At 39.6% G+C, this 1,086,230-nt stretch overlaps 6 protein-coding genes, 3 long non-coding RNA genes and 1 pseudogene across 22 annotated transcripts; 6 read left to right on the forward strand and 4 right to left on the reverse strand.

Moving 5' to 3' along the window:
* The first annotated feature begins 55,162 nt into the window (after positions 1-55,162).
* On the forward strand, positions 55,163-327,674 carry ESR1 (estrogen receptor 1). 4 transcript variants are annotated; one of them, XM_043888321.1, is made up of 9 exons: positions 55,163-55,318; positions 57,410-57,934; positions 95,619-95,809; positions 131,037-131,153; positions 181,162-181,497; positions 256,521-256,659; positions 292,006-292,139; positions 318,294-318,477; positions 323,109-327,674. In XM_043888321.1, the coding sequence occupies exons 2-9, from the start codon at positions 57,480-57,482 to the stop codon at positions 323,341-323,343; spliced, it is 1,791 nt and encodes a 596-aa protein (XP_043744256.1). In that variant the 5' UTR covers positions 55,163-55,318; positions 57,410-57,479; the 3' UTR covers positions 323,344-327,674. The 4 variants fall into 4 exon arrangements, with proteins under 4 accessions (XP_043744256.1, XP_043744258.1, XP_043744257.1 ...); XM_043888322.1 differs by lacking the exon at positions 55,163-55,318 and adding an exon at positions 56,252-56,934; XM_043888323.1 differs by lacking the exon at positions 131,037-131,153.
* Positions 327,675-331,395: 3,721 nt separating this feature from the next.
* Positions 331,396-340,604, reverse strand: LOC122684428. The gene is made up of 3 exons (XR_006338031.1): positions 340,063-340,604; positions 336,401-338,739; positions 331,396-334,111 (listed from the first exon to the last, which is right to left on the reverse strand). It is a non-coding gene; the product is annotated as an uncharacterized LOC122684428 (long non-coding RNA).
* On the forward strand, positions 338,620-340,064 carry LOC122684429. Its single transcript, XR_006338032.1, has 3 exons — positions 338,620-338,728; positions 338,850-339,019; positions 339,363-340,064. It is a non-coding gene; the product is annotated as an uncharacterized LOC122684429 (long non-coding RNA).
* A 1,794-nt stretch (positions 340,605-342,398) lies between the features above and the next one.
* SYNE1 (spectrin repeat containing nuclear envelope protein 1) lies at positions 342,399-824,737 on the reverse strand. 4 transcript variants are annotated; one of them, XM_043888325.1, is made up of 147 exons: positions 824,556-824,736; positions 814,477-814,767; positions 737,759-737,820; positions 713,707-713,802; positions 708,372-708,455; positions 700,139-700,159; positions 699,568-699,660; positions 697,776-697,954; positions 693,415-693,611; positions 691,296-691,405; positions 687,596-687,646; positions 684,529-684,636; positions 681,080-681,217; positions 679,933-680,097; positions 668,594-668,706; positions 667,881-668,049; positions 661,726-661,822; positions 660,795-660,997; positions 658,752-658,916; positions 658,139-658,291; positions 656,958-657,101; positions 654,455-654,628; positions 651,383-651,541; positions 650,701-650,865; positions 648,793-648,927; positions 645,546-645,704; positions 645,158-645,366; positions 644,058-644,166; positions 641,798-641,962; positions 640,061-640,228; positions 638,435-638,605; positions 637,464-637,604; positions 633,509-633,669; positions 631,416-631,566; positions 628,068-628,295; positions 627,587-627,685; positions 625,547-625,734; positions 625,026-625,149; positions 622,642-622,808; positions 619,970-620,123; positions 617,313-617,941; positions 614,567-614,746; positions 612,383-612,533; positions 611,909-612,067; positions 610,390-610,572; positions 606,328-606,429; positions 603,780-603,983; positions 602,722-602,929; positions 601,794-601,906; positions 600,145-600,350; positions 598,994-599,149; positions 594,702-594,993; positions 593,498-593,670; positions 590,941-591,250; positions 589,404-589,568; positions 586,549-586,905; positions 581,310-581,446; positions 580,915-581,092; positions 579,896-580,078; positions 577,157-577,300; positions 576,686-576,841; positions 575,016-575,180; positions 573,244-573,416; positions 572,072-572,225; positions 569,655-569,798; positions 568,475-568,639; positions 564,335-564,652; positions 563,288-563,443; positions 562,963-563,133; positions 561,950-562,276; positions 560,365-560,517; positions 559,704-559,871; positions 557,504-557,680; positions 552,294-552,440; positions 548,135-548,260; positions 546,584-546,760; positions 545,248-545,513; positions 540,992-543,152; positions 539,145-539,482; positions 538,579-538,723; positions 537,704-537,922; positions 536,712-536,971; positions 535,103-535,268; positions 534,606-534,761; positions 529,988-530,140; positions 528,884-529,066; positions 527,980-528,117; positions 523,960-524,145; positions 522,357-522,479; positions 521,567-521,749; positions 518,896-519,039; positions 514,166-514,360; positions 512,918-513,058; positions 505,779-505,946; positions 505,338-505,499; positions 496,887-497,081; positions 495,205-495,378; positions 491,121-491,312; positions 484,283-484,417; positions 483,238-483,347; positions 476,977-477,133; positions 472,987-473,118; positions 472,653-472,808; positions 471,713-471,922; positions 466,014-466,115; positions 461,522-461,641; positions 459,783-459,983; positions 457,347-457,520; positions 456,344-456,475; positions 455,577-455,773; positions 454,750-454,882; positions 454,188-454,370; positions 452,458-452,607; positions 451,095-451,271; positions 450,493-450,648; positions 445,636-445,791; positions 442,196-442,366; positions 440,079-440,212; positions 439,266-439,470; positions 437,422-437,604; positions 436,725-436,871; positions 434,463-434,617; positions 433,919-434,066; positions 432,578-432,672; positions 428,905-429,139; positions 426,884-427,078; positions 423,110-423,235; positions 419,518-419,673; positions 409,435-409,593; positions 406,270-406,436; positions 388,505-388,667; positions 378,652-378,839; positions 377,605-377,755; positions 374,024-374,206; positions 373,629-373,766; positions 370,703-370,894; positions 369,503-369,836; positions 367,001-367,069; positions 365,119-365,261; positions 362,862-362,988; positions 361,919-362,130; positions 358,487-358,687; positions 356,812-356,940; positions 354,763-354,975; positions 353,335-353,427; positions 351,863-351,921; positions 342,399-343,378 (listed from the first exon to the last, which is right to left on the reverse strand). In XM_043888325.1, the coding sequence occupies exons 2-147, from the start codon at positions 814,541-814,543 to the stop codon at positions 343,138-343,140; spliced, it is 26,490 nt and encodes an 8,829-aa protein (XP_043744260.1). In that variant the 5' UTR covers positions 814,544-814,767; positions 824,556-824,736; the 3' UTR covers positions 342,399-343,137. The 4 variants fall into 4 exon arrangements, with proteins under 4 accessions (XP_043744260.1, XP_043744261.1, XP_043744262.1 ...); XM_043888326.1 differs by lacking the exon at positions 687,596-687,646 and having other exon boundaries at positions 496,887-497,093; positions 824,556-824,737; XM_043888327.1 differs by lacking the exons at positions 367,001-367,069; positions 700,139-700,159 and having other exon boundaries at positions 484,283-484,414.
* Positions 396,282-405,348, forward strand: LOC122684303. Its single transcript, XR_006337970.1, has 3 exons — positions 396,282-396,409; positions 404,527-404,684; positions 405,244-405,348. It is a non-coding gene; the product is annotated as an uncharacterized LOC122684303 (long non-coding RNA).
* A 37,948-nt stretch (positions 824,738-862,685) lies between the features above and the next one.
* On the forward strand, positions 862,686-878,523 carry MYCT1 (MYC target 1). The gene is made up of 2 exons (XM_043888438.1): positions 862,686-862,864; positions 875,914-878,523. Exons 1-2 carry the CDS (start codon positions 862,702-862,704, stop codon positions 876,423-876,425), a joined length of 675 nt encoding a protein of 224 aa, XP_043744373.1. The 5' UTR covers positions 862,686-862,701; the 3' UTR covers positions 876,426-878,523.
* An 8,747-nt stretch (positions 878,524-887,270) lies between these two features.
* Positions 887,271-888,172, forward strand: LOC122684257 (annotated as a pseudogene).
* Positions 888,173-899,586: 11,414 nt separating this feature from the next.
* On the forward strand, positions 899,587-908,204 carry LOC122684287 (vasoactive intestinal peptide). 3 transcript variants are annotated; one of them, XM_043888293.1, is made up of 8 exons: positions 899,593-899,757; positions 899,859-899,905; positions 900,968-901,082; positions 902,926-903,048; positions 903,977-904,081; positions 904,832-904,963; positions 905,784-905,872; positions 907,364-908,204. In XM_043888293.1, the coding sequence occupies exons 3-7, from the start codon at positions 900,976-900,978 to the stop codon at positions 905,827-905,829; spliced, it is 513 nt and encodes a 170-aa protein (XP_043744228.1). In that variant the 5' UTR covers positions 899,593-899,757; positions 899,859-899,905; positions 900,968-900,975; the 3' UTR covers positions 905,830-905,872; positions 907,364-908,204. The 3 variants fall into 3 exon arrangements, with proteins under 3 accessions (XP_043744227.1, XP_043744228.1, XP_043744229.1); XM_043888292.1 differs by lacking the exon at positions 899,859-899,905 and having other exon boundaries at positions 899,587-899,757; XM_043888294.1 differs by lacking the exon at positions 899,859-899,905 and having other exon boundaries at positions 905,787-905,872.
* A 136,191-nt stretch (positions 908,205-1,044,395) lies between these two features.
* FBXO5 (F-box protein 5) lies at positions 1,044,396-1,055,742 on the reverse strand. 2 transcript variants are annotated; one of them, XM_043888535.1, is made up of 5 exons: positions 1,055,032-1,055,737; positions 1,048,534-1,049,251; positions 1,046,836-1,046,926; positions 1,045,609-1,045,791; positions 1,044,396-1,044,708 (listed from the first exon to the last, which is right to left on the reverse strand). In XM_043888535.1, the coding sequence occupies exons 1-5, from the start codon at positions 1,055,510-1,055,512 to the stop codon at positions 1,044,457-1,044,459; spliced, it is 1,725 nt and encodes a 574-aa protein (XP_043744470.1). In that variant the 5' UTR covers positions 1,055,513-1,055,737; the 3' UTR covers positions 1,044,396-1,044,456. The 2 variants fall into 2 exon arrangements, with proteins under 2 accessions (XP_043744470.1, XP_043744471.1); XM_043888536.1 differs by lacking the exon at positions 1,045,609-1,045,791 and having other exon boundaries at positions 1,055,032-1,055,742.
* Positions 1,055,743-1,067,382: 11,640 nt separating this feature from the next.
* On the reverse strand, positions 1,067,383-1,080,197 carry MTRF1L (mitochondrial translation release factor 1 like). Of its 5 annotated transcripts, none has more exons than XM_043888540.1 (8): positions 1,079,666-1,079,804; positions 1,076,794-1,076,873; positions 1,076,067-1,076,143; positions 1,074,324-1,074,507; positions 1,073,573-1,073,736; positions 1,069,804-1,069,921; positions 1,068,521-1,068,657; positions 1,067,383-1,067,724 (listed from the first exon to the last, which is right to left on the reverse strand). In XM_043888540.1, exons 4-8 carry the CDS (start codon positions 1,074,418-1,074,420, stop codon positions 1,067,524-1,067,526), a joined length of 717 nt encoding a protein of 238 aa, XP_043744475.1. In that variant the 5' UTR covers positions 1,074,421-1,074,507; positions 1,076,067-1,076,143; positions 1,076,794-1,076,873; positions 1,079,666-1,079,804; the 3' UTR covers positions 1,067,383-1,067,523. The 5 variants fall into 5 exon arrangements, with proteins under 5 accessions (XP_043744475.1, XP_043744477.1, XP_043744476.1 ...); XM_043888542.1 differs by having other exon boundaries at positions 1,076,067-1,076,258; XM_043888541.1 differs by lacking the exon at positions 1,079,666-1,079,804 and adding an exon at positions 1,079,557-1,079,571.
* Positions 1,080,198-1,086,230: the final 6,033 nt, after the last annotated feature.

Here is a 1,086,230-nt window from a genome sequence, read left to right on the forward strand (position 1 = left end):
ACATATTAAAAAGTTTCCATCCCTCTTGTCTCTTGCTTCCCTTCTCATCTTTCTTCAATGCACCCAGATGGTTGAAAGTAAGACCCCAAGAGTCTGGAGGAAATCTGCTATGGTCAGAGCAGATGGGGGTGAAGCTGGCCTAGAACCTTGGATCCTGCCCTCAGGTCAACTACTCAAGTTGTTACTCTCGAACAGAGTGAGCTCATGTTATTACCAAGAACTCATTAAGCTGCTTTTTCCCCAGAAGAAGAAGTTCTCATCTGGAAGCTTCACTTGTTTATGTCTTTTCCCACGTGTTTCTCTACGTCTGACTAGATCAAAGATGAAAGTTTTGGTTCTGAAATCAGGTGCCACACTAAGGAAGCAAAAAAGAGAGATATGCTGGCGTGTGGTGTATTAAACTGAGAAAGTAGGTAGTTTTCTAGACAAACTGAAAGCCAGAAATGACATCATCTTGTAATAACTTTCCTATAATAAGGCAATGGTCTGACCTTGAGGAACCTATTAAAGTCTGCTTCAAAACACAGAGGCCACTTCTAGGGCTAGATGTAGGGTGGTTTTTACCCTCAATTCTATTTGGAAACAAGGCAGTTTATAAACGTTAAGGAAGCTTATAAAACCTTAGGAATAGAAAGTTGTATGCCATCTCTGAAATCATGGAGAGTTTTGAAGTTCAATGTTCACGCCCTGTGAATTCTTTTTCAAAAATTTCTTTTACCAAAGTATTGTTGGTTTATAATATTGTATTAATTTCTGCCATATAGCAAAGTGAATCCGTTATATGTATATATATATTTTTCATATGCTTTTTATTCTGGTTTATCAGAGATATTGAATATAGTTCTTTGTGCTATGCAGTAGGACTTTACTGTTTATCTGTTCTATTATATTTAATAACTTGCACCTGCTAATCCCAAACTCTCAATCCATCTCTCCCCACCCATCTTCTCCCTTGCCAATCACAAGTCTGTTCTCTATGTCTGTGAGTCTGTTTCATAGATAGCTAATTTGTGTCATATTTTAGATTCCACATGTAAATGACGTCATATGGCATGTCTCTCTCTTTATGACTTAACTTCACTTAATGTGAGAATCTCCATGTTCCTCATATTGCTTTAAAGGGCATCATTTCATTCTTATTTATGGCTTAGTAGTATTCCTTTGTATATATGTACCACATCTTTTTCTCCCCCCATTTATCTCTTTTTTAAAATTTATTATTATCTTTTTTGAATTACTATTTTTTTTCCATTTATTTTTATTAGTTGGAGGCTAATTACTTTACAATATTGTAGTGGTTTTTGTCATACATTGACATGAATCAGCCATGGATTTACATGTGTTCCCTATCCCGATCCCCCCTCCCACCTCCCTCCCCACCCGATCCCTCTGGGTCTTCCCAGTGCACCAGGTAAATTTATTTTTTAATTAGAGGGAAATTGCTTTACAATGTGTTGTTGGTTTCTGCCATATAACAAAGTGAATCAGCCGTAATTACACATATATCCCCTCCCTCCTCTCCCCTCATCCCACCCCTCTAGGTCATTACAGATCAACAGGCTGAGCTCCCTATGTTATATAGCAACTTCTCACCGGCTATCAGTTTTACATATGGTCGTGTATACATGTTGATGCTATTTTCTCCACTTGTCTCACTCTCTCCTTCCCCCACTACCCACAAGTCTGCTCTCTATGTCTGCATCTCTATTCCTTCCCTGAAAATGGGTTCATTGATACTATTTTTCTAGATTTCATATATATGCACGAATATGCAACATTAGTTTTTCCCTTTCTGACTTAATTCACTCTGTATCGTAGGCTCCAGGCTCATCTACCTCACTAGAACTGACTCAAATTCATTCTTTTTTATGGCTGAGTAATATTCCATTGTATATACATATTACATCTTTATCCATTCCTCTGTCGATGGACATTTAGATTGTTTCCATTTCTCGGCTATTGGAAACAGTGCTGTTATGAAAGTAGGGGTCATGCCATGTGAATCATTTGTAGTTTCATGTCTTGGCTATTTAGCATTCTGTAGAGACACCTGCATGATAAAAATAGGGCAGGAATTTTTGGACAGTTTTGTTAGTTATGGGCTGGTTTGTTTGTTTTTCCTGATAGAGGTGGCAAAATAGATGCTAAGAAGCAAACTACTTTCATTACTATATATGCCTCACAGGGCCTTCTTTCATCAGTGGAACTTAAAGACAGTCTTATCTCTTCAATTCTTTTTAAAGCATTTCTTTAATAGTCTTCAACCTGTTTTTTCTTCATAAATTATTCCATAATAATTGAACAGAAACAATAATAATTGTTCATTCAGAATCATAAAATGACAGTATGTTTAAGCTCCAGGGGGCTTAAGAGAAAGCCTAGCCCAATCCTTTATATTATAGAGGAAGAAAAGGGAAGATGGGGGGAGAGGTTGACTCACCCAAGGTCTTACACTGAACTACTGGCAGAATTGGGCATTATAAAAGCTGTCTATGCTAATTTCTCAGCTGCTGTCAGTATTAAATCACAAAGAGGTAATTTTTCAAAATGAAAAAAAAATAACATAAGGTTACTTCTCAAAGTAGCCTTTCTGTATTTTTTGGTCATATGGAAAAATAAAAATTATTATGTACTTTGGAGTAACAACAGCAACAATGAAAACTCAAAATAAAACCAGAATATTCCTGTGATTTCCATTGCATGAGACAGTATGATTTTGTTAATACAATATATTAAAAATCTATTTATAAGTTAGATTCTTTTTATTGTATTTAAATATTCAAATATTTCCTTGGCATGTCCAGCCCTGAGCGTCAAGCTATGGAGTTTTGCTCTGCAGAATACCACCTGGTGGCTGATATCTAAACAACTGATATCTTGGGACCCATTTTTTATAAAAATGGCACATGTGGTTCCACTTGGTAAATGTTTTTGATGATGTGAACCAGGCGACATACCTCAGTAGGAATGGTCCTTACTCAGGGATCCTTCTCAGTGATGTGCAACCTCATTCCTCCCATCATTAGGATGCTGGGTCCTTCTGGGACCTTTCTTTATCAGAACTGGAAAAGGTTGGTGGAAACCTAAAAGTTGTAAAATCAATCAAAGCTTAATCAAATGTGTCTGAATCTATGCTACAAGTCAAGCCACGTAGAGTTTACAAAACGCTGTAACTGAAGCATACATGCCTATGTGTAAACCAAGCTGTGATCAGGGTTCATTCACCATGTACAATCTAGGTCAGATTGGCTCAACTCTCAGTTTGTAAAGACCAATTTTTCTATGTCTTCAGCAGACACGTATTCTCAGAAAACATGTTCAATCACTTCATTCCATGCAGATCATTGTACTTCCTGCACCTCTTGTCCACTGAGTGGAGTCAGAGGGAGAATTTATTCTCTTCCTTTGATTTCCACAAAAGGCCACCCAGGCAAGACCTGGTAGTTAATGCCAGATTTTACCAAAGAAAAAGTTTATAGCGCAATAAACAAGCATCTTGAAACAGAATAGAATATTAAGTATTCCTCTTCTTAAGAAGTTCTTGAGCAATTCAGACTTCAACATTCCTGGTGCTCTCAGCTTTCCTGTCTTCTTTTCTCCTTATTTCCATCTTGAGAACAATTCCAGCCTCTGTAATATTGTGTCTTGGATTGCTATTTTATGAAAATATTCCAGCTCATCTTTTGATTTGTTTTCTGCTTCCTGGTCTTGCTTGAGTCTATGCATTTAAAAAAGCAAAAAAACAACCCAATATGCCATTGAGTTGTTTTTTTTAAGTGAAGAAAATTTTCCTTCTGCAAGGTGCCACTTGTTAAGATTTTATAAATAAATATGTAAATAAGTTATTTTACATAAATATACATGACTACAATTAATATACAGCCCCCCAAACTTCATAGTCCCGGTGTTAATTCTAGTCCTGCTTTATTTAGAATTGATGAATGTTTTGGCTCCAAGTGGCAAAGGGAAAATGAACCACTGTATTTTAAATCTGGGTCCTATTCTTTTAATTGCCTAACTTCTACATCTTGAATCAACCTCCTTTGGGTTTCAAATATTTTCTCTCATTTAGTACATTTCTTTTCACTTTGATGATGGTGTCCTTTGCTATGCAGAAGCTTTTGACTTTGATGTAAAGCCTACTTTTTTTTCTTCTGCTTTTGTTTCCTTTGCCTCTGGAGCCAGATCCATAAAACATCACCAGGACTTATGCCAGTGAGGTTATTTCCTGTGTTTTCATTTAGGAAGTTTATGGTTCAAAGTCTTACATCAAGTCATTAATTCATTTTGAGTTAATTTTGTGTATGGTGTAACATAATGGTCTAGTTTCACTCTTTGCTTGTGGCAGTCCAATTTTCCTAACATCAGCAATTGAAGAGAGTGTTCTTTCTCTATTGTACATTCTTTATTCATTTGTTGTAAATTAATTGTCCATATTAAAAGATGCTTGTTCCTTGGAAGAAAATCTATGACCAACCTAGACAGCATATTAGAAAGCAGAGACATTACTTTGCCAACAAAGGCCCAGATAGTCAAAGCTATGGTTTTTCCAGTAGTCATGTATGGATGTGAGAGTTGGACCATGAAGAAGGCTGAATGCTGAAGGATTGATGCATTTGAATTGTGGTATCGGAGAAGACTCTTGAGGGTCCCTTGGACAGCAAGGACATCAAAGCAGTCAATCCTGAAGGAAATAAGTACTGAATATTCATTGGAAGGACTGATGCTGAAGTTGAAGCTCCAATACTTTGGCCACCTGATGTGAAGAGCTGACTCATTGGAAAAGACCCTGATACGGAAAGATTGAAGGCCAGGAGAAGGGGACGACAGAGGATGAGATGATTAGATGGCATGACCGACTCAATGGACATGAGTTTGAGCAAGCTCCAGGAGATGGTGAAGGACAGGGAAGCCTAGCATTCTGCAGTCCATGGGATTGCAAAGATTCGGACATGACTGAGCAACTTAACAACAGTTGCCCATATATGTGGGTTTATTTCTGGGCTCTCTATTCTGTTCCATAAGTCTATGTGTCTGTTTTGTGCTAACACCATACTGTTTTGATTACTATAGATGTATAGTATAGTTAAAAATCAGGGTATATGATACCTCCACCTTTATTCTTTCTAGATATTGTTTTGTCTATTCAAAATCATTTGAAGTTCCACATAAATTTTAGTTATAGTTCTGTGAAACATACCTTTGAAATTTTGATAGGAATTGCATTGAATTTCTAGATTTCTTTGTGTAGTATAGACATTTTAACAATATAAATTCTTCCAATCCATGAAAATGAAATTTTTCAATTTATTTGTATCTTCTTTAATTTCTTTCATCAGTGTCTTCTTATTTTCAATGTACAAGTCTTTTCCCTCCTTGGTTAAATTTATTTTTAGGTACTTTATTCTTTCTGAAGCAATTGTAAATGAGATTTAAAAATTTTTTCTGTTTTAGTTATTTCATTATTAGTGTACAGAAACACCATGAGTTTCTTTATATTGATTTTGTATCCTGTGACATTACTGAATTCATTTATTAGTTCTAACAGTTTTTTTATTTTTTTGTGGATTTTTTATGGTTTTTTTTGTGGATAGCATAATATCATCTTCAAATAGTGGACCCCAGACTAATTAAATTATAATCTCTGCAGCTGATAATCAGATATTATTAGTTTTTAAAGTTCCCAAGTTTCTTATAGTGAACAGTCAAGGCTGAAAACCACTTCTAAGGTGACTTCCAAGTCAAAAATGATGATTCTAACTTAAAGGAATAAGAAACAAATCTGTCATGAAGACTCTATTGTTTACTCTTCCATGGATGGGTTTATTCCTCCAGAAATAACCATTTTTTAACTTATCTTTGGAGAATCCATTGGGACACATATTGTGCATCTTGTGCCAAAACAGCGTGGTATAAGCTGAAATATTGCTTTGGACTTCATAGATTTTCATAAATTATTTTATAAGTTAGTTTTTCTGATATGTTAGTTTTACTTGATTTTTTGGGGGTAGTAGTGTGGGCATCTTTCTTTGCAATCCAGGGGGTTGCTATCACATTTTTTAAAAAAACTGGTGAATTCGACCAATTTATTAAAAATAATTTTTATAAACATTTAAAAATTGAAGTATAATTGATTAATAATGTTGTGTGTTTCAGGTGTATAGCAAAGTGATTCAGTTATACACATGCATGTATATATTTTATATATTTGTATTCTTCTTTTAGATTCTTTTCCATTGTAGGTTATTACAAGATATTTAATATACTTCCCTGTACTATATAGTAAGTCCTTGTTGTTTATCTATTTTACATATAGTAGTGTGTACATGTTAATCCCAAACTCCTAATTTATTTTCCCCGCCACTTTCTCCCTTTGGTAAGTTTGTTTTCTATGTCTGTGAGTCTATATCTGTTTTATAAATAAATTTATTTATATCACTTCATTTAATATGATCATCTCTAAGTCCATCCATGTGGTTGCAAATGGGCTATAACTTTTAAGGTGTGATAAATCTCAAGTGCCAGCTCTTCCATTTACAAATCCTATAACCTTCGACCAATGTCCACACCTTGTCTGGTTTTCTCTGTAATAGGGATAACTATAAAACTAACTTCATAGGGTTTTGAGATTTATACAGCTAAAGTTATTTTAAATAATTAGCACTCAACAACATTTACTTCCCAAATAACATGGGGTTTTAAAAATATGTTTGATATTGGTTTCTCATTTTGGTATTAATTTCTCATTTAAATGCTTTCTTCTCTGCAATCACTCTCTGTGTTTTCTTCAGTCTCTTAACTCTATTGACGCTTACAATGACTAAGTCCAAGATCTCTCTTGGTAAATGTCATATTTGCACTTGAAAATACGTCGGTTATTTTTAAAATAGTTTTTGATATTGATTTCCAACATAATTCCACAGTGATAAGAGAACAGATGCTTTATGATTTCAACACCTTCAGACCATGAAATTTTTGCATCATGTTTTATGTCCCTGGATATGTTCCAGTGTCTCCTGGTGTATAGTGTATTGGACCTTGAATAGAATTTGTATCCTGCTGTTGTGTGAAAATTATATAAATATTATTATGTTGAATTGGTCATAGTGCTTTTCAGGTCTAGTATCCCTCTACTTTTCTGTCCATTCATTCTACTAATTTTTGAGGGTTTAATATTAAAACTCCAGCTAAAAATCTTAATTTATCTACTTAAAAAGTATTGTAATATATTGTGGAACTGTATATAACTTAGTTCTGTATTTTTGAAGTCTCCTGTAAATGTGTTAGCATACTTTCATAATTTAAAAAATAAAAAAAGAGAATAAAAAAGATTACCACTCAAAAATGAGCACTAATAATCTAGTGTTTTAAAACCTATTTAAAATGTATTTAAATATATTTTGAAATGCTGCTATATATTGCAGGCAGACGCTTTATCCTCTGAGCCACCAGGGAAGCCAAGGTAGTGAACGTCACTCAGTCATGTCCAGTTCTTTGTGACTGTGGACTGTATAGTCCATGGAATTCTCCAGGCCAGAATACTGGAGTGGGTAGCCTTTCCCTTCTCCAGGAGATCTTCCCAACTCAGGAATCGAACCAGGGTCTCCTGCATTGCAGGCAGATTCTTTACCAACTGGGCTATCAGGGAAGCCCTGCTATATATGCTTGCTTGCTTGCTTGCTAAGTCGCTTCAGTGGTGTCTGACTCTGTGCGACCCCATAGACGGCAACCCACCAGGCTCCCCCACCCCTGGGATTCTCCAGGCAAGAACACTGGAGTGGGTTGCCATTTCCTTCTCCAATGCACAAAAGTGAAAAGTGAAAGTGAAGTCGCTCAGCCGTGTCTGACTCTTTGTGACCCCATGGACTGCAGCCTACCAGGCTCCTCCGCCCATGGGATTTTCCAGGCAAGAGTACTGGAGTGGGGTGCCATTGCCTTCTCCCCCTGCTATATATAAAGGTATGCAAATTTGATTTTACTATATTAAATGGATATGTTACAAAAAATAACAAAATAAGTTAATACATTAACATATATTTAGTATATAAGTTATTCATGTATTTAATTTTTTTGTGTATTTCTAAAAGCAATTTATTTCCTTAAGTGTTATTTAGTACTTTGGTTCAGTTCAGTTCAGTTCAGTGGCTCGGTCATATCCGACTCTTTGCAACCACATGGACTGCAGCATGCCAGGTCTCCCTATCCATCACCAACTTCCAGAGTTTACTCAAACTCATGTCCATTGAGTTGGTGATGCCATCCAACCATCTCATCCTCTGTTGTCCCCTTCTCCTCCCACCTTCAATTTTTCCCGGCATCAGGCTCTTTTCAAATGAGTCGGCTCTTTGCATCAGGTGGCCAAAGTATCGGGGTTTTAGCTTCAACACCAGTCCTTCCAATGAATAGTCAGGACTGATTTCCTTTAGGATTGACTGGTTTGATCTCCTTGCTGTGCAACGGACTCTCAAGAGTCTTCTCCATCACCACAGTTCAAAAGCATCAATTCTTCGGTGCTCGGCTTCCTTTACAGTCCAACTCTCACATCCATACATTAGTACTGGAAAAACCATAACTTTGACTAGATGAACCTTTGTTGGCAAAGTAATGTCTCTGCTTTCTAATATGCTGTCTAGGTTGGTCATAGTTTTTCTTCCAAGGAGCAAGTGTCTTTTAATTTCATGGCTGCAGTCAGCATCTGCAGTCATTTTGGAGCCCAAGAAAATAAAGTCTGTCACTGTTTCCATTGTTTCCCCATCTATTTGCCATGAAGTGATGGGACTAGATGCTATGACCTTCATTTTTTGAATGTTGAGTTTTCAGCCACCCTTTTCACTCTCCTCTTTCACTTTCATCAAGAGGCTCTTCAGCTCCTCTTCTCTTTCTGCTATAAGGGTGGTGGCATCTGTGTATCTGAGGTTATTGATATTTCTTGCAGCAATCTTGATTCTAGCTTGTGCCTCAACCAGCCCAGAATTTTGTATGATGCACTCTGTGTAGAAAGTAAATAAGCAGGGTGACAATATACACCCTTGACGTACTCCTTTCCCAATTTGGAACCAGTCCTTTGTTCCATGTCTGGAAATAAAGTTACGGATATAGAAGACAAATGTATGGTTACCAAGGGGGGAGGGGGGGGAGGGATAGATTGGATGATTGACATTGACATATACATAGTATATAAAATAGATCACTATTAAAAACATACTGTATAGCACGGGGAACTCTCCTTAATACTCTGTAATGGCCTATGTGGCAAAAGAATCTAAAAAAAGAGTGGTTAACTTGTATGTTTAACTGATTCACTTTGATGTACACCTGAAACTAATAAAACATTGTAAATCAACTATACTCCAATAAACATTAAAGAAAAAGAAATTACCCAAAGCTCAAGTGCCTTACTAAAACACACCAACCTTCATCCACTCACAAATTCGGCTCCAGGGTGAAGAGAAGACACAAATGGATGTCATATCTGGTTGGTTGTGACTTCAAGCAGTTCACAGCTTATCAGGGCCCCAGGGGATGGGATAGAGGATTAAAATACAATGTTAACAGTTCACCTCAGCCTGGAGGAGTAGGTAAAGGATTTGGAAGAGAAATGATTGCCTGAAGGATTAACAGAAATCTGGCCAGTTAAGGGACTGGTAAGGAGAAAGGTGAATGTATGGTTAAGGAGAGGCTGGAAATTGCAGGAAACACACGCAGGGAAGTGTTCCTGGAGCACAGAGCTGACGCTTCCCTCTCTCTTGCTTTTGCTGTAACAGGTCAGACTGGCAAGTAGGGTGACCAACCATCTTGGTTTCCAGCAAGGTGAGACTTTCAATACTAAAATGGGACAAGCTTTGCATATCAGGAAGATTGAGCTCCATATCTCTGTGTGGGTATCTGCCAGCCGAATCACTACCTGTTGTTTTGTTTTTGTCTTCCAAGTAACAGAAGAACATGTTAAAGATAGGGTATGGAAAAGAATGGAAGGGGAGGTATGATTTTTGTGGCTGAGAAGAAGATATCCTCCATGAAGGATAGGGTTAGGCTACGGAGGACTACTTCCCAGCTAAAGACAAAGCAGAGACCATGGAGAACAGTCTGTGTCCTTGTGAGAAGGAAGACCAGTAGAAGATTGCTGTGGGACGATGCTTGGGATGTATAGACTGGAGATAGTTAATGGAAGAAATGGAACAGAAGACAAACTTAATTGAAATTTCTTTAAAAATGTGTGGTTTTGGTCATCAGTTCTTTCACCATGGTAGAGACAGTTCTTTAATTATACTCATCAAGGTCTACAGTGTCTACCATGTTAAGATATTTATCGATCACAGCGAGGGTCACTGAAAGTGATGTTAGGTAAATTCCCCCAAAGTTGTGTTCTATTCATACATACAAGCATCAGTGTCTACTGCATGCTTTTTATTAATCTTGGGGCCAGACAGGAATTAAACACTTAGGACCTAAAAATATTTTAAAATATAGCATTTCATGTAACTCCAAACACGTTTACTTTTAAAAAACAATCTCCATCTGTAAATCAGAACAATGCTGAGCAGTAGCAGTATAACATATGAGTCATAAGTGTCACTTAAAATTTTCTAGTTATCAAACTAAAAAGTAAAAAGAAACCAATGAAATTAACTGTGACACTTTTAATCTAACATTTCCAAAATGTCATAATTTCAAAATGTTATTGATCTAAAAATGATTAATGAGATAGATTACATCCTTTCACTTTGTACCAAGTCTTCAAAATTTGGTGCGCATTTTTCACTTACAGCACATCTCAATTTAAATGCTAAATTTTTATAGAAATAGTTTATCTGTATGTAAATATCTTAAAATTTACACAGTTGAAAAGGTAGATTAACATACCTAAGTAGTCACAAGCATACTTAAAAGTTTCCCAATGGTTGACTTGAATGTCAGTTTTAGAACTGAAGTCACTTGAGTTAATTAAAATGAAACGAAATTAAAAAAAAAAAAAAACCCTGTGTTCCTCAGTCACAGCTGCTACATTCCAAGTGCTTCCTAGCCACAAATGGCTAGAAGCTGCTCTACTGGACAGCAAAGAAGTAGAATATATTTAGTAAAAGAATTGGAAAGTGGGGACGTTTTATTACTCTCCATTGTTATGCTTTCCCCCCTCCCCCTTTTTAGCTGTTTACAACCATAAAAGCCAGACGACTCTCTCCATCTTTTTTTGTAGGCGTTAATTCCATGTACTTCCTGTAGATGGCAGCACTTTCTTCCCGAAACTCTAAGGGGGAGGAGTTGCTAGGACCTGTCACTCAGATTCTGGCATTTTTCATAGAAAGAGTCAGTTCTTTGGAAAATTCCTTGGTGGCACAGGTTAGAATCTTTTCAGCTCTATTGTCATTCTGCATAGATGGCTGCTGATTATGAAAACAGTCTCTTAGCCTCTAATCTAGAAAATTGCACATTCCTCAAGCTGAGGAAAGAGAAAAGCAACTTGAAGGTGAAAGGAGAAAGCGATGCAATTATGGGACTTTTATCAAAATGCTTTCATTTGCTCAAATCCACGTTTCAGAAATGGTGGTTCCAGGTGCCGCTTAATAAGACTTTTCTAAGCAGATGAGGGGTAGCTTTTGTTTTACAGACTGTCGGTAATGTTAATCTATTTTTTGTTTTTTTATTTTCTGTCAACTTTGTAACTGAAATTTTTGGAATGCATACATTTCATATTTCTTTTCTATGGAAGACATTTACATCTACTATTAAAAGAACTTAACAAATAAAGTTATATATATCTGTTTAAAGTTCATGGTTTAACATTTTAGCCTCCCTCTCCTCCCTTTCGCAATGTGTTTGTGATAATGGACCACAAGATAAGAGGGGTTGGAGAGATTCTGGTGTGCATTTTTGTGTAGCTCATGAGAATTCCCTGGTACAAAAGCCCAGCAAGTTGTGGTGTGTTTTTTGATTCTCTTTCAGTGGCATTTAAAAATCACAGCCTCTATTTTCTGTAATTATTACCCGGTCTATTTCCCAAAGAGAATATCAAAGTATGGTTTGAATTCTCATCATGATTTTGCTTATTTTAGTTTTATAGGTAGAATATTTGTAGTGTAACTAATATAATACATCTAATAGCTATACTTTTGATTCAAAAATTTTGTCATTTTCTTAATATGCTCTTTAATTTTCAAATTCTAACATAACCTGTGAAATGGTAGAATAGAGAAGAAAGCTTGAGGACAGTAAGAGGCAACTTTATTTAGTGATAGGTATGTGCTGGACGATGTGATAGATTATTTTGCATGTGTTTGCTTATATTACCTTCTCTAATCTGAATAGTATTTTTTTATGGGTAAGGAGACTAGACTTGGAGAAGTACCACATCTGTCATTTAGCAAATCTCTAGGTATAGTTCAGAAAACCTGCTGAAATAGTTACCTTTCTTATCTTTTTAGCTGAGACCACATATACAGACTTACTCTATATGAAGACATCTGAGGAATTAAAACACGGTATCATTTACATAATTTATGGTATCATATATTTCTGGTTATCTTTCTACTATTGCATTTCTCCTATTCTGTCTGCTTCCTTAACAGTTTTTTCATCTTTTTCAAAATGTAATAATTACCCAAAGTTCAGCACTTAGTTTCTTTCTGATTTTTCTTCTTCAGTTATCATGTCCAGCCCCAAGGCTTCAACTCTCTTTCTATGCATATTAATTTCCAAATTTGTGACTTCTTTCTTTCTGTTAGTCAGAATAAGGTAATTGCTGAACAAATAGCATCATAAATCTCGGTGGCTTATTTCTCTCACACACAAGTTTTAATGCAAATATTCCCCACCTGCTTTCCTGTGCCTCCCCACCAAGTGGTGACTCGGAGATCAGTCCTGTCCAATTTACCCCATTTTATGTCTTGAAGTCCTTTAACAGATTGGTGATGCCCACGGGCCTCCTCTTACTGATTTTGATCAGAGTATTGTGGTTAAGTAAAATAAAATAAACACTTTTGGGGGGATGTACATCCTGATGTTGGCAACTTGCTCCCAAATGTCTCAGGAAAAAAAGAATAAATAAGTAGATAGGTAGACCAATGGTAGAATGATAGCAGATAGGAGATAGGATGAAAAAGTAAGTGATAAATTGTTAACATTTGAGGAATCTAGGTAAAACATACATGGGAATATTTTATAATATTTTTGCAAAATTTTACTTAAAATCTGAAATAATTTCAAAATGAAAATATTGTTAAGACCTTATTCTTATAAAACCAAGAAGAAAGGTCCAAACTTTTGTTTGCCTTGTGCTTTTCTGTTTATTAAAGGACTTAATGTAGTGACAAGCCGGTATTTTAGTTAGCATCAGAGTATAAGTCTAGGAGTCTCTGAGCCAAGTGGAAAGAATATAGTTCTGCATATTCTGATCCCTTTTCCTAAGAAGAGAACACTGTTGTGTTTAATGTATGGATGTGTGTGCATGCATGCTTTGTTGCTTCCGTCGCGGCTGACTCTTTGAGACCCTGTGGACCGTATAACCTGTCAGAGTCTTCTGTCCGTGCGGATTCTCCAGGCAAGAAAACTGGAGTGGGTTGTCATGCCCTCCTCCAGGGGATCTTTCTGACTCAGGGACTGAACCCGTGTTGGCAGGCAGGTTCTTTACCGCGAGTGTCAGCTGGGTATGGCCTAATGTATGGATACTGTCTATTAATTTGCATCCCAATCCTGCAGATTCTGAAACATTTTATTATCTTGCTATCCTCTTACACATTTGGGTAGGTTTGGATGTCCAAATTGTCAGTGGTTTTCCAAAACTTCATTGGAAAATCTGGTCTTGCAAGTTTACTTCCACAAGGCATCTCTCCAAGCATGTTTTCTTGAACCACAGAAGAAAAGATCTGATCAAATTAGTTTATTAACAAGAGCTTATAGTACTGAGTGGAGCCTCTGGGAGGAAATATCTACTTTCATTTCTTGAAAGTAAATGATTACCATTTTAATCATTTAACATGCTCTGAAAGTGATGATTACTATTAAAGTAATTCTGGTCCTTAGTATTACTGGTCTTGACTCTGATTGTGTGCATGTACCCACTGTGTTTACACACACATGCTCACGCACACACATACACACACAGTGAGGTTACAGTAATGAAGAGATTAAAGTGGAGTAAAGATTCCTATAATTTTATTTTATTTATTTATTTTTTTCATTTATTTTTATTAGTTGGAGGCTAATTACTTTACAATATTGTAGTGGTTTTTGCCATACATTGACATGAATCAGCCATGGATTTACATGTGTTCCCCATCCCGATCCCCCTCCCACCTCCCTCCCCACCCCATCCCTCTGGGTCTTCCCAGTGCACCAGCCCTGAGCACTTGTCTCATGCATCCAACCTGGGCTGGTGGTCTGTTTCACCCTTGATAGTATACTTGTTTCAATGCTATTCTCTCAGAACATCCCACCGAGATTCCTATAATTTTAAAAGATTGTTTTGATGTCTCCAGATGTTAGATTTGTTGGAACCAGTCCGACTGTCATTTGCCGTAAAAATCAGGTGCTGTGTGGTAGGAAGAGACATGCCTAACTAAAAAACCCTCATATATTTATCAAGGCTCAAAAGCAAAATAAAATCAAGTTGAAGGTATGTGAACCTTATTAAGGTTAGATCCTCATATAAATAATTTGTCTGTTCAAAACATGTATCAAAATAAATGCCCTTGAAAGGTTTCAGGTTTATCTCTTAGATGCAGTGCTCAAGACTATTTTAGTATACTTGTTCTCAGGTGTTATTTCAAGAGGAATTATAAAGATATAAATTTCTATTGATGAAGATTGATTGAACTCTGTAGCCCACTGGGGGTTCCTTTGATGAAAGCCAATTATATTTCCAAGCTAAGATATGATCAGCTAGTTACTAGCAACTTAAAAAAAGTTTCCAGGAAATGGTTTGACCCTCAAATTGTTTTTAAAATGTTTGCAAAAAAATAAAAAATCTATTTGCCACAGTAGATCTCATATAAATGAGATAAGTTTGACTATAAACAATACCAAAGAAAAAAGAATTTAAACCCTTGCAAAATCACACCATCTTTATTTTCTTTCGAACTTTTTATTTTGTACTGGAGTGAAAATAGTTTCAGGTGGACAGTGAAGGGACTTAGCCATACATATATATGTATCCATTCTCCTCCAAATCCCTCTGCCCTCCAGGCTACCACAAAACATTGAGCAGAGTACCTTGCTCTGTACAATAGGTCTTTGTTGGTTATCCATTTAAAGTATAGCAAAGTGTCCAATATGTACATTCCCAAACTCCCTAAAACTATCCATTTCTGCTGGCAGTCATAAAGTTCATTTTATAAGTCTGTGAGTCTCTTTCTGTTTTGTAAAATAAGTTCATTTTCATCATTTCTTTTTAGATTCCACATATAAGGGATATCATACCATATTTTTCCTTCTCTGTCTGACTTACTTCACTCAGTATAACACTGTCTAGATCCATCCATGTTGCTTCAAATAGCATTATTTCACTCTTCTTAATGGCTGAGCAATATTCTATTGTATCTATGTACCACATCTTCTTTATCCATTCCTTTGTCAATGGATGCTTAGGTTGCTTCCATGTCTGGGCTGTTGTAAACTGTACTGCAATGAACATTGGGGTGCATGTATCCTTTTGGATCATGTTTTTCTCCAGTTATATGCCCAGGGGTGGGATTGCAGGGTCATATGGTAACTCTATATTTAGTTTTTAAAGGAAACTCCATACTGTTCTCCATAGTGGCCAAACAATTGATGTCACCAGCCTATGGAATAATGTTTTCAAATTCACATCAATAATGGGACAGAGAAAACTCTTTATAAAAGCATGGAATGTTAGTTGTTCCCTTCAATTTAAGCAGTATACTCACCCCTGAAGCAATGAATTGGCTTGGATTAATTGGAGTCTCCCTCTGAAGCTGGGATTGTTGGTGCTAAGGGTGGGGGAATACATAATTTAAGTTGTGATTCCTTTAAACTGAAGGAAAAGGATTTTGAGTTGGCATCAGCAGTTTTCACTGCAAGGAAAACATACATTTTGGACACATTAATCACTGTTTGCCATGGGATGTGGAATTTATCGACTTGAAAATTTTGCTCAGAAAACTTAAAGCTATTCTCAACGCCCATTGATTTTTTTTCCCAATGGCTTTTGATTTCATTGCTAGAAATAATTATGATTCAAACTATTACCTTGATTTAGAATTATTATTGATCCTTTGGAGTTTGCATCACAATATAACCATAACGTGAAGAGACAATGGAGCTGCGCATGCATGCATTCAGAAAATATTTACTAAGCTGTAATTACATGCTATGCTTGGTGTTAACTGCTAATGATGCAATGGGCAACAAGTCAGGGTCTTTGGTATTTCAAAGTTTATAATTTAGTAGACCAATAAGTTCCTATTTTCAGTGGTATCAGACAGCATTCTACTGACTTCTTCGTAAGCTTATACTTGAACACTTTGAAGTGAAGTGAAGTGAAGTTACTCAGTCGTGTCTGACTCTTTGCGACCCCATGGACTGTAGCCTACCAGGCTCCTCTGTCCTTGGGATGTTCCAGGCAAGAGTATTGGAGTGGGTTGCCATTTCCTTCTCCAGAAGATCTTCCTAACCCAGGGATGGAACCCAGGTCTCCTACATTGAAGGCAGACGCTTTTCCATCTGAGCCACCAGGGAAGCCCTGAACACTTTAGTATAGTAATAAAAAAGTTTAAGTGTTAGTTACTCAGTTGTGTCCGACTCTGTGACCCCATGGACTGTTGCCCGCCAGGCTCCTCTGTCCATGGGATTCTCCAGGCAAGAATCCTGGAGTGGGTTGCCATGCCCTCCTCCAGGGGACCTTCCTGACCCACATCTCTTATGTCTCCTGCTTTGACAGGCGAATTCTTTACCACTAGCGCTACCTGGGAAGCCCCTTGGGCTGTAATGTGCTCCCTTGCTCAGCCGTGTCCGACTCTTGTGGCCCCATGGACTGTAGGCTGCCAGGCAGCTCTGTCCATGGGAGTCTTCAGGCAAGAGTCCTGGAGTGGGTTGCCATTTCCCCTTACTGCCATGCAAATGGCACATTCCATCTTATTATAGGAAATAGAAGACAAGCTCGTTTTTTTTCGTACTAGTGGTATAAATTTGTTTGTCTTGGCTGGATATTTTGCCAAGAAGTGATTGAACTCTAGCTAATTGTTATCAGAAGGAACACTTTAGCATAAATTACCCAGACTTAAACTCTTAGTTTGGGGTAGACGTTCCCCAACATTTATTTATTTATTTTGGAAAAAAATAAATTGTTTTAATAAAATATAGTCATTGGGAAAAAACAGGAAGTCTTTAAAACTGTGCACAACTAGTATCAGAATCAGCAAACTACATGAGAGAAGTGAAGAAATGCTTCAAATGAATCAAGAGAGTTAGAAGAATAGAAAATATAAACTAGGTGCAAAATTTAAGAGAAAAAGAGCTTACCAAGAAAACTTTAATTAGCATTCTCAAAATTGTTAATAGAGAATAGAGATTTTTTTTGTTTCCCCTAACATTTATTATTTTTTTTTTATTTTTTTTATTCTTTTTATTAGTTGGAGGCTAATTACTTCACAACATTTCAGTGGGTTTTGTCATACATTGATATGAATCAGCCATAGATTTACACGTATTCCCCATCCTGATCCCCCCTCCCACCTCCCTCTCCACCCGATTCCTCTGGGTCTTCCCAGTGCACCAGGCCGGAGCACTTGTCTCATGCATCCCACCTGGGCTGGTGGTCTGTTTCACCATAGATAGTATACATGCTGTTCTTTTGAAACATCCCACCCTCACCTTCTCCCACAGAGTTCAAAAGTCTGTTTTGTATTTCTTTGTCTCTTTTTCTGTTTTGCATATAGGGTTATCGTTACCATCTTTCTAAATTCCATATATATGTGTTAGTATGCTGTAATGTTCTTTATCTTTCTGGCTTACTTCACTCTGTATAAGGGGCTCCAGTTTCATCCATCTCATTAGGACTGGTTCAAATGAATTCTTTTTAACGGCTGAGTAATATTCCATGGTGTATATGTACCACAGCTTCCTTATCCATTCATCTGCTGATGGGCATCTAGGTTGCTTCCATGTCCTGGCTATTATAAACAGTGCTGCGATGAACATTGGGGTGCACGTGTCTCTTTCAGATCTGGTTTCCTCAGTGTGTATGCCCAGAAGTGGGATTGCTGGGTCATATGGCAGTTCTATTTCCAGTTTTTTAAGAAATCTCCACACTGTTTTCCATAGCGGCTGTACTAGTTTGCATTCCCACCAACAGTGTAAGAGGGTTCCCTTTTCTCCAGCATTTATTGCTTGTAGACTTTTGGATAGCAGCCATCCTGACTGGCGTGTAATGGTACCTCATTGTGGTTTTGATTTGCATTTCTCTGATAATGAGTGATGTTGAGCATCTTTTCATGTGTTTGTTAGCCATCTGTATGTCTTCGTTGGAGAAATGTCTGTTTAGTTCTTTGGCCCATTTTTTGATTGGGTCTTTTATTTTTCTGGAGTTGAGCTGCAGGAGTTGCTTGTATATTTTTGAGATTAATCCTTTGTCTGTTGCTTCATTTGCTATTATTTTCTCCCAATCTGAGGGCTGTCTTTTCACCTTACTTATAGTTTCCTTTGTAGTGCAAAAGCTTTTAAGTTTCATTAGGTCCCATTTGTTTAGTTTTGCTTTTATTTCCAATATTCTGGGAGGTGGGTCATAGAGGATCTTGCTGTGATTTATGTCGGAGAGTGTTTTGCCTATGTTCTCCTCTAGGAGTTTTATAGTTTCTGGTCTTACATTTAGATCTTTAATCCATTTTGAGTTTATTTTTGTGTATGGTGTTAGAAAGTGTTCTAGTTTCATTCTTTTACAAGTGGTTGACCAGTTTTCCCAGCACCACTTGTTAAAGAGGTTGTCTTTTTTCCATTGTATATCCTTGCCTCCTTTGTCAAAGATAAGGTGTCCATAGGTTCGTGGATTCATCTCTGGGCTTTCTATTCTGTTCCATTGATCTATATTTCTGTCTTTGTGCCAGTACCATACTGTCTTGATGACTGTGGCTTTGTAGTAGAGTCTGAAGTCAGGCAGGTTGATTCCTCCAGTTCCATTCTTCTTTCTCAAGATTACTTTGGCTATTCGAGGTTTTTTGTATTTCCATACAAATTGTGAAATTCTTTGGTCTAGTTCTGTGAAAAATACCGTTGGTAGCTTGATAGGGATTGCATTGAATCTATAGATTGCTTTGGGTAGAATAGCCATTTTGACAATATTGATTCTTCCAATCCATGAACACGGTATGTTTCTCCATCTGTTTGTGTCCTCTTTGATTTCTTTCATCAGTGTTTTATAGTTTTCTATGTATAGGTCTTTTGTTTCTTTAGGTAGATATACTCCTAAGTATTTTATTCTTTTTGTTGCAATGGTGAATGGTATTGTTTCCTTAATTTCTCTTTCTGTTTTTTCATTGTTAGTATATAGGAATGCAAGGGATTTCTGTGTGTTAATTTTATGTCCTGCAACTTTACTATATTCATTGATTAGCTCTAGTAATTTTCTGGTAGAGTCTTTAGGGTTTTCTATATAGAGGATCATGTCATCTGCAAACAGTGAGAGTTTCACTTCTTCTTTTCCTATGTGGATTCCTTTTACTTCTTTTTCTGCTCTGATTGCTGTGGCCAAAACTTCCAACACTATGTTGAATAGTAGTGGTGAGAGTGGGCACCCTTGTCTTGTTCCTGATTTCAGGGGAAATGCTTTCAATTTTTCACCATTGAGGGTGATGCTTGCTGTGGGTTTGTCATATATAGCTTTTATTATGTTGAGGTATGTTCCTTCTATTCCTGCTTTTTGGAGAGTTTTAATCATAAATGAGTGTTGAATTTTGTCAAAGGCTTTCTCTGCATCTATTGAGATAATCATATGGTTTTTATCTTTCAATTTGTTAATATGGTGTATTACATTGATTGATTTGCGGATATTAAAGAATCCTTGCATTCCTGGGATAAAGCCCACTTGGTCATGGTGTATGATTTTTTTAATATGTTGTTGGATTCTGTTTGCTAGAATTTTGTTAAGGATTTTTGCATCTATGTTCATCAGTAATATTGGCCTGTAGTTTTCTTTTTTTGTGGCATCTTTGTCTGGTTTTGGAATTAGGGTGATGGTGGCCTCATAGAATGAGTTTGGAAGCTTACCTTCATCTGCAATTTTCTGGAAGAGTTTGAGTAAGATAGGTGTTAGCTCTTCTCTAAATTTTTGGTAGAATTCAGCTGTGAAGCCATCTGGTCCTGGGCTTTTGTTTGCTGGAAGATTTTTGATTACAGTTTCAATTTCCTTGCTTGTGATGGGTCTGTTAAGATCTTCTATTTCTTCCTGGTTCAGTTTTGGAAAGTTATACTTTTCTAAGAATTTGTCCATTTCATCCAAGTTGTCCATTTTATTGGCATAGAGCTGCTGGTAGTAGTCTCTTATGATCCTTTGTATTTCACTGTTGTCTGTTGTGATCTCTCCATTTTCATTTCTAATTTTGTTAATTTGGTTCTTCTCTCTTTGTTTCTTAATGAGTCTTGCTAATGGTTTGTCAATTTTGTTTATTTTTTCAAAAAACCAGCTTTTAGCTTTGTTGATTTTTGCTATGGTCTCTTTAGTTTCTTTTGCATTTATTTCTGCCCTGATTTTTAAGATTTCTTTCCTTCTGCTAACCCTGGGGTTCTTCATTTCTTCCTTCTCTAATTGCTTTAGGTGTAGAATTAGGTTATTTATTTGGCTTTTTTCTTGTTTCTTGATGTAAGCCTGTAATGCTATGAACCTTCCCCTTAGCACTGCTTTTACAGTGTCCCATAGGTTTTGGGTTGTTGTGTTTTCATTTTCATTCATTTCTATACATATTTTGATTTCTTTTTTGATTTCTTCTATGATTTGTTGGTTATTCAGAAGCGTGTTATTTAGCCTCCATATGTTTGAATTTTTAACAATTTTTTTCCTGTAATTGAGATCTAATCTTACTGCACTGTGGTCAGAAAAGATGACTAGAATGATTTCAATTTTTTTGAATTTTCCAAGACCAGATTTATGGCCCAGGATGTGATCTATTCTGGAGAAGGTTCCATGTGCACTTGAGAAAAAGGTGAAGTTGATTGTTTTGGGGTGAAATGTCCTATAGATATCAATTAGGTCTAGCTGGTCCATTGTGTCATTTAAGGTTTGTGTTTCCTTGTTAATTTTCTGTTTAGTTGATCTATCCATAGTTGTGAGTGGGGTATTAAAGTCTCCCACTATTATTGTGTTACTATTAATTTCCTCTTTCATACTCGTTAGTGTTTCCCTTACATATTGCGGTGCTCCTATGTTGGGTGCATATATATTTATAATTGTTATATCTTCTTCTTGGATTGATCCTTTGATCATTATGTAGTGTCCTTCTTTGTCTCTTTTCACATCCTTTATTTGAAAGTCTATTTTATCTGATATGAGTATTGCGACTCCTGCTTTCTTTTGTCTCCGTTTGCATGAAATATTTTTTTCCAGCCCTTCACTTTTAGTCTGCATGTGTCTCTTGTTTTGAGGTGGGTCTCTTGTAGACAGCATATATAGGGGTCTTGTTTTTGTATCCATTCAGCCAATCTTTGTCTTTTGGTTGGGGCATTCAACCCATTTACATTTAGGGTAATTATTGATAGGTGTGGTCCCATTGCCATTTACTTTGTTGTTTTGGGTTCACGTTTATACAACCTTTCTACATTTCCTGTCTAGAGAAGATCCTTTAGCATTTGTTGAAGAGCTGGTTTGGTGGTGCTGAATTCTCTCAGCTTTTGCTTATCTGTAAAGCTTTTGAATTCTCCTTCATATCTGAATGAGATCCTTGCTGGGTACAGTAATCTAGGTTGTAGGTTATTCTCTTTCATTACTTTCAGTATGTCCTGCCATTCCCTTCTGGCCTGGAGGGTTTCTATTGATAGATCAGCTGTTATCCTTATGGGAATCCCTTTGTGTGTTATTTGTTGTTTTTCCCTTGCTGCTTTTAATATTTGTTCTTTGTGTTTGATCTTTGTTAATTTGATTAATATGTGTCTTGGGGTGTTTCGCCTTGGGTTTATCCTGTTTGGGACTCTCTGGGTTTCTTGGACTTGGGTGGCTATTTCCTTCCCAATTTTAGAGAAGTTTTCAGCTATTATCTCCTCGAGTATTTTCTCATGGCCTTTCCTTTTGTCTTCTTCTTCTGGAACTCCTATGATTCGAATGTTGGGGCGTTTCACATTGTCCCAGAGGTCCCTGAGGTTGTCCTCATTTCTTTTGATCCTTTTTTCTTTTTTCCTCTCTGCTTCATTTATTTCCACCATTTTATCTTCTACCTCACTTATCCTATCTTCTGCCTCCGTTATTCTACTCTTGGTTCCCTCCAAAGTGTTTTTGATCTCATTCATTGCATTATTCATTTTTAATTGACTCTTTTTTATTTCTTCTAGGTCTTTATTAAACATTTCTTGTATCTTTTCAATCTTTGTTTCCAGGCTATTTATCTGTAACTCCATTTTGTTTTCAAGATTTTGGATCATTTTTATTATCATTATTCTAAATTCTTTTTCAGGTAGATTCCCTATCTCCTCCTCTTTTGTTTGACTTGGTGGGCATTTTTCATGTTCCTTTACCTGTTGGGTATTTCTTTGCCTTTTCATCTTGTTTAGATTGCTGTGTCTGGAGTGGGCTTTCTGTGTTCTGGAGGTCTGTGGTTCCTTTTTATTGTGGAGGATTTACCCAGTGGGTGGGGTTAGACGATTGGCTTGTCAAGGTTTCCTGGTTAGGGAAGCTTGCATCAGTGTTCTGGTGCGTGGAACTTGATTTCTTCTCTTTGGAGAGCAATGGAGTGCCCAGTAATGAGTTTTGAGATGGGTCTATGTGTTAGGTGTGACCTTGGGCAGCCTGTATGTTGATGTTCAGGATTATGTTCCTGCGTTGCTGGAGAATTTGCGTGGTATGTCTTGCTCTAAAACTTATTGGCTCTTGGGTGGTGGTTGGTTTCAGTGTGGGTATGGAGGCTTTTGGACAGTCACTTATTACTTAAAGTTCCATGTAGACAGGAGTTTTCTGGTGTTCTCAGGTTTTGGGCTTAAGTCTCCTGCCTCTGGATTTCAGTTTTATTCTTCCTGTAGTCTCAGGACTTCTCCAACTATACAGCACTGATAAGAAAACTTCTAGGTTAATGGCGAAAAGATTCTCCCCCATTAGGGACACCCAGAGAGGTTCACAGAGTTACATGAAGAAGAGGAGAGGGAGGAGGAAGATAGAGATGAGCAGAAGGAGAAAAAAGGGGGACTCAAGAGGAGAGAGACAGATCTACGCAGCTGTCTGTTCCCAGAGTGTTCTCTGCAGCCCAGTCACCTACAAAGATTCACAGAATTGGATTGGGTTCCCCAACATTTAAATGAACAATGCCAAACAGTCTAAGCCTGCAAGTTAATTCATTTAGCTGCACTTGTAAGTATTTCAGCTGGTAAAGAATCCACCTGCAATGCAGAAGACCCTGGTTCAATTCCTGGGTCATAAAGATCCACTGGAGACAGGCTAGGCTACCCACTCCAGTATTCTTGGTCTTCCCTGGGGGCTCAGCTAGTAAAGAATCCTCCTGCAATGCAGGAGACCTGTGCTCGAACCCTTGGTTGGGAAGATCCCCTGGGGAAGGGAAAGGTTACCCACTCCAGTATTCTGGCCTGGAGAATTCCATGGATTGTATAGCCCATGGGGTTTCAGAGTCGGACAGGACTGAATGACTTTCACTTGGTAAACCTGATACTAATAATAGCCTCATCAATGGACAGTTTGTAACATAGACTGTTGCACAAAACCATCTTTATTTCTCCATGGGTTGTCATAATGGCAGTTGAAATTGTGAGTAATGGAATAGTGGGGAGCATTTAGAATCTGTAATTGACAGGCTTGGTGACTGATTGAATGGACAGTGAATTTCTAGTTTGAAAATAATTGAAAGTGGGGGAGGGCATGTAAAAACATAGAGAATCCTGAAGGGAAAACAGATTGAGATAGGCTGAAGGTAGATTATGAATTCAATCTGGGATGTACCAAGTTTGAGGTTTGTCTTTGTCACCTCAGTAGCGCCTATAGCAAAATACCATAGGCTGGGTGGCTTAAACAACAGACATTTGTTAGATGGTTCTGGAGACCAGGAAGTCCAGGATCAAGGTTCTGGCAGATTTGGTTCTTGGTGAAGCCCTCTTCCTGGGTTGCTGATGGCCACCATCTTTCTTTGTCTTCACATGACCTCTTTGTGTTCTTCCTCTTCCTATAAGGGCACTGAGGCCTTCATGAGTGCACCACACTTGTGACCTTAACTTCTCAAAGGCCCCACTTCCAAATGTCATCACACTGCCAGGTAGGACTTCAAAAGATGAACTTTCAGGAACATTTAGTTTGTAACAAGCTTTCTATAAAATGTCCATGTGAAGATGTCAAATCAGGAGTTGGTTGTTTTTGTCTACATTCCCATCAATCAATAAGCTTCAGAGGAAATGAGCTTTTAAGCCTTCTTCGGACAACAGAAAAATAAGATCTTAATAAGATATGGTGGCATAATTGGCTATGAAAAGTTTTAAGGAAAAACATTGAAGATAGGTGGTGTAAGTCAGGTTGTATTAGCCAGGATAAAATAGAAGGGTGTAGGGACAGGGGCATGATAGCTGAGTTAAGATGGAAATTCTTTACCTCAAAAACCAACTCTGATTGTTTGTGAACCTAAATTATGTGGTGATAGGAAAAGTGACTTCAACATGATGTGGTCTTAATTTTTCATTTATAAGTAATAAAAATGAAATGGCATTACCAACTCAATGGACATGAGTTTGAGCAAGCTCTGGGAGATGGTGAAGTACAGGGAAACCTGGTGTGCTGCAGTCCATGGAGTTGCAAAGAGTAGGACACGACTGAGCAACTAAATGACAAAGTAATAAAATATTACACACTTGCTATCCTTTTCTAAGAGCTGAAATGAGAGTGTTGATGCAATTGAAATGGAAAAAAATCTATTTTGCTTGGAAGAAATTTCATTATAATTGTTTATTAAATTAGAGTATAATGCTCTGGAAATATTTATTATGCAGCATTGAAAATTTAATCATCATTAACAAAGGCAGAATTTTGACTGTTTTATAACAGTGCAGTTGTTAAATATAATTGATAACTGTAACTAATATTTCATTTAACTCTAACATTTAATTTAATATAAATGTGATGAAATATGATTGATAAGTATAAGTGAAAAATGTTAAAAGTAAACTATCTGAAGAGTTTTAAAACTGACCAGTTCTTTCCAAGAAGTGATGATGACATGAAATTAATATGTACAAAACAAAAGAAGAATTAACCCAATATAGATAATCTCAGGCAGTGTTTCTTATATTATTGATTAGTTAGTATATAATTTTGCTATTATAAATTAGATTGAGTATTTTTTTCACAAAGATTCTGCCACAAAAAGTGGAAGTGTTAGTTGCTCAGTCGTGTCTGACTTTGGGTGACCCCATGGGTTGTAGTCCACCAGGTTCCTCTCTCCATGGATTTCTCCAGACAATAATGCTGGAGTGGGTAGCCATGCCCTTCTCCAAGGGATCTTCCTGACCTGGGGATCAAACCTAGGTCTCCTGCATTGTAGGTGGACTCTTTACCATCTGAGCCACCAGGGAAATCCAAGATTTTGCCGTAGTGGGAGGCAAAAAACGGTTAGAGAGATGAAGCTCTAAAAGTCTCTCTGCACCTCAAATTAGATCTGAAGATGATTAGCTTGCCTAATTTAGTTGTTGCTCTGAGCTTAAAGAAAGGATAAAGGAAAAGTGTTCAGATCAGAGGGGGAAATGTTTGAAGGGGGAAAAAAAAAAAGAAGAAATACAAAGGAAGCATCTGGATCAGTTAAAGATGCCAGAAATGCACCAGCAGCATGGATTATACTAGAATTTTCTATGAGAGTCTTGTAAATCACTGAGAAATAGTGTACAACTTATTTGCTTAAAATTTTCAGTTAATGTACCTTCAGAGTATTTTGCAGGTAACGATCCTCACTCTCTACCTTATTACAGAGGCAGAGCTGTTTCTCTTTGTCTCATTCTCCATTTGTGATATACTTTTTATTGCTCAAGAGCTATAGAATCATGTCCATGCTATTGTTGTCTGCCTGATGGGAATTCACGTAATTGAAAGCGTTTATCCTCTCTTAGTAGAAAAATTGGGCATTTGGAAGTAATGAAATCCCCCACCTTTGACAACAGCCCAGGAAATACTATTCACTCAGGTTTGTTCTAAAGTTTCCATTTTTTCCCAGTATAACCTGTTGAAAATTTAGTCCTGTACAAGAAATAAAGCTGGAATTTCTTGTGGCAGGCTAGCTGTCCACCTTCATGTAGTTACACCTTTGGTTGCTATTTCACCACTGATCAAAAAATAAAATTACATTCTTTGAAAAGAAACATGGAATGACATGAAGAAAGTCTATACTATATTGTAAAGTGAGAAAAAGCAACTTATAGTGCAAAAGTTGAATAAACTCTGATTTTTTGAGTAAGCAACTCTATACATAACATTTAAGTATATATGTTCAGAGGTTTGCTTAGAGAGTGATTACCTCTGGGGAGTGAGATGAGGAAACATAAGGAAAGATTTTCACTTTTTACATTATACTTTTTATTTTATTCGCTTTTGTATTGTTTGAATTTTTAAAATGAGCAAGTGTTATGTTGTCATTAAAACAAAAACAACTGACAAAAAAACTCCAGGGAGTAAGAAATTACTTGGAATGGAATATGTTTAAATAATTAATTTGTCGATAATGCTTGACTATTATTTTCTCTTGCTAAATCAAAACTCCCCTGCTTTTCTCAGGAGGTTGCTTTAAAAAGGAAGGTAAATGTTTCTAATTAAATGAACAGCTCAACCTTCCCACCTCCAGCCTAAATTTCTCATTTTGGTTTTGTTAGTGACAAATGCTACATGCAGATTTTTTTGAAGGTAAATCAAGGAATGTGGGTGTTCAACAGGGCGGTGCACACCACCAGAGTCAATGGGAAACCATTTTGTAACAGCTGCTTTACCAGACTGGAGTGAGAAGGGAGACGTGGGGCAACAGGGAGCGAAGTCTCAATAGGGGTCCCAACTGCTTAACTGTACCGGGTACTATCACATGCACCCACAAATCATGGAAGAGTGGCTCTTTGAGCTTATGTGCCAATCTGAATCTTAGCTCTACCACAAATTAATGAGGACAAATTAGTTGTTATTAACTTTTGCAGTAACTTTTACATTATATAGAAAGGATGGGTTGTATCTTATGTGGCCATGTGCAAAACAAGCAACCAAACAGAAAGTTAGAGGCTGATCCCTTTTCGGTTTTAACTTTTAAGGCCAGGTTTAGCAAAATATGTGCTTTCCTCGTGGCTCAGATGGCTAAGAATCTGCCTGCGGTGATGGAGATCCGGGTTGGGAAGATCCCCTGGAGAAGAGAATGGCTACCCACTCCGGTATTCTTGACTAGAGAATTCCATGGACAGAAGAGCCTAGAGGGCTACAGTTCATGGACATGACTGAGCAACTAACACTTTCATTTCACTTAGCAAAATATGTGGCAGATTCTCCGACTATTTGCCAAACAGACAGTACCTGCTTTTCAGGGGATTTACAGGAGAGGCCCGCTTTGAGGGAATTGTGAGAGCAATGAAGCCAGAGAGACAGAAGGGTGAAGAGTGATGATTGCCCCATGATAACCTCCATACAGGTGAGATTCAAAACAGTTCTGCCAACTTGCAAATTCAGATTTGTAAATCAATGACTGCCAACTTTGTATTCTTATCAGATGGACAGTCTTAATGCCCAGTGATTGTAAAGTCACTCAGTTTGTGGTGCTTCATTATGGTGGGCCTGGTAAATGAATATACTTTCTCCCCTGTGATGACACTCATTCTCTGGAACAGTCCTTTCTCATTCTTCTGTAGTAGCAGAAAGTCTATTGATGAAGGTGAATTACCTTTGCTCAAGACTATGTTTGAAAGCCGCTACTGGGCAGCCACCCGGTGACTCCGGAAAGCGAGGGTTGTTTCCTTGTTTCATGGATCTTGCACAAACAGGAAATGAGGCATTTTCTCCTTTTCACTGGTTTAGGGGGAGATCCTGCTTGTAAAGTCAAGAACAGAGTTTTCAGATAGAGTCCAATCGTCTTTTAAAAAAGGTACAGGGATGCCTGGTGTGCTGCAGTCCATGGGGTTGCAAAGAGTTGGACACGACCGGGCAACTGAACAGCAACAGCGTCTTATTTCCTCTGTTGGCAAATTATTGGGCTGTGGAGGTTCCGGTTGGAAAACTGATCCCTGGGTCAAGTCCAAAGGGTGAGTTGATTTTGGGGGTTGTTATCAGTAGTGTTACGGTGCCGTGTGTGCACGTGTGCTAAGTTGCTTCAGTTGTGTCTGAGTCTTTGCGGCCCTATGGAGTGTAGCCTGCCAGTCTCCTCTGTCCATGGGATTCTCCAGGCAAGAATACTGGAGTATGTTGCCATGCCATTCTCCCAATAGTGTTATGGCTTTCAAATAAACATACATAACATCTCTGGTAAAGAGAAAGCTTTCTACAATAAGAATGAGGAACAGATTTAAACACAATGCTTTGCACAAAGTAGGTATCTCATTGGATGGCTCAGGGGGTAAAGAATCTGCCTTCATTGCAGGAAATACAGGAGACTCGGGTTCAATCCCTGGGTTGGGAAGAGCCCCTGGAGTGGAAATGGCAACTCCCTCCAATATTCTTGCCTGGAAAATTCCATGTATCTAATAGCTATTTGTGGAGCTGGAATAAGTGAATTAAGCAGGGCTATTATAAGGAACATTGTCATTAGGGAGTTAGAGAAAGTTTCTGGAAAGGTTTGGTCAGTTTTGGTTCATGTTGCAATGGCGTTGTATTGAAACCATTTCACTAGCTGGTAAAATTTATTAGCAACAGGAGATAGAGACTTCCACTCACTTGCTCTTGGTTTACTTCCGTGAGGTTGCTTTGGGAAGGTTCCATTTTGGGAAGCACAGCATCTCAGAGGAAACAATGAAGTCGGGATTGGTGGGGATGTTGAGGACAAAGGGCTGTTCTGCAATAATGAATGACTTTGACATTTTGTTTGAAGTTAAGTTGTGCTGTTTGAACTTCTCTGCCTCTGAACAAAGCATCTTATGCCAAGAATGGGTAATGGTTTCTGGATCACTGGGGGCCAGTTAGTCATGGCTGAGATGTGGTGCCACTGCATGGTGATCCTCCTTCAGTTTCTGAAACCACAGGCTGCTTGTGAGGGCCCTTCTGCTTAGTGTTTGCACAGTATTAGGAAGGCTGGATTGTCTTTGCCTTTTACCACCAAGGAGCATCTTCAGGAGTCTGTGATGATTATAGAGGTTAGAGATGATCAGTTGACTCTGTCTGTATTTAGGAAAAATGTCTTCCTATCCATGGTGTTTAATATTTTCAGGTGTAACCAAAAGAAACCAATGCTTCTCTAGACATTTCAGTTCAGTTCAGTTCAGTCGCTCAGTCGTGTCCGACTCTTTGCGACCCCATGAACCACAGCACGCCAGGCCTCCCTGTCCATCACCAACTCCCGGAGACCACCCAGACCCATGTCCGTCGAGTCGGTGATGCCATCCAACCATCTCATCCTCTGTCATCCCCTTCTCCTCCTGCCCTCAATCTTTCCCACCATCAGGGTCTTTTCAAATGAGTCAGCTTTTCGCATCAGGTGGCCAAAGGACTGGAGTTTCAGCTTCAGCATCAGTCCTTCCAATGAACAGTCAGGACTTATCTCCTTTAGGATGGACTGGTTGGATCTTCTTGCAGTCCAAGGGACTCTCAAGAGTCTTCTCCAACACCACAGTTCAAAAGCATCAATTCTTCAGCGCTCAGCTTTCTTTATAGTCCAACTCTCACATCCATACATGACCACTGGAAAAACCATAGCCTTGACTAGACAGACCTTTTACTGGTAGGTTAACATAGTTAGCTGATTAGATGGGTAGAAAAAAACCTGGGCCTCAGTGAAGTCACTGGTAACCATTAAAGAACTATAGATTGACCCAAACTGCTTTTTTCTTGGTTTGTCGCTGGCTTCATTTTAATGTCATTTTAATTGACTTTTCCTTCATCTTAACACAGGGAAATAAGTGAAATAATAGGACTATGGTAGATCTTGAGCCAACATCTCATCCAGTATATCCCACTGGCTTCAGGGAATGTGAAACTTCAAAATGTTACCTGCTTGACTACTCTCTAGGCATCCATTTCTGTCACTGGACAAGGCCTGACATGTTAGGAGAGGTAAAAGGAAAAGTCAATGTCTACAAAACGTAGACATTAAAAAGAACACAATCTCTTATACAGAGCAGACATACCCAAAAACAGCAGAGCTGCTCATCGGTGGAGAAAAATACTAGCAAGTTAAAATAGCCCTGGAGGTTACAGCGTAGAGCACTTGGCAAGGGAGGAACAAAATCTCCTGCAAGAGATGGATGTTCAAAGCCTGTTGATTTAAAGCCTCAAACAACACCAGCAATGGGTAAGCCAAGGAAAATCAGTCCCAGGCATCTGGTCTACCCCGAAGATGTGCTAAATTTTTATGGTTTGGAGAGCAAGGATGGGATCAGGTAGTCAGTCACTTAAGAAAGGATATGTAAGGCCCTTAAATTCCAAAAAGGAGGCCAAATGAAGAGGATAAGGGATGGATGGGCACTTTTAGTTGTAAGTAGAGGAGTTCTGGCCTTCCCTTGTGGCTCAGCTGGTAAAGAATCCGCCTGCAATGTGGGAGACCTGGATTCGATCCCTGGGTTGGGAAGATCCCTTGGAGAAGGGAAAGGCTACCCACTCTAGTATTCTGGCCTGGAGCATTAGATAGACTGTATAGTCCATGGGGTTGCAAAGAGTCAGAACGATGGAGCGACTTTCACAGAGGGGTTCCAGACTTTGGAGGCAGGGACGAACAGGTAATGCAAATTAAGGAAGGAAGCTGGGTCAGAGTGGATTTGGCAGCAGGAATCAGATCCATTAATAGTAGAATGCCTGGAGAACATAGGGGAGGATTGGAGACTAGTTTGAGGAAATAGGCAGTGCCCTGGCTGACAGAGGCCAGCACAAGTAGTTGAAACCCCTACTGAAATATTAGGAAAAGGAGCCCTGGGAATTCAGCTCATGGTGGAAAGGATTAGTAGGGGCAATACCAATGGTTACTGCAGCAATTTTACTATGAGAAATACCAAAGCAGAGTCTTGTCTGTTCTCTGTCCTTCCTAGGAACAGACTGGCAGGATTATTTGGCAGCTAAGGCAAACCATAGAGCTGTGGGTGCTGGTGGCTATTAATTGCAGGAGCAACAGCAATGAGTTCTCACTTACACAGATGGAGGAGAAAACGTGTTCTGACCACCGAGTGGGCTTGGTTGGAGAAGGAACTGAACAGGGAGAAATAGGGAGTCGGGTTGATGGATGGGCTAGCAGGTAAGTATTTGGGTTTTATGTGAGAGGCAAAAACAGTTTTAAAAAATTATTATTATTATTATTTTTGAGGGTGAGAGCGGCATCTCAGAAAGGTTAATCTAGGCTTGTGGGGAAACTAGTTTGGGGCATGAAAACCCAGAGAAAATCATGTACAGCTCTGAGCTTTGAGTTTGTTTTTTCCTTTTATCTCAGCTAAGGGTTTTGGTGAGGATGGGGGCTGTGGAAACTGTGCAGAAGAGGTGAAACTAGCTGAGGTGAAGAGCAAGAGGTTGTGGTCAGAATGGTGTTAATATGAGAATGGGCACATGAAGATCAGGAATCCCTCTGGTAAACAGAGGCCAGAGTGATGGGTGGCTGTGTCTGCTTAAAAGGCATAGTAGATTATGTAAAAGGCTTCCCTGGTGCCTCCGATGGTAAAGAGTCTGCCTGTAATGCAGGAGACCCATGTTTGATCTCTGGGTTGAGAAGATCCCTGGAGGAGGACATGGAAACCCACTCCAGTATTCTTGCCTGGAGAATCCCCATGGACAGAGGAGCCTGGTGGACAATAGTCCATGGGACAAAGAGTCAGAGATGACTGAGTGACTAAGCATAGATTATGTAAAACCAGGAAACCCACGTGTTGGCATTCAGCTCCCCAAGATAAGAGGATTAGAATGAATTAGACAGGTTCATTCCTGGTCTAATTTTTAAAAGTAGTTTCCACTTTCCTCTAAAATTCATGGACAAGCATCATTCTTGAATTCTACTTTTTTTGTCATGCAGGTTCCCATTTTTTTTCTTGCTTTGTGCACAGTTTATATAAAAAATCAAACACAACCAGGGCAACCCAGTACATTGCTGAGAAAAGCTTATTCTTTTTCTTTTTTTTTTTTTTGAGTTTTGGCAGTTCTCATTCCTTCCTTTTCCTCATATGATTCATTGTTTAACCCAGTGATTCTCGACTGGCAGTACATTGGAATCACTCTGATTCTAAAGACAGTGCCTACAGGTGACTCCCCAAGATTCTGACTTCATTTCTATGAGGTGGGTTCTGGCCAGGAAAATGATTAAGCAGCTTCTCTCATAATTCTAAGGTGTAGCCAGGATTGAAAGCCAATGGACTTTCAGGTTTTCTCTGTTCTTCTAAAGAGGGGAAGCCCAGACTTGGGCAGAAGTCAGATGAACATTAGGCTGGCATTTGATGCCATTGACTGTTCATGCTCAGGCCACTCAGCACCTTCCAGGAGGGCATTTGCCATCAAAATCTTCAGACAAAACTACCGACCCCCCCGGTCAGCATCCAACACTTAACAGTCCTGAAAGTGTTTTTGCTACTTTGTGTATATAATCATAGTGCAGTGGACATTTCCAGCTAGATACTGTCTCATTTTTTAATGTGATTTTTAATCAAAATCTAATAAGAGAGTTCTTAAATATAAGTGGGTCATTAATATTCAGATTTTGGTTATCATTGCTTTAGGAAGCAAATACTAGCAAAACTAAGTCTTTGTATTCTTAAATTTATTCTTGCTTTTAAAGCTAGACATTTTCTTTCAAACTTCCTTTGAAGTAGAATTATATAGGTGAAAGAATTCTTGAAGATGATTTTAATATAACCTCTTAAATTTATAGATGAAGAGACTGAGAGCCCAAGAGATGAAATGATTTCTCTAGGGCACACAGTCACTATACCAGAACCCTGATGTGCTGGTTCCCAATCAAGAATTTTCTTTCTCCTATACCTTGTCTTTCCCTTTTTGCAGTCCTTTGTTTTCATCTATTTCAACATATATTTACTAATTGATACACACACAAATTGTGTAGACAGGTCAGAACAACTTTAAGATTTTTTTTTTTTTAAGTGGAGAAAATAAAATGTTTTTCTAATGAACAGGGGCAAATATTTGTTTAAAAAGTACTGTGCAAGAGATACATATTCAGGATAGAATTTAATTTTCCAAATAAAATTTTAGTGGAAACAGCAGAACTCTTAAAAGGAACTGATATAACTGATTTTATTGTTACTCTGCTTTTCTGTGAGAGTCTGAAGCAGAGGTGAGTAGTAATGAAGTAATAATAAAAACTAAAATCCTAAAAGATTAAATACACATGGGCAGATTGTAATATGCTATATAAATGATATTATATGCTATATCATTAACTGTAATATGCTATAGAAATGTATATTATAGTCATGTAAATCATAAAAAAAATTGGATTTTCTTTGGATAATCCAAAAAATTGGATTATTGTGTTCAAACCCTTTGTTTTAAAAACAAGGACTTCAAAAATTTCTTTGACTAAAGGTCAGTCAACAACCTGTTGGAACTGGAGTTTAAATCAATTCTCCATCTTTCTTGTTTAGGATATGAAAAAATGGGATGAAGGAATTTATCAGTCACAGTTTTCCTTTTATTATAAAAGTAATATATGTAGAAATATGAAATTAGAAAATATTAAAGATTATAAAGAGGCAAGTATCATGTGCATTTTTATAGTCCAATTTCTTCACTTTATATTAAGATTGCAAATCTATTTTTGAACAAATTATTTTTAAGAAAAGTATTATAATTCGATTTATAATTTTGTACTTGTGGATAATGATTTATTTAGCCAGCTCCTCATTAACAGATTTCTTTTTTTAGTCGACTTCCAAGTTTTTAATATCTGTTTGTTATTTTAGTGTGTATCTTAGATTAGTTCCTTATGACAAATAATTTTAAAAGTATAAATATATATACAACTCTTGATAAATACTTCCAGATTTCCTTCCAGAAATGTGCACACGAATTTAAAAGTGTGTGGAGCTGCCCATTTCACCACTCTCTGTTATTCTGTTTGCCTTCTAGAAATCAAGCTACCCTGCTGCTATGACTCTCTGCCTGCAATCTAATCATTTAAGCACAAGAAGTATGTGTGTGAATGAACAGTTAAGTCCTGACCAAAGGTGGAAAAGTGTTAAATATAAATCCAAGTCGACTGGACATTCAATACGCCTCTAGTTTCACCACCCTGTCCACGTTCTTCCCAATATCCACTCACTGAAATTTGAAATAAAATTTAATCTTATTTTGTATGACACTTGAGATTTCTGAGCTGGTGATTGTAACAAACCACGTAACAAACCGTGCAAACTGGCTTCCGCTCCAGCACCATGGCCTTCGTCAGTCCCCCAAGAGCAGGCTATGTGTCACCCTGAGTCCCCCACGGCCACCACGACGATGCGGGCTGGGGGAAAGGGCAGAGGCTGGCTGACATCCAGCCGTCATCTGCAACCCGAACCAAAACACCTTTGCACTGGGCTGTGTGTGCCTGGAAGAAGAGGCACATTCTGCCAGTTTCTGCAAAGGAACTGGCAGCTCCTTGCCCATTGCCCCCTTTCCTGGGGAGATGCTGGCTGTTTTGCTGGCTGGAACAGGAAGCGCGTTTTGTTGCCAGGAGTCAGGTTCTTTAACGCCACTGGTCTTTGCAGGGCAATCAGGCAGAGGAAACCCTCTCGGGGCTTCAGGAACCTCGTAAGCCCTGGGTGTAGGCAACAACCAAAATGGAATGATTCCAGAATTGTCAAACAGAAAGTGGTCTTAGCAATTCTGTACATGTCTGTTTAGAAAGTAATTTCATATCTCCATGTTTTACTTTTTATAGAAGGTATCTGTGACTGTGTGTGTATTTAAACAGTTTTGGATTCACAGAATAAGCTAGTAGAGCTTTCCTGTATACCCTACACTCAGTTTCCTTTATTAGTAAGATCTTACATTAATATGGTCAATTTACTATGATTAAAGAGGCAATACTGATATATTATTATTAACTAAACTCCATAATTTATAACAATTTTCATAATTTTTGCCTAATATCCTCTCTCTATTCCAATATCCAGGTTGCCATATTACATTTGTTGTTATGTCTTGACTGTGAGAGTTTCTCAGATTTTCCTTGTTTCAGTATTCTTGATAGTTTGGGGGTATTTTGTAAGAATGTTCCTCATTTGGAATTTTTCTGGTGTTTTTCTCATGCTTAGAGGGGGCTTATAGGTTTTGGAGAAAAGAAGATCACAGAGGTGAGATGTTATTCACCTTACATCTCATCAAGAGTATATACCATCAACATTTATGTTACTTATGACTTGACATTGACCTTGACCATCAGGCTGAGGTGGTTTTTGTGAGGTTTCTTCACTATAAAGTTATCATTTTTCAATGCTGTATTCTTGGGAAGAAAGTCACTATGCACAACTCACTCTTAGGGAGTTGGGGTTTAGCCTCTGCTTCTGGAGGGTAGGATATGTATGTAAATTATTGGGAATTCTTCAGCATGGGAGATTTGTCTATTCTCCCCCATTTCTTTTATTTATTCAATCATGTATATCAGTATGGATTCATGGATATTTATTTTATGCTTTGGGTTATAATTCACTACTACATTATTTATTTTGTTGCTCAAATTGTTCCAATTTCAGAGGAAGATATATTTTTAAATATTAAAACACTCTATCAAAGAACTAAGTCAACTTCAGTAATAAGAGAAAAACTTTTTTCCCTTAACTGATCTCAATTATACCATTCTCTAGCAAATGGTAGATTTGCTAGAATCTAAGCAAAATATAAGCAAAATTCTGATTGCTTATAATGTAAAGATCAGTGTTTATTTTCTAATGTGCTAAGATCAGAGAACAAATGACAAATGGTAGATTTGCTAGAATCTAAGCAAAATATAAGCAAAATTCTGATTGCTTGTAATGTAAAGATCAGTGTTTATTTTCTAATGTGCTAAGATCAGAGAACAAATGACAAGTTTTCAAGGATGAGGTAGGCAATATGTGACTCATTGTGACAAGAAGTACCTTCCCCGGGCCTCTCTCTAAATCTCCTTGGTGACCCCGTGGCTCCTGGGATAAAGGTAACACTCTCAACACGGCTATTCTTGGGCTACGTGGTGTGGCCACTGTTACCTCCCTCACTGGGTTCCAGTTACTAGGACTTTTTAAAGTTCCTTTAACATATTATCATCCCCCTGAAAAAACTTTGGCATATACTCGTTTCTCTTTCTTTTTATTTTTTTAAAAAAGTGTCTCCTATCCCAAAGCCACGCCTTTTGCACAGATCTTCAGTCATATTTATCAGTTGGTCACACAGTTGTGGTGGCTAGAAAGTCTGAAATTTATGGAGCAGGCCAGCAGTCTGGAAACTCAGACAGGAGTCAATGCTGTTATCTTCAGGCAGAATTTCTTCTCCAGGAAATGCCAGCTTTTGCTCTTTTGACCTTCAACTGATTGGGTGAGACCTACCCACATTATGAGATCTACCCAATATTATGAAAGGCAATTTTAAGTCACCTGACTATAGATGTTAATCATACCTACAGAATACCTTCACAGAAACACCGAGGCTAGTGTCAGATTCAATCACTGGGCACTATAACAGACACGTGGACATGTAAGATCAACCATTACAGGGACCGAGACAGAAAAGTACAATGAGTGGGAAAACACCCTAATGATGGTTCAGTGAGAGCCTGGAATGGGGAAGGGGGAATGGAGGATGCATTTTTCATTGCAGTGTTCATGGGGGCGGGAAGGGGTGACGTTTGAGCCAAGAGATGGAAAAGTAAGGAAGAAAGAGGAATTTGTATTTGTAAAAATTCCTAGATGATATTGATGTGGTTTGCCTTGGCAACTACACTTTAAGAACCATGGATTTAAGAGTTCACTTCTTACCTTACGCAGTTAATCCTGGGAAGGTCCTATATCATCGCAGAATGTTTTTCCTCAAAATGCCTTCCCTACATGCCCTAAGAGACTGAGAGTTTTGTTGAGGAGGTAAAATCTTGAGAAGGAAGTTTTGAAAGATCCTAGGACAAAGTGCAGATAAAGGGCTGCTGCAGGTAAGGACCAGGCTTCCCTGGTGGCTCAATGGTAAAGAATTCATCAGCCAAGCAGGAGACAGTGGTTCGATCCCTGGGTCAGGAAGATCCCCTGGAGAAGGAAGTGGCTACCCACTCCAGCATTCTTTTCTGGGAAATCCCATGGACAGAGGAGCCTGGCGGGCTATAGTCCACGGGGTCTCAGAAGAGATGGACATGACTGAGTGACTAAACAACAATAGGTAAGGACTGGCTTTCTTGGAAGTGAAAGGAAACACAAGTTCCATCCATTTTTAATGAGTTATGAGACTGTGATTCTAGGTTATCACTCTGGGCAAGCCCCTTAACCCCATAGGAACTTAGTTCCCAGTTGATACAAAGAAGAGGTTATAATGCGCAAGCAAGTCTGAAATGCACCCTGGTAAAATTCTGTGTAGTGAGATTGATTGGGAGGTGTGATTCAGGTGCTTTGTTATCAAATGGCATATATGTGTTTTGTGCAAAGAAGAGGTTATTCCCACATTAATGTCCTTTTAATTCTCAAGTGGTTTTTTTTTTTTTTAGAGTGGTGTGTTGCATAGCACTTTATTTTTTAACTGGAGGAAAATGGCTTTACAGTGTTGTCTGGTTTCTGCTGTACAAAAATGTAAATCAGCCATCAAGTCTTCTTATATTGGAGAAAAATTTTGATGCAACAAGGGTTGCCGAGAACCTGGGATTGGACAGACGTTCAAGCTTTTAAGTGTCTTCCTTCATGTGAGTGGGCAGCAGGGAAGACATTGTGGTGCATTAACCTAGGTGACCTCTAAGATCTTGTCCAGCCCTTACATCCTGGCTTGTCCCCGTAGCCTGCTTACGATGTTCTTAACTTTGACCTAACTTTATCACTAAAGTCACAAGACTGGTCCAAGAGCACAGCTGCTACAGAGAAGTGGCTGGGAGTGGTCCATTTCCTGAGAGAATGTTCCTGATTCTCTGGAGCCAGGATCAATCTCCAAAGTCAGATGTTCTCTGCAAACTCGTGTGCCTGACTCTCCCATCCACCGTGCAGCCAGAAGCTGCCTTTCATGGCCCTGACACAGTTCCACGTGATCTGCAGGTCAGGAAGCTGGGCTGGAGGGCGGCGGTCCCAGGAGCTCGAGACCTGGAGGAGTCTGGGGCTCTTTTAACTGAATACAACCTTTCTTCATCTCATCCTCGCTGGACTTGATTTAGAGAGCAGTTAATGAAAGAACATGCCCATTTTCTCCCAATGCTGCTTTTAAACATCAACAACAAACAACCATTTATACACACAAATGTTGCTGAAGGAGACATTTGACTTTTTACAAGGGCTAAACCTCTTTATTCAAGGATATAAACTGAACCTCTCAGAGAGCCTTTTGTTGACTTGTTTTAAAAATCTGTAATTTGACATATGAACAGTTATTAAGACATTTTATCCTGGTAGGCACCAAGTGTGTCCTTGAAAAGAAACAGTAGATATGTTGACTAACCTGGATCAGCAAATTTCACTCTCGTTAGTCTCAACTCTGTTACGGGAGCCATTTTTTTGTATTTATTAAAGTAGTGCAGGGCAGATTGCATGAGAAGCTTCAGTTCCTTAAAGGAAAATAAATGCTACCATTATACTGAAAAGCAGGTCTCATGGAATAAGAAGAGAGTATTCACTGTGACTTCAAATTTGTAGGGTCAGTTGTTTCCTTGGATGAAATGTGAAGCAAATCTCAAGACTTTCTGGTTACTTCAAGTAATAGAGGACCCCTACTCACTAGTTAATATACCCAATCCCATGTGAGGGGCTTCCCTGGTGGCTCAGATGGTAAAGAATCTGCCTGCAATGCAGAAGACCTGGGTTCAATCCCTGGGTCAGGAAGATCCCCTGGAGAAGGAAATGGCAACCCACTCTAGAATTCTTGCCTGAAAAATTTCATGGGCAGAGGATCCTGGCAGGCTAGAGTCCATGGGGTTGCAAAGAGTTGGACGTGACTGAGTGACTAAACGCACACTACACATATTGCCAAGAATAGGATTTTACGGGGGTAATTTTCAACTGATGGTTAAGACTGCCCATGCTCTCATTTATTCACCTTGTTAATGTGAATATTTGTATTTGAAAAATCTCATCACTTACTTAACTGTAATTGGCGAGGAAGAACACACAAATCATGATAAATCTGTTGAGGTACTTGATAGGCTTTGGTTCTAGTTAACTGTTGAGAAAGACTCCCATGTGAATGTCAAATCATGTGAGTTTCACTTAATATTCCATCTCCTCTCTTTCCCCAATTCGTGCTCGAACAAGTTTGCTATGTGCAGTTGGCCTCTTTTTCCTTCCTTACATTATATGTCTTTGTGCATCTTGCCCGTTGAATTTCTGATCTCTCTAGGGTTGAAGGGCTTCCCTAGTGGCTCAGATAGTAAATAATCTGCTCGCAGTGCAGGAGACCTGGGTTGGAACCCTGGGTTGTGGATACCCCCTGGAGAAGGGACTGGCAACCCATTCCAGTATTCTTGCTTGGAGAATTCCATGGACAGAAGAGCTTGGTGGGATACAAGTCCATGGGGTTGCAAAGAGTCAGACAGGACAGAGCAGCTAACACTCCCACTTTCAGGGTTGAGAGGGGTGGGTTAGAAGCAGAGGTAAGGGCCAGAAAAGACTGTGGTGAGCTGGTGTTGTGATTCCTGCATCTGGCTGGTGTTTGAAGCTCATGTATGGGGCTTCTGATTCACACCCGGTACCCCAGTTCTGGGGACCTCTCACCTGTGGATCCCTCCATGCAGGTAAGGTCACATCCTCTGCCTGGTTCCCCCTTGGCCTTGGGAATCAGCAGTGCTCTTGTTTCTGAGGTCACCTCTCGGCTTCAGGCATTTCTCGTGGGCTGGATACAAACTGAAGCTGCAAGTGATTCTCTCTTGCCTGTTGCCCATTTTAGCTCCATCCTTTGCCTCCACAGACTTTGGGAGTACAGCCCAGTCCCAACACAGCCTGCTTTCCTTGCTTGCTGTCAGAGTAGTGAGCCAAGGTTTTTTGCCCCTAAGATTTCCAGTGGATCAGATGCATGAGGCCATTGTTCCGCCTGTTCTCAAGAGATACTTATCTGATCTTTTTTTTAAAGATTTTTCTGATGTGGGCCATTTTTTAAAGTCTTTGTTGAATTTGTTACAATATTGCTTCTGTTTTATGTTTTAGTTTTGGGGCCAGGAGGCATGTAGGATCTTAGCTTCCCGACCAGACGCTAATGGAAAGTAAAGCCTTAACCACTGGACCACCAGGGAAGTGGTTTGTTGAATCTTCTAAAGGTGCATTAAGGCTGCTTTCCTTGGGCTTGAGATGAGGGTGGACACATTCTGTCTGTTCCACTTGAGGGGGAGGCCCAGCAAACCACTTTCTCCCCAAATTCTCCCTTTTCTTGACTCCTTTCAATCTCTTGATGTGTGATAGGAAAGAGTAAAGTCCTCTCTGCTAACTGCTTTGTTTTTCCAAACACTGCTTGGTGACTTAAACTTGCTGTTGGATTGAGCCATCTATTATTTACAGAGCCTGGCTCACCTCTGGGACTAAATAGCTCCATTTTAACATCTTGCTTGTAGATATACGCATAAAAGTGAAAACTGAAAGTGAAAGTCGCTCAGTCGTGTCCGACTCTTTGCCACCCCAGGGACTATATAGTCCATGGAATTCTCCAGGCCAGAATACTGGAGTGGTTAGCCTTTTCCTTCTCCAGGGGATCTTCCCAACCCAGGGATCCAACCAGGTCTCCCACACTGCGGACAGATTCTTTACCAGCTGAACTACAAGGAAACCAGATACATTTGACCAAATAAACATGGGGCGGTTTTTTCTAACCTACTGAGTCGCCAATCACTTAATTCAGTTAATAAAGAGACTGAATTAATGAGGTCAAACTTTGCACCACCAGGAGTCTCCATCATGTCATCCTGACTTGATTCCTGAACTTAGTCTCCACCTTCAAGGAATGTCTAAAATTGTCTAGCAAAATTGGCCTTATAGTTGGAATTTCTGGACTTGAATAAAAGACAGGATAGAGTTGGATATCATGAGATTTCCCAAAAGGACCGTTAATAATAACTGCTATTTATGATCATGGGAATTTACGGTGATTGAGTAGAACAGTTGCTTCTGGTCATGCACAGAGAAAGCCAGCTGGTCTGCTGCTGCATATACGGTACCGGGGGGCCTCAGAGGCATTCCGTTCACTCCTCTTGACTTTGTCAGCAGTGTGGGGGACCTGGGGTCACTGGGCCACATTGTTACAGAGATCCTGACGGTCTAAGAGAAGCCCATAGTGGACAGAGCTGGGATGCAAAGATCTCAGAGGTGACTCAGTGCAGCTACCACAAGGAGCCTTTGCTGAGCTGTAAGGCAAGGTGGGGACACTTGAAGACATGTGGTTTCCAGGGCATCTGTCGATCAGAACATCTCATCTCACCCTATACTTCTTGAGGCAGAGATATTGTTCCATATTTCAGAGAGTAATAACATCTGGTCAGTGCAGTATAGTCAAAGCTATGGTTTTTCCTGCAGTCATGTACAGAAGTGAGAGTTGGGCCACAGAGAAGGCTGAGCGCCGAAGAATTGATGCTTTTGAACTGTGGTGTTGGAGAAGACTCTTGAGAGTCCCTTGGACTGCAAGGAGATCCAACCAGTCCACCCTAAGGAAAATCAAGCCTGAATATTCGTTGGAAGGACTGATGCTGAAGCTGAAGCTCCAATACTTGGGCCACCTGATGTCAAGAGCTGACTCATTGGAAAAGACCCTGATTGGAAACGATTGAGGGCAGGAGGAGAAGGGGATGACAGAGGACAAGATGGTTGGATGGCATCATCAACTCAATGGACACGAGTTTGAGCAAACTCTGGGAGATGGTGAAGGACAGGGAAGCCTGGAGTGCTGCAGTCCATAGAGTCCCAAAGAGTCAGACACAACTTAGCAGCTGAACGATAACAACAATGCTGCGTAACTCAAAACAACAGGCTTGTTGTTGTCAGGCAGTCGCTCAGTCGTGTCCGACTCTTCACAACCCCATGGACTGCAGCACAGCAGGCTTCCCTGTCCTCCACCATCTCCTGGAGTTTGCTCAAACTCATGTCCATCGAGTCAGTGATGCCATCCAACCATCTCATCCTCTGTCGTTCCCTCCTCCTCCTGCCTTCAATCTTTCCCAGCATTAGGGTCTTTTCCACTGAGTTAGCTCTTTACATGAGGTGGCCAAAGTACTGGAGCTTCAGCTTCAGCATCAGTTCTTTAAATGAGTATTCAGGCTTGATTTAAGGATTGACCGGTTTGATCTCCTTGCAATCCAAGGGACTCTCAAGAGTCTTCTCCAATACCACAGTTTAAAAACATCAATTCTTCGGCCCTCAGCCTTCTTTATGGTCCAACTCTCAACATCCATAAATGTGCTCCACTGCTCAGTTGTGTCTGACTCCTACGATCCAAAGACTGAAGCCTGCTAGACTCCTCTGTCCATGGGATTCTCCAGGCAAGGAAACTGGAGTGGGTTGCTATTTCCTTCTCCATCATACATGACTACTGGAAAAACCATAGCTTTGACTATGTGAGCCTTTGTCGGCAAAGTAATGTCTCTGTTTTTTTATAAGAAAAGTTTTTGCTTTATACTGGACTATAGTTGATCTACAATGTTGTGTTAGTTTCAAATGTGCTGCAAAGTGATTCAGTTATACACATATCTATTCTTTTTCAATTTCTTTTTCTATTTAGGTTATTACAGACTATTAAGCAGTTCCCTGTGCTATATGCTATATAATAGGTCCTTGTTGATTATCTATTAATGTGTATGTGTCAATCCCAAACTCCCAGTCTATTCCTCCCACCCCAACCCTTCATTCCTGGTAACCAAAAATTCATTTTCTATGTCTGTCAGTTTCTGTTTTGTAAATAAGTTCATTTGCATCATTTTTTTTTTGGATCCACACATTAGCGATATTATATGATATTTGTCTTCCTCTGACTCTTCACTTAGTATAACCATCTCCAGACACATCCATATTGCTGCAAATGGTATTATTTCATGTTTTTTAATGGCTGAGTCTGCATTGTATATACGTACCACATCTTCTTTATCCATTTCTCTGTAGATGTAATGTCTTTGCTGTCTAGGTTTGCCATAGTTTTTCTCCCAAGGAGCAAGCATCTTTCAATTTCATGGCTGCAGTCACTGACCACAGTGATTTTGGAGCCTAAGAAAATAAAGTCTGTCACTGTTCCCATTGCTTCCCCACCTATTTGCCATGATCAGATCCCATGAACTTAGTTTTTTGAAGGTTGAGTTAATTAATTCATTTATTCATGTATTCTCTTCTAATACATTTAATGAGCAGCAAATATGTGCCAGGTGGTTAGCAGAGGACTCACAAGCTTCTCAACATCTAGTAAGAAACACAACACAGAAACAATATGTGTAATTCTAAGTGACAAATCCTGTATTAACAGGTCACCTACCTACTCCCCATGAAGAATTAGATCTGGCTCAGATGTTAATTTTAGATCATGTACTTGTGAGGTAAAAACACATTTAAACATATTAGGATAATACAATGTTATCTTTAATGCTAGGCTGTTTAATTGTCTTTTAAATTATTTCTAAAAATTGGGAATAGAATATATTTGACTATGGAAAGAAGTCATATCAAACTTCCTTTGACATTTATGCAATGGATCAGAAAGCTTATGAATACAGAGCAATAGAGTTTCCTTCTAATGTAAAAATAATTATTTGGCTTCTTTTGCAAAAATGAAAAATTAGTCATAAATATAAAACCTCTTTTTTTTTTTTAATTAAAAATACATTGAAGTTCACAATGTATTCCTGTTTTCCTGTCTTTTATTGGGACCCACATTCTCCAGATTCATTGGTTGTATTTATTGATAGAACATAAATGGCAAGACCAAAACATGGTTTAAAAATGGGTGGTTTGTGGTTTCAACTTAACTGATAAATCTGTACATAAAGGGATTCTAAATTAGACTGTGGACACATTTGCCATTTGAGTCGCAAACATTTTAGCTGTATATCAAAGCGTCTTCATACCTGATATTTACAGTACTTCAAAATATTTCTTTTTATTTTTGTGAAAGCCACAATCCTTTTCCTGTCATGGCAGCCAAGATTTTGTCAACAATCTACCACTTATTTACAGAGGTTTAAAATTTGATGATGAGTATTTACTTGTCTGTACAATGCCTCCGTGGGAGCAGTAGAAGGTGGTTTCAGCAATGAGTCTGAAAACATTGTAAAATAGTTAAAACTGGCATTTCAACAATTCATTCCTCAAACACATTGGATTCATAAGTGAGTCTCTGTTTTTCAAGTTTACATAGCTTGCTTCTGGTGTTAATGTTCTATTCCACACCTAAGGTGCCACTATGCAGAGTTATTTTTCATCCTCAGGGAAGCAGTCCTGATTTGCACCCAATTTCAATGAGGTTGTGCTAAGCAAACTGTCATTTTGGAATGGCAGTAAGCAAGGAAGGCTTCAACAACAGCTCTTTATTTCATCTAAAACCTTCTGGTACCACAACCCTGGCTTTTATCATGCTTTCTATTACTTTTAATACATCATTAGCTTTTATTTCTGGGGCCCCTGTAATTGTCAACTACTGGAAAAATAATGGTGGAAACTGGCAAGAAGAAGGTGCATTTCTGACATCATTGCATTTAATCTTGCAAGAATCCTTTGATCTCAAAAACTTTAATTTGTCCAAATTCACTCAACCTCTGAGTGGTCAACCTAATACTCAGACTAAAACATATGAAAATATGCTCATCCTCACTCACAGTAAAAAAGTGCAAATTAAAACTGAACAGAGATATTTTGAGAAATATCAAAAGTTCAAAGATCCATCATATATGTGAGGGTGTAGGAGTTCAAATTGTATAACCACTTATATAGAGGGCATTTAGGCAACACTTACTAAAATGAATGGGCTTCCCAGGTGGCTCAGTGGTAAAGAATCTGCCTGCCAGTGCTGGAGATGTGGGTTTTATTCCTGGGTTGGGAAGATCCCCTGGAGAGGGGAATAGCAGCCTGCTCCAGTATTCTTGCCTGGGAAATCCCATGGACAGAAGAGCTTGTGGGGTACAGTCCATGGAGTTGCAAGGGGTTGTACATGACTTAGCAACTAAGCAGACACAGGCTAAGATGAATATTGTGCATGTTAATCCTATAAGAATTGACTTATGTATAAGATTATTAATTGCAGCATTGTTGACAATTGCAAAAGATTGGGGACAAACTTAATTGCCCTGAATGGGGAACTGGCAAAATAAATTATGATTCTTTTACACAATGGAATACTATGCAGTCATAAAAATGAGGGATATATTTACATAGCAAAACAGAGAGATATATTGTTAATGAAAACAAACATGGTACAAAATGGAATGCGTGTTACTATTTTTAATAAAGGAAGTGGAAATGTATATGTTCTATATGCATGGAATATCTCTGGAAGGAGTCTTTTATTTTTTATTTTATTTTTTTTTAATTTGAATGTCTTTTAATTTATTTGTTTCTTTTCTTTTTTTTTTTTATTTTATTTTATTTTTTTTTTCCAGTGGGTTTTGTCATACATTGACATGAATCAGCCATGGATTTACATGTATTCCCAATCCCCATCCCCCCTCCCACCTCCCTCTCCACCCGATTCCTCTGGGTCTTCCCAGTGCACCAGGCCGGAGCACTTGTCTCATGCATTGGAAGGAGTCTTTTAAAAACAGGTAACATCTGTTGCCTCTAGAAAGGGGAAGTTGGCAGGTGGCACACAGAGGTGGGAGGAGATTCTGTCAAAATGTTTATGAAAAGATCTATTGAAGATTAAAACACCGTCTCCATTACATACTCAAAAATAAAGGAAAAACAAATTTTAAATAAAATAATACCTGTAAAGCACATGCTAGATGCTCAATGAACAGGCATCAGGCTTTACCTTAGTAAGATGTCAATAAAGAAATCAACTCTAGAGAAAGGCTGTTTTGGGATATCTTCATTGTAGTCAAACCAATCTGAAAGAAAAGTCTCCAAAACTGAGTATCAGCTCATACTGCACTAGCCCACTGTGACAGAAATAATCCGCACCCCCGCCCCGCCCGCCCCCCCCCCCCCCCCCCCCCGCCACCAGCCGAGCTTACAGAAAGGCTAAGGCAATCTGATTTCTTTTGCCAACCTCTTTCCTCCCCACATACAAAGCGGGGGAGGGGCATGGGGCGGCAGATGATGAAACTTCCAAGAATATACACAAAGCTATTATAGCCATTGTGAGGCAACTACAGGCTCAGAGTCATGAGATTCTGGTTGAGTTTCTACAAAAATTTCTGTAAACAATGTGAAGAGTTTGAAACGGGAGTTGCAACTGACCAGTCAGCAAATGCTAGATTACCCAAAATGGTAATCGGGCTGGTGGGCAGAGATGGAAAAGTATGTTAAGTATAGAGTGAAGGGTGAATTTGGGCTGATTGGGAAACATTCGTCTGAATGAATGCAGCATTTATTTTCAAGAATAAGCATGTCCAGATTCATGAGCAAGAGCTATATTTAGTTTGATTTTTCTTAGCCCATTCTGAAAAAGCTAAATTACCACGTCAGAAAGAGTCAAAGATCACATTTTACATGAAAGAGAAACCAATGGGAAGGGGACTGTTGGACCTAAATTTTTCCATGTTTTACACAAGCACTCAGAAAATGACTTTATTGCTTTTTATGGTCTTCTGCCTCTAGCATCTCAATGTACTGAGGGAGTAAATTTTATGTATTTGGAATAGTTTCACATTCAGTTTTTCTTTGGGAAGTAACTGCAATGGAACATATCCTATGAAAGCCACAACTTTGCTCCCAGGCGCTGTGTGGGCTTGTTTATTACAGATTGCTAATTGCTTACACAAAAACAAAGACCATCCAGGTGAGAATAAAGACAAATTCTTGCTGAAATGTGAAGAACAGTTCATTCAGGCACCCTGGGGGTTAACCAGGAGATAGTTTGGAATTTTTGAAAGTCTTGAGAAAGAAAAGGGCAGGATAAGCTTTACCTACAGATACCTCCTCCCAGGCCCTTTTGCAATTCTACAAGTAGAGATTTCTCTAGTTTAATAAGATTTCCCATTAAAAAAAAATTCAAATACCTGCATGTGAAATGAGAATAGAAATTAATTCAATCAGATACGTTCCTGTAAACTGCAGGTTGAAGTTAAGACTTTGAACAAGCTAGAATTTGGATGAGATGGGGTTGGGAGAGTGGACAGTTGTACAGCTTAAACTCTGGCACCCTGCCCCAACTCAAGGCCTGAGAGGCTTGTGTTGAAGGAGTGTTGTGACTGGGACTGTTGAAAGGGGAGGCAAGGGAGTTGAGGACACACATCACATGTGGGAGAGAACAGAACGACTGGGCAGGGTTTTTTTCTTCTGCTGTGAATTCTGATTAGAATTCTGGGTCTCACTGGGGTGATCCATGTTGATTAGGGCTGGTCTCAGAGAAGAGGCAGGCTTGATAGCTGATAGGGAAGAGGTAGATGTTTTAAGGACAGAAAATTGAGAAGAAGGGCAGGATGGAGAACACGGGAAGAAAAAGATAATTTGTATATTTTAGCCGTTCATTAGCATTTGGCATAAAAGTTTGTGGAATTATTTTTTTCTTCGCATTTATGTACAAAAGTTGTTGGAAAGTGTCACAAAAAGTAATGTCTTTATTTGAGAATCAACCAAAAGTTTGCCACTACATTTTTCTGAATCTAGTGTTTACAATGTTATTCCCAACAATTTTTCCAGTTCTTTTAAGAAGCTTTGGTTTTTAGGAAGGTGAGTACTTTTGGATTATAATGTAATTTCCCTGATGAGTATGACAGCAAAATGAAAAGGTACTTGAATGTCTTTCAAATTAGATTCTCATGGAAATTGGAATGTGTCAAATACAGTAAAGCATTTTTTAGGTTAAAGATGCTCTATTTGCAAGTTTGTACAATTTAGAAGATACAGAAAGGATATAAAGTTTTTCTCCAGCTAGAGAGTTTGATTCAAATGATAGACATATTAATAGGTATCAGGGTCAGACCTTAATAAACTCTCTTCTAAGAGTAATGCATGAGAATTCATTTCTTTATGTTTCATAAGGCAAGTTATTTCTCTGAACACAAATTGCTTCAATATTTTAAGCTTATATTCCCAAACCATTCTCCCCATTTCTTTATCAGTGATTTGAGAATGTGAAGCAATCTTGCTTTGTTTTCCAGAGTTGGAAAATTTTAAGACTCTAAGAATAGCCCACTGAGCCACTAAGATTACATCTTAATTTAATTATGCAGATCATGGCCCACATGAAAGAAGGCATTATCAACATGAAGAGAATAGGGGTGGGGTAGGATGGGTGATACACCCTAAATTTGGAGATCCAGATTCTAGTTCAGTTGTTCTAGACTAGACATTCAGCGAAAATGATCTTTCTTTATAGAGACAATTCAGGCTTGGACTTGACAACCCATAAAGGGGCCAGTAATTCTAATAGCCTATTTATATAAGATAAGAAATCTGAGTTGTTCTAGAAAATATGAATCTGCTTCCAGATTCTTCTCTAAGCTTTGGTTCTGAGTTCTAGCCCTTATAATCAGTCCTTTGGAATTAAGTTATTGAGGAATTGAGCTGGCAAAGCAAATGTGATATCAAGGAGAGGTTTAAATGTTCATTATTCAAATAGTATTTATTGGGGCCAACTATTCATCAGAAATTTACTAAGCAATGGGCTCATGATTTGGAAAAAGACAGTCCCTGTGTGCCTTTTAAAAATTTATAGGTCACTGGGAGGATACAGAGAAATACACAGGAAATTCCAACAGCATGATAAGAGCAATGACCAGGAATTTTTAGGGAGCAATGGGCATTTACAATCAGGCACACAGTAGAAAATCAAGGAAGGCTTCCTGGTGGCTGTGATATCTGGAGGGAGACTTAAAGTATGCATAGGAGTAAATCAGATGAAAAGGAATAGGAGGAAGATTCCACGTAGAGCGAATCAAAAATATGAATATTTAGATTCAGACAGAGTTGAGAGAGTCTAAGAAACTGGAAAATAATTCAGTATGGCAGGAGCACAATATCTGTGGGAGAGAACTCTAGAGAAAGGAGAATTCAAGTTCCATTGCTCTTGAGATAGATTACTTTTCCCATTAGTATGGTGAATGGACAGTGGAAGAAAAAGTCGAGGCATATCTTGGGAGAGAAGATAGTGGCCTGAAAATAATAATGGCAAGAAAATGCAATTGACTCAAAAGAGATCAAGGAGACAGAAATAAAAAAGATTTGTGAGAGATTAAACACAGGCAGGTCAAGGCTGAAGGCTGGATGTTTGTGGCTTGCACAATTACATGAACAGCAATGCTGTCTGCTGAGACGGGAAACAGAGGGAAGAGTAGGTCTGGGGAAACGAAACAGTAATTTTGAACAAAGTGAGCTGCAGAGGGCGAGTGCATAGTAGGTGCTCAAGAAGTCTTTATTGAATGAAACATGCAGGTAAAAATGTCTAAGAGGTATCTGGAAATGGCTCCTGGCCAGCAGAGATCTTTTGGTTGGAGATTTCTATTTTAAAGGCTTCAATGTACAGGTGAAACTTAGAACCCTGGGAGTGGTGGAGACCCTCGAGAGGGAGAAGTATAGAGGGGCCAAGACGGCCTCGAGCTGAACCCAGAGGACTACCAACAACTGTGGGTGGACAGAGGCAGGGATTCTCCTAAGGGAGGCTGAGTAGGAGGGGCCGTCACAGCAGGACTAAATACAAAGGCCCTAGAAGTAAGCTCTTTGAGGGTATAGACATTTGTTGTTTATGTTTGGGTGGCAACTGTGGACTTAATGGTGTCTTCCCTACATTCATATGGTGAAGCCCTAACCTCCCCGCTGTGATGGTATCTAGAGACAGAATCCTCTGGAAGTAATTAAGGTTAAATGAGGTCACAGGTGGAAGCCTCATCCAACAGGATTGTGGCCTTCTGAGAGGAGAGAGCTCTGCCCACCAGGGGTGAACACAGGGAGAAGGCCGTTGTCTGAAAGCCAGAAAGTGGGTCTTCAATAGACTTGATGAAGGTGGCATTCTGATATTGGACTTCTGGTGATCATCCCCATGCGAAAATTAACTCCTGTTGTTTCAGCCATCCAGTCTATGATCTTTTGTTACGGCAGCCTGAGCTGTCTAAGACAGGACCCAACACCTAGCAATGGTCCTGATAAATAGTAGGTAATCAGTATTCTTTGAGTGAACCGAATAAATGAGTTATTCTCTGGCATGTTCAATAAATATATCACTTCTTTGAGACAGTAAGATTGTAATTGAGGGTCTTGGGAGGTGGGGGAGAGAGTCCACTGGTTAGCATGGGTAGCCTGGGATCCTGGGTCCTGAAGGAGCTAGTTATCCAGATGAGTGTGGTAACAAAATAGGAAGAAAGACCTTAAAAGATTCAAAATGCAAAAATCAGCCCCCTCCCTTTAAAAACCACTTGACTAAGGCTGGTTCTGAAATTTTGCCAGGTTTCTGGTTGATTACTTGATGTATGTGTGTGTGTATGTGTGTGTGTGTGTGTCTATAAAGGGCCTCCTTAACAGTGCATGTTACTATTTGAATCAACTTGAGTTTAGGCGCAATCTGAATATTGCTCTCCACAGAGAAGTAATACCCTACTCTGGCAGTGAGATTCCTCAAGTAAACAACAGATAAAGGGAGGGAGGGGGGCACAGTGTAATAATAATGGGAATAATTGGAATTCTTTCATCACTCATGGCACTTATAGAGAAAGTGCTTTCTCAGCTGTCTTATGCTACATGTCTTATAGTTAAATTACATTAAAAGTTTTCTAAAAAAAATGTAACATGAAAAGTTACTAAATTCTTTTAAGCTGGTGAATCAAATCTGAACCACTCATTGATTCACAATAAAGAGTAGCCATTCTGCCTGACAACCCAAAATCCAAACTACCCCGTTGAGTTCTGGGTAGAAAGACAGGGAATTGCATCTGCGGTCCTGACTTTCATGAGAATTAGGATTTGGGGTTTGATTCTAGGCTTAAAAATCATTAAATTAAAAAAAAATTTTTAGATGGGCTGTTTAAGAACATGCTAAAGAATCTTGATGTCATTTGGCTCCTCATTAGCTGGTATCTTGGCAGGCTTATGTAACACCTGATCAAGGAAAGCCTGTTATAGTTTAAAAGGTCCCTGAGTAGAGTGTAAGTAAAATTCCGGGGTCTTGAGGGAGCTGATCCCAGGGAGAGGGGTCTGACTGAGAGGATAGCTATGTACCTTGATGCCCTTACATTGCTGGGTGCCCAGCATTGTGCTGTTGTGCCAGTGGATGCAAACGGGGTATATTATGTGCTCCAATATGAAAGAGGTCATGGGTCATTTTGGGCCAGAAGGCAAAATAAATCCATGATGAGAGCAATCATGGCAGTGGTTGTCTGGAGGGGTTGCATGTTGGCTAGAACAAGGCGTGAAGTGAAATTTCTTGAGCGATGGAAATACTGTATGATTTCATTGAGACAGTTGTCATGTGGGCATGTCCAAACTCATCAAGATTGTACACATAAGATATGTACATTTCCCTGCATATCAAATTTACCTAATAAGACAAAAATCAAATGTCAGTTGAAAAAAAAACTAGGAGCTAATCCAAAGTCCTTAAATAGTATGAACCATTTTTAAAGGCAGAAACCTAAAAGGAAATTCTTTTTCTTCTACTTTAGAGAAAAATAAATGGTGTCAAATAAATGTGCAGAAAAACCCCCCAAACAGAGCATTTTTATCATCAAAACAATGATCAGTTTGAACAGAGCTGGAGCTCCACATCTCAGACTGAAGGAACCATTTCTAGGAGTGGAGGCTATTTTGGAAATATTTCCACATTTATTTTCTTTCATGTTTCTGTTGGAGGAATAATGTTTTTGTATATGTAAAAAGCCTTTAATGGAGCTAGAGAAGAAACTTTGTTTGGTCACAGTATTATCTGGTTACGAACAAAAAATTCAGAGCTTTCTCGTGAAGTATGCTGCCAAGAATCGCAGGCTTAATCCTCAAGATTGTATGAATTTAAATTTTGACTTTATGGCCTCAGTCAGTATGAGTATATCTAGATAATTGTTTAGGAAAAACAGTTTGAAGATGGTAGAACGTTACATGGAAAGCTAGCTTTTAGAGAGGGTTTATCCAGATAAACATAATATTACTTTATCCTTTTAAGTATCTGGATGAATAAATTAGCCAATATTTGGTGACCTAATATGACTAGGCACAGTGCTAGGGACTCAGAAAATTCCCAAATAACTCTTTGCAGACCTTGTCCTCAAGGAACTTCTGAGCAGGAGGGGATATATAATCTATATAGTAATACAAGGAAGAATGTAACACACACATGAGAAATATCACTGGTGTTCAGAGGAGAGGAAATTACCCTTGAAGAAAGAATAAAAGAAGGCACTTTGGTTGTGATAGCATTTGGGCTGAACTTTAAAAAAGACCTTCCCCTGCCAAGCCAGCAAAGTGGGGTTCTAGGCAGAGGGGATGCCATCAGGAAAGCTTTGAGTGCTTGGAGGCTCAAGTTTTTTTGTTTTTTTGTTTTTTCCTTCAACAGAAGCACAGGTTACACATCAAGGGGAGATACATTAGACAAGATATTATGGGAAGAAAGGAGGCCTGAACTCTGGAGGAAGCTATGATCTGGGTGAAGAATGGAGCCAGTCATGAGAAAATGGATCTCAAAGCTGTAAAAACCAGCAAAATATAAGGCAGCAGGATCTAGGAAGAAGTGTGCAGGGGCAGATGTCCCCAGGAGATCCTTTTGCCAGGTGAGGTAATGCAGGAGGGGCATAGGAGTGTCAGGGGAAGGGATAAACGACAAAGCTAGAATGCTCAGGAGTGCCAAGGCTACAGAAAGCCTACAGGAGTGCTCTGGGTGACTGCAGGGATAATGATGCTAGTCACAGACTGGGAGGGTTGGAGAGAAGCCCCATGTCTGGGGCAAGGGAGAATGATGACTCACATTTTCAATGAGCAGGCAATGCCCAGGAGACTGTTGGCAAAGTGGTCTGGTGATGCTCTCGATGGTGGAGCTACAGAAATAGACTTGACCCGAATTCCCCAGCACATGCCAGGAAGTCAAGCAGGGGAGTGTGAGCCTGTGCAGCTGGGGAGGGTAGAGGAGGGAACCAGGCTGTAAGTTTGTTTGCCAGAAGCACTAGAAGAAAACTGGCAAGGTTTGCTGTCCTTTCCCACCCACCATCATCAAGCCTGGGTGATGATTCTTACCAGGAATAGGAAAGAGAATATGGGCAAGAGAGTGTTCCAGAAAACTGACTTTATCGGACATCTGGGACTAACTTTGAAGGTTAGTTGTAGAATTATCAAAGTCTGTGAAGAGATAATGAGACTTCTTATCCTTCCTATGTTCAAGCAGAACAGTTGCAAAGTTCCTTTCCTCCCTCTTTCCCTCCTTTCTTTCCTCCTTCTTTTTCTCCTCTCCTTCCTCCCCCTTCTTTCCCTTCCTTCTCCATTCTTTGCACATTCTTGTTTTATTTTGGACTGGCCTAGCGCATGCATGGCCATGGTTGACCTAAGGGAGGAGCTAATATTCACAGCCATCAACAACAAAGGGTTCTGTGCTGTAATACTGCAATATTTTGGGACTTTCGAAGCACAAAATCCTATTTGCATCATGACATTATTAACATTTTGGTAACTTTTTTAAAAAATAACTTTCTACTTCTTCCTTTGTACTGGTCTTAAGAGCCACTCATAAATCTCTCGGTAACTGCATGAGGTACCAGGGCCAGAGACTGGCCACTCCTGGCATTGTTATTAGAACCATTTAATACCCAAGGCAATGACTAATGTCTGGCAACAAAGGCTCCAGTAGGCGTCACATGTCCTTAGACACTGGGTGAGGGCCACGAGGAGCGCTTTCTTTGTGTGTTAGTACCTTGGTCAAGAGAAACGTTGAGAACCTGGTGGCTCTATGTGGACATCATTGGGAAATGAGAGACCCTCTACCCATTGTCAACGCCTCTACAAACAGAAAGCCTAAAATCAGTGCCAAACAAAGGTACCTACCTTTGTCTTATCTTCCTACTCTGGGATTTTAATGATATATTTTTTCATGTTTACTGAAAGCAGTCAACTGAGCTATTCGTGGAAAGGTTTGTGGGTTTGGTTAACGAGGTGGAGGAATATTACATTTCAGTTGGAAACACATCCCTAGAATGCCAAAACATTTATTCCAAAGTCTGGTTTCCTGGTGCAACGGGAGGCACGGCAACAGTGTGTCTGTTCAGAGACAGGGGGATGGTGGGGGGGGGGGGGCGGGGGGGGCTGGGCCCAGCAAGGCATCTGATCCAAGTGGATCCCAGAAGGCTTTTATTGTTAAATTATATTCTTCAGGAAAAACCACCCGTGTCACATTTTGTAAACTTGATATCCACGCACTTTTGACTGGCATTCTATTTTAGCCATAAGCCTATGATTTTACAGCAAGCCTGCTTTCCCTCTTGCCTCGAATGGCAGCAGAAAACACAGCACACTTTCTAGGCTCCAAGTAGAAGGAGCAGAAAGGCTTGGGAGTGTCGGTTCCATCCAGTAAAGCTGACTTGAGTATGCCACCCCGCTCCCTGTGAGCAGACAGCAAGCCTCTCCTCACTCTCCAATGCCATTCATCCAGCTGCTCTGCCTGCCGGGAGGGGCTGCCAAATGCCCTGCCTACTGGCTGCTTCCCGATTCCCTGCCATCCCACATGCAAACACATCCCCACACGCTCTGCCTTGCTCACACACGGAGCCACAGGCGCATGGGAGCACATTCTTCCCTTCCTTCTCACTGTCTCAGCCCTTGACTTCTACAAGCCCATGGAACATTTCTGGAAAGACGCTCTTGATCCAGCAGGGTAGGACTGTTTTGATTTCTCTTTGCAGCTTTAGCATTTTGAGAGAGCAACTCACCTTTCTGACCAGTGTCTGTATCCAAGCAGGGAGATAAGGCTTTGCTGTTTTCCCTGGGTTTGTGTGTGCACCTCCTTCTGCTTTCAGGACCCGTAGGGTTCTTTGTGTAATTTAAATAGAATTCGGCAGGTTCAGATTTTTCAGAGTCCTCTGAAGTGCTTGTGCATGGTTTTGTTTTTTTTTTTTCTCTTAAGATGTTTGAAAATTGAAAGTGTGATTTACAGAAACGAAGTCATCTGTAAAAAGATTGCTTTGGAAAGTAATGGTTGCTGGCCATAAAGAGAAATATCTGTGATTCACCTAATGTGTTTTTAACCCTTTTTTTGCTTATAATTCTTGTTATACTTATGGATGCCGAACTCAGTTTTGGCTTCATAGTAAATCAGCTATATTTGCATATTATCCCCAAATACTCTGTCTGTTCTTATAAGAATTAGGTAACCATGTATTTATTAGTATAAAGATATCCCCAGATATTACTATCAGTAATAGCATCTTTGGCATTTATATATGACCCGGAAATTTTGTAAGGTATTCTGTCAGGTGTTTGGGATAGCAATTAAAGCCAAGTATCAGTTGTACCAGAGTTCATTAGACTGGGGACAAGGAAGTTTATTAAAAAGTATAAACTCTCCATGATTACAGGTGCACAATGTATTTACCATAGCTTTTTAATATATATTTATACATACACATTATATATATATACACATATACACATTATATATAATAATATATTCTAATATATTATATATACATATATGTATATATATATATAATGTACTTGAGCAGGTTTAACTTTTAATTCAGTACCAAACTTTTTCCTGTTTTTCAATCTGGATATTTGAATCTGCATATCCTAGTCCAAGTGAACCAAGAAGGTCCAATCGGAGGATAAAGGAACAGAAAGGCATCACTGACTTTCAAAATTTGTTGCTGATTTAAAATTTGTTGCTGAGACCATCAGTACAACATAATTGCTAAAGATGTGGTTAATGACCTGAGGTTCTGGTTTGTTGTTTTTTTTTTAATGGAAGGGTCACATTTCATATTCAGTTTTCTGAAGTTTTGGTTGCATAGTCTGTGGAAAGCATGAAGACCCATGTCCTCCTAACGGAAAGGTTTTGGTAAATCGTCATTCACATTAGAATTCCTAATGGAAGCAAGTACAGCACTGTGGTCTAACACAGACAAGGTGGGCTGGGAGACTCTCGGAAGATCGCGGCTGGAGGCGACCACCTCGGGAGAATTTTTTAGACGAGGGAAACTGAGGTCAGGTAGCACTCTCCTGAAGGCAAAACTCGGCTCTTCCTATACGTACACCTTGAATCTCCGCCCCCTTTCCCCGGATGCCTGCGATCAGTCTCTGCAGCTGCTAAATATAGCTGTCTGCACCGGCAACCGCACACCCTACTCCATCTCCCGTATCTCGGTTACAGACTGGTCCTCCCCAGGGTCATTCTATGTACACACTACGTTATTTCCAGCCAACGAGGAGCGTGAATCAAACAGCACGGGAGACAAACAGAGATAGATTGGAGCCTGGCACGGGGCACATAAGGTAGCACGTTAGAGAAAGCTGGCCCCGGGATGAGCCTTCCGAGTTGGTTTGAAACCCCGTCTTCTCCGGGCCACCTTTAGGAGATCCCTCGGCGCCCCCGCCCTCCTGCCGTGAAATCCAGCCTCTATCCAGCAGCGGCAAGTAAAGTAAAGTTCAGGGAAGCTGCTCTTTGGGATCGCTCCAAAACGAGTTGCGCGCCTGGAGTGATGTTGAAGGCAACGTCAGGGCCGCAGCAGCCCCTGGCCGGGGGCCAGCACCTTTGTCATGCCTATGAGCTCGGGAGAGCGGTACTTAAAGTTGGAGACCCGAGCCCGCGAGTTGGCAGAGCGCGTTCGCGCCGGGCTGCACTTGCTCGCGTCCGGCGGCCGCCGCGCTCCTCGGGACGGGGCCGGCTCCCCGGGGCCCGGCAGGCGCTCGCGTCGCGGCGGGACATGCGCTGCGCCGCCTCTAACCGCGGGCTGTGCTCTTCTTCCAGGTGGCCGGCCGGCTGCTGAGCCCTCTGCCGCGGGGGGAGACGGTCTGCGCCCGGCCCGCGGCCGCTCACCATGACCATGACCCTGCACACCAAAGCGTCCGGCATGGCCCTGCTGCACCAGATCCAAGCCAACGAGCTGGAGCCCCTGAACCGCCCGCAGCTCAAGATCCCCCTGGAGCGGCCCCTGGGCGAGGTGTACGTGGACAGCAGCAAGCCCGCCGTGTACAACTACCCCGAGGGTGCCGCGTACGACTTCAACGCCGCGGCCGCCGCCTCCGCGCCCGTCTACGGCCAGTCGGGCCTCCCCTACGGCCCCGGGTCCGAGGCGGCGGCGTTCGGCGCCAACGGCCTGGGGGCCTTCCCACCGCTCAACAGCGTGTCTCCGAGCCCGCTGGTGCTGCTGCACCCGCCGCCGCAGCCCCTCTCGCCCTTTCTGCACCCGCACGGCCAACAGGTGCCCTATTACCTGGAGAACGAGCCGAGCGGCTATGCGGTGCGCGAAGCCGGCCCTCCCGCCTACTACAGGTAACCCGCGCCGCCCGCCGCGCCCCGTCGGGGTGGCCGCCGCGCGCCCGGCGGCGGGAGGGAGCGGGGGGCGAGGGACCGCGCGGCGCGGATGGAGCGGGGCGCGCAGGCCGCAGCCCGAGACTCGAGGGCTAGCGTGACGCGGGGCCAGGGGTCACGGGTGCATCTCGTGTTCGGAGAGTCAAGTTCTCTGGCCCAGCAGCTTAAAAAAAAAAAAAAAAATTTTTTTTAAATTTTTTATTTTTTTTCTTCTCCACTCCCCCCCCCCTCCCGCCCCCGCAATGTCTGCTTGAGACGCAGATCCGAAACCCCGTGTGCTTCCTAACTAAACAAATATTGGAAAACCGTGCAAAGCAGAGGTTTTTTAGTTGGGGAGGGGGGCACCCCAGAGCCAATACACATAAAGTGCTTTGAGTCCCTAGAAAAGGTCCCCCTTTGGTACTTAAGGCAGGAGGTGTTTGGGACTCGCTGAACTCAGTTATTTATTTATATTAGTAGTAGTATTTAACAATTTTGTTTTACTGTGAGTGCCAAAGTTCCCCGCTGCTCGACTTTCGGGTTGGAAATATGCACGCTCTGATAATGGTGAGGATGGTGGTGGCAAAGGTGATTTCCTCGGGGAGCGATTCCTGGCACGTCTCCACCTAGGAGGGCTGCGGGGGTGAAAAGCGCCCCTCAGAAGACCCTGGAGTTGGATGGGTCTTAAGGAGTTTTCTGATTTCTGAGTTACCCGGGCTGAGTCCGTGTCAGAGCCCAGAGCTGGCAGAAGACTTCTGACATCCCGAGATTTAATAGTGTCCTCTGAGTTTGAAACATGCCACATCGAAGCGCGAGTGTGTTGAAATACTTTGCTGCCAGCTAAGTTTCATTTCTGGCCTACGGGGCGCAGAATGCCCCCGGGAGTGCTGTGCCCGAGTTCAGCCCGGTTCTGTGATTTTCCTTCAGGGGAAGAAGCAGATGGTAGTTCGGGGCGCACAGGGACACTTTAGTGACTTAGAGGCAAATGTTTTGTGTCTTCGTTTTTTTTTTTGTTTTTCCTTTTTCGTAGAGATGACACTTTCCTTCTCCCTTCTTGCTCTCATGTTCCCTTTGACAGTTTCTCCCTTCTCTTTTGGTGGACTCCGAAAGGGCTTAGGCAGGTGGTCCTGGGAAATACCAGTGCTCTAGGTGCTGCTAGACAGGGATGCCCTGGAGTGGGTTGAGAGACCCCAGGGCACCCACGTGGGTGGGCGCGGAGTTAGGCACTGCCTGACTCTACACCGGTGTCTGGACCTGCCTGTCATTCTTAACCCAGACCCTTCTGTATTGCAAGCAGGGATGATTTTCCATTCAGCGTTCTATTTCCAGAGATATTTATAGCAGAAGCAGGAGGAGGAAGGTGCCAGGTGGCCCCAGAGAATTTGAAGGGGGGATCATGGGCTATCTGAGCACACCCTACATCCTTTAGCCCCTCAAAAGGCTTTAGAACACCCCACAGCCAGGCAGGTCCAGTCTGAGTTATTCCTTAGAAGACTCACTAGGATGAACAAAACTTTTACAAGTTGGCATCTGTCAAATTCATTTAACTTGTTTTAATTCAGGGTTAAAATGGAAAATGGAAAAGAATTTATTCTGCCTGCTTTTTTTTTTTTAAGTTTTAGAACAAAATCGAATGATTAAATCTGATTCACACCTTTTAAACTCCTTGATGTGAAGGAAGGCATTGGTATGATGTGAGTTCCATAACCTCGGGGTAGACTCCAGAAACTATTTTCTTTTCCATTTAATTTTCAGTTCTTTTATTGCAAATTAATGCCACTGAATTTCAATGGGCACTAATGAGACTGCTTCTCAGTGGATTATTTACTGCCTTGCCAGTAATTACAAAGTGAGTATGGTCAAATGAAGAGGGGATTACATTTTATTCAAAATTGTTCATCATCCCAGTGGCAAATAATATCCCTATAATAAGCCCCATCTTAAACTTTTTGCATTAGATAATATTCTGGTACTTTTAAAAAAAGAAAAAGGGAACTTTCAAAAATAATAAAGGTAAAAAACTCACTATGTATGGGATTCTGGATGGAAATTCATTCTTAGCATAATTTTTTCCTTTGGCGTTTGTTTTCCGTAACATCCTTTTTTTGATGTTTGAATTTTGCCTTTTATTACCCAGGGAAGAAAAGAAGACACTATGAAATAGAATTATTTCAATAGACAAACGTTACTTAATATTTTCCCCCCTCTCAATTTTACTGTTTGAATGACTGGGTAAAAAGAAAAGAGCTGATTAGATTCTTTTAGAAACTCTTAGTTTTCTTCAGTAGTTATCAAAAGTTTTGGGGCCAAAAGCAAGTGTTTTTAGATGGCTTTTCATGATCCAGAGACTCATGAAATTAGTGAGTCTAGAACATTTTTTTTAAAGGAATAAAATATTAAAAAAAATAGAAAATACTCAAGTGGGTAATATCTAATAAGAGCAGATTTTGTTTCCTGACAATTTATTTTAATTATCCATGCTTATGTGTGCTGGCTGTGATTAAAATGTATGTCTTACTCTGGTTTGAGGTAAAGAAGTTTGAAAGCTACTGACCTAAAATGTTATGGTCAGTAGAAAACAAAAAGTTCAGGTAAGTGGCTGGTTCTTTTAGAGACACAAACCAAAATACAGTTTTGATTGTTTTTATTTTATTTTTTGCTTACAAATTAGCTGGTGACTTTAGGTCAGTTAGGTTGCCCTTTATTACATAACTTTATTCTTAACTTTTCCATTTGTAAAATGCTATTCTGTGGATTGTCCAGCTAAATGTCCCGCTGGGATGTTCAAAGAATTTATGTGGCGTTCACATCATTTATCATTAAGATGCTACGGGCGGTTTCTTCTGTTGGCCGTAATATGCAGCCATATCTACGTATAAAGAAATGTAACAGATAAGACTGCCCTGGGCATATAGTAATGGGAGACAGATGGTTATACATCCCAACAAATTGTTATTGAAAGGGAATAAATTTGTAAGTAGGCAAGCTGTGACCTGCAAAGTATGTCTTAGCTAAAATTTCATGATGAAGGCAAGTGGGAGTTACCTTATCCTGGGTTCCTTAGCATGTTTAAACATCTTAGAAAGTTTGAATAAAACTGAAGATGAAAATTAATTATGCCCACTATGTTTTAAAAATTCAAATGAGGTGTATAATACTCCATGCTGGTTTCAGTTTTATCACTCAGTATCCTTAAAGGTGAAATATTGCCCTCTTTTCCAAAAAATTGACCAATATCCAAACTTTTACATCAAAGCCGAAGTCCTAGAAATTTGTCTTCTGGCTGTATGCATATTTTTAGTGTCTAGTTTGTGCATCAGTGAACATTTAAACTATTTTTCAACTTTAAGCAAGGCTCACTTCTAGAGAGAGGTTTGAATGGTTGTTTCAAGTTTTCAGTAGCTCTTTCTTTGTAGTTAGGTGATATCTTAGCACCCTTTTTTCCTGGTTTTACTTTTTTTCAGTTATTTAAATTGTTGCTGTGTACCTGATTGTGTGGGTCTAAGAATAGTTTAAGGAGCCACATATTGCTTCAAGAATGAATGTATTTTGGATTGAAACAGGATCACATCTTCAAATCCCATTTCATTTTCACCTACTCTATGTGGCTTGTACATGTTTGGTAGAAAGCCCCTGAAAGATAATTGTCACTTATTCTAGTCGTCTTTCTCACACTCAGCTAATTTGGATCTCTGAATTGCTTTTGTGAATATATTTAAGATGTAACATTCATAGCTTAAGAAAATTCAGGTTCAGCATTTTGGTTTCTTATTAATTTTAAGGATATGAAAGACGGGGGTAAGAAACTGACCATGGCAAGAACCATAGATACAGGAAAAACTATAAAAGATATCAAACTTTTCAATAAGGCTAAGATACTAGTACTTTTGTCAAGTGAGCTAGTATTTGTAAAAGCAATGCATAAGCTATACAAGTGATTTTATTCACATGTTAATATTTGTTCTGGTGCTTTTATAAGCTAAAAAATACTGTAGGGAAGAACTGACTTAAATGGTCAGGAGTTTCACTACAAATATAGATTGATGAGAATATAAACTCATTTTCTGTGGAAGCTAAATTTAAATAAAATATTACCATCTGCAATGTTTGTTTGCAGTCTGGGTTTTCATAAAGAACATTTATCTTATACATACATTTAAAAAAAAATCAAAACCCTGATTATGTGAAAATATTTTTATATAAGGAAGTATATGGTTTATATTTTTTCTAAAATGTGTACTCAGCCCAAAAATAATAAATCTAAATCCTTCCAGTGACTTCAGTATTATTTTTAATGTAACTTTAGAAGGACCCAGTAGAGAAGGCAGCAGGCTAAGTATATTCCTTTCTTCTCTAGATTACACTGAATGGATAAAAGCAAATTACTCATTTTGTTTAATTCCAAGTCCCAGTTTGCTTATCGAAGAAAGGAAAACAGAGTGCCATAACTGTTTAGAACCAAAATTCATACTCCAAATAAAGTACTATGTAAGTCCCCAGAATTCAGCCACTTGAACACAAACCAGCCAAAGTGAAAGTGTAAAGAATTTTATGGAAAGGAGGCAGTCCACCAAAATCATCGAGTAGTTTTATTTTATATTTTAAACTCTACCGATGAGTTAACCCGTAAAGTCCTTTTTAAGACGTGTGTCTAAACTTTCCATACTCTATCTCTAAAACATTCTCACAGCGTCGTCTGAAATCCGAGGACTGAACTGGGCTGGAGGTGACTGCAAACACCTCTATGGTATTCTTGATCTCATGAGAGAAGAAACCACGGATGCCAAGTTCTCATCTTCGAGAATATTAGTAGGAATTTTGAGGGGGGGAGTGTTTTACATAAATCAACAACAGTTTTAAGTATGTGTATATGTTTAGACTCTGTTAAAAATACAAAGGCTAGAAAGGCAACTATTTTGGTCCCAATTGACAAAATTTTACCTATTTTAACACAGTGATAATTTAATCAGAAAGACTAGGACTGACTCCACAGGCATCAAGAATGATTGCGTGAAAGGAGAGTTATTTAGTAAGGTGTAGTAGCTAAGAGCAATGGCTCTGGACTCAAACTGCTAGGCACCCAGTCCCACCTCGACAGTGGGCCACCTGTGAGAGCTCAACCAAATTGCCCAGTCCTCAGTTTCTCCCTTTTTAAAAGAAACGAGACAATCATATTCTCTTCATTTAGGATGATTGTAAAGCTTAAACAAAATACTGCAGACTTTAAAAAAAAAATAGTGCCTAATCCATTGTAAACTCTCAGTGACTTAGATCTCATTGCTAGAAGAAAATTATTTCACAACTCTGTAGTCAGTCATTATTTTGCACCTGAGTTAGTGAGGAAGACTAAGGATTTAATCAAAATCAGTGTTTAATATTACGCAAAATAAATCTTATACAAACTGTAGTTTGATCGTTTCAATTTGCTGAGCTTCTGAGATTCTTAAATAGTGATACGGTGGTGTGACGGTGGAAACCACGATGATGCTGGTATTGGCAGGGGAACAAGGGGATGGTAATGGTGATGGTGGTGGGTTAGCAGCAGTGAGGTGCTGATGTCAATTTGGGTAGGCAGTATTTCTGAATGTCTATTATGTAGCCTGGAGATATCTATCCAGACAGAAATCAAACATTTTAAATGTAATTTGCTTATTTCCGTGGCAATATAATTTAGATACATAGTCAAAATTTTCCATAATAATACTGTCAATGACATGGATATCCTAAATCTGTTAAGTGCCTCTCATTGCCATACAGAAATTCAAAAAGAACAATCCAAACAAGCCTGGATTGCTTTCTTTCTTTGTTTCTCTCCTGAACCTTTTAGGGGAACGTGGTGCATCCTTAGTTTGTTCCCATAACATCTTCATCCAATGTGTCATCTTTCAGGAGGTAGTAGGCAACTCCGTCTTGTCATTTTTTGCTTTCTGAAACTCTGGTGGTTTAGGCTTGAGAAAATTAGAGTAGTTCAATGAAAGTTAATTAAGAAATTTTCAGGACTAGACATTTCCCAGTGAGCCCTCAAAAAATTCAGATGGGGGTCCTTCTTTTTGAGGGTCCCCCCAAAGTTGTCACCTCCAAGAGGAGCCAGAGACCCCTGAGAGTTTCATGTTCAGAGTTGCAACTTCAGCTTGGCAGCTACAGAGCTGCCTGGCCCAGAGGCTCCCTCTCTGTAGTTGAGGTTCTGTCTAGATTGCACCCCTCACCCTCACTCCCCCTGCCCCCAACAGAGGTGGGTGCAGGGATGCAACAGTTGTCTTGTGTGTGCCTGTGAGCACTACTTCCTGGGCAGTTTTCTTGGCAAATCAATTCACGACTCACTTCTCTCACATAAAGACTTGGAGTTTCTTTTAAGACCCTGAAAGTAAAAGATAATTCTCTTTTGATTCCCTGCAACCAAATAATGTTAGAAATAGTCATTTGTGCATTGGCATCCTTTCTCTTTCCTCCACCGATCTTTGTTTTAATAGTCCCTTCTCCTATTTTGTTTCTTTGCTCTATTTTCTAACGTTCTTCTCTTTAAACTCTTCTTGGCTTCTTTTCTGCTATCCAGCTTTCTTTCTTTCTTTTCTGTTTTAGTCACTCCATCTGTGTAGTCCCAGATTTTTCCTTCCATCTCTTCTGGTTTATTTCTTTATTGACCTGTGTCATCTGTTATTTTAATAAAATTTGGAACAGGGCTCAGCAGAGTTCCTCCCTAGCCTAGGAAGGCCAGTGGTGTAAGAATATGCCTTCATAACCCAGTCATGACATTAAAAGTGGCATTAGCGACAGTAAAAGTTTCAAGAACGATTTTTTTTCTTGTCTCTAAGGAGAGATGCTTAACAAAAATTCAGGACAAAAATTTCACTTAGTGGAATTGCTCCGGCAGCTTATTCATTCATTCATTTATTCATTTGGCTAACTACACACTTGTTCCAAAGTGTGTAAGTTCACCAGGGGCATAGGGGAAATAAAACGTGTGTTTATATTCCTAGCAGTTCACACATCAGTGTTAACACAGAGCAGCCAGGAGCCTTACTGCATGGATGGCTGCAATCCCAGGGCCAAAGTCTTCTGCATGTGGATTTGACAAGGAGGTGACAGAAAGTGCAGTTTTGGCTATTGTCTTCTGGTGGTCTACATTTCAGAAGCCTGTATCTAAATGAATTTACACTACCCATATAAAGCCGACTATAATTTCCCACTTTGTCAACAAAAACACTTTTTTTTTTAACAGTCATAGATCCATCCATGATTCATTTTACTTAACGTTTTTTTAAGTGTTAGTTTTTTTTTTTTTTTTTGCGTAACTTTCACTGTACAACATTGTCAGAAATGTACTTGATTTTAAAGACTGTTTTGGTTGTTTGAGTTGCCGAGTCGTTCTTTGCGACCCCATAGACTTTTAGCTGTCAGGCTTCTCTGTCCATGGGATTTCCTAGGCAAGAATACTGGAGTGGGTTGCCATTTCCTTCTCCAAGGGATCTTTCTGACCCAGGAATTGAACCTACGTCTTTTACACCTTACGCATTGCAGGTGGGTTCTTTACCCACTGACCGCCTGGGAAGCTGCTAGTTTGACTTCTTTTTCTTTTTTTTTGAAGACCTTCTGTTTCTGCTGGACTATTTCAGGCACTTCAGGGAGAGAAGTGCATTCTAATTTGAATGCAAGATTCAATTTAGTTATAATGAGAAGGTATTTTCTTCAGTTATCTGACAAAACCTGAGAGGTCTCCAGAAGCTTCTTGGATTTCTAATGGGAGGAATCCCTGAGCTCTGGTCTGAACAGAAAGCCGATCTTATTCATCACAGTATTTCTCTGAGCTCTTAGCATAGTGGGCAGGAAGTGCCAGTTACTCTGGCCTCTTGCAGGGAGAAAGGCCGGTCAGGAAGAGATCTTTAGATGGGATTGGAAGAATGTGAGGAGTTTGAGAATCCCCTTTCCTCCACCGGGCATTTCAAGTTCATTGATTCCCCTTATTCACGGACCACACATTGACAAATTCACCTGCTCGCTGGCACTTTTTGTCACCTTCCAATCAGTCAGTACTCGTGGCACTTTCTCGGTCATTCACAGCAGCGCGGGCCGTGCACAAAGCAGCGAAAAATTTGAGTCATCCGACACGCGCGTTCCCAGCTAAGGTCAAACCAGGCGAGCTCTGCCTGCTTCTTGCAGATCTCAGACTGTAAACAAGTGTCCTGGTGGAGGTCTAATTGCTGCCACTTTGTGTGTGTGTGTGTGTGTGTGTGTGTGTGTGCATTTTTGTGCTTTTTATTTAGTGATTTTGCTGTTTAGAAAGCCTGGTGCTGAGGTGCCGTCTAGTGTTCCTAAGTGCAAGAAGGCTATGACGTGCCTTATGGAGAAAGTACAGGTTAGATCAGCTGCGCTCAGCATGGGTTATAGTGCTGTTGGCCATGATTTTATTGTCGACAAACCAGCGATGTATATTAAATAAGATGTCTTTAAACAGAAACACACATGCACGCGTGCACATGCACGCGTGCACACGCACACACACACACACACACAGAGACCAAGCAAGCCTGTATATTGTTTGGTTGATGAAAATGTTACAACTAGAGTCTCTCAAGAACCTAACCCTCTATTTCCCCTAGGAGTGATGATTCAGTATCCACTAATTCAGTGATTGTGGTGACTTGATAGAATGTAACTGCAAGTACTGAAATAAGATTGTATAGAATAGAGTGATGAAGGGTTTGGGATGCAAGCAGCTTGTTTCTTGATTCCTGTCTCATTGTAATCTCTGACTCCATGTGCCTGAGTTTACTTATCTGTAAAATGCCAATCAAAATAGGCCCTATATCTTTTGGTAGTTGGGAGGATTAAACGAGTTCAGAGATGTCAAGGGCATACAACATGCCCAGCACATAGCCAGCCACAATTTTTTATTCCTTCTTTGATGGAGAATTGACCGCTCTACACAGAAGAAGGTGACTAGGAGAGCTCTTTAAGAGTCTGGAGTGTTTGTAACTTCCCTGTGTGTGTTTGTTTTGCCTTCAAGGGGCCAGCTTTAACACCCTGTTGCGATATGAAGTTAAACTTTTCCAACCTAAAGGAAACAGGAAGCTAGTGTTTTTCGAAATGCTTAGTATATGCCAGCTACTGTGCGAGCAAAGGGAAATAAAGCGGCTGTAGTAAACCCCAAATAAATTTTTAAAAAAGTAAATCAGATAAAAAAAAGAGCGAAAGACATAAAATACTCTGGACTGAAGCAATTCCAGAGAGGGAAGTAGTTGAAACTGAGGTAAACAGTCTATGGAAAAGCTATGATGTATAGGGTAAGGAGGGGATTTCTCTGTGATCTGGAAAGAAGGACACAGAGAGGAAAAGAGGGATGGAAGCCAGAATGTACAGAGCATCTAGAAAAGTTGATTTTCAACCTGGCTGCACATTTGGATCAAGGATGATTTCAGAATCACCCAGATGATTAAAAAAACTACAGAGACCTGAGCCGTATCCCAGCAGTGTTGATGTCTGCTCTGGGAGTGAAGCAGAAATAAGCAATTAAGAGAACAAAACAAAATGACAAAACTCCATGGGCTTTCCTCCTGGGTAGTCCGCTGATTCATGGTCTCCCAGCATTTCTGAAAGCTTTATCACATTTAATCTTCCTAGGCCTATCCATCACAGCAGCCCCAGATTATGTTCTGACCCTGAGGAGAACTATTCAGACCCAGGGCTGCCTGCTTTCCGAGTCTCCACTTCACTGAGCCACTTGGATTTCAGAAGCAGAGAGAGAAAGGAATGCCAAGAAGAAAAATGACAGTAACATTCATTTCTACTCCTCAGCTTTCCAAAATAATGTATAAAGCATGCAGTTGCATTGAGTATGAGGCTGCAGGCTTTTGCCACTGGATATGAAGATGAAGTTAGGAAACGACCTAAAATAGGGATGTAAATACAGTTGACCCCCAAGCAACACAAGTTTGAACTGCTCACATTCACACGTAGGTGGATGGTTTCAGTACTGAGTCCTGTAGTGCTACATAATCTTCTGTTGGCTGAATCCATAGATGCTGAAGTAGGCTTACAGAAGGAACCACAGATATGGAGGCAGACTATAAGTTATACCAGGAATATTTTTAATTAAACTGCAGTTGATTGGCACCCACAATCCCCGTGTTGGTTCAAGAGTCAAGTGTACGTACCTATGCTGATTAGCGGGCATGATTTGGGTTTTTGTCAAAGGTTTAGATAATTGAAGGTCACTGAAGTCTTTGAACCTTCCCCTCAATAGGGTTCACTTCTCTTCAGTTCTGCTGATCGTTGCCACACACCCAGACTCTAGCATTGTTGATATAACCTCTAAATGTCAATATCAGGATAATTGATTGATTGTGCCAGATTTCCAGTTGTGTTTCTGGAAAGTTCCTCGAACATGTTCCTTGGACATGTGGAGGGCTTAATTAAAACTCTCCCTGTGTACTCCTTTCTGTTGGGAAGTGTTTGCAGAATTCTTTCTGTATACAGAATTAGAAGACTCATTAACTGATGAGGGAAATGGGCACCCAGGCACCTGACCTTGGCACATCAGCAATTTGGGATCAGCTTAGTAAAGTTCCCTCATTGTTCAATCTTCCTCGTGTGACTTTGCCCAGAATCCACTGAAAGCAAGACTTTGAAATCTCAGAAACATGTTTACTTGTAGCTCCTCAGGTTAGAAGCGAGTGTGGGGCTCCTCGGATGTCCCCACGATGCCACACCATGAGGCGCCATCCGCCCACAGGGCCAGGTCTCTCTGGTTCTTTGTGTCTGATGCTCACTACTTGAGATCGATGAGACCAAAGTTGCTTTTCCATAACGAGCCCAACTCTCATCACAGGCATCTGTGTTTGACATTAGAAAATGCTAGCCAAGATGTCAGGTGGCTGGTGGAAGCATTCACAGGCTCTAGTGTTTTCAATGTGGAACAACGGTATAGTTCACAGAAAGGCGGTACGAGGCATCCATCTGCAGGTCTCGAAAACACACGAAGATGCTCCTTCTCCAGTGCCTCTCACATCCTTGTCTCCTTTCTCTGCACTCAACCAGCTCTCTGTATGGTTGTAAGAATTCCGTCCAGGTCTTGCAGATTTTGAGCTTACAAACTCAAATTTTCCTGTTTACCCGAGCTTCCTACCCAAAGTGTGCGTTTGATTGGGTCCTTCCTCTGCTTCAAAGCCTTCAGTAGCGTCTCCTCATCACAGAACAGAGGCATGTTCTGTAGTGCAGCGTTCAAAGACCTTGTCATTTGATTCCAAGTCATCTCCTCCACTCCACTCAGCTCCGCTCCGCTCCATGAAGCTCTTGTTCAAAACCAGATCTGAACAGGCACATTCCCACTTCTGTTCTTCTGTCGTCTCCCCCGTGTACCTTCCTTTCTTCTTGTCCCACCCATGTTAGACTGAGGCTATACAAAAGTCAGAGCTCAGTTCCAACACCTCCTTCGCCAGATGAGTTTTCCACTTGGCGTTCTTTCAGTGTTATTGTGCATGTGGAGCACCTTCTTGGGTACCTCTATTACGGAAGTCACCATGGAATGCCTTTCATTACAGTTGTGCATAGATTTCTCTCCCCCATCTATTTGCTGCTGCTGCTGCTACTAAGTCTCTTCAGTCGTGTCTGACTCTGTGCGACCCCATAGACGGCAGCCCACCAGGCTCCGCCGTCCCTGGGAGTCTCCAGGCAAGAACACTGGAGTGGGTTGCCATTTCCTTCTCCAGTGCCTGAAAGTGAAAAGTGAAAGTGAAGTCTCTCAGTCGTGTCCGACTCTTTGCAACCCCATGGACTGCAGCCTACCAGGCTCCTCCGTCCATGGGATATTCCAGGCAAGAGTACTAGAGTGGGGTGCCATTGACTTCTCTGCCCCCATCTATTTAATTGTTACCAATTAATTATAGGGGCTTCCCTAGTGGCTTAGGCAGCAAAGAATATGCCTGAAATGTAGGAGAGCTGGGTTCAATCCCTGGGTCAGGAAGATTCCCTGGAGAAGGAAATTGGAACCCACTCCAGCATTCTTCCCTGGAGAAGGAAATTGGAACCCACTCCAGCATTCTTGCCTGGAGAATCTCATGTACAGAGGAGCCTGGTGGGCTACAGTTCATGGGGTTGCAAAGAGCCAGACATGACTGAGTGACTAACACTTCAGACTTCAGAATTAATTATTAATAACAATAATACTATATGGCAGAAACCAACACAACATGGTAAAGCGATTATCCTTCGATTTTTAAAAAAACTGTTCAGTTCAGTTCAGTCACTCAATTGTGTCCGACTCTTTGCGACCCCGTGGACTGCAGCACGCCAGCCCTCTCTGTCCATCACCAACTCCCGGAGCTTGCTCAAACTCATGTCCATTGAGTCGGTGATGCCATCCAACCATCTCATCCTCTTTCATCCCCTTCTCCTCCTGCCTTCAATCTTTCCCAGCATCAGGGTCTTTTCCAGTGAGTCAGTTCTTTGCATCAGGTGGCCAAAGGATTGGAGTTTCAGCTTCAGCATCAGTCCTTCCAATGAATATTCAGGACTGATTTCCCTTAGGATGGACTGGTTGGACCTCCTTGCAGTTCAAGGGACTCTCAAGAGTCTTCTCTAACACCACAGTTCAAAAGCATCAATTCTTCAGTGCTCAGCTTTCTTTATAGTCCAACTATCACATCCATACATGACTACTGGAAAAACCATTGCCTTGACTAGATGGACCTTTGTTGGCAAAGTAATGTCTCTGCTTTTTAATATGCTGTTGGTCATAACTTTCCTTCCAAGGAGTAAGCGTCTTTTAATTTCATGGCTGTAGTCACCATCTGCAGTGATTTTGGAGCCCCAAAATATAAAGTCAGCCACTGTTTCCCCATCTATTTGCCATGAAGTGATGGGGCCAGATGCCATGATGATAGTTTTCTGAATGTTGAGTTTTATGCCAACTTTTTCACTCTCCTGTTTCACTTTCATCAAGAAGCTCTTTAGTTCTTCACTTTCTGCCACAAGGGTGGTGTCATCTGCATATCTGAGGTTATTGATGTTTCTCCTGGCAATCTTGATTCTAGCTTGTGCTTCTTCCAGCCCAGCGTTTCTCATGATGTACTCTGCACATAAGTTAAATAAGCAGGGTGACAATATATAGCCTTGATGTACTCCTTTTCCTATTTGGAACCAGTCTGTTGTTCCATGCCAGTTCTAACTGTTGCTTCCTGACCTGCATACAGATTTCTCAAAAGGCAGGTCAGGTGGTCTGGTATTCCCATGTCTTTCAGAATTTTCCACAGTTTGTGGTGACCCACACAAAGGCTTTGGCATAGTCAATAAAGCAGAAAGAGATGTTTTTCTGGAACTCTCTTGCTTTTTCGATGATCAAAAAAACTGTTAACTATCCCCCCCAAATGACAATCATATTCAGTCATGTAGTATTAAGTCATTATTAAAATGAAATGATTGTTTTGTTAATTTTATGGATTAATTTAGAGTAATTGCATAAAATTAATTACTGTGTATATTCATTCACTGAGCAAGCTTTATCTAGTGTCAACTATATACTAATCCCTATGGTAGTTATAGAGATTGGATACACTGTGTGTTATTAAGTTGCTCACAGTCAAGTGAGGGAGATGACAAAAGTACAGATAATCAACCAGTGGAATAAGAATGATGGTAGAGGAGGGACCACCAGAGGTCTGGAGGAGCGGCACTTAGCCAGATGGAGGGCTCCTGTCTCCTGAGGAAGAGATCCAAAAAGGTGTGAGGGAGAGAGGATTTAGGCAGTGAAAGAGGACGGGTGAGGCTGTGAAGAGATGCTAAGTCTGGTTTCCTGGTCCTCCCTAGAGTTCCAGCCCTGTTCCTTGCTGGAACGAATCCTTAATGGAATGAATATTGGAATATGGAATGAATCCTTAATATTTTACAGAGCCAAATTGTTGAAGGAACCAAAAAGAGTAAATTGTTAAGAATAGGAGAAATAACTTTAATTATACCAGTGGCTAGTATTTTTCTGACTGTAGTGCACTGGGCACCCTGCCGAAAGCTTTAATGGATGATCTTGTTGAGTCCTTATACCAACTATAAGAAGCTGATACTGCTATTATTCCTACTCTATGGATGAAGAAACTTAAGAGAAAGAAAGTGACTTACCCAGGGTCACACAGCCAATAATGGAGAAGTTTGTGTGTGTATATGTTTAGTTGCTCAGTCCTATCTGACATTTTGTGACCTTCTGGACTGTAGCCTGTCAGACTCCTTTGTCCTTGGGATTCTCCAGGCGAGAATGCTGGGGTGGGTTGCCATTTCCTCCCCTAGAGTGTCTTCCCAACCTAGGGATCAAACTTGTGTCTCTGGTGTCTCCTGCATTGGTAGGCAGGTTCTTTACCTCTGAAATACCTGGGCTGGGCCAATGGAGAGTTAAGGATTCCAAATCTGGAAGGTGAATTCTGGAGCTCAAGTTTTAACCTGCTCTATTTTGCACAAAAATGGACAGAATGTCTTCTGTCACTGATTGATTTACTTGGCAGTTGATTTGTTGTTTTTATACTTAGTTGTGACAGTGCTTTAATCTTAGACTATGTCCCAGAGCTGCTGCTTTTAGTTTTATGGGAAATGACTATTTTTATGCTGCTTGCTAAAAGTGTGTTTAAACATTTTTCCATGTAGTAGGGGAGTGTTTTCCCTTCTGATATCAGAAGGAACCATTAAATAAAATCCTACAAACACTTCCTGATAGCAACCTTGTGCATTTCTCCACGTGAAACATACCCAAGGATTTAAAATCCAGACAGAATTATAGTATTCATTTGGTCCAGTCCTTTCTTTATGTAATTAAAATAATAGAATTGCAGTATTTGAAATCTAGGAAGAATCTTAGGTGTGATTCCCACCTCTTTATTTTCCAGTTGAGGAAATTCAAGTCTAGAGATGTGAAGTGACTTCCCGTAAGTTCCCCAGTTAGTGTGGGCAGAGCCAAGGCTAGAACCTATGTCTGCCTTCTGCCTCCAACCTACCACTTCATACGGCTGGAGGTGTGACCAGCTTCTGTTCACTGAGGATTTCAGGGCCATGCCCTACTCCTTGTAATAATGTCGTGGAGAGTAGAAACTGAAGCAAAGTAGAATGAAGGAATGCCTGATGCTGATCATGACAAAACCGTAACAATGGCTTAAGTGAATGCACCAGCCATTCCTGTCTAGACAGGCCATCAATTCAACTGGTGTTTGTGGTCCTTGTGAGAATTTTTTATCTTGGTTTGACACTACAGTTTTAAGAATCTGGGAGACTTTTATATTTAGGTCATCCTGTCAGTTCTAATAATTATACAATCAGCCCTCTGTATCCATGGGTTCTGAATCCAATTAACCACCCATGGAACATATTGGGGGAAAAAAAGTCCAGAAAGTTCTTAAAAGCATAACTTGAATTCGCTGTTCACAGGCAACTATTTACTTGCATTTTATCGTATTCACAACTGTTTATTATATTAGGTGTTATATAGAGTCTAGAGATGATTGAAGGGTCTTTGGTAGCTCAGACCATAAAGAATCTGCCTACGATTCAAGAGACCCAGGTTCAATCCCTGGGTCAGGAAGATCCGCTGGAGAAGGGAATGGCAACCCACTCCAGTATGTGCATAGGTTACATGCAAATACTATGCTATTTTATATGAGGGACTTGAGCATTCATGGATTTTAGGTGGGAATCAGGGTGGAGGTGCCCCAAAATCAATCTCCTGCAGTCGAATGTTAAGGGACAACTGTATCTTGTTACTTTGTGATGGAAGGTTTCCTTTTTTGTTTTCTGTTTTTCTTTTTCCTGAGCACAAAGGTTCAGGATTACCTTACTGGACTTCTCTGGAGACTTCTGCTGACTCCTTTCAGATTTCTAAAGCAGTTGGATACTATTTTTGTTCCATAATTACCAAAGTGAAAATGGAACTTGAATTATTTCATAATAGATATTTCACCTCAGTATTGGCAAAATTAAAAAATAATTCAATCTGTGCTTGATCCAGCAGCCTTGTTACAATAGACAATTTTTATAACAGGGTCCCATGTTGAAAATCTTGTGTCTTCTTTGGGACTAATTGCTAAACCTAATGTTGGTTATACACTGTTTACTATTAAATTTTCCCCCTTGTAGTTAATATTGTTCCAGGAAATGAAATGTAAGATTAATAAGAATGGCTATTGATGGAACTGTATGTCCCGAGTATAATTAATGTTCCTGATAAATGTGTTAAAGAAGGGCATGGCTGATGGGTTATAACTGTACTAAACCAAGATAATTTGAAACCACTTATTCTGTAGAAGTTTGTATTTCTCAGGTTGGGATTTATAGCTGAACAAAACTATACTATTTTTTCAATTTCTTTTTTAAATGAATTAAAGAACTGTTAAAATGGTCAATTAATTAATTGTCAATTAACTATGCTTACATTAACATTCAGTGACTTTTTGTTCTTCATGGAAAGGATGACCTTTACACGTGTGAAAGAAGAGCTTGAGGTTGCAGAAGTTCCTATAGACTTCTTGAGGTTACCTTTCCCATTTCTTTTCTCTTTTGTAAAAAATTGTAGACCACAATGTATTTTGTTCCGGTTGTGAAAATGCTATCAGCAGCCTCTCGGCAAAAAGACTTTCACTGAGAAGCTGACGACAAAGCTTCCATAGTGATTTGTGGAGAGCTTTGGCCCTGCATTCTGAATTCTGGTGGCTCCTCGCAGCCTGGGGATGCTACAGACAAAGGATGATCAGGTCAATGGTGGCTGTTTCTAAGTCAGTATTTCTCCTGAGAATATGATCATTTTAATCTTCTCAAGGTCTAGGCTAAAACTCTCTAATTGGATCTACATGAAGGAGAACAGCAGCAGGTGGACGGAAAGTGAGAATGATCAATTAATGTGAGGCCACAGGCCTCATGGTGCGATGCGAGATCATGCTCAGCATGGAGTGAGCTTCCCTTCGTTGACCTAATCCACGTGAATCGGATGGTGCATTAGTCTTTTGAACTCCTAAATAATTGTAGTAAATGAGTGAGCATTAATTTAATGTGAAATCCCATTGGCTCAAGAGTTAATGCATGTTCAAAATTGCCTAATTTTGTCTAAAGCCGTCTTTTGTCTCTTGACGAGAAAAGCGTGGTTAAGCCTGTGATGTAACCTTTCCCACTGTCCTGAACTCAACTCTGTCCTTGCTGCCAAACTCATGTATCTCTGCTGCCTGCTCTTAAAAGCTTCATATTTTGGATTGTCCGGTGTATAGAGGGGGCTCAAGTGAATTTGAATTTCAGATAACAAACAGAAAAACTTTTTTAGTATAGCTATGTCCCACATGATGTTATACTAAAAGATTCTTTGCTGTTATTCTGAAATTCAGCTTAACTGGGTGTCTTGCATTTTTATTGGGTAAATCTGGCAGCCCTGGCCATGTTGCCTCACTGTTTACTGAGTTTCATTTTTGAAGCCTGAAGGTTATGTTTTATGGCTCTCTCTTCCAACTAGTACACAGATGTCTGCCTGTCTTTTCCTACCAGGAAAGGAAGCACACTGATGAGGAATCTGCACATTTAAATAGTTGTCATCATTCTTGATTATAATTAAAGACATTGGTTTAGAGTAAACCCAGAATGACATAGCTGTTAATTCTGTTACTCAGAATGATAGAGTACAAGGGAAAATATTACAATACAATATTACAGTATTATAATTCTGCATGAGGAGAAAACCAAGGAGTAAGGAGCTAGTTTTAAAAAAAAGAGATCTGTCATCAGAATTATTAATTAGTTTTTGTGAGTAAGTAATATAGTGAGTGAACTTTTCTTGGTTGTTTGGAGGGAATTCTCTTATTTTTGCAGCATTGTGATTGATTTCAGAAAATAGTAGGTTAGAAAAATTATTCTTGGAAATGCTTTCCAGAGTGTGAAAGATTTAGAAGAAAAAAATACGGCTTCTATCTAGATAGAACATTAAACAGATCTGCACTCCTTTCTTCTCCATTTCTTCATTTTTTAGCACATTGAGGTGGCTGACTCCCTAGCAGGGGGACTTGAGCTTGGTGGTGGTGGCTTGCTGCATGAGGTACCTTGATGCATGGCTGCAAACCAGCTTGTCGGGATGGCATGTGGCTTGAGGACCTCCAAATGCGTGGATACTAGGGGGCTTGTAAAGAAATCAAGGCTAAGGGGCGGTGGGGGGTGGGGGAAGAGATGCTTGGGAGGCAGTGAATTGAGGAAGTGATCTAGCCATCTTCTGTGTATGGGTGGATAATTGTACATGGGTAATTTTCTGGAAGGGGGGAGTCCTCAGAAGTCTTTTGGGTGAGACCATGGGGAAAGAGTGTGAGTGAGAAGCCATGAGTCTTTGGAAACATTTCCTTTTACTCCGCCCTAACTCAAGGACATTGAACAGCTCCCAGAGGCACACGCCAAGGCATAGCTGGGGTTGGTGGGGTGGAGCGGGGAGAGTTGGAGCAAGGTTCTCAGCTGCTTGGGAAACTTGTTGCTTGAGCTGGTGGCAGCTGAGGCCACTGGCTAAGAGCTGAGGGATTTTGCCCCAACTGGATGTGAGCCAGATTTGAGCAGAGCACTGGGGATGGGAGGGGAATAAATGGAAGGTTGGCTTGATTGTTTCCTGCTTCATAACATGCTTCTACCTTGCAGAACTATGGCAGAAGAGTCAAGAGTATTTCAGAGCTAAATAGAATGAGTCATAAATACCACTTACAAGGGTAGTAAAGATGTGTAATATTGACTTCCCTCTGTCCAGTGCCAAGTCCTGCAGGAAGATTGAGCAAGTGGAGTAGAGACTGGGAATTTGAGCCCTTCCACCAGAGATGTCATATTGCTTCTGACTGCATCTTCTAGAAAAACCCATGAGAGGGTACTGTCTAGAAACTGGAGGAAGCTCAAGAGGCTGCTCTCTAGAAACGAGAGGAAACTGCGAATGCAAAGGCTAGAATACACCAGCCTGTGCCGGGAGGCCTGAGACACTGATGTTTCCAAGGAGTTTCAGAGCAGCTGTTTTCTTTTTTCTTCATCTCATCGTATTTCTTAATTCAATTTTCAGGATCAGGTCATCTAAAAATCATCCAAAAATTCTTCTCTGATAAACAATATTCCTCTAATTTATGACTATTATTTGATTATACAAATGAACCAAGTCTTTAAAAAACAAATTCTGCCTAATCCTGAGCAGATGTGTAGAGCAGATCCCTTCTGGAGAGTCATTGTCACCTCAGAACCCCAGCCCTGACCTTCTTCTCAGCCGGAGGTGTTGGGGATCTGTAGTCTGAACTCTGCACAGAAACCACTGTGGTGGTGAGGATACAGGACAGGCCCTTTGTGACCAGTCTGTGATCCTCAGGTTTGGCCTTCAGGAGTGTAGGGATGTTCTGGAAGGTGTGGGGTGGTTGCAGGCCCAGGGTGTCCATCACGTGATCAGGTAGTCGATGTCAGTGGCCAGCTGCTTGGTGGAGTTGCAAAGCCCAGCTCCATCTCCTGGCTACTTGAGACCCAGGCTGTAGACAACTGTGCTCTATTAACTTTGATGACTTCCTGAGCACCACACTGGACCACTGGTCCAAGGAGCATTTGAAGTCACGGTTTGCCATTCTGATCGAGAGTCACCAGTGTCGCCTGTCTGACATACTCCTACTTCACCCTGGTGATGTTGTAGCACCTCCACCTAGGTGCACTGGACGGCTGACTCAGTTTGCCCATTCATTCATTCAGTCAGTATTTATTGGCCGTCTGCCCTATGCCAGGCACTATTCTAGGCACCGGGAATAGACCAGTGAACAAATCAGACCGATCAGGAAAGGGTCCAATATGAAGACAACACATAAGCAAAGATTTGAAATAGGGGAGGGAATGGTAGCAGGAGAATCTCTCAGGGAAGAGTATCTCAGGCTGAGAGGATCCCGAGGCAGGCGTGTGCCTGCTGTGTATGGGACAGGGAGGCTGGGATGACGGGGTGGAGTACCAAGTCAGAGGTGAGGATGGAGAGGAATGTAGGCCTCAGAGTGAATAGGGCCTTTGTGGACCATTGATGGGATGCTGGCTTTTCCTCCAAATGAGTGGGAGATTCATCAGAGGATTTCAAAGAGTGGAATGACCTGCTCTGAGCTTTTATTGTGACTGGTTTAAAACCTTTACAAAAATGGAAAAGCACAGTGACCCTTCATGTTCCCATCACCCAGCTTTGACCATTGTAATATAGCTTGTCAATATTTCTGTATGCATTTCTAAAGGATGGGGACTATTTTGTAAAAATACAACTATACTATGATTACCATATTTAAAAGTTAACAATATTTCTTTAAATATCGAGAATTTGAATTGATTTATACTTTGAAGGTCAAACTGATAGGATTTCCTGACAGCTTTGACGCAGCTTGTGAGAGAGGAGTCAAGAATTAGATAGTAATTAAAATCCTTTTTGGTGTCATACATTTATCGGAATGCTACTATATATATATACTTCAAACTAGGTCTTTTAAAAATTAATTTACTTTAATTAGAGGCTAATTACTTTATAATATTGTGGTGATTTTTGCCATACATCGACACAAATCAGTCATGGGTGTACATGTGTCCCCCATCCTGAACGCCCCCCCTCCCTCCCCATCCCATCCTTCTGGGTTGTCCCAGTGCACCAGCTTTGAATGTCCTATTTCATGCATCGAACTTGGACTGGTCATCTATTTCACAATGGTAATATACATGTTTCAATGCTATTTTCTCAAATCATCCCACCCTCGCCTTCACCCACAGAGTTCAAAAGTCTGTTCTTTATATCTGTGTCTCTTTTGCTGTCTCTCATTTAGGGTCATCGTTACCATCTTTCTAAATTCCATATATATGCTTTAATATACTGTATTGGTGTTTTTCTTTCTGACTTCACTCTGTATAATAGGCTCCAGTTTTATCCACATTATTAGAACTGACTCAAATGTGTTCTTTTTAATAGCTGAGTAATATTCCACTGTGCCTGTGTACCACAATTTTCTTATCCATTCATCTGCCAATGGACATCTAGGTTGCTTCCATGTCCTAGTTATTGTAAACAGTGCTGCGATGAACACTGGGGTACGTGTATCTTTCCATTCTGGTTTCCTTTAAAGATTAACATCAGCATCTGGCTTTGGGATTTTTAGTTTCTTTTTGTAAATATTACTAATACCATAAATTCTTCAGCTAGAGAAAATATTGGTATCGCTATTTTCAAATGTGGAAAAGTAGCACAGAATTGCTCATTTGTTAAGTGACTTATTCTAAAGTCCCTTAAATGGTGGTTTAGAAAATCCTGGTAAACTGGGAATGACTTACCCAAACTTGAAGTTTCTTTTGCTCTATTATCTCTTCTTCTCTAGAAGAAATTTGGGCAGACAATCAGACATATATTTGGACAGATTTCCTAATCTCTCAAGGTATTTTAAATTATTTTAAGAGCTGTCATGGAAATAGTTCTGTGTATTATAACTCAGCTGAATTATTAAATTGAATTTAAAGAAAATCAAAGATTAATTGGCTGCCTCCTATATATTGGATGTCATTTACAAGGATTTCAAGGTCTAACAGGCATGAAACCTTGAAACTGTAATTGCGATCAGTGTAAATGGAGGCAGAGAGAATACCAGGTATAGAGGTAGTAGAGGGAAGAAATGAGTCTGGATGTGATCAGGAGTTCTTCTGGCTTGCAGGGGCTGGGCAAGGATATTCTTGGCAGAAACCAGCATGAGCAAAGGCATGAGAAGAGTGAAGGCATGGCAAGTTGGGAAGAGCATGCAGTTGGCTGCTGAAGTATGTGGTACCTGGCTTGTAGATAAAGGAGCAGCAGGAGATGAGTCTGGAGACAGAGGTCAAGCTTTTGCAGAGAGCACTTTGCATCTTTCCCTCAGTCAAAGAGGTAATAACAGCATCTGAAAACTCCCAAACTCTCTGCCAGTTGCAGAATCACTGCCCCCAGTAGGGTGTTTCACACACACCTACCCAATCTTGTCCGATGTTTGTCCATGAGCCCTACGTCATCTGCGGCTCTGTCAACGTCCCATGCGTTCCTGGTGTCTCTGGATGACACTGTCTTCAAATGTTGTTTCTGCTACAACTCAGAGTGATCTGTGTCTTCTCAGAAGTAAGCAAAATATCAACAGCAAAAGAATAGATTGCTCGTTGAGCTTGCATCCAGTAGTGTGGGCATGCTAAGTTGATTCCGTTGTGTCCCACTCTTTCTGACCCTATGGAGCATAGCCCACTAGGTTCTTCTGTCCATGGGATTCTCCAGGCAAGAAGACTGGAGTGGGTTGCCATGCCCTCCTCCAGGGAATCTTCCCAATTCAGGGATCGAACCTGGGTTTCTCACCTGAGTTGGCAGTGGGTTCGTTACCACTAATGCCACCTGGGAAACTTCCTGTAGAGTGGATTGGAAAAAATCAAAGTAACCCTGCAGATTTGTTTCTAGCTTCCCTTTCTAAGAGAGCTCTTAGTCCCTACCCACAGATGTCAACATTTCTGGTCACTGATTATGTTGGAGAATTTGGCCATTGAGGAAGTTTTTGTGCTAAAGAACCTCTGTTCTTTTTAAACCATATCCAAATTGTCTTCTGTTCCAGGATAGTTCATTTGCTTGGCAACTCTCTCTCCAGCCATGCATGCTAATCTAAACAGAGCCCCAGGAGATGAATTATGTCTCCTTTGTCATTGATAGCTCAGCTATATTTTCTTCTACCCAGGTTCCCACCTCAATCACTGATAGAGCCTAGTGAACTAAGAATATGTCAAATACACAGATGTATTGAATATGTCCCTCCGTTTCTTTGTTTCTCTATTTCTTGTCTTTTTTCCCTCTAGTTTTTTTCCGTCCTGTTTTTTCATGCCTCATATTAGTGAGAAGTGACATTTCTGTGGGCAAGCCACAGTTAGGAACACAATGGCCATCACTGTCAGCTCTCTGATGAAATGGGTGTTTGTCATCTTTGATCGGTCATGGGACTGAACACTGAGCAGGCTTAAATACAGTGCTAGGGCCTCTTACCAACTTATCTTTTACACATTTTATTACTCTTGGGAATGAGTTTTGAAAAATGGGCTGTGCACTGGTGAGACCCACTGAAGAAACCCTAGCTGCTTACAGATGTTATTGTTGGTCGGAAACATGGTCACCCAGCGTAGAGGCTGGAAAGCAATTCAGAAAACATAGTTGAGACTTCTCATTTTACAGAGAAGCAACTGAGACCCAAAGAGGTTGGGGACTTGCTTAAGCCATGCAGCTGTTACTGGCAGCTTTTTATCTAGAACCCGAGAGTTCTGACTCAGGGTAGAATTTTTCCACCACAATACCCTGCCTCCCTAATTGAAGTTTATTACATTTGCAGCTCTGTGATCCCTAATGACATACAGATGACATACAGATTCCCAAATAATTTTTGTAAGGAAAACTTTCCATGTGCAACTCTAGACGTGTTTGTGTGGTCTTTTTATGTGATGATATATTATCGTTCTATCTCTTGGATGGACTCATCAGTTTACAATTTATGGAATGATTTATGGATCACATTCAAAAGCAAACCAGAGGCCAGTGGTGGAGCTCCAGGACTGTTTTTGGTGTTTTGTGCCTGGAGGGCCTTTTCCCAAAGGCCCAAGTCTTCCTCCTTGAGCTTGAACTGTTTGCTTTCCTAGGAAAAAACCTATCCTTCTTCTCTTCTTCTGTCCCTCTCTCCTTCCTGTTCCTCCTCCTCCTTTTTAATCTGTCCTATGTCCTAGGATGCTCTGTGGCTGGTAATAAGTAGACACTTTCCCAGTGCTATTGAATGAATGAATGAATGGATTTCTTAATGTTTCTGCCTGCGAGTAGATTAGTCCTCTGCTGACATAGTGTCCTGTCTTCTATGGAAATTAGACTGGGAGTCAAGTTTGTTTTAAGGAGTGAAAGTTGCTCAGATCCCATGGACAATACAGTCCATGGAATTCTCCAGGCCAGTATACTGGAGTGGGTGGCCTTTCCCTTCTCCAGGGGATCTTCCCAACCCAGGAATTGAAACCAGGTCCCCCGCATTGCAGGTGGATTCTTTACCAGCTGAACCACAGGGGAAGCCCTTGTTTTAAGAAGGTGTGGTGTCAAGCCTCTCTCCTTAGTTACCTCCCTCGTGTTACCCATGTTTCTTGTTCCTTGCTTCTTCTTTGGACTCCTCGTCCTCACTGTTCATTAGCACTTGCAACTGGTTGGTACAAGCAGAGAATGGAGAGGTGATGAAACGCTGATCACATCGATGGGTGGCACATTAGTAACTGATAAAAGATAAAAACATATTGGCTAAATGGTTGGTTTTTTTTTTAGGGAATTTTATGCCAGGTTTTCTTGTTTCCCATTAGTGTGGAAAATCAACGCTTGCTTGTATTGTGGGGGTGAAGATTTTTTTTAAGTGAGTGGGAAAACCTCTTGACATTTTACAGAGAGACTTAAGTTTTGAATAGCAAATGCTAATATTCTTTGTGCATTAAGAATTTCAGGACTCTTGTATATGAACACTAATGACACCTCGCTTTTTCTTTGTTTGTGAGTTAAAACAGGCATTTTCTGAAATCGTATTTTTAGGAGATATTAAAACTTTCGTCAAGATGTTCTTCTGTATGACTGTCAGCTCCATTAGCTCTGTTTTCATGGAACTCAACAGAGTTCTCAACCTTCGCACTACAAATTGAATTAGCATTTTCCCTTAAAAAAGTGTTACTGGCCTTGTAATAAATAACTGTGGACAATTTCTAATGGGATTGCTATTTTTGAGTTTGGCGATGAGGTATGAGGTAATGACTTTGTTCCTAGTTGTGACACTTGGCTTGGGTGAGTTGGGGTGGAGTTCTCAAGGATTCTCTCTTTTCTTCGGGGAGTAGGGCTCTGGGATCAGACTGCCTGGGTCCTTGACACCATCCTTTTCTGATTGGATGACTTGGTGAGTTAGCTAATCTCTCTGTACCTTGGTTACCTCATTTTAAAAACAACTGCAGTTACAATTGCATTGCTTGGGATAATTTTGAGGGCCAAATGATTTAATTCCATAAAAGCACTTAATATAGTGCCTGCCATAGCTATCAATTTTTGTGTGAAATTTTGCTTGCCTACTCCTCCAGCTCCTCTTATCTTGCTAGACCAAGGGTCACGCTGGGTTTTCCAGAAGTCCAGGGTGTGGTCTGAACTTTGGGCTGAAGCTGAAATAGCAGCTATAACTCTCTCCCTGGATAATTTCATAGTGTTGAAGTGAACTGCATTTATCTCTAGTCATTTTTTAGGAGGAGTTTTCTTTTGTACTGTTTAGGGAAGGACATTATCTGCCTCTGTTTATTAACCAGAAGATAACAACAAATACAAATAAAAATTATACTCATTAAATGGATAGTATGAGGCAAGAGGTAGAGTAACTTTTCAGATAAGCAGTGTAAATGAGCTAGAGTCTTTCTGACAGAGCTGAAAAGACCTACATTTGTCATCCAGAAAATAATTTTTAACTGGTGTGTGTATGTGCCCAGTTGCTCAGTTGTGTGGACACTTTGCAACCCCATGGACTGTAGCCCACCAGGCCCCTCTATCCATGGGAGTTCCCAGGCAAGAATACTGGAGTGGGCTGCCCTTTCCTTCTCTAGGGATCAGCCCACGTCTCTTGTAGCTCCTGATTGACAGGCAGGTTCTTTACACTGAGCCACTTGAGAAGCCCCTTTACTAGTCTATCAGAACATAACTACCCCCTGTTTTACTGGGCTGCCCAGATGTGACCCAGGACTTATTTAACTCTAGCTTTTCTAAAAATGGGATTCAGGGTTTTTGTTCTCTAGACTCTATGATTTTATATCAACTTGTCTATTCTTTTCAAGAACATATATGTACTGCCATGGAAAAGAAATGGAAATCATATTAAAATCTAAATAAAAAGTTGCCTAGAGAGTAAAAATACCCATAAGTAAGTTCTGGCCAAAGGCATGAACCACCTCTAGTTGATACCCATTTATGCCGATATTTAAAGCAGAGAGAGGTACGTAAGGAACCATGTTCTGATTGATTTGTATGTTGGACACACACAGGCATCAATCATTGGTTTCTTGTTCTCTTGATACAGCATTCTGGTACTGCAGTAGCTGTGTCTCTTGCATAGTTTTTCTTAATTCTGTACTGATTAATTTGTCCAGTAAATTTTGTTGGATACTTTCTTGCAAAGTACCATACCAAGTGCTTTGGGAGGTGGAGATGAAAATACTTGGGCTTCCCTGGTAGCTACCACTGGTAAAGAATCTGCCTGCAATGCAGGAGACCCCAGTATGGTTCCTAGGATGGGAAGATCCCCTGGAGAAGGGATAGGCTACCCACTCCAGTATTCTTGGGCTTCCCTGGTGTCTCGGATGGTAAAGAATCCACCTGCAGTGTGGGAGACCTGGGTTCAATCCCTGGATTGGGAAGATGCCCTGGAGGAGGGCATGGCAACCCACTCCAGTATTCTTGCCTGGAGAATCCGCAGTGGACAGAAAGAGCCTGGCGGTCTACAGTCCATGGGGTTGCAAAGAGTTGGACACGACTGAGTGACTAAGCAAAGCACAGCACAGAAAATAGAGGATAGTTTCCATATTGTTGAAAAGCTTACAGCCTAGTTGAGAAGGCAAGACATACAGTATGGATCATGTAATCCTACTCATTCACATTCAGCTATCAAGTGCTTACTACTAGTTGTCATTACTGTGCTGGAAACTCAGAAGCAAAGATGATACAATTAGGATCTCTTTCCTGGAGACTCACAGTGAATACATATAATGAGGAGGAGGATTTCAGAATAGTTATGGATGTGATACTCTAGGAGTGTATGTTGACTCTATTGAGAAATTCAGTGGTTGCTACCTGAAAAGGGGCCATTTTCACTAATAAGATTTTTGCTATTTGGCCAAAATAGGAAGCAGTGTGGACAAAAACTCAGACATGTGCTAGTCTGTTTGGGGAAGTCAGACACTTAAAGTTAGCCCAGGGAAGAATAGGGAGACTGGACAAGTCAGAATGTCTGATGTTAAGGAACCTGCATTTCTCCCATGGACCTGGGTGGGCACTCTTAGTCTAAAGTCTTTTAAGATCTATCATGGACTTACTGGTGAGTCTGTTGGTGGCTCAGATGGTAAAGAATCCATCTGCAATGTAGGAGACCCGGGTTTGATCCCTGGGTCGGGAAGATTCTCCTGGAGAAGGGAATGGCAACCCACTTCAGTATTCTTGCCTGGAGAATTCCATGGACAGAGGAGCCTGGCGGGCTTCAGTCCATGGGTGGCAAAGACAAGACTGAGAGGGTAACACTTTCATTTTTCATGGACTTCAGCGCACCCATGAACACCCCAAAGATTATAAGCAAAATCTGTGTTTCTGTAAATAAGGGCATTTTCCTGGAGTCCACCCAGAGGAAGAAGGTTAAGAAGCCTTATGATAGATGCTGAAGAGATGTGATGGATTTCAAATCGAGTTCCATTTTGCTCTTGCTGTGATATGGAGGACAGGGTTGTGTTGTGGGGGTTACAGGCAGCAAGTTGGGAAAACTTTCCAGAAAAGTCACCGCGTCTGTACCTTAACTCAGATGACAGATGTTTATCAGTCACTTACCTGTGTGTCAGGCTGTGCTAAACATGAGTTGGGAGAAACCACATGGAGTAAGGTCGCTGCAGTTCTGCCAAGGGGGACGTTACAGTGTATGGGGTAAGACAGGTAATTAAACAGAGCACAACAAAAGTGTTGGTCCTTTGCTTCAATTATTTATTTATGTACTTGTTCATTCAGCAATTCTTTCTTTGCCAGGCTGTCTTCAAGGCTTTGGGGAAAGGAAGCTCATGTTCGGGAAAGACACATATTATGTTAATGTTAGCATTCGGTTTGGTATCAGGTGGCTGTAAAGAAAAACCAAACCATCATTAGGGTGAGCAGTAATAGGAGGCTTATGTTAGGCCAGGAGAGGCTTTCTGAGGTGAGAAACCCTGCTGGAGGGAGGAAGCATGTCAGGAAAAGAGTGCTGAGACGTGTGTCTACTTGGTCTTTGTGGAGCAGCAGTGATTTCAGGACCTGGAACTTGGTGAGTGAGAAAAGGAGCGTGAGGAGTCAGGTAAGAGTGCAGCCGGGGGACGGACAGTGCTGGGCCTTTGAATTTTATTCTTGGTGTGGTGGGAAGCCATGAGGGTTTTGAATCAGTTCAGTTCAGTTGCTCAGTCTTGTCTGACTCTGCGACCCCGTGGACTGCAGCACGCAAGGCCTCCCTGTCCATCACCAACTCCCGGAGCTTACTCAAACTCATGTCCGTTGAGTCGGTGATGCCATCCAACCATCTCATCCTCTGTCGTCCCCTTCTCCTCCCACCTTCAATCTTTCCCAGCATCAGGGTGTTTTCAAATGAGTCAGTTCTTCACAGCAGGTGGCCAAAGTATTGGGGCTTCAGCTTCAGCATCAGTCCTTCCAATGAATATTCAGGACTGATTGCCTTCAGGATGGACTGGTTGGATCTCCTTGCAGTCCAAGGGACTCTCAAGAGTCTTCTCCAACACCACAGTTCAAAAGTGTGATTCTGACTCCACTCTGGATGTATGCGTGTTTTAGCACACCACCAGTGCCACGAACTCAGTTTTGACACTCGCTCCCTGGAGGTGACATCAGATCCCATAGGTTAAGGGTTCCGTCTCATGAGACCCCCTCACTTTAAATGCCGGTCACAGGCAAGCACCGGTCATCACCTGTGTTCCTGACCAACTGGCTTTAAATCCAGGGTTCTGCTTGGGTTTGATTAATTTGCTAGAAAGGTTCAAGAAGTGAGAGAAACCTCTTGCTTGCTGAATTACTGGTTTATTATAAACATTTGACTCACTAGCTCAATAGCCAGAAGGAAGAGATGCATAGGGCCAGACATGGGGGAGGGGCACAGAGCTCCCATGCCTCTCCAGTCACCCCACTCTCCCCAAATCTCCATGTGTTCGCCTACCCAGAAGCTCTGAACCCCATTCTTTTGGGTTTTTATGGAGGCTCCATTACATAGACACAACTGATTAAATCATTGGCCATTGGTGATATATACAACCTCCAGACCCTCCCTTTCCTCCTGAATCAGGTGGGTAGAACTGAAAGTTCCAACCCGCTAGGTTTGGCTGGTTCCCCTGGCAAACAACTCCCCTCCTTAGGTGGGGTCCAAAAGTCACTTCACTAACATAGCAAGAGACACCTTTTTTGATTTCATCACTTGGGGTTTTAGGAGCCCTGTGGCCTTGCACAGACTAACTATATATTTCTTATTAAAAAATCACAATATCATAGGGAGTGAAGACCTCTACTACAATCGAGGGAGTTTGGGGTCCATCTAACCTAGCTCATGAGGGTCAGCAAAGCCCCCTGGAGGAAGTTAAGTTTAAACTTTTAACTGGAGGATGAATATGAGTTCTTCAGCGGGTGAGGAAGAGACTGTTCTAGGCAGAGGGAACAGTGTGCTTGAATGCCTCAGGTGGATCACTAGGCCAGGGGCCAAGACTGGGAATGCAAGGGTAAGAGCAACCTTTGGAGGAAAGATCCTGACTTCAGTTTTGTATACATTAAGGTTGAGGTTTCTTTGGGTAGATCAATAGGAGCTGCAGTGGTCATTAGCATCTAGGTCTGCTATCCAGGAGAAGAGTACGAGATGGCAGTTTTGTGTGGCCACACACAGGGCTGAGATACCCACAAAGAGCTGTCAGCTGAGAAGGTGAGGGCTGGAGGCAGAGATTCAAGGAATATTGACATTTAGGAGCCTGGTGAGGGAAGGAAATGCATAGGAAGTATTAATAGTGGTGGAGTAGTCGCCAGCAAGATCTAAGTTGGTGTCCAGATAAGTGGTGAAGACTTTACCTGCTGTAAGAATTTAAAGCTAAGCCAATATGAGCTAGGATACATAAAATAAGCCTTATGCAATGTGGGAAGGAAGCTTGGTTTTATCTGATAGCTGAGATGTCTAGATGATAGGCAGTGATTATGTGGGGAGCATAGTGTGAGCAGTCTCTCAGAGGTGGATTTGATATAATTTTGCTCAGGAAGCTACAAAGAGATCGGTACTGATTGGAGCAGGTAATTCAGGCACTTGGGCTTAATTTTATTTGCTGATGATTTTTTAACTAGAATTTCGCTGGTTTATGACTCCCCTAAAATTATATGTAGAAGTTTGAGAATTTGTTTATGCGTGTTTTCTAGATAGTTTCAAAATTTTCATTAGATCATCAAACAGGTCCACGAACCCCCAGAAGGTAAATCATCTCTGGGTATAGGCAATGAGAAGTCATTGAGAGATGAATGTTGTCTTTTATGACAGTTCTTTGGGCATTGGTTGGCAGGGTGAGTTTGAGGAATGATGGGAAATTGAAACTGAGACTATTAGTTGCCCAGGCATGTCTGACTCTTTGTGACCCCATGAACTGTAGCCTGCCAGGCTCCTCTATCCATGGAATTTCCCAGGCAAGAATATTGGAGTGAGTTGCCATTTCCCTCTCCAGGGTATCTTCCCGACCCAGGGATCGAGCTCCAGTCTCTTTCATTGCAGGCAAATTTTTTATCTTCTGAGCCACTGACAGGAGACAGACATAAATGCTAGTAATTGAGACAAGGAGTATTGTTTCTCAGGCAAGAATGATAAAAACCAGGAATGTAAAGAAGGATAGGCCTTGTGTTTTGCAGAAACGATGGACTAAATTTGATTATGGATTAGATGCAGGAGGTACATTTAGCAAATGTTTATTAAGGACCTACTGTGTGTCAGTTAAAATTGGGAGTTTTTAATTGCAAGTGAGACATGGTCCCCACCTTCATGGACCTTCATGGCCTTCACAGGGAGCATATATTTGTCAATAATCACTCAAACATAGGGCTGGAAATTGTGGTAAATGCCATGAAAAGAAAGTTCAGGGAACTTGGCTCACAATGTTGGGAACTTGGTGAGGGAAGCTCATGAAATTATTCCACTAGCACTCAATTACTCCCACATTTCTAGAGAGTGGGTATTTGTTGGTTCCTTTAGTTTAACTTTGCAAAAATATTTCCTTTAGAAACCAAGTCTTTAAATTTTTTTTTTCTTTCAGTGCTTGGCTAATCAGGGGAATAGAACTTTTGGATGGCTGGTACCACGATTTATGGTTGGAAAAACAACAGTATTTGATTACACTGAGCTTCAAACTTCTCCTTTGATTAATGAAAATCTTCCCGGCAAATTCTTTTTATTAGGCTCTGTTTTTCACTTGGTCCAGGAAAGTCCACTCTCTGACCCCAATATGAATGCCTTCCAACATCTCTCTTAAATCATATCAAATATGTAATATCAGTGGGGCATCCATTTGGAAATATCAGGTTGGCCAAAACGTTCCTTTGGTTTTTTTAAGTAAAAACAAAAGACACACATGCCGAAAATGTTGCTTTTTTTCTTTCGTCTAAAATGGCTGACCCCAAATTCACCAGTTCTAATAAAATTTTTTAAAAATGCTCACTGATATGACAGCTGTTGCATTACTGTCTAACAAAATTGTTTCAAATGATATTAAAGAAAACAGCTAGAGCTGGTTAAAGGGAAAAAAAATGGAACTTTTTAGCCAACCAGATATTTAGTTGTCAAACTGATGTAATGAAAACGAAACTAAATCTAAATCAGTTGGGTTTCCAGTTTCCATAGGCACAGTGGTGGTGTCTTTTGTTATCTGATGCTCTCCAGCTTCTGCTTTCCCCTGCCTTTGCTTTATTCCACTCTTTAGTCATTTATGTGCATCAGAGTTGCAACTTTATGTTAAGTCACTGATGCGAAACATTCCTCCATGTCTCACTGCAGTGTCTACCCTATTTCTTTTCAGAGAATTCTTATAGGTATTCTGTAGGGCTAAAGAACAGCCACAAGACTGGAAAAGGTCAGTTTTCTTTTCAATCCCAAAGAAAGGCAATGCCAAAGAATGCTCAGACTACTGTACAATTGCACTCATCTCACACCCTAGCAAAGTAATGCTCAAAATTCTCCAAGCCAGGCTTCAACAGTATGTGAACTGTGAACTTCCAGATGTTTAAGCTGGATTTAGACAAGGCAGAGGAACCAGAGATCAAATTGACTACATCTACTGGATCATCGAAAAAGCAAGAGAGTTCCAGAAAAATATCTACTTCTGCTTTATTGACTATGCCAAAGCATTTGACTGTGTGGATCACCACAAACTGTGGAAAATTCTGAAAGAGATGGGAATACCAGACCACCTGACCTGCCTCTTGAGAAATCTGTATGTAGGTCAGGAAGCAATAGTTAGAACTGGACATGGAACAACAGACTGGTTCCAAATAGGAAAAGGAGTACGCCAAGGCTGTATATTGTCATCCTACTTATTTAACTTATATGCAGAGTACATCATGAGAAATGCTGGACTGGATGAAGCACAAGCTGGGATCAAGATTTCTGGGAGAAATATCAATAACCTCAGGTATGCAGATGACATCACACTTATGGCAGAAAATGAAGAAGAACTAAAGAGCCTCTTGATGAAAGTGAAAGAGGAGAGTGAAAAAGTTGGCTTAAAGTTTAACATTCAGAAAACTAAGATCATGGCATCCGGTCCCATTACTTCATGGCAAATAGATGGGGAAACCATGGAAACAGTGAGAGACTTTATTTTTTTGGGCTCCAAAATCACTGCAGATGGTGACTGCAGCCATGAAATTAAAAGATGCTTACTCCTTGGGAGAAAAACTATGACAAATGTAGACAGCATATTAAAAAGCAGAGACATTACTTTGCCAACAAAGGTCCGTCTAGTCAAAGCTGTTTTTTTTTCCAGTAGTAATGTATGGATGTGAGAGCTGCACTATAAAGAAAGCTGAGCACCGAAGAATTGATATTTTTGAACTGTGATGTTGGAGAAGACTCTTGAGAGTCCCTTGGACTGCAAGGAGGTCAAACTAGTCCATTCTAAAGGAGATCAGTCCTGAATGTTCGTTGGAAGGACTGGTGTTGAAGCTGAAACTCCAATACTTTGGCCACCTGACGTGAAGAATTGACTCATTTGAAAAGATCCTGATGCTGGGAAAGATTGAAGGTGGGAGGAGAAGGGGACAACAGAAGATGAGATGGTTGGATGGCACCACCGACTCAATGGACATGAGTTTGAGTAAGCTCCAGGAGTTGGCGATGGACAGGGAAGCCTGGCATGCTGCGGTCCATGGGGTGGCAGAGTCGGACATGACTGAGCAACTGAACTGAACTGAACTGAAAGCACAGCTGATCTCTTAATACTTAGCTTGATAAACTCATCAACTTCTCATCTAAGTCTTATGAGGAAGTGTCCAGGATAAGAAATGATAAGGTTTGGTGACAACTGCGGGAGAAATATGAGTTTTACAAAAAAGGAGATGCTTTGGCAATTCAGCAAAAGTAAATTAAATCGTCACTTAAGATAAAGGGAAAGAGCGTGGTTAAGGCTTCTGAAGTCTCTTTTTAGGAAGGCAGAAGCTGAAGACACTTAGAACAAGTTAAAGAGAGTAGGTGACGTTGGTCCTATGGAAATAAAAAAGCCCAAGGCAGATAGAGGAAGAGGAAGAAAGATTGCCCTAAGTGTAATAGAAGCACTTGCTACTGGCGAGGCGTGAGATTAAGAGTTCCGGGTCTGTGACAGTTGCAGTCAGGCAAGACCAGGCAGAGGACAGCCGGGAGAGATGAGTCCGGGATCTGGGAGTAAGCTCATCCCTGGGGACTGGTCTCACCTCGGGTTGGTGCCTGGCCCACTCTTGTGAGTCCACTCTTGTGACTCTTGGTCTGAGTCCAGACACGGGCACCTCCCACTCTGGGCCTTTCCACTGCAGTTTACCCGGCCAAGTTCGTCTGCATTCTGAGGACACAGATCTCTATCTGGATGCAGTTGGGCCAGATGAGCTTGGCTTAACTCAGCAGCTTTGACTGTTGCATTTTAAGGTGCGACAGGACTTCATGGCCTGTGAGGGGATCTCATTTACGTTTTTACTTGATCCGGACTATATTATTATTATTTTTTCATGAAACCCTGGCTTGAGAGTCTCTGTAGAGCAGGGCTGAGCTCAAATGATGACCGATAGTGTTATACTCGTGAATTTCCCAGTTGGATAAAAACGTTGCCTAATGGAGAAGAGATGTGGCCTGTGTAATTTCCCCCTCATCTTCTCCGAAGCCTTCTGGTCTTACGCCCTATGTCTACAGTGAATTTTCAGTACTCCAGGGCTATCTCAAAGATAAAGTGTAGACAAAAGACAGTTTGCTGACAGCACACCACTGTGCTGGGTCTGGGAAGAATGGGCTTTTGCTCTTACACCTTTTACCAGTATTCTTAAAAACAGTATATGCATAGCCTATTGTATTATTTTGAGAATTGTCACATTATTGACTCAGCCATTGATTAATTCATTTGATATCAATATTTATTGAGTTCCTATTCTGGAAGAGGCTTTGTGCTCTGAACACTCAGAGTTCCAATGATGAATAAGACACAGGGAACTTAGTGGACAGCAATGAAGATGAGAATGAACAATTGAAGGAGTGATAATGTTGTAAGTAGCAGAAGAGAAATAAAGGCCGGCTATTGAATTCAAAACAAGGATATGTTACCTCCAGTGTGTGGGCATTAGGGGTAGCTGATAAGAGAGGAATTCATGCATAGATGATGTTAAGTGAAATAAGCCAGTCACAAAAAGACAAATACTGTGTGATTCTTCTTATGTGAAATATGTAGAGTATCCAATGCGTAGAGACAGAAAGTAGAATGGTGTTTGCCAGGGGCTGGAGAAGAAGAAATGAGGAGTTGTTTAATGGGTAAAGAGTTTCAGTTTTGTCAGATGGAAAATTTCTGGAGATTGGTTGTACACCAATGTGAATATACTTATCACTGAATGGCACATTTAAAAATGGTTAAGATGATAGATTTTATGTTATGTGTATCTTACCACTATTTAAAAAAAATACGGTATCTTATTAGGCAGGGATGCGTGGAGGATACTTAATACCTTGGAACTTTTGCCCATGCACATACTACTTACTCATTCGTTCTTTCATCAAATGTATATTGAATGCTTCCTATGTGTTAGGTGCTAAGCTGGTTATTACTATAGGGCTCAGTACTTAAAGTGCTTCCCTCATAGCTCGGTTGGTAAAGAATCTGCCCGCAATGCAGGAGATCCCGGTTTGATTCCTGGGTTGGGAAGATATGCTGGAGAAAGGATAGGCTACCGATTCCAGTATTGTTGGGCTTCCTTTGTGGCTCAGCTGATAAAAAATCCGCCTGTAGTGCAGGAGACCTGGGTTCAATCCCTGGTCTGAGAAGATCCCCTGGAGAAGGGAAAGGCTACCCACTCTAGTATTCTGGCCTGGAGAATTCCATGGACTATATAGTCCATGGGATAGCAAAGAGTTGGACACGACTGAGCGACTTCCACTTTCAGTACTTAAAAAGCTTTATAAGACACCAAGTTTGTGAATGTCACGCTTGCTAACCACCCCTTCCCTCTCTAGATGCTAAGCTTCTATATGAAATATTCACAGCTGCTATCTGCTGACTTGACTTGTGCAAGAGACATGAGTAAACAAACAGTAAAAAGATTTGAGGTTATGTAGGGGGGTGTGGATGGCATGGTGATGAAATGGAAAGAGATGGGTAAGAAAATAGCTACAGGCAGTGCTTTCTAAGGATATTAAAAAATAAAGAACTCCTATTTGTGGCTGCCAACCCAAGAGCTAAGTCATTTAGAATGGAAAAAAATTGACAAAGTCAAACGTACTCAACCCAAGGAGCTAGTTGTTTTGTGAATATGGCAAATTTAGTTTGAGAACCACTGCCACGAAATTGTGGACAGTGTTAATAAGTGAGGAGAGCAGGGAAGGACTGCAAAATTTGAACTAAAAGGAAAGATGTGCATGCTAAGTTTAGTCGTGTCTGACTCTTTGCGACCCCAAAAACTGTAGCCCTCCAGGCTCCTCTGCCCATGGGATTTTCCAGGCAAGAATACTGGAGTGGGTTGCCATTCCCTTCTCCAGGGGATCTTCCCAACCTGTGATTTGAACCCAGGTGTTCCACATTGCGGCCAGATTCTTTACCATCTGAGTCACCAGGGAAGCCCTAAAAGGAAGGTCAAGGCTTGTTAACGGAAGGAATGGTGATTGTCAGGGTGGTCTGGTTATTTGGGCAGGCAGTGGAAAGCAGGAAGTGTGAGTTTCCTTAACCAAGAGACCCTGGAAGTTCTATCTTCAGTTCACTTTATCTCATCTTATTTTCTTTTTCTTTTAAAATGTCATAGGCTTCATTTAATTTCTCCTTCAACACTGGAACACTGTTCATTCATTTCAAGATAGTATAGAGTGCCAACCACATACCAAGCACTGTGCTGGGCTCTGGCCACATGCTTCCCAGCCCTCTACCTTTATTCTGTCGCTCATGCCGAGCAAATCCTGGGGCCAGGGTAATTTCTGCTCCTATACTTGGTTCCCTGAGAGATACAAACCTAGTCTCATCTACTCCTTTCCTGATCTTGTTTCTCCCTGTCTTCTTCAAGGTATCTTCAGTGAGGCTGTTCCTTCTACCTGTGTCTTTAATCCCAATTGCTTTACTTTCCTTCCTGACTTTATTCTCTTTCCCCTTCCCTGTACCTTCCACCATTCCCTGCCTGCTGGCCTGTTCTTTTCAATCTCCATGACTTCTGAAGTTCCCTCCAGGGAGAATATCCCTTCTTGTCTTTATATTCTTTAGTGACAACCCTATCTCTTTCTCTTCCTGTTTGCATCAAGTTCTCAAAGAAATGGTCCTCATTTATTTTTATTTCCTTACATTCCATCCACTCTCCACCTACTGGGTTGTCTTGTACTGTCTACTGAAACTCCTTGCCAAGTGTTCTTCATGTCAAATCCAACTTCACTTATCAGTCTCTCCTTCTTAAAGCTTTCTACTTCTTTAAACTTTTTGCTTCCCCATTTCCTTGGGTCTCCCAGAACTTTTTGTTTGTACTTTCTCAGTTTCTTTTCTGGGATGTGCTTCCTCCCTAAAAATTTTCAAGGCTAGTGTAATCACTTGTATTCTTTTGTTCTTCTCATTCTGCATGTTCTTGAAGAGGAATATTGAATATTGACTAGTATGCTCAAGTTATAGCCAAGTCCAAACAACTGATACCTAGGGTTATCTGATAACAGTGACATAAAAATTTGAATTATGTTTCTGCACTTGTTCTACCTGGCTCATTGGTTCATCTGAGTTTCAAATGTTCCCCTTTTTTATGCTTTGTCTCCATTTTCTAAAAACCCTTAGCATGGTCTGGAATTGGAATGAGCATTGGTCTCAAATGGTTCTGAGTTCACTGTGAACCCCTAAAAAAATGAATAAATCTAATAGAAACCAGCTAATTTCATTTTGTCATTTTCTGAATAATATATTCCGGTGTAGGCAGTCCATTTTTTAAGCAGGTTTGCAATAAACAATTTGCCCTCAAGGTTAATATAATAGGCAAACACCTTTAGCTGCAACAGACAGTTGCAGAGGTAATGAAAGATTAGCTTACATTATGATTCATTATTTCAAAATGTCAGAATAAAGTGGATCTGCTACATCTTCCAAGCCTCTTATTCTTTAGAGGATAGTGCATGTTTTACTTTTCTAATGTTAATGGATTCACTGTGTTTTTTTTGTTTTGTTTTGTTTTTTCTCCTATTCTTTTCCCCAGGCCAAATTCAGATAATCGACGCCAGGGTGGCAGAGAGAGATTGGCCAGTACCAGCGACAAGGGAAGCATGGCCATGGAATCTGCAAAGGAGACTCGCTACTGTGCAGTGTGCAATGACTATGCCTCAGGCTACCATTATGGAGTTTGGTCTTGTGAGGGCTGTAAGGCCTTCTTCAAGAGAAGTATTCAAGGTAATAGTGTGTTGCAAACAACTTATCCCATATTTTAATCCTAAGAGGGGAAGCAACAGAGGAAGACATACGATCAGCCATTTGTATAAAACACTAATACCTAGTGAGTCCACTAGTCTCTATGATAGAAACATGGAGAAGAGGTAAGGTCCCAGGAGAAGGAGTTGGCAAATGTCAGGGTAGTTGTGGCTGAGTAATTATGCTTCCTCCATCTGGCAAGATCCCAACAGTCTTGAGCAATCTAGAGGAAGAGGATTTCAATAGCTGGTTCTCTGAGACATTGTCCGTGCCATGATTGGGGGATGGCAAGTGGATATTTGTGTGTTGTAGGCAGCTCGACTTATGTGATGTTGTGTGATATTAATTATCCATACATAGTTATTTCTCCAACTTGGCTTTGCCTAGATATGCATTGTGTTCTGATCTCTGCTCCAGACCAGTTCTAATTTAACTCAATCTTCTCTTGCTCTTCTTCCATTTCTTTGTTGTCTCAATGGATAACATGACCTTTTGCTAAAATGAGAAGACTCAGTAATAAGGGATGTATTATTTGTACCAAACAGTTATTAAGTATGCACCCGTAACATTTCATTCATTTCATTCACTGTGTCTGCTTTGACCCTTTTCTTGTATATAGTTTTCCAAGTGCAGTTTCTCTGATAGACTGCCAGCTACATTTCATTTCTACTCCAGGAGTGTCTATACTTTTGCTTTATTGTCTATAGGGGATGCACTGGGGGTGGGACACCAATCATTTTTATTACCTAAAATATCTATACTAAAGATCCTTTGACAAGAACAGAGGTCTGACAGCAGTTTAGCTGGATTAATCATTTGTCTTAATACTGGACCATTTTTCTCTGTTCTTGTTCCTTTACCTTTTCAACTTAAGCAGAGTTTAGTATATAAGCACTAAGAATACTTCTGGTGGAGTTTTTATGTGATTCCCTGTATGGAAACTGAGACGAAGTAACTTGTTGAAAACCAGACTCTACTAAATTAAGAGGTACTGATTGCAGACACTTTTGAATAGAGAATGAATCACTATTCTCACAGACTTTTTGCTGTAGCTCTTCACTGCCCTAATGTGGGGTGAAAGCTGGGGAATGATACACACTATTTATTTTTCCTTCCATTGCCAGTGGATGGATTTTTTTAAAGGCTATTCAGATCTTAATAGAGCAGTGTGTGAGGTCAACTTGGTCCATTTTAAAAGCACTTGTTTTGGACAGCTCTTACTTTCAACATCTTTTAGAAATCTACTGTAAGGCTTGGACCTTTTTTGTCAGCATTTTACTAAAATTTATAATATATGCAAGTAAATTTTTATATGAATATACATATCAACATAGACTATTTAATTTTTACTAGCAGACAGTATTTCATTTAGGAAAATGCTATCTGTATTTTGGTTTAAGTTAGTATAAATCCTTAAAGGTCTTTTGACAGCCATCTTCATTTTTGGTCCTCTTTTTTATTTACTTTTATATAATCTAAGATATCATTCTTTTTATCAGGCATTTAATCTGATATGGAAAAATCATCTGACAGAGGTAGATTTAGTGGATAGGTTCAACTGCAGACTTGGGCAAGTCATTTATCTGAGACTGAGTTCCCTCATCTATAAAAATGATTTAGAAGAGTGGTCAGCAAAGGTTTTCTGCAAAGAACCAGAGAGGAACTATTTTGGCTTTGCAGGGCATGCAGTCTATAGCCGCTGTGTACCTTTGGCATTGCAGCAAGAAGTCATAGGCACTATGTAAATAAATGGATGTGTGCCAACAAAACTTTATATACACAGACAGGTAACTAACTAGAACTGGCCTGTGGGCCATAATTTGCTGACTCCTGATTTAATGTATGGAAAGAGAAATTGATGATTTCCAAATCTAATGTTTTATCTGTTCATGTTTATTGAGAACTTACTCTCTACCTGTGCTAGATGTTCTGAGGGAAATAAAAATATGTGTAAGAAATAATCCATAATCCCACAAAATTTAGAATTTGTTTGGGGGGGAGGCAAAGGTATTTGTTCTCATGAGAGAATTAGAAAGTCAGTATAAAGAGCTATGCTATGATATAGATAGGGAAAACAGTACATAAATATAGGGAAAGAAAATATTGGCAGTTATAGATGTAAAAAGACTGAGATTGGAAGTAGAAATGACCTTCCTCCGAGGAACAATGGCAGTATTTTCATATAGTTCTTTTTATCACATGTGTTCAGCATTTAGGATTGTGCTATGTAACACCTTGTTGAACTTAGTATTGTCTGTAGACATCAAGGCATCAGAACAGAAGACACAGAAAAAAGATTTTTAAAGATGGGGGGAACCTTTATAAGGTTCCACTAACCTTTATAAAGTCCACTAATTTATTAGTTTGTTTATTGAATGCCCCTACTAGGCAAAACACTATGTGAGGCCCTGGAGATACAGTTATAGGCAAGACATAGTCCTTATCTGCATGGAGCTTAAAGGTAGTAGAAGAGAGGGACAAATAAACCAGCAGTTAAATTACAGTATAATAAGTACCAAGACAGTTGAATGCAGGTCTTATAGGGTCCAAGCTTCACTCATTCCTGGTGGGGGTTTAGTCAGGCTCTCAGAGAATGTTTCCTGTTTTAAAATTGTCTGGAGGATTTTGCAAGTAAGCGAAAAGAAGGGCAGGATGAGTATTCAGGCATATGAAAATAGAACTGAGTATGTGAGCAAAGACGAGGAGATAAGATAGAGTTTGGGGAGTTCCATGAATAAAAATTAACAAAAGTAATATACCATTTGATTAAACAAAGGCATTCCTGGGCCATGTATTTATTCTTAGGCTCTGTAAAAACAAAGTAATGTATTTCCTTTTTACTTTTGTGGCATTCCCATCTATTTGATTTGTTTGTGAACATAAGAGGAAAACACCAGAGCAGTAGAGTCTTTCTCAACCTAGTCTTGTTAACTTGGAGCTAAAAAGTTTTACTGAACTTCTATGACTCTTTATAAATCACACTGGCCCTCAAACCTATTTAAGGACAGTGGAGGGTCTGACATGTTGCAGGTAGAAAGTTCTGAAGATGCTGTAGCTCTTCCTGTTTTTCTTCTTACTTAAGGAAAGAGCTAGAAATGAGTATCCATCAGATTACTCTAGTGCTGTAAGTGTTTAGTTGAAGAGGTAAAGTGTTTGACTTGAAAACATACAGAGTTTCATCCCCTACTTAGTGTGTGAGCTTGATTACTCAGGATATTTAGTAATGGCTTCCACTCAAACATACTTTTTTTTTTTTTAAAGCAAAGTCAAAGGCGAGGGTGGGATGATCTGAGAGAACAGCATCAAAACATGTATATTATCAAGTGTGAAACAGATCACCAGCCCAGGTTGGATGCATGAGACAAGTGCTCAGGGCTGGAACACTGGGATGACCCAGAGGGATGGGATGGGGAGGGAGGTGGGAGGGGGGTTCAGGATGGGGAACATGTGTAAATCCATGGCTGATTCATGTCAATGTATGGCAAAAACCACTACAATATTGTAAAGTAATTAGCCTCCAATTAATAAAAATAAATGGAAAAAATAGTAATAAAATGACAGATTTGCTGAAAATTTTTTAAAAAAAGGACATGACTTAAAGGAGATGGGTGAAATTGGATATTCTGTGAATTTATTAATCATTGCAGGTAGAGAGGCAGTGTTCCTTAAGATGTGTTGTAGGCAGAGACTCTTAGATGAGTTATATAAACTCATATATAGATATATACACTAAATATATAACAAATAATAAAATAAACTAAATAATAAATATAAATATATAAATAATAAATATATTATATATGTAAATATATATATATATAAATACTATATAAATTGATTCAGCAGCCAGATACTAGGGCTTCCCTGGTGGCTTAGATGGTAAAGAAACTGCCTGCAGTGCGGGAGACCCCGGTTCGATCCTAAGTCAGAAAGATCCCCTGGAGAAGGGCATGGCAACCCATTCCAGTATTTTTGCCTGGACAATCCCATGGACAGAGGAGCCTGGTGGGCTGCAGTCCATGGGGTTGCAGAGTTGGCCACGACTGAGTGACTAACACTTTCACTGTCTCTTTCAGCAACCAGGTACTTCCTTTGAATATTATTTGGAGGAAAAAGGACTCCACAGAACGTGCTGCTTGGTCATAGTATTATAAATAATTGTTATAAAGGCCCGTATTATAAATGGTCATGAGGCACAGTGGAGGCTCAAACCTATTATATACCCCTAGCTATGCTGCCACTTGCTCTTTTCTTTCTAAGGCATCTATGGAAGATGCTTAACATCACACCAAATGGACATGGCCCAGGCACGCACTGGGGCTTAAATGTTAGCTAAGGCCAGAAGGACATGGTACCAATGTTCAACACAGCGGGGGCCTTAGGTCCCACGAGGACAACGGATACCCTGACCCACCAGGCCTTAGAAAGCTTCAGGGTGTGAGTCCAGCACCCTGGATAGCTCCCTCAACAGCAGGGTTGAGCAGAGACTGACTTTCCACGGAACCTCGGGCCTGTTCAGCTGGTCTGTGAAAAGATAACTTAGTTCATTTGTGCTTAGGAACTCACTGTTGTTTGCCCAAGATGGTTTAGTTTTTATATTTTGTTTCCGATTTCCAGTTGCCTTCTGTCTTGACATGTGCTCCACTGTCTAGAAAAGGCCAGAGGATGGGGTAGAAGTGGAGGCTGCTCTCTCGTTACAGAGCTGTCTTATCTCTGGAGTCCTTTCAGAGATGTGGCTCAGAGTTGGTTCTCGCGGTACATTCACACAAAATTCCTACACCTTTGGTCTCCATATTTCCCCACTTGCCCCTCCACAGTCTAGTTTCCATGCAACAGCAGCAGAGGTCTTTCAGATGCATTAATCAGGTCACATGCTCTTGTACTTCAGACGCTCACTGCTGCTAAAGTCCAGGTCCCTTTCCGTGACTTAAAGTACTCTGCATGGTCGTATCCCTGCTCACTTCTCTCCCTGTCACCAGGTTGGCCATACTTTTCTTCCCCCAACATACCGCATGCACTCCTTCTTCAGTACATGTGGTTCCCTTTTATTTTTTTCTTTGCTTTCAGCTCTCTACTTGGTTGGCTTCTTATCATTCAATTCCTGTCCAAGATCGTGTTCTCAGAGAAGTGTCCCCTGATTATGCCATCAAAAATAACTCTACAAATCTTTGCCTTCAGTTTTTTTTTAAAGTACTTTTCTTACTTTTATTTAAGGCCCTTAAACCCTTAATGAACTTTAAAATTTATTCACTCAGTTGATTATTATCTGTCTACAACAAGTGCCAGGCTTCCCTGATGGCTCAGTGGTAAAGAACCAACCTGCCAATGGGGATGATGAGGGTTCGATCCCTAAGTCAAGAAGATCCCCTGGAGAAGGGAATGGCTGCCCACTCCAGTATTCTTATCTGGGAAATCACATGTTCAGAGGAGCCTGGAGGGCTGCAGTACATGGGGTCACAAGAGTCGGACATGACTTGGCAACCAAGCACGCATGTGTGCAACAGGTGCCATGGTCAAATAAATATTCCTGCCCACACTTGGATGGAAACTCAGTGAGAGCTAATTTCTGGCCCTGTTTGTTGCAATATCTCCCATGACTATAGTCATGTTGAGCACACATCTGTTAAATAAGAGAATATGGCAAGAAGTCAAAAGAATGACAGATAAAACCTATAGGAAGGTCTCAGAAAAGGGAGTTATTTCATTGAGTAAGACTAGCAATAGAAGTGTTAATGCAAGTGGTATGTTTGATATGGGCCTGAAAAGAATGGGAGGATTTTCATCGGCATTAAGAAGCTTGGAGAAGAATTCCAGAAATGTGAAATAGCATAAACCAAGAAATGCATGGTGGAAGTTGAGTAAATTGACTGTGAAAGACCCAAGGGCTTCTTGTCTTCTCCCTGACTCTTTGTTTTTCCCTCTTCGTCTCTCTATGTGCAGGCATTCCCCAGAGTTTTCAGCCTCTGTTCCTTTCACCTTCTCATCCGTTTCTCTGCCCAGCTTCCTAAGCACTGTCATATATATCTGTTATGGTAGGGGTCTGCAACTCCTGGGCTCTGGACCAGTACTGCACTCAGCAGGAGGTGAGTGGAGGGTGAGCGGCCAAGCCTCATCTGTATTAACAGCCGCTTCCCATCACTGACATTACTGCCTGAGCTCAGGAAAAAAAGTTCAGGGAGCCCACTGATTCTGCATTATGGTGAGCTGTCTAATTATTTTGTTATACATCCCAATGTAATAATAATAGAAATAAATTGCCCAATAAATGTAATGGGTTTGAATCATCCTGAAAATATCCCCCTCCCCTGGTCCATGGTAAAATTGTCTTTCACCAGAATGATCCCTGATGCCAAAAGGTTGAGGGCTGCTGTGTTATGAGTTGTATTGTGTCGCCCCAAGAGATATGTTGAAGTCCTAATCCCCCAGGACCTCAGCATGTCACCTTATTTGGAAATAGGGTCATTGCAGGTACAATTAGTTAAGGTGAATACTCCACCACACTAGAGCAGGGTGGAGCCTTAATTCTGGAGGACTAATGTTCTTACTGGAAGAGGAAATTTGGACAGAGAGGCAGAGATGATGGAGAGAGATATTGAAGTGATGCATCTACAAGCCATGGGATCATCAAGGATTGCTGGCAAACACCAGAAGGCAAGTAATTCTTCCCTGCAGGTTTCAGAGGGAGCATGACTCTGCTGACACCTTGATTTCAGACTTTTAGCCTCCAGAAGTGTGAAGTAATACTTAATGTTGTTTTAACAATTTTGTGTTAGCAACCTTGCTTCTTCATGACTCCTGGGTGTCCCCAACACTAGCTCCTCCTCCTGCCCACCTTTATATCTGTTCCCTCAACATTCCTCCACGTGTCCACACTTAGAAGCATGGAGCTTGTTATCCTCACTTTTCAGTTTGCACTCCTTCGCTGTGATGGTTCCCATCAGAGGTGTTGTGTAATCCTGTTGAGTCTCTCTTTAATGTCTATCCATTCAGCTCCCACTACTCAGAGTTTGCCCCTTTAACTTTCACCATGAACATTGCAGTGATTTAATTTTTTTCTTCTGCCTTCTGCATTTAAGTCATTTACTTCATTTGGTTTCCTTCTTCTAAACCCATCTGCACACTGACAGCCTGTTAATAGTAGCAAATCACTAATCATGTCAACACTTTGCACAGAATTCTCTAATGACATTCATGGCCCACAGAATAATCCTTTGACATCCAAGCATTCAAGGATTTCCACAGTCTTGCCCTAGCCTGTATTTCTAGTTGTTTTAAAGTCACCATTTCTACTTCTGAAGTAGACTGTCTAGAATGGACTACTTGCTGTTACTCAAACATGATCATCCCATTTCTTTGCTGGGACTTTCTTTCCAGATCTACCTGTAAAATTTCTTCTTGTCAAAAGTGTTTATATCAAACCCCTGATGTTAATGCAGAAGTTCTCTCTCTCCTATGACCCTCCATATTACAGTCAACACTTTGTGGATTCAACTAACTCCAGATTGAAAATAGTAAAGAAAATTTCCAGGAAGTTCCAAAAAGCAAAACTTGAATTTTTCTTGTGCCAGCGAACTATTTACATAGTATTGACATGGTATTTACAACTATTTGCATTTACATTGTGTTGGGTATGATAAGTAATCAGGAGATCATTCAAAGAATACTGGAGGATTTGTGTGGCATATATGCAAATGCTGTGGCTATTTTATATAAGGCACTTGAACATGAACAGATTTTGGTATCCGAAGGGGATCCTGTAACCAATTCCCCAAGGATGCTCTGGGATGACTGTATTTTGTTCCCATTGCCTAGGATGGCAGGTACAGACATACCTTGTTTTATTGCACTTTGATTTATTGCTCTTTGCAAATACTGTGTTTTTACAAATTGAAGGTTTGTGGCAACCCTACATCAAGTGTCTTATCTGTGCCATTTTTTGAATAGCATTTGCTCACTTTGTTTCTCTTTATTACATTTTGGCAATTCTCACAATATTTCAAACTTTTTAATTCTTACTATGTTTGTATGGTGATCTGTGATCAGTGGCCTTTGATGTTACTATTGTAATTTTGGGGCATCATGAATTGGATCCATATATGATAATTAACTTAATTGATTAATGTTGTGTGTTCTGACTGCTCCAATGATGACCTGTTCCCTACTCTCTGCCCTTCTCCTTGGGTCTCTCTATTAACTGAGACACAACACTATTAAAATTAGGCTAATTAATAACCCTGAAGAGGCCTCTGATTGTTCAAGACGAAGGAAAATTCAATCAATGTAGCAAACTTTGTTGTCTTATATTAAGAAATTGTCACTTTCAGCAGCCACTACCCTGATCAGTAATCAGTCATCAACATTGAGGCAAGACCCTCCACCAGCAAAACAACTGTGACTTGCTGAAGGCTCAGATGACGGTTAGCATTTTCTAGCCATACAGTATTTTTTAATTGAGATATGTTCATTTTTTAGACATAATGCTATTGTACACAATAGATGACAGTATAGTATAAACATAACTTTAATATGTATTGGGAAACAAAAACATTCGTGTGACTCCTTTTATTGTGATGTTCACTTTATTGCAGTGGTCTGGAACCTAGCCCTTAATATCTCCAAGGCCTGCTTATGTTTGCGTGTGTGTCTTTTCTCTGTGAGCCTCCCAAAAGCAAGATCCAAATCAAGACTTAATATTACAGGAGTCACTCAATGAATATAAGAATGAAAAGAAGGTTAGGATTAGGCAGTATAAAACCATTACATTTTTTTCAATCATGGGAGAGAGATGACAAAACACTCTTTAATTAAGATTTATCTGCCAAAGGCAAATAGGAGAGACCAGAGAAGGGAGCATGAGGATGAATTTGGCTCTTATTCACATACCTTAGACATACTACACACGAAATCTTGACTTTGGTATTTGTGAAATGGGAAAAGGAATAGCATGAAGGATATTATAAATGAAAGAATTAACCTTGTTTTAAGATGATTCAATATGAAATATCTGGAAAAGAAGGAAGTTGAACAAGTTAAAAAACAGAGGGAAAATGATGGTGTCATTACCTGAACTGGGACGATCAAGAGGAAGGCTGATTAGAAAGGAGTAGTCCTCGTGGCGCGGTGGTAAAGAACCTACCCGCCAATGCTGGAGATGTGGGTTCAATCCCTGAGTGGAGAAGATCCCCTGAAGAAGGAAATAACAACCCACTCCAGTATTCTTGCCTGGGAAATCTCGTGGACAGAAGAGCCTGGTGAGCTACAGTCCATGGGGTCCCAAGAACAGTTGGACGTGACTTAGCGATTAAACAAGAGAAAGTTACATTCCAGACATACTGAATTTGACACGATAATTGGATATCCGGATAGAATTATCCAGCAGCTACAGAGACAGAAGCAGTAATCTGTTCTGGTGGGAATTGGAATCGATTTCCTCAATAAATTTTTAAGAAACTTGATGACATGAATGTTTTAACTACTTCCTCACGGTCGTCCATTAATAATGAAGAAGCAACTCCAGAAACGCCCTCTTGATTCTCAGGATAATATGAGTTCCTGGATCTTACTAAAACCTTATAAGAAGCACTCTCATCATTAAAAGTTTATGTTCAAGTCCCTTCTAAGTAGGAAAATCACAAATTAGCCCAAACGGACCGAGTGCTGCTCTCCAGGATCTTACAGTTTGAGGACATGCTGGTACCAACACATTAGCTATAAAAATAGTAAACAGCAGGAACAAATATAAGCATTTTTATGACGTTCAAATAAAAAGCATGCTTTCCCCCCACATTATGAATACTGTGGGAGTCCATAGACATCTTTTTTAACCCAGAAACATGCAAATTTTGCAAGAGAATTATAACTATTGGGGCCAAAAGGCCAAAGAGTTTTAGTGTGTATACATATGAGCTATCATGTAGTTTTCAAATGAAAGCACTTATAATGAAACTTTCTAAAAGTTTTACCTCCAGCTATTGATAAATTTGCCAGATGCTTGGCTCCTGGTTCTCAACAGAGAAAAAGGAAGGCACAGCCCTAAAATTTAAACCTAAAAACCTCCTTCAATAAGAATGCCATCCCTATTACCAGTTTTAAGTGCTAGTTACTCTTAAATGCTACAGTATGAAAATTAGAGGTGCGTGCACAAGTGCATGCATGCGTTTGAAGAATGGTTCAGAAAAGCAAAATCATAGTCTTTCTACCTGTGAAATAACACTGGATTTTTTTTTTAATATATCCTCCGGCCAAGAAATCTTTATCTTGGAGATAATTAAGACAAAATGCATTTGACAAATAAAATCAGTATAGAACCCCTATTTCTTGGCAGCTCTTGTGGACACAGCTGAAGCTTTCAGAGGTCTTTAAAAACCATGGCAACAAATGCCTTTGAAAGGTAAGCGAAGGTTCCAAATGTTTTTAATCGCTGGTGTTTTTTATGCTACCACTTCAAGCATTCTTTTTCGTCTTTTTGTTCATCTGATTGAAATTAAATTTCCAATTTCCCTACTAAATGGTTCTGTTCTGGTCATGGCATTGACTGTTTCCATTAAAGGAGTAGACTTTATGCCCATATATAGTGATTAAGCTTATCATCAATTCCATTAGAAAGCCTTGTTTATGAGCGGCAATGATTTCACACTAAAATTATAGATAGCCTTTAATAGGTATGTTTTCAAAGGGCATTAACTAGCCCTCAAAATTCTGTGCTACCTCTGCAGTTACAGTTCCTACTGATGGTGGCCCATGGCCTAATGCTGCCTGAATTGCCCTCTCCTTCATAGAAAGTTGCTGTTGATATCTTTAAAATGCTATTTCCTTTTTTTTTGTTTGTTTGTTTTTTGTTTTTATTTTTATTTATTTATTTATTTAAATTAGTTGGAGGCTAATTACTTCACAACATTTCAGTGGGTTTTGTCATACATTGATATGAATCAGCCATAGATTTACACGTATTCCCCATCCCGATCCCCCCTCCCACCTCCCTCTCCACCCGATTCCTCTGGGTCTTCCCAGTGCACCAGGCCGGAGCACTTGTCTCATGCATCCCACCTGGGCTGGTGATCTGTTTCACCATAGATAGTATACATGCTGTTCTTTTGAAACATCACACCCTCACCTTATTCTTCCTGTCCTTTCAGAGAGAATGGCCTGATTCTCTCATGCTCATTCAGAGAAAAGTATACTTTGAGAAATATAGTCTGCTCATTTCTGATCTCTATATTATACTTTGCCATTTCAGAACTGTGTATACAAGTTATACAATAACCTTGACTGAAAAATAACAACATTCAAGAAAAATCTATTTCATAGATCTGCCATCCACTTTGTAAAGCTTTTTCTTGCAATTATGTTAATTCTCTGCTCATGTGTAAGTTTTAGAACAGATTTAATGTTTTCAAAGAAAGGAAATGCTTTGCTTGAGAAAGATTATAGTGGGAGAAGGATTTCTGTTATTTTCTTCACATTTTCATCTTCCTTTAGCTGCAATAGCAAGAGATTTCATTTTTTTCAGTTGTTAATAAATAAAGGGACAAAGAAGTAAACAATTTAGTTATTTAATTATAATTTCTCTCTGCCATAGGTACTGTTCTCTCTCTTTTCTTTGAGAAAGAGTATGTAGGCTTTAAATTTTATCCAAACAAGCATATTTATCTGATTCATTTGGCAGTTTGAAAATCATGTATTAGAAAGTGTGGAGTGAATGAGTAAAGAAATTCTTTAATCGCCTCCCAGGAGGGAGTGGCTAGGTTACATTTATAAATATACATCTTTTTGTGATTCATATTTAATCAGAGTGATTTAAAAGAATACACTTTACTGTATTTCATTAAGCAAACTGTAATTCACTTAATGAATTACACAATATTTTCCTTATACACCAGAGAAGAGAAATTACAATTCTTTGGCATCACCGACTCAATGCATGTGAGTTTGAGCAAGCTCTGGGAGTTGGTGATGGATAGGGAAGCCTGGTGTGCTGCAGTCCATGGGGTTGCAAAGAGTCAGACACAACTGAGTGACTGAACTGAACTGAAGATAATCAGAGTTTACCATTGTTTTGTCCCTTTGACACAGCAGAGTTCCTAATGAGAGATTTCATTAGAAAATTATGTAAAAGTGCACTTACCACCACTGCTAACCAGCGACACGGTGGTTGATTGTAGTCACCTTGGAGATGGTTTTCCTCTCTGTTTTGTTTTTCTGATTGCTAGCATGTTGATCACTCTTCCCGCCACACAAGTGCCTGCAGACCAGCCCCGTCTCTGCTCTCTGGACAGACCTCATCATGTGCAATTCCTCATTCTGGCCTCTTTCTTATCAAGTTAATTTGGTGGATGCCTTCACCAGCCCCTTGTGGGAGTTGTTTTCCCTCTGCTTGTGTTATCTGGTACAAGCCATTCTCTCCTCTCTTGCCACCCAACCTGACTTGTAAGAAGCATGGTCTCTCAAAGCAGACTCAGTTCTTGCTTTGCCTTAATGCAGTCTTAGCTCATGTTTTCTTATTCTGCAGACCTCCCTGTTCAAGTTTCTCACAGCTTCTCCACCTAAGAGGGCTAGCTCTTTGAGCTCAGACACTTAGAACAAGATTTTTTATGCAACAGATACTTCTTGAATGGCCATTTTATTTTAACCCTGGGAGAAATGCAAAACTATAAATGTCATAGACTCTAGATCCAATTAAAAATTCAGTTTGTACAGAAATGGAAAGATTATAACAATACACACTAAACCACAGAAGCATTAAACTCGGTGCCACAGGAGATGCCTCAGAGCAGTAAAAAGAAACAAAAGGGTGGGTATCTGAGAACGTAAGGTTCTGAGTTGAGAGGAAGGCATGGGCACTGTGCACTGGAGTAAACTTGAAAACATTTTGGTGTTTAAAGTGGTCCTCTGCATCAGAGGGTCAGGCTGAGTTCTACTTCACTGTAAGGGCTTCATGATTTACATTGTGATTGCATGGCTCACTTCTGCATGTTTAATACTACACAGCATTATATAATATTTTAGGGGAGTGTGACTTTTTTTATTTTTTAAACTTTTTTAAAATTTATCTGTAGTTTACTTTTTAGATTTTTATTGAAATTTAGTTGATTTACAGTGTTACATTAGATTCAGGTGTACCGCAGATTGATTCAGTTATATATATATATGTACATATATATATACATTCATACACATGGGTTTTTTAATTATTTGTAACATATTTTAAAAACATATCCCATGTGTATATCTGTACTGCTGGCGTTACTGGTAAGTCTGGCATATATTCAGAAGTTGATAATACTTTACTCATTTCCAGGATAATGTGCTAGTACAGTTTGCTTTTAAAGTTGGACATGGGAGTAATAATAAAAATCTGAAGATGTTCCTCTGTAGTAATATATAACGTAGCTATTATACAGGCAAATACATTTGATATTTGATGTAGAAGAAAACAATTGGTCCCAAGCTAAGATGTATTTAAGTAGGCTTAACTTAGATTCTGTCATTTTTATGCTTGCAAGTTTCTTTATGTTTTTTCCTGGTTTTAATTTAATGAGATGTTTATGAAAGGGTGTTTTTTTTTACATTTTATTTTATTTATTTTTTTCATTTATTTATATTAGTTGGAGGCTAATTCTTCTAAGCCATGGCATAAACTTCCCTATGATGTGAACCACTTCTAAGATGCATCCTTTAATTTTTAAAATTGTGGCAGTAAACCAGATCTTAGAGAAGAAAGAAAAAATGATTTGATCACCTTTTATCAGTTTTGCACAGGGCATTTAAAGGATTTCGATTCCTCAGTCCTCCATTCTTTCTATACAATACTTTACCCTAAGATTAGTACTGTTGGTGCAATTGATGTAAAGACATGAGATGACATTAATATGTAAATTTAGATCCCAGAAATGGGCTTAAAAAAAAAAAAAAACAAACTCTGCCCCCTGTTCTTGCTGTGTTCCTGACTTTTTGTAATCCACGTGAAGACAGGAGGAGCAGACTGGCTGTTAGGTCAGCCCTGGGACTGAGGTACCCTGCTTCTTTTTCTTGCTTTTGTATTTCCTTCCTGAACCAAGTGAATGGATCAGAGTCACAATCCCTGACTTTGGATCCATTTTCCTAGAAATACAAGTACTGCTAAGGGCCCTGTAGACCATTCATGACTCTAATTAAATGCTTCTTAGAGAGTCACTTTTTCAGGATAAAGTCTTGGCATCAGAGCTTTCTTGTAAATACTTCCTTTTGTCTGTGTGCATGCCTTGTGCATGTTCACATACATGTGTCCATACACGTGGCTGGCTGGCTTAGTCGCTAAGTCATGTCTGACTCTTGCAACCCCGTGGACTGTAGCCCGCCAGGCTTCTCTGTCCATAGGATTTCCCAGGCAAGAATACTGGTGTGGGTTGCCATTTCCTTCCAGGGATCTTCCTGACCCAGGGATCAAACCCAGATCTCCTGCACCGCAGGCAGATTCTTTCCCGACTGAGCCACCAGGGAAGCTCTCATGTACATACACATAGGTATGTGTACACATAAAGACACATATTTACATGCACACATATACAGAGAGGGACAGAAGTACTTAAGAGACTTTAGAAGTACTTACTACAAAATATTTTCAGTGGCTATCTCTGAGTCATTAAAAGCATGACTACATTTTAATCTTTTTGCTAATCTGTATTTTAATTTTTCCAATAAGTATCTTTACATGTGTAATAAAAAATGTTTTAAAGATTGATGTCGTAGTTGATTCTTTTCCCACTAGTAGAAACGTGTTCCTTCAAAATTGGCTTTGTTTTGGTGACCAATTAAGTAGGGTGAACTATTATAAAAAAGGCCTATGAGCAGGTTACAATAGCATTCTTTTAAGAAAATCTTTACGGGAGCAGCCATCATGGGGCTATCTGCCTCATACCTGCCAATGTAGCAGTGGATCCAGAAGGGTCAGAAAAACAAAGCTCTAGTATGGAATTAGAGGCAAACGCTTTTCAAATTATACTTGTTGGATGTGTAAATTATTGGAATCAACTTTCTTTTATGATTTGCTAAGCTGGAATGGTCCATTTTAAATATTGCTATGTCCTGAGAGTAATACCAAGAATATAATCTCTGTGAGCACATTCCCAAAGAGTTCTGCCTCCAAACTAAACAGGCATTTTGCATTAAAGTCAAAGTGTTCAGTTATGTCCGACTATTTGTGACATCTTGGACTTTAGCCTGCCAGGCTACTCTGTCCATGGGATTTCCCAGGCAAGAACACTGGAGTGGGTTGTCATTTCCTTCTCCAGGGGATCTTTCCAACTCAGGGATTGAACCTGGGTCTCCCACATTCCAGGCAGATTCTTTACCTCTTGAGCCACCACGGAAGCCCCATTTTACACTAAAGTAGGAAAAAAAATCCACAATAACCCTTGTATTAATAATTGCTGCTTCAAAATGGGAGTTTGGAATGGCACCAAATTATTAATCAGTTAGAAAGAATAGATTTCAAAAAAAGTAATTATACTAAATCTAGCACTTCTTGAAATATATTCTGTTAAATAAAATGTAGTCCTTCTTCCATGTTCTCATTTGTAAGCCATGAGGCTAATTCAGGTATCAGAGAATCCGGAATCAGAGTATAGATTAGCTTAGTAGTTTGGGGCTTATTAACCAGATGACTTTTGTACTTTACCTTTTGGACAGAAGAGGTAGCCATGTTCACTTTCAAGTCCAGAGGTAAATTATTTTTGAGTTTAGTTCTTTTCAGAGACATGTTATGACTTTTTTGCATTCTTGGACAGTTAGACTGTAATTCTTGGTTGTTTAAAAAGGTATTTGAATGTGTTTTGTTAAGAGGCTCGAATAAATAGCTATTTCTCTTACATTTTCGGTTGCTTTTTCAAGCCTTAGAATAGTTTCCAGCTCTGACAGTTGGCCTTTTGCTGGCTGAAGTGAACTTTTGGACAGGATGAAGCGGATGAAGTATTCTGGATGATTTACACTTGACTGCATAAATGTAGCCTAGCATGCTACATAATGTGAAGAGAATTACTTAAGGGTAAAAAAGATTTTTTTAACTATTAGGAAATGATAGGTTATTACAAATTGGTTTGAAGATATTGTCATTTATATGCTGTCCTTACAAAGTTAAGCTCTGCTGGTCTGGAGACTGAGTTTTTAATAAGAATGATGGTTCATATTTAATGAGTACCTGCCCTGCACCAGGCTTTATGTTAGGGTTTCATATGAAAGTATTAGTTGCTCAATAGTGCCCGACTCTTTTCAACCCCACAGACTGTGGCCCACCAGGCTCCTCTGCCCATGGAGTTCTCCAGGCAAGGTTTCCATTTCCTACTCCAAGGGATCTAGACCCAGAAGTCGAATTCGGATCTTCTGTGTTGCAGGCAAATTCTATAGGGTTTCACATGCATCATCTCTCCCTGGAGTAGGAAATGGCAACCCACTCCAGTATTCTTGCCTGGAGAATCCATGGACAGAGGAGCCTGCTGGTGTATAGGCCAAGGAGTCCCAAAGAGTCAGACAGGACTGAGTGACTTAGCACACACAACACACATATCATCTCATTTAATCCTCCACAAAAGTCTAGGAAATCAACACTAAAATTACTCTTGTTTACAGATGAGGAAACTGAGGTGTATAAGAAACAAAACCAGTATTGAACCCAGCTATGGGACTGAAGAACTCATTGTGTTATATTAGCCACTGTATTGTTTTGCATCTCCCAAGGGAAGAAATGATTCCAAGGGGATGCTGAAGGTGAGGATTGTCACTGACCGTCACTGGCTTCTTTTCCCACTAGGTTAACAGGCAAGAAAAGTGAGGTACAGAGTTGACTGGTGTTAGTCCTGTTTGCCAGGTGAAAATGGGGCTGTATTACTATCCTGTATCTGCATGCCTGTGTATGTGATTAGTTATGACTCTTTGCGACCCCATGGACTGTAGCTCCCCCGGCCCTTCTGTCCATGGGGTTTCCTAGGCAACAATACTGGAGTGGGTTGTCATTCCCTTTTCCGGGGGATATTCCCGACCCAGGGATCAAACTCAGGTCTCCTGCATTGCAGGCAGATTCTTTACTGCTGAGCCCCAGGGAGGACCACCCTCTGTGCCTACTTATACCCTATTGGCATAACATAAAAGAGAATGATGACTCTACACTCAATATGGGGAGTGAACCGAAACCCTTTCAGGGTAAAGGTTTGTGTCAGCAGAAAGCAAGGGGTGCTAGACCCAGGGAGGAGCAGAAGAGATAGATACTCAGGATGGCTTCGAAACAGGAGCGTCTGCCTGTGGTTTGGGCGTCTGCTACTCATTCTCTGCTGGAGCATCTAAAGACCAAAACGTAGCTCACAATTAGCCTTTTCCCCATTCTTTATAAAAGAGATGTGATGTTTTCTCTTGCCTAGTGAGGTTCTGGTGGTTAAGTTTATTGCTTGGTGCATGAGTTGCTGAGTAGAGAGAAGTAACCACTGGATGGAAATCGTAGCAGAACCAGAAAAGAAATGAAGATTGTTGACGCCGGGCTGATGTTGGTTAGATATTTTAAAAATATTTTCTTTTTTGATTATCCCCCCAAAAACCCGATGAATACACAAATACACATAGTTATATGCTGCACAGTACAAAATGGTATATGATGAAAAGTTAAGGTCTTCCTCTGGTCCCATTTCAGAATCCATACTTCCTTTCTTGGTAGGTAAACACTGTGTTAACAGCTTCTTCCAAAAATACATAAATGTGTGTACACATACACTTACTCACATACATATTTTTTGGTAACATATGTCTGTGCTGTTGTGTCCGACTCTTTGCGACCCCATGGACTGTAGCCCATCAGGCTCCTCTGTCCGTGGAATTTCACAGGCAAGAATACTGGAGTGGGTCACCATTTCTTTCTCCAGGGGATCTTCCTGACCCAGGGATGGAACCCATATCTCTTGCACCTCTTGCATTGACAGGCAGATTCTTAACCCCTGCACCACCTGGGAAGGCCCTTGCTAACATAAATGGTATTCTACTCTTCACATTATTTGGTGCCTAGTTTTTCTCAGTGTATAAAGTATAGTGGAGATTTGTCCACATTAGTATGTACTAGTTTCATTTTATTTGAATGGCTGTATATTAGTCCATAGTAGTGCCTCCATTGGCACAGAGTTTTATGATTGATCAAGTGTTTGCATATATTATCTTTCTGGGCCTCACAGAAGCCATGAGGGAAGGTATCAGATGGTCCAGAGGGGTTGCCAGCTTCACCCAGGATGGCATGGTACCTGGGACTGAAGGAGGAGTTCTGTGCTCCTAACACTTTGACATTCCCTGCTGCTACTGCTGCTAAGTCACGTCAGTAGTGTCGGACTCTGTGCAACCCCATGGATGGCAGCCCGACAGGCTTCTCTGTCCCTGGGATTCTGCAGGCAAGAATACTGGAGTGGGTTGCCATTTCCTTCTCCAATGCATGAAAGTGAAAAGTGAAAGTGAAGTCTCTCTCTCAGTCATGTCCAACTCTTAGTGACCCCATGGACTGTAGCCTACCAGGCTCCTCCGTTCATGGGATTCTCCAGGCAAGAGTACTGGAGTGGGTTGCCATTGCCTTCTCCTTGACATTCCCTAAATATGCTCATATTCCTTCCATTTAGTTCCATGACCACCAGTGAAGGTCAACTCTCGGAAGCTGTAAAAAAAAATCTTCAATCTAGAACCTCAAGAAGCCAGGTGACAAGGAAATGTAGAAGAAGAAGTGTTAGTTGCTCAGTAGTGTCCAGTTCTTTGGACTATAGTCTCCCAGGCTCCTTTAGCCATGGGATTTCCCAGGCAGGAATACTGCAGTGGGTAGCCATTTCCTTCTCCAGGGGATCTTCCCAACCCAGGGATCAAACCCAGGCCTCCCGCATTGCAGGCAGATTCCTTACCATCCGAGTCATCAGGGAAGCCTAGACAAGGAAATGTATACTTCATTAAAGTGACAAAAGAGAATAAAAAGTTTAGTACTAGAATGGGCCCCCATTATCAACACGTTCGGCCCTTTCCTTATACAGATGAGGATCTGAGGCCAGGACATCAGAAAGCTTGTTCATACCCTACAGCTATGCCATTTCCTTTCCTAAGGCTAGTTCTGGAGAGTGGAGGGAAAGGAGATTCTTTGTTTTTCCAGGCCCTCTCGTTCTCATCAGCCACAATGGGGCATGGACAGCATATAGACATCTGAGAAATGAGAAAACTTGACAAGCACAATGAGGTGATTTGTCTAAGAGAATGCTCCCTCCGGGGCAGTATAACAAAATAAACTTTAATTATCTGGATGCCCAGGCAATGTGCATTTTAATACCACTTCTGCTTCCCACTCATTCATTTATGGAGCGTCTAATGTACGCATAGCTCTTTGCCAGGCTGCAGGGCTCTTGAAGCATATGGTGAAGAAACTATCCCCCACCACAAGGACCATAAAATGCTTGAGATTGATTATCTGTGCTATTTTGGGTTAAATTTACCATGGAAATAAGTACAGTTCAGTACAAAACAATTCTCCTTGTGCGTAGGTTGTGTTTTGTTTTATCCAATAACCATCCTGCAAAGGTTCACTGGTAACATAATGAATGAAAAGCAACATCCATTTATTTCTTTATTTGTTAGGAGAAATTGTTATTCAAGCTGAGACAGAAGACTAAGTCTGACAGATTGTCTTTTGGTTTATTTCCATGTTTTTGAACTGAACTTCAGTTTTTAAAAAATGACTGAATTCATCTGTGAAAGCATGCTAGAAGCAACCTCTGACCATGAATTCAGAAGCTTCTGCTGCTTCTTTGATACATTTGCCAGGATGCACGAGAGGAACTTCCCCCTGGGTATTCATTTTGGAGGCCTCCTGAAGATGGATGAAACTCCCCATTTAGCAGTTTGATGGTCAGATGTCTCCAAGGGAACATTCAGATGTGGCAGCTTGAGGGATGTTCCTATTCCGCATCCCACCAGATCTTAGTAAATAGTGTTTCCTTTCTCTCCTTAAAGCACCACAATGACCCAGGGATAGGAGGGTAGGACAATGCACTTTTTTGCAGTTCTAAACATCCCTGATGTTGGGAAAGATTGAGGGTAAGTGGAGAAGGGAGCGGCAGAGGATGAGATGATTGGATGGCATCACTTGACTCAATGGACATGAGTTTCAGCAAGCTCCTGGAGTTAGATAATGACAGGGAAGCCTGGTGTGCTGCAGTTCATGGGATTGCAGAATTGGACATGACTTAGCAACTCAACAAGCCACCCAGGACAACAACAGTGACAGGACATCCAGGACCAGAAGCACAGCTCTGCTCAGGGTCTCTTGAGTTTGACCCTCTTGCTCTGATTGCTCGTCTATTTCACTTGCTCTCCAGCTTGAGACCAGAACAGTTTGAAATTGTTTCCACTGCTTTTGGCAACCACTGTGTGGACTTTAAGTGAATGCAAATAGGAAGAAAGCTTAAAGAACTGTCTGGAAACAGAGCCTAGTGAGTTTCTTTCTGGTGGTTAAGTCTGCTTGCTTGGTCTGTGGATTGCGGAGGAGAGAAAGGTAGAGGAGAGGTGAGCTGAAGGCAGCCTGGCATGGAACTCTTTGCTTCAGTTGGCACTCTGGTCTCCTCTTCATTTGAAACTTGTCAGTTTTTCCAGGAGAAGCAATTTCAGAAAGTCCTTCTCTGGGCTGTGAAACAGCACTTGCTTTTGTGTTGAGCCCTAAGAGGCATTCCGGAAAGTGATTCATTGTCTCTGGGCTATGACAGTGAGCTGGTGGTTATTGATTTCATTGTGTTTTTCTTTCTTACAGCTGTGGGTTTGATCCTGTGCCAAGGGCTTAAAACAATTGTGGTTTTGCACATCGTACACGAAGCTGGACAAGGAGATGGGTCCTGTTGCTACCTTGGCAGAAATGTTTGGGGTCTGACGAAGGCAAATAGATTGAAGAGTTTCCCTTACTTTATTTAGAAAAAGAAACTTTGCGGGACAATTATCTTTCTTAGAATTCCTTTAAAATTTGTCTTCTTTAAAGCTAGACTGAGATATAAATAATGCTTTTATTTAAAAATACTTTCATTAAAAATTAAAAGTAAAATGCCATTTGCAGGTGGTTGTTATCATTGATAAGATATATTAGAATTGATTAGCTATGAAAATATATTGGGGATGAGTATGAAGGCATACTGTTTTTATTTGCATGACATTACATACAGATGTGTTTGTGAAATTGTTCAAATCATGGCACATTGAATATCCTCACTGGATTTTTAGGAATGTGTTCACTGAGACAGCCAAGTTCTATTCCATTTTGTTTGGCTCATTGCATTGGCTGTAAATCACTAAATATTCTCTTTAATATCTGAGTCAAGCTTTAGTTCCAAACTCAATATTTTAGTTGTTTTTTCACAGAATGTAAATTTTTTATTTACTTCCTCAACACTTGACTTTCTACTTTCTCTTTCTGTCTTTATTTTATGCTGGAGTGTGCTGAAAGGTTTTCCAAAAATATATTTTTTTTGTAATGTGTTATAACCTACCAATGAATGCATTTCATGTGATTAAGTTCACATAGCTTTATCTGTGGAAGTATTAGGAATGACAGATTTTTTTAAATTTCATTGCTGCTTCTGAGATGCCCTCCCAAAGGCATAATAGTAATAGATTGATTACGTTAGGTAATGATATTTTTATTACAGTGTCAATTGTAACAATATTTAGGCATTCTGATTCAGTAGTTCTTGCGTTTTTTTCCCATTTCACCAACCCTATTATGGTGTTACTTGGGGAACCAGGATTTGTGAATGACACAGACCTGAATTTCAGCCAGGGTTCCTCCTGTTATCAGCTGAGTGACTTTCAGTAAGTAATCGAGTGTTTTGGAGTCTCAACTTCTGCTTCTATTACATGGGAATTGCCTTACCTACATCCCCAGTTATGATGCTTCGATAAGATAAGACCTGAAGTCACTTGGCACAGTGTCTGGTTCATGGGGAGTACAGCTAGTTCTGCTGGCAGTCCTGCCCCTAGTCATGCACAAGGAAATCTGAAAAGGCCGACTAAAAATACACAACTCTGATTCCTTTTCTACCCTGCGTGCCTCATGTAGATGCTCTTTATACCTCCAGCTTCTCATTTATTTATTTATTTATCTTGTCGGTCTACAACATGATATAAGTTGCATGTGTACAATACGACATTTCGGCTTCCATATGCACTGCATGTTCTCATCACCAGAAGTTTAGTTTCCATTTGCCACCATACTATTGACTTCTTGTACCCATTTTGCTTTCTCCCTTCTCCACTTCCCTGCTGGTAACAACTACTCTATTCTTTATATTTGTGTGCTTGTTTTTGTTAGTTTGGCTTAATTGATTAATGGATGGATAGATTTATACTCCACATACGGGTGAGATCATATGATATTTGTACTTCTGTCTGAATTATTTCACTTAGCATAATACCCTCAAGGTCCATACATGTTGTCGCAGATGGCAAGATTTCATCTTTTTATGGCTGAGTAATATTCCATTGTATATATACATCACCTCTTCTTTATACATTCATCCATTAATGGGCACCTTAGCTTGTATCCATATCTTGGCTATTAGAAATAATACTGCAGTCAGAGAAGAAAAATAAAAGGGATCCAAATTGGAAAAGAAGTAAAATTGTCACTGTTTGCAGATGACATGATACTATACATTGAAAATCCTAAAGATGCTAGCAGCAAAGTACTAGAGCTTATTAATGCAGGATACAAAATTATTACACAGAAATCTGTTGAATTTCTGTACACTAACAAAGAAAGATCAGAAAGAGAAATTAGAGAAACAATTCCATTTACCATTGTATAAAAAAAAATAAAATAAAATACCTAGGAATAAATCTACATAAGGAGACAAAAGACCTGTACTCTGAAAACTATAAGAGCCTGATGAAAGAAATTGAAGATAACACAACAGATGGAAAGATATGCCATGTTCTTGCTTTGGAAGAATCAATATTGTCAAAATGACTATACTACTCAAGGCAATGTACAGATTCAATATAATCACTGTCAAGTTACCAATAGCATTTTTTTTCAGATGTATAATAAAAAATATTAAAATTTGTATGGAAACACAAAAGAGCCAGAATAGCCAAAGTAATCTTGAGAAAGAAAAGCAGAGTTGGAGGAATCAGGCTCCCTGACTATACTATAAAACTACAGTAAGAAAAACATTATGGTACTGGCATAATGACAGACTTATAGATCAATAGAATAGGTTAGAAAGCCCAGAAACAAACCCACACACCTATGGTTAACTAGCCTACAACAAAGGAGGCAGGAATATACAATGAAGAAAAGACAATCTCTTCAATAAGTGGTGCTGGAAAAACTGGACAGGCACATGTAAAAGAATTAAAACATTCTCTAACACTGTACACAAAAATAAACTCAAAATGAATTAAAGATCTAAATATAAAGCCAGATACTATATAAAACTCTTAGAGGAAAATATAGGCAGAAGTCTTTGATGTAAATTGCAGCAATACCTTTTTAGATCTACCTCCTACAGTAATGAAAATAAAAATATAAAAACAAAAAATTGGACCTAGTTAAACTTAGAAGCTTTTGTACAACAAAGGAAAACAAACAAAATGGAAAGACAACACATAGAATGGGAGAAAATATATGCAAATGATGGAACTGACAAGGGGTTAATTTCCAGAATACATAAATAGCTCATGCAGCTCAATATCAAAAAGAACAAAAAACCCAAGCAAAAAAAAAACAAAAAAACAAACAAACAAAAAAAAACGGGCAGAAGATCTAAATAGACTTTTCTCAATAGAAAACATACAGATGGCCAAAAAGTACATGGAAAGATGCTCAACATTGTTAATTATAGAAATGCAAATCAAAACTATAATGAGGTATCACCTGACACCTGTCAGAATGGCCATCATCAAAAATCTGCAAACAATAAATGGAGAAAAAGAAACCCTCTTACATTGTTGGTGGAAATGCAAATTTGTGCAGCCACTATGGAAAACAATATGGAGGTTTTTTAAAAAACTAAAAATAGAGTTGCAATATGATCTAGCAATCCCAAGCCTGGGCATATAGCCAGAGAAAATCATAAAAGAGACATATGCTCCCATGTTCACTGCAGCACTGTTTACAATAGCCAGGACATGGGAGCAACCTAAATGTCCAACAGATGACTGGGTAAAAAAGATGTAGTACATATAAACAATGAACTACTACTTGGCCATAAAATAAAAAGAAATAATGCCATTTGCAGCAACATGGATGGACCTAGGGATTATCATACTAAGTGAAGTAAGTCAGACAGAGGAAGAAAAATATATGATACTGCTTATATGCAGAATCTTTAAAAAAAATAATACAGATGAATGTATTTACAAAGTGGAAACAGACTTATAGACTTAGAAAACAAATTTATGGTTAGTAAAGGGGAAAGGTGGGAGGCAGGGATAGATTATGAGGTTGGGATTAACATATATACACTATATAAAATTGATAATCAGCAGGGACCTGCTGCATAGCACAGGGAATTCTACTTAATTCTCTATAATATGGAAAAAGAATCTGAAAAGGAATAGAATTTTATATATGTATACCTAAATAACTTTGCTATACACCACAAACTAACACAACACTAAATCAACTATATTCCAATATAAAATAAAAATTTAAAAAAATCTTCCTTTTTAAGCTTGAATATAACTCCATTCTATGTATAGCAGTCCCTCCTTATCTGCAATTTTACTTTCCTTGGTTTCAGATATCTCTGTGGTTAACCTTGGTCTGGAAATATTAAACAGAAAGTTCCAGAAATAAACAATTCACAAGTTTTAAGTTGTATGTAGTTGTGAGTAATGAGATGAACTGTTTTGCTGTCCAACTTTGTCCTGCCCAGTGATGTGAATCTTCCCTTTATCTAGTGTATCCCACTGTTAGTCACTCAGCAGTCATCTGGCATATCAGGTTGACTGTCGAGGTACTGTGGTACTTGTGTTTGAGTAACTCTTATTGTACCTAATAATGGTTCTAAAGAGCAAGAATATCGGTGCTAGTAATTTGGGTATTCTCTTACTGGGCCTAATTTATAAATTAAGTTTTATCATAGATTTGAATGTATGTTAAAAAAAAAAAAAAAAGCATGGTGTATATACTATCTGTGGTTCAGGCACCCGCTGGGGTTCTTGGAACTTATCCTCTGTGAACGGTGGGAGGATTGCTACATATACCACATTTTGTTTATCCATTTGTCTATTAATGGACTTCTGGATTGTTTCCACTCATCGGCTGTAGTGAATCATGCTTCTGTGAACATGGGTGTACAAATATCTCTTTGAGTCTGCTTTTAGTTCTTTTGGGCACATACCTGAAAGTAGAATTTCTGGATTATATAACTTCCAGCTTCCTTTTGACTTGCCTCCCAAGCTTCAGTACTGCATTTGTAATAGCTTGCTTGGTAGTTGTTTATTGGTATGCTACTGAAATCTTAAATACAGTGTGTTTAAACTTGTTCTATACCTCTTTTTCCCACCTGCCTCCAAAATCAGATCCTCTTACTAATTAATAGAATAGATTTCAAGACACACTGGTACAAACCGCGAGTATCTTTGACTTCTTCCTCCTCTTCTTTAGCCCTAAGAATTTGCAAAGCTATTTCAAACCTCTTCACATTTCTCTCTGCTTCATCTACTTTACTACTCAGAGATGATTAGTGCATATTTTGGTATGATTTTTTTCCCTTGGTATGACTTTGAATAGTTTTAAATTCTTCATTTTTTAGTGAAAATCATACACCCCCATTTTCATTAAAAACTCTTTTGAACTTTCATTTTGACAACAGATTCCCTGCCAGTCTTCTTTTCCCCTTTGCTGGTAGATCCCAACAACATCGATGTTTGGACTGATTCTTCAGTGCTACCCAGCAACTCTTGTAACACTTCTTTCCTTTGGTCACAGTATATGAGTGTGCGGGAGACTGCTAAGCAGAGATCAAGCTTCAGTCCTGACTCAGGGTTGGAGTAGATGGCGATAATACAGGAAGTCAGTGTTTTCCTTGGAGTGTAAGGGAGGGTTAGATTTCTCTTCCTCTGTACACTCATGTCCAAAAGAGTTGGACCATTCATTTCATCCCAATCATCTAAGTCAAATGTTATTGCCAAAAGAATTCAATATTGGTTTGGCCTTGCACAGTCTTTTTCTTGCAGATGTATTAAATAGAAGACAATAACATTGGTTCTGTTAATTCCTCACTTTTCACTTCCTCATGCATGAGCTACCTAAGAAGGAGAACATACAGTGCTCCACCAGCTGCAGAGAATCCGATCATTATTGCCTCTGGAAAGTAGATATACAGTTCCCCAGTGAAGGTCTTGCCCTTTTGGGATGTTGAGCTCTCCACGTATGCATGAGTTCAATCTCTGGAATAGGGAGACTTTGCTTTAAAACCTGTCTGTGCCGCTTGCTTGCTGTGTGGTTTTGAACAGAGTTTATAACATTTATCATAGTTTTGCATCTGTAAAATGGAGATTGATATAATCCCTTCCTCATAGAGTTGCTGGGGAATTGAATGAACTAATCCATGTATAACACAGTGCCTGGTGCATCATAGTCAGTACCAGTGTCCTGCATTGCAGGCGCATTCTTTACTGTCTGAGCAACCAGGGGAGCCCAGTCAGTACTGAAATGGATCAGTTTTCTTAGTCTCTAGGCTGTTTTGTCAGACAGTCTCATGAATGAGTGTGAAATGAAGAAACTGAGGAGGGGCAGTGCCTGAAGGCCTCCTCTCAGGTCGAAGTGGTTGCTTGTTTATTTTCAGTGCTTTGAAAATTCATGGTCAAACCCTTATTTTCCCAGTGCTAAATCTCAAAACTGTATTTTGACATGTTTTCTGTATCTGAACACCTCAAGAAAAATACCATCTTTCACTGATAAAATGAAAAGTTAGAGGCTTCCTTTGGGCCATGCATGTATCACATTGATGTGATTCCTATAAAATTTGAAACTGTATAAGTGCATGTGGATTCTTAGAAGGAGAAAGAAATACTGATTTTGCCATCTTATTTGGCACCTTAGTTTGTGTATGGCTCTTGGATACTTCAGATTTTAATAAATGCTAGTTAATTTTATGCAAATAGTCAGTGAAAGCCTTTAATGAAAAGACTCTAAAGCTAACTAAGCTTTATAGATGTTAGCTAAATTTATGGATTAACCAGGTATAAAAGAACAGGACTTTGAAAATGAAATACTATTTTGTTGGAACCTTCCAATGAGGCTTTTAAATAGGATTGGCTATATTTGGGCCTTTTTTGGATTTGTGGTTGCTTAAACACTGGAGATTATCTTTGAGAATTCATTTTCATATCTTAAAAATATGAATAATTAGTTAAATGCTCATACGTGAGATAAAAAATGTTAAGTGCTTATTCCTTACCTTTCACTACCTTCCATATTTGACTTTTTGCCTGACCTCATCAGAGTCTTCTTGATTTTAATGCATTTCCCCCCCCACCCCCGCAGAGTACTGTGTATATCTTATTGAGCTCATTTATTAAAAAAAAATCATAAAATAAGAGTTGATGTGTAGTTTAAAGTTTTCTGGTTATGACTTAAATCTGTATGTGTGCTTTCTTCAGACTTTGAAATGTGTCTGTAAGAGAAACAGTTGGAAAGGACAATTCAAGTACAACTTCTGATTCCACAAATTAGAAAGTAGAAGAAGAAAAAGTAATTATACTACATACATATCTTGGAACTGCTATTGAGGCAAATTGATGTTCTGATTTATGTAATATGATTGAAGCAAATATTTGAAGTGTCTTTATTTTCAACTGGTAAGCCATGAGTAGTATCCTTTGTATATTAGCTTCAATTACTGAAGAGTCCATGTATTTTATATGCAGGAAACCCTTCAATTAAGGTGTGCCTCCTTCCACACTAATAATTAACAATTCATTTCTAAGGATTTTAATTTTCTTTAGGAAATAATAAAAGAGGCCCATTATTTTCTCAGCTAAATCTGTTTTTTTTTTTTTCTCTCTCTCTCTTTTTTTCTTGGTCATGGCAGTGGAGGGGGGAAATGAGTGGAAAAAAATTGTTAATCACCTTGTAGGACTGAATTTCAGAAAAGTCATAAAGTAGAAGTTCAAAACAAGTTAAAACACTGAAAAGAAATCACTATTTGTAAAATGAACTGTATTAAGCTGCACCCAATATATTAGAGGAAAAAATAACATTTAAATTCACAAAGGCGTGTCTATAAAGAACAAGCTTTGAAATGATTAGAATATGTGGATTTTTAATTTGTGGGCAGTCATAAAATATGCTCATCTTAGAAAACCAGCAAGGCATCAGAACAGAAATAGTGGTGGAAATAATTCATGGGTAATCCAAGATCTTACTTCTCACTTCCTGACCTGTGGCATCTGTGAAGAACTGCTCCTCTATGTTAATGTCTGGCCGAATCCAGTGTTGAAGAGCAGACTTGCTCCTTAGGACCAAGTCTTGTTTTTATGGACCTAAGTTTTGCCTCCCCAGGAGGCAAATGCTCCATGAAGGGGGTTGGGAGGGTGAGGGAGACACAACGCAGAGCTTAGTGATTCCATTTTGTTCAGGTAGCAGATACTGGTTGAGCCCCACTGTGTGCCTGAAAATGTGCTGGGCACAGAGTAACTGGTGACAGATGAGACAGATGTCATCCATTCCTTGTCAGAGCAAAGTGACCTGAGGTTTGAAATGGCAATTAAAGTGCAATAGTAGGTATTATTAGAGAAAGGCAGACATCGCTGGAGGGCCAGAAAGAATTTCCGAGAGGACCGCTATCTGACTGACACCTGAAATATGAGTGGGAGTCAGTTGGGTGAAGAGTAGGAAAAGTGTGTTCCCACCAGAGAAACAGGCACGTGCAAAGTCCTGGGGTTTAGAAGGCAAACGGAGTGTTTGAACAGAGAGACTCAGCTAGAACGGGGATGTGACTTGGAGGGTGGCGAGGGATAAAACTAGGAGAGGAGGTAAGGGCTGGTCAGGAACGGCTTGGTGAGCTGTCTTGAGACTTTTAGATTTTATCATTCGAGCCGTGGGAGCATCAGATTGTTACAGCAGGATAGGGTCATGGTGGTGTGTGATTTTAGAAAGATGCTTTTGGCAAAATGGTGGGTCATGACTGGCAATGAAGACTAGAGGTTGGGGGGGTGGGGCAGGCAGGAAGTGATAGCGGTTACGGCAGTGATGACAGGTCTGGGACAAAATGGATTTTGCTCTGAAAAATAACTTTAACGGATTTAATAGGTGTGTGTGTGTTGGGGGAGGGGGCGTTGAGTGAGGAAGAGGGTAGAGTTGAGAACAACACCCATGTTTCAGGCTTCATGGTGTGGTGGCGAAGAGGAACAGGTGGGTGAGGAAAGAGGATGGTCAGTTATGTTTGGGACACATCCCTCTTGAAAAGTCTGTGAGATAGTTGAGTCTAAATGGACAGGGGTTGGCACAACATTGTAAATCAACTATACTTCAATTTGTTTAAAAATTTTTTTAAAAGTAAGTAAATGAACTGGGGGTAGGTGGATATAAATGTGAAGCTTAGTAAAGAGATTTGGTCCAGAATGTACTGAGGGCCAAGGGTGACCAAGGGAAATATATACACTATTAAATTCTTCTCAGGCTACTGCTTGTTTTAATTTTTCAGCTTTATTGAAGTATAATTGACAAAGAAAATTGTGAGATATTTAAAATGTGCATTGTGATTGTATGATACGTATGCTTTGTGAAAGGATTTCTCTCCTTTGAATTAGTTAACACATCCTTCACCTCATATATTTACTTTTTATTTTTGTGTTATTTTTTTTCCTTTTTGTGAGGATATTTCAGTTGTACTCTCTGAGAAAATTTCAGTTCAACAAGAAACAGCACTATCAACTATAGTCACCATATTGTACATTAAATCTGGAGACCTTATTCATCTTATAACTGAAAGTTTGTTCTCTTTTACCAGCTTCTCCCCATTTCTCTCTCCTCTGGTCTCTGGCAATCACTTTTCCATTCTGTTTCTATGAGTTTGACTTTTTTCTAGGTTCCACATATAAGTGATACCATGCAGTATTTATCTTTCTCTGTCTGGCTTGTTTCATTTAATTTAACACCCTCCACCCCCACCTCCCATCCAGGCTCATCCATATTGTTGAAAATGAGAGTATTTTTATTTATTTATTTATTTTCATTTATTTTTATTAGTTGGAGGCTAATTACTTTACAATATTGTAGTGGTTTTTGCCATACATTGACATGAATCAGTCATGGATTTACATGTGTTCCCCATCCTGATCCCCCCTCCCGCCTCCCTCCCCATCCCATCCTTCTGGGTCTTCCCAGTGCACCTATAAGGGCAGAGAGTATTCCACATTTTCTATTTTTTCATCTTTTTATCCTTTGGCCATGTCCTGTGGCATGTGAAATTTTAGTTCCCCCACCAGGGATTGAACCTGCACTCTCTGCATTGATAGCATGGAGTTTTCACCACTGGACTACAGGGGAAGTCTCTGTTGCACATTCTCCTCATCCGTTCATCTGTCAGCAGACATAGGTTGTTTCCATACTTTGGCTAGTGTGAATAATGCTGCCGTAAACATGTACAGATATTTCAAGATAATGATTTCATTTTCTTTGCATACATGTCCAGAGGTGGTATTGCTGAACTGTAAGGTAGCTCTATTTTAATATCTTGAGGAACCCCCACACTGTGTTTTCCATGGTGGCTGCACCAGTTTGCATTCCCACCAACAGAGCTTGAGGGTTCCCTTTTCTCCACATTGCCCTTGTTTTAATTTGGTCTGGTTTTATATTTCTCTTCATTCTCTGAATATGGACCATTGCTTTGTTTTGTAATTAATAGGCTTTTCTTTATGCTGATAATAGTGCAAAAATAGCTGAAAGAGGGAAAATAAAAAGAAAAGGGAAAAGAAAAAGTCACGGGAAAGAATCCCAGAGAGTCTTGGGGGGAAGCTCTGTGTTAACCCTTCTGTTGCCCCTAGAGCTGAGGGTGACTCTGGTGATTCCTGCTCACAGGTTATTCCTGGTGATTCCTCTCCCCACTCTGCCTGCTCATGGTTCGTTAGCCTCATCTCCTCCCCATTTCCTATTTTTTTTTTCATTTTTTAAAATTAATTAACTTTTTTCAATTGGAGGCTAATTACTTTACAATATCGTGGTGGTTTTTGCCATACATTGACATGAATCAGTCACGGGTGTACATGTGTCCCCCATCCCAAACCCCCCTCCCAGCCCCCTCCCCATTCCATTCCTCTGAGTTGTCCCCAGTGCCCTGTTTCAGGCATCGGACTTAGACTTCCTATTATTCAAACCCTGCATTAGCCCAAAGGCTTTGTTTTTCTTTTTTTGTAGCCAAGACAATAATGAGATTATTTCTCCAAACCTTCACCTGCAGCTCATATCATGGATCTGTCCTCTTGCACTTCATATTCTGTACAAGAGGAACTTTTGGGCTGATTTGGTCATAGGTACACAGAGTTCTTCAGTCTCTTCGGCAGACACTGTATGTTTCATCAATACAGTTGTTGTGAGTATTAAATGAACTTGATTTCCGTAAGATTTTTCTCTTGCATATTTTCACAGGATCAAATAATAACCCTTAAACAGAAGTTTCTTCTTAAAGAAACTTAAATCAGTTGCTTTAAGAACACATCTTGACCAAATTATACTCATTAGGGAACAAAAATTTTTGTTTTTCTTTTTTCTGATGTAAGTTGAAGACTGACAAATAGTGGTTAATGGCGTTTGGTTAAGAAAAATTTGTTTTAAATGTATAGATCAAAGACATACTTATTAATTATTTCTTGTTGCCAATTTGTCAATTCTAAATTTTAATGTAGTTTAGGCAGGAGAAAACCCAGCTTTGTCACAAAAGGTTGGCATTACAACTGTGATTCTATTGTGCCTCTATTTTAATTCTTGTTAAGGGATGAATTTGATTGTACAAACCCAGAATGTTTTGTCTATTAAACATGTTAGTTCAAGAACTTCATTTGGTTTTGTAAAGATACTCACCTATGATGGCTGGCCAATCCAAACATAAGATTTAACCAAGTGACTTCTAACCCAATTCAGTTCTCCCATCTTCTGGCTTGCAAAACATCTGGCTTTTGGGAGAGAAACTGAATCAAAGTAATTTTTTTATTCAAATGAGTGTTGACTGTTTTCTTCTGAGGCTAAATATAAACTTATTTTTAAGAGTTAAAATAAGTCAACATGTCCTGCACAAACATCATAGGAGATGAAACACTAAGAGTTTCTTTGACGTGTCAGAAGAATATACCTTTTATTTAGAGTTTACATCTGCCCGGGTAAATTTTATTTCTAGATCTATTATTTCTTCAATTTGTCTCTGTTAATAGGGAAGATTCTAAAGATAATAACTATGCTTGGGTGTTTGAGACAGTGTGTGGTCTTTTACTGAAGTTACAAAATTTCAACTCTGTTGACTAGTTTGTTGTTTCATATTATGCAATAGAGGAAGATGCACATGTTAATTTAATCTGAAGCTTGTTTATACAATGGCTTTTATAATGTATATCTGAAGATAGAGAATCAAGTTTTATGAGACCAGTATTTCTTGTCAATTCCCCACCGCACCCTACTTTAATTGGACTGACCCTTAAATTAAATAAAGAACAAAGAGGTCTGCAGTTTCACTACATGTTCTGGCTTGCCCTTGGCAAATGAGAAAATAGAAACAGAGAATCTGAATTAGAAGGTCACATATACACTTACCTTTTTTGTGAATGGAACACATTTAAAAACTGTACATATCATCTATTTAGTCTCAATTCCAGTTGTTTTCCAAAGAGGTATAAGAATTTAGACTTATATAAAAGGGCTTCTTTATAAAACTATGCTAATGATACTTTTTGATTTGTGAAATTTAATATTCTGCACATTATCAACCAGACTTCTTCTGATGGGTAGAGGAATGGAGATGACTTCCAAATCTTAGAGCAGAAACTTCATGTGGCAGTTTAAGTCTGTGAGTCATCCGCATTTAGTGGCGATGAAAGCCGTAGATGTGGGGCAGAATTTTCTGGTGGGAGAATTCAGGGTTACAGGAAGAGGAAAGGGCTGGATGTTGAGCCCCAGGCATCTCTGGATTATTGTTGGATGGAGGGAGGCAAATCTCCAAACTCTGGGAAGCCCCAGCCTGGGAGGTAAAGAGAGCGCTGGGAGCATTTTGTGTTACAAAAGCCGAGGGAAAAGCATATTTCAAGAGGAAGGAGGAATTGTCAGACGCTTCTGATGGGTCAAGCATGAAGTGGGTTGAAAGTGGCTGTTGAACTCAGCCACTGAAGTCATGGATGGTTTCTAGGAAGCTATGTTTGTGGAGCAACAAAAGTGGAAAGCAGATGGATGTGATTGAGGCAGGCAGGAGAGAAAGGAGGAAGAAGACCTCTGGTGTAGACATCTGTGAGGAGCTGAGCTGAGAAGGAGGGGCAGGATAGAAGTTGGTGAGTGTTGTGGGTTCAGGGGGAACATTTTTGTGGGACAGACCTGCCTGATGTGATAAAAGCCAGTGAGAAAGAAGCCTTTGAGTGAGAGAGATTCAGTAAACAAGAGAAAAAAAAGAGGATTTAGAGTGAAATAGCAGCAGCAACAACTAAATATTCATTCAGTGTTTGCCAGACCCAGGGCACCGGGCTAAAAATTAACTGGGACATGTGTTCTCATAGTATGTGTCTTCCATTATAATGTATATGATGTTATATAGTGGGTGCCATTGTGTTCTCTAGGTTAGAGCAGGGAAGTGTGATTTAGGGATATTAACTAACCTGTTCAGTGTCCTTCAGTTAGTGAGTGATGGACAAATTTATTAATTTAAAGGATGAACTTGGCCACTGCCCCAGTCTACCATCCCTGACTTAAATTTAGGTGTTCTGTGCTGCATTTGGAGAGCTGCTTAGTTCAGTTCAGTTCAGTTCAGTTCAGTCGCTCAGTTGTGTCTGACTCTTTGTAACCCCATGAACTGCAGCACACCAGGCCTCCCTGTCCATCACCAACTCGCGGAGTTCACCCAAACCCGTGTCCATTGAGTTGGTGATGCCATCCAACCATCTCATCCTCTGTTGTCCCCTTCTCCTCCTGCCCTCAATCTTTCCCAGCATCAGGGTCTTTTCAAATGAGTCAGCTCTTTGCATCAGGTGGCCAAAGTATTGGAGTTTCAGCTTCAAAATCAGTCCTTCCAATGAACACCCAGGACTGATCTCCTTTAAGATGGACTGGATGGATCTCCTTGCAGTCCAAGGGACTCTCAAGAGTCTTCTCCAACACCACAGTTCCAAAGCATCAATTCTTCTGCACTCAGCTTTCTTTACAGTCCAACTCTCACATCCATACATGGCTACTGGAAAAACCATAGCCTTGATGAGACGGACCTTTGTTGGCAAAGTAATGTCTGTGCTTTTTAATATGCTGTCTAGGTTGGTCATAACTTTCCTTCCAAGGAGTAAGCGTCTTTTAATTTCATGGCTTCAATTGCCATCTGAAGTGATTTTGGAGCCCAGAAAAATAAAGTCAGCCACTGTTTCCACTGTTTCCCCATCTATTTCTCATGCAGTGATGGGACCAGATGCCATGATCTTAGTTTTCTGAATGTTGAGTTTTAAGCCAACTTTTCCACTCTCCTCTTTCCCTTTCATCAAGAGGCTCTTTAGTTCTTCACTTTCTGCCATAAGGGTGGTGTTATCTGCATATCTGAGGTCGAGCTGCTTAAAGAATCTTTATTTTAAGAAAGAGCGTTTTGAAACTCTCTGTCTGAAAGTTCTAACGACTTTATTGGGACAACAATTTTGATGGGTGGCCTGAGTCAAAAAAACCAACCAACCAAACAAAACGTTATCTACTAAGAAAGCTTAACTTTGTGAATATATATAAAACATTATGCCCCCAAATATAGGCTATGTGAACCAAAGTGAATTTTCACAAAGAACTCTCAAAGCAAGTGGGAAAGGCAGAAATTCAGTCTCGGAGAGGTGGTTTTTTTTTTGTTTTTTTTTTTTAACCCTTCAAAAAGCAATGGGTTGAGGGTAGCAACAAGGGAAAGTCAAGTAAGTGATGATGGAAAACCTCCTCTAGACAGCTTCCCTGTAGATTCCCTATAGATTCAGACCAGCTAAATTTCCTGAAATAATACTAATTCTGTCCTCTTGCTTTTCATAGGACATAATGACTACATGTGTCCGGCCACCAACCAGTGCACAATTGATAAAAATAGGAGGAAGAGCTGTCAGGCCTGCCGGCTACGAAAGTGCTATGAAGTGGGCATGATGAAAGGGGGTAGGTACCTTGGACCCAGGGCACCCACCTTCCCACCTGCCACGATGTCCTTGTCCATCACCCACTGCTGGCTGTTTCCATTCTGGTAACTGTGGGAGTGGAGTGATTTCTCTTCTAATTAATTTTTTTCCTATTCTTATTTTTCTTTGCAATGAAAGTATTTTATAACACATGTTCTTAAAAAAATAAGAAATTTGAGCATGCCATTTTGTGTTTCATATTTTTAATGTAAATAATGATGTTTAAAATCAAAGATGTGTGGGAGGTGGTGGTGGAAGGAAAGGAAAACTGCTTAATGAGTTGTACTAGAAATATTTTTCAGTTACTGTTTTATGTTGCTAATGTAGATCATGATATCTGGGAAGCAACTTTCACTTCGTTGAGACTTGTCTATGTAAAAGCCAAAGAGCTAATTTATAATCTTTCAATCCCTTCATATTCCTTAGGAAATTTGAATTTCAATTGACAGGCAGCTTTCTTCTGTAGAAGTTGAGTTAGCCAGCTGCTCCCATGATCTCAGTGTCTAGCGTGGTGCTGGGGACAATGCAGTGATTTCCAAGCACAAACCATCACGAGGTAGCTGGGACTTGTGCTTGTGTCTCTGTGTGTATGTATGGCTTTCTGTCTCCTCATGTATCCAGTCTTCCAGGTTTCCTATACAGGAATCCAGTGTCTTGTTCTGGGGGTATTAGGTGCCCCATAAATATGGTTGCCTCATTGATCTCCTTGTATTCTTTGGAATCTGCTTTTGAAGAGCACTTTTAGTCTTGAATAGCCTTCAAAATACTGGGAGAGAACAAAGAGGAAATGTGTAAATAAAGGAATGGGCGCATCCAGTGTTTTAGGATAATATAAGGCTTCCCAGGTGGCGCTAGTGGTAAAGAACCCACCTGCCAATACAGGAGATGTAAGAGACACAGGTTTGATCCCTGGTTCGGGAAGATCCCCTGAAGGAGGAAATGGCAACCCACTCCAGTATTCTTGCCTAGAGAATCCCATGGACAGAGGAGCCTGGCGGGCTACAGTCCAAGGGGTGGCAAAGAGTCGGACATGACTGAGCGACTTTGCACAGCATGCACAAAGAGAGACAGACCTCTGATGGTGCTGCCCGCTGAGCATAATGGGAAAAGCTTTCTGGAGAGGAGGCTTGAGATCAGTTAAGGAGAGCAAAGTTGCCATGACAAAGATTAGTGATTGTGCAGACAGAGGACAGCTAACCTTTAACTCATTAATACTTGAACAAAGTGGGAGGCAGCGGAGAAACCAGCAATCATGCTTGATGATTATATAATTGAGCTTATAGGCAAAGATCCCTTAGTTAGAGGTCATTAATAAACCTACTAGGTTGAGATTTTTGAATACAACCTTTGGAATAAATTCTCTTGATGAACAGATGAAATGTTGAATTTACACATTGTGTGAGCTGTGACTATATGTCTTGAGAGTCTGAAAAAGCAACTTTAATTCAAAGGGTAATTAATTCCAGGAATTTAGCAGTCACATTCAGAAAATGACACTTTGAGTCATAAAGGGATTAAATATTTAAGGAATTCCTCTTTCTTTGTACTGTTGGAGAATTAGTCAGGCTTAATTAAACTCACAAAAAGCTTCTTAAGGTGACTTAATAAGTGACAGGAATATAACAGCTACATGTAAAAAGTTTAATTTGAAAGAGTGAGTCCAAGTTTAATATTCTTCTTTGGCAATTATAGGTAGATTAAGCCCAGCCTCTTAAATTCTCTCTAAAAGCCGGAATAGTCAACTTGTAAATAGGTCCAAGACATTTTTTTTTCCTTTGAGGGTACCCATACATTGACCCCACTTCATAGAAACAATTCTGTTTTTCCTAATTAACATCCAGATACAGTCTGGCTGCATAAATATAAATTATGCATACCCATTTTTAATCTAACAAAAAATCTGACATGCGAAGACATAATAAAAATCTCCCCACTGTTTTCAAATGGGACTTTGGATAATTACTGCACATAGCCAATCTAAGTGCATATGCATATTCTTGTACATGTATATTTATGGCTGCAAAATATATATGTGTTAGTCTGCTACTGTATCAGTTTTCTGATCCTGCTATAACAAAATCTATAGACTGGGTGGCTTAAACGTAGAAATTGATATCTCATGGCTCTGAAGACTGGAAGTCCAAGATCAAGCTGTTAGCAGGTTTGGTTTCACCCTAGACCTTTCCCCTTAGTTGAAGATGGTCCCCTTCTCTCTCTGCCCTCACATGGCCTTTTTCTCTCTGTGTGTGTATCCCTGGTGTGTGTGTATGTGTGTGTGTTTTCTCTTCTTTTAGGGACACCAGTCATGTTGGATTAGGACCCCATCCTTAGGGCCTCATTTAATCTTCATTACATTTTTAAAGAGCCTATATCCAAATTTAGTACTGTTTTGAAGTACTAGGGTTAAGGCTTCAATTTGATTTTTTTGAGGAGACACAATTCAGTCCATAACAATTTCCCATAAGATTCCTTAGCATTTGTTAGTAGCCGTCTACATAAAATGAAAACATGTGTCTTTCTGGCAGTTTATAGATGTGTATAAGTTTTATGGCAAGCTTTAAAATTATAAAACCATAGACTGTGAGAACATCTCATTTTAATTATGTGTATAGTGTTTGCCATAAAGCAATGTAATTTATATTACTTTTAAATTATGGGCTAGCACACATAACCTTATAACATCTTGTGTAACCCCCAAATCCCACCCAATAAAGACTTAATTTACAGCTGGAAGTACAGTTACAACCAACTATAAAATCAGAAACTACTTGTAAAGAACAGCTGTGACTAAGTAAATCTTTACAATGTTTTCCTACTGGTTTCACAAGAATCCAGTTTCTGAACCACGCTAGAGACCAATTATAATATTGAATCTCTACATATGAAATAAAATGTTTCATTTCAGATAAAAGAGAGAGAACCACAAACTTATCCCTTACTTTTAGAGCAAGGCTTAATATGTTTATTATTTTTTAGAGATCCAAAAGAGTGCATGGTTTATCTACACAAAGAAATTATTTGAATCTCTTATGATACCTGCCGTACCCTGAAAATCCCAACTTCATTGTTAGATTTGGTCCTGAGGCAAAATGGTTTGGTAGGATGCAGGATTTAAGAGGTGCTTTAAGGGATGCTCTTGCGCATCATAGTACCAGTGCTGGTTTACTCTGCCTAGCTTGCATTTTCCTTTTCATCTGTCTCCCTCCTCTTCAACCTTAAGTGGCAGATTAAACATCTGTTCTTTAGGGAGAGGCTCTCTGTTGCATTGGGCTTCCCTTGTGGCTCAGCTGGTAAAGAGTCCACCTGCAATGTGGGAGACCTGGATTCGATCCCTGGGTTGAGAAGATCCCCACTCCAGTGTTCTGGCCTGGAGAATTCCATGAACTCTATAGTCCATGGGGTCGCAAAGAGTTGGACACGACTGAGCGACTTTCACTTTCTTTTTTTCCCCTGTTGCCTCACTCTACATTAGCCCCTTGTATTATCCCTTTCACAGCAGACAACTCTTGCCTGAATTCTTGTTACTGTTATTGTTCGTTGTTCAACATCTGTTCATGAACTCCACAGTGGTGAGGGCTGCTCTCTCTGTCCTGTTTACTGATCTAGCACTAAACAAGTCACAAAGTGAGTGTTCAAGAATTTTCTTCCCCATAAATTAATGGCATAGTTCATTTAAATAGTTATTAGTTTAGGACTGTTTAGGGGTGAGCTACTACAGAGACTGCAAACATGAATAAACACCCAGTCCCTTGCATCAGTACCCTCACTATACAAAGAGGACGTTTGCTCATCAAGTGGCAAATAAAAGTCCCTAAGGCAAGTTCAGACCAGGATGGAAGATAGAGACGAGAATGGAAGACCATCGTTCAGTGGAAGCTCAGAGCTTTGGCCAGTCACTACTGGGTTTAGTTCAACCCAGAGTGTTACTCAGACCATCTGACTTTCAAAGTATATGTTATTATACAAGAACTTGGCATTTCTATCTTGGTTTGATGAAAGGGGAAAACTTCAGAGATGGAATTCTTGGTCCAAATACTGGCTTTTCCTCAGACTTGCTGAGCAATCCTGTTAACATTTTTATTGAGTTTCATTATCCTCAGATGTAAAATAAAAATAAACAATTTGTACTTAACAAGTTTCTTGTAAAGATCACAATTCCTGTGAAGTACTTATTAAAGTACCACACAAGTGTTAGTTAGTGGTTACAGGCAGCCCTTGGAGATATTTCAGGGTTGGTTCCAGACCGCTACGATGAGGTAAATATCACAATAAAGCGAGTCACAGAAAAAAAATTTTTTTGGTTTCCAGTGCATGTAAAAGATATGTCTACACTACACTCTACTCTATTAAGTGTATAATAGTATTTTGTCTAAAATAATGTACATACCTAGTTAAGAAATGTTTGTTGTTATTTAGTTACTAAGTTGCTTCTGACTCTTCGACAACCCCGTGGACTGTAGCCCACCAGACTTCTTCCTCCTTGGGATTTCCCAGGCAGGATTACTAGAGTGGTTGCCATTTCCTTGTCCAGGGGATCTTCCTGACCAAGATGTTTACTCCATGTCTCCTGCATTGCAAGTGGATTCTTTACCACTGAAGCCCAATTAAGAAATACATTAGTGCTAAAAAAAAAAAAAAAAGCTAGCCATCCTCTCAGCCTTTCAGTTCAGTTCAGTTCAGTTGCTCAGTCTTGACTGACGCTTTGAGACCCCATGGACTGCAGCACGCCAGGCTTCGCTGTCCATCACAACTCCTGGATCTTACTCAAACTCATGTCCATCAAGTCCATCATCCTCTGTTGCTCTGTCATTCCCTTCTCCTGCCTTCAGTCTTTCCCAGCTCAGGGTCTTTTCCAATGAGTCATTTCTTCGCATCAGGTGGCCAAAGTATTGGAGGTTCGGTTTCAGCATCAGTCCTTCCAATGAATATTCAGGACTGATTTCCTTTACGATTGACTGGTTTGATCTGGCAGTCCAAGGGACTCTCAGGAGTCTTCTCCAACACCACAGTTCAGAAGCATCAATTCTTCAGTGCTCAACTTTCTTTATGGTCCAACTCTCACATCCATATATGACTACTGGAAAAATTGTAGCTTTGACTAGATGGACCTTTGTTGGCAAAGTAATGTCTCTGTTTTTTAATGTTTTCTATGTTGGTCATAGCTTTTCTTCCAAGGAGCAACCATCTTTTAATTTCATGGCTGCATTAACCATCTGCAGTGATTTTGGAGCACCCCCCCCCCCGCCACTGTTTCCATTGTCTCCCCATCTATTTGCCATGAAGTGATGGGACCAGATACCATGATCTTAGTTTTCCAAATGTTGAGCTTTAAGCCAACTTTTTCACTCTCCTCTTTCACTTTCTTCCCCCGCCCACCACTGGTATTTTGCTTTGATTTGATTTTTTTAAATTTTTTAATTTGTTTTTTCATTTATTTTTATTAGTTGGAGGCTAATTACTTTACAATATTGTAGTGGTTTTTGTCATACATTGACATGAATCAGCCATGGATTTATATGTATTCCCCATCCCGATCCCCCCTCCCACCTCCCTCTCCACCCGATCCCTCTGGGTCTTCCCAGTGCACCAGGCCCGAGCACTTGTCTCATGCATCCAGCCTGGGCTGGTGATCTGTTTCACCCTAGATAATATACATGTTTCGATGCTGTTCTCTTGAAACATCCCACCCTCGCCTTCTCCCACAGAGTCCAAAAGTCTGTTCTGTACATCTGTGTCTCTTTTTCTGTTTTGCATATAGGGTTATCATTACCATCTTTCTAAATTCCATATATATGCGTTAGTATACTGTAATGTTCTTTATCTTTCTGGCTTACTTCACTCTGTATAATGGGCTCCAGTTTCATCCATCTCATTAGAACTGATTCAAATGAATTCTTTTTAATGGCTGAGTAATATTCCATGGTGTATATGTACCACGGCTTCCTTATCCATTCATCTGCTGATGGGCATCTAGGTTGCTTCCATGTCCTGGCTATTATAAACAGTGCTGCGATGAACATTGGGGTGCACGTGTCTCTTTCAGATCTGGTTTCCTCAGTGTGTATGCCCAGAAGTGGGATTGCTGGTTCATATGGCAGTTCTATTTTCAGTTTTTTAAGAAATCTCCACACTGTTCTCCACAGCGGCTGTACTAGTTTGCATTCCCACCAACAGTGTAAGAGGGTTCCCTTTTCTCCACACCTTCTCCAGCATTTATTGCTTGTAGACTTTTGGATAGCAGCCATCCTGACTGGCATGTAATGGTACCTCATTGTGGTTTTGATTTGCATTTCTCTAATAATGAGTGATGTTGAGCATCTTTTCATGTGTTTGTTAGCCATCTGTATGTCTTCTTTGGAGAAATGTCTGTTTAGTTCTTTGGCCCATTTTTTGATTGGGTCATTTATTTTTCTGGAGTTGAGCTGCAGGAGTTGCTTGTATATTTTTGAGATTAATCCTTTGTCTGTTGCTTCATTTGCTATTATTTTCTCCCAATCTGAGGGCTGTCTTTTCACCTCTTTCCCTTTCATCAAGAAGTTCTTTAGTTCCTCTTCACTTTCTGCCTTAAGGGTGGTGTCATCTGCATATTTGAGGTTATTGATATTTCTCCCAGCAATCTTGATTCTAGCTATTGCTTCATCCAGCCCAGCATTTCACATGATGTACTCTGCATGTAAGTTAAATAAGCAAAGTGACAAAATACAGCCTTGAAGAACTCCTTTCCTAATTTGGAACCAGTCTGTTGTTCCATGTGCAATTCTAACTGTTGCTTCTTGACCTGCATACAGATTTCTCAGGAGGCCAGTTGGTGGTCTGGTATTCCCATCTCTTTCAGAATTTTCCACAGGTTGCTGTGATCCACACAGTCAAAGGCTTTGGTGTAGTCAGTAAAGCAGAAGTAGATGTTTTTCTGAAATTCTCTTGCTTTTTTATTATCCAATTTGATCTGAGTCTTTAGCAAGTCATAAAAGTGACATTGAAAATCACTGATTACAGTTCACCATAACAAATATAATATTAAAGAAAAAGTTTGAAATATGAAAATTACCAGAAAGGAACCCAGAGACAGAAAGTGAGTAAATGCTGTTGAAAAAAATGGCACTAATAGACTTGCTTGTGTTACCACAAGTCTTTAACTTGTGAAAAATACAGTATCTTCAAAGTATAGCAAGATGAAGTATGCCTGTATATCTTCCATCCTAAAAATAATCCCTATCACAGATGTGTTTTTTTGGGGGGGTGGAGGGAAGGAGGAGAATGGCAATTTTATCACTAGCACTAGGTATAAATATCTAATTCTTTTGTAGAATGTTGAACCCTGGCTAAGCTACATCTGCTTTTTCTTTTGACTTTTTGGTGTCATATGCTGAGCATATCTTCACGAGTGGGATTTGTTTTTTTCATCATTTTATGATGCCATAGATTTACACAAACTGGCTAAAATTCCTCACATAGACTCAGAAGTGTGTTGGTGGAAAGGTTTTCATTTTTCAGATGAGGAAATTGGCATCAGAAATTAATTGATGTGCAAGACTCATGCACTGCCCATTCTGGTCGTATTTCCTTTTTACATATTAAGAAGAACTTTAAGATAAAGTAATAATTGTCACTACCATTTACTTTGATGACAATGTTGCAGTTTAATTTTGAGAAATACTCCCAAACAATAAATAAATTTAACTAACATTACAGTCTTAAAGTGAGGAAATAAGATACTAATAATATAGATGGAGAAATGTATGTTATGTGTCTCAAGTAACTGAGATGCCGAATGAAGAGCTGGAAAATAAAATGTTTCCTGTTTTTCTGAGCTTAATAATTATAGTCCTGAGTAATTATAATTAGTTTCATTGATAGGATTGGCTTCCAGTCCAGAAAATTAGGTTTCTTTTAATCCTACACTGGCTATTTTTCTTTACCAAAATAGTCAAGTGTTTATTAAAGTTAATAACAGAGAACCAAATCAATGAGTTAAAGATGTAAATGTGAATTTCTTGCTAGGGATAGTCCAACAATTCTTGGGAGAACTGTATCTGCATGTGAATCCAAGCTTTTTCAGAAGGTAGGGTTGAGAATTCATGTTTAGGAATTGATTTAAGAAAAATGTTAAGGGAAAGCGAATTGCTGTTGACCAAAGAGATTCTGGGTGTTTTAAGAAGCAACTTAGATATTTATGACATTAAACATATCTTTTACTAATTTATATTATGAATAATTAATTCATGCAAAACTTCTTCCTTATTATCCTTTTTCATTTTCAAACAAAGAAATACACTGAATCACATTCAGGACCTTAAAGATGAATAAATTCAGGTGAGTGAAACAATATAGCAGTCATCCCAGTGTTTCTATCCTTCAGCTCTTTTAATGTGGACTAAGCAACTTTCTTAAAAATTTGGCAGAATATGATGGGATCATCTCAGTTCAAAGACTATTGCCCTACTGATTAGTGATTTCTTCCATCAGAGTTACCAATGACTTTCAAGCTGTTATATCCAGCAGTCAATTCCTAGTCCTCCTCTTGATAGATTAGCAGCATTGGACACAGTAGATAATTCTCTCCTTCATGTGCTGATTTTACTTACCTTTCAGGACAATGTATTTTCTACCCCCTTCTACCCGATTTGTCTCTTGCTCTAGATCTTTGGGTGTTTCTCATTTTCTTTCCCGACCTCTTAGTATTGGAGTGGCCCGGGATTCAGTCTAGGGAACTCTTCTATTCTCTGTTCTCACTCCACTTTGGTATTACCTAGTCCCATGGTTCTAAATACCATGTATATGCTGATGACTGCCCAGTTTATGGGCTTCCCAGGTGGTGCTAGTGGTAAAGAATCTGCCTGCCAATTCAGGAGACGCAAAAGACGTAAGTTAGATCCCTGGGTTGGGAAGATTCCCTGGAGGTGGGCATGGCCACGCACTCCAGTATTCTTGCCTGGAGAATCCCATGGAGAGAGGAGCCTGGTGGGTTACAGGCCACAGGTCGCAAAGAGTCAGGCACGACTGAAGTGACTTAGCATGCACATGTGTCCAGTTTATACCTTTAGCTCAGACTTTCCCCCAAGTTTATGACTTCTATATACAATTTCTCATGTGTCTTCCTCACTTGAGTGTCTAATAAATATCTCAAATTCAATTTGTTCAAACCTGAATTTCTTGTCTTTATCCTCCAATATGCTTTATCTGTGATCCTTCTCATCTTAGCTGGTAACTTTATCTTTTGAATTGTTCAGACCTCAAAAATTGAATTATCCTTAACTCTTTTCTTTCTCCCATACCTCACATTCAGGAAGTTCTGGTGGCTCTGCCTTCAAATGTTTTTGGACTCTGACCACTTCTTACCACCCTACCACTTGTTGCCACTCTGGTCTGAAACAACATCTTTCTCCCACTTTATTGCTGAAGTCCTACTTGCTTTTTTCCTTGCTTCCCTGTAATCTTTTTTTCCCTATAAAGATATGTTAAAAATAGAAAATAATCAAAGAAGTGAAGTGAAGTCGCTCAGTCGTGTCTGACTCTTTGCAACCTGTGGCCTGTAACCCACCTGGCTCCTCTGTCCATGGGATTCTCCAGACAAGAATACTGGAGTGGGTTGCCATTTCCTTCTCCAGCAGATCTTCCTGACCCAGGGATCGAACCTGGGTCTCCTGCATTGTAGGCAGATGCTTGTACCGTCTGAGCCACCAGGGCAATCAAATAACCAAAGCACTTCTCAAAACCTTGCATTGCTTCCTGGTTCACTCAGCTGATGTCATTACAGTGGCCAGAAGACCCTGTCTCCTCCCTCTTCTTACTTCTTTCATCTCTTTTCCTATTACTCTCTATCCTGCTTCCTTTACTCCGACCATGTGAAGATTCTTAAATGCCAGGTACACTTCTGTCTTGAAGCATTTACTCTAGCTTTTCCTTCTCCCTGGAATGCCATTCCCCCGAATGTTTGTGTACCTAACTGTGTAACCTCTCTCAAATTCTGCTGCATTATCAATTTATCAGTGAGGTTTATCCTGACCATTGTATTGATAGTTTGCTTCACCCATGCATCCTGCAGTTCTCTCAGTTTCCCTATGTCCCCATCCTGCATCTCCACCTTTTAATACATCACATAATTAATTTCAGATGATTTATTATTTGATAAATAATATCAAATATTATTTGATATTATATGTCTCCCTAAAACATAAGCTCCAGATGGAAGCTTACAAATAAATAAAACATGCTTGTTTGTTCACTGATGATGTTTCAAGCACTTAGGTCAGTGCCTGCATCTAATAGACAATCAAGAAATAGTTGTAGCATACACAACTTAATAGAGTGAATGAGTACAACCGAAAGTACATTGTTAAGTGTTGAGCTGTGAATAGGTTGAGTGTCAAGAGTCCTGTTTTTCTAATTAAGACTATCTGCTTGGAAATTAAAACCTGTATAGGAGTTAGCTTTTACTGCATAGCAGAACCTCACCTCAACACCTCAGTGGCAGGACAACAAGAAGCATCTCTTACTCACATGTCAAGGAGATGGCCTAGAGGCTGGCATTGGCTGGGCTCCCTCCAAGGTCTGGAGGTCAGCTGGCTGTTTTGGCTGGAGCTCCTGGGATGACTCAGTTTTGCTTCACATGTCTCCCATTCTCCAGCAGGCTTGTCCGGGCATGTTCTCATGGTAATGGCTGAGGCGTGGACAAGAACAAGCCCCAGACTGCAAGCCCATTCCAAACTTTTGCTTGCACTATCCGTTGATGTCCAGGGACCCAAGCCAGCCAAATGGCTGGGTCTCAGGCTTCGTGAGAGGGGCCTTCAGAGTTGTGTGGCAAAGGCTACAAAGTTGGAACCATTTTTGTAATCTATCACAACCAGAAATATGAACTTTTCAGATTTTGGACTCAAGAATAGAGAATCATGAACTCTTACACTTGGAAGGGACCTATGGTTCATTTATTCTTCTTCCATTCTCAGTGTAGGAACCCCCATCTAGCACTGCTGGCAGCTCTGTTGGGGTGCTGAATGCAGATGTGAATTTTGTGTTCACACCTCATACACATGATGAGTGGACACAATTGGGAAAAAAAAAAACAGGAGTAGATATGAGCCAGTAATTCTGGAAAAATAGGGGTTTGTTTTAGATATGCCATATTTCACTAATTCATTTAGATGTAGGTTTGGACTTCCCTAGTAGCTCAGATGGTAAAGAATCTGCCTGCAATGCAGGAGACTTGGGTTCACTCCCTGGGCCAGCAAGATCCCCTGGAAAAGGAAATGGCAACCCACTCCAGTGTTCTTCTCTGGAAAATTCCGTGAACAGAGGAGCCTGGTGGGCTATCGTCCATGGGGTTGCAAAGAATCAGACAAGACTGAGCAACTAGCACTTTCAATTGGTTTTTAAAGGACAGAAGGAGGGATCTTCATTTACCTTTTCAAGGATAACCTTGTCTCACCTTGAATGAGACATAATTCAAAGACATGCTGACAGATATTTATCAAAATTCCAGAACTGGGTCTTTCTTATATATTCCTATAATTTGCTTTTGCAAAAACAAATCATTCTTGAGATGATGTAAGGACCCTTTCTGTGGATAGAACTTACAAAATGCAGAAATTCGGGGGCAGTAATTGTATGAATAAATTGCTATTTTTTAAGTTCTGTAAGCCTAAGACTTCATAAATGTTCATGTGTTTACTTTTTGTTTCAGTGATTGTGATTAGGATAATAAATGGTGTTTAGGGCTGAAAGAACTTAAAGATTACCTAGTCAACCTCTTTGTTTTTCAGCTCATTGTTCTTGTCCAAGTTCCACAGCTAGGTAGCTGCTCAGACTGGAAGCCAAGACTCCTGACACCTAGCTCAAGGCTCTTTTCATTCAGCACTGCCTCGCTGACCTAGAGGACTTATAGCATCATAAGAAACAGACACAGGCATGAGCAACATGCTAATATCACACAGACCAAAATTATGACTTAGGAAACCTTACTGTGGGCCCCAACCTGTTCTTCTTCAACAAAAATATTAACACATTTGGCTTAATTGCACAACAGAAGCACCAAAATAAATTTATATAGAAAGCGTGCTGGTTATTTTAAAAAGAATTACTTAATATTACTTCCTATTGCTTAATAAAATTTAAAAAGGACATTTTCTCCTTCAGGCCAAGGGTTTTCACTGTTTTGAGATAACAATGGCAATATTTGTTGAAAGCCCATCTGTTTCCTTTTTTTAAATATTTAGACTATTCTAGTATAAAAAATGGTAACTTTGCCAAGTAAAAAGGAGGGCTGGCTAAGGGTCCAGTCTGAACCTGGCTCTTTCAAGGACTCTTGGGCAGATCATTTAATTTTTCTGAACTCAATTTTCACTTGTGAAAAATAGGAGCTTAGCACTGAGTGGTCTCTAGAGCATCTTTTGAATCTTAAATTTTATATTTTATGGAGAGTCAGAATCTAACGCTAAAGTTATGTATATAAGTGTCCCATTATGAAGAACATATTGGGAAGTAGCTATCATATCAATATTTATATTTCAATCTAAATTTTCAAAGTAGCTAGCAACTGGAAAAACCTGTTGGAATGGACAAAGCTATTCTCTTCATTGATTAGCATGAAAAGTGAATGTCTTCAGAGTGAAGAGTGTCACCAAAATGAGTTTGATGTTCATAGTGATAGGAGCAGATAGCTGTAACACCACTACATCAAACGGATTGAGAGTAAAGTTTGTTGATAGATAGGGCTTTGAGAAGATAACTAATTTCTTTTTTTGGTATTCAGTTCAGTTCAGTTCAGTCGCTCAGTCATGTCTGACTCTTTGTGACCCCATGGACCGCAGCACGCCAGGCCTCCCTGTCCATCACCAACTCTCAGAGTTTACCCAAACTCATGTCTATTGAGTCGGTGATGCCATCCAACCATCTCATCCTCTGTCATCCGCTTCTTCTCCTGCCCTCAATCTTTCCCAGCATCAGGGTCTTTTCAAATGAGTCAACTCTTCGCATCAGGTGGTCAAAGTATTGGGAGTTTCAGCGTCAACATCAGTCCTTCCAATGAGCACTCAGGACTGATCTCTAGAGATGTATTAATTGTAGGTGGGCTTCCCAGGTAACACTAGTCGTAAAGAATCTGCCTGCCAGTGCAGAGGTGGGTTCAATCCTTGGGGTGGGCAGATCCCCTGGAGAAGAGAATGGTAACTCACTCCAGTATTCTTGCTGAGAAATCCCATGGACAGAGGAGTCTGGTGGGCTATAGTCCATGGGGTCACAAGGAGTCAGACATGACTGAGCAACTAAACAACAATAAAGTTATGCTTAAAACTTGAGTCCCAATAGCTGAAACTTTACAGTGTCTGCTTTGTGGAACAGAGAAAGGAAAAGGCTGAAAAGAGTGTTTGGAGAAGTTCCTGATTAGATACCAGACAAATGAGTCTGGTGATTTTGGCTTGAAAACTTATCCAGTAGGTATAAACTGACACACATGAGATGAGATGTCTTAGAAATCTTGAAAATATATGCCAACCCTAAAAGAGATTTAAAGGTAAAGTGATGAGACATGTGGAAAGAAAGGTTCTGGTTACACCTGGAGACAACACATGGTTTAGTTTAAGCTTGACTGAGCAAATAAAGGTAATGAGAAATATGAAAATTATACTTAGGGGGTTGTATCTTTAAAAGTTTGCTTAAGACTAGTTACTATTATATTTATTTTATATTAACTTTCTGGCAGTCTTACTTAGAAAAATTTATATAACAAATGTGAGGCCAACTCCAAACTTCTTGCCTAAATAATTTAAAATAAGGGTAACCTTAAATGAGCATTTACTATGTGGAGGTGTTTGGAGACACAAGGGTAAAACATGATCACTGAACACAGTGTCTAGGCAAGCTAATGATTCAAAGAGACCTTTCACTTAAAAGGTGACCAACCCCCTTCCTTCCCTCAAAAGACCTGAAACTTAAGTTGGCCTAAATATTCCTGCTGTCTCAGTTTATCCACCAGTTCTGACCTTAGTGATATCTATTAAACTTTGTACTCCCAGGAATCAAGCTCAAGTTTGCTGGCTGACCTTTCATATTTTGTGGTTTCAAGTTTTGGCTGATATTCATGGGGATATGTCCTATTGCCAAACTAAGTCCTGCCCATCCTAGATTTATTTCCATCTCTTTGTGGGTCCCAGTCTCACAGAAAACATTCCTATATGAATCCATTAACTGCTTCATCAGGCTCTCCCAAGAATCAAAGGCATGAATTATATTTTGATAAGTAATAGTTGGTACACAAATGTTAGGTTTTGTTTTTCATTTATGATGTAGTATGATGTTTATGTCTTTAGCTTTTTGAATCAGTCTCCCTGGCTTCAAAATTTTGCTCTGCCTGGAAATGAATGACCATGAAAAAGATACTTAACCTCTGCAGATCTCAGTGGACCATAATATACCTACCTAATATGGTTGTGCAAGAATTAATCTATAGTTTTTATTATTGTATTTGGCCTGTAGTGAGCCCTCCATAAAAGTTGGTTGCAACAATAGTGAGAGTACACTCAAAGCCAGGAGTTTTCACCACCGTGAGTCGCTGTTATAATGATGAGCTGCACTTCTTGGAAAAGATCAATAAAAACTGCTGGAGAATCAAGAAGGGCTTCATGCCCAACATGCAGGTTGAAGGAGTTTGCTATGTGAATGATGCTTTGGAAAAATTAATGTTTGAAGAATTAAGGAATGCCTGTCGAGGTGGTGGTATTGGTGCCTCCCTGCCATCCATGAAACAGATTGGCACTGTGGCCCTCCCTGGGATTGTTCATCAATCTGTTGGTTTTCCTGATGTCCATTCAAGTTATGGGTTTGCTATTGGGAATAAGGCAGCCTTTAATATGAATGACCCTGAAGCAGTGGTATCTCCAGATGGTGTCGGATTTGATGTTAACTGTGGTGTCTGCTTGCTGAGAACCAATTTAAATGAAAGTGATGTTCAGCCTGCGAAGGAGCAACCCGTCCAAGCTATGTTTGACCACAGTCCTGTTGGGGTGGGATCAAAAGGTGTCATCCCAATGAATGCCAAAGACTTGGAGGAAGCCTTGGAGATGGGTATAGACTAATTCCTGAGAGAAGGCTATGCCTGGGCAGAGGACAAGGAGCATTGTGAGGAGTACAGAAGGATGCTGTAAGCTGACCCCAATAAAGTCTCAGTGAGGGCTAAGAAAAGAAGCCTTCCCCAGTTGGGGACTCTGGGAGAAGTCAACCACTATATAGAAATCCACGTTGTTGATGAGATTCTCAGTGAGTCTGTTGCTAAGAAAATGAGCATCAGCCATAAGAGACAGATGGGTGTGACGATCAAAAGTGGAAGCAGAGGCTTGGGCCACTAAGTAGCCACAGATGCTCTCGTAGCTACGGAAAAAGCCATGAAGAGAGACAGGATCATCGTCAACGATCATCAGCTGGCTTGTGCTTGAATTGCTTCCCCAAAGGGTCAGGACTACCTGAAGGCAATGGCAGCAGCTGAGAAAGGAAATCAGTCCTGAGTATGCATTGGAAGGACTGATGCTGAAGCTGAAGCTCCAATACTTTGGCCTCCCGATGCGAAGAACTGACTCCTTAGAAAAGACCCTGATTCTGGGAAAGATTGAAGGCAGGAGGAGAAGGGAATGACAGAGGATGAGATGGTTGGATGGCATCACCAACTCAATCCATGGACAAGAGTTTGAGAAAGCTCTGGGAGTTGGTGATGGACAGGGGAGCCTGGCATGCTGCAGTCCATGGGCAAAGAGTTGGACAGAACTGAGCAACTGAACTGAACTGAACTGAGAACTATGCTTGGGTCAGTTGCTCTGCCATGACCTTCTTAACCTATCAGGCTTTTGTCAAGGTCTTCAACACAACCCCTGACAACTTGGCCCTACATGTGATCTATGATGTTTCTCACAATATTGCCAAAGTAGAACAACATGTAGTGGATGGGAAGGAACGGACTTTGTTAGTACACAGGAAGGGGTCCATCTAACGCTTCCCTCCTCACCATCCCCTCACTGCAGTTGATTACCAACTCACTGGACAACCAGTGCTCATTGGTGGCACCATGGGAACCTGTAGCTGTTTTCTTACTGGCATTGAGCAGGGCAACTGAGACCTTAAGAACAACTTGTCATGGAGCGGACCTTGCATAGTCCCAAGCAAAGTCAAGACATAGTTTAGATTTCCAGGATGTCCTAGACAAATTGGCAGATGTGGGAATTGCAATCCAAATTGCCTCACCCCGGCTGGTTATTGAAGAGGCACCTGAGTTCTCTACGAGCGTGACAGATGTGGTGAACACCTGCCATGATCCCAGAGTCAACAAGAAGGCCATTAATCTGAGGCCAATTGCTGTTATCAAAGGATAGAATGCTGACTGCCGCCCCCGGCCACCGCTGATCCTCACTGAAGTGGAAATGGATGAAAACACTCTCCGGACATCAGACTCGAGACCTGAGAGTTTCCAGGGTGTGCTGCTTTAGCTGCCTGTTTCAGAATGGCTGGTGGGGCGGCTTCCAATTCTGGAGTCAATGTTGTCAACTTTCCTTCTGGAAGGAGTCATGTTGTCCCCATTTGGAAAGGAAGGCATATGCTTCCTCTCTGATTATCCCACAGATTTTTAGGAAAATCTGTTAGGGGGTGGGGCTAAGTAAAAAAATTGCCTTAATCAGTCACACAAGTCTTCGTTCACCAGAATGAAATTCTTTACATCAACCTCTTTTTCCAGCCTGAGAGGTGTTGTGAAGAACATTCCATTAAATAGGAAGGGTTTGGAATGTTTCTTTTTTCCCTCTGTTTGTCACTTTGTTCACTTAGCCTCTTTTTTACCCCCTTGCCCTGCACTGAGCAAACCCCTAAAAACCATTCTTACTTGGTGGATACAAATGGGTCAAAGCAGGATGTTGAAAAGATGGATAATGGTATAAGTTATAGAGGGGGGATGTATGTGGAGGTGTTGGGATGGGTACCCAAAAGAGAAAATCACTCTTCATAGACTTGTTACCTTTGTCACTCTAAATAGAAGGCTGAGTTTTGACTTACCTGTAACAATGGCATCAGCTGGTGTCTGTCATTAATTAGGCCTGGTCAGGGAGACTTTTCTTGAATAATAACTTGGCACGGCTGCATCAGAGAGCCCCCACAAAATACTGAGTATCTTTACATTTGTGATTGACATTATTATAAAACATCAAATGGCCACAGCTGTGATGCTAACAGTTACTCTGCGTTGACAGGTTGACTAGTCTTGTGCTACCTAACCAGACGAGGTGCTATGTATTGTGACGCCCGAAGATGTTAAAGTTATAGGCTACTAAGGCCACAATTGAGTCCAAACACTAAAACAGAAAAACCTAATAAACTTGTAATACATTGTCTATATGTCATCCTTAATATTTTATAGCTTAGGACAGTTAGTATTTCTACTTGATTCACTTTGGTCACTGGTCCTGTTTTCTGATTTTCTTCCTGGTTGCTTTCAGAGATGTACCTTAAAAATATTCTTTTCTAACACTTACTCCTCAAAGCCTGGTGTGTTGCAGTCTATGGGGTCACAAAGAGTCAGAGTCGACTGAGCGACTGAACTGAACTGATCTCTTAACTTATGATAAACCTCCCCCCTCCACTGGAGTATCTTCTAAATGCAGAGTCTCTTCTAGAGGCTAAAATAAAGCAGACTTCCTCTGAAAAAATGTGACATGAAATAGCATGTCTTTACTCTGAAAACTTAGTAACTTTAATGATTTTGATGGTAGAGATTGAAAGGTATCAACAAGTTAGTAATATTAATGCAATAGTTTATAATTATTAATTATAATTTATAATATGTAATTACGTATGCCTCTGGGTTGGACCAGTGACCATTGTGCACAGATGACTTGATGATGCAGGTTGCCTGTGAACACTGGAGGGCATTTGAAGATGAGAAAGAGGCTTCTGGCAGGTGGTAGGTTCTCTAGAGATGAGGCAAAAGGCTGAGTATCTGTGTGGACTCCGTCTAACTGGGCTTTCCCAGTGATGTCATTTAGCAAAGTCCACTGCCAAAACTGTGATGTCAGTGTAAGAAATGCTGTCGATCATCCTAGGTACATATGTTACGTCCTATTGGATGCTTTGAAAGTCACTCTTTGGGGTGGGGAGAGGAGAGCAAATGAGGAAGAGAAATAAAGAGGAATGGTTTGTGCCATGGTGTTTCTGTATCATAAGCTTTTCTGATATGTAGCATTTCTCCCAAACTTGGCCCTCTTAATGACCTTGGGAAATAATGGTTAATATTTTGGGTTCAAAAAGAAAACTGCAAACATTGTTTTCCTTGTTATAAAGATGTCATTTTCCCATTTGAAGCAAAAAGCCATTTTAAAATGAATGTTCAAATGAAGTTGAAAAAATAAAGAGTACACTCAATTTTTGCCCTGTCTACTTAATCTAATCTCCATATAAAATGCAATTCCACTATACTATTACAATTAATCAAGAATTATTAGTAATCAATTATTATGTATTTAGTTCAGTTTGGAAAATCAGCGATATGTAAAATGTAGTTGCTTCACCCCAAGCAACCTGTAATTTAACCTCCTGTCAGCCTTGGCATTCAGAGTTCTTACCTTCTCAGTTCAGTTCAGTTGCTCAGGCGTATCCAACTCTTTGTGACCCCAAGGACTGCAGCACCAACTCCCAGAGCTTGCTCAAACTCATGTCCATTGAGTCAGTGATGCCATCTAACCATCTCATCATCTGTTGTTCCCTTCTCCTCCTGCCTTCAGTCTTTCCCAGCATGAGGGTCTTTACAAATGAGTCAGTTCTTTGCATCAGGTGGTCAAAGTTCAGAGTTTCAGCTTCAGCATCAATCCTTCCAATGAATATTCAGGACTGATTTCCTTTAGGATTACTTCTTTGATTTCCTTGCAGTCCAAGGAACTCTCAAGAGTCTTCTCCAACTCCACGGTTAAAAAATGTCAGTTCTTTGGCTCCCAGCTTTCTTTATGATCCAACTCTCACATCCATACATGACTACTGGAAAAACCATAGCTTTGACTATACAGACCTTTGTTGGTAAAGTAATGTCTCTGCTTTTTAATATGCTGTCTAGGTTTGTCATAGCTTTTCTTCCAAGGAGCAAGCGTCTTTTAATTTCATGACTGCAGTCACCACCTTTAGTGATTCTGGAGTCCAAGTAAATAAAATCTGTCCCTGTTTCCATTGTTTCCCCATATGTTTGTCTTAAAGTGATGGGACTGGATGCCATGATCTTTGTTTTTTGAATGTTGAGTTTCAAGCCAGGTTTTTCACTCTCCTCTTTCACTTTCATCAGGAGACTCTTTAGTTCCTTTATAGCTTTCTGCCATAAGGGTTACCTTCTGAATCACATCTATTTTTTAAAATTTATTTTAATGTATTTCTTGGAGAATAATTGCTTTACAATGCTGTGTTGGTTTCTGCCTTACAACAAGGTGAATTAGCCATAAATATTCCCTGGTATACATATATGGTATACACCATATATCCCTGGTATACATGTCCCCTCCTTTTGAGTCTCCATCCCACCCGCCCCCATCCCACCCCTCTGGTCCTCACAGAGCACCGAGCTGAGTCCCTTGTGTTATATAGCAGCTTCCCACTGGCTCTCTGTTTTACAGTAATTTATATATCTTAATGCTATTTTCCCAATTCGTTCCATCCTCTCCTTCCCCCACTGTGTCCATAAGTCTGTTCTCTATGTCTGCATCTCTATTCCTGCCCTGCAAATCGAGGAACCATTTTTCTAATTCCATGTTATTATACGATAGTTGTTTTTTCTCTTCCTGACTCACTTCCCTCTAACAGGCTCTGTGTTCGTCCACCTGTGATCTGCTGTCAGAATCCTGGTGTTAACCCAGGTACTGAACATCTTGATCCTTGCCAGTCTAAGGACAAGCTGGATACGGTGGTGGGCTGTCAGTTCAAACTGCAGGAGACCGGTTTCTCCCATCTTGGCACTTGATGCTTGACCTCACTACTTTTGACATTAACATATATTTACTTCATTGTCTGCCTTCTGCCTCCTCACTTTCATTTTGACTCTTTGGCATGATCCCATCTACATAAAGCTTTGATTTTTGACTACTAGGTCATATATCTAACTGATCATTTCTCATTGCCTGAATCATGTCTAGACTTTGCTGTCACTTACCCATGGTTATGCATACCACTCAGCTCTGGCCTCAATACTTTCTTGGAATCTTCTCCTGAGTGGCAGACTGTCCATACCCCTTAGCTTTGGACCCTTTTTGATTGTGCTGTTCCCCAGCAGCCAGCCAGCTGCCTGGCACTGCACTTAATGTATCTTTGCTTATTAAACACTTAATTGAATAGTATATAGATTTCATATTCTAGGTGCCAGGTTGAGTTGAGCCAAGTTAATGACTTTAGTATTTTATTTTAAAAATACGTTCATCTCATATCTATGTGTGTGCTTAGTCACTCAGTTGTGTCCAACTCTTGCGACCCCATAGACGGTAACCTGCCAGGCTCCTCTGTCCATGGGATTCTCCAGGCAAGAACACTGGAGTGGGTTGCCATTTCCTTCTTCAGGGGATCTTCCCAACCCAGGAATCGAATCCTGGTCTCCTGCATTCCAGGCATATCTATGCAGTTGGCTTTTTAATTTCTAGAAGCAGAGACTGTCATATTCTTGTTTTATTCAGAGGACAGTGATATCTTATAAATAGTTGTTATTGATGGTGAGTTTAATGATAATGGAAAAAGGAGCAGAGGTGGTTTATCTTAGTGTTTAGATAAGTCATTCTCTTGGCATTAGTCTGTTGTTCAGATCCCTAAGCGTGACTGAAGTAGCACCACTAATCATAAGGACCTCTCCTTCCCCTTCTTTCTCTCTCTTTTTGCCTAGTGCACAGACCTGTGGAAAATTATTATGTAATCTTAGGCATAAAAAGTAATGACATGAAATACTATTTATTTGAAATTATCATGACAAATATATATAACTATACATTAATTAAGTCAAAGAAAAGAAATTTTTAGGAAGTAAAAAGAAGCCACTTCCAAGTTTATTAAGTTAAGATTTCCTCATTATGGTATTATTTTGGTAGTATTCAGTATCACAGGTATGAACTATTTTGTTGCTTGTTTTATTATTGTTTTGTTGTTGTTTAGTTGCAAAGTTGTGCCCGACTCTTTGTGACCCCATAGACTGTAACCCACCAGGCTCCTCTGTCCATGGGAATTTCCAGGCAAGAATATTGGAGTGGATTGCCATTTCCTTCTCCAGGGGATCTTCCCAACCCAAGAGTTGAACCCATGTCTTCTGCATTGCAAGCCAATTCTTCACCGATGAGCCGCCAGGAAACTTTTTGTAGATATTTGTCTTGAGAAGTTCTAGGTATAGCATCTTCACTGTTGGATAATCCATGTTTTTCCTTTAGCCATTACTTTTATGTTCATTATTGTGTTTCTTGAGGATTCAAAGTATACATTTTGCTATACATGGGAATTTTCTATAAAATATTAGTTGTAGTATGATGGTTTCATAATGAATTTTCCAGGTATTCTTTCTTGCAGGCAGATGTTAACTATATTTAAAACAAACAAACAAACACCCAGACTATATTTATGCACATTTTTATTCTCTCCCTCTCTCTTTCTCTCTCTCAATATGGTTTCAATTCATTAAATGAAAGATTTCTTTAAAAATAAGTTTTAAGCATTTTCCTTAATAATAATTGATTTTGGAATAACTATGCTATTTTTGCTCCAGGGATTCAGTTCACCACTTATTTACTCCAGCCCTTCCCAAAATTAACTGTTGTACATGTGGAACTGATTCGCTTCACATGGATGTGCTGTTTACTCCCAAAGCAATGTCAGTTTTTGACTTTTAGTAATGGTAATGGGTCAGAAAAGTGCCCATCACGTCTGTCAGATAATCGACATTTTTGAAATGTAAGCTGCTGGGAAGGTAGGGAAATGAGTACTCAGTGACTTTTTTATTTAAATTAAGAGAAAAATTAGAGAATCATCTGATACAAAGATGGGCTTCCCTGATAGCTAGTTGGTAAAGAATTCGTCTGCAATGCAGGAGACCCTGGTTCGATTTCTGGGTCGGGAAGATCCCCTGGAGAAGGAAAGGCTACTCACTCCAGTATTCTTGGACTTCCCTTGTGGCTCAGCTGGTAAAGAATCTGCCTGCAATACGGGAGACTGGGTTCAATCCCTGGGTTGGGAAGATCCCCTGGAGAAGGGAAAGGCTACCCACTCCGATATTCTGGCCTGGAGAATTCCATGGACTGTATAGTCCATGGGGTCACAAAGAGTTGGACACAACTGAGCGACTGTCACTTTCACTGATACAAAGACAAATAACAAGACAAACCAAACAGCAAAACTCTACTAAGGTAAATTTCAAAAATACTAAGAATATTAGAATAAAATTCAGTCAGTCCTTTGTATCGTGGGTTCCACATCCACAGATTCAACCAACTGTGGATGAAAAATATTTGGGAAAAAAATTCAGAAATTTCCAAAAAACCAAAAGTAAGAATACAGTTTTATTTTGTTTGCATTTGGATAATCACATTGTCACAGAGCTACTAATTGAATAATACATTATTTCCCCATTGATTTGTAAAGCTGCTTCCTTTTTATATGAAGATCCTGCATAAAAGAGAATCTGATTCTGAGCTTTCTTTGCTATTTCTTTCCTCTGTTTGTCAATAAAATCATAGTTTTAATTTCTATAACTTTATAACTGTTTTCACTTTTTGATCTTTCTTGAAGAAACTTTGTTCTACTTCAAAACTGCTTTGGCTATTTATGGCCACTTTTGCTTCCAAAGGAATTTTAAAATCAACTTTTAAAGAAATTGCATAATTATAAATTAATTTAGGGAATTTTGACATCTTTATGAAATCTTCTCACCCATTGACATATAATTCTCCATTTATTTTAGATATTTTAAAATGATTTTTGATAAAAATTTAAAATTCTCTCCAAAAGATCTTACATATTAAAAAAAATTACTCCTAGCTATTTCATGCTAGTCATGTTTTAAAGACATATCTTTTTAAAAAATTTGCTCTATCTTATTGTTTTAGACATGTAAGTTTTAAAAAATTTACAAATTCAGGGTTGCATTGCTTATTCATGTAAAGTTTTCTCATGTTATTAAGTATCCTTCAACATAAGATTTTTGGGGTCTCTGCATTAATATTCCAAAGTAGATATGCTATAATTTAATTATTTCCCTGATTATTGGTGTTTACATTGTTTCTAACATTTGCAATTTTAAACAAGACTATAAACAACTTTTTGATAAATCTTTGCACCCCACAATAATTATTTATTTAGGATTCATTCCTAGAACTCAAATTGCTGAGTTAAAAAGTATGCTCTTTTCCTTTGACTTTTGATATAGTTAAAATCATCCAGCGTGTTGGTTCAGAAATCATAATATCACATAAAAGAACATGGTATGAATTACAAAATAAAAGATATTTCTTGATGTGGACTATGTCATGAAGAGAGCAGATTATAAATGATATTTAAGTATTTTATTTTACTTATGCTTATATTGAGCAATAAAGAGGAGAGTGAATAAGTGAGTGAATGCATGATTCTGGAAGGGTACTCAACAAGAAGGTAGTAATAGTTAGCCCTGCCTGGGGAAGGGCATTTGCATGGTTTTTATTTTCTACTTTTTTTCTTCTCTTTCTTATTTTCAACAATGCACATGAATTATTTATAAATAAAAAAATTTAAACTTTGATATCTTTATATAGGTTTAGTGGAATAATATTTCTCCTTCATTTCTTTAACATTTAGGAAGCTTTCTTCATGGCAATTTTTTTTTCTTCATGACAATTTTTTAAATGTGTTTCTTTTGCTCTTTTAAGAATGAGGTTGACCAGCTGTATTACTGTAACAACTGTGTACATTATGATCATTGTCTTTAGCTGCTAAATTTCACAACTGTAATTATTTTATTCCCCATTAGATACTTAACTATATTTTAAGCGAGCTCAGAAATATCATGGAATGAGTTCATTCAGCATCAGCATTATAATATAATGTCAATAACAAATGACTGTTTTGTATGTGTGTATTAGTATGCTTGTTGGTTACGAAGGTAGCCACTATTGCAAGTGAAAAGAATACATGAAATCCACTACTGCCTACTCTTTCCCCCTCTTTGCTTAAAACTGAAGCACAAATGACTAGTGTGATTCACTCTTGAGGTACTTCATAAAGCTGTAGAGAAATAAAGCTAATTTTTCCATTCCTTATCAGAAGGTTTTCAATCCCTCTTGAAGGTAAACAACAAAAAGAGATTTTGTGAACCATAAAAGCTTTCCAAACAATTGAGAAAAAAGTTGTTCTGAGACAATAGCATGTGCCCCATCCTTTTATTTGAGTGTGTTTTCTTAAGGCAATTACCGGCAGTTTGATGATTTTATGTTGAAAGTTATCTTTTTCTCAGCAAGGCATCCCAGTACCATCGGGTTTTCTTTCAGAGAAATTTGTAGCTGACACGTGGTAGTTCATTCTGATTGCTTGCTCCACATTCACTAAGCAGCACACCCCATTCTGAAATATTGCAATGCTGAAATATTTTTATTTTGGCACCTTCTGCAGTCAAGGTAATTCACCCCATCTTCAAAGAATAAAATGGAAAAAGGCAACCCAATCTCTGTGACCTTAAACTTTCATTGAAACTTAAGAGGTGGGTTAGCTCAGCTGAGGAGAGCTTGGTGCTAATGATACCAAGGTCGTGGGCTCGATCCCATTACAGCTGGTGAAACTCAAAGGAAAAGCTGCAAGGCCTTGACACAGACTCCTTGCGGCTTTTGCTAGCCATTCAGAGTGGGGCAAAGGAGTGTGGATTTTTTTTTAAATTAATCATGTCATAATTTTTTTTTTTAAGTTGCTCAGTCGTGTCCGACTCTTTGCGACCCATGGACTATACAGTCCATGGAATTCTCCAGGCCAGAATACTGGAGTGGGTAGCCTTTCCGTTTATGATTTAGGGATTCTCCAACTTGAAGCTGGTTGTGGGATCAGGGAAGAGGGCTAACTGAGGCTGGAAGATAGGACCGAGAGTGCCTTAGGCCAGGGCACAGTGGAGGGTGAGGAAAGCTACATAGGATTCAGGAAGTGGGTGTCAGGCCAGGCACTGTATTTAGTGGGTGAAGCAAAGAAAAGTGAGTTCAGCCACCAGGAATGTTTTCAGATGGAGTCATTGCATAAGCTGGTGTCAGGTCTCTGCCTGTAAGGAAGACAGCCATGGCAGGCAAGGGCCGAGGTCCATGCTAGAAGATGTGCTGGCAGATGTCATAAATGGTCCCCCAGCCACCACTGAGTTCACGGCTGACGCTCACTTCTGAAATGCTGGGGCAGAAGCCTGACCTCTAGAATGTGATCAATCAAGCCATCAAGGAGTGATGTAAGTGAGGGAAGGAGGACGTTTGGTGAACTACGCACCTGTCTTCTAAGGCCTTAGATGTGGATGTGGAATCTATGCTGTTCTGATTTAACCACAAGCTTCACCAGGCCGACAGGTAGGAGTTCTGGCCCACTGTCTCTGTCTGCACTGGCTGGCTTGGGGCCAGGGAGAAAGTGAACTGTAGGTGTGGGCCACAAACAAATCCAGCTGTCAGATGCTATGAAGGAGGAGAGAGAGGACAGGAGAGGGAGCTGTGACCAGGTGTCATGACTGCAGAAACTAGGTGGAGAGAATGTTCCATTGGCAGTAACATCCTTTTCATCTCTGGCATAGTTCCCAAAGAATATACTACACATTTCATGCAGACTGTTCAGTTACGAATTTCTGCAAAGATGGAAATGTTCAGTTCTGCCCATTTTGGTAGCCACTAGCTGCATATAGGGGCATCCCTGGTGGTTCAGATCATAAAGAATCTGCCTGCAATGCAGAAGATCTTGGTTCGATCCCTGGGTTGGGAAGATCCCCTGGAGAAGGAAATGCTACACTCTCCAGTATTCTTGCCTGGGAAATCCCATGGACAGAGGAGCCTGGTGAGCTACAGTCCATGGGGTCGCAAAGAACCGGACATGACTGAGTGACCAACACTCTAACACACAGTTGCAAGTAGCTGTTGAGTACTTGAAATGTTGCTAGCATGACTGAGGAGCTTTTTAATTCAAGTTCAATGTAGAGGGCAACATGTAGCTAGTGGCTGCTGAATTGGACAGAGCAGAGTTAGATGCTAGGGTAAGTAGTAACAAACCCTATACTTAGAAGAACAAATTGATACTTATAAATAAATGAGCAGGGCAAAGCCCAAATGATTCTTTCCCTTTGGCCTTGACAATGCACCCAACCCCAAATAAGTAGCATTCATTTTTAAAATTTTTAGGCTGTAAACTCATCTGTCTATAGTGATCAAATTCATCTTGTTGAGATTCTGCACAGAGAAGGTATTGAATTCATTTTCTAGATCTGTATTGTACCACAGTTGGTCTTTCTGTAATATGGTGATTAAAAATCATATTGGTATTTATCATAAGCATTAGGTAGTTAATGTATCAATTTCCAAATATTCCTGTCCAGTGGTATAGTCATTTTCCAAGTAGTTTCTGAAGCAGAAAACTCAAATCTATTCAAGTACAGGAAGAAAATAATTTTTTTGTGTGTGTGTGTCATTGCTGCTGCTACTGCTGCTGCTAAGTTGCTTCAGTTGTGTCTGACTCTGTGCGACCCCATAGACGGCAGCCCACGAGGCTTCTCTGTCCCTGGGATTCTCCAGGAAAGAATACTGGAGTGGGTTGCCATTTCCTTCTACACTGGTCTCATTAAGAAACTTGTATTTCAGCTTGTATGTTTTAGTCGCATAATATGTTAGCACAGTAGTGCGTGCCTGCGTGCTCAGTCGGGTCCAACTCTCTGTGACCCTGTGAACTATAGCCCTCCAGGCTCCTCTGTCTATGGGATTTCCCAGGTAAGAATACTAGAGCAGGTTGTTATTCCCTCCTGCAGGGCATCTTCCTAACCTAGGGATCAAACCCGCATCTCCTGTGTCTCTGTAATTAAAATATGTACATCTCTTAGGGATGCTTGCTCAATTATTTTTCCTAAGAAATATGTAGTCAAAAAAAACATAAGCTCTCTGCTCAACAGTATGTCCTACAGACAAAACTAGTCCTGGGACTAAACAATATGGTTGAATATCCTAAACTCAGATATTTTGATAACAGGGAAAGTACAGTTACTGAAAGCTTTTCTTTCTCAATAACTCTGTTAACCAACTCCCTGAGAGCTCAGTTGGTAAAGAATCCGCCTGCAATGCAGGAGACCCCAGTTTGATTCCTGGGTCAGGATGATCCGCTAGAGAAGGGATAGGCTACCCCCTCCAGTAATCTGGCCTGGAGAATTCCGTGGACTGTATAGTCCATGGGGTTGAAAGAGTTGGACACGACTGAGCGACTTTAACTTCAATATTAACCGATTCACTTATTGTAAGTTTCATAGCTCTTTTATGCTCAGTGAATTTTCCTGTTTCCCCCCATGTCTGTATCTCTCCAATGTTTCATTTCCTGTGTCTTTATAGTGCCCTGTAACAATCACCGACTCGATGGACATGGGTTTGGATAGACTCCGGGATGGAGTGGTGATGGACAGGGAAGCCTGGCGTGCTGTGATTCATGGGGTTGCAGAGTCGGACACGACTGAGCGACTGAACTGAACGATTGAACTGAACAATCTCTGAAAATCAGTCAGAGGCTTTAAAATTGTGTCATCTCACTTTATAACCTGCTGTGACTTGGAAAGGGCCTCCGTCACAGCTGCCTCCACAAGTGGTGTAAAATGAATACAGTGTCAGAAACTAGTCCTGGGAGCATCTTCTTCCTTAAGCACATGTATCATTCTGATTTTGAGATAGCAATTGTGCTTCCACTGTGTCTTCCCAAACCAGTTAGGTTAGACACTCTGAGAGAGGCTACCAGAATTGTTTTCAAAACTCTCCAGGTGATTCTAATACATGCTATTTGTTTTCCCTCTAGCACTGTTAAGCACCACCAGATATTGCGTAGTTTTTGCACACTTGTTTACTGCATAACCCAATAGTTACCCACTAATCACTTGTGGCCATCTAAACTTGGATGAATTAAAATCAAATAATATTACAAATACCACTCCTCAGATGCACCAGCCACATTCATGAGTGGCTAGTGGCTACCATATTGTCCAGCCCAGCAACATAACATTTCCATTATCACATAGAAGTCCACTGAGTTAAGTTACCAACTGGGAAATGTCATATTGGAGAAGTGAAGGAGGGAGCATACAATGCAATAGAAACACCAACCTTTTCTGGCTGGTTGGTAGATGCTGGATCTTATACTACATTTGGAGCTTCGTTTATGAATCCCTTAAGTTTTAGATTCAGTTGAAATGAGTTTTAGTTAATTTAAGTGAAGTACTGGTTTGATTTTATATGATTTGCTTAGCCTTGGAATTGGAAGTTTTATTCACTCAGTCGTGTCCGACTTTTTGCGACCCTATGGGCTCAAGGCTCTTCTGTCCATGGAATTCTCCAGCCAAGAATACTGGAGTGGGTATCCATTCCCTTCTTTCTCCAGGGGATTTTCCCAACCCAGGGATCGAACCCAGGTCTCCTGCATTGCAGGCAGACTGTTTACCATGTGAGCTACCAGGGATTCCAGTTGCTTAGCTACCTACTTATCTCCCCTGTTAGCGTGCTTCTAGCAACATCTCACTTAATCCCTGTCTCAGTTTTTGTTGCGTGTTTCATTTAAAAACAGTTGAATCACAGAAGTTATCCCCTCTGAAATCTGTATTGTTTTACGGAAAAGGTGAACAGCTGGTGAAAATAGCCCCAAGGTTTCTGATCCCACCAAAGGAAAATATGGTGCCAGTCACTGCCTTGTACTGGGACATTTGTGAAATCCAGGGATGGATTACTTGAAATCCAAATTTCAAATTACCTGAAATCCTATTCATGACCTGATGCTTGTACTCACACCATTGTGTAGATTTTCACCTGTATCTCGTGTTTCACTTTGTATGCCCTCCTGCTCTTTCGGACACTTTCAGAAAGTCCCTTCCTTGCATGTAAACAGAACACATCAGTCCATTAATGGAACTCATTATGCTCGTTTGTCTTTGCCAAGAACTCTTGGAAATGATCACAAATGACTATGTAATTATAATTAAGATTGCGGAGATGCATTCACTTTATTTTTAACAAGTTCATTCTGTTAAGTTTCACCCTATTTCAGATAATGACATTTGCTGGTACAAAGAAGAATTATTAAAATGACAGTTTAACTCATATTTTTGGCAGATAAGCTGGTTATTATATTTGATCATTCTAATGAGTAGCTGATAGTATGTAGGTAATAAAATGAGGACGTTTATTCTTTTAGAATATCTATGAGCAGCTTCTTCTGATAGGACCTGGTAACCAAAGTGATCTCTTTTTCCCATTTTTTATCCACTTATCTTCAGTTTTAATTTTGTTCTCCCAAAGACGGATGAGTCTTTCCAGTGTGATATTTTAGAAATTGTAACACTGTGAATAAGAATAACATATATCAGATCTTCTTTTCACTTACCAAGCTAAAAAATTGTAAGCATCACTAAATTACCAGAAAATTCTTTTAACAATCAGGTCCTTAGTTCAAAAATGATTCCTTTTAAAAAGTTGTGATAATCTTGTAATTTTCAAAGTAGCGTCTTTAGAAACCCCCTGTCTGCCCATTATTCTCCTTGTTTCCATTTAGGATATTTCATCAAAACTTAAATTTTTCTTTCTCCTGCTGCGTGTGGTCTTTATGTGCTTTTACTGTGAAAAAATAAAATCTTTAGTTTCAGGAGCTCTGTGTTCTATTCCTTCACTTTAAAATCATGGGAAAAATAACTGTCATTTCTTTATCCCTGTCTTCAATTCCCTCCTCATTTTCAGACAGCCAATTTTCTCTCTTTTTTTCCTATCTACTTTAAGGAACTTTTTACTTTGCTCCATTCTCTGCAATTCAGGGCTCACAATTTCTTTGAGCTTCTCAGATTATCCTTTGTCCTTGTGTATACTTTTTTTTTTAATTAAAAAAACCCCTTCAACCTTCTTTGGACTTCATCATATGTATATTGCCATATTGAAAATTCATCTGCTTATTGACCGAAACTAACTTTCTGTCCTGCTTAATCATATTGGATGTGTATCTTCTGAATGAGTTAAAAAATCATCATGTACCTTGAAAGAATTTTCTAGCATATCCATGTTATTGCATAATATGCAGTGAAGCCAAAGTAAAATAACTCGTAATGAATATACTATCAAGAAATAATAATGGGGATCTGCATATCCTGAGGACTGAATCAACAAGCCCATAAGACAAATCATCATGACAGTTGACAAATCATAGCAGTATTGGGGATGGTATAATGAGACCCTGATGCTGGAAAAGATTGAAGGCAGAAGAAGGGGATGACAGAGGACAAGATGGTTGGATGGTATTACCAATTGAACGGACATGAGTTTGAGCAAGCTCTGGGAGATGGTGAGACACAGAGAGGCCTAGCATGCTGCAGTCTATGGGGTCACAAAGAGTTGGACACGACGGAGCGACTTAATAACAACAATAGTGAGTAAAAGGACATGGACATTGAGATGAACAGTCTTGAGTTCTAATTTTTTGTCAGTTCCTAATTGTGTGCCTTTGGGTAAAGCCATCGTTACCTCCCTGAGCGCTTTCATTTATAAAATCAGAATTAATAGCTCAGATGCTTCAATGAAGTGCTATGTAAAGTGCCCTCCCGAGAACATAGTATAATTGCCCTCTGTAACAATAATTCTCTTCCTCCCAGAAAACGGACACTTCTGTTCTGAAATCAGGATAGGTGAACTTCAGCCTAGATAAAACCATTTCATTGTCATGACCTCTCTGGTGGCTCAGATGGAAAAGAATGGTACAACGCGGGAGACCCGGTTCAATCCCTGGGTTGGGAAGATCTCCTGGAGAAAGGAATGGCAACCCACTCTGGTATTCTTGCCTAGAAAATCCCATGGACGGAGGAGCCTGTTAGGCTACAGTCCACGGGGTGGCAAAGAGTCGGACACGACTGAGCGACTTCACTTTCACTTTCATTGCATAAATGTACTACATGGGTAGCTACACTCCCTTTCATTTCATCTACTGGCTAAAGCCTTGGTATCAGCTCTTAAGAAAGTGTTAGATGGAATATCCCATATGATCAAATCTCAAATAAATATTCTTTCTAGTTTTAAAAACATCTCTTATTCAAGTTACAAAGCATGTCTATCACCTGACTTGAAACAATTTCTTCTACCTTTTCTCTAGTCAGACCATACAGGCAGTCATCACTACCTTAATGCTTTGTTGTTATTGTTCCTTCACTGTCTCCTGGAGTTTACTCAAACTCATGTCCATTGAATTGGTGATGTTATCCAACTATCATCATCCTCTGTCGACCCCTTCTCCTCCCATCTTCAATCTTTCCCAGCATCAGGGTCTTTTCCAATGAGTTGGTTCTTTGCATCAGGTGGCCAAAGTATTGGAACTTCAACTTCAGCATCAATCCTTCCCATGAATATTCAGGACTGATTTCCTTTAGGATTGACTGATTTGATCTCCTCCAGCACCACAATTCTAAAGCATCAATTCTTCAGAGTGCAGCCTTCTTTATGGTCCAGCTCTCACATCTGTACATGACTACAGGAAAAACCATCACTTTGACTGTACATACCTCTGTCGGCTAAGTGATGTCTCTACTTTTTAATACTGTATCTAGCTTTGTCATAGCTTTCCTTTCAAGGAACTTAATGATTATGTAAGCTTTTTCTGGAAGACTGGAGGCCCTAGCCAATGAGATATTCCCATGATAGACCTAAAAGTCCGTGTGTTCAATTTTGATAACTTCTTTCTTAAGTGAATCAAAGCCCTGCCAGCTTAAACAGGATAACTTCAGATTGTTTACCGAAAATTCTGGAATCACAACAAAAATATATTCACATATACTATAACCATTTCCAAAAGTAGAGTAAGCTTGAAAGAAGTATACACTTACCAGTTGTCAAAAATCAAAGAATTTGATGAAGTTGATTGTGTATGTGGCACTACCCTTCATGAGAAAGGGCAGAAGTCCCTCTGTGTTCCCTCCAAAAGAGACAGTATGCTTCGGGAGAAGCACTTTCCTTACCAAGAAAGCTTGGAAATCTGCTATGAATTTTCCACCTATATCTTCCTTTGAAATATATCCCAATTACCTATAGTATCTTGAGCTACAAATAGTGCCTAGGAACTTTTCTCTGAAGTTGCAGCAGTAGGGGTGTTTTTTTTTTTCCCCAATTTGGACTACAATCTTCATTCTGGTGCTCAACCCTTTATCTTTTATAAAAACTTTTAGTTTGCACTAACCATGGGCAAAAGGACTGGTGTTTGGAAATGATACAAATGCAAATGTGGACAAGGCCAGGGAACCACCTAACTGTCTTCACAAAGTATTAGGACTTCAAAGAATCACATGATGAAATGGACCTCACTCTGCAAGTTAGATTTATGATGGTTCTGTTAATCATACTTGATGAATTATCCAAGTCTTCAGCTCTTTGTATAGATTTTTTTTTAAAGTTTGCACATGTATATTATCTGGGTTTAAGAGTCTTCTGGCCAGCTTATTTTGGAATTTCTTCTGCTATCCCAACTACTGATATAAGTTTTTGCATTCTAACTGAGGACTTCATTCTTTTTCTCTCTCTTCTTCCATTCCCAGCTGTGAAAATCTAGGTTATGTAGGAAACCAATAGTTATGCCAGGTTGCTAAGTATCTTCCCACTGAAGGACAAGTATTCTGGAGAAGTATATATTTAGCATTTGATATTTGATAAATAAGCTTGCTTAAGATATTTTCAATAGAATTTCAACACTGGCAATTGAAAGCAAAGGATACAGTTGAAATTTGGTGAAGCAAACAGATGTGAACACACTTCCTGCATTGAGATGCATTAATTTTTTTCCCTGAAAAGTAGATAAAAGCTTGTGAGAGTAAATAATAGAATTAAAATCATATGGGGCAAGGTATTTGATATTCAGGAATAAATCACAGTAAAATAAATTTGTTACTTTGTTTGATTTGAATGAGGCATTGCTAATACTGAAATACAGTCTAAGAAAAGGAAAATGGAGATTCTATAGAGGAGAGCCTGACTTGGGATGATGCTTCTACCCTCAGGGGACTGTTGTTTTCTTTGAAAGGCTCTGGTTCAGGTCAGTACATGAGACATTCATTGATCATTACCTAGGAAAGCTAGTTTATTTACAAGGCACAGAGTTAAGTTTGGGGGGGAATACCGAGAACTAGGTACAGTCCTTACCATTAAGAAGCTTTCAATTCGTGGCATGTTTCAGAGATAGAGACTTTGGCATTGGGCAGTAAGCGCCTCCTTTGGCTTAAGTATGGTGAGAAAGAATTGCTCCTGTTTAAAAAAAAAAAAAAAAAAGAATTGCTCCTGTTATAAAAGTGATAAGAAATAAAGATTTCCTTTTGCTGTTGTTCAGTCACTAAGTTGTGTCCGATTCTTTGTGACTTCATAGACTGCAGGACACCAAGCTCCTCTGTCCTTCACTATCTTCTGGAGTTTGTTGGCATTCATGTCCTTTTGCTGAGCTCTCTATTAATGCGGTGGTAGAATTTTGTGATCCTTAAGGCTGTGGATAATTCTGTTGTCTCCTCCTCTAACATTAGTACTTGTTCAGATCAACATTTTAGGAAAGGACCCCCAGTGCTATCTATTAGCTACCAGGTTAAGTAATAAATTCATCATTTAGGATATATTTGTTCAGTTCAGTCACTCAATCATGTATGACTCTTTGCAACCCCATGGACTGCTGCAGCATACCAGGCCTCCCTGTCCATCACCAACTCCCGGAGTTTACTCAAACTCATGTCCATTGAGTTGGTGATGCCATCCAACCATCTCATCCTCTGCCATCCCCTTCTCCTTCCGCCTTCAATTGTTCCCAGAATCAGGGTCTTTTCAAATGAGTCAGCCAGTATTGGAGTTTTAGCTTCAGCATCAGTCCTTCCAATGAATATTCAGGACTGGTTTCCTTTAGGATAGACTGGTTGGATTTCCTTGCTGTCCAAGGGACTCTTAAGAGTCTTCTCCAACACCACAGTTTAAAAGCATCAATTCTTTGGTGCTCAGCCTTCTTTATAGTCCAACTCTCACATCCATACATGACTACTGGAAAAACCATAGCTTTAACTATACAGACGTTTGTTGGCAAAGTAATGTCTTTGCTTGCTATCTGGGTTGGTCATAACTTTCCTTCCAAGGAGCAAGCGTCTTTTAATTGCATGGCTGCAGTCATCATCTGCAGTGATTTTGGAGCCCAAGAAAATAAAGTCTGCCACTGTTTCTATTGCTTCCTCATCTATTTGCCATGAAGTGATGGGACCAGATGCCATGATCTTAGTTTTATGAATCTTGAGTTTTATGCCAACTTCTTCACTTTCCTCTTTCACTTTCATCAAGAGGCTCTTTAGTTCTTCTTCCCTTTCTGCCATAACGGTGGTGTCATCTGCATATCTGAGTTATTCATATTTCTCCCAGCAAATTGGATTCCAGCTTGTGCTTCATCCAGTCTAGCATTTCTCATGATGTGCTCTGCATATAAGTGAAATAAGCAGGGTGACAATATACAGCCTTGACGTACTCCTTTCCTGATTTGGAAACAGTCTGTTGTTCCATGTCCAGTTCTAACTGTTGCTTTCTGACCTACACACAGATTTCTCAAAAGGCAGGTCAGGTGATCTGGTATTCCCATCTCTTTCAGAATTTTCCACAGTTTGTGGTGGAAAATGGTGGAAAACACAGTCAAATGCTTTGGTGTAGTCAATAAAGCAGAAGTAGATGTTTTTCTGGAACTCACTTGCTTTTTCCGTGATCCAGTGGATGTTGGCAATTTGATCTCTGGTTCCTCTGCCTTTTCTAAATTCAGCTTGAACATCTGGAAGTTCACAGTTCACGTACTGTTGAAGCCTGGCTTGGAGAATTTTGAGCATCACTTTGCTAGCTCAATTTTAAGCTCACTTTGTGAGGTGGTTTGAGCATTCTTTGGCATCCTTTCTTTGGGTTTGAAATGAAAAGTGATGTTTTCCAGTCCTGGAAACTTAGGCCACTGCTGAGTTTTCCAAATTTGCTGACATGTTGAGTGCAGTACTTTCATAGCATCATATTTTAGGATTTGAAATAGCTCAACTGGAATTCCATCACCTCAACTAGCTTTGTTCATAGTGATGCTTCCTAAAGCATCACGAGTCTGTGCCCAACCAGTAATGCTGAAGAAGCTGAAGTTGAACAGTTCTATGAAGACCTACAAGACCTTCTAGAACTAACACCCAAAAAAGATGTCCTTTTCTTTATAGGGGACTGGAATGCAAAAGTAGAAAGTCAAGAGATACCTGGAGTAACAGGCAAATTTGGCCTTGGAGTACAGAATGAAGCAGGGCAAAGGCTAACAGAGTTTTGCCAAGAGAATGCACTGGTCATAGCAAACACCCTCTATCAACAACACAATAGTAGACTCTACACATGGACATCACCAGATGGTCAATACTGAAATCAGATTGATTATATTCTTTGCAGCCAAAGATGGAGAAACTCTATACTGTCAGCAAAAACAAGACTGGGAGCTGAGCTGTGGCTCAGATCATGAATTCCTTATTGCCAAATTCAGACTTAAATTGAAGAAAGTAGGGAAAACCATTAGACCATTCAGGTATGACCTAAATCAAATCCCTTGCGATTATACAGTGGAAGTGACAAATAGATTCAAGGGATTAGATCTGATCGAGTGCCTGATGAACTATGGATGGAGGTTCATGACATTGTCCAGGAGGCAGTGATCAAGACCATCTCAAGAGAAAGAAATGCAAAAAGGCAAAATGGTTGTCTGAGGGGGCCTTACAAATAGCTGAGAAAAGAAGAGAAGCAAAAGGCAAAGGGGAAAAGGAAAGAAATACCCATTTGAATGCAGAGTTCCAAAGAATAGCAAGAAGAGATAATGATATATTTATTGAGCCCCTAATTTTCCCAGCTCTGGGCTGTAGGGCATATCAAAGATTTCCAATATATTTAAGGTGATAGAGTTCATGAATGAGTTTTTAGAAAGGAATAGACCCTTTTTAGCCTCAGGAAATATGACATGCACCCACTGGAGGATTTGTGAAATCACCAGTGAGGGTGAACTAGTTTGTTGATCCAATCATAGGATTGTTGTAAGATGACTGTCCCACTGGCAAGACTTCTTGTCCAAGAGAATGTAGTTGGGTGGTGGTGACTCAAGCGAGGCTGGGAAGACTTCTCCATGACCAAATTAAAGACAATAGGAATTCTGCTGGTATCCAGCTCTGCACAGATCAGCATGAGACAGAGAAGAGACCTATGGGGAAGTGGGGAGACAAATTGTTTCTTTTTACAAGTTGAAGGAGGAAAACTGCAGGTCTGAGTAGCAGCCCTGCTAAGAAAAGGGAGAAAAGCAAAGAGCTTCACAGGCTAAACCTTGGTGTCTTATTTATTCCTCTTGGCTACAGAATGCCTGCCAGCAGGAGACTCATCACTAAGATATTACAAGGAAATGAAGCCAGGCAAGAAAAATATGTATTGCTTTTCTCCTCACCCCATAAATTTTGTTATTAATAAATCAGATTCTTATAGAACAGCCTGCCACAGCTGTCTCTCTAGAAACAAGATTTTATTAGCTGCATTTTTATTAAAATGCACAGTAGTTTTATGGGTGAACATTATACTTTTAAGTCAAAACGGGTGTCATCGAGAACACATGGGATTGGGACTTGCTTCATACAGTTGGTTTCGTGGCTGGGATAAGGCAGCATGATGTGACATGCAATGAAAGTTGTGGCAACCTTGATTGACTTCCCTTTCTTGGCACTCCCTGCCTAGACCTTTGGGAAAATTCCAAAACAGTGCAATTCCTATACGAGGGCTACCTCTCTGGTCGCTTTAGCTTCCAAACGGGACATTTTTAAACCAATTCTACAACACGTCAGAGCAGGAAAAGTGCAATCCATTTTTAAGTTCAATTTCATCAAAGTAAATTTGATAAATTGTCAAATATCATCAAAGCCAATTACGGTTTTCCAAGATGATTTGGTGAAGAGGGAGACATACTCTCTCCCCACTTGCTTCGCAGAAGGATTCCTTGTAAAAACAATAGCATGTATGGATATTGTCTTCCAGGTTGTAAATGTAAATACATGGTAATTGCAGAGAAGAATCACTGTGTACTTCTGCAGTTGGTGTTTGTGAAGTGATTTTCAGGCAGACAGCTCCAGCTCAACAGGGCAGAAACATGGGTTGTTGTCAACTTCTGGGCACACACTCTGCAATGGAGTAGGCATGACCAGGCAGGGCTGACAGCATATTAATTAAGTTTTCTTCCATGGTAGAGCTGCAGCTGCTCCCTTCCATCATTGCTGAGTCCTTCCTGTCATAGCAAAGAAGAATCTTGCTCTATGGGACCTGGGAAGAAGGGTGAAGTCTGGGATGGGGCAGCATGATTAACCACCATGGTGGGCTCTAATTACCCTTATGCACATGAAATAATTAGAGCAGGTACAAGTGGAGCCCTAGTTTAGAAGGAAAGGGGAGGAAATATGCTCTTTGCACCCACAGGAGGAAACCTTGCTCATCTGTACACAAGTTTACTCATCAAGGACAATTAAGTCACAATAGTTAATCACCCCAAAGGAGCCTACTGTTAGTAGAACTTGCCGGTTTATTTGAATTTGGGTGCAGGCAGACAGTGCCATGGGATACTGTGATTCCTCCTGAGTACTGCAGTTTGTTGAGAAGTTGATAGGCCCCTGGTCTGGAAGAGAAGGACAAAATGAGTTGGTGCACAGCACTTGGGACAATTGAGGTTAACTGGTGGTGGTTACAGTAGTATGGTGGAAAAGTTGGAATTCACTACTTTCAAGGAAAATGGGACTAATTAACCAATTTTGTCTGGGTCATGTACATAACCCTCTCTCCACTACTAACAGAGTTATCCCGAAGTTATATAAGGTAATGAGAAAAAAAACTTAACAATGTGGGGAGGAGACAGAGGAATCAAGTCATGAGCCTAGACTGATCCCTACTTACTTCTTTTATTTAGCAATTTATTTAAGACTCTTGTTACTTAAATTGATTATAGAAAGTGAATTGCCTTACCAGAAAGACCTATTTTAAAGACTGCCATAATAAAATTGCAACAACTGATGGTGGCCAAGATGTTTTAATATACCAAACTTGTGCTTTTAGCATACTCAATGTGATTCTAGGTCATGCCAAGACTCATTTATGTATTCCACCAACACATCTATTGAAGCCTAGTAGGTAATTATGTCTAATGGTAAATAAGACAGATACAGTCTCTGCCTTCATGTGGTTTGTAATTCAGTCATCTTTGCTACTTTGTTGTGATGGTTGTATGTCTTTAACAGGAGACTCTTAGAATTTTAACTTGTGCTAACACTGAACATAACTAACTCACTCTCTCTCTCATGTCTCTCTCTCTTTCTCTCTCTCTCTCTCTCTCTCTCTCTCTCTCTATGTATATAAATAAAGTGAAAGTGTAGTGACTCAGTTGTGTCCAATTCTCTGTGACCGCATGGACTATAGCCTGCCAGGCTCCTCTGTCCATGGAATTCTCCAGGCAAGAATACTGGAGTGGGTTGCCCTTCCCTTCTCCAGGGCATCTTCCCAACCCAAGGATCGAACCTGGGCCTCCTGCATTGCAGGCAGACTGTTTACCATCTGAGCCACCTGGGAAGCCCTATGTATATTTTAGGAACAGATAAAAAACTACAACACTGTTAAATTTATGTGCCCAATTACAAAGCTTATTCTGCATCCTGAAAACTTTTTAAGCCAGAAAGATATAATCTTTGTAGTTTCAATTCATAGGCCACTGTTTCTGACAGCCTTAAAATTTCCTATTAATCAACTCTATGGTCTTCTCCATACACAATGCTATCATGAATGTAGAATTATACTTTGACTCAAGCTCTTGGGTAAGATGACTCAGCTGTCCTCCTTCAACATAGCAATCTGAATGGCAGTGACTAGTTATCCCAAACAATCAAGGGGAAGTATAAAATTAAATTTCATATTATATAAAAACTGTTCTTGCTCAGGGTTTTGCACGTGACTTTTAAAAACTAAACTTTTCAGCTTAGATCAGTTTTAGATTTACAGAATGACTGCAGAGATGGCACGGGGAGTTCTCAGATGCTCCACACTGTTTGCTCTTTGATTAAGGCCTTGTGTTACTGTATAGTACTTTCATCACCATGAATGAAACAAAATTGATATTTTATCATTAACTGAAGTCTGTAATTATTCAGATTTCCTAAGTTATTACCTAATACTTTTCATCTGTTCTGGGATCCCATCAGGATATATTATATTTAGTATTCATGCTTTCTTAGGCTGCCCTTGGTTGTAACAGTTTCTTAGACATTGTTTTTGATTACCCTGCCCGTTTTGAGGATCACTGGTCAGATATTTTGTGGACTATCTCTCAATTTGGATTTGTCTGATGTTTTTCTTATGGTTAGGCTGGGGTTAATGAGTTTTGGGGAAGGAGATCGCAGAGGTAAAATGCCATTGGTATCACATCATTTCAAGGGCACACACAATCAGTACGAGTTATCACAGTTAATGTTGACACTGATCATCTGCCTTGAGGCAGGATTTGTCGGGTTTCTATACTGTAAGGCTATTATTTTCTTCACCTTTTCCATACATTTTGCTTTGAAAGGAAGTCCCTAGCTGTAGCTCATACTTAAAGAATAGGGGTTATGCCTTAAGGGTATAACTTAAAAAGAGAGTACTTACATAAATTAATGGAGTCATCTATTCTCCATTAATTTTTTATTCAATCATGTATTTATGTTAGTATAGATTCATGGATGTTTATGTTTTGGGGTGTAAGCCAATTCATTTATTTTGCTTCTCACGTTGTTCCAACCTTGGCACTGGGAAGTTTACAAGTTAAAAAAAGAAGTATTCTTTTGACATACACATCATTATGCAATTTTTTTTTTTTTAGCAAGTTCTTCCTTTTCTGTCACTACAAGATGGTTCAGACTCATCTTGTGTATTTCCTGCCCCAGACCTAGAATAAGCCATTTTTCCATGGAGACATGGTTCTCTTATTCGGAACCAAGATCTGGGTATTAGATGTACTTGCTGTTCCTGGGAGTATTGTTATTTCTAGAGCCTCTAAGCTGACAGTGTATGGAGATATATGTTTTTATACTACCCCATGTGTATACACCTATTTATAAATATTTTATTTATGTTTTTTATACAGCTTAATCTGTATCTGTTAAGTTCACCATGAATACACACTGATGTCTTCAACTCTAATCAATTGTAGAAGGAATCATTCTAAACTTCTCTTACCTTCCACTTCTTACTCCAACAGTGTGAAACCTGGCTGTAATCATGTGCCATTCATTTACTTCATTAATTCCAATATGCCTAATAGTGGTTTCACAATGGTTATAACATTTATAAAAGGAGCTATACATAAACTCCATACTCTAGTTAGTAGAGTTATAATAATTAAGGAACTTTTTATGGCTGGCCCAGAATATGGTCTGCCTTGGTGAATATTCCACTGGAGCTTGAGAATAATGTATATTCATTTGTTATTTGGTGGCGTCTTCTATAAATATCTACTAGAGCAAGTTGATAGTATTTTTGAAGTCAATTCCATTCATATTGATTTTCTGCTTACTTAATCTGTTATTGACAAGGAGATAATGATGTTTCCAACTGTAATAGTAGATTTATCTACTTTGCTTTTCAGCTCTAACCTTATTGCCTCCCTAAAGAAGTATCTTAAAAAATGGATATGATATATGAAACATATCATATATGTTTTAAACCTTAGATATCAGGCAGTGTGGGGCAGTGTTTCATGAGAAAGGGAAATAAATGAGATGAGTCCTGCTGCTGCTCCAGCTTCCTATCTGAAGAGAAATTCAAAGCCATAGTCAGGGAGGGGGAACTCGGGTGTAATCAAACACAGAAATTAAAACATGGCGGTTATCCAATGAATGACAAAGGAAAGAAAAGCTATAAGAAGGAAGGAGCTAGAGCCGGTAGGCTGGGGTGGTGTCCAAGATTGACTATGGAGGAAATGAGTTTTTACTTGGGATTTGGTGGCCTATGTCAGAGGAGTAGAAATTGCTCATGGTGGTGATATTAGAAAGTATTATAAAAGTGGCACGGCCCAACCCTATTTCATTAAAAAAAAAAAAAATTCGTGGAGGGGATTTGTAAAGAGAGCTTGGAAAAGCACTTTAGGATCATTTGCAGAAATACGTGAGTCAGTGTCATGTTTGGTTTTATTCTGTAGGTTAGTGGTTTTTTAAATTTAAAGTATAACCTGTAAACTCTTTTAAAAGTAAGTTATTTCTCTAATGTGTGTGTGTGTATATATATATATATATATATATATATATATACACACAAGCAACTGATTTAGACAAATGGGGGGAATGGGACAACCAGAAGCCCAACCACACTGCCTCTGATACCTGCTTAGAATTGCCAAGAGTTTTCAGAGAACAGTTAAACCACCCTTGAGGTTTTGAGAGCTTTCAATGGACAATAAGAGGATACAGTGTGTGTGTAAGGGGGATTAATCAGCTGACAGTTGATTTGATTGGAAGGGAGATTGAAGGTAGGCAAGGAGACAATTTAGAAGCTGCTGCATCAATCTAGGCAGAAAGGGAGAAAGGTGTGAACTAGGGTGGTGGCAGTGAAGACAGAGAGAAGGGGAGTAACAGAAGTCACCGTCCAGCTCAGATAGTCAGTGTAGGCAAAATGGGCTGCTTCCATTGTTGGCATGCATCTTTTTAAGTCCCACAGTTGAACAGTGGGAACCAAGGGAGTGCCTGGGCATTGGTCTTTTCTATCTCTCCCCATTGTTAGATATGTGGGGAAATACAGGTAGGGGTGATATGCTAGATGCTAAAAGAGGAAGAGAAAGAGCATTAAGTAACTTTAAATGAACTAGGTAATTCATAGCCTCTATGCGTATCATCTTTTTGCCTTTTCATACTGTTCATGGGAGTTGATGATGGACAGGGAAGCCTGGTCTGTTGCAGTCCACGGGGTCACAAAGAGTCGGACACAACTAAGTGACTGAACTGAACTGAAATGTATCATTGTAATGATACACTTAGAGGCTATGATAATAATAATCTGTAATTGCACTAGGGTTGAAATCTCTGTGATGCCCTTGGTATGACTTTGGGGAATGATAGTTACTGTATAAGTCTTTCTTCTATTAAGTGAGGACTCTAACAGTGCCTACTTTACAGGCTTCATTTCTAGTATTTGAAAGGAAAGCATTCAAATTGATGCAGGGGAGTTTCTCTGGCTGAAGTTTCATTAGTTATTATCATTATTTAATTCTTAACTAATCACCACTTCTGTTTTCTTCAACATGTTGAATTAGAAAGCTTTTAGCGTGTTTCTCTGTCTGGCTTTGTAATACCTCATGAATAATGTGGAATTCTTGAGAAACAAAAGAAAGGTGATTATGCAAGTGTTTGAAATATTTAATAATACATTAAAGTAGTCTTGGGAAATTGGAGAAATAGCTTTACTGAAGTTATAGTAGCTTTTTGTAGAGGCAACGGGTATTAAGAAGAAAAAAGATCATTTTAGGAAAAGAAAATTTAAAAAGCAGAATGCATTAGAAGCAAATGACCCAATAAATTCAATTAAGTAATGAATATTCATATGGCATTCATTTTTCCTGAGATATAATGGCCAAGCCAAAGAGTTTAAAGAATGAAAAAAAAAAGGATGATTGAGTAAACTCTAAAGTATTAGAAGTAAGTCTTTCGAAACTCCTAGTTGGACGCATTAGGACAGATATTTTTATTTTAGGGCCAGGGTGTAAGCGGTGAATATGTCTTCAGACCCTTTCTCCCTTCCAGGACTTCACCCCTACACTGCCTTACCATGGACTTCCCCAAGTCTAGGCAGTCTTAAATTCCTTAGGGATCTTAGAGAGTGCCCTGGGCATCATCTCTCTCCCTTTCATTTTCATTCCAGTGATCTGTGCTTATTAGTTTAATAAATTCTCTTCAATTAATACTTCCTTGTGGATTAGAATCTCTCAAATTCACATTGAGTACTACTAAGTGGAAGTTCTATACTTGGCTTCTAAATCCTTAAGAACAGTGCAACAAAGATATTAAAGGCTTAAAACAAGGGCATGTAATTCAAAGTGGTGGCATTTCACATGTATGGTGGGCTTGCTGGATGAGAGAGTTTGTATCTCAAGCCTGAGGGTAATCCTTAAATTTTGCAAGTTAAAAATTTTTTTAAAGGAATGTAAAGAAATTTGCTGTGATATAACTCTTGTCTAGTCAGTGACACAACTTGAGATCTAATAATGTTTGTCCACTAGCAAATCTGTTACATGGCGTCTGTATTGCGTTGCTAAATATTTGCTCAGTCATTCTGGGAATTGACATTTTGGGGTGCTGAATACATCTGCTTATATGGTGCTACAAGCCAAAGTGCTATCTGTTACAAATAAACATCTCAACTGTCAAGGAGTTTGTTTAATATTTGCATGATCTAAGCTAGTTGGTTTTTTTCCTCTCTGCTTTGTGAACATTTGTTAAAATACCAAAATGGTTGAAATAATTTAGACAAAGAAAAATGAGCTTAAGTAAAATAGTTATTAATCTATGTTGTCTGGAAAAATCCTTGGTAGGGAACATAGAACGAGTTTTTTAACTTAATTTGGATTTCAGTTACGCATGCCACTCCTATACTCTGTCACTATATATAATTAGGAACTGGCTGTATATTCCATAGTGACACAGGTTATAATTATTGGCTGTGATCTGCAATTCTCATTTAACCTAGGTTAAAATAGAATTGGAAATTTGTCCATTTTTCACCTATTGCACTCAATTCCAGTTTGAAATTTTTTGAACTACTGTAAATATGCATTATTATCACTGGCATGTCACAGCTAATATGACCATTACTACTTCCAAGTAGACACGGTTGCTTTCCTCTTGGAGTTGTGCCCTGGGATCCTATCTTTGTAGTCAGGCATACGATATGTACAGCTTCCTAATTTTGCTCCATTTGTGCATCTTCCTGAGCCTTTGGCATTTGAAAAATATGGAGCATTTGGGGTCAATTTAAGAAAATATTTGTAAATGCCAGCTAAATCTCAGTTCAGTTCAGTTCAGTCGCTCAGTCGTGTCTGACTCTTTGCGACTCCATGAAGCGCAGCACGCCAGGCCTCCCTGTCCATCACCAACTCCTGGAGTTTACCCAAACTCATGTCCATCGAGTCGGTGATGCCATCCAGCCATCTATCTCATCCTCTGTCATCCCCTTCTCCTCCTGCCCCCAAACCCTCCCAGCATCAGGGTCTTTTCCAATGAGTCAACTCTTCGCATGAGGTGGACAAAGTATTGGAGTTTCAGCTTCAGCATCAGTCCTTCCAATGAACACCCAGGGCTGATCTCCTTTAGGATGGACTATTCGGATTTCCTTGCAGTCCAAAGGACTCTCAAGAGTCTTCTCCAACACCACAGTTCAAAAGCATCAATTTTTGGGCGCTCAGCTTTCTTTACAGTCCAACTCTCACATCCATAGATGACCACTGGAAAAACCATAGCCTTGACTAGACGGACCTTTGTTGGCAAAGTAATGTCTCTGTTTTTTAATATGCTGTCTAGGTTGGCCATAACTTTCCTTCCAAGGAGTAAGTGTCTTTTAATTTCATAGCTGCAATCACCATCTGCAGTGATTTTGGAGCCCAAAAAATAAAGTCTGACACTGCTTCCACTGTTTCCCCATCTATTTCCCATGCAGTGATGGGACCAGATGCATGATCTTAGTTTTCTGAATGTTGAGCTTTAAGCCAACTTTTTCACTCTCCTCTTTCACTTTCATCAAGAGGCTTTTTAGTTCCTCTTCACTTTCTGCCATAAGTGTGGTGTCATCTGCATATCTGAGGTTATTGATGTTTCTCCTGGAAATCTTAATTCCAGCTTGTACTTCTTCCAGCCCAGCGTTTCTCATGATGTACTCTGCATAGAAGTTAAATAAGCAGGGTGACAATATACAGCCTTGACGCACTCCTTTTCCTATTTGGAACCAGTCTGTTGGCCCATGTCCAGTTCTAACTATTGCTTCCTGACCTGCATATAGATTTCTCAAGAGGTGGGTCAGGTGGTCTGGTATTCCCATCTCTTTCAGGATTTTCCACAGTTTGCTGTGATCCACACAGTCAAAGTCTTTGGCATAGTCAATAATCCAGAAATAGATGTTTTTCTGGAACTCTCTTGCTTTTTCGATGATCCAGCGGTTGTAGGCAATTTGATCTCTGGTTCCTCTGCCTTTTCTAAAACCAGCTTGAACATCTGGAAGCTCACAGTTCACGTATTGCTGAAGCCTGGCTTGGAGAATTTGAGCATTACTTTACTAGCGTGTGAGATGAGTGCAATTGTGCGGTAGTTTGAGCATTCTTTGGCATTGTCTTTCTTTGGGATTGGAATGAAAACTGACCTTCTCCAGTCCTGTGGCCAATGCTGAGTTTTCCAAATTTTCTGGCATATTGAGTGCAGCTCTTTCACAGCATCATCTTTCAGGATTTGAAATAGCTCAACTGGAATTCAATCACCTCTACTAGCTTTGTTCATAGTGATGCTTTCTAAGGCCCACCTGACTTCACATTCCAGGATGCCTGACTTTAGGTGAGTGATCACACCATTGTGATTATCTGGGTCGTGAAGATCTTTTTTGTATAGTTCTTCTTGTGTATTCTTGCTGCCTCTTCTTAATATCTTCTGCTTCTGTTAGGTCCATACCATTTCTGTCCTTTATTGAACCCATCTTTGCATGAAATGTTCCCTTGGTATCTCTAATTTTCTTGAAGAAATCTCTAGTCTTTCCCATTCTGCTGTTTTCCTCTATTTCTTTGCATTGAATCTACCTTACCACATTTGACTCTTTGATAGTTTTATAAATATTCTCATCTCCACCTCTCCAGTTGTGTTTAATTGTTCTGCATTCCAAGTCTGTGGTCATTTTTGACTTGTGTTCAACAATGTGAATCAAATATTTGAGACTCAAAGAGGTGTGGTGGTTCAGCTCACTGCTGTAATAGTGCTATACCTAAACCATCTGAAGAGTCTACTTCTAAATTTCTCCAAGAAAGGAAATCTCATGTATTGGCTCAAACATAACATTGTCTCCTAGAGATACCTTCTTTGTCTCCTCTTCTTAGCTTTACTTCCTCTCTTCCATTGTGTTTTGGGCAGTTCATTCATTCATTCCACAAATAACAGGACAACTTTTGATTCATGTCTTTCTCCCTTCAAGCTAAAGACTTCGTGGAGGGTACCATAATCTGTCTTTGTTTAGCATCGCATCATCTGTGAATATACATTGTTAGTATTGAGCAAATGTTCACAAAATGAATACTTTGATAAGCAATTTTTAATAACTGTCACTTTTAGAACCTGAAGTTTAAAATTATTCTAGAAAATAGATTTGTCTATTTGTCTATAGTGTGACTGCTGGGACCTTTTAAAGTGGGGGCAATACTGTGTTTTGTTTTGCTTAATTTACCTCATGTCTATTTGTCTTTATCTTGGAAATATTTTAAAATGAAGATAAATTGCGATGATAACAGAAAGCATCCGCTTCATTTTTAAAAAGTAAAATGCGTGTGTATAGTCATAACTTGATTACTTAGGTAACTTTGTTTTGTCTTAGGGTGAACAAAATCACCTTTAATTATTTCTTCTTTGTTCAGATCACCTGCCTTTATCTTTCCATGTAGATCTGATATTAAAAGATTGTATTGTTTACATCTGCTTACATTCTCTGTTTACATTCTCTCTCTCTTTCTAAAGTTATAGAGAGGGAGTCAAAGAGTATTTGAGTTATACACATACACTGCCTAATATTGAAGAACAATGCATTTTTTCACCCTAGTTGCCACCCAAAGTAGGTAAATAATAATCAGCATCATCCTGTCAAGAGTCTGACCTCAAAGTTTCTAAGAGATATGAATCTCTAGGAATTCTTTGCTTCTGATCTTCCTTTCCTGTTTTTCATCCATGGCCACTGGTCTTACATTCTAAAAGGGAGATCGTGGAGTCCTACACTCTCAGGAGAGAAAGTACATTGAAAGTCACGTAGTACAAATACTGGGAAACTGAATGCCTTTGGTAACACCCCTGTAAAGTCTTCATCTAGCCTATTCTTGGAAACCTCCAGTGACCCAGCACGTCCTTTCCTGTGGCAGCAGAGTCTATCTTTGTTGTCAGCTTGGACTATAGACCGAGTCTTTGTAGCGAGCTCTGGCTTCTCATGATTTCCACATATTTCTTCTGTTTTACCATTTGGACTCGTAAGGAGCAGGTTGAGCCCATCTCTCTTAGTCAGTTTAAGGTGCTGGAATAGAAATACCACAGGCTTCATGGCTTAAACAGCAAACATTTCTCACACTTCTGGATCTCGGGAGCTCCAAGTTTGCCCGCAGATTTGGTGTCTGATGAGTTCCTGCTTCCTGCTTGTAGACAGCTGTCTTCTCACAACCTTACAGAGTGGAGAGAGCAAGTTGGCACCCTGGCCTCTATATATAAGGGCACTAATCCCATTTGTAAAAGTTCTACCCTTGTGACCTAATGACCTCCCAAAGGCTCATATCTTTGGGATGGTATTCAAAGTGTGAATACCATCACACTGGGGATTAGATGTCAACATATGGATTTGGGGGAGACACAGACATTCAGACCACAATGCCATTTTATCAGGTAGAGCCCATGTGAAGGTGACACTCATGTTTCCTCTAAGTCTTTTTTTCTCTCTGGCTAACCCCTGTTAGTGCCTCAGTGGTTCTCTGTGTGACCTGGTTTCACCTCTCCTCACCATCCTCGTTACTCTGAAAAGCTTTGCTTTGCTGGTCTCTGCCCCATCCAGCACTGTGTGTGATAGTCCGGGTGTGCTCTGATGAGCTGAGAGTAGGGTGTGAGTTTCGCTTCCTTAATTCAGATATTATACTCACATTAGCACATCTAGTGATGAAAAGAATTGCCTTAGGACAGCAACTGGCCAAAGATTACTCTCATTTGACCTATTTTATTTCTTTTTTGTTTTGTTTAATCACTAAGTCATGTCTGACTCTTTTGCGACCCCATGGACTGTAGCCCACCAGGCTCCTCTGTCCATGGGATTTCCCAAGCGAGAATACTAGAGTGGGTTGCCATTTCCTTCACCAGGAGATCTTCCTGATCCAGAGATTGAAATTGGCAGGGGGATTCTTTACCGCTGAGCCACCAAGGAAGCCCATTTTACTTGTAGATGTCCTTAAATTTGTCAACTATGTGGGATACAATTTTGAAACTCTGGTAACTGGGGAAAAAAACACAAGCTTCATTTAGAAGCTTGGATCTTGGGTCATACTTAATAGAGAATGGCCTTGGACCAGTTCATGAATCTTTCTAAAGGAGCAGTTTTCTGGCATTTACCTTACAAGGTTATTGTGAGGACTACATTAGTTGTAAAATGCGTACATGTAAAGTGTATTTAAAGTGCTTAAGCACATGGGAAGTGCTCAGTGTATGTTAGTGATAAAAATCTTTATGACTGTTACTTATTCCAAGAGTTCTGAGAAATGCTTACTTTGATACTGAACAAATAAGGAAGGGTCTGTGGCACCATTATATTTTTAATATCATGTAACATATCTAATCTAGATCTATAAGAATAAAAGCTATGCATAAAAACTCACCAGTGAACATTTGTCCAAACTCCTTGACAGAACAAAATAGAGCAAAGTTCTAACATTAGTTATTCATCTGTTTTGGAATCAGAGGACAGGTGATCTGTTACAAAGAATTTTACTTCTCATGTCTTTAATATTAAAATTAATTATATTAGATTTTTACCAAAATTATTATTTCTTTTATACAAATCTAAGAAATGTGGCTTTCTGGTCTGTTTTGGAGAGATTCGAGTTTTTGAAAATATGAACCCTTGTGTTCATTTTTGTCTTTTAAAATATTTGTTTCTGCTGATACATTTTAGTACTACAGCCTGGCGTTTTCTAGGTTAAGATGCTGAACCAAGCCTCAAAGCATCTCTGTGAAAAAAATCGGAGTCTCTCTCCTCCTTTAATTAGTTAGAGGGAACTACAGCTGGTAAATCTTTGGGGGAAGACTATTTACAACTATTTTAAAACTTTAATATTAGGAAAATAGAAAGACACTTGTGACAACTTAGAACCTAGTCAACAAGTTGAGGGTCTTGGGTCGATTACTCAGGTGATGAGGTACAGCTTAGTAGCAATAAAAGACTGACTAGACATCTGTGGAGGCTAGAGACTGTCAGATACATTTTGGATAAATCATTCCTCTTTAGTGTCTTCCGTTAAGAGGTCTACTTGGGTGATAAGGACATTTATTAAGCACTTTATAAAGATGCTTTTTAAATTTGCTATTGAAAGAATATTCATAGCAGGAGCGATCTTTGATATGTCATATTTCAAGAGTAGCTAATTATTATGTTGTCTTTTTTATAGCATCTGTTACACACACACACACACATCCTGCAATGGTTTGAAAGAGCAGCTTGTACTGGCTCATAAAAGCCTATTGTTAAATTTGTAGGAGTTTTGTACACTGCTTGATCTTAGACAAGAAGCTTGAAATTTGCCATGGTGGGAGTAGTTACACCATGGAAATTGGTGAATGCTACAAATCAAAGCCTTTTTTTCCCCCCTCTTGTGGACAGCTGGTTGTTAAACACTTAACCGCACAACTGTGTCCCAAACTATTTCCTTAAATAAAATAAAGGCTGTTCGTGTTGAAAATGGTTTTCATGTGAAAGTTTATTTGAGCAAAAGAATAAGCTGTTGTTTGTGTGTGTTCTCAGGGATACGGAAAGACCGAAGAGGAGGGAGAATGTTGAAGCACAAGCGCCAGAGAGATGATGGGGAGGGCAGGAACGAAGCGGTGCCCTCCGGAGACATGAGAGCTGCCAACTTTTGGCCAAGCCCGATCATGATTAAACACACTAAGAAGAACAGCCCGGTGTTGTCCCTGACGGCTGACCAGATGATCAGTGCCTTGCTGGAGGCTGAGCCCCCCATAATCTATTCTGAGTATGATCCTAACAGACCTTTCAGTGAGGCTTCAATGATGGGCTTGCTGACCAGCCTTGCAGACAGGGAGCTGGTACACATGATCAATTGGGCAAAGAGGGTGCCAGGTAAGAACACTAAGCTTGACTTTTATTTTGAAGAGCCATTAACTATTTTTTTCCCCTGTATACAGAGATTTTATTCAATTTTAAAAGAAAACGAGAACTTTAGACAATGCTTTAACAAAGCAAATCTGTCCAGCTTTGAACCAAATTCCAAGAGTAGCCAGCTTCTATTTTTCAGCAGCTGGCAAGAGCACCCTTAATGAGCTCTGTTGACATTTCTATCTTCTTCATCCATAAGGTATAAAACAAAAACCAATCTAGACTCCTTGATAAGCTTTATGTGGTCATTTGAGTTTTACAAATGGTTTCTCTAATGGTAAGCCAAAATCATTTTTGTGTCCTCTCGAGACAGCTTTACTATAACATACGGCAGTGTTTATCTTGGTAGTGAGTCGTCTGTAAACAGTCAACCAACACTGTATGTTCAATTGCATATAGATTGGTTGCCATTAACTATTCATGAACAGGTTGCTGTATGTACCATGGGAGAGATGAAAAGTGAAAGTGAAGTTGCTCAGTCGTTTCCACCTCTTTGCGACCCGGAGGGCTGTAGCCCACCAGGCTCCTCCGTCCATGGGATTCTCCATGCAAGAATACTGGAGTAGGTTGCCATTTCCTTCTCCAAGGGATCTTCCTGACCCAGAGATCGAACCCAGGTCTCCCACATTGCAGGCAGACGCTTTAACCTCTGAGCCACCAGGGAAGAGATAGTGGGACACGATAGCTTGTTATCTAGTTGGTTTCAGGGTTATATCAGAATTGATTAATTTTCAGTATCTATACACTCTTAATTCTCCTGGAAGTCAGGAAATGGTGTTTTGAAATAAAAATCTAGATGTTTAAAGTTTTTAATCTGACATTGTTTTTTTAACCCATCAATATTCACCCCCAAAATCTGGGGTGAACACTAGATAATAAATGCATTTAATATTATATGTTCACTGTGGCAGAAATTTTTAGCGCTAAATGATCTATGTCCTATAAATTTTTAATGTTGAAGACTTTTGTTCAAAACACCTAAATTGTGAATCATCAATTTTACCTTACAAGATTTTATTTTAAGGTATTTATGAACTAAAGAAATAATGTTTTTTTTGTTTTGTTTTTACTGAATGCCAAATATTCATTTAACTGTCTATTAACATTTTAGGAACAAGGCAATGCAATAGAAAAATCAATTAGGTTCTCATCCCTGAGAGGAGCTTGTGGAAAGATAACAGTGACTGAAGTTATACTTGATCCTTCAGCTGATACTCTCAGAACTGGTGTTCTTATAAAACATGACTGTTGCTCTCATTGTTCAGGGAGAAGACCTCTAGTTATTATGGAGACAAGACTAGAAAATGACCTCCTCCTTACCCCATCATATCCATTCAGAAGCTAACATAGATGAATCAAGGCAAGAGGAAGTTAAATCTTCTTTTCTGGGCTTATAGACCAAACAAGTAGTGAATTTAGATAGTGACTATCTTGTGAGTTTTCTTTTAGTAGATGAACTTATTATCTATGAAGCATGGGTTTTTTTTTAATTAAACTAAATAAAAAAGGAGTTTTGTACTTACATTTCAGAGATTATAGGCCAAGTGAATATACATCTGGCCTTAGATTTGCATTTATTAACATGTAAGCATGTCGTCCTTTGAATAAGGAGCCAGCAATGTTGTGATCCAAACTGGATAGAGGGCATCTATTTAGGTGGCAGAGGTTGGATTACATGGAAACACGGGGATTCACAGGCATATTTAGATTTTGAGTCAGTCCAACTGGCAAATAGACTCCCAGCCATGTTTGGAATTAAGAGGTTTTTTTTTTTTTTCATTTATTTTTATTAGTTGGAGGCTAATTACTTTACAATATTGTAGTGGTTTTTGCCATACATTGACATGAATCAGCCATGGATTTACATGTGTTCCCCATGGAATTAAGAGTTTTAATGAGCACTTCTCTACCTTAATATTCCTATGTGAGGCAAATCCATGATAAGTAAATATTGGAGTTTAAATGTAATGTGGTTATAGGTTTTCTCATTATATTCATTATTGCTTTCATTTTTTAGAAAGGTACTTCAGGAAGAAAACACAAACAAATAAACAACTAATGGTCATATCCCTGAGAACCAACTCTTAGTTGCCCTTAAGTTTTATTGTTGTATAAGCATGTATTTTCCCTAATGAGTTTTGGTAATATTAGTTCCAGAACACTGCTGAAGTCAAATATATATCTTTCATACTTAGCAGTAGATTTCCATCTTGACATTTTTATAAATTTAAAAATTTGAAGGACACTTGAAACAATGGGAATTAAGTTCAAATACAAAACCAGTGGGAGAAGGGCATGGTAACTTACTCCAGTATTCTTGCCTGGAGAATCCCATGGACAGAGGAGCCTGGCAGGATACCATCCATAGGGTTGCAAAGAGTCAGACATGACGAAGCAACAGCACTCGTGCACATTACTAATGAATGAAGAATTCATGGCAATAATCATCTGTGAAAGTGAAAGTGTTAGTCACTCAATCCTGTCCGACTCTTTGGGACCCCATGGTCTGTAACCCACCATGCTCCTCTGTCCATGGAATTCTCCAGACAAGAATACTGGAGTGGAACAATGAGAAAACAGAAAGAGAAATTAAGGAAACAGTACCATTCACCATTGCAACAAAAAGAATAAAATACTTAGGAGTATATCCTCCTAAAGAAACAAAAGGCCTATACATAGAAAACTATAAAACACTGATGAAAGAAATCAAAGAGGGCACAAACAGATGGAGAAATATATCGTGTTCATGTATTGGAAGAATCAATATTGTCAAAATGGCTATACTACCCAAAGCAATCTATAGATTCAATGCAATCCCTATCAAGCTACCAACGGTATTTTTCACAGAACTAGAACAAATAATTTCACAATTTGTATGGAAATAGAAAAAACCTCGAATAGCCAAAGTAATCTTGAGAAAGAAGAATGGAACTGGAGGAATCAACCTGCCTGACTTCAGACTCTACTACAAAGCCACAGTCATCAAGACAGTATGGTACTGGCACAAAGACAGAAATATAGATCAATGGAACAGAATAGAAAGCCCAGAGATAAATCCACGAACCTATGGACACCTTATCTTCGACAAAGGAGGCAAGGATATACAATGGAAAAAAGACAACCTCTTTAACAAGTGGTGCTGGGAAAACTGGTCAACCACTTGTAAAAGAATGAAACTAGAACACTTTCTAACACCATACACAAAAATAAACTCAAAATGGATTAAAGATCTAAATGTAAGACCAGAAACTATAAAACTCCTAGAGGAGAACATAGGCAAAACACTCTCCGACATAAATCACAGCAAGATCCTCTATGACCCACATCCCAGAATATTAGAAACAAAAGCAAAACTAAACAAATGGGACCTAATAAAACTTAAAAGCTTTTGCACAACAAAGGAAACTATAAGTAAGGTGAAAAGACAGCCCTCAGATTGGGAGAAAATAATAGCAAATGAAGCAACAGACAAAGGATTAATCTCAAAAATATACAAGCAACTCCTGCAGCTCAACTCCAGAAAAATAAATGACCCAATCAAAAAATGGGCCAAAGAACTAAACAGACATTTCTCCAAAGAAGACATACAGATGGCTAACGAACACATGAAAAGATGCTCAACATCACTCATTATTAGAGAAATGCAAATCAAAACCACAATGAGGTACCATTACATGCCAGTCAGGATGGCTGCTATCCAAAAGTCTACAAGCAATAAATGCTGGAGAAGGTGTGGAGAAAAGGGAACCCTCTTACACTGTTGGTGGGAATGCAAACTAGTACAGCCACTATGGAAAACAGTGTGGAGATTTCTTAAAAAACTGGAAATAGAACTGCCATATGACCCAGCAATCCCACTTCTGGGCATACACACTGAGGAAACCAGATCTGAAAGAGACACGTGCAGCCCAATGTTCATCGCAGCACTGTTTATAATAGCCAGGACATGGAAGCAACCTAGATGCCCATCAGCAGACGAATGGATAAGGAAGCTGTGGTACATATACACCATGGAATATTACTCAGCCATTTAAAAGAATTCATTTGAATCAGTTCTAATGAGATGGATGAAACTGGAGCCCATTATACAGAGTGAAGTAAGCCAGAAAGATAAAGACCGTTACAGTATACTAACACATATATATGGAATTTAGAAAGATGGTAATGATAACCCTATATGCAAAACAGAAAAAGAGACACAGATGTACAGAACAGACTTTTGGACTCTGTGGGAGAAGGCGAGGGTGGGATGTTTCAAGAGAACAGCATCGAAACATGTATATTATCTAGGGTGAAACAGATCACCAGCCCAGGCTGGATGCATGAGACAAGTGCTCGGGCCTGGTGCACTGGGAAGACCCAGAGGAATTGGGTGGAAAGGGAGGTGGGAGGGGGGATCGGGATGGGGAATACATGTAAATCCATGGCTAATTCAAGTCAATGTATGACAAAAACCACTACAATATTGTAATTAGCCTCCAATTAATAAAAATAAATGAAAAAAAATAACAACAAAAACAAAAACCATTTCCTCAGCTATTAAAAAAAAAAAAAAAAAGAATACTGGAGTGGGTTTCTATTCCTTTCTCTAGGGGATCTTCCCAACCCAGGGACTGAACCTGGGTCTCCTGCATTGCAGGCAGATTCTTTTACTGTCTTAGAATCTTCTGTATTTAGGAATAAAATGGAGATGGAAATCAAGGGAAGGAAAATATCATGTCCATGCTTAGCCATTCCACTGTTAAACCCCACAAGTAAACAAATTTATGGTAATGAGAAGTACAGCAAAACCACTTTATAACTTGATTTGTTTAGGAGACCTGAACGTTTCCAAAGTCCTTGGGCCAAACTGTCTTGTTATTTGATGGTTTAAAAAAAAAAGAATTATAAAGGCGAAAATGAAATTATATATATGCTATGGTGATAAGATGAAAAATGAGGGAAAAATAGTCTTCTGGAATCATCTTTGGAGATGATTATCAAGTTTCTCAGAGAATTTGACAAAGTCGCACTTTGAAAAGTTTTTTTACATCCAAATACCATCTGTCATTAAAAAAAAAAACCAACTCACACCTGAAATCTAAAATCTAATATAGACAATACTACATTTATATGGTCATAGTTTGAGATTAACAATAATATTAATCTAATATAGATTTACCTTATATAGATACACTTTTTGCCTTAGTATGAATAGTAGTAGGAAAGCCAGTTGTAGAGCTACCTGGAATTAACTATATGATACCTGCATGGAACATTTGGATATCCTCAGACGGCTATCAGTATAACAGAGATTGTGAAGTGACTTCATTTTTAAGATTTTCAGCATTAATTGAGTATACTTGACAAATGTAATATTTAAAGTATATGTTACAGTCATTTGATAGACATTGTAAAAGAATTCCCTACATCTATTTAACTAAATATCCATCACCTTACCTATTTACCTTTTCTTTCTCTAATGAGACCCTTAAGTTCTACTTTCTTAGCAAATCAATTATCCAATATAGTGTTTTATACTAGATCCTCAGACTTTTTTCATCATATAGCTGAAAAGTTATACTCTTATCTATCTTTTTCTATTTGTCCCATCCTCCAAACCCTGGCAACCACTTGTGTACTCTCAGGAATTTGACTTGTGTTTTTAGATTCCATGTATAAGTGATAGCATGCAATAGTTATCTTTTTCTGACTGGCTTATTTTTAATCATAATACCCTCAAGGTCTATTCGTACTGTCGCAAATTGCAGGATTTCATTCTTTCTCATGGCTGAATAACATTCCATTATGTATATCATTGTAGATACAGATTTATCAGATCTTTTTCCATTCATCTGTTGATGGTCACTTAGTTTGTTTCCATATCTTGGATACACGAGAGTATGAATATTTCTTTTGATATTCTGTTTTCAAACCCTTTGGATGTATATTTAGAAATGAGATCGCTGGATCATATTGTAATTCTGTTTTATTTTGGCAGGAGTGGGGATCTCTTTACTGTTTTCCACAGTGGTTGCACCAGGTTACAATCTCACCAACAATTTGCAAGGATTCTCTTATCTCCAAATCCTTACCAACACTTATTATTTGCTGTCTGTTTGATGATAACCAGTGTAACAGGTATGGGGTGATATCTCATTGTAATTTTGATTTTCATTTCCCTGATGATTGCTTGAGGACCTTTTCATGTACCCATTGGCAATTGTATATTTTCTTTGGAAAAAACGTCTATTCATTTCCTCTGCCCATTTTTTAATCAGACTGGGTTTTTTCCTTTCTTTTGCTATTGAGATATATGTGCTCTTCATATACTTTGGATATTAACCTTTTGTCCAATAACATGATGTGCAGATATTTTCTCCCATTTGGCAGGCTGCCTCTTTGTTTTGCTGGTGGTTTCCTTTGCTATGCAACAACTTCTTAATTTGATGAAGTCTCACTTGTTTATTTTTGCTTTTGTTGTTTTGCCAATAGAGACAATTTTATTTCTTCCTTTTAAAATTTGCATGTCATTAATTTCCTTTTCTTGCCTAATTACTATATTAGGACTCCCAGTACTATGTTAATCAGGAGTCATGAGACTGGGTACCTTTGTTTTGTTCCTGATTTTAGAGGAAAAACTTTCTGTCTCTCACTGTTTGGCATGGTGCTAGCTATGGACTTTTTATATATGACCTTTATTATGTTGAGGTATGTTTCCTCTATACCCAGTTTATTGAGAGTTTTTATTAGGAATGGATGTTAAATTTTGCAAATGCTTTTTCTCTATTGTTGATATGGTCATATACTTTTTATTCTTCATTTTGTTAATGTTCTATATTGATTGATTTGAAGATGTTGAACCAACTTTTTATCTCTGAAATAAGTCCCACTTAATCATGGTGTATGATTCTTTTAATATGTTGTTGAATTTGGTTTGCTACTGTTTTGTTGAGAGCTTTTGCATCTATGTGTATCAGGGATATTGGCCTGTAATTTTTTTCCCCTTGTAATGTCCTTGTCTAGTTTTGGTATCAGGGTAATTATGGCTTTATAAAATGATTTGGGGCATATTTTCTCTTCTTCCATTTTTGGAACAATTTGAAATTCTTCGTTAAGTGTTTGGTAGAATTCACCAGTGAAGCAATCTGAGCTTGTCTTTGTTGGTATGTTTTTGATTACTGACTCTATCTCCTTACTAGTAATGGTCTATTAGAATTTTCTGTTTTCATGATTCAGTCTTGGTAGCTTGTATATTTCCAGGAATTTATCAGTTTTTTCCTGTTTGTTCAGCTTGTTGGCATATAATGATTCATAGTAGTTTCTTACGATTCTTTGTATTTGTGTTATATCAATTATAATATTACCTCTTTCTTTTCTGATTTTATTTTTTTTCTCTTGGTAAGTCTAGCTAAAAGTTTGTCTGTTTTGTATATATTTAAAAGAAAACCATCTCTTAGTTTCAGTGATCTATTCTGTTGTCTTTTTAATCTTGATTTCATATTTCCAAGCTAATCTTTGTTATTTCCTTCCTTCTACTAACTTTTGACTTAGTTTGTTTTTCTTTTCTATTTCCTTGTGGTATTAAATTTGTTGTTAATTTGAGTTCCGTTTTTTCTTCAATGTAATGAGCACTTTTCTTTTTTTTTCTAATGCAGCTGTAAACTTGTTAGACTGCTCTGCTGCATTTTGTAAGTTTTGGTGTTTTATTTCAATTTTTGTTTCCAAGTATTTTTTATTTCCTTTTTGATTTTTCTTTGACTCATCTGTGGTTCAGAAGCATGTTGTTTAATTTCCAAATATTTGTGAATTTTACAGTTTTCTTTTTGTACTTAATTTCTAGTTTCATACCATTGTGGTTGGGAAAGATACTTTATGTGATTTCAGTCTTCTTAAATTTATTGTCTTGTTTTGTGGTCTAACATATGATTTATCCTGGAGAATGTTCCATGTGTGCTTGAGAAAAATGTTTTCTGCTGCTACCAGAAGTTCATCTGGCCTAATATGCAGTTTATACAGTTTAAGTCCAATGTTTTCCTTGTTGATTTTCTGTATGGGTGATCTATCCATTGTTCAAAGTGGAGTATTAAAGCCCCCTACTGTTATTGTATTGCTGTCCACTTTCTTAAGGTCTGTTAATATTTGTTTTATGTGTCTAGGTGGTCCTATGTTGGTTGCATAGATGTTTGCAAATATTATTATATGTCATCATATTGGATTAACCCCTTTGTCATTTTAAAATGATGTTTTTGCCTCTCATTAAAGTCTTTTGCTTGAATTCTATTAATATTTTGTTTGATAGAAGTATAGCTATCCCACTTTCTTTTGGTTTCCACTTGTATGGCGTATCTTTTTCCCATCATTTCACTTTCAAGCTGTGTGTCCTTAAACCTGAAGAGAGTATCTTGTAAATAGCATATAGTTGGATCTTGTTTTATGATCCATTCAGCCTTTTGTCTGTCTTTGCACTGGGAAATATAGTCCACTTGTATGTAAATTAATTATTGACAGATGTTTACTTATTATCATTTTGTTGATTTTTTCTGACGGTTTTGTATTTATCTGTTTCTTTTTTCTTCTTGTGCTGTTTTCCTTTGTGTCTCGATGTCTTTCTTTAAAGGTGTGTTTAGGTTTCTTTCTTATGATCTTTTGTGTATTTAGTACAGATTTTTGCTTTGTAGTTACCATGAAACTTATATAAAAACTTAGAAGCCTATTTTAAGTTGTTAACAACTTCTAAAGCTCTATATTTTTACTCTTCTTCATGTTTTATGGTTGATGTTGTAATTTATATATTTTTTTACCTTGTGTATTTGTTAGCAAATTACTATAGCTATAGTTTTTCTTTTTTACCATTTTTCATACTAGATTTAAAAGTTAGTAAATACCTACCATCATTACAACATTGGAGTGTTCTGAATTTAACTCTATATTTACCTTATTATTGAGATTTATATTTTCTTTTTTTTTTAAGTTGAAGGATAATTAATTGAAGGATTGTTGATTTACAATGTTTCCAGTGTAATGTGATTCAGTTGTGTATGTGTATCCATCTATCCTATTTGTCAGATTCTTTTCCATTATAGGTTATTATGTTGAATATAGTTTCCTGTGCTATGCAGTAGATCCTTGTTTATCTGTTTCTTAGATTTATACTTTGATATGTTTTCCTGTTACTAATTAACATCCTTTCATTTAAACTTGAAGGCATACCTTTAACATTTCTTTAAAGGCTAGTCTGGGATGATGAGGTCCTTTGGTTTTTGCTTATCTGGGAAACTCTTGATCTCTCCTTCAATATTGAAGGAAAACTTGGCTGGGTAGAGTATTCTTGGTTGGTGTTCTTTTTTTTTTTTCTTCAGTTCAGTTCAGCTCAGTTCAGTCGCTCAGTCGTGTCCGACTCTTTGCGACCCCATGAACCCCATGAACCGCAGCACACCAGGCCTCCCTGTCCATCACCAACTCCCAGAGTCCACCCAAACCCATGTCCATTGAGTCAGTGATGCCATCCAACCATCTCACCCTCTGTCGTCCCCTTCTCCTCCTGCCCTCAATCTTCCTTTTCTTCAGCACTCTGAGTATATGATGCCCTGTAAAGTTTCTGTTGAAATATTGCTGATGGTCTTATCTATCTTGCATGTAACAAGTTGTTTTTTCTCTTGGTTCTTTTAAGATTATCTCCTTGTTTTTAACTTTTGATGCTTTAACTTTAGTGTGTCATGCTGTGAGTCTCCTTGGGTTCATCTTATTTGAAACTCTTTGAGAAGCCCAGATCTGGATATCTGTTTCTTTCTCCAGGTTAGGGAAGTTTTCAGTGATTATTTCTTTAGCTTTCTACTCCTTTCACTTTCCTTTTTTCCCTGAGACCACTGTAATGTGAATGTTGGTTTACTTGATGTTGTCCTTATATAAATTCCTTAAACTATCTTCACTCTTTTTCATTTTTTTTTTTTTTTTGACTCCTCTGATTGGATAACTTCCACTACCCTGCTTTTTAATTTGCTAATCCTTTCTTATGCTTGACCTAGCTGACATTGAACCCTTCTATTGAATTTTTCCACTGTAGTTATTTAGTGTATTCTTTTGTACTGTGATTTCTGTTTTGTACTTATATTTCCTGTGCCTTTGTTGAATTTCTCACTTTGTTCTTGCCTTGTTCTTCTGATCTTGGTATGCATATTTGTGATCATAACTTTCAACTCTTTATTAAGAGCTATCTTAATAACTTATCTCCATTTTGAGATATCTCTCACTTATCTCCATTTTGTTAAAGTCTATTTTTGAGATTTTATCTTGTTCTTTTGTATGAAACATATTCCTCTATTTTTTCATTTTCCTTGACTCCCTTCATTGGTTTATGTGCCTTAGATAAAACAATTACCTCTCTCAGTCTTGACAGAGTGATCTCATGTTGGAGATGAACCTTAATGATCAGCCCAGCCTGAGCTCTTGGTTGTCTCTCAGACCTTTGTGATTTTCCAAGGTGACTTCTTTGTTCTTAGAGGCTTCCAGTAGTTGAGACTATGCCTAGACCTGTCGGTATCTGAAAGGGAAAGATTCAAGTGAGCATGTAGATACAAACTGATTGGAGCTGGACCTTCAGGTACCAGCTTTTAATGTATACAAATAGATCTCTTTTAGGGGAAGACTGAGTGATGGGGTTTTGTTTGCATCCTCTGTGCTGAGCCTTGGAAGGATAACCTCTTAAGAATCCTTTGTTTGTTTGTTTGTTAAAGAACTGTGGGGCTGATAAGTGCAAGCTCTGCTGGACACTAGAGCCAGATGATCAAGTTATGTTTTCCTTCGGTGGCAGCTGCAAAAGCTAGGGTACCAAGTATATGTACAAGCTCCTTCCAGAGAGATATTAGTGATTTGGAACAGGTTACAAGGAGAATGCAGAGATGGTATGTAACACTTTCCCAGTTTCTGGGGGACTCAGTCATTCATTCTCTAGAGAATGAATTCATCTAGAGAATCAGTCATTCTCTAGATAGTGCTAAATTAGAAACCTGACTCTCAGCAGCTCTTAAAGTATGCAGATGGGCCTTTTTCAGGAAAAACTCAGAGATGAATCTATCTGTTTGCTTCTTTTGTACTGCACCCTGAGAAGATTGTGAGTCCTTGTGAGCCCATTAAGAACAATTTGCTTGCTTCAGTATTGTGAGTATGGTAGATATAAGCCCTGTCGGCTTTCAGAGCATTGTGTTTTGGGGGCATATCCCTGGGGTGCTAGATATTAAGACCAACCCTTCCCTCCTCAGGGAGAAGCTAGGAGTTGTGAGTTCCCTCCTGATTGTACAGTTCTGTACAAGGTTTGAGTGTGTTTATGGTAAGAGTGTGTCTCAGTCTTTCCTACCCATTTCAATGTGAGTATTTTTTCATTTGCCCAGAGTGAAGGAATCACTCAACTCGTTTCTGGATTTCTTTTAGGGGAAATCACTCTGCATGTAGTGGAGATATGTCCAAGGGAGGTTATGAGTTCAGGGGTCTCCTACATCTCCATCTTGGACGATAACCCCAAGTTGACTTCATTTTGCATGATGAATTTTAATAAAAAAAAAACAGTCAATTCATTGGACTAGTTTATTCTAGAAGTATACTTTAGTAATAAAATACTGTCCAAATTTTCACATGTTGGTGATTTTAAGTTGAATTTCCCTTTATCTTAATATCTAGGGCATATTTTTGACTTGTAATGTCTCTCTACTCAGACTCAAGATATTAAGAGCATTATGATAAAGTACATCATGCAAGAATGATAATCAAGTTCCTATCTGTAAAGTACTTATAGTTACCCTAACTAAACATCACATCATGACATTAATTTTTTTCCCCTCTGCAAAAAGCAGCAGCAAGGAGAATGATAAAAACCTACCTACCTACCCAACTCCAACAAGTTATGTTTTTTTCATAACACATGTTACATACCTGCTTTTTGCTATCTAACTATAGAGAAGGATTTTTCTCTTTATTGTTTCCACTGAATTTGTTAATCTTTAAGAAGCACTTGGGCTTCCCAGGTGGTGCTAGTGGTAAAGAACCCACATGCAAGGCAAGAAACATAATGAGATGCAGGTTCAATCCCGAGTTGGAAAGATCCCCTGGAGGAGAGCATGGCAGCCCACTCCAGTATTGCTGCCTGGAGAATTCCATGGACAGAGGAGCCTGGCAGGGTGCACTTCACAGGGTCTCAAAGAGTTGGACGCGACTAAAGCAACTTAGCGTACATGCACGCAAGAAGCACTTTACATAATCTATCCATGGATGGAAATTAGTTTTAAGAGATTGTTAGATCTCAATTTATTATTATCATATACATGGTGAAATGGCAACAAATGCAACATCATTACCTGAAGGTCAAAAAGGAAAAGAAGTATGACTGCAAAGTTGCTGTTTTTAATTTCTGCATCACACTCATTTGCATCTTTGACTGGCTGATTTTTAGTTTCAGTGTGAATCAAGTACATTTGATTTTTACCCCAGAAGCTTGACTTACATCATGAAACTGTTAATTTGACTTATGAAAAATTATACATTTTCCAAAATTCACTATAATTTTACATACCTGAAGGGCAATTTCATACTTCATGTTTATGTTCTAGTTCTGTTTAATGGATATTTGGACAAACTTCTAGCCTTGGGCTCTTCACTGCCTGATAAGTAGAAGCCTGACAGTCTCACTGACCCCCAGGGACATCTGGGAGGGTTATGAGGATGCTGAAGCTTCTGGCCCAGGAAGAATAATACAAGGGACATATGTTGACAGTTGAGCTCAATTTCATGGGAAACATACTACATTACCCACTTCTTTCTTTCAGTAGCAAACTAGATAACTTTTCTCCTTCTCCTTTCCTGCCCAAGGCCCTCTCTACTCAATACTAGAGAGTCCCCACTTCCTTCCGAGCCCTGACTCCCCATCATTTGACTGTGCATTCCTTTCTTGCTCTGTTTGGTCCCAAGGGGAGGGGAGAGCTTCACTTTTTCTGGGTACACCCCCCATCAGCCCCAACCACAGGTTTCTCAGGAGCTTCTTATGTTGTCTCTGAGGGTGCAAGTTTGTCTTAGCTGTTCCAGGGCGCAAGGCTGTGTCTGCCCCTGTGTTTACTAGGAATCTAGTAAGTAGCTTCCTCCTCATTCAAATTAGAAATGAACTGAGTTCAGGACATTCTTGTTGAATGAACTAATAAATGAATGAATGAATGATGCTCTTGGAAACCCCTGATTTTTAAGAAATCTCTGAGCCTTGTTAGAACCCAGTTTTTCCACAAAGTCTATGTGATTTTTAAGGTAAGGGTGTTACTCTTTTTTTCTTTCCTACAGAAACTGTCTGCCGTTCTGACAACCCTCTCACAGCTGCCTTCATGAGTCTCATTTCCAACCTTTCTTTTTTAAAAAATTAATTTATTTACTTTAATTGGAGGCTAATTACTTTACAGTATTGTAGTGATTTTTGCCATACTTTGACACAGATCAGCCATGGGTGTACATGAGGGCCAGAGCAGTATCCACAGGCATGGACAGAGCTTGGGCTGAGGACTTTAACAGGCTTCCTTGGCCAGCAGCAAGGTAGTTTCACTTCATGAGAGTGTAATTTAAACCTTAAAATGGGTATGGCCAAGAGGAGAGCACAATACCTCAGTCTGGAAATTGGGAACATCTTTAAGGAAACGTTTCTATTCTGGGAGGTGGATTCCAGGGACTTGGCAATCCTACCCTGTATTCTGATTCCCAACCTGTAATCAGACCAGTGGACCCTACTGTAAAGCTCTCCTAGTTTTCCAGCCTGTTTCAGCGTGGCACAGTGATGAATGATAACTTGGAAGTGACTTGGAAGCATAGGTGATGTCCCAGAGAGGCAACAGAAAGTTATGTTTAAGGGTAAGATTTATTGGTTAGATTTTGCAAGCTTTCTATAATAAGAGCCTTGGGACTGGGTTAGAATCAACCCCACATGAATGGTGGCAGCCCCCTGGGAGCTTTCATTGGAGTGTTCCATTTCCAAGTCAGTCTTGCCCAAGTTTTCACTTCTCCTCTGGAAGCTCTGATTGAAATCCAAGGAAAGCAGCTACTTAATTCATTTTTACTTTCGCTTGAAACTTTGAAACCCCATGGAAGCTTGTTGGCCCAGATGCAGTTAAACCTTTAAAATCCTTTTCTCATCTTGAGAGTATTTGAGAAAAATGCTCCATCTGGGCTGCTTTGCCCCACCCTCCTCAGGGTTCTCTTTCATTGAGTCTGGGCTGACGGCCCCTGGTTTCTCAAGCCATCCTATGGGGAGCTGTTGGCCTTTGGCTCTGTTACTTCTGGGGGAAATTTGGCATGGAGAACGTCAGGGGTTTTTTTTGTATCTATGGTTGGGAAGATCCCCTGGAGAAGGGAGTGGCTATGCACTCCAGTATTCTTGTCTGGAGGATTCCCTGGACAGAGCTGCCTTGCAGGCTACAGTCTATGGGATTGCAAAGAGTCGGACATGGTTGAAGTGACTTAGCACACATACACATACACACACATATATGTGCTAAACAGATGTAATGCTGTTGAAGTGTGTTGAAATAGGTGGAACTGTATCCGCCCCCGCCCCCCCCCACCGCCACAAAATATGTGAGGACATTCTAACCCCTTTATCTCAGAATGTGCTCTTATTTGGAAATAGGGTCTTATAGGGTAGATAAAGTTCAAGTGAGTTCATTAGAGTGAGCCTGAATACTTTTAAAAAGAGGAAATTTGGAAGAGAGACACATAGAGCAGGAAGGTGATGTGAAGGCTCCCAGAGAAAAGATGGCCTTGTAATAGGAGTGATGCATCTCCAGGCTAAGGAAAACCACAGACTGTCAGTAAACACCAAAGGCAGACGAGGTCAGTAAGGACCCTTCTTTAGAGCCCTCTGAGAGAGCAGGGCCCTATCACCTTGGTTTCAGACTCATTTCTGTTGTTATTTTATAGTTTGTATGAAAGTCCTAGCAACCGATTACCAAGCATTTATTTATTCTTGGCTGGGCTGGGTCTTCATTGCTCTGTGGGTTTTTTCTCTAGCTGTGGCAAGGAGGAGCTACTCTCTAATTGCTCCCACTGGCTTCTCATTGTAGTGGCTTCTCTTGTTAGGGAACAAGGACCCCAGGGCAAGTAGACTTCAGGAGCTGTGGCTCCCGGGCCCTAGAGCACAGGCTCAATAGCTGTAGTACATGGGCTTAGTTGCTCCTCGGCATGTGGGATCTTTCCAGACCAAGGATCGAACCCATGTCTCCTGCATAGGCCAGTGGATTCTTTACCACTGAGCCACTAGTGAAGCCGACCAACAGTTATAAAAATAAAAAAGGCTGACTTTTAAGGCAAGAGAAAGAAGGAGTTTTTTATTTAAAAGGATGTTGGGCTCATCTGATGGAGGCTTGGCTAATCATTTACTCTTCAGATTCTCCTTTGCCTGTCCAAGTGGTTCCCTGAACTTCTGACTTTGAAGTTGGTTTAGAGCTTCAACAGTTCTGTGCGCCTACCTGGCAAATGCCTGGTAAAAGTTTTTAACCAACAAAAGAATGTTTTCATCTGGTCCTTTGATGGTTTCCTTTCTTACATGTATGTCTTTGATCCATTTGAATTCGTCCTGGTTTACACTATGAGGTGCACTCCAACATTTTTCTACACGTGGCTGCACAGTTGTTTTGATTCCATTCATTGAACCACCTCCTACAGAAGTATTGTTAAGGCTCTTTTCTTGACCTTCCAAGTTTACTATTTTTGAAGAGCTTCTATTATTTATTTCTTTTAAGCTCTTTTAAAGTAGAGTGATAGATTAGTTTACATGTTTCATTATTTTTCCCCTAATTCTGAAATAAAAAAACAAAGGACTTATTCACAAGCTAATTTTTGCTTAATTTATATTAGCTGAATATATAATGTGATTTGTGTATCTTGTGCAGATATATTTTGGAACATTCCATTGCTTTTATAAATAAGGAGGAAAAGTTCATGAGATGTGACACATTTAGGAAAGATTACTGCTGATAAGAGGTAATCAATAGAATTACCATGTAATATTCACAGGACAGAAAAATTGTTCCCAGGAGAGAAAAAGAAGGCTACACCAAGCTTCCCTTCTCTTTGAAGGTGTTCCCCAGATTCTCCAGTACTGGGCCCTGAGCACTTTGCTGCCTTTAACCAACTTGAAAAGCTAGTCTCCTCAGAGCTTCAGCTATTCATTTTTAGGCCTATGATTCCAGATTTCTTTCTGGAGGTTCCAACACCTAAATATTCAGTTCCCATTTTCCAATGCCCACATTGCTACCACTATATCTAAAATCAAACTAGTCATTTCCTCTTTCTGCCCTTATAACAAACTCATTTGTTTCTCCTAATCCTCCCCGTTTCTGCCAGGGGCTCCAGTCTTCTCCATCGAACTTTGCAATCCTCTGTGTGCCTGGCACTTCTCCACTGTGGACCATCATTTCTTCATCCTCAGCATCTCTAGATTTTTGGCTCTGTTTTCATTCACTGTCACCAGTCTAATCCACATCCCCATTGTTTTGCAAGCCCGAATTACTATCATATCCTCCTGGCTGGTCTGTTTTTGATTCCAACCTCTCCTCCCTTCAATTCCTCCTGCTCATCCCTGCCAGAGTAATTCCCATAAATCATCATTTCAGAAGACTCCACTCCCCGTGTTAGTTTCCAACGGCTGCCATCACAATGTTTCACAAGCTGGACGGCTTAAAACGCTAGAAATTGATCGTCTCACAGTTCTAGAGGCCGCATGTCTGAAATCAAGATGTTAATGGTGTTGTGCTCTCTCTGAAGGTGGGGAGGAGCTCTCCTCGCATCTTCTTAGCTTCTGGAGGCTTCCGGCAACCCTTGGCATTCCTTTGTTTATAGTACTTCTCTGCAATCTCTGTCCCTCTGTTGTCACGAGATGTTCTTCTCCCCTGTGTCTGTATCCAAGCTTCCCTCTTCTTATAAGGACACCTGGGCCCACCCTAATCCAGTGTGATCTCATCCTACTTGGTTAAATCTGCAAAGGCTATTTTTGAATAAGATTGCATTCATAGATTCTGGGTGAATATGTGTTTCAGGGGAGACAACTATTCAATTAAAAATTTGGCAGTAGACTTGACTGTCTAACTTAATAATGGCTTTAACAGAAAAGTGATGGTGTTCTTTGAAATTTAAAATGCAGGGTTAAACTATGCCTCAGGGTGCCGAATCCCAGGTTAATCTTTTATAGAGCCTTGGGAAGACCCACTGGCTCTCTCATCTTATTTGATTTCTACTTTCCAACCCAATCTCCTTGCCTCGCCCTTTCTTCCTGCCAGTTTCTGCTCCACACGGTGTGTTCATTTTATTTTTCTTCTGCCTGAATACCTGCGTCTCCCCCTGTCTGTTTCAATTCTATGCTCATTCCCCGCCCCCCCCCAAACGGACACTTAACTCCTACTTTCTTTCTGAAACTTCAAACTAGCTTAACCAGCATAATCTCGGATCAAGTGTGGCATCACAGGATAACCAGTCCATGGTCCAGGGTGCCCTGTCAGACATATGTAGATGAACTAATTCAACCAGGGCCTAAAGCACACACAGTAAGAGCTTTTAAACTATATTCTTACTTCACTAATAGTAGATTTGAGGCTGGATCATTCATTTAATACTATGGTTGGATTTCTCCTTTTAAATGGAAAGTTGAAGTTTTTGTTGGCCACTGTCTCTTTTTGTCTAGGAAACTTTGTCAGAGGAAAAGTATTTTTACAATCTGGGTTGACTGGCTTAAGCCATGTACTTGTTCTTTAAAGGTTGTATATGTGCAAAATGAATGTATATTATATTAATCATATTTTAATTGTAGGAAGTGTGTCTCCCTTATATAAAAACGGCTATAGATGCAGATATGTGAAGTGAGCCTTCCTTTGACAGACAGGTGTTTTCCTTTTTGTTGAAATATGCTTCTTCAGAAATTGAGATTTCTCAGTGTTCTGATCATTTGCTGCGTTCTCAGAGTGACCCTGAAACCGTACGTCTTCTCCAAGATACATGCGGTAACTTCCTGGGTTGAGTGCACTTATCTTTTGGCTTAATCAGTTCTCTATCTAGAACCCCAGAATCCATTTATTTCTTTGTTGCTATTGTTCAGTTGCTAAATTGTGTTTGCCTCTTTGTGACCCCATGCTGTAGCCTGCCAGGCTCCTCTGTTCAAGGGATTTCCCAGGCAAGAATACTGGAGTGGGCTGCCATTTCCTTCTCCAGGGGATCTTCCCAATCCAGGGATTGAACCCACATCTTCTGCATTGGCAGGCAGATTCTTTACTACTAAGCCACCTGGGAAACCCCCCGCCCTCCTTTATTCCTAACAGGGATGTTTTCAGACCCACTGTGGGCCCTGAGCATCACCATGGCCAAACAAAAGTTTCAACTTCCCTACTACCCAGTAGAAGTTATACTTCAGTGATGTAAGATGTTAGTTTTCTTTAGGGGATTGAAGACTACAAAACTGCAAAAAGGAGAGAAAATCAGTATTGGCTCCAATGAAATCCAAGGAGGCAGAAACATCAGCAACGATGAGAACCTTGGAAGCAGTAGGGGAGTAGAATTAAAAGAATTCACCTATTTCCTACATAACTCTATATAACCAATAATTTCTCGGCATATCTCAATTAGTAGATTTGAAATTTGTTTTAATGCCACCACTCTATTATTTCATGGGAACCAGAGAGCTCTAATCAATTGGTTTATGCTGCAGCCTTTATGTTAGACTATAGTCTAACCAGATTATTTGGGGCACAATTATTCTCTCTCTCTCCTTACCTCCTCACACCCACATCTCTTAAACATTCGTGTGAAGCATTTCTCTTGCCAGTGTGAAAATAAATCCAGTGCCTATGGCAAATGCTTCAACATTGCAGTAGGTTGGAAAGTATTGGTATTAATCTAGAGATATTATATTAGCAGTTATTTATAGCATGTTGTGAAACCCAGTGACCTCTTAACTTTGGGGATGAATGAACAACCTTCAGAGTCTTGGCATGGATGAAATAGCTTGATGCTGATCTCTGGACTACTGGAATCCAGAATGAAAGTTTGATGGGTGTAGGGAGTTTGCATTGAATATCAAGGAAGACTAGACAGAGGTATTTGCTAAAGAGGTGGAGGGCTTCCCTGGTGACTCAGAGGGTAAAGAATCTAGTTACAATGCAGGCAGACCCAAATTCGATCCCTGGGCTGGGAAGATTCTCCAGAGAAGGAAATGGTAACCCACTCCAGTATTCTTGCTTGGAGAATCCCATGAACACAGGAGCCTGGTAGGCTACAGTCAACCGGATCGCAGAGAGTCGGACATGACTGGGCAGCAGCAGATATAGAAATGTGTTCCTTTTCTCTAAATCAAATACATTATTTCCCAGAGAAGGCGGTGTAACTGTTCTCTTAAGGTGATTCATAGTCATTAGGTAAATAGATGCTCGCTGTACACCCTGCTGCTGCACAGAGGGTGGGAATTAACAAAAGTGCTGTGGTAAAGTCCTTTTACTACTTGTGGTATTTTAACATTAATAGTAAGGTTGATCCAACCTTGGGCTTGTTTATATTTGATTTTTAACCTCACCTGAGCCACCACAAACAGCTTAGTGTTAGTTCATCTTCTTCAAAAGGATAAGTGACAAAATTAGCTGTTCCTGTTGGGAACCCCTGGTTCCAGGAAATCTTAGAGGTTCGATCCTGTTGCCTTGGTTACTGAACTGTTCCATGCAGGTTGCTCAACTTCGTATGGGTACTTCTCTGAGGAACATTCTCCTTTGTAAGTCAGTTGCTTGATGTGTTAAAATCTAATTTCTGCTTAAAAATTCTTGAGTCAAATTCACCACGATTTAGTTCAAAAAACAAATGGCCTTGTGGTTTTGGTCTAGGATTTTTCACCTAGTTGTACCTGGCAGAACCCCTAGCACAATAATATGAAAAATTAGAAGTGTGTTTGCTAAATGAAATTTAATAAAATGGCAGCAGTGCTCTTCTTTAGAGTGAGCTGAACTGTCTCTTTGTAGTACAGCATGTGTTTATCATGTGATTGTTTCATAAACTTGAAATCTAATAAAATGGTGGGCAGTTTCTTTCTCTGGAGGGTATTAGAAGTGTATCTTCATAGAATAGCATGTCATGTAATAACATTTGGTTCTTTTTTGCCTGATCAAGATGTTTGCTAAATTTGCTTAGGTGATTTGAAAGGCAGTGGATTTTTGAAAATCAGTGGACAAATGCTATTCCAGTGTTCTTGCCTGGAGAATCCCGTGGACAGAGGAGCCTTGGTGGGCTGCTGTCCGTGGGGTCGCACAGAGTCAGACATGACCAAAGCGACTTAGCATGCAGGCATGCTATGAACTTGAAAAGTTGTTCAAGACCTTGAGCTGGGGCCTTGAATGTATGCATTAAGTTGTATCTGGCAGGGTTTTTCTTCTTTTATCAATAAAGTAGAAATAGGATATAATCAGTTTTGTTTTTTTCTTCATTGCTAAGCACAATTCAGAGGTATAACTGAAAGAGGTATATCCTTCTTGCGTAGATCTGAAGTTCCCCATACTATGATCCAGAAAAATGCTATCTTTAGATTGGGTCTGTGAGAGTAATAGGCTCCACTGAGACTGGTTATGAAAGATCTCAAATTTGAAAGGTTTACAAATGTGTAGCTATATAATCAATTAGCATCAAACAAATGTGTGTCAAAACACATGACTCACAATCTCATGAAATCAGAGTGGTCTACTTAAATATCGGTTATTTTTCCTTCCTAATAACAGACCACTTTGGTTGAATCTTTAGTGTAAATATGACTGTCGGAACTGGAACATGGAACAATAGCCTCATTAATCATTTTCTGATTTGTCTTGATTATAGTAAATGGAACTTAAGGTATCCTAGAAGCTACTTTTTTATAAAAGAGGTAGGTTCTGAAGATGGGTAGTGGTGATGGTTGCACAACAGTGTATTTAATGTCACTGAACTGTACACTTAAACATAGGTAAATGGTAAATTTTATGTTGTGTATATTTTGCCACAATAAAAGAAGAGGTGTAATGCTTTTTGTAGGATACATGAAAAGGAAAGAGGCATTCCATGGCAAAAAGGTAATAGAGAAAAATGATACTAAATTCAGAGATCATATGTCTTATCCATAACTTTGCTTTTGGTTTTTAGATAAGCATACAAACACATTGTAAAAAGATAAATTAATAAACCAATGAAGTGAAGTGCAACATGAACTGAACAGTTTATGTATTAGGCTCTTATAGAGTCTTCTATAATAAGAGCACAGTTTTATTCATTTTACAGTGATTTAATGAATTCCTCCTTTCTGTTCTAGGTGTGGGAATATTCTAGAGAGCTAAAGTGACACAATTCTTGCTTTCAAAGAGCTTCTCTTTCACTCTGCTAGCTGTCGCATGAGGAATGTGAATGCAGTTATTGTGGTTTGCCCATTTTCCAGATGAAGAAGAAGTGGAGCTGACTTTATCAATTTACCTGTTACAAAACAGTAGCCAACTAGGTATCAGGCTCTGTTCTAAGCAGTTAACTGATATTGACAGCTGAGTGATTTATTGTCCCCATTTTATAGGAGAGGAAACTGAGGGGCAGAGAGGTTAATAAAGTTTAGTATTAGGGAAACAGCATTCTGGAATACTTTCTGGTGTGAAATTCTTAGAGTGGGCTAAAAAAGTGATTACACAGTTTTAAAAAGTTGTACCATTTTATCACTATTAGATTAAAAGAAAAACACCTTCTACCCACCCACCCCCTTCTCCTGCCATTTTAAGACATAGATATCATCAAGAGGGTTTGTATTAATATAATCAAAACTAATTGAGATTTGATTTTTCTTTGCCTTTGTTTTGTTTTTACATGTTGTTACAATTAAGCAAAAAGAATTCCTGAGTTATATCGGCTTCTGCCAATTTTTCTGAGTTAATATTAACTAGAGATTTTGGCTACATTTAAATGTGTTAAATTATCCTACAAGTTTAAAGTATTACAGTTATTTACATGAAATTGGAAAGACTATGGGAGAAAAAAATAGTATCTATTTTAGAAAAAACTCCATTTCAAATATAATTTTCTTTTTAGGATTAGAAACCCTCCATGTAATAGTGGCCTAATACACAAAGCTTATTTTTGCCTCACATAAAATAAATCTGGACTTCTTTACCAGTCGTACGGCAGCTCCAGAGTCAAAATTACCCAAACTCTTTCTGACTTGCTTTTTTCTCTAGCCTAGCCCAGGGCTTCCATTCTCAAAGTCAGCTCTTAGTCCAGTGTGGCTACTGGAGCTTCAGCCATCATAACTGCAGTTGTGCCGACTCTTTGTGACAAGGAACCTCCAGGTTCCTCTGTCCAGGCCCGCACATCTCTTGGGTCTCCTGCATTGGCAGGCATATTCTTTACCACTTACACCACCTGGGAAGCCCCATAGGCAAGTGGAAGAGGGAAAAGTCAGTAATGGCACACTTCACTGAAGCAATTTCCTTTAAGGAGCTCTTGGAAGGGCTTACCCAGCCTTTCCTCTTAGATCTTATTGGTGGCAACTTAGGCTCCGTCTGCCTGCAAGAGACACTGGGAAGTGTAATCTTTAAGCTATGCACATTGTACCTGGAATAAAATCTGAGTCCTGTTAGTAATAATAAAATTTGAGTGGATATTTGGTAAACAAATAGCAGCCGTCCCTATTATAAGTTATCTTCATATAATTTGAGAATTGGACATCCTCTTTAATGAATATTCTGACTTGCTGAGCATGAGTATATAACACAGATAGATCATCATTTTAAAAAAGAATCAGAATGTGAAAAAACAAAATTCATATAAAAGCCATATTGAGGCAAAGCTAATACTTACTGAGTGTTTACCTAAGCATTGGGTAAACTGTTGTCACAATATTCCTATCAGCTATGTACTATCATTGTGGCCATGTTAAAAAAAAGAAATAGAGGCATCAAGATGATAGATAGCTTTTCCAAGCAGCATAAGCTAAGAAATGGTAGAACTTTGGGAAGTCTTGATTCCTAACAGTATACCTTCAATGCCATCACTTCATTTTGTCAGTCAGGATGTTGAAATATTTTAGGACAGTACAACTGGTCATCATGAGCATCGATGATCATTCTATGGTCTGGTGAGAAATTCTGACCATTCAAATGATTTGACTACTAGGATTCTGTACCCTTGTGATTGTACTCTATGCATAATTTTTTAAATGCGGGCAGTAGTTCAAAATACACACACTCACATTTACCCCTGAGAATGGTTCTTGAGAGAAGATCTCCTGTATGTGAGGGAACGTTCTGAGCACAAATAGTGAACAAATATTACATACTTGTCCTCAGAGGGCTTAAGATGCTGAGCCCTCAGATGCTGAGTCCCAGAACTCAGCGTCAGTGCTGGTTGAGAGCCAGCATCTGAAGTTTTTAGTTTTTGCATCCCTTCTGCTTTTGCTTGTCTTTGATATTCAAAGATGATACATTTGAAGTAGAGTTCTACTTCTTCCATTGGAGGAGGCAAAGTTTCTGCAACTGCATGTGTGTGTGTGTGTGTGTGTGTGTGTGTGTGTGTGTGTGTAGAGTGTGTGTATGATTAGAGAAATTTCAAGCATTTGCAAGGAGTGCTGCCATTAGCCAGTAGAGTGGCGTGGAGTGGAAAGGAGAGAGAGGAGGAGTTAGGGACCAAGACTGGCATCTCCCTGGGGCTTCAGAATCACTCACCTAGTTATATGAATGCAAACACCCCCCCCCCTCCCCAGTGTATGAACTGGTCATCTCAGGACAGAAATTTTCAACAGGAAATGCCCCCTTCAGACCACACCTTTTCAGGAGTAGAACTTGGCTTGTTCTTCCATCTTTGTTTAAATCATTGCATTAATCAACTGTAGTGAAAGATCCCTTAGTCATCTGTGAAAGTGTAAACTCTTCATTGTTAGGAATCACTGGTGTGGCACACATCTTTTTCTACTTATGAACAAATGCAAACTCCAAAGCTGATTTTTCTCATGACTTTTAAAAAAAAATGTTTCTTTTGCTAAATAGTCACAGCCTCTTTTCTTTCGTCACCCCACCCCACTAATCATCCTTTCTCAGTCTCTCTACTCCAACATGTCTCAGGAGTCATGGCCAGTGCATGCCATGGGTGACTCCTGTCTCAGAACCAGCTTTTGAGAGACCTGCAGCTCTCAGAGGTCTACACATTATTGATCTGAGCGTATTTTTATTACTAAGCATTTTGTGAATTGACACTCACTAAAAAGAGATTAATTTGTGTGCTTAGGGAAGGGCGATTGCAGATAGGTCCTCAGAGTCTACTGATGTTCCAGTGGAGTTCTGCATTTTAAAATGTGGAGAAATGCTAATGAACCTAGAGGATGGTTGGAAATGGCAGCTACTAATTTACTGATAATTTTGTTCATTTAGCGATTGTCATTGAGTCTGCTACAGGCCTGGCACTGTTCTAGATGCTTACAATCTAGCAGAGGAGAGAGAAAAAGCCAAACGTGGTGAACAAGTTAACAATCTATGTTTGGAAGGTGACAGTGGGCAAAGGAAATGGAAATAGGGGAGCAGAAGTGAGGGTGGGGGACAGGTTGGGTCAGAGTAAGACTCAGGGAGAGAGCCTATGTGTGACATTTGAAGGAGGAGGTGAGAGAGTTGTTAGTCATGTGGAGGAACAGCATTCCAGGCAAAGGGCCCAAGGAATGCAGAGTTCTCAAAGCAAGATGGATTCTGGAATATTCTAGAAACAGGAAGGAGGTCAGCGTGGTTGGAGCAGGAGGCAGGAGTGAGTCAGGAGAAGATGCTGTCTGAGAGGTGAGGAGGGGAGCGCCTGTGAGTCCCTGTGGCAACTAAGAGTTTGGCTTTGATTCTGAGGGAGACGAGGACTCTTGCCAGATTTTGGAGGACGTTTGACTTATATTACGAGGGTTCACTCTGGCTTGCTGGTTTGAGAAGAGACCAAAGAGCACCAAGGGTGGAGACAGGGAGAACAGTTGAGCAGTAGGAGAGGAATGGACAGTGGTGATGGCTCTAACAAGAGTGGCAGTGAGGGGCGGGTCACATCTTAAATATTTCTTGAGGAGGTGACATGATTTTCCTCAGGCTGGTTGTAGAGTGTGAGAGAAAGAACAGAGTCAAGAATGGCTGCAGTTATTTTGGCCTGAATAATTGGAAGGTGGGGTGGTCAGCAACTGATATGAAGTCTACAGGTAGAAGTTTTCTGGGGGAAAAAAAAATCAGTTTTGAGGTGTTTTCAGACAGTTCAAGCAGAGATGTCCTGGGGTTTGGAAGTGGTTCTGGACTTGATATGATGTCATGAGTCCTCAGCATAGAGATGATTGAAGTCACCAAGAGTGTGAGTATACAAACAAAAAGAGAAGGAGACTAATGTTTTCATCTTAAACTTTTATCATATGCATCTGCTCTATTGTTGGATTATGCCACTTTTTCTTAACATCTAGAAATTCTCCAACATCTTAAAAATAGTGGAGAAAATGGTACAGTTCCCTATAATACACTTGTGTATGTATGTGTATTAAAAAAAAAAAACTTTAGATGCTATATTTTTGCACCCATAAATATTAATACCTTAGTGTATAGCTCTACTAGGGACAGACTTTTAAAAGTAGAGTGCTATATCATAACTATATTTAACACATGAAAGTGATAATTTTTTAATATTAAATCCGTAGTTTTTGCCAGTCATCCCCAAAATGTCCCTTTACAGTTGCTTTGTTCCAGTCAGGATCCAATGTCCAAACTATGCATTTGGTCAGTGTGACCCTCCAATTTTTTCCTCACCATTTATTTACTGGAAAAAAAAATATCCTGTAAAGTGTTCTACAGTTTTGAGGCAGTCAGCTGAATCTTTATGATGACATTTAGCATAATCTCCTCTCCTTTCTTCTTTATCTGTCACCTATTAATTGGATCTTAAGGCTTGATTAGAGTCTTGTTCAGTATTATTTATAAGAAAAGAATGAAATTGCATCAGGAGGTGATAAGGTCTAGAAACATCACTTTTAGAGATGTTAATATTAATCAGCAATTCCAATGTTAACAGTTTGTCTGTTATTAAGTTTCCTGTCAGCCTTTCATCCTAATAGTTTTGGTTACCACTAGTTGCCTAGATTCATCAAGGTTGAAAAGAAAGATAAGTTTAACAAGGTTGGAAAAAAAGGAGACCAAAGGCCAAGGCCTTGGGACACTCAGACATCAGATCAGAGTGAAGGAGAGGACCTGGCCGAGGACATGGAGTTGGAGTCCTCTGTGGCATCTTGAAAGACAAATGAAGAAAATGCAGGAAGTGATCAATTATATCACTCTTAGGTCAAGTATGCTGAGAATCAATCACTGGTCATTGGAGTTAGCAACATGGAGGTCACTGGTGATCTTGTCAGGAGTTTTCTAGAGTGGTCAGGGTGAAGGCCAGTTGGAATGAGTTTATAGAAACTGGGAGGAAAGGAAATGCAAACAGGAGAGATGAGAAGGTGAGCCCCCCTCTTGGGAAACTCCAGTAACAGAATTTCTGTGGTTGCTTGAAACTGAAGTGGGTTACCTCAGCTTATACAAGATCCATACTGTGTTCCCTGGGAGGACACGCCACAGCCTCCTGAAATGGCTTTGCTGCTCTGATATCCTTCTCTCTGCTTTGATGTGATTGCAACCTTCAGCACCTATCCTCAGGTGCGATGTAGGGCTCTTAGTTGATCAAATTCCTTTCCAAATAGTATCTTGTACTATAGCAATCTAGCAAGAATTAAACTGATTGAGTTTTCTTTCCCTTACAAACCAAACCCAAAACTATGGCAGAAGAAAAGAAAAGAAACCTGAAACAAGCAAAAGAAAAAGCATAAAACATTTTAATGCCAAGAACCCTGAAATAATCCAGTCAATGCTTAAGACAAAGCACTTCACATTTATTATAAGTAAAAATTCTGCAGCACGCATGCTCAAAAGCTACTAATTAACTTTATTGTCTTTACTAAATCAAACCAGTAAAGTTTTACTCAGGAGACTCTTTGAGGCTACAGGATTTATTATTAGAAGGCAAAGAACATGGTTTTAAATGAAGCTACATGATGATTTTCAATTTTCTGCGAGAGAAGATATGCAGAGATCTTATTCTACCTCTAAACAGGAAATAAAATGAGCATAGATAATTTTACTGTATATCTCTATTATTGACAAACTCTGTCATCACAAAATCATGTGACACTGGGAAACATACCAGGATGGAGCTGGACAAATGATCTGTAGGTTTGAGCAGAGAATTTGGGCAAAGCTTTTAGCTACTTACTGATTGTATTTGCACAACAGTCCTTTCAGAGGTGGTCAGAAGGAGGCTGTCTGAAGCTGGTTGTTCAATGGTGAAGCATTCAACCTTGTTGGTTAGAGAGATCCTGGATTAAAATCAATCTTTGCTACTAAATAGCTGATTAACCTTGTTTGAATCAGTCTCTCAAAACTTCTATCATCTGTACTAATATCCATGTTATAGGTTTGGAAGGGGTTGGAAGGATTGAGACAATACATATATTTAGTTTGGTACCATCATCTCAGGAGCTACTCATCAGAAACAAGTTTCCACTTGGTTTGCCATTTCCCTGCTGTCGACAGGTACAGTAATACAGAGAATATTTGTTGCTGTTCGTTGCTCAGTTGTGTCCAACTCTTTATAACCCCACAGGCTGGAGCATGCCAGGTTTCCTGTCCTTCACCGTCTCCTGGAGTTTGCTCAAAATCATGTTTGGACTCATGTCCATTGAGCCGGTAATGCCAGCCAACCATCTCATTCTCTGTCACCCGCTTCTTCTGCCCTCAATCTTTCCCAGCATCAAGATCTTTTCCAATGAGTCGGCTCTTCACATCAGGTGGTCAAAGTATTGGACTATTTCTTCTTTAAAAATTTTATTGACGTTTGATTGATTTACAAATGTAACACAGCTTCTGCTGTATAGTAAAGTGATTCAGTTATACATAAATAAATACATAGATACTCTTTTTCATATTCATTTCCATTATGCTTTGTCACAGGATATTGAGTATAATTCCCTGTGCTATATAATAGGACCTTGTTTATCCATCCCGTGTATAATAGTCTGCATCTGCTAATCCCAAACTCCCAGTCCTTCCCTACCTCACCCCCCTCCCACTGGGGACCACACATCTGTTCTCTACATCTGTGCATCTGTTTCTGTTTTGTAGATATGTTTGTTTGTGTCGTATTCTGGATTCTACATTTATAGCTCTTATGGGAAGCAATGTGAATTAGATACGTTCGCTTGCAGCCTCTAACACTGAACCAATTTAAACTAGTAATTTTAGGTGATAAGACAAAAAGTGTGTAAATACCTGCAAAGTGTGTGAATACCCTGCAAAGAAGATAATTACTTTACAGATACAGTTTAATTTTTTCATACTAAACAGAGTAGCTCATTACTTATGAAATTGTTAGGACTCTTGATAACATGCAATCAATGCTATCCATTTAGAAATAAATGCTGTTTTGCCAATCACTGTGTTGATGTTAACCTAGCAATTAAATCATACACTGTTGTAGGACTTTTCATACTAATATGGAGAACTTTCTTTGTTCAGGAGCAATAGATCCTATTCTCTATTTTCTTAATTATTTGGTACACGCTGGCTTGTTGAAAAAAATCTAAGTGATGAGAAAGTTTATAAATTAAGAAGCAAAAGATATGGTGTCGTTTCCAAAACCACTCTCCAGTAGGTAAACATTGTTGAACAGTGTTATGAAACTCTCTCCAGATATTTTCTAGGCATTTTCACACATATACACACCGAATTAATTTTTATACAGTTGAGATCATATACCATCTGATCTGCAACTTGCTGTTTTTCACTTAATATACTGTGACTGTCTTTCCAAGCCATGGTCTGTATCTCTAAATTTTTTTAAACTGCTATAGTTTTTAAGCATTTTAATATCTTCATATACTTGTGTGTGTGTAAATTGATTACTTACTTATATCTTTGTTTATTTTTTCTTGTTTCTGTTGCTGTTTGGTCACTGAGTCATGGTCTGACTCTTGCGACTCCATGGACTGTAACCCGGCTCCTCTGTCCATGGGATTTCCCAGGCAAAAATGCTGGGGTGGGTTGCCGTTTTCTTCTCCAGGGGATCTTTCTGACCCAGGGACTGAACCCGAGTCTACTACGTCTCCTGCATTGACAGGTGGATTCTTTTCCACAGAGCCACCAGGGAAGCTGTTTCTCTCTTTGTTGTTGGTGGTCAGCCACTAAGCCGTGCCCGACTCTTCGTGACCCTGTGGACTGCAACATGCCAGGTTTCCCTGTCTTTCACCATCTCCCAGAGTTTGCTCAAACTCATGTCCATTGAGTTGATGATGTCATCCAACCATCTCATCCTGTCATCCCCTTCTCCTCCTGCCCTCAATCTTTCCCAGCATCAATGTTTTTTCCAGTGAGTCAACTCTTTGCATCAGGTGGCCAGAGTATTGGAGCTTCAGCTTCAGCATCAGTTCTTCCAGTGAATAAAAAGGGTTGGTTTCCTTTAGGATTGACTAGTTTGAGATTTTTTCCTGCTGTCCAAGGGACTCTCAAGAGTCTTCCCCAGCACCACAGTTTGAAAGCATCACTTCTTTGGTGCCCAGCTTTCTTTATGGCCCAACTCTCACATCCATACATGACTACTAGAAAAACCATAGCTTTGACTATATGGAGCTTTGTCAGCAAAGTGGTGTCTCTTCTTTTTAATATGCTGTTTAGATTTGTTATCGCTTTCCTAGTTTCAAATTATTTCTCCCTCAGAACTTTGAAGATACTGCCCAAGTGTGTTTTAGAATCTGTTGCTGCTAATGAGAAATTTGGATGTCAGTCTGAGTCATTTCTTTTAGATCAGTTGATTTTTCCTTCTAGGAAACTATTATTTATCCTCTGAATGATGAAACTTTTCTGTCTCTAGGTATGAGTATTTCTTTTGTTTAAGTTCTGTAAATCTTCAAAAGGTCTTTGAAATAAGCTCTCATTTTCAACTTGGAAAAATTTTCTATTATGTTTTTTTTCTTCCCCTTACTGTCTGTCTTTTCTCTTTCTTGAATGCTTTTTTGATAGATATTGGATTCTGTATTTCTCTCCTCCATGTCTTGGAGATTATCTCATATTTTTTATATCTTTGTTTTCTTTTTACACTACATTCAGAATACTCTTTCACCTTGGATACCACCTGTTAGATCTTTAGTCATGTCAATTTTATTAGTAAATCTATCTTTGAATTTTTAATTTCAGTTATGGTTAACTATATTTTTAATTTCTAAGAATTTGTTGCTTGTATTCTACTTTTCCCTGAAGCCCTGCTTTTATATCCCACAATATCTGGAAAGAATTTATTCATAGGTAAGTAGGAGTACACTCTGAGTGCAGATACAATGGGGCAAGCATTTTATTAGTTTCCCTACCAATGTCCAAAAGTTATCATGTCCCTCCAGATCCTTTTTTCTCTTTTTCTCTATGTCTCACCACCATCACTCTTTGTACTGGAACTAGTGGACTTCTGTTTCATGCTTTCATCCCTCAAACCTTCATTGTCAGTACTGCTTTGCATTCCCTTATTTAGAGTGAGGTGAGAAAAATAGAGACTGTGAAGGGAGATGAATTCAGTCCCACTGTACTCCTTTTTCATTGCAGTCTTCACCCATTTTATGAATGAAACAACCTGTTTCAGATCTCTCTGAGGACAGAGAAGGCAATTTTAGAAGTACTCTTTTATTCCCAGAATCATCTCTATTTTATTTCTTTCATGACTCATTAATTTCATTTGTTTATCTTATGTCCTCTATTTTTTTTTTTTTTTTTTTTCTCTTGCTTTCCCTCAAACATCCGGTGGTCCATGGTGGTCTGTTTGTTGTGTTCTCATTTATTAGTTAGAGTCAAGGTTGGAACAGGCAGCTGGTCAGTGGCTCCTCTGCAGTTGTGGGAATCTGTTCTCCCACTGCACCTCTCCCCATTCTGGGCAAGCTGATCTGGTTCTGGGTCAGTGGATGGAGCATTTCCTCTTATAGGCATACTTCAAGCTGATGGATGGGAACCTAGCAGGGAGACAGGCTGGAAAAATGTCAAGTTAGAGAAGACTTCCTCTGTGCATGGTCCTGGGCAGAGCTGCCTTCTTGATTTATTTTTCCTTCTTCCTGTCTACAGTTGATCATCTAATTTCTTAGTCTTTCTCTGGCATCAAAACCCCTGGCAGGAATGTTCTTCAAACAACTCACCCATATTTTTAACAGAGCTCAGTCTTTGGGTGGAGGCTTAAAGGCTCAGGTTTATTGGGTGAGAGGCAAGAAGAATATGGTTTTCCAAGCTGTTCTGAATGCAGTTCTTAATGAACTATTCTGATAATTGCTCCAGGGTGCTTAGCATTTGTGAACTTCTAGCTCTCAGCAAGAGCCCCATTAGCTCTGATGTGTTCAGTTCAGTTCAGTCACTCAGTTGTATCCGACTCTTTGCGACCCCATGAACCGCAGCACGCCAGGCCTCCCTGTCCATCACCAACTCCCAGAGTCCACCCAAACCCATGTCCATTGAGTTGGTGATGCCATCCAACCATCTCATCCTTTGTCATCCCTTTCTCCTCCTGTCCTCAATCTTTCCCAGCCTCAGGGTCTTTTCCAATGAGTCAGCTCTTCCCATGAGGTGGACAAAGTATTGTAGTTTCAGCTTCAACATCAGTCCTTCCAATGAACACCCAGGACTGATCTCCTTTAGGATGGACTGGTTGGATCTCCTTGCAGTCCAAGGGACTCTCAGGAGTCTTCTCCAACACCACAGTTCAAAAGCATCAATTCTTCAGCACTCAGCTTTCTTTATAGTCCAACTCTCACATCCATACATGACCACTGGAAAAACCATAGCCTTGACTAGACGGACCTTTGTTGGCAAAGTAATGTCTCTGCTTTTTAGTATGCTCTCTAGGTTGGTCATAACTTTCCTTCCAAGGAGTAAGTGTTACCTCTGCTCTAATTTCTGCTCCAGTTCAACTCACCTGCTTCTGACCTTGGAGAGAGGGGAGACATATGGATGTGCTCTATCCCTTCCCCTGAACTGGAAACCCTTCTGGTATATTTTAAATAAGCTTTTTATTTTTACAGATTCATGAACTTTACTATTATAACTTATTAGTGTTTGGGTCCAGAGTCAAACCTTTATAATTCTGTAATTTAAAAAATCAGCTTTCATTTTCATATGGAAGGCAGGAGAAGACTGAAATGATGTTCTTCTGTATATTCCAAAATGTTTTGGGATGTTTTTCTAAATGAGTCATTCGGGTATACAGCGGGCATGAGTCCCTGTGAAAGAGTGTGTACATGCAGGTGTGAACACACACACACACCACCACCACCATTTCTGCATGTCCCCTCTCATCTCACCTTGCCAGCAGGCAGAGGCAACTGAGGGGTGGCTGGTGGTAGTAATTTCTCCATTTGCAGTGCCATGCTAGGAATGGCTATGGTAGGAATTGTGCACGAGCCAGCCATATCTACAATAGGAGTGCCATATTGAGTCATCAGGAAATGACTTTCCCTCTCACTTACCTCTTCTCTTGCAGCTGACAACTCCCCCAAATAGTCATGAAGGCAGTTGTGGTTGACTTGCTTAGCCTGTGTCCACTGGGAGCCACAAAAGCCTTAGAGAGTCTATTTCAGGATGCTGGACCTCATGAAACACAATGAAACTCATGGTCTCTTCCCACTCCTCAAATCCTGTTATATGCCTCTTCATAAGTGGTCCTTTCCCTCCCCACTTGACTTTCCGTTTGAAACATACGCTAGTTTTCCCTAACTTTAGCTTACTCATTGTCACCCTTGTGGATCTCCTCCTTTCTGGAGACAGTGCTATGGCACAGTCCCTGTAGTCTTGGACTCTTACCCTAGTCTCTGCAGACCTTCTGCCTTCTAGTTGCTTCTCCTTCCCATGATTTCCAAATTTGCCTCCACAGAAGCCCTTCCAGTGCATGGCTCTGATGATGACCAGATTAGACCCTTTGCAACGAGAACATCTCTGTTCAATACCCTTTTCATCCCCTGCAAGCTTACATGTTTGGCATTCAGTCATTCAGGGTAATGAGGATCAAGGATACAGAGCTGGCAGAGGAAGGAGGTGAATGAGGGCTTGCATTCTTCTGTTGCTATTCATGCTCTATGCCTTCTTCACCACTGGCCCCTTGCACCTCCGTCTTCCTATCACGACATGCCTGGCCAGGGACACTGATATGTGAGAAGCCCTCTCGTGAACAGATGTCTGTTTTATAGAAACAGACATAAATCTGTAAGGATCCAAATCCCTCTGGGGCTTCTTCTTTCTGGGATCCCTGAAGATAAGCCTAGTGATGGAGTAGTCCCAGCCTTGGAACTTACAGGAAGTGGGCTTCTTTCTCTCCTACTTAAAAAGCAGAGCTGAGATAATGAAAGATGTTACTTCAGGCAGTGCTGTGGAACTCCTCGAATTTATATTTTAAAGGGAATCTTTCACAGTTTATTGCTAGTAACTGATTACATGGGGAAACACTGGATGGCTGACCAGGCAACTCTGCACCTGAATAAATGAAACATCGCACTTAGCAAGGTGGTGAGTCTTGTGCAGTGGCTCATCCATGCTCTCTGTTCTGCCCAACAGGGTGACTTCCTATCTTGTTGAACTCACTCCTTTTTCCTTTTCCTTTGCCATACCATTTCATTTGCCACACCATTCTCTCCCCTTCAAGTGCACACGTGTGCGTGCATGCTTAGTCTATCAGTCTTGTCTGACTCTTTGTGACCTCATGGACTGTAGCCCGCCAGGCTCCACTGTCCTTGGGATTTTTCAGGCAAGAATACTGGAGTGGGTCATCATTTCCTTCTCCAGGGTATCTTCCCAATCCAGGGTTCGAAACTGTGTCTCCTGCATTGGCAGGCGGATTCTTTATCCACAGAGTCATCAGGGAAGCCATCAAGTGTACCTAAGATTCTCTAAAACAAGCTTAATTGCTACTTTTTCTGTGACATTCATCACCCCTATCCCAATCAAAAACTTTTATCCATCTAGCTATTTGTTTACATTTTTATTAGAATATATAATTATATCAGAATTTTTAGTGGGTATGCTTTATTTCCTTTATTTCCTCCAGGCTCAGTGTATTTCATTCATTTTTGTACTCTATAGTGTCTAGTGTTTTACACCATAGATGAGCAGTAGATTTTGTGGAATGGATTTATATTAAATTGGCATCATTTGTTTGTCCTGGATAGTAGAGGTTTTAATCCAGAGGAGAATGTCTATAGTTAATTTTTAATTGTGGCTAGTAGTCTACAAGTGGCACTAGTGGTAAAGAATCTGCCTGCAATGCAGGAGCCGTGAGAGACCTGGGTTCGATCCCTGGAGTTCCTGGATTGGAAAGATTCCCTGGAGAAGGGCAAGGCAACCTACTCCAGTATTCTTGCCTGGAGAATTCCATGGACAGAGGAGCCTGGAGGGCTATAGTCCATAGGGTCACAAAGAGTCGGACATGACTGAAGCGACTGAGCATGCAAGGAAAAATAGATAGTAATGACAACAGTAAAATCTCATTTAATCCTTATGACAACTTGGTGAAGTAGGTATTTGTTTTCATTTTACTGAAAGGGAAACAGACCTGGAGAAGTTGAGTAACTTGCTGGTAGGAAAGAGTAGAGCCACTGTGTTCTGTGTGTGCGCGCGCTGGGTTATTATTGTCTAAATTGTAAACAAACTAAAGAATATAGCTGGATTTTCAGTCTACTCCTATTTTGATAGCTTGGTTCACCATACTGTTAGGCCAAAAAGGGGGACTTTCCTCGAGTGACTTTCTGCACTGAGAGTTTGGGATGCCCAAAGCTGTTACTATGCTGTCCACGTATATCATCATTTCCTGGGTACGGATCGTGTTAGAAGCTGGAGTTAAGAAAGTCGCGTAAGTTACTGCAATTTGCCAGATGCTTTTGGGAATAAACACAAGTTCATCAGAGGGCCAATGAGCGTGTCTTGTTGGTTAGAACGTAAAGCTCCATGTATTGTAAACACTCAGTGAATGTTTTCAGGGGAGAGAAAGTGTTAGTCACTCAGTCGTGTCTGACTCTTTGCAACACCATTTACATATATGTTGGCGAATAGAAAAATATATAAGGAAATATAAATTATGTGTGCCCATGTGCTCAACTGCTCAGTTGTGACTGAGACTCTTTGAGACCCATTGACTGTAGCCCGCCAGGCTCCTCTGTCCATGGAATTCTCCAGACAAAAACACTGGAGTGGGTTGCCATTTCCTTCTCCAGGGGAGTTTCCCAACCCAGGGATCAAACATGGGCCTCCTGCGTTGCAGACAAATTCTTTACCATCTGAGACCAGGGTGAGACAGGACGGGAAAACCTGGCTTTCTAGAGTCACAGATGGTTCATGGACCCTTCCCATCTTTGTAATTCTCTCTACTTCCCGACAGATACCTTGTAGAGTTATTTACTTGCTTTGTTTTGTTTGAATTTTCATTATTGAATGAAAGCAGAAGTTGACGAACTTGTTTTGTAAGGGCCAGAGCGTAAGAGCTTTCAGCTCTGTGGCCTGTTCTAGTCTCTGTCGCTCCCACTCAACTACGCCACAGACAGGAAAGCAGCCGAGACAATCTGTGCACAAGGGACGTGCCAGTGGTCAAATCCGACCTGATTGGGAAAAAATGAGGGGATCGGCCTGGCTTGTGGCTTTTTCACCCCTGATTTGAAATGTGCTGTGTTTCTGAGATGCTTCCATGTTTGAGTCTGTGTTCTTTGCATTTTTCTAAAATTTACCAGGCAGGAAATGACTACATTGATGACCCAGCCACCTAATTTCATCATTGAGATAATAGCGGCTCACACGTATTGAGTGTTTGCTAGTGGCAGGCACTTTGCGAAGCACTTCACAGGCTTCATATTATTTATAAAGCAAGTACTATCATTGTCTTCATTTACAGCCAAGAATAAGCAGCCTGGGTGGCTCAAAGGGTAAAGCGTTTGCCTACAATGCGGGAGACCGGGTTCGATCCCTGGGTTGGGAAGATCCTCTGGAGAAGGAAATGGCAACCCACTCCAGTTCTCTTGCCTGGAAAATCCCATGGACGGAGGAGCGTGGTAGGCTACAGTCCATGGGATCGCAAAGAGTCGGACACTTAGCGACTTCGCTTTCACTTTCACAGCCAGGAAAACTGAGTCACAGAGCGCCTGCCAGGGGTTACATGTCGCCAATGTGTTAATGCAGGCGGTCTGATTACAGGATTCATGAGCATCTACGCAGATAACAATAATACTAAACTGAGAGGGAAAAGCATGGGACTTACAGTTGGAAATGGGGTTTATATTCCAACTCTGTTCGTGGCAAATTATGTTTAGGCTGAGCCTCAGTTTTCCCACCAATAAAGGGGGAATACTAATAAAAATTGTTCTTCCAACCTTAGAGACTCCTGGGAGGATAAGAAAGTATATGAATGTGCTTAATGAACTGTAAACACTCTACCATTGTTAGTTACTAGTCTGTTGTTTGGATAATTCTTAGTCTTTTTTATTGAAATGTTAGCTTTAAGTGTACAGCAAAGTGATTTGGTTATACATAGGTATATATCTGTATTCTTTTGGGGATTCTTTTCCATTATAGTTTATTACAAGGTATTGAATATAGTTCCCCGTGCTAATCAGTAAATCCTTGTTATCTGTTTTATATATAATAGTAAGCATCTGCTAATCCTATACTCCCAATTTATCCCTTCCTTCCCCCCACCCCCAACCCTGCCCTGCAGAGAAGGACAAATATGATATCATTTACATGTGGAATCTAAAAAATTATACAGATGGACTTATTTGCAAAACAGAAACAGACCCACAGACATAGAAAACAATCTTAGTCTTTTTTTTTTTTTAATGTGTAATAACAAGTAAAAGATTTAAAGAAAAACTGTGAAATTCTTGAACTTTAAGAGGGTTATCAGGGTGTTGACACCTAAAGCAATTTTCATGGTTTTTCTCCTAGATCTCTCCCAGCCCTGGAGCACTTACCTTTTCTAGGTGTTTGTGGTTGTGTATCTAGACTCCTCTCTGCTATAAAGGAAAGCTGTACCTTTCATTCTTTTCTTAAAAAATTTTTATGGGAGTATAGTTGCTTTACATGTTGTGTTAATTTCTGCTATACCGCAGAGTGAATCCTCTATACACATCTCCCCTCTTTTTTGGATTTCCTTCCTATTTAGGTCACCACGGAGCATTGAGTAGAGTCCCCTGTGCTAGACAGTAGGTTCTCATTAGCTATCTATTTTATGCATAATAGTGTATATACACGCTATGCGTACTAAGTGGCTTTAGTTGTGTCCAACTCTGTGAGATACTATGGACTGTAGCCTGCCAGGCTCCTCTGTCCATGGGGTTCTCCAGGGAAGAATCCTGGAGTGGGTTGCCATGCCCTCCTCCAGAGGATATGTCAGTCCCTGTCCCCCAGTACATCCCACTGTCTTCTCCCCTCTTGGCGTCCATATGTTTGTCCTCTACATCTGTGTCTCTATTTCTGCCATGCAGTCTTTTACTCCTTTGCTCTGTTGAGCAAGATTAAATTTTTTTCAAAGGGCTTTTCCTAGATCACTTAGGCTGGGTGGATATAGGGTGTGTAGAATGAGGCTGGAATGCAAAAAAAGAGGTCCAAGCAAATATAGTTAGGTTTTTATGGAGTTGAAATGTGTGATTCTTAGGTAGCCATATCTTGTTAAAGATTGACTTGGCTGATACAGTTCTGAGGCTTCTCTTTCCCAGTGCCTCCATCCCTCTTCACAGCCTCTGGCCAGATGTTAGTAGCTGACTCACGGGGATGCATGCGTGCTACATTGCTTCAGTCCTGTCCAACTCTGTGTGATCCTGTAGACTGTAGCCCGCCAGGCTCCTCTGTTCATGGGGTTCTCCAGGCAAGAATACTAGAGTGGGTTGCCATTTCCTTCTCCAGGGGATCTTCCCAACCCAGAGATTGAACCCAGTCTCTTGCGTTACAGGCAGATTCTTTACCATCTGAGCCATCAGGGAAGCCCTGACTCACTCCCAGGGATGGAATGGTACATCTCTCTCCATCTGGAAAAAAACAAAAACAAAAACACACAAAGTAAAAGGGTTGGTATAACTTTAAATGCTACACCTTTTCCCACCCAAGCAACTCCTTCACAGTACTATGCTTAGTAAATCCCCCTTTAGTTTTTCCTCAGCTCTTTTATCAGCTCTTTATGGAGCAAATGTCTGTATCAATTTATTGTATTAGTCAGGAGTCTCCAGAGAAATGAACCAATAGGATCTATGTATCCATCATCCATGGGCTTCCCTGGTGGTTCAGATGGTAAAGAATCTGCCTGCAATGCAGGAGACCTGGGTTCAATCCCTGGGTCGGGAAGATTCCCCTGGAAGTTGGCATGGCAACCCACTCCCTTATTTTTGCCTGGAGAATTCCATGGACAGAGGAGTCTGGCAGGCTACAGTCCATGGGGTTGCAAAGAATCAGACATGACTGAGCAACTAAGCACATCCATCATCTATCTACCTATCCACAGAGTGATACTTATTTTCAAATAACTGACTTTTGGGATTATGGATGCTGGCAACTCCTGTGGTGCAGGCCAGCATAGTGGAAACTCAGGGAGGGTTGCAGTCTTGAAACAGAATGCCTTCTGTCAAGACCTTGCTCTTAACTCTAGCTGATTGGGCAAAGTACATCCAGGATAATCTAGAGGATAATCTGCTCTATTTAATTTCCTGACTGTAAATGTTAATCACATCTAAAAAAGATATGTTCTTGATAACATCTCAACTTGTGTTTGACCAAAAATTGAGCACCATAGTTTAACCAAGTTGACACATGAATTTAGCCATCTCGCTTGATATCAGTAACCTGCTGTTATAGCTTATATATAGACCAGAAGTAGAGAGAAATGCTGGTCATGCTGAACAATGTCCTGCAAAATGCTGAGATCAAGGAACCTCCTCTTAAGTCAGAGGCAACAAGAGACATCTGGAGTGTGCTTCTGTCTACAATTCACCTGACTGGTAGATGCTCCCACAGTTTGGCTTCAGGCATATAATATCATACTGACTAATTTGAAAGAACTTTTGTCAGTGATGGGGATGATGGTGTATGTATTATTTTTACCAGCTCAAGGATTGTAAAGAGCTCTTCTTTTTTCAATTAAAAAACTTCACTCTTAAAAAAAATGGGGAAAAAAAGATAATCTACAGAAGTGCGATTGCCTGCTATTTGATAGCATCATAACTTTGTTTTCACGTACGGTATTCTGTTCTGCTTATGAGAAATCTTGGCCGAGTTCAGTTACTGTCTATATTAGTTTCAAAATAAAATAATAAGTTTATCAACCAGTTCCATTTTCATGAGAGGAGTTTAACACAACAGTAAGCCAACAATTAACGTTTGCACAGAGACTTGATTTAATTGATCGCTAACTATGGCACCATAATTAGTTATAGAACCTTTCTTTTCTCTTATCTGAATTCTTTCTTTTAATGACCATAAAGTTGGAAGAGCATGCTCTGATTGAATTCATTTATGTGTTTGAAAAGTCAGAGTAGACAATGTTAACAAATGCTTTCATAGTTATCTCAGAATAATAAACTGGTAACAGGATATCCAATGGGAATTTACCCATTCTTAGATTTTTTTGGGGGGTGGGGGAGGGGTTTCCCAATGGCTCAGTGTAAAGAATTCACATATAATGTAGAAGACATGGGTTTGATCCCTGGATTTGGAAGCCCCTGGAGGAGGAACTAGCACCCACTCCAGTATTCTTAAGGCGGGAGGAGAAGGGGACGACAGAGGATGAGATGGCTGGATGGCATCATCGACTCAATGGACATGAGTTTGAGTAAACTCCGGGAGCTGGTGATGGACAGGGAGGCCTGTCATGCTGCAGTCCATGGGGTCGCAAAGAGTCAGACATGACTGAGTGACTGAGCACACACAGATTTTTTTTTTCTTTTTGTTCCCCCAGCATTTATAGTGAATTCATTTATGCCACAATATAACCTCTATAAATTCTGATAAATCTGGTCTGAAGTGCACATTTATTTCTTGAAATGTAACATCACATCAATTTAAAAGATTCTTTAGATTTTACAAAGCGTGAAATTTATTCAAATATAATTTACATAGGTATTTTAATGTCTGTTTGATAATGGTTGCAGTGAAGCTCTTCATAGTTGTGTTAGGTAACTTTTACATTAAATATCAACACTTTAGAGCTCTCTGCTGAAAATGTCATTAAAGTCTGCTTATAAAACTATGATGGAGGCAATAGGTCCTGGTAAAAGTAACACAACATGCCATACCATTCTGTACATAATTCAAGCTTTTAATAAGCTTTCAAAATGTGTCCCCTTTCTGAGGTAAATAAATAATATGGATGCAGTGTGAATAACCATAAGAACTAGAAATGGACATAATCAAATATAATATCTCTGAAGAATAGAACTAGGAGTTTTTCACTTTTAATTTTGTACCTTCTGCACTCTTTGAGTGTTTATTTCTGCATGCATAACTCTAACAATAATAGTTCCAACAGTAGTAGCTAAAGGTTTGTCTTTTCAAATGTACGGTTGAGTGAAAAATAAAAGGCAGTAACTTAAGATATAAAATTATGAAACTGTTCTAAGTGATTTTTATGTGAATGAAAATTCCTCCCTTTTAAATGACTTCAGAACATTATAAAACTTTCCCATCTTTTCCCCTAGCTTTATTAAGATAGAATTGACATATAACATTGTGTAAGTTAAAAATACAAAATGTGATGATTTGATACATGTATCTATTGTGAAATAATTACCACAATAAGGTTATTAACACTTCTGTTGTCTTACATAATTACAGTTTTTGTGGTGAGTACATTTAAGATCTATTGTCTTAGCAACTTTCAAGTATTGCTAACTGTAATCAGCATACTGTACATTAGATTCCTTGGAACTTATTCATCTTATATCTGGAAAATTGTACTCTTCAACCAGCATTTCTTGATTTCCTCTGCACCTCAGCCCCTGGTAGCCATCATTCTATTCTGTTTCTGAGTTCAACTTTTTCAGATTCCATGTGTAAGTGAGATCATACAGTACCTGTCTTTCTCTGTTTGACTTTTTTCACTTAATATAATGTCTTCAGAGTCCATCCAATTTGTTGGAAATGTCAGGCTTTTTTCCTTTTTCTGGCTAAATAGTATTCATATATATGTATATATTGTAAATATACAAATATATTATTTAATCCATTTGAGTTAACTTTTCTGAGCAGTGTAAGATAGGGGTCCAATTTTATTCTTTTGCATGTGGCAATCCAGTTTCCCAGAGCCATTAATCAAAGAAACTATCCTTTCTTGGCTCCTTTGTCAATTTTAGTTGACATATATACATAGATCCATTTCTTGGCTCTCAATTCTATTCCATTAGTCTATATGTCTCTTTTCATGCTGGTACCCTACTGTTTTGATTACCATAGATTTGTAATATGGTTTGAAACCATGAAGTATGACGCCTCCAACTTTGCTTTTATATCTTGGGAGTGCTTGGACTCTTTTGGGGTCTTTTGTGGTTCCATGTGAATTTTAGGATTCTTTGCTCTGTTTCTGTGAAAAATGCCATTGACACATTGATAGGAATTGCATTGACTCTATAGATGTTTGGCGGGCACTACGGACATTTTAACACTATACCCTCGGTGTTACGATACATGAGAAAGCAACTCTCTCTGCAGAAAGAACAGTAACAAAACTTGCCTGGCACAACCATGGTTCTGGATAGAGGAAAGGAAAATATCTTCCTTGTGAAATGCTAACCACAAGCTGGCCCTCATGTGAGTGTTCAGCTAGGACTGTAGTCCAGACGAACCACAGACAGACTTTGTTCTTTAATGTGGACCCAGGTTGATAGTGACCACAGGGCACTGGGAAAAGGAAACACAAATCCTCATGGGGGGATGGAATTTCACGTTGGGCCTCAAAGAATTCCCACTAAAATGTTTCAAAGAGTATGCGTCCACAGTCAGAAGTCACCAAACACCCACCCCTGCCAAAAACAAACCACTATGAGTAAGCCCTCAGGGGAAAAGAAAGAGAGACAATAGAATTGGACTCAGAGACTTCAGATGTTGGAGATTTAGACACTTAATACTAAAGATATATGTTTAAGAAGCAAAGGGGCATTGAAAATATTTGCAAATAGTAAGAAGTTATAAAAATGATGATGCATATTTAAAAATAGAATAAAATAGAGAGCTTTTGGAAATAAAGATAATAATTATAGTGAAATAATTTCTGGATGAGCTAAAGAGTAGAAAGGATATAGCAGACATTTAATGAACTGAAAAATATATTCGGATAGTTGATCAGGAATGAAGTTTAAGGAGATAAATAGATGGCAGGTGTGATCTTCAATTTAAGAGACATGGAGAACAGAATATGAAGGTGTAGTAACTTCTAACAATGACTAGAGGAGATAGTGAAGGGATTGGAAACATAATATTCAAGAAATATAATGGCTGATAAGTGTCCAGAAACGTTAAAAGTCACTGATCTTCGAATTCAGAAACCTAGTTTGCTACCTTAAGGAAAAAGATTCTAGAAAGAATGTTTGATATACAAGAAGAAATCATAAATAAAATATTAAGAAGTATGTGAGTAAATAAAAATAAGCATGGACTAATTAAGCAATGGAGCGGCGGCTGCGCAGGCGCAGGAGGGCTGAGAGGAGCTACTCCACGTTCAAGGTCAGGAGGGGCGGCCGTGAGAAGATGCCCCTCGTCCAAGGTAAGGAGCAGCGGCTGCGCTTTGCTGGAGCAGCCGTGAAGAGATAGCCCACGTCTGAGGTAAGAGAAACCCAAGTAAAACGGTAGGTGTTGCCAGAGGGCATCAGAGGGCAGGCACACTGAAACCATAATCACAGAAAACTAGCCAGTCTGATCACAGGACCACAGCCGTGTCTAACTCAATGAAACTAAGCCATGCCGTGTGGGGCCACCCAAGACAATCCGGTCATGGTGGAGAGGTCTGACAGAATGTGGTCCACTGGAGAAGGGAATGGCAAACCACTTCACTATTCTTGCCTTGAGAACCCCATGAACAGTGTGAAAAGGCAAAATGATAGGACACTGAAAGAGGAACTTCCCAGGTCGGTAGGTGCCCAATATACTACTGGAGATCAGTGGAGAAATAACTCCAGAAAGAATGAAGGGATGGAGCCAAAGCAAAAACAACACCCAGTTATGGATGTGACTGGTGATAGAAGCAAGGTCCAATGCTGTAAAGAGCAATATTGCATAGGAATCTGGAATGTTAGGTCCATGAATCAAGGCAAATTGGAAGTGGTCAAACAGGAGATGGCAAAAGTGAATGTCGACATTCTAGGAATCAGTGAACTAAAATGGACTAGAATGGGTGAATTTAACTCAGATGACCATTATATCTACTACTGTGGGCAGGAATCCCTTAGAAGAAATGGAGTAGCCATCATGGTCAACAGAAGAGTCTGAAATGCAGTACTTGGATGCAATCTCATAAACGACAGAATGATCTCTGTTCGTTTCCAAGGCAAACCATTCAATATCACGGTAATCCAAGCCTATGCCCCAAACAGTAACGCTGAAGAAGCTGAAGTTGAACGGTTCTATGAAGACCTACAAGACCTTTTAGAACTAACACCCAAAAAAGATGTCCTTTTCATTATAGGGGACTGGAATGCAAAAGTAGGAAGTCAAGAAACACCTAGAGTAACAGGCAAATTTGGCCTTGGAGTACAGAATGAAGCAGGGCAAAGGCTAACAGAGTTTTGCCAAGAGAATGCACTGGTCATAGCGAACACCCTCGTCTAACAACACAAGAGAAGACTCTACACATGGACATCACCAGACGGTCAACACCGAAATCAGACTGATTATATTCTTTGCAGCCAAAGATGGAGAATCTCTATACAGTCAGCAAAAACAAGACCGGGAGCTGACTGTGGCTCAGATCATGAACTCCTTATTGCCAAATTCAGACTTAAATTGAAGAAAGTAGGGAAAATCACTAGACCATTCAGGTATGACCTAAATCAAATCCCTTATAACTATACAGTGGAAGTGAGAAATAGATTTAAGGGACTAGATCTGATAGACAGAGTGCCTGATGAACTATGGACAGAGGTTCGTGACATTATACAGGAGACAGGGATCAAGACCATGCCCATGGAAGAGAAATGCAAAAAGGCAAAATGGTTGTCTGAGGAGGCCTTACAAATAGCTGTGAACAGAAAGGAAGTGAAAAGCAAAGGAGGAAAGGAAAGATAATCCCATTTGAATGCAGAGTTCCAAAGAATAGCAAGGAGAGATAAGAAAGCCTTCCTCAGCAATCAGTGCAAAGAAATAGAGAAAAACGACAGAATGGGAAAGACTAGAGATCTCTTCAAGAAAATTAGAGATACCAAGGGAACATTTCATGCAAAGATGGGCTCGATAAAGGACAGAAATGGTATGGACCTAACAGAAGCAGAAGATATTAAGAAGAGGCAGCAAGAATATACAGAAGAACTGTACAAAAAAGATCTTCACGACCCAGATAATCACAATGGTGTGATCACTCACCTAGAGCCAGACATCCTGGAATGTGAAGTCAGGTGGGCCTTAGAAAGCATCACTATAAACAAAGCTAGTGGAGGTGATAGAATTCGAGTTGAACTATTTCAAATCCTGAAAGATGATGCTGTGAAAGTGCTGCACTCAGTATGCCAGCAAATTTGGAAAACTCAGCAGTGGCCACAGGACTGGAAAAGGTCCGTTTTCATTCCAATCCCAAAGAAAGGCAACCCCAAAGAATGCTCAAACTACTGCACAATTGCACTCATCTCACACGCTAGTAAAGTAATGCTCAAAATTCTCCAAGCCAGGCTTCAGCAATACGTGAACTGTGAACTTCCAGATGTTCAAGCTGGTTTTAGAAAAGGCAGAGGAACCAGAGATCAAATTGCCTACATCCGCTGGATCATCGAAAAAACAAGAGAGTTCCATAAAAAACATCTATTTCTGTTTTATTGACTATGCCAAAGCCTTTGACTGTGTGGATCACAATAAACTGTGGAAAATTCTGAAAGAGATGGAAATACCAGACCACTTGACCCACCTCTTGAGAAACTATACGCAGGTCAGGAAGCAATAGTTAGAACTGGACATGGGCCAACAGACTGGCTTCAAATAGGAAAAGGAGTACATGAAGGCTGTCACCCTGCTTATATTGTCACCCTGCTTATTTAACTCCTATGCAGAGTACATCATGAGAAACGCTGGGCTGGAAGAAGCACAGGCTGGAATCAAGATTCCCGGGAGAATGGTGATTGCAACAATGAAATTAAAAGGCGTTTACTCCTTGGAAGGAAAGTTATGGCCAACCTAGACAGCATATTAAAAAACAGAGACATTACTTTGCCAACAAAGGTCCATCTGGTCAAGGCATGGTTTTTCCAGTAGTCATGTATGGATATGAGAGTTGGACTATAAAGAAAGCTGAGTGCCGAAGAATTGATGCTTTTGAACTGTGGTATTGGAGAAGACTCCTAAGAGTCCCTTGGACTGCAAGGAGATCCAACCAGTCCATCCTAAAGGAGATCATTCCTGGGTGTTCATTGGAAGGACTGATGCTGAAACTCTAATACTTTGGCCACCTGATGCGAAGAGCTGACTCATTGGAAAAGACCCTGATGCTGGGAGGGATTGGGGGCAGGAGGAGAAGGGGACGACAGAGGATGAGATGGCTGGATGGCATTACCGACTCGATGGACATGGGTTTGAGTAAACTCTGGGAGTTGGTGATGGACAGGGAGGCCTGGCGTGCTGCGATTCATGGGGTCGCAAAGAGTTGGACATGACTGAGTGACTGAACTGAACTGAACTGAATTAAGCAATGATAATGTCTAATTGGAAGGTTAAATAGCTAAGTAGAACTAAAATATGGGACCATAATAATATCTAAGTTGGAATGATGAGACTTGAAGTGGTCTATGAACCTCGTGTCCCTGGTACCTCTTTTATGCCCAGACTTCATCTTCTTATAAGGAGAGGGGTCAGATTGGATTAGGTCCCATCCTAATGGCCCAATTTTAATTTAATCACCACTTTAAAAGCATTATATCCCAAAGTAGTCATACTCTGAAGGACTTGCGGTCAGGATTTCAACATAGGATTTTTGGGCGGGATACCTCTCAGCCTGTAGCCACACAACTTTTGTAATAAAATCCCATTTTCTGAAACAGGAAGAGACCAAAGTTATTTTGGAGGATATTTTGGTTTGGCTATTTAATCTAAGATGATTTTTGAGAATATGAATATTAAATATGTCAGTTCTCCTCTTTTTTTATTTTATTAATGATGTTGAAGGTGAAACTCCAATACTTTGGCCACCTGATGCGAAGAGCTGACTCATTTGAAAAGACCCTGATGCTGGGAAAGATTGAGGGCAGGAGGAGAAGGGGATGACAGAGGATGAGATGGTCGGATGGCATCACTGACTCAGTGGACATGGGTTTGGGTGGACTCCGGGAGTTAGTGGTGGAGAGGGAGGCCTGGGGTGCTGTGGTTCATGGCATCGCAAAGAGTCAGACATGACTGAGCGACTGAACTGGACTGAACTGAATGACTAGACATGTTTTCAAAATTCAAGAAAATAAACAATAGGCTTATAATCATAACTCAATTATGTGCTTCTTACTTTAGTCTTATAAAACTATCATTTCTAGGAATAACATCATGAAAAATAGTATTTTAATTTATTTTCAAGCCTGTATGGTGACTCACATTAAAAAAGCAGAGTGTGAAACCTCCTTTCAGGAGCAACTGATAATTGAAAATTAATCAATAATTCCAAAGTTCTTGAGAATAATCTGTTTTAACCACAGTGAATATTCCTCTTCTTCAGTATTGTTTGCAATATTGCATTGCTTGATTAATCTGGGTTTATTTCTAAATAATGGAACATAAATCTTGGACTCATTTGCTTTCTAAATACTGAATTGCATGTGGAATTAAAGCTTACTGAGCTTTTAGGATTGTACTCTCAATAAGCATAATCCATAATCTCTGTTTGCTGTTGGTTTTTCGGTAAGAAATATTTTGTGATATAATGAGAAGGCGTTAGTTACTCAGTCCTGTCTGAGTCTTTGCAACCCCATGGACGGTAGCCCACCAGGTTCCTCTGTGCTTGGGATTTTTCAGGCAAGAATACTGAAGTGGGTTGCCTTCTCTTTCTCCAGAGAATCTTCCCAACCCAGGGATCAAATCCGTGTCTCCTGTTTTGGCAGGCAGATTCTTTACCACTGAGCCACCAATGAAGCCCGTTGTTGGGTAATACAATGGGTCATCTAAGAACTATAAAAATAATCAGGAGGACAGATTTCCCAAGTTGCATAATGTTATTGCCCAGTTCATTGAACATAATTTTTTTCATGACAGCTATTTTACTCAATATTTGCGTGTCGGTAGTTGAAAGATTGCAGAGAAGGCAGTGGCGACCCACTCCAGTACTCTTGTCTGGAAAATCCCATGGACGGAGGAGCCTGGTGGGCTGCAGCCCATGGGGTTTCGAAGAGTCTGACACGACTGAGCGACTTCACTTTCACTTTTCACTTTCATGCATTGGAGAAGGAAATGGCAACCCACTCCAGTGTTCTTGCCTGGAGAATCCCAGGGACGGGGGAGCCTGGTGGGCTGCTGTCTATGGGGGTCGCACAGAGTCGGACATGACTTAAGTGACTTAGCAGCAGCAGTTGAAAGATTGAGACAAACAATGCACTTTTAGTTGTCATTTTGGAAGGGTTCTTAGGAAACATAAGAGCCCTTTGGTTGGTTAGTAAGTGATGGGTTTCTTAGAACACATTGCTTGCTAATTTTATTAGACAAGCAAATAAATTCAAATGGTCAGCTACATTCCAATTTGTATTCTTCTAAAAGTCCTCCCCTTTTTCATTCTTGGATTTTGACACTCCTACACACCAGTTAAAGAACTTGTTAGAGTGTGTTCAAAAGAAACTGTTGCGATTAATTTCCTGGTCTCTTCTCTCTTTGATGTGTTACTATAATGCTTTGAATAATTTTCAGCGTCTGGCATTTGTTCAAGGACAGTTTCTTGTCTTGGAGGAGGGGAAGAAGAAATGAAGGAAAGAATACATATTCTTTCTTAAATAGAAGACAAAAATCATTTTTGTCTAAATAGTCTAAAGCATTTTGCTAAGTAGGTGACGAAAAATAGATAACTATTTGGCAGAGTCAGTTACCATAAAGATCTTTTCTTTGGGATAGTCATGAAGGGCAGAATTAGACCAGCAGTTGTTAATATCCAACATGTCTAGGTTATCTTGTCCAAAAGAAATTCAGATAGGTGAGCTTTGCAAACTGGAGCCATCTGAAGTTTTAAAATGGCTGCAGGTGTCTTAGTAGGAGACTAATTTTATTTTCTAATAATTAGAAAGGATGACCAGACCATGAACTCTAGGGTTATGCTTCGTCTCTCATGTCCTACACAGGATGTTCTGAGCAGTTTCTATGTGTAAATTGTACAGTGGGTCTACTCTGCCTGTTCACTCTATACTTGCATTTCAAGGTTTAGAGGTGTTTTATCTTTCCTTCCTTCTTTACAAACTTGTTGTATGTTTTCTTCCATATTTCCATTCCTAAAGTGATGACAAACTTTCAGTAGTGGGTGAGAATGGAAAGAAATGATAAAACCATTGATCTGGAGGAGTTTCTTATTCATGACCTTGTTCACTTTTTAATAATCAGCCCCTAGCACCCAGGAGGTATTTGGTCAGTTTTTGTGGGGTTGAATTGAATTCTTTACAGAGTAAATGACAATAATGAAAATAGTGTTACAGAAGCTTTTCATCTAAGGGAAACATCAAGACTAAAATTTCTATGTATCCTTCTTATTATAGATCACGAGCTTTACCTTGTAAACCAAATCTACATTTAAGCATGAGACTTTCCTTAGTGACAGATCAAGGCCAACAGAATGAACTTGAGAAATATGTGTCAAATGTTTATTTAAAAGTCTGTTGTGAAATATAAATCTAAGAGTATACGGTTCTTCTGTTCACATAAAGTTATTGCTGCTCTAGCTTGAGCAGGTTCAACTATATTGAACTTAAAAATTCAGATGTGTGAAAACTTTTAGTGTCTCTTGCTTTCTTGGTAGACCTTTGCCCAACTTGCCTTCTCAGCAGTTTATCCATCTGTCATTAGGTTAAACCTTTCATGTTCATAACAAACATGTTTTCCTCAAAAGGATTGTATGTCTTTGGTCAAATGTAAACATCAAAACTAAGAAGTTCTTCAGTGTTTCCAGGCAAATCAGATGTGTCTTTACGTATTGTTAAACTTGAGTTTAACATTATGTAGGTTCTTTTTATATGATACTAATATATTTACATAGATAATCCCATTTAATTCATTCACTTTGTGTTTCATTCAGTCAAAAAGCATTCACTGGTTGCCCGCTGTGTACAAATTGAGGAAGACAGAAATACGATTAAGGCAGGTTCTGTGCTCTGAAAGACCTCACAGCTTAATGGGCAGACTAACATGTACTGGGTGTTCATTGGAAGGACTGATGCTGAAGCTGAAACTCCAACACTTTGACCGCCTGATGCAAAGAGCTGACTCATTTGAAAAGACCCTGATGCTGGGCAGAAGGAGATTGCAGGCAGAAGGAGAAGGGGATGACAGAGGATGAGATGGTTGGATAGCATCACCGACTCAATGGACATGGGTTTGGGTGGACTCCGGGAGTTGGTGATGGACAGGGAGGCCTGGCATGCTGCGGTTCATGGGGTCACAAAGAGTCGGACACGACTGAGCAACTGAACTGAACTGAACTGAACTGAACATGTACACACCAGAAACAAAGAGCAGGTGAGGGCTGGAACTCAGAAGCCATGGAGACCTGGGTCAAATCCCACTCTAACTTTGCTCCAGGCGATGTTACATGACTTTTATTTAGGAGCCTCTGTTTCCTTACTGGTAAAACAGGTTTAACATATGAAATGCTTATCTTAGTGATAGCATTTAAGAAGTGTTCATAGAATAGTCTAGAGCAATGCTTATTCAATAGAAATGTAACCTCGGTCACATATGTAACTTAAATTTTTCTAGTAGCCACATTAAAAAGGTGAAAAGGAATCAATGAAATTAATTTCAGTATCTTGTATTTAATTCAGTATGTCCAAACTATTCAGTCATGTCCAACTCTTTGCACCCTCATGAATCATAGCGCACCAGGCTCATCTGTCTATTGGGTTCTCCAGGCAAGAATACTGGAGTGGGTTACCATGCCATTCTCCAGGGGATCTTCCTGACCCAGGGATTGAGTCTTCTGTATTGACAGATGGGTTCTTTACCACTAGCACCACCTGGGAAACCCTTTATTTAATTCAGTATGTCCAAAATAGCTTTTCAATGTGTCATTAGTATAAAATATTATGAATCAGCCAGTTTGCATTCTTTGTTTTGTATTTGAAATATGCTTTGTATTTTACATTTTTAGTATGGATGGTAACTTTTCATTGAGGGTATTTGAATCTGTATTTAGATTTTATAAACTTTAGGGTGGAAAAAAGTAGATTTACATACCCAAGTAGATCCAAATAGGAGGTTTTTGCAAACTGAATTGAGCATCAGTTTTAAAATTTAATCCAATCAAGATTAAGTTAAAAATTCTGGTCCTTATTCACACTAACCACACTTTAAGGGCTCAACAGCTTAGGGGGCCAGTGGCTATCATAGTGGGTAGTGCAGTTCAAGAATGACAACTCAGTAAGATAAGTACTATAGCAGAGGCATGAGCAGAGAGCTCTAGGGAGTTAAGGAAGGAATCCGTGAAGTGGATCTTGAAAACCTAATAGAAACTTACTAAGGAGAAAGGAGGAGGGAAAACACTTCCATCTGATCTCTTGGAAGCGTGTGAAGTAGCAACAGTAGACTCATTTAATCGTTTAACAGCGAGTCATTGAACACACATCATGTGAGATGCAGGGGCTAGATGTTGGGGCTTCAGTTAGCTAGACATGGCCCTTGAGCTTAAGGAGCTTAGAGTCTAACTGTGATTCATGGGCCTGTTTTTCAGAGAGAGAGAGAGATGTAAGTGTCATTTTGGGTGTGCCAAAATGCCTAGCCTCTGTAGCTCGGATTTCTAGCTTGTCACCTTCAAAGGATTCTTGTGAATAGGACTTTTTTGAGCTGTAAGCAAATTTACTTTGGTTATTCATTTCCAGTGAAAAAAGCTGTTTTGTTGTTGTTTTATTATTGCTTGTGATTGGCGTGGCCTGTACTGAAGGTTTCCTGTGGCATCTAGCTCTAGTAGTCATTTGCTTGTTGGTATTTCAACTGTCAGCTGTTGGGTTGAGCTAAATCTCGTTCCTGTCTTTGGCTCTTTTAATACCTGGGCAGAGGTGGGAGTGGTTGCTGTTCTGTTAGCTGTCTGGGATATTGGACCTGTCCCTGAGGCAAGCAGAAGATGACTTAGACTCAAATGAATCATGTCTGCTGCTAGTGAAGGCACTCATAGAGTTATCAACACGTTACTTAATTTTGCAATTCTGGGTCCTTAGTATGGATCAAGTCAGCTCTCAAATTTGCAAATTTCTATCCAGTTGATTGTGTAGATTTTGCCTGTTGCTTTGTCTTCACCAACTCTCCTTGAACATTAGGCAAAAGAGACAAACAAACAAACAAAGACACCAGCAAAACAGACAAGAAACAGCTTGGTAATTCTAGAAAGATTCTCAAGAAAAACTGTTTTCTACAAGATAATTGTCTACTCCTTAGACTATTCAGTAAAGGAGACTTCTATGATTATGTTTTTCAGTATCTCATAATCCTTCTGGTTACAGGAAGCTTTTCCTAAAATCTAATCCATATGTCTATTTTCTCATTGGATGTCTTTATTTTTTTTTTTCCATTAGATGTCTTTAATAAGGCTACTTCCCATCAGTAATAGAGCTCTCTTATCTTCTGAGAAATGTGGGCTGAGATGACATTCAAAACCAACTGTGAGAAATTAAAATATCTAAGTAGAATTCAATTTGGGACCAAAACACTAGAAGTAGCAAATTTGGTAATCGATTCTGGCATTGAAAGCTAGGCTAAAGAGAGGAATTATAGCATCTGTGTGTACAAATGCAAAGTTTTTTACACAAAGTGATTTTTGACCCCTGTTGCTAAGCTCCAGCCATGTTTGAGCAGACAGTTGGATTCAGAACCTATTGTCCACTCTCGGTTGTAATAATTTGAGCACTGAGGGGCTACTATTTTCAAGTATTGTTTCTATGATTAAAAGTGATTTTAAATAGGTAAATTACACATTTCATGGTCTAAGTAGTTATTTTTAGAAAATCTATTTTTGAAAACCTCATTAGGTATAATGTAAAAGTCAAAAAATTAAAGTGCATGTGGGTATTACATTTTAGAAATGTAAGAGTCCCTTCCCACCTTTTCTTCACTCCTTCATTAATTCATCAGTTCTCCTAGCAGCTATGAAAGTGCCAGTTGCTCAGTCCTGTCTCTTTGTGACCCCATGTACTGTAGCCCGCCACGCTCCTCTGTCCATGGAATTTTCCAGGCAAGAATACTGGAGTTGCTTTGCTATTTTCCCCTCCAGGGGATCTTCCCAACCCAGGATCGAACTCAGGTCTCCTGCATTGCAGGCAGATTCTTTACCGTCTGAGCACCAGGGGTTATGAATGTATTTTAAATGATTTGCTTGTATCTCTCACAGCAAACAGAAAGTCCTGACTTCCTGCTGTGGAAGATTAAGAATATACATCATTTGTTGTATTCCTTCTCCCTTCCCCTTTCTCCACCCATCAATTTTTGTTTCACACACAAGTGTGTGTGCATGTGCTTGTGTGTGTGTTATATGCCTGCTCTTGGGTTTATTTTGTCTAGAAGATAGTTCAGGAAGAAGATAGGTCAGAGTTGCTGCCTGCCCATCTTCCCTACAGGGAAGGATTCTCATGCTGGAAGCCTTGACCTTTTCCAGGAAGATCACTTACATTTCCTCGCGGATTGTTTCTCATCCTTTGACCTAAGTACTGATGGGCTTTGTTGTGAGCAGCGGCCCTAGGATTTCAGATCTCTGCTAGGCTTCTATTACCCTGCTTCATCTCATTTCACCCATCAATCATCTGTCTTCCAGGAATTCTGTGAAAAGTGTTTGGTTGGTTAATGTTGTATTCCTCCAGTTGGCAGCACTTTTAAGAATGTGTCCCCCCTGTATATCATTATCATTTTAATAGGCTCTTGGATTATTAGTATAAATTACAAAAACTATACCGTATCTGTCTTTTAAGCATCTATTTCTTTGCTACTTGGGTGTCTCATAAATGCATATAATAGTTCTTTCCCCAAATAATATGAAGAATGGAAATAAATAACTATCTTCTTTGCTTGTTGTGCTGTGCTGAGTCACTCTGTCCTGTCTGACTCTTTGTGACCTCATGGACTGTAGCCCGCCAGGCTTCTCTGTCCACGGGGATTCTCCAGGCAAGAATCCTGGAGTGAATTGCCATTCCCTCCTCCAGGGGATCTTCCCAATCTAGGGATCAAACCCTAGTCTCACACACTGCAGGCTGATTCTTTACCGTCTGAGCCACCAGGAAAGCCCAAGAATACTGGAGTGGGTAGCCTATCCCTTCTCTAAGGTATCTTCCTGACCCAGGAATCTAAGTGGGGTCTCCTGCATTGCAGGTGGATTCTTTACCAGCTAAACTACCATGGAAGCCCTCCTTGCTTGCTAATTGGGTTTAATTGTGAGGTCAATACAAGTAAAGGCTCCAACTTCAGATAGTTTTAAAGAATATGCTTATATTTATATATGAATCTCCAAATATAATCTCTGGTCTCCTCTTTTTATTTCCTGGTGAGCACCAGAAACCTGTGTGTGTGTGTGTATGTGTGCTAAGTTGCTTCAGTTGTGTTTGACTCTTTGTAACCCTATGGACTGTAGCCTGCCAGGCTCCTCTGTCCATGGGATTCTCCAGGCAAGAATACTGGAGTGGGTTGCCATGCCCTCCTCTAGGGGATCCTCAAGACCCAGGGATCAAACCCATGTCTCATTATGTCTCCTGCACTGGCAGGAGGATTCTTCACTACTAGTGAGACCTAGGAAGCCCACAAGAAATCCTAGGCACATATATACTCAATAAAAAGTTGTTAAATTAAGATGGAAAATAGTCCTCCCAATAAAGTGAAAGCAAAGCATAAGAGCCCACTAAAGTCCTAACACACTCCTCAAGCTGCTGATCCAGGACCTGTGGGTTTTAAACTCCATCCCACTTATTATTTCATGTGTGACAACAAGCAGCTTCAAAAGCCCTCCATCAAAAGTGAGTCCAGGAAACTATGTCAAAATAAGTAAAGAGGCTTTCTTGTTTTCTCTTTATGCAGTAAGGTATGTTGTGACCAGTAGTGGAAAGCTTACTAAATCACATTAAAAAAAAAAATCTTTGTAACCAGGAGAGAGGTGCTCATTGAGAAAGAGGCAGGAGAGAGAACAGAAGAGAGACAGATTCATTAAGCCTGCCCATTTCTTGCTTAGGGTACATTTATTTGAGAATTTATCATTGAAAGGATCAATTTCCCCACTTTCCAAGGCAGGTTTCTTACCTTGACTTAAAATGAATCTTTAAAAATGCTATTTAAATAATGTCATTTTCCCAGATGCAAAGAAGAAATCTTTAGGCCTTTCACGTGCCCTCACATATCCTCAGCATTTCACAAACTCCAGCAAGGGATCTTGTTGAGGGGATCCACAAGTAGAGAAGACACAGATGGGCACACACTCAGAAGCCACAGTGTGCTCATGTGTCAGCTTCTATGTTCTCAAGGTCAACATCTGCGTGAAAATTAGCCTTTAGTAGCAGGGGTGTTTGCTCTAGATACCTAACTCCTGAGTCTGTCAAAGGGTTTTTGACTTCCCATGCTGGAAAAGCAAATAACTCTTACCTTACTGATCAGCCCAACTGCTTGTCTTTCTTCCTTCTGACCATCTTATCCATCCATCCATCCAGGATTTATTGAGCACTTATGTGCCAGAAGGCACCTAGGGGATAGCAAAGAGAATTGTACACAACTTTTCTAGGTGCATAAGCTCATAATTAAGAGACAATTTCAAATGGGAAATAAAATTATGATTTAAAATGTATGTCTATTATTTGATGAGAGCATTTTAAAGTTCAGCATTGAAATTCTAAATATATTGTGTTCTTAAGTTCATTTTTTTGGTCAAACCTTCACAAACTGAATCATCCATGTGGTTACTTTACTGGATTTATTTCACCTAACTGGCAAGAATTGTAGGGGAAACTGAATACCTTCGCAACAAAATTCCTTACATGGCAAACTGATTCTCTCACCTTGAATCCTAGTGAGTACTGTGATTATTAATAAGCTCCCACTTAATGAATGGTTACCAGACAGCGGGCACTATTTAAGCACTTTCTATTTATTGGCTTGTTTCCTCATCATGGCAACTCTGTGAGGAAGGGGCTTTTTTTTTTTTTTTTTAATTCTCTTCTTTTCAGATGAAGAAACCGAGGCATGGAAAAGTTAGGTAGCTTTCTCAACGTTTCTCCACTATGAAGTTGATGAGTGAATATTCCAGAGGTCACATTCTTAAGGGCTCACACCTGAGTCACACTGAATATTATCTACTCTACTGAAGTTTCCTCTGAGGAAAGACATTGCCTATCAAGAATAGTAATATCTTCTCATAAACAGCTCATCATATTAGTCCTTACAGTATGCTTGAACCAATGTTCTTGTCCATAAAAAAGGAGAACATCATGACTGCCGGCCGTGGTTACCACTGTGGTTAGCACAGAATCGCATTGAAATTTCTCTGCACAGTATTGAGATGCTTCTCAGTTTGACTGCACTCCCCTGGACAAATGCTTCCTTCTCTCAGCACACACCCTCGGCTTGAGCCAGAGCACCTCAATGTGTTATACTCATGCCCGGGCAAGTCTCTGCTTGTGTGGTTCCCATGTTGCTTCTTCTGCCCCACTGTCTTCTTTTGTGTCATCATGTTCTCATTGACGTCTCCATCATATCTGATGGTCTGCACCAACCCCCTCTGCCTTAATACACCCCTTCTCCATTGCTTTTCCTCTCCTCAAAATGCTTTAAACTTGTAGGTTGTGCCTCAGGATTGGGTGCCAAGTCTTGCAGTGCCTGATTTTGACCCTATGAGACCTTGTTATATATATATAACTCTTTATAGATCATTTACTTCCTAACAGTTGAATAATAAACATGTCCATAGAGGCAAAATTAGAACTTTGGGGTCTAACCCAATATGCAAAATAAATTAAAGTGCACTAATTTCAGTCCCTAATACATGCCTTGAACTTAACAGATCATCAATGAATATTTGGGGGAATCACATTGGTTGTATTGGTTTTCGTGAACATATCCTAAGTGTCACAGTTGGAGTAAGGTACAGAGAAGCTGATCCTTTGAATCATCTTAAACAGGTGGGAAGCCACTGTCTCCTTAGTAAAGACAAAGGAGATTTGAGTGACAAGAAGGTTTTCAACCCATCCGAGGGTATTTATTCTAATACTTGATCCCAGCTGACAAAATGGGACAAATAATCTTTCATAAGCAGGTGCTATTTTCTTCCTACCCAAATGCCCTTCCTCATCCTGGCCAAAGGAAGAGCAAAATGGTAAAATAAAAAAACAAGCAGACAATGTGAAGAGCATCTCCCTGTTGATTCTTTTGCCCAATCTTAATAAGCCTAGATTTGATCATTCTTTGGGGGAAATCAGTATTAATATATATTTGGCTCCTTAGTTTTCTCATTATGTACTCATTTATTTTTTGCCCATTCAATTAACATATAATTTATCAATCAACTAATACATGAAAAGATCTGTGGTAGCCCATTCACGGACTAGAAACTGAGACATCTGTAAACCCAAACTGTTGTGCTCAAATTCCACAATCATGTTTTGGTAATAACCTTAGGAAACTTAGAATGCTTTTACACTCTGATCCAAAAAAAAAGTCGTTTTCTTCTTTTCAGTCCCAGTCCCAGTGTTGCACAAGGAGACAGAGGACATAAAGAATCCCAGAGGGTTAACACTGTAGCTTGTAAGAACTTCAAGTGGACAAGTATAACCCATTACAAGCTCTAATACTGATGAATCACAAGAAAACTGTCCCCTGAGAAGTAATGTCCAGAATAACTATGATTGCTGGAAGCTGATTGATCCAGGAATTTAAGTTATTTCTCAACAAACTGTCATTCCACTGTCTGCCTCTTTCTTGACACTGACTGTGCTTTTAGTAGGGCAAAAGTATTTGAAATTTTTGTTAGAATTCAAAATTCAAATCGAGCTCACTTTGCTAAAAGTCCATTGGATGGAGTAGCAGAAGAGAAAAACATAGAAATGAAAGCAAAGGGAATGGAAAAACTTTAGAGATGCCACCACCATCCTGAAAAGATTAACAAACAGGCCACTGAAAGCCAGGGGGAGGGAAAGGGCACTTGGCGGTGTTCCTGAAGTCTTCTGGAAGTGCTGAGGGGATCCCAGCCCTCGGTATTTGCTAGGATTTTGTTGTTAGGAAGATTATTTGCTTTCAGATGTACTGCTTTCATATTTTCTGTGTAGTTAAGACTATCCTTTTTCTCGTAGTTATTTCTCTGAATCATTCCAAAAGGGAGGTAGTAAATGGCTAGGTAAATTGAATGTGTAAACATGCTGTTTACATATAGCCACAAAGATAATGAGGCCTAGCCCGGGAGACTCTACCATTAGGATATTATAGTTGCCAATGAAATCAGCATTATGTTTTTTAATTGATTCGTAGACCCTTGCAAGGGGAATTCCCTGGTGGCTCAGTTGTAAAGAATCCACCTGCCAATGCAGAAGATGTGAGTTCAATCCCTGGGTTGGGAAGATCTCCTTGAAAAGGAAATGGCAACCCATTCCAATATTCTTGCCTGGGAAATCCCATGGACAGAGGAGCCTGGTAGGCTGCAGTCTATCGAGTTGCAAAGAGTTGGACATGATTTAGTGACCAAACAACAGCAACAAGACCCTTGCAAACATTTACTCAGAATCTTTTTCAATGTTAGTTTTGTGAAAAGCACTGTTCTGGGTTCTTTTGGGTAAAACAAAGATGAGTGAGCCTGCATCTTCCTCTCCAGTAAGTTCATCCATTAGAGGGGTGGTATCTTCTAGAACTGGGCAAAGGCTGACAGAAAGGATAAAAAACCTGATATAAAATGAAAATCAGTTCCATTTTTCTGAAGGCATGTCATTAATCATGCACAGTTTTGCAAACTTCAGATAAAGATGACATCATTGGTCCACTTAGCCAAATATAATCAGTTCTCCTAAGACTGAGAACTGTTTTTTTGTCTTCATGTTTTTATGACTAAAAACTGTTTTCTTCCTGCCAGCTCACATTCTGAAGTTTAGGTATTCTTCACATTCTCCTTGTATTTCAAGCAGAATCCTATCACACACCTGCATATATTTCAGATGATTTGGTCTCACTCTCCATTTCTAGTCCTAAAATTTGAATTTTATTGGTATCTAAGATACCTTGGACAGAATATTAGAAGTCCTTCAAAGTGGACTGGGCGGCCATTTCTTACCTCATTTGTCCTGGCCACCCCTTATAATGGTTGCGTCAAAGTTAATGACCAAGTGGGTGGTCCTGTCCTCCTGACCAGTTCTCAGCTGGCCAGTTACATTTGGAGAAAAACTCACACATCTGAGATGTCTTTATAAGAGATATGAAAGTTGAAGAGCATGTATTTTTGAGGTTTTGCTTATTTCGTGTATAACTTCTTGGTCGATTTTACTCTCTTAGAAGTAAATAGAAGGTGCTTTTTGATATCTCAAAGTCATTTTATAATTCATTAAACTACCTCTTTATTTTAAGACCTGCCATTTGCCTGTACTCTTCAAATCCTGATAAATTTTTCACAGACATTCTTTAGTTAAGTAAGGGTATAAATGGTTTCCCTTAGTATTAATAGCTTATGAAGGGAGTCACTGAACCTGAGTCATTAAGGCCAATTCCTGTAATGCTCTTAAGTAGCAGTTTGTTTGTTTGTTTGTTTTAATAGATCCATATGGACAGAGGCGCTTGGTAGGCTACAGTCCATGGGGTTGCAAAAGAGTCAGACATGACTTAGCGACTAAACAACAAGATCTGTATTATAACTTTTTTCCTCATCTCTTTGTCTCTTATGCACAAAGCATTCCAATAGCTTGTAATATTCTTGCTCTTCAATAATGTTTTGAGAGCATTCCAAGAAAAGTAGGGGATGAAAGAGAACTTCCCTGCTGTTACGTGATGTGCTTGAAATTATCAGCAGCCTCTGTGTATCTGGGAAGTCACTGGCTGCTGTCACTCCCCTACCAGGGGTTCTTAACCCAGGGTCCATGGAAACACAGAGTTCTTAAAAAAGAACTGAATGTCAGTCTTGTTTTGTTGTTTAGTCCTGAAGTCGTGTCTGACTCTTTGTGACCCCATGGACTGTAGCCCACCAGGCTCCTCTGTCCATGGGGTTTCCCAGGCAAGAATACTGAAGTGGGTTGCCATTTCCTTCTCCAGGGGATCTTCCTGACCCAGGGATCAAACCCACTTCTCCTGCACTGATAGGCAAATTCTTTACCATCGAGCCACTTGGGAAGCCCAATTTCAGTATAACGGGTTTTATTTTGTGATTTTTAAAATATCTTCTTTTATGTATTTAGAACTTTATTCTGAGAAGAGTCCATGGACTTTATCAGACTTCTAAATTGAGCAAAAGGTTTAAGAATCCTGTCATAAATGTATTTCAACCTACAAATTTAGATGATCGAACTCATGGGCATGGTGTAAAAAGAAAATATGTCATAATATTTGTGGCATATTTTTTTATCATTCAAAAGGAACCAAAGCAATGATAGCTACTATTCATTTGTCAACTGCCAGTATTTTCCAGACAATGTCAATTTTTTTAGTTTTAACCACAACATACTGTAGGGATAGTATCATTCCCATTTTCTAGGTGAATTAACTGAAGCCCAGAGCAATTCAGTTATTGAAACAATACATTAAAAGCAGGCATTATGCTAGGCATTAGGGATGAAATAATTCACCCAAAGTCACATTGCTAGGAAGTGGCAAAGTTGAGTTCAACAAAGCCTATTGCCACCCCCCACCCTCCATCTCACATTGCATCTTCATAGTCCTAATTCTGCATTGGAAAAGTAAAAAATCCTATTGAAAAACACAGACCTCTAAGAAAGTAGCCAACAGATATTTTTTTCCTTTGTATAAATATGAAACATAATTAAATAATCCTGCAGAATATTAGTAATTCTGCTTATACTTTTCTTCTTTCTAGCATTGCCTGAGCAAACCAGAGTCCAATGAGCAATTTCCTGGAATAAGCTCATTCTCTTCTAGGACCTTCACTAGTCTGTCATCAAGAGAGAGAATGATATATCATTTTCAGTGATGGTATCTGTATGTCTGTGAATCCAAGAAAACATTTCTACTCCTCTGCCTCACTAAATAGTCATAAACCTTGCCTCTAATTTGGCGCATGTGCCATTGGTTTGTGTGTGGTGGGGAGGGAAAGGTATGGAGGAGTGGTTTTGAATTTTCTAGTGATCCCATGATTTTCTCTTTGTCGTCTGGAACAGTTAGAACAAGAGACTTTACAGTCTTGAAGACAGATTATATTTTCCTTGTGGAGTGTTATCCATGTTTATGATGATAAACACAATTTCTTGGAATCAAAAGAGCCACTTCATGCCCTTGTCCAATTCTGGCTCAACTCTTCTTTGTGGATTGGAGGCTGATTTGAGAAGCTGATCTTGACACCAGCAGCAGTTGAAAATATGATGAAGAGTTTTAGCCCATTATAGCCTGGAGGATACCCTAACTACTTCATAGGTGGTAAGAAGAGAAAAGGGAAAAAAAAAATCCTTTCCTTTGGGTTTATGACGGGGGTTATAGATTGGACATCTGACTAATCCAGACTAAGTGGGCATGGATATTCTCTTGAATTTTAATTTGTAAAAATAAAGACAACTTCTCCATAAAAGTGCTTCCCAGCTGGCTCAGTGGTAAAGAATCTGCCTGCAATGCAGGAGACGCAGGTTCAACCCCATGGACAGAGAGAGGAGCCTGGCAGGCTGCAGTCCATGGGGTCGCAAAAGAGTCGGACATGACTTAGCAACTAAACAACAATAGTCTCCACAAGAAGAAGAAATAGTTATGTTCAGAATATGTTTAGTTCCAAGAATTCAAAATAGACAAAGCAGTTTTGAGTTTCCTTTTCCTCAAACGTCATTCCAGGTTGATACGTTGGTTGCCAGGTTTGTAAGAAAAAACCACCCCATCGACTCTGTCTGCTTTCCTCTGGGACGAGCAGTGGACAGTTCCAAGGCTGGTGACCCCCGCAGTGCAGTCAGACCATCTCTCTTGTCCCCAAAGAGGAAACTGGTGCAGGGTCTGCTGGGAGGCATGAGGTGACAACATCTCATAGGCTGGGGCTGCATTTGCAGTCTGAGTGGACTTTCCCAGGGTCCTGGGGGAGGGCGAACACAGCTGCAGGGACTCCTTGAGGCTGGGACCCTGTCTGCCCTCAGGATTCCCTTGGGATTAAAGAAAAAGAGTACATGTGATCTTTTAATGCTCATCTCCTAATGTGAGAAAGTGGATGGAAGTGTTGCTTCTCAGCCAGCAATGACCAGGCAGCAGTGTATTTTATGCCATTTTCGAATTCTTATTATTGAAAATATTTTGATAAAAAGTCACAAGCATGGCCAGAGTTTTTTTTTTTTTTTTTTCGGAATCAGTAAATAACAGATGTTTATTTTTCCCTTTCTGGACATCTGTTTAACAACTTTGGACATAATGAGTACAAAGAAAAGAAAGCATATGCCAGTCCCATGCTGATCTTTATTTTCTTTTTTAAAGTTATCAAGTCATTCTTTTAAGTATGGGGGAACAAACAGCTATCTTTTTGATGCACTGGCATTTTTCATGGCATCTTGGTGTCCTTTTCTCTGCACATCCTTTCTAATCGATACTATCAATCACATGATTTCAATTCTCACCTACTTCTTAATAAAACCCAAATTTATGATTTTGGGCTGCCCTAGGCTTCTTGGCCTCGGACACTTATTTCAGCAATCCGCTAGGCTTGATCCTTTCCTGGTGGCTTAGTAATAAAGAATTTGCCTGCAATGCAGGTGATGCAGGAGACCAGAGTTCGATCCCTGAGTCAGGAAGATCCCCTGGAGGAGGAAATGGCAACCCACTCCAGGATTCTTGCCTGAGAAACCCCATAGACAAAGTAGCCTGGTGGGCTACAGTCCATGGGGTCACAAAGAGCCAGACACGACTGAGAGACTGACCACCACTTTTCCACATGGTTGCACCTTAAGAAGCTTAGACTAAGTATGTTCCACCCGGCGCTTACTGCCTTCCCCTGAGAACCTCCTCTTCCTTCTGTCTGCCCATCACATGGCCAACTCCACTATCTAGATCCTCCGGAGATGCTGGGCCCCTCCTCTCCCTCTTTTCATCTCATCAGTTGCTAAGTTCATTTTATTCACCGTCCTTTATATCTTCTCAGCGGGTCTCTTTCAGTTCATTCTTGTGGAATGAAGTCCTAACGAGTCACCCTAGTTAATACTCTTATTTTTAAAATCCTCCAGTGGCTCTTCTTTGCACCAGAGTGAAGCCTAAGCTCCGTGGCAACCATGTGGCCCTGTCTTTCTTCTCCAGCCCCATTTCTGACCACACCTTCCTCTCCTCTCTGCCCCAGCTTGTCTGGTCTAGGGACACTTCCAGGAATGTTCCACCCTCTCTAATCCCTCAGTAGGTTTGCCTCCCCTTTATCAAGTATGCCTTCAAGACCTGAACCAGAAATATGAGGAAGGCTTGCCGCTATGGATTAGCTGCCAGTCCTGTTGCGTCCAGTAAACCCTGGACAGTCCTCTAATGTGATCTTAGATACTACTCTTTTATTTTATTTTTAACCATTTTATAATTGAGGTATAGTTAATTTACAAAGTTGTATTAGTTTCAGGTGTATAATAGAAAAGCGATCCAGTTTTATTCATATATTTATGTATAAATATTTATACATATATATGTATATATACTCTTTTTCAGATTCTTTTCCATTATAGATTGTTACAAGATATTGAATATAGTTCCTAGTGGGTCCTTGTTGTTTATCTATTTTATATATAGTAGTGGTTGCAATCTTTTAAAAAATTGGACCGTCTTTTCTTTTAGCTTTGGTGTCAGAGACCAAGACATATTAAAATTTTTGTTCATAGCATTAATATTGTGCCTGACACATGGTAGATGTTCAAAAAAGTGAAGAGATTTATTTTTCTGTAACTAATTTATGCTTGTAAGTACTCCAAAAATACTCTATGTGCAATGTGCATTTTTTTTTTTTAAGTGATTGGATTGGGTATTTAAATTTCACTTCTTGTTCCTTAAAAAGTTGGGTTTGCGCAAAGATTTTACAGACTTTTTAAGACTGAAGCAACACTGTACTCAACAGGACAATTTCCCAATTAAAGGGAATGATACATTCCTATTTTAATCCATGATCACGTTTAGACTTATTTTTAGAGATTGGAAGGTCTAACAGTTGAATTCTCCAAATATTCTTCCTGTCTCCTTAGCATGTTCTGTCTCCCTTTGTCTCTGTCTCTGTCTCACTCGTCCTCCCGCTCTGCTTTCTGCCTATTCCACAGCAATTATTTCAGTCTGATGCCTTTGGTACTCCAACACCTTGTCCTCTCCTTTTCCCCTCTAGAGACTAGCTCCCCTTCTTTTCCCCTGAGGTACTGGATACCTTCTTACAGGAAGTCCTTCAAATTGCTATACCTACTACTGGAAGATAGTTCACGTACACTCATTATCTCATTCATTGACTTGTCTGCCCACCCCACCTCTATTCGTTTGAGAAATGTTTATTAAGGGCCTTTTCTCAGCCAGGCACTGCATGAAGTACTGCAGGTAAAATGTCATCAAGACATAGTCCCCGTATTCAATCCGTTTCCATTCTGATGAGTGATGCTAAAGAGCATAGGCATTCACACAGATAAGAGCAACCCTAGGAATAAGAACTTAATCTCGAGGCTGTGAGCACTGAAGTCCTTGGAAGAGTGTGCTGGGAGGAGGGGAAAGCGTATGCAGTAGCCCAAGGAGTAGCCTTCTCTCCAACCTCAAGAGATTAAAGTGTCCGTGCCTCAGATATTTTCCTATGTTTTGGCACTCGACACCTGCTGTTATTAGCATATGTTCATTTTGTTTGCTTCCCCTGTAGACTAGGAGCTTTTTAAGAATGAGAACATTGTCCCATCTCTGTACCTACAGTACCCAGCCTCCTGCCAGGTTTATATATATTGGAGATGCTCGAGAAATAATTGGTGAATATTGAGCATGACCAGGTAAGAGGTAAAATGTTAGTTTCTTATTGCTGTGGTTTGAATTGCATCTTCCCCCAAAAGATATGCTGAAGTCCTCACCCCCAGCACCTGTGAATATGACTTTATTTGAAAATAGTATTTTCAGATGGAATCAAGTTAGGATGAACTCCTGCTTGATTAATGTGGACCCTAATCTCATATGACTGGTGTCTTTATAAAAAGAGAAAAGACGCAGAGACACACAGAGAAAACCATGTGATGATGGGGGAAAGAATGGAATGACCCATCTGCAATCCAAGGAATGCTAAGGATTGCCAGCGACACCAGAAGCTGAGAGAAAGGCCTGGAACACTGCTGCTCCAGAATCTTCAGAGGGAGCATGGCCCTGCTGCAACTTTGATTTCAATTTCTCGTTTCCAGAACTCTAGTTTTCTGTGTTGTGATTTTAAGCCACCCAGTTTGTGGAACCTTGTAATTGCAGCCTTAGAAAACCAATGCAGCTTCTCTTTACTTTTACTGGAAAATATTGTTGTAGTTCCTGTTGTAAACCTTAGGCAGTCAACATTATTGATGAGACCCAATACCACGCCATGGGCTGTATTGCGTTAGCATAAACATGGAATCATTCTTGCTTTGAAGGTAACTGGCATTTAGAGAATCTCTCTTTCAGGTTTGCTTAGCGACCCACTTTATTTTTAGAGTGGTTTTTAATGGAGTGGCAAGAACGGCTGTACTTATAAAAGGATCCACCGTGGATGAAAGGAATATATTCTCTGACTTTCTTTCTCCTTTTGGCCTCTCTCAACACTGGTGTAGCTAAGGTCAGTGTTCATTGACTTCAGATACAGGGTGGAAAAGGCTGACTCAGATATGGGGTGGAAGAGGCTGAAATCTGTTTTTGCCCCTTTATGTTGGTTGTTCTCTCTGGGGCTGAAATTTGTGTAGGATAATGGAAAGATGTGGGCGGTAGGCACTTTGAGAAGACCAGAGGAGAGGGAGCAACCTTGTCTAAATAAATCCCCCCACACGCTTGTGAGACCCTCAGGCCTCCACATCCCCAGACTTGCAGCCCTGCCTCTTCTTGTTACGGGGCCCTGGACCTTGTCCTCTGATTTCTCAGCAGAGGTATTCTTATGTGAATTGATACTCAGCAGTTCTTTTACTTCTTGAAGATTTGGGCTTGCAAAACTCCCATTCTAACCTTCCAATTTAAAGCAAAGGGAGATTAAGCCTCTTTTTTTGTTTGTTTTTTTCTCCTAATTCATTCATTCTAGAACTAGATGTCCTTGGGTAATTGGCAACAACAGGTGTTCCTCTAGCTTTTAAATCAAGTGTGTATGTGTGTATGTGTATGAGGAAACACCCCCCTACAATGATCAGGGTCAATTTGGGTTTCACTGAGGGATTTGAGCGGGATGGATGTAGGAGGAAATCATCATTTTTCATTTGTTTGGGGGATTTGCCCTTAAAAGGAGATTGCTTCCCTCTCGGTCTTTGCATTGATGACATTTGTAGTGTTTACTGGGAACCCACGGTTATCCGGAAAACTCAGACTGATGACAATAGTATTTGAGATGCTTCTGTAGGTCTGCTTTGAGGTAGACAGGAAAAAAAATATATGTTCCAAGGTACAAGTGCTTGTTGACTTTTAAACGAAGCCAGCCCTGCTCTTTATCAGGGAACTCAGAATCCCTGCACAGGGCTGCCCTTTCTGTCCATTTGACAAGCATGTCAAAGGACAGTCTTAAGTACTTATAGTTTATTAATTTTTTTCCTTCTTTAGTTTGCCTTCTCCTCTCAGAAACTGGAAAATAATTTCTTCAACTCCGCCCCCCCCCCCCCCCCCCCCGCCTCCACCTCTTTCTCATTTAAACTGAAATTGATTTCTTTCTGAGCTTGGAAGGAAAAAAAAATTAAGCTGTAGTTAATACAATTGCTTGGCTGAATAAAAATAAAAGACCAGTTTATGTTCAAGCTGTGCTGTATCAGAGTGAAAAGCTGTTTTGTCCCTCCAAGGAGGATTTTGACATGAGAGAGTGCAAAATTTGATAGCATCAATATAGGATATGGTTTTGTAGCCAATACAAGAAGTAATAGAATTGTTTATTTGGAGGATGAGGGGGATGGGATTTTTGTGTGTGTTGGGAAAATTGGGAAGCTAGGAGACACTCTTAAATCCATCAGCTTCTCCAGAACTCTTCTCAAATGCTTATTGTCATGACAACCATCTCTTCGTGAACCGAAGCTTCGAGTATAATACAGATGGGATTGGTAACAAGGTACAGTTGCCATCTGCTTTGTTTTCTCTGAGGGACATTTTTTTTGATCCCCAAGTGTGATCCTCATATCTGAAAGTCTTGACTTATTTTTCTTTCTAGAGTCAGATATAGTTGTGAGATTAATTCTTTTCTCCTGATGAACAACTTCTTTGTCATCGTATACCTTACTTATTGTTAAAAGTATGAAAAAAAAAGGATAATTATTGTCTTTGGATATTCTGTCTCAGTGAGTAATCTACTCATTGTATGTAAGATATTTTCAGAGGAAAGACAGTCTTCTGCACTTACTCTTTCCCTCATGTATGCATTGTAAGAGAGACATCTGGGAAATATCTCAGGTCCTTCCAAGCGAGCTCTCTGTGGGTTCTCTTTCACTTAGATAAAAATGGGGAAGATAAAAATGGGTAATAGAATAACCACAAACAGCACTGTTTGTTTTTCTTTTGGAGGTACCATAAACAGAAGCTTCGAATCTGTGCATATAAAAATAATTCTCAGCACAAGATACATTAAGCTCTGTTGTCCTGTTCTGAAGGAAGTACTAATGATGTCATAGTGTCTTCATCATGTATGTCAGCTTCAACACAGCACCCTTGTCAGGCTGCAGAGTCAAAACTGGGAAGTTCATGGATTTATACAGATACCTTGACTTTCATCGGGCTTCCTTGGTGGTTCAGTGGTAAAGAATCTACCTGCAATGCAAGAGATGCCAGTTCGATCCCTGGATCGGAACGATCCCCTGGAGAAGGAAATGACAACCCACTCTAGTACTCTTGTCTGGAGAATGCCGTGGACAGAGGAGGCTGGCAGGCTGCGGTCCATGGGGTCACAAAGAGTCAGATACTACCGAAGTGACTGAGCATGCACATGACTTGCATTATCTCTAATTCTTTCAGTGTATGGCCATCTATCTGAGTAAGGGGTGTCTGAAGGATGTACCAGTAGCTTGAAAAGACAGTACCTTTGTTACCTTAAAACCTCTGGACTGACTTCTTCAATCTTTACTCAAAATTAATTTGGCTGTCAACTATGCTAAATGTGACATATTTTAAAAATATCAACTTTGTTGCATTCAATTCTTCACTTCCCACTGGTTTTTACTGCCTAGCATTGCCTTGAGAACACCACTTTATTTCCCAAGGCAGGCAGTTACCGCAGGGTAGGATCCACTCTCTCTACCCCAAGGTGAATAAGGGGCAGTGCATTGTGGTTTTCTGAATTCAATAGAAAATCATCAGCCATTTATATTGGGGGTGCACAAAGACAGCTGCATTCTGAATTTGCTAAACATCTTGAAATGCTTTGCGTATAACAAAACCCCAAATGTGCTTTTTTTTTTCATTTTTTCCCACATATGTATTTTAGGAGAAATATAATCCACATGCTCTTGTTCCCTCCACTTTTAAATCATGAAAATGTTGTTTCATAAGAGACGTTTGATGTCTAGAAAGTATTTTATTTTTTTTATTAGGTTTTTTTTAACATATAAATAGAAAAAAATAAACAAAAAGCCCAATGTGCATGACTTAGGACAAACGCAAAGTACCCAGTTGAATTTCGAAGTGCTAAATCTACAACATCTTAAAGCCTATCATTTCTCTTGGTGCTTTGCAAAAGCAGTCTTCCCTTCTATTGGATGGGAAGTTTCAGAATGCCAGGGTAAAGTAGGGACGAGAACAGATGTTCATTGAGAAGCAACTGTGGTACTCGGGGACATCTGCTAACTCCTTAATGTTAACAGTAGCCCTAAGTGGTCATTTTACAGATGGGAAGAGCTTTCAGAGACCTTAAATAACTGGCCATGGGCCACAGAAGAATTTCAAGCTAGGTCTGTGACTTTTCACTTTGTACTCTTTTAATTACTTCTGTCCTCCTCCTTCTGTTGCAGAGCACTGAGGAGGTATAACGTCCAGAAAGTCCCATCTTGGGAGGTGACTTGGAAATAACTAATAACCAGCAGGCCTGAGGATAAGGATAACCTCTGGAAAGTGGCCACTTGCTATTGGCAAGGTGGATGTTTAGGACAGTGTTTGCATAAGGGCTTTGGATACATGATATTGTGCCAGACAGGCCTGGGCACCTTCTTTTTATTATAGGGGGGGAAAGCCAAAATATACACGGGATGGGAAGTGGGGCAGGCTCGGTCGGGGGCCCATTTCTTGCACTGTGATGCAGTGTCAAAGTGATACTTGATTGCCTCTTATTTTGTAACCGTGGTACATATTTGGTGAGAGTGGTACATGACATTACTTAAATGGCTTAAACTCTTTTCTTTGAAAAGAATTTTTCAATGCTTACATCTTAAAGTATATAGGGTGAGGATCACAGTTCTAATAAATCCTTCCATAATGAGGCCACACATAAAAAAGAATCCAAAATTTTATTTGGAGGGGAAGGTTATAGTTGGCTATACCGTGGGGTACATGATTCATAGTATGACATTAAGTTACTATCTTCTGGAGAAAAGGAAAAATAAACTACAAAATGGAGGACGTGAGACCTAGGATCTTGGCTCTTCTGATATTACCTGTTCTATCGCAGAAATCCTGTTTTATTCAATGTGGAGCTGTTTTGTGCCACAACCTCATGTTCCATTATGTTCTTCCTTCCTTTCTTTTTTTTTAACCTTATTTTATTTTGGTATCAAGGGGGAAAGAGATGAATTATTTAAATCTTCTTTCATTGAGTCAGGGCAATACAGAAAGAATGCAACGAGCAATTTTATAACTGACATTTTGGAGAACATTGGGGTCATCATATGACTGAGAACATGATTAATTTTTTGAAGGTCAGGACACTAATATTTTTTCCAGTGCATTTACTAAGGGAACCAACCACCTGTTTTCGAATTTTGAGAGAACTGTTCCCCAGGAAAAAGTTGCTTTTTTCTTCAGAGAGATTCTACTTTGTTTTGCATCTAAATGGAGTGTATCCCCTGGAAATAAGAAATATAATTACTGTAGCATTCTTTTTTTTTCATGCCTCTACTGAAGAGCCACACTGGTTTATCTTTTACACAACCGCAGTGCAGAACCTAACCGGCATTCATATCACGTTAGTCATTTTGCCTTAGGCTCTCAGCACACTTTTCAATGTCTTGCCACACCCGGTAAGAGTGGCTAAGGCTTTAAATGTTTCTTGTGTGCCAAGGCAAATTAAGCAGTTAGTATGGCACTCCTTAGCAGAGTGGGGAAGAGGATCTTCTGAGGCCCAAGGGAGGGGGTGGGGGAGACACGCCACGAGCTCTTTTCATAGTCAAAACTCAGTTAAAAATCCTGGAGGAAGAACAGTTACTTTGCAACCAAGAAAGAAGGCAGGAATATCTTTACTTGGTGATGAGGCTGGAAATAATAAGCTGGTTGACTGTACAGAGAGAATTTTTTTGCTCTGAAAGAAGGCTCCCTCAGCTTCATCAGATCTATGTCCACATAGCAAGTGGGGAATGGGACTTGAGGCATTTTCTGTTTCCACTATATCTTATCTGTGGGTACTCTACGACTAGACCTGTGAATGCAGACTAGAGGAAAAGGCCCTTGTTCACTGTCTTTTAAAATTTCATTTTATAAAATGAGATTTCCTTACATATGACTTCACTTGCTCTCAATCAACTATTGTTATTACTCTTGACAAGTGCATTCGGTCCCACTGGTGTAGACTCCATAGCCCCAGGGGGCCCTTGTCACTGTCACTAAGATAAGGGTCCCCAAGTGATGGGTGTGAATCACATGTGTCAACTGTAAGGAGATCTGTCACTGAAGCCTCTGTTCATATCCCGTAGATGCTATAAGCTCCCAATTCATATTGGTAATACTTTCGAGTGTTCAAGAAAGGCATAGAAACCAATGCAGTACTCTAAAGCAATTATCCTTCAATTCAAAATAAATTGAAAAAAGCAATAATAAAGTAGTATTCTACTACTTAAAAAAAAAAAGCGTTGTTGGATGTCTCTAAGTTATGATAGGAGATTCCACTGAAGTTGCATATTAGATTATTCTTCCTGTTTATAAGGAAAACAAGCCAAAGGATCAAAACGATGTCTACAGATAGTTGTTTAGCCGCTAAGTCATGTTCAACTCTTTTGCGGCACGATGGACTCCAGCCCATCAGGCTCCGCTGTCCATGGGATTTCCCAGACAAGAATACTGGAGTGGGTCTCCATTTCCTTTTCCAGAGGGTCTTTTCCAACCCAGGGATTGAACCTGCATTTCCTGCATTGGCAGGTGGATATTTTACCCCTGAGCTACCTGGGAAGCCCCTTTCGATAAGTTGGCCCAGGACAATTTTGTGTGGAATTTATTACGTTCTTTTTCTTCACTGGATATGAATTTAGAGTATTCAAGGACATTTATTCTACACCAAAAGAACATTTAGCTTCTGTGTGGTTAAAATAATATTGAGGTCAGTATATTGGAAGAAAGGAGACACTCCATCCAGTAACCCTCTTTGGAATCCCTCACGTTTATTGGGAAGGTTAATTGACAGTCTTTGCACACTTCCTGGAAGTCCTGCCCCAGCAACTTGCACAGGATCCTTTGCAAGAGACATAGTAACCCTTGCCTGCAGGCAGTGTGCACAGCTGTGAACGATAATTAAATCAACTATTTCTTTTTGAGAGATCTACATCATTTCAGCAGAAGGACCCAGCAACTCTGCTGGATTCAGGCTGAACACTATTACTAGCAGATGTACTTCGGACAGGTTTCATAATCACCAGAATTCTGTGGTACAAATAGTTATGGTGAGCTTCTGAGGCTCCTCAAAGGCCACTAAAATTGTCCGACTTAAATAGCACTGAAGTTTTGATGCGAGAATTGGAAAGTATGACTCAGTTTAATCTGTAAGGTTGGATACCAGAAAATGCTCCTTTGGTTTTCCAAACTTAAGTGGTTCAATGGCTACCATTCTCGCATGAGATTGCCCCTAAATCTCATCCTGTGTGACTACTGGGGGCTCGTGGAGGGTATTGAATAACATGGATTGGGTTTCATTATGGGTGACATTATCACATGATTACTTTCCCCCCCATGTCAATTAGGGAACGTCATGAGAAAAGAGAGAATACCTTTTGAATGTTAACATTTCTGAAAGTGAGTTGGATTTACCGGGTAGTTTATTTATTTATTTTTTTATGTAAAATAGATAGCCAATGGGAATTTGCTATATGGCTCAGGAAACTCAAACCAGGAGCTCTGTATCAACCTAGAAGGATGGGGTGGGCAGGGAGATGGGAGGGAGGTTCTGAAGAGAGGGTATACATGTATACCTATGGCTGATTCGTGTTGAGGTTTGACAGAAAGCAACAAAATTCTGTAAAGGAATTATCCTTCAATTAAAAAAAAAAAAAAACTACTCCGAGAATTTACTCAAAGATTGGGGTGAACGTTCAGAGAATTAAAACTTCCGTGTGAGCTTTCCTTTTAAGCACTGCTCACTAGAGTTGGTTTATCCCATTAAATGTTGGCTACTGATAAAAAGAAGCATTCCTTGCTGCCCTAGACAGTGCTTCTTCCTAGCAAGGCTGGTCCATTTTGACCCAGTGCACACTATGGGTACAAGACTGTAGGGTGTAGGGGTTTATTCCCCTAAGTCCTGAAACCCAGTCACAGTTTTTTAATCCTTTAGTTTTTCTTATGAACAAGAAAGGCCCATTTTCTCTCTGGTTACAAGTCAGAAATGAGTGAAACCCACTCTTTCCAGGGAGAGGACTCTTTCTCAGGTAAATGCTACACTGTTATTGGACTTGGCGTGGCTGAATGATGTAGCAGAAGGGGTAATAAATTGAGACTTTTAAAAAGCATAATTTGATAGAATCATGCATTTTGTGCTTCTAATGAATACATAGTTTAGCAGAATTTACAGATACATGCATAATTAATGTGAATATAGTATAAGATAATGACCTGATAGAAGCACATGAAAAGATGCTCAATATCATTAATTTTTAGGGAAATGCTAATTCAAATCATAGTGCCAGTGTGAAACCTCTGTATATCTACTAGAATGACTAAAATGAAAAAGGCTGGCCATATCAATTACTGGCTAAAGAGGTAGGGTAACTTATTCTCACCTATTGCTATTGGCTGGGGGCAGGGGGTGGGGGGAGCGGGGAGGCTTCCCAGGCTTCCCTAGTGGTAAGGAACCTAAGAGATGCGGGTTCGATCCCTGGGTTGGGAAGATCCCTGGAGGAAGGCATGGCAGCCCACTCCAGTATTCTTGCCTGGAGAATCCCATGGACAGAGGAGCCTGGCAGACTACAGACTACAGTCCATAGGGTCGCACAGAGTCGGACACACAGTGCTGTTAGGGATGTGAAATGGAACAATCACTTGAAAACAGTTTAGCAGTTTCTTAAAAAGTTAAACATATACCTACCCCATACCTTCTATATACTACAGTCATAGTACATTTAATATTTACCCAGGAGAAATGAAAGCATACGTTCATACAAAAAATTGTGCATAGGTTGCTCATGGCAATTTTATTTGTAATAGCCCAAAGTAAACAAACCAAATATTCAATGAAAAGATAACAAAATTGTATTTATTGATTGGCTATATCCATACAATGACATATTCAACACTGAAAAGAGTCAACTACAGTGTTTCTATATTCAACAACATAGGTAAGTCTCAGAACAATTACGCTGAGTTAAAGAAGTCAGGCAAAAAGGTGAGAGCCTCTTGGGAATTAAATAAGTAGAGTAGTGGTGAATGTATAGATTGAACAAAAATAATTTTATCATTATTTGAAAGGTAAAATTTATGAGGCTTGGTTTATGGAATAGTGGCTAGAGGGTCTTTCTCTAGTTTGGGTTTTTCTCTGTGGATCATCATCTATTTAGTGGTAAGGATTTCATGAAAGAGGACACTTAAATATGAAAGACATGGTGAGTTAATTGTTTAGTGCTGATTCTTTTAACCAACACCCCCAAGAAGAAATGTTCAGTAGGCAAAACATCAATACTGCTGCTTAAAGAAAATGAGCTTACATTTTTACTTTTTAGTAAATACAAGCATAGATAACTAATAGAAGTATAATATTAGTGAGAAAAGAATAAAGAAGACAGAGAAAAATGGAAATCCTAGACCCACTCTCACGGATGAGAGAGAACAAAAGAGCTGGGGGCAGAGAGGGAAAGAAATGTGATGGGATGTCCCCGGGCAAAAGCATAGGGAACTGATTTAGAAAGCAGCAGACTTTATGGACATCTCGTTTATGCAATGCCCTGGTCACTCACTCTGGCATGTCTTAATTTGTGTGGTTAGGTTTATTTAGCCACTTGATCCAAAGTCTCTAATTACTTGCAGTTCACAAGAAGTGGTGGCACTTGTGGTCAAGGGCATAGGTTCTGGAGACTCTATTCCTGTCTCTGACCTTAACACATATCGAAGCTCTCTGAACGTTTGTTTCCTTATCTGTAAAATGGTGTCCCCGTGGGTTCCTTTCTCTAGAAATTATTGTATTAGTAAATACATTTAAAAATTGGCATGGTGGTACTCAGCATCGCTTCTAACCCATAGTGGAGGTTCAGTGAATTGATCTTCCTCTTCTTTCTCCCTCTTCTCCTTCTCATCCTCCTCCTCCTCCTCTTTCTCATTACTAGTAGGCATCCACCATATTGTCAGTGATGATTGGAAAAAGCTTTACTCTCCCAATAAGCCATTAGAAAATAAGAAATCAGAATGTCACTTTTTTTTCCCATCTGACTCATTCTCTCCCAAGTGATCTATGTACATATACTATTTTATTAGTCTTTCTTTTACTGGTGTGAAAAAAAAAGAGCATGACTTGGTGATGCAGCAAAGAAGTAGAAATTGAGTGACTTTGGTCCTGCCTGTTCTTCAATATCTCTTTGGTTTAGTGCAAGTAATTTAAATTTCTTACACCTAAATATCTTCAACTGAAACAGAAATGAAGTATAATAATCACATAAGGCTATTAGAAAAGCCTAAGTAAAAAGCATACACATGTAAACACCATTTACGTTCAGAACTTTATAGAAAGCTAAGTGGCTTACATAAGTTAGTATATTTTTGCAAAGGTGACTCTAAGAAAATGCCACATTACTGTTCGTTGATATACAAGGCTTAAAAAATAGTTGTTTGATTTTTCTAAGTGTGCTTCTAATAAAAAATAGACCCTAACCATTTAAATCCCTGGTTGCATTCATTTCACCAGCAATTCTTTTTCCTTGGAGTCAGGGGAGTTTTCTTGTCTCGTTTCAGGATTTGTGGATCTGGCCCTTCACGATCAGGTCCACCTACTGGAATGTGCCTGGCTAGAGATCCTCATGATTGGTCTTGTCTGGCGCTCCATGGAGCATCCAGGGAAGCTCCTATTTGCTCCCAACCTTCTCCTGGACAGGTGAGTGATCTGGCTGTAGCTTGGGGAAAGTACATCCCTGAGAATCACCAGTTTTGTACTGAAGCTTCTTTATTCAGCATTCCATGAAACTTCTAAGAACTTTATCAGATATGTTTACAAATGGGTGAATTCGAGTGAGTTCGGGTACCTGAGTTCACGGATAGCTAAGGTTAACTGTCTGCCTGATGTCTCCACAGGTTAGCTCTATCGTTTCTAACATAGACATATGAATATTATATATGTGTTTATAATATACATATATGGATTTATGTATGCACATGTATTTGCTTGTATTTATAACATTATGGGGGCTTCTCAGGGGGTGCTAGTTGTAAAGAACCCACCTACAAGTGCAGAAGATCTAACAGACATGGGTTTGATCCCTGGGTTGGGAAGATCCCCTGGAGGAGGGCATGGCAACCCACTCCAGTATTCTTGCCTGGAGAATCCCATGGACAGGGGCGCCTGGTAGGCTGCAGTCCATAGGGTCACACAGAGTCAAACACGACTGAAGCGACTTAGCACACATGCACATAACATTATGAGCTGTAATTTTCGAACTCCATCTTCATCTTGTGTTATATAAAAAAATGATGAGTAACTTTCCTGTAATTAAAATATTTTTTTGGTTCATGTACATCCAAACCACAATAGTCTTTTCATTTCCTCTTCCAATTTTTCCATCATTAAATGAGGAAATTTGATCAGAGTTCCAAAGGCCCCTTCCAGTTTTATGAATTCATAAAAGCTAACTTGCTTATTTTTGAAAATGGAGATTTCAGTTTTCAAATGCGCTACCTTATTTCACGTGTTCTATTTGGGTTGACTGGGAATGTGAGTCCTATTGTTCTTACTCAGTCATTACTTAGAGTAATTGGATTTAGACATTATTTAACAGCAGCTACCCCTGACAGAGTTCCTACCCAGCACCAACTGCTGTGCTGAAGGCTTTCCATACATGATCTCATTTAATCATCAGGGCACTCCTGGGAAGCCTTATCACTCCCATTTTCCCAGAAAGGAAGTTCAGTTTCAGACACATTCTGCTGCTTGCGAAAGCATGGAATGAGCCCATGGTGGAGCTAGGATTGGAATTCAAGATCTGTCTGGCTCTGGCATAGCATGTTGCCGCCTGCGTTGTGCACATGTTCTTCACATTCCCTCCTCATCAGTGATGCCTTCTTTGGTCTTGGGACCTTTTCTTTCCAGGTATACCTTGTCTTTATGGATGGCATAAACATGTGAATGGGAAAGAGCCATTTTCTAGTTTCTTGCCGACTTTGTATGGCTCTGCTCAGCAGTCCAAGGTCGCCAGGTTGCTCTCAATGCATCTCTGTGCTTTCCTTCCTTTCAGAGCCAGACTGCCTCCCGTCCCCTGTCATGCTCTGGTTTCCTTCCTTATACCTGCCAGCCCCCCCCCCCCCCCCACCCCGGAGCAGACTTCTGACAACTTTTATTTAATTCTGGAGAATTGCATCAGTATTGGTTACCATTTCATCATTTTGTATTATTATAGCTTTTGAAAAACAGTGATGATTCTGTTTAAGAAGCAACTCTCTCTTTCCATGGAATATGATCCCATATCACAGTTTTTTGGAAAGATTGAGGATGGCCACTGGTCTTGTTCCATAGAACTTCCCTCACGCAGTGTCCTGTCTGCCTTAAAGGAGGTCGCTACAGTGCTTCTCACTTCTTTTTTCTTCCTTTTCTTTCCTTTCCCTTCTCTTGTTTCTCTTGTCTTGTCATGTTTCCCTTCCACTTCTCTTCTCCTTCTTCCTTTGCTTTCCTCTTAGCTTATTTTTTCACCTGTCTCTTCCTTCTTTTTCCCCCCTCCTCTTCCTCCTTCTACTCTTAAAAGAAATTTTTTTTTCTCCTGTTACAGTTGTGTGGTTCTGTGACTGAGTTACAATAAATTTGCAAATGAAAATCACAGACCACATATAATATTTCCCCACTACAGACTGGAAGGTATCTTGAAGGTTAAGGATTTGGGGGACATTCATGACTGAATTGATCTGTCTTATGATTTCATGATGACTACCTAGTCCATGTTTATCTTCTTGGGTACACACTTCCTGAAAGCAGTCATCAGTTGTTGCATTTTAGATATGACTTCATCCCAATGAACTCACTTTGCCATGAGGTGATATTGCCTAGTTTTATCATGCATCTGCTTATCTCTCTTTTCTGCATATTCTCACTGTGGTTAATTTTCTCCCCTGTCTCTCATTGCAGTGTGAGTGACTAAGAGTCCTCATCTCTCTCCACTCATACTTTCTAATATTCCAGATGTGCAGTTCCTACCACCTCTAGACCAGGATTTCTCAGCTTCTGCACTATTGACATTTTTGGTTGGATTGTTCTCTCTTATGGGGAACTATCCTGTGTGTTTTCGGATGTTTAGCAGCATCCCTGGACTTGACCTAATAGTTGCTCTCATAGCAGCATTCCTTTCCCCAGAGATAACAACCCCAAATGTCTCTTCATGCATGCTAAGTTGCTCAGTTGTGTCTGACTCTTTGGACCCCGTGGACCATAGCCTACCAGGCTCCTCTGTCCATGAGATTTCCCAGGCAAGAATACTGGAGTGGGTTTTTGTTTCCTTCTTCAGAAGATCTTCCTGACCCAGGGATTGAATGCTTGTCTCTTATGTCTCCTGAATTGGCAGGTGGGTTTTTTACCACTAGTGCCACCTGGGAAGCCCATCTAGACATTTCTAAATGTCCCCTGTGTGTGTGGCAGGAGGGAGGCACAGAACTGTCCCTGGTTGAGAACCACTACTCTAGATTTTCCTATTTCAATATCCTTTAAACTCTTCAGACTCACAAGAACCCTCACTGAATCTTCCTCATCAAGTTTGTTCCTTTTCTTTATTGCTGTCGATTAGTGGCATCAACATTCACCTAGACACTGAAGTTGTCAAGTTCAAATTAACCATGGATTCCACTCCCCCAACCCCCATCAGAATATCTGGTTAATTGTCAAGTCCTTCCTTCTCTGTTTCTGAAATCCACACTCCCCTTTGTCTCCACGCCTCCCCTAACACAGATCCAAATCATCCCTCCCTGAAGTGTGGCCTGGCCACCACTATGTCTCTTTCTCGGCCATCAGCCCTCTTTCCTTCAGTCTCTTCCCAGAGGGCTGCCAGACACTTCTCTGAAAGGCACAGCTGCGATCCTGATGCTTCCTGACTCAGCTTTCATTGGCTTTCTTTCTTCTTTAGTAAGTACTCTCTAGACTTTTTATCTTGATAATCATGAATCCCTTTTGCAAGTGCCATAGACACAGACATCCGCAGAGCTGGGCCGATGATGTAATGGGGAAGGCCAGTCATTGTGAGTCCAAAAAGGGGTTCTAGGGATTAAGTGAGCCTGGTGAGCTCTTGTCCAGGCTGAAAACGCCTGGACCCTGACTTCAGCCTGAGAGCCACGAACTTAGTTTCACTCTTCAAGGATTTTTTTCCACTGCTTCTGAAAGGCCCTGTACCTTTAGAATTGTCAGAATCTTGGGACCTTCTTAAGGCTCTCTTTAGATGTCACTCTTCTGGAAAAACCTACCTTTATAGTCTCTCCTCTTCAGCCAGAAATTAACCTTTCCTTTGTCTAAGTTCTCAGTAGGTTTGGTTTCTGCTCCTCTTCTCCTTCTGCCTGTAAGTTATGATCATATGTCTTATCTTCCCTTCAAGCTCATGAACTTCTTGTGGGCAGGAACCAGATCTTGTTTGCCTTTTTTGCCGCCTCCAGTGAACAAAGTCTTCGTGATCCCCAATAAGTATTTGTTAATTTCACTGGCCAAGGCCCCTTGGGTGGCTCATGACAGAGTCAGGAGAAGCCACATCTTGTGATGGTCATTTCGACCGTTCTTGTCATCATACTCACTCACCTCTTGTTCAGAGCTACTCAACAATTCCTGGCTTAGACCCTTCTAGACTTTGAAGAAATTAAGGTACATATGTTTTGAGAGGATTTTTCAAATTGCTAAATGTACTTGGTTCATGCTTACACTTCTGCTTATATTCTGCAGACCTGTTAAATTCTGAATGAGGATAAACAAAGGATCTTGCTTTTCTTCCATCACTAGACCCACTATCGAGTAAAATCCTCAAGATCTACATACATTTACATATATGTTAGTGAATAGAAAAATATATAAGTAAATATTAATTATGTGTGCATATGTGCTCAGTTGCTCAGTTGTGACTGAGACTCTTTGAGACCCCATGGACTGTAGCCCACCAGGCTTCTCTGTCCATGGAATTTTCCAGGCAAGAATACTGGAGCAGGTTGCCGTTTCCTACTCCAGGAGATCTTCCTGACCCAGGGATTGAATCTATGTCTCATATGTTTTCTACATTGGCAGGTGGATTCTTTACCACTGTGCCAACCCCTAGGAAGCCTCATGAGTTATATAAATAATTAATATTAAATATGTTAAAAATTATGGCCTATAGTATAAAATTTTCTATACTTTTCTATTTATCATCTACCTAAATATGAAAAAATTGTCAATATCATTAAATTACTCTCTTGGTATTAGAAGATAACTCCTTTTGATGATGTTGATATAGTCATAACAGTAAAAAATATTGTGACCAGGAACTCACTTGAAATTTTATACATTTGGAAGATGGCTTTTGAGTGAAAGATGAGAACACTGTTTATTTTTTTGACTTGCGGGCTCCCAACCCCTCTGATAACATTCAGCTCTCTGATTAGCCTCAGTCATCCTGATCTCCCTTTTGCCCTTTTCCCATCCTTTTGCACATTTTAAACACTTTTTGGTAACAAGCTGTAGAAATCCATGAGTTTCAAAACCAAGTGTTCGAGAGCTGGTAAGCAAAAGATGAGTGTTAGTTGCATCATTTTTGTTTTATCTCAAGCTTGGTGATACCACCTTTGCCAAGTCAGTCTCCCTTGGCTGCTTACATCTTCACGGACACAGGGATGAGTGAAAGCCAGAAGTCCCAAGGAGTCCTGTCACCCTTGGATTACCAACGTTGCTAACTAGAGACAGGGATTTCTCTGTGGTAGATCATATTGATGTCCTGTTTTCTCAAACCTTCTTTGCAAATCCAGGCATTTGTGCTTTCCAAGGCTATCAAGAGGATAGAATGTACCCCAGCCTTTCCTTGTAATTACTCAAATATTAGCACTAGTAAGTGGGGTTTAGCGATTATAGGAATATAAAAATCTGCTGGGTTGCCATCTCATGTTTGTGAGCAGAGGACGTATTTCCTATCTTACATCCATTTAAAAAGAGTTATTGCTTGATTTACGCCCTGATGACACGCCATGATATCTTGATTCTCGTAGTTTGTAACTTTCCTGGTAGTCATATGCTCGAAGGCTAATTTTATCCTTGCCATGGTTAACCTACCCACAATTTCCAATTCTTCCCCCATAGCCTGCAGGAGTGAGTTCCAAACACTTAATGCAGTCATTTCTTTCTGCGAAAACCAAGAAATAAAACTTATTATACAGTATTAATAGAGAACCCAGTAATCTCTCTTAGTGTGTGTGTGTGTGTGTGTGTGTGTGTATGTGTGTTTTACAAGAGGAGAGTTAAAGATAATAAGAACGCCTGTGAAAGTCATCAGGAAATGGAGAAAACTCATTTTCCATTCTAGCACCTAATCCTTTGGTGTGTTTTGGCACCAGAAAACACAAAATATGTCCTCTGTGTCAACTAGGAATGCGCCTCCTCATTGAGTCCTGTTTGAGCGCTCACCCTGGAAAAATAGAGACCAAAAACAGAAGCAAAAGCTTCAAGATATGTCATTCCTTGTGGGATCTCTTTGTTTTCGCAGGAGTAAAGTTTACTATCGCTGGAAGGCAGATGTGATGTTAGAGGAAACAATGTGAATTGCCAGTTCAGTAAGACCATCCAGTTTCCAGAGCACTGTCTAATTCTGTTTTGCTGGCGCCATCCGTGCTAACAAATTCTGAGAAATATTTGTGGATTTTTCAGGGAGGCCAAAGCACTCTCTTTCGATTCCTATTCATTCTCAGGGTAAAAAAAAAAAACAAAAAAAAACTATTCATCCATTTAAAAAGCAGAGTTTAATCCGACAAGCAGAATATTCTCTCTACCAAGTGTCTGGCCAAAAGGTTGTTGATCTGGCTCTTTCCATCACTCCTGCATCAAGAGGCTCTGCCTGTAGGAAATAATATTGGACAACAGAAAGTTCTTTGACTTGTAGGCATGGAATAGGAATAAGTTCTCTTCCTTAAGAGAAAAACAGGTTGCTGCCCTGGGAGAGGATATTTTGCTTCTTCTACTAAATAGCTGACTGTTTTCAGACCATAAATTAATTTTAAATAGAGAAACAAGTCATTTTCTAGAAGCAAGAATACGCTCGAGTTATTTATTGTCAGTATTTCAGAAAACAAAGCATGCAAATAAAAACATGCAAATGAAACAATGCTTCCAGCAATGCTTTTACTGGACCTTTTTTTTTTTTTTAATTGGCCTTTTAAAGTTTTTTCCTGTGTAAAATTTGATGTAAATTCTTTGCAGATTTTTTTTTTTAACTTGGAAAAGTGAAAAAAGAAAGTTCTGGAATAAGCTGATAACTTCAGAATGTAATTTGTTTAAAGGTTTCTTGGGTATAAAGAGGAGGACCTCCCTTTATACTCCCGTTTTAGATTTCTCTTCTCTGAACTGTGTGCTCTGCTGAAGGGGGATGTTGTAGTACCAGAGGCAGCAAGTGGGTGGGGATGGCGGAGTGGTCGACTCACCAGCAAAGTGAGTCTTGGGTTAGGGTTTTGGTTACTGTAGTGGCTTTGCTGATTCCCTCATAACTTTCCAGGTGTGCAGTGGTTTGCACGCCTGTCTGGCCCACTCAGATCTCAAGGACTTCGTTCATAACATGTTTTTTTTTTTTTTTTTTGCTCTACCTTGTAGAATTGGATGAAGAAAGAAAGGAAGCCAACATTTATGTAACTTCTTTAATCTGTACAGTAGTGTGTTGGGTTATCTTTTTTATACTGTGTTTTAGTCATGATATGAGACTACAGGGAGCAAAGGGTTTTACCAGTTTAAATTCTGGCTATGTATCCATTGGTTCTTTCCAGTTATGAGTCCTTCATTACTCAACAGCAGATGCCACCAGGTTGACTTGTAAAAGTCTTTGGTGTAGCATTCTGACAAACCCTGGAAATATGAAACTGTAAACTGCAGAGAGAAAAATGGAGGCCAAAAGAAGAGAGAAATTAGAAAGAAATAAAATTATCTATTGGACTAAATCTCAGTTGCATTATACAGTTTAAGTGGGTCAGTTATGTGATATGTGAATTATGTCTCAATAAAAATATTAAACACACACACACATATTGGAGTTTTAGAAAAAATCAATTTGCTCAACAAGACCTTCAATCATGAAAGCACATGTAGGGGTTCTACTGGAGAAAGGTGAAAACCAAACTATTCAAATCATGATTGCTCCTTAAAAACAAAAGCAGGTGAACAGAACAGTGTTATAAGCCTGCTAAGCCACAAGTCTTTAACTCCTCAAGAGGAACAAACCTATAAATAGTAAAGATCCATTTAATATAAAATCCCTCCAGAGGAAAAGGCATAATTCCAACCAAAGAGTTAATCCTGTGTAAGAGGCTTGCTTTGACTTTTCTTACGTGTTTACCTACCACATTGTATTTGTATTTGCCATATGTTGTTAATAATTAAACCTTGCTAATTGATCTAAAATGTAATCAGCATAATGTTTTTGACAGTTTAATTCTAAAATATCTTGATGTTATTTAAGTCACACATGCTCCGTAGAGGTAATCATGTAATCCCCCTCTCATATCTATTTTAATCTCAGCTGCCTTCCCATAGTTGGCCTTGGAAAGATCCTCATTTGTTTGAATGAGTGCAGTTAAAATCCAGTGATAAAAGGAGATAACACAGCTTCAACACTGTTAGTTAGGAGTCAGTTTAAGTCAACTCAGTAGATATTTGTTGAGTTTGACCATGTCTCTAGGGTTCTGTCTGATACTGGAGAGTATGGAAAAAATGTGTAAGAGGCAGATCTGGCCTCAGGGAATTCAGTGTCTAGTGGAGGAGTAATATTGGTGTACAAATGAATACAAGCAAATACAAGCAAAAGCAAGATACTGTAAGCAAACCTCCTCCACATCCCACATCATCCCTGTCTAGTTTATCCTCCTTCATCGCTTTCTCTTTTCAGCTGAGATATAAGTGACATGACATTGCATTGTACAGCATATGTATACAATATATGATTTGATATATGTATATATTATAAAATGTTCACCATAAGAAGTCTAGTTAACATTCCATCACCACAAATAGTTACAATTTTTTTCCTATAATGAGAAATTTTAAGTTCTACTCTCTTACCAACTTTCAGCTATACAATAAAGTTTTAGTAACTATAGTCACCATGCTGTATATTGCTGGGCTTAGTCACTCAGTCATGTCTGACTCTTTGTGACCCCATGGACTGCAGCCCACCAGGCTCTTCAGTCCATGAGATTCTCCAGGCAAGAATACTGGAGTGGGTTGCCATGCCCTCCTCCAGGGAATCTTTCCAATCGAGGGATGGAACACAGGTCTCCCATATTGCAGGTGGATTCCTTACCATCTGAACCACCAGGGAAGCTCAGGGATAGAATGCTGTACATTACCATCCCCAGAACTTATTTATCTTATAACTAAAAGTTTGTACCTTTGGACTGTCTTCACTCAATTTTCCCACTCCCCGCTTCTGGCAAACACCAGTTTGTTCTCTGTATCGTTAAGCTTGGTGGATTTTTTTTTTTTTAATAAGATTCCACTGTGATGTGTCTCTCCCTATCTGACTTATTTCATTTAGCATAATGCCCTCAAAGTCCATGCATGTTATCACAAATAGTGGGATTGGATTTCCTCCTTTTTTATGGCTGAATAATATTCATTATATATATATACACATACTTTTTCTTTATCTGTTCATCCATTGTTGGACACTTAGGTTACTTCCGTATCTTGACTATTAATAATGCTACAATGAACATGCAGAAATCTTTTCAAAGTAGTGTTTTCATTTTCTTTGGATAAATGCCCAGAAGAGGAATTTGTTGATCACATGGTAGTTCCACTTTTAAATTTTTGAGGAAACTCCACCCTGTGTTCCATAGTGGCTGCACCAATTTACATTCTCACTAACAGTACACAAAAGGGTCCTCTTTTCTCCACAACCTCACCAACACTTGTTATTTCTTCTCTTTTTGGTAATAGCCATCTGACAAGTATGAGATGGTATCTCCAGGTTTTGATTTGTATTTCCCTGATGGTTCATGGTGTTTGAGCACCTTCTCATACACTTGTTGGCCATCAGTATATCTTCTTTGTGAAAATGTCTATTTAGATCTTCTGCCTATTTTTTGATCAGATTTTTTTTTTTTTTTTTGCTATTGAGTTGTATGAGTTGTGTACACATTTTGGATATAAACTCCCTATCAGATACATGATATGCAGATATTTTCTGCTGTTTGGTAGGTTGCTTTTTCATTTTGTTGATGGTTTTCATTGCTATTTATAAAAGCTTTTTAGTTTGGCCTAGTCTCTCTTGTTTAGTTTTGCTTTTGCTCCCTTTGCTCTGGTGTCAAATCCAAAAAAAAAAATATTGCCAAGACCAATATCAAGGAGCTGACCACCTATGTTTGTACGTTCAGGTATTATGTTCAAGTCTTTAATCCATTTTGAGTTAATTTTTGTGTATGGTATAAGATTGTGGTCCAGTTTAATTCTTTAGCATGTAGTTGTTTAGTTTTCTTAACACCACTGACTAAAGAGTGTCCTTTTGCTATTGTATATTTTTGGCTCCTTTGTCAAATTAATCGACCTCATATGTGTGGGTTTATTTCTGCACTATCTGTTCTGTCCCCTTGACCTATGTGTCTGTCTTTATGCCAATACCACACTGTCTTTGTTACTATGGGTTTATGGTATAGTTTTAAATCAGGAAACATGATGCCTCCAGCTTTGTTCTTTCTCAAGATTGTTTTGGCTGCTTGGGGTTTTTTGTGGCTCAATACAAATTTTTGGACTATTTTTTCTCTTTCTGTGAAAAGTGCCATTGGAGCTTTTATAGGGATTTCATTGAATCTGTGGATTGCTTTAGGTATTATGGACATTTGAACAGTATTAATTCTTCCAACCCATGAGCATGGATATGTTTCCACTTATTTGTGTCTTCTTCAGTTTTATTCATCAATGTCATAATTTTCAGTCCTTCACTTCCTTAGCTAAATTTCGCCATAGATATTTTATTGTTTTTGTTACAATTGAAAATGGGATTATTTTCTTAATATCTCTTTCTAAATAGTTTAGGTCAACATAGAAACTCAACTGATATATTGAGTTTGAAGACTGCAACTTTAAGAATTCATTTATTCTAACAGTTTTTTGGTCTTTAGGATTTTCTAAATATAATATCAGGCTTCCCTGGTGGCTCATATGGTAAAGAATCTGCCTACAGTGTGGGAGACCTGGGTTTGATCCCTGGGTCAGGAAGATCCCCTGGAGAAGAGAATGGCTACCCACTCCAGTATTCTTGGAGATTATCATGTAATCTGAAAATAGTGTTAGTTTTACTTCTTCCTTCCTGATTTGGATACTTTTTATTTTTTTTCCTTGCCTGATTGCTCTGGCAAGGACTTCCAATACTATGTTGTATAAAAGTGATGAAAGCATCCTTTTCTTATTTCTGATCTTAGAGAAAAAGCTTTCAACTTTTCATCATTGAGTATGATGTTTGCTGTGGGTTTATCATAGACGGCCTTTACTATGTTGAGATACTGCACCTACTTTGTTGAGAGTTTTAATCATTAATGAATATTGAATTTTATCAAAAGCTTTTCCTGCATTTATTGAGATGATCATGTAATTTGTGTCCTTCATTTTGTTAAAGTGGTGTATTATGCTGATTGATTTGCAAATGTTGAACCATTCTTGCATCCCTGGAATAAATCTCACTTGATTCCATTGCTAATATTTTGTTGAGGACTTTTGCATCTCTGTTCGTCAAAGATTCTAGCCTGTAATTTTCTTTTCTTGAGTGTCTTTGGTTTTGGTACCAGAGTGAAACTGACCTTATAAAGTGAATTTGGAATTATTCCCTCCTTATATTTTTTGAAAGTGTTTATGAGAATTTGGTATTAATCTATCTTTAAATGCTTGGTAGAATTCACCAGTGAAGCCATCTGGTCCCATCCCTCTGTTGGGATGTTGTTGATTACTGATTTATTCTCCTTAGTAGTAATTAATTTGCTCAGAATTACTATTTCTTCATGATTCAATTTTGGTACGTTGTATACTTCTAGGAGTCTATCCATTTCTTCCAGATTGTCCAATTTGTTGGCATGTAATTGTCCACAGTAATTTCTTATGATTCTTTGTTTATCTGTTGTATCAATTGTACCTCTGTCACTTTCTAACAGCTATGAATTCTAAGGGGAAAATCAAACTCTGATTTACACTTACATTTATAAACTGATTCATTTTCGACATTTCCATGCCATCATAACTCTACTCATTTTACATTTATCTTGCCTAAAAATGCATGCTAATATAGATAGCTCTAAAAGATCATTCCATATGTTGATCCTTTGGGACTGGGAGGAGGGCAACATGTGGTTTTAGCAGAGATTTGTCAGGTCTTTGTGCTTGGCAACCACAATTTACACATTTTTGAAATATTACATATGACAAGGTATTAATACTACTTGGATGTTTTTCTATGATTACAGCTTTTAATTTTATGACTGGCTAAGGATTTAGAATTTCACTTCAAAGCAAATGAAGTTAGTATGCCTATTTCCATTTCTTAAAGTTGTAATTGTTTTTATCATTAGTGTCATGGTTATATACCCTTATGATCTATAATTGAGTTCCAGTCTCTTCTTTGGTATTATTGACTTCTCCCTATGGGCTCCTAATCCAAAGATTAAGGGTCATATTTCTCTTGTGATTCTTCAAGAGACACTTCTAAGTCATTTTATGTTTGTATTCATTGTTTTACCTGTGTTTTTATTTTATCAAACACAAGAGAGGTGAAAAGGTCACTGTTAGTATTTTCTTTGGTCTTTTGCCACGGCAGAGAATCAGTTGTTTAACCTGCTATATATTGTGGGCTTCCCTGGTGGTTCAGATGGTAAAAAATCTGCCTGCAATGCAGGAGACCCTAGTTCGACCCCTGGATCCGGAAGTTCCCCTGAAGGGAATGCCTACACCCACTCCAGTCTTCTTTCTTGGAGAATCCCATGAACAAAGAAGCCTGATGGGCTACAGTCCATGGGGTCACAAAGAGTCAGACGTGACTGGTGACAAATGCAGCAGCAATATTGACCACTCTCCACTGGCACAGATTCTAAGATCCATCATGACTTCATCATTGGAAAATATGATGCCTTGGACATGTTACGATAATAAGGAAAGATTACCCATGTCCCCGATAAGAAAGGGGCTTCTTCTGTATCTCCGGGTGTGATAGGACAAACTTAATCCCGTGTGAAGCCTAAAGGCTTCAAAGGCTAAAGTCCCTCTTAGCCTTTGAAGAGAGCAGAGCCTGAGGGAGAGCTTAATTTAGTGTGAGTATGGCGGGAAGTTCGGGGGATGAAGAAAGTTTCAAGATATGTGGTCCTAGGAATTGAAAGGATGGCTGTGCTGTTGATAGGAGACAGAAAAAGAATAGATGTTGGAGAAATCTGATGAATTTTTCCTTATATATATTGGACTTAAGGTAAAGGGAGGGTATACTGAAGGCTGTGTCCTTCAGAAAGTTGGAGCTCAGAAGAGAGATGGAGATTAAAAGCTGGAGATAAAAGATTTGAATCATCTCCTTAGTTGAAAGTGTGGAATGCATGAGACAAGTAGGCAAAATATTGGAGAAAGTAGTATCCAAAAGGTTGAGGAAAGACTTCTTAAAATGCTCAGCTTTAAGAGTTATAAGCGAAAAAAAAAAAAAAAGAGTTATAAGCGGAAAAGAATCCTAGCCTGGGGTTTGAAGCAAAGTTGTTTTAGAGGTAGGAGCCCAAAGTCTCTGGTTCCAAGTGAAGGATGGCTTTCCAAAAGGTTTTTAAATTTATTGCATTGAATTGGACAAAGTAGTTTCTGATGATTTAGAAAATTTTTTTCTCTAGGTTGATGGTTACTTCCACCTTATAATTTATTTTGTATGTTTATCTTTTTTTAGAACTTAAGTCAGCTAGTGGTTTCCCCATTTTGTCAATTCTTTTCCCCTTGTTTTTTTTTTTTATTAGTTCTACTGGTTTTCTACTTTCTAATTCACTTATATTTTTAGATTTATTGAGACCTTCCTTTTGCTTCCAGTTAGTTAACCTTGTAATTCTTTCTCTAGCTTTTTGAGTTGATGTTTAACTCATTTATTTTCATTTCATAATATAGGTAATTAATGCAAAGAATTTTCTCAGAGCTCTAGTTTTGCTTTAATTACGTGTAGATTCTGATATACTTGCTCACATTTTTCTTAAGTAACTTTTAAATAATTGCTTCTTAGTTTTTTTGTGTGAAATGCTGTTGTCAAGAAGTTGGGTGGCAGTCTGACTTACTTTCCTTTGTTAGCGATTTGGACTTTTATCTGAATGCTTAGATAAAGTTTGTTTTTTCATAGTCTTAAATTTCAGTAGTATTTATTAAGATATATTTATTAAGTTTTATTAGGATACAGCCTCTTAATGGTCTCTGTGTTTCCATTTTAAGTTACTTATCCCAGGTACATGGTGTGTCTTTTTGAATATATTGATTGAAATCTTCTGTTACTTCTCAACTCTTGATTTATAGCTTTGAGTAACTTTTGCTATATTGCTTTGGTTTGCTTCTTCAGGGGCTCATTTATACATACAATGGGGATCCTTTACTGTACTCTATAATTAAGACTTTATTCTATGGAGAAGGAAATGGCAACCCACTCCAGTAATCTTGCCTGGAAAACCCCATGGACAGAGGAGCCTGGCAGGCTACGGTCCGTGGGATCACAAGAGTCAGACACGACTTAGCGACTAAACCATCCACCACTACAAAGTGAATATATGCCTAAAGATAATACGTGAAAAGGATATTTGCCATATACTAGCTAGTTTTTTGGTGGGAGGGTGGGAGTCAAGGAAGACTTGGGTTATTTTTTCATCAACTTCCATTTTATACTTATTTATAATGGCCATTATTTTTACTAATACTATAAAACTATGAAAATGAATAAAATACTAAAAGTTTCATATAGCCAAAAATTCATAATATGATGACTTTATTTTATATGATAATATGAATTAAAACATGTATCTGTCACAGATGTAAAAAAAAAAAAAAGACTTTATTCTAAATCTTTTTATTCTTTTTTTTTTACTCTTTATCTTTCCATCCTTTATTCCCCTCACTGTGCTGTCCATGGTGTCTATTTGCTGTTATACCCTCCTTAATTTAGTCTATCTTTCTGAATGTTTTTCTTTTATTTTAAAATTTATTTCCAAAATGTCTCAGTTCTTCTTTATTTTTTTTTCTGTTGCCTGATCCTATCATTTCTGCATTTTCTGTTTCTGAAATATGCAACTCTTCCAAAGCTTTGATTATTGTCTCCAGTATTTTTAACTTCATCTTAAAGATTAGGCTATCAATGAATCATAGATCTCAATCACACCAAGTTTTTACTAACAACTAGCAAAGATACATGTTAAAAATGGGCATTAAACAAACATATCATCATCCTTCATTAGAAGGACTCTGAACCATCAGATGGAGCTTCCAAAAGACCCTTTTTCTTTTCTGAAATGTGTTTTAAATTTTGGAGCAATAGATGATTGCTATATGTGTGGTAGAAGTTCACTCAGGAGAAGTCATTTAGATTTCAAATTACTCAGTTTTTATATTTTGTTAGGAAGATAGAAAGCCTATGAGATTAACTTGCATTCTCTAGCAGCTGCCTCCCATAAAACTGAAAATTCCAGGTTTTTTGTTTAGCCGGGAGAAATTTAGACAGACTTGATTTATCTGGTTTAAAACATTCCTAGATAAGAATTTCCCTTGCTATCTTTCTGATATTCAATGCCATCAGAATGTTTACAAGAAGGTTTAGTTCAGTTCAGTCACTCAGTCATGTCCAACTCTTTGTTACCCCATGGACTGCAGCACGCCAGGCTTCCCTGTCCATCACCAACTCCTGGAGCTTGCTCAAACTCATGTCCATCGAGTCAGTGATGCCATCCAACAATCTCATCCTCTGTCATCCCCTTCTCCTCCTGCCTTCAATCTTTCCCAGCATCAGTGTCTTTTCTTTCTTTCTTTTTTTTTCATTTATTTTTATTAGTTGGAGGCTAATTACTTTACAATATTGTAGTGGTTTTTGTCATACATTGACATGAATCAGCCATGGAGTTACATGTATTCCCCATCCCGATCCCCCCTCCCACCTCCTTCTCCACCCGATTCCTCTGGGCAGTGTCTTTTCTAATGAATCAGTTCTTCACATCAGGGGCCAAAGGATTGCAGCTTCAGCTTCAGCATCAGTCCTTCCAATGAATATTCAGGACTGATTTCCTTTAGGATTGACTGATTTGACCTCCTTGGAGTCCGAGGTACTCTCAAAAGTCTTCTCCAACACCACAGTTTAGTTAATCAATATGAAAAAACCAAGTCTATTTCCATATACCAGCAATAAATATAAAATATAATTATATATATATATAATTATGTAAACATTTCATATAATTATATATACTTTTTACAGTAATAATAGGATGTTTAATGTATTTTGGAATAAATTTCATTGAGAGATTTCAGGAGTTTTGTAGACATAATTAGAAAATTCTGTTGAAATATACTGAAAACATAAAGCATTAAAACAAAAAATATACCATGTTTATGGCTAGGAAGATCCATTATTGAAAATATACCAGTTGTCCACAAATTATTATTATTATTCTTCACTGATTTATTAATTCAGTGAATTTATAATCAAAATCTCAAGTTAATTCTAAAATTTATATGGTAGAGGTCAAAGACTAAGTATAGCCAAATGTTTCTGAAGACTGAATTAAGGTGGGGAAGATTGGGTTAAAAATTATAATAATTGAGTTACAAAGTCATAAAGCTATTATAATTAAGACAATGTGGTACTGGCATGAAAATAAGCACACTGACAAATGAAATAGAAAAGGGTGTTCAGAAACTGACATTTATGAAAAATTGACATCAGATAGAGCATTGAGATTGGAAGGGAAAGCAAGAAAACATTGATTGTTCTGAGACAACTGGTCATTTACAAAGGAAAAAAAAGAAAGAAATCTGATTTGATTTCATAGCATATGAAAAAAATAATTCCAAATGAATGAAGGATTTAATTGAGAGATAAAATTTAAAGTTTTCTAGGAAAATATCTATCTCAGATTTGAGAATGAATTTGAGAATTCAAGAAGGACAGTACTTTTTGTGCTCTGTCTAAGCAGGGCACAAAAAGTACTAATGCTGGAAGAAATATTGCTAAAGTTGATCTCTCTAAAATGAGCAACTTTATAAAGAAAATAAAAATAAGGTAGGTTGCTGGAGAAATGGGTATTTATTTTTTCATTAAGTTTTACAAAACATATATGATCAAAATTCTGTCGTCTGAGTCAAATATTAGGCTAAAAATGAAGTCAGGAAACAGAGAACAACCTAAACAGCCCAGAATGAGCACCCCTTTACATCCATCATCAGCTCATTCAGGAACCTGGGCCACTCTTAAGTTTTCTGAAATGTGAAATGGAAATACTTGTGAAGGGCCCTCACAGATGCATTTAGAAATGTATGTTCAGAAAATGGAATTGAAATGTTTTAGTAAGAGTCATGGGCTCAATCCTTGAAATAGATGATGGTTGAATTTCCTATAGTATATAATTACAACACAATAAGACTCAAAAGCAGTTTCAATAAAGGGTGGGTGGAAGAGAGGCAGCCTGCTTCTAGGGCTTCATTAGCTTCTGCCGACTGGAGCTCTCCAGGCTATGGGAGGAACCCTGTTTACCTTGGTTCAGAATCAATTTTAACCATCACTGAGGCCCCGGGGGTCAGAGTGCAGCAGGAAGTCCTTGGAGAGAAAAGATAAAAATGTTTCTCGAACAGCCCCGAGATAGGCTGCAGTTTTGTTGACCAGTTGTTACCAGAACAATGTGTTGTAGTGCCAGTCAATGATGAAATGATACTTAGACCCCTACTTTAGTTTCTTCACGAAGTTTCTGGTAAATTAGAGCAATGCTATTGGCCTAGTTTAGGCTATTCTGTCAGATGAAAGATACAATTTCTACATGTTCTGCAGCCCTGGGAATATTTAATAAGGGGAGAGAGGCAGCAAAAAAGAAAGGAGTATCATAAAAACAAATGAACAGCAGAATAAGAAACAAAACCTCGCCCTTTATGGTGAGGATGCTGAGAAAGACACTTACCCATAAAGGACATGTAGGTAATTTCTCATTTCTCTCCTGAAAATGCCAGCACACACTGCTCTGGTTGGAGTAGAATTGGTTCGTCTGGCCTTTGAGGTCACATTGATGATGTCGTGTCTTGCTGTTAATGAAACTCTGTGAATTATTCTTAATTTTTACTTCAGTTTCTAATAAGCATTCATGAGCTATAACCTTTCCCTCTCCTAGATTGCATTGCTTCAAAAAAAATCCTTAGAATCAACCCTTCTAGAAAATAAGGTTATGTTTTAAGTAATAATTATAATTCTACAATGTGTCACACTGGTGGTTTCTAATGTGCTAACCTCCACATTCTCTCATTATCCCTGAAATGGCTCTTTGAGGATATTAAGATAGACATTATAATGTTCACCTTTCCCCTGGGAAAATGAGGTTTATGGCTGTTCATGTATCTCCTTACAGTTGTAAGGCTCTCTAGTGGCAGGAATCAAAGCTCCTTACTTCAGCATCAGTGTTTTTTGGTTGTTGTTCAGTTGCTCAGTCGTGTCCGACTCTTTGCGACCCCACAAACTGCAGCACGCCAGGCTTCCCTGTCCTTCATCATCTCCCGGAGTTTGCTCAAACTCATGTCCATTGAGTTGATGATACCATTCAACCATCTCATCTTCTGTCACCCCCTTCTCCTCTTGCCCCCAGTCTTTCTCAGCATCAGGGTCTTTTCCAGTGAGTCGACTCTTCCTATCAGGTGGCCGAAGTATTGGAGCTTCAGCTTCAGCATTAAGCCTTCCAATGTATGTTCAGGGTTGATTTCCTTTAGGATTGACTGGTTTGATCTCCTTGCTGCCCAAGGGATTCTCAAGAATCTTCTCTAGCACCATATGGTGCCAGAATGTTTTTTCACTCCACCATTAATGATCTAGATGAATAAGAGCAACATTTACCTGGGAATTAGAAATATAGAGAGAAATAAGATACAACCCTGTCCTCTGATAGCTTATAATCTATTAGAGGTGCGGGCTGTAGTAAGACAGTTACATGAGTATATAAGGCTTAACATGTGTCAGTAACAAGTAGCTAAATGCCAAATGGGGCTTTCCTCGTGGCTCAGATGGTAAAGAATCTGCCTGCAATGCAGGTAGCCCAGAGTCCCTTCTGGTATGTAAATTGGCCTGTAGGTGGAAAGTGTGAGAAACCTCCCCCAAGCCTGAGTTGGGAGAATCCCCTGGACCCCCTAGAGAAGGGAACAGCTACCCACTCATAGAGGTGGTAAGTGCTGCCTATGGGTATGTACTTAGTTCAGAACTCATCTTGGGAGAGCTGCCGGTGGGGAGTGATAGATGGAGAAGCAGAGGGATAGTTGCTGTAGGAAGATGCCTGGTTCACTCCCCAGGGACACGAAGAAGATGGAAGTGCAGTGGAAGTTTCGGTCCATGAATTTGGTGCCAAGCTCCCAAGTCTTAGTCCCAGAACTGGCACGATGTCCTTGACACTGAACAAACCTTTGGAACCTGTTGAAGAGAGGGTTGTAGGAGTTTGTAAAGTTTCAGAGCAACAGAAGCTTCTCCAGGCTCATGTTCAGATACATTGGTTCGAGGGGAGTCGCAGAAAGGGAAGACCCTCTGGGAAGGGTTGGATGTGGGCAGGGGTGCGGTAGAGATAAAGACACATGAAAGTGAGCCTAACTGAAGAAGGGGATGGTCGGGGGGTGGGCTTGGGGCTATTCAGTGTGGTGTTTGAAAGCCCAGGCTCTGGAGCTAGGTTGCAGGTTGACCACCCACCAACTGTGATTTTGGGTAGTCACTTAACTTCTCTGTGCTTCAGTTTCTTTCCATGGAGGTTTTTTTGTTTTGTTTTTTTACATTTATTTATTTACTTGTTTATTTATTTTTGGCTGCACTGGGTCTTGGTTGCTGCACTTGGGCTTTCTCTAGTTGTGAGTGGGGACAACTCTAGTTGCCATGCACGGGCTCCTTATTGCAGTGGCTTCTCTTGTTGCAGAGCGCGGGCTCTAGGCACGTGGCCTCGGTAGCTGTGGCTCATGAGCTTAGTTGCTCTGCAGCATGTAGTATCTTCCTGGAATGGGGATTGAACTGGTACCCCCTGCATTGCAAGGTAGATCTTAACCACTAGACCACTTAGGGAAGCCCTCCATGGAGTTTTATAAGGACTCAAGGAGTGAATGCTAAGTCTGTAGACCATGTTTATCATCACATAGTGAGAATGGAATAGACACTGGCTTTCACTGCTATTCTGTTATTGTTAAGACTCATAGTGGAGGTAAGTTACATCATGGTCCAACCTAGGAGACTTCATTGGTGCCAAGGGTAGCTGTATTTGAAGACGTTTCATCACCAAAAGTGGCACTTAGTATTGTAATTAAAGGGCTGAGTGAACCCTTTTATTTTCTCGTAGAGGTTAGTAAGTATACAAACTGTTGATTCCGTGAAGTATGATTTTGGAGACTTATCTTGTTTGCACTTAGAACTGAAATAACATTTAAGACCTAGGGCACTGCTTTTTAAATTCCTTCTGTGGGTCTTTCCAAGGAAGTAACTAAGAAGTTGCCTTGGAGGAAGGAAGATGTGGTCTCCTGGGCATCCTTAGAGTTTTTCCAAAGCAGATGCACTTTATTCTGTTTTATAATTGAAGTGCCACATCGTATTTCATTTAATAAGGATACCATTGCTAAAAACAGTTTGAACACTATTGATTCACCCCAGCCTCCTTGTTTAAAGTGAAGTCGCTCAGTCGTGTCCGACTCTTTGTGACCCCAAGGATTGTAGCCTGCCAGGGTCCTCTGTTCATGGGATTTCCCAAGCCAGAATACTGGAGTGGGTTGCCATTTGCCTAAGGTTATACAGCCAGCTACTGCCAGAGGGCCAAAAACACAAGGCCACTCCTTCTGGTGCTTGTCACGAGTTATATAATGCTACCTACTGTGTAATCAAAAGAAAATTTCAAAAACGAATCAGCACCTATGTGTAAGAGCTACACAGAACAAGTCCAGTCAAGAGCACTTTAGTATTAGGACTCCCCTGGTAGTCCAGTGGTTAAGACTCTGTACTTCCACTACAGGGGGCATGGGTTCAGTCACTGGTGGAGGAACTAAGATTCTATATGCCACATGGCATCGCCAATTTTTTTTTCAAAAACTAGTATTTATCTCCACGCACACATATCCCAGCACACTGGAAACAGCTCTCAGTGTCAATTTGCTGTTGTTCAGTCACTCAGCTGCATCTGACTCTTTGTGACCCAAGAACTGTAGCCTGCCAGGCTCCTCTGTCCATGGGATTTCCCAGACAAGAATACAGGATTGAGTTGCCATTTCCTTCTCCATGGGGTCTTCCCAAGCCAGGGATCAAACCTGCATCTCCTGCCTTGGCAGGCAGATTCTTCACTGCTGAACCACAAGAGTTCAGTGTCCATTACCCTTCTTCAAATTAATGTTTTCTCTCCGTATTTTTATTTGGCTAAACCTTAGATTGAAATAAATGAAATGAAATTAGAAAGCAGAAATTATATGGTGAAATCAGGGCAAAGATCATCCATAATAACAGAAAAGATAAAATTTTAAAAATGAAGTAAACCAAAGAACTCCATGTGAGTTGTCAACATTAAAGAAAGATGAATTCTGTCAAACAGGACTGGTTCCAGTGTGAGCTAAGAAGTACCGCCGCCACCTTCTGTAGACTGATCATGGGCTGAGTTTGTGAACTGGCTACCAGGGAAAACCATTCTTCTCCTAACAGTTGTAGGTCCAGTTTTAGCATGAAAAAGACTGGAGCTTCTAAGAGGAAGGCAGTGCTCTGGGCACCTCTGATTCTCCTTTTTCAATTCCAGTTTCTTGGATTATTTGACACAGTGCTTTCTCTGCGCAGATCTGCCTTATTGGGTTGCAAAGCCAGAATACTTTTTCCTAGCCTTAAAAGCAACCATTAAAATGACTACCTTAATTCTTATTCTGATGAAAAACACTTGAAAATTTTCTCTTCTACAATTAGAGTCTGGGTTATCTCAAAACATCTTGTCACTTGGGCCTCGGTCCAGATGTCACCGTCCGGAGGACAAGCTAGCTGGAGGTGGCCCTCTGCCACACTATACTGCTCCCCGGTTTAGTTCCTGGAAAAGCACGTCTCACAGTTGGAGTTATCCTACTCATTATTTGCTTTTCTTTATCTGCCTTTACCATGGAAAGTGGGGACTTTAACTAACTTGCAAAGTGCTTGGGATCTAAATAAGAGCTTGATAAATCCTAATGAAATGACTCTAGAATCCCCATGAGAATTCCTAGGTCATTAGTTTAGTTCTTGGCGTGTGTATTGAATATGTGTCATTTGTCCTAAAAGATAATGAACAGATTAAGGTTTTCCATATAAGAAAGGCGAGGCCCTATAGCTCAGGGATTAGAGCACTGGTTTTGTAAACCGGGAGTTGCAAGTCAAAGACGGGATAAGAAAGGAATTGCTTTTTCTTCGGACATTTAAATGGCCATAAGTGATTATGTTGCATTTAATTTCTGCACCATAAGCAGCATTTGGTGGTGCATTTTGGTTTGTTTTGTGTGTGTGTGTGTGTGTATGTGTGTGTGCATAAGAACTTTTGCAATTAGAATGGTGAGGATAGGAAATATGAATTTTATTTTCTTCTTGCTAAGAATCTGCTGCAGTTCAGGAGACCTCGGTTCGATTCCTGGCTCGGGAAGATCTGCTGGAGAAGGGATAGGTGACCAGCTCCAGTGTTCTGGCCTAGAGAATTTCACGGGCTCTATAGCCCACGGGGTCACAAAGAGTCAGAGATGACTGAGCGACTTTCACTTTCACTTCATAGAGACTTGGGGCTTCCCTGGTGGCTTGGATGGTAAAAATGCAAAGCAGGAGACCTGGGTTTGATCCCTGGGTCAGGAAGATCCCCTGGAGAAGGGAATGGCTGCCCACACCGGTATTCTTACCCAGAAAATACCATGGACAGAGGAGCCTGGCGGGCTACAGTCCATGGAGTGATAAAGAATCAGACATGGCTGAGACTTTGAGGCTGAGACTGATGAGTTTTTTCATAGAGACTTGAGGAAATATTACCCCTGTGAGTCTGGTCTTTGAAAAACACAAATCTTGGTCACTCTTCTCTTAAGTTATCCCCGGCATTCTCTTAAACCTGCAATGGCCTCTCTTGGCCTGGGGCTGAAGATCACCCTCCCGATCTAAGCCTGAAGGCCTTGTTTCTGTGACTGCCTCTTTAGCCTCCTCAGGACCACTGTGCCTGGGATCACAGTGCGTTCCAGCTTTCCAAAGTGTTGACCTTCTTTTTGGTGTCTCAAACGCATCAAGCACTTTGCTTTTGCTTCCCAAACCTACGTACACTTCTCTCTCTTTGATTCACTCTTCCCAAAGTTTTTCCTGACTAATTCCAAGTTCTGTAGGTTTCAGGTTAAGTGTCACCTCTTTAAAAAGGTCTCTGAGACCCACCTTTCCTCTGGGTTAAGGCAGTCAGCCCTCTTGTTGCTCTCTTGTAAGACCCTATACTCTTCCTTCTTGGAACTGATTGCAGTTACTAGTTTTATTTTGTTGTTGCTGTTGTAGGTGTGTGTGTGTGTACTTAATATCTGTCTACCTTACTAAATTGTCCGCTGTAGGAGCATAATGTTTTGCTTATTGTTAAACCCTCAACACTCAGCTCAGTGCACAGAGCACAGTAGATTCTGATGTAGTAAATATTCACTGAATGAATAAAGGAATGAATACATTTGATCTTTGAGTTCCTAGTGTCTAGCACTGAATCCGACATATATAATAGACTTAAAAAATAATGTATAACTAAAATCAAGTTAATGAAGAAGTGTTTATCATACACAGAGAAACAATTATTGGTTTATCAAAAATAGAAACCCTGCTCTCATACAAACCACATTCTCTCTGTTCATTTGTTTGCCTTCATTTCAATTAATAAAATCTGTTTGTTGAAGTACATGCAAGAGAAACTACCTAACTTCTTTGTGTAATTACAGCGTTTTCAAATGAGAAGTGAATAACCAGGGAATTCTTCCCAATGTTTTACATACTTGATGTGGACATCTTAAAAGATTGATCGACTCTCTTTTCAATTGGATATTTGAATAGACACAACCATTAGAGAATTTTCTTCTAGAGACTTACTTTAGCTCTTAAACTGTGTACACTGAACAAGCAAACTCAAGTGGATCATTATCTATAGAAGTGCAGAATTCCATCTCCCTTTGGGAAACCATTCAAACCCAGAAGTGTGTTTTACACATTCTGAGAGAAGCACCTATAATAGCCAAGTGTAACCTTCTTCCTTGCTATGTTAGCACCCAAAAGTATATGAAAAGAGTGCATGTTAAGGCTTTTTCTGTTTATTAGAAAACATCTCTTGGCTTCAAAACTCTTTTGACTATCAACCTACTAATGTGAGAAAAGTAAATAAGCAACGAATTCCATAGAGTTTTACTCCTGTGTGAGAGGTGGCTTAATAAAGATAATTGGACATTAGATGACTAAGTGTCTGAAGCTAATATACAGACACATCTTTCAGATAGGCCACTGTAATGTTCCCTGTGTAATTTTCATGACAACCATTTGCACCAGTATGAATAGAAAGGGTCTGGATCCTTCTGCGTGAGTAATAGGCATGTCAATTATCTGTACTCTGTATCCAGGATTAGAGATAGGCTCACAGTGACTCTTTTGAGCCTGAAGTCCCCCCTTAGTGACTGAAATGAAGAGAGAGGAGAGTCCTCTTGGCCTTGTGTCAGGACATGATGTTGGGGGGTGGGGGGTGGGGGGGACCATGAGTAGAGTCTTCCTTCTAGAAAGGATTGGATATATGATGTGATATGTGTGGATGGCCAGTCATTCTAAGACTTCAGTCATCAATGAGTTAATGTCTCAGCAAGGCAAGTCTCTGAATGAGAATGACTTTTCTCTTTTTAAAAATATTTATTTATTTGCCTGCATGGGATCTTAATTGCAGCACGCGGAATCTTTGTTGTGGCACAAGGGGCTCCGGAGCTCATGGGCTTAGTTTCTCTGTAGCATATGGGATCTTAGTTCCCCAACCAGGGGTCGAACCTGCGTCCCCTGCATTGGAAGGTGGATTCTTAACCACTGGACCACAAGGGCAATCCTAAAGAATTATTTTTTTTCTTGAGCTGAACGTATCCTTCGGACACTGCCTGAAAGAAAGCCTCATTCCTCTCTTTGATTTTAATGAGCGTGGACTTCCTTATGCTGAAAGAGTCTTTTTGGCATTTTTCCCAGTTTATTGAAAGTCCACTTACTGGGCACCACTGTTGACTGGCTTCTCTTGGTAGACTCCTTAATGTTTCTGAGGAAAACAGCAATAGCAGCAAAGATTCATATGTATTGAAACAGAAAAACAGACCTAAAAACCTTCTTCCTACTGTTAACCTCTCCTACTTCTTCAGGAAGGTCTGCTTGACTTGCAATGTGTCGTCTGAGAACTTTCCGTTTCTAAAATGTTCCCAAATTGTCCCATGCATTTAATCCTCCAGCTCTCCATGAAGACATCACTGGCTTTCAGTTTCATAGCAACTCTCCTCAAGGTAATGGACCACTTGAAATCCAGTTCTTCCAAATGAATCATAGAACATAGTTTTTATCTCCGTTTTCTCAGAGTAACTCTAAGAAGATGATCTTTTGGCCATATTCTTAAAATTTCCCCTATTGGTTTTTATTGTATTCCACTTTTCCTTTCTCTGCCTAAACACTATCCTTTCTAAGAGAAATGACATTTTTGCTAGTTATCATTATGTGTTCTTAGCTTATTTGCCTTGACATATAGCCTATGATAGGTAAAGTACGCTCATATATAAAGCATAGACTTTGATCCAAAGCCACATGGGTTACATGTTCTCAGGTACACAGAGGGGTGGCTGAGCCCTAAGAGAAATATGCTGTCCTTCTAGTGAGTTTGTTCAGCATATCCTTGCAGACATCAGATCATTACTTTTATTCAGAATCATTTTCAGAATAAAAGCCTTCAAACCTGGGAGGTCTTTGAAGAGTCGGAAGCAAATGAGTCCTGGGTAATTTTTCAAAACACTCAGACCTTTGGTCAACTCCAAATCAGTCACTTAATACTAGATTTTGCTATAATGATAGGAACCTTGATCTCAGTAATCATAAGATTCTTGTTGTTGTTTACTTGCTAAGCTGTGTCTGATTCTTTGAGATTCCGTGGACTTTAGCCCACCAGGCTCCTCTATCCACAGGATTTCCCAGCGAGAATTCTGCAGTGGGTTGACATTTCCTTCTCCAGGGGATCTTCCTAACCCAGGGATTGAACCCAAGTCTCCTGCTTAACAGGCAGATTCTCTACCACTGAGCCACCTGGGCAGTCCTTGTAAGAGTCTACATTTCAGTTATTTGGTTTCTTCACTCCTTGAGTGGATGTCACCAGCAGTATCATATTTTGGAGGCTCCCTCTCCAGGAATGCAGCCCCTGGAGCCTCGAATTTCTCCATCCCTTATGGCACATGCTCATCAACCTCTTTCCCAATGATACCAGCTAGAAGTGTCTGGTTTCTCTAAAGCAAGATGTCACGGAGATACATTTCTTATATCCCTTTGGTCAGTTGTTCGTAGTCACCATGTCTCAGAAGAGCACATCTTTGCATCCTAAGTGTATTTGTGTGTCAGCTGTTGTGTCCTGGGTGGCTTGGAGCACAGAGGATGCACCTATGCATCTATTCTGTGTCTTGGGGTAGAGGCTAAGTATTGTCACGGTTCTCGCTAAAATGTCTGCTGCTCAACACAGTGAAAATCTGCTTCCTACTCAGGTTACCATCCAATGCAGGCATTTTCCTTGGCAGGTGACCTTCCAACTCAAGGACCCAGGGTCTTTCTAACCTCAGGCTCTGCCCTCTGCTAGGTCCGTGGAATGCTCTGTATTCAGGCAGTAGGTGGGGACAGGGACTGGAGAGGCATGTCTGTTTCTTATCTATCCACTTTATCACAGAAGTGGTCCCAATTGCTTCCCCTCACTTTCCACTAGCCAGAACCCAGGCCCATGTCCACTTTTAACTTCCAGGGAATATTGGGAAATGTTTGTATGTCTAGGAGGAAGCCCAGGAGGGAAGGGAAATGTGTTGTGATCAATACAGCAATCTTTCACTTCTGATCACCAAATATCCACTCCCCCCATACCCAAAATTCACACTGTTCCTCTCCAAGAGAGAGAATTCAGAGTTCAGCCATGTGCTTGGTTCCAAGTCAGTCCTGCACACTGATTTCTCAGGAATGTGTGGTCCCCTCTGTCCAGCACGGATATGGTTTCTCCTGGTTTGGTTACCTCGATCCATAAATACATTCAGTATCGCCCGGTGGAGTAGGGGCGAAAGAATAGCAATAAAAAGTCAATTGAGAAACAAGGAAGTAGGAATCAGTTCAGTTCAGTTCAGTCACTCAGTTCTGTCCGACTCTTTGCGACCCCATGAATCGCAGCACGCCAGGCCTCCCTGTCCATCACCAACTCCCGGAGTTTACTCAAACTCATGCCCATCGAGTCGGTGATGCCATCCAGCCATCTCCTCCTCTGTCGTCCCCTTCTCCTCCTGCCCCCAATCCCTCCAAGCATCAGGGTCTTTTCCAATGAGCCAACTCTTCGCATGAGGTGGCCAAAGTATTGGAGTTTCACCTTCAGCATCAGTCCTTCCAATGAACACCCAGGACTTATCTCCTTCAGGATGGACTGGTTGGATCTCCTTGCAGTCCAAGGGACTCTCAAGAGTCTTCTCCAACACCACAGTTCAAAAGCGTCAATTTTTCAGCACTCAGCTTTCTTCACAGTCCAACTCTCACATCCATACGCGACTACTGGAAAAGCCATAGCCTTGACCAGACGGACCTTTGTTGGCAAAGTAATGTCTCTGCTTTTTAATATGCTATCTAGGTTGGTCATAACTTTCCTTCCAAGGAGTAAGCATCTTTTAATTTCATGGCTGCAGTCACCATCTGCAGTGATTTTGGATAGCCTGTGTCATTTGTCAGACAATAGTCAATATCGAGACTGCAAAAAACCAAGAGCTTTATCTCACATCTTAAGAACTGCAATTCAGGAGATACAGATTCAGATAAAGCTGAGAGTGTTCTGGGAAAGAGAGTCGGGAATTTCTAAAGGCAGAAGTCACCAGGCTGTCCTCTGATACGAGAAAAGAAATATTTATTTTTGAGGGATGGGCTGTCATGAGTTGCTTTAGAATAAGAATCTGATAAACATTTTGAGTTTCTGGCAAAGGTTCTGGATATCTTCCTTAGGACAGTGAGTGGTCAAATGTCAGGTTCCATCCAGGCTGGGATGTGCTCAAGTTCCACTTCCTTCAGGCCTCCTGGCACCATCGGTCTCTTAGCAATACCGGCTCCATTTTGATTTTCTTGTCACATACTCTTTCATACCAGTCATAACATCGTACTGGATAGAATGTGTATGCATCCTAAGTCACTTCAGTCGTGTCTGACTCTTTATAACCCTATGGGTTGTAGCCCACCAGGCTCCTCTGTCCATGAGATTCTCCAGGCAGCAATACTGGAGTGAATTGCCACGCCCTCCTCCAAGGGATCTTCTTGACCCTGAGATCAAACCCATATCTCTTAGGTCCTCCTGAACTGGGAGGCGGTTCTTTACCACTAGTGCCACTGGGAAGCCCACTAGACAGAATGTGGAGGTTTCTACTCTGAGGAGCCTGAGAGTTCTTTAATTAGTTCCTAAATTTGCTGGCTGGGGAGAAGGAACTTTCCATTCTTCTTCGAGAACCCTGACTTTACCTTCTGGGAGGTTCTTTCTTTCCATCATCCACACTGGCTACAGCTAAAGTGAGCGCGAGACTGCTTCTCCTTCAGTGACCTCTGCCATGTTCATAGCACATCCTGTTGGCACACGTTCCGAGTCTGCCTGAGTCCTTTCTCCATCTCCTGTCTGAATGAAGAGCACTTCAAGGACCTCTACAGGGCAGAGCTAGAGGTTAGAGGGATCCTGAGTCCCTGCATGGGAAGTTCATTTACCAAGGAAGATGCTTACATTGGACAATGATCTGAGACGGGAATACACTTTTATTGTGGTGAGCAGCCTAAATTTTAGGGTTAGAGACTTGAACAATCAAAGGCTTTTGTTTATTAGTTCAGACTTGTGATTTCTTTGGTAGTACAGTTGTCTTAAAAAAAAAAGAAGAGTAGGCTTCTATTCCATTTGCTCTTGTCAGTTTCATCTGCTTGTCACCACACCCAAGGTCTTTCCTCGACACAGTTCTCAAGTCTGATGTTCTCTTTTGCTTCTTTGTCCTTTGGCCTCTCCCCCATGATTTATTGGTGACAACCTGAGGCTATTTGAAACCACAGGCTTGGATGAAGAGGTAAGACCCTCTTGATGTCACCCTTTACCACCTGAGGTGCTTTAAACACTGAATCTAAACCTTGTAAATCAAAAAGTCTTACTGGGCCTTCCAAATACAAAATGCTTTTTGACTTCATCTCTTTAATATTTCATAGCCAGGAACATTTGGCTTTTCCAAATTTGTAAGACTATTTATCTTTGGGATTTCCCCATTTCCTTCAGTTTCTGCTTCAGAACCACTTCATTCTTGCCTGAGTTCACTTCTTTTTTGTATGGACAGCCACATACCATCACTTGGACTCCCTGTATCCACTTTTCCAGGTGAGTGGTCTGCCTTGCAAGTTCTTTCAGACCATGGTTTTACCTGGTAATTTGCCAACAGGGCTCTCTAGCTTGCTATATCTGTTTCTTATTACTCAGTATCAAGGGGGTAAATATTTCTATATCAATATCTCACTTCCAGGGCCAATTTCATTATTGATCCTCATAAACCAACCACTATATCAAACAATCATATATTAATGACTTACTTATTTCTCATTCAACCTACAGTCCACTGTGAGTATATACTCATTCAGGCACACAGAATTTAAGTAACTGGTTCAAGGTGACATATGGTCTCAAGATTTGGACCTGGCAGTCAGATTCCAGAGTCTTAGCCACTTTCCTATCAAGTAATCAGCTTTAAGATATAGCCATTCCAATGTTGTATCTCTTAAGATACCTTACAATTAGCCATCTTTAGTAATTTTTTTCCATACATCAAAGGGTTGTATATGTAAACCTCTTGATCATACAAATATTTATGGGGTCATAGCATGTCAGAGCATGTGCTGAGAGATTTTGTAGCATCAAAGATACAGAAACTCTTTATTTTGTTATTGGAGTATAATTGCTTTACAATGTTGTGTTAGCATCTGCTGTACAATGAAGTGAATCAGTTATATGTGTATATATATCTCCTCCGTGTTAGAGCTCCTTTCCACCCTGCCATCCCCACCCATCTAGGTCATCACAGAGGACAGGCTGAGTTCCCTTTGCTTTACAGTAGGTTCCCACTAGCTATCTATCTCACACATGGTAATGTATATATGTCAACCCTGACCTCCCAGTTCATCCCACCTTCTCCTTCCCCCACTATGTACACATGTCCATTCTCTACATCTGCATTTCTGTTCCTGTGCTAGAGGTGAGTTCATCTGTGCCATCTTTCCACATATATAAGTTAACACTCTTGATATTCAAAAGCATCTTAATTTTTAGCCTTTCTCTAACCATGTTGTAATTTTTCAGGATAGCTCACTTGAATGTCTTATGTTGATCTCCTGGTTTTCTGTCTCCATCTATCAATGTTCATTTATACAGAGAGAGGCTACAAAGTGGGCTTCACTAGTGTCTCAGTGGTAAAGAATCTGTCTGCCAAGGCAAAAGACGTGGGTTCAATCCCTGGGTCGGGAATACCTCCTGGAGAAGGAAATTCCAATCCACTCCAGTGTTCTTGCCTGAGAAATCCTACGGATACAGGAGCCTGATGGGCTACAGTCCAAGGGGTTGCATAAGAGTCAGACATGACTTAGCAACTAAACAACCATAACAACAAAGTCCAAGGGGTAGCTTTACATTTTAAGATGACTTTTGAAGATATGCAAGTGCAGGTTTGCATCAAGTTTGCATATCCTCATTAGAGTTCTTTATTTCACCTGTGGAGGAATGAGCACTTAAGGGCTTCTGTAAAATGGGCATTCATTTCTGTAGAGGAGAATCTTCCATGAGCAAACGCGCTTTCCAAACCTGTTGGTTCCCCCATAACTTAAGTGCACTGGATTGCATTGGGAGAGAGGGTAAGGAGAAGAATGAGGTTTTCCCTCAAGGCACTTCTGGGGTGATCTGAACAGCAGACTGTGTGATGGCGAGAGCTGGTCACTGCAGGCTGACATGTCTCACAGTGGGAGTCATGGACTGGTCTGCCTGGTAAACTACTTGGGTGATCTATGCCTGAAGGTGGGCTTCTTTAAAAAAATATATCTTGTTCTTTAAAAGCCCACATGTCTCACAGCCTCAGGCATACCTCAAGGATTTAGGCTAATCCTGTCTTATTGTAGTCAGGTTACCTCCAGATTCTTAGCAATCACCCCATGGCTGGCGCCATTGACTCATCTGTTTTCTCTGATATTGAGTTAACTGTGCTAATCTAATTGGCTCCTCGAAGTTAGTGCAGGGTATTTCGTCAGGGATTGAAAGTGAATCGCTGACCCCAGTGTGTCATGACCTCTGTGGATAGTAAACGATACTTTTGTGTCAGGCAGGTGACGGGCGTCTGTTAACCTTCCAAATCCTTGTGGATTTGTGTCTGATCTTAGGATGAGAAATCATCTGTCCACTGGCTCACTCAGCAAACCTTGTCACCTGGTGGTAATGCCAATGGGAGACCCTCATGAAATCAGTCATTTCCATGCAGCTGACATTCTAGTGATTCACTGAAAATATCATCAGGGATATCAGAGTACATGCTTTTTATTGATTATACAAATAATGGATTGGCTGAAGCGTTTAGACCAAATGAAGTTTTTCCACTGAAAGACAGTGAGTTCATTCTTAAGGAGACATCAACATCAAGTTTATCCAGACTCTTAGAGCACGGCTTAGAAAATTGCAGCTTCACTGCAGTGAATATTCTGCCAGGAACCTCAGAGTTGAAACTCACACCAGCACATATGAAGCGCTTCTATTTTCTTGGAAGATTAGACCCAGGGTCCTTCTATCAAACTGTCTCAGTGATTTATATTTAATGTATGCCCCCTCCATGTCCTCTAAAAGAAAGCTGCAGGTGCGTGCAAACACACATGCAAATACACACACACACACACACACACAGATACACATTAAGAACCGAATTGAGAGCCGTGGGTGTGCGCCGTGGCTGAGGGCTTGGTCCTAAAGTGTGCTGAAGTGCCAGCATGGTACTGTGGCCGGGTAATAACTGCCCCTTAGAAATGCCAGGATCGCATCCGATGAGAAGAGGCTGAGAAGAATACACTTGCACTGTCAGAGTGAAGAACAAACTCCTCATGAGAAAATGTAGGAGACTGTCGTAAGGGGTGAGAAGAAAAGAGGATTGTTAAAGACTCCACTATCTCAGTTTCTGAACTGAACTTTTGCTCACAGCAGGCAAACACAGGTTCCCTCCCACACTGAGAAGCTGTCCCCTACCTGGTGTGCAGTCTGTTAAGTAAACAAAGACTTTATACTGAGAAAGGAACATTTCTCTATTTTGGCTATGAGTTGTTATTTTTAAAGCTTTAGCTTCCAAACATTTCCCCCTCTCCTTGTTTATTTTTTCACTAGAAAGAAAAAAAAAAACCAGCTACAGGACAGAAAAGCTCACTTCTAGATTAAGGCCACTTTTGGTTTAAGGCTCACTTGGGCTTGAGGCCCACTCACCTTTTGTTGTAACCACCAGCTCATTCCTCCCATGGAGCAATATATCTTTTCAAGATTCCCCTCTGCTTACGTTGAGCTTTCACGAACCCAGATTTCCACAAAGCAGAATGCACTTTGGGAATTGTTTCCTGGATACTTCAGGTAAAAAGGCCAGACTCTACCCTGATATCTATGGCTCTACCTATTTATCACTATGTCTGTCAGTTCAGTTCAGTCGCTCAGTCGTGTCCGACTCTTTGAGACCCCATGAATCACAGCACGCCAGGCCTCCCTGTCCATCACCAACTCCTGGAGTTTACCCAAACTCATGCCCATCGAGTCAGTGATACCATCCAGCCATCTCATCCTCTGTCGTCCCCTTCTCCTCCCGCCCTCAATCTTTCCCAGCCTCAGGGTCTTTTCCAATGAGCCAACTCTTCGCATGAGGTGGCCAAAGTATTGGAGTTTCAGCTTCAGCATCAGTCCTTCCAATGAACACCCAGGACTTATCTCCTTCAGGATGGACTGGTAGGATCTCCTTGCAGTCCAAGGGACTCTCAAGAGTCTTCTCCAACACCACAGTTCAAAAGCATCAATTTTTCAGCACTCAGCTTTCTTCACAGTCCAACTCTCGCATCCATAGATGACCACTGGAAAAACCATAGCCTTGACTAGACGGACCTTTGTTGACAAAGTAATGTCTCTGCTTTTTAGTATGCTCTCTAGGTTGGTCATAACTTTCCTTCCAAGGAGTAAGCGTCTTTTAATTTCATGGCTGCAGTCACTGTCTGCAGTGATTTTGGAGCCCCCCAAAATAAAGTCTGACACTGTTTCCACTGTTTCTCCATCTATTTGCCATGAAGTGATGGGACCAGATGCCATGATCTTAGTTTTCTGAATGTTGAGCTTTAAGTCAACTTTTTCACTCTCCTCTTTCACTTTCATCGAGGCTCTTTAGTTCTTCTTCACTTTCTGCCATAAGGGTGGTGTCGACTGCATATCTGAGGTTATTGATATTTCTCCCGGCAATCTTGATTCCAGCTTGTGCTTCTTCCAGCCCAGTGTTTCTTATGATGTACTCTGCATATAAGACATATACTATGTCTGTAGCTAAGACTTAAATATGGCCCCTACATGCCATTTAAGGACTTTACATAAAAACTCATTTACCCTTAACTGAGAACTTTATGACAATTGCTTCAATATTGATGTGGGTTAAATATGGAGAGACTGTTATTCAATGTAACACACCTCTTCTGGGGAATATGCCTTGTTGTGTTGCCCTCATCTTTTTCCTTGTCTGTCTTGACTCTGTTTTGAATCTCTTTAAAGTTTATATTGAAGTAAAGTTGATATACAATATTGCATTAGTTTCTGGTGTACAGCAAGTGATTCAGTTATATATATGCACATATATATTCATTTTCAGATTCTTTTCCATTATAGTTAATTGCAGGATATTGAATGTAGTTATACTATACTGTGCTATACAGTAGTGTCTCGTTGTTTATTGTATACATAGTAGTATGTATTTGCTAATCCCAAACTTCTAATTTATCTCATCCCCACCTCAATCTCTATATTAACAAGGTTCATGGTTTTCTTCTCTGTACCCTAATGTTAACACAAAGCCTCGTATATAATGGGCCCTCAATAAGTCATTTTGAATGTGCCTAGCCATAAACATAAGTATAGTCATTGCATGAAATGTTTGTGACAGCACAGTACTTGAAATGAAACTAAATGTCAAACAACAAAAAACTGATTAAAGAAATAAAATCATTTTGTTTGGTGAAAAACTGTGCTGCTGTTAAAAACAGTTGATGAAGAACTCTAAAGTATATCAATTAAAAACAAAATAAGGTGCTGGACAATGTGTTTATTGTTCATGTTTTAAATTTTTATATATGTCACAAACATATGTTTGCATATGCATAAAATATCTTAGCTTCTTCCTATGCCCCAAGCTCATCATGCCCCAAATTCAGTTAATAAATAGCAGGATGAATGCATTCCTTTCACATGTATCATCTCTGCATTTAGTTTTTGTACCAATCCTATTGAAAAATATACTAATATTTTCTTTTGAAGATATTGTATGTTTTGAACTTTTGAAAGTGAAAACTGAAAGTGAATTCACTCAGTCGTGTCTGACTCTTTGCGACCCCAAGGATCGTAGCTCACCAGTCTCCTCCGTCCATGGGATTTTCCAGGCAAGAATACTGGAGTGGGTTGCCATTTCCTTCTCCAGTGGATCTTCCTGATCCAGAGATCGAATCCAGGTCTCCCACATTGTAGGCAGACGCTTTACTGTCTGAGCTACCAGGGAACTTCCCTTTAGGTTTGCTTATTTAATAGTTACAACTACTAATGTTAAATCCTTGACACCAAAGCTGTGTTGTACAGGGAAAATGCTTAAACTTCTTATAATAATGTAAGCCCTCTTTCATCTTCTTTCCCAGACTACTGCCCTATCTTCTTCTCCCTCCAGATTTTTTCACATTGTTCCTCCGTTCCATGTTTAGGATCTCTTCCAATGATGCTTTCATACCTCAACTCAATGAAATCCTACATTTTCTTAAAGTGTCCACTCAATGCCACCTACTCAGCATCTTTACCTGTCATCCTAGGCAACATTAATGGTTTCCACACAACTACAGCTCATAGTTTTCATAGTTGGTCCTGTATCTCCAAGTCATTTTATATAAGTTTACTAATACAAATTGTATTATCTCAAGGTCATGAGCATATTGATGTTAGAGCCCTATTTTTATTCTTATTATTATCACAACAACTAGAATATAGTAGGTGATTGATAAATATTTATTAGAAAAATGTATTTACCTGAATTAAAATCATGTTTAATTATCCATAGGTTGAAGAACTTCATATTTAACATAACAGATTTGGGAACTGAACAAGACATCTTTTCTAAGAATTTGAAATGGGAGTCTTTTTATTGATGGAAAATCTTTTTTCATCTTGCCTTATAGAATTCAAGTGAATGTTCATGCTCCATGAAGAGAATGGGCTGTGGTTTTTTGTTACAGATTTGGAACCAGTAGATTCTTATGCATGTGAACCTTATCATGTCTTCTGGAATTTTTTTGTCCTTTAATATTTTTGTCTGTGTGTATTTTCATAGGAACCAGGGAAAATGTGTGGAAGGCATGGTAGAGATCTTTGACATGTTGCTGGCTACATCTTCTCGGTTCCGTATGATGAATCTCCAGGGAGAGGAGTTTGTGTGCCTCAAATCCATCATCTTGCTTAATTCTGGTGAGTGAATCACATGAGAAAATTTAATGCCAAGTTACTGGAGAAACATTTATTTGTATTTTTCAACCAGATACAAGCTACCTATTACAAAGGCATAATCACACATTGAAAACAGCAACTAATGTACATTTAAATTAGTTATCTTTTTGGTGCTAGGGATAAAGAATCTGCCATTTTGATTCCTCTGTCAGGAAAATCCCCTGGAGGGGGAAATGGCAATCCACTCCAGTATTGCCTGGAAAACCCCAAGGACAGAGTCTAGTGGGCTAGAGTCCATGGGGTCTCAGAGTGTCTGGCACAGGTGAGCACAGACACATCTTCTTTGTAGATGACTTATGGAGGCAAAACCATGCTGATCAAATAAGACGAATGAAAGCAACATTGAATCAGGTGGCCTTGTTGAAATATTAGCATCCTTCCACAGATATGGGTTTATTTATTTATTTTTATTAAAGTGACACATGTATATGGACATAAGTCTATTGTTAGTTGTATGTGTCAGAAAGTAAGTAGAGTGGTTGACCCTGTTAGGATATTGTGACTAGTTCCAAGCTTCAGATCATAAGGAAAGAGGCTTATTTGAGACAGACTATGTTTCTGGTCAAAACTGATTAGCTGAAAAATACCATTGACTCAGAGATAGAAAAACCTAATTCTAAAACCAAGGAACATGGAATTTGGTATGTTGGTCCAGCTAAAAGAGTGGTTTTCATTTGATCCATGGTATCCAATTCAACTGTCCCTTCCTATTTATTCATTTGAGAAATCTTAGCTGAGAGTGGCATCTTTTTATTTTTTTTGCTAGTGAGGTTGGCTGTTGCATTATGAGTCACTCCAGGTCATCCAGATGGAAACTATGGCTCAGCCTGAATTAGCACCCTGACTCGTCCCAGCCTCTTCAGCAGTCAAATCTAAGCACTTGATCTCCAGCCTATAACACCTGATGCTTGACAATGGGGTGTCAGCTGCACAGTTTAGATGCCCTTAACCTTGACCTTAGCCCCCCAGCCCCAGGCCACCCTCCTGCTGGAGACCTCATTCTTACACAGAAATCACAGCTGCCTTGAAGCCCTGGACCTGATTTTAGATTTAGCTTCTTACACCCTTCGATACGGTCTCAAATTTCCCAGTAGCTGAACTAGAGTCTGTGTTGATCCCCATTTTGGGAGAATCGGCACTTGCTTGTCTTTTGAGGTGTTTTGCTGATGAATGTCAATCCCTTCCCACCTCCCCTGACAATTTTCCACTTCTCCCCACCAGTGCTTGTAACCTGTATTGCTTAATGGGTCTGAGAGTAATCATTCTCCTTTATCAACTGATAAATGGAAATCTGTACCATTACACTAGGCAAGGACTGAATTGCAGAATGAAGTTGCGTGAAAAATAATGGTGTCTTTGCTAAGGAAGTGATTACCGCGCCATTCAAGTTTCAGGTTCCACTCACGTGCATTGTGCTTTTCATTTGAGTCGTTTGTCCTGTTGGTTGAAGGGTCCAGAGCCCACAATGGCTCTTTATTGGAGGACAGTTCTGGGAGCAGTGCCACTCGGCTGCACCGTGCCAGGTCCCGAACCTGCTCCTTTGCTGGAGGGCTGGCACACGCCGACGGCTCTTGTGTGGACAATCTGTTAATTTCAGGGAAGGCAGGCCTATAAAGTGCTGGGACTTTTTCCCCTACTTTTACCAGGAAATAATACCCTGGACAGGAAGTGAAATTAACCAGAGTCATATAATCAATGAAAGTAGAAGCTCTGACCTTGGTCATCAAAAATATTTCCTTCGGATACATATCGTATTTTCCTGCATTACTGGTCTGTGCCTGTGAGAGGGTGTATTTTATTTTTTCATATTATATAATAGAAAAGGGGGAACTTTTGCCATCAAAATATTGGATTTATAGGCCTGAGTCTTTTAAATCCCAGAGGGAAAAACTTTCAGCCCTCACAAGAAAGTCTTTTATTAAAAGACTGGCACTGGCATCTCAAAAACAGTACTTCTTGCCACAGAATTTGGACCTTCACCTGCTGCCTCCTGACACCAGTTAAACTTGCCGGCTCCATCCCTGTTCCTTCACCTCTTTCTCAGGATGTTCTGTGAGCTGCCTTGCACCGGGAGGGCTGGAATGCTATTTTGGAGAAACAAGGCACCATCTCAGTGACAGTTTGTAGCTGTCTTTTTTGTGAGATGCCAGTAGCTCATCTTTTCTCTCAAGAGCAGTACTGCTGGCTCAAGGGCTGTAGCAAAACAGAAGCTGTCTCTCAACCTGGGAAAAGTGAAATCACTCTTTCCACCCCCAAAGTGATTTCTGTTTTGGAAAAGTGGATCTGCCTGCACAGCTCCCGACGTCTCATATTGTTCCTGAAAAAAACAGAATCAAAAAGGACTTGACTCCAAAATACAGTGGTGTGGCGCTCTGGGCCTTTTTCAGAGCAGTGATCAGTGATATGAGGGTCACCATGATCAATACCTTTTTCCAGCCACTGGAGGTGTGGACTTTTCTTAAAACCCAACCAAGCCATAGCTCTGATCAGGGGCCATTCTTCACCTGTCATGAGACAAATTACAAAGTGACACTAATTCCTGGAATCTCTGACAGAAGGCAAGCTAGAAATGATTCAGGAAAACTGTGCTAGAAGATGCTTTCCTGATACCTGGGAAACAAAACCTCAGTGTGTAGAGAAACCTGGGGTTTTTTGTTGAGCCCCTGTCACTAAAGTCTGAGAAGGGTGTGTTTACATTGGCCTTGACTTTGGCACAGAGGCACAGGGGGAGTTGAATGGTTGTTATGAGGACCTGGTAGGAATGTGTTTCTGGAAGCCTTGAGAAGGTCTCCCAGGTGCCAGCGTTTCCATGGGAAGGCCTCTTCACAGCTATTTGGGAGTGGGAGATTTTCATCATTTCTGCGATGGAAGAATTTATTCCTTTGCTTGCAAAAGTCTCCAATCATCCACAGGACAAGCACTGTTTTTCCACTCCCCACCAAAGGACAGAGGCATCCCTGGTTAATCCAAAGATGTCTTTGCCCAAATCATTACTAGCATCAAGGGATTCTGAGAGCTAGCTGGACAGGGTTCAAGGTAGGACAAATGCAAACAGGGCAGATGAACTCAGGGCAAAAGGCTATTGAGGGAGCAGCAGTGGAAGAAGAGGATGGAGCTTGAGCTATAGAGGGGAGGAGGTTCTGTGCCCATTTACAGTATTCCTGCTATCCAGTGGGACTCTAGTTCTCGTTTGTAATTCCAGTATTTCAAATTCTTCAAGCCCAGTTCAGATCTCACCTCATTCAGGAAATCTTGCTGTGACCCAAGTCCATAATGAGTTTTTCTTCTCTAGACTGTTTTAGTTCTTAGAGCTAATATCTCACACTCTAGCATTTAGTCAGTTGGTTGGCTGATTTCATTCACTGATTCAATCATTTCATGCATTTATTCAAGAACTCATCAGTGATGGAATTCCCACTGTAGGAACTTTATGCCAAGTATACGAAGATGTATAGGGCTTCCCTCGTAGCTCAGTTGGTAAAGAATTTGCCTGCAATGCAGGAGATGGGGTTTGATTCACTGGGTTGGGAAGATTCCCCTAGAGGAGGGAATGGCAGCCCACTCCAATGTTCTTGCCTGGAGAATCCCATGGACAGAGGAACCTAGCGGGCCACAGTCCATGGGGTCACAAGAGTTGGATGGGACTTAGCAACTACACCACCACCAAATAAAAATGAATGACGTGGTTTTTTGGTTTTGGTTTTCCAGTTTTGTTTTGTTTTTTAACCCAGGTGGAGTCTTTACGCATGTGTCTTAACTTCTTTATAAATCATTAATGCTTTCTTTGTATTCCTCAGAGCCTGTGAACTGCCAACAAGTATTACACCATCCAGTCACTTAATAGATGCTTATTTGCTGAGTGTGACCAGAGGCACCTAGAAAGTTCCCATTTTTCCTGTACTGTGCCCACCATGATGAAACATGTCATTCTTTTCAGTTTATTAAAGATCTAGATAATGGGAAAAAAATAATGTCTGTCTCCTCAGGTTATTGTGAGATCTAGGGGAAACTGTGTATAAAGTGTGTAATGCAGGGACTTCCCTGGTGGTCTGGTAGCTGAGAGTCCACCTTCCAATGCAGGGGACGCAGGTTTGATCCCTGGCAGGGGAACTAGGATTCCACATGCTGCAGAGCAGCAAAGTCCATGCCACAAGTAGAGAAGTCCATTTGCAGCAACAAAGAGCCAGCACAGCCTAAATAAATAAAAAGTGTGTAATGCACTTCCTGGAACATAGTAGGTCCTCAGTCAGTGACAATTATTATCACTTAAGAGAATCTCTGACTTAACCGGAGTCAGCTCATACCTCTTTTCAACATAATTAAGTACTTTTGGGCTTCCCAGGTGGCACCAGTGGTAAAGAACCCACCTGCCAATAGGAGACAAAAGAGACAAGAATTCAGTCCCTGGATTGGGAAGATCCCCTGGAGGAGGACTCGGCCAACCACTCCAGTATCGTTGCCTAGAGAATCCCATGGACAGAGGCGCCTGGCGGACTATAGTCCATAGCGTTGCAAAGAGTCTGACAGGCTAAAGTGACTTATCATGTACAAGTGCTTTTAGTTTAAAAGCTTCCCTCTCACTAGGCTTGAAAAAATATGCAAGGACAGGAGGGTAATAACAATAGAGTTTGCAGCTGTTCTCCTGAGGCTTTGTTAATTGTGCTATTTAATTTTATTTAGAGAAATTTTAGAGCAACATTTATCTGATAGATAATAATGAACTGTTATTTAATTTTGGCTAACCTTAATGAAAACTGGTGGTGGCCGTATTCCCTCTCGGTTGACTCTGCTTTCACTTCCTCTCTCCCCACATATGTGATCCTCATAAAGCTTTCAGGACCCATGCCCATTCAGAACAGCACCCTTTTAGGGAGTTTTTCAAGACCTGGGAAAATTCAAGAGTCAAAGCTCAATATGTATAAACGTACAGTCCCTGATAAATGTTGGATTTGGCTTTCAAATTCAATTTAATAATTATTTCTATCCATTTTCTTAACTTTCTTCTGAAAGTTTGTATGTCTCAATAATTCTGAAGCACCTCACCTACTTTGCTCCCTGGTAACTTTATCCAACTGGCTCCCTGGAGAGCCTGTCAGACCCCTGACTCCAGCTCATCGGCCTTTTCTGTGTTACAGTGGATCTCTTTTCTTCTCCTGATGCACAAACTAACTGGTTACTCCAATTCTATGTCTGCTGGATCCCCATGGTATCTTTGGCAGGCCTGTTGGTTACTCTTGGACAATCTCCTGCTGTAGAAACGCACCCTTGATTATCTCTTCATCCAAAATTGATCTTCAGACATTTCTCTTTCAATTGATGGAATATTAGAGAGCAGAAGAGAGCCAAAACCATAGGGACTTAAAACCCAAAGCGGAAAATTAAAGGGAAGTGAAAAGTCAAAAAGGAAGAATTATGAACACATCTCTAAAGTGTGTATCTTGGTGTTCATCTAAAGAAAAAAGTATGTGGAATATCACACAAGTGCATATATAGTAAACATAAACATAAAAATGGTGCCAGCTCTTATGTATCACTCGGTTCTTTGTTAATATGGCACATCTTGTCATCTTGATGACTTGATGAAACAGATCTGGTGCTGAAGGTGATGACATTTGCTTTGTGCATGTTCACCAGAGGTTGCACTCTGCTCAAAGAAGCATTTATAATCATGATTAATTACAACAGGCTCCCATCATAAAGAATATTTCCTCTCTCCAGACCCGAATTCTTTGCACTTTCTGTTAATTATTAGACGTTAGGACACTTAAGAAACATACTGACTGTAAACACGAAGGATCATTATTTCTTAACTGTTAAAGTTCTCCGATAGGAAGAAGCCTTGGAATCTCATATAGACGCATTGTCAGGTATGCCCATTGCTGTCACAGTGGAGAAGATTTGATTGTATTGTCTCTTGAGTTCTTTGTAATGCCAGACTTCCTCTCCGGGGAGCCTGCCTATTGTCTTGTCATAATTTTGAGATAAATGGCTGTTTATAGTTATTAAGTTGTTCACCGTCTTCTTGCTGGCTGATGGATTCTGTTGGCAGTAGATTCAATTCTTGAGCTTTTCCTTGCTCCCACCTTCTGGTGTGGCCTTAAGCCTCATGGTCTCTGTTAATTTCTTTTTTTTTTTTTACAGTTTATTTTTATTTATTTATTTGGTTGTACAGGGCCTTAGTTGCAGCATGAAAGATCTTCAGCATGTGAATGCTTAGTTGTGACATGTAGGATCTAGTTCCCTGATCAGGGATGGAACCTGGGTCCCCTACGTTGGGAGCATGAGTCTTACCCACTGGACCACCAGGGAAGTCCCTGCCTTCATTAATTTCTTGAACACTTGGGGTGCCATGGACTTTGTCTTAGAAAGGTCAGTCATTCAGGAGAAGTAACGCTGCCACTTAGCAGATAATGGATGCCCTTTTATAAGCCACTTCCCTGAGACATATTTGTACAATGGAGATAATGATACCTAACAGACAAGAGTGCTGTGACTATTGAAACTATGCCTGCCTGGCACATCATAGGTCAGTTTGTAGACTCTCCAAATACAAAAAAACCTAACCATGTTGTTCTTTAGTTCAGTCATTCAGTCGTGTCTGACTCTTTGCAACCCCATGCACTGCAGCACAGCAAGCTTCTCTGTCCATCACCAACTCCCAGAGCTTACTCAAACTCATGTCCATTGAGTTGGTGATGCCATCCAACCATCTCATCCTCTCTTGTCCCCTTCTCCTCCTGCATTCAATCTTTCCCAGCATCAGGGTCTTTTCCAATGAGTCCGTTCTTCACATCTCGTGGCCAAAGTGTTGGAGCTTCAGCTTCAGCATCAGTCCTTCCAATGAATATTCAGGACTGATTTTCTTCAGAATTGACTGGTTTGTTCTCCTTGCAGTCCAAGGGACTCTCAAGAATCTTCTCCAACACCACAGTTCAAAAGCATCAATTCTTCAGTGCTCAGGTTTCTTTATGGTCCAACTTTCATGTCATGTCCATACATGACTACTGGAAAAACCTTAGCCTTGACTAGATGGACATTTATTGGCAAAGTAATGTCTCTGCTTTTTAATGTGCTGTCTAGGTTGGTCATAGCTTTTCTTCCAAAGAGCAAGTGTCTTTTAATTTCATGACTCAGTCACCATCTGCAGTGATTTTGGAGCCCAAGAAAATAGTCTGTTGTTGTTTCCATTTTTTTTCTGTCTATTTGCCATGAAGTGATGGGACCGGATGCCATGATCTCAGTTTTTTTAAATGTTGAGTTTTAAGCCAGCTTTTTCACTCTCCTCTTTCACTTTCATCAGGAGACTCTTCACTTCCTCTTCACTTTCTGCCATAAGGGTGGTGTCATCTGCATATCTGAGGTTATTGATATTTCTCCCCACAATCTCAATTCCAGCTTGTGCTTCATCCAGCCCGGCATTTCACATGATGTATTCTGCATATAAGTTAAAGAAGCAGGGTGACAATATACATCTTGACATACTCCTTTCCTGATTTGGAACCAGTCTGTTATTCCATGTCCAGTTCTAACTGTTGCTTCTTGACCAGCATACAGATTTCTCAGGAGATACCTAAGGTGGTCTGGTATTCCCATCTCTTGAAGAATTTTTCACAGTTTGTTGTGATCTACACAGTCAAAGGCTTTGGCATAGTCAATGAAGTAGAAACAGATGTTTTTCTGGAATTCTTTTGCTTTTTCTATGATCCAACAGAAGTTGACAATTTGGTCTCTGGTTCCTCTGCCTTTTCTAAATCCAGCTTGAACATCTGGAAGTTCCCGGTTCACTTACTTGTTGAAGCCTGGGTTGGGGAATTTTGAGCATTACTTTGCTACCGTGTGAGATGAGTGCAATTGTGCAGTAGTTTGAACATTCTTTGGGATTGTCTTTCTTAGGGATTGGAATGAAAACTGACCTTTTTAAGTCCTGTGGCCACTGCTGAGTTTTCCAAATTTTCTGGCATATTGAGTGCAGCACTTTCACAGCATCATCTTTTAGGAGATAGCTCAACTGGAATTCCATCACCTTCACTAGCTTTGTTTGTAGTGATGCTTCCCAAGGCCCACTTGACTTTACATTCCAGGATTTCTGGCTCTCGGTGAGTGATCACACCATCGTGCTTATCTATTTTAGGTCATTAAGATCTTTTTTGTATATTTTTTTCTGTGTTTTCCTGTCACCTCTTCTTAATATCTTCTGCTTCTGTTAGAATCATACCATTTCTGTCCTTTATTGTGCCCATCTTTGTTTGAAATATTCCCTTGGTATCTCTAATTGCACAAAATTTTAAAGGGCTAAGAGGCAGTTTAGTACCTTTGAGAATCCACCTTTAATTCTCAGAGGTGTGTGGAAATTAGTTTGAAAACTACTGCTATAGGTGAAAAATGTTACCTAATTAAACTGGTTCTCTAATTTTAAAAAGAGCCATTTCGCAAACCATGAGGGAAAACTGCTCCAAAGCGTGCTCAGCACTGGGGACAGGAATTGTGGGCCTGTCTTTCACACACTGGCTTGGGCAGGTGACACAGGCAGTTAACAGATCATTTCCACGTCAGGAGATAAGGGGATGTCATGATGAAAGGAAGCAGAGTGATACAGAGACAGACAGCCAGGTCCTTACCTGAGAAGGAGGCTTCAGCTTTAGCTTGAGTTGGCCTTGGCTAGAGGCAGAAGAAAGGCATGGAGGGTGGGGGTAGTTTTGGCTGCATCATTAAACTCACATGAAGCCACTGGACTGCTCTTCCCTGGTTGCCTCAACTATAAAATAAGTATAATAATTCTAGGAGCTTCCCTGGTGGTCCAGTGGCTAAGACCCTGCACTCCCAATGCAGAGGGCCCAGGTTCGACCCCTGGTCAGAGACCTAGATCCTACATGCTGCAACTGATAGTTAGTATGCTGCAACTAAGACCCAGTGCGGCCAAATAAATAAATATTTTTAAAAAGGCATAATAATTCTAAACAGTCCTATTAACCCTATAGGTTTGTTATGATATAACAAGATAGCTTTAAAACATGAGCTAATATCATCATTACTAATATAGTCTGTTACTTTTAATAGGGAAAATATTATGTAACCTAATACTGTACAGGGATTATGGTGTTCAGGATCTCCCTCTTCTAATCATAGGATGAGAATTACACTCAGGCCCTATATTTGGAAGGGCCTTAAGTGTCCTCTGTCTGCCCTCATGCCTGGAACACTGAACTGTAAATCTAAAAGTGTGTCAACCCTTGAACTGAGGGAAACCATGAGAAAACAGCAACAAACCCCCACTAATTTATTGAGCTCAGAAGTAAAATGCAATATTGTTTTTTTTTTACAATATTGTTTTTTAATGGAGTTTTCTTTCCCTACATGTTACTCACTGAACAAGTAAAAGCCAAAATGGAATATATATGTTTCCTTAAATCTTTCCATGGAAATTCAGACTGTAAAGTTTTCAGTCTAAACGAGACATCCCTACACTTAGTTGGAAGACCTACCTCTGGACCTTGACTTTCATGCATGGGCCCACGGTTACATCTGCCTGCTTCACTTGGGTTGAAAGAAAGATGGAAAAACAAACTCTCTGCCTCTTGTTTGGAGTCCTGGTCCTTGAACACTGCATCAGCCTCAGCTTTCTTCGGTGCTTTCCTGCAGGGAGTGGATGGCTATGTTTTCCTGCAGGGAGTGGATTCCTACATTTTCCTGCAGGGATTGGATGGCTATCCTTTCCTGAAGGGAGTGGATGGCTACTTTTGTATGTTGGGGTAGCTTGAGGGTTGCCTTGGTTCTAATTTCTCTGAGTTTTTAACTTTATATCTACTTTTCTTTCCATTTTTCTTCTAATGAAAGAAAGACAGAGATCTCCTGAAGATGGAAATGGCAACCAACTCCAGTATTCTTGCCTAGGGAATTCCCATGGACAGAGGAGCATGGCAGGCTACAGTCCATAGGGCCCCAAAGAGTCAGACATGGCTGAGCGACTAACACATTCACTTTCATTGATTTATAAGCTACTGTATATTAGGGTCTGCCCAGGTAGCACTAGTGGTAAAGAATCTGCCTGCCAATGCAGGAGAAGTAAGAGATGTGGTTTTGATTCCTGGGTTGGGAAGATCCCTTGGAGGAGGGCGTGGCAACTCATTCCAGTAATTTTGCATGGAGAATCTCATGGACAGAGGAGCCTGGCAGACTGTAGTCCTTACGGTCGCACAGAGGCACAGAGTCAGACACAACTGAAGTGACTTAGCACCACACATACACTAGCTTGTGTTTCTCTGGTAGATCAGTGGTAAAGAAACTTCCTGCCAATGCAGGAAATGAGGGTTTGATCCGTGGGTGAAGAAGATCCCATCAGTTCAGTTCAGTCGCTGAGGCATGTCCGACTCTTTGCAAGCCCATGGACCGTAGCACACCAGGCTTCCCTGTCCATCACCAACTCCCAGAGCTTGCTCAAACTCGTGTCCATCGAGTCAGTGATGCCATCCAACCATCTCATCCTCTGTTGTCCCCTTCTCCTTCTGCCTTCAATCTTTCCCAGCATCAGGGTATTTTCCAGTGAGTCAGTTCTTCACAGCCTGTGGCCAAAGTGTAGGAACTTCAGCTTCAGCATCAGTCCTTCCAATGAATATTCAGGACTGATTTCCTTCAGGATTGACTGGTTTGATCTCCTTGCAGTCCAAGGAACTTTCAAGACTCTTCTCGAACACCACAGTTCAAAGGCATCAATTCTTCGGTGCTCAGCTTTCTTTATGGTCCAACTTTCACAGCCATACATGACTACTGGAAAAACCCTAGTTTTGACTAGATGGACCTTTGTTGGCAAAGTAATGTCTCTGCTTTTTAATATGCTGCCTAGGTTGGTCATAGCTTTTCTTCTAAGGATCAAGCTTCTTTTAGTTTCATGGCTGCAGTCACCATCTGCAGTGATTTTGGAGCCCAAGAAAATAAAGTCTGTCACTGTTTTCACTGTTTCCTCATATATTTGCCACTAAGTGATGGGACTGGATGCCATGATCTTAGTTTTTTGAATGTTAAGTTTAAGCGAGCTTTTTCACTGTCATCAAGAGGCTCTTTAGTTCTTCTTTGCTTTCTGCCATAAGGGTGGTGTCATCTGCATATCTGAGGTTACTGATATTTCTCCCGGCAATCTTGATTCCAGCTTGTGCTTCTTCCAGCCCAGCGTTTCTCATGATGTTCTCTGCATATAAGTTAAATAAGCAGAGTGAGAATATACAGCCTCGACGTACTCCTTTCCCTATTTGGAACTAGTCTGCTGTTTTGTTTCCGGTTCTAACAGCTGCTTCTTGACCTGCATACAGGTTTCTCAAGAGGCAGGTAAGGTGGTCTGATATTCCCATCTCTTGAAGAATTTTCCACAGTTTGTTTTGATCCACACAGTCAAAGGCTTTGGCATAGTCAATAAATCAGAAGTAGATGTTTTTCTAGAGCTTTCTTGCTTTTTCTGTGATCCAACAGATGTTGACCATTTGATCTCTGGCCTCTGCCTTTTATAAATCCAGCTGGAACATCTGAAGTTCACGGTTCACGTACTTGTTGAAGCCTGGGTTGGATAATTTTGAGCATTACTTTGCTACCGTGTGAGATGAGCTACCTCCGTCCATAGTTCTTCAGGCACTCTGTCTATCAGATCTAATCCCTTGAATCTATTTGTCACTTCCACTGTATAATTGGAAGGGGTTTTATTTAGGTCATACCTGAATGGTCTTGTGCTTTTCCCTACTTTCTTCAATTTAAGTCTGAATTTGACCATAAGGAGATCATGATCTGAGCCACAGTCAGCTCTCAGTCTTGTTTTTGCTGACTGTATAGAGCTTCTCCATCTTTGGCTGCAAAGAATATAATCAATCTGATTTTGGTATTGACCATCTGGTGATGTCCATGTGTAGAGTCTTCTGTTGTGTTGTTAGAAGAGGGTGTTTGCTATGACCAGTGTGTTCTCTTGGCAAAACTCTGTTAGCCTTCCCTGCTTCATTTTGTACTCCAAGGCCAAACTTGCCTGTTATTCCAGGTACCTCTTGACTTCCTACTTTTGAATTCCAGTCCTCTATGATGAAAAGGACATCTTTTTTGGTGTTAGTTCTAGAAGGTCTTGTAGATCTTCATAGAACCATTCAGTTTCTTTGGCATTAGTAAAAGAGTATAAGGTTCATTAAATCTTTTCATACATATTGCCTACGGCCCCGAAAGCTGTGAAGACCCCCAGGCAGGAGTTTCTACACAGAGCATATTATAAACATCATATTGCAAAAATCTCAAGCTCACTCCTTTTGAAGCAATTTATTGTTTCAGAGAATGTTACCACATTTTATGATCTATTATGTGTGTAGTTGTTTTTTGCATCATTTTTCAGTTTTATGACTTGCACAGACACAGTGCTGGTGAACTCTTGCTCCAGGCAGTCAAGATGCACAGAGGGCTGGCGTTTAGTTTCTTCCCTTCTGCCTTTGATCCCTTTGCCACTGTTTTTATTGAGGGGTATTTACAAACAGAAAGCCAAGAGGCTGAATGGCTGTAAGTTTAACCTCCCTTCAAAATCTCACCTCTGGAAGGAGAACCTGGCTCTCCCAAGGCTTTCATGTGCTCTGGGCTCTGGGTTTGTGTGATTGACATGGCCCTTCCTTGTCAATAACCAGCTCGGACGAACAGCTTACCACGTGACCTCACGGCTGCTCTATGCTTAGTTGCTCAGTCATGTCTGGCTACAGTCCAACTCCATGGACTGTAGCCTGCCAGGCTCCTCTGTCCATGGAGATTCTCCAGGTAAGCATACAGAGTGGGTTGCCATGCCCTCCTCCAGGGGATCTTCCCAACCCAGGGATCAAACCCAGGTCTCCTGCACTGCAGGCAGTTTCTTTACCATCTGAGCCACCAGGAAAGCCCCTCTAGCTGTGCCCTGCTCTAGTGATCAAGAAAACTGCTGGTTCCAAGAATGCCTTGTCTGATCTCACAGATCCCAAGGACTAAGTGTAATCTAGTCTCCACTTCTTACAACTGGAAGCGGTCAGACAACGGGCTGTTGGACCAAGGAGCTGAGCATGATTGCCAGGAGGGGGCACTGGCAGCAACAGTCGTTTAGTTTTTAAAATTGGCAGCAACAATACTGATCAATTCAGTCCAGAATGCAAAATTCATCTTCATCTAGACGGTGAAGCATCTGCTCTTACTTACTCTTGGTAGAGCAGATGTTACTCTTTGAGTGAGAGAATATAACCTTCATATTCAGTGAAAGCCAGGCACTCAGCTCCTTCTAGTAAGACCTTAATGTTCTGCTTCCTTTGCAATTCAACTTGCAAGTCCTGGAGAAAGATGGGGTTACCAGTCTTTTGAAGCTGATCTTTTTTTGTACTTAGACAAGTAACTCAGGTTATGGATGGCATGTCGGAGGTATTTCCAACTAAGAAAATTTTTCTCAGAAGCTTTTGTAACAAATTTGTTAGTTCCATTTTCTGCCAAAATGGCAAACTTAGAAGTTTCTGAAATGTGAACAGCCTTACAGACGATAGAAATATTATGAAAATAGTAACAAGGAATATCTCTACAGCAAGCTCCTTAGTCCTTGGGATATCCATTCATCAGCTTGGATTTCCCTCTCATCAGTCCAGGCGTTGACAAGGCTTGTGAAATAATGGAAGTGAAAGACACTTTGATTTTATATTCGCAATAGCATTTTGTTTCACCAGATTATGAAAGGCATGCATGCCCAAGGCAGGGAACTTGGAAAATACAGAAAAGCCACCCAGAAAAATAAACTCCCAAGTAATCAGTTTCACCACACAAAGGTAACCATTGTTAACATCTTGAAAAACATTCTTAATTAAAGAGGCAGAGGAGTCCTCAGTCCATCAGCACCTCTGCTCCATGCCATCTTGCACCTAATATTTGGAAATTCTGAAGTGCTCCTAAATCATCCCAGGGAGATTGTTAGTTTTCTCAAATATCTCTGGAGGTGAGACTCTTGTTGGCAGTCATTTCCAGTTTCTCACAAACTGAAAGTTAGGAAATTCTTTGTGTAGCCTTTGACCACTGGCTGGGAATGAGGGGAATTGGAGTGTTAGTTCCAACTTTGCCATTTATGCCCACAGGGTGACCTCTGGCAAGTCCAGCCTTATGTTCTCTCTGAAAACCCTCCCAGCAACAGCATCCACTAGCCCCAGCTCCTTAATCTCTCTGAGCCTCTGTTTCCCAGCAAGTAAAATAATGAGTGGATCGTAGGGGGCCTTTTTACATTAAAAATAATTTTTTTTTGGTGGTCCAGTGGTTAAGACTTCCCTCTTCCAATGCAGAGGTCATGGGTTCCATCCCTGATCAGGGAACTAAGATCCCACATGCTGTGCAGTGTGGACCAAGAGAAAAATATAGAAAGAAAAGAAAAGAAATATTTATTTAAAGAATTTCTATATGTGTTTACCTGAGTCGCTTTACTGTGCTGCAGAGATTGGCACAACATTGTAAATCAACTATACTTCAATTTTAAAAATTAATAAAAATATTTCTTTGTAAAATTTATTTTGTAGAGCAGTTTTAGGTTCATAGTAAAGCTGAGGGAAAGGTACAGATATTTCCCATGTAACCCCATCCCCGCCCCACCCCCAGCTGCCTTCACTATCAAAATCCCCTACCAGAGATGTATCAATGATTTGTTCAAATTGATAAGCGTATGTTTACATACATTTATCACCTAAAGCTTGTAGTTTAAGGGTCACTTTCACATGCACGTGCTTGGTGTTCTATATTCTGTGGGTTTTGAAAAATGCAAAATGACATGTATCCTTCAGGACAGTATTGTACAGAGTAGTCTCCACTCTGTATGATGTTTAAGACAGTGAGGACATTCTGGCCTAAAAATCCTCTGTGCTCTATTCATCCCACCCATTTCCCTAACCCCTATAAACCACTGATATTTTTTACTGTCTTCTTAGTTTCGTCTTTTGCAGAATGTCATGTAGTTTGAATCATGCATTATGTAGTCTTTTCAGATTATCTTCTTACACGTAGTAATATGAATTTAAGATTCTTCCATGTCTTTTGATGCCTTGATAGCTCATTTCTTTATAGCCCTGAATAATCTTCCATTGTCTGGATTTACCACAGCTTATCCACTTACCTACTATAGGACATCTTGCCTCCAAGTTTTGGCAATTATGAATAGTGGTGCTATAAATGTCCATGTGCAGATTTTTGTGTAGACATAAATGTTCAACTCATCTTGGTAACTATCAAGGAGCATAATTGCTGGCTTATATGCAAAGAGTATGTTTAGTAAAAATTTGCCAAATTGTCTTCCAAAGTGGCTACACCATTTTTCGTCTCTTCCAGCAATGAGTGAGAGTTTCTGCTACTCTACATCCTTGCCAGCATTTGCTGTTGTCGGCGTCTAGATTTTGGTCCTTCTAATAGGTGTGTAGGTGTATCTCACTGTTAGTTCTCATTTTCAATTCTCTGCCTGATTCAAAGAGCTGACTTATTGGGAAAGACCCTGATGCTGGGAAAGATTGAAGGCAAGAGGAGGAGGGGGGGCAACAGAGGATGAGATGGTTGGATGGCATCACCGACTCAATGGACATGAGTTTGAGCAAGCTCCGGGAGATGGTGAAGGACAGGGAAGCCTGGTGTGCTGCAGTCCATGGGGTCGCAAAGTGTTGGACAGGACTGAGCGACTGAACATTAGCAACAACAATTGACATATGATGTGAAGGATCTTTTTATTGGCTTATTTTCTGTCTCTTCTTTGGTGAGGTCTCTGTTCAGGTCTTTTGCCCATTTTTTAATTGGGTCATTGATTTTCTTTTTGTTGAGTTTCAGGTTCTTGTTTGTTTTGCTAAGCATCCTCTAGCAGATGTGTCTTTTGCAAATATTTTCTCCCGGTCTGTGGCTTGTCTTCTCATGGTCCTGAGATCAGAGGTTTTTAAACCTTCTGCTTGAGCCTTGTGTGTCAGAAGGAGCCTCCTCCGGTCACCGGAGGATGGGGGCATGAATCAGAGAGGGAGAGGCTGAGGGACCAACCTGTAGTCTCCCCTTCCTCATTTCTTCTGCTTTAATCAGAGAGATTTGACTTCATTCAGTTTCTATGTGAGAGTTTCACAGGAAGTTCACTCTTTGAAAAGGATTTTGTTCCTCCAAATGAAAAACCACGAAACTTAAATTAAATCCACAGTTCTAGAATTCTGTGTCTTCTTTTTACAATGTAATACATCCTTTCACAAGGCCCTGTTAAGGAGAAACAAGGCAGACCTGTCAGTCATGTGACACTTTTTCAACACAATTTTCATCTACTGCAGAGCTCTCTGGAAATGATGGAACTGATATATCTGAAGAATAGGTATCATCTACATGTCCACTTATCTTTCTGAAACAGTAATTTTGGACAGTAATTATCTTTTTCAAAATAATCAGTGAGAAGTGTCAGCCATTTCACCATGTTCATTCTCTATCTAGGAAAAGGGGAGAGAATATATCTGAATCTCTGTGGCTCTGAAGATAAACATGCAAACCCAAACCAGAAGGGGTGGCCTTTACAATCACACAAGAAGGTGTCACTTCACAGTGGCCAGCGTGGATCATCACAGGATTTTTAAACAGTTCTGTTCAACTCAGGATGACAATAACTTGTGCATTCAACCAGCTGTATATTCTTAGATCATATATCATTTTTTTTGGCTTTGCGGTTAAGTCAGATGAATGTTTAATGATGTTTTATAAACATTTGTATTGACACTAACCCTGTTTATTGCTTTGACAGAGGAGGGTGGGGTGTTCACTAGTTTGTTTATGTATTGCCTTTGTTCCACAAAGGATTTGAAATGGCCTACTCAATTTCATGTGATATAAAACGAGGAAGGCAGTAATTGACACAATCTGAAAAAAGGGAAAATAATGTGAAGAAAATAATAAATTCAGGAGTCAGATTAGCACACAGAAGTCCACTTATACAGTTCTTAGAGTGGGCCACAAATTTGGCTCTCAACTTCCTTCTCTGGGCCAAAGCAAAGAGAACACACTCCATTATAAGGTCTACCGGCTTATAATAAAAATAAAATAAAATAGACTAGTTGTTCAATGTAAAAACTCTCCTTTAGGCAAATCTCTACAAGGTCTATTTATTACAACCAGCACCTGATAAGGATGCTGCAGCTGAGAATTTGAGTGTCCTCTTCTCTTGCCATGCCCTCCTCCAGAGGATCGTCCCGACCCAGGGATCGAACCCACGTCTCTTATGTCTCCTGCATTGGTAGATGGATTCTTTATCACTAGCATCACCTGGGAAATCCTCTGATAAGAAAGTAGGGTGCCGATATATGAGGTTGCCAGTTAGGGGAAGACCCACTTATTTTGACCATCAACTGGGCAGTTGTTAGGGGTAAATACCTCCTATGAAATTTGTTAACTGTGCATAGAGTCTGATAGGATGAGCTCAAGCCCTGACCATTGTACTAACGAGAGTGGAGATTCAGGGCAGGGCTGAGGCATCAGGAGTCGGGAGGATTCCTCATGTGGAGTAGGAAGTACTCACAAGCTGTCTTATCTCTTGATGCACCAGCTCAGGAGGCTAGTCTCTACTTTGCCTGTCTCATGCAGACACCTAGGTGTGCTCTGCTGACTGTAGCCGTGTAATATGTTACCCCAAAACTGAACGGTTAAAAAAAGAGAAAAAAGGGTTTGGATTCTATTAATCATGGATTTGAATAGAGCACAGAGGGCATGGACTGTTCCTTCTCCATCATGTCTGGGGCCTCAGGTGAGGGTCATCCACTAAGAGTAACTTGATAGTCATTGGCTAGAGACGTCTTAAAGGTCTTTGCTCACATGCTGCCTACTGATGCTGGCTGTCGGCTGGAACGTCAGCCAATAGTCAACTGTGATGCTTATCTGTGGCCTTGGCTTCTTCGTGGCCTGTTGCACGGTACCTCTTACAAGGCCGTGAGGGCTCCAGAAGCAAGTGTCCCAGTTGACAGGCAGAAGCTGTATGCCTTATATGACAAGCATACTGTACCTTGGAAGCCAGGCAGTGTCATCTATCCCATTCTACTGATTGCAAGCAAGTCACGGGTCCACCCAGCCTCTAGGGAGGGGCATAACTCACACATCTCCATGACAGGAGTGCCAAGATCACACTGTGGAAACCCATGTTGGATGGGAGATATCGCTGTGGTCATTTTTGGAAAATAAGTCTGCTCCTGTGTGTGTAAAGAGCTGCTTCCAGCTCTGCGCTATCGCTCCGTTGTCTTTGAAATGGCAAGTGAGAAGAGGTGAGATGCAGCGAAACAAATCCATTCAGACTGCTCTAACCTACGTTTTCTGGGGAAAAAAAGAAACCCTCAAGACCTCTTGAGACCAGGCCAGCTCACCTGGAGTAGGAGTTCCACATGCAACTGGTGAACAAACTCCATTGTGTTAGACAGGCCACCCATTTTCCATCAAGTTATCTCTTCAAACTGTCTTCTTCTTGATCTCAGAAAGGTAGCAATTGACTGAGGAATAGGAAAATCGGAAACCTGGCTGTTTCTTCATATATTACAGACATAACCAACAAAAAGGAGGCCCCTAAGCAATATAGGGCTTCCCTGATGGCTCTGGTGCTAAAGAATCTGCCTGAAATGCAGGAGACGGGGGTTTGATCCTTGGGTCAGCAATATAGATTCGTAATGGCTCCATCCTAAAAGGTATAAGACTAGGGGAATATTTATTACAAAAAGTAAAGACAGTGATTTTATGTATAGGGGTGAGACACACGGATACCACTAAAATTGTTGTTTTTTTTTTTTTTTAGCATTTTATTTACTTTGGCTGTGCTAGATCTTCGTTGCTGGGCAGAGGAGCAGAGGCTCTTGGCGAGGGCTACAGTACTTGTGGCACATTGACTCAGCAGTTGTGACTCATGGGCTCTGGAGCGTAGGCTCAACTATTGTGGAGCACAGGTTTAGCTGCCCTGAGGCATGCAGGATCTTCCCAGACCAGGGATTGAACCTATATCCCCTGCAATGGTGAATTCTTAACCACTGGACCGGCAGGGAATTCCTAAAAAAATTTTTTTGAAGTACACTTCGGAGATTTCTTTTCAGGTCAATTAAATCAAGTCATCAGTTTCACCATCTGAAATCATTTAAAGAGTTGTCCTGTGAGTCAGTGTGAAGGCATGGATATACTAAGTAGAATATCTATTAGATTTCACTAAAAATCATGCTAAGTTGATAAATGTCACTGAATCACTCATGGATGAGTTCATAGTCATCGGTGCCAAGGGAGTACTTGTGGGTATTATAAAGTGATGCCAAAATAAAAGGACTGCTGTGGTCCCTGTTGTGTTATGACAAGAATACTTATCTTCACTGTGATCCCTCTCACTATGAGACCACTTAGAAGATGACTGGAGGAGTGTGTGATCTTACAAAGGCTAGAGTAATAGTAAACATATTTGCTCAAGGACTGGGAGTTATGAAAAGTTCTTCACCTTTTAGTAAATAATCACACACTGGTAGGAGGATGGACGTTTCCTGCCTCTGAACAAATATTGCTCAAGGCGATACTCTTTTTGTTCAATTCATGAAAGGAGAAGTCAGTTCCTGCATGGTACAGTGCAGTCTTTGAAGACTTAATAATGTTGGGGGCTGCATCTTTGAATGATAACTAACTAAACATTCTGACATCCTGGGCTTCCCTCTTGATTCTTTGAACTTACTGGCTGCTATGAATTATGTTAGTATTCAGAATGAATGGTTAGCATGACAGGAGATGATGAGGTGGTTCTAGAATCTAGATCATGCTTTCTATAGCAAAATATGGCAATATTGGCATTTGGGAAGAGAAATGATTTATAAATATGCAACCTGAGTTATAAATCATTTCTCTTCCCAAATGCCAATATTGCCACATTGTGTTATAATTTATAACTATGCAACCTAAGGACTTCCCTAGTGGCTCAGTCAGTAAAGAATCTGCCTGCAATGTAGGAGACCCAGGTTCGATCCCTGGGTCAGGAAGATCCACTGGAGAAGGAAATGGCAACCCACTCCAGGATTCTTGCCTGGAGAATTCCATGGATAAAGGAGTCTGGTGGGCTACAGTCCATGGGATCGCAAAGAGTCGGACCTGACTGAGTGACTAACACTTTCACTTTCATGCAACCTAAGGCCTTAGGAATGCAGAAAATGGCAACAAAAGGTGTACCAAGCATCACTCTGACTTTATCTGATTTATACAATTTATTCATTGATACAGTCAGTAAGTCATAAAATACTTCTCATCTTGCCTTAGAGTAGGACAACTATAACAAATAGGCTCCAAAATGTATAATGGTGCAAACACATGAAGGTTTGTTTCTTGTTTACGTAATATCGCTGGGTGCTTGAATAGGTTGGTGCCAGAGCCTTCTTCCGTGTGGTTGTGCAAGGACTCTGCAGTATTAATTGGGTGACTTCCATGGTCATCCTAAGAGTTATCTCCATTCTAATCAAGCCAGCCAGAAAGGGAAAAGAAGCATAAAGGACCACAACATGATAAGGAAGTTGGAAAGGAAATTCTCAAAGCAGATCAGCATTGGGATAAGACGCTTTTCACTAAAGATATAGTCCATGTTTCTAAGAGCTTACATAGTAGTGGCCATAAAAGAGCAAATCAGGGTAATCGTGTGATTCTTAATCCTAGCTGGGCATCAGACTCATCAGTGGGGAGGTTTTAAGAAGCACAGATATAAGAGCTCCAACCCCAGCTTTCGGTCAGCAGATTTGGCTGGAACTTGAACTAGTTGGAAAACCCCACAGGAGAGACTGAGAGACAGCCAGCCACGCTTGGGAATGACAAACTCGAGGTAAAACTCTTAGAGTTGCCGGGAACTCCAAATGAAAACCTGTCATGCAGCACAGGGGATTCTGCTCACTGCTCTGTGGTGACTGAAACTGGGAAGGAAATCTGAAAAAAGAAGGGATATATGTATACGTGTATGTATATCTGTTTCACTTTGCTGTAAGGCAGAAGCTAACACAACATTGTAAAGCAACTATACTGTAATAAAAATTAATTTAAAAGTAAAACTGTGCTTAAGGAAAAAGCCATTACATATACAATAAAGCTTGAATGCAGGAAAAAAAAAAAAAAAGAATTGCCAGGAACCAACACCAGTTCAATAAAACATGCATATTCCTTTGACTAGCCTAAAACGAAGTAAATAATAGTCTATACATATACATCCTTTTTTTAACGAAAATATAATTTCAGGTAATTTCAAAATGGTCATAAAGGAGGAATAATATTTAACTAATTTAAAATAAAATGCTGTATCTTTCAATGCAGATGCCAAGGCTTGACTACAGTACAAAAACCAATAAAGTAGTAAAATGCTTACATGTATTTATAATGCATGGGCTTCCCAGGTGGCACCAGTGGTAAAGAACCCACCTGCCAATGCTTGAGACATAAGAGACATAGGTTCGATCCCTGAGTCAGGAAGATTGCCTGGAGGAGGGCATGGCAACCCACTCCAGTATTCTTGCCTGGAGAATCCCATGGACAGAGGAGCCTGGTGGGCTATAGTCCATGGGGTCACAAAGAGTGGGACACGACTGAGCGACTAACACTTTCACTTTGATGCATGCGTTCATGTGTGTGCTCAGTTGTGTAAAGTAATTATCCTCAATTAAAAATTTAGAAAAAGGAAAACTCTGCCACAGAACATACACACACACAGAAATTGGAACTCAAAATCTTTGATGGTTAACGCATCTTTAATGATGGATGGTATCCATTTTGGTGAGGTGAATTTCTAACTTTAAATATGAAATCATCTGCCCTTTAAAAAAGAAAAAGAGAAGAAGTCCTTCATTCTTTGGGGCTGTCCCACATATTGTAGGACATCCCGCACAGCCCTTCTCAGTAAGTGGCTTCAGCCACCACGAGCTGAGGTCCAACACCCCACAGGACCCACAGTGCCGGGAGGAGGAGCGGCCAGCAGACTCGATGCCTAAAACGAATGCAGCGCTCGTGAAACTGTCTGCCGTGAAGGCACTTAAGAGCAAACTTTGATTTGTAGAAGCCACGCCCAGCAGCGCACCTAACAGTCTGGTCTGCAGATGAATCCCTGGGTCCTTCCCAGAATTCCTTTTTTATTCCAGCTGAGCGGCAGCTTCCAGGTCGAGACCACGTACAGCTGGGGGTTTAAGGAGTTTTCTTCCCTCTCATCTTTCTTTGAGTCATTGCCTTTGCCTTTCTGGTCAAGCTGCTATGGACACAAGGACTCTCCCAGGACCCACTGTCACATTCGTCTTTCTGGAAAAGAAAGAAAACAAAAACAAAAACAAAAATGGCCTCACTTGAAGACGTTGTCCTGAAGCATCAGCGTCTTCCTTCCTCGCTTCTCCGAGGACAGTTGGATGCGCCCCCCACCCAGTGGAGATCAGTGCCCGGGCGCGTGGCCCCGGGTCCTGCTAGTGTTTCCTGTGGATACAGTCACGTGCAGGTGTGCACTGCCGTCTCCATATCTGCATTCTTCCAGCTTCCTGAGAAGACTGCATCATCTGGAAAAGTGATGAAGGGGTAACAAGGGTGTTCCTGCGGGATGGAGCGGAAAGGAGGAAGGAAAGGAGGAAGGAAGAGCGTGTCCAAGCAGAGCAAGCGGAGGAAGGAGAGTGCAGAAGCCCGAGGCAGTGAGAGGCAGAGACGGAGAAAGGCTGAGCTCTCTTCTCCACCGGGTGTCCATGCACTTCCACTCCCCCTTCCTTTCTACCACCAGATTTTCCTCCGTAGAGTCTTCCCGAGACTCCCAGGGTTGGCTGCAAGATTCAGAATACGTAGAAGCTCGGATTTGCCAACAGCGCTTCAAGCCTGGATAATGACATACAGATTGTTTTTTCCATCTTGGGGATTTGGAGCAGCCTGGGGAGTTGCAAAAGCCTGCCTTGTTGTAAGACCGTTTCTGAAGGCCCACACTGTCTGATCACTGGCTCCCTGCTGCTGGGAACAGTGGCACAGCTGTCCAGGGTGGCAGGGACCACCTGGGGTATGGAAATTACCAGAAGCCCTGTTTGGCTCTTGCCAGAGCACCTGAAGCCCTCTTGGAATTAGAATTTCTGGATTTCTGTTGTTTCTCTCCACCGGCCCCTTAGGAGCAATAGATAACAGACCGGGACCACTTGTTTTGTTTTTTTTTTCTTGCCAGAAAAGCCCCCAAAGAAGATGGCTGCTGTTGTTGATTATTGGCATTTCAGCGGAACCATATATTTATTTCTAAGTATATTCGCACAGCTAGGAAGCATCTGTTGACAAGGATGAGATGATAAGCTGCGTTGGTGCCAAAACAGGTCTAGAAAAACCAGCTTGCTCTGAGAATGGCAGGTATCCGGAAAGTCAGTAAAGAAAATCAACCCTCCACAGGCAGCCGCTGCTATTAAGACATTAACACTTAAGAGAGGGCTTGGAATCCCTGTCTCCTAATGCAGCGCATGCACACAGTAGGTTCTCAGGGAGAGCAGGCTGAAGGGAGGACCAATACAGGAGGGGGAACCCACAGTGGGAGGTGGGCTGCACTTCCAGGAGCCTGTGTGCCAGGGCTCCGGCCTCCCCTGGCGAGGGGGAGCGAAGCGTGCGGGGTCTCAGCGCGTCCGCAGCTCTGTACCGGCCACGCTCACCCCGGGCGCACATGCAAGACGAGCAGGTGCAGAGGCATGGACGCTCCTCCGTCCTGTGGTTTCCTTGAACAAGAATGGGATGATTGGTGAGCGAGGCCAGCATCCTGGGTGGTAACAAAAAAAAAAAAAAGGGAAATTGGTAGAAAGTGCATCATCCAAGTTGGATTCAGCCAGCTCTGTGGCCTGGGCAGGTTCCCAGGGTATTCCAGCCAGACGGCAGGGCTTCTGAGAGACACCAGGCTAGAATGTGTGTGATGACATAAGGGCCGGGAGAGGCAGGGCCGTGGGGCTCAGCAGGGGCTGTCCCGGGCCCCCCGACCCACTGGTGCACACCTCCCCGGCCACCTGTTACCTCTGGGTCCACCCCAAGGCCCCTGGACCTCTGCCCTTTTTTCTAATGGGCACAACCTTTCTCTATCAGAAAGCCACAGGGAACACAAGTAATCCAGCAATTTCTTTCTCGTCCCGCTGCCTGTCCACTGCTTACTTATCCTGAGCACTGTTTCCTTTGGACAAGAACGCCTCTGGGTACCAAAAGCTACATTATTCTGTTCTGCAGCCGGTAAGCCAGGAGCCTGGCTGGTCTGGTTTTGTTGTTGCTGTGTTTGTTTTGAATATTAGCCGCTTCCCATTCTGGGCAGTTCCAACCGTGTTTACTATGAGTTCCTCTCTGTGGGCGTTTCCCCCATTTTCATCCTACAGGCTGCGGCATGAGCAGTTAACTCACCACTGCGCCACCGGCCCAGAGTCGGGGATTCATACACTGGGGGGGCCTTTAACATGAAAATACCCAGTGAGGATGGGGGGAGGAGAGAAGAAGAAATATATTTATGGGAGGGCCAGTGGGCTAATAAGACCGAAAATTATGTTGCTAAATAGATGTATATCTGGAGGTAAATACCGCGTCATCTGCTCCCTTCAAGGGGATGTACTTTGAGGAGGTTAAGTTGGCTTCAGCAGTGCCCACTTGATAGAACTGCTCCATCCTGCCTTCCTTTTGCTTTCAATACTTCTCACCTCTTATCACTCAACCTTCCTTGTCTCCTGAACTCCCAACTTAAAGAGTCCGGATTCTTCCAGTTGCAAGTCACAGAAACCCAACTCACACTACCTTAGGCAAACAGGGGATTTAGGGATCTGTGTGTTAAAAAGGATACGATGGAAGCGTTACGGTCAGATGAAAGAAGTAGGGACGAGGATCTTATGAGGGGAACCAGGATTTCTCCCCTCCCTCCCCGCCCCTCCCCTACCCATGAACTATCACCTCTAATGGTTGTTACTTGGCTCCACTCAGCAGGGGCGCTCCTCCTACCGGGAAGGTGGCACCTAAAAGCCCCCATATCCTCATCCTCCAAGCACCTCCACCCTAGAGGAAGGAATTTCCCATCCTCAGCTTCCGTATTTGTTGTTGTTGTGCTCAGTCGTGTCCAACTCTTGGCAACCACGTGGACTGTAGCCCACCAGGTTCCTCAGTCCATGGAATTCTCCAGGCAAGAACACTGGAGTGGGTTGCCATGCTGTTTTCCAGGGGATCTTCTCGACTTAGGGATCAAACCTGCATCTCCTACATTGCAGGCAGATTCTTTCCAATCTTAACCACCAGGGAAGCCCAAGGAAGCCGTATACAAGCCCAGAAAAAGCTCTGATTTTCTAGTGTGAGGCTAGTACTATCCAAAAGAATCGAGTGACCCGATTGTCTAATTACAGTCTGAAGTCTACCTGTGGTTGCAAGAGCAGGGTTTACTACCAGAAGAAAGGCAAGGGGGCACAAATCCACACTTGGCGATGAAAAACAGCACTTCCCAGGGTCCTTTTGCCTCTCCTATCATAAACCTTTCAGCTGAGCTTGGAAAGTACGAAGGCCCCAAACCTGACCTGAAATGTAGCAGCAAATTAAGCCCTACCTGCAAATGTTACCTGTCAATCACTTAGCAAATCCCTTTTACTCCTTCACCGAGGGTGTCCCGTGTCTTCTGAGAGTTTCCATTATAAGACAGGATGTGGAGTCAGTACATTGGGGTCATTCGCAACCCTGCTCTGTCCCGTCGTGTTCACTCCACAAGTTAATACGTTTTTTTTTTTTTTTTTTGCACTTTTGTTTCCTTGTGTGAAATGGAGCGATAATGCTGCCTGCCTGGAGCTGTCATCAGTGTTAACAGAATAGTTAGCATTGGCAAAAGGCCTGTCAGAGGAGAGATGGCTGGTATAACCACCATGGCCCCAAGGCAAGCAGTGCCTTTCTAGGAAATCTTGCTGACAAACCCTGGAAACTGGCTCACACAGGAGGAGACATGAGTTTCCTAGGCACGTGCTCTCCGACGTGTATATTCATGAGGAGTTTTGCATAGCTGCCTGGACCAAATAGATCCTGAGCTTCTCAGTGGTTGGGCGGGGAGGGTGGGGACTGCAGAGGGGCACTGGCTCAGCGTCACTCCCCACGCATCCTGGACCTTACCCTCTTTGAGTTTCTCTCTCTCTCTCTCTGCACATTCAGGGGTGTACACATTTCTGTCCAGCACTCTGAGGTCTCTGGAAGAGAAGGACCACATCCACCGCGTCCTGGACAAGATCACAGACACCTTGATCCATCTGATGGCCAAAGCGGGCCTAACTCTGCAGCAGCAGCACCGGCGTCTGGCCCAACTCCTCCTCCTCCTGTCTCATTTCAGGCACATGAGGTGAGTCCTCCCTGGGTTTCTCTCGCGGCAAAGACATAAAGGAATCCAGCCCCCAACGCTGTGTGGCAGCGGGCCCAGGAAGGGCTGATACCTGCATACAGATAACACACTTGGGTTCTGGGCCCACGATGAGCCTGAACACCATGGGGGGATGCTGGAGGGAGGCCCTGGATCTGTCTGGGGTGTGGGTGGGCGTCAGAGAAGGCTTCACAGAGGAAGTTTTAACTCAGACTCAGTTTGGAGTCTATGCAGCATCTTACGTGGCGGGGAGAGTGTACGGCGTGCAGGTCAGGGGAGGGGGGCATCCTCTTTGGTTGTTCACTTTGTCCTAACCAGTCACGGGCAGTCTGTGACCATACTCATCCTCAGAAGGCGCTGGGCACATCTGTTACAGCTCCCATTTCACACTCTTCTTACTTCTGGGTGTAAATTCTAAATGAGACACTCTGGGTCCAAACCCCCCATGGACGGTCAACCGCGACTCTTCTAGCCCTCTCAGTCCATTCTTGTCGCCCCCTTTGCCATGACCCAAGTCCGAGCCTCCATCATTTCCTTCTAGATGTCTGCCCCAGCTGCCTAACCTATCTCTCCAGATTTAATTTCAGATCCATTAACAGCCTTTCTGATCCACTCTCCACAATAGAGCCAGCGTGATCATTCTGATACCAAATCTGATCGCACTGTTTTCCCACTTAAAGCCTTGAAATGGCTTCCCGTTGCTTTTAGATGAAAATATAAATCCATTTACTTTGCTTCTGTTGCTTCTTATCCTCTGCTGCAGCTGCTACACTTGAGTCGTTAAGGCGTCTCCGACTCTTTGCAACCCCATGGACTATAGCCCACCAGCCTCCTCTGTCCATGGGATTTCCCAGGCAAGAATATTGGAGTGGGTTGCCATTTCCTTCCCCGGGGGATCTTCCTGTCCCAGGGATGAAACCTAAGACTCCTTCTTGGCAGGCAGATTCTTTACCACTGAGCCACCTAGGAAGCCCCTCTTATGCTGCAGCCTTACTTAACTTGTAGGACTTCCTGGTAGTCTAGGCTCTGGCGCTGATCAGCTATTCTCTGAGTCAAAGGGGAAGTGCTGCAGGCTGGCTGCACGGCTGTTTTACTGCCTCTGGACTCACGCATCTGAAGGTCAGGTGATGGAAGCTGGGCACAGCTGGAGGCTCTGAAGGTCAGCTGGGTGACTAACCTGAGTGCCTTTTGTCCTCCTGGTACCAACAGGAGAGCTGGGACATGTTCTCATATTGATGGCAGAGGCACCAGAGGGAGAGTCAGTTTGGCGAAGTGCATTTTAATCTTTCAGTTCAGTCCCTGTCCACGAACATCCCATTGGGCGAGCAAGTCATAGAATAACACCCAAAGTCAAGGATCATGAACACAGGGCACAGAGAGTGAATCTTCTTGGACAGTAAGCAAGGCTGTCATAGCTTAGATATGACTCCTTGCAGGAAGCATCTCCTGACCCTTAACACATAGATGGGATTGATACCCTGTTCTTCCAGATTGTTATTGCCCATTTTATTATCTTTCAGCACCATTAGACTACAAATGTAAATTCTGTGAGGCAGTTCTCACAAGCCGTTTTGCTTACTCTGAGGACCCAGTACCCCGAAGCATGGGGCTTGGCATGGAGTAACTATTCAATAAATATTTTCTACAGGAGATAAGGAAGGCTGATAGCAGAGAAGATAGAGCCTGTCTGCGCCAGAAGGTGAAGGTGGCTTTGTTTCTATTCTAAATGCCTGGCCAGGGACGTAGTAGGTACTGTTGCCATGAGCAGAACCTATCCTTCAGGGAACAGATAAAGAAAGTATTAGATTCTTTACTCCAGAAAGATCACAACAATAAAGTGATGATACACCTGCATGATGAAGTCCCTATGACCTTGGGCTTACATTCGGTCTCCAGGAATGAAATAGAGATTCTGTTTCTCAGTGGCTCTGAGGGAAGGGCCAAGGTGTTGGGAAAGAGATTAATTTTTTTAGGAGGTCTTCAAACCTTGAAAAACTGTGAGTCAGGTGGCAAGTTCATCCCATCAGAGTCCCAGGCACCTCCTCTTCTGGAGCTAACTCCACAAATTGTTCACTTCTTGAGAAAATAAATGTATCTTTCTTTCATTGTCATCATCTCAATGCCATGTATGAAGTCTTAGATGCGGTATATAAGCATAACCTGATTACTGAGTGAAGGAGTTGTCACTCATAAAGGAACAGACACATTACCTGAGGTCTTCCCCGTGAATTTGAAATTCACAAATGATGGCTCTCACTTGTCAAAGTGACTACAGTCTGTGTTCCCAGGAGTCCCCGAGAATTTGGCCAGGTTAAGTAGGTTACTGCATTTGGAGTATACATTTTCAGTCCTTTCCCGTCCATTTCTTTTGATGAATATTACACAGAAGGAAGAGGGGGGTGGATCAGAATAACATAAGACTCTACCAAATTTCCTGGCTGAGAGAGTAGCCTTCCTCTTGAAGAAAATATATTAGCTTTACTCTGAGCTAGGAATTTGATGGAGAAACCGTGTATCACAGATGAAGGATTTTTTTGTTGGTGGGGTGGTGGTTGGAATTGCTGAATTTTCAGATCCATTAATTGCTTGTCAACATTAGGAAGCCTCATTAGTTAATACCAAAGTATATTTGTGCTGAATATACAAGCTTTGCTAGTTTTACTGGCAAAAAGTGGCCAAGGGCAATGGCAATGGGAGTTTCTGTTTGAATTGTGTGAAGGGCTGAAGAGAAGTTGCTATTCTGTTGCAAGCTTTGAGCTGGCTTGCAGACTGTCTCTCTCACACACACACACACCCCAACACCGACAACAATATTGTGGTACCTCATTACAGCCAATCTAAATTACAGAACTCTGTTGTGTTAAGCTTGGCCCTGATCGTATGTTGTCATTCAGAGCATTTAACACCAGATTTCATCTCACAGTAAATGTGATTCATCAGGTTGCAAGAGGAGGACGGTGTCAAATCCAGGGGCATTTAACTTTAACAGCATTTTAAATTAAAACAAACAAACCAAAAAAAAAAAAAAACCCACAAAATCCCACTTACAAATGTAATTTTGGTGGCAGTTATACGGCCCGAATTGCTCTGAAGCCCGATTGTTTTCATGGCACGTCTCCAACAAGGGTTGACTTTTCCTTGACTGAAAACGCAAGTAATTTTTAGGAGGCTCTTGGTCTGCCTACTCATGACACATGATTCTTTTAAAAGAAATTTCAAGCTGGATAATAGTGTTTGGGTTTTTTTTTTTTTTTTTCCTTTTTGTCTCCTGCTGGTGGTGTGGTGGAGGAGACAGGCAGAAGTGTGGCTGGTGGAGAAGGACCGTAGGGGAGAGTGGTCAAAAGGAGAAATGCTATTTGCCTGCATCTCCCTGTCTATCCCATATTTTCTGAGGATTTACCATGTCTTGCCATGGTGCTAGGCCTAACAGGGTGGACAAATTGCTACCCCTCGTGGAATTTGCACCGTGTATGTTGGGTCTGTGTGTGTATGTGCTTGCGTGTATGTGCTTGCGCTTAGGGAGCAAGAATGAAAATACAGGAACTTCCCTGGTGGTCCAGTGGTTAAGAATCTGCCTTGCAGTGCAGGGGACAAGGGTTCAAATCCTGGTTGGGGAACTAAGATCCCGCATGCCGCAGAGCTACTGAGCCTGTGTGCCGCAATTAGAGAGTCTGCACACCACAGCCAAAGATCCTGCATGCTGCAACTAAGACCCAAGGCAGACAAGTAAAGGCTTTTTATAAAGAATGAAAATACATATAATCATAGATACATACATAGAAGGATTTCAGGTTGACATGCATGCTGGGAGGAAAATGGATGTTGAAAGACGGGTGACACCCAGAGATCTGGGAGAAGTGCCTCCAGGTGGGGGCGGGGAAGAGCCAGTGCAAGTTCCCTGAGTCTAGGCGTAAAGAACTTGGTATCTTTAAGGGGCAGCATGAAAACTCGGCTGGCTCAAGGTATGGGTTAGGGAGGAAGGAGGAAGTCTGAGAAGTGGGTGGGAGGCATGTCAGTCAGGCCTTGCACAGCACAGATAGAAATTTAGGTTTTATTCTGAGTTAAATGTGAAGCAGCTGGACAGTCGTGAGCAAGGGAACTTGAACTGTTTTGTGTATTTGAAAAGTTCCTTCCTGGACCTCCTTGGAAGTCTTAGTGTTTAAGACTCCATGGTTCCAATGCAGGGGGCCTGGGTTTAATCTCTGGTCGGGGTACTAAGATCCCACAAGCCAAGCGATGTGCCCCCACCCCGCCCCCATAAAAAAACCTCTTTCCTACTTGGTGGCTGGCAACCCACTCCAGTATTCTTGCCTGAGAAATCCCATGGACAGAGGAGCCTGGCAAGCTACAATCCATAGGGTCGCAAAGAGTCAGACATGACTTAGCAACTAAACGACAAGCGACTAAACACAACTGTTCTCTATTTAGATGTAGCGGTGATAGAGGAGGAGAGAAAGTCTCCTGTATAGTAAACCCTAAACTGGCTCTTGAAGCAGGAAGAAAGGTTGGCATATCAGTGTCCTGGGGCTTTTCTTAGTTGCCCTTCCTCAGCATTTCAGCCGCCCTGGGTCTGAGGCTGGTCTGAGCAATCCTATCTGTCTCCCCTCCTGCAGCAACAAAGGCATGGAGCATCTATACAACATGAAGTGCAAGAACGTGGTGCCTCTCTACGACCTGCTGCTGGAGATGCTGGATGCCCACCGCCTGCACGCCCCAGCCAACTTAGGGAGCGCACCCCCGGAGGACGTGAATCAGAGCCAGCTGGCCACCACTGGCTGCACTTCATCGCATTCCTTGCAAACATATTACATCACCGGAGAGGCAGAGAATTTCCCCGGCACAGTCTGAGAGCTCCCTGGCTCCCACTCCCCCCCCAAGGTTCTGAGAATCCCTGTTGCACTTTACCCACATCATGCATCACTCTAGCCGAATTCTGCCCCTGCACACGCTCTTGGCATGCACCCACCACTGGCTTTCTGACATGGATGGCCATTCATTCGTTCGCTCAGTTCTACGTGGCGCGCCTTGTTTTGGGAACAGCCAAAGGGATTCCAGGGCTCATTTCTTTGTAACCGTTCTCTCTCTCTCTCTGCCTTTGCTACCTTATTCAGCACGAGGATTCACCTAGCGCTTCATGACTGAGCTCGGTCTCCGAGCTGGGTTCAGATGACTGTGCACTTTAGCTACTTGTGACCCAGGCCTGGAGAATGGACATTTCACCTCCGTGAACGTAAAGCACTTTTTAATGGATCTGAGCATCAGCCACAGGAAAGAACTGAAAGTGATTCCTTTAATTGCTGACTTGGAGAAAGCGAAGCCCAGGGTTCATTATAATGTCCTCTTGTATTCCTATAGGTCCATATCATTTTATTAAGGCTTTTGCTCTGTTGCATGGCTGTAGCAGAATATTCAGTGATTGTCTACCCACTTCCCCTATAGGAATACAAGATGCACACAGGGAAGGAAGGCCCCTGATTGTCAAGACTTTGTCAGCTTAGTACACTGCACCTTCAAATTTGCTAAGATGCTTTACCATTGAGAGCACTAAATACATATAGGTCATGAGTTCCAATTAATTCTTGCTTCCCATGGATCCATGGAAAGCAGCAACGTTGATCCCAGTTATGTAACCTCCACATCCACCAGTTTAGATAGATACTTGTGTTTTGTTTTCATTTTCATTTTATAAACGAAAGCCTCCCCTCCCCCTGCTCCCCGCCACCCCCCAGGACTTGCAGTAAATGGGCTTCAGGACCTCTTCTAGTGTGATCTCACTCCTACCAGCAGAGGGCGCTCTACATGGCTCTTCCCGCTGTGTCACTTACAAGGTGAATTCCTAGTGCCTAGGCCAATACTCCTGCCTGGAAAATTCCACGGACTGAGGAGCCTGGTAGGCTATAGTCCATGGGGTCGCAAAGAGTCGGACACGACTGAGCGGCTTCACAGGCACAGACAGGCTGCGACCAAGGGCAAAGGAGCAGGCATGCTGGTGACACTTTTAACCCCGGGGCACTGGTCTTAATAGTAAACGTGCATGATTCTTGTAGGGGCTAGAGACCAAAGAGGTAAACAGGGCAGAAACTGGATAAAACTGTGAGGCCCAGGGTGGCCCCGCCAGAGGCTGCAGCCGCTTAGGAGTGCTACGGGCTGACCCGACAGTGCAATACGGGGCTGCCCTGGGGTCCGTGGAGGGCTGTCCTCCACCGCCTCCTCTTCCCTTCTGTGCTCCCAGTGACCCTGGTTGGAGGCAAGTGCTCCGTGGGGGAGGAGGGCCAGGATTGGAGCTTTCTGAACTCAGGCTGCCGGGGGCCTGGTTGTTTAGAGCTCATGCAAAAAATCAGGGTTTAGCCTCGAGGGGAAAAAACTAAACGAAACTTCTCCAGACTCTGCTTCATTAAACTTCCTAAACCAAGAGAGAAAGACTAGAATTGGGCCATAGGAATCCATTGGACCTATAGGCTAAACAAGAAAACCTCACTCCAATTACAGGGCAGGCTTCCCTGGGTCTTTGCTTCTCTAAGGCAGTTATGAATTGGTTCCCCTTCTCAGCTATAAAGAAAGTTTGGTTTCCTCTGGTGACCGCATTGTCTGTAACTCGAATCCTGTTGATAGGCAATGTGTTAGTCAACAAACCCAGCCAAGCTTCTAGGGCTTCTCTTGGGATGCCTGTTTCAAAAGTGGATTTCACTCATCTGATTACCCAGTAAGTGATCACCAAAGGGCCGGGAACCTGGGAAGGCCAAAAAAAAAAAAAAAAGTTTTTTCACAAGTGCATCTAAATTTGGGGGCGATTTTATGTATCTGCAGTAAGAATGTTTAGAACATAATTCTTTTGTTGTTTTTGTTTAAGAAGCACCTTATATAGTATAATATATATTTTTTTGAAATTGCAGTGCTTGTTTATCAGACAACTGAATGTAGTGATTCTGTTTTGGATTTAATTTGACTGGGTTAACATTCAAAGCCAACGAAAAATATGTTTACTTTTTTTGTATTACTACCTTGTCATGTAGTCATTGATGCCTAAGGCCTGGTGATTATTCATTTAAATGATGATCACATTTTCATATCAACTTTTATATCCACAGTAGACGAAATAGCACTAATCCAGATGCCTATTGTTGGATATTGAATGATAGACAATCATATGTAGCAGAGATTATGCCTGAAAAGGAAAATTATTCAGGGCAGCTAATTTTGCTTTACCAAAATATAAGTAGTAATATTTTTGGACAGTAGCTAATGGGTCAGTGGGTTCTTTTTAATGTTTATACTTAGATTTTCTTTTAAAAAAATAAAAACAAACAAAAAAAATTCTAGGATTCTAGATGATGTAATACCAGCTAAATCCAAACAATAATCCAGCGGAGGGTTTTACATTATTCACATAAGATGTTTGTATTCATGTAAAGACACTATTACATTTGAAATGGGCAGAGAACACCAGATGGTTGGTATGTTAGCCCAGGAGTTTCAAGTAATTTTAGAAATCTCTTATTCTTATACGAAGTGCCACTAATGGAGAGCTGATACTTTGTAGCTGATGTTACTCGGATGTAGGGAATATGCTGTATTTTTCCCCCCTACTCTGATACAGTTTAAAGTTGGAAAGACATGGTCAAAGTGGGAGTGGATGGGTTAGAATAGAGTGGGGAAATGGGTTTGGGCATTTTAAGAATGCAAAATATCGTAATAAGAGTCTTGAAAGCATTTTGAGGCAGATCAGCACTGGCGCTTGGGGCATGCACCAGGGTTCAGCATCTCACTTGTGTCCTGTTAGCCATGAATAACTAGCTGTATATGACAGCCGATCCGATAATGGCAGCTTGAGTTCTGGGGCAGAAATAGAGGCATGTGCAGTTCAGTCCAAGAAATAGCTAGTGGTCTGCGTTTCTTTTAGCCATTGCCTAGCTCCAGGCTTGTGGTAATGATTCCGTAACACTGTCACGCAACAATCAGAGAGGCTAGTTCATCCAAAGAGAAGACCCTACATAGGTTGCAAAACCCAGCTCCTGAGGAAGTGTAGTCACTGATTCAGTTTCCCTACTAACCTTGCAACTATGTTTAACCATGCCATATATAAGGGACTAACTGATAATCCAACTTCTGATCCCATTAAGATGTTCTTGCATTAAAATCTTTATACACTGAAATGGCTGTTGGTTTAGGCCATTGGTTTAGACTACCCCTACATGAAACCTATCCCAAATCCCTTCCTAGTCACACTCCCCACCTCTGAGATGGACTGTGGGTACTGGGAGTGATCACTAGGACCATAGTTAATGTCTGATATCCACAGGCAGATTTGCTTCCAGAAACTAGTTATTAGAAACACACGTAGAGTCATAACATAGCTTCTGAGACAACCGTGATTCTCTTGGGTTCAAGTCTTGGGATGATGAGCCAGATGACACTGTACACTTCCTGGGTGAACTCCCTGAAAACTTAACTGTCAACTGGAGCAAATGACTTTAAGTGCGGTCCCACACATCCACCTTTTCATTAGTGTTATTTCTCCGTTTCTAACTGCAGTTCCTTTCCATTTGGATTAAAGTGAATGTGGCCTCCTTTTAAGTCACTGAAAATTGTTTTCTAAGTAACTGCTGCCTCTATTATGGCACTTCAAGTTTGCACTGTCTTTCAGAGATTCAAGAAAAATTTCTATTCTTTTTTTTTTTTTTTCGCATCCAAATGTGCCTGAACTTTTAAAATGTGTAAATGCTGCCATGTTTCAAACCCATCTTCAGTGTGTTTTTACAGAGCTGTGTACCCTGGAAACCACATACAACCCCATGAACGGGTGCCTGCGGCACGGGACCCCTTTGCATTCACAGAGAGGTCATTGGTCACAGAGACTTGAATTAATAAGTGACATTATGCCAGTTTATGTTCTCTCACAGTTTATAAACAGCGCTTTTTGTGCACTACATATTCTTCAGTGTAGAGCTCTTGTTTTTATGGGGAAAAGCTCAAATGCCAAATTGTGTTTGATGGATTACTACGCCGATGCATACTATTATTGATGTGATTCTGTTTTGTTGCAGCTTTGCTTTGTTTAATGAAACACACTTGTAAACCTCTTTTGCACCTTAAAAAAAAAAAAGAATCCAGTGGGATGCTGAAGCACCTTAAACAATTTTCTCTACCTATTTGATGTTCAAGTAAAGAATTAAATGAAAGCCTTTTGTTTCTTTGTTTTTGTGTGAGCCCCCTTCTTGCTGGTGGTTTAGCGCTGGCTGCCCAAGATCAGAGTTGTGGCATGCATCTTCAGAGTGCAGTGAATTCAGGTGGACAGTGATGCCAGGCTCCCCTCCAACCCCCACTGACCTCCCGCCCCAGGCACAGAAGGGACCCTGTGGTCCCTGGAGTCAGGCAGGCCTGGCCGCACTTCTTGGCTCCGGCCCATGCAAGTTTTATGACCATTGGTCATGAATTTTCAGAGCCTCTGCTTCCTCATCAGCAAGGTGATAACAGTAACACCTAATTCACAGACAACTGTGAAGATTATATGAGATGCTCATGAAAATAGTAGTTCTTTTCCTTTTTCTTTAACTATGTTGACACATGTATACCCATAGCTGATTCATGTCAATGTATGGCAAAACCCACTACAATATTGTAAAGTAATTAGCCTCCAATTAAAATAAATAAATTAATTTTTAAAACTAGTAGTTATTTTCTAATGCCTAATCCCAACCCCTTCCTTGTGGGGAAGTAGAAAGCTTCAAAGTAGTTATGAAGGGGTTCCCAAGTGGCACTAGTGGTAAAGAACTTGCCTGCCACAAGTTTGATCCCTGGGTAGGGAAGATCCCCTGGAGGAGGAGATGGCAACCCATTCCAGTATTCTAGCCTGGAGAATCCCATGGACAGAGGAGCCTGGTGGGTTACAATCCATGGGGCTACAGAGTTGGACGTGATTGAGCACTGTGTGAATGCATCTGAAACTTACATAATTGTTCAGAAACCTCGCCCCCATCATGCACCCAAAGCAGAAAGGACTGGTTCACCCCAATCCCATCCCACCTCTGGTTTCCATTTCTGTTTCTGTGATTTAACTGGTGAACTGGGGAGAGGGGGATAATGGGACTGAGAGGCAACATAATATGCACACGGGGTCTGCAGCTGGATTAGTCCATTTGAAACCTCGTTCTACTATTTATGATGCGAACTTGGGCAAGGTTATTTCCCCGTGCCTCAGCTTCTTCAACTGTAAAGATGGACAATAGTACCACTTGCCTGGAAGTGTTGTTGAGACTACATGGGTTAATTCACAAAGAACACTGGAGGATGGCAGCTGGCATTGCTTCTTCCCCCTTTCCCAAATCTTCTCCAACTGTGTGTCTGCACTCACTTCTTTATTAGAATGAGTTTAATTTTTCACCTTGTTTGTCATTTGGATTCCAAAAAGCTTATTTTGCGTTCTTGTTCTGTCATCCCTGGGCAAGTTCTTCAATCCTGATTTTCATTGGCTTCCTTATATTTAAAATATAAATAACCATACGCATTCTACAGGGCTATTCAGTTCCATTCACTCAGTTGTGTCCAACTCTTCTCTGAGATCCCATGGATTGCAGCATGCCAGGCTTCTCTGTCCAACACCAACTCCCAGAGCTTGATCAAACTCATGTCCATCAAGTTGGTGATGCCATCCAACCATCTCATCTTCTGTCATCCCCTCCCCCTCCTGCCTTCAATCTTTCCCAGCATCAAGGTTTTTCTAAAGAGTCAGTTCTTTGCATCAGGTGGCCCAAGTATTGGAGCTTCAGCTTCAACATCAGTCCTTGCAGTGAATCTTCAGGATAGGGCTATCAGAAGATGAAAAGAGATAAATGTCTCAAGTGTTGGTATAGGACCGGCCCATAGTAAGTTCTCAATACATGTTAGGCATAATTATGTAACTGTTATTATGCTCTATGAGCATTTACATTTAATGGGATCATTGATAGGTTTAGATTTACATTTACCACTTTGTTATTGTTTTGAATATGTCTCCTGTCTTTTTTATTCCTCTATTCCTCCTTACTGGCCCTTCCTTTGTTTTGGTGCAATAAATATCTTTATGGTATCATTTATATTTATCTGTTGATTTTTTTTTTTACTATTCTAAAGTTATTTTCTTAGTTGTTGCTTTTACAGCATGCATCGTAACTTTTCACAATCTATTTTAGATTAATACTAACTTAAATTTGATAAAATAAAAATCTTTGCTCCATCATACTGTAGCTCCAGTCTCTCCCTTCTTCATATTATTATTGTCATATGTATCTAGATGTTATAAACTCAGTAATGTTATATTTATTGGCTTGTACAACTTTATATCTTTTAAAGAAGCTAAGACAAAAATGAGAAAATATATATATTTATAGACTTTCTAATATTAATCCAAGGGCTTCCTGTGTAGCTCAGTTGGTAAAGCATCTGTCTGCAGTATGGGAGACTCAGGTTCAATTCCTGGGTCGGGAAGTTCCCCTGGAGAAGGAAATAGCAACCCACTCCAGTGTTCTTGCCTGGAGAATCCCATGGATAAAGGAGCCTGGCAGGCTACAGTTCATGGGATTGCAAGAGTCAGACATGACTTAGCATTTTTTAAAATATTAATCCACATATTCACCATTTTCAGCCCTCTTTATTTCTTCTTATGGATTTGAGTCACATGTCTGGTATCATTTTTTCTCAGCCTGAAGGAATTCTTAAGACTATTTCTTCTATAGCAAGTCTACTAGTAACGAATTGTCTGTCTGGTAATGTATTTATTTCACCTTCATATTTGAAAGATGATTTTTCTGGATGTAGAATCCCTGGTCATCAGTTTTGTTTTCAGTATGTTGACTGTATCATTACACTGCCTTCTGGCCCCCATTGTTAACTGTATCTGATGAGTAGGAAGAAAAATTCCTCTGGAATTTTAAGGCCAATGTGACTCTTAGAAATATGGTGCTTTGGGCAGATTCTTCATATCCTGTCCTTCGAGTTCTGGGGGAGACATGTCCTCCTCTCTGACTAACGGGTAGCCCTTAAGTAGGACAGTGTGACAATCATTTCTTCTGCTCAGTGTTCCTGGTCCCTGAGGCCATCCAGGCACCCTTCCTGCCCCCGGTTCCTGCCAGGGATAGTGGGTGAGCTGACGCGTCGTTTTCTTCTGTCCCTTGGCACCAGGAATGGCTCTATTTCTAGCTGGTGACCCGAGATGTTGACGTCGGAGGCAGTGGCCAGTGGCGCCCTCATTGGCAGCAAAGCCTGTTTCATGGTGACGGTTCCTGGGCCAGGCTCACTCCCTTCTTTTGCCCCCAGAGCAGCTCCTAGCTCATGACCTGGGAACGGGACCATGGGCTCTGGCCTAGGCACTTGGTATCTGCATAGAACTGACAAAATAGGAGCTTTCAGCATAACTAGATGGAACTGAAAACAAAACAAAATGAACAACAACAAAACTGGAGCAAGGAAACACTGCGCGCAAACACTTTAAAAAGTGATTTTGAATCAGGGTGGGATGTCCTCAGGAGGCCGGGCTAGCTAGGAGCAGAGGAAGGGACTCCAAGGCTGCTGGCCGGCCCCGGACCCTTGGTCAAGAGCCAGTCTCCCAGAAGACTCCGGGGCAGACAGTGTTCTGAGCGCCTTCCAGACTCAGCGCTCCGAAAGGCCCCTAGGCAGCTCTGCAACCTGTCAGCAGATGCCTTTTCACTGAGAAGTCAATGATTGTGGGGGAGGCCCATGAAAGCTTTGTGAGCTGGTAAACATTTTACAGCCTGCAGGAATTCAGGCTCGATGGGGTGTATGCTGTCCAGATTCCTGCGTATTCCCAGATTTACAACCAGAAAACCCACGTGTCATCACCAAGGGCCCCAGATCACAGGCTGGAGGGGAGAAGGGTGGGACAAGGGGGCAACACAGTCATCAGGAGGGATCGTGGCCTCTGGGAGCTGCTCTGCGGACCCTCCCAGTCCTTGAGGACACGAGGTGCACACACGGGTCTCCAGGGCGCGACCAGGCTACGGTGCCACTTTGCTCAAAACAAGGGAAGGGTTGAAGGTGCCAAACAGGGGCTGCTAGATGCTTCACTAAGATGGGATTAAAATCTAGAGCTAATGACCCATTCATTAATCTTTGAATTTATTAAATATTCAAAAACAGCCATTAACAATCCTTATAAGCCAATGAATGCAAAAAAACAACCAAACAAAAAAATGTATGTAAGGAAAAGCTATTTTATGAAAACACAGGAGGTTCAGATAGAGAAATCGGTTTTCAGTACTTAGCAGTGTTGGTACCAACTGCTTCTAGCCCAGGATCACAGAACCAGAGTCCGTGAGGTATATAAAGACCTGGACCCTGAAAAGACAGAACCCCAGGTGAATCCAGGCTTAGAATCCAGGCTTAGTCCTGTGGAAAAGCTGCTGAGCCTTGGCCTTGGTTTAAAAAAGTGAAGGGGAGCCTGTATCAGAGAGTTTAAAGCTATAAGGAGATTTCCCCATTTGTTTTCTATGATTGCTTAGAGGCAGAAAGATAAAAGAGATAGCTTTACAAATGTCCTGAGCCAGGTTTTGGATAAAGTGTTCTGAAAGGTGAGTCTTTTTATTTCCCAACCTCCCACCTCTCTGTGACCTTGGAGACACAAGTTCACAACAGTTGCCAGGGCAGGATAGACCTCTGGATACCACAAGGACCACCGAGAGAAGACACTGCTTGATGCAGTCCCAGGGGAAATGATGCCAGGACCTCAATGAGCCAATAAAGAGGAGCTCAAAACCCTGAACACACACAGTATCACCTGTCAAACTATGTCACCATCCTGGTACCACACTTCCCATACTTCATCCCTGCTGAGCTCTGGGAAGCCACGTAGGCACTCTCTCTGCCAACGGGAAGTACCCAGCCCTGAGAAACAAGCTCTGCAGAGGGACCCGAAGCCTCGATTTTCTCACGTCGGCACCCACAGCTGAGGGAACAGCGAGGACCGCTGACCTGGCAGGCGCCCCAACTAGGACTTTGAACATGCCATTTCTGAGAGGCCGAAGGATTTGCAGAACCCTCTGTGCCTATTACTCATGAAAGAAAGATGCCATTTTCATTCCAAAGACGAACATGAAAGCGCTGGCCCCACCTCACCCCCCACAAAATCCCACACACACAAAAAAATTGAGGGGGTAAAAAGAAAGACTTCTTCATGGCTGCCATAGATGTGGTTTCGGCGGCAGAATTCCCCAGCGGCAGCCAGATTGAGAGGAGGGATCTAGCGCTGCGCTGACTCGGTGGAGACGTCCTTGGAGGACGTCCTGTCAAGGAGAAGCGAGTCTGAAATCTCAGGGTGGTGGTTAGTGCCGGCCTGTCACTCACAGCTCCCCACCACAGCGGTGTTTGTCTCAGGCAACCAAACTCTTTCTGTAAAGAAAAATATGGAACCTGGGACTTCCCTAGTGCTCCAATGGTTAAGACTCTGCCCTTCCAATACAGGGGCATAGGTTTGTCTCTGCTCAGGGAACTAACATAGGGAACTTGTGGTGTGGTGTTAAAAAAAAAAAAGTTAAAAAAAAAATGGACCCCATTCTTAGGTCAAGGCCCTACCTGTAAGCGGCCAACCAGTTTGCCTTGGTCTATAGGTTGTGACCTTTTTGTCAGGCATCTTCAGGGTCCAAGCCCCCTCACCCCCATCCAGCTAAGAAGATGGCGAGAGTCCGGGGAGGAGGCACCTGGTGAGGCAGCAGGGCTGGGGATGGCAGCTCAGAAATGCAAACCCAGGAGACGCTCATCTGTTCCTGCTTACTGATTCCCGGGTATCAGCAGGGCTTTCAAGTTCCTGAGAGTCCTTCTCCTTCCAAAAAATGTTAAAAATGAGTGTGGGAAGAAACTGTGGAAAGCTCTTCTCAAAAACCATTTCTGAAATCAATTAGAAGCTGGAATAAACAATAAGGAACTGTCCAGCCTTATTGTCCCTTAGTGCTGGCCTTGCAGTGTGCGGTCCTTACATTGCTGTAGCGAATCCTCATAACAAATCCCAGGCAGTGGGTACTATTATTATCCCATCTTACAGAGCAAGAAACTAAGGAACAGGAAGGTGAAGTAACTTGCTCGCGTTACAGGGCTAGGAAATTGCTGAACTGCGGGTTGAGCCCAGGTATTTTGGCTCTGGAGTCTCTGCTACAGATAGAACCTTTCTAGGAAGGGGTATGTGTTTTATTATCAATTTCTTACTCCGATCACAGACTCAGCGGGGGTCGGGGAAGAAGACAAGGGGCTGAGCCTCACTCAAAGCCTGGTTTTAGGTGGAGGAGTCTGTCAGGAGGTTGTTGAGTAGGAGCAGACAGCAAGGAACAAGGAGAGCAGGGTGAATCTGTGGTACCTGGACCAGGGGGACAGGCACTAGCAGAAGCTGCCTGTGACTTCCGGGGCTTCCTCCTCCATTTCTCCCGTGATCAGGCTGTCCCGGATGGATTCACCTGCAAGCAGGGTGACTTCTGCAGGTGGAATACATTTAGGACTCGGAGGCTTTTCCTGAACAAGACTCCCATTTGGAGGACATCTCTCCCGAGAAGACTCTTCTCCGAGAATTCAGCAAGTCTCCTGGTGTGGGAGCCTCTTCTCTCAAATCAGGGGCTTGCATCACCTCTGCTCATGAGTCCTGGAACCGAGAATAAATCCAGGATGACCACCTGGAGTGGAGTCAGCCAGTAAGATTCTGCTGCTTTTAATACATGATCTGTCACAATTTATTTGGGGCATATAAAAAAATTTTTAATTAAAAGGCAAATCAAATGTCTCATCATGAAAGAACAAAATTACCTTTTTATTGTCTTTTAAAATTATTATTAATGCAGCAATTTTGAATCTCAAAAACAAATCACGCTCCTTGTCACAAGTTAAATAATGTGTTTAAAATTGCTTCTTCCCCTAAGACTCTACTCACAATGTTAAGTTTTGAATTTTATATATAACTTTCTAAACTTTCCCCTTGCCTTTAACAATGATCAGTTCTCCTTCTACTAAAGTGGGGGCATATTCATCTGCAGCAACATGGGAGGATCTGGAGAGTATCATGCAAAGTGAAGTAAGTCTGAAAAAGACAAATACCACATGATATTGCTTATATGTGGAATCAAAAAACTAAATGATACCAATGAACTTATTTACAAAACCGAAATAGACTTGTAGACTTACAGAGTGAATTTATGCATCACGCCCCTCAGGGGGTAAGGGCGGGTAGGGATTAGACTGGGAGTTTGGGACTGATGAGTACTCACTGCTACATTTAAAACAGATAACCAACAAAAACCTACTATACAGAACAGGGAACTCAATATTCTGTAACAACCTAACTGGGAAAATAATTAGAAAAAGAATAGATACATGTGTATGTATAACTGAATCTGTTTGCTATACACCTGAAACTAATCCAACATTGTTAATCAAATATACTCAAATATAAAATTAAATATTTTAAATGGGGATGTTAAAGAAAGCACTCTATATCTTTTTTTTTTTAATTTAAGAATATATGACAAGACTTCCATGGTGGTCCAATGGATAGTAATCTGCCTGCCAATGTAGAGAACACATATTCGGTCCCTGGTCCGGGAAGGTCCCACATGTCTGGGAGCAACTACGCCCATGCACTGCAGCTACTGATCCCACATGCCCTAGAGCCCGTGCTCTGCAACATAAGAATCCACCTCAGTGAGAAGCTTCCCATCGCAACTGCAAAGAAGGCCCTGCTCTGCAACTTCAGAAAGCCCCTGTGCAGCAACAAAGACCCAGTGCAGCCAAAAATAAATAAATAAAAATTTAAAAAATAATAATAAATGCTTAGACATCTTCCTTAACAAATATAGATTGATCTCATTTAAAAAAATAGTTGCATTATAGTAAACACTTTATGTATGCACTATAATTTATTCAACAAGCCCCATGCTGACTGACATTTAGTTGCTAAAAACTAGTGAAAATAGACTAGTTCTTGTTCCTGACTGGCATTGGGACAATTATCTATTTATCTGGAAAGTAACCAAGTGGTTCTTTGCTTCACAGCAACTACAAAAATAATTCCAGATAGATTACAGACCTACTCATAGAGAATACATGCAAAAATCTGCATAATCTTACAGTGGAAAAGGCCATCTTAATATACAATAGCCAGAATCTGGGAAGAGAGAAGAACCTGTCAGATTTGATGACATAAAAATTAAAACTTCCTGTGTGACTAAAGGAACTGTACATATAAATGATATGGATTACAGGACTAATTTTCTAATATGCAAAGAGTTCCTTGGAAATAGTATTAAAAGGTTTTTTTTTTTTTTTTTTTAAAGCAGAGAATAAACTGGAACAATGGTCAGTCATAAAACCTGGTCATGAAAATGCACATTTTACAAACAGCAAGCTGAGACTTCCCTGGCCGTCCAGTGGTTAAGACTTTGAATTACCAATGCAGGGAACATGGGTTCAGTCCCTGGTTTGGGAACTAAGATTCCACATGCCACAGGGCACTGCCAAAAGATTAAAAAAGAAGAAGAGTGAAATAATAATAAAAGAGCTAATGCTGCCTCAATCATGCAATATTTTAGAAAACGGATAACATCTAGTCCAGACCTTCAGAACTTGTCTACACAAGGGAATCACCCAGAGACCTTCAGACAAACACTGGATAGCTGGAGCCCCATGATGTAACTGGTTTGGGGTGATGCCTGAAGTTCTACATTGTAAAAGTTCCTTCAAAGAGTATAATGTACAGATTTTGAACATTAATAATTTGGGATGAATTCCCATAATTTGGAAGACACTGCTCTAGATTTAGGGAGGATCTCTAAAAAGGGTTCTCTTCTCTAATTTGGGTAAGATTGAAAATCATTACCACTTTTCAGAACATAATCTGGCAGAATTTATTAAAATTTATTAAAGTTTAGAATATACATACCTTTTTGATTCAGTAATTCCACCTTGAACAGTGCATCTTGGGGAAATAAAAGCAGCATTATACAAAAGATGAGCATGCATACACCTGCAGGCATGATTATCGCAGCATTGCTTAAACAGCAAAAGTCTGAAAGGAAACAACGGTTGAAAAAAATACAGAGGAAATAGACACACATGTATTGATAGGTCTGTGGAATACTGCTAAGTGAAAAATGCAAGTCACAGAATAATAAAAATAGATCCAGTTTTAGAAAACATATGTGTATGCTGTTTGAATAAGAAAATCAAAAGACATAAAAAGTCACATCAAACTGGGAGATGATTAAGAGGGAGATAGAAAACTTAACTTTCCTTTAGAAAACAAGAGAATCTTCTGCCATTCAAATAGTTGCTCTTTTAAAACAGCCTTTAAAATAGACACATAAAAAAGAGACAGAAATGAGTTTTATTCTAAGAGGCATTAAAACTTATAACAAAGTGGTATACTCTACTACTTAAGAATGAATTAATATTTATACTATTTATATCATCTATTAATATTATTTATTATATATCTTATATTATATATAGTTGCATATATACATCATTACTACAGTTATACTATGTATTGCTCTTAATATAACTATATGCTGCTAATACAATTAACTACATACTGCTAATATAATTAAGATGGCAATGGAAAAGCAGATCAAGAACACAAGACCGAGTCCAGAATAAAAAAATCCAGTTTTATATAGAAACCTATTATTGGATGAAGTTGACATTATAAGTAGGTGGGGGAGGTTGTTTACACAGCGTGGTGTTGTGGCAGAGTTAAAGGGTCCCAAGACAAGGAAATCCAGGGCAGTGGTGGCTTGGAAGCCCCTTTCTACAGCCAACAGTGAGCAGAAGTTTCCAGGTGACTCTGATGCTGCTGACCTGGCACATAACACTCAGCTGTGTCTGGCTCTCTGCGATCCCATGGATTGTAGCCCGCCAGGCTTCTCTGTCCACGGGATTCTCCAGGCAAGAACACTGGAGTGGGTTGCCATTCTCTTCTCCAGGGATCTTCCCGACCCAGGGATTGAACCTGGGTCTCCTGCATTGCAGGCAGATTCCTTACCATTTGAGCTACAGGGAAGTCTTGCTGACCTGGACCACACTGGAAACACCACTGGCCTGGACGGACTGCTTGTAGCATGATGCATCCCTACAGTTTCTGGTCAACCTGTAAATCCCACAAGGAGCTGTGGCGTTGGGGGTGGGAGGTGTGCTGTGTCAGGGGGTTTCGAGCTGGGGATAATGGTCTAGACCTGTCCTTGGTGTTGGCAGCTGTTTGGCAGCTTCACTTTCTGTGTCCAGCCACTCACTGCCTCGAGAATGTGTCCAGCGGGATTTAAGCTTGGGCTGGGAACGTGTATCTGTGGGGGTCTGACATGAGGATTCCTCTGGGGGATTTGGATTTCTTCTAGACCACCTATGGCATCAGATGCAGGCACCTGTGCAGCTGACCTAGGACTTTCTTCTCCTGATGCAACTGGGCTTTCTATATTCCATTATGATCCTGCCTCTGAATTAGGTAACAGGTTAAAAAAAAAAAAAAGAAATTGCATCTGAGTCCTTTTACTTGACCATATTTTAGAAAGATTATGTCCAAGTCCCACTGGCATCCTTGGTTCCCCAGCTTAAATGTTCCTCATTGTTCGGCCTGTGTTACAGCATATCGCTCTGTTTTTCATTAGCCAATTTTCAACTTTCCAACTTCCTTAGCCTTCCAAGATGCTCCTGCCTGACCACAGAGTTCAAGTGAATTCCTCTGCTTCCCACCTTCTACCCAACAGCAGACAGAACTCCCCCTCCGTTTGAGAAGCCCTCAGCTGCCCTGAAGAGAACAGGCTCCCAGAAGTGCCCCCCCCCAAGTCCCTAGTTCCTTCACTTACTCATCTGAATGAGGAGGGTTCTCCCCCGAGTTTACGCCCCTCTGTGGTGTTCCCAAATAGATTTCTGGTGGATGTTTTCAAACTCCGAGGGAGAGGTCAGTGAGGAGCCAGAAACTGAAGAATAAAAGTCATTCTTTTTCGGTTTCATCATCTCTGGGTTACTTGAGGTACAACAATCTGTTGCAGTTATCACAATATATTATTATATCTAAAATTGAAATGGCCACTCTTGGTGACGCATCTTCTCTCACCACCCAAATTAACGTCTTAGTCTGCATCCGACGAAGCCGAAAATTGCCTCTTTGTGCTTGCAAACCACTCCACCTGCCTCCACGTCCACGGACTCTTTCAAAAACGCATCCCTCTGTAACATCGCCCAGGTGACAAAGTTGACAAAGGAGAGGAAACTGGTTGGTGGAACCTGAAGACAGACCGAACCAGGCTTAGTTTCCCTTTTCTCTTCCAAATTAGAGATTGCTTCCGTTTGGTTCCCTTCTAGTGTCCTCACTTATCCTTTATCCCAAATTTCAGGACAGAATCGGTGGAGGAAAATACAGATGCTCCTGAATGTCAAAGGCCCAGGGATGGCATTTTAATGGGTAATGAAACAGGAAGGGATGAGGGCTCAGCTGTAACTTGACTCCGGAAGAGTTTGAAGCATCTTTGCTGCCCACACCGGGCATTTAATACATACTTGTGATGTGAGTGTCTGTTGCTATGCCTGGGGATTTGGGGTTCTATTCAGCATATCCTCTGAGGAAGTTTTATTTCTGTCTAACTCTCTAGGGGCATATTCAGTGATAGCGGACTGGTGGGCGGGGGCAGGGAACCCAGCTATTGGGACGGCCCTCTGGTTCATCCAGACCAGCTAGAGACCCTGCTTTTCTAGCCGTGATCCGCTCTCATAAATCTATTTCCTCCACCTTTCTTTGCTTTATGATCTCTTAAGTGGCTTGCCAATAAAATTTTGTAGCTCTAATTTCTTAATATTTGGCCCTAAGGCACAGGCTGTAAATCTGTCTGCCCCCACCTGTCTTTTGACAGTAAATCTCAGCCCTCGGCTTGCTGAACTGCCCATCCAAGACTTTTGAAGGCATCTCTTCTCAGTTCTTACAAAAACAAGGGAAGCTGAGCTGCCCCGTTTTCCAGGAGGCAACATTCCTGCTCCCTGGGCGCAGTTTCCACAGAAACCTTTCACTTCTCCGTGGACGTTTCAGTAAGTCACTACTTTTAGTTTCTCTTTATTTTTCCTCCTCTTCATCCTAGGTTTATGTGTTTTCTCTCTTCCCTCAGTTTTTCTAACATTTCCTGTTTGTGCAAACTTCATTATCAAGATATTATTAATCCCACCCTTCATCTCTTCACCATGCTCTTCCTCACTCACCACTTGGGGGGACATGACTCCCTACCTCTGGGCAACAGCGGGGCTCTGGACAATCCCTACTCTGGAAGTCAGAGCCTCTTTAACGGCCATCAGTGTCCTTCTAGTCTGTTAATATTCTTCCCAAATCCCTTCCTCATCCACAAAGCCTTTGTTGACCATCTCTCTCTCTGTTGCCAGGGAAGCTGCTGGTACAGGCAAGGATGCTCCAAATGGTACCCTGTGTCCCCTCCCTCATTAAGCATGGAGACCACCTGAGCTCTAGACAGAAATCCTAGTCTTATCTGTGGCTGGCTTGGTCCTTGCTAGACTGGACATGTTGCCATCTGGGGGAAGACAGCACCTCATGGTTTTAAAGTTTACCTTCCCAGGGGATTCCCACTGCTGTCCTGTTCCAATGTCCTTTCTTCTAAGTCTTGAAAATATCTAATCGAAATGTACATGATGCCTTCCCTTTAGTGTTTCACAGGGGTTTGAGAAAGGCAGAAATGGGACGTGAAGACTTGTCTTAGTCGAAGCTACGTCACTTTCTCAGCCACATTTAATATCTGGTTCTTCGGTGATGGGACATGCGTAGCTAAACCAGTTAACTGCTATGTGTAGAAGTGACTCTGCTGGCTCTGGGCTGGCCTCCACCATGCCTGACACCTCGTTGTGTGGTGATTTCCATAACATGGCAACACAGGTCTCTTCAAAGGCCAGACTGCTCTAGAAGCAAGCCCAGGTCTTCCAGGTATTTGGAGCTGGGGTGACAGGGAAGTGAGGGAAGAGCCTGGGCTGAAGCGGAACCATCTCAGTTGAGGGCGCAAGGCATCCTTCAACGCCAGGGTCCACCACTGCTCACAGCCTTCCTGGAAGCAGGAAGACAGAAATTGTGACATACAGGTGTGTCTTCTTTAGAAAAGAACATTTCACCTCCGATCTGTTCCCGAAGCAGGAAAAAAGGACTAACCTGACAGTATAGAGCAGGAGTACACCATGGGAGGTAAGGTCAGTCCAGGGAAGTCAGTCTAATAGTGATCTGCAAAGGCATCAGGGAGGTGGCTTGTGAGTTGAGTCTTGTGAGGCAGAAAAGAATGAGTAGCGAGAACAGAAAGTTGGAGCTAAGATGGTGTAGAGGAGTGCTTTTCAACAGTTAGTAGGACTTAAAACAACAAAACAACAACGGGCTTCCCCCATAGCTCAGCTGGTAAAGAATCTGCCTGCAATGCAGGAGACCTGGGTTCAACCCCTGGGTTGGGAAGATCCCCTGGAAAAGGGAACGGCTAACCACTTCAGTATTCTGGCCTGGAGAACCCCAAGGACTGTATAGTCCATGGGGTCACAAAGAGTTGGACATGACTGAGCGACTTTCACTTCACAGGACTAAAAACCACCTCAGGTATCTGTTTAAAATGTCAGCTCCCAGGCTGGATGCCCAGAGACTAAATTAGAAGGTCTGCTGTGAGTCCAGAAATCAGAAAGCTTAAAAAAACCTCTGAACCCCTAGGTAAGAAGGCACACAGGCTATGAATATCATGAAAACTATGGAAGGAAATTCCAGGTAATTCTGAGTGTCTCAGTCGGGTTTAAACTCTCAGTTTAGAGCAGGATTTGTAAACTAAATAACTCTGGGAGTTAGGCTGGTACAGGTAACGAGGGAGGCTCATAGGCCATTTGTGCAAGTGTAATAACTGTCCACTCTTGTTTTTCAAAGGAAAGCAGTCATGTCACTCCAGCCATTACTGTCATGTGGGAATATGTGTCCAGTACATGTGAGCTTTCCACTCACAAGAGAAGCCAGAAACTTGGATTTTAAATAAATCTTTCTCCTCTGATTACTCAATGGTGGATTAAATGACCATGAGCACCAAACAGCTCCACAAGAGCCACGAGTTGGCAAGATGAGATGGACAGAATAAAATCTGACTGTCTGAGGACTTGAATGATAAACTAAAATTCTATTTCCTCCACTAGATGATGAAAACAAGATTCTGGAGCAAAGAAGGGGTCTGAATGGAAGCGTGCTTCAGGGATATTCCTGTGGCTTTTTGGTAAATCTTGGGATGGAATGGAGAAGGGGCCTCAGTCAGGACATCACAGGTGGTTCCTCCAATTGTACAGGGAGAAAAGAAAAGAAAGGAGAATAGGAAAGGTATGAAAGATGCGGGGAGGCACCTGGGAGACAGCTGGGGAGATGTGCCTGGCTGTGGAAGGAGAAGGGAGAAGTTATCCAGAGTTCTCTCTGTCTAAATATGTACCTCTGTCCATCCTTTTTCCCTTTTGTTTTTAACATATGCTATGTTTCAGCTTCATTTATTCTACAAAAAAAAGAAAAGATAATTTAGGTTGCATTCTGGAGAAGGCAATGGCAACCCACTCCAGTACTCTTGCCTGGAAAATCCCATGGACAGAGGAGCCTGGTAGGCTGCAGTCCATGGGGTCGCTAGGAGTCGGACACGACTGAGCGACTTCACTTTCACTTTTCACTTTCATGCATTGGAGAAGGAAATGGTAACCCACTCCAGTGTTCTTGTCTGGAGAATCCCAGGGACAGGGGAGCCTGGTGGGCTGCCATCTATGGTGTCACACAGAGTCAGACACGACTGAAGTGACTTAGCAGCTTCAGCAGCAGCAGCAGGTTGCATTCTGAGAAGTGCCTGCTTAATAGGGAAATTTAGAGTCATTTCTTTAGGGGGGAAAAAAAACCACAGACAAGATATTTCATAGTATCTGTAATAAATGCAAATAAATTGATACAAACAAAACTTGGCTTTAGCAAACTGTACATACATAAATATCATTTCTTTTACTATAACATTCAACTTTTTTTCACATAAAGCCTTCCATGATTTTTATTTATTACATCCAATGTTTCTTTATACCTTTAAAAAAAAGTGCCTTTTAGATTTACAGCTTGTGCTTCTAATGCAAGGTTAGAACATCATGCCCCCAAAAGAAAACAAGGTAAAAAGGAAGCTGCCATATAAGCTCTTAAAAACTGTATGTTACAGGGTCTTCAAATCTCTTCAGTACTAGTTGGCTGGTAGATTGTTTGATGACAACATGGTGCTCAGGTTGCATCGCTTATTGAATGGATGGAGCAGCACCGTGAGAAAGCTGCCCAGATGGTCTCTGAAGTCCCTGCGAACACACAGGATGGGCCAAGGGCCCAGAGTTCACGTGTCCAGGGAACGGTAGAAATCTTGACTCTTTTTAGTGCTGAGGCTCAATCAAAATTTCTTCCCAGCTTCTGTCCTCTATGTGCTCTCCCCCATCACCGTTTACCATCACCTCCGAAGCCGTGATTTGCATGCATGGGATGCGGAGGTGAGCGACAGCTGCTGTACCGAGGGCATCCGCCAAGACTCACGTCCTCTCTTTGCTCGTTTGGGATTGCCCTGGGCCAAATTCCTCCTTAGGTGACCAGCAGCAAGCTGCCGAGAGCATCTGCTTGGTTCAGAGAGGAGGAGGGCCGTTTGTGTATCTGAGCATGGGGTGGAATGATCGGGCAAAATTGTTGGAGAGAGCACAACTGTAGTCTTCCTCTGACATTGGGACTAGGCAGGCCAGCCCAATGAGAAGCAGCAGCAGGAGCTGAAGGGGAAGAGCCGCTCGGAGGACTCTGAACAGGAAGGCTCGGCCGGACCGGGCTGGCCGAGGCTCAGAAAGGGAGGAATCGGAGCCACCTTTTATGGACCTGAGAGAAGAATCAACATCAATAACTCAAGTATCTCCAGTGTTGGGTGGATGCTGCTGTTTGCTTCCTCCCCTTTGGTTAGACCGAACACCACCCAACCTGGCAGTTAGCTGCCAGCTTTCTGCAGTAAACCCAGCTGATGAACACCACCCAACCAGGCAGTTAGCTGCCAGCTTTCTGCAGTAAACCCAGGTGATCTCCCCACCACCAAATGAAGAGTTGTTTGGAAACTGCACTGATGGAAGGCAGACATTTAGTTGGTTAAAGGTAACTAACTGGGTTCAAATTCCACCCCTCGATTTGGCAAAATCTTTTCCAACAAAGATGATTGCTCTACACACACCCCACCAGCATAAATTAAGTAGACCCGGGATAATTAAAATGTAGATGTTTGATGCAGTACATTTTTGGTGTAAGACTATCAAGAGCAACATTAGGCACAATTAGTGGCTGTTGGGATGATACAAGGTCTTCCTCCCGTCTAGCCTGTCCTGGACGTGCCAGAGTCCATGCAGCAAGGACAAGGACAGCTGCAGTCATTTTGCACAGACCCACAGAGTTGAATTAACCTTAGAGTATTCCCTGGTTTCATCTTGCACTGAGTCAGCAACTGGCCCTGACACTGGCAGATTCCAAAGCTGGAAGAATAAGCGTGGTGGTGGAGTCAGTCTACACAACGCTGGTGCTGAATGATACTGACTCCAGGGTGATCCTTCTGTCACTGGCTCCATCAATGTGGGAAACAGACACACTGTTTCTGAAGATAGATTGTGTCTTGAAGGCTCCTTCTAGACCCAATGTTCCGTTTTCCTATCTTCTTAAATTTCCCCATCTACTTTGAAACAGTGCGTTACAGATGAAGCATGAACTTCAGAATTCATAAGAAAGACTGCCTGTGAAATACGGAATATGGAAGTAGGTTCTGGGTGGGAGGTACTGCTTTTTCTTTGTAAGCATCCATTAATGTTTTGGTTACTAGTGGAGAAGAGGAGGAAAGCAATGATATTTACAAGAGGAATTGTATACACACACACACACACACACACACACACACACAACATTGCAGAAGCAGAAAGAACAGATGTACCAAGGAGACCCACTCCCCACACCTAGTCTGAATTCTCTAATGGTTTGATGGTAGGGGCATTGATTGTGAGACCACAGGAGAGGTATACAGGTATCAACACTGTATTGATCACTCTGTACCCTTATCTCATGAGAAAACACTGTCTCCAGCTACCTTGAAAGGAAAAGTGAAAGTCGCTCAGTCATGTCCGACTCTTTGAGACCCCAGGGATTATAATACAGTCCATGGAATTCTCCGGGCCAGAATACTGGAGTGGATAACCTTTCCCTTCTCCAGGGGGTCTTCCCAACCCAGGGATCGAACCCAGGTCTCCCGCATTGCAGGCAGATTCTTTGCCACCTAAGCCACAAGGGAAGCCCAAGAATACTGGAGTGGGTAGCCTATCCATTCTCCAGCAGATCTTCCTGACCCAGGAATTGAACTGGGGTCTCCTGCATCTCAGGCAGATTCTTTACCAACTGAGCTATCAGAGCTCCCTTATTAACCATTAATTTCGGAAGCCAGATTACACCGGTATCAGTGAGGAGCGGCACCAAAGAAAATGTTAAGATAAAAAACAGAAGTAATCCCCTTAAAAGGGAACAGAGGGACTACTCTTTCATTAAATTCACAAAGAAATATGTGAAACAAACAGTCTAGACCGGCCCTGTAGAAGCTCTGAGCAGCCGTGTACTATACTGGGTTTCTGCTGCATCTCTCAGAGCATGATCGACAAAAACAGATCTCTGGCCTTAATTGGGACTGTGTTCTTTTCCAGTCTACAAACCTTGAACAACTGACTTCATCTCTGTGCTACAACCTCTTCTTCAAATCCTTCAAATTAGACTAGACAGGCTTCCAACTTGCAAGCTCCATGTTTTATACACTTATGTCTTCCAGTAATTGGTGAATGTAAAGAGGTTACCAACTGGGAGGCCACAAGAGTTCAATCACCATCTAGTGGTCAAACTGATTAACTGTCCTCTGCTAGGACCGATACTCAGAAACACTGTATTTTGTGAAGATAAGTTCTGTGTGTGCATGCTCAGTCACCTCTGGCTCTTTGTGACCCCATAGACTGTAGCCCACCAGGCTCCTCTGTCCATGGGATTTCCCAGGCAAGAACACTGGAGTGTCTTGCCATTACCTTCTCCAGGGGATCTTCCTGACCCAGGGCATAAAAGAAGTCTGTCACATATCTATTAAAGAGAACTTTCTCTAGCTACCTAACTGTAAAATATTCGTGCTGAGATAAAGCCTTAGAGTAGCTAATCCATCTTCCGATTTTGTAGATAAATAACTAACAAAAGTTCACATTTACTCTTCTAACTGCTGGATAACAGAAGCATTTGTCTGTCACTTCATCCCCACAGCAGTCCTCGGTGTTCCTGTCCCACCTTCATTTTATAGTCGACATAAAGGAGGCACAGAGAAGTTAGGCAACCCACTCGAGGTTACACAGTTAGCATGGCATAGAATGAAAACTTCAACTCTGGTGTTCTAACTTTTAGAACTTAGGCTTTATAAATAGAGTAAATCACTTGCTCCAGTTGACAATTAAAGGAGGAGCTGTATGGACTTCCCTCGTGATCCAGTGGTTAAGACTCTGCCTTCCAATGCAGGGGACACAGGTTCGATCATGTGGGAATGAAGGTCCCACATGCTGCGAGGTGCAGCCAAAAAGTAAAAAAATATAAAAGGAAGAGCTCCAGCAGCATGTCTCTGTAATGTTTTGCTGTTTGGTGACATGAATGAAGGTCATCCAGGTCATATTTACATCACGGGTCTCTCCCATGCAGATGCAAAGAAGGCAATATCTTAAAATACTTGGAGGCAAGTGGTTTCCTCATGTCTCAAATGAATGCCTTTAACCATAAAGCCTCACAGGTTTTACAAAGACCACCAAGTCAGTATACGGACACAGGGGCATTCTACTTTGAGGCAACTGCACAACGTGGGCAAATAACTTAATCTCTCTGCCTTCAGTTTTCTCATTTGCAAAGATGAGAAAGCATTAATCTAAAAACTGTTTGGTTCTGACAGTTTATGAATTCAGTGGTTTAAAGTGTCTGGAGAAGGATGAGACAGCCACTCATGAGCTCTGGACTGAATGGCCTGAAAATAGGTCCTGGTGAATAATACTCTCCACCTGTCAGCTGTCCGATGACTTAAAAACACAAAAGAGAGCTCCACGTTTCCTTATTATTCAGCATCTAAATAAAATGAGGGAGATTTCAAACTGACTTTTTTCTTTAGGAGACACTTCAGGACATTAGGGATGGGCAGATTCACGCATATCATTCAGAATCTGACTGACAGAGTTGAACAGCCCGTTTGTCAATTATTAGCTTCTTTGAACAATTAAGCCAAAGATCGAGATCAAAACAAGGGCTACACATTGACCAGTCCACTCCCGAGAAAAGCAAGACAAGGTCACCATCTTTGGATGACAGGCTCAGATGCTGTAGAGTCTACTGGAGGACATGGTACATTTAACAGCATCAGAGCATTCTGTATTAACATTTAATCAGTGCAAGCTTTCTAATGTTGAAGAATGCCAACCTGGGGAGAAATAATGGGCTAAGACTGGGACAAAGAGAACACAGCGCTTAGTGATTTTCCATGCAGTTGACTGCTCTTGGAAATGTCCAGTTGGTCTACTGAAAACAATGCCACCCGCGTGGGGGCAATTACTAAGGATTCAACAAGTCCAAAGTTCTCTCTCCTTAGGATGAACCTGTCCCAGTGCTTCTAGTATTAATACTAGCAGGTTAATGACACCAAGGAAGTGAGTACTTTTAACATTTAATCTATTAATCTAAAATCAATTAAGTTTCAAGAGTCTTGGGGAATCTGACAGGAGGAAGAACAAAGACCTCTCACTCATCCCTCTCCAAGGTCCTTACTCCACAAACAGACGCGGTGGAGGCTGTGTTGACAGAGGAAAAAACTAAATGTGTAAGCTTGCTTAAGGAACTTAAATCAATGGAGATATTTTGGGTAACCTTGTCCTGCAAAAACATGCTTATTCTCTACAAGTAAACATTTATTTTATGACTTTTCTCACTCCCCTCGCTCATTCTAATTTGAGGGTAAAAAAACTGCCCAGGCATTGCTTCATTTCTTTCTCAAAATATGTGTAGTTGTGGGAATTCTGGCCATGGAATTCTCCAGGCCAGAATACTGGAGTGGGTAGCCGTTCCCTTCTCCAGGGGATCCTCCCAACCCAGGAATCGAACCCAGGTCTCCTGCATCGCAGGCAGATTTTTACTAGCTGAGCCACCAGGGAAGCCCATACCTATGAACACACCACAGCAAAGAAAGTCTCAGAAGGGCTGTGAGAAGCCCAAGGAGTGAGTGTGCATGCGGAGTGCGACTCATCTCAAAAATTTTATGTCACCAAGGAAATAAAATGGGTTAATTCTGTGCATACATCACTGAAACACAAATGAAAAGACACTTTCAACTCATTTTGTAACTTGTGAGCAAACTCTGGCAGCAGAAGAATAGAAAATTTTGTGAGGAAATATCAGGTTGTCCATGATCTTGTCTGTTCTTGTGTGAAAGGTCTTTATTCCCTGGGTATGTGGTTCAGAAGACAAATTTTCAGAATCAACTTAGGGTGTGTCTCCCCTTATTCCAAAATGAACATTCTGGCTGGTCCAAAGCTATCTCAGGCAGCCCACGGTAGCCCCAGCCCTGGAACTGTTGTCTAAAGTAACCCTCTTAAGGTGGTGCATTGGTAAAGAATCGCCTGCCACTGCAGGAGATGCGGGTTCAGTCCCTGAATCGGGAAGATCCCTTAGAGAAGGAAATGGCAACCCACTCCGGTATTCTTGTCTGGGAAATCCCATGGACAGAGGAGCCTGGCAGGCTATAGAGACCACGGGGTTGCAAAGAGTCAGACATGACTTAGCGACTGAATGCATATGCACGCACGCGCACACCCCCCCCCCCTCCACACACACACACACACTCATTAAGAGCCTGCGAGCTAGGATTCAGAGTAAGAGAGACCTGGTTTCAAATTCTACACCTTCATGCCTCTATTTCTTGATATCCTTGTCTATAAAATTGGGAATGAACATGCTGGGCGGATTAAATAAGGAAATGAGGTAACAGATATATAACGCTTAGCATGGTCCTTAGAATACACTAAATGCTAAATAAATGTCAGCAACTTATCATTCTTATCTGTATGATTAAAGCAAGGGTGTGCTGACTCACACCCTTAGGGATTTTACTAGATTCAGCCTTTGCTTCCAGGGAAATAGTCCTGATTTATAGCAGTACTTTCAAAGAGGTGATGTGTTTTTCCAAAGTGTCTTACTTGTTCCTGGGAAACACTGGGAATGCAGACCTCAAAATATAAAGGAAATATAGATGAGCCTGCCCCTATAACTAACTGTCCTACGCCAGGGTGTCCAGCTTGCCTCGGGGGGCAAGGTTGTTTTAGGCTGAGGCACTTTGAGAGCTTTGAATAAATAAATCCCCGACAGAAAAGACCTGAAAAAAAAATTCCACAAGAAATTGAACAGTGTTTACAGTGAGGCCCTCATGTACATGTAAAAATCCCACTGTGCCTGCCTAAATGCTCCCTTGACCAGATTTTAAAATGAGGCCATTTTTCCCTCTCTTTCAGTGTTTCAGCCAGTCATTTGCCACTTATTCTGTCTCAGCTCTTTGTGTAGAAGGTGCCAAAGACTAAAGACACCCAGGGAAGATTTACATGTTACAATTCTCAGCTTTGGAATGAAGTCATCATTTCCCTCTCTGCAGACTATGGAGGTGTTTTTCCTTTGCCTTGCAGGAAATTGGAGTAAAATCTTCCCATGTGTGCACTTCAACTAATCTAGAGTAGAATTTTGAAGAGTTATTGGCTCTCAGGTTAGATAATTTCAAATCGAAACTGGAGAAAAAGTGTCAGCTGGGCCATCATAAACCTGGCTTCAAAAAGCCATGCATCTTAAGTATGTTTAATCTCAAATATTGTGAATAGTTATTAGGAATGTATGCTTTCAAATGTTTAGAATATTAAAGAGTCTTGATTTAGGGGATCCCTAGATTCTGACATATTGCTATTCTTTTATGACAGGAACCATACTGTATTAATTTTGTGGGTCCTGGGCCTAAACATAGTAGGTATATGGTAAACACTGCTATCAATCCATTGTTAGGCCTAGAATATCAAGTAAGAGAACAGAGAACAATGGCTCTAGAATCAATCTGAAATATAAAGCAGGCAAACAACTGATACTCTTAATATCTGACTTTAAACTACAAAAATAATATAAGATCCTTCAAACGAATACCCAGCTTCTTTCAAGTCAGCCTCTTTGCTCTCAGAAAGAATACATGCCTAAAATTTTCCCATCACAGATGGCCGGGGTCAATGTTCTAAACTGTTTGTGCTTTGGCAATAACCTTTCAAGTCTGCTGGACCAGTGCAAGATCAAACACAAGGTAATCTCCAGTCCGATGTAAAGGAACACCGTGACAGCCGGATTGTGAGAGAAGTTAATTCTTTCCCAGCAGACTCTCCATGTTATTGTCCACGTGGGTGCACCCCAAAGAGAGGTACCAAGGAGGTAAGGATCCAAGAATGTTCAACCACAACCCGCCTGCCAAGGTGTTTGCCGACGTTTGCCGTCCAGGTGAGGATCATTTGTACTTCAGGTCCTGTAAGCAGCAAAGTGGACACCGTGCTGTGTGCTCAGAAAGATGTTAATAAACAGCGCCGGACAGAGCAGAGCTGAAGGCAGCTTGCGGATGTCACAGTGAGAACGTGGCTGTCCCAGCCGCAAAGCCCCGTTAGGAGACGTGTCGAAGCCCTTGCTGCCCTGAGAAATGAGGTCTTTGACGTTTCAGAAGGCCGGGTGGCTGTCTGAAAGAACATGGGAAACTGGGAACCAAAGGGCGGTTGCTACTAGTATGGATGCTGTTAATAACATAGGAGCTTTTCCCCTTCTCATCACCATCATTTATGTCAACTACAGAGTTGATCTCTGGTATCCTTAAAGGAACACTGTGGGGACAGGATGCCCCATCTCTGTTCATGACACATCAGTAATTTGTGGCGAGAAGATAGACTTTATGAAACAGGGCTCTCTATAGTACACGATGTCTTTTTTTTTATAGGGGGCCAAGAAAACATCAGCACACTTGGAGAAGCCCATGATGATCTTCAAAAATCCCTGTGAGTTTTTCTCCATTCGTGTTTTATTATTGATATTTTGTTACAGACTGAAAAAAAAAAAGCCCCACAAAACTGTCATCAAACCAAACCAAAGGGAAAAAAAAAAAAAAAAAAGCAAAACATAGTGAAGGGAAGCTTAAAACCAGAAAGCAGATCATGATCTGTTCTGTACTACACAGCTGAGTGGAAACGACCAGAAGCAAAGGCTGGTCCCTTTAGCACACAGCTGGAAAGCTAACACTCTTGACTCAGGGCCTGTTTACGCTTCCTCATCCCCCACCCTCCTTCCAGGAACTGAGATTCCAGCTCAGTGGTGAGACAAACCACTTTTAACAGTGAACTGCTGGCGACTGGAATGAAGAGTCAGCTTCCAAGGGCAGTATTTTCATTTTCAAAAAGTTGTCTGGGGAAATGGGAACTCATTGGTGGAAGGGCCGGGGGCACAGACATCACACCGACAACGAAGAAGGCAAAACATCGCTGACTGCAGAGACAGGGACTGTTGGAAGCCAGGCGTAAAGCAGAGTGGCAGCTGCGAGGAGGCTGTCTGGGGGTCCCCGGGCGGGGAGGGGGAGACTGACTGCTCTGCTCTTGTTTCCGGAGGGAAAGAGCTGGCGAGTGTCAGGAAGGTAAGTGTGTGTGCTGGCTGAAGAGGAGTTTTAGGAGAAGCAGAAGAGAGAAGGTGCTTATAAATTTTAAGTGATATCAAATTAGGACTTGCCATGTTGAGACTCCAAAACCCACCATCTGGATAAAACACGAAAATAAAATAAAAAGCTGGGGGTGTTAGTAGATTTTATTCAGATTTGTGGGTTCTGGGGATGGTAAAATAATTCATTGATCTATCACCTATCTTATTGTAAAATCTAGAAATAAAGAGGATGATAAAATTCTGCCATGAATTGAATGGCGCTGTGCCATCAGAGACGTCGAATCTTTACGAGGACACGGAAGTAAACACCATCGGATGAAAAGTACTGGATGGCCTATGTACAGTTAAACAAAATTTTGGTGGGGCCCAAATATTTTACGCTCTGAGATTTTCTTGTACTTTCCACTTAGAAAAGTCTCTCTCAATTTATTAGGAAAGGGTGTGGGACTGAAAAGAGTAGTTTCTCAACTACCCTGAGGCAGACCAAATATAGGCCTGACTAAATCATGGACAATTTTTATCATCCTCTTGGAGTTCTAGAACAGTGTGGAAACCAGGAGAATAAGGTACCTGCTATGTGGGCTGCTGACAGAGGGTCCAGGCTGTGAGACACTACATTTGCCTCGTGGCTGTTTGCAATGAACAGGGGTAAAGAAAGAAGAATGTTCAGTCCAGGCAAATAAAGACGAGCTACTGATGAAAATTAAACTAAAAGTGCAGCAAAGGAAATATAAATCAAATGAAATGATCAGTACCCATGAATCAAGGAAACTGGCTTTTCTTTGGTTGAAGAAGCAAAACCAATTAACATCTATATTATTCATCACTGAAGAAACATGGATGGTGGTTTGGGCATGTCTATCACAGTGGATACAATTCTCCCCCTTCTCATGATAAAAACATAAATGACTACACCACCCAAAGATCTCTGCATATTTCATTACAATAAATAATAACTGCAATATGTTATGTTACATATGTCAAATATACTTTACATATTTTTTCATCTTCCAGTACACTGGAACAATATTACAATTCTTGGCAGGTAGGTAAAAAATAATGATAAAGTGAGATTGTTCTGTGTATAGTGATGAAGACTCAATAAGTTAAATACTCAAATAAAGGCTAAAATTTGATTCGAAAAGCCAGTATTCCTTCACATTCTTAAACTAGGATCTATAGGAAACTAGTGAATGTAGTAAAAAAAAAAAAATTCTAAAAAGATAATAACATTTATCAGCATAGGATTTAAGTGTTTATAACAAAAAAAATACAAATGAAATCAATATTTCTAAAAAGTAAAGAAATGGAATGATAATCAAAGTGAATATAATCATAAAGCCAGACCAAAAAAAAAATAATAATAACAAAACAAAAAACGAGCCTCTAATTACACAGAGAAATCAAGGTAGAGAGGGAAGCAGGGGCCAAAACTGGTCTTTTCTTCCTCATGGTGTGCCCCATAACAGGCCTTGTGTGTGGGTCATCTTGAGCTGGTGCCACTCTGGGGGCAATACAATCACAGAAAACCTTCAAGACCACTTTCAGGAGCTTCTCTGCTTGAGAGTCAACAGAGCCCCCGTTGGTCTTATAAACGCAATGGTCTCATGAGATGCTCGGTTCTGTCCACCTCTGCCCGAGGCGCCCCTTTATGTGGAGCCTACCTTTCTGAGGTGGACTGTGGCGGTGGTGGTTTGAAGGGAGGGGCCGCCAAAGGGACAAGGAGGGGGCACTGTTCTACTAGAAATGGCCCTTGGAGCAAGAAAAATAATTTGTCTCCCTGCTTATGAACCGCAACGTTGAACCCTGATTCTTCTGAAAAACAGAACTGCTCCTTTCGCTCCTGAGCGTTTGTGGAGAGGGTTCAAGGCAGGGCTGAGGAAACGGAGCTCTTCTGTGTCCCACCGAGGGATACCCCCACGCTGCCCGGGGACCCCTGCTCTGCAAGGGGAGAGCCCCTGGACCCTGAGTCGGGTACAAAGGCCGTCGCGCCCCCGTGTTCCCTCCCTTGGGCCAACAGAAAGTGACCCCTGGGAAGTTACCGTTTTCTGTCTGTTTGGGGTACTTCTTCCCGAGGTAGGACTCACAGATCCCGAGGTGTCCAGTTCGTCAGCAGAAGACCAGGAAGACAGGTCCTACGTGAGAAACAGATGCTCTTAACGATGCCACGTCCCAGAGCCATGACGGCTTTGTGATCTGCAAAGTATTTCCCACCCCATCCTCATCCTGGGGAAAAAGAGAAGGGCAGGAATAGAAACACAGATGCAGAAAAGACATGTGTGGACGTGGCGGGGGTGGGGGGCACACCGGATGAACTGGGAGATTAGGACTGGCATAAATCGTGACCATGTGTAAAACAGGCAGCTCGTGGGACTCTGCCGTATACCGCAGGGAGCTCAGTGCTCTGTGGTGACCTCGAGGAGTGGGATGGGTGTGGAGGGTGGGAGGGCGGTCCATGAACGAGGGGATGTGTGTATGCACATAGCAAATATAACACTGTGAAGCAACTATACCCCAGTTTAAGAAACAAACAAAAAATAGAATTGGGCAGTTGCAGGAAAAACAGAACCTAATTCTTCCAGAGCGTTGGGCTTTCCTGGTTGTGCGTTGGGGCCTTCCGGAAAATAGAAGTTTTTATTTATTTAATAGCTATGTTCTAATAGCTAGGTATTTAATAGCTCTGTCATGACTGGGTCACTTGAAGCTTTATTATTTCTCAGTGATGGGAATGGACTGACGTGAAGTGGGTGATGGAATCTGCCTTAGAGCTCCAGGGTGATCAGGCTGGAGGGACACCGCGTCGGTCATCCAGGAGCCACCCTTTTTAGCATCAGAGAAACTGTCCTGTTTCTGGCACCTGCTGTTACTGGGAGTAGATAGTTCTTTTGCCTGCAGTGTGTTTGTGTGTTCAGGACAGGATTTCATAAGTAAATGCCTGAAGTCTCACCTGCAAAAGCATTTCTTAAAACCAGCAATATTACCACAATGTAGTAGATTTACCAACAAGTAAAGAGATAAACAAACAAGCAAATAGATAAATAAATAAAAGTTAGTAGAGAACACTCCTTATGACTTAACTGTCATCTATGTCAGGCGAATTCATGCCTCCTAAGGTCTGAATATGAAACTCACGTGCACCAGCTGCTTGTGACCTCCTCTCGCTGTGTTAATGAAAGCACATGCCTTCTTAAGCTGGGTAAAATAAAATGCCACAATAGTGGTGCTAACAGGGTCAGCAGTAACAGTTAAAGAGGATTTTTGGATGTAGCAGAATCAAAAGTAGTGTCTTATTATGAAAGTTTCCGAGTCGCTTTTTTATTTTGAGACAGATTTGTAAGAGCAGTGATTGAGAGAAAAGACACTCTATTCTGACAAGTACTCCATTCAGAGGCTTTCTGAAATGGATAAAGATGGTGCTTGTTTGGTCTCCTGCAGGAAATTTGACACAATGATGTCTGTTGAGAGCTTACCTGCTGACTGCTTGACATGTCTAGTAACTTCTCCAGCTCCTTGATATGACGACTGACCTCCTTCAAGAGAAGTTTGAGTCGATTTCCAATCACGTGGACTTTTTCTTTGGCTTCTAAACAGTCTGTGCCTTCAGCATTCACCAACAGCTGGCAAGACATGTCTTGCAGCGAGGCCACTTTGAGTTGAGATTCCAACAGCTCATGCCTTATTTGCTAAGAATACAATAAAAAAATATTTTCCTAAGAATTTCTGATACTTGGAGAAAGTCCCCAGGTGCAGGGTGACATCACTTTAACTCTTGACAATTATACCCAAGCATCACACGAGGAAGGCTATAGCAGCCATGACCTTTGGGGATCAGGGACCTATGTTCTAATCCTACCTCTCCCAAAAAGCATCCTATACAATCCTTGAGCCTTTCTGATCTCAGTTTTCTCATTTGGTGGTGATTGTTTTTCAGTCACTAAGTCATGTCCAACTCTTTGTGACCCCATGGACTGCAACATGCCAGGCTCCCCTGTCCTTCACTATCTCCCAGAGTTGGTTCAAATGCACATCTATTGTGTCTGTGATGCTATCTAACTGTCTCATCTTCCTCCACCCCCTTCTCCTCCTGCCCTCAATCTTTCCTAGCATCAGTCTCTTTTCCAATGAGTTGGCTCTTCAAATCAGGTGGCCAAAATATTTGAGCTTCAGCTTCGTCATCAGTCCTTCCAATGAGTATTCAGGGTTGATTTCCTTTAGGTAAAATGGTGATATTAATTCTTGCCTGGTCCACAGTATTATAGGAAGGTTCATATTGGTGAATGTATGTCAAATTATTTAAAAATAAAGTATTATGCAAATGAGACATAAAATATTCATTTAAAAAGAAAAGTAAAACTAACATATAAATGCAGAAAAACAGCTTGGTTGAGCTATACTCTGATAACTATTTGAGACTTTTAAAAAGGTATACGGGTGATTCATCACTCACAATTTAATGTCTGAGGTCAAAAGTCTGGTAAAAATGTAGCTGCATAGCTATTTCCTCTTAGGTTTCTAAGACCTTTATAGTACTGAACTAAAAGCTGCCAATTCTGTTGGTTAGGTCATTGTGAGTGTTAAATGTTAAGAAATAGCATTTTAAAAATACAGAAAGTGACAAAATGCAAATTATTTCCTCCTAATGGAACTCAAATATGCTTCCTTATCTTCCATAAAACCATGTAAGTATTTGGCACATTATATCGTCCAAAGTTCTTTGCATAAGAATCTACACAAAAATCCTGCAAATATCCCTTTGAATTTAGTACTAGAAAATGTTTCCTATTCCTTGAGAACTAGTATGTTTTCTTTTTGCCAGGTAATGAAAATCATTTAACTTACCATGTTTCCCTTGTCTTAGATTTCAGAAAACTTGATGCTGAGGTTGAATCTACATACTTAATTCTTCTCAAGAATCCTTAATGGTCTCTATTTTAATAGATTCTCTATTTTAATAGATTTAATGTCCTTTTATTATCAGTTACCCGAAATAGTCTTGGGACATAGATTGAACATATAAAGTTTAAATTAGAAATAAATTGAAAATAAGCATAGAGTTGCCTTGATAAAAACAGGCTAATTAAGATGAAGACCATCTGAGGACTTCCTTGGTGGTACAGCAGTTAAGACTTCGCCTTCCAGTGCAGGGGATATGGGTTTGATCCCTAGTCAGGGAGCTAAAATTCCACATGCCTCTTGGCCAAAAAATCAAAAACATTAAAAAGAAGCAAGATTATAACAAATTCAATTAAGACTTTAAAACAATGTCTCAGAAAAAAAACTTTTTACAAAAGTCTATTAAAAAATTAGCTAAAAAAAAAAAGAAGACAGATTTTTAGATGAGCAATGGCTTTAGAACAAGATTCTAAAGCCAGCATATGACATCTTCTATGCACATGCTTGCTTCACAGAGCTGAGAAATCATGAGGGGTAAAGAAAGACTAAGAGACTACAACATAAAAGGTAAATAAGTAGAACCACCTATAACATAAGCAGAGGCCATCCAAATCCACATATCTTACCTTAAGCTGTTTGTGATGGTCCTGAAGTATTTCTGCATCAAGGTTAGAATCAATGGGAACAATTTCATTTTTCCTTCTGTCAATGTTCTCCAGCATAAGAAGCAAACCATGACTCATTTCATGAAAATCCTATGGGGGGAAAAAAAAAAATATATATATATATATATATATGCATATAATATATATATAATATATATGTGGAGCATATATATATATAATATATATATATGGAGCATATAATATATATATAATATATATATATATATATGGAGCATAAAATCATTCTGAATGAGACATTTTTCTTTCCCTCACAGCTTAATTATCCATGTATTACAATTCCTACCATCGGTTTTCAGATCTTCTACACAACTCCTTTCTAAGCAAGGCACTGAAGTTATTGTAATTATCTGAGTTCATGTTCTTACCAAAAAGCATCTAATTTATTATTCCAGGGAAAAATTAGACAAGGAAAACTGGCATCAAATACTGAATTCCTAGGGCTCTACCACAGATTGGAGAGAAGAACTCTCCTCCTCTCTCTTCCTCCTGTATTCAAATCTTCCCAACATTAAAAAATATATATTTATTTATTTGTCTGTGCTGGGTTTTAGTTGTGGCATACGGGAGCTAGCTCACTGACTAAGGATCGAACCCAGGATCCCTGCACTGGGAGCATGGAGTCTTAGCCACTGGACCACCAGGAATGTCCCCAAATCTTTCCATCTTTGAAGGCCTAAATTCAATCCCTTCTCTCCACATATCAATGTGTTCATTTAATCAAGGTATGGTTATGGAAGATCTCCATGGTGGGAGACGCTACAGTAAAGATGGGGGAAACCACAGCTTGGGTACCTGCTTTGAAGCAGCCATTACTCTTGGGGACACCTACAATCCTGGAATACAGGCTTCCCATCCTGCTCAGATTCTAACCCAAACTCCTGGCCCTGCCCACAAAGCCCTGCATGATCTGTCTCCTGACCACCTCCCGGATCTTTCCTGTCCATTCCTTCCTCTCTGATCACACTGGCCTCCTTCTGTCCTTGAAGATGCTTAACCCTTTCCTGCTTCTGAGACTTGCCACTTGCTTGACCTTCCTCATGGCAACATCCTTCCAGTGTCAGCTCAAACATTCATACAACTTCCCTGCTCACCATTCCAAAGTGCTTCCATTTGGTTACCCTTATCATCACCTGGAAATAGCTTCGTTAAGTATTTATTTGCATTTTTGTTGTCCATCTTCCCCAACAAAAGCAGAGGCTGGGCTGTATCCTGCCTGCTTAGTGCAGTGTCTGTCAAGTCTGTAAATACCGGGCAAGTAACTGTGGTCTGAATGAATGGGCAAATATTTGTAATGCTCACTTGGATGTCTCCTAATGTGCTCAGAAAACATCTTTTGAATGAATAAATGAATGAGTCAAAGGAGGAATGGTGAGGCTGAGATAAACGGATGGGAATAGTCTCTTGCAATTTCTAAAGGAGATGGGTCTTTCAACTCTGGGTCATATGTACACACTCTCCAGTAAAATGAAAACTGGGCACAAAGTTATTTCTCACATGAACACTGACTTTGGGAAGTAACTGCATCCCTCTAGTGATCTTGAGAAATTGAGTCATAGACTCAGCCACACGGGAAATGTTGGATTCTGGAGCGTGGCCTGCCCAAAGCCCCACAGACCTGGCACTGCATGAGCGCGTCCTGGAGAAGACCCCGCCACTCCTCCAGCAGGGAGCACACACGGTCCCACCGCCCATTCATCTGGGACAAGCGGTCCTGAAGATCCTGGCTCTCCTCCTGGCCGGTCTGAGTGAACTCGGAGCTGCACAGATGGATGGAGAGGACGATGGCTTTGCGGTGGTCCACAGCTTTCTGGAGCTCCTGCAAAGAGAAAGGAGAACAATCAAACAAGGAAAACAACAATAAAAATGTTAAAGAGATATAGTCTGAGACCTTTGGAAATGCTTCACCCAAATTAAAAAGATCCATTAATTAACACTGGCCTTAGCAGGATGGCTAAGGTACACACCACTGGGGACCACACTGGAGCTAAAGGAATTGGATCAGATATATACTTACTGACATAAATGGATCTTAAGAAAATATAGTTGTAAGTGAAAGAGTCATAAACAGATTGCTGTAGGTTACAAAACAGCATTTATGCAATTTAAAATATATTGTGCACACACAAATCCACATTTTTCAGGAATACATGTGAGAAAAGAATTAAAATTTTGGAATGGTTGCTATGGGTTTGAGGAATGGGGATTAAGAAACAGTGGGAGAAAAGGAATAGATAAATAAAATTAAGGAACTTTGCAGGAAGCAAAGATGATCCTGGGCAGTGAACTTAAGAGTACAATGAACTCAGCCCCTATCATGGGAGTCCAACAACAAACCAACCAAAACAAACCAAACACAATATCGTCCAACAGTTCTGAGCAGCAGGAAATGTGCTCTTAGTTCCAGCGTACAAATTCAATTTCATTAGACTAATGCTACTCATTGGGCTCCAGAATCACTGTGGACAGTGACGGCAGCCATGAAATTAAAAGACGCGTGCTTCTTGGAAGGAAAACATAGCAAACTAAGACAACATATTAAAAAGCAGAGATATCACTTTGCTGACAAAGGTCCATATAGTCAAAGCTATGGTTTTTCCAGTAGTCCTATATGGATGTGAGAGTTGGACCAAAAAGAAATCTGAGTGCTAAAGAACTGATGCTTTCAAATTGTGGAACTGAAGAAGACTCTTGAGAGTCCCTTTGGACTGCAAGGAGATCAAACCAGTTAATCCTAAAAGAAATCAACCCTGAGTATTCATTGAAAGGGCTGAGGCTGAAGTTGAAGCTCTAATACTCTGGCCATCTGATGCTAAGAGCCAACACACTGGAAAAGACTAGGAAGGATTGAGGGCAGGAGGAGAAGAGGGTGACAGAGGATGAGATGGCTGGATGGCATCATAGACTCAATGGACATGAGTCTGAGCAAACTCTGGGAGACAGTGAAGGACAGGGAAGCCTGGTGTGTTGCAGTCCAGGGGGTCGCAAAGAAACAGACATGACTTAGCTGCTGAACAACAATGCTACTTAAAGTTGTGCACACAGGTATGAAATGCAACTCGTGGTAAGAAAGCAGATTCCCAGGCCCTGGCCTCCAGCTGTTCTGACTTCACCAGCACCGACAGTCAGTGGTCCACAGCCTGAGAACACTGCGTCTGCCACAGGCCAGACTTTTTGAGATGATAAAGAGAATAAATAGTATTTCATCAGCTAACAAATTTAGCTTGGTTTCACAAAAAACAAAACAAAAACAAACAGGTGACTGATGTGTCACTGTGTGTATTTCCCCAAAATCTAGAACTAAATTTCAAGAACTTGAGTACAAGGTTATATATTAATCACTGAATATCTTGGTACTATTTAAATGCTCCCAGATCAAGGTAGGGTCAGTGACCCTACAGATCACATCTACTCAGGCTACATTTTCTGATAATTCTCACCATTTCTGTTATGTTCCCAACATGTCTTAATTTTCACTTTTAAGTGGATTCTTAACATGCCATGATATAGAGTCAACACAGAAACAGCACAAAAATCCACAAATATTGTAGAAAGTACTAGGTTATTCCACATATTTATCCTCAGAAAACAGACAGGAAAGATGGGGAGGGATGCATAAGAGGGTGGCTTTTTCTTATAATGTATCATGTAGGCTGACTTTCAAGGTCTCATTTTTTGCATTCTGATCTCACTTAGGTCTCAGACTCTGGCCAGTGTTTGCTTCATCAACCTTTTAAGGAACTGATTATGATGCAACACTGCCTTACATTTTCCTGGAGAGACACTCAAGTAATTTAAGCACTCTAAAAAAAAAAAATGTAATCCAGAGAACGTAAACTGCATCTCCCATCTGATGCTTCATCTTGAAATTGATGGGGCTGGCACAGAGGCTACTCTATAAGAAGTCTGAGCAGTGGTCAGGAAGACTCACTTCACTGTTTGAAAATTTAAAACAAAATAACAGGTAAAACAAGGCAGAAAACCATCAGCCCCAAAGAAAACCAGCATACACAGAAACCAGGGAGACACAAAGACAGTGTGCTTTGCTTAATGCTTGAGCCCAGAGGGCCCAGTAGCTACATCTGAGGAAGAACACAGCTTGACGTTCTCCAAACAAAAAGGCAGGCCCAAGAGAGCTATTAAGAAGACACTGAGCTCTCCAAGCATAGGATGCTTACAAAAGTCTCCACATATCAATGCATCTCAATAGCTGGGCTGAGGAGGATTTTTAAGCTCTAGAGAGGGAGTTAGAGAAGGTTATCTTCTGTACTATACCCAACAAGGTCAAAATCAAATGGAAATGTCACGCATTTCAGCAGGATTACTCTACAGGTTCTGTTTAGTTGGATTCATGACACTGAAAATTGCTTCTGCCACTATGATAATCTATTTCAGAAGTTCTGCTGATTCCAGAATGACAAGTGGCTTCCTTTGGTCTCCACAAACTCACACGTATACAATCTGGGAGAGGCTTCCTCTCTGGCTCTAGATAGCCTTGTAGGACCCTGGCCATAGCTGTGTTTCTCTCAAAAGAGGTTAACTAGGTCCCAGAGGTACCTGGAGGTTTTATGCAATTTTAACTGGTCATTAAATCATGATTATTTTCATGAGGGGCTTCCCTGGTGGCTCGGATGGTAAGAATCCGCCTGCAAGGCAGGAGACATGCATTGGGTCCCTGGGTTGGGACAATCCCCTGGAGAAGGAAATGGCTACCCACTCCAGTATTCTTTCCTGGAAAATTCCACGGACAAGAGGAGCCCGTGTGCTACAGTTCATGGGGTCTCAGAGTTGGACGTGATTGAGTGACTAACACACACATACATTTTTATGGGACTGGTTCTGCAACTCAGTCCAGCTCTCAACCCTTCCAAGCCTTCCTAGGAACACTCTGATTCCGGATGGCTGGGGAAACATTCGTGTCCCTTTCCACCAACCACTGGCGCACTGCTATGTGAGCATGTAACAGCCAGGGCTGGAGTTTTTCATCTGACCGGGCCCTCCACGTGGCAGCGCTGTGTCTGGCGCCGTGGGAAAGGCCGAGGGCAGCTACCTTCAGCTTCTGGATTTGGAGCGCGATGGACTGGATGTCCGTGCTGAGCTGTAGGCGCTGAAGCTGCTCCAGGTCGCCCTCCGTCTCCCGCAGCCAGGTCAGAACGCTGCTCAGGTCTGAGTCCAACTGCTGCCTCCTCTGCGGCTTCTGTTTCATCCTCAGCTCCTTGCTCAGGGCCTCTGCCTGGATGAGTTCCCAGCGGTCAATCACACCTGGCAAGACAGGACACACACAGGAAAGCGAGGGGTTTTCCTCCATGCGGAATGTTTAGGATGCTTGAAACCGACATGTGGGCTAACTTTAAAACAGAAAAGAAAGTAACGCCACTGGGCATTTCTATTGCTGTCAGCTGTTGGTAACAGTATAGTGTGTCTTTCCTATCTGCATTTTTTACAGTGATGGGGAAGAAAAAATCAGCTACATAAGATTTAACACTGTAAAGAGATTGATGAAGTGATAGCATTAAAGTGAGTGAACACTGGGACTTCCCTGGTGGTCCAGTGGCCAGGACTCCCTGCTCCCAATGAGGCTGGCCTGAGTTTGATCCCTGGTCAGGGAACTAGATCCTGCATGCTGCAACTAAGACCTGGGGCAGCCAAAATCAATACATACAGAAATATAAAAAAAAAAAAACACAACACAATAAAGTTGGTGAAGATAACTTTCAGTTCCTGGTTTCTTTCTGCAATAGAGCTCTGAGAGCATTGGGCATGTATACAGAAGATTCCTGACTAGTGATTCAAAGATGATGGGACATGGGGAAAAACCACTGTGATACTTTTCACCTTCTTGGTCTGTCCTCAGAGATCTGGGTAACCTGGAGGAAAGTTCTCAGGACAGAATAGTAAAGATTGAGGTAAGCAACACAGTGGAACTCAGAGGCAACAAAGTATTTGGGGATCTTCTATTTCACTCTGTCCTGAATGGAGTACAACTCACTCACCAGCTGTTTGGGTTTCAGTGCTATCCAAGTTAACAAAGCCAGGGAAATGGTCGTCTTCCTCCGTCAGCTTGTGTTCCAGTCTTTTCACTGAGTCTATGCTGCCACTGCATTCGCCCAGCAGCTTCATCTGTTTAGAACAGAAAAGAGGCTCCCTTGTCACAAAATTCTCAAGCTGTCACGACCACAAGAGATCCTGGGGAAAATATCTTTGGCGTTCCTCAAAAAGGACAGTGGCTAGGTGGTACCTCTCTGTAAAGAGTAAGCTACTCTTAGCTTCCTTGATGGCTCAGTGGTAAAGAATCTGCCTGCCAATTCAGGAGACATGGACTTCATCTCTGGACTGGGAGGATCCCACATGCTACGGAGCAACTACACCTCGAGCACCACAAGTAAGCTGGTGCTCTAGGGTCTGTACTCCACGAGAGAAGCCTCCACAGTGAGAAACCCTTGCACTACAACTACAGTAGCTCCATTCTCTACAACTAGAGAAAAGCCTGTGCAGCCATGAAGACCCCACACAGCCCCTACCCACCCCCCCCAAAAAAAAGAGTAAGCTGCTCTGCTGGAAACAAAAAAGTCAAGTTCAAAAACATGCTTCTAAAACATGTGACATGTTCATATTTACACAAAGCAATGCCTTGAAGATATACTTGGCACACATGGTTTTGCACAAGTCCTCCCAATTTCTTTTAAAATTTATGAATCAAAACAGACTAAATTGATCTGGGATTTAACACTCAGAGCCCCCAGCTGGCAATATAACATATTGTCTTTGGCAAGCTGCTCCCTTTTTCTTAAACTGAAGTGTGGGAACAGTGATATTACCACAAATCTCACGGGGGCATCTATTTGCATTAAGTAATTAAAATGCTTAAAAGAATAAAACAATATTAACACCAGCTGTTTCATGAGAAAATCTAAGCAATGTTTAATAGATACTAAGCGAATAAATTTTGACATCAAAAGAAAAGCTTCCAACTCCATATTTAATATCATGCACATATTCAAAGACTAAAGGAACAAATCATTTCAAGGCACGCCTGCTACGATCATAAAGTTTTCTTTCAAAGCCTTTACCAAATCACATTGCTATTAAGTTACTTTGATTGCTTTTGATTGGTGTTAAGTATAATCTCAGTGATTTCAGCACGCTCATTGTGAAACTGTATTATGTTTTTTAAAAGGAGGTTTCACTATAATAGAAGTCAGGATAAGAGGCCAAATTGAACAGGAAGTAAACTCATGATTAATTAATTACTCTTCTGTGACTATGAGGATGTTAACGTCAGCATAAAAGTTTCTCTCCCCTGGTTTCAAAAAAGCAGTATGTGTGAATTGTCATTAGGCTCAGGGAAATTAATTTTTCTTTCCTTTTATGAGGCAGTCTTTTGGGTGTGAAAAGAAATGACAGAAGGCCTTGAAGAGATTTACTTTCAAATCTTCTTGCTTAAGTATGCATAAGAAAACAGGTAATTCTCTGAGTATTTCTCTGGGAAGTTATTCTGTCAGTAACTTGAGCAGAGCAAAGCTATTACATACTTTACAAAGCTTCAAAAATGGAACTGGTAATACACACAATCTCTTGCCATCTTCTCCCCACATCTCGTTAGTCAGGATTGTTTTCCCCAGAATGAGAGAACAAGCAAGAGGATAAAAAAGTCCCAGGACCATCAAGTGAATCAAAAGACACCCAGGAAAAGAACTAAACCCATTCCATGTCAGCAATATATATCAGCTAAAATCCACTCCTCCAAGCATAACCTTGGTCAGAAAATCATTAACTGAATTTGAAAGAATGCCTAATCACCTTCCGGGGCCAAAGCAATCTGTGAAAAGATTTCACAGGAGATCTGGATTCAATCCCTGGGTCAGGAAGATCCCCTGGAGAAGGGAATGGCTACCCACTCCAGTATTCTTGCCTGGAGAATCCCATGGACAGAGGAGCCTGGCGGGCTACAGTCCACAGGGTCAGAAAAAGAGTCTGACAGGACTGACTGACTAACTCTTTCACTTTCAGTTCTCTGTCTAAAGGAGCAGGCAGGTTCTTAAGGTAGATCAGGGGTCTGAGCACAGACCACTTTTACACAAAAGGTAACCTGCTAACAGGGCTTTATTTTGCTCGCACACACCTATGAGTTCAAGGGCAGCTAGGGACACAGAGAGTGAACACAGACCTCACGCCACAAACAGATGGTTCTTTGTCACACAACTGGGATCACCAGGTACGTGTGAGAATCAAGAAGGCCTAGATACTCACGTAGCCTCTGTAGCCGGAGTCTAGCTCTGGTCCTGTGGGCGTTTTGGGGTGGATGATATTCTCCGTTTGCTGCATCTGAAAGTGGCTGTCATCCAAGGCTTTGCCCAGCTGTCGGATCTGCGACTCCAAGGCACCACGGTCCCCTACAGCGTCAACCATGAGAATCTCGATAAGCTTGACATTCGAGGAGATGGTTAAGAAACTCTACAGGCAAGGCGGTAGAGAGATGGCACATGTGTGGGTGATCAGAAAGCACATTTAGTACTGACGTGCTGGTGGGTTAGGAGTTCAAATGACCAGACTGATGAATGTGCTTGGCCAAGAGTCCGAGCTGACTGGGTGCTGCCCCAGGGGCTGTGCAGTAGGTTCTCCCAGCCTGGGAATCTGCTCCCTCTTAAATCTCCACATTGTGAGTTGCGGAAGGCCATTCTCAAAACCTCAGGTGGTCTCTTCTGCTCCCCAATAACTAGGAGTCAGTTACATCTCAGGCTCCCTCTGCAGTCACTTATCAAACAGAAAGTCACACCATCTTATTTTTCTTTCTGCATATCAGTAGAAGATGGTGCTCCTGAAGCACCAGATGGTTGTGGGGCTCCCTTAAGGCAAGACTTCAAGTGAACCAAGAAAAGGTATGTGTGGGGGTACCACACTAGCAATGACTTCCTTATGTCTGAAACTTGAAACCAAAATCAGGAGAAAGCTAAAATTTTAGTATTTCCATCCAGGTGTGCTCTCACTCAGAGTTTAGAACTCCTGGCTTTCCTCCTCTGAGAGACGTGACATTGTTTTGCAAAATTTGTGTGTGCGTGTGTGTACAGTCTTTGAACTCAATAAGAATATGATCGTCAGAGTGAAGCCAGCACAGGGTGAAAGCAGAGTAAATATTAGTAAGCTTTATTAATTCTCTTTTGGAAAGAAGGTCTTCTAAATACACCTGGAAAGTCTCTCACTGGCAGTCACTTAGGTAGTCACGATTTTAGTAATAAGACTTTGTTTCCCATCCTTTTGCTTTTCTACAAAAACTTAAGTGTAAACTAATAATCTCACAATTCAACATCCTATCACCATGGTCCAACTCTGTCCTCTCCACTGTCCTCCAAATTACAGACTCTGAACTACAGTCTGTCTAGAGCGAGAGCCTGATTTTTTGGAGCTGAATACATGATTCACCCTTTGTCTTTTAGGGGCCCCCAGAGATCAGGAGGATAAACGGTGGGCCTGGGGTCCCACCTATAAGCTAGTGAACAGAATCCCTGAGCCCTGACTCCCCAGCCAGAGATGGGTCTGCAACTCCTTGAAGTCATAAAGTCAGAGCTGTTCCAACCAAGCAGGGAGCTAGAGCACCAATGCTAAGACTAGTGTTTCCATCTCCTATCTTCTGCCATTAATGGGCATCATAGTTCACACTTATTGAGAATGACTACCATTTCACAAGTTGAATAGTTGTTTTACTGCACTTGATTACTGAAGCTATGGGCTCCCCTGGCGTCTCAGGCAGTAAAGAATCTGCCTGCAATGCAGGAGACCCAGGTTTGATCCCTGGGTCGGGAAGATCCCCTGGAGGAGGGAATGGCTACCCACTCCTGTATTCTTGCCTGGAGAATTCCATGGCCAGAGGAGCCTGGCGGGCTACAGGCCATGGGGTCATAAAGAGTCAGACACGACTGAGCGACCAACATTTTCACTCTCATTGGAGTTTTAACTCTTGGTGTGGATCAACCAAGTGGTTTGGGTTTTTGTTTCTGAGACAGCAGTCAGAGAAGAAGGTTCTGCCTTAACATGCTTGTGGCACAGAGCTGTGAGAGGGTGGATAAAGGTGCTCGGGGAGGAGAAGGCGGGTTACAGGTGAGCAGGGGAGGTCTGCTTCGGCTTTGGTGCCTACCAGAGGAATTTCTGATTGCACTTTCTGTGAGTTTAACATAGGCCTCGGGACTTTCAGGGATCATTACATCTGCAAAAAGAGCACAGTCTAAGTTGACAGCTAAGGTCTGGAAACCTGGATCCCCTGATGGCTAGAAAATAACTTTCCTAGGGGAAAAAAAGGAAATTAGTCATTCTGGGCCGATAATTCTTGAACATACAGAGAAGTCTGAGTCTGACCACCAAAGGGTTCCTGAAATAAATCATAATAAAGTCTCTCATTGGTGGAGAGTGTTTTATGAGCCAGGCGCTGTTCTGGGCACTCATTTATCCTCACAGAAACCCTACAGGGTGCGTGGAAGTGTTATTCTCATTTTACTGACCAAAAAAACTGAGGCCCAGGGGAATTGTTACTCATTCAAGTTTCAACAGCTAGTAGTGGCATAACTGGAATTGCAATCCATACAGGTCCTAGAGCGGCGCTGTCCAACAGAAATAACATACATTGTTTTAAAGAGTCTAAGGGCCACAATGACAAGTCAAGGGATGAAAATAAATTCAATACTTAATTTTACTAAACCAACAAATCTAAATTACAACATGTAATCAACATAAGTACTATTATTGATATTTTACACACTTGCTTTGTGCTAAGTCTTTGAATTCTGTGTATTTTTGTAAGAGCACTGGATGCAGCAAATACCCATCTGCACAGTCACATTTCAGGGCTCAGCTGTCACGTGTGGCTGAGGGACTGCATATTGAGGATTTCTGCTGTAGAGGCAAAATGCTTAGCTATTAGGCTGTACTGTAAAAACAAAAGAGAAATGAGACAAATCATCTTCTTTTTGTACAGCGTCAGCCCCTTGGGAATCCAAATGTGAACCATCACACAAAGAAAAAGGGGAAACTGTCTTTTAGGGAATGTGTGAGATGCGTTTACAAGGGCTACAAATTGACCTCTGGTTATTTATTCTATTTCGACTCACCTTTCTTAAAATGCTCCTCTTTCTCTGGCCACGCCTTCCCTGTGTTGCCTGAGGTTTCATATGCCTCGTTTCCCTTTGTACACTCTTCCTGTGTGGTCTCCTTCCTTTCCTTGGGGACCACTCACGTGTGGATGACTATCTAATCTACATTTCTGGTTCCTGACCCATGCAGCCACCCACCGCTGGCTTTTTCCTGTGGGACAGGCCACAGCATATCATAGCACAGGTTGAGTTCATAGAGGAACTCACCGCCTCCCACTATCTCACTGCCCTGCCCCCGTGGCTCCACAGACACCCAGAACATTCTCTCCTACTCATGGTCCTCAGAGCCTACCACCACCTGCATCTTTTACCAAGATGCTCACACCAGAAAAAATCACTTCGACCGCAATCCAATCGGCCATCAGGCGTGCAGGAGCCGTCTCATGATTTCTCACAGCTCTTTCATCTATTCCCAGCGCTGCTGCCTTAGTTCAGGCCATCACCACATCTGCGTCCTGGACTGTAAAGTGATTCCATCTGGACTTTCTTTCAATGTGCCCTTCTCTAGATATTGTTGAGACCGGTTCTTTGAAAATAGACATCAGATCACAGTGCCTCCCTCCTTAGAGCCCTGTTGTGACACTGTCCAGGGTCTTCACGGTAAAACTGCTTTTTATGATAAACAGGTTGCTATATGACCAGACCCTGGTTCTCCTTCCCATCTCCTCTTTGCTCACTCTGCACCTCCCAATTGACAGCCATGTCATCCTGGACAAACTCCAGGGGACTGACAGTGCTGAGGCTGATCATAAAGCCGAGATGGGTGTCCTCTGCTTTCTTCCTCTGGACACTGCTGTATCCTCCTGACTGACTTCTAGTCATCCTTCAGGTCTCAGCACAGGTCTCTTCTCTAAAGCCTTTCTCCAAAGCTCTGGCTCAGCCACCCCGGGCTGTGTGTTCACACCACCGTGTGTACCCTGCTACTCCAGCGCCAAACATTTCACACAGGTGTTTCTTATCTGTCTGTGTTCCACACTAGAGTGTGAGGGCTTCCCTGGTAGCTCAGAGGTGAAGAATTTGCCTGCAATGCAGGCGATGCGGATTTGACCCCTGGATTGGGAAGATCCCCTGGAGTAGGAAATGGCAACCCACTCCAGTATTCTTGCCTGGAGACTCCCACGGACAGAGGAGTCTGGTGGGCTCCAGTCCATGGGGTCAAAGAGTCAGACACGACTTAGTGACTAAACCACCTCCACACTAGCACACTACCACCCTAGAACGTGAGCTCTTTGAAAAGAAAAGGGACTGTGTATTTCCAGCACTTATAAAGTTCCAGTCATGTAGTAAGAATGTAGGCACACGCGGGATAAATCAGTGGTCATATCAATTTTGCATTTGTGAATCATGTTAATATCAAATTATGCCATTAAGTACAAGTTCCCCTGAAGGGAGAAGGAAGATGATTCTGCGTAGCCTATGGGTTTTCAGGACAGTATCCATTCCTTCGTATTCTCTTTCAAGCTAGCATACACATAGAAGGAGCTCTTTCCTACCTGATATGCCAACAGCTCCCCTAAGGTAGAAATCTTTATCTTCTGGACCCTCTTCATCCTCAGAGGGCAGAGTTCTGGACACGGCAGACTCCAGGTCACGGCTGAGGTCATAGTCATGGTCCCATTCCAGGGGGATGGAGTCCACACTGGCCGGGGTGTCTCGTCCAGACCTCTCGCTCCGGAGGGGCTGGGCGAGTGAGAGGGAGGGGTTGGAGGAAGGCTGCGGGGAGAGCACGCCGTCCGTGGAGGTGTCCCGCCAGTGGAGGTCCGACAGAGTTCCAGCCTCATCCAGTTCCAGCTCCCGGTCAGAGAGGTCGTGCTCATCATCTGGGAGCTAAAAATGCAGCCCAGACAGTCCTGTTATCACGGCAGTCAGCTGGTACCCTCCCCGCTCTGCTCTGCCTCTCACCAATGTTCAGTACCCAAGCTTAGCTGGACCACATGCCTATCTTGGTAGGGTTAATTTTAAACTTCCTATCATCGAATAATAAATAAGTATCTTCTGATCACTTTTCAAAATGCCTTATACGTGAATCTAGTAAATTCTCAGTTTTAATGCTGATAAAATGGAAATAATATTAAGACCTACTTCAAAAAATTGACAGAAGATTAAATAAGATAACGTAAATAAAGATAACTTAGTACCTAACCTGCAACACAGTAAGTAAGTGAATGGCACAGATCAGGAGCCAGAGGGAATCACTGATAAAATCCTAGCTGGTCCTTTTATACCTTATATTCCAGATAGAAAATACACTTTATCACAGAAGATGACAAATATTCTAATAATAACATCTTGACAATGAGATATGATTATGGTAGCAATTAGGGAAAAGGAAGAGAAAAAGAAATTCAGCTAAATAACCACATCAATCAGGCCGCTGTTTAACACTGCTCACCTTTATCCCCTTGTTTTCCCTAGAAGCTTCTTGATCTTCCATGGAAGATATGAGCCAAGTATTCTTCTAAGCTCTTTATATGCATGTATGTATACATATATATATATATAAACTCATTCCATGCCCAAAACAATCCTTTCTAGGAGGTAGGTACAGTTACTAAGCCAGTTTTAGACTGAGGAAACTAAGGCAAGTCAAGCACTCTGGCTCCAGAGTCCGGTGCCCACTAAATGATGCTACTTGAGCTCACATTATTAATTCTCTTTATATTTCATGACAATAAAAAAGCAGTGTCACGTACAGGCAGGCGAATCAGTTTCTTATGATATCTTTCCACGCGCCCGAAGACCTCCTGACAGTAACGTCGGAGCTCATCCAGCTCTTCCTCAATGACGGCCGCATCCAGGGGCTCACTCTTTTCTATCAGCTGTTCTCCTTGGGCGATTATCTGCTCAATCTTATTGTGGTTCAGTGAGATTTCCTGCTGGAAGGCCTAGGGAGCACACCTCTATGTTAATTGCTCATTACTCACATAAACATGAAGTAACTCTAAGATACATATGAAGAAAAACCATGTAGGGATATTAAGTTTACCATAGACAAAGACAAGCCAAGAAGCTACTACTTTCTAAAGTAAGACATGAAATTTTGAAATCAGAACAGAAAGCAGAAATGGAATTGTTAGAATTCCATGACCAGAGAGGCGCCTTTGCCTAATAAAATTTACCACCATGGACAGTGTGGCTAAGAGAATCATAAGAAAAAACATTCAAACCCATCATAAAGTTGAGAGCACTGGTTGTCCCTGATGAAAAGTAATGGCAAGCAATAGAGAGCCACCGAAATTAATTTAGCAGTTTAAAGAATTATATTCAATATTTAAATTTTAGATTTTCTAAGATGTCAAACATCAGTAAGAGAAACCATCCAAATCACAATATCACAAATTATTCTCAGATGATTTGACTGTTTCAGGACATAAGTAGGAAAAACTGTAAAAATTTGAAAAACAGGTAATTCTGGATTCCTTAGACTTAATTTATATGATTCAAAACAGTTAAGCCTCAGGGAACAACTTTCAAGGGATAAATTTTAATTCAACACAAGAATAAACTCTGGAAGAGTTGAAATTGCCCAATAATAAAAAGACTGCCAAGGGAGAAAGAGGGTGGTTATAAATGACCCTGCCAGAGTCCAGAAGGAAAAGATTCACCTACCACTTGGTAGAAATTTCCTGCTGAAGCTTTTACCTGTTATTTACCTGTGGAACAACTTGAGAGAGTTGAGGTGAAGGGGAAGGATGGAGAGGCTGGTCAGACTACTGGGACTATTTTATGATATTTTTATTCTGAGAATCTAGGATTAAAGGTAAATTCCTTGTTTTATTATGACAACTTGAAAGTCACAGGCACCATGTGTGGTGGTTTAGTTGCTAAGTCGTGTCTGACTCTTGCGACCTCATGGACTGGAACCCACCAGGCCCCTCTGTCCATGGGATTTTCCAGGCAAGAATACTGGAGTGGGTTGCCATTTTCTTCTCCAAGGCAACGTGACTATTCTTATAAAAAAAAAATCTACCTATCCTATCTTATCTTGGGATGAAAATTTCACAAGCTGCCTTGCATATTATTCAAGATATTAAACATTCTATCCTATGAGATAGAATCCTCATATCTAATATACATCCCTCCCCATGTAAAATGTTTCACTCTCCTTTTTCACTTTCATCAAGAGGCTCTTTAGTTCCTCTTCACTTTCTGCCATAAGGGTGGTGTCATCTGTGTATCTAAGTTTATTGATATTTCAGGTTAGTGAAAGTGAAAGAGGACAGTGAAAAAGCTGGCTTAAAATTCAACATTCAAGAAACTAAGATCATGGCATCTGGTCCTATCACTTCATGGCAAATAGATGGGGAAACAATGGAAACAGTGACAGACTTTATTTTCTTGGGCTCCAAGGTTGCTGCAGATGGTGAATGCAGCCATGAAATTAAAACACGCTTGCTCCGTGGAAGAAAAGCTATGACCAACCTAGACAGCATATTAAAAAGTAGAGACATTACTTTGCCAACAAAGGTCCGTCTAGTCAAAGCTATGGTTTTTCCAATTGTCATGTATGGATGTGAGAGTTGGACTATAAAGAAAGCTGAGCACCGAAGAATTGATGCTTTTGAACTGTGGTTGGAGAAGACTCTTGAGAGTCCCTTGGACTGTAAGAAGATCCAACCAGTCATTCCTAAAGGAAATCAGTCCTGAATATTCATTGGAAGGGCTGATGCTAAAGCTGAAACTCCAATACTTTGGCCACTTAATGCAAAGAACTGACTCAATGGAAAAGACCCTGATGCTGGGAAAGACTAAAGGCAGGAGAAGGGGATGACAGAGGATGAGATGGTTGAATGGGATCATGGAGTCGATGGACATGAGTCTGAGCAAGCTCCAAGAATTGGTGATGGACAGGGAAGCCTGGTGTGCTTCAGTCCATGGAGCTGCAAAGAGTCAGACATGACTGAGCAACTGAACTGAACTGAACTGAGGTAAAATGTTTAACTAGCCACTGGTTTTGAATTATATATGAAACATACCAAATATGCTTAAACATTAATTTGGCACCTAGGAATGCAGTCTGTGTGGAATGAAGTTCCAATATAAGAAAGTTGAACTGGTCTGGATCATGGGAGTCAAATTATCTGAAGGTGCTTGAAACCAATCAGAAAAAAACACCATCAAAAATGAAAATGACAACCTTGCAAATCAAGTTCCTACTTGACTTGTGTATATGTTAAGGGGAGTTGTATCTCCTCATAATGTTCTTTATTTCATTTTTAATATTTTTCTTTTTTCTGTATTTCTTTTCAGTCAAGAAGACCTACATTTTTAAAAAGCAAAGATTCTCGTATGTAAAATAGATAGCCAATGGGAATTTGCTATATGACTCAGGGAACTCAAACAGGGGCTCTGTTGCAACCTAGAGAGGTGGGATAGGGCGGGAGCTGGGAGGGAGTTTCAAGAGGGAGGGGACATATGTATACCTATGGCTGATTCATGCTGATATTTAGCATAGAACAACAAAATTCTGTAAAGCAATTATCTTTCAATTAAAAATAAACAAAATTTTTAAAAAAGAATAGTTCTTTAATATGTTCTTCACAAAAGTATGTATAAATCATTTCCTCTTCATATTCCCTGCATACCAATTTGAAAAAAAAATCACTATTACTCTCTTACCTTGAGCTGCTTTATTTTAGCTTGCACGTCACACTCGGAGAAGTGCTCAATGTTGGTGAGCTGCAGATCCATCTCCGTCAGCCACACCAGAATGCTGTCCCGGGCCGTCTCAAACTCCTCCCGCTGGCCAATGAAATGCTGGAGAGACAAGAACACAAGCGAAAAAGCCACAGACTCGGGCTGAGACGGAACCGCCAACTCCAGCCTCCTCTGGGAAGTCATTTCCTCAGCGAGCAACGAGAACACCGCAATGTTTTACCAAATAAATCACATGCTAGATGCCCGTCTCGGCATCCCTGTCTTACAGAGTCACCGAGACTATGTCCTAACGCTGTACTGAAATGGCCCCAGCTGTCCTCCCGGCCTCTAAGCGACAGAGGGGGTGCGGTACGGACCTTGAGTCTGCGCAGGATGGAGGTGACGCGCTTCTGCAGGTTGTCCCATCTCTGGTTGCCTTTATGAACCATCTGTTTGAGGCTGCCGGCCGCGTCCGTGCGGTTCTCTCTGGCCAGGCGGCGGTACTGCTTGTTGATCAGCTCCAGCTGGGTCAGGCTCTCATGGACCTGTCGCTGGAAAGCCTACGGCCACAAAGAAGCACATCAGCCTGGGAGATCTGGGGAGGGCTCTCAGCAAGGGTGTCTGGGCATGGGGTCCTGATGTCAGACAGAATGGGAGGCCAACTCTTCCCCTCCAACAGGAAAAGACACTTTGTAACCAGCGCAAACTTTCCCTTGTTAAAGAAAGCTCCTGTTACCCATGTGCCTTAAGAAAGGGAGTTGATCAAACAAAAATACAAAAGAAAATGGCAAACAGTAGTAAATATCTGTATATATACAAATCCACATATGATACACATATAGAATATGTACATATACATGTAGAACATACACATATTCATATGATACATACATATAAAATGTACACACATACCTATATATACATATACAAATGGCAACCCACTCCAGTATTCTCGCCTAGAGAATTCCATGGACAGAGGAGCCTGGTGGGCTTCAGTCCATGGGGTCACAAAGAGTTGGACATGACTGACGACTATCACACACTCACTCACATGTATAATGCACACGACATACATATGTAATATAGCTTTTAAAATAATAGCCTTAAAAAAAACTTTCCCATAAAGGAAACTGATTACAAAAATATGTTGTTGCTTAGTCACCAAGTCATGTCCGACTCCTGCGACCTCATGGACGCCAGGCTCCTCTGTCCAATGGATTTCTCAGGCAAGAATACCGGAATGGGTTGCCATTTCCTTCTCCCACAGATCCTCCCAACTCAGGGATTAAACCTGTGTTCCTGCATTAGCAAGTGAGTCCTTCACTACTGAGCCACCAGGGAAGCCCACAAAAATATGTATGCTGAAACGTGAGTTTAAAATGTTCCAAGTTTCTGATGTCAATACCGAGAAAAAAATACCTATCATAAAACTGCTTCTTTTATTTATAAAATGTTATTTCCTAAGAAATCCAGAAATTGCCTCAATTTTGGTGCCCTCTTAAAAAAAATAAAACTACTTTTTGCAGAATATCTTCTAAATGCAAGCTATTACTGACTTTTAAGAACAACAGCTTAGTAAAACAGAAGTAACCTTACAAAGAAAAATGTTTTGTACATGCTCTATTGTTTTTTTTTTTGCTGTGCCCATGAATGATTTGGTTTGTATGAAATGTTTTAAAGCTGATGTGACACCTTACAGAGTATTACAGAGTAGTGTCTATCTACTTTGGAGGTTACCCCCATGCACACAATTTCTGCAGGTGAAGTAGTTCTTTTTCTCTGCAATATAGCCTAACCCTAGCAATAAGAGTCATTTGGCCAAAATAAAATGAAGCTTTTACATTTCAAACTTAGGTGTGTGATTTATGACTGACTTTTATTCTGGCATTGGACAGAAAATTGTGTGACTAATTGAACTTCACTCATCGAAATCCCAAACTTTTGCTTCCTTTGGCTCATCACACTATTTACATGCTACCAAACTCCTGCCTCTAAGATGGCTTTTCTTCTGAGAGTCGTTTTAAGAGCCGTCAACCGAGTAAATCCAACCATCTATTTTATAAAACTTCAAATTATTCCCCCGGAAAAGGAAATAGTAAGGGAAGTTCAGCTTTTGCCATCACTGTAAGTCACACAATATATTTTCTCACTGAGGTGAAGGTGGGCATGACAGGCGGGGACCCCAGCACACCTAGATCTGTCCCCAGTGTTTGTGCAATTGAACAGGCAAAAACTGCCCTCAAAATTTCATTTTTGTAATTTATTTTCCTCTTAAGAAAATTAACTACAAAGATAAATAATAAAATCAATCATTATAACTAGCTAGTTGTATGTTGTATAAATAGCATTTATATATATAAATAGCATACATATATAATGCTGTATTTATACAGCATTATATGAATAGCTAGTTATATAAATAGCATTATAAGCTTAACTATATGGCTAACCTTTGTCATAAAGTCTTGAGTCTAAAATAGCATCATAAAAGATCTTACATAATCTTCTTTGTAGTGGAAGCCGATTATAGAAGGTTTAACCTTTATGAAGCTGTGAGTAATAAGATGCAGTACAAGAATATTTCTACTAGCACTGGTTCACACTGGGATAATCTGAAATCTACTACAGAGTTTATTGTGGCTTTTTACTAGCATTTTACTAAGGAAGAATCTTTCGGATAGGAATTCCACCCCCTCACCCCAGGAATTTAGTGGAATAGTTATATATAGGTCCATATTCAGGCAGCAGAATAACTGTTATTTATTTCACATAGTATTTGAACACTTGTATAGCTTTGTGTAGCTACCCATCTATGACTCCTAGATTTTAAACCCCACAAGAACAAAACCCAAACTTCATATTTACTATAATAGGCCTCAAAAAAAAAAAAAAAAAAAGCCTGGCTAATTGCTATTACAAGGTAAAAATTAATCCAGCTGAATTTGGTTGGATTTTTTAGTCTTATTATAAACTATCTCAGGGAGCTTGGGGCAGACTTAGTAACCAAGAATGATTTTTGTAAGATAACATGCATTGGAACTGTTCACAGTTATTATATATGAGAACACAACTGCCAATCAATGGACATTGACTGGCAAAGAAACTTCAAATTAAAAAGTGGTCAACTTTCGGGACCAGTCCTTTATGAAAATGAGAGGCAGTTGAGAAGCTGGGGTTTCATCCTATCCCAGTGATAGAGCAGACTCGAGACTGCCCAAACAGGCAAGGAACTGGAATCAGTTACTGAATAATTGCTTTCTTGATGAATATGATTATACTGCTGCTATTTCTCTCTATAAATTTGAAAAATCTTGGTGACTCAATGGCACTGTTCCTCATTTATAATTACAGACGGTTTATGATTTAAAATATTTGATCAATTCTGGAGTCAATTTATCAATGATTAAAAGATAAGAGGAGCCTGGTGTGCAACAGTCCATAGGTTCGCAAAGAATTGGACATGACTGAGGCAACTTAGCATGTACTTACACACACGCACATGAACACACACATATACATATATATGTATATATACACATACACTCCAGTTAAGTGAAAAAAAAATCAAGAAAATATATTGAATACACACACACACACACATATATTTTATAGATGTTATAGTATGGAATGGCATAATATTTGAGTCTTAGAAGCTTGATTATAAAGAACCGTGAAGTCAAAAGAACGCCACGATCATTTTTGGGGAATCATAATTCCTGTTTTCTAACAGAGTTTCTCTTCATTACTGCTTTATTTGTAATTCTTGATAATTATAAAGTAAAAACATCCTTTCTCTTTTTTGCCTATTACGATGTAATAAGAAAGATGACCAGAAAGTCATCACCTAGCCGTCTGAACAAATAACATGTGGGCAGTTTGTTTGGGTCTTGAGACACCAAAGACCAGCTGGCTACTCTCGTAGCAAAATAAAGATGAAATATTTGGCTTTGAAAATCACCTCAAATTTCTTTAGTTCCTCCTTGGCAACTGTATAGAGCACCCCAGAAGAGCTGGGAAAGGCAGCTGTCCTTTCTGAGATCTTGAGCCAATCTTCGAAATGAGAAAAGTCATCCAGAAACTTCTGCCACAATCGCCATGTCTCTTCAATTCTGAGACAGAAAGGAAAGAACAGAATCTGATTGTTTGAGACTGTTTGTGCTCCAGAGCCCTGCCTGATGCCTGCACCAGGATTAAGATGGCCCAAAACAAGCAACTGCTGTGCCAAACAATAACTAACTGTGCCTTGAGCCGAATTTGCCCAGACTGAAAAAGAAACAACTGTTTGAGCTAAAATGAAACAGCTGTGTGTGTGTGTGTGTGTGTGTGTTTAAACACACGTCCTGCAGCTCTGGGTTTGGAACGAGTCAAACTGAGTCTGATAAGCACATGGTGTGAACTGTTCTGGGTATGTGCAAGGAAGTTTAAAAGTGTAACACTCTGCTCTCAGTGCACACTCATCCCGAGGTTCGCTGGACTAAAACTAAGGTTTGAAAATTCACTGAACGTCAAAGTCACCCTCATCAAAATCAACTAAGGACGGCAAGACAAATATTAAGCTTTCAGGAGGTCCCCAGAGAGTATGAAGATTCTGTGCCTTGAGTCATTATGGTCACTTTCTAACACATCACTAATTTTTTACCACCTTGAATTTCAAACGGCTTCAAGAGAAGTCCTTTTGTTTTATTATTTCCTTTTTAATGAAAGAAAGTTACTTTTTCACACCACAGATTATGTAACGTAATACTTGTTCAGCAAGGGCATATTTTAACTTTTCTGATTATATTTAAACTGTTAGGTCAGGTGTCATTTGGCTTGTTATATTTATAAGTGACCTTCATACCTACTTATGTTTCCAACTGAACGTAGATGACAAGTTTGGGAAACCGAGGCTATCTCTGGGCATTGCAGCCAAAAGGAAATGGTGAACAGCAGAGACCCTGGATAAACTTCCGTATTGATTTTTCTGTCCTTCCTCTGTTTCAGCTGTGTGCACACCCCCACTTACTTGAGCCTCCTCTCCATGGACATGGCACAGATGTTTCTCCACCGGCGGTCCAGGTTTCGCGTAGCCTGCTGGATGGAGTCGCACTCGGCGTCTGTAGCGCAGGCGTCACAGTCATGCAGCAGGACCTCACACAGGTTCAGCACGGAGGCCACGCCAGTGCTGTGCTTCTCGATGTCTCTCTGGAGCTCCTGCAGGGGAGGAGACGTGCTTTACGCAAACACTTGTTTACCGGCGGGAGAACCCGCAGCTGTATTCACTGACTCAGAAATGGTTAGGCAAAACCTTGACAAGTATTTCATTTCCTTGAATGCATGAAGCTTCTTTAATGTCCTTTATAAAATACTGCAAGCTCAAAAGTATGAGAAAACGAGTCTAGAAATATCTGGGCTGTGTGAGCCATGCCAAAATATCAACTGAACAAGACAACATCAATTGTGCAGAGTAAAATGAGCTTCTTTAGTGATTGAAATATGAATCTTGCCCCAGTTTTTACTTCACAGATATATCACTTCCATTCCAATCCATAGATCAGTCAAAGGAGTACGTGTGCTCCTGTTAAGAGTTGGCACGCACTTTGATCTCCAAGGATCTGCAAACTATTTTAAACAGTTAACTCCACCATCATTAAAAGCTACCATGGTTTAAGGGACCTTGGTTTTCTATCATGTATGACAACCATTATCAGCAGCTTCTTCAATGATCAAATTTAAATGTAGGACAGAAACAGGAAGATACGAAATATGATGATAATGTTCAATTCTTGTAATATTTTATATTTTAGGACCAGCAATTCCTGTGACAAAGCCCAGATAACTGAAAGAGGTTGTGCAAGAGATTGAAAGGACAGTTTAGTGAAACAGAAATATTTGACAGAAGCTATTTTCTTGTGTCTAGTTTATGAAATCTCCAAAGTTAATCAATGCCACTGTTATTGCATTTAACAGTAAGCTACAATTTGTGAAGAAGACATTGGGATCTGGTATTGAGGAGAAAAACAGGAAGAAGAATCTACATAGAAGAATATAAATCCCAGTTGAATCAGTTGAGGAATTATCAAGAGAAAAGTTAGGCAAATTCAAGAACTGTATAAGAGAAAAGGAAAATACTTTGAGGACCTGGATGAATATGACAAGCAAAACATGGTATCAGTAGGTCTCCTTTTTAATAATGGAATACTCTGAGTAAACTGAGTTAAAAGCTCAACAGAAAAATAATATATATTTTGTTATGCTCTGTGCAGTTAATATGGTAATATAGAAGACTTGATATGGTAGAACTCTGGGCAAATTCACTGCCTTAAACAAGAAAGATAAACATCATCTGTTGAAGGCTACTTAGGTTGTTTACATGTATTCACTGGTAAACAATGCTGCAATAAACATGGGAGTGGAGATATCTTTTCAAGATAGTGATTTCATTTCCTTCAGATACATACCCAAAAAGTGGAATTGCTAGAACATATGGTAGGTCTAGTTTTACTTTTTTGAGGAACATCTATACTCTCTTCCATAGTGGCTGCACCAATTTACATTCCCACCAACAGTACATAAGGGTTCCATTTTCTCTAAATCCTTGCCAGTACTTTTTAATCTCTTGTGTTTTGATAACAGCCAGCCAACAGGTGTGAGGTGATACCTGTGTTTTTTATTTGCATTTCTACCAAGATTAGTGATGTTGAGCATCTTTACATGTACCTGTTGGCAATTTGACTATCTTCTTTTAGAAAATGCTTGTTCAGGTCCTTTGCTCAATTTTAAATTGGATAATTTGTTTGTTTGTTTGTTTTGCTATTGAGGTGTATATATGAGTTTCTTGTGCATCTTAGATATTAACTCTTGATAGGATATGTGGTTTGAAAATATCTTCTCTCATTCCTAGGTTGCCTTTGCATTTGGTTGATCGTGACTTTTACTGTACAGAAGCTTCAGAGTTTGATTTAGTCTCACCTGTTCCATTTTTGCTTTGGTTGGTTGAACTTCCAAAAGTCATTGCTAAGACCAATGTTAAGGAGCCTTTTCCTTATATCTTCCTCTGGGTTTCAAGTCTTAAATTTAAGTTTTTAATCAATTCAAATTAATTTGTCTATGTTGTGTAAGATAGAAGTCCAGTTTAACTCTTTTGAATGTGAATATCCAGTTTTCCCAACACAATTTTTTGAAGAAATTATCTTTTCACCATTGAGAATCCTTATTAGGCAAATATCAGTTGACTGCATATGTGTGGGTTTATTTCTGGGCTCGCTATTCTGTTCCATTGATCTATGTGTTTGTTTTTATGCCAGTACCATACTTTTTTGATTACAAAAGTTTTGTAATATTAATTTGAAATCCTAAAGTGTGATGCCTCCAGGTTTGTTCTAGCTCAGGACTGCTTTGGTTATTAGGGATCTTTCTTGGTTCCATATGACTTTCAGGATTTTTTTGATTGTTTTCTATTTCTGTAAAAAGTGCCATTGGAATCTTGACAAGGATTGCATTTAATGTGCTTTGTATGCACATTTTAGCAATATTAATTCTTCCAATCCATGGGATATCTTCCATTTGCTTGTGTCTTATTCAGTGTCTTTCATCAATATCTTAGAGTGTCAGAGCACATTTCTTTTGCCTCCTTAGTAGAATTTATTCCTCAAGTATTTCATTGTTTTTGATGTCATTATAAACAGAATTTTTTCTTTATTTTCCAGATACTTCACTGTTAGTGTTCAGAAACACAATGATTTCGGTATGTTGAATTTGTATGCTCCAACTTTCCTGAATTTATTAGTTATAAAAAGCTTCTGGTGGAGTCTTCAGGACTTTTCTATATATAAGACCAGGCCACAATCAAACAGAGACAATTTTAAACCCTCCTTTCTAATCTGGATGCCTTTTATTTCTTTTCTTGCCCAATTTCTCTGACAAGGCTTTCCACTGCTATGCTGAATGGAACTGGTTAAAGTGGGCACCTCTGTCTTGTTTTCAACCTTTCATCACTGAGTATGATGTTAGCTTTGGGTATGTCACATATGTCCTTTATTATGTTGACGTTCATTCTTTCTACACCCAGTTTGTTGAGAGCTATCATTTGAATTTTGTCAGTGGTTTCTCTCCATCTATTGTGATGATTATACGATTTTTATTTCATTTTGACAATGCAGTGTATTATATTTACTGATTTGCCTATGTTGAAACATTCTTGCACTCTAGGAATGAATCCAACTTAATTACAGTGTATAATCTTTCAAGGTGCTCTGAATTTGGTTTGCCAGTACTTTATTGAGAGTTTTTGCATCTATATTCATCAGGCATATGGGTTGATAGTTTTCATATGGTGTCCTTATCTGGTTTTGGTATCACGGTAATGCTGGACTCATGAGTTTGAGAGCATTCTCTTCCCTTCAATTTTTTGAAAAAGTGAGATGAATTGGCTGTAAATCTCTGGTAGATTTCACCTGTGATACCATCTGGTCTTGGACATTTCTTTGTTGGGAGGTTTTTGATTATTGATTCCACCTCTTTATTCATTATTGATCTGATCAGATTTTCTATTTCTTCAAGATCCATTCTTGGTAGATTGTATGCTTCTAGGAATTACCCATTTTTTCTAGATTGTCCAATTTGTTGGATTATAATTGCTCATAGTAGTCTTTTATGATCCTTGGTATTTCTTATAATGTTCCCATTTTCATTTATAAATTTTTAAATAATCTATTTTGGTCCTCTATCTTATTTTCTTGGTTAATCTAGCTAAAATTTGTTGTCAATTTTGTTTATAGTACCAGAGAACCAACTCAGTTTTGTTAATCTTTTCTATTGTTTCCTTATTCTCTATTTCATTATTTCTGATCTACTCTTTATTATTTCTTCTTTTCTGTCAACTTTGGGCTTAGCTTTTGCTTATTTTATTTTATTTTTTAGTAGTTCCTTGAGTTGAATTAGGTTGTTTATTTGAGATCTTTATTTTTTCTTAATATAGGTTTTTATCTCTAAAAACTTTTCTCCTAGAACTGCTTATGCTATATCCCTTAAGTTTTGGTATGTTGTGTTTCCTTTCTTGTTTATCTCCAGATATTTTTAATTTCTCTTTGATTTCTTCTTTGATCCACTGGTTGTTTAATTTCCATGTATTTGTCAACTTTCTAACTTTGTTCCTCTTATTAATTTTTTAATTAATTTATTTATTTTAATTGGAGGCTAATTACTTTACAATATTGTGGTGGTTTTTGCCATACATCAACCTGAACCAGCCATGGAGGTCATATCTCATATTGTGGTTGGAAAAGATACTTGATGTAATTTACACTTTCTTGAATTTATTGAACCTTGTTTTGTGGTCTAACATATAATCTATCCTGGAAAACGTTCCAGGCTCTGAGGTTGGGGTGTGCTGCTTGTTGGGCCCTACAATCACCTCTGATCACGTGAGGTCACAAGCGATGTTTACTGGCAGGGCAGGGCTACTGGCTGGACTTATGACGGTGCAGGGCTATAGGCTGGTCTCTGCAATCGCTCTTGATGGGGTCTCAGCCTATGCTCTGTGATCATGCATAGCTGCAGCCTTGGAGTTGGGTAGGGCCATAGACAAGGCTTTGCCATCAGGTAGGCCACTGGCTGTGCTCCCCTGTTGGGCAAGATTACTGGCCAGACTCTCTGGTTAAGAGAGCCCTCCAGCTGAATCCCGCAGTGAGTGGGCCTAGGGACTGTGCTTCATGGTCGAGCTGTTTGTTGTCTAGGCTTTCTTGTTGGATGGGGCCATAGCCTAGATTTCAGGCTGTGTTGAGCAAGCAGACAAGGCCCTCAGATGGACTCCATCACTGAGTAGGGGTTGTAGGTTGGGCAGAGGCTGTCCAGGGTCACTGTTCAGGCTCCCTGGCTATGCAAGGCCACAGGCTATGCCCAGCAGTTGGTAGGGCTACTGGCTTGGCTTCCTGCCCAAGCAGGCTGTTGGATGGGCTCCATGGCTGCCTGGGTTCTCTGGCCAGGCTTCCTGGTGGGGTCGGGTGGAGTCAGTGCTCAGCTGTTGGGCGGGGCTGGGCATCTGCCTCTCTGTGCAGGCCGAGAAAGATCAAGGCCAGTTGTCTGGGGACCCAAATCAGGCAGAGTTGCCAAGTGAGTCTGCAGGCTAGACAGGGCCACTGGCTGGGCTCTGCTTATGAGCAGAGGCGCTGGCTAGGATCTCTCCTTGGGTGCAGCTCGAAGCAGGAATGCAGTTCCACCAAGACCTGAGTATGGGTGCTGTAAGACCCCACGCCTTCTCCATCTTATCAGGTCCCCTGCAGATGAGCCCTACAGATTTCCTCCCTATGAAGTGAGACCCCACTGGGCCTTCTGGGAAGCATCACACAATCCTGGGGGAGCCGGATGTCCACCTTGGCTTCTCTTTTCCTACTGGAGAAACCACAGGCCTGGGGGGTCCCCTTGGTACAGGGCTGTGCCAGCCTGGGGAGGGTGACGGGGGCAGAGTATAGCTACTCCTGTCATCTTCTAACGTGGGGCGTCCCAGTCTCTGTGGTCCAGGGGGTGCCGTAGCCTCCCCCTGGGTTCTGGGGTTCTCACAGTAGTGTTCTGTCTATGGATGGTTGCGTGTTGGTCTTCCTGTGATGGGGACTTGAGTCAGGAATGGCTTAGGCCACCATCTTGATGACATCACTCCTCTAATGCTTTTGAGTCTATCTCAGAGCAGAGACTCAAGAGTGGAAACCACGGTGGGAACCAGCTCTGGTGTGTGAAACCCAGACTCTGACACATGGCCGGAGGCCCAGCGTTGACACCTCTGATCGACCCAGTCATGGCAGCCATCCACAGTTTGGTGAGATTTACTTCCAGGTGCCTGGCCAGGTTCCCACAGTAAATACTGGAGAAACGTCTCCTTGTGCTTCTGCTCAAAAGTTTTTGTTCAAATCAACATTAAAAAATAAAGCTTGAGGGATTTTATAATTATATAAGAAACCAAACACAGATCACAGTTTTAGTCTCAGCTTTAACTTCCATTGGTAATGGTCTCCAATTGCCCCAGTGTCTCTGGATTCATTATTTTTCATTTATAACACAGAGAAACTTGACAAAACATCCTCTGAAGCCACCTCAAGTCTCTATATATTTCTGCCCAATTAAATTTGTAAGAATGAAGTACATTGGCAAGACAGACATATAGAAACTCTATATAGGGCAATGGAAGAAAATATATTTCTTATCAATTTAATCTGTCCATTTAAATATTTGTCAGAATTTTTCCCCTTTGGAGACAGATTACTTTTTCTGTTTTTTTAAAGCATGGATCCAATATGCTATAATTTAAAAAAAAAATCTATGGTCAAATATTTTCCATAAAGGATAGTAGTAAATATGATATGATTAAAGTAAAATCTGCTAAGCACCCACTTTGTGCTGGACACTGTGCTAAATGCTTTTCTTGCTAACTTCTGTAATAACACTGTGAGTCATGCACTCCGATTCTTAGCATCCTATATGTAAGGAAGTTGAGGGTTAGAAGAGTTCATTGCTTTGCTCCAAGTCACATAAAAAAGTGGTGAGGCCAATATTTGAATCCAGAAATTCTTTACTTTCAACTGTTAGTGTATAGTTGTTTATCTTTTTGCCTTTAAACTTCAAAAGTCTATATGAACATTTATTAATATATTAAAAATCTACTGATCTTTTAATTAAGTAATGCCCTTTTCACATCAGACTCTTCACCAGAAACATGAAGAATCTCTTGTAGCTCAGTTTTCTGGTTTTTACTTCTGTTTTTCTGAGTAACATGTTTATATTAGTATTTCTTGATTTTTAAATGTTAAACATTATCAGTGCGTCTGGAGTAGGAAAGGAATAAAGTTCTACATGACTCACCAGGCTCCAATGATTGGTTTAGCACCTCTTACAGCTAAAGCAATAATCATTTCTTTGCAAGATTACAGTTCTTTAATAGTTTTCACACTTGATCTACAAAATATGCTATGGTTATATTTCTTTTCTTACACAACGTTTTGTTTTCTGAAATCAATAGTTCTCCTTTTCTCTCTCTCTCTCCCTTTCTCTCTTTTTCTCTTTAGAATCTGTATTGCTAATTTGTATTGTATTTTTTCTCTCATGGTGCTAACAAATCCTTCCAAGAACTCCTTTCTATTATGGTGCTAATAAAGCTCCTTCCAAGAACTCCCAGTTGCCAGGGAGAAGGATGGGAAGATGGTAGGGAGTTTGGGATGGACATGTACTTACTACTATATTTAAAATGGGTAACCAACAAGGACCTACTGGTAGCACAGGAAACTCTGCTCAATATCATCTGGCAGCTTGGATGGGAGAGGAGTTTGGGGGAGAATGAATACATGTGTAAGTACTGCTGAGTCCCTTTGCCGTTCACCTGAAACTATCACATTGTTAATCAGCTACATTCCAATACAAAATAATTTTTTTTTTTTAATAAAAGCTCCTTCCAGTATGGTCAAGCCCATCAGGTCCCTGAGTTCAGCTGTTTTCTTCCTTGGAGACGTCCCTTTTAGGGTGCCCAGACTCCCTACTCCTGTCTGGACAGGTTCTTGCTAGATGACAGAATGACTGTCCTCTGGGACTTTCCTTTACCATCATCCTGGGGACTTCCTTCTTTCTCTCCTGAATATCATTTTTCCTCTCATTTCACTATACATAGAATACCTTTCATTAGATTCTTGTGAATGTATGCAGAGAAGGTTAACTATTTTATCTACTAAGTGGCAGATGTAATATTCTAAATCATAAACAACCTTCTAACTTTTAGAAGGCATTCTGCCGTTGTATACTAGCTGCCATCATGGTTTGGAAGAAATCAAACTTTTTCATCTTGGAAACCTTAAAATCTCTTTATCCACCGTCTTCTGAAATTTCGTAATAGCTCTGCTTTGTGTTAATTTTCTGGGGGCGCTTGTAGGGTTTGTGCTCTACAAGTGTTTAATTTTCATTTTGGGAATTTTTTTCCTGCATTACTTTGATCATTTCTTCCTTTCCACTTTATTTTGGAGAGGGAGAGGGCTTTTATGGCATAACTGAATTGGATTTTGAAACTGTTGCACCAATCCTGGCTGCAGGATTAGCCTGGCTAGTGACATCGTGGGAGGGGATGCGGTGCGGTGGAGTCAGACCATTTGGTACAGAGCCTTCCACTTATTCCCTCTATTTTTAATAGAGTGGTTCAAGCACCGATGGTGTCCTGTATTATCAAATTAAGGGTCCCTCTGGTTTGCCTGACTAGCTGGGCTTAGGCGGAATCTGCTCATTGAACCACTCCTTTTTCTGACCTTCAAGCAATCTTCCCTCTAAAGCCCTGCAGACTTGATAGTTCCACTTCCCGAGTGAGACTTTTGGGAATGCCATCTGCAGCAGGAAGCAGCTGTCTTCCTCCTCCATTCTGCTAGCACCATCGCTGTTTATCTACTATCCACCTTCCAAATTCTCTTGGATGTCTGTCAGCGCTATCATCTTCTTTTCTGTTCTTTTTGATGTTGTGGGTTTTGACCTTTTATCCCCTTTACTATCATTTTATTGGAGTTTTAGTAACAGGTAGAACTGTAAATGCATATCATCAATTTACCATTTTAAACTAGATACTGTTTTGGTTTTCTCACATTTGCTAAATCACAATAGCGGCCATTAGCACTTTAACTCTTATCGCTTATCCATATCATTACCAAGTTCTCCAGGAAAATGTGGGAAACTTGAGGCAAACCACAACCCCCAGAGTTACTCATCAGAGTCCTTTAGAGGGTTTTAATCTTACAAAAAGTGAAAAATAACCTGCTAACAATTTCTTACAAAAGAAATGCTAATTTAAATATCAAAGTAACCCCAGCTCCTAAAAACTGTATTTTAATATCTATTCTCTTTGATTTAAATAGTTTATAAAGTACATAAAACATTTCATAGGACTGAAGAAATAGGTCTGTTTATACATTTTGTAAAATTAAGGAACTTGAATAAAATGGCTTAATGTAATGGAAATAACCAAGATCGGTAAAATTTTCAAAGATAGTTTAAAAGCGTGAAATAGCAATACATCTTATGGGGGAATGTATGGCGTTGATTACTGACAGCTGGAGTCTAGCATGCTGAATAAGAATCAGCAAGGAGAGTGGGAGGTGAAAATCACTTCTGCATGTATTTTTCAGGGTCACTCTCTTTTGCTTTGTTGGGTTGGGTATGGTGCTGTGTTTGCTACAGACGTGAAGATGACATTATAGTCTGTGGTCTGTAGGTCATGCAATCCTCCTTGCAAAACTAAATTATTTAGACTCTAGAAACTAGATAAGTATGCACTGTGATCTCTCTCAAAAACACTGTGTGCAGAACACAGAAAAGGGCTCCTAGGACTATGGCTGTGGGTTAGTGACTCACAAATAAATAAATAAATAAAACTGCTAGCACTCAACCCAAGCTTCCATCTTAGGATGGCTTCTTGGAGGACCCATGACATTAACCCAATGATGGCAGATCTACTTAACAGTCAACTTTGTGACGACTTCCCTGGTATTTTAATGGCTAAAACTCTGTGTGCAGGGGAGCCTGGCTTCAATCCCTGGTCAGGGAACTAGATCCCACCTGCTACAACTAAAAGTTCCACATGCTGCAATGAAGACCCAGCACAAGTAAATAAATAAATATTTTTTAAAAAAGAGTCAGCTCTAAAAAAAAAAAAAAAAAAGAGTCAGCTCTGTGAGGACATGAAACGTATTTGCCCCAAACACCTGTTTAACCAGTGCCTCCCCTTTCTCACCAATCCTGCCCAGCTTCCTCCAGATTTCCCATCCCAATTCACTGTCTCACACTCATGTCTCTATTCTGCCCAGGAGGACCAATTTTCAGGAACCTAATTGATTCTTTCCTTCTATTGTTTTACACTTTACCTGCTGCTCATTAAGCTTTTTCTGTATTTCTTCTGAGTCACAGGAATCGTAGACGATGGGTTTGGCCAGCTCTGACTCGATGTGGGCTAGCCACGTCCTCAGACTGCTCATGTTCTTATCCAGCTGCTGTACGGCAACCAGAGTCTCCTTCAGCTTCTTCACCCTGTGGGCAGAAAAGGAGGGACGTCAACTTCAGGGAGAAGGCCTCACTCATGTTTCCCTTGTGAGCAGAAGCCAGCGCTGGGTCTAAATGCAGATCCAGCCTGGTTCAGCCACCCACTGTCTGTGTGACTGCGGGCGGTGGCAGAGCCCTCCTGTGTCTGTCTCCTCGTCTATAAAATAGAGAAGTAACAGTATTTATGAGATTCAAATTAGGTGAATAACGAAGGTGTCAGTACATGGGAAACATTAAAAAGAATATCAGCCATGGTTATCCTCAACACAGCTATCATGATATAAGTGATAGAAACCTTCTAGTTGTCACAGAAATCGTGACTTCATTAATAATATAACCTATACAACATACTTTCACAAATAATATAATGTATACTTCTACCAAGAATAACTGGGAGAAAAAGTTAATATTGCCGATGATTTGTCACTAAACAGATCACCTATCCAGGGTTCTGATCACTTCAGCTCCACTGGGATGTGTTTCAGCAACACTGTAGCAGAAACTTAGTTCAACGAAGACAGTTATCGCATGCACTTATGCAATTTGAGTTTTCATGATGCCAGATCGTGTCATAGGTAAGTAAGGATATATTGGATTGTCAAGTGGCAGAAGGCAGGTGCCAGACCTACTGTGATCCAGTCTTCCACTTGCAGAGCCTAATCTGATACAGTGTTCACTATGGTGGTGACGGCATGCATGCTCAATTGTGTCTGACTCCTTGTGACCCCTTGGACTGTAGCCCAGCAGGCCCCTCTGTCCATGCAATTTTTTTCCAGGCAAGAATACTGGAGTGGATTGTCACTTCCTACTCCAGGGGATATTCCCAACTCAAGGATTGAGCCCGATTCTCTTTTTATCTCTTGTGTTGGCAGGAGGATTCTTTATGGCTTTGCCATGGGAAGCCCAGTATTCACTACATGGCATGCCTAAAAACAACAATAACAAATGCTGTTTTCCCATTCTTTCCAGAAGGAGTAAAAACTCATTTCTTTAAGACTGCCATTTCTCTAACAATAATGTGTGAACACTTTAGAAGTAAGATGCCAGAAAGACAAAATAAATGGTTTGATTATTTTCTTAATGAAATGTACAATCTGATCAGAAATCTGGCATGGAAACAATGAAATATAACAATATGATAAGAGCTAAACTAAAGAAATGAACCAAGTTTCTGGCTAATAATTAAGGAGTGATCAATCTGTCTTGCCACGTTCAGTAATTATTCATTCATTCACCACTTGTTCATTTCTTTATTCCTCCTACAAACAAGTATAGTGCTAGGTAAATAGTTACAGCTAAAGTTTCATCCTTGCCTTTGAGGAGCTTAGACTTTGATGAAAAAGGGAAAATGAAGAAATGATATGTGAGCTGCATCTTGAGAGGCAGATACAAGCCAAGCAGAATGTTTCTGGCTTCCGAAACATAAAGAAGAAAAGTTGAGATTCTGAAGGCGAAGAATCACAGCATCCAGGAGATTAGGAGTGGAAGAATGGGGAAGAGAAGCGGAAAAGAGATGAGACATGCTAAGATACAAGACTGATGGGTGATGTACAGAATAGACTTTGGAACTCTGTGGGAGAAGGCGAGGGTGGGATGTTCTGAAAGAATAGCATTGAAACAAGTATACTATCAAGGGTGAAAAAGATCACCAGCCCAGGTTGGATGCATGAGACAAGTGCTCAGGGCTGGTGCACTGGGAAGATCCAGAGGGATGGGATGGGGAAGGAGGCAGGAGGGGGAATCGGGATGGGGAACACATGTAAATCCATGGCTGATTCGTGTCAATGTATGGCAAAACCCACTACAATATTGTAAAGTAATTAGCCTCCAACTAATAAAAATAAATGGAAAAAAAAAAAAAGACTGATGGGTGGATGGGAGTAAGATTATAAAGCTCCCACAGTGACATGATAATGAATTTGTCTGTAGTTTTAAAGATTAATAAGAACTTTTTCCAAGATCTATTTGTGGAGGAATGTTAAGATTGGTTCTGATTTTGAATGCAGAAGTTTGAGGCAAGGCTGTTCTAAGAGTCCGTTTAAGAAGTAAATAGAATAGTTCAAGCGGTTTACATCAAAAGCCTACTTTCAAACAGTGGGGTTAGAGGCAAGGACTGGATTGCTAAATTCACAAATCATCATGATGTGAGAAGGAGCTAGAAATGACGTTTTTTTCAATTGAATGATTAGATGGATGCTGCTGCCTTAGAGGATACATGATGAGGAGCAAGCTCTAGGGATTAATGGGGCACAAAGTTTAGGATATGATGAGTCTGAAGGATCAGCTAGACATACATGGAAATAATAATTCTTAGGTCCAGAATAGATGACAGAGTGTATTGCATTGATTTATATACTGTGGCATAGAGTTGAAGCCTAATGAAAGGATGTGTTTTATTCTGAAAGTGAATGGACTAAGAAGAATGAACTTTAAAAGGTTAAAGGAGGGGGAATCATAGGTGAAGAAAAAATAATTAGAAAGGAAGGAGGTGAAGCAGGTAAGTGTAGCATAAAACTAAAGGTGGGAAAAGTTTCAAGAAAAACTTGTGGACCGGGGAATAAGACCGATGGTATTTAAGGGTACAAACTTGTCACGAGCAGTAATAAGCCACACGGATTGAATGTATAGTAAAATGAATATAAAGAACAAGAGCGTACTATAATTTCATACTGTGATAAATATTGCTACAATGACCACCACATTATAAATTATTGATGTATCAAAGTAATACATTGCATACCTTAGAATTACACAATGCTATATATCAAGTACATTCAATTAGAAATAATTTTTAAGCAGTGTCATATATACGTGTAAGTGAATCACTTTACACTTGAAACTAACATAATATTGTAAATTTACTAATTAAAAAACAAGAAGCAGTATCAGGCCATGGTTATCAGGTGTCTAGAAACCTGGCGTGCCATAGTAAAGTGATCTTAAAAGATGAGAAATATTTATTAGTGTGCAGGTTCATGGGTATGTCTGCATGTTTCCAAATTTTATGTTATACAAACTAGCTACAAAATTACTTTAGAGTCACTAAAAGTTATCTTAAAATTAAAAAAAAAAAAAGAAAAAAATTAAAAAAGGAAAGTGTTGGTCAGGAAATGATCTAAATGCCCTCTTCATTAGAGTTCACCTGCTTTCCCTCATGAAAGTGCAGCTCCTTAGACCCCAAAACTGTCCTATGGAGCCAGAACCTCAGGGGATGTGGCCAGGGAATTTCCATTTTTAAGAAGCAAGCCTTAGGTGTGCTAAATTGTGGAACCACAGGTCTGCTTAGTCACAGGCAGAGCAGGACATCATGATGAGGCCTAAAAAGAGCCATTGGAAGTGGTCTGTTGACCCCAAGTGAGTAGTTTGGCAAACACGGTGGAAACAGAACGCGGGCGGCATTTGGCTTCAGAAACACGCTTATGATAAAAGGGGATTGTTAATTATTTTAAGAAAGCAGGCAGGGAAGTTGAGTAAATATGGTACAAAACAGGTAGAATTATCTGGCTAAAAGAAAAAATTTATTTTTTGTTCTGTTTAATGCAGTTGAAAGTTTGGAATCACTTTAGAGTGTTTTTAGGCAGAGAAAAAGGAACTCATGAGATAAGAGCCAAAGACAGAAGAAAAAGGCAGGAAGTGATACGTGAATATAGATGACGGAGCAAGGATGCATAGGAGGCAGGGTCAAGGGTACAAGGGCATGGATAGATAAATAAGTTTTGAAAGGAATTTCCCAGTGAGGGCAGAGTGTAAGCAGGAGTTTGAGAGGGACACAGATAGTACTTTTCAACTCTGTTAATATCAAGTAATAGCAGCAAAAAAACATTATTGAGTCCCTGTGGATGGCCTGACACAGCTGCATGTACATACACAGAATGCCCTGAAAAGAAAGGGGACGGGGAAGAGGAGCACATGATCAGTGATTTCTGATGCAGCCCTTATTTGAAATTCAATTTTGCTTTTAGACCATAAGCTTTTTAAAAAATATATTGTAGACTTTTTTGTTCAGGAAATGTAGTCACCTAACTGACACTGCTTGTAATAGAAACAAATGACATAGAAGCAAAATACTTCCATTTCCAAGGTGTCAATCTGGCTCGACTAAAGAAGTATCTGCTTGGAAAAAATGTCGAGTAGTATGTCTTTTAAAACTCTAGAGATGTGATAGGGATTTCTCTGGCAGTACAGTGGTTAAGACTCTTGATTCCACTGTAGGGGCCACAAGTTCGATCTCTGGCTGGGAAGCTAAAATGCCGCATGCCGAGCAGAAAAAAGGAACAGTAGTAACAACAACTCTAGGGATGTGGTATATTTCAGGTAGGTATCTGCAATAGAAACTCTCTCCCCACCTCCTCGCTCCCATAACTCCCCAGATAACTCTGATAGGCTTCTCTGGTCAGGAGTCACCTTTCTGAAGAAACTGTCTCATAAGCAAACTATGTTGAGAATTTTCATTCATTTTTAATTGCTTAAAATAGATATCATCACTTCTGTTACATTTTCTGTAAATCAATGTTTCTCTCGCAAATGAAAATCTAGTCATGACACCTTCACTTTTCCTGTTTGAATGCTTAAAAAGATTTTCACTATGCTCAGTTCTTGATAGTATCTATATTTCATTAATTATAATAAAACCCCTTATGTTTGAATAAAATTTCCAGTGTGTAAAGACATGCTAAGGTGTGTTACCTTACATTATTTTTTTTAAATGTGTATTTAAAAATTATGTTCATATTCTGCAATATATTCAATTGATAGGGAACAGAAAACATGCGTTACAATATATTTCTCATGACTTGTAATTCCATTCAAGATAAGACTTCTCTAATTAGCTAAGTATAATTTGTACCTGTCTTGAGAGCATTTGAAAACATTAGCCTTGAACAATAATTCCAAGGACTTTTACACACAACCAACTCACATTTCTCTCATATGTCAGACAAAATTCACTTGAAGGTCAGTCAGAGAAGCTACTGGGCATGAAGTTCAGGGTGCATATCCTACCAACAATGATCATGGCACGGGCTTGGGGTTTAACATGACCTTGGCCTTACTGCCTCAGTGTCCCACATGGAAAGGACAGTCTACAGTCAATAAAGCCAGTGGAATAGGACTGAAGAGTGGCCCGTTGACCTGAGATGTCTGTCCTGGTTTTACCCCAGTTAAGAATGTGCTCTCAGCTTCCTGTCTGGACCAGCTTCCTGTCTTCAGATCCGGTGGGATGTGAATGCTGGCCATGCTTTGGGATGGGACTTTACAGTAAACTTCCAACAGCATCGGGCTTCTGTGTGGAGCTAAAGGCTTCGAGGGTACCTTACTCTGTGCCTGCTTCCTTCTTACTCTCGTCCAAACTCTCTGGTGTTATTTATGCTCATGTTCTTCCTTCCCATGGGAAATTCCCTGGAAAGCCAGAACTGTGAATTTCTACTTTGAGTTTTCTCTTTCCATTTTTGGCTGCCATACTAAGCTCAGTACCTTGCACAAAGCTGGGTTCTATTTAAATATCTACTTTCCCTGATGGCTCAGAGGGTAAAGAATCTGCCTGGAATGCAGGAAGACACAGGAGATGCAAATTCAATCTTTGAGTCAGGAAAATCCCCTGGAGAAGGAAATGGCAACCCATTCTAGTGTTCTTGCCTGAAAAATCCCATGGACAGAGGAGTCCGGTGGGCTACTATCTAACCGGTCACAAAGAGTTGGCCACGACTGAGTGACTAAGCAAGCAAGCAAACATTAATAATTGGTATTCTAATGAAAATATTTTTATTTTGTTAACATATTTTAATTTATTTGACATTAAATGTATACTTAAATTTTCTTCTAGATCATTTGCTAATGATATATTTGTTAAAGACAAGAATTAATTGATTTTCTTGGTTCAAAATTCACTTACAAAAATGATCCAGGACACAAAGGGCTATGAATAAACACTGTTCCACCAGATATTGTCTACAGTAGCCAAATAATTTACAGATCAGTAATCCTGTATAGTAACGAAGGAGTTCCAGTAGTCAGAGCAGTTACTGCAATATGTCAAGGGCATCGTGACATGGAAATGCTTGTTCATATAGTCCATTAAGGACAAGTTCCTCTTTCAAATGAATGTGTAAATCTTAGTAAAGTCAGGGAGGGTGAACGCTTAAGTGGTTCTCCCTTCCCATTTTTCAAAAAGTGCACTTTACCACAAATAGCAAAATACAATGTATGCATAAGTGTTGGGCGGGAGGTGTTGATGTAAGCTAAGAGGAGGTGGGGGATAAAGTCCCCATACATCACCCCTGAGCTTTTAAAGTTGATATTGGTGGGACAGGGATCATTCTTTTCTCAGAGAAATGTCCCACTTTTTTTTTTCTCATTATTTCTTTAAAGGCAACTTTGACTGAAGTGTCAACAATAGTTTTATTTATCTATCATTGTAAGAAGTTTGAGCAACATTCTTTTTGGTAGCATCCAGGATTATAATTCAAAATAAATGTTTACAGATGTCACTCGTCTGGGTAAGTTTAGCAAACCTGGTCTATCTGTAAGTCCCTGCACCTGGTTCCTCTTTCAGAGTCTCCTGTGCTTCCCGAGTATTTGATCTTTCTTGAGAAGGGCCCTAATACCAATTCCAATTGTATGGCTTCTTAATATTGCCACATGAATATACACATATATGCATACATACATACACATTTCATATATACCTCACTACTTTCCTTCAGACAAGTTTAGTAGATACATAAACCAAAACAGACAAACAAAAAAATTCATGTGCTCAATATATCAGAACCAAAGGTACCATTAATAATTCTATTCACCAGTATGGGTTTATTCAGGGGATGCTATGGTACAAAAAATATGTTGAAAAATAAAGTGAAAATTCCTGATGTAATGCTATTCTAACTGAATAAAAATCATTAAGTAAATATCTGCATTATGCACTACATTACCATTTTAGACATGTATTTCCCCATTGGCACATATGTTTGAAAACCTTTATATTAGTCAGTGACCAAAACCTACTGACATACCTAAAGAGAAACAACTTTCTCTCACACACACAACCCTCCAGGCTGCTGAAACATGAGAGATTTTTTAATTTCATAAAGGGAACACTTTCGGTTACAAAAGTGTGAACTAGCCGTGTCTGAATTTTAGTTTCAGCAGCAGCCTGTCCTTTAAATAACAGATGACGGGCTGACAGGATCTTTCCACTGGACCTTTTTTCTGAATCCCTTTCCTGTGTCTCAGACTCTACTGTAACCATACCCCTCATGTGACGATTCCAGTCCGGAGACAACCGGATCCTGAGCCATAACAAAGCCCATTAACCTTTCCATCTAGCTTCACAGGCCAGTTAGAGGGACAAGAAAAACCGACAAATAACTCTTAGGAGTCCATGGCCAACAACCTCCTAACACCACTCATCCCCACTTAACACTGGCAAAAGCAATTATGGATTAAAGCTCCAGCATCCATCCTATCACCCCCACGTAACAAGAAAGTTATGCCCACGGGAAGAAACTCAAGGAGATGCCTGCCTTGCGACATTGCAGTTACAGTCCGGGAGGTCTGCATCCGCACAGCCATCCTCTGCCATCCTCGGGGCACAAGAATCTTCCGCCACCACCATGAAGTATCCACTTGCAAAAGTGAGGTTTGCAGAGCAAAAGGCTAAATCTTGCGTGGGGATGAAAGGTTCCCCGGTCTGTGTATGGAAGTATGAAAATGCTCCCTCCAGACAAATGTCGGTAAGTCTCTGCCTGATAATATGACACTGAGCAGTTAAGTGACAAGTGGTCATGCTTCTAAATAAAACCTACATTCATTAACATGTGCCAGGCTTGATCTCCTGGAATGTAGGCCACGAGGGTAAGAAGGGGAAAGGCTCAGGGTAATCTGGAAGGAGGGGGAGGCTCCAGGTCTAAAGAAAGAAGGGAGCAGAAATAAGACAGGCTGCAGACACACCGCCATTCTGGAAGGACCTTCCCCCTTTTCTCACAGGCGGTCTGTTAAACCGGAAAAGATATTTGAAAAGACAAATGACCCAAACACAAACAAGCAAAACCGCCCCAAGTACAGCAAACTGTAGTAGTAAAAAGGAGCAACTTTTATGTTTCTTCAGTTTGCTTGCCAGCTAAGGGATGTAAGTAGGAGTTTAAGGGGTTGTTTGGGAAGATGGGATGGGCAAGAAATTCTGCTGAAAAGTGACTGGTCTTCACCTTTCAATAGACTATTTGAGCAGGAAAAGGAATGAAGGAATACTATTTTCCACTTACCTCAACCTTTGTCCTTTTAAAAATAATAATGTAAAGTGACAAAAATAACATGTTTATTTTAAGGTAATTAAAAAAATATGTTCATTAGCTTTGTGGAATTTCAGTTAACTTGCCGGGGGGGGATGGAATTGCAAGAATTTCTAAGTTTTCTGCACTGATTCTATATAAACTTCATAATTTAAACTTTTAAAGGAAATAAGCTCCCAAGTGATTCATTACTGGTAATTAAAAAAATAAATGTGAACAATGCTATCTGCTTTAAATCCTTAGGATTTTAAAATACATACACACAAATAACTTACAAATAAATAAATAGGCAATAAACATTTGCTAAGCTTTTTTTTTAAAGACCAATATGATGAATTTTAACTAAAATAAAACAAAGCACTTGGTTCTGATTATACGAGTTGATTGCTTTTAAAATATTTTAAAAAAAATTTAAAAATTTTATAGTATATTTTCTCTATAAAAGAAACAAAATTGAATTTTTACATTAAAAAAATTTACAAAACTTAGTTAAAAATAAAATTATTTTTAAAATGCTACAATTAAAGATATAATATTTTCATTCTTTATAAAACAATCACTTTACTGATATATTATTTTCATCAAGATGGAAAATATTGGTCATAATTCCATAATAGAAGGCAAGTTTGTTTTCTCTTGATTACTACCAACACTAAAAAAAAAACAGATCTTTAAAATTTTCATTGCCATTATTTCCTTAGTTTAATTCCCTTTTACTATATTTACATTTTTCCATGGGCTAATTTTTTCCCCATGTTCACTATTCTTAGCACAATATATTTATCCCAATGAACTAAACATAAGGCAAGGCTTTAAACACAATTATTGTAGTAGCAAAAAATGGCAATAATATAAATTTTCATCAGTAGGGAAAATACTAGATAAATCACATTATATAAAACTATGGAATGACCTAAAAGAATAAGATTGGCACATATAGTATATGATAGTATACATGATCCTTTCCCCTGTGTTGTCTCATTGGAGAAGTGGCAGTTATTTTAATGAACATTTTTAAAATGAGGAATCCGGGACTCAGAGAGGTTATACAGTAAGCCCCAGGTCACACAGCCAGAGGAAGGTGAACTAAAACTAGAATGGTGTCATTTCTGAGCTTGCTGCATCAAAGCATTTCTGATTCTGGCTTGACTTTTCTGAATGCATCACCATGAGGTAATACCAGCCACAAATTCCAAGAATTACTGTTTCTTTTTCCTCTAGTTTGGGCAGAGCTCCCACTGGACTGAAATCCCTACTGAGGGCAGCTGCTTCAACTTGGCAAAGCCCTCCTTATTCTCCAGGAGCCTCTAAACTCCCTCGAGGAGGAGAGCTGACATTTATTACTGAGCGCTTCACTGTGCTGAGTGGTTTACAGGTACCGCCTCATTTAATCCTCCTGATACCCTTTACACCATGTAATTGAAGTACTCAGAGGATGAGTAATTTGTCAAATATCACAGTGCAGGTGAAGCAGAAGCATTTTATAACGCAGGCAAGTGAAGCCCCAAGCCCAGGCTCTGCTATATTCCTATCTGTATGTAGGGAACTTTTCACATGCTGTGTCTCAGGCTGAGAAGCTCAGCGAACACTGGAGGGACTACCATATGCAAAGAACTACATTAGGTTCTGGGGTTATGTGCTCATCAAGCTTGATACACTGACATCTCAACAGAGGAAAGAAACTTTCAATAACCTTCAAAATGGGTATTTATTATAAACAAGGGAAATGCTACGGACTGTGTACAGAAAGCCTAGATAAGAAGACTTTGATCTAATCTGGAGAAAAGGAAGAAATGGAGAAGAGTTAAGAGCTGGCCTGTCCAGACAGAGAGAGAGAGAGCAGCAAGATGAAATGGAAGGGGAAGGCTCTGGTGGGGAGCCCTGTATCCTTGCTTTATCACTCTTATGTTTGGGGACTCATTTTCTTTTTTATCTTTACATCCCCAGAGGGGTGTCTGGAAACTATGCCTGGCTACCTGCTTTGGTAATAAAATGTTACTGAAATCTATTATGTTTCTCTGCACACTGCCTAAGGCTGCTTTTGGGATTTATCGGCAGAGGGTTTTGTCAGAGACTCTTCAGCCCACAAAGCCTCGAATATTAGTCATACAGTAATCCAGCCCTAAGAGAGTTTGCCAGCTTCTGTCATGTAGCCATATGCAGAGAAAGTATTAATATTTCATACACTTTTGTATACAGGGGGCATTCCATAGTTTTTAAAAGTTGTTATTTGTTTTTCCTGTTTTTGAGATCCATGAATTATGGTAAAGCGGACAAGATCAAGCAGGAGATGGGAGGAGTGAACATCGACATCTTAGGAATCAGTAAACTAAAATGGATGGGAACAGGCGAATTTAATTCAGATGACCATTACATCCATTACTATGGGCAAGAATCCTCTGGAAAAAACAGAGTAGCCCTCATAGTCAACAAAAGAGACCAAAATTCAGTGCTTGGGTGCAATCTCAAAAACAACAGAATGATTTCAGTTTGGTTCCAAGGCAAATCATTCAATATCACAGTAATCCAAGTCTGTGTCCCAAACACAAATGCTGAAGAAGCTTAAGTTGACTGGCTCTATGAAGACCTACAAGATCTTCTAGAATGACACCAAAACCAATGTCGTTTTCATCACAGGGGATTGGAATGCAAAAGTAGGAAGTCAAAGATACCTGGAGTAACAGGCAAGTTTGGTCTTAGAGTACAAAATGAAGCAGGGCAAAGGCTAACAGAGTTTTGTCGAGAGAACACGTTGGTCATAGCAAACATCCTCTTCCAACAACACAAGAGAAGTCTCTACACATCGTATCACCAGATGGTCAACACCAAAATGAGGCTGACTATATTCTTTGCAGTTAAAGATGGAGAAATTCTATATAGTCAGCAAGAACAAGACCCAGAGCTGACTGTGGCTCAGCCTCTTATTGCAAAATTCAGGCTTAAATTGAAGAAAGTAGGAAAAACCACTATGTGATTCAGGTATGATCTAAATCAAATTCCTTATGATTATACAGTGGAGGCAACAAATAGATTCAAGGGATTAGATCTGATAGAAAGAGTGCCTGATGAACTATGGACAGAGGTTTGTGACATTGTAAAGGAGGTGATCAAAATGATCCCAAAGAAAAAGAAATGCAAAGCAAAGTGGAGGCCTTGCAAATAACTGAAAAAAGAAGAGACGCAAAAGGCAAAGGAGAAAGGGAAAGATATACCCAACTGAATGCAAAGTTCCAGAGAACAGCAAGGAGAGATAAGAAGGTCTTCTTAAATGAACAGTGCAAAGAAGTAGAGGAAAACAATAGAAAAGGAAACTAGCAATCTCTTCTAGAAAACTGGAGATATCAAGGGAACATTTCATGCAAGGACGGGCACAATAAAGGACAGAAATGGTATGAACCTAACAAAAGCAAAAGAGCTTAAGAAGAGGTGGTAAGAATACACAGAAGAAATTTATAAAAAAGATCTTAATGACCCAGATAACCATGAAGGTGTGGTCACTCACCTAGAGCCAGACATCCTGGAGTCTGAAGTCAAGTGGGCCTTAGGAGGCATCACTACAAATAAGGCTAGTGGAGGTGATGGAATTCCAGCTGAGCTATTTAAACTTCTAAAATAGAATGCTGTAAAAGTGCTGCATTCAATATGCAAGCAAATTTGGAAAACTCAGCAATGAGTGGCCACAGGACTGGAAAAGGTCAGTTTGCATTCTAATCTCAAAGAATGGCAGTGCCAAAGAATGTTCTAACTATCGAACAATTGTGCTCATTTTACATGCTAGTAAGGTTATGCTCAAAATCCTTCAAGCTGGGCTTCAGCATTACGTGAACCGAGAACTTCCAGATGTACAAGCTGGGTTTAGAAAAGGCAGAGAAACCAGAGATCAAATTGCCAACATCTGCTGGATCATAGGGAAATCAGGGGAATTCCAGAAAAACATTTACTTCTGCTTCATTGACTACATTAAAGCCTTTAACGGTGTGGATCACAACAAACTGTGGAAAATTCTTAAAGAGATGGGATACCAGATCACTTCACCTGTCTCCTGAGAAATTTGTATGCAGGTCAAGAAGCAATAGTTAAAACTGGACATGGAACAATGGATTGGTTCAAAATTGGGAAAGGTGTACGACAAGGCTGTATATTGTTGTCCTGCTTATTTAACTTATGTGCAGAGTACATCATGTGAAATGCTAGGCTGGATGAATCACAAAATGGAATTAAGATTTCCAGGAGAAATATCAGCAACCGCAGACATGCAGATGATACCACTCTAATGGCAGAAAGTGAAGAGGAACTCAAGAGACTTGTTTTCCAGTAGTGATGTACATATGTGAGAGTTGGACAATAAAGAAGGCTGAGCACTGAAGAATTTAATGCTTAGGAACTGTGGTGCTGGGGAAGACTCTTGAGAGTCCCTTGGACAGCAGGGAAATAAAACCAATAAATCCTAAATGAAATCAACACTGAATATTCACTGGAAGGACTGATGCTGCAGCTGAAGCTCCAATCCTTTGGCTTCCTGATTCGAAGAGCCAACTCATTGGAAAAGACCTTGATGTTGGGAAAGATTGACGGCAAGAGGAGAAGCAAGCGACAGAGGATGAGATAGTTGGATGGCATCACCGACTCAATGGATGTGAATTTGAGCAAACTCAGGGAGATAGTGAAGGACTGTCGGGTGGGTTGCAGTTCACGGGTTCACAAAGAGTTGGACACAACTTAGTGACTGAGCAACAACAACTATGATGAAAGATGCACAGTTCTGGGAATATACTAAAAGTCACTGAATTGTATACTCTTGATAGATAAGTTGTATGTTACGTGAATTAAATCTCAATAAAGCTATTATTAAAATAATAACTTAATTGGATTCCCTGGTAACTCGGATGGTAAAGAATCTGTCTGCAATGCAGGAGACCTGGGTTCGATCCCTAGGTTGGGAAGATCTCCTGAAGTAGGAAATGGCAACTCACTCCAGTATTCTTGCCTGGGAAATCCCATGGACAGAGGACAGACAACTGTCCATGGGATCTCAAAGAGTCGGGGGACTAATAATTCCATTATTAAAGTAACACATAACTAATGTGTGCTTCATTTTGGTAATGACTATTTTGGGTTTGGTGAGGAAAGAAGAATAGCCTTCTATTAGAGAGTCCAGTTAACTAAAAAAAGAAAAGTCATCACAACAGAGTAAACAACTTGAATCTGACCTTCCTAGATACCAAGATGGGAAACGTTGAACAAAGCATTCTCTATTTATTAGAAGCTCTGAACAACTAAGGCTACAGGACATTTTCTGTCAGTCCAGGCTCTGGGAAACTGCCATTTGGGTTTTTGCATAGGGTTCAGAAATGAGAGCTAAAATCCTTGAAGACAGTATTACAGAAATTATCAGTTACACTGATGACTGTTAATTATGTTGACTCTTAATTAAAGGTGAAAGCTCAGAAATGCTTTTGTCTGGGCTAGCACTGACCAACAGTTTTCTGGGATGATGAAAATGTTCTGTGTCTGCAGTATCCAGTAAGGTAGCCACTATCCTTGTGTGGTTTCTGAGCACTGGAAATGTGCCTTGTGCAACTGACCATAATTAAAATTAAATTCTAATTGAATTACATTCAATTAGATGAATCATATTCCACTTCAGCTCATTTAAATAGCCATTATATAGCATGTAAACCAGTCACTGTTACATTGGACTAAGTAGGACTAGAAAGTATACTGGAACATTATCCATTGAGCCCTAAAAATAACTGCAAATTTTTTTGTTATCTTAAAAAGCTGACAAAGCTTGGTGACAGTTTAAAAATTCAATGCAAAACACATCTACTGTGCACGTAGAATAGTCCAAGCTAGCTAATCAACTAGTAATAGGAAGCTGACTCAAAGTTATGCATTCTATTCGTACATAACAGGTTATTATCTGTGAATCTTCTTTCTTTCTTTTTTCCCCCCCGTTTCCAGTTAGCTGGAAAGCTGTTCACCTGAAAATATGATCATCTTCAGTAACAACTTCTCTATTCCCCCCGAAGTACCAAAACAACATAAAAATATCAAAAGACAAATTATGTTCTGCTTTAATGAATCAATGTTAAAAAATTTTTTTTGGAAGAGGGAGGCGGACCGAATGAGACTGAATCATAGAAACTCAGTACTTCAACTGGCAGGTCACAGTTGAAGACGGGTGTGGGAGATGGGCGTCTAGCCTGTGCACTAGCAAAATGCCAATAAACCAAACAATGGAAAGAAAGCAAATGTGATGGCTGAGAGCCATTTAGGAGACACTCCAAGAACTATGAATTCAGCGTGGCATTAAACCTCAGGACAAACCAACAGTCGGTATGTCATACCGTCCATGTTGGAAAGAGACCATTAGAAATGGACAATATGTATACATCTGTGTACAATGAAACTACAAAACTAGAAACATGAGCATTTTAGTGACTAAAACGCCAGACTGTGTGTGTGTTCTCTGCTCAGTCACTTAGTCATGTCCGACTCTTAGCGACCTCATGGACTGTAGCCCACCAGGCTCCTCTGTCCATGAGGTTCTCCAGGCAAGAATACTGGAGTGGGTTGCCATTTCCTACCCTAGGGGATCTTCCTAACCCAGGGATTGAACCCATGTCTCTTGAGTCTCTTGCATCACAGGTGGATACTTTACCAGGCCACCTAGGAAGCCTGTATACCCTGTATTTAATTGATTCAAATTTACTAATGTCTTTGGAAGAATAAACTAAGTAATATCTAAAAAATTATTGACTGAATAAACTATACAGAGGAGTTCCCAAGCGGTCCAGTGGTTAAGACTCTTCCCTTCTAATACAGGGGTGAAGGTTCAATTCCTGGTAGGGGAACTAAGATCCCACAGGCCATGTCGTGTGGCCAAATATACCCCCCAAAACACAAATGAACAAACAAAAACTAGACAGAAAAGTTATAAATAAGCATGACTTTGAGGAGTAAACACCTAGTTCATTTTATATAATGTTGGCTAACAGCTGGGCATATGCTAAACTAATTGCTTGTGATTAAATTAGATTTTAAAAAATTTTGATTTCATGCAACCCCATATTTCACAGCATTGAAGCACTAAAAATTGGAAAAGAATATTAACTACTTTAACTGGATTACATGGCAATGCAAACCAATCTGTGAGTCATAATCTGACCGAAAAAAACCCAGGGATGTTTACCAAGTGGGCGGCTTCCTGAAGAAGGGTACTTTTTTAGCACAAAGGCTTCAGATCCTCCCTCTGAAATAAGGTTTGGTTATCAGTGCCTGAAAAGTGAGGCTAAACATGGTATTAAGGTTCTAAAACCTACATATGCCTAAATACTTCAAGTAGTTTAAGCTGAACCATTAAGTTTCCATCTCTTTATATACTTTATCAGGGCATTTAGTGAGTCATTTTACTTGATTTCTTTGCATGTCTATATGCCCACTTGAAAAAAGGGGCCTCTGTCTTTGTATCCCCGAAATCTTTCACAGTCACTATCAGTCCTTTACAAATAGAACTGGGAAGTTCGGTTACAGAAATAATTGCTGTTGTCATTGTTCAGCCACTACATCAGTCTGACTCGAGACCCTGTGGACTGTAGCCTACCAAGCTCCTCTGTCCATGGGATGTCCCAGGCAAGAATACTGGAGTGGGTTGCCATTTCTTCTTCAGGGGATCTTCCTGACCCAGGGATCAAACTCACGTCTCCTGCCTTGGCAGGTGAGTTCTTTCTCACTAAGGTGCCAGGAAAGCCTATAGAAATAAATAACCTAATTTCCTTTTAATTGCATTATCTAGAACAGGGACAAAGAAGTCACAAACTTGGCAGGCAGAACTGTGCAGGGCATGGGCTGTAGAGTCAAAGAATGCAGACTCTGCCACTCAGTATGTGCACGACCAGGAGCAAGCCTGAACCTCAGCATTCCATACCTGGAAAATGGGTATAACAACAATACCCATCTCAAAGGATGCTCCTCAGATATTTTTTTCTTTTTGACTTTTATATTTCTCTCACTCTGCCTTCTGAAATGGAGCAGAACCCTAGGGTCTTTCCACCCCCCCAGCCCCCAACCATGTCCTCTGCCTGCCTTTCGTCTTTGGAAAACCTTAGTCAAAGAATAAGTTTAATCAGAGAAGTAAGAAATATAGAATCAAAGGAAAACAGTCAGAGGAGACTAAATAATAATAATGTAGTCATTAAGCATAGTCAAGGACCTTTAGTCCTTTCTCAAGGGTTATAGATAATATTCTGAGCCATTTCCTGTGAGCTGTCTTATAGATTCCAAAACACAGGTGGAAAAGTTAACTACACGATGGCCAGGCTATACCAAGAACATGAGCTGTCACAATTCTGAGAACTGGCCACAAAGAAATGGGAACAAATGGACCTTGGAACTAAAGGCTAACTGTCCCTAAAACAATCAAAACGACACTGGTCAGACCACTGATGACCAGTCTGAAGATGACTGTCAGAGCCGGCTGTGCTGTTTCTGCATGGAGTCCCCTCCTTCTGGCTATAAAAGCTCTTGCCCCACTGGTTGCCGTGTGTGGGGGGGGGGGGAGGGGGGTGGGGGGAGTCAGCCTTTGGACAGATGTCCACCTCACCTCCCCAAGTTGGTGGCATCTGAAATAAAACAAACTTTCCTTTCCACAGATCGGGCCTGTTTATTGGCTTTTGAGCAGCAGCTGTACCCCACCTCACCCTTTCAGTAACATTTCTGCAACAGAAATTGATGTAATATTCCTCTCAGGCACGAAGCAGACACTTACAGATATCACTAAAGCTAAGTGCAAATACAGTCATGCAGCAGGTTATTTTTACGTCGAAGCAAAGTGACAATAATTAGCTTCATTCTGATCCCTTACTAATAAAAAATACAGTAGGAATAAGATTTTATATATTTTATAAATATATATAATATATAAACGCACTTTGTATGTATAATATAATACAATATAATATATATATGTATATATATTTTTTGCCACTTCAGACAAACACACCCTTCACAGATGCTTGTCAGCAGCTATGAAGCCTCAGAATAAAGACTTTTTCCCTCGGGAATGGATTTTGTTTGGATATGACTTTCTGTCTTTTAGTTAAATGAAAACACCACTGAATTTGTGAAGCATGAAGGGGAATTTTAAAGTTAATGAAAGTGACACTTATGAGACAAGCGTGAACTAAAGTGGTGGGATGAGGAACGCAGAGATTTATTGGACGACTTGCAGCTGAAATGGAAGGTGGCCTGAATGTGCTGAGATTCTGCACATGTGTCCTGCTGACAGGGGGGTTCCTTTTTACCTGGCTGCCATGAGGTCCAGAAGGTGCTGCCACCGGTCATTGATCTTGCCAAGCTTGTACTCAATCTCAGATGCTTTGCTTTCATGACTGGCTCGAGCCAGTCGTTCTCCCATTTGCTGGAGCTGTATTTTGTTTTCTTGGGCAATTGCAATTTCCTCTTGATAATCCTGTGTAATAAATAGCAATCACAGAGGTCAGAAAGCATATTCTTGATGCATTCAGCTTAGCTTTACTAGAAACAGGGTAATTACAGTTTTCTACGGCTTGGAAATAGTTTGGGCATAGGGAACACTATGTGAATATGAGTCCTAGTACACAGGAATTAATGGTACCTGCTATTTTCAGTATTTAGGCAAAGTCCAGATTTTCAGTATCTAGGCAAAGTCCAGATTGAATTTTTATATAGATGTTCTTAAAGGGAATGGGGGGGGGCTTTCTTTTTACTTAAAATAGGTATTAAAAATTAAAAAAACAATGTAAGTATATATATAGAAACAAAAGACAAAACTTGAAGTATTTCAATGCTGGGAAGTTATACCTTATTGCTGTAATCACCAACCACATGTTATATTTAGACTCAATCCTCCTACACATAACTGCCAAGAGGCTTATAAGATGTGTCTGCATGTACATATATCTAAATGTATATGTTTGTGTGCATGTGTGTGTGAATTTCAATTGTTACTTGCACAGAATGTTTTAAAAGATTACTTTCATTTTAAGGAGCTATCCTCTATACAGTGTAAAATACTGATTTTACAACACCATAAATCATTGACATAAGTCTCAAGAATAATGACCTTTAGTCTTAGAGGATCAATGCACCTCAAACCTCCCTCATTTACCCAGTTTCTATAGGAGCTCCTCCTAAAGACTGTTTTAGGTAAGCAGGACAGGCTCTCAATACGGTCTATAGTAAGGTCACTGAGACAGACCACTGAACAGTATGATTTAAGGGATGATAAAGGCCATCTCCTCTTGACCCCTGTCTGTCCCCCTCTTCCCTCCTCCCAGCCTCTGGACCAATGGTCCTCTTACTTTCCTGCCATAGTGACAGCATCCAAAATTTAGAATCAACTTTTTCATTTTTGGCTTAAGCTTCTGTTAGGCAGGCAGCAAATATTTTCTCAACAAAATAATATACAAACACAGGTATTATAAGGATATGGGTATTTTAACCTTCTATGGCTCTAAAATTCCCTTGGGAACAGCACTACCTTTTCAAGTCAGTAAAAAGGGCCCCCAAAGAATGGGAGGAGCCAGTGAAATTTCATTCTATTCAGGGTTGGATGCTGTCCTCAGGCTCAGTACCCCACCCACTCACCCTTCTATGTTACTTCAACCCCGTGGGAGTCAAAGACCAATGAAATGAATGCTTATTAATAGTTACAACATGGCATTACAAATTTGAGATCATTTTACTGAGAAACGTTTAATGTCAATGGAATTACTCCAACCCTAGAACAGTATTTATAGTAAAATAATCTGCCTAGGTTGTCTTTTAAAGCAAAAAGCAGAGTGTCAATGCCAGGAGGTACCCATATCATAGTTACAGTCTATCCTGTAACTTCAACTTAGTTTATCCTAAGTTGAAAAAATTACCAAGACTATTCTTTTTCTTTACAAAAGAGACACCACATGGTGCAAGCTCATGAAGATTTTTTTAGAGTCCATAACTTATTATATATATATACAAAATGGTATAGTTGATATTTTAAATGTTACTGAACAGTATAACAAAATTATCTGTGTGTCAAGGTACAGTTTTTCTAAATTTTAAATTATGATTGCATTTTGCTCAAGTGACAGTTTTTTCCATACCCCCAAAATAATAGATCTTAAATTTCATGATAAAATCAATTGGAGTATAAATATGCTTGGTCAAAATTTATTCTATAGCAAATTTCACTATAAAACCTATTACATTAATCATGTCTAAGAGAACAGTCTCTGACACCCATAAACCAGCAAGGGGCAGAACTGTTACAGATGTTTAAGTGAAATATGTATTGTCTCAGTCCACATTTTAAAGCTTTACAATATTAAATACATTGGGTTAATCAAAAAGTTCATCTGGGTTTTTCCATAAGATGTTCTATTGGGTTATTCGGACCCAATAGAAATGCTGATGCTTAGAACTTGCACTTTTAAGTGTAAACCTATAAAGTTATTAATATCACATCTTGGCTTCAGAGTTTTTGTTTTTCTGTGTATGTGCCTGTGCACACCCATAGAGGAAAAAAAAATACAGTTCCCAAAGCCAACACATAATATAAATAACTTCATAGACAAAGATAATTTTTTCTAATACTTATTCATATTTCTTTTCAGAATGAGTGAAGCTATTGCTTATTTATTCAATAAATAATGGCTGAGTACTTCTGAGAAGTCGGGAGCTACAGCAGTGAACAAAACTGACGAAGTTCCTGTTCCCATAAAGCTTACAGTCCAGTGGGCCTTCCAGTGTAGACAGATAACAAACAAATCAGGAACATGCACTGTATTTCAGATGGCAATATGTGCTTAAGAGGAATATAAAATTAAAATGATTAATTGTTCAAATGCAGTGTGGAAACATCACTGGAACCATCAAAAACACTTTAAAATGCTATTAAAACTGACCAATCCTATATAGACATGAAAAACATTCTGGATCCATTTGAACATAAAAAAATACTTTCATCATCATATATAACTTGAAATTAATATGAAGCTAAAATTCCCAGAAGAGTCCTCATTCCTGTAACTGTCTATAAATCATGTTTTATAGAGAAAATGTCAGTTTAATGGATCCTAGGAATTTTTTCTTTTAGTTCCTCTCTAGTGATTTTTACCTCTTTAAAAACAAACAATAAATCAATTATACTCTGATTAAAAACAAAGAAAACTAACACACATAAATAATTCCTACTGAACAGGCAGATAAAATCCAAAAAAACTGAATGTTATCTATCAGCAGACAATCTATTTCATCACAAATTGAAAATATTCTATATGATTTATAGGTCAAGGAGGCCTTTCCAGGCACATTGATTTCATATTAAAAAGATGAAGTGTTTGTAAGAGTGCTCCTTTGTCAGGAAAGCAACTAGGAGTAAGGCCATCTTCCGTACCAATGCCTAAACACTACGAAGAGTAAAACACATGTAGCCACACATCTGTTACCTTCCTGAGCTTCTCAATCATTTCTTCAATGAGAATGTCTCCATTCTGAGAAACCTTGCTTTCCATCTGAGTCAGCCATTCGCAAAGCTCCTTGTTCTTTTCACTGAAGACGGCCCACTCATTCAATCTCTCACTTACTTGCTGTCGCCTTAAGGAGAGCTGAAAAGTTCAAAATGGGAGAAAACGCAACAGGATAATCAGAACGGAACTCATAGCCTGAGGGACGAAGCAAATGAAGTCTGTTGGGTGGACTAAGACGAGCAGTGGTTGTGGATCTCTTTAGGCCGCTGTTCCCGGAGGCTCAGTCCCAGGGTACTGCTCTAGCCTACTGAGTTTCACAACCAGGATTTGTGAGTGGGAGTGGGAGACACTGAACGCTCTACTTCCCTCCCAAGAGCCACGGGCATGTTCTCTCATAAAAGGTTCTCAACAATCCAGCGTCTCACTACAGTTGGTTCTGCAGCTATGATACGGGATCACTGAATGTACTTTAACTAAAAAATATATAAGCAAGAAACAAGAGAAGAATAAGGAAAGGGGGAAGGGAATGGGCGGGAAAAAAAGAAAAGACAAAAGAAGGAAGGAAAAGGGAAAAAAGAAAAATAGGGAAGAAAGGAAGGAAGGAAAGAAGGCAGAATTAGTTGAGCATCACGTGTCTGGAGAGGGTGGACCAAGGGACACAGAGGGAGAGGCTCAGTTCCTGATCAGCTCTATCCTGATCACTTTACTTTGAGCAAACTCTTTTATACCCCTGTTTGTTTTCTTTTTTATTTATGTACCCTTGTTTCTTTTCTTTTTCATATAACAGCCTTACTGAGATGTAATTTCCACACCATACAATTTGTCTGTTTATAAAGTGTACAACTCAGTGGTTTTTTGGAATATTAACAGAGTTTTACAACTACCAGCACAATCAGTGTTGTAACATTTTCATTAATACAACACCCAGCCCCCGCCCCACCCCAGAATTCACTCCCTTGCCTACCCCAGCATCTTCCTCCCAACCTTAATCTACTTTCTATCTCTATGCATTTATCTATTTTGGACATTTCACATAATCAGAATCAATTGATATGTGATCTTCATGACTCGCTCTTTTCACTTCGCATAATGTTTTTAAGGTTCATCCACTGGAGCATGCATCAGTACTTCATTCCTTTTAATTGCTGAATATATTTTTTTCAGGTGGGTACAGCACATTTTTGGGGATTCCCTTGTGGCTCAGCTGGTAAAGAATCTGCCTGCAATGCAGGAGACCTGGGTTCGATCCCTGGGTTGGGAAGATTCCTTGGAGGAGGGCATGGCAACCCACTCGAGTATGCTTGCCTGGAGAACCCCCATGGACAGGGAAGCCTGGCGGGCTACAGTTCATGAGGTCACAAAGAGTTGGACACGACTGAGTGACTAAGCACAGCACATAGCACATTTTATTTATCAATTCATCTACCAATGAACATGTGACTTGTGTCCACTTTTGGGCTGTTATGAATAATGCTGCTATGAACATTTGAGTGCAAGTGTTTGTGTGGACATAAATTTCATTTCTCTTGGGGTGTATACCCAGGAGTAGACTTGCTGAGTTGTATGGTAACACTATAGATTGTTTTCTAAATGACTATACCATTTTACATTCCCACTAGCAGTAGGGTTCCAATTTCTTCATATCCTCACCAATACCTGTCATTATCTGTCTTTTGGATTACAGTCATCCTAGTGTATATAAAGTGATATTTCACTGTGGTTTTGATTTGCATTTCCCTGAAGGCTAATGATATTGAGAATCTTTTCATGTTCTTAACCATTTGTCTGACTTCTTTGGAGAACTGTCTGGTCAAATTCCATGTTCATTTCTTAATTTTTTTTTTTTATTAGGTGACTTTTCTTTGTTGTTATACATTGTAGATACAATGGATTTATTTTCTTATTTTTAGGTCTGGAATGATCCTTTTGAGAAATTTAAACTTTTCTGACTTCATAATACTCTTGTCTTTGCAGTACTGGTTGAGATACTACGGAATGCTTCTAGTTGAGTTAAACTGCATGTTAGTAAAATACAATGTTATTTGAGTGGCAAGATGATCCACTTTTGCAGACATTCTGTACAGTCAAGTTGATAATGCTAGATTTCTGACATTCATCTCACTGCATTAAACACTTATCTCTCAATTTTCCTTTTTACACTAACATTTAATTATGAAAAACATCAGACATACAGAAAAGTTGAAGGACTCGTGTGGTAAACAGCTATGACATACTCCCTAGACTAAAACTGTTAACATTTTGCTACATTTTGATTTAATAAATATATTCTTTTTTTCCATAGATCTATTTTACTTTTCAATGATTTTTGAATGAATTTTCTTTTTCAAATGAATGTGAAAATATTTCTAAAGTGTCATATACTTCCTAGTTAGCAATTCTGTCTAGGGTTGGCTCTGTTATTGATTAGGAATAATATTCAAGGTCCCTCACAGCCCCAAATCTCTGTGATTCTGCATCTTAGAAAAGAATGGGAGCTAATCACATGAAAAAGAATATAATACCTAGGAATAAACCTTCATAAGGAAGCAAAAGATCTGTACTCTGAAAACTGTAAGATGCTGGTGAAGGAAACTGAAGACTACACAAAGAGATGGGAAGAAATACTGTGTTTTTGGATTGGAAGAATCAATATTGTTAAAATGACCATACTATCCAACACAATCTACAGAGTCAGTGTAATCCCTATCAAATCACCAATGGAATTTTTTACACAACTGGGATAAAAAAATTCAAAATTTGTATGGAAACACAAAAGACTGAACAGTCAAAGACATCTTGAGAAAGAAAAAGAAAGCTGGAAGAATCAGGCTCTCTGACTTCAGACTACACTACAAAGCTACAGTAATGAAAACAGTATGGTACTGGCACAAAAACAGGCACATGGTTCAATGAAAGCCCAGAAATAAACCCATGCACCTATGGTCAATTAATCCACAACACAAGGAGGCAAGAATATACATTGGAGAAAGGACAGTCTCTTCAATACATGTTGATGGGAAAATTGGGCAGCGACATCGGATGAAATTAGAACATTCTCTAACACCATCTACTAAAATCAACTCAAAATGGATTAAAGACCTAAATGTAAAACTGAATACTACAAAAACACCTGGAGGAAAACAGGTGGAACACTTTCTGACATAAATTCTAGCAATATCTTTTTTGATCCATCTCATAGAGTAATGGAAATAAAAACAAAAATAAACAAATGGGACCTAACTAAATTTAAGAACTTTTGCACAGCAAAGGAAACCATAAACAAAATGAAAAGGCAACCTACAGAATAGGAGAAAATATTTGTAAACAATGCAACTGACAAGGGATTAATTTCCAAAATATATGACCAGCTCACACAGCTGAATTAAAAAAAAAAAAGAAAGAAAGAAACTCAATCAACAAATAAACAGAAGATCTAAATAGACATTTCTCTAAAGAAGACATACAGATGGCTGACAAGCATATGAAAAATGTTCAATAAAACTAATTGTTAGAGAAAGGCAAATCATAACTGCAATGAGGTATCAACTCACACTTGTCAGAATGACTATCATCAAAAAGTCTACAAATAATAAATGCTAGAGAAAGTATGGAAAAGGATCCTTCCTACACTGTTGGTGGGAATGTAAGTTGGTGTAGCCACTATGGAGAACATTATGGAGGTTCTTTCAAAACTAAAAATAGAGCTGCTGTATATGATCCTGCAGCTTCACTCCTGGGCACATATGTAATTCTTAAAGATAAACGTACCCCTGTGTCCAAAGCATCACTATTTAGAATAGCCAAGACATGGAAGCAACCTAAGTGTTCATCAACAGACGAATTATTCTTAGCCATAAAAGATAACAAAATAATGACTTTGAAGTAACATGAATGGCTTTAGAGATTATCATATTAAGTGAAGGAAGTCACAGAAAGGAAAATATTATATGATACTGCTTACATGTGGAATCTAAAAAAAAATTATATAAATGATCTTACTTACAGAACAGAAAATAGATTAACAGACATAGAAAAAAAAACTTATGGTTACCAAAAGAAACAGTGACTGAGGGGAGGGAATTATCATATATACACTACTATACATAAAATAGATAACTGACAATGCCCTACTGTATCACACACAGAACTATATTCAATCTTATAATAACTGATAATGGAAAATAATCTGAAAAATTTTATATATATATACACACACACACATATATATTCTGAATCACTGTTCTAAAAACCTGAAACTAACACAACATTGTAAATTAACTATATTTCCATTTTAAAAAGTTGAAAAAAAGATACTGAAGAAGTTCTCTCAAAAAAAAAAAAAAAACAAAGTTGGGAATTAGACTATAAGCCCAGGATATTCTTGCCAGGTCCAGCTTATTGAACTGCCTAGAGAGCAAACCCTATATCCTGCCACAAATTTTGAAATGTTACCATTAGAAATTCACTGTTTTGAGTTAATATATTTTAAAATAAAAATTTCTCTGGGTAGAGGTGACACTTAGGAATCCATTAAGTATTTCCCCATTGGTATAATTCACTTTACCATTAATTTTTCTTCAAGGAAGAACAATAGTGCATTTACTTATTGTGGGTATTGATGGGAATGGAAAAAAAAACACACAGATTAAAAGTTTTAGAGACAAATCTCACCTATATTAAGTTCTACTAAGACAGTCGTGAAGAGCACGATTCCTCCAGCGCCACTTTCCTCTCAACCTCTGATGGCAGAGTATATTTCCATCTGCTGGAATGCTAAGATTTTGAACTTTCTGGTGGACATAACTTTCTTTTTCATTCACAGAATATCAGAATCACTCTAATATTACAATCTTTGCTTTGACTGCCATCCAAGCTGAAACTATATTTTCATAGTTGAAATTGCCCAAAGCAACTGTTTTCCATACAAAGTTAGAAAGCCCTGCCCTTCAGACTTCAGACGATGTATAGTTCTGCTATGTGTGGTACCTCTGAGTCTTCCCTCAAATCCTGGCCATAAGCAAGAATAAATTCCAGGGCTTTAGCAACAACACTGCAGGGAAGACAACCACACAACAGAAAATATTATCTACTTCTTTTGAGAGGTAGGTATTACCCTCTTTTCAGAGACAGGGAGAGAGGAGGTCAGACACATTTGAGGGCCACGTTGACTGGCAAAGCTTGAGTTTTTGATACACGTTGCAATATAATGTTATGATCAAATACCAGATGCAGATGAGATTCAAAAATAACCTCTATCACTTACTACTGATTATGACTAGGGCAAGATTATTCATCTTTCTTAAGCTTTATTTTCATTGTTTGTAAATTAATCTTCCATTTGTCCCAAATTTCATTAAACAAATGTTTATGGTTTGCAGTAAACATGTGCCTGCTATATGAAATGTCTTATGCACTGGAACACTGTAGGCTCATAATATATTCTTCAAACAAGAAAACAATTCAAGAAAGTGACCAGTACATCCTAAAGAGCTAACAAAAGTTAAATGCTCAGTCACTTCAGTCATGTCCGATTCTTTGCAACACCATGGATCACAGACCACCAGGCTCCTCTGTCCATGAGATTTTCCGAGCACGAATACTGGACTGGGTTGCCATGCCCTCCTCTGGGAGATCTTCCCAATCCTGGGATCGAACCTAGGTCTCCTGTGTCTCTCCACCTGAGCCATCAGGGAAGCCCAACAAAAGTTAAGTCTAGTTAACTGCTATTACTACTAGTAGACTAGTACAACTATATACAAAATTTGCGTTTTGAACACTTTTTTCTCTTTGACACTGATGTGTTCATGAAGCAGCTTGAATACACATTTCTAGTCTTTTTCACACACCATGCAACTGTTATTTTCATTTTACTTGCTTATGCAGAGTAGCAGTTGAAAGGAACAGGTAGGCCATAAACAGTGGTTACAAACTGGTACCAAAAGCTTTTCAAAAGATTTAAATTAATAATGGGGACGGCGTTTTCCTCTTGGTGTGTTCTTTGAGTTCAGTGGAAGCCCTCAACTTACTTATCAGTTTAGCACATATTTATGTTTTCTCAAGGGTTTAAACACATTGCACTGCCAACAGCTGACAAACACCAGCGAAAACCTCCAGAGTGTGAGGCAGCTGAACAGGAAACACATCCTCTTTTGCTTCAAATATTTTTACCATGACAATCTGAAAGAACACCGAGCAATTACAATGATGATATATTTATATCTCAGCTGGAATTACACACAGCTCTACAAACCAAAGCCGGAATGAAAGCAAATAGAAGCGTTGACTATCCGCAGGCACAATAGTCCTTTCGGGGGTTCTACTTGAAGGCAGGACGCATTTCTGTTACCTCAACTCTGCAGTGTTCACGCACAGGGCGGCCCTCTCCTCCTCGTTTGGAGCCCCAGTCAGTTCATCCTTCTCACCAGCTGCTTTCATTGGAACATGAACACACTATTCGGTCTTTAACAAGGGGATTATGCCTTGTTTCGCTAAAGTTTTTAACTTTTTAAAGTGAGACATAGGCACCAGCTCATTTCCTTTTGTGGTTTCATGCTTGACAGAAGTTCTCCGGAAACACTAACTCAAAAAGTAGTAACTGGTCTATACTTCTCCTTCCGGTTATATCCTGGCAACGTTGGTATGAATCCACATGACTAAACTCTTGCTGATTTAATTGTGTGCTGTGCTTAGCTAGCCGCTCAGTCGTGGCTGACTCTTGCAAACCCATAGACTGCCAGGCTGCCAGGCTCCTCCGTCCATGGGATTTTCCAGGCAAGAATACTGGAGTGGGTAGCCATCTCCTTCTCCAGGGGATCTTCCCAACCCAGGAATCAAACCTGGGTCTCCTGCATTGCAGGGCCGACTCTTTACTGACTGAGCTACAAGGGAATCTTTAGACTGAAGCAATGTGAGGATGGGTATGTTTCAGCTTCAGGCCTTAAGACACTCAATATAGAAGGTTTCTAGAAACACTGTTTCTGCTTCCTCTTTTTTTTTTTTTTAAACTTGTCTTGGTCTACTCACAGGTGCAAGGTATTAATCTCTTCACAGAATGTGATATGATCAACAGGTGCTTTCAAAATGTATTTCTAAACAGACTGTGGCCTAGCTATATGTAAGTCTGCTGAGCAATTTTACAATGTAACATTTTTTCCTTTTCTAGCTTTCATGAGATATAGATGACATGTAACATTGTGCAAATTTAAGATGTACAATGTGATGATTTGATAGTCATATACTCTGGGAAATGATTACAAGGTTAATCAACCCCTCTAGCACTTCACATAATTACCATTATTTGATGTGTGGTGAGAGCATTTAAGATATACTGTGTTAGCAACTTTAAAGTATATAATCTGGTCTGTTGACTATAGTCCCCATGCTGGACATTAAATCCCTGGAACTTGTTCAGCTTGTAACTGGAAGTGAGCATCCTCTATACACAATGGTTTTCTTCCATAGTACCAGTCTTCCTAAGCCAAAAAGTATTATTACATACTCATAATCTTCTCACCCTCCAAAATATTCAGAAGCCTTGTCATTATTTTACATTTAGAGGAATGTAAGAAATAAAATAAATGTCCTAAAGTCCTATCTTGATGATCAACAGTATAAATGAACCCTCAGCTGTTCTAGGTACTGGAGATGCAAAGAAAACATTTGTCCTCAAGAGCTTCATAGTCTTCAAATCAAGTTGCAAACATAAAAAGAAGGAGAAGAAGGGAGGAACAGAGGAACAGAGTACTGTCACCTGATGGCACAGACCAAAACTTAGTTGGGAGTTCAGAGGAACAGGAAAACACAGAGATCTGAGCATCTCAAACAGTGGCATCACAGGAGTGGTGGAATTCAAGAGAAGAGGATAGATTAGAAAATCAAAAAAGAAGGAATGAACAGTCTAGGCAGGAAGTTTAGGCAAGAAGAATGGCCTGAGCAAGATCTTGGGGTAGAGAATTTCATGGTAGGTTTGGGAAGGTGATGGGAGCCAGTATTTAAAGTGTTATCTCTCTGAAAGTTTCACCGACCTCAATTAGCTAGAGAAATGGATCTAGTCTAATACATTTCACACAATCTACTAAAAAGTACTGAGTCAGCAAGCAGTGCTAGACTTGTCTCAGTTTTAAGAAAAACAGATGAACAAAGCTCAAAAGGGTAACTTAAGATTGCTGTGATCATTCTTGAATGACTATATCTACCAAATATCTTTTATTTATATACACTATGATAAAATCTTGACATTAAAAAGTATACACTAATTTACTCGACGATATAGATTCTGGATTGAAGACTCAGAAAAGAATAAAGTGTGACGAATATCAACACTCTCCATTTAAGTTTCTCACTGGGTTCACTGAGAATGTACAGCCCTGGGAAAAGTTGGCTAAGTGAATTTTGAATGCAAATCATTAATGTGCTTAATGAAAATCACCTCTTACAATTCTTTCTTTTAAAAGCGCGCGCGCACACACACACACACACACGCATTTGCCAAGTGTGCTCCAGAATTTTTCTCCAGTTCATCCTTCCAACAGCTACCTTTCTCCAGCCAGGTTCTCTCTCTGCTCTAATCCTGTACCTTTTTCAAGCTGCAACCTTGTCTAGCACATCCACTTTTCCCCCTACACCAAGCCATGTGTCCCACTCTGATCTCAGCACTCAATTCAAGATTTATCCAGTTCACTAAGCACTTCCTTTATTCTCTGCAGTCCACACTGTCCTTAGTTTGCTTACATTTTTGTGTATTGTTTTACTTAGACCTGGTTTTCCTCTTCACTGTATAAGTTCTTTTTAACAGATTTTAGTCTCAGCTCAATGGTAAACTACATAGTAGGGACATCTACTATAGCTTGTGAAATTTACAATAATTAATGTGACTGATTCATTTAACAAATATGCATCATAACCTATTTTGTGCCAGGCAAGGTAATGAAGGTACAGTAAGGGACCCTATAGACATGGTTCCTGCTTCCTGAAACGTATGATCTCAAGGCCATAAGTCAGAGCCATTCTTTACTTATAGGCCCTATTATTCCTATTTGCCTTGAGTGTCCACTCCTTGTCACTCCAGCAATCTTTCTCTTTCATTTCCAAATCAAAACCCAATCTGGGATCTCTTTTAAGGTATCGTGCACATAGAATGTGGGCTTCCCAGGGGCACTAGTGGGAAAGAACCCGCTTGCCAATGCAGCAGATGTAGAACATGCAGGTTTGATCCCTGGGTCAGGAAGATCCCCTGGAGGAGGGCATGGCAGCCCACTCCAGTGTTCTTGCCTGGAGAACTCCATGGACAGAGGAGCCTGATGAGCAACGGTCCATAGGGTTGCAAAGAGTTGGACACAACTGAAGTGACTTACCCCGCACGCACTTAGAATGCACTTACTAAATGAGTAAAGTATAGCTAAAAATATCATACACCCATGAATTATTTGGAAACAACTATCATAAATCAAGAGCAATAAGAAATGTTAAATGTACAAAACCAGGCTTCCCCAGTGTCTCAGCAGTAAAGAATCTTCCTGTATGCAGGAGATATGGGTTTGATCTCTAGGTCAGGAATATTGCCTGGAGGAGGACATGGAAACCCACTCCAGTATTCTTGCCAGGAAAAACTCCATGGACAGAGGAGCCTGCTGGGCTATGATCCATGGGGTTGCAAAGAGTTGGACACAACTGAAGTGACTGAGCATGCATACACATACAAACCACTCATAGCATCAGCTAAAACTGCAAATAAAATCATGCTTTCTTACCTGTTTTAAGTATGAAAGAGACCACCAATATCTACCTAGCAAAACCACATCTATGAACCACATAACTGTACTTCCTTTTAAAAATATTTTGACAGCCAGTAAAAGAAAGAGCAAGAGAATCCAGTTTGGATGCATTTAAAATAGAGTGTTAAGATATAATTGTCTAAATTTGAAGCATTGTCATAATAAGCCCAGAGTTTTCCTCTATCCAAATGGGACAGGTCCAAATGTGGATACAGCCACAGACATTTCAAATCATCTTCTAGTTCTCAGCCTTTCTGAGCAGATGCTGAGTGTCTAGAGTTTGTCTCACCTGGTGGCATAGTTCTTCCCACTGCCTCTGCAGAAGCTCCATGCGTTCGTTAAGGATGGAGATATCATCTTCACTGATGTAAGCACAGAGAGCCTTCTTCAGCACTGTCAGCTGTGCCAAGTCATCTGTCCAGCTCCCAACTGCGTTTTCTAATTCCTAGATTTAAAAAAAAAAAAAAAAGAAAAGCACAAAACTTGAATACCCATGGGCATCTGTCATCATCCATTTCTCAAGTGTATTTGAAATCCCCTCTTGATGTCTCTGTGCTTCCAGGTGGCACCTGGGAATGCAGCAGACTTGAGGCTCGGGTTTGATCTCTGGGTCAGAAAGATCCCCTGGAGGAGGGCATGTCAACCCTGTATTCTTGCCTGGAGAATCCCAAGGACAGAGGAGTCTGGTGGGCTACAGTCCATAGAGTCTCAAAGAGTTGGACACAACTAAAGTGACCTGTTACTGGCACTTGATGTCATTACCTTTCCATTCCATTCTATTTAAACACCCAAACTGGTATCTATTGGGTTGGTCAAAAAGTTCAGGTTTTTCCATCAGATGTTATGAAAAAACTTGAATGAACTTTTTGGCCAACTCAACACTTTATTTGCTTCCTACATAATCTAATAATTTGCCAGGTTCTTCTGATATAGTACCAGGTTGCTTACAGAATCTTTCCTAACTGGAAATAAAGATCTATTTTCCACTTCACTGACGGCTTCTGATTGTCTTTCCTAGTTCAAGTTTCATCACCACATTGATCTTACTTACTTTTAAATCAGCTTCATAAAATCCTTTACCTTCATCTCAAGTGACCTATCATGTTTGTGCAATACTTTTTAAAAATCCAAACTACTAGATTTAATTCTCATCTTCTAACACTATCAATTGCTACAGACTTACTGATACACTGTAGCTAAAAAGATGTGTGGCTGGTATTTCAGTTCAGTTCAGTTCAGTTCAGTCGCTCAGTCGTGTCCGACTCTTTGCAACCCTATGAACCGCAGCACGCCAGGCCTCCCTGTCCATCACCAACTCCCTGAGTCCACCCAAACCCATGTCCATTGAGTTGGTGATACCATCCAACCATGGTGTATTACTTGATTTAAAATAATGGACTGAATATGTTTACTGCAGAAGAGAGATTGTTCAGTTACTGGTAAAATATGTTATTTTGTCCTTTCGGGGAATAATTTCAGGGAACAAAAATCCATATAACAATATTTGAATGTTTTTTCAACAGTTTTTGCAACGCTCTGAACAGATGACTAGTTTTACAATTTGTATAGCTCTTGCTTTTTGCCAGCTGTTGATGTTTTTAGATTCCAGCTAATTTTGTTCATGAATAGAATATTTCACATGGCTTTTACCTTCTCTTCTGTCTCATCAAACCGGAGACAAGTTTCCAAAGGCAAAGGCAATTAACGGTAGCCTGAGGCTAACTTCTCAGGCAATTTAAGCAAACTAGGTTTTAGCCAGAATTTTCTAGGTAATTGCTTTGTTTTGCTGCTAAGGTGGTTTGGGGGAAAGAGTAGCAGAAAGCTGGACCGGACTGCATCCTTCTAATCTCCAAACTTAATAGCAGGGCGTGTTTGTAACTGTTGTGTATTTTGGGACACAAGGTCTCATGGTAACAGTGTTTGGCTGAAAGACCAAACCATCCGGGAGTATTAAATATGCAGCATTTCTGTCTATATCTGTAGTCATATTAAACTGCCATATCAATGTAAAGATTTTCTTCTTTTTATACCAATTTTCAACTCCACCCCAAACTCAAATATCAGATTTGGTGTATGGGTTTAAAAAAGAAACACCACCACCAGGGACCAACTCTCACAAACTCTCGGACTCCATTTTAGATGTTTGTGTGATAAAAATATAGCCCTTGGATTCAGGAAACTCTGATAATTACCAACTTTGAAAAGTTATGAAACTTCTAGCTGCTTCATTTTCCTCATTTGTAGAAGGGAAATAACAGACTGTCCTCAGGAGCTTGCATTTGTGCCAACTGAGATAACACTGGTCAGTCATGGGCACACAGGAGTCCACTAAATGCCCATTCCTGCCTATTGAAAGTTTTCTTTAATCATTTGTCATAGATTTACAGTCACGGACTTAAATTTTCTTTAATCTTTGCACACTACTGACTTTACATCTCTAGATAATATTTCACTCCCTTATCATCCATGACATAAAGTATACTTCCTTTGTTTTTCCTAAATCTGCCTCTTTTCAAAGATCATCCTCACATTTTAATACTGAAGAAAAATTCTTATATCTACTCTTTTAATGATTTCTGGGCTTCTTTAAAAATTAATCTTTCTTGGGACTTCCCTGGTGGTCCAGTGGCTAAGACTCTGAGCTCCAAATGCAGGGGACGTGGGTTCAATCCCTGGTCAGGGAACTAGATTCTACATGCCTCAATTAGAGATCCCATGTGCTGCAACTAAGATCTGGTGCAGCCAAATAAATATATACATTTTTAAAAAATTAATCTTTCTTAAAGGCTTATGACTTCCTAGACAAAGTGAAGCAGAGAACTTCTGATCAAAATCCAAATCATTTATGTCTGTGTGAAGTTTTAAACAGTCACTCCAGCGCAGTAATTTACAAATGACTTGGAGAACATGAGGACATGTTTCATTGGAGGGAAAAAGCATCTTTAAAGATAACTTGGTTTTGATCTGCATATTGCTCAGCAGAGAACTGCTGTCTCGGCACTTGACTTTGCTACCCAGGAGTGAATGGAACAAATCCTACAGATTTGTTCCTACGAAATCATGTCGGTCTCAGTGAGCCCCCACTGCAGGGAGTGGTCTGTATTAGCTACTGATTGGCTTCCAAGTGCCATTTGAGGTGTTGATCATAATCTTTAAATTGATAGGGCCCTGAAGATACAAAGGACTGTGTGTCTCAATGCAGTAAGTGCAATCAGCTACCTATAGTTCCTGTTTTTCTTATAGATAAGAGCCTAGAGAGCAGGTTGTGTTTCTCCAAGGACCATGGTCTACAGAATTTCCATGTTGCCGAGCCTCACTCTTTTATATGTGAACTAGACTCTTCTGCTGAATGACTGTCCAGTGTGAACGGTTTAGAAGGATTGTCTTTATTGCTCTTAAACTAGGTTTTAAATGTCTTTTAATGTTGTGTTTTATATTTTTATTGACTCACTCCTGGTAATCCATCAACTAGTCTATAATTTCATCAACTGCAATGAATCAATAAGCAAGTTTCATCAGAGCTACCTGTCCTAATGCAAGATAACAGAAACTTGCACCTACATGTAGACAGTTACAGGAGCTCAACTGAATTATGCTTTCAAAGGCATCACACTAGAAGCACAAGAAAGTGGAAGTGTTAGTCACTCAGTTGTACCTGACTCTGCGACCCCATGGATCATAGCCTGCCAGGCTCTGTCCATGGAATTCTCTAGGGAAGAATACTGGAGTGGGTAGCCATTTGCTTCTTCAGGGGATCTTCCCGACCCAGGGATCGAACCCTGGTCTCCTGCATTGCAGGGCAGATTCTTTAACATCTGAGCCACGAGGGAAGCCCAGAAGCACAGGTAGGTGACAGTTAAAAGCTTAGTCCAGTGGTTTACCTTGCAGCACATCCGCTCCGCGTGGAGCTCTTCATGATGATCTGGGAGAGGCTGGGAAAGCCTCTTTTTGAAAGTTCGTAGTTTCTCCAGAGAATCAGCTATTCCATTCTCACATTTTTCCCAGTCCTAGAATGGGCAGAGAAAGAAATTTTAAGGAAGAGGGAGTTAGAAAACAAGAAAAACTCTTCTCAACTCCCTAAGAATGGATTAAAGTTACACTGATGACTACTGCAAAGGCGTCCATATCCATAGCCATGGGCGTCAGCAGCAGAAGAGCTGAGTTCTCAACTTTTCTCATTATCTGCGTGACTTCAAGTAGGTGAGGCGCTATGTCTCAGTGTTCCTTACGAAAACCGAAATAACACAAATTCTCAAAAATTGCGGGAGAATGCAAGGAAATGATTGGTGTCAAGATGTCAAGGACAATGTCCAGAATATTATGAGTTTTCAAAAATGTGTTCTGGATCCAAATCTGTCTACAGAGCTAAGAGTATAAACACACTACTTTGCCTCTTTCTTAAATCCACCCATTACTGCACTCAGGTCTCCATTATCTCAACACACTATAAGGGATAGAAAAGAGGATATGGAATCTCTTTCAGAGTGAAAATACATATTAGGTAAGAGAATTTGATATGAAATGTACAAGTAATATAAACCTGGCTCTGATTCAATTCAATACATAAACAGTATGAACTAAAAGCAAAAAAAAGTAGAAGAAAGAGAATTCAAAAATTTTAAATGTACATCTTATATGTCAGTACTGATCAGTACTCTGAAGGAGAATGTAACAGGTAAAGAGGTAGAGTATTGGGACTTCCCTGGTGGTCTAGGGGCTAAGACTATGCTCCCAATGCAGGGGGCTCAGGTTTGATTCCTGGTAAGGAACTAGATCCTGCGTGCCACAGCTAAAGGTCCGCATGCTGCAACAAAGATTGAAGATCTAGCAACTAAGACCCAGAGCAACCAAATTAATTAATTAAAAAAAAAAAAAAAGAGGTAATAGCATGGTGGTAAGGAACGTGGTAGATCTCTAGGTGCTGACAGAAGAAAGCATACATGCTGTGGTTGTGTTTCAGAATATTACACACCAAAGGTAACAAAGGTTACCTCTAGGAAAGGTACTAGGATTTGGATTTGAGTGGTGGTGTCATGTACGGGAAATTTCATTTTTTTTTTTAACTCTCTGTACTTCAGTTCTTACCTGAATTTTTTTTCAGACACATGACTTCTTGGGTAATTAAAAAAAGAAGAGTAAAAGAAAAAAAAAAAAGAGAGAGAGAGAGCAACCATGATGGAGACCTGATTCTTTACGGCAACCTATCTACAAATAGCCCACATCTGGGGTCTCTGTGCCAATTAAATTCAACTCAACAAATCTCCTTATGTTTGTCTGATATGCCACACTCCTGGCCTCTCATTCTCCCACAACTTAAATTACTGAGCTCCAGGGACAACTTGAGTTGTTTTTAGTCATCAGCCTAGTGCCAAATCCTGCCACATTTCTCTTCACATTATCCTTTTGACTGTCTTTCATCACCAGTCTTTTCCTGTCTGAGTTCTTTCTATCTTTTCTCCTGATGCCTTATTTTCACCATAGCAACACACAGTTGCTATTTCAACTGTCTTCTCTGAGACATAATGGCCACCTTACCTCCTTGCTCATAATGACTTTTGGTTTCTAAATAAACTGACAGTTTGGCCCAACATTTTCATTTTTTAAAAAAATTCCTTCGGGGAACTTCTTAGAGTATATAACCACATTCTTTCTTCCCATTCACCAGAAAGAACAAAAACAAAACCCAAAAGTCCCAGGTGTCTGTTTTGGACAGAATTGCTCCAATTTCCCTTTATTAAAATATCTTGGTGTTCCCAAGCTATGCTTAGTTCATCAACGCTAAGCATAGTCAGGGCAGATAACAGACCCTCTTTCTGCTTAAGCTGAACAACATTCTCAATTAAATCATCTCACACGCTGAAATCTCTCAACATGTGGACAAGAAATGTTCATTGACCTAAAAAGAGAAAAGGGCAGCTTTTTATTCTTCATAACAGAATTAAGAGATAATAGTGAAGGTGGTAAACACACAGGGCATAGAATTATGATGACTGTATTTTTGGCGTATTTACTCAGCATTCAATTAAAAGCAAAAATAGGTAAGCATTATAGCTGTGGTGAAAAGACACAGTAAAATGAGACTGTATAAACATTAAAATTTAGCTCCATAAATTCTTTCTTAGGTAAATAGGATCTAATGTATGATCCAAAAATAAAAAATACAACTTTAACAAGAGAATAAGGATTCCCCTTTCCAAAGATGGATTAGATTCTAAAGCTATAACCAAGAGTTTTACTAAATGAATTATAAGGAAATAACTAAATGTTATGGTCTGTAAACATTTATCAAAGCAGACATTTTATATGCCAACGAATAAGACAGGCAAGGAAAGCAAATGAAATGACTCAGTCATCTCATCTCAGTAAGTCTTAGAAATGTGTCCAAAAGTCAATCACAAATAAAGAAAAAATATATGATTAACATGCTCTCTACAGAATGATTTACAGTGTTTTTAATCCTTAGGCATATTGTATTACTGATGAATTGTGTTGTGTGCAAATAATGATTCTCTAACATATGTTGGGTGGCATTTTTGATTCATTGCTTCCTGCACAGAAGGTAATATATTATTCAATAAAATTCAGCAGAAAAAAAATGAGTGTGCAAACATTAAGTATTCAGAGAAAAAAAGCAAAATGTGTTTTATTAACTCTATTATTATTACCTTTGATCCAAAAATGGACAGGCCAAATTTAATAAATGATCTCATTAAATAAAGTGTTGGTGATTATCAACGTATATAAAACTTTGGTATTTAGTCATGTTTTGTTTCAAAATGTTAATAATATCAACAGTAATTGCATCATTTGTTGAGTACTCAGTATGTACCAAGTACTTTGATACATAATTCACTTTCATTATTTCATTAAATCTTCACAATGTCTTATGAAAGAGATGTGATCATACCCACTCTACAGATTAGGAAACTGAGGCTTTGATAGGTTGAGTTCGCCAGGTTACCTCATTTCTTATGGTTTTAACTTGGGTTTATCTGAGTTTAGAGCCCCATACCTTCATTCAACTGCTGATTTAATTGTGTCTTATGCAAAGAATTGGAAAGTGAGGGAGAAAAGCACATTGTGGGAGGTCTGATACATCTACATTTCCCTAAACTTTCTGTATGATCAGCATGCTGTCTGTATCCAACTACAGGCTTAATATACCTCCTGGAGATTTTATCTTACAGCAACTTGCTTGGATAAGCTAGGATCAAATCAAGAGTGTCTTCTTGGATAGTTTTCCCCTGCTATAAAATAAGAGATATCAATCTCGAAAACCACTTTAGGGTCTTAGATTAGGGAGAGGAATCTCCTCTTTGCATTCTTGTCTGGATTTATAAAGTCATCTCATGGCTTCTGGCTTAGCACTGGCCATGAATCAAGAGTTCATCACTTGGACAGTTTTTTTAGTTTTAAAACTACTTTGTTGGGGGATTTTCCCGAAAGACAAACTGCTGAAGATTGGGAAACTTTTCCCGTTCAGGCAAGACAGGACAAAGCCTTAAACGAGACACAGGGGATCAAAATACTGCAAGGTCTGATATAATGATCAGCGTTATTTGATTCATAGGATAACGACATTGAGGAAGCAGCACAACTATTATGAGGGCATTTTAAACCACATGAGACCCATAGGAGGGAAGAGCTGAACTTACCTGCAGCAAGCCGGCCAGTGTTTTCTTCTGCTCCTCCAGACACACACTTGCTGACCTCCACTTCTCTTGGATCTCAGAGAGTTCGGCCTGCAGGGCGGCCTCGGCCCCGCTGTCGGCTGAAAGCAGAAGCTGCTTGCCGGCCTCCACGGTGAGGATGTAGCTGCCTTGTTGCCGCAGGAACACTTTTTCTTTGAACTGAAAGGAACCGGAGATTTTTTACTTTCTCCTTCTTTTCTTCACCATATCCCCATTATAAGTGCTTTTAAATAATCCTAAATTTCTGCATCCATAACATGCCTTCTTTCTTCCCCCACAGCTTTACTGACCCTATACTCCGGGCCCGAGTGAAGCAACATATAAATAAATGAGAATTCCAGACAGGGCTGTTTCTGTTGCCAACCTTTAAACACAGTCATGATGCAACAGGAAGACTTCTCTATGAGACTGATGCAGAGAGACACAGAGGGATGTCTGACCCACGTGGAGGGCATAGCAAGGCTTCTTCAAGAGGCAAAAGCTTCATGAGTCTTGAAAGACACAGGGACACAACCAGATGAAGAAGGATCTGGTGCGATGAGGGCCAGGAGTCAGGGAGAGAATACCTTCCGCACAGAGAAACGAGGACGGGCAAACTCGCTCGACAGGATAAATCATGAGGAGGTCAGGACACTGGACTCAGCTGTCAGTGGCTGCAGCATAGCATGTCTATAAGTGAGTGGTGTAAGATGAGGCAAGACCAGGCCTTAAAGAGGAGACTGATTTTTATAGTAAAAGTGACTGAGATTCATGGAAGAGTATTAAGCCATCAGGTAGAAAATGGAGTGGAAGAAGGTCATATATCGGATACCCTAAGACACGTTAGGGTTTCTCTGGTGGCTCCGTGGTGAAGAAAGTGCCTGCCAATGCAGGAGATGTGGGTTCGATCCCTGGGTCGGGAAGATCCCCTGGAGAAGGAAATGGCAATCCACTCCAGTATTCTTGCCTGAGAATTCCAAGGACAGAGAAGCCTGGTGAACCACAGGACTTGGAGTCCAAGAGTGAGTCAGACTTGATTTAGAGACTAAACAACAACAACAAAGATAGGTTAGGAAGCGCTTGCCTATCTAGGGAAGAAATCATGATCATCTAATCTAAGGCAGCAGCAGTGGGGATGAAGACTTGAGGGATGTAAGATGCAAGAAGCATGAGAAAAAAGAAGAGTAGAGCTCTAGAAGGACTCTAGCATTGCTGATGGATATAGACCATGGATATAGACCAGTGATGACATTTCCTTGGGTTGGGCACATGGAATGGATGGATGGAGAATGGTTGGTTCAGGGATCATAGGCACTATTGGAACCCACCAAGTATAGTATGTCTGTGATGCAGATAAAGCTAAAAGGCGGCTGGTCACATGAGTTGGAGGCTCAGGAAGTGAATGTGACCGGAAGATCCAAAGTGACCCTTCTCTGCTGGTAGGGAGTAGCGGAAGCCATGTGTAGAGATGAGGTTCCCCAGAGAAGCGAGGGGGAGACAGGAAGCAGAGAATGACCTTTAAGAAAGAGGAGCCCACGAAATATACTGGGAGGGACCAATGACAGGATGAGGAGGTCTCTCTTTAGGAGGCTGGAGTCCCAAACTCCCAGGTGGTGAAAGTAAGGGGAATGGACAAACAGCCCACCCAGGACTGACCCTTTCACCTTTCCTGGAATATTTAGGGTACATGTTTAAACAACTCATGAGTAAAACATGTATTATCAACACCAGGCTTTCCTCTGCTTGCCATTTCTATCCAGGCTGGGACTCACTGAGCTGCCTAGAGGGCTTTGGGGGTGAAGTGCAGGCAGTCTGTGAAGAAGCTGGGACTTTCACTGTTAAATATGGACTCTGTAATGGATCATTTTGTACATTTCTGTGGACATTGGAGAACAAAGCTTGTCATCATTCCAGTGTCACTCTAGAATCCTGAAGAACCGGGGTTAGGGTAAAGCATGCAGCAAAAATGCAGAAGAGGTTTAAAAACAGCCCGCTTTGCACCTTACCTGCACTTGATCAAAGAGGGCTCTTGCTTGCTGCAGGGGTATCCGGACACTCCCCAGACCACTCACGGGCAGACAGGACACCTCCGCCAGCCATTTACGGAGCTTTTCTGCCATCTCCCTGTAGCGCTGCCACTGGCGGATCTGGCTGTCGATGATGCCTCGCCTCTGCTGGGCCCGGCGGATCACCCCCTGCCACTGATTACTGAGAAGGGTCAATTTCAGGTTGAACTCATCCCTGGTGAAGAAATAATTACATAAGGAAAACCATCGTTATCCTGATGGAAGTGTTGTGAAAGTGTTAGCTGCTCAGTCGTGTCCGACTCTGCGACCACCTGGACTGTAGCTGGCCAGGCTCCTCTGTCCATGGAATTCTCCAGGCAAGAATACTGGAGTGGGTAGCTATTCCCTTCTCCAGGGATCTTCCCGACTCAGGGATCAAACCCGGGTCTCTTGCACAGAAGACAGATGCTTTACCATCTGACCCACCAGGGAAGCCCTATCTACGATAGAGGTTTTCATATATCATGCTATGATCTACTATCAGGTCTATTGAATGTAATTTAAAAAATTGATAAACAGTTAAGCTATCAGTCCACCAGGACTTCCCTGGTGGCTCAGATGGTAAAGCGTCTGCCTACAATGTGGGAGACCTGGGTTCAATCCCTGGGTTGGGAAGATCTCCTGGAGAAGGAAATGTCTACCCATTCCAGTATTCTTGCCTGGAAAATCCCATGGACGGGAGGAGCCTGGTAGGCTACAGTCCATGGGGTCGCAAAGAATCGGACATGACTGAGTGACTTCACTTTCACTTTATCAGTCTGCAAACAGTGAGTGTCAGAACAGGTGGACATATCTGTAAGGTCACTGTCATTCACTAGGAGTGCGTGAGAGGGCATAGAACATAAGGCAGCAGCTTCAGTGGGAATGACCCCCGGACATGCCCATCACAACGTACGCAGTGTGTGACAGCATATTATGTATGCCACAGCAGGAGAAAGTGAGGAGACCAGCTTATTTACAGCCTCTGTCTCCAGCTACAATTATAAACCACTTTGGATGAACAAAACTGCGTTATTTTAGCTAGAATCACAAACCACTTAAACAAAACTATGTTGTTTAAAAATACTTAGAAAACTGTACTCCATAAACTGTCACTATTCCCTCACAATAGACAGCTCTAATCTTTAGCAAATTATTTCACATTCTAAAACATCCCTTCTACATTTTAAGCCCAACTTTACCCATTCTTAGAAAAATGTAAACCATCTAGTCATCATTTTTGAATAATGGTTGTCTATATACTTAGAGACATTAAATTTTATTTATGCTTTCTCAATATCAGGCTGACTAATCTCAGAACTTTTAGTTGCTTCTTTCTATCTCTGTGTTTCCTAACTTTAAAAAATGTTGGTAGTTTTGTTTTGTTTTTTTTTAATTATGTTTTCTTTAGCATCCAACTGTGGTTCTAGAACTGGTTTGTCCAGTATCAAATAGACTGGGTTTCTTTGTAGATTATAGTGCTAGTCACATGTTTTAGTACTAAAGTGTAACTTTACTTGCTCTTTCTCTCTCTTACTCATTTTGCTTTTCTTTCCTCTTGCAGATGGATTCCAACCTGAATTAGATTTACTATTCTGGATTCCTATATTCTTGATATATTACCTAGGGCTACTATACACTTGGGTTTCCCTGGTGGCTCAGACAGTAAGGAGACTTGAGCCATGGGTTCCATTTCTGGGTAGGGATGATCCCCTGAAAAAGGGAATGGCTACTCACTCCAGGATTCTTGCCTGGAGAACTCCATGGACAGAGGAGACCGGAGGGCTACAGTCCATGGGGTCACAAAGAATTGGAAATGACTGAGCGACTAACACACACTAAAAACTGATTTGTAACCAGATGTGTTATTAAGTGTTTCTGTTTTTGAAAGAAAATTCTGATGTTTATAATCTACTTGCAATAGAACTAAATATGATGAATTAAAAAATTAATAACAAACTGTCAATGTTTGCAACCAGTAAGTGTGTCAGAATACGTGGACATGGCTGTAAGGTCAAATGTGATGAATTAGGTTCATGACACTTCCTTAAAAGGTGCAAGCGTCCGTCATCTCTGACAGCGTCTAACTCCAGGACTTGAGGATGTTCTGTAAAAATGAACAGTACCATACATATTGCTTCCCTATCAGCTAGCATCCAGGGTCTCTCTGGAGCCTCATCTTCACTTTGTAGAACCAAGCTGTCCGGAACTATCTGACAGCATGAGGAACTACTCAAAACATGACACTTGGCTCAGCGCTGAATCTGAACTCTCAAAAACAGAACGTATAAGCGAACCTTTAAAGCACAACACATTTGTAATCTAGGACCTCCCTTATTTGTCAACATGCTCTCGCCTGAATTTTTTTTTTTTTTTTCCACTAGCAACTTTCAAAACTATCCTCGGGTCCAATCCTCATGTTTTCATCTCCTTGGTGTTTTTCCCTGCTAACATTTAAAATTTAATAGATGTTGGCTTGCACAGGAATTTTAAATTTTATTTTACTTAATGATGTTAGCTTTTATAATATTGTTACAGAGAAGGGAGGATAAAGCAAAAGATAAGTTAATTGTATTTGAATATGTCTTATTCTAAAGGCCTTAAATTCTCAGTGAAGCTCACATTTAAGTTTGGCTTCCTTAGAACAGAATAAATATGGCATCATATTTTGCTGTTCCAAGTTTAACCATGAAAATCTTTCATGTACTTCCAAAGAAATATCCATTTAAGACTAAAATTGGTTCCAAAACATGCAAAAAAAAAACCATACACACACTCTTAATCAAAATAATGACTTATTTTCTACATTTTTTGGGGGGGGGGAACTAAGTTAATGATAATCAAAACTACTGGTCCTAATTATGGAAAAGACATACAAATCTGATAAAAGAAATGAGGTTTGTATTCCAAATATCACCATGGAAAATTGACTGGGTAGAGTAAATATTGTTCTTAGGAAAGGTAACATAGGACAAAGCTGTCAATTCACATGCCATAAATCAAAAAAGGGGCTAGATTTTACCTCTGCATTTTTAACACAGAGATACTTTGTTAAGCAATAAAGAGAAAGCAGGGTTTCAGACTGAGTGTAATCTGACTTAAGGTAGCAAACCATTTTCAAATCATGGTAAGGGAAACCTGGCTTTTCCTGAGTAAAAACCAGGTACATGAGGGCTAGGCTTGATTCTGTTGCTACTTAGTTATGTGACCTTGGTCAAATGAATTCACGTTTCTGGGCCTCAATTTTTCATTTGTAAGTAAGAGAGATAGTCTAGTGACCTCTGTGCTCCTCTGAGGAATAAAATTTCTGCAACTGTATGAGAATATTACCAGCGTCTGTTGATACATCATTGACACAATTCATTCTGATCTATTTTAATTCCAGTCTCCTACAGGCGACTAGCAAAGGTTGGCTAGGTGATTTCCAATTACTCTATGTCCTTCATATAACACAACAGAGGTTCTTTAAAAGGATTCAATACTCAGTCATTTCAGAGGTTCAGACAAGTCCTTCCTCCAATTACTGAGGGTCCTTTGCGGGACACTTGCTTTAGGCATATGCTCTCTAATTTGCTCAAAGAAAATGACTAATTTGCTGGAAGCTTTCTTTGTGATAAAATATCAAAGATCCTACCTGTCATCAACTTGACCTTGTTCTAGAAGATGCTGTCCATCAAAAATGATCGAGTGCAAAATCTGCTGACGGCTGAACATCTCTGCTTGAAACAACTGTTATTTAAAAAAAAAAAAGGAAAAACATTATTTAGAGTTCCTAATTTTAGTGACCAGTTCTCCAAAAACTTTCCAAAAATTCTGGTTTAAGCAAGACTATGAAAAACACTTCCAGATGAATCAGCCTGTATTAATATAAAAAATCCTGCAATGTGAGAACATTTTTAAAACTATCTGTTAAGATAAACTTAAAGATACAGTTTAGTTTTTGTCTACTAAGACCAAGTGACTAAAAGAAGAATTATGTTTTCTTTCTTTCTTTCAAAATCACCCAATAAAGTTAGTTAATACATAATTTGTATTCTGGTTTATTTTATATGCAGAATACGGTCCATTTTTAGACAGAATAGTGCTAAAACCTTTTAAAAAGTTGAAGAATGGGAAAAAATCCACCATTTTTTATAAACTCACTGTTTTCAATTTAGCTTAGTTAATAAAATTGTTTCACCACTAAAAGGCTTTCAAATTTTCACTGTTTTTTAAACAGGTTTATTGAGACAGAATTCTATATCATATAATTCACTTGATTAAAGTGTACAATAATTTTTCTTATATTTACAGTTATACAACCATCACCACAATTAATTTTAGACTATTTCACAATCCCCTCCCAAAGCTCCATACTCATTAGCAAGTTTCCAGCTTTTAGCTTTTCTCTGCCTTAGGAATCCTGGATCTCCATTTGTGTGTATTTCATAAACACATGGAGCAACTTAGTTACACCAGTAAACAGCAAAATAGAGACTAACAACAAATTGATTAATTTGCTTTCTGTATCTAATTCTCTCTAGATGTTTCTTGAGGAAGAATTATAGTGCAATTTGATCAGGACGTACACTGGGAGATGTTTGGTAGCTTGACTTTCTAGTATAAAATATGTATGTGCTTTTTAAAGAACTCACAAATTTAATTTATTAAAGATTTTGACCAAAGTGTAATCTCTAAGCAACTAGCCTTGGCAATATTATTGTAGTCTGTAACTCACTTGGAAATTATCTTACCATAATTCTGACATGATACCTCGCAGGGTATTGAAGCCTGTCCCATGCTTATAACCAACCACGCTTTTGTGATTAAGATATCAAAACTTCAAGCTTAAAAAAGAAGACAAAAACAATGCATGCATTCGATCTGACTCAGCGCACAGTATAGGACTTCCTTCCACATGGCATTTTGCAGCATCTTCCAAAGGCCTAGCACTAACTAACAAAGGCCTAGCCAAAACTGTACTGGCTTAACTTACCTCATGAGCTCTCTGCTGCTCCAGAAGATGCTGATAATTGCCTGAAATCTCTACTGCTAACTTCTGTTCCGTTTGAACTAGGAATTCCATCCATGTTTCACATTTTTCCAAGAAAGTCTGATGTTGTAGCAAAAATGACTGTAACTTACTGACAGAACGAAAGAAAAAGAATGACGATGTTGCTGCTTTTTTCCTATGCCTACAGCACATAAAGCTAGATTAAATATTCTTTGCCTCCAATTCTAATTTGACCTCTACAAAGCTCTCACATTAGGTAGTACAGGGTTTTAAAAACTAAAATTGAAGAAAAATGTTTTAATGATAAAATTATATATCTTTCACATATTCTTATATAAAAGCTTTATTTTTTGATTAAAACATTATTCAGTACATTCAACATGGGAAACCGTATCACAATTTGAGTTGCCCACTTTTAGTTCAAATTTTGTATCACTGGAAAGATAGAATGTATAAATATACACAAATCATGAACTTATCTCTAAGGATATTTCAGAGTGGCCAAAACACCTCTGGGTTTCGCTACCTGAATCTTTCTGTAGTCTGGGAGGAGATCAGAGACCAGTGACGATTCAGATTCTGCATCCTTTTGATTTCTTTATCGTTCAGGGGCAGCCTGTATCCAAGCTCATTCAGACGGTCTAAATCTGGGACCATGCTGCTGAATTTCAGCATCTGTCCCTGGAAGCAAGATGCAAAAGTAGGTTTAGCACTGCGGTCAGAAAAGGCAGAGGGCTTTCAGAGTGGACAGTGAACTTCTGATTTCAGGGAGAAGCTGATCTTTGGACTCCTCTGCGTTCCTAGGCACCCACTTGCAATCTCCAGAGTTGCAAAGAAAGCAAGACGGCATCTCCCCATCAGCTTTCAGCGCTGCTGCTGCTTCTGCTGCCAGCTACTCACTGTTCTTTACTGAACGCTTAGGAGTTTACGTGTGTTATTTACTTTCATCATTTACCCATCAGTAAATCTTGCTTGAACTGATAAAGGATGAAAATTGTGTTGATGACTGAAAAAACTTATTTCCTACCCTTTATATGTCATTTATCCATGTTAATCTGCTCCATTATTATTTAATAATAATAATAGTTATAGCAGTAATAGCTAACATTTATTGGGCCCTTATAAACTGTTGCAAGAACTTTACAGATAATAACTCGTTTTATCCTCAAAACAATTCCAAAAGCTAAAAACCAGTACTATTTCTGATTACAACAAGAAATATGAGGCACAGACTCTTTAAGGAAATTGCTTATGACCACCCAGCTCATGAGAGAGCCAGATAAGCAACACTTGATGCGTTCTCCCTGGATAGAACACAAACTCACTTGAGATCTGAAATTACCATGTGTCATCTCAAGAACTTCAACTTTAGTTTCTTGACCCCAACCCCAAAGTTGGTGAGACTCAACTGAGAAAGCAGTTTATGCTTTCTGGTCTCTTTTGTCTCCCCACACACAGGACAAAGCTGCCTGTCCTGGTTTTCCTGTGGGCCTTCTTAACTCCATCGAGGAAATTGGCTATAGGAAGAAGAAAAGGTCAGGCCACCTTTGGCTGTGTGTGTTTCCAAGTTATGAGCTCTGCAAAAGGCTCATAACCCTGAGAGAGAATAAATCTTTCCAACTGTCGAAGCCAAAAGCAACCAATTAGATGCCAGAATTTCCACGGATACGTATCAGCAGTGAACAAAACTGACATGGTGGTCACGGAGAGTAAGACGCTATTCCAACAGAGGAGAGAATAGTAGTCACTTAATTGCATGAACATCATTAGAAGATGCAATGAAACTCTGAAGAAAAAGAACAGAGGGTCTGACAGTGTATCACTGGGGGGGCCTGATCATGGACAGAAGGAGAGGCTTTCTGAGAGCACCACTGAACAAAAGGACCAGGAGCTGATTCCTTTTGGTGGGCATGGAGTTGGTGGGGATAAGGAATGAATTCCAGGATGAAGGAAGCCAGAGCACATCTTGCCCAGATTGCTGGGAAACCCTGCAGCTCCCACGTGGCTGGAGAGTGAGATGGACAGTGGTGAAGATGAGATTCTTAGGAGGGCGGGAGCTGGGTATTTCTGGTCTTGATACTTCACCACATCTTTGTCCTGAGAGCAATGGGAACCCACTGAGGGTTTAAGCAGAGGGACAATATAATAATAAAATGGGCAAGTCTATTGTATTATTTACTTACTTTAAAATAGTTCATAATTAAGTAAATCTCTGCAAAAGAAAAATCATTGTAGCACTATGGGTTGGAGGGAGAGAGATAGATTCAAGGAGGCCCATGGAGGCTGAAGCTTGGCCTTGGCCCCGGAGAGAGACTGGGCAACTTGAACTAGGAGTGGATGAAGGTAGCGATGAAGCCGAGAGGTTTAAGGACACTGACAGAGGTCGTGGGCTAGGTGGAGCAGGGACCAGAGGGAGGAGGAAGAAGAGTGAGATGGAGACACAGCACTGCTCCTGGGGTCCCCCATCACAGACCACGACATCTGCTGTGCTCCCAGACATCACTCCTCTCAAGAGAACAGAAAAGCACAGTTGGCAAGAATTCTCTTGGGAACAAATGGTAGGCTTATGTCAGGAGTTTTGAGTTACCCTTAAGACTCTGAGGATAAAAGATAGACCTGGGGGACTTGCCCGGCACACCAGTGATTAAGACTCTGCGACTTCACTGTAGGGGGCATGGGTTTGATTCCTGGTAGAGGAAGTAAAATCCCACATGCACAAGCTTGGCCAAAAGAAAAAAAGAAGAAGAAGCAGAAGCTAGATCTGGGACAAGGATTTGAACACACTTACCTTCAGCTCCTCCATCCTTTCCTGGATGGTCGAGAGGTCAGATGAGTGGCTAGGGTCCTGCCCTTGTAGTATTTCTTCAGCTTCTACTATCCAGGTCTCCAAAGCTTCTAAACTCTTGGTAAAGGTTTCATAGTCAAGAACGCCAGCCTTTGTTTCCACAAAAGAAAATTGGTATTTAGAAATCTAGTGAAAGGGCAAGTGGATGTTAAAATTATTTTTCATATTCTTGCATCAAATTGCCATTCTACAGATGTCATTTCTAAAAAGACAAGGTTGCCATGATCTACACTTTCTTCTTTGTATTAATGTAATTTTCCTCAAGCTTAGAATTACTTCTATGTACCATTAATTAACCAATTAAAGTTTTTTTTAAATACATCATCAAGAGAGATATATTGATTCTTGCAAAAGCTTATGTAAACATGAGGGTTAACATTAAAATTACTTAACATTTATTAACTGAACACATTTTACCATGGGACAAATCACTGACTTCAGGGCAAAATTACATGGTAGAGAACAGGGCAAGAATCCCAGCTTTCCTTGACCCCATTGGAACTTTCAAATTTATTTATTTTTAAATTTTTTGATCTTGAAGGACGCATTGTTTTGATGACAAAAGTTCTCCTTTTCCTGTTCATGCCCAGGTTTTATAGGATGCCTAACTCATAACACCCACTGAATATAAGCTCTGTACCTGTAACACAGCCTGCTGTTTGCAGAGAGCCTGTTCTAGGGCATGCAATTGTTGACTCAAAGAGAGCCAATCGGATTGAATGGCTGATGCTGCCGAAGCATCCACTTGTTGCTTGAGTTGCCCTCCCAGCTCATGAAGAACTATAAGAGAATCCTGAATCGGCCCCAGTCCTTTGAGGAGGTCCTAAAGAAGATGAAAATATGCTCATCATGAAACAACAGGTTAAGTGTACTCATTATTGTAAAAAATTACAGACACTCATTCTTACTTGTCCAATTACTACACTAAATAACCTCCCCCTGAGGGGGTGGCGGGGGGGACGAAATCAAGAATTGAATTCTATTTTTAAAAACGTGTGTATTAACATAAAAAAAGTGCTATTCTGATTATAAAAGCCACATAGGTTCCTTGTAAGACATGGAGGAAATGCAGAAAAACTTACATAAAGAAGAAAAAAAAATTATCTACAAGTAGAGGCAATAACTAGAAATATTTTGGCAGTTTTCTTTTTTTTTTTTCCCTTGCCTCTTCATGTAATTGATATCAAGTTGAAAGTCCAGTGCTACATTTTACCTTCCAGGACTTAATATTAGACACTCAAGGGAGGAGCCGTCTGTGTGGTCACGCCATAGTGGTTAGAGAAGCCCCTCCCTGGCGGGAGGGCTCGGAAGCCTAGGTATGGCTCTGTGAGCAACAGCAAGAGCAGACTCCATTCTTTTCCGCGCCATCTCTGGCCTCCACGTTTTGTGGGACCCTCGTATATGCTCCAGATTATAAGCTGGTGGAAATTCCCTGTTTCAGTTTCCATCTACCACTTAGGGGTGACAACTGACTGGTTCTTCTACCTGTTGCTGATGACTCGCAGATAGATGGAAAGAGCAGAGCCTGCCTGGGGACTTCAGTGAGAGGGGTAAAACAAAGGACAGCTTTAATCCTGACAGAGAGATGAGAAAATTCACGGCCATCATTTGGCGCACTTGACTGTAAAAGAAGCATCTCTCAACTCAGGAGGACTGAAAATGGAAAATGACAAGTCTCATAAAGATGAGCTATGTGGAAAGAGAAAAAAAAAAGCACTGAATTAATTTCACGGTAAAACTTAAACTCTAGCTTTCAAGGGATTATTCATTTTTCATGTGAAGGCCTTAGAATGAGTTGAACTTTTATTTATGTGTTTTTTATAATCTGCCTAATTCTAATAAACTCATTTGGGAAAGTTTATAAGAAGGTCTTTGAAATAAGTTCATTAAAATAAAGACAAACGGGATAAACAGTAAGAGGCATGTGATAGATGAAACAAGAGAAGAATAATTTCTGAAAACTTTAAGTAGGTTATTGGCAGCTGCAGTGAAAAAGAGAAATATTAAAAAGCTATTAAAAAGAAGTATACTCATAAATCAGGAAAGACTTCTTCTTCCCATTAAGTTCTTAGAAGAAATTATTGTGTTGAGGCTTACATAAGAGATAATGGCCCTAACTGGACAATATCTTTTTAACAGTGGATTTTTAAAAGATGTAACATTACTCTTCATATGGTCATTTCTTATATTGACCATCTTTGTAAAAACACAGAGATCCCAAGTCTTTCACATGGACTGTATTCCATTAGAAAAAAAATGGGAAAATGACTCTTTAAAAAGAAAGCAATGGGAGGGGATCTCTTTAACTCTGATACATGTGCAACTGTGTTCTGAAAACCTAGCAGGCTCTCTGATATTGGAAACAATCATTTGTGGAAAGCTGTTCCACATAGAGCCAGAACGAAAGCTTACACACAGCAGCACTTGCCCTGCAAAAACCTGGGAAGTCCAAGCCTGGCAAGCTGAGCTAGTTCTTGACCATACATTGCAATCTTGGATCCAGGTGGCAACTTCGTCATCACCGATGTCCCTGTCGGTGGCTGCCTTCAAGAACTCGCTGGTCCGTCCCTCCTGCTGTTGAACTGCAGCGGCACACTGTTTGGAGTAGTCCTTGTATCGCTGCCAAAGCTGAAGTAGGGCCTTGCTGGCACGCAGCTGCTCGGCAATCTCTTCCAGCAAGTTATTCCATCTGGAAGTGATAGCCAACACTCATGGGTTGATTTCCACCTCTCACCAAATGCTGTGATTTGCTATTTTATTTTTCATGATCCTGGTTCATGTGAATATGGGAATAATGCAGATGTCTCATTTCTATTTAATGTAATAAAAAGTAACATTTCACACACATATTTCAAGGATAGATAGTAGAAGAGGGGTCAATCTCGGGGTATAATGCAGTTATAATTCCTTTCTAAATGTTTTCACTGCATGTCTGTGTGTGTGTGTGTGTGTGTGTGTGTGCAGTCATAGCCCGCCAGGCTCCTCTGTCCATGCAATTTCCCAGGCAAGAATAGTGGAGTGGGTTGCCATTTCCTTCTCCAGGAGATCTTCCCGACCCAGGGATCGAACCCAGGTCTCCCACACTATAGGCAGATTTTTTACCAATGAGTCACCTGAGAAGCCCCATTTTCACTGCCTTTGTTTCTCCTTAAATTCATTTTGTGAAAATAAAAACATTAATAGAATAGAGCCTATAAGGCTCAAGTTCAAAATGCTAGGGTTTTAATTATATCATTATTTATAATTAGATTGTGATATAAATAATGAGCAACACTGTAAAACCAGCATATTCCATACCTCATGTTGACTTCTTTTAGTGTATTAGTAAGAGTTTCTGTCACAGGTGGGTGACAATCTTTTAAAAGTTGATTGGTCACAGAGCCAAATTTCTGCAAGCTCTTTTCCTGTTTTTCTAGATCATCTTGAAGATTCTGCCCAAAGAAAAGGCCACAGATGACATGACAGGGTCTAAAAGTTCTAATGACCAAATTTTAAAGTAATATAGCTGTTTTCATACAATATGAAAATATGCACATGCAAATGCATAAACTGTGACTTTTGCCCCAATGTTTTATAAGTTTCCTTTAGATAATCATTTTTTTGTGAGTTTGTTCTTTTGGGTGCTAGGAGGGACTCTTAACAATTGAGCCTTGGAGTGGGATGGGTAATTCTGCCAGGAAAGTTCACACAGGGAGCCCCTGTCCATCATCCAGGAGGGAGCCGGGGGGCTGGTGGGCATGCAACCTGGCACATCATGGGTCTCTTTGCTGCTCAAGATCAAAGTCCAGATCTGTATTCTATTACTTACCAAGAGTTGTACTATCAGAAACTTCTGATAATGATAGTTTAAGATATCATAGCTTTCCTGCTTGTGTGCATGTTCAGTTGCTTCAGTTGTGACAGTCTGACTGTTTGTGACCCTGTGGACTGTAGTCCACCAAGTTCTTCTGTCCATGGGATTCTCCAGGCAAGAGTGGGTTGTCATGCCCTACCCCAGGGGATCTTCTCCACCCAAGGATCAAACCCGAGTCTCCTGCATCACCAGCACTGCAGGCAAATTCTTTACCCACTGAGCCGCCCAGGAAGCCCCATAGCTTTTCTGAGTACCATCTAAGTTCTAGCTCTGAGTGTTCTTCCTTGCGGAGAATCTTTATTACACAGGCTCTAGGCTTGGCGGAGTCTTCTACCAAGAACCAGTGAAGAAGGATATTTCCCAGGAAATGCTGAAGTGACAGATTCAGTTCTTAGTAAAACTCCTCAGGTAAACCAGGCTGCAAAAATCCAGCCCTACCTGACACTGCTTTTTGGTTGCCATCAAATCTAATTACATGAGGAATAGACCCTGAGCCCTTTCATATCTTAAGACAGAAGAGGTGAAACACAGAGGAGGCAAAATTAAAAGGTACTTCTCCTCAAAGGTATAAAATGTGTTTTTAAACTTAGTATTCTCAAAATATGTTTTAATGATTCACTTAGTATTCTCAAAATGTTTTAATGATTCTTAGTATCTGCAACAATTATTTGTTTAATGTAATTATACATATTCATTTCATCCTTCCTGCCCACCTGCCTCACCTGAAAAAAGGGCATTCTCTTCAGCAAGTCTGCATATCAGATCAGCAACATATAAACTTTGATGGCCAAGTGAGGGATGTGGGCCGAGGTAAGGAGGGGCCATGCTCGGCTCTTGCTGACCCCTCATCCCTGAGGCCTGCCAGGCCCATGCCACTAGCTGCACTATTCAGCCAGGGAGAAAGGTCAGTAGCAGGCGAAGAGTGTCCAGTGCCCAGGAACACAGGGGATGAGGGCAGCAATCAATTGAGGGCAGCGGCCCGAGTGAGCAGATTGTGCTGTTAAGTCCATCAACAGCCATGTCCCTCTGGATGAAGGACATGATAATAGACACACAGGAAACAAAGCCGCAAGTGCTAGAAAACGGGGATTACGTGTACGCGTTGGCGAGACCACTGACATTCTGCGGAATGCAAAGAAAATAACTTAATGGTTTAAGATGTTACTCTTTTGCTATTTTTCTTTCTGTGTTCTTTTAAATCCCTTAGACTATGTTTAGAAAAGCAGGATTAAAAAAAGAGAATGGGAAGACATAAAAGGCAGTGATAATAGATACAGAAGATTGATTTGGATATAAAGTCATTTGATAAAATACATCCATCAGGATATTTAATTTTAAAAAATCATTTAGCTATATACCAGCTATTCCAAAATCTGGTATGCACAGGCAAGTTTGATTATGTAACAAATAAAGCAAGTAAAACTAATTTTGAATATTTTGAAAATAATTAAATGCAAACAATACAGACCAACGTTTCAGCACGATGTTTGAATTCGTTCACTTTTTAAAAAATTTCTCTAATTAAAAAGAATGCTATGGATGGGGTCAATTCACTCCTTACCTGAAGATTGTCCACTTGAACTTGCACAGCTTCTAAAGAGCCAGTAAGCAGACAGAATCGAGAAAGAGAGTATCGGGCCTCCATGAGGCAACTGTTTATCTCATCAAATGCCACTTTATGGTGGCTCCACTGATCAAGCACAGATTTCAACAGGATCTTGAGTTGGCCAACCTTTCAGAAGAGACAGAGACTTCTTATAATTGCATACTATTTTACATGATAAAATATACATTCCTTTGATGGAAAAGACATTAACATTTAAAAACTTCACTGGGGTTTCAGGCATTGCAAGTAAACTCAAATTTAAAAATATATATATTAAAACAAAAAGTTATAAAATATGTTTTTCAAGTAAAAATGTAGCAATGTTGAAATTTAAGCCTTTCATGTATGTGATCACATAGTTAAATTAAAATGCTTAAAAAGGTTACACATATAACCTTGACCTATGGCATCAGTTCAGTTCAGTTCAGTTGCTCAGTCATGTCCAACTCTTTGCAACCCCATGGACTGCAGCATACCAGGCTTCCCTGCCTATCGCCAACTCCTGGAGCTTGCTCAAACTCAAGTCCATTGAGTCGGTGATGCCATCCAACCATCTCATCCTCTGTCATCACTTTCTCCTCCTGCCTTTAATCTTACCCAACATCAGGGTCTTTTCAAATGAGTCAGTTCTTTGCATCAGATGGCCAAAGTATTGGAGCTTCAGCATCAGTCCTTCCAATGAATATTCAAGACTGATTTCCTTTAGGATTGACTGGTTTGATCTCCTTCCAATCCAAGGGACTCTCAAGTCTTCTCCAACACCACAGTTCAAAAGCATCGATTCTTTGGTGCTCAGCTTTCTTTATGGTCCAACTTTCACATCCATACATGACAATTGGAAAAACGACAGCTTTGACTAGACAGACCTTTGCTGGCAAAGTAATGTGTCTGCTTTTTAATATGCTGTCTAGGTTGGTCATAGGTTTTCTTCCAAGGAGCAAGTGTCTTTTAATTTCATGGCTGCAGTCACCATCTGCAGTGATTTTGGAGCCCAAGAAATAAAGTCTTGTCAACGTTTCCACTGTTTCCCAATCTATTTGCCATGAAATGATGGACCAGATGACATGATCTTTGTTTTCTGAATGCTGAATTTTAAGCCAGCTTTTTCACTCTCCTCTTTCCCTTTCATCAAGAGGCTCTTTAGTTCCTCTTCACTTTCTGCCATAAGGGTGCATGTCTGAAGTTATTGATATTTCTCCCCGCAATCTCGATTCCAGCTTGTGCTTCATCCAGCCCACATTTTCGCATGATGTACTCTGCATGTAAGTTAAATAAGCAGGGTGACAATATACAGCCTTGACGTACTCCTTTCTCAACGTGGAACCAGTTTATTGTTCCATGTCAGGTTCTAACTGTTGCTTCTTGACCTGAATACAGATTTCTCAGGAGGCACGTAAGGTGGTCTGGTATTCCCGTCTCTTAAAGAATTTTCCATAGTTTGTAGTGATCCGCACAGTCAAAGGCTTTGGCATAGTCAATAAAGCAGATGTTTTTCTGGAACTCTCTTGCTTTTTCTATGATCCAATGGATGCTGGCAATTTGATCTGTGGTTCCTCTGCCTTTTCTAAATCCAGCTTGAACATCTGGAAGTTCTCAGTTCATGTATTGTTGAAGCCTTGCTTGATGAATTTTGAGCATTACTTGGCTAGTGTGTGAGATAAGCGCAATCGTGTGGTAGTTTGAACATTCTTTGGTTTTGCCTTTCTTTGGTAGTGGAATGAAAACTGACCTTTTCCAGTCCTGTGGCCACTGCTGAGTTTTCCAAATTTGCTGGCATACTGAGTGCAGCACTTTCACAGCATCATCTTTTAAGATTTGAAATAACTCAACTGGAATTCCATCACCTCCACTAGCTTTGTTCGTAGTGATGCTTTCTTAAGGCCCACTTGACTTCACATTCTAGGATGTCTGGCTCTAGGTGAGTGAACACACCATCATGGTTATCTGGGTCATAAAGATCTATTTTGTATAGTTCTTTGGTGTATTCTTGTATAGTTTGTATAGGTGTATTCTTTGTATAGTTCTCTTAATATCCTCTGCTTCTGTTGGGTCCAAACTGTTTTTGTCTTTATCGTGCCCATCTTTGCATGAAATGTCCCCTTGGTATCTCTAATTTTCTTAAAAGAGATCTCTAGTCTTTGCAGTGATCACTGAGGAAGGTTTTCTTATCTCTCCTTGCTATTCTTTGGAACTCTGCATTCAGATGGGTGTGTCCTTCCTTTTCTCCTTTGCCTTTCGCTTCTCTTCTTTTCTCAGCTATTTGTAAGGCCTCCTCAGACAACCATTTTGCCTTTTTGTGTATTTTTTTCTTGGAGATGGTCTTGGTCACCACTTCTGTACAATGCGACAAACCTCCATCCATAGTTCTTCAGACACTCTATCAGATCTAATCCCTTGAATCTATTTCTCATTTCCGCCATATAATTATAAGGGATTTGATTTAGATCACACTTCAATGGTCTAATGGTTTTCCCTACTTTCTTCAATTTAAGTCTGAATTTTGTAATGAGGAGTTCATGATCTGAGCCTATAGTATGTATATATATATGTGTGTGTGTATATATGTATATATTTATATTTATAACATGTATATATCATATATATATTTATATAATATATATGTCACATATATATTATATATATATGTATAAAAAGTGATAAAAGATCAATATATTTAGTACCACCATTTAGGAAACATATTAACTGCGTGTTTTAAATTCATTAACCCATTTTATCCTGGTAACAACCTTTGAGGTAGATGGAATCTTTACTCATCTTACAGATGAGGAAACTGAGGGATGAAGAGGTGACTTAGACCTAGGTGTTAGTTGCACAGATAGGGACAGAGGTTGGATTCCAGTCTATCCTGAAATAGGGCTGACAAGATTGCTGATGGACTAGAGGTGGGTCTGAGAGAAAGAGAGGAATGAAGAACGACTCCTTGGATGGGTAGAGCTGTCATGAACTGAGACGGCAGAAAGCCTAGGTTTGCGGGGGACTGATGGGAGTTTGTTTGGGCAGGAAGTTTGAGATGTCTACTGGCCATGTGAGTGGAGACACTGATAGAGGACTTCCTTCTGTGTCTGTCTCTGACTGACTTTAGGGGAGAAGTTCAACCTGAGAACCATCTGTGACTAAATGGTATCTATAGACCCAGAATAGATAAGATCTTTGAGAAAGGAATGTCCATAATAATGTTAATTATAGGAAACATCTGAAGCTAGACTCTTTTTGAAAGGTTAACAAAGTGGACTTAACAGTATAAATACATGCTGTCTAGATTCAGCGATTATTTATTCAGTTACTTTACGAAAATCAAAGCCCATGTCACATTCACATTTGGACACAAGATGGTAAGCGCGGTCTTGGAGCCAACTCTCCACAAGCAACATTACCATGTGGTCTAAATTTGCCCAAGTTTGGTTGAGCTCCTGAAGCGTGCTCCTGACAATGCCAGAGACTTCTTCTTTCTTGTTCTGAACCAAAGCAAGTCCATTCTGCTCAATTTTCTCTACCTCTTTCTCTTTTGCTTTAATCAAGTCTTCCAGATCCTGAAAGATGAAGAAATAGTCACTTTAAATTACTCTATTATGGAACTCTGGGGTGCGCTGAAATTGAGCCATGATAGTCTCATATCCAAAAAGACCTTTTACTAATCCAAAAAGCTTATTGTTCTCAGGAGAGGGTCACCAGAAGGATACTTCTTCCTACACTTAAATTTTTAAAATTCTCCTTTCATTCCATGAGAGGTGAGTGCAATGTAAAAAATGCAAAATTTGATTACATAATAAATAAGGAAATGGCAATATGGAATCTTTTTCAAGAAGCTACAAGGAAAGAAATATATGTTGGACATGGTAACATGATTTATATCCTTAAATTCATTTATCTTGCTATTGGAAAAGTTTCACAGTCCTAGTCTCTGGAAAGAAATGCAAGAGAATGGTGTTCTGGACCCCAGTATCTGAGATTTAGTTCCACTTCTGTGACTATTAAGCTGAGCCACTTTGTGCAAGTGAGAAACTTCCATAGGGTCTCAGTCTCTTCAAATGAAAAAACCAGAGTCTCCATTAACTTCTCTTTCTCCCTAAAATACTCTGATTCAAGTGATTCAGAAAGGTTGTACGGGCTTTTTTACATGAGTCAAATCCTCATCTTCTTTAGGATTTGCATTTATAATGGTCAGCATGAAATGTTTGGGCTTTCCTGGTAGCTCAATTGGTAAAGAATCTGCCTACAGTGTGGGAGACCGCCTGCAATGTAGGAGATCCAGGCTTGATCCCTGGGTCAGGAAGATCCCCTGGAGAAGGAAATGGCAACCCACTCCAGTACTCTTGCCTATGAAATTTCATGAACAGAGCAGCCTGGTGGGCTACAGTCCATGTATTCACAAGAACTGGACACGACTTATCAACTAAACCGTCACCACTTCTACCATGAAATGTTCTAAAAAGAAAATGAGATGATGATATAGAGATCATACTTAACCATAACCTTAACCCATATTTTAAATTCATTAGAAAATTTTGAAAGCACCTTGAGCCAGGTTGAGACTGCTATCAACATTTTATGGATGAATAAGTGGGAGATTTAAGTCATACAACCTGTCTCAGGTCACAGAAGGGCCAGAAGTGGAATTAGAACCCAAGACTTTTGAGCCTACTGACTCCCAGCCCAGTGCTGAAGGCGGGTCATTGGACAGGAGTCATGGAGAAGGTGTAAACCTACGTTGGGGTGATGTGAGCAGCGGTAGTGTATGGAGACCTGGTTATATGATCATATGCAGAAGTACATCCCCAGAACTAGATGTGCAGGCCTTGGGGCTCAGAGTGAAGAAAACTGAAAAATATTTTAAGCTTGGATAATGTCTCAATTCTGTGAAAAAGATGTCCACGTTCCTGTCATGATCCACACATGGATAATGCTATCCGTCTTGGGTGGTGGTATGGCTATGGACAGGGTAACGTCCTGGTCTCTGCTTTAGTTTAAAATGTGCCCCTTTAGTTTTTGCTTCTCTGTGGTCCAATCTTTTCATCACTCTCTGTGTGTCTGTGTGTGTGTGCTCAGTTGCTCCATCATGTCCAACTCTTTGCAGCCTCATGATGTACTGTAGCCCACCAGGCCCCCCTGTCCATGGAACTTTTCAGGCAAGACATTAGGGTAGGTTGCCATGCCCTCCTCCAGGGGATATTCCTGACTCAGGGATTGAAACCTAAGTCTCCTATGTCTCCTGAACTGGCACTGTGCCCCCTGGGAAGCTCTCGACCTTATGTACAAAACAGGAATAATAATACATTTGGCTCACCTCAGAGAGATAACATTGGATAAATATATCTATGAAATCCTTTTTAAGCTGTTAAAAACCAGGCAAATGTAAGAGCATTATTTTATTTAGCCATTTGGTAATCTGCCTTGCTTCAGTGCAAATTTATTTACTTTTCTCTGCTTAATTATTAGGAAGCTATTTTTGTCTTGATGTATTAATTAGAAGTTCTTGCAGTCAGTAGCCTAAAGAGATAATTTTTATTTTTAATAACTGGTCTTTTATTTATTACTTACAATTTTGCCAGTTTGTTGACAGGTTTGATAATTAACCTGAGAATGAACCTAATGATTAGTAGGGTTACAGGTCCTATACACAATGAAGAAAACATAATCAACTTTACTATTTAAGGATTTTTTTTTTCTACTTCTCTAAAGGATTATGTAACCAAATAATCCTTCCAACATGTCTTCAGTATTATTCTAAAATTCAACCACTGGAATTAAACTTATTCTCATTTATCCATAGATGTTAGTTTTTTAAGTGAGCAATATTAAATAAATGATCCATTGCTTAGAAACACATCTCAAAAGTGTCCTGCACGTTTATGTTGGCATAAAAGCACAACCCAGGAGAGAAACAGGAATGAAACACATATTTTGTGCAAAACAAAGGTATGTTTTCATTTCTCTCCAATAATAATTAAAAGATGATTCTGTTTCTGATCAATGAAGGGAAAAGCCAAAACTAACATTTTTGCTATAATAAATCATTCTTAACTTGGGCTAATTCAGAAATATCAGTTTTTAGGTTGGTTTGAGTTCATAAATTACTCCTGGAAAAGTAAAAAATATCCAAGGGCTTTTAAACAAAATAAAGCTTGAATCCAGTCACCAATGTAAGTATGCTGGCTTGAATTCTATACTTTGGTCCAGAGGAACAATTTCTCAAGAATGACAATAAATTTTCACCAAGGTCTGTGGTGCTGTCAAATGGAACCTGCCAGTTAGGCTATTCTAATTTATCTGTGATACCCCAAAATAACTGTGGGCTACTTTAATTCTGTTGTTCTTTTTTAAAAAAATGACTTTTCACTTGAAATCATGAATTGGCATTGGAGTGAAGTCCTTCCAACCACACATGAAGCTTTCTTTCTGACACTGCCTGGTGTGACCCTCTGGGAGGCTAAAATTTGGGTCGGAAAAGGAGTAAAACTTGGTCAAGTTTCTGCTATATTTTCCATCCAGCAATCTCCTCTCTCTCTCTGTTAAACAGAAGACATTACATAAAAAGAAAATGGAAAATGGCAGAAGAAAAGTACATTAAGGAGAACAAAAAATAGCAAGCAAGAAAAAATAAACGAGGACAAGGAATAAGGAAAAACAAAGGAAAAGGAAAGCTAACCTATAATTTCAGTCTTTTCATAGTCGAGTTTATTACAACAAGGTCACAAAGAAGCACTCCTCTTTCTCATGTTCATTCTGAAATTATGTTTTAATTTTAATGAAAACATTTTAATTGAGGAAGTCATTCTTCAAAGTAAAATTCTGAAATTCTGGCTCACTTGTACATTTTAGAATTGATAGCCTAAGTTAGAAACACTACTGGACCCTCGAAAATTGGAAGGGCAATGAGACTAGCCAATGCGTGTTTTTGGTCTTCCACCTTTTACACAGCTATCTCATTTTGTAGGGAGAGGGGTGTGTGGGCGTGTGGGGGCAGGCCACAAGGTACGTGTGATTTTCGTTTCTTGACCAGGAATCGAACCAGTCAGTATCCCCTGCCGTGGAAACACAGAGTCTTAATCACTGAACCACCAAGGAAGTCCCTACACACCCATCTTCTGATGTGAAGTTTTTTTTCCCCCCCAAACTATTTCTCTGTATGATAGTTTCCTTTGCCATTTTTATGCACCCTCGAAATTGCACTCCATTAGCTTGTCAGCCCAGTACAAAAGCCCGTGCTCTTTTCTGAACCAAAAGGCTTTGATTGAGAGCTTAAATATATCTCTTTACATATACCCCCTCAAAGAAAAAACACTGTTTCAAGGGAGGCTCATTACCAAAGGCCTTTCTTTTTGAAAGCTGAAATAGAAAAACAGATTTGGGGTAAGGAGCATTTCTGTAGAATTGCTTCATAGTTTAGTCTTCAACTATCCTTAGGAAATTCTACAGGGAACCATCATAGCTAATCTGTAACACATCAATTATTGAATTATTTTTTTAATTACAGCATTAACTGTAATAGCTTACATTTCTTTCATATAAACAAGAACCCCTAAGGAAATATTAAGGAGTCCCAAGTCACTGGAAAATATTTAGTCAGCCCACTCCACCTGAACCAACATCCTTATCATTAACCGTGGAATAAGCAGGAGCTGTCTGGTCTTTCTGATGGGACACAGCAGCGGGGTAACACTGTCCCCTGGGAAGCACTGGCTTACTGGAGTTGAACCAGAATTCAATCAAGCCTCTAATGCTGACTTCCATTTAGATAGGAAAGACAGGTTAGAGAAGAGCTTCTTAAGGAACCGTGTGTGTGTGCTCAGCCGATAAAGTCCTACCCGATACTCTCTATGATCCCAAGGACTGTAGCCTGCCACGCTCCTTTGTCATGGAATTTTCCAGGCAAGAAAACTGGAGTGGGTTGCCACTTCCTACTCCAGGGGATCTTTCCGACCCAGGGATCAAATCTGTGTCTCTTGTGTCTCCTGCCTTGGCAGGTGGACTCTTTGCCATTGCGCTTCCTGGGAAGACTGAATGATCAGTATCGGGGGTTAGAACCATTCTCTACTTATAAATTCAAATTTATAAAAACAGGTGGAAAAAACCTAATAGGTGGAAAAACATTATAATTCATGTAATCAGAGAAATGTGTTACCAAATGCAGCATTTTTTACTATGTAATTCTCAATTGTCATGACTTGCAAATTTGTTTGCGTATGCCATCAAACTGTGAAGGGTGCTTGTCCGCCACTCAGACAAGTTACCTGACAGTCTTTCATCGCGTTCTGAACAGAAGCCTGGTCTCCAATGCGATGTTGTTGTTTCATTCTCTTTTCCTGGGTTTCAAACCACGTTTTCAGACATTGTACGTTATTTTCATATTCTGACCAAGATTCCAATAAGCCTTCCAACAACTGAATCTGAACAAACACAATAAAATGAAATTTGTAATTCTATTTTAGAATCCAATTATTGGCAGATCACTATTTCCTCCAGATTAAGAATTCTTAAAAAAAAAAAAAAGTCCATTGTATCTATGATTAAGAATGAATGTTAAAGAGTGTAAATCAATGACTACTATTGGTAAACAAGTAAATAACTTAAGTCAACTTTGAAGCAAAGGAAAAAGATATTAAGACCTTAAATAAAGGAAAACAATACGAAATTTTCAAAGAGTAGAGAGTATAGAGACAAAATAATAAACAAGGCTGAAGAACAGTTAAAATGAGAACCTCCAGGATCTATCCCTTCAGAAGCAGTCATATGCCCAGTGGAGTCATACTACTTTGTGGAATGAGTTTTCTACAGAGTATACCTATTTTTGGAGTTTTCATGAAAGAAGGACAACAGGGAACACTTGGCTCACCTTCTCAGTGACCAGACCCTGAAGGATTTGCCAGCTTTTATTCATTGCTCCAAGTTGCTCAGCAAAATCAGTCTTGTCGCTGCGTTTACTTTCCACATCTTGACTGCTGATCTGTAGCACAGACTGGTTCACAAAATCAACAGTCAGCTGCTTACAGTTAATGTCGATCTGAAAACCCTGAAAAGGGAGAGGAGAAAATAAGAAAATAAGGTTATATGTATACATTTCATATATTACATGATTTTATACATATCAGCTTCCTTGAGAGCTCAATTGGTAAAGAATCCATCTGCAATGCAAGAGACCCTGTTTTGATTCCTGGGTTGGGAAGATACGCTGGAGAAGGGATAGGCTACCCACTCCAGTATTCCTGGGCTTCCCTTGTGGCTCAGCTGGTAAAGAATCCACCTGCAATGCGGGAGACCTGGGTTTGATCCCTGGGTTGGGAATATCCCCTGGAGAAGGGAAAGGCTACCCACTCCAGTATTCTGGCCTGGAGAATTCTGTGGACCATATAGCCCGCGTGGTTGCAAAGAGTCGGACGTGACTTTCACTTTCTTATATTTTACAAGGAGTTGGAAAAGCCTTAAGCAAGCCTAAGATGAATACTATCACTTCCATGATTTTTGTCCAAATAGCACAATCTGTGTATATTAATATAATCTATTATTTTCAGAAGTTGAATGTATATATAAATATGCAACATATGAATATATGTTGAATACTGAATATAAATTGATTTTATACATTTCAAAAGTATTAATACATTGAACTTAAATTTGTGAAAATTTGAACATATAGATATATTGAGTATAAATATGTGTCTGTGTTAGATGCTTAGTGGTGTCTGACTTTTTGCGACCCTGTGGACTGTAGCCCACCAGGCTCCTCTGTCCATGGAATTCTCCAGGTGAAAATACTCAAGTGGGTTGCCATGCCCTTCTCCAAAGGATATTCCCGACCCAGGGATCAAACCCAAGTTTCCCACATTGCAGACAGATTCTTTACCATCTAGGCCATCAGGGAAAACCTGAGTATAAATATATATATTTTTTAGGAAAAGTAAGTAGAAATGGACAAACTACATAATCCCAGTATATAATATATATAAATTATAATATTTATTTTTATGACTTCTTAAAATGACACAAAGTCTTATTCAATATTTTGACCTAATACTGGACAGTGCTCCTATGCCTATAATGAGGGAGGCAATTTTCTTACTAATTGGAAACCCAAATGGTCACCATGTATGAAACATACACTTTCAGACCTGATTTCTATAACTTGAGTTTTTGAGTTGCTTCTAATAAAGCAGTCCTAAAAGACAAAAATCCAGAAACAAACAAAAATGTTTAGTTACCTTGTATTTCTGAAGGTACTCATGAATTGTCTTGTAACCGATGGAATTTTTAATATTCTCTTCATCCTTTTGAATAACACTTTCCATAAGAGAAATCCAAGTCATGACTTCAGAAATGGCGTGGCGAGAAGGCAGTTTATCCATTTGGAGCTGCCCATGTCAGAGACAGAAAGAGTCACAATATTAAAGTTCAAACTGATTTCTGTTAACTTAAAATTCTATTAATTCCTACTAAAGTACCAACAGAACAACACTTCTTAATGACATTTTTGGATATTAACCTCGTTAGAAGCTGGAAATTAAACATCAGGCAAACAGTCAACAGTAATAGTCCCTTATGTTCACTTGACATCAAATACTATAAACATTGCATAAACACTACCTAATTAATCAAAACACCAGCAAGAAGAAAATATTATTCTTATTTTATAGCTAGTTTTATGAGTATAAAAAAAACGTAACTACAAAACATTCAACAGATGTATTTCATTAATTATCTTGTAAAATCTCTGTGTATTACAACTCAGGAATGTTCAAAGAAGAAAGAAAAATACCACCACACGACAAACTATCATTTTCTAGATTTTTGGCACTCTGATATTTGTTCCGAAGAATATAGCCAATTTCCTCCGTCTTTCACTAAAATATACTTAGAATCCTGAATCTTCCTTAACATATCAAACATTTATGCAAATACTCAGAAGGATTGGGGGGGAACAAAAGCAATCATTTTAAATATTTATGGACTTCCAGGTAGTGCAGAAAGATATAGAAGTCAATGTGAGATGTTTCCTGCCCTCTAGAAATGTTCAGCCGCTGATTAGGAGGGATGAGACATTTATGTGAAATATACCTTTTACACAGTGATGAATGTTAAAGAGAGATACAGATAAAATTGGGAGGTCAGGGCTAAGAAGCATATTTCCAGATAAGGAAACTACTTACTTTTCCTTACTCTATTTGTTGCATATCAGCTGTATTGCAGGTAAGATTATAGGTCTTTTACATATACTATTGGGCTTCCCTTCTGGCTCAGCTGGTAAAGAATCCGCCTGCAATGCGGGAGACCTGGGTTCGATCCCTGAAGAAGGGAACGGCTATCCACTCCAGTATTCTGGCCTGGAGAATTCCATGGACTGTATAGTCCATGGGGTCGCAAAGAGTCAGACACGACTGAATGACTTTCACTTTCACATATACTATTATTAAATCTTCATAACTACTTACTTTTTGAGAGAGGCATAGTCACCCTCATTTTATTTATGAGAAAACAAATAATTTAAACATGGACAGACAAGGATTCTAACACATACACAATAAAGAAGCCATCGGAAGACAGGGAATTTGTAGATTGGGCATTTGTAGAACCATTCACTCTTTTCTTTTTTTGGGGGCGTGGGGCACATTGATTTACGACGTTGTGTTACCTTCTACTGAAAAGCAAAGTGAGTCAGTTATACGGATAACATACATTCACTCTTTTTTAGATTCTTTCCATACAGGTCATTACAGAGTATTGAGTAGAGTTCCCTGTGCTATACAGTAGGTTATTATTGGTTATCTATTTTATGTATAGCAATATCAATATGCATTATAAGGGAAGACATAAAAGACAGGGTGTCCAATACATAGCTGACTTAAATTTGTGAGCCAAAGCAGATAAATGTACTTTTCCATCTAATAGCATTTACATCAGTTATGAACAATTAAACTGCTGATTATTTCTATACCTGGTGAAGCTTTTCCTGTATGGCTGGAATATTTGTCAGCAGGTCATTCCACTGACCATCAATGTGGGACAGCTCAGAACGCAAGGCAGCTGTGTCTACTTTCTTTAATCGAAGAAGCTGATTTCCAGTGCTCAGAACAGATGATTTTAGCGTGGACTTGGCATCCACCTCTTTGGAAAACTCCTGGAAGAAGTACCAACGGTCAAATCAGGATTAAGTAGCCAGACCTTACATTTACAGAAAGAGACTAACTTATCATGTAGAGTTTTTTCTTTCCATCTTGAAGGAGAGTGGCGATATTAAGCACTCTGAGGAAAATAAAAGCAACAGACCCTTGCCCTGAATGAAAGCCAACCTCCCTTAGACTCTAAAGAGGCAATGTGGAGGCTTAGTATTTTGCAGAATTATTCAACACACAGAGTTAACAATGACAAATTCTCTATAGCTTGATTTACTAAGTACATCCATTGACAGCTGATCTTTTTACTGTGTTAAGTCAGGCCTTACCTAAACGCCTGAAAACAGTGAAACTGAATCAAATACTTTAGATTCTTCAGCTTACCAGAAAAGCATTTAGGTGATCACGGACCATTTCCAGTTCCTGTGGGACTGTTACAGATTGTTGAGTCCAAAATTCTAGCCTGTCTTTTGCAGTCTGTAACCAGTGGATTAGATCTGCAGATTCGCTTTGATATCTGTAAGGATAACAATAAGCCTATTAAGTAAACAACCAATCCTGACTTTGTGCTAACCTGTGTTATTCGCCAATGCTAATTTTAAAAGGAGACAGGTCGGGATTTGGGAGAATCATGCCCTGGGCTGACACTCTCCAATTCCCTTCTCTTAATATCCATACCTTAAGTAAGTCATTCTCTCTGTGTTTCAGTTTTCCCATCTCTAAGCTGAAAATAAAAAAAAAATCCTTCTCCTACTCCTTCACATTGAGGCTACCTACTGAGAAAACATTAGATGATCTTTAAAGTTCTTAGAAATAAAGGTGGCATAAAAACTAGGATTTCATTATATAAAATCAACCTTCCACCTCTCTTGACTACCTTCTACTGCCCTCAAGGCAAACTCTACCTTCTTAAAACACAATCTCTTTTCTTTCTCTCCTTCTAAGATTTACTGTGACCACCCATGTACATCGACAGGCAGGGGAGATGACAGCTCAAAGGTAAGATGTATTGCATAATGCCTGCCTCCCTCACCCTTTTTTTAAGTACATGTTTATACAATTACGCAAGAATCCAATTGGAAGCTTTGTGTTTGCCTTTCTTTTACAAACTCTGTGGTATGTTCCTTGAGGGACCACATCTTTTTCAACTCGGAGGTCCAACGGCCTTATAAACACTGCAGCAGTAATTTAAAAATTTGCCGAAGTATTACCTGGTCCAGTGTTTCAATATTGTTTCCAATCTGTGAAGTTCCTTAGACACTTTGTTGGTATCATTTAACCAGTGTTCTCCAAGTTGATTTAGCTGGCTTTCCAGATCTGAGCAGCTAACAGATATCAGAAGTCGTTTTCCATCATCTATTACCTGATATAATTTGGGCTGGTATTCATTAAGGCTGGATTTCAAATGCTAAAATGATTGAAAATACTGGGTCAAAGTTTAGATAATGCAATTTTTCACCCTAAAGATTATAATTTCTCCATAATGTTCCCCTTACCCATTAGTCATACTTCAACTATTTACACTGAAGTTTCTACTTCATGATGTTTCTATATCTAAGTATATAACTTTGGGGGTACTTAAAACTATTAACATATCATTATTTTAAGAATAGTGTGACACCAACAAAAAAATACAAAGTAATGCTTGGTGGAGGCTGAATTTTCAAAAAGAGCTCTCTCTCATTAAAAATAAGAAAAACAAAAAGGGTTTTTTGATGCTCTATCATAAAACCATCTGTAATTATTTCGAGACAGTGAGACTTCAGCATAACAAGTGGAAAACACTTGCTGGAGGCTACATTTTCAAAAGGGGCTCTCATTTAAAAAAAGCAAAAGACCTTTTTATGTTCTATTATGAAACAAACACTGAAAATAAAGGTACTTAACAAAATATTTGATTGCAAGTTTGAGTAAATCTGTGGAAACCATGGGAAAGCTTGGCAACTTCTTTACACCATGCCGTCGCCTGGACGCTGACCTGGTAGAGTGTGATCCGGTCGATAAGCCTGTCTTCGCTCTCCTCCACCAAACCCACGCTCGGGGTGCTGCTCTCCACCATCTCCAGCTGCCGGCTAAGCTCCCAGTGCTCCTTATCCAGTTGGGACCATGTCTAGAAACACGACATCAGTGTGTGAGCTGAAGACCCTCATTAAGGAACAGCATCCTTCCTGTGTGCACACACACGCCTGACGGAGCCCTTCAAAGACATGTCAGCGGTGCCTGCTTTGGGGCTTTGCTCTGGGAAGCAAAAGATGGCATTGCAGGAAGTCGTTAGAAAGTCACCCTGAAAAGCACTGTGCATGGATCTCACATCTGCAGCTAAGCAGCTCTAAGACCTGGGCAAATTACTGCCCGTCTCTGAACCTCACTTTCAACATTAAAAGAAATGGTGATGATACTAACAGTCTTGTCCATTGTGAGGCTTAAAGAGAATAATATATGCAGCACATCTGAACGCAGTGGGCATCTGAAATGCAGTTTCATCCATCCTCACAGTGAGGATGAATGAACGACTTAAGTGAAAGGAACCCAGGCTTGTTAACTTCCCAGAGTAAGTGAACGAAATACTTCACATTTGCAGATAAATAACCGACACAGACAGTTAAGAAATATGAATATACAGTACAGACAGTCTATTAAGAAGAAGTTTCAAATCACTTATTCTAAAATTATTTTTTTATTTAACATTGGAAAATCTTTTCTTTTTATTTTAATCATGTGAAGTCTTCTTCAATAATTTATATCAAAGGCAGGTCTATCAAGACGGTAAATATCACCGTGCCCAGTCTGGAATCAGTCTTCATCTGACTGCACTCACAGAAAGGCACAGCCTTTACCTAAATGTAAACCAGGGGCACACACAACACGCGATGCCCAGTCTGTGATGTCTCCGGGTCACAGGAGACAAATCGCAGGAACAAAGACGTCGCGCCGGCCGGGTCTGCCGTGTAGCCGGAGCGTGCTGGCGGGGAGGGTCTCACCTCGAGGATGTACTCCAGCTCCACACCCCTCTTGTGGGCCCCTTTGAGCACGGCCGAAGCCTGTGCCATCAGGTCTGTGTGGAACTGAGTTTCCTGTGGGACTGCAAAGCTGATGATCTTCCTGAAGAGGGTTTCGGTCAAGATCATGTGAGACTCCAGACCCTGAAAGTACTCCTGCAATTTTTCAGAGAGAAAGGGGTCAGCAACTCATGCGTTTACTACCTAACGATAAAAACCGCTTCAAACCCAGAAGCGGCTGGAGCTCAGCTAATCCCTGGGCAACAGCAGTCCTCACCTGCTGGCCTCCACTCACCCAGGCACCCACAGCCTTGTGCAGGGACGGGGGGGGCTCCAGGCTCCTGCACGGCCTCTCCTGGCCCCTCACTCAAAGCTCCTACATAACGCTGAGCTGCAGGCACTCTGGCCCCCAGACAGAACCCATCACTCGTGAGCAGCTGCTAAAAAACTCACCCGCCCTCTCAGCTCCTCATCCCGGTACCACCTGGGTGGACACTCGCTTCCGCCACCACACAGCCCGGCCTCCCCTGTCCCTGGGACACATCAGCGCCTATTCCCCACCTTCAGCCTCTGCTCACGCTCCGCGTCCTGCAATGCCCTCCCCTGACAATGTCCGATTTTCCTTCCTCGGGGGTGGGGCTGGAGCTCTGTTCTTTTGAATTCTCAGAGCATCTATTGTACTTCATACTCAACGTCAAGCTTAACTGGACACACACTGATTGGCATAAAAATATATCTAAATTTCCCTCATAAAGTGCCTACTCACAGTAGAACTGTAGGCCTTGCACAGCCCCCTACAAATGCGTTTCAAAATGTTACTTTCTGTACGGAAATGGCCCCAGAGGATGCATGCTAAGTTACTTCAGTCATGTCCAACTGTGACACTAACCGTAGCCCACCAGGCTCCTCTGTCCATCAGGTTCTCCAGGCAAGAATACTGGAGAGGATTTCCATGCCCTCCTCCAGGGGATCTTCCCGACCCAGGGATCAAACTCACATCTCTTATGTCTCCTGCACTGGCAGGCGGGTTCTTTGCCACGAGTGCCACCTGGGAAGCTCCCCCAGAGGATGGGAGAGGACTATCCCAGTTCCTGCTCCCTGCACCAAGGATGGAACTATGACTGGGAATTGACGACATCAGCTAACGCTATAGTGCTGGACACTATAAACACTCCAGTGACTAGTTGAATCCTTATCACAGCCCTAAGAGGTAGGTAGTTTTATTTCCCATTTTACAGACTCTGAGCCACTCACGCAGAACTCTCCCTCAGAAAATGGTCTGGTCATAGAAGAACTAAAACCATTATTTTTAATGGACAGTTATGATATCATAGAATCTCCAAGTTGGAAGAGAACCTGGAGGTCACTTAGCCCAACATTCGCAGAAAGCTGATACTTGTTTCACAACTCCATCTCCCCCGACAGCCTTGGACGGACTTCTGGCCAGGAGGGCTGTCTGTTTAATGGCAGCCTATCCTTTTAGAGTTCTTCATCTATTGAGCTTTATTTCTTTGTTATTTATACTCATTGATCCCAATTTCCCCTCTGGAATAACTCAGGATGATATTTTATTGCTATGGTCAAAGATTTGAGAAAAACCAGCTGTTGACTTTAAAGCAATGTTTTCAAAGCCAAATGATAAGGCTTTAATAAATCACAAAGTTTTGGATAAAAACCTCTGGGAAAAATAGCAAGAAGTAAAGTTCTCTGCGCCCCCCGCCCAACCCAAATACCTTTATAAGTCACCAAAGAGCTACACAAAGGTAGAAGGTTAACCATCTATGAAAGTGATGTGAAAGTGAAGTCGCTCAGTCATGTCCGACTCTTTGCGACCCCGTGGACTGTAGCCCACCAGGCTCCTCCATCCATGGGATTTTCCAGGAAAGAGTACTGGAGTGGGTTGCCATTTCCTTCTCCAGGGGATGTTCCTGACCCAGGGATCGAACCCAGGTCTCCCGTATTGCAGGCAGATGCTTTAACCTCTGAGCCACCAGGGAAGCCCTAACCATCTATAAACCAAGGGAATTTTAAAAGTTTCCCTATAAGAAATTTCCACTGTCTGGGAAGTTGAGTCTTTCAGGTGGCAAATCTTTATTTTTATAATGTTACTAACAATGCAATTTGTGTTTCTGAATTAAACAGGCATTCCATGGACAGAGAAGCCTGGCAGTCTATGGTCCATGGGGTCGCAAAGAGTTGGACACAACTGAGCACACACGCATACTAAGCATCCTTTACGAAGGGAACAGGGTCTAACCTGAAACTGGTTATTGTACATACTGGTGGAACAATCTCAGGTCTACCAAGTTGGGTCATGTAGTAAAAGCACTTGTTGTCCCCAGGAGAAAACTCTTGAGGACTATGGTAACCAGAAGAGCACATGTTTAAGGACATTTTCTGTTTTTTGTTTTTTTTAACCTTATGTTTGTCAAGTAGTTGTTGGATTTCCTCTTTGGAAGATACGATGATTTTCTGGTCTCCTGTCGTCTTCTCTTGTCCGGTTTCCAGTAGGTCGGCCAGATCCTGCAAGGCTCTTTCGTACTGACTCTTGAGGGCAAGATTCTGATTCAGCCCGCTCCGCCGGGAGCCAATGGTCATCATGAGTTCCTCATACATGTCCTAAGAAACAGATAGAACTCATGCTCAATTCAAACTCACTCTACATGGGATATGTCTGACACCTGTCCTCACAGAATGTCAATAGTTGATGGAGGTTTAAAATGCTGAAAAGCTGTTTTTGCAGCTAAAGGACATGTCACGGAGAATGAAGTTCTAATTTTTATCACGCTCCCAAATTTTCTAATTTTGGAGTAACTGAATAGAGTATCCTCAACATTGGGTCTGCTTAAGTAATAATCAGATCTGAGACTTTTCCTTAAATAAAGAGCTACATAAACAGAGCAGTTTCATGTGAGCAGACTTTAAAACTTAAAAAGGCAATGTTTTTTGGTGTTTTTTGTGCCAAATGTGGTGGAGTAAATAAATAACTATTTAAACTGGAAAGACATTTTAGCGGATGATGATACACCAAAAACAAAATTTATTTGAGCCATATGGACCTGATTAATGTATCATATTAAGGTTGAGTACGCCAAAATGGCTCAATCTGGAAAAGTTCAACTTTAATGCCTATTTACAGCTATGACGCTTGACTCTTACACCTGACATCTGAGTGCTGTCGGAAAACTATCTCAAAAGGACAGAGTGGGGGCCGTGGGCCCATCACATTATGAAATCTTGGATAATGGAATGAGACAGTAGAAATAAAAATGTTCTTTTAAAATAAGAGGTATTTTATTTTCTCAAAAGAATTTGTGACCCTATATTGGACTCAACAGTGCAGACAAACTAATACATGCACATTTTTTTCTTAATATAAATTATCTGTGTTATGAGATGCTATACTTCATTGACTTTACTATCTCATTATCTTCCTACCAATCTGATACCAGCTATCTGCCTAGGTGCCATATTTAAAAACACCAATCCAAAGTGTTATTCTCTTCTCCTGGAAGATGCTGGGGAAGTTGGTTTGGATTTCAGCTACCTTCTAGCTTAATTTTTTGTTGTTCTGGAATTGAAACATTGTCTCTTTTCCATTCAACCATGTATGAAATATAAACTACAATTTTGAACACGTGAGAAAATACACTTTCTAAAAGGTATCAGCTTAAGTAATTTTTCCTTAAAATGTTTTTTTGGCTACAGTACAATACAGGGTTGTCTAGGTATCTAATAAGATTTCCAATTAATAAATTTTCTGGAGTAGAAAGCAATAGGCCACAAATAAATTAAACCATAATGCTTAACCATCAGAATAATAATAATGCAAAAAAAAAAAAATCTTAGAAGCATAAGACTATGAGGAAATAAAAGAAAAGACCTAAAGATTTGACACAAAGTTCTCCAACAAATAGCCCACACAGACTACCCTTCAGTAAATCTCAAAATGTGTCCATTTATTTTATTGTACTAAATATTAATATGATAAATGTTTTAGAAAATGTTCTAAGAGTTACTTGGGAAAAAATTAGGGCCTAGATGACATGAATTTTACAGAAAACCTGAACAAAATGGAGAAAATATATATTTCTTTTTTCTTGACTTCCAATTAGGATGTACCATTGAAGCTGAATGCCATTAGTAGAAAACTGTACCTGGAGTTTGGAGAGTTCTTGCATGGAAGGCTGCTCAATCTGCAACTTGTCAGCACGCCTTTTTAACTCAATGATTCCCGCATCTAATTCCTTTAGCCCATCTTCAGCCTGCTGTATTGCCTGTGGAGGATTTATTACTTGTCATTAAAGCTCCAATAAACAATTTCCCATGCACAATATGATTATCATGGCTTCTTACTTGTTCCTCCCTTCTCCACCTAAAACATTTTCCAAGCAACATAAAAATGATGGTCCTCTATTATCTACAAAAGGGAAGAAAGCCCTTTATTATACTTCAGGTCAGATATTTTAAAGGTAAAGAGGTTGGAAAGGCTTAGCATGGAGGCTTGGGAGAACAATGGCTTCCTTGAACAAATAAGGGAAATGGTGAACAGAAACCTGAAAAAGAACCACGATTTTAAGACAAAGTTAGAAAAGGGCATCTGCCTAAGATGCTCTAGGGGGTCATGTTCTGCTTTTCTGAAATGCAGTTTTGAGCATCGTTGGAGAGAGATTCAGTGAGGATAGGGAAAAGCACATTACAGCATGATCGGGAGGGTTTACTCATGGCAAAGCAGAAGGACAAGCGATAAAGCATGATGGTGACCACTAGGGCTGAGCCTCGTCTCCCCAGGGGCTACTGAAGCAGGACAAGACCTCAACCTGGCCTTCAAGGAGCTTCCAGTCTGCTCAGGAAGCTGGAGTAAAGAGAAGAAAATGAAACAAGGCTGAATACAGTTAGGTACTAAACTTGCTTCTGCTCCTCCCTGTGAGAGGACTTGGGAGCAGGCAGTGAATTCTGGAACAGTCGGAGAAAGCTTTTGGAAGACCAGAAACCTCAGCGGCCTTTGAAGGAGGAGAAGAACACGGACTCCAGATGGCAGATAAAACACATGTGTCCTATTTTCTCCCTCCTGTGTCGCCAACATTTTGTTTGCTTGCTTTCTGGAGTGGTTCCCCAACCCACCCACCGCCCCCCCCCAATAAATCTACAAGGGCAAGGAAACAGGAAAGAAGATGGTACCAACAAAAGTTTGCAAGCTGAAAATCAGAAGGATACACGGGAATTGACTTAGGAAATCTGAGGAAGCTGAATTCTAAGCTGGCAGGGGTTCTTCATCATCAGATTAAAGCAACAGGAATCTCGGGAACTCTAGGAAATGCAGGATGAGTACTAACTACAATTCGAGGGTTGGTGGAAAGATGCTTGAAGAATATTCAGATTCTCAGACCCTCTTCCTCACTCCACATTGGCTCTTTCCATTTTCTGAAGAAGGTATTGGATTGCCCAAAAAATCTGTTCAGGTATTTCCATTACAATGCACTTTTTGGCCAACCCAATAAGACAGATAGTCTCTGGACTGAGGGGCACCAGAGGCTTGAGTCCTTGACTGCAAACAAGGGGAGAAAGTGACCAAATACCCAATGATTGCCGAATGTGGAGCTCCTAAACCTCCTAGAGTGCTGAAGCCTTGTCCCTATTTTCCAGACATAAGAGGGTGGGTGGGAGAAAATGAAAAGATCTAAAAAAAATGACACAAGAATTCTCCAGCTCATGACCCACATAGATCATCCTTCAATAAATCTCAAAATCGTCAAGCCTCATCCATTCGTAAAGTTCCCATTCAGCTGATTAGTCCCTCATCCTAAATGTGAAGAGACAGCATGTCCATGTATCCTAGAAAAGTCTCTAACATGAAAGATAGAAACTAAAATAAGCAAACAAGTAAAAGTAACCTTGAGGGAAATAGATTATTTCCCTCAGGAAAAACAAACAAAGACCTTAAAGTCTCCCCAAATACCTTCAACTCCCAAATCATTAATTTACCTAGAGAGATTACAGAAGACAATGCATCTGTTTAAAAAAGGACACAACATTTGGAGAATCAAAAAGAGCTCTAGGAAGATTAAATGCATGAGAGTAGAAATGAAAAAGTCAATAGAAAAGTTTGGAGCTGAAACCGAGAAAGTCTTCCGAAAGCAGAACAAAAAAAACAAAGAGAGAAATGTCCCTCGATAAGAAAGTTAGAAGACTGGACCAGAACATCCAACATCTGCCTAAAAGGAGTTTCAGAAAGGGAGACAGATAAAACAGAAGGATGCAAAATATTTCAATACTCTCATAAAATGTTCCAGAATGGAAGGATGAAATTGCCACATCAAAAGAGCTCAATGAGTTCTCAGTCCAGAGGATAAAACAGACTCTCTCCAAGGTATGTCATCATGAAATTTCAGGACACTGAGACCTTTGGGAATTAGAACAATTTTACATTCCTCAAGCCAACACTGGAACTAGAAAACAATATAGGAGAAGCCTCAAAACTATAAAAAGAGTCCACCAAGAATTCTATAAAGAATCAAGTTATCAATAGATTGTGAGTATAGTACTAGAGACTATACACTTTGAGACATGGAAAATACTGAAAAATATATCTAGCATGCATCCATTATTAATAAGGATGTACACTGACAAAACAAGGAAGCAAGACAATAAAGAGAAAGATGTGGTTTGGACTCAGAGAAGACAAGACCCAACAGAAGGGAAAGGTGAAGGGGATTCCCAGAATGATAGTAAAAGGGAGATCCCAGGAGACAGCCATGCACCAGGGTTATGACACAGGTCTGCTCTAGGTCAGAATGACATGATTCAGAATATGAACATATCCCCTTGCCTTCTGCTACTGTTACCTCCTCAACCCAAGGAGGGTAGGAATGGAATTAGCACTTTTTACAGTTATATAATGATAATTCATTTCAGTTATTCAATGAAATAATTGAGTAATTTTTTACCTTTGAAATTTACATTGGTTATGTTGGCCAATAGTTAAAGTGTTACTTGTAATGATACCTATCCTAAATTTCACATTAGAAATTCAAAGCAAAGCATTCTTTCAGCTGCTCAAATTTTGTTTACGATCAGGTAACATTACAAGCCAAAAAATAAAAATTAAGGTCCTTTCAAGTAGGAGCTATGACATGGAAGAATTATTGTTCAATTTGGGAAAAATGAGGGATCTCTTTTAAAAAAAATAGGTAAAATTATGGTAAAGAAAGATACATATTCAGATATAATTTTGCAAACTATTTTAGATGGTGAAAGAGAAAAAGAGATCTCTTATAGAGAAATATTTGGGGTGATTTCTATGGTATGTATTTAACGATAGTAAGATCACAATTAATTATTACTAACTACTGACCGATATAACCAATGTAAATTCCAAAGATAAAAATAAATTACTTGATTATTTAATTGAACAAATGGTGATTTCTATTTCAGGGGATTTCTTAGGGCCTACCCATAGAACCATTAGCAGTCTACTAAAATTAAGGTATGCCATTCTATCAAAACACACATTTTCATAATGACTTAGCTTGGGAAATGGGATACTCTTTGTAGCATCCTTGCCATTTCTCATCTCCTCCCTGTTTCACTGCCACTATGATAGTGTGAATTCTTATTCCTTCTCCCCAGAGCAGTCATGGGAGGCCTCAGGATGGATACCCCACTTCCTGACCCTGGAGCTGCCAGGCCAACCACGGAGAAGCAAGAGGCGGCAATGACACTCATCCTCAGCCTCAAACATCCCGAGTAACTTTCTGCTCCCAGGGGTCTCTGAGGTGAGGGCAAGTACTCAGAAGTGAGCAAGAAGGTCTGTGAGAGTGAAACACTATGGCTTTCATTTATACTCAACCACATGCATTTTAAATGATCATTTGCATGTATACTTTATGACACAGTACTCGCTTATAATTTATAAATAAGTAAACATACATACATTGTGGTATGTGCCTATTGTTTTAACCAACAAAGCATGAAATCAATAAGGCTGACCACTCATTTGTAGAACAAGCCCCAATTTTCTGACATTCAATTGGTTCTACAGGTTGCCTCAAATTTTCTCTTCCATCCTTACTTCCCCTCAGTCACTTTGGTTCATTGTTAAGTTAGCCAAACAGGATTACTTGCTTTTCTCCCAAAGTGTCCTGAATGATCTAACATTTATGCCATTGTTTTTCTTCTGTTCTTTGCTAGAATATCTTTCTTCCCTATTTCCGTGTGTCCAAACCTATTTCCGTGTGTCCAAACTTCTAAATCTGGTTTGAATTTCCCTTTACAAAATCTCTCCCTGATCCTACTGCTGCTGGAGGTAATCTACCCATCTTCTAAACATCCGCAGGGCTTCATCTGTACTGCTACCAGGATGGTCTGCCTGCCTGTCAAATGTCTTTGAGGTCCACGTCTAATCTCACACGCCTTCAGGTTAGCATCTGTCACTGACCCTTTCTCCTCTCTCACGTGTCCTGGTTACACAGAAGTAAGTGGCAGAGTCAGTGTAATCTGATGTAAACCTGGCACTTAAAAACAAGACAGATGACAAACAAAAAATGCTATAGGAAGTCATTAACATTTCACAGGCTATATGGAATTTCATAGTAAACCAGATATACTCATCGTGCTTGCTCTTATGGAGAAAAGGGCAGCCGTAAATACCTCTATCTGCTCTGCCACAGGTTGTTCAAACATTTTCGCCAGCTTCTGCAGAATGATGTATTTGTGGTCAGCCAGTGATGTAACTAGCACCTTCAGATCATTCTAAGGAGGAAAGCAATAGGAAGACTTAATATGAGTAACAGGAAACTTAAAATGGTTATAAATATAACACACAGTCTCAGAAATAATATATGGCTGTAGGAATTGAATTGTTTCCAGAAGAAACAATATTATCTTATGGGAAGATAAAAGGAACTGGTAACAATTTATACAAGCGCTAAAACTGACTTTTGAAGAATTTATTATACAAAGCATTTCCAACTCAACACAGATGAAGGAGACAAAGTTTACAAATAAAAAGCAATACTGGTCACTTTAATCTTCTTGTTATTTCTGTAATAAATGAGCACATTTAAACAGAAATACGGCAGCAGAAGCGTTGCACTAAAGACTTCTACATGTAGATGTTTTCTTGTTTGGGGGAAAAATATTATTCTTAAAAATATATATGATCCCTTTTTTCCTTTGTCCTCTCCTTCCCTCTCTGCCCTCACTTCCTTCTTCCTCAAAGAATTTGCACAACCCTATAAAAACCATCCAAAAGTTTAGAAAATATGCATTATTCACAGTGACCAAAGACATATGAAAAGACAACACAAAAAGCTCTTAGCTAAGCTTTTTCATAAACATTACTCATTTAAATGTCCAAATATGCTTATCTTGAGTTAACTTTATACAGAAAGGAGGTAACTATCAGAATTTTGATACTCAGTTCTAAAAGGAATAATAAACTGGAACAAAATATAAATTATAAATTTTTACATTTTTCTCCTGAAATATCAACAAATATGCTCTATTTTCTATTAGTTAGAAATGTCTCTGATGGTCTGGTTGCTCATCATAGTGTGAAGTTCAGCTCATCATATTCTCTCCACTGGGAACTCATCACATGTGCATATGTCACCAAGATGCAAAAATTCTGTCTCAGGAGAATGATAATCACACCAAGGAAGAAAGTCTTTAAGGATACACAGAAGCATTATGAAACAAAATGCAAGGCTAAAGCAAATTAGTAGGTGAATTATGCAGTTTAAAATTTAAAAAAAGAAAGAAAGAAAAGTAAAGAAACAGCACTGAACATGAAATTTAGAGAAAAGCATGCTATTCTAAGAGGCAATAATTGTCCCAAAGTGAAAGTCGCTCAGTGTCCGACTCTTTGCGACCCCATGGATGATACAGTCCATGGAATTCTCCAGGCGAACACTGGAGTGAGTAGCCTTTCCCTTCTCCAGGGGATATTCCCAACCCAGGAACTGAACCCAGGTCTCCCTCATTGCAGGCGGATTCTTTTACCAGCTGAGCCACAAGGGAAGCCCATGAATACTGGAGTGGGTAGCCTATCCCTTCTCCAGTGGATCTTCCCGACCCAGGAATCGAACCGGGGTCTCATGCATTGAAGGCAGATGAGCTATCAGGGAAGCCCAAACCAATACTCAAGCCTGTCTGCAAGCCTGGCTGCAGACTAAATGACAAATTGTAACAACAGCACAGGAGAAAGTCTGCAGAAGCAAGGTTTCTGCTTATGAGTGATGATGACACTTGTCACTCAGCTGTGTTGAGGGCCAGGTCACGTGGGCCATTAGAACCATGACACAGTGATCTGTCTACACGCACAAGAAAAGATGCTCTTATTCACTTAAACAGATTCAGAAGAAATCAAGTTCCTGTTATCTACATGCATTTAGAAAAACAGTTCAGTTAATCTAAATGAGAAGATAAGTACAAATAACATGAGTTAAGAAATGAAGAGGGTGTGTGTATTATCTGCACATCAATTTCACATTTTTAAGAGCATATTTTCTGTCTTTCTAACATATTCTCCTCCAGGTAATAGAGAAGAAAGTTCACATTTCCGGAAGCTGCAATAATCACTAGAAGAGATTAGCCAAGACAGTAAAGCAGAGAACAGGACTGATTTAAAAGTTACTAAATAAAAGACTCTATTTTATCTTTTTTATTTATTTTTTTGGCCATGCTATGTGGTATGTGGGATGTTAGTTCCCTGAACTCATTCTTGCTACATTGGGAGCCTGGAGTCTTACTCACTGAACCACCAAGGAAGTATCTAAATAAAAGACTTTAAGAGAAGGCAATGGCAACCCACTCCAGTATTCTTGCCTGGGGAATGCTATAGACAAAGGATCCAGGAGGGCTACAGTTGATGGGGTCACAAAGAGTCAGACATGAATTAGTGACTAATCAACAACAAATTGTCTGGCTAGAATAGTTTGATCATAAGCATATTATATTTAAAATTTGGAAAATAATTTGTGTTAAAATACAATTATTTACAAAAATAAAAGACTTTAAGAGGTGCTTATAGCCACATGGATGTTTATATTTTATTAAAAATAAAAATCCAAAGGCTTTAAGCATTTCTTAATACCACACTTGTGATGTGTGTTCAGTTGCTCAGTCATGTCCGACTCTTTGTGGCCCCATGGACTAATGCCTGCAAGTCTCCATGGAATTTTCCAGACAAGAATACTGGAATGGGTTGCCATTTCCTACGCCAAGGGATCTTCCTGACCCAGGGAGCAAACCCGGTCTCCTGCATCTGCATTGGTACATGGATTCTTTACTATGGAGCCACCTGGTAAGCCCCACAATCGTGATGAAGCAGGTAATTAAGGTATCTATATACTACACATATAATAGACATCACAATCACTTTCTTACAGTTACTGGAATTACTTGGAGAGCATGAAAAGGCAGGCTTCTAGCTGTCTAAGAAACAGGTCCAAAGAAAGTCTCGAATTTTAAAGTCATTTGTGCTGCCTTGATCATTTAATAAGAAATTCTTTCATTTTTTTCCTTTTTAAATAACTTGAAATATTCAATTATGAAAGTGTCCAGAAAATTTATTTTGGTTTAAATCTATGAAAAACTTTTAAAACACAGAAGAGGTGATAAGTAACTTGTGATTACATGTAGATAACATATATCTACATAACACCTACTCATTCTTCCAGATTGTTTGTTGGGTAACATTAGCAGTCTTGCAAAAGCTAATGCTCAAAGTTAACTGGAAAATCAAGGCTACAGTTCCAATAAGCGCTGAACAGTGATAGTATATCCGGTGCTCGCTGCAAAGTAAAACAAAATGACTTGTGACTGATCTTTTGGCTTCCCATGTGGCTCAATGGTAAAGAATCTGCCTGCCAATTAAGGCGACGTGGGCTTGATCCTCAAATCGGGAAGATCCTCTGGAGAAGGAAACAGCAACCCACTCCAATATTCTTGCCTGGAAAATTCCATGGACTGAGGAGCTATAGTCCATGGGGTCTCAGAGTTAGACATGACTTAGCAGCTAAGCACGCACACACAACTTGACTTTTAATTATATTAACATTGGAAGTCTTTCTCCCAAGTAAATTGGAGCACAAACGTTTTGAAATGCCAAGGTTTGTTTGTGAGCTGGCCACCAACAAGTAGAAACTTGTTGGCAGAAGAAAAATAGAGAACATGAGTGAAACAGAATTTCAAGATGACTTGTTCTCTTGCTCCTCTACTCAAAATAAGTTCCAAAGTATTCACACTTAGTTCAATTTTTACTCTGTCTGTGATTACCAGGAACTATTTAAAAGTACCAAAGACACTAGCATAGTGAACGCAGTTTGAAAAAGGGAAGCATGGACTCTAGGGATATGCCCATTTGCACTTCTAACCCACCTCAGACATGGCCAATAGACTAGAAAGCTGTTAAAACTTAGTGAGTTCTTTTATGCAAGAGGAATTTTAGAGTAATGAAACAAGTTTCTATAAGTTGCAAAACAGTTTTGCTGATTTTAGACATACACTGTGTACCTGTACATGCAATCAGATCTTGCATTCAAGACAAAGTACTCAAATAATCAATGCCAGGTTTTCAGATTCCAAGGGAAATGTTCCTTCCTTTCTGTGTACTATACAACACAAGGGATACAAATGCAATGATCCGATGTAGGTCATTTTTCTAAGCCACAGATTTGAGACTATTCACCTGCGTATCTTCATTCTACCTGATAGGGTTGCCTCACCAGTGGTCCTGCCAGCAACCCAGTTCTGCCCAGTGGTCAACCGCACTGCTCCCACATGTCCTCACTGTTGGCCAGATGCTCATGTCAGAGTCACTGAAGTCCCCCAACTGTCCCCCTTTCCCATGATCCCCAGATCCAAACCATCAACAAGTGCTCCCCACTGGTCCTGCTTTGCAAATATACCTTGACTAGGTTTTCTTTTCTCCATCTCCCTTGCCATCACCCTAACAATATAAAATACACAAATAATCTTTGAGCCAAATCCTGGCTTTGGTTCTCCATGGTTAGATAAACTTGGAGAAATATTTAACTTTTTCATTGGTTTCAAACCTATATCTAGTATCCTAAGTACTACTATTAACAGCAACATAGTAATAAAACATGCTGAGTGTTTACTATGGCTCAGATACTAAGCAAAGTATTTGACACAGTTTAACTCATTTTATCCATACAAAGTCCTAAAAGGCAGTTAATATGGACATGATTTATTAGTTGAGGTCACTTAAGTCAGAGAAGGAGCTAAGGTTATACTGCAGCATGTGATAAAACTATCATACTATTATCATCTCAATAATACACATGAAAATATTTTGTGACTAGAATAATGATACATAAATGTTTAAAAAATTTATAGATTTAAGAAGGTAAACTGCAGGAAGGCAGTGATAATTTTCCCTCTAGATGAATATCTAGAAAATTACAGTTCCTGGCTAATGGTACACTTACTTGACATTTTATAGTACTTTTTTCCTGAAAATCAAAATTTAACATCAATTGCTTGGTTCTAATTACATGTATTACATGAATCTATTTTATAAACCTTCTATGTTTGCTAAAAATAAAGTTCAATTAAACCTTAAGTATTAATTAAACCTTGAGTAATAAGTAATTAAGATGCTTTTTATTAGAAATGAAAATCAACCCTAAAGTTTATCAGTGGCTTTTGCATTTGTTGAAGTTCGTAGTCATAAGAAAAGTCGCTTAAGCACACAATTATTCAGTTGGCAGTAAAACTCCAGTCTTGGGCTGAAAGACAGTAAGTCTATGGAGTGAAGACTAGTAAGTAACCGCATGCATTTTTAACACAGACAGAAGTGATCAGGTCGTGGTCACTTTCAGTGGCTCCCACCGGTATTACGTGTCCAGGGTTGATTCTGTGTTACAGCACTTCCTGTATGCTTCTTTGGTCTTATGAGATGGTAGGTAGGATGGCATCACCAACTCTATGGACATGCGTTTGAATAAGCTCTGGGAGTTGGTGATGGACAAGGAAGCCTGGCGTGCTGCAGTCCATGGGGTCGCAAAGAGTCAGACAGGACTAAGTGCTGAACTGAAAAGAACTGAATATCAACTAGAAATTATTGCTATAACATGCCAGAAATATGGCTTTTACTGGTTGAATTTAAAGTTCTATTCAGTCCTTAGTCTGACTGGCTGGTATCCTCAATGAAAAGCATAAAACTTATTGTTTTCTATTCCTCTAAGTCAATCTCTTTGTTTTTCTGTAATGTTCATGCATTCTATACCTTTGTAAAAAGTAGGTCTAGATCATACCTCAGTAAGATCCTGTTTACTGTTGAATGTAGCTGGAAGATGATGAAATACCTCTTAATGCCTTACCTGGAAATTTAATATCTGCTGAAGTCTTTCCTTCATCTGATGACATCGCTGATTTACTACTGAGTCTAGCAAAGACAACCTGCCCAAGAGACAACCCAAAGTGTCTTCAATAACATCTCGGTTATCGCCGTTCTCTGGAAAGGCTTGGGAAAACAAGTTCTTGTTCTTATCCATTTCTTCAGACATTTCCTTAATATCTTTGGCAAGAGTCTGGGATTGATAAGAAAGGGCATGTCAATATTTAGACCTATGAATTTACATATGAGTCATTTCCTCAAAGAAAGCCCACTATATTTCTCTTACTGTTCAGTGATAATTATATTCAAGGCCACCTGGACCACTTTCATACACTTCCATAAATATTAGGCAAGTTACTGCTGAAGAGATTTTTCTCAGAAACTTTATATCATTCACTAATAATAATATATAATATTAATATTTGGTGAAAACATGAGTTTTATAAAGTGCTACTTAGAAATTCATAATTATTATTTTTAGTCTGTTTTTCAAATATATTTATATATATATTTCATATATTTCTATATTATAGATACATGATATAGAACAAGGCTTCTACAGACTCTTCAGTGTTTTCCGCCTCCTACATACACAAGAAAAAGCATAAAAATTCAAAGCCTATGAGGGAGGGGATGTGTGTATAATTATGACTGATTTGCATTGTTGTCAGGCAAAAACCAATAAAACATTGTAAAAAATTTTAATTATAAATCAAGATACAAAAATACAAAAACTAAGCATCTTTCCAAGCTTGTTCTGCTTAGGCAATTCTTTTCTGCTCTACACTGCTTGGAAATACACATTTGTACCTTATTAGAACTGTTTTATGCTTGACCTTCTTTATACACAACATTAATTATCCCATGTCAGCATTTCAAGTGCTTTGTGATGTACCCTCACAGACACAAGCTGCCAAACTCACCTCTTGGTTGAAGATGCAAGTTTCCGTCTCTTCTGGTAAAAGGGCTGTGGCAACAAATAACCGTTCCTCTACATCATCCAGCCAGGTAGAGGTGGCCGAGACCCCATCATACAACTTCTGTTCCAAGTCAATGTTTTGCTTCTTCGTCCCTCCACCCTGAGAAACAGAAGGGAAGGACACAGAAGTCCTGACAGTGTTTTGAAGAGTCAAAGAAAGATGCCAGGATGAGATGCTAGGGTCCAGAGGCTCTGCCTCTGCGGTCTCAACAGCTCAGCTTAGGGGATGGGGCAGCCTCACGGGGTCCCAGATCCACAGCCCAAGCACACAGCCCCACCTGGGATGAAACCTCCTCGAAGACCTGGTTCAATCCATCCAGCAAGGACGTCACCGCAGACTTATCCTGGGCCTGCCCGTCCCCTTTGTACAGTGGCACGCCAGACAGGAGCCGATTAGGCCTGCTGTAGAGCTGGAGGCAGACAGGAGAGCTTCTTTAGGACCAGACGCACCCTGTCCAGGGGTTCTCATTTAGAAACGCACACTGAAATAGATGCTGGAACAACTGTTTATGGAAACCTCTGCTAGAGAAAGATGACCTATAACACACCATGTCCACTAAACATGCAACCAGATTCAGCAGTGGCAATGTTTCCTGTGATGGACCAAAAAAGTAAACAGTGGGGAAAATGCCTGCATTCTCATTACAGCTTTCCTCTCAACTTATCTTGGGTTTAACACTTGTTGTTTTAGTCGATCAGTTGTGTCCGACTCTTTTGCAACCCCATGGATAGGAGCCCGCCTGACTTCGGGCAAGAAGACTGGAGTGGGTTGCCATTCTCTTCTCCAGGGGATCTTCTCCACCCAGGGATCGAGCCCAGGTCTCTTGCATTGGCAGTCGGTTCTTTGGTGCTGAGCCACCTGGGAAGCCCTGATTTTAACACTACTCATGATAACTAGCGGAGAAGGCAATGGTACCCCACTCCAGTACTCTTGCCCGGGAAATCCCACGAACGGAGGAGCCTGGTAGGCTGCAGTCCATGGGGTCGCTAAGAGTCAGACACGACTGAGCGACTTCACTTTCCCTTTTCACTTTCATGCATTGGAGAAAGAAATGGCACCCCATTCCAGTGTTCTTGCCTGGAGAATCCCAGGGACGGGGGAGCCTGGTGGGCTGCCGTCTATGGGGTCGCACAGAGTCGGACACGACTGACGTGACTTAGCAGCAGCAGCAGCAGTAGCATGATAACTAGGGGCTTTCCAGGTGGCACTAGTGGTTAAAAAAACCCATTTACCAGTACAGGTAGATGTAAGAGACTGGGCTCAATCCCTGTGTCAGGAAGATCCCCTGGAGGGGAGCATGGCAACCCACTCCAGTATTCTTGCCTGGAGAATTCCATGGACAGAGAAGCCTGGTGCGCTACAGTCCATAGCGTCGCAAACAGTCAGACACAACTGAAGCGACTCAGCACGCACGCACGCGTGATAAAAGAATCCACCCGAAATACCATAATTAGATTGCCCCCTTGGCTCTCATGATTCCTTTACTTCCCCCTAAACTCTAGGTGGCTTCCCTGGTGGCTCAACGATCCCTGGGTTGGGAAGATCCCCTAGAGAAGGGAATGACTACCCATCCCAGTATCTTTGCCAGGATAATCCCATGGACAGAGGAGCATGGTGGGCTACAGTCCCTGGGGTCAGAAAGAGTTGGACATGACTGAAGCGAAAGAGCATAATGTCTCCCCAGTAAGGACCATGCTATGACCTAGCACTCAAACTCTTAAATGATGTTTCCAATCAAACTCAGCGCCCTATAGTTTTTTAGATCATTTCATCCTCATCTTACTTTTTAGCTTGATTACTCATTATCCTCTAAACACACCAGCTTCATTCCCCGCTGTGGCTGGAATGCCCACCACCCAACATCTCTCTGTAATCCACTGTCTTAAATTCCACACTGACCCTACCTAGCTGCTTTGCACTTTTTAATAAATTTTGCTTCCTTTTTAATTCCTGCTTATGGAGCCTCCCTGGCTGCTTAATTTTTCAGAAACATAGAACACATCTTAGTTGTGTTACAGGTACCTAGGAGCAGGAAGTCATATCTCATCCTGAGGCCAGGTGGGGTGTTCTGCACAGAGATGCTAAATGCAGTGAAGGTGAACAAAGAAACACTGTTCTGAGAGAGATGCCTTTCAACCTAGTCTACATGAGGCAAAAAAAAAAAAGTAAATAAATAAAAGTGCCTGCTTTTACAATTGAGAATAGTAGTATATCCAGTACCATCCAGTGTACAAACTGTCAGTAAGGTGATGTGAAAAAGGAGGAACTTTGGAGTTAAACACACCTGTGTCCCCATCCCAGATCTGTCTCTTCTCAGTCATGAGACCATGAGGAATTTTCTAATCTCCCCAAGCTTTGGGTGCATGGGTGGTTCAGTGGTAGAATTCTTGCCTGCCATGAGGGAGGCCCAGTCTCACTTCCTGGCCCATTCAGCCACAGGGTCCCCTTTTTTTATTCTGGGCTTCCCAGTTGGCGCTAGTGGTAAAAAAAACCTGTCTCCCAATGCAGGAGACATGGGTTTGATTCCCAGGTCCATAAGATCCCTTAGAGGAGGACACAGCAATCTACTCCAGTGTTCTTGCCTGGAAAAATCCCATGTGCAGAGGAGCCTGGTGGGTTGCAGTCCATGGGGTCACAAAGAGTCGGATACGACTGAGTGACTACCACTTTCACTTTCACTTGACTTAGAAAAATCAGAAAAGGCTGCAGTCCCTGAGGCAGGACTGTAGATATTCCTCATAAATGAATGAAAGGGGAAATCCTACAGTATGCATAGTGCTGTAAAGTCCAGGAGAACTGTATCAGAAACCAGGAACTCATGCCGTGAGTCTGAGCAATGTTTGATCACGGGTGTGAAGAAGCATTCTTCCAAAGAGAGGTAGGAAGTCCATGCAAAAGGTACAGGGTCCATGTGCCAGATGGAGGCTGTCTCCAGGACAACGGCCTCTGGAAAGGGAGGGCTTTCTACTCCCCAGGACCAGAGCTGGTGACATTCCTGTGAAGGTGTTAGTCTCTCAGTCATGTCTGACTCCTTGTGACCCCATGGACTGTAGCCCATCAGATTCCTCTGTACATGGAATTCTCCAGGCAAGACATTCTTGTGGATGGTAACAAAGAAGACTCCTGGACTGGGAGTGAGAAGGTATGAAATGCCCAAAATTTTGTAAAAGGAAACAGAAATGAATGGCTCTGTAGGATTTATGCAGGGTTCCCAGTAGATGTGGGGGGACACATTCTGACCTTTGGACTGGCCCCCTGCAGGTAATTAGGGCAAGGTGTACCTGTCTGAGTTCCTGCTTCATCACCTCCTGCCTTCCCCTCCTCTTGGCTCTGTAACTATTGATACCCTTTCTCTCCGCAGGTCAGTCTCTCCCGGCTCCTAAGCTAATCCTGGCCAGATCAGTGACAACAGCAGCTCCCCAGATCGTTCAGTAAAGGTCCTAGAATGTACTCTGATGATGCTACCACTGGGGAGTGGCCAGAGTAGAGCTGACCCGGGATCTGGGACAGGCTTCTATCTTCACCATCCTACTGCACCACCGCTGTGGTGAGCATCATGGCCTTCCTCTGTTAGATCTTTAAGGGGCGGATTCCTCTGACTGTTGTTCTCTGGCTTCTGCTTAGGGTGAACTAATAGCTGTTATCTATACGGAACCTTCTGTTGCTATACTTAATTCCACTGGATTTGGCTTGCTTGGTGGAATCAAGTCCAACATCACACAAGGACCCGCCCATCTTAGGAACTGGCCTATAGAGGGGTCGGTGACCACTGTAACTGACTCTGAATTCCCCTTCCTTTAGTTCCACTGAGGTCCCAGTATGTTTCCCATTAGGATCTTCTGAAATGATTAAATACTGGAAGTAGCAATGGAAAATAATATATCATGATAATTTACTGACAGATACATAGCATTTCTTTTGGCCTGGATGTGTATATCCTTAATTTTCAAAGCTGTGGGAAACGAAAGAGGGGGGCCAGGTGGGGAGGACAGCATTTATATTTAATGGTTTTTGCTAATGAGTCATCAGATATTAATCTTCTCTGAGGAGAACAGTATCTAGCAGTCACATAAATTTCCACATATAAATATATAATTATAAAGGGATATGTGAAACAGGCTTGTTAAGAGAGTGTAGGATGAGTCATTTGTTTTCTTATTTTGGAATTGATAATGAAATATGGATTGCTGCACAGTTATATCATTCCCATAGCATAAGCTGTAAATCTTCTACATTAGTTAATACGTAAAAGCAAAATGTTCAGTACCACTTGCTCCTGTTCCTGCTCCAGAACATTCTGAAGTAGTTTCTGCTTGGTGCTAAATTCCTGATGTAGGCTTTCCCATTTCATTCTCATCTGGTCTTCAGCAGGTGATTTCTCCCCTTCCATCCCCAACTCCTGGGATAACACATCAGGTTTTTCGCTATTAGAAGAATAAATAATCTAAGTTTACAATGTGCATAAAAAGGCAATAAGCTCTAGGTAATTTATTACGTGCACTAGATCTGGCCTCTACAATTGGAATCAGATTATCTCAGTCATTGGCTTACACTTTAAAAATATAAATTAAAATAGAAAACTTGAGACAAACAGTAAAACAAGTACTTTCTTACTGATCTTAAAATTGAACCATGAGGACAATAAATTAAAAAAAAAAAAAACCCTGAAAATAGCTCAGCATTAAAGATAAAAATAATTGTAACTTTTAGAATCAGAAAACATATGATCAGAGTGGTAGCCTTTGGCAAAGAGTCCACAAATTAAAAAACCCTAACAATACTGTCTATTGAGAGTTTTTACCCTGAGTCTAAAGAAAATACTACAGACCAGGTTTCAGAACATGGAAGAGGAGTACAGAAGGTGGAAGGAAGGCACAGCATCATCCTTAAAGAGGCAGCAGTGTGACCTCTGAGATGACTATGGGTTTGAAGGGGAGACAGATCAGGGTTCCATTACAGAACATCAGATCTGTGACTTTGAGCAATTTGCTTCATTTCTCAGAGCCTCAACTTTCTCATCTTTAAAATGAAGACTGTACTTACTGTGCAGAAGTATTTGGAGTATTTCTCCAAGTAATTTGGAGAAGAGACGAATAACACCTCTGACCCTATCCGATAAAAATACAGCCATCAAATCAGTGGGGCCTAACACTGATGGTAATGGCAACGGTAAGAACCTGGGAGACTCTAGCTCCAATAGGTCCTAGTTTGTATTCAGGAGTTTTGAAGTCCTAACTAGAACCATGTCATCCAAAAGCCATGTTATGCTAGAGAGTAATTGTTATTTTGATGGAAACTTTTGATCAAGCGAAGGAAAAAAAATAAAAGCTTTATTGGCAGAATATTATACACTACCCCAAAGCCAATGCATTTCAGAATAAGTATTGAATACAATGGTTTCTTCAAGTAAGTTTGTTGAAGAAAGCCTTAAAAAATGATCTGTTAGGCTCTGATGCAAGAGTTCTATTTCTAGGACATATCTTAGAGAATCTTTTTCACCTGGACACCTAAAGACATGTGAGAAAGTTAAGTTCCACAGTGCTAGTGAGGACTTCCCTGGCAGTCCAGTGTTTAAGACTCTGCGCTTTCACTACAGGCGGTGCAGGCTCCATCCCTGGGGGGAACTAAGGTCCAACATGTCACAGGGCATAATCAAAAATAAAATAAAAGAATGCTAGGGAAAGCCAAAAAAAAAAAAAAAAAATGGCAACAGTGTAAAGGCCCATCAAGAAGAAAAGTTGTTACTATCACAAGATAAAACACTCTCAAGCAGTTAAAATGAAAAAACTAGATCTATATGTATCAACATGCATTGATCTAAAAAAGTGATACTAAGTTAAAAAATGATAAGCTAAATGATGCTGAAGCTGAAACTCCAATACTTTGGCCACCTCATGCGAAGAGTTGACTCATTGGAAAAGACCCTGATGCTGGGAGGGATTGGGGGCAGGAGGAGAAGGGGACGACAGAGGATGAGATGGCTGGATGGCATCACCGACTGGATGGACATGAGTTTGAGTAAACTCCGGGAGTTGGTGATGGACAGGGAGGCCTGGCATGCTGTGATTCACGGGGTCGCAAAGAGTCGGACACGACTGAGCGACTGAACTGAAGTTAAAAAATAAAACTGATACTTCTAATTTTGTTGGTTATGTTAGTCTCTGGATTTTCTGCTTTTTAAAAATCTTTTAAAATAAAAAAACGCTTTAAAATTCCCCTGAAATTAGGGCTTCCCTGGTGGCCTGGTGGTAAAGGATCTTCCTGCCAATGCAGGAGATGGGGGTTCAATCCCTGGTCTGGGAAGATCCCACATGCCACGCACTAACTCAGCCCATGGACCAAGAAACCCATGAGCCACAACTATGGCCCCAGTGCTCTCGAGCCCAGGAACCACAAGAGAAGCCACTGCAGTGAGAAGCCTGTGCTCAGACACTAGACGGCAGCCCCTGCTCGCTGCAGCTGGGGAAAAGCCAGAGACCCTTCACAGCCAAATACAAAGAAGTAAATAAAAATTATTTTCAAAATTTCTTCTGAAATTACATTTCTTTATTGTGTTCTTTTGAGATGGTGGACTATCATAGCAGTTTTAATTCATTCATGTTTATATAACAATTTAGTATATGAAACCAGAGGATATTTAATATCTATATAGTCTCATATTTTGGAGAAGGCAATGGCACTCCACTCCAGTACTCTTGCCTGGAAAATTCCATGGATGGAGGAGCCTGGTAGGCTACACTCCATGGGGTCGCGAAGAGTTGGACATGACTGAGCAACTTCACTTTCACTTTTCACTTTCATGCACTGGAGAAAGAAATGGCAACCCACTCCAGTGTTCTTGCCTGGAGAATCCCAGGGAAGGGAGCCTGGTGGGCTGCCGTCTATGGGGTCACACAGAGTCGGACACAACTGAAGTGACTTAGCAGCAGCAGCAGCAGCAGTCCTATATTTAATCATTGACACATAAAATGCCACCAGCAGATCAGTTTTAATTTAGAATACAGCTTTTCTTTTCCCATAGAAAATATTCTTCCTTCCCTTTGATATTTATATTGATTCATTTCCAGTTGAATTTCCTTAGTAATTTTGGAAGGACCCCTTCAATTCTCCAGTACATCACAAAGTACTTCTTCATTCAATGGATCTGTAACCATGAAGCAAGTCACATCCCTCCCAAAGGGATTTTTCCATAAACCAACTCACAGGTGATAGTCTTAGAAAATCAGCTAAAACGTTGAAGGCTGAATATATACTTTTTTCCCACAAACGTCATTCTGTTCTTTGAAAAATATATACATGTTTTTCTTTCAGCTTCTGGACATTGTTCATGTTTGTTTGTTTGCTTGGTATATTTACCCAAGGCTTGAAAGGCATGACTGAACTGTAATCAACCAGATTTAAAGATTTTTCTAAAGAATTTGCATAAAAATTAAATATTTTTTTTAATTAAAGAATTTATAAGCAGTCTTTAGACTAAATCTTACACAGAAAGCCAGTACTGAACCACAGATTTCTCTTTAAAATAGTCTTAGATTTGAAAGAGCAATTTATAGTTGTTTGTCTTTCATCTGGGCCCTTTCCAAAGCTAAAGGCCAAGGGAAGAAAAAAAAAATATGGCAAGAAAGCTGCAGAAGGTCCTTACAGCTGCTTTCATAACTCTACGTATGATGAGAAAGAAACTGTGGACGGGTTCTTTGTAAAAATAGAGTTTGGCAGAAATATTCAGAAAACCAACAGGGATGAGTAAACATCTTAGAAGAACCAGAAAGAGAAAATGCAAAGTGGCAGCAAGTCTCGACTTAGTCACCATGGGAGAGGCAGAGCTCCTCACTGTAGATTTACACAGATAACATGTTATGGTCTTATTGGCATTTCTAAGCACAACCATAACAAAAGAATTTTAAAACTCCACTATATTTTAACACAATTTTTACATTATTAAGGTTATTTTTATGGAGTTCCTGATTACAGATGTTATAATCTTATTCTGGAGAAGGCAACGGCAACCCACTCCAGTACTCTTGCCTGGAAAATCCCATGGATGGAGGAGTCTGGTGGGCTGCAGTCCATGGGGTCTCAAAGAGTCCGACACGACTGAGCAGCTTCACTTTCACTTTTCACTTTCATGCACTGGAGAAGGAAATGGCAACCCACTCCAGTGTTCTTGCCTGGAGAATCCCAGGGACGGGGGAGCCTGGTGGGCTGCCGTCTATGGGGTCGCACAGAGTCGGACACGACTGAAGCGACTTAGCAGCAGCAGCATAATCTTATTCATCTCTATTCTTTAAATTGATTATCTATTAGCTGTTATCAGTATTCTTTATTCCTTTTTCCCCCTTGAGTATCTTCCTATTTCCTAGATGTATATACATATATAATCAACACTTTTGTCATATGTCAGCAACATTATGTCAGCATTAATTAAATTAAAAAAAAAAAAAAAGGAAAGAAAACCCTCCAAGCCGACTTTACTAAAGTTACTTTTGATCATCTACATCTAGTCTGGGTCTTACTCATACATATACTTTATACTCAATTTTATATCACATATTTTACTTGATTTATCACAGACTGTTATTGATATTGTTACAAAATTTGTGTTAAGATTATATAGGCAAAAATATTTTCTTAGGCTTTCTTTTTTCTTTTTTTACTAATAGGTATTTCTGTCTTTTTATATGGTATTATAAACAGTATTTCCAAAATCATCTTTATAATATGCATTTCCTCCAAACAAATGCTCAGAACTGAGAACACTGGAGTCCATGGGATTAAAGCTATTTGAAACATGTTGGTTGTCAAAGGATGCTACTGCTGAATTTCAACCTTGAATATTGCATGAACAGAACACAGAGGTTTTGCTGAAACTTTTTTTAATGTTTTAGATTTTAAAGATAGTTCTCCTATGTATCTTTTCGATTGACATTCACAGTGTTCACAACCCTTCTGTGATGATGGCTGTCAATTATTAGTCTCATTCTACTGGTGAGCAAACGAAGTCTCGGGGTTGAGTTCCTTTTCCAAGGTGACAGATGCGGAACCAGAATAAAACCCAGACCTGCCTCACGATACAGGGACACTTCCCCTCTGCTTCAGTGTCTTTGCCTTCCTACCTTTTAAACCAGACTCTTCAACTTGAAAATTCTCCACTTTCTTTAAATTTTCTTTCAACACTTTACTTTCCTGAGTGTAAGACTTTCAGTCTCTACTCCAAACCAGGACTCAAAGTTCAATGACTTTATATATAGAAATTGTAGAAACAGATCATCAAGAAAAGTTCCCTGGTGGTCCAGTGGAAAGGACTCCAGGCTTTCACTGCAGCAGTCCCGGTTTCAATCCCTGGTTGGGAAACTAACACCCCACAAGCCTCGCAGTACAGTCAAATTAAAAAAAAAAAAGTCAATATACTTACAAGACACATACATTTATTTGTCAGAATGATATTAGAAGAAGACAGATAAGTTCTTGTAAGGGAAATGTTTTCCAGTTAGATAAAATCATTCAGTCATAAATATTATGTATCTAATAAATATCATGTATCTAATTTTATAATGCATTTATTATTTGATTTTCAAAAATGTATTAAATAAGCATTGTCCCTGGACAGATATGCTAAGCATACTAGAAAGAGGAAAAGGAAGTTATCCATTGTAATTACTAGTTATACTTATGCCGCTCAACTAAACATTCAAAATACAAGTAGATTTAATATCATAAAGTAAAAATGAAATAATTAAATTTTTGCAAAAGATATTCAAATAAAATTTTAAAGGAGATGTTTACTTTTATTTATTCATTTTTAAAATTTCTGTCCACAGGGCATGTGAGATCTTAGTTCCCTGACCAGGGATTGAGCCCAGGCCCTTGGAAGTGAGAGCTTGGAGTCCTAACCTCTGGACCATTTTTCAAATGTCAGGACAACAGCAATAAGAAGAGAACAATAGACTGTCATCAGAGAAATGTAAAGCAAAACCACAGTGAGGCATCACCTCACACCTGTCAGGAGAGCTGTCATCAAAAAGATCATAAATAGCAAATGTTGGTGAGGATGTGGAGAAAAGAGAATCATGGACACCGTTGGTGGGAATGTAAATTAGTGTAGCCACTATGGAAAACAATATGGAGATTTCTCAAAAAGCTAAAGACAGAAATGCAATAGATTCAGCAATTCCACTCCTGGGTATATATTTGGAGAAAATAAATTCTAATTCAAAAATATACATGCACCCCAATGTTCAGATAAAGCAACCTATGTCCATCAAGAGATGAATAGTTAGAGAAGATGTGATATGTGTACACACACACACACACACACACACACACGGAAAATTACTCAGCCATAAAAAAGAATGAAAAAATTTTCTATTTGCAGCAATACAGGTAAGACTTGGAGGGTATTATGCTTAGTGAAATAAGTCAGACAGAGAAAGACACATACTGTATGATATCACTTAAATGTGGAATCTAAAAAATAAAACAAAATGGTGAATTAAAAACAAAAAACCCCCAAAGAAGAAAAGAAACATACCCAACACCACCAGAGGTCTCTGCAGCTGAGTGCTGCGTTAGAATTTCCTCTCCAAGGCTGGCTACTGACTGGAGGAGGCTCTTCTGCTCTGCCAATTCCTGCTCCAACTCCTGCTCAAGGAAAAGGAAAAATAAAAATATCTTTGTTACTTTATAATTATTGTCTCCAACCACAGTTTCATGTCTAGAAAATCCTCAGAGAACTTTGGTACAATAGTATGTTTTTAAGTTAGCACATTACATAAAAGGTGTGGCTTAGGTAACTGTTCAGAGGTGTCTCCAAGTCCTCTGTAGCTTTCTTTGGCTTTGATAAAATAACATTTAAATAATCCTGGTGGGGGTTAGGAAATGAGAAAAGAAAATTTTGCTTGGCAATGGCGCCCCCAAGTGGTCCAAAATGCACTTTAACTTTTCAAGATCGATAACTGCCTTGTTCAAGCTGAAAGAGACACGAGAGCAACAGCTCTCTTCAATTTCCCACTTGCTTGATAAACTGGATCACCAATTGGACTCAGTTTTACTTTTTCACTATTAGTGAAAAAGTCTCTACTCTTTGAGAAATATTTTAATATGTCCTATCCATAAACTGAAGGTATTAATGAGATGTCATTCTGAGTAATCAAAGCTCATTTGTTTCATAGGCAGTAATTTGTAATCCTGTTTAGTGATGGCATCTACTAAAAATTTGAAAGCAAATTTCATAAGAAAGTGCAACTTAGATATTTACCAATTCTCAGAGGCCTTCCTGAGGCTTTTATTATATATAATAGACTCAAATTGGGGCAAGCTAGAAATAGAGGGCAGATTATAATTGAGTTACACTATTTTAAAACTAAGCAGAAGCTTTTCTTAGAGAACCGACTTTAAAATGACCAATCTTCCCAGTGGTCAAAAGTAAATGGAAACAGCCAGGTTCTGCTTAAGTCCAAAATAAAGATAAAGGGGCACTCTGTTTTCAGCACAGAAGGAACTTGTCTTTCTAAAACATTTCTCTCAAGGTGCATGCTTGGCTGATCTGCAGGCGAAAGAAGCAGGAAGTGTGTTACTTTTTGTTGCTGGAGGCTGCTCTGTCGCTGGTGGGTCCACGCGCTCCGAGCTTGAGCTAGCCATTCCTGAACCCCGGGGCTCTGAGCGGCAGCCAGGTCAGCATCGCTCTCCTCCTTCTCCTGGGCTGTCCCCTGCTTTTAACGAGGGAGAAATCAAGAGTCATACTACCCACAGGAAGACCTTAACCAAAACAGTGATGGCTCCTTTACTGTGGTCTGAATAATAAAACCAAAGTGACTCCATTTGGACGTGAAACCACATTAAAAAAAAATGGTACCACAAAACCCATGGAATTTATTATGGCATTTGCAGGAAACAGAACAATAAATAGATGATTATACTCAGAAATATTAAGGGGGTCGGGGGAACTGCCATGTCGCGGCTAGGCTTTTTAGCTGACTGATGTGGTCAGCAGACATTATTCTGGAATTTCTTCCACAAGAATATAACTCTAGGTCTTCCTCCCTTTCCTATCCCCACCAGGACTAGATTCCACTGCCATCTGTTGCCACTCTGGCTTCGACAGAGTGTGGCTAAAGGAGAAAGCCAAAGTAATTACCTATTACCTGGGCAGGGGTTTATTATTCCTGCTAGACTATTCCGATGGAATTTAAGAGGCCCTAAAATACTGCATGGGATTCCCTGGTGGCTCAGTGGTAAAGAATCTGCCTGCCAATGCAACAGACGCAGGAGACGTGGGATCAATCCCTAGGTCAGGCAGATCCCCTAGAAAAGGAGATGGCAACCCACTCCAGTATTCTTGCCTGGACAATCTCATGGACGCAGGAGCCTGGTGGGCTACAGTCCATAAGTTGCAAAAGAGTCAGACAGGACTAAACAACAAACAGAATATTTTGTATTAGAATGGAATTAGTTCTGAATGAGCACCTTTCTACTAAAATGTATTTATACGCCAAAGGATAAATTACACCATGTTGGTAAGACGCATTCACTAAATGCTCTTAGCACCCACGTGTGTCAGGCACTGTTTAGGGCACTGGAGAGAATTGGAGGGGATTTATTTGGCTCAGAAGCCAGACAAAGGCCTGCTGGGATAACAGACAATAAATAGACAAGATAAACTGGGATGGTGATAAGACTTGCAAAGAATGTGAAACCAGAGAATGGGCTGGCAAGTGAAGAGGGAGGGTTTCTTAGTCTGGGTAGCAAAAGGCGTCTTCAGAGGTGACAGCTTGTGTGTTGTGAGATGAGGGCGTCCCTGATAGCTCAGATGGTAAAGAATCTGCTTGCAGTGCAGGAGACCCGGGTTCGATTCTTGGGTTGGGAAATCCCCTGGAGGAGGGCATGGCAAACCACTCCAGTGCTCTTCCCTGGAGAATTCCAAGGATAGAGGAGTCTGGTGGGCTACAGTCCATAGGGGTCGCAAAGAATCAGACATGACTGAGCAATTAACACTGATACTGCCTGAATAAATGATGGGGTGGGGGCCTCTAGGCCTATGGAACCACTGGAGCAAAGGCCAGAGGGGAAAGCAACTTGGTGTCTCAGAGACCGCAGAGGAGGGGCAAGTATGACTGAAGCATGCAGAGGGGCCGGGGGTGGGCACATAGGAAGGGAACATTCTTTGGGGTGTTTCCATGGAGGAGCCATCCTACTGAACTGCTGCCCCCCTGGCCTCTGTTCTCTGCCAAACCTGACCTCAGCGTGGGGTCCAGCTACAATAGCTTACCCTGCCTGACTGCCCACAGGACCCTTCCCTTCCTTTTCTTTCCAGAATTTTACACCAACTCTTACAGGGAAATAGATGGGGTCTGTTTCCCTCTGTCTTACTTATTAGAATCTCATGGTTAAACTAAAATGTTTGAGATCATTTGATACCAGCACTTGAGATGCGGTGAAGGCAACAGAGAAATCTACAGGTAGTGTCCGTGTTTATACATCCTCCTTTCCCGGATTCTGAACCACCTCAGCTCACAGGCGCCTTCTTTCCTTGAAGATGATCCAGCTCGGCAGTAAATAGAACGTGCTTGAGATAGGACAGTGGTAGCACCATTGGTCTAAAACATGCTACCTGCATTTTACAGGATCTTCAGAACAGATGACTCGAGTTCAATAGGTTCCCCACCCTCCCAGGAGCGCCTCTTTCAGGCAAGCAGTGATTTTCCTGAAGGTGGGAGGTTTGGGGTGGTGGTGCATTCCTCCAGGACCGAAGCCCACACTTTTCTGCATGAAGCAGAGTTTTCTCATCTGAGGATGTTCCATTGACCCAGAATAAGCTCTAAGATATCCTGGCTTTTCCAGGCAAGGATGAAACAGAAAGTCAAAAGGGATCTGTAGAGAATGACCCCAAAGAAGTCAGTGGGACAAGTTGAAAGCTGTCCCCAGGCAGAGACCCAGTGACAAACAGTGGCCATAGCCGTGACCTGCGGACTCTCTTTGGTGAATTCCCGCCACTTCCTCTCTGCCCTTCTTCAGAAAAGGTTTGCTTTCACAGCCCAGCCTGGAGACTCCTGGAAACTTCTCAGGGCTCCAGTTCACCCTTCTCTGCAAGTTAACTACAGTTGACTGAGAGCTCTGATTTCAAATTCCTCACACCAGCGAAAGAGACCAATTGTACTTGGGAAAATAACAATTGAAATGCCAGGTCTACAGGGCGGCTTAACCACATTTACATGCACAGACACATACTTAGATTCTAAAACAAAATCTAAGCAAGGGTCTCCTATTTGACTAATTGAATCCACAGCTTTAGAAAAAAGGAAATTTATCAGCATCAAAAGCACATGACTAGTATGTGTTTTCTCTGTGGTTAGGTTTGGTTTCTCAGTTAATAAATTTTTCTCTGGCTGATTTCACTGTTTTGAAACATAACCTTTGGACCACAGGAAGCAAAAAATGATTAAGGAACAGTTCAAATTTCATTCCCTTTCCCCCTGAAATACAGAGGTACTGACCTAAGGCATAAAATTAACATTAATTACACGCTCTGAGGTCTGATAACAGTTTTCTGACCTATCTAGGGAATAGGAAATAAGGTGGCTCTTATTCTCCAACAGGCTTCTGCTTGGGTGGGGCTATGTAAGCTGTTTATTTTGGAAATACTAGAAGAGTAACCATTTTTGCCAGGAACATTCCTTGGAAGATTAGTGAGGATTGGAGAATGCTAAACATTAAATAAAACACTTCTTTAGAAAGCATTTTGTTATTTATATAGGATGAACTCTCTGCTCCCTGGATGAATGATAATGTGCGAAAATGACAAACTTATTACAAAGAAAGATATCACGTAATTCAAGAAGTATTATATGCCTGTGTCATAGAGAAGGACGACAGAGATTGAGACGGTTGGATGGCATCACCGACTTGACAGACATGAATTTGAGCAAGCTCTGGGAGTTGGTGATGGACAGGGAAGCCTGACGTGCTGCAGTCCATGGGGTCGTAAAGAGTTGAACTGAGAAGTAAACAATTTTGGGGTGGGGTGGAGGGGATTCACCGGAGTGGATTATTCACTGATAGGCGGCATTCATATGTGTGTGTGTGCTCAGTCACTCTGGCATATCTGACTCTTTGTGACCCCACGGACTGTAGCCTGCCAGGCTCCTCTGCCCATGGGATTTTCCAAGCAAGGATACTGGAAGTGGGTAGCCACTTCCTACTGCAGGGGATCTTCTCAACCCAGGGATCAAACCTGCAACTCTTGGGTCTCCTACATTGGCAGGTGGATTCTGCCACTGCCACCGGGGAAGCCCTTATTCCGGGTTTACCTGGTATCATTTTGGCACATTTAAAAACATACAGTTAGTATTTTAATTGAGAATAACTTACATTTATGTTTTAACAGAGGAAAATTTGAAATCACCTATCTAAAAATAAAATCTCTATATTTCCACTTGTTTTGGTATCACTCAGGTTTTAAAGTGTTGAGATTTCATATATTTTATATTTTGTTCATGTTTTAGATGGAAATGTATGGCATATTATTTCTCTAACTTTTAATTTATATATAGGAAAGTTATGAATTCTATTTTTTTTAATAATTTTTTTTTTTTTACTAAATTCTTCCATTGCTTTTAATAGTTTTCTGTTGACTAGGTTTGATGTTCCAGATCATATAATCACATACTTAGCAAAGAACTGAAAACACATAGTTTAGCCAGAAAAAAATCATTACACTGAGAAAGTAGAAGCAATCACAGTGAATGTGCATTAAGCTCCCACTACGGTATTTGTGCCGTGTCCCCTGCCAGCATCTCTACTCAAGTACAGTTTTTCCCCTCCCTCCTGACACTGGTTCCAAGACCATTCCCCTGCCCCTTGGATCTGATTTTCTCCCTTCTACAGAAAAAGGCTTTTGCTGCAGTCTTTTTCTTTTTCATCAATTTTTCCTCTACTGAGTTGTTTCCGTCTCCCTGTAAACATGTCATTATTCTTCTGATCTTAAAATGGAATGAATTTCTTCTAACCTGCTTCTTATAGCTTATTCCATTCCTCTGCTCCCATGACAGTGAAACTCCTGTTTCCTGCCCTCTTCCTCTCTATCTCCATTCTCGCTTTCATCTTAGAGTGATTTTTGCCTTCACTATTTCACTGAAATAGTTGTAGTTGGGGTCATAGAAGACCTGCGTGTTGCCAGATCCAGCGGTCAGTTCTCAGTTCTCATCTTACCTCACTTGCCCTCACGTGTCTCCTAGAAACCCAAATCTTGGTCTTCTTCCCACCTCACTGGTGTTTCCTTTTTACTCTTTTTTTCGGGGTTCCTCTACATCTTCCTAACTTTTCACACTGGAGTGGCCAAGGGCTTGGTCTTCTTTATCTCTCTTCACTCCCTTGGTGATCTCATGGGGTCTCATGCCCTTAAAGACCATCTAGGGGCTTCCCTTCAGTCCAGTGGTTAAGACCCGGAGCTCCCAATGCAGGGGTGTGAGTTCAGTCCCTGGTGGGGGAACTGACATGACTTATGGCACGAACAACAACAACAAAGACCGTCTAGAGGCTGGCAGTTCAGTCTAGATCTGTCTGCTGAATCCCAACAGCTGCTTGACATTGGACAGGCATCTCAAACCTAGCCTGTCCAAATGAAACCAGTGACCCAATTACTTCTCCTTCCCCAAGTTCTGTTCCTCGAGAGTTTTCACTTTCCTAATTATCCACAACCTGGTAAGTTCTCATCACCTCTAACCTCCTAACTCGTCTCTCAGCTTCCATGCTGGTCCCCTACAACAGCTAAAATCTGATCTTGTCACTCCTCTGCCCCCAAATACTCCAGTGGTTCCTCATTTTCCCCAGAGTCAAAGCCAAAGTGCATACGATGCCTACAAGGTCCTTTGCACCCTGGGCCCTCCTTACCCTGGGCCTCTGCCCTTACTTCCCCCTCTCTGAGCCTGGAATTCTCTTCCTCCATGTCTACACGGCTCACTCCTTCAAACGTAAGCTGAGGGAGGCTTCATTGGTCACCCTATTTAAAATTGCAAATCCACCCAGTCCCAACTTTCCTTATTTATCTGCCTTATAGTATTTCACCAACAGCTCTTATCATCTTCTAACTTAGCATATAACAACACACCTTAATTTTATATTACTATCTGTCTCCCCCAAACATAATCTCTTGAAGATGGAATACATAGATATATACATATACAGATAGATTTTGCCCTTGCTCCTTCACTCTATCATATAGAATAGTGGCTGGCACATCGTGGCTTTGCAATAAACATTTGCTTAATATTTGTGTAAGATAATAATTCTAACATGTAGAGATGAAAAACAAACAAAATCAAAATATTAGACAATACTAGAAATCTGAGTGAATGTGTTATGAGTTTCTTATGTTGATCTGGAACAAGAATAAAATAATAACTTAGAATTTATTAGGTATGCATGGTAAAAAGTAGAGGAAAAAACAAAGGAAAGCATTCAATCACCTAGAAGCAAAAGTTAAAATGGAGAAAGAAGAATAGAAAGAGCAGGACAAAATAGAAAAAAAAAGTAAGAATAAAATTTCAAACATATCAGTAATCACAATGAATTTAAACAGATTAACCCTGCTCTTTTACAAGTCAGAGGTTTTCTGATTAGATATGTTTAAAACCAACAAAATATACCAAAATGTTCTTTATAATAAACAAATCTAAAATATAAGGAGTTAGAAAGGGTTAAATCAATGGAAAATTGAAAGATATACTAGGCAAATATTATCCAAAAAAAAGCTCTAGTCATCTAAAACAAAAATCACTATTGGGGAACGTGAAGGCCATTACATGATAGTAAAAATGTTCAATTTGCCTGGAATACATGACAAGTCTAAACTTGTGTGCATAAATTAAAGAGTCTATCTGAAAAGTAGAACACAGGAGAAATAAAGGGGAAATATAACACTGCCACAGGGTATCTTAATCTATGACCTATATTTATGTATTTTCTTTTAAATGATACAGCTGCTAGCTTTTGGTAATTATTTTCATTTTGTTTTCTTTTCCTATGCTGCAATTTCCAGGTCTCTGGATTCAAACAACTCTTACAAAGCCTATGTGGAAACCTATGCCAGGGACTTCCCTGGTGGTCCAGTGGCTAAGACTCGGAGTGCCCAATTCAGGGGGCCTGGGTTCGATCCCTGGCCAGGGAACTAGATCCCACGTGCCCCAACTAAAGACCCTACACGTCCCAACGAAGACTGAAGATCCCGAGTGCTACAGTTTAAGACCCAGTGGGGCCAAATGAACAAATATTAAAAAAAAAACCTACTCCAGAACATGTGTAAAGCAGGTACACACACAAGCATGTGCTGTTCCCCAGCCATCCCGTTCATGTGTCCCGTGCTCAGAAGGGCAGGCCAGCTGTGCCAAGATGAGCCCCTGGGTAAGCACCACGCCTCACCTGGATGTGGAGCTGCCTGTCCTGCAGCGCCCTCTGCAGCTCCAGGAGGCTCCCCTTGAGGGTTCTCAGCTTCACTGCCAGCTGCTCGGCCTCGTCCTTGGTGTGAGCCTTGCCCTCCAGCAGCAGGTTTTCATTGTGCACCGAGAGCTCTGATAAGGCCACCACCTTCTGCTCAATTTCCACCAGCATATTCTAGAACAACAGAAATCAGGTTGAAATTGACACGGCCTGGGCGCCTCTGCAAGGAGCGCATCTCACAGCGAAGCCCAGCGCTTCATTAAGTCTTTCATCAAAACAACACGCCTCCAGGTTTGTTTTTTTTCCCCCTAGTTTTCGTACAAACTTCGAGTGGTATATAGGTTTTAACAACTCTTTGAGCCTCCTAATTTCTCTCTTATTTAAGATTAGGGGAAGCACATTCTATATAGCCAACAGATAAGGAGAAAAGAGCAGGCCTTAGCGTTACCCCACTATGACTGTTCTGTTATTTTAGTGTCAGAGGTGGCTCCGTGGTAAGAGAATCTGCCTGCCAGTGCAGGAGACACAGGAGATCCAGGTTCAGTCCTGGGGTTGGGAAGTGCGCCCTGGAGGAGGACAGGGCAATCCACTCCAGCATTCTTGCCTGGAGAATCCCAGGGAGCGAAGAGCCTGAGGGCTACAGTCCAGGGGGTCGCAGAGTTGGACACGACTGAGTGTCTGAGCGTGTGTGCAATGTATGCACACACGTTATGCTTGTGGCTAATAATAGTAAAGACGTCACATGATCAACTCTTTGTGTCAATTTAAAAAGGACTCTTTTTTTTTTTTTTTTCTCAAAGAAAAATGTTTTGAAAAGGAGTTTTCCCAGACTAGTGCTCTTTTAACTTTTTGTATTATTTCTGTCGTTTTTTTTTTTTTGGCCATGCCACCTGGCATGTGGGATCCTAGATCCTCAACCAGGGACTGAAGGGTGGAAGCATTGGAAGGGTGGAATCTCAATCACTGGACAATCAGGGAAGTCCCCCTGTTTTTATCTTTTATATAAAGCAATTTTAACAAGGCATTTTTAACTTCACATTTCTGGAAGTTTTCCTAAGAATTTCACTTTCACTTTCTGTGGTAACTCTCTAGTGTTACAAGGTTTTTTTTCCTAAAATGGAGGCTAAATCCAGGAAAGAAGTGAAAATAGTCTCCCCACTTCCCAAGTAAGATTTAAAATAAAAACCAAAAACAGAACAACTAAAAAAATCAAGCAAAACAAATAACAACCATATTATTTTCTACAGAAACTGTTCTGTTTTTCTATACCTTAAGTACTTTCTAATTTATATTCAATTATATATTAATAAGAAAAGATTGTACAAAATGAGAATCACTACCATCAACTTGTAAGAACATAAGGGAGATCCCAAAACCTAGAACTGAACGGAAGAGTAAAACTTTTCCTGAAATGGGCCTTAAAGGATCATTTCTTGAGGATTACTCTTGAGAAACTAATATTCTGTGCAGGACCACCTTTTCCATTAGGCATGGTTGTCACAGAGCTGAGGGCCCCTAACACTTCAAGGGGCCGAAGAAAATGTCTTTCACTTCTTTTAAAATCAGAGGAAAAATGATTATGATGATAATTAATATGTAATGATATCACCCCAGGCTTCCCAGGTGGTACAAGTGGTAAAGAGCCCACCTACCAATCCAGGAGGCATAAGGGATGTGGGTTCGATCCCTGGGTCGGGAAGATCCCCTGGAGGAGGGCATGGCAGCTCTCTCCAGTAATCTTGCCTGGAGAATCCCATGAACAGAAGAGCCTGGTGGGCTATAGTTCATAGGGTCGCAAAGAGCGGGATACAACTGAAGCAACTTAGCATGCACCCACGATAAACTACCCTAGATTAGATTAGTCTCTGTACCCAAAGCAGTTACAAAATACAAATATAACTTTTAGTATTTCTATAGAGGAAGAGAGGTTCATGGAAACAAAGTACCCTGGGCCCCAAAAGTCATAACAGGACCCTAATTCCATATAACAGCCACAGCTATGATTATACTACTGGCTCAAATGCCGGATTTATTTGCATGAGGAACTATCCCATATTTGTGTGATTCCATAGGCTCTGAGTTTTGAAAAATATTGCCAAAGTACCACTTCAATACTTTGTAAGAGTCCTGAAATATATTATCTCAACTATGCATCTTATGTATAACTATAAAAATAGAGACATCAAAAAGGAAGAGGTGGGAGTAATGATGAAAAATAATTTTGAAATGTGAGTGCATGTGGTAATTTCAAGTGCTAGAAGGCAATGCTAAAAATACATGTCTCTTTTCAGAAAAGTAACTTTAGAAAAGATGATACAAGAAATAGAAAACACTTGCACATGGCTCTCTATTCTCTACCATCAAGGTAGAGATGCTTTGAAGACACGTAAATAAATTGTCCACAGACTTCCTTAGTGGTCCAGTGGCTAAGACTCTGTGCTCCCAATGCAGGGGGCCCAGGTTTGATCCTTGATCCGGGAGCTAGATCCCACATGCTGCAACTAAGACACAGCATGGCCAAATAAACAAATAATAATAGTTTTAAAGTTTAAAATTATAAGTTGTGTAAAGAATTTAAAAACCTAAATTATAATTATTAATATTAAAAAAATCTCAATCATAAGGGATGACCAGAATGATATACTATGCATTAAGAAAAAAGATGGCATTCATAATTAATGGTTGTGCATATTTCCTCCAGTCCCACATGTACGAAGTCATGCACACTGATATTTAACCTTGCAGATTAGACTAGGTTTTCTAGACTTGCTGATTAAATGAAAGAGCTTTTAAAACAAACTTCACCCATGTGTAAAGTCTACTATGTTGATACTCTTTGAAGCCAATGACTGGCACATGGGAGTTCATCATCTATTCTCTATGCTTATACATGTGCTTGAATGTTTCCATAATAAGGAGGTAAGAAAATAATATTACAGTGAAAACCTTGATGTCATTACCCCTTAAATTAATTTCTAAAGACCTCACGCTGAGGAAGGAAATTTTCTGCCCCAGAAGACAACCTTCCCATGTTGAGTCTGGCTCCCTATAACTACAGTTTTGCCAAGTTTTCCAAATAATATTTCTGAATTAGAACCAAAATTGCAACAGGCCACCTATTCTGTTTTTTACCCATAGTCACTGATACTAATTCTGTGCATTGGGTACTTCAATTCCTTATTAGCCACCAAAACAGATACTATAAAATTGACATGAGTTCAAGCAAGCTCTGAGAGATGGTGAAGGACAGGGAAGCCTGGCATGATGCAGTCCATGGGGTCGCAGAGTCAGACGTGACTGAGGGACTGAACAAGTCTTTTAAAAAATGTCCTTCAGGAAGCTGAAAATTTTCTAAAGAGTAGATACTCTTGGTTAAAATTTTCAAGAGACTAAGCCCACATCTGGACTTCATTTAACCTTTCATAAGATATTGTTTTTCTTCTAAATATGTAAAGTATATGGATTGTGAAAAATCACATATCCATACCACACTTTGTTACCATTATACTTTTCTGTAGTTAAAAAACATGTCTTGTGGAACCTTCCCTGGTGATCCAGCAGTTAAGAACTGGCCTTGCAATGCAGGGGGCGTGGGTTTGATCCTTGGTTGAGAGTGTGTGTATGCATACTCAGTTGTGTCTGATTCTTTGCAACCTCATGGACTGTAGCCCGCCAGGCTCCTCTGTCCATGGGATTCTCCTGGCAAGAATACTGGAGTGGGTTGCCATTTCCTCCTCCAGGGGATCTTCCCAACCTAGGGATCGGCCCTGTATCTCCTGTGGCTCCTGCATTGGCAGGCAGACTCTTTACCACTGAGCTACTTGGGAAGGCCCCTGAGATCCCTGGTCAGGGAACTAAAATCTCACGTGCTAAGGAGCAACTAAGGCCGTGTGCTGTAATTACTGAGCCCACATGCTCCGGAGCCCATGTACCACAACTAGAGAATCTGTACTCCCCAACAAAAGATTCTGCATGCCATAACTAAGACTCGACACAGCCAATAAAAGATACATTTTTAAAGTCTGCTTAATGATGTTGGCATACTCCTTTGAGACCATTTTTGTACCTGGCAGTCCACTAACTGGGCCTCCATGTCCATGGGCTCCTTGGGTGACCCCAGGGCAACATCCAGAGTGGCCTTCGTGTTCAAGAGCCAGTGGTCCAGCTGATCAGCTTCACAGCGATACCTGTGCAGGGCTTGCTCCTGTCTCTGTTCCTCCAGCTGATCATTGAGTTTCTCCTGATGAATTAAGTGGGATGGAACACAGATCACTCTGAGGCAAAATCACCAGGACTCAACACATAGAGCAATGGTTCCCAGCCCTGACTGCACACCAGAACCACCAGTGAAACTTCAAAAACAATCCCCGGTGTTTAGACCATGGTACAGACTGGTAAATCAGAATTTCAGGAGGTGAACCTCAAGATTAGTATTTTTTAAAAACTCCTACAATGATTGTATGCCTAGAGTTATCTGTTTTTAAATAATACACCTACAGAACAATGTGGATGCAATATAATTGACAGAAATTGGTCAATGGTGTAAGACAGTAGGTAACTTGACTTCAAAGTATGGGAAACTGTAGCGTGTAGTGGGGACTATGGCAACTGAAGAACATATTTAGTTCCCCTAAAAGGGCAGAACCACGCAGTTTCAGGCAAGTGATCTCCTTCAGGAAGGAGTGGCCCAGTGCCATCGCTTTCTAGAGCAAAGGCAAAACTTCAAAAAATTTGGTTACGTCTCTGAGGATTCTTTAGTGATGGCAAATAATCCATATATTTTTTAAAAATCCAGGCCAATCACTTCATTTCACAACTCTACATGGGTTTCATAGAGTGACTGGGGACAATGTCAATGAATTCAAAGGTTAATTATTAAGATACTCTTAAGTATTTTACTTTAAACATTACTTTATTAATAATCTATTATTTTTAATTAATTTATTAAATTGTTTATAAATTAGAGTTGATTTAAAATTTCTCCAAAACAGGAAAGTATATGGATACACGATTAGCCCAGCTTTAAAATAGGTAAAACTGGAAATATCCTATGTCCCTAACAAAAGGACAAAGGTTCATTGAATTATGGTATAATCCGCAGCTAAATAAAATAATGTTAAGCAGATAATAATAACTGATTTTGTGCTAGAGAAGCTGCTAGACCCTAGAGATACAAGGACACAGACACTTCATAGGATCAACAATATGAACATCATACATGTTTAAGGCCAGGAAAGGTAACAGAACAACAACAACAAAAGGAAAATAACTTATTTTTAACACGTGTGGTAGTATAACTAAAATTTATCTGTTAAATATTAAAGTTAAGTAACGTGAGAACCACAACTGCAGGAATATGCTCATGAATTAACATGCTTAAATTGGCTTCCAGTGACTAAGGATTTATTTTTCACAGCATTAGCAATGCTATTCATAAAAATGGTCTTATTTAAACACAGCAAACTATTATGCAAACCTTCCACAATTATTCCCCACAAAGCTCATGTCTACCCAGTATTGGCTCTCCGCTGCCTCAGTTCTGCAGGCCTGCAATGAGTCAGAAACTGGTGAAAAGACACATTCATTCATGAGGGCTCTATTCACGAGGCCCTGCACACACAATATACCAGCTTCTTTTGAGTGGGAAACAATAAACATGTCGATCACGTAAGTAGCTGGACATACTTGTCAACCCAACCCCAGGAAGTTAACCTGGACGTGAGGGGCAGCCCCAGGGTGGCCTGTTACCTCCAGAAGCTGCCGCTTCCCAGATGCCTTCATCCTGATGGTGGCCATTCGCTCCGCTAAGACGGTGAGCGTGGACTGCAGCGCCAGCCGCTCTGCCGGCTCGGACCCTGGGGACCCGGACCCCAGCTCGTCCGCGAGGGCCGACTGCAGCTCGCTGATCTCCTCTTGGAGCATGAGAATCTCGTCCATCAGAGCCTGAGGGGAAGACTGTGGAATCACACTCCTGTGTGCAGATTTTTTGCACTGCAGAATCGTGGCACTTAGCCAAGCTCACTTGGAAGTCATTTAACCAACAAACAGGGGGCCTTCTAACCTAAGTTTCTAAATGCCATTGCCAGACTGAAAGTCAGGAAGTTTCTGACTTGAAGATCATTTGCATCAGTAACTTAAAGTTAAGTAATCTGGTTTTCAACAGGCTGTAATCTGATGGGGGGGAGGTATGTGCAATTAATTCTGTCTGAGTCCACAATTCTCTGTTGAAAATAAAACTCATCACTTTCTTCCTCAACGTGACTCCTCCCACTCCAAGTTTCCCCGAGTCTGGAACAAGGCTGCATTTTAATCGCAAACTCATATCATACAGACAGGAAGAACCTGTCACCTGCTTCCATGCCATTGCCCTGCCTTACTTTTCTCCTCTCCCCAGGTCTAAAATTTGAAGTTTCTCAGGGCTACTTTCTAGACCCTGTTTTCTCTCTTCACAATCTCTCCCAAAGAGAGAGATTGTGCAGTCTATAGCTAAGGATTTAATTCCTTTTTCCCGTGGGACGCTTAGGTAGAACAAAATCTCCCACCCCAAAAGGTCTCTGGCATGCAGATTATTTTGAGTTGAGAACAATCAAGGCCCAAGAGACTCAGGAAAAAACTCTGACCTAACTACCTAAAGAATCTATCTCAGAGACGTTTGCAAAGAATAGGAGTGGGTGTGGTGAGTCCACTTTGCATCCCTCTGTCTCTGAATGGCCCAGCTAACACGTGCTTCCCAAGCATTTGCTTTATGTCTCCTTGGGCAATTCATTTCTGTGTTAGACAAGAGTCCACTCTCAGACTCTGGAAGGGGTCCCCTTACTGCAATACGACTGCTTTTACCTCCAAAACATCTTGTTTGTCTCCTCTGCTCCCACCTAAGTCACAACCAATTCCTTATCTGAATTGCTCTCATAGTCTACTGGGTGGAGTATCTGCTTAAACCCCTTTAAAAAGATAAATCAGATCCTCTCACTCCCTTGCTTTACAATACTTAGTGGCTTCTTGCTTTTGAAATAAAACCCAAACTCCTTACAGTATTCATGCATTCTCACACCTGGCTGCCCCTGGTACCAGGCTTCCTTCTTGCTCACTGCATCCCTGCCTTTAATTACTCCAGGATCCCAGTGCTTTCTGCCTCAGGGCCTCTGCACATCCCATTCCCTCAAGGTCTGGAATGCTCTTCTCCTCACTCTCCTGAGATGGGTCTCTTCCTCCTTGGAGCCTTAGGTTAACCGTATCATCTTCAGAGAGACCTTTCAGGACTACTCATTCAAAAAAACAAAACAAAACTCTATTACTCTCTTTGAATAGCACCTTATCTCCTGTTTAACAGCCATCATAATTATGCGCTGCATTTCTCATTTTTTTTATTTTATGATTTGCTCTTTAGCTGGAATCTTTTTCTTTCTGTTTTTGTGGCTGTGCCATGCAGCTTCCCTGACCAGGGATGGAACCCATGCTGTCTGCAGTGAGAGCAGAGTCCTAACCACTGGGCTACCAGGGAAGTCCTTAGCTAGAATCTTGAGAGGAGAAATTCTTATTTGGGATTTCAATGATGCATTAGGAAAAACAAAAAACAAGCCCCCCCACAGGAGGGACAACCATGACCCAAGTAAAGAATCACTGATTTTATAGTTGCCAATATTTCATAGTTTGCAGTATACCCCCACTTGCATGATTCCCATCTCTTCCGCAGGCTTCGCTGTAAGCCAAGTGCCTCCTCAGAGTGGGCTGTCAAGGGATATTAAAACCAAAAAACAGACCCTCTTTTTCCCCTAATATCAGGATGTCATCACGTCCAATTGCCGTTTAAGTAAACGATGATACTGAAATATTTACATACATCTAGAAAAGTGCAGACAGTAAGTGAACATTTCTGTGAATTTTCACAAACTGTATCTACCCATGCCCCTGCACCCAGACTGAGAAAGTGAACATTCCCAGGACTCGACAATCCCCTTGGACTTCATCCTGTTACAGCCTTCCTCCTTTCCAGAGATTACCATGGGGTGGGCTTGCAAAGTCATAGATGCTTCTGGTTTTGAGCTCTCCAGAAACAGAGTGACTCCTGATGTCCTGTCCTGTGTCTGGCCTCTCTCACTCCCTCCACGACCGTGACTACACAGGCAGAAAGAGCTGGCCCTTTTCAGGGCTGCACTGTATTCCACAGTCACCCGGTTTGTGGGTCTTGTCCATTTAAACCTTTCTAATGGTATCTCACTGCGGCTTTAATTTCCATTTCCCCGATGACTTCCCTGGTGGCTCAGATGGTAAAGAAGCTGCCTGCAGTGTGGAAGGCCCGGGTTTGATCCTTGGGTTGGGAAGATCCCCTGAAGAAGGGAATGGCAGCCCACTCCAGTATTCTTGCCTGGAGAATTCCGTGGACAGAGGAGCCTGGCAAGCTACTGTCCATGGGTCGCAAAGAGTCAGGCATGTAGTCTGAGGGGTTTCTGGCTTCTAGTTCTGTTCCACTAACTCATGTGGTGTTTTTGCTAATATAACACTCTCATCATTATTATAGCTTTATGGCTCACTCTCATATTTTGATTTTATTCATCTTCTTCAAGGCTGTCTTGGCTATTCAGTTAAGAATAGCCAATATATATTTTCAACATATATTTTTTCATACATTTGTGATATAATTTAGAATTATCAATCTCTACCAAAGAACTTGCTAGTATATTTTCATAGGATTGTAATAAATTTACAGACTGTTATTGCTTGTTATATATTCAAAATGTTTTTTGTTCAGTAAGCTATTTTCTCCTATTTTATAATCATTTTTGGTATTTGATTGCCAAAATATAAAATTCATATCATTTGGTCTGTTTTAAGGGCTTCTCCATAATTAGACTGACCTATTGTCCTTTTTTCTTTTTTTTGCATTGATTCTCTGTACAAGATGAGCCCCCTCTGCTAATGCACACCACATTCACTCTCACTCCCTCATCCTGTGCCTTTCCTCACATGTTTAATAGTGCCTCCTACCCACTCCTGTTACTATTTCAAACTTTCAAAATCCTTGTTTTCCCAACAGATCTGTTAGAGTCTCCTTTCATTTACCTCCCACCACTGTAATATACAATCATCTCGCTGGGTTATGTATAATGTGCTGGTAATTCACTTCACCCCCTAAATCATATGTTAATGAAAAAGTCTATTTCAGCTGTGAACACAGTAGGTGCTCAGCATATCTACCTGAATTAATTCCAATTTATTATAGACAAACAGGTATCTGAATCATAAAGCAACCAGAAGAAAAAAAAAAGCTTCCTCATTCATTTAATCTCAGTGGATTTGACCAATGAGGTATACAGTGAAGTGAACTACTTCCTTTTCAAACTCACAATGTTGTAAAGGAGCTATGTGAATGTCCTGAAGTCAGTGATAAAGGAATTAGGAATCCTAGAACTGCTAACTTCCATAGTGTTAGAGTTAAGCCTCTCCGTCCATGCTTCAGTTTACTCTCAGGGGAGAGTGGATATTTTGGGGAAGGTTAAGTTTTAACTTCAAGACCCACTAGCCAAACTTACAGGGAGATGGGATTTCCTTTTGTGGTGATGTAAATGTTTTGAAACCAGATAGAGGGGGTTGATTTTAAGACATTGTGAAAGAACTAAAAGTCACTGAACTGTACACGTTACAATGGTTAATTTCATGTGATGCGGATTTCACTTCAATCTAAAAAACAAAAAGATCTAGCAGCTGAATATGTCTTTGATCTGTAACTCGTTTCAACTGGTGGCCAGCTGTTTCCTTCCCTACAGCACCTGACTCAAAACTAAGGAGAGGAGATGAAATGTTCCTCTTTGTGTTTCTAACTTGTGTTTACAAGGAGGGCATGTGTATGACCAGTCTGTGGCTTAAAGTACCTTGAGCTTTTCTAAACTGACTCTGGGGAGAACATGGAGTGCACATTTGGTTCAACAAGAAAGGTGAACATGAATTTCATTGTGAATTTCATAACCGTCTTCATCAGCTCAGTCCATCTCAAACTTTGAGAGGTTATATATATTAAAGAAACAGAACCAAAATAACCTCAGAGCTCTACCTCTAAACCACCACTGGGTTCAGGTGGCAAAGATAACATACATTCACGAAGCATTAGCTGCCCATGATAATGAAGGTCCCATAACATGCAGAACAGCCACAAGTCAGCATAAGAACTGCATTGATGTCTTCAAATTAAACCTATTGTTCAATTTCAAGAGAGTAACAGGAAGGGCACAAGACTCCACCCAAATTCAGTAGATTTAGACAGGTGTTTAAAGGAAAAACATAGGAATTAGAGTAGCTCTTTAAAGAAACGTTACTTCCAAGAGTGTGTTGGGGAAAAGAAAAAAATTGAAGTATTTTTATTAACTTTTATAAAGTGCTGAAATCATATTGGCCCCTCTTACCCACATTCCATTGGACTTTATTTAAAAAGAGTAATTCTCGAAGTGTACTCAACAGTCCCACAGATCTGTCTCTTGCTTCAACAGCGCTTGGACGGAACATACCCAGGGATGCCCCTTGCCCCAGCCTCTGACCACCCTCCAACGTTTTTTCCAGTTGCAACCTTTGGCATCAGCCACTCAGCTGCCCGCCATCACCAGGACCAGCCACCACTTTTTGAGTTTAACTCCTTATTACTGATCAACCATGAGCTCCCAGATTCATCAGTATTACTCCACTGAGGTGGAGGCCGCCATCAACTGCCTGGTTAACATGCATCTGCAGGTCTCCTACACCTCCCTCTTTCTGGGTTTCTATTTCGACCATGATGATGTGGCTCTGGACGGTGTGGGCCACCTTCTTCTGCGAGCTGGCCAAGGAGAAGGGCAAGGGTGCAAAGCATCTCTTGAAAATGCAAAACCAGTATGGCAGTCACGACCTCTTTCTGGATGTGTGGAAGCCATCTCAAGATGAGTGGGGTAAAACCCAGGATGCTTGGAAGCTGCCCTTCTCATAGAGAAGAACTTGAGCCAGGCCCTTTTGGATCTGCCTGGCCTGGGTTCTGCCTGCGCAGACCCCCACATCTGTGACTTCCCAGAGAACCACTTTCTAGATGGGGAGGTGAAACTCAACAAGAAGATGGGTGACCACCTGACCCACCTCCGCAGGCTGGCTGGTCCCCAGGCTGGGTTGGGCGAATATGTCTTCAAAAGGCTCACCCTCAAGCATGACTAGGAGCCTCTGGAGACCAGTGGCCATTGAGGAGTCCCCCTAATGTCAGGGCTGCCTGAAAACCCTCTGCAGCCACTAGGCAGCTTTTTAACACTCTGGAGCCCTCTCTCAAGCTTTGGACCAAATGGGAACAATAAAGCTTTTTTGCAGCATCAAGGAAAAAAAGAGTAATTCTATCGTATCTTGGGATTCTTAAAGTATCATTTCAGAAGCCAAAAACCAATTTAGATATTATGCTACCATTAGCTTTCCATGTGGGCAGCACTGTCCCAGAATTTGCAGAATTTAGGCACAGACAGCAAAAGTTAGCAAAAGTAGGTCAGATGGAAAATGTTAGATTTGTGGTGATACAAGAAATCATACATTATTTATATTTCTTTCCCTCTCCTTAGAATATTAATATACTTGTTAAGTTCAAATGATGGGTAAGCACTGAATTAGAATTACATCTCCTCAGTGCTATAATTGTTAGCATCACCACTCTCAATTTAGAAAGGGATGAAAATCATGTGGTTGGCCTTAATGATAAGAAAAGACGCAGGATAGTTTCTAATTTATAATACTTAGCATTAATGTGCAATTTTGAGTTTTTGCCATTAGATCCCTTAAACAAAATAATAATTCTGCTGTACATTCAGTTTGTGTGTGTTTTCATACTAATGCCTGAGAGGCGGGGTGATGCTGGTGATTGGGAGTTAATTTGCATCTTAATTATGAACTCTGGAAAGTCAAGGCAAACCACCAGGATGCTACTTTCAGTTACTAAATATTGTGGGACCCAGTAAAGGGTCTTTGGGAGCTGTGGTCTGTCACCTGGGACACAAGAAGGATGTGCCCTGAACCAACACAGTGATCAGAAAGTACCTGAAAGCAGAGAGTCAAGTTTTGTAAACCCTCTTCTGGGACGCTAAGCCTGTGACACTTAGATTCACTCTAATCAAGCCTTTGGACAACTCATCCCCCATCCTTTTTGTGCGTGCGTGCCAAGTTGCTTCAGTCATGTCTGACTCTGCAACCCTATGGACTGCAGCCTTCCAGGCTCCTCTGTCCATGGGATTCTCCAGGCAAGAATACTAGAATGGGTTGCCACGCCATCCTCCAAGGGATCTTCCTGACCCAAGGATGCAACCCATGTCTCTTACGTCTACCTGCATTGGCAATCAGGTTCTTTACCACTAGCACCACCTGGAAAACTCCCCAATCCTTTTTGGTTGCTTAAAAGAAGCCGTAATCAAATGCACGGGTGTTCTCTGCTGTACCTGCTACTACAGGTACAGTGAGGGGTTCGAGAGGGTGGGGGGCAGACAGAGCCCCGGGAAGCACACTGGGGCCACCCGGAGAGCCCCCCCAGTGACAGTGAACTGGATGTTCACAATCACAAAACCGAGGTATCAGTTAAAAAGGACTGTGGTGCTCAGGGGAACGCAGCATGGTAGTAACAGAGACCTCAGTCCCTGACTGTCCTTGTGATCAGCTTCATCCAAGTAAACAAAGGTTAGTTTTAATTTCATATTTTTATAGCACCCTCCCCAAGCCAAATGGACTGTGAGTGACTTTAAGATAGCAGGAAGACCCACAGACCGTCATTTTACCAAAACAAGGCCTATAAAGATGGATGCTGTACACTCTGATGTCTATCTTAAGAAGCTACAAGAGTGTCAAAATCCTGAAAGCACTATTTCTCAATGCTGTCTCTAGATGAAATGTTTTCACTTTTGTGTTAATACTTCAAGGCCCTTTATTGTAAAAATAGTACAATTTTATCTTGGACTATACATATAAACAGGCAATGTATTCCAAGGTTACTGTGGGTTCCAAAACTATAAAGATATTAAGTAAAGACAGAGTACAAAATTTCATTCTTAGAGCTGACAAATTTCCCAGTCATTATTTGATAGACACATATATCATGCTTTCATAGCTCTAAATTAGCATCTAAAAGTAGCTCTCATTTCCTCTGCCTTTGATAGGGCTGTCATATGCTTCTGAGATCTGGTCAGGGGCAGGCAGCATTTTCCTGTACCACAGTGATTGGATATTTAGGTGACTGCACGCCTCAGTGTCTTGGGCCCAGTTACACCTGCTTGTGCATTAATAGTAACCCGATAATGTTGCTAAAGCATTAACCAGACCGTAACCTATGCACTTAGCAGGCATTTTAAAGTGATGCATTTCTAACAGCAGTTGAGCTAAGTTAACGTAATCATCTTTTCTCACCTAAAGCTGAAGCATCGTCCAGTGTACCTTTATTTTTTTTCCCAGTGTACGTTTTAATAAATGATTCAAGTTCGGGACAACCGCAGGATTATAACTTGGAAACCCTTCTTCTTCAACTGCTTCTTTGCCCACTGAAGTCTCAGAGATATTCTAAGTGATAAGAAGGTACTGGGGACGCACTCAGTTGCTCAGTCGTGTCTGACTCTTTGCAACCCCAAAGACTGTAGCCTGCCAGGCTTCTCTGTCCATAGGATCCTCCAGGCAAGAATACTGAAGTGCATTGCCATGCCCTCCTCCAGGGACACATGGCTAAGTTTCTTTAAACAACTCACTGGAAGTCCAGTGGCTAGGACTCTGTGCTTCCACTGCAGGGGGCATGGGTTTGATCCCTGGTTGGGAAACTGAGATCCCACAGGCTGGGCAGTGCAGCCAAAAAGAATACATTCATTAATTAAAAAAAAACAAAACAATACCTAGAGAGGGTAGATGTTATAAATAAAAGGGGTGCCTTTTATTCTTATGATAATAGTTTAAAACGAAATAAAAATAATGTGGCAACAATAAGGAAAGACAGTTTATGTAATAATAAAGGTGAAAAAGCAACATCAAGGCCTGAATTTCTTTCTTCCCCTCTTAGATCCCTCCCTGAAGCAATGATGGAAACAAAACCACCACTTGGAATCTTGCTGACGCTGTAACAGCTGATACAGTGAAATATGCCAGCCTGCTCTCTTATGTACGGGCTTGACCAGTCAGTCATAAATAAGGGTGCACCAGTTTGATCAAGCAGGAAGCTGAAGCCATGGCTATTCTTACCTGATGTTCGGCCATCTGGCTCTCGGGACTCCTGCCCTGCTCTGGACTCTCACTGAGTTTCATCTCGATGGCCTCCATTTTCGTGGAGATGGACTGGAGGGAGTCCTGGTACTTCTGCTGGCGTTCCAAGGCTTCATAGAGTGTGCGCTGCTTCTCGCTGATCTAAAGAAGAAAAGGGATATTACCAAACGTTTCCCACCCCTTATCTTCTAGATTACGATATTTCTTTCCTCACCGCTTTACCTCTGTGACTCAACAGAGGCTATTCAACTGTACATGAGATGTGTAAATATTAGGCATTTATTTCATAAGACAATCACTAAGGAAATCTGGCGTCTTGCGTGTGTGCTCAGTTGTGTCCGACTCTTTGCGACCCAGGACTGCAGCCTGCCAGGCTCCTCTGTCTCGTGGGCTAAATAACCCCACATTTGGCAGACTTACCACATTCTTTAAGGTTTCCCAAGAGCGCTGCAAATCGTCCAGCTTTGCAGTGGCAGACGGCTCCAGTCCCGGTTCATACAGCTCTTGGGGTGGCAACGTGCTGGGGGGGACCTTGGCAGCATCGGTCTGTAACCTCTCAGGAGACAAGGCTTGGTAATAAGCGATGTCCTGTGGGAGCAAGGCACGTGTTAGATTCAAGAGGAAGACAAAACTTGGGTCACTGTGCTTGTCACGCAGAGGAAAGTTTTAGGATTCATACCTGGCCCTGGGGGCTACAACCATCAAAGTTAGTAAACTCCTGTGATAAGAAGGTCATATCAAAGCACATTGTAGTTGCTTTCAAATTTTAATTCATATAAAAAGCAATTTACCAATATTTCAAGTTGCCAAAACTCATTCCTATTTTATATTTGGCAAAATTAAAATACAAAGAATTTAACTGGTATACACACTTCAAGACTGATCAATCAGAAAAAAAGGAGAATCTAAATGATGTGTTTCCTGAAATGTTGATTAATATGTTGATCAGTTTTGAATAATTTTTAAAAACCTTTGATTTAAATACATTTCAAACTCTGAAAAGTTGTTTCTCGGGTATAGCCAGATTTTCAATATTTGAGTTCTTTATTCACAGATATTAATTTAAATATCTTAGATATGTTATTTAAATATGTCTTAATTAAACATGTTAATAAATGTTACTTAAATTATAAATATATTAATATTTAATAAGGGGAAATGTAATGGGGAGGTTAAAACTACTCTAAGAAACAAATAATAAAGAGGTTTTCTTCTATTCAATTCCTGGAAGAACACAAGAAACAAAGTGGATGCTGAAATAGGAGGCTTTTGAATTTTTTATTTCTTGGGCAATAAGTAACATGACATATTTTATTAGTATTGATAATAGAATTTACTATCAATATACATAATTCATATGCTTTTAATTGTTTTCATGGTTGTGTATATATTTATAGAAATTGAAGTGGGGAGTACTGTTTATATTGTGGAAAATGCTATTATAAAGTTCACAATTTCACAGTTGTACTGTTTAAGATTAAAAACCTGAGCCTTATTGATGATAATGTCTTGGTAGAAAGTACTGAGGGCCCCAGATACCTGGGAAGAATCAAGGCAACAGCAGGAAGGAGCCTGGTGTCTTGCGGTCAATACTAGGGCAGAAGCAGGGTCATATAGTAGAATGAGTTCAGACAGGAGTCTGACACTGGAGGAGTCAGGACACCTGAGACCCCAGGTGAAATTCACCTCCTAAGTAGTTAGAGAATTGGATCCTCATAGCTCAGTTAGTAAATCATCTGCCTGCAATGCAGGAGACTCAGCTTCGATTCCTGGGTCAGGGGGATCCCCAGAGAAGGAACTGGCAACCCACTCCAGTATTCTTGCCTGGAGAATCCCATGGACAGAGGAGCCTGGTGGGCTACAGTCCACGGGGTCACAAGAATCTGACACAACTGAGCGACTAAACCACCACCACCACCATAGAATTAGAGCAAGTCACTCACATCTTGTGCATGGACTCCCTCATCTGCACAACCCTGGGTGGATTCGAGGATTAAATAAAGTGATATCTGAGTGGCCATGAGACCTTCTACCATCTTCTTCTTATTGCTGAGGCCTCAGGTAAGTCCTCCACATTTATTGATGACACTGAAGCATGGTGACTAGTTCCTTTTCATCCCTAACCCTGTCACTCATCTCAAGCAGATCATCTTGATATTTTCCAGTCCCTGACAACCTTATATCCATCCATCCTTGCCCACTTACCCTCCTTGAACATGATAGGCTGTCATCACTGAACTGATTCACCCTGAGTATATTTCTGACTAAGTGATGTAAACCCTTTTCTTGCCAACAGCTGTGTTTCCTTTGCCCCTTTAACTTCTGCTTCGACCACTTGGAAAACCCCAACTATGACTCAATCCAACTTTTCCTTAGAGAATGCATGTGTGTGTGCACACATGTGCACACACACACACACAAATTGGGATATTTCTCCAAATTCTCAAATTTTCAAAGGTCTGTCTATATTCAGACTCACCTCTATTTCACTCTTTCTAGCCCTCTTGAGCAAAGATAACCCTCTTACCTACCTCTGCAATCTCATCCACCTTCCCTTTCTCAAGGATTTTGGTTCATTAATATCTACTCCATCTCCACTGACTTTCCCCTTAGCATATAAATAAGTCCTTTATGTCTGAAAACACCTACACACAGCCTTCTTTGTTTTTTTTTCTTTTAGAGTATCATATATTAGAAAGTTCTACAAATCATAACATAATGACTCATTACATACAAATACAATTTGCACACGTTTATAACCATCGCTTTCTCCCTTTTGCTTCATAATTCAGTTTCTGAAGATGGTAGTTTACACTTAATATGTTCTCCTGTCCACTTCTAAATACCCAACTGAGCCTTAATTCTAGTGACTCCACTAAAAGTGCTCTGGCCATAATCATCAGTGGCTGTTTTCTGTGATATAAAATGATTACTTTTCGAATCTTCTCTTGCCTGGTTTCTCACTGGAATTCAGTACCACTGATCATCCCTTCTTGGAAAAGACTTTCCTTTTAACCTTTCTGTTCTCCTCTATCTCTCTCATCATTCGGTCTTTCTCTTTTGTTTTGTGGACTCAAACATTGCTGTGTTTATGAGCTCCAGACTCACATAATGAATTGTACAAGTTGATCCCATAGTCTCTTCAAACTCAATACTTGAAAAAACAAAACAGACAAACCAAAAAACCACATGGAGGATAAGAAATGGATTTAGGAAAAATGATGACATTTTGTCCATCTTTCAATGAATGGATGAAGTTTTATCCATCTTTCTAATCACCTCACTTGGGAGGATGTGAGGATGAAGTTCTATACCTTTGGCCCAGCACAGGTTCAAGTTCATGTTACAGTGACAACTTCCTAACTCTCAGGTTGCAAACTGGCAGCCTGCAGGTTGCCTCTAGCCTGCATGTATTTACAGTGTTCTAAATTGTTTCGAATTTCTCTTCAACCAGAAAGGGAGCTTTGGTAAGAACCCTGATTCATGGATTCCCCTGCAAACCAGAAGACAGGTAAGACAGACGCGTTCACACGCACACAGTAATTCTAAGAGAGGAAAGTCTGCCTAGTTCACGTGGGGAGGCTCTGTCAGGGCCCCACAGTCCCCCGGGCTGTTTCTGTCATTTACATCACCAGTAAATGACTGGTGATCAGTCATCAGTCTGAATGACTGGACCAGACACCAGCCTGAGTAAACTTTTGTCCCTCACTCGCTTCCCTGGCTCTAGATTTGTCCATTACCATCCTCCTGTCTACACCGATACTGAAGAATCTGTTCTAAAGCTCACTTCTGTTCAGAGCTTCTAGTTTAATTCCTTCAGTGGTTAACTATTAGCTCCTGGACAAAGTTTAGATTCTTTTCTGTGGCATCAGGGTGTGTTTCCTATATCCCCCCCAGCTTCATTTCTCCTCCCATCTCCTTCTCCAAATCTATGCTTCTCCCATTATACTGACGTTATTTGCAGTTGCTTTGCTGGGGCATTTTCCTTCCTGCTGCCTGAAAAAACTTCCTATGTGTGCTTCTTTCTGTCTGAATGACTTCTCCTCACTCTAGAGCACTCCACCTGTACCTGGTTAAACTAAAGGGGGGAGTCCCCGACCCCCTGAACTCCAGCCTTGTTTAGGTACTTACCCTCTGTCCTTCCTTCACATTCTGCTTCCCACCCTCACAGCACTTGTCCCACTGCATGGTCTACCACGTGTTTGCCCTCACACAGACGATGAGCTCCTTAAAAACTGTGGACGTGTCTGAATCTGAGCATACCATGGAGTGTTTTTGCAAATAACAGGCAGGTATACAAAGTCATTGGACTTCCTTGGTGGCTCAGTGATAAAGAATCTGCTTGGAATGCAGGAGACTCGGATTCAATCCCTGGGTCAGGAAGATTCCCTGCAGAAGAAAATGGCAAGCCACTCCAGTAGAGAATCCCATAGACAGAGGAGCCTGGCGGGCCACAGTCCATGGGGTCGCAAAGGGATACTTCTTAGCAACTATGCAACAATAACATATACATTCATAAAAAATTGTATACATAAAAGCACTTTTTTTTTTTGCTGCATTGCATGGCATATAGGATCTTCTTACCTCCTCAACCAGGGATCAAAGCTATATCCTCTGCATTGGAAATGCAGAGTGTTAACCACTGACCACAAGGGATGTTCTCTAAAACCACTTCTTTAAACTCTATTATTTTGCTTACATGGATGGTATTAATAGTATTATGCGTGTCCACAAGGAAAAGCAAAAAGTTGTGTTGATGTAAAAATTTTAAATACTCTATTATAAACAATGAAGGCCCAAAGAAATAAAATAAAATAAATTTGTTACAAAAAAATCTGTCTTCTGGCTTCTGTGTGTGTCTCAAATTTCTTAAAATAATTTGAAAATATCACCTTTTATAGATTAATAATTTGCATCTATTTGAGGACTACATAGATTTAATAAAATAAATTGATCAGTTCTGTAAGTAACTACTAAATATTTGTTATAGTGAGGAATCACCCCTAGAAGTATCTCTTGTTGGTTACATGTCTACATTAAAGGAGTTATTATCTAGCAGATTCCTAAGGAATCTTAGACTTCTAAAATTGGAAACTGCTACATTTTGATTCCTTTTCCAGTCTAAAGCTTTCACAATGTGGTGAATTAAGTAGCTCTGCTTCCCATTACAAATGAGGGACTTTCCAGGTTCATGCTGCTTAGCAGAAGACGTGGGATCCATCCCCAGCTTTTAAACTGGAGACAGGGATTCTACCCACTACAATACTGCTCTTTTCAAACTTCTACTTCCCTCAACTCTTCCGAGGAGGAGCCCAGGTCTCGGCTTGCTTTTAATAGGATCAAGAATCCTGCAGCAAAGTCTGGGGATGCCTCATTATTTCTCTCGTCAAGTAAACTAAACCGCTATCACATTTCAGCTAATAACTACTGTCAGAGACAGAACACCCTGACGGTGGGGAGATCAGTTAGTTATATAATGGAGATCTACTTACAGAAGTAGCAAGCATACAGTCTTTTTGTTAACAGCTGCGATTTTAGAAAGCAGTTATATTTGGCCCTCCTTTGAAACAGCTGTGTACATTCTGTGCAGTGTTTTGAGTCTGCAAACTGGAACTTATGGGAATTCTAAATGCTTTCCTCAGCTTCAAGAGAAAGTTTTGTAAATGCAGGCATCACTGGCCATGTTGCAGTATTTGTTCATTTTCCTCTGACTTACATCACTCGACGAGAATTGCATGTGGCTGGAATGACGGGGTCAATTTGTTTGAATAACACCAAAGCATAACTCTTGCTTTTTAACAACTTCCTGCGAGTAAAGTTGTCTGACATGAATGAAATAAAGATCTTTTCCCCCTAATTTGCAAGACCATATAATACTATGTCAGGTTAATATTAAAGTTTAAATTAAAGTTTTCCTGTGATTTGGGAGGGGGGTCAAAATGGGATTAAGACAAAGCACAATTTTGCTCATGATTTGGAGATTTGATTGAGCTTGACAGGTAAAGCAACTGTAATGAAAATGCTTGCGTATTGTATCATTTACAGAAGACTTTCACGTGTCCAAGGAAGGACACTTCATATGGTGCAGCACTGAGATGTATAATTTTAGAAAAGGGATATTCTTTCCAGTGTGAGTCCAACGGTCAGTGTTCATTGTTCAATTTGAAAATTTTAAGAACATTAAGCCCACCGTATAGGATACATTCTCTTACACAATAAAAAGCTGACTCTAGCCATATTTCTATGATTCAGAACACATCATCAAAGAATGAGTAATTCCTATTTTAAAATCAGAATTTAGAAAACAGTTTCTGAAATCCTCCTGAACACTGTGAACTTCTCCTTTTTTAAAATTTCCCCTAACACTTTTGTTATTATTCAACCTAAGGCCACTTTTCTCACTCAATTATAAGGCGCTTGAAAGCAGGGGCCACTGCTGATCTGCCCTCTGTTATATCTCTGAATCCTAGCACAAGATTTCACGCCAAGCAAGCTAGCTAGCTGATAATGAATGAACTGATATCTTTCTCAGAGCTCCATAGATTTTTACCAAGAGAATTGTTTTATCGAAAGATTTCATTGCTTTCTTTTCCTTGTTTGGAGGGAGGCGGGCTCTCTATATCACAGAAATCCTATTCTGAATGCTTCTGCTTTAAAATAAAATAATATGATTGGTTTGTAATATAGCTTACAGAACATTTGCTCTGGTCAATGCTTCTTCCTTGATAGTAAATTTCAGCTTTTTGAACACAAGTAATTTCATAGTAAAGCAATTAAAAATTTTTTTTGCTCTTTGGCTAAAGAAAAAAAGAAAGCATTATTCAATATGCATTAAACAATTTTGATTATTGTAAAAAATCCTTTTGATTTCTATGCAATATTTTTCATGAAAAAATTTTGAGATATTTAATTTAGTATAATCTATATTAAATGGAATGTACACTAAAAAGACACCTCATAACAAGAAGCTGTTGTCCCCATCTTATAGAAAATAAAACTTAAGGTTATCGACAGATAAGAAAACTCAAAACACATATCTAGTTAGGCACTAATGTGTATACTGACAGACGGCCTTTAAATTGGTTGGCAATTAGTAAATAATGAAGAAGTCTTTGTTATATTATAATATAGTGAAGATAAATTTTCCATCTTCAAAATCCGAGCTGGCAAGTGTCAAAACTTTGCTCAATGAATGTTAACAACAGCAATAAAATCATGTTATTTTACAAAGGTGACATGAACATTTCATTTTCTATTAGGATGCAGTAGTCCATTACAAACAGCTGTTAGATGCTAAAGCCATAATGCCTTAAAACAGGCCCTTCTGCAGCTCTTGTTTCTGTGACCTAATTTTTGCTCATCTCATCTCAGTAGCCCAGGAGAGATGGTAGGTTAAGCCAGCATGGGTCTCACATGATAATCACAGTTTATGCAAGTGTCACACCCAATGGTGTGATTCTCAAAGTCTACTATTCATACCCACAATCTGATAAGAACAGAGAATGGAGTCCTGCATCCATTCAGAGATCTGGGCTAGAGGAACGCCAAGGGGGCAGTACCTGGTTAACAGAGGCGTCTGTATGAGCCACAGGTGAAGGGGAACGACAAGCCGGCGGAGAGGAGATCTCACTGTTGGTTCCCTCCTCCCCAGATTCCTCAGTGACAGGTGACAGCAAAGTGTGACAGCGACCTGCAGTCATCTGTCACACAGAACGCGGCCCAAAGGAAATCGGTTAGTTATGTTAGCAAAACACCTGCCCAGGCACCAGTCAAAACAGTGATAACCACACAACAGAAGTCAGAGTTACTGAGATCTCAATTGATATACACATTCTGTGTGACTATTTGCAAGTTTTGTCCTCAAGTGACTATGACGCTAGGGGCCACTGTAAAACAAACATGGGTAGGGGATACAAGTCACATTATGGAGTTTCATTGTCGATTAAATATTTCTTTAACTTATGTTCCTTTTCTTGACTGTCTGTATCTTTATACATAACTATCAAAAATCACAAATCATACAAATGAGAGAAGGGTCTATGAATTAAAGCTTGGTCTTTTGTAGGTATTTCAAATTCCCAATATTCCAGCGAGATAAATGCACCCAAAGTAATATATCACAAAAAGGGGTCAGGTTTGGTTATACACTACTGAAGACACAGTACATATGTGTGAAAATATAAGTGCTGGAAAACAATGAATTAAGAAGATAATGAACTCATTTTAGATGCACAGTGATGGGGGAAATAACATTGCAGATAGAAGTGAATGGAATTAAAAAAAAAAGAAGTGAATAGAATTTATCTTGATCTAAAGTTAACCACTGGATTTTCTATTATCTTATTCTTCTAATAACAGCTTTTCTTCGATATGTTATGAAACATTTATACAACAAAATAGGCAAACACACCTAGTCACCCAGCGTGTTAGCAGGAAACACACACACACACAAATATGTGTAGCGTGATTCTCCCATTCCCCCAGAAAACTAAAAAACTGTGCAAAGGAATTTTTTTTGACGCTCAGAGCCTCTAAGCATTATTGCTAAATTATAAACAAATGCAGGGCTGACCTTCAGCACGTTAAGTAATTCAGGAGTCTCAAACAAACAGCTTCGTTTCAACTGCCACTGTTTACAGTGTCAAAGACTGGCCTCGGCCCAAATGCAGTCAGAGAGTTAAGGGGACTGTTCCTCAGTTCTTATCTGCAAGATCCCTAGTACCAAGCCCCCCAGAGGAGCTTTAGCCACGAGCCAGGAGGCAGTAGGAAGGGAGCGCCCTGGCAAGCCGGCCTTGACCCTTACTCACCATGACCACAGAGGGGTGGGCCGAGGTGGCGGGGAGGAGCTCCCCGTCCAAGTCCTCCGTGCCCTCCGCCAGCCCCTCCACCTCGGTCACCGTCAGCAGCATGGTGGCGTGCTTGGCTTTCATGGTCAGCATCTTGCACTTGGAGTTCAAAGAGGCGATCTGCTCCTGGTAGCCCTTGATTTTCTGAGCCAGCTCCTGAGGAAACATTTCCCCCCCCGCCTCCGGGTGTCACAGCAGCATCAGAAGGAAACCGAGCTAGCAGCGTTCATCTTCCTCCGGGGCTGGCCAATGAAATCAGAGCCGCGCCAGACCGAGCGGCGGGGAGGCAGGATGTGGACGCTGCGAGCGCCGAGCCTGCCTGCCGCGCGCCCCGAGCCAGCCCACAGCGCGGCGGGGCCGGGAGGGGCGGTGGAGACCGCGCGGCGGGAGGCGCGGAGCCGGGCGGCCAGGATTCTAATCCCGGAGATGCTCGGGGCTGGACTGGCATTTGGGTAACGTTAGGGACTGGCAACTTTCTTTGAAATGCCTGAGGAATCTGAAATTGCCAGATGGTTCATGCCATGGAAATTAGGTCATGTGATGACTAAAACTGCCAAAAATGCAATGCTCGGTTCTTACCATCTCGAATAGGTCAAACAGAGCAGTCACTTGTGACAGACGAGTCATAAAGTAAACTGCTCCTGAATTCCTGTGACCCTGGCGAGTTGTTTTTTGCAGATAAGCTAAAGACTACTTAGGAAACCCGTATTTTTGATGCATCTTACTCCCCAAAGAAAATTTTGTGCATTCGTGAAATTTTCCCTCATGCACTCCATTATGCCTCTAATGTTTCTGATGCCTCAAACTAGAGCTTTGAACTTGAAGTTCTGTTAAATTTTAATGTCTTTTGATTTCCTTTGTTGGTCAAAAAACATTGTTTTGAGAGATATAGGTTTTAAATTTATTGAAAATATATTCTGAAGAGCACATAGCTCTTAAAAAACTAATATTATAGTATTAATAATCTAAAATGGTAATCCTAAAATGTTAACTTTATACTTTCTTTACTTCAAAGATTAAAAAATGAACATGTAAGCATTCATTTTTTTTTACATTCATGTAAACAAAAATATTAATCTTAAAAGTACAAAATCTCTGCTTTTTTTCTTTTCCTTTTATTTGGCTTCTTCACTTGAAAAGCTGTCATTTAGTGTTTGTACAGTACACATTTTGTGAGTCTTTAAAATGACACAGTATGTGTATACACTCAAATGAGAGCTTTGAACTTGACATTCAAACCAGAGCTTTGAACTTGAAGTTCAGAAACAAAATAACACAGAATGATACATGTGTATATACATACATGTGTATATGTATATGAACACACAAACACACCATTTTGTGATGGCTGTCATTTTGCGTTTCCCCTCCCAACCAAAACCGACTGTGTCGGTGTGTAAGGGTGTGTAAGGGAAAACAATCCAGAATTCAGCTAGCAGCCTGTTTTCTTGACTTCTAGTAGGAAGTACAGGAATTTTTTAATCTAGGATTTAAAAAGTAGAAATCATCACTTCTTTACCTTTCAGGGTTGCAGATACTTAGTTAAACCTAATAGGATTTTTTTTTTTTTTTTGGCAAGCCACACAACTTGATGGATCTTAGTTCCCTGGACTGAACCCAGGCCGCATTAAAAGCACCAAGTCCTAGCCACCAGACTGCCAGGAAATTCCCCTAATAGGATTTTTAAAATAATGATTAAATAGCTATTTATCACATCTGCTTTAGTACCTAACATACAAATACTCTATAATAACTAGTAAACATGTTGGTTTGAAAGTCATCTACCAGCTTACTGGACTCCTTGAATTCTGTTTTCAGCTAAAATTTTGTACATTCGTGAAAATTTCCCTCATATACTCCACTGAGCCTTCATACCATGGTTGCCCATCCAGTAGAACTGACTCTGGGAGAAGCAGAGTCCTTCCACCTCAGTCCTTCCACCATTCATGCCCACAGGGATGGTCACATCCCCTACGGCAGTACCCTGCTCAGCACGCTGAGAGCAGATGCCCATTTTCTAAATCGATGTTCTCAAATTATTGGGTATAAAACTCCTCTGAGTTGCTTGTTGGCAATGCAGTTCTGGTCTAGGCTCCAAAAGGTTTTGATTTATTAGGCCTATGAAAGTCTACCTTTTATCATTAGTCCATGAGACTCCCTGAAGAAATAGGTCTCTAGAACTTTCTTCTGTAAGAAGAAACCTGCCAATATCCCAGGAGCTTTGTGGGTTGGGGGTCAAATTCACTAAATTAAAATGGAGCATGCATGGGTTAATGTGTTCTCCATGCTCAGGAAGCATAGGTATGTGTAGTTTTAACTGAATGTTTCTGAAGATCACGACAGGGGATGAGTGTACAGGTCGGAACTCGGGTACAGTGGCTGCTCTAAGGGAAGGTGCCCTCTGGGCAACCACCTGCGCCCAGGAGTATGCCTTCCGAGTCACAAGGAAAGCAGGTCTGAGAGTCTCTCCTATGCTTTAAAGTGACAGGATCACTTTTTTTTTTTTTCAAATTAAATGTAACATTTTAAAAATTACAGGAAAAAAATGTGAATTCCCTAGAAATGAACAAATGATTAGTTATCTTTACGAGTTAAAATTAAGTACATGGAAACTAGCCTTACCTCAAGATGAAAATCCATTAAAAACAGACAGAAAAAACAGGAAAAAACATTCTCCCAGAATTCTCTGTTATAAATCAGGTTCCCCAACACGCCCCCCTACCTACAGCCCTCCACAGCACTTTCCTTCCTGTGTTTGTTTTACACAAACAATGAAGCTGATGCAGGACTATGTCATTATAAACATGCAAATACACTCTAAATCACATGCCCAAACTAACACAAGTCTGCACTAATGTTTAGAACTGGGAGAAGATGTAACAAAATGAACAGATCATTGAACAGGAGCCAGAGGACAGTCTATGGCTAACTCTGCTGAGAGCTGGTAAGTCATTTATTCTCCTAGACCATCATTCTTTTTTTTTTTTTCAATCTTAGTTCCCTGACCAGGGATTGAACTTGTGCCCCCTGCAGTGGAAGCTCTGAGTCTTAACCACTGGACCACCAGGGAAGTCCCCAAATGTATCAGATTAGAATCTGCTTTCTATCAGTTACTATATCTGGAAGCTCAGGAAGTCATTCTAAAAAATTAATGTCTGTTTTCTTATCAGTAAAATGGAGACAATTCACACCCACAAAAAATCTTAAGCTCATTGGGTGTTTGTGAAAGATAATCTGAAAACACTGTAAACTGTCTTAAAACACATGAAAGAACAAAAAATCTATAGTAATGATATTTATTGTCATTCCAGATAGATTAAAAAAAATATTGTCTGTGCTGTGATTGAAAAGTTGTTGCAACAAAATTCTGGATCTTACAATGTGGGATTAAAAGTAGTTTCAGAATAAATGTGTATTATGAAGTCTAATGTATGCCTTATATATAATTTTTAAGTATTTGCAAAACATCTTTTCATTTAACCAGTGACAGAAGAGAAATGAATAGTTAACATAGATGACTAGCTACAGTATAGGAGTAAATAGAGTGGGATATTTATTTACATTATTTTATAAATCCTACATGAATGTGATGCATTGGATGTGACAAGAAATTAAAGAACTGCATTTGCCAAGGTAGGGAACAGGGGAGTGAGATTTTCCAACAATTGTTGTTATTGTTAAAAATTCAACAATTGAATCTTATGAGAACCTTTATTGGGTTTGGAAAGTTTTGTTGCTCTTATGAGAACACAGTTAAAATAGAGCAGATGGAAGGATAAGCTAAATGTCTATCCTTGGCACAGAGAAAGAAGACACGCCCTCCCCTAGTAACTTTCCAAATTCATGATGCTGTAATCAGCCACCAAGGAAGGAGTAAATATGACCTATACAGGATTTAACAGGTCAAGAAAGGAAAGTCACTGCTCTCCTGAAGGAAGTGAAACACTCGAGGTATATGATCTTTGAGACCAGGTTTGCACAAAGGGTCAAGTCCTAAGGTCATAATGATGCCAAAGATACAAGGAAGGAGGCATATCTGAAAATGGAAAAGCTGCTAACAGGCATAACACGGTAATCATCAAAACCAACAATATGAGCCATTCACTGACTTTGGTAAAAGGAGGTGAAATGACCTATACATGAAAGAGCAAATGGTTTTCTCTTTAACATGAAATATCCCTTCTTTTTAATGAGGCTTTGAGCATTGCTGTTCCTTATAATCTGTAAAGACAGGGAGTACAGGTACTTCTCTGGCAGTCTAGTGGTTAAGATGCCATACTTCCAGTGCAGGAGACACAGGTTCAATCTCTGGCCGGGGAATTAAGATCCCATACACAGTATGGAGAAGCCAAATGAATAAATAAATAAATAAAGAAGACAGGGAGTACACTGTGTTTTGGTGTATGAATTGTGAGAATTCTGCTGGAAGCAGTCAGTGGATCATGGTGGAGACAGACATGTCATGAATGTTGTGTCTAAAGGTTGTGGAGTTAAGTGGAGGACTCATGCTCCTGGGTCTTAGAGAACATCAGCAAAAATAGCACTCAAAATGCAAAGACAGCCAAAGAGGCTCTCCAAGAACCTAACACATTATGCGCCGGACAAGGAAAACCTTTCCACTTCATCTGCTAAAAACCAATCACATATTCTCACCAAGCCAGGGTCGTGCCCTTGAACTTGGCTTGCCTTACCTCATGCCGAGAAATCTGGGCTTGCAGTTCCTGGATGTTGCTGGTGGCCACAGGCTTATCCTCAATCTCTCTGTGAGCTCCTTCTATGAGTTCCTGGAGGTGCTGCATTTCTTGCTCATATTGTTCATACTGCACCACAGCCTCCTTTGAAGGAAAAAACAAAAGCATAGACAATTATCTATTGATATCAATAACTCTGTGTGTGAGCCTGTGCTGCTGTCTGACAAACTCTGGTGTTAATGTCTATTTACCCATGAGTCAAGGGAACAAAAAAATGACGGGGAAAATTCCTAAATGATTCAAATTCCCAGTTTTCTGCTGATATTTCAGAGCCTTCTCTCTAAAACATTTTGTCAAGATTATTGATGGACTGAACACAGTTGTGTGGGAGAAGACTCCTGAGAGTCCCTTGGACAGCAAGGAGATCAAACCAGTTCATCTTAAAGGAAATCAGTCCTGAATATTCATTGGAAGGACTGAAGCTGAAGCTGAAGCTCCAAATACTTTGACCACCTGATGCGAAGAGCTGACTCATTTGAAAAGACCCTGATTCTGGATAAGATTGAGGGCAGGAGGAGAAGGGAACAACAGAGGATGAGATGGTTGGATGGCATAAGCAACTTGATGGACATGAGTTTGAGCAGGCTCCAGGAGTTGGTGATGGACAGGGAAGCCTGGCGTGCTGCAGTCCATGGGGTGGCAAAGAGTCAGACAGGACTGAGCGACTGAAGAGAACGGAACTGAAGTGGTTAGATCCTCCTTCTTCTCCTTATTGTCCTAGAGATGACAATGTTATGGCCCAGAACACGGTAGAAAAGTAGTACAAAAAACATGATTACTTCATTTTTCTGTCAAGGAAATTCTGTGAGGGACTCAGCTAAGTGCTGGAATAGGAGATAAAAAAATGAATGAAGTACGTCATTTTTAGCAAAAAAAGGTGGAGAATGTCTAGAGGTTGTCATACTGAGTGAAGTAAGTCAGACAAAAACAAATATTACATGAGATCACTTATATGTGGTATCTAAAAAAAGTGGTACAAATAATGAACTTATTTACAAAGCAGAGAGTCACAAATGTAGAAAATAAACCTGTGGTTATCAAGGAGGGAAAGATGGGGGATAAACTGGGAGACTGGGATTGCAGATTCTTTGAAGCCCATGTATAAAATAGATAACTAATAAGGACCTAGGGCTTCCTTGGTGGCTCAGATGGTAAAGAATCTCCATTCAATGCAGGAGACCCAGGTTTGATCCCTGGGTTGGAAAGATCCGCTAGAGAAGAGAATGGCTACCTACTCCAGTATTCTTGCCTGTAGAATCCCATGGACAGAGGAGCCTGTCGGGCCAAAGTCCCTGGGGTCACAAGAGTTGGACATGACTGAGCAACGAACACTTTCACTTTCACACAAGGACCTACTGTATAGCACAGGGAACTCTACTCAATACTCTATAATGACCTATAGTGTGGGTATATGTATATGTATTAGTGATTCACTTTCAGTTCAGTTCAGTTCAGTCACTCAGTCATGTCTGACTCTTTGCGACCCCATGGACTGCAGCACGCCAGGCCTCCCTGTCCATTACCAACTCCCGGAGTTTACCCAAACTCATGTCCATTGAGTTGGTGATGCCATCTAACCAACTCATCCTCTGTCGTCCCCTTCTCCTCCTGCCTTCAATCTTTCCCAACATAAGGGTCTTTTCAAATGAGTCAGCTTTTCGCATCAGGTGGCCAAAATATTGGAGTTTCAGCTTCAACATCAGTCCTTCCACTGAACACCCAGGACTGGTTTCCTTTAGGATGGACTGGTTGGATCTCCTTGCAGTCCAAGGGACTCCCAAGAGTCTTCTCCAACACCACAGTTCAAAAGCATCAATTTTTCTGCACTCAGCTTTCTTTATAGTCCAACTCTCACATCCATACATGACTACTGGAAAACTGATTCACTTTACTGTACACCTAAAACTAACACAACATTGTAAATCAACTATACTCTAATACAAATTTATAAAAAGTGAATGAAGTTTGACTTCTACACTCAGGAATTTACTGTCTAACAAATCATAAGATAATGCAAGAAGAGTTGACCAAATAAACCATTAGTGGTTTAATGAGAGGGCATGCATACAAATTTTGGATAAAGTAGGTGAAATATTAATTGAAAGCAGATATGAGATAGTTTCATTTCTTCCTAGTAAGTAACTGGTCTCTAGGGTGAAGGGACTAAGAGTTATAGCTGGGTGTACTTCTCAGGCAATTAAATACATCATGAGCTGAAATGTGAAAAAAAAATTTCTGTAGTATGCCTTAGCAGTAAAGTCTTATTACAAAGTTCTAGATGATTTTCAGATGAATAATAATATGAAAATATATGATTGAATATAAAATTAACCTTTACAAGTTGTTTTTTTTATAAAATATATACATATATACATATGCTGCTAAAAGATAGTTTTCACCAAAAGATATTTTTAATAGATCTTGCCCCAGGCATTTGTGGGTGATCTAAATGATAGCATTTCATGTCCCTATTTTATATAATCACAACAAGCTGTCAGAGTTAACACTCTGGATGTGTTCTGATGGCTGAACCCACGCAAGCGCTAAGAAAAGCAGCCCATGACTCATCTGCTGCCGCTCTGCCGGCGGGGTGGGGAGCGCCTGCACGTGCCTGCATGATGTTGCACTGCTGGATGGCCGTGTGCTGGAGCCGGCTGGCCTCCTCCTGCAGGTGCAGGGCCGCGTGGCAGAGCGGCAGGCTGGTGACCACGTCCTCGGGGATCCGGAGCGCGCTCTGACAGACCTGCACCGCGTGGACTTTTGGCTTGAGTGACTCCATCTCAGACAGCAAATGCTGAAAGTGCAAGTTTGCATTTTAAATTTAAAAAGTCTTTATGTATACAATTTGACATCAATTTATTGATATAAAGTATATGTGGATATAAAATATACATTTTTTTTCCTGGGACTTTCCTGGTGGTCCAGTGGTTGAGAATCCACCTTCCAATGCAGCAGACTCAGGTTCGATCCCTGGTCGGGGAACCAGGATCCCACATGCTGTGGGGCAACTGTGCCCACATGCCACAACTCGAGAAGCCCATGTGCCTCAATTTCTGAGCCCATGTGCTCTGGAGTCTGTGCTCTATAACAAGAGAGGCCCACACACCACAACAAAGACCCCGCACAGCCAAAAAGAGAAAAAAAAATACATTTTTCCCCATTTAAAAGATATATTCTAAAATATTTTAAAATTTTACATTTTAATAGTTTATTTCAAAAGCAAGAGATATTAACTAAATGACAGGTCTGTCCAAAGTTATAAAAACTTTTCCAGGAATTTTTTTTTTTTAATACTGCATACACTGCTCAGACGATAAGTTTAGAAATCACTTTTGCTAACTATCATTTCTTTTTCAAAAATATAGCTCCCCACTCATTTCCCCTGAATTATTTTTGCTTGCCTGTCGGTGCGAGAGCTGCTCCTTGAGACTTAGACGTCCAACTTCTGGAGAAGTCAGGGTCGTCTGGGCTTGCTCCAAAGCAACTTGTAAGTTTCTGAGCTCTGCTTCAAACTTTTTCATATCCTGCAGAGTAAAGAGTGACATCAATGTTGATACACAAGCACGTGAAGTTCAAACTCATAGGTGGAGACTAGTTACATGTAATCAGGCAGTGAAACAAGAGGGAAGGGGGCAGGATACAACCATTAAAACAATGACATAGCCATAGGACATGATAAAAACTGGTTAGAACCAACTAGGTCCAAGATGGGAGAAGATCTGACTTCCAGTAGACCTTGAGCCTCCTTATATTCTATTGGTAATACATTAGCATCTAAATGACACATGCATCAGCACCAGAACAGTTTTGAGGCCAATCATAAGTCAAAAACTGGGTGGTGGCCAAGGTCCTGGAAATCCCCTCTTCTCCCCAAAATAATTGGAATAATCCTCCCACTCATTAGCCTATGAAACTTCCCAGCCCATAAAAATGAACCACGATATTTCAGGGCTCTCTCTCACCTTCTAAGATGGCCCACATTCTGTGTAGTGTGTTTCTCTCGAAATAAATCCACTTCTTACCTATAACTTTATCTCTCACTGAATTCTTTTTGCTTGAAGACATCCAAGAACCTCAGATTCACCAGGAACAGCATGACCCCCTACAGGGCCTTCTGGGGCAGACCCTTCCCCCATACCCTCTATTTTAGCTCCTCTTTGAAACACCCAGATAATAGTATCTGATGTACATTTCCTGACTTGTTTTACAGGTGTTAAAATCCCCCACCAAATGGATGGTGTTAACTACTTGAAGACCAAGAGCACACAGCTCCAGGCGTCCTGGAGCTTAAGGACTGATAATGTTAAGCCACCATCCTGTCACCTCACCATCAGCCAATCAGAGAACTGATCACAAATGCTTCAAAACTCTGAAACCCTTCAAGATGTTATGGGTTTTTTGAACATGAGTCATCTGCTTCCTTGCACGCCCTGTAATAAACCTTTGTCTGCTTCAAACTCCAACTGAATGGTACTGTGTGACCTCACCATGCCTCAGGCATAAGAGGGTAACATTCATAGTCAAGAAGGCTCATTAGAGGTGAGCACTCTACCTGCACTTTCTGCCACCATTTGTTTTTACTTTAAAAATGTATCTGTGTATTTTATTTTATGGTCACAGCATGTGGGATCTTGGCTCCCCGACCAGGGATCGAACCCACGTCCTTTGCATTGGCAGCACAGAGTCTTAACCCCTGGACTGCTAAGGATGTCCCATCATTGTTGTTTTTAATGATGTATGTGATGTCGCTCAGTCATATTGGACTCTTTGCGACCCCCTGGACTATAGTCTGCCAGACTCCTCTGTCCATGGAATTTTCCAGGCAAGAATACTGAAGCAGGTTGCCACTTCTTATTCCAGGGAATCTTCCCAACCCAAGGATCAAAACTGCATCTCTTGTGTCTCCTGCATTGCCAGGAGGATTCTTTACCACTGTGCCATCTGGGAAGCCCATAATGATAGACTTTTTCCATTTAAATAACTTTTTTTTTTTTTTTTTTTTACCTTGGCAGCATCGTGGAGACTCTGTAAGCGAATTTTGATCACCTGTCGCAGCTCCTCAGTCTCCCGTCCCAGGTCTGCCACTTGCTGAGACATTGTTTCTGTATGGTACACACTATCGAGGCACTGTAATTTCTCAGTCATTGCTTCCAGATCACTGTGAATATCTTCAGATTCTTCTAGCATGGTCTAGAGTGAATTATCAACATCCAGGACATTGATAAGTAGGTAAAGAGGTAATCAGTACAGTATGGTGTAAAGACCATTAGATTGGGAAAGGGATAAGGAGATTTAATTTACATTTCCTGTACACACTGTGTAGGTTGTGTATTTTATTGTGTTTAAACTTCACAGCCCTGTGCCTGCTTCCCACTTCCTGTCACCCTCTTTTCAGAGAAAAAGAAATCAAAGTTTAGGACCTGTAAACAATCTGTTGAGGCCACATGTGTTGAACCATCTGCCACCCCAAGCTGCTCCCTGGTGAGAATCAGGACAGGAATATTCTAGCAGTGGTGATGCTCTGAGGCACTGGGTGTCTTCATCAGCTCACTGGCCTCTCTTTTCTCATATTCAACTAAAGAGAGGCTTTTCAGCTCTCATATTCTATAGCTAAGCTCTAAGCATATGTGAATCTAAGATACGAAAATAAGACACAAACAATAGAAGTGAGACAAAGGGGTAGAAACTATTCGGGATAAAACAAATCCCTTGTCATTCAGGACAGCAGCATCTATTGAGACTAACAATCATATGAATAATATGCAATAATAAGCATATAATATGTGTTGTGTGAGTAGAGTGAAAGAGAAGAAAGGAAAAAAAAAAAAAAAGAAAGAGAAGAAAGGGTTAAGGATGCCAGAAATGAGAGGTGCTATTACCTGTAGGAGGGTTGGGAGAAGGCTTCCTGGAAAAGTCACATCTGAGCTAAGTCAGAGAATGTTTGTACTTGTACAGATGGAGAGGAAGAGGAAAGACCTTTTATGTTGAAGGGACAGCATAAGCAAAGGCACATAGGTGAGTGGGCACAAAATGTGCAGTTCCTGGGGCATGCGATGTGTAAAGAGGAGAAACAGGAGGTAGGACATTACTCTTTTGCAATAGATCCCTTTTTTTTAAAAGTAAAGTACATCATTTTCTCTCGCAATATCAAATACATGTATTATATAGCATATATTATAAAGCTTAGAAAATATTGAAAAACAAAGAAGATAAAATACTCCACAATCCCATACCCCAGGGATGACTTTAAGTAAGGGATAACTGCTGTTCAATTTGGGTATAATGTTAGGTGATTGAGATCATAAGATACCTACAATTTCCTATCTTTTTCACCTGGCATTAAAACACATGCATTTTCTGTGCATTGTGTTTGGATAAACTCAGGCAGTTTTCATTCATTCTTAAGGCAGGCAGGCATGAAAGAACTCCCTGGAACACTGTGGGCAGGCTGAGTTCTCTCCTGAGCACCTGTGTGAGGTCACCACCAACACCTGACCTCTGTGCCCCCATGCCCTCGATGCACTCAACCCAGCCACCTGCCCAAGTCAGAAAAACCCGGCAACCATCCTGGGCACCTCTCTCTCTTTTACCCACATCCAGAAGCCTCCAAGTCCAGAATTCAGTTATGTAAAGCCCCTTGATTTTTGTCCTCTCAGCCTCCTAAGAGAGGCTTTGTCACTGTCTACTGGAATTCTGAAACCACTGTCTATGTTGTCTTACCTCCATCAATCTGTCTTCCACAGGCTTCTAAGCCACCTTTCTTAAACTATAAGTCTGAGCTTGTCACTTGCCTGCAGAACGTCTGTCAAAGGCTTACAATGACTTCAGGAGAAAGGTCAACGTCTTCACAGGCTCTCATGACCTCTCTTTGTCTTCTCTTATCTCTCAGACCTCTTTCCAGCTCTCAGCAAAGCTCCTCCTCAGTGCACCAAGCAGAGCACCCCTCCCTCTTTCTGCCGGGATTTTCACCTGCGATTTAGGCTGTGTGTCTTTCAGGACTCAGCTCAGAATCGCCTTTTCCTCCCTTGTGCTGCTGATCTGTGCTAAGTCATTTCAGTCGTGTCCGGCTCTTTGTGACCCCATGGACTGTAGCTCACCAGGCTCTGCTATTCATGGGATTCTCCAGGCAAGAATATTGGAGTGGGTTGCCATGCTCTCCTCCAGGTCATCTTCCCAGCCCAGGACTTGAACCCACATCTCTTGCATCTCCTGCACAAGCAGGTGGGTTTCTTCTTTCCTTCCTTAATCTAACCTATCTCCTGGTGCTTCGTCACTCAGCCATGTCTGACTCTCTGCGGCCCGCTGGACTGTAACCCACCAGGCTCCTCTGTCCGTGAGATTTTTCCAGGCAAGAATACTAGAGTTGGGTGCCATTTCCTATGCCAGGGGATCTTTCCAACCCAGGGAGCACATCTGTGTCTCCTGAGTCTCCTGCATTGGCAGGCGGACTCTTTACCGCTAGCACCACCTGGGAACCTCCTCTATCTCCTTTCTCCCTTCAGTTATCAACTTCCTGGGGCGGGGCAGGGAATATTCTTTGTATTTCAAATGCCTAACAAAATTCTTAGCTCTGGAAAGCACTCTATAAATGTTTATTGAATAAATGAATGAGAATAGGGGCTATTTTTAAAAACTAAAAAGAAGAAAACCTTCATGGTCAATTAAACCTTCATGGTTTACATATCTTATTAAATCCAAAAATTTATTCAGAAAACCTTTTTTAATATTAAGTTTTCTTTAAAATTTCAGTATAGTTATTAATGCTCATATAAAAAACTTCCTACATTTTGGATTACAGAGTAGTAATGTTTTGATGAGCATGATACATTTTCCAACTGTTTTTCAAAGAGATTTTACCAAGTTACCAACAGTGTCTGAGAGCTCTCGCTTCCTTAAATATGAGCTTTAAATAATAGTGTTAACTTGACAATGAAAATGCTTTCCTTTAAGTTTGCATTCTAGATTTCCAATGAATATTTTTCCATTGTCTACAACCAGTTGTAACTTAAGTCTTGCCTGTTAATGCATAATGCAGATCCTCAAGCAGAACAACTCTGCAGTTGTTTAAGAAAGATTTCTTGAGAGGAGAGTGCAAGATTGATTAGAAAAGAAGGATAATAATAAATAATAAAAAAAAAGAAGGATAAATACAGGGAAACCAATTAGGAGCCTGCTAAAGCATTCCCAGAAGGGGAAAATGAGGTTTTGATCTAGAACCCTGTCAACAGGAATGGAAAAGAGAAAAGAGGATGTATTTAAAAGACATGAGTATACAAAAATCAGAAGATACTAAGAAAATCTAACATACTTGAGGATATCCATGTAACTTAAATAAGGACTATTTTGTATTTGATGGCCAGATAACTGGGCTATTAGATATCTGTATCTAACTCAAGCCTAAATTTAAAAAGATGAAATAATTTCCTGGATGATATGGCCAAGAGAAAACTTCAGAGGAAGTGAAGTCATGCAGCCCCTATGTGGTGTGGACTCATTCCAGCTGGCCCCTACTTCCTGCAGGAGGTCAGTCCACTGTGACCAGGCGGAAGCGCTGGAAGGAGCAGGCATGAGACTCGGGCTCTGACTGAGCCCACAGGTGCTCAGCCCACTTGGTTTTCCCATCAGTCTGAGTCTAGAGCCTGTGATCTTTCCACGTGTCCCTACATCTCTCCCTCAGGGTAGAATTTCCCACCATATCCCTGTGTACAATTGTTTCAAAGAAGCTGCCAAAAAAAAAAAAAATAGATACTATATGGATGATTATTTCTGGTCTTATGGAATGGAAAATTTAGAGGCGATAAAGGATATTTATTTACTTATTCAGTCTTATGAAATCTGATGGGAAGCTGCTTTTTTTCTTTTTTTTAATCCCCATGACAAGTTGTTAAAGCTACCTTGGCTTTCAGTTTTCTTGGCATCTTCAATAATTTTTCATCACGTTCCTCCAAATTTTCTGTCAATCTAGCCAGTTAAATAAAATTATCCTCTTAGTTACCTTTTGAAAATTATTTTTCCTAAAGTTACCTGATGTGAAATGTATTGTTCTCGAAGCTGGCTTGCAGAATTCCATGCAATCTTTCCACGTACCAAGATTTTAGTTTTCTCAATCCACCTTAAAATTAACTCAAGCATTTCATTGTATTCTTCTAGATGGGATGCTGCCTGAAAAATAAATCATTACCATTCAGATAAAAAATGTATACTCTGCTTCTTGAGCTAGAAATCAGTCTTCTATTTCTCTTTGGACACAGTAATCCTGGGAGTTGATCATTATAATATCTATGATATCTAAAAGTATCATGAAAAATAATTTCCTTATTGAAAACCTATTAAAGACTTCCAAAAAAAAAAAAAAAGACTTCCCAGTGACGTTAGGATGAAGTCCAATTTCCTAATATGCTTGACTAATACGTCTTTTAAAAAAAATCTCCACTCTCATCTCTTATTCCTCCATATAGCTCTTCTCTCTCCCCTTTTTCATACTCTACCTTCACTGAGTAAGGAGGTGTGGTAGGTGGGGATTATAACTTTCAATATTATAATTTACTGGTTGCAAATTCTGATTTAACTCATATTTGATGGCAAAAAAATAACATACTCAATTTGCAAAAGTTCAGTCTATACTCAACAATTATGATGATGTGTGACCTGAACCAATTAAGTAAAGATTAAGTAAAGACAAACATATATATATTTATTAAAAAGTCCATTTACATGAAAACCTTTGTGAATGAATTTATAATATGGTTTGATATGAAGTCAGGTTTACATGTATAAATAAATCTTAGAAATACAGGCATGATATGAGATAAGCTACACTCAAATTACTCTTATTGTTGATATTATTTTTTTTACTTACTGTTAAAAGCAAAAAACAAAATTGAATTTCGGCCGTAGAGAATGTTGATTACCAGCCTGGAAAACATACCTGGTTGAGCTTAGAGAGCTGGTTCTCGGCCTGTCTAATGGTCTGCTGGTGAAGTTCAGTCAGTTTTCCTACCTTCTTGGCCAGTGGTTTACCTAGCTGGCCGTTCTGTTCGGAGAATTTTTGCACTGCATTATCCAGTTCCATTAATTTTAAGTGACAGTCATCTAATTCCTCTCCTAGCACCTGGACAGTCATCAAGAGGAAAGAACATCAGACTATTGAAAACAAATTTTCCCAGATTTTCCAGAATCAGAAGGATTGTATTTTAAATGATTTTATAAAAGTCAAACACTATAAAGAATAATTCTACTATGATCTGCTCATTTCTGTTTCTTTGGTTGGAAAGGGAGAGCAGGATGTTTTGTAACTGATGTTTATTTCCTATGAGGCTGAGAGAGCTAAAATTTTCCTTCTGTCCCACCCAAAAAGGATTAGTCACTTCACGCATTGGCGGAGTGAGAACACAGATTTAACGACAAGAACTTCCTTCATTTTGAAATGTATATAGTACTTAAGTTACTCAACCATCATTTAGGCCTTTGACACTCTTCCGTCTTACCTACATATACATACATATTTATGAATTCAGTTTACTATGATAATAAATTATACTATTGCATTTATAAAATTTCTTTGTGCTGTGCTTAGTCGCTCAGTGGTGTCCAACTCTTTGAGATCCCATAGACTATAGCCCGCCAGGCTCCTCTTTCCATGGGGATTCTCCAGGCAAGAATACTGGAGTGGATTGCCATGCCTTCCCCCAGGGGACCTTCCCAACCCGGGGATCAAACCCAGGTCTCCTGCATTGCCAAGTGAATTCTTTACTGACTGAGACGCCAGGGAAGTCCAAGAATACTGGAGGGAGTAGCCTATCCCTTTTCCAGGAAATTTTCCCAACCCAGGAATTGAACTGGGGTCTCCTGCATTGCAGGCAAATTCTTCACAAGCTGAGCTACAAACTACCTGCCTTTATTGTCTGGTTTTGATGAAGCCTGATAAGAAAGTTTTTATTTATTTTTTTAATATCTTCAAAATAAACTAATGCACCCAAAATATTTAAGGCATTGAATAGCACCCCTTATGTTTCCACTTCCCCTTCTTTACCTTTTGGTCAGTTTTAGCTTGAACTAAATTATCTGTCTTTGCTCTCAGCTTGGTGAGAATAGTTGTGAGATCTCTGGCTATCTTCTGAATTTGCTGGCTGAATTCCTGACTCATGGCCTTGCTCTGTTCAACTTCTTTTACTTTGTCCTGGATCTAAACAATCAATAAAAACAGGAAAACCAATCATGGTTAAAACTGAATAATTAATACTAATAATCTCAATTTTCAGATGTTGCCAAAAGGCATTGTAGATCGTCAGTACTGCTTTGGTGTCCATGTACCTCCTCAAACCAGCCACGTGCAGTTACAAGCTCTCCTGGTGTTCCTTGCAGCCTTACCTCCTGCCATTTTTATGTATTTACTGCGCTTTCTGCTGCTATTTCAGCAAAGGAACAAGCAACACATGTACAATGATTCACTCATCAAATGTTTACAGACAGCACTGTAGATAGCTGAGTTTCAATTCTATCTTCTTCATTTATTGTGTGACCTTAAACACACACAATCTTCTAAGCCTTTTTCTTCATAAAATGGAAAACGCTTCCAGATAACTGGAGGCACACATATTTGTTTCTGTGAACCTTTTCATAAGTAGCTGTTAATGGCCTGTTAACGCTTTCTCTAACTTCCAATTACCATCTTATAGTACGACTGAAAAGCACTGAGCGCATCCAGTGGAAAGGAAAATGAAAAAATAGCAGTTAATATTTATACATTTCCAATGGCTTTAATTTGATGTGATAACAAACATTTATATTTTGCTTATAATAAAATGTTGAAGAGAACGTGGTAAAGAAATATTTCCTTTACATAAATGAAAGGCCTTTAAAAATACCTTTAAGTATTGGGGATGTAATATATAGTAGCATGGTGAATACAGTTAACATTCCTATGCTGTATACTTGAAGGTTGTTAAGAGAGTAGTTCTTAAAAGTTTTCATCACATGAAAAAATTTTATAACTATATGTAGTTTTGAATACTAACTAAATTTATTGTGCTGATCATTTTGTAATATATTGTTTGTTGTTCAGTCGCTCAGTTGTGTCCGATTTTTTGCAGCCCCATGGACTGCAGCACACCAGGCTTCCCTGTCTATCACCAACTCCTGGAGCTTACACAAACTCATGTCCATTGACTTGGTGATGTCATCCAACCATCTTGTCCTCCATTGTGACCTTCAATCTTTCCCAGAATCAGGTTCTTTTCCAATGAGTCAGTTCTTCGCCTCAAGTGACCAAAATATGGGAGCTTTAGCTTCAGCATCAGTCCTTCCAGTGAATATTCAGGACTGATTTCCTTTAGGATGGACAGTCCAAGGGACTCTCAAGAGTCTTCTCCAACTCCACGGTACAAAAGCATCGATTCTTCAGCACTGAGCCTTCTTTATTTTAGTCTAACTCTCACATCCATACATGACTACTGGAAAAACCATAACTTTGACTAGATGGACTTTTGTTGGCAAAGTAATGTCTCCACTTTTTAATATCCTGTCTAGGTTGGTCATAGCTTTGATAGCTTACGATGAACAGTATCTAATTCCTGATCTCCAAAGAAGAATTAACTTCAGAACCAGAGACCAGGCTTGATCACTCAAGAGCAGAGTTTTATTAAAGTAAAAAGGGACAGAGAAAGGTTCTGACATAGACATCAGAAGGGGGACGGAGAGTGCCTCCCTCGCTAGTGTTAAGCAAGGGAGTTATATACTTTTTAAATTATTTATTACAATAAATCAAAAGAATGTCTGAAGGTTTAAAAACTTTGCCAGATCCACTCCCACAATTTACATTTTAGGCTAACAGGATTAGAATTTAACAATAGAAAGATCTTACTAGACCCACTCCCATAATTTACATTTTAAGATATCAGGATTAGTCAGAAGGTTTTCAGGAAGGAGAAACTGTCCTCAAGCAAGATACATTGTTGTTGTATAATCCCTAGTACACAACAAACTGAGTTGTCTGTTGTGTAATCATCAGTTTTGGGCTTAAAGAAAAAAAAAAAAAACACAACATTTTATGTGACTAAGACTAAGGAATGTAGAGAAAAAAAAAAAAAAGGTTTGTCCTTTCCTCCTCCTCCTTGAGAACCGCAGACCCCTTTCTCCTCCGGGACCCTGGACTTCTTATCAATCTGCCTAGGAACTGACTCTCAGCTTTTCTTCCAAGGAACAAGCATCTTTTAATTTCATGGTTGCAGTCACCATCTGCAGTGATTTTGGAGCCCAAGAAAATAAAGTCTCTCACTGTTTCTATTTTTTCCCCATCTATTTGCCATGAAGTGATGGGACCAGATGCCATGATCTTTGTTTTTTGAATGTTGAGTTTTAAGCCAGCTCTTTCACTGTCCTCTTTCACCTTCATCAAGAGGCTCTTTAATTCCTCTTTCTGCCATAAGGGTGGTACCATCTGCATATCTGAGGTTATTGATGTCTTTCCCAGCAATCTTGATTCCAGCTTGTGCTTCATCCAGCCCACCTTTTCACATGATGTACTCAGCATATAAGTTAAATAAGCAAATCTACTCCTTTCCCAATTTGGAACCAGTTTGTTGTTCCATGTCCAGTTCTAACTGTTGCTTCTTGACCTGCATACAGATTTTTCAGAAGGCAGGTAAGGTGGTGTGGTATTCCCATCTTTTTAAGAATTGTCCACAGTTTGTTGTGATGCACACAGTCAAAGGCTTTAGCATAGTCAATGAAGCAGAACTAGATGTTTTGTCAAATCAGATCTCCTTTGTTGCTGTTGTTCAGTTGTGAAGTCCTGTCTGACTCTTTGTGACCCGATGGACTGCATCACGCCAAACTTCCCTGGCATTCACCATCTCCTGGAGGTTGCTCAAACTCATGTCCATCGATCGAGTTGGTGACATCATTCAACCATCTTGCCCTCTGTCGCCCCCTTCTCTTTCTGCCCTCAACCTTTCCTAGCATCAGGGTCTTTTCCAATGAGTTGGCTCTTCACATCACATGGCCAGAGTAAAATCTCCTCAGTATCGGGGAAATATATCAAGAAATGAATACTTTTTTTTTTATTTCATTATTTTCAGTTGAGTGCTAACATAAATGGAATGCATGTGAATAATTTTATAATAGGGAAATTTATCCAGAGGGGATTTAAAAAAATGAGATTTGAACTTCTTTTTTTAAGATCTGAACTTGACAAGTCATCCTTTCTGACAAACCCTCCAATGTCTAAGAAAAACAAATAAGTAAATTAAATATTTAAAATAGAAAACAGCATTTTAATTTAGGTCAAACGCATGATGCAGTAAAATTGGATTTTGATGAGAATTTTTAAACACATTGCATCATACACTGGCAAGTTCAAAAGGGACAGCACACTTGCATGAATATTATAGTTTCTGTAGTGCAATACTACTTTGCATTTCATGTAGCATTTTAGAACTATCCTCTCTTTGTTCTATTGACCAGTTTTAACTAAATCGCTTTAGCGTTTGACCACCAAGAAGGTCCTAAAACCCATTATGTTTGCATACAGATGCTACTGAAGCTATTTTCATAAAATACATGGAAGTGTGTCCTCCTTATGAGGTCTAATATAAAAATCTCCCCCTGTTCTAAGTATTATGAATGGCTATGTAACACTTTCCTTAAAAAGAAAAGATTTAAAAAATATATATATATACACATGTATTATGTTTCATTCCTTTCCTTGGTTGTTTGGAAGCCAGACTGACAGACCTTCCTCTTGATAAAATACAGGACCCTACAGCATGAATTCTGGATAAAAATCTCTTTCCTGATTCTACTTTATTTTTAACTGTTTTCCTTTTATTCAAATCTCTTCACCTACTACATCATGCTGAACCACTGAACTAAAATAGCAAATAGAAGAGTGCCTGGCAGACTCTGGGTACTCAATAAATATTTGTTGAATACATGAAATATATCTTGCTTTCTTTGTTTCTTTGAGTAATTGATTTTTGGGGGAAAGGTTAGGGAAATCATAGAAATTATCTTCACTGTTTGACATTATTGTTTACATTTAATAGTATTTCATATGTTTCTTGCCTATGAATAAAACCTTTCATTTAATATTATTGTTTAATACTGATCTGTTTTTTTTTTTGTTGTTGTTAATTGTTTATTTATTGAGAGACTATTTCTCACCCCAGATAGTCATAGTTTCATAGTTCAGGAACACAGGAAAGTGACAAACTTCCATGGAACTCAATCCAAGAAATTCTTTATATTCCAAATCACTTTGCACTCTGAAAAATACCAGCCTTCCTCATCTCCTCAAAATCTTTCATGGAATCATAATTTCTGTAGAAATCTGCATATGCCTTCTTTCTTCGTTCAGCCACAGCAAACTTATAGAAAGTTGCAAACCCCAGAGAGACCATGAATGCTCCAACAATATGAAATCGCAGACGTTTGGCCAAGAGGCCACGCATCTGAGGTTTTGCCAAAGCAGTGGACATGGTAGTTCTCTTTCTCGGTGGCTCAACCGCAACGTCCTTCCAGGCTGATGGAGAAATGGACTACTGATCTGTTTTTAAACTCTGTTTCCATGACTGTGAAAATCCTGCACTATTATACAAGAGCACTGAGCCAATAAAGAATGGAAAGCTACTCTTTCTTGACTGTAGGTTTACCTGATCATGGATAGTTCCTAAGTCCAAGGCCACTTCAGCTAGTTGAAGGGAGAGTTCAGAAGGTAATATAGTAGAAAGACCAAGGTACTTATTCTTCTGTTCTTCAGCCATTTTTTCAACATTCTGTCGGTGATTTGTGGCTTCTGTTAGGAGAATCTGAAGGAAAGATCAACATAAGAAATTTCTAGGAGCCAGATAAGGAAATTGATTTTTACAGGTACAGAGACAAGGATATGTATTGTTCCTCAAAATTGGATTACATGTGGAATTAGAGAAACACATTTACAAAAAGCAAGCTTTTCTTTAGTCTCTAAATAAGAAGCACGTCCACTTCACATGGAATAAAAAAATGTCCAATGAACTAACACTAAGAGTTTTTCATGTAAAACATTTCTAAAAGATTTCACTTCAATATATCATTGAATATAAACAAGAATATCTGATTAAAATTAGCACAGTTTTTTTAAAATGATGAGTGTAGGGAGTGAGTTTTGTACCTTAAGTTCTTCAAGTTGAGCATCTATTTCTATGGTTGGATTCCCCAAGTATTCTTTCGTTTCCTGAACCCAAGATTTTACTGAACTGATTTGTGTCTCCACCACTTCTCGCTCCTTGAGCTCTTGCTTTACTATCTTCCCATTCTTCTTGACTTTCTCCTGCATGCTTCAGAAACATTAAGGGGAGAAAGCAGACATGGACTGAAAGGAAGCCCCTAATACATGACATCACATTGTCAAAAACAGACATTAAAAAGTGAAACCTTCTATTTTTTTCCAAGTCAAGACACTTCCCCCAAACTGCCAGATAATTTTCAGTAACATTTAAACTTACTTTAAATACAACAAGAAGACACTTAATGTGAAGTGAATGATTTATCCCTGGAAAATGGAGAGCTGACATACTCCCATGCCACTACACTGCAATCCATTTTCCTGTCTAAATTAACCTGGAGACTGTTTGATTTTTTTTTTTATTTCCTATTTGGAAATCTACTTATATGGTACAGAATCATCAACCCTAAAAATTAACGTATAATTGGAATATTTGTGCCTATTAGAAACTAACCTTTAAATAAAAAATCAAATTTTGGATATTTTATGACTAATACTGTTCAGCATCCAAATTATAAGTCTTTATTTAAATTGACATAATTTGGTTGCAAAGTTTAAGTAAGTGGAGTCAGATTATCCTGAATTCATCTATAATTGAAGGGGTGAATGTAGGATATGCATGAGTGATATATGACTAGGGCATGGCAACCCCCTTCAGTATTCTTGCCTGGAGAAACCCCATGGACAGAGGAGCCTGGGGAGCTGCTGTCCATGGTGTCGTGAAGAGTCAGACAAGACTGAGCAACTAAGCCCACATTATATTAGTTAATTCAGGAGTTAAACTATATAGTGACATTTCCTCTTTGGTCCAATAAGTAAATCAAGCTGGTTATATATCATTAAGATTAACTTTCTCTACGTTCACTATCAGTAAATGATTCTTATTTACCTGGACTTTGGTATCATCCTTGCTCTAACGTCTCTGTCATCCAATTTAGCCAATGAGGAATCAAGAGTTATCGAAACCAAATTCTCAGTAGCTCTCAACTGTTAAAATTTCAAGCTTCATTTCTCAAGAACTGCCCCATCACCCATGGATTCCTTGAAAGTGATATACTTACTTCCAAGCTTGCTTACTTGCTGTTCCCTTGTCTTCAGCACTCTCCTCCTACCTCATTGACTTGTTCAAGCCTGCTTAGTTTTCAACTTACATATCCCTTCTGAGGGGAAGCCTTACTTGACTCCTCTCCTAGGTTAGTTGCCTCTGCTCTGATTTCTCTTAGCCCCCTTCAAATGCTCCACCTAAATGCATCTTTAGTTGTCTACCTCTGCTGCTTGACTGCAAACTGCCTGAAGGTAGAGATTGAACCTGTTTGCTTCATCACTACATTTCTAATATGACTAGACATGTACTAGGTAGCAAGGATGATAGGAATAGATGCCCATGTGTTTAAGGTGGCATGGTGGAGCTCCCCCAAGACTCTTAATACCCCATTTGTCCCTTTTGGTCATGGCCAAGTTTAGAAACAGAGAAAGAGGGCAGGCGTATAGTTACTTCAGGCACCGGTCCTGCATGGCTGTGATCTCCTGCACCGTGGGTGGCTCTCCTCCAGAGGATGGTGTGACTCCATCCTGGACCATGCTCAGCGCTTGTTGCCGCAGCATCCCTAAGGCCGACTGTTGCCCTTCCAACTCCAAGATGAATGTGTCATGATATTCAAGAAAAGTTACGAGTTCTGCTTTTGAGGCCTTCTCTGCTGAGCTTCCTGGTAATTTATCTTGCAGCTGATCAATCACTTCAGTGGCTTTTTTAACCTGATGACAAATGCACACACTATGAAGTTCAAAAGTAAATAAAATGAAAAAGAGAGGACTGTTCCAACAAATGCCACATTTGACACTAAAATGTTGAAGCACGGTAGAGTCAATGGTGTCAACTCTAAATCTTGGGAAGCTAAATCATGAACAATTCTCTTAACATGGAAGAAAAGGCCACTTCTATTATTCTGGGTTTCAAGATTTAATCTCAAAATAATGTTAGGGCAATCAGGGACTTCATAACATAGAAAAGGGGGATTTATGTTAACATGAATATGTGCCTTTGAGTCACAAAGGAAGATGTGGCTTAAAACACTGAACCCTGTTTAAAAAATAGAAGATATTAAACATGATTTGAAAAATGGGTCAAATTCCTTCCTTATTTCATGGAAAGACAAAGTATTTTGCACTTTTTCAGGGCCAGGAAAGAAAGTTTCACTAAGAGCCCCACAAATGGGGCAAAATCGGCTTGCTCTCCTCTCAAAATGCAATTGCTTGGTTTCTTTCTTTCTTATTAAAATAAATGGGCCTGGACTTGGGACCAAATTGCACATTGTATTATGTATTTTATTTCAGGATTTGGTTTTCAAGTCATGGAGATAGAGATTTTTTAAAAAGACTTTTTACTTTCATAAGGCCAGTTTCAAAAGAGGGACAAAACATTGCTTTTGAGATACGTTCTCATCAGCGAGGAGACATTACTTTGAGCCCATCAGTAATGGCCATTACCTTATTGTTAAAGCTCGTCCACTCATCCACTGCATCTTCTAGTAACTTCTCCTGGTCCTGGGCCACAGCGCGGAGCCGCGTCCAACGCTGCCAGACAGCTGTTGTTGACCTGCTTATGGCTGCTTTGCTTGCATCATTTCCGGTTTTTTCCAGTTCTGAAGCTTCACCCTCTAAAGCCACGATTTTCTCATGGAAAGAGTTTATTACTGACACTAAAGCCTGGAGTGGGAAGAGGAGAAGAGAAGTTGAAGGGAGAGATGATTTTTTCAAAAACTACAGATTTTGGTAAAGTCCAAAATTACCTGCAAAAGAAAATGTTCCTACATACACTTATTTTCTTCTGTTAATTCTTACTTTTCATTTAATTTGTAATTGAGTTAGGCTTGAGTTTTCTAAAGCAGTAAGGTGAATATTTATTAAAAAGTTGACATGCTATCTATCTGAATGACATTATCCCATTTTTTTAAATTAGCAAAAGTATAAGTGAACAGAATTTAATATTTAAGTATGTCACATTCCACCTTATATTGCTGTGATACATGAGTGAGACTCAAGTTGTTAACTTTTGAATTTCAATTGAAGTAATCTAAGTTACATCAGAAGGTATTTACTGAAATCTACTATGTCACATCTTATCAGAAGCAAATGTCTCTGATGATATCTTCTAAAACCTAGCTATGCATTTCCAATGGAATGCTAAATGAGTGACAGCACTTAAGTTAAAACTGCTATGAAATGTGGTTAAACATGTCCTTTTTGTGCTTAGGCAGCCCTTGTGGAAATGAGGATTTATTGACTTGCTTCTTGAACTCTCATAGTGCAAAGACCCATTACAGCTACAATGACAAGAGTATTAAAAACAACGGCAAACGAACCTTATGTTCTGACAATTTTTCTTCTGCTTCGTGACTGGAAGAAGTCTTCAGTAAAGAAAACTCAGACAATTTCTTTTCAGCTTCATTCATCAATTCTATAACCTCTTCCCTTGCTTTCTGATAGTCCTGCCATTTAGCTGCACATCTTGAACAAAATCCAACAAAAGTCAAGAGACAACTTAAAATTACACATTTTGATGCAAGAGCTCCAAGGTCAATCTGTCTAGGGATACTCAAAAGAATGAATTTACATGATAATCTGCATCCTTGGGCTCCTGCTCCTGCTTAGTTGCTCAGTCAAGTCTGACTCTTGGCGACCCCATGGGCTATAACCCACCAGGCTCCTCTGTCTGTGGGATGTCCCAGGCAAGAATACTGGAGTGAGTTACCATTCCCTTCTCCAGGGGTCTTTTTGACCCAGGGATTGAACCCCAGTCTCTTGAATTGCAGGCAGATTCTTTACCGTTTGAGCCACCGGGGAAGCCCATGTACATCCTTAATGTATTCCTATTTTCCATGTGAAAACCCATTTCACTAGAATATAAAGAACAAAGTAATTTCTGTACCTCTGCAAGAGATCTAACTGGGCATGTGAATCCTGTATTATCGTCTGACTCTTCTCTTCCAGGGAGGCCATTTTCTGTGCTAGGTCCTCTTTTCCAGTCGGCTTGATGAGTGGGTCCAGGTTGGCTACCAGGCTTTGGAGCTCCTCCAGATTGCTGTGCAACTGATCCTCTGCACTAAAAAATTCCATGTGGCTTTTGAGACTCTCCTCCGCACTCTCCACATCTAGGCCGTTGCCTGTCAGCTGTAACATCTCATGAGCGTCCTCAAGCCAGTCGTTAGCGGCTTGAAACACTTGATAGTACCTTTGACACTGACTGTATATTTGAGTCAAGGTAGTCTGAAAAACAGCAAAGCAAACACAGTCAACTCTCATTTGCGATGTGTTTCCCGAAAATTGTTTACACCTTCCATTTCTTTTCAGGTCTCAGTCTCATGGTGGTATGTCTGCAAGTGAATTGACGAGCTGGTGACATTTGTTTTGTTTTTAGTACAACTAATTATTATCCTGTACTTTTCCTTCAACTCTTCTTCTTATAATTTTATTATCTCAGTTAAAATACACAAGCAAGGACATAGATAGAATAGAAATTTATGATGGTTCTGAAATGTCCTCTCTCTAAAGAAAAAGTATAATGATTAGCAATATGTGGCAGAATGAATATTCACTAAAGTGAAATAATGCCTTAGGTAGTGTGTGTGTTCTCAGTCACATTTGACTCTGCACTCCCATGGACTGTAGCCCACCGAGCTCTTCTGCCCATGTAATTTTCCAGACAAGAATACTGAGTGGGTTGCCATTTCCTTCTCCAGGGGATCTTTCCCGACCCAGGGAGTGGACCCACATCTCCAGCATCTCCTTGCAATGGCAGGCAGATTCTTTACCTCTGTGCCACCTGGGAAGACCCAGTTCCACAGGTAGGAAGGAATATAACAAGACCAGTGGGAATGTAAACTTGGGAATGTATAACCACTATGGAAAACAGCATAGAAACTCCTCAAGAAATTAACCACCAATATGATCCATCAATCTCACTCCTGGGTATTTATCCAAAGAAAACAAAATCACTACCTCAAAGAGAAATCTGTACTTTCATGTTCGTACCAGTGTTATTTACAATAGTCAAGGTATAGAAATAACCAAAGTGCCCATCCACAGATGAATGAATTTTAAAATATACACATCTTGGAATATTATGGCTGGTTGAAATTCTATAGAAGCAGAAGGACTGAGAACAGATGTGGGGAAAATGGGCCAAGGTATTAAAGCAAGTAAACTTCTGGTCAGGCTAAGGTTCATAGGGTCGCACAGAGTTGGACCTGACTGAAGCAACTTAGCACCCACTCTATTATTTATTACCTCTCCAAATGGAGAGAGAGAACCAAGATGTTCTTGTGTTAAAACGAAAGTCATATCAACATGGAAACCACATGAAATGAACACCATGAGCATAAACAGTAAAAATATCCTTTTAAGTTGTGATTGAAGATGATTCCATGAAGTAGCAAAAAAAAAAAAAAAAGAAAAGAAAAGAAATAGTAAGGGAAGCAATTGAAAGTAAAAAAAAAAAAAAAACAACTCATACCTGTTTGCTACTGTGCTTAATTGCCCGCTTCGTTCCTGACTCTTTGCGGCCCCATGGACCATAGTTCTCCAGGCTCCTCTGTCCATGGGGATTCTCCAGGTAAGAATGCTGGAGTGGGTTGGGATCTTTCCAACCCAGGGATTGAACCCAGGTCTCCCACCTTGCAGGCAGATTCTTTACCAGCTGATCTGCCAGGGAAGCCCCACACTTGTTTACAAAGAAGCGAAGTGAGAAAAATGGAGCAGAAGCCCCGTGGCACCCACCTGTCTGGTGCGGAGCGCTTCCTGCAGGGCCCCGTCCAGCTCCGAGAGCTCAGCCAGCGTGCGCTGTAGGTCGGCGGAGATCAGCTCCTTGGCTCTCGTGAATTTCTCCTTCTCCTTGTTACTCAGTGCATTCATGATCCTCAGGCTGGACTGCACCTCTTCCTGATGGATCTGGACCTTTCTGATCTCCTCCTGGATGTCCCGCAGGTTCGGGTCCAGGCACAGCGGTCCGCTCAGGGCCGCCTCCACGCTCCGCAGCCATTCCAGGGAGCGGCTCAGCTCTGTCTGGAAGTCTCTACTCTGCACCATGCGGCTCTCACACTCCGTCACCGTCGCGCCAATGGCAGAGGTGAGCAGTTTTAACTCCTCTTGCCAGGCCTGGAGCTGATGCTTGGCTTTCTCGTAAGCTGCGGGGTCGAGATGCGAAACGAGATCTTCGAGATGCCTGGTGACACGTTTTAGGAGAATTCCGGAATTCTGGAGGCTTCCTGCCAGGGAGTGATACACTTTGAGCTTCTCCTCCGCGGGCAGCGTCTCTTCGTTCACCTTGGACTGCTCCATCCTCACAGCTTCTAGCTGTTTCTCTAGCTGGTGGCACATCCTCTCATGTTCCTGGTAAGCACTGGTGGTGTCTTCTAAGAAGCTCACCCTCTGTTCTGTCTGTCGCTTCAGCCTGTGGTACAGGGTGACGAGCTGTGGCATCTTGTCTGGTTGCCATGGCTGCCCGGTGCTGCGAAAACTTTCTTTCTTCTGGTTCAGTTCGTCCACGGCTTCGGCGAGGCCTGCCACCTCGCCCCCCAGAGCTCGCCAGCCATCCTGAAGAGACAGAGCCTCTTTGACGCTCAGGTGGCTGGGGATGTGGCTCATCCTGGAGAACTGGTCTTCAAGGTCACGCAGAGACTGGCTTGTCAACTCGATCAAGGAGGCGTATTCTTTCCGAGCCAGCATCGCCTCTTGGACTTTATAGAACTTGTCTTTAGCCAGGTCGACGATCACGTTAAACTGCAGGGGCAGCGCGTGGAGCTTTTCGTTGAGGTAGGAATGGTCCACTTCATTCAGCGTGGGCAGGATGGCCTGTCCAGTTCTCTGCAGCGAAAGTAGGAGGTTTTCATATTCCGGAGACTGTTCGAGAATGTGTTGGTATTTGGCCAACTGTGTGTGAAGCTCGGCAGTCTCATTCATTAGGTTGATCTCAGGAAAGGTAACGATATCTGCTTGTTTGAGCCAGTGACAGGCTTTATCAAAGTCTTCCTTAAAATGCTTCCTAGAAACCAGATTTTTCTCCAGCTCTTGTAGCCGATGGCTGCACTTTTGTAGCACGCTGTCATAGACGCTCTGCAATTCCTGGAGCTTCCCCAGGACCTCACTCTTTTCCTGCTCTGTGACTCCTTTCATCAACTCGCGGCCCTGGGCCCAAAGTCCAGTGACCTCGTTTTGGTAAGTCTTAAGGCTGGCTTGTGCACTTTTACATGTTTTCACCTGTTTGCTCACGTCATCCGGTAGCAGGCAGATATGCTCACGGAACATTATCTTGCGCTCGTGTTGCTGAATCTGGCTGGTCGCCTGGAACACCGCCATGAGAAACTGGGTTTTCTCGGACAGAGCCTTGTTTAAGTACTTCCGTCTCTGGCCCACTAAGTCGCTGAGACTACTCACGTGCCTTTGTGCATCAGACAGTGCCTTCTGGATTATCTGCCTCTCGTTGAGGCCAAGATCAGCCATCACCCTGTCAGCATCCTTCGTGAGAGATTTCAGGAGCATCTGCTTGGCCTCCAGTTCGCTGCAAATGGCAAGGTGATCCATGAGCAGGTTCTGAGCCATGTCAGGCGGGGGGCTCTGCTTCAGGGCCTCGGTGATGTTGGGCTGCTGCTCTTCCGCCCACTCCATCAGCTCCTGAAACCTGGACCGAACCACACTGAGCTCCTCCAGGTTGGTGATGGACACTTGGATTTTTCTTTTAACGAGGTCCTCTAGTTGAAACCAGCGTTGTTCAAGGTGACTCGTCTGTTCTTTGACTAGTTCTTTGTCATCTAAATTCAAATGTTCTATCATTTTCTGCTTTTGCTCTTTCAGATCCTCAACGGCCTTCTTTCTCTCCTGCAATGCCAGGGCCAACTTTTTCAAAGCTTCCAGGTGAGCGGCTGTACTCTCTGCATCAGATCTGTATTAAAGCACATAAAGTCAAGTTAACTTTAGTCCATATCTGTGCTTGTTTGTATCATGTTAAATTGCACATTACCATCTTCTTTAAGTGGGTGTTCTTAGCTTAGAGTTACTCAATTCATGGCTTATTGACAGAGATTCTGTAGTTACTATGGAATATAGTGTTAGTCGTTCAGTCATGTCCAACTCGTTGCGTGTCCAACTCTTTCCCTATGGACTGTAGCCCACCAGGCTCCTCTGTTCATGGGATTCTCCAGGCAAGAATCCTGGAGTGGGTTGCCATTTCATTCTCCACTATAGAATATAAGACCCATATATTTCCATAGCAGAAGTTGAACCAAGATAGTTTGCCTAGAAACTTCTCTGCTCTCAACCTCTGCTCTTGTTAGCTAAGGTTGCCCTCCCATCACATCTGACATGTACTTGTAGCTTCTTCCTCTGGCTCTCATCAACAGAATAGCATCTGCATGTTAACAAGACCCCTTGATGATGTGTGGAAACACAAAATACTGAGAAACACTGATCCACTGCATTCTTGACAATGGCACTTAAAGGAATTAAGTGATGTGTGATTTCTGTGCTTTCCTGAGAGAAGTTCCAGCAAACAACCCCATGGTAGACAGTATGCCATGTGTAAGGTATAACCAATGACTCTATCAGCTGCTCATTGGGATAACTCAGACATTTTCTGTGTATCATTAGAAGCTTTAAAAGTAAGTGTGAGATGCAAAGAATTCTCATTCCTTTGACTACAAGACACACATGAGAAAAATTGAATCTTAGAGTCTTTTTCACTTACAAAACAATTAGTTCTGAAGTATGAGGAGGCGTGTTGGGAGTCTGTATGATAACTTCTGTTTGAGACATATTGTACTGTTCTTAGTCACTCAGCTGTGTCTGACACTTTGCAACCCTATGGACTGTAGCCTGCCAGGTTCCTCTGTCCACAGGGATTCTCCAGGCAAGAATACTGGAGTGGGTTGCCATGGACATATTGAGTCTGTTGTGTTTGTGGGTTAACCAGACCCAGGTGCTACTGTCAGCCTGAAATACAGGCTTTTGCTGACACTGGATTTATCCCAAAGACTAGTAAAATGTTGAGCATCAAGAAAAAGTAAACACATCAGAAAGTAGTGTACCTCCTCTAAAACAGAAATCCACATAAACAAAAAGTCCACCAATTGGATTACACCTAAAATATATTTTCAGTTTTAATTGCCACAAATTAATAAATCTGGGCAGAAAAAGCACAGATTTTAATAAATCATAGTGATCAGAATTACAGAAAGATTTCTATATGATGACTTTCTGTATGTGGGGGGTGAGGGAATCCTTTTCAAAGAAAAAGTAAAGAGGGGTTCAGTTGCTATAAAATCAAATATGTTTGTCACTTAGTCATGTCTGATTCTGTGATTCTATACTGTAGCCCTCCAGGCTCCTCTGTCTGTGGAATTCTCCAGGCAAGAATACTGGAGTGGGTAGCCATTTCCTTCTCCAGGGGATCTTCCTGGCCCAGGGATTAAACCCAGGTCTCCTGTATTGCAGGCAGACTCTTGACCATCTGAGCAATCAGGGAAGCCATAAGATACACATTAATTGAGTTCAGATTGTTCATTAAGTTCTCAAATACCACAAGTACAAGAAAAAACTAGACTGAATTACAGAGAATGTCTTACTTCACAGAATTGGCAAGAAACCTATGGAACTTGTTTCAGGAAGGATTCATGTCCTCAATTTACAGATAAGAGTCCCATAACAGGTAATTAAAACTAGAAATATTCTTGGGATGTACTTTAAAGTCAAAGTGTAACAGCTCTGAAATATTCCTGATGTCACAGGTAGAATCAGTACTGTTTTCAAACATTTTCCTTTTATTCACTACTTAAATTAATATTGTGTGAGGAAAATCATGATTCTGTATGCATACAATCACACAAGACTCTTAATAATGTTTTATCAGTATTTAAATTTGATTTATGCATCCATGATAGAAAATGGATGTTTAACATGTAAGAAAGATATTTTTGATTTTTACAGAAATTAAGAAATTTCTGGCTTAGCATTTTGGTGGCCCACTAGAGAACTGCTATTACCTGGCTAAGTTATCCCATTCTGTAGTAAATTTTTCTAAGAACCCTTCGACGACGTTCATACGGTCGTGGTAATCTCGTGTTCTCTGGAGATCTTCTTCTCTTTGCAAGCACAGATTGTTGGACTGAAGGCACAGATCCAGCCACTGGTCATTTAAATGACTTATTTCCTTGTGTTCAGGGGACTCTTGCTTCTTGGTTAACTCATCCACCTTCTCTGTAATAGTGTTCACCGATGCCTGTTTGCACTGTAGCTTCTTAACAAAATCCTAAAGGATAACAACAATAAAATAAACAATATATTATAACCTGCTCCCCACATAAATACAGATTGAAGCACAGAATCAGCACCTCTGAACACTTTAAGTAACTGAAGAATGTATACTGAGGGACAGAGAAAGCCATCATGCTTTCTTATGAATACAAATTTCCAAGTATATAAGAGTCAGAGGGAAACTGCGGTTATCTTCTTGTGTTACTTTGGAAAGTAAAAAGAAAAACTGATAAATGTGGAACAACATTGTAGTCACTAAGAGAAAAAGTTAACATTCTGTCTTAAAGTGTATCCTTAGTTTTCTAAAAAATTTTAAGGTTCATGGCTTTGAAAAAAAAATCTAATTTATCTCCTCTCTATTTTTCTTTCTCTATATGCAGACAACATTCCAGCAGAAAATATAAATGACTGATTATCACAGGGAAAATATAAACCCTAAAGTTTGTTAAAAATCTGGTACAACTTCCAATCAGGTTAATTTAATAATTTTCTATTGCATTTTAAATATATAAATATTGTATTACATTTAAGCTAACTATGTTAACAAATATATATATATTACATATTATATTTATTTATTATTTACTTTTTGGCTGTGCCTTGTGGCTTGCAAGATCTTAGTTTCCCAACCAGGGACTGAACCCAGGATCCAGTGGTGAAAGCGCTGAGTCCTAACCACTGGAGTGCCTAAATATATGTTTAATAAATTGATACATTTACAGTCCTACAGCTTTAGCAATTTCTGTGATGAGAAGCTAATAAATAGTAAGGCTCTGTGTTTGTTTAGAGACACAGCCTTCTGGTTCTGCCAGCTGAACCACTGAACCAACTGAACCAGTTGCTTTGTTCATAAACAAGCTACAGAGCGAATGTCCTTCAATGCAAGTAGCCAACGGGAGCTCCCAGAAAATATCTGAATGTTGACTTTCTGATCTGCACTCTTCTGGCACCAAATGAACGTGGTTCTGATTCTATCTCGTTCTTTAACTAACTATGTGTAAGGACTGGCCGACACATACCCATGCTGGTTGCCTCTGTCTCCCCTGGAGACATGTGAATTCCTACCTTTACTTGAGATACCATGTTCTGTGCGATGTTTAGCTCCAGTTCTGAGTGCCTCCTCTTCATATTCTGCAGCTGCTGATCGGCATCCTGGAGGTAAATCCAGAGTTCAGCCTTCATGTGCTTGATCTCCTCCCAGCCCTGAGTTAGGTTCTGTGCCTGGGCAAGCCTTTGTTCGATCTGGAGAAAACACAGAGGCAAAAGTCAGCAGCAATAGACAGAAACACTTATGTTCAGTAAATCAGCCTGTCCATGTATGCAGGCCAACACTTGGGTACACACACACACAGTGATCAATTCCCCCCCCGCCCCAAATTATTTGCTCCAAGAAAAACAGATTTTATGTTTCAGTTTTCTAAAGACTTCAAGTGTCAAAGACTTATGCCATATGATTTCAATCAGTACTGTGAGGCTTTAGAAGTTCTACCAATTTATTAGGTCAGAAGCTGCCCTGATGGTTTTTTTTTAACATGGGGCATTTCAGTAGACACATCTGTTTGACAGACTCAACAATGTGGTCTTGGGGTTAACTAGAAAAGACTTATATTGTTCTCTATCACACATTTGCTGATACCTCTTATAGAGCACTGAGTTATTAATGTTTGGGATATATGTTTAGATCTGCTTCACTGGTTTTTGAACTTTTTTCAATAATCCATTTCTGTAAAAATTATAGATGCTCTATCATCTTTTTTAAAGATTTAAAAACAGACTTGCTCTGGTAATATAGTAAAATATAAAAGTTAAAAAAAAATGTTATTTTAATATTTATATTATAATTATTTATCTTAATTTCTTTTTTCTTTTAGAACATTTTACTCTTCTGGAATATTTAATCAATTAAATACCAAAACCGGGTCTTTTTTTTTTTAATCCGAACACATTGCAGAGTTTAAGGCAGCAGCAGAAGGCACATGACCTCTATGGTGCCACCTATCCGCTGCGCAGAGGTATTGCTGATTCCTCACAACCCTGCCCAAAAAGCCCAAACACAGCTTCAGGATTCTTATCAACACCACCCTCAGCCACTGCCGATGAATTAGCAGAGTCATGGCGGATGTTTGCTATCCTAAGAGAATGCAAGGGTCAGGAGTCCCTTTCACATTAAGTATGACCCTTTCATACGCACTTTATAGGACCCTTTCATAGTAAGTCCCTTTCATACATTCATACATTCATACATAAGTATGACCTAAAGAAAATGATGGAAAAGAACAACAACAAAAATGATCAGAAAAATATAGGAAAAGAAGAAGAACGCTAATTGAAGAGAAAAGAGAAAAGGAAAGAGGCACAAATGTTCAGCAGTTCAATGGGACTAAGTATTTCAGTTCCATTTCAGAGGCGTCAGTAACAGAGTGTGCCTACTTTTCTGTGACTCAGCTGAAATTCAATACATACTTATCATAATGCCTGAAGGAGCATTATAGCAAGAATAATCCAAGGAGAATTTTTTTTTCACATGTAACTTAACAGCAGCAGCAGCAACATGCAAGCAAGAGAATATGATCAAACAGACATATCCAATATCACTTTTTTAAAAACTTTTTTTACCATTTGTTCTGTTTGTTGGATATCTTTTGCAGTAGTTTTCACTGAAGAGTTTGACAGGTCACACATGGAGCAGAGAAGATCTAGGTAGGTCCTTGCTTGTTCTTGCAAAGCTCTGAAGTGTTTGACCTCAAAAAAAAAAAAAAATTGTTAGAGTGCAAGAGAGGGATGCTATATTTAGATAGCAAATATTTGTACATTTGCAGTATTTTGTTGACATTTCAAAAATAATCTTGCTATACTCAGTGTTTTTATCATACCATTGTTATAAATGACATGTATTAAGTATTCAAAAGAAATCTTTCAAAGCACAATGGCAGCGAGCCATTTGTCCACTAGCCATTTCTTATTTTAATTAGTCTGTAAATTCTGGGAAAGGGGAACACCCAAGAAACGTCCACAATTGTTCCAGATTCTCTGTTCACATTCTAGGTTGTTTTCAATTTCAGAGAAAGAATCAATAGACTACTCTGGCCTGTTTCTTAACATGTTTTTGCATATTCTTTAGACATAAAAGGTTATTGTGCATTTGTAGGCTTCAATGGAGTTTGGTAAAAATGCACACGGCTGGGCTCTTTTTCTCTGCAGAAAATTCACATAGTGTCTTCCCTTTCCATAAGCCCAAGAAAGGCATCTCCAGGTGAATCCTTGATTTACACACAGAAGCACAGAGAAATGTGTTTCTTTGAAGCTGTTCAGAGGCCCTGCGGGCTCTGTTTTAGATACTGGGAATGCAGCAGTCCCCAAAACAAAACTGTTGCTTCAGTGGAACTTCCATGAGAAAGACAGATAATACATAAACACAGAAACAAATATGCAATGCAATGTTTGGTAGTGATAAACACCACGGAGCAAGGTAAGCGTAGGGGAGTATTAATATAATGAAGAAGCACTGTTACTTTGGGATGAACGTACCCCCAAGACCTCTCTGAGAAAGAGCCTTGAGTTGTAGAGGGAGCAAGTCACGCCATGGGGTAAGGGCATTCCAGGCAGTCCGGTGTGACAGGGGATAGCAAGTGCAAAGCTTCAGGCCAAAGCAGAGGGAGCTAGGTAGGAGCAGAGTCTAAAAGGTGAGCAAGGGCCAAAGCTTGGAGGACCTCATGGGGACACTGACCATACCTCCCAATTTGCAGAGTGTATATTTTTAGGCCTTCTCAACTGTGGCACTATTGACATTTGAAGACAAACCATTCTTTGCCGTGGGAGTGTCCTGCGCATGGCAAGATGTTCAACAGCATCCCTGACTGATACCAGGAACATCCCCACCAGTCATAGTTGTGACAACCAAAATTGTCTTCAGAGACTGTTTCGAAGACTGTTTCAAATTTCCCCTGGGCAACAAAATCATCTCTCCTTTTTGGTTGAGAACCACCAGTCTAACGTCAACTGCAATTATGAAAGGTGGCCTCCTTATTAGCAAATATTCAGTTTTGGAAAACAAATTATTCAACCAGAGTATCCATTGACTGTAGTCAGAAATTTGGAATTTATTCTAAGTGTGATTGAAAGGTGGGCTTCCCAGGTGGCTCAGTGGGTAAAGAATCTGCTTGCCAATGCAGGAGATGCCAGTTCAAATTTTACATTTGTAACCTTTCCTGGGTCAGGAAGATCCCCTGGAGGAGGGCGAGGCAACCTACTCCAGTATTCTTGCCTGGAGAATCCCATGGACAGAGGAGCCTGGCGGATTACAGTCCACGGGGTCTTAAAGAGCTGGACACAGTCGAAGCAATTGAACATGCATGCGTGCACGCATGTGATTGGAAGGTATTGGGATAAATGACCCAATATAGGTTTTAAAAAAGGGGTGACAGGAACAGTGGAAGTAGGTGACCAGTTTTTAGGCTACTTCAGGAGTCAGATGAAAATTGATGATGGTCTGATGGAAGGTGGTGGATAGCAGAAGTGGTGAAAAGTGGTTCTTACGACATCTTTGTGATAAATGGGGAAGAAGGTATAGACTGCAAGTTGTACAGGATAAAGCTGACAAACAGAAATATTATGTGATTTTCCAAAATCATAGTCAATAAGGCAGCCTAACTTTTTGATCTTTACTTCAGTATCTTTTTCTCTGTGTGGATTGCCCAGACACATCATTCTCATGCAGATGTAATAAGTACAGATCGATTTCCCATTAAGTTAAAAACAGTACCTAAAGTCTTATTCATTATACAAACTGACTGGTATTTCACTTCCCATTAGCATCATTAGCCTCTAACTCAAATCACCCCGCCATGTACCTGTGCCTCAGAGAACATTATCTGTCCTAAACGGCTTTTGGGAATAAGAAGAGAATAAGATATTAGAATTTTTATTTTATAAATGTATTTACTTTAGAAAGAATAGTGACTTATTTTAAAATTTAGAGTTGGCCTGATTCCAAAAATATTGGGAGAAACTTGTTGATTGTAAATGACAAACAGTTTTAGATTTTTGCTAAAACCAACTTCAAGGGCAAATCTGATAGTGAAAATGTTAGTAGCTCCATCGTGTCTGACTCTTTGTGACCTCATGGACTGTAGCCCGCCAGGCTCCTCTGTCCATGGATTTCTCCAGGCAAGACTACTGGAGTGGGTTGCCATTCCCTTCTACAGGGGATCTTCCCAACCCAGGGATCGAACCCAGGTCTCTTGCATTGCAGGAAGATTCTTTACCATTTGAGCTGACTGGAAAGCCAAATCCGATAGGACTTTTTCTTATTCCTTCAAGTTCACATGTCATGCCTCATAAAAACAAATGACATTCTTATGGAATCAGATCAGTCTGTCATTGACTAGTGGTAGTGGGGACTGTGTTATCATTACATATATATTGAGTGTTTTTCATGTGGGAGGCCCCGGGGGATACACAGTGGATCCTGGGACTATGACCAAAGTCAACTGCAGACCATCAAAGCAGTTGATTTGGTGTTTTCAATACTTCTCATTCTCTTCTCTGGCTGTTTTCTGAAGAGGGCAGTCTATTTTGAGATACAGTGCAGTAAGGGCAGGAAGCAAAAACCAAACTATACAGTCATTGAATCTGGGCGACTAGAAGGATCAGCGTCTTCCTGAAACCATGGCTAATGCGGGGAGACATAGAAACTTCTTGTTCTAGTAAAGGGTCATTGGATTAATGTTATTTTTCCCCCTCTCTTTTAATTCTACTTTTGGGAACAAAGGAGAAATATCAAGTTTTGGTCTGGATTGTTCTGAATTAACTACAGTGGAAACAAATAGCCATAAGACAATAAATGGCCTAAGTAACTGACAATCTAATGAAAAAGCAGAATGCAGACAATCTTTAATTCATTTCTTGATTCGAGGAAAGTCATGTTTGATTTGTCCAGATTCTATTCTTTATAAGGTATAATAGGTGCACTTCTGTGAATCATTTCATGACTTAAATAATGTAAATCATTTAAGCCAAAAGGCATACTTTGGGGGGCATATAAACTGAACACATTCTCTTAGTAGACTAAATGAACAAGCATATTATTTTAATCCTAGCTTGAGGTAAAAAATTGAATTTTTACTATTATCTTATATCTGGCAGCAATAACCTTTACAATTAAATTCCTTTGGAATATTTTCTTTGAACCACATAGAAAAGTTGTTTAGCTCAAAAGTTTTAAAAACATATCTCAAATATTCTGATGAAATCTCAGCAGCAACATTTTAAGCATGTAGATGTTAAATTAATATGCCACAGAATCCGTTACATGACAATATTTCATTCAGCATTCATTCAATAATTATTTAACAAGCAACTTGTTCTGTACCAAAAAAGGTGGAAGAGGCTAATTTTGCTTTTCTGTTAGCAAATCGGGTACATTATGGCATGGCATTTGAATTTCTTCATAACGGTCAGTCCAATGTAATGTCCAATCACTTAGGACATTAAGGCACAGAGAAATTCAATGGTTTGGTTTATCCATGGTGACCCTATTGAGTAGGTACTAAAAGCAATCTTTTGGCCACAGTGCCCATGCTTTATTTATTCTACCAGATTGATCTTTAGTTGTGTGTTCATCTTCCTGGCTAGAATGTGAATTTGAATAGGATCAAGCTCAGACCTTATTTATATTTTGATATTCAGCACAATTTGCACATAACAAGTACTTAACATGTTTCCATCAAATGAATGAATCACAGTGTAATATAAACTTTCAGGAATCACAAAATACCTGCTTGACAGCTTCTGCCCTGCTAAGAGGGGGATTCGCGCCTGGCTTTAAATCCGGCTGAACCGCAGAAAGCCAGGCCTGGCACTGCTGAAGGGTGTCTTGTCGACTAACGTGCTTCTGAAGTTCGTGTTCCAAACTCTGGTACACCTGAGACAGAATAATCATGCAGCAGTTGTGAGAGCTGTTTTATATCGCTGTAGATATCACAGAAGCAAATGAAACAAATCCACCATAAATGGATCCCCCTTCGCCATGCTCCCTGACATCAGACACACACTGATGGAGCCTGCATATGTTCCAAAACGTTGCAAAGCATGTGGGCCATGCCCCAGTTTCTAACTTCTCAACCCATGCATTACAACACTAATATCCTGATTATGGAAAGAGAAGGTGGGAAGGGTTAATATAACAGTATAAATGTGCTAGAATGTATAGAATCTTTGAAGTAAATTGGTCAAACCTAAACCAAAAGCTTTTTCAGCTTCTCCCGATTGTATAAAATTGCCCTGTTTGTTTTTGTTTTTTTTTTTTTTGTTCTTTTTTATTTTTTTTTTATTTTTTTTATTATTATTATTTTTTTTCCAGTGGGTTTTGTCATACATTGATATGAATCAGCCATGGATTTACATGTATTCCCAATCCCGATCCCCCCTCCCACCTCCCTCTCCACCCGATTCCTCTGGGTCTTCCCAGTGCACCAGGCCGGAGCACTTGTCTCATGCATCCCACCTGGGCTGGTGATCTGTTTCACCATAGATAGTATACATGCTGTTCTTTTGAAATATCCCACCCTCACATTCTCCCACAAAGTTCAAAAGTCTGTTCTGTATTTCTGTGACTCTTTTTCTGTTTTGCATATAGGGTTATCGTTATCACCTTTCTAAATTCCATATATATGTGTTAGTATGCTGTAATGTTCTTTATCTTTCTGGCTTACTTCACTCTGTATAATGGGCTCCAGTTTCATCCATCTCATTAGGACTGGTTCAAATGAATTCTTTTTAATGGCTGAGTAATATTCCATGGTGTATATGTACCACAGCTTCCTTATCCATTCATCTGCTGATGGGCATCTAGGTTGCTTCCATGTCCTGGCTATTATAAACAGTGCTGCGATGAACATTGGGGTGCACGTGTCTCTTTCAGATCTGGTTTCCTCAGTGTGTATGCCCAGAAGTGGTATTGCTGGGTCATATGGCAGTTCTATTTCCAGTTTTTTAAGAAATCTCCACACTGTTTTCCATAGCGGCTGTACTAGTTTGCATTCCCACCAACAGTGTAAGAGGGTTCCCTTTTCTCCACACCCTCTCCAGCATTTATTGCTTGTAGACTTTTGGATAGCAGCCATCCTGACTGGCGTGTAATGGTACCTCATTGTGGTTTTGATTTGCATTTCTCTAATAATGAGTGATGTTGAGCATCTTTTCATGTGTTTGTTAGCCATCTGTATGTCTTCTTTGGAGAAAGGTCTGTTTAGTTCTTTGGCCCATTTTTTGATTGGGTCATTTATTTTTCTGGAATTGAGCTGCAGGAGTTGCTTGTATATTTTTGAGATTAATCCTTTGTCTGTTTCTTCATTTGCTATTATTTTCTCCCAATCTGAGGGCTGTCTTTACTTATAGTTTCCTTTGTAGTGCAAAAGCTTTTAAGTTTCATTAGGTCTCATTTGTTTAGTTTTGCTTTTATTTCCAATATTCTGGGAGGTGGGTCATAGAGGATCTTGCTGTGATTCATGTCAGAGAGTGTTTTGCCTATGTTCTCCTCTAGGAGTTTTATAGTTTCTGGTCTTACATTTAGATCTTTAATCCATTTTGAGTTTATTTTTGTGTATGGTGTTAGAAAGTGTTCTAGTTTCATTCTTTTACAAGTGGTTGACCAGTTTTCCCAGCACCACTTGTTAAAGAGGTTGTCTTTTTTCCATTGTATATCCTTGCCTCCTTTGTCAAAGATAAGGTGTCCATAGGTTCGTGGATTTATCTCTGGGCTTTCTATTCTGTTCCATTGATCTATATTTCTGTCTTTGTGCCAGTACCATACTGTCTTGATGACTGTGGCTTTGTAGTAGAGTCTGAAGTCAGGCAGGTTGATTCCTCCAGTTCCATTCTTCTTTCTCAAGATTATTTTGGCTATTCAAGGTTTTTTGTATTTCCATACAAATTGTGAAATTCTTTGGTCTAGTTCTGTGAAAAATACCGTTGGTAGCTTGATAGGGATTGCATTGAATCTATAGATTGCTTTGGGTAGAATAGCCATTTTGACAATATTGATTCTTCCAATCCATGAACACGGTATGTTTCTCCATCTGTTTGTGTCCTCTTTGATTTCTTTCATCAGTGTTTTATAGTTTTCTATGTATAGGTCCTTTGTTTCTTTAGGTAGATATACTCCTAAGTATTTTATTCTTTTTGTTGCAATGGTGAATGGTATTGTTTCCTTAATTTCTCTTTCTGCTTTTTCATTGTTAGTATATAGGAATGCATGTGTGTTAATTTTATATCCTGCAACTTTACTATATTCATTGATTAGCTGTAGTAATTTTCTGGTAGAGTCTTTAGGGTTTTCTATATAGAGGATCATGTCATCTGCAAACAGTGAGAGTTTTACTTCTTCTTTTCCTATCTGGATTCCTTTTACTTCTTTTTCTGCTCTGATTGCTGTGGCCAGAACTTCCAACACTATGTTGAATAGTAGTGGTGAGAGTGGGCACCCTTGTCTTGTTCCTGATTTCAGGGGAAATGCCTTCAATTTTTCACCATTGAGGGTGATGCTTGCTGTGGGTTTGTCATATATAGCTTTTATTATGTTGAGGTATGTTCCTTCTATTCCTGCTTTTTGGAGAGTTTTAATCATAAATGAGTGTTGAATTTTGTCAAAGGCTTTCTCTGCATCTATTGAGATAATCATATGATTTTTATCTTTCAATTTGTTAATGTGGTGTATTACATTGATTGATTTGCAGATATTAAAGAATCCTTGCATTCCTGGGATAAAGCCCACTTGGTCATGGTGTATGATTTTTTTAATATGTTGTTGGATTCTGTTTGCTAGAATTTTGTTAAGGATTTTTGCATCTATGTTCATCAGTGATATTGGCCTGTAGTTTTCTTTTTTTGTGGCATCTTTGTCTGATTTTGGAATTAGGGTGATGGTGGCCTCATAGAATGAGTTTGGAAGCTTACCTTCATCTGCAATTTTCTGGAAGAGTTTGAGTAAGATAGGTGTTAGCTCTTCTCTAAATTTTTGGTAGAATTCAGCTGTGAAGCCATCTGGTCCTGGGCTTTTGTTTGCTGGAAGATTTTTGATGACAGTTTCGATTTCCTTGCTTGTGATGGGTCTGTTAAGATCTTCTATTTCTTCCTGGTTCAGTTTTGGAAAGTTATACTTTTCTAAGAATTTGTCCATTTCATCCAAGTTGTCCATTTTATTGGCATAGAGCTGCTGGTAGTAGTCTCTTATGATCCTTTGTATTTCAGAGTTGTCTGTTGTGATCTCTCCATTTTCATTTCTAATTTTGTTAATTTGGTTTTTCTCTCTTTGCTTCTTAATGAGTCTTGCTAATGGTTTGTCAATTTTGTTTATTTTTTCAAAAAACCAGCTTTTAGCTTTGTTGATTTTTGCTATGGTCTCTTTAGTTTCTTTTGCATTTATTTCTGCCCTGATTTTTAAGATTTCTTTCCTTCTGCTAACTCTGGGGTTCTTCATTTCTTCCTTCTCTAATTGCTTTAGGTGTAGAGTTAGGTTATTTATTTGGTTTTTTTCTTGTTTCTTGATGTAAGCCTGTAATGCTATGAACCTTCCCCTTAGCACTGCTTTTACAGTGTCCCATAGGTTTTAAAATTGCCCTGTTTGTTTAAATGAGAAACTAAAAGTAGCAATAAACTGCCAGTTTATGAAAAGATAACCAATGTCTCTCAGCTGAAATGCTTCTTCTTTAGGGGTAAGGTAAATTGGAACTAAATTATAACACAGGGGAGGGAAGAGTTTGATGCCCTCATTTCATTCAGAAGCAATATTCCAGGACAACAATAATCCAGAGTAATCCAAAATTATATATCCAGAAAAATCCAACATTTTCTTTTTTTTCCAACATTTTCTAATATGTCATTTCAATTAATAGTTCCTCAACCAGCCAAACAATTTTCATTTTATCCATAAAGACTTATTGAGAAACTATTACATGTTTCCTTGAAACCAAGGTAAATATACCTATGATGGTTTTTTGAGCAAATTACTCATAAAAAAAAGAATAAAAAGAATATGAGGTTAGACTGACTTTTCTTTGGTTATTGAGACAACAGAAGCAGTAACTGCACAGAAAAAGTCCGCTACAAAGATGGTGTTCAGTATATTTCTGTTGAGTGAGTGAATGAATAAGCTGACCAGAAAGTTTCATGCTGCATTTTTCTTGTCTCATTCTCCTTTTCCCCTTCATCATCTCCTGTAGCTATTTGTTAGATTCCTTTATCCTTTTTTTAAATAAATAGTTTGAAAGTGAATTTTCCAAGTTTAGGAATCAGCTAATAGCCAGCATTTTTTAATTATCATAATGAAAGAACACAAATAATCTTCCCTGTGTCACTTATATTTTTCCAGTTCTTGACTCAATAGCCCAGCAAGAAAAATACATGCACTCTTCTCAGTGTCATTTATAAATTCTAGAATAAAAAGTAATCCACTAATTTTACCTAATTGCTGTTTAAAAAAGCAATTCTTATTTATCTTAGACTTATATCTATAACATTAATGATTCCATTTTATTGGAAGAATACCCACTGAAGCATACTTTGAAATTGGTGCTTATGTCTTTTCTCAATTTCTATATGAATACACAGAAATACTGAATTAGAGTAGAACCTGGTTACAGAGGGTTAAAAGCAAAAAAAGTACTGTGAGATTTACAGAATAAACTTATTTTGGTGTTATAGAATAAATGGCAAATTAGAAGTATTGATGGTGTATGAATAAAAACAAACAAAATTAAATTTTTTTTCATAATCAATTCATGGAATAAAGGTATTGAGTGAAACCAAATGTCTGAAATTCACCACTTCATCACATTAATCAAATATATAACATGTTATTTCTGTGTACACATGGACTGGGAAATCTATCCAAAGGGTGAAGCATAAAAACTATTTTGAAAAACCTCCAGCCTGTGCAGCCTTTCTCCTTAATTCCTCATCATTCTGGAACGTTCCAGCGGCACTCACCCTCTGGGCGGTACTGCAGATGGCTGAGTAACTGTCCCTTGTGCCCTGCAGGTGAGCGTGTACATTTTGTTTAAGTTTCGCTTGAAGGTGATCTGCACATTGGCTGATCAAATTGTCCCCTTTGGTTTTAAGGTCATTCAAACGGTCTTCAAAACCAGCAATTTCTTCCATCATTGCCTTCAAAGATGAAACAAATATGCAGTTCTCATTATTCCATTTTTAGTCTTTAAATATTCTATTCACCAAACAGAAAGTTTAAGATCAATCATTTCACTGTTTAATATGCTTTTAAAAGGGTTTTGCAATTTGTCTTGGTATCAACACAATGAAATAAATGTCTTGGTGTCTTCCTATCAACACATGAAATAAAAAATGTATACTTTCAGAGATTCTCCAATGAGAAGATTTAAGGAGTTTAATGGATTAAGTTATACAGAATGATGAGATAACCTTTAAGAGTGAATTCATAAGACTGACCTCAGTTAGAGATCTGCTCCATGGTAATATTACCAGTGAAACAGACATCCATACATTTTTCAACTCTAAAAATTGCAATTCTGGTATAAATTATATCTCTGTGCTGTGCTTAGTAGCTCGCTCATGTCTCACTCTTTGCGACCCCATGGACTGCAGCCCACTGGGCTCCCCTGTCCATGGGGATTTTCCAGGCAAGAATACTAGAGTGGGCTGCTATGCCCTCCTCCAGGGGCTTTCCCCAACCCAGGAATTAAAACCAGTTCTTCAGCATTGCAGGAAGATTCTTTACTGTCTGAGTCACCAAGGAAGCCCTAATTTATATCTAAAATAGCCTAATTACAATTTAATTTAATTAACTAATGTCTAATTTATCTAATAATATACCTGATTTATGTAATAGCTTAATGTCTAAACTGTGTAAGATCTAACTTACATCTAATATTTATGTTGATAAAAATAAAAATAACATTTACCACTTAACATTTATTAAGCACCTACAGCCCAGGGACTGCATATGAGCCCTGATAAATATTTATTATTATTATTATTGTTTAAGCATAGAGAGATTATAAAACGTGTTCAAGGTCACAGAAGTAGTAAACGGCAGAGCCCTGGCTTTGGACCGGTCTCTGCCTGACTCCAGCTCACACACTATGCCTGACTGTTCTCTACTGAGCTTTCTCAGAGGTCATTTAGAGAGGGGGACCCAACTTTTTCAAATCAGGTTCTAACTTCCTTACTGCAATACAATGCTAGTGACAAGTGACACATTACAAAGTTTCCTAGGCTAACACATGGTCCTCCAGCAGTGGAGGTTCACCACTTTTTTTCCCAATGGTGCTGGGTTAACAGTTATTATACATGCCATATTGAAAGGAAGCATTTTTCTTCAAGCTGGAATGAACCACCCATCACGAGGTTACTGAGGCTGTTTACTCAGTGCCAAATAGACTATACCATGTCATTAATTTTCTGTTCACATTTGCTAAACAAAATTTTCTCCTACAGATCTCGAAACCTAGAATGGTTAACTGGTTTTTCTAAGACACAGTAGTAGATGTTGACCAGATTACAACCAAAATTCAGTTTCCCATTAAGCTTACCAAAATAGCCTCATAAAGTTGTGAACATATGATATCTGTCATTTGGCACACATGATTACTAAAAAATACATATTAATAAAGATATGAACATCGCATATCGGTACTGTACTTTGTGGTCTACAAAAGACTTTCAGATATATTATCTTCTCTGATGAGCACAGTGGCTATGTAATGGGACTGATGTCATTATCATCCTTTACAGAGGAGAAAAAGGAGGCCCAGAGAGGCTAAGTCCCCCAATTAGCAAGAAGAGACTTTAGCTAGAATTTAGACTCTCTGACCACTATGTCCGTATCCTATCTTTGGCTGTACTTTTCTAAAGTAAAGATAATTTCTCTGATAAATTACTCCATATAGATTATATTCTGCAATTAAAAAATAAAACTATTAGCTGGGAAATATGCTACAATGCGTTCAGAAGTTGAATACCAGGATTCAGCTGTTGCCGAGTCACTTAAATATTAAATTGAACTGTTCTCAACTATCGGGCATTCTTGGGACTCAGACCTGAGTCTGTCGGTACAGTCATTATGATCCAGAGATTCCCCCGCCCCCAACACACACACGCCACCCTGGCCGAGCCGCCATGTGCTCCTCCGCTCCTGAGAGGCCAGGCTCACCTTGTGGCGGGCCAGCTGCTGGGTGATCGTCTCAAGGCTGCCTGTCTCCACGAGGTCGGGCGCCACCAGCCTCCCCGACATCTGCAGCAGCCACTTCTCCACTTCCTGGAGCTCACTGTTGTAATCTTCGTGATCTCTGACTTTCGCCTCGAGACTGCAGACATGCTCCTGTGAAGCCAGGTGCCCGTTAGAAGTGACTTTCCAGCCAAAAACCTACTCAAACATTTAACATTTTTAAAATCCCAGGGCAACTCAGAGAGTAGGTAGACTTAACACTCATCAGAAAGTTACTAGGGATGGAAAACACACACACACAGAGTTGCTACTCCATTTAAAAAGGTCCACCTGAATGAAAAGGAAAAATACTGACCCATAAAGTCAGTTAAGTCACTCAGTCGTGTCCGACTCTTTTGCGACCCCATGGACTGTAGCTTACCAGGCTCCTCCCATGGAATTTTCCAGGCAAGAGTACTGGAGTGGGTTGCCATTTCCTTCTCCAGAGGATCTTCCCCACCCAGGGATTGAACCCGGGTCTCCCGCATTGTAGGCAGACGCTTTACCATCTGAGCCATAGTCCTAAATTTTCTGACAGATAAAATGGAGTCAAGACGCCCTTTGCGGCAAACACCACAGTTTTATTTTAATTCTGATCTCTCCATACCTTTGCTGCCCTGCAGAGATCCTGGTAATCGCTTTGAAGCTGATCGATTTTGTCCTTTAAAGTAACATCTTGCACCAGCTCCAAGAGGGCTTCGCCTTTCTCTCTCACTGATTTTACTGATGGTTCATGGGACAGCACTGTTTGTTGAAGAGACTTGAATTGCAAAGAAAAAAACAAGAGCCAGCTCATTCATGTGATCAAGGAGAATACAGACATGCACTGCCATATATAAGATGATCTGTCTCAAACAAAGATCTGATATATATTTTATAAATCAATACTTGTAAAACAATAAAGAGAAAATGACTTTTATGACTTTTTTGACTTTCAGTACAGAGTAAAAGTAACACATCAAAGAGCCCTCACACATGCAGAGAGAAGTATAGAGAAGAATTGTATTTGGCTGAATTCAACATAATGAATATTGCTGGCTTCCACCTCATTCCTTTCAGCAGAGAAATAAATCTTCATGCTATATGAAGGGAGAGAGGTGTTATCTTTTGATTTTGAATCGTGAAGTCAATTGCCCCTTGAGTTGGATGTGAAGTTTGGGAGACAAATTCCAGTTGCAACGTTGCTGTGACAGCCTTAAAGTGCTATTTAAATATATCAAGAACTCAGGGAGAAGAAAAAAAGGAGAAGCAGTTGTGATTCTTATATTACACTTTCAAAGACACACTGTCAGGCCTGGCAGAAAAACCAAGGACAGGAATAGACATATTGGCTGGAGGAGGAGGAAATAGCTTCCACCAGGAAAAGCTTTGAGGTAAGACATCACACTGTAATTCTTAAAGACTATCACTAAATAATTTGGGTCAAATTTTGAAAGCAGACTATTCCATGTATCAGCTTTAATAACTGTTTCACAAATTTGAGCAGGTGAAATATTTGTATCTATAGCATGTATAGCAATATCTATATCACCATTTATTCTTTCAAAAATTAATCTCTAAAATGTTTTACCTATAGTTGGTTAATTAGAATTTATTTTCTTAGGAGTATGAAGTCTCATTTGGAATTTACCATAGATCTGCTTATAGGCTTTCTGTACCAAAAGATGAAGGAGAGACTCTAGATGAAACAGAGAAAATCTATAGGTGTGAGATCCTGATGCCAGGAAAGCTTATCTTAAGGATCCATGTACCTGGATCACACTGTCAGAATAGATCTCCGTCCACTGATACAACCTTTGAATATCAGACAAACATAGTACCTGAATGGAAAAATAAGTCTGGTGTAGAGTATGTGCTTAGTTGCTTCAGTAGTGTCCAACTCTTTGCGACCCTATGGACTGTGGCCTGTCAGGCTCCTCTGTCCAGGGGATTCTCCAGGCGAGAACCCTGGAGTGGGTTGTCATGCCCTTCTCCAGGGGATCTTCCCGACCCAGGGATTGAACGCGTGTCTTTATGTCTCCTGCATTGGCAGGCAGGGTCCTTATAAATCTGCATGCCCCCTACCAGTAGAACAGGCATGCTGAGGCCCTGTCTTCTCCCAGCACCCACTAAGGGTCACACACACCAGAAATCACATCCCTCCAGTTCAGTCCTACATGACCTCCCCATGCATCTGTCAGTAACAACACTACCTTGTATCTGGATAACTGAGCTTTTTTCTCATACAACTCCATTTTGGGCTCTTCAGGACCATGTAGGCTATCTCGGTATTCTGCTAGCCACTGAGTTAGGGCTTTGTATTTATCCGAGAATTCCTTCGTCAAATGAAGGCCTTTCTCCAGGGTCGTGCGCTCCTTCCGCACAGTGCTGGTCAGTTCCTTCAACCGCTCCACGTGGTCGTGGATCTCTTTTCTTAACGTCTCTGCCTCACCATCTTCCAAGTACTTAAGAGCCCTCTCTCCTTTCTCTCGGGCTGATTTGAGCAAACTCTGGCCTTTCTCCATGTCTTTTAGCAAACCCTGAGAAAGAACAGGAAGAAATGTAACACAAACAGACAAACAAATAAACAAATTCAAACTGGTTGGCATTATGTCCTTCCCTTTAAAGAAAAGCCTTGCTAGTCCCATTCTGGAGTTCACCAATTTCCCCTTACCATATGTTTTTGAAGTTTATAATCAGATTTGGCCCACCAACAATCAGGATGGAAGGTTATAATCAGATTTGAAGTTTATAATCAGATTTGGCCCACCAGCAAACAGAAGCCTCTTTACTTCAATATAGGTCTTGTTAAAGTCTTGATCAGCACATCATTTCCAAATCAGAGACTTAACAGAAGAACTTGATGCTTTTCTCATCCCTAACAGAGCTCCTAGAGATCTGAGTTAAAACACGACTAATGCGCGGTGTCATGAGTTCTAGATTTTTTTTTTCCAATATTTAGTGTCAAACTGGAATTTAGTTAAGAATTTTGTGCACAGTCATGTGTACGTCATTGGGATGACATCACATCGTAGGTAAATGGAAGGCAATCTTTGGCTTAAAGCGATCTTAACTTGGAATTTAGAATGAAATGAGGAACCAGGGGTCACCAACCAGACTGGGCAGGGATGAACATACATGCTCCCAGTTCTACGCAGGAGATGGGAACATCTTAGTGAAAGAAGAACGAACAGTAGGCAGACAAGTTTGATATTTTCGTGCCTACCTCCAGCGTCTTCATTTTTTTCCCCATCATCGCTTTATCTGCTTTATCAATTTTGGCAGCCACATTCTTGAAGTTTTTATGAGTAGAGCTGTACCAATCAGAATAGGAACTTAAGGATAACTCTGATTCCTCCAAACTCTGGATCTCTTCTTCCAGGAATTTTATTTGTTCCTTTGAAAGAAGAGACAACATGGAATAAGTGAATTAAAGACCTGTATCTGTGCCTCTCTTGATCAACACGTGCCTTCACTGGAAGTTAGTGAAAGGAAGAACGTCTGGCTTGTGAAGTCTGCTGGCCTACACTGAGCCAGGGTGGCCCGCTCACCAGCACTTGGAGGAGCAGCGCTTGGTATCTGGACGTCAGCTGCGTGGCCTGGCAGCCCATTCGGCTGCTCACGTGACTCTCGTCCAGGATCTCCTGGGCTCTGGCTCCCACTTCCTCCACTTCATCTCTGTATGCGGTGATTTCTTCATGCCACTTCTGAAATGACACCGCGTAGGAGCGGAAAGTTCAATCTGAGAGATCCTTAAGTGAGACAATTATTTTGTTTAGTCCCTAAGTCCCTAAGTCACAACCCCATGGACTGTAACCCTCCAGGCTCCTCATGGAATTTTCCAGGCAAGAGTACTAGAGTGGGTTGCCATTTCCTTCTCCAGGGGATCTTCCCGACCCAGGGATTGAACCCATATCTCCTGCATTAGCAGGCAGGTTCTGTACCACTGTGCCACCTGGGAAGCCCTATTGACAAATATGTATATACATATCTTCTTACTAGAAAATGATTCCTATGAATGCTTAGAATATATTTATTCTGTGATACAATTTTGAAAACACTTCACGTATAACCTTCATAAAAAATTATAATAACATTATAAAACTGCACACGAGTTTGAATGCTTTTCTGTCTGTATTACATATATTTTTATACCTTCTGTTGTACTTAGATAAATTTTAAAACAGATGAATAAGGAAAATGAATTCCAAAGGCCTAAGCGTAATTTTGATCATGTGCACTGAATGTGCATAAAAATGTAGTACATTAGAGCAATTTCAAGACAGAACCATAAACTTAAATTATCGCATCACTAGCATTCATGTATCTTTACCAAGCAAGGTAATAAAGTGTGGGAAAAATATAAAATACTTCATTAAACTATATTCTATTATCAATAAAAGAGACTACCTTAGGATTCTAATAAATAATTTCTCATAGAAGAATGCTCCATTGTAATTTATATCAAATTTCTTGCAAGTAGAAAGAGATTTTTCAAAATCTAAACCTTGGACCAAAATTTATTAAATAGTTGAAGAAATGAACTATGCAAGGCAACTGCTACTTTGACAAACATCAGGAATTCACACCAATAGTACCTTCATCTGATGTAACTGTATCTCCTTGGCAGCCCGGCTAGACTGACGTCCAGTTCTGAGATTCACTTTCTCCTCCATTGTTTTCAGCCACTCAGCTACTTGCTGAAACTTTTGTTCCATCAGTCTCAGTTTGTTGACCACATTATTGAACTGCGTTCGGGTCTCCGACAGCCTCTGCTGGTAAGCCTGCCAGTCCTGCCGGAGGGACTCGAGAGCCCGGTCCTCTGTCTGCGGGATGCCTGATGGTATCACCTCCTCCCTGGTGTGCAGTGCTGAATTCAACAGGGCCTGCCCCTCTGCGCAGCGTACCTGGAGCTCCTGCAGGGGAAAGGCGTGGCTGTCACACACCTCGTTCACATTTCACACCTGCACAGGTGATCATGTCTCACTCAAGCCAACCGCACCCTCTTGAACTTCACGTTAGGAAAGAACAAGGTGATTCCGACAAAAATGTGTACCTAACACTGAACACTGTTTCCCAAGTCAGGAGGGAGATTCTGAAATGTTTCCAGTTAAAATTGTCAAACTGCACACACACACACACAGATACACACATAGCGAGAAGTGTTTTTCTCAGTCATGTTAGAGGCAACCTCTGAAATCTGGCTTTTTAGCTTGGAGGCGAAAGCACAGTGATTAAAGGATTATTGTTTAGTCTAATAACCCAGGAGTTTTGTGGCCCCTAATCTGTTTAAAGAGCCTAAGTCTTCTTGCTGTGACATTGAATTTGATACTGAATGGGATCAGAGCTCCACTTTTGGCTGAGAAAAGAATGATAGACCTTCTTTCTGCTAAGGAGGGATTCTTTATTGAAGCTGTTCTAGGGAATGTGATGGCTAAGAGAAGTTGGCCCTGGAGGGCACAGGGCATATAAACCTGCAAGGCTGAGTTATCACACCTGTCCATCAGTTATGCGCATGCATGCTAAGTCACTTCAGTGGTGCCTGACTCTTTGCCACCCCATGGACTGCAGTCCACCAGGCTCTTCTGTCCTTGAGATTCTCCAGGAAAGAATACTAGAGTGGGTTGTAATGCCCTCCTTCAGGGGATCTTCCCAACCCAGGGATGGAATTCATGTCTTTTATGTGTCTCGCATTGCCAGAAGGGTTCTTTACCACTAGCAGGCCCCGGGAAGCCCCTGCCCATCAGGTACTCCTAGGTACAAACATATTTCTCTCCACCAAAGCATAGTCCCAGAAATGCACCCTACAAATTCGGTATGAACCACGTTTTTAAAAGCATCATCTATTTTCGATAGAAAAGTCATACCTCTAAAGGTGTTGGCAAAACACTATATCCTTGTGTTACTTGATCTGATCATCCAAGGTTGAAAGGGGCCAAGTCAAATCCCACCAAAGTGTTAAAAGTACCATCACATTTATTTAGAATACAATATTATTTAAAAAATCTTTAATACTAATGAAATTGCTGATATCTGACAACTTTTACCTATAGAAATAGCGATCTTCTATAGTTCAGACTATAGATACACTTTCCTCAGCTATGATAGCACTATAAGAATGTTGTAATTGGAAAAGAAGGACAATTTATATGGTAAAATATTAATCAAAATAACCATAAACAGAAATTTTATTCCAAAATTTAAAAAAAAAATTTAAAGCTAATTTTACACAATCTCTTTCCTTAATTCAGGAGTTGACAAACTTTTTCTGTAAAGGGCTGGATAATAAATATTTTAGGCTTTGTGGGCCATACAATCTCTGCTGAAGCTACTTAACTATGTAACCTTGCCATCTGTGGCATCAAAGTAGCCATAGATGCTACATAGATGAGCAGGTGTGCCTACATTTCAACAAAACTTTATTTAAAGAACAGGTTCCGAGATACAGTGTACTTATCTGTGCCCTAGTCAATCTCAATATATCACTCTTTCCCTATTTTATAGCAGTTTTCATTATTCTACAAATCACTACTGTATTAGAGAAATTCTTATATATCCCACATTTCAAGGATTTATTCTGAGGGGGAAATATGGTCCAATATTTTTTTTAAATTTATTTAGTTTCATTTTTTGGCTGTCATGTGCAGCACAGGGGATCTTAGTTCCTTGACCAAGGATCAAACCCATAGCCGCTGCAGTGGAAGCGTGGAGTCTTAACCACTGGACCACCAGGGAAGTCCCCAAAGGTACTAGCTTAGAATCTGGTTTCAATGTTTTAAAAATCTGTATGTTCTATGACCCAAAATTAAACTGTCAGTGAATACAAAAGGAGCCTGGTAGACTGCAGTCTGCCAGTCTTCTCTATCCATAGAATTCTGCAGGCAAGAATACTAAAGTGGGTTGCCATTTCCTTCTCCAGGGCATCTTCCTGACCCAGGGACTGAACCTATGTCTCTTATGTCTCCTGCATTGGTAGGCAGGTCCTTTTTACCACTAGCGCATCCTGAGAAGCCCAAATACAAAATAATTTTAAATGTGGTCCACACTGCTGGCAGACCCCGAGATCACTAAGCCAGTTGTGGGACATTAGGACCCTGAAGGAGCTCTGCTGTGCAGTTGGAATGTCACCATTCTCCACCACCAGTTTTGGCCTCTAGTGTCTCCCCTCCTTTATAAAAGTTGTGGTGACTCAAAATAAGACAGTGTCAATAAGAATTAATACACAGTGAAATGAGAGGTTGGAGTCCGGTTTAGGTTTGAGCCAGAATAACATTGACTGAAGTGAATATTTTCTTCTGGGACAGGAGAAATATCTGCTGATGACAAGTGACTTCTTGGCCCAGTTCCTCCACAGAAGTCTGGAGAGCTTGGAATTTGCTTGCCAAGAAAGTCTGCAGTGAATGCTGGAAGAGGTCATAGACAGAAAAGAAAGCCCATTCGGCTAAGATAAATTATAACAGCTAAACCTAAGAGACCTGGATATGTTATTATTAAAAATAAAACGGATGAGATCCTTAAAGAAGCAAATGAAACTATGAGCCTTCCAACTTCTACTATATATTTACTTCACGAATGGACTACTGTTCAAGTAAGATTTTTCTCCCATCTCATTTAATCCTTCCTCAGAACAATGCTGTAGAGAAAATTGAGTCAGGGAAGCTCTTCTCTGCCCAGAGTCATCCAGGACCAGGTCTCACCGTGAATCAGAGTCTGAACTTCCTAATCCCAACCCTGCACTCCTGCCATTATTCAGTTCTTCCTGAAAGCCACTGAAATAGGCAGAAATGTTATGTCAATGACCATCTCAGTCCTGCTTTTCCACCATATGCAAACACTGGGTAGATCTTGCCCAATCCTGAACCACTTCCAGTGAGGGCTGACAGCAGTTAGTAAGTTCTAACACAGAGCTGTCTTGTCGATCTTTCTCTCCATTCTCTATTATGTGTCTGGTCTCCCCTTCTTGGGAACCCCTTGATGGCTACCTATTGCTTTAGGTAGGATTATGGGCTCTCTCTGATGCTCCCATAAGATCCCCAATAATAGAGTCATTCTATTATTGTCCTCATCACATTGTTTGTAATGATCCATCCATGGGTCTGCACTTCTTTAGAATGCAAGTTCTTTGAAAGCAGGAATAATATTTTAATTATCTTTACCTGCAGTAGCAATAAGTCAATGGGTTAGGACCACTTTGCCCTTGAGGTTTACCATCTCGCTCCGAATCACAGCCTGCTTGCCCAAGCACTGGTACTTTTCTTACCTCCTTGAATTCCTTCTTCTAGGTCCGTGACTCTAGGCCTGTATCCTCAGCAATGTGGGTGATTTGGGTTAAAACCAAAGGACCTATGATGGTGCTAAGAATTTGAATTTGAGAAGTGTCACATGCTATTGACTCCTGCAGCTGTGTCCCACATCTAATTCAGTCCTTTAGGGAGCAACAGGCAGGTGGGCCTGTTAACACCATAAATTAGACCACTAGCCATTCCCATCAGAGGCCACCCTGTAGTTGGACAAAGTCCTCAAGTCCCAGTCCTGCTCAGTCTGAACTACCTACCAAATAATTTCGACTAGCATACACTACTGAGGTCCCAGAACACTCTAGATCAGACCTTACTAGGATGTCACTTAATATATATCTGCTACTTATAGGCTTTAAGGTCATAGTCACTTCTCACTTAAAATAATGGTTCCATATTCAGAATGAAAAGTCCTTTGTTTTACAAGGAAGCAGACTTTACCTGAAGGTCCCGCAGCGCTGTCTCATGAGTGTGCGCATCACCTTCAAGAACTGAGTATCGATCAAGCTTTTCTTGCTCTTTCTCCAGCCAAGCTTCAAATGCCTTCAAGTCTCTCTGATACTCTTGGTGCAGGCGAACTAGTTTTTCCGACTTGGTTACTGCTTCCTATTGTTAGCATTTAAGATGATTAAGGTGGGAAAACGTAACTACATGCAGTCTACACAGACTGTTAAGAATTCACTTTTGGAAAATTAGAAAAGCATGATTATTAAGTCATTAAAACATGAATCATTTCCTAGAAGAATAAAATGTCAAGATTTATGTAAGAAAAACAAAAAAACCAACATAATATGAGTAAAAAGTGAAAGTGAAAGTCACACAGTCATTTCTGATTCTTTGCCATCCCATGACTGTAGCCTGCCTGGCTCCTCTGTCCATGGAATTCTCCAGGCAAGGGTACTGGTGTGGGTTGCCATTTCCTTCATCAGGAGATCTTCCCGACTAGGGGTCGAACCCGAGTCTCCTGCATTGCAGGCAGATTCTTTACCAACTGAGCCACCAGAGGGGGTCTTAAAGATCATGTCATTGAGTTAACTTCTTGATCTCTGAATTCCTTATGAAATGTAAGATGGATATTCCAAAAAGTGAATTAACTTTGTCATGAAAATACATCTTTGCTAATGAATAAAACTGAAACTTTCATATTGTGCCTTGAGTGAGAATTTGGATTCACCATAGATTCAGTTTTCCATGTACTCTAATAAAATAGGCTGTGCTCTGGAAAGTTCTTCTTATTTTCTTTGTGAGATTTAAGCAAAGAATGATAAATATTATTGGCGATTATTTCCTGCTTTAGAAAATTTTCCATCACCAGACACATGAAGATATTTGTGATTCTTCCTTATGAAGCTCCCCCCAATTTTTTTTTTCAATAGGTACATTTGGAGGACTTTTTAGTTGAGAACTATTTTCCGCCAGTAACTTTCATATCCTAACATTAGTTTAGGGTTTTTGTTTGCTTTATCAGTAGAGTAGTCTAAGTATTAAAATTCATTTTGCTTTTTTTGGTCCTGTTTGCTTTCACAAGCCTGTCACGCCCCCAAACAAATGAATCTTTAAATAAGCACAGCTCCAAACACCCCTCTTTCAGTGGGTCTGCGTGGAACACGGTGAGATGTACCTTGGTCCGCTCTCTGATGGCTCCATATCGTTCCTGCAGGTCCTGGAATTCTAACTGGGTGACGTAGTGCTCCGTCATGCCAGCCCCCTTGACTTCAATGGTCTCCAGTAAGCTGCCGTGACTCAGCACCTCCTCGTTTAATAACTAGAGAACATTTTTTTAAAAAAATAAAGGAATTACTGCGTATATCATCAAATCAATGTTAACTTGTAAAGTTAGGATATTTTAACTGCATAGCTGACAAGTGATCTCAGGTTATCTATCTGTTAGTCTACAGTCTATCCACCATCTATCTCTACATAGATATATGAACGGTGTGTGTATTTGATATCGGGCCCAGAACTTTTTTCTGAGTAGACTTGGAAATCTCAAATTTAATTTGTCCAAAAATTGGCTCCTGAGCACTACTCCATTTCCATCCATCCCCAGCCACCACCAAACCTCCCTCCCCTCGGTCTTTTTGTCAAACAGTAAAATGCTACCAGTCTCACCCAGATGGTCAATTCAGAACACTGGAGTCACCCTTTATCCCTCCATCCATGGTGAGATCCTGTTAGTTCCATCTCTTCACTGTACCCTGACATGTGTCCTCCCGTCTCCTGCAAGCCCCCTAGCCCCTGCTGCTATCATCTTTTCCCTGGACTTGCGTAATATCCTGCCAGGCAGATTCCCTGCTCCCGGTTCCTGCCCTGTTCCTTTGTCCACCTTTCACACAGCAGCTTGAGTGATAAAAGGCTTTAAGATTCTAAAGGGGATCGTTTTGCTCTCCAGTTCAAAACACTGATTATCTTCCCCAGGCTGTCAGGATCAAGTGTGAAATCCACAGGCTTGGATCCTCATGACAGCGCGAGATCAGGTCCCTGCCACCTCCACCACGTCACCTGGACACCCACCCATTGAGTCTCTGCTCCAGCAACAGCCAGCCTTTCTTACAGCTCCCTTCTATCCAACCCAGGTTCTCTCCTCCCCAGGGGCTATGGACATGTGGATTACCCCATCTGAAATGCTTCTTTCCCACCTCCTCCCCAACCTGATTTCTCTGCACTGAATTCCTTAGGGCATCATCTCCATCTCCTCTTTCAAGAGGCCTTTCCTGTCCCTCCTCACCCCCGACTCCTTGATGTCCTTATCAACCCAATCCCAATGACTCTCATCACATGCAGTGTTTTCTTCATATCACTCATCACCAGTTATAATCATTTACTTATTCAATCATTCTCGAATGAGTCCATGTGCAACCTCCAGAGTGAAACCTGGGTCTGTTTAATTTACCTAGAATCAAGCACAATGCCTGCATGTAGCAAGTTCTCTGTAAGTATATGTTGACTAGATGAATAATATAATAAATTAAGTAATAAATCATCATAATAATACTATGAAGTCAAGACCTATAATTATGAGAATTTTCAGATGCAAACAGCAGACCCAGAAATGTTAAGTGGCTTGGCATAGGTCAGGCAAGGCCATTTAGTTATTCAGCTAACTTTTACTCAGCATTTGTTCTGTGTGAGAGAGCCATGTGCATAGGATAAGAAGAAAACTAAGCAACTTTATCCACTGAGAGAGGGAGCAATGTAAGTGTAGAGTCTAAAAAAGTCATCAAGAGATGAGAAAGACGGAGAACAGAAGAAATAATTAAGCCTCCAGTGGTGGTGGTTCAGAGCAAAGATGGGGGCTTCTGAACTAATTCAGAAAGGTAAGTACAAGGTGGCCAGGTACAAGGGTAGAGCTAAGGTATTCTGTGAAGAACGGAAGATGTGACAGAAAAAAAGTTTTACTTCTTAAGGATGAACAGGCTAAAGATATCAAAAGTTATTTGTAGTTGTTGTCTAGTCGCTAAGACATGTCTGACTCTTTCGCGTCTCCATGGAGTGTAGGTCACCAGGCTCATCTGTCCATGGGATTTTCCAAGCAAGAATACAGGAGTGGGTTGACACTTCCTTCTCCAGGGGATCTTCCCAACCCAGGGATCGAATACACATCACCTGCATTAGCACTTCACCACTGAGTCACTAGGCAAGCCCGATTAAAACATACTAAAAATTGCCAAACTTCATAAAACACAGGTCTATGAAGTTTTCCTGGAAAGGGGCATTTTTCACTCACTAATAAAATAACCACAAACAAAAGTTTAAGAAGCCATTAGAAATTACAGTAAACTCCCCCAACAGAGCTCAGCTATGTGGACGGCCCTAGCCTATAGATGGGCATGTTTTTGTACGTGCTTAGTTGCTAAGTCATGTCTGACTCTCTGCGACCCCATGGACGGTAGCCCACCAGGCACCTCTGTCCATGGGGATTCTCCAGGCAAGAATACTGGAATGGGTTGCCATTTCCTTCTCCAGAATGTTTTTGTATAGCCGTGGCAATGCTGAAGCAGAGGCAGAGGACAAATCGAACGTGAAACCCAGCCCGACCTTGGCCTTCCCGAGAGCTGCTGCTTTCTCCCGCAGTTCCGCGTGCTGCCTCTCGGACTCGTTCAGGCTGGCCTCCACGCCGTCCATCCAACTGGAAAACTGTCGAACATCATCCTGGTAACTTGTCCACTTAGAAAGAGCTCCTTCAAGTTGACTGAAAGGTAAGTGAAAGGACAGTAATGTACACTGAGAAGCCGTCTACATGCAGTCTGTCTGATCTCTTATCACCGCGTCTGCTCTGTCCACTTCCCCGGCAGGAAGCACACAGATCAGGTCAGGGCAGGCTTGAGGGGGAGCTGAATGGTCACAGCTCATCAAAGCCAAGCCTGGGTCTCTGGAAAGCACAGCTTTGAGAAGCAAAGGATGGTGAAGTCCAGGCTGACAGGTGGAGAAATGGGACGGGGTATAAAGCCTGGAGTCAGTAACCAAGTCACGTGAGACACTGGAAGAGGTTTGAAGGCAAAAGGAGAGATGCCCCGAGCAAGGCTTTTCTGGAGCCAAGACTCGAGGCAATAAAAGAATCAATATTTAACTCCACTAGAGGAGAGAAACAAAAAAGGAATAAAAGACAGGAAACTGACGCATGGCAGTTTGTTTACAAACATTCCCGCTTCACCCCTCCCCCCCTTTGCTCTCCATGGGTAATTTCCAGAGATGCTCCATCTACACTGGCTCCCAGAAGTGCTTTTTGGGGTGTGGGGGGGTGGGGGGTAAATTCCAGCCCCCACCCTTTACTGATTGCCCTGTCTTCCTCATGGCTCTTTCCCACCACCCACTGGTGTTTCCGGGGGCTACTTCCTATGTAAACGGTTTAGTTTTAACTAATACATCTTCACATGATTAAACGTTTATTTATCCTGTGGCTTTTTAAGCAGTGAACACCAACCTGAAGAAACATGTAGTTATAGTTACATAAAAACACAGACACAGTGCTATAGGTCAACGTAAATGCAAGGTTGCACCTGCCACTTTCTTTTCTTCCAAGAAGAAAAAAGAAAAGAAAGGAAGGAGGGAACGAAGGAAGGAAGGAGGCAAAAAATAAGGGAGCTGGGCAATAGAGAAAAAGAAAGAGACACAAAGAGAGGATGGGGGAAACCCTGGACAGTGTGTTACCGAGCCATTCTATAGATCTTTCAGCAATGACTTGGCAGTAGCCCTTCAGCTTCACTAACCTTTTACAACGAATTGCTGCAGACAAAAGGGAGGCCCACATATCCTTCACACTCGCCAGCTGCTGCTGAATGGCAGGGATGCCTTCCGGGGAGGTGTTCTGAAGGACAGATTCCCCTCTGGTCACTATCATCTTCATCTGGATCTCTTTTTCCTGTTTCACTGATAACAGAGCCTGTAAAAGCCCATACAGAAGTCCTTTGTCATCTGTATGTTTAACATTGCTAGCTTTAAATATTTCAGAGTCCCTGTGGATAGCAGATGACCTGCAGTCGTGTTGAGCCCTGGATATCTTGGGCTGATCAGAAGGAGGCCAGGAGAGTCACTGGCTGGTGGTATCAGGAACCAATAACCAGTTACCAGTCACCCACTGGTCTCCAAGTGGCCTTGGCCTTTCAGATCTTTATTATTCTCTGAATAATCCCTGATTTCCACTGAAGTTTAAGTTTACTATTTTTCAGTAAATGAAAAATAGACAACAATAGGATTCCTAAATTCTCAAAGGTCACAGGAGGAAGAGCTCTATAAATGTTAAGGTCTCTTGTACAACAAATCGAAAGAAATAAATTCATAGTCTATATTAATTTATACATTTCAAGTTCTTCACAAGCACTATTCTTTTTCTACATAACTTGAATTCATAGTTATAAAATGGGTGTTTATCACCTAAAAGGTAAAGCTTCATCTCTCTCCTTCATCTGGAGCTTGCCTGTCTCTGCAGATTCAGTTTCAGCCACTCCTGGTCATCAGCTTCTGCCAGAGCAGAAAGGAAGTGCTGGCAGCAACTCACACACCACACACACCATTGGTTTTCTTCAGCTTTTGCTCACTGGGTTCCATCCTCAAGTCTCAGGTTTTCTGAAAAACCTGTTCCAACTCTCAACACCATCCATCCCTGCCCAACTCTGGTCCTCTAGGTGCCCACAGCTCCATGAGCACGCCTCCATCTGCTATTACTATCTCCTGTGCCTCAGTCTGCAGTCTCAGACTATAAAATCCTGAGGACAATGACCGTACTTCATTCATTTTTCAATCCTTGGTACCAAGATAGAGTGCCAGTCTCCTAGAAGACACTCAGTGTATAAATGACAGGTGAATGAATGTAGAATGATTGCCTTACCACAAATGTAAACTCATGTTGAACGAATTTCTTATGATGGGAGAAGAATGGACTAACTGATACAGGCAGGCAAGTTAATTGAACAAGACGGGAAATGTTTCTGCCTGATAAAATGTTTCATTGAAGTATTTTCTCAGAATAGATATATCTGATATCATTTGAAAGTAGCCTATTCACTGGCTATATCAAGCAAGTAACCACCTTTGGGTTGTTATTTCTTGTTTTGTAAAGAATTGATGGGCGAATGTATCTGGGCTCAAATGATTCGGGAAAGCTTAGGCAAGGCCTCCCTGTGTCAACAGGATCATATCAGCAGAGTATTCTTGGATTTATTTATTTTTTTAATATTTTGTCATGTATTCATTTATTTGGCTGCATAGAGTCTTAGTTGTGGCACGCGGACTCTCGTTACAGCACACAGATTCTCTAGTTGTGGTGTGCGGGCTTTTAGATGCTCCGCGGCATGTGGAATCTTAGTTCCCTTACTAGGAATCCAACCAGTGTCCTCTGCATTGCAAAGCAGATTCCTAACCACTGGACCACCAAAGAAGTCCCCATTCTTGGTCTCCTTATCACACCAGGCAGATGGAGATGTGAGAAATTTTGAGAAAAACAAATTCCGTAAATCAGAGACATTTCTTGTAGAAGACACACCTCAAGCTTGAGCACCCTGCTGTCCAGCACACTCTTGTCAGAGGTTGGGTGGCAGTAAGAGTCCAACACGTGGACCGTGTCCGTCATCCAGTCCTGCAGGTCTTTAATTCCCAGGGAGAACTGATTGTGTTCCGCAACAATCCTATCCAGTCTTGACACTTTCTCCTAGAAATGACAGAGACCGTCATCCAGCTGTCCCTTCCATAGGGGCTTCACAGCCTGCAGCTATGCAGACTGTAAACCTAATCCCTGGTCCAAATAACTAATCAGCCATAGGTTCATACTCTGCACAGATCTGATAAAAGCTGTATTAATCTGTGAGATGGGAAACAGCTTTCTAAAGAGTAAAAATATGAGAATAATCAGGTCAAGAAGCAGAAAGATTACAATGACAATTTACTGCCCCTCAACATACTTGCTACTCTTCTTTATGACAATTAGGGATATGTTTCAGAAATTTCATTAATTCATTCCTCACACCTTGTCTGGTAAACCCACTGAAATAGTTTCTGCTTTTAGATATCATTTTGGCTCAATACCACATACCCACATGACCTACATGATAGCCAATTCTAAAAAAACAATTATCTGAGATTTTGTAATACTCCTAAATTGGGACCGTAAATGTGGTTTTATTTATTAATTAAAGCTAACATCCAACACAATGAAGATTTTATGAATATACTTTTCAGCACATAAAGCATTTGAATATCTGTTGATTTTTTTTGGCACCTAAATAAATACAAAGGAATAGAAAGTTGGTCCTAATTTATTCTAGATTTTCTAAATTTATGCCAGATTTTCTAAAAACAAAAAAAAGTAATAAAAAATTAGGTGTAAACATAGTCTCTTCACTCCCAGGCTAATACTATATGACTGTCTCAATGATGTTTCACTGGGGATGCAAACAGCAGGCCAAGAGTAAGCCCACACTCAAACAGGCGAAGCCAAGTTCCAGCAGGTTCCCTATATTCTCAGATCTGAAATGCAAAAGAGAAATATAGGGAACAAATATCACAAGGCCATAAAATTCAAGGTGGTCTGGCCCTCTGCAATTTAGGATGGGTCTGCTGAATGCTCTAAGTGAGGTCACTGTGGGATACTATTTACTGTTTTTCTAAGTTGTTAGAAAAGAGCTTTCATCCGTAATGGGAATCATTGCCAATTTTGAGCTCTGCTCCAGACTCTGAACTGAAACTCTCAATCAACGCAGCTTTGATGACTATGTAAAAAATATAAAGAATTGAGGCAAATGGAAAAAAAAAAAAAATACTAACCTTAAAACTCACCCTTGCTGAGTCCACTAAAATTTAAAAACTGCTTTGAGTTTCTGTTTTTATGAAAGTAACTTAATCTGTGTATCTTTAGACCCAGTACTCTGAAGTCTGCCTTCTATTTATGCTTTGAGTCTTCAAAATAAGAGCTCTGGGGAACCATTTCAGGACTAAAGGGAATCCTTGGTGTAACCATAGAGATGGGAAGTCTCTTGGATGTTTGAAACCTCCCTTGCTGTTTTCAGACAAGCACGTTGAGATGACGCAGCACACATGTTTGGCCGGGGTTGCAAGGCTAGGAAGAGCGCTTACACGCCTCAGCCCTGCCCCCGGGGCTCCCGGGCACGGCTCTGCCGCCAGGACGCGCACTCACACACAGCACACGGCCGGCGTTACCTTTGTTACATTGCTTAGCGCTAGATACTGAGAAGACAGCTGCGACACCCGGTGTACAAAGCTCCTGCTGGCCGCCTGGCCCTCCCACAGCTGCTGAGCTTTCTCTTTCAGCCTGTGGAGCTGAGGCTCGTAGCAGTTTATTTCCTCAAGGACAGACTGAAAAGCAGAAGCAAGTCACGATTAAGAGGCTGGGGCAGAGCACACGGCAGACAAAGCTTTGGCCCCAAGACCGCGGAAACAAACGCTGGAGAGGAACAGACGTGGCCCAAAGGCGTTAGTATTTCCAAGCTACACACAATGGAGGGCTCCAGGACCCGACAGATTACACCTCAAAGGAAAGCAGGAGCTCTGGACTCAGGAAAGGGTGCACCCAATCTCAGGACAGCATCGCCTGACTGCAGGGTGCCCCCATGCCCCTGATCTGAATGCGTGGTAGATGAAGGAGGGTCAGACCAGCCTGGGGCGCGTCACCTGCAGTTTCTGCTGTTCTCGTCTCTTGGCTGGCAGATCATACAGGCGATTGCTGCTTCCATGAACCATCTTCTCGGTTTTACTCAGCCAGTCCTGCACAGGCTCAGCGCTTACTTCAAAGTCCTTCATTTGGATCTTCAGATTCTGTGAGGTTTTAGATAGTGTTAGGGACCAGAGGAAACGTTAATAATAAGTCTAGAGTCTTTTAATTTCCTCATCCATAAAATAGAAATATGGTGATGAAGGCTAAACACATTAATACATGCTAAGCGGGCACCTACAACAGCACCTGATAGATGTTCACCTTCACTGTTTTGGCGGCTCTAGCTTCTCCCTTGAACGTCACACTTATGTTCGCTGCTATTTTCCTGGCCGTTACCCACTGGTTATCTTGCAGGCCCATCGAATTTAATATATATTAAACTGAATGAATTTCTCTATCTCTTCCCAAACCACTTTTTCTACCATATTCAAGACTCCCCGAATGGCATCATCATTCGAGCTATCTTCCAAATGAGAAACTAAAGACTTAAACTTTCACTTCTCCTTCCTTGACGCCATTGTTAAATCAGTTATCAAATCCTGCCATGTTTTCTCTTAGAGAGAAATCCCTCATTCATTATCATTTCTTTAATTCAGGCCCTTGTCTCTCTCACCTGGACCATTTTGAAAAGCTTTCTCTGGTCTTCCAGCTACTTACTATTTACCATTCTGGCCTACACTATGGCCAGAGAGTTGAGATATTTGTCTCTGAAAGACCAGCAGATTCTTCATTCAGCTTTTTTAAATCTTAGAATTAAGCCCTAGTGTTCTAAAGCATTCATTGTATGTAATGAACTAATGTCTCTTCTATGCATCTAGAATGGTATGGGTTATGTTGCATCCTTGGCAAAATTGAGAAAATAAGTGCTGTTTTGGGGTTCAGAAAAGGAATCCTATCTGAGTCAAGGTCAAATTGTTTAGTACACAAGGCATTCTACTATCAGGTCCTAATCTTCATCCTTGGTCTTATCTTTCTTGCTCTTCCCACAATATTTCACTTGAATGCCAAACATCTCAAAGTCTCCCACTAATAGCTGACACTTAACAACACCCTGGCCCTGCACATTCACTTCCTTCTAACTGAAATGCATGTCAGCCTTGGCAAATTCAAAGAATGTTTAGTTTCCAGATTCAGTTAGAAAGTCGCCTTTCTGGATACCTTCCTTGATTTCTCCAGAGTCAGTTTCATCCTTCTTTGAGTGATTCCCACACCCTGAGTATACCTATATTATATTGCAACCATCTCTTTATATACTGTTTCTCTCTCTAGAAAATGAATTCCCTGAGGAGAAGGAAAGGTTAACACTTTCATATTCCTAACATAGTGCTTGGCACATAGTAAGTATTATTATGTGTATTATTGTGTGTATTCTTAATTAAAGTGAAGGAAGAAAGGAGGGAAGACAGTAAGGAAGGAAGGGCAATAGGCAGGAAAGAAGGAAGAAGGAAAGGAAAGAAAGAAGGAAGAAAAATAAGAAAAGCAGGAAGGCAAGCAATTCCTGATGTACTACTGGACATTTCTTGAATTTGGTAACCTCATTATCTATACTATATGCATTGCTTTCGACAGGAGATGCTCAGGCCACACTGCACTAATGATCCCTGCAGGGTTGAGAGCAAATTTCTAGGCAGTGAAAGATGGCTCTCTTATCTGTGTCAGATGCTCAACTGTGTCCAACCCTTTGGGACCCCATGGACTGTAGCCTACCAGGCACTTCTGTCCATGGGATTTTACAGGCAAGAATACTGGAGTGGGTTACCATTTCCTTCTCCAGAGGATCTTCCCAACCCAGGGATCGAACCCATATCCCCTGTTGCTTCTTCATTGCAGGCAGACTCTTTACCACTTGAGCCATCTGGGCCTCTGCAAAATGGTTATTACTCTCTATTACATGGAGGATGCCTGCCATGAAATAATAGCCACTATTACAGTAGAGAATGACAATGGTCTCTGGTTAGGGAAGAATTGAGGAAACATGCATTTTCTCTTTCCAGATATTAATTCTCTATTATTAGTTTTCCATCCTTCATCGATTATGGCCATAATTAAATTAAGGCTCTCTCCTACTAGGAAGCATTTTAAAAGGAAAAAAAAAAATACTTGCCATGACTCTTAACTTTCCTCTAAGAGAGTTGGTACACAAAACAAATGATTTCAAGAAAAAAATAATTGCATTATGGCATAATTATGTTATGATTGTAGTAAATTCAAGTTATGCTATCCCTAGATAGAATAAAATTATTTTGTCTCTCTGCATACTGAACTCCTAAAGTCTACTATTCAGTACTTGGTATCTGCATTAGTTATAATATTCTGTCTCATCCATAGCATTTTTCAGCCCTGCATGGATATTTTTGTTTCGTTCTCCTAGAGCAGCTTTCACAAGTGAGGGACTTCAAGTAAAGATTAAATAACACTGCTTAAAACTTAAACCAGTTGTTCCTGGTGGGCTGGTATATGGGCAAGCCTGTGATAACTGCCTCTATCATGCAAGAAGCTATTAAATTCCTCAGTGAGGTTCACACTTCAACACTGAGGTGATTCTTAAGGTTATCCAGTTATCCAGTCATATTCAGAGAGGGATGACCAAAATCTCTGACAAGGATATCTAGATGTACTGGATATAATACATTGAATTTTAACAACAACAACAACAAATAACACAGAACGTGTCCTCATGGTTGGCTATAGTATACCTCCAGAGCAGACTCCTTTTGGTGGAGATTCGAATGAAAATTTTTCCAGTCTTCTTTTGCAGTTGCCATTTTGGCCTGGATGCCACTAGCTTTCTCTTTGGTCAACAGAGTACACAAAAGTTCTCCTTTAGAAAGCATCATGTTTAGCTTGTGTTGTCCATTTTCACTTTCTGACAAAAATTCCTTAAAGAAGAGATTAGGCACAATAAAAAGCTCTATACATGAAAATACATGAATTTCCTACTTATTTCTCAATAAAATCAAAGAAAAGAAATAAACAATTTTTGTTGCATATATTAATTGACTAAGATTCTTTTACCCTATTTGTTCAATAATACTCTTATGCATTAGTGTATTATGTATGTATCGTATCTAACAATAATCTTATGTAACTGTTACAGGTATTGTGAAAATTAATGAGAAAATCTGACTAGCATGCTCAAGCACAATGATTCTCACATACATAGAGCTTTTATAATCTCCTAAATCCCTATTAATATACAAAAATAGCATGCATTTAGATGAATGAACTAGTTTCTTTTCACTTACACATCAATTGTTTCAAGCAGGGATTTACTTGAAATCTGAGTTTCTCAAGCAAAACTTTAATAGGCTTGTAATAATAAGACCTAGAAGTCAGTGACGCACACTTAGTCATTTAGTTACGTCTGACTCTTTGGGACCCCACGGACAGTAGACTGCCAGGCTCCTTTGTTCATGGAATTTTCCAGGCAGGAATACTGGAGTGGGTTGCCAAAAATCTCCTCCAGGGGATCTTCCTGATACTGGGATTGAACTCGAGTCTCCTGCACTGGCAAGTGGATTCTTTACCTCTGAGTCACCTGGAGGCACTGTTATTACATATTTTCTTTTCTGGCCATATGGTTTGTGAGATTTTGGTTCCCTGACCAGGGACTGAACACACGCATGTCCCCTGCAGTAGAAGCACAGAGTCCTAACCACTGGACCGCTAGAGAATTTTCAGCACCATTATTAGAATTAATTGATCACACTCTCACCTGTATTTTCTGAAGACTCGTTGAAACTTCATTGATATTTTGAGGTATGTCAAAGCACTTAGCAGTTGTGATCTTTGCGTTAACCAACCACTGTTGGAAATCCTTGAAGGCTCTCAGAAATCTTTGCTGTAAAATCTGTTCTTTATTCTGACAGCCCTTGGAAGCTTGCAAACAAAGACTGGAACCATGATTTGAAGCATTTAACGGGAGAAAAAACGTGGTCAAGTAGATCAAAATAATGTTCGAGAAAATCAACAGCTCTTAGTATGTACTCATACCAATTGGTAATATATTTAAAGATTAATTTATATTATTACTGAACTCACAACTTAAACAAACCTCTGACTTCTTATTTGTATAAAAATATTTTGAATGCCAGTAAGGTTTATGCTCACCAATTATACTCTTTAATCAAGCCAGAAACTTTTCCGCTGTATGTACTCAGGTCTCTGGAAAATTGACAAAGCTCATTCAGTTGAGACTTGAGATTCTCTGTCTGAGGCTCTGCTTTTTGTAGAGCATCCAGTATCTCCTATCAGGAAATAACAAGGCAGAGAAGCAAGTGTTTAAACTGGGTAATTTCCACATCCTAGTATTATACATGCATAGATCACATAATAAATTCTTACTGAAGGAAGAACCAACACAGTAGATTCAGTAAAGAGACGAGGTCTATTTTCAGGATTCCCCCTGGCAGATGATAGCCCTTGGTTATTTTGCATCTTTTTCTAGGAAGAGCTAGGTTCTCAAGTATCCAGCATTGCTGGATAGTCAAATGATCAAGTGTTCAAGTAACTTAAAGTGGAACGAGAAAAAGAAAAACAAGAATAGCCTAAATTGTTCAAAAACATTCTGTCTAGGCCATCAGAAGATGTGCATGGGTATATACCGTTTAAAGGTGAAGAGAAATCATTTCAAAGCAAAGCAATACTAATTTTGGATTAAAAAATACATGTAGCAACTGAATTTATGTAGTATATATACAGTTAACTTTTACATTAAGAATTTCTTATATTCCAGAGGTCTAATTTAACTAGTAATTTATTCCTTTCATAGTTTCATTCATCTAGTCATCAAATATCTGCTAAATATCTGGTATGTATCAATCATTTTGCTGGATTCTGGCACTCTTGAAACAACTAAAGTTATGATTTTTGTACTTGAAGAGCTCACAATTTAATGGATGAGAGAGAGAGAGAGACGTGATTAATCACAATATTGTGAATCTTTAATCCAAAGCAAAGTGTTGGGACTTGACAAGGACACCTCTGAAACCACATGGTCTACTAAGTTACACAAGGTGCTTTGCAATCAGAGTTCTCTTATAGCATTGTCACAAGGATCACGTGAGATCTTCAGTGTCAAATACTTAGCACAGTTCCTGGCACATCAAGTGCCTTAATTAGTAAAGTGAAGTGAAGTCACTCAGTCGAGTCCGACTCTTCGCAACCCCATGGACTGTAGCCTACTGGGCCCTCCGTCCATGAGATTTTCCAGGCAACAGTACTGGAGTGGGTTGCCATTTCCTTCTCCAGAGGATCTTCCCAACCCAGGGATCAAACCCAGGTCTCCCTCATTGTGGGCAGACGCTTCACCATCTGAGCCACAAGGGAAGATATAATTAGTAAAGACAGCAGGCTATTTAAGTGGGGCTATGTAGATAATATTATCTCCAAGCTAAAAAAAAAAAAATATTAAGGAGGAGGGGCAAGAAGATGAGTAACTACTCAGATAGCTGTTGCTGTTACTATTATTGTTCTCAGAGATATTTATCAAGACATGGCCTAGATTTGTAGGAAAACCAGGCCTCTCAACAAAGTAGGTCTGTGTTGTATTTCTCATCCTAGAAAATGGCACCACTGTCCTCCCACTGATCTGAATCAGAAAACTTCTCACTCCACACAAGATGAACGAGGTCTGGTCTATTATATGTCTTTTTTTTTTTTTTTTTACGCCCCCTGCAGATCCTCAACTCCCCCCTATTATATGTCTTAACGCTTTTAATCCGCTCTCTTTCCCTCTGCTTCGTGACTCTCAACACCCCTGTCTACTCCCGAATGGCAAAATGTTCTCTGATTGTGAATCCCATTCTCCAGTTGTTGCCTGTGTTTTTCTCATTCCTCAGTAATTCTGGATCTTGATACTGTTCCTCCACCTCTCCCATCTGATCAATTTGTAATCAAGACTCAGCTCAAATCAGGGCTCCTCTAAGGATTCTCTGCTCTCTGTCCCACCTCTTAGGGGATTGTCTTGAGGACACACAGCATCTGGTCTGCACTCATCACCAGCCAGCGTCCCCACTGGTCTTGAACTTCTTGGCCTTTCCACCTAAACTGTGATTCTCAGAGGAGGGATGAAGTTCCCTTGGTTTTAAAATTCTTTATTTAGGTTAGTGGCTGGGCTACAGAGGAGTATACGATGTTTTTATTCATGAAATTCACACATAATAACTAGAAAGTTTCTCTCCAAAACTCCAAACACTAGTAACTACTATTTTTCACCACATTGAACCTTTTATTTAAGGGAAAATGTTATAAGAACTAAAGAATTTACTACAAAAAAGTAAAAAGAGCCAGAGATTCAAAATAGTCATTTATAAATTAGATGATATGAAAAGTGAAAAGCTTTTGACTAAAAAGTTTTACTAAAAAAAAAAAAAAAATCACCTCCCCTGGTGGCTCAGATGGTAAAGCGTCTGCCTGCAATGTGGGAGACCTGGGTTCTATCCCCAGGTTGGGAAGATCCCCTGGAGAAGGAAATGACAACCCACTCCAGTATTCTTGCCTGAAAAATTCCATGGACAGAGGAGCCTTGTAGGCTACAGTCCATGGGGTTACAAAGAGTCGGACATGACTGAGCAACTTGACTACACTAAACATATCATAAATTAAAGCATTTTAGCAGTCTTTCATTTTATAAATATCAGGTTGTATAATTCTGTTTCAGTTAAGTCTTAAAATGTATTTTCCCCACCTTAGAGGTTCTATAGGTTAATAAAATTGTTAAATCTCTAAGGTTAATAACCTTGGAAATTAAATAAATATGAGTTTTGCAAACACAGTGAATAAGATACTCTGCAACATGATTTAACGTAGTTTATAGATGATGATCCATTTTTATTTTTTAAAGATTTCTTGAGTCTCATCATTTAATTGTGGAATAGAGAATAAACACTTGTGGAATTTTATGTTTATTACTGTGATTTTCAACAATGACAATCCCCACCTCCAACAAACAACAAAACAATGTCAGAGAACCCTGGCAAATCCATTATTTTGTAAAATGTCCTATGCATCCATTCGTGATGGAAGTATTATCATTATTTTTTAAAATTAAAAGCTTTTCCTAGCTTTATTGAAATGCAATTGATAATATTGTATAAACTTAAGGTGTACAACGTGTTGATAAGGTACACTTATATATTGTAAATGATTATCACTAGATCATTAGCTCACACCTCTATCCCATCACATAATTACCATTTCTTTTTTTATGTGTGGTGAGAAAATTTATTATCTGTTTTTATCTTTTATTTTTTCTGGTTTTATTGGGATATAATTGACATATAGCACTGTATAAGTTTAAGGTGTATTGCATAATGTTATCTGTTTTAAGATTAAAATATCATTATTAAAAATAAAAGGAAATCTGAATATTGGGAGGTGATGTAGTATTATCATCTAAAGTATGAACTTTGGAGCCAAAACTGGAAGTAGATCTAAGCGAAGGGCTGGCAACTTTGGATTACCAGCACAAATAAAAATCTGTATTCTCTTCTTGAGATTCCAAGAAATGTTAACATTGGTTTAACATTAGTATAAATGTGCCAAACCTGTCCTCTTTTAAATAGAAAATTAAAAAGGCCACTCTCAGGTAAAATCCAGGGAGAAACGTTATCTTAGTTCACCATGCAGTTGTCTACCAAAAGTAAAAGAGGAGAGTCTTAACTTTTGCTCTTGAATTTAAGTCAAGGCACTATATACAAGGTCTGTAAAATCAGTATGGAAGTTCAAGGTTGGTTTTCTTGCTCAATGATTTTGAATAAATTAAATAGTTCCAGTACTTTTTTCCCCCCCTTAATTTTCTGAATTACATTCCTATGGCCACCTAAGGCATGCCTCTATGTATTGGCTACTACAATATTTCGAAAAGTGTTTGGGATGTTTCTTTAAATTATGTATAACCCAAAATGTTAGTGTTTTCTATGGATCACAAGTGCAGCATTCCTTAATTATTTATGTTATTTGTCACAAGTGTTACTTAAAGAACAAAGTATGTATTTCATGAAAACATTATGACCTTTTTCTCTTCATTTAAACAAACTTCAAGGTAATTGGACTTCTAAAGCAAAAAAAAGAAAGTCCATATTCTCTTTTCATTAACATGCACATTTTTATAGGTTTTACCTATTACTTTCATTAGTAGTATCAATAAAAAAAGATAGCTCAAAATAGTAATTCAATCTAAATATAACCAAATCTTTCCTTTTAAAAAATTTCATCATATTAATGGAAGAGAAAGAAAAGGAAACACAAAAGAACTAAAGCATTATAACTCATTTTTTTATACTAGAGTGAATAATATTGACCACATGGGACAATTACCGACTTCCTTGTCCCTGTTTGACAGAACTACTTTCTGTGCTTTATTCTAGAGCTTAAGCCTAAAGGATAGGAAAGGCAAAAAAAACAAACAAAAATCCTAGAAGCCTTATAAATAGAATAGTATAAGAGATGATTATAAAGTTTTATTTTGTGGTGCTATATTTGTTTCAAATACTTGATTTAAAACAAGACAGTGCTGGAAACACTACAGGACTTTCTTACTGGCTGGAGATATTTTGAAATGAATATAACATAAATAGAAACAGAGAAGTTTACTAAACTTCCTTTTAAGGACAACCACGATTCAGAGCACTCTAAAACTGCACATATCGAAAGGCTTTCTGAGACACTATTTAACAGTAAAAGAAAGAAAGACGATTTCAAGCTTCTGCCCATTATTCACTCTTCCTTTTATGTTTTCCTTCCTCACATTCTGAAAGGGCAGTTATTAGTTTTAAAAAAAAAAGTTCACAAGGCAACTGGTGAACATGACTAGGAGTTCTGTTAACGGATTAATTCAAACACAGCCGTCAAATCCACACACAGGAGAGCTAATCAGGGTGAAAACTATTAGTTGTGCTTTAGGAGATCACCAAACATTTCTTTCAAAGCTATAAATTCCATCATTTAATTGTTGGAAATAATTCCCTGGCAGAAAAACAGCTCTGACTCTCTGTCTATTTATGCCTCTACCCACAGGCCACTTTTTTCAGACTGAAGAGCTGAAAACAACATTACAAACTCTTACACCATAAGAATGAAAGTAAAATATTCCCACTATCAATAAACGCTTCTTATGATAAAAAGGAAAAAAAACCTCTTTCTCCCTTATGTCTATATTTTCACAGTACTTTGATTTATGAAAAAAGGAAATGGAGCAGCTTTACAAATTTAATTAGATTAATACTTATTTTTCCAAGTCTGAATGTTGCATGTTTTTAGTTAGCAAGGATTTTTTTTTTTTTTTAGCAATGAAGAGAGGCAAACATTTTAGCATAACCCCCCAGCAGAAAACAGGAAGCCAACTTACCCGGCCCTTCTGCCAGCATTCCACTAGCTCCTTATCTGTGTTCTTGCCTTCCAGGAGGGCTAACTGCTGCGCCCAGCTTGTCAGGAGGGCACTAAACTGTTCGAGGGCCTGCTCCAGCTGAGCCACTTGGCCTGAGAACTCCTGCTCCGAAAGGGCCATTTGGCTAACCAGGTTCTCCAAGCTGGTCTGCGTTTGGAAAACGCTGTCTTCCCACTGCTTCCAGTCCGCACGCAGGGCCTGCATCTCCGTGTCCAAGAGCTCACAGCCACTGGCAGTCGTGTTCTGTTTCACGGCAGGGGCCAGAGACTCCACTCTGCTTAGGCGGCTTGCACCAATCTCTCTGGAATCCATCAGCTCCTGTAATGGAACATCACCATGGCAACCGAGGAGGCTCTGAGTCACTTGGCCTGCAAGTTTCCAAATGTGTACAGAGGGGGACCCTGTCCTGCTAGGAAGTTTTAGCAAGTGTGCCACAAGGAACCGGATTCAATTCATCCGCCCCCTCCTGAGTTATTATAGTAGAGGCTTACCATTGTGAGCGTCAAGGTTTGTGGCGAAGTAAATTGAGGAATCCGCAACAGCCTGAAAGGGGAACCCTGAAATCCGGTGTTGTTTGAATATGTGAAACTATTTGGATAGTAATTTAAATGTTTGCCTGTGGTGTATTGCTCCTGTAAATGTGCGAATCTTATTTTTCCCTGAGTTGACATCAAGACAAGTGAACAAGGATTGCGGCAGAACTGTCCTCTGCTCTTGTCTCTACCCCATTTCCATCTCCTTCCCAGAGGTAGTGGCTTAAACAACACTTCTGTTCCACTAGGAATCAAGCTAAGCCATCACAACAAAAGAATAAGCCCTCCTCAATTTCAAATACTTCAGTACGTTAATATTTTCATATTTTCAGTATGGAATGGTTCAGTATGTGGGCTTCCCCAATAAATCAGTTGGTAAAGAATCCGCCTGCAATGCAGGAGACCCCGGTTCAATTCCTGGGTCAGGAAGATCTGCTGGAGAAGGGATAGGCTACCCACTCCAGTATTCTTGGTCTTCCCTTGTGGCTTAGCTGATAAACAATCCGCCTGCAATCCAGGAGACCTGGGTTTGATCCCTGGGTTGGGAAGATCCCCTGGAGAAGGGACCAGCTACCCACTCCAGTATCCTGGCCTGGAGAATTCCATGAACTGTATGGTCCATGGGGTCGCAAAGAGTTGGACACAGCTGAGTGACTTTCACTTTCAGCATGTTAACTAAATATTTTTATAGTAACTAAAATAAATCATTCACAGACATATTTAAACGGAAAGCTCAAAATAACCTTTACACAGCATTCATTTATTACTATTCTTCTTACTTTTGAGAACCTCACTAGAAATTCAACAATTTAACTGCAACTTTTAGGCTTAAAGCACACAAGTACCCCAAAAGATAAGACAAATTTATGTATTGCTAATTAAGTAAAATAGTGGTATTTCTTGCTAAGAATAGATTCTTATATAGAATCTAAGAATTCTATATAAGAATATTCTTATATAGAATCTATTCTGATGTTTATATATTTATGGATCTATTATTTTTGTTAATTTTAATACAAATTTATGACTTAGCTCCTGGACTGCTAAAATGCTTTAGGCACATGATCTAATTTAGCCCTCAAAATGACTCTGTGAGGCAGGTACTATTGTTACTATGATTTTTACCGATGAAGAAAGACTTTGAGGCTTGAGGACAAGTAACTTGCCCTAAGAAAAGCAGTAGAGATAAGATGTAGCATCAGGGTCTGATTCTAGAGCCTGAACTCGTGAGCTAGGGTTACATTTGCTGTATGATTTTATAAGCATCAGTTTGTGCATATTCATTCCCACCCACACTTCAAGTTCCTTAAGGGTTATACAACCTTCGTTGAATACAATGGATAGATGAATGGGTGAATGAATGAACGAATAAATCAAAATATTAGTGAAGTATATAATATAGCAAATCATTTTATGGAATCACACAGGTAATAAGAATTTTAGAAGTGGCTTTCTGTGGTTATCTCATTTAAAACCTGTGCAGTCATAGTAAGATTTAAATAAGATAATACTTTCTGAACATTTAAAAGTAAACTTTCAAAATGTAGTTATTGTTGCTATTATTAATGAGTATTTTTATATTCTGATTTCCAGGTATCAGAACACAATCCCAGTCTTCTATTCCTGACCACATTTATACTATGTATTCCAACATTTCCTCATGTACAACTAAACAACTGAAAATATCACCATTTCCTGGTTCTCAGATTAAAATCTATTACTTCCACAGAGAGGACATCAATGCAATTTAATATTCAAGTAAATAGAAATATACTTGTTGCAGCTCCCTCAGATATGTGAACTTCTTTTTTTTTTAAGTAGACCTTATAAGCAGGAACCTATTTTAATGCCCTTAAAATTACTGTTTTCTACTATGTTGTCATACTGTTGGCTAAGAAAGCAGAATAAAATAAGTGAATTATTCAAATACTTTTAACCAAGTTACTTTGTAAACTTTTCTTCCACTGTGCTAGTAAATAGTATCTGGTTTTGCCAGCTCACCAATCTGGGGCATATTTCATAGGCTTTGATGCTATAGTAATGAGAACATTTGCACACAGACGCATCCATGGACAGTGGTCCATTTTTCTCACAAGTGTACAATGTTTTGAATTTCCTTTTTTCTCCTACTTATATTTTTGATTAATGAGGTACAAAGTAATAAATACCAACAAATAGAAAACAGGAAGAAACTATTTTAAATAATCTAATCCACAGAATCTTCATCACAGGAATGTGATACCCAAGAACCAATGCAGTCATACCATCTGTCTATTTTCTGACCTTAATTTTAGATAATTTTTTCTGGGTGGCTGGTGAATCTCCTGACATATCTGACCACCGATGAAGTTCTTCCTTTGCTGAATGGAGCCAATCCATGAATTCTTGGACTGCATCTAAATACATGAGATGGTCTTTCACAATCTCTTCTACTTTCCTCATTTTCTCCTGGTAGAGAAAGAAGAGTACTTTAACAGTAGTCATTATTGAGAATCCGAAATCAGACAAGGCAACAGGTGTCTTAATGATCTTAAAAGATTTTTTTTTCTTGTTCTCGAATTTTCTCTAATATCTCAAACTGAAAAAAATCGAATCTTAATTAGACTGAAAGACTGTGAAGAAGCAATCATTGTCCTTTAAGTTTTCTTTGGTTTAGCTTAGAATAAAAACCTATGCTTAATGAATGTTGACTAACATCCCTCACTAATAATCCACTTAATTATTACTATTATTATAACTGTTCTTATTGTTCAAGAAATTATTTGTGTTACCCTTACTATATTCTGTTGCCTGTACAGTATTCTGCTCAGCACTTAAAATAAATTTGCTCATTTAATCCTCATAACAGCTATGTGAGGTAGATATTATTATTTAACTATATTATGAGAAGGGACCTTTAGGGGTTACAGAGGTTAAGTAACATGCCCAAAGTCATGCATCTGAAAAAAATCAAAGCCAGAATTCAAATTTGTAGGTCTTTTTAACTCGAGTCATAGCTCTTAATCATTACCAAAATAAAAATTAAGATAAACTAACACGTATGTTAAAAACTGTAGTACTAATAAGACAAAGAGAGTTCCCCAAAGGAAGCCAAGAGAGGGAAAAAAATCCTCTCCTTTATTTTCTTTAACATTCTCATATATATACAAAAGAAAAGTCACGAAGAAAAGTAATGATTCAGAGATAGAATTGAAAGAAAATCTTCATATTACACAAAGGAGCCGATTTCTTGGAGAACAGAAACATGAAGGTTTTACTAAAATGAGAAATAGAATACTTGGTACATGACTGAAATCTGGGACATAAATAGACTTGCACCTAATATAGCAAATATAAGTGGCAGCAAAAGCAGAAGAACTCTAAACTGACAATTGAGTCTCAGACAGCCTTACAAAGAAAAGAAATGGGTTGATTAACATTCTGAGTGGAGAAAGATGAAAAACAAAGAATAAAAAATAATCCCAAAATTGCTAAAAAGAAAAATTCATGGGCATCCATTGGTGAGAAATGACTCTTTATGTAATATACCTGTTCACTAAAGATATAGTTTGATTTTTTATTTCTATTTTTAAAATTTTTAATTGGAGAATAATTTCTTTACAATGTGTTGACTTCTGCTATACAACAAAGCGATTGAGCCATGTGTGTATATTATATATATACATAATGTATATATAATATATATATTATATATATATATCTATATCCCCTCCCTCTTCAGCCTCCCTTGCAACCTCCACACCAATTCCCCTAAAAATTTAACCTACAGTGTATTCTTTACCTGAACCTTGACGTTTTTCCTTTGCTATAAAGCACTAACCTTGGAAACGGTCAGTATGTCATTAAACTGTGTTTTCAGTTCCTCCTGAGCCGTATCCTTGAAAGTCTCATCCTCAGTCTTCTGGTAGAGCTCCCTGGCCTTTGCGGTGAGTCGCTGCAGGGCTCCAGAATGATCTTCTGCCTCCGATACAATGGACTGAAAGTGATCCAGGAGGGAAAACTTCTCTTTCAGACCAGGCTGTAGTTGCAAGGGATGTTCTACTTTTTGATCCACCGATTCCATCCACTGCTCCAACTGGTTTTTCCACTCTAGATAGTCATTCCACTGGCTAATCACAGACTCTAAAGTGCTAGAATCAATGTCACATATTACAAAAATAAGTTATCGTCATGTTTCTACTAAAAACCAATCATGAGGGCATTGCATCCATGTAAGCTCTTTTACTGAATGGTACTGTAAGTGATGAAAACACTGCTTTTAAGCGAAGGGGAAAACATTACTCTTCTGACCTACAACACAGCATCTTCCAAATAAAAATAAATTTATGCCACAATTTGAAGATGTCTTAGTCACATATGCATCTGGAGATTTGTCTTCCAAATGTTAATTGCCCTAAATGAATAGATACATATACATGTTACATTGTCAAAACATCAGCCTCGGGGTACCAGTTAAATTTTATTTAATATACATCAATTCTGTATTTTCTTGGATTTAGTTTATCCTATTAAAGTTAAAGATAATGGAATTCAAAATGTAAAGTATTCTTTTGGGTAAATGACATAATTAGATTGATTTTTTCACTTACAGATATAATTTATAACGTTTAGTGTTTCTGTGTTGAATGTGTGAAGGGATGAAGGCTCAATGTGCTAACAGTATTAGAAATATAGTCACCTAAGTTAAGAGTCAAGTCAATAGCTCTCCCAATAGTCAACTAAAAGGCTCTCCAGACTGGCATTTTTAAAATACCTCCAACATTTAGCTTTGCAAACTATTCTAACTTATCTTTAGTGACTCCTCCCACTCTTCCTTGCATATAATTCTATGATCCTGAAGTTATATCTGTGGTGAACATACTTTCAAATTGTTTCTTTTGCTCAAATTTTTCCCTTTTGCACCAATATAAACCTCATCATATATCCCTTAAAGCCCTATTCATTCTGCAAATAATTTTCTGGAAAGTCCAAATCCATCTCACTTCTCCAGAAGCCATCCAAGCCCTACTTTCTTCTACAGTCCACAGCATCTTAGGAACACAATCTGAGTCAGAGGCTTGGTTTTTTTTTTAATGTATCCTACCCTAGCTTTTGAGCACTGAGAGGGCAAAAACTACTTTCTTTCATTATTTTAGCACAATAATTTGAGCACTGCTACTGCTCAGAATGCAGTTGCCAAAGTTAATTCCTTGCTGAAAGAGAAGAATCAAGGATTTAAATCTGCTTCCTGTATTTAACATGTTATTCTAACATCCGGAAAATATTCACCCGTGTTCTTATTTACTTTTATGAAGTTGGCCTGTTGTCAAGCATTGGGGAGTTTAGTTCATGCTCTAGCAGTCTGATCTATAGAATAAGGGAACTGTGGAATCTGATTTTTTTTTCTTTGCTGACCATGAGTTGTGATGAAGATTCAGAGTCCTGCTGACTTCTGGAGTTACCACCTACCCTCCACATTTAAAGGAAACAAAACAAAATACAACTCCACAAATTTTAGCTGTCACACAGTCCACTGTTTACACGGCAGTGAGTAACTGGAGTGTTGTTTTGCGATGAGCTCTAATCTTCTGTTTATCTAGTTATGAAGATCATGTGAGCACACACTTCTTCAGTGATTAAACAGTACATATAACCTTTAGAATGTGACTTCTGGAATGTGTGTTAGTATAATACTGATTGAAAGTCATTTGTCCAACCAGCCAGTCAGATTATTTGTAGATCCTCTGAGAAGAGGGAGATGAAAGTCTTTCAGTCATAAATATAACACAACAACAATAACACCGTGTGTAAAAATTAGCATCTTCTCTATTTTCTCATCAGCATCTAATGCAATGGGGCCATGTGGTCTGGTTGTTGCTCATGTGAAAGTGTTCACACATAGCAGGAGGTTGGTTCCCCTGGCCTTACTCTAAATGTCAGGATAGCCCATCACTGGGGCGATCACATACTCTCCAAACATCTCTGCAACCCCATTGTCAGGGATATTACTTCAGTTGAGAAAAAGATTTGTATGTAAGCTCAAAAGTTGCCAATGACTTAACTTTCCTTAAAAAGCAAAAAGTTGTTAAAGACCACATATTCTTTCTTTCATGAATTTAGAGGAGGCATCTGATTAAGCCCATGTGTGCCAGATTCCATGAGAGATGTTATGGGAGATGTAAATATCACACACACACACACACACAAAGCAAGCAAGCAAACAAAACCAGCCATTGCAGTTACAGAAAATTCAATGAGGCAAAGACAGGCATCCATACAACTATCTAAAATAACATGCTTGGTAACTCTCTTGCAGGATACCTTCAGCACTACTCCATCACTTTACTAAGCCACTGGGTTTGATTCAGGCAAATACACACTAAAAATAGGCTCCGTACCTCTGGGCATGGACGGAGGAGCCCATGATGTTAGCCCACACATCTTTAAGGGTCTGTAGCTGAGTCTGGATCACCTTCTGACCCTCCTTGTTGCTACTTCTCAAGGCCTGTTCCCCTTTGCCAATGGCCATGTTCAACTTAACTTCCCCTTCACCTTTCATCAGGAGAATTTCCTGTGAAGGAAGAATGAATAATCATAAGCAGGATTACTAAAACCTTCTGATGTGTTGTTTCCCATGAGAATCAAGCTAAGGCACACCTTACCTTAAAAAGAAAAGACACCAAAAATATCAAACTCTGGACCCTATGGCCCTATAACACCATCCTTAAATATTAGAAGTCCAGGAGTCTAGAAGTCAGAGATTAACTCTGATTTAAGTTCTTGGAAAACTTTGGACTATAAGCCTAGAAGTGGAACTTTATTGAATTTTGCATCAGAGTAAAGAGAAATCATTTTGAAAATGAAGACACCCTTGTCCAAAACTTGACAGGTCCCTATTTCCATTGCCTGCTTAATTTCTGCCTTTCAAAGGAAACTTGACTGACTGCAGGCTGGTCTGTGGCCTCCTCCGTACTTCATTCACAGCCCCTCCATACAGGCTGCCCTGAAAGTAACAATTCACTTGATCTCTTCCACTAACTGGGAACTTCTAGAAAGCAAGAACTAATTTTTGTCTCTATATTCCAATCAACTTGCATGGTGCTTGGAGTAGAGTAGGTATTCATAATGTTTGCTACAAATGTTTACTAAAAATTTTTTAAAAATTATTTTAAAGCTATTAGAACAAAAATATTCTTTGACAGAAGAGAAAAACAATCCCTCCAAACCATTTTGCCCACATAATCCTGAGAAGGCTCATAGTTGAACGATGAGGATGTAACTCAAACACCTGTGTGTGTGTGTGTGTGTGTGTGTGTGTGTGTGTGTGTGTGTGTGTGTGTGTGTATTAATCGCTCAGTCATGTCTGACTCTGTGACTCCAAGACCGTAGCCCACCAGGCTCCTCTATCCATAGGATTTTTCAGACAAAACTACTGGAGTGGGTAGCCATTCCCTTCTCCAGGGGATCTTCCCCACCCAGGGGTCAAACCCAGGTCTCCTGCATTGCAGGCAGATTCTTTACCGTCTGAGCCACCAGGGACACCCCAAACACCTGAGTCTAATCCAGCCGTCTTCCGCAGGCCTCAGGCTGGGCCCCGCGTACCTGCACTTGGAGCAGCCGTCTCTCCAAGGTGGCTTTGCTCCCCACGGTGCTCTCCGCGCTGGCCAGTCTGTCTTGCATGCCCTTCACCCAGGACCACATGCTCTGCAGCGCCTCCTCCAGCGCCTCATGCTCCTGCAGGGCCACCTGGCAGCCGCGGAGCTTCTCCTTGGTCATCTGGAGTAAGTTCTGATAGCTCGTGAGGAGCTGGGAACACAGGCGGCTTTCTTTCCCAGCGCCGTGGCCTTCTTCACTGAGCAGCTGCCCTCTCTGGGACAGCTTGTCCAGAGACTCTCTAAAGAAAACAGGGGAAAAAAAAAAAAAAAGAATTCTGACAGTCAGGAGCACAGGGGAGTAACGCGTGGTTGTTGACGTTGGAGCAGCCGCCCGACCAGAGCTCACAGCTGACACATCCTCAGGGATGGCGCTGGGCGCCCTCAGAGGGCTGGCTACCTGGCTCTCTGAGGTTTATCTGAACGCAGTCACTTCCCATCGAGGGCTCTCATTTCAGTCTGGGCTATGCCTGGATCCCAGCCCTCTGTATTGTTAGGGATTTACTTCAGGAAATGGCCCAGGCCTGTCTCTCCCGGCTGATCTCTGACTTTTATTCATTCCGAGTTAATGCTCTAATCATAAACAGCTCCCTGATATTCCCCAAGCACTCCGCCCTGCTGTATACACACGAAGACTCCTCCTCCATAACCACTCTTTAACTTCTTTTCTAAGAGGCCCTTCAAATCTCAGTGCAGGGCTTACATTCCCAGGAAGCACGATGCTGACTCCCCCTCTGGGTATCCTCTTTCCGTCTTGCTCTGTCACCTCATCCACCCTGTCTGTCTCCATCCACAAGGCTTTCACCTTCTAGAAGCCACAGCGATTACATTCATCTCATATCCCCAGCACCCAGCACAATGCTTGGCAGGGATAAAGTGCCAAAGAAAGCTTCTTTCAAAAGGCCATCTTATGCATACTTATGGGTTTCTTTGTTGTATCTTGGGAACTCTGCTCATCTCAGTTTGAGGTTATGTTAATTAAGTCAAGGGAAAACATAATCTTTTATGGCTGGGTTGGCTTTATACTTTTTTACACATTTCTGAATCAGTATATCTCTCAGGAAATGCCTGGGATATCAGAAGGGAGACTGTAGATGCTGTGACATAAGCTGTTGTGAATGTCAGAAAAAGGACAAGAAGTCTATTTCCTACCTCATCTTTTTCTTTTTCTTGAGCAGCCATTATCTAAACAGAATCTTATGTGCTTCAATGAGATATATAAGACTTAGACAACATTACATATACTTTAAAATACATTCTTATGCTTGTAACACTGGGAAAGATTGAAGGTGGGAGGAGAAGGGGACCACAGAGGATGAGATGGTTGACTCGATGGACTCGAGTTTGAGTAAGCTCCAGGAGCTGGTGATGGACAGGGAAGCCTGGTGTGCTGCAGTCCACGGGTTGCAAAGAGTCAGACACAACTAAGTGACTGAATGAATTGATACTTTTAATCTGCTTGGGACATGAAGGTAAGACATGAAGGTGGTTTAAAAAATAACTTCAGTTAAATAATAATTCAAGAGGACAGATATCACATGTTACCACAAGGAGAACTGCTTAATAGACAATAAAAATCAATGATTCTTAAGTCTGAGGTCCTTTTAAAAATACAGGACATTCCCCCAATATATGCAAAGTACTTGCAGAATATTATGATGAAAAAAAATCCAAAGGACTGGGAAGGGCAAGTGGCAAGCAAGTGAAAGAAGTCAGGTGACTCAGTTGGAGAAGCTGGGATACCAGTAGAGCACATTAAGATTGTCTAGAGAAGCTGCCAGGTGGAAAGAAGATGGGAGCAAATATACCTAAAGTCCTAGCATCTGGTTCTGGAATATTAGAGTAACAGCTCAAGAAGAATAACAAATGTTTAAAAGGAGGAGAGAAATAGGTCTGCTGCTGCTGCTGCTGCTAAGTCACTTCAGTCGTGTCCTACTCTATGTGACTCCATAAATAGCAGCCCACCAGGCTCCCCTGTCCCTGGGACTCTCTAGGTAAGAACACTGGAGTGGGTTGCCATTTCCTTCTCCAATGCATGAAAGTGAAAAGTGAAAGTGAAGTCTCTCAGTCGTGTCCAACCTTTAGTGACCCCATGGACTGCAGCCCACCAGGCTCCTCCATCCATGGGATTTTCCAGGCAAGAGTACTTGGAGTGGGGTGCCATTGCCTTCTCCAGAAATAGGTCTGGCCATGTTATATTGTACCTAGACAAGAGTCAAGATTTAAAAAGTAAATAAAATGCTGTGTAATTTTAAGAAAGTTTTATGGTTAGAATAATGCTACTATTTTATTAATTTAGCAAATACTTTCTACTTTTGGCACTATACTAGGGATCACAAAGACCTGATGGTCCATGACTTTGAGAAATTCACCATTGGGTTGGGGTGAGTTTCAATTTACATTTGAACCACTGTTGGGTTCAATTTATAAAAAATTGAAATTGAGCAAGACTCTGTGGGGCCTTCCCAGATACTAAAGCTCTTCTTTGTCCCTTGTCTCTTGTGTGTGGAAAAGCTGTAGTCTCCCAGGTCTCCCCCGAGTCACAAAAAAGCAGGCTCAAGCGGTTAACAATTAGGACAACACAGTCACAGAATCTTTAGCTCCTCCCTGAAGGATATAAATAACAAAGTCTGATTCAGATTCTTGAGTTGTTTTGCAGACACTAAAATGACCACCAGAGGGAAAAAGCTAACTGCCTGGGTAGCTCAGCTGGTAAAGAATCTGCCTGCAATGCATGAGACCCCAGTTTTATTCCTGAGCTGGGAAGTTCCCCTGGCAAGGGAATAGGCTATCCACTCCAGTATTCCTGGGCTTCCCTGGTGGCTAAGATGGAAAGAGACTGGGGTTTGATCTCTGAATTGGGAAGCTCCCCTGGAGAAGGAAATGGCAACCCACTCCAGTATCCTTGCCGAGAGAATCCCCATGGACAGAGGAGCCTGGTGGGCTACAGTCCATGGGGTCACAAAGAATTGCACACGACTGAGTGACTAAGTCCAGCACTCGATGACCAGACTGTAGTCATGACATAAGATGCTCTGTCTTGAGCAATACTGAATATGTGGCTTGCACAATTCCAGGAACTGACTTCAAGGTACTGATAACAAACTGACCTTAGAACTGAAGATTAACTGCACTTAAAACAATCAAGATGATGCTGACCAGACCACCAAATGACCAGTTTCAAGATGATTCTCAAAGCTAACTGCTTTGTTCTGCTTGTAGTCTCTGCCTGCCCACCCTTGAAGTTTTCCTTTAAAATCTGCTCTCTGATCAGCAGTGGGGAATGGGTTCTTTGGGACATGAGTCTGCCTTCTTGCCAGAATTTCCAGCTTCCTCAATAAAGCCATCTTTCCTTTTACTCAACACTTGTCTCTCATTCTTAGATTCTTGAGTATGAGCAGCTTAACCTGAATTCAGTAACAAAATCAACAATGTGTTTCACCCACGGTAAAGGCTCACAGAGGTAGGAAACAACAGTGAGATAGAGTTTTGGGCCAGGCTTCCCTCCCCTAGTGAAAAGTGTTCTATCTTCCAGTGCAACAATTCCAATGAAGCAACTGAAAATGCCAGTGGTGTAGTGTAAATTGAGGGAGCAAAGCCATGAAAGTAGAGTCCACAGCAAAGGCCAGAGAACTGTCTGAGAAGGAGCCAGAAACATTTGCTCAATTGACAAGCAATGAGGAGACAAATACTGCAGTGGAGAAAATGAATCTCTAGGGCAGTCAGACTTCATGACAATACCTTTTGCTTTACTAACAATATTATGAGGATATGGTGGATAGGAAATAATCCTGGAGGCTGAAGTGTGTGAAAAATATACAGAAATTGGGGTCTATAGTGTTATTTTTGTAAATGAAGAGTATTTTTATAATCACCTTATATCCTTATAATAACCTCTGGGAGGAAAATATATTTATTATTATTCTCAATGTTTAAAAGCTAATATAAAAAAAAAAAGCTAATATCAAGAAATACAGGAAATGAGTGGCCCGTCCAATTTGTGGAACAAAGGGAAAGATAACGGCAATGGAGACCAGCTCTTTACCTCCAACCCAATACTCTCTCCAGATCACTCCACTGCCATGGAAACACTATACAATCATTTGTGTGCTGGATATAGAAACATAAACAGCCCAACTAACCATCTAACCAGCCAACAAACAACCCAAACAGCCAACCAACCAACCAGACAAACAAACATTTGCTAGTAAGAAAAGAATCTATTCCACTTCCGCATCCTACCTTGCAGCCAATAGTTCTCCCAGAAACATTTCAATTTTATGGACTTCATTTTTCTTCTCAGGAATGTGTTGCTTACTCTCTCCTAAGTTTTCTGTACTTAATCTTTCTTCCATTTCATGGATCCATAAGTTCAGTTTTCTGTGCTGATCTTCAAAGCTAAAGAAAAGAAAAAAACACCTTAGAGAAATTCTTATGTGTTCATTATAATAAATAAATTCTAATATCTGAGGTCACAATGTCTGTGGCAATTAAGATCTCATGGATTTTCAAGTAGAGAAAAAAACTTCGACAATAATCCCACTCAAATGATCACTTATTTCAGTAACAAAATGACAAATTCTGGACATTTTTCTTGAGATCCAAGCAGAAAAAGAAGCACTCTATCTTGATAATCATAGCTGGTAATTACGATTACATTTCCATGTCTGTGTGCACTTAACTTTGTATCTTACTACAAAGACCCTGGATTGGGGCCAGTGGAAAAATGGGGCAGTGAAAGCCCTTGGAAGAGAAGGGAAAGTCATCTCTGGGTCTTTGTATCTTATGGGGATTTGAATATGGCACAAGAGCTCTAGGGTTCATAAATTTTAAAAACAATGTAAATTCTCTAAGAAACCTTGACAAAAGTCAAGCTAAGACCTCCAACCAAAAAAGACATTTTGATTATACTGACATCTTTCCTTTCCTAGCAACAGAATATTTTTTCTAATTTTATATCCAGCCCTGTTGATATAGCTTCCTGATTGGAATCTTGATTCAGAGAAATATAATAAGTGTTTTCTGCCATAGTTCCAACCTCACTGAAGTAGACACAGTGAGGAAAGGACTTGGATAATAAAAAATTTGGGTGTCAAAACTCTAATATCTAGAGTTAGCCAAACAGACAAAAAGTACATACATTTATGTCATTCATAATTATTAGTGAATATAATTCCTTTCTTTTTCTGCATAGAAAATAAAGCCAAATGATACCATCAGAGTTTGAGCAATAAGTTATTGCCCTAGTATGAACATGTACTTAAAAGTCAAAACATTATAATTTAAACTCACAATTTAAAATATTTTTTGTTTATTCCCAACGGCTCTTTACTTTAAATCACTGAAGAAATAGTCCGTGTATGATGAAATCTACACCTGTTGAAACAACTTACCTCCCAAGTTCCAAAGCACAGTCTTGTAGCGCCTGTTTGTCTTTAAGGCACTGTTTCAGAAATGCTTGAAACTCTTCATTAGCTTTTGTAACTTGTTCCTGAATGCTACTGACAATTTGTTTAGACAAATGTGCATACAAAGTTTGTCCTTCTCGGGTCACCGCATCAAGCTTGCTCTGTCCATCACCGACTGAGTCCAAAATGTTCTGTTTCGGGAAATAACGGTAATACAAAGCATTTGCTATTATTCAAAGATCCTACTGCCTAGGAGGATTAATTACAACTCTGACCTGAGAAAGTAAAGCAAGAGAAGAAAAACAGCCCAAAGGAAGAAGGCTTTTAATAAGCTGCAGTGAGAATGATGTATACAATTGGATATAGTCAAGACTGAGAATGGAGGATGGTGCCAGCCAGTCACTGGAACCGCTGAGGACCAACTGCAAGCAACATTGAGCTGGGAAGGATGCTCTCATCAAGGTCTGTTCTCTGTCCCTCTCCATTCTCACCATCTCAGCCTGGTCCAGCCTCCACCTCTTTGCATGGTCAGAATGACATCTTTCAATTGGTTAACTGTCTCCACCCTGCCTCCTTGTCTGACCCACACTGCACACAAAATCCTGTGTTCAGATGCCTTCTTTTCTTGGTATGCACCTCTTCCTTGGAAGATCATATGCATGGGCATGGCTTCAACTGAGCAAAAGAAGCCCAGAACTGCTATGCTGGTTCTGCCTCCACCCTGAGCTTCACAGAGGCATTTGTGACTGTCACTCAAACTTTTCTTCATGGAGATCCTCTGCATTACAAGCTTTAAAGAGCCCAGCTCCACATCTGAATTCACCATGCCTCCAGCAAAACCAGCTTCCTGTATTATAATGATCTTCCTCCCTGGCTGCTAATGAGTTGTCTACATAATTGCCATCATATCACCCATTAGGCCACAAAATCCTTATATTCCTCATTAATTTTCTCCCCCATTAATTTTTAAAAAAATATTTTTATAATACTTAACACATTGCTTTGCTACGATTAACCACTTGAAAAACTTAGCCAAAACTTAATTTGAACTTAGGCTCCTGACAATCATTCTTAATGTTGCTGCACATTACCAGAATTTATACATTTTTCATTATCTGTCACACCTTTAAAACCTACAATATCTATTGCTTTTATTTGAATGTATCCTAGCTCCAAATTTAGATGATAGGTTTTTAACAAAACACAAGCCATGTCTTCGTTTAAAACTTCATGACAATGATGTAAAATAGATAAAAATTATGCTTTCACTGCCATAAAAACTAAAATTAGGTTTAGTTCTGAAAGATTGCTGAAGAATGACTAATAGACTAAAAAAGAGAGGAACAGGATCTAGAAATTCTGAAATTTTAACTTTTAAAAAAATTTATATATTTTAAATTAAGGGGTCATAGCTTTATAATATTGGTTTGATTTCTGCCTTACATCAACATGAATGAAATTTTAACATTTTTATCAACTTACTTTTCACACTTCTCTTTCTGACCCAAGAAATCTAATTCTTTTAGGGAAGAAGAAAAGTTAGAAGAAAATAAGGTTTGGGGAAATAGATGATTTAGGTCTGACCTAAAGGCACTTGAATGCAATTTAGGAAAAAGTAGCATCAACATGCATACCTGAAGATCATGGAGTTTTGCCTCCAGAACCTTGCTGTCCCCAGTTCTATCTGATGATTCCTTTGCTGCTGCCTTTATTCCAGAAAACCATTCTTGGAATTCCTGCATAGACTCTATGGAAAGTAACAAAAATAAGGAACACATAGAAAAACATTGAAAGAGCTTCCAGGATGATCACAATGAATTAATTCTGGTGATCAGCTCATTACATCCTGCCTTACAACATGTTCCAGAAAGAAAACAATATTAGTAATAGTATAGAATATAACACAGTATGACCTACAACCATGACTGCCCGTGGTAGAATTGAGAAATTATCTCAGATGTAAGACTGAAAAGAAATTTGTATTCCTGACATATTTGATTTCCCATTGTGTTTCTTTCTTTTGGTGAAGAAAGATAATTGCTTGACTATGTGAGAGAGAGCAATGCTCTTGAGGTGTTAAAGCCATTTCTATGGCAAAGGGAGGAGCCATCTCCCCTGCCCACCATGCTGACGTAGGGCATCACACATTGATACCAAAGCAGAGGCACAGTTGTGCTGGAGGCCAAGTCAGGGACATAAATGACCAATAGTTCCCTGAATTACATTTCTGCTGTTTTATAGGCTCTCCCAATGTCCAAGCTTACTGTGTCATTTCCTCATAGCAGTGGGAGTCATTTTCCACACAAAGGAGCTCTATGTAGAAAATCCACATGAAGTTCAGATTCCTCAAGATGGCGGACTCTTGCTTTGTTAGGGAGAAAGAGGAAGAATCCTGCCAACAGTGAGAGCCCAACCACAATAATCTTATTGCTCAAAGCTCAACGCAAACACAAATTTAAAATGCTACTCTTGTGGAAAGTTTTCTGGCCGTTTCTAGGCAGCATTTGGTTTGGACTATGTCTTGTAAACAAACTACTCATGCTAAGGCCTGTCGGAACTCACCATTGAAGTGTTTTTCCAGAGAATCCTGAAGGCTGGCCTGTGTCTTGGAGCAGGACTGGCTCACGGCCTCGTGTCTCTTTATCAGCCCCGTCATCGCACTGCCCAGGCTCCCCAGCTCTACTGAGTGGTACTTGCGGCACAAGCTATTGAGATTTTCCTGGGTCGTACTGATGTTGCTTTGCTGACTCTGAAGTTCTTTTTGTATGTCCTAAGAATAAAAGTCTGCCATGAAGGATATTCATTACATTCAAGAGAAATATCCCACCTTCCACACTCTAGAATGTTTTTTGGGAAGCGACGTTGTTGAAATCCACTCAATAATGTACACAATTTTGTCTACACCTGTAAACAGCTGTTGAGAGGTAGCTAGGATTTGGGTTATAGTCTAGGACTTAAAGCAAATTGAAAAGATTTTTTGTGGATTCCAGCCCAGAATCTTGGGTTTAGTTAGTTGATTAGAAACTATGAATAGAGTTACCCTCCTGCATTCACATTCTTCCCTGGGTTACTTGGCCTTTGTTCCAAGATCACAGGCCACATCAAAAGCACCAGTAGCGAATTTTAGAAGTATACGTCCTTAGTCTCAAGAATAGTAAGAAATGCTAAAAGAGCACAAACTACATATATTGTTTTCTCAACCGTTTTAAAAACATAGACCCTTCTCAGTATGAAAGCAGTCATGCTGACCAATAAAAATAATTAAGTGATGAAAAACTATTAGGCATTCAAGCCTGAAAATTTGTAGAAATTCAAACAGTTCTTCTATAGGTTCCCACCTTTTTGCTAAAAAATATGTATTATATATTAACAAGTAAAATCTTTGAGCAGGCCCTATAACAATGCATGCTTTCCATTTTTATAATAATCATCTTTGGCTTCTTACCACCTGCATTCAATTCTCCATCTGTTACCTTGCTACCTCCTATATCATGAATTAGTTGGTTTGTTGCTAATATGGGTAACAGAACAGAGGTTACATTTTTATTATAGTCAAGGAAAAGCAGAAGAATTAATATTACTATTGAAAGGTAAAGGCTTAGTAATAGTTTATGACTTACCTTCACTTTTTTCAACCCTTCACAAGTCTCAGTTTGGGCACAGTTCATCAACGATTCTTCTAATTTTGTCAGCCAGCTTGCCGTGTCATTAATAAACTTCTCCACTTGTGCACTCTGAGCAGTGAACTCTTTCAAGGTTCCTTTTGCTTCTTCAGTAATTTCTTTGGCATGCTCCAGTTTCTGCCGTAAGTCAGCTTCTATAAACTAAAACATAAAGTGAGATTTCATTAAAATCTGTGAAGACTAGAGCCCTTGTTCAGTAGGGATTCCATTCATGTGCAGCTTAACGGTAAAAATCACAGAAGCCTCACCAAGGATACTAATTCAACTTTTTAAGAGGAAAATCAGTGGGTTCAAGTTGCCAAATATCTTGAGTAATGGGGAAATGGAAACAGTGAGGATTATAGTTAATACTGGGTTTTTAAAGTGGAAGTTTTGACTGAGATTCCAGGAAATCCACAAGATCTCGTTTCAAAGCAGAATTAGACCTACACAGGGTTACCAAGTTGGTGACCGAAAGCCTGCTCTTCCTTCTCCCAGGGAAACACATATTTTTCACCCTGAGGTAGCCTCTACTTTGAACAAACACCATTTTTGGGGATTCTATCATGAAGCAATGTCATTTTTGTCTCCTGTTTAAAATATTCACTGAAGTTAATTCTTCTCTCCTCCCCGGATGACTGATTTTGGGAAGCCCTGGACTTTCCTACACATAGCAATAAAAGGATTTATAATTCTGATAAACTGCAAAGCAGTTTCAACTCCACACTGAGAACATCCAGGCTGATTTAATAATCAAAACTTGGAAGGTGAACTTAGAGAGGTTTTTTTCTTATCCTATGCTCAGACCTGCTGCAAACATGAAGCCTCTAGCTGAAAACAGGGCCAAGTGCCTTTTTTCATCTTTCTTCCCTACTCCCCCACTTTCAACAGCCTTTGACACCTACGGGCTTGGACAGGTAGGATGGGGGTGACCACCGCTGGGAGCTGGCCTCTCTGCCTTCTGGGCTGGGTGAGAGTTCACAGTCACTCCTGTCATAGGCCTCATGTGTGGGACTTTCTGAGGCTCCCCTCACTGCTGCCCCCTCCTACTGAAGTTCCCCAGAGACAGGCAACACACTCCTCTCAGGTTCTTTACTTCCTTCTCATGCAGCCTGAGGGCATCTCTGACTTCTTGCTGCTGAGGCCTGTGAATCACCCAACAAGCCCCTTAGGGACCCTGAGATGCCCACACCGCAGCTCTCCTCTTACCTTTCCTTTCATCATTCACTTCCGGGCCAGCCAGAGGTCACACACTGGCATTTCACCCCAGGTGACTCTGAGATGCAGGCCGCTCAAAGCAATCATGTATCCTTGGCAAATACATCAGCAGTCAGCCAGCCTGTCTCCCACCCTTAAGGTTTCTCGGTGGGGAATGAGATACTAGTCTCCTGGGTCTGCCAACTGCACAGGACGTGTGTCATGCTCTCCAGACAGTATCACTGAAATCCTTCCCATTTTGAGGTAAGATGCAGGGACCTCCACACCTCCTCCATGGGCATGGGGAGGGGTGTGTGTGTGTGTGTGTATGTGTATGTGTGTGTGTGTGCGTGTGTGCGTGAAAGAGAGAAAACAGCACAACATCAGCTCTCTCTCAAAACCCTGCCTCCATCTTCACTCTGCCAAAATCCAACTATTGTCCATTTATGCCCCTGATAAGCACAAGCTCTCTCCGATTTAATTTTGCCGATTATCAGCACCCCTTTTGCCTATTCTTGCTTCAGGTGAAGCGTCTAACCTTCTGGTACAAGTATATTATCCACCCATGTAACTAACTTATAGATAAACAGCCTTGGGCCAGAGCAAAAGTATAGGTGATCAAACAAGATTGATTGGTTAGTAAGAAACAGTAGACAAAGGAGAAAGGCAATATAGGAAGAAAGAAAATGTAGAGAAGATGAAAGCAGCAACAAATAGCTTAAAGTAATGAGTTAGAACTCCTGGCCCTGAGAACTGGGGCTGGCTGTGCCCAAGCTCCCTCACTGAAGCATCCCCGGTTCCTGATCAAACCCTGTCTGCCTGGCCTGCCTCCAGTACCTGTGGATTTATGCCATCTAAAGAGCCTTGATGAATGAAGAGAGACATTGTGATGGTAATCCCTCCAAACGCAATTATTCAGTAAGAAGGATTAGAAAAATATGAATTAGGATATCAATATTCATAAATATGGTTTCTGTTTCTGAATAGACTTAAAATGCTCCTTGAGGAAAGCTGAATGCTATGACTTCCAAAATTTAGTAAGGAAAGAAGAACTAATCTTATTATAATATTTGGGTTGGAACTGGCACCAGGAATTCTAAAGATGCTATATTTTAACTCTCATGTCTGATAAGGTCCATGTGTCTGCTTGGAATTATGACAATGATAACAATAAGAATATACACACACATATACATATACATGAACTTATAAATAAATATGTAGAATGTATACATATACACACACACACTTTTTTGAGGATTTATTTTAATAGTATATAGAGTTATTACAAACTTGATGGAGTGCTTACCTGAAGGTCTGGAGGTGTTTCTGGATTTTTAGTTAATTCTTTAAGATCAATAACTTTGGAATGAAGTTCTTCTAATCTCAATGCTTTCTTTTTAACTTCAGACTGCCAGGTAAAAGGCAAAGGGGACAAACATAACTAATCCAATGACATTTTTTACTTGGCATTTCATAATTTCAAGCATTAACTCTGTCAAAAAGAACCAACATTAACCCAGGGTAAAAACAAAACAAAAAACAAAATTCTGCTCCATTTTCTGAGGATTCTCATTATTTGTGTATGTGGAAAAATATCACCATTAACTTTCACTGGGAATGTGAGGGAGTATGCGGTACTTTCTTCCCACCCTCTTTTATTGGGGAAAATAAAAACTTCTGGAAAAAATTAAACACTAACCGAAAGTCTTGAGTCAGTGGGAATTTTCAGCAGACTAACTGTCGTTTACTTATTAGCATTAATATCATTGGCTACCATGGCAGCATTTAAGTCTTGGGGAAGCATTTCAAAACAAATATACATCAGGAGTGCCTCCTCATTACTGTAGACTATATGTAATACAGTATGTATTACACATATAATGTAATATATATGTAATATAGTATGTATAATATATGCAATACAGTCTACAGTAATTGAAGAAATATTTACTCTAATTGAAGAAATACTTCAATTAGAAATTTCAAGGGTGTTAAAACAGAATTCAGGTTAATTAGGAATTGACATCTAACATTCTGCCTTTTGCCTTCTTTTTTTCCCTCCCGTCAACACTAACATAAGAAGAAGAAAGAATAACCAGAGAATCATTATGGAACAAATTAGATGCTTGGAAACTTCATTATTTATCTGGACCCACGAAAGTGAAAGTGTTAGCCGCTCAGTCATGTCGGACACTTTGTGATCCCATGGACTGTAGCCCGTCAGGCTCCACTGTCCATGGAATTCTCCAGGCAATGGACCCATGAAGGAATATTTAATAAACTGTCCCTTTCAACTGAAATGTGGTGTTGTGGTGCTTTGTAGACACTAACAGACCTCCTGATATCTTCAATCTAGAAAGCAGTTTCCTCACCCAGGAAGAAGTGATGAATTTCTTGTCAGGCCCATGGGCTTCCCCAGGAGCAGCCTGGGCAATTAGGGGGTCACACATACACACCTCCCCTTCATTTCCTGCACTGCGGCAGCAAGGAAACCGTTAGGCGCTGAGCTGAATCCAGTTCACTAATCTTATTAACTGGTGCACCACAGAGAGTAACATATAAACCCAACTCTGTGAGTGACCAGACCTGACATTGTAAATGTGGCTGACGCCCGCTGGCTCCTTCTATCCCAGAGCTGAGCAGCAGGAGCGTCCTCCAGACGCGTTGCACAACTGGCCCTGACTTATCGCATTTACCGCCATTTTGAGCTACAACATGAAGCCATAGCACAAGGAGCCGGAAGTACCTTGTAGCTGCACATATTCTACAGTATTTTCATCATATAGTGAAGGTCAGTTATAACCTTCAGAGCCTAGATAACAGCAATTGTTGAAAAGTAATGAAGAAGTGATAAGTTTTGACAATTTATTCCTTTCATTTTTAATACAGTGTCTTTACTGATATCAGTTCAGTTCAGTTGCTCAGTTGTATCCGACTCTTTGCGACCCCATTGACTGCAGCATGCCAGGCTTCCCTGTCTATCATCAACTACCGGATCCTACTTAAACTCATGTCCATCGTGTCGGTGATGCCATCCAAGCATCTCATCTTCTGTCATCCCCTTCTCCTCCTGCCCTCAATCTTTCCCAGCATCAGGGTCTTTCCCAATGAGTCAGTTCTTCACATTAGGTGGCCAAAGTATAGGAGTTTCAGCTTCAGCATCAGTCCTTCCAATGAACATTCAGGACTGATTTCCTTTAGATCCCTGCCAGGGAGCAGTACTAAGAGGGAAGCAGCAAGTTCAAAAGCATCAATTCTTCGGTGCTCAGCTTTCTTTATAGTACATACATGACTACTGGAAAAACCATAGATTTGACGGACCTTTGTTGGCAAAGTAATGTCTCTGCTTTTTAATATGCTGTCTAAGTTGGTCATAACTTTTCTTCCAAGGAGCAAGTGTCTGTTAATTTCATGGCTGCAGTCACCATCTGCAGTGATTTGGGAGCCCAAGAAAAGAAAGTCTCTCACTGTTTCCATTGTTTCCCCATCTATTTGCCATGAAGTGATGGGACTAGTGGTGCTATGATCTTAGTTTTCTGAATGTTGAGTTTTAAGCCAACTTTTTCACTCTCCTCTTTCACTTTCATCAAGAGGTTCTTTAGTTCTTCACTTTCTGCCATAAAGGTGGTGTCATCTAGATATCTGAGGTTGATATAGCTATTTACAATTTAATTTTTTTATATTTATTTATTTGGAAGAGTGGGGGTCTTAGTTGCTGCACATGGGATTTTTGTTGGGTCATGTAGAATCTTTCCTTGTTGTGCATGGACTCTTTAGTTGCGGCCTGAAGGCTCACTAATTGCAGCATATGGACTCCGGAACACTCGGGCTCAGTAGTTGCGGCTCTTGGGCTTAGCTGCTCCGCAGCATTTGGGATCTTATAATAGTTCTCTGATTAGGGATCAAACCCATGTCCCCTGCACTGCAAGGCAGAACCTTAACTAGTGGACCAGCAGGGAAGTCCCTACAACTTAATTTTAAATAATGATTGTGTTTAGCACTGACTTGCAAAATTCCTGAAAATGTAACAATTGACTTTTGTGAGCTGGTGCAAGCTGTACTCTATCACACACCACTGTCTGAGCTGTTACGTTAATTTAACATCAAAGATAACACCTAAACAGACTGTGCGATCCCTCTCCTGATGCTACTTTTAATCTGAATAATTTCCTCTATTTGTTTGGTTTTAGAAAGAGGAATAGTCTATAGAATGTTCTTGGGGTCAAAGACAGCTGCTAACTTAGAACATACAGATAATTCAACTACATTTCATTCAAACAGCGGTCACTTTTTCACGCATCTGTCAAGTTCCAACCATGTGCCAGGGCCTGGGCTGGAGTCCTGAGGACAGAATGTGAAGAGTCTCCTCTCTCACCAAGGGCACGGTCAGCCCCATGCTTTCTGAGACAGGTTACCTCTGATTACCCTATTTCCTCTTACCCGGCTTCATTTTTCATCACAGCCCAGTTACTGCTTGGCAGTTTACATATGATATATGTTGTAATGCAAATACCGTGAATACCATGAGGGTAGTAACTTTGTTTTGCTAGTAAATTCTCAATGTCTAAAACAGTGCCTGTCATATTTTAGGTGCTCATTGGGAATCTGATGAAGGGATGAATACATGAATGCAAGAAATGGGAATAAAATGAGTCATTAAATTGATGACCAGAACTTTAGAAGCCTACTTTCCATGGAAGCCTGTGACATTCCAGTCTCCACTTTTCTTCCATTTCTGAAAAGCCAATGGAAGAATCCAGCACCTAAGATAGGTGGTCAGGGCAAGGTGACATTTCAGTTAACATTTTGTTTGAATGAAGAAAGAATACATAATAAATATTATTAGGTTCCAAACACTCTCCATTTGATTCTCTGATAGGAAGGTGCCATAATCTCAGAAGAATGGGACAAAATATAGATTCTATGAATCTTTACTAGTCTATTAATACTTTAAGTAGAAGAGCCCCAGTTAAGAAATGGTAAAGACATTAAAAAAAAAAAAACCTCTTCTATCAGTAGTCTATTCAACATTGAAGTAAACAACAAAAGATAGTTAAGAGTTTTATTACACTCATATCTGCCTTGAAAGGAAGAATTAACTTTATTTTTCTCCCCAGTGGTCTGTTTTCTTTTTTTAAAAAATTGAAGTACAGTTGATTTACAATGTCACGTTAATTTCAAGTATACAGCAAGGTGATTCAGTTGTACATACATATGTATCTATTTTTTAAATTACTTTCTCATATAGATTATTACAAAATATGGAGTATAGTAGGTGTCTTGAAAGTGATTACAAAAGACACAATTTTTTCATATTCTGGTCAATGATGTACCATGAGCTCACATAGGAAGGTTATAATCATTTTACCTCAAATTCTTTCAGGAATTCTTCTGCTCTAAGGCTGTCATTCAGGTTGCTGATGCTTTCGGTCAGCTGTGGAACAGAATGGTTTGACCACCCATCGATCTCATTTTTACTTGAAAGTACATCATCCCAGATAGACAGGCTTACCCTCAACCTGTCCATGCTCTCCTCAATCTTCTCTGATATCTGGGATAGAAAATAAAGACCATATCATTGAATCCAAGGCTTTAAGACACTCTCTAGCAACTGAAGTAATAAATATGCCAATGCGTCATTCCTATTCTGACAGAAAAAAAAAGTTTTACGAAAATGTTTTGTTGTTGTTTTTGTTGTTGCTATTACTTGTAATGCTGAGATATAAAAATGTGCATAATTAGACTTGGATATATTTATAGAATAAGTAAATACATAAGAGAGAAACCCACTCTGCTTGGTTAAAGTATTATTGTTTAACAATCTTGTCATACTAAGAATGCCATTTTATTTTATTTTTAATTTTTTGGCCATGCCATGTAACATGCAGGATCTTAGTTCTCTCTAGTGATAGAACCCATGCCCCTTGTATTGGAAGTGCAGAGTCTTAACCCTGGGACCACCAGGGAAGTCCTAAGAATGCCATTTTTTAAAAGTGGAGGCAGATAAAGTTTTCCCAAGTCCCTAAATTATCTCATTATAATATGCAAATATCAATATCTAACTTCAGCAATTTAGCTTAAGTGAGGGAATCCACTATAACTTATGAACCGAGATACTGAAATAACAGGGCAGGGGTAACAGAATCACAGGATTTATGCTCTGGAAAACAATGTAAAACATGTATAAATTGAGATGTAGAGCTCCCAAGAAATCAAGTATCTTCTTGTATATAACACAGGCACACAGTTAACAAATGACAGAGCAAGAACTGAAAGCCAAAGATGTAAATTCCAGTGTTTTTCAATGCACAATTACAGTCTTATTACTTTATTTTATATTACGGTTTAATATCCTGAAAGATGTTTATAAATTATTCTTCTATTTTACCCATGATCCCAGAGTGTGTAAAAGAAAAACAAAGTTATTAATATGTTATGATTGAAGCTATCACGTGAAATTCTAGAAAATCTGCCAATAAGTTTTAACAAAACAAATAATTTTTTAACTACGTATAAATTCTATGTAAACTATTTTCCTTTAGAGCATGATTTTGAATTTAGTATTAAAAGGTAACAATGAAAGTCACATTTCTAAATAATCCTTTGCCCAAAAATGTGATTGAAAAATGTAAATATTTAAATTATTCATCTTCCCCCGGTGGCTCATCAGTAAAGAATCTGCCTGCAATGCAGGAGTCCTGGCTTCAGTCCCTGGGTTGGGAAGATCCTCTGGAGGAAGGCACGGCAACCCACTCCAGTATTCTTGCCTGGCGAACCCCATGGCCAGAGGAGCCTGGTGGGCTACAATGCATAGGGTCACAGAGTCGGACACAACTGAAATGACCACGCAGGCAAACTATTCATAGAATCGCAGGGGATGAGCTTACATCTAGCCATTTGTCCACTGTGCTTTCCATGTCTGTTTTCACCACGATGAAATCACCACTGTGGATTTTTTTCAGCTCAGACAGCAACTGTTTTCCTTTACTGGTAAAGTTATCCAAATCTTTCTGTTTATTACACATTTCGTTCTTGGCAGCTTCATGCTGTGGACATAAATGTTTCCTTAGTTAATAAAACAGCCAGTAATAAGTCAAGAATTTAGAATCATTTGCCTTTAAGAAATTTAATTCGTGGTTGACCTTATGCAGAAACCATTGATAATAATGAAAAATATATATAATTTTCTCGAATTGCTAGGATCCTAGGACATAAGTATTCATAAAAAATAAAGGTTGAGCTTGGCAGCATGAATTAGCTATCTCTAAATAACACTGTCAAGAGTCGAAAAGGGAATGCATTATGAGTAAAAAACAAATCTACTAAGAAGTCTAAAAATAAAACACATTATCAATTATTACCTTTGATAAAGCCCACTTAAGGTCTTCCTGATCTTTTACAGTAGTTCTGGTTGCAATCACATTGCTGGCATTTTCTAGGACTTTTGTTATGGCTGACTTCAAATTCTGATGCTCTCTTATTAAATCAATAAGTCCACAGCACTGACCCTGGCTGTAATAATTAAGAAAACAGATCATTTATTGCCACACATCAGCACAGGGAACAGCTCCCTATGATCGACCTGACATATAACTGCATTGCTGTAATCTGATGAGTGCTGGAATGAAGGGAAAACCATATTTTTACTAATCTGAGGCCAAAAGCATTCTGGTCAGTCAGACAATTCTAGTGTCCAAAATGTTCTCCACGAATGAAGAATCCACACAACCATTAACCATAGCCATTAAAACAAAGTCTGTTAAATTTTTAAAAATTTTTCTTCAAATGGACTTACTTACAAAACAGAATGAAACGCACAGAAAACGAACTTAAGGTTGCTGGGGGAAGGGACAGTTAGGGTGTTTGGGAAGGTCATGTACATACTGCTATATTCAAAATTGATAACCAGCAAGGACTTATTGTATAGCACATGGAACTCTACTCGATGTTAGGTGGCAGCCTGGAAGTGGGTTTGGGGAGAATGGATACCTGTCTATGTATGGCTGAGTCCCTTCATTTTTCACTTGAAACTATCGCAACATTGTTAATCTGCTATGCCCCAGTACGAAATAAAAATATTTAGGTTTGAAAAAAAGCTTATAGTCTAGTAAGGAAATCAGACATCAATAAAATAATTCCAAAAAGTGAAGAAAAAAAATCTGCTAGTTAAAAAAAAATTTTTCCATGATTTAACTATTTCATAGTTATATGTTGTAGGGAAGAAAACCCACCTGCCTCCCTGCCACAAAAAAAGACAAAAGACAAAACAAACAAAAAGTACTGCTCAATAATTAAAGTTCACATGAGATTTTCTTTTCCATTTAAATCACGAAAATTTTCATTGACTATGAGTCCCCTGAGAATGGCCAAAATATGAAATAGCTTTTGTTTAAAAGACTAAAATGCCTTTGAGCAAACAACTCTTCATCCAGGTATTTTTCCAAAGAAAAAGGTGTGCACTAAGATTTGGGTACAATTCTATTCTTCACACCATTATTTATAATAGGAGAAAAATTAGAAATAACCCCAAAGTTAAAAATGGGCCAATAACTGAATAAATTGCAATACATTCTTGTAATTGAATACCATGCAACCTCTACCAAAGCACAATTTAGAGAATGTTTAATAACACAGAATAAAGTTTGTGCAGCAGGATTATATTTTTTAAAGTCTACATTAATAGTCTACAGTATAATAAAAAAATTTATGTACACATAAAAAATAAATGTTTACAGATGCTTTTGTAGTAATTCAAACTGGGAAGATCCCAAATATCTATCAACTGGTGAAAAAATCAACTGCAGTACACTTAGTAAATGGAATATCATTCAGCTGTTAAAAAAAAAGAATGCACTTTATGGATACACATCACAATGTACTTGTGCTAAGTAAAAGAAGGTATTTAACCAAGTGTAGTAAAAACTGATGTACATACGAAAAGTGAGCATGAATGTTTAGAGATGCTTTATTTATAATCATTCAAACTGAAAATAATCCATTTATGTGTGATTCTAAGAAAGAAAATACTACAGAGACAGAAATCTGATCAGCAGTTGCCAGGGGTTGGAAGTGAGGAAGGGATTGATTACAATGAGACATGAGGGCATTTTTCAGGTGGTGTAACTCTTACCATTTGATAGTTGTGATATTTATACAACTATATGAGTTTGTTAAACTCCTATAGTTTAAGGGTATACACTTAGGGTGAATTTTACTGTATCTAAATCATACCTCAATTATAAACAAATATAACAAAACAAAAAACGAAAATCAGTGGTTAAGACTCTCTTACTGGTACCCTGTAAACACTGACAATTCTTAATTCCAAGTATCGAATTTCACATGTAATTGCTGTCTCAAGAAAACTTCCCTCAGTAAAATTCTGTAGGACTAAATTTTTAATGTTATTAAAGAGACAGCGAATACCTAAGATGGCAAAATATATTAAACTCTTGATCAGACCAACTCAAACTAACAGGCAATGGCCCAATGTCACAAAATAAATAGGAAGTTTAAAAACAAAAACTGAGAAGTTTTTTACTTACTTTTCATGAATTAGTTTTTTGGTATCATCCCAGGTGACCTCTAAGCGGTTTATCTCCTTGTCAACCTCAGGTGCAAAGGCTACATCTTTCTGAGCAATTTGCTTAGCTTTATCTTTCAACCAACATAATTCATGCTCATGAGAATTCAACTCATCTTCTAACTGATTGAAGACTCTCAACCTGCAAATTAAAATGTTATTTTACTATTAGTTTACTACAAGTGTTGAACTACTCTTTCCTTTCTGTAAATAAGGGCTTCCCCGGTGGCTCAGATAGTAAAGAATCCGCCTGCAATGTAGAAGACCTGGGTTTGATCCCTGGGTTAGGAAGATCCCCTGGAGAAGGGATAGACTACCCACTCCAGTATTCTGGCCTGGAGAATTCCAAGGACAGAGGAGCCTTGCGGGCTCCTTGCGGGCAGTCCATGGAGTTACAAAGAGTCGGACACAACTGAGTGACTTTCACTTCCATAAATAAAACATGCATATCAATAGCTAGAGAAGCTTTTAACACAGCAATTTATGTATATCAATGAATAAAGATGCTTTTACAGTTAATTTTGCATAATTCAGACTGTACTTTAGAAAACATTTGAAGTCATTTTTACCATTGACCTTCAAACTTCTATTAAGCTTGTATTCTTTTTCTATTTTCTTTTGATGATATAAGAATTTCAAGACCAGGACCAACATTTGAGGCAAAGTAGTTGAGTAATTATCACAAGGTCATCGGTAAGAAATTCTTCCATGCTGTGACGTTTGATTCATATTAAAGTAATATTTAAAAATCACAGTCATTTCACTCAAAATAAAAATAGTTTTACTGAGCTCTACAATAAGTATGTTTTTAAAACTTCACCTATTTTTTTTTTTTAATTACCACTAGCAAGGGCTTTTTTGGTCTTTAATATTTGAGTATCTGTAAAAAGTGGCCACAGAGAGGCAGCCATTGACTCTTTTAGTTTTTGCAGTTTGGTATAGTGCTGAATGTGTGCATTACCCCATTTAATTCCCCAAAGTGGCTAGGAACAGGTATTATCAATAGCTCCATTTCATAAGAAGAGAGCTGATTTGTTCAAGGTCATCCAGTAACACCTAGGCATGGTATGACTGGTATTTAAAAAACAATCTAGTCCAGGCAACATTTTCCATAGCCTCTCTACAACTTTGGTAAGTTTAGCGTTGTGTGTACTGAGGTGGCCCTTGAATGCAACCCAGGGCAACTTCAGCAATTTTAGGATCTCCTGATCAGCTTGGCCTGAGCTGGCTAGGGAGGGCCATGCAGCACCAATCCTATTGCACATTTCCTGGGTGAACTCTTGGCTCCTTTGTCACACTTGAGTCTTCCTTCTATCCCTACTCTGGAGGCCATTTTTCCTTCCCAAATCTTATTTCTTTTTGTAAATTTATTGTTAAACTAGTCAGATAGCTTATAACCTCAGGAATATAACCTCAGGAGTCATTATCACCTAACCAACACCTTTAGCTTAATGTTTGATTCTGGTTAAAAGGAAGCAAATGGCAATGATCTTGACAGGGTCAATCTAATCCTTATCAATTATGGATGTCTTGGTATGACTCATCCCTGCTGTTTCTTTGTCCCCTGAAAAAATGGAAGAGAAAGTGATGCTGAGATGAGTGGGGAGAAGTTCTAGTAAGAAGGAAAAATAGGATTGCAAGGAAGGCTACAGTAAAATATTACTTAGAAAATTTACTGCAAAAAAATACCTTTGACCTCTTAGCGTCTCTATTAAACTTTCCTGACAAAACAACCAACTTTGCTTAAACCTACTTCTCTGCCTTCTCCACACTTCTAAGCAAACTGTTAAAAGTGGTTGGGGAGAACCACTCTGCCAGGCTGATTGGTTCCACTTTAAGTGAATGAATATAAATCTCAAACGGCAGCATATCATTTACCAAGTGCCAGAGGCTTCCTTTCCATTTCTCACTGCATTTTCTACCCACAGTTTCCTATCACTCACTGTCAACTAATGAACTCACTCCAGTACTTTCTCAGAGGCTAGAAGCCACTGGGAAAAATTCCCTCATATTTTACCACCAGAAATACAAATCCATTTCACTTCCTTTCTCCTCAGCTTGTCATTCTTGCTAAAGAAGATGGGTCCTTTCTTCTATTAGCTAAAACCTGCTTAAAAATAGATAATATCATCAATACACTCTATTGTAAATAAGATCTCAAAGTGGCTTATATATAACTCTTAGGAAAGTCCTTAAGGAAAACAAAGAAATTTTAGTACTTCTTAAGTGTTAAAATAGTCATTAATTTTATCCTGTGGTGGCTAAGCTGGTAAAGAATCTGCATGCAATTCGAGAGACCTTGGTTTGATCCCCGGGTTGGGAAGATCCTCTGGAGAAGGGAACGGCTACCCACTCCAGTATTCTTGCCTGGAGAATTCCATGGACAGAGGAGCCTGACAGGCTACAGTCCATAGGGTTGCAAAGAGTCAGACACAACTGAGTGACTTTCATTCACTCATTCACATATATGCAAGCCCTGTGGCAAGTGGGAATCTTAGTTCCCTGACCAGGGATCAAACCTGTGCCCCCTGCAGTGGAAGTGTGGAGTCTTAACCACTGGACCACCAGGGAAGTCCCCTCAGAATATTTTAGAAACAAGTAACTAAACATGGTACTATTATAGTTTTGTACAAGAGTGAATTCCAGAACAAATGAAAAGCAAGGGAATTAACTCTTGGCAACCAGCTTCCAGGCAATTGCCCGTTCACCTCTGTTGAAGTGCTTGTCGGGTTAGATCTTTCAACCGCTCTTTGTCAGTCCTTTCTTCAATGTCCTCGATGCTTTTCAGCAGCTCCTCTTTCTGATCTTGGAAGGCCTTCTTCAATACCGCCAGGGCATCCGCCTCACTCTGCTTGGTTCCCAGAAGGTTCTGGATCCTCTCTAACTCCACGCTGAGGTGATCCGCGGTGGCTCTGCAGGACGTTCTCTGCTCAGCACTTCCGCTCTTGAGATGGTACTGGGCTTTGGTAAGAAGGCCGTCGAGACTGATGGCAGCAGATTCTAGTGTTTTCACATTTCGAATAGCATCGTTTAGGTGCCTTTCTAATAAGTCGGACTGTTTTTTATTCATACTGTGGGTCGCTTCCACTGTTTGCCTCAGTTGGTGGAGACTCTCGGACAGAGAGGCATGGCTCTGTAGGAATGGGGCCAGCTGGCACAGGGCACGCTGCCGCCTCTCCACGACCTGGCTGGCCTCCTCAAACAGCTGCAAGCAGTCCTCCGCCTTGCCCTGGAGGAGGTGAAGGTCCTCGGCGCGGCCCAGGGCACCCAGCTTCGCCAGGTGACCCTGCAGACTCTGCAGTTCTCCCTTTTTGCTCTCTACTTCCGCCGCATGGTCCTGAAAGAGCAGAGAGAGCTAGTGATTTCCCAGATGCAGTGCTTAACCCACCCAGGTACAGATTTGTGATGTCAAGACACATTTTAAATGCAACGGATGGCATAGTACTTAAAAGTCAACTACAGTGAATCTTGTAGAAACATTCTTAAAATTTCTCCTGTTTTGCTTCTCTATATGTTTCACATAAAACACAACTCTCCTTTGGAAATAATTCATTCCACGGAAAATAATTACTCCATGGACAGGAATAGTTAAAAGAAATTATATATGGGTTTCCCAGGTAGTTCAGTGGTAAAGAATCTGCCTGTCAATGGAGGAGTCATGGGTTCAATCCCAGAGTAGGGAAGATCCTCTGGAGAAGGAAATGTCAACCCTCTCCAGTATTCTTGCCTGGGAAATACCATGAACAGAGGAGCCTGGTGGGCTGCAGTCCATGGGGTCACAAAAGAGTCCTACATGACTTAGCGTCTAAACAACAACAAATATATATGTGTGTATGTATATAAATACATCATACATATATACTTTTAAAATCATCCAAATTTTCAATTTTTTTTAACTATTCATGCATGCCACATGCTAAGTCACTTCAGCCACATCTGACTCTTTGCAACCCCATGGACTGGAGCCTGACAGATTTCTCTGCCCATGGGATTCTTCAGACAAGAATACTGGAGTGGGTGCCATGCCCTCCTCCATGGGATCTTCCTGACCCAGGGATTGAACCCATGCCGCTTAGGTCTCCTGCATTGGCAGGTGGGTTCTTTACCACTATCACCACCTGGGAAGCTATTTACCTATACATATATATGCAGAATATAACTAAAATATTTACAGAATTAGCTCTACTTTAGAATTAATTCATTAGATTTTACTTAGAATTACTAACTTATGGAACTAGCTCTATGATCTATGATTCATATTATATTAGGTTGGCCAAAAAGTTCACTCAGGTTTTCCCATAATGAACATTTTGGCCAACACTTTAAATTTACATTTTATATATTATAATAATTCATTTATATGCAAATTATAATATTTATATATTAGAGCTAAGCACTATTATGTATAACACATATATTTACATTTTACATATTATAGTAATATATTTATATACAAATTATAGTATTTATAATTATAATTAGAGCTAATATCAACAATTTATAGGGAAGGAGTATAGGAATAGATGAACATTAACACCTGTTCTCCTTAGCTTGACTGCTAAACTTTCAAGGGCTTCTTTGAGCATTTACACTAGAAAATATACAAATTCCCTCTCTGCCCCTTTGTGAGATAAATATTTTTAAAGCCTCTGGCCAATTTTACAACTCAGAATATCTTCTCAGGGACTGGGGGAGCCATTTCTTTGAAATGTAAATCATTAAGGAAGATAGCACCTCTGTCTTGTAACAGGAAGATACGATAAAGTACTTTGTCTTCAGGTAAAACCAATTAGCAAACCCAGCATAGAGTTAGCACTCAACAAATATTAAATGTTTTATTATTAAATGTTGTTATAAACTTATTATATAGCTTATGTCCAACTATCCCAGTGCTTGATGGTCAGAATCTTATTAAATATTTTATTTTTTGATGCCTCAACAGCTGTTTTACATAAATTATAAATAAGGAAAATAAATCATGAATTTTAAATAACTTTCAAGCTAAAGGGTAATTCAGAAAAACTCTATCATTAAAGCATCAGAATTCAGTATTAGTTTTCAGCACTGTAACAAAGCAAACTAGAAGCTTAAAAATGAACATTTTCGTATCATTCACTCTAGAAATCATTTGCTCTACTTTGAAGGAGCAGTCTCTTAAAGTGGTTGCCTATTTTATCTGAAGTGGCTTTATGTGTTTAATTTGTCTGCATCACATGTTGTCTGGACCCATATACTCAATTATTAAAACATTTGCATATTAATAAGAAGTTAAATTGTTGCCAAGTGTTCTTTAATATTGCATCCCTTTATAATTCAAGAACTCTATTTTATGAATAAATTCTTCTTCAATCTTAACACACTTTACCTTGTGCCGTGTAAGAGCTGCTTGATGGTCCATTACACTTATCTCAGAAGTAGTTTGTAACTCACTGAGGAACAGCTTAATCCAGACAGAGAAGGAAAGCAGCAGTTCATCAAATTGCTGGTGTTCGGTGACCACAGACTGAAGGAAGTTAATCCTAAGTACAGAAAAGTGTTAACATTAAAATGCCCCGCATCTGGACAGAAAAAATTAATGACATGTTTCTAATCAAGGGCAAAAGGAATGCTGTCATACATGGCCAGATCAGAACTCTCGATGTTTTCTACTTCTCAAGCCCCATTTCTCTCCCACTTTTCCCCATCTCAGTTAACGTCCCCACCATCCACCCAGATGATTCTATGAGTCACTCTTCACCCCCTTGTCGCTTTACCACCACGTCTGATCTGTGTTGATCTTGCCAGCACGCCGTCACGGTATGTTCTGTGCTCTTCTCTCCATTTCTATACCCTGGCCTAAATCTCTTCATCTCTTGCCTCTACCAGCCGCCCACACCAGCCTCCTTCCTGCCACTGAGGCCTCCCTACTGTCCACTCTATAGGTAACAGAACATCCCCTGCCAAGCTTAAACATGGGGGCAATTTCCTGTTGCACATAAGAAGGCAAAACTCCAAGGCTCCTTACTGTGGTCTGCAAGGGATCCCAGGAAATCAGCTTCTCTGACCTCATCTGATACAGCGCTGCCCCATGCTTCACTCATCTCTGTTTCCTCAATATCCCGGCTCATTCCTGCCTAAGAGCCTCTGCCCTTTTGCTCCCTCTGCCTGTATGCTTTGCCCCCGAGTACCGCGTATACATAGTACACTCATAACTTAATCTGATGTCAAGTCCCCTGAGAGGCTTTGCTTGGTCACCCAGTCTACGGCCCCTCCCATGTCATCCTATTTTGTTGTCCTCATATTACTGAACACCACTTGAAATGGGTTCATTCTCTTGATTAATGATCTATTTATCTTCCCCCTCACCCAGTAAGACATAGGTCTTACTTTGCTTACTGCTATAAACTCAGGACCTAGAAAAGTACCTGGGATAGGGTCAGGGATCAATCATTGCTTGTGTAATGAATGAATTAGATCGACAAACAATAGGTGATCTGAGTTCAGAGCCCAAGGATAACACCTTAGGACTTCCATAGTGGTACAGTGGATAATTTGCCTGCCAGTGCAGGGGACATGCTTTCGATCCCTGGTCCGAGACAATTCCATCTGCTGTGAAGCAACTAAGTCTGTGCGCCACGGCTACTGGGCCTGACCTCAAGAGCCCAAGAGCCACAACAAGAGAAGCTGCCGCAGTGAGAAGACCGCACACCGCATCTGGAGAGTAGCCCCGGCTCACTGCAACCAGAGAAAAGCCCTCGGGCGACAGTGAACATCCAGTGCAACCAAAATTAAGTAACGAACTAATTAAAAAAGAGTAACACCTTAATAAAGTATATTTGTTACAATGGCTCATATCCAAAGTTCAACTCTTTAAATAGACTTTCATGCTTTAATCCTTACAAAATTTTCTACATGTTATCTTTACATGCATAGATTATACTTTGATTGCTTTCATACATTTGTATCATTTTTAAAATCCTTTACTTTTTCTCTGGGAGGGAGGTGGAGGGCACATCCTCCTGTATTTTGTAGAAAGTTACTCATCTTTCAAGAGTTTGGCACCAAAAACCTTTCGTCAGGCTTTCATGAACCCATTCAAATGTCCTTTCTCTTGGCTTCTGTAATACCCTCTGCTCCCCTCTCATTGGGTTTCTTGTTATTTCCATGCTGATCTATACAATAATTGCCCTCAGGTTTTACTTATTTTTATGGTTTCAGTGTCTGATATGTTGTTGCATACTCAACAGGTACCCAATAAACATTTGCTAATTGAATATATGAATGAGTAGACAATGGATCAAATATAAGCCCCACAGAGGTAAAGATCGGAACTCTGTTTACATTGCTAACCTCAGCACATAGAAAAGTGCACTACTCAGTAAATATTTGCTGAAAATATAAATTAAAAATTGACTGAAAATTGACTAAAAAGGTTAACTGCTTTTTTCAGGATTACATGGGTAATCAATATTAATTTAAGACAAAACCTTGTTTTCTGGCATATTAAAAATATATAGATGTCAATTTTAACCATCCAGTCAATTAAGATTTAATTCATGTTTGTCTCCTTTTAATATGATAATAATAATTTTCCTGTTCTCTATAATACTGGAATGAAATGGGAAAAATACATATCCTCTGTTGAGAAATATCATGTGAGGTAAAATTTTATTTACCATTTTTCTCCTATATATAAACAACTTGAGCAATAATAATTAAAACATGAGTAATCCTACATTCTTTAATATCATTCAACTAATTTGATCATTTGCCTTGATTGCAAGACTAAAATTTTGAATTGAGGGTCATCTGAAATACTAGTTTGATTTATAATGCACTTTAATGCATTAATGAATTTAATGAATATAAAGCACTTTGATTTATAAATGATGATTAGTTTCCTTCTCTTTATGCTCAAATAATGGGGTTAAGTAAAAGTAAACAAAGCTAAGCTTTCTTAATTTATATGCTCATTGTTTTTTTTTGTTGTTGTTGTTGTTTTTTTATGCTCACTGTTTTAAAAAATGAGCTATACTGGAAGTTTTTTTGAAACCCAACCTTTTGCTAATTATCTGGGGCAAATCTCTCCATCTCTCATCCAAATGTTCCAATTGTAGTTTCATCATTTTCACATCATCTCTGGAGGCCACTGAGAAGAGGGATTCCTTTAGCTGCAATAGGTTGCTGTAGATGGAAGCCTGGGCCACAACTTCATTTTGCAGCACCTGAGAAAAACAAAACGGATTACAGATCTCATCCTAACAAGACTGACCGGGAAGGACCACATGACAGGTAGCTGTGGTCCAACGGCTTTGTGTTCTTGCAAAATGGAGGTCATTAGGACCAGGCTAGGAAGAGTTTTTATCCCTTGATTTAGAATTGGATCCACTTAACCTCTAATACATGGCTTTCCAGGTAGCTCAGGGGTAAAGTAATCTATGTGCCAAGGCAGGAGACACCAGAGACAGGGGTTAGATCCCTGGGTTGGGAAAAATGACCTGGAGAAGGACATGGCAACCCACTCCAGTATTCTTGCCTGGAAAATCCCGTGGATAGAGGAGCCTGGCAGGCTACAGCCCATGGGGTCCCAAAGAGTCGGACACGACTCGGCGAATGAGCACACACAGCACAACCTCTAATGCAATGTTAAAAATGCTTCTGAAACCTGAATTAACTTTCCAACAGTCTGAGTTATATTAAGTTAGGCAAATTTAGAAGCTGTAGAATTTCTTTCAGAATAAAGAAACTGAGTAGGGGAAAAGAATCAAAGAATAACTACTGCTGAAGAGAAACAATGCATATCTAACAATGGAGACGTGCAATTCTAGGAACTGGGAACACAATGTGTCTCTGGGTTTAGAGATGACATTAGGGCAAAGCAGGAAGCTTAAAGGCTCTTCATTTTACTTTCATACAACAGAACAGGAAGCACTATACAGCATGGCACATAGATGATGCTCTTTCCCCTTTGTAGGGAGGTCACATGTGTGATAAAAGCAAAATTGCTAAAGGTATCAGAGGAAGGACTGCCTACGGAAGCCAGGTAAGATAACAAAGCAGAATCTGAGCAAGATGAAGGACACAAGGCCAGGAGGTCGGAACGTACAAGGAAGGTTCAGACTGGGGCAGGGAGCAGCTTAGCTAACACAGTTCCTGGATGTGTGCCTGCAGCCCCCTTTGTGGTTCTCTAACTTGCATAGACCTGTTTTCCATTTAGACACACATAAGAACACATTTTGATATGGGCAGATAACTTTATGAACAGGAGCAATGGCTTCCCCTCTTAGGACTCCCCACACTCTATTTATAAGAAGATTAACACCAGTTTGTGGATTGCAGATTGCCCTTTATCCTCAGACAGGACAGTCACCGGAGACTTCTGAGCAGGGACTTTAGGGGAGATTAATGCAGAACTACTGCATTAATAAACTGTGTTTAATAAACTGGAAAGGCAGGAGAATCAAGAGCACAGGAAACTCTCAGATTCAAAGTAGGAGAACATCTGAAGTTGGGGGAATAGGACCAGAAGCTACAGATGCGCACTGATGGAGCTTTTAGAGAAGAAATTATGAAAAGTAAAAGAATCCATTTTCCTCTTAAGTGTTTTACAAAAGGGGAAGGTAGAAAGTTGGGGTGCAAATCTGTTACACAGTAAATCTCTTTGTTGAAACAATTTTGCTTGTCGAATTTTCTGGCACAGATAGCATCACTTAAAGCAAGTTATTAATCTCCAGAAATCAGTAGCATTGTCTGTAGTTTCAATAATACTGAGAGATTCTTTAAAGTTTAAAAAGTTGGCTTCTTAAAGGATGTAATAAGCTAGAATTCTTTGTCTTTCTACCTCCTGTACTTTGCTTATTCACTTTTTGGTGTCTTGCTTGAAAATAATCACTATTGTGACTTCTTTCTGCATTGTATTTTTTCTTTTTCTGTTCAAAAAAATAACTTATCCCAAATTTATACAAATACAAAAGAAAGACTATAGCTATTACCCAACTTCAAAAACTATTCACTAAAGGATTTCCCTGGCATTCCAGTGGTTAAGACCCTGGGTTTCCATTGCAGGGCGCAAGGGTTTGATCCCTGGCTGGGGAACTAAGATCCCACATGCTGTGCAGTGCAGACAGAAAAAAAAAAAAATTACTCACTGAGAGTCAACCTTGTTTCATCTATGTTTCTACCCATTTCTCCTTCAACTCCCCTGCCAGAGAATTTCTATTCAAGTGCCAGACATTATGCTACAGGATTTTCTAATACACTGTGGAAACTGATCATCACAAAGTTCACCGTGACTTTGTCTTTCAGGTCAGGGCTGTTCTCCTCTTCAGGATCACGAAATGAAAAGAAGTTAAGTTGGAGAGAAGGTTTGGTTCTTGATTTTGCTTTTACAATGCAACCATGACAAAGAGCATTTCCTTCTCCTCACACTTCCTTGAACTTGCCTGTATTGACTGAAGTTCACTCTCCACCTTGACTCTATCCGCAGAAATGTCAGCTTCTGGTGAACTGGCTATAACTTCACACCGCTCTAACCAAGTCAAAAAGGTCGACAGTTCTTTCTCTAGCCTACGGAAAGCAGAGATAAGAAACAAAGTCTTGCGAAATTATCATACTCGAAAACTAACCCTTTCTGAAGTCGGGGAGTTCAACAGTAACCATGATAAACACCACAGTGTTGGGTTGTCTTTTTCTGGGTGTGAACGTCCAAAAACTCCTCTGGTGTTTGCGTATGAACTCACCCATGTGCTTAGATCTGTGCCATGTGTGAAGACAGACACGCATCCTTCCCACAACTAGGGGACTTCATCTTATAATGAAGATCGCTGTCTTCCCGTGGTCGGCACACGAGTTGAGGAGTTTTACATGTGGGATAATCGCTTCTCATCCCTCAGCGTTCAGAATTTTCCACTAAGGAGCAGCTACTGATACCCTGGCTGCCAACGGGAGAAGGAAGGCCGCTCACCTCTGCCAGCAGGCCAGCAGCGTCTCCAGCTCCCTCTGTCTCTCCTTCGCCCGACCCAGCAAACCCTCATAGCTCCGTTGCACGGTCGCAGCCTCCTGGATGGAGGAGTCTCTGTTGGACACCTTCCGGGCGCTGGCTGACAGGGCAGCCACCGTGCTGGTCAGCGATTCCACGGCCTGACAGAGATCCTGACGCGAGGGCCAAAGAGTGCCATCAAGTCCCAGCATCAGGAAAGGAGACCCACATTTTCCCTTGAGACTGGTGATCACCAAACATTTCCCCAATGTCACAATAAACAGTCGTGGTACTAAAAAATGTCTCTGTGTGTGATTTTCAGCAAGACAGAGTGACAATTACTTCATAAATGCAGAAGTCAAAGATGAGAATGGAAACTATTCCCCAGATAAGAAATTGTCCCTGTTTATTGGGATAATTTTAACTTTCGCTTAAGGATTTAGGTAATATGTGAAAATTGTTATTCATGTTATAGCACAAGTATTTAAAAATACTATTCCTGATTTATAAGAGCTACATGCAACATGCTGTAATTTTATTTAAAAATATCTATGGGAAGTTATGACTGACATAGCTGATGTCAAGAATCCATGATAACAACAATGAGGGTAGCTGAGAATGTGGCAGGCACTGTGTTCTGCACGTTACGTACATTAACTCATTGACTCTTCAGAAGAACCCTAAGAGGCATGCTCTTTCGTTAGTCCCCATTTTATAGCTCAAAAAGTCAAGACAGAGGAAAACAACTTGGTTTAGGAAAATCCAATGTTAAAAAAAAAAAAGCATTATTCTTTCTGGCACTCAATTGTTAATTTAGTTACCTATTAAAACAATTCCATCCAATCCAATTTTCCTACTTTTCCTCATTTGGGTGTTATTTCTTAAAAAAATGTATAAGTAACAAAATAATGCATTTCTTACCATAAAAATTCAAGTGATAGAAATTCCACTTGCCCTTTCAGTTGTGCTTTTGTCAACTGTTTGTTATTATTGCATCCCCTTCTCTGCATTTATATATATGTTTCCATGCATGTATGCATGATAGGGATTATATGTATAATATATATATGTGCTACATATATATACACACATATATATATTTGTTGGACATGAATTTGAGCAAAGTCTGGGAGACAGTGAAGGACAGAAGAGCCTGGGGTGCTGCAGTCTGTGAGGTCACAAAGAGTCAGACATGACTTAGCGACTGAACAACAACCACAGCATATTTTGTGTATTAATTAACACACTTCTTTTGAGTATTTCTTTGCCCATGTTCCCTCGCTTTGCTCTTTCCTCTAAATTCTGCCAGAAGCATCTGTTGCTTTGCAACATATCTCACAGTGGTTGGGATTCCCCGGTGGCTCAGACTGTAAAGAGTCTTCTTGCAGTGCAGGAGACCCAGGTTTGATCCCTGGGTAGGGAAGACTCCCCTGGGAAAGGAAATGGCAACCCACTCCAGTATTCCTGCCTGGAAACTCCCATGAATGGAGGAGCTTGGAAGGCTATAGTTCATGGGGTCGCAAAGAGTCAGACATGACTGGACAACTTCACTTTCACAGTGGTTACCAGTTCAGGGACCAGACCAAAAAAGCTAGCCATTGAGGAAAAGATCAGTGAGTACATAGTCTTTGCACATCTGACTGTAGTGGGTTAAAATCTGAAATCTGTTATGCAAATATATACATATTTTTCTGCACATTTCATTTTTTATAATGTTGGCAAGAGGTAGCAGGATTTATTAAAGCTATAAATCCTGTTTACAGGAAAAAGCTACATGTTTTAATTACGAGAGAAATATATCTTAATTGACTACTTTTTAATATAGATTTTTAATGAAAATTTGTTTGTACAGTTATATTTCTTGTGTTATATGAAGTGAATATTTTTGATCATATTATTCCTCAAGTAACATAAAATTTTTTTCAAATATAACTGTCATAAAAATATTTACTGTTTTCTTTTCAAACAGGAATTATCACATTTCTGAGCAGATAAATAAGAAGAAATGCTGAAACATGCTATTACCATATGTTCTTGGAGAACTTTGTATGTTTCTGTAGCTGAAGAACATATTTTAACTGGATCAGCAAGTTTATCTTCAAATTCAGACACAGACTGCTGGATCTAAAACATTGGTAAAATATGAAAATATGGTGGGGAAGACATACATCAAGGCAGAAAAGGTTACTGGCGAAACAGCATGCTTATTTCTTTGGGATAACTTTCAACGTGATGATAAAATAAATTTTTAAGAATCCCAAAATCAATGTATCCCACTATTTGAAAGAAATGTAATTAAGTCATAATATCTTTCTGAACACAATATATAATGACAGTTTTATATTCCCCCCAAAAAGGTTACATACAAATTATAAACTCAATCATCACTGACAGCTTGGTAAGGAACTGGCAAATTGTGTCTTTTTCCCTTATTCCTTTATTTCTGGGTGATTTATAAAATGCAATGTGAAATAGGTAAATTTAGCAGGCATGGGCCAATTCTTACCTTTTTAAGATTCTCTTCAAACTTCTTCTGCTGAGATAAATGTCCCAGGATTATTCCTTGCAGACTCTGTGCATATTCTCGGAGCTCTTCCCAGTATCTTCTTATTTGTGTTAACTTGGCTTTGATGCGAGCAGATTCTCCAGTGGTAATAAACTGAGCAAAAGACTGAGCTTCTTCTTCTAGTCCTGTAATGCTGCTGATCTTACTTTCTATTTCCTTAATCATGACCTAATATTTAAAACAAGAAAAATGACAAGGTAGGCTGAGCAAGCTTGCCTTGAAATGATACAATCATCTGCAGAGAGAAAATCAGCAAAATTTTCCTTGACTGGCATTTCAACATATTTGCACCATTGTAGAGCAGCTACAAACACACACCATGGGTTTCCCGACCTTGTTCGGGAAGGATAGGTACACCCTGATGGTGGCCATGCTCGCTGGATGGAGAGTAAGAAATATCCACCCTGCTTGAAGTGAAGGAAGCAGGAACATGTCCCAGGAACTCTTAACTGTCTGTTTGAATATACACAGAGTTCTCTTCTTATCCTGTGAGTCAAAGAGTTTTGACCAACTGGCCTGGGAAGCAGTATGTTCCCAAACTCAAAGGAATGCTAATATTGATATACATTTAATTTTCCTAGAATGTAGTTTAGTTTTTCATATGTTACCAAACTAAAATATTTTCTGATTCTGCTCCTACTTAAACCCAGTCTTCTAAAGTTTACCAACTAATCTTTATGCCAATGATGTCCAAATTCGGAATATATTAGGGTCACTGGCCCCACCCTCAGGGACTCAGACTCACTGGGTCTAAGGTGGGGCCCCCTTTGCATCTGTACAACATCTCGGGTGATACACCGCTGCTGACCCAGGGAATCCCCTCTGGGAATCACTGCTTTATTCACTAGCTATGGACTTGATGGTCAAGAACCTACAGACTATGATATCTGTTTGGGGCACGAGGGCATTTTATCTATGAGTCAGCACAGGAAAAAGACTGAAAACTGCTAAAGAATAGAGTGTGTGTGTGTGTATGCGTGTGTGTGTGTGTTGGGGACAGAAGTTTCTTAAAAACATAGATGTTTATTTATGTATAAGAGAAAAACTATTTCTCTGAGAAAAAAATCCAAATAATTCTATCAAAATAAAGCCAAAAATCCAGACAAAGTTCAGTGCCAAATAGTTTAAATAGAAAATACTGTTACCCCAGAAAAATATATGACTTCTGTCCAGGTGAAGCAACAGAGTAAGAAATAACTTCTGTCTAGATAAGACAATCAGAAATAACTGGCATCAGATTAGTGCCAGGGATACATCATTTATTTGTTTGTATTTTTATGTTTGTGACTAAAGTGATATAGCTAATGAATGCTTATTGTTTGAGCATTGATACAATTTTTCTTTGTTTTGCTGTCTTCTAAGATAATTTTTCTGGAAAAGTTACTCAAAAATTCAACAAATATATTTTGAGTTTTTTATGTGCTAATAGTTGTACTAGGCTCTTCCAACACCTTAGTGAAATAATCTTAGTTAACATCAAAATTTTTAGTTTTCAGCATAATACATGCCATTATTAAATTCATAGATGCTAACTATATAATTATATTGCTGGATTGTGGCAGAAAAATTCCAGTCCAAGAAGAGAAGATGGAAAATGAACCCAGTGAATGTTCTTATCATTTTTGAGTTATCAATTAGGAATGAATAAGAAATTAGTCAATCTGGAACAGCATATAATAAAGAACAAAAATGAGATTATAGATATCTTCATGGTAACATGCAAATGCGTTATTAATTTTAATCCTAAAACTGTTTTAAAGTGAAAATACTATGACAAGTGTTAACATATTTTGAATATTTCCTATAACCCAGTCTTCTGTTCGGAAATAGAACATGAACTTATGAGCCCCAATTCCACTGTACAATGAATTCAACTCTTATCTTTGCTTATTTCTAGCAAATATGTTTTTTCCCTGTTATTCCTATTTATTTTTAGATAGTTTTCAAAGTGCCATATCAGAATATTAAAGTGTATTTCCAGCCTGATGGCATGGCAATCCACAATTGAATGCTTATACACTTAAAAATAAAATACATGATTATTTTGTTTCTTAAAGAGTAACAATGTGATACTTTCGATTACTGATGCAGTTCAGAAGTTGTGGAATTAAGGTTTAAAAAATAGAAAAGTGACTTTACAGAAAAAATAAACAAGTTAAAAGGGTTTATGTCAAAGTTTTTTGAAAGAAAAATTTTGAGATGAAACTATTTAAATGGACTATTGTTTATTTCCTTAGAATTTAGTGAAAATGATTAAATGGCAACTTTACAGTTTTAAAAATTAAACATATTTCTTGGATATTCCTTAATGGCTGGGTATCTGTTTTTCCTAGTCTATCACACAGGACGTAAGCTAGACTGCAGACACCAAACTCCGTGTACCCTTGACTGCTGAAGATGTTTGGTACACAATCTGTCCCGCATGTAATCTTAGCTAAACCATATTGCACCTCCCACCATGCACATGGCAATGAATTCCTCTGAGTCATAATGTGAAACGTTCCCTCACCTTGTTATTCATTTTACTATATTTAATCGAATGAAATGGCAGAGGGTTTTCCCATTCCAAAAAAATGAGCCGAGACAGAAAAAGAAGTGGCTGGAGTTTGAAAATGTGTTGTGTAAAAATAGCACAGAAGAAAGAGAAATGAACACTCAGAATTCATTTCTTTCAGCTCATTTTTTTCGTATGCTATTTGAATGAAGTGGATGATGATAGTCTAAACACGTGGTAATCTGAGAACTGTGGGATAGCATATCAGAACATCTCGGTCCACGCCCCCAAAGGTGTCATAAATGCCAGCCTTAGAGCAATGGAATCTGATTGCTTCACCTAAAGAAAGCAATTTCTTGAACCCTTCTTTGTGGTTGGTGAGGGTAAATGCTACTAATACTTAAGCTAGATATTTAGACTAGTTCTTACAAAGTAAGGTTGTAGATGATGAATATATTTCATGGCATATAAATCCATCAACAGGGGACTCTAATGGCGCTAATTCAAAATCAAGGAAAAGAATAATGTAACCATAAAAACATTTTAATGATATTGCACACAAGAATGACTTTGAAAGCATAAGTCAGTCAGTATTAATACATAATTCCATCTATTAAGCGTTGCCCGGTATCAGTCAAGACCTCTTAGCTCGGCATTTTGTGTGAATTTAATTTTAATAGAGTCACATAGCAATGAAAGATTTGTCCTGGGGTCATATAGCATTTGATGAAACGTAAGAAAGGTGCTCTTAAAAGCTAGAGATGGATTATAAATGTAACTTGTGAGCAGGTCACCTTAATTTGGTTGATTTGTGTGTCCATGGCAGATGATGACGTCTCCAAGGCATTGAGTTCTTTTTCTTTCTCAGTTATCCAGACGGACAGGGTCTCAAAGTTAGTGCCAAAATGATCCCACTTGTTTTTCACCATTTCCATGGTTTTAATACTAAAATTAACCAAATTAAGTAAATAAAATGCAGTATTTTAATAGAGAAAAACACATTTCCCTTTAAATCACCAAGTGAAAGGATAGTGAAGACATCTGTGACCACATTGAAGCTGAAACTATTAGAACAGGGGGAAAACAATGCACCTTTGACCTGAATTAGTCAGTCCTCAAGTCTTCCTGTCTCCTCTGAGAATGAGGTAGCACTACTCTATATTATGAACAGAACTGTGCTTTGAAGAAAATACTGCTGGGTTCAAATGGTTTGAATCCAGGTATAATCTAGTTAAACACTGCACGTGACCAGTAGTTGCCAAGGCTTATTTTAGTAAATTGCCCGCCTTGATTACAGTGCACATAATGTTTTTAACAGTCCCACTTTTGCCAACATGGTCCTTTTGCTCTTAGAGGAGAGATGTTTAGTGATGCTTTATACTCAAAGATCTTTCTGAAATACATCTCTATGAATCAAGATAGAGCTTGTAGTCTGAATCCCATGCTGTCATGCAGGAAACTGTTTCTATTATTAGAGTGAAGCCTGCAATCCATTATCTATCACAATTTCAGCTATTCTTAGAGTCTGGATGATCTTGATTCCAAAAGACTTTATAAATTCTTGTACATGAGCACCCTAACTGCTTTTAGACAACTTGGGCTTTATTTGTAATAAATCTAGTGAATAAAATTTCAACTATACGTTCCCAGTTTGTATTAATTATGTATATATAACCATGTGGCAGTTATACATATCTACCACAAGAGATTATGGCTTTCAGTCTAGAAAAAGACTAGGAAACTAAGAGGATATCATTGAACTATTAAGTCCTTGGGTTAAAAAAAAGAATTTCCCTGTTTACCAAAAGGCACTTGAAGACATCAAGGAAGATACAATGGCATCAATGATTGTCAAATTCAATAATATTGCAATCTCAAATGTATACCCTGGATATACCTATGTTCTCATTAGCACAGGTAATGCAAGCTATATTATATTGCAACTTTTTAATGAAATACAGATTCAAAAGGATATTTCTAATATAGATAGATGTAGTTTCCTTTCTAATAAACTGTTTCACTATTTCTACGCAATAGATAATATTAAAGTTTTAAGTCATAATTTGTTTTAAATAAATTATTTAACAAATTTTAAAGTTTAGATAAATGTACAACATTAATTTTAAGATATTCATGGTATTAAAAACAAATTTTGCATTTTAAACCCATCTTAGAAATTATGCCCTATACCTTAAAAATAATACATGTTGGTGATATGCCACTAAATAACCTTTCAAATAGAACCGCTAAGCTGTATTATTTTGATTATTGGCCATATGTTTATCCCCTTCAAATTTGTGTGTGTGTCTGTTTTGTACATAACAGGATACCATAGGCCAAACTATAATTTCTTTCTTTTTAGAATTTAAACATTAAATGTTTAAAAATATATTTTTGGAGTTAATTTTTGGAAATAGTATACAATCAGTGACAATTTGAATATTGAGGCACTGTAAGTAAGCTCTGTGAGCTTCCTGGAGTTGGAGATGCTTGGTCTATGTGTTTAGACCTAGAATCTACACAACTAAAAATCTACCCTTCCCTCTAACCGGTGACAGCAGAAAAACACAGTAAAAAAAAAAAAACATTTTAAATCTTGGTTCTTTTTTGAGATTCTCCTTTCCAGTGTACAAAGGCCACTTGAATTTTATAGATATGGCTTTCTCATGAACAGAATCAGTTTACAATGCAAAAACCACGTCCCTCACTTATAGATGTTGGATTCTCTATTGCCGGTGCTTTCCTTTGAACTGCAAGTTGCTTCCTCAAAACATGCTGAAATACACAAACACTTTGATTTTGAAAGAATGTTTTGAATACAATATACAGGAAAGAGCGTTATGAAACAATCTCAGAGAAGAAAGTCTAGGACTTGTCAAGCACATACTCTTCTTCAAGGGTGTCTTCTAATTTTTTAACTTGCTCCTTGATTGACTTGGCCTGCTGCTGAAGCAGCTGCTTATTCTTGGGCCCAAGTGGGATCTCTGAAGCTTCCTTTACAAGATTCTCAGCCTGGACTGCAATACCTTCTGTTCGTTTAGAAAACTCCTAAAAAAAGATATTATAATTGTAAAGGCAGCCTCTTCTGTTAAACTCTGCCCTCAAATAAACTGAACATACAGTCTCACCAGAATAGATGGAGAGATGAATAGATAGATTCAAACATGTATGAATACTGGCATATGATACTTCTATCAATAAAACAGACATTTTCATTATGGCCAAAATAGACCCTTTGTTAAATTATTTTCCTTTTATATAAGTGATACCACAACCAGACCTTTGTAGTTGGAGAACTACTTTCATATTTATCCAACAATTCCCCAAAAAACATTGACTCAACGGTCACTTGGTTTGTGTTTACTGTTTAAAATTCTTAGCTGCATGATAATAATTAACTTGTACATGCCTATATCAGCTTATTGCAGGCTAGTTAGACAATGGTCAACAGTGATTGCTTTTTTTTTTGGTCATAAAGATAACAGACTTCTAGACCAGTGCCTATGAATGTTGCTGCTGCTGCTAAGTCACTTCAGTCGTGTCCAACTCTGTGCGACCCCATAAACGGCAGCCCACTAGGCTCCCCCGTCCCTGGGATTCTCCAGGCAAGAACACTGGAGTGGGTTGTCATTTCCTTCTCCAATGCATGAAAGTGAAAAGTGAAAGTGAAGACACTCAGTCATGTCTGACTCTGAGCGATCCCATAGACTGCAGCCTACCCGGCTCCTCTGTCCATGGGATTCTCCAGGCAAGAGTACTGGAGTGGGGTGCCATTGCCTTCTCCGGTACCTATGAATACTTGTTTATTTAATTGAAGGATATTTTGGTCAATACAGAGTATCACTGATCTTTAAAGAAACATTTTGTTAACTAGCTTTCTGAAAAGAGCTATAAACTGATCTTGATGCTGTTAAATCTTATCTACCATATATCCACGTACTACACAAGGGAAAGAAGAAAAATTTTGAACCAGTCAAACCCAAACTAGGATTCTGGATTTGCTAATTACTAGTTGTTTGACTCTGGACAATTATTTTTCAGGCTCTTTTATATAAAATGCAGATAGTAAAACTATTCTCACTAAGGTCCTTGTTAGCATTTCACTAGTAATTTAATTTTTAAGTACCTGGCGCTCTGACACGTACCTATTATCATTCTTTCTATGTCCATCACATAAAGTTGAGGACAAAATCGTTTATGAAGTTCACACACTGATTTTCAATAATAGTGAACTATCCTAACTCAAAAATTAATATATTTGAGGTACCAGTAAATTTTAGTTGTCTCAATTTTGCCAGGTAAATCTACTGAATACTGAATTAGGAAAGGTAAACCCAGAGACAATTTTGAGTAACTTAGCATCTCATTTCTTCTCCTGGATTATGTCAGAGAAGGTTTACATTTTGATCATAAACTCCTCTCTCTTAAATAAGAAATGTAAATTATTTTGAAAAATCAAACTTCTGATAGCTGCCCTTTCTTACATAGCACCTCTCACAATTATTACATAATGCAATATAAAATAGTTACTACATAATACTACTGCATCTTCATGTTTGAAAGATTTAACGTCCTCATAGAAATTATCAACATTACTTCAGAGAAGTACCCTGCAATTTGAAGAATAAAAAACCAGTAAGTACAGCTTCCTTATGGCAGAGACATTTATAATATCCTAAAATACAGTATGTACTGTCACAACATTAAATTCTGTGGTTATAAGCATCTATTAAATTATTAAATGCTATCACTATATGTGAAGTCAGAGTCATTGCAGATTCAACTGTGAAACTGTGAATAATAGCAGAACCCCATGAATAAAATCAGAAGTGTAAAACAGTGTTTTCCCCCTAGTGTTTTTCAGAACCCAGAAAAAAATGGAGAAAGCAGAGTTATGTTTGAAAATGCTTATATACATTCCAAAGAGTTGATGCTTTCAAAACTTGTGGTGCTGAAGACTTTTGAGAGTCCCTTGGACTGCAAGGAGATCAAACCAGTCAATCCTAAAGGAAATCAACTCTGAATATTCATTGGAAGGACTGATGCTGAAGCTGAAGCTCCAATATTTTGGCCACTTGATGCAAAGAGTTGACTCATTTGAAAAGACTGTGATGTTGGAAAAGATTGAAGGCAAAAGGAGAAGAGAGTGGCAGAGGATGAGATGGTTAGACGGCAGAATGAACTCAGTAGACATGAATTTGAGCAAATTCCGGGAGATAGTAAAGGACAGAGGTGACTGGCACGCTGCAGTCCATGGGGTTTCAAAGAGTCAGACAAGACTTAGCAACTGAACAACAACAAAAATACACATTCAATTGAAGAGCATTTTGTGGGAGCTATACATGGGGAAAGCACAATGCAGAGAAATCTGAAGAACAGAATGATGCTGACAAAAACCAAATTAAATAAAACTAGAATACTGTTACAAGGCTTTATCTCTAAATCCTAAGAAGACATGAGTGGTGGCAGGAAGCAGGAGTAGATAACGGATTTTGACATCAGCTAGGTCTTCAGCCATATAACTCTTAGGTGTTTGAGCCATATAAATCTGAATCCCCATTTCCTCAACAGTAAAACATTGTTATGAAGACTAAACATGACATTGCTATAAACACGCAGTGGCAGATAGAAAACCCTCAAGTTCCTCAGCAGAGCCACTCAAGGATCACAATAGATATAAAAGCTGTATTAACAATAAGTAAACAAAGAAATAGAGAACAATTATTTCAGCTGTCATACACTTGTGCAGCAGCATATATAAACAATCAGTAAAGTAGCTCAGTTTTTTTTTTTTTTTTTTAGTGAAAATATAATACAGTTATATATGAAGTTATGGGCTCTAGACTCAGAGCTCTGGAGTTTGAATCCCAACCTCACCAATTAGTAATCCCAAGATCTAGGATAAATTCAGTAACAATTTTGTACCCTATATCTTCTCATTTATACAACGTGATTAATAACAGTACCTATCTCTAAGGACTATTTTGGTGATTAAAGAAAATGATAGCCATCAACTCATTAGATCAGCAAATAGTAAATGTGACTTTATCATCTTCCTCTACTAACAGCTAACCCAGTTTCCTGTCTTGCTACCATTATCTCTGTCAGGCTCAGCACCTTGGGTATCATCCTCTCTTCCTTCACTCTGTCCCTTTTATATCTGTCCTTATATATTCATTGCCATCCCCATTACCCTAATTCATGTTCCTATTCATGTACTCAAGCAATGAATGACTTTATAATTAGAACCCATGACTCCAGACTTCTACCCTTTCAAAGTTCTACATCAGCTTAAAAACTCATCTCCCTAAAGTTCAGCTCTTTTGGTCATGTGACTCTCTTTCTTACAAACCTTTAAGGGTAGAGAGTAATGCTAGAGACCTTCAAGAGTCTTTGTGATGTAGTCCCAATTTCCTTTAAAACTTCACTTCCCTGTTTCTGCTTTACAACAGCAAATTCCCATTTCTCACACTTTAATACTTCATGGCGTTTCCTGTTACAAGGAATGCTGGTTTTCTGCCCCATACTCTGCTTTTCTGTCTCCTTTGCCCTTCAAAGTTCAGTTAAAAATATCACTGCCTTCAGAAAGAGGTTTTATAACTTTCTTCATCTACTAGGAAACTAATCATTTTCCACTTTAATGAAAACTTGCTCTTACATCTTGATGTTTAAATCTTATTTTTCATTCCCCAGAGTAACTTGACCAATGTACTGAAGAGTGAACCATAAACAATAAGAATTGACTGAATGAATAATTACAATAATTAATGACATGATGAAGTAGAAACAGCTTTTCATGGGAATTAAGGGTACCAGAGGACTATATGGTCGTGCCAATATACCTTTGTCTGTTCCAATTCTGAAGATAAGCTTTCCAAACTGCTAAAACTCAAGAAGCGCTCATGGCTGGAACCTGTTTGAAAAAGGTATCTGACCACTGTCTCTTTGTTTGTTTCAAATCTCTCCCATTTTCTTAATGTGACCTGAATTTGAAAAAATAAACAATATATCATGTTAAGAATTATCAGAATGCCTCACAAAATACAGTCAAATTTTCATTTATTTGTTAGGCTGTGAACTTCCAGTTAACTCTCAGTTCAAATGTCAAATGACTACATTAATGACTAAAGATCATCCTTGCACCTTCTATAAGAATTTCCCTTCTTGAGTCTCAGTTCACCTTCAAAAAGAGGATATGTGGCCTAGGACTCAAAATTTTCTATCTGCTACAAAGTCCTATGAATCTAAGGATATTACTTAACAGTAGGTAGGGGACAAAGGAAAGAAACCCTTCAATATGTTTCAAGAAAATAAAGGATTAAAGGGAAGATAGAAGAGAGAAGGGAGAGACAGCAGGAAGAAGGGAGAGAGAGACACACAGGAAGAGAGTGGGCAGTCAGTAGGTGGAAATAAAAATCCAAGAACACATTAACTTGTATGTGTTAAAGGCACAATAAATCATAAAGATGTGACTGTTACACTGTCCAGAAAAGGGAAATTATCCAGCAGCAAATTTCTGGATTCAGACAAGAGTGGATTCAAATCCTAGCTTTACTATTGATCGCTACTCTCTGATTTCAGGGAAAATCCTCAAACTCTCTATTTTTAAGCATCCAGTCTTGGAAAATGTGGTAATTACAGTACCCATCTCACAAAGCTGATGCTATGATTAAAAGAGATCACTCATGGAAGTGTTTAACAGAACGCTGGCACCTCAGAGGCAGGAATGATAAATGTTTGCTTCCGCTAGTAGGAGAGGTAACCTGTGACCCGGAAGTTAGTGCAGCCTATGATGTAACTTCCGGTCTGCTACCTGGATGCGGCGCTCCTGTTTCTCCCGACTGTGCTCCACACCGTCCAGGGTGCTCTCCAGCTTCCGCAGCTCTTCTTGGACTCGCCCAGGCAGCCCACCTTCTCCCTGCTGAGCCTGCGCGATCTGCTGCTGCACGTCCTTCTTCTTTGCATTGATCCTCTTTGTCTTTTGCTGGAAGCATTTGTTCAACAGATGGATAGAAATGTTAACTCTCTTAAGCAACTAAGTAGGGACATAAACACCCACGCTATAATGGAGGTACAGAAAGGTAAAATCTCCTGAGCAGGGACCTAAACTGCATTTTAAACTTAAGATGGAGAGTTAAGATGGTAATGAAGGCTCTGTGATAGTCAAAGATGGGCATTATTTAATATTTTATGCTTTTTAATGGGAAACAACATAATTAATTTGGCCTGAGTGTTTTAATTGTGTGCAGATTTAGACAACATGTAATCGTTTGTGCAATACCCCAGATGGAATCTGGCAAAACTAGTCATTTGACATAATTCTCCTTGAAGAACTATATTCTGCCTAAAAACACAAAGCCCCAATTCCAATTTTTAAAAATCAATCATGCTGTAAAAATGCTAATATGAAGAGATTTAAGTCCAGGGTATATTCAGAATTATTAATACGCTAAGATATCTGAGGAAAGGTGTGTTTTAAAATAAATATTTTATTGAAGTATGTACAAGCAAAAATGGTACACAAATCTCAAAATACAACTTATGGATTTTCACAAAGTAAACACACCACATAACCAGGCAGTTGGTTCAAGAAATGAAGAGTTTTAATATTAATATATTACTGTGAATATCTATAATTTCATATTTCTCTGATTTAAAATAAACTGAAACCCAAACAACACTTTTACCAGTGATTGAGAACAATATAGCACTAAGCACTTTTTTGAAGTCTAAAGGCTGCTCTTTTACAACTACTTCAATGCAACTTCCATTTTGATATATTATTACATAGACAATTACTTAACATTTTCCTATACATTAAGTTAACTAAAATTCTGCCATTAGATTAATGTGAATCATACTTTCACTTCTGTTGAATTTGACAAGTAAAGCTGATTAAAATTGTTAATTATCAATACACGTTCCAGAACTTCTTTAGTTCCAGTTTTAATCCTTTGTGGGAGCACACTCTTTAGAAAGGACTGGTACTTCATGTTATAATTTCCCAAACCAGGATGTAGTCAAAGTTGTAAACTGAAGATCAAAGATTATCATGTAATAAAAGAATAGTCATCTCAAATATGAGATGGTTTGTTTATGCTTTCCTTCTCTATTAAGAAAAGGATAATTTAGTGTTTTATGAAGGTTTTCATAGCTAAATCAATTTTCCTTCCACAATTTTCCTTCCACAATTTTCCTTGAACATTTTGGTATCATCAAATCACACTGGCTAAGGATTTTTCTTGCAAGATATTCTGAAATATTAAATATTTAATAAGGAGAACAGACGTGCCAAGTTCTTTTAACTATTTGATTGAGTTCCTTCCCAAGCTCCCCATCTTCCCTGCTCAAGTCAGTGGATTGCCTTACTCTTCATCTGTCTGGTACTCAGTAACTAATCGACTTTGCATAAATGCCCCAGAATAAAGAGGCATTCTACCTGGTGATGAAGGAGTAGTTGTTGTGCTTCAAACAAATTTTCAGTGTCCAAGATCTTCTCAGCTTCTTCCTGGACTTCTTTAGAGCCAGTGATTAACTCTTCCAGGGAACTTTTGACTATTTCTTTGTACTGGACACAGTCTCCAAAGTTGCTTAACATCTTTTCAACCTAGATTTTCATGAAAAATCAGTCAAACTGTTAGATTAGGAATATCTGTAGAAAATTTCAGATCTTTCAGAATCAGGGAACTATAAGTCATCCAAATGATTATTTTTTCTATGCAAGTTTGTAAATGATTTCAAGAAATCCTGATAACTATTTGCTGTACTTTACATTCTTACATTATCTTCCCAAATACAAAGTCATCAGATTTGTAGGACAACTTGGTCAGTACAAATATTCTTGCTAAGGGTAAATGTGGCCTTGTGTGTGCATGCTAAGTTGCTTTGGTTGTGTCTGACTCTGTGACCCTATGGACTGTACCCTGCCAGGCGCCACTGTACATGGGATTTTCCAGGGAAGAATACTGGAGTGGGTTGCCATGCCCTCCTCCAGGGAATCTCCCTGACTCAGGGATCAAACCCACATCTCCTGAAACTTCTGCATTGCCGGCAGATTCTTTACCGCTGAGCCACCAGGGAAGCCAGATGTGGCCTTACTAGAAATGAAATAGATGGTCTTGTATAGTATACAAAGAACTATAAACATTGAAATGTATATAAAGAAGTTTAAAGTGAGTAGATCTTGCCTAAAAGAGGTTTTACTAGCCTGCTGGCTCAACATGAATGGGTTGCTATTATTAGCTATCAGTTATTTGGGCTTCTTAGGTGGCTCAGTGGTAAAGAATCCTCCTGCCAACACAGGAGGTGCAAGGGATGCAGTTTCAATCCCTGGGACAAGAAGATCCCTTGGAGTAGGAAATGTAGGAAATACTACTCAAGTTTTCTTGTCTGGAAAATTCCCTGGACAGAGGAGCCTGGTGGGCTACAGTCCATGGGGTCACAAAGAGTCAGAGATGACCAAGCACAGCACAGTGTCACTTATCTACTCTGTTCCAGGCACTGCACAGGCTTCCCTTGTGGCTCAGCTGGTAAGGAATCTGCCTGCAATCAGGGGACCTGGGTCCAATCCCCGGGTTGGGAAGATCCCCTGGAGAAGGGAAAGGCTACCCCAAACTCCAATATTCTGGCCTGGAGAATTCCAGGGACTATATAATCCACGGGGTTGCAAAGAGTTGGCCATGACTGAGTGACTTTTACTTCACTTCAGGCACTTTACTAAGTACATACAGTATTGCATTCAATTCTTGAAGTTAACTTTTGGGGTATTTTTATCCATTTTAAGCTCATGGTGATGTAGGAAATGGGGTATCAGAGTTAAACTGTACCAGTGGGCTTATTTGACTCTCAAACCTAGGTTCTTAATCTCTGCAATTTACCTGAAACTGACCATGAAATAATGCTTCTAGTGAAAGTATGGATTTAGAAGCTTTGCTCTTTAAATATAGGTGGTGAACCTGAACTATTAATAACATATCCAATAATGGTACAGACCACAAAGCAAAGATTCTGCTCATCTTTCCCACCAATCTTCATATATATAAGTGTCTGTTATAACCATTCAGTTTAAACTATTAATACACATTTCAAATAAAATTATTTGTTAGACTGAAACCCAAAGGAACCTTCCAGACTCTTCATCCAGAGCTTCCATTTAGAGTGTGAATAAATAGTTTACCTCTGACAACAAAGTCCCGAGAGCCTTGAAAGAACTAGATAATTTTGCCAGCTCATCTCCTTGCTTTTGGGCTTCATCCTCAGAAGAAACTTCAATCAGAATTTTAAGCCTGGATTTCAGCCAGCTGAGAGTCTCCCCTTTTTTGGTAATACCACTTCTTATCTCCTGGAATGAAAGAACACTTTTGATGAGCAAACTACAACTGTGAATCATAACTTTCCAGCAAGAAAGAACTCAACCTAAGAAGGTTTGTAACACGGAGGTCGAGGAGCCAGACATTCATTCACCAACATGCCTACTTATTTCACTTTTTGTTCACGTCTTTAACCAAAGTCTATGAATGCTAGGAGGAACTGTTTCCCCAATGCCAAAACCCAATGTGTAAAATCAGTGTTCTCTATACCGAAAAATTCCCTCTGTAACTAGATGTCTACATATTTACAGATATGTCCTTGATCATAACAAAGATGCTTCCAAAAGTACTGTAGAATATGTGACACCAGAACTGGGAATTATAACATATACTTTTTCACCTCATTTTCTGCGAGCTGGAAGGAACACTGTATTTTTTTGGAAAAAAATAAAAAAAGAAACTGACAGAGTCCTTTTTTAAATTAGTGGGTTTCTTTCATTGAAGAATTTACTTGGTGAATATTATTATGGATGCTCTAAAGATGTATGGTGCTAGTGGTGAAGAATCCACTTGCCGGTGCAGGAGACACAAGAGATGCGGGTTTGACCCCTGGGTTGGCAAGACTCCCTGGAGTAGGAAATGGAACCCCACTCCAGTATTCTTGCCTGAAAAGTGCCACGGACAGAGGAGCCTGGTGGGATACAGTCCACGGGGCTGCAGAGTCAGACACGACTGAGCGGCTGAGCACAACGATCTATTTTAACTTCATTAGCTCATATTTTATGTTTCACTTTGGTTGGTTTTTGGAAGTCAGTACCCCAGAGAGTAAGGTGCACAAACAGGCGCTCAGCTCTAATCCAGGAAGAGAAGGCTGACTGGCCAAGACGATACCAGAAAGACCTCAGGCATCAGCCCTTGTAGGACTGGGGACCGGGGGAATGGTGCCTGGGGCTGCCTCTCCCTCCTGCACCTGCTTTGGGTAGCTGAGAGCTGACTGCTTGTGCTGCTACAAGAGGGTCTTACAGGGCCAATACCTGCAGAGGAAATAGTTGGTTTTAGAAGCAAGTGGTTTTTTCTTTCCAAGATGTGAACTTTCTGCTATTATAACAGCAACCAAGAGAAAATATAGACGTCCGTCTACAGGTGGACATGGTATTATTGAGTACCTTTAGCATGTCAAGGGATTATAATTTTAATAGGGAAAAATGAAAATCAGAGGATGGGAATAGAAAGGAAATAACATTCTTATCAGTGCTTCACTGGTGGCTCAGCAGTAAAGAACCCTCCTACCAATGCAGGAGACTCAGGTTCAATTCCTGGGTGGGGAAGATTCCCTGGAGAAGGAAATGGCAACCCACTCCAGTATTCTTGCCTGGGAAATCCCATGGATATAGAAGCCTGGTGGTCTAAGGTCCCTGGGGTCACCAAAGAGTCAGACACGACTTTGCAACCAAATAACACAATATATTCTCATCAACAACTCTGTGACTTGCAGTGGTTCAAAGTACCGAAAGATAAATAACATTCACAACAGCACGTATCTACAAAGCTAAGAGCCAAGATAAGAGGGAGAGGGATGCTGTGTGCCATTCACAGACTGCAAACTGGATTCAGGCCTGAGGTTCTGTCGCCCTGGCTGGGTTTATCAGGCAGCACCCTTGCTCACAGGGACTGATCCAATCCAAGCTGCAAGTGACATAGAAACGATACTTAAGAGACCATGCCCAGTTCTCTCATCTTCTGTAATCCAGCTTTTGAGTGGCTGAAAATGTACAAAAACCGGCAGTGTTCTTGTTTTCCATGACTATTCTTGATCTCCACTGTGTTGTACGCCCATGCATACAATTTTCCTCTCAAGATTCCCCATTAGCTAAAGAGGCATTAGAGGTACCACTGAACATGACTAAATCTCAGAACTAACAATGATTCCACAAAGAACACCCCTGCAGTTCTCCACAGAAACAGGGGGAGACTTATTTTAAGACAATTTTCAGGAAGTCAATTTTTTTTTTTTTAGGAAGTAAATTTTTTTATAGAAAGAAAACAAGACATCAGTTAGACTGTTGCCATTATTTTTTTTTATTAATAGTTATTTTCTAGTAACAAAAAAAGTGGCCCAGAACTTACCTCCACAGCACGTTTAACTTCTCCTTGATTAGCAGTATCAATGGTCTCATTCTTGATCCCCTTTAACTGGGTCTCCTTTGCAGATATCCAAGAGGAGAACTCATAAATTCTGAAATAACACAGGTATTTTCTTATTAAAGGGAGAAAATATCCCCAGGGTTAGAATATATTTTCCATTTTGAATTTATGCATGGAAATTTGATAATCAACTGATGAGAAAATGGATTCACACATTGCATTCAACTCATTAGCAAACTGATTAACAAATTTCCTGGCAATGGTTCCTTTCACGTGAAGCTCAAGGCAGAAGAGGCTGCCCCTGGGCTCACTCACTTGAACCAAAGGGAAAGCAGAGCAGATGGAGCTCAGTGGTGGAGGAAGATGCATCTCAGAGTCTGGGCACATGGAAGTGAGGAAGGTACACCCGAGGTCTGACCTCATGCGTCTCCACCAGAGACAGAAACCCAAAGAGGCAGAAGTCCCTTTCGCGGTGACATGAGGAAATCAGAGAGAAAGAGATTGCCTAATTCTGATTCAAAGAGACAACATCTGGGTCACCTGGAAATAATGTGCTTCCCTCTTGTTTCTGACTGAAAGTGAAAGTCGCTCATTCGTGTCTGACTCTTTGCGACCCCATGGACTATATAGTCCATGGAAATCTCCAGGCCAGAATACTGGAGTGGGTAGCCATTCCCTTCTCCAGGGGATCTTCCCAACCCAGGGATTAAACCCAGGTCTCCTGCACTACAGGTGGATTCTCTACCAGCTGAGTCACTAGGGAAGCCCAAGAATACTGAGTGGGTAGCCTATCCCTTCTCCAGGGGAACTTCCTGACCCAGGCATCAAAGTGGAGTCTCCTGCATTGCAGGTGGATTCTTCACCAGCTGAGCGACCAGGGAAGCCCCACTTTGGTTTTCTAACTGAAACTCATTCTTTAAATTCAATGAAGCATTTTTGTACAAGAGCATGCACACAATCATACCATCTGATTTTCTTCATTGCGTAAGATGAAACATATTTCATGACTTGTTTTGCAACGATGTCTGAATTAAAAGAATTATGAAAGACCACGTCCTTCTCTGGGAGCCACCCACAACTACCTGCTCGTGTAGTCCTTCCACTTGTCTGGGTCTCCCACCAGCTTCGCGTAGGTGCAGTCAATAGCAGCTCTGAGCTCCTTGAGGGTCACGTGACAGGTCTCCGGTGTGTTCCGGACTGCGTCCCGGACTGGAAGTTTCAGACACAGTTCTTCAATGAGCTGTAACCTTTTCTCACAGAGATGGTGAGGGCCCTTGTCACTGAAGAAGATCTAGTGAGCAATAAACATTTACATAATCTCTGTGAGAATCCACACAAGACTGCCATATTTTCATGGACAATTCCCATCTAGTCTAGCAGTATAAAGTAATGAAGCTATTGGGTGTTTTCAGACCCAAATGCAAGCATCAGTTATATACTTGAAGGGACACTGGGACTTCTGGGACATACCCTATGCTCTTTGATGACCTTTTCGCTGCCTTCCTGGGGCACCAGCTTGGTCTCTCGGTCCAGCTCAGCTCTGCACTCTTCCACAGAAGCTAAGAACCTGTTCTTCTCCACCTCAATCTTCAGATGAAGCAAATGATATGGAGCTTCTGCTTGAAGATCCTGCATGCCATAGGAAGAGTCCGAAAAATAGGATACCATTCCTGATCATGTACATTTCCCACTGAAGTGGGAGAAAATATAAGATAGTTCCTCTTCCAGGGGATCTTTATGACCCAGGGATTGAACCTGTTTCTCTGGCCTTTCCTGCATTGGCAGGCATATTTGTAACCACTGAACCACCTGGACAGCTTAGCCCAAATGTGACTTAATACCTTATCATCAGCATTGAGACTCTGTGCTTTGTACTTTTCCAAGTACCAGGATCACAACCAACCTTTCCAGCCTGCTGTGAGTTGGGTGTTTCCACGTGATTATCCTATTTAACTTTTACAGTAGCCCTATGCAGTATTAATATTCCTATTTTAAAGATCAGACCCTTGAGGCTCAAGGTTAAGTAGAAAAGCTGGATTTGATTCTAAATCACACACTGATTCCATATAGCCTCTCCCTGGCATGTGTCCTTTTAAATTTTGTCAACAGCCCTATGAGGTAGGAAGGACAGATTTTATGCTCACTGCACAGGGGTTGAGGGGGTGCTCAAGGAAACCTCATTAGTGAAAAAGCCAGGATTAAGCAGCCCACGGCTCCGACCACCTGCCATGTCCTCTTTTCCTCGGAGCATACACTAAGAAAAGAAGCAAGCCAGCACACAACAATGGCATCCTGACAATGGGGAGCTTTTTACATTCTTCTTTGATACAAGTATAAGCTTCATCATTCCCTTTAGTTGTACAATTTATTTTTAGCCTACTTGTCTCCTATGGCATTTAAAAGATTACCTTTAAAATAAAACACTGCGATAACTGATGAGAAAAATGAGTTAAGGCTTTGGAAAGACTAGGACAGATTATATCCCAGAGAACTCAATGTATGTGTGTATGTAAAATAAAATACAGCCTTCAATTATAGTCTCTATTCCACAGTACATTTTTGATAATGTTAAACCTAAAAGACAACTTTAAAAGCTTGAATTTCTTTAAGCATCCTTTTTTTAAAAAAAATCAAATTTAGCAAGTAAAAAGGTATTTCTTTTTTATTTTTATTGAAGCATAACTGATTTACAATGTGAGGTGTACAGCAAAGTGATTCAGTTACACATATATATATATATAAATATATACATATATATTCAGATTATTTTCCCTTATAGATTGTTACATAATATTGATTATAGTTCCTTGCATTATACAGCAGGTTCTTGTTGGTTATCTATATAAAAAGGTATTTCTTTAATTGTGTTTTTCTTATGCAAAAGGCTGAACTTTTTATCCTATGTTACTGGGGTTAGAAAAACAAAATCCCGAAAGTGACACAAGCTGATGGACAGTGTTCCAGCTACCTGCTTTCTGGATCTCATGACTCCTTCAGCTAACGCATATAAAATTCACCGTTCAGTATTCCCTCAGAGCATCACTTGTGAGTCTGCTGCTGGAGTCGCTTCCTCCAGTCTGCCCCGAGGATGACACCTTCAAAGGGCCCCATCACTTACAGCTGCTTCCCCTGACATGCAGATTCTGAAGTCGGTTTCCATGTGACAAGCCCACGCAAGACACTCCGGTCGCACTGAGCCCAGTGGAACGTGTGTGCCCCGGGCACACCCTGCAGCTTGCTTTTTTCCTCCCTGCCGCCCCCTGACCCCTGCCGCTTCTTTAAGGTCCTTGCTCAAAACTAATTACCTGCCTTCTTCTTCTCTGCTGTCCAAGTGGTCCACTTCTCTCTTTCAAAGCTTTCATCAATGTATTACTTACACTTTTTGGAACTTATTATGTATTGTACTTTTATTATTTTGCAACTAATTATCTTCCTTACTGGACTCTAAGTTCTCTGGAGGGAAAGGATTATTCTTTGTTCATCACCGAATCTTTAACCAGTAAACTGTTTTCATTTATGTTTCAGATCATAACAATCTAAACCAGATGACAAAATCCTTGAAAACCTCAAACATATAGGTGTATATATATACCTATATGTAATATATATGTACACCTATATGCATATACCTATATGTATATATACCTATACATACATGTATATACCTATCTATATAAATAGTACATAATTGCATACTTTATATACAAATATATATAATATATGGGACTTCACTGGTGACTCTGATGGTAAAGAATCTGCCTGCAATGCAGGAGACCTGGGTTCTATCCTTGGGTCAGGAAGATCCCCTGGAGAAGGAAGTGGCTACCTGCTCCAGTATTCTTGCCTGGAGATTTCCATGGGCAGAGGAGCCTGGTGGGCTACAGTCCATGGGGTCACAAAGAGTCAGAGATGAGTGAGCAACTAAACACTTTCATACTTTCATACATAATATATATATGATGCTTTCATATGTATTCATATGAGATATGAATACAGAATATATATTTCATATATATGATGTATTTCACACATCATGCTACTGAAATTATAAGGAACATTTCTTGTCATTTCAATAGTATACCTAATATAACTAAGATGGAAACAGTTTATGAAATGTCGCTGAAAAAGTTAAATGCCTTGATGTTCCTGTCCCCAAAAATAATCAGGAAAATAAAGCATACTCTTAAGTAATATAATGAAATTGATGATACTTAAAAATAGGAAAAGCAGGACTTCCCTGGTGACCCACAGGTTAAAGACTTTGCCTGCCAATGCAGGGGATATGGGGTCAATCCCTGGTCCAGAGGATCCCCCGTGCCACTAGGCAACTAAGCTCGTGTGCCACAATCACCGAGCCAGAGTGCCCTAGTGCCTGAGCCCTGCAACAAGAGAGGCTGCTGCAGTGAGAAGCCCGTGCACGGCCAGCTAGAGAGTAGCCCCTGCTCACCGCAACTTGGGAAAGCCCACATGCGGCAAAGAAGATCCAGGGCAACCGCATGTAAAATAAATTTTTAAAATCTTTAAGAAAACAGGAAAAGCAAAATTCTATCACATCTTATCCCGTTTTGTTCAAGTTCCACTTTTTCAATGGGAAAGGGATGAAAAACTATGATAACATTCCCTGGTTTCTAAATTTCTCTGACCATTGAACCCTCACACCCTCATGTTCTCTCTTCTCATCCATGATACACGACCTTCCCGTGAGGTCCTGACTCACCTTCCACTGTTTGTGGAGCTTTCTGACGGCTTCCTGCAGGCCCCGCTGCTCCTGCTCGGGGAGAATGTCAGTGAGCTCATCACAGGCTTTCAGGAAAGCATTGAGCACCCTCTGGTCCAGCTGGCTGAAAAACTCCTGGCGTGGACAAGGGGGAGAGTGGTCACGAGTGTCAGCCAGAATAAAAGGCAGCATCAGACACCAGACAGTGAAGCAGTCATGCCTCTAAACAAGCCTCTTAGCCAGCTGCTGCCCTCTTCAAACCTTCTGGGCAACTACCATTTTGTTTTCAGGAGCAAACTATAATTATCCACAGTGATGAACCAGAAGCCATTGAATCTGAAATTGAACCAGGACTTTTTTATTTTTTAGAAAAACATCTGCAGTTTTCAAATTTGATAGAATCTTCTAGAGAGCCAATGGGAGATCTTAAAAACTTGATCCCGCAGGAACAGAGTTTTAGTTCCTCTTTGGCAAAAGTCAGGAGAGCTGAGTGGAAGCCAGGACTAGACCTCACAATCCCTCACTCCCTAACTGCAGTGTGTTCCAGGCCTTGCTGGTTCATTATGAGCCATTTCTGCATTCACACCAAGCATACAAACTGTGGACTGAATTGTGTTGCCCCCTCCCCACTGTCCCATCCCACCAAAGCCATATGTTGAAGCCCTAACATGCAGTGTGATGATATCTGAGGGTGGGCCTCTCATGAAAGAATTAGTGCCCTTTTTCAAGGAGAGACATTGAAGATCTTCCCTTCTACCCATCTCTGCCATGTGAGGACACAGTGAGGTAACCATCTGCATATCAGGAAGAGTCCTCGCCAAAACCCAGCCAGGCTAGTCCCCTAATCTCAGACTTCTAGCTTTCAGAACTGAGAAAATAAATTCCTATTGCTTAAGCCACCCAATCTGTGTATTTTTTTATGGTAGCCTGGGCAGATGAATACAACACATGCACAAATACACATGGCTAAGTCTCACAAAGTCTTAGGATTATGTATGCTGGGAAGCCACAGTGATTCAAAAGAAAGAACAGCAGAGTAGGGGTGTATAAATTTGAACAAGATGTTGGATGGTCATAGACATCAAACCTAAATTCATCAGCTGCATGACAAACGCATTGCATTCATCATCTGAGAGCATGGCTTACATAAATATCCACTGAAATTTCAGGAAAAAAGTATACATTGTCAGAGGGAATCATCTCCACACACCATTTAAGAGATTACCGATACCGATATAATTTAATACCGATACTCAATATAATTTAATTACCGAAAAAAAAAAATTAATTACCGATACTCAATACTGATATAATTTAAATGAGTATGATTAACAGGGAGATGGCTTCACAATACTGGCTCAAGCTGTAGATCAGCTACCAAACTTCAAGTGACATGGCACCTATACCATGAGTGATACGGCAGAGTTATGATATAAGCACAAAGACTTAGCCATCCCCCTAAACTTCTCTCTCTTAGGAAGCATATGCTGGTCATGAAAGAGTGTTTCAGCTAAATAATGAATTGGTAGTTTGGAGAGTCTGAATTATCTCTCCTATGGTTCTCTGCTACTCCAGGGGCTCAAGAACGGCCAATTATAGGGCAGCTTATCAACTGCTTCTGAGGTTCTTTTTGCTGTCATTTCTTGGGGTCTCGTATCTAACAAGTTCCTGCTCTCCTGACTCATTTCGCCCTTTCCCCCTCCCCTCCCTTTCTCCCCTTCTCTTTTCCCCCTCCTTCTTCCCTCCCTCCTCTTCTCCCTCCATTTTCTTCTTTTTCCCTCCCTCTGTGTCTCTCTTCCTGTCTCTCTCTGCTTCTCTGTATGAGATCATTACACTCTTTTTATTTTGTATCTAAGATGGCTTGCTCACGTCCTCGCGTCCTTAAGGGCCCACGTGGGATGCACTCACTGTGTGTCTCTTCAGCAGGTCTTCCGGGTCCCCCTTTTCCTCCAGGCCCTCCTGAGCGACCCTCAGCACCTTCTCCAACTCGGCTCGAGACTCCTCAAACTTCTTCATCAAGCGGCTGTTGGTTTCCACATGTTTCTTCCAATCTCCAGTTTTCTTTACCATATTCTTGATTAAAAATAATAATAATAATCATAAAGGGATATCAATCTCCAGTCATTGCAAATGTCATTTGTTAAAGAGTAGTGCTTCTTTCAAAAAACACTTGTAAGGAATACATGTCATTATGATGAGAATAATCAACCCTTTTAAATATTAATCAATATCAGAGAAAAAAAAAAGTCACACAGTCGTGTCCAACTTTTTGTGATCCCATGGACTATAGCCCGTCAGGCTCCTCTGTCCATGGGATTCTCCAGGCAAGAGTACTGGAGTGGGTTGCCATTTCCTTCTCCAGCATACTTCCCGACCCAGGGATCAAACCCAGGTCTCCTGCATTGCAGGCAGATTCTTTACCAACTGAGCTACTCAGAAGTACAATATCAGAGAAAGAAGAAGTAAAATGATTGGCTTCCAAACACCAGTAGATGAGCCATTTGTCAAGAGTGAAGACATGAAATGCGGTAATTACAAGTCTTCTTGGAATTTTCCTTGTTCACATCTCGAAAGCAGGCAGAGAACTTACCTGAAAAGCAACATGCATATCTGCAATCTTCCTCTGTAGCTTCGTCTGATCAAAATGCTTTAACATGTTGCTCAAGGTCACAAACTTTTGAACACTCTGACTGCCTTTCTCAATTTGAGTCATGGCTTTCTTACAGCTTTCTTGACAAGCTAATAGTTCCTACAGGGAAAGGGAACCCACAACAATAGTATTTGAAAGGGCAAGAAAGAATGAGAGTAACCATTACAAAACATTAACAGCATTATATAGCTTTTAGGCTTTTAATCTGCAATAAGTAAAATCAAAAGTATGGAGAGATGGTGCTTTTCAGAAGAGCACAATTTTAAGCAATCACTGAAGTCAGTGTCTTTTATATAAGGCATTTAAATGTCATGCTGAGGTTTCTGAAATTTTTTACATTTCATGCCTACCTTATTAATATCAAGAGAATGACAGAGCATCAAAATTATTATCTGCCTGGTGCGTGCCTTCCTCCTACCAACTAACAGGTCCGTAATTTATTGTAAAAACAATAATGAAATCAATCCATGTATCAGGCTATAATCTGTCTCAATAAATTTAATACCAGTGCATATTATACTTTACTGAGTTAGTTGAAGTAGATTATATATCATTTGTGTATCCTAAAATATACAACATTTGAATTCTTAAGGGTCACAAACTATTAACCTCATTAATAAAATGGTGGACCCCAGGTTGGTTGGTGGTTTAGTCACTAAATTATGTCTGACTCTTGCATGGACTGCAGCCTACCAGGCTCCTCTGTCCACGGGATTTCCCAGGCAAGAATACTGGAGTGGGTTGCCATTTCCTTCTCCAGGGCATCTTCTCGACCCAGGGTTCGAACCAAGGTCTTCTGCATTGTAGGCAGATGCTTGCATTACAGGTGGATTCTTTACCAACTGAGCCACCAAGTGGACCCCAGACTATAACACAAAAGGCAGCAGACTAGTGGACCTGGGAAGGCTTGGCGGTTGTCACGCATTTGCAGATGAGAAGCGATGGTGACTCAGAGGAAGCCTGACTATATCCTGGGATCCTGGCAATTTCTGCCTTAGACAGCATGGAAATTATTCAGCTCCATGGCAAGCAGTCATGTTTTTGACTTGAATCCACACCATTTGCACTTCAGCATCCTTGATTGCTTTGAAAAAATATTTCAAACTGGTAATTTGGATACCAGCTTGGGTAACTTAGATGCAAATATTAAGAGCAAGGTTTCTGTTTTATTTGAGGGAGATAGAGTAAGGATATACTTGTTCTTTTTGAAGATTTAGAGAGTAACATATGTTAGAAAAATCTTGAAGTGAAAGTGAAAGTCTCTCAGTTGTGCTGACTCTTTGTGACCCCGTGGACTATACAGTCCATGGAATTCTCCAGGCCAGAATACTGGAGTGGGTAGCCTTGCCCTTCTCCAGGGGCTCTTCCCAACCCAGGGATCGAACCCAGGTCTCCCACATTGCAGATAGATTCTTTACCAGCTGAGCCACTAGGGAAGCCCAAGAATACTGGAGTGGGTAGCCTATCCCTTCTCCAGCGGATCGTCCCTACTCAGGAATCAAACTGGGGTCTCCTGCATTACAGGTGGATTCTTTATCAACTGAGCTATCAGGGAAGCCCTAAAAAAAATCTTGCTCAAATTTTATCCTTAAAAATAGTAAATGCAATTTTTATTGTGAAAGGATTATTTGATGGAAACATATAGCAATTTGGGAACATAGGGAATGGCACTATGGTTTCAAAATGAAAAACAATCTTTAACTAATATGATGAGAATCCATTAGAATAGGGTTTGATGGTATAATCATTGCATGTATGCTCAGTTGCTCAGTCGTGTCCGACTCTGCAACCCCATGGAATGCAGCCCGCCAGGCTTCAATTTTCCAGGCAAGAACACTGCAGTGGGTTGCCATTTCCATCTCCAGGGGAATCTTCCTGGATCAAGGATTGAACCCATGTCTCTTGCATCTCCTGCACTGGCATCATCATTGTGACTTATCATTAATAATAATAATAATAATGTTAATTGCTACCAGTTATAGAGTATATGCCCTAATGTGTTACTCATATTATAGAACATTTAATGTAATCTCTGCAACAAGTTCTCAACTTAGGTACCACCACCCCCATTTCAACGTGAGGAAATAAAGCTAATCAAGGCTTTGTAATTTGCTGTATCAGATCTGAATACCTGTCTGACTCACTTCAGATGTTCTCTGCTCTTTCTGCTAAGTGACGCTGCCTTCCTTCCATGAATCTATTTTGATGAACACAATGGCAAACCTTTTGCCCATCAGTTTTACCCTCTGTTGCTTAAGTTCATTTATAATAAACCAACTAAATAAGCCGATTAACTGTCACACTCAGTAGGAGGCTGTTCTGCATACAGATTTGCTTACTAAAACTGAGACAAAGAAGAACGATTCTCACTCCAAATACATTTCCAGAATGCTATGGTCGTGTCGACCGGTCTGGTCCTAGAGGCGGGAAAAGATCTCATAAGACACCAGTGATAGACACTGGACAGAATGGAATGCAATTATTTATTTCTGTACATAGCTAAATATATACAATTTAAAATTTATCTATACAATTTTTATCTACATAAATATGCAGGTACGCTAAGTCACTTCAGTCGTGTCTGACCCTCTGCGACCCATGGACTGTAGCCTGCTAGGCTCCTCTGTCCATTGAATTCTCCAGGCAAGAATACTGGAGTGGGTTGCCTGGAGACCTCCTGGAGGAGGTCTTCCCAACCCAGGGATCGAACCCACATCTCCTTGGCTTCTGCATTTGGCAGGTGGATTCTCTACCACTGAGCCACCAGGGAAGCCCCTATGTAAATACACCTATATATAAATATATAGAGAAATATAACATTTTTTATTCTATCAATAGTGGATAGGGTTTTCATCTTTGGCCATGCGTTTTTGTTTTGAGTTGCCAGTACTATTCTATTAAAAGTTTTCTTCTCTAATGATAGAAATGATGAATTTCTATCATTATATGCACCTCAGTGTGACTGCCTATGCATTCAATTAACTAGGTCTCCTGAAAGAAAATTTTCCTTACCTGATGTTTCTGTTTAAAAAGAGGACTAGATTGTGCCTCATGTTCAAGAACTGTCATAATTTCATCAATTTTCCCAAGTGAGTCATAAAAGGCCGTCATCTGCTTTTCTAATTCCTCCAACGGTACCAACAGCTGCTGAGACTCAGAAAGGAGTGGGGAGTAACAGTCTTTGACCTTTAAAAAAACAAAGACACAGATTCCATCGAAGACCATGAAAGACCATAAGCTCAGGGCACTATTCATAGCTCTCAGGAATGTTTTCTTCATTATAGGGTCGTTTTGTGTTTACAGATCTCCAGAGATACTCTTTAATGATATTTCCTGTGTATTGTTAAATTTTGATGTTAAAAAAAAAAAAGCACTACTATTGTACCACTGAGACAAGTAAATGCTACGGAGCTTTCTCATGAAAATACACCTAAATCATCCATCTGGATAGGTCTTGCTCATCTAAATTATGTCAGTGAGCCAGATGACATCAAATTCCATTTTATGAACTCTGCAACCCATCTTCACATTGGGCTCAAAATCTGACCTAAGACAGTCATGAATGATCATTATCTAAGCCAACCTGGACTTTTGAACTTTATTTTTAAGAACTCCACTACTTGACCCCTTAACTCTAGAAAAAATTACAAACTTGTTGATGTGTTCCTTCTGGGGAGGTCCTGTGACTCTCCTAACGGCCTTCGAGCTCCATGCCTAGCCAGTCTTTCCCCATCGACATCCCACTCACACCAAACACTCATGTCATATACCAATCTTTTCACAAAGGTTCCCATGCTGATTCTCCCTCATCTGAATTGGCCCAGTTCTCATCTGTTACTTCTCTTTTAAATAAATGTTATTAACTCATACACCTGCATTGTCTTTATCTTCATGATGAGGTCATGAAGATGAAGATCTCCATCAAGTGTCTGCTTTGTCATATCTGTTGGAATCCAGGAACTCATACAATCTTGCAAGAAGTTCCTGCCCCCCTCATTTTATTTAGAGTTGCTCCCAAAGTACTATGGGTTGACCAAAATATCCACATCTTCCCTAAGAAGGTATGAAAAAACTCAAATGGACTTTTTGGCTAACCCAATGCTTTTGGAAACCAAGGAAAGGAAATTAAGTATCTGTTAGTAGACCATTTATTTTTTCTTTACATTGTAATTATTTTCATGTTCTTGAATATACTGAATGAAGGAGAAACTCATCTAAAGAAAAACACTGTCCTGTTGCCACAGGGCTCTGTTAAAATTACTGAACAAAATAAAGAGAATCTGCTGACATGCGTAATAATTCGTATGCTTTCCAAACACAACAGGAAACTTACCAAGATGCTACATCTAATACAGCAGTTAAGGAATTGTGATGACTTACCTGTGTCTAAAGGAGCAATTTGCTTTCTCAGAAGTTGCCCTAAATCACTAAACCTAACCTAGGCTGAGATGTGCCAGCCTAAGACACAGCTCTAAAGGCTGCTTGAAAGTTATCTAATCGATAATGTTGACTCCAAACTGTACCAAATCCTTATAAATAATCTTGAATATTTGCAAGGATTTAAAATTAGCATTCTTGTATATACCAGTTTGACAAAATTTTCTCTTCTTTCCATGGCCTTGATTCTTTCTATTTCTTCTACCTGACTCATTTATTCCTTTTTTAAATGACTTCTCCACAGTTGATTTCATATTTTCATATTGGTCCTTCTCTTTCTAAATTTCCTTTCCTAATTAACAAGGTTTTCTGTTTTATTTCCCTTTGTTTTCCAATTTTTCATTACATAATTTTCTCTTCACCTACATAATCAAGCCTTTTTTTTTTAAGAAAAAAAAAAACAGGTATTAATTACCCAGTTTAAATGGACTTCGAAAACAATATCATCTTTACAAAATGCAACTTTAGATAGATAAAACATCCTAATGAAACTTCCAAAGCTGTTAAGGAAAACCCCTCAATAGAATAGAAATGACTTATGGGTTATTTGGTATTCTTTGAGTTTCTTGCACAGAAGTGGCATAAATGTATGTATCTTAAGTCCGAAGTGAGCTCTGTGAGATGAAGAGGGCAGAATTTCACTATTTTGTGGTTGTGCAAGTGAAAAGAAATGGTGTAATAAAAAGCGTGTAAGTATGTCCAATATCAATACACCCTAATTAAAGAGTATACTGGAATTCTTTCTCACTTAAATAAATGATGTCTTCCTCCTCCTCTCCTCCCCTTGCTTCCCATTTCATCACTCCTAACTGGTCCTCGGTTCTTCCAGAGGAGGCTTATCTTCCTATTAAGATACACCTACTAATACTTCTACATTAAAGAGGCAAGGCTTTAATTATCAGCTCCATAGTCTCATTTTTTAAAGCTCATGACAAAGTTACTAGAAGAATCCCAATATGAAATAAACACAGGATCTACTAACAAGTGAATGAGTTGCCTGCGGTGACAGAATGGTAAGATGAGCTGAAAGTGATGTTGGTCCTGAATGGAGTTTCATGCTTTAAAAATATTTTCCCACCTTGGTTAGCTGCTCTTTGAGCCCAGACATGGTTGCAAACATTTCATTAGCTTCTTCTTGGGAGATCTCTTTGGTAATGAGGTGCGCTGTCTTTGTAATCATCTTATACTGAGCATCCATCACAGGCACCCTCTGCTCAATATCCTACATGAATCATTGAAACAGCTATGTTAACACATGATACATTTACTCTTAATTTCAAGATTTCACAAATGGATACAAATCAGTATGTACTGAATAAAACTCTTTACTTGTAATAATCTTTTGGAGAGTCCAATGATTACCTCCCTTCATTACTAATACATGATATATTGATTTAAGAAAATAAATAGAACTAAATATAAGAAAATAAATAAAATGAATAGAATTTAACAAATAAATTTCCTTAAATATCACCATAAATCCTTAGGTTAACATAAAGATAAGCAGAAGTAATCTTTACACTTTCAAAATGCATATTAATGTAACTATAAATATTACATCAGGTAAATGCATATTAACAATTTGGGGCAATTCTGATTTTAAAAATGAAACAACTTACTTCTTTAAAATAAGTAACACATTGTCATTGCAGAAATTTATAAATTAGAGATAATAATGAAAATTTAAGACGGTCTTCTCACACCAGAGTCAACACCCCTACCACCACAAGGCTCTGCTAAAATTACTTAAACAAAATTAATATTTTTCCTGTGTGTATTTACACCTGTTTTTTATTTTTACAAAAAAAGGATGATGCTTTGTTTTGCATTTCTTACTTAATGATGTATTGGAAAAGTCTTTCTGTATCATTAAATATTCTTCCACTGCTTCATTTTTGAGAGTTGTAGGGTATTCAAAATATGTAAATGGTACAATTCATTTAGCAAATCCTTTACTGTTGGAGGCATTTATGTAGGGGTATCTCCAGACATTTATTTCTCCATAGTACTTTATAATTTGATCATAGAAAATGAAAATTTATATTAAAAAACTATTTTGAAGTTACCCTATGGTCAATACACATCTTAAAAAATTTAGATAGCTTTTTCATGAGAGGCAGAAATCAGAATATGCATACATGTCACAGTGATGCCAACGAGACACGGAAACAGTTCTTGTGATGACCTAAGTAACTTCACTGATCTTTCCTTACACAATAGAATAGGTTTTCCACTTTCTGTTCCAGAGAACCAGCTCACCTCCAAGTCTTGAATTAATAACTTGACATTAATAAAAGAGACTTCTAAGGGCTCTGAAAGTTTCCTATGGGCTCCAGTTGCAAACTCAGACAAGACAGTAACACAATCGTTGTATTCCTTCTTCATTCTGTCCAACTCATCAGCTCGAGCATACTGTTCAGAAAAGGGAGTGGGGCAGCACAGAAAACCATTAAGCCAAGACTCAGGAAGCTTGTAACTTTCACTTCTACATTCTATCTGGAATTGTTAGGTGGTAGGAAAGACTCTGATTCCTGACTCTTATTTTAGATACATTTGAAGTTAGTCAAATTACTGTGAAAAGAAGAAAGGAGGTAGCATAGAAGCAAAGAATTATGACTTAAAGCATGAATCATTCCATGTAAGTAAGCTCCATATGTCAACCTAATCCTTAATCAAACTATACATTTCTGTTATGTTCCTCCATTACAAGTTGGAAAGAATAAAGGACCAAATAGAAACATAACAGTTCTAAACACATCTGTACTCTGCCTTAATAAGCCCATGCTATAACAATAAAGAGTCTCTAAACAGACTGTTTATCACATTTATGACACACCCATGTTCTAGGCATAAACATATTTGAAAAACATACTTGCTTAACTTCCATAAACAACTCCCTCCATCGCCCATTTAGCAACAGTAACTGCTGTTTGAGGTCACGGGAAACCATCTCATCACACGTTTCGATTAAAAAATTGCCAGCATCATTCATGGCAGTGTGCTGCTGTATCCAATGAGGCAAGTTTCGGAAAAAATCCTAAACAAGAAACAATACATGCTATTGCAAACCATAAACCAAAAGTTAATAAATGATATGAAAGTAACCAGACCATGAGAAATACCTTGGTTCTAAAATTTGTGCAAATTTTAAGGTGAATTTTAACTCTCTTTCAAAATGGAAACTTTTAACAAAGAAGTTAAAAAATGTAAGCTAGAAATTGTGTCTTTTCATAAGAACATGTATGCCATATCTTTTTGCTGAAGACAAAACAAAACATGATGACCATATTTTGCTATTCCTGTTTTACAGGTGAAAAAGCTGAATTTCTGTGAATGTAAGGGACTTGTGCCTCTGTTCTTCAGGCAAGTAAATACCAGTGCCAGAGTCATATAAGAGGTATAATATATATATGGGTGTGTGTGTATATATATATGTGTGTGTATATATATATATCTTAAGAAATTTTTACTGATTACTTTTGATATTAAAATCAAATATTAAAATCTGAATATAGTCCATGAAGATAATTAACAATCATGGAGATAAACTCTTCAAGGAAAATGTTTAAAAGTAATTATCTGGGCCAAGAATACATAATACAGTGACATCCTTCTTATTTAAGGTTACACATTTGATGATGGAGCAGCTTCCACTTGATTTCAAATTGTGTGCATGAGCACACACACATGTACCCACCATGGTAAAAACCAAGAACACCATAATTCAAATCGATTTCACAAGTCATGTGTGGGAGGACTTCCTACATAAACTGGTGAGAACACTTCCATTTCTGGTGGTTATATCCCCTTGGATGAAATTAACACATATGACATGTGCTAGGCACTGCCAGTCTAATCAGAAAAGTCAAAATCTGTGTGGGTTACAGTTGCTCAGGTACATGAAAACACTTAATCTGTATGAAATATGGAAAGGGAAACATATAAAAATTATACATCTGCTTGTATAACATAATAATTGAAGAACCAATCTTGAATGACAAGCAGTAATTCTAATATAAGTGCTATACCTCTTAATGGGGATCTGGCACTTTGATGTTTTACGTAAAAGCTGGTTTTCCATGAGAAAATATCAGACTCCCATTGAGAAGTATATATACAGAAATCAGCCCATTTCATGTGATATTTTAATGTAAGTTATATTAAAGACAGCAATTCTTGCACACATCTGTAACTGGAGGAAAGAAAATCACTCCTACCCAGAAGAAGACCTTGACTGACAGTTGATAAAATCCAAAAACAAACTTCCAGAGAGACAAACATGTGGTGACCCATCTGTTAAATCTGTATAATGCCATCACACAGACTTAGGGCTACGTTAGCCAAAATTGTTTTAAATGATCAGCATTCAGTGGCTTAGTCGTATCCGACTCCTTCCGACCCCATGGACTGTAGCCCACCAGGCTCCTCTGTACATGGAATTTTCCAAGAAAGAATACTGGAGTGGGTTGCCATTTCTTTCTCTAGAGGGTCTTCCTGACCCAGGGATCGAACCCATGTCTCCTGCGTCTCCTGTGTTAGCAGGTGGATTCCTGGGAAGCCCAAAGTTGTTTTCATCCTCTCTTAAATTAGGAAATCCACAGAGGCTGCGCCCTTTAAGTCATAGACGTTATTGTGTGTATAGCGCCCTCTGCTGCCCATTGGGTTTGGCTGCCCCTCCATCAGTTACGGCTCTCTGAATGCAAAAATCCAATACTGTCTTAACGTTAAGCTTTAAAAAGCAGAACATTTCTTGGTCTAAAATAATTTACTAACCTGAAAGTGCAGCGTTAAAGGCAAAGTCAGGATTTGCGTGACACGTACGCAAACACATGAACTCCCTAGAGAACTTTGCTGTGAAAGTCACCTATTTCCAAATTCGCCTGTGCCTGCTTCCTGTTGTAAGTAGCAGTCTTACCTTTTTGGCATGTTCTGACTGATTGAGCATTTTCTCGGCGTCCTCGAGCCAAGCCTGAAGACTAGCCACAGTACTGCCGTATCGGTCCCAGTTGGCGATGACTTCCTCCAGCATGCTCCGCACGCTCCTGACTTCCACCGAGAGGTTCCTCCACTGCGCAGTGGTTTCATTCATGAATTTCATCACATTCTCAGCTTCTTCCACTGAAACAGATAAGTTACAATCCCTGTTTTATATTTTAAATCCACCACACCTTTTTTTCTAGGGTCTACTGGAGTGCATTCATAATTCCTCCTAGGATTTTAAATTTAACAGATGTAATGTTAGAATCACATTCAGCTCATGTTGGGGATAGGTTATCTTATTCATAGGTATTTATAAAGATTAAAGACAATGAATATTTAAAACTTCTGATAAATGATATATTTTAATAATAAATGGCACATATTTCTTTGCATTTATATACATTCAGATAGACACATATATAGTACAACCATAAATGCTATAGTTCATTTTCAGCAAATATAAGAAATATATCTGCAAAATGAAACAGACACATTTTACAATTGCGTCTTTCCACGAACTTAAGTTTTCATTTATTTTATTATAATATTCAGGTTGGTCCTAGTTTGCTTTTAACCATTGGAATGAAAATAGGTTTGAACATTACAATTTAGAAAATGAAAACTTATTTTCCTTTTTCTTAGAAAATCACACATACACACACACACACACACGCACACACACGCACACACACATACAAGGGAGGCATAACACAAAGTCAAGTGAACTGAATCCAATACAGCTTTTCAGGCCAATGGCATGGCCACCCAAAGATTCTGCTGAGAAAAAATGACTTAATCATACAGAAACATGTAGGTTCTAAAGTCTACTGTGTTCAATACTACGACAATTCCATCTTGTATTTTACCTGAACCATCAGCTTTGACATACATCTCAGCTGTCTGTTTCAAGATCTGGTATGTCACTTCATATTGTTCAAAGAACTTGCTATTTTCTATAAAAGACTAGAAAGAAGAGAGAACGGTTAAATGATAACTAATATAGGCTTATGCAGACATGCCAAAGTCAGTCTTCTGCAGTGCAGGTATGTGGATATGTTACCCAAATTTACCAACCTCACTCTTCTTCAAAACATCAACTTAAATCAACGGCCATAAATAACCTGATTATTTCTGAGAATATAACTTTATTCCCCACTTTTGCTTCTAATTCACCCCTAGATTGAGAAAATATTACACTTCTTCTCCACCCAAGGGTTTGTTTTTAGAAGAGACAGAAGCTTCTCCAGAGTATGTGGGGCTAACATTTAGAAAGCACTAAATTTGGAACAACATTTGAAAATGTCCCACTGGGTCTTAGCTGTGGGATTCTGTTGCTCTTTGAACAATAATTCTGGTGGAGGATGATTCTGAGGTACTTCAGAGTATAAATAACTGACACAAGGCACACTTTCTTAAAAAGTAAATATAAAAATATTTCCAAGTAGAAAATTGCTAAATAATCATACATTCTATCCATGTTATACACGTTCTCATATTTCTATTAACCTAGTATAAAAATTACAGATAAGACACGTCTATATCTAATACAGTGCTGGTTTAGTTGCTAAGCCATGTTGAACTCTTGCAATCCTGTGGATTCTAGCCGACTAGGCTCCTCTGTCCATGGGATTCTCCAGGCAAGAATCCTGGAGTGGGTTGCCATTTTCTTCTCCGGGGATCTTCCCAACCCAGGGACTGAACCCACGTCTCCTGCATTGCAGGTGGATTCTTTACCACTGAGCTACCAGGGAGCCCCTATATCTAATATGCCTGTATGCAATTTACATATGCATTTTTATTATTGCTAACTCCAGGAAATATGAAATAATTCCTGTTTCAAAAATTATTCCTGCTTTTCTAAAAGTAGAAAGTTAAAGCAATTACCGATAACAACATATTGCCAAAGGCTTCTTAATTCCTTTTAATAGTGTAATTAGTTCCTATGATTTAAACTCAGTAAAATACTTCGTGTCACTATTATAAAATATGAAATTGGTCTTCAAAAACTAGCTGAAGTTCTGAATAGGATGTTGATGAATGCTTAATATGGAGATGCAAAATGCTTGTGTGCAGATGCAAAACTATTCATACAACAATTTCATAGGCATCCCTAGACTTTATTAATAGAAATGTATAGCATTTCATGATTATATTTTAAAAGTTACATGTAATACATTTCATACCATTTGCATTTACTACATAGTAACTATTCTTGATGGATATATTGAATAAAGATGTGAATTATCTGGAATGAGGGATTCCCTGATGACTACCTTACCCAATAAGTGAAATAGGCTTTATTATTTTTGATGAGAATTAGTTAGCTCATTATTTAGCCTTATGTCCTATTCCCGTAACCTCTGCCTACTCCCCAAATGGAGAAAGAGTAATTTAATGGAATTTAAATTTTGAATAATTTCACAAATAAGTAAGTCCTGATTTCATCAAACATGGATGATTACACCTAATTTTCAAGACCTTGTAAGAAATTGAAGAAACAAATATATTCAGCAAAATTTTTAAAAATAGTGTTCATTTAGCTTGGACACAATTTCAAGGAGCTAATGGGAAAACAATTCCTCAAAGTGTCAAATGAATGGAAAACAGTGCCTACATCGGACATAAAACATACACATGCTTTTGCTGGAGTGATTTACAAATTCATTATAAATGAACAAGAGAGAAAAGTTATTTCCAGTTTCATTTTTGGTATAGGTGGGGAGAAGAATGTTTTAAAAATATTATAAATATAGAAATTCATTAAAGTACTTTTGAGTTTTCCTATGAGGACAAAGACATCACTTTGCTGACAAAGGTCTGTATGATCAAAGCTATAGTCGTTCCAGTAGTCATGTACGGATGTGAGAATTTGACCATAAAGAAGGCCAAGCAGTGACAAATTAATGCTTTCGAAGACTCTTGAGAATCCCTTGGACAGCAAGGAGACCACACTAGTCAATCCTAAAGGAAATCAACCCTGAATATTCACTGGAAGGACTGATGTTGAAGTTGAAGCTCCAATACTTTGGCCACCTGATGCGAAGAGTCAATTCATTGGAAAAAACCCTGATGCTGGGAAAGATTGAAGGCAGGAGGAGAAGGGGGCAGCAGAAGATGAGATGGTTAGATAGCATAAACGACTCAATGGACATGAGTTTGAGCAAGCTCTGGGAGACAGGACAGAGAAGCCTGGCATGCTGCAGTCCATGGGGTTGCAAAGAGTTGGACATGACTTAGTGACTGAACAACTACGAGGAAAACTAAATAATAAATTTTTGAAGGAAGAAGCCTTATTTGTTATTTTAGTTTTAAAATTGTTTCATTTACTTCTACCCTTTCTTTCTGAGTCCTGAGTAACTCCACTTAGTAACATGAATTATTTTGTCTATTAGAATCACTTCAGCAGGAGGACTGCTAACTCACTTTTTCGCCATGAGCCATCTAGACTAAGTCTTTCAGAAGAATGCCAAATTAAGCACAAATGTGTGTTTAAAATACTAGTGATGGGGTTAGTTTATTTTTTAAAAAATACAGCTTACATGTGGAAATCAAGTTCAACAAATAAGCTGTGTTGGTCAAGGGACTTTTAAAGTTGATGGCACTTCAAGAAAAGGAAGCTATTTCTTTATGCTACAAAATTCAAAGTATTGGAAGGGAGTAAATTTCTACTCTGAAAAGAGAAATATAGTAAATACAAAGCTCATCAATTTCACTCAAAGAGAGCTAAACCAGACAATTTAAGGTTTTAAAAAATCAACTGAGATGCGAGAAGTACTTTCATTAGAACTGCCTATTGACTTTAACAAAATCATTACAAATATTAGACTAAATGTTCATATTACATATGCTGCATTCACTTTATCTACACCTCCAAGAGCTTTTCTTCTATGTGAAAGAATGAAATACTGTCTCATTTCTTCCACTATAAAATTGGAGCATGTGTTAAGTAACACGGTTATGTCACGAACAGTTCTGACATCAAGAACCAAACCAATCATCTTCTTATTTACATTACAGTATGTAATCTATTGCCAGAATCCTGTGGCCTAATTTAATCAACAGGCATTCATGAAGTATTAATATTTTCTAAGAATTCCTTGAGCACTTAGGGGCTGTGTACCTAAGTGCCTCTTAAGAGAGGCACTTTTTTTTTTTTAAGGAGTAAACACATTCTTTAGTTTCCCAACTCTTAAAAACAGTATCCTTTTTTCTTGCAGATAAGTAGAATAGAATTGAGAATTCAGATGAAGGAAAAGATAATTATGGAACTCTTATATCCCAAATATTACTTTGCTTATTTGATGATGTAGCAGCATATGGCTCATTACAATAATGTTTTTTTAGAAACCAAGTAAAGGATTATATTTAAGAAACTGATTTTATGATTTTTTAAAAAATCTTCATGTACTTTGAAATAGTCTCTTCTAAAGAGGATGATTTTCCCCAAAACTCCAGAAGAATGAGAGAAGCTCTGTGGGGTGTGACATAGAAGGAAAACAATGAAGCGCCAGTCTTTGTTCCTTAGAAAAATTCTTATTATTCTATTATTATTATTGTTGTTAAGATTTTGGAAAAGATTATGTCTTCTAGACATTAAGTTATGCAAAAGTTCACATAGGTAGTGAGGAGCTGAGTACTGATTCAACACATTCCTATGTCACTCGTGGCCACATAGAATAATCTATCGGGTCCCAGTAATCTCCCCAAGAATCCAACCACACCCTGGCCCAATACCATGCTGCCTATAATAACATAAGAGTAACTAATAGGCCGAAGCACGGAAATGTAAAATATTGTCAATTATGGACCAACATTAAATGGAACTGATGTTTATGAAAATGACATTCTTTAGTTCACTGAGCTACAGAATATCATTTCAATTATTTGGACTTTTCAGTTTTTTAAAAAAAATTTTTCCCAGCCAATTCTGTTAGAGAGTAAAGTTCAGGGCATGCTAAGTCACTTCAGTCATGTCTGACTCTTTGTGACCCTAAGGACTGTAGTCAACCATGTTCCACTATCTATGGGATTCTCTAGGCAAGAATACTAGAGTGGGTTGCCACGGCCACCTCCAGGGGATCTTTCTGACTCAGGGCTTGAACCCACACCTCTTATGTCTCCTGCATTGGCAGGCGTGTTCTTTACCACGAGCACCACCTGGGAATTCCCATAAAATTCATAAACATAAAGGCTTTTGATGCAGAAAGATGTGGATTCTAATCCAGATTCCACTTCTTATTAACTCTGCCACTTGGAACACGTGACTTGAACATTCAAAAGTACCATTTCATCAATGAAACAATGTGAAAATACCCAGCCCACAGGGTCATCATTGAGATGGAAGATGACACATGCCAAATACTTGGCACATGGAAAATATCCAACATCCTCTAATTATTAAAACTATCGAACTATAAATATCTTAAACCTCTTTTGGAATAGAAGTTTAGGTGATAAATACATATCTTTAATCAGGGAACAAGAATATTAGGAAATATTCATTAAAGCCCGCTATATTTGTAGAGTTATCAGCAATCTTACAAATAATTTTGCAAGTCACATTACCAAACAGTTTAAAATTAGCAGCTCAGTGAATGTCTATTTATGAAGTAGGTAGAAACTACTGATTTTTTTATCATTAATAATAATTCTTTAGTTACATATGCTTTATGTGAGAAGTTCAAAGAGAATTATTAACATCTTTGTGTTGGAACATTAACCTGGTGAAACGGTCTCATTAGGCATTTCAATTTAATTGGCTGTCCTTAAATAGCGAGAACAAAGACGGATCCTGAATAATTACCTACTGAGCTCAGAGTGTATCACTTGACATGACTAAACCCGAAAATATACATGCATATCTGTATTTAATATTTGTAGGACTAATGCAAATGCTCAAAGTTAAAAAAAAAATCAGATTTCTCATTACTTTCCAAGATCATTCAAAATGAATAAGGGAACAACATATTGTCACATATTTCACATTTTTGGACAAATGTTTCCTAGAAAATTATAGTAAATCTAGAGAAAGATTTTTATTGCAAACTTGTTAATTTTTTTAAAATGCATGTTATTCATTTAGCATGTAGAAAATAACATTAAAATGTAGCAAAATATATTATGGTTCTAGAATGCTTCAGTAAAAATGTGATTTCAATAAATATTCAGTCATGTTGGTAACAGAAGCACTGAGATAAGTCAGGTTAGAAATGGGCTTATATTTTAAATGAATTAATTTAATGATTAGAACTTCTGAATAAATACAAATGAAACAAAGGGCTGAGATGTTCTATTAATTTTGTGAGCATATCTGTGTTGCTAATTAATTGAGGAGCATGTTTAACTAAGAGAAATAAATTACTTTTAATAATTATAATTCTCTGATTACATGTAAATGGAAACTGCTAGTTATAGCAGGACCTACTTCCCTCATTAATGCAGGGCTACTAGTCTATGTACATATAGGATTATCTATATTGATAGCCCAAAGTAGAAAATACTCTTCAAAAATTAAGTTCATACAGGTTCACAGACAAAATTTTACTTTTCCTAGGTGCACACAGGAAGTAATGAAACTCACAGAATGGCCATAAACAAGGCATGCTTGAACTAATTTAAAAAACAAAAAAAAGTTCCCACTGAACAATTGAGAATTGTCCTAAACTACTCATGATTGGATTTTAGAAAGCTTAAAATAATGTTTAAGTATTTTAAGTCAGCTTCAGTGGTGAGCTCACAATCAGCTGGATGCAATACAAAAACTTTCTTTTTTTAAGCAAGAAAGCTCATCAAAATTGGTTCAATATGATTAATGTTGAAAAACATTTTATACTCCAAACAAGACAGGTGTATATTTCAGATTGCTGTGAAAAGCTCACAGATTTACAGTAAACCCATTTTACACACTGGTAACTTAAGGTTTAAATTCAAGATAAAAGTAACAATGTCCAGTAAACTGGAAGGTATTAGATACTAAACCCAGGGGTCCTCTGACCTCTGTCGGAGCCGCAGGGAGACTTACGATGTAGTTTTGTAGAAGGAGCTCCACTGAATCTCTCCCCCCGTACTTGATGATCCAAGACTTCAGCTTTGACTCTGCAAGAACCAGCAGTGAGAGCAGACGGTACTTTAATTCTAGAAATTCCATTTTCATTAAGTGTAGCTCTGATGTGGAGGAAACAAAATGAAACCTAGAAACAAAACAGGGAGAATTTACAGAATGTAACTAATAGTAACAGAACGGGGCTTACTTAACCTGTTACACGTCAGTATTAAATAAAACGCAGGCACAAGGTCTTCTAAACTGTGGCTGATCAATCACTCTCAGGAAAGCTGGTTCGGTTTCTAGCTCTGGGTTTCAAGGCAAATCACGATTGATTGAAGTCTTTGATTTAGTTCTTTCTCCTGCCAAGATCGCTCTCATCTGTTTCTTTTAGAAGCTGTTTTTGCAATATTACATAATGTTCCTCACAGTGCTGAATAAAAATACAGCCTCTGAAGAAACCATTTCTGTGATTTTTCAGGCTGTGGATACATACAGGTTTACTCTTTTCAACTAATTGTGTATTAGAATGTTGGCATTCTTAGCATAGGCTCTGGGAACCCAGTTTTTATGTACCAAATGCAAGCGTCTATGTAAAAAAAAAAAAAATAATTCAGAAAGAAAAGACATGGAAAAAAAGCATCCACCAAGCCTTCTAACTACACTTCATTCAAAATCAGACATTCTCTTACCTCTCGGCCATGTCCTCTAATTGATCAGGTGGCACTGGGATCCCGTTCACAGACCTGGTTCGGTAGATTTCATGGAATGCTCTTTTGTGGGCATCTGTGTTTTGAAGCAGATCCTAAGATACAAATTTTTTTTAAAAAAATAAAAAATGAGGAAACATGTTCACAGGAAGCTAAGAAGCATAATTTTCAGCCTGCACGGATGAGTCAATGTATTCAACAATTTGATGGTGCTGCCACAGCCATACGCGGGCTTTTACCTTGTACAGGAGCCTGGGTTGCTTGTCCATAAGGCCCTGTGCTAGAGCCGTAGCTAATAATTATGGCATCTTTTAAACACACATGACACTTGCACGGCAATGCATTCAGACATTTTAAAGGCACATGGTCCAAAGGAAGATGTAGTTAGTGCTATAGACGATAAATGTTAGCATTTTTCTCTTTCCCTGATTGTGAATCTATTGATTTTCCAAAGCTTAAAACTAGGTACCACTAGTTTAACCCTTTAAAGGTAAAACTAACAATATTAAATTCTCTATTTTATTCTGAGTGTGTGCAGGCTACCCTAAAGTGATGCTTGCTTGCCATCTTAAAGTAAATCAATTACATTACAACATATTAGGAAAACACCCTATGGTTAGAAGATTTCAAACAAGCATGGGGAATGTCCCATAGATATCACAGTGGGAAGGGTAAATGTGATGTTTGTAAAGATTCTGTCTAGATTGTACAGAACTCCAAAAACTTATAATAATTTATTTAGATTTGTTTTCTGAGTTTTTCACTGTCAGAAGACATATTTATATGAAGATTCACATGTCCTTCACAATTCCTAGATAATTTCTCACATAAAAGCAAAGAAGGAGAGAGGTGAAGCAGGTTCATGCCATATTTTCTAGAGCTTAGGTGGTTTCTCAACAGCGGAGTAAATAGCCAACAGATTGTCAGTCATTGAAAAATAAGATACATTAACCTACCAGAATGAATTAGAAAAATCAACACTCTATTGGGACTTCCCTGCTAAGAAGTGGCTAAGACTCTGCAACCCAATGCAGGGGGCTTGGGTTCAATCCCTGGTCAGAGAACAAGATCCCACATGCCACAACTAAAGGTCCTGCATATCACACCAGAGACTAAAGATCCTACATGCTGCAACTAAGACCTGGTGTGCCAAATAAAAAAATATATATATATATTTTAAATTAATTAATTAATTGTTTCATGCTGAGATTTAGTAGATTAATCGGAGAAAACAGAAGCAAGAAAACAGCCTAAAACATAAGAAAGATACTTGTTAGATAGGTACAAATGGAGGCTTTTATATATAAATTAAGATGCTAAAGTCATATGTATTTGTTAACATAAGGGATTAATTTCCTTTTAGTTCAGAGGATGTTATTTGTTACACTGTAGGAAAAAATTCAAGCCCAAACTATTTCTATCTTGATATGTATTTGCTATTATCACCTTCTGATGTGCTTCGAGTCTGCAGGTAATGGCACAGATATTCACAAGTTCCCTGTTCCCAGTGGGAGGGCACCACAAGCATTTCAGAGCTGATCACAGAGAACAGAGGACCATCCTAGAGCAACTACTGCCTTGAGTATTTCAATCACTTGTCTGCCTCCTTCTTAGCCTGTAGACACAGTTCTATAGCTTATGTCTTGACCGAAACTCCCCCAAATGACTTCAGGGCAAGTTTAGAGCCACCATCACTCCCACCTCTTATTTGTTCTGTGTGAACAAATTAACCTGTTAATGTATGGGTGGGGGGTCTGTGACTCTATTGGAATATCCAAATGTCCAGATGTCTTCCAAGAAACTTTCCCTGTTGTAGTTTTCTATATCTAATGACTTGAAAAAAAAATCTTGACAAGAAATCAAAACAAACAAAAACACTTTCAAACATGACAAAAGAATACAGATGGTGTGATGCTGCTGGGTCCTCTGAAAGGCCGTCTCACTACAAAGCAACCAGATGCTGAGCACAGCGTATGACTTCAGTTCACTAGTGGGCTCACAGGAAGTAAGTGAAACTTTAAGTCTCCCATTTTCAGTAAAGCATGACCCAAAACTGAATCACAGAACTATGAACAAGATCATTGAAAAAGCTGATTGTCCTGGACAGATATCAATACCATGCAAGTCTTGGAACTTGAATAATGTGAGAAATATTGAAAGTGAGAACTCAACATTTAGCCAGAACCCTCAAAGAGAGCTGATGTGTCCCTGGTTGATAGCAAATGCAAACACAAAAGGAAGATTGCAAATATCGCCAAACACAGGAGACATGCTACCACAAGTGAGAACCAGCAGAAACAATACATTCACAGTGTTAGAAAAATGTAATTTAATACTTGACAATAACAATTTGCAAGTTAGAAGAGTAGCACCTGGTTACAGTGTTCTTAATTCCTTATATGGATTAAGAGGAGGTCAAGACACTGATTTTCAATTTCATTAAGTATCTATGGTATAATTTCAAGGACAATCACATTACACAACTGCAGTTTATAACTTGAAGACAGTTTTAGGGAAAACATGGGATAAGAAAAATAGGCAAGAAAATCAACAACAACAAAACCCCTCAATCAAACATTTTAAAGCAATTTTCCTCCAATTAAAAAATTTAAAAATGGGACCTTCAATCAACTTATAAACAGGAAGAATGTAGGGAAAAAAGAAAGAAAGAAAAAGTAGGGCAAATAGAAACAAATTCAGATATATCAATAATTATAAATAAATATGAATGGAATATATATTTACTTATTAAAAGGCAGAGATTGTCAGATTAGGCAAGCAGAATAGAACTATCTGCTTTTTAAAAGAGATATTCAGAAACATTAAGAACAAGGATAGGTTGAAATTAATAGAATAGAAAACAACAAGCCAGGCAAATTCTAATGAAAGAAGGATCATAAGTGTGCATCAATATCAGACAAAGAGACTCCAGAATAGAAGTCATTACAAGTTATTAACTGCTTAATTCATTATTGTTTTCTTGGGTTCCAAAATCACTGTTGATGGTGACTGTAGCCACGAAATTAAAAGATGCTTGCTCCTTGGAAGAAAACAAACCTATGACAAACCGAGACAGCATAGTAAAAAGCAGAGCCATCAATTTTGCTCTAAAATTAATTGTATATTCTGGAATTTTGTTCTAAAATTAATTGTATATCCTAACAAGTATCTGTTGAATGGAATTGGACTTCCCATAAATCAAATTTATGGGAATTTGAGTATCCCACTCAGTTCAGTTCAGTTCAGTTGCTCAGTCATGTCTCTTTGCAACCCTATGGATCGTAGCACACCAGGCCTCCCTGTCCATCACCAACTCCCAGAGTTTGCTAAAACTCATGTCCATTAAGTCAGTGACCATCCAACCATCTCATCCTCTATCATCCCCTTCTCTTCCCACCTTCAATCTTTCCCAGCATGAGGGTCTTTTCAAATGAGTCACTTCTTCGCATCATATGGCCAAAGTATTGGAGTTTCAGCTTCAGTATCAGCCCTTCCAATGAATATTCAGGACTGATTTCCTTTAAGGTGGACTGGTTTGATCTCCTTGCAGTCCAAGGGACTCTCAAGTCTTCTCCAACACCACAGTTCAGAAGCATCAATTCTTCGGCGCTCAGCTTTTTTTATAGTCCAACTCTCACATCCATACATGACTCCTGGAAAAACCATAGCTTTGACCAGATGGACCTTTGTTGGCAAAGTAATGTCTCTGCTTTTTAATATGCTATCTAGGTTGGTCATAGCTTTTCTTCCAAGGAGCAAGCGTCTTTTAATTTCATGGCTGCAGTTGGCATCTGCAGTGATTTTGGAGCCCCCAAAAATAAAGTCAGCCACTGTTTCCACTGTTTCTCCAGCTATTTGCCATGAAGTGATGGGACTGGATGCCATGATCTTAGTTTTCTGAATGCTGAGTTTTAAGCCAACTTTTTCACTCTCTTCTTTCACTGTCATCAAGAGGCTCTTTAGTTTTTCGCTTTCTGCCATAAGGGTGGTGTCATCCGCATATCTGAGGTTATTGGTATTTCTTCCAACAATGTTGATTCCAGCTTGTGCTTCATCCAGCCCAGTGTTTCTCATGATGTACTCTGCATATAAGTTAAACAAGCAGGGTGACAATATACAGCCTTGACGTACTCCTTTCCCTATTTGGAACCAGTCTGTTGTTCCATGTCCAGTTCTAACTATTGCTTCCTGACCTGCATACAGGTTTCTCAGGAGGCAGGTCAGTTGGTCGGGCATTCCCATCTCTTTCAGAATTTTCCAGCTTGTTGTGATCCACACAGTCAAAGGCTTTGGCATAGTCAGTAAGCAGAAGTAGATGTTTTTCTGGAACTCTCTTGCTTTTTTGAATATCCAACAGACGTTGGATATTTGATCTCTGGTTCCTCTGGCTTTTCTAAGTCCAGCTTGAGCATCTGGAAGTTCATGGTTCATGTACTGTTGAAGCCTGGCTTGGAGAATTTTGAGCATGACTTTGCTAGTGTGTGAGATGAGTGCAATTGTGTGGTAGTTGGAGCATTCTTTGGCATTGCCTTTCTTTGGGACTGGAATGAAAACTGACCTTTTCCAGTCCTGTGGCCAACTGCTGAGTTTTCCAAATTTGCTGGCATATTGAGTGCAGCACTTTCACAGCATCATCTTTTAGGATTTGAAATAGCTCAACTGGAATTCCATCACCTCCACTAGCTTTGTTCGTAGTGATGCTTCTAAGGCCCACTTGACCTCACATTCAAGGATGTCTGGTTCTAGGTGAGTGATCACACCATCATGATTATCTGGGTCATGAAGATCTTTTTTGTATAGTTCTTCTGTGTATTCTTGAAACCTCTTCTTAATACCCTCTTCTTCTGTTAGGTCCATACCATTTCTGTCCTTTATTGAGCCCATCTTTGCATGAAAATTTCCCTTGGTATCTCTAATTTTCTTGAAGAGATCTCTAGTCTTTCCCATTCTATTGCTTTCCTCTATTTCTTTGCATCGATCACTGAGGAAGTCTTTCTTATCTCTTCCTTGCTATTCTTTGAAACTCTGCATTCAAATGAGCATAACTTTCCTTTACTTCTTTGCCTTTCACTTTTCTTCTTTTCATAGCTGTTTGTAAGGCCTCCTTAGACAACTGTTTTGCCTTCTTGCATTTCTTTTTCTTGGGGATGGTCTTGATCACTGCCTCCTGTACAATGTCATGAACCTTCGTCCATAGCTCTTCAGGCTCTCTGTCTATCAGATCTAATCCCTTGAATATATTTGTCACTCCCACTGTATAGTCATAAGGGATTTGATACTGTCTTCAATTTAAGTCTGAATTTGGCGATAAGGGGTTCATGATCTGAGCCACAGTGAGCTCCCAGTCTTGTTTTTGCTGACTGTATAGAATTTCTCCATCTTTGGCTGCAAAGAATATAATCAGTCTGATTTTGGTGTTGACCATCTGGTGATGTCCATGTGTAGAGTCATCTCTTGTGTTGCTGGAAGAGGGTGTTTGCTATGACTAGTGCATTCTCTTGGCAAACCTCTGTTAGCCTTTGTCCTGCTTCATTCTGTACTCCAAGGCCAAATTTGCCCATTACCCCAGGTATTTCTTGACTTCCTACTTTTGCATTCCAGTCCCCTATAATGAAAGGAACATCTTTTTTGGGTGTTAGTTCTAGAAGGTCTTGTAGATCTTCACAGAACCATTCAACTTTACCATTATTGGTCGGGACATAGACTTGGATTACCGTGATATTGAATGGTTTGCCTTGGAGACAAACAGAGATCATTCCCACAGAGAAGCATCCCACTATGCTTCTTTACATTGTTAATCTAGATACTGTTAAGTGTTCCATCACTTCATAGCAAATAGGTGGGGAAAAGTGGGAACTGTGACAGGTTTTATTTTCTTGGGCTCCAAAATCACTGCAGACAGTGACTGCAGCCACGAAATTTAAAGTCATTTGCACCTTGGAAGAAAAGCTATGACAAACCTAAACAGTGTATTAAAAAGCAGAGATATCACTTTACTGACAAAGGTCCATATAGTCAAAGTTATGGTTTTTTCAGTACTCATGTGTGGATGTGACAGCTGAAGCATAAAGAAGACTGAGCACTGAAGAACTGATGCTTTCCAACTGTGTTGCTAGATAAGACTCTTGAGAGTCCCTTGGACAGCAAGGAGATCAAACCAGTCAATCCTAGAGGATATCAACACTGAATATTCATTGGAAGGACAGATGCTGAAAGTGAAGCTCCAATACTTTGGCCACCTTATGTGAAGAGTCGATTTACTGGAAAAGACCCTGATGCTAGGAAAGATAGAGGGCAAGAGGAGATGGGGGCAACAGAGGATAAGATGGTTGGGTGGCATCACTGACTCAATGGACATGAGTTTGAACAAACTCTGGGAGATAGTGAAGGACAGGGAAGCCTGCCGTGCTGCAGAGAGTCGGATATAACTTGGTGACTGAACAACAATAATAACTATAAACACTGAAGCTTACTTAATACTGGGTTCCCTCAGGGCTCAGCTCTTGACTTATTTTCTGTCTACATGTATTTATTTAATCTAAGTCTCCAAGCTTTTAACATCTCTTTATATACCAAGAACTCTGACTATTTGGCCCCCTCCTGTCTCTTATCTTCCACTGCCCACTCCGCATATTCGCTGGGACATGAAAGAGTCTCACACTTACCTTCCCCCAGACTGAACTCCATCTTTCCTCCCAAATCTGCTTCATTGCCTTTCCATCTCAACTGATGGAAATGCCATTTTTCCAACTGCTTGGTTGAAAAATCATAGTGTCATTTATGACTCCCCTTCCTTCATAATCAATATCTAATGCTAAAAACTCTTTGTTCTGCCCTTGAAATATACTCAGAATCTATTTCTTACCATCTCTGTAGCTATGACCTTTGTTCAAGCCACCCTACCCAGATCATTGAAATTGTTTCTCTTCTACCCTCTATGACCAGTCCAGCCACATCCTCACACAGCACCAGAATGATGCTGTTAAAAGAGTGAATCTGTCATTCCTCTGGTAAGAAAGTAGATGGGAAAAGATCATTAGGATATAACAGAGGAAATTAAGGATGCTAAAAATGCATTTAAGGAATGTGACAAAGTGCAAAGAAACAAAACTGGGGGGAAATGGAGGCTTAACAATAGGCACAAGAATATTTTGAATAATCTTATGTCAATAATTTTGAAAACTTAGTCAAAGGAACAAATTCTCAGAAAGTATGATTAGCATTATTGACCCAGTTACAATTTTGAAAGCCTGAATATTTCTAAAACCATTTTTAGAAGCTGGTTTTTTTTTTTAACAAGAGTAAAAAAACAAACAGTAATCATTGCTCTTACAGAGTTGAGATTACACTGTAGGAGATCAAGCAGTAAATAAGATAAATAATTAAATTAGCATTTGAGATGAAGATAATGCTAAAGAGAAAAACTGAATAGGGAAGGGGAAAGGATGTTATCCTTTCAAAGAGGTGGCCGAGAAAGGATTGACTAAAAGGTGACCTTTCAGTAAAGGACCAAGGAGATGAGGAAGAATGCCTGGAAAATATTTCAGGCAACATTCCAGAAATGTTGGCAAAGGGCAAAGGCCTTCAAACAGGAACACACTTGCATGTTTGAGGTTCTCTTTTCAGTGTGGTTTCACTGACTCCCCTGCTTAAGATTGCAACACCGCCTAATCTTCCTTGTCCTTCTACCTTCTATTATAATATAAAATGTCATTATTTATTATATTTATTATTTCTTAACTGCCTCCTCCTATGAAAAGGCAAGTTATATTAGGCTAGAGGTTTTGTCTGTTTTGCTTATGGGTATATCACAAATGCCTAGAACACTACTTTGCACATAGAAAGAGCTCAATAAATATTTGTTGAAAGACAAGGAAAGACCATTTTAGGACCATATGGTCCTGTTCAAAATTACCATAAAATATCTGGTTTATGCCAAAAGGTTGCTGATAGTTGGTTGTATTTGGTCCTATCCAAAATGTCCATGGAGATATTTGGTCCACATCAAAAGGTCCTTAATATTTGGCTCTGTCCAAAACTATTTGTTCCATGAACCAAATACACTCATGGACATTTTGAACCAAATGTGGGCTAACTGGAAACACTGGAAAGAAGAGAAAGAAAATTAAGAAACCAAATGGGTAAAGTAGTTCAGAGACGAAGGAATAACTGTCTAAAATGCTTCCAATAAAGGTAAACTGAGGACTGAGAATTGGTCATTGAGTGAGGAACAGAAAGCACCCTCATGAACCTGCCATGGATAGACGGGCAAGGATAAACATGATTGGAATGGGTTCTAGAAAGAATGGGCAGAGTACAAAACCAAAATGAGATTTCAGAGAGTTCTTCCAAAGAACTTCACTTTTGTAAAAGAAAGAAAAAAATGGACAGTAGCTCACTATGTGCATCATCCAGGATATGGAGACGACTTAAATGTCCACCCACAGAGGAACAGGCCAAGATGTGCTCCATACGGACGATGGAATGTTACTCTGCCTCTGCCATGAAGAAGAACAAAACTGGGTCATTGGTACAGATGTGGAGGGACTTAGAGACTGTCATACAGAGCGAAGAAAGCCAGAAAGAGAAGAACAAATACTGTATACTAATGCATATATGTGGAATCTGAAAAAATTGGTATAGATGATCTTATCTACAAAGCAGAAAATACAGGTACAGATGTAAAGAGCAAACATACAGATACCAAGGGGGAAGGGAAGGAATGGGATGAATTGGGAGATTGTGATTGACATATATACGCTATTGATCCTATGTATAAAATTGATAACCAGTGAGAACCTACCGCATCGCACAGGGAACTCTACCCATTGGTCTGTGATGACCCAAGAGGGAAGGAAATCCAAAAAAGAGGAGATATATGCATATGTATAGCAGGTTCGCTTTGCTGTACAGTAGAAATTAACACAACATTGTAAAGCAACTACAGCCCAATAAACTTAAAAAAAATAAAGGACAATAGCTGAAAGGACAGGTAAGGTTAAGAAAGAGGCTATTAAGAATAATAACAGTATGTTTTATGTGGGTGGGGAAAATCCAGCAGAGAAAGAGAAAGAAAAAATAAAGAAGCAAAGTACTACAGGCATTATCTTCTGGAACAGAGCTGGGAGGATGGGATCCACCATCCATGTGGAGGGGCTGGCCTTAGCTCGGAGCACAGATGGTTCATCCATAGTAACAGGAGAGGAGACGGAGTATTCGGTCACAGATGCATGTAGGTGGGTTGATGTGGTCGTGGGAGCTTGCGGAAATTCTTTTTTGACTGCTTCTATTTTCTCAGAGAAATAGGAAGCAGTGTCATCAGCTAAGAGTAAGGATGAAGGAGGAGGTTTGGAAGGTTTGAATAGAAAAGGTATAAAATAGTTGTCCCAGAAATGCAGAGGGAAGAGAGTCCAAAATGCCTTTGGAGTGCCGGGGAGCGTGAAGGGCCCGCTTGGGTTAGTCAGCATGCCTGGGGGCGTGCTTATCTCCAACGACAGCCAACTGCATGAACGTGGGCAGGAGCCAGGCTGAGAGCTGGCTTTAACCAAAAAGTCACCTGGTGGATCAGATGGTAAAGAATCTGCCTGCAACGCAGGAGACCTGGGTTCAATTCCTGGCTCAGGAAATCCCCTGGAGAAGGGAATGGCAACCCACTCCAATATTCTTGCCTGGAGAATTCCATGGACAGAGGAGCCTGATGGACTACAGTCCACGGGGTTGCAAAGAGTTGGACAGGACTGAGCAACTAACACTTTCACTTTTTCTTGTTTAACCAGGAGAGTAGAACAAAGTGAGACCTGGTTGTTGGTTTATTTTCCACATATACAGTTAACTCCCACTATGACTCAGTAAATGAGATACACAAATTCAATTGCACAAAATGCAGGGTTGCATTAATGAGATGTTAGTGAAAAAAACAGCATTTTAAGTTAGGACTGTACTATCACAAGATGCAGAGGAAGTGTATTAGAACTTATGCTAAGCACAACAAACCAAGCAATGAGAAAAACGCAAATGACTAAGAGATCATCAAGGCCTAATCCCACCACTTTCTAAGGCCACTAGTAACCCTCCCAGCACCCTGATCCTCACTTCTTAAGCACCAGGACATAAGAACTTGGTGACTTGGTTTGCCTTCCTGTGAGAATGGAGGAGGAAAAGAAGTCTGGAGCCAATGGCCAATCACACTATTATGAAAATACACACTGTCTATGGCCTTATATTTTCAAAGACAACAATATAGTAAGAGAAATAACAAAAGTAAATGCAGATAAAAAATAACAGAACTATTGGAAAGCAACTCGGGAAATGAATCTACTGGGATTGTCATAACAAGTACAGAAGAGGGAAGTGCAAATCAAAGAATTTCTAGGAAAATGGGACATCTCCGAACCAGAATGAATAGGTGCCTGGGAGACCTGAGTCAGCACAAGTTCCAGACTATACTAGTGAAACAAGGGTATTATCAGTTAGCTGTTAATAAATAATGAATTCTGACCTGCTGAAGCTCCAATACCTTGACCACCTGATGCAAAGAGCCGACTCACTGGAAAAGACCCTGATACTGGGAAACATTGAGGGTAAGAGAAGGGGATAAGACAGAGGATAAGATGATTGGATGGCATCACTGATTCAAGGGACATGAGTTTGAGCAAGCTCCAGGAGATGGTGAAGGACAGGGAAGCCTGGCGTGCTGCAGACCGTGGGGTCACAAAGAGTCAGACATGACTTAGCAACTGAAGAACAACAGCCTACCTTCACTGATCAGGTTTGCTTTAATAAAAGTTTGCAGGTCCTCCAAGTATCACACAACCTTAACAAAAAGATGTTGGCCAAGCTGAATTTAGGAACTTGGAGTCAGCTGTGTCCAGTTTGAGCTCCAGCTGGTTAAGACTAGTTAGGTCCACTGACCCTCCATCTGACCATGGGTGAGTGTCTGCATGGTAACCTTTTGATATCAGAGGGCCCAAAACTCCACCCTCTGATGATGCTAATGCCACCATTTTCTGAATATGTAGCCCATGAAAAGATCTGTGGCTTAGTTGCATCTGCACAGAATGAGGATCACTTCACCCATTTCTTATCTCCAGTGACCTTTCCCATGCTCAGCTTGATCCCATAAATACTTAGAACCCCTCACCTTCAGGAAGATGGATCTGAAATTTGTTCTCTCATCTCAGTTGGCTGCCTTGTGAATAAACCCTTTCTCTGCTGCAAACCTCAGTGTCTCAACCTGTGACTCGCTGAGTAATGGGCAAACAAACCTGATTTGGTAACACTAGCACCGTTAGGCTGGAAGGTTTTCCAGCCAGAGTATTTACCTTGTGTTGCTCACGTTTCCGGTGTATTGTGTTAGCAGTTTCCTCGTGAACCTGCTGAATGGTTATTTCCTCTCTTAGGGCCACTTCTGCTCTATATAACCAGGCCCCTATGGTGCCCAGAGGTGCAGGAAGAGACTTATCAAGTTGTATATGCCAATCAAAGAGCTGAAACACAAAGTAGAAAGGCAGTGTCTTAACACGATGGACAATTCCTAAAATTCCCCCAAATGATTTTAAAGGCTACAAAATGCTGTAAGTTATTAATTTGGGGTTAATTTAATAAACACCAAGTAAGAAAATATCTGTGTCCTAATCTAATGTTTTGAAAAGTTCAGAACACAGATACTTTCCTTCAAAATCTCCCACATAATAAGAACAGGTCCAGAAAAATCAGGGTCATCTAGACATCTCGGGAGGAAAATGAGAATTCAGGATTCTTTCTATAATAATGTATTTCTCTAATGATTTCATCATTTCTCCCACTTATCTGATTGTCAGGTACTGCTTCACAGCTTATTGGAATGATGGGGGGGGGTGGGATCTAAGTTATTCTTTAATAGAGCTTAATGGGAAAAGTTGGATTATAAAAATGAAAATGGAATAAGTACGAGACAAGTATTCCCATGAGGGATAGAAGTTTCAGAGGTTTTGAAATCTGGGACTTAATGTTTGCAAAATATTAAAATGAAAGCTACAGAGCAATTTTCCTTCAAGTTCAAGGTCAGATAAGATAAGCTTAAATTAAAGAATATAAAAATAAATGTGAATACAGGAAGATAACTAACTGTTGATGAAATCTGATTATGGAATTTGGAGAAGTTGAGGCCTCATTCTTGGGGAGTTACTTCTAAACAACCCAGGATTAAATTATATAAAAGGAGAAGTAACCCAGGTGGTCTTTCAGGATTTCAGCAGGTTGTCTTGTCAATAAGGCAGGCAAAACAGGGAAACAGTTGTTAAACAGGCACTTCCACTAACTTCAAGGAAAACTTGACAAGAGGACAAAGACCATCCCACTGGTAAAACTTCCAACCACTGACAGAGGCGTGAGGACCTGATGTAACATCATTGTGAAGAAAGAGATGATAGAAAATATTCTTGACTAACTTACATGAAATGTAATGAAATGAATTATCAGAGGACTTACGCTGGAGGACACTCTATCCCAGGCCTGTTTGACCAATGCTTGGTCAAGTGACAATTTACCATCTCTATGTAATGGTTGTAATAAGTGTTCAATCTGTTTCCTCTTCATTTCATATTGAACTCTGAAGTGCTTAAATGACTAAAAGAGGAAAAACAGCAAGAACATGGCAGTCAGTCAAAAAAAGCAAAAGCAAAGGAAACCATGTTTCCTAAATAACAATCCTTTATATTTGGATAACGTTCAACAAATGTTGCTGATAATAACACTGACAATGGTGAAACGGCCAGCATTCACCTAGCCCTGATGACGACCCTGGCCCCTTGCGAAGTGCCTCCTGCACATTATCCACTCTGGCTCCCCATCACACTACAATCTAGACAAGCCCCATTATTACTGCTAAGCCCAGAGGTGACTTGGCACACACAAGTAGTAGAGACAGCACTCAAGGCTAGGATTTCTCATTCCTGGGTAAATAATCTACAAGCCAGTCCCTGCTCATGATGAAATAATAAACAAGAGTATAAATCTATGTTCATAATCAAAATTGTTGTTTCACTTTAAAGTACCAGTTTACAAATAGAAATTGCATACATCAAAAAATTACAGAATTAGTGGTATCCTAATTTGTGTTTCAGTAAATCTGTATAAAGAGGTTTACTTTATGTAACAACCCTTTGCTTTAATTTTATGCTGTCAAAATATTAAATATTATATCTTTCTTTTGTCACAGTATGGTTAACATAAATTTGTAACATGCAGATTTAACTGTAAGTCTGATATTAATATAACCTAAGAAAAGTTAGTGATTTTAATGAAAGTCCTACATTTTACAATACATTAACCCACCCTAATTGGTGATGGACAGGGAGGCCTGGCGTGCTGCGATTCATGGGGTCGCAAAGAGTTGGACATGACTGAGCGACTGAACTGAACTGAACTGAATATATGTCTCAAAGTCCACATATGAATTGAAAATGTCACTGAATGTGCATTTAATGTCTTTAATATTAAAAATATTAAGGAACATGAGAATAGTCCCCATAGAATCTAACAGATAGCACATCTGAAAGAACTTCTAAGTCACTAAGTATACAAACATGTAAATTCACATGAAGAACACTTGGGGGAGATGGTGAATAAATATTTTACCACAAATTTTACCTACCATTCACTATAACTTAATGTAATTTTAAAGTACCAAAACATATAATCAGTCTTAAATTTTATACTACAGAACTCTACATACAGAAAAACTGGAAAATACACTATTGATTGATAAGTAAAAACATTAGATTCTGATTACATAATAAACATACAAATGAAAGAAAATATTCCCTATGTGGTCTAATGCTATTTAAGAGACTGATCTGAATTTTTTACTTTTCTGAGAACTGCAAGGAGATCCAACCAGTCCATCCTAAAGATCAGTCCTGGGTGTTCATTGGAAGGACTGATGCTGAAGCTGAAACTCCAATACTTTGGCCACCTCATGCGAAGAGTTGACTCATTGGAAAAGACCCTGATGCTGGGAGGGATTGGGGGCAGGAGGAGAAGGGGCCGACAGAGGATGAGATGGCTGGATGGCATCACCGACTCGATGGACATGAGTTTGTGTAAACTCCAGGAGTTGGTGATGGCCAGGGAGGCCTGGCGTGCTGCAGTTCATGGGGTCGCAAAGAGTCGAACATGACTGAGCGACTGAACTGAACTGAACTGAACTGATACTTAGATTTCCTCTTATAAATTAACTTCTGTACAATGGTAACTTTATAACTTTAAATTTATTTTTTTATAATTTATGCTAAAACTGAAACTCACTAATGGACTAAATAAGGACATTCATTCTGTTCTTGCAAATCAACCTCAATTTACTGATTTAATCATTTTAATGTTCCCAGAAAATTATCTTTTCAGTGAAAAATTATAATGAGCTTCAAAGCAAAAAGAACACACATATAAGAATGTATTTACTGCATTTCCAAGTCCATCAAATATAATACTGATGAAACTATCCATCTAAATTCAGGCACACTTTATAGATATGATTATATAAAACCACACACTAATTCCAACAGCTAAATCTTCTATCATCTGCTGTTTCGCATCTCTTACCTCATTCACCCTTTTTTTTTTTGTAGCAAAAATTGTCAACATATATTGTAGGTTAGAATATACCATAGTTTTGCCACCAAAATGCAACGATATTTTAAGCAGGAGAAAATGTCAGTGCTACACAGAGTAAGTCACAATTCAATGAAAAAAAAAAAAAGTTGTTAAAGGATTTTGGAAGTGGAAACTGGAAGCTGAAATTTAATTAATGACAGTGTGATGAAACTGGGAGAAAGAGCAACCACAACAGCGGCAACACTGGACTCAACCTGAATGCAGTAGTGCTGAGTGAGGAGGTGGCAGGAGAAGCTGATCCACCTAAGGGTCCTACTCCACTCTTCATGTTGCAATTTTTATTTAATGCAGCTTATCCTACGGAAATTTTCAATTTGCCACTGAAGTCACATTTTGGTAGAATTTCATGCATTATATAAAAACAACGGCTAGATTTGTGTTTTGGATTGTCTACAAGACTGAGTTCTGGGAAAGTTATGAAGCCTCAGAACTCTATATAATGTGACATATACAATTTAAAACTATCAACTCCAGCTCTGGGTGTATATCCAAAGGAAATGAAAACAAAGTATCAAAGAGATATACATGCATTGTCTAGTTTATTGCAGCATTGTCACCACAGTCAATTGATAGAAACAATCTAAGTGCCCATTAATGGAGGAACTGGCAAAGAAGATGTGGTATATATACACACACACACAATGGCATGTTATTTAGCCATGAGAAAAAAGGACAGCCTGCCATATGTGACAACATGGGTGAAACTTAAAGATGTTATACTAAGCAAGATAAGGTAGAGAAAAACAAAGATTGTATAATATCACTTATATAGGGAATCTAAAAAATCAAACTCTTAAAAACAGAGAGCAAAATGATGGCTACCAGGGGATGGGGGTGTGGGACAGGATGGATATTTAAGTATACAAACTGGCAAGGGTTAGGGTATATAAGTCCTAGATTCCAAATGCACGGTGCAGTGAATATGGACAATAGTATTGCATTACAATCATCAAAATTGCTATGAGACTGGAACTTAAACATCTCACCCACTAAAAATAAATGATAATAATGTCACAGGATAGAGGTGCTAATTATTGTTACAATGACAAACATATTACAATATATAAATGCATTAAATTTTTAAAACTACCTATTTACATAGAAAAATGTTTAAATTATATGTAAACTTAAGATAATCTATATTATTTTTAAAAGACATTTCTCATTAATATCACTTGAAAGATTAAACATAGATTAAATGATATATGTGGATCTTACTCATGAAAGGCTTTTAATAAAAGTAAAATATCTCTTCCATACATTACCTGATATTTATCCTGCAAACTTGAGTCTGTCACCTGTGTCCTTGTCAAATCTCTTTCAAATTGTTCTATCCAAACTTTCATCTCCTTCAAAATTAGCCTGTCTTCTCTCTAGAAACCAGCAGACATTACAATTTGATTAGTAACTGTGCATTTACTTAATTGCTGATTAATGCCTGACTGATCCTAGAATACAGTGAATATTTAATAAGCTCCAAACGTCTCTGAAAAACTTTCTCCTTCCCTGCCCTCACCTCTTCTGGAGAATAAGAAGCAAAAATTAATTCTATAAAAAATCTTAATTATCATACTGAATACCGAAATTATCTACCTCCATTGTCCTTCTCAAGAAACATTAATTTAATTAAGAAAATATGCTCCAGAGGAAATGTGCTAAGCACAAAAATACTCAGAAAAAGCAGTGGCTGGAATGGGAGTGGAAATAGGCCTGTGGTTGCATCTTAACCCAAGGCCACTGGTAACCCAGAGGACTGATCAAGATAAGATTAATTTTGACTGAATTAAAGGAGCTTCAGTCAGAGTAACATTGGATTACTCATGTACATTATGTTTAAAAACATTATGCACTATTATAACATAAGCCCCATGAGGGCAGAAAGCACATTTATCTTGTTCAATATGGTATTCCCAAACCCTGGCAACATGAAACCTATAAGATATTTACCAGATCTTCCGCTGAATGAATGCATACAAGCTACCACTCACGTCTCAAAAATGAAAAAGAACTGGAGAGTTACAGACTTGTTTCCACAAATAGTAAGAGCTATTCTAGCACTAATGTAGTGAAAATATCCTAAACCGTCATCAAGACTTCTTATCAGGTGAGAAGGCCAGAGTAATCACATACTTAACATGATTTTTTGGCATTTAGCTTTCTGTTACAACATCTCATCTGATGATCACAGCCCTATGACAGACTGAAGTGGCTGTCTCCTGACAGGTCAAACAGCAGAAGAGAAAGAGCACTGGCTATGGAGGCAGGCGAAACTGGTTTCAAACTCTGGTCCTGATGTGCATTAGCTCTGTGAATTCAGATACAATTTTTAAAAATCCTCTCTTCTGTTGTACCATCATCTGGGTAGTCATGGCAACCTCCCCCCCCCCCCCCGCCCTTACATGGTTTTGAGGAGAATTAGAGATTCTCTGTCAACACATCCAGAGCAGAGGCTGCCACACGTGCTATCATGACCTGTGTCCTCTTTCACTTCCTGATGTTGCAAAGACAACCCTCTTCCTGCCTGGAATAATTTCCCCTGGGTGATGACTTCCTCAGAGCTCTGGTCAGGTGCACCCTTCTCTAGGAAGCTTTCTTCTGATCCACAGATCTGAGTTATGAGTTTCTCTTTTGCCAGTGGTTCTCAAACTTCAGTGAACACTAGAATCACCTGGAGAGCTTGTGAAAGAGATGACTGCGCCCACCATCCGGTTTTCTGGCTTAGTGTACCTTGAGAATGCATATTCATTACAAGTTTCCAGGTGAACCTGATGCTGCTGGCCTAGGGACCACATGTTGAGAACATTTTTCTATGATCTTGCAACAACCTGAGCTCAAATATTCACCCAAAATACATCATATTTCATTGTCTCTCCTCCCTCCTCCATTCAGCATTCCAAACCATATATGTATCTTTTTTTCTCCAGACTAACATAGCAGTCTGGCATCTGGTGTCACTCAATAGATAAGTGTGGAATAAATGATTGATTGGTAACATAGTTAGAGGACAAAATGGAATAGGAGGACTCCAAAGTCTCAGCACTTCCCATGATGGCTCTTCTGAATGAATAAGGGAATGGCATCAAGGCACATGTTCCGTTATTGGTTGACTTTCATGCCCACAACAGTACTAATGATGTATCTCCTGACTTCAGAGGAACACAAAGCTCTTGTTCTACCTTCAAGGAACCTGAGCTTAACATGACCACTGGTGGAGCTCACCAAAGTGAGCATGGGGCTTTGACTCTCCCAAGACAGGCTCATCATAAGCTTTTCTTCACCAACTGAAATTATTTCACAAAATCATCTGAGAGAAAAAAAAAATTATGTTCTTATTAACTTTATTAGAGTATGTTCAACAAATTTTTCTTCTGGTGTGGAAGTGCAAATTATAGTAAGGTTAAAAAGGATGCAGCTCTGTATACACTTAGCATCCTTCTTTTAAAGGAAAATGAAATATTTAGATTTAGATTTCAAAACTCATTTAGTGTGGTGGTTTTTCTTCAACTGGTAACTTCCACACACATTCAAAGACATGGAGGTCTATTTGCCTAGAGACCATCTAAATGCCAAATAACCAAACTGTTAGCATTCTCACTAGTTTTTCTTCTCTCTCACTTACTCACTCAAATGCATGCATTATATGTTTTGTAGTGTACTTATATATACTTAAACTCATATTTCATGAAGCATGAAATAAAAATTTTTACTTCTAATTTTTTATTCCAGTGTTGGCATAAAGTCTATTGTGTTGATAAATCCTTAACTTCAGGCCTAGGTAGAAAAACGGAAGTAACTTAGATATGGGAAAGAATCCTTAATCATGAATTCCACAAATATTTTTTGAGCATTTACTCTGTTCTATGAACTTTACTAAACCATGTTACTCAATATTGAGCAGAAGAGTTGTGATGAAACTCAGGGTTACAAGCTAATTGAACACTTACCTTTTTCAATTAATTATTTCCTATTAATATATTAAAATGAAAAAATAAAGCTTTAACTTAATTTTTATTTTCCATGTCACACATAAATAAATAATAGTTATTTTAATTTTTCCTTTTGTTAGTGCTATTATTATTAAAAAGAAATTAATTAATGCCATCTTATAATTAAAGATTAGTGGGAAAGTTTCCATGGGAGTAGCTTAGACTTTAACTAATATTTAAGAACACATATGTTATTTTTCTACTAGAAAGGAAAAGGAAACAACAGAATTAAGGTATTAAAATAAATGTGTATATAAAGACAAATACATGCAAAGGGATGGCTAACAAGCTATAGAATGCAGAATGTTTGAAAGAAGGCACCAATTCAAGATGACTTAAATCTTACCTTAAGAATTTGGATAGAATTTGTAAAAGATGGGAAACTTGGAAGTATTTCCTAACAACATGAAAAGATAACATATACAAAAATAACATAAATCATGGACAAAAATTATATAGGAAACACAAAAAAATGGAGAGGTATCTGTCTATAAATAAACAGGCAACAATTTGAAGGGTATAGTTATTTTAAGATATTTTCACAAGTTTTGAAAGTATCAAACTGAATCAAATAAGGTAATGTCGAATTCTGGCATTTGATGGTTTTGCTTTAATTTTTAATAGTCATATGTAACTATATATATACTATACATATGTCTTAAAATAGTAAATATTTTGAAAGGAGAACAATGTAAAGAAAAGGTATATGGATTCATATTTTTCTCTATACTGTCATGATATACATCTCTGTATTCCTATACAACTAAGACTGAGCTGTGGTTCTGAAAACAGTCAGTAAAATTTGTTGAAATTGGGGAAGGAATGAGTGAATAAATAATTGAAAGTTTGATAAATGAGAGCGATAAACCAGGGGGTGTATTGCATTTGTTAATAATTTAGCATTAATTATCCAAGGAATACTTTTAAGGAAAAAGTTCTTTATCAGTTTTACTGGCTGAAGTAAGAAAAACATGGCACTATTTCCAATCATAAAATCAGATTTAAAACAGTATCTATAAAATAACTAAATTCATAAAGGGGATATAAGAATCAAAAAGAAGGAAAAATGAAAGCCTGATAGATATGTTGATGCCAGTATTTTTAAAAATGAATTTAAAAAACTATTTACTAAAACTTGAGTACAAAAGTAATGAGGACTTCAAGGAGATGACACCAACCCTAATGTGTATAGTCTATAAAATCTTCAAGGTTCATTAGACAAAATAGGGGGCCATTAAGTTGCATCAAACAAAAATAAGTCATACATCATAAAAAATCTTTTTTCTATTTAAAATATTCATATTTAGATGTTCATATTCTACCCATCATTTAAAAAAGGGTAACACTTATAACATGCTTTCCTCAAAATTATTTTTTGAAACTCTCCTGAAGCATCCTTCTTTTAGGAAAGAGATGGAAGTTTTTAAAAGAAAAATCAGAACTTATCTTCTAGAGAATGTGATTAATTGCTTAACAATAAATAAAGCTCTTTAGTTAAGTATATTAACAAGTTTAAAGCAGGAGTGTATTTCAAATCTCTGAGGATTTTTACATTAAATCCTTGCTCATGAGCATTAACATAAGTATCTCCCTTTATTTCTCAGACATTACCAGCCACTGTGTTTACTGATCTGGAGAGATGATTAATGTCAGAGAAATTAAAACAGTACAAGCTTAGACATCAGGTGAGAAATAAATCCAATTGGCCAATATAAGAACTTTAGATATGACAATCAGATGGAAAACTGATTTTCTCTGTGCCCTATGAGGGAGTTCTAACAGACCTCTGTACAGAGTTTCTTATTCACAGAGCACCGTCCATGCCAAATCACATTCTCAAAACCCAGAAAACACCAAATGAATCCCACGCACACGATTCAGTCCACACTGGAGTTTGCAAGGAGAGGCTTTCGTGTTCAGTGGTGCTTCTTAGGAACATTAGTTTGCCTATTGTAGAATAAGTTACTCTGGTGATCAATATTTGTTCCTTCCAAGCTTGGCAAGGAACAAAGAAATGGTTTCTTGAAACCACAGTTTTTAAAATAACTAACATAGTTCTATCAAATACCAGATTAACTTTATCCAAGTGACCTAGGAAACACCAGTTACTGCTGTTTCGTTTAATTCTTTTACAAAGATTTCTATTCCTGCAAAACCTTTTCCTACTTGAAAACTTTGGGTTATGTTCCTCTGATCTTTTCCTTCCTTAGATCTGTTTCTAAGAAACAGTGCATTTTTTGTTTGTTTGTTTTTCTCGTTTCTCTTAATTATAATCTCAAGCCTCTCTGAAAACCCTGGTTAAGACCTGAACAGTAAACTCTAGTTGAGACCTGAATGGTAAAGACAGATCGTTTTTAACACGTCTTGAACATTCGTTTATTACTTTCCCTGATGTCATTTTGCCTAATAATTAATTTTAAATTCAGTAGTAAATCCACCTCTCTCTCTAAAAAACAAATAAAAATCCCCAAACCTAATAGGGTACTTTTAAAAAATAGGAGAATGTAATATCCATTGTTGTTAAAGACAGAATATAGGCATTCTGGTGTGCTGGCTAGAGTGTAAAATGAGACATCCTCCTGAGAGGATTTGACAAAACTCTGCATGCGCTTTAGTCTAGGAATTCCTCTTTAAGAAAGAGTTGTAGAACAATTCTTATTACACAATTGTTCATGGAAGTATTTTTATAACAGCAAAAAATCAGAAATTTTCAACAATTGATATTGGATAAATTACCGTTCATCTTTATGAAGTTCCAGAGAGAATGGCATGAGAAAGGTTTTGTATAGCAGAAAAAATAAAATTATATGTATACTATGATTCTATGTTCTAAAATTTTATTAATTTATTTATTCTTTGTGACTGTAGTGGGTCGTTGTTGGTGTGCGGGCTTTTCTTTAGTTGTGGAGAGCAGGGACTACTCTCTAGTTGCGATGTGTGGGCTTCTTCTTGTGGTGACTTTTGTTGAGGCGCGTAGGCTCTAGAGAAGCCCAGCTTCAGTAGCCGTGGTATGAGGGCTCAGTAGTTTTGATTTCCCAGACTCTACAGCTCAGACTCAATAGTTGTGGCGCATGGGCTTACCACCTCCATGTAAGTTGCTACTCATTGTAAACATACGGAAATCACATGTGGGATCTTCTCAGACCAGGGATTGAACCTGTGTCTCTTGCACTGGCTGGCAGATTCTTTATCACTGAGCTACCAGGAAAACCCCACGATTCTATTTTTGTTAAAATATTTTATGTGTCTACATTTACAGGGAACTCACACCAAAGTATTAATTTTTTTAAGAATAGAGTCTCTACAGAAGGTTAAGTACAAATGATTTTCTTTCCCTTTTCCCCCCAATTTTTGTTTTTCTTTATTTATGGCAACAAACATGTGTCACTTGAGTAGTATGAAAAATATGTTATTTAAACTACTGAGTGGCTGAAAAACCTAAGCACAGTGAATAATTAGAACTTTCATAAGTCTGCCTGACTTCCATATGTTTACAATGAGTAGCAACGTACACGGCGGTGGTGGTTTAGTCACGAAGTCGTGTCCGACTGCGATCCCACGGACTGTGGCCCACCAGGCTTCTCTGCCCATGGAATTCTCCAGGCAAGAACACTGGAGTGGGTTGCCATTCCCTTCTCCAAGCAACTTACATAATAAATCTAAAAGTCAAAATTGGGTTTTATCAGGTTGAACAGAAGAAGGAAACTCAGGATGTAAATGCATAAATAATATGATATAAAATTAATTCAGTGGTCAAATTGCTAAAATAAAGTTTCTCAACACTCTTATCTTTCCTAGATTTCAATTCATATTATACAAATTATACATCCAGCAGTTATTATTAACAATGCTTTCTCTGATACAGCCAACACATCAGAGAAAATTTTCCCTCTAATTTCCTCCCAAGTGTGGATGATATTGGTCTTCATTCACTTGCTGTCATATTAACATGCATGCAGTTTAATTTTTTGAACACAGCATAATTAAAACTCTGACTCACTGTCACTGAGTGTGTTATCAATGCTCAAAGAAAAACAAATACTTACATCATTCTCTTGCCCATCAGAGCCTGTACTGTGGATGTCAGGATACTGCTTCAGAAACTGGGCTACATAGGTCATAATAGACTTCTCATCTGGTTTATCCACATCAACATCTGAAAAAACCAAACCCAAATATGAGAAATTAATAAGCATTTTAAAAGATTTTAATAATACAAACTTTGAAATCTAGCTAATATACCAAAAGACAGTGTCCTAAATGCAGAAGAAAAACAGAATACTATTTACAGATGGAGAGAGGGAAAACCAGTTTAGTCTGGATAATATACAGTGGAAATTTTATGACTCAGAAAGCTGACACATTTTAGCCAAGAGCTGTTAGGAAAGTAGTATGTGTTTCATTTAAATAATTTCAACACTCATCAGAAATATGAGATATATATGTAATTATTCATACATTTTGTCTAGTTACTAAAATACCAATAATATGTGCATTACAGAATCAGAGTAAACAGGTAGTAAAACAAGTTACAGGCACAGCGCGGAATGATAAATGACTATATAGTTTGTATACTATATATGGTCACCTAATAATTCATTTCAGAAAAGAAGGAGATGCCTTATGTCCAAGTCGTTACACAGCTTCTCCATTGTGAAGCCTTCTGTCTAAGCCACTGTATGTTGAACAATTAAGTATTCTTTAAGTACTTAATTTGAGAGCTGAAAAGATCTCAATCACTGTCATTTTTAAGTATATAGATGTTTATCTAAAAAATCAGTAAAAATTAAGCAAGGATATTTATACAAATTTAATAATTACAAAATCAGGGTAAGACTGGATACATTAAAAAAAAGTGTTGAATGTTTAAACAAGTCTTAAATGTCTTCAAAGAGGTTATATTTGGAAATTACAAATACACTTATAGAGCAACAACAACAAAAATACTGAACAGAGACCATGAAAATAAAAATATAAAACTGGCCTAATATTTTGTATTGTTTCTTGTGATTTGAAATATAATTTATAGGGATTATCAGTGTATGATTTAAGAAGTGGTACAACTCAAAAGACCTAAAAATAAACAAAGATAATGTATTCTGGAATTCATGAGATGATTCAAAGGGGATTTTAGAAATAATAAGATCACTGATGTGGAGAATGCATGTGAAGAGTAAAACTTCCATAAACTGTAAAAGTGGAAAGAAAACAACATTTAATACATGATTTACTACAGTACCTGCTTTTAGTATACACGGGACTAAATCATAAAACAATTGTTATTGATTGATATTGATATTTGGTCTATTTAATCTGTATTCCTACAAGTTTATACATTCAAATTGGCTAAAAGTTTGGGAGGGGGGTAGTTCTCATTAGGAAAATAATTACTTTATCTCTGCGTTAGGCTTGCATTTGGGCAAACTCAATTTCTGATCATCAAAGAAAACAGTAAGATCCCCTGGTCTAGTGAAAAGGAAAGAACCATTTATATCCTTCTCCTAGTCTCCTTTTGGAAAAGGTTCAGCTCTGATGTGTTCTCTGAAGCTGAGGGCTAGGATGGTTGTGGTCTTTCCCCTTGAAGTGAGGTGTGTCCTGGATACTAGTGGCTTGTGCATGTGTGTGTGTGTGTGGCGGGGGGAGGGTACAGAAAGAAGGTGGAAAGCCCTTGGCCCCCCTGGTGAAACTGGGTAGGAGACCAGGCAAGGAGGGGAAACAGGGCCACTAACATAGCAAGGGAGCTCCATGCCGGCCATCATCACCTGGAAGCCAATCAGGCAGACAGTGTTTTGAGAGCTAGGAATATTCATTCTGAAATCTCATCAAACAGCCATCCTGGTGGCTCAGTGGTAAAGAATCCGCCTGCCAACACAGGAGATCTCAGTTCGATCCCTGGGTCAGGAAGATCCCCCCGGAGAAGGGAATGGCAACCCACTCCAGTATTAATGCCTGGGAAATCCCATGGACAGAGGAGCCTGGTAGGCTATACTCCATGGGGTCGCAAAGAGTTGAACGCAACAACATAGCAGCACATATTTCTCCAAAAGAAAATTTGTGCAGGAGATACTTAAGTTTTCTGAGCTCTCGGACGCATCTGTAATTTCTGGGTTTAAGACATAGCCCTCCTGAGCTGAGGGACACAAGCGCCAGAATCACTCTACGTGCCTTCAGGGTCCAGGAGCCGTGGGATCCCCAGTTCCGTTTCAGCAATGGAGAAAGCCTCCTCCAGGTTTTCTCGGTTAGGCCTTCCTTTCACCTTCTCCAAGTCCACCAGTTCCGGCCGAATAGCGTGGATGACAGAATGAAAGGCCACGCCACTTCTCCAACTCCGGCCGAAGTCTTTTACTTCTATTCCACTCTGCCTTTAAACAGAAAATGATAATGTCACTTTCTAAACAGGTAATGCACGCTTCCTCAAAGACTCAATCCAACCTCCTCCACAGTGGGTGATGTGTGGTTAGCTATAGCAGTTAATTGGTCTTGAGGAAAAATAAGCAAAACAAAATTTTTAGCAGCAAATTCTGGTTCCATATTTAAGAGTTTTCTGATTTCTGATATAGCTCTATATCAGTTAACTGGTTCTGAGAAAAAATAATCAAAATTTTTAGCAGGTTAACAAGCTGTGTGTGTGTGTTCAGTCACTAACATGTCCAACTTTTTGCAACCCCATGGACTGCTGCACCAGAAACAAGATAAGACATAGAAATTCTGGTTCCATACTTAAGAGTTTTCTGGATGAGAGCTTTCAGGCATTTGAAAGACTCACTTTCTAACACCATACACAAAAATAAACTCAAAATGGATTAAAGATCTAAATGTAAGACCAGAAACTATAAAACTCCTAGAGGAGAACATAGGCAAAACACTCTCCGACATAAATCACAGCAAGATCCTCTATGACCCACCTCCCAAAATATTGGAAAGAAAAGCAAAAATAAACAAATGGGACCTAATGAAACTTAAAAGCTTTTGCACAACAAAGGAAACTATAAGCAAGGTGAAAAGACAGCCTTCAGAATGGGAGAAAATAATAGCAAATGAAGAAACAGACAAAGGATTAATCTCAAAAATATACAAGCAACTCCTGCAGCTCAATTCCAGAAAAATAAATGACCCAATCAAAAATGGGCCAAAGATCTCAACAGACATTTCTCCAAAGAAGACATACAGATGGCTAACAAACACATGAAAAGATGCTCAACATCACTCATTATCAGAGAAATGCAAATCAAAACCTCAATGAGGTACCATTACACACCAGTCAGAATGGCTGCCATCCAAAAGTCTACAAGCAATAAATGCTGGAGAGGGTGTGGAGAAAAAGGAACCCTCTTACACTGTTGGTGGGAATGCACACTAGGACAGCCACTATGGAGAACACTGTGGAGATTCCTTAAAAAACTGGAAATAGGACTGCCATATGACCCAGCAATCCCACTTCTGGGCATACACACTGAGGAAACCAGATCTGAAAGAGACACGTGCACCCCAATGTTCATTGCAGCACTGTTTACAATAGCCAGGACATGGAAGCAACCTAGATGCCCATCAGCAGACGAATGGATAAGGAAGCTGTGGTACATATACACCATGGAATATTATCCAGCCATTAAAAAGAATTCATTTGAATCAGTTCTAATGAGATGGATGAAACTGGAGCCCATTATACAGAGTGAAGTAAGCCAGAAAGATAAAGACCAATACAGCACACGAACGCATATATGTGGAATTTAAAAAGATGGTAATGATAACCCTATATGCAAAACAGAAAAAGAGACCCAGATGTACAGAACAGAGTTTTAGATTCTGTGGGAGAAGGCGAGGGTGGGATGTTCAGAGAGAACAGCATTGAAACAAGTATACTATCAAGGGTGAAACAGATCACCAGCCCAGGTGGGATGCATGAGACAAGTGCTCGGGGCTGGTGCACTGGGAAGACCCAGAGGGATGGGATGGAGAGGGAGGCGGGAGCGGGGATCAGGATGGGGAACACATGTAAATCCATGGCTGATTCATGTCAATGTATGGCAAAAACCACTACAATATTGTAAAGTAATTAGCCTCCAACTAATAAAAATAAATGGAAAAAAAAAAGACTCAATGTAAAGCACATTTTTCAACTGAGAGAAAAAAATACCTAACAAAGTAAAAAAAGGAACATTTAAAAAACACCGCAATTGATAATAATTCACCTCTGTGTATTTTTTTAAGAAGCCTCTAACACATTTCTAGTGACAATGACAAGCAGCCTGTGTTTACACTCTCAGATCATATCAGACAAATATAATGTGGCTGAACCACATCAAATGTGGTAGAACGAAATGCAGATGGATGTGTCATCTCTCTAAATTAGTCACAAAAAAGCCTATACTCCACACAAGTACTGGCAAGATTAATTTACCATACCAATCAAACTGTTTGATCAAATTGTTTTTTTAATTCTTCTTTTTAGAATTGCCTTGAGGGCAAAGTACTGGTGACAAATCTTTGCTCTTTCATAGTGGACTTAATTCAAAGTCAGTTATTACAATTAAGAAGAGATTCAAGTTGGTGGTAATATTTTGTTGTTGAAAACAGAAGCGAGGCAAGCTCACAATGAATAACTTTTTTTCTATATGTAACTTATCAACTATAAAGGCAGTTTCAAAAATGTTGCAAATATGTCTTTGAACAACATTTTTTATTAAGTCTAGAGCTTTTAAAAGTGATCAGTGAATTAGGTAACATTCAGTAGATAAATACTCTGGTAATTTCTTTTTAGAAAATTAGTCTCATTATAGCTGTTTCTAAATAAAGCAGAAATAATACCACTCAATTTTTTTTATTTACTATATTCTCAAAATTTCCACAAACTATAAAATACCACATATCTTACTGAAACATTGATTAATATAAAAGTTGGTAAATGCCCTTAAATTTTTTTCTCTGCAAACTTTAAAGTCCACTTAAAATCTTGTTTTACCAGTGCACACTCAGCTTGCATAATTAAATGCCATGTGGATCAACAGACAACAGACTATCACACTGACATCACTACAAAGTTTTATAGTGATAGCATCATGATATATGTCACAGCATATATGTGATCAACATCCTCTCCTGCCCAGCATGTTTCTTCTCCCTGCTCCATTAAGCTTAAAATAGATCAGTGATGCCTACTGTGGATGGAATGTAAAGAGCATGCCAGCAATGTAAGAAGGGCTTTCCATTTTATCCCTACTAGAGTCCCAAGAGCCACAAAGCTTTGCTTTCAGAAATATTTTTGATTGCAACTTGAATCATCAAAATATACCCCCCAATTAGAAGACAACCAACACACTTGAAAAGTTAAACAAAACTATATAAATTAGTGTCACTAATTATATCTTCTCTATGTTTATTTTTTTCACTCCTTATTTTTGCTCTTCAAACACTTTAAAAATAGAACTGCCTATGTTTAGTGCCTCAGTGTTTCATAATGATAAGTACTTGTTTACAACTATTTTCCAGAAGTAGAGCATTAAATTCAGATTAGATTTAGGCATGCAAAGCAAAATAGAAAGTGAGTCAACTTTACATTTCATTAGGGAAATCTTGCAAAAACACAACTTCTATGTGACTAGATCTTATCACTGACCACATCTGACTGCAAAATGTTGGTATGATCAATTGAAAACTCTACTGAAACTGCTATGAGAAAGTACTTTGTGAGAGTAGGAATTTTATATCCAGTATTAATGGATATGGCCTTCCTGGTAGCTCAGCAGAAAAGAATCTTCCTGCAATGCAGGAAGATGCAATTTGATCCCTGGAGAAGGAAATAGCTACTCACGCCAGGATTCTTGACTGTGAAATCTCATGGACAGAGGAGGCTGGCAGGCTACAGTCCATGGGGTCACCAAAGAGTTGGACATAACTTAGTGACTAAACAATAACATTATCACACATATGCACACACATGTAAATTTATTATGCTCTGAGGCAAACAAAACTAGAAGCAAATTCCCAGTCTATAAGCTGGAGTTGACAAAATAATCTACATTCCAGACAAAAGATGAGATCAAAGGAAACACTGAAAAACAAAATTGCTGGCAAGTTTCAGGACATAAAAACAAATTATAATTATTTCAGAATGTGGACCTTAGTTCATAATATTATTGAATAGCACGTAGTAGTCTCATGAAGAGATAATCACATTTAAACCTCTAATTTATTTGTGGAAAGATTATTGAATAGCAGCAGAAAATCCAAACAATGACCTAAATAGAATTAGTCCTCATGCTAATCAGAGTGCAGGGATTAAACAACTTAATCGGATCCCATCACACAGTGAAGAAGGAATTAGTTTTATTAGAGGATTTTTCTAGAGTATCAGGAGTGCTTTCTGTCTACATTTTAACTCAAGACAAGAGTGAAAGGAGACCTCCAGCAAAGCCATTCATTCATGTGTCTCCACAAATTCTGCAACCACTGCAATGAGCGCTCAGTCATAAATGAACTTCAATTTTTCAAGGGTTTCTTTGAACAAACTCCTGCTAGGAACTTACTTGGTGACTGTGTACTGGACCCACTTCAGTAGCGCCTTCTTAGCGTTTCCTTGGATCTTGGTGGCCACCTTCCGTTTGCTCGGGGGGCTGGCGGTCTCAGAGCTGACTATGCTGTCCACGGAGGACGTGCTGCTGGACAGAGCCTGCAGCTGTGGCAGGTTGCTGGTCAGCTCCTCGATCTGCGTGTGTATCAAGGCAGCAAAAGCATCAGCATCATCCCGGTTCTCTCCTCAGATGTTTTCTCTTTCCAGCTTGATTGATCTTAACACCCTTAACACCCACTGACCATGCAGGCTCTTAAAGGACATGATTGATGTCTTACTCCTCTGTTTACTTCCTACCACATCTAAAATGGGACCTTGGACCCAGTAATGGACACTTGTCAAATACATGCATGAATGAATAAAAACAAAACCTAATGATTTTCCAAACTCGTAGAATGTACGCATCAAGACTGAACCCTGTTGTCTTTGACATATATGCACTGTCAAGTGCAAAATAGCTAGCTGGTGGGAAGCTGCTGTATCGTGCAGGGAGATCAGTTCTGTGCTCTGTGATGACCTGAGAGAGCGGGATATGGGAGTGAGAGGGATGCCCAAAAGGGAGGGGACATGTGTCTACCCATGGCTGATTTGCTTCATTGTGCAGCAAAACTAGCACAAGATCGAAAAGCAACTATGAAAGTGAAAGTGAAGTTGCCCAGTCGTATCCGATTCTTTGCGACTCCATTGACTGTAGCCTACACCAGGATCCTCAGTCCATGGGATTTTCCAGGCAAGAATACTGGAGTGGGGTGCCATTTCCTTCTCCAGGGGATCTTCCCGACCCAGGGATCGAACCTGGGTCTCCCGCATTGTAGGCAGACGCTTTACCGTCTGAGAGCCCTCATGTAAACTATGAACCTCGAAATGATAGTGATGTGTCCACAGAGGTTCATTAATTGTAACCAAAGTATTATACCACTCTGAAGCGGGGTGCTTGTTAAGGGGGAGGCTATCGATGCATGTTGTGGGTGCAGGGGGTACAAGGGAAATCTCTGTCCTCTTTGCTCAATTTTTTTGTGAACCTGCTGCTGCTGCTAAGTCACTTCAGTCGTGTCCAACTCTATGCGACCCCATAGACGGCAGCCCACCAGGCTCCCCCGTCCCTGGGATTCTCCAGGCAAGAGTACTGAAGTGGGGTGCCATTGCCTTCTCCAATGCTTGCAAGCGAAAAGTGAAAGTGAAGTTGCTCAGTCGTGTCTGACTCTTAGCGACCCCATGGACTGCAGCCTACCAGGCTCCTCCATCCATGGGATTTTCCAGGCAAGAGTACTGGAGTGGGATGCCATTGCCTTCTCTGTTTGTGAACCTAAAACTACTCTAAAAAATAAAGTATTTTTCTTTAAAAACTAACCTATTGGCTAAAAGAGTTATCCTGGATAGATTAGCAAGTTAATTTCTCCCCTTAATATTTAAACGGAGTATAGAACCTCTTCCTTCCAGAGGACCAAGTAAAATTTCCTGAAGTCTTTCTACACCAATATTTCATCTCCATCATGTCCTGACCACTTTTCAGATTGGGTATCTAGGCCTGAGTTCTTTGGGGACTTCCATATACAACATGTTAACAGAGGAGAAAGGACCTTTTCCTGATCACAAAAAAATAATCTACATGTGAAGGTCACATTTCTGCTAACTTGAGGATTAACCACAGAAGTATGGAAGATGAGGGTATCTTCATTATGGAAATGTCCACCAGTATCTCCATCCATGACATTGTATCAACTGAAAAGGGAGCGGAAGTACCATACCTGGAAATACAGGATAATGGTCCACATCAATCCCAGAACAATGGAGGGTCGACCATCAGCTATATCAGTGGAGTTAATGTTGACTAATTTAATCTGTTCAAAAAGAAAAACTGTACTAGTAATGTACTAGAAGATTACAGGCCATTTCATTATGCGATAAGCAGCACTTTATTAGACATCAATAACATCTGGTCATGCCTGTGCAGTGGTACACAAGAGTAAGTAAGGTGAGCCATAAAAAACAAACAAGCGCATGGTTTCAGTGGAAATTCCAGGGGCATTCATTAGGTGCACACAGTCAACACAACTACAGAATGAATTTCAAAAACTAGTTTGAAGTTTAAAAAAAATATGACATCATGCAAGGCATTACTAACAAAATGCCAAACAGAAAAAAAAAAAAAAAAGGGTTATTCTTTACATTCAGAAGTTGACTGGAACGTAAAAGAAACTGTGAGGGGTATTTTAAGAAGATGCACTTACTTTGAAGTTTGTTACCAAATAGCATGAAACTTATGTTCTCTTTTACCTATAAAAGTCAGGAGTTAAAAATTCTAAAATTTGTACTAACCGGTGATCCTCTGTACACGGACTGACATGAAAAACAAAGGAAGAAGATGATACATATACATAAATAGTCTTTCAAAATCCATGTTATTTGTTCAAAGGGGGTAAAAAATGTAGGTGGTGAATGCAGAGCATAATTTGCAGAATACATTTTAAAGACAAAGGAAAGCCATGAAAGAGTAAAGCGGAAAGTGATTGTGGGGTTCAGTTTCCTACTTTGGGGCATTGACAACCGAAAAGCATTCAGGATTCATCTGCCTACAGTTGTCCTCACTTATTCATTTCAATGATTTCCCATCTATGAGAAGTATGACTTCCTAAGTCTCGGGAAAATGGACTAGTATGGTAGGCCCAGCTTAGTCAGTCTCTACAGAATACAATTAACAACTGCTCCTCATCCTCTTCACAACCACTGAACAAATTAGAAAAAAGTAAAGTACTCCTTAGATTCCAGTTCAATAATTCTCAGCAGGATTTAATAAGGTGTATTATTAACAATAAAGTTCAGGAGTTTGTAAATGGCTTACTTTTTTAAATTATCAGAAGCAAAAATATCCCACAAATACTTTACTCTTGAGTAATTAAACTTACTAGTTAGATATCAGAAGAATAAGGTAAAAGCTAGCACAAAAGTCACTGTAAATAATTTGAGACATACCCGTGGGATTTTGTTTCACTAGTGAAGTTCATTCATCAAGTTCAGAAACAAAACAAAAAAAAAAGGGAGAATTCCCATGGATTATAAGCTTAGGTGTTTATTTCTTTAAAACCTAGAACATGAGATATGTAATACTTTTTTTTGTATAAATAATAGTAAAAGATTAAAGTATAAATCATATTTCTTTAATCTTTTATGGCAGAACCTACTGCAATCTCTTATATTCATTTTAACTGTTCTGTTTTACATTCTCTCCAGAATTTTCTCCACATCCATTTTAGTATCTGTGAGCCACATATTAATAATATATGCTAATAACCACAAGATTAATGCATTTAGTAGAAGACAAATTTTTTCTCTTTCCTTACATGTCATTTTTTTAAATGCAATTGAATATATAAGTTGTATTTCCTACCTCAACCCAGTTCCAATTATACTATGAAGTTTTCATGTTCAGCTTACCATAGAATCTAAAGATCTTTTGCTCAATTTGTGAAGAAAAAAATGTTTTTCAAAATTATTTTCTCTCTTAAACACTGTTCCATAATGGGTTTGAGAAGCACAGGTTTTATGTTGTTTTACCTCCTCTACTTTGCAAAATCCTATGAAATGTACAATAAACTTAATAATCTAAGATTGTAGAATGGGCAACAGAGAGACATCCAAAGAGACTAAAGAATTCCAGAGACCAGAAAGGATGAATCATACAAAATGACCACTCAATGGAGAAAAACTCATGGAAAGTAGTGATGAATCTATTCATCAGTCATACAAGTCTTACTAAATACTAACATATCCCTTTTTATGTAAACTAGTGGAAAATAAACAGAATGGTAGGGTTTCTTCAGTAAAACTTGAAGAATCCATTTGTTATTCTGTAAACCAAGCTAGAACCCAAGTACTGAACAAATCTATCATGTAAGGAAAAAATCCAAATGGGGGACAAAACAAATATAAACATTAAAGAAAAATTCTTGAAAATATGTTTGAAATATAAGTTCTTTTTTTTTTTCCATTTATGTTTATTAGTTGGAGGCTAATTACTTTACAATATTCTAGTGGTTTTTGCCATACATTGAGATGAATCAGCCATGGATTTACATGTTTTGAGATATAAGTTCTTAAATTTTAAAGAACAAAAATAAACAGTAAGAGGGAGGGAACCAAAGAGTTTTCACAAACTCCTTCTATCCCACAGTCAATTATTTTGTGAGCCAATGTGGTAAATAAATGCAAGTAAAAGAAGCCCAAACCATGTATTTCAGGTATATTTTTTAAAATTAAAACAGGTTTTGAGATTTGTGGATACAAAAAATACTTGGGATTTTTGTCCTCAGACTCAAATGTATTACTTTTTGCCTTTAACAAATATAATATTCAAAATCTGAATTCTCTACTTTCTAAGATTTACTTAGGTTTGTTCTGTGAAAATGGAGGTGGTAAAAAGAAGTTTTCTGTGAAAATAAGACTTTTTGATTCTTTTTACATATGATGTCTTTCATAGCAAAAGTGAAAGTTGCTCAATCATGTTGGACTCTGCGACCCCATGGACTGTAGTCCATGGAACTCTCCAGGCCAGAATATTGGAGTGGGTAGTCTTTCTTTTCTCCAAGAGGTCTTCCCAACCCAGGGATCGAACCCAGGTCTCCCACATTGTAGGCAGATTTTTTAACCGGCTGAGCCACAAGGGAACCCCAAGAATACTGGAGTGGGTAGCCTATTCCTTCTCCAGTGGATCTTCCCTGACCCAGGAACCGAACCAGGGTCTACTTCATTTTTCTCCAAGCCATTAATTAGTAAAAACAATTTTGTTCCACATTCTAGACAACAAATATACATCAGAACGAGAAAAGCAGACACGTTCGCCCTATCAATGAATACACACCAGAACAAAGAAGGACACTATTGTTATATCAGTAAAATAGAAGTCAGAATGATTTAGAAAACTCTAACTATTCTGTTAAATAATGCTTTGTTCAGCTTTCCATGAAAAACTCATTGGGCAAGAGAAGGAAGAAGAGAAACACTCCATTAGGATGATGTTAGACTGACCTGGAGACAACGTCCAATCTTCTATAAGAAATTTAAGATTGTTTTTTTAACACATCGCAGTGCCTAGAATCTCTGTTTGGTGTGACGTTAGCACACCTGAGCTTCATCCTGACTCACTGCACTATAAATTCATTAAAATGTAAATTATTTAAGAGCTAGAATATAGTTTTCTTTAATTTTGTATTTTTCCAGAGTTTCTATTTTACAAAAAGCATTCAGACATGCACTTGTGGAGTAAATGAATTAATTTAGTGCATAAAGACAGAGAAGTAAATAATTGAATTATTCTTTTTTTCAGAAGTATCTGGATATCATTCATAAAGCTGGTTTTAGTACTGCCAAACACAGACTTCTTGAATTTCCACAGGTTAGAAAAGGCTAAATCTAAAAGGAGTGGTACAACCCTTTTGAAGGGAAATATGTCAATGCCTAACAAAACAAAATATACACTTATGTTTTTGATCCAGCAATCATACTTCTAAAAATTTACCCAGAAGATGCACTTCTAATAATATGAAAGTACTTATGCACAGTTATTAATGGCATCATTGTTTCCTGTTTGAAAAATTCTAGAAACAAGTTAACTCCTCATTCATAAAAGAGTGGTTGAATAAACTCTGGCACATCCAGACAATGGAATAGTATGTAGCTGTGAAAATGAATAAGGAAGCTCTCTGTGAATTGATTTGAGTGATTTCCAGGGCATAATGTAAAATGAAAACGGTAAAGTACAATTGGTATATAACTAGAATGCTACCCTCATGTAAGGAAGAAGGTGGTATATGAAAATATACCTGCTCCTTCTTGCAAAAGAAATATAGGAAAGATAAACAGAAACTGGAGAGACTGGTGAACTAGAGGTGAGAAAAGAAGTGAAAGGAAGGGGAATGGCTATGCAGAAGTAGGGATGAGGAGGAAATGCCACTTCTCTAAGAACAACTTTTACCCAGAATCATAGTAATGTCTCACTCTCTAAAATAAAAAAGTCAACTAGGGTGTGTGTGTGGTGGTTACCCAAAGTGAAATATAACGCTATTAGTGAAGTAAAACTTGCTCAGTCATGTCTGACGCTTTGTGACACCGTGGACTATACAGTCCATGGAATTCTCCAGGCCAGAATACTAGAGAGGATTGCTGTTCCCTTCTCCAGGGGATCTTCCCAACCCAGGAATCGAACCCAGGTCTCCCACACTGCAGGCAGATTCTTTACCAGCTGAGCCACCAGGAAAGCATAACTCTATTACAAATTAATAACATCAGTTCAGTTCAGTTCAGTTGCTCAAGCGTTCTCAACTCTTTGTGACCCCATGAACTGCAGCATGCCAGGCCTCCCTGTCCATCATCAATTCCTGAAGTTTACCCAAACTCATGTCCATTGAGTTGGTGATGCCATCCAACCATCTCATCCTCTGTCATCCCCTTCTCCTCCTGCCTTCAATCTTTCCCAGAATCAGGGTCTTTTCAAATGAGTCAGTTCTCCGCATCAGGTGGCCAAAGTACTGGAGTTTCAGCTTCAACATCAGTCCCTCCAATGAACAACCAGGACTGATCTCCTTTAAGATGGACTGGTTGGATCTCCTTGCAGTCCAAGGGACTCTCAAGAGTCTTCTCCAAAAAAAAAAAGAAGAGAGTCTTCTCCAACACCACAGTTCAAAAGCATCAATTCTTCAGTGCTCAGCTTTCTTTATAGTCCAACTCTCATATCCATACATGACTACTGGAAAAACCATAACCTTGATTAGATGGACCTTTGTTGACAAAGTAATGTCTCTGCTTTTTAATAGGTTGTCTAGGTTGGTCATCACTTTCCTTCCAAGGAGTAAGTGTCTTTTAATTTCATGGCTGCAATCACCATCTGCAGTGAGCTTGGAGCCCAAAAAACTAGTCAGCCACTGTTTCCACTGTTTCCCCATCTATTTGCCATGAAGTGATGGGACTGGATGCCATGATCTTAGTTTTCTGAATGTTGAGCTTTAAACCAACTCTTTCACTCTCCTCTTTCACTTTCATCAAGAAGCTCTCTAGTTCTTCTTCACTTTCTGCCATAAGGGTGGTGTCATCTGCATATCTGAGGTTATTGGTATTTCTGCTGGCAATCTTGATTTCAGCTTGTGCTTCCTCCAGCCCAGCGTTTCTCATGATGTACTCTGCATATAAGTTAAATAAGCAGGGTGACAATATACAGCCTTGACGCACTCCTTTCCCTATTTGGAACCAGTCTGTTGTTCCATGTCCAGTTCTAACTGTTGCTTCCTGACCTGCTTACAGATTTCTCAGGAGGCAGGTCAGGTGGTCTGGTATTCCCATCTCTTTCAGAATTTTCCACAGTTTATTGTGATCCACACAATAAAGCAGAAATAGATGTTTTTCTGGAACTCTCTTGCTTTTTTGATGATCTAGCGGATGATGGCAATTTGATCTCTGGTTCTTCTGCCTTTTCTAAAACCAGCTTGAACATCTGGAAGGTCACGTGTTGCTGAAGCCTGGCTTGGAGAATTCTGAGCATTACTTTACTAGCGTGTGAGATGAGGGCAATTGTGCGGTAGTTTGAGCATTCTTTGGCATTGCCTTTCTTAACGATTGGAATGAAAATTGACCTTTTCCAGTCCTGTGGCCACTGCTGAGTTTTCCAAATTTGCTGACATATTGAGTGCAGCACTTTCACAGCATCATCTTTCAGGATTTGAAACAGCTCAGCTGGAATCCCATCACATCCACTAGCTTTGTTCAAACATAATCACACTGAAAGGGATGTGGAGAACAGAAGTAACCTAAGGAAATTTGGACAGCAGTCTTTCGACTGGATATTGTAATGCTGAAGACCAAAAGAACTGTACACAAATACTATTCTCCAGTTAGTAGACCTGTAACTTATAGAATGTGGGTTAACAAAAGTAGTTCTGAAACTACTTTGTGTATATATACTAGGGGTGAAAAAGAAAAGAATATATTGGAAATGAGAGCCAGGTTTCTCATTTTCAGAGAAAACAGAAAAGAATCAGTATGAAATGGATCTTACAGTGTTGTACTGAAATCAGAATTGTCAGTGTGAAGTAATGGTTTACACACATCTATAATAGGACAAGCTAAACACAGAGAGAGAGAGAGAGAGAGAAACATAGATATGTGTGTATATCCAGATCAGTAAACATACACATCTCTAGAACTGTATGTGGGCCTGGGGCAATGAAACTTCAGTAGCAATGAACACCCACAGCACCTAAATCTTGATTTCTAAATGCTATTCACTAATGAAAGGAACAAAGCCTCATTAGAGAAGAGGTTGATTCCAGGTCTGGGGTAGGGGAAATATAAGATGGTGGGAATGCAAACTAGTACAGCCGCTATGGAGAACAGTGTGGAGATTTCTTAAAAAACTGGAAATAGAACTGCCATATGACCCAGCAATCCCACTTCTGGGCATGAACACCGAGGAAACCAGATCTGAAAGAGACACGTGCACCCCAGTGTTTATCGTGGCACTGTTTATAATAGCCAGGACATGGAAGCAACCTAGATGCCCATCAGCAGACGAATGGATAAGGAAGCTGTGGTACATATACACCATGGAATATTACTCAGCCGTTAAAAAGAATTCATTTGAATCAGTTCTAATGAGATGGACGAAACTGGAGCCCCTTATACAGAGTGAAGTAAGCCAGAAAGATAAAGAACATTGCAGCATACTAACACATATATATGGAATTTAGAAAGATGGTAATGATAACCCTATATGCAAAACAGAAAAAGAGACACAGATGTACAGAACAGACTTTTGAACTCTGTGGGAGAAGGCGAGGGTGGGATGTTTCGAGAGAACAGCATGTATATTATCTAAAGTGAAACAGATCACCAGCCCAGGTGGGATGCATGAGACAAGTGCTCGGGCCTGGTGCACTGGGAAGACCCAGAGGAATCGGGTGGAGAGGGAGGTGGGAGGGGGGATCGGGATGGGGAATGCGTGTAACTCTATGGCTGATTCATGCCAATGTATGACAAAACCCACTGCAATGTTGTGAAGTAATTAGCCTCCAACTAATAAAAATAAATGAAAAAAAAAAAGAAAAAAAAAAGATAAACCTGGAAAAGCTTTAGTTCTAGAAAAGAAGGAAATGCTTATAAAAGAATGGGTCCATGTCACAAGAGTACAGGAGTCAGCACGAGGGAACTCTTAATGGCCAAAGGTAGAAAAATTTAAGCAACAAAACAACAACAACAACAACAACAATAGTACTCATGTTGGATTAAAACCATAGAATAAAATAAATATACATGAGTCCACAATGAAGTAAGTAAGCAATTGAATAAATAAATGGGGCAGAAGAAAGGTCGCTTTGTCTTAATAACAATTCCAATTAATAAGTATGAAAGAAATGAGGGAAAAACAAACTCATCATTAAGTGAACAGCACAGAAGTATTATTGAAGGCAGCTGATACTAAAATCAGTTAGCAAAAGCTTGAGGAGAAGAATATTAGCATAATCTCAATTATCTTCCCTAAATTATTTCTCAATTATAAATGGAAAAGTAGTGGTTTCACCATAAAAAAAAAAAACAACTCAGCAGGTGACTTTATCAAGTAGTTGAGGGTAGCATCACCAGCAATAAGACACGATAGAATCCTGTCCCTTCTAATATGATATACCGAGAAGAATATATCATTTCCTTGGAATTCTTGCCAAAAATGAACAACCTCAATCTAATCATGAGAAAATATTATACAAACCAAACAGAGACATTCTGAAAAATAACTGCCTAGCAGTTATCATCAAGATCATGAAAAACACAGAAAGACAAAGTTGTAGAATGGAAAAGATAAAGGAGCAACAACAATTGAATGAAGACAAGGTGTGTTACTGGAATGTATCCTGGAATAGAAATAAGACACTGGAGAAAAAAAATGATGAAGTGAGATTAGTTTCTACGCTTTACTTGACAGTATCATATTAATTTTAATTTTCTCATTTGATAGCTCTACTATATTACATATATGCTACACATGCTACATATATGTTATATGTATTACATATATGCATAAGTGACCAATAGCCTAGTGTTTCCTATGTACTGCGTGTGTGTGTGTGGGGTCAGTCATGTCTGATTCTTTGCGACCCCATGGACTCTTCATGTCCCTGCTAGGATCTTCTTGTGCATGGAATTTTTCCAGACAAAAATACAGGAGTGGGTTGCCATTTCCTCCTGCGGGGATCTTCCTGACCCAGGGATTGAACCTGAGTCTCTTGATTCTCTTGCATTGGCAGGCCAATTCTTTACCACTGCGCCACCTGGGAAGCCCTCCATATATGTACCATGTATATAAATAAGTTCTTCACATTAGAGAAAGCTGACTAGAGTACAGACATGACATCTCTGTGCCTTTTTTTGCCACTTCTGCCAGTCTAAAATGATTTTACAATAATACCACACTTTTATGTTGTAGAGATTGCATGCTGTATTTCTACCCCAAAGTCAATATTGAAAATATTAGTATGCCCACGCCTTCTTCTTTTGTCTCCGTTTCTCTTACCTTCCTCCCTTCAAGGAACTTCAGTGCTGTGCCAATGTTCGCCACGGCATGAATTCGCTTCATCCGGCGTCCTTGTTCACACGGCTATGAAAGGGAGAAAGACAAGAATAAGTAAAAATGCACACATTAAAACGACAGTTATAAAAGCTATTTAAATGGATCCAAAGCATTCTTGAAGAATGTTTGAGAACAGCCAACATTACTCAATTTCTATAAAGGTTAGCCGATACCCACAGGGGCATTATCCCCACAGCACTTGGAAGGTGTATAATTGACTCAATGAATAAACATTCATTCTCAGCTTATGAATGCACTTTACCTTAAGGTTTCTGTATGCCTAAGGTTAGAAATTCACAAAATTCCTATGCTGTCTATTGAGACTGTTCCCCTTGTAAGTTAGGAAGTATTTTTATGAAAAGTCCTCTTGGTGCATGTAAGGGGGCAGGAGAAACATGGGAAATCTCTCTCCTTTCCTCTCAATTTTGTCATGAACCTAAAACTGCTCTGAAAAATAAAGTCTTAAAAAAAGTACTGTTGGTTACTTACTTTTTTTTTTCAGTCATACCAACATGAAAGTTACTGACAGTGTTAGTGACATTTCTGCGTTTGAGTGACCAAATGCTGGTGCATCTGCATGCATGCCAAGTCACTTCAGTCGTGCCTGACTCTTTGCTACCCTACAGACTGTAGCTCGCCAGGCTCCTCTGTCCATGGGATTCTGCACGAAAGAAAACTGGAGTAGGTTGCCATTTCCTACTCTAGGGGATCTTCCCAACCCAGGAATCGAACCCACGTCTCTCATGTCTCCTGCATTGGCAGGAGGGTTCTTTACCACTAGCACCACCTGGGAAGCTCACACAGTTTATATGAGTCAAGGTTAAAAAGTAGGAATGTGAGAAAGAAACTGTTCTGCACAAAACAATATGATCTGGTACAAGGATACTAAGTTACTTGCATTTAATGTAGCAGAATGTAAAAGATTAATACATATTTTAATAAATATAATAAAATAATCAGTGACTTCTATGTGCCGCACTGTTCATTTTAAAACTCAAAATAATTTGAATGAAGTCAGTAGCATTACATTTACAGGGTCTGAGAGGATAACAAGTCCATGACTGCACACCTGATAGACTGGCCTCTTCTTTGTGACACCAAAACTCTATATTAAACAATTTCCTGTTAGAGCTCAAAACCAAATATCTTTTCATTTCCATTTAATAACATAACAGGTGATTCCTATGATATGATTTTAAACAAATAGTTAAATAGAAAATGTATTTAACATTTTTAAAAAATTTATTATTTTCTTGCATGGCTCATTTACTTAGCTATTTGATTAATTATCTTTTGAAATGTGAAAAGCATCTAGGAACCTGCAACTAAAGCCAAGTCAGGACCCAGAAATTAAGAACGAAAGCCAGATCCCTCAACATAACCCTTCATCTCATCCTCCTGCTCTCCTACACCATGGCAACTATCTCATAATTTGCATCAATTTTAACACAATTGACCTGCCATTAACTAACACAATGATCCTCCCTACTAGGCTACAAGCTCTTTGAGGGCACAAACCATACCTCATTTATCTTTGTTCTTAGAGGGCAAAAGGCAATGCCTTATCCATAATAGCAACTCCAGATACGTTAGCTGAATGGTCAATAGATAATGCTAAACCCAGTTACACACAAGTTCTACTATAAATATATGACTGATGCTTAACACAGTCACCTGATGGATGCACAGGAGCCTGTGATGCTCCCAATTTCCTAAGAATGCCCACTGTGTACTTTTAAGTGGCTTTTCAGACTCTTCTTGAATTCAGAGTGTTAGAGTCTTGAAAAGCACTATACAGAAGATTAACAAAATAGATAAGAAATAAATTTCTCTGCAGTCCTTAGGCTCTATTCATCTTGCTTCTACTATTTTAAATTTTTCAACAGCAATTCTTCACATTTTTTAAAAAAAAAACCTGAGTATAAAATTAAATTTAGTATTCCTATCTTTATGTGTGATTAAAGATATATAATCATGGATCCATTCAAAGAATAAATGTTCTACAAATAATAATCAAGTGATGTAGAGAAATCCAAGGATAATAATTCTCAAAATTTTAAATTCCCTAGTACCTGAAATAAAATCACAGATAAGAGAGTCACAGTAGGTTATTAAAAGAAACTAAGATATTGAGATTCTTCTCTTACATTGAGATGCTGATGATAATATTAAGGCGTTTGGCTGCATTTCCCAGAAGATCATGGCCAAAGCCAGAGTCCTAGGCTATCTGAATCATGACGTTAAGTATAGTGTTCTTAATAGAGTTCTACGTATGAGATAATTATAGAGTTCCTGAACTCTGCTAACACTCCTGAGGGAAATGCTTTTGTTCACGTTCTCCTTTTGAAAGCTCTATAAGAATGCCTCAGATACTCAGCCCCTTAAATGATGCTTTTCATCTTAATGTGGTCCTGGATCAAAATGTCCACATGTACAAAATTTAAATAACAATCACCAAGATTTATTTATAATTTCAGAGTAATTTCCTTTTATGCAATTCTGAATTTTGAAGGGTTTAATAGAAATAAATAATGAAAGTGACTTCCCTGGAAGTCCCGTGGTTAAGACACCGTGCTTCCACTGAAGGGGGACATGGATTTGATCCTTAGTCTGGGATCTAAGATCTTGCATGCTACATGGCACAGCCAAAATAATTAATTAATTAATTTTGTTGCTGTTCAGTCACTAAGTCATGTCCGACTCTTTGCGACCCCATGACCTGCAGCAAGCCAGGCTTCCCTGTCCTTCACTATCATCTCCAAGAGTTTGCTCAGATTCATGTCCATTGAGTCAGTGTTGCCATCCAACCATCTCATCCTCTGTCGTCCCCTTCTCCTCTTGCTCTCAATCTTTCCCAGCAGCAGGATCTTTTCCAATGATTCAGTTCTTTGCATCAGGTGACCAAAGTACTAGAGCTTTAGCTTCTGCAACAGTCCTTCCAATGAATATTCAGGGTTGATTTCCTTTAGGATTGACTGGTTTGATCTCCTTGCAGTCCAAGGGCCTCTCAAGTCTTCTCTAGCAGCACAGTTTGAAATCATCAATTGTTCAGCACTCAGCCTTCTTTACTGTCCAACTCTCACAACCATACATGACTACTAGAAAAACTGTAGCTTTGACTAGATGGACCTTTGTGGTCAAAGTGATGTGTCTGCTTTTTAATACACTGTCTAGGTTTGTCACAGCTATTGTTCCAAGGAGCAAGCGACTTTTTAATTTCATGGCTGGAGTCACTGTCTGCAGTGATATTAGAGTCCAAGAAAATGAAATGCGACACTGTTTCCACATTTTTGCCATCTATCTGCCATGAAGTGATAGGACTGGATGCCATGATCTTCTTTTTTTGAACGTTGAAATTTAAACCAGAAACTGTATTTCTATGCCCCAGTTTCCTCTATGTTAAATAAGAATGCAGAGATTCTTTCTGAAATTGCTTCTAGCTTCAAGATTCTAAAATTCTTACCATGACTGAATGGGCAGGGCACTTAAACAGAAGTAGAATTATTATGTCAAAATGTATACTTTCTCTAGACTCATTTAGCTTGGCAGTTAATGCCCATCAAGGTTTCTGTATACTGTTGGCCAAGTACAGTGGCACAATTATAATGACACTTTGAATGAGACACTTCTTAAATCTTGTGTGAATTGTAATGAAGTTTCCTTCATGTAAGTAAATAGCTTAATTCAGGAGGATACATGAAGATAGCTAGTCACACCTGGCCATTAAGGAGGCATCCTAATGCTAATCCAATTTAGCTCATGCATACATCTGTTGATTCCAAATTGGATTGTCACATGTGTCTTGTTTGATTTCTCCCAAAACGGAGCCTGAGATAAGAACATGGTGCATGCAATGACTGGGAAGATGATCCCAGGTAGCAAGAGTGAGGATGCATGGAAAGTGAGAGAAGGAAGCAAGAAAAATCAATTAACAATAATCTATAATAGTACGGTGTGCTGTTGAGGGTCTCCTCAGCAGGCAACTGGGGCTCAGCTCTGCTGAGGATCCAATGGAGCACTCCCTGATGTGTGAAATAAGCCTTGAAATTGTCCCTCCTACAAATGCCAGGCTGGAGTTTTTAATTCATAGACTCCCATCCATCCCCTTTGAAACCATTAACTTTCCCACACTTTAGGGTTGCCTTGTGCAACCTACAGCTTTAATAAAAGCCCTGAGGACAGAAATTCAAACAAATGTTGCCAGAACTTGAGTTGAGATGCTAATGGAGGGTATGGGTCTTGTTCGCCTCTGCCGTGGCTAGGTCAGAGGTGAGCTGAGATGGGTCACCAGAAGCCTCTGCTATAATATGAATGCAAGTAGATTATGACTTATACAAAATTATCAGTTTGTATTTTCCAACAAACAACTGTCTTACATTTATAAAAGCTATGTTGAAGACTCCCACATGAAATGAACTGGAAATTTATGACCAGGCAAAAACACTTTAAAAACCTCAATTATCCAAGTAATAATGATTGAGCAGCTCTTTGTCAAGATGCAACAGATTAAGAAAAAATAAGTACATCTAATTTTGGACACTGTGTCTAGTGTGTTATACAATATTCTGAAGATTATTTCCCGAGCTCCTTTTAAAACTTATGGGAAATGTCACATAAATAATTTATGTTTGCAAACTACTTACTTCTCTACTATCCCAAAATGAAAAAAAAAAAAAAAACATAAGCCAGAAAGAACTAAATATTTTATTATTTTAGTAATGAAGAAAAAGACATTTTATAGGTCAGTGGCTATTTGTTTTTCACTCTGCTAGTTCTGCCGAACATAGAATCAAATGATTCTGAACACGCTGTTCCCATTACAAATGATGATGGAGAATGTCTACCAATGGATGAAAAATGCCATGTTGCTTTCAAGCTTAATTTTCAATACTATGGGAACAACTGGACCAACAATCCTTTCCAAATGGAAAATAAGCACTTAAAATGTGTTAGATATTAATTTCCAACTTATCTTCCTGGATACCATACAGATGCAGCAGTTAACCGGGACTGATTATTGATGAAGCTCTTTACCTTTACTTGTAAGTTGCTACTACTATACATAATGTTTCAAAGCTACTACAGGTGTCCGGGAACAAGAAAGAAAATTTATTCCTTGCTCCCAGAAGTGACCGATAGATTAGTGTTTCCTATGAATTACCAACTACAAAAGAGAAAAACTTTTACATGAGAAGCACCCTTTACACTCCCCAATCTACACTCCCCAAATTCCAAATGGGAACAATTTGACAAATGTGGTCACAGAAAACATCCTTACCAGTTTCTGCCCAGACAGGACTTCCAGCAGAGCAAGTAGCTTCACACCATCTTTCATGTCTTCAAAAAGATCATCCACCACCATTGGGGGTTTCCGCTATAAAATTTTAAAAAAAGAATTAATGCAAAAAATGCTTCTCTCACTCTCTGGCAGACATTTGGTACTCACTGAGGTGAAATCTGGTGAAAAACATCTAAATATCCAAGTCCTTTATTGAGGATGTGATTGGCAATCACCTTTTGACAGATGCAAAGAGAAAAATGACCCTTTGGAGATAAACTAAACATTCAAAAACCTCCTGTTTGGGTTTTTACATACACACCGATGTTGTTTAGAAAGGGAGTATTTTTTAAATTTTTCTTCCTTTCATTCTTTATTTATTTTTGGCTGTGCTGGAGCCTGGTTGCTGCTCCATGGGCTTTTTCTAGTTGTGGTGAGCGGGGTCTACTCTAATTGTGGTGCCTGGCTTCTAATTGCAGTGGCTTCTCTTGTTGCAGAGCAGGGGTTCTAGGGTGCTTGGGCTTCAGCAATTGTGGCCCATGGGCTTAGATGCTCTACACCATGAGGAATCTTCCAAGACCAGGGGTCGAACCTGTCTCCCCTGCATTGGCAGCTGGATTCTTAACCACTGGACCACCAGGGGAAGTCCATAGAGAGGGAGTGTTGACAAGAGAGAGATGGTGTGGGATAAAGGAAGAAAAGAGGGTGCTATTAGCATAAAAGATAAGATAGAGGTTAAAACAGGATGTAAGCAGGGAACAGGAGGTACCCCAGAGAAACTGGAGCAGCCTCTTTACCTGAGTGAGCACACTGCTGGACTGAGGCAGGTGCCAAGTTTCCACGAACATTCTCTCCAAGGTAACCTCGTTAGCTTAGGGACCTGCTGTGGGGACACTGTTGGCTCGGCCAGGGTGGCAGATTGACTCTCCAGTGGGTTAGCTGGCCACAACCATTCTGCTTCACAAGCTGGCAAATCCTGCAAACCTTCTCTCACCGCGTGGCATTGAACCCAAAGGATTGTAAGCTCAAGAGTACAAGCTGATCAGGGCAAATCTACGCCACTACTGGAAAAATAAGCCCATACTTAATCCATGGGGAATTTTTATTATTTTACAAAAGTTATCATAATATCTGGGCTTCCCTGGTGGCTCAGATGGTGGAGAATCTGACTGCAATGCAACGTTTGATTGAGACCTATTGAGACCTAGGTTTGATACCTGAGTCAAGAAGATCTCCTGAAGGAGGGCATGGCAACTCACTCCAGTATTCTTGTCTGGAGAATCTCATGGACAGAGGAGCCTGCAGGGCTTCAGTCCACAGGGCCGCAAAGAGTTGGACATGACTGAAACGACTTAGCACACACACATATACTAGAGTTTATGAAATCTTGGGTTAAGGTATCTCTTGGCTCAGAAGAAAGCAAAAAAAGTGATGCTAAAGCTGATGGTCAATGGAAGTTAGGTAACCTCAGATTTCTCACAGAAGATGAATTTTAAAGAAGTCTATAGCTGATTCATGCTCTGTAATTTTCTAATTCTCCCTGATCATGTTAAAAGCCTAATGTTGTATACCTGACTTTCAATTGTCTTTCTTTCTTTTCTAGAAAGTTTTTTTCAGAGATATTTAATCACCAGATGTTTTATTGAAACATGATTTTTTTCTCCACCCACTGATAATGGCACATTTATATTTCTCTTATGACTGCATGAATTACTGTCTCTGAATGGTACAATTCTAATTTTAAATGCATTTTTCTCTTTATAAAATGAATAGCTGAATAATTTGTTCTCATGCTGTGAAATACATGTTCAAAAATAACAGAGTTTTCATTTTCAAACTTTCTCTTTTAAATTCCACTATTCACACTGCTTACTATTTATACAGCAAAAACGTAATAGTGACTTTATATGCTAAGCATTTAAACAAAATTATTAGGAATAAAATGAGCCTTTTTTAATGAAAAATATTCAATATGATAACAGTCAAAATTGTGGAGTTGATGATGGACAGGGAGGCCTGGCGTGCTGTGGTTCATGGGGTTGCAAAGAGTCGGACACGACTGAGCGACTGAACTGAACTGAACTGATATATTATCATTAAAAACATGGTCTATTTGTCTTTTAAAATGTCCATTTGTATCCTAATAATAACAGTGAAATAATGAGGGAAAAAGTTAATAAATACATGATACATTCTGCAAGCAAATACAAATGGGGGTTTTCACATATTGTGTTAACTGCAGCCATATTTTAAAAATTAAACAAGGCAGGGAATTTTCACAAAACAATAAAGAGTCCAAGAAATTGGACGCCAGAAATAAAAGATAAATTGCATCCATCCCTTATGCCTTTAAACATACACAGGTGGTGGCTCAGACGGTAAAGGGTCTGCCTGCAATGCAGGAGACCTGGGTTCGATCCCTGGGTTGGGAAGATCCCCTGGAGAAGGAAATGGCAACCCACTCCAGTACTCTTGCTTATAAAATCCTATGGATGGAGGAGCCTGGTGGGCTACAGTCCATGGAGTCGCAGAGTCAGACACGACTGAGCGATTTCATTTTCTGTTACTTTGAAGAGTATTTTCTTTTTTTTCGCCATGTCACGAGACATGTGAGATCTTAGTTCCCCGACCAGCATTTGAACTTGGGCCCCCTGCAGTGGATGTGTGGAGTCCTAACCGCTGAACCACCAGGGAAGTCCCTGAAGACCACTTTGTCTTCACCCCACCTCTGCCCCTCATTTGTGTTCTCCTGCATCACTATCTGTCCTCCACATGCTCCCGGCCCCTTTCACTGCTCCTAGAAGTGGCCTCCAGACCAGCACTGGCCTCTGAACAAGCCAGTGACCCCTCATCCCACTGCACTGGGCCTTGTTGGCACCAGCAGGGGTGGTGGTTGAGGACTTGTTGGCCTCTCCTTGAGCTGGTTCTCCCCAAGCCCTTTTGATCAGCCTGCCTGGTTCACAGGCCTCTTTTACTTCTCTCTCGCTCTCCTTTCTTCCTGACTGTGGCCATTCACCAAACTCAATCCCAACTCCCCTGTTGTTTAAAAAATTGTCCGGACAGACGTGATTCTTGAATCCTTCCTTCCAGGTAAGTGTTTTCTACTAAACATTATTGAGCACAGGGCAGGCACTCCACAAATATTGTTGGCTGACTGACTGAATGAATGAATGAATAAAGTTTTCTTAAAAAATGATCTTTGCCCTATGCCCATACTAATGGTTCTTAAAATGAAGTGCATATATGATGAGAAAAGAAAAATTATCTCCAGGTTCTTGGCAATCCCAGACTACAATGCAACACAGAGAAGCATCTTGTTTCTGAGTGTCTTATTCACAGTAGGAACTCATTAAAAACTTGTTGAAGAAATGAATGAAGTTTCTAGCCTGCACACGGGGAAAAAAAAAGCAGGTAGGTTTTATCGCAAGAACATAGATATCTAGAATACTCTCACTTTCCTACTTTCCCATTTAGCAAATTTCTGGTCAGTTTTACGACACAGTCTTACATTATCTTTTCCAGTTTTCCAGCTGGAATTAAATCACTTCTTTTGTGTTAGCGCATGGTTCAGATTATATTAATCATACTGCATTACAGTTGGTTATTCACAAGTCTGTGTCCTCAGGAATTCAGACCATGGACTTCTGGAGGACAAGGAAGTTGAATATATGTTTTTATACATAATACGAAGAACAGCGCCTCACCCATAGATATACGTCTCAACAGAGATATGTGATGCTTATCTGCAGGTTACCTTTTGGAATCTTGGAGAGATAATGATATGAAGCAAAATAAGGACACAAAGCAAAGTTTTCTTTATTTATAGGAAGTATGAGTTGCTTCTGAAAATTTTTTCACCAGTATCTTCCTACCCAAAGTAAAGAGATGCAGTCTGATGACTGTTAGCAGACTAACTAGAAACTGGACAAAATATTTTTCTTTAAAATAAAAAATGCTTATGTAATTTATAATATGCAACTATTATATTTCAACACTCAGGATTAGAAAACCTAGTATGTAATAAATTCTTGAGACTTAATACCTCAACCAGTAAAAGAGGAAGAAAACAAACCTCTGACTGCAAAGAGCTTGCAAAAATGAATCCCAGAAAATGATCTTGATATTTCTACAAATTTTATCCAGTTTTACATAACATACATGCTGCATAAGGTCACTTTATTTATCAAAAGATGTTACCAAAAATTATACTAGAATAAGAAGTCCTAGTAATTATTGGACAGTCTTGCTCTCCCGTTTTGTATAAAGTACCATTTATGTATAGCTAATGGTCAACTGCAAGGAGATCCAACCAGTCCATCCTAAAGGAGATCAGTCCTGGGTGTCCATTGGAAGGACTGATGCTGAAGCTGAAACTCCAGTACTTTGGCCACCTCGTGCGAAGAGTTGACTCATTGGAAAAGACCCTGATGCTGGGAGGGATTGGGGGCAGGAGGAGAAGGGGACGACAGAGGAGGAGATGGCTGGATGGCATCACCGACTTGATGGACACGAGTTTGAGTGAACTCCAGGAGTTGGTGATGGACAGGGAAGCCTGGCGTGCTGCAATTCATGGGGTCTCAAAGAGTCAGACACAACTGAGCGACTGAGCTGAACTGAATGGTCAACTAGAAGGGACCTTTAATATCGTGACAACAGTGCATTTACTTTTGAAACAATCTTTTAATAGAAAACCTCTCATCTAAAAATGCCTCTCTTGTCATATATATATATATATATAAGTATTCACAGCGTCAATCTGATTTCTTTGTAGGATTCAGGTCATGGTGCTAGAGGCCAAAATGAAGAGATAGAAATGAGGGTAATTCACTGGAGTCTGACTTAATGGAAAATAGAGATAATGTGGTTTGTTCCCATGGCTTGACAATGTGCAGTTTCAAGCACTAGACAGAAATCTACCGGGCACATTTTAAGACCATAGCTATCTATTTTTTTATTAAGATAAAATTACAATAAGCTCTTAGTTTTGTATGGTGTTTGGAAGAAGTATACTCTTGGCTCTGGAAATCACATTTAGATATTATACAGATATTCATCATGAATCTTAGATTCATGATGAATCTCAAAGAATGAAATATCCTGACTGAGGGGAGAGGGAGATGGAGAAAACAAAAAATAAGAGGTACTTGGCTTCCTTAGCTACTTCCTTCTAGAAGCTCTCCTCAAACTAGGCTTAAGCCTTAAGTTTTGGCTGTCAGAGGATTGTCTAAAGTCTCTGAAACTCAGGGAAAGTGCATATCCTGGCTGTGACCTTGGCAGTTAACTCATGAGTGGAACAGGCCTCACAGAGTATTTTTATCTAATTTTTTTCTCCTCCTCCTTTATTTTTGCAGCCCCTTTAATGTCATACAATGAGATCTATTCCTTTACTCTTAGAACTTAAAGGAGACCAAATATTTCTCCTTCAACTTTATGAAATCTGAGAAAACACGGGGATCTTAGGCATAACTTTTATTGAGCATTGCCTGTATTGGGGAAAAATAATCTATTCTCTATCATTGTGTGTATGAGAATAACTTGTGACCATTTACTAGTCTATAAGTGCTAGTACATGTTAAATTCTTATTGACCATTACTTTCATATTTTCACTCATATAGGAAGATCATATTTTCTATGCCACATGTTGATTTATGCCCCTAGAAAATTGCCCTGGGTTCAATCCCTGGGTTGGGAAGATCCCCTGGAGAAGAGAAAGGCTACCCACTCCAGTATTCTGACCTGGAGAATTCCATGGACTGTATAGTCCACGGGGTTGCAAAGAGTCAGACATGACTGAGCAACTTTCACTTTCAGAAAATTGCAATACTCAGGAGAAAAAGGAATATGAGAATAATTTTGAGGAAAAAGGGCATAACTACTTGTTATGAAATGAAAATTTAAGGAATTCTCACATTTTTAAAACTATATAGAAATCATAATTGCCATTCTAACAGGTGTGAGGTGATATTTCACTGTGGTTTTGATTTGCATTTCCTTGATGATTAGCAATGTTGAGCATTTTTCATGTGCATATTGGCAATGTGTATATCTTCTTTGGGAAACATCTATTCAGATCCTCTGCCCATTTTTCAATCATGTTGTTTTTTGGATATTGAGTTGTATGAGTTCTTTGTATATTTTGGATATTAACCCTCTCTCAGACACATCATTTGCAAGTATCTTCTCCCATTCAGTAGTTGATCTTTTCAGTTTGTTGATCATTTCCTTCACTATATAAAGGATTTTTAGTTTGATATAGTCCCATTTGTTTACTTTTGCTTTTATCTCCTTTCTCCAAGGAGACATATCAAAAAAAAAAAAAAAAAAAACTACTAAGAATGATGTCAGTGAGTGGATTGCCTATGTTTTCTTCTAGAAATCTTATGATTTCAAGTTTTACATTTAGGCTTTTAACCCATTTTAGATTTATTTTCATGTATGACATGAGAAAGTAGTCCAATTTGATTTTTTTGCATGTAGTTGTCCAGTTTTCTCAAAGCTATTTGTTGAAGTATCTGTCATTCTTCCATTGTATATCCTTACCTCCTTTATCATAGATTAATTTCCTATAGAAATGTGCATTCATTTATGGACTCTGTGTGTGTGTGTTCAATTGCTAGGTCATGTCCAACTCTTTGCCACCCTGTGGATTGCAGCATGCCAGCCTTCCCTGTCTTTCACTATTTCCCAGAGTTTGCTCAAATTCATGGGCTGTCTATTCTGTTCTACTAATCTATGTGCCTGTTTTTGTGCCAGTACCATACCGTTTTGATTACTGTAGCTTTGTAGTATAGTCTGAAATCAGAGCGTATGATGCCTCCAGTTTTGTTCTCTCTCAGGATTGTTTGGACTATTCAGAGTCTTTTGTCTTTCAATACACATCCTAGAATTATTTATTCTAGTTTGTGCCCATCAAGAGATGAATTAAGATGTGGTAAACATACAATGGAATATATTTTACTCAGCTGTAAAAAATAATGAATTATTTTCCATTTAGGACAACATGGATGGATCCAGAGAGTATTATGTTTGAGTGAAATAAATCAGACAGAGAAAGACAGATACTGTATGATTTCACTTATCAGTGAAATCTAAAGAAAAAACAAAAACAAAACAAATGAACAAACATAACAAAACAGAAACAGATTCACAGATATACAGAACAAACAGGTGGTTGCAAGAGGGAAGAGGGATTTTGGAAGGAGAAAAATATGTGAGGGATCATAAGAGGTACAAACTTCTATTTAGAAAATAAATGAGTCATAGGTGTGAAATGTACAGTGTGAGGAAAATAGTTGATAACTATGTAATGTCTTTTTATGGTAACAATAACTATTGCAGTGATCATTTTGAAATGTATAGAAATACTGATGCATATGTGTATACATATACATTGAAATAGACACAAATCAGCCCCACTCACACCATGTCCTCCTGTGGCCATGTCTGTGCATTTAATAATGTAAAACTTAGGGCATTTTACTTTAAATTGCTAAATACATATCTCAGGCTTTAAAATTCGTGTTTCCTACATATCTAGCGATACCAATAAAACTGAACTGGAAAAGACCTAAAGAAAGAGTCTGGAGCACAGATAATGCTTCACTCAAGTTGAAACACACAGGCTGTCGGGCATGATCAGACTTGCTGACCATGATGTGTGGTCACGGCCTGAGATATTCCCCAGATGGCCTTCTGTGCAGTACATAAAGACGTCTCAAGGCAAAGGCTGGATCTCAAGGTGTATTCTGTGTACTTCATCACTTCTGTTTACACAAAGGCCCCTCACTTCTAGGGCAAGCGAGATAAATCACTCCCACCTCTGGTTTCCATGAGTTCCAGGTGGGAGCTATATGACAGGCTGAGAGATAGGGAGTGGGGAGACATCCCATCCCGGGACCAGTCGAGCATGTTCACATGCTCTGCCGGTTATCTGGTGGGCAGGAACAATAAACCAAACAACAGGAACAGAGAGGAGAGTGGGAAGGGAAGTGAGGTTGACCTACAGATATGGAACAAGTTACCCTCCAATGGTTGGCAAGAAGCCCACCACACAAAACTGTCTAAAAATGCCGAAACAGCTGGACTAGATGAGTAAAGCTGTGATTATATCCACTGACAGGAGCCAGAGAAAATTAATTCAGCATCTAAAATGTTCTGTCATCTTATTCAGAAAATTTAATTAGACATTACCACTATCTCCAGAAACAAGTGAAGTAATTTAAAAAAATGTTATGCATAATCTGTTTATCCTTCTCTCCCTTTAAAACAGCACTATTGTGATTATTTTCCACCTCTGTTTGGCAAAAAAGAGAAAATAGTTCCCATTCTTTACTGTTTCCCATGACAGATAGCATAAGTATTTCCATTTCCTTAATTATTTAATTTGATTGCTCTCCGGCTCAACTTTAAATCTGCTTGAAAAACTGCTCTTAACAACTTTCACGTGTAATCCTTCTTTTTCATTACATAGTTTAAAAGAAGCATACTCCTCATTTGTTTTATTCAGGATGAAGCTGGAGTTATCCTTCATCTCTGTTCATACTCCACAGCTGATCCATCAACAAATTGTTGACTTTATTTTCAAAATTCACCCAGAATCCAGCCATTTCTTACCACTTCCACAGCTATGACCTTGGTCCAAGCCAGTCCTCTCATCTGAATGACCCAACAATCTCCTACCTTATCTCCTTCCTTCATCCTGTGTCCTCTTCAGCTTATTCTCAACGGAAGAGCTATTTTCCTTCTCTCCTGTCCATCTCCCCAAATGGGATAAAAGCATCATGGTGAAAGGGTTACTCCTCCTGTTTAGTTCACTGTGGCATTCTCAGTGTCTAGAATCTTGCTAAGCATACCAAATAACATTTTAAAATATTTATCAAATAAATGTATGAATAAAAAAATATTTCTAAAAGAGGGAACTTTGATAAACATTATCAAAATGTTTGGCAATCTGCATAAACTTTGCTATGTCTACATCTCTGTTATTAACAAATTAATGTTAATGTTAGTTGCTCAGTCATGTCCAATTCTTTGCGATCCCATGAACTGTAGCCCTTCAGGCTCCTCTGTCCATGGACTTCTCCAAGCAAGAATACTGGAGTGGGTTGTCATTCCCTTCTCCAGGGGATCTTCCCAACCCAGGGATCAAACCACATTGCAGGCAGATTCTTTACCGTCTGAGCCACCAGGGAAGCCCAAAACATTGGTTGCTCAGTCATATCCAACTCTTAATAAATGCCATTTATTTTGAAATGATGATTTTCTTTTTAATCTTTTAGTTGCATATTTGGAAACAATGTATCAGTATGCTTAGGATTACCAAACTAGTTTTACAAAATCAACTAAAGAATTGTTTCTGGGGTGTATTATTACATTTACTTTTTCCTCTCTGCCTCTGTAATCTCATCTTAGTTCATTAATAGTCCCACCAAAGTGAGTACAAGAAACCGAAGGATCAAATTTCAATTCTGAATATTTCCATGTTATCTTTTAATACCAGTGGTGGAAAGACAACTGAAGAAGAACAAAAGCAGCCACCAAAGTGATATTTTATGTCTGTGAGGATGTCGATCAAAGTCATTACTAGTCGTTACTAATAATCCATAGGATTATTACAAAGCATGGAGTGTCAAAAGTGTTCCTTTTAAAGGAGTCTATGTATTTGACTTGGTGTTAAGATGTGCTCTTAATAGAACCTATTATGGGTTGAACAGTGTGCTCCCTCCATGATACATGAAATCTAAACCCCAGGTACCTTGGGATGTGGTCTTATTTGGAAGTGGGGTCTTTAGAGAAGTGATCAAGATAAAATGAGGTCATGGCCGGAGGGGGGGGTCCTAATCCAATGTGACCAATATCCCTATATAAAGGGGAAATCAGGCACAGGGGCATAGATTGGACTAATGCAGCTGCAAACTGAGGAATCCCATGTACTCCAGGCCACGCCTGAGATGAGGAAGAGTCAAAGAATTCTGCCCAGAGTCTCAGAGGGTGGCATGGCTGCCTAGCCTTGAGGACGGTGAGATAATAAATTTCTCATTTGAAGGTACCCGGTATGTTGCACTTTGTTATAGCAAACTCACACAGAATGTAAACAATGTTAATGGTGCTTTTTTTCCCAGCTCATCTAAAAAGTGAGGAGATGCTCGTGACCGAGGTCATTCAAGAGTCGGTACTTACAGTATTCAGTTCCTATTCTTCACAGCCCCTTAGATCTAAGGCTGGCAGATGTGGAGTGGGTTGTTTATTGCATACTGAAAGAGATGCTCCTTTTATAGAAACACTAAACAATGGCTATTTCAGACCTATCTTTTTTCCCAAAGGACTTAGTGTCAAACCATATATTTATGTCAAAGCCATGTATCATAAAGAATGAATCCAAGGTATTTAAATACAGATATAACATTCTATTCCAGTTGACAAATTTACAGAAAAGTGAAACTATAACCATTTGATAACAGAGTGTAGCCAATGTTAATTTTAAGATGATTTTTATACTATCTGTTTCTAATTAAAAGTAAAACTTTGGGGGAGAAATTTTTGGAAAACACATCTTTAAACTGGTATCTTTGGGGGACAGCATGACACTGTACAATAGCCTTTGAATTTTGCTTAAAATTTAGAAATTCGCCACGACAGATACATTTTAAAATGTGAAAGAACACGTTTCTTTAGTTCTTTTTTTTAAATTTATTTTTAATTGGAGGATAACTGCTTTACAATATTGTGCTGGCTTCTGCCATCCATTAACATGAATCAGCCATAAGTTTACACATGCCTCCTCCCTCTTAAACCTCCCCCTACCCCCTACCCCATTCCATCCTTCTAGGTTGTCACAGAGCACCAAGTTGAGTTCCCTGTGCTATACGGCAACTTCCCATTATACACAATACTGTATATGTATATGTAATGTAATGTATATGTATATGGTAACGTATATGCTTCAGTGCTATTCTCTCAGTTCTTCCCATCCTCTCCTTCCCCCGCTGTGTCCAAAGTCTGTTCTCTGCCTCTGTGTCTCTATTCCCACCCTGCCAATAGGTTCATCAATACAGTTTTTCTAGCTTCCATATACACGCGTTAATATACAATATCTGTTTTTCTTTTTCTGACTTACTTCACTCTGTATAGCACATTTTAACTGTCAGTTTAAAAAATGTTTTTCATAAATTCGTCTGCTCAGAAAGGTAGACTATTGTGTTAGATCTAAAAAACCTGCATGCCGTCTTCAGCTGGGAATCCCCTCAAATTCCAGTCCACCCCACTCTGTGTTCCTCTCTCCCCCATCTCAGACTTGGGCACATCCACACCCTCCTTCCCATTACCACTCTGGCCTCAGAGATGGCGACTTTGGTGGAAGTATTCTTCATCTCTGTGGAAATATCCACCCTCTATCTGTGCTATGGATTTTCTCCCCACTTTGCCTCCTCAGGAGGCTTGTGTCTTAAAATAATCTTGTCTTCTTTCTTTATCAGCCTATCCCTCTCTACCAGTTCTTGAGCTTTCCCTTCCATAAATACACACTTAGGACCACTCTTTATTGAAACAGCTCTTACCAGATCCTATGTTCTACTTTAGCTAATACTCCTGAACATGTAATACACACTCAAATCCTAGCATCTTTCCCTCTCATTTACTCATCAAATTGCTAGAGTTGGGTTTCTGCCATGACTTGGTCACTCCCAGTGATGGCTAATGACTTCCGAATTGCCATTTCAAATGGGTCCATCTCTACCAAGTTAATTTCTCCATCTGTAGTTGAACCCATTAGCTTTCCCCCAAAGTCTCTTATATTCTCTGTCTTTGTGAATGATCCTAATCATTTGTTCAAGACAGAAATTTAGAAGTCATTCTTGACTCCTTCTCCCCCAGTCTTCCCAGGAATGACTCAGTTATATCAAATCTGCCCTTTGATAAAATTTTTCAATCTATCCACTTTTCTCCATTCCCCCAGCACTATTTCAGGTCAGAGCATCCTCACCTCTCATCTGACTTACTGCAAGTTCATTCCAACTCCACTTTCAGCTGTTCCTGCTCTTAATTTATGTGAGAGGGTGTGGGGAAATGAGAGAGGGGGCGGGACAGAGAGATGAGAGGGAGAAGAAAGGACGGAGGGAAGGAGAAAGAGAGAAGGAGATTGAGAGAGGGGTTTAGCCCAGAGTGACCATTTCTTTTCCCTAAGATTCTTTAATGTGTTCCAGTGACCATAACACGACATCTGAACCTGTTTAACGGCTGACCTTCAACTGAGTCTCAGTTCTCTCTGTCGCCATCCCATTTCTGGAACCTGTATTTTCAGGTATTCTGAGCTTCCTCCATTTCCTTTTGTACCAAGCTCTTTCTTACCCTTCAACTTTTGAAAACATTAGCTCCTTTACCTAGCCAATATCGAGACATTTCTCAGGTTCCAGATGTTTCTTCCTCTGAAAACCTAAGGCCCTCCATCGGGTTACTTGAGTGGTTGATGCAATTGCCCTGTGCTCCCTAACACCCTCTACTTCTCCACTCGCGGAATCTGACACACACACACACGTCTGTAATTGCTATCTCTTCTGCTACACTGTCCGTTCCATGATAGCATGGACTAAGCTGTTTTTGTTCACCATAGTACCCACAATCCCTAGCACATAAGAGGTGCTTGAAAAGTATTTGCTGCATGAATAGTTCATCAAATGAAGCATGGGCATAAACACAGTGGTTAGTGCCCAAACTTTGTAGTCCTGGGACTGAAATCTAGTTTTCCACCTACTTGTTATATGACCTTGAGCTTCTTAATTAACTCTAAGTTTCGGGTTCACAATCTATAACATGGTGAAAATAATACTTATATTTGATTGTTGTTGTGAGATTTAAATAAAAGATAAAGTAGCTAAGGCACAGTAATTGGCACGTGGATAAGAGTTCAATGAACAGCGGCCCTGGAATTTAGAAAGATATTTAGCAATGAGTGGTGATAGCTAGCACTGAATCAGGATCTAACTTTGAAAAACTATCACATGGATTGATATTGGGCTAATTAAAAAACAAATACCCTACCTTCTTTCACTGACAGAGAAGACAGAACAGAAAGAGTCAGGTTTCTTCTTAAAAAAAGAAAGAAAATTATAGGGTCCACATTTAAATATGAAACTCCCTTCCTGGAAAGGAACTACCAGGCATATGAAATAAACAGAATTCACTAACATTTGCTAATGTTATATCACACTGTATCGACAATTTGTGATTTGCAATGTTTAGCATAATTACAGAAGCATAGAGTGTTCAATTCGAAAACAGCGAATATTTTAAAAAAAACTGATATAGTATCCACAAGTTTGAACAATCTACAGAAAATTCTCAGGTTTTTTTCCTACTTTTAATAAAACTTGTTTTGAGAAAAGCATGTTTTTTGAAAACAGACTGCTCTCTCATTTTCACCCTATCACTTCATACTCTTGTCAAAATATTTATAAAGAATTGTTACAATTGAATAAAATGTCATGCATGAAAGAGTTTATTCTTTTATTTAATTAGCAGTAATTACTTTACTTATTTGCAACTGAGAAAAGCAGCCTAGAACAAAACTGAAATAAAAAGCCTCCCCAAATTCATGTCCGTGAAGCATCTTTTAAACATCTCTCAGTACAGCCAAGACTAAATGACCATAGGACAGAAGAGGAAATTTTCCTGCTTCTCAATTCAACATTGCAGCTCTTAAACCCATCACCATCTGTTTTTGGAAAAGGTCAATTTCCAAAAAAGCTTTTGAGAAAACAGATACAATCGTTTTCTTCCAATTTATTGAAATATAATTGATATACAAAGCTTTCTTTCTAAATAAGAAGTCTTGTAAATTGTTCTTTAAAATAGAAGCTGTATTTATTTTTGTTTAGTTTGCTTAAACAAACTATAAAACTTTGCCTTTTAAAGAAGGTACTATAGTGGTTTTTGCCATACATTGACATGAATCAGCCATGAATTTAACCACTACAATATTGTAAAGTAATTAGCCTCCAACTAACAAAAATAATTGGGAAAAAAATATTGAAAAAGAATAAAAAATAAAATTCATTTTAAAGTAAAAATAAATAAATAAATAAATAAGGCAGTATAGTAGTAAGACATTATCACAGAATTTAGGGTGAGAGGTTTATCATCCTAGTTTAAATCCATAAAAATCCTCATGACTTATATAAAATCTCTCAGGCAATAGAGATCCTGCAAAATAAAACTTCTCTTTTTCCTGCCAATTTAGTACCTTTCTCCTTTCTCATTTTTAGAGAACTGGGAACTGAATCAGTCGACACACTGATCTTGAACTTCCCAGTCTCCAGAATTTCAAGAAATAAATTTGCCTGGTTTAAGCCACATAGTCTATGGCCACAGCTGACTAATACCCGGTCTAAGCTGGATGCATATTTACTGGACAAAGTAAATGAACACAAACAGTACACCAAACCGGACTCAATCTGACCCAACAAATCACAAAACACCAGGTCGTTTCAAGGTTGACAGCAATGAGGGCTCCATCCTTGGAGCAGGACAAACCACTGGCCTTTGGTATTTCATAAGCAAGAAGGAAGAAGAAAAGTTGGCTCCTGAATCTCTAGAGGTTAAGACCCTGAGGCAGATCAAATTGCCTCTCTGTGGTTCCTTCTCTAACGAGAAACATTTTTATTTTAAGTATGGTTTGGGGCCTGCTCTATGACTGAAAACCAGAGGCTAGGGAAGATATCTGTGTGTCATTAAAGGGTAAAACAGATAGCTACGGGAAACTGCCGTATAGCAAAGGGAGATCGGTTCAGTGCTCTGTGACCCAGATGGATGGGGTGTGAGGAATGGAGGAGGAGATCCAAAGGGAGGAGGGTCTATGTAAACGTATGGTTGATTCACTTCGTTGTATAGCAGAAATTAGCACAACACTGTAAAGCAATTATACCCCAATTTTAAAAAATAAAATAAGGCCGGAGGCGGGGGGTCGGGAAGGTAAGTAGGAGCTGAGGACCAAAAATTTAAGAAATTGCTTTCACAAGAGACTTATCTAGGCATGATACACGCTTCTGCGGAACCCAGGTAACTAAAATGTGTGTGTGTCTGTGTGTCTGTACAGGTGCATGTTGTCCACACCTGGAGTGACGGACACACTCTGGCTCTGGGAGCAAGCCTTCTCACAGACAGCAGGAAAGGTGACACAATGTCCAGAAAGCGAAAGTGCAAGCCGCTCAGTCGTGTCCAACTCTTTGGGACCCCATGGACTGTATAGTCTGAGTTCTCCAGGCCAGAATAGTGGAGTTGGTAGCCTTTCCCTTCTCCAGGGGATCTTCCCAACCCAGGGATCGAACCCAGGTCTCCCGCATTGCAGGCGGATTCTTTACCGGCTGAGCTACCAGGGAAGCCCTACAATGTCCAGAGGCCAGACCAAAGATATGAACCTGATCCTGCTTCTGTTGCAAGAAAGGCATTAGTCTCAGAAGCAAGTGAGCGCATTGCATTGGGGAGGGAAGTGTGTGCTTCCATTTAAATTTGGGTGGATACGTAAATGTGATTTCAGCCATGCTGTGAAGCCTAGGATGTACAGGTTGCATGTGGTTTTTGTTTTGTTTTGTTTTGTTTTTAACAGAGAAGGGATACAGAGAGAAATAGAGATAGAAATAGGGATGAAGCAGGGACAGGGGATTGAGATACAGATGGAAGGGAGTTGGGTGGAGGTGCGATGGAAGGTGAGATAGGGTGGGAGAGAAGGCGGTGACACAGGAGTGGAAGCAGGGTGGGAGGGAGAATGAGCCAGAAACAAGGCTGGAATAGGAAACTCAGATGGGAGGAAACTCAGATAGGAATAAAGGTGAGCAGAGGGTGGGGACGAGAGAGAGGGGTGAACAAGGAATCATGGGATCAGCTCTCAAGACAGTCACAGACCCAAACATCCACTCTGTAGCTCTCCTAAAACTCTCAAGTGTCAAAGCAGGGTCATGGGGTCAGATCTGATTTTCAAAATGTTTTCCAACTATGAGTGAATCAGAAAAAGGAAAATATTTTCCAAAGAAGTTGTGGTTTTGGCAAGATACCATGATGTCAGTATAGATAAGTTCTGGATAACAAGTATCGGCATCACTGTTTCAGTTGTCAAGAGACAGGAAAACAAAAAATAACAAGTACAGAGGAGAAAACAACAACAACAAAATCTCTATGGCAGTGAGGTTCTAATGGAGCAGCTGTGGACGTAGTAATTGTTCTGGGTCTTTCAAAATGATACCATCAACATAAAACGGTGTAAGGTAGGGAAACCAAGTGGACTTCAGGCTTACACCTGCATTAAAACCCCAGCAGCACCAGCGACCAGGTTTATGATGAAGTTCGCTACAAAATAACCTGGGTTAAGCACCTAGCATGGTGCCAGAAATTAATCATGGTGCCAGTGATTAATTAATCACATGATTAATCCCTCATGTGATTGATGTCTTTACTAGTCTCATAAAGTAAGGAAACATGAAGACTCTTTGCTGCGGCCGTTTTATTAAGCAAATGATGCTTGGTATTGTGCTCAGAGCTATTACGGTTTCTTTCTTTAATGTGAGTAAGTTGCTTTACAATGTTGTGTTAGCTTGGGCTGTACAACAGTGTACCAGCTACATGGATACATATATCGCCTTCTTCTTTTTTTTTTTTTGTTAAATTTTTAAAAATTCTTTTTTTTTTTTTTTTAAATTTTTTTATTAGTTGGAGGCTAATTGCTTCACAACATTTCAGTGGGTTTTGTCATACATTGATATGAATCAGCCATAGATTTACACTTATTCCCCATCCCGATCCCCCCTCCCATCTCCCTCTCCACCCGATTCCTCTGGGTCTTCCCAGTGCACCAGGCTGGAGCACTTGTCTCGTGCATCCCACCTGGGCTGGTGATCTGTTTCACCATAGATAGTATACATGCTGTTCTTTTGAAACATCCCACCCTCACCTTCTCCCACAGAGTTCAAAAGTCTGTTCTGTATTTCTGTGTCTCTTTTTCTGTTTTGCATATAGGGTTATTGTTACCATCTTTCTAAATTCCATATATATGTGTTAGTATGCTGTAATGTTCTTTATCTTTCTGGCTTACTTCACTCTGTATAAGGGGCTCCAGTTTCATCCATCTCATTAGGACTGGTTCAAATGAATTCTTTTTGACGGCTGAGTAAAATTCCATGGTGTATATGTACCACAGCTTCCTTATCCATTCATCTGCTGATGGGCATCTAGGTTGCTTCCATGTCCTGGCTATTATAAACAGTGCTGCGATGAACATTGGGGTGCATGTGTCTCTTTCAGATCTGGTTTCCTCAGTGTGTATGCCCAGAAGTGGGATTCCTGGGTCATATGGCAGTTCTATTTCCAGTTTTTTAAGGAATCTCCACACTGTTTTCCATAGTGGCTGTACTAGTTTGCATTCCCACCAACAGTGTAAGAGGGTTCCCTTTTCTCCACACCCTCTCCAGCATTTATTGCTTGTAGACTTTTGGATAGCAGCCATCCTGACTGGTGTGTAATGGTACCTCATTGTGGTTTTGATTTGCATTTCTCTAATAATGAGTGATGTTGAGCACCTTTTCATGTGTTTGTTAGCCATCTGTATGTCTTCTTTGGAGAAATGTCTGTTTAGTTCTCTGGCCCATTTTTTGATTGGGTCATTTATTTTTCTGGAATTGAGCTGCAGGAGTTGCTTGTATATTTTTGAGATTAATCCTTTGTCTGTTTCTTCATTTGCTATTATTTTCTCCCAATCTGACGGCTGTCTTTTCACCTTACTTATAGTTTCTTTTGTAGTGCAAAAGCTTTTAAGTTTCATTAGATCCCATTTGTTTAGTTTTGCTTTTATTTCCAATATTCTGGGAGGTGGGTCATAGAGGATCTTGCTGTGATTTATGTCGGAGAGTGTTTTGCCTATGTTCTCCTCTAGGAGTTTTATAGTTTCTGGTCTTACATTTAGATCTTTAATCCATTTTGAGTTAATTTTTGTGTATGGTGTTAGAAAGTGTTCTAGTTTCATTCTTTTGCAAGTGGTTGACCAGTTTTCCCAGCACCACTTGTTAAAGAGGTTGTCTTTTTTCCATTGTATATCCTTGCCTCCTTTGTCAAAGATAAGGTGTCCATAGGTTCGTGGATTTATCTCTGGGCTTTCTATTCTGTTCCATTGGTCTATATTTCTGTCTTTGTGCCAGTACCACACTGTCTTGATGACTGTGGCTTTGTAGTAGAGTCTGAAGTCAGGCAGGTTGATTCCTCCAGTTCCATTCTTCTTTTTCAAGATTACTTTGGCTATTCGAGGTTTTTTGTATTTCCATACAAATTGTGAAATTCTTTGGTCTAGTTCTGTGAAAAATACCGTTGGTAGCTTGATAGGGATTGCATTGAATCTATAGATTGCTTTGGGGAGAATAGCCATTTTGACAATATTGATTCTTCCAATCCATGAACACGGTATGTTTCTCCATCTGTTTGTGTCCTCTTTGATTTCTTTCATCAGTGTTTTATAGTTTTCTATGTATAGGTCTTTTGTTTCTTTAGGTAGATATACTCCTAAGTATTTTATTCTTTTTGTTGCAATGGTGAATGGTATTGTTTCCTTAATTTCTCTTTCTGTTTTTTCATTGTTAGTATATAGGAATGCAAGGGATTTCTGTGTGTTAATTTTATATCCTGCAACTTTACTATATTCATTGATTAGTTCTAGTAATTTTCTGGTAGAGTCTTTAGGGTTTTCTATATAGAGGATCATGTCATCTGCAAACAGTGAGAGTTTCACTTCTTCTTTTCCTATCTGGATTCCTTTTACTTCTTTTTCTGCTCTGATTGCTGTGGCCAGAACTTCCAACACTATGTTGAACAGTAGTGGTGAGAGTGGGCACCCTTGTCTTGTTCCTGATTTCAGGGGAAATGCTTTCAATTTTTCACCATTGAGGGTGATGCTTGCTGTGGGTTTGTCATATATAGCTTTTATTATGTTGAGGTATGTTCCTTCTATTCCTGCTTTTTGGAGAGTTTTAATCATAAATGAGTGTTGAATTTTGTCAAAGGCTTTCTCTGCATCTATTGAGATAATCATATGGTTTTTATCTTTCAATTTGTTAATGTGGTGTATTACATTGATTGATTTGCGGATATTGAAGAATCCTTGCATTCCTGGGATAAAGCCCACTTGGTCGTGGTGTATGATTTTTTTAATATGTTGTTGGATTCTGTTTGCTAGAATTTTGTTAAGGATTTTTGCATCTATGTTCATCAGTGATATTGGCCTGTAGTTTTCTTTTTTTGTGGCATCTTTGTCAGGTTTTGGAATTAGGGTGATGGTGGCCTCATAGAATGAGTTTGGAAGTTTACCTTCTTCTGCAATTTTCTGGAAGAGTTTGAGTAAGGTAGGTGTTAGCTCTTCTCTAAATTTTTGGTAGAATTCAGCTGTGAAGCCATCTGGTCCTGGGCTTTTGTTTGCTGGAAGATTTTTGATTACAGTTTCGATTTCCTTGCCTGTGATGGGTCTGTTAAGATCTTCTATTTCTTCCTGGTTCAGTTTTGGAAAGTTATACTTTTCTAAGAATTTGTCCATTTCATCCAAGTTGTCCATTTTATTGGCATAGAGCTGCTGGTAGTAGTCTCTTATGATCCTTTGTATTTCACTGTTGTCTGTTGTGATCTCTCCATTTTCATTTCTAATTTTGTTAATTTGGTTCTTCTCTCTTTGTTTCTTAATGAGTCTTGCTAATGGTTTGTCAATTTTGTTTATTTTTTCAAAAAACCAGCTTTTAGCTTTGTTGATTTTTGCTATGGTCTCTTTAGTTTCTATTGCATTTATTTCTGCCTTAATTTTTATGATTTCTTTCCTTCTGCTAACCCTGGGGTTCTTCATTTCTTCCTTCTCTAATTGCTTTAGGTGTAGAGTTAGGTTATTTATTTGGCTTTTTTCTTGTTTCTTGATGTAAGCCTGTAATGCTATGAACCTTCCCCTTAGCACTGCTTTTACAGTGTCCCATAGGTTTTGGGTTGTTGTGTTTTCATTTTCATTCATTTCTATACATATTTTGATTTCTTTTTTGATTTCTTCTATGATTTGTTGGTTATTCAGAAGCGTGTTATTTAGCCTCCATGTGTTTGAATTTTTAACAATTTTTTTCCTGTAATTGAGATCTAATCTTACTGCACTGTGGTCAGAAAAGATGACTGGAATGATTTCAGTTTTTTTGAATTTTCCAAGACTAGATTTATGGCCCAGGATGTGATCTATTCTGGAGAAGGTTCCGTGTGCACTTGAGAAAAAGGTGAAGTTGCTTGTTTTGGGGTGAAATGTCCTATAGATATCAATTAGGTCTAGCTGGTCCATTGTGTCATTTAAAGTTTGTGTTTCCTTGTTAATTTTCTGTTTAGTTGATCTATCCATAGTTGTGAGTGGGGTATTAAAGTCTCCCACTATTATTGTGTTACTATTAATTTCCTCTTTCATACTCGTTAGTGTTTGCCGTACATATTGCGGTGCTCCTATGTATCGCCTTCTTCTTAAACCTCCCTCCCACCTCACCCTCACGCCATCCGTCTAGGTCACCATGGAGCACCGAGTTGAGCTCCCAGTGCTATATAGCAGCTTCCCACAGCTATTTATTTACATGTGACAGTGTATATAGGTCAATCCCAACCTCCCACTTCCCCCCACACCCTCCCCCGTCCCTGTGTCCACACGTCTGTTTTCTATGTCCGCATGTCTATTCCTGCCCTGCAAATGGGCTCATCTGTACCATTTTTCTAGATTCCACATACATGTATTAACATATATTTGTTTTTCTCTTTCTGACTTACTCTGTATGACCTGCATACTCTAGGCCCATCCACCCCTCTACCAATGACCTAAATGTGCTTCTTTTTATGGCTAAGTAATATTCCACTGTGAATTCCAATAATTAGCATAATTAGATTTCACAGCGTTGTTGGGAAGGTGAGATATGAAATAGTATGAAATCACTTAAGACGCGCTGAGCTTCTTCACCTGCTGCAGGCTCTGGAGGAATGCTGAGATTTCAGAGTCTACCAAACCAGAGGCAGGAATAGCAGAGAAGACACGGGGATGGCGCTGGGGGGTGGTTGCCAGGGAAACTACTTATATTCTGGAGCGTTTGCTGGGGCCTGACTCACTGTTTCACATGTGGTCAGAAATGACTTCATGAATGAGACAGGTTTGCACTAAACAGTAAAGGTAGGACTTAGACATTTAGACAGGAAATAGCAGGAGCGAGGTCTCCTAGCAGGACTAAGAAAAAGAACAGAAAAGGATACATACCAGTATTCCGATACCCATTTAGCACAAAAATATGCAAAGCAATTTGAAACAATGAAAAAATGATGATAAAAGTAAAGTAGAAAATGAGCTCCTGGCCTACAATCTCTCCACAAAGGCCCTTTGTATCCTGTGTGCCATGGCACACATTCTGATTCTAACTTCTTTTTAAGAATTCGGTATGTAAACAAGTGTATCCCAGGAATTCTGCTGTAAAATCTCCCACAAAGATATTCAACTCCATTAAAAAAAAATAAAAATAATTATAAACTTTTTCACCACTCAGATTTAAAAATACTGCTAATCTTAAAGATTATTAATAGTGTGAGGATGTTCTCATAAGTTCTTGGTTACTTATTAAAATTATAAATGTGCATGAGCTGTGCTGTACTCAGTCATGTCAGATTCTTTGCAACACCATGGACTGTGGCCCTCCAGGCTCCTCTGTCCATGGAGATTCTCCAGGTAAGAAGAATATTGGAGTGGGTTGCCATGCCCTCCTCCAGAGGATCTTCCCAACTCAGGTATAGAATCCAGTTCTGCCACATTACAGGCAGATTATTTATCATATGAGCCACGAAGGATGCCCATGAATACTGGAGTGGGTAGCCCATCCCTTCTCCAGAGGATCTTCCCAACCCAGGAATCGAACCAGGGTCTCCTGTATGGCAGGCAGATTCTTCACCAGCTGAGCTACCGGGGAAGCCCGCAAATGTGTATGCTTGTGGACTATCCACCTACTTCTAGAAATTTATTCTAAGAAGAAAAAAATCACACAAGTGTACAGATATATATATGACCAAGGAATTTCACTGTGGTATTTTATATAACATTAACCAATTGGAAACAACCTAAGTGATCATTAATAGGCAACTATTATAGTAATTTGTAATTATAAATAATTTTATTATATTTATAATAAAAATATTGGATTAAATTAAGTAAATATTAATATTTATATTAAAATAAATATTATTAATTTTTATTAAGTTAATAAAACAAAATTAAATATTAATTTTTATTAAATTAATAATAAAACAAAATTAAATATTATTAATTTTATAATAAAATAAATATTAATTAAATTAATATTTTAATTAAATATTTAATTAAACATTAAAATGTTTCTGACTTTGTATCTATTGACATGGGAGGATGTGCTGAGTGAAGTCAGACATACAGAACAGTATCCTCTAGAAGTATTTACATGGAATTGTGCATGTGCATGTGAAGGGAAACAGTGATCAATACTTCAGCAATGGTTGCATCAGGATTGTGGGATTTAAGGTGATTTTTACTTTCACTGGGTTTCCCTGGTTGCTCAGATGGTAAAGAGTTCATCGGCAGTGCCAGAGACTCAGGTTCGATCCCTGGGTTTGGAAGATCCCCTGGAGAAGGGAACAGCTACCCATTCCAGTATCCTTGCCTGGAGAATTCCATGGATAGAAGAGCCTGACAGGCTACAGTCCATGGGGTCACAAAGAGTCAGACATGACTGAAGGACTAACATTTTCACTTACTTTCATTACATTTTTCTAAGAGGATGTACGTGCTAGTACACGTAACCACTTCACAATATGAAGAAACAATAACTCTATTTTTATTTTGGAAAAGCAAGAATTTCGCGGAAGATGACCAGTCTCTAGTGTAAGTAGTGGCCATGGAGAGATGGCACCCTCCTAAGCCTGAGAAAATGGGCCCCAAAGTCCTTCAGTGCCTTGTCAGAGAGAGGTTCTGGGTGCAGCCACTGGGCCAGAGAATTCCCATCTTACCAAGAGGTTTCTGGAGAGAGATCCCAGAAAAGATCCTATTGAATCCTGTATCTAGACATGCTATGCTAGGCTCCAGTTTTTGCTGGACTGTGAGCTTCCCAAGGCCTGGGAAAGTGTCTTACTATCTCCCTTCCTGTCTCCAAAGTCTAGCATGAACACACAGTAAGCAGTAAATGCGTACCATACCAGTGAAATTGGTTGTTGTGCTTTGTTTGCTTCTGAACGATGAAAGAAGCTTTGGGGGAAGTCCCCAGTCAAAAATTGCTCATATTAATAGGATTATACCTTGAACACTACAGGCAGCACTTCAGCAAAGATCCTCTAACTGAATATAGAAAATCATTGTATCATCGACATTGTTTTTACAAATGCAATGTTTTTTGGTTTACACATTTGTTCATCAGCATTATGAGATTAATTTTATTGCAATGTATCTACCTGGAAATTTGTTTTACATTAATATTTATGTTCAAAATAATTACAATGAATGAATACATAGTCACCTGACACCACCCAGCATCAGTATGCATAATCTCAGAATGATTAGTCTTTGTAGTGTCCTGACCCCATAGTTACTTTTCTATAAAAGCACTTGAGAGGGGAGTCTAGACACCATCACAATCTCTTCAGATAAAATTCTTTGCTCAGGGTAGACCATTCATTGTTTCTTTCTGTTCCAAATAGAAACAAATACAAACAAAAATCTAACATGAATTCTCCTTCTGGTATGGCACACAGGTTAGTACAGAAGAAAGAAGTGGGTGAAATATTCCATCAGGATTCATGGAATTGACATGAAGTAACCACTCTTTACTCTGGTTATATGTTGATTATCTAAAGGCAAGGTTAGCAAATGCCACACTTAGGTGACAATTAAATTCACAGGACTGCCAACACTGACTAGTTATAGTGACAATGACCGTGGTAGTGTTATTTTATACTGTGAATTTAATGATTTATTGGCTCAAACTAAATAAACATAGAACTCTGGGAAGTTTTCTTTACCTTGGCCAGATGTGAGTTGATCCATTTTGTGAAAGTACGTTTTTGTACTATCTCTTGCTCATCTAGAAGAAAAAGAATTATCTGGTTAGATAACAAGTCAGGAAGTTGTATCATGAAAAAATTCATAGTCACACAATTCTAGAAATGATTATTATATATAATATATATGCTATATATAAGGCAGATTCTTTACCAGCTGAACTACCAGGGAAGCCCTAATTATCTATAATAATATATATATATATATAGATTATTTTATCTTGTAAGTCATCTTGTCAATTATTATCTTGAAGGAAAAATCAATAAAGCTCCAAATATATTAAGCAACTTGACTATTTTTTTAAAAAATCATCAGCAAATGCTTCAAAATTTGCAATATTTTGGCCATATGTTTATTTTCATTCCCTTACTGAAAACTCATTGAATAATTAAACTCAATAAGCTGTTTTTTTTTTTTTTTAAAGTTCACAGAGACCAACTAATTTCTATGGGATGCAGACAGATAAACAGGGCATGGTCTCTACCACAATGACTCGAAAGGTAAATATCCAGAAGACAACATAGGCAGCATGCTCTTTGGCACTGGTCTTAGTAACAAATTTTTAATATTCATCCTCAGGCAAGGGAAACAAAAGCAAAAGCAAACAAATGGGACTGTATCAAACTGAAGAGTTTTTGCACAGTGAAGGAAACTATCAACAAAACAAAAAGGCTGCCTACAGAATGGGAGAAGATATTTGCAAATGATGTATCTCATAAGATGTTAATATCCAAAATATACAAAGAACTCATATCACGCAACATCAAAAAAAAAAAAAAATCCAGCTGAAAAGTGGGCAGAGGATCTGAATAGATATTTTTCCAAAGAAGACATACGCATGGCCAACAGGTATGTGACAAGATGCTCAACATCACTAATTATCAGGGAAATGCAAATCAAACCACAACGAGATATTATCTCACACCTATTATTACAAAAAAGCAAGAAATAACAAGTGTTGGAGAAAATAACAAGGATGAAGAGAAAACAAAACCCTATTCACTATTGGAAGGAATATAAATTAGTGCAGCCACTATGGAAAACAGTATAGAGATTCCTCAAAGAATTTAAAAACAGAACTACCAAACAATCTGGCAATTCTGCTCCTGGATATTTAGAAAATGAAAACACTATTTAGAAAATATATATATGCACCCCTATATTTACTGTGGCATCATTTACAATACCCAAGATATGGAAACAAGCTAAGTGCCCATCAACAGACAAATGGATAAAAAACAAAGAACATGATGTGGTGTAAATCCATATTTATAAAGTGGAATATTAGCCAGTCATTAAAAAGAATGAAATCTTGCCATTTGCAACAACATGGATGGATCTAGAGGGTATTATGCTAAATGAAATAAGTGAGAAAGAAAAAGATAAATACTGTATCATTTATTTATATGTGAAATCTAAAAATAAAAAAAATCATAGATACAGAGAACAAACAGGTGGTTGCTTAGAGGCACTGAGGGGAGGAAAGAAATAGGAGAGTGAGATTAAGAGGTACAAACTTTCAGTTGCAAAATAAATGAGTCACAGGCATGAAATGTACAGGGTGAGGAATACAGTTAATTACTATGTAATATCTTTGTATGGTGACAGTTGGTAACTAGACTTATCATGGTGATCACTTTGAAACGTATGGAAATAGTGAATCACTGTGTTGTGTAACAGAAACTAGCATAGTATTTATACATTTCAATTATAGCTTCAAAAACAAACAAAGTCATAGAAAAACAAATCAGATTTGTGGTTAGCAGAAATGGGGGGAGGGGAATTGGATGAAGGTGGTCAAAAGGTGCGACTTCCAATTAAAAGATAAATTAAGTACTTTATTGTTGCTGCAATGCAAAGAACAATGCACTACAGTAATATACAACATGATCAATACAATTAACACTGCTAGATGTTATATTTGAACGTGGTTTAAAGACCACAAATCCTAAGAGTTCTCATTGCAAGGAAAACCTTTTTTTTCCCTATTTCTTTAACTTTGTATCTATATGACATGAGGGATATTCACTAAACTTACTGTATAATCATTTCATGGTGTATGTAAGTCAACTCATTATGCTCTACATCTTAAACTCGTATGGCGCTTCATGTCAATTATATCTCCATAAAACTGGAAGAAAAAGGTAGGCAAGTCAAAATAGAAAAAAAAATTATAATAAAGGTGAATATTTAGAGATGGAGAGAAATAAGAAAGGGGAAGTATGTAGTGGAGGGTACAGTAATGCAACAAGATAGAAGCATTACGGGGACTTCATCCCCCTGGGGAGTGTGGTGAACATACTATAGGGTAACCTCCAAAACCTTCCACGTCCCAGAGTCCACAACCTTTGTGTGGACAGCTGCAGCCAGAACCTGTGAATTGCTTCTACTCAACAGAAGACAGCAAAGGCGATGACATGCCACACCCATGAACGTGTTACTTCATGTAAGACTCCTTCTGAGGGGACTGGAGTGAGAGATTCTCCTTTTGGCTTAAACAGCCAAATAGCCAAGATGTGACCAATCTCTGGAGAGGGTCCTGGAGCAGAGGACTACAGGCTGCGTCAGGAAGTAGTGGGTAAGGGGGCAGCCTCCAGCCAAGAGCCTGGAAGAAGCTCCATCACACACAAGGAAATGAATTCTGGATGAGTTTGAAAGTGGATTCTTCCTCATTCAGGCTCCAGAAGAGAGTGCAGCCCAGCTAGCACCCTGACTGTGGACTCATGAGACCATGAGCAGAGGGCACGGCTCTCTGCATGGACTCCTGACCCACAAGAATCTGGAGACAATAAATGAACATTGTTTTAAACTGCTACCAGGCTCCTCCATCCATGGGATTCTCCAGGTAAGAATACTGGAGTGGGTTGCCATTTCCTTCTCGAGGGGATCTTCCTGACCAAGGATCAAACCCGCAAATCCCACACTGCAGGCAGATGCTTTACCCTCTGAGCCACCAGGGAAGCCCAATATACAAAGAAAAACAGGTCTACTTCAAGAAGGCTTTATTTAAGAGATATAAAGAGATGAAGGCCAGGGGACTGCCCTGGTGGAAGTCTGCCTGGTTCCCACTGGTTGGGAATCTGCCTTGCAATATAGGGGGCATGGGTTCATTTCCTGCTTGGGGAACTAGGATCTCCCGTTGCCAGTGGCAACTGAACCCACGCACCTCAATCACAGAGTCCACATGCTCGGGAGGCCTTGGGCTGCAATGAAGGATGCTGCAGCTAAGACCTGACGCAGCGCAAAATGCTAAATAAAATAGATAAAGTAGTTTTTAAATGATTGAAATGGCATAACCACTTTCAAGAAAAAGGTGAATTCTACTCTCTACACCAACATCTATTGAGTGTCAGCTGTTTGCTATATAAACTGATCATTATAAGGATCACAGACGAAAAAGATATCACTTCAATTCCTCACCTTTGAAAGGTGATGCTCAAAGAAATGTAATTTCAACTTTCTAAACTAAAAAACAAACAAACAAAACAACCTTCTGGCTGAAGTCTAAATACAAGCTCTAGAGAGGTAGATTTCATCTCTGGAGCTAACCTCTCCTGGGCTTCAGGTCAGAATCCTAGACTGCCTGGTAGAATATAAACGCCTGAGGACAGTAACTTTGTTCCCAGTGCCCACAAATGTGACATATAAATCCTACTGAATGCATGAAGAAAAGACATAGCAAAGTCTTTAAATTGAGAGAAAATCTGGATATATTCATAAAATTTAAAGAAACCACTATTTGTAATCACATTAAACATGCACTTTTAACTTTTAAGCACCTACCAGAAACAAACCCAAATAATAATAATGGTCAAGTCTCCTTGTATCAGGCAATTGTTTCCCTATCTATTTATAGATCACATTACATTTAAATTGATTAATTATTATGTCTTGTGTAATAAATATTTATTAACTCATTGAATTCTTATAACAAATTTACAAGCAGGAACTACTTTAAGTCCATTTTACAAATAAGAAAACTGGGGGAATTCCCTGGTGGTCCAGTGGTTAAAAATCCACACTTCCACGACAGGGAGCAGAGGTCTGCAAGCCGCTGGCATGACCAAAAACCAAAAGAGAAAGGAAACCAAAGTTCACAGAGGTTAAGCATTTTCACCAAGGTCACTCAGTGGCAGTGCCAAGTTTCAGATGCCACAAGTTTCTGAAATAAGGAGAAAAAAGAAGGGAGGGAGGGAAGGGAGGAAGGAGGGAAGAAAAAAGTAGCAGGTTTGAGAGGGAAGATGATGAGAATTCATGCCCACTGCAAATGCATCCTGAAATATCTGGATGGAATAGCAGCATCAGCACAGAGGAGAGACGAGACGAGAAGCCAGATTAGGAGGTGGGTGCCCCCCGACAGGAACATGCAACGGGCTCTGATTCAAGACCAAGTTTTGATCCAGGTGAGTGTTACTGGGCAGATGCAGCTCAAAATCCCCTCTCCTAGAGCTTGAACTTGATTCCTTTCTAAAGGCCACACTGTGAGAATAAAAAAAAAAAAAAACCACAAACCTACTTATGAAAATTTTCTAGGTCCTTCAACCCTGCAGCTTCCATCATTGCCTCTGTTTCGGTAAGAATTGGTCCTACAGACCTCAGGAGTTAGATGTCTACCTAGGAAAGCTGCTGGCTGCACACAGCCCTGGGTAATGTTGTCATGTGTGATAATCCTCAAATCCCACGGCAATATCCCTCTCTAAAAAATGAGGGAAAAATAAAGAGAGCTAGCTCTAATATTCAATTTCTGTATTTCTTGGCCCCATCTATATATTTCCTCAGTACCCTGCTGTTTCAGGGCAAGATCGTGACACGTGCAGACCTGGGGCCCAATGCAGCAAAGGTGATTACATCTGACGATTCAGAAACTGTCACCTGACTATAGTCAATAGCTTTTTTCCTGATGAGTCATGGTAAAAAGACTGGCTGATTTCTCACAACCGTGGTTTGTCCTAAGTGACTCACACACGCACCTGGAAGCCCAGAGACCACAGGAAAAGGCAACCTGGGCTATTGAGAGACTTTGCAATCAATCACGAAAAATTTGCTGCCTAGAAGTATGTTAACTGTATTTTCATTTTGCCATGTTAATAAATTTATTCTATATACATATGTTATATAAAATTGTGACACAGAACCCAACCATCAGCAGCTGTTAACTAGCATTACTAAATTTAAAAAAAATTAACATAAATGCCAATATCCTCTTAACAGATGGTATCTTTTAAAATGCTAACAGTAATTGAAATTAGCATATTTCAGTATATTTAACAAATTTGTCCATAAGAATTTATTTATGAGATATACAGCATTGCATTCATGGGTATGCACATAAACATGCACATTTTTATCAGTTATGAACAATCATAAAAATCAAAATACTGGATTTCTAGGTATATCCATCCTTAATCAATGTTATCTTTAATACAGAAATACCAAGAAGAAAGACTGTTTAAATAGATACAGTTGTTAAGTCTGACACTGCCATCTTTGACAAAAACATTAGGGTATCACATATTAAAACATTCACAGTTTGTAATAAGTTATGATTAACTTTTTTAGTTGTTGCAGACTCTAATTATACTCTTTGGAGGCTTTAATGACAATGGTGTCTAAGTCTCCTAAGAGTAAATATGTTAACTTATTTTTTTTTTAATTTTTTAATATGTTAATTTAAAACAAACCAAATATTTAAAATAATATTGTTCCTAATTGCAACTAATAAAGTTTTTTCATCATTTCTGATGCAGATGTATTCACCTCAAAAAAGTTGGAAAGCAATTTATAAGTAGAAATAAGCAGGTTGGATTTCTCAACACAATCAAATGTGGCTACAAAGGAAAAAACAAAAAGATATGATGACAACATAACCATTATTCATTTAATAAAAGCCTCAATTCAATGATCTAAATTAAAATTTTAGTTGTTTTGGGATCAAAATTACATGATCCAAATTGTTGATTTATAGTTACTAAAATCATCACTAGTTTTGTTATATAATATATGGGTAGGGTCTAAGGTATATTGAATATTTCAATGGAATGAAACAGTTTATAATTACCCAATGTTTAGATTTTAAATTAAACGTCTACATGAAAAGGGGCTTCCCTGGTAGCTCAGCTGGTAAAGAACCCACCTGCAGTACAGAAGACCCTGGTTCGATTCCTGGGCCAGGAAGATCCACTGGAGAAGGGAACAGCTATACAGTCCAGTATTCTGACTTGGAGAATTTCATGGATTATATAGTCCATGGGGTCGCAAAGAGTTGGACATGACTGAGTGACTTTCACTTCACTTTCACTTACTTATACATGAAAAAAATTACAGGATCAGGCTCTAGCTGATTACAAAATACGTCCATAAATTCCTGCCATTCCGGTCAGCACACCCTTTGCTACGTGGTTTTGCTATTCCTCCTATCAGGATAGAGAGACAGCTACCCCCACCCCGAGCGAGTCTGGGCTGGGCTTCCCTGGTGGCTTAGTGGTAAAGAACCCGCCTGTCAATGAGGAGATGTGGGACCGATCCCTGGGTCAGGAAGATCCCCTGGAGAAGGAAATGGCAACCCAACTCCAGTATTCTTGCCTGGGAAATCCCATGGACAGAGAAGCCTGGTGGGCTACAGTCCATGGGGTCACAAAAGAGTCAGACACTACTCAGCAACTGAACAACAACAAGAGAGCCTGGGCTGGGCCTTGGGACTTGTTTTGATCAATAACATGGCTGAAGTGATTTTATCCAACTTCAGAGGCGGGGCTTTAAAAGGTCTTGAGGATCCAACGTGGCTCTCTATGAACTCTGTCCTGAGGCCACCACACCAGGAAGCTGGGACAGCGTCCTAGAGGAACAAAGTCATTGGAGGAGACCTAAGGCACCCAGGGTGACAGCCAGAACCAACTGCCAGACACGTGAGCAAGGGGACTTGCCAGCCCTGCAGATCCTCCTGCTGAACGGAGCCAAGCGAATGTTCCCAGGCACAGTCAACGGAGGAAACGCCTAGCCCACCCACGGGACCAGCGGAAACCATATGTATTATTGCATTAACTCTCTAAGTCCTGACGGTGGTTTAGCAAAGGCTAATTGAAACAGATATTGCTACTGGGGGTCACTGCTGCTTTAATAGAAATCTGAAACATGTGGCCTTGGCCGTGGGATGAGGTGGGGAAGGAGGCTGAAGGTCACAAAGAGGCTGAAAGAACAGTGAGGAAACTGCCAACCGGGACAGGAAGGAGAATTACACATATTTTCTGTATTATACATTCTGTCATTGGAAGTAACTTGAACTTTTGCAACTGGCTAGGGGGATTTTCCTGTAGAAAGCTGTCAACTGGCTTTTTTAAACTGCTCATTATAAGGTCCTGGGGTTGTGAAGAGTTAGACATGACTGAGTGACTGAACTGAACTGATAAGGTCCTAGAAGAAAGGGAGATGAACCAAAGAAGAAACTATTAAGGTTGCAAACAGAATTTAGAGGAAACATAGAAAGCCTTTGATATGGTGCAGTGGAAAAAATTATTGTTCTGTCCTTGTCAGTCTCTCATGGAAAAAGATTTCCAAAGCAAAAAATAGCTTCAGGATAACAGTAAATCAAGAATGTGACTGTAAGACCATTGTGAAGAACTCAGAAAGATTTAAGGCAGTGCTTGGTTGACGATCCCAACCAGACAAACCAGCTTCTGAGAAACTTAAGGGCACTGCCAACTGCAGCCTCACCTGTGAGGCAAAGTTTAATTCAGACTTTGGGTTTGGAGGGCACAGGATAAACTCCAAGCAGATTTAGGGAAAACCAACAATTCTGTTAAGCAAAATTGCCACCCGTTGGAACTAAAGGGACCAGATAATTCAAAATGAAGAGAACATTTTAGAGCCACAAATTTATATGGCTAAGAAGAAGCTAAGAAGACTGTCAGCCACAAACATGAGCCACTTCTTATCAAAAAGACAGGGAATGACCCTTGTTCTTGAACGAAAGGGATGGGCCACCTGTGCCTGGCTGGATTTCGGGATAACTTCAGAGCATGATTGCCATCTCCTTTCCATTCTTCCCTTTTCTGAACAGAAGCATCTGTTGCCATGGTCACTCCCTGTCTCAAGACTGCATGTTGGATGAATGGGAAGCAGTAACCTCTCTTTTTAGTTTCCAGGTCTAGGGATTGAGAGGAATTGCACCTGAGGAGCCTCACCTGTGTCTGGACCTGATGGAGATCACACAACACTGGAGTGGGAGCTTGCTGACATAATTGGATGATATTTTTTATTTCCTGAGAGATGATGAGTGCATTCTGATGTACAAAGAATATAAATCATAGTGACCAGAGCACAGATTTTAAATTATGGATACAAACGCCTCCAATTCCAAAATACATCCTCTCTTGCAATGTGACTTTGTCTTTCCTCCCTTCAAGGGTAGAATTGATTTCCTCTCTCCTTGAATCCGATCTTGCATTGTATTGACTTTGATCAATAATGCAGCATAAATGACTTTATATCATCTGATTCTAGGGCTTAAGAAGTCTTACGGTTTCTATTTTAGCTGTCTTGTATCTCTGTCCTAAAGTCACCAAGCAAAGCAAGTGGTCTACACGGGAGGATGAGAGCCCAGGTGGAGAAGAACTGAAATGCCCTATCCAATAGCCAGAACCAACTGCCAGACATGGGGAGAAGCCATCTTTGACCTTCTAGTTTGGTCAACCCTATAGATGAACACAGGCCCAGTGAAACCAGCAAACTGAGACCCATCTAAGGCTTCAGAGCTGATGCATCTGTTAACTGCCCCTTCCCACACCCCCACACAGACCTGCTTACAAATCCACCCTGGGAAGAAAGCGCTTCCCCCATCATTGTATCCCTAGAAAGTAACCCACTGCCTGGCACACTGTCTCATGTATGCGCTCCTCAGAAAACCATTCATTTTTAAACTATAAACTAACCAGCCAACCCACAGATCATGAGAAATGATGAATTATGACTGTTCAAGCCACAAAGTTTTGGAGTAGTTTGTAACACAGCAAAAGCATTTACCTGTGTGACAGATACACACACACACACACCCCCCCTTCCAGAAGACCCTTTTCTCCTCTGCAATAAAAAGAGTCTAGGCTTGCTTGATTGGCTCCATCTGCTGGGTCTTTGGTTTTCTGATCAGATGAGCCATGGAGAGAAAAGGCAAGGAACAAGGGCATCCAAAGTTACTCTGCACACTTCCAGCATAGACAAAAGGGGACAGAGAAGGAGAGGAGAAGAGAGCTAATGAAAGAATGAGATTGAGGGAAAAGATGAGTACAGGGAATTTTTAAGGATTTTTGCTTATACTGAGTGCCCTAATCACTGCTTCAATTTTTTTCGAGCACAGGTTGGTAAAGATAAACTGCTCTGAAGATTTCTGGAAGTGGGGCTGTATATCATATATATGTAAAAGCAATGACTAGATTAAAAGAGCCCAGTTTTATTAAAGTTACATTTGCAAAATTTAGTATCATCTCAGTTTAAATCTAAGGCACGAGGGATGATAAAAATATAATTATCTTGATTCCCAAATGAGAAAGTCCTCAGCCTCTACCCTATTGACAGTTGGGGCAGGATAATTACTTGTTCTGAGAGGCTGTCCCGTGAATTAGAGGATGGTTAGCAGCGCCCTTTGGCTCTACTCATTAGTCGCCAAGAGCACGCCTCTCTCCCCCCACCCAACAAGTTGTGACAATAAAAAAACATCTTCACATTGTCGAAAGTCTACTGGGGAAAAATCACCCCAGTTGAGAATCACTGGCCTAAGCTGTGTCCTTTGCATTTATGTGTATGAAGTGGTATGAATATTTGAAAATTTTATATTGGTTTCAATTGAATTATTATTGTCCAATTAACTACACCCAAAAGTCACGATCATATTGGGTTATTCCCACAGTTTGTACATTTATTTAGACAAAAATTAACTCTGAGATATATTTAAGAAATGGCAGAATGCAGTAAGTCTAGCATATTTGCTAAAAGGATTACATGATTTTTCCAATATGAATACAATATCCTACTATGTCTGAGGTACTGTCATTCAATCTGGAAAATCTGGTCATGCGTGATGGGGAGTGGGTGTGTATAAATCCTGATATTGTGTTTGATTTATTTAACTTTTCTAAACCTTTTAAAGTTTTTTTCAGAGATGTAGACAACAACACAAAACAAGGTAATTCTTCAGCTTCAGTTGGTTTTTGTTAGTTAAAAATATACTCTGAAACATTCATTATAACATTTTAATTTTATCACTGTCAGGCAAGGAAAAGCATAGCATATGTCAGTCAGCAATTAGAAAAACATTTAAATATTTAGAGAATTTTCATATATTTGTTTTCTAAGGACCCCTAGATCAGACAGTATGCCAGGCAGTAGCCCAGGCAGTGGGTTAGTCTCTAAGGACAAGCAATGGGGAAAGGAAATGCATTCTTACCATGAGGAATTTTAATTAGGTATGTATGGGGGTGTGATGGAGAGAAGGTAACAGATACATCAGCTTTGAACCCTTAAAGAGGCCTCCGTTTCAGATATTTTTAGTAAAAAATCATTTGGTGGGGAAGAAAAAACCATCAAGAAAGGCTGTTTATAATCTTTCTTATCCTCAGTTCAGTTCAGTTCAGTCGCTCAGTCGTGTCCGACTCTTTGCGACCTCATGAATCGCAGCACGCCAGGCCTCCCTGTCCATCACCAACTCCCGGAGTTTACTCAAACTCATGTCCATCGAGTCGGTGATGCCATCCAGCCATCTCATCCTCTGTCATCCCCTTCTCCTCCTGCCCCTAATCCCTCCCAGCATCAGGGTCTTTTCCAATGAGTCAACTCTTCGCATGAGGTGGCCAAAGTACTGGAGTTTCAGCTTCAGCATCAGTCCTTCCAATTCTTTATCCTCCTTAATGTTAAAATTCATACTTTTCTTTGCATAAATATTAATGTCTCTGATTACAAAGTGCAGTCACAGTCCCTGATTGGGGATGATACACATCAAGTAGCATGACTATCATATTATATTTCTAAGCTCCAAAGATTCTGAATTTGAAAACAACAAAGCCTAGACTTCTGCACAAAGGACTGTACAATGATAGAGATGTATCCTACAGAGGAGTAATAATATTTAAGAGAACATAAGCAATAGATATAATAAGAGATTGAAAGCAACAGAGTTCATATGGCCATTCATACTGGGGCTTCCTTCTATATCTTCTAGTTCTGAACAAAGACAATAAATGTGAATAGTTCTGGCAGAAATCTGGTGCCTTTCTCTACCATTTTTCTTCCTCTGTTTGTGGGTGTAAACATTGCAAAAGAAGATAATCACATGGCAAATTAATAAAAATACCCTCTATTTTTACAACTTGAATTTACTCTTGTTTTCATGTATACTTCTCATTTAAATTCACACAAGTAGCCTGGCCACACAGACAGAAGAGGTATCATTAGTTCAGATGGAAATAAGGCATTGAACCATGGTGGGGTTAAGAAATATGCCAGAAATCTAGAAACTAGAAGGTGGGCAAGAAAGTTATAGAAGCATGGCCAGAGTTTAGGAAGACTGACTCCTAATCGCAATGCCTTCACTGATTATTTGGTTCATGTATTTAATAAATGTCAGTATGCCCCTCTTGTGTACCAGCATCCACCTCTGACCAACTATGGGTGCAATCAGAGAGGATGGATGTGGCTGCGGTTCCTTATGGTCCAGTAAGGAGGACAAGATTCAAAAGGAAGTCCATGTAAGAACAGGGGCATGGAAGATGCGAGTGGATAAAGACAGACGACAGTGAAGGAAATTAAAGGCAACATGAATGTGGAAAAAATTAAAGGAACTGACGTTCCTTACAGTTTTCAACTAATGGAAAAATTCTGCTTTGATATCTAAGAAGTTTCCTGATAAGTGACATATAAGGGAAAGTGATAAAGCAATGTAAGGACAAGTGATCATGATGAAGCCTTATTTCCAATTAGCACAGGAACTGTGAAAAGACCTTCAAGTTGGCCCTGGATGAACTCCCCATTGTAAAAGGGGGCCTGTCTCCTGGTTTTGCAAAAACTTTGCCATAACTTTGAAATCTCATCCTGTTGTGAGCGCTTAGCAACACCAGCACAGTCAAAGAAAAGCGAATATTGAAAAATGTCCTGAAGTATTATCTTCAGACAAACACTTTACTTCAACATTAAATTGTACTACTGTTTCAAAAAAAAAAAAAAAACCACAGTGTTTAATTGTGAGTAGGATATAGCAGTTGACCGAAGTGTTCACATATTTTACATCTAATATTTAGTCTAGGCTTTTAAAAAAACATATCGCTCTCCCAAATATATATGACTTTTCCCCAATATAGTGCCTTCAAAGTCTGCTTACTTGTTTTCCATTAAATTATTACTCTTCATTTTAAACAGGTTTAGGGTTACAATCACATACTTTGGGACTTTTATTTTAAACACTACTAATTTTATTTTCTCTTCTCACCCTGTCATCTAAATTTTCCTTTTCTTTCATTTTCAATCCAAGCACAGACACAAACATTTGACACAACTGCATTTATCTTCTACTTTCTACTCCACGTCTTCTTAAGAAGCTGTGCAGAGCTACAATTTTAACGTGAAAATTTCTATACTTGAAAAGGAGATGAAATGATTGAAAATAGGAGCTAAAAACAGTAAAATTGAAAAAAAGGATCAAAGTACAGAGTTTGAGGAGCAGATGCTAGAAATTCAACCCCCACATAACGTTCCATGAGACCCTGGGAAGACATGCGTTCAGTGTTCAGTCACACACAGAACACCAGATGGTGCTGGGACTGTCTGTTGCTTCCGGACCAGGGTGATAACAGCGACCTTCACCATAAAGGAAGATTCCCCATCACAGAACCTATGACCACCCTGCCAGAATCAGGGGCATCTACATGAGACAGCAGCTGGTGAGTGTCCCAAGCGGGTTCTGGATGTCAGCCCAACCTCACATGTTCAAGTTTATTTTTCTAGCAAGCTATGATTTTTATAGTAATCATGTACGCATGTGAGAGATGGACCACAAAGAAGGCTGAATGTGGAAGAATTGATGCTTTCGAACTGTGGTGCTGGAGAAGACTCTTGAGAGTCCCTTGGGCTGCAAGGAGATCACACCAGTCAATCCTGAAGGAAATCAGTCCTGAATGTTCATTGGAAGGACTAATGCTGAAGCTGAAACTCCAATACTTTGGCCACTTGATGGGAAGAGCCAGCTCACTGGAAAAGATCCTGATCCTACAAATCATTTCCCTTCCCCATTTGTATATTTGTATCTGCTGCAATATGATCATTTACCAGGGTCAGGATAACAGGGAAAACAGACTCTAGAAGGATTTTTGTCAGTAGAAGGTGCTTTGGGGGATGTGCTCTCAAAAACAACACTTTTAAGGTGTGGGGGAAGCAGGATTGGGCAGAGAGGGATGCTGACCTGAGATGCAGAGCTGAGGTAGTCCTTTAGGGATGCCCTACATGGAGGCAAGGGCAGTGACCCTGTAGCTGCTGGCTGGGTATGAGCTGCCCTGCACAGGGGCACAACTCAGATGGAGCAAATCCCTGGGACTAGGACACATCCTGCCTGTGGAGTGAGCCTTCCGTGGGTAGCACTCTGGGCAGCTGGGGGAATCAGGGCCCCAGAACTGAAGAACAGTGCCCAGGTTGCTCCTGACAGCTTGTGCTATTAACATATCAGCTACACTGTTAGCGACTAAGTCTCCCAATCCGCTGCAGTTGTGTTCCGTGGCAGACACGCTGAATACAGAGGGAGGGAACATTTGCTTTCATATCCGTTTGACACCAGAGTCAAACCCTTTACCGCTATGAGAGGCTGCTTTCTCCATTTGTCTCTAAATGAACAGTGTTTCCAAGTCCCACTGTTGAACCTTTCTAAGGACTGAATTAGAAGTGCGGCAATAATGAGAACCACGCAAAGACAGGGAAACGGCCGCACCTCTCATGAGGCAGCCAGTTACAATGGAGGTCTCCAAACCATCTCAGATGTCTGTTTTTCTAATAGTTTGAATGGTTGCTCAACGATCCAAACAGTTTCTCTAGCCAACCAATCAAGGCTGGTTCCGCCTTTCTCCCCTCTAAGTCTGCCTGCCTGCCTAGGTACCTTTGCTACTTCTCTGACCAGACAACTCCAACAACTAGCCCCGCCCTGAGTCTGGCTCCGTATCACTGTCCATCCTGTCTGATTCCTTCTTCCACAGATAATGTCTCTCTCACAGCTCTTAAACCCAGTACTGACCAGGAGCTAGGTGAGTGGGTAAAGAAGATGTGGTACATACATATAATGGAATATTATTCAGCCATAAAGAAGAATGAAATAATGCCATTTGGAGCAGTAGGGATGAACCTAAAGATTCCCCGTCACACTCCGTGAAGTAAGCCAGATAAAGACAAGTGGCATATGGCATCACTTATATGTGGAATCTAAAAAAATAAGTGATACAAATGAATTTATATACAAAATAGAAATAGACTCACAGACATAGAAAGCAAACCTATGGTTACCAAAGGGGAAAAGTGGGGGTGGGGGGATAAATTAGTAGTTTGGGATTAAAATATACGGACTGCTATATATAGATGACCAAAAAGGACCTACTGTATAGCACAGGGAAATATAATCAATATTTTATAATAAACTATAGGGGAAAAGAATCTGAAAAAGAATATATATATATATATGTATATATATATATACGTATATATATATATGTATATATATATATATCTTAACCACTCTTCTGTACTCCAGAAACTAACACATTGTAAGTTTGAAAGTGAAAGTGAACTCGCTCAGTCATGTCCCACTCTTTGCGACCCCATGGACTGTAGCCCCCCAGGCTCCTCGGTCCATGGGATTTTCCAGGCATGAATACTGGAGTGGGTTGCCATTTCCTTCTCCAGGGGATCTTCCTACCCAGGGATCAAGCCCGGGTCTCCTGCATTATAGGCAGATGCTTTACCGTCTGAGCAACCAGGAGCTGCCAAATAGTGGCACGTGGGCAAGAATCTGAGCCGAAAATGGGCTTTCTTTCACCAGCAACATTCTAAGAAAACATTTCAATTTGAATGTTTTTAGGTGTGACTTAACATTTCCTAGTTTCCCCCAGATTCATTACTCTAGATTTCCTTAAACCAGCCACATCTCAAATCACCTGAAGGTAAATGAGTCTAAAACATCTAGAAAAGAGAAAGACTTGACTTCCATATACTCACAGATGGGAAGGGAGGTAAGGAGGGAACCCGACGAGAAATCACAGGAAGAGGTAATAAGCAGAATAAAGACTCTCCCAATTTAAAAAGAAGCTATTGCAATTTTCTGATATGGTTATTTTAATTATATTCTTGGGGAAAGTAGAAGAGGTTTCTGTTCACTTTTTCCACCCCACCATCCAGTATTTTAAATTAGTGTAAATTTAAATAAGTTTACTATTTCAACTGAACTATTTCAAGGAAACTCAGAGCAATCAGAACTAAATAAAAGTTATTTATTAGCAATGTAAAGATATAAATACAGGAAATGTATATTTTGATACATGTATATAAAGCCTAAGATTTTGGTGTTTTTGTATATAACCCAGCACCAGATCACAAGTTTCAATCAGCTATAAAACCTCCTGGTACATTTTATATAAGTTTGGAAATCACCAAAGCACATATCAACAGCAATTAATTAGTATATTTCATATAGCCAAGTATTAGCATAAGACTTGCCATTGTATCTACATTTGTTTCCTAGTAAGTTAAATGGCTCAGCTATCTAAGTATGTTTTTGAGGGTCACCACTTAGGAACAGTTGTTGGGAGCCCAGAAGCAAAATTGGGTGCATATTTGGTTATCATCCTTGAGAATCTATATACAATGGAAAGGAAGTGAAATTTTGAGTCATCCTTATATTTTATAAGAAGTCTGAAAATAAGAAAATTAAAAATAAGATGAAAAAACTCCATTAGGTTCACAAAAAAACATGAAATGCCAGGGACTTTAAAACTTAGAATTTAAACACAATAACTGGAACTTAAAAAAAATTAAGTCATAACAGACTATGACAAATTTTTGACCTGAAATTAAGGCTTCAAGAATAACTTTTGCTCATGAATTTGAGAAAGTATTTAGCTCTGTCATAAATGGCACTTATGACACTGATGTCTTAACTTTCAAGAAGCATAAAAATACTTACCTATAAATCATCTACATTTCTATTTTAAAATTTGGCTTATATCTTAGTATCCCTAGAAAATTTGCACAGTTCAGACTTTCACTATAAATAATGGTTTTAGGTTTTCCAAAATCATGAGCATAAGTCAGTAGTATTCATTTTACTTCTTTGATTTTCAGGTTCAGATAAGATAGGAAGGAAAAAAAATGCTTAATTTAGAGTTGCTTTAAAATCTACTTTACATAACCCCAGTATTCTCTACCAAGGATTCAGACTGAAATATTATTAGAAGAAAGAGTGTGCGCACGCACACACACACACACACACACAGAAAGACAACAACAACAAAAAGTACCTTTTATCGCACCAGGAGTCTTGAAGGTTGTTTTTATCATATTCCACCTTTTCTGGTGGCTTTTAGGAGTTGTCCTAATTCAATCAGTATCTAAATTAAACACAGCTTTCACCAAGGGAACTTCCAGCTCCCCCAGAAGCTCTCCCCTCAAGTATCCCTATAGCAACCCCTCTATAAAAGCATATTATTCTCCTCTCATTCTTTAGTCTCACCCCCTGCTTACTGACCAAATGCACCACTCCCTAATGCCAACATTTCAACAAAGAGAGTTTTCACATTGATTAATAAAAAGTGCTTCGGATGCATTTTCAAGGGGAAAAAACTGACACCTTTTTCAGTCAGTGTTTAGAATTCAGGCATTCTTATTATGTTGAAAAAAATCACTCAATGCATTCAAAGTCCCCAGTTTTAACCTTAGATATACATGTAAAGTTTTAATTTCAGAATTTGAGAGAAAGAAATTTGTAGACCAATACTACACTGGTATTTAATTTCTCATATTCATATTTATACAGCATATAAACTGGTTTACTTCTAATTTGTTCTTTGAATTTGCTGGATTTTTTCCAAGTGCCATTGTGGGACACATATTAAAAGTTATAATTACTATATTAGAAATATACCTTACAGCCAATTACCAAGGGAATCACATTGTTTTTTTAAAAAATATATATGCAAATAATCTTGGAGAGATTTTTACATAATCTCTTACATAATCTCATAATCTTACATAAATATCAGTTAAAGAAAAGGCCATTCCAGAAAAAAATACTATACATATATAAGTGCAAGAATCCACAAAGAGTATTTTAAAAATTCCATGCTATGCTTCCTAAGGCAATTAGATCCCCAAGCAATAAATGTTTACAGACTTATGCGTCTCTACAGGCTAAAGTAAAATAATTCTTTGACCGAGGATTTCAAGGCAAAATAGAATCAGCTGCAGCCATACTCATGCCCATTAAACAACACTACAAAATTACCAATAATAACACTGTCTTCATGTTTCTATCTTGTTTAGAGTAAGGAATGTTTACTGTGAGATAAAACTTAATCCCCAAAATTTGTTTATATAGAATGCTATTTTCATGACTTAGAGAAAAAAAATCCTTGTAGTTCAATAGAGGCAAACTGGAATAATTAATTATCCCAGAAGTCAACTTTGGACTCTGGAAGTGAAACAGACCTGATTTGGAATCCTAACATCAACATTTACTGTGAGACCTTAAAAAGGTGACTCAGCCAATTTATGTCTCAGTTGACTTACGTGAGTTAGCTGCTCAGTTGTGTCTTACTCTTTGTGACCCCATGGACTGTAACTTGCCAGACTCCCCTGTCCATGGAATTCTCCAGGCAAGAACACTGGAATGGGTGGCCATTCCCTTCTCCAGGGGATCTTCCCAACCCAGGGACTGAACCCAGGCCTCTCGCATGGCAGGCAGATTCTTCACTGACTGAGCCATCAGGGAAGTCCTGACTCATACGTAAAATGGGGATAAAAATTGTAACACAAACCTCACAGAATCATTGTAATGACTTAACTGCACACAAGATTTACTGCACACAAATTACGGGCAAGGCAATGACTAGGTATATGAATGACTTGGGGAGATGAAGGTGAGGCAAAGGTAGCCAAGGAGAACTTGTAAACTTAGCCCCTCCATATCCCATAAAAGTATTTCCCCCTCCCAACAGCATGGCTGTGTCTATGTGCATGTGCATGTATGTAAGGGGAAGAAACATCATGCAAACATAGTAACCTCATCATGCAAACATAGTAATTTAGTTTATTGCTCCAAAAGCTTGGATCTGTGGTGCACGTGGAGAGAGAGTTAAACAACTAAGCCCACTGAGGTAAGAGTGAAAAGGCACTTCAGCTGCTGCAACCTAAGGGTCCCTCTGAAAATAAATGGATAAAGAATAGCAGACTAACAGGCTACAGTCCATGGGGTCTCAAAGAGCTGGACACAACGAAAGCAACTTAGCACACACACACAGGGGAGCGGGAAGGAGGGAGGGTCAGTATAGGGGTAGAGGAGTAAGAGGAACAAGCTATTAGGTATAAAGTGAGCTACAAGGATACACTATACAACACAGGGATTGTAGCCAATATTGGTAGAATAACTATCAATGTAGTATAACCTTAAAAATTATCAATCACTATATTGTACACCTGTAACTTATATGATATTGTATATCAGCTACACTTAGATTTAAAAAAAAATTATTTAACAGAGAGAAAAGCAACAGTCAAAGCTGTGGGCAAGATAAAGATGCTGGTTTGTTTGAGAATAACATGTTCTCTCTGCTCACTCTCGAGCAAGCAAGGAGCATGACCTTCCCTTTTATTGTAAGTTCACACTGTCAAGGGCAATATTGCTTCTTTTCAGGAAGAAACAATATCAACATGGAACAAAAAAAAAAATCCACATTAAAAAACAGCAACAACAAAGAAGTTGTGATAGGAAGGAGGTGAGAAAGGGTCAGAGGAACACAGAGCAGGAAAATATAGATTCAGAGGTAATTTGAGTCCAATCCACCACCTTTCAAATTATATTAAAAGCATGGTTGAAATAGCATTTTTGGCAGTACATTTCCAATTCACGACACTCTAGGATAAGGCTTAGTGGAATTATCAAGAGTGTGGATGCCAAATGGACATCAGGCAGGAAGAGAAACCACAGGCTCATTCTCAGCAAGGTGTCCTTACAGCATCACATCACGTAGAGCTTGGCCTGGCTCAAATATTAATTTCACAAACAAGTGCAGCTATAAGAGAGACTCTTCATCATTGAAGGTTATAACCTCAGTGGTAGAAAACCAATCTCTTGGATTTTTGTGGCACTGTAAAGTAACCTATGGTTTACTACATATTATTTTAAATATTAACCAAACTATGCTAACTCTTTTTGCCTTTTCATTGTGTTCATTGTGTTCATGGACATGAATCTGAGCAAACTCCGGGAGATAGTGAAGGACAGGGAAGCCCGGCGTGCTGCAGTTCCAGGGACTGCAAAGAGTCTGACACGATTGAGCGACGGAACAAAAATGTTAACTCTTCATCAATGGGATAGATTTTTCCTTTCTTATAATAAAATAAAAGTGTATATCCTTTTGTTGTCCTAATCTACACAACCCATAGTTTTCTTTAATACCTAGGACCTTTATCAGTGGATTGTTCTACAAGCCTTGGTAAAGTACATATAACAGGTACTTTGAATGCTTCTGTTGAATTCTTTGTCTCCCTTTTTACCATTCCTTGAAGCAGAGGCAACAGAGAAGAATAAAAGAATACTTTTTCATCTGTCATGATCTTTAGGCTGAAACTCTCCTGGTATCCCAGTGTCAAACAGTTATTATAACAATTGCCTTGAATATATAGATATTTTTGCAAAATCCAAGACTTTAGATGTCTTTACTGCATGGTCAAGAAACAGCTTCCTTCCTGCTTTCTGAAAAAAAAGGAGGGAGATCTGATTCCTTTACAAAGATAACCTTGGTTATAGAAGAGAAACACAATGATGAGGAGAGTAGAAGATTCATCTTACCAAATATTAAAATAAAATAAATAGCTAAATTAATTAACACATTGTGATACCAGAGAAGGAACAAACCACAGAATGGAATGGAATACATAATCTTGAAAGACACCCTAGGCTCATTTGAAAGGGAGAATGATTACTTAGCCTTCAGGATTGATTACTTAGGTTAAGGGAAAAGTAGAGGGCAAATTAAACAGAAAAATCCACCTAACAGCCTCACTTTGCCCCCCAAAATTTACAAATGGGTTACAGAATTAAAGAAAATAAAGTAAGTATAACAACTACCTATCAATATCTATGTTTACCAAATGAAGAAACATATTCTAGATCTAAAAAAAGTAAAAATATTCTCAGTCTAAAAGAAGAGGGAGAGATTTCATTGCATAAAAACAAAAACTGCACATTCAAGAAAGCATTACCATGATTAAAGGTAAAGAGTATATGAGGAAATATTTGCCAAAAATATGAGTAAAAATTTTAAATAAAATCAATGGAAAAAAGCTTCAAATCCTATTACACTATTAAGCAAAGTTATGAACCAGCTATCATGAGAAATGCTGGGCTGGAAGAAGCACAAGCTGGAATCAAGACTGCCAGGAGAAATATTAATAACCTCAGATATGCAGATGACATCACCCTTATGGCAGAAAGTGAAGAAGAACTAAAGAGCCTCTTGATGAAAGTCAAAGAGGAGAGTGAAAAAGTTGGCTTAAAGCTCAACATTCAGAAAACTAAGATCATGGCATCCGGTCCCATCACATCATGGCAAATAGATGGGGAAACAGTGGCTGACTTTATTTTGGGGGGCTCCAAAATCACTGCAGATGGTGATTGCAGCCATAAAATTAAAAGATGCTTACTCCTTGAAAGGAAAGTTATGACCAACCTAGATAGCATATTAAAAAGCAGAGACATTACTTTGTCAACAAAGGTCCATCTAGTCAAAGCTATGGTTTTTCCAGTAGTCATGTACGGATGTGAGAGTTGGACTATAAAGAAAGCTGAGCGCAGAAGAATTGATGCTTTTGAACTGCGGTGTTGGAGAAGACTCTTGAGAGTCCCTTGGACTGCAAGGAGATCCAACCAGTCCATCCTAAAGGAGATCAGTCCTGGGTGTTCATTGGAAGGACTGATGTTGAAGCTGAAACTCCAATACTTGGGCCACCTGGTGCAAAGAGCTGACTCATTGGAAAAGACCCTGATGCTGGGAAAGATTGAAGGCAGGAGGAGAAGGGGATGACAGAAGATGAGATGGTTGGATGGCATCACTGACTCAATGGGCATGAATTTGGGTAAACTCCAGGAGTTGGTGATGGACAGGGAGGCCTGGCATGCTATGGTTCACGGGGTTGCAAAGAGTTGGACACGACTGAGCGACTGAACTGAACTGAACTGATTCTTAGGCTTCCCTTGTGGCTTAGGTGGTAAAGAATCCACCTGCAATGTGGGAGACCTGGATATGATCCCTGTGTTGAGAAGATCCCCGGGAGAAGGGAAAGGCTACCCACTCCAGTATCCTGACCTGGAAATTCCATAGACTGTGTAGTCCATGGGGTCGAAAAGAGTCTGACATGACTGAACGACTTTCACTTCACATAAACCAGCAATTCACAAAGTGGCTTTTAAAATATGTGAAATAACGTTTGTGATTACTTGAAAAGTGGAGATTACAACAGTGAGATAAGCATGTATTCCAGGGATAATTTTTAAACAGGAAGATCTCGAGTTGCAAAGAACTCTTATTTTTGAAAGCTAATATTTTCAATTATTATAATAAAGCTTAAGCAACATTAATAAATTAGCTATTTATTTCCCATAGTCTCAATATTATGGGAGATCAGTGGTTCTCAAAATGCCTTCACAGCATCACCTAGGAACTTGTTAGAAATACACACAGTCCAGCTCCAACCCAGACCTATAGAATCAGATCAGCCAACCTGGTTTAACAAGACTTCCCAGTGATTCTTATACAGAATCAAGTGTGGGAACAACTTCATGGATCATAATGAAATCCTGTGGCACAGTGTTTTGGATACAGCATGTATCCAAAATGCCGTGGTCTAAGTTCCAGCATCACCTCTTTTTCTCCACCTTTCAGTTTCCTCATCTGTATAAGGGGGACAGTAACGCCACCTGCCTCATATGGTTGTTAGGAGGACAACACAGTGTGTGTGTGTGTGTGTGTGTGAAGTCGCTTCAGTCATGTCAGACTCTTTGTAACCCTATGGACTGTAGCCCACCAGGCTCCTCTGTCCATGGGATTCTCCAGGCAAGAACACGGGAGTGGGTTGCCATGTCTTCTTCCAGGGATCACACCCAGATCTCTCATATCTCTCCCGCATTGGCAGGCAGATTCTTTACCTCTAGCACCATCTGGGAAGCCCCCAGCACAGTACCCAAAGGATACAAAACAGTGCTTGGCATAGTCTAGCCATATTGTCAAATAAAAATTTAAAAAACAAATAACTTTTAAAAGGGAAAAGATCACATTCAAGGTTTTTTTAAAATAATAATTACACTATCAAAAATGACACTAAATTGCATATCTACAATAGAAATGCAGGTTAGTAAGAGAAGTTAGGAATGATAAGAATAGGAGAAAGAAAAAAGAATATACACAGGCTGCATCCAGAATATTCTCAAATACTCTGGCAGTCGAGGTTCACACATAATTCAAGGAACTTCTTAGAGGTAAGCCTTACAGTGCAAATTCCTATGCTCAGTCTAAAACAATTTGGGAATAGAAAACTCATTACGTTGATGGCAAAGATTGTGCTTGCTTTGTTTTCTGTGCTAATAAACCAGCTGTTGGAGACATGGCTTGAAGCCCTACTTTGAAGAATAAATAACCCTTTATTAATTCATAAGTGAGGCAAATATGATCTGAGCCTGTTATGAAAATGTGTTTTTAGTGAGTTCAGTCTATTAATAGTCACTCTTCTGATTTACCATTTTGTTACTGAAATAATTTAAAAACAAGAAGTGTAAGTCTAGTAATTGCTTCAATGTTGTCTAGACCCTGTCTGACAACTCCACTGAATTCTTCAATTATTTTGTTGTTAACAATAACTAAATAAATTATCATGAAGTCACAGCAAAATAAGTGGAAAATACAGTCTTGCAGTTTCTAGTTTTAGCCACTCTTGCTCAAGACTAAATGAAATAAAAATTCAAGTATTATTTATTACTTTCTCTGTATTGTGCAGGTATTTGATTTTTCAAAATGTTAAAATATCTTTTGTTATGGTTTCAAAAATCTTTTGAATACTTGCCTATAAAATGTTTACTCTCTTAGATTTCAATGTCTGCTCTTCCATCTCTGTGTATAATTTTTAGCTCCTTTCATAAGAACAGATTAACCAGGGAGCTAGTTACCTGTGCATTTGGGGTCAAGTAGATGAGGGAGTCACGAGGGCCCGCGAAAAATAAGGAGACTGTGGAAGAATGAAGTTGTCAATTGGAACCACTTGGGGAAGCCCAACCTTAGCATCACTAGGAAATGGATTGAGGCCATATTGAATCTTGAGTGTTTCCTCACAGCAAAAGAAATAGCGTTGGGTCCCTTTCTTCCTTCACGAATAACACGTTTGGAAAGGGCAGGTGTGTTCCATCTGCTCCCACCAGAAAGTCAGACTCCCAAACTATAATTGTTCCTTCAGTCAGAGACAACTGAAAAAGATGGAATTCATTTCCTCCTACTGTTAGGTAGGAAGTTAGGCAAGAGCAAAGAGGCGTGGTCTACCTGAAAAAGATTCAAACTGATCTCTAAACCCCACAGGGAACATGCCCCAGTGTGGCTCATGAGAGCTACGCTACAAAATAACCACAGACATTCTGGGCCCTAATCGCACAGTGGATACAAAACAACCAGAGGGACTTCTCCCGCTCATGCATATGTGCTGGTGAGGCAGAGCTGTGTCCTCAAGTGACCTTAGGAGCCTATTGAGGGTCCATAAATGTTCTGTACCTACATGCATCTGATTATAACAGACTGAATTATGGGAAAGACATGCGTAATAAAGCCTGTTGTTATGCAGCTTGGAACTGTCCATGAAAACCGTCAGTCCACACTCACACAGACAAACACGTAAAAGCCCTGTCTTGAAAACCCTCTGTACCTCAACATTCTGGGCCCAGTGCTTCTCTTGGTGTGGCCCACCACTCCCTTGAGGTGTTCTTTCTCTTCTTTCTTCAATAAACTTGTTTTTGCTACAGGTAAGACCTCAGATTCATTTTTATGTCCTTACCAAGAACCAAGGCCCACGAGGAAGGCTCCTTTTCGACTCTCCCTACCTGGTAACACTACAAATTTATAAAGAGCTGTCTAGGATATTTCAATCCCTAGTAGCAAGGAAAGAAACCTTTCCAGTGGTGACCACATCCCTGAAAAGAAAAACAAACCAACTCCCTCCCCACAGCAGTATAAGAGCCTCCCAGGACCCTCCCCCTAATCAGGCCCGGATCTGGAAGGATTTGCGTGTGATCTCTCTGCCCAGTCTCAGGAAGGGATGAACAAGGGGACTTTCATCCCCTTGGTTTGTAAACTAGGAGATACGAAGGGTCTCGCTCAGAAATCAAATTGTTTCTTTAATCTGCTTCTTAATCTGGACTTTTTGGACCCATGTAGGAATACAGAGAGTTTTTTGTTTTTGTTTTTGTTTTCAACTGACAATTTATCTCCACTATGTGCTCAGAAGCTCAGTCATGTCTGACTCTTTGTGACACATGGACTGTAGCCCACCAGGCTCCTCTGATCATGGGATTTCCCAGGCGAGAATACAGGAGTGGGCTGCCGTTTCCTCCTCCAGGGGATTTTCCTGAGCCAGGGATTGAACCCGTGTCTCTTACATCTTCTGCCCTAGCACATGGGTTCTTTACCACTGGTACCACCTGGGAAGCCCTTATCTCAGCTACCTAGTCGCAGTAAATTTAGCCAGCAAGTGTTAGCTTACAATGTGCTCGCTTTGGGGGTTCCTCTTAACTTAAGATACTAATGGAAATGCCATTTTCTTGTCTTCTGCGATTGCTTAAGAATGGGAAACATTGTATTGGTTTTGCCATACATCGATTTGAATCCGCCATGGGTGTACATGCGTTCCAATACAATGTTGTAAAGTAAAATAAATAATTTAAATTAAAAAAAAAAGAATGGGAAACAAAGTACTGATTACTAGTCTTGCTTTTTTAATAGCCTCGGCAATGAACTCCAGGTTAGAAACGGCACTTTAGAAAAGCAAACCAAGAAAAGAAATAAAAACACATTGTGTAGAAAGAAAAAAGGCCTGAGATTTCTTAAAAAACAGAGCATATATACGTATGTGTGTGCATGACTCTTGCAGCATCTCAGAAGTTAAACGCTATACACCTACAGTCCTCTCATTTCATAAGAGCTGCAGTATACGGGAAGAATATGTATCTAATTTTCATATGTATATACTTTTTTACTCTAACAAAAGAACGAAGCATGCATGTTCCCTTCTTATGAGAAACAGTGTGATCTAACTTATTTGCAAAATTTGGGACTGTGATGTGTCCACAGGAGGGAAGAAGGGAAACAGCTCTTAGACACACAACTGTCTAATTATATCTATATTTGTCTTGGACCAATTACTATGACAGAGGGTATTTTCTCTGGTAGAGACAAAAAAGTGCTTTATTTTCTTAAATAATGTAAAAAGGAAAACATAACCTGTGATTCTACTTACTTTTAAATTTGTTTCCTGCTTACTTGCTAGGTGTAACTGACTTGTTATTTTTAATGGATTTTTGAAAATAATATTCAGTGCTAGGCTTTTCATCATAACAGATTTTTCACAATGCCCTTGTGAAGAAACTATCATATTTGTAGGTACAATGACAAAACTCTCCTCAGCAACTTCCTGAATAAGGCAGGATGGGGATGGAGGGTACCTTTAAAATCACAATCTTAGACTGGCTTTTTGCTTTAAGCATCTGAGAAGGCAAACAGAAACCAATATTTTTAAAAAGAAAATGTCTACATCCTAAGTGACATTCTTTAAAAGGATCTGAGTGATATTTCCATTGTCATTACAATACTTAGGATTTTACCGTAATAGACATGACAATTAAGGTCTATTTTTACTAACATAAGGGGTTTCCCTGGTGGCTCAGATGGTAAAGAATCTGCCTGCAACACAGGAGACCCAGGTTCGATCCCTGGAGAAGGGAATGGCTACCCACTCCAGTATTCTCTGGAGAATTCTATGGACAGAGGAGCCTGGCAGGCTACAGTCCATGGGGTCACAAAGAGTCAGACATGAATGAGCAACTAACACTTACTAACATAAAATGAAATTTCTACAAGCCAATGTTTGTTCATAGTTTTGCCAGTTTTGTCAATTGATGATCCCTTCTCATTTCCCTGGTTAAAGGTGAGGTCCATTAATTATACATATCCACAACACACAGTGATCTACCTAGCTGTTAGAACAATTCAGTTCAGTTGTAGATGACTTGCTTCTTGTAAAACAATTCATTTCATATGCCTTTACTAAAGGAATTGCTCAGACAGGAATGGTTTCAAAACAAATAAACAGAATCAGAGGACTGCTAGAATAAAAGAATTTTAGAATCGAGCACTGTGTAAGAGTTAGCTCATGTCTGTGACCTGCCCAGAGTCACAGAACCAGTTAGCCACAGACAGTCAGAGATGATGCTCTTCACTGACTGATACCCCAGAGCTCTTTCCTCTACAGTCAGAAACATGAGCCAAAGGAAAAGTCTTTCCCTGAGGATAGCCTATTACAAAGCATATTAAACCTATTAAAAAGCAGAGACATTACTTTGCCAACAAAAGTCCGTCTAGTCAAAGCTATGGTTTGTCCAGTAGTCATGTATGGATTCGAGAGTTGGACTATAAAGAAAGCTGAGCACCAAAGAATTGATGCTTTTGAACTGTGCTGTTGGAGAAGACTCTTGAGAGTCCCTTGGACTGCAAGGAGATCCAACCAGTGCATTCTAAAGGAAATCAGTCCTGAATGTTCACTGGAAGGACTGATGCTGAAGCTGAAACTCCAATACTTTGGCCACCTGATGCAAAGAACTGACTCACTGGAAAAGACCCTGATGCTGGGAAAGATTGAAGGCAGGAGGAGAAGGGGATGACAGAGGATGAGATGGCTGGATGGCATCACCAACTCGATAGAGATGAGCTTAAGCAAGCTCTGGAAGTTGGTGATGGACAGGGAAGCCTGGCGTGCTGCAGTCCATGGGGTCACAAAGAATTGGACACGACTGAGCAACTGAACTGAAAACTGAAGAACAGCTCACTTTCTGTCAGGAGTAGAGGAGTTCACTTAAAAAGGAATGGAGCAGAGGTAAAGAGAATCAATTAATGAAATGCCCAAAATTACAAAATAAAACTGATTCTATGATATTTGCTCATTGGTGTTTTGTGTTAAATGGATTCTGTATGTCCTCCTGGTCACCTGGCTTCCTAGGGTAGGCAGGAAATACACCAGTGAAACCTATCTCAGCCACAAATTCTGAAGCATGGAGATGTCTTTGGTCTAATAAACACTTTAGGTGTGCAAGCACCTCCTGGGAAGGGCAGGCATTTTTTCATTCACACCTCATAGTCAATTGCTCTAATTAGACAACACCTTGCTCAGTGGCCTCTGGCAATGAGAAATAAGGGATGGGGAAAAAGAAAGGAATACTTCTCTAAGGGTGAGGCACTTAGGGGTGGTTTGGGTACCTAAACTAGAAAGAGAGGATGAAAAAGGTGGGATTCCATTTCTCACAGTTCCCCTTCCCTTGCATAGGCTTGAACTCTCATTCTCCAACTCTGAACATGGAAATAAATGTTTGGGAAGTTTTTAGAAAGCTCATTCTCAAAAAATGTTAAGCATGTAATCTTGGAATTTTCACAAATAATAATTTCTCTTTATGAATTTGCTGAGGATTTACCTATAAAAACTCATTATCCTAGTGCTATAATACATGTCTTTGAGAATTAGGTCAATCATTTTTTTAAAAAAACTGATTAAGATTAGCAAACTAATTGTGATAATAGCACCTGCTTATCCTAAAATAACATTTATCCCAGAAGGCTAACTTCTATTACTAAGAAACAGAATGGGTTCATTTTCAAACACATTTTCAGCCTAGCACTGAGGCTGTTTCCCCTATTGGAACCACAGAATGTATTTTAAATTTACACACATACACAAAGGTAAAACTTTAACGATATTTATCCAAGCTCTGAGTCATCTCTTTACCAGTTACAGCTTCTCAGTAACCAATGACAAGAAGGTCCAAGCATGCAAGAATCTCCTGACTACGACCTGTGAAAGTGGACATGGATACCAGTTTATAACTACAACCTGAGCCACAAAACAGGGGAAGAATAAAGAAGAGGGACAGATCTACTATGTTGACAGATCTACTGTGTTTTATATATCATAGTTATATACATCTTCTATACCATATGTGTGTATATATATATATATTTGTTGATGACATTAGAGAGTGTCGAAAAAATGTGTGGTGTCCCCAAGCTCAATCTTGCTTGAGAACAGTCAGATGAGGCTTAGACACACTCCTCATGTGACTCTTATCCAAGTGAAGTTTAAAAACCAGTGCATTAGAGTCTTAAAATATCTGTATGATTATGTCATTATGTTAATTGCCGGTAATAGTCAAGAGAGCAGTGATATTTTATCTCAAGTGGCTCAGTGGTAAAGAATCCACCTGCCAATGCAGGCGACGCAGGAGACACGGGTTAATCCCTGGGTTGGGAAGATCCTCTTGAGGAGAAAATGGCAGCCCACTCCAGTATCCTTGCCTGGGAAATCCCATGGACAGAGGAGCCTGGCCGTCTACAGTTAATGGGGTTGCAATGAGTCGGACATGACTGAGCACATAACCACACATAGACCAGTCATGATCCAAAATGTCTCTCCATTTTGAGAGTCCAATGTCATGGGAACAAACATGATCTTTGGAATCAGAACAAAGTAGGTTTCCCACCACTTATGAGCTGTGTGACCTACAGCAAGTTTCTTAACCGACCTGGGCATCAGTTTCCTTAGCTTTAAAATGGAGAAAATAGCAACAGCTACCTCACAGGGTGGCTGAGAGCAACATGTGGGTAAATCAAACAGCAAAGTGCCTGGAACATAATGAGTATTTAATCTATGGTAAACTCATTATTATTACTATTATTATTATTACCCTACATGTGAGCAACCTGATGTTAGTATTCATCTCTTTAAAAAATACCCAGTTTAGACACAGTTTCTCTTATAAGTCCTGAAGCACTATCAGTAGTATTCTGAGAAACAGCTCTTGCATAATCCACCAAATAAGAACAAAGTGGACCCTGACTAATCCAAAACATGCCTGTGCACGCCTTTCTGGTTGCCAGTTAGTCAGCTATGTAATTGGTCCTTCTGTTTTCGTTCTTTTTTAAATGTGTGCCAACCCATCTTCCTTCACTAATGTTAAATCTAATCTGCTTGCTGTGTGCAGTTTGGGGTATGTATTTGTATTCTATAGCTTTAGGGAATATCCAAAATAAATAAATATTGTTATGCACATGAGGATTCTCAGGTGGTCCAGAGCAGGCCACAAATTAGGGTGCCCTAGCTCCCACCACAGACACAGAATAACTGATGAGTAGGCATTTATGGCAGAAATATTAGCACATACACTAGTCATGATTTTTGAGTTCTGGTAGGCACAGGACAACACTTTTATATATAGATTATGTTATTTTTGTTTGTTTCAATCAATTACTTTCCAAGAGTTCATTATATGTTAAGTTCTTGATGACTAATCCTTTGTAACTTGGTATGCGCATGCTCTTACACCTAGTCATTTCTCCATAAAAATAACTTCAAAGGTATTTAGATTTGTCAGACCTAACTAAAGAATCATTACTAGAAAATGGTGGTTCTCCCCAAAAGACACAGGTATTTCCAAGTAACACAGTGACAGACAGACCAAAGGGCTTTCAAAACTTCAACTAGAGGGACTTCCCTGGTGGTCCAGTGGCTAAAACTCCAAGTTCCCAATGCAGAGGGGCCCATGTTCAATCCCAAGTCAGGGAACTAGATCTCACATGCCACACCTAAGCTCTGGTGCAGCCAAATGAATAAATAAAAATAAATAAATGTCTAAAAAAACTTTGATTGGCTACTTTGGGTCATAACAGGTATAAAAATAGATAGTCAGATTCTTGACTTTTCTATCAAAATGAACGAGGGGAACTGCAGAAATTATCTTACGTCTCCCAAAGCTGACTGCCAAAAAATCAGTGAGAAAATCTGACTTTGTCTCGGGGATTCCCCAAATTTAATTCCTATTTAGTCCAATTATATTAAAGATGAGTGGATAACACTCAAGCAAGCAGAGGAAATGGAGATACAATTTAACTTAATAATTAAGCAGTAACAAAAGATCTATGGCAAACAGATTGTGAGCAATGCAAATATGTTTTATACTAATCATTTTTATACAAGAAGAGCTTTTAAAAACACATTGAGTATACCTAAAATGCCAGCTTGAAACTGTCAATCGTCACTTTTCATACATTAAAAAGGGATTCTCTTATCTTTAAATTAAACCAAGCATTGACTAAGATGGCTATTCACAATCAGGGGGGATAATGAAATGCTTTCTATTTTTTTTATTGAGAATAAAACCTGTTGCAAGTGGTTCAATACTAGGAGTGATTTTTTTCATTTATTTATTTTTAATTGGAAGATAACAGCTTTGCAATTTGCGTTGGTTTCTGCCATTCATCATCAACATGAATCGGCCATAGGTATACATATACCCCCTCCCTCTTGGACCCCCTTCCCGCCTCCCACCCCGTCCCTCCCCTCTAGGTCGTCACAGAGCACTGGTTTGAGCTCCCCGAGTCATAGATCAAATATCCACCGCTATCTATTTTGCATATGGTAATATATATCTTCAATAATAGGAAGGATGTTATTGGAAGCTGTAAGGAATGTTAGAAAATCACACAGCTAAGCTAGAATCCCATGTCTGCAGGCAGAAACATGGGCACAGCCACCACACATTTTGAGAAAGGCTGTGTATGCTGCTGCTGGTAAAGAAAATTCATCAAGATCCATGAAAACAGCTGAGTCTAAAAATGACACGGTTGTGATATTTTAGATCACAATCACTTTCTAACACTGAAATGTTTCATTATGACAATCTTTTTTTAATATCAAACTTTGTGAAACTTTCAATAGAAAATTAACCAATGCACATGACCCTTTATTATTTTTTTTCATTTATTTTTAATAGTTGGAGGCTAATTACTTTACAATATTGTAGTGGTTTTTGCCATACATTGACATGAATCAGCCATGGATTTACATGTGTTCCCCATCCCGATCCCCCCTCCTGCCTCCCTCCCAATCCCATCCCTCTGGGTCTTCCCAGTGCACCAGCCCTGAGCACTTGTCTCATGCATCCAACCTGGGCTGGTGATCTGTTTCACCCTTGATAGTATACTTGTTTCAATGCTATTCTCTCAGAACATCCCACCCTCACCTTCTCCCACAGAGTCCAAAAGTCTGTTCTCTATATCTGTGTCTCCTTTTCTGTTTTGCATATAGGGTAATCGTTACCATCTTTTTAAATTCCATATACATGCGTTAGTATACTGTATTGGTGTTTATCTTTCTGGCTTACTTCACTCTGTATAATGGGCTCCAGTTTCATCCATCTCATTAGAACTGATTCAAATGAATTCTTTTTGATGGCTGAGTAATATTCCATAGTGTATATGTGCCACAGCTTTCTTATCCATTCGCATTATGACAATTTTTCGGACCAGCTTTAGAGTGAAGAACTCCAGTCACTGGTATCACATCTCATTCTTACAGATATGAGTGGTTTTTTTTTTTTTTTTGGCTTTACAAAGCAATAGGGCAATATATATATATATATATAATTTACTTTTTTTTTTAACACTGCACAGTATCCACTTACAAGAAGACTAGTAGGTCTCACATAGAAAGCAAACAACTGAAACAAGCAGTTCTTGGAATAAGCCCCACCTCCTTTTACTTCTTGCATTTCCCTTCCCTGAATATACTAACTATAATGTGACACAGGGTTGGTGTGGCTGTGGGTACCCCATGTGTGTCTGTGTATGCCTGTGTATTTGTAAAGTGTCATCCTTTCTGTTACACACATACATCGAGACAGCAGAAACAGTTCCTTGCTATCATCTGCAGCAAAACCATAGCAAACATGTTTTTTCTAATACTTATTTTATCATATTTTCCTTTTCTGGCCATGCTGCACAGCCTGTGAAATTTTAGTTTCTTAACCAGGGACTGAACCCCTGTCCTCTGCAGTGGAAGGGCAGAGTCTTAACCAATGGATGGCTAGGGAAGTCCCACATTTTTTAGTCTTCACTTCCAATATTCTGATGTTGATTTCATGGTTCCTTACTCTGAAGGTTGGGGGCTGGTTAGCCCTGAGAAGTCTATAGCCTTACTTTCCGACTAATATTCTGTTTATTTTTTTTTTCATTTATTTTTTATTAGTTGGAGGCTAATTACTTTACAATATTGTGGTGGTTTTTGCCATACATTGACATGAATCAGCCATGGATTTACATGTGTTCCCCATCCCGATACCCTCTCCTGCCTCCCTCCCCATCCCGACTAATTTTCAAAATGAATAATTTTGACCTCTAAGCACTATGAATAGATCTCTTCTATAAAATGTATGTATTATTCATAAAACAATATTTTATGACACTGTCACTACTACTTATTTCACAAACATTTTTAAACAGTAAGAGGCACATTTTATTTCTAAGTTATCCACTTAAAAACCTTTGAAGTCTTTAGAAATGGGTATTACTCCATGGAATATTACTCAGCCGTTAAAAAGAATTCATTTGAATCAGTTCTAATGAGATGGATGAAACTGGAGCCCCTTATACAGAGTGAAGTAAGCCAGAAAGATAAAGAACATTGCAGCATACTAACACATATATATGGAATTTAGAAAGAAGGTAATGATAACCCTATATGCAAAACAGAAAAAGAGACACAGATGTACAGAACAGACTTTTGGACTCTGTGGGAGAAGGCGAGGGTGGGATGTTTCGAGAGAACAGCATGTATATTATCTAAAGTGAAACAGATCACCAGCCCAGGTGGGATGCATGAGACAAGTGCTCGGGCCTGGTACACTGGGAAGACCCAGAGGAATCGGGTGGAGAGGGAGGTGGGAGGGGGGATCAGGATGGGGAATACATGTAACTCCAAGGCTAATTCATGCCAATGTATGACAAAACCCACTACAATATTGTGAAATGGTTGGCCTCCAACTAATAGAAATAAATGAAAAAAAGAAAGAAAGAAATGGGTATTACTTAATATTCTGATTTGTTTCAGAAGACATTTGACTGCATGTGCCTAAAACTGAGGAATGTAAATCTGCAAGAATAATGATGCTTCACGGCCACTTCTCACTAAATAGGCTCCATCGGTTGAAACTTAGTAACATAAGAATATTCTCTTTTTTCACCATTTTGAGGAGGATTGCATCTTCTGAATAAGACAACAGTATTTCTAATCCTCCATGCTCTGGCAGAACCTTGCCACTACTACTCCATGAGGACACAGTCCTCCCCGGGATACTGCGAGGGCCTATAGGACCTGCTCTGACAAAGAGGAGGGCTTCCCTGGTGGCTTAGACAGTGAAGAATCTGCCTGCTATACAGGAGACCTGGCTTCGATCCCTGGGTCAAGGAAGATCCCCTGGAGGAGGGAATGGCTACCCAGTGACAAACATGATGTATCTGGAGTGATGCCCTGTGACTTCTGAGTCTGAGTCTTAGAGGCAAAAAGGCTTTTCCCTGGCTCTCTCTCTCACCTGCCCTTGGAATCCAGGCCCTATATTCAGAGGTTGATCAGGCCACATGCAGAAGCCACAGGAAGGTACTGCAGCTAAAGTCTCAGCCAAGAGCCAACCAGCTGCCAGCTGTGCTCAGAGAGCTTGGTGATGGTTCCAACCCCCAGGTTTCAAGATATCTGACTGAAGACCCAGACATGGTGGAGGAGAGACAGGCCATCCCTCCCAAGGCCTGTCCAAATTCCTAATCGACCAAGTGTCTGGGCATAATGTTCTCTGCTACGAAGTTTCTGTAGCCTGTTACAGAGCCACGGATAATGAGGATGCCCGTGTGTGTAGAGTTCAGCATGTGCGAAAGGCTATTTGGCACCTAACTCAGGGCATGCATTAATATCGATGTCACTTTTCTCTTGGCTATTGAAACAATTTGTCACTTCCTTCATTGACCAGTTTTTCTTCACTTGGTAAACTTGACTAAAATCTACCCTTGCAAAGCCAGTCACAAAGGAAGTGTTTGAAAAGCTGCCCCAGGAGGCCTCAGGAGCCACTGATGGGTGAAACCAAGGGTGCAAAGAATTGCCTGCCTAAGACTGTCCCCCAAGTAGTGCCAGCAATGAACTGAATTCCTGGCTAGCTGCCGATGGTCCTAGTGATGTAGCACTTTTGAGCACATGGGGACAGGGCGGGGAGAGTCTGAGAGGGCTCTGCCATGAGCCATCATGTTCAACCAGTGCCTCCAGCTGACTGAATTCCCAGTCGGTCCTCCACAAGAGAGGCTAGATCGCTGCAGGCATCTCTGAGCCTGCAAGAGATCGTGCTATTCCACAAACACTTTCTGAGTGCCCACCTCGTCTTAAAAGGAGCTAGGGCAACTTCACGGCAGGAAATGATCGTGTAAACACACGGGTACGGCGTGATGAGTCCCAAAACTAAGCCTCTCTCCCAGCCCCAGTTCTCAAACTTGGTCACCTTTGACAGCTTTCATTCCTTCTCTCCGCAGGCCACTCCCATTTCATTTGTAGTTCAAACACCTCCTAACTTTCTCTCCATGTTTCTTAACAGGGCACAGTGTCCACCAGCCTTAGCCTCATTTGGGGTCCCTGTGGATATCGAGACGCCGGGGCCACTTCAGACTCACCGAATCAGAATCATTGCTGGTGCGGTCTGGCCTGGGTGTAGATCCGTGTAGATGCTCCAGCTGATTCTCATGTATCTCTTCCAGTCTTCCCTGACTCCTCCTCTCTTTGCTGTCTGCGTCACACTACTCACTAACACAAGATTAATTTTTCAGAGCATATCTCTTGACAACATCATTCCCCTGCCACCTTAAAATGGGTTACCACTGCTTAGCAGGGTTCGTACTCCATATCCCAGGACTCAAAGCTTTTTCCAACCTGGCCTCAACCTACTTTCTGGTCAGGTCACCAATAACCCACATAGAGCTGGTTGTACTGCACCGCGGCTTCCTTCTGCCAATCTGTATCCCCTCCGCACTTTCTGAATACAGACTGGGCTTGGTCTTTCTGGCTGCCTCCTGACTCCACCTTTGTCTCTGCCACTTCGGACACCTCCAACTTCTCTGTTGCACTTGGTAAAACTCCTTCTCTTCTTCAGCTCCAAGTTCAAAGGCAAGCTCTCCCATGATACCACACCTGGGCATTCTCTTTCCTTTCTCTCAAAATCTGTAGCACCTTGTCTTACATACTTTCATAGTAGGTCTCATATCCTTCTTTGTATTAACATCAATACTAACCTATTCTTCCACATGAGCTAGCCCTGCTCACTCCATAAAAGTGCTTAAAGATCTGTGTGTGTGTGTGTGTGTGTGCACGTGCAGACACACATACACAGAGTGCTAAATTTAAAAAGAAAGATCAAACTTATAATTTATGATGGTCCTGACAGCTGCAAATGTGAAGTTATCTCAGCAGAAAATTCAAAAGGAAATCACGTTATATCACCTTGTGATGATTTATTCTATTAATGTCTAGCTTCAAAGGGCTTTTGAAATGTAAATGGATATCTTGACTCATAAATAACATAAATAATATAGCACAAAATGTAATTTAAAGTTGGAATCAGTCTAAAGAGAAACTAGTTTTTATTTATTAATTTCTAGAAAATTATACTTCTTTTCTTGACAAACTATGACTCATCATATAAATACTTAATAACCCTAAATACAAAGGTTATACTTCCCTTTTTGCACAAGTATGTTTACATTAGTTCCTTGCACTTCAAACACGACTGGCCGCTTACATTGTTGCCTTTTCAACATTTGCTGACAATCATAATTCTGCAGTGCAAATGTATTTCATTATTTCCAAATACTTTGTGGAAGGTGGAATCATTCAATATTTTAAATGTTTTTAATCAGATCATTATATCTAGATTTGTTTTGCTATAAATATGGACAAAATCATGGAGGGCTATAAAAATTTAATTAGTACTTTCATTAGAGTAGAAGACTTTTGAAGTGTTACAAATCTTATCATACATTTTATAACTATTTTATTGATAACAATAAATAAGTTGTGCCTCAATGGCTCAGTGGATAAAGAATCCGTCTGCAATGCAGGAGACATGGGTTTGATCCCTGGTTGGGAAGATTTGCTGGAGGAAGAAATGGCAACCCACTCCGGTATTCTTGCCTGGGAAATCCCATGGACTGTGGTGGGCTACAATCCCAAGAGTCACAAAAAGTCAGACATGACTGAGTGACTACATGTGAATGTTCATAATGTATTTACCAAACTAAATTATTTTGCACTAAAAAGGAATATATTAAAATTTATTATGAATTATCTGTCCTCAGATTCTAAACAGTGGTCCTCAATAGAGAACCAGAATGAGCCAGGGCTTCCAGTATGTCATGGCCTCATGGTCATATCCTAAAATCAAGGAAGCTTAGAGGGGAGGAGCCTGTAGGACCATCACAATCAACATTCTTTCTCATGGCCCCAACCCATAGCTGTAGACTTGTGACATCTCTTTGTTGTTCAGTTGCTAAGTCATGTCTGACTCTTTGTGACCCCATGGACTGCAGCACACCAGGCTTCCCTGTCCTTCACCATCTCCTGGAGTTTGCTCACACTCATGTCCATTGAGTCAATGATGCCATCCAACCATCTCATTCTCTGTTGCCCCCTTCTCCTCCCACCCTCAATCTTTCCTAGCATCAGGGTCTCTTCCAAAGAGTGGTCTCTTTGCATCAGTGGTCAAGGTATTAGAGCTTCAGCTTCAGCATCAGTCCTTCCAATAAATATTCAGGGTTGATTTCCTTTAAGATTGACTGGTTTGCTCTCCTTGCTGTCCAAAGGCCTTTCTACCATTACTAACTGAATGACCTTGGGCAATTTCCCTAACTGCTATCAGTCTCCATTTCCTTAATTCTAAAACAAGGATAATAATAGTGTCCACCAGCTACCTAAGGTTATTGTGAGGGTTGTATAGAGTAATAAGAAATCTATAAGTGTTATAAACTTTATCTACAACAATCCCAACATGTGGTCTTAAAGCCTATATCAGAAAAATTGGGGAACCAGGGAATTCTGGACCTCAGAGGCTAAGAAACAGGCTCTATCTATTTTTACAGGTTCCAGGAATTTTCTTCTTTCAAATCCCAACTATCAGCCTCCAATCCTAGGACACAGGGAGCTTTCCAGTCTAGAATCCGTGATTCGTGCTCTTCTTACGGAAGATGGTGGTTATTGAAATCTGCACAGCTCTTGCAGGAGAGCACTAGGTCTTATTTGTCATTTGTTCCTCTCCATGACTGAATTTATTAGGTTCTTTCCTGAGAGCAGACATGGATGGATTAGACAATGTATGAGCCCTGGGGCAAAAAGTGAAGACACAGGAATGGACTGGAGGTCAGGTGTCATCAAGAACATATTTCCACTACTCAAAACTTCCTTGAAAATAGACATGACCACATAACGAAGGAGAAAAACAGAAAACATGCTCCGTGTGGGGAATAAAAGCAGGGTTAAAAAAAAATAAAACCTAATGTCTTATCTTTCTCAGTAAAAGCAAAACCCACGAATATTCCAGCTGAGCACTTGATAACTTGTTAGGCTAAATCACATGAAATTGCTAATTTTGTGGATCTAAAACAATCAAATGAAGGCAATTTCATAGGCTGATATACTTAGCCTGTGCTAGCCATCTCCTATGAAAATTGCATCTCTTTAGGCCTAGAGTAAAGCCTCAGAGGTAAGATGCCCACACTAAGAGGTAAGTGGACACTGAGGCGGACTGAGAAAAGCACAGGCTCTGGACTCCCATCTCATTCTTCCCAGACTTGGTCCTGAGCCAGGAAAAGCCTGGCAGAGCCACCAGGACCATTCAGACCAGTGTTCATTCTCTTTCTCCCAACCCTTTCAGGTAATGTAAATTCAGGTTAACTTACTTAGGTGCCCATCTAATGCAATAGCTGATATTTATTGAACATACTGATTGCTGTTTTAGGTAGTTGACACTGGATAAACATTTAGTCCTTACAATAAATCAAGAAGTCTATCCTTTTCACAATACACATGTTATACAGGAGCAAATAAAGGTAGAGAGAAGTTATGTAACTGGTCCAAGGTTGCACAACTAAGATGCAGAGGAGAGAATCACATTCCAGCAGGAGGCCCACAGAGCCATTTCTCAGTGAAAGTATAAATTTAAAATCCCACAGATAACATGCTAGATTTCTCCACCAGAGGACAAGGCAGGCCTGTGTGCTTTAGATTTTTTGTAGTATATAACAAGGAACTAGGCGTGATGCAAACAAACAGTAGTAATACAGTATAATTGTATAATGGCCACAGACTGTGTAATTGACATACAGAAGTACAAATAAAAGCATTCTATTAAAAATGCCCTAAAGCTATATTAAAAGATGCTTATTCCTTGGAAGGAAAGTTATGACCAACCTGGACAGCATATTAAAAAGCAGAGACATTACTTTACCAACAAAGGTCTGTCTAGTCAAGGCTATGGTTTTTCCAGGAGTCATGTATGGATGTGAGAGTTGGACTATAAAGAAAGCTGAGCATCGAAGAATTGACGCTTTTGAACTGTGATGTTGGAGAAGACTCTTGAGAGTCCCTTGGACTGCAAGGAGATCCAACCAGTCCATCCCAAAGGAGATCAGTCCTGGGTGTTCATTGGAAGGACTGATGCTGAAGCTGAAACTCCAATACTTTGGCCACCTGATGTGAAGAGCTGACTCATTTGAAAAGACCTTGATGCTGGGAAAGATTGAGGGCAGGAGGAGAAGGGGATGACAGAGGATGAGATGGTTGGATGGCATCACCAGCTCGATGGACATGGGTTTGGGTAGACTCCGGCAGTTGGTGATGGACAGGGAGGCCTGGTCTGCTGCGGTTCATGGGGTTGCAAAGAGTTGGACACGACTGAGCTGGAACTGGAAAGCTATATTCTGCCAACCACTTTTTCTGTGTGAAGTTGTGTGATGGATGCACATGTGTATAGGACAGCATGACTGCCTAAGAGTTATGAACATAAGCTCTAAAGCCAGATTGCCTGGTTTCAAATTCTGGCCCTGGCATTCACTAGCTTTCAGATTTTTGGCAAATTATTAAACTCTAAACCTCAGTATCCTCATGGCTAAACTGAGGATGTGTTAATAAAAGTTTTCTGTGGGGTGGTTTTAAGGTTGTTGTGAGATTTAAATAAGATTACCCATATGAGACATTTACAACAGTGCTTCGTACAAAGTTTCAATAAAGGCAGTGAGAGAGAGGAAGGAAAATGAGACCACAGATAAAATCATATTACACTTGACCTAACTTTTTCTACTTAATTTATCTTGATGTCAATGAACATCAACAGCTTCTTGGTTAGCTTCACAGTTTTAATAAACTGTTAAATATGGGTGCTAAGTTGCTTCAGTTGTGTCCAACACTTTGTGATCCAATGGACTGTAGCCCCCAGGCTCCTCTGTCCATGGGATTCTCCAGGCAAGAATACTGCAGTGGGTTGCCATGCCCTCTTCAAGGGGATCTTCCCAACCCAGGGATGGAACCCACATCTCTTACATCTTCTACATTGGTAGGTGAGTTATTTACCACGAGTGCCACCACAATGTAATATTTATATGGGCTTCCCTGGTGGCTCAGAAGGTAAAGAATCCGCCTGCAATGCAGGAAACCCAGGTTCAATCCCTGGGTTGGGAAGATCCCCTGGAGAAGAGAATGGCTACCCACTCCAGTTTTCTTGCCTGAAGAATCCCATAGGCAGAGGAGCCTGGTGGGCTACGGTCCACGGGATTGCAAAAAATTGGACACGGCTGAGCGACTAACACTTTTACTTTCTTTCAATATTTATATATGCTCACACACTCTTAACATATGCAGAGATTACTTTGGGGATAAAAGTACATACACTTTTACAACTTCACATTACATCAAAACAAACCTTCCTCATTTTTAAAAGAGATTCATAATATTTCATGGTATGGATACATTTTACTATTTATAAGGAGCCCCCATGGGAGAAATTAGGATGTATAAACATACATATTAGGATATATATATATATATAGCAAAAATTCCATAATCAACAAGTCTGTAATATAGCTTTGCATACACGTGTGTGTGGATCCAGGGGATAAAATCCTAGAAGCAAAATTGCTGATTGGATGTTTATATGCATCTTTACTTGGAGGTATGTTGCCTAAGTGCAGATATTTCTTTTTTGTTTTTAATTGTTAATTTTATTTATTTATGGCTGTGCTGGGTCTTTGCTGTTGCACAGTCTTCTAACTTTGGCAAACAGGGGCTACTGTCTAGTTGCAGTATATGGGCTCCTCATTGCAGTGGCTTCTCTTGTTGCACAGCAGGGGCTCTGGGGCATGCAAGCTTCAGTGGTTGCGACACCTGAGCTCAAGAGTTGCAGCTCCCAGACTCTAGAGCACAAACTCCGCAGTTGTAGCATACAGGCTTAGCTGCTCCTCGGCATGTGGGATCTTGCCAGACCAGGGATTGAACCCGTGACTACTGCATTGGCAAGTGGATTTTTCACCACCGAGCCGGCAGGGAGGCCCCAACACTTACTTTTATAAAAGATGCCTACTTAAAAAAAATTTTTTTTAAAGATTTATTTATGTAGTTATGGCTGTGCTAGTTGTTCATTGCTATGCACAGGGTTTCTCCAGCTGTGTCAGTAGGGGTTACTCTCTAGTTGTGGTGCCTGGACTTCTCATTGCAGTGGCTTCTCTTGTTTCGGAGCATAAACTCGAGGCACCCGGGCTCAACAGCTGCATCCGACAGGCTTAGTTGCTCCACAGTAGGTAGAATCTTCCTGGACCAGGGATTGAACCCCTATCCCTTGCATTGGCAAGTGGATTCTTAACCAGCAGACCACCAGGGAGCCCAATGCCTACTTCTTGAGAGGCTCATGGCTTGCTTGAGCTCTGGATATGTGTGTGTTCATTCTCAAAGTCCTTCTCAGTGATCCAAATGTCACCATTCTGGCTGATATTTTTTTGGGGGTGGAGGGTAGGTTTGGATATGACTAGTATTTTCAAGATTATTAAAGTTAACATTTTTCCTATTGTTTTCACATTTTTTTTGTTGCCTTTGATAAGTCTCAGGGAGAGATGTAAAAAAGAATCCTTCACAGGCTTTTACTAGAACACCTACACTATTTTTCTAAAGGCTGTCCAATGTTGCATTGAACAGCTGTATTTTATAAGATATTTAGGTTGTTTCAAATTTTCACTGTGATAGATATCGTTGAAAAGAAGGAGCATTTCAAAAGACCACGATGAGAGAAGATCCAATTCAGTTACACCAAATAAAGACTGGCAGAAAAGCAAAGGATGCCTGAAAAATAATGGAAAAGGTACTAACTGGTGCTACTTTTAAGGGGTAAGCTATTCAGGCAGAAAGGATCATAAAGGGAACTTTATCTCTTGGGCAAGTTCCTCTTGTTTAGTACCTTCTTCTTTTTTCCTCCCCACATCCTCTCTCATACAAGATCTGCTGTGGCAATATTGCTGTGAGAGATTACAATGCCTCTCTCAATCAACGTGTAAGATGCTAAGTTACCAGGGCTCCATTAGTGATTACAGAAATGTTTTTTAGGTTAGACTTACCATCTGGAAGAAATTCCTTTTATGCCACATGGAGCTCAGCTCCCATAAATTATAATTACGGGGACACTGCAGCAATTCAGAGTCACCCTGAATAAAAGAATCAAACTCTAATTTGGGTTTGCCTGTGCTGTTTTGTTTAGGACTAATGATAGCAACCAGTCAGTCTTAAGGGAAATCAACCCTGAATAACCATTGGAAGGACTGATGCTGAAGCTGAAGCTCCAGTGTTTTGGTCATCTGGTGCGAACGGCTGACTCATTGGAAAAGTCCCTGATGCTGGGAAAGATCGAAGGCAGAAGGAAAGGGCATCAGAGGACGAGGTGGCTGGATGGCATCACCAGTGCAATGGACGTAGACTTGGGCTAACCTCTCGAGATGGCAAGGGACAGAGAGGCATGGCGTGCTCCTGGGTGACACGCCTGGGTGACTGAACAACAACAATGGTAGCAACATTTTATTGGTCACCTATCTTAAATGCAAGTTCAGTTCAGTTCAGTCGCTTAGTCGTGTCTGACTCTTTGCAACCCCATGGACCGCAACACGCCAGGCTTCCCTGTCCATCACCAACTCCCGGAGTTTACCCAAACTCGTGTCCATGGAGTCAGTGACGCCATCCAGCCGTTCTCCTCCTGCCTTAAATCTTTCCCAGCATCAGGGTCTTTTCAAATGAGTCAGCTCTTTGCACCAGGTGGCCAAAGTATTGGAGTTTCAGCTTCAACATCAGTCCTTCCAATGAACACTCAGGAACTGATCTCCTTTAGGGTGGACTGGAAATGCAAATGCCACAACAATTTTTAAATGCTTCACTTTTAATCCTTTAACAACCTACAGGCAACCAGTCTGGTTGGCTGTCAAGACTCTGTGACTCCACCTACCCACCCACTGCTTTAGATACAGATGCTTCAAGCCAGACTGAGTGCTAAAGGCAGACAGCACAGAAGAAAACATCAGTTTCAGCAATAAAAATCACAGGAACTTTTCAGTAACTGCTATGTTGAGATTCTGCACTGGGAAACAAAAGCAAAGAAATGTATCATATGATCTGTTCCTTAAGAGTCTTCCACTGGTGCACTAGTGGTAAAAACCTGCCTGCCAATGCAAGAGACGTAAGAGATGTGGGTTCGATCCCTGGGTTGGAAGATCCCCTGGAGGAGGAAATGGCAACCCGCTTGAGTAGTCTTGCCTGAAGAATCCCACAGACAGAGAAGCCTGGCGGGCTACAGTCCATAGCTTGGCAAAGAGTCAGACACAACTGAAGGGACTTAGCAGAAGCACCACTGTACCAGATTAAATAGATCACTTCCATATAGATGACGATTTACAATACATAAAATATTCTAAAATTGAAAGGATCTGTGGCATAGTATCACACAGAAAACCTGGAGCTATTCTATAGGTTCTCTTGTTTGAATTGCTTTATGGCTTCACTCCCTGAGTTGATACAAATTCAACCGCCAATGAGAATCCTGACCAGTGGTTGACAGGGTTCAAGGGCAAGCAAGGTCAAGATGAGACTTGAGGAAGGAAAAAGCATCTTCTCAGGGGGTCATTACAGATGGTATTGATGACGGAGGTGGAGAGAGTGGGTTATAGCAGACAGATCAGAATACCAGCAGAGCTCCTGGACAACGCGTGGGCCTCGGCTTCCTCCTGCTGCAGTTGTGGCCAACTTTAGGGGGGTCAGGGGAGATACGCAGGCCAGTTTTAAACAAGCTCCCTCCCTACTCTGCATCTACATAGGCCTGGGGCAGGGGTGGGTTGGGTGGGGGGCATTGTCCTGGAAAGATTCCTCCAGCTGGGCCCCCGGAAGGGCGGCCAGCTTTAAGAGCATCTTCTGAGACCGCCAACATCCTTCTACAGCCACAGAGTAAACACAGTTACTCAGCTATTCTAGTAGACAGCGAAAGCAAAACTGGGGAAGCCCAGAGTTTTTAAATGTTTCAATTTCAGTCCTTTTGAGAGAGATTGGGAATATTTTATAGCTATTCCATGGTGTTATTGAAGGGAGATATAATAAAGAGATGGTTTATTAATAACTTTAGTATTCTAAAAAAAGGCAACTAGTTATCTCAGAAAACCATTTCCTATCAGGAAATTTAATATAAATCTAGCTGATTCCAAATTCTTAGCTTTTACCGGCTTTAAATAAAAACCCATTAATGTGAAAACTTTTCATCCTCTTACTAGAAAATCAATCACAGAAATGAATTTGGGTATCAAATGGATCTAAACAGACAGAGGTGCATGGTATAAATTATAATTTGAAAGGTACAAAATAGAACTGAAAGGGGACTTTTTGTCGCAGAAGTCTGCAGTCAACATTTTATCTACCAGTTCAGATTGCCATTAATTTTTGACAGCTTTGAGTCAAACAAGAATCATGTTCCCACCCTAAGGGATGTCAGGGGGACAGCAAAGGGCCAGTGTGACAATCCAGTGCAGTTTTCCTAACTAAACATGAAGTACAGTTATTCACCTTGAACATTAAGCCAAAATAGAATAAAGAGCTTAGCAAATCTTAATTGAATCCATTATTTTTCCCTTGCACAATCTTTCATATTTAAACAGTTTGCTTGATAGTTTGAACATACAGTCTTTATATATAAAATTGTATTTCACTTAACATGGGAATCAGAACTGATAAAATAAATTTTATTTTTTATCACCAATAAATTTGCAAACTGTGTTTATTTTAAAATAGTCACCTGAAGATAGAACAAACAAGATCTAAAATTGCAAGAAAACTCAAGAAACTCATGGGGCAAATCCATCAGTTCCAAATAGGTCATAGCACATGACCTATTCTTACACGTTAAATGGTGGTTCAAACGGTAAAGAATCTGCCTGCAACGCAGGAGACCTGGGTTCAATCCCTGGGTTGGGAAGATCCCCTGGAGGAGGAAATGGCAACCCACTCTAGGATTCTTGTCTGGAGAATCCCAAGGACAGAGGAACCTGGCGGGAGACCATGCAGAGAAGCCTGGTGGGAGTCCACGGTGTCACAAAGAGTCAGACATGACTGAGCAACTAACACTTTCACTTTCACTATAATTAAAGATGTAATTTCCCTTAACAACACAAAAAAGTCCTAAATCCAAAAAGTCATGAGCCTCCTATACCTACTACAGTCACTACTTCTCTTAAAAAATAAATCCTGCAAGGTTTCCTGTTACCAGGTGCATAACAGTCATACCTTTGCCAGTATGGTCCTGTCTTTTCTATTGACAAACTATCATTTATCTCTAATGTGCATCTTTTCCTAGCTGCCTTCTAGCTTATCTTAAGGTTTCCCACTGTCCACGCTGTTCTCGAGTTGTGGCTATGCCCCACCTTCCCCTGAACAATCTCACTCATTCATCCTTTCACATTCATCTCACATTCTAACTTTTTCATGAAGAATGTCAAGGTCTCCCACTTGATCACGGCCTCCCCACCCCCATATAGTTCCAGAGGCAAGAGCACTCATCTGTGCCTCTCTTCAGGATCATCCATCCTGTTTTGCTTTATATAATTATTTGGGTTATCTTTTCCACAGACTCATCAACCTCTGGAGGGTCAGGGATTGAGTTTTTCCTTGAATAGAGTTGGACCCAGAGAAGGTGTCAACAGAATAATATAATGTAATATCTTAGAAAATAAAACATCTGATCAAAATAGTATCACGAAGAGCATATCGTAATAAAAAGTATGATATAATGAAACACACTAAGAAATGACACACCTTAATCACTTATATGTGGAATCAAAAAAAAAAAGATACAAACAAACTTATTTACAAAACAGAAATAGACTCACAGAGAGAAAACAAACTTATGGTTACCAAGAGGAAAGGGAGACAGATAAATTTGAAATCTGGGATTCACAAATACATACTACTATACACAAAACAGATAAACAACAAGACCTACTGCTTAGCCCAGGGAACTATATAATAAGATATATAATATCTTGTAGTAACGTATAATGGAAAAGAATCTGAGTCACTTTGCTCTACACACGAAACACTTTTTATCAACTATACTTCAATTTAAAAAAAATTAAAAAGAAATCATACACTTTGAAGACCCAGAGAGAAAGGAAAACATCCAAGGTGCCCCAAGTCTGTGATCCAAGCACATTGCCAAGAACTCAGGCCAAGTCTAAGAGAGTCTCTGAAGTCAGACAGACTTTGATTTAAATATCAGTGCTGCCACTTGCAAAACATGTGACTTTGAACAATCTACCTAGAGTTTCTGGGCCTTTATTTTCTTCTATATTAAGTAGGGATTAGAGACGCCTGCTTATGGAGTGGCAAAACTTACATTTGATCACTCTGTGAGCACCTGGACGTGTTCACAGCACATATAACACAGGGCTCCTCAAACACGAAGGTCAGAAGGCAACTGCGCTGGGCCCACTAAGCCAAATTCCCCACCAAGAAGCACCCACTCACCTTGTCATTCACTTTTTTTTAACCAATATCTCAGATCAGAAACACACTCATTTCCTCCCTCCATCCCCATTCTGTTCACTTCCTATTTATCTGGATTCCAGAAAGACTTAAGTGACTGAATAGAGAGAGATTTTTAGGAAGAGACGAAGATCCATAGAAGAGATCTGCTCGTTAGGCCTGTTGTATGTGGGACCTGGGCCAGTAGAAAGGATTGGTTGTCAGACTGGGGGAGGGATTTAATATGATATTATACAAAGAATGGATGCGGGATGGGAGTGCTGGCCTGTAAAAGAGAGCCGCTAAGGACACCAGGGTCACCTCAGGTGCAGCAGATGCAGCTAGACAAGGTGTGTGGGGCCCAGTGGGATAAAACTATGACGTCCAACAAGTTACAAGACAGATTTCTGCTTGGTACACATGAAGAACCTGTTTCTGACTCTTTGGTCTGTGCAAAGATGCAATGTGCTGCCTTATAGGAAAGGATATTGGTCTGGGAAGAGGTTAGATTATTCTGTCTTTAGAATTTATTTTAACCCTGATATTCAATAAATCTATGAAACATTTAGGGAACTTCTTTTTGCCTGATGCCACACAACATATAACATAGCAAACATGGGAATTCTCTGGTGGTCCAGGGGTTAGGACTATGTGTATCCACTGCAGGAGGCATGAGTTCAATCCTTGGTCAGAGAACTAAGATCCTGCATGCTGCCTGGCATGGCCTATATATATATATGTATATATATATGTGTGTATACACACACACACACACACACACACATATATATATATATATATATAACTGTGGTGCTGGAAAAGACTCCTGAGAGTCCCTTGGACTGCAAGGAGATCCAACCAGTCCATCCTAAAGGAGATCAGTCCTGAGTGTTCATTGGAAGGACTGATGCTGAAGCTAAAACTCCAATACTTTGGCTACCTGATGTGAAGAGCTGACTCATATGAAAAGACCTGATGCTGGGGAAGACTGAAAGCGGGAGGAGAAGGGGACGACAGAGGATGAGATGGTTGGATGGCATCACTGACTCAATGGACATGAGTCTGGGTAAATTACGGGAGTTGGTGATGGACAGGGAGGCCTGGCGTGCTGCAGTCCATGGGGTCGCAAAGAATCTGACATGACTGAGCGACTGAACTGAACTGATATATACATGTAGAGAGAGAGAGCAAACAGTTATTATTTTAAATTATTGAATTCCATAGTAAATATAGTGAAAATCTTCTAAAAACATTCATTACATAAATACCCCTTTGAATGTCATTGTCTCCATCAAGTACCATCAATTTCCATAGTGTTATGCGCTAAAAAAAAAAAAAAAAAGCTTTTAAGTTTCATTAGGTCCCATTTGTTTATTTTTGCTTTTATTTCCAATATTCTGGGAGGTGGGTCATAGAGGATCTTGCTGTGATTTATGTCAGAGAGTGTTTTGCCTATGTTCTCCTCTAGGAGTTCTATAGTTTCTGGTTTTACATTTAGATCTTTAATCCATTTTGAGTTTATTTTTGTGTATGGTGTTAGAAAGTGTTCTAGTTTCATTCTTTTAAAAGTGGTTGACCAGTTTTCCCAGCACCACTCGTTAAAGAGGTTGTCTTTTCTCCATTGTATATCCTTGCCTCCTTTGTCAAAGATAAGATGTCCATAGGTACGTGGATTTATCTCTGGGCTTTCTGTTTTGTTCCATTGATCTATATTTCTGTCTTTGTGCCATTAAATGGGACCTAATTAAACTTAAAAGCTTTTGCACAACGAAGGAAACTATAAGCAAGGTGAAAAGACAGCCTTCAGAATGGGAGAAAATAATAGCAAACGAAGCAACAGACAAAGGATTAATCTAAAAAATAAAAAATCTAAAATCTAAAAAATCTAAAAAGCAACTCCTGCAGCTCAATTCCAGAAAAATAAATGACCCAATCAAAAAATGGGCCAAAGAACTAAACAGACATTTCTCCAATGTCCAGATGGCTAACAAACACATGAAAAGATGCTCAACATCACTCATTATCAGAGAAATGCAAATCAAAACCACAATGAGGTACCATTACACGCCAGTCAGGATGGCTGCTATCCAAAAGTCTACAAGCAATAAATGCTGGAGTGGGTGTGAAGAAAAGAGAACCCTCTTACACTGTTGGTGGGAATGCAAACTAGTACAGCCACTAAGGAGAACAGTGTGGAGATTCCATAAAAAACTGGAAATAGAACTGCCATATGACCCAGCAATCCCACTCCTGGGCATACACACCGAGGAAACCAGATCTGAAAGAGACACGTGAACCCCAGTGTTTATCGCAGCACTGTTTATAATAGCCAGGACATGGAAGCAACCTAGATGCCCATCAGCAGACGAATGGATAAGGAAGCTGTGGTACATATACACCATGGAATATTACTCAGCCATTAAAAAGAATTCATTTGAATCACTTCTAATGAGATGGATGAAACTGGAGCCCATTATACAGAGTGAAGTAAGCCAGAAAGATAAACACCAATACAGTATACTAATGCATGTATATGGAATTTAAAAAGATGGTAACAATAACCCTATATGCAAAACAGAAAAGGAGACACAGATGTACAGAACAGACTTTTGGACTCTGTGGGAGAAGGCAAGGGTGGGAAGTTCTGAGAATAGCATTGAAACAAGTATACTATCAAGGGTGAAACAGATCACCAGCCCAGGTTGGATGCATGAGACAAGTGCTCAGGGCTGGTGCACTGGGAAGACCCAGAGGGATGGGATGGGGAGGGAGGCGGGACAGGGGATCGGGATGGGGAACACATGTAAATCCATGGCTGATTCATGTCAATGTATGGCAAAAATCACTACAATATATTGTAAAGTAATTAGCCTCCAACTAATAAAAATAAATGAAAAAAAAAAAGAAACTCTTCCAAGGAATTTTTAATACATCAACCTCCACTTCCTTCCCAATCTCTTTCAAGCCTAATCCAGTCAAACTTCTATTCAATGAAAACAGTCATGTCAGAGCCACATCTCTACTTTACCAAGCCCAAGCAGTTCATTCTCAGGTCTCATTACATGATGTCTCAGCACACAGGCATTGCTAGGTACCCTCCTAATCTTGAAACTCTATCAGACTTAGATTCCAAGTCATCCTGTTCTCTTGATTGTTTAGTTGGGCTTTTACCCCCTTACTCGCCTTCCAGTTTCCACTGCTGTCTCCTCTCCTTTTGCTGAACTTCAAATACTGGAGAGAACCAACCAAGCAGTGATCACTTCGTTCTCCCCTGACATTCTTCTTTCAGTAGCTCTCATCCAGCAGGACATCACCCATATGCTCCTGAAGCATCAACATCCATCCCCAGCCTTGAATTCTCCCCCGAGTTCCAGCCTGTTTGGTAGAACTGCTTTACAGACTTCTCCACTGGCTCTCACAACATCTCACTGTGAACAGTTCTAAGGCACAGCACTTGATTCCATACCTCTTATTCTTTTTTTTTAAAATTATTATTTATTCCTATTGAACAATACTATCGGCTGTGTGCCAATCCAGTTCATATGCCATTGACGTGCTCCTGGCCCTGCCAGATCAATACCGTCCAACTGAAGACTATAGAGATTATTTTTGTCCATTATTTGCCCCTACTCCCCATTTTCACAATGGGAGATGTTTAGAGTGGGATATAATTTTCAGTTTTTTCTTTTTTTAGACATAATTCTTTTTCTTGTTTTGGCCGCATCATGTGGCTTGCAGGGACTTACTTCCCCAAACAGGGATCAAACCCAGGCCCACAGCAGTGAAAGTGCTGGGTCTTAACTACTAAACTGCAAGGGAATTCCCCATGCCTTATCTTCTAAATCCCAGATACACTGCACACATTTGTTCCATGGTGCTTTATATTTGGGTTTATATGACCTGGAATGCCGTCCTCATTCCAAGACTCCGTCCCTCTTCTTTGGGTCTCTGATCAAATGTTATCCCTTACGCATGCCTTTGCTGGCAACCCTAGCTCAAGCAGTGTTGCAGAAGTTTATTAAATGGTTAGTGAATGAATAAATGAGCAATCACTGATCTCTTCTTATCATAATACTTAAAAATGCTGCCACTAGCTATTCCAAAATGCCTTGCCAGAAACTATATATTCTTTCTTGAATTTGGAAACACTGGAACAGAAATCTGTTAACAGAGCTGTTGTGGGAAAATCTACTTGGCTCTTTATCTGCCCCTAGAGGGAACTCTGGAAACTCAATAAAGAGGGTGTGACAGCAGCCGCTAACCCAGAGTCTAGGTTTCAGCAAAGCCTGAGACTTCAAGGCCACAGCTGCCTCATCTATAAGATGCCACTGTTGGGCCTACGCTCTTTACAGTCCCATCCAGTTCTAAAATTCTATGCTTTCGTGTTTCAAATACCCTGTCTCCTAAGCAAATGATTGGGGATGTTGGCCTGACACACACTTGTCCATAGGAATGAGATGAAGGCTGAGCCGAGTGCTCTAATCAAGACCATCACAGGTAGAAGGAGGAAGTTGATCTTCTTCACTATTCCTTGCACTTCTCTCTCAAAAAGGTGTGAAGCGTGTACCTGGAGCAAATGACAATCAAAACAAGAAAATAAAAAAAGATGGCCCCCTCTGGTCTGTGCTTCTCTGGCTAGAACTTCCCTAAAGAAGAGAGCGCCTGGTGGCTCAGAGGGTAAAGCATCTGCCTGCAATGCGGGAGACCTGGGTTCGATCCCCTGGAGAAGGAAATGGCAACCCACTCCAGTATTCTTGCCTGGAGAATCTCATGGACAGAGAAGCCTGGTAGGCTACAGTCCATGGGGTCGCAAAGAATCTGATACGACTGAGCAACTTCACTCCCTAGAGAAGAGTGAATTGTCTAAGGCCAACTTGGCATGATGGGATATTTTTCAATTATTTTCTCATTTTAAAAATCTTATAGTATTGTTTTAACTTGATTCTCTTTCTAGGATTCTAATTATTTAACTCAGAATACATACGGTAACTGCAAGTATTAATACTGCAAGTTAACACTGTTCAATTATACTCAAGGGGTTTCCCCGGTGGCTCGGTGGTAAAGAATCCACCTGCAAAGCAGAAGACACATGAGCCACAGGTTCGATTCCTGGGTCAGGAAGATCCCCTGGAGTAGGAAATAGCAACCCACTCCAGTATTCTTGCCTGGAAAATCCCATGGACAAAGGAGCCTGACTGGCTACAGTTCAGACCCGAAAGAGTCAGACAAGACTTAATGATTAAACCACCACTATACTCAAGGCAAATATTAAATGTAAGCAGAGTGAAAAGAAAGGCTACAGGAAGCATGCTTTTTAAGGATTGTTTCATGGACATCATCTTAACTATTGGATGTATAAAACAAAGTTTTCAAAAATTAATTGGAAAAGAGATCTTCCTTCCTATTATCTTCCCTTCCTGCTGAATTTAACAACCTTAAGTACAGTTGGCATTACAGGGAAATACTGCTTTATTTCATAACAAACTGGTTCTCTATGAAGGTGCAGACAAAGGAACAGGCAAAGACTGCTCAAAATCTATTGCCAGGAACATGAGTGTTTTCATGTGGCCAAGGAAGTGTGGATGTCAAATTGGTAGATAAAAATAAAGTCCGATAAAACTGTTCTTACCATATTCCTAAATCACAGATATTTATTTAATAATGTGGAATTTTTTTTTTTTGGGACATGCTGTCTAGCTTGTGGGATCTTAGTTCTGCAACCAGGCATTGAACCCAGTGAATTGAACCCTCTGCAGTGAAAAGTGTGGAGTTCCCAACCACTGGACTGATAGGAATCCCCTAGATGGTTTTTCTTAAATTGAATGTGGAATGGTGGATTGTCTTCATGCACTAATTTGGATGATCTTTTAGTAAACCAACAGACATTTGACTTTTTTGCAAAATGATGTGTTTCCATTAAGCATAGGTAGGCAAATTTACCTTTAAATGTCAAATAGACGTGTATCTTAACAGTAACTAAAAGTCTTTAAAGCCTTTTCCTTTTTGCCTCAAACTTTACACCTTATGAAATGTGTTTTAGCAAGTGCAAGATAAATACTTGCTGAATTGGATTTGATTGCCCAATCTAGATACCTGTGATGCTAGGAATGAGTGAGTATAAGCTCTAAAGACCATATTATTGACTATCATCCAATTGTAGAGTGTATGTCTAATGAGAAAAATAGCCACAGTAAGGAATTCTTTCACTGTAAATATTATGAATATATTCATAAGAAAAAGATCAAAATACATGCTTGAATATGTAGTACACATTGCAGTCAAATGGAAAGTTTTTCTCCTTTAGAAAAACTCTTTTTTTCTTTCATAGTCCCTGTGACAACTATGGTATTGAGGATCATTTACTTTGAATATGATAACGATTCTTTTATGTTTGTGTGTGTGTTCAGTGGCTCAGTCATGTCCAACTCTTTGGGACCCGATGATCTGTAGCCCACAAGGCTCCTCCGTCCATGTGATTTTTGCAGGCAATACTGGAATAGGTTGCCATTTCCTACTCCGGGGCATCTTCCTGACCCAGGGATAAAACCCAGAGATCTCTTGCAGTCTCCTGCACTGGCAGGCAGATACTTTATCACTAGCACCACCTGAGAAGCCCCAATTCTTCTATGTGTGTGTTAGTCACCCAGCTGTGTTCCAACTCTCTGCGACCCCATGGACTGTAGCCCACCAGGCTCCGCTGTCCATGGGATCCTCCAGGCAAGAATACTGGAATGGGCTGCCATTTCCTTCTTCAGAGGATCTTCCCGATCGACCCAGGGATCGAACCCGCATCTCTTATGTCTCCTGCATTGGCAGGTGGGTTCTTTACTATCTGAGTCACCAGCGAAGCCCAATTCTTTCATATATATATTAATTCATTTTTTCTTTGAGACTAGGAATTGATCCATGAATTCCCTCTAATTTGGTAGCAGAGTCACTGTGCTAATGAAGTGGCAGCAAATACACTTCCTTTTTATTATACTTAAACAAGGTAAGAGAAAGAAAGTGTCTCCAGGGGCTTAGGGAGTAAAAAGCTGAGGTTTGGAAATGCAAATTCCGAAACTGAATATATACATTAGAATATTAAAATCATTCTTTTTAAAATAATTACATTAATTAGCTCACATTTGCCATTTTTTTTTTCCCCACAAGCCTCATGGTCTCTTAGCAATACCTCCCGAAATATAGTTTCAACTTCAGGATTTTCAAAATAACATCATGGTATACTCTTGATTTTCAAGGTTAAAAGAAAGCTTACTACTTATGGAACACAAGAGGAAGGGGCAGCGTAGCAATTACTCGTGACTGTTGACAGCTAACAGCAGCCTGCAAGAGTCTAGATGAATCTATTATTTTTATGCAAAAAAAGAATCAGGTAGGCAGAGCATCAGTAATATGTACACATACACTCACATTTTTTTGTGTGTGTGAACTCATTATTTAAAGACACATGCCCCTCCTTTACTGTACAACATCCCCCTAGGCCAGAGCAGTTTCCAGGCACCATCACTTTTGGGTCCAGAATTGCTTGTCCTGCTCCACTGACCATCAAGGGTATTTTATGACATAAGTAATAGTGCTGTTTTTCATTTAGCTGCTCTTCCTTGCTAACCCAGATGTTTTGTTGCTATTCACATGTGTTGTCCCAGAGAGAAGCAGAATAGTTAGTAAATTCAAGTGATGTCACTCTCTGTTGTAAGAGGTCGGAGGCCTCTTCTATGTTGTCCACATTATTCAAAAAACAAATTGAGAACAAACAGGGGATTTGATTTTCAACCATCACTTGAGATAAAGAAGCAACACAGTTTGCTGGAAACTGTGGGAAAAAGCAGGAAAGTTCACTGCTCCTTTATTAATTTCAATAACGAAGATTCACAGGGCAGAAAAACTCTCATTTTGACTTTATTTAAAGCTCTAAGTACAGGCTTTTGTGAGTCTCTCAAAGCATCATAAATTTTAGAGTGGAGAACCCACTGGCTGATAAATGCTCTACAAGCCTGCCAAAGAAAACATCATTGTGACTTGTTCTAATAAGTGCTTGGAACACAGAGGACGGATTTGTTTTAAAATCCTATTTGGATCTTCTTATCTGATGGCATTAGGTTATCGCACACCCACACCTTTCCAGAATGCCTCCCACTTCCCTCTCTTGACATACTGAGCAATCCTACATGGGTGACACTTTCAGATCAAAGAACTAAAAATAACTTTGGTTCTTAATGTCAATATGAAATGGTGCATCTCATTTAAATGCACCTCTCTGGGAGGCTCTAGATATGTTAGTAAACCAACAGACATTAAAGTTTTGAACATGCTTTCCCATTAAGAATATAGAGGTAAATTTATTTTTAAACATAAAATAGACATGCAACTTGGAATCAGGGCTGTAGACATTATCTACCATGGCCAGATACACCAGTGTTTTCCCTCTTACTTTGCAGATAAAGATGAATAAACTGCAAAAACATTGCCTAAAAGCTTGGTCAATCCCTTTGGTAAAAATCTTCAAACTATTGATTCTAAAACTGATCATTTTTACAACTGAGTTACTACCACTGGTCCAGGGCAAGAATTAAAATCCATTTGTCGGGTTCACTTGAGTCAAGTGTATTCATGGATATTATTTTATTTATACCACTAGGTCTCCCATTGCTTGCTCATCCTAAGAAAGCAATGGCAAGCATTAAATTGTCTGTTTGTTCTATATAGCCTTGAAGGTTAGACACACGTACTCTAGTCAGATGCTAGAAGTCAACAGATGAGTATTAAATACTTGGAATGATATCTGGCAGGTTAAAAGTAAAAGATAACATAAGTGGACACACAAGAACTACTTGGATGATGAAGAGCGCTACTTGAATTGAACCTCAAAATAATGTGGGACTTGAACAGATTCAGTAAACTATTTGAAACACCTCTCTTAGTAGCAGCAAGAGCCGGCAAAGCTCAGTAATGTTGGGACTGACCAACATATTAAGTGTAATAGCAGTGACGAGCCCTGAAATTGGCATATAGTAAAGCATTTGTAGAGATGAAGAGCCGAACCTCAAAAGGACAGCTCTGATGTGGCAAAAACCTTTGAAAAGATGACAAAGCAAGATAACAGATGGCGAGAGGCTACGGAGCAGCTGCCTTCACTGCGGAGACAAGGGACTGATCATCCAAACAAATCTCACCTTTGCATAGCTTTCTTTTAGACACAGGATAGTAAAGTGTACCATCCAAACAAAGATTTTATTTATAGTGGCTAGTAAATGGTAATAATTGTGGGTGTTTTCTTTTTAAGTTTCCTAGTTAAAAAAAACAAACAAAAAATACCCAAAACAGAAACCTTTTTTCCAGTGTCCTCTATCATCTCTGAAAAATAAGAGGCAAGATTTTAGGATTCATGAAGCTGTGGTAGCTTTTCTCCCTTGTAGTGGAAGTGTCTGTGTGCTGGCAAATAGTCGTTTGTGTGTGTGTGTGTGTTTTTTTTTTTTAAAGAAGCAAATAGATCTGCTGAAAATCTGTCTCTGCATTTTCCTGCTGACTAATGACACTCTTTCAGCTCCATCTACCATGATCATTTTTTCCTTTTTCCTTGGCCTTGACCTCAGGCAGTCTAAGTTCTCCTTAATGTTCAGAGAAATTGAGAGCTGGGAAGGAATTGGAATCACTGGAGAAAAGTTCTTGTCTAGATAGCTCTTTACTTCATGAGGGAAAAATGTAATCATGAAGTTCTCAGATATTCTCTATATGAATCTATGCACCATGAAATTAAAAATCTCTTACTTAAAGGTAGCTACGCTAAAAATGAGATTTCAATCCAGAAGTAAATGTCCAGTGAGGGCAGGAACAGATGATTTTCTTCTTTTCTTGATGGAAACTATGCTTTCACTTTCCACTGTAATTATACTGCCTTCAAGCTGCAAACCTGAAATTAGATAATGGGGGGAGGTCACCTTCCAAACCTAAGGAGGCACCAAAGAGAACCTAAGAACGAGAAAACACTGTTATTCTGACATGAGGAAGCTTCGTTCATTCAACTGAGTACAGAGTGTATTCTAATGATTTACACCAAGCAAGGGAGCACTTACTTATACCAAAAGCAGGAACATCGGTAGAAATTCAACAAGCAGTTATATGCTTAAAAATAGGAAGAAGAGAAGCCTCTGCTAACAGCTGAGAGACAGAACGTATGGATGATAGTTCTAGTTGTTGGAACCTTGAACAATAGTAGATCTAGCTGGGTACAGGGGTAACTTAATTGAGGAAACTGAGGCTCGCCTAAATTAGGCATTCATCCTCAACCTTGGGCTGATCAACACGTTTGAGGCAAACCAAAGAAGAATCAACAGGTTAAGGTCAACTTTCAGCAAGCAATGCCACCGAGAAGCAAACGGGAGGAGCAAGTGAAGCAGATGACAGACACCCGCCTAAGGCAGATGAGAAAACCAGAGCTTGATAAAGACGTAGACGCTTTTCTTTCCCAAAGAACAGAGGATCCTGGCAGGACTTGGCTCTGCTGAAGAGCTAAAGAGTAACAGTGACCTTCAGGCCACAGGCCGAGGGCACCCTGAAGCCCTGTGGACAAGATGACAAGTCATGATCTGAAATGATTTGAAAGTCACTAGACTTAGCAATAGTTCCAGCAGGGATAGAAATAAAACAGCACTGAGAGAAATGGCTCACAGGACGAGGTCTCAGCACTGGGCAATTGACAATACCTAAACAAAGAGTGAGGCTGGTGGGGAGGCGGGTGGGATGCATGTTCCTTACTGATTCCATCCTGACAGTCAGTCACAGGGTGTATGCAAAAGGCTACAGAGGCTTTGTAAATTCACCCCCAGGGTTCCCCAGCCACTCTGTTTATCCAGATGTTCTTTGTCCTGGGTTGTCCTGACCCCCAATTGTCCACTCATATTATGTTCCTTCAGTTGATGCCAAAGTCTGGTGCTCAGCAACCAGGAAATAAGACACTCAGTACATCATCTCCACCCTCCATCCCTCCACCAGCTTGACTCCTTCAACCCTCAGCGGGAGAAAAACTTGGATGCTCTGCATGAAGTGAAGAAGGAAGGCAATGTTAATCAGTACTTTCCATGGCTCTCAGTGACTCGCTTCCTCCTTTAAAAATACATTGCAACTGGTTGTGCGCACTTCTGTTATTTTCAGTTCTTTCTGGGGCAAACAGAATATAAATAAACAAATTTTTGTCATCTGAAACCAGATCCAGAGGTGCTTTCTTTTTTGGTTAATATCTATCAAGTTTTAAGTAGCTACTATTCAGAGACAGATATAGAGAAATGAGGGAGGCCAGGAGGAGGAAGGAAGAGGCTGAATGAGTCCTACCATGAGAGCTAACTTGGAGAGAGAGGCACCCTCTTTTGTGGCCACTAACCATGAGCTGAAGAACAAAGCAGGAGCAAATGTTGTGACAGGACAGAACGGAGAAGCAATGGCTGGGGCCAGCCGGGGAAGATGATCTGTGTATGTCAGACTAAAGGAATTGCCCTGCAGGTGAAATAAGCCCTGGAAGGAGTACAAGGCAAGCCTGTAGCGTCTCGGCCCTGATCATTTTCCTGACTTCTCCCAACTTCTCCTTCCCTCTCACAGCATAAAAAACTGAGAGCTGAGCCAGTTGTCTGGGTGATTTAAGGAAAAGGAAAATAAAACTCCACTACCTCAGCTGGAGATTTTATTTTTTTTGCCTTGCATCCTTGGTTTCAAGGTTATATTCTGCAATATCAGGACTAAATTCAGTGTTATTATAAGACAGGTAGTGCTATTTTGCACACATGTTTGCATTATTTTGAATAAAATGCTGCTGATGGCGCTGACCTTTACCTCATGGGAATAGGTCTGATCAAGGGGAAGGACAGATCAGCTCCTGACATAAATCTCCCTTCAGAAGCACCCGTTTAAGTCAGATACAGATACCAGAAGAGCAAAATTCTTCTCCTGGGTTAGGTAGTTTGATTGTATCTGAAGAAAAATGTTTGGGAACATCATGTGAAAATATTTCACACTAATGGGGTATTATATTGATTTATATTCAAACTTTAAGTCACTGATAATGATCATTAGATTTTTACCATCTTATTTTTTTGAAAACTTGTTCACTAAAATGATCATACAACTGATTCTTAAAAGGCATAAAACTGTCTAACATTTAGTCTATGCTTCTTTTTCACTCTGCCAAGTATATGGGATCTCAGCTCCCCAACCAGGGATCAAACCCATGTCTCCTGCATTGGAAGCGTGGAGTTTCAACAACTGGACCACCAGGGAAGTCTCTAGTCTATGTTTCGTCAAGTAAAATCCAACACAGAAAGAAGAGCGTCCTATGTTAAAGGATTGTTATTTTTACTTACAATAGTGAAAAGCAAGACACCAACAGAGGGTTAGTTAAACCAGCAATGACGCACATCTAAAATGGAATATTGGCGGGAGGTGGGAGGGAGGTTGAGGAGGGAGGGGACACATGTATACCTATGGCTGATGCATGCTGATGTATGGCAGAATCCAACACAATACTGTAGAGCAATTATCTTCCCATTAAAAATAAATTTAAATTAAAAAATGAAATGGAATATTATTTAGCTATTCAGTATCAATGTAGATTTATACTTATTGATGTGTGGAGAAGTGTACAATATATTGCTCCATTAAAAAAAAACTACAAAGAATAAAGAGTATTCATAGCGTATAGCCATTTTTCATCATTTATAGGGTGTGTGCACTGAAAAACATTTAGAAGGAGACCTACCACACACTTGGATACATCTAGCTGTCATCTTCTACCAGACATCTATTCATCTACCTAGGTGTATTGGAGATATTATCACTTTGTTGTTTATATTTTTCTATGCTGGTTAAATCTTAACATATTATTTGTATAATCTGAGAAAATTAAGCTATCTAAATTTGGGGAAAAAATTATAGACCTATCTAATATATTCTTTTTGTTTAATCTCACTGATAAAATGCTGAAAACAATCACTGTTGTTTATGAAGAATATTTTTGTTTAAAGTACAGCAATCTTACTAGCTTTCCATTTGGACTTATTTCTTTCAGCTCACGTGGCTAAAAAAGTCATGATAAAATCTCTGTATTTTCTAGACATCACATTTTTCTATGATAAGTTATTAAGTAGTCAACCAGCAATGAAGATGTTTTTGAAAATCAGACTCATGTTTCCTCTCTCAAACCAGAAACAAAAGCCACGGGCGATTTTCAAAGCACTAATTGTTCTTGAAACGTAAAGGGAGTGTCTAACACTCTGCATTGATAATTTGACCCATGTAGAAGCCATTTGGGATAACGGGAAATAGTTATCTTTAACAAACACATAAAAGCCCTCATTAATGTGTAGCTGGTTATGAAGCAATAGTGCCAGGAAGAACCGCATTCCAACACATGAATCCAGTGGTTTGAACTTAAGGGTGATTTGACTTTTCCCTTGTAAAACTCCCTTTCTTAGGCATCAATAACTAAGCCAATTAAAACCGACATCAGGTTGGAACCACACATAGCTTTATGGGTAGAAAGACTTTCTTTATACTTTGGAGCATAGGAACAATTCTGCTTTTCTAAATGCAGATGTTTAAAGACATTTCTATAGTTACGATTAAGGCTTGGGGCTCTTTACTTATTTAAAAAGTATTTTTGATCATTCTTGGAGCTATATGCATTCATTAGAGTAATGCTTGGTTTTTTAAATAAAATGGGCAGAGCATGCTATTCAACTAGTCCATACCTTCCCCATAAGTTCGGGAAAGTAATAATTAACAATGACTTTTCCTATAAGCCTTGGACATGGAACCACAGCCAGCTTTCCCTGGTATAATGAGGACTAAGGTAATGTTACAAGTCTGGGGCATAAATGGACCGTGGATGCGTGTGGGGAAGGAAGCGAGCATTCTTCACCCCTCCGTCCTCCTGGTCTGTGGCTTGGCAATTCTTGGAGAGAAGGAGCTACAGTTTGTTGTCCACAAACCAACATTCCATCTGGAGCGTGGCAAGACGGGGCGCTCATTGGCAGTTCTGTCAGACTGTGGCCTAGTTCCCAAAACCTGGCATGAGAATTAACACGAGGAAGGGCCAGTTCCCAAGGCAGAGCACAAGAACCGCAGTAGCCAGGGAGACTCCGGGGGCCACGGCTGGCGTCAGCCCAGGAGGAATCTCAACCAGCCTCCAAAGGGTGCTCTGTGCCCTGTCCAGAGTGACTCGTGCCAGTTGTGGTTACAAGCAGGTCACTAGCTTTGCATCCTGGAAGGACCAGGATACGGACGTCTGTTTCACAGTAAGATCCTCTACGCTTTAACACAGGATCTGGAACACAGGAGGTGCTGAATTATGTTTGCTGTAGGAATGGAATATCTGCTGAATGGCAACCCTTTACTGCATTTTCCAAACAAAAAGCTCACACAAATGCAAAGCAACTAGCATGACAAAGCTTTCAGAAGAAAAAGCATTCTTGAGAATGACGCTACTTTCAAAACTACAGCCCATTGTTAATATTTGCTGGTTCAAGTAAGTAGTACCCACAGAGAAATTTTTTGCAACAGCCTTATAGGAAACAATAGTTTAAAATCAAGTGATGAGCTAAAGACCTCTCTTTCTGTCCCTCTGCCTCTATGTCTCTCTCTTCAAAGGCTCACTGAAGAGGAGGTGAATTTACTAATGTAACTAACATAACATACATTCAGCAGATGCTTGGTGAACATTTACCATATTTTGCAAAGCTGAGAAAGACATTAGTTATGCCCCCAACAGCACCAAGTATTTGTGAAGAGTGCTCTAATTAGAGGTAAATATAAAGTGCATGGTTTTATGTGAACTGAACACACACTAAATATCAACTTTGCTTTTCAACTCAGAACAAAGCTAAAGAGACAATGTTTATTAATGGGTCATATAATTTTATCATGAGAAGAAAATTCATAAAATTTCATAATTCCAGAGACAGTGAGATAATCTAAGGTTCAAGTCTATTTTGTCTTAACTAAATGCATGATTTTGTACGCTTGATCTTTAGGAATCTCAGTTACTTATCTTTAAAAATCAGAGTTAGATAAGATCTTTTAAGATTTTTCCCTCAAAAATTGTAAGATTTTATAACCCTTTCAGGATATTTAGCTTTCAATCTTGAGTGTCACCTAGAAAATCTTTAAAAATGAAGATTTTTTATAGGCAGTGTTAAATAAATGAAGTGATATTTTTAATATAACTGGTCATCTTCCAAATATTTATAGATGCTTATGTGGTCATTGCTATGATCATGTTAAACTCAGAAAGTATCACCAAGACTGAAAGCTGTCATGAAACTATTCTTTCTAAAAGTATAAAGTTTCAAAAGAAGAAAATATACAAAGTTTAAAATATATCAGAAATACCATTCCTTTTTTGTTTGTCTGATTACTGTTGTGGTGGTGAGCTATTATTTTGAAAAGGAGCCATTTTATCACAAAGATGAGACACATATATTTCATAGAAAATAAACATTATAAAACCAAATAGAAAATCTTAACAAGTGCTATATGTAAACGGGCAAAAGATCTAAACAGACATTTCTCCAAAGAGGACATACAGATGGTCAAATGGCACATGAAAATATGTCCATCATCACTATTATTAGAGAAATACAAATCAAAACTACAACTAGGTACCAATTCACACTGGTCAGAATAGCCATCATTAAAAAGTCTACAAATAACAAATGCTGAGGAGGGTGTAGAGATGAAGGAACCCTCCTACACTGTTGGTGGGGATGTAAATTGGTGTAGCCACTATGGAAATGGAGGCTCCTCAAAAAACTAAAAACAGAGCTATCATAGGATCCAGCAATCCCATTTCTGGGCATGTCTAGATAAAACTACAATTTGAAAAAAATACATGTGCACCTATATTCATAGCAGCGCTATTTACAACAGCCAAAACATGTAAACAACCCAAATGTCCATCAACAGATGAAAGGAGAAATAATGGGTCTAAGGGTTAAATATACTGGGGACCTGGGAGCCTTCCCATCACTTACAATCTTATCTTTCTGGCTTCAAAACAGCTTATCAAAAAATGATTCATGGCCACTTAGTAGATTAAAGCTTGCTGACACATTTCCTCAAAAGGAAACATCATTTGGATTATTAATACACAATGGAATAAACTCAGCCATAAAAAAAGAATGAAATGCCATTTGCAGCAATGTGGATGGACCTAGAGATTATCATTCTAAGTGAACTAAGAAAGAGAAAGATAAGTACCATATGATATCACTTATGTGTGGAATCTAAACTATGATACAAATGAATGTATCCAATGAAACAGAAACAGACTCACAGATATAAAGAACAGGCTTGTGGTTTCCCAGGGGAGTGGGGGAGGGATGGTTTGGGAATTTGGGATTAGCAGATGCAAGCTATTATATACAGAAGGAATAAATGACAAGGTCTTACTGCATAGCACAAGGAACTATATTCAGTATCCTGTAATAAACCATAATGGAAAAGAATACGGAAAAGGATTCAAAAAAAGAAGAGTGCTATTCGTTTACACGTGTCTCCAGTCTGATTTAGATATGTCTTATATTAATTTATTAAATTCACTAGTTATACATAGGTATTTTCCTACCACAGTTATGAAAATAAAGAAGTATCACAACATCAGAACATGAAATTATCTCAGAATATCTGACTCTCACTGCATGAGATCTATGAATCTGGCAATGCTTTCAAACTAAATGTTTTCACGCCTTTTGACTTGTAAACACAAGAGCCGTGCACTCTTTAGGGAATTTTCACAACTTTACTGAGTAAGATGAAGTCAAGAGACAAGACATTTTCGCCAAATCTTTCTAGACACCCTATATCCCATTTCTTACAAATCTCACTGTAGTGCTACTAATTGTAGAACAGAGAAATTCAAGGGATATAATTAGCATGAACATATCTAGAAATAAAATTATTGCTAGTTTCTCATCATGATTATTCAGTACAACCCAAATGTTTCTGGTAGAAAACTGGATATTAAAATAATTAATAACCAAAATAATCTTTCCTTTTGAGGAAATATATCAGCACACATCAATTCACTAAGTGGTCATGAGTCATCTTTTTGACAAGTTATTTTGAACCCAGAAAGATAAGATTGTAAGTGATGGGAAGGCTCCCAGGCCCCCAGTTTGTTTAACTCACAGATCAGTTGACTGATTGTGCTCTCACGCTCAAGGACTAGTCAAGGGAGAGTTGAGATGAGGATGAGAGAAAGAGCCTTTCACAGGCTGCTCCAGATCCAATTTTGAGATAGCTAAAGGATGTCTTTGATTTTTTGCTTCCTCTCCTTTTGACCTTCTTCCACCTCTTAATTTTACTTTGCAATGGCCCTAATATCCTCAGGGTCCTAAGTCCCATCTCCTACCAGGGCTGGTCTCACGGGGGTGTGACTGACTACTCTGTGGGGTCCTGCACTCAGACGGGCCCCACACACGGCTTAACGCTCTGCTGCATGTGAACTATTCTTTATAACTGTTGAATGAGGGTCCCACATTTTTATTTATAATAGACCAAAACAAAACAAAAAATTACGTAGCCAGCCTTGTCTCCTACCCATAATGATACAGTGATCATTAGCAACTATGCAAAAGAATAATCTTGAAGGAATATGCACTAACGTATGAAAAGCAGGTTACCCCTCAATTTTCTCAGAGACTGAAGAATTGCTCAACTATCTACTTATGACCTTAGCTTACCCCTTCCGTGCTTAAGAAACGTGTTATTTCATCTGTAGAATAAGTACACTGAATTATAAATGCTAAGTCCCTTCCAATGGAAACAACCACACCAGTTTAATAAAACTAAAAAAAATAAAAAAAAATAAAACCAGTTTAATAAAAACTAATAAAACACCAGTTTAATAAAACTCAGGACCTGAGCTTGCAAGAATAAGGTGTTGTCAACACACAGAATAAAAGACTACATGAAAATAATTCAGACCGTTAAATGGTCTGCTAGTCTGGTCAATGTGCTTAATTACATCTGAGCATTTAGTGGAAATTTAATTTAGTCATTCATTATTTTATCAAACATATACTCACCCATCATATCTATCCTTGTTTTTTTATAATTCCTTGTTATTTTTTATATTTTTATATATTTATAAAATTATATATATTTTATATATATAAATTCCTTGTTAATTATCACATCACTCTAGTAGACTTCAACCCCATAAAGACACTAACCCCATATTATCATATTCACATCTGTTGTCAGAGGACTTGAACATAGCAGATGCTCAAAAAATATTTGTTAAATGCAGGCATGAACAACTGAGAACCTACTACATGTCAAGTTTTATGGTCAGCGCTGGAGATCCAAAATTGACTAAGACAAGACCCCTACTCTCAGGAATATTCTAATGGGACACACAGAGAAAGAAGCAAACCATGACCGCCTGATAGGATCGATAATTTAACAGAAACATATTGAACATAGAGGACCAGGAGGAGTCCTTTCACTTTGGCTGGTGGTACTGTCACAGAGGAGACAGTGTGTGAGCTGAATCACAGAGCCTGAGCAGAGTCTAGATAAGTTAAAAAGAAAAAGGAGAGACAGAAAGAGAACATGCAAAGACACAGAAGTGAGATGGAAGTTACACGAGGAGAACTAGAAGTGGTTCAGGTTATGAAAACGACATCATCAATGGTGAGTGATTGGAAACAAAGAGAAATGAAAAGGAGCCACATATGAAGATCAGTTTTTGAACAATAAATTTATCTTGAAGGTTATGAGTCATTGTAGGCTTTTATCTGTATTTTTTTTTTTTACCAAGTATTTCTTTAAGTCGCTATTGAATTTGTTATAATATTGCTTCTGTTGTTTATGTTCTGGGTTTTTGGCTCCAGAGGCACATGGGATCTTCACTCCCTGACCAAGGATCAAACTCACACCCCCTGCACTGGAAAGCAAAGTCTTAACCACTGGACCACCAGGGAAGTCCAAAGACACTGTAGGCTTTTAAACAGGGGGAAAGATCCACTTGGAGTTGTACTTTGAACGATCTCTGTCATCACGATATCTAGGGTACAGTGGAGTTTAGCTCCCAGATTTCTGGGTAAGAATTCTATATTTTTCTGTTCAATACTAGAGCAATGAATGCACATATCAACCACAATGGGATAAAATGAGATAATTTTTGAGAACTCTCAGAGAAGCAAAGAAGATGAAAATGTGACCGTGAGTATGTAATTAGTGTAAATTCTTGGCAACATGAACATCACGGCTCATAAAATAATAACATCAGTAAGAACAACAACAAAAAACTCACAAGATAAGTCCTGAAAACAAGTCATCAGTATAATAAAGAATAAATAGATAAAAGGGATTCAAAACGTCATGTGAACAATGCTGGTGACACATGTGAGGAGAAAGGAAGCAAAAGAACGGAGAACAACTGTATCGTTCAAGGTAAGTGATTTTTTAAAAACATGGGTGGAGACCAATGTTTACTAAACATGAAAGATTAATATCAGCAGAGGAAGGAAGTTGTTTGTTTTTACTCCAAGAGGTCATGACAAACAATGGGGGGAAAAAGAACATAGGTTACCATAGAAACCCCATTTAAAAAATACTAAAGCAGACTTCACTATATCCAAGGAATTAAAAACATTACATAAAACATTTGTCTTTGACCCTGCTTGAGGCAGATGTCAATTCCTTCATTTCCCTGTTATTTACAGTCATTGATTTGAGTAAGACAAACAGAAAATTCCTATTTGCCTTTCCTTAGAATCACGGCAAAACTGCATAGATTCTTACATGGTAACTTCTAAACTAAATGAATGCTTGATTAACTGAATCCTATGATTAACAGTTGCTTAATTAAATTACAAAATACCATGCAATGATCAGGAACTATGTATTTAGGTGTGAAAAACATAAAAAACAATGTTGTCAACATTTCTCATTAGCTCCAATTAGACGGAAAATATAAGAGAAAAACAATAACCTAGGGTGTGTGAATTATTTTTGTAAGGCTCTTATGATATACGAGGAATTTATCACATGACATTTAAAGTCTAGCATTTTTCCCTGTATCAGTATCTATTACCTAAATTATACATTCATAAAAGTCTTAAGTTCAAGGACACCTGAACTTTTCTTATAGAGAACAATACACGACCCCAGGTCTGACTCAGCACAGGCAGGGTTAAATAGCTACCAGCACAGTTACTGAAAGAATTCCCCTAAATGCCAACATAGGTTTCCCAAATTCAGTTACAGTATTTGGGGGAAGGGCTTCCCAAGTGGCTCAGTGGTAAAGAAGTTGCCTGCCAAGCAGGAGACCAGGGTTCAAGCCCTGAGTCAGGAAGATCCCCTGGAGAAGGAAATGGTGACCCACTCCAGTATTCTTGCCTGGAAAATCCCATGGACAGAGGAGCCTGGTGGGCTACAGTCCACGGGGTTGCAAAGAGTTAGACACGACTTAGTGACCAAATAACAACAGACCACTATTGAATGAAACAGCTATGGAAGTGCTCATTGCCTTTGCCTTGGGGAAGTGGGGCAAGAGGGCTAGACTTAGCAACTAGATAACAACCACCTACCACCTCAGTCTTAGTGGAAAATCCCAGAATCATCACAATGTTTCAGATAATACTGCTGCTGCTGCTGCTAAGTCACTTCAGTCGTGTCCGACTCTGTGCGACCCCATAGACGGCAGCCCACCAGGCTCCCCCATCCCTGGGATTCTCCAGGCAAGAACACTGGAGTGGGTTGCCATTTCCTCCTCCAATACAAACGCCCCTAAAATCATATTTTTATTAAGTCCCAAGCTAACTCAACAATGACCAAAGCAATGAAAAGAGATGACATCGACTCCATAAAGACTTCCTCCAAAACATGAGGGGAATGCTATTAGTTTTGTTATGTGGAATGAATCTAGAAAGATAAAGCCAAGGGAGGCAAGTGGAGCTTATGAGTGGAGGAGGCGTGCTGAGACATAAGAGTCACACAGGCATCCAAAACGGCATCAGTGGGCGCACCACTCTCACGAGGACAAACCTTCCTTGACAGCAGGGCCGCCAACTCCACGAGGATGGAGAACTGATTAGAGTCTGAGTGAGAGCTATTTCATCCTTAGGATGCAGTTTTGGTTGGGCTCAACATCAATACAGAATTAGATTTCATTAATACTTAAGGAATTGCTCGTATCCAATGAACTTCCAAGAACCTTGTAACTCTCTATGGGCAACACACAGGACCATTCTCTTATTCTTCCAGAAATGATTTTGAAACTATATGCATATGTCCTTGCACCAACTCGGGCCTGATATTTATGTATAAAAAACACACAATCTTTTTATATACTATAAACAATGAATCCTGCACATAATAAGAACATTAATGGTGAGAACATGGCTGATCACTCCCTCCTTGAACTCTCTCCACTCAGCTTCTGTTTTCTTTCTTCTGATCACATAGGCTGCAGCTCTCAGTCTCTGATGTGGGGCTCTCCTCAACCCCCAATGCTGGGTGTTCTATTTCTCTAACCTTTTTTCTATCTGTTCTTGCTCCCTGGGTGGTATCAGCCCATCTCACAGCTTTAAAAACTATGGGTGCCTATGATTTCCAAATGTTTTTTTTTTTTCCCCCAGCTGTGTATTCTCTCTTGACCTCTCCAATCATAGACACTCAATTACTGTCCTGAAGGTCCACCAGCCATCTAAAATGAAACATGTCCCCCCAAAGCTCTTGACTTTCTTTCTCAACCTTGTTCCCAACAGTCTTATGTCTTTCCTCATTTCCAGATGAAAAACGAAGGGGCTACCCTTCACTCTTCTCTCTCACAAACTACCTCAAATCCATCAGCAAAATCTTTCGGCTATACTTTCAAACCATATCTAGATTTTCACCACTTCTCTATCCACTGTTCAATATCTAGGCGAAACCATTCTTAGCTCTTCTGACTTACCAGAGTTGACTCTCCAGGCCTCCCTGCTTCCACTATTGAAAATCAGTATGATGTTAAGTATTTATATTAAATGCTCTCAAACGATAATTAGGAAGCATCCACATTATGAAGTGCACTGTGCTAATCAATGTATAGGGCAGTGGCAAGAATTTAACCTAACTTCTGCCTTCACAGTGTTTATCCTCTGAGTGGGTGGATTGGACACCACACGTAACATAATGCAAAGCAGTACCAAACAGTGGACATAATAGTGCAACGGTATTTAGAAAGAGGGGAGAGAGTTTCCGATTGTATTGGCAGTAAGGTCTTCATCGCGGACACTGTGTTTAGATTGGGCCTTGAAGATAAGTGGAGTGTTAGGTGTACTCTTTCCCAACACTGTCCCAGCAGGAGACAGAAAAGTCATACATCTTGAGAGCACAGCTAGTGTCATTTGGCAGACATCTGGGGATAGGTAGAGGATTCAGAGGAGATAAACACTAGACAGTTAAGATGGAATTAGAATAGGATGCCAAGCCAAGAAGTTGGGATCTGATAGGGAGACCAAGAGTCTATGAAGAATTTCATCATGAATGTAGCAAAATTAGTAGTATGTTAATGAGAATTAATTTGGAGGCAAAGTGCAGGAATATTTTTTGTTTTATTGGTCAGCCTTAGAAACCCGTACGTTTAAAGGCCTGCCATACTGTATCAATAGCAAGAAAGTGCACCCACACCCCATGTCAAATACATTTATACATAAATAATTTGAATTGGCTGGATTTACATCTGACTAGTTCACATAATTTTAGCATTTGTAAACCCTTGTTAATTTTTATTTAGCAGTTTTCTTTTTCTATTTGAGAGTCCATATTTTTACAGGTCTTTAAACATCCTGAAGGCCCCAGGCACTTTCTCCATAGTGCACAGTAGATAAAAAGGCTCTGCAAAAGGAAAGGCTTCCAGGACAGGGCACTATACAAGTGTAAACACTGTGATACATTTAAAAGTAACAGGAGGGTGAGAAACGCTGGGCTGGAAGAAGCACAAGCTGGAATCAAGATTGCAGGGAGAAATATCAATAACCTCAGATATGCAGATGATACCACCCTTATGGCAGAAAGTGAAGAGGAACTAAAAAGCCTCTTGATGAAAGTGAAAGAGGAGATTGAAAAAGTTGGCTTAAAGCTCAACATTCAGAAAACTAAGATCATGGCATCTGGTCCCATCACCTCATGGGAAACAGATGGGGAGACAGTGGAAACAGTGTCAGACTTTATTTTTTGGGGCTCCAAAATCACTGCAGATGGTGACTGCAGCCATGAAATCAAAAGATGCTTACTCCTTGGAAGGAAAGTTATGACCAACCTAGATAGCATATTAAAAAGCAGAGACATTACTTTGCCAACAAAGGTCCATCTGGTCAAGGCTATGGTTTTTCCAGTGGTCATTTATGGACGTGAGAGTTTGACTATGAGGAAAGCTGAGGGCTGAAAAATTGATGCTTTTGAACTGTGGTGTTGGAGAAGACTCTTGAGAGTCCCTTGGACTGCAAGGAGATCCAACCAGTCCATCCTAAAGGAGATCAGTCCTGGGTGTTCCTTGGAAGGACTGATGCTGAAGCTGAAACTCCAATACTTTGGCCACCTGATGCGAAGAGTTGACTCATTGGAAAAGACTGTGATGCTGGGAGGGATTGGGGTCAGGAAGAGAAGGGGATGACAGAGGATGAGATGGCTGGATGGCATCACCGACTTGATGGGCATGAGTTTGAGTAAACTCCAGGAGTTGGTGATGGAGAGGAACCCTGACATGCTGTGATTCATGGGGTTGCAAAGAGTCGGACACGACTGAAGGACTGAACTGACCTGAACTGAACTGAATATATCTTTAGGAAGGAAAAATGTGTTTAAAGCACAGTAATTATAAAAACCATGTAAATATCTGAGGGGTCAATATAGTCACCCACTCAGGCTGGACATGTGTCCTTAAAATGATTTTATGGTCAAAACCCAATTCTGATTAAAACTCAGAAAAGATTTTTTAAAAGAAGGCAAATAAAGTAGGATCCAATTTAAATGGTTTCTTCCTTTGTTTTAGCATATGTTTTGACTAATTTCACCTTTAGTTCTTTAATTTAGAGATCATGATTTATCTATTCATTCATCAGATAGTTATTGAATTCATATGTTCTAAAGTGTCACTGTTTTGTGTCAAGCTTTGTGTTATATTTAAACTTGAGATGCTACCATATAATATCTACTATAAGAAGAAAGAGATTAAATTAAAAGGAGAAGTTCAACCTAGATGTGATAAATGGATCTTTGATACTACTTTGTACTTTAATAAGAGGAGTCATTAAGTCAGAGTAACAAAGTATAAAACTTAATCTTCAGGGCACTATAGAAAATCAGAATTGTTACAAGATGACACACTTTCACTCTTCACACAATATTTAATGTGAAGTTAAAAGAAAATAGGTTATTCTATTATTCAGTCATCTTTTATTAGTCTGAGGTCTTTTATTTTTAACAGCAAAATGAACACAAAATAGTATCTGTAGGAAATACTATATGTAGCCAAAAAAGTTTAACATTGCTCCTAAAAACAATTTTAGGGGAAGGTCATGCTTATGTTTTTTGAACAGTTAGCAAATTTCATAGATATATCTCCAAAAGTAAATGTTACTTTCCTCATGTTTCTCTTTGAATTTATTCACAATGTTTAAAAATCAAAGCTTAGGGTCTTCCTTGGTGGCTCAGCGGTAAACAGTCCACCTGCTAATGCAGGAGACATGGCTTTGAGGTTTGATCTCTGGTCTGGGAAGATCCCACATTCCGTGGAGCACCTAATAAGCCCGAGCACCACAATAATTGAGCCTGTGTTCCGGAGCCCAGGAAGTGCAACGACTGAGTCCACGTGTGGCAAGTACCGAAACCCGCGCACCCTAGAGCCTGTGCTCCACAAGAGAAGCCCCTGCAACGAGAAGCCTGCTCACCACAACTAGGGAGCAGCACCCATTCTCCAAAACTAGAGAAAAGCCCTCGCACCAAAAAAGACCCAGCATAGCCAAAAAAAAAAAAAAAAAAATCAAAGTTTAACCTTACAATCAACAATCCTTTTTTATTAAATTGATCCCCATGTGACACCCTAGCATGCCCATCTGGTCTTCTCTGGCATGTACCTCTTGCTCTACCAAGTTGCATGAATGTTACTCTGCCTTGAAATAATCAACACTGATACTTTACATAAAAATCTTTCTAGATGATCTTCAAATGAAAACAATGTAATTGATACAAGTCAATCAAGGAACCCTTTTAAAGCAAACATTATGCAGAATCCCTAGAGAAAGCGACAAAAGCCTGAACCTCTTGTCACGGTCTTAAAGAAATTTATGCTCTGAACAGTTCAACGTTTACTTTTTCAGATGTGATTATAAACAAAAGTAGCTTCCCAGGTGGCTCTAGTGGGAAAGAACCCACCTGCCAATGCTAGAGATGTAAGAGATGCAGGTTCGATCCCTGGGTTGGGAAGATCGGGCTTCCCTTGTAGATCAGTCGGTAAAGAATCTGCCTGCAATGCAGGAGACCTGGGTTTGATTCCTGGGTTGGGAAGATCCTCTGGAGAAGGAAATGGCAACCCACTCCAGTATTCTTGCCTGGAGAATCTCATGGACAGAGGAGCCGGGCAGGCTACAGTCCATACAGTTGCAAGAGTCGGAAACGACTTAGCAATTAAACCACCACCATAAACTAAAGTGGCTCCATGAGCTACCTGTTAAACAGATTCCCTTGGTAAGCCTTTAGGTTTCCTGCGTGGCTCAATGGTAAAGAATCCTCCTGCCAATGCAGGAGACATGGGTCCAACCCCTGAGTCAGGAAGATCCCCTGGAGAAGGAAATGGCAACCCACTCCAGTATTCTTGCCTGGGAAATTCCATGGACAGAGGAGCCTGGCGGGCTACAGTCTATGGGGTTGCAAAGAGTCAGACATGACTTAGCAACTAAACAACAACAGTAAGTCTTTTAAGAGCAGAAAATGTATGCACATATTATGTGCAATTAAAATTTAATGCCCTGTACTATGCCAGTGTCTACTGTTTTCCTTTATTTAAATATTAAAATGCTTATATTTAAATTGATGAAAGTTACAGAAACATTCATTTTTCTTATAACAGCAAATGAAATTCTGCATTGCAGTCTGTCTGCTTATCCATAATTCAGGATCCCAGACTAAAACATTAAGCCCAAACAAGCACAAATATTGGCAAAGGTGAAATATTGAACTGCTCCAGTAGGAGCTAACTTATGTCACAATCTGTGCATGCGCTTTAATTTCCTAGCACTGGAAACAAAAACTAAAACAAAAAAACCAGACAACAATTATGAGTGTAAACTAAATAAGTAAGAGAAAAAAGCAACATCCATTATTCAGACTTCCATACTTTTTATTAGTTATTCATGGAGCTGATATGACAATAAAACCAAGAGAGGGGGAAAAAAAAAAACAAAATTGAGTTATGTGGATAATCTATCCAGGCAAAGTAACAAGGATTCTAGAAGAATGTTCTTATGGATTTGAACTTTGAAAATACTAGTAGTAACTCTGATTCTATTTAAGTTAATAGAAATAAAAGAGTATATGATAGAAGACTGGTGTCTCACTCTTTGTGATCCCATGGACTATATAACCCACCCGGCTCTTCTGCCCGTGGGATTCTCCAGGCAAGAATACCGGAACGGGTAGCCATTCTCTTCTCCAGGGGATCTTCCCAACCCAGGGATTGAACCCGTGTCTACCGCACTGCAGGCAGATTCTTTACCATCTGAGTCACCAGGGAAGCCCGAAAGAAATTTACTTTTCCTCAAAGAAATTTCAGTCATTTGTCTTAATTATCTGGGCAATAATGGCAGCACCCCCTCTCCCCCAGTTTATTATTAGGATTTTGATCACTGGTTTGGAGATTCTAACAGGCAAGAACAGTTACTCAGTACCCCTGGAGGAAGACAGATCTCCTCCATCAGGGGAGGCTGACTCTTATCTGGGCTCAGAGCAACAGTAGAGCTGAGATGAGAAGGAGACCTCTCCGGCTGAATCAGCAGAATTAACCCAAGAGATCAGTAGGTTAGCAGAGAAGTCCTCCTGATCAACTTTCCTTCCACCTCTGCCGTTTGGCTTCCACTAATGCAGGTGAGATGCGTAGCATTTTGTAGCTGAGCAGACCTTACATTTCGCTGTCACCAATTAACCTATTTTATGAAGTACTTGATGCTAAAAGTTAATGATACCTACTGCAAAGGAATTTTCTCTCCTGAATTGTAAGACTTACTGTTCCAAATGTGTCAGGTACCCTTAAGACATGTTATAACTCTTTCTTATTCTACAAAGGAAAAAAAATTATACAGCAAGTATAGTCCATTATGTAATATAATGACTAGCTTTATACAGTACAGAATATATTAAACAGTTAACATTCCTCCCCAAATTTGCGAGATGAGCCCAATGTGTGACAAGCCGTTAGACTTGCATCTTCTCGTCCAATTTTCTTCCACGACTACTGGGACAGTTTGTCATGCGACAGTGTTCATAGCTTTAAAAACACTTTTGTCTATTATTTCACGGAGCTTGCCAACAATCGTGAGAGGGCGAAGCAAGGTGAAAACAGCCCACCTTTTGCAAGTGGGCTCCCTAGATGTGAATTAGGACATTTATCATCACAGGCGTAGGGTGGGGTGAGGGTGGGGCTCCAGGACTTTCCCACACTTCACTCACCTCTCAAGAAAAACCACTTATGGCTCCACCCCCAAGAACAAACAAAACACTGAGGCATGGTACCCTTCTCTCTCCTCTCACCCCTAAACATTACCTTAATTAAATATTTCTACTGAAGCACAGTCACTACACAATGTGATATATTATACGTATATAATATGGTGACTCACAAGTTTTTAAAGGTGATACTCCATCTTTCTGGTGGGAGAGACTGCCTGTGGGTCTTGCTCTGGTGGGCAGGGCTATGCTCCTTAAATCCAATTTTCTGCTGCTGGCTGGGGCTGTGTTCTCTCCCTGTAGTTTGGCCTGAGGAAGCCCAGTCCTGGAGTCTGCAGACTCTACGGTAGGGCTAATGCTGACCTCCTTTAAGAGGACTTATGCCAACACACCACGCCTCCCAAGATCACTGCTGCCAAGCCCCTGACCCCAGTTTGGACAGTGGCAGGCCGCTGTCAACTCCACCCATAGCTATCATAAACCACCGGCTAATTACCCTGTGGGCTACAACACGTCCTTGTAGATTTCTTGTTTTCTACATAGCAGTTTGTAGCTTTTACTCTCCTGGCTTTATACTGCCCCTCCCCTCTGCCTTCTCCCCACTGGTAACCACTAGTTTGCTTTCTATATCTGTGAGTGTGCTTCTTTTTTGTTATATTCATAGTCGTTGCAATTGTTTAGATCCCACATATAAGTAATATCCTATAGCACTTGTCTTTCTCTGCCTGATTTATTTCACTTAGCAGAATGCCCTCCAAGTTCATTCTTGTTGCTATACTACAAAAAGTAAATAAAATAAAACACTGAGGCATGTATCTTCTTCTCCTCTCATCCCCAACCACTACCTTAATAAAAGAACTTTCATTCAAACCAAAGTATAAAGAGTTAGCATGTTCATAGGACCACAATCTGATTCTGAATCAAGTGTTTTGAAATTTACTGTCTGCAGCTTTCCATTGTTGTCAATATGTATCTTATCCAGAGAAATTTCACATTTAATCACTCAAAGGATAATCTGCTTTATTACCTAATTATCTTCCTCACACTTTTGCTTATCAAGCCATCATTTTGAAGCTGAGGTTACTGAGGCACAAAATGGTTCAGTCCTTTGCACCCAGGCAGACATAGACAGCGGACTGGAACTCCAAGTTCAGTGTTCCATCCGCCCAAGAAAAGATACACAACTTAAACTGCAGATCCTTGGCAATGGACAAACCCAAGCGGAGGTTTTTTCAGCCTCCGGAGGAGGTTTCTGCACATACTAAGCAATGATCAGTCTTTCAGCCAACCAGGTTCTTTCCAGCAGGACAAGTGGGATTTTTCAATAATCAACGTGAAACAAATGCCACTTGCGCTGATGCATCACAAATCAGCCCAGGCAGACAAATGTGGGTTGGGGGATCACACAACTGCATCTGACTGCTTCAGTCAGATTGCTGGTCTCTGTCCAGGCAAGGAAGACACTGATCACCGGATTTTCTATAACTGGAAGCATGTACCAGGCCACGAACACCCAGATGGAGTAGTTCGGTCTGTATTTGAAAGTCAGAAGTGCCCAACTGGAAATGACCACAATGCACATTAAATGCATTACTAGCAAGGAAAGTCGGGCTTTCCCACTTAATGTGATGGCTATGGTGCCAAACCACATGCTCACTGGCTGGGGACACTAGAAAACCTAAAAGCCAAGCTACTGCATTATGTTCAAGCTCTCTCGACAAAGATTAGGGCAAAACCTTGCTAAGTATGGGTATATTTATATCCTGAAAATAGCCACGTGAAGCCTGAGAGGAGTGACGACTGTGACAAAGAAGTAGTATTTTTATATATGCGTACATGATTTTTTTATTGATTCTAGGAATACACATATTAAAGAAAATGCAGAATTAGACATTCATCTATCAGCTGCATAACATTTCACTGCTAACTCTCTTCTGTAAAACAGTTTGCCGTCTGAAAAAGAACACAGGTAAGGGATGTGATTCCAGCCCATCCAGGGCTACTAGTCATTAACCTCATCACATCCCGTGACCCCTCTGGATCACTCTGTCTCTTTTTACTTACAGACTTTCTAAATGTCTAAGAGCTTTCTCCCTGGGATAAGTGAACCACTTGACTTTAGCACACAGCTAACTGTTCACCACAGTCATGATATCCTTATCAGGGCCTTGTCACGGCGCTGCATCTTCATCGCTTATTGAAGGACAGTTTGCCAGTAACTCGGAATTCCCACATGGACACTGGTCTAAGAGCCAGTAAGGTCACACTCATCCAGACACAAAACCGAAACAGGAGCTTTGTCTTTTTTTCTACTTAAAGAAGACGGCATCTTAAAATAGCGTGGATACTAGTCTGAAAACACTAGGATAAAAGCCATTATTGTTATTCCCTTGCTGCAGTTTCATAAAATTGAATAAAAAGGCAAGCAAATTTGGAAAGAATCTGAGGTAAGTCAGTACTGCAAATTTAGAGCCGCTAATAAAATAAAACCAAAAACCCTCGAAGCATTTTTTACCTTGCAGCCTCTGCATCACGTTGGCGATGTCCCGAGGGGCCCGCGAGGCTGCCCTGGAAGCGGCCATGGCTGCCCCTGAGGGTGGAACCACCGCAGGAGACTCTGTGTCTGGCGCGGTGCGGCCCTAGACCACTCCAGAAAACATACTTGAAATTCTCCAGTTCTTTCAAGTGACAGACGATTGCGGAGTCCCAGGCACTCACAGCAGTCCTGGAGTTAATCTCCCAGAGGTCCAGCCACTTCTTTTTCTTCTCTTGCTTTAGGACTGTCTCCTTAAATGAACTCAGGATCCTGAAAACCAAATAGAAAAGGTTCAATATTAAAAAAAAAAAAATCAATACAGGTCACCCAAGTGCAAAAAAGTAGAGCTATATTTATTCAGTTTGAAGAGATGATTCATTACCAAGTGAAATAACTAATGTAAAAATACTTAAAAATCTACAAAGTGGTAGGCAAATATGAGGGATTCCTAGGTGGCTCAGTGCTAAAGAATCTTGCCAATGCAAGAGATGCAAGAGGCACAGGTTCAATCCCTGAGTTGGGACGATCTCCTGGAGTAGGGAATGGCAAGCCACTCCAGTATTCTTGCCTGGAAAATTCCACAGACAGAGGAGTCTGGCAGGCTACAGTCCATGGGGTCTCAAAGACTTGGACCCTACTGAGCACGGCATAGCACAGGCCAAGTGTGAGAAATTCCCATGATGCTTGATAAAATAAACAAATACTTGAAACATACACAATAAATTTGGCTGCTAAAAGGAGAAGTGCTCACTTTTTTCCATGTTTTCTTTTTAAACTAGTCTTTTTTTTTTTTTTAACCAATCTATGAAATTAAAAGTACTTTTAGCCAAAACACCAAACATTTCTCAATATCCACAAGTTCTCTTATCTGGGCTATTTTAGCCAGCTTTGCACACTTGTTTTGTTTGACACTTTTCAGGAATGAGATCAGACCTTAGCTCCTAAAATTTGATGAACTGAAACAGGACAAATATAAAACTTGCTGTTCAATTGCTAAGTCCTGTCTGACTCTTTGTGACCCCATGAACTGCAGCACTCCAGGCCTCCTTGTTGAGTTTGAGATTCTGTCATTTAAGAAGACAAATGGGTTCGATTTAGCTTTTCCCTCCCCTTAGGAAGATTCTGAAGTAAATTGTAAGGCTGTGGTGGGGTAGGGTGCCAAGCAAGAGAGGACAATTTTCTTCCAACCTCTTCCTGAATTCTCTGCTTTGGTCAAGTTTAATTCATCATGTTGGACTGGGGAAGTAAAAAAAGAAGCAGGAGAGCAGTTGATGAAATCCTGACGTTGAGACATGTGCTTTGAACAAGGATTTCCTAACCCTGCTGCTGCTGCTAAGTCACTTCAGTCGTGTCCGACTCTGTGTGAACCCATAGACGGCAGCCCACTAGCCTCCTCCATCCCTGGGATTCTCCAGGCAAGAACACTGGAGCGGGTTGCCATTTCCTTCTCCAATGCATGCATGCATGCTAAGTCGCTTCAGTCATGTCTGACTCTGGGCGACCCTATGGACAGCAGCCCTCCAGGCTCCTCTGTCCACAGGATTCTCCAGGTAAGAATACTGGAGTGGGTTGCCATTTCCTTCTCCCTTCCTAACCCTGGGGTTGACTGAAGAAGAGGACTTGCCATGAAAACAATAATTAATGACAGAAAGAAAAAGAGCGTGAAAAATGCACACAGAGAAAGAAATTTAACCAAGACGCCAAACCAGGGGGGCCGATGTGAACATGACACTTTTACAATTCATACTCATCTCTGGGCTATGATGATGAAGGTGAAGAAAGGAAATAGGGTATGGCAGGGGAGAAGGGCAAAAATAAAACTGTAAAGAAAACACAGTTCCTCTGTGTGGGATGGTCCACTTTTAGCAAGGAAATAAAAAGAGTCTGTGAGGGCAATCAAACATCATAAGGTAAACGTGTGGTCATAAAACCTGCAATATTTATGAAGAATTGGTTAAGTAATAAATACAGTGTAATTACAGATTACAATGGCTTTTTCAAATGGCATTAATACTAGTATATACAGGTACCTGGCTGAATTGTATGAATAAGCTGAGAGCCTCGTTTTTAGACCACCACTTTATAAAGGATATAAAACACTGTACCCTGCTGCTACCTTGCACATTTCTGGGGCCAGAAAGGGTGTACCGGCCATTTAACGAGTTAGGGGGCTGCGGTGCAGTGAACAGCATTACCTCATAAGAAGGTAAAGACAGATTTCTCTTGGCTACTTGCAAAAATACTGGAAGTAGGACCCAATATCTTGCAGCTTCTGAGCTAGAGAGGTTCCTGTGTGTGGGCAGCTCCCCCAGGGATTCTTAGAGAAGAAATAATTACTACCAGCCAGCCCTCATCCATCAAGATCTTAGTCCTCCTGGAGCTGTGTGGCCATTACTAGCATCCATGTCCTGGGGAAAAGCATTCCACCAGCCCACATACCAAAGCTACCTTAATTTGAAGACTGATGGACAGTGAGCAATGCCCGAAGGATCTTACCAAAGGCTTTCCTAAGCTGTTACAAATTAAGGTTCTCCAAATACAAGATGATAACTTTCTGAAGTCTAGCTAGCTAGCTACAGATATACTAGGTAGAAATGAGGGAAGAAATTCATTTTAATTTAGCTACCCCACGCCAGGCCCTACTCAGCACTGGATTTCACAGATGATTAAGACAAGGCCCCTACGACCATCAATCAAGAATTAGAGAATTAAAAGGGATTTCTTTATGCCATTGCCTTACAGATCACCATGCTCCTATCTCTTCCAGATCATGTTCATCTTCTCAGTGGAGTGATACTGAAATAGCTCCTCTCTCCCTCACTCTCTCTGTCTCTCTCTTTATTTTGATACCACATTAAACTCAAAGCAAAGTTTAAAGCGAAGAGGAACTAAAAAGCTTCTTGATGAGGTGAAAGAGGAGAGTGAAAAGCTGGCTTAAAACTCAACATTCAAAAAACTAAGATCACAGCATCCAGTCCCATCACTTCTTGACAAACAGAAGGGAGAAAAGTGGAAACAGTGACAGACTTTCTTTTCCTGAGCTCCAAAATCACAGTGGACCATGACTGCAGCCATGAAATTAAAAGACGCTTGCTCCTTGGAAGAAAAGCTATGACAAACGTAGACAGTGTATTAAAAAGCAGAGACACCACTTTGCCAACAAAGGTCCATATAGTCAAAACTACGGTTTTTCTGGTAGTCATGTAGGCATGTGACAGCTGGATCATAAAGAAGCCTGAGTGATGAAGAATTGATGTTTTTGAACTGTGGTGTTGGAGAAGACTCTTGAGAGTCCCTTGGACTGCAAGGAGATCAAACCAGTCTATCCTAAAGGAAATCGACCCTGAATATTCATTGGAAGGATTGATGCTGAAGTTGAAGCTCCAATAGTTTGGCCACCTGATGTGAAGAACTGACTCACTGGAAAAGACCCTGATGCTGGGAAAGATTGAGGGCAAGTGGAGAAGGGGGCAACAGAGGATGAGATGGTTGGATGGCATCACTGATTCAATGGACATGAGTTTGAGCAAGCTCCAGGAGACAGTGAAAGACAAGGAAGCCTGGCATGCTGCAGTCCTTGGGGTCACAAAGAGTTGGATATGACTTAGCAACTGAACAACAAAATTAAGCTCAGAATTTCTCTGAGTCCAACTTTAGTTGATGTACCTGGTCTTACTTCCACAGTATAACTAATGCATTCTGAGTGTCATGGTTCAATGCTAGAGAAACAGGATGAATATGACACATAACATATTGCTTGAGGAACTTAGAAACATAGAAAAGATAATAAAACAAAAAACCACGTCTAAGTGCAAATACAGAAATGAGGGATACAAAGGATGGACACTAAACCAATCTGGAGGTTCTGAGAGTGTCCTGGGAGGGAACAGCTTCTGCCCTGGGCCTTGGTAAGGGTGTTAGAGTTAATCAGGTGAAAAATATGGGATGCATTCCAGGCAGAATGAATAACTTGAGCAAAGACATGGACACAGGAGACAGCTTGACCAACAGCCAGATAGTGAGGGACTCGACCAGGTGACATTCTGGAGCTGAGACTGGAGAAGGAGGGAGCAGCCAGATGGCTGAGTGCTCTGCTCAGAAGTAGGTTCTGAGTCCCCAGGAGGCAGCAGGAAACCCCGAGGGATTTTAAGCTGGACGTGATCACACCTGCAATTTAGATTATTCTGGCTACATTTTTAAAGGGTGTATTTGAGGTTGACAACACAAAGTTCCAGGAAGAACAGCTGGGAAGGCATCTCAGGGACTCAACTGGAACATGATGAGAGACTGTACAGGACAGTGAATGAATGGAGGGTAAAAATCCAAAAAAATCTTAAGGAGGCAAGATATGCAGGACTTGGTGATTGGTGGGGGAGGGGAGACGGGAAGTGGGAGGTGGGGCTGTCAGGGGATCTAGGGGACTCTCAGGGCTCTGACTTGAGATTCTGTGTGGGTCATGGTGCCATGGACTGCGATCAGCACCAGAGCAACTATGCAGGCTGTTATTTCTCCAAACTCTGCCTTCCATACCCTCACATCCTTGCTGAACAGTTTCTTAATAACTCCTTCACACTCTCAGCTAATCTAACCCAAAGGCTTGCTGGACCCAGGACCCACACTCTGTATGAAGCCACACCCAGCCACAGAACAATTTCAGCAACTCCCTCCATTCCTTCCGCACCAACAATCCACACTCTGATAAGCACTATTCATCTCACATCCCTGACCAATTAGTCTTGTCTCCGTCTAACCAGACTGTGGATTTTTCAGAGGCACAGAGATTACAACTATTATTGCTTTGCTATCCCACCCACTGATATTAACTAAATCCCTGAACACATCCAAGCCCTTCAAACACATTTCTGTTTTATTGAACAACCTTCACATTACTTTACCTCTGCAGGAAAACCCCCAGAAAACTCATTCCTCCCCACAGCAAAAGACATTGATGCAACATCCTTCCCTTTTTGGGCATGAGATTAAATATTCTGCTTTCATCATTCATGTACACACACATTTCCTATTTTGGGAAATTCTTATATCTTGCTCTTTGAAGTGAAGTGAAGTCGCTCAGTCATGTCCGACTCTGTGACTCCATGGACTGTAGCCTACCAGGCTCCTCAATCGACAGTCCATGGAGTTTTTCAGGCAAGAGTACTGGAGTGGGTTGCCATTTCCATCTCCAGGGGATCTTCCCGACCCAGGGATCAAAAGGGAAAAATATGTCCCTTGAATTTGATAAGAAATTTCAAACAGATCAAACAGTGATCATAAGAGGAGGTTTTTACAAGATATGTGCTCGGGAGGTTAGAAGACATGAGTTTAGACTTAGCTTTGTCCTGACTGGATTTCCTTGGTGGCTCAGACTGTAAAGAGTCTGCCTGTAAGACAGGAGACCCGGGTTTAATCCCTGGGTTGGGAAGATCCCCTGGAGAAGGGAATGGCAACCCATCCGGTATTCTTGCCTGGAGAATTTTCTGGGACAGAGGCAACAATCCATGGGATCACATAGAGTCGGACACAACTGAGTGACTAACACTTTGTTCTGACAATCAGGATGATTCTGAGCTGGTTTGGTGTAGGGAGGTTCTCAGCAACGTCCTCAACAACCCCCTGACATGTGGAGGATGGTCCCCAGAAAGGCACAGACTCTAGACTAAAAAGACATGGAAGTGACTCTTAATTCTGCCTCTTCCTGTCCATGTGGGCATGACCTACAGAACTAGAGCATCAGAGGAAGGCCCAGCCCCATGAGTGAGCTCACTACTCCCAGGGTAATTAACAGTTTTTAATTGGGTGCAATATACCGTAGGGGTTAGGGGAGGAAGAGGCAGAAGGGGACGGGAAGGGAGAATTAGAGAGACACTGAGGGGTCGTGGACACACTAGCAGTCTTGGGACCACTTCCAAATCCTCTCCAGAGAAGGAACTAAGATTACAAAGTGGCAAGCAACATCCCCTATACCTAGCAGAGAGGTGAGATTCCTGTATTTATGATTTCATACAGAAATGCACTGAGAATTCACATGTAAAGGACACGCTAGTACTGGGTAAATAGCAGTAAACAAGATAGATAAGCCCCCTTAGAGTTTGTGTACCAGAGGGAAAGATGATATAAACAGTATTACAACAAAGTAGGTCATGTATTGTAATGGAAAAATGCAGGGTATTGTGGGAGCAAAGAGAACATCCAATCAATACCATCTGCTGCATTTATTGTGTGGGCTACAGAGGGAATTTAGACTATCTGCTATCTGGGATCCTCCTGTCTGAACAATGGGCTCTTCTTAACCCCCACACCTGTGAAAAGCACAGGAGGAATCATCACAACTTGACTTTTCCAGTCTCTAAGCAGAATGGACAACTGAATGCTAAAGCAGTCTCCTGTTTGTGCTATTAAAAAAGAATTCAGTATCATCCCTGAATATTCACTGGAAGGACTGATGCTGAAGCTGAAGTTCCAATACTTTGGCCACCTGATAAGACAAGCCGGCTCATTAGAAAAGACCCTGATGCTGGGAAAGATTAAAGGCAAAAAGAGAAGGGGGAGGCAGAGGATGAGATGGCTAGATAGCACCACCAACTCAATGGACATGAATTGGAGCAAACTCGGGGAGACACAGAAGGACAGGGGAGCCTGGCCTGCCGAAATTCATGGGGTCACAAAGAGTTGGACACAACTTAGCGACTGAACAACAACACTAGAAGAAACACTGCTAAGCCACAAGACTATATCTTCAAGCAATGCAACAAGTTTTTAAGTATTAGGAAACTACAGTAGAAAGTTACAACCTCTGCAACAACCAGAAATGATATGGCTCATTTCTAGGTGTAAAAGATAGAACTGAGACCATAAAAAGCTACATAGGTTCACAGCTGTATGTAGTAGCACTTCATTAGATGTCTCAACATGTGCAACAGCACTCCCGTTAAAATCCACTATTAAACAAAAATTTTAAAACCTAATGAATACATTTTAACACCCCCTTCTAGCAGCCCTTAGCCAGAGTGAGTCACATAGTGTCTTATTTTACATTTAATTATTGTTTTTCTCTCTGCATCCTTTAGCTATGATACTAATTAATGAATACCAAGACAGCTAAATGGCGGGGAAAAAGAGGGATATCCTGTAGTTACTACAAATATATTACTAACATCTGTGTACTGGCTATCAGTGTGTGGTGCTGGTTATTATTCACTATTATGAATGTTGCACCTCCCCCCAAGATGGCACAGTGGTAAAGAATCTGCCTGCCAGTATCGGGGGATGTGGGTTTGATCCCTGGGTTGGGAAGATCTCTGGAGAAGGAAACGGCAACCCACTCCAGTATTCTTGCCTGGAGAATCCCATGAACAGAGGAGTCCATTGAGTTGCAAAGAACCGGACTCGACCGAGCACCCATGACCCATGAATGTTACAAGGGTAACAAACAAAAATTGGTCCTGTCCTTGGAAGAACAAAAATATGCAGAAATAACTAAAAAAAAAAAAAGTACAGAGCTGATGTGCATGACAGATACTGTGTCGTGACTGAACTTTTTTCGGTCAGCCTGGAGTGTAAATCCCGCCCAGAGATATCTGCTCCCTCCCCCCGGGCTTTGCTAGAGTCTAGACTGCACTTGGCGCCGAACAGAAGCTCTCACTGATTTAGAGCACAAGGAAGGATACATTTGACGCTTCTAAGAGAAGACAAGCAGATTTCCTCATAGGGGAGTCTTGGGTCCTCAGGACTGCAGCTGAGACCACAGGGTGTGGCTGCAGTCTGAGGCTGGTGGCGCCTGCCCTGCGGGAGAACTGTCACCAGCCTTGCCCACTCATGGGCTTCTTACATCCGGTTTCAGTGACACCTCCCTTCACCTCCAAGCAGCTGTGTGGGCTGCATAATTATCAGAAATCAGGTCTTATTGCAGCACCCTCTCCACTGAACACAGAAATTCTTGAACATTTTTAAACAGCAAACCACCTTTTCCCAATCCTTACTCCTTTGCAGAGAAGAATCAAGTTGGCGGGGGGAGGGGGGGGGATTCTTACAACAAAAAAGAAATAAACCATTTTGTGAAGAAATCAGTAGTTAAGACAGATAAAAGTGAAGCTCTAATGTAGTAACTGTGCAAGTATTTCCAAAAGCTAGCAATATTATTATCTGAGTCAGTCTGAGGCTGTGCCTTTATCTTCAGTGTGAAATAAATATATTCAGTCAGCATTGATCGGGCACTTTTGTTCTCAATTTGCCACAAAGTAATAAACAGACTCAAAAATGCAAGACAAAATAGCAATGCTGTTTATGACACCTTTCTGGTGATGTCAGGAACTTTTTATCCATCCTATTAATCTTCTTCCTCATGGAGAACAGCAAGCCTCTCCAAGAACAATCCTCATGACTCATGGTTAAGTCAGCATTTTATACAGATGGGGGTCATATTAACAACCTTTGCTTAGTCGAAAATTATCACACTTTCTTTTGCACAAGTCTGGCTCCTGCATACAAATGCTTTCTTTGGAAAAGTGGATCTCAGATGAAGACAAAAATAGACAAGCATTAAGGAAGAGGGAGGGGAAAAAAATCATTCATTTTGAACTTTCTTAACATGCAGAGAAAAATTTCAGATGCATACAGGTTTTCTACCCCTCCAACGGAAAAGCTCAGAAAAGAACATTCTAGGATGCGAAACCTCACAGCTGGTGTCTCCCCCGTCCTCCGCACGCTCTCACCCCTCCAAGTCCACCCCCCAACCCCGCACCCCTGCTGAACCTGACTCTATTTATGAAAAAGGGCCTGAACTTGAAGCCTTTCAGATCTGTTATCCCAGACAGCCCTCCAAACCCCGTTTCCCAACCGGCTTTCTCTCCCTGATGGCTAATAGCTGCTTTATTTTACATTATTTTCCTGCCCTTTGCCATACACCTGCCGCTCGGTGAACCACCATTTCACAGAACTCCCTCTGGCAGTGATGCAAAAAAAATCTGTCTGAAACGTGTCTTTCTGGAAGGGAGATGAAAGTTATCTTGCCCTCTAGCGTAGGCTCCGCCTGCCTGCCATCGCAGGCGACAGCTGGAGTAGTCTGAAGCCCCGGCCTCCTCGGTGCTTCAAGCCCCCGGGGCTGCGCTACCCAAGTCCCCTCCCCCAGCCCTTCCTAAAATAGTCAGTGGAGGAAGGGAGGCTCCTGGAATTTGTTCAACGCCCTACATCTCCCATCCGATAGTAGCAGCAGCCCCGATCGCAACAAGAGGGCGGCTGCCTTTTGCTTCTGCATCGCTGGACCCCAGGAGAAGTGCCACAAGCCGAAACGTCAAGTCGGGGAGGGGGGTGGATATTAATAGGGGTATCTACGTAGGAGATGCCGGCGGACGCCCCCCATCTCCGGATCTCCCTGAGTACCACACACGTACGCACACCACCGCCACCATCACCACCTTCTCCCTCCCGTTAAGCACGCACGACCCGAACCTGCGAGTTCAAACTTGCTTACAATCTGTCTGCAATGTGTTCGGCTGGCACCCAAAGCCTCTCTCTTACCGTCGCTCTCTCTGGGGCTCGTCCAGGTGCCGGGCAGCGCAGCGAGCGAACCCGCGGCGGCGGGGCGCGCTGGGGGCCGACGGCGGTGGCGGGAGCCGGGGCGCGCGGCTGCGGGGCTTTGCGGGGCGCCGGGCGGCCCCGGTGACCGAGGACAGCAAGCCGGGGGCCGCCTCCCCGGCCGGTGGCGGATCGGCCGCCGCCGCCGCGCTCCCGGGCCGCTCGCACACTCACTCACTCCTGCGCCCAGCCGCTCGGCGACTCTGCCCTCCCTCGGCGAGCGGGTCCTCCTTCCGGGTGCACCCGAGGAGGAGGGGGGGTTCAGGCCTCTCCCCAAGACCCGCCACCCCCCCGCACCCCCCCGCTCTGGGGTTCGGCTAGGGAAGGTCGGGGAGGCGGGTTCATCCCGCGGGCAGGTTCCCGACGCGGCCCGTGCGCCGCCACGCCCCTCCCCGCGCCCTGCGCCCGCGCCGGGAGCCCGGGATGCGCTGGTCCCCGGCACCGCTGGGGGCGGGCGCCCAGGCTCTCTCGCCCGCTTCCCTTACCTCCTGGAGATGCGCGGGCCGCCTCCAGCGTCTTGCTGCAGCGGCAAAGGCTTTCCGCGGCTGTCTTTCTCCGGGAGCCTTTCCACCCGGTCCACCTCCCCGGGGGTCGAGGAGGAAAGAAATGGCCGAGAGCGCCGGGAAGGAGATGCTCTGCCCCGGCTGCTAACTTTTGCCTGGGATTTCCACCGCCCGGCTGACCTTTCAGGGCAGAACCTGTCTTGAAAGGCTGGGGAGGTTCGCTGATGGTCCCAGGAAGGAAGTGATGCGGTTCACTGAGGACATTTCTCTGGCTCCTTTTCAATCAACTTTCGAAAAAGAGCCTAACGGCTGACCTCTTCCGTAACATGCAGTTTTAGGGAGACGGGTCAGACTATAGAGGCTTTTGTTCTTGTGGTTTATAAAGCTTCGATTTCCTGAGGAGACACCCGACCTCTTAATGATATTTCTTCTTGGTTTTTCGGCAAGATGACGCTGGAGAACTGCTTTCGGGTTCTTCCCTCGCGCTCTCGGCGAGTCTGTCATCACAAGTCCTTCTCAAGGTGTAGAGGAGATCCTGGGGTTGCCGGGTAGCCTCCTGAAGAATTTATTTTGTTGTGGTTTTATGGTCTCCAAGCAAAGTCAAACACAACCTCTCTTCACCAACCAGGAAGCCTAGGTCCGACAGGACTGTGGGCAACTCAATTAAATACAGCTATGTTGCAAGAATCTTAAAAATAATAATTACTCTCTCGAATTTTCGATCTGAACAAATAGTTTTTCCCGTTATCCACGTTTGCAGAATGGGAGGCTAGAGGAAGTTTTTCTTTGCTGCTGCCTTTCCCTAGCTCACTGTCAACACTCCAGTCTCGCTTTGCATTTTCTTCAGTCTTTTCTTTCTGGATTCTAACAAAATAATAATGTCTGAAATGAATCTAATGAGCTAATCTGATGTGCTATCTTTGCTTGTGTTTACATATTTTAGAGACCAAGGAATGAATCTCTAATTGCAGAAACTGGTTGCCCAGGGAGTCGGGCCTGGAGGGGGTGGTGTTGGGGGTCACTCTGAACATATCCTCTGCTTCAGGGTGACACCCCGCCTGGCTGCCCAGAACACCTCGTGAGGTGACCCACCGTAGCCTAATCGTGCAGTTACCACCCTCTGCCTGCATATGACTGCACTGAGATCCAAGCTGCAGGCCTGTCACTCAGGAGGAGAGCGTGAGAGGGTAGCTGAGCTCTTCCTTTCCATCTGTGCTTTCATCTAACCAACTCACTCACCAACTGAAACTCCCTCCCTAGACTTAGCTGCTCTTCTCCCAAGAGCAGACAGGCAGGAACCTAGGGCTTTCTGGCTGGCATTAGTAGCCTGATGAACTGAATGTCCACTCTCAGCTCATTTTTATCTTCCACCGAAGGACTAAGCACATCATCGACTTTTGGGAAAGGCTTGTCTTTTTTCATAACCCCCAGGGAAGTGTGTCGTAGCTTCATTATTCGACTATGTTGTTCAAACACCTACCATATTCTGAATATTGTCCTAACTGTTGGACCCACAATGGTAAATAAAACCAAACCTGGTTCCTGCCTTCACTGAGCTTCCAGTATAATCAGGAAGAGAGATATTCATCAAAAAACCATGCAAATAACTGTAAAACCCCAGCTTCCAAGAGAAGGCAAATACTTTGAGAGCCTCCAAGGAAAGGAATCAATTTAGTTTAAAGATCAGGAAGACCTTGCTAAGGAAGTGACTTTTGAACTGTGAGCAGCAGGAAAAGACACTGAACTAAGAGGAAGGCAGATAGACTGGGGTCTGGAATAATGCTCCAGGGCAAAGGATCCATGGAAGAAAAGCACAGGGTGCTTTTGAAGAAGTGAAAACCCACGGGACTGCAGAAGAGAAAGCAAGGGAGGGAACAGGAGCTTCAGGGGAAAATGGGCCCCTTGAGACTCAAAACAAAGCGAAGGGCAGATTGTGGAGGTCTTAAAAACCAGCCCAAAGAGATGGATCATTAGGGGACGTCTTTCCAGTGTTCTAAGTGGTGCAATGTGATAACACTTAAGTCTTGAGGCTTAAGGCTACAATATGGAAAACAGATTAGAAGTGGGGCCAAAATGCGTAAAGGTGGACCAGTTAGGAAGCTGTACAGTAATCTTTTAGAAAGATCATAGCCCTCATCATTACGGTGATGGTGGTGGGGAAAGTGCGTGGGTTCAAGGGATGTTTAATAGATAAAAAGTGTGTGAGACATAAGGTCGTGTGTGGCAGAAGGAAATCATAATAGTATAAAGTTAAAGTTTTGGATTTTGAAACAAGAAAGGCCTGAGCTTGAGTCTCAACTCCATCATTAACTACCTGTGTGAATTTTAGCTAGTAATTTAACCTCTCACAAGCTCAGGTTTTACAAACCCATAACCAGGACTATAACAGTATATCTCACAGGGTTATTGTGGGGAGTAAACAAGCTAATATTGGCAAGATTTCATAGTTCAGAGCCTGGTGCGATCAGGAAGTGTAATATAGTTAATGCCATTTTTATAGTTATTATTGCCATGATTCTAGATGTTTCTAAAGTTGGCAAATAAAGGAAATAAAGGACTCTACTTCACTTTGCAACAGGCTGATTGGACTGATTGTAGCTAGAACACCAGTTTCTGAAAGCAGCAAAATAGAACCCATGGGGCCATCATAGGCCGAGAGACAGCAGTCTGGGTAGCAACTTGATTTCCTCCTCCGTGGAGCTCAAGGTCTATCCTCCTCATCTGTCTATTCTTCAGACCCTCTAAGTTTACACAGAATCCTATTCCTAAGCATCATGGCAGCAGGGCCCCCAATACCTCTTCCCTGCATTAATAGGAGGTGAAAAACAACAGCAAAAAAGTGCCAACTGGTTTCAGTTCAGAGTTATCCCAATGGCTGCATCACTGTGTTCCCTGTATTTATAAAATAAACCCGAATGGTCAAATGAAGTCAACAGTGAATCCCTTACATGGCTATCCTTTCCCTCTTATGTAATTGTGTTAGTACCATGGCAAAGATTTACCACAATTAAATATGTTGTCGATTTATTGAAAGCAGCAACCCAGGGTCTTACCAGAGGTGCATCTTTCAGAGATGTGCACAAGTGAAATTCAATAAGCGGGCCTCTTCTTCCACCTGCTTCTGTTAGTCTTAAGTCCCTTCAAAACAAACTTCTACGCACAGTGCAGGGAAACAGTAAACAAAATGGCTCTTGCTTCTTAAAGGTAAAAGGGCTTTGTTTGTCTTGCTGCGGTCAGTAATGGTCTGCTTGGGTTAGGCAGCCTCTTAGTGGTAATTGCCTCTGTGGAGTCACTACAGTCTGCTAAGCAGAGGGGAAGGGCAGACAGGGAAGAAGGGAGGGGTTTACCTGAAGGAAAGCTCAGGAGGATTTGGGGTCCAAAGAACTAGGATTCAACCAAATCCGCCAAAATGTCCCTTTTGCAGTTCTCAACAAGGGCCTTCACTTTCACTTGAGAGGCCTAGCAAGGCTTTGAACTCACTTTACTTTATAAATTTGCAAGCTGCAGCAAACTTAGGTCTGTTTGATTTTTCGCTCTTCCAACATTGTAATAACTGCAAGGGCAAGAGTTCTAGAAGCTACCTGGCCTCTGACCATGCCTTGATCTAAGATTGTAAAGTTTCTAAACTTATCTTTTTCTTTTCTTTATGGTCTTCGTTGTCAGAAGTAGCTGACACATCCCGTAGTTCTCTTTCCTACTGTAAGATTCCTCAACAGTAGCCAAATTGATCTCCAAATTCTTATCTTCAGTAGGCCCTTAATTTCCAGTGTTAATTTCTTCCCCACTCCTTGTGATGTCTCTTTAGAATTCTTTTGTGCAGTGGAATCAGATCGTCCTTCATCCCTGTATGTGAACCCAGGCAGGTCAACTAACCAGGTTGAGATTCTCACCTTTGAAGGCCTGGATCATGTCATGGCATGAAATAGTGTGTCAGCCAGGATTCACTAAAGAAAAGTCAGAGCGGCTTGAGGTTTGGAAACAGGGATTTAGTTGTTCAAAATTTTTGCTAAGGCTGGGTGAGGTGAAGTTGCTCAGTCGTGTCTGACTCTTTGTGATCCCATGGATGGTAGCCCCCCAGGCTCCTCTGTCCATAGAATTTTCCAGGCAAGAGTACTGGAGCGGGTTGCCATTTCCTTCTCCTTCCTTCCTCTTTCATTGCACCTGCCATTGCAGGCGCCATTCAGACCTCGGTGACTCACTGCTGCCACCTGGAGGTCAAGGTCCTGAAGCAAATGGCTAGCCGCATCACAGCTGCCCTGCTCTGCCTCCTGGTGATGGGGCTTGATGTCAATCACTGCAGAACTACTGTCTTAGCGGCTGGACGGCCAATTTCTCCAGCTTCCCTTTGCCTTCCAAGTCTCAGGTGAGAGCATTGGCAGAATGTGTGTTTCATCCACCCCACTCTTCCCCAGGAAAGAGCCTGGGAAATGTAATCCCCAGACTTCCAACCTCTGAGATGCAGGGAGAGTGCATAGAATGGATAGCGAAGATTGTTTTCCGACAAACAAATTCAGCACAAACACAGACTTGGAGAGAAAAGCAAACTTGTATTTAAATTATAACTTCATAGAAACTCCAGTTTAAAATATTGAGTCTTTTAAATCTGTTAACTCTCATATTGATAGTATTTTAGACTTTCAAGAGCTACAATTTTAAGACTGTTTTTTAAAAGAACGCAAAAAATAGCATATCTGACGAATTTTAAGATGACATCTACCCAGTGTAATCTTGTCACTTACTCCCCATTGTTCCTTCAAGAGCTGTTCTTAGACCAGTGTTGTCTCTCCCCTGCTTTAACCATACACTCCCATGATCATGGCCTTGGTTTTGTCATTATCAATAATAACAATCATTTGATACTGATAATCTCAATGTTAATGCTCCACTCTCTGACTTCTTCCTCTTTTGTTTCCAGCCCATTTATTCTTTTGCTTCAAATCCAGTAGTTCCTCAGCCAAAGAGGACCTTATAGCCCCTGATAAGGCCACTGCCAGCCCTTATGATGATTTTGTATTAGAGAGGGAGTCTTCCTCAAGATGTTTCAGTTCATTCTTTTGCAGACTGTTATAACAGGCCATTTTTTAAGAGGTAAAACCATTACTGTTTGCAGATGACATGATACTACAGATAGAAAATCCTAAAGAGACCACCAAAAAACTATTAGAACCAGTTACATGCCAAAGAATCAAACTAGAATACTATTTGCACACCGTATACAAAAATAAATTCAAAATGGATTGAAGACTTAAATGTAAGACCCCAAACCATAAAACTCCTAAAAGAAAAAGAAGCAGTAAGCTCTTTGACATTGGTTTTCGTAATATTTTCAGAGATACCTCTCTTCAGGCAAGAGAAACAAAAGCAAAAATAAACAAATGGGCCTGGATCAAACTAAAAAGCATTTGCACAGTGAAGGAAACTATCAACAAAGCAAAAAAGTTGTATATTGATTGAGAGAAGATATTTGCAGTGTGATTTACAATAACCAAGATATGGAAGCAACCTAAGTGTCCGTGGATAGATAAATATATAAATATGTATGTATAAATATAAAATACATACACAATTATTCAGTCATAGAAAAGAAATAAATCCTGCCATTAGAAACAACATGAATGGACCTAGAAGGTACTATGCTAAGTGAAATAAGTCAGACAAAGAAAAACAAATACTGTATGATTTCACTTATATGCAGAATCTAAAAAACCGAAACAAAGGAATAAACATAGCAAAACAGAGTGGACTCACAGAGAACAAACAAGTGGTTACTAGAGGAAGGGGAGAGGTAGGAGGATGAGTGAAAATAGGTGAAGGAGATTAAGAGGTACAGACTTCCAGCTACAAAATCAATGAGTCACAAGGATGAGATGTACGGCATGAGGCATATAGTCAATTTTATTGTAATAAGTTTGTGGGGGGATATAGGGTAACTAAACATATCGAGGTGATCATTTTGTAATGCATAGAAATATCGAATCATTAGGCTGTGTACCTGGAACTAACCTAGTGCTGCAGATCAATTTTATTTCAATTTTTTAAAAATATGTAGGACTTCCCTGCTGGTCTAGTGGCTAGGAATCAGCCTGCCGATGCAGGGGACATGGGCTCAATCCCTGTTCCGGGAAGAGTCCACGTGCCACAGGGCAAGTAAGTCCATGCACCACACCACTGAGTCCCCACGCCCTAGAGCCGGTGCTCTGCAACCAGAGAAGCCGCCACAATGAGAAGCCAAGCCCCGAGACTGGAGAGCAGCCCCTGCTCGCCGCAACTAGAGAAAGTGTACACAGAGCCAAAGGCACCCAGTGCAGCCAAAAGTAAAAATCAACCTAAAAAGTTAAAAATAAACAAATAAATATGTAAACACTGGGAAGCAATGAATCAAAAAGCCAATTATGGTTATATGTGGGAAGTAGGGATTATGGGTGATTGTTATTTTTTTTCCACTTTATTTTGTATGTGTTTTTAGTTATCAAAGGGCTTCCCAGGTGGCACTAGTGATAAAGTACATGCGTGTCAATGCAGGAGATGTAAGAGACACGGGTTTGATCCCTGGGTCAGGAAGATCTCCTGGAGGAGGACATGGCAATCCACTCCAGTATTCTTGCCTGGAGAATCCCATGGACAGAGGAGCCTGGTGGGCTACAGTCCATGGGGTCACAAAGTGTTGGTGTGAAGCAACTTAGCATGCAGTTATCAGAAATGAACATATATTGCTTGAAAAATTAGAAAGAAAAGGACAAATGTCATAAAGGACACTTTTTAAACAAAGCAGGACATTTGAGTACCATCTGCCAGATAATTATTATAATAAATATACAAATAATATTTCAAATATTAATAGCATCCAGTTAGAAGGGGTGTCCCTAGGTATATATAGTACATGGCCTATATCAGTCATATGTGGTAGCTTGTGACTATTGATCCTATCATTTTTTTTTCATTGTCCACCACCCCTTCTATGTTTATCCCTCTTAAAATGATTTCAATTTCTTATTTTCCTTGCACTTATCCTTAACTACCTTTCCTCTCACTTTCTCCTACTCACTTGGCTAAACCACGCACCTCGTTAAATTCAACTCTGCCTGTTTGGTGCTGGCACTCAGAGTGCTGAGCATGGCTGGAGAAAAATCCAGTCACATTAACTGTTCTTTGCATTTATGATCACAGAACCACATACCCCTGAATACTCTGCTTCTCTGATCAACATATTCTCCCACTTCCTTATATAAATTTCATACATTTCCCATTTCCACAAACTTCCAACATTCTTCCCCACATCTAAGTTTTCAGCTGTCAACCCTTCTTTCTATTTGTCTTGAACATCTTAAGCAATCCAGAGAATTTCCATAAGCTTCCACTGACATCTGCACTATTTGCATCAGTGACCTATATAATATTCAAACTTGTCTACTATTATTTCACAAGAGTTCTTCAAGCTCCTAGATAATGCAGTTCCTCCACTTACATACTCAATCAATCCTTCTTGCCAACAATACTTTCCTCTCTTCCCAGAATCGTTTATTTTTTTTCTCTTTACTTGTTCTTTCTCATCAGTATCGAAACATGCTGCTAGTTTAGCTCATACTAAAACAAAAAACCTCTCTTGATTAGTATTTGAGCTCTAAATACTATCCATTTCTTTCCTTATTTTCAAGGGTTGGCTCTACTCACTGTTGGCCGTTTCTCTCCTCCCACTTGCAGTGAGTTACCTACTGTATCTGGGTTACTTGTCACTTCTTTTCTATATAAGATTTTAAACATTCATCACCCTACCTTGAACTTTCTATCCTTCTTTCCACTTTATTTTTTCTTCTAGCACTTAACACCAATATTGTGTGTATATTCCCTTACTTATCTCATTTATTTTCTAACAGCTACAAAGGCAGATATTTTGTCTGTTAACTCTTTTATTCTAGCTTTTAAAACAGATGAATAAAAGGTAGCTCAATAAGTATTTGCTGAATAAATAAATGAATAATATATCAATCTCACTATATATTATAACATTCTACAAGTCATCAATTACACTGTTACAATATTATCTATTTACATTTGGAAAATTGTTACCCAAACCTCAAGGGAATCTAGGTCCTCACTGGGCCATCAGCACAGGAAAACCCCATGTTTCAAATGTTCATTTTCTTACTTTTCAACTCTCCATTCTATCTTTTCTTTTCTTTTTTGGAGTAGAACAAAAAGTGCTACTCCCAAGCACTTCGGTCACTGTACGTTTGGCTCTATTTGGATATATAGTTTTATGCCTGCCATGGCTCCTGATAAGTAGACATCTCTGAAATCCCCTGATAAATTCACTTCAATTTCGTGCTTTTTTCATATTTCCCTCGGGTTTGTGTCAAGGTCTATGCAATTGGAGTCTTTTCTTTGTTCTTTGTCTTACATATTGTGATGGTTTAGTCGCTAAGTCGTGTCTGACTCTTGTGACCCCATGGACTGTAGCCCACCGGGCTCCTCAGTCCATGGGATTTTCCAGTCAAGAGTGCTGGAGTGGGTTGTCATTTCCTTCTCCAGGGGAATCTTCCTGACCCAGGAATTGAACCCGGATCTCCTGCATTGCAGGCAGCTTTTTTACTGACTGAGTTATGAGGGAAGTCCCCCCAGGTCTTATATTAAGATCATCTATTTTTGCCCTTATTCCTTTCTTTTTCAAAAAAGTATTAACATTTTCTGGATACTTTAAAAAATAATTTCATAGGCTGTCCCCATTCTTCCTCACTTTTGATAGTGACTTTCCTAAGCACTGTTTTGAATGGAGCTTTTGTTTACAAGATAACTGTGCCAGTAATGACATCAGGGTGTAGATGGGTTTGCAATGGGGGAAGATCATGTGGATTGAAGAACTTCTTAATTGGATTCATACAAAGAGTGTTCCAGAATGGCTGAATGAGCTCACTGGTACACACAGTTTTATTGGCTTCTTGGAAATACTTCAAGGAGCCTTAGAGAAAGGAACAGAGATAATTACTTGTGAATTTCTTCTTCCTGGTTTATTTCATGATCCATGCCCATTTCCAATTGAAAAGTTTGTGAGAAATCATCAAAATCAAGTCTCCGTGTGGTCATGTTTCACATTATGAGGCAAGCAGCAGAAAACCCAACTGAAATGGACAAAACCCATAAAGAAGATTTATTAGCTCATGAAAGTCTGAAAAATAGGTTTCAGGATTCACCCAAAGTTTCCACCGAGGATTTGGTTTCTTTTCCTCTCTGTTCTGCTGCCCACGTGTTGGCTTCACCCTAAGGCTGATTCCCCTGAGGGTTGTAGACTAACTCTAACAAAATATTGGACTACACACATCTTGGTTCACCCATTGGAAAATAACACACTTATGTCTAAATGTTTGAGGCGAAGTTTCTAAAACCCACCACAAATAGGCTGGCTTAGGTTATATGCCTCACAGTCTCATCCCAACCAACTTCTGTGGCCAAGAAGAATAAAATGTTCTCATTTTGCCAACCAGGACCCATACTGGGTATTAAACGTGACAAAATAGTTTTCCCAAAGTCAGTGGTCTACATGAACGAATTGTAGATATCTGTATTTGTCAGAGTCCCCACAAGGATCAGAAGTCACACATTAGATTAGGATAATTTATAGGTGAGATGTTTTTTGATGTTTTGATGTTTTTTGATGTTTTTGATGAGATTGGTTTTTGTTTTCAATTCAAAAGGCTAGGTAATGGAGTTGTGCAGTAGATCCGTAAAACCCAACACAGAAACTTGGAGAGAGCAACCACAGAGCCATTACTGACCCTGAGGCCAAAGGAAGAGGGGAGGGAACCTGGAAGGAGGATCGTGTGGAAGACGGTATGTTGAAAGGAGCAGTGAGCTGTTAGGAGCACACATAACTTCAGAGGAGGCTGAGAGGGAGAGAGGGGAACTAAGGCTCCAACATTCTTGTCTTTTCCTGTTTCTACTGGGGCTTCCCATTGTCCAAACCAGACCAGCACTGAGGGCGCAGAAGCCCTGTTGATGTGGCTTATACTAGCCAGCCTTCTGGGGCAGGGCACACGTGGAAAGGGGCAGAGAACAGAGCTGGGAGGACAAATGGCTTATATTCTGCACAGTATCAGAGTCAAAATTTGGGTACTTTGAGGACGGATGGAGGGAATAATAAATCCTGGGGAGACAACCAGTCAATGTTACCTATAGATCAGAAGTATCTTACTGACTAGTTTAACTATGGACTCCTAAGATATTCAGGGAAGCACCTGTATTCCCCCAAACAGACAAACTTCTTTAAAATACTTACAATAGCACATTATATGCCTAGGAGTATTCTCTTACCCCAGTTGAGGTGTGGACCAACTACTTTTCCTAATTAATCGCATTTATTGTCATCATGGGCTTTCCTTGTAGCTCAGCTGGTAAAGAATCCTCCCGCAATGAGAGAGACTGGGTTCGATCCCTGGGTTGGGAAGATCCCCTGGAGAAGGGAAAGGCTACCCACTCCAGGATTCTGGCCTGGAGAATTCCATGGACTGTATAATTCATGGGGTCACAAAGAGTAGGACACAACTGAGCAACTTTCCCCCCCAGAAGACATATTGCATGACTTCTAGGAAAGTTTCCTAGACAAAAATATTTGGCACATGAAAGATTATCCTGTGGATGAGAGAGACCTCCTATTACCTATCTTTTGTGAACATAAAATAAGAGGAAATGAATTTACTTTTAGCATGAAATATTTAGATTAAACAGAGGAAGAACTTTTGACAGTAGGATCTATTAAATCCCAAAGTTTTTGCCCCTGAATTTTTTTTGAGCACAGTTTTGTGATTCCTCTGCCTATGGTCTAAGATAAACCTGGCAACCAGCAGGGCTTACAAATGGATATAAATTTAATTTTCCTTTCCAGGCAGAGCTGCAAGGTGTCCCTGGGTGACTATTATTGTGACAGTTGTTATATTTCCATCCCTGTCTAGATTGGCCATGAGAAATTCAGATGGCCAAGGCATTGCAATGCATAGCAGGGCCCTCAGATTTCTTTCCAGCCTTCATGTGGCACAACAGGGACACAAGCAGAGAATGAGAGGCGAGATCAGAAAAGGCCGGACTCAAAATGTAGGAAGATAAGCAGAGTTAGGGCCCAGAACATTCATTCATTCAATATTTACTAAGTGCCTACTATGTACAGACCAGGCAATGTTCCTTGTGCTGATAAGAACAGTGAACAAAACAGAAAGCATTTTTTCTTTCATACAGTTATCTTCTAGGTGGGAAAGGAGACAAAAAAAATATGCACACAAATATATGCAGTGTTGGATAATGTTAGACATGATGGAGAAAAATATGAAATAGAAAAGATAAAAATCGTACTCAATAAATGGCTGAAATTTTAGTTAGGGTGGTCAGGAAAGAGAGCTCTAAAAGTGTAACTTGTGAGAAAAATCCTGAAGGAAGCGAATCAAGAAGTGATTGCATACCTGGGAAAAGCATGCCAAGGAGAGCAGAGAGCAAGTGCAAAGGCCCTGAGGTTAAAACTTGCTGTCTGTTCCAGGGATAGGTAGGAAGCTGGAGTTTTTGGAGTGCAGGGAATACTAAGGAGAGCCCTAGGCGAGGAGGCCAGAGAAACAGTGAGCAGTGGTGGAGGATTGAGCCTCCATTGAGTGGAGGATTCTTTAGTCCTGCTTAGTCGTTTCAGGGATTTTGCTGTCACTCTGAGCAATGTGGAAATTCACTGGAGAGTTCTGAGCATAAGAATGAAAGTGAAAGTGTTAGTCACTCAGTCATGTCTGACTTTTTGCGACCCCATGGACTGTAGCCCCCCAGCCTCCTCTGTCCATGGAATTCTCCCAGCAAGAATGCTGGAGTGGGTTGCCATTCCCTTCTCCAGGGGATCTTCTTGACCCTCAGATCAAACCCAAGTTTCTTGCACTGCAGACATATTCTTTACCATCCAAGCTATCAGAGTATAACAATAGCATGATATAACTTGTATTTTAGGAAAACTCTGGCTACTGTGTTATCAAAGGCAAAAGCAGAAAAACCAACCAGGAGGCCATTGAAGAAGAGGTGAGAGATGGTTGTCACCTGCACCAGCATGGTGATAGTGTGAGTGGTGAGCAGTGATTCGATTCTGAATGTATTTTGAAGGGAAAGATTTTGAAATTTGTTCACAGACTGGCTGGAGCTCATGAGAGAAAAGTCATTAGGACATTAAAAAGCAGTAGAGTGTGGGACCTCCCTGGTGGTGCGGTGGATGAGAATCTGCCTGCCAGCGAATGGGACATGGGTCCCATCCCTGGCCCAGGAAGCGTCCACATGTGGTGGAAGAAATAAGCCCTTACCCCACAACTACTGAGCCCGAACTCTATAGAGTCTGTGAGTTGCAACTACAGAAGCCCAGGTGCCTAGAGGCTGTGCTCCACAATGCAGAGTAGCCCCTGCTATAAAGAGTCGCCCCCAGCCCTGCTTACCGCAACTAGAGAAGCCCTGCATAGAGCAACAAAGACCCAGCATGGCCAAAAATAATATTTTTCTTTTTTTTTAAAGACCAACAGAGTGTTTCCAAAGTTTCCAAAGGATTCTGTAAAAACCACGAATTCTTACCGGTCTGAAATGGAAAGTGGGCCATTTTCCTGGAACAATAAATAAGCAAAACTCTGGGCCAATCGGGATGGATGGAATAGCAAAGTTTCTTAATCCAGGATGAGATCAAGAGTGAATTAAGGTGAGGCAGGAATGGCTGGGGAAAAACAATTTGCAGATCTACACCAGGTGACCAACACAGGCTTAGGCAGAGAGGCTTCAGAGATGCCTAGAAACGGGAAGCGTGATCATTTTGGCTTCAATAGACCCTGAGTTGGAGAAAGAAATGGCAACTCACTCCAGTATCCTTGCCTGGAGAATCCCAGGGACAGAGGAGCCTGGTGGACTGCAGTCCATGGGGCCGCAAAGAGTCAGACACGACTGGGCAACTAAGCAACAACAACAGGACTCGAGTATTGGGCGGTAACTCGATCACCGAAAAACAAGGACGCAATTCATTGGTTCTGAAAGAGATCTAGTTCCAGAGAATCAGACACATCACTAGGACAACCCAGGCTGGAGCTGGAGCAACATTATAACCAACGTGATGCTTAGATATTGAGTTCTTGTCCTAATGCTCTTTGTATTGTCTCTGCTAAGCCAGGGCTGATGTTGGGATAAATCCAACTGGAGAATAAAGCAGATTTCATGACTGGAAGCCAAGCAAGTTAAAAACCAGAGGCTTATCGTTCGCAAAGACTCAAGTGTTAGCAAGACTGGAAGGTCAGGGATAAACTACAGAAGGATATTTGTCTTTCTGCTGCATTGGCTGCTGTTCCTGTGACTTTCTGGTGGTGCACGCAGTGTAGTCATCAGGTATATCATGGATGTGGCTCCCCGGGACTTCTCTGGGTAGGGTTCCTCCTACCCCTGACTGTTACTGAGGTTGGAGAAAAGAAGTACTTTTCCGCATAGAGAAGCACAGACTGTGAAGGCTGTGAAGTAAAAAATTATTTGACCTGTGAAGAAATGGTGAGGAATGATATTTCACTGAAATGAGGGGATGGTGAAAGGTAAATCCAGGAAGAACGCCTTTGAAAACCAAGGTGAGAAATCCATATGGGATGTCATTAACGCTTTGGGAGGAAGACAGTAACAGTGTGAGTGCTGTAGTTTAAAATGAATTATCAACCGCCAGTGTGAAGGTGTGTTAGTCTGCTGAGGCTGCATAACAAAACTCCACAGACTGCATGGCTTAAACAGCAGAAGCACATTTCTAAGATGAATGTGCCCACAGGGTTGGTTTCTGCTGACACCTCTTTCCTTGGTTTGCAGACAGTTGTCTTCTTGCTGTGTCCTCACATGCACACTCGTCCTTGGGGCCCCTCCTCTTCTTGTAAGGACCTCATTTAACCTTCATTGCTTCTTTAAAGGTCATATCTCCAAATATAGTCCCATCATTTAGGGCTTCAATATATGAATTTTGGGGAGATACAATTCAGTCCACAATAGAGGATTATGAAAACAGAGGCAAGAACATGTGTTACCTGCTTTGTTGTGTCTGACTCTTTGCGACCCCATGAACTGTAGCCTGCCAAGCTCCTCTGTCCATGGAATTCTCCCGGCAAGAATATAGGAGTGGGTTGCCACTTCCTTTTCCAGAGGGAAGAATAGCATTTTAAGTTTCCTGCTGTTTGTTCAGTCTTCAAGTAGTGTCCAACGCTTCATGACCCCATGAACTGCAGCATGTCAGACTTCCCTGTCCCTCACCTCTCCCAAAGTTTGCCCAAGTTCATGTCCAGTGCATCAGTGATGCCATCCAACCATCTCATCCTCTGTCACTTCTTCTTCTGCCTTCAATCTTTCCCAGCATCAGGGTTTTTTCCAGTGAGTCAGCTGTTTGCATCAGGTGGCCAAAATATTGATGCTTCAGCATCAGTCCTTCCAGTGAGTATTCAAGATTGATTTCCTTTAAGATTGACTAGTTTGGCTTTCTTGCTGGCCAAGGCTCTCAAGAGTCTTCTCCAGCACTGCAGTCCTAAAGTGGGGAGGAAACTGGGATCTGAACCAAAGTAATCATAGTGGAAAGAAAAAGAAGATGGATAGGAAAGTCATTTCATAGATAAAGGCTACAATGACTAAGCAACTGGTTGGCTATAGAGACCAAGAGAGGGGAATCAATGATAAATCACAAGTGTTGAGGCTCTGTGACAAGGAGAATGATAATGTCCTTAAGCAAAAATACAGCCTCTTCATATTCAAACGTGTATTTTCCTCTTTCACTTTGTCCTTCTGTTATTGCTCTAGAAACCACCTTTACCCCATTATCTTTCTCTGCTTCCCGTCTCCTCCAATTTACTATAGCAGCAGAAATTCTGACATTCTCTATGAGGTTAATCTTCCTCGACAATGTCAGGAAACAGATCCTTTGTGTCGCTTCTACCTGTCTCTTTTCTGCCCCTCTTCTTAGATTTTCAGACACTGCAGTTGTTTCTTTTGATTGCTTTGTTTACAAGTTCATCTCCTTTTCTTGGTTAATCTTCTCCCCTTCCATCTCTGCTGTCATTTCTTATTAGCTTTCAGTTACTGCCCTCAAGAATCATTCTGTCCAAGCTATTGCTTATAAAGTGATCATAGTGTCCATGTAAAGAAATCATTTTAAAGGAGAGAATCAAAATACAAATAAAGAAGTATTCCATTACAAAGTATAAATTGTACTTTTGGAGCTAAATTTTCCAAACTGATACTGACTAAAACATGAATAGGTTAGTACAAAGTCTGAAATGAGGGAACTCAGATAGGATATTATAAGAATGAAAGCTTAGAAAAATTTGTAAAAAATTGTTAGAAAAGAGATTACAATGGAAATTATTTTCTTTGAAAGTATTTTTCTACATTTTTGAGATGTATATAATAGCAATGCTTTCCAAATATTATTATATCTGAATAATCTTAGGATCTTACTAAAAGTATGGGGTTTTATTGGACTGATAGGCTCCTACATTTTTATTTTCTAGATCTAAGATAAGGTATGAAAATTAGTGCTTTACGTAAACTCAGCAAGTCTGGATGCATAGCCCGGTTCAGAGCCAGTTTGAGAGAAGAATAACTATCCTCCAGTGTCATGCATTGGAGAAGGAAATGGCAACCCACTCCAGTGTTCTTGCCTGGAGAATCCCAGGGACGGGGGAGCCTGGTGGGCTGCCGTCTATGGGGTCGCACAGAGTCGGACACGGCTGAAGCGACTTAGCAGCAGCAGCAGTGTCTGACATAAGACCTGAATACTGGTTCAGGTACAGCAATGTTGGTTTTGATATGACAAGTTTAGAAACTACTGTAATTTCTTCTTACAAAAAAGACATTCTGTTGACTTTGCTATCTGAAGTCCACAAAATGGAACAACCTACAGACAACTCTAGGAAAGAAACATCATGATAATACAGTGAAAAGTGAGATCCCTGCCCCTAAATGGAAACAAGACAACAAAAACTAAAAAGCTGCTACATCTGGGTAAAAATACCTTCTCATTATATTTAGAAAACACTGATCACAGTAGACAGATGAAACTACTTCTTAGCTTATATACTGTTTGTCAGGTACTGAAGATTAAAAAAAATAAGCTTCAACTTCATTTCTAAGGCAGTCTAACCACTTCTACGTCTATTATATAGGAATTTATAATTAGAAATTCATGTTGATAATAACGGCTTCCCTGGTAGCTCAGCTGGTAAAGAATCTGCCTGCAGTGCAGGAGACCCGGGTTTGATTCCTGGCTTGGGAAGATCCTCTGGAGAAGGCATAGGTTACCCACTCCTGTATTCTTGGACTTCCCTGGTTCCTCAGCTGATGAAGAATCTGCCTGAAATGTGGGAGACCTGGATTCAGTCCCTGGGTTGGGAAGATGCCCTGGAGAAGGGAAAGGCTACCCACTCCAGTATTCTGGCCTGGAGAATTCCATGGACTGTATAGTCCATGAGGTCGCGAAGAGTCAGACACGGTTGAGCGACTTTCACTTTCACTTAACAGGCTTCCATAGTGGCTCAGTTGGTAAACAATCTGCCTGCAATGCAGGAGACCCAGGTTCAATCCCTGGCTTGGGAAGATCCCCTGGAGAAAGAAAAGGCTATCCTCTCCAGTATTCTTACCTGGAGAATCCCATGGACAGAGGAGCCTGGCAGGCTACAGTCCTTGGGATTGCGAAGAGTAGGACATGACTGTGAGACTAATTTTCACTTTCATTGCTAATAAATCTTACAGATAATTTTAACTTTCTTAATTGCACAAAAATATATGCCAACCTATTAACACTTAGCAAATTAAAAACTAAATGTGTAAATGAATATTGTGTTATTAAAAGAAAATTTGCAGTGTCAAGCATCTATAAAGAGTAATCCAAATTATACTTACACTGCACATGATTCAGCCAGGATATTTTATTCAATTGAAGGTAACCACCCAAATCACCCTACAATCTGAAAGTACACATCTCCTCCCTTGTTATTTAAAGCAAAACAAAAAGAAACTCAAATCCTCTGAAGTGTTACTTCCTTTTATTTTTCCCTCCCCAAAACCATCAAGTTGAAACACAGCTATGCTTAATTTGTATTTATCTCCAATTCTTTAAACAATGTGTTTATAATTCTGATTCTTGATCTTGACATACTAGGCATTATCTTCATGGAAGATTTCATTATATGCTGGGACACCTCTGCTGTCCACATAGAACTGGAGAAACTCACCGTGTGGAAACTACACCCCCTCAGAGGTGCTGTGAGCACAGAAACAATGGCTTTCTTTGGGGGAGGCTCAGAGAATTGCATCTCCATCCTCACTTACAGGGGATGCAAAAACCTCAGCCTACTCTCAGAAGAGGAGAGACACAGGCACAGAAGAGAAGCCACATGAAGATGGAGGGAGAGACTGGAGGGATGTGGCCACAAGCCTAGGGATGCTGGGAGCCCACAGAAGGTGGAAGAGGCAGGACGGAGTCTCCCCTGGACCTCTTGAGGGAGCAGGACACTGGCCTTGATCTTAGACTTCTATTCTCCAGAACTACTGCTAGCCGTCAGCCACTCAGTCATGTCCGACTCTGCAACCCATGGATAGGAGCCCACTAGGCTCCTCTGTCCATGGAATTTTCCAGGCAAGAATACTGGAGGGGGTTGCTATTTCCTTCTCCAGGGGATCCTCTCAACTGGGGTAGGATGAACGTCTGTTGTTTAAGCCCCCAGTTTGGGGTATTTTGTTATAGCTGCCCCAGGCCACTTACCCACTGTAACACTCTCACATTCATCCCCATGTCCTATCTCCCCATGTGTGTAAATCCTCTCTCCAGCAACAGGGAACGAGATTCCCATCACCCTCGTTAAATTCATTCATTAGCTTAACAAAATAACCAAGGAGACTCACTATTGCACAACCCGCCCCATGGCGGGCTGGGCTAGAAGCAGCAGCATCTCTCTCTGGAAGAGATGTTTTGATATGCCACCTATCACTGGGCTTCTAGACACTTTACCAGTGAGGCAGGTTCTTGAACATCTAGAACATTTATCTGCCTTCTCTGTGTAATTAGTACCTATTACTGGGGAATTTAGATTGCTTACTGCTTCCTGCTCACCAAGGCAGATTAGAATAATGTTAGGAGAGTAATGGGTCTTCTTGATATTCCTGGAATATTGAAATGATTGATGCTACCCTGAACTGTATTATGATAGCAGGACAATGGATATAATCCATTAAAAGTATACTTTGGGGGACTTCTGTAGTAGTCCAGTGGCTAAAACTCCACACTCCCAAGACAGGGGGCCCAGGTTTGATCCCTGGTCAGGGAACTAGATCCTACATGTGGGAACTAAGAGTTCACAAGCTGCAACTAAAGATCCTGTATGTGGAAAATAAATAAATAATACTAATAAAAGTATACTTTGGCCTCTGGCATATAAATGCAAATTGCTTTCAATTTCCCTTGAAAACAAGAATGATTGCCAGGTCAGTAACTTCATGGTAAGTACCAAGGGCTTTTTTATCGGCTCCTGCAGAGATACCACATCTGGAAATGCAGCTGTAATTGGTTTCACTGTTTGATTAAAGTTGCTGTAATCTACTGTTATTCTCTGTAACCCATCTGGCTTTTGCTCATATGTTAAATGAGGATATGGATATCACTAACCTTTCATGTCTCAAGTCTCTGATGGAGCACTTGCCTCGACAACTCCTCAGATATGTGGCATTGCGTATTGTTCATTCTCTTGGAGGAAGGTGGAGGGTCAGGGGAAGCAGTTCAGTTCTAGGGGTTTCCAGTCTGCCTTTTCTTTTAGAATGAAGCTTTCTCCATGCATCAGGGAGCTAAGAGATCTATCTGGTATTAATTGTATCTGTTTCCACTGGACATTTTAGAACTAGGAAAATAACTATGAGATAATATTTGTAGGTTTAAATATATCATTAGGAAATGTCTTGAACATATACAGGAGGGGGAAGTACCATATGTCCGTCCAAGTCTAGAAGACAGACATGGATAAGACCGTCACAGACTCCACAAGTCCCATATCTGACAATGGACTAGGTGTTTGGCAGTCACCCAAAATTGGGACAGAATCTGATTGCTTCCAGAAGGTCTGGCTATTCCCCTGTCTCCAGTAATCCTGCTAAACAGCCTTGAGTCTCTGAAGAAACCTCAGGCAGAGCCACAGTTTTCATCTGTGGTCAATTCATAAGACCCTTTCTCAAAGAAACTCATTTACCTCCTCAGTCTAAACTCTCAGTTTGCAAAATGGTTTGGGTGTGAAAATGAATTAAGAGGCTGTGAACATCCTTCTGTTTCTGCCAAATACACTTAAATTTTTCTTCCTATAGAAACTTGTTCTTTCTGTATGTCATTTTCCCAAAGAATTTTTAAATTGGTTGTCTTATAGACTCTGAGGTCATAAAAGAGAAATCTGATAAAACCTGACTCAGCTTGAGTCCATCCATCACCCTTCAGTCTTCCAGAAATGTGTTGGAGTCTCTCTTAAACTAAAGATACTCTCTCCTATTATCTGTCTCAGTTTGTGGTTATTCCTTTTTCATGCTTTATTTTTTAATTTCATTGGAGTGTCAAATGGATGAGAGGCAAATAAGTGTGCTATTTGCTGTCTTGAACCAGATGCTTCTTTTCATGTTATATTAACAAGATTCTATGTGCGGTTTGATACATTGTGTCATGAAAAATTTTCAAATATAAAAGCAGAGAGAACTCCCAATATACTCATCACCTAATTTTAACAAATCTTCAGGATTTTGCTTTATCCAAACTTTTAGCATGTTTAAACATACTTTGATAAAGTATTTTAAAGCAAATCTTAGGTATTGCATTGTTTCATCCTTACATACTTTAGTGTGCATCTCTTAAAATTTTTTAAAAATATTTTATTTATTTACTTGACTGCAGCATGTCTTAGCTGGGGCATGTGGGCTCTTTGTTCCTCCATGTGGGATCGTTAGTTGTGGCATGAGGGATCTAGTTTTCCAAACAGGGATCCAATCTGGGCCCCTTGCACTGATTTTCTTTTCTCTTTTTTAGACTCAAGCTTCAAACATGGTCTACACAATGTAGTTAATTATTGAATTTCTTAAGTCGATTTCTATCTGGAGCAATTGCCCTGCTCCTCCCTCTTGATTTCTCCTGACATTATTTCTTACTGAAACTAGGTCAATTGTCTTGCATAATGCCTGACATTCTGGATTTATCACTTTACTTCTTTGTAGTTTTGTAGTTCATGCAAATGGAAATTGGGTCCAAAGTTTTGATTAAGTTCAGGAACACTTTCAGGTTACAAATTTTTCATCAGTGCTGTTGTGTGCTTGACATCACCTCATGTATGGAGACACATGATGTCTGGTGTCCTTTTTGTGAAGTTAAAAACGACTGGTGCGAGTTTCAGGAAGACAGCTGGCACTGAGAATAATAAAATAGAAAAGCTGGAAACACCAGATACTGTAAGGCCATCCTATCACCTCTGGCAACCTGCCTCTGCTACATTTTATTTGATGGAAAATCACACTCGTGTATTTAAGGTTTGATAATTCTCTGCTTTTACCAATAAAACCTAATTCTAACAACCTGGGTGGGGGGGGGGGCGGGAATGATTGGTGGGCTCAGATGACAAAACCTGATACTTTTACAGTAATATTTCCTTTTAATCTCTCTTTTGATGGGTTTGCTCAATGATGACATTTGTTTTATTATTTCACTAAGCATTGCAAAATGGTGCTTTAAAATGACAAAACGTGATCATTTCTTTTACATTTCATAGCTGGGATTCTTCTGTAAGAAAGCCTTTGCTTCCTCAATTGGAGTTACCCAGATGTATAGTTCATTCAGGAAACACAAAACAAATAGTTATTTTCTCTGAGTTTCCAGTTTTCAGAGAAAAAGCTTCATGCTCTGATTAACTCCAGTGGTCGTTATTATCTTGTTTCTGTAAAAACTATTTTTTGCTCAATTTCTGTAATTGTCGTGAAGGCTTTTTTCTCTGAAAGAATCATTGTTTGAGAGAGTATTTAAAGTGTCACATGGGCGGGTACTTTGATATCTTGTGTGTTGTTTATTTCTAGTTTTATTGCTTATTTTTTTAAACACTTTGTCCAAATATGATAAACATCACATATTTAAACTGTTCATTTTTATCACTTTTGACAAATGCCTATGTAAAGACATTTTTTATAATCAAGTTAAAAAATAGTTTAATTATTCCCTACGAACTCCTTGTGTCCCCTGGTAATCCATCTTTCCCTCCCCAGGCAACCACTGTTTTATTTTCAGTTATTAAAAATCTGTTTGCATCTTGTAGAATTTTGTAGAAATGGAATCATGTGATATGCATCGTTTAGTGCCTGGCTGCTTTTACAAAGCAAACAAAGCATAGTGATTCTACAGTTCATTCATATTGTTGCTTTTATCAATAATGTATTCCTTTCTATTGCTAATTACCATGTTATTATATGAATATGTTGCTTCCCTGGTGGCTAAGACATTAAAGAATCTGCCCGCAATACAGGAGACCTGGGTTCGATCCCTGTGTTGGGAAGATCCCCTGGATCCCCACTCCAGTGTTCTTGCCTGGAGAATCTTATTCGGGTCATTAAGACCTTTTTTGTATAGTGTTTCTGTGTGTTCTTGCCACCTCTTCTTAATCTCTTCTGCTTGTTTTCTTGAAGAGATCTCTAGTCTTTCCCATTCAACAGCTTTCTTCTAATTCTTGACATTCTTCACTGAAGAAGGCCTTCTTATCTCTCTCTGCTATTCTCTGGAATTCTGCATTCAGTTGGTTATATCTTTCCCTTTTTCCCTTGCTTTTTGCTTTACTCTTGGGTAAATACCTAAGAATAGGAAAATTTTTTCATCATAGGTATATTTTTGTAGGTATATATATCATATTGGTAGTACTTAATCAGATGGTGGATAGATTTCACAATAGAATTTCACATGGCTGACTTTCCTAATTAATGCCCTTATCAATATGAATATATGAATTTATTAAGCTAACAAAGTAAAATATGCCTGAAAGAGAATTACTTATTTTTAGTTTTTTTTTTTTCTTTTGACCGAGCCACTTGGCTTGCAGGATCTTAATTCCCTTTACGGGATCTTAGTTCCCCAACTAAGGATCAAACCTGGGCCACCAGCAGTGGAAGCCCGAAGTCCTGACCACTGGGCAACCAAGGAATTCCCATAGAATTACCTACTTTTAGACACAGACTGCTTTTAAGTTTCAAAGGGCTGGGATTGTGATTGTTTTGTTCATCACTGCATCTTCAATACCTAGCACTATTTATGATACAATCTGGGTATTCAGTATGTGTACAATAATTATAGGTTTTATTATTGTCTTTATATAGTCTGACTTTAGGCTTTTTAGAATCAAATGGAAATTGATTCCTGAGTCTGAAGCCTCTGGGCTATCTCACAATTTTCTAAGCTCCTCACCTTTTTCCTTTTTTATCCAACATATTTCTATTACTTCTGGCTGTTAAACCCCAGTATGCTGTGAAAGAGGTGACTTGCTTCCTCTTCCAAAATCCTGTTTAATTTCAAGTACTTAATATTATTCCCATGGTATAATACATGGACAATGCCTGAGATCTTTCCCTCGTGGTGAAATTTTATCTTTTTGATTTGTTTATTTTCTATTTAAAAGATTTGACCGTAGACCTGTGACAGTTCTGTTCTCCATTGCTGTGTTATTCTTCATGCATGCTCCTCTTGCCATTGGAACTTGTGTCTTTTCTGGGTTGCCTCTTTCTGATGAAGGATCTCAGAGAATGCACATTTTGGTTGTCAAAGCTAAACGACTCACCGTATGTATTACATACTGAATCTGGAGGGATTAAATATCAATTAGTTTACTGAATGCATTTTATTTTTTACAAAACAGCAACACATCAGTTTAGAGTGACTTGTTTAAGGCTGAAAGGACACCAGGAGAAGATATTCTTCACCAATTTTGCCACCTTTTTTCTCTTGAATCTTTTAGATATATTTGCCTCTCTAGCACAAGAAAAATAATTTTATAGAAAATCTGTTTCCTCCCAGTCATGTAGTGAGAGATGATTTTTCCTTCCTTATATGATGATGTCATTATGCTTCACACTCCTTTCTGGTACATTTCCAAGAGGAATTATTTTTCCCTTTTCTACCCTGTATATCTGTATCCTTTCTCTTTTACCCTCTCTCCTTTTTCCGTTTCATACCAGTTCATATTCTCATTATCCTCTTCCTGACTCACTGATTCTTTTGTGCTTATATATTTTCCTGTCCTAGCTTGGTCATTTCCCTCCTACTCTGTGATTACCATGATCCTAAACATTTTTGATATGAAGCTTCTGATATGAACTGAGGCCTTTTAAGACACTTTTTCTAGCAAATAAAATCTCACACTTTATTCAAAGGTATGATTTTTGTGTATAACTATTAACAACTTTGCTCTCTTCCCAATTCTTAATTGAAAACAATGATAACTACCATAATTAAGTCTCTAAGCCTTCCTCGGTTATCAATGCAAAGAAATGGAAGAAAACAATAGAATGGGAAAGACTAGAGATCTCTTCAAGAAAATTGGAGATACCAAGGAAACATTTAATACACAGATGGGCACAATAAAGGGCAGAAATGGTATGGACCTAACAGAAGCAGAAGATATTAAGAAGAGGTGGCAAGAATACACAGAAGAAGAAAAAAAAAAAGAATACACAGAAGAACTATACAAAAAAGATCTTCATGACCCAGATAATCATGATGGTGTGGTCACTCACCTAGAGCCAGACATCCTGGAATGTGAGGTCAAGTGGGCCTTAGGAAGCATCACTACGAACAAAGCTAGTGGAGGTGATGGAATTCCAATTGAGCTATTTCACATCCTAAAAGATGATGCTGAAAGTGCTGAACTCAATATGCCAGCAAATTTGGAAAACTCAGCAGTGGCCACAGGACTGGAAAAGGTCAGTTTTCATTCCAACCCTTAAGAAAAGCAATGTCAAAGAATGTTCAAATTACCACACAATTGCACTCATCTCACGTGCTAGTAAAGTGATGCTCAAAATTCTCCAAGCCAGGCTTCAACAATATGGGAACCGTGAACTTCCAGATGTTCAAGCTGGTTTTAGAAAAGGCAGAGGAACCAGAGATCAAATTGCCAGCATCCACTGGATCATCGAAAAAGCAAGAGAGTTCCAGAAAAACATCTATTTCTGCTTTATTGACTATGTAAAGCCTTTGACTGTGTGGATCACAACAAACTGGAAAATTCTGAAAGAGATGAGAATACTAGACCACCTGACCTGCCTCCTGAGAAATCTGTATGCAGGTCAGGAAGCAACAGTTAGAACTGGACATGGAACAACAGACTGGTTCCAAATAGGAAAAGGAGTACATCAAGGCTGTATATTGTCACCCTGCTTATTTAACTTATATGCAAAGTACATCATGAGAAACACTGGGCTGGAAGAAGCTCAAGCTGGAATCAAGATTGCCAGGACAAATATCAATAACCTCAGATATGCAGATGACACCACCCTTAGGGTAGAATGTGAAGAAGAACTAAAGAGCCTCTTGATGGAAGTGAAAGAAGAGAGTGAAAAAGTTGACTTAAAACTCAACATTCAGAAAGCTAAGATCATGGCATCCGGTCCCATCACTTCATGGCAAATAGATGGGGAAACAGTGGAAACAGTGAGAAACTTTATTTTCTTGGGCTCCAAAATCACTGCAGATGGTGACTGAAGCCATGAAATTAAAAGATGCTTGCTCCTTGGAAGAAAAGTTATGACCAACCTAGACAACCTATTAAAAAGCAGAAAAAAAAAAAAAGACATTAAAAAAATAAAAAGCAGAGAAATTACTTTGCCAACAAAGGTCCGTCTAATCAAAGCTATGGTTTTCCAGTGGTCATGTATGGATGTGAGAGTTGGACTATAAAGAAAGCTGAGCGCCGAAGAATTGATGCTTTTGAACTGTGGTGTTGGAGAACACTCTTGAGAGTCCCTTGGACTGCAAGGAGATCCAACCAGTCCATCCTAAAGGAAATCAGTTCTGATGTTGCAGAAACCAGTACTCTGAAAACCAAGCACGCACTGGGAGAGTTGGAGAGCTCAGGTTCATTACGCCGGCGGGCCCCGAGGAGTTAACACTCCAAGCTCTGAGCCCTGAACAAAGGGATTACAGGGTTCTTATAGACAGACTGTAGTGGGCAACACTAGATGTTAATAGGCTGGTTTAAACTAAGGGTCTTTGCTCACTCAGCAACAGCAGTCAAGATCGCGAGAGAGATGCCTGGCCTTTACACAGACAGGCATGATTAAGCAAGTTCGCAGGGGCCAGTTGATTACAAAGAACAGGACAAGGGTGAGTGAGATAAACTCCAGTTTCTGCAAGTCCCCACTTTCTGAGACTACGTGACCTACGTGATCTAGACTTTGCAAGGGGCAAGCTGAATTACAGAGACAGAAGGAGGAAGTTATATAAAATTTTAACTTTTCCTCTTCACTGAATATTCATTGGAAGAACTGATGCTGAAGCTGAAACTCCAATGTTTTGACCACCTGATATGAAGAACTCACTTATTAGAAAAGACCCTAATGCTAGGAAAGATTGAAGGCAGGAGGAGAAGGGGACAACAGAGGATGAGATGGCTGGATGGCATCACTGACTCGATGGACTTGAGTTTGAGTAAACTCCGGGAGTTGGTGATGGATGGGGAGGCCTGGTGACTCAGTACACGGGGTTGCAAAGAGTCAGACACGACTGAGCGACTGAACTGAATTGATGTGTCAGGCACTGTTTAATCACTTTCCATACATTATTTCTAATATTTACAAACTTTTTATTCAGTAAGGTTATGTTGTGCACATAAAGGAAGAAAGGTTCAAACACTAACAATAATATATCCAAGATCACTCAGCAGAGGTAATATTAGAACTCAAAATTATCTGACACCAAATGTTGTGTTCTTCTCATGAGATAATATAATCTTTTAAAACTAGGTTTTGTAGGAACTGAAATGGTAGAAGCATATTTCTCTCTCATCACTTCTTTATAAAACTTGAATAACCTCAGACATTTAAAAATAGTACAAATTTCATGGAAACCTTCCCCTGAACTGTAGGCCAGCCTGGTCCAATAAAGCTTTCTGTGATGATGGACATCTATATCTATGGTGTCCGATATGGCAGCTCCTAGCCACACACAGCTTGAGCACGTGAAATGTGGCTAGTATGCTGATGCAACTGACAAGGGATCAATCTCCAAAATTCACAAACAGTTTGTGCAACTCAGTGTTAAAAAAACACCAGTCAGAATGGCCACTATCAAAAAGTCTAGAAACAATTAATGCTGGAGAGTTTGTCGAGAAAAGGGAACCTTCCTAACATTGTTGGTGGAAATGAAAACTGGTGTCACTACGGAGAACAGTATGGAGGTTCTTTTAAAAATTAAAAATAAAGCTATGCTATGATCCAGTAATGTCTGGGCAGACATCCAGAGAAAAACATGGTTCAAAAGGATACATGCACCTCATTGTTAATTACAGAGCTGTTTACAATAGCCAAGACACAGAAGCAACCTAAATGTCCATTGACAGATAAATGGATAAAAAACATGTGGTGCATATATACCAGCCACTGGTATATATCAGCCACTGAAAAGAATGAAATAATGCCATTTCCAGCAACATGGATGGACCTGGAGATTATCATACTCAGTGAAGTAAGATAGACAGAGAAAGACAAATATCATATGCTTATATGTGAAATTAAAAGAAGAATACAAATGAACTTACTTACAAAACAGAAACAGACTAACAGACTAAGTCATGGACTTAAATAATGAACTTACAGTTAATGGGAGGATGGGTGACTGGAGGGGAGATAGACTAGGAGTTTGGGGTTAGCATACACACACGGCTATATTGAAAAGAGATAACCAACAAAGACCTATTGTATAACACAGGGGACTCTGCTCACTGTTCTGTACTAACCTAAATGGGAAAGTAATTTGAAAAAGAATGGACACATATATGTGTATAACTGAATCACTCTGCAATATACCTGAAACTCATGCAACATTGTTAATCAATTATAATCCAATATGAAAATAAAAATTAAACAAAGCAATGTGGCTTGTATGACTGAAAAACTGAATTTATAGTTTAATCTTAAATCATTTACATTTAGTTTTAAATAGCCAAATGTGACTACCATGTTAGATAGAGGAGCTATAGGATGTACAAGCTTTCCTACAATTGTTTCCTTTTGTAGTAGTTTTACATCATTGTTTGCCCACTTTTAGATCTTCCTGTTCCTTTTAGCCACTTTGAAATCACTGTGAGAAGAGCAAAATAAATTATTAGTCTTTGATTATAATCATGGTCATGGGTATGAGTGGAAATTATGCTTAAATTTTAATTTCTAAGGACAATATTATGTCATCACAATACATCTTTGCTCTTGCTTAGCTTCTTTACAATGAATGTTAAAAACTTAACACTGTTGTCTTTAATTGAGCCTTAATTAGCTTCAGTGTGTAATGTAAAGGTTTTCTTTAACACCACTAATTCATGGCAGGCTTTTTCCTCTTTTTTTTACCCCATGGCATCATCTCTTGCTCTCTTTATGCTTTGAACTCATGCATTTAGTATTTAAAGCTCAAAAAGACTGAGGTTATGTACTCTACACTGTGGATGTCATCTCTATGCCATGCAATTTATGTATCAAAACATTAAAAAAGAAAACCTCAAAATGAATTGGGGGTAAGATGGTATTTACAAACATTTTTTAAAAGATGCTGTTCACAAAATATATCTGCTTGGGGACTTCCCTGATGCATATATCTCTGTGTGTGTGTGTATGTGTGTATATATATATATCTGCCTAACTACAAAAAATAAAATCTGTTTGCAGTACATAAAAACAAAATTACATAAAGATGTAATATGGACCCATATAACATGTATCCATCTTGTTTTTACAATAGTATTTATTGTTTGATTCTTTTGTATTATAAAATAAATCATTATCTCACCCAAAGTAATCCTCTAAAGGCTCCTTCAATAATGAACTCCCATGTTTTATTAAAAAGAGATTATATAATTAATATTTGGGGAGTATATCCATTGCCTATATATAATACATCTGAAATTATTTTGATAAGGGCCAATTTAGGATATAGTAATGAGCAAACCAGAGTTGTTTCAAGGAAAAGTTTATACTTGGGAGGGTATAACATAATCTCAGTTACAAAATGAAAGTATTTGGGCATTGAGAACTTTGAATGTATAGGCATTTGTTGTCCACTAATGTAAGCTGTGCATAATAAAAAAAAAAGTCACTTTCAGGGACATACAATTCTACTGATTATACATAGATTTTTCAAGGACATTTCTCCACTGTCTCCTCCCCTGTAATTCTTCCCTTTAGGGTGTGAACCAAGTAAGAGGAAATGAGCCTTTAATAAAACTTAAAAACAACTACCCCTGTTCCAGGTCGCTTTTTGTTTTCAAAAATTTCATGACCAATAAAAGATAGGGGAAAAAGGTGCTGGAAGCAAATGTCAGAGGAAAAATAATAGTTATTTAGAGTATTATATTTCTCTTAATTTAACAGCACCATTTCAAAGCTTAGACACATTTTATTTATAACCTAAAAGTACATTTTGTAGAGAAGACTGTTGAGAATATTTTATGTCTGGACAATTCATTCAAGCTGGTTAGCCATAAGCTTCTATGTGTCATGAATTCCCTTGAAACAAGTAAATGTGAAAGAGGTGTTTTACCCACATGTGGGATAACACAAACTATCTTTCTCCTTTTTTGTGTAAGTATATATCTTCAAGTAAAATTTATTTTAAATTATATTCAAAGTTATAAAATCATGCTACTGTCATATGTGAGAAACAATAGTAAATTATGTTCAAGATTTAATATTCACCAAAGGACACTACCATTGTTTTCCTTTTCCATTTCTACAAGTCATGTATTTTTTTGTCATTGTATATAAATTAATTTCTACTAAAATATGTATTTAGATATTGAGTAGACCCATTTTAGGTTTCCCTGGTGGCTCAGATGATAAAGAATCTGCCTGTAATTCAGGAGACCTGGGTTTGATCACTGGGTCATTAAAATCTCCTCGAGAAGGAAATGTCAACCCACCCCAATGTTCTTGCCTGGAATCTGGTGGGCTATATCCCATGGGGTCGCAAAGACCCTTTTTAGTCCCCTTGAAGTCCACTGTTATTGTTTCATTTTAACTTTTTTATCTCCTTGATAAATAGCCTGACAGAAAATGAGAACTCAGTATAATAAGTCACTATAATTAGGAAATTATCACCATAAAATTAGCTAAAATAAGAACTAGAATAGTTCTTAGAGATTTTCTAATCCAAGTCATTTTATAAGACATTAAGAGTAGAATTTGTATAGGTCAGGCACTAATTATAGTTACCATATATTGACCTTGGGATCTGAATGTTTTAAACAAGGCCTTTCATTAAATCACTTGTCAGTTCTAGGATGAATATTATAATCACTTCAATTAGTATATAAGGAAATTCAACTTCAGAGACCTAGGAAAGAATGGAAAAAATGAAATAAAGAAATCAATAGGTAAAAAGCAAAAGAGGTAAACATTTGTTATGCATGATAAGCAAGAGAAATCATGATTAGAAATGATTTGAAAGATAAAATTGAAGCTCTCTTGCTTTTTGAGTATTCCATTATAAAACCTTTTCGGTCTCAGACAACTGATTTTCATGTAAAATAAATTTATAGGGCAAACTAAGTATGTGGTTGTTGTTCGGTCACTAAATCACGTCCACTTGTTGGGACCCCATGGACTGCAGCACACCAGGCTCTTCTGTCCTCCACTATCTCACAGAGTTTGCTCAGATTCATGTCCATTGAGTTGGTGACATTATCTATCCATCTCATCCTCTGCTGTTCCCTTCTTTTACTTTCAATCTTTCCCAGAATCAGAGTCTTTTCCGGTGAGTTAGCTCTTTGCATCAGGTGGCCAAAATTTTGGAGTTCCAGCATCAGTCCTTCCAATGAATATTCAGGGTTGATTTCCTTTCGGATTGACTGGTTTGATCTCCTTGCAGTCCAAGGGCAAGAGTCTTCTCCAGCACCACAGTGTGAAAACATCAATTCTTTAGTGCTCAGCATTTTTGTAAAAATTACTATGGCATTAAAATCCTCTCAGTATAATAGAGAGGATTTTCCCTCGTTACATTAACAGATTTAGCAATATTATTATTAATCAAATCTTGCATTTTTATTTGCCAAGTGTGCATGGCATATCATACTTTGTAAAGTTACAGGTTTTTCTTTTACTAACCAAATTTTGTGTAGCCTGTCAACATTTTTTGAAGTTACATTCATATCCTTTCTCTTATTTAATGGTTCAGCAGGTAAAGAATCCACCTGCAATGCAGGAGACACAGATCTGGTTCGATCCTAATCCCTGGGTCAGGGAGATTCCCTGGAGGAGGAAATGACAAACCACTTCAGTATTCTTGCCTGAACTACCAGACAGAGGAGCCTGACAGTCTACAGTCAATGGAATCGTAAAGAGTTGGACATGACTGATGTATGCATGCACATAACCATCCATGCTTGATATTAGAATCTCCACTTTACAGATACAGCCTTTACTTGACTAAGAGTGGATGGGGAAATCAGAAGCAGATAGGATCCCATCGCGGGGAGGGGGAAGGCATCCCTGGAGAAAGAGAAACCATCATGGCCTTCTTGACCTGGCCACAATCCTTGCCCTTGAACAGATCTCAGGTAATTAACGATCTTAAGGGAACAAAAGAATGCAAAAACAAATGACTATTATCATGCAAGAGTGTAGAATTCCCCCAGTGGCAGTGACTCAGTGCTAAAGAATCTGCCTGCAATGCAGGAACCTCGGGAGACCCAGGTTCCATCCCTGGGTCAAGAGTATCCCCTGGAGGTGGAAATGGCAACCCACTCCAGTATTCTTGCCTGGAGAATTCCATGGACAGAGGAGCCTGGCGAACAACAGTCTATGGGGTCACAAAGAGTTGGACATGACTAAAGCACCTTAGCAGCAGCATACAAGAGAAGTAACTAAAGCAAAGATAATGAATCAGTTGTAAAGGCTCCCAGGATGTCTCAATGATAAAGATTTGTCTGAAGCACTCCGTCACCAGAACAACTGGCATCTAAGGGAGGATGATGTTGGCTTTAGCCCTCCTGACTTCAGTCAGTTAAAACTGGAACTCTGTCAACTGCCCAAGCCTGTTCATGAATATACGTGTACCCTTAGCTTAAAACTTCCTCAGTTTTGCTGTTCAGGGAGACACTGCTTTGGGGAAGATCCCATGTGTCCTCCTTAGTTGCTGAAAGTAATAAATCCTTCCTTCTCCTGCTCTTTGCCTTGGTTATGTCTTGTGGCCTGACCAAGGGGTAAACCCAGTTTTTAGGTGAGAAGATGGCTGTAGCTCTGTGAAATCCTGTAAATGCTAGAATTCATCAGCTTTGCTCTGGTACACAGACTCCCAGACTAGGTGCTCTAGTTTTCCCCAGAAACTACATAGAATCACTTCAGAAAAGAAATCCACCTTTTGCAGGATGGAGGAGTAGGTAAATAGTGGTGAAGTAGGAGTTGGGAGGTGGTAGAACCTGCCTTTCTGGTTTTCAGTTATTCTTAGGTTGGGGGACTTGTTGGGAAATTGGTATTGAACTGCAAAAATGTATTTACAGTCAATCGTCTTATTTTGATTTCCACATCTCTTGGGTTTTTACTCAAACCAAGCATTTTTGCATCCCAAGATTCTCTGAAGTTAGACTTGAGACTTGACTGATGAGATAGAGACTTGATTCCTGGAGGCCTCATCTAGTATTTCTGTCCTATTTCATTATTAACCACGTCATAGTTCATTTCAATCTTTCACAAAGTTTGGAAAGTCTTTTTCCTTCTTTTTTTGATTGTTGTAGACTCACACGCAGTTGTAAGAAATCATAAAGAAGAACCCCAGGTACACTTAACCAAGTATTTCCCAATGGTAGAGCATTATAATCAGGATATTAACATTAATACAATCCATTGATCTTATTTAGATGTTCCCAGTTTTACATGCATTCATGGGTATGTGAGTATGTGTATGTGTGAGTGTGTGTATGTGTGAGTGTGAGTGTGTGTGCTTATTCCTTTGAGACTCCCTCAAGATTCATCCAACTTGCATGTTGCAATAATTTCTTCCCCCTTTTTGCTGGTTTCTAACATACTGGGAATTTGAATATCAGCTTATTAAATGTAAGTTTAGAGAGCCATGGACAATAGGAAAAATTTTAGTTTTAATAAGAAAGAAATTGGTTCCTAAAATTTAAGGTAAATTTTTGCCATCAATCCTAAAAGTTTTAGAATGAGTTTTTGAATGAGAGCATTGCTTGAGAGTGAACTGATAACTGTAGGAGCCTGTATTATTGCAATAAAAGCAAGTCATGCATGTTAAATTAGTTTTATTATTAAAATATGTCTGAGTTGTAAGACCTTCAATATTAACAATGATTGTATCAGTCCAAGATCTGTCATCCGTCAAGGATCCATTTCTGAATTCTCTACTCTGCATAATTGGTTTGCTAGTCTACACCTGCATGGATGTGAGAGTTGGACCATAAGGAAGGCTGAACACTGAAGAACTGATGCTTTTGAACTGTGGTGTTGGAGAATACTCTTGAGAGTCCCTTGGACAGCAAGGAGATCAAACCAGTCAATCCTAAAGGAAATCAGTCCTGAATATTCATCGAAAGGATTGATGCTCAGCTGAAACTCCAATGATTTGGCCATCTGATGTGAAGAACTGACCCATTGGAAAAGACCCTGATGCTAGGAAAGATTGAAGGCAGGAGGAGAAGGGAATGAAAGAGGATGAGATGGTTGGATGGCATCACCAATGCAATGGACATGAGTTTGAGCAAGCTGGGGGAGTTGGTGATGGACAGGGAAGCCTGGTGTGCTGCAGTCCATGGGATTGCAGAGTCGAACACAAAAGAGCATCTGAACTGACTGAGTGACTATTCTGCGTAATCGGTTTGTTGTTCTACCCCTGTATGGATGTGAGTTGGACCATAAAAAATGATGAATGAGTAAGAACTGATGCTTTTGAATTGCGGTGTTGGAGAAGACTCTTGAGAGTCCCTTGGACTGCAAGGAGATCAAGCCAGTCAATCCTAAAAGAAATCAACCCTGAATATTCATTGGAAGGACTGATGCTGAAGCTGAAGCTCCAGTACTTAGGCCACCTGATGCAAAGAGCTGACTCATTAGAAAAGGCCCTAACACGACTGAGCTGCTGAACAACCGCAACATTCTACCCCAGAATCAAAATTATACTGTACTGAATACAGCACATTATAATGAGCCACAGCATCTCTAAAAAAGTGTATTAGCTATTATTTATTTACTTAACATTCTGGTCACACCCCGTGGCATGGGGCATCTTATTTCCGCGACCAGAGATCAAACCCACACCCCCGGTAATGCAGAAGGAGGAGGAAGGTAGTCTTAAGCACTGGACCACAGAGGAAGTCTGTCATAATACCTTTATATATTCCTTAGGCTAATTTTTCTTAAGTGTCTTGGCTGTTTTTTAGCCCTTTGGTCTTTCATGTATACTTTAGAATAAATTTGCCAAACTTATTAAAGAATGCCCTTAGGAATTTTTAAGGGATTAAAAAACAACATGCCTGAAAAATATATGCATGTTGAAAAATTGACATCTTTTCAGTATTGATTACTCCCATCTATGAATATGTTGTATCACCACATTTTAAAAGTTTTCCTTCACATCCTTCAATAAATGCTATCATTTTCTGTATAAATTTTGTACATTTTTTTTTCTTTTCTGTATTTTATAGCTATTAATAACTCCTTTCTTTTGTAGTTTTGGTTTTTTAGTTTGTGGTAATGTAGACAATCATACAATCTATACAAAAATATAGTTTCATTTCTATCTTTCCAATTCTCTTACATCATATATTTATCTCTTTTTCTTATAGTACTGGCAAGTCAATGCAGTTCAACATTGAATGCAAATGTTGATAGTGATCAGATTCGTTTTGTTTCTAAAGGGAATGTTTTAAAGGAAATATAAAGAGTGTGCTTTAGTATTTCTTCATATTTATAATTTTAACTGAATTTTTTCTTAGTTCATACTACATTTCAGGTAAAGAAAAGTTTCTTTCTTTCCTTTAGACTATGTCATCAATATCTTTATCCCTTTTTTGGACAAGTAAGTCATCTGAATATTTTAGCTCATTTTGTACCTTTTACTTATAGACTATATTTTCCTACAGACTTTTAGTTCTGTCTTGATTTTTTACCCCAGTAATTTAATAATTTAGAACTTATTGTTATTGTTTTCATAATATAAACATTTGGGTTGACCCACATATTTGCCAGTTTTTATATCAAATTTGCTCTCTAGAATGATTTTCTTTCTTTCTGATCTTTATTCTTTGGTAATTCTTCGAATAATAAAATCACTCAATTTCTGTTTTCCTGAAACTATCTGTAGTTTAATTTTATCTTTGAAAAATGGGTTCACATTTTATCAGTTGCTTGGGTACATTGGTTATTTTCTATCTTGAACCTTGAAGATATTATTTCATTGTTTCTGGTTTCCACTGGGATATCCAAAATACTTTTAAAACTGAGGATTAAATTCATTAAACTATAACTTGCTTGTCTAGTAAACAATAAATTATAACCTACCTTCACTAACCAAGCTCACTTTAATTGTTCCTGCAAACTGTATACTGTCCAAGCTTCACATAGGTTCTTAGACAGTATATCACAAGACTCCTTTAACTGTCCCATATAGATAACACCTCTAACGTGTGAGCCAGAATACTAATGATTGCCTAAGTTGTTTTTCAGCAACTTGGAACTAGTTCTAGCTCAGCTCAAATAGACCACTCACCATTCAACTGGACCTATGTAAACGTCCAATGGATGACCTTTCAACATCAGAGGGCCAAAAACTCCACCCTCGGGTTATGTTAATGCTGCTATTTTCTGAACATGCATCGTAGGAAGAAGCAGGTAATGTAGATAGACTTGTAGAGAGCAGCAATTACTTCACTTTTTCCTGCCTTCAGTCACCTTCCCCTGAACCTTGGACCACCCTGTATTCTGCCTGTAAATATCCTGAGCCCCTCACCTTCGGGGAGGTGGATTTGAAGTTTGCTTTCCCATCTGCTTGCTTGGCTGCCTCTTGGAAAAACCTTTTCTGTGCTGCAGATCTCAGCATTTGGCTTGCTGTACATCAGACATGCCTGGTTTAGTAACACTTTCATCTTCAGATTCCTTGGAATTATTTCATTCCCTTATTAAACAAGTATTTAATATAAGCCTGTTACTAAGCCTGTTGTGCTCTTAATAACACTGTATGTGTGTATACATACACAACATTATATGTGTGTATGCTCAGTCATGTCTGACTCTTTGCAACCCCATGGACTGTAGCCCACCAGGCTCCTCTGTCCAAGAAATTCTCCAGGCAAGAATACTGGAGTGGGGTGCCATTTCCTTCTCCAGGGTATCTTCCTGACCCAGGGATCAAATCTGTGCCTTCTGCATCTCTTGCATTACAGGCACCTTCTTTACAGTCTCAGCCACCTCTATAAGGAAGAACAAGCCTCCAAATGTGTTGTATGACTACTGGGGAATCCAGATCGAAAGACCTATCTTCTGAAATAACAAACAGTAGAAGAAAAGACCTAACACTTTTTTTACAGATAAAAATCAATTTCCTGTTTTGTCATTACAAGCCATGATATTTGAAAATGGCATAGACATAAATACTCACTTCTGTAGATCTCTGCCAAGAAAAATATGAATCTTTTACCAAGCAAATTATATGCACAGATAAGAGCAAATGTTACACACATCTGTTTACAGAAAAGAAAATATTCCTAGGCCATAAAGTGCTAGAAAATAAATTTCTTCAGAGTTTTGACTGGTTTCTGAACATCTGCAAAAGTGAAAACTGGGAGAAAATCTAGATAAGCATGAAACAATGAAAGGAAATCTCAAACTGTATCCCAGCCTTGAGATGGAGTGAGCCCAGCTTCCGTACAGAAGTCACTTCCACCAAACCAGACTCATCTGCTCCACTCATCTGGTTTGTTGTTTTAGATCAAATGCACTCTGTATAACTCTTTATAAAAATATATCCATTTTTATAATTAGTATATATCAAATCAGATAGCCTATAATACAACATGTGCACTTAAAAATAATGTAGGGACTTCCCTGGTGGTCCAGTGGCTAAGGTTAAGTCTCCATGCTCCCAATGCAGGGGGACCCGGGTTCAATCCCTGGTCAGGGAAGTAGATCACACATGTCACAATTAAGAGTTTGTGTGCTGTAACTAAAGATCAAATAAATAAATACTTTAAAAAACTAATGATTGACAAATCCCACAAGAATTTAGAATTCAGAAGTATTTCAACATATTTTCATCCTGATTATGTTTTTCCAGAAATAAGATAATTTTTAATTTTATGTTTTTAATAAATTCTGTTAAAAATATTGAAAAGTAAAGGTAACTATTAAAATGTGAGTCCCTTTTTTTTGTTTTTTCCTAAGCAAAAAGATGAGTATCTTACTTATTCAATTATATAGAAATAAACCTTAGCAAGAATATTATAGAGATGATGACTTTTCATATTTGCACAGTGGAGTCTCTAAATTTTCTATATCATTCCATTATTCTCCTTTAGGTGGCTATATTTTAATTCCCAATGAATTTAAAGTTGATGCAAATATATCAAAATTTTTTGAGCAGAAACAACTTAATTTTAGAGAATCAGGACTGCAAATATTTATATGGGATCAACTTCATATTATGGTTTTTCAGATTTTCCTAGAGCTACTCAGGAATATATGATAGGTTTCATGAAGATGATTATTTCTTCACACTAAGTCATATTGTGATGACAACTGGGATCAATGAGAATTGCACAAGAGTTAACTAGAGTTGCTCAGAGATGGAGGAAACCAGATTCTTAACAGCTTGGTGCTGTTATAAGTGGTATGACACTGTTATTCCTACTTCCGATGCCTTCCCAATGCTCAGAGAATCCAGTCTAAGTAGTAAAACTTGCAAAGACTCTTGAAATTTTAACTTACTTATGTTTCCCAAGAGGTCTCATGTAATTCTTTCTCAAAGCCCACTTTCCACTATAGTGATAGCCAGAATACCCACAGTGTTGTCATAATTCCTCTCTTTGTTGATGTTGCTTTCTGTCTTACTTTTTCTCCAATTGGTACAATTATTTTCATACTGTCATACACAGTACCAAAGTCATCATTTCATCATGAAGAAAAATATAGTTAACCTTGTACTCCTTACAACAGAGTGCTTAACATTCTGTTGAAATTAAATGTTTACATTTAGGTTTCCCCTAATTGATTTTAAATAGGGCCCATCAAAAAAATAAAAATAAAAAATAAAAAAATAAATAGGGCCCATCAGTATAGAAACTGTTTTTTTCTCATACTTACACACCAACTTAAAAAATTAAATATAGATTACATTTTAGAGGTATTTATGAGAAAAAAAGAATTCCCTTTTCAAAATCAATATGCAAAATAGAGCAAAAGACATTAAAATTTTAGTAAGAATTGTAAAAAATAGGTATTGAATAAAACTAATTGTTTTGGAACAGACTATGGATTTCTGAAAAGTTCCCCTCCACCCCCAACTTACTATATAAATATAGTTTTTAAACTATATTATAGTTTTAAAACATTGGAAGGCAGTCATTTTTTTTCAGTATATTTCTTTATCCAACACAAATTTAACCCAAAGTGCTATAGCTGAGAGTTTGAAGTCATCCTCTACATGTCAGTAGGAGATGAGGAAAGGACAGAAAAGGAGTCTCATGTCCCCAAAGCAGATTGGAGGTGGGGGAAAGGTGGGTACTTAGCAACTGAGCTGAGGAAATGACGAGAAGGAAATTGTTTTGTGTCTCAGGAACTGTGTGGAATTCCAAGATAAGAAAAACAGTTGCTAATTTGAGTATAAAAGCAGGAAACATGAAACACTTATTTCCTTTCATGCAAACACAAGTATATGAGAGGTTGTGTGAAAATTATTTTTCTCCTGCCGAACTACAAAGACACAGACTCAAAGTTCTTCTGGACACACTGGCTTTTCTTCTCTCTTCTCTTCTTTGTGGATATTATGGCTAATAACACAACAAGTTTAGGGAGCCCATGGCCAGAAAACTTTTGGGGTAAGATTTTCTTTAGCTGTTTTTAATTTAAAATTAGAATGTGGAGAAATGCACTGCCTAGAGGTGATTAAAACCTTGGAAGCCTCTGAGCCATTTTACTTACTTTAAATTGACGACCTGAGGTTTTCACAGATTTAGTACAAAAAAATTTGTTCATGTAAAATGTCTGTAAAGTGGGCTGTGAAGTCATTCAAGAAGAATCTGGGCAACAAGATTTTGGCTGGTGTTACAAAATAATAAGAAAATAATAGGAAATGATAATTAGAAAATAAGAATAAAAATGAAAAAAAATGAAAGTCATTGCTGTTTGGAAAATATAATGTGGATTTTGTTGGAAAACTGTTTTGTCTTCTGGTTATACAGATTATGTATCTTATTTAATGAACCTAAGAATTTCTACAGAGACTAATTTTAACTTACATTGTCAGTGTTATACTCTTTAATTTCCAAAGTGAATCTAAATAATAAATGTACTGAAGGAATGTGATGACATGATCAAATAAAAAAAAATCATATTATGAAATTAGAGGGAAAAACTGTAACAGAACAAGTTAAGTGGAAATAACAGCACATATAACATTATAAAGAAAACCTATCACAGAGAAAAAGGGAACAATACAAAAGTAGTTTTTGGCTGGTTTCAGACACAACTTCTAGTCAATCAGCAGCAACAGAATGGAGCTGAGGTAAAATCTGGGTCTTCCAAAGCTGGAGACAGGGAAGAAGGGCTGAGACTTGAAATTGATGCAGGTGCTTGGGTTTAGGGAAATTTTAAAAATAAAGGGAGAAGTTGGGTTAAATCCAGAAAAAAAAAATTTTTTTAAGGAGATAATGAAGTTTATGAAGAGATCACGTCCCCAAGGGAACTATTTAACACTTTCTGCTGTGATTCCAAAGTATGTTTGGGGACCTCTCAGGTGAAAAATGCTGCCCATTTTTAGGTTAGGGTGTTGCCTGCCCCTAACCACCTACTTGGTTTTCCACCATCACAGAAATTTTCATGGAGAGAATGAATTCTCTTTTTACCATCAACATTTATGTTCATTTCATGTTTGAAAATGAAAGATATTAGTAGATATCCTATTGTAATTATTAAAGAATTAAGAAAAAGAAAGTAAATTATACTTGCATATTGTAAAGAATGGCTTTTGGTAATGTTATTCTACTTTACACTGAAAGACAAGTCTGAATTGTGAGTGTCTTAATTATATGGATTTCTTACAATACAGTTTGCTGTCCTCCTTTATAGAGAAAGTGAATGTACTAAACAGATGCTACAAAATAGTGAGAATGTGTTTCAACTAAATTCATCATTGCAAAAATGATGTAAAAATTACTGAAAAGTAATTCTTACTGAACAATTACCTGTAAAAGCCAAATCAATTTTTTTTTCAGACCAAAGTTAAATTTTCAAGTCTGTGTAAAGATTTAAGGGAAAAAAAATCATTATCCACTGATTAAAACATGGAGAATAATCATAAAATAACCCCAGTTAAAACCAGAATATTTAGTGGCAATTTACCAATCCTAAAATAATGTTTTTTTAAGTATAGAAATCTATGCTTAAGAAAGAATTCAAACTTATTGTTCCAAAGATAGTTCTGAGTGTTTCTTTATCTTACTTTGTGAATACAACGGAAAATAGATGGAAATAATGAAAACCAGGAAAGGGGGTGTTACCTTGATAAGCATTAACAAAGCCAAACAGACATGTTGTGCAGATATAATATTATAATGTTTGATCATGTGGGGAAAATATATAGAAGATCCCATTATTTCTTCTGGGGTAAAAAAAAAATTAAGCATAAAATGCAAAAAAGTGAATCTATGAAATTTAAAAATTTCCTAAAATATAAATGTTGACCTTTTAAATTTTTATTTACTTTTTCTATCTAAATTGATATCTATCATGTTCACTCTCTCCACAAAAATGTTATTTGAAAATCCTGTGAAGTGCAGTGCAATGCATTGTCTATTACTTCCAAAATCAATTGTCTGCTTATTCGCAGTTTGAATTCAAAAGATAGGGAAAGAACAGTTTAGAAAAGCAAAATTTGTACATTATCAAACCATACAAATTTCCCAGACTTATGCTAAGGCTGCATAAAAAATTGTTTTCCAAATGTAAGTTCCCTGGTTTTCTTTAATGAATGTTGAAAAATTAGATAATGATACCAGGTTATTACCAACAATGATAGCTTACATTTTCTTGATAATCACCCAGTAAAATTTAGTAAACGTTGTACAGACATGGCAGTAATTAATGCAAAGGTGATCGATAAAATTGGCCTGAGTGACGACATAGCTGAAGACTTGTATTTCTCACTTTTGCTTTCTTTGATGCATTTCTCTTCCCTGTAAATAACCCCAGTGAAAGCAACAGGAAACATAACCTGTTAGAGTTTGCTGCACTCTGCTTTAATGATATAGTAGACGAGTGTCATTAAACTTGATGAGTCTTTTTGTATTTAGAGTCCTAAGACCATTTGGTTATACTTCTTACCTTACCATGTGTGATTTTGGCTAGTATTGTGAAAAATTGGAGAATTTGTTGGTTTAGGAATTTGCCTTTATTCACCTGATTTAATCCTCATCAAATCTATAATGTTTGTCCTAAAGAAGATTACACTCTTGGAGGAGATTATATGTTCATACATAGGCAAACATATGTCTATATGGTTATGGAATATTGCAAGATAACATTCAGTAAATTGGCAATGAATGTTATGAGTTAGAAAGATGCATATGGCAGAAAAGTGAAAGTGTTAGTCCCTAAGTTGTGTCCGACTCTTTGTGACACCATGGACCCACCAGACTCCTCTTTCCATGGCAAGAATACTGGAGTGGGTAGCCATTCCCTTCTCCAGGGGATCTTCCTGACCAGGGGATTGAACCCAGGTCTCCTGCATTGCAGGCAGATTGTTTACAGTCTGAACCATCTGATCCCTAAATCCTTCTTAGAAAAAAAAGTGAGGCTTTACCTGTTTCTATAAATCAGATAAGGTTCAAATAGGGAGACAATTCTAGGAAAAACATTGTAGTCATTCCTGTTTCTTACATTACCTTATTAAAGCATCCTTTCATCTGTTTATATATTCAGTTCATTAGTTTACTCAGAAGCATTGACTGACCACTCCTTATGTATTAGGCAATGTGTCTGGTGTTTGTGAGATAAATATGGCAGGGTTGGAGAATTTCAGGAAGTTCAGGAAAAAAATGTTACCAGCAAATATACAGAAGTTAAAAACACACAAGCTGAGTTTGCGGAGAACTGAATGACTTGAGAGAGATTTGTGTAGTTTTGGCTGTTACTGTAAAAATTTACCTGGAAAAGGGAATGGCTACCCACTCCGGTATTACAGTATACTGTAAAAGTTTGCCTGGAGAATTCCATGGACAGAAACCTGATTTAAACTTGGCCTTCCCTGGTGGCTCAGACGTAAAGAATCTGCCTATAGTGCAGGAGATCTGATTTAACCTAATTATTTTTAATTTAGTTGCTTCAAGCTTCCCCACTTCCCTCTTTACTTTCCTCTAAAGCTGGAAAGGGGATGAGGCAGGACTGGGAACTCTACGCTATCAAATGTATTGGAACGAGAGGGCTATTGGTTCTTGGTCAAGTTCTGGTCTCTGCTGACTCTGCCGATGTGTATTTCTCATCTGCTTTAGGGGCATTGCCTTTTTTTCTTGCCTTTACTGCTGAAGATTATTACCATAAAATCTGACTAGTATGATCTGTGTGACATTTGCTAATGGCATGATTTTTCCTTTCTAGTCTATTAGCTCTTTTCCATCTGTCTCAGCTGGCACAGAACAATGTGGAATGCTCTTCCATAACCTTGGACCTTAGGGTGTTTAGGCTGTATATAAGACCCTTAGATCTGGATATACTAATGTTGATACTTCCTCATCCCTACTCTGCTTTTCAGGGACCCAGAGTTTCTCAGAGAGATTTGTCATCTTTCCCATCTGGATCCCAAGAAGTTGGAAATGGATACCAATTTCTCTGGGATTCCCTAAATGAATCTGTAGCTCATTCACAGGCAGAAATGGAGTAATGGCCCCTTATCCAGGACCCTCACTGGTCACATGTATGCATAGCCCTTTTTTGGTCTCCAAAACTTCTCCTCTTCCCACTGCTTCTGAAAATTCACTTGTTACGGATTGAATATTTAAGTCCCCTCCCCCATTCAATGTTGAATCCTTAACCCCCCGTGCAATGTTACTTGGAGATAGGGCCTTTGAAGGGTAATTGGGGTCAATTAGAAGGTGGGTCCCCCATGATGGGGTTAATGGCCTTATACGAGGAGAAAGAGATACTGTTTTTTCTCAATTTGTGTGCCAGCACTGAGATGAGGGTGTGGGCTCTCACCAGAACCTGGTCATGCTGGCACCTGGATGCTGGGCATCCTGGTTCCCAGAACCGTGAGAAATAAATGTCTGTTGCTGAAGCCACCCAGTCTCCGGTATTTAAACAGCAGCCCAAGTGGATCTGGGCATGACTCATGGACCACAGTTTATTTTTCCAACGCTGTTCATCATAGTAAAAGGTATGTTCTTGATCTTTTAGGCTCTCAGTATTTTGTAACTGCAACAAACAAACAAAAAACCCAAAACGCTCTTGTGTCTTTCACAATGTCTAGTGATTGGAGTAAAACAATTTGTTTTCAAGACTATCTTTTATTCTAAGTATTTAATAATCCTGTTAGTAATTCTGAGCACCAGCTTTTTCTTTTTTCTGTGCATCTTTGATAACTGCCCTAATCCTCTCCAAGATAGTTGAGGAGATGGAGGATTGTTAACTGATTTCTTGGGCAATCAAATGCTGTCAAGGGAAGCAAACCTTGGTTAATAGCTGAAAACTGTATTTCATAACCTGAGAAAAATATGTCACTTAGGGATCTACCCCAGAAGATGGAAGAAGGTTGTTTCTAGAGCGGTTGATGAGGGAGAAAGCTTATGGGCTGGGTATGCACCCCAACAATGTTCTTTATATCCCCTCTTCCCAAATAGTAAACAAATACTATGTTTCAAGTGTGTATCTTTAACTTGTATTTTAAAAACTCTTGGACGTCTATGCAACATTTCATATTAACAGCCTGCTAATTACTTGCTTTATATCAGTTACCTAGGACGTTTGATTGACAAGTGTTTATAAATGCTTGTCTTTAAAACTGCTGTATCTCAGTTCCACAGACAGAAGGCTCATGATTCATCTCTCACTGAACTCCATGCTCAGAGATTGACTCAGTAGGATGAGGCAGAGCCTAGAAGAATGTATTTTTTAATAGGTTACTGACTTTAGAGCTTCTGCATTTGTGTTAATGATAAAAATTTGCTTGTAGTAGTCTTTTCTTACAATAGCCTTGTCAGATTCTGGTATCAATGTTAGGCAGGTTTCCTAAAACAGGTTAGGAAGTGGAAAAAATTCTATCATTTGGAAAAAATTGTGTAAAAGTGGCATTGTTTATTGTTTAAATGTTTGAAAGAATTCACCAGTGTAAATTATCTGTAGTATTTTTAGTAAGAAGGTTTTAGGTGAACAGTCAATGTGTTTAACAATATTGGATAATTCAGATTTCCTACTGATCGTTTGATTACTTAAGGGCACTTTGTGTCTTGTAGGAATTTGCCCACTTGAATTAAATTTCTAAATGTGTTGCCTTAAAGTTGTTCATGACCTTCTCTCATATACTTTTCTAAAATGTATTACGAAAGAAATATACAGAAAAAAATTGAAGAATTTTGCAGTGAAAATCCATATACTTACTTCTAGATTCTATTAACATTTTTATAATATTCATTTTATCAACCAATCTATTAGTTTATATTTCCAGGAAAATTAAAGATATCTGTATGCTTCCCCCTAGTTAATTTATCATTTATAGTACTAACAAGAATTTAATATTTTAGTTTTTTTTCTTTTAAGGTCAAATGTACATCAATAAAATGTGTAAAATGATCAAAAAATGAGGTGCACAGATCATAACTGAATATTTGCTGAATTTTGATAAATACATACACACCTGAGTGACCCAAAGCCCAGTAAAGATATAGAATGTTATCTCCAACCTGAAAAGTTCTCTAATGACACTTCTTAGCCAACCCCATTTACATCATCCCCAGAGGAAACCACTACTATATATTTATTGAAAAAATATCCATGTATAAGTGGACCCATGCAGTTCAAACCTATGTTGTTCAAGGGTTAACTGTATTTCTATCTTTGTGAGGTCTACTTTTGTGCTTATTTGCTATTACTCTTAGGGAATAGCTCTTTGGAAGCCCAACTCAGTCTAGAATATTTCCCAGAGTCTACCTTCCTTGGTATAACCTGAACTCCAGTTTTTGTGTTCTAAACCTACTGAGATTTCACAGAATTCTACTCAGACTTTTTGCCTCTCTTTACAGATTATTGTGATAAGGGATTTTCTTTTCTCTTAAAATTTTCTCCCTCAAGTTAGCAGTTTGGATAAGTCTCTAATGACTATGAGTTAAATCGCTAAAGCCATGTCACTGTAGCCCGCTAGGCTCCTCTGTCCATGGGATTATCCAGGCAACAATACTGAAGTGGGTTGCCAAGCCCTCCTCTAGGGTATCTTCCCGAACCAGGGATTGAGCTTGCGTCTCTTATGTCTACCTGCATTGGCAGGTGGGTTCTTCATCACTAGTGCCATCTGGGAAGCCCCCTAATGACTACATCCAGATTAAAAAATATATTGTTTTGATCTGTATTTTATCATTGGTCCCAGTGGTTTGATACAGTTGGTTTATCACACACAGAAAGTGATGGTCTACCCTGTTCCTTCTGAACATAGTTTAACTTACCTTCTACTCGAACAGTACTGTTGAATAATTATATTCATAGTATGACTTATGTCTTATTCTTTTGATCAAAACTATTTCCAAATCTCCCAGATTTTTCATTTGTCTCACAATCCAGTTAGTCTAGTTTCTAGTAATCTAGAAAGAAAAAAGGAAAACCAACAGGGGAAGTTAGGCATCAGAGGTGGGACAGGATGACACTTAAATAAGGTGGTCAGAGTGGCTCTCAATGAGAAGGTGACATGTGAGTGAAGACCTGAAGTCACCCGTGTCCACAGCTGCGTAGAGTTTAAGGAACAGGTTATAATTCACACAAGGCTCTAAGTCAGAAGTACAGATGCTGTGTTTAAGGAATGGCAAAGAGGGCAGTATGGATGGAGATGAATGAGCCAGGGGAAGAGTAGTGAGGGTCACAGATAACAAGGAACAGATAAAGGTGGAACCTCAAGGCGATTTGGGAGAGTTTACATTTTATTATACTCTGGGAGAAATGAATGGTTTAGAACAAAAGAGTGATGTGATTTGACTAACACTTTAGAAGGCTCACTCTGGCTACTGTACTGAGAATGAGCAAGGAGAGATGCAGGAACCAGAGAGAAGGCTATAGTAATAGTCCAAGTCACAGATGATGGTGACTTGGATCAGGAAGGTAGCAGAGTAGATAATGAGAAGCTGAATTCTGGATACGTTCTGACAATAGGCCCAATAGGATTTTCTGGGAGATGAGATACGCATAGGAAATGCTTGCTCTTGTTTAAATTATTGTAATTAAGATTTCTTGAACCTTAAATGTAATTATTCCTAAAAACAATTTTTGCCAAAATCTTATTGTTTGAACCATCCTGCTATGTTCTCTAGGGTAAGACCAGCACAGTTTACTTCAGTAATAACTAAGTTTAATGACTTTTAAGGTTGCAAAGGATTTTGTGAATTGATCAATGTTCTATTGTCAAAGATAAAATCACTTTTCAGATATTAGAACGATTCAACTCAAGGCCACTAGGTGGTGACGTTTACTAAATTTTGATACTAGTGGCCAGAATTTTAGGCATGGATTAGATTTATTGAAAACCAGATTCGATATTAGAATCTTAGAATTGGAAGGCACTATAGTGACCATTATTATTAGGCTAGGAAATATCAAATGACACAGAAAAGCTATACAACCATTAGTAATAATAGCTGTCGTTCACTGAGGACCAGTGTACCAGCCCCGTGGTAGCTATATAGACATGTTATAAAATAGGATAACACTTGAGTTATATGCCATGCCTTACTAATGTTAGAGTTTGTTCCTTTTTTCCTTTAAAGGGAGATCTGTCATTTTTAAAGCAATCATTTGATCTTTTTAGTTGCATTATAATTGTTGTTACTTGAAGTAAAATTGTTTCCCCTTGATTTTACATTTTAAAAGTCTCTCATTTTTTCTTGAAATGAAGTTTATGCTAATTTTGGCTATAGATTAATCTTTTAGAACACATTGTCTGAAGAGGCTGTGGTGGAAGGGCTCAGAGGGTATATGCACGGAGGCGATGTACAGGAACTCTTGTAAACCTTAAATGCTTTTATGGGATTTTAAGGTTTTACCTGCATTTAGTTGAAATGAAGTAACTATGTCTCTTTAATCTCATCTATTATACATGCTTATGTACTGAGATATTCAGAATCCTCCATCAGCCTCTAGTGGTTACACAGGTTTATACACAAAAGCAAGAGCATGTTTGGTCAAAAAGTTTGCTTGGGTTTTCTATAATTTCTTACAGGAAAAACTCAGATGAACTTTTTGGCCAACCCAATACTTTGCAGACTTTAGTGTTTATTTTCTCATTTTATGTCATACCTGAGGGAAAGCGACAGCCCCCTGACTAATGCTAGTTGTCAATATTCAATTATTAAAATAAATTAAATATTTTATTTATATGCAGTGGGTGACTCAGATGGTAAAGAATCTGCCTGCAATGTGGGAGACCTGGGTTTGATCCCTGGGTTGGGAAGATCCCCTGAAGGAGGAGATAGCAACCCACTCCAGTATTCTTGCCTGGAGAAGCCCATGGACAGACGAGTCTGGTGGGCTATAGTCCATGGGATCGCAAAGTCAGACACCACTGAGCGACTAACAGACACACACACCTATAGCATAAATCCTCTTGCTCAGTTGCTAAGTCACGTCTGACTCTTTGCAACCCCATGAACTGCAGCACGCCAGGCTTCCCTGTCTTTCACCCTCTCCCAGAGTTTGCTCAAACTCATGTCCATTGAGTCGGTGATGCCATCCAACCATCTCATCCTCTGTCACTCGCTTCTCCTGCCCTCAGTCTTTCCCAGCATCAGGGTCTTTTCCAGTGAGTTGGCTGTTCATGTCAGGTGGCCAAAGTATTGGAGCTTCAGCTTCAGCACCAGTCCTGCCAATGAATATTCAGGGTTGATTTCCTTTAGGATTGACTGGTTTGATCTCCTTGCTTGTCCAAGGGACTCTCAAGAGTCTTCTTCAGCACCACAATCCAAAAGCATGACTCTGTTTCAATATAAAAAAACTCAGAGTTTGAGCTGAGGCATTTTTAAGAGTTTGTTTTAGTTGAAACATTATATCTCTGATTCTATATCTGAAGTTGTTGATATTTAAAATTCTCCAGTGGAGGCTGTCGATTCAGAAATGTAATTGCAGAATACATAACACCACTTTACCACATTTCTCCCAAGTATTTCTATCCGTAACTGGCTACCAAATCTGGTATTAAATCAATACAATTTTATGCATTTCAAGCTTTTCATTTCAGATTAATATTTTCTGACAACACACCAAAGATAAAGAGCTTTTCCCTAATAGGGGTTGTTTGACAATTAAGGGATGTAATATACTTAAAATAGTGCCGAGGCCCTATATTAAATTAATCAAATTAAAAATGCATATTACTTTTTACCAAAATAATGAAATAAAAATAGGGTTGCATTTTGTAAGCTGTATTCATTCCAACATCAAAATTTTCTTAATCTTAGTTTTAGTGAAACCTTTCTAGCTTAGAATGATAGAAGTTCAAATTTAGAATGAGCTTACAGTTTACCAAGTCTCAACTTAATACATTACTTTTCTACTCAAAGACACAATAACATTAAAATGAATCATAATATATCTCTCATTCATCTATTCTAAATAGGAAGACAGAATTTCTGAGTGACTTTATTCATATTCTTTGATTAAAGTGTTTATCATGGTAATCAACTTATGGATCCTCTGGAGCATAAACTACTTAATGCATAAACTCTTCCAGAGACAACTGACCACTTAATAATGCATGATAAATTATTCAAATTATGTGCAATACACCTCACAAAAAACAGAGATTGCTAAACCTAACTGAAATATAGTAAAATTAGTTATTTTCCTTAACAAAAGAACCAAATTTAGTAAAATTTCTGAATTCACATACTTCTTTGGAAGAAGACAAAAGACTGGGTTTTATGAAGTATTTGAGTACACAATTAAATGGTTTTGTTATAGGAGTTGCGTGACCACCACCAGCATCTGATTTAAGAACATTTTGTCCTTCAAAGAGGGGCTTCCCTGATGGAAAAGGGATAGGCTACCCACTCCAGTATTCTTAGGCTTCCCTTGTGGCTCAACTGGTAAAGAATCCGCCTGCAATGCGGAAGACCTGGGTTCGATCCCTGAGTTGGGAAGAGCCATCGGAGAAGGGAAAGGCTATACCCACTCCAGAATTCTGGCCTGGAGAATTCCATGGATTGTATAGTCCATGGGGTTGCAAAGAGTCAGACACGACAGAGTGACTTTCACTTCTGTCCTTCAAAAAGAAACCCTGTCCCCTCTAGAGGTTCCCCCAATTCCCTTCTACTTCGTCCCCTTGCCCTAGACCATCACCAATCTACTCTCTATGTAGTTTGTGTCTTCTGGACATTTCATGGGAGTAGAATCATAAAATGTGTGATCCTTTTGTGATAGGAAGGATTACTTTCCAAGACTGCCACTTCCCATTCCTATGTTCACTTACAAGTCCCTTTCCTGATCAGCATGCTCATGTACCAAAATACCTTTTCATTTTATTTTTATAGTATCTCCAGAATTGCCCTTCTTCTCCATGACAATGTGGTGGAAGTACAGGAGATAATTTCTTGATTTCTGTTTTCCATCATTTACTTTTTAGATAAATTGACGTTTGGATATTTGTTGTCTTCTAATTATGCTGCAAGCATGGTTTTGTATATTTTTATTTGGTCATCTTGTTGTTCTCTATTGTTTTTCAGGAGAAAATTTGGAAAATCCTGATTTACATGGTCTCATTGCGTTGGCAGCCCAGATTTTCTATAAGTCCCTTTTTAAGTTCTAAATATTTGGGGGCACTGATAGTTACAAGTTAATTTGGAATTTTACTGTATTATCAATAAGGCTAATTTTAGGTTCTGAATGTGCTTATTGCTTTTTCCAGATAAAGCCTAACTCCATGAAACTCCAGTCTCAAGAGATTTCACTTTAAGGCCATGACTCAATATTAGATGAGAGACAATTTTGAAGAACAATCCTGGGTCTAGAAGATCTGTCATAAATCATCTTGTATTTCAGAAGTCATCTTCCTGTTATAAAGGATTCATTGCTTAGATTTGGCATAAAGAGTTGTTTTAGAGATTTGATACAAGCATTTGTGATAACTGTAAACATTCGACATAAAAATATGGTCTTTCCACAGGAGAAAAACATGACAATATAAGGTAGAAGGATGCTAAAATAGATCCAAAAATTAAGGAACAATGAATATCTTTTTAATCTATTAATACTGGTTTGTTTTGTTATTTCTATATTATAGATTTGGGGTATATAGTCTGTATAGTCATAGACTATATTAGCAAACTGGAGAGAAATTTTGTTATCATAAAATCTAACTCCTTCGTTTGAAGAAAGTAATAAAATAAGTGAGTCTAAATAAATTTTTATAAAAATCACACAGAATGTTAGGAATAGAGCTGAGTTTGGAACCCTGAATCAATTAACTTTTGCAGTGTAACAATCCACCTCATTTACTTAGCTCACAATTCTGTGGGTGGGCAACTTGGGCTGGGATCAACTTGATGGATTTTCTGCCGGTCTTTTTTCATGAACCATACTCAGTTGGTGGGTTGACTGTATTTAAAATTCAGTGCATACTGAGTTTTCCAAACAGAAAATTCTAAAATTATATCCAGGTATTGGGGGCAAATATACTGAAATGTATGGAATTTGAGTGAGAACAACAGATTTCGGGATAGTGTGAAAATCAATATGGTTTGTGGGTTAGATCATGGGGTAAAGAGTGGGGTGTGTGTGTGTGGTGGATGATAAGGGTGGAGGGATCTTCTAACATCCAGCATGTCTTTCCAGTCAATGCAGGGCTCTGCTACCCAGTTTCATTCAAGAATATGTTTTAGGTCACAAAAAGAAGCAAGAAGGTATTTGGGAAAGGCATTTTTCCCTCCTTACAACAGGAAATCTGGACAAATTCTGTGAATTGGAGGATACTGGTGTATAGCAGAGATTCTATGGAGGTTTGGGGACAGGAATTTCATGATCACAAGGGCATGATAATAGCATGAAGCAGCTTGGGGACCAAGAAAGAGCTCAGCAGTCTGTATAGCTCATGTCATCAATGAGTCAAAGATAAAGGTCCAGGAGTTCTGGAAATATGACATAAATCAGTCAGCCTCCCAGATGGCAGCACTTCCTGTCTCAGAATAAGAACAGGAAATGAGGCATCATGCCACCTGCAGGGTGGGAGACACTGGTGGGGATTGGAAAGCGGACAGAGGAAAAGGCAAAGCCAATGTGACTATGAAATTCTTTATTGATTTTTGGCACATTGGTTACTACTGTAATTCAAAAGGAAGTAATCTTTGGATTATATTTGCAACTATAAAAATTTATGAGCTAAATAAAAAAGAGCCTTTTTTCAAAAAATGAGACTTTTAAATTATTAATTTCTTAAAGATAAGAAAATATTGTAAACAATGTGGAGTGTTACAGCTAAAAAGATGTCATTTTACATCCTTTATTTTTTTTCTTTGATAAATGGAAGCCTATCAGCTTCACTTATTTATACCCACCCAACACCATCTTCTATCTCCCAAATTCAAAATCTAAGTTAATCACATATTCCATAGTCCTCATTTGCATTTTGCCTGTATATTTAGTTGAACACCTATCTATAAATCATATTGCCTATTTGTTTTCTTTGTTTCAGAGGATGTGATAATGTCCTTCACGGTATCCGTGGCAACGGTACTTGTAATCGGAGGATTTATTTGGGCTTTGTCTGTCTGTTTGTCTCGAAGAAGGGCCAGCGCCCCCATCTCGCAGTGGAGTTCAAGCCGGCGACCCAGATCTTCATATACCCACGGCCTCAACAGAAATGGATTTTACCGCCACAGTGGCTGTGAACGTCGAAGCAACCTCAGCCTGGCGAGCCTCACTTTCCAGCGACAAGCTTCCCTGGAACAAGCCAATTCCTTTCCAAGAAAATCAAGCTTCAGGGGCTCAACTTTCCACCCCTTTCTGCAATGCCCACCACTTCCTGTGGAAACTGAGAGTCAGCTAGTGACTTTCCCTTCATCCACCACCTCCTCCACCATCAACACTTCCCACAGCCTGGGCCGTCCGGATTTCCACTGGTCCAATAACAATCTTCGGATTGGCGTTTCAACACCACCCCCACCTGCCTACGAGTCCATCATAAAGGCTTTCTCGGATTCCTGAGTAGGGTGCTTCTGTTTTTGTTTCTTTCTTTTCTTGTTTTTTGTTGAAGGGAAATTACAAATAGGCAAAACAGAATTTTGAGGACATGGCCCAAATGCCTAATGAGCTTCCAAGCTGAAATGTGCACACACAAGTTGGACATCACAATGTAAAACAGATTTCCTTTTTTTTTCTCATACACAAAAATAATATTTTTCCAAATAGTTATATATTTATGTATTTTGTATTCAACATGGGAATTTTTAAAGATAGTGATTCTTACCTAAGAATCAGCTGGATACAGTATATATATCTTTTAGACTAAAACAAAAACTTTGGATTTTTGTGGTTTACAATCTTCACTCAATGTCCAATATGACTATAAAGGGGGAAAAATTACTGTGTAACTTAAAAAAAATTCCTGTCTTAAGGGATTTTAATTTAACTTTCTTTAGAAAGACAAGTGAATCATTTGACAATCTTGGATTTTTAGTGATTTTATGGACATGAAATGAAGGAACATAGGAGATTCTAAAGTTCCTTGATTTCACTCATTTGTGACAAGTGAGGAAATCAAGCAAAGGAAGCTGAACTCAGAGAGTGTTACAGAATACTGCAATTCTGACACTTATTTTTCCCCCCGACTCCTTTTGTGATTTTCCCAAGAATAGTTATCCACCTCATTGAGGCAAAATCCTTGGATTTACTCACTTGATGATTTGACCTTTCTTTACTGTTTTCATTATATTGTTAGAAAAACAATAGCAAATCCAATTCATTTGATCGAAAAACAAACTTTAATACCGAGTTTAAATTTTTCTTAAGGGATAAACTTTATTTCTTACATTTAAATCTAGTAATGGGGAAAGCTTGTTACCTAAGGATTTTCTGTAACTTCACAGACAAATAAAGGAGGGCTAGTAGAGAGAAAGTCTGTTATCCAAATTAGATGTTACAACCATGAAGAATCTTCCTCCCTGGATGGGCACATCAGTCATCATCTTTTATTTACTTCTCTATGGATTTCAACCTCAGCTTCTGTGAAGAGTCTTTGTACAAAGATGAAATTATGCCAAATGGTCCTTGGTGCAGACAACTATTTAAGGAGTCTATCTCCACAAGAAGCCACCCTTTTAAAGGAACAGAGCTTTAGTAGCCAGAGATGCCTGGCTGGTCTTTTTCATTTAAGGACATAGTTCCCAGAATTATTACTCAAAAGACCTGGGGTTTGTTTCTGATATAGTGAATATTTAGCTTATGTTGCTATTTCTTCTCTGAACTCTGGGATTTTCCGTGAAGAAAAATGTCCTCTCATGATAGTTTCTGCAATGCAGCAGTCCCAGCTAATGTTGTCTGAATATGATTCAATGCTGTAATAGATATTTACCCAATAAAAGATTCTGTATAGCATTTTATTTTTTTTTTTAGCTTACATTTTCCACTGCTCCTCAAAGACAGTTATGCTTAATGATGTCTATAGTAAATGTCTATAAATAGATACTTTCTAATGCAATATATCTGAAAGGAGGAAGGAGGGGGGAAGGGAGGGACAAAGGAAGGAAGGAAGGAAAGAGAAAAAAAGCTCAAAAGATAGCAAATTTGTTGTAAGTTTTTTTAATACAAACTTAGTTATAGCCACATAAAATTTCAAGAGATCTTTGCCTGTTGCTGTTCAGTCGCTAAGTCTGTGGGACCCCATGGACTATACAGCACACCAGGCCTCCCTGTCCTTCACCATCTCCTGGAGTTTGCTGGAAATCATGTCCATTGAGTCAGTGATGCCATTCAACTGTATCTTTGCTTGTATGCCATCTTTAATGTCTAATATGTGAGGTAAGCAAAGTATATGGTTTTTGTGTAGAATTTATGTTGAAAATAAAAGCTGCTTCATTTCTCTCAAATAAAACGAGAGCAAAAATCCTCTGTTGTATTTAACCATCTGAAAGAATTATTACCTCCTCCCTCACCAAGTTATGAAATGATCAAAATGAGTATCTTGTAAATATTGTGCAATGTATAAAACGTGAAATTAAAACAAAAACTGGAGGACTTTTCTTAATTGTAATTATTTTATTTGAAATATTTAGTTGATTATGAAATAAAATTAAACTGATGTCAATTTTGATTCAGAGTTTATTTATTGAATAGCCTGTGATTATTTCCTATTTATTTGGTATTTTAACTCAATCAAGATCATTCTCTAAAAAGTGGGAAAAAAGATCATTCTTTATAAACTATTCCAGAGACACAAACCTTGTTTTATCTAATAATATATAACAGAAAAAGGGTAACATCACAAAGAAAAAAACCAGAGTTTTCAGTGAATTAATATAGATGAAAAATAAGTTGTTTGTTAAAAACATGAATTTAGATTCTTATCTCACTAGATAATTCCAGAATTGTTAACTTTTTGAGATATTATTTACTTTTAACATTATATTAGTTTTAAGTGTACAACATAAGGATTTGATGTATGTATATGCTGCAAAACGATCACCGTAGTCCACTCTAATTAACATCCGCAGCCACACTTAGTTACTTGTGATGAGAACTTTGAGGATCTACTCTCAGTTCAGTTCAGTCGCTCGGTCGTGTCTAACTCTTTGCAATCCTGTGGACTGCAGTTCGCCAGGCTTCCCTGTCCATCACCAATTCCCAGAGCCTACTCAAACTCATGATGCCATCCAACCATCTCATCCTCTGTTGTCCGCTTCTCTTCCCGCCTTCAATATTTCCCAGCATCAGGGTCTTTTCTAATGAGTTGGTTCTTCGCATCAGGTGGCCAAAGTATTGGAGTTTCAGCTTCAGCATCAGTCCTTCCAATGAATATTCGGGACTGATTTCCTTTAGGATTGATTGGTTGGATATATCCATCTTTACAATGTATATGATCTATTTTCAGCAACTTTCAAATATATAATACGGTATAATTAACTATGGTCACAGTGTGGTACATTACATCTCCAGGGTTTGTTTATTTCACAACTAGAGGTTTATGCCTTTTTTGACAAGCTTCACCCTTTTGATCTCCACTTCCCTCCCTACCATGTCTGACTCTCTGTTCTCTGATATCAGTAGAGAGTCCTATTGGTTCATTTGGAATTTTGCCTAATGTATATATTGCCTAGTCTTAAAACAACTAGTTATAAACTTTCTGAAATTAAGAAAAAGAACCCCAGTAATGCATGAAAATCACAAGAAAAAAAAAAAAACTGCAGAGCTACAGAAGTGTCTAATTTTAGAGCAAATAGTATCTGATTTACACATAAGGAAGAAAAAAATCAAGCTATAAACTACCAAAATTAACTAGCTACTGGGTGTTGGGAACAAAAGAAGGGGTAGGTTGCTTATCTTTCAAAGTGTGAGAGTATAGGACATGCTCTTCTGGCTGTCAAATCCTCTGCTATTCTGAAAACCAAATTCTTTGTCCTGACTACCTACCCATGTGATTATAGCAGGAACTATCACCACATCCAATGTAACCTCATTGACTTGTCTAGAAGGCATCTGATCAAACCAATCCCGTGGTCCTTTGCAAAGGATTTTGTGGTCGGCAACCCAAGAGAAATCAGTATCTCTTAGATGGTTAAAACTGTAAGTAAGATGTAAAAGCTTTTTCCCTGCCATGTGATAGGAAAGAAATTAAACTGATCCACAGAGAGAAATGAAAAAAAAAAATGGCATAGTCAATGGATTTGAAATCCTTAGTTTTTGTAGCTCTTGAAGGCTGGATACATTCCTTGCCTTCATAAGGCAAGGGTAATGAAATCTTTCCTGGATTCAACTGAATACCATAATAGCTTTCTAGCAAGTTCTCATTTTTCTATAGATCAAATTGAGTTAGACTACTATCACTCACCAAAAAGGTTTCTAACAAAACAGAAATTTAATATATACTGCTTTATTTCTGAAGCTGATAAGTTAAGAAATAAGTGTATTATGAGAAATTTTATTAGCAACTGCTGGTAAAATTAAAGTATCTATTTTAGGAAAACAGGCAAAAAACAGATGAGATAACAAATGACAAAAAACAAAAGAAATAATGAAAAGTGAAAGTGTCAGATATCAGATTTAAAATAAAATATCAACAAAATGAATTTAATAAATATACATATTATTAAAATAAAATTTATTCTTTACAAAATTAATACAAATGAAATAAATACACCAAATAATAGCTTCAATTGGATCAAAACATTCCAACTGTAAGCCAACTGTAAATCTTGCCTAAAATGAAGTGATTCAGAAAAACTAAAGTAAAGACAGGGACTTCCCTGGTGGTCCAGTGGTTAAGAATTTACCTTCCAATGCAGGGGAAACAGGTTCTGTCCCTGATCAGGGAACTAAGATCCCACATGCTTGGGACAACTTAGCCCACGTGGCACAACTACTATGCCCACGCCCAGAGCCCTTCTGCCACAAGGCTAGAGAGAGCCCACAGATGCTACAATGAAGAGGGTACTGAAACGAAGACCCAGCATGCACGCACACACACACACAAAGTAAAGGCAAAGATATGATAAAGTACACCTATTATCAACATCAGAAAAAGTTATGCGAATGGAAAAAAAGAGTATCACTTCATAACATTAAAAACCATCATCCCAATGAGGATATAAATTATCTTGAAGTTTAGGTAGCAAGTATTAATAGCAAAGTACCAGAAATGTCTTCATAAAGCAAACTAAAAACACACTGAGGGATATAAAGAAATATTTGAATATACGTGAGGGACATGCCTTAATTATAGCTGCTGCTGCTAAGTCGCTTCAGGCGTGTCCGACTCTGTGCGACCCCATAGACTGCAGCCCACCAAGGCTCTCCCGTCCCTGGGATTCTCCAGGCAAGAACACTGGAGTGGGTTGCCATTTCCTTCTCCAATGCATGAAAATGAAAAGTGAAAGTGAAGATGCTTAGTCGTGTCCGACTCTTAGTGACCCCATGGTCTGCAGCCTACCAGGCTCCTCCATCCATGGGATTTTCCAGGCAAGAGTACTGAAGTGGGGTGCCATTGCCTTCTCCATAATTATAGCTAGGAAGTCTCAATATTTTAAGGTATTTTATAAATTAATTTATACATTCAACCTATTTCAGTCAGAATCCTTCTGTAAGGGTTTATGCTTTGATTTTTGTGTCTGTTATTGTTTGTGTTTTATAGATGAAGATGGAAGTCATGTTGGAAATAAAATGAGACAAAGTCATCAAGATTCTGACAAAGAACAGTAATAAGAAAGAATTTGGGCTATTAGATATTAAAATATTCTTAAAGCTAAAGTTATCATTCAACAAAAAAAAAAATCAAAAGAAAATAATGTACAAATCAACTTAATAGAATACATGATACAGAAATCGAACAAAGACCATATGGAAAATTACTTATGTTGAGAGGAGAATTTCTAATAGATGAAAAAATTGATTCAGAAATGTTTTGGGGGAAACTAGATGGTGAAAAAGAAAAATATCTCTCTCATTTATCTTAAAATAAGTTTAAAATGAATAATAAATGTAAACATTAAAGGTATATAATAAAAATAGAAAAATATTTTTAAAAATATTTACATGTAAATAACTTTTCTGAGTGAGTTTGGGTAGTGGGTAATCAGATTTTTTTTTAATTTTGAAGTTTAATTTTTTAATTTAAATCTTGCTATTTAAAATTTATACTTAGAGTCAACTTTATGAGATTTAATTCATATACAATTAGATTCATTGCATTTTAAGTGTTGAATTTGATCCATTTTGAAATAGGTGGACACCCATGTTAAGGCCTTCCTGGTAATTCAGCTGGTAAAGAATCTGCCTGCAATGCAGGAGACACCTGTTCGATTCCTGGGTCAGGAAGATACGATGGAGAAGAGATAGACTACCCACCCAGCATTCTTTGGCTTTCCTGGTGGCTCAGATGGTAAAGAATCTGCCTGCAATGTGTGAGACCTGGGTTTGATCCTGTAACCCACTCCAGTATTCTGGCCTGGAGAATCCCCACGGACAGAGGAGCCTGGTGGGCTACAGTCCATGGGGTCACAAAGAGTGGGACACGACTGAGCAACTAAGCACAAATACAACACAGACACCCATGTCATCATCACCATACTCAGGATGCAGAACACTGGGGGTTCCCTGGAGGTTAGTGGTTAGGGCTCTGTGCTTCCACTGCAGGGGGCACCAGATTGATCCCTGGTCTGTCGGGAAGCTAAAGTTCCACATGATGCATGGCTTGGCCAAAAGGAAAAAAAAATCCCAATCTTCATTTTCTAACGTCTCCTTTAAACATACATGGGCTTTACTGGTGCTTCAGATGGTAAAGCATCTGCCTGCAATGCAGGAGACCTGAGTTCAATCCCTGGGTTGGGAATATCCCCTGGAAAAGGGAATGGCAACCCACTCCAGTATTCTTGCCTGGAGAATCCCATGAACAGAAAAGCCTGGTGGGCTACAGTCCATGGGGTCGCAAAGAGTCATCACGACTGAGCAACCAACACTTAAACATACATAGATGTACTTCTTATCATTATGGATTAGGTTTATTTGTCCCCAAATTCTCTACAAAAGAAATCACACAATTTGTGCTATTTTGCCTCTGGTTTCTTTCTCTCAAGATAAGTATTTGAAATTTATCCATGTTGTTGCATGTTTCAAAGATTCATTTTTAATTTTTTTCTTACCTTTTTTAGAGATTCATTATTTAATAGATGAATAATCTTCCACTGAATGCATATACTATGACTTGTTTATTTGCTAGCCTATTCAGTGTTTTGGGCTTCCCGGTGGTGCAGAACTAAGGAATCCTCCTGCCAATGCAGGAGCTGCAGGAGACGCGGGTTCAATCTCTGTGTTGAGAAAATCCCCTGGAAGAGGAAATGGCAACCCACTCCAGTGTTCTTGCCTGGAAAGCCCCATGGACAGAGGAGCCTGGTGGGCTACAGTCCATGGGATCACAAAGAGTTGGCCAAGACTGAGCCACTGATCTCACACACATCCACCCTGAAGTCAGAAAGATCTCTGACCTCGTTTGCTCCTGCTGTGTAATAACTATGCAGAGCCTTGTAGCTGCCTTCCCTCCCCTGATCCATGAACTCTCTCCTCAACTTGGAGAGGCTAGTGTGCTGTGCCTAGCATTCCTTCTCCCTGCCCTGGAATATGTCTTCCAAAAAAAAAGAAATAGGACGTGATTGTCGGGCTTCCCCCATTTGTTTTTACTCTTTTGGGAATCAAACTCAGGTACTGCCTGTAGCCAAATATGTTCAGTTTTATACTTTGTTGTCAGAAGATTAATCTTATGTTTTTTATTTATTTTGGCTGGAGGTGGAAGTCTCTGAAAAGCTATTTTTTAAGAATAAAAAAACAAGATTAAACATTACCTGAGTAGAGGATGCTATTAAACCCTATTAAAAGACAAATTACGAACTGTGAGTAAGAGCTTTAGTGTAGATTGAATGTTCTACTGTTTGATTTAGGAAAACAATACCTTAGTGGAAAATGCACAATGATCAGGTAATTTGCAAAATAAAGATATAAAAATGGCTAATATGGCCTTGAAATTTACTTTTCTGGAGTGTACTTTGACCATATAAATACTCTTTGAGGATTAAATAAGCATTTGTCCTGGAAAAGTAATCCTAGTTATTGTAAAATTTTACATTTAACTTGCCTCCTCAGGGACTTGATGATTATTAAACCAAAGCCTCCATTGAAAAGACAGCATAACAAGCCCCTTTCCCAAATCCAAGCCCCCTTACAACTCTCAAATCAAGTAAAAATGTACTCTTGACCTAGAGGTTACTCAGCCATCATTTGACTTTTGAGATGAGCTGGGATTTAAATTTACAATTAGAGAGGGAGCAAGTGCAAGTTAAAATTCTCACTGTACTCCACGGAAAATAATCCCAAATCTCTAAACTCAGATACTGGTCACGTTCTGCAAATGCTGAAGCAGAAAAGTCTGGTGTCCTACAGCAAAGTAGGTATTAAACAAGGGTTACAAATAAATTGCAGGACCTAGAACCAGAAGTCATGGAGAAGTAAAAGATGAAGTGGATAGTATAAATCTGTTAGGGTTAGGCAACCGTTTCTCAACCATGAATCTCTTGTGAGTTGAAACAGAATGGCGTGAAGTAAGTTAGAAAGAAAAACAACAATACTGCATATTGATGCATATATGTGGAATTTAGAAAGACGGTAACGACGACCCTATATGCGAGACAGCAAAAGAGACACAGATGTAAAGAACAGACTTTTGGACTCTGTGGGAGAAGGTGAGGGCGGGATGATTTGAGAGAATAACATTGAAACATGTATGTTACCATATGTGAAATTGATGACCAGTCCAAGATCGATGCATGAAACAGGACACTCAAAGCCGGTACACTGGGACAACCCAGAGGGATGGGATGGGGAGGGAGCTGGGGGTGCGGGGTTCAGGACAGGAGGAAATATGTACACCCTGATTCATGTCAATGTATGGCAAAAGCCACCACAATATTGTAATTAGCCTCCAATGAATATAAATAAAAACAAACAAAACAGAATGGGGAGTTAACGTTGAATGGGAACAGAGCTTCAGTTTAGGAAAGGGAAAAGCCAGCAGATGAGTGACGGTGAGAGCTGCCCCGCAGCGAGAATGGCCTCAGGGCCACCGGGCTGTACGGTTAGATATGGGCGAGTGAGCGCGTGCGGAGAGTCACCCAGGTGTGGCTGACTCTTTGCAGTTCACGGGATTCTCCAGGCCAGAAAACTGGAGTGGGTGGCCTTTCCCGTCTCCAGGGGCTCTTCCCAACCCAGGGATCGAACCCAGGTCTCCCGCATTGCAGGCGGATTCTTTACCAGCTGAGCCACCAGGGAAGCCCAAAAATACTGGAGCGGGTAGCCTATCCCTTCTCCAGGGGATCTTCGCGACCCAGGAATCAAACTGGGGTCTTCTGCATTGCAGGTGGATACTTTAGTATAAAACATTATGAGACTTTCACCACACACACACACAAAAAGAATGTGCAATGCCAATTGTTGGCTAAAAGACCATCACATTGTATCTCAATTTCAAAATCTGGACCATTTTCCCAAGGCTCTCTTCCAGCCTTCCAACTTGCCTGCTAAATCCACAATTTCATTTAACCTATTTCTTCTGAACAAGTATAGAATTCTGTAATTCAATCCCTTCCCCCAAAGGTCTTTGAATGAGAAGATGCTCATGTGTAATAAACATCAAAATTAAAGGTGCTGCTTGCGATAATTTCAGTCTTTATGTTTAGACACTTCTGCTCACCTCACTGGAAGGAAGCACAGCCATCAGTGGCAGAAGTAGGTGATGAGACTTGTGTGCAGGGATTTTTTTTTTTGTTCTGAGTCTTACCTTGGAGTGTGTGCTTTTCCATAGTTTTTTCCTCACTGAATTTCTCACTAGATGAGACACTTTAGTAACATTCCCCACATGCTTTGACATCTTTTTTTTTTTCTGAGGAAAATGTTTCATCCTATTAGGTTAATTCCCCCCGAAGGTATTTGCATAAGTGTACGTGGGTCTGGCCTTTTGACGTTATCTTCCTGAATGATCTCTGACTGCTCACTCAGGCCTGTGGTATTGTAGATGCAGGGTCTGGCCTCACTGAATCTCCTGCTATCTTTACCAAATCAAATCTGTAAAGTTCACTTGCAATTTAACGTATTGTTTTTGAGTCATCTTGACATTTTGACTTCGTAAGTGTAAACTGAAAACTGCATTTACTGGAAATTTGCTTTTAAAAATAAAACAACACAGGCCAGATCCCTGATCTACAGCTCCTTTATAAAATTAGGCAATGCTTATGAGATAATGCTCCTCAAAGAAATTTTTAAAAAGAAATTTATATCTAACATTTTTAAAATGCATGAAGAGTATGACTATATTCAATAGGAGCAGAAAATATACAAAGAACAGTATAAGTTATTATGATTGAATCTAGTTTTTTAAAAGGGAGGCAGAGAGCGTTATCAAATGTTAAAGGGGTGACAATATTTAGCATTGTTAAAAAAACCGACAGAGAAATTTCTCTTTATTTCAAAGTTAAAAAAGCTATACATAAGTAAAGTTTTTGGTACATTTAGCCTATATTTAAAAGCCAATACATATTGATTTTAATTAGTATTTAGAACCTTTGGGAAATTCATAATAAATGACATCTTATTTTGTAGTAATATTGAAAATTGAAATTTTCCTAGAGGATAATTCTTATTCATGACTTAAAGAGTCTTGAGTTAATTCTTACTGTTGAATGGGACCACAATACAATCAATTTCATCATTTTGTTTTTCTTAACCATTTGGAGATACCCAGACATATTGGCATTTAGAGGTGAACAAAATGGTTAAATGGAAGTGAGGAGGAACTCTGAGTAGCTTACCTCATATAGTCGAAGATTAAGAATTTGGGGCAGTTATAAAAGGTATTTGGATAACTGGGTAATTTGAATATAGAGTCGGTATGGATGTCCCTGGTGGCTCAGAAGATAAAGAAACTGTCTGCAATGCAGGAGACCTGGGTTCAATTCCTGGGTCAGAAAGATCCCCTGGAGAAGGGAATGGCAACCCACTCCAGTATTCATGCCTGGAGAATTCCATGGACACAGGAGCCTGGCGGGCTACAATCCATGGGGTCACAAAGAGTCAGACATGACTAAGTGACTAATACACAGACACACACGCACACGTTTGGTGACATCAGTTTTGTGACTCTAGGAGACTATTATAAATTTTAATAGGTGTGAAAATGTTATTGTGATTTTGTAGAAACAGATGTTTCCATTTCAGAGATGCACCCTAAAAGGTGAAGACTAATGTCTGAGGGAAGCTGGGAGGAGATGGCGGTGAAGTCACTTCTGAGAGAAGCCCATTATGCTCGCTGGTAATGAGTTCAAGCTGAACCACCCACTAAGGGTGATGTCTCCTTGGTGAAGTTCAGTCCCAAGACCAGCTCCTACTTGTCTCCTCCTTGGATTCAGGGATGCATCTCTGCGATGTTCTAGTTATTCGGCTCAAGTACCAGCGTCCAAAGCTGTCTGGTATGTGTGTTCAACGATCCAAAACACACCTTGAGTGGGGGATTAAACCCTCGACTGAAAATGCATGATTCCAACACTGATCAAGAAAATCTTGTTGGAACGCATGATGCCCCATCGGATGCGGTGAATTCTGTCCAGAAGTGACTGTGGTGGTCATTGGGCATTGGGATCCAACAGTTAATCTGTGGAACCCCAAAACTCCTTACAGTGCTAGAACCTTCTCTCTGTCTGACCATGGCTGACCTTGAGCAAGGCGGGACATAAAGTATTAACGTGGGATCACAGAACGTGGATTCCATGGAACAGTGCTGGATGTCCAACCCGAAGTACCAGGCTCATGGCTAGGAGCATTTCCAAACAAGCAGAATTATGTATTAAGCTCTTTTGAAGGCCAAGTGGCTGTTGAATACTTCCTGCTGAGCCCTGAGCTACAGTAGAAGCTTGTTTTCAAATGTCCAAGGCTGAAAGAAAAGAATACCGAGCGGATTTATCCAGTCAATGCCATTTGTTTTAACAACATCAGCAATGTACTTGCCATGGGTGGTTCTGATGGATTTGTAAATGTATCGGGTCCATAGATACCCCTCCGGCATCACAACAGTTGTCTTCAGGAATGATGGGACTACACTTGCAACTGCATCATCACCTGTATATAAGACGGATGTCCTGAAGATGGTTTCTCATTTGCCAAGTGACAGATATAACAAAATCCAGGTCCACCTAATCATCTCCTGAAAGTGGTTCCTCTACAGAAAATTCTTCTGCTTCCTACAGATACATGTGTGTCTCCTGGGTGTGTTAGAGCGATTGTTTTTGATACATTATTTAGTACGAATTTCTGTTTTCTGTCTGACAAAAAACTTGTCTGTATGTCTTTTCATACTGACTTTGTGTAGAACGAAGTGTCTTTATGTGCTTTGTATGTCAGTGACTCTAAAATACTTTAACAGAAGAAAACTAAAAGAAGCAAATATGGCAAAATTTTAAAATCTAGGAGATGGATATATAAAAGAATGTTCAAGATACCATTTTCTCTACTCGCCTATATGTTTGATTGTTTTAATAATAAAAATTTTAAAAAGTGTTTCATAGCTAAAAAATGTTTTAACAGTTGAGATTTTGCAACATGTGAATTAACAATATGTAATTACCATTTTTTTGTTTTTTCCCTTAATTTTCTAAAGCCTTATAAAACTAAAATATATAAAACTAAAATCAGAATTAAATATTTGATTAATTGCTTGTTTTGAAAGAAATTGCAAATAAAGGAATATAACAGTTAATTTAAGAAACTTTTCTACATTTTCCTTTGTTCTGTCTTTTTTCTTACTTCTTTCTACTGTCATAAAATTTTTACAAAAGGTTTTAAACAAGATAACATAAATAAGAAGTATATGACAAAGTTAGGGCCAAAAGGAAGTAAAATAGAGCCAGTAATGAGATTAGTGCTCAAATGAGAGAGCCTTACATCCAGCAAAGGGCCATGGATTTGGTTTTTAGCTTTCTGGATGAAAATTTAAAAACAGAAACATGAGTAGTCATATCATTCAGAGTGCTCATAAAATAAAGGCAAATTATTCACAAAGAAGAGGCACAGTAATTTCTGATTTGAAGTTTATGCTAAACAGGATCTGTGCGATGAAAGGAACAAAGCCTTAAGCAATATGCTTAGGATAACTACAGCAGAGTTTTATGAGAATGTATCTTAATTTAGGCAATTGTTCTTATAACAAAAAATAATCACTTAAAATAAAACCATAGGGGAAAAGCCATAGTATCATCCAGATAAAGGGCATCTTACAGATCTTGAGAGATTTTGGAGTATCTGGAACAAATCTTTTTAACCAGTTTCAAAAGCCCAAAGGGAGTTGATCAATAAACATTAAAAGAAAAGTTCTAGGGATCCTGAAAATTGTGTCCATTAGTGGGTGTGAGTAGGCATGAATGCATTTTTTTGAGGACAGGGTTTGTAACTTTTATCAGAAGGATATTTGCTCCAAGAAAGACTGAGAACCACTGATTTACAGAAATAAAAAAATGCATATCCATTATGGATATCTTTTTCTTTAAAAAAAAAAAAACCAACAAACATTTATTTCTTTTCTTATTTTTGAATAGGTTGAATCTAAGTTGCGACATGCAGGCTCAGTAGCTGTGACGTGTGGGCTTAGTTGCCCCGAAGCATGTGGGATCTTAGTTTTCCGACCAGGGATTGAACCCATGTTCCCTGCATTGGAAGGCAGACTCTTAGCCACTCGACCACCAAGGAAGTCCGTAGATATCTTTTTCTTAACCAACTTTTCAAAAATATATATGACAATGAGTTTTGAGATTGTGCTCTCTGCCTACTCCTCAGAAAGAAAAAATTCTTCATGTCCCCTAAAAAAAGAAAACATATGTCCCATGAGTCAGCTCACTAGAGCAGACTTGTGCATGCATGCTAAGTTGCTTCAGTCACTTTGTGACCATATAGACTGTAGCCCACCAGGCTCCTCTGCCCATGGGATACTCCAGGCAAGAATACTGGAGTGGGTTGCCAGTCTTTCATTCAAGGTATTTTCCCGACCCAGGGATCAAACTCACGTCTCTTATGTCTCCTGTATTGGCAAGCGAGTTCTTTCCCACTAGCGCTACAGACTTGATCTCTTATAAAAGCTGAGGCGCTGATTTGGGACTGATTGGAAATCTGCTTCATATATGCTCAGAGGTAAGGCCAAGGTGTATTTTCAAGAAAGATAAGGATTTTTATAGAAAATAAATTTGTGTATATTCCAAGTGAAGTGAAAAAAAGTTCAGTCAGTGTGTTGATAAGCATACATGAATATTTTTAAAGCTGGTGTAATCAGGAGATTATCTTGAACATTACAAAAGAAACATTGAATAAATCACCCATATACAGTCTGGCTTTGAGTGATGCAGTTTCCTGGAACAATATACTAACGGAAATTGCTTGCAAAATGTATTCCTCTGTAAATGAATGAGATATCTTGCTGAATGGTATTGTTAGCTTTAAATAAATTAAAAGTTTTGTTTCTAGCGATAGCTAGTCAGGCCAGAAGTTTCTTAAGGCTTTGGTTCAATCATAAGTATAAAAATTTATTGTACATCTTGTGTGTGAGTACAACTTAAATTTTCATATATATTTCATATATTAAGTATGTTGTAAAGATATATAGTGATAGTGAAGTCGCTCAATCATGTCTGACTCTTTGCAAACCCATGGACTGTAGACTGCCAGGCTCCTCCGTCCACGGCATTTTCCAGGCGAGAGTACTAGAGTGGGTTGCCTTTTCCTTCTCCAGAGGATCTCCCCGACCCAGGGATCGAACCCAGGTCTCCCACATTGCAGGCAGACGCTTTACTATCTAAGACACCAGGGAAGCCCTGATAAAAGATATATAGTCAATATATATTTTCATTTACATATATTCATATATAAAATATACATGCAATCTTAAGCTGTACCCACACACAAAAGATGCATAATAATGTTTTATGCTTGCAATCTAGCCAAGACCTTAAGACTGTATATATATTAAAGCTATATAAATATAGTCTTAGTATTTTTCTTAATATAAAATATAATTAATTTATATTTGATGTAAATAATGTATACTATATGTTTATATAATTTATATACTATATAAACATAATATTAACTTATATAAATAAAATATATAAATATATGTGTATATTCGAATATATTTTTCTTAATACATAAAATATACAAAATATATGGGGCTTTTCAGGTGGCCCTAGTGGTAAAAGAATCTGCCTGTCAATGCAGGAGACACAAGAGACGTGATCAAGAGACAAATACCATCACGCTATTTACTTTTAAAAGAATATGCCTTTCCACTGTGTGTGTCTAGAAGAGGAACAACACATCTATTGCACTCAAAATGCCATTCAATTATTAAAGAACAAGATAATAGGGAAGATCCACTGGAGGAGGGAATAGCAACCCACTCCAGTATTCTTGCCTGGAAAATTCCATGGGCAGAGGGGCTTGACAGGCCACAGTCCATGGGGTTGCAAAGAGTCAGACACGACTGAGCATGCGAGCATGTTCTTCAAGAGCATTTGTACAGTGATCATTCTGTTGAAGGTTGCACAGCTGAGAGAAGTTGAGCGCTGCTAACAGAATAGCTGGACATCTCCTTTTAGTTAGCTACTGTTTAGGTGTAGGAAGTATTGTTGCATTTGTATGTAATTAAGAGTATCCACTTAAATGGTTTATTCTTCATCCTTTCAAATTTCTCCAGCCAGCTGTATGACTGTTTATACCAGAGTCGACACAGCAATTCTACTCGAGGGTTTTATCCCAATGAAGCTATTTAAGGAAAGCACAAGACCTATATACATTCAAGTAGATATCCAGCATGTCTTTATTTGTAAGAGAATATAAGAAAATATTGGGAAGAACCCACCCCCCGCTTCCCAGAGATACTACATTAAGGGGGATGTCTGTGTGTGCCCAGTTGCTTAACTGTGTCTGACTCTGAGACCCCATGGACTGTAGCCCCATCCATGGAATTTTCCAGACAAGAATACTGGAGCTGGCTGCCATCTCCTCCTCCAGGGGATCTCCCCAACCCAAGGATCAAACCTGCATCTCTTGCATCTCCTGCGTTGGCAGGTGGATTCTTTACCACTAGCACCACCATATCAACACAATGCAATATTGTAAAAATATTATGAAGTTATAAAAATTTGTAAACTCATGAAAACATCTGACTAAGCATCAAGAAAGGATAGCAAAATACTAATTTATAGACATATACTTAACAACTGTTATACATTCAACAACTAAAAACATAAATACATATAAAAATGTGAAAGCAATGGGAATAGTCATTGTGTAGTGGGATTATAAATATTTTTCTTTCTTTCCTTGATCTTGTGATTTTTATTTCATAAATATTTGAAAATTCCTTGACAAATTCCAGGGATTTCTTTAGAGTTTTTCAGGATTTCGTTAGTCATTAGTGGACTTCCTATCTTTTAAATACTGGGTCTTCCACTCATTAGTAGGATGATATTGTGCCAATTAATTAATTCCTCTAGATAGCATTTTCTTTTCCCTGCTGAAGATGGAGAAAATAACACTTAGCTCATAGTATTGTTTGGATCAAATGCTGTTGTATTTAATACAATGTCTCCTAATAGCACGTGCTGTGTCTTGCTTAGTCGCTCAGTGCTGTCCGACTCTTGTGACCTCATGGATTGTATCCCGCCAGGCTCCTCTGTCCATGGGGATTCTCCAGGTGAGAATACTGGCGTGGGCTGCCATGCACTCCTCCAGGGGATCTTCCCCACCCAGGGATCGAACCCAGGTCTCCCTCATTGCAGGCAGATTCTTTACTGTAAGTGCTACCAGGGAAGCCCATTAGACAGTAGATGTTTAAAAAACAAAACAAACCAAAAAGAAACTGACAAGCAGGGACTTCCCTGGTGGTCCAGTGATTAAGAATCCACTGCCTTCCAATGCCAGGGATGCTGGTTTGATCCCTGGTCAGGGAACTAAGATTCTACATGTCATGGGGCAAATCCACCTGCATGCCACAGCTAGAAAGTCTCCCACACCTTAATGAAGACCCAGGGCAGCAAAAACAGACAAAGAAGAGAGAGAAAGAAAGAAAGAAAGAAGCAAATTCGGTTACCATTTTATGAAGTGTTCAGCATTTTGCACTAATGTGTGAGACATTTTAGTAAACTACTCTGCTTCAAAAGAAGCTGAAGTTTAGCCATTTTAAACAACTGGGCTTCTCTTAGAGGAGAGCATTTTCAGATTGAGGTGTCTTACTAGGAAGGAAGAACAAAAGAACAAATGTCCTTTACATTTGAAAAGCTAGTACTTTATATAAAAATGAAAGTATATTTAGTTGTATCTGATTTACAGATATATTTTTCCATTAGCCATAAACACATTCTTTAGAAGAATAGTTTTAGGGATGCAAGGTTAATTTTGAAAGCTCTTTATAGGTTAAGGCTGTCAATACAGTTAAAAAAAATTTTTTTTAAGGTTTTCTATTTTCTATATCTTTCGTTTCTAATAAGCCACCCACCATCTTCACTTTCACCTCTCTTACCCCAGAAAAGGAGACAAACAAGCAGGCAATTATCCTACAACTCAGAGGCACTAGCTTTAGGCTATCTAACATTGTATAGTTTTTGTGATACACTTGATATTTCTCTAGTTTAAGATTCTCCACATTTAGTGACTATCTTGCTTAATTTATTATGATTATTTATCCTGCTGTCCATTTAATTACTATTTTTCAAACTATTGACATTTGCTAGGTCCTTCAAATGGTTTCTAAGAATGAGGGAAATAGGCAAGACTAAAACTATTTAGGGAAAGCTAAGATATATTTTTCTCAACTTGGCTTTATAAAGCATTTGGCTCCTCCATACCTCTACTAGTTTAGTAACTTAAGCCAGCTATTTAACTGATGCCACTTGGATTAACAAAAGTTGTTTGTTGTTCAGCTGTTGAGTCGTGTCCAATTCTTTTCGACCCCATGGACTGCAGCACGCCAGGTTTCTCTGTCCTTCGCTGTCTCCTGGTGTTTGCTCAAACTCGTATCTATTGAGTCACATAACAATGTTAAGAGGGAGATTTTTGGAAGACCCCGGCCATTTTTTACACTCTAAACCACAATTCATGGATGAATTGACTATTGGGGATCTTTGGAAAGACAGAAGTCCTTATACGTTTGAAACCTACTATCTCGTAGAAGAAGCTGTAATTGATAACAGCATCCAATTTCTAACTCTTCTTTTTAATAAATGATTAAAGTAGTTTCTCTCCTTATTAGATCCCAAGGACTTTGTTTTTTCCTTGCTTCTTTTGGACAGAAAATCTGCTTTAGTATCCTCTGGAACTAGAACACTAATCTCAGCAGACTGACATTCTGGTCTTTCTATACCCAGTAAGTTATCTGTCATAGCAGACAAAACAAATAGAAGCTCATATCATCCCCCTACTTATTGGTTCTCCTTTTCCTTACGATGAAGTTCCATATCAATTTCTTGTCTGTGTTATGCCTCCAGCTCTTCTAAAGTGTGTTATTGTTTTGTTTTTATACATGGAATGTTTGTCCCTCTTCATCTCCTTTAGTTTTTAAGCCAAGGCTCATGCCCTCAGTAAATCTCAGCTTTGATATGACACTGTCAGAAATACCTGCTCTGCGTTTCATAATACGTCATGCTTCTTAGACCAACTCACCTGATAATTATGTACTCAGTGTCTCTATTTTCCATTGATCTTCGCTCCCCTTGGGAGCTAAGATAGGAAACAGAGTTTCGCTTTTCAATTCTGTGTCCCTAAATGAAATAGACACTGATGCCTCTTTTGGATATTGAAGCCCGACAACCTCTCAGAACAAACTGCAGATAAGATAAAACACTATCTTACATTCTTTCTACCTAAAAATTATGGTTTTATGAGTCAGAAATGAGAACATCAGTCTCTCAGCCTGGGAAGTACAGAGAAATGACTACAGATACAGGATGTTAGAATGATGATTAACTGAGAAATAAAGTTGATCAAATAGCCACATCTCCTGCTTCCTAGACAGTGATAGTCTATTTCCTGAGGACCAGGCACCAGGAGGCCCGGGAGGTGGAGGACGCATTGGCCTCAGATGTCCTTCCCAGGACCACTGTGCTGCTCACTACAGAGACCCCATCAGGGTTTTTTGTTTGGCTTCTGGCAGTACACTGACCTTTCCTCCTGATATGTGTCACATAGATCCAGCCTCTTTTCCTGGAGGGACCTGAGTAACAAAAAGGGTCTGAAAGGGCTTCTTGTTTATGTGTTTTTTTCACAACCTTCAAAATCTAATTGCTCACCAGTCCGGCAGACATGCTCAGGGCTAGAGCGACCTTCCTATAAGCTTCCACATTGATTATTCGGAGGATTCTCTCAACTTAAATTTAATATATTAGAACTTTAAAAACAGGCAAACTTTCTGAAGTTTTGCTGTTGTTGTTCAGTTGCTCTGTCATATCCAATGGTTTGCGACCCCACGAACTGCAGCACGCCAGGCTTCCCTGTCCTTCACTATCTCCTGGAGTTTGCTTAAACTTATGTCGATTGAGTCACTGATCCCATCCAACCATCTCATCCTCTGTCACCCCCTTATCCTCCTGCCCTCAATCTTGCCCAGCATCAGGGTCTTTTCCAATGAGTCAGCTTTTCCATCAGGTGGCCAAAGTATTGGAGCTTTAGCTTCAGCATCAGTCCTTCCAATGAACTGTCAGGGTTGATTTCTTTTAGGATTGTCTGGTTTGATCTCCTTGCTGTCCAGGGAACTCTCGAGTCTTCTCCAACACCAGAATTTGAAAGCCTCAATTCTTTGACATTCAGTCTTCTTTATAGTCTAGCTCTCATATCTGTACATGACTGCTGGAAAAACCATATTTTTGACTAGACAGACTTTGGTGACAAAGTGAAAGTCTCTGCTTTTTAATATGCTGTCTAGATTTGTCATAGCTTTTCTTCCAAGGAGCAAGCATCTTTTAGTTTTGTGGCTGCAGTCACCATTTGCATTGGTTTTGGAGTCCAAGGAAATAAAATATGTCACTGAAAAAGTGGAAATGGTGACAGATTTTATTTTCTAAAGCTACTGAATCCTAAAATTCAATGTCTCCATTTACTCTTAGAAGTGTGAGCTTGGGTTTAGGAGTGGGAATGCATGAGATACAGTCTAAACAGGACACACATGGCTCTCTCCAGAGGTTAGATGAACAGAGTTTCATAAAGATATCATAGAGTTTAATAAGGATTGAGGAGAATTTAATAAATATGTTGAGAACTAATGAGGTGGCAAAGGACCCATGGAATAGCCTCAGCCCCAGAGCTTTTGGTACCTGTTAGAGCTTTAGGAGAGGGGCCACTGTACAGATTCTGGATCTTGAGAGAGGAATGTAGTCTCTTCCAAATTATGGCTTATGGAGAATAAATATTGAGAACCCTTGTTTCTCTAATCTTTCGTCCCTTAGTTTCCTACTAGTGCCTCCCTTTGGCTAAATCCAATCAGAAGCCAGAGGATCACAGAGCATAATGAATCTGGAGGTCCAACTTCAAAGGCACAAAAAGCAGAGCCTAGTAGAGCAGAGAACAGATGCAAAGGGGCAACTTGAGAATATTCAGCAGAGGGAGGCTCTCAATATATGTATACATTATGCATATTACACATGGGTATACACATACATACATATTACCCAATAAAGTGAAAGTCACTCAGTTGTGTCTGACTCTTTGTAACCCATGGACTGTAGCCTGCCAGGCTCCTCTGTCCATGGAATTCTTCAAGCCAGGGTACTGGAGTGGGTAACTGATCTCTTCTCTGGGGGATCTTCCCAAGCCAAGGATCAAACCCAGGTCTCCCGCATTGCATTACCATCTGAGTCACCAGGGAAGCCACATTATCCGTAGTGTATATTAAAAGTATATAGATAGATACCTAAAGTGAAGTAGCTCAGTCGTGTCTGACTCTTTGTGACCCCGTGGACTGTAGCCTACCAGGCTCCTCCCTCCATGGGATTCTCCAGGCAAAAATACTGGAGTGGGTTGCCATTTCCTTCTCCAATATACACCTATACATGTATATATTTTGAACCAATACAAGTTATTGAGATTTAAAGGATTTAAGAATACTAAGTTTAACATGACTTCTTAAATATCTTCCTTAACAGGAGGCTCTAGACCAGATGTCCACAAAGCTTATTTGTGAAGGGTCAAATAGTAAACATTTTAGGTCTTGCAGGTTATACGGTCTCTGTCACAACTACATAGCTTGGCCATTGTATCACAAAAGCAGCCACAGACAATACATATTTGATGAGTATTTCTGTGTTCCAATAAAACTTCATTGATGAGCACTGAAATTTTGTTTCATATAATTTTCAACTGTAACAAAGCATTTTTCTTCTTTTAATATTTTTCAGCCTTTTAAAAATGTAAACATCCCCTTACTTTCAGGCACTGAAATGAACCTGTTGTATGCTGATTGTTCTTTTTATGATATGACTTTTTTTATGATAAGACTTTAATGAAAAGTCTTAGGTAAGGAATAAATTCTGCTAGAGATGTGGGAACATTATGGAAAGATATGCCAAAGTAGGGGGGAAAGCAGATTTAAACAGTAAATTCGTATTTGTAGTTTTGTGTTTACTGAATTTTATAGTAACAAAGTGTGCAGAATAAACTCAGCTATAGTATTTTTTCACATGGTTATTTTTCTGGAAAATTCTATGGTTTAGCTGGATAAAAGACCTCTGGTTTACATCTATTTCCTTAAAGAAAAGAGAAAAAAAAACCCATACATTTTTTAAAAAATCTATGATTTAAGACTTATGAACCTGCAGATGGTGCTATGATGCCATTTTGAAATTCAGTTTTGCTTTCTATTTGAATTCATAGGAGAAAATGCAGTTCTTTGATTTAGTTTACTTTTATTCAGAGGTGATAAGATTGAATTAATTCTATTTTGTGTTTTATTGTTATAATTTATTGTTATAATTGGAGAAACTGTCTTCACCATTGGAAAACCTACTGTAGGTACTCTGTGTGAATGTTAAGTGCTTGCTTAGACCAAGTAATAAAAAAACTTTTATGTCTTTTTACTTTTAGGTTTTTTTCTGCTTACCTTCAGCATTGGATTTCCTGTGACTCTCAATCAACGTATTTTGCTGTTGCTGTTCTTAAATAAAATTGCTTCACTGGGAATTAGGTGACGAAAAGCTAAAGACAAAAAGATTCCATATGAGAATAATGTCAACCTCTAGCTTGTAACCATCAGGTAAAAAAAGATTTCCTGGAATTAAGCCACAGGAACTCTGGCTTAAGTCAGAGCTGTCAACTGGGAAACAAATTTCCAGACATTTTGAAATTTAATTCATTTAATTTTTCTTGTAACTGGGTTAGAAAATATGATGAAGCATAGCAGGATATTCTTTTACTGGATTTGTGAAGCAAATAGACATGGAAATCATAAAGTAGAAGGAAAGGGGGCTTAAGGCTGTTGCCCCTTCCCTCCGGAACTTACAAAGAAAAATGTAAAAATACATATCCCGGCCATTTTTTTAAGTAAAAGGAAGGATAACATTTTACTTTGTTGTCCATGAAGTTGTTCAGGCTTCTGTATTTTTAACCTTAAACTCCGATTGAATGTATGCTAGGCTACTTTGAATTAGAAACCCACAAATAGAAATTAAGTACTTGTCAAAGTACTCCATAAAGGCTTTCCAACCAGTTCTTTGAAATCACCTGTCAAGTGACTGAGTTGGAAATGTTATAAGCTGCTATGGATGTTGGTATATGTTCAGGGATACATAAACTTCCACACGGGGCAAGAACTTAAAAAATTGATGAGTATGACTTTTAAAAAGAAAGAAAAAATGACCTTTTGGGGCTATCTAGTATGATAATTTACTAAGTTTTTTGGATCATTTGAGATCATGTATGTGAAAATGCATTAGGAATGATGACATTTTGTACCAATGTGAAACAGCAGTGCTGCTATTATTCTATGCAACAGTGTCCATATTACACTATCTTAGAGGCTTTTTGAAAATTTATCCAGGGATTAGTTTCAATATAAGGAAAATGTAACAGTAGAATATAGAAAGTTATTTCTGGTGCTTTTACAATTAAGACAGATCTCAGAAAAGTTTAAGTCAGAGTCTATATGAATAGTATAAAAATAAAAAAGCTTTAGGGCAATTGATGCCTTGTAATAAAGGAGAATTATACATTGGTAAGCCCATGAGCCTAAGTATTTGTTGCTTTCTGCATCTGTTCCTACACATAAAATTCTTATTTTCTAAAGGCATTCCCAGTGGCCCTGGGCATAATACTAATCAGTCTTTTATTTCATTACTACTAATTAGAGATGAAAATATTTCACATGAAGCTCAGTAGCTTTTTCTGTTTAAAGAAAAGTAAATTTCCTCTTTATGTCTTACATCTTGAAGTTACTCACTCTAAATTTATATAAATCAAGCATAATGACAATTTAATAAGAACTTCAAGTCCTGTTCATCCCATGAGAGTCCCAGTGTGACGTCTTTCCGAGAGCTGTGTGATGGCTCAGCCCAACGCATAAGCCCTATAAAATGATGGGCTTGAAATGCTGGCCAGGGCAGAGTGAGAAGCAGTTGCTGGCAATAGTGGGCAGCCTCAGCCAGCACCAAGTTCTGGTTCAGCTGGAAGGGCAAGAGAACTCGAAGACCGATCCCAGGACTTCAGCACCTGAGACAGCGCTCACAGGCTCAGAACAGACAGCTCTCAAAGACCACGACTCGGCAAAGTAAGTGAAAACTTTACTTTCTTCTTTCTTTCTCCCCCTGACTCTGGAACTTTTCTCTGGATATATTGAGTTTTTATTTCTCTTGAAAAATAACTTTACAGGGTTCCTTCTTTACAACAATAAAAAGGCAAGCTTCTCAAGTCACCTGGTAAGTATAGAAATGCCTCAATGTCTCACATATGAATGGGTTTTCTGAATTCTTTAGTTGGAAATGCTTCACTCTGATTGCTTTTTTACTCAATGCCAACTTTAAAATAAAGCCTTCAAGTGGGGTTTGTTTTTTGGCTTGTATATAAATTTTTAACTGAAAATTCAGTGGGTACTTATGTACTGAAAGTTTCAACTTGTTACTTAGTGTTGTTCTTTCCATTTCATTTGTTAATTATGTGAACTTACAAAACATTTATTTTCTTCTGAGTTTAAATGCTGTGAGTCTTACAAACAGCACAAGAAACAGACATCAAACTCTGAAGTTTCTATCTGCACCCTATTTACAAATGAAATGTGTAAGTAAATGAGATGTAAAAATATACAAGCTTTGTTTTTGATGTATTTTTCCTTTTATGGCAGAAATTATTTTGGTGGTAATATGAGCCTCAGTGATTTTTTTGGTATTAATTTACACTATTAACTGAATTAGTTTGTTCAGACCCAAACTCCTTAAGGAGATTAAGCTCCCAGTAAAATCTATAATTAAAAGAGGAAAAATGTATATACAAAATAATTTTACTGATATGTATCTATGTATCAGTATATATGTACCTTTATATACAAATTATTAAATACATGTCACTCCACTTTTCTATTACTCAGGTACTAAAAACAGAGTAGAAGAAGAAACGTCAGTTTCTTGAAGCTGCTTCATAGTTAGAAAATATACTCAACATGGATGTTACAACTCTGTTATAAGAAAATTGCCCTTATTGTTGCTTCCAGTATATAAAAGTATTGCATTCAATCTTGTGCCTAGTGAGAGATAGGCAGAAGTTAAAAGGACCCTAATCTTTACTCAAGCACTGTTCACATACCCAAAGACCTTCTTGATTTAAAAAGTAATCATATTGCAGTTTAAGACTTTCTGTAAGATGTAAATCGCTTTGTCTAAACTCTTCATGAGTCCTCAGGAATTACTGCTAAACACACAGAGTTACCTTTCTGGCACAGCTGTGGCTGGAAAAGCTTAGACAGCTGTGACTGTCTCCCCTTCCAGGTCCCGAGATGGAAACAAGAAGTAAGCCCCAGCTTCTTGTGTTCTTGACGCTGTTCAGCGTGCTCTTCTCCCAGACCTTGGCGTGGCCTCTTTTTGGAGCACCTTCAGCTCTGAGGTAGGCTCTCTTTCAATTCAGGCAGTTGAACATTCCTCCTCCAAGTAAATGGGAATTTCTGATATGTTATTTCAGACAGCTCAGTTTTGCAAATTATGTATAAGTTATTCAAATCTGTTGGTTGACTTGTTAAGCAAGTTTTTTCAACTTCAGGGCAACATGATTGTTCTGAGTTTTGGAATTCACTCTCAGGGCCAGAGAGACAGTGTCGATGACTAATTTTATGGGTAAGATGGACCACATTTTCTAGCAAGGCAGAAAGGGGGCTTGGATTTCCTTTCATTCAAACCAGTTTCGGTTGAGTAATTAGCTGTTCTCCATTGTCACCTCAGTTCAGTTCAGTTTCTGATAGAAAAATAGGTGTCTAGTTGCCCACTTCATTTGAGTTCATTTTTCGAGATCAATCGGCAAATAATCATGAACAGTTGATAAGTGGAATATGTATAAAATCATGTTGGACAGACTATCTAGGCAGAATCAATTTGTCAATGTTAAAAATTGTGAGATAATTAATCTGCTGAGTTACCCTTCCCCAGGGAGTGAATTTTAAGGTACTTGGTTTTTACCATAAATCCTTAGTTTTACTGCTCTCTACATTGCATTTCATATTTCAAATTCATATAATACAACTCACCTTTAAAGCTTTATTTGAGATAACTTTATGCTAAAGAAGGAAACAGTAAAAGGAAACTACATTAGTTTTATTTTTCTTTCCAGTTTACAAGGATTACTATATCTAGTTTACAAGGAAACTACATTAGCCTTATTTTTCTTTCCAGTTTACATGTCTTTGCTTATTTTCTCCTTTCCAATTCTTTGTTCAAGTAGGCATATGCTCAATAGAGTGAATAATCTCTTAGCTATTAGTGTTCTGTGAAATTTGCTTAAAGCCAGATTGTATGTTGCTTTGATAATTAAATAGAACTAGTTTATCTGAATAGTTATATCAAAAGAGATGAATAATCTCAAGAATGCTGGAGCTTACATTAATTGCTACGCTTCACTCTTAAAGAGAGTTGCTTGTTCCTGACTATCAAGAACTGCCTCACCCAAAGATGCACAAGTGCCCAGCAGCCAACACAGTTCTTAATAGGGTAACAGTGAAAACATGCACACACATAATTTTAAGTGTGCTGGTGTTCAAAATGTGCATGCACCCACATAGTCCATGTAGAGGCAGGACAATTCTTAGTCTTCCAGTAAAGCATTGTATATCCTTTATTAAAATTGTGCCCCTATGTAAAATTGAAAACAAAATTCACTGAGTTTGAATGACTATTCAGAGACAGAGGGAGTCTTTGGATTTGGTCAATACATAGAAATGCACCACACCAAAGTGAACCTTTGAAGTAAAATTTACGGACTCAGAGAAAGAAAAATAGTTAATATTCAAATCTTGAGAAATGTTGAGACACATGATATTGGCCATCAAGAAATATGTGAGTTGCTTGCAATTTTCATATTGAATATAAAAAAATTGCCGAAGTTTCTATTTTGTGTAAGATCTTTCTACCTGTGTACTTTGCAAAGTGAAGCTACTTACTTATTGCCAAGGAAGTGTACTTTGCTTAATGTTCTGAAAAACTAGGCTAAGTAGCTCTAACTTCTGTTACATATAGCTTGTAAAAGTTGTATGGCATCTGTTTTATGGGATAAATAAGAATTTTACTATTTACACTTTCATAAACCATGGAAGCCATTAATTCAATTTTGCCATCCATATATTATGAGTGGGTGATATTTCCTAAGATTTTGAGTATCTTATCTCAAGTGACTGTTAAGCTGTAAGCACCAGCTTCTGAGAAAGGAATGTATTTTGCTTTACTGTATCTTTTCCTACCAGGATGGGGGACAGAATACCATTTGAAGGAGCAAATGAACCTGATCAAGTTTCGTTAAAAGCAGACACTGACATTTTACAAGATGCATTAGCTGAAAATGACACACCTTATTATGATGTATCCAGGTGAGTTCATTTTTATTGAGTTTTATTTTAGCAAACACTTTTTAAAAATCTAAACATTTTATTTTTGTGTCACCATGAAGCTATTCTCATAGCATTGCACTATGAGTTTCCACGTGTTGTGGCTTCATTCGGCCTGATTTATTGAAACTCTTGATGCTTGCGTGATTTTTACTTGGAGAGATTGTAATAGGCCAAGCTAAGCAAGTCATCCACCTATATTCTGTTTCATAAATTTTTAACATCGGAAATTATTTCAACTGTAGTAAAACTACAGCATTTGAGAATCCATGATGGAAAAAGTTCTAAGGTTAGAGTTTCACTTCTATGTAAAGAAAGGGTGTCTAATAATAAAAGCTATTCATTTCATAGAATATTGTCCAGAGAAACATTCCAGTATAGACAGAGTAACTCTATCCAGAAGGCAAAGCATGAAGTATTTTTCATTTGGATGGAAAATTTGGTTGATAGACTTTTAGAGTCTTTCTGTCTTAAGAGATTTTGTTTACAACTTTTTGGCAGAAGAAATAGCAAAAGGGATAATAAGGTTTGCTAAAATCAGAATAATTTCCTCTTGCATATATCTTTATTCAGAGTAGAAGAAATAAATCACCGTGAATAAATAGAAACTAAATATATCTTCCCACCAATATTTTGTAGAAAAGAATTAGTTTTACAGATTCTACCAGGGAGTATTAATATTGAGATATGCTCCTTAAAAAGCTAATTTCTTCAATTTTTCAAAATTTGGGGCTGGAAATAAGTCACCAGAATATATTATTTATTCAGTTGTTTAAAAACTTCCTTTTGGACTTAAGTTTGAATGAGAAGCTATCAAATAAATTGATGTTTCCTTTTTATTTAATGAGCCAAAATAATCTTTTAGAAAACTATTTACAAAATAATGACTATCATTTTTTCCTTGTTTCAGAAATGTCAGACATGCTGATGGAGTTTTTACCAGTGACTATAGCAGACTCTTGGGTCAACTTTCTGCCAAAAAGTACCTTGAGTCCCTTATTGGAAAACGAGTTAGGTAAAGAGAATTTATTACTATTAAAAAACATGCTATGGTTATTAAATTGGACAATTATATCTTCACTGTAAGCAACTTATTTATTTTATTCAAAACTGATAACTCTTGATAATGTTTAATTTCATTATAAAATAATTTATAAACTTCAATAAAATATACTAGACCTGTGGATTAAGAAAATAAGGTTTCCTAGTAATATCATATTCATAGGCTCCAGACACATTTATTTTTCTTAAATAATAATCATTTATAAATTGGCAAACAAACTAAACTAGACACAGTAAAAACAAGATATATTCTAAACTGAAGCAAATTTTAAGGCTAACCATAGCATTTGTATTTTATTTCCTGCTCAAACTAAGCATTGGAAGATTTTGTCTTTAAATGGTTAATAACTGAATTTTAGATAGCATTACTTAAATTGGCATCTGTTCATGAAGAAACATTTATTTATGTTTTTAAGAAGCATTTACTTTTAAAGAACTCCTTCTTCCAATGGAAGAACACAATTTCAATTAGTCCCTCAATTTTTTTTAAATAAATTATTTGCTCAGTTAGGACAGAATGTCTAAAGGCACCCTAGTAAAAGTCAAAGTACATTGAATTATTCCATGCTCCCCCATCCTTAGGCTTAGATGCTTTTTTCTTTCAGGTTTTTTTTGGTGATAGAAAATGAGTTGAGTGTTGGAATTCCTTTTTATCTGACTCCAAGAAATTATTATTTAACTTCCTTATCCTCATGTTTCTTAGCAATAGCATCTCAGAAGACCAGGGACCAATTAAACGCCACTCAGATGCTGTCTTCACTGACAACTACACACGCCTTCGAAAACAAATGGCTGTGAAGAAATACTTGAACTCAATTCTGAATGGAAAGCGAAGGTAAAGAAATGAGAACTTGCTAACATGAGAAATTATAACTGACTTTCAAAATAGTAGTTGCATATGGAGACATCTCTCTCTCTCTACCTTTCAAGCAGTAATTCTCAACCTTAGCTAACATTAGATTACCCTGGAGAATATAAAAAATATTGATGTCTGACCCTAACCCAAAACCAATTGCCAGGAAATTAGTGTCCCTAGGCATGTGGCTGTGGACACAGGTATTTTCTGAGTTCTCCAGTTGATGCTAATGTGCCTCCAGGGTTAAAAATGATGACTGTAGAGACATCTGGTCTGGGTCTAGGAACAGGTTTTATCAAAAGTGCTGCTTTTTAAAACATGTGAAGGGCAGTCAGCTAGCAATTTGTCACCACGTGGAATTCCCTTTTTACCTGCAAATTCAATTATCTATTTTACCAAATTAAACCATGAATTATTTTGTCTTCTCGGATTCAGTAAAACCTGTGTCTTTCCATGGTATGTAAATATTGGAACACAATATATAGGAAATGCGATCCTTTCTCTCTTTTATTCCAGTTATTTTTGTTTAGATGGGGAGTTCACAAGACAATTCTATTTGGGTGAGATCAAGTAAGATGGATCTCTCTGCCCACCAGATTATAATTCTTTAAGAAAGCTTTTAGACAATTTAAGACTGAAGAGCCTGTCAGAGGGAATGACTCACCTGAAACAAAGGTGTTTAGCTCCCAGAGCTCTTAACTGAGCACCCTGTACTGCCCAGGCCATGCCTCACCTTTTATTTAGAAGCTTTCTCATCCAAGAGCCTTCACAAGCACAGTTCTCTCTTTCTGGTCTGCAGCAGTGAAGGAGAGTCTCCTGACTTTCTTGAAGAGTTAGAAAAATGATTAGAAAGCTCTTTGGAGCAAAGCTGCTGACAACTTCCCAGTGGTGAGTATATCTGTGTGTTTTTATAAGCTAGTAGTAATCATCTCAGTATTTAAGTGGGTAGGAGTCACTTGGTAAAACACATCATAATGTTCTCCCAGTGAGACCTTATCTAAGAAGGACGCTTCTACCCAAGTGGATCACAGCTTAGTAGAGCTTGAAACAATCCATGCAGTGTTCTGATAGCATGAAAAAGACAGCTCACAATGAGGAAACAGGTTAGTACCTCCTACTTTGCTCAGACTCATTCCTGTCCTTTTGAAGAAATATTGAAAAAGGAGACTGAATCACACTACTGAGAAAAACTGGCTTTCTCTTGGATAGTAAAGCCATGTTGCTTTCATTAAAATCTAGTCTCACAATTGACTGTTAACATCTCATTTAAGTATAAGGAAATACTACCAAATTACAGTGTGGCTTGTTATTGTGAAAATATCAAGACACCCTGGGTCTCATTGTTTCTTTTTTTAACTTTTTATTTTGTATTGGGGTATAGCTGATTAACAAAGTTGTGATAGCTTCAGGTGAACAACAGATATTGTATTTCTTGAAACATAGTAAACTTCATGGAGCAAAAATCAAATTTAGATTATTTTATCTATAAAGTGAGTGTAGATACTACGACTCTAGTAATATCAACTGTAAAACATTTTTGGAGCAGAGAAAACACAAATAGATTTTTTTCTTTGCTAAGTTGATAAGATTGTTATCAAAATCATTTTTGTGTGAACATGGACACAAGATATATTTCTTTCCTGAGTTACATTAATGTTTACAGTAGCTCATAAAATATTTTTATAATGCTTGGCAAGTCTTTAAAGAAGTTTTGTAGCATCACTATATCAAGTTGTCACAATTTTTCTCCAAAGGACTCTGAGGACAAATTTTTGGTTTTGTGTATTCTACAGTTTCTGGAACACCTGCTCAACTCTGCTATTGTAGCATGAAAGATCCCTGTAAGAGAGATATGTGGTCAAGGGTGCTGCAGGGGCCCATTCCTCATCATGCATAGACATTTCAGAGAAACAAACTCCTCGAATGCTCAAAAAAGAGAGTTGTATACAGATTCTCAATGAAGTTTATCAAATAAGGTTTTTCCATTAAATTAAGAAATACAATAGGCACAACAGTATAACAGAGGATTCATTACTCTGTCCCCTTATGAGAGTCCAACGTCCGTTTTTTGCTCTTTTGAATGGGTGACATTGGACAAATTCTTTCAACAGGAAGTTTTGCTGGTCAGCCAATTCTGAAAATTACAAATAAGTAATCATTTATGACTAATTAGAGAACCCCTTCACATTCTGGCTCCCTTCCCAACAATAGGTTCCTTGGAAGAGTCCCTCTTGATGTTCCAAAACGTGATCCCCTTTCAAAAGCTGCTGATCAAGTGCAAAGAGAAATATTTACTAAATGAGTGGATCAGTAAATGAAAGTCAGAGGCTGTAAATAAAAATGATTTTATGCTTAAAACACCAATTCTTTCTTTTTCAGAATTCTTGAAGAAAAACAATAAGTGAAGTACTTTTATTTCGAGTTCTACATAAGTAATTCAAGAAAACTACTTCAATATCAAAACCAAATAAAATACATTGTGTTGTGAATGTTGTGATTTTACTCTGATGTAATAACTGTGATGTTTACATTGTAAATATTATTTGTGAGTTCTGAAATTTGTCTTTAACTCATGAGAATTCTGTGATTTCATGCGCTGTGTATCCTCTGTAATAAAAATATATTTAATGATAAGTAAATACTAGGTTAATTCCAATTATCTGAGGCTTTTTGGAAGGATAGTAATCGAGCAAAATTGATGTGTTTATTTATAGGACATACTTAACTATGCAGAAGAGTGGAGGAGATAATCAGCACATCTAAATTTGAATGTTGAGCAGATAGAATGCTGTGTTAAATAAGTTTCAGAGTGTCTAAGAGAATACCAAAAGCAAAGACTAAAAAAATTCTTTTAAAAAAAGATTTTCAGAAAATGTTGTGTGTTTCCGTATTCTTAGGCAGCATTTATTTTGAATGAGATTTTTAAATCTTTCAAATTTGAATCTCTAATTGCCAAATACTCTTCTGATCGAATGTTTCAGTTAAGGAGAATGGCCTCTATTTCTGACACTTTATGCTTGTGTTAAGTATGTGTAACGTGTAAACTGAACAGAACACTTGTTTTTCAGTGATAAATATTTTTTCCATTGTCTCTCAGATAATGCTTAGGTCATATCAGCTTTCTTCAGTGAAAGTACATTTGGAGAAACAACTATTTTTCCAAAATGATTGTAAGAAATTAAATATAGAAAATAAAGATCTTTGATTATCATTGCAGGCACTTTCTGTTGTTTTGATTCTTTCTATTGTTTTGATTCTTTGCAGTAATTTGTTGTAGCTCCAAAGTTCCAGGAACTAAATAGTTCTTGTGATGTTTAAGATAGAATTATATTTGACTTTGGGTGTGTTCTAAAATAACTGTGACTTAAGTAAGAGAGAAATTTCTTTCTAATACAAGGCCAGAAGTAAAATGTCAATGGTTAGCATGATGGATCTGCTCCATGAGTCCCTCAGTAATCTATAGCCCTTCTAGCTCACCCCTCATTTTCTAGGACATAGCCCTTTTTCTCATTATCCAAAATTGCAGCTAGGGTTCCAGCCATCACACCTGCATTTTGGGCAGCAGGATGGAGGAACAGGCAAAGAAGAAAAGGGAAAAAAGAGTGCCTGCTGATTCTCTCTTAACTGATATCTTACATTAATATTCCCTTTAGTAGAACATAGTGTTACAGTCACAGTCATTTGCAAAAGAGGCTGGGAATTTTCTTTTTTTCTGGAAGATCATGAGTTCAGTGAAAAACCAAGGTTCTATAACTATAAATCCCTCCTCTATAACTTTATAAACTCTAAACCTGTAACTCCTCCTCCTTGGAAGAGGGCATGGCAATCCACTCCAGTACTCTTGCCTGGAGAATTCTGTGGACAGGGAAGCCAGTGGGTTACAGTCCATGGGGTTGCAAAGACTCAGACATGACTGAGCTACTAAATAGCAACAACAACTATAAAAGCCCCCAAAAAATGATTAAAAAAAAAAAAAAAGAATATGTCCATGCAGGGATTTTTTTAAAATCCCAGGCTATGCATCTTAAATTCTCACCAAAAAGGCTTAAAGAAATGACAAGGAAAATCAGGTTAGGTAGAATCAGGTAGCCCCTAACTATTAATGAAGAACCCTCATCAATACAGGCAATACCTTGCTCAGTTTCATTTGCTACAATTAGAACAAATGGCTACATGGAGAGAGACTAGTCTAGAATTACTAGTAATTGGAAAATAGTTTATACAAATTGAAATGAATTGGAGTAACTGTACCTTTCCTTCATATCTGATTTCACAAATTATAGGTCTTTGTTAAGTGACTTTTCTATGCAAATCGCTCACTGCAGTGAAAACAGAAAACTTCTAGATGCTATTTGCACACAAGAAGCTTATAAAGATCAAAGTTGGGCATCATTGAAGTGCAATTTGAATGTGAATCTAGAGTTTTATTTTATTTATGTATTTTCTTGGCCATGCCACATGGCATGTGGGGTCTTAGTTCCCTGACCAGGGATCAAACCCAGGCCCTTGGCAGTGAAAATGTGGAGTCCTAAACACTGGGCTGCCAGGGAATTCCCTAAAGAGTTTTGATTTTATCTCATTAATATGAATCTTCTCCATTGACTCCCTATTCCTTCAAAAGACATTTGTTGAATGACTGTGATGTACCAGGAGGATATCTGGGAGTTGAGTATTCTAGGCAGAAGCAAGATCAAGAGCAAGTGAGGGAACAGTCTGGCACATCTGAACAGCAAGGAATGCAGGATGCCCTGAACAGTATGAGCTGGACAAGGACTGAGGAGGAGACAGGGTCAAAGGTGTTACCAAGGACTAGAACTTGTGATGCTTCCTTGGTGGCTCAGTTGGTAAAGAATCTGCCTACAGTGTGGGAGACCTGGGATCCATCCCTGAGTTGGGAAGATCTCTTGGAGGAGAGAATGGCAACCTACACCAGTACTCTTGCTTGGAGAATCCCCATGGACTGAGGAGCCTGCGAGGGTACAGTCCATGGGGTCGAAAAGAGTCGGACATGACTGAGCATCTACGCACACAGCACGGAACTTGTGAGGCCTCACGGGCCACTGTCAAGGGCTTGAGGAGTGAGAGGAAGAAATAATGCAGACTTTTGGATTTTCTGAAATGCATGTTGTCACGATCAATCTGACTGCTGTACTGGGAAGAGGGTGAAAGGGGGCTAAGGATGGAAGATGGAAACACATGAGGAGACCGCTGCTATGAATCATGGGAGAGACAATATGACTACCAGGGCACCAGCAGTGCAGGTGGTGAGAAGTGGTCTGAATACATTTCAAAAGGAGAATCAAGCTTTTCACTGATAAACGGAAGATATGAAAGAGAAAAGTCCTGAATGGTTCCAAGGTAAACGACTTGCGCAACTTGAAGGATGAGGTTTCCATTAAGTGGGGTGAAGAACACTGTGGGTAAGGGGGTTCCTGGTGAGGATGAGGGCTGTTTTGGATGGGTTAAATCCGATGTTGTGTAGAGTTGGGGATAAGTGTGAGGAGTTGAGGAGACCCTGGGTTGGAGATAAACTGAGAGCCTTCAGTGTGTAGATGGGATTTAAAGTCACAAAAGAGTGAGATCACCCAGGGACTGAATGTGGCTAGAGAAGAAACTCAACACCTGAAGCCCCTGAGTGTATTCATTCGCTGGGGCTGGCATCACAAAGCGCCATATACAGAGAGCCTCAAGCCGCAGAAGTGTACTGTTTCCGGAGGTTAGAAGTCAGGGATCAAGCTGTTAGTGGGGTTGGTTCCTTCTAAGCACGGTGGCGGAGAACTGAATCCTCTTTCCTGGCTTCTGGTGGTTTGCTGGCAATCTCTGCTGTGGAAGTATTACCTCAGTCTCTGACTTGATCTTCACATGGGGTTCTCCCTGCGTGTCGTGTGTCTTCAAATTTCCCTTTTTTATGAGGACACCAGTCATATGGGATCGGAATCCTTCCCAATGAACTCACTTTAATTTGGCTACCTCTGTAAAAACCAATCTCTGAGTAAGTTCACTTTCTGAGGCTCTGGTGATTAGGACTGCAACATGTGGATTTGGGGGGACACAATTGAACCCAAGGGCTTCCCAGGTGGCTCAGTGATAAAGGATCTGCCTGCCGATGCAGGAGCTGTGGGAGATGAGGGTTTGATCCTTGGGCGGGAAGATCCCCTGGAGTAGGAAATGGCAACCTGCTCCAGTACTCTTGCCTGGAAAATTTCATAGACAGGAGCCTGGCCAGCTACTGTGCATGGAGTCACATAGAATCAGACATGACTGAACACACAACAGTTGAACCATAGCACTGAGACTTGCCAACATTAATAGTTTGGGTTATTGAGGAATAAATGGGGGTAAAAAGGACTAAAAAGAAAAGCTAGTGAAACGGACCGTATGGTTCTTGCCCCCCACCACACACAGACCATGTTCTGCCTGTCTTTTGCCTGTGGAAAACTTTAGTCAAAGAATAAGTTTAATCAGAGAAGTGAGAAATGTGGAAACAAAGGAAAACAGTCAAAGGAGACTAAGTAATAATAATGTAGTTATGAAGCATAGTCAAGGACCTTTAGTCCTTTCTTGAGGGCTGTGGGTAATATTCTGAGCCATATCCTGTGAGCTGTCTTATAGATACTAAGACACCAGGTGGAGAAGTTAACTACGTGATGATCAGACTATACCAGGACATGAGCTCCCACCATTCCGAGAACTGGCTGCAAAGAAATGGGAACAAATGGATCCTGGGAGTGAAGATTAGCCGAACCTAAAACAGCCATGATGATGCTGGTAAGACCACTGATGATCGATTCAAAGATGACTTAGAGATGCTTGTGCTGTTTCTGCATGTAGAACCTCTCCCCCAATCTGTCTATTAAAGCTCTCACCCCCTGCTTGTCATTGTGGGGGAGTCAGCCTTTGAACAGATATCTGCCACCCTCCCCCACCAATTGCCAGCATCTGAAATAAAGCAAACTTTCCTTCCCTCCAACCTGGCCTACTTACTGGCTTTTGAATGAGGAGTAGCTGGGCGTACCTTTTGGTAGCACTAGTAAAATAGGAAAAAGAATAGAGTAATTCTGGAAAACAAGTGAAGAAAATGGTTCAAGGAAGAAAGCATCCTTAATAGATTTAAATGCTGTTATTATGTAACATAAGATTCATTTATTGATTTCTTAAGCAAGTCTATCTAAGGAATCTGCTACGTGCTCACCACTGTTCTTGATTCTGATGATTGAACAGTGAAAAAAAAAACAGATATTAATTCCTTCCCCCATGGAGCTTACATTCTATTAAGCAAAAGATCTGACAAATCAAATAGATAAGTAAAATACATGTTATGCTAGAAAATGATATATGCTGAGGAGAAAAAAGTAATGCAGGGAAAGAGAATATGAAGTGTTCAAGAAGAAGTTTAAAATTTCACTTGAGATTCCCAGAGAAATTCTTGCAGAAAGGTAAATTTGAGATACACCCTTAGAGAGGTGAGGAAATCAGCTGTGAGTTTCTATGAAAAGATCACCCTCAGTTCAGTTCAGTTCAGTTGCTCAGTCATCTCCGACTCTCAGTTGACCCCATGGACCACAGCACGCCAGGTCTCCCTGTCCATCACCAACTCCTGGAGTTTACTCATACTCATGTCCAATGAGTCAGTGATGCCATCCAACCATCTCATCCTCTGTTGTCCCCTTCTCCTCCCACCTTCAATCTTTCCCAGCATCAGGGTCTTTTCCAATGAGTCAGTTCTTTGCATCAGGTGGCCAAAGTATTGGAGTTTCAGCTTCAACATCAGTCCTTCCAATGAATACTCAGGACTGATCTCCTTTAGGATGGACTGGTTGGATCTCCTTGCAGTCCAAGGGACTCTCAAGAGTCTTCAACACCACAGTTCAAAAGCATCAATTCTTCTGCACTCAGCTTTCTTTATAGTCCAACTCTCACATTCATACATGACTACTGGAAAAACCGTAGCCTTGATGTGAGAGACCTTTGTTGGCAAAGTAATGTCTCTGCTTTTTAATATGCTGTCTAGGTTGGTCATAGCTTTTCTTCCAAGGAGCAAGTGTCTTTTAATTTCATGGCTGCAGTCACCATCTGCAGTGATTTTGGAGCCCAAAAAATAAAGTCTGTCACTGTTTCCCCATCTATTTGCCATGAAGTGATGGGACCGGATGCCATGATCTTAGTTTTCTGAATGTTGAGCTTTAAGCCAACCTTTTCACTCTCCTCTTTCACTTTCATCAAGAGGCTTTTTAGTTTCTCTTCACTTTCTGCCATAAGGGTGGTGTCATCTGCATATCTAAAGTTATTGATATTTCTCTCAGCAATCTTAATTCCAGCTTGTGCTTCTTCCAGCCCAGCATTTCTCATGATGTACTCTGCAAAGAACTTAAATAAGCAGGGTGACAATATACAGCCTTGACGTACTCCTTTTCCTATTTGGAACAAGTCTGTTGCTCCATGTCCAGTTCTAACTGTTGCTTCCTGACCTGCATACAGATTTCTCAAGAGGCAGGTCAGACGGTCTGGTATCCCCATCTCTTTAAGACTTTTCCACAGTTTATTGTGATCCACACAGTCAAAGGCTTTGGCATAGTCAATAAAGCAGAAATAGATGTTTTTCTGGAACTCTTTTACTTTTTCAATGATCCATCAGATGTTGGCAATTTCTCTGGTTCCTCTGCCTTTTCTAAAACTGGCTTGAACATCTGGAAGTTCACAGTTCACGTATTGGTGAAGCCTGGCTTGGAGAATTTTGAGCATTATTTTGCTAGCATGAGAGATGAGTGCAATAGTGCAGTAGTTTGAGCATCCTAGAGGAGGTAATTCCAGGTGCAAAACCCTGGCATGAGGAGCAATCCTAATACAGTGAGGAACAGAGAGAAGGCCAATTTGGCAGAAGTGGACAGAATGGTTAAGAGAAGATGGAAGAAAGAAAGAGTGGTTATAAGGAACCAGGCCACAGAGGACACTATAGGTCATTGCAAAACTTTGGCTTTTATTTTGAATGAGATGAGAAGCCATTAGAGAACTGTCACCAGTGACCTTCACAATAATAGTCCTGGTTCATTGATGTAGGTGAAAGCCAGGTCAGAAAGGGCCCAAGAGAATAGGGAGGAAGGGTCTATACCGTGAATATCTATAACTCCTAGAGGAGAGTTGTTTTCCTGAATAGAGGAGCAAAGAAAACAGGAGAAACTTGGTGGGAGAAAGAAAGAGGTCAAATAATTTTCTTAAAAAATTTTTATAGTTACTTTTGGTTGCGTTGGGTCCTCATCGCTGGTTGCAATGAGCCAGGGCTATTCTCTAGTTGCAGTGTGTAGGTTTCTCATTGCAGTAACTTCTCTTGTTTTGAAATTATTTTGAAAGTTTAATAAAAGTTAAAGAGCTTTTCTCAGAAATACACACTCTTTGTGTGCATTCAGAGAATTCCCTGAATGTTACACGTCCACGCATGGAATTTTAGGAGGCTCCTTGATTGGTCTTTAAGAAGCTTCACTCTAGTTGTTGAGTCCTGGTTGGAGTCACCACAAATGGGGAAATGGTATGGAAATCATTGTTATTGTGCTTAGTCATGTCTGACTCTTTGCAGCCCCATAGACTGTAACTCTCCATGTTCCTCTGTGCATGCAATTTTCCAGGCAAGTATACTGGAGTGGGTTGCCACTCCCTACTCCAGGGGATCTTTCTGACCCAGTGATTGAACCCTTGTCTCTTGCATCTCCTGCATTGGCAGGCGGATTCGTTACCACCAGCGCCACCTGGGAAGCCCCATTAAAGTTATCCGACAGAGAGATGATAAGGATTTGAGCTAGACTGGTGGTAATGGAAAATGAAAGGAAATGGTAGAGATAGCTAACAGCAGGGACTTTTCTAAGGACTTCACACTCTTAAATTATATCAAGTCTAGAAGGCATGTATACTTCTCCAACCCATTTTTTTAGATGAGGGTGCTAAAACACAAAGGAGAAGCAGACTCAGCCCTGGAAGCTCATGTGGAAATATTCCATGCAGTCCCCTAAGGGGTCTTTACTATTATGTTGTTTTTTGTTATAGAAACCCTCTGAAACACTGACTTACTTAAGACCCCAGAAAGACTAAGTAACTTTTCCAATATACCATAATTATTTAGTGGCAGAGCAGGGACTAGACCTCAAATGCTTTCTTCATCTTACTCTTTCACACCCCATACTGAAATTGGCAAAATTCAATGCATAGTACATGGATTCCCTCAAAGACCCCTGCAGTCTCAATCCCATCTCTGTAGCGGCTGCCCTGCCCTCCTAAAGGACCTCAGAGGCCAGACAGGTAATAAGTCAGAGAGCTCACCTCACCAGTGAAGCTTTTCCAGACACGGTACTCTGCTTCTCTTTTGCTCAAGAAGCATGGAAGATACCCGACCCCTCTATGTTTTAGTAGCCATGCTGAATTGCAGCTTTTCAAATCTCATCCTTTCCGTGAGGGTGGAGCATTGTCTCCCTTTATGGTCCCACCCTGCCGGCACCTCCTGTATACTCAGATTTTCCTCATCTCTTGCCCTTCAGAAGCCTGGCCCTAAAACCCAGCCTCAGCGAGTTCTTTGCTGAAATGTTCCTGGAACTGCCCTCTACTTTTCCTTATCTCATCTTCAACACATGAATGATATGATGATGTCTCAGACGGGCCTTATCTGAGAATATCACCTTTGCTTCCCTTTTCCCTTTTGTATCCCAGCTCTCTCTTTGGTACTTGATCTCTATCTGGACTTGGACAGAACTTGCTATGGGTCACAAGGATTTCATCAGCGATCACTAGTCCCATTCCAAGCAGTCTATGCTATTTTATTTCTCTATTCAAGTCTCACTTTCCAATTGTTCCTTCCCTTCCTTCTTTCTCTGTTCCCTGCATATTCTTTGCTATTGCAAACTAATACTATCCTGAGTAGTCACATATAGCTGAAATCTCTGGGGGTTCTGGGTTATGCTGTGTTTTAAAAGACAGGCCAGGGTGGAAAATGCCTATCATTGAACAGACCAGTTTATTGCTCTTGAAATGATATAAATAGTTTTTATTGCAAAACTTTATAAGAAAACAATCTCTAAAGAAGTTATTTCTTGATTTAAAAAGGACTTTCAGTATATTAAACAACACTGAATTCAGTGCTTGGTCTTTGCACAGAATCCTTACCATGGCTTTGAAGCTGGTGACTGACTTGGGGAGCAGAGAAACTTTCATTTTTGTCCTGGCTTACATTTATAAATTAATGTTGCTAATGCACAATTGAAAACATGATCTCTTTGCAATTGAATTACATTTACTGCCTAAGTTCAGTCACATTCTATGGTACCAGGGAGTGGAGTGGGGTAGGGAGTTATGACTTTAACACATGAACTTTAGGAGAACATAATTGAGTCCATGACACCACTATTGGCAAGTCAAAAGCAAGAGCAGGAGACACTGATGTGTGGAGCGCCTTTCTTATAATGTTTTCTATAACCAAATGTCTGTATTAGGGGAAAAAAACAGTCTTCAATATGATTGAAACCTATCATTTTGTCACAATATATCAGCATATAATAACAAGCCATGTCTTTATTATTATGTTGTCTTTGTTATAGAAAACCTCTGAAACTTTTAGTGTGATCTTATCCCAGAAAAATCTTCACTTTTGTTATTATGATTATTTATTATTATTTTAGAAATATTTAAATATTGTGAAAAATAAGAACTTACAATTTGGTAATTTCTTAAAGAATTGTTGTCCAATTCTAGTTGATCTTTCCTGCACATGAAAGATTAATATCTTCAGAAATTGGAAACGTTACAACTGAGGGCAAAATTGTGGACGGACTGGCACCAATGCACATATATAGGAGGTTTATACACAGGATTGCTGACCACCCATGCTTGCTGCATGTATGCATGCATGCTCAGCCATGTCTGACTCTTTTCAACCCCATGGACTGTAGCCCGCCAGGCTCCTCTATCCATGGAATTTCCCAGGCAAAAATACTGGAGTGGGATGCCATTTCCTATTCCAACTTATGCTTGCTACAGAATACTGAAACACCTAGATGCCTTGAAGGAGGAAAATTTGCTGGTTATTCACTTTAAAAAATGGAAAATAAAAACTGGCTGGGGAGAACTAGGATGGTTAATGTGGGAGATGATGCCCCAGAATTAAATCTTGTTCCTTCTGAGGCACTCAGAGTTGCATCCTGCTCAGCTCAGCCCGGAAAGAAACTTGCCTTCAAAGAGCTTCATCCACTCACAACAACTCAATTCAGAATTTCTAGCTACTCCTCCTCTTGCTTTTCCTCCCTTAGTTTTTTAATCACTTATCCAAACAGGCCTTAAGTTAATGATAGAAGGTGCTGTTATAAATCCTGAATATGAGTGAACAACCAGGTCTCTCCAGGCATTTAAGCAAAACTTGAAGCAGAAAACACCCAAGTTAAAAATCGAACATGAAAGAAAATAATGTCAGAGAAGAAACGATAAAGTCTAAGAGAGAATTGGGAAAATACTGCATGCGTAATATAAGAACCTGATGAAGGAACAGAGAAGAAAAACCTCTTGAACTATAAAACTGCCTGAATTAACATTGAAGAGTTATGGGTCAAAATCAAGCCAATTGCCTAAAATATGAGAGTTAAATTTAGAAATTTAAAAAAAAAAGAGTCTTAGATAGTCAAAAGAAGAAGTACTTTCATCTGATAAATAGAAGTTTTAGAAAAAGGGAATGGAGAAAAGAGACAGGAGAAAATAATTTTTAAAAAAAAATCAGAAAACTCATTTTTACCTTCCCTCGATTGTACTTCCTGTGAGGTCCAACAACACGCCTATTTTATTTATCAGTGAATGCATGCTGTATATTTTGTTCACTGTCCCAAGATGTCTAAGTAGCAGGTTGAATTTCTCAATTTAGGACTATATTCTTTTGTAAATGGTATCACATTTTCACTGATAATGACAAGCATATTAGGCATGTTTATATTATATGCATATATTATATTTTCTGGGTGTGATAAATTTCAAATATCTAGTTTTCTAAAACCCTGTAAGAGTCAAAGTGAATCTATTCAGTCTAGATCCAACCAGTCCATCCTAAAGGGGATCAGTCCTGGGTGTTCATTGGAAGGACTGATATTGAAGCTGAAACTCCAATACTTTGGCCACCTGATGCGAAGAGCTGACTCATTGGAAAAGACCCTGATGCTGGGAAAGATTGAGGTCAGGAGGAGACGGGGACGACAGAAGATGAGATGGTTGGATGGCATCACTGACTCAATGCACATGGGTTTGGGTGGACTCTGGGAGTTGGTGATGGACAGGGAGGCCTGGCGTGCTGCAGTCCATGGGGTGGCAAAGAGTCAGACACAACTGAGCGACTGAACTGAACTGAACTGAACTGATTTAGTCTAGTAAGTAAGGTTACATATTTTCTTCCATAAATTTTTATGTAAAAAAGTATACATTACTATTATATTACTATGAAAGTGAAAGCAAAAGCCACTCAGTCATGTCTGACTCTTTGTAACCCCATGGACTATTAAGTCCATGGAATTCTCCAAGCCAGAATACTGGAGTGGGTAGCCTTTCCCTTCTCCAAGGTATCTTCACAACCCAGGGATTGAACTCAGGTCTCCTGCATTGCAGGCAGATTCTTCACCAGGTGAACCACCAGGGAGGCCCTTATATTACTACATACCATAGTATATACTATACTATCAATAGTAAAACAGTATAACATTAATTACTGTTAACATTACTACATACTATTGTATGTAAAATACTCTATAGTAATAATAATAGCACAAACATGCACCTTCTGTTTCTGGGTTTTAGAAACTATGCTAACAGGATATCTCAGGGACATAAAGACTAAAATGTCTATAATAATATCTATGAATTCCTGAGAACACTTGGAGCTGCAAATTTTAGTAGAACTAAATTTTTAGAAAAAGACACGCCAATTATTTATTTGCCTATTCTTGTCTGATGCTCCACACTCAGATGGTACCCGCTCTGGTTAACCGACAGCAGCTGCAATTGTTTGAAAGGAGAGAGAGGGAAAGACACGTAAAAAGCGTCTGCCTTTTGACTGTCCTTTGTTAACAGCTTTCTCTCCCTGACTATGAGAGAGAAAACATTTCCTGTGTCTTTCTCTTTTGCCTTCTGTAATTGCAAGTCGCTTGCAAGATTCATCTCCTTTTATCCTTTAACATTTTTCATTTTTCCGCCGCACAATTGTGCTTTTTCTTTTTTTCTTCTTTCTTGGAAATTCGCCCTGGTTTCATAATCTTGTTCCTTTTCCCTTTGCTCTTCTGTTGTCTATAGACTTGTGGATTCATTTACTTGGGCATCTTGCTCTCCTGCTTGCCTTGCGAGCGTGCGTGCGTGCTTAGTCGTTTTAGTCGTGTCTGACTTTGCGACCCTATGGACTGTAGCCCACCAGTTTCCTCTGTCCACGGTATTCTCCAGGAAAGAATACTGGAGTGAGTTGCCATGCCCTTCTCCAGGGGATCTTCCCCACCCAGGGATCGAGCCCGCGTCTTCTGGATTGCCTGGAGGCTCTTTACTGCTGAGGCACCAGGTAGCTCCTCCTGCTTGCCTTACCTACACATTAATTCATTTGTTCCAGTGACAGAATATTCACATAGATCTCCTAAGATTTCTTTTATAGTTTTTCTTTCCGTTGGACCTTACACACAGGTGACACTTGTTAAAATAGATTTCCTAATTTACATTCCATTTATCTTTCCGGTTAAAAAAAACATAGCATCTTCAAGCTAGAAGTTGCCATTGTATATAACGTTATAATTTACTCCTGGGGAAATAACTATGCCACTATTCTTAGTTTTTATTAATACCTGGAAGACATTTCCTTCTTACCTTGACACTTTACATAGATGAAGAACTTTAGCTGTGTCTTTGTAGACGAGTAGAGAATGCGATAGAGGTTTGGAGGAGCAAACATATTCTCAATAAAAGAGAATTTATCAGAGATGGGTAAGTTTGAAATTGTGTGCAGGCAGTGAAAATAAGGGCAATGAATATAGCTGAGAAAATCCCTCTTTTAAGATCTCAGTTCTTGTTAAGCAGCTGGTAGGAAAATATACCAGCATCAACACAACATTGTAGAGAAATTATCCTCCAGTTAAAATACATAAATTAAAAATATATATACCTGCAAAGTAGAAGAAAAATGGTAAATAAAAGGTAATAGCAAAAGTTGGCTTCCATGAAGGGGCTACTATAGTAATCTTATTTTAAAGCATTATGATGATACTACATAATGGTTTTTTAAATGAAACATGAGCATTTCCCAAATTTTACATGGATCATATTAATTTAATGAATCATAGGTAAAAAGGTAAATTTGAGTTTATGTCACAGTTCCCAATTTCTTTGGGGGAGTAATGCACACATATCGATGGTAATAAATGTATTTGAACAAACAGTAAAGCAGAAGCAGCATATTTGTGCAGTATCCCATGGCTCTCAGTGGGGTACTCACGACAGAGGCTAAATAGGAGAGACTTGTCTCAATGGATAATGTTCACTGAGACAGGTGACCAACACTTTCCACACATTAGCTTGAATAAACCAGGAAGTCAGTGTCATCACTCATGTGTTTGTGATAAGCAAAATTGCTGATTAATGCCACTTCTTGAGTCCATATTATGAGAAAGAAAACATGACTCTAAAGAGATGGGTGACTAGCAAATAACATGTCCTGGTTTTCTAGCAGGGTAAATACTAGTCTATGTGTTTGGGTGGCTCTGGGGTGTAAAGATGAATGTTTTAGGGACCTCTCTTCTCTATAACTTCTGATACCACTATACATCCTCATTGGCACCCAGGAACTCATTCTTGGGTCTGACAATGAAGCGTTGGCCTATGACTACGAAAATGAAGAGTATCAGAATGTAACTAAGAGCCAGAGCCTGTTATAGAATCACAGTGAACTTCACACCAGAGCAACCTAAGTGCCCACACCAAAACTGAGCATGTGAATCAGGGGTTGCTGCATAAATAATAATAAGCTGCCTACTTTATTATTTGGGCTTCCCTGTGGCTCAGACAGTAAAGAATCCACCAGCAATGCGGGAGACCTGAGTTTGATCCCTGGCTTGGGAAGATCCCCGAGAGGAGGACATGGCAACCCACGCCACTGTTCTTGCCTAGAGAATCCCCATGGAATGTAGCCTGGTGGGCTACACTCTGTGGGGTTGCCAAGGGTCAGACACGACCGAGCAATGAAGCACACTTCATTATTTCCCATTTAAAGTTTTGAGTTCCTATAAGAAAGAGCAGAGTCCAGGTTACCCCACTGACTCAAGGAGCCCTGAGGATATCGTCTTTAACTTCTGGATTCCTAAAAATAATTTTAGCTTCAGGATATTGAAATGAATGCTCAAGAACTGTCTTGCATGTCTACATCTGCAGGCAAGCTGAGAAGCAAGATGAACTCTTCCAGGAATCAAACACCGAGGGTACTAAGGTGGGAGACTGTTTGCATAGGGCTCCTTCCCAAGGGCTGCTCTGTAGCTCAAGAGCTGCCCGGCTCAGGGCTTGTATTTGGTCTCTCTTGGCCCAGTGACCTTTCTCTGGTTCATTTGCCAGCACGAGGCTGGCACTTCTGCTCAGAATGAGGTTGAATGGCCCCAAGAGCCGACCTTCAACTCGGGTCAACAATTTACTCCTGCTCCCACGACAACTTGCAAAGATTCTTTGCTTACTATTTCTACCCACAGGCCAAGAGAACCAGAAATAGCTCTTCCTGTTTCAGTTTAACTAAAACACAGGGAATATTGACTCTCAGTGTTTATTTTTTTCTGAAACATAGCTACAAGAGTCCACACAAATAGATCTCTATTCCACGTTTCCATTTCCCATATTTCTTTAGCTATTCCTCACTTATGCTCAAAATGCTGGTGAAGATTTCATTAAATAGGATTTAGGGAAAAGAAAATTATTAGTGAAAGTAATTCATGTGTGAAACATAATTCATTTCAGATAAAAGAAATCCAATCCCAATTCTAACTGTGAGTCAGAGTACAGAAAATAGTTTCAGAATTTTGGATTATTCAGTATGAGCTTATCCTGCTCTAAATCATTTTAATGAGATTATTTTAATTCATAAATGATTACTAGAGCCAAAATTAAAATAAAGAAAGGTTATTAGATATATGTAATGAATAGAATATTAAACATTCTAAATATATGCTTTATTATAGTCAAAACCTAGTGTTCTCAGTAGTAGCATAGCATACCAGAGCCAAAACAAATTCCAAATTCCCTACTCCAATGAAACAAAGTAGAAATTAGTTAACTTTATATGTTTAGAACTGATTTCTATTTCTATTGCTACTATAAAAACTTTTCTTTGTTGATCTTCTCAGACATTTAATGACAGTCTTAAAAAAACAAAACAAAACAACAAAATCATAAAACTGATAGTCCAACAAGAGGGGAAATTAGAAAATTTATAGGGCTTGGGAAAATTGTGGTGATAATTGGATTCTCAAAGCCACTGCTAGTCTTCCTACCTGTCCTTAATACTCTGAGACACTTCTCAAGAGTATTGGATTATGTAAATTATTTCCCACATCTGTTGACTAGAAAGGTCATAGCCTACAAACTATAGCTAAATTTCTGGGTCCTCATAGCCAAGAAGAGGTGAAATTGGGGCAGGGCTCAGATGGGCAGGGGTTTGTGGGAATGGGAAAGTTGTGGGGATCACAGCTTACTACCTAGCTTCTTACTGTACCCTGACATAGATCAATTGATCCCACTGTTCCTAGAGTGATCTCAGCAGTTTGAATGGAATGGCTACCTTCCCACATACAAGAGGTTTGACTTGTCTCAGATTAGCCTGCTCTAAGTGAAGCTTATGAACCTCTGACTTGGAAGTTCACTTTCTTGGAAGTCAGGCTGGAGTCCACACAGGACTCACTGAGAAGTCATTCAAAGGGGACGCTGAGAAATGTCCACAAGAAATCCTGGGAAGTAACCTACTGGGGATGCTGGGACATGCCCACAGGGGATGTTGCTGAAACTGGCTGGAGGTGAGCTCCACTGGGTATCATACTGACTGAGCCTAACACTACAAGGACAGAAGGAAAGAAACCATACCTCATCCAGGGGAAAAATATTTTCCTTCTGCAGTGTTTCTTCCAGTGCCCACCAACTCCAATATCTCAAGCAGAGCAATACACACTGTTTTTGGAATTGAAAGGCAAGAAATTAACAACTAGTACAGGTATACACCCAGAAGAGAGTCATTATCTTTCCATTCTCTTCTAAATTACTGTGAAAGTAAGAAAACCAATAAAAATGATAGAAAAATTTACTTAATGTCTCTTTCAATGAATCTTTTATGTTTTATTCATAATGTTTGAAAAATATCCTTAGAAAAACTATATTGGAAAAAAATAAAAGCAGTAGCAGAAATCAATAAAGTAGAAAATATGGAAATAATAAAGGTCTATAACAGCTGTGTAATTGTTCTTGTTATTTGAAAATATTAATGAAATTTTAAGAAATCTCTAGTTGTACTAATTCAGAAAAGAAGTAAGATCAAAGTCACATACAAAATATTAGGCATGAAAAGGAGAAATTGTGTATAGAAAAGTGATTAAAAATATAAGAAGAAAATAGGGAGAGCAACTTCTATGTCAAATTTGAAATTATAAGATCAATGGACACACCTCTACAAAAACATAATTTTATCAAAATGTATTTAGGTAGAATTAGAAGAATAAGTAACCTTTGTAACTATTAAATAAATTTAAAAAATTAACATTGCTGTGGACTGAGTGTGTCACATCCAAATTCATATGTTGAAGCCCTAATTCCCAGTGTGGTGATATTTGGAGATGGGATCCTTCAGAGGAAACTAGGGTTAGATGGGGTCATGAGGATGGGGGTGGGGGCCTCATGATGGGATTAGTGCCCTTTTAAGAAGAAATATAGAGAGATTGCTCTCTCTTTTTCCCTGCCATGTGAGGACTCAGCAAGAAGGTCATGTACAAGCCAGGTGCTCAGTGGACATGTGGGCCAGTTGATTTGGATTTCTAGTCTAGAGAACTGTAATGAAATACATTCTGTTGTTTAAACCACCTGTTCTTTGGTATTTGTTGTGGCAGGCCCAGATGAGTAAGACAAACATAATTTCATAAAGGAAACCCCAGACCCAGTGTCTTATATATTTGAATTCAATCAAAGTTTCAAGAGACAGATCAGCCCAATCTTAAACCAATTTCCAGAAAATTTAAAAATGATCCACTATTAAACTTATTCTATGAAGTCATAGCTTTTGATAACAAAACTAGATTAAAAAAAAACACACACACATGAAAAAGGGAACACTACAGGCCATGTCACTCATGAATATAGATGAAAAATATGAAACCAAATATTAGCAAAACACATTCATTTGTGTTTAAGAAGATAACACAAATCAATTCAGCTGGGTTTATCCCAGAAAGGTAAGAATGTTTTAATATTAACCTAAGGATGCTATTCACCACATTAACAAGTTAAAGCAGTTGAAAACATATGATAAGAGGCAACAATAAGCATTTGTACCTGTTTATGATTTTTAAAAATTTAGCAAAATAGAAACATATGACTTGGTAAAGGTTATATGCCCCAAGCCTACACTACATCATTCTCAACAGCAAAGCATTAGAATAACCTCTTTTAAAATTAGGAACATATTAGAGGTGTTCAAAATCATTATTTTTCTTCAACTTCATATTGTAGGCCTTAGAGCAAAAAAGACAATAAAAATAAACTCTTATACATGTCCAGCTACACATTTGTATGTGGATGTATAGCAGCACTGTTTGTAATAGTTTTAGCTGGAAAGAACTAATAGTGATACATGTTAAGTTCATATACTCTTTAACTTTACTCCCTTAGAGTGCTTGTATATTTAAATCTACTTTTAAAAAATCGGGGTACAGTTGCTTTATAATGTCGCTTTAGTTTCTGTTGTATAATGACGTGAATCTGCTATACGTATACACAATCCCCTCCCTCTTGGACCTCCCTTCCCCTTGAGCCTTCTCTACCTCTCTAGGTCATCACAGAGCACCAAGCTGAGCTCCCTGCGCTATCTATACAGCAGGTTCCCGCTAGCCATCTATTTTATATACAGCAGTGCACATAAATCAATCCCAATCTCCCAAATTATCTCACCCCTTCCCCCCGCCACAATGTGTCCACACACCCATTCTCTCTGTTTTCATCTCAATTCCTGCCCTACAAATAAGTTCATGCCATTTTCCTAGATTCCACATATATTCATTAATCTACTCTTCTGGCTGCATACAAATTATGTTATCTTCATTGTTTGAAAAGGAGACATTGTTTCTTTTGGGGAATGCACAGTGCTTAGCCCCAAAATCAATACATTCTAAAATATTTTAAAAAAATAAGCAGCAAATTAGTGACTGAATAGCAGTAATAAACACCTATAGAAGTTAGTATTTTCACATTTTATGTAACTCATATATATTTTATAGTTTATGTTTGTGAAACTATCATGTATTATTTGAAGTCAAACTTATTTTTAAATGTTTATACTTAAATTTTTTTTGTCCTGGTGACTAGTTTCACATAATCCTCATTCGTATCTTTGTAAAGTTGAGAATGAATATAATATAGATATTTTGAATGGAGTTAAGTATAAACTTACTTGAATATCTTTGGTCCTTTACAGATATACAAGTTATAAAGTTGCTCACAAAGGAAAACATAATGATCCCTAAGAGGAACATAAATATTGTAGATCATAAATAATTATACTCTCAAATGCTCATGGAATTGGTTAATCACATTCATGCCTAGCAATACACTCACTAAAATTTCCAATACACCCTCCATGCCAGCGAACAGTTATGTTTCCAACATAACAATTTAATGTTAGGAACTTATGTGATTTTAGTTGACTTACTGTAGGAAGGCTTCATGTAATTCATGTGCAATTGAGATATGGTACAGAGCCCAAGAAGATAAGAAAATAAGAGTGCTCTTGGGATGGTTTTTATTTTCAGCGGGCAGCACAAGCCAAGCTGAAACCACAATTTAAATTGTGAAGCAATTGAGTGTTAGATTCTTCATAGAGTTGCCCTAGTAGGGGCAATCTTTCTCTTCTGGGTCACAGGGCAGAATGTAATAGGGATAATTTTGAACTTTACTTAAAATCCCATGATCTGAAACATTATCCTATTCTTTAATATAATCTCTTAATTCATCCCTAGGAGTTAGAGATATGTTTCATGAGTGATAATGAATGCTTAAATAAAATCTGGGGAAATATAATGGAAGTCTTCAGGCCCAACATTGAGCTGATATACTGACGTCATTTGTGTTTTATTTTGTCTGGAACTAAATTAAATCTTCCCAGTGGCTCAGCAGTAAAGAATCTGCCTGCAATGCAGGAAACATAGGAGACACAGGTTCAATCCCAGAGTTGGGAAGATCTGCTAGACTACTACCTTTCCACAGAGATTGGGAAATTGAGGCACTGTTTCCCTCCATGATTACATTTCAAAGGAAGGGCTCCCACATCCTTATTAAATCCTGGGTTTAAACTCATTCCTGGGAATTAAATTGAATTGTCAGACCCACAGAAAGCTTTGATTCTGTCTCTGAAATCAGATTCTAGAAAAGAAAGAAGGATTGTTACATTAAAATGTAAGCTCTATGACAGTAGAATTTTTTTTTTGTTTAATCTGTTTTGTTCACTTTTGTATCCCCAAGACCTAGAAAAGTATCTGGCATAGTTGTTCAGTAAATACCTTTGTGAGAGAAAAGAAAGAAGAAAGGAAGGGAAGGGAAGAAAGGAGGGAAATACACGTATTAGTAAATTTCTTTAATGCAAACCACCCACCTACTTAGCCCTTCCACTAATTTGTCTGGTTGCCTACCTCCAGTGCTTCAATTCTCTACCCAAACTTCTTGATTTCTACAGTTACAACTTTCCTAAATGACTTGTCCTTCCCTTGGAAGATCTGGCTTCCCATTTTTAAAAGGCACTTTCAGCATCCAGTTACCTAACAAGGATGAGTCAAGCATCAGATTTGTCCTGCTAACCAAGCCATTTTGAAAAATATGCTCCAGTGAAGACAAGCAATTTAACATTTCATTAAGATGGACTAAGTGATTGACTCATTTAGTTAAACATTTCAGTGAAATTAGTTATAGATGTTAAAATTCCAAGCAATATAAGGGCATTTGGAGAACAAGGGAAATGCCATAGATAGTAGACCACAGTTAAACCCAAAAATATTTAAGAGAGTAAAAAATTTTTAAAAATCAGAAAATTGTATTGTTAGATGTAAATTTAGTGAATTAGTCTTTTGTTTCTTTTTATAGGCAGAGCCATCCCTTAAACAACCCTAGCATTTGAAGATCTTTCATGTTTAAGGAGTAGATAGAAGGTAATTTGGCCAACTTCTCAGCTTTGGTCATAGAAAGTCTACAAAGTTAATGGCACACATTTATCTTTTGGCATGCAAAGCAAAATATTATCTTCTGCCAAAGATACTGCCAAACCAATGCTCAATTGTATCATGTCAAAGAAAAACTGCACTAAATAGAATTAAACAGGCCTGGGAAGCTTTATTTAAGACTGTGGCTAGGGGAGAGAGACTGAACTCTGCTAAAACAAAAGGTGAGAGAGTTCTTAAGCACTGAAGTGAGCTGGTGGAAAAAGACTGCAGGACATTAGAAGGAGATTGATCAATGTGAGTAGGCCATCTGTGTTTGCTGATAGACACTCATCAAAGTTTGGCTCCTACTTTTCCACTGAGATTGGGAAACTGAGGCACTGTGTCCTTCCATGGTGGTATTGCTAAGGAATGACTCCCAGGTCCTCATCAAACTTTGGGTTTAAACCCATTCCTGGGTTGTAAAACTGGTCAGAGGCTAAAAGATCTGTCTACATTTTAAAGTGGCGGAGGCAGAAGGCAACACAGATAATTTGAAGTGAAACTGAGAAAAGGCAGTTTTACAGTGCACAGTCAGGAAGTTCACTTCAGTTCAGTTGCTCAGTCGTGTCCGACTCTTTTCGTCCCCATGAACCACAGCACGCCAGGCCTCCCTGTCCATCACCAACTCCTGGAGTTTACCCAAACCCATGTCCATTGAGTCGGTGATGTCATCCAACCATCTCATCCTCTGTCGTCCCCTTCTCCTCCTACCCTCAATCTTTCTCAGCATCAGGGTCTTTTCAAATGAGTCAGCTCTTTGCATCAGGTGGCCAAAGTATTGGAGTTGCAGCTTCCACATCAGTCAGGAAGAAATCTGTCTAAAATTTAGTCATAGTGAGGAAACATTAAGGTTGTCTTGATCAGTTAGTAGTCACAAATAATTTCTATAAAGCCCTCGTGTCTCTTCATTTCTCTTCACTCTTCTGTGTGCTGTGCTTGTATTTAGTCACTCAATCATGTCCAACTCTTTGAGACCCAGTGGACCGTAGACCACCAGGTATCTCTGTCCATGGGGATTATCCAGGCACGAATACTGGAGTGGGTTGCCATGCCCTTCTCCGGGGGAATCTTCCCACCCCAAGAACCAAACCCAGGTCTCCGGCATTGCATGCAGATTCTTTACCATCTGAGCCACAAGGGAAGCCAAGAAGTCGCCCTTCTGAGAGATGTGTAATTGATCATTCATTTACTGAACAATTTTTCCTCAAATACCCATGCTATGCCTTGAGCCTGTGTAGAGAATGGGGAACATGGGCTTGTGGTACAGGGAGCAAACAGATAAGAGATAATCATGCATATAAATGTAAGTTACAAGTAAGGCAATTTCCATCCATAAAGACATATTGTGCTCTGGGAATCTGTAACAGGGAGATTGTACATAGTCTTGGTGGCAAAGAAGAATTCCCTCAGGATGTGATATTTCAGCTGAGACCAGAAGGATAGGTAAGACTCAGTGAGGAAGCACCGAAAACTAGGATGAATCATGGACCACTGGAAAAGTTCTGGGAATAGAGCTGCAGGAGAGCTGGAGAAGAGGACCAAAAGGAGAAGAAAACAAGTCTAAGGTGGCTAAAGAGGACATTGTCAGAGCAAACACAGCCCAAGAGGAACCGAGCTAGAGGCCTGGAGCAGCATTAAGAGCTGTCACTCCATTAATTAAGGATTTAATGTGGTCAAAGAGTGCCACAATCCAATAAGAAAGAATGTCCCATGTCCTGCAGCTTCATCTGTTATCCAGAGGTGCAGTTTGGAGCATCTACACCTAGAACCAGCTTCTTTGTCTCTCTAGCAACAGGATGTCATGCAACTTGCTTTCCTCTCGTAGAAAACCTCTCTGAAATGTCTCAATAATAGATAGAGGAACTTCCTTGGCAGTCCAATGGTTAAAACTTCCAGGGCAGGGGACACAGATTTTATACATGTGAAAAAAGTGAAATCGCTCAGTCGTGTCCAACTCTCTGTGACCCCACAGACTGTAGCCCACCAGGCTCCTCCCTCCATGGAATTTTCCAGGCAAGAATACTGGAGTGGGTTGCCCTTTCCTTCTCCAGGGGATCTTTCCTACCCAGGGATTGAACCCAGGTCTCCTGCATTGCAGGCAGACACTTTACCATTTAAGCCACCAGGGAAGCCCCTGATATGCAAATTTTATACATACATACAGTTCCCTGTATGCTGCAGTATACATCAAAAACAAAAACAAAAAAAAATCAGAGAGTAATATCAGCCTTAAAAGGCTAAACTATTATCACACACATGGCAAAGTTAAGTTCCTAACCAGGGATGTGCACTTTTGTATAAAAGTCACAGTCAGACATTCTCCTCTAGTTTCCATTTTCCACTTTGGCTCTGAGGCATCTCTTCCATCCTGTTGCATCTACATGATCTTGGCTTTCTGAAACTCCTAAAAGGCAGATTGCCTATACTAAAATGTTAAGCCTAGTCCATTACTACATGTCAAGAAGATGATTTCAAGTTATAGTCTTCAAAAGCATTGTGAGGTTCTTGTAATGGTATACATGTGACCCATAATGTGTGCTGAACTAAAGCATGCAGCAGTACAGAGAAATAAAAATATTTTGAGCAGTTATTCAATGTCACATTTTCTAGATTACAGACTGATGCTTGGAACATAGGAGCCTCAAGAATTGAAAGAGTTTTGCTGAGCCCCAGTCCTTATGTAGAGCACTTAACACAGATCCTGACATATAATGGGCATGCAATAATGGTAGATTTTTTATCATTATCATTTTTGTTAACTATGATCTTAATGCTCATAGTATTCCCCTTAACCTTACTTAAAGTCAGGTGTAAAAGTTTCCCGAAGACAAATGAAAGACGTACTTATAACTGAATACTAAAAAGATTATGTACATTCTATTGAAAACATACCAAACTCCTAGTTGGTCTGTCTGAAAATAGCACATTAAGCACCATAAGCTGAGGAAGAGATACAAATGTCCATAGGTTAACAAGCAAAACCTTGCTCCAAGACCAAAACTCATACAAACTCCTTCCCCAAATTTTGATTACTTGGGAGTAGGTTGCTGAGACAAGTGAAAGAGTTAGTAGCTCAGCTGTGGCTATCTCTTTGTGATCCTGTGGAATGTAGCCTACCAGGCTCTTCTGTCCATGGGATTTTCCAGGCAAGAATACTGGAGTAGGTTGCCATATTCTCCTCCAGGGGATCTTCCTAATCCAGGGTTTGAACCCGGGTCTCCTGAATTGCAGGCAGATTCTTTACCAGCTAAGCCATCAGAGAAACACAGTCTTTCCCTTTTCCTTTCCTGAAATAGGAACTCTAGAACCTCTAATATATAACCATAATCCTTGCTGAGTTGTGACAATTTTACCAAGATTTCTGTGGAGTTGGATCAATTTATTTTTTCCCATTTTCAATCAAGATTCAGGTACAATTTGAAAACGTTCATTGAAAAAGCAAGAGAGCTCCAGAAAAACATCTGCTTCTGCTTTATTGACTATGCCAAAGCCTTTGTGTGGATCACAACAAACTGTGGAAAATTCTTCAAGAGATGGGAATACCAGACCACCACACCTGCCTCCTGAGAGATCTGTATGCAGATCAAGAAGCAACAGTTAGAACTGGACATGGAATATAGACTGGTTTCAAATCGGGAAAGGAATACGTCAAGGCTGTGTATTGTGACCCTGCTTATTTAACTTATATGCAGAGTACATCATGAGAAATGCTGGGCTGGATGAAACACAAGCTGGAATCAAGATTTCTGGGAGAAATATCAATAACCTCAGATATGCAGATGAAACCACCCTCATGGCAGAAAGCAAAGAAGAACTAAAGAGCCTCTTGGCAAAAGTGAAAAAAGAGAGTGAAAAAGTTGGTTTAAAACTCAACATTCAGAAAACTAAGATCATGGCATCCGGTCCCATCACCTCATGGCAAATAGATGGAGAAACAGTGGAAACAGTGACAGACTTTATTTACTTGGGCTCCACAATCACTGTAGATGGTGACTGCAGCCATGAAATTAAAAGACACTTGCTCCTTAGAAGAAAAGCTAGGTTGATCATAGACAGCATATTAAAAAAGCAGAGACATTACTTTGCCAACAAAGTTCTGCCTAGTCAAAGCTATGGTTTTTCCAGTAGTCATGTATGGATGTGAGAGTTGGACTCCAAAGAAAGCTAAGTGCCAAAAAATTGATGCTTTTGAACTGTGGTGTTGGAAAAGACTCTCGAGAGTCCCTTATACTGCAAGAAGATCAAACCAGTCAGTCTTAAAGGAAATCAGTCTGGAATATTCATTGGAAGGACTGAGGTTGAAGCTGAAACTCCAATACTTTGGCCACCTAATTCGAAGAACTGACTCATTTGAAAAGACCCTGATGCTGGGAAAGATTGAAGGCAGGAGGAGAGAGAGGATGAGACGGTTGGATGGCATCACCAACTCAATGGATATGAGTTTGATTAAGTTCCAGGAGTTGGTGATGGATAGGGAGGCCTGGCATCCTGCAGTCCATGGGGTCGCAAAGAGTGGGACATGACAGAGACTGAACTGAACTGATATGGTCATTCTAGCTCTCATTCTAGAAAACCTCCTGGGGAAAACAGCAAACAGAGTAGCTAGACACCAAGTGTGGAGAAGGCAATGGCACCCCACTCCAGTACTCTCGCCTGGAGAATCCCATGGACGGAGGAGCCTGGTAGGCTGCAGTCCATGGGGTCGCTAAGAGTCGGACATGACTGAGCGACTTCACTTTCACTTTTCACTTTCATGCAGTGGAGAAGGAAATGGCAACCCACCTCAGTGTTCTTGCCTGGAGAATCCCAGGGACGGGGAGCCTGGTGGGCTGCCGTCTATGGGGTCGCACAGAGTTGGACACGACTGAAGTGACTTAGCAGCAGCAGCAGCAGACACCAAGCATAGATGATTTTAGAAAATGAAAAAATTCGAGTGTGTTTGGGGCCATTTCCCAAAGCTGTGGCATGAAAATCATGAACCTTCTGCAACACAGCTTGTTTGAGACTGACCAGCTGTGCTCTCTGAATGCACAGAAGTGAAGAGAATTGAACCTACAGAATTTTTCGGAATTTAGTTGTGGGTCATAAGAAGCCTTGAAGCTCACCTAAGGGCCCTACCTTCGTTATTGAATCTCTGTTCTAACAGAAGCAACCTAGCTTCATACCTGTCTGTGTCTATTGACAGATTATTTGATTTTTCCAAATTAGCATTATTATTCCACCAATCTTCAATTTGTCCATCTGTCCATCCATTTGCTCATATATTTAATCACTTACTCACTTGTTCACCATTAATTCAGCAAATCTTTGTAGAACATCTGTCTACTGTATAATTGGCAGGGTGGGTGGTAAACTGTAAAAATAAATGTAAATAAAACATAGTCTCTGTCCTCAAAGATATCACATTTGCATTCACGAGCTTATAAAAATTGGTTTCTAGTTCTATCTTTTTCTTCCACTTGCAATTTGTTTTGCCATCCCTCTCCTCTTTCTTTGACATCGACCTCCTTTCCCATTCTTTGGTCACTACAGACTCTAATCTCCTATCACTATTTTTCTTTGGTCTCCCATTCCAATTTATGTGTACTAATAATCAACTAAACGTCAGTGATTCTAACACCTTTCCTCTCCCACATGCCAAAATATGCCTGATATTAGAACAACACTCTGATTTCCCTTTGGGAGAATTATCTTTACTCCATTGTGTATAGTCTATTTTATTGTCTTACTAAATGCAGTCTGTCGGTCAAGATACTGGGTGGTTTCTTAGCCAAAGAGTGAGCAAGTGACTGAGGTTAGACTAATTAGTTGTTCTTCCTGGAATTTGTGTCACTAACAAATTGAGAAGAGGAGTGAAGGTAGAGTTGAAATGTATAGAAGTTGCAGGTCTGAGACTGGACTATCTACAGGTGCCCACAGCTACACTGGTTCTTGCCCAGATCTCCTGTTTCCCCCTTGAATATGGGGGCCCCCATCCTCTCCCAACCCCTGTGCTGATTGCTCCTGTGATTTTCTTTTCTGTTTAATCACATGAGTTGCTGTGTGTAGTCCCCAAGCAGAAAATCCTAAATGGTGTACCCCCTACTTGTGAAATCTCTGGATCTCTAAGGGTTGTGTGCAGAGTCTTGCTTCCAGCATTTTCATGGAAACCCTGGGAAATATCTCCTATGTGCTCACGACTCAATGCTTTCAAAGTACCTTGGGGGTGATGGGTCCCACTGCCTCCTAAAGCTGACCTCTACCGCTCAGCTAAGCTCTTCATGTGTCAAAGATGGCTCCTCTGATCTCCTGGGACCTTCATTATTGAAGCTATGCTGTGTTCTTTGCCAATACAGTGAGTAGTTTTACCAACAGTGCTGTTTTGCCATGTGGGTTTAAGAGGGGGGTAGCTTCTCTGCCCAGTATCTTAGAGATACTTAAATAAAATAACACTTGCTACTTTCACTTCAATTTCTTGCTAGAGGACTGAGACAGGAATCCATGGGCCTTGGGGAAACAATAATTAAATAAAACTTTATGTCATTACACTGTAGTCCCAGTGATTAAAACTGTTCTTTGTGAACTAAACATGTTTTCTTTGATTGTACACTGAAAGGTTTTGAAATGATTACAGAAACAAGCACCTGCTCACCTAAATAATGCATTTGAGTCTCATTGAAGCTTTGCGTCACTGTCTGAAATATTTAGCTGTTTAAAAGGTCAGAAGGGAAACGCTCATGAATTACGTGATTGTATTTGGAATCTTTCCTCTCCTATGATATTGAATAATAGCCACTCCTTTTAGTTTCCAGGTGTGTCAGTCTGAGTCTTTTGGAACATTCCATTCTCTATCCCAGTTGCCTCATATATTCTAGATCATCATCCAGTTTATTTGCTTCCTATAAAAATATAATTAATCACTTCTGATTACTCTCCTATCTTTTATTCACCACAATAAAAACAATTCATTTTATGGTTGTTGTACTAAGCAAATTTAAGCAATAATAAAACATACAATGTGTTTATTTTTGTTTAATATTTGTTTATTTATTTGGCTGTATCAGGTCTCAGCTGTGGCTCTAGGGATCTATGCTGCAGCATGTGGGACCTATCAGAAATCCAACCTGTGTCTCATCTTGCAAAGACAATTCTTAACCACTGGGCCACCAGGGAAGTCCTTATGATGTTTTTAGATTTTTTTTAAATGTAAAATCTCATATTCTTTGTCTCTCACAGTTTGCCTGGTAGAGAACATCAGATGGTTTTCTGTGTCATTTGTTCAAATGTTTTAACTTCTGCCTGAAATTATTGATTGTTCTTTGTGGCTCAACTGGAGAAGAATCTGCCTGCAATGCGGGAGACCTGGGTTTGATCCAGGGGTTGGGAAGATCCCCTGGAGAAGGGAAAGGCCATCCACTCCAGTATTTTGGCCTAGAGAATTCCATAGACTATATAGTCCATGGGTTGCAATGAGTCGGACATGACTGAGCAACTTTCACTTTCACTATCAATAGAGAATTTCCATTATTCATTCTTATCTTCCTATTGATTTTTAATTTTCAATTTTTTCAATTTCATTTAGTTTCTGTTGGTCTTTGATCAGTATTTATTATAAGCTTAGAAGTATTAATAGTAAGTAATATTCATAGACTGCAACTCCACTAATTACCTCATGTTTATTATTTTCAGGCAAGAGTTCAACACTGTCACTTAAAGTGTGAGAAAAATCAACACATCTTTCAAATACCAAGACATAGAGTTGGGCAGACAAATTATCATATATAAAATTATTGATAAGCACATTGAATTGCCCAAATTCAACCCCTTGTGAAGAATGAACTATAACTGTGAAGGAGTTATGAGCTGGGGGAGATCAATGAAGATTGGAGTAGCCTGGTGTTGGCAATGTGGAATTGGTACCAATGTTATGGGGACCCACCCAGATCACCACAGTCACTCACTGCCCAGTCCCTGTGAGGGTTGACTGCTGAACTTACGGTTGTAACTTTTGTCTGATAATTGCCCCTGGCTAAATGGGTGCTGCCACTTAAAGTCCTATTCTTAGAGGACAGTCAGAGGCTCAGTTCAGTCGTGTCCAGCTCTTTGTGACCTCATGAATTGCGGCACAACAGGCTTCCCTGTCCATCACCAACTCCCAGAGTTCACTCAGACTCATGTCCGTTGAGTTGGTGATACCATCCAACCATCTCATCCTCTGTTGTCCCCTTCTTCTCCCACCTTCAATCTTTCCCAGTATCAGGGTCTTTTCAAATGAGTCAGTTCTTTGCATCATATGGCCCAAGTATTGGAGTTTCAGCTTCAACATCAATCCTTCCAATGAATATTCAGAACTGATTTTCTTTAAGACTGATTGGTTTGATCTCCTTGCAGTCCAAGGGACTCTCAAGAGTCTTCTCCAACACCACACTTCAAAAGCATCAATTCTTCTGCACTCAGCTTTCTTCACAGTTCAACTGTCACATCCATACATGACTACTGGAAAAACCATAGCTTTGACTAGATGGACCTTTGTTGGCAAAGCAATGTCTCTGCTTTTTAATATGCTGTCTAGGTTGGTCATAGCTTTTCTCCCAAGGAGCAAGTGTCTTTTAATTTCATGGTTGCAGTCACCATCTGCAGTGATTTTGGAACCCCCCAAAATAAAATCTATCACTGATTCCATTGTTTCCCCATCTATTTGCCATGAAGTGATGGGACCAGATGCCATGATCTTAGTTTTCTGAATATTGAGCTTTAAGCCAACTTTTTCACTCTCCTCTGTCACTTTCATCAAGAAACTCTTTAGTTCTTCTTTGCTTTCTGCCATGAGGGTGGTGTCATCTGCATATTTGAGGTTATTGATATTTCTCCCGGCAATCTTGATTTCAGCTTGTGCTTCATCCTGCATGGCATTTTGCATGATGTATTCTGCATATAAGTTAAATAAGCAGGGTGACAATATACAGCCTTGACGTACTCCTTTTCCTATTTGGAACCAGTCTGTTGCTCCATGCCCAGTTCTAACTGTTGCTTCTTGATCTGCATACAGATTTCTCAGGAGGCAGGTCAGGTGGTCTGGTATTTCCATCTCTTGAAGAATTTTCCACAGTTTGTTGTGATCCACACAGTCAAAGGTTTTGTAATGTGAACAGTGATAGTGCTTACTTTATGGTTTCTGAGACAGCTATGTGAAACCAAGGGTTTTTCTGTGGCTAATTACATTCTTCTTAATAAAAAACAAAACTTCATAACTTGCATAATTGTATAATCTAGCTACATTGTTATTATGGCACCAGAATAATAGTATTTTTGAGCTCTTTTTTGTTCTACATCCATGCTTAACATTTTGTGTCAGTTACTTCATCTATAAGGAAGGTCTTGTTTTTGTACCTATTTTAGAGATAAAGGAACTGAGCCACAGAGGGGTAAGTTAAACTGCCCCAAATAACCCTGCTTCGAACTATTGGGTCAGAGGGCAAACACAAGCAGTCCTCCCCCAAGTTGCGCTTTTAAATTTTACTTTGGTCAAGTTGTTTTATTGTGCCTCTGTTGTTGTTGTTTAGTCGCTGAGTCATGTCCCACTCTTTTGTGACCCCATGGATCGTAGCCCACCAGGCTTCTCTGTCCATGGGATTCTCCAGGCAAGAATCCTGGAGTAGGTTGCCATTTCCTTCTCCAACTGTGCCTATAATTTCAGTCATTTCTTTTGTGTCATCTTTCATAGCCACATCCTCTTTTCACTGGTGCTTTTTTAAAAAGCCTTTTTATTTTATATTGGAGTATAGCTGATTAACAATGTTGTGATCATTTCAGTGCACAGCAAATGGACTAAGCCATACGAACACATGTATTCACTCTACCCCAGACTCCCCTCCCATCCAGGCTGCTGCACAGCATTGAGCAGAGTTCACCCTGCCGTACAGTAGGTCTTTGTTGGTTATCCATTCTAAATAAAGCAATGTGTACATGTCGCTCCCAAACTCCCCAACTACCCCTTCCTCCCTTTTATCGGTGTTCTTGCTTTCATACTCTGTCCTTTCTTTCATAGCTTTTTAATCACCAGTGAAGTTTATTATATCTGAGCAGCAAAACACAAGTGGGTATTTCTTAAGTGCTTATCACGGGTAACAAAATACTCACATTAAAATGCCATTTTGTTTGTGTCTAGGTAAGAAAAATGGCAACCCACTCCAGTATTCTTGCCTGGAAAATCCCATGGACTGAGGATCCTGGTAGGCTACAGTCCATGGGGTCGCAAAGAGTCGGACACGACTGAACGACCTCACTTCACTTCAGGTGAGAAAAGTTCTCATAGGTTTGTGTGTATGAATGTTCTAATTTGAACTCCAAAGCAGCCATGAGCTGAAGTTCATTTTAAAAAATAGTCATAGAAAAAATGAAAACAACAACAACAACAACAAAAAATAGTCATAGACTGGGGGAAAATAATATGAGCATGAAGAATTGTCTCTTTCCATGAGACAGAGTCATAACTGAAAATAGGCTTGGTACATATCATCTGTCTATATTGAGTAAGGAATAAATTCTGTGTATACGCAGTTTGTGAGGAATGTATAGTGAGATATTTCAGCCAATTCTTCATATATAATTACCATTCTATATATATTGCTAAATCCAAATGAAAATAACAACCATGCATCTCATAAGGTAATGTTTAGAACTGGCTCTTTCTAACAATCCATTCACTCACAACTCACAACAATCCATTCAACTCACAACAGTCCATTCAACTCACAACAGTCCATTCAACTCACAAACTCAAAGATATGGGAAATTGTATGGTCACCATTTTATTTTAGAAAATTTGAATGTTATCCAGAGAGTTGATCCTTATATAAGAAGAGAGAGGAGAAAAGAGGATTTGCTGGTGAAAATTTTGTAACTCCAAGTTTAACCTAATAATTTTTTTTCTTTGTGGAGGAGAATACTTTAAACAGCTTTGGTAAAAGATGAAACCTCCAGGGCACAGGTATTACCAGGAGTCAAGGCAACATAAAAATGATATAACAGAGTGATTTGATTTTAGTTGATAGCTTGGGAGAGGGAGAAAATGGGAGAGAAAGAAAAAGAGAGAAGCAACATAAAGGAGAGAAAGAATTAATGAATCTGGGTGGTACTCAGAAAGCAGCAGGCAGAGCAGAAATTTGAGTTGGTCAAATGGAAGACTTCTAGGAACTAGAATGACTGTGTTGAAGTCGTATTGTTATGTTGACCATCCCCCACCTTGTACTGGATTATTAGAATGTCTGTTCCATTTCTAATGGTCCAGGGGACGGTTTGGAGGGAGGGGGTCATATGTAGCATTATTAAGACAAATTTCATAATTGATTCAATATATTGCCCCAACAGGGTCAGAGCTTCTGAGATGGTGAGATGACTCATAATTGAAACTAATTTGAGCAGCGCAGGTGTGTGAAGCCTTGGTACACTGGACATTTTACCTGTTACCAACTTACACTCCAGTAGAATTCGGAGAAATTTTAGGGGAAATTGGGACTTTGAAAGGAAATACATTGCAATTGGAAGAGAAGCCAAAGCAACCTTACCTGTATTTCAAAGATTGGGGAGTCTTCAACTGTCATCTTGTTAAGTGAACACTCAAGGTGGATAAAATGGGGAGGGGGGAGAATAGTGTTTAATTGGAAAAGAATAACAAATGCAAATACTTAGTCAATAGGTTGCATGTGACTATCTCATTTTCAGTCACTTAAAACTGACTCTTTGCAACCCCATGGACTGTAGCCCGCCAGGCTTCTCTGTCCATGGCTTTTTCCAGGGAAGAATACTGGAGTTGGTAACCATTCCTTTCTCCAGGGGGTCTTCCCAGCCCCAGGGATGGAATCTGGGTCTCCTGCATCGCAGGCAGATTCTTTACTGTCTGAGCCACCAGGGAAAGGCCTTAACTAATAACTAAAATAAGCATAGAATAGAGTTGAAATTCTGCTTCTAGTGAATCCTTTTTAATAGATTCCACCGCCCTTATAGCCCCCTCAAGGCTCTCAACGTGAACATTGTTTTGCTGTAAAATGAAGAGCATCTTTTTTCCAATGATCCTGACTTCTTAAAGGGAGACATTCCACCTAAGTGTCTGTCAATGGATAGAGATAAAGAAATTGAAGAATATATATTTATATTCAATGAAATATTATTCAGCCTTAACAAAGACAAATATGCTGCCTGTAGCAAAAATATGAATGGAATTGGAGCACATTATGCTAAGTGAAATAAACCAGACACAGAAAGAAAAAAACCTGCTTGATTTCACTTGCACTTGGAATATAAAAAAATGAAATACATAGAAGCAGAGAGTAAGCTCTTCTATGAATGTAGCACTGATACAGAAACTGTATATAAACCAGTTGCAAGGATACATTTGTAATAGCATCTTATCTTACTTAAGGATTATTTTTAAAATTAGCAAGTAAGGTCAAAATAGTATTAAGTCAAAATTCCCCTTCAAAAAAAGAAATACCTGAAACTGCTCATAATGTGCATTATACATTGTTCACTATATTTGTGTATTTATACACAAACCTACGTGTGTGTACTCAGTCACCCAGTTGTTCAGGCTCTTTGGAACACTGAACTGCAGCCCACCAGGCTCTTCTGTCTGTGGGATTTTCCAGGCGAGAATCCTGGAGTGGGCTGCCATTTCCAACCCCCCCCCCCCCAAAGGATCTTCCCAAACCGGAGATCAAACCCTTGTCTCCTGCATCCCCCATATCGACAGGAAGATTCTTTACTATTGAGCTACCTGGGAAGCCCCACACAAACCTATACCTAAATATTAATTTATCCATATACAATGTACTACAACATAGAGTATCTATGTTAAATATATTTGACAATATTTTACATTGGAAAAAAGAGATAACATATGATTGAATTTGTGTAAACCATACTGTAAAGCTTTTTGTATACATATTATTTTAAAAATCATTGAAGACATGCTTTTTTCTGATAAAAGTATCCTGGAATGAACAAGTTTGAAAGAAAAGTACAAGTAGTGATTTTCACAATCAATACTTTTATAGAAATGTAATGAAGTGGGTTGGGTTGGGGGTGGGGAGGAGCTGTTAGACACAATTACCTTCGAAAAATTGTATGAAAAAAGTGATTCCATAACCCGTTACTACAAAATTTTATTCTTCTCCAAACTCTGACTCAACACCATAACATTTCTGCTCTTTAAGACTCATTCCAAGGATTCTGTTCATAATGTGTTAGGCTAACCATTTTAAATTCTCCATCCCTGTCCCAAATGTCAGTGCACTAATCTGTCAGTAGCTGACTTCCCTCACAGATGAGTGTGAGTTTTCAGGCTCCAGCTAAGTCAGAAACACAGAGATGTAAGCATGACCCTTTATGAGGCTCTTCTTCCCCAGTTCATAGTGAAAAATAAGGGCAAAAAAATAGAGTCTCGAAATAGAGGAATTTGGGTTCTAAAGAAACAAAGTGTTCTGTTTTTGTTTTTGCAGGGTCTTAGTTCCCCTAACCTGGGCCCTCAGCAGTGAAAGTCCTAACTGTTGGTGTGTGCTAAGTTGCTTCAGTAGTGCCTGACTCTTTGCGACCCTGACTCCACAGACTGTAGCCCACCAGGCTCCTCTGTCATGGGATTCTCCAGGCAAGAATACTGGAGTGGGGTGCTGTGGCCTTCTTCGGGGGGTCTTCCTGAGCCAAGGATCGAACCTGCATCTCCTGTATTGCAGGCGGTTCTTTATCACAAACTCTTGGACCACCAGGAAATTCCCAACAAAGTTTTATTTTTATTTTTTTAAATATTTTTCATTAAAAAATATTTACCTATTTATTTATAAACAAAGTTTTAATTCATAATACTTCTTGATCTTTGACCTTAAAAATGCAATTTTTTTTCCTTACCCTATCATAACTATTTGTGTTAATAAATTTTAACATATGCTGTTTTCACCAAAAAAAAAGAAATATTTTAAAGGATTCATAGTAGATTTAGAAGTCTAGCATAAGCTAGGTAATGAGAGTGACATGCCTGTTTTACTCAGAGTTGCTAATGGGGCCACATACTCAGCACTTGTGAAAGCAAGTTGTACCTTCAAGACGCTTGGGTGTGAATGTTGGAATCACAGCTGGAAAATGGGAGCTGGAGGTGGATGTGGGGTTGAAGGACAGTTTTTGAGCTTTTGTTTCTCAGTGGATTTTTTTTATAACATGGCTGTTAACCTCTGGAAGAAGCCAATGCTTGGTGCAGACTCTCAGTCCTGCTTAATAAGCAGCTAGCCTTGAAAGGCCGACTTTCTTAAGATTTCTCTGCAGAATTAGACATTTTCAAAGAGACCACAATATTTCCTGGGAACTTTCTGAGATGATCCATGGTTATGTGACTCTGATAGGCTCTGTGGTCACGTGGCTGCCGGTTCTGTTTATTATGTCTCATTGCGGGAAATGGCTTGTGTTTGCCTTGGGCTGAAAACAGGAGTGTCACTCCACCCGCCATTCACAGGCCCAGAGAATCTCCCCTCTGAGATTTCCTCAGACTTTTGAGCCTAGATCCTGCTCAGCGGTAGTGTCTATTTGATCAAAGAGGAATCCAGATGTGAGTTCTCAATCCAAACTCTAGTCTCCTCTGACAAGAATATGTTTCAGGGCAAGAAAATATATTGTCCCCCAAACTAAGAATTCTTTCCCTTGTCTCAGAAGTATGATGCCTGAGTCAAAGATGCTGACTTTGTAGATGTCAAATGGGTCCCTATTCAAAAGAATTTTCAAGCTAAGGGGTATTATTTGGTTTAAGGCTTAAATGATTCAGAAATGACAGACAATTCTTATCGTATTCCTTCAATTCTCTACAGGATTCAATAAGGATAAGCATTTATATTGATCATTCACTCTGGACTTACAGGGTCTTAGGGAGCTTTCTTTCCTTCATGTTGTTCATTGAGCTTGCACATAGTTAACCTGTTGCCCACCAAGGCCACCCTCAAAGACCAGCAGCTTGGATCTAAAAATCTAAATGTCAAAAATTGGAACAGGACACAAGCAAACTGTGTTGTGTGTCATTTGTTTGCTAGGGTCACCTGGCAAATGACATTGGGAAATTGGTTTAAAGAACACATAGTATATATATTTTTCTTTCTTAAGAATTCAAAGAGAGGATATATATGGAATATATTAATTGGAGAACATGATGATCTTTATGAAAGTGTTCGTCTTTGCCTGCTTACCCAGACACATGTTCCCTTGTGTGCAGAAGACATGTACGTGGACCCGCCCTGCTCTGTAAGGAAGGAAAGATTCCTTATCCACAGCCCAGAGGGACATTTTCCCCAAGAGGTGCTGCCTGCGACATTTAAATTTAATGAGAGAGAGCTGGCAAGTCTACAACCTCTACCACATACCCTGTGCCAAGAGGCACCCTTGTCATTTGTACATGAAGGATGTTTTTTTTCATTATTATTACTCTGTGCTGATTCCACTTCTATTTAATGCTCAGAGAAACCCAGTTCATCATCCCACTGTCCCTCCAGTCAAATTGTCACACAATTATCTTAGAAAATCAGCAACATATTGTATTTGATATTATCAACATATATCAAACATCTGCATTTCCATGCAGAATGTGCCTCTTGTCACTTAAATACCCTCAGGGACATCATATGTGCTGCGTGCTTAGTCGCTCAGTCGTGTCCGACTCTTTGCAACCCCATGGACTGTAGCCCACCAGGCTCCTCTGTCCATGGGGATTTTACAGACAAAAATACTAGACTAGGTTTCCATGCCCTCCTCTAGGGGATCTTCCCAACCCAGGGACTGAACCCAGGTCTCCCGCATTGCAGGTGGATTCTTTGCCGACTGAGCCACCAGGGAAGTCCATAAATACTGGAGTGAGTAGCCTATCCCTTCTCCCAGAGGATCTTCCCAACCCAGGAATTGAACAGGGGTCTCCTGCATTGCAGGTGAACTCTTTAGCAACTGAGCTAGCAGGGAAGACCCAGGGACAGCATATGTGGGATACTAATTAGGTATTATGTATTGCGACTTTCTCTTCCATTTCTCTGATGTTGTTTCTGAAATGAGATTCTTTTCCTGAGAGCTGCTGTATTTATTCTCTTAGTTGTATATTTGCTGCAGTCTTTATTCCTGGTTATTTTCCCTAAATGCTTGTAGACATTTAATCTGTCCATCGCTAAATAATATAATGCTTTCTTTTGAACGTGGGCTTCCCAGGTGGAGCCAGTGGTAAAGAATCTGCCTGGCAGTGCAAGAGATGCAAGAGATTCAACCCCTGGGTTGAACCCACACCAGTATTTTGCCTGGAACATTCCATGAACAGAGGAGCCTGGCAGGCTACAGTCCATGGTTTTCAAAGAGTCGGACATGACTGAGCAACTGCACATACATAAATACTACTTTTGAACTTGGTGGTTTTACATATTTTAAATTCCAAAGCCCTGCAGACTTTTTGGATGTATTTTCTGAGGTAGACAGGAGCACCTTGAACTTTCATAATTTTACTTACTTGCTTCCTCCCCACTTGATAGTCAGGAAATAAATTCTCAGTATAAATCTGTTAGTATATTAATGTGTAATTTGAGAAATAAAATTGTGGGAATGAAAATAAGAAAATTCAGAAGGTAGATAATTGTGAGTCTCAGCAGTTTTGTGAGTAGGTGAAGTAGGGTTCCCTCAAATATTGTCCTATTTGTTAGAATGCTTTTACTGAATAGTCATTTGAAATGGTCACACTTCTCTATGTAACAATGACACAATTCTCTAACATTGTTCAATGTAAAAACAAAAAATGCCTCTGTTTCATTAAGTTGTTGGTTAAAAAAAAGGTAATAAAAATCTCAAAGAGGGAAGCAATCACTGACAATTGGAAATATTAACTAAAATGATAAAATCATTCATTTTAACAATGAGGGCTTTCTAAGAAGCCCCAACTCCTCCTTAAATAACCTTACCTTCCTCCCTCCCCACATGGCTAATTTTTATGAAGAGTCATCTCTACCTTCTCTTTTTCTTTGAGAACATTTATTCTTTAACTCTTTCCAGTGTTGTTTTGCCCCTTCTTAGCAACTACAATCATTCTTATGCTAATTTCCCAGTAACAGCCGCAAAGTGAAATCCAATCCAAACCTCTTAGTGAAGATCCATCCTCACCTTCCCGGCCACTCTTCAGCTTATGACCCTGAATAACCTATACTCTCTCAAATCTCCTACTTCCTTGGAATCTAAGACACCGTTCTCTCATGTCTTCTTTGTATTTCTAAAATAATTAGTTCTTAGTCTCTCTGGACAGTCCTTGCTCTTGAAAGTGGAAGTGAAATTCACTCAGTTGTGCCTGACTCTTTGCGACCCCATGGACTTTACAGTCCATGGAATTCTCCAGGCCAGCATACTAGAGTGGGTAGCCGTTCCCTTCAGGGATCAAACCCAGGTCTCCCTCACTGCAGGCGAATTCTTTACCAACTGAACCACCAGGGAAGACTTGCTCTTGAATTTAACCTAATTGAGGTAGAAACGATGCCTTATAAATTACAACATAATTTACCATATCTGGTACATTGCTAGCTAGCAACATAGGTGTCTAATATTCTTTAAAGGAATGGATTTTTAAAAATTGATTAATATTTGAAATGAAAGAAAATTAGCATTATGTCGCCCATTCTTGAGTTATGAAAACAGATCAATGAAAATTCAGTGACTTGTACCTGGTCAGAGTCAATCAATGGCAAAAGTGGAATAAGAAATAATGTAAATCCTGCATTCTCTTATTTATACCATATGCTAAGCATCTCTTCCCTAGCAAGCGTCCATAGTCTATATAGTTCAAGTCCCGGCCAGTTTATCTAAAATCCTATAGAGATTTAGGAATGGAAAGAACTTAAAGGAGCTCTACTACCCACATCATTCCTTATTCATATAAATACGCAAATAGCATACCACTAAAATGCCTAGTTTATACTGCCACTGTGAACTTTTTAAATTATTCCTCCAAATGCCTTTTTTGTTATTTTGCTTGAATAATTTCCAAACTGAATCTGTTTTGCTAATCTTACTGCTCTCATTTGACAAATAAGTCACAAATTGCTCAGCCAGTTTGGCAAACAGCAAAAGGGTTACAGTGAATCAGAGAATGAGTATTGTCCCTAAAGCCACTGAGTCACACCAGGATCATGTCTTAAGGAATATTAGAATCCTAGAATCTTCTGACTGAAAGGGACCAGATAGGTCATCTCTGAACTTTCCCTAAAGCAGCAATTCTTTCCTGATTGATGATCATTTACTCTATAATAGAACATAGATCTGAAATTCTGTTTCATTTATTCTTGTCTCTCTCAGCAGGAGGAGACGGTGGTAAATTTAATATCACATACATACTGTTTCTTCTCCAGATATCAGACAGAGAATCACCACATATTATTAGTTTTTTTTTTTAATTCCACAATAACACTTGAAATTATTTTCTAAGATATACTATGGCTTTATAAAAGAATTTGATTTCTACTATTTTCCAATCTCTTTTGTAGAAAGAAAACATTAGTGTCAGAACAAGCACCTTAATAAAATTTCACCAGATGTTTTACAGCTTTTTATTTAAAGGTCCATTTCTCTGCTGATTAATATTAGTGTCTAATACTTTTACCTACTTTACTCCAGGGAAGACTTACATGAGTTTAAGAAATTTACATGAATTTAAACTTTACATTTCATTTAATCTTCATAATAACCTTATGAAGAAGGTGACATAACATATCCATCTTACCAATAAATTAAATCAGACACAAAAGTTAAATAACGTGTCCAAGTGGCTGATCTAGGATTTAATTCAGGCAGTCTGTCTCCAGAAGCCATTCTTTTAACCGCCAATTCTACGAAACCTCTGCTGTTTACACTGATATATGAGCTTATCATTTCTGACAAGTCAGTAGAAAAAAAAAAGAAAAACACTAATTTATTTGCATAATAATTAATGCTTGTGTGTCAGAGTAGTAATATCACAACACAAACACACCAAAAAATGCACTGATTTCAACTCTCCAAAACCACAGTTACACATCAATAAATGTTTGGAGGAAACACCTGGAAAGAAGAATAGCTGGGTCATAGATAGGGTTATGTCAATATTTTCTTTTCAGTTCATTTAATTTTATTTTAACTTCAATTTACATGAAATGGAAAAGCAAAAATTAAAAAAAAAATTTTATATGGCTTGGCTTATTTTCGTGAAAGTTTATGAAGGAAACATTCTGAATAAGTGATCCTTTTGGGGGCTCAGAAAATCAAGATGTAACTTCAACAATAATAGCACTATTTAGTAAATTGTAGATACCAAAGATTTAATTCTAATGAAGTAGGATAGGTAATATTTTCTCTTCAACTTATTTATATATTAATTCATTAATTCTCATTAACCTGAGGATTACCACTTTTAATTTTTTCCATTCAATAATAACACAAAAACATCTAAGCTACAGCAGAGTTTGAAAAAAGAATTTGATTTCCACTATTTTCTAATCTCTTTAGGTTAAATTGAAAATATTTACAGTGGAAATTATTCAGTTTTTAGAGTTTACAAAATACCTCTTAATTTGCTAGCAGAATCATGAGATTATTTTCTAAATAAGTATATTCACCATGTCTGAACACTTTTTAATGCTTTGCTGTTGTTCCGTTGCCCAGTCATGTCCGACTCTTTGCAACCCCATGGACTGTAGCACACCAGGCCTCCCTGTCCCTCACCATCTCCCAGAGTTTGTTCAAGTTCATGTCTATAGCATCAGTGATGCTGTCCAGCCCTGTCATCCTCTGATGCTCTCTTCTCCTTCTGCCCTCGGTCTTTCCCAGTATCAGGGACTAGTCCAGTGAGTTGTCTCTATGCATCAGATGACCAAAATAAAGGAACTGATATCATCCCTGAGTTAGTATGGCTACTCACTCCAGCATTCTTGCCTAGAGAATTCCATAGACAAAGAAGCCTGGCAGGCTACAGTCCATGGTATCACAAAGAGTTGGGCACAGTTGAAGTGACTAACACTTTTAACACTGAATTAGTTCATCAGTTATAAGTATAAGAAAACACTAAGGAAAATGGTCTTAATTAGAGGCCAACTTGACCCTTGCAACAGACCGCAATGGAAAAAGAAAAATTTTAATTCATTAGAGGAAAATGCTATACATTGACTTGACATGCAGATTTAAAATTTCATTACAGCCAAGAGAAAACTGAGTGTCTGATTGCCCTATGAGCTGCTGCCAGTGAATTAGATCTATGAAACTGATGACAAAATTATTTTCTTTCATTTTTAGCTTTCTTATTGACAAAGCTTAAATCATGATCATGAGTACTGAACCAAAGCATTATACATGGTACTTTGAAAGCATTTTAAAGACAGAAGATTGTCTTATATGAAATCTGGAAGTAGCTACTGAAGAATTAACTTTTCTGAGTTTGACATTTCCTTCACTGTCATTTGATTTACACTATTCTGTTAAGAAAGTATCCATTGTTTTGTCATTATTCCTTTGAAGATAATCTATTCTTTCTCTTTGTAGAATTTTTTTCCATTTCTTGCTCCTGAATTTTCCTTTTTTTTTTTTCTAAATATGAAAATCTTCTGTTCAGTCCTTGGAATAGTCCTTATATAAACTCTCTCTCTCTCTCTCTCTCTCTCTCTCTCTCCCTCTCCCTCTCCCTCTCTCCCTCTCTCCCTCTCTCTCCCTCTCTCTCCCTCTCTCTCCCTCTCTCTCCCTCTCTCTCCTTCTCTCTCCCCCTCTCTCCCCCTCTCTCCCTCTCTCCCTTTCTCTCTCTCTCTCTCTCTCTCTCTCTCTATATATATATATATATATATATTTCAGTTCAGTCACTCAGTCGTGTCCAACTTTTTGCAAGCCCGTTGACTGCAGGATGCCAGGCTTCCTTGTCCATCACCAACTCCTGGAGCTTACTCAAACTCATGTCCATTAATTCAGTGATGCTATCCAAACATCTCATCCTCTGTCAACCCCTTCTCCTCCTGCCTTCAATCTTTCCCAGCATCATGGTCTTTTCAAATGTGTCATTTCTTCACATCAGGTGGCCAAAGTATTGGGGTTTCAGCTTCAGCATCAGTCCTTCCAATGAGTATTCAGGACTGATTTCCTTCAGGATTGACTGGTTGGATCTCCTTGCCATCCAAAGGACTCTCAAGTCTTCTCCAACACCACAGTACAAAAGCATCAGTTCCTTAGCACTCAGCTTTCTTTATGGTCCAGTTCTCACATCCATATATGACTACTGGAAAAACCAAAGCTTTGACTAGACAGACCTTTGTTGGCAAAGTAATGTCTCTCCTGTTTAATATGCTGTCTAGGTTGGTCATAACTTTCCTTCCAAGGAGCAAGTGTCTTAATTTTATGGCTTCAGTCACCATCTGTGGTGATTTTGGAGCCCCCCAAAATGAAATCTGTCATGATTCCATTGTTTCCCCATCTATTTGCCATGAAGTGATGGGACCAGATGCCATGATCTTAGTTTTCTGAATGTTGAGCTTTAAGCCAACTTTCTCACTCTCCTCTTTCACTTTCATCAAGAGGCTCTTTAGTTCTTCACTTTCTGCCATAAGGGTGGTGTCATCCGTATATCTGAGGTTGTTGATATTTTTCCCGGCAATCTTGATTCCAGCTTGTGCTTCATCCAGCCCAGCATTTCTCATGATGTGCTCTGCATATAAGTTAAATAAGCAGGGTGACAGTATACAGCCTTGATGTACTCCTCTCCCGATTTGGAACCAATCTGTTGTTCCCTGGTCCGTGTTGTTCCCTGTTGTTCCCTGTTGTTCCCTGTACAGTTCTAACTGTTGCTTCTTGACCTGCATACAGATTTCTTAGGAGGCAGGTAAGGTGATCTGGTATTTCCATCTCTTGAAGAATTTTCCAGTTTGTTGTGATCCACACAGTCAAAGCCTTTGGCATAGTCAATAAAGCAGAAACAGATGTTTTTCTGGAACTCTCTGCTTTTTCAATGATCCAACAGATGTTGGCAATTTGATCTCTAGTTCTTCTGCCTTTTCTAAATCCAGCTTGAACATCTGGAAGTTCACTGTTGAAGCCTGGCTTTGAGAATTTTAAGCATTACTTTGCTAGCATATGCTGCTGCTGCTGCTGCTAAGTCGCTTCAGTCGTGTCCGACTCTGTGCGACCCCATAGATGGCAGCCCACCAGGCTCCTCTGTCCCTGGGATTCTCCAGGCAAGAATACAAGATGCGTGCAATTGTGTGGTAGTCTGAACATTCTTTGTCATTGCCTTTCTTTGGGATTGGAATGAAAACTGACCTTTTCCAGGCCTGTGGCCACTGCTGAGTTTTCCAAATTTGCTGGCATATTGAGTGCAGCACTTTCACAGCATCATATTTTAGGATTTGAAACAGCTCAACTGGAATTCCATCTCCTCCACTAGCTTTGTTCATAGTGATGCTTCCTAAAGCCCACTTGACTTCACATTCCAGGATGTCTGGCTCTAGGTGAGTGATCACACCATCGTGGTTATCTGGGTCATGAAGATCCTTTTTGTTTAGTTCTTCTGTGTATTCTTGCCACCTCTTCTTAATATCTTCTGCTTCCATTAGGTCCATACCATTTCTATCCTTCCTTGTGCCCATCTTTGCATGAAATATTCCCTTGGTATCTCTAATTTTCTTGAAGAGATCTCTAGTCTTTCCCATTCTATTGCTTTCCTCTATTTCTTTGCGTTGACCACTGAGAAAGGCTTTCTTATTTCTCTTGCTATTCTTTGGAACTTTGCATTCAAATGGGTATATCTTCCCTCTTCTCCTTTACCTTTCACTTCTCTTTTCTCAGCTGTTTGTATGGATGCACACACACACATAAACATGTATATATGCAGCTTCCCTGGTGGCTTAGTGGTAAAGAATCTGCTGCCAATGCTGGAGACACTTGAGTTCCATCCCTGTGTTGGGAAGATCCCCTGGAGAAGGAAGTGGTAACCCAGTCCAGTATTCTTGCCTGGGAAATCCCATGGACAGAGGAGTCTGGTGGGCCACAGCCCATAGGATCTCAGAGAGTCGAACATGATTCACAGACTAAAATAATAACAGTGACATATAATACATATAATTTTCTCTGATTCTTCTTAGAATTTCATAAATTTTAATTGCTCTTGGGCTTAATCTCCTGATCTCTGTGTCCCATAACTCATGGAATCCAAAATTCCTGTTAACCCAGGTTGGCATGTGGCCTCTAGGAAAGCTTACTTCACTGCCCCATTTTACCTCTCAGACTTTCCTTTTCACTAAGTTTTTTGACCTTTGGAGATTTCTCACTGTTTTTTCAGCTATTTATGTATTCAAATGATTTTTTAAAAAATATTTTATCCAGTTATTTGAGTTTTCTGGGTTATTTCTTTCGACAGGAGAGTTAGTGAAATATGTAGTATGCTAACCTGCTAGAAACAGAGATATGATTTAAGTTTTTTGATCTCTTTAACTGCAAACATCTTTATGGCTAACAAACTCAGTCTCTTACATGACTTCATCATGTTATCACCATCTGAAAATTTAAATTCCAATATTCCATTCTCTTAGTGAAAACTTCCTACCCGCTTATTTCTCCTCTTCTTCAGTTGCCTGGACCCTTACTATCTATTCAGTTCTCTGTTTCCCTGCAATTTATCGTTCCCATTTCATACCTTCCTCCCCAGACTTAACCTATATCAAGTCACTTGGACATTCTCTGAGCAATATGCTCATCTCTGTGATCTTCTTTATCTATTCTACAGATTTCCATCTCTGGACCAGTCCTGCTCTCCACCAGTTCTGCTTCCCCACTCATATGAATGAAAAATGACTGGAGAACACACCGAGATTGTGCAAGTGGAATCTCAGAATTTCCAACCGTCGGCTCAAATTGAATTACTTCCCAACTCCTTTCACAGAGTCACAGTTCAGTGACTGGTAATACCTACATCACCATTGTGAAGCCATCCATTTTACCTCCACCCTTATATTTCTCAGCAGAAAACTTTATTTTGAATTTTACAGGGAAATGTACTCAACTTCCAGCTCTTCTCATTGTATGTTTTTTAAAGCCATAATCATTCTCAACAGCAAAGATACTTTTCATCCTGTTCATATTTAAATCTCACTATCTATGCTATCGAACACTGTGCCTTCCATTTCTTCAGCAGTGTTCCTGTATTATTCTATTAATCTTTAACACTCTGTCTCTATGCCATCTGATTCTACATGTTTCTTCAAGATTCTACTCCTTTAAAATACGCTGCTTGCCTCCACATCTTCCTCACACAATTCTGTATGTCATATTCCTCTCCTCCCGGTCCCCTCCATGAAAGTAAAGCAATATTTTCATGTCTTACTTTCCACTGACTCATTTATGCTATTCAAGCTGCTATTTCACAACCTCATACTGCTATGCCTTCTGATAAGTTAACAGATGACCAACTAATTTTCAAATCTAATAGATGTTTTTTAGTCAATCCTTTTATATTTTGAAGATCTGACATTCTTGTATCTTGGTTTCATCACATATTTCTTTCTCTGAAAACTTTTCCTTAGTTTCCTTTATTGGTTTCTATTCTACTACCCACACCCTAAATTTGGTATTCTTGAAGAGTTTCATGCTTTACTCTTCTATTTTAATTCTATAGCCTCTCTCTGGTTGATGGTATCAACTGCCTTATTGTAAACTAACTTTTACTAAATCAATGACTCCCCAGTTTAATTATCTGGTCTACACATCTCTGCAGATCTTCTGACCCATGTATTTAATGTCCTACTATACATTTTCACCTGTATACCTTATATTCACCTCAAAGCTAACAGCATACCCTGAGTACCCAGAAGAAAGATGAAGAGTAAATGGATTTCTATGACTGAATAAAAATGCTGAATATTTGGAGTTGTAAGATGAGTTGTTCAGATGGTAAAGAGTCTCCCTGCAAGGCAGGAGACCTGGGTTTGATCCCTGGTTCGGGAACATCCCCTGGAGAGGAGAATGATACTCACTCCAGTATTCTTGCCTGGAGAATTCCAAGGACAGAGAAGCCTGGCAGACTATAATCTGTGGGGTAGCAGACTCAGACATGATTGAACACATACACACACACACACACACACACACACACACACGCACGCATGCACTCACGCGCGCACACACATACCCTTGCCTTTCTAGAGTGAAATCATCCAATGTGACTCATTCTTGTGTACCACAGAGATAGCATCTAAGCAATCTAGCCCTTAATGTCTGGACTCTTAGAAGTGCTTTTAAATGAGCTCAGATAAAAAAACATTGCCAATGATTGGCAAGAGCTGGATGCTAGCCAGACATAGACAGTAAGCAGACCTCTCAACAAAGATCATGATCAGCCTTTTCATGACATTATTATCAATAGTTCACTCCAACCACATTTAGATTCATGATCTCTCCTTGTTACTATTTAATTACAAGGGTACATTATTTGTTGAGTGACACTTCACATAAACAAATGCCACAGAACCCCATAAAAGTCTTTTAAATGAAAATTTGACCTTTATGTAAGATTCACTTTAAAAACAAATATTCATATATGACTTTTGTTTTCAAGGTAAATTGTACACTGATTTTATGAATGGATTCCCAAATAAAATAGATGCGCTCCTCAACACAGAACAAAACTAATATTTCAAAATACTATTATTTTTTGTTAAAATTCCTATGTATCTAAGATTTTTCAAGAGAATAATGGAAATTTACCACAGAGCAGCATACTTAAAATGGTGAAATACTGATAACAGAACAGAAGGATTGATGAAATAAAGTTCAGAAAGTAAGGCAAATATACACAAACTAAATACATAATGAAGATAGTGTGTCAAAACAGTAGGTGGAGTATTTAATAAATGTGTGGGAGCAATTACTTTTCTGTCCCTACCTCATACCATAGAGGAAAATAATTGCCAGAAGGATTAAAGCATTCACGTACAAATAAACAAACCCACATGCATGAAAATGGATGAATCTCACAAATAGAATGCTGAGGAGAAAAAAGCAAGTCAGAGAAGCATACAAGCAATTCTATTTATAGAAACTTAAAGGTAGGCAAAACTAAACTATTGCTCAGTTCAGTTCAGTTCAGTTGCTCAGTCGTGTCTGACTGTTTGCAACCCCATGAATCTCAGCATGCCAGGCCTCCCTGTCCATCACCAACTCCCGGAGTTTACCCAAACTCATGTCCATCGAGTCATAGGGATTTATATATGTATGACACAACAATAAAGAAAACAAGGGGGTGCTTAACACAAGCCCCAATATAGTGGTTACCTTGGAGACTGGATGGGGTCAGAGGGAGAGGATGCTGTGATCAGGAAGTGTCAGACCCAGAGAGGACTTTGAAGGTGCTAGTGAGTACACAAAGATTTTATTTTTATTACTGTTGCTATTTAAATTATTAAATGTATGTTATATATAATCTTGAATGTTGGAGAAATTTATAAAACAAGACAAAATTCCGATCAAAAAAAAATATAAGGAATCCATTTATAAGAGTTTTGTTTGCTGTTGTTTAGTTGTTAAATAGTGTCTGACTCTTTTGCAACCCCATGGACTATAGCCTGCCAGGCTCCTCTGTCCATGGGATTTCCCAAGCAAGAATACTTGTAGCCAAAAAAGGAACAAATCATGTCACTTGGTTAGGTTGCCTCTGGGAGCTGTTGAGTGCATAAAGATGCAGGTAAGTGTGTAAAACATCATCCTGTTTTTTAAAAGAATGATGTGTATTAGGTTTTCAACATGAAAACTTGTGCAAGGAAGTATAAAGTTGGTGGGACACAGAAAGGAGAAAAGGAAAAGGGAGCCAGGTAAAAATGGAGAAATTTATGACCGCCTACAGTCATTTCTACCAAGGTGTATAAGCACATTTATATATAGTTATATGCAAGTGTATGGAGTAAAAAATTTAATTAGAAGACACCCTCTAATACAAAATTATCTCCAGTGTCTGAAGTTGGAAGTGCTATGTGATTTAGCTGGTCAAAATCAACTCGTCTATTTACTCTGTTCACGTAGAAGACCTCCACAGAAGAGAAGGGAATGGCAGAGGATGAGGTGGTTGGATAGCATAACCAACTCAAAGGACATGAGTCTGAGCAAGCTCTGGGAGATAGTGAAGGACAAGGAAGCCTGGTGTGCTGCAGTCCAAGAAGTCGAAAAGAGTCAGACACAACTTAGTGACTGAACGACAACATGTAAGACCTTGGAGAAGTCCTTTGTGATAAGTAACAGTAGAAGGTAAATACGTGTGTTTCTCAATCCTGAATTCAAGGGATATACTTGAATATATATCCAGCTTCTTTCTTCTTTCTTCATTAGAATCATTTTATTAATTCACGCTCCAGAAGTACCACTAAAGAATCTGACACTGCCAAGGAACTTGGGGATAGGAAGGAAACACATTCTGTTGGTAATTGACCAAAAGAAGAGAATTGTTGAAAGGCCCTATGCTGCCCTTTTCTCTAAGAAGAAGTTGGATTTTTCAATAAAACATGAACAAGGAGAAATAAATTATCTAAAATAATGTGACAATTCTGGGGGAAAAGGAAAGAAAGAAGGAAGAAAAGTCATGGTACTAATATTTGCCCTGGAAATAAGTCCAGTATACATGATGCAATATTTCAGAGCAAAAATGCTATCCATTTTCAGGGAAATAAAGCACAGTATCACAGCTGTGACAAGGGATCACAATTAATTTTGCCAACGTGCAACTAATGGGAAATATTACCAAGAAAAAAGACAGAATATGAAAAAGATTTTATAGTCAAGGTCATGATGTGAACTAAAAAATAGCAACATTGGACATTCAAAGTGCTTTTGACTTTGTAGAAAAATCAATCATAAGAAGTCAGCACTTACACACAGTCTGGTGAAATTTTTAAAATTTAAAGATTAAAAAAAAAAGTTTTTTCAAGCTTTCATGCAAAGTAAATTTACTTTCAAGGGCATTAAAATTATGACCCTGTTGAACTTCATCACAAATGTAAATGTCAGTTCACAGTCTGGTATCTGAAAGGAAAAAGATCTTAACCAAGAGACTCAGAAATGTATCCTGGGTATGGAAAAGCAATAGGAACCCAAGAATTCCTTCTCTAAAATACATAAGCGTTTAATCCACAACTCCAAACCTAAATGATATGGACGCCTTTGACAGCCACTGAAACCATGTTCTCATTATTGAACAAAATCATTAAAATGCACAGTTATTGCTTAAAATAGTAAAATAATGATTTTACAAGCAGAAAATGTGTTACTGAATAGTCTGAATAACTGGAGAAAATTTTGGAATAAAATGTTTAAATAATAAAACAAAGTTTTCTTAAACATAAAAATAATTAGGGTTTCAGATTTTGAAATTTAAATAATAACCTAAGAGAAGACAAGGAGAAGGAAATGGCAACCCACTCCAGAATTCTTGCCTGGAGGATTCCATGGACAGAGGAGCCTAGTGGGCTACAGTCCATGGAGTCTCAAACAGTCAGACAGGACTGAGCAACAACACTAACTTCTCTACTAAGAGAAGATATATGGCTTTGAGTATATACCTTATCTTTTTTAGAAGAGAATAGAAAGCAATGTAAACATAAAATATAAACATATAATTATGGCATTGGAATAATAAATGGAATTTGAATTAATCATTATGAAAATAAAAATAAATTTTAAAAATTACTAAGAGGAAGATTTAAAAGAAGCATTTAGAAAGTGCATGAAATAAGTTTAATTACTGACCCTAATATAGATATTTTTAAAACCATAGAAACATGGAAAAATATTTGTAATACAGCATCAAATGAAGGAGCAAATTGGTAAATTATATGTCGGTTATAACTGTGGGTAGACAAACCAGCACAGGAACAAAGATAAATAGGAAAAGGCATATCATAATGTGAAATTACAGGTAATTGCTTTACTTAGCCATGAAACTTTAAAAAAATTAAAAGAACTTATAAACAACATTCAATATCATTGTCATATTGTATCAAAGTGTGAATTAAATTTTTAAATATGTCAAAATTCAGTTTGAAGACACAGTGCATGTTGCCACTTCTAAAAGAAGTGGCTACAGGGGGAAAATTGCCTTCTTTATCAATATTAAAAGCATATAGAGAGTTATTAACTCACTGTCTTATATCTTTTCATTAAAAGATAGATATTTGGTGAGTCTATACCATATATCAATAAAGGATATTTTTGCAGGAGGGTAAATAAATCTCTTAAATCTGGAAGGGCTTCTAACTCAGTATACACTATGTGCAGTTTGTAGAAGTAAAAACAAAAGGTCTGTATGTGACATTTGCAGATACTAAAAACGATACTTAAATACAAACATGATTTTCCCACTGGAGAAGGAGGGCTTGCCGGTAAAATAAGAGCAGTGCTTTCAGAATCCTCTTCTGAACTCTAGGCCAGCCTCCATGATTAGTTTGCTTTTTCCAAAGTCAGATACATTGCTGAACTTAAGGTAACCCAAGATTGAAAATCATTGGGCCCCATGATATTAGAGATCATGGAAAAATTTAGCATTTAGGAAAAATGATAACATCTACAGATATTAAAGAAGACTTTAAATGGTGGTATTTACTCAAAGTTATGACCAACCTAGACAGCATATTAAAAAGCAGAGACATTACTTTGCCAACAAATGTCCGTCTAGTCAAGGCTATGGTTTTTCCAGTGGTCATGTATGGATGTGAGTTGGACTATAAAGAAAGCTGAGTGCAGAAGAATTGATGCTTTTGAACTGTGGTGTTGGAGAAGACTCTTGAGAGGCCGTTGGACTGCAAGGAGATCCAACCAGTCCATTCTAAAGGAGATCAGTCCTGGGTGTTCATTGGAAGGACTGATGCTAAAGCTGAAACTCCAATACTTTGGCCACCTGATGTGGAGAGCTGACTCATTTGAAAAGATCCTGATGCTGGGAAAGACTGAGGGCAGGAGGAGAAGGGGATGACAGAGGATGAGATGGTTGAATGGCATCACCGACTCAAAGGACATGGGTTTGGGTGGACTCCAGGAGTTGGTGATGGACAGGGAGACCTGGCATGCTGCGGTTCATGGGGTCACAAAGAGTTGGACATGACTGAGTGACTGAACTCACTCATTTTATTCATGATCTTTATTTTTAAAAAATCAATCTTTCTTCCCCTCCACCTTTCTCAAGCATCTTCCATTCCCAAAAGGTTGCCCTACTCTCTGTAACCCAAACAAACCACCAGATCCAGCATTCACATCTTTGTTCACAGTGTCTTTTCCATTTTCCATCTCACATGTCTCCAACCATCAAAATGTCAGTAACTTTACAAAGCCCACATTAAGCCACAGTCACTCAAGGCTGGATGCCAGTCATCCTTCTGCTCTCAGCTGCTATAATCCTTGTTTAATGTGTTCATTTACTAGTGTGAAGTTCACTAAAAGAAGTACTTTCCTTGCTAATCATTTCTAGTTTAAAATTTGTTCTTAAATGTACCTTGTCATTGTTCAGTCCTCTGGTCAAAACTAAGGAGAGTACACATGGGCTTTCACTTGTTGAAAAATACTTTGTTGATTTTCCTTTATTTGAAAAAAAATTACTAAAAATAAGGAGTAGTCCTCAACTTCACTCTCCATGTTAAACAAATGGAGCTTTCTTTGCTATTGTGTGTGTGTTTAGCTGGCTTTGATTCCCGCTTGGATTCCTCCTTTCTACTTTCAGTAGCGTTAGTCAAAAGCATTGTGCAAGTGGCTGTATATTCTCGTGGACGAGCAAAAAGGAGGCTGTACTTGTGCGATTGTGTGCCTGGGATCACATATATCCTTAAAGAAATCTGAGGGCCATGGCTTTATAAAGAGCCTTTGAATTTCCCAGCTTCAAGTCTCCCTTCTAATCATCGAAGGCAATTGGAACTCTCCTTCTGGACATTTCAGAGACTATTATAAACTGTTACTATCTACAGGCCTTTCAGACTCTAAAGCACTTATAGTTTTCCCCTTTATCTTTGAAAGGAGGCAAACATCTCTATTGTCACAATCTGCCTCCACACAGAGTGATGGAGATGGCCACTTTTTTCTTCTGAGTACTGCATTGTCATTTGATCTGCCCTAGGTTTGAGATGTGGTGTTTGTAATCCGAACTTCCAGGAGCCAGCAATTACAATTAAATAATTCTGATGAAACCAGTCACAGAGATCTGGGCTATGACATTTACTTCATCATTTAATTACATACAGAAAGAAACATTAATAGAATAAGTTAAGATTTTAATCAAACAAATATGCAGATATGGAAAACATTCCTCACATTCCCCAGCATGCCCCAACTTTATTTTTGCCTCTGTCTTTGCTTTTGTCATGTTCTCTACTGATAACCTGGAAATATTTTCCCACATCCTTTCCATTATACAAATTACAAAATCCTACTTTCTAACATAAGTGTTTAAAATTTTCTGGAGTCAATAACCTGAGACACTTGACTTTTTAAAAAAAATTTAATTTATTTTAATTGGAGGATAATTAGTTTACAATATTGTGATGCTGCCATACATCAACATGAATCCGCCATAGGTAGACATGTGTCCCCCCAATCCTGAATTGCCCCTCCCACTTCTGTCTCCACCCTATCCCTCTGGGTTGTTCCAGAGCACCGGCTTTGGGTGCCCCACTTCATACAACTTGCAGTGGTCATCTGTTTTACATATGGTAATGTACATGTTTCAGTGCTATTCTCCCAACCCACTTGACTTTTGACTCTTATCTTTTTTTTCTCTAGTAGTTTCATTCTCATGTCTTCTATTTCTAAATAGTTGATAAGTATCTGAAGGGTAGGGACCATGAAGGAATAGTCCACAATCCTTTCTCTTTATTATACATACAAAGAAATTGGAGCCCAGAAAACTTAAATTCATTCATTTACTTATTCAGTAAATGTTTGAGCATTCGTGCTGTGCCTGACACTTTGCTAAGTGCTAGATATACAATTCAGAGTGATAACTAACAGCAATCCTGTTGCCATGGCTTCAGTCAAGTGGAGGGATTCAGTCATTCATCAAATGATCACTTAAAAGGTGAAATTTATAGGGGAGAATGGATACATGTATATGAATGGCTGGGTCGCTTTGCTATGCACCTGAAACTATTATAACATTGTTAACTGGTTATATTCTAAAATAAAATAGAAAGTTTACATAAAAAAGTAAAATTTATAGATATGATAAGCCTCCTGAGGAGAGGTGTGGGAAAGTGTAAATGTCGCTCAGTCGTGTCCAACTCTTTGCAACCTCATGGACTATACAGTCCATGGAATTCTCTGGGCCAGAATACTGGAGTGGGTAGCCTTTCCCTTCTCCAAAGGATCTTCCCAACCCAGGGATCAAATCCAGGTCTCCCACATTGCAGGTGGATTCTTTTCCAGCTGAGCCACAAGGGAGGCCCAAGAATACTGGAGTGGGTAGCCTATCCCTTCTCCAAAGGATCTTCCCAACCCGAATCAAACTGGGGTCTCCTGTATCGCAGGCAGATTCTTTACCAACTGAGCTGTCAGGGAAGCTTGAGGAGAGGTGTAAGGTGATATAAAAAGATACAACCAGGGCAATGATCATTTCATAGGTTCTATCATCAGTTAGAGCATAAATCATAGCACAGATCTACTTCATAGAAACATTCCCTAGATTGTCCACCATATTGTGTGTGTTAGAAAAATTTCTCCTAACCAGTTAATTGACTACTGTCCAGGTGATCTAGTGTTGAAAGTATCAATTGTATATAAATCTGAGGACTGAGGCCAGTTGTCACTTTAGCCATGGTTTCATATGACTGCTTTTCTGTGCTCTTGAAACCAGTTCTGAGCAAACTTGTAGAAGCTGTCATTTACACTGAATTTTGCCAGCATGGCACAGGTCCATGAATCAGACCCCTAGCTGCTGTTCTGTGACTAAGCTTTTAACATTGGGACTTCAGAGTCAGCCAAAACATGCTTAACCATCACCTGGTGCTTGAAATTCCAATTTAACATCACAGCTACATTGTTTTTTAGGGCATATAGGAATATTTCGAGTGTTGAGAAGATCCCTCTTAAGGCAGCATGTCCCATGTTCAGTGAGTTCTTTAGAATGGTAACGATTTTTTTACTAGGGTGTGGGGAATACTGGTTTAAGGTATACCTACATCCTGAGAATTAAAACTCAGTACCATTTGCTAATTGGTATTGAATACCCACTCCAGTATTCTTGCTTGGAGAATCCCATGGTCAGAGGAGCCTGGGGGGCTATAGTGCATGGGGTCGAAGAGAGTTGAACATGACTGACTAATACCGTATTCTAATACACTGAGATACATGACCGCAATAATGGAAACGATGCAAAATACATGCATACACATGTATATGATAGTCCCGGTTTCCAGCTTCGATCTTGTCAGTGATGGTGTACTTGACAATGTCAATTCACAGGAAAAAAATATCCAAAGTTTGCTGTATGTATTAAAATATCCATTTAAAAATAGTTAGAAATAGCCACCAAACACCTGTAAGCATATGTGCATATGCAAGCAGTTCTCTTTGGTCTGGAAAATATTCAAGCTACTGCTCTGTTTCATAAGGAACAGCAATTTGTGACAATCATGGAACACACTGGGCATCATCAACTGCATTGTTATCTGCAGCACAATTTAATGAGCAAGGCTTAGTTTGATTATGGGCCAGGGCCTGCTACCTTAACTGCTCTCTTCCAGTTTGAGGACTAAATTTTATCTCATCATGTTAATATATTTGAGAGAATACCTAAACATTCTCAAGTGTTTTGCTTGTCATATTATACCCTCCCATCGAGTAAATTATATTACAATGCTTGACGTCAGCTTCAAATGTTCTCAAATGAGTTAAACAATGATTTCTGGACATAATAATACCTTGACTTCATTTTGCATGTGATTTTCTAATCCACAGTGTTGTTTATATCAAGTGAATATGAGACTGTATTGATGACTATGATTTTAAAATACTTTGTAGGCTTTTCTATGGTGTGTATATGTGCATATGTATGTGTGAGAGATGTTTCAGAATAAGTGGTTATACTTTAGAAATTAAGGTTTTATCAGATATATCAGTTCAGTTCAGTTCAATTGCTCAGTCCTGTCTGACACTGCAACCCCATAGACAGCATCGTGCCAGGCCTCCCTGTCCATCACCAATTCCCAGAGTTCACTCAGACTCATGTCCATTGAGTTGGTGATGCCATCCAATCATCTCATCCTCTGTTGTCCCCTTCTCCTCCTGCCTTCAATCTTTCAAGACATCATGGTCTTTTCCGATGAGTCAGTTTGTCCCATCAGGTGGCCAAAGTATTGGAATTTCAGCTTTAGGATCTGTCCTTCCAAGGAATTTTCAGGACTGATTTCCTTTAGGGTGGACTGGTTGGATCTCCTTGCAGTCCAAGGGACTCTCAAGAGTCTTCTCCAACACCACAGTTTAAAAGCATCAGTTCTTTGTTGTTCAGCTCTTTATAGTCCAACTCTCACATCTATACATGACTTCTGGAAAAATCATAGCTTTGACTAGATGGACTTCTGTTGGCAAAGTAATGCTTCTACTTTTTAATATGCTATCTAGATTGGTCACAACTTTTCTTCCAAGGAGCATGTGTCCTTTAATTTCATGGCTACAGTCACCATCTGCAGTGATTTTGGAGCCCAAGAAAATAAAGTCTGTCACTGTTTCCACTGTTTCCCCATGTATTTGTCATGAAGTGATAGGATCAGATGCCATGATTTTAGTTTTCTGAATGTTGAGTTTTAATCGAACACTTTCACTCTCCTCTTTCACTTTCATCAAGAGGCTCTTTAGTTCTTCTTTGCTTTCTGCCATAAGGGTGGTGTCATCTGCATATTTCAAGTTATTGATACTTCTCCCTGAAATCTTGATTCCAGCTTGTGCTTCATCCAGCCCAGTACTGGATGTACTCTGCATATAAGTTAAATAAACTGGGTGACAATATACAGCTTTACCTCCTCCTTTCCCTATTTGGAACCAGTCTGTTGTTCCATGTCCAATTCTAACTGTTGCTTCCTGAACTGCATACAGATTTCTCAAGGGGCAGGTAATGTGGTCTGGTATTCCCATCTGTTTCAGAATTTTCCAAAGTTTGTTGTGATCCACACAGTCAAAGCCTTTGGCATAGTCAGTAAAGCAGAAGTAGATGTTTTTCTGGAACTCTCTCACTTTTTCGATGATCCAACGGATGTTGGCAAATTGACCTCTGGTTCCTCTGCCTTTTCTAAATCCAGCTTGAACATCTGGAAGTTCACAGTTCACGTACTGTTGAAGCCTGGCTTGGAAAATTTGAGCATTACTTTACTAGTGTGTGAGATGAGTGCAATTGTGCAGTAATGTGAACATTCTTTGGCATTTCCTTTCTTTGGTATTGGGATGAAAACTGACCTTTTCCAGTCCTGTGGCCACTGCTGAGTTTTCCAAATTTGCTGGCATATTGAGTGCAGTACTTTCACATCATCTTTTAGCATTTGAAATAGCTCAACTGGAATTCCATCATCTCCACTAGCTTTGTTCATAGCCATGCTTCTTTTTTTTTTTTTTTTCCATTTATTTTTATTAGCTGGAGGCTAATTACTTTACAATATTGTAGTGGTTTTTGTCATACCCCGCCGCTAATTCTTAACGGCTCTTGCTCTGCTGATCTCGACACATCTTTCTCAGCGTCCTGATTCGTTCTAAGTCACCTTTTCTCTGGGTACCAGCTCTGCTTCCCTTGCCCTGAGCGCTCCCTCCCTCCCCTCCACCCACGTCCCTCCACGCGGTTTCCAAGCCCCCTCGCCGCTCCCTGGCGTTCTACTCTTCTTCCACCCACTCCACCCCCGCCCCCTCCCACTGGCACCTCTCCCGCCTGGGCCAAAACTGGCCATAGCCATGCTTCTTAAGGCCCACTTGACTTCACATTCCAGGATGTCTGGCTCTAGGTGAATGATCACCATCATGATTATCTGGATTGTGAAGATCTTTTTTGTATAGTTCTTCTGTGTATTCTTGCCACCTCTTCTTAATATCTTCTGCTTCTATTGGGTCCATACCATTTCTCTCCTTAATTGTGCCCATCTTTGCATGAAATGTTCCCTTGGTATCTCTAATTTTCTTGAAGAGATCTCTAGTCTTTCCCACTGTATTGTTTTCCTCTATTTCTTTGCATTGATCCCTGAGGAAGGCTTTCTTATCTCTCCTTGCTAGTCTTTGGAACTCTGCATTCAAGTGGGTATATCTTTCCTTTTCTCCTTTGCCTTTAGCTTCTCTTCTTTTCTCAGCTATTTGTAAGGCCTCCTCAGGCAACCATTTTGCCTTTTTGCAATTCTTTTCCTTGGGGATGGTCTTGATCCCTGTCTCCTATACAATGTCATAAACCTCTGTCCATAGTTTATCAGGTACTCTGTCTATCAGATATAATCCTTTGAATCTATTTGTCACTTCCACTATATAATCATTAAGGATTTGATTTAGGTCATACCTGAATGGTCTAGTGGTATTCTCTACTTTCTTCAATTTAAGTCTGAATTTGGCAATAAGGAGTTCATGGTCTGTCCCACAGTCAGCTCCAGGTCTTGTTTTTGCTGACTGTATGAACTTCTCCATCTTTGGCTGCAAAGAATATAATCAATCTGATTTCTGTGTTGACCATCTGGTGATGTCCACGTGTAGTCTTCTCTTGTGTTGTCGGAAGAGGGTGTTTGCTATGACCAGTGCGTTCTCTTGGCAAAACTCTATGATCCTTCGCTCTGCCTCATTCTGTACTCTAAGGCCAAATTTGCCTGTTACTCCAGATATTTCTTGACTCCCTACTTTTGCATTCCAGACTTCTATAAGGAAAAGGACATCTTTTTTTGGGTGTTAGTTCTAGAAGGTCTTGTAGGTCTTTATAGAACCATTCAACTTCAGCTTTTTCAGCATTACTGGTTGGGGCATAGGCTTGGATTACCGTGATATTGATTGGTTTGCCTTGGAAATGAACAGAGATCTTTCTGTCATTTTTGAGATTGCATCCAAGTACTGCATTTTGGACTTTTTTGTTGACTATGATGGCTACTCCATTTCTTCTAAGGGATTCTTGCCCATGGTAGTAGATATAATGGTCATCTGAGTTAAATTCACCTATTCCAGTCCATTTAAGTTCACTGATTCCTAAAATGTTGATGTTCACTCTTGCCATCTCCTGTAAGACCACTTCCAATTTGCCTTGATTCATGGGCCTAACATTCCAGGTTCCTGTGCAATATTGCTCTTTACAGAACTGGACCTTGCTTCCATCCCCTGTCATATCCACAACTGGGTGCTGTTTGGCTCCATCTCTTTATTCTTTCTAGAGTTATTTCTTCACTGATCTCCAGTAGCATGTTGGGCACTTATCAACTTGGAGAGTTCATCTTTCAGTGTCATATCTTTTTGCCTTTTCATACTGTTCATGGGGTTCTTATGTATATGATGTACACACACACACAAAGAGGTCCGACTTTCTTCCTTCCTTCTTTCCTTCCCTTTTTTGCAGCTGGATATTCAGTATTCCCAACACTGTTTGTTGAAGAGACTACTCTGTGTGTGTGTTCTTTCCACCTTTGTCAATGATTAGTTAACTGTGTTTGTGGGTTTATATTACGATCTTTATTGCATTCCATTGACCCTTATAATCTATCTCTATGCTGGTATCATACTGCAGCTTTGTAATTTATTTTGAAGTTAGGAAATACGATGCCTCTAGTTATGTTCTTTCAGAAGATGACTTTGGCTATTGTGGGTATTTTGAGTTTCTATATGTATTGTGGGCTTCTTTTTCTATTCACGTAAAATACTGAACTTCTACAACTCTGTAGCAGAAAAGCAAATAATCCAGTTTTTAAAATGAACAAAGGATGTTGTGATATTTTTCATCCATAACCTTTGTCACATCCTTTATAATAAACTAGTAAATCAGTAAATGTAGGTAAGTTTCTCTGAGTTCTGTGAGTTGCTCTAGCAAATTAATTAAACCCGAAGAGGGCATTATGGGAAGCTCTGATTTATAGTCAAAGCAGACAAAAATTGTGGGTAACCTTGAAACTCTACTATGTACAAATGCATTTAAATGGGGTGGAAGCAGTCTTGTGGGACTGAGAACTTAACCTGTGGAATCTAACACTATCTCCAAGTCTACAGTATTGCAGTTGAGTCAAATTGTAGGACACCCAGCTGGTGCCACAGAGTTGCCTGGAATGGGGGAAAATCACCTCAGATTTGATAACTAGAAGTATCAGAAGTGAAGTGTCCTGTGTGAGTGTGTCAGTAAGTAAAGATAGAGATGTTCCTATTTTTTCCTAAAAATAGGGAAGAAAGACACAGAAGGGAAGAACTGGATTTTTACCCTACACAGATGGAAAACTGGGTAGGATTTTTGCTACTTAAATTTCAACAGACATTTTTCCAAAGAAGACATAGACATGGTCCAAGGGTATATGAAAAAAATAATCAATGTCATTCATTACCAGGAGAATGTCAATCAAAACCAGTTAGATATTACATCACACTTATAAGACAGTTATTCTTAGAAAAACAAAACAAAGCAAACAAAACACAAAATAACAAGTGTTGGTCAGATCGTTAAGAAATTTTTACACTGTTGTTATTCAGACTCCAAGTCATGTCTGACTCTTTATGACCCTGTGGACTGTGATATGCCAGGCTTCCCTGCCCTTTACTATCTCTGGTATAATACTTAAGGGAAACAGTGTAGAGATTCATCAAAAAATTAAAACAGAACTACCATGTGACCCAGCAATCCCATCTCCAGTTGTGTCTCCAGAAGTTAGGATCTGTAAGAGATGTATGCATGCTCACATTTATTGCAATGCTATTCGTAATAGCCAAGATATGGAAACAACCCAAGTATCCTTTGGCAGAATGGATAAAGAAAATGGTTTATGTATATACAAATAAAATATTGCACGCACACACACACACAACCTTAAAAAAGAAGGAAATTCTGCCATTTGTGGCAACATGGATGGATGTTGAGGGTGTTAAGTGAAATAAACCAGTCATGAAAGAGCAACTTGCGTGATTTTCCACTTGCATAACTAAAACAGTCAAATGCATAGAAGCAGAAACAATAGTGGTTGCCAGGGTCTGTGGATTGAGCATATTACAGAGCTGTTCAATAGGTATAAAGTTTCAGTTATACTAGGTAAGGAAGGTCTAGAAATCTGCTGCATAGCATAGGATCTATAGAGAAAAATATAGTATTGCGTGCTTCAAAATTTAAGAGAGATCTCTTGTCTTCTCACCTTGTGTGTGTGTGTGTGTGTGTCTGTTAGTCACTCAGTTGTGTCTGACTCTTTGCAACCCCATGGACTATAGCCTGCCAGGCTTCTCTGTCCATGGGATTCTCCAGGCAAGAATACTGGAGTGTATTGCCATTCCCTTCTCCAGAGGATTTTCCTGACTCAGGGATTGATCCCTGGTCTCCTGCATTGCAGGCAGATTCAAAAGGTCAAAAAGACTGTTTGAGCTACAGGGAAGTCCACAAAACAACTTCTCACCATAAAACAAACTAATAAAGGGACACAAGGAAATTCTGGGGGCTATTGCATATATTTATTACCCAATTGTGATAATTTGTCTAGTACTGTGATGATAACATGGATGTTTGCATATGTCCAAACTCATCCAACTTTACCTATTAAGTATGTGCCGTTGATGCTTTCTTGAACTGTGGTGCTTTGAGAAGACCCTTGAGAGTCCCTTGGACAGCAAGGAGAGCAAATCAGTCAATCCTAAAGGAAGTCAACCCTGAATATCCATTGGAAGGACTAATGTTGAGGCTGAAGCTCCAATACTTTGGCCATCTGATGTGAAAGACCAACTCTTTGGAAAAGACCCTGATGCTTGGAAAGATTGAGGGCAGAAGCAGGCGACAAGGATGAGATGGTTGGATGGCATCATCGACTCAAAGGACATGAGTTTGAGCAAACTCCTGGACATAATGGAGGGCAGGGAAGCCTAGTGTGCTGCAGTTCATGGGGTTGCAAAGAATCGGACACTACTTAGCAACTGAAAAACAACAAAAATTCTTTGTATATCAATTATACCTTTATAAGGTTATTAAAAAATCAACAAGTGGTTATACATGGTCCCTGCCAAGAAGGAGTGGAGCCTAGAAACTTAAGTAAGGCTGAATAGACACTAAAGGTATTTCTGGCTTCAGACAAGACAAGATGTCTAGGTTGATTAGGAGAGAGCATAGTAACTAGAAAGACATATGAAAGGTGGTAAGAGGTTGTCTGGGGAAAGTGTCAGAATCAAGGAAATCCAGGACAAGGTTAATAGGGCATTTTCTGGAGAAAAAGACAATGAAAGTAGATAGTCACATCAGCAAGGATTGATCAGAGTAGTTTTTGTCTCAAGTTTAAATTCTAGAAACAATAAACAGGAGGATTTTGACCTTTTCAGTTTGGCTCTTGATGGAAAAATTTTCTATTTGAAGAGGCTGTCAAATACTGATTGTTTTCACTGGTATTCTGTTCACTCTCATGTTATTAATAGGGATAACTATAAGGGTATCACCAGATCTAACACAAAAAAAATGGACTCAAAAGAGAATTATAAGAGGTAGCTGAAAAAAAATATGAGAAATTCATTGAATTTTTTTCTAAGGTGACACAAATTTAATATTTGAAAAATTGTTTCATATGAATATTGGCTGAATTTATATTGTTAACTGACTTCTGTCTGGTTGTATAACTCAAAAAGTGCTTATATATTACCCTGTTGTTGTTGTTCAGTAGCTAAGTTGTGTCTGATTCTTTGTGATCCCATGGGCTATAGTATGGCAGTCTTCCCTGTCCTTCACCATCTCCCTGAGTGGGCTCAAGCTTGTGTCCACTGAATTGGTGATGCCAACCAACCATCTCATCCTCAGTCACCCCCTTTTCCTCTTGCCCTCAATCCTTCCCAGCATCAGCAGATTGTAAACCCTAGCAGGTTGAAAAGAAAGAGATATGCCTTATATAATTTGTGCCTTCCATCTTACTTAACACTGAATTATATTGCATTGGCTGAATCAATTAAATTTGCTAAATTTAATATTTAGCATATACATCATTAACTAAGATTACTAGTAATATCTAAACGCCGTGTAAAATCACTCAAGGAAGAAAACAGCAAGATTCACACCATGCTACTTGCATCTCATGTGAGTGTACCTGGTTTACTGAGGCAGTAGCTCAGTAGGATGTAGACATTAACATTTTCTTCTTCACCATTCACTGCCTTTAACAAAATCCTGTGTAATAGCCTTTCCCCATCACGTCATGGTATGTTTAAGGTTTCAGTTTCAAACAACTAAAGGCTACTCCCCTTTCCTATCAAGGAGAAAACAGGTGTGAGGATGACACAAAGTCTGATCTTTCTTCCCATCCTTCTTTACCAGGGTCTTGGAGTGGATAGGATAGGGGTGGGCGAGGGTGGAGGTACTTGCACTTCCATTAGTTATACACATTCTTCTTTCTCTTGGGGATCTGACTCACCTGGGGCCATGGTGGAAAGGAGAATGGGGTAACTAAAGAATCTTCACATTTGTCTAACCTGGCCATGTATTGGTGATGAAGAGGCAACTCTGGCCCCATGTTGGCTCCATCAAGTTCCCCAAGTCTCCCTGGTCTCCACACCTTGGAGCATCCCTGCTAATCATATGGATGGTGTTCTTAGAGGATCTTTAGAAACTTCCCAGTGAGACACAAACTCTTCTCCTTATAGCACCACCAATGGCTAGGTCCACGCAAATTGAGCCTCTATCTTGCTTGGTGCATAAATGTTCTAGGTGGGACATGTTTTGTCCTCTCCCCTAAATTCATGTTCCTTCATATAAGAACACAAGAATCCTGAAGTTCTCTTTCACGTGTCTGAGGACAGTGGAGACCTGGAATGGAGTGATGGGGTTGCCTCCCTCTTCTTCCCTGGCACAGTAGAGCAGGGTTCTTCTCACCATGTTCTTGTGAATTCTTCACGTAAGTGATACTCTCAGAAATCTTTAAATGAAAATCCAACACCTGTGTCTCCTTCGTTCTTACCCACAAGCTCCAAAAACAGGTAGTAAGCTTTTCCTCTGCCCTCCCTTTCCTGGAGCCAGCATTCCTAAAGGGAGAGTTAATCTTTCTCCTGGAACTCTTGTTTTTGCAAGTCCTCATAGATAATCATGAAAAAGCCAGAAGAAACTCATCATTCTGATTTTTGCATGTTATAGATGCTGTTCTTAAAACTGAATAGTTTCCTATTACCTATCTCCATGTATTTTTACCCTAAATCTGATATTAAATAATAAAGCTATAATTTTAAAAGACAAGCAATAATCTACTTGTCACATTGAAAAAAAATATTATAACAAGGAATTCTTGGCTTTAGACATCAGAGGGAATTCCTATTTTGAAGTTTACAATCTGACTAAAAGTCATTAAGATTTTTTTTACATGTAGAAATAGTGAAGAGAATAGTTTAAAAAGTTGTGTGTATAAATTAGTTCTAAATGTCTTTTAGAAAAAGGAAAAATTTTGCATTATGGCATAGTTATTAAATGTATGGAAATTTGAGTCAAAAGTATCTGGGTCCAGTTTACTGTGTCCTTGAGCATGTCATGCCACTTTCCTGAGCTGTTTCCTCTGTAAAATGGGCACAATAATCTCTAACTTGTATGATTATTATAGGAACTGAAGTAGACAATGTATGTAGACATACAGTAAGCTCTTAATAACAGTAGTTGCCTTTGTCATTATGGTGAAAAACTTACCTGCTATGCTTGATTTGTGAAAAGATAGAATAAAACTAACGTAGAGAGAAGTTCTAATAACTCTTCCAAATGTAGATATTTTGTTTTGAGAAAGATAAGAGTTATTCCTTTGCTTCAAATGAATAACTCTTTTCTTTTAAGGACTAATAATTTTATTTATTTAGTACAGAATCCCAGGAGTGAAGCTGCTGGGTTGAAGAGCATATACATATTCAATATTTTTTTAAATCGGGGTGTAGTTGCTTTAAAATATTGGGCCAGTTTCTACTATACAATGAAGTGAATCAGCTATGTGTATACATATATGCCCTCTCTCTTGGACCTCCCTCCACCCATCTAGGTCATCACAGAGCACAGAGCTGAGCTTCCCGTGCTGCAGAGCAGCCTTCCACTAGCTATCTATTTGCTTCATCCAAAGAGATATCAGGATAAGATAAACATACAAAATGTCTCTGAAACAGCAATAGCAGTAACTCTGAAATGGTATGGTCCATTAAGTCATTTGCTTTATATAACAGATGTATAGTCTTTCAGGTGAGAAATCAGGAACAAAATCCACTGCTGATGAGTTTCATAAAATTTCAGTCCTAAAGGTGTTGATATGGAAGACAAGTTTTAGATATGCCAAGACTCACAGTTTTAAGACCAAGGTCTACCCTAAGCAGTGCTTATGTGGATTGGCATTACACCTCAAAACATGATGTAGGTATAAAACTATATATTTTCTAGGATCCCTTCAGGATAGTCAAATTTCTATGACTGAGTGAGTGGAATCCTGCTGTTCCAAATTTAAGTTTCATTTTTGTCCATCATTTTCCTAAAGACAAGATCATCTCATCCAATCTCCAAATCTGAAGAACTATAAAATGTTTTTTCCCAGTCAGAGAAGACCCACTTAGAACTCTAGAATTTTGTGTCCCTGCTCCATCTAAATGAGTATTTTCAGTATCACTTAATTAGCAGTTCCTATCTATTCTTGTCTGGAAAATATAACAAAAAGAACATCCTGACTCTCTCTATTCCTTATTTTTACTTCCTAATAAGACAAATCCTTTGTCACATGTAGGACCCTACTACTCTAGGAAATGTGTGTGTTAGTCACTTAGTCATGTCCGACTCTTCTCGCCAGATTCCTCTGTCCATGGAATTCTCCAGAAGGCTGGAGTGGGTTGCCATCCCTTTCTCCAGGGGATCTTCCCCACGCAGGGACTGAACCTGGTCTCCTGCATGGCAGGTGGATTCTTTACTGTTTGGCCACCAGGGAAGCCCCAACTCTAGAAAATACTGGTCTTCAATAACAAAGAGAAAAATTTCTTTGGTAAGCTGTGATACCCCTTTCATTAATTCACTTCACAAAGTGAAAAGACTAATACAGTAATTGAGCTCTGTTTTGAATTCAGAATGACCCAATTTATTCAACGTGAGAAACAATTTAGACAAAAGAAGACAAATGTACTTGCAAGTGGAGAACCCCATGCATATTAATAGTGATAATCATGATGGTTACCACTTGCTGGTTTGGGCACTTGCTGCGCAATAAGCAGTGTTCTGTGCACTTTGCACATGTCCATTCAGTGGGTCCCTAGAGGTGGATCCTAATCAGGTCCTCATTTTACAGTGAAAAACTAAGAAATAGAAATTTCAGTTGCTTACTCAGATTTGCCCAGCTGGTGAGTAATACAGACAATATATTGAAAGAGATGACATTAGTGGAAATATTTTGCCTATCATCCTGAGTTGTTAACATTTTTTAATTGCACAATGTACTTTCAAATGTGGTGATAATATTTCATGATAGCAAGTATGTTGTAAAATAAAATGCTTAAAAAATTGTAAGAAATTTAAAAGGTTAAGTAAATAACACATAATATGTGTATTAAAGTGATGGAAGGAAACTAAATATATTTACAACGAACAATGTTTAGAGTGTACATGATTAGGATGTTGTGAGAGTACTCAATCTTCCCCTTTATAGAGTCAGGGGAAATTCTGGCTTTAAGAGTCTCTGATTGCTACAAGCTTATTTGATTCAAGCAAAAAAAAAAAAAAAAAATGATGTTTAGAAATAGCCACTTGCATATCGTTCTCTACTTCTACTAGGTAACCACCCCCACTCCTACCCCCAACACCAGGTTATAAACTTGACCCTAATCACCAGTTCCCTCCAATTATTTTAGAAAATAGGAAAGTGAGTAGCCAAATCTGGACCACTTTTCAAAACAGGCTACTATTTGGATTAAATTTGTGTAAAAGGTTTGTAACATTAATCTATGTCATTCTCATAGTGCTCAAGCATGAGAACTTAAAATGAGAGCGACGCAAATGAGAGGGCAGCAGGCAACTGCGGGATGTTCCCAAGGGGAGAAGAGGTGCATCAAGCTGAGGCAAAGATGCAAGGAAGCTAGAGTCATAGTCATGAAACCGAGCAGGACCCTGTGGGGCCCTCAGGACCCACATTCCCTTACCTTCTCCCATTTCTTATTTGTAGGAAATAAGTTTTATTCAACTTCCTTGACCTTCCCAGAGCTCCAAAGGGCATATTCAAACAGTTGCTTATCCGGGAAGGGAGGGAATGCTTCAAAGGAGGCGCACTTAAGAAACAATAGTGTAGCCTTGGGACAGGATCCCAGTTCTTCCTCCAGGAAGACACAAATATCTTTGAGTTTTTCTGTGGGGACTGAGGTCTTCACCAAGGTGGAGGATGGTCATTTTGAGCTGACAGCAGGAATTCTGAGGCATCACTCTGTTACCTCACCACCAAACCATCAGAAGGAAGTCTGCACACAGTGGAAGATAATTAAGACTCTGATTGCTTTGGTTTCCCAGGTAACACTAGTGGCAAAGAAACCACCTGCCAATGAAGGAAACATAAGAGATGTGGGTCCCTGGGTCAGGAAGATTCCCTAGAGAAGGAAATGGCAACAAACTCCAGTATTCTTGTCTGGAAAATCCCTATGGATGGAGGAGCCTGGTGGGCTCCACCGCTAGCCTTGTAAAGAGTCGGACCCGACTGAGTGGGTTGCCATTTTCCTCCTCCAGGGGATCCTCCTGACACAGGGATCAAACCTGAGTCTCCTGTGTCTTCTGCATTGCAAGCAGATTATTTATCTGCTGAGCCATCGGGAAGCACAGTGAGGACTCTGCTCCCCAGTTGATACTCCCTTTAAAAACTTTCACAGTGGAGCAGAATCTTCGGAGTTGGGTTTTGGACATAAGAATGTCATCTCTCCAGGTTGGAAGCCTTCCAAATAAAGCCATCTTTCCTTTCCAACCAATGAGCAGTAAGCAACCAAACCTTAGTTTGATAACATGACTAACAAAATAATAGGAAAATAGTGGACTAATACATAAATGTATCTATACAACAGTATTTATAATTGATGATGATGAATCAACTTCTTTTTCATCTCTGTGGTTCGGAATGAAGGGATTATCCCAACTTGTGAACACAAAATCTAGTTCATTGTAATGTAGCCCTTGACCAAATCAATTCTATTCAAACAAAAGCATTTAATTTAAAACAGCTAAGTGTGAGCTTTGCAGCAATTATGTATTCATCAAAGTTTGTTTGCAATTATTACAGGAATATTAACTGCAATGACCCCAAATCTCTTCTAGTTACTGTTGTAGTCATATCATCTTTAAAATGTTTTCATTCTGAAAATTATTTTATCTGCAAATAAAAAATAGATTTCTCACTTTCTAAGTTAAAACACTGAAATGTCCCTCATAAACCTTATTCAAATTATGGACATATTTATAAACTAAAGCTATAGTTTTAAAAATCATTTGTATTTTTAACCAAGCAATTTTTAAAATATTTTTTCATAAATACATGACAAACTATGTTCACATATAGTTCACAAACTATATTCACATGTAGTTCACAAGCTATGTTCACATATAGTTCACAAACTATGTTCAAACATAGTTCACATATGGGACACACGTCCTCCTATGCATGCTATTAGGTTTTGATGAAAACCAGTATTTACACAGATACAAAGTACTGCAATGATTCACGCATGCCATATTTATTGATTTATAAATTACAGGTCAATCACAGATTGGAGTATCAGCTGCTGATTTTGTGTAGTTTCCAGTGCCTTGGCTGCTCAGGAAAACTTACAGAAATATCAGCGTTATTACTAGAGTGGGGCAGGCACGCATGCTCAGTCGGTAAGTCACGTCCGACTCTTAGCCCGCCAGGCTCCTCTGTCCATGGGATTCTCCAGGCAAGAATACTGGGGTGGGTTGCCATGCCCTTCTCCAGGAGGTCTTCCCTACCCAGGAATGGAACCCAGGTCTTCTGCATTGTAGATGGATTCCTTACCATCTGCACTATCAGGGAAGTGCCCCCTGGTAACTGCTCTAATCTACAAAGAAAAATAATCAAATTAAGTTTTACCTTATATATTCATAGACATAAACTACTTGCAGTACAACATATTAGTATGTTACCAAACTGAGATTAAGAATTGCTGTTTCAGATTATAATCATTCTCTCTTCAGTTTCTTGCTATCACTTTTCTTTTAAAAACAAGGCAGGATTCAGCTTATGCTTGCTATGTGAAGTTATTAAGTATGATGAGGTAAATGAGTGCATGTATATTAAAAATGCAGTTATATATATTTGAAACTCAAGGAGATTACTAGTCCATGCTCAGCTAGAATTGGAAACATAGCTTTGTCCATTTCAATTCCTTAACATTTCTCTAAAATCTGTTGACAAAATCTAAGAAATAAAAGCAAAATGTACTGGATTAGGTAAGGCTTGAAATTCTTACAAACTCAAAAGACATTCACACTAATTAAAAAGTTGCAAAATCATAAAATGATTTCTATAATATCTTCAAGAGTAATAATACGTATAACTTCTCAAAAAATTAGCATTTTGCCATGTTTGCTGTAGTCTCTCTCTGTATATATGTTCTATATTATATGTAAAATGTATGTATATAAATCTGTTCTGAACCTTTTAAGAGTGGACAGATTTCCCTTTACACTTTAATTCTTCAGTTTGCTTTCTCTTAAAGCAAAAATACTATCTTATATAACCACCTAACAATAATAAAAATCAGGAAGTTAATTTTGGATATAATACTATTGTCTCATGTACAGACTTTATTCAAATTTCACTAATTTTCTTATTAATGTTCTTTTTTTTTTTTTTTTGCATGAGTATATGTGTATAAACAAGCTCTGGTATTTATTTTTTTGTTTGTTTTGTTTTGTTTTTTTTTTTCAGTGGGTTTTGTCATACATTGATATGAATCAGCCATAGATTTACACTTTATAAAAAAGATAAAATGTATTTTTGTGTGTGTGCAAAATCCAAGATTCACCTTTAAATTTAATTGTCATAAAAAACTTAATTGTCATGCATTTTCAGTCTCCTTTGATCTGGGACTTTTCCTTAGTCTTTCATGACCATTCTATCTTAATAACACAGGCCATTTATTATAAAGCATTTTGCCCACTTTGTGATTTTCTAATGTTTCCTTATGATTAGAATTATGTGTTTTTGAGAAGCAACACCACAAAAGTGAGATTGTATATTTAGTGCATCAAGTCAGGGTGGAAGTTATATCTGTTTTCCACATCACTGTTCCTCTTGATCTCTTGGTTATGGTGGTATCTGTCAGGTTTTTTACTGTAAAGTCACTATTTTTACTTCGTAATTAAGAAGTATCATAGGGAGGAGACACTTTAAGACTATGTAAGTATCCTGTTTCTTATTAAATTTATATCTTCCAGCTTGGGTTTCCACTGAGGTTTCTTGCCTGAAACAGTTACCATCATGGTGGTTGCCAAATAATTGATCTTGCATTTACATGTTTCCTTCAACATGTTCCTTCCTTGAACATGAGCTCAGTCGCCCAGACATGTCCAGCTGTTTGTGACCCCGTGGACTGCAGCACGCCAGGCCTCCCTGTCCATCACCAACTCCTGGAGCTTCCTCAAACTCATGTCCATTAACTTGGTGATGCCATCCAACCATCTCATCCTCTGTCGTACCCTTCTCCTCCTGCCTTCAATCTTTCCTAGCACCAGAGTCTTTTCCAAGGAGTCAGTTCTTTGTATCAGGTGGCCAAAGTATTGGCCTCCATCAGTTCTTATTAAATAGAAATCACTGCTAACCACAAACATTGCTGCGGCAGAGATTTTGACAGAATCTTAACTCTTAGTTGCTTGGGCAGGTGAGTCATGCTTTTGATACCTATTAGCATCTTTCCATAGTTTATTTTCAAATATGCAAAGTTGTTTCAGGGTCACAGTAGACTTAATTGAAGATAATACGGGATGCTCATAATTAGATAAAAAGCTACTGACTTCATTGGGTACAACTTTTGTTAATCAGCAGTTTCCTGTGTATAAATGGCTTAGAAATTGGAAATTATTCAGGAAATTGCTAAAAAATGACAGAATGGCTTCATATTTTAATGTCAAGTAGTTTAAGCAATTCTACTGGAGACATACAAAACCCAGAGATCAATGCTGAATTGCACAATTGAGTTATATGCTTCAATGTCTAAAATCTATTCTAGTAGAGGAGGTTAGGACTTAATCATGAAGTACCTAGGAAGACAGATGAAAACTTATTTTAAAACAAAAAAACACCTTATTACAAAAATGGTTATATCTGGGAAATAGAGTAGACACTGTGATAGATATAAAGCCTTAAAATCCTAGATTGAGGATCTATTTCAGTGGCAAAATAGTCAATTAACTATTGAGTGAAGGCAAAGTTATCATAAATTCTAAAAGGTTTGTGTCAGCATTTCTGAATTAAGCATGGTAAACCTCAGGTAAATTCTGGACCATGGCAACTAAACCTAAAGTTGGATTTTTTTTTCAACTTTTCTTGGATTGCTCAGTTATAAAGTGGAGATCTTCTCCATGTTTAGACAGGTCTCACTTATTCATTTTAACAGAGATGCACTTATTGCAAGAGAAAGATATGAATTGTGACACACATTTATAAGCACAAAATATTTAAGATATGCAGAAAGAACTAGAAGTTCCTGATTCAAGAACTAAGATGAGTCTATGATATAAACTATTCAAGAAATATTTCAGAAAGGACATCCTTACTCTCTTTCCACTATATATGTCTAAGTGAAAGTCAAAGTGTTAGTTGCTCAGTCATGTTTGACTCTGAGACTCTATGGACTGTAGCCTGTCAGGCTCCTCTGTTCCTAAAATTCTCCAGGCAAGAATATTGGAGTAGGTAGCCATTTCCTTCTCCAGGGGATCTTTCCAACCCAGGGATCGAGCCCCGTCTCCTGCATTACAGGCAGATTATTTACCACTGGGCCACTAGGTATGTTTAACTCCCATACAAATTGGGAACATTGGGTCAGAGCTACACCTGGTGGTAGGAGATAAATGTTAAGAGATATAAACCTGAGTTTGACTTGGGGTTTATGTACAGTGCCTGTTACACCTTCTTATGGGAGGAGAGTGTAGAGTTCTTAGAGAAAAAATATAGAGGCTGGTTAATCACCTCCAAACATGTGCATTAAACCAAAATCAGTGAATATTAAAAAAAGCAGATACACATATGTAGAGAACAAATTGGTGGTTACAAGTCAAAAGAGGGAAGGATAAGGGGCCATCGAGGTAAGTTATTAAAAGGCACAAACTACTATGTATAAAATAAGCTACAAAGATATATAAAACAGGGAATATAGATAGTATTATATAGTAACTATAAATGGAGTACAACCTTTAAAAATTTGAATGACTATATTGTATGCACGTAACTTATATTGTACATAAACTGTACTTCAATCAAATCTTTAAAAAAAGAAGAAAAGGCAAAATGGGAAAGAGACTCGAGATAAACTTCACTCCCTCAGACATGATGTCTTCCTGTCATCATTAAATCTTCAGTTAGGACTGTTAACCTCACAAAAAGCCTTACATGTATTGATTTCCTATGAAAAAATGTAAAAAGATTAAGATCTATGTCTGGGCTGATATGAACAAAACAAAGCAAGCTATGTGCATCAGGGAATCTGGTGCAGAAGAGAGGGCTAACTCCAAGAAACTATGGCTAACAAGAGAATGGCTTTGAACTTCTAAAGGCAATCTGAAGATGCCTGACTTTGAGAGCAGAAAGAGGGCACCAGCTGACATCTAGGTTGTAAAAGCATCTGCTGATATGTACATAACTTTCTGCTTTATAGAAATTAAAATCTTCTCTAGTGATTTGTAAGAAGCTTTCCTGGTGTCTCAGTGGTAAAGAATTCACTGCTAATGCAGGAGATGTGGGAGATGTGGGTTTGATCCCTGGGTTGGGAAGATCCTCTGGAGGAGGAAATGGCAACCCACTCCAGTATTCTTGCCTGGGAAACCCCATGGACAGAGGAGCCTGGCAGGCGGCAAGTCCATGAGATCACAGAATCAGACACGACTGAGCAACTGAGCACAATTATTTGTAATGAAAGAAATGAAGAACTGCGAATTTGAACACTAAATTTTTTATCCTGTTTAATAACTTCTGGAAACACCATGGGTAATCACAGTTCTCACTTTCTCTCTTTCGCAGCTTGATAGTCTTAAAAGTAAACTTTTGCCTTCAATGTGATTATACATCCATCACTGGGTTATAGTCTTTGCTATAAAAAAAAAAAGCGTACATAAGATGGAATCTGAAAATAAAGACAAAATAAAAATATACTCATGAAAATGTTCAGTTTTTTCAGTTTAGTTTGCTGTTGGTTTTACTTCAAAGAATTGCCTACAGTGCTATTTTTAATCATGTGATCCCAGTGTCAATAAGTTTGCAATAGGGAAAACTACAATGCTTAGCACATGGAAGAACTTCTGAAGGTAGAAAAATAAAAGACTATAATATCTTTCTTTTATATATAGAAAATATATTTTCCTTCCAGTGTTTTCTAAACAGAGGGCAGAATACATGAAGGAAACCAGTCAGCCTACCCTCAGGCTTTCCTGCAAAACTCTTCACCCTCTCAGCTTTTGTGGTTTTAGAAAATAACTCCATGTCCAAGGCCTTGAGTTTAGCAGATCTTTTTATGTCAGTCTTGAAGTTTTTCTCTCTAATTTACTATCATATTTTTCTTGCAATGCTTCCCAAACTCTAGATCATTCTGTATAAAAAGCAAAGACAAATATTGCCATGGTATACTTGCCTTTATTCTGTAACCTCTGATTTTTTTTTTTTTTTTTTTTTGCTTTATCTACTGGTTCTCTTTTCTCTATTAAGTAATACTTAAACAGCTGAGAAAGATTATTCAACTCAGTGGTTTCCTATTTGGTTTGTAGATTTATACTACATGTTATATCTTTATTTGTCAGGTCACTTTATGTCTCAAACATCTTATACTTAAAGTTTTTCTTTTTCTTCAGGTGTTCTGACAAGGAGAATTCCTTTAACATATTATTAATTTAATTTTAGAAAATTATCATTTTCTGCTTTGTCAGATTAGAGATACATTTTTGAAATTAGAAATATTTTGCATATTCTGGGTGGGAGGCTAAGTTTTTATTGAAACATGATAATTTTCTCACTCTCAAAAGCCCATAGATTTGAAATGTTCCTAAAGAGAAAACAATTTTTTCTATGAATCTTTATTTTTTATGTCATCAAGAATCAAGCAGTGGGAGCAAAATACAACGTAAGAACATATAGCATTTTATGAGACAAATTCCAAAGCAACATCAAATAAAATTATCAATGAGTAATGAAATAGAAAGAGAGAAATATGGATCTGTAGTTGCTGTCCACAGACTCAGAAATCTAATCATCACAATTTAAGTGAAACAAATCCAACTTAATGAGTCATTTAGTATCCCCTGGAGATTATAGTACTTAAATATTTAAAAGCAAGTAGCCTCAGCATCTCTACACTCTTTTTTTTTTTTTTTCTCCCTGGAGTGCTGGGAGAATCAAATATCAATTCTTTTCTTGCCTAAAGTATCAGAAAATTATAACTCTATAAAGCAATTTCGTTTCATGTACTTCCTCCATGGTAAGTTCATTGGCCTATTGAGGCACTTACAGCGTTTTTCAAAGGTAAATTCTTAAAGGACAAAAACGAATCCTTTACAATATCTAGCATATGCAAATCCCAGGAAAGTACACAGTAAATAGATTAACATGAAAACTTCTTGATAAGCTGGTCCTTATTTTCTATGCAGACCACTGTTCTGAAAATAATGTGTGATTTTTGAGATTATTTTACAGCCAGAATATTTTATTTTACTCATGTGTTAGTCACTCAGTCATGTCTATTTGCAACCCCATGGGCTGTAGCCTGCTAGGCTCTTCTGTCCATGGGATTCTCCAGGCAAGAATACTGGAGTGGGTTGCCATTTCCTTCTCAGGGTATCTTCCTAACCAGGGGATTGAACCCTGGGTCTCCTGCATTGCAGGCAGATTCTTTACTGCCTGAACCACCAGGGAAGCCATTTTACTCTGATGTACAGCTAAATCTACATGTAACTAAATTTAATTATTATGAAATTATTGACTTAATGAAATTAACTAGCTAAATGTGTTTTGAAAATAATTCTAATTTCTTTTACTTGCATATTTAGGTCTTTTTGGTGGAAAACACGTGGTTATGTTGGAAGAGGAAACTTCTACTGAGATACTAATAGCAGTGGGGTTTAGTGACCAGTAGGATTTGGGAAGAAGGTTGGGTTTTGTCAGGAAGGGAGCCAGGTGAGAAGGACAAAGCCCAGGAACTGGTGAAACAAAGAACTTGGACAGGTCGAGAATTTAGGGGAAGGGATTAGCCTCTGCAAAGAGGGTCATCTGCTTCTCTGAGAGGAGAAGATGGGCTCAGGTACACTCAGTTTGAAGAAGGAGAGAAGAGGCTTCAGGCTGTTTACTGTAAAAAACCTTGAACCTCAAAAAATCTTGATAAATCACTGGCAAGGAATAACGGGATAATAGAGTTGAAGGGCTTGAAAAAGAGGCAGGTTGGGAAGAGCTGTGGAGGTAACTCAACAGACAGACTCTTGGAGAAAAAAATGTTCAGCACAGTAAAGGTCCAGCTAAGTTTGCAAGTGTTGGTTTCTCTCAGTTGTGTCTGGCTCTCTGCGACCCCACCAGGCTCCTGTGTCCATGGAATTCTCCAGGCAAGAGTACTGGAGTGGGTTGCCATTTCCTTCTCCAGAAGATCTTCCCTACCCAGGGATCCAACTTTGTTTCCTGCATTGCAGGCGTATACTTTACCATCTGAGACACCAGGGCTGACAAGTTTGCAAAGCATGACTTAAATACTCAGCACAGTGTCGTGACTTGAACCATTAGCTCTTATAAATGTAGCCCAAAGTAGAAACAGAGGTTCTAACCCAAGACCAGGGATTACCATGTTGGTCGTAATAAAATGGACACATCCCTAGACTTTCAGTGGTGCTCAACTTATGTAGCAACCTGCTGTGGGTACTTGGTCATGGATGTGGAATGAGTGAACGAAAAAAGAAATGAATACATTTATGTATTGCATGTGTTGCTTTCTGTCTTGGAATTCACTATGAGGATGACAACAATAGCCTTTTGCTTTGGGCTTTTTGTTGAAAATGGCTATACGGAAAGATGTGCCAACATTTTGCAAAATTGATGGACATCTGGAAAGAAATAGTGACTATTTATTAATGGAAGAGTTCTAGAAACAAGTATGTGTAGTTGCAATTTTGGGAAATGACTAAAAACTTTCTTGTAGTTAGAACTTCTTCCAGACTCAATTTTTTCATCTAGGAATAATAATGATCCCGTGTACTATTTCCAGGCACTATTCTAAGCATTTTGCATATAGGATTTCATTTAATTTTTCAATAACCCTAAAAGGTAGGTGTGATATTCTCCTCCATTTTATAGATGAGAAAACTGAAGATTAGAGTAGTTAGGAAACTCAGATTCACATATCAGGAAAATGAAGGAGCTATGTTTCAAACCTGGATCATCTGACTTTCAAGCCTCCATACCTAGGAACTATGTTAAATATATATTCACATACTTAAAATAATTAATTTGGAATTTTGAAATTTAAAAGGTCATTAGGGGACAAGACTATAGATGGTCACTAGAAACAACTTATAAGGCTGTCATAAATATCCTTCAAATTGAGAAAGGCTAGCTTTTCAAGAAGGTAATAGAAAAGGAAAGGAATTTTATTGGATATATAGAGGCAACATGAGTCATGGTTCCTTGTGAGGGCTCTTTCCCCTTGCTTTGGCGGGCTTCCCTCATAGCTCAGTCAGTAAAGAATCTTTCTGCAATGCAGGAGACTCGGGTTTAATTCCTGGGTTGGGAAGATGCCCTGGAGAAGAAAATGGCAACCTATTCTAGCATTTTTGCCTGGAGAATCCCATGGACAGAGAAGCCTGGTGGGCTACAGTCCATGGGGTCACAAGAGTCAGAAACATAAGTCATGATTCCTTGTGAGGGATCTTTCCCCTTGTTTTAGAAATCTGGAATGCACAGGGCTCAGGCAAACGAGAGGATGTGCCAAGGTCTCCTCAAATTCATGGCATAAATTTCACACAAGATTTATAACATCATTTTACCCTCTAGGCAGTAATTTGAGTATTGTGAAGACACAGAAAATTATCTTTTTTTATTGGAACATAAAGTTAGCATAGTTTTAAACTAAAATTTGGGATTAAATTGTTTTCAACCTTCCCACCATCTTATGCTGTGTTCTGTCTCCCATGGATGAGTATTTACTTTCTTCTACCACTAAAAGTATAGTATTGAAAAATGTTAAAAGTGCTCTTTGAAGGCAATGAGTATAGATAGTAAGTTTATCTGGAAATTAAAGGTAAAAGGATACTCTCTTTAGGAAGAAGATTTGGGAAGCCACAGAGAATTTCAAAACATATGGAGACTATAGTTTCTTTATCTCTGCTTCCTGATGGTTAGAATGATCTGTGAATTGGAAGGACTTCATTGTGCATTATAGGGAAGGGAGTACCCAGTCCAGATCATTGGAATAATGAATTTGCCATCAGTACTCTGTACTGAGGATACAAATGCAGAATAAGAGGGTGAGATGTAATTGCTGACAAGTATGCTGTGTGTATTGAAAACCAGAAAATTTGCAGCTGCCACCCAGACTTCCTCATTGTGTGAACTGACAATGAGCCACAAAAGGGACATGAGGTAAATGTAGGGTGTGTGTTGCAAGCCATTTTGATGAAATATTTGGGGGACAATTTAATATGTAATATCAGCTGGTAAAAGAGACCAGCTGCCTCTTTAGAAGGATGACTCAGGCTAAGAACTCTAACTCCTATTTCATAATGAAAGATCATCAGTATATAAACCTTCATTTGAGGGGATAAAAAAGTGCTGGGTTTGAAGGCATAATGGGTATGCCTTGTAAACTTCCAAAGATTCCAAGGAACAGTTCTGAATACAGTCAAAGTCAAAACTTATTTGGAAATCCAGTACACAGAAACTTTCTTAGGTGACTTATCTTTATTTCTAAGTCTTTTTATGGCTTCCCACGTGGCTCTAGTGGTAAAATATCTGCCTGCCAATGGAGGAGATGCAAGAGACACAGGTTCGATCCCTGGGTCGGGAAGATCCCCTAGAGAAGGAAATGACAACTCACTTCAGTATTCTTTCCTGGGAAATCCCATAATAGATCTAATCCTTACTGCACATGATGTTGCACAAACACCAACCTTCCACTAGGACTCTTCTTAGGTCTAAAGTATTTCTACCCTACCTAGCATAGGTTACTATGTTCACAGAAACAGAACTCACAATCTCCCAAAATTATCTCTGATAGAATTGAAGGGTCCTTACAGCTATTACCATTTCTAAATCAAGTGTGTTCAGAAGTGGCCATAGTGGCTGAGATTCTTTTCATTTAGTTTCCAAGCTCCCCAAAAGAATTTACCTCTCCTTCCCCTCCATGCTGCTCTCATTAGCTCAGGATTCCTCTGTTTCTCTCCTTATTAGTCATGCATTATATTTCTGTCCAGCCTTTTTCTTAATGCAGAAGTGTAAGTTTCCTTCCTTTTTTCCTCTCTCCCATTTTTAACTTCTATTCCATTCTATTTATACTTCTTTATTCCGGAGTAACCAAATTAATCCTCATGAAAATTTTGGAACTTAAATTCTATTCTTCCCATGTGGGAAGTGCTCTGTATATGATTGCCTCCTACATGCCACCAATAATAGAATAACTAAAACTCTGTATGAGTTGACTAGTACATATCTGTAATTAAATATCTTCCAAATTCATTAAATTTAAAAGAGGAGACAGAGAAAGAACAAGAGAGTCAGTGAGAGTGCCTTAAGGCTGGAAAATATAAAAAAAGATAAATTCTGAGAATCAAAGAGATTATTTAATGCAAAATTGTATGGGGGAAATAAGAAAATTAATAAGAACTACTAAAAAGTCAGTTAGTAAATAGATTCCAAGATATGCTTGTTTTTTTTTAACATACAAATGAAATAATTAGTGGTTCCCTTAATAATTTATAGATTTGTAAAAGTCTACTCTAAGAAAAAGTTGGAGAGAAAATTCTTCTAGATTAAGTAATTTAGAGTCAAGTAAAAATTGTTAAACAAACTAGATCTCTCTTAAGCTTGCTCTTGCAGGCAAAGTTGGCTTTAATTCAATACCTAGTTGAATCTGTACTACTGAGTAGATAGAGTCCATGGCAACCAGGTCATACGGAAAATCTACCTCACTATCCCCTGAGGCAGAGATTGTTGTTCTCCAAAGACTTTGTTTCCCTTTGGAGCAACAGTTGGCACCATTGTTATACCCGAATTATATGGCATCCTATAAAGGGATCTTTTAGCCACATCTGTCATGAGAACAATTCAATGTGCTTTTTCTGCCTCTCCTCATTTGATGTCCTGTACTTAAATATGTATCTCAGATCCTAGAGAGGACCTCCCACAGTCATTCATTAATCGATTCATTCAACAAACACCTATAATGCTTAGTATGTACCAGATACTAGACTATTTGCTATAAAAGAAAGATGAAGAGGTGTCTAATAAATGGTTGCCTAAATAAATGATTCAAATGACTTAGATGACCTTACGCCCTTTTGACCTCCTGCCACCAAACCCACTGTGTCTTGCCGAGGTGACACCTCTCCCAAACTTCTACTCCTTCTGCAAAACAAACCCATTCTGTATCTTTTTTTTTTTTTTGGTGGAGAAAAGGAAACCGTCTTACACTGTTGGTGGGAATGCAAACTAGTACAGCCACTATGGGGAACAGTGTGGACACTCTGTATCTTAAAGCCCTTGGATAATGGATGTCAATAAGCACTGGAGCCAAGTTGAATATATATCCATTTTTTGCTATTCCCCAAGGATATGTAGCTTCCAAGAGAGTTCCAGAAAAACATCTACTTCTGCTTTATTGACTATGCCAAAGTCTTTGACTGTGTGGATCACAACAAACTGTGGAAAATTCTTAAAGAGATGGGAATACCAGACCACCTTACCTGCCTCTTGAGAAATCTGTATGCAGGTCAAGAAGCAACAGTTAGAACTGGACATGGAACAACAGACTGGTTCCAAATCAGGAAAGGAGTACTTCAAGGCTGTATGTTGCCACCCAGCTTATTTAACTTAAATGCAGAGTACATCATGTGAAATGCTGGGCTGGGTAAAGCACAAGCTGGAATCAAGATTGCTGGGAGAAATATCAATAACCTCAGATATGCAGATGACACCACCCTTATGGCAGAAAGTGAAGAAGAACTAAAGACCCTCTTGATGAAAGTGAAAGAGGAGAGTGAAAAACTCAACATTTGAGGCTTAAAACTCAACATTTAGAAAACTAACATCATGGCATCCAGTTCCATCACTTCATGGCAAATAGATGTGGAAACAGTGGAAACAGTGAGATTTTATTTTCTTGGGCTCCAAAATCACTGCAGATGATGACTGCAGCCATGAAATTAAAAGACACTTACTCCTTGGAAGAAAAGCTATGACCAGCCTAGACAGCATATTAAAAAACAGAGACATCACTTTGCCGACAAAGGTCTGTCTAGTCAAAGCTATGGTTTGTCCAGTAGTCATGTATGAATGTGAGAGTTGGGTTATAAAGAAAGACGAGTGCCAAAGAATTGATTCTTTGTACTGTGGCGTTGGAGAAGACTCTTGAGAGTCCCTTGGACTGCAAGGAGATCCAACCAGTCCGTCCTGAAGGAATATAACCCTGAATATTCATTGGAAGGATTTAAATATTCATTGAAGCTGAAGCTCCAATATTTTGGCCACCTGATGTGAAGAACTGACTCACTGGAAAAGACCCTGATGCTGAAAAAGATTGAAGGCAGGAGTAGAAGGGGACAACAGAAGGTGAGATGGTTGGATGGCATCATTGACTCGATGGATATGAGTTTGAGCAAGCTCCGGGAGATGGTGAAGGGCAGGGAAGTCTTGTCTGCTGCAGTCCATGGGGTCGCAAAGAGTCAGACACAACTGAGTGACTGAACTGAACTGAATGCCATGAAATCTAAGAAAATAATAAGTAGGCAAGACACAAATGTGAAACTTTTTCCCATTCTGCTCCTTTTAATACTTAACAATGACACCATAGGATATACTCCAATCCACCAATATTTAGTTCTGTCTCTACTTTAAGTTTAATTTAAATACTGAGTTTTTTTTCTGACAAATGTATTTCAAGTTCATTGGAAAAAATAAGAAAATTAACAAAATCAGAAAAAATTACCATTTGACTTTATTTTTCTACAGTCATAAATACTATTAACAACTTGCTGCACTTGCTTATAAACATTAAAAAGTGGGATTTTTTAACAAAATAGTGGTTATTTTTGTTATTTGTTGTATCATTTTACATTTATTATAATATTTTTCAAATCATTAAGTAATCTTTTAAGTGCAATTTTAATAGGATAAAATTCAATGTGATAGGCACTGCAAAATTGGCTAATTCCATTTCCTAATTAAATGTTCCATTACAAAGTATTCTGTGGTGAATATCCTTCAGATATATATTTGCATAAATATAGTATTATCAACTTCAGTTGCCTGCCTGATACTATTTTATTCTTCGTAAAAGATTCCTGAGCAGCAATAGACACATTGAAAATACCCTAGGCCTACCTGAGATTCTCTAGCAGCTTGGGATGTCACAAGACCCAGTGCTGGACAAGATATAAGCAGACTTGTGCTGGGTAGGATGGCCAGATAAAAGCAACCCAAATTAGGACATCACATGCCTTTGGCCCTTCACTTTTCTCCTTTCTTTCTGCCTGGAATATGGTTTGATACCTAGAGATTTATCAGCCAGCTTACAAGCCTGGAAGCAGTGGCTACACCATAATGAAAGTGAAGACCAATCCTTGATGGATGATCTTGCATCAGCTCTCAAGAGAGTATCCCTAAACGTCTCTTACCTGAGAAACATCAACTTTTTCAAATTTAATTTTGCTGAAAGTTCCCCCAAATAACTATGTTTTCATTATCTTCCTTGCATGGGGACTCAACAGAATACAAATATTATATAGAGTTTGCCATTTAAAAGTGTGTTCACTTACAACTTAATTATAAAAGAAGGAAGTCAAAGATGATCAAAAGATTTAAATAGACGAAAGAAAGACAAAGGAAGGAGGACGAAAAAAGAAAGAAAAGGAAAAGAAAGTAGGTGAATTGCTCATAACCACATAAGACATATGAAGATGGAACATTTCAGCCTCATTGTGAAAATGACAGCAGCTCAGTCATGTCTTAGTCTTTGTGACTCACGAACTCGATCCCACCAGTCTCCTCTGTCCACGGACTTCTACAGGCAAAAATACTAGAGTGGGTAGCCATTCCCTTCTCCTGGAGATCTTCCCGATTCAGGGATCAAACCTGGGTCTCAATTTCATTAGGAAAATACAAAATAAAATCACAATATAAAACAACAAATTTCAGTCTTCATGCATTTGAAGGTAATTATACAGTGTTCTTACAGTCTTGTAGGACTAGGCTAAAACCCTTAACCATATTTTTTTCTTAAGGTATATGGTCTTCCATTCTCAGTTATTAATGCTAATGGGTGTATTTTATAATGTGGGTCCTCCAGAAGTAATTTTATTTTGTTGTTGCCTTTAGCTAAAGCAATGTTCCAAAATTTAGGTTTGGGGATTAACCTTTTTGATTTAGAAATACATAACTTTGCCATCTTTCCCAAACTCCAGCTTTCATTTCTCCCTGATTCTCCAGACAACAGGTCAAATCCTTTCCACCAAACGGTCTCCTCTTCCTCAATTTCTTACTTCCATAAAAGGCAACACAATTCTCCCTGTCACCCAGACTTAGAAACCTGATAGCCATACCAAGCAAGAGTCCAATTCCTATCATTTCTAGCACCACAATGTCTCTGAAACTATCTAAATCTGATTCCTGTAAGTAACACTCTCTTTCTGTACATAGCATCTCATGTCACTGGTTTCCCATTACCAAAGATTGACCCCTGGTTGTTGATGTATTTTTCATTCTATAGAGAATTTTCCTAAGAGATATTTCTTAATATCTTGTCAACTTCAACTCAGTTTCTTCTGAACATGATTGATTATAATTTAAAATGAAGTCAGAATGTGGAGTATATGAAACCACAAGTCAAATGTCATGTCAAGGAACTTATATAGCATATGCTGTGTGTCTGATCTTGTTTATAGTTGTTCGTTTGAGTTTTTCCATTTTTGTTAAGGGAGCTTTGATTAAAACTGTTAAATTGTGAGCTGGTTCTGGATGACAGAAAAAATATGGCAAAAGCGCAATAATATCTTATTATTATAAGATACCTGCTTGGAGTATGTTGTAGAGGATGTTGAAGTCATGCTAGAGCATGTGGACTTATTTCTACATATAGAATTAAAATGTAAGTCAGAAGTTATTGAGTCAAACATTTAACAGTAATTGTTGTGTATTTTATTCATAGAGAAATATATTTCCATTTGAAAAGGCATCGTTTTACTGCAGAGAACAAAGCATCAAATTATTTAGAAAAATGAAATCTCAGGATTAATATTGAAAACATAACAATAAACACAGTTTTGATTTTCAAAAGATTTATCTATTACAAAATTAATTTGCCAGCTTATTTTTACATGCACACTCCACAGTGATACTGTCCTATATTCCGAGTTCATGGATAAAATTTGTGTACACAGATATTTGTGTACCTAGAACATAGTTTCAGATGTCATATGCTCCAGAACACCTCAGAATTTCATTTTTGTTGGACTTTTTATGTGAACTTCACGTGGAGTTTCATAAACTTCTGCCTCTGTTTCAATGTATTATTTGCTTGTCAACTGAAGGATGTTTTTAATTCTCTAAGTCTATGTTTGAATTCATTGTTCTGGAGTGCATTTATCTTGGTTTCTCTGTCTAGTCTCATCTAAGAATTCTGCATTGCCCTATAGACTGTCAGATATCATTCTTCTAGGATATGAAGGGTGAGGCATTCTGCTGCTCAGCTTTCTTTGGCTTTCTAGTAATTGCCCAGGCAGACTTAGCACACCAGTTAATTGTTCTACAGTCCAGTATCTTCTGTCATTTATTATGACTGCACCAACTTCAGCATACTATTAAAATAAATATTATTGCAAAATCATGATTGTAGTTATGATTTCTAATATCTATTACTATTATGGTCAGGTTGGCTTTTATCAGAACCCTTTGGCTCATTGCTGAGAGTTTCTGTCATCTGCTAAGAGCTTATTAATATATTAAACTTAAGAAACAACTTACTGAGCACTTACTTTCTGTCAAGAATTTTACTAGAGCAAAGAGAATTCAAAAACAAATAAGACACATTTACCTCAGAAAAGATAAAATACAGTAAGACAAAAGCTCTTTTCTTAAATAATTATGTGAGCTAAACAAAAATTGCATGCTTGCATACTCAGACATATCCAACTCTTTGCAACCCTATGGACTGTAGCCCACCAGGCTCCTCTGTTCATGGAATTTTCCAGGCAAGAATACTGGAGTGGGTTGTCATTTCCTCCTCCAGGGGGTCTTCTGGACCCAGAGATTGAATCTTCATCTCCTGCTTTGGTTGGCAGAGTCTTTACCACTGAGATACCTGGGTAGCCAAATAAAAATGACCACTTGATTAGTTTTTTCTTTTTTGCTATAGACTTGGGAAATTATTGGTTGTTTATTTTCTATGGAGAAATACTATAAGAAAACAGATCATTATCTAAATTCATTTGTCTTGATGATCTAGTGATATATAAAAAATAGAGTGAATTAAAACTAGAATTTATAATTTTAGAATTTCAAAATTACTTTTACATGAATTATCTCACTTGTTCTTTACAAATCCTTTAAGTTAAAAAACAAAGCAAAACCCCACAGTTCTTTTCCTACCTAGTTTACTAATGAGACCAAAGTACTCACAGGGGCCAGTATTACTGGTTTGAAGATGTAGACATATAAACCTCCAAGTCGTTTTATTTCTGATTGAGGTTTTTGTTCCAAGAGATTACGAGAGTTGGTGGTTATACATGACAGACATTTAATAAATATATGTTATGTGTATGTTAGTCTTTCAGTTGTATCCAATCCTTTGCGACTCCATTGACTATAGTCCACCAGGCTCCTTTGTTCACGGAATTCTCCAGGCAAGAATATTAGGGTGGGCAGCTATTCCCTTCTCCAGGTGGTCTTCCCAATCCAGGGGTCAAACTCGCATCTCTTTCTTCTTCTGCATTGGCAAGTGGATTCTCTTCCACTAGAGTTACCTGAGACACCCCAAATGTATGTTGAATGAATAATATATTTTTGATACTTGATGACACAAATTTGATTCAAATCCAAGATGCTTACATGGGGTCTACCTCATTGAAAGCTTTTTCATTCATAACCCATAAAAGTAGGCCAAATTGGGTGCAATAAAAGATCAGAGTTTCAGTGGGAAAATCTTTAAATTGTACTGTACATTGAGATTAAATTAAAATCTCACTAGAAAATCATAATTAGATTCATCTTACAATAGCAAAAATACTTAAGTATTTATAGAATGTGCTCATTAGAGTTATTAATATTATACAACACCATCCTGCCATGCCATTATTTCTTCTTTTTCCTTTGCAATCTGTAATGAAAGAACATTTTACATCATAAAATTAGGTTTTAGAAAATTGGAAATATATTTCCAATATTTATACATTGTCCGATATGTATAGAATATCATCTGGCTCTAAAGTCAATCTCTCCTAGGATTTTTACTTAGCAGAGCCTCTGTATCTGTTAATTCTGTCAGTGACTCAGAATTCTTTCTCCTTCTACCAAATATCAGTTACCAAGTCTTATTTATTTTCCAGTCCTGTCAGCTCTTTTCCTATTAAATTGAAGAATCTGAGAAGCTACGGAAGGAATTACAATTACCACCTTAGAGGATTTGTGTCAAGATGAATGAAATTATAGACTGTGAAGTGCTTTGAACTTTCACAAGAAATGTGCTACAATAAATTTAAAGTTATATTCATTCCACTAAAGTAGCTCCATTTTACACTTTGTCAGAAATTAGAATTAGGTATAAAATCTTCTAGCCAACTGCCCCTAAAATATAAGTATCATGTTCATTTATTATGACGGAGATATATCTTTATTCTGAGTTTTAACAACTGATAATCACTGACTCAATGGATATGAGTTTGGGTAAACTCCTGGAGCTGGTGATGGACAGGGAGGCATGGCTTTTTGTCTGACTCATGTGGTCACAAAGAGTCGGACATGACTGAGTAACTAAACTGAACTGAATCTTCACTTGGTCACAAACTGTAATAGCCTGTGTCTTAATAAGGACTTTCTAGGTGTACGTGATGGATGCACTATTACGTATTCAAAAACATTGTGCCCGTGGCTAAAGTCGGTTTTGGGGCAGACTTTATCAATGACTCATGATGCCCATTTCTATAACCAGGGGAAGGGTAAAGAGCTGCAGTGTTTAGATAAAGATGTAGAAGGTAGCCACTTCTTCTGTCAGTCAGCCTTTTCCATTTAAGGGACACTCTTTGAGAGTTGGAGAGTTCCAAATCTTTTTTTCTTGGCAAAGAAACTTTGTAGAGAATTTTTCAAAAGTCTAGATGGTACATTTACCAAGATTGTGGATCAGTTTAATATTTCTATAGCCCTCAGGTTACTATGTTTAATACATGAACAATTATAGATTAAATGTGATATCTTCATATCATAAGTGATATTGCCAAATATGGTCGCCTAATGTTACATATGATTATGATGATGTTTAGCCCCTAAATCACGTCTGTCTCTACAAGCCAAAGGACTATAGGCACTTCTGTCCATGGGATTTCCCAGGCAAGAATACTAGAGAGGGTTGCCATTCCTCCGCCATGGAATCTCCCCAACCCAGGGGTTGAATCCATGTCTGTTGCATTGGCAGGTAGATTCTTTGCCACCAAGCCATCAGGGAAACAAACCATTAAGGATGAGGTGAAAGCATGTTCACAAATGCTACAGGCTCATAAAGAAAACCTCAACAAAGAATTGAAATTTTATGTGGTATTAAATATTTAAAGGCAGAAATGAACAGTGAAAGGGCATTCTAAGCAGCTAAATAACAAGCCAAACAAAGCACAGATGGGAGCTTATGTAGTGAAACAAAGAACACAGGAGAAATCCAGGAAGTTAGACTGAGGTCAGGAGCAGAAAATATTCAGGATTCAGAGTGGACTTTACCCAATAAGTAATGTGGAATCTCTAAGAATTATAACAGCAGAAGTTATTATGAAAGGCGTATTTTAAGCTTCATCTGGCAATTCAGTGTGCAGTGTACCAGTGAAGACAAATTAGAAGAATATCATTGTAATTAAAACTTGGTGATAAGAATCTGAATTATGGCAGTTGGTAAAATCTGTATAAGCAGAATTTGACAATAGCTTATTCTTCATACATCCTTGAATAAATGATGCAATTACAAAGGAATTAGTAAGTATACGAACTAAACAAAAATGATTGAGATTTGAGAACTAGTATAAATATATGCACCCTAGAAAAGTAAACATTACCATTAACTACTAAGGAAAAATATGCCAACCATTCATTTCTACATTTTGTATTCTTAATAATATCACATGAGCCTAAACAAACAAAATATAGCAATTTGACTTTCCTAATTAACTTATTTGATTTAAAAAATTTTAACTATACTTTTCTCTCTTCTATAACTAAAGATTCAAATGAGAAGATTGCATCCAATTAAAAAGTGAATTCAATTTAAAATGTTGAAAAAATATAGACATGTAAGTTATTTTACATCTAGTGAAATAAAATATTATATTGTATTATAAATGGAGAAATATAAAGTAAAATATATATATGTGTAACTATAAATGGGGGCTTTCCAGGTGACTCAGTGGTAAGGAGTCCACCTGCCAAGCAGGAGACTCCAGTTCTAGGTTGGGAAGATTCCCTGGAGAAGGAAAAGGCAATTCAATCCAAAATTCTTGGCTGGGAAATCCCGTGGACAGAGCAGCCTGGTGGGCTATAGTCCGTGGAGTCTCAAAGGGTCAACCACCACTTAGCGAACAACTCTGATAGAAAGCTACATTGGCACCCTTTGTGTTTAAATATGTTGGAACCAGAAGGATTTTTTTCATCTTTTTCTTTTTTTTTCCAAAGTGTCTATAATGACAGTGGTTGTATTTTGTAACCGAATGGAAGCACATGCATTAAAAAGGAAGTTCTAAATACTTTTTCTGAAGCTCACATTGCTCCTGATTCTTCTGGGATCAATTTAAATCAACTTGTCTACTCAACGCCAATTCTCTCACAGATCTAAGTGCTTTACATGGAATTAAAAAACCGAAGTGCAGGGTTCTAATATATTAACTGAAGTTTGAAATGGCATTTAAATAATTAATTGGTGGAGAAGAACATGGGAAAGATGTATTGAATTACTTAGATAAGGTAGTAGCATGCATACGTAAGAACTGTCAAAAGAATAACACGAGAAACTCATTTCATTAAATCCACTCTATACATTGAGTGAAAAAAACCAGTTGTTCTGATGACGATGAACATTGTCTTTACATCTCAATAGTTTGAAGCAACAAATATCCAGTGCATTGTGCAGTTCTTAAGGACTCAACCATATTCTTTAAAGTACTTCCTTCATAAGAGGTATATTATGTAATAGTAGAACATATCCATGTTTGCTACAAAAATTCAAAAAAACAAGCTAATAATCTTCTAAAATATTTATGTGCTTGAGTGAATTAACTAAGTACACAAGAAAATTACTTTAGTTCTCCACAGCTATTTACCCATGTGGTGTGTTCTCTGCACAGATTTCACAAATGCTTCTGGGAGATGCAGGCTGCATTCTAGATGCCCTGAATGAAGACTGTTGTACTGACCTAAATTTATAGATGAAGACTCCATAAAGTAATAAGCAAGGTAAAGCATAACACTGAAGTACCTTGATTACATGTCTCTTTTAGTCACAGCTGTGTATTTCCCTTGGGGAATAACTCTTGAAAGAATTTGAGAGCCAAACTGAAACTTTAAAGTATATGACCAAAAATCACAAATAGCAAGGTCAAAAGACAGATGACAGATTTCAAAAATTAATTTGGCTTCCCAGGTGGTGCTAGTGATAAAGAATCCGCCTGCCAATGCAGGAAATATAAAAGATGTGGGTTCAGTCCCTGGGTCAGGAAGATTCCCTGGAGAAGGAAATGGCAACCCACTACAGTATTCTTACCTGGAGTATCCCAGTGACAGAGAAACCTGGTGGGCTACAGTCCATGGGGTTGCAAAGAGTCAGACACAATTGAAGCAACTTAGCACGCACCAATATATGTTATAATAAAGGTCTATATTCCTAATACATAAATAACCTAGAATAAGAGAAAAAGCATTAAAAACTAATGAAATGTCAATCAAAATCCTAGCAGGAATTTTAATAGAAAATGTCAATATGATTCTAAGTATCTGTAAAAAAGTCCAGGAAATAGCCAAAATCATCCTGAAGAAAATAAAGTTGGAAAATTTGCACTACCAAAAATCAAAATTAGTTATAAATTAACAATATTAAAATAAGATAGTACTGGTGAAAAGCTCTAGACCAATTAAACAAAATAGAAAGAGACTCACATATATATGAAAACTTGATTTCTGTCAAAGGTGGAGTTGCAAAGCAATGGGGAAAGGATGGTGTTTTTCAATAAATAGTGCTATTCTAAATGTTAACTGAGAAAAAAAGAATCTTGACCACTAAGATGAATTTTATATAAAATATGAAAATAAATTCCATATGTAAAAGAAAAAATAATAAAGCTTCTGGAAAATATTATAAAAGACTGTATATATGACCTTGGAGTTATCAAACATTTCTTAATCAGAACACAAAAATCATAAAGTAAGATATAGATAAATTAAGATTCATTAAAATTAACTTTTTCTATTCACCAGGTGATAACATTAAGTGAAAAATTATAGCCTGGGAATAGATATATGCAATTTCAATATTAAAAAAGCACTGATTTGCATATATAAGAACATTTGCAAACCAATAAGAAAGAAACATAAAATACAATAGGAAAATAGACTAACTGGATGAACATCCCCCCTCAGAAAAAGGAAGTGGTCTCATCCTTATTTTTCAGGAGATAAATGAAAATTAAAATCACAATAAAATGCCACTACACTTTTACTTCAGTTCAGTTCAGTCACTCAGTCATGTCTGACTCTTTGAGACCCCATGGACTGAAGCACGCCAGGCCTCCCTGTCCATCACCAACTCCCGGAGTTTACCCAAACTCATGTCCATTGAGTCGGTGATGCCATCCAACCATCTCATCCTCTGTCGTCCCCTTCTCCTTCCACCTTCAATCTTTCCCAGCATCAGGGTCTTTTCCAATGAGTCAGTTCTTCGCATCAGGTGGCCAAAGTATTGGGGTTTCAGCTTCTGCATCACTCCTTTCAATGAATATTCAGGACTGATCTGCTTTAGGATGGTCTGGTTGGATCTCCTTGCAGTCCAAGGGACTCACTTTCACTGGAGTGGCTAAAATTTAATGACTGATTATAACCATTGTAAAATAATAGAACTCTCATACATGGCTGGTGGGAGCGTAAGTTGGTACAACCACTTTAAAAAAGTTTTTACTCATATCTATCAAACCTGAATATATGCAGGAGTATATATTCTATGGATTTCCCTGGTGGCTCAGTGGTAAAAAGTCTACCTGCCAAGCAGGAGACACAGGTTTGATCCCTGGGTCAGGAAGATCCCTTGGAAAAGGAAATGGTAACCCACTCCAGTATTCTTGCCTGGAGAACCCCATGGATAGAGGAGCCTGGTGGGCTACAGACCATGGAGTCTCAAAAGAACTGGATACAACTAAGCAACAACAACAATAATATGTCCTATACCTCAGAAAATCTATAATCCACTCCTGATAGACAACCAGTAGAAATGTGTATGCACATTAAAAAGTTATGAACAAGAATATGCACAGTCTCAAACCTGAAAAAATTCCAAATATCTATCTATAAACGGTAGAATGGATAAATAAAATATGGTATGTTCATTCAATAGAAAGCTAAACAGCAATGAAAAGAACTGTTTCTATTTGAGACAACATAAAGAATCTTGTAAACCTAATATTTTACAAAATAAGCCAGATACAAAAGCAAAACAAAACAAAAACAAAAAACAACCATATTACATGGCTCCATTTATTAAAGCCAGAAATGAACAAAAGTAATATATGGTGTTAGAAGCCATGAGAGTGGTCACTGCTGGGTTGGTAAGAAGCTGTAGTTGGCATAGAGCAGTGGGGCTTGAAATGCTGGTAATTTTAATTCCTGATCTAGGTGTTGGTCACATGAGATTTACTCTATGGTAAGTAATAAATCTATTAAAATTTTACACGTTTCTGATTGTATTTCCTGTCAATAAAATTTATTTTTTAATAAAATTTATTTTTAAAACAATTACTCTCCAGCACCCACCCCCACACATTTTCTGTTTTCTGTATATCCAGTTCCAAAAATGGCACATCTACTCTTCTCCAAATACCTATGCCCAACTGAAAATGCATTATCCTAGTCTCAAAAAAAGACACAAAAAGTCATGCCCAGTTGCTGAAATGTGCTCTTAGTTTAAGATCTCTGGAGGCTATGAAGTTCCCTTGGTGGGTTTCAAATGTGGCTACTTATGGTCCAGCAAGTGATAAATTTGTCTAGCTTAGTGATGAAGCTGATCATCCCAACAAGCTCACAAAGCCACAGTAAAGGGTAAACAACATCACTATCACCAAAAAAGCTTCCAAGTGAAAGATAGAGAAGAGGAAGGGCCATGGAGAGTGGAGTGGTCTGAGGCATGTATCCCAGTGGGAGGAAGAGAAGTGATTTCCCGCTCTGTATTAGAATGAAGTCCTCCAGGGACAGCCCAATTCTGAGGACCTTCCTGCCACACGTGAAGGAAGCAGAGAGAAGACTCCTTTTCTGAAACTGCACTGCTTTGGCACCTCTCTTCCTGTTGGTATATTTGAAGGGATCATGATTGTCTTTGCTTAGGACCGTGTACGGTTCCCTTTCCAGACGCTGGAACTTACCGGCAGTGTTGCCGCAGCGAAGTCACTTCCATCATGTCCAACTCTCTGTGATGCCATGGACTTTAGCCCACGAGGCTCCTCTGTCCATGGGATTCTCCAGGCAAGAATACTGGAGTGTGTTGCCATTTCCTTCTTCAGAAAATCTTCCCAAACCATGGATCAAACCCACATCTCATATGTCTCCTGCATTTTCAGGCAGGTTCTTAACCACGGGAGCCACTGGCAATAAACTCCCTTAAAATTCCAACTTAGTGCTAAACCATTATTCATCCCACAAATATTTACTAGATGCATATAGTTCTCCAGATATTATGCTAGAAGCTTGGGGGTACATCAGGGAGCACAACAAACACAAATCCTTAGCTTCCAGGAGATTAAATTCTAGGGGGAGCAGGCTGACAACAACGCTTTACCGTCTGAGCCGCCAGGGAAGCCCCAACAAGGAAAACGATCATTACTAAATGTGCACTTCAGAAAGTAATTAGTGCTGATAAATAAAGATGTTGAGCTTGATCTATTAGGGGAAGGAAGACTAGGACCAGAGGACAGAGAAATAACAGAAGGAGAGTTGGCAAAATTTTAATATTTGTATGATCAGGGGAAGCCATTTTGAGAAAGTAAGATTTGAGCAAAGGCTTGTGGGAAAGAGACAGTCAGCCAAACAGATACCTAAGGCAAGAGAATTCAAGGGGTGGAAAATAAAGAAAATTCCCTCAGAGGTCTAAGAAAAATAAGCTGAAAGGATTTTTTGGTTTAGTTTTTGTTTTGTTTGTAATTCTGACTCAGTGGACTATTCAAATGATTCCTTCTTTTCTGAATTTCAGACTCTATTTCGCAATTGTTTAACATATGTCTTATTTTATATTTCACATCCAACTCAGGTTTACTACTGAAACATTTGGTCTTCTATTACAATTGCAAAGGATCTTTTTTTTTTTTTTTTCCCTGACCATAGATTCTATTACATATAGTGCAGTAGTTTACAAAATGGATTTTGGTGTAAGAAAGACCTGGCTTTGCATCTTGGCTCTCCTTTGTGCTAACTGGGTGGTCACTGTTGTTCAGTCACTAAGTCATGGCTAACTCCTTGCGACTCCAGGGACTGAATTGGGTGTCTTCTAGCAATTCACTTAATCTCCTTTAACCTTAGCTTTTCTAATCTATAGAATTGGAATTATAGTAGGATCTTATTATAACCACATTCAGTTCAGTTCATGTCTGAACTTCAGTTCATGTCTCAGTCATGTCTGACTCTTTGCGACCCCATGGACTGCTGCACGCCAGGCTTCCCTGTCCATCACCAACTCCCGGTGTTTACTCAAACTCTGTCCATTGAGTTGGTGATGCCATCCAACCATCTCATCCTCTGTCATCCCCTTCTCCTCTCACCTTCAATCATTCCCAGCATTAGGGTCTTTTCAAATGAGTCAGTTCTTTGCATCAGGTGGCCAAAGTACTGGAGTTTCAGATTCAGCACCAGTCCTTCCAATGAATGTTCAGGACTGATTTCCCTTAGCATGGACTGGTTGGATCTCCTTGCAGTCCAAGGGACTCTCAAGAGTCTTCTCCAACACCACAGTTCAAAAGCATCAATTCTTCTTCAGTGCTCAGCTTTCTTTATAGTCCAACTCTCACATCCATACATGACTATTGGAAAAACAATAGCTTTAACTAGGTGGACCTTTGTTGGCAAAGTAATGTCTCTGCTTTTTAATATGCTGTCTAGGTTGGTCATAACTTTCCTTCCAAGGAGCAAGTGTCTTTTAATTTCATGGCTGCCATCACCATCTGCAGTGATTTTGGAGCCCCAGAAAATAAAGTCTCTCACTGTTTCCATTGCTTCCCCATCTATTTGCCATGAAGTGATGAGACCAGATGCCATGATCTTAGTTTTCTGAAAGTTGAATTTTAAGCCAGCTTTTTCACTCTCCTCTTTCTCTTTCATCAACAGCCTCTTTAGTTCTTCTTTACTTTCTGCCGTAAGGGTGGTGTGATCTGCATATCTGAGGTTATTGATATTTCTCCCAGCAATCTTGATTCCAGCTTGTGCTTTATCCAGCCCAGTGTTTCTCGTGATGTACTCTGCATATAAGTTAAATAAGCAGGGTTACAGTATACAGCCTTGACATACTCCTTTCCTGATTTGGAACCAGTCTATTGTTCCATGTCAGTTCTGTTGCTTTCTGACCTGCCTACAGATTTCTCAGGAGACAGGTCAGGTGGTCTGGTATTCCCATCTCGTTAAGAATTTTCCACAGTTTGTGGAGATCCACACAATCAAAGGCTTCGGCATAGTCAATAAAACAGAAGTAGATGTTTTTCTGGAACTCTTTTGCTTTTTTGATGATCCAACCGATGTTGGCAATTTGATCTCTGGTTCCTCTGCCTTTTCTAAATCCAGCTTGAACATTTGGAAGTTCATGGCTCATGTACTGTTGAAGCCTGGCATGGAGAATTTTGAGCATTACTTTGCTAACATGTGAGATGAGTGCAATTGTGCAGTAGATTGAGCATTCTTTGGCATTGCCATTCTTTGGCATAATCACGTTATATTAACTGAAATAATCATAAAGATTTTAGTGCATTATTTGTCATATAGGAAAGATTCAAAATGGTTAACTATTACATGTTACTACTATTAATCAAAAGAATTGCTTTGGGGAAGATGAAAATAATTGCAAAAAGACCATAAATATTTTAAATATAGACTTCATAATTCTTAGCTTCTGATGAGTTATTAAACTCCACAAGTAATCTTAGCATCATTTATTTATAGTTTTAAGATGTAAGGAAGAGAAAACCAGAGACATAGTGGGCCTATCAGGAGACCAATTGTTCAGAAGAAAGCACATATATATACTTGATATACAGTATCATTAAAATCTATGTCTGCATTTTAATTATAACAATAGTCAATAAATCTACCAAAATTTTGTGAATACCGTTGTGCCAGGCAATGCACTTCATTTTACAAAAGGTCTGGATTAAGGATCCGACTTCCGTTCAGTGAGGAGAGCACTGTTGTGCATTCTGCTGACAATGAAATATTATGCAATTAGTGTCAAGGACTGTTTGAGTGGAGAGAAGGGTGAGCTGCATAATTAGAAGCTAATTACAGGGAGAGATCCAGGCTGCAGATATTTGTAGAATATTTCTTTTCTGACAAAATGCAGAATATTATGTGACATTATGGTAATAAGGTGATTTCTAGGATGAAACAGGACAGCAAACGATTGTTATCCTAAATTAACAGGAAGTGCTCCGTGTCCATTATTTCATACTTAAATTTCAAGTTCTTTTGTAATCAACCAAAATATAAATGATTTTGCCACCCGTGTGTCCAAGAAGAGCTGAGAAGGATTGATACGAAGTTATTTTCCACCTGCAAGAATAGGGAATTTGCAGACTCTTTATGAACTGTTTTCTGATTCTTCAAGTTTGTAATAAACAAATTCTTGCCCACGAAATGAAAATGCAGAATCAGAAACTGAGTAACACAGCTTGTATTTTCTTTCCTGTATTCAATGACTCAGTCTCTGCTCAGTGAGTCTAAAATATCTCAAAAGTTATGACAACAACCAAGCTTCCTCTCCAGGAAGGTCACAGAATCAAGGACAGAATCTCTAGCCAGGAAAGTTAGAAGAAACGGACCTTGAATACCAAAAAGGATGGTAGGGGGCTCTGAAATGTTTTCATTACTTTTAGTAAATCTAGGTCCCAGTTAGTAGGTTGAGAAGCTGACTGTGATGCATAGGATTATAGCTGATTATTGTATGTTCCAAACCAAAACTCAAGGGCCATCATTTAACACCCAGTGTGACAACAGACAGAAAACATGAAGTTCAGGCTGCTCCAGAATAACTTCTTTGAATGATCATGAAAGATATAAATCTAAAATGTACCAAAATAACAATATTAAAGGGGCTTCCCAGGTGGCTCAGTGGGTAAAGAATCTGCCTGCAATGCCTGAGATACAGGAGACTTAGGTTCAATCCCTGGGCCAGGAAGATCCCCTGGAGGAAGACATGGCAACTCATTCCAGTATTCTTGCCTGGAGAATCCCATGGACAGAGAAGCCTAGTGGCAACAGTCCATAGGGTCACAAGGAGTCAGAGGTGACTGAGCACACACACAAGCATATTATAAATTCATCTTTATGCAGCACTTTACAGTTTGCAAGCTGCCTTCATGCATATGATTACTTTTCCCAGTATCTTGTGAGTTATCTCAGGAGCTGAGACTTTAATCCATTCCTCTTGTAACCTTCAGGCCTCCCAAGTTCCCTGGGTGCCCAGCTGGTACCAGTTGTAGTCAGGAAGACCTCTTCTTCCTACGTGTTGGTCCCAACTCTATAAAGCGCTCCAATTAACTTCTAATTTTCTTCTTTTTTATTGAGGTATAAATTGCTTTACTGCGCTGCGTTATTTTCTGCAGTACTACAAGGTGAATCAGCTATCCTCTGTATGTACACAGTATCCCCTTTCTCTTAGACCTCCCTCCCGCTGCCTCCACAATCCCACCCCTCTGGGTCATCACAGCTGAACCGAGCTCTCTGTGTTGTAGAGAAGGGTCCCATCTGCTATCTATTTTACACATGGTAGTATATATATGTCAATGCTACTCTTCGATTCATCCCACCCTCCCCTTCCCCTCCATGTCCACATGTCCATTCTCTCCTTTCTTGTCTCTAATCCTGCAATGGAAATAGGTTCATCTGCACCATTTTCCTAGATTCCACATATCTAAATTTAATAATCCCAGTCATTTACTCTTTTATCCCAGCCATGGAGATGAACCTACTTCCTTCAGTTACTCCCTCTGTGAATCCATAATCCCATGCATTTGAATTTTCCATTCTCTAATATCTAACTGGTGATTCTTCACATCAAGTCCTATTAAATTAACTCATGTGGTTTCTCTTTCCTGACAGAATCCTGGTTGATAAAGGAAAGAGGATTCAAATAAGGTCCGGAACTGGAATAGGGCATTGGCTGAGTTCATCACTTTGAAATTTTACCACCTGTACCCCATACATCCAGATCTTTGTACACGAATAATTTTTTAAAACTTTTTTATTCTTTAAATGGGCTTTTCCATTGGGATCTTGCTGTAAAGTTGAATCAGCTTCCATATCCCACTCTTCCAACTGGTGAATGCATTAGAGCTTCTAATAATGATCATTAGAAATTTCCTGATGCTGGCTAATTTTCTTGGAAATAGATGCCTTTGACTTTAGTTTTTACCCCTTCATTTTGAGAGTGACTTGCCAGAGTTGATAGAAGAAAGAGAAGTAAGTGAAGGAACTAAGACAAATATTTCCTTTAGTCTATTTCCTTGATGAAAAGGAAAAGAAATACATTAAACTGAGAGTCCGAGCCCAGTCATCAACTTCTCTGTGGGAGAAATGTCAGGTGTTATTGGTCTTTTGCTTTTTGAGATTTTATTAAGCACTCTGAGAAACTTAGGTCTCTTTGTGTTGAAATGGAACAATCACATCAAATGTTGAAGCAGCTCTTTAAAGAAAGTGTTTCAAACATTTTGAAAAAATGTTTCTAAGAAGTCAATTTCTGAAGCTAGCTGATTTAGTTTGTTTTGACCTAAAAACAAGCAACCACTGTAGAGACTAGGATACTGTAGCACGCTCTTTTAAAGAACTCTGTGTGGTTGCTAAATCAAAAAATTCCCAAATCTTCTCCATCAACAGCCTCCTAGTTAAACCTGTGTTCCGTTAGAAAGGCTCAGCTTTGTCACTTTTTTTTTTTTTTTAGCTTTGTCACTTTTATAGGTTGTCTTGCCGTATTCCTTCTTTTGCTATTACCACCACCAATTCTTTTTAGATTTTCCTCCTTACTGACATTTTCAAATAAAATCTTGAAAAATCTTCAAATTACTACTCTCCAAAAAGAAAATAAACCTCTGGAAGTCATTTAACTTCCTCATTTTTCCAGGTCCAAGTTTGGCACCATCCTTCTCTCACACAGTAAATACTTTTGGTCACCACTGTGTGCCAAGTCCCGCATTACTGTGCCAAGCATGGGAAATAGACAACTTGAATCCAGAGCCTGCCCTCAAGGAGCTGTTTCTTACAGTGAATAAACGTTTTTGATACAAGATTTGATATGGTAACTATCAAAAGAAAGAAACAGAGAGCAATGAAAATCCAGGAAAGGACACTAATCTCAATTGAAGAGGGTCAGAAATAGAAAACATGACATTTAGATTTGATTCAGTGCTGAAAAATGTCATCACACTGCCGGGTGGGTGGCATGTTAACTATAGCAGAATAGACTAGAATTAAATGAATTAAGACTTGAATTAGATATACCCACAAAACAGGAAACAAACTTCAGGAAATGAATTTAGCTATAGCTTCTCATACTTAAAGTATGATCCAACAGTAACAATTGACAAAGAGTACTGTTGAGTATGATGTTAACTTAAACCAAACAGCACTGGCAGGGTTAAAATATTTGTTTGCTCCATGGCCTCACATCCCATTATGCTATATTTAAAACAAAATTTGCCTTTAATTTCCATTTTAATTTTCTCTCTATCTGAAACACAAAGGGCATTGATAAATCACACAGAAGTAAACTTTGAGCTAGAAAGACATAACCACGCTCAGCATCATAGCAAATGAAATTGCTCTTGAGAAGAAAGGGGCAGTCTTGTCACAGGACAATCTGTTTCAAAAATCAGGACATTTATGCTAAATTGTGTCCAATTCCATGGGGCACCACCCAGCTGAAATTGAGCCAGGCCACCTGATTCCTTCGTCCATTGGTAAAGACCATGTCATATGAACCAGCTGCCATGGACATGGTTCAGAAATCTGTCCCTAAAAAGAACTCTGGGCCATCTGTGCTTACAGTTCTATTAATAGAATGTTCTCCAAATCATAAACCTTCATCCAATAACCTCACATCAAGACCTTCTCCAACATGAGATTTCAAGACCAGAACTCACTGACATTCCTGTATTCCACTGAGAGGGTACCTGATGTGAAGAAAAGGGGGGCCAGGGGTATGGTGGGAACAAAATAACTTTGTAAATTCCTTGAGAACAAAAGTGTATCTTTTCACCTTCATTTTGCTAGAGTCAGGCACTGTGCTTGACAAAAAGAATGCATATTGAATTTTACTGAGGCAACTTGTAGGTGCCAAGCACAGTTTGGCAAGTTTCACAAGGTTATCCCTTGATGGAAAGAATAGTTTTTTAGGATCCTAAAGAAAGATAAGGAAATTTAGGCTCATTGGTTTAATAATTTACCCAAGTTGACATACATAGTGACAGATCCAAGATTTAGACACAGAATGACTTTATTCTATACCTCTATCTAGCAAATTTCATCATTTCGTTTTTTTCTTTTCTTTTTTTCTTTTTTTTTTTGCCTTTTTGTTTTGCTTTAGAACTTCAGCTTTGATTGTGATTTGTTTTTCTTGAGCAAACCTCTGATATAAGTTCTCTATGGCTCATAAGAGAAAGGAGAAATGACAAATAAAGTGAGGCTGAAAGAGCAGTGAGATTTTTAAAAATTTATATTTAGGAGAGAGAATGTGGAAGCAACAACAGAGAGTTTGAAACACAAGAAAGAGTCAGACCAGGCAGGAAATATATGTTTGATAAACTTCAGAGAAATGGCTGAATATACTAAAGAAAACAAATAAGAAGAATGTTTATTTTATTTAGATTTTCTTTGCCAAAACCATCATTTTCTCTTCAACATCAGGCAGTTGGTAGATGTCAGAAACATTGCAAAGATACCTAAAGACATTGATGCAAAAGATGAGACAGGCATTCTCATACTAATGTGCTGGTGAGGAAATACCAGGGCTGACCCTGACCACAGGTCCTCATGGTATTTGTCCACTGAAGCTCTGCCCTTAAGAACAGCATCAGATAAGAGACATGATTAGTGAAGATGACAGAGATATTTCAAAATGCAGTCTGAATCCAAGCATATATCCTATGACTATATATACATGTATGTATTAATGGAGACCAGACTTGAAAATCTTCCAGGCAGACAAAACCATTTCAGCCATGTAAGCAAAGCTAAATCCAGCTTATTTCATGGACATAATGGAAAGTTAACTTGAGTGATTTCTTATTAATGCCTCTGATAATCATAAACAAGTCTCCCTGTTCACAATTTGTTCCTTACTCAATTAATAGTCATATAAAGTAAAGCCATCTGAATTTTCTTTTAAATATATATATATATACACACATATCTTTTGTAGAGTATAAACGGAACACTGTATGACACATACAGCATATAATATATACTTATATATGACATACTCTGTAATGTCCTATATATTATGTATGTAACTGATAACATAATAGTGCCAAGGATAAATGTAAGAAAGGAAGTTACTAAAACTATGTTAAAATTTTTTGATATGGGGACTTCCCTGGTGGTCCTATGGTTAAGAATCCACCTGCCAATGCAGGGCTTTCCTGGTGGCTCAGAGGTTAAAGCATCTGCCCACAATGTGGGAGACCTGGGTTTGATCCCTGGGTCAGGAAGATCCCCTGGAGAAGGAAAAGGCAACCCACTCCAGTATTCTTGTCTGGAGAATCCCATGGAGGGAGGAGCCTGGTAGGCCACAGTCCATGGGGTCGCAGAGTCAGACACGACTGAGTGACTTCACTTTCACTTTTCACTTGCCAATGCAGGGGACATGGGTTTAATCCCTGGTCAGGGAACTAAGATCCTACATGCCATGGGGCAACTAAGAACCAATACAAACACATAAATAAATACTAAAACAAAAATTTTGATATAAAAGTTGGAATACAAGTCAAGTGATCAAATCATCTAAGAAAAATGGTAATATTGGTTTTTGTTTTTATAAAAATGTTTGATGAACAGCATACTCACCTTTGGTCTTTGTTTACTGAAATCACCTACATATATTTTTGTAATTGCCAACATTTGTTTTGATTTTGATTTTTTTCTCAACTGCTATTTTCTTTCAGCCCCTTGGAGAAATTATTTAGGAGAATGGGCAGCTTCTTGTTTAAATTTTTGCAGACCCTTTGATAACATATGATGATGGCAGAACTTGGCCTCAAGTTATCTTCTGAACAGCAGCTTTCCCAAATAGGCACTAACAGAAACCTCAGTGATCTTCAGAATGGTGAAACAGCATGAATCATCATTGTAGGAAAATTGGACTCAGGCATCTGTGCAGTCTATTTTTCGGAGGATCAATCCCACCTCAGTGCATACATATGCAATGAAGTCATGCATGTTCAGTTGCCCAGTCGTGTCCAACTCTTTGCAACCCCATAGACTGCAGCACGCCAGGCCTCCCAAGTTCATGTCCATTGAGTCAGTGATGCCATCCAGGCGTCTCATCCCCTGATGCCTCTTCAGTTCTGCCCTCAATCTTTCCCAGCATCAGGGACTTTTCCAATGAGTTGACTGTTCACATCAGATGACCAAAATACTGGAGCTTCAGCTTCAGTCATGTATAGGTCCAGTTATTAACACTTAATCAAGTCAAGTAAAAATTTCCCATGGTTTAGTAGTTAATGGTAACAATATTTATTTGAAGCTCTATGTAGTTTATAAAGATCAAGAGAATGAGTAATTAAAAATTACCCATATAAAAAATTAGTGTCCAAAATCCATTGCAGTTATGCACTCAGAATGAAGAGTCATATGAAATAGTGCATTCCACACAGAAGACTACTTCAAGGTTGCTTTTCCATAGTTAGTATTTCAACCCCCATTACTAACAATGGATGAATTCCTAGAGGCCATCTGTCCCTCTGCATGCAAAGACAGAGATTCCCTGAACTTTCACGAGAAATACCTGACTTAATTTGAATCATATTGAAGCTGGTAAAACAGATTGTCCATAAGAAGATGAAGATCTTTTCTGAAGCATATGTGAAAAAAATGACTCACACTGGGGTGTATTTTAATCTCATAATGTAACAATATAATATTATTTGTTCATAAGTAGTAGAGTAGTAATCTTGAAGTTTTCCCAGATTGTTCATGTTCTCAACTGAAAAATTATGCAAGATGAATACCTTAAAAGTCAGTTCAGAAATTTTATACAGCTCTCTGCATATAAATCTCATCCTTCACTATTTATATCAAATAAATATGTGACAACTTTGCAAATTTCAAAGCATCCTTTGCACCTCCAAGGAGCTCTGTACCCAGAGTCTCTAAACCAGATGTGTGGCATTTAGTTTGTCGAATGGTAGATTTAGGCTCCAGCAGCAAACCCCAGACCCCTAAATCCTGGCAGGTGAAAGTTGTACCAGACCTATCCCTTCACAGGTACTAGCAAGGCACCTGGATGTGAAAGTCGCTCAGTCGTGTCCAACTCTTTGCAACCCAATGGACTGCATAGTCCATGGAATTCTCCAGGCCAGGATACTGGAGGGATCTTCCTCACCCAGGGATCAAACCCAGGTCTCCCTCATTGCAGGTGGATTCTTTGCCAGCTGAGCCCCAAATACTGGAGTAGCCTATCCCTTCTCCAGGGAACGACCTAGGAATTGAACCGGGGTCTCCTGCATCACAAGCAGATTCTTTACCAACTGAGCTATGAGGGAAAGGCCACTCAAAAACACAGAGCTTTTAAAAGGCTTCTCAATACCATTTTCCTCCGACATGTGATCTTTACTCTACTCAAACACTGAGGCAAAATGCTATGAAGTTCTCCATAATGCATTCAATAAAGGACCTTTAGAATAAATTTTTAAATGTAAGATTTTGAAACTTCAACTTCATTATTAGTGGGTGTCATGTAAAAAGTAAACAATTGTATCTAAATAAGTTGCAAATTTAATACACTTTGACTTATTTTAAAAATATATTGACCACCTACTATATCCAGGTGCCACATGGCTGAGGAAAACGCTGTTGAGAAGCCTTTTAAAAGCTTTGTGTTTTTCAGCTGCCTTTCCTTTAGACTTCCCATAATCCTCATGTCAATTAAATGTGCACTCCACTAGTATCATTAGGGCTAATAAAACATTGTGCAGAAATTGATTTGATGAGTACAATATATTCTAAAGTGCTCTAAGTTTCAGTTATATCAGGGGAAGAAATGACTTCATAGAACACTGTGGACTGTGGAGGAAAATTCAGAAGATTACTTCACTCAGTGAAATGTGAACTTTATGATGTCCCTTTCCCTGGGTTGACCCTTGCTTATGACATGTTATATACCCATGATGTTGGTATTCATGAGACTGTCAGCTGGAAACACTTGCAAGAGTTGTTTACATCAAGTACAACGACAAAATCACTTTCATTGTCTTGTTGCTAAAGAGCTGATGCACGGCAATAAATCAAGCAAATCATTGCATTATCATCATCAGTCCAAATTGTTCATATGTGGATGGAATAAATTCTCTCATTATTCCAAATATTTTCCAAATATTTAATTCTGGATAGTGGAAAAAATTGAACATTTTCAACTTATTCTTTTATCCTTATTCTTTCATTTTGACCAGGCTTAAGAAAGCAGAAACACAATTTTCTAGTCTTCAAATAATCCCTCAGGATTCATTTCTCCAACAAAATCTTCCAAGGCACCATTAAATCCATAGCTAATAGAAACAAAGACAAAATTAGTGAGCAAAACAATAGCCAAGCCTATGATACAGCACAAAAAAATTCTTAGAGTGTTGTTTTTTAGTTATGATGTCATGTCTGACTCTTTGCAACCCCACGGACTATAGCTCACCAAGCTCATCTGTCCATGGGATTTCCCAGGCAAGAATACTGGAGTTGGTTGCCATTTTCTTCTCCAGGGGATCTTCCCAACCAAGCGATCAAGCTCATATCTCCTGAATCAGCAGTTGGATTCTTAACCACTGAGCCACCAAGGAAGCCCATGAATTCTTAAATACTCCCTTATAAAATGAATTGTTCTGTTTGTGATGTATTGGTCTAGAAACTAAATCTACTTAGAAAGAGGCTTTGGAATTTACCTTGATGATTGGATTAATTAGATGTAAGGTAATACAATGGAAATTATTATAAACAGGGCCTCTGGAGACAATAAATACCCATTTGTAAGGATTTCCTACTTTGCAAGGGAGTCAAGGAGGCCAGTTGTGAGAGAATAAACTCCACTCCACACTGTTCTCTATCAGCAAGTATATATGTATACATAGCAAAGAAATACTTAAGTATATATAATATAGACATAAACAGCAAATATATATAAATACATATACAGCAAATATATATGTATGTATGAATATATACAAATACAGAAAATATGTTTATATATATAAATATAGCATATATAAAGAAATAATAATAATATAGAAATAATAAATAAATATTAACTAATAACAACATAGAAATAATAAAGAATAAAGAAATATATATATATAAAGAAATAATGCCAAATAAAAGGAAGGGAATGAAGGAAAGAGTCATTCCTTTAGCTTAACAGATTTGCATAGTCTTCCTATAGTGTTAAAACTATTAAATATGTTTCTTCCTAAGAAACTGATTGCATGAACTTGTTTAATTTTAGACTTTCTGTGTAGTACTTTAACACATCTTAGAAAAAATTGACTTTAAATTTTAATTCAACTGTGTTAACAAACATCATATTTATAAGTCACTACGCTGGGAACCGTGAGTTGGGCACATCCCATTAAATTTCTCTTTGTTTCTTCTACTACTAAACGGAAAGACAGAATACATGCTAAGGTAATCTAGGCCAAAAAGAAGTTCTCTCTAGGAAACAAAGCTGAAGAGGAGAAAAATAGAGTTCCAATGGAGAATCTGATTAAATGAAAGCAGCCAGTGCTGGCAGAAGCACAGGGGATAATATAATGGCTATTTTGATCCAGGGAGTATTGACCATGGGGAGAAAAGGGATTTACTCTTATTTGACAAAGTCTAAAGTTTTCTAGGTCACCACATATCCAGTTTTAGCAAAGTGACTTTTGGATCTCACACAACTATATAATTTATCTTTTGGCTGAAGTTAATCTAATAAACTAGGAGGTCTTTAAGGACCAGGTTGACCCTGACCTGGATGTATTTATTTTCCATATCTTGTTCAATGAGAAAACTATTTCAGGCTTAGACAGTCTTAAAAATAACAGAAGGAACATTTTCACAAGAACCTATACACTAGGTTGGGGGAGAAGGGGTAACCATTTTCAGATGTCTTTTCTCTCCAACACTTGATTACACTCATTATGTTTTGATGTTAGACTTTCACGCTGGCCAGCATTTTCAGGGACAAGGAAAGAAAGGCTAAGGAGACAGGTCACAAACACCACTGATTAGATGGGATGAATAATGTATTAAAATATGATGAAGTCAATATCTCTAGATTGGGGAACTAGGGACATGTAACTCTGATCTGGAACATCACAAGAAAAATTGTTGAGTTAGTGTCAAAATGTATAGGGAAACTACTCACCAGACTACAGTATATCTGGAAAATTCACTCTCTGAATTATCTGACCAAAAAAAAAAAAAAAATGGTGAATAACTTTAAAAAAAAATCAAGTTCTTCCTTTTTTAGTGTCATTTACACATTATTTATTAGTGATTCACCCTTAAACGACTCAGTTTAAGGTGAATAGCATTAAGATTACATTATGTGACTGTAATGTATTCAACTACAATTATACAATCATTTATCTTTGTTTGTGGTTAATCTCCTAAAGCCTCAAAGCCATAGGCTTGATCAGAAATGTTTAATCATTCATAAATAAGTTATTTGATTTTTCATTTTTAAGCTTTTGTTAAAGTTGTACAGGCACATAGTCAAATAGTTCTGTGAAGTTATTCAAGCATATATTTTAAGGAGTCAAGTAGTTCTTCATAAACATGTTTGGGGAAGGTGAACTCAATTAATTAGATCCCCTTTCAAGGGAAATGTTGTTTAGTTACGAAGTAGTGCCTGACTCTTTTGTGACCCCATGGACTATAGCCTGCCCAGCACCTCTGTCCCTGGGAATTTCCAGGCAAGAATACTGGAGTGGGGTGCGATTTTCTTTTCCAGGGGATCTTCCTAACACAGGGATCGTACCCTCATCTCCTGAGTCTCCTGGATTGCAGGTGGATTCTTTACCCTCTGAGCCACCATGGAAGCCCTTCAAGTGGTATACTTTAAGGGATAATAGAGGGTGTGGATGTATGGGAGTTGATGGCAAAGATTGCAGGGCTTTAGTTTCTTGGTTAAAATACCCACCATATTTATTTTAAAAACTTTTGTAAACATTCATATTTATATGAGTTGATATGTGGATCATGTGTCTTTATACAACTAAGAAGAATCATGCTTGAATTAAAGAAGCAAATTTAAATTCTGAACAAATTTTGCCAAATTTTGATGAATCGCTATATAGCTTGCTTTTTATTTTCAAACACAATTTAAATTTCTTCTTATTCATACTCCCACAACTTAATTTTCTTCTGAAACTATTCTTTCTCCTTGACTTAAAATCTGATTTTTTTCACTTGTTTCAGCATTTCATTTGTCTTACCTGTCAAAATTCTAAAAAGAATGAATTAACCTTTTAGTTCTTTCTCTGCTCTCTCCCCACTGCCAACCCAGTGTTTCCCACGATGTCTCCAAAAATAGGTTTTGAAGACAGTTATTTAGTTCAACACATTCGTAAGAAAGTCATTGAGATCTGTTTATGAGTTCAAATCAAATACTGAAATTTCTGTTCTGGCTAAATAAGTATTTGGTGAGATGGGAGATAAGATATGCATTTATTATTATCCTGAAATAATTTAATGCTAAAATTTTTATTTTGCTATTAATTAATTAGATTTAATTATGGTCATTTAATTTTTTTACTTGGGGAATAAAATACAGAATTATTATATACCAGAGCCATAATGGAATTCATTCTGTATCTGTTACCACACTCTCCAAGTTTCCACTTGAAAGGTTACTTAGAAGCCATGATAGATTGTTTTCTAATCCACCTATAATGGCAACCCACCCCATTATTCTTGTCTGGAAAATCCCATGGATGGAGGAGCCTGGTAGGCTACAGTCCATGGGGTCACAAAGAGTCAGACATGACTGAGCGACTTCACTTTCTTCCTTTCATAGTAAAATTAAAATTCAGTGAGTTTTTAAATTGTAAGTGACTCTTAAGGGGCTTCCCAGGTGGCTCAGTGGTAAAGGATCCACCTGCCAATGCAGGAGATGAAGGGACTCAGGTTCAATCCCTGGTCAGGAAGACCCCCTAGGGTAGGAAATGGCAACCGGCTCCAGTATTCTTGCCTGGAAAATTGCATGGACAGAGGAGCCTGGTGGGCTATAATCCATGGGGTCACAAAGAGTTGGACACCGCTTAGTGACTGAGCATGGGTAAGTGATTATTATACTATTAGTTCAGCTCTAGAGAGATTTATTTTGGTTTGTTATTATGCATGACTTCTGTTGGGATAATTATACTTGGGACTAAGGTCTTCACTGAACTTGTTTGCTGTTGTATACTAAGTGCCTATAGCTATGTCTGCCCCTGATTCATCACTCAATACCTTTGGGGGGGATAAAAGGAAAGTCAGAAGGTATTTCCTTTTATGCGAGTTTTTCTCAGAACATGGTAAGCTCTTGCCAACATAGTATTATGCATTCATAGAGTGATTTTAAGTTTATCAATGTATTTCCAAGAGCACTTTTTAAATATGTTTTACAATAACGTTTTTCTTCTACAAAATAGAATACTGATTTATTAATTTACTTGTAAAATGTAACTGTAGCACTGCCTGGAACACTTAGCCTCTGTCAGTGCATTCTCTTCCCTATAGGAAAGTTTACAGGGAAACTGAGATTGTAATCAGAAGGTGATTAGATAAACCTGGGAAGGGCATCAGGGTGTGAACTGAATGGTTTTCATTCCAGTTGTCAACCAGCTGGGATAGGAATGCATTCATCTCTATTGAAAGGCGGCTTCTCTGGTAGCTCAGCAGGTAAAGAATCTGCCTGCAATGTAGACCTGGGTTGATCCCTGGGTTGGGAAGATCCCCTGGAGAAGGGAAAGGCTACCCACTCCAGTATTCTGGACTTGAGAATTCCATGGACTGTATAGTCCATGCAAAGATTCAAACACGACTGAGCGACTTTCACTCTCCGCTGAAGGGACAGTGCTACTGTGTGAAACCTCAGCCTCAGTTCACAGGCACCTTTCTCCTGGTTTGTGCCTCTATCATGAGTGTGCTCAGTATCAGTTCAGTTCAGTCACTCAGTCGTGTCCGACTCTTTGCGGCCCCATGAACCGCAGCACGCCAGGCCTCCCTGTCCATCACCAATTCCCGGAGTTTACCCAAACCCATGTCCATTGTATCAGTGATTCCATCCAATCATCTCATTCTCTGTCCCGTCCCCTTCTCTTCCTGCCCTCAATCTTTCCCAGCATCAGGGTCTTTTCCAATGAGTCAGCTCTTCGCATCAGGTGGCCAAGGTATTGGAGGTTCAGCTTCACCATCAGTCCTTCCAATGAACACCCAGGACTGATTTCCTTTATGTGGACTGTTGGATCTCCTTACAGTCCAAGAGACTCTCAAAGAGTCTTCTCCAACACCACAGTTCAAAAGCATAAGTTCTTCAGTGTTCAGCTTTCTTTATAGTCCAACTCTCACATCCATACACGACCACTGGAAAAACCATAGCCTTGACTAGACAGACGTTTGTTGGCAAAGTAATGTCTCTGCTTTTTAATATGCTGTCTAGGTTGGTCATAAGTTTCCTTCCAAGGAGTAAGCGTCTTTTAATTTCATGGCTGCAATTGCCATCTGCAGTGATTTTGAAGCCCAAAAAATAAAGTCAGCCACTGTTTCTCCATTTATCTTCCATGAAGTGATGGGACTGGATGCCATGATCCTAGTTTTCTGAATGTTGAGCTTTAAGCCAACTTTTTCACTCTCCTCTTTCACTTTCATCAAGAGGCTCTTTAGTTCTTCACTTTCTGCCATAAGGGTGGTGTCATCTGCATATCTGAGGTTATTGATATTTCTCCTGACAATCTTGATTCCAGTTTGTGCTTCATCCAGCCCAGCATTTCTCACGATGTACTCTGCATATAAGTTAAATAAGTAGGGTGACAATATACAGGCATAAGATGATATCTCATTGTGTTTCCAGGAGTCTCTGGACCAACTGTGAGTCTACTTGACTTCCCATGGAGTTTTGGACTATGTGCCTACTCCCAGCAGCTCCCAAATGTATTTCCCTGGTGTGCCAACTTTTGACATCCTTCTGGGCTCTTTTGGAAACCAAGTTTTAACCGGTACATCTTGGATACAGATGTACTATTCTGCATCCAAGTTCCTAAAATGTCCTGGGTTAGACGCCCCTCATGGAGAAGTTCAGCACAACCACCATGCATGCATGCTTGCTCTGCTGCTGCAGTTGGGTCTGTCTCTTTGCAAGCCTATGAACTGTATCCTGCAAGACTCCTCCGTCCATGGGATTCTCCAGGCAGGAATGATAGCTTACAGTGAAATGGTGTTGGATTTGTGATCTCTGAAGAGAATTTAGCTTCAGGATCAGAGATGAGGCTTCAGGCACTCAGAGCTTCATGTGGCAAAAGTTTGAAAGTTAAAGTGAAAGGCTCTCATTTGTGTCCGACTCTTTGTGACCCCATGGACTGCACAGGCCATGGAATTCTCCAGGCCAGAATACTGGAGTGGGTAGCCTTTCCCTTCTCCAGGGGATCTTCCCAACCCAGGGATCGAACCCAGGTCTCCCACATGGCAGGTGGATTCTTTACCAGCTGAGCCACCAGGGAAGCCCATGCAGTGAAAAAGGAATGGAGAAAGATTCTGACATAGACATCAGAAGGGAACAGAAGAGTGTCCCACTTGCTAGTCTTACCAAAGCCCTATGTACTTTTTCAGTTGGTTACTAACAATAGAAAGGTCTTATCAGAACCACTCCCAAAACATAAAACAACAAGATTAGTCAAAACGTTCCCATTATAAGAAGGAGAAACCCGACCTGGAGCAAGATACATTGTTGTTATATAATCACTAGTACAGAACTTAAGGAAAAGCATACTCTTGAGCAAGATGTGTTGTTTTGTTGTGTAATCATTAGCTCTGGGCTTAAAGAAAGTTAGCCTTAGAAAAAATGGATTGCTGTCATAACAACTCAGAGCTTAAGAAGAAAAAAAAGTCTTATGTGACTAAGATGAAGGAATGTAGAAAAAAAAGTTTCTTTCTCCTCCTTGAGGGCCCTGGACTCCGTATCAACCTACCTAAGAATTAACTCTCTCAGAAATACTGGAGAGGGTTGCCATGCCCTCCTCCAGGGGGGTCTTCCTGACCCAGGGGTTGAACCCTCATCTCCTGTGCTTCCTGCATTGCAGGCATATTCTTTACCGCTAAGCCACTAGAGAAATCCACAGCCACAGATACTGCCTTGGTAAAGGGGAAATGGTACCTTCAGGAAAGGATGAAACCTGACCTCCGAGGCTTTTTCAAATCACAGGAGTGTGTGGCTTCCTCCATGCTGAGCCCCTTGCCTGAGAACCTTGTGGAACTGGTAGCAGCATGCCCACTTCCTCCTCCTGTGGATAACTGGGGAGTCCCTTGGGACCAACTGTCTGAGTTGGACAGGGAGTTGGTGTTCTTCATTGATAGCAGAGCCACCATCATAAGGAATGCTGTTGCCGGGAGAGCATGGCATTTTACCCAGCCTCAGTTAACACTCTATTGAGAAGGGCACTCCTGGCTCAGCCCAGTTGGCAGAACTCATCGTTGTTCACCTATCCCCTAGTTCAGTTTATTTCAGTCTCTCAGTTGCGTCCGACTCTTTGCAACCCCATGAATCGCAGCACGCCAGGCATCCCTGTCTATCACCAACTCCTGGAGTTTACTCAAACTCATGTCCATCGAGTTGGTGATGCCATCCAGCCATCTCATCCTCTGTCATCCCCTTCTCCTCAATCTTTCCCAGCATCAGGGTCTTTTTGAATGAGTCAGCTCTTCGCATCAGGTGACCAAAGGATTGGAGTTTCAGCTTCAGCATCAGTCCTTCCAATGAACACCCAGGACTGATCTCCTTTAGGAAGGACTGGTTGGATCTCCTTGCAGTCCAAGGGACTCTCAGGGGTCTTCTCCAACACCACAGTTCAAAAGCATCCATTTTTCAGTGCTAAGCTTTCTTCACAGTCCAACTCTCATATCCATACATGACCACTGGAAAAACCATAGCCTTGACCAGATGGACCTTTGTTGGCAAAGTGATGTCTCTGCTTTTTAATATGCTATCTAGGTTGGTCATAACTTTCCTTCCAAGGAGTAAGCATCTTTTAATTTCATGGCTACAGTCACCATCTGCAGAGATTTTGGAACCTATCCATTAATGAGGCCTTAAAAAGGGGCCTTTCATAGATCCACATTTTCACAGGCTCCTGGGCCTTTGCTAACATTCTTGTGGTTCAGTCTGGCCATTGCATCCATTTTTGGAAATGAATAATTAAATCACAGACCAGTTAGAGATGCAGATGACATATACCTAGCCTGCCCATCACTCTACTCTTCAGGATATTTTTCAAAATGCTATGCTGAAACTTGCATTCCACTAACAATTCATCTAGCTGCATGATACAACAATAAAATCTGTCAATAGCTGAAAAAGAATCCCAAAGTCTTCTTTATTTGAATTCCAGTTAAAATATGTAATTGGAACTCAATGATCTGATACTACAATGCAGCTACATGGGAGATGACAAAATCCAGATGTGTGACACCAAATGCTATCTTGGGAGTAAATAAGGGTATCTTCAAGATTGTGGCGGAAATTGTGAAGAATAAGTACAACCTCATTAATGACTATTTTGCTATCTTTGGCAGCTGCTCTTTAGAACTGAAGTCTTCTTGTTGCCAAAAGACATGGGCACTGGAGTGGAGATAAACACTCCATATTCTATGGATATTTCTTTTTCCCAGAACACAGAATTAGGAAAAAAAAATGACCCAGAAAATCATGGAATTCATTTTTATTGTCTAATGTTGATAAAAAGTATTATCATAATTATTATACGTGTTACAATAGAAAATTTAGAAGACAAGAAAAATTTTTAATTAACCATGATCCCGCCAACAACTGACCACCACACTTCCTGTATTTTCTGCTTCTCCTTTATGCATAATTCAAATCACTAAAAAAAAAAAAATACCTGCTTGCACAAGTAATTAAAAGACACTTGCTCCTTGGAAGAAAAGCTATGACAAACCTAGGCAGCATATGAAAAAACAGAGACATCACTTTGCAGACAAAGGTCCATATAGTGAAAGCTCTGGTTTTTCCAGTAGTCATGTACAGATGTCAGTTGGACCATAAAGAATACTTATTGCCAAAGAATTGATGTTTTAGAATTACAGTGCTTGATAGTCCCTTGGACTATTTTTGATAGTCCCTTGGACAGCAAGGAGATCAAACCAGTCAATCCTAATGGAATAATCATTGGAAGGACTGATGCTGAAGCTCCAATCCTTTGGCCACCTGATGCAAAGAGTGGATCTGTTGGAAAAGACCCTAGTGGTGGGAAAGATCAAGGACAGGTGGAGAAGCAGGCAACAGAGGATGAGATGGTTAGATGGTATCACCGACTCAATGGACGTGAATCTGAGCAAACTCTGGGAGACAGTGAAGGGCGGGGAAGGCTGGCATGCTGCAGTCCATGGGATTGCAAAGAGTTGAAAATGACTGAGTGACTGACCAACAAAGATTTATATGGGGGCTTCCCTGGTGGCTCAGATGGTGAGGAGTTTGCAATGCAGGAGACCTGGATTTCATCCCTAGGTCAGGAAGATCCCCTGGAGAAGAGAATGGCTACCCACTTCAGTATTCTTGCCTAGAGAATTCCATGGACAAAGGACCCTGTGGAGCTACAGTCCATGGAGTTGCCAAGATTCAGACATGACCAAGTGACTAAATTTGGCTTCCCTGGTGGCTCAGATGGTAAAGAATCTGCCTGCAATTCAGGAAACCCAGGTTCAATCCCTGGGTGGGGAAGATCCCCTGGAGAAAGGAGTGGCTAGCCACTCCAGTATTCGCGCTTGGAGAATTCCATGGACAAAGAAACCTGGTGGGCTACAGTTCATAGGGTCGCAAATAGTTGGACACAGCTGAGTGACGGCATGGACAAAGTGAATATGATCATGTCCTTTGCCCTTTAACAGAGTGTATTTAAACACCAAAAGAAAGCCTTGAAATAAGTGTTATTTGGGTTAATATAGGTGGAGGTGAAATAGAAGCCAAATCTATTTCCTTTAATGTTCCTTTAAAATAAAAACTCGTCTTGACAGTAAGAATCCCATGACAAAAGGCAGACTTAAGGGCTGGGTTGTATAGAATGCCTTTGGGCACCACATTTGACTTGCAGAAAAGTAGTGGAAATTTGGGATTCCAGGACAGTAGTCTGAAGTCCCTCTGTGACCTCAGAATAGTCACTTTTTCTTGGTATTTTAGGTGAATCTCTAGTTGGAGTGCAAGTGATGTAGTAAGTCCTAATATTTGCTAACCTCTTTCTTTCTCTACCTTACCAAATATTAAATGATTATTTTCCATCTATGCTTCCCTATATAAGAAATATGGATTCTGCAATATTAAGCTAGTAAACAAATTTACACAGAAAACATAACAAGCACAGTAATTTCAGTAAATGTACTGGCTAGTATTATTCATAAAGTTAAATTTGATGCTAAAATAATATTCTTTCTTATTTTAAAGCAATGAACCATAGATAGGGAATGTATAAAATGTATAAAAATAGATGATCTGAATTTTATTGAGATGCATTCTAAGACTCTTGATGATTTGAAGCTATGTTTTTTCAATCAGCAAAATGGATTGATCCGGTGCTTTAGAAAGAATTTTAATGGCAAAAATTGAAATAAATAGATTCAATCATTCAATCAATGATTAAACATCTCTTGTTTCCTGCAACTAAGAATAATGATGAAGAGATGGACAGTCCTCACTTTCACATGGCTCACAGTCTAGATAGTGAATGCTGTCTGGAAATGGTATATAAATAGGGAGAAACTTATATAGGCTCACAAGATAGCTGGATTCCTGTGGTTTCTTCAGGCAAACTTTAATAGATTAAGATTCACATTGTTTTTACACTATTAATTTAGTTTATAAACTAAATGATTCTGTGTCCAAATTTGAAATGAGTCATTTTCTATGAAAGACAACACTTTTTAAAAAACATATTTTGGTTGCTATGGTCAAATCTGAAGAAAACTGAAAAACCTACCAAATCTAGCTCTCTGACTTATTTACTACCACCCACTAGCTTCTCTCTGGACTCTAATACAATCCAGACTCTTAACTGGAGCCACAAATCTTGCAGGCATTCAGCCTGAGCACCCTGTGTCCCCATCCTCTCCTTGTCCTGTTCTCCGCGCACTTGAGTTCAGGCTCAATTGAGGGCCTCTGGGTAAATTTTCCATTTACCCTGTCTCTTATGCTTTTCTCTTATATTTTGTATAGATGTTTCCTTCTCATCACACAAGTTACAGTATCAATGTAGCCATCTCCAAAGAGGCTTCTCTTATTTCCAATTAAAAGGATAAATTCCCAGCTTGGCCATTCTCTTTCCCATTGACTTATTTTAGCATCCTCATAGTACTACTTAGTATTTGAAATTTCTATCTTTTTAGTTTATTTATGCACTATTTATTACCCCTAATATAATGTAAGATCTAAGAGATCAGGAATCTTGTCTATTTTGTACATGAATATTAATGTATTTAATATTTAATGAATACTTGTTGAATGAATGAATGAATGAACACAATTCCATCTTCCATGTTTTAAAATATCTCCAAAGAGGGATCATTGGGATCACATCTTAACTATCTAATTTTGAACTAACTGTAAAGGGTTTCTTTCCCTTATTACTTATTCAAAAATACTTCTTTTTTAGCTAGCACAGCTTTTTCTTCTTCTGTTCTTCTTAGAAAAGATATTATGTATTTGAATTTTTTCCCCAGACAAGTGATTTTAGTTCCTTTAGGCTTCTGTCTTGGATCTTACGGATTAATATTCTAACAGCGTAGAAGTCTGGTTCTCTCCTGAAACCTATTTGAGTTTTTTACATTGCTCTAAGTTTTGAAGCTTGTAAAAGTAGCTATTATATGAATAATGTTCTGATCAGTGTTGAATGCCTATGAATCATCATTTAATACACAAAAGGGGTAAATTAATGTCTAACAGCAATTTGTTTCCTTTAACTTTTCCTAATGAAAATTAAAATCTCATTACTACACTACACATGCATGTAGGAATATTAAATTAAAGTTATAGTCCTTGCAGTAATAATTTCCTATTTTCATCATTTTTGAAAAGAAATAAAGATGGTGTAATGGTTCCAGACTTTTAAAATGTAGCTAAATAACCTTTAAAAATGTGAGTAATCATAAACAAATGTTTTATTCAGATCCTAATTGGTAATTAATCCCTTTTTGTCCTTCCTTCTTTGTCATGAGTTTCAACAGTATTATGCTCCATTTGTTGAGTGGCCTCTGACATCTGGGCTGCACAAATCCAATCAGTGGCATTTCACATTACAGAGTTACTCATGATGTGCCCGTGTCCACATCACCTTTGAAGCACAGTCTCTTAAAGAATACAAAAAAGATCAGGTCTCACTTAACACATATGGTTAGAAAGTTATTTGTTCTACATATAGATAGAATATGGGCTTCCCTGGTTTGGCTCAGATGGTAAAAAATCTGTCTGCAATGTGGGACACCAAGGTTTGATCCCTGGGTAGGGAAGATCCCCCTGGAGAAGGGAATGACTACCTACTCCAGTATTCTTGCCTGGAGAATCCCATGGACAGAGGAGCCTGGCGGGCTATAGTCCATGGGATCACAAAGAGACTCGTCATGTGGTAAAAGATTTCTGATGTTAGCCATATTCCTTCTGATCTTAAATAGACTACTTAGGGGAAAAAAAATGAATGTTTTTCAAGAATGTACCTCATTCATTCTGCTATTTGACCAAAAATGAAAATCTGTCTTGCTTTAAATATTTTTATCAAAGTCTTTAATACATGACACTTTTTCAGTGACCAGCATCTGAAGATTTATGAATATAAAATATATAGGGCACCTGGCCCTTTGCCATGAGGGAAAAAAAATCTTTCAAGTATGCCAAAAAATGAGTCACTGAGGTATCTTAATATCTAAATAGTATTTAATGACATTACACTGGTTTCACTGATTTTTTCCTTTTGTTGGCATGGAGAGTGTGTGTACTCAGGATCTCTGAGTAGAGTCAGATGAGAAAAGAGATTGGTCTCCAAACCTAATCTCCCTGGTTCTATTTATTTGAACTACCCCTGCCAGATTTACCTTTTTTGCACATAGTGATCAACATCCATCTGTCTCTCAAACCCTCTGTGGCTACCTAAATCACTTGGTTGGTTTCCAGATTCTTTAATAATTTGGCTTTATCTTATTCAACTTAATTTTCAAGTAAACTCCCAAGACATTGCTCCAGTGGTGTGCTTCATCCTAAAATCGTCATTCCTATGAACACAGCTTCCTGCTTCTCGCTCTTGTTTTCATTCATACCCTACCCTCTCTTGCCTAGATAATGTGGCTTTTCCTCATCCATCATAGTGCTCTTCCTTCAAATTCCAGGCCAAATCATAAGTTTTCCCATGAAATCTTCCCTAATCTCCATCCTTCTCCCTCCTAACAACCCAATACCATCTACCCAGGTCAAGTCCCCTCTGGTCTTCCTTTGCTTGAAATCTCAGAATAGTTCAAAATTCAGCATTTAAATTCATGCACATTCTTTCTTATGTCATACATATTACTCATATCACTCAGATTTGGCCATAAGATCGTTAAAAATCAAAACACCATGTCTTAAACTTTTTTTCTCCCCCAAAATACATAACGCAGTATACTGTTGTCCTGGAGTGTGCAGAGGAGGGGTTCCAAGCATGTCTCAAGGCCATTAGCATTACACGTAGCGGTTGTTCAGTCACTAAGTCAGGTCCAACTCTTTGCGACCACATGGACTGCAGCCTGCCAGGCTTCCCTATCCTTCACTATCTGAGGTTTGCTCAAACCATGTCCATTGAGTCAATGATACCATCCAACCATCTCATCCTCTGTTGCTCCCTTCTCCTCCTTCCCTCAATCTTTTACACTGTCAGGGTCTTTCCCAATGAATTGGCTCTTAGAATTGGTGGTAAATAAAGGCATCTATTGATAGATTGATTTGTTACAGCTAAATTTAAAATGTTTATGTTCTAAGTGATGCAAAGAAGTGACAAACGGACAGAAAGGAAGCAGTATTTTGAATAAGACATGGCAAAATACAGAAGCCCAAAACAGCAAGTTTTGGAGCTTAGTAATTTTTGGAAGTATTTGCAAGGCTAATGCATTCTATTTTCTGCTTAGAAACATTCAGTGATTGATATAAATCAGCCTATAAGCCAGTTGTTAACCTGCAAACAAATGGTGCAGTTTACCTGGCCATCACAAACAAGATCTCACCAAAGATGTTTTGTTTTTCTCTAAATATACTGCAGAGTGGCTGGCACATCGTAATTGTCCAATAAGTACTTGCTGACTGAATTAATCAATGAATGAATTTCTAAATAATTAAGCTACGAGCATTGACACTGATTCTGCGCTATTTAAACTTACTTTGTACTTTTCAATCATGACCAAATGGAAACCCTCTTGACCCCCTCCTGAACTGTAGTAGGTGTCTATCTTAGACTGTTAGGACTGCTGTACCCAAGATACCATGGGCTAAGTGGTTCATAAACAACAGAAATTGATTTCTCACAGTTCTGGAGGTTGGAAAGTTCAAGATCAAGGCACTGGCAGATTCAGTATCTGGTGAAGACCCCTTTCTGGTTCATAGATGGTCCTCTTCTTGCTGTGTTCTCCCCTGGTAGGAGGGGTAAAGGAGTTCTCTGTTGTTCCTAGTGAGGGCACTAATCTCATTCATGAGGGGTCCACCGTCACAACCTAATTATCTCCCAAAGACCTTATCTTAAAATATTAATATCAACCTTGGGGATTGGGTTAAAAGCCAGTATATGAATTTGGGGTGGGGAGGACACAGGTTTGATCATAGGTCAGTCAGTAAAGAATCTGCCTGCAGTGCAGAAGACCTGGGTTTGATTCCTGGGTTGGGAAGATCCCCTGGAGAAGGAAAACCTGCTCCAGTATTCTCACCTGGCGAACCCCATGGACAGAAGAGCCTGGCAGGATACAGTCCATCAGGTCGCAAGAGTCGGGCATGACAGCAACTAAATCACCACCAAATATTCAGCCTATAGCAGTCTCTCTGATATATTTACTCATGGTCAGACTTGGCCGAGGATTTTGTTGCTGTTTAGTCACTCAGTCACGTCTGACTTTGCAACTGCATGGACTGTAGCCCACCAGGATCCTTTGTCCATAGAATTTTCCAGGCAAGAATACTGGAGTGGGTTGCCATTTTCTACTTCCGGGCATGCTAAGTCGCTTCAATTATGTCTGACTCTGTGACACCATGGACTGTACCCTGCTGGGCTCCTCTGTCCATGGGATCGGATCCTCCAGGCAAGATCACTGGAGTAAGTTTCCATGCCCTCCTTCGGGGGATCTTCCCAACCCAGGGATCGAACCCATGTCTCTAATGTCTCCTGCACTGGTAGGTGGGTTCTTTACCACGAGTGCCACCTGGGAAGCCCATTCCCTAATTAATTATCTGTTTTCTCTAGAATCAGTGCTATAAGTGCTGTGAGCTCAAGGACCATAACTGCCTTCTTCACAGGTGAATCTCCTGTGCCTAACAGAATCTGCCACCCTGTATACAACAAACATTTGAAGGAAGAATGACTAATTTTCAACATCACTGAGGTTGCATTTTCCCATCCTCCACTCTGTCTACATTTTCCACAGCCCTCTGCATTTTAAAGTCAGATATTATGTGAGGGTTAATTTGCATCAATTGATAATTATCCTGATAACCATCTAACCCATACTCTCTAATGTTCATAAATAAAAGAATGTCTCATGATCTTTATTTTTAAACTCATTTTATACCATAAAATACTCTTAAACAAAAATATAATTGGAAATATATACTTTAAAAATAAATGTATACTCAAATTCAGAAAAGAAAGAACATATTTTGGCAGACTGCTAGATATTCCCATTAGTTTTGCATAATGGTTGCAGATAATATTTGGTCTATTTACCTAGTTATTATTTTCCAGTTCTGATTTTTGTTATTAATTATATGATCATAGCACATTAAAAATAACAAATAAAATAACAATGTATTTTGCTGCTACATTATAATCTAAAAAGAAAAATCAGGCTAATTAAGAGTATTCTAGGATTTTAAAATAATTCCATTTCTCTTACTCTGATGATAGCTAAGAAATGAATTCCTCATAGTTGCACTACCTCATAATAATATACACAGATTTTATTCATGCTTGCATTATTCAATCTGCCTGAGGAGATCTGTCACTTTTAATAAAATGCTCAATATTTCAACATCATCAATTATTTCCACCTAGTAGTGTTTTGCCCCGTAAAAACAATTAAGTCAATAGTGTCACAACGAAAGATTATACTAAACACATTTTGAATGAATTTAAATAACTTAAAAATATAAGCTAAACACTTAAAAATATAAGATGAACTTGGTATAGAATGCAAACCACAGAAAAAATGAAAACGGCATAAATTCTCCTACATTGACACAGTGCTTATATGTAAATACACAAAAGAGAATCATCTATATGAAAGCCAGTTGTGCTGTGCTGTGCTTAGTCGCTCAGTCATGTCTGACTCTTTGTGACCCTGTGGACTGGAGCCCACCAGGCTCCTCTGTCCAGGGAGATTCTCCAGGCAAGAATACTGGAGTGGGTTGCCATGCCTCCTCCAGGGATGAAAGCCAGTTACATGATGTTAAATTTAAAAGTATCATTTTATTCATCTGACATATCTGTTTTTCTTATAGTTTTATTTAAAAGTTATTGTAAAACTTCTAAGTATTTTGAAAAAAAAAAAAAGAATAATAGCTCTGTCCACACCCTGTATTTGATGAAAGGTAGATTAGACCAAATATAATTGTCATTTGAGAATAGCTATATTGTCATTTTCTTCCTATGACTCATGTCTGTGTCATTTATAGTCTTAGCTGTTGTTTTTTTTTCTTTGTTTTTTTTTTCTTCTCTTTTATCATCTAAAATGGCAGTCCTAGCTCCAGGACTAAAGAGGGAAAAAAACCAATAGTCCCTATAAAGGTCAGTCTTAGTCATAAAGGAGATGCACATCTGTGGGGTATAATTTCAAAGACATCAAGTAAGTCTCCTGTTCCCAAAATGTTTTCTAGTCAATTCCAAAATTTATTCTGTAAGAGGAACTTTTCACTTTGTTTTTTTTTTTTTTTTTGGTTGGCTTTCTTTTTTATTATTATTATTATTTTTTTTTTTCCAGTGGGTTTGGAACTTTTCACTTTGATTAGGGATAAAAACTAAAAATATGAGTTCTTCAAAGATGTGACACTTTGACCTAAAAGTATAGTGAGGTTCATTATCAAACAAAGACCTTCTAGATAGAAGAGTTTTGTAGACAGAAGGCAGAGAAGAGAAAGTAGGATACAAAGACCCTGGTTACCCAGTGTGGGTGGAGTTGGTGTTGCCAACATCCATTGCATCATGGAAAAAGCAAGGGAATTCCAGAGAAACAACTACTTTTGCTTCATTGACTATGCTAAAGCCTTTGACCGTGTGGATCACTATAAACTGTGGAATATTCTGAAAGAGATGGGAATACCCAACCACTTTACCTGCCTCCTGAGAAACCTGGATACAGATTAAGAAGCAACAGTTAGACGTGGACATAGAACAACAGACTGGCTCCAAATTGGGAAAGAAGCATGTCAAGGCTGTATATTGTCACCCTGCTTATTTAACTTATATGCAGTGTACAGCATGAGAAACACTGGGCTGGATGAAGCACAAGCTGGAATCAAAATCTCTGGGAGAAATATCAATAACCTCAGATATACAAATGATACCACCCTTATGGCAGAAAACGAAGAGGAACTAAAGAGCCTCTTGATGAAAGTGAAAGAGGAGAGTGAAAAAGCTGGCTTAAAACTCAACATTCAAAAAGCTAACATCATGGCATCAAGTCCCATCACTTCATGGCAAATAGATGTGGAAACAATGGAAACAGTAAGAGGCCTTATTTTCTCGGGCTCCAAAATCGCTGCAGATGGAGACTGCAGCCATGACATTAAATGACGCTTGCTCCTTGGGAGAAAATCTATGACCAACCTAGACTGCATATTAAAAAACAGAGACATTAGTTTGCCAACAAATGTCTGTCTAGTCAAAGCTGTGGCTTTTCCAGTAGTCATGTATGGGTATGAGAGTTGGATCTTAAAGGCTGAGTGCTGAAAAATTGATGCTTTTGAACTGTGGTGTTGGAGAAGGCTCAAGAGTCCCTTGGGCTGCAAGATCAAACCAGTCAATTGTAAAGAAAATCAATCCTGAATATTCATTGGAAGGACTGATGCTGAAGTTGAAGCTGCAATACTTAGGCCACCTGATGCGAAGAACTGACTCGTTGGAAAAGACCCTGATAGTGGGAAAGATTGAAGGCAGAAAGAGAAGGTGACAACAGAGGATGAGATGGCTGGATGGCATCACCGACTCGATGGACATGAGTTTTCGCAAGGTCCAGGAGATGGTGAAGGACAGGGAAGCCTGGTGTGCTGCAGCCCTTGAGGTCACAGAATCAGATATGACTGGGCAACTGAACAACAACAAATGCACATTCAGTCCTAAGGTCAGTCTCAGGAGTCAGGTGCACCAGGGCTTAAGTTACCTAGCCTCTTTGGGTCCCAAGAAATCATTTGTAAAATAAGAGTTTAAAAAGCACCCACCTTTTTTGTTTGTTTTTGAGGGGAAGAGGAGGTTAAACAATTTTGTACCATATACAATGCTTTACTTAGTTCCTACACGTGGAAGGCACTCAGTGATGTTAGTTGCCATAATTATCCTCCACTGGGAATTCCCTGGTGATCCAGTGGTTAGGCATTTGTGCTTTCACTGCCAGAACCTGGGTTCAATCCCTGGTCAAGGAACTAAGATCTCTAAAGCTGTGTGGTGTGGCCAATATATGTATATCTGTATCATACATATCTATGAAAGTGAAAATGAATGTGTTAGTTGCTCAGTCCTGTCCCATTCTTTGCGACTCTATGGACTATGGACCACCAGGCTCCTCTGTCCATGGGATTCTCCAAGCAAGAATACTGGAGTGGGTTGCCATTCCGTTTCTCCTGGGGATCTTCCCAACCCAGAGACTGAATCCATGTATCCTGCATTGCAGGTGGATTTTTTTACCATCTGAGCCACTAAGGAAGTCCATCTGTATCTATATGTCTATATCTAATCTATATCTATATCATCTGTATCTATATCTATTTTGTTGTTCAGTTGCTATGTCGTGTTAGACTCTCTTTACCACCCCATGGACTGCAGTATGCCAGGCTCCTCTGTCCTCAACAGTCTCCCAGAATTTGCTCAAACTCATGTCCATTGAGTCGATGATGCCATCCAATCTCTCATCCTCTGTCACCCCCTTCTCCTCCTGCCCTCAATCTTTCCCAACATCAAGGTCTTTTCCAATGAGTCAGCTCTTCACATCAGGTGGCCTAAGTATTGGAGCCTCAGCTTCAGCATCAGTTCTTCCAATAAATATTCAGGGTTGATTTCTTTTAGAATTGACTGGTTTGATCTCCTTGCTGTCCAAGAGACTCTCAAGAGTCTTCTCCAGCACCACAGTTCAAAAGCATCAATTCTTCAGTGTTCAGCCTTCTTTATGGTCCAACTCTGACATCCATACTGGAAAAAACCATAGCTTCAACTATATGGACCTTTGTTGGCAAAGTGATGTCTCTGCTTTTTAATATGCTGTCTAGGTTTGTCATAGCTTTTCTTCCAAGGAGCAAGCATCTTTTAATTTCATGGCTGCCGTTCACAGTTATTTTGGGGCCCATGAAAATAAAACCTGTCACTGCTTCTATATCAATATATGACCTCAACTAAGGTGCAGAAAATACCTTTAATCTGTTTAAAGAAATAACAAGGCAGAGTTGTCTCATTAGACTTCATTTACAAAAGATAAATTACTTAAAAAGATAAAATTACAAGGATTTCAGGAGGGTGACGGTGGAGCAGTAAGCTCTTCAGGACTCCTGAGTGCAGAGTTCAGTGTGAATGTACAGATCAGCAGTGAAACTGGCCCTGACTCCAGGGTCTCTCCTAAAGCCATCAATGTATTGAAACCTCCTTGAGGACAGGACCATTTTGTTTTTCTAACACTTTTGTTCCTCTGGAGCATCTAGGACACAATTTGATTTGCTTTTTGTAAATATCACTTTTACATTGGGTGGAAATTTGCTAGGAGTGGAAGAAGGGAATACAGTAAAGAAGCTCTTGAGCAATCTTGCTGATGGTGAAAATACTTGTTCTACTCTTCTATTTCATTTGGGCATCATGAAATATCTGTCACTAGAAATCCCTTAAAAGTGTTCTGCTAATCAGTCCTCATAGATCAAATTCCCGTAGAATATATTTAAATAGCACAAAACCAACAGTGTATTCTTTTCCTTATATTTGATGTCCCATTTGGGTTTCCCTGGTGGCTCAGAGGTTAAAGCATCTGCTTCCAATGTGGGAGACCCAGGTTCAATCCCTGGGTTGGGAAGATCCCCTGGAGAAGGAAATAGTAACCCACTCCATTATTCTCCAGTATTCTTGCCTGGAGAATCCCATGGACGGAGGAGCCTGGTAGGTAGAGTCAGACACGACTGAGCGACTTCACTTTCACTTTCTTTCTTACACATACTGAATCGTAAGGTTGGAACCTTGACTATGAATTCCATAATATGCTGAAACCATTTCCAATTAAAACAAAGTAGCAATATAATAAAATATAACCAAAATTATGCTTCATAAATACTTTTGCATTCCTAATGACTTAAACTCTTGCTATTGAGGAAATTCTTCACTTGGACTACACTCCTACATAGCTTCAATCAATCAGTAAAACACTGTGAAAGCTCCCTTTTGGTTTCTACAGACTCATCATCTACAACAGTGTTCAAAAGAGAAAGAGGAACACAGCTGTCTTCACAAACAAGGACATACTATTTTCAGCAGAATAAAGCTCCTGCTTCACAGAAGTCAATACAAAATGGAAAGTTAGTATTTTTTCAGGTAAACGCACTGCAACAGCCAATGATGCCATCTTATTTCCTTTCCTTTATGTCTATTAGAAGGACAGGCCTCAAATGCACAGTGAGCTAACGAATGCTGCTGTTTTATTCAATTAGATTCTAGAGTAAGGCAAAACACTAGAGATAGAAAAATCTATGACTGTATAATTTCATCAAGATTTAAAGGGAAAGAAACACTGCCATTTTGGCTCTGAACTTGTAATTTCAGAGGTAACTGAATCAAATACTTACTCTGATAGATGAGTTAATTTCAAGTCAGAGAGGCACAAGTGACTTACTCAAGGGTAGTAATCAAGATCCTATTTTTAAAAGACAGAGTTTGATTTTGTAGAAAGAAAAATATATGTGTGGCTAATTTAATGAAAGAAACTTTGTGAAGCATTGCCTTATTACTATGTTATTCCTTTTTATTAACAATTTTTTGTTGTATTGGACTATATACAGAGATGGTTGAATACTAAAAAGAAAAATATATCTACCAAAATATTCCAGTGCTGGCGTATCACTGGGTTATAATTTTTAAAGTAATTACTAAGATGTGCTTTTACAATAACAAATTATTTTATTTTGGTGTCTATCAATTGCTTTAAAGAATTTTTTTTGATATGGACCTATTTTTAAGTCTTTATTGAATTTGTTACAATATTATTTCTGTTTTATGTTTTTTGTTTTCTAAGATCCCAAGACATGTGGCCAACCAGGAATCAAATCCACATCCACTACACTGGAAGGTGAAATCTTACCCCCGGGCCTCCAGGGAAGTCCTAGTGCTTATAAAGTTTTGAAAAAAATGTGAGAAGATGTTAAAACTTTTATAGAAGTTATGCACATTTACATATAAAATACATATAAATAATATATCATTAAAATAATATCTATAGATGTATACATGTATTTTATGTGTATACACATACATGTATATTTGATATACAGTATATTAGGCAGAGGTGTGTTTATAGTGTATTTTAATACCTGAAACTTATGTGTATCACTGCAAATTTACTTGTCTTTTCATAGACAGAAAACTTTTATAACCTAACACAAGACATCTGTCACAGGGAGTGACAGTTCCATAAATTTTAGCTTGACTGTTTACCTCCACTCTGGACTTAGGAAACACATTTTGATGATTCATATATGTAGCATAAAAGTATTATTGACAATAAAATGACATCAGGCTACATAGACCCATAAATAAAGAGAACTCAAGACTTTCATACAAGTAATCCATGTGAGAAATCATTTTGTAAATTTGGAGACACCTATCCTATATTGGCATGATGGGCACAAGTCCTTAAAAAAGAAAAAAATTAATAAGTGTGTAGTTTCCATTTTTTAAACACACTCAGAGTTCTTCCCTTCCTTCCAAAACACATATTTTGGAATTTTATGATGCCCAGCATTAACTTTCTTCCAGTTGCTTGCTTTTTGAAACATACTTCATAAGAAATGATTAATTAATTAGTTAGTGGAATCAATCATTTGTCTTCTGCAGTTAACCATATTGAGTAGAACAGTGATTCTGAATCTTTAATGTGCATATAAATCACCTGGTTGTTGTAGTAACTAAGTCGTGTCTGACTCTGAGACACAATGGACTGCAGGCTTCCTTTTCCTTCACCATCTCCCAGAGTTTGCTCAAACTCATGTCCATTGAGTCAGTGATGCCATCCAAACATCTCATCCTCTGTTGCTTCCTTCTCCTCCTGCTCTGAATCTTTCCCAGCATCAGGGTCTTTTCCAATGAATCGACTCTTTGCATTAGGTGGCCAAAGGATTGGAGCTTCAGCTTCAGCATCAGTCTTTCCAATGAATATTCAGAGTTGATTTTCTTTAGGATTGATTGTTTTGATCTCCTTGGAGTCCAAGGGACTCTCAAGAGTCTTCTCCAGCACCACAGTTTGAAGGCATCTATTCTTCGGCACTCAGCCTTCTTTATGGTCTAACTCTCACATCCATACATAACTACTGGAAAAACCATAGCTTTGATGGACCATAGCTATATGGACCTTTGTCGGCAAAGTTGTATCTTTGCTTTTTAATATGCTGTCTAGGTTTGTCATAGCTTTTCTTCCAAATCACCTGGGGATCTTTCTAAACTGTGGAATCAGACTCAGTAGGTCTAGCGTTGTTAGCAATTTTTCAGATGCTGTTGCAGCTGGGCAGCAGACCCACGTGGTCTATCAAGGCACTAGAATCCTTAACCCAGTTATTTGTTTCCATTTCCTCTCACCCTCAGGCATTCAACAAACGCATATGGAACATGAAGTCTGAACCAGCCGTTGTGCCCTCCAAAAAGCGTATTTAAGTGCAAGCAAGTTTTCAAATTTCTTTTTTCTTTATATTTTGCTTATTCTCTTTCCATTATGGGAAATAGGGTGCAAAACGCCCCAGGGGAAGTGTGAATGGGGAATATAGGCTACACTTACTTGAGAGTAATTAAGTAATTCCTTCATTCAGATTAATTTTTTGCTAAGCACTGTTTAAATCTTGGAGCTAACCATCCTCAGAAGTGTTACTAAAGGGAATGTCTCATATTCTCCCCCAGTAGCTATAAAAATGTAGCCTGATATTTCAGTTACAAGAATCAACCAGAAGCTCATTTTTTCCATCCCTTCAACTTTTTTTCTAAGTAAGAAAACTCTATGGAAAGAAGATGTTTTTTGAAATCAGACAAATCTGGGTTTAGACACAACATATTCCACCTACTTGCGTGATCCTAGGTAACTTACCTCAATTCCTTGAGCCTCTGTTTTCTTACCTGAAAACACAGGTTCATACCAATTATCTTACATTCATTTACAACATATATCTTGAACACCTCCAGTGTACTGGCCACTGGTCTAGCTCTGGATGGATCAGTGAATAAATTGACACAGATTTCTTCCTCCTATGACTGTTGGGCTTCAGTGTTCAACTCTTGGTGATCCTATGAACTGTAGCCCACCAGGCTCCTCTGTCCATGGGATTCTCCAAGCAAGAATACTGGAGTGGGTTGCCATGTCCTCCAGGGGATCTTCCTGACCCAAGAGGAGAATCTCATGTCTCCTTTATTGGCAGGTGATATCACTAGCCCAACCTGGGAAGCCCTGCACGGAAATAATGCTATCACTAGGATCCGACACACCACTGATGCTCAAAAAATGGTAGTAATTAGCATTCTTTACTAGCTTTCAACTTTTTGGTGTTTTCCAAGTAACTCACAGGTAAGTAAAATTGCCATATTCATAAATTTTCATAGCTATTCTCACTTTTTAATGCTTACTCTAAGCCAGGCATGATTCTAAGTGCTTTATGTATGCATCCACAGTCATTTAATCCTACGAGGTAGGTTGTTATTCTCATTTTATTAGGGTAAGAACAGTGATGATTAGAAAGGAAACTAAGGAACTTACCAAGATCACAAGCTGGTAAATAGTAGAGCTGGGATCTGAACTCACGTAGTTTGGCTTCAGAGATTCTGCTCTTAATCACGACACCTTGGAGTAATAAAATTAGAACCATTCTAAGTAATTCCAAAAAGTTTCACTTCTTGTATTAAAAGTGCCCATGCATGCTTGCTAAGTCACTTCAGAAGTGACTCTTTGGACCATAGCCCACCAGGCTCCCCTGTCCATGGGATTCTCCAGGCAAGAATACCAGATTGGGTTGCCCTGATCACCTCCAGGGGATCTTCCCAACCCAGGAACTAAACCCGCGTTTCTTATGTGTCCTGCATTGGCAGGCAGGTTCTTAACCACTAGCACCACCTGGGAAGCCCCAAAAGTGCCCACACCAAACTGTAAGTTAGCTAGGTTTAGTATGCCCTCTGGTGGAAAACCCAAGAAAGAAACACAAGGAAACTTTAAGGGCAACAGGAAAAGACAAGAACAAGTTCCCTGATATTGTGCGCTCTAGAAAAGTTTGCAAGTTCATAAGAATGGCTGGAAAACTTTCCAGGAACCAGACATAAGAATACTGAGTAAGAATAAACAGTCAACACGACGTAGGTCTCTCACATGCTGGCTACATCTGACAAAGTATCTACAGGGACAGCTCTGCGAAGCAATCTTGTAAAATCTCCAAAAATGAATATCAGAATTACAATTTTTCCTAGAAATCATTTTAATTTAAAAAAGTGTTTGTCAGAATGTCAAAAAACATGATCAGGAAGCTACTGTACATCGCCTGCTCAGGAAGGAATTGCTGGCAGGAGATGTGGCTTTCCCCTCCTCCTGGCGCTGGAATTTGCAGTGTTCACGAGTTCCTGGGTGTATACCCTCCTAAGGCCCTAAGGGCTGATTCTGTGCTCCCTACTCTCATCTCCCAAGCAAAAGCTGCTATAAAACACTATGTCTTCACTTCTCAGACTATACACTCCTGTGGTTAAAGGCAGTAGGTCTTAAATGTGGACTGACTGGTGGAACGTGCCTGCACCGTGTCTGGTATGAAGTCACCACGCTGAATTCCTATGCTCAAGTAGCTGAGACGGGGAGGGCAGTACTGTCCCCTCCTATGCTTCCCTTCACTCTCCTCTCAGTCCCAGCACGATAAGCATTTGTTGTTCAGTCTCTCAGTCGTGTCTGAGTCTTTACGACCCCATGGACTGCAGCCCGCCAGGCTCCTCTGTCCATGGGATTTCCCAGGCAAGAATACTGGAATGGATTGCCATTTTCTTTTCCGGGGGATTTTCCTGACCCAGGGATTGAACCCACATCTCCTGCATTGGCAGGTGGATTCTTTACCACTGGGCCACCAGGGAAGCTCTCGTTCATCTTCGTACAATCCATCCTCCACTCATTTCAGTGCTAATTCATCCTCTGGAATGAAAAAGCTCATCCTTAAAAATATGGGAATATTTTTATAACTTTTACTTAAAAATCTAAAAAATAAATTTACTTTAAAAAAATAGTGCATACATGCTAAGTCGCTTCAGTTGTGTCCGACTCTTTGCGACCCTGTGAACTGTAGCCTACCAGGCTCTTCCATCCATGGGATTCTCCAGGCAAGAATACTGGAGTGGGTTGCCATCCCCTCCTCCAGGGGAATCTTCGAGACCCAGGGATCAACCCAGTGTCTCCTGAAACTCCTGCACTGCAGGCAGATTCTTTACTGCTGAGCCACCAGGGAAGCCCTAAAAAAAATAGTACTAGTCCTTAGAAATAAACTAAACTGTGTTCTGAAGTTAGGTCAATAATAGTACATGTTTCCTTAGGTGGTCATGAACTCTAGCACCACTTCAGAGTTTCCTTTCCTGCCACCCTACTCTGAATTCTTTAAAAAATGATTTCTTATGGCGTTTGCCTAGCTCTTGACATGAAATAAAAGTTGGTTTTTTTTTCTGTCATGTAAAGAAAACAGGTGATGAGAATTAGTTTTCTTCACAGTAGTAAAGGAACTCCTGGAATATTGGCAGCATAAAATTACATTTTGGAGAAGGAAATGGCAACCCACTCCAGTATTCTTGCCTGGAAAATTCCAAGGACAGAGGGGCCTGGCAGGCTACAGCCCATGGGGCCACAAAGAGTTGGACATGACTTAACGACTGAGTAAAATTACATTAATGAAATGCAGTGGAAGTTTAATCATCAGTTTTTAAAAGAAGGGAGGGGGTGATTTCCTTCTTCTTCCCTTTCATACTGATGATCCATCATTTCTTTTCAGACTTTGTCCATTTTATCAACTTTTTGAAACCAAATGATGAAGTGTAACTGGACATGCTCATCTATGTCCACTAAGTAAAATGACACTGACCCAAAAATAAACCCTCATAACCAAAACAAGGCATTAACAAACAGTATTTTTGCAAACCTCAAGCTATAGGATCCCTATGGCCCCCAAAGCTCTGGAAGAAAGGAAAAGCTTATTCCTGAGGAAACGGTCACAGAAGGTTCCACCAGTGATGTGGAGGCAAAGTTCAAGTTCAGTTGTACTCATTGACTTTCAGAGATGCCAGCCTGAATCCACAGTCAGTCGTTCTTTTTATTCGTTTCTTCCACAAATACTTAATAAGCATTTTCTGTTTGATGGGGAGACAGGACCTGGCCTTCTGTGACCTGTTAATTTGAGAGTGAGGGAGGGGCGAAGGTCAGATGAGGAGCAAGCTGCTGCCAAGCCATGCGTGTTGGGGGCTCTGGAGAGACGTATGCAAGTCTATTTAAATGACCTTTATTTCTTCATTTTCCAGCAAATACCCTCTTATCTCTCTACCTGAAAGTGAAAGTGAAAATTGCTCCGTCGTGTCCGACTCTTTGTGACCCTATGGACTGTATAGTCCATGGAATTCTCCACACCAGAATACTGGAGAGGGTAGCCTTTCCCTTCTCCAGGGGATCTTCCCAACCCAGGGATCGAACCCAGTTTCCAGCATTGCAGGTGGATTATTTACCAGCTGAGCCTGGAGGGACGCCCTATCTTTATACCTAGAATAAACTTTTTTTAGAAAGTACGGTAGATGTAGGTACTAGGGTACTAGAGTGTGATCTCTTTGGGCTATGGAGCCAGAAAAGATGCTTCAGATACGTGTTTGTTGTGTGATCTTAGACCAGTGCTGTCCAACAGAAACATAATGCAAGCCGCATATGTAACTTAACATTTTCTAGTTGCCACACTAAAAATTATTAAAAGAAATATGCAAGATTTATTTTATAGTATTTTATTTAACTTAGTATATTGTTACTTCAACAAGTAGTCAGTCAGCATAAAAATTATTCATGAGATTTTGTTTTTCTTCATACCAAGTCTTTGATACCTGCGGTGTATTTTATATTTGCAGCTCATCTCCTTTTGGATTTGAATGAGCCGCATTTCAAGTGTTTGCCAGCTTCCTGCGGCTGCTGCATTGGCCAGTTGCAAATCTCAACTTTGAATATAAATAGTGGACGTTAAGTGTTGAAGATAAGGAAGTCTTTCATTCTTGATACCTGAGACCAAAAGGTAAATAACTTATAGCTACCTATCCTAGATAAACACTATATTGTGGGCTTTATGCTATAATCAGACAGTACAGATTGAATAGAAAAGCAGGAACATTATTTCATCCCTTTTTACATTAAACGTCACAGGAATGAGCAAATTGGGGCGAGATGTTGTTAGAGCGCCATCTAGTGGCATAGTGCTATTTACAATGTTGAAGCCGAATTTGAGGAAAAGGGGACAAGGGCAAGCAATCAAGGTATGATTATGATTTTAAGAAATTAGCTTAAATTTCTTAAATTTTAAGTAATAGTGGAGGAACTATCATTGTTGCCTCTCATATGCAATCTTTCAGGCAGACCCTTGAGTTGTATGAACCCGGCTTGACAAACTTCTCAGCCAGGTAGAGGACATGGAAATGCCAAACTCTGGGTGTCAGATTAACATTTTAACATGAACCCTGGTCAAAGGCAAGCAAGGCTTTAGTCCTAATATATGAGTACGGTCTGTGCTCCAGTGGAATATGACGAAGCGAACACTCACACAAGGCCAGTGCCGATGAACACATTGAGATTTTAGCAGAAATCCAAGAATATAATCTCTACCATTTAAGTGAGGACAGAACTACTCCAGAGCTGCCAAACCTGAACTTTTCTTCTTTAGAATAAAAGCCTCAGTGAAGCAGCATTTGCCACTAGATGGCCGCTTTAACTAATCAGAAATACCAGTTGGTCCCAGCACTATATTAGAGTGGCCACAAGCGACTTTGAGGGTACAGACTGCTCACTCGCTTGACCAGAGAAGCCTTGTGAAGACGGTCATTTAGGAGACTAGCTCCCAGGAGAGATGGCGTTTGACCAGGGTCAGCTCAAGGGCCTTCTGAATGTAGTTATGCATTCTTGCCACAACATGAACCACCTAAGGAATCTCTCTTTTTTTAGTATTTATTTATTTTTATTTGTTTGGCTGCTCCGTGTCTTAGTTGTCACATGAAGGATTTTTGATCTCCCTTGCAGCGTGCAGGATCTTTTTAATTGCAGAGGTATGTAGGATCTAGTTCCCTGAACAGAGATTGAAAGGGGCCCACAGAATTGGGAGCACAGAGTCTTAGCCACTGGACCACCAGCAGAATCCCCAGAAATCTTTTGACATAAAATTTATTTAGATTCAATCCATAAAACATATAGGATTTCCCTGGGTACCAGAACACAAAGACATTTTAGGAAGCTTAAAGCCAGTAGTGTGACTTTCTGTTAAAAAAAGGGGGTGGGGGGGAATCATTAAAAAAAAAATACTACATGTATCAGTCACCATGAAAGCACTAACATCTGTGAGTTATTCATTCTCCCTGTAGCAGACTTACAATAGTCCATTTTGGTGATCTATTTTGGTGCGGGAGTATGTGTTCTTTATTCAGGGACATTCTACACAGCTGCAAGATGGCTTAGCCTCCTGTAGTCACATTAATGTTGATTTCAGGTCAGGTAATTACACATCTCAGAGCCCTGGGGAAGACTTCACATTCTTAATAATGATTAGTGCAGCTAATTGAATGGTGTAAGGAAAGACTTCTATTCACCTTTCTCTAGTCCAAGGCTCCTTAGGAAGGTATGCCCATTTTGCATTTGTCGTCTATAATTGCATAACAAATCATTCTCAAACTATGGGGCTTAAAACCATAAACATATATTATCTGAGGAGTTCAGGAATTTGGGGTCAGTTTAGTTGGGTGACTGTTTGTACTCAGGACGTCAGACTAAAATTTGAAGTCTGGACTGGAACTGGAAGACCTACTTTCAAGAAGACTCACAGACTCAATTCTTTCAAAGACCTAAGTTCCTCACAGTGTGGGCCTCCCAAGGCTGCTGACAATGGACCTTCCCCCAGTGGGTGATGAGAGAAATGAAGGGAGGTAGAAATTACCATGTCTTTTACAACGTAGACTTGGAAGTGACATGCCATCACTTCTGTTAGTCTGTTAGTCATGTAGACCAAACCTGAGGGAGTGTAAGAGATTACACAAAGTTGTAAATACCAAGAAGCTGGGTTCACTGAGGGATATTTTAAAGGCTCTTCTATTCACATTTTACTGGAGTTTTGACAGTATAATATGGCAAGAAAAAGAAATAAACGCATATAGACTGTAATGGCAGAAATAAAGCTGTCCTAATTTTCAGAAAATATAGATCGTCTACATAGAAAATCCAGTAACTGAGTTTAGCAAGGTTTTGGACTACAAGTTCAGTCAATTACAATTCAATATATTAACAATGAATAATTGAAAACTGAAATTAAAGACACCATTTACAATAGCATTAAAATATAAAACAGGAATAAATCTGACACAGGATGTGTAAGACATGATAATTAAAAGACGAAACTGCTAAAAAAAAAAAAAGACGAAACTGCTAAGAGACATTTTAAAAGATGTAAATGGAAGAACGACTATGTACACAAGTTGGAAAACTCAGTGCTGTCAAAATGACAATTCTCTCCTCTCATCTAATGTGATAGATGAATAGGTTCATTGAAACCTCAATCAAAATCCCAATTTGTATGTTTGTAGAAATTGACAAGTTAATTGTAAAATTTATGTAGAAATAAAAAGGATCTATGATAGACAAACAACTTAAAAAATTTTTTTTAAATAGAAAAGGACTGTCACTACTTCATTCCAAGACTTATAAAGCTAGTGGTCAAAGCAGTGTGGTTTTGGAGTTCAAGAGACAAATAGGTCAATTAAACAGTATAGAGCCCTGAAACAGTCCCTCATATTTATGTAAAATTGATTTCTGACCAAGATGCAAAGACATTTCAGTAAGGAAATGAGTCTTGTCAACAAATGATGCTGGAACAAGTGGACACTCATTTCAAATGATACCTCCCACTGTATTCAAAATGTAAACTGCAGATGGTCCACAGACCTAAATATGAATTTTAAAACTAGAAAGCTTCTAGAAGAAAACATAGGAGAAAGATACATATGCTCTTAGGTTAGGCAAATTTTTTTTAAATAAAATTATTTAATTGGAGGCTAATTATTTTACAGTATTGTAGTGGTTTTTGCCATACATTGACATGAATAAGCCACGGGTGTACATGTGTCCCCCATCCCAAATTCCCCCACCTCCCTCCCTATCCCAACCCTTAGGGTTTTCCCAGTGCACCAGCCCTGAGCGGCCTGTCTCATGCATCGAACCTGGACTGGCGATCTATTTCACATATGGTAATATACATGTTTCAATGGTGTTCTCTCAAATCATCCCACCCATGCCTTCTCCCAGAGGGCAAAAGTCTGTTCTTTATCTCTTTGTCTCCTTTGCTGTCTTACATGTAGGGTCATTGTTATCATCTTTCTAAATTCCATATATATGCATTAATATACTGTATTGATGTTTTGCTTTTTGACTTACTTCACTCTGTATAATAGACTCGTTTCATCCACCTCATTAGGACTGATTCAAATGCATTTTTAATAGCTGAGTAATATTCCATGGTGTATATGTACCACAGCTTTCTTATCCATTCATCTGCTGATGGGCATCTAGGTTGCTTCCATGTCCTGGCTATTGTAAACAGTGCTATGATGAACATTGGGGTGCACGTGTCTCTTTCAACTCTGGTTCCCCTGGTGTGTATGCCCAGCAGTGGGATTGCTGGGTCATATGGCAGTTCTATTTCCAGTTTTTTAAGGAATCTCCACACTATTCTCCAGAGTGGCTGTACTAGTTTGCATTCCCACCAACAGTGTAAGAGGGTTCCCTTTTCTCCACACCCTCTCCAGCATTTATTGTTTGTAGACTTTTTGATAGCAGCCATTCTGACCAGCATGAGATGGTACCTCATTGTGGTTTTGATTTGCATTTCTGTGACAATGAGTGATGTTGAGCATCTTTTCATGTTTGTTAGCCATCTGTATGTCTTCTTTAGAGAAATGTCTGTTTAGTTCTTTGGCCCATTTTTTGATTGGGCAGTTTTTCTGGTATTGAGCTGCATGAGCTGCTTGTATATTTTTGAGATTTATTGTCAGTTTCTTTGTTTGGTATTATTTTCCCCTATTCTGGAGGCTGTCTTGTCACCTTGCTTATAGTTTCCTTCATTGTGCAAAAGCTTTTAAGCTTAATTAGGTCCCATTTGTTTATTTTTGCTTTTATTTCCATTACTCTGGGAGGTGGTTCATAAAGAATCCTGCTGTGATTTATGTCAGATAGTGTTTTGAGGTTAGGCAAATTTCTGAGATGTAACATTCAAAGCATGATGTATTAAAGACAAATAATTAATAATTTATATATGATCAAAAATAAAAACTCTTCCAAAGACACTAGGAAAATGAAAGACAAGACAAACTCTGATAAAGCACTTGTACCAAGTGTATACTCTCAAATATCGATAATAACATACAAATGATTTGATAGACACTTTACCAAAGAAAATGTATGATGGCAAATAACAATGGCAACCATCATCAGGGAGCTGTAAATTAAAACCACAATGAGATACTGCTACAAACACATTTGAAGGCTAAAATTAAAGACAGACTATACCGTGTGTGGATGAGCACATCAAGTAAATGGAACGCTAAAACACTCCTTGTGAGAATGTGGAATAGTACTCATTGACTTCCCTGGTGGCCAATGGTTAAGAATTCGCCTGCCAATGCAGGGGACGTTTGATCCCTGATCAGGGAAGATTCCACATGCTGAGGGGCAACTAAGTTCATGAGCCACAACTGCTGAGCCTGTGCGCCACAGAGATCCTGCTCTGCAGCAAGACAAACCACTGAAATGAGAGGTTTGTGTACCGCAAAGAAAGGGTAGCCCCTGCTCACCGCAACGAGAGAAAGGACAAGCACAGAAACGAAGATCCAGTGCAGCCAAAAATAAATAAAACAGTAGTCACTTTGGAAACATTTTGGTATTTTCTCAAAAAAAGTTAAACATATAATGACTATATAGCCCAAACATTCTACTACTAGATATTGGAAAGCAAAAGTGAGAGTCGCTCAGTCGTGTCCAACTCTTTGTGACCCTGTGGACTATATACAGTCCATGGAATTCTCCAGGCCAGGCCAGAATACTGGAGTGAGTAGCCTTTCCCTTCTCCAGGGAATTTTCCCAACCCAGGGATCAAACCCAGGTCTCCTGCATTGCAGGTGGATTCTTTACCAGCTGAGCCACAAGGGAAGCCCAAGCATACTGGAGTGGGTAGCCTATCCCTTCTCCAGTGGATCGTCCCCATCCAGGAATTGAACTGGGGTCTCCTGCATTGCAGGCAGATTCTTTACCAGCTGAGCTACCAGGGAAGCCCCTCTAGACATTTGCCAAGAGAAACTAAAGAATACAACTTGCAAAGACTTGTATATAAATGATTATAACACCTTCATTTTTGGTAGCAAAAAAATGGGTGAAATATCCAAACATCCAACTACCAGGGTGAACATACATACAAACTGGCATATCTGACAGTATATTTAAGAGAAAGGATGAATTACTGTGCACACAAAATGAATGAAACTCAAAGTAATATTCATTGAAAGTAGTCGCACAGTACAAAGTGATTTCACTTATAGAAAATTCTAGAAAAGGAAAAGTAATCTACAGTGACAGATCAGTGGACTAACAGAAGGGATTACAAATGGGCAGGAAAAAATGGTAATATTCATTACCTTCATCTGGCAAGTGATGGCTTCAGGCATGTGTGTGTCAAATTACATACTTTAATGCTTTGTTTGTTGATTTTACAAAGCTCCTTTAAGAAAACCATTGTTAACTTCATTGGAGACTTTATTGCATTAGAAAGACACACCCATAAATCCATTTAAGATAAATCCTCTATCTTGGTTTTCTGCTGAGATCAAGGTCAAAGCCCTTAAGCCTTTGAGAAGCCCATTGATGAGATGAATCAAGGTAATCTGAATCAAAAACACTGGTCATAGCAAACACCACCCTCCTCCAACAACACAAGAGACAAACTAAACATGGACATCACCAGATGGTCAATACCAAAATCAGATTACATTCTTTGCAGGCGATGGAGCTCTATACACTTAGCAAAAATAATACCTGGAGCTGACTGTGGCTCAGATTATGAATTTCTTATTGCAAAATTCAGGCTTCAATTAGGGAAAACCACTAGACATGCCTCCTGTGAAACCTGTACGCAGGTAACGAACAATTAGAACTGGACATGGAACAACGGACTGGTTCCAAATTGGTAAAGGCTGCCTACTGTCACCCTGCTTATTTAACTTATATGCAGAGTACATCATGGGAAATGCCAGGCTGGATGAAGCACAAGCTGGAATCAAGATTTCAGGGATAAATATCAATAACCTCAGATGTACAGATGACACCATCCTTATGGCAGAAAGAAATCAAGAACTAAAGAGCCTCTTGAAAGTGAAAGAAGAGAGTGAAAAAGTGATGAATGAGTACACACACCAGTATTTCCCAAAGTGTGTTTTATGGTCTTGCTTTGAACCATCCTAAGATGCTTATTTCAAGACCCAACTCCACTAAGACACTGGGTGGTGAGAAAATTGAAACTGGAATATAGAACTCTACAAATTTGAGTAAACTCCAGGAGACAGTAGAGGGCAAAGGATCCTTGCATGCTGCAGTCCATGGGGTTGCAGAATTGGATAGGACCTAGTGACTGAACAATAATCTCACAAGGTTCCCAATAAGGAGACAAAGACCCACTCAAGGCCTTTCCACACGTCAGTCTCCTACAGCTTCTTCAGCTGTTTCTAAGATTTAAATGTTTACCTACATAAAAGACTCTTGTTATTTATCAAGCTTATAACAATTTTATTCATAATAGGAAAAAAATTACTTACATATATACAGAAGACATTTATTTTCTTACTCTGACATAAAAAATACAGAAATATTTACATATGTACAAAATATTAAAACATACAAACTTATAAAGAAGGAAAACAAGCAAAACTTCACAAAGGATACTTTTTTGGGAAATACACTCTAAAAGAGGTTAAACAAAGGTGACAAAACATTTACATTAAGACACCAGAAGTTGATATTTCAATAGATATTATTAATTTGGCAAATAAAATAATCTGTCAATGGATGGTAAAGAAGATTTACTTTTAAGACTGTCTAGGTAAAATGACATGGTCTTCCTTTACCATAAAATGGAATGAATTTTAATTTACCTCTGAATCACAATCATCATAGTTTCCCTTTTTTCCTCAAAATATTTATATTTTCTGATTTACATTGAGAATTTAAAATTTTTTCACTATTAAATTGTAAAATATTTTAAGAAGTTGTGTACCCTCTTTTTTCACTGAGGGGGAAAAATCCCATGTATTACACTGATTTCAACATAAAATTGAACATCATGTTTTTTATTTTTTTTAATTAAAACCTAACATTTTTCTAACTAACCTTCATCATCAATTTCAATTGATGTAATAAGCAATCATAATCGTCGTAAATTCTTCTTGCTTTTCTTAGTACCAGGCAAAGGACCCATTTTATAACTGGCTTTTAGGGGCTTGCCATTTGAACAGTCTTCGGTGGTATGATAAGTACACAAACACTTTGTACAATAATCAAATCCACAGCTTTCTCGTTTACAGGTTGCCCGTTGTAAATAGCAATCATATTTTGCAGGTGAATTACAGCGAATACAGGCTTTAAGGCTTTCATTCTTTTTCAAAGTTTTGGCAACCTAGAAAGAAGAAAATTCATACACATATTTTTACTAAGAAATGAATGTAATTTAGCTAGTCAAAACAAGGGCACTTCCCCAATACATGTATAAAGCACCAACGTCACACACAACTCCTGCCTTTCAGGAGCTTACTGCTCAATGCGGGAACAGACCACTGTCAGCTGACCCAGTGGTTACTGCTTAATGCTACAAATATGCTCTTGTTCATAAATGCCACTCCCACATCGATGCCACCTCTCCTGGGAAACCAGGAGCTGGCTGCTCTTTCACCACTAGCTCTAGTCCTTTTTAAAAGAAACCTTTCCCATCATATAGCGTTTACCTTTACAAAGCTATGGATGCCCTGGTGGCTCAGATGGTGAAGCACCTGCCTGCAACGCAGGAGACCCGGGTTCAGGCCCTGGGTCGGGAAGATCCCCTGGAGAAGGAAATAGCAACCCACTCCAGGATTCTTGCCTACAAAATCCCATGGATGGAGGAGCCTGGTGGGCTACAGTCCATGGGGTCGCAAAGAGTTGGACACGACTGAGTGACTTCACTTTCACTTTACAGAGCTGTGAAAGTTACCATGTTTCCCTATCTATGTAGTGCCTGATAAAATTGACTTTTTGCTTAGCTCTCTTCCTTAGTTATCAAAGACAGTAATTGTGAAACGTAGTATTTAAGTTTTAGAAGAGACTTCAAGGTCTCTCCTTATTTTCTTAAGTGTTTCTAAATTAGAGATCAACACCACTGTCATTGTTTAATGCCAAATAATATCTATTATCTTTGGCATAGAAAGACATCTCTGTGTACTTTCCTAATTTGATTACTTGAGTCATAAATGGTTTTCTTACTCTAAATCCTTTTAACAATAAACACCTCATGTTTCCAATTTATTGATAAACAAAAAATTACCTCAGAGAATTCACTGTGTCGACTGTAAGTAGAACCTTTCTGATCACCTGGATCAGGTAACTTAGTTCGAGCATCTTTTTTGGGGAGAGTCTGGGTTGCTGATTTTTGCACAGATGCTAAAGGAGTTCTGAATAAAACATACTCTCTGGTCGAAGCATGTGGTGAAAACTTAATGTTTTTTTCCTAATTAAAAAAAAAAGTTTGAATAGGATTAAAAAATATCCTCCTATATTCTCAATAATCAGAAATTGTATATGTAAAAAAGGGCAAATGAGAATATAAAGGATTTATTCCTGTATTCAATTTATGTGCATGTGCTTAAAGCACAGTCACCCACAACTGTTCAAACATTTAAAGCCTAACAACTAAGTTACTGAGAGAAACTACAAATCAGAAACTGTGAGAAAGCAACTTTACATACTTAGTACCCAGCATTTAATACATGATTTATAAAGCACTACCACCAGAACATGGAGAAGGCAATGGCACCCCACTCCAGCACTCTTGCCTGGAAAATCCCATGGACAGAGGAGCCTGGTAGGCTGCAGTCCATGGGGTCGCAGAGTCGGACACGACTGAGCAACTTCACTTTCACTTTTCACTTTCATGCATTGGAGAAGGAAATGGCAACCCACTCCAGTGTTCTTGCCTGGAGAATCCCAGGGACGGGGAATCTGGTGGGCTGCCGTCTATGGGGTCGCACAGAGTCGGACATGACTGAAGTGACTTAACAACTTAGCAACCACCAGAACAAAAGGTCATTCTTTCCACCCACCAGTAGATGGCAATAGTCACGTTCAAGTGTCACATCAGTGCTATGAATGGATTCAAAACAATCTATTGAGGTACAAAATTTTTCATTAATATCAGCCTATAGATAAAGAAATTGAACGTGGAGAATTTAAGCAACACTTGACCTTAGTCTGCCAACTCCTAAGTCTGAAATTTTAATTGTGTGTTGATCTTTATTCTCAGAAACATCTCCAAAGTTACTAAGTATTTTGCAAAGTGAATGAATTCCCTTCCTACATTAAAAATCTTCTAAATATAGATAACTTTACTACTTTGTAACAGATAAAATCCCAGCCCCTTTATCTTTGAATTTTTTTTAATGAGTTATGAATGTAAAGGATTTCCAGATCATCTGTTATCTTTACTATTTCCCTCTCCCATTTCAAAGGTAGAGAGCTATTATATCTTAAAATTAAAACAACTGCAAAGACTTACAGTAATTCTTTGTATTGCTTTATTGTACAATTGCAATGCCACCTTGTCATCTTCCAGAATCTTCTTCCAAGTTATGCTCACTTTAGACACACTGGAAAAGTAAATGATTATAAAGGAAACAATTAAGCACCATGAAGGCTAAGATGAATATATTACAGAAACACAACCAGTGCAAAAAAGAAATTTCTATTAGCAGTTCTTCTCAAACCTGACTATACTTAGAATTGCCTGTGGCATGCACTTGAGATTTAAGGATGGCCCATGCCTAGTCACTTGGGTTTAATTGGCCTAAAATGGGGCTAGGGTTCTACAGAATCCCCACCACCGCCGCCTTTTAAAAAGTTCAACATCAATTCTAAGTAGATCTAGGCTTAGGAACCTGAACACTTCATTTTTTCACAATATCCACAAATATCAAATCAGAAACCCCATTGTGTATTTGGCTATTTATTAACATTAGACAAATTTTAAACATTTGACACATTGCTACTAGTAGAAATCAATTTAAAAAATCCATTTTAACAAAAATGTTGTGATGTTGATTATCCCTCAAGAAGCTAGTCAATAATAAAAATCAATACTTGTGCCTGTTTTCGTTCAGTTATATTTCATGGACCTGTGTAAAGTAACAAAGAGTACCTTTAAAATTTTTTCAAAAAGCCAAAAATGAACCAAGTTGGAGGCAATCTAATCCAATACTCTGGATAATCATTTTAATTCTCAATTGTTGTTTAGTTGCTAAGTTGTGTCAACTCTTGCAATCCCATGGACTACAACCCGCCAGTTTCCTCTGTCCATGAGATTTCCCAGTCAAGAATACTGGAGTGGGATGGGAGGAGGGTTCAGGATGGGGGACACATGTATACCCATGGCTGATTCATATCAATGTATGGCAAAAACCACTACAATATTGTAAAGTAATTAGCCTCCAATTAAAAAAAAAAAGAATACTGGAGTGGGTTGCCATTTCCTTCTCCAGATCTTCCCGACCCAGGGACTAAACCCAAGTCTTCTGCATTGGCAGTTGTATTCTTTACCACTGAGCCACTAGTGAAAGTGAAAGTGAAGTTGCTCAGTTGTGTCCGACTCCCAGCGAGCCCACGGACTGCAGCCTACCAGGCTCCTCGGTCCATGGGATTTTTCAGGCAAGAGTACTGGAGTGGGTTGCGATTGCCTTCTCCAAACTAGGGAAGCCCTAATTCTCGTTATCTCATCCTAAAAGGTTTTCTCTGGTTGGATAAGGAAGAAAGGGCAGTCAGTAAAAGGTTTCTAAGAAATAGTCATAATCAGACCCATGTGTATGTTTCTGCATTTTTATCACTTTTAAACTTGAAAATGGTCTAAAAAGAACAGAAATAATTACTTCATATTTTCAAGTGTGACAAAAACCAAATTCCCATTGGACCCATACAGCAGACCCCTAGGCTGTTGTTTTTATAGTTATGACCAAAAGATGTAGCTTACATATCAACAATTTCAGAATCAAAAGAAACAAAGATCCTGACCTAATAGAAATAGCCTTCACTAGCATAATATGAAATTTGAAGTAACTGGATTAAAAGCATACTTTCATCACCTCAGTTAAAACTACAGTGCAAGACTACAGTACTATCTTTGCATGAGCTGGCAGTGCTGAGCTATATAAGAGAAATGCTCATGGATTATACTAATACATACACTCAGAGAAACAATACTTACTTGATTAAGTCCATCTCACTGAGTTGTGTTAAAATATTTGCTAAGAGATGTTTGAGTCCTCTTCGAAAGAGTTCACTGAGAATATCTACACATTCGAGGCCCATTTTCCTACCAATTATATTCTGTAGTCTAAAATTTCCACTGGATATAAATTCTTTCAGCTTCTCCCAATCTATTTTAGGATTTCGTTTACAATTTTTTTTTAACGTTGAACAAACCACTTTTTCAAAATGAAGAGCTGGCAGCAAGTTTTTGTTGGGATATTGGTCTGGGCTTTGCGTCCGTAGAAGGCAGGATTGTGGACTGTCATTGAAACTTTCCACCAGGGCAAGGCTACTGTCTTCATGTTCACTGAGGCCACTTTGTTGGGAAAATGAAGAGTAGCCACTGTCTTCATAACATCCGCTGGTCTCCAGTTCTTGTATGTCATTTGAACTATCACGTGTTTGTTGTATGCGTTGATTTTCCTTGTTATGCAATGGCTTGCTTTCAGTTTCAAGTTCTACAATCCTGGGGCTCACAACTGGGGACCCAACATCCGATAACCTTTCATAGTCTTTAATGCAGTCTTTATAAGAACCTTCCAAACATGCAGTAGTGTAGGAACCTTGTCTTCTACTGTCATCCGGCTTCACTGGTTTAATTCCAGAATGAACATGGTTATAGTTAAAATCACACTTCATTTTGACAGAGAGAGTGGAACTTTCTTCTTTACAACCTACAAAAAGAACATAACATTATGCCTGATGGCAAAAATTTCCACATATCACTAATTCTTTAAATTTGGGATACAGATTTAATCACTTTGCATTCTTTCAGCACTGTGAACTTCCCATGAAATAAGCTATGAAATTATCAAAGTATAATGTGAGAAAATATTATTAAAACTTAATAAGTACATACATCTTATTCTCGAGGGAGTACTTCAGTACAGTCTGCTTTTAAATCTGGTGTAACTATACCATCTGACATTTGGTCATATCTGAGTAGAAAATAGTGACAAAAGGGACTATTTAACAAATATAGTCTGTGCTTATAGAATAAGGAAATATGATGCATCAAGAGTGGGGCCTGAGATAAGAGACATCCTTACAGAAATCAAATACTTCTAGAAATATGGTTAAGATAATGGAAGACGGAATGTATAAGGGTCAAAACAGATTTGATAAAAGTTGCAAAAAACTTTTATATATTAAATGTTAGTAATTATTATAACTGACTCATTGGAAAAGACCCTGATGCTGGCAAAGACTGAAATCAAAAGAAGGGGGCAGCAGAGGATGAGATGGTCACATAGCATCACCAACTCAATGGATAAGAACTTGAGCAAACTCTGGGAATAGCTAAGAACAGGGGGGTTGCAAACAGCTGGATGAGCTGGACGCGACTTAGCGACTAAACAACAATTATAAGTCTTATAATAATTAATCACAAAATCTATAGAAGTTTAGAGAAAGGATTAAAAAGCCAATAAATTTAATCATTTGTAAGTTAACCACTAGGGGTTTAGAATCTGCCTAAGCACACAGGCACGAATTAACCACACTAGTGACTTCTGGGGCAGGATAATTTTGCTGGGGGTTGTCCTGTCTGTTGCAGGATGTTTAGCAACTTGTGGCTATCTGATGCCATTAGCAGCCGCTATTCCTCCAGCAGGACAATAAAAAATGTCTCCAGCAATCATTTATTGCCAAATGTTGGGAGTAGGGGGAAGCTGTGTATGTGTGTGTGTTAGTCGCTCAGTCGTGTCTGACTCTTTGCAACCCCATGGACTGTAGCCCACCAGGCTCCTTTGTCCATGGGATTCTCCAGGCAAGAATACTGGAGTGGGGGAAGTTAGCAGGGGCAAAATCTCCCCCATTCTCAGTTAAGAACTGCTGCTTTAAAGGATTAGGATTTCTGGCAGGCAGTAGTGGCTGGGACGGATTATAGTAGATGGGTTTAAAAAAACTGCTTAGCATTTTTGAAGGCAGAGTATACGGATCGTATACGCTTCCAATGTACTCCCCCATCTACTATACTATACCCCCTGCAAACCAATCACAGGTAGATAACAATTACCCTATAAGTAAATATACCTAAGTATAGTCAGTATGTTTAGTCTGTACTAAACATTGGTAAACTGTTCATACGGAATTTACTGTTTTTACTTAGAACAGAACTTCTAAGCACTAAAGGACACCTTGTAGATAGAAACTTTCTTCTAATTAGGTTTAAATTAAAAGTTTAGGGACATAAATATTACCCCAATTAACCCTAACTCTAGAACAAATTATTCTGAGCTGTTCCCTTGTACTCAGAAAAGGGTAAAAAATTCTAAGAGATTCTTATTTTTGCATCAAGTAAGGAATTAAATATGATTTAGCTAAGACCACACATGTTATCTGAAGATAAAGAAGCCACCAACAAAGACACATGTTTTATTTTGTTTAGTTCCCTAAAGGGAATGGGCATGTTCAGTCGTGTCCAATGCTTTGTGACCCTATGGACTATATAGCTCACCAGATTCCTCTGTCCATGGAATTCTCCAGGCAAGAATACTGGAGTGGGTTGCCATGCCCTTCTCCTGGGGATCTTCTCTGACCCAGGGATAGAACCCCCATCTTTTGTCTCTCCTGCAATGGCAGGCGGGCTCTTTACCACTAGCACCACCTGGAATATCCTAAAGGGAAGAGGACTGAAACTATATTTCAGAAACTTAATTCTTTTCAAAGGCATTCTTCCTCTGCTGCCTTTACAACTCAGTTACTGGAAGACTATCCTACAGAACCCCTTTCATTCAACATTGTTCTCAGAATATGGACAGTTCCTTAATTTCAGAGTTAATAATGATTCAGCTACTTTATAATTGTTTAGAAGTCAACAATTTCCAACATTTCCAAACACGTGCTCAAAACTGAGGTAGAATGTGCAGTGAAAGACACTCAGCTGATGCTCAGTCATGTCCGACTCTTTGCGACCCCGTGGACTTCTCCAGGCCAGAATGCTCGAATGGTAGCCTTTCCCTTCTCCAGGGGAGCTTCCCAAACCAGCAATCGAACACAGGTCTCCTGCATTGCAAGTGGATTCTTTACCAGCTGAGTCACAAGGATCATTAAAAAAGTATATATATACATATATATATAAAAAGCTCACAGTTCAGAGCCTCTTTAATCAGAAAGATGAGGGTTAAGAGTCAATCCTAAAGGAAATCAATCCTGAATATTCATTACAAGGACTGAAGCTGAAGCTCCAATACTTTGGCCACCTGATGCATACAGCTGACCCAAAAGACCTCAATGCTGTGAAAGATTGAAGGCAAAAGAAGGGGACGACAGAGGATGAGATGGATGGATGGCATCACTGATTCAGTGGACATGAATTTGAGCAAACTCCAGGAGATAGTGAAGGGCAGGGAAGCCTGGTGTGCTGCAGTGCATGGGGTCGCAAAGAGCTGGACACAAGTGAGCGAATGAACAACAAAGAGTCTAGCTCTGCCACTTCATTTACCCAATGCCTACTTAGTGACAGAGTCTTGAGAAGGAAAGAAACTAGCCACAGAAGTTCTTTTGAAGGTGAAATCCTGGTATCTTGAAAGCCTTGTGAAAATCCAGACAAAGGTGGACCCTGGAAGGAAAAGTGTTGAACTTTCAAGGAAGAGGAAGGCCTGCAGGGCTGTGACTCGGTAACCAACAGGGGGATAAGGATTGAAAATTAACGCTGAAGAGGTATAGAATGCTATAGGATTTTTAGGGTAGACTGGCTTTTATTCTTCTTGTAATAAAGAGCCTCTGAGGGGTTCTAAGTGAGATATCTGGTTCACACTAGGACTTCCCTATAGCTCAAACAGTAAAGAATTTGCCTGCAATGCAGGAGACCAGGGTTTGATTCCTGGGTTGAGAAGATCCTCTGGAGAAGGAAATGGCAATTCACTCCAGTATTCTTGCCTGGAGAATCCCATGGTCCCATGGACAAAGGAGCCTGGCAGGATACAGTCTGTGAGGTGACAAAGAGTCAAACATGGCTGTGCAACTAACACACAGACACACAAATAAACAAATGATTGCCGGTTGTGGAAAATATTGGATTATATTAATAGGAAGGTATAGGGTTGGCCAAGAAGTTTGTTGGGGTTTTTCAAAAGACACTGGAAAAACTTGAAAACTTTTGCTGTGAAAAAATTTAAACTTCTTGGCTAATCCAACACAAGTGAAAGTAGGGAGGCTAGTTGGAAATGCTTATCACAGAAGTCCAGAGTTGGGTACCCAAGACTAGGATGACCGCAGGGCAACTAGGATAACTGAATGGATCTGAGATCTTTTTAGAAGGGTAAAGTCAACAGAGGTTGGTGATATACTATATTAGCTGTGAATACCCTGGGTTTAAATCATGAGCATTTCAGGTGAAAAACAAAAAACCGAGCAAGTTAACTCTTAAAGCTTGTTTCCTCATGTATAAAATGCAGGTAAGAAAACCAAACTGGACTAAATGCATGGCAGAGTTTCCATCACATATAGTTTAATAAACAGAATCTATTTTCACTGTGTTATTTTTGTAAGCCAAACACTTCATATTCTTTATATTTAAATCACGAACAAGTTCAAAGTGGCAAAATACATTCTACACAGATTTATGCATCTCAGATTATGTTTTTCCCTAGGAATCAAATCCAACTTCAAATGAAAGTCCTTGCTCAGCCTTTTGCCGTTTTGTGACCTAGAACATTGAATCAGTCTTTCAATTTCTTTAAAATGGAGATATACTATATCCATAATATCTACCTCATGGAATTGGTAAAGATTCACCACTGCATTTTTAAAACCTCTTATTTACCAACTCAATAGTCCAATCATGAAAAAGTGGTATTAGGTAGTTAACTGTACAAAGTTAACTTCTATTTAACTTCCCAATGTAGATTTAACATTTCATAATAAACTGTAATAGTTAAAAAGACTATAGTGCTTAAAGTTAAAAAATCTTTACAGCTATCCCAATGCTAAATGTTTAAGTACTACAACCTCCAGTACCTACAAGATAACCAGCATGTGCCCAATATCAATGAGGCATGGCTATTCCTTTAAAAGAGCCTTAAGACCTGTTGCCATAAACTGCAAAAATCAGTCATAACCCCCAAGAGAATATTTTAGAAAAGCCTATTTCAGAAATATTTGAATGCAATAGATTTTTAAATTTCATTTTCTCAAATTTTCAAATATAGAAAAAAATCTGGGGGACAGCAAATACTCTCCTGAGGGGCAAGGTAGTAAAGACAACTGGAATTAAGCGACCAAAAAAATCCTTCTTAAAGCCACCAATCTCCAGAATTTCAGAGGGTTTTATGAGTCAGGGATTTCTAGACAGAGACTTAACCTGTTAAAATATTTTTTGAGTCTTCTAGATTCCTTTTCTAAAGAAAGGAGCGTCTTTCAGTGATTACCAAATATACACCATCAAGCTGTTAACTTCTAAAATTTTTCACAATTTCTAAAATAAAATGAATGTAGCCGGGTCTCTTTAAGAGACAGCAACAAAGAGGATAAAGTAAGCGTTCATTTGGGTGCCTTCCATTCCACCCAAGAGCTGGAATAAAAGATTGCCTCTCCAGAAGCACAGGGGAAAAAACCAAACCAAACGAATTCTTCACTTCTCATATCTTCTTCCCAAATTCTTCAAAATCAGCTACATTTGGACAAATTCAGGGTTTCTGCATTAAAAATGTCCTTTTCCCTCCTTCCATTTCAGTCCAGGCCTTGAGACTGAGTCACTCACTGGGTTCAAGGGGGGGAAAAGGAGAAATTCAACGTTTTTGTTCGGACATCCCCAACAGAGCCTTGACCCGATGAGAGGGGTCCCTCCATTTGGCGGGGATTGGGGAAGGGGAGACCCTGGAAATCCCGAGGGGTCGGAGGGGTGGCCCTCAGGGCGCGGACCGGCGGAGGCGGGAGATAACAGCGAGCACGATCTCCCGCGCCCGCCAGTAAGACTGAGGTGGCGAAAACCTGGGAGGACTGACTTCCGACCTGAGAGTGCGGGGCAGGCGTGGAGAAGGGGCGCTGAAGTGAGGGGTCGGGCACCCGGCTGGACCCCGAGGGCCGCTGGCTCGCGGGCCCTGTCAGCTCCGACTCCGGGGTGGGGGAGGGGCGGCAGGGGGCATTTGGCGCCCGGGCCCGCGGGGTGGAGGTAGGCAGCCCTGCCCAGGGTGAGGAGGCCCCGACCCGCACCTCCCTGGGGGGCCTGGCGCCCCGGTTCGCGGGCACGGCGGGACCCAGATGCGCCGGCCATCCTGTCCCGGGACCTCTGCTTCCCCTCTCCGGACTCCCCCCTGCCTTCTTCCTCTGGGTCCCGGGAGAACCGTCGCCCGCCCGCCAGAGGCCCAGCGAGGGACCGCACGGCCGGACTCGGGAGGGTGTCGGGTCCAGGTCGTTGCCCACCAACCCCTCCTACCCCGCCACCGTCATTCCCCCGCCGGGCACCCCTTCTGGAAGGCGCGCCCCGCTCGCACCCTCTCCTCTCACCCACCGTCCGAGGGGCAAGGGCGCCCGGCGGCTGTCGGGGCGCCGTAGCTGCAGCGGCAGGAACCGGAGAGCGGCCGTAGGGAGCAGCTGCAGGGCCGCCGGCTCATGCCAGGGGCAACAGAGGGGTCGGCCTCAGGTGAGGGAGCTGCGGCCACAGGAGGAGAGCGGGCAGCCAGCTTCTCAGAGCTCTTATCTTCCAAAAGGCGCCAGCTGGTACTTTTAAAATCTTTGAATTTGGTGCCCAAATCCGCACGGCCCAATGGGGCGCGCCGCTCGCACGCGCGATCCAATGGGAGGGCGGCGGGAGGGCGTCCCCTCACTCGCGCCCAATGGGAGGCTGCCGAGGTGGGGCCGAGCCTCCAGGCCCAGCCTCCTTCCTCCCTCGCCAGCTCCGCTCGTCCGGAAAGACGCGGAGGCTGGGGGCGGGGCCTCGGAGCGCGGGGAGGCCTCGGCTCGGCCGCACGTGGAGGGCTCCTACCACGCATGCGCGTTCCCGCCACGCTCTCCTCCTCCGTCTGAGGGACTGGCCTCCGGCGGGTCCTAATTTCATCCTGAAGGCGGCTCCGGCTTGTGTCTGAGGAACTCCGATGGGTGCAGAGCGCGGCCGACTTCCTCCGGTCATTTCTCAAGCGGGAGTTTGGTGAGCGGCGACTCCTGACTGTCCGAGAATGCAGACTTTCCGGAAGACGAACCCTCCCCCCAGCTCGGCTTAGCCCGCCTCTCTAGGATTTAGGCGCGCTCCTCTCGCCTCCTAGTTTCGCCCCTCCCCCTGCTCAGCGCTTTCGCGCAAGCGCTGGTGGCGGGCGGCCGCCTTGGAGTTGGCGGGTTGGCGCTTGCGTGCTGGGGTCCCCCGCGTTTCTCTCAGGGGGCGAGGGAGGCGGAGAGCCCTGGGCCGCGGTGGGTGGGGCCGCGTCCCTCCGGCGCGCGGAGCTGGTCCTGTCTCCTCAGTGGCGGGAGACCCCGACTGACTTGAATCTCCTTGGGCCCTTGCAGAGGGGATGAGACTGGGACCGTCGCTTCTTTTTTGTAAGCGTGTTTTTTTTTAAATTTTCGACCATTGTTCCTCAGCCACCTTGCTTTAATCACGGACTTTTAAGCTTATTAAATATATATCTACTGTACTCTCCCGGGTTTCGTTTCTTTTCAAGTGCCAGACACACACTGTAATCCTATTCCAGAATCAATGAATGAATGAATGAGTCAGCCTGCCCTAGGAGTTCCAAACCTGACTCCCTGAGTCTGAAGGCCCTTGGCCATAATTTTCCAGTGATGGAAGAAAGGGTGGAAGTATTCATTGCTAAGTCTTCTATAGCAAGTTGTACCGCACATGTCAGCTGAAGTTTTCATTCTTTGTGCGTTTAAGTGGTGACATTGCATTCCCCAGTTTCACTTTTGGTCAGAACACAATGAAGCCAAAGGATGTAAGCTCCCGAGTGTCCGAATTCCTGTCTTTTGCAGTTTTCTCTCTTTTACCTTTCTGCAGCCTCCAGAAGAGTTAATAGTTGGCCGTGTGGTAAGCAAATGCAGAAGACAAGAGGTTCGATCCCTGGATCGGGAAGATTTACGCGCCCCCCCCCCCCCGCGCCCCGCCCCCAAGAGGAAATGGCAACCCACTCCTGGTGGCCTAGGGTCCATGGTGTCGCAAAGTCAGACTTAGCATGCAACACTGAAGTGCTCAGTTAAATTTTTATCAAGTCCTTTGTGAAGCAACGCGGGGATCAAGATGAATCCTGCAAATGCTGAGTTGATCCTCTCTTTATGTGACATTTTTGATAGTTCATCATGGTTTTCTGCGTTCATTTTTATTTTTTAGAATTTTGCATTATGTTAGTATTTTTCTTGGTTGCTGAAATTTTTGGCATCCTCTTAAATTTTGCACCTGAGTCCTGTCTCTCACCCCACCCTGGCTCTGGTGCTAAGTTCTGAAGACACATGGTTGAAAAGACAGAAGTCCTGTCCTTCAGGGAGTTTACATTCTGATGGGAAAGAATTTGGCAATTGACAGTTTCACTGAATCAAAGAGGAATATAAAACAACATAAGAACATAAAACATCTTCCCAACCCAGGTATCAACCAGAGTCTTTTACATCTGCATTGGCAGGCAGATTCTGTAGCACTAGCCCACCTGAGAAGCCCTATAAAACAACATAAGAGGGTAGAGAATGGGCTGACTGGAAGGGCATGGCTAAGGACTTTGGGTGCTCAGGAAGGTTTCTGAGGCTTTGGACAAAGTTTGGAATGTTGAGGTGGCAATGCAAAGATCTGCATAATAAGCAGAGGAAGGAGGCCAAAGGTGCATGGCTTATTCCAGGACTTGGTGGAATTCTAGAGCCAACAGATCAAAAGACTGTAGGAGTGGAGGTCAGGTAGAAGCCAGATCCTATAGGTCATGGTTGACTGTTTGAGGGATGTTTGCAAGGGAGTGATTTGTTAAATGAATATTAAAACTATGGTAGCTTTTTGATCTGATAGGCACTTTGTAAATGTTAGTCTTTAATTCTCACAATAACCTTAGCATTTTCATTTTCTGATTGTGCTTCAAAGTGTAAGTTCATTCTCATAGAATGATACAGCTAGTAAGCAAAAATTCCAGCCTGAGTCTTTGGGAATAGAGCATGTACTTTGTGTTACACTGGGGCATGATATTTGTGGGAGACTTGATTGTTTATATGTACATTTTCATATTACTTTTGACAGGGGCAGAGTGAAGGGACAAAATAGGTGATGACAGTTAATCCCACTAGGGGATTTAAGTAAAAAGTATGGGAGACCCCTGTAAGTTAATAATTACTCAAGAAATTATTGATAACTACTCAAGAAAGAAGAATAATTACTCAAGAAAGCAGCTTTGCTTAGCAGCAAAACCATGTAACAGAAGATCGTGACATGCCTCAGGACAATAAAACACTGGTGGGACCCCCATTCTGAGACCCTCCGTCCTGCCCAGTGAGCTCAGTAACTTAATGATCCCTAGGACATGCTTTCTGCTTAAAAACATGAAACATAAAAACAATAATTTGTGGACCTCAAGTGACCATGTAAGGACAAGAAAACTCCCCTGCTTAACCTGGAGGAGGAACTAATGATGGAAGCATGAAATCTACTCAAGAAAGTTGCAGAAACTCTTCTCCCCACTTTTCCTTTGATTATGAAACTGTTGCCCAGTAAGTTCGTGGTGCGACACCCCCTTCCCACCCACTTGTTAACCTCACAAGCATCCTGTTCTAGTGTGTGTGTTAGTCACTTAGTTGTGTCCGATTCTTTTCAACCCTATCGTCTAGCCCACCAGGCTACTTTGTCCATGGAATTCTCCAGGCAAGAATACTGGAGTGGGCTGCCATTTCCTTCTGCAGGGGATCTTCTCCACCCAGGGATTGAACCCGGAACTGCCACACTACCATCTCAATAACCTGGAAAGCCCAGGTGATTCTAGTAAATCACTTCTTTGTATCACTTTTGCCTCTTGCTGCATTCTTTCTGCACTGAGACATAAAGGTCTATGGTACTGAGCTCTTCAGAGCCCCCGAAACACCCCGGTTTCACTTCCCATTTGACCTTAGAGATCTTTATTCACCTCCATTATTTTTAGATGAAGACATATATATGAAATTTGAGGGGAGGGGGTTCTCCAGTTATTTTTAAAATTTATTTTCAGAAAAAGACTAAGATAATGGGAAAATTAAAATTACTATTGTAATATAAGGTAAGGTAAAGATTGAAGTGTGTTTTATCGCCTGCTGGTGTAGTCTTTTTCTCTAGGTTTATTAAGTTAATATTGATTTTATTATTTTAACTATTAGAGCTTTATATTGAAATGCTATTTTTTAATGTTTATTTTTGATTGATGATTGCTTTACAAAATTGGATTTTTTGCCATACAGCAGCATGAATCAGTCATAGGTGTACATATGTCCCTTCCCTCTTGAGCCTCCCTCCCACCCTTTCCCACCCCTCTAGGTTATTACAGAGCCCTGAGTCATACAGTGTATTTCCATAAGCTATCTGTTTTCTATATGGTAGTGTATATGCTTCCGTGCTACTGTCTCCATTCATCTCACTCTCCTTCCTCTCCACAGCCCTTGTCAATAAATCTGTTCTCTCTCTGCATCTCTATTGCTGCCTTGAGAATAGGTTCATCAGTACCATCTTTCTAGATCCTGTATATATACGTTAATATACAATATTTTTTTTCTCTTTCTGACTTACTTTACTCGGTATAATAGGCTCTAGGTTGATCTGCCTCACATTAGAACTGACTCAAATGTGTTCCTTTTTATGGTTGAGTAGCATTCCATTGTTGGGAGAAGGCAATGGCACCCCACTCCAGTACTCTTGCCTGGAAAATCCCATGGAGGGAGGAGCCTGGTAGGCTGCGGTCCTTGGGGTCGCTAAGAGTCGGACACGACTGAGCAACTTCACTTTCACTTTCACACATTGGAGAAGGAAATGGCAACCCACTCCAGCGTTCTTGCCTGGAGAATCCCAGGGATGGGGGAGCCTGGTGAGCTGCCGTCTATGGGATCACATGGAGTCGGACACGACTGAAGTGACTTAGCAGCAGCAGCAGCATTCCACTGTGTGTATGTACCATAGCTTCTTAAAAACCGTTCATCTGTTGATGGACATCCAGGTTGTTTCCATGTCCTAGCTATTGTAAATAGTGCTGCAATGAACGTTGGTGTGAAGAGTGAAAACGTGAAAGTGTTAGTTGCTCAGTTGTGTCTGACTCTTCGCAACCCTATGGACTATAGCCTGCCAGCCTCCTCTGTCCATGAAGTTCTCCAGTCAGAAATACTGGAGTGGGGTGCCATGCCCTTCTCCAGGGGATCTTCCCAGCCCAGGGGTTGAACCCAGGTCTCCTGCATTGCAGGCAGATTCTTTACCATCTAAGCCACCAGGGGAGCCATTGGGGTACGTATGTCTTTTTCAGTTTTGGTGAAATATTATTCTTAACTGACAATTAACTTTCAATAGGTTCATGAGCACCTAGTAGTTTCATTCTTACTGGGAAATTTAGGCAGGGCCTTTCTGAATTTTACTAGATGTCAACAGAAGTATGTACTGCTTTCTTTTTGCAAATCTGTATCAGAATTCTTGTTTTTAGGTGGAAAATGAAGTGCAGAGAGAACTGTCTTTATTCTCACCAAATCCTTATTGTATACATGGGGTGTCTGGAAATAATTGAGATGTGGTGCCTACCTTCTTTGCTTACTATCTGGGCTTGCAACCTGACAGATGTAGATTCTCAGTAAGTAATCTTTGAATAAAAGCATTATGAGTACAGCAGGTAGAGGATAAGATGTACATAATATAGCTGTGAAGACAGCAAGTCAAATACATCTAGTTACAGTGGAATTTTTATAGAATAGAGTGACTATTATAGAGTAGAGGAGTGACTTCTATATCCCAGGGTAAGAGAGTACAGGACAAGGCTTGTCAACTTCAGCACCTCTGACATTTTGGTCAGATGACGGTTCTTTGTTGTGGAGGTTGTGCTGGGCACTGTAGGGTATGACAAGATCAGAACCTTGCGTTCTAGGAAGATGAACCTGGTAGTTATGTCTGTGTGATCTGAATTAGAGAGGATGCAGGGGACTAGTCTAGGAGATGTAATTTTGGACCAGATTGGAATGGAATCTGTGAAGATGAGGGTGTTTAGTAAGAGACTAGGTGTTGGCAATAAACTGCCTATGAGAAAGAGGAGCAGAGAAGCCCCAGCAAGATGGTAGGTGCTGGAGCGGCTCTGAGGAGATACCCCACGTCCAAGAACAAAGGAGAAGCTCCAGCAAGATGGTAGGAGGGGCGAAATCACGTTCAGAACCAAACCCCATACCCTCCAGAGACGCTCAGAGGGCTCAAACAAACCTTGTGAACACCAGGACCCAGAGACCCCACAGAGACAGAGACAGAACTGTGAGCATCTCCTGTGGAGGTCGGGTCAGCAGTGGCCTGCCGCAGGGGCAGGGGCTCCAGGTGCAGCAGACTTGGATATGGCATAAGCCCTCTTGGAGGAAGTCGCCATTAACCCCACCATAGAGCCACCAGAACTTACACAGTCTGGGAAACAGACTCTTGGAGGGCACAAACAGAAACTTGTGTGCACCAGGACCCAGGAGAAAGGAGCAGTGACCCCACAAGAGACTGACCCAGACTCGCCTGTGAGTGTCCAGGAGTCTCTGGCAGAGGTGTGGGTCAGCGGTGGCCTGATGCAGGGCTGGGGGCACTTGAGTGTAGCAGTACATGCACCGGACCTTTTGAAGGAGGTCACCATTATCTTCATTACCTCCACCATAGTTTGGCCCCAGGTAAATAACAGGGAGGGAACACAGCCCCACCCATCAACAGAAAACTGGATTAAAGATTTACTGTAAATGGCCCCACCCATCAGAGCAAGACCCAATTTCCCCATCAGTCTTTCCCATCAGGAAGCTTCCATAAGCCTCTTATCCGTCTCCATCAGAGGGCAGACAGACTGAAAACCACAATCACAGGAAACTAACCAATCGGATGACATGGACCACAGCCTTGTCTAACTCAGTGAAACTATGAGCCATGCCTTGTAGGGCCGCCCAAGACAGATGGGTCATGGTGGAGAGTTCTGACAAAACATGGTCCACTTCAATATTCTTGCCTTGAGAACCCCATGAACAGTATGAAAAGGCAAAAATACAGGACACTGAAAGAGAAACTCCCCAGGTCAGTAGGTGCCCAATATGCTACTGGAGATCAGTGGAGAAATAACTCCAGAAGAATGAAGAGACACAGCCAAAGCAAAAACAACACCCAGTTGTGGATGTGACTGGTGATGGAAGTAAAGTCCACTGCTGTAAAGAGCAATATTGCATAGGAACCTGGAATGTTAGCTCCATGAATCAAGGCAAATTGGAAGTGGTCAAACGAGATGACAAGAGTGAACATCGATGTTTTAGGATTAATCGGTGAACTAAAATGGACTGGAACGGGTGAATATAACACATATGACCATTTTTACTACTGTGGACAAGAATCCCTTAGAAGAAATGGAGTAGTCATCATAGTCAACAAAAGAGTCTGAAATGCAGTACTTGGATGCACTCTCAAAATCGACAGAATGACCTCTGTTCTTTTCCAAGGCCAACCACTCAATATCATGGTAATCCAAGTCTCTGCCCCAATAAGTAATGCTGTAAAAGCTGAACTTGAATGGTTCTATGAAGACCTACAAGACATTCTAGAACTAACACCTAAAAAATATGTCCTTTTCATTATAGGGGTCTGGAATGTAAAAGTAGGGAGTCAAGAAATACCTGGAATAACAGGCAAATTTGGCATTGGAGTACAGAATAAGGCAGGGCAAAGGATAATAGAGTTTGCCAAGAGAACGCACTGGTTGTAACAAGCACCCTCTTCCAACACAAGAGAAGACTCTACACATGGACATTACCAGATGGTCAACACCAAAATCAGATTGATTATATTCTTTGCAGCCAAAGATGGAGAAGTTCTATTCGGTCAGCAAAAGCAAGACCAGGAGCTTAATGTGGCACAGATCATGAACTCCTTACTGCCAAATTCAGACTTAAATTGAAGAAAGTGGGGAAACCCACTAGACCATTCAGGTATGACCTAAATCAAATCCCTTATGACTATACAGTGGAAGTGACAAATAGATTCAAGGGATTAGATCTGATAATAGAATGGGAAAGACTAGAGATCTCTTCAAGAAAGTTAGAGATACCAAGAGAACATTTCATGTAAAGATAGGCACAATAAAGAAGAGAAATGGTATGGACCTACAGAAGCAGAAGATATTAAGAAGAGCTGGCAAGAATACACAGAAGAACTATACAAAAAAGATCTTCATGACCCAGATAATCATGATGGTGTAATACCAGCCTAGAGCCAGACATCCTGGAATGTGAAGCGAGTGGGACTTAGGAAGCATCACTATGAACAAAACTAGTGAAGGTGATGGAATTCCAGTTGAGCTATTTCAAATCCTAAAAGATGATGCTGTGAAAGTACTGCACTCAATATGCCAGCAAATTTGGAAAACTCAGCAGTGGCCACAGGACTGGAAAAGGTCGGTTTTCATTCCAATTCCAAAGGCAATGCCAAAGAATGTTCAAACTACCACACAATTGCACTCATCTCACATGCTAGTAAAGTCATGCTCCAAATTCTCCAAGTCAGGCTTCAACAATGTGAACTGTGAACTTCCAGATGTTCAAGCTGGATTTAGAAGAGGCAAAGGAACCAGGGACCAAATTGCCAACATCCATTGGATCATCGAAAATGTGAGAAAGTTCTAGAAAAACATCTGCTTTATTGACTATACCAAAGCCTTTGACTGTGTGGATCACAACAAATTCTGGCAAATTCTTCAAGAGATAGGAATACCAGACCACGTGACCTGCCTCCTAAGAAATCCGTGTGCAGGTCAGGAAGCAACAGTTAGAACTGGACATGGATCAACAGACTGGTTCCAAATAGAGAAAGGCATACGTCAAGGCTGTATATTGTCACCGTGCTTATTTAACTTATATGCAGAGTAAATTATAAAAAATGCTGGGCTGGATGAAGCACAACTGGAATCAAGTTTGCTGGGAGAAGTATCAATAACCTTAGATATGCAGCTGACACCACCCTTATGGCAGAAAGCAAAGAACTAAAGAGGCTCTTGATGAAAGTGAAAGAGGAGTGAAAAAGTTGGCTTAAAACTCAACATTCATAAAACTAAGATCATGGCATCTGGTCCCATCACATCATGGCAAACAGATGGGGAAATAGTGGAAACAGTGACAATTTTTTTGACTCCAAAATCACTGCAGATGGTGAGAGCAGCCAATAAATTAAAAGACGTTTGCTCCTTGGAAGAAAAGTTATGAACAACTTAGACAGCATATTAAAAAGCAGAGACATTACTTTGCCAAGAAAGGTCCATCTAGTCAAAAGCTATGGTTTTTCCAGGAGTCATGTATGGATGTGAGAGTTGGACTATAAAGAAAGCTGAGTGCCGAAGAATTGATGCTTTTGAACTGTGGTGTTGGAGAAGACTCTTGAGAGTCCCTTGGACTGCAAGGAGATCCAACCAGTCCATCCTAAAGGAGATCAGTCCTGAACATTCATTGGAAGGACTGATGCTGAATCTGAAACTCCAATATTTGGCCATCTGATGCAAAGACCTGACTCATTTGAAAAGACCCTGATGCTGCGAAAGCATCAGGCGGGAGAAGGGGACGACAGAGGATGAGATGGTTGGATGGCATAGACTCAATAGACATGTGTTTGACTAAACTCCGGGAGTTGGTGATGGACAGGGAGGCCTGGTGACCATGGGGTCGCAAAGAGTTGGACATGACTGAGAAACTGAACTGAACTGAGGAAGAGGAACAGAAGAAGAGTACATTTTAAATTTGAGAGGGAAGATGATCATGCCAGGAAAGAAAATGAGATCACACCACGAGAAACAGTTTACAGAGGAATAGGACAAGTTTCATTTGAGACAGCGATTATCTGTTTATACTGGCTTCCCAGGTGGTTCAGTCCTAAAGAATCTGCCTGCAGTGCAGGATAGGAGGGTTCAGTCTCTGGGTTGGCACAATCCCCTAGAGGAGGAAATGGAAATCCACACAAGTATTCTTGCTTGTACAGAAGCGCCTGACAAGGCTACAGTCCACGGGGTCACAGAGTAGGACACAACCTAGAGACTAAAGAACAACAAATCTATACATCTTCAAAATTGCCATTCTGACTGAATGAGTTTTGATTAACTGGTGTTGTAGGCCATTTTGTAATGAAGTTGTTTTGGTTCTGAACAATACACCAGATTTCTAGGTTAATCATTTTAGATCTAACTGCCTTTTAGGTATCTTAGTGCCATTTAGGTCTTGAAAAGAATGAAGCAAATTGTTTTTTTTTTCTTTTATAAAGAGGTAATGTCATAACTTGGCAAAAAAAAAAAAAAAAACAAAAAGGAATAAAGGATCTTGACATAACTTGGCCAAAAAAAAAAAAAAAAGGAATAAAGGATCTTGACATAACTTGGCAAAAAAAAAAAGAGATAATGTGAGAGGGTTAATAAGACATTCCATTCCCTGACCCAGCCTTTCCCATTTCCTTGCTAAGCATACATACCTGAGACAGACGTATACCAGGGAATTTATTGCCTGACCACCCATGTTGTCATACTGTGTGGAAAGTACTGCGGAGAGTACTAATGCAGAGTAGTGAATTTGGCCTAGGGCTAAGATGCCCTTTAGGTGTACCTGGAAGTCTGTCTGTGGAGTGTGTGTTTTAGGCAAAAAGGGCAGGGGGAGCAAAGGCAGGTGTGACTGTAATTCAGGTAGCTGTGTAGATGCATCGTTTCTACAAATACCCACAAAATTCTAAGACCCTTAAAGGTCTTACTAACCCTCTCACACTGTCTCTTTATAAACAAAACGGTTTTCTTCATTCTCGTCTCTCCAAGACCTAAATGGCTAGATCTAAAATGGTTAATTCTAAGACCCTTAAAAGTATTAGGTGTAGAGCTCTAGTAGGCTTCCTGCAAAAATTATGTTGTTCTACTCTCTTTGTCTCGATTTCAAAAATTTCTTTTGCTCATGAAGGAATTAACTAATTTAGATTAGTGAGTAAAGTGGGAGCCAATGCCAATTCAGACCAGAATTTGTCAGTTACTTCATATACGTGTTCATAATACACATAGTGATAATGGTACATCTTAAAATTTATATTGTTAATTTTTAGACCAAAGTATTAAGATTTCTTCTAACCAGTAAGGTGTTCTAATGGGAAGGTTTGAAAATTCATGGAAGGTCTTTTCCCAACTTCATCAGTACAGTTCTCACACTTTTTCTCCTGGGGGCAGAGAGGGAGGGGCAGAGAATATTAGAGAATATTCTCTTATTAGAGAGTAAGAAACTTACTGGCTGTCTTCTGTTCCCAGAGTAAAATCTAATATTCAATACCCTTCACAATTTCAATCCAACTTCTTTTTCCTTTTGGCTGAGCCATGAAACATATGGGATCTCAGTTCCCCAAAGAGATAGAACCTGCACCCTCTGCATCAGAAGCGTGGAGTCTTAACCACTGAACCATCAGGAAGTCCTTCAGTCAAACTTTTCTAATTTCTCCCTATAATTAATAGAACAAGAGATATTATATAGTATATTATATACTGTATATTATATAGTATAGTATAATATTTAGTAACCTGCAGCCATGTTCTTTTCATTCTAAAAGGACACCTAAGACCCAAGGGGAAACTGATAAATCTGGGAGAGCCAGGCTTGCAATGTGGACAGTGAATATTGTTGAAGGAACATGTCTTGCCGTAATCTTGGTTGCTTAGGTCACTAAAAGTGGCATTCAACAGCTGTTCTTGTGAAGGCAGAACAGAATGCCTCTCATGAGCAGAACATTACAGGGGAGAGGGGTAGTACTCTTCAAATTAAAATTCTCTGATGTATTTGATAACCTTGGGCTAGCTTAAATTCTTAACTGTCTTTAATGGTTTTTCTACACCTCTCTTTTAGAGTAGTAGGAAGTTACCAACATAAAATTACTCTGCAATTTAGCACATGCTGGAACTCTAAAAGAAATCTGGCTAACAAATGTTGACTTAAGAAAGAGGTGACAGTTACCTGACAATATATGTAGGTTTGAATAAATGTCATATATATGTCCATAAAAATCCAAACAACTATTGATTTTAACAAATCAGTGGAAGATGTGCAATTCTGAGAGTTCACTAAATGTCTCCTAGCTCTTTAACATATAAATCATATAACCTCAATAGTGAAATTGCTTTTCCTCCTCTGGAAATCCTACCTAGCTTGTTCTAACTACCATAAATTTAACATTTATTCATTATCTACTAGGTAGAGCTCTTCATAATTGTAGTCCTGGAGTTTATGTTTTCAGAATATTCTTCAGCCAGCATTTCCAGCTTCTCTCACTTTTTTATAGGGTAACTGACATGTCCTGTTTCTTTTCTGTAGTTACAGGTTGGATTTTTTAATACTCTTTGAAGTGAAGGAGCACACACACCACGGAGAACCGTGAGGGTCTGTTTATCAAGCACGGCTTCCTGGTGTTGCTCTGAATACCAGGAGGTCTTTGACAGCTCTGCAGCCTCAAGCAGACGTTCCTGGGCTTTCCTTCCCTCTCAGGCCTCCATCCTGAAGTCAGTCTTACCATTTCATGTTTGAAGTTTCCCTTAAGAGTTAAACCAAATTTCTGTTCATTCATTGAATACTTTACATAAAACAAAGGACTACTTTCCTTTGTCTACTTCTTTTAAGGAAGAGTTCAAAATATCCAGCCAGACTCATGATTATATTGTATGTTTTCTTACTTAATACATTCAGAGACTTATATAAATTAGCTATTTATTAAAAATGTTACTCTCAACTGTGTTAACTCATGTGGTTCAAGAGAACACTGTATATACACAACCTGATTTGCTATAACAGAATTTTCAGAATCTATACAAATCTTTAGTAACAAATCAACTTAAACTTTTTTAGAAATAATTTCTACTAAAGATTCATAATTAGCATAGTCCTTCAATGACTGTACAAGTTCATCCAGTAGGTACTCTCCTTGCATAAAAGTTTCAAGATCATGAAGTGACTTGTTTATTCTGTGATCTGTGACCCGGTTCTGTGGAAAATTATATGTTCTTATTTTCTCTGACCTTCCTTTTGTGCCAATCTACATATTAAAAGAAAAAAAAGGATACAAGACAGTTAAACTCAGGGCAACTAAATCTACAAAGTTAATTTACCTGGAGATTAAGCTCTTGGTTTATAATTTGAAATACAATGTTAAAAACCAAATTTTAAACATTTTGAATTCTCAAATAACACAGGAACTTGATACAGAAAAAAGAACATAGGCTTGAAAGTCAGACAGCTTAGTACCTGAATTTTGAATCCTCTCTGCCATTTTTTACTTTGTAACTTCAAGTACTTTATTTCAACTTTAAACTTTAGTTTCCCTATTTTTAAAATACAGATAACATCTACTACACAGTGCTAGTGCACACATACAGCCTGGCACAGACAGAGTTGATATCCAAAAATGGTAGCTAAATATATATAATCTCTGAATTAATCTGATTATCATCAGTGATGACAAAGTGATCAACTCTCCATAATAAGGAGCTAATAGAAGGGGTCTGTAATTATAAAATCAACTGCCAAACAGAAGAAGGTAAGTTCAATTTCTGTTCCAACTTTCTTCCATAATTTTGAAAGGATTCAAAATGAACGGGAATTTGGTACATCTTTTTAAGATAACTTTGCAGAAAAGTCTGAGAAAGACACCTTTGAATACAAAAAACAGTGTAAACGTGTAATAAGATTACTATAAAACAAGCCCTTGGTTGAACAACATGAATTATATTTAATTTTGACAAATACAATGAAATAATTTTAACACATATAAAAACTGGGTAATTTAAAAATATTTTTATCCTTTCAAAGCATTTTTAAAAATTCAGTTTTACCTGAATCTTCCTAGCAGTGTATCGTTTACTTGTTTCTTCTTCTAGCTGCAGGCTGTACAGTTTTGCACGTAACTTTTTCATAGCCATCTCTTTATTTTTCAGTTGAGATCTTTCTTGTTGGCATTCGGAAACAATACCTGAATAATGTTATGAGAATTAAAAGAGTTTTAATAGAAAAATCTTCTTCATGTATTATCAAGGAATACTCCTTTTCCTTCTCATCCTTTTTCTTCTTGCATTATGAAGGAAAAAATAGAGGACTCTAATATAAAAAAAGGAATACTATACACATAACAGGTAACTTTATAGTTATTAGAAAATTGAAAACTGGACTTACAGCTCAAAATATTTACATACTGAAAGCATACATACCAAACAGTAAGCATTAGTCATTTAATATGGATTATTTTCTGTTACTTTTAGCTAGTCACCACAATTTTTTAAAAAATGTAGTCAACTACTCATTATACAAACTGAATTATAAAAGTTAATTTTATTACCAGAGATAATCACTATTAATATTTTTGAGGTTCACTTTTTTTATTCCTGTTTATATACAATGTGTTACATAAATCATCATGTTAAAGTTTAACATGAGAATTTTCTCATTAAAAAAAAAAAAAAATCAACCAAGCACTCCCATCAGGCACTATCCACCATGGAAATTACACCTATCTGAGATCATTTATAGGAAGATTGAGGTTTCCTATCCCAGTGCTCTTTTTCACATCTAAGTCACCGGAGCAATACTTGTAAAAACAGATACAGTTCTATCTACCACAATTCTAAAGAATTAAGAAAAATTACAGCTCCACTGCCTAACACTAATCAGGACAGAACCCCCAGATGTCTGCAGATAGACTTAACTGAAAGAAGCCTCTGAAATTACATGCAAAACTTTGCATATAAGCATGTTTCTGGGTAGAAGGTCCAAGTTTTCATTTTCTCAAAGGAATTCATTTCCTCCTCCCTCCAAAAAACACTAAAAACTGGTGATTTAGAGCATTTTCTTATAAAGAACCACCCATGGTATTACTTCACTGTGAGGATTTTTTTTTTAAATTAGTGATATAATCACTAACGTGGAAATTTCCTGGGCATGGATCTCTCCCTCTTCCTGGCTTTGTAATTATCCTACAGAGTTTCAGCTAAGGAATCTAGATAAATCAAGTATTGAAAATAAATAGTTCCTAGTAGTCTATACGTCTCTGGTAACAGAAGATCTATTTCAGAGGAAACATCATTCAGAGTTTGATTTTTATGTTGAAGAAGGAACCACGCACCCGTTGGGAGATGAACAATCCGGACAGCACTGTCCGTGGTGTTCACATGCTGCCCCCCAGCTCCACTGGCTCGCTTAGTATCAATCCTCAAATCCTTAGGATTAATCACCAGGTTAATCTATACGTAAGAGAAAAGTTGGGAGTTTTGAAAATTACATGTGTGATCTGTTCAAAGAGAATTATTTATAAAAATGCATGCCATAGATAATTATATAAGATTTGGAAGGTTTAATTTTAAGAACAAAAAGTAACTGGAAGGATACCATTTTTTTTAAGACTTTCTTACTGGAAGAGTGGGGCTTCCCAGGTGGCACTAGTGGTAAAGCAGCCACCTGCCAGTGCAGGAGACCTAAGAGACGCAGGTTCAATCCCTGGGACAGGAAGATCCCCTGGAGGAGGGAATGGTAACCCACTCCAGTATTCTTGCCTGGAGAATCCCATGCACAGAGGAGCCTGATAGGCTACAGTCCATAAGGTCACAAAGCGTCAGACACGACTAAAGTGTCTTAGCATGCACACAGTGGATAAGTATCAAAATAAAATGCAAAATAAAAACAAACCCTCCCTAATCTTCAAAAACTAGACTTCTCTGTAAATTACCCTCGTATTACCAATGGCAGATCTCGGCTATTAATAGAAATGTGAATATAATATAATCACTAAAATGATTTCTGAGTTCAAAAGACTTTGGCGGAGAAAAAAAAATGACACTAAAACAATATAGGAAGGTTTTATTTTGTTTCATTTTAAATACAAGAGGATTTAAACATACTAAGAGGCAGAGCAGAGATGAATGGAAATGGCAAATACCAAGAAGTTAAGGATACAGACTCAATTCACAAATACACTGGATCTGATGTCAGCAAATGCTCTGTCCTGGCAGTCACCATCCAAAGTACTGCATTTAAAAAGCTCTTGCATGAACTATACCCAGTCGGTGAGATGTCCACAACTCTAGCAGCAGGCATCTTATCATTCACAGGCCTTCTAGGTCTCCCTATGTAGCTCTTTACTGTTGCTAGGAAGAATAAAATGAGATGATATATGGACCTCAGTCTCCATCTTTTCCTGAAAACTTCCATCTCCAAGATGCTTAAGCCAAAGTGACTAGTATCAAGGTGTCGCTTTTGCCATTTATCCTGCTTCCCTCTCTCCCTTAACTATCCTGTTCCTCACCTAGATTTCCTACAAAAATTAGACTAAAGAAAGGAACTCCATGTACCCAACTAGACAGTAATACAGACTTTCCCTAAAAAGTAATAACAGAAATCCTCAAGCTTCCTTCTCACATGCTTCTTATTTCATTCTAAAAAACAAGTTACAAATTTCCCATCACTTTTCAGCGTAAGTGATGTAAGCAAACTAGAACTTCCCAACTAAGCTACTTAAAAATATATAGACTGAGAATTTGCTGGTGAAAATAAAATATACTCATTGTGTACAATGTAGTGATGTGTTACTATTTTAATATGATTGGATTATAAAGTAGCAATTCTGTAAAGTAGTTACCCTTTGTTAAAACAGGATTCTTGCTATCGATATTCTGGGAACAAGTCACACAAAGCAAGTCTTTATAAAGGCAAGTGGCTCGTAAACTCTATTTAATATTGTTTCTCCTTTAGATGGTCTCAAAATACCTGTTGTAAGCTTAGTAGTGGAGAAAAAATGGACAATGCAAGATTATATGACTTTGTTGTTGTTTAGTCAACAAGTCATGCAAAGATGGGCACAATAAAGGACAGAAATGGTATAGACTAACAGAAGCAGAAGATATTAAGATGAGGAGGCAAGAATACACAGAACTGTACAAAAAAGATCTTCATGACCTAGATAACCATGATGGTGTGATCACTCACCTAGAGCCAGACATCCTGGAATGTGAAGTCAAGTGGGCCTTAGGAAGCATCACTACGAACAAAGCTAGTGGAGGTGATGGAATTCTAGTTAAGCTCTTTCAAACCCTAAAAGATGATGCTGTGAAAGTGCTTCACTCAATATGCCAGCAATTTGAAAAACTCAGCAGTGGCCATAGGACTGGAAAAGGTCAGTTTTCATTCTGATTCCAAAGAAAGGCAATGCCAAAGAATATTCAAACGACCGCACAACTGCACTCATCTCACATGCTAGCAAAGTAATGCTCAAAATTCTCCAAGCCAGGCTTCAAGAATACGTGAACCGTAAACTTCCACATGTTCAAGCTGGATATAGAAAAAGCAGAGCAACCAGAGATCAAACTGCCAACATTCGATGGATCATCAAAAAAGAAAGAGAGTTCCAGAAAGACATCTACTTCTGCTTTACTGACTACGCCAAAGCCTTTGGCTGTGTGGATCACAACAAACTGGAAAATTCTTAAAGAGATGGGAATACCAGACCACCTGACTTGCCTCCTGAGAAATCTGTATGCAGGTCAGGAAGAAATAGTTAGAACTGGACATGGAACAACAGACTGGTTCCAAATAGGGAAAGGAGTATGTCAAGGCTCTATATTGTCACCCTACTTATTTAACTTCTATGCAGAGTACATCATGTGAAATGCCAGGTTGGATGAAACACAAGCTGGAATCAAGATTGCTGGGAGAAATATCAGTAACTTCAGATATGCAGATGACAACACCCTTATGGCAGAAAGTGAAGAACTAAAGAGCCTCCTGATGAAAGTGAAAGAGGAGAGTGAAAAAGTTGACTTAAAACTCAACATTCAGAAAACTAACATCATGGCATCCGGTCCCATCACTTCATAGCAAATTAGATGGGGAAACAATGGAAACAGTGACAGACTTTATTTTTTTTGACTCCAAAATCACTGCAGATGGTGACTGCAGCCAAGAAATTAAAAGACACTTGCTCCTTGGTAGAAAAGCCATGACCAACCTAGACAGCATATTAAAAAGCAGAGACATTACTTGGCCAACAAAGGTCCTTCTAATCAAAGTTATTGTTTTTCCAACAGTCATGTATGGATGTGAGAGTTGAACTATAAAGAAAGCTGAGCGCTGAAGAATTGATGCTTTTGAACTGTGGTTGGAGAAGACTCTTGAGAGTCCCTTGGACTGCAAGGAGATCCAACCAGTCCATCCTAAAGGAAATCAGTCCTGAATATTCATTGGAAGGACTGATGTTGAAGCTGAAGCTCCAATCCTTCGGCCACCTGATGCAAAGAACTGACTCATTTGAAAAGACTCTGATGCTGGGAAAGATGGAAGGCAGGAGGAGAAGGGGACGACAGAGGATGAGATGGTTAGATGGCATCATCAACTCAATGGACATGAGTTTGAGTAAGCTCCGGGAGTTGGTGATGGACAGGCAAACCTGGCGTGCTGCAGTCTATTGGGTCGCAAAGAGTCGGACCCGACTGAGCGACTGAACTGAACATGTTCGACTTGCAACCCCATGGACTGCAGCCCTCCAGGCTCCTCTGTCCATGGGATTTCCGAGGCAAGAATACAGGAGTGGGTTGCCATTTCTTTCTCCAGGGGGTCTTTCCAACCCAGGAATTGAACCCGCATCTCCAACATTGGCAGGCGGGTTCTTTACCACTGAGCCACGAGGGAAGCCCTTCAGTTCACTTATATATCCTTCATTCTTAGCATTTATTGTTAAAATCATACCTATTGGACTGTCCTAATATACTTGAAAAACCAACTCAAATACAAGATGAAAGTCGAGTAAGAAAAGGAGATACTCAGTTCAGTGAGGCGAGTGTTACTTGGGGGCAAGGCGCTGTGCTGGGCTAGGACTCCCAGGAGTGGGGGCTATGGTGCCTCACCTCGGTGGGCTGGGGTAAGATGGCTACAGTCATGGTGCTGGTGTGGATGCGGCCTTGCTTCTCTGTCCTGGGCACTCTCTGGACTCTGTGCACACCTCCTTCAAACTTCATGTGCTTATAGGCTTCTGAACCCCCAATGCTGGCGGACGCATGTCTAAGGCCACCTTGAAAACATTGGTGAAAGAGGTTTGTTATTCCTGCCAGTTATAAATAACTGACCATCACTTCTATCTTGAAATATAATTAAAGGAGCTACAAAATTATATAAACACATCAACTGTGAATCACTGAAAGCCTTTAGCAAGTCTATGATATTCAGTGTTTTAGTATCTTTATTGCTTATAATTATTAAAAATAAAGCATTTATGGAGTCAACAAACTGACTCAGTAACACCCTGAAGAACTACTTTTAAAAGACCGTTAGTCACTGAATGACAAGTATTTTATAGGCCATTTGAAAACTGGTAATATTTCTACATTCAACATTATTAAGTTTGAGCAAACTCTGGGAGATAGTGAAGGTCAGGGAAGACTGGCATGCTGCAGTTCATGGGGTCGCGAAGAGGTGGACACAACTTAGCAACTGAACAGCAACAGTTATTAAATAAATGATAAGCATAAAACAACTTAATCATCCTTAACAAAAATTATAAAGCTTAATCATGGTCTTTCCAACCCTTTCCCTAAAATACACATAGACAAATAAATAAAATCTATGCTTTTCTCAAACCAAACCAAACAGTTTACTGACCTATTTCACTTGGAAAATATTCCAGGGTTTCAAAATGCCATCTTTTAAATGCAGCATACTGCTGATACATATCAAATATCTCTGAGGTAAACAACATTGCCTCCTGACCCCCAACTCCTGCAGTTACCTCCAGGATCAAATCATTTTTATCTGTTTCTTCTGAGGGAACCAAAAGTAAGATAATCTGCAAATAAAAAATATCACCCCTCCTATAATTAAGATTCAAAGCTTTTTGAAAAAGAGCTCAGTGATTAGATATAGAATTTTAAGTATTTAATTTACTTAAAAAAGTTTCTCTAAGCAAATACCTTAATATTGCTGATTACTATTCCACCATCTTACCAATTAGACCATACAATGCACAACTTCCAAAAATATTAATGTTACAACTACATTACAAATGCTATAAGGTTCAGCTAAAACTTACAAGTTTATTTCTTTTTGGTGTTCATGTATACTTTATATTAGCTCTCTATTCGGTTAATAATTAAGTCCTTGCTGTGAGTAGGACACTGTATTGTGTGTAGCAGGCAGAAGAAGCAATCCTTGGAGATTTATAGCCTACTATTGGAGATGGAAATGGCAACCCACTCCCCTACTCTTGCCTGGAAAATCCCATGGACAGAGGAGCCTGGGAGGCTGCAGTTCATGGGGTCGCAAAGCGTCGGACACGACTGAGTGACTTCACTTCACTTATGGCAGGAAAAGAACACTCAGATTGCATTTGTATTTCTACTAAGCTTCTTTAATATGGAAGAGACACTCGCAATTTTGGAACTGGAGAGGCTCTTAGAGATGATCTGGTCCAATTCCCCAATTTTACAGGTCAAAGAAAATGAGATTGTTTGTTATAACAGAGTGCAATGGTGAATTAAAAAGCCAAGTGTCAGTTACTGGAACTCAGATCCTTGTGCCTAAGTCAGTCTTCCTTCCATTAAAATTGTATGTTTCACACTTCAATGTGTATTAATCACAGAGACATAGAATAAAGACTTCTCAGATGAGGTGAATTAAGAAAGAAAAGCTGCCAACATTTATAAAAATGGTTCTTTAATAGACAGGCACTCTGCTAAGTACTTCATGTATTTTAATTCTTAATACATCTTGGGCACGTGCTATTAATAGCTCCACCTTAAGATGTGAAAACTAAGTTTCTCTAAGTTTAACTTAACTAATAAGTTTAACTCTAGTTGGCCAATACCCTATAACTAGAAAGTGAAGGGCTACAACTTGAACCCAAGTCTACCTGAGTTCTGAAACATCACCACTCTGTGTTGGTCAGGAGCCATCCTTGTTTTCCTACTTTTCCATCGCCCTGCTGCTGCTGCTAAGTCGCTTCAGTCGTGCCCGACTCTGTGCGACCCCACAGACAGCAGCCCACCAGGCTCCCCCATCCCTGAGATTCTCCAGGCAAGAACGCTGGAGTGGGTTACCATCTCCTTCTCCAATGCATGAAAGTGACAAGTGAGTGAAGTCGCTCAGTCGTGTCTGACTCTTAGCAAGCCCATGGACTGCAGCCCACCCGGCTCCTCCGTCCATGGGATTCTCCAGACAAGAGTACTGGAGTGGGGTACCATTGCCTTCTCCATTTCCATCGCTCTAGCCTGTGCCAATAGAATGTGACCATTCCCATCTTGAACTAGCATGATGCAACTTACACCTGTGAATTACTAGGCAATGAACAGAAATTGTTAATACACGCATTCTTCTCACAGAAAGTTTATAGAGTAGAAGGCAAGTTACCTGAGACTTTTCTGTCTATTGTGGAACTTTTCTTCTAGAGTAGGTGGTGGGGAAATTAATTTTTGGTAAATTCCACACTTCAGTAAAGAAATAGAATTTCTAAGTTAAGCATCCCAGTTCCAAGCTCCGTCGTCACTTTATCATGTTCTTTCACTTATATTTCCAGAGATAACTGCTGTAAACTTTTAAGCTCTGTTTTATAGAATTAACAAACAATGGATCTAATTTCATGATTTTTCATCTAACTTAATATGTTCTTCTGCAGTTCTCCTAGATATAAAGTCAATACTCTTAGATATAAATGCAATTCTGTTTTCAAAATCCTGAGGGGCCTAGTCTAGGCTGGCACTCCGTAAGAGTGTCAAAGACAAAAAGATAAAGAAATATTCCTGCTTCCACCTACCATTGCTCCACAGTCTCTTCTACTCATGTCTACCCCCACCCTCACCTCTCTCAAAAAACAAAAGAGAGAAAACATATTACCAACATTTCATTGCCTTCTTGGAAAATTCTATTAATGTGACATTCACCTTTCTTTCAGACTTCTACAATCCTTTTAGTATGATAAAAACAGAGCTACAGGGAGTTTGCTTTTTCTGCTTTAAAAACCAGGTTTATAATTGTAAATACCAGCACACTGATTATTCTTGACTTGCTTTTATAAAGTTCTGATAAAATATATTATAAGTAATAGCAGAATGCTTTATTCTTCGCACAAATGCCATACCTGTTGCTTTAATTGAGCTATTTCTTTTTCACATGAAGTTATTTCATTTTCGGCAAGTTTCCTTAAGTCCTCATTTTCATCTAAGAAAAAAAGGCAGCAGGTTGAGTTTTCCTGAATTAGTATTAAATAGCTAACAGAGTTCAAGGTAAAAGTTTTGTCATTGCTAAAGGGAAATGTAACAATTATCCTTTTTTAATAACTGTCATTAATTTATAGCACTTTGTGCACTAGTTTTTATGAGCATGCAGTTAAAAAACAAAAACTTTTTTCCTGATGAGAAGGGTAGAAGTTGAAATAATCTCTATAGGAAAATACAAAGAAGCTACTAAACTTTTCTATAATTCTTCCTCCCCCAACTATTCATATTAACAAATATGCTTTTAGTCTTCAAACTTAGACTCTACAATAACAAATGAATGCACTGAGTGAGTTAGATCAGAGGGGAATATAAGGTACCATTAGTAAAGCCAACACTGAGTTAAAAAGTAGAAAGTTATTTATTGTCTTATTAGTAAATGCTTATTAATATAAAAGTATCCACCTAAACATTTAGACCCTGCCTGATATTTACAGAGTATTTACATGAAGTACTCTTCTTCTCTTTCAGGCTTTACTCTAGTTCTTATTTCATCTAGTTTTCACTTTTACCTTACAAAATATACCTCCTCTTTCCTCTATCTGACGGACAACATGCAGCCTATAAAAAGGAGAGAAGGGGAAATTGTATTAGCTACTACAGTTTGTCATCTCTGTTGAAAGATCAAACTCTGTATTGGCTGGAATGTCTCAATCATTTACTAAGAACCAATTATGCTGGGAACTGGGAATAACATCTAAGACTTGCCCTCAAGGCAGGATTTTAGATCATATTAGTTTCTTTATATTATTCTAGGGGAGAAAAGCTCACAAAAAATAACAGCCTAAAATGTTATATGGTTAAATATAAAAATAACAGCATGCAGAAGGAATTTTTTGCTTGTTTTAGGGATGGGCGGAAAAAGGATTAACTCAATGAGAGATAATAGCAACAGCAAATTGAGATAAACAAATACAGGGAGTGTTGGTGACATGGCAGGAAATTATTTTGGCAAGAATGGTTTATGAGATTTGGTGAAATGGAAAAACGTGCTTCATTAAAAAAAGCAAAAGTGAATTAGAGCCCCAGTTCAACCACTAAGGTTCTTGCAGAACATCACTCCTAACTTCTCTGAATCTTAGTAGTCTCAAGAGTAAAATGAAAGATCTAAGTTGGATGACTTCTAAGGGGCCTTATTAGTTCTGAAATGTAGTGTTCCAGTTAAGATGAAGACTGGAGCTAGAGTACAGAAGTTATCTAACTTAAATACCACATTTTATTTAATTCAGGTCCCCCAAACACTATCAATTTCAACATGTAATGAATATAATTTTTTTTTATATTAAGGCTTTGTGGCTGCTACTTGGACTTGAAGCTTGGCTTATGAAATTGATTTAATTTTCCCCTAAAAGATACTACTTCTATTTTTTTTTTTCTTTAACACTCTGGGCAGCTTCTTCTCTTAAATCACTTAACTTAGACTCTCCTTAAGTCTCAACTGTACAGTTGCATTAGCCTTCTGTCTTCCACGGCATCTTTAGTCCTGTTTCAGATTGCTTCTAAACTGCCACCCATCAAAGTTCCTAAGCAACAAAGCTATTCCTATTATTCACTCCCAATCCAAAAGCTTCTGCTGGCTTCCTTCTGCCAAAAGGATAAAACTAAACTTGGCAGGTTAGTATTTGAGCCCTCTTACAAAATGGTTAACCCCCCCACCCCACCCCCACCCCTCGCCTCCCCAAACCTACCCCCTTCCTCAGTTAACAGAGAAGTCAGTGATTAAGAGCATGAGATTTGGAGTCGGTCCTATTCAAGCTCTATTCCTTAAAAGCAGTGTAACCTGGGCAGAGCTATGTTCTCTTTGTATCTCAGGTTCCTCTTCTGTTGCATGAGGCTAATAGAACCTACTTCATAGTTTAGTATGTGAACTGGATGAGTTAATAGATAAAGAAAAGCAAAACCTAGAGTAGGCAAAGGATCGATAAAAGTTAAACTATTATTATATCATCTAAGGTTGGGCCTTTATCCCTGTACAAGCCTTTCTCCTTTCAAGTTCTCCTTGGTCTCCCAGGTCTTTACTGATCTATGTTCTCACTTATCAGCTGTATCAGAATTAATTTTCTTGCTTCAGTAGCCTGTGACCCTCTCTAGAACCTTTCCTCTGTATGGGCCACAGGCCAGCCACTAGTCATCCCCAGGAATTTGTGCAAATTAAGTAACTTGGACCCCATCCAGATTCGAATGGGCATGAATCACTTGGCAAGCTTGTTAAAACCGCCGCATGTTTCTAAGTCTCAGAGTTCCAGTCTGGGTTTACTTAGCACCCATTTCTCCTTCACTTTTGCAGGTGGCCGCTCTACCATACTGAGAAACACTGCTCTCAACTCCTTAAGAGGAACAGGGCCTTGTCTTCGGTGAGCTCATCTCCTGCTATTAAATACGCAACCAATTAAAGTCAACTTAAGTTTTGTAAAAGGGCGTACAGCACTGTCAAGAGAGCACAAGGAGAGGACGGGACCAGAACTCACATAATGATGTCTTGACCTCTGGTGTAAACCATAAAGAGCTGCAACTGAGTATAAACTTCAAAATCAGATGTGTGGAGCCGTGAGCGGCGGCTTGGTGCAAAGGGCAAATGAGAGTCAAGCCTCGGCTCTGAATCCCGCTCCCCCAGGCCAGGCCCTTACCATGCAGCAGGTGCTGGGTCTCCTGCAGCTCCTGCTCCTTGTCGCTGAGAAGTCTGGCCGCCGCCACCAGCTCAGGCCGCCTGACCTGTAACTGGGCTTCAGAGCCTACCTGGCGCTCGAGGAAGGTCCGCAGAGGTCCGCCGCGTGCAAACAGCTCCTCCAGGGGCAGGTTACCGCAGCTGAGGTGTCGGCGGGCCGGGACAACATCCCGGCGGGCCCAAAAGCCCCGAAAAATATTCCAAAGTAACGGGGAGCGCATAACTACAGTCAGTCCACCATGGCAGACAAGACCCGGAAGTTCCGGACAGAGCACATCTCGCGATACCGCGCGGCTCAGACACAGGGGCGAGACCTATCCGAGCTCCGCCCAACTCACGCGTCGGTTTAAAGGGGCCTCCAGGAAGCCTGGTTGGGAACTTCCGGTCATGAATTATTAAACGCCGTAGTATTCGCGGAGGCCGGAAGTTGAGGAGCTGAGCCAAACGTGGTAGGGGCGGGTCTGAGAGACCTCGGGCACCTCCTCTAAAGGGTAGGTCAGAAACGCCTCCTGGAACGAGCCGGGGCGGAGTATTGGGCCGGAAGGGGAAAGGCGTAGATTGTCATCACGCTTTCTGACTTCGAGATTGCTTTTCAGGTACTCAGTGAAGCTTTCAAGTACCGCGATGGAGGGCCGTTCAGTGTCAGCTACAGGAGCTGAGGTCACAACACAGATGTTAGCCTGGACTGTCGTCTCCAAGGGCGAACTGTAGAATGGCCATCAGTATGTGTATGTGTGTTTACTCCTCTTCCATTTCTCCTGATCCTGTTTCTCCTTTCGACGGTGGTTAAGGCTCGTATTAATGGGGACGTGACAAGTGGACTCGGAAGACCAGTCACCGAGTGATTTAGCAAAATCTCCTTTCCTGCCCTTTATCTGCCACTTAATTTACATAGCTTTTAAACGACTTGTTTCCAACCGATTCTTCTGCCTAGTCTCACTTACCGCTTGTTAGTCGGCTACTTTTTAAAGCCGTTGAGCCATTCATTTCCTGTTGCCGCTAACCACTGCCAAGCAAAGCCTTGAGAGCCCCGCCTCCGGTGGCCCCGCCCGCCAATTTGAGATGGTGGATTAGGGCTCAGAATACTGAAGTTTATTGGCGTAATGCTTTTGAATTTTTTAAAACCTCTTCATAGACCACCAGAAGAATGTATAGGAGAGTATAATACAACCCAGAGAGGCCTGGGGATGCTGCGGCTGAACTCTCAGTTGGGGAACTCTCGCCACCTAACTAGTTTGAGCAGGGTTTACCGAGTGGTAGCGTAACTCTACAGAGACCTGACGTACTGGAAAAGCTGCTCACTTTTATTTTTTATTTTTTAAATATAAAAATACAGGAGTCCTTTGCAAGGTTAAGTCATCCTTAAGTCATCTAATCAAAATTAAGTATAAAATTCTTATAAAATGCGCTTGCCTCTGCTGTATTCATTTCTGTACTCTACATACAAATGCAAAGTGAGGCAGAAGAATGAGATCACTCTCCAAACAATACAAAATAGAAATATGTTTGGCTGCTTAGAAGCTTCCACTAACTCAAATCTTCTTTCATTTTGTATGCGAATTAAAGCCACACTAGTTTTACAAAATTGTCTTGCTTTAAAATAGTGATCGAAATCGAAGCTAAAAAAATTCTAATCCGAGTATAGAACAGGACTGATGGGGTTATCTACATCTCTTTTAGGAACAGGTATTTCTCAAGTCTAAACTCAACTTTGAATATTGTTTTAAGCACAGAACTGGGGGGAGCTACTTGACTCAGATTTCTCAGCTGAATTTTCAAAACAAGTCATTTCATGAACATACTTCATTACTTATAAAAGGTGCAAAAATGTGATAAGCAATAACCTTGTAAAATAATGTAAAGAATCCAGCCAGAAATTATTTTCCCTCAGATGTGTAAGCAATTTAAGTTAAGTAAGTGTACCTTTACTCCTGTAATGTGACACCAATGAGGAACCAGTGACTTGTCTAAGGATACATGGGTGAATTCTTTATTAATTCAAAACATTTTTAAAAAGTCAGTGTGTAATGCATGTGCGTTTTACAGTAATATCCATGGGTGTCCACAGTGTAGTCAAATGAAAACAGCTGTAGTTTGATTTACTTTGAAAAGTCAAAGATATATGCTGTTTGAGATTTCTGAATTTTCTTACATTATTGTCATGCTCAACTTCTATTATATGTTGAAGATTCTAGCATTTTCAGGAAGTCTTATTGTACATAGGTAAAAATAATAAAATAGATTCAAGGAAGGAGGAATAAAAACCCAAAACAACTTAAGTTAGAGGAAAAATAATCTGGATTATCTATTCAATTTATAAGTACCTACAGTTATTTTGGCATTTCAAAATAACCAAGCATGGTATATCAAGTTATATTCATGCATTCAAAACTTCTTTATGCTCCACTAATAAATACTGATCAACTCCAAAATATGGATATAGATTATTAAGTACAATGAACATAGTAGCAAAAATTTACACGTTCAATATGATAAATTTTACAAGAATTGAACACATTGAAATTATTTTTAATATTTAGCAAACATCTTAAAATCATATACAAGAAACATTGTATTTATCACAAATAGGTTAAAGCAAGATGGAAAAAATCAAGTCTTTTACATTATTCCAGTATTCGGTGTTTATTGTTCAGTGAAAGGCAATATAGAAAAGTACTCACTAAAATGACCATCAATTGAGATTACCTTTTAAGACAGTAAGACTAAAATCTTCACTACCCAAGAGATGTAGAGGATTAAGGTAATTATACACATAATTCAAGAGAAGAAATTCACTTTCACCCCCATTAAGTGAATATTCAAGTTAACACTATTTTGGAGTTTTACTTTCCTATATCAATTTCCAGTTCATTATAATTTCTTCATAGTGTTTGTCAGCAGTCATTTAGTGGAAACTAATAGCAGTGCAGAGGAATCTGCTCGGAGTATTATCTCAGTGTAAATGTCCAGTAAATTTACCTCCAAAATACCCTCTTAAAAAATGTATCACTTTACAGTGGAAAAATCTAACAGACGCTACTTCAGTCAGACGATGAAGTTCAACATCAACAATAAGTCATGTTGATGATGGTATGTACCTTTGATATGGTGTGATATGAATGGCACTTCTGTGGTCTTTCCTCCAAAATCTGATAACACCTGTCTAATCATGGGAAAACGATCAGAAAAATTCCAACTGAGGGACATCTTACAAAATACTAGGCCTGTAACTCCTCAATACTGCCAAGGTTATCAAAAACAAGAGAAGTTTGAGAAAATATCATAGCTAAGAGGGTAACATGATGACTAAATGTAATACCGTATCTTGAACAGAATCCTGGAACAGAAAAAAAAAAAAATTATGAAAAGCTAAGAAGGACAGGGAAGCCTGGCATGCTGCAGTCCATGGTGTCTCAGAGTTGGACATGACCGAGCAACTGAACAATGATAAAGGAATTGGAATAAAGTGTGGACTTAATAATGCATTGATATTGGTTTGCTGGAGAAGGAAATGGCAACCTACTCCAGTATTCTTGCCTGAAAAAAATCCCATGGACAGAGGAGTGGAGGGCTATAGTCTTTGGAGTTGCAAAGAGTTGGACGGGACTTTGCGACTGAACATGCACAGATTGGTTCATTTATTGTGACAAATGTTTCATGGGTGTGACATGTATGGATCCTATCTGTACTATCTTTTCAATTTTTCTGTAAATCTAAAACTATTCTAAAAAAGTTTAATAAAAAATTTTATGAACACACAACTACCTTTTATTCTCTTACTTTCATGATAAACTTATTTTAAAAGTCTTACTACCTTAATATTAAAAAGCATGCTTTCTAGTCCATGGCAGTGTCAATGTTTTCTACTGGCTGTCTCTTTTAACTTGGGTTTTAGCTATAACTCCTACATATTTACTTGGCAAATTAACCGATAAACTCTTCTATGCTTGGGGATGTTTCTTTCCTGTGGAATTTAAATTTCCAAATGATTTCTCTTAAACTTTGATTTAAACCTACAATATTATACACACACTCACACATCTGCATATACACATCTAAATATATCTGTGTGTGTGTCATTGAAAGAAACATATTTCTTGTTTGTAGATTGAGTGTGATGTTGGTGAACTGAGAACAGTGATTTTGAATCACATTATTGAACAAAGCAATAACATATTCATATATTCTTCCGTCTTAAAATGAGCTTGATTGTATTTTTTTTTGTATTTTTTGAATGAATAATTCAATCAGATTTTTAAAGTACAGTTTCAAAAAAATCTGGGCAAGTGCATTGAAGGCATTTAACACATACATTCTTGAAGTGGGAATTACCGAGCTAGAGAACTTTGATAAAATAATAATATGCAACACTTCACTCTTTCCATGTTTAATTCATTCTCGTGGCAATCCTGTAAATTTTTATATCCTTCATTTGAAGGGAAAGAAACAGGTTCAGAGAGGATAAATGATTTGCCCAAAGTCACATGAGGCAGATGTATAACTGGAAGTCAAATTTATAATTAACGCCTGGTATTTGGAAAGAAAATGTATCTCTGTGGACTGTTGTGTGTTACAAGGATACTACTAAGAGTGCTACAAGGAAGATCTGAAACCAGTTTTTGATATCAGTTTCACTAGTAAATATTTGCAGTTGTAGCAAGTAAGGAATAACTGAACTTTTTATGGATTATTTTTCTCAGAAGAACAAACTTTATATTGGTCAGAGATTTTTTTAAAAAGAACTGAAAAGGGCATACAAATTCAAGTGTTGGCAAGTTATACTTTGAAAACTTAAGGTCATAAACTGTCAGTATAAACACAGGTCAAAAAACAATTCTAGAAATATCTTTCCCACTTTTCAAAATAATTTGCCATCTAATGCAAAGTTTTCAAAGCTTGTGTTTGATAGGGCCCTATCCATAGACTTTTTAGGTGGCCTATTTTCTATTTTCTGACTGTATTTTAAATTTCTTCCTTGCATACTTCTTCCTCAAAGTGTCTGGTATATTGCCATTTTGAAAATATAGTTTTACAATTACAATATGACATTTTTTTCAATATAAGTTAAAAGTGTATAGAAAAAAAGGATACATTCAAAAATAAGAATCAGGTATCATTTTAAATCAGCTTAATTGGGTGAAAGTGTATTTTTGCCCCTAATAAATAAATACTATTTACCTATTTCTATAGTCCTTTTGCAAAACTGAACTCTCAGGTAAATACATGACACACATTTCATTCCACACTAACAACCTAGACAGCATGAAGCATACTAATAAACACCCCATGCACCATGACCAAATATCAACTGGTCATCGTATGTACATATTTTAAGATTAAAAAAAGTGACCACATTATGGTCTTGACTTTTGCACTTCATAGTGTTGATATCAAAATTGTGTTTTGCTATTGTTCTTTTGCCAGTGCGCCTACTGCACGTAGAACTGCCCTATAACACTGTTGGGATATCTGTATTACCTTTGGGTAACATAATAACCATTATTCAAAGTAAAGAAGCATCATCCATTCATTTTTAATGTGATCTAAGTTCCAAATCCATCTTGGAACAAATCTCTCCAATTTATATAAATATATATGTATATTTATATATGACCTATATCCTCTACTTTTCTTTCCATTATAGACACATCTGAACTTAGGCATTATTTAAAGAGCATTAACCTCTTTCTGTGTACATTAGCAGATTCTAACAGTATACAAAGATATTTCGGTAATGTGAAACATAAAGTGTACCTTCTAAAGTGCTAATTTTTCCCCAGGGAGGAACTTACTCTCTAGAAAAAATCAAACTCTACCAAAACAGATATTGTGCTCTTAGAATGGTAGCATAGACACCAGTTGAGGGCTTTTTTTGTTTGTTGTTTATTATAGCTCTGTAATTAAAACAGAATTACACCATACTTTAAAAATTGGTAGAGTTGCAGATACATAGACATACTGTTAGATACACTTAAAACATTTTGAAATTAAAAGAGATGCTCTCCCCTCCCCTGAAAATAGGAATTTAGCACAGAAGTCCTCACATAGTGTGGTTATCAACATTTGATGTGTAAATCTACCCTAGACTCATTCTCAACACATTTCTAATCAGGTTTCAAAAGGGTATATCAGCTTCAAAATTTGTATTCTACAAATGCCCCGGGTTAGAGATTAGGACTCTTTATAAGGGCCCTATCTTTTACATTTGGTAAAATATTAAAAGTATTGTCAAACAGACAATTCATCTAATAGTCCAAAGTATCTTATAAAGATAACTTATGACTAGCAGGTCACCATCATATATAGTAACAACAAGAATATAAAGTCTACACTTAAAAAATTTGATTCATGCGGTGTATCATAGTATATTACATATTTTCTAGTCATGTGTACCATATATTGTGCCTCAAACACAGAAACAAATATGATATTACAACATACATGTGTATACATCATTGTAGCATAACAAACTCAATTCTAATCAAGAAAAAAAAATAATTTAGGAACAATAAACTTCACGATAGAAGTGATGATTCTTTTAGGTCTTTCTTCAGTCGTTAAGAAAAAAATACGACTTTTTATAAACATCTTCACAGCTCTCTTTTTCCACTATGTTACTGAAAACTATTATTCAAA

Source organism: Cervus elaphus, chromosome 26, assembly GCF_910594005.1.
Source record: "Cervus elaphus chromosome 26, mCerEla1.1, whole genome shotgun sequence".
Classification (NCBI taxonomy): Eukaryota; Metazoa; Chordata; class Mammalia; order Artiodactyla; family Cervidae; genus Cervus; species Cervus elaphus.

What these genes read in the sequence shown, in the direction of transcription:
- ESR1 (XM_043888321.1), top strand. Translation starts at nt 57,480, where the DNA reads ATGACCATGACCCTGCACACCAAAGCGTCCGGCATGGCCCTGCTGCAC. An exon ending in CTTCAAGAGAAGTATTCAAG is followed by an intron (nt 95,810 to 131,036) that starts GTAATAGTGTGT and finishes TGCTTTTCATAG; the next exon opens with GACATAATGACTACATGTGT. An exon ending in TCTCATTTCAGGCACATGAG is followed by an intron (nt 318,478 to 323,108) that starts GTGAGTCCTCCC and finishes CCCCTCCTGCAG; the next exon opens with CAACAAAGGCATGGAGCATC.
- SYNE1 (XM_043888325.1), bottom strand. Translation starts at nt 814,543, where the DNA reads ATGGCCGCTTCCAGGGCAGCCTCGCGGGCCCCTCGGGACATCGCCAAC. An exon ending in GGGAGCTGTTGGCATATCAG is followed by an intron (nt 367,070 to 369,502) that starts GTAGGAAAGAGC and finishes CTCTTTTTGCAG; the next exon opens with ATGTAATGATCCCTGAAAGT. An exon ending in CACTGAAACCCAAACAGCTG is followed by an intron (nt 362,131 to 362,861) that starts GTGAGTGAGTTG and finishes CTGTCTTGCCAG; the next exon opens with GTGTGATTGACCGCTGGGAA.
- MYCT1 (XM_043888438.1), top strand. Translation starts at nt 862,702, where the DNA reads ATGAGAGGTTGTGTGAAAATTATTTTTCTCCTGCCGAACTACAAAGAC. An exon ending in ATGGCCAGAAAACTTTTGGG is followed by an intron (nt 862,865 to 875,913) that starts GTAAGATTTTCT and finishes TCTTTGTTTCAG; the next exon opens with AGGATGTGATAATGTCCTTC.
- LOC122684287 (XM_043888292.1), top strand. Translation starts at nt 900,976, where the DNA reads ATGGAAACAAGAAGTAAGCCCCAGCTTCTTGTGTTCTTGACGCTGTTC. An exon ending in CCTTATTATGATGTATCCAG is followed by an intron (nt 903,049 to 903,976) that starts GTGAGTTCATTT and finishes TCCTTGTTTCAG; the next exon opens with AAATGTCAGACATGCTGATG. An exon ending in ATTCTGAATGGAAAGCGAAG is followed by an intron (nt 904,964 to 905,783) that starts GTAAAGAAATGA and finishes TCTGGTCTGCAG; the next exon opens with CAGTGAAGGAGAGTCTCCTG.
- FBXO5 (XM_043888535.1), bottom strand. Translation starts at nt 1,055,512, where the DNA reads ATGCGTGGTAGGAGCCCTCCACGTGCGGCCGAGCCGAGGCCTCCCCGC. An exon ending in AGTGAGATGGACTTAATCAA is followed by an intron (nt 1,046,927 to 1,048,533) that starts GTAAGTATTGTT and finishes TTACTTTTCCAG; the next exon opens with TGTGTCTAAAGTGAGCATAA. An exon ending in AAGCAATACAAAGAATTACT is followed by an intron (nt 1,045,792 to 1,046,835) that starts GTAAGTCTTTGC and finishes TTTTTTAATTAG; the next exon opens with GAAAAAAACATTAAGTTTTC.
- MTRF1L (XM_043888537.1), bottom strand. Translation starts at nt 1,079,815, where the DNA reads ATGCGCTCCCCGTTACTTTGGAATATTTTTCGGGGCTTTTGGGCCCGC. An exon ending in ATATTTTCCAAGTGAAATAG is followed by an intron (nt 1,073,737 to 1,074,323) that starts GTCAGTAAACTG and finishes AATGTTTTCAAG; the next exon opens with GTGGCCTTAGACATGCGTCC. An exon ending in GATTGTTCATCTCCCAACGG is followed by an intron (nt 1,068,658 to 1,069,803) that starts GTGCGTGGTTCC and finishes AACATTATTCAG; the next exon opens with GTATTGTTTCCGAATGCCAA.